This window comes from Pan paniscus, chromosome X (genome assembly GCF_029289425.2).
Source record: "Pan paniscus chromosome X, NHGRI_mPanPan1-v2.0_pri, whole genome shotgun sequence".
Taxonomy (NCBI): Eukaryota; Metazoa; Chordata; class Mammalia; order Primates; family Hominidae; genus Pan; species Pan paniscus.
In genome coordinates this window covers 52304687-53432370 of record NC_073272.2, presented here as the reverse complement: position 1 = coordinate 53432370, position 1127684 = coordinate 52304687, and the positions used below count along the sequence as shown (strand labels likewise).

General features: G+C 39.4%; 9 protein-coding genes, 3 long non-coding RNA genes, 1 other non-coding gene and 4 pseudogenes across 18 annotated transcripts; 8 read left to right on the top strand and 9 right to left on the bottom strand.

Moving 5' to 3' along the window:
* The first annotated feature begins 58556 nt into the window (after nt 1–58556).
* Nucleotides 58557–59322, top strand: LOC100990407 (thiopurine S-methyltransferase-like; annotated as a pseudogene).
* A 59694-nt stretch (nt 59323–119016) lies between these two features.
* Nucleotides 119017–119890, bottom strand: LOC100991862 (cytochrome b-c1 complex subunit 9-like). Its single transcript, XM_055106474.1, has 2 exons — nt 119660–119890; nt 119017–119581 (listed from the first exon to the last, which is right to left on the bottom strand). The coding sequence occupies exons 1-2, from the start codon at nt 119806–119808 to the stop codon at nt 119440–119442; spliced, it is 291 nt and encodes a 96-aa protein (XP_054962449.1). The 5' UTR covers nt 119809–119890; the 3' UTR covers nt 119017–119439.
* Nucleotides 119891–120966: 1076 nt separating this feature from the next.
* On the top strand, nt 120967–121611 carry LOC100992215 (importin-7-like; annotated as a pseudogene).
* Nucleotides 121612–141007: 19396 nt separating this feature from the next.
* On the bottom strand, nt 141008–240289 carry MAGED1 (MAGE family member D1). Of its 5 annotated transcripts, XM_055106844.2 has the most exons (14): nt 240185–240277; nt 149021–149101; nt 148165–148317; nt 147610–147735; nt 146288–146956; nt 146094–146157; nt 145739–145818; nt 145479–145570; nt 145172–145251; nt 145038–145080; nt 144722–144784; nt 143066–143180; nt 141424–141809; nt 141008–141216 (listed from the first exon to the last, which is right to left on the bottom strand). In XM_055106844.2, exons 2-13 carry the CDS (start codon nt 149063–149065, stop codon nt 141432–141434), a joined length of 1908 nt encoding a protein of 635 aa, XP_054962819.1. In that variant the 5' UTR covers nt 149066–149101; nt 240185–240277; the 3' UTR covers nt 141008–141216; nt 141424–141431. The 5 variants fall into 5 exon arrangements, with proteins under 5 accessions (XP_054962819.1, XP_054962820.1, XP_003804923.1 ...); XM_055106845.1 differs by lacking the exon at nt 149021–149101 and having other exon boundaries at nt 240185–240285; XM_003804875.6 differs by having other exon boundaries at nt 147610–148317; nt 240185–240280.
* On the top strand, nt 172536–172639 carry LOC112438557 (U6 spliceosomal RNA). The gene has a single exon (XR_003026965.1). It is a non-coding gene; the product is annotated as a U6 spliceosomal RNA (small nuclear RNA).
* Nucleotides 240290–297120: 56831 nt separating the features above from the next.
* GSPT2 (G1 to S phase transition 2) lies at nt 297121–302834 on the bottom strand. The gene has a single exon (XM_003804877.5). The coding sequence runs from the start codon at nt 299727–299729 to the stop codon at nt 297843–297845; it is 1887 nt and encodes a 628-aa protein (XP_003804925.1). The 5' UTR covers nt 299730–302834; the 3' UTR covers nt 297121–297842.
* A 28422-nt stretch (nt 302835–331256) lies between these two features.
* On the bottom strand, nt 331257–332940 carry LOC117977700 (centromere protein V-like protein 1). The gene has a single exon (XM_034950254.3). The coding sequence runs from the start codon at nt 332874–332876 to the stop codon at nt 332058–332060; it is 819 nt and encodes a 272-aa protein (XP_034806145.2). The 5' UTR covers nt 332877–332940; the 3' UTR covers nt 331257–332057.
* A 28799-nt stretch (nt 332941–361739) lies between these two features.
* On the top strand, nt 361740–363422 carry CENPVL2 (centromere protein V like 2). The gene has a single exon (XM_034951260.3). It carries the CDS (start codon nt 361803–361805, stop codon nt 362619–362621), a length of 819 nt encoding a protein of 272 aa, XP_034807151.2. The 5' UTR covers nt 361740–361802; the 3' UTR covers nt 362622–363422.
* Nucleotides 363423–402004: 38582 nt separating this feature from the next.
* LOC134729803 (uncharacterized) lies at nt 402005–644930 on the bottom strand. Its single transcript, XR_010111256.1, has 4 exons — nt 644803–644930; nt 406262–406371; nt 404639–404761; nt 402005–402739 (listed from the first exon to the last, which is right to left on the bottom strand). It is a non-coding gene; the product is annotated as an uncharacterized LOC134729803 (long non-coding RNA).
* Nucleotides 424301–427398, top strand: CENPVL3 (centromere protein V like 3). Its single transcript, XM_024927252.4, has one exon. The coding sequence runs from the start codon at nt 425479–425481 to the stop codon at nt 426340–426342; it is 864 nt and encodes a 287-aa protein (XP_024783020.2). The 5' UTR covers nt 424301–425478; the 3' UTR covers nt 426343–427398.
* LOC100977487 (diphosphoinositol polyphosphate phosphohydrolase 3-beta) lies at nt 544763–551629 on the top strand. 2 transcript variants are annotated; one of them, XM_034950290.2, is made up of 2 exons: nt 544763–545687; nt 549890–551629. In XM_034950290.2, coding segments are annotated over exons 1-2 (495 nt in total). In that variant the 5' UTR covers nt 544763–545193; the 3' UTR covers nt 549891–551629. The 2 variants fall into 2 exon arrangements, with proteins under 2 accessions (XP_034806181.1, XP_054962642.1); XM_055106667.2 differs by lacking the exon at nt 549890–551629 and having other exon boundaries at nt 545057–545688.
* On the bottom strand, nt 632648–634634 carry EZHIP (EZH inhibitory protein). The gene has a single exon (XM_003805949.5). The coding sequence runs from the start codon at nt 634469–634471 to the stop codon at nt 632963–632965; it is 1509 nt and encodes a 502-aa protein (XP_003805997.1). The 5' UTR covers nt 634472–634634; the 3' UTR covers nt 632648–632962.
* A 296-nt stretch (nt 644931–645226) lies between the features above and the next one.
* LOC129395388 (uncharacterized) lies at nt 645227–962994 on the top strand. The gene is made up of 12 exons (XR_008622853.2): nt 645227–645364; nt 684462–684545; nt 883276–883355; nt 949143–949164; nt 951383–951460; nt 953169–953307; nt 956516–956576; nt 956687–956722; nt 956803–956864; nt 956985–957079; nt 960082–960234; nt 962143–962994. It is a non-coding gene; the product is annotated as an uncharacterized LOC129395388 (long non-coding RNA).
* On the bottom strand, nt 703918–708957 carry LOC100977832 (diphosphoinositol polyphosphate phosphohydrolase 3-beta). The gene is made up of 2 exons (XM_008977068.3): nt 708028–708957; nt 703918–705204 (listed from the first exon to the last, which is right to left on the bottom strand). Coding segments are annotated over exons 1-2 (495 nt in total). The 5' UTR covers nt 708522–708957; the 3' UTR covers nt 703918–705203.
* A 3913-nt stretch (nt 962995–966907) lies between the features above and the next one.
* Nucleotides 966908–975499, bottom strand: LOC100978170 (acyl-coenzyme A synthetase ACSM6, mitochondrial-like; annotated as a pseudogene).
* Nucleotides 975500–1072150: 96651 nt separating this feature from the next.
* On the bottom strand, nt 1072151–1078450 carry LOC134729842 (uncharacterized). Its single transcript, XR_010111332.1, has 3 exons — nt 1078204–1078450; nt 1075691–1075942; nt 1072151–1073831 (listed from the first exon to the last, which is right to left on the bottom strand). It is a non-coding gene; the product is annotated as an uncharacterized LOC134729842 (long non-coding RNA).
* Nucleotides 1078451–1103521: 25071 nt separating this feature from the next.
* Nucleotides 1103522–1126738, top strand: LOC117977569 (high mobility group protein B1-like; annotated as a pseudogene).
* The last annotated feature ends 946 nt before the right edge of the window (nt 1126739–1127684 follow it).

The following is a 1127684-nucleotide window of genomic DNA, read 5'->3' as shown; positions in this document are numbered from 1 at the left end:
TATTGGAGATCCATTTTATGTTATTTGTTACTTCTCCCTCTGCTTTTTCTCAAGCAGGGGTCTTGCCCTGCAGCCACCAAAGCTGAGAATGTTCTGAGTCTAACCTGAAGCCCGCAAGTCTTAGAGTATTGTCCAAGGTCCTTGATGTAGTACCTGGATATCATTGCTGGTTATTCAGGACCTAAGGGATCTTCAGTTAGCAGGTGATGAATCCTGACAAGACTGAGTGCTTCCCTTCAAGGTATTATGTTCCCTCCTTGTCCAGGGTGTGTCTAGAAATGTTGTCCATGAGCTAGGTCCTAGAAAGGTAGATTTATGACTCTGCCTGTCGCCTTATCCTGCTGTGGCTAAGCTGGTATCCAAGATGCAAGAGAAACTCCTCCTCACTCTTCCCTCTTCTCTCCTCAGTTATTAGGAAGGGACCTCTTTTGGAGCTACACGCTGTGCAGCCTGGGGTGAGGGAAGGGGTGATGCCAGAACTCCGTTAGGATCCTGGTTGTTGTCTCAGTAGGCTGTGTGTCCCCCTAGTCTTCTGGCTCTGGGCCCTGTTCAGCAGTAGAACTTGCCTAGGAATTGTAGTCCTTGTGGCCTAGACTGCATTTCATGTTATTTAGCATCCCAGAGAACTTTAGCCCACAGGGGTGAGATTTGCTGGAACTCAAGTTCTGACTGCTGGGACTGGTGATTCTCATCTGATTAAGGCTGGTTTAAATGCTCTTGCCATGGGCAGACATCTGCTAAGTTTGATCCCATTTTGCTTTCTGCTGTATAAAGGGCAGCATTGAGTCTGGTGCCTCACAATTGCTGGCTCTCCCTTTCCACAGAGCACAGAAACGCTCTTCACACAATGCTGCTGCTGCTGGGGTGTGGAAGAGAGGTGGTGTCGGTGATTCACGACTGTTTTTACTACCTCTTCCATGCCTCTTTCAGCAATATAAATTTAAAACCAGGTACTGTGAGTGTTCAGCTGATTTTTGTTCCTATAAAAATGCTTTTTTCTGTGTAGATAGTTGTTAAATTGGTGTTCTTGTTGCAGGGACAATTGGTGGATCCTTCTACTCTGCCAACTTGCTCCACCCCCACCCTCACACCATAAATTTGTGAAAAAAGACAACAAAAAAGCAGGTCATAGGCCCCCACCTTCCCCTCCCTTCTTTCCCCTTATTCCAACGAGTCTTGGAAAGTCTGTCCAGCTGCACTCTCCCCTCCTAGGACCCAACTGCCTACCATTTCTTATGTCCTGGAACTCCTCTGTCTGAAATACCCATGTAACCTTGTCTTCACTGCAATGGAGCAACCCACATCCATAGCCATGCCCTACACCAGAAGGAATCACATGGAGGTATGCTGCTCTCCCTGACCTCCAGGGATGTTGTGTGACATCCAGTCTGCTTTGGGACAAGGGGGTTGTCTCATACGCACTCCTTAGTATCCACCTGCCAGTGATTTCTCTGTGTTTCACATCCCTTTCAGGGGATCCCAGATCCACTTGGCTGCTGGTCTCTGGATGACCAGGACCAGTTTCCCTTGGAGAAGGACCAATGGGGAATGGCAATGCCAAGAAAGCAATGCTTCTCTTGACTGCTCTGCTTCTTAACTCTCCAAAAGCACCACTCACAGGACTGTAGACTCTGCCAGTTACAGACTTCAATGAAGGGTCAATAGTGACTACATGAAATTATAGTGGAACAAATTACTGGCGAGCAATGGCTATGTATCCATGCTCCTAGAGTCCAAAAAGAATTGCCCATCCCCTGCCTCCCATGGAAAAGATAAGGTCTTCTGATGACATTCCATTTCGGGTGAATTCCTGTTCATGGCTTTTCTTCCTGCTTTGAACACTGCCCTTTTCTCTCCCTGGAAAGGAGAAAGTCCCCTCCATTAATCTGCTTTACTGTGGGGTTTTCTTTTTTAATCAACAATGGGATCTTCCCACATCTCCACCTCCCTGTGAACATATAAACACACACAAACTTGAAGGAACTATGAGTGGCACACAATAATCCCAAACCAATACATTTCTCAAAATATGAATTTGTCAGTACAGATTAGCCTCTAGTAGTCAGTCTGAGTCTTAGGGACTTCAAGCCTCTCATTTCCTCATTCTCTGGACATTTCTGTCTTGCCAATCCCTCATTCTCAATTTGACCATCCCTGGGATGTAGGTTATTGACATGCAGGTTATCACTGAGTATGAAAGTTGGGGCTGGTGCGTCACCATTTTAACAAATCCAACATCTCCAGTTGATCTAATCTTTACCTCTCACCCTTGCAAAGCTTTAATTCCTGCAGATGACCACTGTTTCTCTGCATCTTCAAATTCTCCTTTTCCAGTGGTTATTACCATCGGCATACACTTATGCTCCATTATCCTCCATTTTAAACAAATACCTTCTTCTGATGACACTTCTCTACCAGCTATATACCTGCTTCCCTTCACAGCAAAATTTTTCTTATAAGTTGTCTACATGGGTTATCCCCACTTCCTCCTCTCAATCTCCAATGTCTTGCATCCCATTATGTTCTCTAAACCTGCTTTTTTTATAGTTTATAATAGATAAATACAATAGCAATCCTAAGAGGAAAATTTATAGTGATATACACCTACATTTTAAAAAGAAGAAAAATATGAAATAAACAACCTAAATATACACCTGAGGGAACTAGAAAAACATGTGAAAATCTAGAAACACCAATATAATCATTTAGAGTAAGGGTGTTAGACACAGATCCTGGTCCAAATCCTAGGTCCATCACTTCTGGCCATGTGACAATAAGAGAATTACTTTTGCTTTCTCAATTCCAAAATCTTCTGTGAAATTTCTATAATGACCAAACTCAAGGGGTGTTTGAGAGAATTAAATGAGGTAGTCCCTATAAAGTAGTAGTAGGATACCTGGCAAATAGCGAGTGATCAATACATTTTAGCTACCATGAATGTCATTGTTCATGTTACTAGTGACCATTACTTCTCAGGTCATTGCTCCTCCCTTCATCATAGTAACTCAGATGCCAGGAAGATGCTTGCAACGAGGGCTTGTTATTGAAAAGGGGGAAGATGTAGGTATGTCACAGACTGGTGAGGCTGGTCTAGTGATTCTTATGGTTCCCCTGCCGTATTTCCCTTCCATTTCCTTTAAGATGAGTTCAGGAGATAGTTAGCCTTGTAAATTTCCTTTGAAGGATTACGGTTTGCATTATATTCTTCAAAGAGATCACCCAAAAGGACATTAATTGCAGGGAATATTGCATTTTGATATTTTGAAAAGGCTCTTGATTTTTCAAGTTTCATTACCACATGACATTTTAGGTACTGCTGAGTCACAGTCTGGCACTTGGAAGAGCAGAATTTTGCTGGGAATGAAGGTGATGTGTTGCAAGATGGATGAGCCTGGTGTAAACTCTGTTTCTCACACAATAGCTGGCCAGCTGGTAAGGCTTCATCTTGCCAACTCTATATTAGAAAGCTGTTTCCATATAACATAAAACAGAGCTTCTAAGTACACACATGGGTTGATGTGTGGACCACAGTACCAAGCTATTCCATATCATGCCAACCATTTGAAGCCAATATTCTTCACACCAGAAAGCCTAAAAGCCCCCTTATTTACCAGGCAAGAGTTTAAATTCAGCATCTCCATTCCAGGCCCATGTGAAGGCCCTATGAGAAGTAGAGGCACAGGGACAACACTGGGAGTGGGGAGGGGGGCCATAAGCCACATGTCCATTCTTTCTCTGTCTCTTTTTCCTTCACTATCTTCTCTAGGATCATATTAAAAATTAACATGGGCCGGGCATGGTGGTTCACACCTGTAATCCCTGCACTTTGGGACGCCGAGGTAGGCGGATCACCTGAGGTCCGGAGTTTGAGACCAGCCTGGTCAACATGGTGAAACCTCGTCTCTACTAGAAGTACAAAAATTAGCCGGGCTTGGTGGCGGGCGCCTGTAATACCAGCTACTTGGAAGGCTGAGGCAGGAGAATTGCTTGAACCTGGGAGGTGGAGTTTGCAGTGAGCCAAGATCGCACCACTGCACTCCAGCGTGGACAATAAGAGTGAAACTCCATCTCAAAAAAAAAAAATTAACATGTAAGATATCTGATTTAATATAATTGTTATATATTATCATTTTATACCATGCAGAAAAGAGGAAATTATCTTCAAAGCTACTAAGTATGGAAGACATTTGTGCATCAAAAATAATCACTAAAACGAGTGCAGTGGGAAAAATTCTCTGGGTTCAAATCCTGACTCCACCATGGGATGTGTGACCTTGAAGAAGTTATTAAACAAGTCTCTTTGATTCACAGGGGTCAGTGGTGGTACCTGTGTTGGTGAGGGCATATATGTATAGGAGAACTGTGAACATGTTTTTTCTTCAACTTTTCTTCTAATTCCTACCATTTAGATATCTTGAGATCATTTCTATTACTTGCTGCTTTTGTTGATTCTGGTTCACACTTCTTGATATGTCTAGAAACGTTTTTGTGTGCAGTACATTGTGAATGATGCATTGTTTGAAATTTGGACTTTAACATCTTCCATAAAGGTTGCTCAGTTTTGTTGTGGCAGGTAGTTGAATTACTATTGGGCCTTTTGGTCCTGCCAAGCTTGCTTTTATTCTTTGTTAGGATGGTTTTACATCAGTTTTGAACTTAGTTCTAGGGCAAAGTATTTACTCTGAAATATGTCCTTACTCCTAATGCCTGGCCTAGTTGTGGTCTGAATTGAATGTCCACAATGTTCAGCAAGGTCTCTGTGCTTAGCCCCACATCACTTGCTCTGTCATAGGTGTCTTGGACTCTTGCCCTAAACCCTTGACCAGAACTGCCTTCTCTCCAGATATGACAAGCAACTTCAAATGCTTCAGTAGCCACAAACTGTCTCTCCAGCTCAGCGAAGTCCTTGCACTTTGTTTGGACTCCATCTCCTTGTGCCACAGCCTGGAACATACCCCCAGGCACATTGTATCCTGTAGAAAACATTGGTTTATCTCATGGGATTTCCTTCTCTCAAAGATCACAATTCTGCACTGCCTGTTTTACAATGCTCCCAAACGGTCTCCTAATGAATTTTGTACAATTTTATAGTTGCTTACACTGTAAGTACATGTCATGAGCCAGTTACTATGCCATAGCCCAGCTAGTATAACTAGTTTTACAAATCTCAATCACCATTCTATTGAGAGGAGGAATTTAATCTCAAAAGGGATTTAACATATTTTTCATTGCTTTTTGCAGAACACAGATTAATTTAGAAACAATACACGATCTAAAAAATTCTGTCTGTCTCAGTCTCTCCCGGGAAAAGGTTATCTAATCTCTACTGTCAGAGAAACAATCTTTGAGTACATAGAATGTGATTGTGGGAAGAGAAGGACCGTATTCAGCCTTCATTGACACATAGACAACCTCCTCATGTGAGGGAGAATGGAGGTACCTATCTTTTCTGCTTTCCCTAAATCAGTGAATGGCTGGCTGAATGACTGACTGATTTTGTAGTGCAAATCCAGAGAAGTATGAAGAAATATGGAAGGAAAAGTTAGTTAATATTGCAAAATTTTGCACAGCTCAAGTTATAAAGTTCTCTGTGTACTCTACATAATCCATAAACCAGAACTAGACATTTACCTCTCTGAACAGAGTTTGCTTAGTGAGTAGTGACTACGAAATTTTAAATATTGCGAAAGGCCTACTGGACATTGACAAGAACCTGGTTTCACTAAAAGCCACTGACCTTGGCAATGGCAAAGGTGGGTTTATCCTCCAGAATGACATGGGCTGGAGGTTGAAGAAGCTATCCAGAAGTTTCAGCCAGGAGCTGATCACCAACCTGAATCATGTTGCCCACCTGCATCCCTCACAAACATCACAGAATTGTAGTAGCCTTCCTTGGTTTATATGAGGAGTCAGATTGTTCATGCTTATCTTAGAAACTGAATTAAATACAAGTCAATCCTATCTACTTTGAAAACAGTACAAAAACAAACTTAGGGCAGCAATGTTGTTTTGGGAGTGCTCTAAAAAAATCCTATTCTTGCTCTCACTTGCTAAGCCCAAACCCTCCTTGCTCTTTCTTCATGTTCTACTGCTCTAATTCTGGGATTAAAAACCCAAGTGTTAGAGGTTTCCAAATGCGGAACATTAGGCCACCAAAAACAAGGACCCCTAGTATCTCTGAGGCAGCCCTTGTTCCTTTCCTATAATTGGCTTAGGAGATGAGAAAGTAGTTTAGAATATTCAGGAGGTTGAGCAAAGAGAGGGAAAAGGGTGGGGAAGCAGACTTACTCCTCACTGCTCTCACCTTCTTGGTACCTTGACTTAAACTTTGCCCTAACACCTTTCAAATAGGATTGAAAAGCATGAAAGGAAACATAAAAAATTAGAAACGCAGCATCAACCCCATGGAACCAGGGAAATTCAATTATAACAGAAGGACAAGACTGGGAGGCTTTCACCTTGGGGAGTTGTTACTAAACTCCTTCATGATTAGAATGCATCCAGTTTCCCCAGCGTGGAATATTTAGAGGCCAGAGATATAATGCTTCTGAAAGGAGTGCCACACCTGGAAATAATGAAAAGTCTATTGCTCAGCTCCCAACCCTGCCCAGAGCAGCACTACTGAGTCAACGGGCTGCCTTCTCTTCCTGATGTAATGACAACAACATTCTTCCCCATAGGTTCCAGGGTGAACAACCCAGAATCACTGTCAATTTAGGACAAGAAAACACCAAACGTCAGTGGCTGTAAGGAGGACAGAGCAGTCACCGAAAAATAAGTTATAACCCAGACCCTCAGGGAAGAATACATCAATGACTTAGTAAAGAACAGAGAGTTCTGTGCTGACGTGGGTGTCAGGTAAAGGAGAATGGAATAAACCTCAGTTGAGTAGGGTGAGAGATAAGTCTGCTAAGGTATTTTGGTGCAAATATAGAAAGTTTTTTAAAGGCACATGCCAAAGAGTTTTAACTTTATTTTATTAGTGATGGTTGAAATAATTTTTATCAAGGGTGTGCTTTTGTAAAATTCATATTAGAAGCACTATGGGGAACAGAAAAAATGATGAAGGCCTCCTCTCTTATGTAGTGAATAGCATAAACTGCTGCACTTGTCATCACTAAAAAGTTTCTCCTGGGAATTCTTTGAATATTTCATGATGAAGTATCCATGCCCCTGTCTCAGACACTGTGGGATGTTATCTAATCCCCTCTCTTAGCAAAATACTCATGCTGGTATTTTAAATTCATTAGATAAAAATAAATCTGTTAAATAGGAAACTTACATTCAGAAGACATGAAAATGTTATTCCCCTGGCACAAGTACATATTATAAACTATGACCACTAAGCACTAAGCTAAGTATTTTTTAAAGTTATTTCTCAAGTTATGCTGTGTTATAATGCACCATGAACAAATATTTTGAATGCTGGCTGATACAGAGTCTTTTAGCCAAGATTATTGGTAGTCTGATGAACTCAAATGGAAAAGTGCCTCTCATCCTGAAGTCATTTTACTGCACCAATGTTAGCTTTGTCATAAGGTTCTCCCAGTCCCCTTTCCTGAGTATGTATTAGGGAATACTTACTTTATGACCATTCCACTAGGGCTTAATTTGAGTGATGCCACCATGTGACACGAGTGTGATCTCAGTAGTGGGTTTATTTTCGGATGGCAGAGGAATGCAGGCTTGACCACAACCTATGAGAACAGAGAACTGATTTTCCAGTCATGGAGAAAAAGTTGTGGAGCCAGCATTATAAAACAGATTATGGAGAGTATAGGGAAGATGCCACCTGTTTATGTGGAGGCATATTTGGAAACTTATCACCTAAGAGAAACTTATCTCATGTGATTTTTGACTCTCAATAACTAACAATTGACACGGGTCTGAGTGTGAGATTTTTGTGCAAGGGTAATATTACATGTTGATAAGTGGTAGTGATTCTGCAGGACATTTGGGCTACCTCTAAGAAAAAAGGTAAGTTAAAATACACAACTTAGTGATAGCTTAAAGCCATTCCTAAAAGGATGGTACTGATATGTGTCATCTCTTTCAAAGCAAATGTAAAATGTGAGGTAAATAATTAACATTTGGGTGAAGAAAAACTGATAATTAGTTAAATATGTAGAAACAGTTACTGAAGATGACCAGAAATTTCTAATTTTAAATGAGAAATAGCAGAAGCCAGTAAGTCAGCCATGGGATATTTGCCAACTTGGGCAGTGTAAATTTAAAGGTTAAACTTCTGACAGATAAAATGAGGCCTAAATGAGGACAACCTATTTCTGTGAGACTTGTTCCAGAACCAGAACACTGGCTTTCTGGTATTTGAGGTTTTGGTGCATGGGCCCCGGATGGAAAAGACACGTGTTGGGGAACCAGTGGGATTCAGGAGGCTTTGACCATCCTCTCATCAACAAACGTTCACCTTATCTTTTCACACATGAAATCTACCAACCATGCCTGAAAACACCAAGTGCAGAGCTCTAGATGAGGGCATGGCAACACCTGAGGGCATGACTATCCGAATGGGTATATGTGACATTTTAATGTCACTGAGAGACATCAAGTATATGTGGTCACTGGTGAGAACTGGAGAGTTTGGGGCTAGTATTTGTCCAGAGGACATAATAATGCTATACATATGACGTTTTCTTTCTCCATTGTCAGTGGACCATCAATGGACTTAGGCTGTTTCCATTTATTGCCTATTATAAATCATGCAGCAATAAACATGGGGTGCAGATATCTCTTTGATTTCATTTCCTTCTGATACATACACAGGAGTGGGATTGCTGTATCATATGGTTGGTTGTTCTGTTTTTAATTTTTTGAGAAACTTTCGTAATGTTTTCCATAATGACTTTACTAGTTCATATTCCCACCAACAGTGTACCAGGTCTCCAATTTCTCCACATCTTCACCAACAGCTTTTATCTTTTGACTTACTGATAATAGTCATCCTAACAGGTGTGAGGTGGTATCTTATTTTGGTTTTGATTTTCGTTTCCTGATTGTTAGTAATGTTGAACATCATTTCACATACTTTTAGCCATGTGTATGTCTTTGGAAAAATATCGACCCAGTTCCATTACCTATTTTTTAAATCAGGGTTTTTTTGCTGTTGATTTGTAGGAGTTCCTTATATATTTTAGTTATCAACTCCTTATAGAACATATGATTACAAATATTTCCTCTCAATCCACAGGCTTTTTCATTTCGTTGATTCTTTTTTCCTTTGCTGTGAAAGAACTTTTTAGTTTGATGTAGCTCCACTTGTTTATTTTTGCTTTTGTTACCTGAGCTTTTGGAATGTTCTTTGTGTATAAAAATGTGATTTTAATTTGGTATATTGATTTTGTATCTTGTATTTTATTGAATTTACTTATTAGTTCTAATAGTTTATTTTTGTTAAGTCATTTCAGTTTAGGTTTAGGGCTTTCTATGTGTATGATCATGTCTTCTGGAAATGGAGATAATTTTTCTTCTTCCTTTCTGGTTTGAATGATTTTTATTTCTTGTCCTTACCTAGTTGCTGTGGCTAGGAATTCCAGTGCCATGTTAAAAATAAGTGACAAGACTGCAAAAACATACCAAATTGTAAAGACCATTGACACTATAAAGAAACTGCATCAAATAATGGGCAAAAAAACCAGCTAGCATCATAATGACAGAATCAGATTCACACATAATAATATTAACCTTAAATGTAAATGGGCTAAATGTCCCAATTAGAAGACATAGACTGGCAAATTGGATAAAGAGTCAAGACCCATCAGTGTGCTGTATTAAGGAGACCTATCTCACATGCAGAGACACACATAGACTCAAAATAAAGGGATGGAGGAAGATCCACCAAGCAAATGGAAATCAAAAAAAAAGGCAGAAGTTGCAATCCTAATCTCTGATAAAACAGACTTTAAAACAAGTTCTCAGAGACCCACAAAGAGACTTAGACTCCCACACAATAATAGCAGGAGACTTTAATACCCCACTGTCAATATTAGACAGATCAATGAAACAGAAAATTAACAAGGATATTCAGGACGTGAACTCAGCTCTAGACCAAGTGGACCTAATAGATATCTACAGAACTCTCCACCCCAAATCAATGGAATATACATTCTTCTCAGCACCTCATTGCACTTATTCTAAAATTGACCACATAATTGGAAGTAAAACACTCCTCAGCAAATGCAAAAGAACGGAAATCATAACAAACAGTCTCTCAGACCACAGTGCAATCAAATTAGAACTCAGGATTAAGAAACACACTCAGAACTGCACAACTACATGGAAACTGAACAACCTGCTCCTGAATGGCTACTGGGTACATAACGAAATGAAGGCAGAAATGAAGATGTTCTTTGAAAGCAATGAGAACAAAGACACAACATACCAGAATCTGTGGGACACATTCAAAGCAGTATGTAGAGGGAAATTTATAGCACTAAATGCCCACAAGAGAAAGCAGGAAAGATCTAAAATCAACACCCTAACATCAAAATTAAAAGAACTAGAGAAGCAAGAGCAAACAAATTCAAAAGCTAGCAGAAGACAAGAAATAACTAAGATCAGAGCAGAACTGAAGGAAATAGAGACACAAAAACCCTCCAAAAAAATCAATGAATCCAGGAGCTGGTTTTTTGAAAAGATCAAAAAAATAGATAGACCACTAGCCAGACTAATAAAGAAGAAAAGAGAGAAGAATCAAATAGATGCAATACAAAATGATAAAGGGGATATCACCACCGATCCCATAGAAATACAAACTACCATCAGAGAATACTATAAACACTTCTACACAAATAAACTAGAAAATCTAGAAGAAATGGATAAGTTCCTGGACACATACACCCTCCCAAGACTAAACTAGGAAGATGTCAAATCCCTGAATAGACCAATAAAAAGCTCTGAAATTGAGGCAGTAATTAATAGCCTACCAACCAAAAAAAGTACAGGATTAGATGGATTCACAGACGAATTCTACCAGAGGTATAAAGAGGAGCTGGTACCATTCCTTCTGAAACTATTCCAAACAATAGAAAAAGAAGGACTCCTCCCGAACTCGTGTTATGAGGACAGCATCATCCTGATACCAAAACTTGGCAGAGACACAACAAAAAAAGAAAATTTCAGGCCAATGTCCCTGATGAACATCGATGCAAAAATCCTCAATAAAATACTGGCAAACTGAACCCAGCAGCACATCAAAAAGCTTACCCACCACAATCAAGTTGGCTTTATACCTAGGACACAAGACTGTTCAACATATGAAAATCAATAGACGTAATCTACCACATAAACAGAACCAATGACAAAAACCACACAATTATCTCAACAGATGCAGAAAAGGCCTTCGACAAAATTCAACACCCTTCATGCTAAAAACTCTCAATAAACTAGGTATCAATAGAACGTATATCAAAATAATAAGAACTATTTATGACAAACCCACAGCCAATATCATATTGAATGGGCAAAAACTGGAAGCATTCCCTTTGAAAACTGGCACAAGACAAGGATGCCCTCTCTCACCATTCCTATTCAACATAGTATTGGAAGTTTTGGCCAGGGCAATCAAACAAGAGAAAGAAATAAAGGGTATTCAAATAGGAAAAGAGGAAGTCAAATTGTCTCTGTTTGCAGATGACATTATTGTATCATCTCGGCCCCAAATCTCCTTAAGCAGATAAGCAACTTCAGCAAAGTCTCAGGATACAAAATCAATGTGCAAAAATCACAAGCATTCCCATGCACCAATAACAGACAGAGAGCCAAACCATGAGTGAACTCCCATTCACAACTGCTACTAAGAGAATAACATACCTAGGAATACAACTTACAAGGGATGTGAAGGACCTCTTCAAGGAGAACTACAAAACACTGCTCAAGGAAATAAGAGAAGACACAAACAAATGGAAAAACATTCTTCTCACGGATAGGAAGAATCAATAGCGTGAAAGTGGCCATACTGCCCAAAGTAGAATATAGATTCAATGCTATCCCCATCAAGCTACCATTGACTTTCTTCACATAATTGGAAAAAACTACTTTAAAGTTCATATGGAACCAAAAAAAAGCCTGCATAGCCAAGACAATCCTAAGCAAAAAGAACAAAGCTGGAGGCATCATGCTACCTGACTTCAAACTATACAACAAGGCTACAGTAACCAAAACAGCATGGTACTGGTACCAAAACAGATATATAGACAAATGAAACAGAACAGAGGCCTCAGAATTAACACCACACATCTACAATCATCTGATATCTGACAACCCTGAGAAAAACAAGCAATGGGGAAAGGATTCCCTATTTAATAAATGCTGTTGGGAAAACTGTCTAGCCACATGCAGAAAACTGAAACTGGACTCCTTCCTTACACCTTATACAAAAATTAACTTGAGATGGATTAAAGACTTAAACATAAGACCTAAAGCCATAAAAATCCCAGAAGAAAACCTAGGCGATACCATTCAGGACATAGGCATGGGCAAAGACTACATGTCCAAAACACCAAAAGCAATGGCAACAGAAGCCAAAATTTTCTAATGGAATCTAATTAAAACAAAGAGACTCTGCACAGCAAAAGAAACTGTCATCAAAGTGAACAGGCGGTCGGGCAGCCAAGATGGCCGAATAGGAACAGCTCCAGTCTACAGCTCCCAGCATGAGCGACACAGAAGATGGGTGATTTCTGCATTTCCATCTGAGGTACTGGGTTCATCTCACTAGGGAGTGCCAGACAGTGGGTGCAGGACAGTGGGTGCAGTGCACAATGCACTAGCCGAAGCAGGGCAAGGCATTGCCTCACTCGGGAAGTGCAAGGGGTCAGGGAATTTCCTTTCCTAGTCAATGAAAGGAGTGACAGACAGCACCTGGAAAATCGGGTCACTCCCACCTTAATACTGCGCTTTTCCGACAGGCTTAAAAAACGGCGCACAAGGAGATTATATCCTGCACCTGGCTCAGAGGGTCCTACGCCCACGGAGTCTCACTGATTGCTAGCACAGTAGTCTGAGATCAAACTGCAAGCTGCCAGCGAGGCTGGGGGAGGGGCGCCCGCCATTGCCCAGGCATACTTAGGTAAAAAAAGCAGCCGGAAAACTCCAACTGGGTGGAGCCCACCACAGCTCAAGGAGGCCTGCCTGCCTCTGTAGGCTCCACCTCTGAGGGCAGGGCACAGACAAACAAAAAGACAGCAGTAACCTCTGCAGACTTAAATGTCCCTGTCTGACAGCTTTAAAGAGAGCAGTGGTTCTCCCAGCACGCAGCTTGAGATCTGAGAACGGGCAGACTGCCTCCTCAAGTGGGTTCCTGACCCCTGACCCCCGAGTAGCCTAACCGGGAGGCACCCCCCAGTAGGGGCAGACTGACACCTCACACAGCAGGGTACTCCTCTGAGACAAAACTTCCAGAGGAACGATCAGACAGCAGCATTCGTGGTTCACAAAAATCTGCTGTTCTGCACCAACTGCTGCTGATACCCAGGCAAACAGCATCTGAGGTGGACCTCTAGCAAACTCCAACAGACCTGCAGCTGAGGGTCCTGTCTGTTAGAAGGAAAACTAACAAACAGAAAGGACAGCCACACCAAAAACCCATCTGTACATCACTATCATCAAAGACCAAAAGTAGATAAAACCACAAAGATGGGGAAAAAACAGAGCAGAAAAACTGGAAACTCTAAAAAGCAGAGTGCCTCTCCTCCTCCAAAGGAACGCCGTTCCTCACCAGCAATGGAACAAAGCTGGATGGAGAATGACTTTGAAAAGTTGAGAGAAGAAGGCTTCAGACGATCAAACTACTGCGAGCTACAGGAGGAAATTCAAACCAAAGGCAAAGAAGTTAAAAACTTTGAAAAAAATTTAGATGGATGGATACCTAGAATAACCAATACAGAGAAGTGCTTAAAGGAGCTGATGGAGCTGAAAGCCAAGCTTCGAGAACTACGTGAAGAATGCAGAAGCCTCAGGAGCCGATGTGATCAACTGGAAGAAAGGGTACCAGTGATGGAAGATGAAATGAATGAAATGAAGTGAGAAGGGAAGTTTAGAGAAAAAAAGAATAAAAAGAAACGAACAAAGCCTCCAAGAAATATGGGACTATGTGAAAAGACCAAATCTATGTCTGATTGGTGTACCTGAAAGTGACAGGGAGAATGGAACCAAGTTGGAAAACACTCTGCAGGATATTATCCAGGAGAACTTCCCCAATCTAGCAAGGCAGGCCAACATTCAGATTCAGGAAATACAGAGAAGGCCACAAAGATACTCCTCGAGAAGAGCAACTCCAAGACACATAATTGTCAGATTCACCAAAGTTGAAATGAAGGAAAAAATGTTAAGGGCAGCCAGAGAGAAAGGTTGGGTTACCCACAAAGGGAAGTCCATCAGACTAACAGCGGATCTCTCGGCAGAAACTCTACAAGCCAGAAGAGAGTGGGGGCCAATATTCAAGATTCTTAAAGCAAAGAATTTTCAACCCAGAATTTCATATCCAGCCAAACTAAGCTTCATAAGTGAAGGAGAAATAAAATACTTTACAGACAAGCAAATGCTGAGAGATTTTGTCACCACCAGGCCTGCCCTAAAAGAGCTCCTGAAGAAAGCACTAAACATGGAAAGGAAAAACTGGTACCAGCCACTGCAAAATCATGCCAAATTGTAAAGACCATCGAGGCTTAGGAAGAAACTGCATCAACTAATGAGCAAAATAACCAGCTAACATCATAATGACAGGATCAAATACACATAACAATATTAACTTTAAATGTAAATGGACTAAATGCTCCAATTAAAAGACACAGACTGGCAAATTGGATAAAGAATCAAGACCCATCAGTGTGCTGTATTCAGGAAACCCATCTCACGTGCAGAGACACACAGAGGCTCAAAATAAAAGGATGGAGGAAGATCTACCAAGCAAATGGAAAACAAAAAAGGCAGGGGTTGCAATCCTAGTCTCTGATAAAACAGACTTTAAACCAACAAAGATCAAAAGAGACAAAGAAGGCCATTACATAATGGCAAAGGGATCAATTTAACAAGAAGATCTAACTATCCTAAATATATATGCACCCAATACAGGAGCACCCAGATTCATAAAGCAAGTCCTGAGTGACCTACAAAGAGACTTAGACTCCCACACAATAGTAATAGGAGACTTTAACACCCCACTGTCAAAATTAGACAGATCAATGAGACAGAAAGTTAACAAGGATATCCAGGAATTGAACTCAGCTCTGCACCAAGTGGACCTAATAGACATCTACAGAACCCTCCACCCCAAATCAACAGAATATACATTTTTTTCAGCACCACACCACACCTATTCCAAAATTGACCACATAGTTGGAAGTAAAGCTCTCCTCAGCAAATGTAAAAGAACAGAAATTATAACAAACTGTCTCTCAGACCACAGTGCAATCAAACAAGAACTCAGGATTAAGAAACTCACTCAAAGCTGCTCAACTACATGGAAACTGAACAACGTGCTCCTGAATGACTACTGGGTACATAACGAAATGAAGGCAGAAATAAAGATGTTCTTTGAAACCAATGAGAACAAGACACAACATACCAGAATCTCTGGGACACATTCAAAGCAGTGCGTAGAGGGAAATTTATAGCAGTAAATGCCCACAAGAGAAAGCAGGAAAGATCCAAAATTGACACTCTGACATCACAATTAAAAGAACTAGAAAAGCAAGAGCAAACACATTCAAAAGCTAGCAGAAGGCAAGAAATAACTAAAATCAGAGGAGAACTGAAGGAAATAGAGACACACAAAACCCTTCAAAAAATCAATGAATCCAGGAGCTGGTTTTTTGAAAGGATCAACAAAATTGATAGACCGCTAGCGAGACTAATAAAGAAGAAAAGAGAGAAGAATCAAATAGACACAACAAAAAATGATAAAGGGGATATCACCACCGATCCCACAGAAATACAAACTACCATCAGAGAATAATATAAACACCTCTATGCAAATAAACTAGAAAATCTAGAAGAAATGGATAAATTCCTCGACAGATACAACCTCCCAAGACTAAACAAGGAAGAAGTTGACTCTCTGAATAGACCAATAACAGGATCTGAAATTGTGGCAATAATCAATAGCTTACCAACCAAAAAGAGTCCAGGACCAGAGGGATTCACAGCCGAATTCTACCAGAGGTACAAGGAGGAACTGGTACCATTCCTTCTGAAACTATTCCAATCAATAGAAAAAGAGGGAATCCTCCCTAACTCATTTTATGAGGCCAGCATCATCCTGATACCAAAGCCGGGCAGAGAAACAGCCAAAAAAGAGAATTTTAGACCAATATCCTTGATGAACATTGATGCAAAAATCCTCAATAAAATACTGCAAACCGAATCCAGCAGCACATCCAAAAGCTTATCCACCATGATCAAGTGGGCTTCATCCCTGGGATGCAAGGCTGGTTCAATATACACAAATCAATAAATGTAATCCAGCATATAAACAAAGCCAAAGACAAAAACCACATGATTATCTCAATAGATGCAGAAAAGGCCTTTGACAAAATTCAACAACCCTTCATGCTAAAAACTCTCAATAAATTAGGTATTGATGGGACGTATTTCAAAATAATAAGAGCTATCTATGACATACCCACTGCCAATATCATACTGAATGGGCAAAAACTGGAAGCATTCCCTTTGAAAACTGGTACAAGACAGGGATGCCCTCTCTCACCATTCCTACTCCACATAGTGTTGGAAGTTCTGGCCAGGGCAATTAGGCAGGAGAAGGAAATAAAGGGTATTCAATTAGGAAAAGAGGAAGTCAAATTGTCTCTGTTTGCAGACGACATGATTGTATATCTAGAAAACCCCATTGTCTCAGCCCAAAATCTCCTTAAGCTGATAAGCAACTTCAGCAAAGTCTCAGGATACAAAATCAATGTACAAATATCACAAACATTCTTATACACCAATAACAGACAAACAGAGAGCCAAATTATGAGTGAACTCCCATTCACAATTGCTTCAAAGAGAATAAAATACCTAGGAATCCAACTTACAAGGGATGTGAAGGACGTCTTCAAGGAGAACTACAAACCACTGCTCAATGAAATAAAACAGGATACAAAGAAATCGAAGAATATTCCATGCTCATGGGTAGGAAGAATCAATATCGTGAAAATGGCCATACTGCCCAAGGTAATTTATAGATTCAATGCCATCCCCATCAAGCTACCAATGACTTTCTTCACAGAATTGGAGAAATCTACTTTAAAGTTCTTATGGAACCAAAAAAAGGGCCTGCATCGCCAAATCAATCCTAAGCCAAAAGAACAAAGCTGGAGGCATCACGCTACCTGACTTCAAACTATACTACAAGGCTACAGTAACCAAAACAGCATGGTACTGGTACCAAAACAGAGATATAGACCAATGGAACAGAACAGAGCCCTCAGAAATGACACTGCACATCTACAACTATCTGATCTTTGACAAACCTGACAAAAAAAACAAGCAATGGGGAAAGGATCCTCTATTTAATAAATGGTGCTGGGAAAACTGGCTAGCCATATGTAGAAAGCTGAAACTAGATCCCTTCCTTACACCTTATACAGAAATTAATTCAAGATGGATTAAAGACTTAAACGTTATACCTAAACCCATAAAAACCCTAGAAGAAAACCTAGGCATTACCATTCAGGACAAAGGCACAGGCAAGGACTTCACATCTAAAACACCAAAACCAATGGCCACAAAAGCCAAAATTGACAAATGGGATCTAATTAAACTAAAGAGCTTCTGCACAGCAAAAGAAACTACCATCAGAGTGAACAGGCAACCTACAAAATGGGAGAAAATTTTCGCAACCTACTCACCTGACAAAGGGTTAATATCCAGAATCCATAATGAACTGAAACAAATTTACAAGAAAAAAGCAAACAACCCCGTCAGAAAGTGGGCAAAGGACACGAACAGACACTTCTCAAAAGAAGACATTTATGCAGTCAAAAAGCACATGAAAAAATGCTCACCATCACTGGCCATCAGAGAAATGCAAATCGAAACCACAATGAGATACCATCTCACACCAGTTAGAATGGCAATCATTAAAAAGTCAGGAAACGGCCGGGCGCGGTGGCTCACGCCTGTAATCCCAGCACTTTGGGAGGCCGAGGCGGGTGGATCACGAGGTCAGGAGATTGAGACCATCCTGGCTAACACGGTGAAACCCTGTCTCTACTAAAAATACAAAAAATTAGCCGGGCGTGGTAGCGGGCGCCTGTAGTCCCAGCTACTCGGGAGGCTGAGGCAGGAGAGTGGCGTGAACCCGGGAGGCGGAGCTTGCAGTGAGCCGAGATCGCGCCACTGCACTCCAGCCTGGGCGACAGAGCAAGACTCCGTCTAAAAAAAAAAAAAAAAAAAAAAAAGTCAGGAAACAACAGGTGCTGGAGAGAATGTGGAGAAATAGGAACACTTTAAACGGTTGGTGGGGCTGTAAACTGGTTCAACCATTGTGGAAGTCAGTGTAGCGATTCTTCAGGGATCTAGAACTACAAATAGCATTTGACCCAGCCATCCCATTACTGGGTATATACCCAAAGGACTACAAATCATGCTGTTATAAAGACACATGCACACGTATGTTTACTGCGGCACTATTCACGATAGCAAAGACTTGGAACCAACCCAAATGTCCAACAATGATAGACTGGATTAAGAAAATGTGGCACATATACACCATGGAATACTATGCAGCCATAAAAAATGATGAGTTCACGTCCTTTGTAGGGACATGGATGAAATTGGAAATCATTATTCTCAGTAAACTATCGGAAGAACAAAAAACCCAACACCGCATATTCTCACTCATAGGTGGGAATTGAACAATGAGATCACATGGACACAGGAAGGGGAATATCACACTCTGGGGACTGTGGTGGGGTGGGGGGAGGGGGGAGGGATAGCATTGGGAGATATACCTAATGCTAGATGACGAGTTAGTGGGTGCAGCGCACCAGCACGGCACATGTATATATATGTAACTAACCTGCACAATGTGCACATGTACCCTAAAACTTAAAGTATAATAAAAATAAATAAATAAATAAATAAATAAATAAATAAATAAATAAAAAAGAAAATGTGGCACATATTCACCATGGAATACTATGCAACCATAAAAAATGATGAGTTCATGTCCTTTGTAGGGACATGGATGAAATTGGAAATCATGATTCTCAGTAAACTATCACAAGAACAAAAAACCAAACACCGCATATTCTCACTCATAGGTGGGAACTGAACAACGAGAACACATGGACACAGGAAGGGGAGCATCACACTCTGGGGACTGTTGTGGGGTAGAGGGAGGGGGAGGGATAGCATTAGGAGATATACCTAATGTAGGTGATGGGTTGATGGGTGCAGCAAACCCCATGGCACATGTATACCTATGTAACAAAACTGCACGTTCCATTCTGCACATGTACCCCAGGACTTAAAGTATAATAAAATACAAAAATAAAAATAAGTGACAAGCGTGGGCATCCTTGCTTTGTACTGGATCTTAGAGTGAAAGCTTTAAATTTTTCCTCATTTATTGTGTTAGCTATGGGATTTTCATATATATCCTTTATTGTATTGAGGTAAATTGCTTGTGTACCTATTTTGTTGAGAGTTTTAATCATGAATGGATGTTGAACTTTGTCAAATGGATTTTATGCATCTATTCAGATGATCATGTGGATTTTTTCTTTCATTTTCTTAATGCATTGTATCACAATGAATTACTTGTGTATATTGAACTATTCCTACATCTGAGGAATAAATTCCACTTGGAATTTATTCAACTGGGATATGTTCCTTTTAAAATGTTTTTGTATTCAGTTTTCTAGTATTTTATTGAATAATTTTGCATATATGTTCATCAGGTATATCAGACTATAGTTTTCTTGTAGTGTCTTTGTCTGTTTTGGGTATCAGGCTGATACTGGCCTTCTATGATGAGTTTGGAAATGTTCCCTCTTCTATCTTTGGGAAGACTTTTAGAAAGATAGGTATTAATTCTTCTTTGACAGTTTGATAGAATTCAGCTGTGAATTACTTGGTCCTTGGTTTTGTTTGCTGGGATAGTTCTGGTTACGGATTAAATTTTCTTATTTTTTATTGGTATGGGCTTTCTTTTTTTTATAATGTTTCTAGGAATTTATCCATTTCTTCTAGGTTATCCCGTTTGTTGGCATATAATTGTTCACAATAATCCCTTATGATCCATTTGATACTGAGATGTCTTAATCTATTTGTGCTCCTGTAACAAAATATCTGAGACTAGGTAATTTATAAAGAATGGAAATTTATTTCTCATACTTCTGGAGGCTGAGAAGTCTAACGTCAAGGCAGTGGTAGGTTCAGCGTCTGGTGAGGGCTGCTCTCTGCTTCCAAGATGGTGCCTCATTGCTACATCCTCCTGGGAAATGAATAATACAGTCTCACACGGCAGAAGAGACAGAAGGGTAAAAAGAGTCAAAAGCTGTGTGAAGCCTTCTATACAGCAGTTTTAATCCCATTCATGAGATAGGAGCCTTCATGACCTGATCACCTCCTAAAGGCCCCTTCTAATACTATCGAATTAAAGACTAATTTTCATGAATTTTGGAAGGGTATGATGGTTAACGTTATGTGTCAACTTGATTGATTGAATTGAGAGATGCCTACGTGGCTAGTGAAGCATTGCAGATGGGTGTATCTGTGAGGACGTTTCCCAAGGAAACTGACATATGAGACAGTGGACTGAGAGAGAAAAACCCACCCTAATGTAGGCAGGCATCATCTGATTGACTAGGGGCTTGTCTAGGACAAAGCAGGCAGAAATGGGGATATTCAGTTTGCTCTGGCTTCTTCTCTCTCTCCTTTCCAGAGCAGGAGGCCTTTGTTCTTCTCCTGCCCTTGGACATCAGACTCCTGGTTCTCCTGCTTTTAGATTCAGACTTGCACTAGTGGCCTCACATGGGCTCTCAGGTCTTTGGCCTCAGACTGGTGATTGCACTGGTGGCTTCCCTGGTTTTGAGGCTTTCAGACTTGTACTGAGCCAGGCTACTGGCTTCTCTGGGAGCCACATGACAAGCTTCTCTGGTCCTTCAGCTTGCAGATGGCCTATTATGAGACTTTACCTTTCTGATTGTGTGATCCAATTCCCCCTAATAAATTCTCTTTCACATATATACTATTGTTTCTGCCCCTCTGGAGAAACCTGACTATTACAAGGAGACACAAACATTCAAACCATAGCATAAGGCATCAGCTGCAATGTCTCCTCTTTCAGTTATGATTTTTTAAAATTTTAGTCTTCTCTCTTTTATTAATTAGTACAACTAAAGGTTTGTTGAGTTTGTTCATCTTTTCAAAAAACAAACTCTTGGTTTTGTTGAGTTTTTTATTTTTAAAAATCCTCCGCTTGATTTATTTCAGTTCCAATTTTATTATTTCCTCTTTCTGCTAACTTTAGACTTAGTTTGTTGTTCATTTTCTAGTTCCCTGAGTTGGAAAGTTAGTTTGTATTTTGGGGAGCTTTATTCTTTCTTCATGTAGGAATTTATTGGTATAAACCACCCTTTCAGTACTGCTTTAGCTGCATCTAAAAAGTTTTGGTATGTTCTGCTTTCATTTTAGTTTGTCTTGAGATACGTTTTGATTTCCTCTTTGACACAATGATTGTTTAAGAGCATGTTGTTTAGGTTCCACACCTGTATATTTTCTGGTTTTCTTGCTGTTATTGATTTCTAGATTCCACTGTGACCAAAAAAGATACTTGAAATGATTTTGATTTTCTTGCATTTGTTAAGACTTGTTTTGCAACCTAAATGTGATCTATTTGGTAGAATGTTCCACGTGCACTTGAAAATAATGTGTATGCTTCTGCTGTTGAACGGAAAGTTTGGCTTACGTCTTTTGGCTTTGGTCTGTAGTGTTGTTCAAGTCAGTTCTTTCTTTACTGATTTTTCTGACTGGATATCCATTCCAAAATGGAATATAGAAGTCCCCTACTATTAATTTATTCCTGTGAATTTCTGTCTTCAGATCTGTCCATATTTCCTTTATATATTTAGGTGTTCTCATATTGGATGTTTATATATTTACAATAGATCTTTTGGTTGAATTGACCTTTTTATCATTCTACAATGACTTTTTTGTCTGTACAAAAAGTTTTAGACTTAAAATCTATTTTGTCTGATCCAAGTATAGCCACTACTGCCTATTTCAATTACTGTTTGCATGAAATGTCTTTTTCTATCTCAGCACTTTCAGCCCATGAATGCCTTTAATGTAAACCAAAAAGTGTCTGAGACAGATCTCAATCAATTTAGAGGTTTCTTTTGCCAAAGTTGAGGATGTGCCCAGGAAAAAGAAACACGAGTTATAGCAAGATCTGTAGCCTGTGCTTTCTCCAAAGAGGGTTTTGAGCACTTCAATACTTAAAGGGGAAAGAGTGGGCAGGAGGAAAAGGAAGGGAAACAAAGAAAGAAAAAGTGGGGTAGGTGGTGAACCAAGTGTTGCATTCTTGTGAGGCTTTGATTTGTGCTCACTGAATTCACATTTTACATGTGAAAAGAGAGGAGTGGGGACAGTCAATTATGCATTCGTCTTGTGCTGCATACATTACACTTGATGTAAGATAAAGTAACCATGTGAAATTTACAGTTACCTGGGAACAAAAAGGAAGGCAGATTTTTGCGATTTTTGCATGACTCAGTTCCCAAGCTTAACTTTCTCTTTGGCATAGTGAGTTTGGGTCCTGAGATTTTATTTTCCTTTCATGTTTCCCCCGTGTTCTTCAAAATCTTTTGGAGAAAGCATTGTAGAAGAAAATGAGTCTCCGGTAATGGGTTTGGTCTGATCCTTCATTGCTAGGATGGTTTATTCCTAGGATGGTAGGTCCCATGTTGTTAGGAAGCCTCATTCTAGAAAGTTGTGAAGTCTCACATCCCATGGAGAGAAATAGCAGGAGGAAGAAAGGTGGAGAAAAAAAGGACCAAATCCAGATTATAGCAATAAAGGGGAAAGCAACCCTGGAAAACTGATTTAGGCTATATTGCAAAGTCCATACATCATTAGGCAGGCAAAAAAGTGGTTTATGTATATAAATAAGTTGCTGTTATTTCTCCCAAAGTTTAAGTTGTCTAGCTTCAGCCTACAGAGCTTTAAGAAAAGCATAGTTTTAATTTCCAGTGATTCCAAGTCAGAAAAATGGGAGAGAAAAAAATTGAAAACAGTTTGGAGACTTATAGCCTGTAAGGAATTCAGGATTCAACCTAGTTAAACCATAGACAAATAATAAAAGTGGAAAACAAAGGCCAAGGCTTGAATCTAATAAGAGGTGTACTATAGTTTCTTTTGAAACGTGATTTTTCTCTCTTCAGTTCCTCATTTTTATTAAAGACAAATCATAATGGAATCAATTTGTTTGCAAAATAAGTTGCAGTCTTATTATACTTGGCCTGATTATTTGCATAAAATGCAACAAGAATAAGTATTTTCCACATAGGCTTTCTTTAAATTGGCTTTGCTGGAACTTTCTTAAAAATAAGGAATCTCAGATTTGACTTTTCAAAAGCCTCCTGAACCCAGCCAAGGATTCATCTGTGTCTGTAGATACTTGAATGAATTGAGTGAATTCTTCTCTTCTTGTGGTACCAAGATAACTTGGGGTTCCTGGGTCTGTCAGAAAGTGACATATTTTACTTTCCACAGGTCAGGAACCCTGTAAAGGAACCACATAGACAAGGTACAAGGCCAGGTTTTCCAAGGTGCTTTTATCAGCTCTATAAGTCAACTTCTATTTTTCAAAGCAGTCTGCTCCACATCTGAATATATACCATTTCAGTCAAGGCCTTGGTAAAATAACCAGTATCTCCAATGGTGTTCTGTTATAAAAGGAAATAGATTTTTGTTGAATTTATGCAAATAACTATATTGCCAGAAATTAAGAAGATGCACAAATGGTTTCCGAATTCTGAAGAAATCAGGTAGAGAGAAAGAAATAGAAATATGCTTCAAATTTTGCTCACAAGAGTATACTTTACTCAATTGTTAAAAGAAAAGCTATAAGTAGCTCAAAAGAAGGTTAGTTTTCTTGACTCTGAAAAACATCAGAAATATTTAGCAATGTTTCAAAAAAATGGTCATAAAAATTATTTCAGTCTTCTATTTGTTCAGTCCCATGTAATTAAGTCATTCCACTTGATATTGGGTTAGCAATACTCATGAACATATCAGACTTTTAATTAGAGTCTTGGAAGTTTTTGTTTCTGTTTTATTTGCTAGTACTATGGCACAGTCTCCAGAGTTATCAGAAACCTGCATTCAAGAACACCTGTCAGAGTCCTTTTCATGAATTCCCCTAAAAAAGCACGTTTGGGGCTGCAGCTTTTTTATAAACAGCCTTTTTTTTAGAAGAATAAAAGTAAAATAATTGTGATGACCAAAATCTTAGGACAGTCATGGTTAAAGACACAACTGACATGAAAATTTTTTTTTTCCCCTGTGGCATACAACAATTTAACATAATAATTATAACTATTACTGGTAACATATACTAAGACATACCAGAATTACAGGAATCTCATACAATTTTGGAACATATATTAATTACAAGCTTATATAAATAGAACCCAAGGAAAGCTAAACATTTCATATTTGACGATGCTTCCTGTATGATTTTAACCTATAAAATAAGCCAAATATGTCTTCTTTGGAATTCAGACAATCTAACATTTAAAAGAGTTAATGAAGTCAAAAAGACTGAATTTAGACTTGATTTTGGAATGTTTATTAAATATCAAAGGTTTAAAACATTTGATATCACAAAATAGGATCACAGGTCACTGCAAAATATTCTTTTAGCCAAAGTAATAATTTAAAGATTTTAAAAAAGCAAAAACTTTTATTATTTGATAGAGAGGAAACTCAATTTCTCAAATAATGAGAGCTAAGAAAGACAGTAAAAGGGCAACTAAATCTGTCCTCTCTCCCCTCTTTTTTGCAGTTTACTCAAAACACAAACAAAAATCTTTACTATCTCTTAATATTACATGAAAACCTTGTTCAAAGGAGAAAATCAAGTTTTATCTTTGCATAATGTATTAACAGTAAAGCTAATTTTAATAAAATCACATAACCAAACTCATCGTTAAAACCTCTAAACTAGACAAAATTACTTTCCCTTTAGCAAAGAACATATTTCCATGACTTTCTATAACCCCTTTTTCCAAACACATCCTAATTTCCTTATGTACTCTCTATATAGAAATGTTTCTCTTATACTAGTCATTTTAATCATATATAGTAATTAGTGTATTACTCTAAGCAACTCCTTTTTAGTGAACAACCTAGGACGTAAGCAATTTTAATTATGTATCAGATGCAGAACCCAGGACAAAAGACGGAGTTGCAGATAATGTCTAACCCTTCCCAACATAGTCAAGTAGCAGAGTAGGGCCAGGGAGAACTTCACATTTCCCCAGGGCTTACTATAAGATAGACAACTCAAACAATTATTTAAAATGTCACAGAAGCAGTTTATGACCTTAAAATATCTAACAAAGACAGTATCTGACCTGCCTGACCAGTTCAGATCAAATTATTAAATTAAATTTTGAAGACATTTTCATTCTATTTTACCAATAATTTAAATTAGCTTTACTTACTAAAGGTTATTACAGTCACAAGAACGAAAAGGTGTTCAAATAAAGTTTTTATTTTTCTGATGAAATATTTGAGCACTTACTTTTGTCTATAAGCCTATTAATTAGAGCTTTTTAGATATTTTGGTAGTGAAACATCACAAACACATGACACGTATAAACACATAGACATGAAGACATATAGACAGAAACAGATTTTATAGATTTATAAGATTTTTCATTTGCTAGTTTTTAAAGTTCCCCTCCCCCGCTTTAGATGCTCAATTTCTTTTAATTAACTGTTTCATTGTTCTAGGCAATTGTTAGCCACAACACCTTAAATTTGCATTTCTAAAGGGACAACTCCTAGATGAAATAAGATAGAGAATTTACAAGTCAAAGTTCAGAACTAAGAAGTTATTCTTAATGTTGTATCGTTATTTGCTCAAACCCAGGGCAAAAACCAGGGTAAGTAAATTGCAGATAAGATAGGAAAAGTGCTTCAACAAGCATATGACATGAATTTAAAGCAATGGTGAGAGGTTTTATTTTTTATTTTATTTTATTTTTTTATTACACTTTAAGTTCTAGGGTACATGTGCACAGCAGGTTTGTTACATATGTATACATGTGCCATGTTGGTGTGCTGCAACCATTAACTCGTCATTTACATTAGGTATACCTTCTAATGCTGTCCCTCCCCCTCCCCCCACCCCACAACAGGCCCCGGTGTGTGACATTCCCCTTCCTGTGTCCAAGTGTTCTCATTGTTCAATTCCCACCTATGAGTGAGAACATGCAGTGTTTGGTTTTTTGTCCTTGTGATAGTTTGCTGAGAATGATGGTTTCCAGCTTCATCCATATCCCTACAAAGGACATGAACTCATGCTTTTTTATGGCTGCATAGTATTCCATGGTGTATGTGTGCCACATTTTCTTTCTTTTTTTTTTTCTGAGACAGAGTCTTGCTCTTTCGCCCAGGCTGGAGTGCAGTGGTGCCATCTCGGCTCACTGCAAGCTCCGCCTCCCGGGTTCACGCCATTCTCCTGCCACAGCCTCCTGAGTAGCTGGGACTACAGGTGCCTGCCACTATGCCCAGCTAATTTTTTGTATTTTTAGTAGAGACGGGGTTTCACCATGTTAGCCAGGATGGTCTCGATCTCCTGACCTCATGAACTGCCTGCCTCAGCCTCCCAAAGTGCTGAGATTACAGGCATGAGCCACCATGCCCAGCCTAATGTGCCACATTTTCTTAATCCAGTCTATCATTGATGGACACTTGAGTTGGTTCCAAGTCTTTGCTATTGTGAATAGTGCCTCAATAAACATACGTGTTCATGTGTCTTTATAGCAGCATGATTTATAGTCCTTTGGGTATATACCCAGTAAGGGGATGGCTGGGTCAAATGGTATTTCTAGTTCTAGATTCCTGAGGAATCGCCACACTGACTTCCACAAGGGTTGAACTAGTATACAGTCCCACCAACAGCATAAAAGTGTTCCTGTTTCTCCACATCCTCTCCAGCATCTGTTGTTTCCTGACTTTTTAATGATCGCCATTCTAACTGGTATGAGATGGTATCTCATTGTGGTTGTGATTTGCATTTCTCTGATGGCTAGTGATGATGAGCATTTTTTCATGTGGCTGTTGGCTGCATAAATGTCTTCTTTTGAGAGGTGTCTGTTCATATCCTTTGCCCACTTGTTGATGGGTTGTTTGTTTTTTTCTTGTAAATGTGTTTGAGTAATTTGTAGATTCTGGATATTAGCCCTGTGTCAGATGGGTAGATTGCAAAAATTTTCTCCCATTTTGTAGGTTGCCTGTTCACTCTGATGGTAGTTTCTTTTGCTGTGTAGAAGCTCTTTAGTTTAATTAGATCCCATTTGTCAATTTTGGCTTTTGTTGCCATTGCTTTTGGTGTTTAAACATGAAGTCCTTGCCCATGCCTGAGTCCTGAATGGTATTGCTTAGGTTTTCTTCTAGGGTTTTTATGGTTTTAGGTCTAACATTTAAGTCTTTAATCCATCTTGAATTAATTTTTGTATAAGGTGTAAGGAAGGGATCCAGTTTCAGCTTTCTACATATGGCTAGCCAGTTTTCCCAGCAATGGTAAGTGGTTTTAATGTACACAGGCAGACTCCCTTACAAATAGAAATTTTTCTTAAAATGTAAATTTATTTTACAAAAGGATTTTAAAAAAGACTTCGGTCAGCTGGAAAAAAAAATTCCCCAAATCAGGATCCATAAAAAGAAAAGGCATAAAGGCCTTTAAATATTTAATATATAGCTTGGATATCAGCTTTTAATTAAACTGACTTTTAACCATAGAGTTCTTTTTAAAACAACCATTTTAAATCTCTTATTATCAGATTTTAGCCAGGATAAACAGCCAATATTTTTGGCTTTTGAAGTTCTTTACCAAAGGTATCCTCCCAAGTGCCTTAACCAAGATTATGACTTAACCAGAGATGCATGAGTTGTCTCCAAAGCGGTGGCAAGTAGTTTTTTCAAGATCCAGAATCACCCAAAAGATACCTTAGAGAAGGTAAAATTCAAGACAGGAAATCATAAGCAGTCCATCAAAGGGAAAGGGATCAATAAGTGGCAAAATTCTTGCAAATATCAAATGAAAAAAGACTCATTCCCTGGCTGGGAACTGAACACAGGCTGCTATGGTGAAAGGGCAAAACCTTAGCTACTAAACTACAGCATGGGGCAGTCTCTACTGTTATTCCAAGAAGAAATCTAGAGCAGGCAGTTTTGAGCTTGGAAAGGATTCTAACTTTCTTTCAAGTCAAAAATAATTTCTTTTTTTTGCTTTTCAATTTAGTGAGGTCTCATGACACTACTATGTGTCCTTTTTAAATTTAATTTTCTCATCAATTGTTTAGAATAAGATATCTCTAAAATCTTTATCTTTTGGCCATTGACAATCAGAATTTTCAATAATATACTTTATTCCAATAGTGAATATTCATAGCACAAAGTACCAAAAATACACCAGAGTCACTATACCAAGGCTAGTCACAAAAATCCTTTTTTAAAAATTAAAACTTTGTAGATGAGACGATTTTACCATCCATTCACCTGGAGTTCAGAGAGAGAGGCCAGGAGCCTAGCTGGTAAGAAAGTCTTCCCGCTTTGGCAATTAGGCAGGAGAAGGAAACAAAGGGTATTCAATTAGGAAAAGAGGAAGTCAAATTGTCCCTGTTTGCAGATGACATGATTGTATATCTAGAAAACCCCATTGTCTCAGCCCAAATTCTCTTTAAGCTGATAAGCAACTTCAGCAAAGTCTCAGGATACAAAATCAATGTACAAAAATCACAAGAATTCTTATACACCAATAACAGACAAACAGAGAGCCAAATCATGAGTGAACTCCCATTCACAATTGCTTCAAAGAGAATAAAATACCTAGGAATCCAACTTACAAGGGATGTGAGGGACCTCTTCAAGGAGAACTACAAACCACTGCTCAATGAAATAAAAGAGGATACAAACAAGTGGAAGAACATTCCATGCTCATGGGTAGGAAGAATCAATATCATGAAAATGACCATACTGCCCAAGGTAATTTATAGATTCAATGCCATCCCCATCAAGCTACCAATGACTTTCTTCACAGAATTGGAAAAAACTACTTTAAAGTTCATGTGGAACCAAAAAACAGCCCGCATCGCCAAGTCAATCCTAAGCCAAAAGAACAAAGCTGGAGGCATCATGCTACCTGACTTCAAACTACACTACAAGCCTACAGTAACCAAAACAGCATGGTACTGGTACCAAAACAGAGATATAGATCAATGGAACAGAACACAGCCCTCAGAAATAACGCCACATATCTACAACTATCTGATCTGTGACAAACCTGACAAAAACAAGCAATGGGGAAAGGATTCCCTATTTAATAAATGGTGCTGGGAAAACTGGCTAGCCATATGTAGAAAGCTGAAACTGGATCCCTTCCTTACATCTTATACAAAAATTAATTCAAGATGGATTAAAGACTTAAACGTTAGATCTAGAACCATGAAAACCCTAGAAGAAAACCTAGGCATTACCATTCAGGACATAGGCACAAGCAAGGACTTCATGTCTAAAACACCAAAAGCAATGGCAACAAAAGCCAAAATTGACAAATGGGATTTAATTAAACTAAAGAGCTTCTGCACAGCAAAAGAAACTACCACCAGAGTGAACAGGCAACCTACAAAATGGGAGAAAATTTTTGCAGTCTACTCATCTGACAAAGGGCTAATATCCAGAATCTACAATGAGCTCCAACAAATTTACAAGAAAAAAACAAACAACCCCATCAAAAAGTGGGTGAAGGACATGAACAGACACTTCTTAAAAGAAGACATTTATGCAGCCAAAAAACACATGAAAAAATGCTCAACAGCACCGGCCATCAGAGAAATGCAAATCAAAACCACAATGAGATACCATCTCACACCAGTTAGAATGGCAATCATTAAAAAGTCAGGAAACAACAGGTGCTGGTGAGGATGTGGAGAAATAGGAACACTTTTACACTGTTGGTGGAACTGGAAACCAGTTCAACCATTGTGGAAGTCAGTGTGGTGATTCCTCAGGGATCTAGAACTTGAAATACCATTTGAACCAGCCATCCCCTTACTGGGTATATACCCAAAGGATTATAAATCATGCTGCTATAAGGACACATGCACACGTATGTTTATTGCGGCACTATTCACAATAGCAAAAACTTGGAACCAACCCAAATGTCTGACAATGATAGATTGGATTAAGAAAATGTGGCACATATACACCATGGAATACTATGCAGCCATAAAAAATGATGAGTTCATGTCCTTTGTAGGGACATGGATGAAATTGGAAATCATCATTCTCAGTAAACTATCGCAAGGACAAAAAACCAAACACCGCATGTTCTTACTCATAGGTGGGAATTGAACAATGAGAACACATGGACACAGGAAGGGGAACATCACACACTGGGGCCTGTTGTAGGGTGGGGGGAGGGGGGAGGGATAGCATTAGGAGATATACCTAATGCTAAATGACGAGTTAATGGGTGCAGCACACCAACATGGCACATGTACACATATGTAGCTAACCTGCGCATTGTGCACATGTACCCTAAAACTTAAAGTATAATAATAATAAAATAAAATAAATAAAAAAAGAAAGTCTTCCCCCTTTGTTGGCAGATCAGTTTCCTGGGTTCCCTTCACCATGGGTTCCAGAGGAGAAGAGCAGCTTTAGTCACATTGCTTGCTGCACCAAACTGTGGGGGTCATGACTGCTTGTGCCCAAAGGTTCACTGAAAAATCACTGGAATGAGGCAATTGATTAATTGGAGAAAAGGCATAGAAATTTATTTAATATATATTCATAGGAACCTTCAGAATGAAGGCCCAATTTCCCAATAAATAACAGAAGCTCATATACCATATTGAAATGAAAGAAAGCATGCAGATTCAAGGTATGTAAAAAAACACACACAAAAAAACAAAAACAAAAAAATAGTTTTAGTGGCAAGACAGGTTATTGGAAGAAGAAAGGAAAAGACTTGGTTAGCAAAAGTTAGTAAAAGGTGGCCTTGTTATGTGGGCAAAACTTTTCAGGTAGTCAAATTTTTTAACTTTCTTAACTGGCCAGTTTTCTATTTAGAGATGGAATTTTGACTTTCTAATTTCAGTCAACAGTAGAGGGGGCCAGGAGTTGGTCAAATCTAGTGGAAGATGAACTGAAACAAACAAACAAACAAACAAAAAACAGAAAAGAAGTGATCACACAATTTACATACAGTTGAGATCTCTGAGCATAAAAGTTATAGCCAGCTGACAATAAACCTTGACCTTCAGCTATCAAATCCCCAAATGAAACCCCAAACCAGCTTCTTACTTGAAGATGGAGGCCAATGTGAAGACTGATTTTCACCTGCACAAAAACAGAAAACTCCAAGGAAATGAGTTCTACAACAGAATACAACTCAAAATTCAACCAAAAAAAATTGGGACATCAGGGATCTCTGGAGAGAGAAGCTCCCATATTTCAGCAAATAGTTCAATCAGTCAGAGCAATAAAGAGCTTCCAGCTGGTACCGGATCCTTGCTAGGAGAATTGCTGCAAGCCAAAGGACCAAACTCCATTCAAAATCCCTTAGGGGTTGCCAACTGTAAACCAAAAAGTATTTGAGACAGATCTCAATCGATTTAGAGTTTTATTTGCCAAGGTTGAGGACACACCTAGGAAAAAGCACACAAGTCACAGTAGGATGTGTAGCCTGTGCTTTGTCCAAAGAGTGTTTGAGGACTGCAATATTTAACGGGGAAAGAGCAGGCAGGAGGGAAAGGAGGGGGAAAATGGGGGTGTCAGAGGTGAGGGCAGTGTTACATTCTTGTGAGGCTTTGAATAGCACTCACTGAATCCACATTTTACCTCTGAAAAGAGAAGAGTGCGGGGGAAAGACTATGCATTCATCTTGTGCTGGGTAGATCCATATTCTATGTAAGATAAAGTAATCATGTGAAATTTACAGCTATGTGGGAACTAAAGAGGACGTTTTTTTGCATGACTAAGCTTCCAAGCTTAACTTTCTCATTGGTATAGTGGGTTTGGGGTCCAGAAATTTAATTTTCTTTCATATTAAATATAAAGTAAATCTCTTGTACTAAGCATATCACTGGATTCTGTTTTTATAAAAATCCACTCATCGGCCAGGCATGGTGGCTCATGCCTGTAATCCCAGCACTTTGGGATGCCGAGGCAGGTGGATCACCTGAGGTCGGGAGTTTGAGAACAGCCTGACCAACATGGGGAAACCCCATCTCTACTAAAAACACAAAATTAGCTGGGCATGGTGGCTACTCGGGAGGCTGAGGCAGAAGAATCGCTTGAACCCAGATGAGCTAAGATCACTCCATTGCGCTCCAGCATGGGCAACCAGAGCGAAACTCTGTCTCAAAAAAAAGAAAGTCCATTCATCAGAATGTACAGACCTTCTGATCAGTGGGTTTATTCCATTTCAAAAGATATAGAGCAGCTGAATGAATGAAAAAAAAAAATAATAAGACAAGACAAAACACTGTGCTGTTTACAAGAGACTTACTTAAGCTTTAAAAACACACATGGACTGAAGTGAATAGATGGTAAAAATATTCCAGGCAAGTTGAAACTATGAGAGAGCAGGAGTAGCTATCTTATAACAGACAAAATAGACTTTCAGTAAAAATCTATCAGAAGAGAGAAAGAACACCACTATGTAATGATAAAAGGGTCAATACATCAAGAGGATATAACAATTGTAAATATATATGCACTCAATATTAGAGCACTTAAATATTTAGGCAAATGTTAACAGAACTGAGGGAGAAATAGGCGCAATACAATAATAGTAAAGGACTTCAATACCAAACTTGCAACATTGGATAGTTCATCCAGACAGAAAATCAGTAAGGAAATCTTGAACTTGAACTGTATTTTAGATCAAATGGATCTAACGAACACATACAGAACATTATATCCAACAGCAGTAGAATACATATTTTTCTCAAGGGCATATAGAACATTCTCCAGGATAATAGGTTGTGCCATAAAACATGTCTTAACAATTCAAGAAGATTGCAATCATATCAAGTATCTTTTCCAACTACGACAGGATGAAACCAGAAATTAGTAACAGGAAAAAAACTGAAAATGTCACAAATATGTGAAAATTAAACAACAGGCTCCAGAATAACCAATGATCAAAGAATAAATCAAAGGAGAAATTAAAAAGTATCTTGAGACAAATGAAAATGAAAACACAGTATACCAAAACTCGTGGAATGCAGCAAAAGCAGTTCTATGAAGGATATTTACAGTGATAAATACCTACATTTAAAAGGAAGAAAGAATTCAAATAAAAAAAAGTAATGTTATACCTCAAGGATCTAGAAAAAGAAAACAAAGTCCAAAGTTAGTAAAAGAAAGGAAATAACACAGATCAGAACATAAATAAGTATAATAGAGACTAAAAAACACCATAAAAATAAAACTTTAGTTGTTGGTTTTCTGAAAAAATTAAATATTTGACAAACCCTTAGCTAGACTAACAAAGAAAAAGACACAAGTTAATAAAATAAAAAATGAAAGAGGAACATTACAACTAATAGCACAGAAATATAACGGATTATAAGAGGCTACTATGAACAATTATATGCCAAAACATTGGATAACCTAGAAGACGTGGATAACGTTCTAAAAGCATACAATCTATCAAGTTGAATCATGAAGAAATAAAAAACCACAGAGCAATAATAGTAATAGTAAAGTAATAACAATAGTAATAGTAGATAGTAATTGTAAAGAGATTGAATCAGTACTCAAAAATCTCCCATTATTAAAAAGCCAAGGACATGTCTTCTTAGGTGAATTCTACCAACCATTTAGAGAAGAAATAATACAAGTCCTTCTCGAACTCTTATACAAATGTTAAGAGGAGAGAACTCTTTCAAACTTGTTATGAGGCAGCAGTAGTGATATATCAAAGCCAGACAAGGACACTACAAGAAAAGGAAATTAGGGAAGTGACATCAGGAAGATGGAAGAATAGGAGGCTCCTGCTTTCCTTCCTACCACAGATGCACCAAATAAGTGTCTACATATGGATCAATTTCCTCTGAGAGAAATCCAGAAATCCTGACTCCTGTACTCCAGGCAGCTGAGAAAATATTCACTTCCAATTAGGTAGGAAAGGCTAAGATATATTCATGCACAAATCCCATCACAAGCACAGCACCTTACAATCAGGAAGAAATCCCTAACTCCCAACTTCTCCCTAAAGAGTGAAAGCTTTGGACCACACATAGAGCATTTCAACTTTTACTGCTCTCCTCACAGTGTTTGGGTCCTAAATCACCCAGCTCTGGAAGCAGAAAAGACTTGGCATTACCAGATCTCCCCAGACCACAGAGAACAAAGAGACAGTTTTAAACGGGTGCGTGAGCAGGTTCAGTGACTATCCTACCCCTTTCTTCACCTCTGTACTCAAAAAAGAGAAAACTGACAAAAGCTTCAAACTCCCAGTTTCTTCCTGGTATTTGTCTATACACTTTTCCAGTTGCTGTTAGAGGATTGGATGTCTGACTAACCTGATTCCAGGAGCTGATGGGGCAGATAAACAGTAGGCCTTTGGGAGCCTGAATGAGAATGTGGGCACTTTCCATGCCATCTCCCCTGGCTCACTCCAGTGATTAATTCAGGTCTGCAAATTCTCCCTAGAAGGAGTTTGTGCATGCGTCAAGCAGCCTCACTTTTACAGCTCCTACCCAAGGGAATGAAAATTAAAATCAAATGAAATGTCACTTCATATCTGTTAGCATGACTACTATCAAAATGTCAAGAGATAAAAAGTGTTGGCAAGGGTGTTGAGAAAAAGCAACCCTTGTACACTGTTACTGCAAATATAATTTGCTACAGCCATTAGAGAAAACAGTATGGAAGTTCTTAAAATAATTAAAAATAGATCTACCATATAATCCAGCAATTACAATTCTGGGTATACATCCAAAGGAAATAAAACCACTGTTTCAAAGAGATATCAGCACTTTCATGTTCATTGCAGCAATATTCACAATAGTCAAAATATTCAAACAACCCAAGTTTCCATCAATGGGTAAAGAAAATGAGTTTTACACACACACACACACACACACACACAATTTAGCCTTAATTCTACCATTTGTGACAGCATGGATGAACCTGGAGAACATTATCCTAGACGAAAAGAGCCAGACACAGAAAGCAAATACTGTACTATTTCTCTTATATGCAAGAAATCTAAAAAAGTTGAACTCATAGGAAAAGAGTAGAAGGGTTGTTACTGGTGGTCAGAGGTGGGAAAAATGGGGAAATGTTTGTCAAGAGTACAAACTTCCAGTTATGAGATGAATAAGTTCTGGAGACTCAATGTACACCATGGTGACAATAATTAATAATACTATACTGTATGCTTGAAATATGCTAAGAGACTAGATTTTAGCTATTCTTACTGTATACACACACACACACACACATACACACACACACACGGTAACTGTGTCAGGAGATGGATAAGTTAGCGTGATTATGTTAATTATTTTACAATGTATATCGAAGCATCACATTGCATACCTTGAATATACACCATTTTCATTTGTCTATAATTTCTCAATGCATCTTTAAGAAGTAATTTTAAAAAGCCATGACCCCTATGCCTATTCACTCTTTGGAAATATCTTATTCTAGAATCCAACAAATTCTAGATTTCTAGACTTGAGCTTTGCATGATTATTCCAGGTGACTTGTGATACTCTGTTCCCAAGAAGGCTATGAAACATGGGTTCCATTTATAAATTAAACTTAATTAAAAGAAAATTGTCAAGAAAAAGACAAGACAAGAGCTGCACTTTGAAAGGACTGAATTAGAAGATGTGGAAGAGAGGAATCCAGGGAATGGGTTAACAATTCCATACTATTTCGTGATTTAGGGATGTGAAGCTCTCATTCTTCTCTTGGATCAACAGTTTCATCTATTAGCATTTCATCTGTTAGACGAATAATTTTGGAAGAAGAAGACACCTATATATTTTTCTAACTTTTCACATTATCCTTCCATGTTTTAAAGAGGGATATGATGTCCCATCTATTTGTTAGCCAAGTCCCATAAACACAGTGCAGGAATAAAATAATGCCGGTGTTCTAAGACTGTACTGGTCTCATGACACATAGAATTTTAAAATTTTCAAAAGGAGACATTTATGCAGCCAAGAGACATGTGAAAAATGCTTATCATCACTGGTCATTAGAGAAATGCAAATCAAAACCACAATGAGATACCATCTCACGCCAGTTAGAATGGCAATCATTAAAAAGTCAGGAAACAACAGATGCTGGAGAGGATGTGGAGAAATAGGAACGCTTTTACACTGTGGGTGGGAGTGTAAATTAGTTCAATGACAGTGTGGCGATTCATCAAGGATCTAGAACTAGAAATACCATTTGAACCAGCAATCCCATTACTGGGTATATACCCAAAAGATTATAAATCAGTCTTCTATAAAGACACATGCACATGTACGTTTGTTGTGGCATGATTCACAATAGCAAAGACTTGGAACCAACCCAAATGTCCATCAATGATAGACTGGATTAAGAAAATGTGGCACATATACACCATGGAATGCTTTGCAGCCATAAAAGAGGATGAGTTAATGTCCTTTGCAGGGACATGGATGAAGCTGGAAACCATCATTCTCAGCAAACTATCACAAGAACAGAAAATCAAACACTGCATGTTTTCATTCATAAGTGGGAGTTGAACTGAGAACACATGGACATAGGGAGGGGAGCATCACACACCGGGGCCTGTTGGGGGGTCAGGGGCTAGGGGAGGGATAACATTAGGAGAAATACCTAATGTAGGTGATGGGTTGATGGGAGCAGCAAACCACCGTGGCACGTGTATACCTATGTAACAAAACTGCACGTTCTGCACATGTTCCCCAGAACTTAAACTATAATAAAAAATAATAATATATGAAAATGTCACCATTGTTGTTGTCTGAGGGGATACATATAATGTGTTTAAAGATTATTCAGTTCAATAGGAGAGTCCATCAGTGAATATGGCCAATAAAATAATCCTACTACAAAAAATAAATATTAAGGGTCAAAACTGGAAAGGAAGAAGTAAAATTATGTCTGTTCATATGACATAATCTTTTTAAAATATTTTTTATTTCAATAGCTTTTGGAGTCCAAGTGGTTTTTGATTAGATGTATGAATTGTATAGTGGTGAAGTCTGAGATTTTAGTGCACTTATCACCCAAGTGGTGAACACTGTACCCAACATGTAGTTGTTTTTACCCCCACCCCCTCCCATGCTCCCTCTTCTGAGTCTCCAAAGTCCATTATACCACTCTGTATGCCTTTACATACGCACAGCATAGCTCCCAGTTATAAGTGAGAACATATGGCATTTGGTTTTCCATTCCTGAGTTACTTCACTTAGAATAATCTTACATGTAGAAAACCCCAAGCATTCTTTTTAAAAACTGCTATAATTAATACATAAATTTAGCAAAGTTGCAAGGTTCAAAATCATCACAAAAAAGAAGGTTTTTTTTCCTATGTACTACTAACAGTGAACAGTACAAAAAGATAATTAAGAAAACAATACAATTTACAATAGCCTCAAAAATAATAAAACACTTAGGGACAAACTTAACCAAGGTGAAGGACTTACACACTGAAAACTAAAAAACATTGCTCAAAGAAATCAAAGATAACACGTAAATGGAAAAAAAGAATCCTGTGTTTTTGGATTAGAAGACTTAATATTGTTTCAACTTCATACTACCCAAAGCAATCTATAGATGTAGTGCAATCCCTATCAAAATCCTAGTGACATTTTTTACAGAAATAGGAAAAACCATCCTAAAATTCATATGAAATCTCAAGGACCCTGAATAGCCAAAACAATCTTGAAAAAGAAGAGCAAAGTTGAAGGTCTCACTTTTCCTGATTTCAAAATACACAAAAATGCTACAATAATCAAAACATTGTGGTACTAGTTCAAAGACAGACATATAGGCCAATGGAACAGAATATAGAGCCCATAAATAAACTCTTGTGTATATGGCCAAATGATTTTCAACAAGAGTGCCAAGACCACATAGTGAAAAAAAAAGAACAGTCTTTTCAACAAACACTGTTGATAAAACTGAGAACCTACATGCAAAAGAATAAAATGGGCCAGATGTGGCAGCTTCCACCTGTAATCCCAGCTACTTGAGAGGCTGAGATGGAACGATTGCTTAAGGATAAGAGTTCAAGGCTGCAATGAGCTTTGATTAGGCCACTGTACTCCAGTGTGGGTGACAAAGTGAAACCGCTTCTCTTAAGCAGAAAAAGGATAAAGTGGAATCCTAACCTTAAGCCATATACAAAAATTAGCAAAAAATGGATTAAAGACCTAAACATAAGACCTAAAACTATAAACTCTTAGAAGAAAATTGTATTAGTCTCCTCCCACACTGCTAATAAAGACATACCTGAGACTGGGTAATTTAAAAAGGAAAGTGGTTTAATTGGCTCACAGTTCAGCATGGCTGGGAAGGCCTCAGGAAACTTACAATCAGAAAGTTTCTCAGGAAGGAGAAATGCCAAGCAAAAGGGGTAAAAGCCTCTTATAAAACCATCAGATCTCGTGCAAACTGACTCACTATCATGAGAACAGCATGAAGTTAACCGACCCCATGATTCAATTACCTCCCACTGAGTCCCTCCCATGACACACAGGGATTATGGAAACTACAATTCAGGATGAGATTTGAGTGGGGACACAGGCAAACCTTATCAAAAACATAGGGAAAAAGTCTTCATGACACTGGATTTGGTAACGATTTCTTACATATGACAACAAAAGCACAGGTAACAAAAGCAAAAATAAACAATTGAGACTACATACAACTACAAAACTTCTGTAAATCAAAGGATACAATCAATAGAATGGAAAGGCAATGTATGGAATGCAAGAAAATATTTTCAAATTGTAATCTGATACAGGGTTAATATCCAGAATGTATAAAGAACTTTTTCAGCTCAACAACAAAAACAAATAACCCCATTTAAAAATAGGCAAAGCAAAGCAATCTATAGATTCAATGTTATTCCTACCAAATTATCAATGTGATTTTTCACAGGATTAGAAAAAACTATTCTAAAATTCATATAGAACCACAAAAGAGCCTGAATAGCCAAGGCAATCCTAAGCAAAAAGAACAAAGATGGAGGCATCACATTACCGAACTTCAAACTATACTATAGGCAATACTAACCAAAACAGTAAAGTACTGGTACAAAAACAGGCACATAGACCGATGGAATAGAATAGAGACCTCTGAAATAAAGCCACACACCTAAAACCAACTGATCTTTGGCAAAATCAAAAAAAATAAACAGTGAGGAAAGAACATGCCATTCAAACAATGGAGCTGGAAAAGCTGGCTAATCATGTACAGAACAATGAACCGGGACCACTATCTCTCACCATACTTAACTTAAGATGGATTAAAGACTTAAATGCAAGACCTTAAACTATAAAAGTCCTAGAAGAAACCCTGGGAAATACCCTTCTAGACATCGGCCTAGGCAAAGAATTTATGACTAAGTTCTCAAAAGCAAATGCAAATAAAAAATTGACAAATGAGATCTAATTAAATTAAATAGCTTCTCCACAGCAAAAGAAACTATCAACAGAGTAGACTGACAACCTATAGAATGGAATGAAGAAAATATTTGCAAACTATGCATCTGAAAAAGGACTACCATCCAGAATCTATAAGGAACTTGAACAAATCAAAAAGAATAAAACAAATAACATCATTAAGAAATGAGCAAAGTACATGAACAAAAATCTCTCAAAAGAAGACAAAAAAGCAGCCAAAAAACATATGAAAAAATGCTCAGCAGTGATAATCAGAAAGATACAAATCAAAACTACAATGAGACATCATCTCACACCAGTCAAAATGGCTATTAATAAAAAGTTGGAAAATAAGAGATTTTGTTGAGGTTGCAGAGAAAAGGGAAAACTTGTATACTATTGGTAGGCATGTAAATCTGTCCAGCCACTGTGGAAAGTAGTCTGAAGATTTTTCAAAGAACTTAAAACAGAGCTACATATCCATAGGAAAATAGATCATTATATTAAAAAGACACATGAACTCATATGTTCATCACCACACTATTCACAACAGCAAAGACCTGGAATCAACCTAGGTGTCCATCAGTGGTGGATTAGATAAAGGAAATATTGTACATATACACCATGGAATACCACACAGCCATAAAAAAAGAATGAAATCATGTCCTTTGCAGGAACATAGTTGCAACTGGAGACCATTATCCTAAGTGAATTAACACAGAAACAGAAAACTAAATACCACATGTTCTCACTTATAAGCAGGAGCTAAATATTGAGTACACATGGGCACAAAGACAGGAACACTAAACAATGGGGATTTTAAAAGGGGGAAGAAAGTAGGGGGAAAAGGGTTGAAAAACCATCTATTGAATACAGGGTTTACTACCTGGGGGACAGGAACATTAGAAGCCCAACCTCAGCATCATACAATCTACCCATTTAACAAACCTGCACAAGTACCCCCTGAATCTAAAGTAAAATTTTAAAAACGGAAAAAGGACTTGAATAGACATTTTTGCAAAGCTAATCAAATGGCCAAAAAGTCTATGAAAAGATGCTGAACATTACTAATCATTAAGGAAATGCAAATTAAATCTACATATCACTTCACATTCATTAGGATGGCAAATATCAAAAACAAAAATAACAAGTGTTGTCAAGGATGTGGCGAATTTGGAACCTTGTGCACAGTTAGTGGAAATGTTAAATGTGCAAGCAATATGAAACACAGTTTGGGGGGGGTGGAGCCAAGATGGCCGAATAGGAATAGCTCCTGTCTACAGCTCCCAGCATGAGCGACGCAGAAGACGGGTGATTTCTGCATTTCCAACTGAGGTACTGGGTTCATCTCACTGGGGAGTGTTGGAAAGTGGGTGCAGGACAGTGGGTGCAGTGCACCGAGCATGAGCTGAAGCAGAGCGAGGTGTTGTCTCACCCGGGAAGAGCAAGGGGTCAGGGAATTTAGTTTCCTAGTCAAAGAAAGGGGTGACAGATGGCACCTGGAAAATTGGGTCACTCCCACCCTAATACTGTGCTTTTCCAACAGTCTTAGCAAACGGCACACCAGGAGATTATATCCCATGCCTGGCTCGGAGGGTCCTATGCCCACGGAGCCTTGCTCATTGCTAGCACAGCAGTCTGAGATCAAACTGCAAGGCATCAGCGAGGCTGGGGGAGGGGCGCCTGCCATTGCTCAGGCTTGAGTAGGTAATCAAAGCGGCCAGGAAGCTCAAACTGGGTGGAGCCCTCTATAGACTCCACCTCTGGGGGCAGGGCATAGCCAAACAAAAGGCAGCAGAATCCTCTGCAGACTTAAATGTCCCTGTCTGACAGCTTTGAAGAGAGTAGTGGTTCTCCCAGCATGCAGCTGAAGATCTGAGAACGGACAGACTGCCTCCTCAAGTGGGTCCCTGACCCCTGAATAGCCTAACTGGGAGGCACCCCCCAGTAGGGGCAGACTGACACCTCACATGGCCAAGTACTCCTCTGAGAAAAAACTTCCAGAGGAAAAATCAGGCAGCAACATTTGCTGTTCACCAATATCCACTGTTCTGCAGCCTCTGCTGCTGATACCCAGACAAACAGGGTCTGCATTGGACCTCCAGCAAAATCCAACAGACTTGCACCTGAGGATCCTGTCTGTTAGAAGGAAAACTAACAAACAGAAAGGACATCCACACCAAAACCCCATCTGTACGTCACCATCATCAAACACCAATGGTAGATAAAACCACAAAGATGGGGAGAAAACAGAGCAGAAAAACTGGAAACTCTAAAAATCAGAGCGCCTCTCCTCCTCCAAAGGAACGCAGCTCATCACCAGCCACGGAACAAAGCTGGATGGAGAATGACTTTGATGAGTTGAGAGAAGAAGGCTTCAGATGATCAAACTAATCCAAGCTAAAGGAGGAAGTTCGAACCCATGGCAAAGTTAAAAACCTTGAAAAAAAAATCAGACAAATGGCTAGCTAGAATAACCAATGCAGAGAAGTCCTTAAAAGACCTGATGGAGCTGAAAACCATGACACAAGAACTACGTGATGAATGCACAAGCCTCAGTAGCCAATTCAATCAACTTGAAGAAAGGGTATCAGTGATGGAAGATCAAATGAATGAAATGAAGCGAGAAGAGAAGTTTAGAGAAAAAAGAATAAAAAGAAATGAACAAAGCCTCGAAGAAATATGGGACTATGTGAAAAGACTAAATCTACGTCTGATTGGTGTACCTGAAAGTGATGGGGAGAATGCAACCAAATTGGAAAACACTCCGAAGGATATTATCCAGGAGAACTTCCCCAATCTAGCAAGGCAGGCCAACATTCAAATTCAGGAAATACAAAGAATGCCACAAAGATACTCCTTGAGAAGAGCAACTCCAAGACACATAATTGTCAGATTCACCAAAGTTGAAATGAAGGAAAAAATGTTAAGGGTAGCCAGAGAGAAAGGTTGGGTTACCCACAAAGGGAAGCCCATCAGACTAACAGCAGATCTCTCGGCAGAAACTCTACAAGCCAGAAGAGAGTGGGGGCCAATATTCAAGATTCTTAAAGCAAAGAATTTTCAACCCAGAATTTCATATCCAGCCAAACTAAGCTTCATAAGTGAAGGAGAAATAAAATCCTTTACAGACAAGCAAATGCTGAGAGATTTTGTCACCACCAGGCCTGCCCTAAAAGAGCTCCTGAAGGAAGCACTAAACATGGAAAGGAAAAACCGGTACCAGCCACTGCAAAAACATTCCAAATTGTAAACACCATTGAGGCTAGGAAGAAACTGCATCAACTAACGAGCAAAATAACCAGCTAACATTGTAATGACAGGATCAAATTCACACATAACAATATTAACCTTAAATGTAAATGGGCTAAATGCTACAATTAAAAGGCAAAGACCGGCAAATTGGATAAAGAATCAAGACCCATCAGTGTGCTGTATTCAGCAAACCCATCTCATGTGCAGAGACACATATAGGCTCAAAATAAAGGGATGGAGGCAGACCTACCAAGCAAATGGAAAACAAAAAAAGGCAGGGGTTGCAATCCTAGTCTCGGATAAAACAGACTTTAAACCAACAAAGATCAAAAGAGACAAAGAAGGCCATTACATAATGGTAAAGGGATCAATTCAACAAGAAGAGCTAACTATCCTAAATATATATGCACCCAATACAGGAGCACCCAGATTCATAAAGCAAGTCCTGAGTGACCTACAAAGAGACTTAGACTCCCACACAATAGTAATAGGAGACTTTAACACCCCACTGTCAAAATTAGACAGATCAATGAGACAGAAAGTTAACAAGGATATCCAGGAATTGAACTCAGCTCTGCATCAAGCGGACCTAATAGACATCTACAGAACTCTCCCCCCTAAATCAACAGAATATACATTTTTTTCAGCACCACACCACACCTATTCCAAAATTGACCACATAGTTGGAAGTAAAGCTCTCCTCAGCAAATGTAAAAGAACAGAAATTATAACAAACTGTCTCTCAGACCACAGTGTAATCAAACTACAACTCAGGATTAAGAAACTCACTCAAAACCGCTCAACTACATGGAAACTGAACAACCTGCTCCTGAATGACTACTGGGTACATAACAAAATGAAGGCAGAAATGAAGATGTTCTTTGAAACCAATGAGAACAAAGACACAACATACCAGAATCTCTGGGACACATTCAAAGCAGTGTGTAGAGGGAAATTTATAGCACTAAATGCCCACAAGAGAAATCAGGAAAGATCCAAAATTGACACCCTAACATCACAATTAAAAGAACTAGAGAAGCAAGAGCAAACACATTCAAAAGCTAGCAGAAGGCAAGAAATAACTAAGATCAGAGCAGAACTGAAGGAAATAGAGACACAAAAAACCCTTCAAAAAATCAATGAATCCAGGAGCTGGTTTTTTGAAAGGATCAACAAAATTGATAGACCACTAGCAAGACTAATAAAAAAGAAAAAAGAGAAGAATCAAATAGATGCAATAAAAAATGATAAAGGGGACATCACCACCGATCCCACAGAAATACAATCTACCATCAGAGAATACTATAAACACCTCTACACAAATAAACTAGAAAATCTCGAAGAAATGGATAAATTCCTCGACACATACACTCTCCCAAGACTAAACCAGAAAGAAGTTGAATCTCTGAATAGACCAATAACAGGCTCTGAAATTGATGCAATCATTAATTGATTACCAACCAAAAAATGTCCAGAACCAGATGGATTCACAGCCGAATTCTACCAGAGGTACAAGGAGGAGCTGGTACCATTCCTTCTGAAACTATTCAAATCAATAGAAAAAGAGGGAATCCTCCCTAACTCATTTTATGAGGCCAGCATCATCCAGACACCAAAGCCTGGCAGAGACACAACAAAAAGAGAGAATTTTAGACCAATATCCTTGATGAACATTGATGCAAAAATCCTCAATAAAATACTGGCAAACCGAATCCAGCAGCACATCCAAAAGCTTATCCACCATGATCAAGTGGGCTTCATCCCTGGGATGCAAGGCTGGTTCAACAATCACAAACCAATAAATGTAATCCAGCATATAAACAGAACCAAGGACAGAAACCACATAATTATCTCAATAGATGCAGAAAAGGCCTTTGACAAAATTCAACAACATTTCATGCTAAAAACTCTCAATAAATTAGGTATTGATGGGACGTATCTCAAAATAATAAGAGCTATCTATGACAAACCCAGAGCCAATATCATACTGAATGGACAAAAACTGGAAGCATTCCCTTTGAAAACTGTCACAAGACAGGGATGCCCTCTCTCACCACTCCTATTCAACATAGTGTTGGAAGTTCTGGCCAGGGCAATCAGGCAGAAGGAAATAAAGGGCATTCAATTAGGAAAAGAGGAAGTCAAATTGTCCCTGTTTGCAGACGACACGATTGTATATCTAGAAAACCCCATCGTCTCAACCCAAAATCTCCTTAAACTGATAAGCAACTTCAGCAAAGTCTCAGGATACAAAATCAATGTGCAAAAATCACAAGCATTCTTATACAACAATAACAGTCAAACAGAGAGCCAAATCATGAGTGAACTCCCATTCACAATGGCTTCAAAGAGAATAAAATACCTAGGAATCCAACTTACAAGGGATGTGAAGGACCTCTTCAAGGAAAATTACAAACCACTGCTCAATGAAATAAAAGAAGATAGAAACAAATGGAAGAACATTCCATGCTGATGGGTAGGAAGAATCAGTATCATGAAAATGGCCATACTGCCCAATGTAATTTATAGATTCAATGCCATCTGCATCAAGCTACCAGTGACTTTCTTCACAGAATTGGGAAAAACTACTTTAACGTTCATATGGAACCAAGAAAGAGCCCGCCTTGCCAAGTCAATCCCAAGCCAAAAGGACAAAGCTGGAGGCATCACGCTACCTGATTTCAAACTATACTACAAGGCTACAGTAACCAAAACAGCATGGTACTCGTACCAAAGCAGAGATACAGACCAATGGAACAGAACAGAGCCCTCAGAAATAATGCCACATATCTACAACTATCTGTTATTTGACAAACCTGAGAAAAACAAGCAATGGGGAAAGGATTCCCTATTTAATAAATGGTGCTGGGAAAACTGGCTAGCCATAAGTAGAAAGCTGAAACTGAATCCCTTCCTTACACCTTATACAAAAATTAATTCAAGATGGATTAAAGACTTACATGTTAGACCTAAAACCATAAAAACCCTAGAAGAAAACCTAGGCAATCCATTCAGGAGATAGGCATGGCCAAGGACTTCATGTCTAAAACACCAAAAGCAGTGGCAACAAAAGACAAAACTGACAAATGGGATCTAATTAAACTAAAGAGCTTCTGCACAGCAAAAGAAACCACTATCAGAGTGAACAGGCAACCTACAGAATGGGGGAAAATTTTTGCAACCTACTCATCTGACAAAGGGCTAATATCCAGAATCTACAATGAACTCAAACAAATTGACAAGAAAAAAACAAACAACCCCATCAAAAAGTGGGCAAAGGATATAAACAGACACTTCTCAAAGGAAGACATTTATGCAGACAAAAAACACATGAAAAATGCTCATCATCACTGGCCATCAGAGAAATGCAAATCAAAACCACAATGAGATACCATCTCGCACCAGTTAGAATGGCGATCATTAAAAAGCCAGGAAACAACAGGTGCTGGAGAGGATGTGGAGAAATAGGAACACTTACACTGTTGGTGGGACGGTAAACTAGTTCAACCATTGTGGAAGTCGGTGTGGCGATTCCTCAGGGATCTAGAACTAGAAATACCATTTGACCCAGCCATCCCATTACTGGGTATATACCCAAAGGACTATAAATCATGCTGCTCTAAAGACACATGCACACGTATGTTTATTGTGTCACTATCCACAATAGCAAAGACTTGGAACCAACCCAAATGTCCAACAATGATAGACTGGATTAAGAAAATGTGGCACATATACACCATGGAATACTATGCAACCATAAAAAATGTTGAGTTCATGTCCTTTGTAGGGACATGGATGAAGCTGAAACTGTCATTCTCAGCAAACTATCGCAAGGACAAAATACCAAACACCGCATGTTCTCACTCATAGGTGGGAATTGAACAATGAGAACACATGGACACAGGAAGGGGAACATCACACACCGGGGCCTGTTGTGGGGTGGGGGGAGTGGGGAGGGATAGCATTTGGAGATATACCTGGTGTTAAATGACTAGTTACTGGTTGCAGTACACCAACATGGCACATGTATACATATGTAACTAAGCTGCACATTGTGCACATGCACCCTAAAACTTAAAGCATAATAAAAAAAAGAGACAGAGTATAGTTGTTCCTCAAGAAACTGAAAACTGATTTACCACACAATCCAGCAATCCTACTTTTAGCAATATACCAAAGGAATTTTAAGGAAAATCTTAAAGAAATATGCGTACTCCCGTGTTCATTGCAGCACTATTCACCATAGTGAAGAGGTGGAAGAAATCCAAACGTTCATTGAATGGATTAATGGATAAAGAAAATGTGGTATATGCACTCTTATTCCACATAGCATTGGAAGTTCTGGGCAGGTCAATCAGGCAAGAGACAGATATATAGGGTACTCAAATAGGGAAAGAGGAAGTCAAATTATCTTTGGTTGCGTATGACATGATCCTATATCTAGAAAACAGCATCGTTTCAGCCCAAAAGCTCCTTAAGCTGATAATCGACTTCAGAAAAGTCTCAGGATACAAAATCAATGAGCAAAAACTGCTACCATTCCTATACACCAATAACAGGCAAGCAGAGAGCCAAATTATGAATGAACTCCCATTCACAATTACTACAAAAAAAAAATACCAGAAATTTGGCTAACAAAGGAAGTGAGGGACCTCTTCAAGGAGAACTACAAACCACTGCTCAAGGAAATAAGGGAGGACACAAACAAATGGAAAAACATTCCACGCTCATGGATAGAAAAAATCAATATCCTGAAAATGGACATACTGCCCAAAGTAATTTATAGATTCAATGCTATTCCCATTAAATTACCATTGACATTCTTCAAAGAATTAGAAGAAACTGTTTTAAAGTTCATATGGAACCAAAAAGGAGCCCAAGTATCCAAGACAATCTAAGCCAAAAGAACAAAGCTGGAGGAACCATGTTACCCAACTTCAAACTATACTGCAGAGCTACAGTATAAAACAGCATGGTACTGTTGCAAAAACAAACACATAGACCAATGGAACAGAATAGAGAACTCAGAAATTACACCGCACACCTACAACCATCTGATCTTCAGCAAACCTGACAAAAACAAGCAATGGGAAAAGGACTTCTTATTTAATAAATGGTGTTGGGAAAACTGGCTAGCCATATGCAGAAAATTGAAACTGGACCCCTTCCTTAGGCCTTATACAAAAATTAACTCAATATGGATTAAGGGCTTAAATGTAAAGTCCAAAACTATAAAAACCCTAAAGTAAGATCTAAGTAATACCATTCAGGACATAGGCACGGGCAAAGATTTCATGACAAAAACGCCAAAAGCAGTTGCGACAAAAGCAAAAATTGACAAATGGGATCTAATTAAACTAAAGAGCTTCTGCACAGCAAAAGAAGCTATCATCGGAGTAAACAGACAAACTACAGAATATGAGAAGAATTTTGCAATCTGTCCACCTGCCAAAGTCTAATATCCAGAATCTACAAGGAACTTAAAATAATTTACAAGAAAAAAACAAACAACCCCATTAAAAAGAGGGCAAAGGACATGAAAAGACAATTCTCAAAAGAAGACATTTGTGTGGCCAAAAAACACATGAAGAAAAGCTCAACATCACTGATCATTGGAGAAATGCAAATCAAAACCACATCGAGACACCATGCCACATCAGTCAGAATGGCGTTATTAAAAAGTCAAAAAACAACAGATGCTGGTGTGCTGGTGAGGTTGCAGAGAAAAAGGAGTGCTTTTACACCGTTGGTGGACGTATAAATTAGTTCAATCATTGTGGAAGACAGAGTGACGATTCCTCAAAGATCTAGAACCAGAAATACCGTTTGACCCAGCAAGCCCCACTACCAGGTAAATATCCAAAGGAACATAAATAATTCCATTGTAAAAATACATACACATGTTTGTTCACTGCAGCACTATTCACAATAGCAAATACATGGAATCAACCTAAATGCTCATCAATGATAGGCTGGATAAAGAAAATGTGGTACATATACACCATGGAATATTATGCAGCCATAAAAAGGAACAAGATCATGTCCTTTGCAGGGACATGGATGGAGCTGGAAGTCATTATCCTCAGCAAACTAATGCAGGAACATGAAACTAAACACCACATGTTCTCACTTATAAGTGGGGGCTCAATGATTAGGACACATGGACACATGGTGGGGGGAACAACACACACAGGGTCCTGTTGGGCAGTGGGTAAGGGGAGGGAGAGCATCAGGAAGAATAGATAGTGTATGCTGAGCTTAATATCTATGTGATGGGTTGATCTGTGCAGCAAACTACCATGGCACATGTTTACCTATTTAACAAACCTACACATCCTGCATATGTACCCTGTTACTTAAAATAAAAGTTCAAAAAAAAAAAGAGAAAGATCTACAGGATAAAAGGCGTGCTTTAGTAGAAAGTAGGGGATGATATCTAATACACATGCCTTTCCATTGCCATCACTCAAATGACAAGTGCTGGGGGAATTCTTGGGCTACAACCGTTTTTTTCCCCAGAGCACTATAGAGGTTACTCCATTACCTTCTCTATCAGATACCTTTTGTGCCCACCTTTGACACCAATTGTTTTCTTGTCTTGGCATGCCTGACCTCACAGTGCTTTACATCAGCTGCGATTCTCCTCCTTTCTGCCCTCGGGCTTCCCTAACGCTGAGCAGTAAGAGGCTCAAAAAATAACAGATGTTGAAGTGGATGTAGTGAAAAAGAAACATTTTTACACTGTTGGTGGGAATGTCAACTAGTACAACCACATGGAAAACAGTGTGGAGATTCCTTAAGGAACTAAAAGTAGTTCTACTGTTTGATCCAGCAATCCCACTACTAGATATCTACTCAGAGGAAAAGAAGCCATTATACCAAAAAGATACTTTCACACACGTGTTTATAGTAGCACAATTTGCGATTGTAAAAATATGGAACCAGCCCAAATGCCCATCAATCAACGAGTGGATAAAGAAAATGTGGTAGATATATACCATGGAATACTACTCAGCCATAAAAAGGAAAGATATAATGGCATTCGCAGCAACCTGGATGGAATTGGAGACTATTATTCTAAGTGAAATAACTCAGGAATGGAAAACCAAACATCGTTTGTTCTCACTCATATGGGAAAGCTAAGCTATGAGTACACAAAGGCCTAAGAATGATACACTGGACTTTGGGGACTTGGGGGAAAAGGTAGGGGTGGTGAGGGATAAAAGACTACACATTGGGTATAGTGTACACTGCTTAGGTGATGGGTGCACCAAAATCTCAGTAATCACCACTGAAGAACTTATTCATGAAACCAAACACCACCTGTTCCCCCAAAAACCTATTGAAATTTAAAGAAAAAAAAACAGATGCTGGCGAGGTTGCAGAGAAAAAGGAACACTTATACTGTTGGTGGGAGGGTAAATTATTTCAACCATTGTGGAAGACAGAGTGGCAATTCTTGAAAGACCTGGAGGCAGAAATACCATTTGGCCCAGCAATTCCATTACTAGATATATACCCAAAGGAATGTAAATCATTCTATTATAAAGATACATGCATGTGTATGTTCACTGCAGCACTATATACAATAGCAAAGACATGAAATCAACCTAAATGCCCATCAGTGATAGACTAGGTGAAGAAAATATGGTATGCATACACCATGGAATACTATGCAGCCATAAAAAGGAAAGAGATAATGTCCTTTGCAGGGACATGAATGGAATTGGAAGCCATTAACCTCGGCAAACTAATAAAGGAAAAGAAAACCAAACACCACATGTTCTCACTTTTAAGTGGGAGCTGAATAATGAGAACACATGGACACATGGTGGGGAACAACACACACTGGGGCCTGTTGAGTGAGGTCGGGGAAGGGAGAGCATCTGTAAGAATAGTTAATGGATCCTGGGCTTAATACCTAGGTGATGGGATGATGTGTGCAGCAAACGAACATGGTGCACATTTACCCATGCTAAAAACCTCCACATTCTGTACATGTACCCCTGAACTTAAAATAAAAGTTGAAGAAAAAAATAAAATGAAATAAAAGCTAACCACTAACATAAGTCAAAAAAGAAAAGAAGAAAAATATATTCTACTGAGTACAGTGGCAGGCGCCTGTAGTCCTAGGTACTCAGGAGGCTGAGGTGGAAGGATTGCTTGAGCCAGGAGTTTATGTCCACCCTGGGCAATATAGCAAGGCCATGTCTCAAAAAAAGAAAAGATCCTATGCAAATAGTCATCAAAGGAGAAAAGGATAACTATGCTAATATCAGACCAAATAGATTCCAAGTTTACATTTACTATAAGAGAAAATGATGGGCATTACATATTGATAAAAAATTAATATATGAAGAAGATATAACCATTATAAATATATATACACAAAACAAAGGAGCCCCCAAATATGTGAACCAAATATTGACAGATCAAATCTATGGGTGAAATAGACCATTCTACAATAATAGCTGGAGATTTCAAGACTCCACTTTCAATACTTCATAGAACATCTAGACAGGAGATAAGTAAGAAAACAGAGCACTTGAACACCACTATAAACCAACTAGACCTAACATGTTCAAAATGGAATGAAGCTAAAAATCATAACAGTAGACAAAAAAGAAAATTCACAAATATGTAGAAGTTAAGCCACACAGTCTTAACCACCAGATCGGAAAACAAATCACGAAGGAAATTTGAAAATACCTAGACATGAATGACCATGAAAGATAACATTCCAAAATTTATGGGATGCAGTGGAAGCAGTGCTCAGGAGGAAATCTATTGCTGTAAAAGTCTAAAATAAAAAGATAAAAACAATTCAGCTTCTTCCTTTCCAATAGATGTCTTTTTATTTCTTTTTATTGCCCAATTTATCTGGCTAGGACTTCCCGTACTATGTTGAATGGAATTTGTGAGAGTGGACATCCTCGTCTTGTTTTGATCTTAGAGGAAATGCTTCCACCTTTCCATTACCAAGTATGATGTCAGTTGTGGGATTGTCATATATGGCCCTTATTATGTTGAGGTACATTCCTTCTACACATAATTTATTATCAGAAAAAGATATTGAATTTTGTCAAATGCTTTTTCTCTATTGTCATGATTATATGATTTTATCTTTTATTCTGTTGATGTTGTGTATCACATTTATTGATGTGAGATACCATCATGTATCTCAGAGAAAAATCTAACTTGATCACAGTGTATGATCCATTTAATGTGCTGTCAAATTCAGTTTCCTTGTATTTTGTTCAGGATTTTTCCATCTATCTTCACTAGGGATATTGGCCTGTAATTTTCTCTTCTTGTTTTGTTCTTATCTTGCTTTGTTGTCAGGGTAATGCTGGCCTTATAAAATGAGTTTGGAAGTTTTCCCTCCTCTACGATTTTTTGAAGGAGTTTGAGAAAGCTTGGCATTAATTCTCCTTTAAGTTATTATTATTATTATTATTATTATTATTATTATTTGAGATGGAGTCATGCTCTGTTGCCCAGGCTGGAGTGCAGTGGTGTGATCTTGGCCCACTGCAAGCTCTGCCTCCTGGGTTCATGCCATTCTCCTGCCTCAGCCTCCTGAGTAGCTGGGACTACAGGCTCCTGCCACCACACCTGGCTAATTTTTTGCATGTAGTAGAGATGGGATTTCACCGTGTTAGCCAGGATGGTCTTGATCTCCTCCTAACCTCGTGATCCGCCCATCTCCCAAAGTGCTGGGATTACAGGCGTGAGCCACCGCTCCTGGACCTCCTTTAAATTATTGGTCAAATTTACCAGTAAAGCCATGTGGTCCTATGCTTTTCTTTGTTCGGAGAGTTTGGTTAGTGAATCAATCACTTTATTATTATTGCTCTGCTCAGATGTTCTAATTTTTCATGATTCAGTTTTGGTAGGTTGTAAGTATCTAGGAATTTATCCATTTCTTCTGAGTTATTCAATATGTTGTTGTATAATTGTTTATAACAGTCTCTTATGATCCTTTGTATTTCTCTGGTATCAATTGTAAAGTCTGTTCTTTCACTTATAATTTTATTAATTTGATTGAGATCTTTCTTTCTTCTTGGTTAGTCTAGCTAAGCATTTCTTTTGGGCATATATCCAAAGGAAATGAAATCACTGTTTCAAAGAGGTGTCTGCACCTCCATGTTCATTGCCGCATTATTCACAATAGTCACAATATTAAAGCAACCTAAATGTCCATCAATGGATAAATGGATAAAGAAAACGTGATATACATGATTATCTCAATAGATGCAGAAAAGGTTTTTGATAAAATTCAGCACCCCTTCATGATAAAAACTCTCAATAAATTACATATTAAAGGAACATGCCTCAAAATAATAAGAGCCATCTATTGCAAACCCATGGTCAACATTATACTGAATGGGTAAAAGCTGGGAGCATTCCTGTTGAAAACTGGCACAAGACAAGGATGTTCTCTCTCACCACTCCTATTCAACATAGTATTAGAAGTCATAGCCAGAGCAATCAGGCAAGAGAAAGAAATAAAGGACCTCCAAATAGAAAGACAAGAAGTCAAGCTATCTCTGCAGACAACATGATTCTATACCTAGAAAACCCCATAATCTAGACCCAAAAGCTCCTTCAGCTGATAAACAACTTCAGCAAAGTTGCAGGATACAAAATCACTGTACAAAAATTACTACCATTCCTATACACCAGCAACAGCAAAGCCGAGAGCCAAATCATAAAGGCAATCCCATTCACAGTTGCCACAAAAAGAATAAAATACCTAGGAATACATCTAACCACGGAGGTGAAAGAACTCTACAATGAGAATTATAAAACCCTGCTCAAAGAAATGAGAGAAGACACAAACAAATGGAAAAACATCCCATGCTCATAGATAGGAAGAATCAATATCATTAAAATGGCCATACTGCCCAAAGCAATTTAAAGATTCAATGCTATTTCTACCAAACTACCAATGACATTCTTCACAGAACTAGAAAAAAAAACTATTTTAAAACTCATATGGAACCAAAAAGGAGTCCAAATAGCCAAGGCAGTTCTAAACAAAAAGAACAAAGCTGGAGGCATCATGTAACCCAACTGCAAACTATACTGCAGGGCTACAGTATAAAACAGCATGGTACTGTTACAAAAACAGGCATATAGACCAATGGAACAGAATAGATAGCCCAGAATTAAGGCCATACACCTACAATCATTTGATCTTCAATAAAGCTGACAAAAACAAGCAATGGGGAAAAGACTCCCTATTCAATAAATGGTGCTGGGATAACTGGCTAGCCATATAAACAAGATTGAAGCTGGACCCCTTCCTTACATCACATATAAAAATAATCTCAAGATGCATTAAGGACTTAAATATAAAACCCAAAACTATAAAAACCCTGGAGGACAACCTAGGCAATACCATCCTGGACATAGGAAAGGGTGAAGATTTCATGATGAAGACACCAAAAGCAATCGTAATAAAAGCAAAAATTGACAAATGGAATCTACTTAAACTGAAGAGCTTCTGCACAGCAAAACAAACTGTCAACAGAATAAACTGTCAACCTACAGAATGGGAGAAAAAATGTGCAAACTATGCATCTGAAAAAGGTCTAATATCCAGCATCTATAAGGAACTTAAACAAATTTACAAGAGAAAAACAAACGACCCCATTTAAAGTGGGCAAAGAACATGAACAGACACTTATGAAGAGAAGACATACATGAGGCCAACAAGCATTTGAGAAAAAGCTCAATGTCACTGATCATTAGAGAAATGCAAGCCAAAACCAAAATGAGATATCATCTCATGCCAGTCAGAATGACCATTATTAAAAAGTAAAAAAAAAAAAAGCAGATGCTGTTGAGGGTGCAGAGAAAAGGGAACACTTATACACTGTTGGTGGGAGTGTAAATTAGTTCAACCATTTTGAAAAGCAGTATGGTAATTCCTTAAAGAGTTAAAAGCAGAACTACCATTCAACCCCGCAATGACATTACCGGGTATACACCCAAAAAAATACAGATCATTCTACCATAAAAATATATGCATGCAAATGTTCATTGCAGCACTATTCACAATAGCAAAGACATGGAATCAATATAAATGCCCATCAGTGACAGAGTGGATAAAGAATATGTGGTACGTACACACCATGGAATACTATGCAGCCATTAAAAAGAGCAAGATAATGTCTTTTGTGGGAACATGGACGGAGCTGGAGGCTATTATCCTTAGAAAACTAACCCCGGAGCAGAAAACAAAATACCACATGTTCTTACTTATAAGTGGGAGCTAAATAAATTATGAGAACTGATGAACACAAAGAAGAAAACAACAGACACTGAGGTGTACTTGAGAGTGGAGGGTGAGTGGAGGGAGAGAAGCAGAAAAGATAATTATTGGGTACTCGGCTTAATACCTGGATGATGAAATAATCTGTAAAATAAACCCCCATGACACGAGTTTACCTATGCAACAAACCTTCACATGTACCCTAGAACTTAAAATAAAAGTTAAAAAAAAGAAAATGTGATATATATACAATGAAATATTACTCAGCTATAAAAAATCTACTATTTTCAATAACATAGATGAGTCTGGAGGACATTATGCTAAGTGAAAAAAAATGAGACACAGAAAGACAAATACTGTATGATCTCTCTTATGTAGAGAATCTAAAAAAGTCAAACTCACAGCATTGGAGAGTAGAATGGTGGTTCTAGGAGAGGGCCGTGGAGGAAATGGGAAGATATTGGTCAAAGGAAACAAACTTTAAGTTATAAGATGAACAAGTCTGTAGACCTAAAGTACAGCATAGGTGGTGATAGGTCTTAATTTATTTGATGGTGGTAACCATTATATAACATATAAATCAGATCATCCCATGGTATACCTACAATATTTACAATCTTTGTCAATTAAATACTTTTTTAAAAAAACACAAATCTCTAATCAGTAAACTAACTTTAAACCTTTAGAAACTGGAGAAACAAGAGCAAACAAAAGCCAAATCTAGTAGAAGGAAGGAAATAATAGATTAGAGTGGCAATCTGTGAAATAGGAAACCAATAGGAGAAGCAACAAAACTCAATTTATTTCCTTGCAAATACCAACTAAACTGACAAAACTTTAGCTAACCTGAATTTAAAAAGAGAGAACAGGTAAACAACTAAATTATAAGTGAAAGCAGGTCTATTACTACTGACCTTAATGAAATAAGAAATAGAATTCTATTAAGAACTGTATTCCAAGGAATGAGATAAACTATATATAATGGCCAACTTCCTACAAAACACAAATTACCACAACTGTCTTAAAAAGAAATAGAAAATCTGAAAATGTATATCAAGTAAAGAGATTGAATCAGTAATTTTAAAGACCTCTCCACAAAGAGGAGACCAGGAACAGATGGCTTCACTATGAATTTTGCCAAATATTTAAATAAGAATAAATGAGAGTTCTACTCAAGCTCTTCCAAAAAAAGTAGTAAAAGGACACTTCCTAATTCATTTTATGAGGTCAGCATTATTCTGATACAAAAACCAGATAAAGTCTTCACAAGAAAACTACACACCAATATCCCCTATGAATACAAGTGCAAAAATACTTAATGCATACAAACTGAATCCAACAGCATATTGAAAGGATTATAAACCATGAACAAGTAAATTTATTCAAAGAATGTAAGGGTGTTTCAACATATTACTATCAATCAATGCAATAAACCACGTTAATAGAATGAAGAAAAGAAAAACTATAACCAACCAAATTGATGTTTAAAAGACATGTGACAAGATCCAACACCCTTTCATGATAAAAACAGAAAAAAAATCCTAAGTGTAAAAGGTAACTTCTTCAACATGTTAAAAGGCATTTACTTAAAAAACTATAGCTATCACCATGCTCAGTTTCAAAACACTAAAAGCTTTCCCCCAGATCAGGAACAAGACAAGCTTTTATCACTGATATTCAACATTGTACTGAAAGTTCTAACTGGGGCAATTAGGCAAAAAATGAAATAAAAGGCATTCAAAATAGGAAAAAGTAAACCTATCTCTATTTGCAGGTGCGATAATCCTGTATGTAGACAATCACATATAATCCACAAAAAAGCTACTAGAGCTAATAAATGAATTCAGCAAAATTATATGATAGTCTAAAATTCAGTTGTTTCTACATACCAGCAATGAACTAAACAAAAAATAAAGAAATCTATGACATTTGCAATAACATACAAAGAATACCTGGGAATAAATTTACCCAAGGATGTGAAAGACTTGCACACTGAAAACTATAGAACATTGCTGAAAGACATTAAAGAAAACCTTTAAAAAATTGAAAAAAAAATTTTCGTGTCTTGAAAGACATTATTCTCAAAATATCAATGCTATCTAAAGTGATGTACAGATTTAGTTTAATCCTTATCAAATTCCAGTGGCCTTTTGTGTAGAAATGGAGTAGTAGAACCATAAAATGTATATAAAATTTCAAGGGATTCTAAATCACCAATATAATCTTGAAAAGGAAGAACGAAGTTGGAGGAATCACAATTCTCAATTTCAAAAGTTACTTCAAAGCTACAGTAATCAATAGTGTTGGTACTGGCACAAAGACAGACACATAGACCAATGGAATAGAATAGACAGTCCAGAAATAATCCCCTGCATACATAGTCAAACAATTTTTTGGAAATTTTCTTTTAATTGACACATAATAATCATACATATTTATGGAGTAGGAAGTGATATTTCAATAAATGTATACAATGTGTAATGACCAAATTGGGGTAATTAGAATGTATATCACCTCAAACATTTACAATTTCTTTGTGTTGGGAACATTCAAAATCCTTGTTTCTAACTGTTTAAAAATATACTGTAAATTATTGTTGGAGAGTGTATTAGTTTGTTCTCACACTGCTATGAGGAAATACCCAAGACTGGGTAATTTATAAAGAAAAGAGGTTTAATTGACTTACAGTTCCGCATGGCTGGGGAGGCCTCAGGAAACTTACAATCATTTTGAAAACACATCCTTCTTCACAGGGTGGAAGGAGAGAGAAGTGCCGAGCAAAGGGTGAAAAGCCCCTTATAAAACCATCAGATCTTGTGAAAACTCATTCACTATCACAAGAACTGGATGGGGGTAACCATTACCATGATTCAATTACCTCCCACTGGGTCTCTCTCACCACATATGAGGATTATGGGAACTACAATTCAAGATGAGATTTGGATGGAGACATAGCCTAAACATATCAGAGAGCTTCCTGGTAGCTGAACATTTAGAGGTTCCTGGAGCATGGCATGCCTACCTCACTCTACACATCTCTTCATCTTTATCCTTTGCAATATCCTTTATAATAAACCCATAAAGGCATTGAAGATATGTGATTATGAGACAAAAATGTCTACAAAACTATGGATGGTACAAGAACTTCACTTGATATTGAATAGTACCCAGATACTGAGGTGCAAAAAAAACAAGTACTAACTCTGCAAGAATGGCAAGACAAGTGGGTGAACTGAAATATTGGTTTTCGTCAAAAACAAGGACATCAGCTATTAAAGCAGCATTTAGATACTTTTCTTAAAGGCAAGAGTGGAGTGAGGGTATTTTTTCCTCTGTGTGGAAAAGCAGTTGAGATGAAATATTTTGCAGACTGGGGACACAGTGTACTTGATGTGGAAATCACCAAGTACTTTTGGTGTGGAAATCACCAAGTACTTGGTGTGGGATATGAAATTTTTTTACAGAGCAGAATCTTTCTTAGAAGAGCCAATCACCAAAATTCCTGGAGCCAAAGTGTTTAAGAGTTCTTTGGGGAACATTTCATTGTACTGTTGCTGTATTTTTTATCCTCCTAGAGCAAATATTGGCAAATTTGACAGGATTTAGGATGGAAGAGCATTAGTTGCCATTAATCCAGCTGATCACAAATGCTATGCAGTTATAATGTCGTCCAACCTGGGTAAAGGGTTTCAGTACCTCATGTGTGTTCTTTCTTATGATCCAACTAAACATGCAGGCCCACCATTTTGTGTTCTACTTGCTGAAATTGAAAGGCTGTTCAGTACAGTATGTAATATTCGTTGTCTTGAGAAGGTTGGTGCTTTTGAGGAATGACATAAAAGTTTGGGAATTGACCACATTTTTAAAAGATTGTATCTACTTACAGAAAAGTAAGTAAGATGTAAGTAAAATAAAGTAACATCAAAATGTTTTTGAGTTTTTGAATTTCTGAGCAATTGAAAATTATGCTGAGGCCTCAAAATGTAATGGATGAATTTTTTATTGCTTATAAATAATATAGTAGATTCTTGCTCAAAAATGCATAGAAGTTTTTAGAAGAACTTACATAGTAAAATGGTAAAGTAGCTCCTTTGAAGAGGAGAGTATGATGGTGAAAGATTATACCTGTGTGTCATATAGACTGAAAGACCTTTTAAAAATCAATCGGCATGTATTATTTGTATAATTAAAAAATAAAAGAAAAATGCAATGCATATTACATAAATATAGCAGACCTAGAAAAACCGACATTATTTTTTTTTGAGATGGGGTCTCACTCTGTTACCCAGGCTGAAGTGCAGTGGCACAAACATTGCTCACTGCAGCCTCAACCTCCTGTGTTCAAGCCACCCTCTCACCTCAGCCTCCCAAGTAGCTTGGACCACAGGCACATGCCACCATACCCAGCTAATTTTTTCTTTAATTTTTTGTAGAGACGAGGTCTTGCCATGTTGCCCAGGCTGGTCTGAAACCCTGGGTTCAAGCAATCCTCCAACTTCAGCCTCCCCAAATGCTGGGATTACAGGCTGAGCCACCCCACCTGGCAGAAAAACTGACAATTTTTATGAAATTTAGAATGATTGAAGGACGTAACACTTCAATAGAGTTCAAGATGGTCCCAAGAGTTATATAAAAGATTATCTTTTACTATAAACCCTTGTGTTTTTACTCAAATTCTAGTATTCCTTTTCACACATATTCTCCATACATAATTTTAGGTGTAACAGAATCAATAAACAAATAAATTTTAATTAAATAATCCAGTCTATGTGAAGCAAAATATTCCCAAGTTGTACTAATTTTTTAAGTTACAAAATTATTCTTAACTACAGTGACTCTATAGTTCTATAGAATACTAGAATGTATTCCTCCTATCTAGCTGAAATTTTGTATCCATCGATCAACCTCTCCCTATCCTTTCCTCCTCCCTACCCTTCCTAACCTCTAACAACCACAATCCTACTCTTCTAATACTTCTATGAGCTCAACTTTTTTAGCTCCCACATGACTAAAAACATGCAATATTTATGTACCTGTGCTTGATATTTCTTATTTATTTATTTATTTATTTATTTATTTATTTATTGAGACAGGTGCTTGCTTTGTTGCCTAGGCTGTAGTGCAGTGGCATGATCATGGCTCACTGCAGCCTTGACCTCCCAGGCTCAAGCAATCCTCCCACCTCAGCCCTCTAAGTAGCTGGGACTACAGACATGAGCCACTACACCTAGCTAATTTCTTAATTTTTTGTAGAGACAGGGTCTCATTATGTTGCCCAGGCTGGTCTTGAACTCCTGGGCTCAAGTGATCCACCCACACTGGCCTCCCAAAGTGCTGGGATTACAGGTGTGAGCCACTGTGCCCAGCTATGCCCGATATTTCACTTAGCATAATGTCCTCTAGGCTTAACCATATTGCAATGAATGATAGGATTTACTTTTTTATGACTGAATAGTATTCCATTGTGTATATATACCACGTTCTCGTTATCCATTCATGTGTTGACAGACACTTAGATTGATTCCATATCTTGACTATTGTGAATAGTACTGCAATAAACATGGGGATTCAGACATCTCTTTCCTTTCCTCTGGATAAATGCCCAGTAGTAGAATTGCTGGATCATATGGTAGTTCTATTTTTAACTTTTTGAGGAACTGCCATACTGTATTCCATAATAGTTACAGCAATTTACACTCCCATCAACAGTATAGGAGTTCCTTTTTCCTCACATCCTCACCAGCATTTGTTATTTTTTTTCTTTTGATATTAGCCATTTTAACTGGAGTAAGATAATAGCTCATTATGGTTTTGATTTGCATTTCCCTGATGATTAGTGATGTTGAGCATTTTTACGTGCACTTATTGGCCATTTGCATGTTTTTTTTTTTTTTTAGAAATCTCTGTTCATATCATTTGCCCACATTTATTAGATAATCTGTTTTTTTCCTGTTGAGGTTTTTGAGTTCATTGTATAGTCTGGATATTAATCTCTTGTCAGATGAATAGTTTGCAAATATATTTGCCCGCTCTTCACCCTGTTCATTGTTTTCTTTACTGTAAAGAAGCTTTTTAGTTTGATATAACCAAGTCGTCTATTTTTGCTTTTTTGCCTGTGCTTTTGAAGTTTTACCCATAAAATATTTCCCAGCAAATATATCGTTCAGAAGTAAAACATTTCACAAACAAGCAAAAAATAAGGGAATTCATTGCCACTAGACCAGACTTACAGGAAATGCTCAAAGGAGTTTTACATCTGGAAGTGAAAAGATGATCATGAAAACATGTGAAACTGTAAAACTCACTGGTAGAGCCAACACACAAAGGAGAAAAAGAAAAAAGTCAAAACTTATCTCTAAAGAAAGCCACCCAACTGCAAAAATAAACAATAAGAGAAGAAGTAAGGAACAAAGTACATACAAAACAACTAGAAAATCAATAAAATGAAAGGAGTAAGTCCTCACCTAATCAATAACAACTTTGAATGTAAATGGATTGCATTCCCTGTTTAAAAGATATAGATTGGCTGAATGATTTTTTTAAAGACCCAACTATATACTGCCTACAAGAAACTTACCTCATCTGTGAAAACACACACGTATACTGAAAGTGAAGAGATGGAAAAAGATATTCCTTGAAAATGGAAACCAAAAGTGAGCAGGAGTAATTATGCTTATGTCAGACAAAACAGACTTCAAATCAAAAGCTATAAAAAGAGACAAAGAAGGACATTATACAGTAAAAAAACATTCAACAAAAGAATATCACAATTGTAAATATATGTGTGCACACAACACCAGAGCACCCAGATATATAAAGCAAATATTATTAAAGCTAAAGGGATAACCAGACCCCAATAAATAATAGTTGAGGACTTCAACACCCCACTGTGCAGCCCTGTAGGTGGTTGTGGTGGGATATTGACAGGGCTCCAGGGATGTGGAGATACAGGGGCCATTGAACATCAAGGGCAATACATACTCCCGTGACTCTGCTCTCAAAATGGCACCATACTGCAGCAGTCTGAGTCCCCGTGAGTCCTGGGGTCACGGGAAAACGTAGTGTGAATTCCCTCTCTAAAAGAATGCAGTCACATGAACTCTAGGCAGCTCCCTATACTGGACTCAGGACCTGTGAGGGCTGTCAGGATCTCCTGTAGCTAGGATTGCAGGCATCCATGGTGAGAATGAGCACTGCTAGGGATTTTCTGCTTACCTTTTTCCCACAATGGGGAGTGCCTCTTGACTCCAAAGCCTATTTAGGCCAGGGGCTTCACTTCCCTCTCTGTGTTGCTATCTCGAGTTTCTGTGCCTCCGAAGTTCTTCATCATCGCCTTGTTGAATTCTGGTGTACACTGGAATTTGTATACTTGCTAAAATTTATTTGTAACCCCCAAATCAATACTTGTAGCACGTTTGTGGTCATTTGCAGACATGCACAGACCAGCAAAAACATTGAGTCACCTGATACACATGTTCCCAGCTGAGACTGACCAAGAGAATATTCTACTGTCTTTTTTCAGCTCTCATATGTAAACACATACCCATTTCAAGTTCTGTTTGATCTTCTCTGTGGGCTGAAAAACGGAGAGGCAGAGGTGGAGAAAAGCCTCTCTCTCTCTCTCTCTCTCTCTCTCTCTCCCTGTCTGTCTCTTCCAACAATACCAAGTAAGTTCCTTCTGAGACCGTTACCTGGCTGACTACAGGAACTCTCTCTTAATATATATTAAATTCCCCGGGCAGTGCTTACATGTTCCAGAAATCCATGGGGGTTGTTACTTGTCACCTCCGGCTTAGTTGGCAGTTCCAGCCTTCTCTAGCGGGGAACTGTCAGGGTCTCCATCCAATTCCGCAGGCTACTGCTCTTTCCTTTCCCAGATCTACCTGTTCCTTCATTCCCAAAACACTGCTAACAGCAGACTATAAGGTTTAACAAACATGCTACCCATTTTAGGAAACTAGAGGATATTACAATGCACAAAAGGGTGACACTATGGTTTTCCATATCATGGAATGTCCACTACTTATGCCCTGACCTACCACAATATTGCAGGAATCTAATTACTTCATCAGACTGTGATCCCACTTGACTCTGCCCCACATTTCTAAGACTAGAAAACTAACTCCCATTCTCTCTGGCCCAGCCAAAAAGGAGGTAACGTCTTGATCTCTGCCAAGATATACCTTATATTATCAATACAGCTTTTTATATTATTCAGCTTAGTATTTACTACCTTAATTTGAAGCATCTGCATATAAATCATGCCCCAGTGCATGGATTTTCTCAAAATAATACATAGATATGTCTATTTTGATGGCTGCATAATGAAAATGGCTTGTAAAACTGGATTCCCTCAGAATAGAGTGTCTCTTTCAAGCTCAAATTTCAGCTGACACAAGAGTAAGAAACGGATTCCACCTGAAGCATCTGGAAAATGTTGCTGGCACTCTAACAAAGTAGGCCTTTTTATGGCTCTTAGTAACTCAATAAACAGTGCCTATTATTATTAGTATCTTTTCTATAATACAGTTCAAGCTAGATTGAGAAAACCGAAGTTATCACCCCATTGCACATTCAAGCTTTGCCTCTTGAAACAGAGGATGCTTTAAAATAATCGATACACATTATTTCTCTTCAAATGCCATAATTCCTCTTGGTCCCAGACTGGCAACCCTAAGCAACATGAATGTAGATTTGTGAGGCTGTCAGTTTTTTGTTGACCCACAACCATTCGTTGTGCACCTACTATGCCTCTTATATTGTTCAAGAGATTATATCTCAATCAATGATGTTAATGCCTCCCTAGGGGGCTTCTGGTAATGTGTGAAGCTTGTCACAGTGACTGGAAGAAAGGATAAAAATCTTGCAATGTGTGGGACAGTCATGCAAAATGAATTTCTCTATCAAAAGTGCCAATAGTGTACTATGGAGAAACTGCTGGATACTAGGTGTATAGCAGTGAACCTATCCAAGGTTGTGATCATCTCTTACAGAGACTAAGACTAGCTTTAGATCATCTCAAACTCTGATAAGATAATCTCTTCCTATCTTAATTGCCTTCCAGAAACAGAGGAAGATAGCATTTTTATAAGGCTAAAATTTTCTTTACAATTCTTCATATGTAGTATTTGATTGTTGATAAACAATTACCAGGCATAAGAGGGGACAACACCAAGCAAACCAAAACCAAAAGGCAAAAAAAAAATAGATAATGCAAAAGTAAAGCTAGATAAGACATCTCTGAGAATGTTACACTTGACCTACTATCAAAAGATGATGAGAAACCAGCCATGTGAACAGACCAGTAATAGCATTTTGGACCTTTGGAAAGCAATTGGTAGAACCAGCTGGTAAAGGATTTGCTTAATTCTAGGAATCAAAGGAATGCCAGAGTGACTGGAGCATAATTAAAGTAGTGAGTAATAGTAGGATAAATTGGAGGGATGAAAAAATCATGAGATGCAGTCAGAGACTAGGTAGCGGCCAGATTATATAAGGTCTTGTTTATGCCAAGAAGTCTAGAATTTATTCTAACTAAAATGGGAAGCCAATGGAGGGACACAGACAACTGAGTTATCATGTCACTCGATTTAAATGATCACTTTATAGTATGAAAAACAGTGGAAAAAAGAATAGAACAAAGGAGTCCAGTTAGGAGGTCAATCACCTCCTAATTTAGGTTGTCTGAGTAAATGATCAGTGGTAGCCTAAACTAGGGGACTACCAGTACAGATGGAGAAAAGTGGAGATGAAAGCTGGATATACTACAAGGCAGAGTAGGCAGGATATGCTGAATCATTCAACATAAGATATAAAGGTAAAAGAAGTAAAACCAAGGATGATGCCTAGGTTTTTGATCTGAGAAGATGGATGGTAGCTTTACTCGTATAGGTAAGACTGGAAGAGTGTTACATATTTTGTTTTGTTTAGGTGAGGATCATGAGTATAATTTTAGTCATGCTAACTTCCAGATGCTGAGTCTGGACCCCAAAGGAGTGATCAAAGCTAGAGACACAGATTTTTCTACTCGTTCTTTATTTTCAGTATCTGAAGCTCCATCCTTCAGAGAGTTTCAACCACTGTTTAAATGATGATGAGAGGCAGTGCCCCCACCTCCCACAACAGAAACCAAGCTAGACCATACACTCCCACCCTCAGCCTTTGAAAGCTGATGTAGACTGTGACCATCGAATGCTCCCACTCACGATTTTGAATACCCAGAAAAAAATTAACAAATTAGTTTTGTTTGGAGCACAAAACATCCAGCAACAGAAGCATCACAAGTCAAGTGTCAGCAGCACCAGATAGCCAGAGTAGCAGTATTGCAAGTAAGAAGGCCCAAACTAGACTATTTCTCAGGCATGACTTTCACAATCGTTTCTACTTCTCAGGCTAGCATGGATTCTGCTTGCTGTTTAATCCTGGTTCCCCAGCCTTCCTGTTGATTCCCTGTACAGCTCAATGTCCTTACATCAGATTCCATTTTAGTAAGGTAGAGTATTTTTCTGTTGTTTGCAACAAATCAACCTGATTAATACAGGAGTTGGAAGATGTAGATGTTAACTACGGTAATAAAGTGAAAAGAAAATTTCCTAGACAGAAAATGTAGAAAAGGAGAATTCAAGGCTACAACTTGGAGCACACCAATATCTAGAGGAAGTTTAGCAGCAAATGAGCTAATAAATAAGTCAAGGAAAAGAGTTCACATGGGAAGAAAGAAAACCAAAAGAGGGTATTTTCATGGAATACAGGAGAAGAAAGAGTGAATTTTTAACGAAGAGCAGTGTTTAGTGCTGCTAAGAGGTTAAACAAGAGCAAAGAAATTGTCATTTGATTTGACAGCATGCAAATTATTAAAGACCATGAAAAGATGACATGATTGTACATCTAGAAAACCCCATTGTCTCAGCCCCAGATCTCCTTAAGCTGATAAGCAACTTCAGCAAAGTCTCAGGATACAAAATCAATGTACAAAAATCACAAGCATTCTTATACACTAATAACAGACAAACAGAGAGCCAAATCATGAGTGAACTCCCATTCACAATTGCTTCAAAGAGAATAAAATACCTAGGAATCCAACTTACAAGGGACGTGAAGGACCTCTTCAAGGAGAACTACAAACCACTGCTCAAGGAAATAAAAGAGGATACAAACAAATGGAAGAACATTCCATGCTCATGTGTAGGAAGAATCAATATTGTGAAAATGGTCATACTGCCCAAGGTAATTTATAGATTCAATGCCATCCCCATCAAGCTACCAATGACTTTCTTCACAGAATTGGAAAAAGTACCTTAAAGTTCATGTGGAACCAAAAAAGAGCCCACATCGCCAAGTCACTCCTAAGCCAAAAGAACAAAGCTGGAGGCATCACGCTACCTGACTTCAAACTATACTACAAGGCTACCGTAACCAAAACAGCATGGTACTGGTACCAAAACAGAGATATAGATCAATGGAACAGAACAGAGCACTCAGAAATAATGCCGCATATCTACAACTATCTGATCTTTGACAAACCTGAGAAAAACAAGCAATGGGGAAAGGATTCCCTATTTAATAAATGGTGCTGGGAAAACTGGCTAGCCATATGTAGAAAGCTGAAACTGGATCCCTTCCTTACACCTTATACAAAAATTAATTCAAGATGGATTAAAGACTTAAATGTTAGACCTAAAACCATAAAAACCCTAGAAGAAAACCTAGGCATTACCATTCAGGACATAGGCATGGGCAAGGACTTCATGTCTAAAACACCAAAAGCAATGGCAACAAAAGCCAAAATTGACAAATGGGATTTAATTAAACTAAAGAGCTTCTGCACAGCAAAAGAAACTACCACCAGAGTGAACAGGCAACCTACAAAATGAGAGAAAATTTTCACAACCTACTCATCTGACAAAGGGCTAATATCCAGAATCTACAATGAACTCAAACAAATTTACAAGAAAAAAACAAACAACCCCATCAAAAAGTGGGCGAAGGACATGAACAGACACTTCTCAAAAGAAGACATTTATGCAGCCAAAAAACACATGAAAAAATGCTCAACATCACTGGCCATCAGAGAAATACAAATCAAAACCACAATGAGATACCATCTCACACCAGTTAGAATGGCAATCATGAAAAAGTCAGGAAACAACAGGTGCTGGAGAGGATGTGGAGAAATAGGAACACTTTTACACTGTTGGTGGAACTGGAAACCAGTTCAACCCTTGTGGAAGTCAGTGTGGCGATTCCTCAGGGATCTAGAACTAGAAATACCATTTGACCAAGCCATCCCCTTACTGGGTATATACCCAAAGGACTATAAATCATGCTGCTATAAAGACACATGCACACGTATGTTTATTGTGGCACTATTCACAATAGCAAAGACTTGGAACCAACCCAAATGTCCAACAACAATAGACTGGATTAAGAAAATGTGGCACATATGCACCGTGGAATACTATGCAGCTGTAAAAAATGATGAGTTCATGTCCTTTGTAGGGACATGGATGAAATTGGAAATCATCATTCTCAGTAAACTATCGCAAGGATAAAAAACCAAACACCACATGTTCTCACTCATAGGTGGGAATTGAACAATGAGAACACATGGACACAGGAAGGGGAACATCACACTCTGGACACTGTTGTGTGGTGGGAGGAGGGGCGAGGGATAGCATTAGGAGATATACCTAATGCTAAATGACAAGTTAATGGGTGCAGCACACCAGCATGGCACACGTATACATATGTAACTAACCTGCACATTGTGCACATGTGCCCTAAAACTTAAAGTATAATAATAAACAAAAAAAAAGACCATAAAAAAAAAACTTGTTTAAAGGACAAGAAGAAATATAAGAGTGACTGGAAGAGGGTGGGAGACAACCAATTAGATAACTTATCAGAAAAGTTGTGCTGTGAAGTACAGCAGATATATATATTTTTTAATTTTATTATTATTATACTTTAAGTTTTAGGGTACATGTGCACAACGTGCAGGTTTGTTACATATGTATACATGTGCCATGTTCGGGTGCTGCACCCATTAACTCATCAGTCATTTAGCATTAGGTATATCTCCTAATGCTATCCCTCATCCCTTCCCCCACCCCACAACAGGCCCTGGTGTGTAATGTTCCCCTTCCTGTGTCCATGTGTTCTCATTGTTCAATTCCCACCTATGAGTGAGAACACTCAGTGTTTGGTTTTTTGTCCTTGCAATAGTTTGCTTAGAATGATGGTTTCCAGCTTCATCCATGTCCCTACAAAGGACATGAGCTCATCATTTTTTATGGCTGCATAGGATTCCATGGTGTATATGTGCCACGTTTTCTTAATCCAGTCTATCGTTGTTGGACATTTAGGTTGGTTCCAAGTCTTTGCTATTGTGAATAGTGCCGCAATAAACATATGTGTGCATGTGTCTTTATAGCAGCATGATTTATAATCCTTTAGGTATATACCCAGTAATGGGATGGCTGGGTCAAATGGTATTTCTAGTTCTAGATCCCTGAGGAATCGCCACACTGACTTCCACAATAGTTGAACTAGTTTCCAGTCCCACCAACAGTGTAAAAGTGCTCCTATTTCTCCACATCCTCTCCAGCACCTGTTGTTTCCTGACGTTTTAATGATCGGCATTCTAAATACAAACTACCATCAGAGACTACTATAAACACCTCTACACAAGTAAACTGGAAAATCTAGAAGAAATGGATAAATTCCTCGACACATACATCCTCCCAGGACTAAACCAGGAAGAAGTTGAATCTCTGAATAGACCAATAACAGGCTCTGAAATTGAGGCAATAATCAATAGCTTACCAACCAAAAAAAGTCCAGGACCAGATGGATTCACAGCCGAATTCTACCAGAGGTACAAGGAGGAACTGGTACCATTCCTTCTGAAACTATTCCAATCAATAGAAAAAGAGGGAATCCTCCCTAATTCATTTTATGAGGCCAGCATCATCCTGATACCAAAGCCTGGCAGAGACACAACCAAAAAAGAGAATTTTAGACCAATATCCCTGATGAACATCGATGCAAAAATCCTCAATAAAATACTGGCAAACCGAATCCAGCAGCACATCAAAATCTTATCCACCATGATCAAGTGGGCTTCATCCCTGGGATGCAAGGCTGGTTCAACATATGCAAATCAATAAATGTAATCCAGCATATAAACAGGACAGGAGATATATAGAACAATAGCAGGTAGGGAAGTGTCATCAAGGGAAGGTATTTGTTGAAAATGGAGGACAGTAGAGCATAAATTGTACATTGATGGAAGTAACCACTAGAGTAGGAGAATTTGAAGATGGAAGAGAAATGGTGGTTATGTGTAGGAGTTAAAATTTTTAAAGAGTGGGAGATAAAGATTAGATCAACTGGAGATACTGGCTTTTTAAAAATTGTGACTTGTCAGCCTCAAGTTTCATACCCTTAAATGCTGATAACCTACATCCCAGTGGATGACAAAATTGAGAATGAGGGATTGGCAAGGCTGAGATATCCAGAGGGTGAAGAAATGAGGTTTGAGGTCCGTGAGATCCAGACTGAGTAACAGAGGTTAATCTAGACTGACAAATTCAGATTTTGAGGAATGTGGTTTGTCCATTCAGCAATTGATGGACATTTGTGTTGCTTTCACTTTTTAAACATTGTTAGGATTTCTGCTATAAACATTCATGTAAAAGTCTTTGCATGAATGAATATTTCTGTATCTATTTGGAAGATACTTAGGAGTAAAATTTCTGGGTTATATTTTTATCTTTTAGAATTGTGTTTTTACTGACTGGAATTATTTCACTTATTAAGGGTTGTTATTCTGTTCCATTGTTCAATATGCCTGTGTTTATACCAATACCACACCTTCTTGATTACTGGCTTGATGGTAAGATTTCACACACACACACACACACACACACACACACACACACAACTGCATATATATAATGCAAGTAATTTGGTAAGTTTGGACATAGGCATACACAATAAATCCATCACTACAATTAAAGTAATTAACATATATCCATCATCTCTAAAAGTTTCCTCAGGACTCTCCTTTTATTGTAGTAAGAATGCTCATTATGAGGTCTACCCTCTTAGCAATTTTTTGAAGTGCACAATACAGTATTGTTGACTATAGACACCAACTTGTATAGCAGATCTCTAGAAGTTACTCATCCTGCATAACTGAAACTTTATACACATTTAACATATTCCCCATTTCTTCCTTGCCTCAGCCCCTACAACCACCATTTTACTCTCTGCTTCTATGAGTTTGACTATTTTAGATACCTTCTGTTAGTGGAATCATTGAGTATTTGTCTTTTGTGACTAGCTTATTTTACTTAGCATAATGTTCTCTAGGTTAATTCACATAGTCACATATGGCAGGATTTCCTTCTTTTTAAAGACTGAATAATATTCCATTGTTTGTATATGCCACAGTTTTTTTTCTTATCCATTCATCTGTCAATAGACATAAAAGTTGTTTTCATATCTTGGCTCTTCTGAATAATGCTACAGTGAATTTGGGAGTGCAGCTATCTCTTCAAGATCTTGATTTCAATTCTTTTGGATATATAATGAGAAGTGAGATTGTTTGATCATATGGTAGTTCTGTTTTTAATTTTTCAAGAATTCTCCATACTGTTTTCCTTAATGTACACCAATTTACATTCCCATCAACCTGTGCAAGGGTTCACTTTTCTCTATATCCTAGTCAACATTTGTTATCTCTTGTCTTTTTTATAATAGCTATCCTAACAGATGTGAGGTGATATTTCATTGTGGTTTTGTTTTCTTTGATGATTAGTAATGTTGAGCAACTTTTCATTATATCTGTTGGCCATTTGTATATCTTCTTTGCAAAAATGTCTATTCAGCTTCTTTGCCCATTTTTAATAGGATTATTAGGAGTGGGTTTTTTGTTGTTTTCTGGGTTTTCTTTGTTTTTCTTGTTTTGTTTTTGCTAAGGAGTTGTGGGACTTCCTTATAAATTTCAAATATTAACCCTTTATCAGGTATATGGTTTACAAATATTTTCTCCCATTCTGTCAGTTACATTTTCATTTTATTGATTGTTTTCATTGTTGTGCAAAAGCTTTTTAGTTTGATGTAACCCCACTTGTTTATTTTTGCTTTTGGTGTCATGTGCAAAAAATTATTGTTGAGAACAATGTCAAGGAGATCTTTTTCCTGTTTCTTTGGTAGGAGTTTAAGGTTTCAAGTGTTACATGTATGTCTTTAATTCATTTTGAGTTCATTTTTGTAAGTAGTGTAAAATAAGGGTCCTTTTTTTTTTTTTTTTTTTGCCTGTGGATATCCAGTTTTCCCAATACAATTTATTGAAGAGCCTTTCCCCATGACGTGGTTTTGACACCTTTGTCAAAGATAAATTGACTGTAGATGGATGAGTATATTTCTGGGCTCTCTATTCTATTGCTCTATGTGTCTGCTTTTATGCCAGTACCATGCTGTTTTGCTTTCTACAGCTTTGCAATACAGCTTGAAATAGGAAGTGTGATGCCTCTAAATTTGTTAGTCTTTCTTAAGATTGCTTTGAAATCAGGGTCTTTCGTGGTTTCATGCAAATTTAGGATTTTTTATTTTCTGTGAAAAATAAGTTTAGAATTTTGATAGGATTTTCATTTATTTTCATCGGATTGCTTTGAGTAGTATGGACATTGTAACAATGTTAATTCTTCTGTTTCAATAACTCAGGATATCTTTCTACTTACGTGTGTCTTCAATTTCTTTCATCGATGTCCTATAGTTTTCACTGTACAGATATTTTACCTCCATGGTTAAAGTTATTTCTAAATATTTTATTCTTTTGGATGCTATTGTAAATAAGATTGCTTTTCCAACTTTTCTTTCTGATTCTTCATTGATTAGTTCTATCGTTTTTTATGGATTCCTTAAGATTTTCTGTATACAAGATGATGCCATCTTCAAATAGAGATAGTTTTAACCCTTCCTTTGTAATCTGGATACCTTTTATTTATTTTGCTGGACTAATTGCACTGGTTATAACCTCCAGTAAAATCCTGAGTAAAAACGGTGAGAGCAGACATCCTTGTCATGTTCCTGATCTCAGGGGGAAGCCTTCAGTCTTTGAACAGAAGTATGACATAAGCTGTTGATTTTTCATAGATGTTCTTTATCATGTTGAGGAAGTCCCCACCTACTCCCAGTTTTTTAGTGTTTTTGTCATGAAAGAATGTTGGATTTTGTCAAATCCTTTTTTTGCATTTATGGAGATAGTCATGTATTTTTTAGTTTTGTTTTATTAATATGATGTATTATATTAAGTGATTTTTTAAAATATTAAACCAATCTTGCATTCCTGGGATAAATACCACTTGGTCATGGTGTATAGCTCTTATTATGTGCTGCCATATTCAGTTTGCTAGTATTTTGTTGAAAGTGTCTGTATCCATATTCATAAGAGATTTTGATCTGTAGGTTTTTTTTTCTTGTGGTGTATTTGGTTTGGGTGTCAGGATATAAAAAGCTATAAATTTATAAAATGAGATGAGAAGCATTCCTTCTTCTGTTTTTGGAAGAGTTCAGGAAGAATTAGTATTTCAAAAAATGATTGATAGACTTTAGTGATAAAGCCCTGTGGGTCTCGTCTTTTCTTTAAGGGTGGTTTTAAATTATTGATTCAAGCTCTTCACTGGTTATGGGCCTATGAAGACTCATACTTGAATCAGTTTCAGCAGTTTGTGTTTCCAGGAATTTGTCCATTTCATCTAAGTAATCTAATTTGTTGGTGTACAATTATTCATAGTATTTCTTTATACCCCTTCTTATTTCTGTAAGGTCAGTAGTAATCATCTCTCTTTAATTTCTGATTCTGGTAATTTGTGTCTCCACTCCCTTTTTACTTGGTCAACCTAGATAAAAGTTTATCAATTTTGTTGAGCTTTTAAAAAAATAGCTTTTTGTTTCTTTGATTTTCTTGATAGGTTTCCTATTATCTATTTCATTAATTCCCATTCTAATCTTTACTATTTCCTCTGCTTGCTTAAGGTTTGGGTTGTTTTTCTTGTTGTGTCTTAAGGTGGAAGGTTAGGTTATAGATTTGTAGTCTTTCTTCTTTCTTAACATAGGTATTTACAGCTATAAATTACCCTCTAAGCACCGAATTCGTTGCATTGCATAAATTTTGTTATTCTATGTCGTCATGTTATTCATTTCAAGAGATTATCTAATTCCCACTTTGATTTGTTCTTTGACCCATTGGTTATTTGGGAGTATCTTGCTTAATTTTCACATATATGTGAGTTTCCCAAATTCTTATTATTGATTTCAAATTAAATATTTTGTGGTCAGAGAACATACTTCATATTATTTCTCTCATTTTAAATTTACTGAAGTTTTGTCTATGGACTAGCATTTGCTCTATCCTGGAGAATGTTCCATATGCACTTGAGAAGAATGTATATTCTATTGTCGTTGAATGGAAGGCTCTATTGATGTCTCTTAGGACTCATGGCTTTATAGTGTTGTTCAAACCTAATCTCTTGCTAATCTTATGTGTGGTCATTGTATCATTATTGAAAATGGGATATTGACATCTTCAACAACTATTTTTGAATTATATATTTTTACCTTCATTCCTGTCAGTTTTTACTTCATGTATCTTGGTGCTCTGTTATTAGATGCATATATAATTGTTATAACTTTCTAATGCATTGACCCTTTTATCATTATAAAATGTCCCTTTGTGTCTCTAGTAACATACTTTTTGGTTTAAAGTCTCTCTTGATTGATAATGGTATAACTACTCTAACTTTGCTATGGTTGCTACTTTCTTTTTCCCTCCACTTTAGAAGGTTTTATACTCTGAGTATCTAGCCAGAACAAGTCATATGACTCTGCCTCACCAAGTGGTTGTGTGAGAAATCAAGAGCAGAAAATGGAATATTTGGTAAATGCTATTGTGATTTACATAGGTACTAAATTGCAGAGAAACTTGACAGAGTTAAATGCAGTTTCACTCCTCATCATATATGGCAAATAAAAATAAAAATATAGAATGGGATGGGTTGGAGCAAGATGGCAGAATAGGAGCCTACGCCATTTGTCTCACATGCAGGAACACCAAATTTTAACAACTGTCTGCACACAGAAAAGCACCATCGCAGAACCAAAAATCAGGTGAGCAATCATAGTACATGTTTTTAACTTCATATCATTGAAAGAGGCATTGAAGAGAGTCAAAGAGACAGTCTTGAGTCGCCAATGCCACACCTCCTCCATCCCCCAGTAGAGCCATGCTGCATGGAGACTCTGTGCACTTGGGGGAGGGAGAGTGCAGTAACTGGAAGACTTAACATCAAACTCGGTAATGCTCTATCACAGCAGAGAGGAGAGCAAACTGTGCTGGGTTCAGCCAGCACTCATGCAGAGAGAGAGCATTTGGACCAGACTCAGCCAGAGGAGAACTTCCCACTCCAGCAGTTGGAACTTGAATTTCTTGGCAAGCCTTGCTACTGTGGGTCACAGTGCTCTGGGGTCCTTGATAAACTTGAAAGGCAGTCTAGCACACAAGAACTGCAATTCCTAGACAACTCTTACTGCTGGGCTGGGCCCAGAGCCAGAGGACTAGGGTGGCACATGACATAGGGAGACAAGCTGGGCAGGTAAAGGAATGCTTGCACGACCCCTTCCCCAACCCAGGCAGTGAAACTCACAGCAGCAAAAGTGACTACTTCCTCAGCTCAGGCAGAGTCAGTCATGAGGCTCCCGTTCCAGGCCCTAGCTCCCAGACAGCATTTCTAGATATACCCTGGGTCAAAAGGGAACACGCTGCCTTGAAGGGAAGAAATGGTCTTGGCAGAATTCATCACCTGCTTACTAAAGAGCCCTTGGGCCCTGAATAACCAGCAGCAATACCCAGGTAGTATGCCATGGGCCTTGGGCTGTGAGACCTGCTGGCTTCAGGTATCACTGAGCACATTGCCAGCTGTGGTGTATGGATAAAGACTCCTTCTGTTTGAGAAAAGTAGAGTGAAAAGTTAAGGAGATTTTGTCTTGCACCTTAAGTATCAGCTTGACTACAATTGGGTAGAGCAACAAGCATGCTCTTGGGGTACCTGAGTTCAGGCCTAGAATCTTGGACAGCATTTCTGGGCCTTCTCTGGGCCAGAGAAGAGATCATTGCCCTGAAGGGTGAGTTTAGGGCCTGGCATCATTCACCACAAGCTGACTGAAGAGAACTTGGGCCTTAAGTGAACACTGGCAGTGGCCTGGCAGAAACCCCTATAGGGCAGTGTTGGTGGTGGCCACAGGGAAACGTTCCTCTGACTATGGAAAGGGAGGGAAGGACTGCATCTTGTGGTTTGAGTGCCAGCTTAGCTGCAGTAGCACAGAGCATCAGGCAAATTTCTAAGGTTTTTTTCCTCAAATCCCTGGCTCCCAGACAGCATCTCTGGACCCACCTGGGGCCTGGGGGAATTCACTGCCCTGAAGGGAAGAACACAAACCTGGGTGAATTTGCCAACTACTGATCATAGAGCCCTAGGGCCTTGAGTGAACATAGACAGTAGCCAGGTAATGGTTACTGAGGGCCTTGGGCAAGACCCAGTGCTGTGTTGGCTTCAGGTCTGACTCAGTGAAATCCCAGTAGTGTAGCCACAGTGGTCCTTGCACCATCACACTCCATGTGGCTTGGCAGAAAAAGAGAGAGAGAGAGAGAAAGAGAGAGAGACTATTTGTTTGGGAGAAACTAAGGAAAAAGAACAAGAGCCTCTGACTGGTAATCCAGAAAATTCTTTTGGATCTTATCTAAGACCACCAACACAGTACTTATACAAGTCTGCAAAAACCAGTGTTATTGGGCTTAGGGCCCAAGTCCCTTGGAATACCTGGAAAGCCTTCTTAATAACGACAGGAGTAAACAAGCCCAGACTGTGAAGACTAAAGTAAGTACTTAACTCTTCAATGTCCAGACACTGATGAATATCTACAAGCATCAAGATCTTCCAGAAAACATGACCTCATCAAATCAATTAAACAGGACACCAGTGACCAAACCTGGAGAAAGAGATATGTGGCCTTTCAGATGAGAATTCAAAATGGCTGTCTTGAGGCCCTCAAAGAAATTCAAGATAATCCATAAAAGGAATTCAGAATTCTATCAAATAAATTCAACAAAGAAACTAAAATAATTATAAAGAACCAAGAAGAAATTCTAGAGTTGAAAAATGCAATTGATATACTAAAGAATGCATCAGAGTCTCTTAATAGCAGAATTTATTAAGCAGAAGAAATAATTAGTGAGCTTGAAGACAGGTTATTTGAAAATACACTGTCAAAGGAGAAAAAATTCAAAAAAAAAATGAAGCATACCTACAAGCTCTAGAAAATAACCTCAAAGGGGCAAATCTAGGAGTTAATCCCCTTAAAGATGAAGCAGAGAAAGAGATAAGGGTAGCAAGTTTATTCAAAAAAAAATTCAGAGAACTACCGAAACCTAGAGTAAGTTATCAACACTGAAGTATAAGAAGGTTTTAAGCACCAAGCAGATTTAACCCAAAGAAGACTGCCTAAAGGCATTTAATAATCAAATTCCCAAAGGTCAAGGATGAAGAGATGATTGTAAAACAAACAAGAGAAAATAAATAAATAACATACAATGGTGTTCCAATACATCTGGCAGCAGACTACTCAGTGGAAATCAAACAGGTCAGGAGAGTGTAGCATGACATATTTAGAGTATTGAAGGAAGAGTATATCTGGTGAATATATCCTCCAAGAATGAAGGAGCAATAAAGACTTTCCCAGAAAAACAAAAGCTGAGATATTTCATAAAACCAGACTTGTACAAGAATTGCTAAAATGTGTTCTTCAATCAGAAAGAAAACGATGTTAATGAGCAAGAAGAAATCATCTGAAGGTACAAAACTCACTGGTAATAGCAAGCACAAAGAAAAGCAAAGATATTATAACACTGTAATTTTAGAGTGTAAACTGCTCTTATTTTAAGTAGAAAGACTAAATAATGAGCCAATAAAAAATGCAACTTTTCAAGACATAGACAGTACAATAAGACATAAAGAGAAACAACAAAAAGTTAAAAAGTGGGGGGATGAATTTAAAGTGTAGAGTTTTTATTAGTTTTCTTTTTGCACGTTTATGCAATCAGTTTTAAGTTGTCATCTGTTTAAAATAGTGGGTTATAAGATAGTATTTGAAAGCCTCATGGTAACCTCAAATTGAAAAACATACAATGAATACACAAAAAACAAAAAGCAAGAAATTAAATCATACCACCAGAGAAAATCTCCTTTACTAAAAGAAAGACAAGAAGGAAAGAAAGGGAGGAGCCAAGATGGCCGAATAGGAACAGCTCCGGTCTACAGCTCCCAGCGTGAGCAACACAGAAGACGGGTGATTTCTGCATTTCCATCTGAGGTAACAGGTTCATCTCACTAGGGAGTGCCAGACAGTGGGTGCAGGACAGTGGGTGCAGCGCACCGTGCGCCAGCCAAAGCAGGGCCAGGCATTGCCTCACTAGGGAAGCGCAAGGGATCACGGAGTTCCCTTTCCTGGTCAAGGAAAGGGGTGACAGACGGCACCTGGAAAATCGGGCCACTCCCACCCGAATACTGCGCTTTTCTGACTGGCTTAGGAAATGGCGCACCAGGAGATTATATCCCGCCCGCATCTGGCTCAGAGGGTCCTACGGCCACGGAGTCTTGCTGATTGGTAGCACAGCAGTCTGAGATCAAACTGCAAGTTGGCAGCGAGGCTGGGGGAGGGGCGCCCACCATTGCCCAGGCTCGCTTAGGTAAACAAAACTGCCAGGAAGCTCGAACTGGGTGGAGCCCACCACAGCTCAAGGAGGCCTGCCTGACTCTGTAGGCTCCACCTCTGGGGGCAGGGCACAGACAAACAAAAAGACAGCAGTAACCTCTGCAGACTTAAATGTCCCTGTCTGACAGCTTTGAGAAGAGCAGTGGTTCTCCCAGCACGCAGCTGGAGATATGAGAACGGGCAGACTGCCTCCTCAAGTGGGTCCCTGACCCCTGACCCCCGAGCAGCCTAACTGGGAGGCACCACCCAGTAGGGGCAGACTGACACCTCACACCACCGAGTACTCCTCTGAGACAAAACTTCCAGAGAAACGATCAGAAGGCAGCGTTCACGGATCACAAAAATCCGCGGTTCTGCAGACACCACTGCTGATACCCAGGCAAACAGGGTCTAGAGTGGACCTCTAGCAAACTCCAACAGACCTGCAGCTGAGGGTCCTGTCTGTTAGAAAGAAAACTAACAAACAGAAAGGCCATCCACACCAAAAACCCATCTGTACGTCACCATCATCAAAGACCAAAAGAAGATAAAACCACAAAGATGGGGAAAAAACAGAGCAGAAAAACTGGAAACTGTAAAAAGCAGAGCGCCTCTCCTCCTCCAAAGGAACGCAGTTCCTCACCAGCAACGGAACAAAGCTGGATGGAGAATGACTTTGACGAGTTGAGAGAAGAAGGCTTCGGACAATCAAACTACTCCGAGCTACAGGAGGAAATTCAAACCAATGGCAAAGAAGTTGAAAACCTTGAAAAAAATTTAGACGAATGTATAACTAGAATAACCAATACAGAGAAGTGCTTAAAGGAGCTGATGGAGCTGAAAGCCAAGGCTCGAGAACTATGTGAAGAATGCAGAAGCCTCAGGAGCCGATGCGATCAACTGAAAGAAAGGGTATCATTGATGGAAGATGAAATGAATGAAATGAAGTGAGAAGGGAAGTTTAGAGAAAAAAGAATAAAAAGAAACGAACAAAGCCTCCAAGAAATATGGGACTATGTGAAAAGACCAAATATACGTCTGATTGGTGTACCCGAAAGTGACGGGGAGAATGGAACCAAGTTGGAAAACACTCTGCAGGATATTATCCAGGAGAACTTCCTCAATCTAGCAAGGCAGGCCAACATTCAGATTCAGGAAATACAGAGAAGGCCACAAAGATACTCCTCAAGAAGAGCAACTCCAAGACACATAATTGTCAGATTCACCAAAGTTGAAATGAAGGAAAAAATGTTAAGGGCAGCCAGAGAGAAAGGTCGGGTTACCCACAAAGGGAAGCCCATAAGACTAACAGCAGATCTCTCAGCAGAAACTCTACAAGCCAGAAGAGAGTGGGGGCCAATATTCAACACTCTTAAAGAAAAGAATTTTCAACCCAGAATTTCATATCCAGCCAAACTAAGCTTCATAAGTGAAGGAGAAATAAAATCCTTTACAGACAAGCAAATGCTGAGAGATTTTGTCACCACCAGGCCTGCCCTAAAAGAGCTCCTGAAGGAAGCACTAAACATGGAAAGGCAAAACCGGTACCAGCCGCTGCAAAATCATGCCAAAATGTAAAGACCATTGAGATTAGGAAGAAACTGCAACAACTAACGAGCAAAATAACCAGCTAACATCGTAATGACAGGATCAAATTCACACATAACAATATTAAATTTACATGTCAATGGACTAAATGCTCCAATTAAAAGACACAGACTGGCAAATTGGATAAAGAGTCAAGACCCATCAGTGTGCTGTATTCAGGAAACCCATCTCATGTGCAGAGACACACATAGGCTCAAATTAAAAGGATGGAGGAAGATCTACCAAGCGAATGGAAAACAAAAAAAGGCAGGGGTTGCAATCCTAGTCTCGGATAAAACAGACTTTCAACCAACAAAGATCAAAAGAGACAAAGAAGGCCATTACATAATGGTAAAGGGATCAATTCAACAAGAAGAGCTAACTATCCTAAATATATATGCACCCAATACAGGAGCACCCAGATTCATAAAGCAAGTCCTGAGTGACCTACAAAGAGAATTAGACTCCCACACAAAAATAATGGGAGACTTTAACACCCCACTGTCAACATTAGACAGATCAATGAGACAGAAAGTTAACAAGGATATCCAGGAATTGAACTCAGCTCTGCATCAAGCGGACCTAATAGACATCTACAGAACTCTCCACCCCAAATCAACAGAATATACATTTTTTTCAGCACCACACCACACCTATTCCAAAATTGACCACATAGTTGGAAGTAAAGCTCTCCTCAGCAAATGTAAAAGAACAGAAATTATAACAAACTGTCTCTCAGACCACAGTACAATCAAACTAGAACTCAGGATTAAGAAACTCACTCAAAACTACTCAACTACATGGAAACTGAACAACCTGCTCCTGAATGACTACTGGGTACATAACGAAATGAAGGCAGAAATAAAGATGTTCTTTGAAACCAACGAGAACAAAGACATAAGATACCAGAATCTCTGGGACACATTCAAAGCAGTGTGTAGAGGGAAATTTATAGCACTAAATGCCCACAAGAGAAAGCAGGAAAGATCCAAAATTGACAACCTAACATCACAATTAAAAGAACTAGAAAAGCAAGAGCAAACACACTGAAAAGCTAGTAGAAGGCAAGAAATAACTAAAATCACAGCAGAACTGAAGGAAATAGAGACAAAAAAAAACCATTCAAAAAATTAATCAATCCAGGAGCTGGTTTTTTGAAAGGATCAACAAAATTGATAGACCACTAGCAAGACTAATAAAGAAGAAAAGAGAGAAGAATCAAATAGACACAATAAAAAATGATAAAGGGGATATCACCACTGATCCCACAGAAATACAAACTACCATCAGAGAATACTACAAACACCTCTATGCAAATAAACTAGAAAATCTCGAAGAAATGGATAGATTCCATGACACAGACACTCTCCCAAGACTAAACCAGAAAGAAGTTGAATCTCTGAATAGACCAGTAACAGGATCTGAAATTGTGGCAATAATTAATAGCTTACCAAACAAAAAGAGTCCAGGACCAGATGGATTCACAGCCGAATTCTACCAGAGGTACAAGGAGGAAATGGTACCATTCCTTCTGAAACTATTCCAATCAATAGAAAAAGAGGGAATCCTCCCTAACTCATTTTATGAGGCCAGCATCACCCTGATACCAAAGCCGGGCAGAGACACAACCAAAAAAGAGAATTTTAGACCAAAATCCTTGATGAACATTGCTGCAAAAATCCCCAATAAAATACTGGCAAACTGAATTCAGCAGCACATCAAAAAGCTTATCCACCATGATCAAGTGGGCTTCATCCCTGGGATGCAAGGCTGGTTCAATATACGCAAATCAATAAATGTAATCCAGCATATAAACAGAACCAAAGACAAAAACCACATGATTATCTCGATAGATGCATAAAAGGCCTTTGACAAAATTCAACAAAGCTTCATGCTAAAAGCTCTCAATAAATTAGGTATTGATGGGACATATCTCAAAATAATAAGAGCTCTCTATGACAAACCCACAGCCAATATCATACTGAATGGGCAAAAACTGGAAGCATTCCCTTTGAAAACTGGCAGGAGACAGGGATGCCCTCTCTCACCACTCCTATTCAACATAGTATTGGAAGTTCTGGCCAGGGCAATTAGGCAGGGGAAGGAAATAAAGGGCATTCAATTAGGAAAAGAGGAAGTCAAATTGTCCCTGTTTGCAGATGACATGATTGTATATCTAGAAAATCCCATTGTCTCAGCCCCAAATCTCCTTAAGCTGATAAGCAACTTCAGCAAAGTCTCAGGATACAAATCAATGTACAAAAATCACAAGCATTCTTATACACCAATAACAGACAAACAGAGAGTCAAATCATGAGTGAACTCCCATTCACAATTGCTTCAAAGAGAATAAAATACCTAGGAATCCAACTTACAAGGGATGTGAAGGACCTCTTAAAGGAGAACTACAAACCACTGCTCAATGAAATAAAAGAGGATACAAACAAATGGAAGAACATTCCATGCTCATGTGTAGGAAGAATCAATATTGTGAAAATGGCCATACCGCCCAAGGTAATTTATAGATTCAATGCCATGCCCATCAAGCTACCAAAGACTTTCTTCACAGAATTGGAAAAAACTACTTTAAAGTTCATATGGAACCAAAAAAGAGCCCGCATCGCCAAGTCAATCCTAAGCCAAAAGAACGAAGCCGGAGTCATCACACTACCTGACTTCAAACTATACTACAAGGCTACAGTAACCAAAACAGCATGGTACTCGTACCAAAACAGAGATGTAGATCAATGGAACAGAACAGAGCCCTCAGAAATAACACCGCATATCTACAACTATCTGATCTTTGACAAACCTGACAAAAACAAGCAATGGGGAAAGGATTCCCTATTTAATAAATGGTGCTGGGAAAACTGGCTAGCCATATGTAGAAAGCTGAAACTGGATCCCTTCCTTACACCTTATACAAAAATTAATTCAAGATGGATTAAGACTTAAACGTTAGACCTAAAACCATAAAAACCCTAGAAGAAAACCTAGGCATTACCATTCAGGACATAGGCATGGGCAAGGACTTCATGTCTAAAACACCAAAAGCAATGGCAACAAAAGTCAAAATTGACAAATGGGATCTAATTAAACTAGAGAGCTTCTGCACAGCCAAAGAAACTACCATCAGAGTGAACAGGCAACCTACAAAATGGGAGAAAATTTTTGCAACCTACTCATCTGACAAAGGGCTAATATCCAGAATCTACAATGAACTCCATCAAATTTACAAGAAAAAACAAACAACTTCATCAAAAAGTGGGCAAAGGATATGAACAGACACTTCTCGAAAGAAGACATTTATGCAGCCAAAAGACACATGAAAAAATGCTCATCATCACTGGCCATCAGAGAAATGCAAATCAAAACCACAATGAGATACCATCTCACACCAGTTAGAATGGCAATCATTAAAAAGTCAGGAAACAATAGGTGCGGGAGAGGATGTGGAGAAATAGGAACACCTTTACACTGTTGGTGGGACTGGAAACTAGTTCAACCATTGTGGAAGTCAGTGTGGCGATTCCTCAGGGATCTAGAACTACAAATAGCATTTGACCCAGCCATCCCCTTACTGGGTATATACCCAAAGGACTATAAATTATGCTGCTATAAAGACACATGCACACGTATGTTTATTGCAGCATTATTCACAATAGCAAAGACTTGGAACCAACCCAAATGTCCAACAATGATAGACTGGATTAAGAAAATGTGGCACATATACACAATGGAATACTATGCTGCCACAAAAAATGATGAGTTCATGTCCTTTGTGGGGACATGGATGAAGTTGGAAATCATCATTCTCAGTAAACTATTGCAAGGACAAAAAACCAAACACTGCATATTCTCACTCATACATGGGAATTAAACAATGAGAACACATGGACACAGGAAGGGGAACATCACACTCTGGGGACTGTTGTGGAATGGGGGGAGGGGGGAGGGATAGCATTAGGAGATATACCTAATGCTAAGTGACGAGTTAATGGATGCAGCACACCAGCATGGCACATGTATACATATGTAACTAACCTGCACATTGTGCACATGTACCCTGAAACTTAAAGTAAAATAATAATAATAAAAAAAGAAGGAAATAAAGAAGGAAGAGAAGACTAGAAAAGATCTGGGAAACAAATAACAAAATTGCAGGAGTAAATCCATATTTATCAATAATATCATTGAATGTAAATGGAACAAATGCTCCAATTCAAGACATAGACAGGTTGAATAGATTAAAAAAAAACAAGGCCCGGCCAGGCACGGTGGTTCACGCCTATAATCCCAGCACTTTGGGAGGCCGAGGCAGGCGGATCACGAGGTCAAGGGGTCGAGAATATACTAGCGAACATGGTGAAACCCTGTCTCTACTAAAAATACAAAAATTAGCTGGGCATGGTGGCATGTGCCTGTAGTCCCAGCTACTCCAGAGGCTGAGGCAGCAGAACCCGGGAGGCAGAGGTTGCGGTGAGCCAAGATCACACTCCTGCACTCCAGCCTGATGACAGAGTGAGATTCCATCAAAAAAAAAAAAAGACCCAAGGGTCTGTTGCCTACAAGAAACACACTTCACCTATAAACATACACATAGATTGAAAATAAAGGGATGGAAAAAAGTATTCCATGCCAATGGAAACCAAAAAAAGAGAAGGAGTAACTTTAGTTATATCAAACAAAATAGATTTCACGATAAAAAATAAGAGACAAAGAAGATTATTATATAATGATAAAGGGGTCAATTCAACAAAAGGATATTACAATTGTAAATACATAGGCACACAACACTGGAGCAACAAGATATATGAAGCAAACATTATTAGAGCTAAAGAGAGAGATAGACCTCAATACAATAATACCTGAAGACTTCAAAGAAATATCAGACGTAATCTGCACTATAGAACAAATGAACATAATAGATATTTACAGAACATTTCATCCAATGGCTGTAGAATACACATTCTTCTCTTTAGTACATGAATCATTCTCAATGATAGACCATATGTTAGGTCATAACACAAGTCTTAAAACATTCAAAAAAATTAAGATTATATCAAGCAATGGAATAAAACCAGAAATCAATAACAAGAAAAATTTTTGAAACTATATAAACACATGGAGTTAAACAATGTGCTCCTGAATGACCAGTGGGTCAGTAAAGAAATTAAGAAGACAATTTTTAAAATTCTTGAAACAAATTATAGTGGAAACACAACATACCAGAACATATGGGAGACAGCAAAAGCAGTACTAAGAGAGAATCTTATAGCTATGTGCCTACATCAGAAAAGGAGAAACATTTCAAATAAATAACCTAATGATACATCTTAAAGAATGAGAAAAGTTAGAGCAAACTGAATCCAAAATTAGTAAAAGAAAAGATCAGAGCAGAAATAAATGAATTTGAAAGAAAGAAAAGACACAAGAAGAAAAGAAAACTACAGGCCAATATCCCTGATGAACATAGATGCAAAAAGCCTCAAAAAATTACTATCAAGCCAAATACCAAAGTGCAGTAAAAGAATCATATACCATGACCCAGTGGGATTTATCCCTGGGCTACCATGATGGTTCAACATATGCAAATCAATCAATGTGATACATCTTATCAACAAAACAAAGGATAAAAACTATATCATAATTTCAACTGATACTGAAAAGGCATTTGATAAAATGTAACATCCCTTCATGCTAAAAATCCTCAAAAAACTGGGCATAAAAGGAAAATACCTCAACATAATAAAAGCCATATACAGCAGACCTACAGCTAGTATTGTACTGAATGGGAAAAAACTGAAAGCCTTTTCTCTAAAATCTGGAATATGACATTGATGCCCATTTTCACCTCTGTTATTTAACATAGTACTGGAAACCCTAGCTAGAGTAGTTAGACAACAGAAAGAAATAAAGGACATCCAAATTGGAAAGGAAGAAGTCAAATTATCCTTGTTTGGAGATGATATGGTCTTATATTTGGGAAAAGCCTAAAGATGCCACAGGGAAACTTTTAGAACTGTTAAATAAATTCAGTAACATTGCAGGACACAAATTCAACATACAAAAACCAGTAGCTTTTCTACATGCCAACAATGAATAATTTGAAAAAGAAATCAAAACATAATCTCATTTACAATAGCCACAAATAATATTAAATACCTACCAGTCAACTTAACCAAAGAAGTGAAAAACCTCTACAATGAAAACTATAAAACTATATATAGACTGGAAGAATCAATATTGTTAAAATGTTCATACTATCCAAAGCAATCTACAGATTTAGTGCAATCCCTATCAAAATAGCAATGACATTCTTCACAGAAATAGAAAAACAACCTTAAAATTTATGTGGAAATGCAAGAGTCCATAATAGCCAAAGCTATCCTAAGCAGAAAGAACAAAACTGAAGGAATCACATTACCTGATTTCAAATTATACTACAGAGCTATAGTAACCAAAACAGCATGGTACTACCCCCAAAAGGCAGGTAGACCAATGGAACAGAATAGAGGACTCAGAAGCAAATGCACACACCTGCAGTGAGCTCAAAGGGGCCAAGAATATACACTAGAGAAAAGACAATTTCTTCAATAAATGGTGCTGGGAAAATTGGGTATTTATATGTAGAAGAATAAAAGTAGACCCCAGTATCTCACTATATACAAAAATCAAACCAAAATGGGTTAAAGCTTTAAATGTAAGACCTCAAACTATGAAACTACTACAAGAAAATATTTGTGAAAACCTCCAGGACATTGGTCTGGGCAAAGATTTCTTGAGCAATACCCACAAGCACAGGCAACCAAAGCAAATATGTACAAATGGGATCACATGAAGTTAGAAAGCTCCTGCACAGCAAAAGAAACAAGCAACAAAGTGAAGAAAGAGCCCAAAGAATGGGAGAAAATATTTGAAAACTACCCATCTGACAAGGAATTAATAACCAGAATACAAGGCATTCAAACAGCTCTATAGGAAAAAGTCTAATAAGATCATGTCACCTGCAAACAGATATTTTTACTTTTTCCTTCCCAGTTTGGATGTGTTTTATTTCCTTCTCTTGCCTAATTCCTCTGGCTATGACATCCAGTACTGTGTTAAATTGAAGTGGTGGGAGTAGGCATCCTTGTCTTGCTCCATATCTTACAGAAAAAGCTTTCAGTTTTTCATCATTGAATATGATGTTTGCAGTGGGATTTTCATATATGGTCTGTATTGTTTTAAGTTCCTTTTATACCTAGTTTGTTGAGTTTTTAGCATGAAAGGGTCTTGAATTTTGTCACATATTTTTTGTGCATCTATTAATATGATCATGTGATGTGTAGCCTTCATTCCATTAATGTGGTGTATTACATTGATTGATTTGAGTATGTTGAACCACCCTTGCATCCTAGGGCTAACTTACACTTGGTTATGGCATATAATTCTTTTAATGTGCTGTTGAATTTCATTTGGTAATATTTTGTTGAAGATTTTTGTTAGGTCTATTCAGTCTGTAGTTTTTCCTTATTGATCTTATCTCTGGATTATCTATCCACAGTTGTAAGTGGGGTCTTAAAATCTCCTACTTCCATTGTATTGCTATGTATTTCTCCCTTCAGATCTGACAACGTTTACTTTACATATTTAGGTGCTTTGATGATATGTGCTTATATATTTATAATTTTTATATTTTACTGTTGAATTGGCCCTCTTATCATTATGTAACAATCTCCTTTGTGATTACATTTATAGTGACAGTTTTTTACTTAAAGTCTATTTTGTTTAAGTATAGAGTCTCAAAAGGCAGAGGAAAAAGAAAAGGGTCTAGCTGCTATAAAAAGTTGCTGGAATCCAACTTTTTGATGAGCATTTTTCTGCTCATGCCCACTGGATTGCTCAGGTCAGGCAGGAAGCTTGGTGAATAGAAGCCAGGGACAGGTGAGAAAACATGTCTCTCTACTGTCTTTGTCTTCTTGTGGTGACAGGTTAAGGCAAACGACTGAGACAGGCTATTATGGAAACCGAAGCTAATCTGAGTCACGACAAAAATAACAAGTGAAACTTGAGACACAAGTTAGATTATGGAGGCTCATTCACAGGTGTGCAGTTCTGAGCAGATTAGCACAGTGACTCAGTGTGACTAGAGTAAAAGAAGTTGTGGTCGTTGTGGTGAAGAGGAATGCTATGAGGCTGAAAGGAAAGTAGGACCCAGATTACAGAAACAGTACATGTATGTTGTGTTCAGGGAGTCTTTATTATTTAGAGATCATTACATAGCTTTTCCTTCAATATTCATATTTCACATTTTCTTTACACTTTGAACTATGTTAACAATTTATTTAGACCTAACACTTTTCATTTGAAAGGTGGTACATCTACTTTTTTAAAATTGGGGAAGAGTATCTCTGAAACCTGTAAGTCTTTGATGTTTTGCGGCAGCTCTGGAGGGTAACAGATTTGGAACTGTCAAATCCTGAATACCAGAGAGAGTGATCAGTTGAACAAGTTGCATTTGATTTATTCCAGTTTACAGGTAAGATATGTAGATAGCTTTGACTATGGCCTAAACCTCTTGCTGTTTCCAAACTACAAATAAGCTAGATTTAACTTGAGTTAAATGCATCTCTGCCCCTCCAAAAATCAGTCTCCCTTCTCTGTCCAAACATGACCTTTTGTCCTGTTCCCTTATCTCTATTCTGTCTTTGCTCTGGACTTTGACATTACAGACATATCTAGATATTACAGACTTCTATTAAGCTGCAAATATGAATCATTCTTCTCTTATAAAAATTATTATCCAGCTCTTCTTGCACTTTTCCCCCAAGACACATACACATAATTAATAATGTTTACATGCTAACAGACTTAGGTTTTTCTCTGGTGATGCTCCCCATTATCTTTTCTCTCTGAACCCCTGGACTTGATCCCATTTATGGATAGGCAAGAGATCAACTCAAAATCCTTTTTGTTTAGAGGTGTTCACCACAGAAGAATAAATAGCAGCCAGACTTCTGTGAGGTAGTGTCCTCATCGTTCCTTGAATAGGTAGAAACACAACTACTCTAGATGTGAGAGAATAGAGCTCAGCAAGGAATTGACAGGCAGGCTTTCTGCAAGGAGATCCTGCAGTAATTATGGAACCATATTGTGCAGAGAGGTGGCCATTAGGAGATTCTTCCTACAATGTCATTCATCCACTCCCACTCAACAAATATTTACTTATCTTCTATGGTTTACCAAGTACTGTTTTAGGTGCTGAAAATATAGTAGTGAATGAGATAGGTAAAATTACCTGAACTTGTGAAGTTTATATTATAATTGAAGAAGATAGATAAAAAATCTAAATAAATAAAATGCATAGAATTTTAATGGTGATAGGCAGTAAGGAGAAATGTAAGGTGTGGAAGTGAGCTGGGAAGGATGAGGGGGTTACAGTGTTAGGTAGGGTTGTTAGAGATGGGCTCACTGTGTAAGTTATATCTGAGTAAATAACTGAGGGAGGTAAGGTAGAAAATCATTTGGATATCGGCTGTGATGGTAACGATGATGGCAGTTGTGGTGGATATTTCAGACAGAGGAGACATCAATGGCAGTTTCCTGAAGAAATATTCTTCCTGGAAGTTTTATTAACAGCCAGAAGGGTGGTGCAGATGGGGCAATGTGAATGAAGGGGAAAAGAATAGGAGATTAGGTCACAGATTTTACGTTAGTTCATATCATCTAGAGCCTTGCAGGCTATTGTATGAACTTTGGCTTTAACTCTGAAAGCAGCAGAAAATCATTGGAGGGTTTTGAACAGAAAATTTATGTTATATAACATGCTTTAATAGCATCCTCTGGCTGCTGTACTGAAAAGGACTGAAGAGGGGAAAAGATCGAAGCCAATTAAGAGGCTATTGTGAAAATCTAGTGAAGGAGATTATAGTAGTTTAGACGAGAATGATAGAAGTGGTAATGGTGAGATGTTGTCACATTCTGGATATATTTAGAAATGTAAATCCTTTCATAGTTTCCTATGGATTAGATGTGGAGTGTGAGAGAGTCAAAGATGACTACAAGGTTTTTGGCCTGAGGAAAAAGAAGAATGGATTTGCAATTAACTGGAGTGTGAAAGACTGTGTGATTTCAGATTTGGCAGTGAGGGAATCACGAGTTAGATTTTGCACATGTTAAATTTGCAATCTATTGCTTTTCATCAAATTTTTTTATTGAAGAAAAATTCACATAACATACAATAACCATTTTAAAGTGCACAATTTAGAGTCATCTAGCACATTTACAATGTTGCAACAAGCACCTTGACCTGGCTCTGAAACATTTTCATCACTACAAAAGGAAACCCTGAACCCATTAGGAAGTCGCTGGCCATTTCCTTCTCCTTCAGTACCTGACAACCACTAACCACTTTCTCTCTGTATGGATTTAACTATTCTGGATATTTCATACAAATGGAATCATACAATACTTGGTATTTTGTGTCTGGTTTCATTGATTTAGCACGTTTTTGAGGTTCATCTGTGTTGCATCATGGATTAGTACTATATTCCTTTTTATGGCTCAATATTTCTTTAAATGTTTTTATTTTTCAATTTTTATCTATTTATTTATTTATTTTGAGACCAAGTTATGAGGCGGGCTAGTTTTTGTATTTTTCGTAGAGATGGGGTTTTGCCTTGTTTCCCAGGCTGGTCTTGAATTCCTGGGCTCAAACGATCTGCCCACCTTGGCCTCCCAAAGAGCTTGGATTACAGGATGAGCCATCGAGGCCAGCCATCAATATTTCATTGTATGGATATGCCACAATTGTTGGTCTATTCATCAGTTGATCGAAATTTCATTGATTCCTTACTTTGGCTATTGTGACTAGTACTGCTATGAACATTGGTGTACAAGTTTTTAGGTTTTTTTGTTTAATACCTATTTTCAATTATTTTGGACATACAATTACAACTAATCCAAGTCCATTTTCAAATGACACTGTACCGCTTCGCAGGCAGTGTGAATACCTCATAATAACAAAATAACCTAATTTCTCCCTCCCGTTCCTTGTATCAAAGATACATTCATTTCACTTGTATGTAAGCATACATAAGCTATATATGATATATACATTCACCTACATAATTGATTATATTGCTGCTATTATTTTGAACAAACTGTTATCTGTTAGATCAATTAAGAATTGTAAAATAAAAGTTTTCATTTTACCTTTACTTATTCCTTCTTTGATGGTTTTACTTTCTTCATGTAGATCAGAGTTTCTGTCCTTTATCATTTTCCTTCTCTCTAAAGAACTTCTAACGTTGCTTGCAAGGCCGGTCTACTAACAATAAATTCCCTCAATTTTTGTTTCTCTAAGAAAATCTTCATCCTTCACTTTTGAAGGATAATTTTGCAAAATATGCAATTCTAGGTTGGTGGATTTTTCCCTCAACACTTTGAATATTTTGCTCTGCTCTCTTCTTGTTTGCATGGTTTTTGAGGAGTTGGAAGTAATTCTTATCTTTGTTACTCTATAGATAAGAATCCCCCCCAACCCTTTGGCTTATTCCAGGATTTTTTTCTCTTTGATTTTCTGCAGTTTGAAAATGATGTGCTTAGGTGTCATTTTTTAGCATTTATCCTGCTTGATGTTCTCTGAACTGAGACTCTCCCCAAATAATGCCAGACACGAAACCACCTGGATCTGTGGTTTGGTGTCTGGAATTATTTAGGGAAATTCTCAGTCATTATTGACTCCAATATTTCTTATATTTCTTTCTTTCTCTTCCCCTTCTTGTATTCCCATTATGCATATGTTATACCCTTGCAGTTTTCCCACAGTTTTTGGATAATCTATTCTGTTGTTTTATTTCAGTTTCTGTTCTCTTTGCTTTTTTAGTTTTTGAAGTTTCTAATGATATATCCTCAAGCTCAGAGATTCTTTACTCAGTTGTATCCTGTCTACTAATAAACCCAACAAAGGCATTCTTTATTTCTGTTACAATGTTTTTGATCTTGAGCATTTCTTTTTGGTTCTCTCTTAGGATTTCCATTTCTCTGTTTACATTGCCCATCTCTTCTTGCATACTGCCTACTTCATCCCTTAGAACCCTCGGCATTTTTAAATTCCTGGTCTGATAATTTCAACACCCTGCCATATCTGGTTCTGATGCTTACCCTATCTTTTGAACTTGTGGGGGGTTTTTTTTGCCTTTTGATATGTCTTGTAATTTTTTCTTAATAATGAGACATGATGTACTATGTAAAGTGAACTTCTGCAAATAGGCCCTTGGTAATGTGGTAAAGTGGGGTGGGGAGAAGAAGCATTCTATGGTCCTATGAATAAGTCTTAGTCTTTATGTACTCTGAGTACTTTGGTGTATTTCAAAATGGTTCCTTTTTCCTTCCCACAGCTGAAAGCGTGAGAAGATTTTCCTCCAATATTTACTATGGCAACATGGCTGAGCTCCTGGAGGTAAATCTCATAATACTGTAAAAACCCGTCTATCACTGGGTCCTCCTGGAGTTTTTAATTCTTAGACTTGTCTGCGCTGAACCTTCAGCAATTATTTAATTACAGTTTAGATTTTCCTACCCTAGTACCGGTTCCTCTGGCAGTTTCTGCTCATGAGTCATGACTATATTTACCTGTATCTCCAACCTTGGGAGTAGTAGTTTCCCTGTGTCCTCCCCTATCTTACAGATCCAAGAAGAGTTGTTGACTTTTTCAACCTATTCAGCTTTGTAGTTGTTAAGAAGGCATGGATTTCCAAGCTCCTTACATGCAGAACCACAAACCAGAAGTCCATACACAGCTTTTAACAACAACAATAAAAATGAAAAGAAACACCGTAGAGGCAAGAAGGAAAATACTCTGAAGGGACATATCAATTATCAGAACCAGACTCAGATATGAAATGGGGAGAATGTTTAATATATTTAGGCTTTAACGTAAAAGAAGGCAACATGCATGACCAGAAAGGTGGCAATTTTAAGAAAGAATCAAAAGGAAATTTTACAAATAAAAAATACAGCAACAGAAATGAAGAATGCCTTTGACAAGTTTGTTAATAGAATGGACACAGCCATCAATAGAATCAGTTAACTTGATGATAGACCAATAGAATCTTTCCAAACTAAAATACAAAGAGAAAAAAGAATTATAGAAAAAAACCAGAGTAGAACATACAAGAACTGTGGAACAATAGGAACAAATATAACATATACATAATTGTGGCCGGGCTTGGTGGCTCATGCCTGTAATCCCAGCACTTTGGGAGGCTGAGGCGGGCAGATCACGAGGTCAAGAGATCGAGACCATCCTGGTTAACACAGTGAAACCCCATCTCTACTAAAAATACAAAAAAATTAGCCAGGCATGGTGGCGGGCGCCTGTAGTCCCAGCTACTTGGCAGGCTGAGGCAGGAGAATGGCGTGAACCCAGGAGGCAGAGCTTGCAGAGAGCCGAGATCGCACCACTGCACTCCAGCCTGGGTGACAGAGCGAGACTCCGTCACAAAATAATAATAATAATAATAATAATAATTGTAATACCGGAAAGAGAAGAAAGAATAAATGTCACAGAAGAAATATTTGAAGAAATAGTGGACAAGAACTTTTCAAATTAATGACAGATACTAAACCACACATTCGAGAAGCTCAAAAAACACCAAACAGGATAAACATGCACAAACATGCACTACACATACACACACACACATATTATATCTAGATATATCACCTTAAAAGAGAAGAAGACCAAAGACAAACAAATTCAATCCATTTATCAAAGTGCCTACAGTTTCTGAATCTAGAGATATGAAACAATAATAAATTTGCAAAGGAAATTTTTTTAAAACAGCCCATAACATTGGTGAAGCCAATGTGCAGATAAGGTTATTTTATGGAGGTGCAAGTAAGGTTATTTTAGTATGAAAGGAACACATTATGATAAAGAAAGGTTTTGAATATAGAAAGAGGAGGCAGGAGGAAAATTTTGGAGGTGATGGATGTGTTCACTACCTTGATTGTGATGATGGCTTATAAATGTATGCATATCTCCAAATCCATCAAATTGTATATGTTAAATATGTCCAGTTTTTTGTATATCACTTATACCTCAATAAACTGTGAACAAATATAGAGAAAAAGAAAGGGAAAGAAAGAAAGAGAGAAAGAAAAAAAGAAGAAAAGAAAGAAAGAAAGAGAGAGAGAGAAAGGAAGGAAGGAAGAAAGGAAGAAAGAGAAAGAAAGAAAAAAGAAAAAGAAAGAAAGAAAGAGAAAGCATGGAAGGAAGGAAGGATTTGAATAGAGTGATAGAGTCCTCTTACCAGAATTTGTTCTACCATTTAAAAGATAAAAGACATTTGAGTTTTGCAGAGAAGATTTGTGTGAAATACACATGGAGTAATTCTACTGTCTCTGTTCTCCAGCAACTTTACATCATTGTCTCTGTGGAGACGGCCTACTGCTCTCTTGATCCTGTTCACGAGTATGAGAGTTTACAAAGCCTCTAAGGAGTTTTGTCTTATACATATATTCAGTAAATTATTTTTGCCTTAGACTGTAAAGGAAATTTGTTTCATATATAAACACTTGGGAATACAGGGAAAGCATAAAGAATCCAGCCACTCATAGATAACCATTTCAATACCTTTTGGATACTCTTCTCAACATTTAAGAAAAAAATTTTGCACGCAAGATAATATATTATCCAGTATTGAATCTACTTTAGTCCATTTAGTGTTGCTATAAAGGAATATCTGAGGCTATTAATTTATAAAGAAGAGAGGTTTATTTGGCTTATGGTTCTGCAGGCTGCACAAGAAGCGTGACACCAGCATCTGCTTCTGGTGAGGGCCTCAGACTGCTTTCATTCATGGCAGAAGGTTAGCGAAGCTGACGTGTGCAGAGATCCCATGGCAAGAGAGAAAGCAAGAAAGGAGAGGGAGGTACCAGGCCCTTTTTAACAACCAGCTCTCTTGGAAGCTATCAGAGTGAGAAATCACCTATTACAGTGAGGACAGCACCAAACCATTCGTGAGGGACCTGCCCCAATGACCCAAACACCTCTCATTAGCACCACCTTCAATGCTGGAGATCAAATTTCAACATGAGGTTTGAGGGGACAAACATCCAAACTATAGCAGAATCCTAAATATTTCTTTCTTTCTTTCTTTCTTTTTTTTTTTGAGACAGAGTCTCGCTCTGTCACCCAGGCTGTAGTGCAGTGGCGCGATCTCGGCTCACTGCAAACTCCGCCTCCCGGGTTCACGCCATTCTCCTGCCTCGCCCGCCACCACGCCCGGCTAATTTTTTTTTTTTTTTTTTTTTATATTTTTCTAGTAGAGACGGGGTTTCACCGTGTTAGTCAGGATGGTCTCGATCTCCTGACCTTCTGATCCACCAGCCTTGACCTCCCAAAGTGCTGGGATTACAGGCGTGAGCCACCGCGCCTGGCCAAATCCTAAATATTTATTTGCTACACATTATATAATCAGGGCTTCTCCCTTTACAATTCAAATTTCTTTGTAAACACCATTTAATGACTGATTGCCCAATACTAGAGGGTAAGAATCGTCATATGTTGCCTAACAATTTCTTTATTGCCTTTTATTTTATTTCAATAATGCAACAGTGAACTTTTTGCATATTTGGCCACATTTAACACATATTGCTAAATTCCTTTCACTAAAAACATATAATAGTGTCATACGCTGTATTCATTATAACACTGAATAATTTTTAACTATCGACAATTTGGTAGCTGAAAAATATCTCATTGTTTTGGCTTAAATAATATTTATTTGATTATATGTAAGTGCATATGTAATTTTATGCACTTTAATACTTTTGTAATTATTTTAAAATTTGCTTTGAGAATGCATATGATTCACACAATATGTAATTAACATTTGAAAATAATTAAGACAAAAGGGAAATGGGTAGAAAAAAATAAAATCAATATTAAGAAGTTAAAACACAGAAGGAACACCATTAGGTGAACCGCAAATATGACCCTAAGCTTTCTAGCAGCCAATTTAAAGAGGAAAACATAAGAAGATAGAGTGTATACTGGTGATGGCCAGAGCCAGGGAGCATATGGGGGAGAGGTGGATGAAGAGAGGTTGATTAAAGGGTACAAATATACAGTTTGATAGAAGAAATAAGACCTAGTGTTTGATAGATCAGTAGGGTAACTGTACAAACTACTGTATATTCCAAAACAGCTAGAAGAATACTTCCAATCTCATTAGGTATTGTGAATAGAATTGCTATGAAAATGAGTGTGCAAATATCTCTTCAAGATTCTGCTTTTGAATCTTTTAGATTATATGCATATATCAAATCTTTCCAGCATAAAGACAAATATTTAAGGTGATGGATATCCCAATTACAATGACTTGACCTTTACAAATTATGTGAATGTATTTAATTATCATATGTACCCCACATGTTTGAACTTTGGACATTTAGATAATCTTGATTTGTATCTTCTCCATTTTTCAATAATTTCTAGAACTACAGGAAAACTCATTAACTCTGTCCCTTCTCTGGATTTTGCACACAAAAAATTGCCTGTTTTTTTCTTTGGTTTTTTTTTGTATTGTGGTAAAAACATATAACATTTATGTTTTTAACTTAAAATTTTGTGTGTTTAATATGTACAGTGTGATGTTTTGATATAAATAAACAGTAAACTGATTATTATAGTCAAGCTAATTAACATATCTATCTCTTCACATAGTTACATTTTTATGGTAAGAATACTCAAGATCTAACCTTTTAGCAAATTTTAAATATCCACATAGGTATTAACTACAGTCCCCATGCTGTACATTAGATCGCTAGAAATTATTCATTCTGCACCATTGAAACTTTGTACCCTTTGACCACCATCTCCCATTCTTCCCCTCCTCCTGTAACTACCATTCTACTCTCTGCTTCTATGAATTCAACTTTTTAAGATTCCACATGTAAATAAGATTACGCAGTAATTTTCTTTCTGTGTCTAGCTTAATTCACTTAGCATAATGTCTACCAGGTTCAACCATATTTTCACAGAGGGCAGGATTTTCTTTTTTTCTAGGGCTGAATAATATCCCCTTGTATATACATTATTAAGTAAATTGACCAATACCATGTAACCAGTAGTGGAAGAAAGAGATGATAAACCCAGGACTAACTCCTGAGCAAAGCACTCATAAGCACTATAAAATAGTGTAGCTAACATTTATTGAGTGTATACTATGTGCAAAGCAGTAAGTTCTTTAAATATGTTATCTATTTTAGTTCTTATGACAAACCTGTAAGTTAGATTGGTACAAATATCCATGTTCTACTGATAAGCAAATCACTGTTATTAAGGATGTTATTTGCCATCAAAACAAAGGAATTGTATTATTAGCAGGAACAGTTGTATCTCTCATAAGCAATTGGTTTGTTATGACTTTATGGTCACTGTAGACCATGGAAAATATTTACTAAGTGCCTTCTATGTGCCAGGTCCTTGTTTAATGTTCTTCAGAAACATAAGACAAAACACCCAAATATTTCTTCCCTTTTGAATCTTATTTTCTAGTGGAAGAAATATTCTGTAAATAACCATATAGTGCATTACAAAATAAGAGTTGTGTAGAAGAGAAAAATAGAGCATAGCAAAGGGGATCAGAATATTCTTGGGGTGCTCACTTGAGCTAATGGGGGGAATTAGTCATGCAGCTGTATTATGGAAGAGTATTTCTGTCAATGAAAACAGCTGAGAAAAATACCTAAAGTGGGAGAGCAAGCCTGGTATATTTAAGGATCTGGAAGGAAGCCAATATGGCTACAGTGGAGTGGATGAGAGGGTGAGGCAATTAGATCATAGAGGTGATAAATGAATCCAGTTAGACTTTATAAACCACTGTAACAACTTTAATTTTCCTCTGAGTTTGATAAGAAATATGGAAAGATTTTGAGCAGAGAAGTGACATAAGATGTCACAGGATACCTCCAGATGCTGTGTGGAGAGGAGACTGCCTGAGACAGGGTCAAAGTAAGGAGACCAGTTGTATTAGTCCATTTTCACACTGCTATAAAGAACTACCTAAGACTGGGTAATTTATGAAGAAAAAAGGTTTAATTGACTCACAGTTCTGCATGGCTGGGGAGGCCTCAAGAAACTTACAATCATAGTGGAAGGTGAAAGCGAAGCAAGGACCTTCTTCACATGGCTGCAGGAGAGAGAGAGAGCAAGGGGGGAACTGCCAAACACTTTTAAACCATTAGATCTCATGACAACTCACTCAATATCACTAGAACAGCATGAAGGAAACCACCCCCATGGTCCAATCACCTCCCACCAGGTCCCTCCCTCAACAGGAGGGGATTACCATTCAAGATGAGATTTGGGTAGGGACACAGAACCAAACCATATCACCAGTGAAAATACTATTGTAATGGTCCACGTGAGCAATGATGGTGGTTGGAACCAGAGTGATAACTATAGAACTGGTAATAAGTTGCCAAATTTTAAATATATTTTGAAGATAAAACCAAAATATTTTCCTGACAGATTGATTGGATATTGAATGTGAAGAGAAAGAAGGAGTCAATGATAATTAAATAAACAACTAAATGTAAACAAAATATTTAAAATGATAACAGTAGTTATATTAGTGTAAGATTATAGACTTTATTTTGTTCTTCATTCTCTTATGTATTTTCCAGTTTCCTAGATAAATATAAATGGTTTCTATAATTAAAAGGCAGTAAATATATTTTTAAATAAAACAATATTAAATCACCTATTTTTCAAATACGAGGTTGGCGGCCAGCTGTGATGGCTCACGTCTGTAATCCCAGCACTTTGGGAGGCCAAGGCAGGTGGATCACTTGAGGTCAGAAGTTTGAGACCTGCCTGACCAACATGGTGAAATCCTGTCTCTACTAAGAATACAAAAAAATTAGCCAGGCATGGTGGTGCACATCTGTAATCCCAGCTACTTGGGAATCTGAGGCACGAGAATTGCTTAAACCCAGGAGGCAGAGGTTGCAGTGAGCCAAGATCGCACCACTGCACTCCAGCCTGGGCAACAGAGTGAGACTCTGTCTCAAAATAAAAACAATATGAGGTCGGCAAATATTTAGAGAATAGTGGCCAGTGTTGATGATAATGCAGTAGAACTGGCATTCACACATAGCTGTAGCATTATGAATTGGCACAGCTATTCCGGAGAGAAATGTATTCATGAAAGCTTTAGAAATGTTCATATGGTCACATATCAATGATTCCAGTTTTAGGAATTAACTGCAAAGAAACAATCAGAGATTTACTTTAATATTTAAAAGTAAAAATATTCATGCTTCATATGCAATTGTAAAAATTGGAGAATACCTGAATGTCCAACAATATGGAATTATTTTATTATATTACAAAGAATGTAAATCCACAGTTAGCATACTTTTCTGCTCTTACAAAAAAAAACACATCTTTTTGAGTAATATTTTCATGGCATTAGGAAAGGGTGAGGAAAAACCACAATTTAAGGAATAAAATTATCTTTAAGATTAATCCTAGAGAGCATTTGTAGATGTGGGAAGCCTGAGGACACTCCTCCCACCAGTGGCCAGATTCTCATGTGGAGGAGGTAAAGCTATATTGATATTAATACCTAATATAATGACACTGTGTTTTGTATGAGAAAAAACTGCATGGAGCAAAAAAACAAACCCCATTAAAAATAGGCAAATTATGTGAACAGTCGCTTTTCAAAATAAGACATACAAGCAGCTAATAAACATGCAAAAAAATGGTCAGCATCACTAATCATCAGAGAAACGCAAATTAAAACCAAAATGAGACACCATCTTTCACCAGTCAGAATGGCTATTATTTAAAAGTCAAAATATAACAGATGCTGGCAAGGCTGCAGAGAAAAGGGAATATTTATACACTGTTGGTGGGAATGTAAATTGGCCCAGCCACCATGGAAAGCAGTCTGGTCATTTCCCAAAGAACTTAAAACAGAGTTACCATTCGAACCAGCAATCCTACCACATACCCAAAAGAAAATAGATAATTATTTTTTTTGATTTCCAACTTTTATTTTAAGTTCAGGGTTACATGTGAAGGATGTGCAGGTTTGTTACGTAGGTAAATGTGTGCCATGGTTGTTTACTGCACAGACCAACCTATCACCTAGGTGTTAAGCCCAGCATCCATTAGCTATTCTTCCTGATCCTCTCCCTCCTCCCATCCCCGACCCTCCGAAGACCCCAATGTGTTATTCCCTCCCCCATGTGTCCATGTGTTCTCATCATTTAACTTCCACTTATAAGTGAGAACACGGTTTTTGGTATTTGGTTTTCTGTTCCTGCATTAGTTTGCTAAAGACAGTGGCGTCCAGCTCCATCCATGTCCTTGCAAAGGACATTGTCTCACTTCTTTTTATGGCTGCATAGTATTCCATGGTGTATATACGACATTTTCTTTATCCAGTCTATCATTGATGGGCATTTGTGAATAGTGCTGCAATGAACATACACGTGCATATATCTTTATAATAGAAATATATATATATATATATATATGGTAATTATTAGGTATATACCTAATAATGAGATTGCTGGGTCAAGTGGTATTTCTGCCTCTACATCTCTGAGAAATCACCACACTGTCTTCCACAATTGTTGAACTAATTTACACTCCCAACAACAGCATAAAAGCATTCCTTTTTATCTGCAACCTCACTAGCATCTGTTGTTTTTGGACTTTTTAATAAGAGCCGTTCTGACTGGCATGAAATGGTATCTCATTGTGGTTTTGATTTGCATTTCTCTAATGATCTGTGAAGATTTTTTTCATACGTTTGTTGGCTGCATGTATGTATGTATGTCTTCTTTTGAGAAGTGTCTGTTCATGTCTTTTTTCACTTTTTAATGAGGTTGTTTGTTTTTTATTGTAAATTTGTTTAAGTTCCTTATAGATACTGGATATTAGACCTTTGTCAGATGCATAGTTTGCAAAAATGTTCTCCCATTCCGTAAGTTGTCTGTTTACTCTGTTGATAATTTCTTTTGCTGTGCAGAAGCTCTTTAGTTTAATTACATCCCATTTGTCAGTTGTTGATTTTGTTGCAATTGCTTTTGGCATGTTCATCATGAAATGTTTGCACATGCCTATGTCCTGAATGGTACTGCCTAGGTTTTCTTCTAGGGTTTTTATAGTTTTGAGTTTTACATTTAAGTCTTGGATCCATTTTGAGTTGATTTGTGTATATGGTGTAAGGAAGGGGTCCAGTTTTAATTTTCTGCATAAGGCTAGCCAGTTCTCCCAGCACCATTTATTAAATAGGGAATCATTTCCCCATTGCTTGTTTTCAACAGGTTTGTCAAAGATCAGTTGGCTGTAGATGTGTGGTCTAATTTCTGAGTTTACTATTGTATTCCATTAGTCTGTTTTTGTAGCAGTACCATGCTGGTTTGCTTATTGTCACCCTGTAGTATAGTTTGAAGTCAAATAGCACGATGCCTCCAGCTTTGTTCTTTTTGCTTAGGAATTGCCTTGGCTATTTGGGCTCTTTTTTGGTTCCATTTGAATTTTAAAATAGTTTTTTCTAATTCTGTGAAGAACGTCAATGGTAGTGTAATGGGCATAGCATTGAATGTATAAATTGCTTTGGGCAGTATCGCCATTTTCACAATATTGACTCTTTCTATCCATGAGCATGGAATGATTTTCCATTTGTTTGTGTCATCTCTGATTCTTTGAGCCATGGTTTGTAGTTCTCCTTGAAGAGGTCCTTCACTTACCTTGTTAGCTGTATTCCTAGGTATTTTGTTCTTTTATTGGCAATTGTGAATGGGAGTTCAATCATAATTTGGCCCTCAGCTTCCCTGTTGTTTGTGTATAGGAATGCTAGCAATTTTTGCACATTGGTTTTGTATCCTGAGACTTTACTGAAGTTGCTTATCAGCTTAGGAAGCTTTTGGGCTGAGACGATGGGGTTTTCTAGATATAGGATCATGTCATCTGCAAACAAAGATAGTTTGACTTCCTCTCTTCCCATTTGAATACACTTTGTTTCTTTCTTTTGCCTGATTGCCCTGACCAAAACTTCCAATACTATGTTGAATAAGAGTGATGAGAGAGGGCAACTTTGTCTTGTGCCAGTTTTCAAGGGAAATGCTTCCAGCTTTTGCCCATTCATTACGATATTGGCTGTGGGTTTGTCATAGATGGCTCTTATTATTTTGAGGTATGTTACTTCAATATCTAGTTTATTGAAAGTTTTTAACATAAAGGGATGTTGAGTTTTATCAAAGGCCTTTTCTGCATCTATTGAGATAATCGTGTGGTTTTTGTCTTCAGTTTTGCTTATGGGATGAATCACATTTTTTGATTTGCATATGTTGAACCAGACTTGCATCCTGGGGATAAAGCCTACTTGATCGTGGTAAATAAGCTTTTTGATGTGCTGCTCATTTCAGTTTGCCAGTATTTTGTTGACGATTTTTGCATCGATGTTCATCAGGGATATTGGCCTGAAGTTTTCTTTTTTTTTGTTGTATCTCTGCGAGGTGAAAATAAATTATTATATCAAAAAGAAGCACCCATTCATATGTTCATCACCACTCTATTCACAATAGCAAAGATATGGAATCAACCTAGGTGCTCATCAATGGTAGACTGGATAAAGAAAATGTGGTACATATATACCATGGAACACTACACGGCCATAAATAGAAATAAAATCATGTCCTTTGCAGCAACATCGATGGAGCTACAGGCCATAATCCTGAGCAAATTAATGCAGGAATGGAAAACCAAATACTGTATATTCTCACTTAGAAGTGGAAGATAATCATTGAATATATATGGACATAAATATAGGAACAATAGTCACTGTGGAATACTAGAGGATGGAGAGAGGAAGGGTAGGTTAAAAACCTACCTATTTGACACTATGTTCACTACCTGGGTGACAGGATCAATACTCCAAACCTCAGCATCATGCAATATTCCCATATAACAAATCACATGTACCCCCGTATCTAAAATAAAAATTAGAATTTCAAAAATTTTTTATTTCTTTTTATTTCTCAAGTAGTTTTTGCTAATATTCTGATTTGATTCTAATTTGATTAGTATCAAGATTTTAAATTTATTAGAATAGTTTTATATCACATTGTATATTTATATAAAAGTGTACATCCTATTATAATTTCTTATTTTAATTTCAGTTTTTTCTTCATGTGATTTACAAAAAAAAAATCCATTTTTTTTTCCAAATAATCAGCTCCTGGATTTATGATAATTTCTAGTTTTCTGATTTTCATTAAAAGGTTTCTGTGCTTATCTTTGATGTCTGGATTGTAGTGTCTAGTTCACTTGTTTTGCTTCTTTTTCTTTAATAAGGAAGAAAATATTTAATACTATGAATATGTAGTTTTATATGCATCCTGTTTGCTTTTATATATGCAATGTTTTCATTTTCTAAGTGCCCTGTGGATTTGCTCTTCTCTTTAATTCAATAGTTACTTTGAAGTGCATGTGTGAGAGTGTGCATGTATATGTGTATGCACAGTTTTATTTGTGGGTACAAGTGCTTTTTAACTTAAAAGTATGGTTTCTGTTTAACTTTTGTTCTAATTTCCTAGATTTGCCCTGTCCAATATGGTTGCCACTGGCCACATGTGGCTAGTTACATTCAGATTAATCACAATTAACTGAAAGTTAAAAATCAGTCCCTCCAATAAAGTAGCCACATTTCAAGTGCCCACTAGTGTCATGTGGCTAGTGATCACAATATTGGACACTGCAGATATGGACTATTTCCATCATTACACAAAGTTCTTTTAAACAGCATTGCTCTAGATTGCTTTTGGCATTGTGGTCACAGAGAAGGTTGTTTTATGCTTTCTACTTTTGGGAATTTTTTGAGGTTTTCTTTGTGAGTTGGTATAAAATAAATTTTTATAAATGGTTCTTTGATGCCTGGAAAGAGAGTAAATGATCTGTAAAGTAAAAAGTTATATAAATATCTCAATTAAAACTTAATAATTACACTAAAAAATAAAGAAAGGACTGTGTAGGAAGGAGGGAGGTGGGCTGTATGGAATCTATGAAGGGGACATCTAAGCAGCAAAAAATATGTGTAGTACTTTTGTCTGAGGCAGTCTAGCTGTGAGAGGATGACCTGGCTGCTGACAGGCACACTAAAATATTTTTTAAGTTTATTTTTTATTGTGGTAAAATATAGTAAGTATATTTTCTCTTTCTTATGATTTTCTTAATTACATTTTCTTTTCTCTATCTTATTTTACTGTAAGAATAGAGTATATAATATATATAACAGAAAATAGGTTTTAATCAACTGTTTATGTTACCAGTAAGTCTTCCAGTCAACAGTAGGCTATTAGCAGTTAAGTTTTGGGGGAGTCTAAAGTTAGACGTGAGTTTTCAACTGTGTAGAGGATGGGCACAGCTAGCCCCACCCCCGACCATTGTTCAAGACTCAATCGTACTTTGTTCCTGTTTATGGTCAAGTAATATTCCATTGTATGGATATACCACATTTGTTTCTCCATTCATCTGTTGCACAGTGCCCTCCAGGCTCATCTATGTTGCTTCAAATGACAGGATTTCATTCTTTTGATGGCTGAATATTATTCAATTGTGTATAAATACACCACATTTTCTTTATCCATTCATCTATTGATGGGGATTTAGATGGATTTTGTATCTCGGCTACTGCAAATAGTGCTGCAATAAACATGGGCATGCTGATATGATTTCTCTTTGTTTGGATATATGTCCAGCAGTGGGATTGCTGGATCATATGGTATTCCTATTTTTAGATTTTTTAGAAACCTACATACTGTTTTCCAAAATGCCTGTACTAATTTACATTTGCACTAACAATATACAGGAGTTTCCCTTTCTCTACAGTCTCGCCAGCATCTGTTATTTTTTGTCTTTTTGGTAATAGCAGTATTAACTGGGATGAGATTATGCCTCATGGTTTTGATTTTCATTTCCCTGATGATTAGCAATGTTGAGTACTTTTAATATATCTGTTTGCCATTGAATGTCTTCTTTTGAGAAATGTCTATTCAGATCATTTGCCTATTTTAAGATCAGATTATTTGTTTTTTTCACTGTTGAGTTCTTTGAGTTTCTTATATATTCTGGTTAATAATCCCTTGTCACATGAATAGTTTGCAAACATTTTCTCCCATTCTGTAGGTTGCCTCTTCAATCTGTTGTGTCTTTTGCTGTTCAGAAGGTTTTAGCTTGACATAATTCGATTTGTCTATTTTTGCTTTAGCTGCCTGTGCTTTTGAGGTCCTACACAAAAGTTTTACCAAGACCAATGTCCTGAAGCATTTCCCCAATGTGTTTTTTCTAGAAATTTCATAGTTTCAGGTTTGATATTTACGTCTTTGTTCTTGATGTCTTTGTCAAAAATGAGTTAGCTGTAAATGTATAGATTTACTTCTGGGTTTTCTATTCTGATACATTGGTCTATGTGGCTGTTTTTATGCCAGTACCGTGCTGTTTTAGTTATACCTGTGGAGTATATTTTGAAGTCAGATAATGTGATGTCTCCAGCTTTGTTCATTTTGCTCAGAATCACTGTGGCTATTCAAGGTCTTTTTTGGTTCCATATAAATATTAGAATTACTTTTTCTGTTTCTGTGAAGGATGACATTGGTATTTTGATAGGGATTGCATTGAATCTGTAGATTGCTTTGGATAGTATGGACATTTTAACAATATTAATTCTTCCAATCCATGTACATGGGATATATTTCCATTTTTTGTGTCCTCTTCAATATCCTTCATCGGTGTTTTATAGTTTTCATTGCAGAGATCTTTGACTTCTTTGTTTAATTAATTCTTAAGTATTCCATTTTTATAGCTATTGTAAATGGAATTGATGTCTTGATTCCTTTTTTCAGATTGTTTGCTGTTGGTATATATAAATGCTACTGATTTGTGAGTCCTGATTTTGTATCCTGCCTCTTTACTGAATTCATTTATCAGTTTCAAGTTTTTTTGGTGGGGTTGTTAAGTTTTTCTAAGTATAAGATTATGTCATCTGAAAACAAGGACAATTTGACTTATTTTTTCCAATATAAATGCTCTTTATTTCTTTTTCTTGCCTAATTGCTCTAGCTAGGATTTCCAATACTATGTTGAACAAAAGTGGTGTACATGGGCATTCTTGTCTTGTTCCAGATCTTAAAGGAAAGACTTTCTATTTTTCTCCATTCAGTATAATGTTAGTGGTGGGTTTGTCATATATGGCCTTCATTTTTTTGAGGAATGTTCTTTTTATGCCTAATGTGTTGAGAGGTTTTTTATCGTGAAGAGATGCTGAACTTTGTCAAATGAGTTTTCCACATCTATTGAGATAATCATATGCTTTTCATCCTTCATTTGTTAATGTTATGTGTCACATTTGTCACATTTATAGATACGTGCATGTTGAACCATTATTGCATCCCTAGAATAAATTTAGCTTGTTCATAGTGAATAACCTGTTTGATGTGCTGTTGGATTCAGTGTGCTAATATTTTGTGGAGGATTTTTGCATCAATACTCATCAGAAATATTGTACCGTAATTTAATTTTTTGGGGTGGGGGGGGCCTTGTCTGATTTTGATTTTTGTGTGGGACCAGGGTAATGCTAGGCTTATAGGATGAGTTAGGGAGAATTCCCTCATCTTCAATTTTTGGAAATATTTTGAGATAAATTGATATTAGTTTTTCTTTTAAAGTTTGGTAGAATTCAAAAATGAAGCTATTTGGTCCCTGGCCTTTTGTTGTTGGGAGGCTTTCTTATTGATCCAATGTCTTTACTTATTATTGGTCTATTTGGTTTTTCTGTTTCTTCATGCTTCAAACTTGGAACATAGACAAACTAACTTGTCTGCAGACCACCAAAATTTGTAACCAGACATTCCATGTAAAAGCTTCTGTGAATGGAGAATTTTAACTCAAGAATTCCAGCCACTGACATGACCATCAATTCCCCTCCCTCAAGTTACCTGTGACTGTTTTCCTTTATGGGGAGAGAAGGTGCACAAGAGTGAGCACCAGGCAGTCAAAATGAGTTTATGTTAATAAATTGGCTTCTGTTCTATAATTACTTCTGTGAGTCCAATTGCCATGGATCAGCCTCCTTAGGCAGTATCTTTGCTGAGTGTCAACAACATGAAATACTGTGAACCACAGGACTTTCCACAAGGTGGCCAGTAGAAGATATCAGCTGCTTCTCTAAAAGAGATCTTTATGAGGGCCTCTAACTGAAACAAGTGCTACATCAAATACCTCTTGAAAAACTCCTCAGCTCTAGGGCTGAGGAAAAGCAAGGACTGAGAGAAGACACATAAATGGGGGCCGAGTGCCTCCACATGAGCACCTCACTCATGAATTGCCTGTATCTTCCCTGCCTGTTGTGTAGGCCCAGAAATGAACTTATTTTGTGTGTGCTGGGGAAGGACAGAAGGGCAAGGCAGACTTGGATATCACAGCAGGATCTGTTATGGGGCTTGTCTTCCTCTCATAGCAGCTCTGGGAGGTGGATGTCAGCATCTTCATTTTACAGACAAGAAGCTGAGGCATAGACATACATATTGCATGAACTAGACAAAGCCACGGAGCTAGTAAACAAAATTTAAAATTTGGTCCTGGGCAGCACATTCCCCAACTTCAAACCATGCTATAAGGCTACAGTAACCAAAGCAGTATGGTACTGGTACAAAAACGGAAACATAAACCAATGGAAGAGAATAAAGAACCCAGAAATGAAGCTTCACACCCACAGCCATCTGATCTTCAACAAAGTTGACAAAAATAAGCAAGGAGGAAAGAACTCTCTATTCAATAAATGGTGTTGGGATAACTGGCTAGCCATAAGCAGAAGATTGAAACTGGACCCCATTCCTTACACCATATACAAAAATCAGCTCAAGATGGATTAAAGATTTAAATACAATACCTTAAACGATAAGAATCCTAGAAGAAAACCTTAAAAACACCATTCTGGACGTTGATCTTGGGAAAGAATTATTGGCTAAAAGTCCTCAATAGAAATTGCAACAAAACCAAAAATTGACAAGTAGGACCTAATTAAACTAAAGAGCTTCTGCACAGCAAAAGAAATTATCAACAGAGTAAACAGCCTACAGAATAGGTGAAAGTATTCTCAAACTATGCATTCAACAAATGTCTAATATCCAGAATCTACAAGGAACTTAAATAATTCAACAAGCAAAAAAAAAAATTTAAGATGGGCAAAGGACATGAACATTTCTCTGTTTGTGTGTGTGTGTGTGTTTTGTTGTTGTTGTTGTTGTTGTTTATTTGAGACAGGGTCTCACTCTGTCACCCAGGAAGGAGTGCAGTGGCAAAATTATCGCTCAGTGCAGCCTCAATCTCCTAGGCTCAAGTGATCCTCCCACTTCAGCCTCCTGAGCAGCTGGAACTACAGGTGTGGATCACCACACCCGGCTAACTTTTTTGTTTTTTGTAGAGACAGGGTTTCACCATGTTGCCTAGGCTAGCCTTGAACTGCTGGACTCAAGCAATCTGCCCTCCTCAGCCTCCCAAAGTGCTGGGATTACAGGCATGTGTCACCACACCTGGCTGACACTTCTCAAAAGAAGACATACAAGTGGCCAAAGAACATACGAAAAAATGCTCAACATCACTATCATTAGAGAAATGCAAATCAAAATCATAATGAGATACCATTTAACACCACTCAGAATGGCTGTTATTAAAAAGTTAAAAAAACAACAGATGCTGGCAAGGCTGCAGAGTAAAAGGAATGCTTATATGCTATTGGTGGGAATGTAAATTAGCCTAGCCACTGTGGAAAGTAGTCTAGATATTTCTCAAAGGACTTAAAACAGAGCTGGACATTTCTCAAAGAACTTAAAACAGAGCTACAATTTGACCCAGCAATCCCATTACTAGATATATATCCAAAAGAAAATAGATTATTATACCTAAAAGAAACATGCATTCATAAGTTCATTACCATGTTATTTACAACAGCAAAGACATGGAACCAACCCAGGTGCCCATCAGTGGTGTAATAGATAAAGAAAACGTGTACCAAAACAGAGATATAGATCAATGGAACAGAACAGAGCCCTCAGAAAGAACGCCATATATCTACAAGTATCTGATCTTTGACAAACCTGAGAAAAACAAGAAATGGGGAAAGGATTCCCTATTTAATAAATGGTGCTGGGAAAACTGGCTAGCCATATGTAGAAAGCTGAAACTGGATCCCTTCCTTACATCTTATACAAAAATTAATTCAAGATGGATTAAAGACTTACATGTTAGACCTAAAACCATAAAAACCCTAGAAGAAAACCTAGGCATTACCATTCAGGACATAGGCATGGGCAAGGACTTCATGTCTAAAACACCAAAAGCAATGGCAACAAAAGCCAAAATTGACAAATGAGATCTAATTAAACTAAAGAGCTTCTGCACAGCAAAAGAAACTACCATCAGAGTGAACAGGCAACCTACAAAATGGGAGAAAATTTTGCAACCTACTCATCTGACAAAGGGCTAATATCCAGAATCTACAATGAACTCAAACAAATTTACAGGAAAAAAACAAACAACCCCATCAAAAAGTGGGCGAAGGACATGAACAGACACTTCTCAAAAGAAGACATTTATGCAGCCAAAAAACACATGAAAAAATGCTCACCATCACTGGCCATCAGAGAAATGCAAATCAAAAGCACAATGAGATACCATCTCACACCAGTTAGAATGGCAATCATTAAAAAGTCAGGAAACAACAGATGCTGGAGAGGTTGTGGAGAAACAGGAACACTTTTACACTGTTGGTGGGACTGTAAACTAGTTCAACCATTGTGGAAGTCAGTGTGGTGATTCCTCAGGGATCTAGAGCTGAAAATACCATTTGACCCAGCCATCCCATTACAGGGTATATACCCAAAGGACTATAAATCATGCTGCTATAGAGACACATGCACACGTATGTTTATTGCGGCACTATTCACAATAGCAAAGACTTGGAACCAACCCAAATGTCCAACAATGATAGATTGGATTAAGAAAATGTGGCACATATACACCATGGAATACTATGCAGCCATAAAAAATGATGAGTTCATGTCCTTTGTAGGGACATGGATGAAATTGGAAATCATCATTCTCAGTAAACTATCACAAGAACAAAAAACCAAACACAGCATATTCTCACTCATAGGTGGAAATTGAACAATGAGAACACATGGACACAGGAAGGGGAACATCAGACTCTGGGGACTGTTGTGGGGTGGGGGGAGGGGGGAGGGATAGCTTTAGGAGATATACCTAATGCTAAATGACGAGTTAATGGGTGCAGCACACCAGCATGGCACATGTATACATATGTAACTAACCTGCACATTATGCACAGGTACCCTAAAACTTAAAGTATAATAATAATAATTAAAAAAGAAAATGTGGTACATATACACCATAGAATACTACAGAGCCACAAAAAGCATAATGAAATCATGTCCTTTTCAGGAACATGGATGCAACTGGAGGCCATTATCCTAAGTGAATTAATGCAGGAACAGAAAACCAAATACCTCATGTTCTCACGTATAAGTGGGAGCTAAGCATTGAGTACACATGGAGATAAAGATGGTAACAATACACACTGTGGACTACTAGAGAATGGACAAATTAAGTGGGGCAAGGGCTAAAAAATTACCTATTGGGTACTATGCTCATTACCTGAGTGATGGGATCATTCATACCCCAAACCTCAGCATCACGCAATATACCCATGTAACAAACTTGCACATTTACCTCCTGAATCGAAAATAAAAGTTGAAATTATAAAAAGAAGTTTGAGCCTGGGTTGTCCTAACTCCGAAGTTCACATTCTGCTCATGCTGGCCTGGGGACCGAGGCACCCTTCCCATTTGAATGACAGACCTCCTCCACCCCAACATTTGCTCCAAATAAGCAACGTTTGTGTTCTAGGAGGTCCAAGCTCATGCTCTGCATTCAGGAGGACACAAGCAGAGGCCCCCACCCTCCCCCTGCCCTGTGTGGGTCCATCCAGGCATGAGAATTGCTCCTTGGTATCCACTCTGTATTCAGAACATCAGGCCTCTTCCTTATCAGGGACACAATCACAATGTCCCTGAGGCCTTCCTGGTGCCCACTGGAGGAGCCAGGACAATCAGACCTATGTGTCTGAGCCATGGCAAGCCCTGGTTCCTTTCAGGGCTGGGGCCTGGGGCAGCTGTGGTCTTATGGAGAGAACCTGGGCTGGGCATCAGAATTCCAGGGATGGAGTGCCCAGCCTGTCTGTCTCAAGATGTGTGAGCCCGCTCAGGCCACTCAATTCTCTGAGCTTGGTTTCTCAATGTGCAAAGTGGAATGCACAGTAATTGGGTCCTACCCAAGGACGCACATGCAGCTATGCTTCCAGGATAACTGGAGAAACTCAAAAAGGCAGAAAATTAAATACAGATGTGAGGTGACTCAAATTAAACTGATACTTTTCCAAAATTCAAGACAGATCTTTGTGCAGTTCACATTTGTTCTGGCATCAACTCATGCCAGAAGCCTTCATATGAAAGGCAACTAATGCTAGGAAGGACGGCAGCATTTTGTTCCCAAAGGCCAACTTCAATTCTGCCTGGCTGAATGACTTTCCTCATCTGTTGCATAGCAACCTCCCTTTCAGGTGCATGCTTTTCCTCAGCACTTCCTCTGTAATGTCTCTACAGTGAAATGTAAACAGGTTCAGGAAAGGAGGTTTAAAACACCATTTTATGTTTCCTGCTCCCAAATCTGTATCTCCTCTACTAACTTGGCCTATGATTTTTAGACCCATAATGCAACTGCCTATCTCCATTCTACAATTGGAAATCTCTCAGTACATTCAAAATTAACATGTCTCATATTGATATCTTATAATGTATCCTTCTCACAAACATTATGTATTCCTTCACTTGACTTTTTCAACTCAGTGAATACCACCGACATACATTCAGATTCCCAAACCAGAAATTTATGAGTCTTCCATCACTGCTTACTTTACCTGATCTCCTATCCCATATTAAAAATACCACAAAATCCTTAATATTCTACCTCAAATATATATCAACTTATCTCTATATCATCCTAGTTGAGGCCACTGGCATAAGAGTCTCTTAAGTGACCTCCCTACTTCAAATATTTCCCCTTCTACAATCAGTTCTCCACAGAGTACCTACAGCAATTGCTTTAAAGTGTAAATCATATTTACAAAGCAAATGGAAGGCAAAAAAAAAAGAGTTGCAATCCTAGTCTCTGATAAAACAGACTTTAAATCAACAAAGATCAAAAAAGACAAAGAAAGGCATTACATAATGGTAAAGGGATCCATGCAACAAGAAGGGCTAACTATCCTAAATATATATGCACCCAATACAGGAGCACCCAGATTCATAAAACAAGTTCTTAGAGACCTACAAAGAGACCTAGACTCCCACGCAATAATAGTGGGAGACTTTAACACCCCACTACCAATATTAGACAGATCAACGAGACAGAAAATTAACAAGGATATTCAGGACTTAAACTCAGCTCTGGACCAAGCAGACCTAATAGATATCTACAGAACTCTCCACCCCAAATCAACAGAATATACATTCTTCTCAGCACTACATAGCATTTGTTTTAAAATCGACCACATAATTGGAATTAAAACACTCCTCAGCAAATGCAAAAGAATGGAAATCAAAACAGTCTCTCAGACCACAGTGCAATCAAATTAGAAATCGGGATTAAGAAACTCAATCAAAACTGCACAACTACATGGAAACTGAACAACCTGCTCCCAAATGACTACTGGGTAAATAACGAAACTAAGGCAGAAATAAATAAGTTCTTTGAAACCAATGAGAACAAAGAGACAATGTACCAGAATCTCTGGGACACAGCTAAAACAGTGTTAAGAGGGAAATTTATAGCACTAAATGCCCACAAGAGAAAGCAGGAAAGACCTAAAATCGACACCCTAACATCACAATTAAAATAACTAGAGAAGCAAGAGCAAACAAATTCAAAAGCTAGCAGAAGACAAGAAATAATTATCTTGTTACAGAGACACGAAAAACCCTCCAAAAAAATCAATAAATCCAGGAGCTGTTTTTTGGAAAAGATTAACAAAATAGACTGCTAGCCAGACTAATAAAGAGGAAAAGAGAGAAGAATCAAATAGACACAATAAAAATGATAAAGAGGATATCACCACTGATCCCACAGAAATACAAACTACCATCAGAGAGTACTACAAACACCTCTATGCAAATAAACTAGAAAATCTAGAAGAAATGGATAAATTCCTGGACACATACACCCTCCCAAGACTAAACCAGGAAGAAGTCGAATCCCTGAATAGACCAATAACAAGTTCTGAAATTAAGGCAGCAATTAATAGCCTACCAACCAAGAAAAAGCCCAGGACGAGGCAGATTCACAGACAAATTCTACCAGAGGTACAAAGAGGAGCTGGTACCATTCCTTCTGAAACTATTGCAAACAATAGAAAAAGAGGGACTCCTAAACTCATTTTATGAGGACAGCATCATCCTGATACCAAAACCTGGCAGAGACACAACAAAAAAAGAAAATTTCAGGCCAATATCCCTGATGAACCTCGATGTGAAAATCCTCAATAAAATACTGGCAAGCTGAATCCAGCAGCACATCAAAAAGCTTATCCACCACGATCAAGTCAGCTTCATCCCTGGGATGCAAGGCTGATTCAACACACACAAATCAATAAACGTAACCTATCACATAAACAGAACCAATGACAAAAACCACATGCTTATCTCAATAGAGACAAAAAAGACCTTCAATAAAATTCAACACCCCTTCATGCTAAAAACTCTCAATAAACTAGGTATTGATAGAACATATCTCAAAATAATAAGAGCTATTTATGACAAACCCACAGCCAATATCATACTGAATGGGCAAAAGCTGGCATGCTTTGACAACTGGCACAAGACAAGGATGCCCTCTCTCATCACTCCTATTCAACATAGTATTGGAAGTTCTGGCCAGGGCAATAAGGCAAGAGAAAGAAATAAAGGGTATTCAAATAGGAAGAGAGGAAGTCAAATTGTCTTCATTTGCAGATGACATGATTGTATATTTAGAAAACCCCATCGTGTTAGCCCAAAACTTCCTTAAGCTGATAAGCAACTTCAGCAAAGTCTCAGGATATAAAATCAATGTGCAAAAATTGCAAGAATTCCTATACACCAATAATAGACAAGCAGAGAGCCAAATCATGAGCAAACTCCCATTCACAATTGCTACAAACAGAATAAAATACCTAGGAATACAACTTACAAGGGACGTGGAGGAACTCTTCAGGGAGAACTACAAACCACTGCTCAAGGAAATAAGAGAAGACACAAACAAATGGAAAAACATTCCATGCTCATGGGTAGGAAGAATCGATATCATGAAAATGGCCATACTGCCCAAAGTAATTTGTATACTCAATGCTATTCTCATCAAGCTACCATTTACTTTCTTCACAGAACTAGAAAAAACTACTTTAAATTTCATATGGAACCAAAAAAGAGCCTGCATTGCCAAGTCAATCCTAAGCAAAAAGAACAAAGCTGGAGGCATCATGCTACCTGACTTCAAACTATACTACAAGTCTACCGTAACTAAAACAGCATAGTACTGGTACCAAAACAGAGATATAGACCAATGGAACAGAACAGAGGCCTCAGAAATAACACCACACATCTACAACCATCTGATCTTCAACAAACCTGACAAAAACAAGCAATGGGGAAAGGATTCCCTGTTTAATAAATAGTGCTGGGAAAACTGGCTAGCCATATGCAGAAAACTGAAACTGGATCCCTTCCTTACACCTTATACAAAAATTAATTCAAGATGGATTAAAGACTTACATGTTAGACCTAAAACCATAAAAACCCTAGAAGAAAACTTAGGCAACACCATTCAGGACATAGGCATGGGCAAAGACTTCATGACTAAAACACCAAAAGCAATGGCAACAAAAGCCAAAATTGACAAATGGTATCTAATTAAACTAAAGAGCTCTGCACAGCAAAAGAAACTATCATCAAAGTGAACAGGCAACCTACAGAATGGGAGAAAATTTTTGCAATCTATCCATCTGACAAAGGCCTAATATCCAGAATCTATAAGGAAGTTAAACAAATTTACAAGAAAAAAACAAACGTAAGGATATGAACAGATACTTTTCAAAAGAAGACATTAATGCGGCCAACAAACACATTTTTAAAAAGCTCATCATCACTGGTCATTAGAGAAATGGAAATCAAAACCACAGTGAGGTACCTTGTCACACCAGTCAGAATGGCGATCATTAAAAAGTCAGGAAAAAACAGATGCTGGAGAGGATGTGGAGAAATAGAAACACTTCTACACTGTTGGTGGGAGTGTAAATTAGTTCAACCACTGTGAAAGACAGTGTGGCGATTCCTCAAGGATCTAGAACCAGAAATACTATTTGACTCAGCAATCTCATTACTGGGTATATACCCAAAAGATTATAAATCATTCTACTATAATGACACATGCACACATATGTTTATTGTAGCACTATTTACAATAGCAAAGACTTGGAACCTACCCAAAATATTATAAATCATTCTACTATAATGACACATGCACACATATGTTTATTGTAGCACTATTTACAATAGCAAAGACTTGGAACCAACCCAAATGCCCATCACTGATAGACTGGATAAAGAAAATGTGGCACATATACACCATGGAATACTATGCAGCCATCAAAAAGAATGAGTTAATGTCTTTTGCAGGGACATGGATGAAGATGGAAACCATCATTCTCAGTAAACTATCCCAGGAACAGAAAACCAAACACCATATGTTCACACTCATAAATGAGAGATGAACAATGAGAACACATGGACACAGGGAGGGGAACATCACACACTGGAGCCTGTTGGAGGGTGGGGGCAAGGAGAGAGAGAGAGCATTAGGACAAATACATGATGCATGCGGGGCTAAAACCTAGATGACAGGTTGATGGGTGCTGCAAACCACCATGGCATGAGTATACCTATGTAACAAACCTGCACCTTCTGCACAGTTATCCCAGAAATTAAAGTAAAATTTTAAAAAATGTAAATCGAATCATGTCATTTCCCTGCTTATATCTCCTATTGCCTTCCCATTGCAATTAGAATAAAAGTCAACTCCTAACCCTGGCCAAGCAATGGCTTTGGCAGGGCTTTAACCTTCTCTCCCTTCTGTTTTCTTCATCTCCGTTCCTCACCATCACTTCATTTCAACTATTAATAACATTCTTCAATAAGAATTCTTGCTTCCTTAGGTCATGCAATTTGATAATATAAATATCTTTTTAAAACAGTGATATTTTTATTGACCTGTAACATGCAATTCTATATAGAATTCCTATGCTTGTTATAAAAATGCAACTTTGTTGACAAATAATCTATTGCCCTCGTTTCAACCAGAAAGCCTCATCTAAGTTCCCTTCCCCCATGTACAGGAATTCTGGATGTTCATTTTTCAATTCCTGTCCTGATCTGGCTCCTCATTATTATCCACATCGGCAGCCTCAGCCTATGCCACTTTTCCCATCTTTTTCCATTCTCCAGCTACTTTGAACTTCCTTCATTCTCACCTCAGCGCCTCTGTACTCTCATTTGTTTTGCCAGTAATATGCTTCTCCCCACTCTTCATCTGGCTCTTACACATCCTACAGAAATTGACTTAATATCATTTTCTCATAATGACCTTCCCTACCCATCTGGACCCTAAATTGGGGCTTTACTACAGCTAGCGTGACCATATATCCCAGTTTTCCTAGGACAGTACTGGTTTGTACCTGTTGCCTTAGCAAAATTACAAATAGCACCTTCATTTACTTTCAAAAGTGACACCACTTGGTCGATAAATTATATAATTAACTCTAAGTAGAGGTCCAATACATGCAGAGAAGTAGTAGAAATCAGGCAGAAGAGAGGAGTAAGAGGAATGACAGGAGGATGTAATAAAATTTTAAGTGTAGGAGGGGTGGAAAGATGCAGGAAGAGGAGAGATTATAAAGGATAATAAAGATTGAGAAGAGGAGATGAAGGACTAAATACAGAGAAAAGAGAAATGGGCAAGCTGAAGAGCAAGCAAAAGGACAGGGATGCAAAGAGAAATAATAGTTGAGATAAAGTCAAACTTCAACTGTAAGTGAATATATTAAGGATTCTCAACTCATTAGAGTGCAAACATAAAACATGATGTTATTTTTTCTGTTGACTGTTCTCCATCTAAGAAAGTTGAAAACATGCCCTTTACACTTGCGTGGGTTGGCCACATCCTATTAGTTGGTGGTGATATTATTAGAATGATCTCATATAATTATTTACTTATAAATATAGTAAATATATGTGCCATGTAAGTCAGTCACATTTATTTTACAATTTGATTTTTGAACTTCATGTAAATCTCAGATCTCCTTGCCTACCTCAGGTCATGCTAGATCAGGCTGTGACTTCAAGATCATAACGCGTAAAGGAGATGAAGACGTCAAGGACTGTACATTCCCTCCCTTTGTTGTCCTCCCTTCTAGACACTTACTTTCCCCTCTGTGGTGTTGTGGGATATGGAAAGACAAAAAAAGGGACACGCAACTCTTTACTCAACTGGATGAATTTTCCAGTCCCACTCTCTTATTGATGTAACTTCTTCCTTAGACCACATTTGAGGCTTAACGAGAATGGGTTGTAATTATACTAATGCCTTATTGATGAGGGGCTCACCTCAATGTAACCTCCCTAAACATTGAATACCTTGCAAGATTTGGTCACCACTCCCCACTGTCCTCCAACTGGTGGCTTTCATATAGCATCGCTCTATTGTGTGTGCCTTTTAGCTATCCACCCACATACTGTGGCAGTACTAGAAAGACTATGGCCCTCAATCGCATCTTCTCTCAGTTATCAATGCTATGACAGTCCTATAAATCCTCTTTACCAGGCAATTCCCACAATGTCATCTTTCCCCATTCTCTTTTGTGCTACTCAACTAATATGGGATCAAATCAATAAGTACATAGGCTAATCAGACATATAACTGAGGAAAAAATATGTCTGCCATTCTCAGAGGAAATCTTTATTTTTATAGTAATATTCATTTCTAATTTAATTTTGTTGTGGTCAGAGAATATACTGTTATCAATCTTCTAATATCCATCAAATCTGTAGTGATGTACACTCTTTTATTCCTGTTACCAGAGTTTTCTCTTTCTTTGTTCCTTGGACATTCTCTCTAGGAATTTATAATTTTTATTAATCTTTTCAAATTATCTCTGATAAAATATATACTTTATATTCATCTCTGATAAAATACATATATATGTTTTGGATATGGAGTCTTGCTCTGTCACCCAGGCTGGAGTGCAATTGCACGATCTCGGCTCACTGCAACCTCCTCCTCCCGGGTTCAAGCGATTCTCCTGTCTCAGCCTCCCTAGTAGCTGGGATTACAGGTGTACGCCACCATGCCTGGCTAATTTTTGTATTTTTAGTAGAGAGGGGTTTCGCCATCTTGGCCGGGCTGATCTCGAATTCCTGACCATCACCTGCCTTGGCCTCCCAAAGTGCTGGGTGATTAACATCTTATTTACAAATATGTTATTTCATTTATAAATATTTGGAGGCATTTACAGATATTTCTAGATACTTCATGTTTATTTCTAATTAAATTTTGTTGTGGTCAGAGAACATACTCTGTAAGATTTCAAACTTTTGATATTTATGGATACATATTTTATGGTACAGAATATAATTTACTTTGATGAGCATTCCATGTGCCCTTGGAAATAATAGGAATTCTTCAGCAATTAGGAGTAGTGTCCTATAAAATGTCAATTACATTAATTTGGATGACAGTATTATAGAAATATTTTAAATCTTTACTGATTTTTTTTAGTTCTTCCATTAATTACCGAGAAAGGAGTGATAAAAATCATCAATTATGATTTTAGATATGTCTCTTTCTCCCTTCAGATCTGTCTGCATTTGTCTCATAAATTTTGAGGCTCTGTTTTTAGACACATATATATTTAGCATTACTATTTATTAATGCACTATCTTTATACCCCTATCTCATGTGATATTCTTTTTCTTGGTCTAGTTTGTCTGATATTTATATAGCCAAAACAGTATTCTTAGGTTTGTATTTTGCTTTTTCTTCATTTTATTTTCAATCTATTTAAGTTTTTATATGTAAATGCATCTCTTTTTGTTAGCAAATAGTTGGGCCTTGCTTTCTTATCCTATCTAATAATCTCTGCCTTTCTATTGGAGTGTTTAGTCTCTTTCTATTTAATGTAATTATAGATGCGATTCAGTCTGTCATTTGCTATTTGTTTTCTTTTTGTCTCATTTGTTTATTATTCCTCTGTCTCACATTCCTTACTTATTTGGGGATAATCAAACACTTTTAGTATTTTATTTCAATACCTCTATTGTCTTTTTTTTTCAAGGGCAATTCACATTTATTTCTTGATGATGCTGACTAAACATACTTCAAACACAGCAGAAGGTAAAGAGTCTGTTCTGTAGGTAAAGCTGTTTCTTGCCAACAGCGAACAGTGGTACATGAAAAGTAACTTGAGCATCGTCTTCAAGCTGAGGCCCCAACTCTGGGCAAACAGCTGGCGAGTGGACCTGGTCCTTCTGGCCTGGATAGGGGCCTCCAAGGAACTACTTTTTCTCATACTTTTGCTTGATGTGTTTCCGTAGCTTCCCCTCGCTGATGTGCTGGTAGATCTCGTCCGCGCCCTGATGGAAGACTTGCTCGAAGAACAGGACGCCCACAGCGATGGTGAGGGCGAAGGTGGAAGTCCTGCGGAACAGCAGGGAGTACAATTTCGCAGTCAACGTCGGCATCGCCATGTTTCTTCCTCTATTATCTTTTTAATAATAAATTTTGGTATTAATTTTAGGGGTTGCTCAAGGGTTACCATATGCATCTTTAACTTATCACAGCCTATTAACGTTAATATTTACAACTTCACATAAAACATAATACATTTACAATAGTAAAAATTCATTCACATCTCTCAATTGTGTAGTTGTGGACATATATTTTATTTCTACATTCATTATAGACTCCACAATAGAATTTTTTTGCTTTAGTTTTCCTTTTTATAATTAAGAGAAAATAAAAGATAATATTTTATGCTTACCTACATATTTAACATTTCTGCTGCTCTTTATTCCTCATTGTAGATAAAAATTTCCATTGAATCTCATTTTCCTTCAATCTAAAGAACTTCATTTAGCATTATTTGTAGTACTATTCTTCTGGTAACAACCTCTCTTAGTCTTCACTTCTCACAAAAGATTTGTATTTCACATTGATTTTTCAAGTACATATATAATATATATATGATATAAAATGTTGGTGTAACAATTAATTTTTTCGTTTTGCACTTTACGTATATTGAAGAAAAGTAAGGCAGCAGTATTGTTTTGGGAGTAATGTAAAAATTCTATTCTAGCTCTTGATTGCTAAATCTAAATCCTCCTTCCTCCTCTTTCATGTTTTTCTGACTTGGTACTAGGACTAAAAACCTAAGCATTAGTGCTTTCCAGATGCACAACAATAGGCCACCAAAACCAAGGGCCTCTATTATCCCTGAGGCAACCCTGGCCCCCCTGTTGTCATCCAATTAGGAGATAAGAAAGTAGCTTAGATTATCCAGGAGGCAGATGCAGAGAGGGAAAGGGATGGGGAAGGGGACTCACCCATCAGCTATTACACACATTGTTCTGCAGGGAACTGATATCACCTGCCTGGCGACTTGACTTAACATTTCTTTGTACCTCCACACCTTTCACAGAGGGTTGAGGAGCCCTAAGGAAATACAAAAGATTGGAAACACGGTGTCAACACTGCAGGACCAAGGTAAATTCACCTTAGAACAGACAGACCAGACTAGGAGGCAATGCAACATTTTCTGCCAGTTCTAAAGGATCATTTTATCCAGCTTCTTTCTGAACAGTCTGATCAGTCTGTCCTAAACCAGAAACAAATATTCAAGATCTTCTATGCTCTTGTTCAGTAGATTTAATGGATTTAAAAGAGCATATGCCTGCCATGCAGAACACGGGAATGACAGTGATGATGATGATGAAGCTGAAGATGATGATGAAACCGAGGAACTGGGGAGTGATGAAGATTATATTGATGAAGATGAGCAAGAATATTTGGAGATTCTGGCTAAGCAGGCAGGTGAAGATGGAGGTGATGAAGATTGGGAAGAAGGTGATGCTGAAGAGACTGCTCTGGAAGGCTATTCCACAATCATTGATGATGAAGATAACCCTGTTGATGAGTATCAGATATTTAAAGCTATCTTTCAAACTATTCAAAATCGTAATCCTGTGTGGTATCAGGCTCTGACTCACACAGTCTTAATGAAGAACAAAGAAAACAGTTACAAGACATAGCAACTCTGGCCAATCAAAGAAGAGCAGCCCATAAATCCAAAATGATTGAGAAGCATGGAGGATACAAATTTAGTGCTTCAGTTGTGCCAAGTTCTTTGAATTTTGGAGGCCCAGCACCACGGATGAATTGAGTTATCTCTTTCTTTCCTGCTGTGTGATTGCAGTGAAGAGCTTGCGTTCCTCCTAGTAGTGGCTCCAGAACTGGTTCATGTTATCTATTCTAAACTAATGATCAATAGATGGAAAAAACAAACAAACAAACAAACAAACACCAACAACCCCAGGAGATGGGACCTGATCATGGAACCTGGCACTGGAAAAGAAACCAGCGGGATTTGGGGGGTGGGGAGATCTTACCTTAGGTACCTTAGGGGGCATATTTTCTTTATTTTTTGAAGAAAGTAAGATCCTGACTCTGAAGCTTTAAAGTGACACTGTGGAAATCTGAAACAAGAGGGGATGTCATGAAGGCAGCTTTTCTTTTTCTGAGGAAAAAATAGGCATGGGCTACAGGACTATTTAAAATGTTTCATTTACAGTATAAAGCTCAAAAGTAGATGTAATGTTTACACCCGTGGGTATTTGTCCAATTTCTATCTCTTCCTCGCCATTGGGTATCTATTCTTTATATGTAAATAAGATAAGGTAATCTGATAGCCTTATTCAATCTTCATCATTTTCATTCATCGTTGTTCCTGTGTAGATTATTGGACACTTACTGTAGCACTACATAACTGATTATACAAATCTGTAAATGAATTAGCACTTTCATATTAAAACAAGGCTGCTAGCCTATGTATAAAATAGCAAAATGTTTTCTGTTTATAAAAAGATGTAATGGGGTGGGGAGGCATGGGTAATTTCAAGTTATTAATTTAAAAATGAACTAGCAATTTTATACCTGGTGACTTTGTGTGACACTCACCTCTGATAGTGACTTGAATTTGGTATGTAAAAATGGGTTAGTGGTATTTCATTGCTGCTAAAAATGACGACTCACTCTGTGTCCTGTTTTTCTTAAAGCTGTCAGTGTACAAGTGGGTATTTTAATACCAGACCTTACTATAAAAAATAAGAAAGGTGGTATCTAGAGCATGTAAATTGGATATAAAGTTCTACTCTTAAAAAGTTCATCTAAGAGTATGGCTAAACATCTATATATGCAGTCTATTAAAAGAACTTAGTTCGGCTATTATGTCTTGATTTGATTGCAGTTTTTTCCTAATTAAAACATTTTTTTCCTCACTGGCCTGCTTTTAATCCCATACCTAGAAGAGTACAAAATGCACACTTAAAAAAATTGATATCTAACACTTACCTGCTCCCCCTTCCCCATCTCTTCTACTCCTCTTGTTGATTGTGGTATCTAATCTTAACTAGATAGGCTGACGGCACACGGTTCCCTTCAAAAACCACTATTGATACCACTGCAAAAACAAGCCAGCAAAAAGACAGTGTAGAGAGGTTGGCTTGCTTCCCTCTCTTCCTAACTGCGTGTTGAAAAATAAGCCTTTATTGATCTTAAACATCTGTCAGATGAGTCATACTTTGGGTTATTTTTTATATACATGTATACACAAAATATTTCAAATTGAAAGCAACATCTTAATGGATTCAAAACTATTACAAGCTGTTGTCTAAAACAGATGAGAAAATTTATAACTGTAAAAACAAATGCACATACTGATATTTAAAATGCATAATTAAGAAAACCCATTGGTGTTGTGTTTTTCTTGTATACCAATAATTAAGCCACTACTGTCAGCACTGTTTGGTTTTCCATTTTAACGCTGAAGAAGTGAAAGTATTTCCTATATTTGTGAACTTACTACTAAAATCTTGGCAAAAAAAGAAAAAAATTGTCTAAAATGTGTGGGTGAAAACTGTTAATCAAGTGTGTTTCTACTCCCCCCCGCAACCCCCTGAAAGTTGGACCCCAACTGTATACCCTAGGTTGCTTAAGGGGATTTCACTATTATATAAAGTCAGTAAAAATGAAATGGTTGTATATATGCAACACTGTGTACAGAGGGGAGATAATGAATAGTATAAAAGAAACATTCTCACCTTCCTTTACCTTTTGTTCCCTAACACCTAGTCTTCTTTTTAAATGTTCAGACTTCACTGCCTTTTGAATTCATAATTGTAATTTTCACATTATTGTTAATGGAAAATCATATCTAATAAAGGTTTTAGTTATTCTCCTGCAAAGTATGAAAAAAGAAAAAAGAAAAAGAAAAGGACAGAGAGCTCTATGCTAATGAAGGTGCTGGGTAAGAGTGGGTGGTGACTCTCGGGAGAAGAGGGAGAAAAATGGGCCTGCTAAGGAAGTTTAGTCAAAACATAGAAAATCTTAAAGGCACATGACACAGAGTTCTATGTTTATCCTATAGGTGATAGTCAAAAGAATTTTAACAGGGGTATGTTGTTACAAAGCAAATACTACCAGCACTTTAGGGAATGAACAAGAGTGGTGGATGCCTCTTCTTTCACATAGTGAATAGCATAAACTAAAAAGTTTCTCTTGGGAATATTTTGAATATTTTGTGGTGAAGTATCCATACCCTTTTCTGGGACACTAGGGTGTTATCTAATCCTCTCTCTTAGCAAAATACTCATGCTGGTATTTTAAATTCATTAGATAAAAATAAACCTACTAAATAGGAAACTTAAATTCAGGAGCCATGAAAATGTTATTCCCCTGACACAAATAAATATTACCAACTATGACCATTAAACAAGGTAATCTTGGTGCAAAGCTGCAGGATGGTGTTACAGGTTTCTCACGTTAATTTTTTTTTTTTTTTTGAGACGAAGTTTCGCTCTTGTTGCCCAGGCTGAAGTGCAGTGGTGCGACCTTGGTTCACTGCAACCTCCGCCTCCTGGGTTCAAGCGATCCTCCTGCCTTAGCTTCCCAAGTAGCTGGGATTACAGGCACCTGCCATCATGCTCAGCTAATTTTTTGTATTTTTAGTAGAGACTGGGTTTCACCATGTTGGCCAGGCTGGTCTCGAACTCTTGACCTCAGGTGAGCCATCCCTCCTCAGCCTCCCAAAGTGCTGGGATTACAGACATGAGCCACTGCGCCTGGCCTGGTATTAAATTTTTTAATTCCTCATGAGCTGGTATTGTTAATACAAGCTGATAAAGTCTTTTTGTCAAGACTTTCAGTATTCAGATAAACTGAAATGGAAAAGTGCCTCCCATCCTGAGACCACTTTACTGCACCAATCTTAACTTTGTCATAGGGTGATTCCAGTCCCCTTTCATGAGCATGTATTAGGAATACTTACTTTATTACCATTCCGCTGGGGCTCAACTTGTGTGATGGTACCATGTGATATGAGTATGATCTCACAAATGGATTTGTTTCGAGATGGCAGAGGAATGTAACTCTACCAAAGCCTATGGGAACAGAGAATTGATTTTCCAATGGTGGAGAAACTGTTGTGTAACAGACAGTTGAGGATTGATTATAGAGACTCTAAAGCAGGCTCTACCTGTCATGTGAAGGTGTAATTGGAAACTGACCACCAAAGAGAAATTTATTCACCCTGTTTTGACTATGCTTATATAAATATTTGACATGAGCCTGTGTGAGGTTTGTGTACAAGAGAAAATGTATATTGGAAAGTGGTAGCAATGCTGCAGGACAAAATTTCAAATACATAACTTACTGAGAGCTGAAAGTTACTTCTTAAAAACACAAGAGCGATATGTGCTCTCTCTTTCAAAGAAATCAAATAATATGAGGTACATAGAATAGCATTATGTGCAAGGAAAGACAACAATTAGTTAAATATGTGTGTGCAGTTACTAAAGATGAACTTAATTGTCCAATTCTAACTGTAATTAAGACAACTGAGAAGTGGCAAAAAAAACAGCAAGTTCACCTGGGATGTGTTTGTCAGTTTGGACAATTTAATGTCAGAGCTAAATTATTGAGAAGTAAAATGGTAGCTAAATGAGGACAACCTGCTTACTGTGAGACTAGATTAAAAACCAGGAACTGGTTTCACAGCACCTGAGGATGGTGCATGAAACATAAAAAGAAAAGTAAAGAGTAGGGAAACTAACAGAGTTCAAGAGGCCTCCCATCAGTCTTTTTATTTAAGTTGCCTGTATTGCATCACCATGAATTCTAAGAAGGCAGGGTACGGGTGACATCCTGATACGAACTCAGGAAATGAAAGCAGGTGCCAATAAGGCTAAGTATCATAGAACACCCTAAAGAATAAATGGGGAAGAAACAAAAAGGAGAACAGGGAGGGAATAATGACTCTGCAAATGATTGAAACTACTAAGAACTACAGAAAGTTACCCTTGTCTTTTCATACATGAAGTCCACCAATCATATCTGCAAATACCTAGTGCTGACATCTGGATGGGGGCATGGCAACACCTGAGGGCATGTCTATTTGAGTAGGTATGTGTGACATTTCAATGTGGATTATGACATTTGGGTCGCCATCTGCACCACCTGCAGTAGAGCGAGAGTTATCCAATTATGTGGCATTACTGGTAAGAATCTGACAGTGTGAGGTTAGCATTTGTTCAGAGGATACAAGAACACCCTACTCCTATGTTACACTGCTTTATTGCCCCCTCTTAGGGCTTTCCTTGAAAAAGACATGCACACAAGGACCTGAAATATCATTCACTGGGCCAGTTCCCATGACCCCTCAGTGCAGAGCCCTCAGGTCAACTTGAATTGAAGCACAGGTTTAGGCACAAGAATGAAGCAGGGTCTCTTTGCCTCTTTTATTCTACAGAAATCTTATCATCAGCTGACCCCTAGTAGGCAGGAATGACAGAGCCCAAAATCTCCAGTGAGAAGAAAGAGAGGCCAGTGTGTCAATGCCCAGCTTTCACAGTCAGCACCAGCTTATCTCATCACTTCAGTATCATAAGAAAGAGAAGAGCTTAGATGTGTCTTACATGTATGGGTGTCACTTAGCAATGCACAGTGGTACTCCTTACAGTGCTCCAGAATTTGACCTATCACATTGGTCTTCCTTCCTGTAAGGGAGTAGTGAGGAAGAAGCTTGAGAGAAAGAGGCTTTTCTTGAGCTGGAGATGAGTTGTAAGAGAAACCTGCCCCCATCCGAGTGACCTAAATCACTAATGCTTGGGTAGAAACTGATATGATCATAGAAAAAATTAGGTCATGTGTAAAAAAGGATTTTGCTGCTCAAATCTCAAGTGTGTCAAGTCTAAAAACTATAAATACTGAGGATTTTCAAGTTTTAATAACAGTGTAAATCAGCCACATTTTTTCCTTGACAATATATAGCTACATTTACAAATATAATAGAAGGACAGTGACTTCACAAATTTATTATATATTCATTGCTTTATAAAAATCAAGCACTATATGAAAATATAAAGGCAAAAGCAATATATTATACCAAATTGAAACACCAAGAATTAAGCAGTGTTAACGCAGGATCAAAAACACATCAAAAGTAATGTTTCTACACTTCACTCTAAGTGGAATCCTAACAAATGTTCATATAACCTATAGGGAGCAGAGAGAGAGAGAGACAGAGACAGAGAGAAACAAAAAACAGAGGGATGCACAGAAAACAAAATGGCATACTTAAGCCTTAAAATAGGGACAGTTATTTTAAATATAAATGGTTTAAATATACCAATTAAAAAGAGATTGGACCACCAAGAAATGATAGATGTTTAAGGTGATGGATCTGTGAATTACCCAAACATGTATACATGTATACCCAATGTATACATGTTTCAATATATGTTACCATTATACAATGTATACATGTATTGAAACATCACAGTGTACCCCATAAACATGTATAATTATTATGTGTTAATTATAAAAAAATTTTTTTAAATACTTGGCAAAAAAACAGATTGGCAGTATGAATTTTCAAAAAATCCAATGTATACTATCTACAAGAAATTTACATCATAGTACTTCCTGTACTATATTGAATAGAAGTGGGGAGAGTGGGAATCTTTACCTTGCACTGGATCTTACAGGAAAAGTTTTTCATTTTTCCCCATTGATTATGATATTAATTGTGGGTTTTTCATAAATGACCTCTATTTTGCTGAGAAACTTTCCTTTTATACTTAAACTGTTCAGCATTTTTATCAAGGAAGAATGTTGAACTTTGTCAAATGCTTTTTCTGTGTAAATTGAGATGATTTTTGTGTGCTTTTTATCTTTCATTCTGTTAATGTATCACATTGATTCATATGCATACTTTAAAACAGGCTTGCATGCCAAGGATAAATTCCATTTGGCCATTATCTTAGTCTTTTCTGTTGCTTATAACAGAATATCCAAAAGAGGGTACTTTATTTTAAAAAGGAATTTATTCTTATAGTTATGGATGCTGAGAAGTCCAAGGTCAAGGGACTACAAATGGTAAGAACCCTCTTGCTGCTGGGGACACTGCAGAGTCCCGAGGCGGCTCAGGGCATTACATGGTGAGGTGGCAGAGCATGCTTGAGTCTCTTTCTCTTCTTATAAAGCCACCAGTTCCATTCCCATGATAACCCATTAGTCCATTAACTCATTAATCCATTAATCTATAAATGGATTAATCCATTCATGAAGGCAGAGATCTCATTACCTATTCACCTCTTAAAGGCTCTACTTCTCAATATTGTCACACTGGGGATTGAGTTTCAACATGAGTTTTGGAGAAGACATTCAAATCATAGCAGTCATGATGTATAATCTTTTTGATGTGTTGTTGAACTTGGGTTTGCTAATATTTTATAGAAAATTTTTGTATCAATGTTTATCAGAGATATTGGCCTGAAGTTTTCTTTTTTTATGGTGTCTTTGTCTGGCTTAGGTATCATGGTGATGCTGGCCTCATAAAATATGTTTGGAAATAGTCCCTCTAGCTCTAGTTTTTGGAAGAGTTGAAGAAGTATTTGTACTAATTCTTCTTTGAATGTTTTGCAGAATTCAGCGATAAAGTTATCTGTTCCTGGGCTTTTTTTTGCTGGGAGCTTTTAAGTTATTATACCACTTCAATCTATTTGTTATTGTTCTGTTCAGACTTTCTATTTCTTCCTGATTCAACCTTGGTAGGTTGTATTTTTTCAGGAATTTGTCCATTTTATCTAAATTATCCAGTCTGCAGGTGTATTGTTCATAATAGCCCCTTATGACCCCTTTCATTTCTGATTTTATTGATTTGACTCTTCTGCCTTTTCTTCTTAGTTAGTCTAGCTTTTTTTGAAAAAAATCACTCAGTTTTATTGATTTTTTCTTATTGTTTTTCTATTCTCTATTTGATTTACTTCTGTTCTGATCATTATTACTTACTTCTGCTAAAAAAGAAATACAAGGTATCCAAGTTGGAAAGAAGAAAAGTAAAATTATCTCCATTTGCAGATGACATAATCCTATATATAGAAAACCTCAAAGATTCCACACAAAAAAACTGTTAGAACTAATAAATCAATTCAGGAAAATTGCAGGATACAAAACAATCCCATTTATGGTAGCATTAAAAAACATTTAAGAGTAAATATAACCAAGGAGATGAAAGACCTGCACATGGAAAACTATAAAACATTGAGGAGAGTAATTGAAGAAGATACAAATAAATGGAATGATAGTCCATTCTCATGAAATGGAAGAACTATTAGGTTGCTGCAAAAGTAATTGTGGGTTTTGCCATTTATTTTGGTTACAGTAAAAACCACAAATAGTTTTGCACTAACCTGATAATATTGTTAAAATGCCCATGCTACCTAAAGCAATATACAAATTCAATACACTCTCTATCAAAATTGCCATGGCATTCCTCCCAGCAATAGGAAAAATAATCCTAAAATTTGTGTGGAATCACAAAGACACTGAATAGCCAAAGGAATTCTGAGGAAGAAAAATAAAGTTGGAGGGATCACACTTCCTTATTTAAAATTATATTACAAAGCTACAGTAATCAAAACAGTATGGTAGTGTCATAAACAAACACATACAAAACAGTGGAACAAAATAGAGAGCCCCAAAATAAATCCACACATATACGGTCAACTAATTGTAGATAAGGGCACCAAGAGAATACAATGGGGGAAAAGATAGTCTCTTCAACAAATGGTGCTGGGAAAACTGGGTTTCCACAAGGAAAAAAATGAACTTGGACTGTTATCTTACACCATACACAAAACTCAACTCAAAATGGATAAAAAGACCTAAATGACAAAGGAACCAAAATACACATTACAGAAAGGACAGGCACTTCAATAATTGATGCTGGGAAAACTTGATGTGTCTATGTATAAGAACAAAACTAGACCCCTATCTCTCACCATATACACAAACCAACTCAAAATGGATTAAATACTTAAATCTAAGACCTAAAACTATAAAACTACTAAAAGAAAATATTGGGGGAACATTTTAGACTGTTGGTCTAGTCAAAGAATTTTTTAAGACCTCAAAAGCATAGGCAGCAAAAGTAAAAATAGACAAATAAGATTACATCAAGATAAACACCTTTTGCACAACAGAGGAAACCATCAACAAAGTGAAGATACAACCTGAATAATGGAAAAAATATTTGGAAACTATTCATCTGACAAGGGATTAATAACCAGAATATATAGGTGATATGGTTTGGCTGTGTCCTGCCACCAAATCTCAACTTGAATTGCATCTCCCAGAATGCCCATGTGTTATGGGAGGGACCCAAGGAGAGGTGATTGAATCATGGGAGCTGGTCTCTCCAGTGCTATTCTCGTGATAGTGAATAAGTCTCACGAGATCTGATGGGTTTATCAAAGGTTGTTTCTTCCTCATTTTCTCTTGCTGCCAACATATAAGAAGTGCCTTTCACCTCCCACCATGATTCTGAGGCTTCCCCAGCCATGTGGAACTGTAAATCCAATTAATCCTCTTTTTGTTCCCAGTTTCGGTTATGTCTTTATCAGTAGCATGAAAACGAACTAATACAATGGGTAGCTCAAACAACTCATAGCAAAAAAAAACCAAATAATCCAATTTTAAAATGGGTAAAAGATCTGAATAGACATTTCTCAAAAGAAGACAAACAAATGACCAATGGATATAGAGAAAATACCCAATCACTAGGAAAATGCAAATCAAAATCACAATGAGATATCATCTCACTCCAGTTAAAATGGCTATTATAAAAAAGACAAGAATAACAAATGCTGGTAAGAATGCAGAGTAACGGGAAAACTGGTACAGTGTTGCTGAGAAGGTAAATTTGTACAGTCACTATAGAAAAGTTCCTCAGAAAACTAAAAATAGAACTTCCATATGACTCAGAAATTCCACTGCAGAGTATATATCCAAGAGAAAGGAAATAAGTATACTTAAGAGATATCTGCACTCCCAGGTTTATCGTGGTACAATTCACAATAACCAAGACATGGAATCAACTTCAGTGTCCATCAACAGATAAATGGATAAAGAAAATGTGGTACATGTATACAATGAAATATTATACACCCATAAAAAAGTATTAAATCTTATCATTTGCAGCAACATAGATGGAACTGGAGGTCATTACCTCAAGTGAAATAAGCCGGGCACAGAAAGACAAATGCTGCATGTTCTCATTCATTTAAGAGTGAATACTGCATGTTCCCATGCCCATTTAATGGGAGCTTAAAAAGTGAATCTCATGGAAGCAGAGAGTAGAACTGTAATTACCAGAGGCCAGAAAAGGTAAGGGGGCAATGAAGCGAAATTGTTTTAGGGGTACAAAAATACAGTGATAGAAGGAATAAGTTATAGTATTCAATAGTACAGTAGAGAAGCTGTAGTTAACAATAATTTATTGTATATTTCAAAATAGCTAGAAGAATCACAATGCTCCCAACATAAAGACAACATAATGTTTGGTGACAGATATCCCAATTACCCTGATTTAATTATTACACATTGTATACAGGTATCAAAATATCACATGTACCCCCAAAATATGTACAACTATTATGTATCAATTTAAAAAGAAATAAAAATACAAAGACATAGTAGGATGAAAGTGAAGGATGGAAAGTGATGTATAATGCGAACATTAACGAATGAAAGCAGGGGCCGGGCACAATGGCTCATGCCTGTAATCCCAGCACTTTGGGAGGCCAAGGCGAATGGATCACTTGAGATCAGGATCTCAAGAGCAGCCTGGCCAACATGGAGAAACCCCTTTTCTATTAAAAAAAAAAAAAAATTAGCCGGGCATCGTGGTAATCCCAGCTACTTGGGAGGCTGAGGCCAGAGAATCGCTTGAACCTGGGAGGTGGAGGTTGCAGTGAGCCACTGCACTCCAGCATGGACGACAGAATAAGACTCCGTCTCAAAACAAAAATGAAAGCAGGAGTATTGATATTAATATCAAATAAAGTAGAATTGAGAGCAAAGGAAATTACTGGAGACAGAGAGACACTATGTAATGATAAAAGGTCAATCACCGAGATTTACAACGATTTACAAGAAACTACAATCCTAAATGTGTATGCATCAAACAAAAGAGCCTCAAAATATATGAAGGAAAAGCTGATAGAGCAGAAAGAAGAAATAGACACATTTAAATTTATACTAGGGGACTTCAACAGTGCACTCCCAGCAATTGATAAAGCTACTAAACAGTATATCTGGAAGGACATAAAAGAAATGAGCAATGCAATCAACCAATATGATATAATTGATACATATATATAGAAAGAGCACTCCAACTAACAACAGCGGAAAACACATTTTTTCAAGCACCAGTGGAACATTCAATAGGATACACTATGGGGAAAACTTCAACAACATTAAAACAATTAACATCATACGGAGTATGTTCTCTATCCATAAAGAAATGAAAATAGTAATCAATAACAGAAAAACAACAGAAAATCTACAGATGCTTGTGAATTAAGCAACATATTTCTACATAATTCATGAATCAAAGAAGTTTCTAAGAAAATTTTAAAAATACATAGAACAGAATGAGAATAAAAACAAAAAATATCAATATGTGTGGAATACTATAAAGCAAAGATGAAATGGAAATTTAGAGTACTACATGCTTACATTAGAAAGAAGAAAGATGTAAAATCAATGATCTAAGTTTCTATTCCAAGTAACTAGAAAAAGAAGAGTAAATTGAACCTAAAACATGCAGAAGGAAAGTAATAATAAAGACGAGAATAGAAAACAATAATATTGAAAACAAGAAAATTATACAGAACATCAATGCAACAAAAGCTGGTTCTTTGAAAATATCAATAAAATTGATCAAACTTCAGTAAAGCTGACAAAAATAAAAACAGAAAAGATATAAATGACCAATATCAAGAATGAAATAAGACTATTACTACACACCCTGCAAGCATTAAAAGGATAATAGGGAACATGACAAATAACTTAATGCTTATAAAAGCTACAACTTAGAAGAAATGAACCAATTCCTTAAATACTACAAGATAACAAAATTCAGTTGAGATGAAAGAAGTATATAACTATTAAATAAAATAATTTGTAATTTCAATGCTCCATAAAAAGAAACCTACAGGTCCAGGTGGCTTCACATGAGAATATAATCAAGTATTTAAACAATTAGTATTGATTTCACACAATATAAGATACAGATAATATAAGAATAGAAAACACTTCCAAACTAATTTAATGAGCCAAGTATTTTCCTTTAAGTTAAGGAATAAGACAAGGATGACCACTGCAGCCATTTCTATTCAACATAGTGTTAAAGTCCCATCCAGAACAATCAGGAAAAGGAAAAGAAAAAGTAAAAAGCATCCATACTGGAAATGAAGAAGTAAAATTATCTCTGTTTACAGATGACATGATCTTTCTTATATGCTGAAAACTCTAAAGATTCCACACACAAAAACTGTTAGCACTAATAAACAAATCTAGGAAACTTGTAGGATACTAAAATCAACACACAAAAATAAATTGCATTTTATACAGTAACAATGAACAATTCAAAAAGAAAATTAAGAAAACAATTCCATTTTCAATACAATGAAAAAGAATACAATACTTAGGAATAAACCCAACCAAGGTAGCAAAAAGACTTATACACTGAAAACCATAATATATATATAATAATATATTATATATAATATGTTGTATATATATATTCTATATTATAATATTTATTATATATATATGGTACCGGCATAAAGATAGACATATAGACCAATGAAATAGAATAGTGAGTCAAGAAATGAACCCTCATATATGTAGTTAAATGATCTTTGACAAGGGTGCCAAGATTACTCAACGGGGAAATGACAATCTTCAACACATGGTGCTGGGAAAACTGGACATCCATCTGCAAAAAAGTAAAATAGACCTTTTACACGATAAAAATTAATAAAACAGTTTGGAGATTTAAATGTAAGACCTAAAATTTAAAAACTCCTAGAAGTAAAGATAGAAAATCTTCATGACACTGGATTTGGCAAATAATTTCTGGTTATGACACCAAAAGCAAAAAATAGACAAATGGGACTACATCAAACAAATACGTTTGTGTATCAGAGGACAAAGTCAACACAGTGAAAAGGCAACATACAGAATGGGAGAAGATATTTGCAAAGTATATACCTAATAAGGGATTAATAAGCAGAATATATAAAAAATACTGCTCCACAACAAAAAATTAAATAACTTGCTTAGCACGGTGGTTCATGCCTGTTATCCTATCTCAGCAGAGGCGGGAGGATCACTTGAGGTGAGGAGTTCAAGACCAGCCTGGGCAAAATAGTGAGAATCTGTTTCTAAAAAAAAAAAAAAATCAATTAGCCAGACATGGTGGCGTTCACCTGTAGTCCTCACTGTTCAGGAGGCTGAGGTGGGAGTATCACTGGAGCCCAGGAGGTTGAGGCTGCAGTGAGCTACGATTGCACTACTGCACTCCAGCCTGGGTGACAGAGCAAGACCCTATTTCTTAAAAGAAAAACACAAGTAACCCAATTGTAAAATGGACAAAAGACAGACATTTCCCCAAAGATTATATGCAAATGGCCAGCAAGCATATTGAAAGATGCTAAACATTGCTGATCATCAGACAAATGCAAATCAAAAACACAATTAGATATTACCTCATACCGATTAGGATGGCTGCTATCAAAAGAGAGAAAACAAGTGTCACTGGGGATGCAGAGAAATTGGAACCCTTATGCACTGCTGGCGGGATTGTAAAATTGTGCAACTACTATGGAAAATAGTATGGCTGTTCCTCAAAAACTTAAAAATAGAACTACCATATGTTTCAGTATTTCCACTTCTGGGTATATATCCAAAAGAATTGAAATCGGGGTCTCAAAGACATGTTTGCACACCCATGTTCATAGCAATACTATTCACAATAGCTAACAGGTGGGAGAATTCAAAGTATCTATTGACAGATGAATGGATAAACAAAATGTTTTATTATTCAGATTTGAAAAATAATGGACTTTTATTAGCCAAATGCTACAACATGAATGAACCTTGAAGACATTATGCTAAGTAAAATAAACAAGTTACAGAAAGACAAATACTGTATAATTCTGTTTATGAGGTATATCATGTAATTCTGTTTATATGAGGTATATCGCTTGAGCTTGGGAGGTTGAGGCTGCAATGAGCTGTGATCGCGCCAATGTACTCCTGCCTGGGTGACAGAGCGAAACACTATCTCAAAAACAAAACAAAACATCATGTTGTACTCTGCATATATATATATATTATGTATATAATATATATATATAATATATATACACAATTTTTGTCAACTGTACCTCAATAAAACTGAAAGAGAAAGAATCATGGAAATAGAAAGTTATTTTTGCACAATAAACATGGTAATAATTAAACAAGGGAAGAATAATTAATGGATACTAAAATCAGTCGATGAAAAAAATTGACATTATGTACGTGTCTAATGCCCCAGGAGAAAGTGTAACCTGCCCAAGCTTGTCTTTAAGGCTTTTCTTCAATCTGGCCTCAGCCTACACTTGTTATTTTGGTCCCCTCTGGGCCCTCTAGTCCAGTCTTTCTGCATCATTCTCCTGCCCCTCTCCACACCAAATCAAACTTACTAAAATCACCTCCCACATGTGAGCCCTTTTGCAGCTTACTGCTCTGTCAGAGACAGGGAAGGTTGATGCCAGGCTCCAGGTTCAGAGGCCATCCCAGTCCTTCCCCTATCATCCTACTGCACCAGTCTCGCCCCCGCGAGGATATCCAACCAACCATTCAGGGTACCTACCCCAGGACTCTGCTGGGCACACATTATTTTGAAGATATTTGGGCTTTTAGGTGTCTTATCCTGGAAGTGCAGATATCACTTCTGTACACTGGCCAGAAATAGTCATATGACCCCAACACAACAAGAAAGTTGGCTGGGAAATGTAGGGGAGTGCATGAAAATTCAGTTTTTGCCAAATGGTGTATTTCCTCACCTACTTTCATAGGTGAGTACACTAAGACTCAGAGAGGCGAAGATACTTGCTCAAAGTCACACCACTGAAGAAACGTGGGATTAGAATCTAGGATTCTCTGATGGTGAAATCCAAGTTCTTTCCACAATACCCTGCTGCCTTTGCCCTCCTAGAGCTCAGTGTCCAGCCCCTTTGTAATCCATACGTATTCCATTACTTAAGATTTTGTTTGCAAGCAATGATGTGCTGGTAAATGGTTAATAACTAGTTCTCTGATTTTAAAAATTCCCAATTGGTAGTCTGCCATTTTTCACAAAGTTAATAATCCCACCATGGCCAATTTCACTGAAGGCAAAGGTGGGACGAGGTACATACAATACACTGTCTCAAGCTGGTACAAACTGGCTTCACCACATGATTGGTCACAATCAATAAGAATTTTTCTTTGCCAATGTAAATAAAATGGATTTTGTTAGACAGATGTCAGAGGCTCACAGAACTGGAAGGAGACTGGAGAAAGTAACTTGAGAACTGGATAGGAGCATGAAACACAGGAATGGTCTGGTAAGGATGCTGCTCTGGGGATAAAAATCACATAAGCCTTTTTTTTCACTCTTGTGTCAATCACTTAAGTTTCAAAGTCCAAGGAGAGGGCATGTAATTGACTAAGAATAGGTTGCATGCCTGTCCCGTGGCAATATTGGAACCAGAGAGGAATAATCTGATTTACTCCTTGTCAATAAGGGGAGGAAAACATCTAGACATGTCATTCCACAAAGACTACATATTGGTTTTCTTTTAATGCATAGCAAACAGCCACAGACTGAGTGGCTAAAACAACATCCATTTATTATCTGCAAGTTATTATAGGACAAAAGGTGTGGCATGCCTTGGCTAGGTTCTCTGTTCAAGCAAGATGGAAATCAAGGTGTCAGCAGGGCTGCCTTTCTTTCTGATGCCTTCCAGTCTCATTCAGATTATTGGCAGAACTCTTGTACTTGCAGCTGTAGTTCTGAGGTCCTCATTTCTTTACTGGCTATCAGCTGGAGGCCTCATTAATCCCATAGAGGCCACTCATATTCTTTGCCATGTAGCATCTCCATCTTCAAATCTAGGAATGGAGAATTTCCATGCATAAATCCCTCTCAATCTTCAAATCTCTCTTCCCAAGATGAGTGCAGTACCCTCTAAAGTCTTACTTGAGTAGGTCAGGCCCACCTGATTTTAAGGTCAACTGATTTTGGATGTTAATTACATGTACAAAATCCTTTCACAACAGCATCTAGATTAGTGTTTTACTGAATAACTGCCAAAAAGTCTATGTACACCAGAGGGTGGGGATCTTGTCGGCCATCCTAAAATCCCATTTACTACAATTGGAAACTGTATTATCCTAAAAGGAAAATGGGTGCAATCAGGATACCAACAAGATAAATATTCACCACAGTTCATTTGGCTAACATATACACATATTTTTTTGTCATCCCACGCTGAAATTTCACAACAGTGAATGAGGCATTCTGTAGGATCACAGGTGGTGATAAGACAGAAATATTGTGTGTAGGGAAGGCAAATCCATACCTAGAATATTCACTTATTGCTGACAAATCATAAAGCCAACAAACCCCTCCATGATGTAATGGGCCCAATGTAATTAATTTACTGCCAGGTACTGGGCTGGTCCTCTTTGGATTGGTACATATCAGAAACTCAGGATAGTTTTGGAAATTTGCACACTCAGCAGTAGGGGTAGTCATATCAGCCTTTGTGAGCGCCTTTTGTTGAGGCCATACATAGCCTCTGTTCGTGCCACCATATGACTTTGTATAGGTGCCCATCGAGCAAGCACAGGAATAGCTGAGAAAACAGTCTTCCTGACCTCCAATGAGTAGGTAATACTGCTCACCTGATTACTAAGAGCTTATTGGTGAGAATGCACATTTAACACTTAAGTCTCATGCTTTGGATCAATCCCAAGAAGTCCACATACCACTTCCCTAGACCTCTTTTTTGGATATTTTCCCACATGTCCTTATTCAAAATCCCTGCTAAATTAGGATGAACAATTATCCCTGGATTTGGATCTGCATGCAACAGCTTATGAGACTTTTGGTTTTCTTGCTTTGGAAAGGAGTGAATGCACTTTTGTTTGTATGAAGAATAACTGCATCATGTTGCACAGTGACCTTTTCCCAAAGGGTGCAATGTCAAGAAGTGTGTGTAGTACCATGGAATACTATGCAGCCATAAAAAAGGATGAGTTCATGTCCTTTGCAGGGACATGGATGAAGCTGGAAACCATCATTCTCAGCAAACTATCACACGGATAGAAAACCAAACACTGCATGTTCTCACTCATAGGTAGGAGTTAAACAACGAGAACACATGGACACAGGGCGGGGAACATCACACACCGGGGCCTGTCAGGGGGTGGGGGACTGAGGGAGTGAGAGCATAAGGAGAAATACCTAATGTAAATGACGAGTTGATGGGTGCAGCAAACCAACATGGCATATGTATACCTATGTAAGAAACCTGCACATTGTGCACATGTATCCTAGAACTTAAAGTATAATTTTAAAAAATTCCTATAGAAATTAATTAAAAAATAATAATAATTAAAAGGAAGTGAGCATTTGGTGATAAAAAAAGAAGTGTGTAGTACATGCTAGTCAGATGAATTTCAGTGAATATTTGTAAAAATAAAAGTACTTTTTAAATTTAAATTTTTATTCTGATATAATTGAAGACTTACAAAAAATGTTGCAAAACTAGTTTAAAAAAATTCCTGTCTACACTTAACCTAGATTCTTCAATGTTAACATTTTATCACATTTGTTTTATCCTCCCTGTCTTTTGTCTCTCCTTCTCTCTCTCTATGTATGTGCACACGCACACACACTTCCATAAATATTTGGAGACTAAATTACAAAGACACTCTCTTACAGAAAAAAATAATATAATCAAAATAAGGCCACTAACATTAATATAACATTGTTGTCTAATCTAAATCTAAAGACTTTGTTCTGATTTTGCCAATTGTGCAAATTACACAAGAATTTCATGAGCAGGGAAGGGACAGAATCAAACCTATTCTGGGGTGTGGACAGAGCAGAATGGCCTACTGAAGCCTGGAGTAAAGCAGTCCACAGAGCTTCCACAGGCATTAGGCCTCCTCTGTCAGCCCCAAACCCCAAAGATGCAGCCCCAAACCCCAAAGATGCACCCTCTTCCTTCTTCAGGTTCCCTAAAACTCCCACGTGATCTTCCACACTCCTGGTGTTGCCACAACCACATTGTCCTCCTGATAAACTTTGCCTGGCACTGATCACCCAAGGCAGTGGCCCCAGGACTCTTGCACCTCTTCAGCACCTAACATGGCTTGGAGGATCCACAGAGCTACATCAATATTACACAGATGCGACTGATGTCCTGTGGACCTCAAGAGCTGTGGGCAGCCGTAGAGTTCATCTCTCATCTCCATCCCCATTTACAAATGAGCAACTAAAGCTCAGAGAACTAAGACTGTTAGGGGCAGAGGTGACAGGATGCCCTGTTGGCTGCCTCTTAGGCCTGGTGTCTTCCCCACACATCACACAGCTGTCTAAATTCCCCAGGCAAGTCATGATCTGTACACAGTATGAAGCTGGGAGTGTGGGTGGTGATGGGCGGGAGGTGATACCCCATGGAAGACCTGTGCCTACCTTGGGGACTTATGGAAAGATGGATTGTTCTTTTCCAAGGCTGCAAGGTGGAGTCCGTCCACCTGAATGTGGAGGCCATGAACACACACCGGGAGAAGCCTGAGGTAGGTGGGGGACTCCATTGCCCAAGCTGGCTGTGGACACAGCACATGGTGGAAGCACCTTCTCCACAGAAAGACTGCCCCAACCCCACCGAGCCTGGGTGTTTTGCACCAAAAGGTGGAAAAAACAGCACCCAGAAATGCAGGAACTACAGCCCAGACCTGAGGCATCATGGAGATGCAGGGCTGGTGCAATCCCTGCCAAAAAGGCCTCAGGCTGAGATTTCCTCCAGGCCTACCTGAGGGTCAGGATCCAGGCCTGGCTGAAAGAGGGGAGCCTGGCAATGAGGACAACAGGCAGGGGAGGCGTTGGGGCCCTGCACTGCTGTCTCCTTCCTATTAATCCTGGGCTCTCTCCTCAGAATGTGGACATCACTCAGGAACCTAAGGAAGCAGTGGACACCATCCCTACCCACTACCAAACCCTTCCCAGGAGGCCAAATTGCCTTTGCTCTTTTTTGTGCCCCAGGAGCTCCTGTCTCTGCCCTTGTCCACATGTCCAGATACCACCAAGCACCCAAGGAAGTCATGGCCTAGGCCTAATTTTGTCCTCAGTGGGAGAGCCTTGCTTCCAGCATAGAACTCAGCAGCTCAAGCCAAGTTCCTGCTCACAGTCACAGTCAAAGCCTGTGCATGGAGCTTTGTCTTACTTTGTAATTCTTGTTCTTGAGGTAACAAAGTCTTCTCTTTCTCCCTGCAGGAGAGAAGAGGCCGTTGTGAGGCCTCCTTCACTGTCCATAAGATCCTGTCTCGAGGAGGCAGCCCCGGTCCTGTGCAAGTGGGAAGATTGTGAGGGCCTCCTAGAGGGACAGGATCCTGGGCAGCATTTCCAGAGATGGGGAGGAGTGCCTGTGAGCCCATCCCTTTATGAGCAATGTGGCTAGGGGTATATCTTCCTTCTCACAGAGGAGACTCTGGCATCTAACTCATAGTGTTCTCTACTACTCCTGCTGCCCTCCTGGAGTTCTTTCACTTTCCACATGGGTTGTATAACCAACACCCTAGAATCACAGGCCATGGACCCCTTATCTCCAGAATAGTCACCTTCTGTCCCCTTCAACTACCTACTCTCTGGACCTTATCATCACCTGGAGCTCCACCTCCTCTGTGTTCTTAAGTGCAACTGTCTGAGCACCAATACCCTCTCTCACTATGCGACTTCTCGCAATGTCACTCCAAGACACCTAGCAGCATATCTATCACATGAGAGTCACTTAAGTGATATTTATTGAATAAACTATACTAGTTCTTGGGTCTCGTGTTCATTGATCCTGCCTTTGTATCCCAATCCAGTAGCTACATCTTCCCACATTTCCACCTGCTGAAAGCTGATCTACCCTTCAAACTACAGCTGAGGTCCTGTCTCTCCCACATAAACATGTTGCTCGCTCCCCAAATATAGGGAAAAAAAGAAGCAGAGAGCACATCTAATTCACTTTGCAATTTCAATGTTTATTTCTGATACCAAAACTTGACAGCACACAAGGGGAAAAAAAGCAGTAGACAAGGAACAGCAAATAAATTTATCTTGCATGCCACTTTCAGTCAACAGGATGTGGCTCTCTAGATAGCTGTGTTTAGAAGGAATCTGAGGCTTCAGCCTCACACAGGGGAAAGACTACTGCGATTGATAGCAATATCTGTGAACATAAGAAAGAAGAAGTAAAAAAATCAATGATATATATCAAATAATAAGGAATATACATACCAAAGAGTGCTGCCCCATACTTTCCTCATCTCCCTACAATGAGTTTCCTAATACTTCTAGCTCATGCACATAAATACAACCCCATGGACCCTATATCCCCCAGAGACCCTAACTGCCCAATCCAAAGTGATGTACCTACCCAACATCTCACTCAACCCAGAAGAAACCAATGGCACCAAAGTTGGCAGCGAAGTTGGCACTGGCTGTACCACCAGGACCAATAATGGGACCGGCAAAGGTCTGAGGGAATCTGGAGCGGGCATTCTGGTGGTATCTGGCCCAGAAGGTAAATGGAATTCTGGACCAGGGATCTCCAAAATCTCCTTCCTCATCCCAGGTCAGCAGCTCAAACTCAATGTCATCCCAGCTCCAGGGCCCAGACACAGCCTCATCTCCAATTCCCATGCGGGTTCTTGCTTCAGCCCGGGCTTCGGCCTCAGCTGCAGCAGCATCCAGAGCATCCAAGGCCTCATCTGCAGCCTCCATGAACTGTGCAGTCCAGTCACGAGGGTCTCTTTTCTGAACCTGAGATGAGGAATAGAAAACAAAACAAAATCCATTTACAATAGCCAAGATATGGAATCAACCGACATGTCCATCAGTGGATGAATGGATAAGGACAATGTGATACACACACACACAATGGAATACTATTCAGCCTTTAAAAAGAAGGAAATTCTGCCATTTGCAACAACATGGATGATGCTGGATGACATTATGCTAAGTGAAATAAGCCAGACACAGAAAGACAAATACTGCATGACCTCACTTATACATGGAATCTAAAAACGTCTAACTCATAGAAGCAGAGAGTAGAATGGTAGTTTCCAGGGCCTGGGGTCAGGAGGGATAGGGAGATATCGGTTAAAAGGTACAAAGTTTCATTTAGATAGGAAGAATATGTTCTGGAGATAGACCGTATAGCATGACGACTATAGTTAATAATAATGTGTCGTTTATTTAAAATTGCTAAGAGAGTACATTTTAAATGTTCTCATCACAAAAAAAATGTCAAGTATATGAGGCTATGGAGAGTTAACTAGCTTGATGTAATCATTCTGCAATGTACATGTATTACCAAAACATCATACTGTACCCCATAAATATGTATATTTTTTATTAGTCAGTTAAAAATAAATGAATGGGCCGGGTACGGTGGCTCACGCCTGTAATCCCAACACTTTGGGAGGCTGAGGCAGGCAGATCACTTGAGGTCAGGAGTTTGAGACCAGCCTGGCTAACATGGCAAAACCCTGTCTCTAATAGAAAAATAAAAATTTAGCCAGGCATGGTGGTGGCACGTGCCTGTAATCCCAGATACTTGGGAGGCTGAGGCACAAGAATCGCTTTAACCTGGGAGGCAGAGGTTGCAGTGAGCCAAGATTGCGCCACTGCACTCTAGCCTGGGCAACACAGCAAAACTCCATCTCGGGAGAAAACAAATAAATAAATAAATAAAACAAAATACTTAAAAATTACATTGTACACCATAAATATATACAATTTTTGTCAATTATAACTTAGTAAAGTTGGGAAAAAATAAAAATACTTTAAAAACCTAAAAAAAAACCCAAAACAAACTCATAATTGTATTAGCTAATATATTAACATATGTTAGCACCTAATACATGTTAAGTTTACCTAACAGCAACAACAAATACTACCAGCAATGCGGCACCTACCACGTGCCACACCTAGGATCTCATTCCTACCCTGGGCCTTTCCCAGCCAGCTATACTTCATCCCTTGACCTATCAATGCTGGAACAGTTCCTCCATTACCTCTGCAATGAATCTCAGCACTTTCATCTTGCTAGTCTCATGGTAGGAACGGAGGCCCCAGAGGAACTCATACTCCGGGGGGTTGCTGTTGGGCACTCGTCTGTAGTCCAGGTATCTGAAAGAGCAAAACAGTCTTTGTGTCTACCTACCCAGGCAGAATGGTAGTCCACTAATGAAAAATAATCTTACATTTTTTAACAACAGATTTCAGATAGCAACTCCTCCTCGGGCTCATTCCTGAACACCATCAGGGTATTTACCCCTTAATCATCAAGCCTTAAATTCCTGCACTAGAACGCTAAGCACTCACTAGAGATGCAGGCGAGGCTTGTATAGGGTCACAGAAAGGACAACATTTCCTTTCACTCCTTCTGCCTCAGCTCTAGCTCCAGATTCTTGTAATCTTGTCAGTGAGCCACAGAGGTCCATTGAAATGAGTACAATGCAGTGCGAAAGTGTCAGCCTGGCCCAGCCTTGGGAATGTCTACTGTGGGGATGGTGGATGGGCTTCACTTGCAAGACAACTGCTTAGAAAAGTAGAAAAATTAGAAAAATTCTGGCCGGGTGTGGTGGCTCACACCTGTAATCCCAGCACTTTGGGAGGCAGAGGTGGGTGGATTGCTTCAGGTCAGGAGTTTGAGACCAGCCTGGCCAACGTGGTGAAGCCCCATCTCTACTAAAAATACAAAAACAGCCGGGCACGGTGGCACGCACCTGAAGTCCCAGTTACTCGGGAGGCTGAGGCACAAGAATTGCTTGAACCTGGGAGGTGGAAGTTCAAGCGAGCCAAGATTGCACCACTGCACTCCAGCATGGGCAACAGAGTGAGACTCAGTCTCGAAAAAAACAAACAAAAGAATTCGCCCGGTATGGTGGCTCACGCCTGTAATCTCAGCACTTCTGGAGGCCAAGGCAGGCAGATCACCTGAAGTCGGGAGTTTGAGACCAGCCTAACATGGAGAAACACCGTCTCTACTAAGAAGACAAAATTAGGTGGGCGTGGTGGCACATGCCTGTAATCCCAGCTACTCAAGAGGCTGAGGCAGGAGAATAGCTTGAACCCAGGAGGCAGAGGTTGCGGTGAGCCGAGATCACGCCATTGCACTCCAGCCTGGGCAACAAGAGCGAAACTCTGTCTCAAAAAATAAAAAAATAAAAAATAAAGAATTTAACCATGAGGAGTATATGCAATAAATACTCCTGAGGACATAAGTGTTTCTGTATGCACAGAAACACATATGCACAAGTATAGTGTAAGAAACGAGCTTGAGAAGGGCTTTCTTTTATTTTTTTTGAGACAGGGTCTCACTCTGTTGCCCAGGTTGGAGTGCAGTGGCATGATCACAGCTCACTGCAGCCTCAACTTCCTGGGCTCAGATGATTCTCCCCTACCTCAGCCTCCCAAGTAGCTGGGACTACAGGTGCATGTCACCACGCCTGGCTAATTTTTGTATTTTTTTGTAGAGATGGGGTTTCGTTATGTTGCCCAGGCTGGTCTTGAACTCCTGGGCTCAAGCGATCTGCCCACCTGAGCCTCCCAAAGTACTGGGATTACAGGCATGAGCCATTGTATCCAGCCAGGAAGGGCTTTCTAAAGCTGACCAGCACACAGGCAGAATCATAAGAAGCAGGAAAAGCCCCTTAGGCATCACTTACTTCTGCTTTACAAACTCATAGGTGAGAAGTTTCCTTAGATCTCCAAGGAGGGGATGTCTCACCCTGAAGGTAAAAAAAGGAAACCCACAATCAGAGGCTATTACCATGCCCAAAGAGCTTTCCAGAACAGAGGTCAGAGATGAGAAAAGAGGCAGAGAGTTCAGAACTGTTTCCCCATCCACCCAGGTCACATCTTTGGGCTCTGAACATCCCCAAACCAAACCCTCCAGACCCCCAGGTTAATGCAATCCTGGGACCATCCACTGTTGCCAAAGGATGGTACAAACAGGCAAGAGATGAGAGAGCCCAATCATACCCAGGACGCAGTCCCATCTTGCGTAGTGCCTCCCAGAGGACAGCTGCAATGGGAGGCAAGGGGAGACAAGGGACGGAAAATAAGCATGGAAATCAGGCTGTGGCCAATCCCCAGCTGCAGGTCCAGCCACTCACCCTCACTGGCACGGTTGCCATTCATGAAGATGACACCCAGAATCACCAAGAGGAGACCGAGCTTGGGTGTGTCTTTGGTCCTAAGGGAATATAGAAAGAATATATTTTCAGCAGCCATTTGCACGAGAGACCCCAACCAGCTTGCCCATCTAGCCTCCCCAATATTCCTCAGCTAGGGGAGAATTATACCCCAGCTCTGCCCATGACCTGCTATGTGACCCTGAACCCTGGACCCTGATCTACGTGAAACTCCTAGAAAAAAAGCACCACTGAGAAAGGCCATGTTCCACCTTCTTTCCCATCTTACGTTCCCAGTATGCCAGCCAGGGACTCGGGGGTACTGATGAGAATATACAGGTGTTCTTCTTTGTCAATTTCTTTCAGCTGAATCCCAAATTTCTACAGGGGCAAGAAAACAGACTATGAAATTACAACATCTAGCATAAGCTACCCATAGGCAGACACTCATCTCCCTGAGACTTGCCCTAAACTCCCAGTAGGAACCCCATGAATCTTTGAAATCAAGACTTTCCCCATTATTCCTGTACCCCAGGGCTGCCTTCTCACCTTCTCTAGGACAAAGCATGCACGTTCAATGATTTCTGGATAAACATCAGTGTATTCACGGATGATATCTCTCAGCATTTCTGTAGGAGAGAGGAGGGAGCCATCTGAGCCGAGCGGGGGCCACAGAGCAGCAGTCCCTTTGCCAGCCCTGCTGGGGGTAGCACAGTCAAGGTCCTCAAGGGTGGAAAGAGCCAACCATGGAAAGGAGGGGATAGAAGGGGAAGGGTCATACAAGCAGAAGAATGCCGACAGAGCATGGAGTGAAGGGAAGGGCAGAGCTACAAGCAGAAGAATGCTGACAGAGCATGGAGTGAAGGGAAGGGCAGAGCTTGGGGAGGGGACACTGGATGCATACCTGAGCGCTTGATGGGCACCTTTGTGTAGTCCTTAAGCATCAAGTACTTGACCAACTTATTTGCCTGGGAGGGAAAAAGGAAATCATTAAACTTATACAATATTTACAAAAAAACTTGGTTGAATTACAGATGAGAGGATGACAAAGAAAAGAGCAAGAGAGGGGAAAAGTGACTGGGGAGTTACAGCTCTTACTCTTTCCTGAAGAAGGGCCACATCTCGGGGCTGTGCAGCACCCGGGTTCTGTGAGGCACGCGAGTTGGGAGAAGGGCGCAGGTTAGGCGAGGGGCGCAGGTTCTGCCAGTCAGGTGGAATTGGCCAATCAGCGGGGATCCAGTCAGGTGGTAGTGGCCAGTCAGTGGGAAGTGGCCAATCAGGTGGCAGTGGCCAGTCGGGTGGTAGCGGCCAGTCAGGAGGACCTTGCCAGTCTGGAGGACCCTGCCAGCCCGGTGGGGTCTGCCATCCAGGTGGGGTCTGCCATCCAGGTGGATTCTGCCAGGCCAGTGGATTCGGCCAGACAACAGGGCCGGGCCAGACAATGGGGTTTGGCCAGATCACTGGGTTCTGCCAGATTACTGGGTTTGGCCAAATCACTGGGTTCTGCCAAGCGACTGGGTTCTGCCAGGCTGGTGGGGTCTGCCTAGCTGGAGGGCTCTGACGTGCTGGTGGGGTCTGCCTGGCTGTCTGGTTTTGCCAGCCTGAGGGGTTCTGCCAAGCCAATGGCGTCTGCCAGAGCACATTGGGGGGTGCGCCAGGTGGGTTCTGAGTGGTCACTGGAACTGGTGCAGACCTCCAGGTCCCTGCAGCCAGTGGGGCCCGCCTCTGATCCCCACTGCTGTTCTCTTCAACATTCAAGTTATTAATCTGCATCATCAGAGAGAAGAAAAGTTCAGAATCACCAGTGGGTTCTGTGTCCTCACCTTATCTATTCCAGGAATGCCCTCTAAACCCTCACCTGTAGTGACAGCCTGACCCACTAGCCATTGGTCACCCTGAGTCCTGGGTTTGTCTTTCACTGTCTTCCAGGCAGGAGTTTCATCTCCGAGCCAGGCCAGGAGCAACCCAAAGATGGGGCCTGAGGCTTCTCCTCTTCCTATGTCCACCACTGGTTCTGCCTGTACCACCCTGAACAAATCACTCAAGTCACTTCACCTCTCTGGCACTTAATTTCCTTCTTTGTAAAATTGGCACTATGATCCCTACCTGGTAGGAGGTGCCTTTAAGGTTTAATGAGACAACCTGTGTGAATGTGCCTAGCTCAAGGCTTAACACATGGTGGTTACTAACATAACAAAATGTAAACTGAATTACATACAGGTTGTATATATTATTTGTGTCCATGTATTATCTCCCCATCAGTTTGTGAACATCCGGAGGACAGGAATAAACATTCTCTTCAAATGCCCTATAGCCTAGCTGAATACAGTTACATACATTGTTTTGTTTAGAACAAATGAACACCCTCAGAGAAGAAAGGAGAGAGCCCCAAAGCAAAATGAAGTTAGCAGGGATCTCACCTTGCGGGTCCTCTTGCCCCGAATTATTGTCCGGGACTCCAGATTCTGAGCCTGGGAACCATCTGCTGATGTCTGTGCAGTTGCACCGTCAGGTTCAGAGATACCTGGGTCGGTCTCTATGTCAGCCTGGGAAGTGGACATTTTGGCCTGATTTACATTCTGGGTCTGGGTATCAGCTGTTGGGGCCTTAGTGGTATCATTCCAAGCCTTGAAAGGGGTCTTAGGCCTGCTGTTGGCCAGGTCATTGGCATTGAGAGAATGAGAGAAATTGTAGGTGGCATTTGGGCCCACTTTAGTAGCGGCATTCTGGGCCTTGAAGGCCATCTCAGACTTGTTAGCAGCTAACTCACCAGTGGTTGCTGCCTGGGAAAAATCATAGGCAGCATTTGGACCCTTTGGGGTAGCATTTTGGGACTTAAAGGCTGCCTTGGGCTGCGTGTTGGGCACATCCTTGGCATTATGAGCCTGAGAGAAATCATAGACACCATTTGGGCCTTTTGTGGTGGCATTCTGGACTTTAAAGGCTGACTTAGGCCTAGCGGCAGCTGCTGAAACCTGAATGTCAGCCATCTCATTGGCAGTTGGGGGCTGTGAACTCTGGGGACTAGCAGCTGCGGTGGCCTGGTTAGTAGGTGGAGCCTCTGAGATCTGGATGGCCTCCATCAAGGTCTGCATAAGCAAGGCGCTGTCTTCTACGGAGGCCTCAGCCTGCAAACACAGGGGGGAAAAAAATTAAATCTCTGGGCCTCTGAGGCAGGAGGTGGGGTGGGAATAGGGAGCCCGGGTGGCAGCGCAGCAGCGGAGCTGCAGGCGGGAGGTGGGTGCAAAAACAGGGGGGCTGAGGCAGAGATCTAGGGGGCCCGCGAGGGGCGATGGGGGACCAGGCGGGTACTAAACATGTGGCAGGGGTGAAGTAGGGCAGGGGCAAAATGAGGGGTGGGGCGGTATGCGGAAAGTGGGCACGAACAGGGGCCGGGGACGCTCCAAGAGGCGTGCAGTAGCAGCTCAGGACGGCAGGCGGATCGCGGAGTTGAGAATAAGGGGGGTCGCACAGAGTGGGGAATGCAGAAAGAGGGAGGGTGGAGGCAGGAGGCTGGGGGAGGGGGTGACAGACTGCTCTACAAGCGTCAGGACTCTGGAAAAAAAAAAAATGGTTCCTTACCCACCCCGCATTCTCTGGGCAGATTGCCCTGACTACTAACAGGGTCTCCCCTCTCTCTGAGCAGGGACTGATGGCTGAAAAGAGACGCCCCTCCCCCTCTTCGATAAACGATGGGAATTCGAAAAGCCCACGGAGTCTAGTCACTAAATAGGGTCAAACCGGATCCCGGCGTTTGGGAGACCAAAGAGGCCCGCGGGGAGGGGTGACTGTCGGCTGGGGAAATGGTGGGGTGGGGAGTGGAGATCTCACCTGGAAGCCGAGGAGGCCCGCACCACAGTCCATTTTCTGAGCCATGGCTCCTGTCCCTCTGGCAAGAGCGGAGCCTGGGGGCTGTGGGAGAGGGGCAGGGCATTATACTACAGAGGGCAAATACGAAGGACCTAATTGGGAGGGGGGTGACTGTGGTCTGACTGTGCGGGCGGATAAGGTGAATGTGAGGAGGAACGGATCGGAGCGGTAAAAGTGAATGGGCGTCCAGATGGAGGTTCTGAACCCCGAGAAGCTACTGACAGGGCGAAGCTTCAAATGGGGATCGGGAAGCAGATGAGTTCTGAATTCGGAGGGGGGGTGCGGTTGGGTTGGGATTCGCATTTGGGAAGTTGCATGGAGGTTTTGAGTCAGGAGGAATCATCTAACAGTACAGATCGAGGTCAAGGAATCTGAGGATTTCGAACGATGGGAGGGATCGGACAGGGGTTTTGAATCAGGAAGGATCGGGAGGGGCATTGAATTGGGGTTTGGGGGGTGGAAGGGGATTCAGAATCCAGGGTGAAGGGATCGGGATAAAAAAAAATGGGGGCCCGCACCAGGGGGCAGATGCCCAGTCTGGGGGCTAATTCTCACCTTGCCTCAGGCCCCAACCCCAACCCCCTCGCTGCCTCCCTTCTTCACGACTCAGAGGATCGGGATTGCTGGGCTCGGCTCTCAGCAGCCGCACTCTCTCCTTGTCCAGGAGAAAATGCCAGCGCGGCAGCTTGGGCGACCCCGCCTCTTCGCCTAATATACCACCCACCGCCTCAGGACGTTACGCGCATGCGCAAACACTGAACGGCCAAAGTCAGTCCCGCCTGCTTTCCCAACAAAAGCTTCGTCCTGGAGACCATGATGCGCATGTGCGCTGGAAGGCGGTCCCGCCCCCTTTGCCAACACACCACCCCACCACCAACCAGGTCGACACTATACAACAGCACCTCCCCTTCCTCTACGCCCCCTCCCCCACAGATGCGCTGTGCCTCTTGGTCCCACCCCTTGCCCCACACACCGGCCCCCTACCTTTTCCGCAATGCGTCTCTATTCCGTCCCTCCCCTATTCAAGGCCCCTCCTGTCAGGCCGGCTTGCATCTCCACCCCCTTGTCCAGCATGCTTAGGTCTCTGTGTGGGGTCTCTAATTGCAACAAGTGTTAGACCTCTGCTGAGGAAACGGAATGGCCTGAGAGGATACACTATTGGAGCTAACAAAGTAGTAGTAGTAAGTCTGTGGCTGCCACGTGACTCCATGATTTCTCCCTCACCCCCTGCCCGCCCCCACAAGCTCCCAGACGCAGAAAGAACGTTAGTTTCTTCCCTTTCTTTCTGCAGCTCCGGTGATGGACTCATTTTGTGTGTGTTGGGGGAGGAAAGGAGGGAAGGGCACAGCTTGTACATCACAGCAGGATTTGTGCTGGAGCTTGTCTTCCTGTCACAGCAGCCCTGGGAAGTGGATGTCAGCACCCCCATTTTGCAGATCAGGAAGCTGAGGCACAGATACATTGCATGAACTAGACAAGGCCACAGAGCCAGGAAACAAAATGCAAAATTTGGGTCTGGGTCTTCCTGACTCCAAAGCCCACGTTCTGCTCATGCTGGCCTGGGGACTAAGGGTACCCCTCCCTCCTCCATTTGAGCAACAGACCACGGCACCCCATTTGTACCAAACAAGCAAAGTTTGTGTTCTAGGAGGCCCAAGCTCATGCTCTGCATTCAGGAGGACACAAGCAGAGGCCCCCACCCTCCCCCTGCCCTGTGTGGGTCCATCCAGGTGTGGGAATTGCTCCTTGGGGTCCACTCTGTGCTCAGAACATCAGGCCTCTTCCTTATCAGGGACATAATCACAATGTCCCTGAGGCCTTCCTGGTGCCCACTGGAGCAGCCAGGACAATCAGACCTGTGTGTCTGAGCCATGGCAAGCCCTGGTTCCTTTCAGGGCTGGGGCCTGGGGCAGCTGTGGTTTTATGGAGAGAAACTGGGCTGGGCTTCAGAATTCCAGGGATGGAGTGCCCAGCCTGTCTGTCTCGAGCTGTGTGAGCCCGCACGGGTCACTCAATTCTCTGGGCCTGGTTTCTCAATGTGCAAAGTGGAATGCACAGCAAGTGGGTCCTACCCAAGGACACACACACTGCTATGCTTCCAGGATAACTGGAGAAACTCAAAAAGGCAGAAAATTAAATACAGATGTGAGGTGACTCAAATTAAACTGGTACATTTCCAAAATTCAAGACAGATCTTTGTGCAGTTCACATTTGTTCTGGCATCAACTCATGCCAGAAGCCTGAACATGAAAGGAAGCTAATGCTAGGAAGGACTGCAGCATTTGGTCCCCAAGGGCCAACATCAGTTCTGCCTGGCTGGATGACTTTCCTCATCTGTTGCATAGCAACCTCCTCTGTCAGCTGCCTGTTTTTCCTCAGCACTTCCTCTGTAAAGTGTCTGCAGTGAGACGTGATCAGACTCAGGAAAGGAGGTCAGAAACACCATTTTCTATGCTATCTGTTTCCATATCTCTATCTTCGGTCATGACTTGGCCTATGAATTCTAGATCCATAGTAACTACCTACCTCACTTCTCCAAATGGATATCTCTCAGTATTCTCTAAATTAACAGGTCCCAAACCGATTCCTTCATACGCCTCCTCCTTCTCACCAACACAGTGTTTCTCCTCTAGTTATGCCTTTCTCCCCCATTTAGAGTGTAAACCTCTTAGGGAGACAGATTTTTGTTTTATTCATTGTTGTTTCCCCAGCACCTAGAACCATGCCTGGCACATTTTTATATCCTCAATAAATATTTGTTAAATGAATGAATCGCACTCTCCATCCCATTGCTAAAGCAAGAAACCTGAGAGGCAATTTTTCCTGTGATCAATTCACTTATTTTTCCTCATTATACAAATAATGCACACTCATCACTATACATTCAAACACTGCCTAAATATTTTAGAAATTAAATAAACATCACTAAATCTCATCACCTTGGACAATTGCTTAGATTTGGTGCTACCTTTTCATACTTTACGCACATATATGTTGTTACATAAATGATGTGTTATATATGCCAGACCTTAAATTGCATTCTTTTCCTTACTGCTTCCCACTTCCTTTCAATTCTACCTTCACCTGCCAAACACTTGTTTTTAACACCATTTGATATCCTTCCATACTCAAAAGTTGTTTTTTATTTTTACAAATTTAAGATTACATGAACTTTTATGTGTCTGAATTATCTTATTTGACAACAGTCTACCTGTGATTCGTTCTTTTAAATGACTGCATAATATTCCATGGTAAGAATGTACCACAATGTATTTAACCATTCCCCCATGGATGGAATCCATTTTAGTTTCAGGATTTTTGTGGGGAGCGTGGCACATACAACAACATTGCAATAAAAATACTTGTACATATATTCTTATACTTTAATAATTAATGTTTGTCTTTATTTCCGTGACACCAGAAGCCCAGGAGTAAGACTGACATACTCTACAAGACTTTTCCATTTTTTTTTTTTTTTGCCAATCTTATGTGTATTTATTGGTATCTCCTTATGGTTTTAATTTATATTTCTGATAAGCAATGTGGTAGAACACATTTTTATACATTAATGAACATATTAGATTTATTTTGTAATATGCTTGTATATTTTACCTGTTTTTCATTTGGGTTGTCTGTCTTACTGACTTTTAGGAGTTCTTTATATAGCGTTATAGATCCTTACTGAAAACCCTTGGGGCCAGATGTATTTCGATTTTTAACATTTTAGTAAGGTCATATATATTCTTATTTAACAGTTCCAACTGCAAAAGCCACAAAGGCCAGATATTCACTTCTTCACATGCCCTTGGCAGCTAAGAGAATGTGATCTAGGATTTACCAGTGTGGCAAGCTCCTGAAGACCATCCTCAGATTCAATGATTTGCTAGAAGGACTCGGAGAACTCAGAAAAAGTGTTATGGCTATTGTTTATTACAGTGAAAGGATACAGATTAAAATCAGCAAAAGTAAAAAGTACATAGGGAAAAATTCAGGAGAGACCAGGCACGACTTTTCAGTTGTACTCTCCCAATGGAGTTGTATGGCCAGTGCTTAATTCCCCCAACAATGATGTGTGAAAACATGTATGAAATACTGTCAACCAGGGAAGTTCACCCAAGCCTTGGTGCCCAGAGTTGTTTTTGGGGTTCAGTCAGATAGGCATGGAGCACCTGTGTGGTTGACCTTAGTTATTCAGTCTCTAGTCCATGCAGAGGTTAAACTAGTATCTCTCAGCCCAAGGCTCACACCACAAATCACACTGTTAGCACAAACTATCCAGTGTGGGCCAAGGCCACAGTAAACAAAGACACTCTGATCAGGCAGGATACTTCCCAGGGCTTACAGATTATCTCCCAAGAGCTGGTCAAGAGCCAAAGCATTCTTTGCAAAAGACCTTTTTTTGGAAAGCACAGGGTTTGAACATTGCAGACCTGCTGAGTACAACCCTTTCACTGCAGTTACAACTTAGACCTAACACTTTGTTTCAAAGGAGTAATTCAAATATGCAGTGATGGAATTCACCACCATAGTTGTGGTGGTGGGAGCAGCAGCCACAAGAAAATCCAGTTTCTAGGGGCAGCATTAGCGGCAGGGCTAACATCCGGTGTCCATTGTTCAGTAGCGGCAGCAATGGTATCCAACCAGCTAATACATATGGCTTTTTTTTGTTTTTGAGACAGAGTCTCACTCTTTCACTCAGGCTGGAGTGCAGTGGCATGATCTCAGCTCACTACAACCTCCACCTCCCAGGTTCAAGTGATTCTCCTGCTAGAGCCTCCCGAGTAACTGGGATTACAGGCACCCACCACCACGCCCGGATAATTTTTCTATTTTCAGGAGAGATGGGGTTTCACCATGTTGGCCAGGCTGGTGTAGAACTCCTGACCTCAGGTGATCCACCCACCTCGGCCTCCCAAAGTGTTAGGATTACAGGCATGAGCCACCATGCCCGGCCCTATGACATGATTTTTGAAATATAACTGATGCCCTACTGCTTTTAGGTAATATTTTATTAATTCTGCTTTTAAAAAACTTTTTAAACTTTTTATTTTGAAATAATTACAGATACACAGGGAATTGCGAGGATAGTACAGTGAGGTTCTATGTACCCTTTATCTGCTTCCCCAATGGTTACATCTGTGTAACTGCAGTACAAAATCAAAACCAAGACACTGACATTGGTACAATATGTGTATATAGTTCTATATCACCTTATCACATGTGGAAGTCTCTACAAACACCACAGCAATCAAGACACAGAACTATTTCATCACCACAAAGATTTCCCTCTTACTACCCCATTATAGTCACAACCAACCCTCCTCCACCGCCCCCATCCCTAACCCCTGGCAGCCACTAATGTGTTCTCCATCTCTATAATTTTATCATTTCAAGAGGTCATGAAAATGTAATCATACAATATGTCACATTTTGAGATTGGCTTTTTTCACACTCAGCATAATGCCTGTGAGATGCATCCCAGTTGTCTTGTGTATCAGAGTTTCTTGTTTTATTGTTGAGTACTATTACATGGTATAGAGGTGCTACAACAGTTGGTTTAACCATTCACCCACTGAAAGACATCTGGGTCATTTCCAGTTTTGGGCTACTGTGAATGAAGCTGCTACACACATTTGTGTACAAGTATCTGTATGAACCTAAGTTCCCATTTCTCTGGGATAAGTACCCAAGAGTGCAATTGTTGGGGTATATAGTAAGTGCATGTTAGTTTTACAAGAAATTACCAAACTTTCCTAGAGTGATCATACCATTTGACATTCCCACCAGCAATGTGTGAAGGATACAGTTTCTCCAAATCCTTGCTAGCATCTGCTGGTGTCAGGATATTTTGGCCATAGGTGTGTAGTAATATCTTACTGTGGTTTTAATTTGCATTTCCCTAATGGCTAATGATGTTGAACATCTTTACATGTGCTTATCTGCCATCCATATATCCTCTTTGATTAAATGCCTCTTCATGCCTTTTACCTATTTTTTAATTAAAAAAAATTTTGTGGGTACATAGTAGGTATATATATTCATGGGGTACATGAGACGTTTTGATACAGGAATGCAATGTAAAATAAGCACATCACTGAGAATCCATCCCCTCAAGCATTTATGCTTTGAGTTACAAACAACCCAATTACACTATGTTACTTTAAAATGTACAATTAACTATAGTCACCCTATTGTGCTATCAAGTAGTAGGTCTTATCCATTGTTTCTAAGTATTTTTTGTACCCATTAACCATCCCCACCTCCTTCCCAGCCCCCCATTACCCTTAATTGCATTGTTTTCTTTCTTTTCTCTTTTACTGTTGAATATTGAGAGTTCGTGTATTTTATGTATGAGTCTTTTGTCAGATATATGGTTTGCAAATACTTTCTCCCAGTTTGCAGAGACTTTTGCAGGGGAAATTTTGAAGAAATTCAATTTATTGGTTTTTTTTTTCCTTTTATGGATTGTGGGCTTTATTTCATTTCTAAGAACTCTTCAACAAGCCCTAGTACCTCACAATTTTCTCCTACAATATCTTCTAAAAGTTTTATGGTTTTAATTTTTACATCGATGTCTGTCATCCATTTGAGTTTAAGTTTTAATGAGGTGTGAGGTTTAGGCTGAAGTTCATTTGGCAGCGGGGAGGGGGCAGGGGGGCGGGTGTCAGAGCTATGGATATCCAGTCAGGCCAGTACAGGGTGATTAAAGGGTGATCCTTCTTCCTTTGAATTGTTTTTGCACCTTTGTCGAAAATCAGCTGGCATATTTGTGAGGCAATTTCTGAGTTCTCTGTTCTATTCTATTTTCTGTGTCTGTTCATCTACCAAATCCTACAGTCTTGATTATAATAGTCAGTAGTCTCAAATTTGAATAGAATGATTTCTCCCACTTTATCTTTCTTTTTCAAAATTATTTTATGTATTATTCTGGTTCTTTTGTCTTTCCATATATTTTGGGATAATCTTATTTATATCTACAAAACATCTTGCAGGGATTTTGATAGGAACTGCACTTAAACTGTGTATCAATTTAGGGAAAATTAATATCATTTTTTACATTGATTCTTACAATCCATGAATGTGACGATATGTGCTTCTCCATTTATTTTGCTCTTCTTTAATTTCTTCACTAACGTTGTAGTTTTTAGTATAGAAATATTGTATATGTTTTGTCAATTTACACGTATTTCACCTTTTTTTTTTTTTGAGTCATTGTATTCTCTTTTTTTTCTTCTTTGTTTTGAGACAGGGCCTTGTTCTGTTGCTGAGGCTGGAGTGCAATGGTGCGATCATGGCTTACTGCAGCCTTCAACTCTTGGGCTCAAGCGATCCTCCCACTTCAGCCTCCCAAGTAGCTGGGACCACAGGTGCGTGACACCATGCCCAGTTAATTATTTGAATTTTTGTAGAGATGTGGTCTCCCTATGTTGCCTAGGCTGGTTTCGAACTCCTGAGCTGAAGTGATTGCTCCCGCCTCAGCCTCCCAAAGTGCTGGGATTACAAGTGTGAGCCACTGTGCCCAGCCCAGTATTCTATTTTTAATTTCCACGTGCTCATTGCTAGGATATAGAAATAAAATTGATATTGGTAAGTTGACCTTGTACCCTGTGACCTGCTAAACTCACTTATTAGTTCTAGGAGATTTTTTTTTTTTTTGGTAGATTTTGGGAATTTCTACATATACTATCATGACATCTGGAAATAGTGAGTTTTATTTCTTCCTTTCTGATCTGTATTGCTTTTCTTTCTTTACTGAGCTGGCTAGAATTTCCATTATTATTTTGCTTTTTGTTGTGCTTTGTTTTTTAAGAAGCATGCTTAGATTTACCTTTAATTTTTAATTTTTATGGATACATATTTGTTGTATATATTCATGGGTTACATGTGATACTTTGATACATGTATATGATGTATAATGATCTCATCAGGGTACGATCTTGTATAATGATCTCATCAGGGTAACTGAGATATCTATCACCTCAAACATTTATCATTTCTTTGTATTGGGAACGTTCCAAATCCACTCCCCTAGTTATTTTGAAACATACAATAAATGATTGTTAACTATAGTCGCTGTATTGTGCTACTGACTACTAGGTCTTATTCCTACTAACTGTATTTTTGTACCCCTTAAACAACCCCTCTTTAAGCTCCCCACCCCCCACCCTTCTCAGCCTCTGGTAATCATCACTCTACTCTCTACTTCCATGAAATCAAATTTTCCTTAGCTCCTGCATATAAGTGAGAATATGTAATATTTGTCTTTCTGTGTCTAGCTTATTTCACTTAATATAATGTCCTCCAGTTCCATCCATGTTGCTGCAAATGACAGGCTCTCCTTATTTTTATGGCTGAATAATATTTCATTGTGCATATATACCATATTTTCTTTATCCATTCATCCACTGATGGACCCTTAGGTTGATTCCCTATCTCGGCATTGTGAATAGTGCTACAATAAACACGAGAATCCAGTTATCTCTTTGATATATTGATTTTTCTTTCTTTTGGACCTATCTCTCACCATATACAAAAATCAAATCAGAATGGGTTAAAGACTTAAATATAAGACCTATAACTATTAAAGTACTGGAAGAAAACATTAGGGAAGTGCCCCGGGATTGGTTTGGGCCAAGATTTTTTTAGTAAGACCTCAAAAGCACCTCAAACAAAGAAAAAATGAACAAATGGGATCACATCAAGCTAAAAAGCTTCTGCACAGCAAAGGAAACAATCAACAAAGTGAAGAGAAAACCTACAGGATGGGAGAAAATATTTGCAAACTATTCAACTGACAAGGAATTTAATAACCAGAATATATAAGGAACTCCAATAACTCAATAGAAACACACACACACATACACACTCCGCAAATACTCCAATTTAAAAATGGGTAAATGACCTGAATAGATAATTCTCAAAAGGCATACAAATGACCAAGGGAATATATTTTTAAAATGCTCACCATCACTAGTCATTAGAGAAATACAAATCAAAACCACAAAGAGATATAATTTCACTCCAGTTAATAATGGCTATTACCAAAAAGACAAAAAGTAATGGATGTTGGCAAGGATGTGGAGAAAGAGGAACACTCATACATTTTTTTTGGAATGTAAATTAATACAGCCACTTTAGAAACAGTATAGAGGTTCCTCAAAAAACTAAAAACAGAACTGTCATATGATCCAGCAACCCAATACTATTTTGATAGCAGTGGTGAGTGCAAATACTTACCTTGTTCCTGATGGCAAGGAGAAATTCAGTCTCTCACCATTAAGTCTGATGCCAGGTGAAGGTTTAGTGCATATCTTAAAAAATCAAATTGAGGAAGTTACTCTCTATTAGTGGGTTGCTGACAGTTTTTAGCAAAAATGAACTGTTGGATTTTCTAAAATGCTTTTTCTTTGTCAATCAATATGATAATGGCTTTTATTCTTTAGCCTGTTGATATAATGGATTACATTGCTGGATTTATGGATGCTGAACCGTACATGGAATAAATTCCACTTGGTCATGGTGTATAACGTTTTCTACAACACTGGATTTGACTTACTAATATTCTGTTGAAGACTTTTGCGTCTATGTTCGTGAGACATATTAATGTGTAAGTTTCTTTCGTGTACTTTGGTTTCGGGATGAGGGTAAGACTGACTTCACAGAATTAATGGAAGTTGTTTCCTCTTATTTTCTGGATGAGATTGTGTAGAAATGCTGTTCATCCTTCTTTGAACAATTGTTAGAATTCTTAATTTCTTTTATAAGAACTTCCTTTGGCCATTATTTTAGGATAGGTAGGCTAGAAACAAATTCTTAGTTTTCCTTCTTCTGGAAATGTCTTGATTTACTCTTCATTACTAAAGGATATTTTATTTTCATTGGGTATTTTATTTTCATTGAGTATTTAATTCCAGGTTAATGAGTCTTTTCTTGCAGCACTTGAAAAATATTGTGGCCTCTATGGTATCTAATGAGAGAGCTTCTGTCTGTCATTGCTTTGGTATTCTCTATAGGTAAGGTGTCATTTTGCTCTGGTGGGTTTCAAGATTTTTTGTTCTGTCTTAAGCTTTCAGAAGTTTGAAAATGGTTTCTTTGACCATATCTTCTTGGGGGGTTGCTCAGCTTCTTGAATCACTGAATCTGTGGGATTGTCTCCTCCACCCCCAAATTTGGGACATTTTCAGCCATTGTATCTCTCAACACTTTTTCAGTACCTCTTCTCTCTCTCTTCTGTGATTACAATGACACATATTTAAATCTTTTGTAATAGTCCAACAAGTGCCTAAGGCTCTGTTTTTTGTTGTTGTTGTTTTGTTTTTCAGTATATTTTTCTCTGTCATTCAGACTGAATAATTTCTATTGTTCTATCTTCAAGTTCCTGATTAATTCTTCTGTTATTTTTATTTTGCTGTTGAGTTCATCTACTGAGGTTTGTTTTTTAAAGTCCATGTATTAAAATTTTCAGTTTTAAAATTTCCTATTAATTTTTCTTTATATCTCTGATTTCTTTTAGAGATTTCCAATTTCTTTGCTAAGACATCCTTTTTTTCATTTGTTCTAAGCATGTTCACAATTGCTCACTGAAACATTTTTAGGATGGCTGTTTAAAAATCTTTGTCAGATGATTCTAATAACTGTGCCATCTTGATGTTGATGTGTGTTGACCGTCTTTTGTCACTCAAGTTGTGATTATTACAGTTCTCACTATGACAAGTGATTTTCAGTTGAATCCTGGATATTTTTGCATATTATGTTATGAAGATCTGGGTCTTATTTAAATCTTCTGTTTTACCACATGTAGGTGGAAGTCCAGGTTCCATACTCAGATTCCACTGATACCTGGGGTTGAGGAGCTTCCTGTCACCATGGGCTAAGTGACAGTTCCAGCTTTTACCAGTACCACTCTGCTTGGGAGAGACTGGGTGCCCAGTTACTTCTCTCCAAATGGCCTCCATTGAGACCACTGATAGACAGGTATCATTGTTACTGTTGGGTGGTGATAAAAACCTGACTCTTCATTAGGCTTCCTCTTGATACCACACCATTTGTTAGGGGAGAGGCACCTCATTATCACTCATTAGGGGTGGAAATCTAGGCTCCCCACATAGTCTCTACTAACTGAGGGGACTAGAATGTTCCCACTCCCCATTCATCTTACCACTCTATCAGGGAATTAGAGGTCTTATTACAGGCTGGCAAGGGCGGAAGTCTCTCTAGTTGGCCTTTGCTAGTAGGGGTAGAGGTATAGTCTTCTCTGGTATTTAGCTACAGTAGAGCGGTCATTGTTTAAAAAATTTTGTCAGCCAGGCGCAGTGGCTCACGCCTGTAATCCCAGCACTTTGGGAGGCTGAGGCAGGCGGATCACCTGAGGTCACAAGTTCGAGACCAGCCTGGACAACATGGCAAAACTCCGTCTCTACTAAAAATACAAAAATTAGCCGGGTGTGGTGGCACGTGCCTGTAATTCCAGCTACTCAGGAGGCTGAGGCAGGAGAATCGTTTGAACCCGGGAGGCGGAGGTTGCAGTGAGCCAAGATCGCACCACTGCACTCCAGCCTGGACAACAAGAGTGAGACTCCGTCTCAAAAAAAAAAAAAAGTAAAAAATAATTGCCTTACTAAGCTGTCTGTTCTTTAGGTGAAGAAAGAGTGGATTTACATTGAAGCTTTTTTTTTTTTTTTTTTGTCTGTGCCCTTTGGTGTTTCCAGTTTGCCAGTTTCTCTAGCATCTGGTCTAGGATGTACGCAGCAAAAAGAAAACACAGGGAACTTACCTCCATGTTGATTCCTTGGTTCCAAGTTCCCTAGAGAATACATCATCTTCTTTTCAACTTTCTGGGTCTTCTTATGTTTTGTTTATATATTTTTTCCAGAGATGAATAGGGAAAATACATCTACCCTGTTTACTACTTCTTTCTGGAAGTAGAAGTCCTCAATTCTAGTATTTTATTTTTTTAAAAATCTATTGTGATTTCTTAATGTACAATCACACTATAAGAAAAAGAAATAATTTGATCACTTCTTTTACAATATGAATAGCACTTATTTGGTGGTCTTCTCTGAGTTGCTAAAACATCAAGAGCAATATTGACTAATAATCTAAATAAGTAACATCCCTTTCTTTTTCCTGAAGTGACTTTACCATTTTGCCTATCAGAATAATTATGGCTTTTTGATAAGTAGTTTTTAAAAATCATATTTAATAGCTTCTTTTTCTCCCTATTTTACTTTGGGTTATTCATAATGCCTCTCTCTGCCTTATTCCCCAGTCAAACCCATCACCTATTCCTGTTACCATTTTAAGTACATTTTTATTGCATTCTATTACCTTTTTCTCTCTTTTCCACTATCTTGTTAGATGGGAGCATGAAGAGTGGGAGAAATGAGAAAGAAGGTCAAGTAGGAAAGAAAGGAATTGAGGAGGAAGAGAGGGAAGAAGAAAAGAAGAAAGAATATAATGGGAATAAGAAAAGATGAATGAAAATAGCAGCTGGAAGTAAATGGAATTAGGAAGATAAGGAAAAATAAGATAATGGAGAAAGAACAGATACTAAGTTGAAGTAGAAAAAGCAAGAGGAGGCCAGGTGCAATGGTTCATGCCTGTAATCCCAGCACTTTGGGAGGCTGAGGCAGGTAGATCACCTGAGGTCAGGAGTTCGAGACCAGCCTGGCCAACATGGTGAAACCCCGTCTCTACTGAAAATACAAAAAATTAGCTGGGCATGGTGGCAAGTGCCTGTAATCCCAGCTACTCAGGAGGCTGAGGCAGGAAAATCGCTTCTACCCAGGAGGCGGAGGTTGCAGTGAGCCAAGATATTACCATTGCACTCCAGCCTGGGCAACGAGAGCGAAACTCCATCTCAAAAAAAAAGAAAAGAAAAGAAAAAGAAAAAGCAAGAGGAAAGAGAAGAGGATGTAAGGTGGAAGAGCATGAGAGGGAGGCAGGAGTAGATAGAGGGGTGGTATGGACAAAATGTTTGTGGCCCCACCAAATTCAGATGTTGAAACCTAAATCCTCGGTGTGACTGTATTGGAGATGGGGACTTTGGGAGGTAATAAGGTCATATGGGTAGAGCCCTCATAATGAGATTAATGACCTTATAAGAAGAGAAGGGAGAAAGCTTGCTTCCTCGGTCTGCTCTCCACCTTGTGAGGACACAACGAGAAGATGGCTATCTGCAAACCAGGAAAAAGAGGGCCCTCAACAGACAGCAGATCTGCCAGTGCCTTTGTCTTGGACTTCCCAGCCTCCAGAATGGTGAGAAGTATATTTCTATTGTTTAAGCCACCCAGTCTATGGTAGTCAGTTACAGCAGCCCGAACTGACTAAGACAAGAGGTTAAGGAGTAGATAAGGAGGGATGAAAAATAAACAAGGAGAGGGATAAAAAAGAGGAAGGAGGGAGTAGAGGAAACAACCAGGGAGAAAAGAGAAGTATTTGAAGAGGGACAGGGACAGGAAGATGAAGAAATGAAGTAGAATCACACCTCACCAATGACAGTGATTTCATTCTGCAGAGAAGTTGTCCTTTGCTCTCCTCAGATTCCCTGTTCTCTTTATGTTGGTACCCACCAAAATGCCAGAGGTCATTTCTCACATCTCACTCTGGCCTTGAGATAAGACCACCGTGGTTTTCTACTATAACAGCCACATACCCCATGTTTTGAGTAGATAAATTTGTTTGAGATACTCAGTGTTTATCACCCACTTTCTGTTAATGATTGTTCTGCAGGTATGGGTATTATCTGACAAACTCCGGTATGCAGGAAATGTAAGTTATTTTCTCTGCAACTCAACATAAATTATATGTCAAGTTCCCATTCTACCGAGTGGTGGAAACTTAATCTCCAGCAGTATGGAGTCCCCCTCTCACTCTCTGCTTTGGGGCTGTATTTAAGTTCTAGGGATGTTAAATAGTGTCAAAACATCAGGATGGGTAACATATGTTGGGTATCATGTATCCATGCTGGCATACATGTCATATTTGTTTATCAATGTCTGTCCAAGCAGGTAGCTGTTGAGTGAGCTTCCTTCTTTACTGTAAAGCTGCTTTGGGTCCAACTATCTCTTTGGGTATCATATATCACTCATATACATGGAAAACATTCTACTGTTCCTATGATATGCTGAGGTCTATTAACCTCTGTGAGGCTGTCTTTGTCTCACATATACTCCTGTAAATACCCTGAGCTGAGGGAAACCACACGAAGAGGCTCCAAATAATTATAGACACCACGCAGACAATTCTATTTTGTAGTCTTGTCCTCTCTGGCCTTAGCCAGAAGGTGAGACACAAGAACACATTGCTTAAGGATCTTACAAACCTACCTGGCATTTCTTCCCATCCCTAAAATATGGGGCTAATGGTTCCTCCTTTTTAAGGAACCCACAATATCTACTGACTCTTTGCTTCCCCATGCTTTTCTTCCACCACAGAATCAATGTGAGGCTGGAGGCACCAACAACCAGAAAAAAAACCTGGACAAACTAAAAATCAATCACTTTTTTGGACCTGTCAGAGAAATGAAATTTCAGGGCAAATCATCACCCTAAAATCTTGATGGATAGGCAAATCTGGAGTCACATATGCATAACTGGAACATCAGATGGAGAAGAGAAAGAGAATACAGCAGAAGAAATATCAAGTAATAATAGCTAAGAATTTTCCAAAATTAATGACAGACACCAAATTACAGATCCAGGAAGCTCAGAGAACACCAAATATCTTACTTATAATAGAATAAGAATAATAATTATAGCAGCTTTCATCAGAAACCATGCAAGCAACAAGAGTAAAGTGAAATATTTAAAGTGTTAAAAGAAAAATGACTACCACCCTAGATTTCTACATATAGAAAAAGATCTTTCAAAAGTAAAGGAGAAGAAAAAAAAAGTAAAGGAGAAATAAAGACATTCTCAGATGAACAAAAACAGAATGAATTGATCACCAACAGACCTGCCCTGCAAGAAATATTAGAAGATTTTCTTCGGGCAGAAAGAAAATGATATAGGGCAGAAACTTGGAAGTACATAAAGAAAAGGAGAGCACTGGAGAAGGAATAAATGAAGCTTTCCTTCAAAGAGGAAATCAAATCTCCAATTACAGAATATTTGAGGATGCTGTAATTAAAGGAAATTTATGTATCTTTCCATTATAAAGGCAGCTACATGCAATTAACAAGAGAAATATCTTAAACATAAAGATACAGCAAAGATGAAAATAAAAGGATGGAATAAGTTATTACATGCAAATAATAAAAAGATGATGTATTAATATCATAGTACTTTAAAGCAAAATATAATAAAAACAAAATCATAGCATGAGATTATAACACCCCTAAGTAAAGGACAGAATAACCATATGAAATAATGGGTCCCTCTTGAAGCCTCTACATTGGTAATATACACTGAGGCCCAAACATAAAGCAATATGGTGCCTCAGAATAAACACTTTAGAATTCTTAAATCCCTCATCCATGTTTTCTAGACTTGAGTCAACTTGATTTTATCTTCTTTATTTATATATGTATAAGAATTTTAAAACATTTTAAAAGTATACCTAGTAAAGTGCTACACATTGTGATAAGTGCTGGAGAAATAATGATGGCAAAAATACATGTATTACCTGCTTTCAAGGATTAATGGATCTGAGTCCAGTCAGATTTCCACAATTTTAATAAAGTTGGCTGGATTTCTGGTGCCAATTTGCATCATAAGAGCAGGCAAAGTGACATCTTAGGATTATATCAAATGCATTCCTATGGCTTCAGTATGTATTTAACAATAATGAATGACATCCAAACTCTGCTTGAACGACCATCCATGATTACTACATTCATAGAGTTCATCACTGCTAATGAATTTTGATGTTAATAAGATCTGAAGCTTGGCTAAAGGCTCTTCAATGCTCTTCACACATTTTCTCACCATCGCAGGCTTTCTTGGTGACTTGTAATCTCTTACAGACTTAAATAGATTACACCTTCCTTCATATTGCACAATTCCCTTCCAGTTAATTCCTCACCCCCATCACCACAGCAACTCACATTCCATTAATAAGCAGAAGATTATCAGAAGAGACAAGGGGAGGAAGCCTGCAAGTAGAACCTCAATGCACAGTTTGGGGATATTTGTTTGATACTGCATCAGATGACCTTACCATGTGAGCTTCTGGTATCTTGTGACATAGAGTCCCTCTTTGATTTGCACTGGAAAATTTCAAGACATATCTGAATGCTCTCAGACACCTGGGATATGATTTAGTGCCATATGTGTCCTCAATGTTCAGCATCAATATAAACCTCATAAACCACTTAATTTGGGAATCATGGAACATTAACAACAATTAAAATAGATATATAGCTGGACTCAGAAAAGTCATATGAGTTCAGCTACATAGTATGACATTTCCTGATTTCATTTTATAAAAGAAAAATCATCTGAAAAACATTGGGAAAATGGTCCATACCAAGTCTAACATCACACACATACATGCACAGTTGTAATTAATATACTGCATCTGAGATTCTTTTTGTATATAATGTTTTATCACAATTATCTTGGCATAACATTTTCTATGACATTAAAAAGTCTTTGCAAAATTCTTTATGATAACATGTAATATCCCATCATATGAACTTACCTACTTGACCAAATAACAAAAATCTTGTTTCCATTTATTTTTGTTCACTAGATTATCATTGTGGTGATTTTCCCCCAACAAACCTCTGTGCATACCTCCAATTATTTCTTTATGGTATATTATTAGAAATGGAATTACTAGTTCAAAGGGGTATGAACTATTTTAAGGCCGTTATTCAATAATACCAAATTGCTTTCTAGAAAGGTTTTTGTCAACACTAGCAATGCAGAAGACTTCTCACATACCCTTAACAGTGCTGAACATTTGCTTTAAAAATATCTTTGCCATTTTGATAGACAAAATGACATTTAATTGATTCAAACTGTATTTATTATTATTATTAATGATGGGAAGATACTCTCAGCGTTTCTTAATCATTTGTATTTTGCTGTGAGAGTTCTTTGTACATTAAGGTTATTAACCTTGTATCTGTCACACTTGTTGCAAATGCTTTTTTTGGTTGGTGTCTTGCCTCTTAGTCTTATTTATGAATTCCTGATCTAGGAAAAAATGCAATCTATGACTTTCTTTTCCACTATTATTTTCTCCATTAAAAAAAAAATGCTGAGGATATCCTTTGCTATTGAAAAGCCAAACAAATATTCCTTTTACTAGAAAACAATTCAGAAACGTATATTTAGAGCCTAAAAAATATCTAAACTTTCTTAGTAATTTACCTTTGAAGACTATGCTTTAAATTGAAAGTGATAAAAAATCCGATTCAGATGTTTTTAATGGCAGAAGCATGCTTCTATTGTAATATTAAATGAGAAAAGATAATATAAATTTAGCAGGTTATTGAATGGAACTTTCACACTTTCCTCAGAATTTTGGTTAAAGCCTTTAAAAAGCCTTTAAAAAGAAAAGAAAAGAAAAGAAAAGAAAAAGGTACCCAGTGCCTCCACATTCTAAAAAGAACATCCCAGGAGATCTGAACACAATCCTACGGGCCTTACATGGGGAGAACATACTAGTCATGCTACTGGTATTCATTCCATTCCTTTTCAGCCCATATGTACTCAGAAAGCTAGAAAGAATTAGATAAGAATTTACAGTGTTGTGAGTCCTTGGCTTGGGGAAGAGTGTTTTCCTTTTTCTTGAGGAAGGAGAGGGGCATGCAACTCCCTCACCAAAGCCATGTGAGGAGGGATCCAAAGGAATCACTTACACAGATTGGGGGAGTCTGCATGGGATAAGAACAGAGTGGAGTATCACATTTTGTATATTCAACAGTTTCTCTCCAGGTTGAAATTTCTCATGATTACTCAGGTTTGATTTGTTCCTGAAGGCTTTTTTCCACTGACTGCATTTCTATGGCTTCAGTATGTGTTTAACAATAATGAATGACATTTGAACTCTGGTTGAAAGACCATCCACAAAGTCAACTGAATGTGAAAAGAAAAAAAAAAAGAAAGAAAGAAAGACCATCCATGATCACTACATTCATAGAGTTTATCTCTGCTAATGAATTATCTGATGTTAATAAGATCTGAAGCTTGGCCAAAGGCTCTTCAATGCTCTTCACACATTTTCTCACCATCAAGGCCTTTTCGTGCTGATTTATAGTCTCTGAAATTGGTCTGAAGCTATGGTCATGTGACCCACACTATGGGTGTGGGTGTGGGTTTGTCCTATGTATGGTTTCATCCTCCCGTAGGATGTCTGAGATTAGAGCACAATTACTCTAACACTTACTATAGTCTTGGAAGCCCCCTGGCTGGGAACCAATCCTGTGAATATCTACCCCAAGCCTTAAACATCTATCCTTTGAAAGAAGGTTAATCTCCTTTTCTAACTTGTCTTTATGCTCAGAAGTTCCTTGTGGTTAGAGTCACGAGGAGTTATCCTTGTAATATATGGCCACATTCCCCTGTGACCCAAATTGTTCCTCAAATCCCTGATTTTGAATACATTTCTTATTCTCAGGCTTTTCTCATTTGATAAAAAAATTATAACTGTCACTCATTTGTGATACTTGGCAGTAGTGAGAAGGTCAAACAACTGTAAAAGAAAAGAAAATAATTATCTAACAGGTCTCCACCATATAACTTCCTAAGAGGCAAGCTGGAGACAGGATTTTGCCCTCCAACCTGACAAAAAACACTTAAAAATGGACATAAAATATGAAATAATGGTTTTTCAAGACACTGAACATTAGGCAATGAAGAAGAGTAATCCCTGAGAGATGAGGAAAAAAGAAGTGAGCACTTACTGCTTGAGAGGTTCCAGTTTGTGGAGCAACAAGGGAGAATGTAGTCAGAATCCAGGGGATTCCTTGAATTGGAGTGACAGAGATGAGAGACCAGAAAGACCAAGGTAGCTAGAGTTCACAGAGCAGAGTACCCAAAAAGAGAGAGTTACACAGGGAGAACACTGGAGATCTTTGAAGGATTGCCATTAAGTATTTGACAGAGTACTGATCAGTGAATTCATAAAAGGAAACTGCCTGAGGCTGGGGAAAGAGTCACCTGAAAGGATTAAAGGGAACAAGTGCCAGAAGCTCCAACAGGTCTGGGGACCATGCTGTTCTCACCAGCTAAAGTGGAAAACTTCCTAATTCATGTGGCATGGGATACTCAGAGGGGTCTTGCCTCATCATTCAGGGATAATTAGCTTTATGCAAAAAACTGCTGTGGTCCTGCCTAACAAATCATAAAAGCAAGACTCAAAAAGATCTAACTGTTTCCAAAGAAGTGCATTTCAGAACAAAGCTCAGGTAGCTTTGTAGGAATATAAAAATATCTAGCACCAAAAGAAAAAATTTCACCAAAATTTTACCGAAAGGTAAAATTTACATTGCCTGGCATCGAATTAAAAAAAAACCAGGCATACCAAGAAGCAGAAAAATAGGACCCATCTTGAGGAGAAAAATCAATCAATCCAAACTTACCCAGAACTTAAATATTTAATAGATGTTATAATTAGCAGATAAGCACATTAAAAGCCATTATAACTATTTCCATGTGTCCAAAAACTTAGAGGAAAGAATGGTCATGTTAAGTAAAAACATGAGATCTATTTAATAAGGTCCAAGTCATACATCTAGATATAAAAACTGTAATATTTGAGAAGAAAAAAATGCTAGATGATATTAATTACTAAAGATTAGTGAACTTGAAGACATAATGGAAAAGATTCTAAGTGAAATAAAATACATTTTAAAAGACAACAGAGCATAAGTCCCTTTGTTCATGCTGTTTCCTCTTCTGGAAACACTTTTACCCCATCCCATCCACAGATCCTTCAACCAATCAATTCTGAATCTGTCTTCTGGTTTCATCTCCATCATTACTTCCTCCCTGCTTTTACTTCCCTGATTAGGTAAAGCCCTCTTTTAACCTATTCACAGAACCATGTACTTCCCCTCCATAGCACTTACCAGAGTGACAACTTCACAAATATTTGAGTCTGCGATTACTGTCTTCTTCACAAGACAGTAGCTTCATGAGGGCAGAGACAATATGTCTATTTTTGCTTACCATGATATCCTCCAGCATCTCAAACTCTGCCAGTCATATCCCATCTGTATCTAGCACCATCGTGATTTTCATCTATTAATTATACTCCCTCTCGCAAATCTTCAACCTCTCCTTCTCTACTGGTGATATCCTACCAACATCTCCTTTTCCTTACTAAGAAACTGTTTTTTCTTACCATGTTCTCTCAGCTACAGATAGTGGTGGCTATGTGTCACAGTTCTTTCCCATGAGATGTATTTGGCAGTAACTGGATAGGATTTTTGGGAAAGCTCTGTATAAGGAGACTAATTCCACTGACAAGGTATTTTTGCCCTCTCCTCTTCCTCATTCTTTCTACCTGAAACATAGAAATGATGGCCAGAGTTGCAGCAGGCATCCTTCAACCAGAAGGTACCTGGAAGATGAGAGCTATATACCAAGGACCAAGGAACAAAAAAATATATAAGGGGACTGAGACATTGATAAAATTGTGGAGGTCCTGGGCTTGTTTCAGGTAAGGAAAAGATATCCCCTAATTATTTTAAGCAACTCATTTTTAGGTCCTTGTTACTCATATCCAAATGATATTCCAAATACCCATCCTAAAACATGACATGCCCCTACCCCAACTTCTCTCTCTCTCTCTCTCACACACACACACACACACAGAGTCTAACACACTATCTCATTCACATGACTCTCTCTGACTCATGATCATGACTATGACTTATAAAGTATTATCTCCACATATTGTCCCAGTTCTCCAAACTATCATATTCACACTTTACCTTTCAATCCTGCTGATATGGTTTGGCTCTGTGTCCCCACCCAAATCCCATCTCAAATTGTAATCCTCATAATCCCCACATGTCAAGGGAGGGACCGGGTGGGAGGTGACTGGATCATGGAGTCATTTTCCTTTACCCTGTTCTCATGATAGTGAGTGAGTGCTCATGAGATCTGATGGTTTTATAAGGCAGTTTTCCCTACTCTTGCTCACTCTCTTTCACCTGCTGCCATGCAAGATGTGCCTCTTCCCCTTCCACCATGATTGTAAGTTTCCTGAGCCCTCCCAAGCCATGCAGAACTGTGAGTCAATTAAACCCTCTTTCTTTTTATTTTTTTATTTATTTATTTTTTTTGACAATGAAAGAAAGCAAGTTTATTTGAGCAACAGTGTACAGCCAAGTGACTGCTCCATAGACAGAGCAGGGCCACCCCAGAGGCAGATTGGTCCAGAGTAGCACTTGTGGATTGCTGGCTACCTATATTTATACCCATTCTTAATTATTTGCTAAATAAGGGATGGGTTATTCACAAACTTTATGGAAAAAGGGAAGAGAGTTCCCAGAATTATATAAGGTAACTTCCAGGTCATTGCCATGGCATTTGTAAACTGTCATGGTAGTGGTAGAAGTGTCTTACGCAAGTGCATTATAATTGCTGGTCCTACATGGCTTTGGCCAGTTTCTTTGCTACATACCATTTAGATAGACAGGGTCCTGACCAGTGCTCAGAAAACAAGTCCTGCTGATCGCCTACCTCAAAGCAAACCAAAACATTAATTGTGAAAATATTCTAGAAAGACAAGTTGGTAAGAAAGAAGATACTGTAAAGACTCAAACAGAAATGTAACATAACATATAAAGAATGAAATAAGAAAGGAAATATAGCAAAGATGCTAAATCGGTGTAAGTTAAGAGTTAAATGAACCCAGAGAACAAATGATAAAGTCCTTTAAAAAGCACTATGATGGAAAGAATGGGGTGTTCCTGGTGGAAAGCCTGGCATAGATAATGTTTTGTTAGCTTTCCAGAAAGATTAAAAGATTATGCCCAACAAGGACTTCATGTCTAAAACACCAAAAGCAATGGCAACAAAAGCCAAAATTGACAAATGGGATCTAATTAAACTAAAGAGCTTCTGCACAGCAAAAGAAACTACCACCAGAGTGAACAGGCAACCTACAGAATGGGAGAAAATTTTTGCAACCTACTCATCTGACAAAGGGCTAATATCCAGAATCTACAATGAACTCAAACAAATTTACAAGAAAAAAACAAACAACCCCATCAAAAAGTGGGCAAAGGATATGAACAGACACTTTTCAAAGGAAGACATTTATGCAGCCAATAAACACATTAAAAAAATGCTCATCATCACTGGCCATCAGAGAAATGCAAATCAAAACCACAATGAGATACCATCTCACACCAGTTAGAATGGCAATCATGAAAAAGTCAGGAAACAACAGATGCTGGAGAGGATGTGGAGAAATAGGAACACTTTTACACTGTTGGTGGCACTGGAAACTAGTTCAACCACTGTAGAAGTCGGTGTGGCGATTCCTCAGGGATCTAGAACTAGAAATACCATTTGACCCAGCCATCCCATTACTAGGTATATACTCAAAGGATTATAAATCATGCTGCTATAAAGACACATGCACATGTATGTTTATTGTGGCACTATTCCCAATAGCAAAGACTTGGAACCAACCCAAATGTCCATCAATGATAGACTGGATTAAGAAAATGTGGCACATATACACCATGGAATACTATGCAGCCATAAAAAATGATGAGTTCATGTCCTTTGTAGGGACATGGATGAAGCTGGAAACCATCATTCTCAGCAAACTATTGCAAGGACAAAAAACCAAACACCGCATATTCTCACTCATAGGTGGGAACTGAACAATGAGAACACTTGGACACAGGAAGGGGAACATCACACACCAGGGCCTGTTGTGGGGTGGGGGAAGGGGGGAGGGATAGCATTAGGAGATATACCTAATGTAAATGACGAGTTAATGGGTGCAGCACACCAACATGGCACATGTATACATAAGTAACAAACCTGCACGTTGTGCACATGTACCCTATAACTTAGTATAATTAAAAAAAAAAAAAAGATTATGCCCAAAATATTCCCTCGAGAAGTGGCAGGTGTAAAAGGACTCTGGAAATCAGTAAGTAACGCAGCTTCAAAAAATATAATTTTTAAAAAGGAGTCTCTTCTTGAGGAGAAATGGAGATCCAAAACAGATGTTCAAGCACATCAGAGGCCCCTACTGTTCTGCATCTGCAGAGGCAGAATCTTATGCAGTCTGGGCTCCTGTTGTCACCGAGGCCATTAAGCCATCTCTGAGCACCTGCTGGGGGGCCACATACAGCCTGAACCCTCTCCGGGAGTGTGCTGCCAAGCACTGGAGAGGAGATTTAGTTTGGTTTTATTCTTATCATGATCATGTTTTATTAATTTATATCTTTCATTCCTCTATAACATGAGGTCCATTTGTCATCCGTGAAATACCTTAAGCCAGATCTATACTGTTTTAACATACCATGTAATATTTGATACGATTAAGAAAAGCCGTGCTTGCTTTGGCAGCACAAACACTAAAATTGGAACCGTGCAGAGATTAGCACATGGCCCCTGTACAGATGACACACAAATTCATGAAGCATAAGAAAGAAAAGAAAAACAGTAAACTAGTGAGTTAACAGTTAACTGGAAAAGATATCACTTTGAAGGCAATCCAATGTATTACCCTTCTACATATCAACCTTACCACCTGATTCTAAATTTAAATACTTGCTGTTTACCAACAGGAAATTACAACTCCATTTACATGTGTCTCTGGGGAAAGAGCATGCAAAGAATGACCACATCTTTATATACGCAAGGTAAATATCTGGAACAAAACAAAACAACTCTGGAATCCTGCATGACATTAATATTTTAGGAGTAGAGCACAAGATCCCCAAAGAACAACAACAAAAAAAACTTCACATTATAGAAAAAGAAATCACATACGCATCAATTTTGAGTAAGATAGAGCAATATATTTCAAACTACTTGTGCAAAACCAGTTGGTTTTTTGTTCACTTTAATTCGTTTCAACCAATACTTTTGTGAAATAAGAGTCTGTTTCTAGAAAAAATGATATTACAGTAAATTATAGAATACAAAATACAAGCCTCACTTTTTAAATTATTGATTCAACATAAATAAAATCACTCTAAAATTGCAGTAAAAGTTCCCAAACACTTAGGCTCAGTTCATGGCAGACCAGATCACCAACCCACACTTGTCCAAGAACCATATTTTGAATACACTGAGATAAAGTGTCTAAAAATGGAGATCTTAGCCCAGCACGGTGGCTCACCCTCCTAGTCTCAGCTACTCAGGAGGCTGAGGCAGAAGGATCCCCTGACCCCAGGAGTTTAGGCTGCAGTGAGCTATGATAGCACCACTGCCCCCCAGCCTGGGCGCCAGGGCAAGACTCCGTCTCTTTTTGTTTTGTTTCGTTTTGAGACAGGGTCTCACTCTGTCACCCAGGCTGGAGTTCAGTGGCACGATCTCGGCTCACTGCACTCTCCGCCTCCTGGGTTCAAGCAATTCTCCCGCCTCAGCCTCCCAAGCACTGGGACCACAGGTACCCGCCACCACACCGGTCTAATTTTTGCATTATTTTTGTAGAGACAGGGTTTTACCATGTTGCCCAGGCTGATCTCAAACTCCTGAGCTCAAGCGATTCGCCTGCCTCGGCCTCCCAAACTGCTGGAATCACAGGCATAAGCCACCGCACCCGGCGGATACCCTGTCTCTTAAAAAAAAATTAAAAATGAAAAAAATCATAAAAATGGAGATCTTCCAGGCCAAGGGCAGTGGTTCATGCCTGCAATACCAGCACCCTAAACCCTCTTTCTTTTTAATAAATTGTCCAGTCTCAGGTATCTCTTTATAGCAGTGTGAAAATGGATTAATATGCCCACTAACATGTACACTGTCTCTATCACTCCCATTTCCACACATACTCTGTCCTATCCTGTACTATCATAAATAAAATGTCTTTAGACCAGAACAGATATGGTACCCACGACACCCACTGTCAAATACCACTAACTTAATTCAATCCCCATTATCATACACACCATCCCCATCATTCATATAGTCACACCCCAATTACTCAATCCCTACACTACACCATTACGCAGTGTCTAGCCACACCCACTATCATACACACAGTCCACGTCTCCATTATCAAACTTGTATCATCCTCCAAATCTCCTTCCATTCTCATACCACCTCCATTTCATACATACTCACAACCAATAACCACATCAACTGTGCTCTCACACACATATATTCCCCATTCCTCACTGGCACTCAGAAACTCTTTGCATTTTCCCATCATATACTTTATTCAACAACCCTATTCAGACACTCATGATTTCCCCACTCCAAATTATCACATTTTCATTGACTGTGATTACTCATGCTCACTGTATCCATCTGTCCTCACAAAGAGACACACTTCTCATTTTCCCCAGCACACATAGACACACAGACATACACCAACCTTCTCACTTCCATCATGTACCTATCTTCCATAATGACATTACACCTGCCCCATTCCATCCTCCCTCTACATCAACATGTCCCATCCACATTTTCACACACACAATGATCCCAGTGTCCCATTATCCTGTCCTCTCCCTCCCCACTTTCTCACACAACCATATTCACACACATGCACAATTCTTGTCTTTCACATACACTGTGACCATAACTACAACTGTCACATACATTCTGATCTCTTCCTGTTACTGTCACTCACATTGCCTCTGTCTTCATGATCACAGTGATTTCATACCATCCTTACACTGTCCCTATTGACACCATTATCACACATACCTTGGCCACATACCTCCACTACCCCACTACCACACAATACTCTCTCCCTATCTCTCCATCAAACACATGACCCACATCACTTAGGATTTTACACTTGTGGTACTCATTCCCTGATATCTCATTTTCCTTCTTTTATTTCCTCTCCTCTCCTTTCTTGTCCCCCACTCCTATCTTATTCTCTCATACACACACACACACAACCACACACACACACTTACTTTCCTGATATGTGGATCTTACATCAACCCAGATATAACAGAGAAGTTTCTCACTTGAAGCCTCACTGCAGAGTTCTAGTAGGTGTTAAGTGGAGAAATATACCATGCTCTAAAGGTACAATGTTTGATGTTCCCATTGGTAGAGAGTGGTGAATGGATTCCTTTTGGTACATCTGCCTTTAAGAAGCATTTCTTCATGTTTTGTTATAGCATTTAGATGGGGTTTTAAATATTCTATTGATATGTCATTAACATGATATTCTGTAATTGAGCTATTTGTACTACAGTCTTCCTAAAATATCCTAATACCTTTCGTGTCACAGCAAAATTATGATATTTTTGGTCCTGAAGAGATAGACAAGTTCAAGCACATGGCAATACTGAATATATCACTGAGCTATGTTAGAGGGAACACTTAATCTTTACTTCTCATGTTTCTAAGTGGAAGAACTTCAAATAGACTAACACTCCTGCTTTTCTGTCCACAGAAGAAGGAATGAGTTATGTGACTAGTATGTTTGGAAGAAACATCTGAGTATGCTTGTGTGATGGTTAATACTGAGTATCAACTTGATTGAATTGAAGGATACAAAGTATTGATCCTGGGTGTGTCTGTGAGGGTGTTGCCAAAAGAGATTAACATTTGAGTCAGCGAGCTGGGGAAGGCAGATATACCCTTCATCTGGTGGGCACAATCTAATCAGCTGCCAGCGAATATAAAGCAGGCAGAAAAACGTGAGAAGGAGAGACTGCCCTAGCCTCCCAGCCTACATCTTTCTCTCGTGCTGGATGCTTCCTGCCCTTGAACATCAGACTCCAAGTTCTTCAGTTTTGGGACTCAGATTGGCTTTTCTTGCTCCTCAGCTTGCCAATAGCCTATTGTGAGACCTTGTGATCGTGTAAGTTAATACTTAATAAGCTCCCCTTTATTTTTATGTGTATATATAGTTCTGTCCCTCTAGAGAACCCTGACTAATACAGCTTGGCTTAGGCTCTTGCTCTCTGCCCTTCATCTACATGCTTACAGAAAACATATCATGCATCAAGTGGCCCACTTTTGGCCCAGAGTCTTGTGGTTTTTCACCATTGCTTATGGTGGTTTAGGTAAATCTGCTTAATTCTGGGGTCCAATATTAGGAAGTCCACATTAAAGCCATATTCTCTGAAGTGTTATCAGTAATAAAGATGATGTTTTGAGTTCCATTTATCTGATTCCTACATCTTTCAATTTCAATTGGTTCTGAACCTAGTCAGGAAAGATGAGTGTTATTTATTGATCCCTCACAGCTCCACACAATGGATCAATGAAATCTATAAATTCTCTTTACTGGTGTTATCCATGTTTTACCACTAACAGGTTTCTAGGTGGAGTTTGTTTTTGATTAGCATTACCAGCAAACACTGATACAAATTAACATCAAGTCTAAACAAGGATATTGCATTGCCACTACCCCAGATTCCTCCTTTCCCTGAACTAGGAATTCAAATTCTGAATGGGTAGAGTTACCATGGTATAGCAGGTGAAAATTAATCAGGAGTAGAAAAACACCCTTTGATGAAAAAATTTAGAATTTAGTCTTATAGAATGCTCTTGTTAAAAACAGGTTATGTAGAATTACATCTAACAGTCATTTTAGCTCTTTCTTTTTTCTTTTTGCTAGCTAGCTTTGTGTTAGCTTTTGAGCCCTTGCATATAAACTTAAATACTGTGCTTGTCTGCTCTCAGTGAAAGAACAATATTTCAGAGTGCAATTTGTGTCCAAGGGGACTAGGCCTAAATATTGGAATTTTCACAGTTTTATCCGGGGACAATCAGTGTTCTAAAGAAATGGCAACTTTTCGCTGGAAATAAGGCAGTGTGAAGATCAGAACTCACATGTGACCTCGTTTCCATAGTAACACCATTCATATCTGCACATAGTTGATATTCTAGCAGTACTGACTCAAATACATTCCAATCTACATCAAGGCCCACAAAGTGATCATTAATAAAAACAAACATTAAAAAGTTTCAGCAGTCAGAGAGAAATAAAACAAAGCTATTAGACAAGATATGTAAAAACTGACTAAAAAGTAATAAGAACACCTGAGGAAAATGCAGCATATACACACAAAAATTTTCTAGAGCTCAAAGCTTTAAAAACAAACTCTATATTAGTCTGTTCTCACACTGCTATAAGGAAATTCCTGAGACTGCATAATTTATAAAGAAAAGAGGTTTAATTAGTTTATGGTTCCACAGGCTGTATAGGAAGCTTGGCTGGGGAGGCCTCAGGAAACTCACAATCATGGCAGAAGGTGAAAGTGAAGAAGGCACATCTTACATGGCCAGAGCAGGAGGAAGAGAGAGAAGGGTGGAGGTGCTACACACTTTTAAACAACCAGATCTTGTGAGAACTCACTATCATGAGAACAGCAAGGGGGAAATCTGCCCTCTTGATCCAATTACCTCCCACCAGGCCTCTCTCCCAAATTAGGGATCACAATTCAACATGAGATTTGGGTGGGGACACAAATCCAAACTGTATCAAATTCCAATTAAACAATAAAATGAAAAATGATGTCAATGATGAGCCCTGAATTACTTGACTAGAAAATTAAGTGTAAGATTTATATCAAGGCACTGAGCAAAAAAACCCATAAAGCAATAGATACAATGAGATACAAGACAAGGTATCTAGAGGATAGTGTCAATGAACCTAAAATGTGAATATGGGAGATGGATGGGGAGTTAAAGGAGAAAAGAAATAGAAGGAAGAAAGGCAATACTTAACTAAATGATAGAAGAAAATTTCCCTGAGCTAAAGAAAGGGCTACCTGAATTCCAGACAAGATTGAGTACCTGTTCATCCATCCATTCATCAATTTATGCATTCATACATTAATTTAATCAACTCATCTAATGAGGACTTACTACATAGCCAGCACTATTCTAGGCACTTGGGATATATCAGTGAACAAAACAGACAAAAATCCCTGTCTTTGTGGAGCTTACATTCTAAGATATACTCAGGATACCCTGATTAAATTCTTGAATTCAAGGAAACAAGAAAAAAAATTACAATCTTAAAGAGAAAGAGAAACAAAATTTAGAAATCTTCAATGATAAAAACTCTCAACAAATTAGGTATAAGAGGAATGTACCCAAAAGCAGTAAAGGCCATATATCACAAGCCCATGGCTAACAACATACTCAATGTTGAAAAGTTGTAAGCTTTTCCTCTAAGATCATGAACGAGACAAGGATGCCCACTCTCACCATTTCTATTCATCATAGTACTGGAGGCCCTAACCAGAGCAATTAGTCAAGAAAAGGAAATAAAATGCATCCAAATTGGAAAGGAAGAAGTGAAATTATATCTGTTTGCAGATGACATAATCGTATATACAGAAAAACCTAAGGACTCCATAAAACAAACTATTAGAACTAATAAATGAATTAAGTTACATAATATACTATCAGCATAGAAAAATCAATAGTATTTCTATGTACTAACAATAAATAATCCAAAAGGGAAATTAAGAAAATAATCCCATTTATAATAACATCAAAACCAATAAAATACTTAGGAATAAATTTAACCAAGGAGGTAAAAGATCTGTACACTGAAAACTACAAAACAATAATGGAAGAAATTGAAAAAGACACAAATAAATTGAAAAGTATTCTGTGTTCATGGATTGGAAGAATCAATATTGTCAAAATGTCCGTACTAACTAAAGCAATCTGCAGATTCAATAAAACCCCTATTAATAACTAAAAGCAATCTTGAATAAGAAGAACAAAGTCAGAAGCATCATACTTCCTGATTTCACATTACGTTACAAAGCTATAGTAATCAAAACAACATGGTACTGGCATAAAAACAGACACATAGACAAATAAATAAAATAGCCCAGAAACAAATCCATGCATATACAGTCAACTAATCTTTGACAAAGGTATCAAGAATACATAATGTGGAAAGGATAGTTTCTTCAACAAACGGTGTTGGAAAAACTGAATGTCCATTGCAGAAAAAAATGAAATTGGATCATTATCTTACACACACACACACACACACACACACTCTCTCTCTCTCTCTCACACCCCTCAACTCAAATTGGAAATTGGATTAGAGATTTAAATGCAAGTCCTAAAACATACAACTTCTAGAAGAAAACATCGGAAAAGGTCCTTCACATTGAACATGACAATGATTTTTTTGTTATTACACCAAAAAGGCAGGTAACAAAAGCAAACATAAACAAGTGGGACTACATCAAACTACAAAGTTTCTACACAGCAAGGGAAACAATCAACAAAATGAAAAGGCAACCCACAGATTAGGAGAAAATATACACAAACCATATATCTGATAAGGGGTTAATATACAAAATATATAAGGAACTCACATAGTTAACTCAGTAGTTAAAAAAAAACACACACAAATAACCCAATTTAAAAATGGGCAAAGGACCTGAATAGACATTTTTTCCAAGGAAGACATACAAATGCCCAACAGGTATATTGAAAGTGTTAAACATTTCTAATCTTCAAGGAAATGCAAATTAAAACCACAATGAGATAACATCTCACACTTGTTATGATATTTATTATCAAAAAGTCAAATGATAACAAGTGTTGGCAAAAAGTGGCAAAAAGTGAACCTTTATACATTGTTGGTGAGAGTATAAAGTGGTACAGTCACTAGCAGAAACAGTATGGAGGTTCCCCCCCAAAATTAAGAATTGAACATATGATCCAGCAATTCCACTTCTGGGTGTATATCCAAAGGAGATAAAATCACTATCTTAAAGAAGCATCTGAACTTCCCTGTTCATTGCTGCATTTTTAGCAATAGTTACAATATGAAAACAATCTAAGTGTCTGCAACAGATGCATTAAGAAATTGTGTGTATACACACACACACATACATACACACACACAATGGAATATTGTTCACCCTTGATAAAGGAAATCCTGCCATTTGCAACAACACAGATGAACCTGGAGGACACTATGCTAAGTGATATAAGCCAAACACAGAAAGACAAATACTGCATGATCTCACTTATATGCTGAATCTTTAAAAAGTTGAACTCATAGAAACAGAGAGTGGATGGGTGGTTACCCAAGGTCAGCCAGTGTGTGGGGGAAGTGGAGAGATGGTCAAAGGATACAAACTTGTGGTTGTAAGATGAGTAAGTTCTGGAGATCTAATGTACAGCATGGTGAATATAGTTAGTAATAATGTATTACATACTTGAAATTCATTAAGAGAGTAGATCTTAAGTATTCCCACAAAAAAGGTAACTGTGAGTTGATGGATATGTTAATTAGCTTGACTGTAGAAATCATTTCCCAATGTATATTTATATCAAAATATCACTTTGAATATGTATACACCTTGAATATGTATAATTTTTGTCAACTATAACTCTGAGAGCTGAAAAGAGAGAAAATGTCACCTGCAATAGAAAAATTAAATTAGACAGATAGGACTTTCATCAGTAACAGTAAATTTCATGACCTCATTCACTAATTATCCCAGAAATGGCTTTACAGTTCTCAGAGAAGCTAAAATCAGTTTTTGATGCAGAACCTCTGTTTTCCTGGGAGACTATCTAACAGGGGCAACAGTACCCTTTTCTCATACAACTAGGTTTGTGTTCGCTTTTCCATTTTTTCAAAACTAAACAATATGTTGTTTAAAAACATATATACAAGTGATAAAAATATACGAAAACCAAAGAAATTGTTAATACAAAAATCAGGGTAGTATTATCTCTAGGTGGAGGCGGACAGGAAGGTGTGATTGGAAAGGGCACTAAAGTACTGATAATGTTCTATTTCTTGTCCTGGTCGGTGGGTCTGGAGGCATTATTTCATTTTTATTATTTTAAATGTAAATAGTAATTCATTCAACAAATAAATGTCTATCATGTATCAGGCACTATTTTAGGCACTGGAAAAACAGAAATAAATAAAATAGATAAAAATGTGTCCTTATGGAGCTCACAAAGTATCCAAGAAATAATAAAACTTTCCAGAGTCCAAGTACAAAAACATACAAACTGAAAGAGTCTACCTACCAGGTATCTAGGACAACAGATATACAAATATCCACACATCATCATGAAATTTTAGAATATTAAGGATAAAGTGGAAATCCCAAAAGCTTTCAGGATTGAAAACAGCCCAGACTGGATCAAGAGAGAAGGCTCTACAAAGGGGATTTCTAGAAAATAAATATTCTGAATACTCTGACTTTTTTAGCAGTTACACAAAAATAGACATATGATAGAGCTAACAGAAAAAATAAGGATATTTTAGGAGGCCAAGGCGAGCAGATCACTTGAGGTCAGGAGTTCGAAACCAGCCTGGCCAACATGGTGAACCCCCATCTCTACTAAAAATACAAAAAAATTAGCTGGATATGGTGGGCGCCTGTAATCCCAGCTGCCTGGAGGCTGAGGCAGGAAAATTGCTTGAACCCGGGAGGCAGAGGTTGCAGTGAGCCAAGATCGCACTATTGCACTATAGCCTGGGCGACAGGGCAAGACTCTGCCTCAAATATAAATATATAAAAATACACAGATAAAAGGGAATTATAACTCTAGAAATGACACAAATGTGTTCAAAACAGAAATGTAGACACAATTCACTACCTGTCTCTTTAGTGAACAATGTTTGCACAATCACAATAGTATAAACATCATTAACCAGAAAGTATGCTATAGCTATACTAAAAGAATAGAGAAGGTAATTGAGGGAGAAAAAGTGAATTAAATCTTCATCTACCATAATGGGAAGTCAACAGCTAATATCTGAAATAGGTAACTCATGAAATAATGGTATTTAGATAAAAACCAAAAGAAGTAGATTTCAAAGTTGGCTAATTTGCATTCTAGCCTTCAAGTGTTCAAGTCTGGTGGTGAAAAAAAGTGAAGCTAATACTGCTATTTTTTGTTATTTCTTTTTTAAGCCATACATAGGTCTTGCTATAATATACAGTATATTTACTATAATAAAAAAATTCAAAATAAAATGTCTTTTAATTATAAAGGGAGCGAAGGGATATGATGAGAGTTGAGATGTACTAAAATTAATGAGGCCAATAGAATAGATCAAAAGATGGTGGAGCATATAAACGTGGAAACTGAAGCCCCGCCCCACTGTTTGCTTTTTATTCTTTTGCAACATGGGGGTGGGGTCCAAATTGCTCTTGAATTGTAGAAATAATCGAAGAGGAGCTTTACATTTGAGAAATGACCATGAGAAGACCTGGCAGCTCCATTCTCCCAGGTAGGGTGGGAATGGAATTATGAGTCAGAGACCTGGAAGACTGAAGACAAGAGAGGGAAGATTTATGCTGGGACACACTCAGCTTGCCACAAGAGGGCAGAACAAGTATGCTGTATCTCCTCTGGTCCCCCTCCTACCTTTCTTCTGCTGATTCTCAGCTTTGTCTTCCCTCAAAATGCCTAGGTTTCTGAGATTCTGCCTTGGGTCTTTTTTTTTTTTCTCACTCCACACCACCCTCTCCCGGGGCAATCTCACTGATACTTCAATTAAAACTACCACTTCTGTATTTGCTGACTACCAAATTTCTATCTGATTTCTATCTGTAACCCTACTTGCTTCACAGCAGCAGAATGAATTCTGGACTACCTACTGAATAATTCCTCTTGGACACTGCAAAGGTCATTCTTTCCCCACAAACCTGCTCCTTATTCTGAGTTCTCCATGAATGGTTTCTACATCTTGTTAACCATCCAAGGCAGAAAGACAACTGGGCATCATCCTTGATTCCTTCTTCTCCATCAGTCCCCCTATATCTAGTCAGTGACCAAGTTCCAAATTTCTTGCATATATGGTATTCTCATTTCATTCCCACTGCCTTAACCCAGATTTCAGTATCTACTTTATAAATAGCCTCCTAACTGGTCTCCCTGCACCCAGTTCTCTTTTCCAATCTATCCATCACACTCCTTTTTTTCTTTTCTTTTTGAGACGGAGTCTCACTCTGTCACTCAGGCTGGAGTGCAGTGGCGTGATCTCAGCTCACTGCAACCTCCCCCTCCCAGGTTCAAGCGATTCTCCTGCCTCAGCCTCCCAAGTAGCTGGGACTACAGATGTGCACCATCATGCCTGGCTAATTTTGTATTTGTAGTAGAGACAGGGTTTCACAGTGTTGGCCAGGATGGTCTGGAACTCCTGACCTCAAATGATCTGCCCGCCTCGGCCTTCCAAAGTGCTGGGATTACAGATGTGAGCCAATGCACCCGGCTATCCATCACACTCCTACCCACAGGATCTTTCTTTCTTTCTTTCTTTTTTGAGACAGAATCTCACTCTGTTGCCCAGGTTGGAGTGCAGTGGCATGATCTCAGCTCACTGCAACCTCTGCCTCCCAGGCAGTTCTTTGTTCATGGCTCCTTTCTCCAAATTCAAAGCCAGCAGGATAGCATCTTCTTTCCTCTCTGACCTCTCCTTTAGTCCTCACATTCTCTCTCTATAAGTCTGGTCCTCCTGCCTCTCTCTTATAAGGATCCTTGTGATTACACTGGGCCCACCCTAATAATCCAGTATTATCCCTGCATCTCAAAATCCTTAATTTGATCACATCTGCCGAAGTCCCTTTTACCATTTCAGGTAATATATATTCACAGGTTCTAGAGATTAAAATGCAGACAGTTTTGGGGGGCCATTATTCAGCCTACCAACTGCAGGTTTTGCAAATTGTGGGCCGCATGATTCTGCAGAATACCATTCACATTATGACCATCAAAGATATCTGTGTTTATTATGACAATTTTCTAGCAAGTGGTAAGAAAGTCTTTTGAGGAAGAGGTATTATTTTACAATTCACACAAAGGTACCATATAAGCCAGCAGAAACCCCATAATCTAAAGTGATTAATACTATCACAACACAAGTGTAACACATTCATTCCCCAACTGGGGTTGGAGAGGTCTATTATAGAGTGTTAAGATCCTTGCAGAACCAACAATAATATATTTCAATAACATATTTATTAGGTATGTACTACATGCCAGGCGCCATACTAGACACTTTATACCCTTTATCTAGAATCCTTACAACTTGGTACAGTATTATATCCTGACCTAAAAAAAAAAAATGAGCAAGGTGAGACTCAAAGAGATTTATTAATATAACTAAAGTCACATAGCTAGAAGGTGGTTAAGCTGGCAAATAAACCCAGTTATACCTGAAGGTAGATCCTGAATACTTTCTGGTGTAGCACACTGCCTCCTTGAAGTGAGAAGGTAGAAAATCAATTTATTAATATTTCTTATACCTTGAGTTTCTGAAAGTCATGCTTATTTTTGACTCAGTGCTAGAGTACTGCATATTCCTGAAGCAATTTCAAATTCAAGTTCCTCTGAATACTGGGTGATACACAAGCAACCTATAGCTAAATCCATCTGGGGAGAAAATCATGCCACATACCCTAACTTCTCCACTTCCTTATAGGCTGAATTCTACTTTATTTTGGCTTGTTTGGTTATAATTCCTAGAATGACCTGACTCTGTTCCTGAAGCTCTCACCACATCTGTCCTCTCCATTCCTACTCAATCTTTTTAAGAACTGGGTAACTCTACCTTGTTCCTGATGGTGAAGCTATCCTGGCCAATCCCAGAGCCTGTGCTTTCCATCCCACTCCATGTTGTCTACACCACAGAAAGTGGTTAGGGTGAGCATTTGAGAACAGAATTTTGTTATTAATGAAATCTTTCAAGATTGGAAGTAATCCCTATTCAAAGGGATAATATAAATATGATAAAGTCTTTATAGTCCTTACTAAATTTGATAGAACCCAATGTAGAGTCTCTAATTCCAAAACTGACTGAAGGCTCCCAATACTCACTGAAGAGTGAATCCTGATTTCTGAAGGAATTTCTTAATAATGAATAAAGACTAACACATCCTTGAAGATTTACATATTGCCACTATAAACCCAGAACAATTAAACTCTCTAGGACTCAAACCCTGGCTCTTCCAGTGACTAGTATGTGATCTTGGGGAAGTTTTTCCACCTCATTTCTTTGGTTTCTTCATGTGTGTGTAAAACAACGAGGATTTCTACATTGTATGATTATTGTAAAAAAATGATTAAACAATGTAAAGTTCTTGTAGTGCTTGGCACACTGGCAGGCGTGTAATTATGTGGTAACTATTTTAACTAACTTTTACAAAGAATCTTTTTTTCATTTTTACCAAGACCTGATTTTCTCATAAAGACTTTCCCACACACATTACATTAATAAGATTCCTGCCACTCTGTATTTTCTGATGCTGAGTAAGATTAAACTTCAGATTGAAGGCCTTTCCACACTCACTGCATTTAAGCGAACTCGCTATAGACTTGCCAATATCAAATAAGGCTGATATCCTGCTGAAAGCATACCCATAATTTTTTACGTACATAGAAGGTGATGCCTTTATGAATCCTCTGATAATGAATAAGACTTAGCCTCTAATTGAAGGCTTATTCATTACAGGTACAGAGTGTCTGTCCACTATGAATCTGCAGATGATGAACAAGGATTGATTTCTGTTTGGAGGTTTTTGTATATTCATTGTAAAAGATTATCTTTGATGACAAATAAAATTTGAGCTCTAGATTAAAAACATTTCCATATTCATTACACTGAAAGGATCTCTTTCCATCTCCGCCATAAATTTTCTAATGTTTTTGAAGGTCTGTTATCTCCAGATACCCTTTCCCACATTCATCACTGCATAAGGTTACTTTCCACTATGAATTCTCTCATGTTTAGTAAAGTCTGAGCTGGATCTGAAAGCCTTTCCACATGCATTATGAGCATAGGGTTGTTCTTCACTATGAATTCTCTCATGCTAAAAAAAACAGTCTGAGTTTGTCCTGAAGCCTTTCCCACAGTCAGTACACTCATAGGGATTCTGTCCAGTATAAACTTTTGCATGATTCAAAAAGCTTCATCACCCACTGCAATTTGTCCAGCATTGGGAAAGTTTTTCCACACTATGAAATTTCTGGTGTTGAAAGAGAATCATGTCCTGCCTAAAGACCTTTCCACATTCTTATGGCCATAACAAATCAATGAATTCTCAGGTGTGAGTCCTCAGATGGCAAGTAAGACTGGCATCATGATTAAAAATTTCTTTATATTCACTACATTCACAGCATTCATAGGGTTTCTCTTTATCATGAGTACTCTGAGGTACCTCCCTTGAACACTGACAAAGGGCTTTTTGACATTAATCACATACATAAGACTTTTCCCCATGAGAACCTCCCCAGTGTCTCACAAATTCTAAAACCTTTGCAAGAGTTATGGTCATGTGAATCATGTCTCTGTGCTTTTTTTCCTAGAAGATTCCCATATATAATATGCATCTAGCTTGCCTTTCCTCAGTTAATTCACTCACAGCCTTTCTCTTCAGTAGTATAAGTGGCAGTACTGTGCCTGTAACAAATTTCCCTGCGTAAGGAATACATTCAACTCTTCCCTGCCAAGCTTTCCTGCAGCCATTCCTTTACCTATATGTCATCACATGCCAAGTCTTCTCCAAAGAAGAGACTCAGACCAATAGTCCTTGGATTCTGGATCCATAACATTCTTTGGAATTTCACTTTTTCTGAAATTTCCCTCTTTAGAGTAGAACTCACTCTAAATCATAATCTTATCACCTAAAATGATAGACTCACATACATAAATGGGCAAAGAACATGAGTAACAGTTCACAAAAAAGGAAATGAAAACAGATTAATAAATACATGAAATATTCCATTTTGTTAGTCATCAATTAATGTAAAGTGAAACAACCATGAGAGTTTATTTTTCCTTTCTCATTCCCACCAGCAGCTTATATGAATGCCTAACTGACTATTCTCCTTCCTGGTATGAATGTAAATTAGTACAATTTTCTGGAAAACAATTTTGCAGTATGTAATTAAAAACCAGAGAATAGTCATACCTTTTGACCCAATAATCACTCTTCAAGCAATCTATTCCAAAAAAATAGTCAGATATCCAAACATCCATGTACAAAACTACTTATGGAAGCATTTATATTAGTGAAAAAATGAAAACACCCGAAAGGTCCAAGAATATGAAATTGATTAAGTAAATTGTGGTATATTTTAATGATGAGATATTATGTAGTCATCAGAACTAGTGTCAAAGAATTGTTATCGACAAGTGGGAATTCTTAAAAGATAACTTTTAGAGAAGAAAGCAGGTGTTATGGGCTGAACTGTGTCCCCTCAAAATTCATACGGTGAAGTCCCAACCCCTAGTACCTCAGAACGTGACTACACTGGAGACAAGATCTTTAAAAAGGTAGTTAAATTAAAAATGACATCATTAGTGTCTAGTTAGGTAGTTAAATTAAAATGACATCATTAGAGTTCTAATCCAACATGCCTGGTGTCCTTATAAGAAGAGGAGATAAGCCCGGTGCGGGGGCTCATGCCTGTAATCCTAGCACTTTGGGAGGCCGAGGCGGGCAGATCATTTGAGGTCAGGAGTTTGAGACCAGCCTGGCCAACATGGTGAAAACCTGTCTCTACTAAAAACACAAAAATTAGCCGGGCATGGTGGTGGGCACCTGCAATCCCAGCTACTCAGGAGACTGAGGCAGGAGAATTGCAAAAATAAAATAAAAAGAAGAGGAGATAAAGACAGAGATACACAGAGAAGGAAAACCATGTGAGGACACAGGAAGGAGAAGACGGCCATCTACATGCCAAGGAGAGAGGCCTGAGAAGAAACCAACCCTGCCAGCACCTTGATCTCAGACGTCTAGCCTCCAGAATTGGGAAAAAATAAATTTCTATTGTTTAAGCCACCCAGACTGTGGTACACAGTCCTAGCAAATGATACAAAACTGTATATACTGAAAAGAAATATATCAATTACTGAATAGTATTTATCTCTAGTTAATAAAACTGTGGGTCACTTTTATTTCCTTCCTAATAAAGTTTTGTTGTTCTCTAAAATCTTCAAAATGAGCATGTCTCTACTTTTATAATGTAAAATACGTAAAAAAGGAAGATATCCATAACTAAACAGCTTAAAAAATAATACACAGAAAAACATAACTTTTACTTAATGAAAAGAAGCTGACAAAATAAGACAGAGAATCAGTTGAGAAATTAAGGCCTGCTGAGACCCAGTGATATGTCTCACTTTGGGGTGGCCTCCCAAATCAGGGAGAGAGGGACATGAAGAAACAAAGTGATATGAGGATGACTGGTTTATCTGGAGGACAATGCAGAGGCAATGAAAAGAGATTAAATTGAGTAGGGAAATGGGAAGATTATCTGAACAAAGGAGGTGTTGACTGTGTAGAACTAGGAGAGGAAAGCAAGGATTGGGAAGAATGTAGAGGGTAAGAGATCTTCAGGAGACTGAAGAAGGTGATGCAACAGAGGAGAGAGGAGTAACTGGGCATACACACAAATGAAAAACGAACTCTCCTGCCTGGTCTTAGGGCACCCACCAGATGAAAAGTTTGAGGGGGACAACAATAATAATAACTACCACAACCATTTAGTAAGCATGCACCAAACACAAACACTTCACTGAAATACATCATTGGTATTTCACACGGAAACCTTGAAAGTTTGCTATTATTATTCCAAGTTTGTAGATGAAGAAACTGATGGTCAAGAGAGGGAAGCTGACTTGCCCAACATTTTAGAGTTAATATGTAGGTGAACTGATATTCAGCTGAAGTGGGTCTGGCTCCAAAGCTCCTGTATTTGTCACCATGACAAGGTGCCTTGTGGGCATTCACCAATCCAAAATCTTCAACTACCCCACCGCTATACAACTAAACTGTAAGTTCTCTAACTCCTACTTGTATCATTCTCCCTCCTCCTTTCATCTAAAAGGATTGCTTCCCGGGTCACTTTGTCCTTAGCTCTTTCCAAATTCAGCAGGGAATTCATCTAGGTCTTTTGAGGAAAATACTGCAGTTGAAAAGGAAATCAAACTTTATGGTTACAGTTGGATACTGAATGTCCCTGAATTCAGTTCTGAAAGGTACAGGGTGGGTGGTAGAAAGGGATACTTATTTATCAGGACGTCTTAGAAACAGGACAAGGACCTTGTGAAAAAAGCACAGAACTGTGTGTGCTTCCAAGAGACAGGGAGATAGATGGTCTTGACCTTGAGAGATAAAACTCAAGGAAGAAAATCACGAGTCATTTACCTGCTTCCTAAAAGAAAGAAGTCCCAGAACCCAGGAACAAAAACTGACACAGTGTAGGTTTCAGGGTTGGACAGAGCTGGGTTCAAAGCACAATATTACCACTTACTTGCTATGTGACCTTGAGCAAGTATTTGTACTTTTCTGAGCATCAGATGTGTCCTCTATAAAACAGAAGAAACAAAACCCAAAAGATAATGAAGTTCTGAGCCTAAATCTAATCTCAAAGAAAATGCAGCAAGGAGTTATAAGAAATGTTTCTAGTTCTGATGATTGCCTGCCACATTATTTGGACCAATCATCAGGTTGAAAACAAATTTTAAAAATCTTGATGAAAGAAAAGTAGTAACACCTACTTAAAAACAATAAAATGGCAGTATGGAAACACTAGGGCAACATTCCTGGGAAATGGGGAACCTAGAGGTAAATAGACCAGTGAAGCAACTTCTGTCCTAAGGGCATTTGTCTATTCCAAAAATTTCAGCTTTCATTTTGGCTGCCTTGAAAGGCAAAAGAGATAAGAGATTAAAACCCAGAGCTACACTAAGTGGGAAAACTAAGAGGAGACATTCCCAACAATAAGCTGGGACCTCAAAGGGCTACCCCCTAAAGGGGAGGGTGAATGGAAGCAGGCCAGTTTTGCAGCTCAGATTTGGATCACATAACTTGCCCTGGGAACCTTGAGCCTTGAATTAGATAAAGAAGCAAATCAGCAGGATCAGCTGACAACAGAAACGTTCACAAAAAGACTTTAAACAATAGGATTATCAAACACAAACTATAAGACAACTATGTTTACTATGCATAAAGAGATAAATAAAAAACTTGAAGATCTTACCAAGCAACAGGAAGCCATAACAAATGGCAGACCATAATTGAACCTAATCAAACATTTAGAAAAAAAATACAGTACTCAAAATTAAAAACTCAAGGGATAGCTTTAATTAGAAGATTAAGTAGAGAATTTAAATTTAAAGACAGGTAAGACGAAATTATCTGAGCTCAGCAGGAAGATACAAAAGGGTGGAAAGTACAAAAAAGAAGGTAAGAGACTCAAACTGCTCTCATTCATCAAGCAGTAGTCAGGGCTTGTAAGTGGTCACATTAAATCTTCACAACTACTTTACAAGGCACAAAATATAGAATTTCATTGGTAATAAAATCCTTTCAGCTTTTTCTCCATTTCTGCCAGCATAACGAGGACCCAGACATGTTTTTTATTTAAAACTAGCTAAGAAATTCCAGAGCCTAGCTTTACAAATGCAAATCTTCAGAATTAACAAAAGGAAACTCAGAAAGATATGAAGGCTCTGTGCCCGCTCCCCTGCTGCTGTGGAGGCGTGGAAACCATTTTGCTGCACAATAATTTCAAATAATCTGAATTTAAAAAGGCATTAAATTGAGAACTTTAACAAGAATGTAAATCTTGTTCCCCTTTGCAATATGGTGATTTGAGAATATTTGTAACTGTTACCAACTAGTTCTATTCTCTGTTAATACAAATCTTTCCTTGGAAGTATTGTCTAAATAAAGCCATTTTATGACTCCTACAACTTTAGAAATTAATGCCTGTTTCAGTGAAAATAACCTACAAAAGAGATGTGTAATTCTAATTAGGTATTTTACTTGGTAATTCATTAACCTGGTGTGGTAAGCAGAATAATGGTCCTCCCAAGATGTTCAAATCCCAACCCTTGTGAAGATGTTACCGTACATGGCAAATGGGCTTTGCAGACGTGACTGAGTTAAGATTCTGAGATGAAGAGATTATCCTGGATTATCTTGGTGAGCCCAGTGTAATTACTGGGATCCTTATAAGGAGGCAGGAGGATCAGAGTCAGAGGAGAGATGGCAACGGGAGCAGGTCAGAGTCAGAGAGCTGAAAATGCTTTGCTGTTATATCTGAAGATGGAGAAAGGGAGCAGGAGCCAAGGAAGGTAGGTGGCCTTTAGAAACTGGAAAAAGCAAGAAGACAGATTCTTTTCTAGCGGTCCCTAAGGGAAGGGTAGCCCTGCCAACACCTTGATTTTAGGACCACTAACCTCCAGAATTGTAACATTAAAAGTGTGTGGTTTAAACTACGTTTGTCATAATTTACTACAGCAGTAATAGGAAACTAATACATCTGGTAGTAAAGTTGTAGTTGCCATCTCTATACAGCAGTACCCCCTTATCTGTGGTTTCACTTTCTGCAGTTTCAGTTACCTGCAGTAAACTACAGTCCAAAAATATTAAATGGAAAATTCCAGAAATAAACAATTCATACATTCTAAATTGCACACTGTCCTGAATAGCATGATGAAATCTCTGGCTGTACCACCTGGGCCATGAATCCTCCCTTTGTCTAGCGTATCTGTGCGATAGATGCTCCCTGTCTATGAGTCATCTAGTAGCTGGCTAGGTTATCATCTCTCAACATCACAAGAAGGTGAGTATGGTGCAATAAGATATTTTGAGAGAAAAGAGAGAAAGAGACCACATTACCATAACTGTTATTACAGTCTATTGTTATAATCTTTCTATTTCATTATTAGTTATTGTTGTTAACTGTGCCTAATTTACAGGTACATTATGTATAGGAAAAAAACAGTGTATGTATAGGGTTCAGTACTGTCAACAGTTTCAGGCATCCACTGAAGGTCTTGGAATGTATCCCTGGAGGATAAGCGGGGACTACTTGTACTTGGAAACAGACTGGTACTATGATTTATTCCAGCAAATTAGGCATAATCATTGACTGGCACTTTCTTCTTTACTCACAGGCCTGGATAAGCAAATGCAAGCCTGTGATTCTGCTGGATTTACTCTATAATAATTACTTTGAGATGCTGTATTTCTTTTAAATTAACAATGTCATGATTTCTATTTCAACAGTGAGAAAATGGAAACTCTGAGAAGTTAAGTGCAGTAACTTGCCTAAGGTCCATCCACAAAGAGCTAGGATTCAAATCCCTGTCAATCAGTTATCAAACCCAGTACTTTTCCACTGCATCTTGCTGCCTCTCAAACTGCTTGGGGTGTGATAAAGAGAAGGCAGAGTAACTGAATATATTCCTTAATACAAAGGATTCCATGTTTACAAGATTCCTTACTTTCCTTTGCTTTAGTGCTAGGTCACAGTAAACAGAATTTTGCTTTCTCTTTTTTTTGTTTGTTTGTTTTTGAGATGGAGTTTCACTCTTGTCACCCAGGCTGGAGTGCAATGGCACCATCTCAGCTCACTGCAACCTCCACCTCCCGGGTTCAAGCAACTCTCCTACCTCAGCCTCCCGAGTAGCTGGGATTACAGGCACCTGCCACCATGCCTGGCTAATTTTTTGTATTTTTGGTAGAGACAGGGTTTCACCATGTTGGCCAGGCTGGTCTCAAACTCCTGACCTCAGGTGATGCGCCTGCCTTGGCCTCCCAAAGTGCTGGTATTAAAGGTGTGAGCCACTGCACCCAGCCAGCATTTTGTTTTCTTAGTTTGACTTCCCATGTACCTCAATACTGAAACTGACATGCCCTGGATACAAGGCCTGAGTGTGTTGACCAGTGGAAATAATACATTAGTATGATGTGTGTGTTTTTCTCTCTGTACCCGTATCCATGTTAGTCTCAGTAAATTAATTTGTATTTGTTTACCACCAAGTCTTGTTTCAACATTTCACAAATACTCAGAACCAAATCCTGGACTGTGGTCAACTAACTGAAATCACCACTCTGTAGGCCCTTTTGTTAAGTTCTGTTGGAATTTCCAAATACTGGTAATTTCCTTTCTTTGATAAGTTGAAAAGCATTGACACATCCAACACAGCTCACTAGAGCGTGAGCCTCCTCAGGTGCTTAAATAAAGTTGTTTCAGGACGGGCGCAGTGCCTCACGTCTGTAATCCCAGCACTTTGGGAGGTCGAGGTGGGCAGATCACTTGAGACCAGGAGTTTGAGACCAGCCTGGCCAACGTGGCAAAACCCCATCTCTACTAAAAATATAAAAAGTTAAACAGGCGTGGTGTTGCGCACCTGTAGTCCCAGCTAGGCAGGGGAATTGCTTGAACCTCAGAGGCAGAGGTTGCAGTGAGCCGAGATCATGCCACTGCACTCCAGCCTGGGCGACAGAGCAAGACTCTGTCTAAAAAAAAAAGAGATTATTTCAGAAAAGAAATTCTATTTTATTTTACATAGAAAGACATCAAATTCTGGAGGTATAAGGAAAAGGGAAAAAAATTATTCACAAATTACATAAATAAACCAAAAACACTTTGTGACATTTCATTTAGCTCTATAGTTATGGTTCATGTACTTTTAAGCATGTTTTATATAATATTTATATAAAACCCTAGCAAAATATATAAACAAATAATTGGACTTAGAGAGGTCAGCAAGGTGGATGGATTTAACAACAATATACCAGAATCAAGCATTCCTATACACCTGGCACAACCAATAACAAAATGTAATTTAGAAATATTCATGAGAGCAATAGGCACACAAAAATATATCTAGCAAACTATGAATTAGATACTTATAAAAAAACTTATAAAACTTTCTCAAAATAATGAAAAACACCTATATAAAGGGAGAGATGAACCACCTTCATTTTTGTAAAGATGCCAGTTCTGTCTCTAATCTATAAACAAAATGCAGCTCTAATCAAATCTCAATGTTTCTTACAGACCTTAAGATTTAAAGTAAGCTGACCTTAAACTCATATGAAAAGAACATATTTTTGAGGGAGAGGAATAAGAGGCCTTTCCCTACCAAATATTAAGATGCATTATAAAGCTACAGAAATAGACAAACGAACCAATGGAACAGAATAGAAAGCCTAGAAGCAGACACACATATATATAGGAAATTGGTATATGACTGAGATAACATTATAAATCTGTGGAGAAAGAACAGAATAATTAATAGTCCTGGAACCACTCATTAATCATTCAGAAAAAAATTAAGTAAGATCCTTACATCCCTACATTCTTCTAATAGAATTTCTTTTCTACAAAAAGAAATTCCAAGTGGACCACAGAGCTAAATTGTGAAAAGAAAACTATAAAATTTTACATGAGAATTTATAGTAGAATATCTTTATGACATCAAGGTAAGGAAGAATTCCTTAAACGAGATGAAAAAAAAAAAAACAGAAAAGATCTTAATCCCACTGGAAGCAAGAAAAAAAAAGAGAAAAAAAAGAAATAAAAAACAGAAAAAGTATAACATGAAGGAAAAGGAAGATAAATGTGACTATTAAAATATATACCTCCTGTGCAGGAACGGGTTAACTCAAAAACCCCCAAACCCTGCAAATTCTCAGGAAAGTCCTGTCTCCAGGAGTGGCTGGCCCTTGCCCAATTCCTGGGAGATGAGTTCTCAGCCACCGGCATATTTTGCTTCACGTTGTTTTCATATGCCTGAGGCCTTGGGCTATACAGTACCATTATGATCAGATAGTTTGTGCAAATGCTGTGATTTGTGGTAAGTGCCTGTTTTTGTGCTTTATGGATGAGGGGAAGGCTGTAGTCTCAGTAACTAAGGCTAATCATGCAAGTGCTGCATTCTTATGTGACTGATTCCCAATTTTAAAAGCCCGGGACACCAAGGTTCAGGTATGCTTCCCTGGCTGACAACACTTCACATGCACCGTCACACATCCTAATAAATTGTAACCATGAGTATAACAGCTTTTGTAAGTTCTGTGAATCCTTCTAGCAAATCATCAAGCCTGAGGGTGGTCTTGGTTAAAATACACAATAAGCAGATGGAAAAGACAGGCCGCAGACTAGAAGATATTATAAACTGTAAAATCAACATAAATATCCATTGTATATAAATATATAACAACAAGTCTTGCAGGTATATAAAAAAGACCCAACACAATAGGAAGAGGATGTAAAGTGGCAAATCATAGAAGAGGAAAAAAGAATGGCCAGTCAATATATGAAAAGATGTCAAATCCCCCTAGTTTATCTGAGACATTAAAGTTAGATACCATTTCACACCCATAATACTGACAAAAATTTAAAAGTCCAACAATACAAAGTGCTGAAAATATAGGGAGACAAATTGAAATTAAAGTGTCACAGCCACAATTTTTCAACATCTAGCTAACTGAAGATGTACATAACTTACTATACAGTAATTCCTCTTCTAGATATCTATTCTAGAGAAAATCTTGCACACGTACACAGGAAATTTGTACAAGAATGCTCATTTCAGCATTGTAATATTGAAAAAACTGGCAACAAGTAAATGTCCATATTTGGTATATGACATATCAGGAATGGAAAGATAAACACCACAAAATGTAATACTGATAAATGCAGGAGAAAGAGATAGGAGGAGGGTCCCCCGGAGAATCTCCGACTAGTTTGCCCACTGGGAGAATGGGGTGGAGCCATGGGAAGTTCACTCTTTGCAGTGGGGAGGAGCCTGGCCTCCTCATCTTCGGTTCCTGTGTGGTGGCCTGGCATTCAATCTGTGAGATGGGAGCCTGCTGCTGGCAGGATCCCCTTGCTGATTTTTTTTTTTTTCCTTTTCACCCAATAAATTCCATTCCCCTCACCCTTCAATGTATCCATGTTCCTAATCCTTCCTGGTCTTGTGACAAGAACCCAGTTCTAGCTGAACTAATGAGCAAAATTCTGCAACAATACTATATAGCAGTTAAAAATGAACTCAATAAATCTAAAAACATGTTGATGAATAAGGAGTTAAATAACAGGTACAGTATGATAGCATTTATACAATATTTTAGAACGTAGAAAACAATACTATATGTATTTTAGGGGTATATGTCCAAAAACGTGACCCAAAAGGATACATACCAATCTCAGAATAATGGTTACTTTTACAGAGGAAACAAGGGAAATGGGATGAGAGTGAGCTGAAGGTGTATTTGTACACTTTATTTCTTTTTAACAAGACATTGAAATAAAGTGGTAAAATGTTTATTTTAATCTGGATAGTGAATCCCTGTTATTTTCTGATTCTTTTCTATAGGTTTGATGTATTTGATAATCAACATTTTAAACAGATACATATTTGTTTAAGAAGTTGTAATCATCCTGTTGCTGCTATAACAAATTATGACAAACTTAGTTGCTTAAAACAATACAAATGTACTTTCTTATAGTTGTGAAAGTCACTGATACGGTTTGGATCTCTGTTCCCACCCAAATCTCATGTTCAATTATAATCCCCAATGTTGGAGGTGGGGCCTGATGGGAGGTGGTTGGATCATAGAGTGGAGTTCTCATGAATGGTTTAGCACCATCCACTTGGTGCTGTTCTTGTGATAATGAGTGAATGAGTTATCACAAGATCTGGTTGTTTTAAAAGTGTATGGTACCTTCCCCCTCTCTCTCTTCCACCTGCTCCGGCCATGTAAGACATGCCTTCTGCCATGATTGTTAAGTTTTCTGAGGCCTCCCCAGAAGCAGAAGCTGCTATGTTTCCTGTACAGCCTGCAGAACTGTGAGCCAATTAAACCTCTTTTCTTTGTAAATTACCCAGTCTCAGGCATTTCTCTATACCAGTGCGAGAATGAACTAATATAGTCAGAAATGCAAAATCTGTTTCACTGGGCTAAAATTAAGGTGTCAATATAGATCATTACTTCTGGAGGCTTTTGGGGAAAATCCAGTTCCCTGCAGTTTCTAGCTTCCACAGTCTACCTACATTCCTTGGCTCATGGCTCCATCTTCCATCTTCAAAGCAGGCACTGAAGCATCTTCTCTTCTCTCTGATCTCTGCTTCCAACCTTGTATCTTCCCTTTCTGACTCCAAATCTCCTGCCTCCCTTATAAGGAACTTTGCGACTACATTGGGTAATACAGGATAATCTCCCCACCTTAATATCTATCCTTAACTTAATCATATCTGCAAAGTCTCTTTTCATCGTGTAAGGTCATATATTCACAAGTTTCAGGGATTAGAATGTGGACATCTTTGGAGGCCATTATTTAGCCTATGATAGCTCTGGCCCCCAAAGATTCACATCGGGCCGGGCACGGTGGCTCATGCCTGTAATCCCAGTGCTTTGGGAGGCTGAGGTGTGTGGATCACTTGAGCTCAGGAATTCAAGACCAGCCTGGGCAACATGACAAAAACCCATCTCTACAAAAAGTACAAAAATTACCCGGGCGTGGTGGTATGCACCTGTAGTATCAGCTACTCGGGAGGCTGAGATGGGAAGATCACCTGAACTTGGGAGATAGAGGCTGCAGTGAGCCATGGTCATGCCACTGCACTCCAGCCTGGGTGACAGAGTGAGACCCTGTCTCCAAAACAAAACAAAACAAAACATTCACATCAGATCCACATAGAAAATACATTCATTTCATACCAAGATCTGAAAAGTCTCAGCCCATTACAGGATCAAGTCCAAAATCTCATGTAAGTCTCATCAGCTCAAAAGTCTGAAATCTCATCATATAAGTCATCTCATTTAGGTATGGGTGAGGCTTTAGATATAAAGGATCCTGGGGAAAAATTCACCTCCATCAGTGGACCTGTTAAACTGCAAAACGAATTATCTGCTCCCAAAATACAAAGGTGAAACAGGCATAGTTTGATAGTTACAGGCATTCCCATCCAAAATGGGAGAAAAACGAAAGAGAAAAAAAGAGCTACCAGTCCCAAGCAATTTTAAAATCTAACCAGTCATACTCCATTAGGCTAAAGGCCTAAAAATATCCTCTGTGGCTCAAGGGTCTACCCTCTGGACCCAGGCTCATTCCACCTTCAGAGTCATTCTTTTTCATAAAAGGTAGCATGTATTTACAGCTAAATTTTTTGTTTGTTTGTTTTGTTTTGTTGCTTGTTTTTGAGACAGAGTCTCACTCTGTCGCCAGGCTGGAGTGCAGTGGTGCAATCTTTGCTCACTGCAACCTCCGCCTCCTGGGTTCAAGCGATTCTCCTGCGTTCAAGCGATTCTCCTGCCTCAGCCTCCTGAGTAGCTGGGACTACAGGCACGCACCACCATGCCCAACTAATTTTTGTATTTTTGGTAGAGACGGGGTTTCACTGTGTTGGCCAGGATGGTCTCGATCTCTTGACCTCGTGTTCCTCCTGCCTCAACCTCCCAAAGCGCTGGGATTACAGGCATGTGCCACCACGCCCAGCCTACTGCTAAATATTTTTATCAGCCTGTCTTCTGCCTGTAGAATTTTAGAAGTCCAACAGCCTTCTTTCATTCCATTCTCTCTCTGTCCCTTTCAGTCCAAGCTGGTAGTGTTTCTGCTGCTACAACCTTCTAAAATGCCTTGTAGGTCTCTTGTGTATGTCTCAGTATTCACTCCATTAGACAAGGACTTCCTCCAGATATCTATCCTGGATAATTCCATCTCTATTCCTGGCTTAGAGGATTTATGAGATGCATGCCTAATCTCTTCACAAAGCCCTCTTCCAAGGCAGCAGCAAAAGGCTGTCCAGTCACACCTTTGTGTGTGACTGAGATCAGAGAGAAGAGAAGATGCTGCAGAGATCAGAGAGAAGAGAAGATGCCACACTGCCTGCTTTGGCTTTCTCTCCATAGTAAGCTTTCCTGACTGTGAATCTCCAAATTTTAACATCATTTGCAGTCTGGATAGGCTGAGAATTTCCCAAACTATCAAGTCCTAGTTCATTTTTGCTTAACAGTTCTTCCTTCAATTTCTCTCATTCTTGTCACATTTTAATGAGCATCGAGAAGAAGCTAGCCATACTTTTAACACTTTGCTTGGAAATCTCAGCTAAATATCCAAGCTTATTGCTTACAATGTCTGCTTACTACAAAACTGTAAGCCACATTCAGCTAAGCTTTCTGCCACTATATAGTAAGGATCTTCTTTTCTTCAGTTCTGGGGATTAGAATGTGAACATCTTTAGGGGGCCATTATTCAACTTACCACAGAAACAATTTGGGAACCTGGAAAGGGGCAGAGGGAGAAGTCACATGCTGGCTCATATCTAAGAGAGGAGCAATAAAATGTTCCTCATTTCCTTCTGTGCTGTCACCAGCAATACCTTTAAAGTCTACATATCTGCCTTCACATGAAGCTTTTTTAATATCTGCATTTTTAACAAGCTGATACAGATTTTCTTTAGGATAATATAGGTTTTCTCTGATATGTGCCTCACTTCCTTCTGGGCCCTCACTATTAGAATGTTTAACATCTATGTTTCTACTAACAATTCAAAGAATTCAAAGAAATATAGGCTTTTTCTATCACACTTCTCAAAATTCTCCATCCTCAATCATTCTCAAAATTCTTCCACGTATTCTCAAAATTTTTCCATTCTCCACCATTACCCAATTCCAAAGCCACTTCCACATTTTTAGGTGCTTGGTACAGCAGCACTCTACTTCCAGGTACCAAAATCTGTGTTGGTTTCTTACTGCTAATATAAAAAAATTACCAAAAACTTAGTAGCTAAAACAATATGAATTTATCATCTTATAATTCTGGAGGTAAAAAGTCTAAAAATTTACTTCCCTGGTTTACAATTAAGCTGTTAGTGAGGTTCGTCTCTTCTGGAGGCTCTAGGTGAGATGCTATTTACTGGTCCTTTCCATTTTCTAGAGGCTGTTTACATTCCTGGGATCACAGTCCCTTCCTCCATCTTCAAAGCCATCAAGATAGCATCTTCTCTCCTCTCTGACCACTTGTCAGTCTTACATCTTCTCTCTATAACTCTAATTCCCCTGTCTCCATCTTATAAGGACCCTTGTATCACATTGGGCCCATCCTAATAATCCAAGATAATCCCCTCATTTCAAAGTCTTAATCATATCTGCAAGTCCCTTGTAACATGTAAATTAACATACTGACAAGTTCTGGGGTTCAGAATGTGAACATCTTTAGGGGACATTATTGAGCTTACCACAAAAACAATCTGGGAACCTGGAAAGGGGCAGAATGAGAAGTCACACCCTGGCTCATGTCTAAGAAAGGAGAAGCAACAGTTAATGTGTTCAATTGACAACAAACATTGGCAACAAAGCCTTCTCCAAGAAAATAAAGCCCTCAAAAGGAGACTTATAAAAACTCTTTATAAGGCCAGAAGTTATTACTTCAAGCATGTTTAATAATGTGACACCTAGCTGGGTGTAGTGGCTCATGCCTATAATCCCAGAACTCTGGGAGGCTGAGGCGGGTGGATCACTTGAACTCAGGAGTTAGAGACCAGCCTGGGCAACATGGTGAAACCCCATTTTTACCAAACATAAAAAAAAAAAAAATTAGCCAGCCATGGTGGTGCGCACCTGTGGTCCCAGCTACTCAGGGAGTTGAGGTGGGAGGATCGCTTGAGCCTCGGAGGTGGAGGATGCAGTGAGCCAAGACCACTCCACTGCACCCCAGCCTGGGTGTCAGAGTGATACCCCATCTTATAAATAATTAATTAATAAAGTGGTATCTAATATTGTTGGCACATTAAAAGAACGTCAAATCATACTCAAAATATAACATCCACTAAGAATAAAGAGAAGTGATGTCTTTAAAGTGTCTACAGCTGTATGAGCTTCTGATAGCCTGACCTCATCTCATAGGAACACCATTAACATTTTGGGGCCTCTGCTCATTGCCTTTTCTCCCTTGGCCCACCTAATTTAGCAGGACTCAAGATTATATCATTTTACATAAAGAAGATATGCAATTGGAACTTAAAGCTATAGCAAGTATACTACATGTAGAAGGTGAGAAAGAAGACATGAGAAACTGGAGCAAACCAAAGCATTCAAACAACAAAGTCCCCAAATCACAATGTTGAAAATAAAGCTTTTCCTACTACTAAAAACTGACTACCTCACCAACAAACCGGAAACTCTTCTATTAATGTGTCACATAGTACAGTGTTAAACTAAATAAACAAAGGCTCTTCAAATATATTACAAAACTAACAGGCTTGTAAGTTTTTATTTGCTCCTCCATGAATGAGGTAGATAAGAAAACACCAAAAGTATCTGCACTGTTTGAGAATACATGTAAGTTCATTACAACATTATTACTAGGGTAACAAATCATCAATTAAGACAACCAATGAGAACTATAGGTTTTTCTTCTGAAGCTTTTTTCAGAGGACATGGCAACAGTTTCTAAAGTCTTTGGAATCTTGACTTTCTTCACAGAATTGGAAAAAACTACTTTCAAGTTCATATGGAACCAAAAAAGAGCCCGCATTGCCAATTCAATCCTAAGCCAAAAGAATAAAGCTGGAGGCATCACGCTACCTGACTTTAAACTATACTACAAGGCTACAGTAACCAAAACAGCACGGTACTGGTACCAAAACAGAGATATAGACCAATGGAACAGAACAGAGCCCTCAGAAATAATGCCACATATCTACAACTATCTGATCTTTGACAAACCTGACAAAAACAAGCAATGGGGAAAGGATTCCCTATTTAATAAATGGTGCTGGGAAAACTGGCTAGCCATATGTAGAAAGCTGAAACTGGATCCCTTCCTTACACCTTATACAAAAATTAATTCAAGATGGATTAAAGACTTACATGTTAGACCTAAAACCATAAAAACCCTAGAAGAAAACTTAGGCAATACCATTCAGGACATAGGCATGGGCAAGGACTTCATGTCTAAAACACCAAAAGCAATGGCAACAAAAGCCAAAATTGACAAATGGGATCTAATTCAACTCGAGAGCTTCTGCACAGCAAAAGAAACCACCATCAGAGTGAACAGGCACCCTACAGAATGGGAGAAAATTTTTGCAACCTACTCATCTGACAAAGGGCTAATATCCAGAATCTACAATGAACTCAAACAAATTTACAAGAAAAAAAAAAACAACCCCATCAAAAAGTGGGCAAAGGATATGAACAGACACTTCTCAAAAGAAGACATTTATGCAGCCAAAACACACATGAAGAAATGCTCATCATCACTGGCCATCAGAGAAATGCAAATCAAAACCACAATGAGATACCATCTCACACCAGTTAGAATGGCAATCATTAAAAAGTCAGGAAACAACAGATGCTGGAGAGGATGTGGAGAAATAGGAACACTTTTACACTGTTGGTGGCACTGGAAACTAGTTCAACCATTGTGGAAGTCAGTGTGGCGATTCCTCAGGGATCTAGAACTAGAAATACCATTTGACCCAGCCATCCCATTACTGGGTATATACTCAAAGGACTATAAATCATGCTGCTATAAAGACACATGCACATGTATGTTTATTGCAGCACTATTCACAATAGCAAAGACTTGGAACCAACCCAAATGTCCAACAATGATAGACTGGATTAAGAAAATGTGGCACATATACACCATGGAATACTATGCAGCCATAAAAAATGATGAGCTCATGTCCTTTGTAGGGACATGGATGAAATTGGAAATCATCATTCTCAGTAAACTATCGCAAGGACAAAAAACCAAACACCGCATGTTCTCACTCATAGGTGGGAATTGAACAGTGAGAGCACATGGACACAGGAAGGGGAACATCACACTCTGGGGACCATTGCGGGGTGGGGGAAGGGGGGAGTTATAGCATTAGGAGATATACCTAATGCTAAATGACGAGTTAATGGGTGCAGCACACCAACATGGCACATGTATACATATGTAACTAACCTACACGTTGTGCACATGTACCCTAAAACTTAAAATATAATAATAATAAAATTTTTTTAAAAAAGTCTTTGGAATCTTGAGCAGCAGTTCTCAAACTTTTTGTTTTGCAGAGCCTTTTATACTCCGAAAAAAATTTTTTGAGGACCCCAAAAGGCCTTGGTTTATGTGGGTTCTATCTATCCATATTTAGTGTATTAGAAATTTAAATATTTATTCACTTACTTTTAAATAATAACAAAACTCATTACACGTTAATATAAATAACCTATCTTATGAAGAATAACTGTATTTTCCAAAATAAAACAAATAGTGGGAAGAGTGGCACTGATTTACAATTCTGCAAATCTCTTTAATGTTTGACTTAATAGCTGACAACTAAATTCTCATATCTGATTCCTCACCCAATCTGTTATGATATCTCACAACAGAAAGTCTCTTTTTAAAATCCACTGTAACACTGCAAGATAATGAAATTTAGAAAGCGAATATATTAGCGTTACTGAAAATAGTTTCAATCTTGAAAAGGCCTTGAAAGGGTCACATGGACACCCAGGGCTCCCTGGACCACATTTTGAGAACCATTGTCTTACAGGACTCCATTTGTTGACATGAAAAATTTGAAGGACAGATTTCTATTAACCAAGAAGACCACAGGTTGGTAACAGTTCTGTATATTCACACAAATCTCCATGCAGCAAAAGAAAACCAGATAAAAATATTTGCAGACATATTGATTTCTATATCAAATAAGATTCATGGAATTGGTTTTATAATACAAGATGGCATGTATCCCTTTGCAGCTATAGGCATGAAGACTCATTTTGTCAATTATGAGCCTTGAATTTTTAAGGCTAAGTTCTAAAATTTTATTAAGATTATAGAAAAAAATGCAAGCTTAAAGAACATATTTTTTTCTGGCAGAAGTGGAGGAAGGCTGAATTTTATATAATAATAGAGACAGAAGCATACATATTTTCTTATAAAACAGTTTTCTCTTAGAACAAAAGAGCAGGTATGGAACAGGAAGGGAAGGACTTGTCATGGATCTGAAGCTGCTCATGCAGTTGACTACTCAAAGGTTTCTGCCTGGATCCATTTCTGTACACACAGGACAGGAGGATATTGCTTTTTAGTACACAGAAGACACATCTTCCTGGACACAAGGAATTCTGCTAATGTGGACACACTAGTAACTTTAAATATGTGGAGAATAAAAAGAAAAGGAGAAGCAGTGAGACTTGATAGATTGAGATAAATTTAAGTATTGAGAGTATAAATATTTGGGATAAATGTTCGAATAGTAGTGAATCTGACTGGAATAAAATTAAGAAACACTCTGCTCTTCTAGAGAGCTCTGGCAGAGGAATGGCCATAAGAAACCTTCACATAAATAATCTCCAAAGTGGAAGAGGTTTGATTTTTTTAATTTTAAAATATCCACATTTAGGTTCTTAAGCCACTTATACTCTACAGAAATAGATCTCTCCCTGAGTGTCGCTCTGTGATACTATTTGTCTTTTAAATTTTATATCTAGTGTATTGTTGTGCAGACTTTTGCTGAAACATGCTAAACACTATTCCATAGTCAGAAAAAAAAAGCAATTTGAAAGTGGTTTTACTTTGAAGTGATTTCCCCAAGTGTTTGCAAGCCAATTTCCTCCACTTCGTCAGCTTTATCGTCTGTGTGAGTTTTGTATCCTGACCACTGAGGTCAATGTATGCCACTGAGAAACCTCACCCAGATCTTAGGAAGAAATTCCTATTTTCATAAAGACGTGATTTTTAGTTTACATTCTTCTCATCGGTCCTAAGTCTGCTTCAGCGCTTTATTAGTAAAGCAGAAAGTTATGTTCATAAATCCTTTTAAGAAAGCAGCTACTAATAAATTAAGAGATTTATTATTGTGCAGGATCTGGATTTTATGAAAAAATTTCAAAAAACAAAACAAGAGATGTACTAATTTGCCCAAATATTCCCTGGTACCTGAGTTAGTTAAATCAGAAATACTTTATTCCTATAATCTGCCAACAGGAAAGAAAAGAAATTTTTGTGATGGAATCACTGCATTCTTGGTGTAGATGCCTAAAGATTCTAATGCAGCATCTACATTTCTTTAAATATCAGCTTCACAAATGGCTATTGAATGGCTTGGGCCTGTTTCTTAAACTTCTCCAGAAAAAAAGTTAATTACTGACACTAAGAGTACCTGGGGTTTCCTAAGCAACAATTTGTATTTTATTGATTCTTAACTACACAGAACCTCTTCATCTTTCTGGAACAAATATATGGAGTTAATTAGAGCCATTAGGCCAGGGTATTACAGCACTGAGACAGCGGAAAGTAGTAAACAGCCAATCCCTGGCCTGCAGCCAACAAAACTCATGGGATAGCAGGAATCACGTAACTTGAATCTAGTAAGTTAAATTCCTCAAAACCAACCTGCTAAGAGGGCTACAATTTTACTCCCATCTTTTCCTATAGTGAAATATCTACGGTTTGTAACTTTTGTTGATAGTGGTTACTTGGCTGGCATAAATAATTGAAATGTGAACACTAAGTGCTGGAAATGTCTTTGTGGTCATTTAAATGAACCAACTGACAATTGCATTTAATACTCTCATATTAGTTAAGAGCAGAGAAATACAGTGCAGAAGCAGCCTGGGCTCTAGTGCCAGGTTTCTTAGACTCGAATCTCAGCTTCACCATTTATTATGTGCAACCTTAGGAAATGTATTTAACCTCACCGTCTCTCATATGTGAAGTGGGGATAATAACAGTACCTACCTCTTATGTTTGTTTTGGGCCTCTCATGCGTTAATATAGGTAAGTACTTTGAAAGATGGCATACAATAAATGTTGTTTGACAGTTAACTTAAGCATTAAACTGTTACTCAATAACTTAAGGGCTTACAGGAAATTCTTGTCAAACAGCACTTGTAAACTGATGTGAAAGAAGAGCACAAAGGCTTCATTGTAAAAAACAAATAATGACATTAGAAATGTGTTCCCCCTTTAATAATGGGAGTCAGGAATCACTGCTATCATCCCTTTCATTCATTATACTGAAGGCCCTATCCAGAGGTGTGGGAGGAAGTAAGAGAAAGAAGGAAAAGGAGAAAGCAGAAGAGAGTAAGGATTAGAAATGAATAAAGGGAATTGTTAATATTTAGAGTTGATAAGATTCCCTACATAAAAAACTTATGAGAATCTTAACACTTTTTAAACTCTCAGCTGAACTTGCACTTCTGGGCAAGATGGAATAACAGGGACCATTTACCCAACTTGTTGAAAAATTAAAAAGTAAATTATTCTCACAACAATAGATATCAGGTAGTGAGGGCCAATAATCCTTGAGAAATGGTAAAGAAACAAGGTGACCCTATAAATGCCCCAGCGTACTTCCCTGAGAGAATTTTCAGATCATGCCACAGGCAAGGGTAATAACTGAGTCAGAACCTGGCAGATCCCCTGAGGTAAGGAGACAAAGCTCAGAGTCCAGTGAGAAGAAGGCAGCTAAAATCTGCAGGTAATAGTTAGCAGAATGGGGAAACAGTGCAGAAAAAGAACTCCTGAGATCTGCAAAGGCTCCACTGAGTATTCAACAGAGTATACATTGCCAGGCGCGGTGGCTCACACTTGTAATCCCAGCACTTTGGGAGGCCGAGGCGGGCAGATCACAAGGTCAGGAGTTCGAGACCATCCTGGCTAACATGGTGAAACCCCCATCTCTACTAAAAATACAAAAAAAACTAGCCGGGCGTAGGTGGTGCATGCCTGTAGTCCCAGCTACTCGGGAGGCTGAGGCAGGAGAATGGCGTAAAACCCGGGAGCCAGAGGTTGCAGTGAGCTGAGATCATGCCACTGCACTCCAGCCTGGGAGACAGAGCGAGACTCCATCTCAAAAAAAAAAAAACAGAGTATACATTAGTGTATACAGAGGCAACTACCCAAGGCAGGGGAAAGAACCATTTGAAATCACTAGAAAGAACAGTTTTCATCACTTACACTGAGACAGGAACAGCACCTGTTACCAACAGCCAGCAAGGAATAATTTTCCGTAGACTGAGCACCACCCTGGTTCCACCTAATCAATCTTAAAAGCAAGACATAAAAGGATCAAACTGTTTCCATGTAGTTTTATCACATTCCAGAATAAAGCTCAAGAAATTTTTAGTTATATAAAAATATCTAGCATCCAACAAGGTAAAATCCACAAGGCTTGAATGTAAACAAACATCATCAGCAATGCAAAGAAGCTTGAAATTACAAAATTAAAAAAAAAATCAATAAATTGAAACCAACCAAGAATTGATGCAGATGTTAGAGTTACCAGACAAGGACATTTAAAAAGTTATGACATAATCTATTCATTTACAAAGTTAAGTAGAGGCATGGAAAACTGTAACAAAGACACCCAAATTAAAATTTTAGAGATGTAAATAATAATATCTGAGCTTAAAAATACGACAAATTGGATAAATGACATATTAAACTATGGAAAAGGAAAGATTAAAGAATTTGAAAAAATGGAAATAAAAATCATCCAAAATGAAACAGAAAAGAATTTTTTTGAAGTATGAAAAATATCAGTGGACTGTTGAACAATGGCAAGCAACTTAATACACAGGTAAAGTCCCCAAAGCGGATGAGAGAAGTATTAATACTTTTCACCTGGCAGATCCCCTGAGGTAAGGAGATGAAGCTCAGAGTCCCGGGAGAGGAAGGCAGCTAAAATTCTTAGCCACTGTTTCTTCAAATGTTACTATTAATTGTGGGTTTTGCCATTATTTTAGCGATAATTTTAACTTCCAAATCAAAAAATATCAACAAATTTGGTGCAAAAGAAACATGAATGAAACTACAAGGCTCATCAGAATCAATCTGATTAAGAGATTTTTTTAAAAACTCTAGAAACAATCCAGGATAAACAAAAAGACACGTTAGTAACAAAGGAACAAAGAAACTAAATTAGTAGTACAGACAATTCCCAACTTATGATGGTTCAACTTATGATCTTTCAACTTTACGATGACACAAAAGCAATATACATTCCATAAAAAATATACTTTGAGTACCAATACAACCATTCTGCTTTTCACTTTCAGCACAGTATTCAATAAATTACATGAGATATTCATGTAATTTATTATAAAAGAAGCTCCGTGTTAGATGATTTTGCCGAACTGTAGGCTAATATTAAGTGTTCTAAGCATGTTTAAGGTAGGCTAAGCTAAGCTACAATGTTTGCTAGGATAAGTGTATTAAATGCACTTTCAACTTACAGTACTTTCAACTTAAACAGCTTTATTGGGATTTAACACCATTGTAAATCAAGGAGCATCTGTATAACCTTCCCACAAGGAAATTTTAAGGAGTCAGACGACTTCACTAGCAAATTCTACCAACATTTAAAAAAGAAATAATACCAGTTCTACACAAACTTTTCCAGAAAATTCAAGAATAGCAAATACTTCCTAACTCATTCTATGAGGCCAGCATGATCCTGATACGAAAACCAGACAGACATTACAAGAAAGGAAATAATTTATACAACAAAAAATAAATAGATCAAAGTCCTAAATGGGAAAAATCAACTTTAAAGGTTTTAGAACATTTAGAAGAGCATTTTTATAGTCTCCAAATCAGAGAAATATTTCTTAAAGATACAAAGATCAATCATAAATAGACTGGTAGATTTGATCAAAATTTATATCAAAATTCATCACCTCTGTACTACAAAAGAAACCATTAAGGTAAAAAGACTAACTACGGACTGAGAGCAGATATTTGCAACACTAACAAGGAATCCATATCCAGAATATAAATGTAACTTCTACAAATCAATAAGAAAAAATAAAAAGTATCCATAGAAACAGTGTTTTCAACTATAAAAAAAAGGAAACAACCTAATATCCATTAACAAAAGAACACTGAAATAATTTTTTGAATACTCCACAAGGACAGGATGGACTCCAGTTCAAAATTTGGTTTGAATGTCAACACCAATGATACCAAACAAACACACACCAATATTCATAAAAAAGCTGATTACTCACATAATGAGGCTTTCTGCAGAGAGCAGGGGTGGCTCTCAGACACATCCAAAAATGGCTTGATAGAGCAAGGACAGAAGATTGGCTTGGGTTTTTATGGTGGTTAGGGGTGGGGCTGGGATGAGGATTCTCACCTGTGGTTTGAACTTTACACTGGTGGTAAGGAATGCAGCATCTTGGCTTTCTTATCTTGCCCAGATGTGGGACAGAGGGAGAAGAGGGAGAGATAAGACTTCAAAGCTGTCAGCAGTCAAACATTAAAAAATGGAGTGAGACTTTTAATTATGATTTTATATGGGATTATAAATAGATGCATGAGTTTTACATTCATCAATGAGTCTTACAAATACCATGATGAACAATAAAAAAGCAAGTTTGTAGAAGAATGCATACATTTCTACCATATAATGTTCAAAAAAGCAAAATAATTTCATATATTTCAAGTGATATTTATATAAGTAGGAAAATCAAAAGAAATGCAGAGGAATGATAAATACTGAATTGAAGATAATGGCAACATGTAGAGGGAAAGGAGTAGGATGTGATTGGGGGTTCATACAGGGGGCTTCAATTGCATTGCGATTTTCTAAATGTATTGAGTTAGGCAATAAATGCAAAAGTGTTCATTGTTTTATTATTTACACTTTTCTGCATATTTTAATATTTCGTGATTTTATAAAGTAGAAGTCAGCTTTTAACACATACACTGTCCCTAGTTAAATATCTTTAAATATCCTGACGATGGTAAAGTCTCAAATCAAATAAATCTTAAATTACTTGGTGTTCTCCAGCTTCTGACAACCATAGAGAAAAAGTAGACACTTTACTAATATGAGTAACACTAATAAATGAAATGTAATAAAACAAGTTTTCTCCTATATAGATTAAGAATCTTCAAACATAATTTAGTTACAAGTATTGAATTATTCAGATAAAAGTTACAAAATGGTTAGCACAAAAAGTAATGACAGATGAAACCCTGTAGTACTTAATGTAAAAAAAATTGATTCAGCAACAGCACACTTACTAAGATTTTTTAAGAAATTAAAGGTACCTCACATTTGAGAAATATAGAAAAAACTAAATGTATGTGTGTGGGGTGGGAGAGACTGGTTGACTGACTTAGGGTATCAGAGAGCAATTCCACTATCTTATTCCTGTAGAAAAAAAAAAAACTAAATAAAGTAATTTCTACCACTTTTTACCTCCTGAAATCTAACCACAATATAACGCTTTAGTTTAATAAACATTTCAAAGGATTCACATATGGGATTTGTCAACTCAAACTTTTATTCTTCTTCTACTTTCTTACTAACTTTCATGAATTAAATGTAGCCCCAAACTACCATTTATAAGAAAATTGCATTACAAAACAGTTTTCCATTTAAAAAAAGAAAATGCCATAAATGGTAGTTAGGTACTTACGCTGGACTACATAAGATTGCTTGACCTATGTTGGTGCTGAAATTTTCCAATACTATTGTAGATAAAGACCACTAATAAAACAATGTGCTTTTATGAGAAATTAATAAAAGGGGGCTAACACTGAGATGCTAAGAACCTATCTTCCAGTGCTATATCCCTGGTAGTACTGCTGATTCTCCTACCTATCTCCTTGATATCCCATTTGACTCCCAGTATGAGTAGAACTTCCTAGTAATTCCTGAAGAGTGAAGGTGGGGAGGCATGCAGAAGTAGGGCTGCAGAGGTTTTGGCAGGTGAGGAAAAGAAGAGGTAAGAAGACACATTAAGGCTCGTGAGTAGCAGGGTCAAGACCAAGTTTCCAATCTTTCTTGTCTACCTTTTCCCTTCTCTTTCCCCTCCATGGAGCCTGGATGGGAAAAAAGAAGTGGAGTCAAAAAGATAAATATCACATGTTTGCATTCATATGTGGAAGCTAAAAAAAAAACTGAACTCATGGAGAGAGTAGAATGATGGTTACCAGAGGCTAAGAGTAGCAGAGAGGGAGAGATAAAGTGGGAGTGGTTAATGGGTACAAAAATACAGTTAGATAGAATGAATAAGATCTAGTATTCAGTAGCACAATAGGGTGACTATAGTTAACAATAATTTATCGCATATTTAAAAATAACTAAAGGAGATCGAGTGCAGTGGCTCATGCCTGTAATCCCAGGACTCTGGGAGGCCAAGGTGGGCGGATCCCTTGAGCGTAGGAGTTCGAGACCAGCCTGGGCAACATGGTGAAAACCCATCCCTACTAAAAATACAAAAATTAGCCAGGTGTGGTGGTGCGCGCCTATAGTCCCAGCTACTCAGGAGGCTGAGGTGGGAGGAACCTGAGCCCGGAAGGCGGAGCTGCAGTGAACCGCCTGCACACCACTGCACTCCAGCCTGGGTGACAGAGTGAGATCTTCTTTCAAAAAAGTAAGAATAATAAAATAAAAATAAAATAACTAACAGAGTGGAATTGGAATGTTCCTAACACAAATGATAAACACTAACTTCATCATGACACATTATACACTTGTATCAAAACATCCCATGTATGCCATAAATATACACAACTATTATATAGCCATAATAATTAGAAATAAAAATAATTTATTTAAAAAGGAAAAAAGTGCAGAGTGCCTGTTTAGCCTGCAAAGTGGGAGAAGATGAAAAGGAAGTTACCCATAGAGCCCAGTGAGGATGTCCATTTATCTTTTGGAAACTCTGTATTTGGAAAATTTAAAGATTCATAGTACATTGCTTCCAATGCCCAAACAACAATATTGGGAACTTACTAATTCCTGAAATTTTCTTAATCATTAAAATTATTATGTATTTATTTATTTATAATTTAATTTAATTTCTGAGGCAGCAACTGACTCTGTCGCCCAGGCTGGAGTCCAGTGGTGAGATCACAGCTCACTGCAGCCTTCACTTCCTGGGCTCAAGTGATCCTCCCACCTCAGCCTCCTGAGTAGCTAGGACCACAGGTGCACACCACCATGCCTGGCTAATTCTTTTATTTTTTTGTAGAGATGGGGTCTCCCTGTGTTGCCCAGGCTGGTCTTGAACTCCTGGGCTCAGGTAATCCACCCGCCTTGGCCTCCCCAAGTGCTGGGATTATAGGCTTAAGCCACTGCCTCCAGCCTAAAATTATTTTTAAATACATTTATTGCCAATATTTTTTGCAAGAGCTATGTCAGAAAACACTGTACTTGCATCTCAGTGTAACTTTGTTAGGAACATTTTGTTACTTTTTCAAGTCAAGATTGGGAATAACAGTTGCTTGATATGTAGTTATCATATATAAAACACCAAGAAGGCCGGGTGCAGTGGCTCACGCCTGTAATCCCAGCACTTTGGAAGGCCGAGGAAGGTGGATCATGAGATCAAGAGATCAAGACCCTGGCCAACATGGTGAAACCCTGTCTCTACTAAAAATACAAAAATTAGCTGGGCGTGGTGGCACGCGCCTGTAGTCCCGGCTACTTGGGAAGCTGAGGCAGGAGAATCGCTTGAACCAGGGAAGCAGCGGTTGTAGTGAGCCGAGATCGTGCCACTGCACTCCAGCCTGGTGACAGAGTGAGACTCTGTCTCAGTAAATAAATAAATAAATATATAAAACACAAAGGAGACAGCATATGAAACCTTATTACAAATAGCTGTATCAGTTAAGAAATACATTTTTTGCCTTAGGTGACAAATACATGATAGATCAGTTGGGGAAAATGGCTGTGCTTCACTCCTCACAAGCTGGGTCCTGGTACTTTAATCATCTCTCCTTACACCTATACTTTGAACCACTCCCTCTCCCTAGGCTCCTTCCCACCAGTAGTTAAATCTATTTGAGTTTTTACCACCTTGAAAGTAATTTCTCCTCCAGATTTCTGCATCTTTCTCCAGGTACTACCTTTTTTTTTTTTCCTCTTTCCTCATCTCCTATAAACTTTAATTGGTATTGGTGTTATTTTGGAAATATCTCAAAAATATAGAATAATATAGAATATCCACCCAGAATTAACAATTGCTAACATTTTTAAAAATGTAGTCACACTTGCTTCATCTATTTTATGAAATAAACTAAACATTCTAGATAAAGATGAAGTACTCTTTAAACCCACCCCTAGCCATTATCCTTTCCTCTCCCCAGAGGCAACCAAATTTGATATGGTGTGCATCATTTCTATTCCTTCTTTATACATACATTTTCAAACACATCTGTATCTATGAGCAATATATAGTATTTTTGTATGTTTTAAATTTATATAAATGGTATATTATGTGATTGTTCTGTAACTCACTTTTCTCAATCAGCATTATGTTTTTAAGATGACACTGATATATATTGATGTGATTTCTTCATTTTCACTGCCATATTAAATTGCACTGTATGAATAGATGATGACTGATGAGTTATTGATCATTCCCCTATTAATTTGGAACAGTTGGGGAATTTAGTTTATTTCCAGTTTTTCACAATATCACGTAATACCGCAATGTTTTCTTCCATGTCTCCTAGAATTGGAAATGTTGCAACAGAAGGAAATGCCCATCTACAATTTTACTAGATCCTTGACAATTAATTTCATTTGAATGTGATTGTATTTCTTTCCACCCACATCAGCCATATATGAAGACTACTGTTTCCCTACAACCATGCCAATACCAGGTATTGTCAAACAATAAAATTTTTACCTGATATGTTAAAAGTGACATTTCATTATTTTGATTTTCAGTCCCTTGTCCTTGTTATTAGTGCAATTGACCACATTTTAATGTATTTATTGGACTTCTGTATTTCCTTTTTTATAAATTACCTGTTCATACCTTTGCCCATTTTTCGGATTGGATGGTTTATCATTGATTTATAGGCATTCTTTATACATTCTGTTTCAACAACCCTTCCCTTCCCTGAGATAATAAACAGTCCCCTAATTTTTTTTATTAAAAAAATTAAAGTTTTGCTTTTCATAATTGGGTTTATAATCTATAAAAAATTAATGTTTTGTTTTTGGTGTTGGTATTTTATTTTATTCTATATGGATAATCAATTGTCCCATCACCATGTATTGAATGATATACTCTGCTCTATTAATTTATGTTGACACCTCTTTCATTTACTAATTTGACATATATATACATATACAAACACACACACACACACACATACACAAACACACTGGTCTATTTCTGTATTCTCTATTCTTTTCCATTTGTCAATTCCCATATCTACTCCATATCTACCCTGAGCTCCTTGCCACATTTAACACTATTTGAATACTTATTTTTCCTTGAAACATATTCTTCCCTTTGTTTCAGTTATACTTTTGCTGTCTTCAATTTTTCTCTGACTTTTCTTTCTCTGTCTTTAGGCCTCTCTTCCTCTGCTTAATACCTAACTGTATCCCCAAAAGTTCATCCTCAACTCTCCTTCCTTCTCTTTCTACATATTCTCTTTGGACATGTGCTGCCCAATGCAATAGCCACAAACAACATTGGGTTACTGATAACATGAAATGCAAGAGTTCAAAGTGAGATGTGATACAAGTAGAAAAAATCCATATGATATTTAGAAGAGTTTTTTTTAATGTGGAATAGCTCTTAAGTATTTTTATACAGACTACATGTTAAAATGTTATTTTTGTTGTTTGGGTTTAATAAAATACTTTATTAAAATTAATTTCACCTGTTTTCTTTTTACTGTTTTTGGCAACATATCCACAAGAAAAATTTAAAAATACATATGTGAGCACCTCTAATTGTAGCTCCAAATTGTAAAGAACTGGGAAGATGTCACTCCTGCCCTTACAAGACAGAAAAGCTAGACAAAATGAAAATCAATAACTTTTTAAAAATCATCAGAGAACTGAGGCCACATGGGAAATCACCACTTGAACATTTGGAGAGACAGGAAGATCTAGCACTTATGATTTGTTTACATGGTAGAGAAACTGCTGGATACCATAAGCTGACATGTCCTGCAAGAAATGTCAAAAGAAGTTCTCCAGGCACAAAAAAAAGAACAACAACATGTCAGAAACTTGAATCTTCATAAAGAAAGTCAGAGAAAAATAAATATAAGTAATATAAAACTTTTTATTTTTCTTAATCAATCTAGGAGGTAACTGTGTATAAAGTAAAAACACTACAATGTATGAAATGACTGTAGCATATAAGTAAGTGAAAGGGATGACAGCAATGTCAAAAAGAAAGCAAGGGAGAAACGGGGGATAACTCTTATAAGGTATCTACACTACACAGGAAGCAATACAATAGTATTTGAAAGACTTAGATTAAAAATGTGTACTGTGAAAACTAGGGTAACTATTAAAAAGTTAAGAAAAACAAGTATAAATGATATGCAAAGAGAGAGATAAAATGCTCAATTAAAGCCATATAAACACAATTCCAATCAAAATTTTAGCAAGCATTTTGTAGACATAGCCAAACTGAATCTAAAAAATATACATGAAAAGGCAAATGACCTAACAGCTATCACAACTCTGAAAAAGGAAAACCAAGTTAGAGGACTCATGTTATCCGATTTCAAGTCGCAGTTTAAGTCTATAGTAATCAAGGTGCCATAGTATTAGCAAAAGAAATGACACATAGATCAACAGAACAGAATAGGGAGGCCATAAATAGATCCACACAAATACAATCACAGATTTTTTTTGATACCGCAAAACCATTTATTATTGCCTGAGGATTGGGGCAAGGTGTGGGAGAGAGAAGCATTTCTTTTTTTCAGTTGACTTTTAAAAAATTGACTTTAGTTTTTAGATAAGCTTTAGGTTCACATAAAAACTGAGTCCAAGGTAGAGATTCCTCACATACTCTCTGCTCCCATATATGCACAACCACCCTCACTATGAAAATCTCCCACCAGAAGGGTAGGTATATTTGTTATAATTGATGGACCTATATTGACATATCGTTCTCACCTAAAGTTCATAGTTTACATTGGGGTTTACTCTCGGTGTTGTACATTCTATAGGTTTTCACAAATGTATAAACACATGTATCCACTATTATAGTACCATACAGAGTAGATTCACTGCCCTAAAAATCCCATGTGTTCCGTCTATTCATCCATTCCCAACCCCCAAACCCTGGAAGCCACTGATCTTTTTACTGTCTCCATAGTTTTGCCTTTTCCAGAATGTCAAATACTTGGAATCATACAGTATGTAGCCTTTTCTTTCTTTTTTTTTTTCTTTGTTTTTTTGAGACAGGGACTCGCTCTGTTGTCCAGGCTGGGGTGCTGTGCAATCTCAGCTCACTGCAACCTCTGCCTCCCAGGCTAAAGCCATCCTCCCACCTCAGCCTCTGAGTAGCTGGGATATGCAGCCTTTTCAGACTGGCTTATTTTAAAACTCAGTAATATGCACATATGATTCCACCATATCTTTTCATGGCTTGAAAAGGCTTTTCATAGCCCTTTTTTCGCACTAAACTCCATCGTCTGGACGCACTACAATTTATCCATTCACCTACTAAAGGACATCTTGATTGTTTCTACATTTTGGCAATTAGGAATAAAGCTACTATAAACATTTATGTGCAGAGTTTTGTGTAGACATAAGTTTTCAACCCATTTGAGTAAATACCAAGGAACGCAATCGCTGGATCATATGGTAAGACTACATTTAGTTTTGTAAGAAACTGTCAAACTGTTTTCCAAAGTGGCTATACCATTTTGTATTCCCACCAGGAAAGAATGAGAGCTCCTGTTGCTTCATCTTTCCACCAGTATGTGATGTTGTTAGTGTTTTGGATTTGGAATATTCTAATAAATGTGTAGTGGTATCTTTTTTAACTTACAATTTCCTAATAACATATGCTGTTGAGCATCTTTGCACATGCTTATATATTATCTGTATATTTTCTTTGGTGAGGTGTCTTTGTTCAGGTCTTTTGCCTATTTTTTAATCAGTTTATTTCATTTAGTCAACTGATTTTTTTTTACATAAGCATAAAGGTAATTCAATGGAGAAGGACAATCTTTGTCAAAAAAAATGGTGCTGAAACAACTGGAATCCATGTGCAAAATAAAATTATGACACAAACCTCACACTTCACATGAAAATTAATTCAAAATGGATCACGAATCTAAATATAAAACAGAAAATTATAAAACTTCTAGAAGAAAACAGAAAACTTGCATGACCTTAGGCTTTAGCAATGAGGTTTTAGATACAACACCAAACTTATGGGAATTCTGGAATGGCTATGTGAGGAGCTCAGTGAAATCTCCTCCCCAAAGACACATCTAATAAAACTGGTCAAAACAAGCAAAGCCAATCACCTAAAGTCTCTGGGGATTGATCAACGGCAACAAAATCTACAGAACTAAGTAAGAACAAGGAGAGCCTGCGGCATTTCAGCCGGGGGCTGCTCATTTCTCCCTACATTTCTGTGCTGTCAAAGAACTACATTAGCTGGCTCAGCTGTTTAGCAGTGGCATCAACTCCCAAAGCTTCAGTTCTAAAGAACTGTCATTATTTGTCCTGTCTGTTGGTTCCCCAGAAGATGCTACTTAAAAGGTTTATGTTTGATTCAGTGCAAAACCCATACTAAAAGCCCCTCCACAAATGATAACACTTGGAGCAAACAATAAACTAAATAAAAAGAATGAAAGGAAAAGCTGAGGAATAAGCTATCAATAGGGGATTTGAAGAGTTCTGATATTTTCTAGGGAATATAGAAGACCATCTGCATGTATAGGGCTGTGTGCATGCTCAGGAAACACCTGAGAAGGCCATAAACTCTCACTTCTAACTGACTTTTCGGCTCTTTGCAATCAGGAAGTGAAGGCTAATGTATGGTTGTAAACTGCCTGGCTAAGTGTTGCATGCCCCAAGATGTATACAGATCCCTTTGTTAAAGATGATGCAATTTATTGGTCCCAGGCATTTAAGGAAATCTTTATCCAGTGATGGCTAAGCTACTGAGTAGATACTTTAGTGGTTACACATACAATAAATACACTTTGTTCTTTGCTTCTTCAGCCCTTCTCCTCTACGAAGTCAACCTCTTCTGCTCTCAGCTCATTTGAACAAGTATTCTATTTTGTGGAATAGTGTTGCCTGATTCTAGAATCACAAATACGGCCAAGTGAGATCTTTAAACTAAATTTGTTGTAATTTTGTCTTTTGACACATTGTTGCCCTTTAGAGCTCTCTCTGACCCAGAGACTCCCCACTGTGCTGCTGAGTAGCCATCACCTAAACATGTAAGTCAAGTCCCCTCTACAATCTCCCTCTCTGGAAATTCCATGGCCTCTTCCCCTTCAGAGTAGCAACTCCCAAGCCATGGCCTCTGGACAGGCTCCTACTGTGAGAGACTTCCCCAACATGCAAGCCTGTCAACACATCTCCCAATAAAGCTTGTGTGTGGTACTGCCACCTCATAGTCATATGTCTTTCTTTGATAAGCCCCTAAATCCCTCAAGCCCCCTACAAATATAAAGTAACAGATACGAAAAATTCATTAGAGGGGCTCAAGAGCAGATTTACACTGATAGAAAAAAATAATCAGCAAGATAGTCCAATTCAGATCATCCAGTCTGAGGAACAGAAATTTTACACACACACACACACACACACACACACACACACACAGAGGTTTCTGAGACTGTGTGTGTCTGTGCATATATATATATATGTATATATACATATATGTACGTATATATATGTGTATATATATATACGTGTATATATGTATGTGTATATATATATATACAGACACACACACACACACACACAGAGACAATATAAACACAGCCTCAGAAACTTGTAAGAAATCATCTAGCAACCAAAATACATATAATGGGAATCAGAGAAGAAAATAGAAAAGAGGAAGAAGATATTTGAACAAATTACAGCTGAAAGCATCACAAATTTGATGAAAAAATGTTTACATACACTTTCTAAAAAGCAAACAAACACCAAGTAGGAAAAATGAGAAGTATATACACATAGGCACATCATAATAAAAATACTGAAAGCCAAAAACAAGGAGAAAATCCCAAAGAGCAACAAGAGAAAAACAACTCTTCACAAACAAGAAAACAGAAGTTTAACAGTTGACTTCTCCTCAGAAGCCATGGCCAAAAAGCAGTGGGAAGACATATTCAAGTTACAGAAAGAAAAAAAACTGCAATCAAGAATTCTATATCTAATAAAGGAAGTAAAACTATCCTTCAAAAGTGAAGGAGAAAATGGGACATTATCAGATAAACAAAACTGAAAGAGATATCAAGTAGCTGGCAGATGCCCTATGAGCAATACTAAAGGAAGTCCTTCAGTCTGAAAGGAAAGGACACTAGATAGTAACGTGAAATCATAAGATGAAATAAAGTACACTGGTAAAGGTAACTACATAGGTAAATATTAAAAACAGTATAAATATAGTTGTTGCTCTTTTAAAATTTGCAATTCCTATGTTTTCCAGTCTGACTTAAAACATGACTACCACAATAATTATAAATCTACGTTGATGGACACACAGTGCAAAAAGACGTAATTTGTGACACTAACAACATAAAGAAGGTTACAGTGCTATTAAAGAAGCAAAGCTTTTCTATTCTATGACAGTAAGTTCATATAAATCTGAACTAGATTCTCATCAATTAAGATGTTAATGGTAATCTCCAAAGAATGAACTAAAAAAAAAATACCAAAATATATAGCAAAAGAAACAACAAGGGAATTGAAATGGCACAGTGGAAAATATTTAAGACAAATGAAAGCAGTAATGTAAGAATAGAAAAACAAAAGTGACATAAGACATAAGGAGGACAGATAACAAAACACACATGTAAATTCTACCTGAAGAGTAACTGCACTAAATGTGAATGGATTGAACTCTCCAATAAAGAGAGAGACTAGTTAAATCGACAAAAAAAGTTATGGCCCAACTATACATTATCTTCAAGAGAATGATTTTAGATTCAAAGGCACAAATAAGTTTAACGTAAAAGAATGGAAAAAGAGATACCATATAAACATTACCCAAAAAAGAGTAGGAGTGGTTATACTAATAGCAGACAAAATAGACTTTAAAACAAATATTGGTAAAACAGACAAAGAATAACATTTTGCAATCTTTAAGCTGCCAATCCATCACAAAAATATAACTATGATAAACTTACATTCATCTACCAACAGATTCCAAAAACTGACAGAACTGAAGAGAGAAATGAACAATTCAATAACATATTCTGGCTGCCTCAATATCCCACTTTCAATAACAGATAAAAACAATCAGACAGGAGATCAACAAGGAAAAAGAAGACTGCGCCTAATAGACACTATAGAACACTTAACCCAGTAACAGATGAATACACATTCTTCTCAAATGCATATTAAATATTCTCATGGAAGATAGACCATATGTTAGATCATAAAACAAGTCTCCATAAAACGGACTGAAATAATAAAAAGTATCTTCACCAACCACAATGGAATTAAATTAGAAATCAGTAACAGAAAGATATTTTGTAAAGTAATTCAAAAGTAGAAATTAAACAACACACCTCTAAATAAGCCAAAGGTCAAATAAGAAACTACACAGGAAATGAGAGAGTTCTTTGAAATTAATGAAAACTTAAACACAACCTACCAAAACATATGAGATGCAGTGAAAGCAGTATTTTTTATTGATGAAAATTTATAGTTGTAATAACTATATTACAATATCCCTTATGAATATAAACACAATAATCCTCAACAAAATACTAGCAAACCAAATTCAGACACGTATAAAAAGAACTCCACACCATGACTGAGATCTATTCTAGAAATAAAAAGCTGGATAAATATAAGAAAAACAAGAAAGATCTAAAACAATGACCCTAGCTTTTCATCTTAATTAACTATAAAAAGAAAACTAAACCCAAAGCAAACAGAAGGAAGGAAGGAAATAATACAAAGACTAAGGAGTAAATAAATGACATAGAGAATCGAAAAATAATAGAGAGCCATCAATGAAAATAAAAGTTGGTACTTCCAAAAGATCAACAAAATTGACAAACCCTTAACCAGAATGACAAGAAAAAGGATAGAAGACTCAAATTACTAGAATAAGAAAGAAAGAGGGAATATTACTTCCAATCTTATTAAAAAATGCTATAAATAAGTGTATGGCAAAAAATCAGATTAACTTAAATAAAACAAACTCCTAGAAAAACAAAAACTACTGAATCTGACTTAGGAAGAAATAGATAAGATAAAGAGACCTATAACAAGTGAAGACATTGAATTAGTAATCAAAACACTACCCACAAATAAAAGCCAAGGCCAAGACAGCTTCACTGCTAAATTCTACACAAACTCCTTGAAAGGAGGGAAGACAAGGGAACACTTCCTAACTTATTCTGTGAGGCCAGTATTGTTCTGATAGCAAAACCAGACAGAGGCATTACAAGAAAAGAAACCTACAGACCAATATCCCTTATGAATATAAGCACAATAATCCTCAACAAAATACTAGCAAACCAAATTCTGACACGTATTAAAAAGAACTCCACACCATGACTGAGATCTATTCCAGAAATAAAAAGCTGGATAAATATATGAAAAGCAGTGTAATACACTATACTAACAGCATAAAAAATGAAAACCACATGACCATCTCAATGGATATAGAAAAAGCCTTTGATTAAGCCCAATAACTTTTCATAAAAAAAACCCTTAAACTAGGAACAGAAGGAAATTTCTTCAACCTGATAATGGCATCTAGGAAAAAGTCACAGAAACACCATACTTAATAATTAAAGATCAGGCCCAGGCACAGTGGCTCACGCCTGTAATCCTAGCACTTTGGGAGGCCAAGGCGGGCAGGTTGCTTGAGTCCAGGTGTTTGAGACCAGCCTGGGCAACATGGCGAAACCCAGTCTCTACAAAAAATACAAAAACTATCCGGCAAGGTGGCATGTGCCTGTAGTCTCAGCTACTTGGGGGGCTGAGGCAGGAGGATCACTTGAACCCGGGAGGTCGAGGCTGCAGTGAGCAGAGATTGCACCACTGTACTCCAGCCTGGGTGACAGAAGGAGACCCTGTCTCTAATAATAATAATAATATCAATAAATAATTAATGATCAAAAGCTTTCCCTCTAAAATCACGAAAAAGACAAGGATGTCTACTCTCTCCACTTCAACAATATACTGAAGATTCTAACAAGGGCAATTTTAAAAGAAAACACAATGAAAGGCACTTAAGTTATAAAGGAAGAAGTACAACTATCTCTATTTGTGGATGTCATGATCTTGAATGTAAAAATTCTAAGGAATCCACTAAAAACTACTAGAACTTATAAATGAGTTCAGCACAGTTGCAGGTTACAAGATCATAAACAAAAATCAATTGTAGTTCTACCTTGCAATGAAAAATCCAAAAATAAAAGTAAGAAAACAAGTCTAAGCGAAATAAGCCAGGCACAAAAAGACAAACAGCACATGATCTCACTCATTTGTGGAATCTTAAAAAAGCTGATCTCATAGAAGTACAGATTAGAATAGTGGTTACCAGAGGCTGAGGAGAGTAGAGGGAAAAAGTGGGGTGGAAGAGAGGCAGAAAGACTAGTTAAAGGGTACAAAATTACAGTTAAATAGGAGCAATAAGTTCTGTTGTTCTATTGAACAGCAGAATGACTATAATTAACAATATTGCGTTATACATTTCAAAATAACTAGTTGAAGGATTTTGAGTGTTCTTACCACAAGGAAATGATAAATGTTTGAGGTGATAATATGCTAAATACTCTGATTTGATCACTGCACAATGTATATATCTATTGAAACATCACACTGTACCCCATAAATAAATAGAATTATTGTGTATCAATTAAACATAAAATAAAACTTAAAAAAGAAAACAAGTCCATTTACAGTAGCATAAAAGAAAAATTCAACACTTAGGAATAAATTTAGCCAAGGAGGTGAAAGACTTGTCAACAATACTGGGTATGGGGACCTTAATGTGTGGGACCACAACTTGTACACTGAAAACTACGAAATATTGCTGAAAGAAATTTAAGACCTTTAAAAATGGGAAAACACTTGGTTTCATTAATTGTAAGATTTAATATTGTTAAGATGGCAATACTCTCCAAACTGATCTATAGATTCAGTGAAATTCCTATTGAAATTCTAAATACCTTCTGTGCAGAAACAGACAAGCTGACCCTAAAATTAATACTAAAATGGAAGTAATTCAAAATGGTCAAAACACTTTTTGAAAACGTGGAACAAAGTTGGAGGAGTCATACTTCCCAATATCAAAACTTACTACAAGGCTTCAGTTACTAAGATTCTAAGGTACTAGAATAATTGTAGACATATAGACTGATGAACAGAATTGAGAGTGTAGATATAAACCCTTATATTTATGGTGAATTGACTTTTGACAAGAGTGCCAAGTATAGTCTCTCAAACAATGGTGCCAGGACAACTGGATATCTATATGCAAATGAAACTGGACCCCTAGCTCACACCACATACAAAAATAAACTCAAAAGAGATCAAAGATTTACATGTAGAAGCTAAAATTATAAAACTCACAGAAGAAAGCATAGGTGTAAATCACTGTGAACTTGATTAGGTAACAATTTTTATATAAGACACAAAAACACAAGCTATAAAAGAAAAACTAGACAGCTTGGACTTCATTAAAATGAAAAACTTTTGTACTCAAAAGACACTATCAAGAAAGTGAAAAGACAACCCATAAAATGGAAGACAACAATTGAAAATCATGTATCTGTTAGGGACCTAATACCCACAATACATAAAAAGTCATATAACTAAACAATTAAAAATATAAATAATGTAATTTAAAAAGAAGGGACTTGAATAGATATTTCTCTAAAGAAGATATACAAATAGCCGATAAGGACATGGAAATACGTTCAACATCATTAGTCATTAGGGAAATGCAAATAAGAACCTCAATCAGGTACTACTTGACACTGTGAAGAGGAAGAAGGGACCCCCATCCCAAACTTAGGTTAGACGTTGAGACTGGTTACACACACCAAGACGGTACAAGAAAGTTTAATACTTACCTAAATGAAGATTTTCTTGGTGGAGAAGGTCAGGCTTCCCAAGCAGGTAAGAAACGGCTTGACAGAACAAGGAAAGGAGACAAGCTTGGGTTTTCGTTGTGGTTAGGGCCCAGTGTAAGGCTTCCTATACACATGAAGGAGCTTCCATGGTTTGAATCTTTTCCTGACCCCCAAGGAGGGAGCAACCAGAGCTTCTTATCAATTTGTCCCGATGTGGGGCAGAGGGGAAGAAGGTGAAGCTTAAAAAAAAAGTCAGCAAACTTGAAAAAATAGAGTCAGAATCTTACAATTCACCCCTGATGTTTGTCTAATGACTGAAATGTGCCATGTTCATTTAATCAAATATACATTTGTTTAATGAAGCCAGTATGGTGCTCTGTAAGTCCTTCAGAATGAAGTCTGTAAAGAAAGTAAATGTTTTGTTGTATTCCTTCATTAAGCCCAGGACTGTATATTCTAAGAAATGAAATGAGTGCCTTCATCACTATCAATGATGCCTCAAATTCTGAAGGAAAATAAGGAGTCTCTTGGTGAGACCTTATGTTTGACCTTCACTATGTGAAGATAAATGTGTTAACTTGATTTACATTTTGGGTATCTGTGAGGTTAGAGATTCTCAGAGTTCTTTCCCCAAATGGGGCAACTCTTAGGCAGTGGCTCAAGAACCTGTAAAAATGTGCAGATGGGGCCAATTGTTGGCTAGGGCATACAGTGCTAAGGTGAATGCCTGAAGTTTGGCCAACTGTACTGACACCTGTGTTCCTGTCCTTATCAGAAGCATCATGGTTAAAGGATGAAACGCATAAGCTCTCCAGCAAACTCCATTGTATACAATGCTTGTGGTATCATCCATAAATTGTACAAACCATTGTTTTTCACTCCATTTGATCTCAAGGGGCTCTGCAGGTAGCCACATGGTCTGGGAGAGGGGTGATGGGTCCCCCAACACCATGGTATTTAGCAAGGAACTAAAGACAGGAGGCTACCCCTTCCTCCAAGTGGTATATGACAGAGGACCCAGGTTTTTCTCCATCTTGTAGCAAAGAGGCCTCAGTAGCCATGCCCAGCTTGTAGTGCCATGGCTTCCATGACCGAAGGCACAATAGGCAGCTGGATATGGAGGGTCACAGGCTGAGGGATTGTGATAGCCTCTATTTCTAAGACAGTCCACTATGCAGCTAGCAATTGTCACTCTAATGGTGTATAAAACAGGTCCAAGGATGAGAGTCTCTTGCATCAGAAACCCTTGGCAACTTATGGCAATGATGGATGTTCCAGAGGGAGAAATGAGGAAGTTGCTAAAACCTCTATGGTGAAGCGCATCTGGGGTCACTAACGATATTGTCGTTAGTGACTAATTGTCGTTAGTGTCATATTGCAATTTTGACAGATTCTAGAACCTCTTGTTGGAGGGGACCCCCATTCAAGATGAACTGATTTGTAAGAAATAGCGTAAATGGGCTTCAATAAAATTTATAAAAGAGGAATGTTTTGTCTCCAGAACACAAATGAGCCTAAAAGAAGTTGTGGGTGCTGACAGGGTCAATAGCTGCTTTTCTGACAGTGTCAGAGACAGAATGGTCTTCAGTTTAGCAAATAATGTGTAGGTATTGAAAAGTGGTAGGGCCTTGCACTACGTGTGGCACAACAGCCATACCATTTTATGAGCAATTTTGTGAGTATCTGTATTTCCTGAATGAGTGTGTCAAATAAATCTCCTCAGGGAAGGATGTCATCAATGTAATATCACACCTGTACATCTAGAAAAAGCTCGGTACAGTTAAGATCTTGCCAGCAAAGATAGTGTACAATGGCAAAGCTGTGGAGGTATCCCATGAGTAGCCAGGTACATGTTTATTGTGTCCCTTCAGAGGTGAAGGCAAACTGAGGCTGAAAGGCTGTTGAAATAGGCAGTGAATAGAACATATTAGCCAAATCTATAATAGCAAAATATTTACCAGTCACAGACCGGATGGAGTCAGTAATGTCAACAATATTGGGTATGGGGACCTTAATGTGTGGGACCACAACATTAGCGTTATGGTAATCCACCATTAGGTGCCATTCATTTGAAGTTTAAGAACAAGCCAAATTGGGTTGTTAATGGAGAAGACATGGGGATAATCACCCTTTCACCAAATAGGCCTTGTATCATGGGTTTCCGTATTTGTAGACTTATTCTAATTTACAGTGGGCTGTATTAACCTATTTTAACTGGGGGTATAGTCCTTGGGATCTCACATTGTCAAACGGATTCACATGTGCCAAATACTTAATTTTATCACTCATTGGATCAGAGTGCTCATACCCACTATGGGATATTTTAAGGCAATGAATGGTACAAATGTGAGGAATTCAGGCAAGGCAATAGTTCTGATAGTTAATGTGAGGTATACTTGTTTATCTCTTTCCTGTTCAGGAACTCCCCTTAGATTACAGGAGGCACCTTGATTAAATATAGTGGGATCCTGACATAATAACCAATTTGAGCCCCAGTAGTAATTAAGGTCATGAAGTTTTGCCACCCACTGCATTTCAACACCAATCAGCACCCTTTTATCTTTTTGCTCTTTTAGTAAAATTTTTCCATAAATTCTGGATTCTAATTGGGTCAAATTGTGGATCTCCGTTTCTGTTTGTTTCCTCTGCCTCTCATATCTGTTTTTTTTTTCTTTCTTTTACAATCGTGTCACTTAGCAATGGAGATACATTCTGAGAAATGCCATGTGTCATTAGGTGATTTCATCACTGTTGTGCGAATATCACAGAGTGTACTTACACAAACCTAGATGGTATACACTACTACACACCTGTGTTATATGGTATGGACTATTGCTCCTAGACTACACACCAGTACAGCAGGTTACTGTACTGAATACTGTAGGCAATTTTAACACAATTTGTGTATCTGGGTATTTTTGTATCTGTGTATCTAAACCTACCTAAACATAGAAAAGGTACAGTAAAAATATGGTATAAAAGACAAAAATATGGCCAGGCGCGGTGGTTCACGCTTGTAATCCCAGCACTTTGGGAGGCCCAGGAAGGCAGATCACTTGAGGCCAAGAGTTCGAGACCAGCCTGGCCAACATGGTGAAACCCCATCTCTATTAAAAATACAAAAATTAGCCGGGCATGGTAGCAGGCATCTGTAATCCCAGCTACTCGGGAGGGCGAGGCAGGAGAAATCACTTGAACCTGGGAGGAGGAGGTTACAGTGAGCAGAGATCGCACCATTGCATTCCAGCCTGGGCTACGAGAGTCAAACTCCATCTCAAAAAAAAAAAAGACAAAATATGGTACACTTGTACTGGGCACTTACCATGAATAAAGCTTGCAGGACTGGAAGTTGTTCTGGGTGGGTCAGTGAATGAGTGGTGAGTGAATGTGAAGGCCTAGGACATTACTGTACACGAATGTGCACTTCAGTACACTTAGGCTACACTAAAATCATTTTTTAAACATTTATTTCAATAATAAATTAAGCTTAGCTTTCTATAACTTTTTACTTATAAACTTTTTAAAATTTTGTAAAGCTTTTTGACTCTTTTGTAATGATGCTTAGCTTTTAAAACACAAACACATGGCCGGGCACAGTGGCTCACATCTGTAATCTCAGCACTTTGGGAAGCCGAGATGCGCGGATCACCTGAGGTCAGGAATTCGACACCAGCCTGACCAACATGGAGAAACCCCGTCTCTACTAAAAATACAAAATTAGCCGGGCATGGTGGCACACGCCTATAATCCCAGAACTCCGGAGGCTGAGGCAGGAGAATCGCTTGAACCCGGGAGGCGGAGGTTACAGTGAGCCGAGATTGCACCGTTGCACTCCAACCTGGGCAACAAAAGCAAAACTCCATCTTAAAAAAAAAAAAAAAATTATACAGCTATACAGAAATACTTTCTTTCTTTATATTATTATTCTATAAGCTTGTTTAAAATTTTTTATTTCTTAAACTTTTTTCTTAAAAACTAAGATACACACAAATTAGCCTAACCCTACACAGTCACGATCACCAATATCACTGTCTTCCACCTCCACATCTTGTCCCACCGGAAGTTCTTCAGGGGCAATAACACACATGGAGCTGTCATCTCCTATAACAATGCCTTCTCCTGGAATACCTCCTGAAGGACCTGTCTGTGGCTCTTTTATAGTTAACTTTTTTTTTAATAGGTAGAAAGACTACATTTTAAAATACTGATAAAAATTATGGTATAGTAAATACATAAACATGGTTGTTTTTCATCTTTTTTTTTTGAGACAGGGTCTCGCTCTGTCACCCAGGCTGGAGTGCAGTGGCACAATCTTGGGTCACTGCAAGCTCTGCCCCCCAGGTTCAAGCGATTCTCATGCCTCAGCCTCCAGAGTACCTGGGACCACAGGCGTGCGTCACCACGCCCAGCTAATTTTTTTTTTTTTTTTTTTTAAGAGAGAGGTTTTCACCCTGTTGGCCAGACTGGTCTCAAACTCCTGACTTCAAGTGATCTGCCTGCCTCGGCCTCCCAAAGTGCTGGGATTACAGGCGTGAGCCACCACACCTAGCTGTTTTTTTATCATTATCAAGTATTATGTACCATATATAATGGTACTTGTTCTAGTTTTATATGACTGGTACTACAGGCTTCTTTACACCAACATCACCATAAATACGTGAGTAACGCATTGCACTACAATGTTACAACAGCTATGACATCACTAGATGACAGGAATTTTTCGGCTCCATTATAGTCTTATGAGACCACCGTCCTCATATGTGATCTGTCATTGACCAAAACATCATAATGCTGTACATGGCTGTACTTGTTTTTTTGTTGCTGTTGTTACTGGATATATTTCTGGGGGGTCCCTAACCTGCTCATATTTATAAATGTCTTCCTGCAGAAAGTCTCAAATCAGCACTGTCACTGTAAGGGGCCTCCCCAAAGGCAATGGTGGCCATATAAGATTAAAGGACTAGGAGCTTTATGGGTTTGAATTACCCCTTTCTCCATGCTACAGGGGTGCCACTAATGTTTTTCCCTATAATCCTGAAGATCAGGATCTTTGTTGCAACAGAAGCACAGGTGGTGGTGGCGGCAGTGGCAGCGGCGGCGGCGGCGGCGGTAGCAGCAGTGGCAGCGGCAGCAGCAGCAGCAACAGCCATAACAACGGAGGTATTTAAGGGTTCTAGTGAGTCATTTGTGCTTCGAAGTCCAGACCCCAGCAAGCCACATAATAGCTGTTTCTTTTCTCTTTTCTCTCTCTTTTTTTCACTCCCTGATGACTGCTCTCAAGAGCGACCACCCAATGGGCAGTCAGCTGTCAGGGTCAGAGCCTAATTGAGACACAAAACCAGCTAGTCATAGACATGGTTTTCCTCCTGAGCCTAGCATCAGTCACTGCGTTACGTTAAGACACACAAATAGGTCTGGGCTGAGACACATGATCCAGGGCTACTTTAAGGATCCCATACTACTGTTCCTCAATGTCCATTAAATTACCTAAACTTCCAAGTTAGCTAAATCTGTAAGAGAGGTTCTACAGGAGTCAACAATACAACACAGCACAGTACAACTAAAAAACTAGCTACCCTTGCAAGCTCAATGTTTATGCTTGCCATCAGAACCAATTAGTGAGCCAAAGCAATTAAGGAAAGATACTCCCTTCCCCCCATGATGGCTGTCATTATCTGAGCACCAAGCTCACTGTGCCAATTGTTCTTGCCATCCTGGCAGAAGAAGGAGGGACCCCACCCAAATTTTGATTCCAGTGTTCAGATTGATAACACCTCACACACAAAGAGGGTATGAAAATGTTTACTACTTACTTACATAAACAATGCATTTCTGGGGACAGCAAGGCAAGTCTCCTAAGCAGGTTAGAAAAAGCAAGGAAAGGAAACTAAATTGAGTTTTTACTGTGGTTAAAGGATGAGGCAGGAGTGAGGGTTCTTACATTCAGGAAGACACTTGCATGATTTGAATCTCTTGCTAGCTCCAAAGGATGAAGCACTCATGCTTTCTAATTAACTTGCCCAGTTGTGGAGCAGAAAATGAAGAGGGAGAGGTGAGGCTTAAAAGATGTCAGCAGTTAGCAGAACATGGTGGCTCACACCTGTAATCCCAGCACTTTGGGAGGCAGAGGCGGGTGGGTCACCTGAGGTCGGAAGTTCGAGACCAGCCTGACCAACATGGAGAAACCCCGTCTCTATTAAAAATACAAAATTAGCCAGGCATGGTGGCACATGCCTGTAATCCCAGCTACTCAGGAGGCTAAGGCAGGAGAATCGGTTAAACCCGGGAGGTGGAGGCTGTGGTGAGCTGAGATGGCACCATTGCACTCCAGCCTGGGCAACAAGAGTGAAAGTCTGCCTCAAAAAAAAAAAAAAAAAAGATGTCAGCGGTTAAATATTATATTTTAAAAATTAAGTGAGATTCTTTATTATATATACTCACTAAGATGGTTGTAATTTAAAAAAAAAAAAAAGGAAAACAACAAGTGTTAGCAAGGATGTGGAGAAATTGGAACCTTATACATTCCTGGTGGGAATTTAAGTGGTAGAGCCATTTTGGAAAAGAGTTTGGCAGTTCTTCAAAGAGTTAAATATAGAGTTACTATCAATTTCACTCCTAGGCATATACCCCAGAGAAATGAGAAGAACATATGTTTGCACAAAAACGTATACCAGAAGTTCACAGCAGCATTATTCATAATAGCCAAAAAGTAGAAACAACTCATCTGTCCATCTACAATCTGATGAATGAATACATAAAAGGTAGTATACTCATACAATGGAATATCTTTCAGCCATGAAAAGGAATGGAAATACTAAGACATGCTATAATATGGATAAACTTTGAAAACACTATGCTAACTGGAAGAAGTGAGACACAGAAGGCCACATATTGCAAGACTCTAATTATATGAAATGTTCAGAATAGGGAAATTCAGAGAGACAGAGAGTATATTAGTGGTTGCCATGGGCTGGGAGAATGGGGACACCATTTATAAAACTATTCCTTTCCATTTGCCCCTTTTCCTTAGCTTTACTAGACCACAGAGTAACCTCTAAATTGCCCATTATTTTAGGTACTTTCAAGCTCAAGACTAAATGGCATATCCAGTCAGCTACTTTACATCGTCTAAATGACCAATGACCACTTGCTCTCTGGTCCCACTCACAGCTTTTTTTTGTCAAAATTCAGTTCTTTTATTTATTTATTTATTTATTTATTTTTATTATTATACTTTAAGTTTCAGGGTACATGTGCACTTAATATGGTCTCTTCTAGAAAGCCTTCTCTGAGCCCTTAAGGTAGGTTAGAGGTCCTTCCTCTATGTCTCTACTGCCAGCACCACACCTTGGTCTCTCCTCTAGCATAGCACCGCTGTTGCAATGTCTATGTCTACCTCACTCAGTTGAAAACATGTTTAAGTCAATTACATGTTCTCATTATCCAGCTAGTCATCAGTATGTTTTTAGTTAATTGACTGATTAATTAATTAATGATCTGTCTTTTCTAAGACTTATCAATCCATCCTAAGGCTTGCAATCTATCTTCCCCCTACTGCTCTCCCATCACATCTGACGTTCTCAGACACTGTATGTTTTCCTTTCTCACCTTCTCTGACTCCCCGCTTGTTCACTCATACTTCTTGCCTTTCAGGACTCTGGGAACATATTATTCTTATAATAAAGAAGACAAATAGAGAGAATGAAAAGTAGTAATCTACTCCCACTTCCCCTTTAATCTACTGTTTCACTGCTCTCCTTCCCACCTGGAATCTTTTCTTTGTGACCTCTAGAATCCCCCTTCTTAAAAAATAAGCTTCCCCACATTCTTCAATGATTTCTAGAACACCCCTTCACCTCCTGGCCACATATGAGATGTGGTTCCCTCCTAAGCCTAGTGATTCTCCCACACTCACGGTCCCAAAATTCCCAACTGGTAAACCATAGCACTCCGGTAAACCACAAACCTGTGTTTAACATACTATTCATGCAGTATCTGTCAGATGGATAGCCTCAGGTGCAACATGCTGTAAAATGTAACAGGTATAGTATAATGTCCAATTGGTAATAAAGAGAGATGACATGTTTTCTGGAACAACTTTGCCTTGTGAGTATGTAAGGGGCTGTAATTATGGTATTAAACAGGTTGACACAAATAGCAGCCAAAGAATGAAGGGAGATGAAGAGCCACAATAAATACGCCACTATTTTTAATGTCATATCTTGAAAATTCAGATTCTTAACACGTATAAAGCAAAATAATAGTAAAAAATAAAGAAGCAGCGAACTAAAACACGAAATAGACATCTCCTAACTGTAACTATGCTTTAATATTAATGAAATAACTAAAAAATATGATCAGGTCCAAGAAGTACATTAAATACTAATTTTAATTAGAATTTGGATTATTTCATTATCAGATTTAAAATAAAAATCAACAACACATACATACAACATTTTACATCTTCATGTCTGTGGTAAATAGACTATTTTGTCAATCTTCTGAAAACTGAAAAACTTACACAATTATGTTCCCATCATAACCAAGTACATATACGCCTTTCCTTGACTATATCAAGATTCCCCCCTACTTCTTCCAGTTTGCTGACTGGAACACTCTTCATTACTCTTCTACCTTCATACCTCATTTACTCACCAGTATCAAGCATTATCTTCCCTTTCCAAAGCATTTTGGGATGTCCTCTCTGTGCTCCTATAGCCCATTTGCCTACGCCCAGAGTATGCTCAATGTCTAAAGAGTATGAACACAGTACTGTTCACTGCTCTTTAGACACTGCGTATTTGCTCATATCCACACTAGAATGAGTCTTCTCCAAGGACAGGAGACCAGTCAGGTTTACCCTCACATTCCCTGTGCCCAGCATAAGACCAGATACATGATAGTAAGCATTCTATACATTTTTGCTGAATGAATGACTACATAAACAAATGAAAGCCATGTTTAGCGAATTTTCAATAAAATGCTGCAAGAGTCATTCCGATGTATTCACAATAGCAGGGAAAAGAGCACAACAAAAGATCAGGTAGCATGACTTTTAAAATAATAATCCCCTGAGTATTCCCATCTTAGTTTCTAAATACCAAGGTTCACTGAAAAATTACATAGTTCCTTGTAAAATGGCTAATTCCAGGGGTGGGGCAGGGAGTGTACATGATGAGCCTAAAATAGCTTACGCCAAAAAGCAAGGACGCCAACAAAGACTAACGAGATAATGTGAAAAAAAACATAGAAGTGAAAACAGAAGGGGCTCCTAATTTATAAGATGACACTGTTTAAGCATTAAAAAATGACCACAATGGGTTGATACACTTAAAATACATAAAAATCCATGAATTCCTAATGATATTAAAGAAAACAGTGGCGGTTGCTAAGAAACCAACTCATTACTATGAACACTGATAAATGAAAAAAAGCAGCAGCGGCAGCATCATTTATCTTGATTATTATGAAATATACTTCAGGACAAAAAATAGCTGATAAGGAAAAAGTCTTCTTTATAAAGTAATTCCAGTTAATAATGCAGAAAGATTGAAAGAATTAAATATCACCATTTTTCAACCTCTACAGAAATAATGAATCTAGGCAATTATCATCAATGGCTGCTAAAACCAACAGAAGAAAGGTTGGTGGGAAAAGCTACAATGGAGAGATCAGCCCGACAACACCCTGAAATGACAAATCAATCCCAGCATCAATTTAAAAAAAGATAAAATTAGACATGATAAAATACAATAGAAAGTAAACAGCACTGCCTAAAATGAGTCTTTCTCTTAAAAAATAATCAAAATTGAATCTAATCGAGCCTCTAGCTCTAAATGTCAGTAAATAGGAAACACGAGGATGAGAAAACAAAATAAATGCCACCTCAAGGAAGCAATCATCTAAATCCAGATGAGACAGTCTATAGAACTAATGACGTAGTTTCTTGAATTAATCAACGATCTTTCAAAAAGGAGACTAAGGGGCCGGGCGCGGTGGCTCATGCCTGTAATTAATCCCAGCACGCTGGGAGGCAGAGGCCGGTGGATCACAAAGTCAGGAGGTCGAGACCATCCTGGCTAACACAGTGAAACCCCGTCTCTACTAAAAATACAAAAAATTAGCCGGGCATGGTGGCAGGGGCCTGTAGTCCCAGCTACTCGGGAGCCTGAGGCAGAAGAATGGCGTGAACCCGGCAGGCGGAGATTGCAGTGAGCAGAGATCGCGCCACTGCACTCTAGCCTGGGCGACAGAGTGAGACTCCGTCTCAAAATAAAATAAAATAAAATAAAATAAAAAGGGGACTATGCAAGAGCTTTATAAGACTTAAGAGAAAAACACCCACTGGCAATAAATGGTCCTTGTTTGGATACTGACTTAACAAAGCTACTGTATAACTATAACTTTAAGACAATTCACCAGGCACAGAGCAAGACTCCGTCTCAAAAAAGAGAAAAAAGAAAGAAATTATTATTTATCTTACTAAGTATAATAATGACGTGGTGGTTACTTAATGCACCTATGAATTAGAGATACATACTGAGTTATTCACCTGTGTAATGACATATCTGGGATGTGGAAAAAAATGGGTGAGAATAGATAAAACAAAACTTGCCAGTTTTGGCAAAATGTTGTTAATTATTGAAGCTGGGGAATGGATACATTCATGTTTATTTTACTATTTTTTTTTCTAAGGCAGGGTCTCACTCTGTCGCCCAGGCTGGAGTGCACTGGTGCAATCACAGCTGTCTTCAGCCTCAAACTCCCCAGCTCAAGCGATCCTCCCCCCTCAGCCTCCCAAGTAGCTGGGACTACAAGCACATGCCACCATGTCCAGCTAATTTTTAAATTTTTTGTGGAGATGGGGTCTCACTTTGTTGCCCAGGCTGTTCTAAAACTCCTGGGCTCAAGTTGTCCTCCCACCTCGGCCTCCCAAAGTGCTGGGATTACAGGGGTGAGTCACCATGCACAGCCTATTTTACTATTTTCTACTTTGAATATATTTGAAAATGTATGTAACAAAAGAGAAAAGACACAGAAGCCAATGTGAATGTGAATGGGCTCCCACTTGCCATGATTGGACAGTTGGAACAACAGAAGAAATAATGACTGCAATGGATTGAAAAGTACTAAATATATAAATATTCACAAGTTCAACAAAGGAGAGAAAATAACACCAATAAAATCCCCAAAAACTTAACAATACATTAATCTAGGTTGGATGATAGTTTTAAATACCAGCTTACAAAGGCTTATTGAGGAAAATAAATTTGAAAAGATTGGGTATTTGTTGATATTAGGGAATCATTAATTTTCCTTAGTGAGATAATGGTAATTAATTACTACAAAGTAATGCTAATATTAGGAGATGAATGCTGAGATATTTAAGGGTGACGTGCCATGATATCTGCTCCCTAAACTGATCTGTTAGATGGTATCTCAATCAGAATGCCAAGAAGAATGTTTGTAGAAATTGACTAGCTCTAAAACATATAAGGAAAAAGACCAGGAATAACCAAGGCATTATTGAAGAAAAAGAACAAAAGTGTAAGACTCACATAACCATACATAAGGCATGTTGTGAAGTTACATTAATTAAGACAGTGGTATTCATACAAGGATAGACAAACCAAACTGAACAGAATTCAGAACTATATCAAATTATTGATTTATATATTTGAGTTAATGAAAAGGATGGCACTACAAAAGGGAAAGAATGATCTTTTCAATAAGTGGTTTGGGGTTGACTGAATGTCACTTCAACAACAAAAAAAGGGGCCTTTACATATACCCATACTGACAATATACACAAAAATCAATTACAGATTATAAACATAAATATGAAAGGTTAAACAATAACACAGCCTAGGAAACTATCTTCATGACCTTGGGAAATACAAAAGTTTCCTAATCAGTACAAAGGAGCACTAACCATAAATGAAAAAAAATAATGAACGGAATGATATTAGAATTCAGATATTCAGTTCATCAAAAGACACCATGAAGAGACTGAAGATACAAGCCACTGAGATTTGTAATACATATATCTGACAAAGCATTCACATCCTTAATATAGAAAGAGCTCCTATAAATCAATAAAAAAAAAGTTAGCCCAGGAGAAAAAGTAGTCAAAAGATTTGAACAGGCACCTCATAAAAAATATCCAAAGACTAACAAACTTATGGAAAGGTCCATCATCAGAGAAATGCGAAATAAAACCACAGTGAGATACCATTCATAACCATTAGAATAGCTACCAAGACAAAGGCAAGTGTTGGCAATATTCTAGAGCAACTTCCACTCTGAAAAATTTCTGGCCAGGTGCAGTGGCTCAGGCCTGTAATCCCAGCACTTTGGGAGGTGGAGGCTGGAGAATCACGAGGTCAGGAGTTCGAGACCAGCCTGGCCAACATGGTGAAACCCCATCTCTACTAAAAATACAAAAAATTAGCTGGGTGTAGTGGCGGTCACCTGTAATCCCAGCTACTCGGGAGGCTGAGGCAGGAGAATCACTTGAACCCGGGAGGCGAAGGTTGCAGTGAGCTGAGATCACGCCACTGCACTCCAACCTGGGCGACAGAGCAAGACTTTGTCTCAAAAAAAAAAAAAAATTATGTTAGGAGTCTTCTCGTACAATCACCTTGGAAAGCTGGCTGGCAGTATTTACTAAAATTAATCATATACATAACCTGTGATTCAGCAATTCTACTCTTAGGTATATGTCCAACAGAAATGTGTGAATATATCACCAAAAGACATGTACTAGAATGCTCACAATACTATTTGCAAGCTGAAAATGAAAACAACAAAAATGTCATCTACAATAAAAGGGTAACTACATTGTGGTACATTCATACAATGGAATAGCAATGAAAATAGAGGAATTACTACTACACTCAATAACATGGATGAATCTCAAAAACAAATCCTCAAGCCAAAAAATTAACACAAACTGTGTTACTTTTTAAAGTTTAAAAACAGACAAAATTATTATTATACAATGACAGAGGCCAGGATTGTGATTAATTTGGAATAGTAACAAATAAGGGATACATTTAGGGGCTTTCAAAATTTCCCGATCTTGATGCTGGTTACACAGCTGAGTTCACTTTGTGAAAATGCTTTGAGTTGGCCGGGCGCGGTGGCTCACGCCTGTAATCCCAGCACTTTGGGAGGCCCAGGCGGGTGGATCACGAGGTCAGGAGTTCGAGACCAGCTTGGCCAACATAGTGAAACCCCGTCTCTACTAAAAGTAAAAAAGTTAGCCAGGCATGGGGGCATGTGCCTGCAATCCCAGCTACTCGGGAGCCTGAGGCAGGAGAATCGTTGGAACCCAGGAGGTGGAGGTTGCAGTGAGCCAAGATTTCACCACTGCACTCCAGCCTGGGGGACAGAGCAAGACTCCATCAAAAAAAAAAAAAAAGAAAAGAAAAGAAAATGCTTTGAGCTGTACACTTAGGACAATGTGCACTTTTCTGCATGTATTTACATTTACTTAAAATAATGCCTGCAAGTGTCAAATGGTTCAGCCAAAATAGATAAAAAAATAGATAGATGGATGGATAAATGGATGGATGGACGGATGGACGGATGGATGGATGGATGGATGCATGGAGAAAGAGAGTGAGTAATAGAGAGAGTGAGCTAATATGGCAAAGGTTAACAGTTGTTGAATCTAGGTCCAGAATATAAAAGTTTTCATTGTACTCTTCTTTCAACTTCTGCTTGTTTAATTTTTTATTTAAAAATATTCTGGTAAAAAGAGGCATTATTCATGCCTCTCAGAGCTTAATATTTATAATTAGGGAGTAATTCAAGCACCTGATATGATCTAAGTTGTGAAAGAAGCACAAAAAATAAAATTTCTATACCCGGATTGTCTTATAAAATAATAAAATATTCTGTATATTTTTTATTTCTCATTAAGAAACAGATAGAGAGAACCAGACCAGGACTGAGTGCCTGAAAAACCTTAACTCCATAAACTGTACCACAGTTTAGCAAGTTACTATATACCTCCTAGTCTTGGTTTTAGCATTAGTAAAATGACAATGATAATACTGACCTTAGAGAATAGTGTTGAACATTAGGGGGAAAGCCATATTTAAAAGTTTTATCTTTTATAAACAAGCACTGAATTCATTTCACTTTACCGTACCAAATATTTATGGACAACATATTATGAACACAAAGTGGTAAGAGCAGCGAGAGAGATAATCAAATATCCTGTAGGATAGCACACAATGCACCAGCAATCAACAAACTGAGGATGAGGTGGGTATGGAGATAGTGATATGTCTTCCTAAAGAGGCTGACAAGTCGCCTAAATGGTAGCAAGAAGCTAGCCAGGAGGAAGAGAATATGAGAAATTAATGTGAATGGATCAGGTTATTTGAGTATGCAGAGCGTTGAATTAATGCTATGCAGAAAAGTGACCACTAGGGGAATGGGAAGGTGGGGGCGGGTTAGGAAACAGAGTGAACAAATGCAAAGACTATGACATAAATCCTGTTTTCCCATTAATATCTGCATAGTGTGTGCCCTCAGTTCCTTCAGGTTCCTGCTCAAATATCACCTTACCAGTGAAGCCTTCCTGCCCATCCTATCTAAAATAGTAGAACCCGTCCACATTACAACCTATTACATATTTATTTCTTTTTTTGTTTTTTCTTTTTTATTTCTTCATGTATTTTTTTGTTTTGTTCATTTAACACCAGTGCCACTTGCCAATATATATTGTTTATATATTAAGTTATTGTCTGTCTCCCAGCTATAGTTTAAAAGACTTTGTTTTTGTTATCCACTGTTGTATCTCCAGTGCTGAGAACACTGTCTGGCAAATAAAAATTATTCAATAAAAAATTATTGAATGAATGGATGGATGCACAGTGGGTTGAAACAAGTGTGATAATATTTAAATGCTGTGTAATAATGATTTGAATAGAGTATAAAGAGACATCAGCAATACTCTTTCCTAAGTGTTTTGGTGTCACAAAAGCTCTGCCTCATTGTTTATTCTTAAATAAAAACTATACATGGCCTAGAAAAGATAATCACCCCTTAGTCTGGCAAGCATAACACACAGGAAGGAGTCCACTGCTTGTTCAAAGAGAACTTTGGTTAAATTCCTCGTTAGATCCTGATAGAGCCTGGAAAACTCTGTTTCTCAGCATAAATTTAATGATCATTTCGGTATTGTGATTATTATTTAATAACTAATGTTCTCACAAGATAAATTTGACATGGTAACAAATGTAATAGAAAAGTACATTTCACATTGCAACAAATAGATTATGTAATACTTGCAAAGCTCTGAGAAAAAGTCTTCGTCTGCAAAATGTCAGCTTGCTGTTTAATGTTGCTATCAGAGACCAGAAAAGAAATTGCATAATAAACTCAACTCATATAAAGTAATAAATTTGTGACTGGATGCCATTCCTGTCAACCATTTCACTGCTAAGAGAAGTTTTACAGGGGATGGGGAAGCTTACGCTGAAGCTGAAACCAGGTTATAGGTATAATCCACTATGTTTGCCCCCCAAAATCTGAGGTTTCAATTCTATGGCAACATAAAAAAATAAATGCAATGTGTAGAAGACTGAAACCTGTGCAATAGTATCTAAATGATGTATAATTTTGTTTAGAGTTAAAAAAAAAAAAGAACATCATTTGGACAAGTGCCTATGCCTCTTAGGGCTCTAAGGTTTCTGCTTCTTTGCTTATACTTTAAAAGAACCAAAAAAAAAAAAAAGCCTTGACCTTGAAGTCACACCTACTGTTGCAAAGTACGTAATTTACTGGTCTCCGCGGAAGGGGAACAGGAAAGACCAAAGGCCAGCAGGGGGAGTAAAACAGAGGGTAGGAAGGGGCTCTCAAAGAGTCGCAGGTTAAAAGGATGGGGGGCAGAAGGCGGAGGTGAGAGGTAGGAGGTAGGAGTGACCTGTGGCAGAGGGAATGACGCTGGCTCAGACCAGAGAAGAGGATACGGGATAAAGAGGAGAGGTGAAGCATGACCAGGAGTCAAGCGGTTAAAGGGACCACCAGAGTGAGGAGGTGAGGCAGGAGCGGGCCCCCCATCTCCGGAGGAGAAGGGAGGAGATAGCGAGGCGATCAGAACCACAGGCGTCAGAAGCATCCTTCATACAACGCACGCGGGGATGAATTCTCCTTTCCACCCCACGGTGAGGCACAAAAGGAGGTTTCCCTGGAGTGTATGGGGATTTATTTGTGAGAATTACCAAGTCCCCTTCTTTACACTCACCTTGACGAAGAAGGCAGCAACGATGGCGTGACCGGAAGTGCTGTCCTCTTTTGTTTGGCGGAAGCTTTAGCTTCTGCAGCCGCCACCCCCTCCTTCACTTCAGGCAACTTCCTGTGCCTCTCTAGCAAGCTCTGCAATGCTCTATCTCATTGACTCCCTCCCTAGATCAACACCTACATTGTGATGTAAACCGGCAGGGAGAGAGAATCACTAACTTTTTACAAATCCTAATTCTAGTCGTGCCAGGAGCTGCAGTATCTCTGCCAAATCCCTCATGTACAATTCGCCACCTCTCCTTGTTGATTCGCCTTAGAAATATCTCCCTTCATCTTAGTCCCTTAACTCAGGCCTCATTTTCTCTGTCTTGGATGTCTACAGTTACGTATTTACCAAACTGATTTACTGTTTTCTGGCACACCACTTTTAAAAAGTTCATTTGTATTAGCGGTATACTTCAATTTCAAGCTTTTTACAAAAATCTTCAATCTAAATCATTTTTGCTTTGAGATCGTATCCAGAGTTACATACCGTATTCAAATATCCAAAGAATAAACGTGGACTCATTTAGAAAGCATTCTTGCAATATTTTACATACTCTCCAAGAAAAGGAAGAAAATGAAAACTGAAAAAAATGTTTCAATAATAAAAATCCGTACTCTGGTTAAATACTTTCAGAACAATTTTAGAACTGAATTATTTATTGCCACTACCTCCAGAAAGTTCTCCTGGCCCCCAAATCTGCGCCACAATTCTCACCACAGGGGAGGATCTCTTGTGGTTATTTTTAGTCAGTCCACAAGTATATACTGAGCACCTACCATGTCCCAAATACTATGCTACACCCAGAGACACTACACTAGGATCCCAGAGCCTAGAGCTAAAGATGACATTTAAACACTTAAGAGCCTAGCATAAAATACGTGTTTATCAATGTTTGTTAAATGAATAAATGACCAAAATGTGGTCAGAGCAAAGAAGGAAACTAGCAATAAGGTCGGTCCTTAGTTTTGCTGGTACTTTTACAATTTATTTCAACAATTTGACTCACGTTTCCCACTAAGCACTGCTTTAGCTGCATCCCACCAATCTTTATATTTTGTATTTTGATATTTTTGTATATTGATTCTAATTTAGTGCAAAATGATCTCTAATTTTACCTTTGTAGTTCCTCCTTTTTTTTTTTTTTTTTTTGAGACAGGGTTTCACTCTGTTGTCCAGGCTGGAGTGCAGTGGCATGATAATAGTTCACTATAACCTCAAACTCCTAAGCTCAAGTGATCCTCCTGCTTCAGTCTCCCGAGTAGCTAGACCACAGAAGCACACCACCATGTCCAGCTAATCTTTTTTTATTTTTTGTAGAGATGGGGTCTTGCTTTGTTACCTAGGCTGGTCTTGAACTCTTGGGCTCAAGCAATTCTCCTGCCTCAGCCTCCCAAAGTGCCGGGATTACAGGCATGAGCCACTGTCTCCAGTGTGTACTTCCTCTTTGACCCATGGGTTCTTTAGAAATGCATGTTTAATTTCCAAGTATTTGGAGATTTTCCTTTTATTTTCCACTATTGTTTTTTTAATTCCATTATGATCAGCAAACTTACGATATATGATTTCAGTTCTTTTACATTTGTTAAATTTTGTCTTATGACTGAAGATATGGTCAATTTGGTGAATGTTCCATGTACACTTGAAAAGAATGTGAATATGCATTCTCCTGTTGTTGAGTGAAATGCTCTATAAATATCAGCTAGAGATAATTGATAATATTCAGTTATTCTGTATCCTTGGTTATTTGCTATGTAAAATATTATATTAATTATTGAGAGAGGAGTGTTCATGTCCCTAATTATATTTGTGAATTTGTCTATTTCTTCTTTCAGCCTCTGAGATTTTGCTTTATATATGAGGGGTCTTCAAACTGTTCATGGAAATACATATTATAAAAAAAAACTATGCCTGGATTTCAAAAATTTTTTGCACCAAAATAAACGCTAACATGTCCGAACAGGATCTAGCTTGAAGCGCTATGAAGGATAGGACATCAGTTTGAACAGAGCGCCTGTGAGAGCAACATGAATTCTGCTACAATTGAAACAAGAAAAACATCATATTTATGGTGAAGCTGGGTGGATGCATGGTGAAATCATTGATGTTTTATGAAAAGTTTACAGAGACAATGCCCAAAGAAATCAGCAGTTTATATATTTTTTTGTAGTTTTAGTAGAGATGGGGTTTCACCACATTGGCCAGGCTGTTCTCAAACTCCAAGCTTCAAGTGATCTTCCTGACTTGGCCTCCCAAAGTGCTGGGATTACGGGTGCACACATGTAATCCCAGCTACTCAGGAGGCTGAGGCACAAGAATCACTTGAACCCAGGAGGCAGAGGGTGCAGTGAGCCAAGATTGTGCCACTGCACTCCAGCCTGAGCAACAGAGAAAGACTCTCAACAAAAAAAAGAAAAGAAAGAAAGAAAGAAAGAAAGAAAGAAAGAAAGAAAGAAAGAAAGAAAGAAAGAAAAAAGAAAAGAAAATTAAAAAAAAGAAATCAGCAGTTTACAAATGGATAACCTGTTTTAAGAAGGGATGAAGGCCAGGTGTGGTGGCTCACATCTATAATCCCAGCACTTTGATAGGCCAAGGAGGGAAGATTGCTTGAACCTAGAAGTTTGAGACTAGCCTAGGCAACATAGTGAGACGCCATCTCTACAAAAAATTTTAAAACTAGCCAGGTGTGTTGGTGTGCACCTCTAATCCCAGCTACCCAGGAGGCTGAGGTGGGAGGATCACTTGAGCCAGGGAGGTCGAGGCTGCAGTGAGACATAATCACAAAAACTGCACTCCACCCTGTGCAGTGCCAGGGTGTCAGGTGACAGAGTGAGACCCTGTCTCAAAAAAAAAAAAAAAAAAGAAGGAATGAGACAATGTTGAAGAGGAAGCTCACAGCAGCAGACTATCCACATAAATTTGTGAGGAAGAGATTCAACTTGTTTGTGCCCTAATTGAAGGGAACTGATGATTAACAGCAGAAACAATAGCCAACACCATACACATCTCAACTGGTTCAGTTTACTCAATTCTGACTGAAAAAATAAAGTTGAGCTAACGGTCCACTCAATGGGTGCCAAAACCATTGTGCCCAGATCGGCAGCAGATAAAGAGGAGAGCTTTCAATGGAAATTTTACACAAGTGGGATCAAGATCCTGAAGCCTTTCTTCGAAGAATTATAACAGAAAATGAAACGTGGCTTTACCAGTAAGATCCTGAAAACAAAGCACAATCACAGTAATGGGTACAAAGAGATGGCAGTGGTCTAGTCAAAGGAAAAGTAGACTGGTCAAGAGCAAAGGTAAAGGAAACAGTTTTTTGGTATACTTGAGGCATTTTGCTTGTTGACTTTCTGGAGGGCTAAAGAAAAATAACATCTGTTTATTATGAGAGTGTTTTGAGGAAGTTAGCCAAAGCTTAAGCAGAAAAACACCCAGAAAAGCTTCACATAAACAGTGCTCCTGTTCAGTCCTCTAATCAAACAAAAGCAATTTTGAGAGAGTTTTGATGGGAAATCATTAGGCATCAACCATGCAGTCCCAATTTGGCTCTTTCAGTCTTCTTTTTGTTTCCTAATCTTAAAAAAATCTTTAAAAGGTGCTTGTTTCTCTTCGATTAATAATGTAAAAAACAAACAAAGAAACAAACAAAAACCTGCATTAACATGGTTAAATTTCCAGGCCCTTCAGTTCTTTAGATATGGACTAAATGGCTGGAATCTTTGCTTACAAAAGTGTTTTGAACTTGATGGAGCTAATGTTGAGAAATAAAGTTTATAGTTTTTATTTTTATCTTTTAATTATATTTTCCCACAAACTTTTTGAAGTCCCCTCGTATTTTGAAACTCTTTTGTTAGTGTATGCACATGTAGGAAGGTTATGTCTTCTTGGTGAATGGAACCTTTTTATTATTATATAATGCCCTTCTTTATTCCTGGGAATTACCTTTGCTCTGGAGTATAATTTGTCTGATATTAGTATAACCACTCCAGCTTTCTTTTCTTTTCTTTTCTTTTCTTTTCTTTTTTTTTCTGAAGACAGGGTCTTACCTTGTTGCCCATACTGGAGTGCAGTGTTGCAATCACAGCTCACTGCAGCCTCAAACTCCCAGGCTCAAGTGATCCTCTGGCCTCAGCTTCCTGAGTAGCTGGGACCACAGGTGTGCACCATGATGCCCAGCTAATTTGTTTTTTGTTTTTTTCTTTTTTTTTTGGTAGAGACAGGGGTTTGGCATGTTGCCAGGCTGGTCTCAAACTCCTAGGCTCAAGCTATTGGCCCTCCTCAGCCTCCTAAAGTGCTGGGATTGCAGACATGAGCCACTGCACCTGGCCCTCTATCTTTCTTTTGATTACTGCTTTCATGATATACCTTTCCATCTTTTTACTTTTAGGCTACTGATGTGAATTTCTTGTAAGCATACTTAGAAAACCTTTTTCTCCTCCAAGATTATGAACAGCTCTCCTGTTACTTCTAATGTATCAATGTTTGAATTTAAATATTTGATCCATTAGGAATTTATTCTAGATGACATATGAGGGAAAATCCCATTTTATATTTTTTTCTTCCAGGTGGTTTACTTTCTTTTTCCAAAAACATATTTTGACTGAATCTATTTTTTCCCTACTGATATGAGCAGCTAATGCAAATAACCTAAATTTATTTGTCCTGCAGCTTTTTGTTTTGCCTTCCCTTTTACTGATTTCTTACTGAGTTTCACTCTACTTAATTTGAAGATATCCATTAATCTCAGCTTTTGTATGAATAAAAACACAGACTTCCAGAAAGGAAGTATCAGGTGTTCTACAGACCATCCGCACAGGGAAATAACCATAACTGCTAAAAATTATTTTTAAAACAACCATATAAAGTCTCAGAAAATTTCTCTAAAGGCATAGGACAAATGAAGAAACATTTATTCAAAAAATATAAATGTCAGTAAGAACAGTGAAAGTCTGCGGCACTTGAGCCATGACCTACTCAATCCCTCCCCCATCAAAATCAGCGTGATTAAAGCTATCATTTGGGTGGGTATGGCCAAGAAAATATAGCCTCCTCTTCCCCAGTCTCCTGGTTAAGGGCTATTATTTCTCCCTTGGGGTGAGCAGGCCACCAGTATTAGTATTTTTCATCACCTCCAGCTTTATGTTGCAGAGTCTAAATTCAAAGTGAGTGCAGCTGAGAGGCCCAGGGTGCCCTTCCTCTACCTAGCCACCATTTATAGGGTGGAAACTCTATGTCAGGAATGGCAGGCCAAAAATACTGGGGTTTTAATATCCCTCGTTCAAGTTTGCTCATAGAGTGCAGGTTCCACAGTGGCAGAGACAAGCCAAGAAGACCAGAGTGTGCTGCCTCTACCCAGTGCTCAACTCATAAAGTAGGGCTTTCACTCTGAGAGAAGCAGTCCACTGTTTCTACTCCAAGCCCCAGAGCAGTGGTGCAGTGATTTTGCCCAGGAGGGAGACTGGCCATAAGAAGAGAGCTTCAAAGCTCTCTGCAATAAAACTGAATTTATTTGGAACAGAGTGTGGTAAGTTCAAGCACAAGCACAATCTCAAAAACAATGAAGTTTTTAGTGGTGAGCATTGAGAACAGTCTGGTAGATCCATGAGAGAAGCAAAATCAACCACAAGCCAGGTAGTTTTCCAGGGAGGATCAGAGAAAGAGACAGCTAACAAGAGTCCTCCTAGAGTCAGAAGGAACTTCAGTTTGACTTCAAAAACTATTCCTGCAAAGGGGTCAAATTTAATGGATCAGACTGTTGAGTAATTTATGCCCAAGGGTGTTATCCAAAACAATAGAGCAAATCAGCCGGCAATTAGTGGAGCCTAATAGCAGGGAATGATACTAACAGAGGCAGACAGCGTAACAGATCATGAAAAAAGACAATATGTTTTACAAAAAAATGATGAGACACGCAAACAAACAGAAGTGTCTGACCCATGCACAGGAATTAGAAGGAGGCAACAGAAATTGCCGGTGAGATGGCCTAGATGTCAGATATAACAGAAAAAATGTTTAATCAGCCTTTATGCATACATACAAAGAACCATGGGAAACCACGCTTAAAGAAGGAAAGGAGGTATGTTGACAAATAGAGAATATTAGTAAAGATATAGAAATTATAAAACAGAAAAATTAAAATTTTGGAGTTGAAAAGTGTAAGTGAAAAATTCCTGGGAGGAGCTCAATAACAGACCTGGGCAGGCAGAAGGAAGAATCAACAAACTTGAAGATAAATCAATTAAGATTCACCAGTCTGAGGCACAGAGAGAAGAAGAAATGAAGAAAAATGAACAGAGCCCCAGAAAAAGGCAGCACACCATTATGCCCACAAATATACACATAACAGATGTACAATAAGGAGAGAGGAGAGAAAAGGGAGCAGGAAAAAAGTATTCAAAGAAATAATGACTGATAAAATTACAAAATGTGATTTTAAAAATTAATCTATATATCCAATAAGTTCAGTAAACTTCAAGTATGATAAACGCAAGAACCATACACAGAAAAACGCTGAAAGCCAAAGACAGAGATAATATTGAAAGGAAGAAGAGAAAAACAACTCATCACCTACAATGGAGCCCCACTAATATTACCAACTGACTTCTCTTTAGAAATAATGGAGACCACAAGATAGTGGGATGACGTATTCAAAGTGCTGAAAGAAAAAAAATGTCAACATAGAATCCTACATTCAGCAAAACTATCTTTTAAAATGAAGACAGCTGTCCACGGTGGTTCATGACTGTAATCCTAACATTTTGGGAGGCCAATGCAGGAGGACCGCTTAAGCCCAGGAGTTTGAGACCAGCCTGGGCAACATAGGGAGACCCCATGTCTATGAAAAACTTAAAAATTAGCCAGTGGCTAATTTAGTGGCACATGCCTGTGGTCCCAGTTACTCAGGATGCTGAGGCAGGAGGATTGTTTGAGCCTGGGAGGTGAAGGCTGCAGTGAGCTGTGATTGCACCACTGCACTACAGCCTGGGTGACAGAGTGAGACCCTGTCTCAAAAAAATAATGATTAAAAAATAAAAAACTTACATGAAGGCAAAATAAATACATTCACAGATTTAAAAACTGTAAACACTTATTGCTGGTAGATAAATCTAACAATAAATGTAATAAAGAAACTTCTTCAGCCTAAAAGCACAGAGCACACAGAATCCACACACACAAAGTAAATACTGGTAAAGGAAACTATAAAATAATAAAAATGGCTATGTAAATCTATATTTTTTCTCTGTTCTCTTAACTCATTTAACAAAAATTATATAAAAATGCATACAATTTTATTGTTGGGACTATAACATTCATAAATACAATATAATTTCCAATAACATCACATGGGAGGTGGGTGGGAGCAAAGCTTATTGGAGTAAAGACACAGGTGGCAATTCAAATTCACATTAACAAATAGGAGTCAGAAATGATAAATTAAAAGGTTAATGTGACAAACACCATAAATATATAGTTGCTCACCTTTCATCTCTCAGCTTCTTTACAAGGCCCGAGAGTATGTACAGTAATAATCATAATAAAGTATTATTGGGTTTGTAATACATATGGATATGATATGTATACAAATAATACTACAAAAATCAGGAAGGAGGAACAGAGCTATATAGGAGTAACAATTCTATCAGAAATTCAGGAAAAAATGGCGCTGATTTTAAAATAAAGTTTTTGATTTCTTGTCTAGGCAGGAAAGAGGGAAAAGAGGAAGTAAGCCATTACTTTTTCCACAGCACCATGCTGCTTTTCGTGATCTGAGTCATAATCATAATCCATTAGCATCACTTACTTTCTGTAGCATCTATTGGTATTCTATGTGAATAATAAACTGGTAACGGTGAGATCAGGGTGGGTTTCAATGTTAAACTGGGAACATCTAAATACTTAGGCCCAATATTCTTGGACAAAATACTCACTCTGTAATGACCATCTGTTGGGAAAAAAAAATGAATCTCTGAAATGGGACTACTTCTGGAAGATGGAGATTGATAGTAGGGGTGGCAGCAGTAAAATTACTCAGATTTATCCTGATTCTAGCATAAGTTTCCTCAAGGTCAAAACAAAAGAATAAGATAGCTTTCAATAAGACAGAGTAGTGAGGTAGCCTGCTAGGGGTGCTTGAAAATTTTAATATCTTGATCCAGATGGTGATTGCACAGATACAGAAATAATTGAGCTATACACACATGAGTAGTACATATTATTGCATATAAAATACCTCAATTAAAAAATTATTTATTGTTCTGTTATGGACAACATGGAATAAGAAGTAGCAGATTTACCCTTATATCTGAAATAACCAAAATATGTTTCAGCTATAGGAAACAGTTTCCAAGACATTGGAGATCCAGAAATCCAGAAATGAAGGATAGTGAGCCCTGAATGATGGGGGTGGGGGAAATGAGGTGAGGTGAGCCCAAAGACTGTCCCAATTTTTGCCTTGAAATATTTTCTGGGGTATGGTACATCAAGAAGATGGAGCTGAGCATCCAGGAAGACTGAGGTGAATAGACTTTGCAGGAGAAAGGATCAGAGAGGAGAGAGCTGTAGATAGCTAGATATCTACAGAGATTTTCCTCCAACATTCAACTGAGGACTGATGAGAGCATGCCTGTGAGGAAAGTACCCAAGACCAGATAGAGAATCACCCAAAAAGATTAGACCTAACAGTGTCTGCGGTGAATGAAGGGGCAAAAATAATGGTGTTCTCACCAGCTACACTAGATAACCTCAAAATTCATGGAGCATTGGGTAGAGTGCACAGAAGGATAGCTTCAGTAGTGGAAAATAATTAGGCCTAAAATGAACACCATTTCAGTCCTGTAACAAAATTTAAAAGTATGAACCAAAAGGGTCAAACTAAATACCTTAACTATGTTTCAGAACTATGTTAAGAATATTTATGTAACTACAGAAACAGTCAGCACCAAACAAGGTACACTCTACAATGTCTATCTAATATCCAATTAAAAATTATGAACAATGAAAAAAAGCATAGAAATACGAGCTATATTGAGAGAAAAAACAAACAATTGAAATTGAGCCACGGCTAATAGAGACGTTAGAATTGGCAGACAAGGACATTTAAGTAGACATTGTAACTATGTTCCATATGTTCAAAAAGTTACGTAGAGACATGGAAGATATGAAAAATACCAAAACAGATATTCTGGAAGTGAAAACTAAAATTTTTAAGATGAAAAACATGATGATGGAAATTAACGGCAGATTAGATATGCAGAAGAACATTGTAGTGTACGTGACGGCATAGCAATGTAAACTATCCAAAATAAAACACAGGGACAAAATGAATTCTAAGAAATTAAAAGACCATCAGTGAAAAGTGGGACAACTTCAACTGACTAATAGATGGGTCATTGGAGTCTCTAAAAGATAGAGTGGGAGGAGATAGAAAAAAATTAAAGCAATAATAACTGAAAATTTCCAAATTTGATGAAAACTATAAATCTGCAGAACTAATAAGATAAATGAATCCCAAGAACAAGAAAAATGAAGAAAGCTACACCAATGCACATTATAATCACATTGCTTAAAATCAGTGAAAAAGAGAAAATCTTAGAGGCAGCTAGAGATAAGAAGCATGTTATATACCGAGGAATATAGATAACAATCACATTGAATTTCTCTCTTCCTTTTTTTTTTTTTTTTTTTGAGACAGTCTCACTCTGTCACCCAGGCTGGAGTGCAGTGGCATGATCTCTGCTCACTGCAACCTCCATCTCCCAGGTTCAAGCGATTCTCCTGCCTCAGCTTCCCAAGTACAGGATTACAGGCGCCCACCACCACGCCCGGCTAATTTTTGTATTTTTAGTAGAGACGGGATTTCATCATGTTGACCAGGTTGGTCCCGAACTCCTGACCTCAGGGGATCCACCCTCCTCGGCCTCCCAAAGTGCTGGGATTACAGACATGAGCCACCGCGCCCAGCCGACATTGGATTTCTAATTGGAAATAATGCAAACGAGAAGACAATGGAGAAACACCTTTAATATACTGAAAGAATAAAATGTCAAAGTAAAATTCTGTAGAGGATCTTTCAAAACGAAGGTAAAATAAAGATATTTCCCAGACATAGAAAAGTTGAAATAATCCATTACTAGCAGAACTGTACTACAAGAAATGTTAAAGTCTTTCATGCAGAAGGAAAATGATACTAGGTGGAAATATGTATCTACAGAAAGGAATTAAGAGGGCCAGAAATGGTCGTGAAAAGGATAAATATATTTTTTAAAATCCTCATTATTTAAAGCCTTTAAAATGAAATTTGACTAATCACTACAATAACAAAACAAAAAGTTACAAGTAATGAACTGACAAAGGAGATAAAATAGAATCAGAAAAATGCTTGACTAGGCCAGGCGCGGTGGCTCATGCTTGTAATCTCAGCACTTTGGGAGGCCGAGGCAGGCAGATCACGAGGTCAGGAGTTCGAGACCAGCCTGACCAACATGGGGAAACCCCCGTCTTTACTAAAAATACAAAAATTAGCCATGTGTGGTGGCACATGTCTGTGATCCAAGCTACTCGGGAGGCTGAGGCAGGAGAATCGCTTGAACCTTGGAGCAGAGGTTGCGGTGAGCTGAGATGGTGCCATTGCACTCCAGGCTGGGCAACAAGAGCTAAACTCCATCTCAAAAAAAAAAAAGAAAGAAAAAAAAAATGCTTGACTAATCAAAAGAAGACAGAAAACAGGGAAAAGGGAACAAAGAGCAGGTGGGACAAATAAAAAAATACTAGACTCAAACCAAATCATAGTAATAAATGACATTAAATGTAACAGGTCTGAACACCCCAATTTAAAGTCAGAGATTGGCAGACTGAATAAAAATGTAAGACACAACTATATGCTATCTATTAAAAAATGCACGTTAATTTTAAAGCCACAAATATAATAAAACTAAAAGATGTGACAAAGATATGCCACGTTAACTTTAGTGCAAAGAAAGCCAGAGAGGCTAAATTTGGAGGAGACAAAGTACATTTTAGAGCCAAGAATATTACCATGGATAAAGAAGGATATTTAATAGTTATAACTGGCCGGGCACAGTGGCTCACACCTGTAATCCCAGCACTTTGGGAGGCCGAGGCGTGCGGATCACCTGAGGTCAGGAGTTCGAGACCAACCGGGCCAACATGGTGAAACCCCATCTCTACTAAAAATACAAAAATTAACTGGGCATGGTGGCAGGCACCTGTAATCCCAGCTACTCAGGAGGCTGAGGCAGGAGAATCGCTTGAACCCGGGAGGTAGAAGTTGCAGTGAGCTGAGATCGCGTCATTGCACTCCAACCTGGGGGACAAGAGCAAGACTTCGTCTCAAAAAAAAAAAAAAGTTATAACTTAGTCAATTACATAAGCAGACATAATAATCATACATGCTTATGTACTTAATAAAAGAAATACATGGAGCAAACCCTGATAGAACTGCAAAGAGAAATATTCAAATCCACAAATACAGTAAGGGATTTTAATATTCTTCTCTCAATGTAAGCAGAAAAGTCAAAATGATATAAAGCAGATTTGAACAACACAAGCAACCAACTAGACCTTACTGACATTTATAGAACACTCTAATCAACAATAGAATGTACATTCTTCTCAAATACATATGGAACATTTACCAAAATAGACCATATTCTGTGGAATAAAACATCTCCCTGTAAATTTTAAAGGATTCAAGCCATACAAAGTATATTTTTAGATAACAATGGAATTAACTAAGAAATCAATAGTGCATAAACTCTGGAAAATCCCTAAACATTTGGGAACTAAATAACAAACTTATAGATAACTCATGTATCATAGGATTAAATGAAAAGGGAAATTAAAAAGTATTTTTAAGCTGGGCACGGTGGTTCACGCCTGTAATCCCAGCACTTTGGGAGGCCAAGGCAGGCGGATCACGAGGTCAGGAGATCAAGACCATCCTGGCCAAAATGGTGAAACCTCGTCTCTACTAAAATAGAAAAAATTAGCTGGGCATGGTGGCAGCTACTCAGGAGGCTGAGGCAGGGGAATCGCTTGAACCAGGGAGGCGTAGGTTGCAGTGAGGCAAAATCGTGCCACTGCACTCCAGCCTGGCAACAGAGCAAGACTCTGGTCTGAAAAAAAAAAAAAAAAAGTATTTTTAGCCTAATGGAAGATGAAAATGCACTATATTAGAATTTGTGGGATGCTGTTAAAGAAGTACTTAGGAGGAAATTAATAGCAATGAATATCTACATTAGAAAAGAAGATTTCAAATCAATGACCTCATGTTCATCCTTAGAGACTTAAGAAAAAGTGAAAATCCCAAAGTAAGCAGGAAAAAAAGGGAATAATAAGAATCAAAGTGGAAACTAATGTAAGAGAAATGATAAAAAAAAAAAAACAGAGAAAATCAATGAGACCAAAAGCTGGTTCTGCAAGATCAGTAAACTTGATTAACCTCTAATGAGAGCGAAAAAAAAAAAAAGAAAGAAAGAAAGAAAAAAAAAACAGGCCAGGCACGCACGGTGGCTCATACCTGTAATCCCAGCACTTTGGGAGGCCGAGGTGGGTGGATCACCAGGTCAGGAGATCGAGACCATCCTGGCTAACGTGATGAAACCCCGTCTCTACTAAAAAATACAAAAAATTAGCCGGGCATGGTGGCACGCGCCTGTAGTCCCACCTACTCAGGAGGCTAAGGCAAGAGAATCACTTGAACCTGGGAAGTGGAGGTTGCAGTGAGCCGAGATCGTGCCACTGCACTCCAGTCTCGGCAACAAAGCAAGACTCCATCTCAAAAAAATAAAAATAAAAAAACCCACAAAATTGACTATTTCCATCTAAATGGGGCAGCAGCTAGCAGCTACTACTCAGTTTCGATTGATTGGTACCTCTAGGGAATGCAAATATCAAGTTACCAAATCTTCTGATTTTCAAGAGAAGTTTGAAGTTCCTAATTTTACATGAAATCTACTGAATTTTATCCATAAAATGTTGGCAATTGATGTAAAACTTTCAGCACTGTGATAACCAAACTCAACCTGTCTATAGTCCTCCAGTTAACAAACTCTATATTGAGTACTAGGTAGTTGTTAAATAAACATTGTAAACAGAAGTTGAGTTTGAGATATTTCATTTCTTAAAAAAGACTGCTACAATTAATTCTAGCTGTAATACTGAATTTTATGTAATTATACAAGTTAACACACCTGTACCCTGTCTTATCTTGTCGTCACTCAGTGGTTCTCAATCTTGGCAGCACAAGTCATCTGGGGAGCTTTTAAAAATACTGATGACTAGGTCACATCCCCAGAGATTCTGATTTGGCCTGGGTGCAGCCAGGTTATTGGGATATATTTTAAACTACTCAGGTGTTTCTAACTTGCAGCCACGGATAAGAAGCTTTGACATAGACTGAGATAATAATGAGTGATCAATAAGGTAAATTACCAATTTAATCTCAGGAAAAGGAGGGCATGATTTACTCAAAGGAAACTCAATTTTAAATACTTCTTTTTAACCCCAATATAAACTCTTTTAGGGTGGTATTTTCAACTTGTTCTCAAATATATTGTTTACACTCGTTTGATGATCACCACACATTCCCTAATTCATTCATCCATATATTCAATGCTTTGTACTCTGTATTAGATGCTAGGATTCCAGGAAGATGAAGTATGATTCCCTGACTTTCAGGTACCGCAATCTAGTAGTGGGAGTCAACATGTACACAAATCCTCTTCCTTGTTATACTATGCTATGTTCTTGGTCATTGCTCCTCAACATGTAGCTGGTTCTTATTTCCCCCTGCAATTTCTGCCATTATCATAAATAACCTCAAGATTTATTTGGATTATCCATCCAAATTTAGTCTCAACGTTCTTTGATGCCCACAACCCCAACAATTCCTATGCCCTTTACTATAGGTTCAATTTAATATAACTTGTTTCTCAAAATTCACCAGCAATGACTTTCTTTAAAATTTGATACCGTTCTATTGCTTTTATTTCTGCTATTTGGCACTCTCAGCCTATGTCCCCTTCTTCTTCATGTCCTCCCAGGAGTGTCATACTTTAGGTACATACTCTATTTCAAGGACAACTCCAATTGATTAGTTATGATTCCCTGAATCAATATGTTGAGAAAAAAAATTGAGGTCATATCTGAGATCAAAAAGTAGTGTCCGCCCATGGATATAGGAGGGGTATGGCAATATACTTGCTTTCCTAGTTTTAATGCTACATCTCGACCAGGCGCAGTGGCTCACGCCTGTAATCCCAGCACTTTGGGAGGCCAAGTCAGGTGGATGACCCGAGGTTGGGAGTTCAAGACCAGCCATGACTAGCATGGGGAAACCCCGTCTCTACTAAAAATACAAAATTAGCCAGGTGTGGTTGTGCATGCCTGTAGTCCCAGCTACTCAGGAGGCTGAGGCAGGAGAATTGCTTAAACCCGGGAGGCGGAAGTTGCGATGAGCCGAGATCACACCATTGCACTCCAGCCTGGGCAACAAGAGCAAAAAACTCCATCTCAAAAAAAAAAAAAAGCTACATCTCCAGATCTCAGCATGTTCCAAACCTTTGAACTCTCACAGCATTTTGATAATGGAATTTATGTTATTATACATCTTATAGTAGCTATTTGTATGCCTACTTTATCCTTCTTAATTTTTGACAAACTCCTTGAAGACAAGAATAAAGGCTTACTTTTGTTTCCCCTGCATACTTAGGATGACACAAAATGACAATAGAAACTGCATTTATTGGGTGTCAGGCACTGTGATAAGGCACCTTAATAACAAAATTATCTCATTTAACAATCACAACTACCTTGTGAAACAGGCACTATCCCTACTCTTTTACAGATGAGGAAACATAGTTTCTAAGAGGTTAAATGACTTGCTTAAGGTCAATTAACTAATAAATAGTAAACTTTGGACTAGAACCTCGATCTGACATCAACGCCTACAGTCTTTACTTTGTCCTCAAAATTTGCAGAGCCATAATAATGTTTCAAAGAATACAAAAACAAGCATTAATATAGTTTAATGTAGTTTAATTTCTTAAGCTGGATGGTGAGTACATGGGACTGCATTGCACCATTCTTTATACCTTTTTATGTCTTTAGTGTGCTACAATATTTTTAATATTACTGATCACAAGAATGTTAGATAACTGAATCCTATCTCTTGTTAAACGTATCAAGTCACTTTATAACACCCGTAACGTATGTTAACTTCACTTTAACAATTTTATCAAGGATTATTCAGATACCAAATGCTCTTGTGTGATATACCATTGGCTACCATGTACACTATATATGCAAATTTGTATCTGAGGCAATTTAACAATATCGAGGTCTATATGAATGACAAGAATGAAACATCAAAGGGGTAGGATAGAATCCAAGAAATTTGAAACCTAATGAACTACATTGGGCACAGACTGAAGAAAAACTAGTAAAGAAAGGAGGAATGGGCTGTTATTATAGACCCCAGAAAAATGGTGCATGAAAATAAAAATTGAACATTAAATTCCTTTTGGTAGCAGTGATAAACATGTTAGGCTCCTTGACATAACTAGTAAGAATCACTTGTCTCTGACTCTTATTTGCTCACCAAGGAAGCTTCTTAATAAAATTTGTTTTCCTAGGCAGACAGGAAGAGAACATGTGAATGCAAAGATGCAAATCGTTAGCCCATTTGCAAACTAAAATTCTCATTTAGAATTGCCAGTCAGGTTTTGGTTCTAGAACAAAATGGAGAAGATGCACTTCTCCCTATTCTTCCCACTAAATATAGCTAAAAACCCTTACATAGTATATAAAACCTATATAAGAAGGTTTTGAAACATAGAGAGAAGAAACCTGACCAGCCAGGAACTTCAGAACATGAGGTGCAACACAGAAGTGAGACTGTTCATTTTCCTTTTGCCTTACATATCCAAGTCTGGGTACTGCAGAATCTAGAAACCCAGAAATGCTAAGGGCACAGAAAAAAAAAAAGCCCAAGAAAAGCCTTGTCTTTCTAGCCAAAGGACCAGGAAAGGATCAGCATAACAATATAGAAAACTTTAGAAAATAACCACCCTACTCCAGCCAAATTTCATGGCAAAGAATGTGGCCTTACTCCACCTCTGGACTAACAAAGACCAAGTTGGGAGCTTAGACTTGCATTCTCACCTGGCTATAACAAAGCACTACTTCTCCCTCATTGGGGTGGTTTCAGAGGAGGATGAATGGGAGGCTGTGACATTCATCCCCACCTGGTAATAAGGAGGCATTCCCCCATGGTTTCAGTAGAGGCCATATTGGAAACAGTAATGAGGTACCCCCTACAACACAGAGACAGAGTAATTCAGTGTTGGCCTGGTGGGGATTCCTACCCTTTTCCCAGTAGTAATGAGGAACACCTCCTTCTCTGGGTACCAAGGGAGGCTAAGTGGGGAATCTGGACTTCCATACTCACCTAGCAGTTATAGGGCAACACTCCTCCTTTCCCCACTGATATGGTATCAGAGAAGATCTGCTGAAACAAAAGATTTAAATAATATCCAGAGTCTCATAACATAAAAAACACCGAGGCTCACGCCTGTAATCCCAGCACTTTGGGAGGCCGAGGCAGGCTGATCATGAGGTCAGGAGTTCGAGACCAGCCTGGCCAACATGGTGAAACCCCACCTCTACTAAAGATACAAAAATTAGCCGGACGTAGTGGCAGCCACCTGTAATCCCAGCTGCTTGCAAGGCTGAGGCAGGAGAATTGCTTGAACCCAGGAATTGGAGGTTGCGGTGAGCTGAGATCACGCCATTGCATTCCAGCCTGGGCAACAGGGCGAGGCTCCGTCCCAAAAAGAAAAAAGCACTGAGATGACACAGATGTTGGCATTATTGGACAAGAATTTTAAAGCAGCCATCATAAAAAGGTTTCAATGTGCATTTACAAACACACTTGAAACAAATAAAAAATAGAAAGCCTCAGCAAAGAAATAGAAGACATAAAGAAAACTCAAAGATACATTTTAAAACTAAAAATATGAAAACCAAAATTTTAAAAAATCACTGGATGGACTCAAAAGCAGACTAGAGAAGACAGAAGATTGAATCAGTGAACTTGAAATAGAATAATAAAAATTACCTAATATGAACAAAGAGAGAACGTATACTGGGAAAAAAAGAACAGAACCTCAGGTACTTGATGGACTATTACAAAAGACCTAATATTCCTGCCATCATAGCCTCACAGAAAGCAAGAAAGAGAGTGGGAGCTGGAAGCATGTTTGAAGAAATACTAGTAGAAAAATTTTCAAATTTGGGGGGAAAATTCCTGAAAGCAGCAAGGGAGAAGTGATGCATTATCTACAAAGAGGAAGCAATTAGGTTGACAGTGGATTTTTCATCAGAAATCATGATGTCTAGAAGGAAGTGACAAAGCCTTTTTCCAGTGCTACAAGAAATGAGCTATTAATCTGGAAATCTATATCCAGTGAAAACATCTTTCAGAAAAGAAGAGGAAACCAAGATAGTCTGAGATTTAAAGAAACTAAGAGAATTTGTCAAGAATAGACCTGCCCTGAATGAATGGTTAGAGAACATAAACAGAAAAGAATGATAAAGGAAGAAATCTTGGAACATCAGGAAGGAAGAAAGAACAATGAAAAGAGCAAAATTAGGGGTTAATACAACCCACTTTTCTTCTCTTTAGTTTTCCAAATTATGTTTGACAATTGAAGTACAAGTTATAGCATTGTCTTGTATGGTTCATAAAGTATTTAGAAAAATATTAATGTTTAAGATGATTGTATCATAAATAGGGGAGGCAAAGGGAATTAAAGCCTAGAAAGTTTTCTACACTTCACTTGAACTGGTGAAATGAGGACATGGGTAAACTATAATAAGAAATGTATGTATAATGCAATAATATGTATAATACATAATGTAATCTCTAAAGCAACAACTAAAAAATCTATACAAAGAAATACACCCCAAAATAATAGAGATAAATCAAAATGACAAAATGATAAAAATGCTATGAGTGAACATCCAGTCCGTGGACTCACTTTTTTCCCTGCTCCTTACTGCTAAGTACAACTATATACCATGTGACGAATGCAAGAAGCAATCAAAAAAGATCTCTGAAAGGTAGAAAGAAGAAGGCAAACTAGTAAGGGATCCCAGGACTGTGGGAGCAACCTGTAGGAGTAGGGTGTCTCATGACCCCCCCAACTTAACAGAATAAGGCAACCCAGGCTCGACATTTCCCAGACACCAACCTAGCTACAACAGAAAGCCCAGGCAGGCTCATTTCTTCCCTGAATTGAACTTAAGTGCCATCATCAATACCAACAGAGCTAGATAGCAATGGCCAGGGGGATCTGCTGACAGTAAATGGCCAGGGAAAGTGCTTTCTTTTCTTCTCTGTTGGGCTATCCTTTATCACCAGAGATAGGCTGCAACAGTGTAGCAGGATCCAGCATATTCCCACCACAACAAGCAGCTCCACCCAGATGCCTATTCATTTCCAGGGCTGGGACACCCTAGACAAGGATTTTTAAAGGTGCCGTCATAAAAATACTTCAAAAAGAAATTTGAAATTCTCTTGAAACAAATGAAAAAACAGAAACTCTCAGTCAGAAATAATATAATATCTGAGTTAAGAAAACACTTCCTGGATAAGCTCTAGTGGAGAAGACAGAGGATAGACTTGGTGAAGTGAGGACATATCAATAGAATTTATCTAATCTGAACACGGAAATTGGCCAAAAACAAATAAAACCGTCTCAGGAACTTTTGAGAAGATAGGCTACCATTTACAAGAAACTCAATTCAAATTAAATGACATAGGTAGATTAAAGTGAAAGCATGGAAAAAGATATACACTGCAAACATCACCAAAAGGAAGTTCTATGACAAAAAAGCCAGTACAATTAATAAACCTCTTGATAGAAAAACAAAATAAAAAAGCACAAATCACCAATATCGGGAATGAAATGGGATACCACTGTAGAGCTTACATAATTAAAAAGATAATAAGTAATAGTATGGACAACTTTATGTTCATTCGTTTGATGGCATAGAAGAAAAAGACACATTCCTCAAAAAATCACAACTTACCAAAACCCAACCAAGATAAAATACATAATCTGACAATCCTATAACCATGAAAGATATTGAATTTTTAAATTGAAAGCTTCAGAAAAAGGAGTCTCCATGCGAAGATGGTTTAACTGGAGAAGTCTACCAAACGTTTAAAGAATAATTAAAACCAATATACACAATCTTTTCTAGAAAATAAAAGAGGAGGCAACACTTCCTGATCATTTTATGATTTAACTATTATCCTAATTCCAAAACCAAACAAAAGCAGTACAAAAGGGGAAAACTACAGGCTATTATTATTATTATTATTTGAGACAGGGTTTCACTCTGTCACCCAGGCTGGACTGCAGTGGCACAATCACGGCTCACTGCAGTTTCCATCTCCCAGGCTTAACAGATCTTCCTGCCTTAGGCTCTCAAATAGCTGGAACCACAGGAGCACACCACCATGCCTGGCTAATTTTTTGTATTTTTGGAGAGACAGCGTTTTGCTATGTTAACCAGGCTGGTCTCAAACTCCTGGGCTCAAGTAATCCTCCGGCTTCAGTCTCCCAGAGTGCTGAGATTACAGGTGTGAGCCACCGTGCCCAGCCAGACCATTATTTTGAATGAACCTAGATGTTTTTTAAAAACCCAACAAAATATTAAAAATAGAATCCAAAGATGTATAAAAAGAATTAGAAACCATGATTAAGAGGGATTTTCTCACCACTCCAGCCCCAGCAGTAACACAAACTGTATAAATGCTTGACACATTCGTCACATTAATTAATTAATTAATTTTTACTGGACCATTCTCTCCATCCAGCAGTCCCGAAGTCAGGTAAAACTCAACATGACTAAAAATTCACTTACTGATTTATATGTTCCTCTGCCTGTCTAGCACAGTGCCTAGAACATAGTCAATATTACTACAAATAATATTTATTGAAAGAATAAATGTATCAGTTAAAGACAGATTACCACTATCCAACCACATAAGCCAAAACTGAGAGGCTATAGCGACAAATGACGTAGACTTTAGAGTCAAGTAGAGTTGCATTCAAATTCACCTCTCCCATTTACCAGATGTGTGAACATAAACAATGTTCTTAATATCTCTGAATTCTCAATGAATTTTTCCTCACCACCCGACTGCTTAGTCAATGCCATTTAGGTTCTTATGGGTTTTGTCTCTGTAGCACTTCACTTCCAGCACCAACAGCTATTTCAGTCAGGTTAAGCTAGATTAGGCCCTTGTAATAAAACATAACATTTTCTTGTTCAGTAGCTTAACACACCAATGTTTGTTTCTTGTTCACTGTACTTGTTTATCATGAATCAGAAGGGGTATGTGATCCACATTGAGCTCATTCAGGCACTCATAATGATGGAGACTATACTCTCTGAACTTTACCAGTTATAGGAGTAGGGAGAAGAAAGCATGGAGAAACACTCAACAATTCTTAATTGCTCCCAAAAGGAAGTGACCACTTTTAAAATTTCATTCATATTTCATTTACCAGAGAAAAGAACATTGCTACCTCTAACTTCAAGAGGACAAGAAAATGTGACATTCCCCTTTGTGCAGAATTTCCCAGATTCAAAATTGGTGAAGAGTGGTAATATCTATCACATATTTGTTTGAGAAACATGTAATAAATATTTGTCTTACATGGCATATCTGATTCATCAGCACATTCTGTCAGCTCTATCTTCAAATGTATCCTGAATCTGTACACTTCTCCTATCCTCTATTAACCTCTGTCACAGACTGGGTTCATTGGGATGCAGATAATGAGACAGAGTTAGGAGTGTCAAAATTTTATTTGGGACTGTATTAGTCAGAGTTTTTCAGAGAAACTGAACCAATATGAGATATATAAAGAGATTTATTACAGATGCTCCTCAACTTACCATGGGTTTACGTCTAGATAAGCTCAGTGTAATTTAAAAATATTATAAGTAAAAAATGCATATAATATACCTAACCTACTGAGCATCACAGCTTAGCCCAGTCTACCCTAAGTGCACTCAGAACACTTACATTAGCATAAAGTTGGCCAAAATAATCTAACATAATACATATTCTATAATAAGGTGGTGGATATTTCATATAAGTTTGTTGAATACAGTACACTGTATAGTATTATTTGTTTACCATTGGGATTATTTGGCTGGCTGGGAACTGTGGCTCACTGCCACTGCCCAGCAACATGGGAGAGTATCATACTGCATATCACTAGCCCAGGAAAAGATAAAAAATTCAATTTTGAGACAGGGTTTCGCTGTCACCCAGCTGGAGTGCAGTGGCATGATCATGGCTCACTGCAGCCTCAACTTCCTGGCCCCAAGTGATCCTTCCATCTCAGCCTCCTGAGTAGCTAGGACCACAGGTTCATGCCATCATGCCTGGCTAATTTAAAAAATTTTTTTTGTAGAGACGAGTTCCTGCTATGTTGCCCAGGCTGGTCTTGAACTCCTAAACCAAGCTATCCTCCCATCTCTGCCTCCCAAAGTGTTAGAATTACAGGCATGAGACACTGCGCACATACAAAATTTCAAAATTTGAAGTATTTGAAGATCCTGAAGTAGCTAACAAGTGGAATTTGTCAGCTAACCACACTTTTCTCAGTTGGATGGCAAGTCCCACTTTAAAGAAGGATTCCAGAGGTGCATCTCCATATGTGCCGCAGCATCATGATCTAAGCCACCATCATTTCTCATTTGAGTAACTGAGTAGCCTTTTACCTAATTTCCCTATCACTGTAGTCCCTCACCTTCCACTCTTGAGTCAGTACTCCTCACAACAGCCAGAGAAATCCTGTTCAAATGTAAGTTAATTTCCTACTTTGCTCAACAATCTCCAATGGCTCTCCACCTTGCTCAGATAAAAAACTTACTACAATGAACATCAAGGGCTCACATGATCAATGACGGCATTTTCTATTTTTCCACAGGTCATATATCAACTTTTCAGAGAGACCTTGACTATCATACCAAAAATGGCACCCACTCTAATTCTCTATCACCATACCATGTTTATTTTACACGAAATCTTATCAGTACTAAACCTCATATAGATGTATTAATATATAAATATACACTAACATGAACATATGTAAAACAAAATGTAAAGTCTGAGAGAATACAAATTGTATCAGGTTTGTTCTCTGCTGCATCCCTACCTTCCAGAACAATGTGCAGTTTCTAGGAGTTGCTCAATAAATATTTGTTAAGGGACTTAGTCATTTCTTATGTTATCTTTTCTGACTAAAATGGAATCTCCATGAGGACCAGGACTTGGACAGTTTTAACTTTGGATCCTAGATCAATGCAATAATTATTTGTAGAATAAAGAAATGATGAATACTGAGTGCCCACAATGTACTAGGCCTCCTAATAGATGCTGGGCTATAGCAATAAGCAAAGAAGACTGGTATCTACCCTTAAAGATATTGAATAAATAAAGAGTAACACAAACAAATGTATATTACAAATTAGAAAAGTGTATATAATGGGAAAAACCTAACACACTATCAGAGAATACACCCAGATTTTGCCGAAGGAGTTGGGAAAACATCCTAAAGAAAGTGATATTTATGCTGAGAACTTCAAGATGGGGAGGGGCTAGCAAGGTCAAGGAGGTGAAGAGAACAATGTTCTAGGGAGAAGGAATAGTATGTGCAAAGTGCTTGTGGCAGGAAAGAAAATGGAATGTTGATAAACTGGAAGAAGATCAGCGTGTGTATATGCCAATGTCTTCCAGCCAAAGAGTGCCAGGAATGCACAAGTAGTTAAATAAGTTGGGTTTACTATTCATGGCAATAAAGGACAATGCATGTCAGGAAGAACAATGGTGTTTCAGAAAGATCATGATAGAAAGAATCTGTTATGGGATTTGGGATTTGATTGGGTGATTCTGGTATTTATGTCTATCTGGAGAACAACATGGTCTAGCCATCGGCAAGAGGCCATGCTACTAGCAACATGGAAGCTTAATTGTAAGTGTCATACCAGTGCCCAGATGTCAGGGACAAATTTTTCCCCATATGACTCAAAAGCAGAGAGATTTGGACACAACTGGCACAAGATCCTGGAGAGGTAGGCAGGGCCAGGCTATGCAGGGCCTGGAAGACCATGAAGACCATATTAGTGGAGTTGACTTTGATGCAAATTGCAAAGGGAAGCAGAGAACTTGTGCACTCTGATGAGGTTTAGTACTGATAAGTTTAAATCTATGTGTCAAGAATGGTAGAGGGCCTATGATTTTATCCTACTTGCAAGTTTACAAGTTAATTTGCCACAGATTGACATTCTGGCAGAAGACAGAAACCCTCTGGGTCAGAGGCAAAGGACTTTATTCCTTTCAACAAAAGTAGTTGCCAGAGCCTCCTGTTTGCACTGGCTCTATATGCCCTCCAAGCCCCACGGGGGTGATGAAGGTGGACTTGCGTGGATGCTCACACTTGCTGAGAATTGTGTTACAAGAGAGGAACACTGAGCTTGGGAGATCCTATGTCTTTCTTGGGAGTGGGAGCAATCATGCTCTCTGTGGGGGGTGTTACCTCATCCCTCAAGCATCCCTGTTTGTTGCTCACTAAAAGAGAACTCTGAGAAATCTCCCAGGTAAAGAGTGGGGGACTTTGAATTATTGGTGTACTCCTCAAAAGCATAAAGGAATGCTCAGGGCTCCCAGCAGATTTCCTCTCCCAACACTGTGTCTTTAAAACATTAACATTTGGAGAACTGGCTCATTACCATGGAGAAAACTGACACTGAATCACTGGCCTACACCATATATGAATCATCCCTATCACTCCACAAACATGTTATGATCTCTCCCCTGTTAACCTCCACACCCCCTCTGGCTACCACCCCCCCACCCCACCACCCTATAAATGGAATGCGAGGAAGGGAACATACCCTGGAGTATCTCGGATGAGCAGAGCATGGACAGGGATGATGGCACTATGGTGAATGAAAAGAAGAGCTACCCAAACCCATAAGGAAGGCAGAGCAGGTAGAGGCAAAGAGGCTGGTGTCCTGGGCTGAGGACAGGAAAGAAGTCTAAACTTATGAACACTCTGTCCCATGGAAGCATGAAAATGGCACACCAACAGGTGTTCTTAGTTTGAAGACAGGGTGTGTTTCTGGTGCAAACTGGACAATACCCAGAAGATAGGCACCAACTCTTCCAACCAACTTCCAAGCCTGACCCTTAGGGAAAACCTCACCCTGCATTTCCTAAGGGAGACAGATCTCCCTGATATATTGGTTGCCTTGGGGACTCAGGGCCATGACCCCGCTTCTAGGAACCACAGGTGCCTCACCGGGACCAACTTCTTCCCAGTTGGATTCATAACGGTCAGGTACTTTGTTGTGAACTGACTGAGATGATCTGCAGGTGGGTGGCCTAGTTGGACTTTATGGATGGATGAGACAATTCCTCTCCTACTAAAGAAAGAATAGCCCTGTTTAATCTGGTGTTCCATGATTCTGTCTCTTGTGATGTTGCCATGTGTTGATGATATCAACTTTACACTATTTCATAAGGTATTTCATAGTTTATATTTCATATGTAGCATTCACAAGTTGTTAACTGATCAAGTAATACCAATCATAGTCTCATTAATAATTTAATAGTGTCAATGAAGAGAGGCAGACTCTGTAAAATATTTGGAGAGATTTATTCTGAGCCAAATATGAGTGACCATGGCCCATGACACAGCCCTCAGGAATTCCTAAGAACATGAGCCCAAGGTGGTCAGGATGCAGCTTGGTTTTATACATTTTAGGGAGACATGACCCTTCAGCCAAATACATTTAAGAAATACATTGGTTCAGTCCAGAAAGGTGGGACAATTTGAACTAGCGGGAGGGGGCTTCCAGGTTACAGGTAGATTTAAAAATTTTCTGGTTGACAATTGGTTGAGTTTAATCTAAAGACCTGGGATCAATAGAAAGGAAATGTCTGGGTTAAGATAAAGAACTGTGGACACCAAAGTTCTTATTGCGCAGAGGAAGGCTTCAGAGAGAAAAGATTGTAAATGTTTATCAGACTTAAGGTCTGTGTTGATGTGAATGCCAGAGAGGTACAATGAGGCACGTCTGAACCGCACTTCCCATCATGGCCTGAACCGGTCCCTCAGGTTAAATTTTAAGTGTGCCCTGGCCTAGGGGGAAGTCCGTTCAGATGTTTTGGGGGTGGTGCTTAGAATTTTATTTTTGGTTTACATTCTCCTCCTTCTTGACAAGATTTGCCAGAGGCAACATCAATAGCCAGTACATTTATTTATTTATTTATTTATTTATTTATTTAGCCAGTAAATTTTTATTTTCTCTCATAGCGTTGCTGGGGTGGCAGGGCTGCCCTCCCTGGGTCCATCCTGTCCCTCGGTGGAAGTCCCTATGGCCAAGGACCTTAAGAGTAAAAAGACTTACAGCCAATTAATTGTTATAGGCCAGATAGGATGAACGTGGACAGGTATTTATTATCTCTTAAAATTATTATTATTTTAGGTAAAAAGCCAACAAACAAAAACCAAAGGCAAGGTTACAAAACTGACTGTAACTTTTATGCTTTGACCTACTATAAGTTTGGATTTAGTTACAGATTTGTAGCAATTAGCTATACAAATCATAAGCACTGCTCTGAAAAAAAAAGTTTTAATATATTTATCTTCTCAACTCATAACTGGGAGTATTATATCCTGGAAGCTTTATCACAAGGTATTTTCTTGTGTCACAAATATTTTCTTTTAATTCTACAGGGAGCAAAAAATGCTTTATGGTTGGGGTGGATGCAAAAGTGACACATAATAGCTTAGAAGACAAAGTCCCTTGTTTTACCAGCTCTTTAGGCATCTTTGTATCTATCCTTGCTTTGGAGGGTCTGATCTTGACCTAATTTTATTCCTCAAAACCAGCCCTTACTATCTCTCACACCCACGTCTTCTGTGACAATCCCTGGGCCTGGGGGGATGGTGCTTGCATCGTTTTAGCAGTAGGACATTTGCAGTGAAAAACAGATCAGACCCAGTGGGATGCCAAATGAGGGAGATTTGCATCTCTGGTCTTCAGAAAACCATGATTTGGGTTTCCTTGGAAGTAAAACAAGGAGAGATAATAACATTAATGTTTTGACAATCAAAGAATTTTTGTGTGTTTGAACAGAAAAAGGAACCTAGTCCATTAGGGCACCAACTAAAGATATGAAGAAAAATTATGATCTAGTACTCTGTAGAGGATTATTGTAGCCAAGAAATAATTCATGATTCAATCTGCACTTAAAAAAAGAAAAGTTGGGGCTGAAATCTAGTATCAAGTGTTACGCTTTTCCTTGGAAACAATTTCTTTTACTCTAGCCCTCCTTTTCTATTAAAGAGAAATTATAGTAAGACCAATTTGTGTGCAAAATAGGTTTTAGGCTTATTATACTTGGCCTGATTATTTGCATAAAATGTAACAAGAATTGATTGGCCATATAAGCTCCTTTTAAGTTGGCTTTGCTGGAACTTTACCTAAAATATGCTATTTTAGTTAAAGTCTTGGTAAAATAACCAGTGTCTCCAATTGTTTTGTTTTAAAAGACTATTACTAAATTTATGCAAATAACTATATTGTCATGAAATCACAACCCGAATTCTGGAGAACTCAGGTACAGAGAAAGGTAAATTTGCTTACAAAAACATACTTCACCCAAATAACTCAAAAGAAAACGATTTTTTTTAATCCTTCTTTAACCAGAGCAGCAGCTTTCAAACAAGGTGTTTGTTCACCTTGGAAATGCCATTCGCAAACAAATAACTCATGGGAGCTGTCTATCAGGCACTGTAGAATCTAGCAGATCCTCACATAGTGAGAATTAGTCCTAGGGAAAAAAGAAGCTCTCTGCTTATAAGTTTCTCCTCCTTGTATCCCCAGGTAGCAAGATTCTATGTAAACCATTTTTTATTTTACTCTTCGGGGCACCATTATTTTCATTCAGCATAGGGGTAGCTTCAGTTAACATTTCATAGCAAGGCAGTAAATGTTCCTCAAGTGGAAATTCTCTAGTTCAGCCTTTGTCATTGGAAAGTACAGCCTTGTTGCATTAAGCCCCAATAAATACTTCATAAAGGGCTATAAAGTGGAGGATTTGTCTCAACTAGCACTCCACCCTTTAGGCTATATTTTGTGGGCTCAGGGAATCTTACTACTTTTCATTTAGTGAGTCCAAGCAACAGTTCTCAAAGAGCAGATGTACATGTCTTCAGTTTTATAGTACTAGATAGGGGAAAAATCCCCCAGTTAGATACAATACTTATTTTCGTAAGACATTTAGGTAAAGGGGTTACAACTACTTTACATAAAGCCTGTTTAAACATCTTAAATTTCATAATTCTATTAACCTGTATGTTTTTGTGTTCTGATCCCAGGAACTTGTTTTACTATCCCCAGATCATTTTACTTTTTCTAGTGAAAAAGGATTTGTGTTCCCAGCAGGGAGTTGCATCTGTAAAACCCATGAGGGACAGTAAACTTGATAAGGCTTCTCAGACAGTTGTATGATTCTGCAGGAGGGGCACCCATGTAAAAGGGCTCCCCACTTAACCCCCAAATTTACCATGACCAGGGTAATAGGCACATTTGGTAGGAGGATATCCCAGTTATCATAAAGCTGGTCCCACATGGCTTGCATATGAAGCATACTAACCGCTTCATCTGGGGTTCTCCACTTGGTATTTTATAGGGAGAGCTGGGTGTCCCCTCTCAGGGCAAACAGAGCTTACAGTGTCATTTATCCAGTCCACTAGGCTGGTTGTTCTCTCCTCCTGTGCATTGAAATCACATATACTCATTAGTGATGGTTCAATAGTGAGCTGTGGGTTCTGGGTCAGCCCAAACAAGCTTTTATTTTCTGTAGCATTTAAAATTAAGGATTGTGTCCTTAAGATGGTTATTTTTACCATCTATTATAGTAAAGGTTTCTCAAGAAGCTGATGATACCAATCTACAAAATGGAACAATTCCTTTACATTATACCCTCTGGTTTGACATTATACCCTTTAGTATAGTTACTTGGTTTTGCCCTTCCCCTACATTGACTATCATTTTGGTAATCAAAGGTCTCAGAATTAACTTTTGTTGCTCTGGCTTAATTTTTCCTTTTATCCATTTACTTTTATCTGTATAATTTTTCATTTATTTTAAAGCAACTCTTAAATAGTTTCTTAACTAGAAAAAACCCTACATTTTATTTATTTATTTTTATTTTTATTTTTTTGAGAGGGAGTCTCACTCTGTGCCAGGCTGGAGTGCAGTGGCGTGGTCTCGGCTCACTGCAACCTCCACCTCCCGGGTTCAAGCGATTCTCCTGTCTCAGCCTCCCGAGTAGCTGGGACTACAGACGTGGGCCACCACGCCCAGCTAATTTTTGTATTCTTAGTAGAGACAGAGTTTCACCATGTTGGCCAGGATGGTGTCGATCTCTCGACCTCGTGATCTGCCCATCTCGGCCTCCCAAAGTGCTGGGATTACAGGTGTGAGCCACTGACCTACACTTTCTTTAGCAAAATCCATATCCTTGTGTTTTATAAACTTCACCAAAAAGATTTTTATGACCCTACAATTTTAACTTTTAGTAACCTAAACTCTCAGTTGAAAAAAAAAACCAACACTGAGATTACTTAATTTAACACAACATAACTTTAAGATTTTAAATCACTGGAGAGAGTTTTGAGATTAAATTTACCAAATTAATTTTACCAAAGATTATCAAAGTGATGTGAATTAAAAGGCATCTGAGCTAGTTTCTACCAGTCTAGTGAATACTTCCTTTTTTTGTAAGTTACTTGATTAGAGCTCTTTCATATAGTTTGGTAGTGAAGTATCACTTTCACATGACACATATAAAGATAGAGATATAACAAGCATACAGAATTTAAAAAGGCAGATCCAAAATAAATTTAATTTGCCTATTAAAAAAAACTCTCCTTTACTTTAGATTTTAAAAGTTATAGGTGCCAATAAAAGGTGAAAGTTATCATCCAAGTCCTTTTTAAAAGAAAGAGGTGACCTTCTTAGATATCAATCTGAAAAATTTCAGACAGATTATAGAATTCAAAAATTAAAAATTTTGCTTTAAGCATAAGTCAACATTTTAAATAAAATCTTGTTTTAACCAATTATTTAGTTTTGTATTAGTGTATTTTTAATATCAAAGTTTAATTTTAGAAAAACTTTATTACAATTTTCCTTCATTAAAGCCAATTAATCACATAACATTTTTATAAATTCTCTTCTTTTAATGACCTTATTATGACTTAGATCATTCAAGACATATTTGAACTTTTTGTTTTGTCCTAAATATCCCTCTTCATTGAAAAACCCAGTCATTTTATTTTAGGACAAAATTTCACCATACAGGATTATTTCTCATGTAAAATTATTTTCCTTTTTACCTTTCTTACCCAAAATACCTCTTTATAGCTATAATTCACAGTTCTAATTTACTGATGCCTTTTACCTTGTTTTATACTTCAGCTTTAAGTAACTCTGAATTTGGTAAAAAGATTCACCTTTTAATAAGAATACATTTTTAAAAAAATTTCTGATAATTTTTAAATTGGAAATTACCTAGACATTTAACTAATATCTACTATAATATAACCTTAGATTCTAAATTATATGACAAGTTTGTTTACAAGCATTTACTCCATTACATTTACCTGATTAATAGTTTACCTAGATTATTTATGAAAACTGTGATAGTCATCATTTAAAGTGAATTCTTTGTTAACCATTTTTATTACCTATGAATTTCATGTGTTTATCTAAAAATAAGGAAACTTATGGTTAAATATAAATTTTTTTTTTTTACCAATAACTCAGGATTTAGCTGTTTTCATTAAACCAACTATATTACATGTCTTATTTATCAAAAATTACACAAGTAAGATCCTTCTGTTTTGGGCTGGGTTTATAGTTTTATAATCCTTATGGCAAATCTTGACACTTTAGGTATTCTGCAGGAATAAATATGAAACCTTTTGATTAATACATGCAAACAAAAATGCCAACAATTCTTAAGACATTTTAAATATTATTTTACCAATAATTTTAAAGCCAGTTTATTTGTTAAGTCATGTGAGCTTAAAAAAGCATTTGACTGGGCTGGGCGCGGTGGCTCACGCCTGTAATCCCAGCACTTTGGGAGGCTGAGGTGGGTGGATCACAAGGGCAGGAGTTCAAGACCAGCCTGGCCAAGATGGTGAAACCCCTTCTCTACTAAAAATACAAAAAAATTACCCAGGCATGGTGGTGGGCGCCTGTAATCTCAGTCATTCAGGAGGCTGAGGCAGAGAATTGCTTGAACCCGGGAGGCAGAGGTTGCAGTGAGCCAAGATCGTGCCACTACACTCCAGCCTGGGCGACAGAGCGAGACTCGTCTCAAAAAAAAAAAAAAAAAAGGAAAAAACATTTGACTTAAAGTCTCTATTTTTTCTTATAAAAAATTTTCTGATTAAAAAATGTTTAAGCCAATTAGAGCACTTTATATATTTTTAGTAGTGAAATATACACACAACACAAATACATATTAGGCATGCCAATAGAAGTACATTTTATTAGACTTCGGAAGTCTTTTTATTTTTTTTTGAGACAGAATCTTGCTCTGTGGCCCAGGCTAGAGTGCAGGGGTGCGAGCTCGGCTCACTGCAACGTCTACCACTCAGGTTTAAGCAATTATCGTGCCTCAGTCTCCCAAGGAGACAGGATTACAGGCATGTGTGGACCAACACACCCGACTAATTTTTGTATTTTTAGTAGAGATGGGGTTTCATCATGTTGGCCAGGCTGTTCTCAAACTTCTGACTTCAGGTGATCTGCCTACCTCAGCCTCCCAAAGTGTTGGGAGGTCAGGCATGAGCCACCACGCCTGACCTAAATTCTTGATAACCTGTTTCCTTACCCTAAGCAGTTGTCAGCTGAATAGCCCTAAATTTGCATATTAAAAGAAACAGCTCTTAGGTGAAAAATCAGATAGCAAAATTGACATCTCAAAGCACAGAGAGAAAAAGCCTGGTATGCTAGAGGGAAATAAAACAAATTTCATTGCCAAGTTAAGCATAAAAGTATAGAAATTTATCATAAGATTGTGTAAGGAGAGACATTTTATTTAGATAGGTAGTTCTAATTTTATTCTCCATCTTTTAATTGGACCTCCGAGCTCTGGGGAGAGTCCACACTGTATCCTGGGCCTCCTAAAAGAGAATTATAATGAGGCTAGTCCATGCTTTTACAGTGCACCTTTTTTTTTTTAATTTTATTATTATTATACTTTAAGTTTTAGGGTACATGTGCACAACGTGCAGGTTTTTGTTTTTTTTTAACAAAGACATTTCTCTAAGTGTCTAAACTACACTCTTTCTTATTTTAAGCATCCAAGAGTAGCCTCTGTTTTAGTAACTATTTTAGTTGAAAAAAGGTAACACAATACAAACAAGTAGTTTAATATCTGAAGGGAAACTTGTCTGTTTATACTCCTGGGATTTCATAAGGAAAAACAGAGGTTTCTCCCCAAAAAGGAGTCTGATGCCTTCTCTAGTTCCTTTAAAGGATCCCAGGTTGTTAGAAATTAAGAAAAACTCTCTCAAGAAGAACAAGGTCATAGGAAAGAAAACAAATAAAAAACATAAAGGCCTTTTAAATATATATATATATATATATGTACACACACACATACACACACACAAAGATCCTATAGCTTTTACTTCAGAATTCTAGCTATTAATACAAATTTACTGGCTTGCAAAACAAACAAACAAAAAACACACACACAGAAAAAAAACCCAGTTGGAGCCAAACAGTGTTTTTTCATTTCAGTAGAAAAGCAACAGCAGATTTAAAGCAGGCAGAAAAGAAAATAGAGAAAAAGAGAAGTTAGGAACTCTATAGCTTGCAGGTCAACCTTAGAGCTCTTTTTCTTTGATGTAATTGTTCACAAAAAGACCATAATATTTCCATTTTACACAAACTCTCACAAGTGGAGGCACCATAAAACCAATGGAGTGCCTGAAAGAGGGTTATTTCCCACCTTTTTTTCTTTAAAAGGAGGAACTGGCTGGGAGCTGCGGCTCACACCTGTAATCCCAGCACTTTGGGAGGCTGAGGGAGGTGGATTGCCTGAGTTCAGGAGTTCAAGACCAGCCTGGCCAACATGGTGAAACCCTGTCTCTATTAAAAATACAAAAATTAGTTGGATGTGGTGGCGCGCACTTGTAATCCCAGCTACTTGGGAGGCTGAGGCAGGAGAATCACTTGAACCTGGGAGGCAGAGGTTGCAGTTAGCCAAGATCATGCCACTGCCCTCCAGCCTGGGCAACAGAGTGAGACTCTGTCTCCAAAAAAAAGGAGGAACTGAGTCATGGCCTCGGGTTTTAGTGGAGTGGATCAAAGTGTGCTGGTTGCAAGTGGGACATCACAGTGTGTCACTACTGAGTCATTTCCAGTCTCTTATGTGTCTCAGTTTCCCTCTCTGGAGGCCTAGCACCTCTGGGAGGGCTCAAAGCACAGCAAAGACCATCTCCTATATGTGCTTCCTGGAGGAGCCTTTTTAAGCTAATTTTGTTGAGAGCTCCTTATAGGGCTGCTGTATGTGGGATCAGGGGTTCAACACCCCAGACACTCCCAGTTGGCCCCCAGTCACCCAGGGGCACCTTTGGCTGGGAGGAACAAAATGCCCATTCTCTTCAGAACTGAGAAAACTCAGTCTCTCATTTACAAAAACGGCAGCTCAGTTCCTGACGCAAATGTGCACACAAGTCAAATCAAGATTAATTTGGGGAGATACAAGCAATGGAGAAGACCATTTAGGATGAACCTCCAAACAAGAATTTGGGTTCTAAACAACCAACTTCCTAGGAGAAAAAAATCCAGCTTAGAATAAATCAAGGACCATCAACCAAAGGGAGGTCCAAGGCTCAGAAGGACTTACCAGTTCCATCTCAAGGGAAGCTCAAAGTCTGGGAGGCTTTCAATGGGCCCTTGCTGGTACCTTAGCTCCGAGTTTGGGCTACAGCTATTTTGGGATCCTGAGGCTTCTCCTCTGAGGCCCCACGTGTTCAGGCGTCAAATTATTGTTGACAAAAAGAGTCAGACTCTGTAAAATATTTGAAGAGATTTATTCTGAGCCAAATATGAGTGACCATGGCCCATGAAACAGCCCTCAAGAGGTCCTAAGAACATGTGCTCAAGGTGGTCAGGATGCAGCTTGGTTTTATACGTTTTAGGGAGACATGACACTTCAGTCAAATACATTTAAGAAATACATTGGTTCAATCCAGAAAGGTGGGACAATTTGAACTAGGGGGAGGGGGCTTCCAGGTTACAGGTAGATTTAAAAATTTTCTGGTTGACAATTGGTTGAGTTTATCTAAAGACCTGGGATCAGTAGAAAGGAAATGTCTGGGTTAAGATAAAGAATTGTGGATACCAAAGTTCTTATTGTGCAGAGGAAGGCTTCAGGTAGCAGGCTTCAGAGAGAATAGATTGCAAATACTTCTTATCAGACTTAAGGTCTGTGTTGATGTGAATGCCAGAGAGGTATAATGAAGCGTGTCTGAACCCTACTTCCTGTCATGGCCTGAACTAGTCTTTCAAGTTAAATTTTAAGAGTGCTCTGGCCTAGGAGGAAGTCCATTCAGATATTTTGGTGGGGGGTGCTTAGAATTTTATTTTTGGTTTACAATGATTTTACTTAACATGTAAAGACTTACACCATGCCAGATACTTTGCTAAGTACTTAGCATTAATATTGACACGAGATTTTCTTCTCAGTCACTTTGCAAGCTGGGTAGCTTCGGCCAGTGGGACCTGACCTGGGCCTAGCTCAGCCAGGCCACCTGTGGCAGGAGATGGCCCACCCAGGCCGAGTCTGGCTTGTGCACTAGTTCCTGAGTTCTTGTCTGGTGCCCAAGAAGAATGAGGATGCACTGACAATTGAAGAGTGAGTAAGGTGGGGAGTTTTACTGAGTGATGAAACAGCTTTCAGCAGAGAGGGTATGCAGGGGTGAACCCCGTATCCAAAGGCAGGAAAGTCCCCTTAATATGGCTGAGTCCAGGGCTTTTACGGACTCAGATGGGGTACTATTGGAAAAGGCAACATTCGATTGGTTAAAAGGCATAATTCAGAAACAATCAATCGGAAAAGGCCAGCGAACAGGAACAGAAGTTCTCTCTCTGGTTGCATGTTTCATATGCGACAGCAGTCTGGTCTTTCAGCCTTCAGGATGTGTTTGGCTTGAAGGTGGGGTTTCACTGGGGACCCACCCCTATCTGCCTAGGCATTTGGCTGCCTCCTGTCGCTATCAATATCTTATTTAAGTCTTAGGAAAAAAGTGTGAGGTTTTTTTCTTTTTCTTTTTTTTTTTTTCAATATCCACATTACTCATGAGGAAACTGAAGCCACAGATAAGTAAATCATGGCACACAGGTAGGATGTGGTACCAGGGCCAGCTTCATAGGACTGCAACCAAGATAGTCCCACAGGGCTCCAAGCTCAGAATGGGTCCTTAGGCTTGAGGTTTAGTGTGGCTGTCTTGAAATTCTTAACTGTTTTTTTTCCTTGAATTTGTGCTTGGTAGGTGAGGTCTGATTAAACAATGCAGGGTTTGCTGAGGTTCTTGAACCTCAGCTGTCATGTGGTCCAGCTCCCACCACCTCCTGGCCTCACTGGGACAGTTTCTCTGCTGCCCAATCACCCACCCACCCTCTCAGATTGCCCTTCCCTCTGCCACTCCAGCGACTGCTGCTGCACTTCGCCCTCAGGAGAGGGCCTGAGTGTGGGTGCAGGGAGGGGAAGGGTGGGAATGCCAAGCCACAGGGCAGGGCTCTGGACACCTGGGAGGATCTCCACTCACCCTATGCGTGTCCCCTTAACTGAGGCAGCACCACATTAAATTGCAACTACAAAAATTGTGAGAGGTCAAAAGAGAGACTGAATAAGAAAGGAAAGTCAGCTTTTGCTGCTTTTCTGACAAAGGACTCTACATATTCCTTTTTCAGGAGGCCCCTCATTATATTGCTTTACCTACATGGTAGAGAACGGTCACAAATTCAGGACTGCATAACTCCAAAGCCTGCTATTTCTTTTTCTTTTCTGTTCTTTCCTTTAACAAAGATTTTTAAAAGGAATCGGTGATACATACACACTTGGTATAAAATTCCAAGGTTTCAAAACTATGCAAGCAATGGATTCTTCTCACCACCTTGCTGAACTATCCAGAACTTTACCCCAAAGGCCACCTTTCTTTTCCATTGGGCTCTTAGAGACATTTCCAGAGGTATATCACTGGTGTTCAAGCATATACATCATTCCAAACTCCTCTTTGTATATCAATGGTGAGTAGCAAATGGTGTGTGGACCCAGCATTTTTTCATCTCACAATGTGTCTTGGAGTACTTTCTGTGCTTAATAAGGGCAAAAGTTATAGAGTATTTGTCCTGCCATTGTTTTTAGTGCTTTAAACACGTTGAGCTAATCCTCCTCATAATACAATGAAGTAGGTTTTATCTTTATTTTATGTATGAGGGAACTAGAGCACATACCATTTAAATAATTTGCCAAAGGTTATGGGGCTAAAATCCTACAATCTTGTGCTGCTTTTTCCCTTAGGGAATATGCAGAATCCTAAACTTCTCTGGTGAGAGGACATAATTTTATATGCAAAACACCTGCTAAGAAGCAGCGAAGCCATCAGCTCTTCAGAAAATTTCATGGGACTAGGGAAACAAAATTTGGAACTCAGACTTCCAAACCAGTCAGTGCCTAAGAAGTAAAGATCTTAGGAAGAAGAAGGAGAGACAGAAGTGAGATCCATATGGGGTGGTTTTCTTTCTGGAGGCGTTTGTTCACACTTAATCTACAGAGGACATGCCACTAAGAACCTCAGCAGATAGCACTTAAGTCTCAACAGATTTATCTGCCATCTCATGGCATTGCATGGCAAAATACTGAATTCAGAAGTCACCCAAAATGGGACCCTCAAAAAGCACCCCAGACTCACAGTTGGGGGTCCTGGAGAGCTGCAGCTTGGGAGGAAAAAAAATCATAGATAGATGAAGCTTTATAAAGTCTGAAGCATCCCTATGTCAGCTAAGTCTCTGATTGGATGAATGTGATTGTCCCTACACTAGCAGCCTGCCAGAAGACAGGATGAATCTTCTAGGGAGGGGGATAACATCATGTAGAGCCCATAAACTTTTTCAATAACAATGCCCGACATTTTATTCAATTACCAAACTTATTAATAAATGAAACAGGAGAGTTCCCTGGCCCCCTCATGGGACTTGTGAGGGGTCATGGCTTAGCCTCGGAGAGCTGAAACCCCTTTCAGGAGGGGGAGCCCGCAGACAGGCAAGTGCAGGAGCCGGGGCAAGTGCTTTTTGGCTTCATCCCCAGGGTAGTGTTTAAGGGTGAGTTACAATTAATACTCTTTTAGCAGTTGCCAGCAACTATTAAACCAGTTTAACAGTTTAACAGTTAACAGTTTAACAAACAGTTTAACCAGTTTAACAGTTTAACAAACAGTTTAACCAGTTTAACAGTTTAACAAACAGTTTAACCAGTTTAACAGTTTAACAAACAGTTTAACCAGTTTAACAGTTTAACAAACAGTTTTACCAGTTTAACAGTTTAACCAACAGTTTAAACAGTTTAACAGTTTAACAAACATTTTAAACAGTTTAACAGTTTAAAGTGTTAAACCAGCTGAGTGGAGAGTCAGGGTGACAGCCTTTTACACTCTGTGGTCTTGGTACCTGGGTCCTTGTTTGAGGTCCAGGAAGAATCAGGTCACACATGGACTTGAAGGGTGGTGAATGTGGGTGTTTTATTGAGTGATGGAGGTGGCTCTCAGCAGAATGGCTGGGGAGCTGGAAAGGGGATGGAGTGGGAAGATGATCTTTCCCTGGAGTCTGGCCATCCCACAGCCAATCTCCTCTCCAACCATCCCCAGCCGAACTCCTCCAACTCTTCCGGGGATGGTTGGAGAGGAGATTGGCTGTGGGATGGCCACTCCTTCTCTTTTCTCCTTCTATGCTGTGTCATTCTGCTGCTCTTGTGCTCTTCCACTCTTCTGCTTGTGGAGCCTGGGGTTTGGGGTTTACATGGGTACAGGATAGGGGCATGGCAGGCCAGAGTGCTCTTGGAAAAGGCAACATTTGGGCACCAAAACGGGAATGCATGTTCTATTTAAGGCTGTGGGTTTTCAGACTTGAGGGTGGGGCCTTTGCTGGGGAACTGCCCTCTTGTACCCGGTATTTCCTTGCCTCCTGTCCATATCAGAACAGGTCAAGAGAATAAAAACACAAAGAAAAATACCCACAACCCTTCAATATTGGAGTTATCAGACATGGACAATGAAGTAATTATAATTGGTATGTTCAAATATGGATGACAAAATTTAAATTTCAACAGAAAACTGGAATTTAAAAATCAATCATATTGATCATACATTGAAAAATGGAGAACTGAAAATTTCAAACCCTGAAACTAAGAATTCATGTATTTGAATTTAACAGAATATTGGAAACAGCAGAAGAGAGCGGGAGGCAAAGACCAAGCAGAAAAGTTTACAGGTACGTGAAGTTTGTCCCTGAGACATCACAGATACACCATCTGTTAGAATGGGCAAGGACAGATGATAAAGTGGCAGCTAGTACCTTTGAAGCCCTCACTGTGTGCTGGACACTCATCTGTACTCTGTAATCATTATCCAGAGACAGAATGTAGGTGTCACCTTAGAGATGAGTGCATCTGGCCCTAGGACTTTTCAGACTTTTCTGGTTCCTGGTTAAAACTCTTAAAGATTTTTTAAAGAGTATTTATGGTGTTTACATATGTATAAAAATTTTTGCCATTTTAACCATTTTTAAGTGTATAATTCAGTGGCATTAATCACATTCACACTTTTTCTTCCCATAAATATATTTGAAAGGATAGAAATAACTAGTTTTCCATTTTCATTTGAGCTGGTATGAATAATTTAGAACCAACCTTTAGTAGCCCACTATAGGCATGTGCATAATTTATTGTATGCATTTTCAGTCACATCTTGGGTATTTTAGAGTGTTGAGGCAAAGATTAAGTAAGATTCTTCTCCCACTGACAAGCCTGCCAAATAATAGATGTGGTGTTTCAATAAATGAGGGAGTGAGATGTTCTGAATTCTACCAGGCAGAAAAGAGTTAAGAGGGTTTTTCGTCATAGATCATTTATTTTCTACTAAAGATTAAATTAAATGAAATAATATATTATCTACACAAATTTCTCAGAACTTTGATGGTAAATTTCTCTCCTTAGTGGATGAATTATTTCAAGATAAGAGCAGAGATGTCTTACACCTCCCAGCCATTTCCAGGGAAGCTCAGTCACCTTAGATGGGACAGAGAAAAAAAGAGGTTTGCCCCAATGTCAAACCCTGTGGACACAAGCTGTTCACTGTTTCTATTCATTTAGGTGATACTTTTCTTTTCTTTTCTTTCTTTTTTTTGAGTCAGAGTGTCCCTCTGTCACCCAGGCTGGAGTGCAGTGGCGCGATCTCGGCTCACTGCAACCTCCACTTCCCTGGTTCAAGCAATTCCCCTGCCTCAGCCTCTCGAGTAGCTGGGATTGCAGGCACACGCCATGACGCCTAGCTAATTTTTTAATATTTTTAGTAGAGACAGGGTTTCACCATGTTGGTCAGACTGGTCTTGAACTCCTGACCTCAGGCAATCCGCCTCCCTCGGCCTCCTAAAGTGCTGGGATTACAGGCGTGAATCACAGCGCCCGGCCAACACCTTTCTTATTTACACGCCAAGATGATTGACACTCCACTACTTTTCTTTTCTCATTTTCAGATCTGAGTGGTTCACTTCATCTATTGCTAAACAGATTTTATAACTAATAGGTAAGCATGTAAATATCGACAAGATATAATCAGATTAATAAACAAGGGACATCCTTTGATCCGTTCTGCTTCCTTTGCTCTTACCTACATTATCTACTGTGAACAGAAATGTTTTCATCTTGCTGTGCTTTGATTTCCTATTTAGAAAGGTTAGTAAGTCTACAGTAGGTTCCAGAGGAAGCAAAAGGGTCACATATTGGGGCCGGGCGCGGTGGCTCACGCCTGTAATCCCAGCACTTTGGGAGGCCGAGGCGGGCGGATCACGAGGTCAGGAGATCGAGACCATCCTGGCTAACACGGTGAAACCCCGTCTCTACTAAAAATACAAAAAAATTAGCCGGGCGTGGTGGTGGGCGCCTGTTCGGGAGACTGAGGCAGGAGAATTGCTTAAACCTGGGGGGCGGAGGTTGCAGTGAGCCAAGATCATGCCACTGCACTCTAGCCTGGGCAACAGAGTGAGGCCCTGTCTCAAAAAAAATAAGTAAAAATAAAATACATGGTAAGGGATCAACACAATAAATAACAGCTATTTGCCTCTATGAATGGCAATCTCTTGTTGGCATGAAGGGAAGTTGTGGAGCATAAGAAAGGCCTTCTAGGAACTTTCTTTGATGTTCTGGCAGGGTGTAAGCTGGGCTCTTCTGGAGCTCATGGAACCAAATGTTTGTCAGATTCGTTCCTTGCGATTATGGTCAGACCTGCTGGCAACATGACCAGCATGGCAGCACTTCTGAGTATGGTAAAATCGTCAAGCCTCACAGCCTCCCAGGAAGAGTGTTAGGCCTTCAGCTCCTGTGTCAGTGCACAACTGAGTTCCTGCAATCTTACTTATCATGTGTGAGTCGGCTCTACAGAATGGGCAGCAGGGATAGTATGGGGAAGTGTATTAGTTTGCTCGGGCTGCCATAATAGAATCCACAGACTGGCTGGCTTAAAAACAGTTTATTTTCTCACAGTTCTGGAGGCTGGAAGCCAAGATCAAGGTGCCAGCCTGGCTGATTTCCTCTGAGGCGTCCCTCCTTGGCTTGCAGATGATTCCCCTCTGTTACCTCTTCACAGGGTTGTCCCTCTGTGAATGTATGCCCCTGGTGTATCTCCTTGTATTTTAACCTCTGATTCTTATTACAAGAAAAAAAATATGAGGCCTTGTTGATCATTGGCTCTAAACTCATTTGAAGGTAGCTTTTAGAAGTACTAAAACCCTGGCCCATATCCAGAAATTTTGAATTCAGTAGTCTATTTCGTGATGGCTTTGGACATTAAAAAAAAATTTTGTTATAAATTCTATCAAGCAGATACATGACAAGCTATTATATGATAAAGAACCCACTGCTGGGCGCGGTGGCTCACACCTGTAATCCCAGGACTTTGGGAGGCTGAGGCGGGCAGATCACGAGGTCAGGAAATCAAGACCATCCTGGCTAACAAGGTGAAACCCCGTGTCTACTAAAAATACAAAAATTATCTGGGTGTGGTGGTGCATGCCTGTAATCCCAGCTACTCGGAAGGCTGAGGCAGAAGAAGTGCTTGAACCTGGGAGGCGGAGATTGCAGTGAGCCGAGATCACACCACTGCACTCCAGCCTGGCAACAGAGCAAGACTCCATCTCAAAAAAACAAAAAAAATAAATAAAGAACCCGCATGTAGATCGCACCTTACCTCAACAATCATAAATTCTTTCTAAATCTTTTTTTTTTTTTTTTTTGAGATGGAGTCTCCCTCTATTGCCCAGGCTGGAGTGCAATGGCACAATCTCTGCCCACTGCAACCTCCGCCTCCTGGGTTCAAGTGATTCTCCTGCCTCAGCCTCCCAAGTAGCTGGGACCACAGGCACGCACCACCACACCCAGCTAGGTTTTTTTTTTTTTTTAGTAGAGATGGGATTTCACCATGTTGACTAGGCTGGTCGTGAACTCCTGAACTTGTGATCCACCCACCACGGCCTCCCAAAGTGCTGGGATTACAGGCATGAGCCACCATGACCGGCCTGTCAATATTATTTCTTTTACACCCATTAAGTTCCCCCACCACTCCAGCATAGCTTCAGGAAAATTCCAGACATATTAGTTAATCTATATATACTGCAGAATATATCTCTCAAAGGGAAAGACATTTAAAAAAATACTACTTTAAAATATGATACATACCATTATCATGCCTAAACAATAATGAGTAGTTGCTTAATTCTTCAATATTATTCACAGATAATATTTCCTGTATTGTATCATTAATGTTTTCACGTAGTTTTTTTTAAACTCCAGATCCCATCTGGTCTCATGCAATTGGTTGATATGCCTGTTAATCCTTGGTAAAATCCCTTTCTTGTGAGAAATGAATCCTTTATTCTACAGTCTTCCACATGCTAGATTTTGCTAATTTATTTTCATTGGTGTTGTTTAACACTCTCTTTTGTCCCCTGCCTTTCTTGTAAATTGGAAGTTATATCTATCTATTGGCTTCATAATTTGGCATGAATACTTCAGAGACAGTGTCACATTAGCCTTTCAGGAGTCACAAACTGTATGGTTGTCCCTCTTTTTGTAATGAGAGCAGATATTGGCCGTCTTTGCCTAGATCATTCGTGTCATTTGAGACTTAAAATTGAGATGTTTTAATTACATCCTTTTTTTTTATTAGCTGGAATTCTTCAATAGTGAGAACTAACCTCATCTAATATTTGGTAACCAAGAGATACAATTCATACGCCAAACAGGACAATTGTTTCATTATTTGCCTCTCTTTACCCAATTTGGCATAGTGAATTCATTCTCTAAAATTTTATAATGGTAGACATGTGGTCATTGCTCCTTTAGAGTTACTATGGACTAAAGATGTAATCATATTTGATGCGTTTGAATGCATGTCAGTTATTATTCTTATTGACACTAAAATTTTCCCCATGTGATGCAAACTTCACATCTGAATCTGCCTACTAGAACACAGGGGCAATCACAAAGCAGGTGGTTAGTAAATGTGTACTCGAAGTATGTCATACGACTTAGTGAGATGTATTGGCATCATATTTAATTGTTTTATTATAACATTACATTACTGTGCCTGTCCTTCACCACATGTTTAAAACTGACATCACCACTTTGCTGTCTTTGGTGTTATTAAAGTATTACTGCATTTGGAGACTGCATAAGGCTCTCTCTCCTTTACTGGATCTTTCTACTTAGTAGGGAACAAGTGACCTCAACTAGACTCATGGGTTTGTTATCTTTTGGCTTGCAAAATTCATTTCCTCACATTACCATTAATTCTCATTCACGCTGTTTGCTCTGTGCTAGTCTGTGCAGTCATCTGCTATTGCTGAGCCTTGCATAACTCAAATTTCCTCATTCCCTAGTACATTTCCTTCTTACCATAGAACGAGTGTTCTTATGGAAGTACAGTCAGCCCTCGGTATCCATGGGTTATGCAGCATTTGTGGGCTCAACCAACTGCACTTGAAAAAAAATAAAATTCTACCAAGTTCAAAAAAACAAAACTTGAATTTGCTACATGCTGAATACTATGTTGAATCCACATGAATGAGTGATGTTTTGGCATGTATTAGGTATTATAAGTAATCGGAAGATACTTTAAAGTATAGGGGAGGATGTGTGTAGGTTATATGCAAATACTACGCACTTTATATCAGGGACTTGAACATCTGAGAATTTTGGTATTCATGGAGGGAGTCCTGGAACCGTGTCCCCATGGTTATGGAGGGACTACTGTAGTTTGTCAGTAAATCACCAAGTGTCTCTTCTCTGCTTTTCAATGATATTTTCCCCCAATTATGGGTATGCATTTTGAGAACTAATGAGTGTTTGGGTGTTGGGTGTTGGTCATATCAAAGACCCTTTGGTGATCAGCCTCTTTTTTCTAAAACTTCAATTTTCTGATTTTTGACATGAGGCTAGGAGCTTACTCTTCTGTGTCATTGTGAAACGAGCTCTACAAAAGATGCGAGCACATTATGAAGCATGCAAATTATGAGATATGTAACACATTTGTACCCATGATTGCTTGGATATAGGTTGTCACATAAGAAGTGCTGGATTTAATGTAGGGGAATTACACAATCTCTTGCATTTACCCTATTACTCTGAGAAAACAGAACAATACTTTCTTCAGGGTTTGTCAGGATATATGCAGGGATTGGCTTGCCATCATGTTAACCTATAAAGATACTCTTTCCACCTTTTAACTCCAAAAGTAGACTACTTTCTGGTGGGCTAGTCCAGCATTTGGCTATCAGGCAATTCTGTTCTTGAGGGTGTTTCACTAAATTTTATTGTAGCAGTTTTGGGTACCGGTAGAAATTGAAAAGGGCTGCATGACTAATAATCCCACTTGGGGAAATTTTTCATATTCTCCACGTTAATTGTGTGTGAATTAGTCTGAAAACAGCAGGGATTATAGAGTCAGCTTTGATTTTGTAGTTCCATTGTCACCTAGGATTGGAGGCATTAGATGAGTGTGGTGTGGACATTGCAGGCTATGGAGACTGCCTTACAATGGAGATGCATTTTTTTTGCTTTTAACCTCAAAACTGGACTATTTACTGGGTGGGATATTCCCATGCTTGGCTATTTCAGGCATTTCAGCCCTCGTTTAGACTGCTGTCCCACACTTTACTATAGTAGTGGTGGGTTTACTATAGTAGTGACGGGTTTAAAATGATGAAGCTGCTGAAATTAGTTATATAATTCTAGCCTCTGTGGTTCTTTATATTCTCCATGTATCCTTTTAGCTAGCACCCCAGGGTGTAGCTTTAGATGTGGATTCAAATAAGGTCTGATGCTGAGAGAAAGCTTCGACTCAGACACTAGGCCCCCTCAATGCAGTTGCTATGGGAGATGATGCATCCTGATCGTGTCGTTGTCATGGCAACTCATACACTTGACCCAGTCTCATTCAGACTTGACACACCAAAGGCAGCTTTTCCTGAGCTGCCAGCATCCTCTTCTTTGTCAGCTCAGTGAGAAAATAGAGCCAACAAAATTCTTTTCCCAAAGATACTCACTACCTTATAAGTTATTTGGCTCCATAATTGGGAGATGATTATGCAAATATGGAAATTTTATTATTGTTAGCAGGTGTGTGCACATGTGGAGTGCTTGCATGATGGGGGTGTACTGGATGGAGGACACCAATTGTTTCCCAAACTGTTGGAGGAGCACCCAGGTGATATATTATTCATGACTGGGATGAACTGAAATAAAGATAGTTAGTGCTTATTCGAGCACTTTCTATCTAGTAGATTCTACTCCTTGTTCTTTATAGGTAGCTTGATTAGCAGTAGCTTATTCTTCAGTGTACTGTATAATAAACCTAAAATAATAAACGTTTGAAATAACGGTGCCTGAATTGCAACAGACAGAAACAGAGAACAGACAACCTGATAGGTGAGAAATGGTATTTCAAAGTAGCTTTAATTTACATTTCTGTAATTATGAGTAGATTTGACCATCTTTTGATATAGTTCAGGGCCATTTGTGTGGGCTTTTTGTGTAAACTATTTGTTTAGGTCTTTTGCCAATTTATGTAATGGGTTTATGACCTTTTTTATTTGATTTTAAAGAGTGCTTTACATTTATTGAGGATATTAGCTTTTTTAAAATATATTTTGAAAATATTTTCTCCAAATTTATTATTTTTTATTTGTTTGTTTCTCTGTTTTTGTTTTCATTTTTTGCTAGGCCAAAATGTGTCTTCTTCTTTATTCTGGAGGGGCTATTTATCAATTTTTTATTTGATTGTGTCTGGATTTGGATTCCTTGATAGAAATCCTTTCCACACTCCCAGGTTATTACAGAATCTATCTGTATTCCCTTCTAGTATTAAAGAACTTCATTTTTTACATGAGGATCTCTAAACCACATGGAGATTATTCTTTCTACGAGTTATGGATCAAATTTTATCTTTTACCAAATGGCTACCCAATTGTCCTAACAGCATTCATTAAAAATGTTTTTCTGTTCCCTAGTTATATGTTGTCACATTTATTATATATGAATTTTCCATATGTGTATGGGTGTATTTCATACATTTCTATTCTGTTCATTGGAGTGCCAGTACCATACAATTTTAATTATTGAGACTTAATAGCATGTTTTATTCCTGGTTGGGTTAGTCTTTCCTCATTGCTATTATTTTTTCAGAGATTGTTGTAGCTGTTCCTGCATGGTGTTTCCCTCACCCTCAAGAGGAACTTTAGAATCAACTTGTCTTTCTCTAGAGAAAAGAAAACTTGCTGGCATATTTTTAATTAAGATTTCATTAAGTTTATAAACTAGCTGACATCTTAATAATGTTAACTTTCCTATATAAGAATTAGAGCATTCAGGAGTCTTTAAATCTTTCCTCATACAGGTTTTCCACATTATTTGTCACAGTTATTCCTAAGATTGTTATCTTCTTTATTGCTATTACAGAGATTTTTTTCTTTCATTATATTTTGTTTCTTGTTATTGTTTATAAGTATGTAAAGTCATTGAATTTGTATTTTAATTTATATCCTTCTAAATTTTTCAAATCTTTTATTGTTTGTGTTAGTTTCATCTTTACACTTCTCAAGTTGGCCAAGTAAAATACCATATAATCTACAAATAGAATTACAATATGTTTGTAATTCTCATGCCTATGCTTGTTTTTGTAGGGTTTGTTTTTTAATTGTGTTGGCTAATACTGCCAACAAATTGAATAGCTGAGAGACTGGGCAACTCTTTCCCTGCTTTTAACCTTAGCAGGAATGCCTCTTGTGTTTTCCATTAGAAATTTTAGTATTTACATTTGTAGTTATTCAGACATACAGTGGGTACTTCTTTATGTGCATGTGTGTATATATCATATACTTGTTATATACACACATACATAATATATATGAAGCATACATCATTTTATTGAGTATTTTTTCATTTTGTTTTGTTTTGTTTTGGTTTGTTGGAATGAACATTTATAAGGATTTATAAGGATTTCTGGAAATTTTCATATGCTTTTTCTTCTTAGACCTATCATAAGATGAATTACATTAATTGATTCCTTAATTATTGAATCACCCCTGATTACCTGGAATAAATCCTACTTGTTCCTGATGCATTATTTTCTTAATGTGGTGTTAGATTCTGTCCACTGATATTTAATTTAGGAGATTTGTATCAATATTCAAAATTGAAATTGATCTGTAACTTCTTTTGTTATACTGTCTCCATCAGGTTTTGGTATCAATGTTATATTTGCTTTATAATAGTAATTTGAATTTTTCTTTATTTTCTATGCTTTGGAAAATGTTGTGTAGCACTGAGAGTAATAACATATGTAGCATTATGATTAGTTGGTGCTTAAATTTTGGTAAAATCACCCTGTGGAAATATTAAAGCCTGATGCTTGTTTTTGAGGAAGTGGTTTAATAAATCTCTTGATTTCTTCTATTAAAATTGGTCCTTAAGAGTTTCATCACTATTGGTGTCAATTTTGATGAATTATTTTTTCCCAGGAAATCGTACTTATCCTTTGGGTTTTCAATTTATTGTGAAAAAACAGTCTTTTATTATTATTTTTTAAATTTTTTTCTGTTTTAATAGTTATTCCTTTTCAGTTTTTATTTTGTGTATCTCTGTTTTCTCTTTTTTATTATATTAAGTAGTGGTTTTTATTATATTAAGTAGTAATAGTGGTTTATTATATTAAGTAATATATTAGGTATTAAGCATGATGTTAATTTATTTTAAGGAAAGAGAATTTTGATTAATTTAGTTCTATTGCTCTTCCATTTCTTGTCTCATTAGTGCTTCCTTTTATCTTTATTATTGCTTCCTTGTGTTTTCTTTTGGTTTACTTTGTTGATCTTTGCCTAACTTTAGGGTTGAAATACGTATCACACATATTATGCTACGTAGACTTTCTAATATCATTGTTTTGTTTTTTAAAGCTGCAATTTTGGTTTGTATTTCCCCTTTCACTCGGGAGTTTTTATTTTATTTTGCTTTAAGTAGAGAGTTTTAAAATTTAACCTGGGAAAGACTTATTTTTTTAGCTATACATTATGACAAATGAATGCTGGCTGTGTTATTTCTACATTATTGAATTTGATGATACTTTCTTTGTGACCTGGAATATGGTAAAGTTTTATGAATATTCCTTGGGTGCTTGAGAAAGTGTTTTTCAATTATCTAGTTGTAAAGTTTGATATATATCCAGAAGATCTACCTTATTGATGATGTGAAATAGGTCTTCTATATCCTTGCTTATTTTTTGTCCATTTGGCCTGTCTTGGACAGTTGTGTTATAATCTGTTATTGGCATGTTCCTGTATATTCCTCCCTGCATCTCCTATAATTTGTGCTTTATGAAAATATGTATGTGTTATCTTGTGCATAAATATTCATAACTGTTTTGCCTTCATTGGGAATTGTGACTTTCAGCATTTACAAAGACAAAAACAAAGTTTGGGGACTAGGGTGAAAGAATATGAAAACGTTTTAGATTTTGAGACAGAAAGAGAGCATTAAAAGAGAAGAAAAAGGAACAAGGAAAAGGAGAGCAAGAAAAAACTGTTGCATCATTGATAAGTGGAAGTAAAAAGATTTAATTTAAATCTAAGTCAATTATGGCCAGGCACGGTGGCTCATGCCTGTAATCCCAGCTTATCACTCAGGATCCGGAGGTCCAGTTTGTCCCAGGTGGATTTCTTATGGGACATTTTAGGGGATGGAAAGGGAGGAACTTAGCATACAGGAATAGGGAGAGATGCCCTAATCTGGTGACTGGTACATAGCCAGAGGCAGAAGATTCTCTTGGCAGTCATATTCATTTATTCAATGAATATTCAAAGATGCCCTCTATGCCAAGCCATCTTTCACTTAATTCAGGTTTCTGCTTAAAAGGCATGGGCAGGTCTAGCCACAGCTTAAAATCCCTGTCAGTCTCATGGTCACACTGTTATAATATTCTTATTAACACTAAGTACTATCCTGCTTATATTCAATTCTTAAATTCTTTAAATTCTGCTAAAATGTAATACTCCACAGGGGCATAGATTTTTGCCTGTTTTGTTTTTATTCTATGTACATCATCTAGAATACTACTGTCACATGGTACACTCTAAATAAATGTTTGCTACATTAATGTATCAATAATACCCACTTCATGCCTTCAGAGAATGAAACATCTGATGTAGAGGCAGGCACAGTAATGTATTTTTTATAAGAAATAGATTAACGGTGATGTCACTACATTTCACTGCCTCATTTAACACTCAACATACATTTAATTAGCTTTGTTCTAGTCCCTGTGCTAGCCACTGTGGGTATTAAGAACACAGCACAGTCCGTGATCTCTACTAGTATTGGATCTAGTAGGAAGATTCCAATTATGTAGTTTACACTAGGTTATTATGTGTTTAGCATCAATAACAAAACAAGCAACAAAAACCCAGTAACAATGACTTAAACCAGTGGTTTAAGTCACAAAATCACCTGAGAAACTTTTTAAAAAGACTAAACTCCCTACAAAATGGCAAAATTCTTATGGAGGGGAATTTGGCAAGATCTAGCATATATGAATACATGTTGGCCTATAAATCCCAATTCTCAAAATCAAAGAAACACTGGGGAAATATGAAAATGTTGCTGATTATGGAAGTATGTGTTATGGAAAAAATTGGGATGATTAAATAACCATTAATAGAGGACTTGACAAATAAAATAATTGAATATTATGCAATTATAAAAAATAACTATTTCTATATGTTGATTTGGAGCACTCTCCAGGATATATTGGTAAACAAAAAAAATCAAGTTGGAGAAAACTGCATAGTGTATTATTATTTAGCAAAAATGGTGAATAAATCCATATATGGAATTATAATCAACAAACTAGAAAAAAATGTACCCAGGGGAAAGAAGGTTCAGAGTGAGAGGGACAAGAATACAAGGGGGACTTTGCTCAAATGTGTTGTTTTGTAGGTTTGACTTTGGTACTATGTAAACTTTCCACATATTTATAAAAACCAATTAAATAATATAAAATAATTCCTATCAATGAAAAGCAAAATTGATTTTATTTTACATTTAGTTGGTGGCATTATCATACAGAGAGAAACTATTTCAAATGGTTTATAAACATAGTCATTTGTTCTGTACATTCTATTCCTAGTGAGATACAACCTGAGGATCAAAAGAACCACACAAAATATTTAAACTGTTTTCAGAATTAGCATTTTTAATGGTAGTGTTGGCATGTTTTTCAGATATTGTCAGGTGTAAATTGGGGGATAATACTAATGAGTAATTTTGTTGGCATCATTGGGAGTCAGTACTTGTGGCTTCATAGAAAGGATATACCGAAGTAAAATTAATGACATAAAGTACATATGCTGGAGCCCTAAATTTGAATGGGAATTATGAGTATAAACTCATGATGTATTTTGCTTAAATATGTATTTCTTAGTTCAGTACTCTACAAAGCACCAGAAACCATGATGAACCCAGTGGCATGCAGTTAAGCCTGATGATTTTACTCTCTAAAAAAGCATTTCTCACCAAAAAAAAAAAAAAAAAAAAAAATCAGTACATAATGAATGAGCTGATTTTGGGAAATGTATAAGGTGAGACTGGAACAACCTGATGTACAAGAAAACAGGAAGCTATCACAGACTACTGGGGTAATGTAAAAAGAATTCAAGAGCCAACCTGAAGAGCCTGAATGCCTAAAAATGGAATAGTTTGAGCATATATAAGAATAACAACGAAACAGACTTAAACACATTAAGTGTGTTTAAATATTGTGTTCATAATGACTCTAAAATATACTTTGTGGTCATCTCTAAAAGTGATAGGGAATAAATTCATTATTTGAAAACTAGTAAATAAAAGGAAAGAATCAAATAATTAGCCTTCTATTTGCATATATACTATTTACTGTGTCACCAAATAGTAAATGAGGGGAAAATTCTTCTTAAAGACATATCTTAGCTAATACATGTAGAAAGATAAATGGAACATCTTCATTCTACAATCTGTGATGAAATATTGGATCTAGCCAATAATCATCAATGTCTGCTAAAAAAAGAGATAACCAGACACTTCCCAGGTAGCTCTAACAACCAATTTACAGAGAAGACAGGTCACAGAGGGACATGTTAAACAGTAACAAAAGAAGGATGTCAGCAAAAGCCAGACTGTAAGAAACTCTAGAGAATAAAGGACCCAAATTCTTCAACAAATAAATTACAAGGAAAAAAAAACAGAGAAGGGACAACTTATAGATTAAAAGAGATTCAACAAATTATAATGCATGAGAGTAAATTGAATCCTGAGTTGAAAATCAAATTTCAAAAATTAAATATTTATAAGCAATTGGACAATTTGAACTAGGAATGAGTATGTGAAGATATTTAGGAATTATAATTAATATTTTTTAGACAGGATCTGGCTCTATTGCCCAGGCTGGAGTGCAGTGGTACAATCTCGGCTCACTGCAACCTCCACCTTCTGGGCTTAAGCCATCCTCCCCACTCAGCCTCCCAAGTTGCTGGGACTACAGGCACATGCCACCACACCCAGCTAATTTTTGTATTTTTTGTAGACACGAGGTTCCATCATGTAGGCCAGGCTGGTCTTGAACTCCTGAGCTCAAGTGATCTACCCGCCTCAGCCTCCCCAAGTGCTGGGATTATAGGCATGAGGCACCACACCCAGCCTGTAACTAATTTTTTACATGTGATAATATTATTGTTTATATTTTTTAAAGTGTCTGCATCTTTTACAGATACATACTGAAATAATCTTTTATTAAGTGATATGATGTTTAAGATTAGCTTCAAACTAATCTTTGGGTGGAGAGAAGTTGGTGAGGGTTTAGATAAAATTATATTGACCAAGAGTTATTAACTAATGAAGCTGTGTAAAATCTACATGCATTCTGTATAATATTATATCTTGTCATGTATCTCACACTATTTATAACAGAAAGTTTTAAAAAGTGTACAGAGTCACAATATAGACTAATGAAATCAGAATTTCTAGATATGGGGCTAAGGCATTAGCACTTCTAAATGCTACCTTCAAATAAATTTACTGTGCAGTAAAAGTTTAGAGCAAACAGTATAAACAAACAGGACCTTAATTTTTTCCCCTCCCCATAAGAAGTCTGGAAGTATGCTTGCACTGGTTCAGTTGCTCAAATATGCCTGAAGGACACCACAGTTTCCATATTCCAGCTCGACTATTTTCATGAAGTTTACTCTGGGACCTCATGTTTGTTACAATGTGGCTGCAACAGCTCCAGGCATCTCTATCACATTCCAAGTACCACCATTCTCTCACATCTGTCCTTCTTATTAAGAAACAGCCTCTTTTACAGAAGTCCTAAAGTATTCTCTGTACACCTCATTGGGCAGAACTGGGTCACATGTTCACCCCTAGCTGTAGGGGAGGCTGGAAAAACCATCATATAACCAAGGAGAATAGGATAGCCATGCTTGGATTGGAGAATTTCTGAGCCTCCCCACCCTTGCCCCACAACTGAACATATTCCTTCTTTGAACAAAATCAGTTTTTGTTATCACTGGGCATTAGTAGAAAACGCTGTTGGGTAAGCAATTAGCAAATCCAGTGAGAAAGGAGAAGCAGAGCTCTTAGAGTCAAAAATACAGTCAGGAGTAAGGACTGAATATGGACTGAAGGGAATAAACTCAAAGCGATTGAACCACATACTGCATCCAGGCAATTTTTGTATTTGCTACCTCGTTCGGTCCTCACAACAGTTCTACAAACCAAGTAACTGGCATTATATCACTGTTATGCAGGAGGGACAAGAGGCTCATAGGGGAGGGGCTAGATGCTTTGCTCAGAATTCTAATTGGTGGTTCCACAGGGCATTCATTACTTTTTCTCTCTGCCATGGATCATAGCTACTTCTGTGGATACCAAGTTCACCATGAGAAATACCAGCAGGGAAAGGGAAAAGGTCAATTGTTTGCTCAGCACAATGCTAGGCATATTTCATGTTGGGAGGAGAATGTATTTTGATTTTGGCCCCCAGTCTGATGGTGGGAACTGTTGGCAGAGTTGAGGGCCCAAGGGTGGCCCAGAGCAGAACTTGCCCTTCATTGTAGCTACTGACAGGCTGCACACTCAGGTCATATGTGGTATCTTGGGTGCCACTAACTTAGTCAGGCTTTGGTAGATATGTGGAGTCTAATACTCGTACATGGAAGTCTGTGAGGCTTGGCAATCTCACCACCCTCAGAGTTGGCTCCCATGCTGTCTGTATTGCCAGCAGCTTTGACTTCTTTGTCTTATGGAATGAATCTGATATACATTCATTCCCTAGCCACCTCCAAGCTCAGCTCAGATTCTGCTAGCAAATCAGTATTATTTTTCTCATGTCCCTAGTTTTCCTCCAGGCCTTGAATAGTGTGCCATCCATGGAGGCAAACAGTTCTTCCTGACTTAACATTTGGTCACTATGATGTTTTACTCCCCACGAAGATCTTGGGAAGCCACATTTCGTCTGGCTGCAATCATCATCCTTTAAGGTTAGGGCTTCCTCAAATATACCTCCTGACCTTCAAACCCTCACTCACTTCTTAAATGTGTCAAATTTATGCTTGTGGACCACCTACCCTCTCAGACCCTCTCAGACAAGAGTTCTTTTTAATTTAGCATGCATTGAAGAATGTGGTTGGGGATGGAGCATTCTGTCACCAACATCACTCAGGATCTAAGTCTTTGGATGTTTAAAAAATGTAATGACTGGGAGGCTGAGGTAGGTGTTCGAGACCAGCCTGATCAACATGGTGAAACCCCGTCTCTACTCAAAATACAAAATTAGCCGAGCGTGCTGGCACATGCCCGTAATCCCAGCTACTTGGGGAGCTGAGGCACGAGAATCGCTTGAACCCGGGAGGTGGAGGTTGCAGTGAGCTGAGATTGTGCCATTGCATTCCAGCCTGGGTAACAAGAGCCAAACTCTGTCTCAAAAAAAAAAAAAAAAAGTAATGATATGTTTTGTTTCACCATTCGTTTATACACTACCAAACTGGCAAAATAAATTAAGACAGTTTAGAAAGTGATAGAAGCATCAATTAAAGAAGAGACAAAAAAGAGATTCAAGGGTGGAGATCAAACACTAAAATTGAATCCAGGAACTGCCAGCTAAACCCACAGAAGCTACTTGGGGTATTTTTTGGTCACTTGCCGTGTGACAAAGTGTCCTTCTTTTGTGAATTTATTGGTTTGGCAAAAGGTCACTGTTACACTGCCATAGAACAAGTAAAAGCAGTCTCAGGAGGAGATAATTCATCTAAGTTTCTGTTAGAGAATAGAGGAGGCCCTTTACTCAATGCCCCAAATGTGAAAGAAGGGCTATAATTGCATATATTTTGTATATATATCTTACCAGGTGAGAGACGTAACGACATGATTGTGTACAGCAGCCTGACTATGAACAAATCTTTTTCTGTACTTGTATGCCAAAACCAAGGCCAAGTTTCAATATTATCTGCTTGGACTTTGGAAAAAGTTCAGCAATCAAAGAGAGAAACATCTTCTTTAGAGGGCTGAGAAATGTCTGCAAATTATGTTTATGCAAATTTAGTATTAGTGTTTAATATTAATCCAAGTAGAAAACAAGGGGCTTTGCAGAAATCCCTTTTGTTTGATGTCTGAGTCTTAAAGCCTGAAGCTTTTATCAACACTGATTTATAAAAAGAAATCATACAATTTTTAAAGGCTAAGTGTGGGAAAAGAGAATCTCTCTAGAATTTAGATAAATTTTCTCTAAAACAATCTGGCATAGTCTAGTGCAGGACTGAACTGTGTGGGGGGCCAATATTCAGTATTTTACAGGATCTGTAGTGTAGCGTTGTAAGCTGTGTCTTCTGTATGTAAGTAGAGCTTTTGTTCCCTTCTGTTTGTTCTGATACATGGCATGTTCATTTAGCAGGTTCTTCTTTTCTTTTCCCTTTCCCTTGCTGATTTTGGTTATTTGCTGAACACACACACACACACACACACACACACACACACACACACACACACACGAGGTTCTTTGAAAAAGCCTCTCCCAAATTCTAAGGTAAGTTCACTTCCCCATTCTGTGGAAGTAACCAGTGGTGTCCCTGGGGAGAAGCCTTGGTTCAAATTCTCCTTCCTCTCAATGGCCAATGAGTAGATGCTGTAACTGAAAACTAGAAAAATAAAAAAATGGCAATTGTCTTAACAGAAAATATAGAAAGTAATACTGGACATGAAAACAGGCACTGGAGCAACTCAAATGCTCAGGTTTTGACAGAACTTATGTGGTTGTTGGATAGTTTGTTTACAGCCCCATTTTACTAAAATGAGTATGTATACCGCAAAATGTTTATAAGTAAATGATAAAAAGGGCAAGTTCTTGCACTGCAATGAATCAAAATCATGATATTGTGAAAGGAGGGTCTATTTTGAGAGAGGATTTGTCTTTTGAGGACAGGAACAGAGGCCTTAGTGGATAGTAAAAGCACTGGCTGTTTTTCCTAGGTACTAGGGAAAGATGCTCAAAGTGAGCAATGTGGTCTATTACCTTCTATCCAGCCCAAACATTCCCCCTTTTTTCCTTTTCAGGTCTTTGCTGAAGTATAGAATAAGTTGGCCCCTTTCCTTAAATCTCCTCAGACTTGTCCCATAATGACCAGAGGAATAAAGAAGGAAAATTGGGAGAAAAATTGCCAAGAACAAATGGGTAGACACTGAGAAAGCCTGAAGTAGGAACCTCATAAAGTACTTACAGTATGCAACCAGATTTGAGAAGATTCCATATTATCTTGGCTGCTAGGAACTGGAGATGAAACTCTGAGGACAGTTAAATCAAACTGACCTGAATTAGAGGAAATAGGGGATCTCTGAAAGGAAACTGCCCTGAACATGGTTTTTATAAATAGTTGGATGCCCTACGGAAACTAGTACTCTGTGAATGGCCCCAATTTGGAGTATTGGAGAACACCATCAGATATCAACAACTATAAAGAAATGTATCCAGGAAGTTAGAAAGAAATGTTACCACGAATTTGTATCTACTTTGTTAAAGAGACAGTCCAGTATCTCCAAGCACCTGGATGATCTGCTTCTCACTGAAATGCAAAGAATTGGTTTCTAAAATCTATTTCCAAAAATTGTCTTTTTCTCTGAAGGTTTTTGTATTTATATATAAACAGTTCAGAATGTCTGGTAGGGAAATTGCTAAACAATTGGCTAATGAGAAAGACATTTAGGAGCCAGTTTTTGATGGGAAATCATCCAAATTGGATGGAGACAAAGAGTTCTGTCCTGGCTTGTGGTTTTGGCCTATCAGTGGAACACAGCCACAAAATACTACTGGTAAATCACTAAAATTACAAAACAATGAGATTGATGCAGCAGCAAAAATAATTGTTTATAAAGTGGCTTCCAGGGCAAAACTTACCAAGTACTGGATGGTTTGTATTTTGTATGAGGTTCAGTGCATAGAGCTCTTATGATAAAAATAAAACTCTTGCCATTGACATTCTAATGATTAAAAAACTGGGTCCAAGACGTATGAGGCACATCCGTGTGGATTAGGTTAGTTTATGTATGACAAAATAAAAATCCTCATTTCCCACATGGGTGCCCTGAAGACCTATGGGCAGTACAGCCAAAATACTGATGCTCCAACAAGACCAGTGTGGCTATCTCTTGACAGGTTAGACACCCTGGAGGTACATGTACACACAAAGGGACAATGTAGAAGGATACATTGCCTTTACCTGAGCATGAATGAGCCCAGGGTGTTGTGCCAGCAGTCCCCACACCTATTCAACTAGCTCATGAGTATGAGGTTTGACAGCAAAGCAAACTCTCTCTCTCTCCAGGTATACTGCTGTGCCTAAGGCACTACCCACTTAATAAGACAGAAGGTTCTTTAGTTGTTGACAGTTATATGCAGGTTATAAGGCCACTCTCTTGCCAATAAATGTAGCCACCTCAGAATCCATAATTGGTGTTTTCCTCAAGAAGTTGTTCAGAGAAGTATCCAGTGCCTCTGACCCCAAGTGTAGGTCATGATCTGAATTTAAAAATGACTTCCCACCTTTCCTATTAACCCAAGCATGAAAGAGACAAAGGTGACATCATCTCATTTCCCAGCCCAGGAGTCACTAATCCTTAGTTTTTACTCAATGACCAAAGGCCCCATTGCAAGCATTTATCTTCTCAATAGCCATACCCCTTATTGGGTTGTGACCCATATCACAAGTTTCATGGTGAACAAAACCAAGAGCTGTGTTTGTTAAGATGATGGAGTACAGTTAAGAGTCTAGCCAAGGCTGGGCACAGTGGCTCACGCCTGTAATCCCACCACTTTGGGAGGCTGAGATGGGAGGATTGCTTGAGCCTGGAAGGTTGAGGCTGCAGTGAGCCATGACTGCACCACTGCACTCCAGCCTGGGTGACAGAGTGAGACCCTGTCTTTAAAAAAAATAAAGAGTCTTGTAAACCTATGGTCCAAATCTCCAGGAGTATTTATAATTTGGCCATGCTTAACGTGATGGGACCTGATGGAATACAGTAAGTCCTCACTTAACATAGTCCACTGGTTCTTGGAAATTGTGACTTCAAGTGAAATAACATCTAACAAAATGAATTTTTCCCCTTATCAATGTCATAACTAAACAACATTGAACAATGTCATAACTAAACAACATTGAACAATGTCATAACTAAACAACATTGAACAATGTCATAACAACATTGAACAATGTCATACATTGTGCATTGTTGTACGATGTACACCTGCTGTACATTGTTTTGCTTAATGTTGTAGTCTTCAAGAACCTATGGATAATGTTACATGAACTACTGCTATACAAATAAAGACGGCCTGAGCCTTTCATTTTCAAGTCACAAGTGGGGAAGCAGAAGAGCTCCTTTATTGACTGGACTTGGACAGAGAAAACAAAGCCCACTGGGAAGAGCCTTAACATACGTTTTTTTTCTCAAAATTAAAATTATTCCTTTAATACACACTTATGCATTGTTTGTAAATTCCTCACTTAAAACAGTAAGTGGTGAAGAGTTTTTAAGTTTTTAAGTGATAGAACATATTCAACTATTTGAGAAAGTAATAAAGCTAATTGAATAGCATTACATAATGACATTTAAACATTATTCAAAAGCATTTCAAATAACCGAAGAGTTTCAAATGGAGTATTTTATTCACATGTTAGTTATCATTTTAACACACACACACAAACACTGACACACTCTGGTTTGCGTGGAACAAGGGTGGTCTAAATATCCTAGAAGAAAATGAAAAATTAAAGTACATTAATTTTTCATTACTGTAGGCAATTACGTCCACATCACTTACAAAGCTATTACTGATATTGTCCAAGGAAGCAGAGTGGTACAGAGGAAGGAAACTTGAGGGTAAATTCATCAGTGACATAACAGATCTCAACATGAGAAAGCTGACAAAACATGAATTTTTGCTGTGAAATTTCTCTTTGCAAAATATGAAGAAAAGTCAATCAATGGGCAGTAAATAAGAGTAGGTGGTGAACTTCTGCTGTCAATTCTCCTCACAGTATCTTGCAGAGGCATCAAGAAAATTGCTTAGTCCTTCTCCGGGACCAGTTTCAGAACTTTTCCAATTGCAATGGTCTTACCCTCATCTCTTAAAGTAAAACGACCCATCTGAGGAAAATCTTTGAACGTCTCGAGGCAGATGGTTCCTGCTGTCCTTAAACGAGCAATGCATACTTGATCTTGTTTCACGAAGCGGGGTCGTGTCTTACTTTTTTCTCCTGATTTTTTGTCTACCAAGGAGATTAACGCTGTTATCTCAACTTCCTCAATACAAGTATGAATGTGCAGCACCGCATTATAACCTGGGCAGATGATGGATTTGTGCTCAATAATCACTATCTGAACATCAAACGTGCGTCCAGAATGGCAGAGGTTACTAGGATCACAAAGTATGAATCCTGGAAGAATCTCTTCTTCTTCAATTCCCTTCAGTCTGATTTTGAGGTTTTCACCTGGGGCTACAAAATCAGTTTCAGTATCATCAGAAAGTATTCCAAGAACTTCTACATTGTGCTTGTTTGGCATCATCACGAGCTGCTGGCCTTTAAAAATGGACCCGGATTCCAGCTTTCCCAGGACCACAGTGCCCATATCTTTGTACTTATCCACAATTGGCAGTCTTATTGGTCCATCAATTGATCTGTTGAAGTTTGGCAAGTTATCCAAATACGGAATAAATGGTAATCCAGTGTACCAAGGGCAGAAATCTGACTGCTCTTTAATATTTGCTCCGGTCAGTCCTGAGCAGGGCATAAAGTGAATGTCCTTTTTTGGACTGAAGCCTACTTTTTTCAAAAAGGGCACCAGTTTTTCTTTACATTCTTCATATCTCTCGATGCTCCAATTTACTGTGGGATCATCCATCTTATTAATAAGCACTATTAAATGTTTTACCCCTGCCGTTTTTGCCAACATCGCATGTTCTCTTGTCTGTCCACCTTTTTCAAATCCAGTTTCAAACTCTCCTTTCCTGGCAGAGATGACCAGCACAGCCAAATCAGCTTGAGAAGCACCACCAATCATATTTGGGACAAAACTCTTGTGGCCAGGGGCATCTAAAATTGTGAAATGTTTCCTTTCTGTTTCAAAATAGGCACGACCCACTTCGACTGTTTTACCCTTGTCTCGTTCCTCCTGATTTGTATCTAAGGCCCAGGACAAATACCAGGTTTCTCTGTTTTTTTCCTTAGCTTCTCTTTCATATTTCTCCAGTGTTCTTTTGTCAACCATTCCAGTCAAAAACATTATCTGTCCTCCGATGGTTGACTTGCCAGCGTCTACATGGCCAATGAATACTACATTTACGTGTTCTTTCTTAGGTGCACCTGAGGGTACGATCACAGATTTGGATTTTCTTATTTCCTCTTTTTCCTCCATCATTTCCTGGCCACTTTCTTCTGGGGGCCCTGAATCTCCCGAGGAACCACCCCCAGGCTCGGCTTCACTTACTTCTTTACTGTGCTCCCATGATTCTTCTAGGGCCATTTCCACCTCTCCATTTTCTACAACAGGTTCTGAAAGTTCCATGGTAACGGCTGAATTGGAACCTTCAAGCGACACTAACGGTTCCTCTCGGGAAGGTTCCACAGGTGCCCCCCGTCCCATCCTTTTACCTTGAGGGTATCCCGCGCCGGTGCAGGTTTCATCGTTGCTGCCGGAGCCGGCCGGGAAGGTGGGCGGCTGAGTCGGGCCCCGCAGGAAGGACGGCACGAACTCCGCGGCGTGTACGTTAGGCACGAAGGGCTTGGCGTTGACGTTGAGCTGACGGCTGAAAGCCGAGCTGAGGGGCTCGCGCTGGGCCTCGGCCACCGCAGAGGAGACTCCATCCCCGCTCGGGGCCGACCCCGGGGATTCCATGTCCACCTGGTCCCAGCAATCGGGCGCCGAGTCGCTGCTGCTGCTGCCCGAATCCATGGTCTCGGAACTTGCTGTGTGGCAGTGAGGGAGCGGGCTCAACAGGCCAGAAGAGCGGGCTCCGCCGGCGGGGTTAAGGCAGCAAGAGCGAAGGGCCAAGGGGTAGCGACACGAACCTTAGCTGCACCGCGGAGGCAGCTAAGCGCCGATGCTGCATTCGCAACTGCGGCGGCAGCAGCAGATATGGCGGCTCAACACTCTCCTCTTGTGTGTGAGCGGATCTCCTCCCCCAAACCCCAACCACTTCCGACTCCTCCACCCCCGACCCAACGCCGGGCGTGGATTGACCCCTCGCTGCTATCCGTACGCTTGGCTTCCTTACTTCTTCTTAGCCAGGGGCTAAGTCCAAAAGTATTATTTTTTAAAACGAAAATTTCCATTCACTTTTTTGTTCACACAGTCTGGCAGAGCAATTTGACCACAATCTGATGATTAAACCTAGACAGGAACACATGATATACAATTCTACCAAAAGATTCAAGTAAAAGTGATCATTTCTATTGAACAAACGGGAGGCAAGATAAGGGTTAACTATACAGAAATTCAGAAACCCAGCAACTGAAGGGAGAGGCAAGGAATGGGTAGGGAGGGACTCATGAAATATATGAGTCTGTAGCCGAACTTAGGAAATGCAACTTAAGATCACTCATTAATTTGAAATCCACAGGCCTTTTGATTTTCCCTTTCCAGTGGGCCCCCATAAGCCTGTAACTTCTGCTGATGGCTTCTATAGTTTAAGGATAGGGTTACAACTTCTTTTCATGTTAAGCACCCTGGCAGTCTGAGGGGAGAGAATTTCCAAGGAGATCCTTGTTCCAGTGAAGCTTCCAGTCACTTCATATGCAGATGCCTGCACAATGGCTGGCCTGCCATTCAATGGTGGATCACGTAGACAAGCACAGGACTCAGATCACTCTTGTTCTACCAACCAACTGAATTCCGGGTTTATCTGCACTACTCCCCAGCACCTCCCTAGTACATCCTGCATCCACAGGCCTCGGGTTTTCCTGCTTCATTCCGGGGGGCCTGGAATCCTACTCACTGCACTGGCTTTGCTCTAAGAAACAATCAGTGTCATGTTGAACCCCTCTACAGTTTATGGTAATGAGACAGGGCTGTAGGTGTCAGCCTAATTAAACCAATTAAGACTTCTGAGATGAACAAAGACCTTAAGACCCTAATCAAAAGAATCTCACTCTCAGAAAGTGTTAACAGTTGAGTCAAAGCCTCAGCGACCTTGTTTGTAAATTAATTTAGTGCAAACTGACATAGAAAATACAAACTTATTTCTCTGAATCTGTTTTTAGTCTTCATGTACTCAAATCTGTCACCTTTTGCTTTTATGAATTCAGGTTTTGTGACATACCTAGAAAGACTATTCAGTCCAAACAATCTGCTTAGTACAAGATGGTGTCACATAGATGGATTTATTTTTTTATTTTGAGACAAAGTTTCACTTTTGTTGCCCAGGCTGGAGTGCAGTGGCATGATCTCAGCTCACTGCAACTTCTGCCTCCTGGGTTCAAGCAATTCTCCTGCCTCAGCTTCCTGAGTAGCTGGGATTACAGGCGTCCGCCACCAAGCTCAGCTAATTTTTCTTAATATATATTTTTAGTAGAGACAGGGTTTCACCATGTTGGCCAGACTGGTCTTGAACTCCTGACCTCAGGTGATCCACCTGCCTCGGCCTCCCAAAGTGCTGGGATTACAGGCATGAGCCACCACGCCTGGCCTCATAGTTGGATATTAAATAAATCCAACAACAAAGCAAAATATTATAAAACCAAGTACCTGATTATAACTTGAGAATTGTGTTCTCCAGACTTTAGGGGTAGGAAAAAAGACAGACTTGGACCCTTGATGTTTTCATTCTGGGGCTGCCACTATTATACTAGCTCTGTACTGTTTCCACACCTTCATTCTTTTTGCCTCCGGTTATGGATTAATTATTTACAGTGACATAAAGAGAATGTGCACACCTATTCACAATAAACAGGAAGAACTGAGAGGTAGAATGTGCAGAGAGACCCTCCACACAAGTGCTGGAGCCTTCTTGGACATTGTGTGAACCTAGAATGGACATTTCTGGGAGAACCTGTCAAGGTTTTGGCAGCCGTGTTCACATAAGGTAATTCATGCAAGGAAGCAGGAGACATCTGGGATTTTTCCTTCACCTGGGTCGAATGCATTGGTCATGAACATATTGGTATGACTGCTACTTAGTGATATCTCAGAGAACAGAGGATACTTCACTGTTAGAACGATAAAGGAGAAGTCAGAAATAGTCTGTGAATGTCCTCATAATCCATCATTCATGAGGTTCCAGGGGAGGCAGTTCAACGCAAGAGAGAGAAGCACTGACCAGATTGTGTCCAGAGAGATTGGCCTTGGACAAAAATCTTTTGGTTTGTGTGATGGGATGCTTGTCTCCAGTCTTTCTGCCTAAGAGTTCATCAGTAAATGAGAGAATTTTCCTCACCAAAGAGGAAAATTTAAAAAAGAGTGTAGGTGATATCCAACCATTGCTTAATTCAATCTTTTTCCTCCTTTAAAAATCTTTTTTATTGTAAAATATAGCACAAACACAGAAAGTCACATTAAAAATTATAGGTTATTGACTTATGAGAAAGGAAACACACTTGTAACAACCATCCAAATCAAGAGAAATTTGCCAGCCAGCCCAGAAGGCTTCCTTGTGCCCTGTTCAATCACAAATGACTTCCTCCACCTCTCAATGTAACTGCTATTGTGACATTTATGGTAATAACCTATACGATTTTCTGTATAGTTTTATTACACAAATGTGTACACTCAGACACTACAGTTCAATTTGGCCTGCTTTTTTGATATTTCTTTAAAGTCTTTTTTATCTCTGGATACCCAACCTATCTTCCCCTTTTTCATGTCATTTATTTGTTGAGGAAAGTGGATGATGTGACTGGTAGAGAGGTTTTTTTGTTTGTTTTTTTGTTTTTTTACATTCTCAGCTTTGCTGACTGTATGTCTATGGTAGAGTTTAGAATATTCCTTTGTTCTCTGTATTTCCTGTTTATCGATAATTAAATCTATGAGCTTGATCAGATTCAGGTGCAATTTTTTAACAAGAATACTTCAAGGGAATTTTGATTATTTTCATCAAGAGGCACATGAGGTCGGGTTGTGACTCTTTTTACAGTTAGCCACAATTATTGATACTTGTTTAGAGACATATCATTAGAGGTTGCAAAATTGTGATATTGCACTTCTGTCATTCTTTCTGTTTTTATTAACTGGAGTGCTGTTCCAAAAAATTTACCTTCAACAGTTTTGTTACTTTCAGATATAGATTGCAAAGGAAATGCAGGAAAAGTGCTTGATTCTTTCGTGTTATTTAGGAGTTTTAAAAAATAATGAGTTGGTTCCCTAGAATCCTACACACATGACAAATAAGGATTTTAAAAGGGATAATTGTGAATTATTGGATTTACATATATTTGAGGCATTTTGATAAATTTTGCTTACTATACTTATTGATGATCATTTGCCAGTGCCTCTTCTGGTTGAGTTCTGAACACTTTTGAGACCATGCTAGTAGTCCCTGATGGTTTATTTATTATATGGTTTGACAAGATGTACCAGACCAATTATACAAATGTTTGCCAAACCAGGAATACTGGTTCTCAATGATAACATGGAAAGATAGATAGAATTAGAAAATAAAATAATTACTCATTTGATTTATCCCACCTACACATATAGTTGTCTCAGTACCACCACCATCAATATAATTTAAAATAAACAGATTTTTTCTTTGCATAAATGCTCTCTCTATTCTCTGCCTGTATTTCATAGTTGAATTGTATCTATCTGATAGTCAATTTTATTGAGTGCTTCCTAAGCGTAGATCATATTTCAATTATTTTATATGGATTCTCTCATTTAATTTTCCCTATCATCCTTTGAAGAAGGTAATCTTATCACTCTGTTTTACAGATAAGAAAATAACATTCAGAGAGGCCAGGGATTACTCAACGTCACATAGCTAGTAAATAGCGGACTTGGAGTTCAAACACAGACAATATGATTCTAAGACCACACTGGCTTGTATCATCTATTATATATATATATATATATATAAAGAAAGGAATAGGGAGATTTGGCAGAGTTAAATCACAAATAGAGGAAGAAGGTAAAATCTTAGATTATCTGGAAAGAATGGAAATATAATAAATTTAAGAGAGAAAGGATAATTCACTGTAGTTCTTTCATGAGGATTTGTGTTTCTTTCCTGAAGTAGGAGACTGGAAATTGTGAAGGAAGACTAAAATAAGAAAAATGATGAATAGGGGAAGATTTATAATAGGCCCTTATGGTATGGGGGAGGTGGCTGATTTGGGAGTAATAAAATTATTTTTTAAAGAATTTAGGTAAACCAAAACAGCACTAGACTGGAGGACATAATATGTTTAGGTTTTGAGATTCCTCTCTTTCCCCATCTTACATCTAGCATCACTGAGCAACTTGGGGCACAAGCAGAGTCTTAAGTTTCATCCAGGTTTAGGTAACAGTGGTGTATGGTAGGCTGAAAGGAGGAGAACAGAAAAATATTGAGGAGCTAGTGAACATAGAGTTAAGAACACTGTGCCTTATATTGGTTCTCTTGGCGTATGTTCCAGCCCCATTCACAAATAAGCTTCTCTGTACTGAGAAGGCTAGAAAGCTTAAGCCTCCATTTCCTAGAGTTTTGCTGCTGGGATTCCAAATGTGTTTTACCTTCTGTCAATCTGATGCACCTTAGACAGATTCCACTTAAAGCCAATCTAAGTGTAGAGAAATGTGAGGTAAGGCAAGCATAACTTGGAGGTATAGACCTAGCTGGGAAAAATATCTCCCTTGGGCCAACACTTCTGGTGGAGTTTCCTGTTTCCAGGAGATCAACTAAGGTACTGTTTGCCAAGAACCTGCAGTTGCAGTGGAAGCCTCCTGATTCCCCAACTCTTCAACTGTGAAAGAGGCAGCAGCCCTACTTGAGAGTCAACTGTGCTGTATGATTGTGGTAATTATTCTGAGAGGTCGGGAAAAAACAAAACAAAACAACCTGTTTCTCTGAACCCTAGAAGTATACTATTTATAAACCCCTAACTCCCCATGTTAGTCCCTGTGCTAATTAACAGAGTACATTCTGTTAACATCAACCAAACACTGACTTGTACAAGTGTCACATGGCTGGGGTTCAAATGCAAGACTTACCATATGTAATCTTGTGTTTTGTTAAATTTTCTTAACCACTATCTGCCTCAATTTTCTGATCTAAGAGGTGAACCCACATTCATAGGTATGGCCCTGGGGTGCTAGATGCAAGGATGTGTGGAAGCTACAAAGAACCACAGAGATGGGAATTATATGTCACTTAAGAAACTTCATCATTTTCAAATACCAGTACCTACCACTACCACAGGAAAGTATGGGACAGAAATCTTAGCTAGGGCTGAAATGTCTGATATCCAAGCATGAGAATACCTTACCCAAATACAGCTCAAGTTTGAGGTTAAAAGGGAAAAATTGTATCTCCATTGTATTACTCTGTTCTCATGCTGCTAATAAAGACATGCCCAAAACTGGGTACTTTATAAAGGAAAGAAGTTTAATTGACTCACAGTTCTACACGCCTGGGGAGGCCTCACAATTATGGCAGAAGGTGAAGGGAAAGCAAGACACGTCTTACATGGTGGCAGGCAAGAGAAACAGCATGTGTAGTGAAAGTGCCCTTTATAAAACCATCAGATCTTGTGAGATTTATTCACCATCATGAGAACAGCATGGGAAGATCCCACCCCCATGATTCAATTACCTCCTACTGGGTCCCTCCCATGACACATGGAGATTATTATAATTCAAGATGAGATTTGGGTGGGGACACAGAGCCAAACCATATTATCCATTCTGAGGCAGTCCCCAATTCTTGCAATGCCCACACCTTGACCTTGGACTTTCAGCTTCCAGAACTGTGAAAAACAAATTTTTGCTCTTTATAAATTATATGGTCTCAGGTATTTTGTTATAGTAGTACTAATGGACTAAGTCACCAAGTAAACATGTGCATATATGTCTTACACATCCCAGAATTTGCATACAATAACACAGGAGAGCAAACTCCTAGATCCATGTTAGCAATCAGAAAATTGAAGTTTGAGGGAAAAAAAGGCTGGTCACAAAATATTCTTTGATGTGGCCAAGGCCCAAACACTTATTAGTCCTCAAAATGCACACCCATAATGGAAAATAAAAAACATAGAGATTAAGAAGCAGAGAAGAGGAACTTGGTGATTTATTGACAAACTACAATCATAGGAGCTCTGGTACTACAGTAAAGAGGAAGTATGTTACGGAACAAGCTAATTTGAGCTGTACAAGTCTCTGGGAAGTAGAGCAATAGCAGGTGACTGCATAGACTAGCATAGAGCAAACAGCGTGAATGATAATTAATGGTAATGTGAAGAAATGAATTTTGCAAGCCAAAAGATAATCAAATCTATGAGCCTAGTGGAGGTCACTTGTTCCCTAATAAGTAGGAAGATCCAGTAAAGGAGAGTGAGTCTTAGTTTTTCTGTCTCCAAATGCAGTAATACCTGAATAATGCCAAAGACAGCAAAGTGGTAATGTCAGTTTTAAACATCTGGTGGAAGGACCAGAACAGTAATGTTATAATAAAACAATCAAGTATGATGTTGACATACCTCACTAAGTCATTTGATATACTTTGAACACACATTTACTAAGCACCTGCTTTGTGACTTCCCCTGTGTTCTAGTAGGCAGATTCAGATGGGAAGTTTGCATCATGTGGGGAAAATTTTAGTGTCAATAAAAATAAGAGCTGACATGCATTCAAATACAATTGAATTTTGAGTGCATAGTTAGCTCTAAAGGAAAATATCATTTCCTCCATCATAAAATTCTAGGTCTTCAAAATTGCTAAGAGAATAGGTTATGGCTGGGCGTGATGGCTCTCGCCTATAATCCCAACACTTTGGGAGGCCGAGGCGGGCAGATCACTTGAGGTCAGGAGTTCAAGACAAGCCTGGCTAACATAGTGAAACCCCGTCTCTACTAAAAATACAAAAATTAGCCAGCATGGCAGCGTGCGCCTGTAATCTCAGCTACTCAGGAGGCTGAGGTAGGAGAAACACTTGAACCCGGGAAGCAGAGGTTGCAGTGAGCTGAGATCGCACCACTGCACTCCAGCCTGGGCGACACAGCAAGACTCCATCTCAAAAAAAAAAAAAAAAAAAAAAGAGACAATAGATTATAAGTATTTTCGCCACAAAAAAATGATAAGTAGTGAGGTAATTCATATGTTAATTAGCCCAATTTAGCCATTCCACAATGAATACATAATTAAAACAACATGTTGTACACAATACAACTTTTATTAGGCAATTAAAAATAAAGAAAAATATCTAAAAAATATTAGATGCTAGGGAATAAATTCATTATTTTGAAACTGGGTAAACAGAGGCAAAAATTGAAACAGTTAACTGTGTTTGGCATATAAACTATAATACTTGATTACCAAGTAGGGGATGAGAGAAGTTTCTTATCAGAGAAGATTTCTGTCTAACAAAGAAGGATAGACAGAAGTTAATAATCTTCACAGTAAGCCTCAAATGACACAAGTGATCTAGGCAATGACCACCAATATCTGCTCCCATTGCAAAGGACAGACAACCATTCAGTATGCATCCCCTGATGGATTTATGCAACTCTGCCTCTGAGGTATTTTTGCTAAAATATCAAGCTAAATATGATGGAGACTCTAGATCTAACTCTGAATTTACTGGAAAGATAGGAAACAGGAGTGCGTTAAACAATGTCAATGAAAAGAAATCAGCAAAACCCAGCATGTGGGAGACATTATAGAATAAAGGACTCATTTCTCAAAAGAAAGAGAGGGAGAGAGTGGATTTTACCAAAGATTAACAGACATAACAACCAGTTACAACGCGTGAGACTAAATGGGGTCTGGAGTTGAAAAACTCAAAGGAAAAAATTAGCATTTATGACACAATAAGAGAAATATTATCTGTGAATAAATATTGAAGATATTTGGCACTTCTTCATTATTGTTTAGGCATGATAATGGCATACATTACATTTTTAAGTAGTGTTTTTAAGTTGTCTTTTTCTCTGACAGATATATTCAGCAGTATATATGGGTTAACTGATAGGATGTCTGAAATTTCCATGAAGCTAAGCTGGAGGGGTGGGGGAAGTTAGTGGGTATAGATGAATAAGATTGACCAAGAGTTTATGACTGTTGAAGTGGAGCGTGATCTATATGTAGGTTCTTTATCACATAATAGCTTGTCATGTGTCTGCTTGACAGTGTTTAAAACAGAATGTTTTTTTAAAATGTCCAAAGCCATCACAATATAGACTGCTGAAATCAGAGTTTCTGGATATGGAGCCAGAGCATTAGTATTTCTAAAACTACCTTCAAATGAGTTTAAATTAAAGTTTAAAGCCAATGATCAACCGGGCCTCATTCTTTTAATTTCTGTGATAAGAAGGCTGAAAGTACACGTGTCCTGATTCAGCTGCTCAGAGACCCACAAAACATCAAGGCTTCCATACTGCTTCACCATTTTCAACAAGTTGACTCTATTGATTTCATGCTTGTCATAGCATGGCTCCAGGCATCTCTGTTACATTCCAAGTATCACCATTCTCTTCTTTCACATCTGTCCTTTTTAAGAAACAGTCTTTTTCTACAGAAGCCTCCCAGACACTCCCTGTACACCTCACTGGGCAGAACTGGGTCCCATATCCACTACTAGCTGCAAGGGAGGTTGAAAACCGTCATTGGACAAAGGGGATTGTGATATCCATGATTAGAAGAATCTTAAGGGGGCCCCCCATGATTGGACAGATTGCTTCCTTGAACAAAATCAGTGTTTTTACCACCTGATATTGGTGGGAAAGGCTATTGGGTCAGCAATCAACAAAGCCAGTGAGAGAGGAGTAGAACTCCTAGAATCAAAAACACAGTCAGGAGCAAGGATTGAATATGGACTGAAGGGAATAAATTCATAGTAATTGAGCCACATACTGTGTTCAGGCAACCTCTTTTTTTAACCTGCTACATTGTTCAGTACTCACAACAGTTCTGCAAAGCAAGAATTTGGCATTATATCCATGTTATGTATGAGGGACTAGGAGCTCAAATAGGAGGGGCCACGTGGTTTACTCAGCATTCTGATTGGTGACTTCATGGGATATTAGTTTTTCCCTGTGCCACTGGTCATAACCACTTCTGAAGATTCCCAAAATCACCATGGGACACATCAACAGAGGAAGGGAAAGAGGTCTATTGTTTGCTGAGCACAGTATGAGGCATATTTCATGTAATGATTTGAACATATGTGACACCTATATTCTGTCTCTGGATAATGGAGTCCAGACAGTGTCCATCACACAGTGCTGGTATTGGTATTAGTTGCCATAGGTATTAGCTACCATGTTCACCATTATTTGTCCTTGCCCCTTCTATGCAGGTGGTGTATCTGTGACGTCTCAGGAACAAACTTTACACGTATGTGTGATTTCTGTTTGGCCTTTCCCTCTCCTTCTATTCTTCTGTTTCCAGTACTCAGTTAAACTCAAATATTGAGTTCTTAGTTTCAGGTTTAAAATTTTCATTTCTCCATGTTTCAGTGTATCCATTTGATTGATGTCTTAGTCCATTCTGTATAGCAGAATATCTGAGACTGGGTAATTTATAAAGAAAAGAGGCTTACTTAGCTCATGTCTCTGCAGGCTGGGAAGCTCAAGGGGCATGGTGCTGGAATCTGCTTGGCTTCTGGTGTGGGCTTTTATACTGTGTCATATCATAGGGAAGGTCAAAGGGGATGTCCTGGACACAAAATAAGTTCTCTGATGCCTGGGGACTTCTGAGAAATCTGTTGAGACTTTTAAGTGATGTCTGCTGAGCTTCTTAGTCACATGTTTTCTGTAGCTTAAGTGTGGACAAATGCCTTTAGGAAGAAAACCACCCCATATTGGTCTCACTTTTGTCTGCTTTTCTTTTTCCTGAGATCTTGACTTCTCAAATATTCACAAGTTTGGTTGTCTGAACTCTAAGTTTTGTTTCCATAGCCCCGTGAGTTTCCTGAAGAGCTGATGTCTTCTCTACCTCTTAGCTAATGTTTTGCATATGGAATGATGTCCTCTCACACAGGCAGTTTGGGATTCAGCAAATTATCTGAGGGAAAAAGCAGCACAAGATAGTTGAATTCTCCTCAGCGAGTTTCTCTAACCTCCAGATTCTTCCACTCTGATGTCCTGGACACAAAATAAGTTCTCTGATGCCTTCAAGTAAAATTTTCTTTTCTTTTCTTTTTATTTTTTTAGAGACAGAGCCTCTTTCTGTCACCCAGGCTGGAGCGCAGTGGTGCCATCTAAGCTCACTGCAATGTCCACCTCCTGGGTTCAAGTGATTCTCCTGTCTCAGCCTCCGGAGTAGCTGGGATTACAGGTGCCTGCCACCACTCCCAGCTAATTTTTTGTATTTTTAGTAGAGACAGGGTTTCACCATGTTGGCCAGACTGCTCTCAAACTCCTGACCTCAAATGATCTTCCCGCCTTGGCCTCCCAAAGTGCTGGGATGACAGGCACGAGCCACCACAGCTGGCCCATTTTTTTCTTTCATCGAGCTTTTTTACTTTTTCCCTGTAGTGAGTAGGATTGTAACAAGTTATTTCATCACAGTCGTGACTGGATGTGAAAGTGGCCCACACATAATTTTTTCTATTTCAAAAAAATAAATATTCAGTTAATCAACCAATCAGCAGCAGCTGCAACAGGTATTCATGGCCTGGTGGGCAGAATAACCCACTCTGCATCTCAAAATGAAGGAAACAGCATGTCTTATTTCCCTGCAGCTACAGCTAATCCCCAGAGGGCCAACTCACCCAGTGACCTTCACAGGCTGATTACAGGTGGGTGGTTCCACATGCACAGGTGGTGCCAACAAGCCTCATTTCCTCTGGGCCCTCCCTTCAGTGGCAGAAAGTAATCCAAGGCCATTGTCTCCCTAGTCTTCATCCAAGGGAAAAGAACCGTCCAGACATAGTGAGACCTGACAGTTCCCTCCTGACCCCCTCTGGGCCTTGTGATGGAGTGTGGGGGTGGGGTGGCTCATTTTGCTCTGCCTCCAAGCTCAAACCTCTTGTAGTAGGGGGGAGAGCACATAGGCAAGCGGGTGCCAGGCTGGGGTGAGCACTTTTGAGCCCTGGCCCCGTGGCAGTGACTAGGGGTGTGTTACAATTAATGCTCTTTTAGCGGTTGCCGTCTGTGGATGGCTAAATGTTAACCAGCTCAGTGGGGATTCAGGGTGACAGTCTGTTACACCCTGCCCTCTTTGTACCTGGGTATTTCTACAGTGTCCAGGAAGAATCAGGTCACAGGGACTTCAAGGAAGGTGAACGTGGAGACTTTATTAAGCGGTGGAAGTGGCTCTCAGCTGAAGGGGAGCTGAGAAGGTGATCTCCCCTGAAGCCTGGTCATCTCCGGGCTCCTCCCCAAAGTCCTGCCATCTGAAGTCAAGCCACATCTATTGTAGTCTCTGATGCTCAGTTGCCTCTTCTCCTCTAGACATTCGGCCCCTTGTTCTCTTCTCTCCTTCTCTGCTGCACTGCTCTGCTCTTCTGCCAGTGGAGTTTGGGGTTTTAATGGGTACAGGATAGGGGGCATGGTGAGCAAGGGTGGTTTTGGAAAAAGCAGCATTCGGGCGGGAAAACAGGGATAACTGTTCTCATTTAGGGCTGCGGTTTCCAGGCTTGAGGGTGGGGCCTTTGCTGGGGAACCGCCATCTTCTACCCAGTATTTCTCTGCCTCCTGTCTGTATCAATAGACTTGGCAGCAGAAGATCCAGGCCAGGTTATCTGTGGCCCTTCCACCCAATAGCAGAAAGCAACTAGGCCTGGCATTTTCCAGACATCTATTCTGCAACAGAAGGTGAACCAGTTGCAGAATCTCCCGATGCTTCCCCCAGTGGAAGAGAGATATCCAACGCTTCCCCCAGTAGAAGAGAGCCAGGTCTGTAGCTCCTGGCCCTCCAACCAGCAGCAGCAGATGGCCCAGGTACATACTTCCCTCTCCTGGGGAAACTGGTCGATATTGATTAGGAAGGCCAGTGGTACTAGATGACTGAAAAAGAGACCAGGGAAATAATCTATATTCTATGGATCCTGAATCCCACACCTCCTACATAATGTCACTGGGTGGCCCAGGAAAGCACCTTCTGCCTCTATAAGCAGCTCCCACAGCAATTCATCGGGAACTCAAGTGGGGTTAGTAAAACAATGAAGCCCAGAACTGCATTGAAAAGGCTCATTAAACTAAATGCCATTGGAACTACAGCCCATGAAAATATGCCAGAACCAACAGGCCAAACCTTAACAGAGCAACTTCATGCAAAAATAGAAGCTATGAAAGGATTAAGGATCTCTTTGCAATATACAGGACACAATAAAAAAATCATTCATCATACCTAGAACTGGGAAATCACAACTCAAACAAGAAAAGTCAATCAACTGACACCAACAGAAATGAGTCAGATTTTGGGAGTATCACACAAAGATTTTAAAGTAGCCAATGTAAAATTACTTGAAGAAGTAAGTCTGGATTACCATGAAGTAAATGAAAACAAGAAAATCCCTGGCAAGTTATAGAAATTATAGAAAAGGACCAAATGGAAATTATAAAACTAAAAAATATGATAAACAAAATTAATAACTTGCTGGACAGGCTCTACAGTAGAATGGAGATGATGGAAGATATAATCAGTGAACCTGATTATATCTGTGTTTCCCTGTTTTATATTTTATATAATCAGTGAATCTGATTATATCTTGTTTTTCCCTGTTTTTAGATTGAGTATATCCTATTAATCTGTATATAAGTACTGTACTCATGTACAGTAATGCAGCATACTGTATTCATGTACATTAATCTGTACATTAGTAGAGATTAATAGGATATACTCAATCTGAAAACAGGGAAAAACAAGTAAACAAAAATGGACAGAACTGTGGGATTAAAACAAAAGATCAAACATTTGAATCACCAGAGCTTCAGAAAGAGAGAATAAGTATTTGGGAGCTAAAGACAATACTCAAGTATTGCTGAGGAAACGGGGAGCTATTCTGACATGTAATGTGCTTGGAATTTGTCACACTCATCCTTCAAACAGAATAAAATTGGACAAAATTAAAAATCAATAATTTTTCTAGGTCCCAGCAGACAACCGAGTTGTCAGGACAAACCACCATCCTGAAATTTGAGAAGCAGGTGAATCCAGAGAGTCACAGCTAAGTAGATCTCAGCTAAGTAGATCACAGCTAAGATCCACTTAACAGGAACAGAAACTGGTTGAACCATAGCTGGTAGAAAATTTAAACTGTAATTTTGACAAATAGCTTGAGGTTGAGTGTGGATTAGTATGAGGGTGAATTAACTTTGGAGAGCTGCGTTCTTGGAGATGCAAGATCCACACTATCATGGTCTTACCACTAGGAATCCCACCAGGTTCTGACAGTGATTTCAGAATGATTCCTTTATGGTTTTGACAGGAAAGAATAGTCATTCTGGAATATGCCCAGAGCCTTTATCCCAGACATTTGAGGCAAAGCAATTTTGGTTGAATAAGGGCTGGGTAAAAAAAGGCTGAGACCTACTGGGCTTCATTCCCAGTAAGTTAAGGCATTCTTAGTCACAGGATGAGATAGAGGTCGGCACAAGATACAGGTCTTAAAGACCTTGCTGATAAAACAGCTTGCAGTGAAGAAGCCAGCTAAAACCCACCAAAACCAAGATGGTGATGAGAGTGACCTCCGGTTGTCCTCACTGCTACACTCCCACCAGTGCCATAACAGTTTACAACGTCAGGAAGTTACCCTATATGGTCTAAAAGGGGGAGACATGAATAATCCACTCCTTGTTTACCATGTAATCAAGAAATAGCCATAAAAATTGGCAACACGCAGCCCTTGGGGCTGCTCTGCCTTTGGAGTAGCCATTCTTTTATTTCTTTACGGTTTGTTTGTTTGTTTTGAGAGAGAGTCGCCCAGGCTGGAGTGCAGTGGTGACTTCTAAGCTCACTGCAATGTCCACCTCCTGGGTTCAAGTGATTCTCCTGTCTCAGCCTCTCAAATAGCTGGGATTACAGGCGCCTGCCACCACGCCCGGCTAATTTTTTGTATTTTTAATGGAGATGGGGTTTCGCCATGTTGGCCAGGCTGGTCTTGAACTCCTGACCTCAGGTGATCCGCCCACCTCAGCCTCCCAAAGTGTTGGGATTACAGGTGTGAGCCACTGTGCCCAGACTTCTTTACTTTTTAAATAAACTTGCTTTCACTTTACTATATAGACTGTCCCCTAATTCTTTCTTGCATGAGATACAAGAACCTTCTCTTGTGGTCTGGATTGGGATCCCTTTCCAGTAACACCTTCTCCATAATAAAGGCTAAGTGTTCGTGGGGAATACTTTACAGAGCCTTGTCCAGAGCCATGGGGGAGGATATTCTTACTCAAACGGCCTCTAGCTTTACATTCTCACCTAAGGAGTGAATGAAGATATACCAGAAGACACTTGTGGGCCAGGTGTGGTGGCTCATGCCTGTAATCCCAGCACTTTGGGAGGCTGAGGCAGGAGGATCACTTAAGGCCAGGAGTTTGAGACCAGCCTGGGCAACATAGCGAAAGCCTGTCTCTGCAAAAAATACAGAAGAACTAGCTGGGCATGATGGCACATGCCTGTAGTCTCAGCTACTCCTTGGGAAGCTGAGGTGGGAGGATCACTTCGGTCCGGGAGGTTGAGGCTGCAGTGAACTGTGATCGCGCCACTGCACTCCAGCCTGGATGACAGAATGAGACCCTATCTCAAAAAAGAAGAAAAGAAAAGAAAAGAAAAGAAAAGAAAAGAAAAGAAAAAAACAAAAACAGAAGCCAGAGAAATAGGCTCACTAAAGCCACTGAGATTTAAATGGGATATTACAGAATGCCCTCTTTCCCCCCACATCTTTCCAACACAAGGCATCAGTAAAATAATATTAAATTATAGCTGAAAGAACTGCAACATAGAAAACTCTCTCAGAGAAGGAATACTTAGAGAAGCCCATAGTGCAAACAGGATACAAAAACAACTACACTGGAGGAAATTGCAGCCTTTGAATCCTAGTGCTACAGCACTAGGATTAAACAAAGCCTAACTCTTAACCATATTAACATAAGTAAGATTATGCAAACTTCATAAGTAAGGTTATGCAAACACTTCATGCCAAATCTTTAAATAACAAAGATGGTGGTTACATATGTATATTGTAATACCTAGAGCAACCACTAAAAAAAGGTACAAGGTGAGCATAACAGGGTGACATAGTAAAAAATGATTTAATTGTACATTTAAAAATCAGTAAAACAGTATAATTGAATTGTTTGTAGCATAAAGGACAAATGCTTGATGTGATGGGTATCCCATTAACCCTGATGTGATTACTATGTTTTGCATGCCTGTATCAAAGTATCTCATGTAACCCATAAATAAATACACCTACTATGTATCCACAAAAATTTAAGAACAAGTGTGTTCAAAAAAATATACAAGGCGATATGCTCAAAAGTACTGCAGAACAGTGAAAATTGAATTTTAAAACATATTCGACTAGACCAAACAAATGCAAACAAAGAAACACAGGAATGAGAAACACAGGGAACAGAAAACAAATAATAAAATGGCAGACTGAGACCCTACCATATCAATATTTACTTTAAATGTAAATTGCCTAAATACACCAATTAAAGGCAGAGATAGGCAGACTTCATTAATTAATTAATTACTTTTTTTTTTTTTTGAGATGGAGTCTCTCTCTGTTGCCCAGGCTGGAGTGCAGTGGTGTGATCTTGGCTCACTGCAACCTCCACGTCCCGGGTTCAAGCGATTCTCCTGCCTCAGCCTCCTGAGTAGCTGGGACTACAGGCGCCCGCCACCACGCCTGCTAATTTTTTTTTTGTATTTTTAGTAGAGACGGGGTTTCACCATCTCGACCAGGCTTGTCGTGAACTCCTGACCTCGTGATCCACCCACCTCGGCCTCCCAAACTGCTGGGATTACAGGCTTGAGCCACCGCGCCCGGCCAAGTGCAGATAATTTTTTAAAAGTAATTCACAATCTTAAAATCTAACCAGAATGAATTACGATTAGAATGCAATAAAACAGACAAAGAAGGGCACATTTTATTGCAAAAGAGTACAATTTCCAAGGGAGATATAACACTTATGATTACTGTGCACCAGCAACATATCACCAACATTCCTAAAGAAAAAGATACAGAACACTCAAGGAAAAACAGACACAAATTAGCAATACAGGATTTTAAATAGGCCCTCTCAGATCAAAGGGACGCAATTAATAAGAACATAGAACTACATAAATAACAAATAAGATAGGTCTGACTGCTCCATATTGTAATCTGCACCTGCACCAAGATCTCAGGCTTTAACTCTCATAAATGGGAAGTAGGTCATAAGGGCCAATGTTCCGGCAATAGTAACCAAACAAAGCCTGAGTGAAATCATGTTTAAAAATTCAAAAACAGGCTAGGCACGGTGGCTCACACCTGTAATCCCAGCACTTTGGGAGGCCCAGGCAGGTGGATCACGAGGTCAGGAGTTCAAGACCAGCTTGGCCAAGATGGTGAAACCCGTCTCTACTAAAAATATGAAAATTAGCTGGGCATGGTGGCGGGCACCTATAATCCCAGCTACTCAGGAGGCTGAGGCAGAGAATTGCTTGAACCCGGGAGGTGGAGGTTGCAGTGAGCCAAGATTGTGCCATTGCACTCCAGCCTGGGCAACAGGCTCAAAAAAAAAAAAAAAAAATCAAAAACAAATACAGTACTCAGAGGACAGTGAGGATCTCTTAAGGGAAGGCAGGACCTGCAGATTAAACCTAGGACTTCAAACTGCTTTTACTCAGAATGCCTACCTGAAAAGAAACAGCTGTAAAACTAAGCTGTGCTTTGGTGACACCGCTAGAGATGAAAGCCATATCTCAGAGCTGACCAAAGGTGGTGATGTTGGTAAACCACCTCCTCACTTTTAGCTGAGACCCCAATGGCCATCACTTTTTGAGTCAGGAGGAAGAAATCATAAGTAAATCAGCTGTCACTTGTAGCCTGACTTTGCATCACCTGTGTGCAAATTATAAAATACATTAAACTGGATGGCAATGCAAATATCACAGATAGAGCTAGGGAATACAGGTAACCTAGGTGGAAACATATATCCTTAAAGGCATATAATTGTAAAGGAAGAACAGCTGAAAATTACTTAATCATCCATCTAGAGAAATTACAAAAATAACAACAAAATAAACACAAAGAAATACAAAGAATCATTAAAGACAGAAATAAATGAGAAAGAAACCAAATACTCAATACAGAGTTTTAACAAAGGGCTTCATCAGTCCTTCAAAAGTCTGTAAAAACTCGGCTGGGTGCAGTGGCTCACTCCTGTAATCCCAGTTCTTTGGGAGGCTGAGGCGGGCAGATCACTTGAGCACAGTTCAACATGGTGAAACCCCATCTCTGGTCAACCTGGTGAAACCCCATCTCTACTAAAAATACAAAAATTATCCAGGTGTGGTGGTACATGCCTGTTGTCCCAGCTACATGGGAGGGTAAGATAGGAAAATCGCTTGTACTCCAGAAGCGGATGTTGCAGCGAGCTGAGATTGCGCAACTGCATTCCAGCCTGGGCAACAGGGCAAGACTCTGTCTCAAAAGCAAGAAGCAAAAAACAAAAAGTCTATAAAACTCATAAACCACGGGTGAGACTTGTGAAGATAAAAGAAATAAACACACAAATTGGTAATATCAGGAATCAAAACTGGGAGGCACACCGTTAGAGACCATCATGCCAATAAATCGAAAACTTAGAGGAATTGGACAAACGGTAAAATATTTAAAATACTGAAACTGAGAGAAGATGTAAAAACATGATTTGAAATGTAAATGTGAAATAGATGCAATCAGTAATTAAACAATTTTGACAAAAAATCTCTAGTCCCAGATGGTTCTGTCAATGTTTATGTGAGAGATCACTCCAATACTGCACAACTTTTTCAGAGAATAGAGCTAGTGAGTACAATACCCCTTGTGTTTTACTAAGCGAACCTTGACATGGAAACTAGACAAGGATAATTTGAGAATGGCAAATTTCAAAGCAATTTGTCTCAGAAACATACATGAAAATATCACATGCAAGGTACTTGTTAAAAAGGCTAGCAATATCTTTTAAAAAGATACTGTAAAAGCCAGAAGTCCTTTTTTAAAAAAAAGATAGTATATGATATGGTTTGGATGTGTGTCCCCATCCAAATCTCATGTTCAATTCTAATCCATTGTGTGAAGATGGGGCCTGGTGGGAGGTGACTGGATTGTGGGGACCGAGTTCTCATAAATGGTGTAGCACCATCCCCTTGGTGCTTTTCTCCTGATAGTGAGTTATCAGGAGACCTGGTCCTTTATGTGTGTAGCACCACCTCCTAATCTGTCTTCCTCCTGCTCCAGCCTTGTATAGAGGTGCCTGCTTCCTCTTGGCCTTGGGACATGATTGTAAGTTTTCTGAGGCGTCCCCAGAAACAGAAGCCCCTATGCTTCTTGTACAGCCTGTAAAACCATGAGCCAATTAAACCTCTTTCTTTTATAAATTACCCAGTCTCAGGTATTTCTTTACAGCAGTGTGAGAACAGACTAATACGCTATATTATGACCAAGTTATATTTATTCTAGCAAAGCAAGGTTGGTTTAACATTAGAAAAGAAATGAATGTAATTCACCACTTGAACAGATTAAAGGGAAGAACTAAACTAAATGTGACCACCTCAATAGATCCAAGAAAATAATTTGGTAAAAGTCATCATTCATTCATGACGAAACAACCTGTGGAAAAGACGGAATCTATGAGCCTCTCCGAGAGAGTTTCAGATGCATTGTTGCAGTTGACAGTCTTTGGAGGTATGTCACAACACCGGAATTCCTACTAGGAAGAGGTAATAAGTTTAAGCGCATGAAGACTAGAAGAAGATACTGCAAGCTAAATCCACCTAAAGTAAAGATAAAATTCAAGAAGCAAAGTTGAAAAGTGCTTGCCAATCATATCGCAGACAAAGGGTGGATTTCCCTAATAAGTAAATACCATCAGTGGATTCATTTTTTGAAAAAAGGAACTAAGCCTACTCTATTGTCATTGATAACGCTAGCTGCTGTAACAGATGAACTCCAACCTCTTAGTGGCCTAACACTATGAACATTTTTCTTGCCTACATTTTTCCAAAAGGAAACAGGACTGGGGAGGGTTGGCTCTTCTTTTTGAAAACAATCTAGGACCAGGCTGACAGAAGCTCTGCCATCTTCAACACCTGGCTTCATAAGTCGCTCTGGGTGTCAACATCTTTCCAGCAGATGGGGAAGAAAGAGTAGGAGGATCTCATAGGAGGTTTTTATGAATCATGCTTGGGAGAATTGCCACTCGGGCCCACCATCCATTGCCCAGGCCTCAGTCCACCAGCCACAGTTACCTGCCAGGAGGCTGGGAAACCCCAGGAGGAAAAGAAAACAGGTCTGGAGGACAGCTAGTCAGTCTCTGTATATGTATGCCTGAACAGTTCACAGAAAGAAAAACACAAAAAGCTCCCAAATGTATATAAAACTTCCCAGCCTCACTCCTAATAAGAGAAATGGGTATCTGAACCACAATAAAATACTGTCCAGGATCTATCCTATGGACAGATATGCAAATGTTTGAAACAGACTGATTTGGTGAGGATATGGGAAGAGTCACATTCCTGCATTGTTAGTATGGGTGTAACTTGATGTAACACCTAGAGAAGGCAATTTAGCAGTATCTGTCCACATTGTGTGTGCTTTACCCCCCTCCTCCAGAAATCCTGCTGCTATGAATTTGTCCTTTGGATGTACTTGCACTTGTATGGAATGATATAACATGTTAGTTTACTCGATGCGGTATTGTCTGTAATAGCCTAAGCCTGGGCAAACCCCTGTGTCAACAGGGCACCGGCTAAATAAAGAAAAGGATATATTCGTATCAAAGGATACCATGCAGGCATGACATAGAGCAGAATGCTTTTACCTCTGTGGAGCTACACTGCATGGGTGCAAATCCTGGTTCTTCCCTCGTTTAGAAGTATTACCTACGGCAAGTAATGTCAATTGCATGTGCTCTTCGCTCCTCATGCACAAAATGAGGAAAGCACCTACTTCCCTAGGTTTTGGTGAGGATGAGTTTAATTGATTTGAAGCATTTACAGCAATGGCATAGCAAGCACGCTATAACTTTTGCCTGTATTAAGCACAGAAAGTACTCCAGGATACATTCTTTTTCTTTTCTTTCTTTTTTTTTTTTTTTGACGGAGTTTTGCTCTTGTTGCCCAGGATGGAGTGCAATGGCACGATCTCAGGTCACCACAACCTCTGCCTCCCGGGTTCAAGTGATTCTCCTGCCTCAGCCTCCCGAGTAGCTGGGATTGCAGGCGTGTGCCACCATGCAAGGCTCATTTTGTATTTTTAGTAGAGACGGGGTTTTTCCATGTTGGTCAGGTTGGTCTCGAACTCCCGACCTCAGATGATCCACCCACCTCGGACTCCCAAAGTGCTGGGATTACAGGCATGAGCCACCGCACTCAGCTCCAGGAGACATTCTGAGATGGAAAAAATGCCAGGTCAACACAGCGTTTGGTATACGCCTTAATACAGAAAGAGGAGTTTGGATGATGTATATGCCTGAATACCAGTGATGTTCCTCCAGAAGGGTATCTAAAAGCCTGGTGGGAAAGAGGAGTGGCCTTTGGGAATGAGTTCTGGATGGTTCAGCAATGGAGGTGAGAAGAATCCGTTGCCTGCACATAGTTTAGAAACTTTGGAATTTTACACCAAGTGTGCATGTATCACCTATTCCATTTCTTAATCTTTGCTAAAGGAAAGAACAGAAAAGAAAAAAAAATAACAGGCTTTGGAGCTATGCAAGCCTGAATTTGTGACCCTTCTCTACTAAGCAGGTCAAACGATATAAGGAGGGACCTCATATAACAGGAGCATCTGGGGTCCACGGTTCAGAAGCAGCAAAATCTCACTTTCCTTTCTGACTCAATCTCTGTTTTGACCTCTCAGGATTTTTGTAGTTGCAATTTAATGTGGTGCTGCCTCAGTTAAGGGGACACGCATAGGGTGAGTGGAGATCCTCCCAGGTGTCCAGAGCCCTGCCCTGTGGCTTGGCATTCCCACCCTGCCCCTCCCTGCACCCACACCCAGGCCTTCTCCTGAGGGTGAAGTGCAGCAGCAGTCGCTGGGTTGGCAGAGGGAAGGGGAGTCTGAGAGGGTGGGTGGGTGATTGGGCAGCAGAGAACCTGTCCCAGTGAGGCCTGGAGGTGGTGGAAGCTGGACCACATGATAGCTGAGGCTCCAGGACCCCAGCACACACTGCACCGTTTCATCACACCTCACCTACCAAGCACAAATTCAAGGAAAGAAATAGTTAAGAATTTCAAGACAGCCACACTAAACCGCAAGCCCAGGGACCCATTCTGAGCATGGAGCCGTGTGGGACCACTTTAGTTGCAGTTTCGTGAAACTGGCCGTGCTACCACATGTTACTTGTGTGCAATGACCTAACTTCTCTGTGGCCTCAGTTTCCTCATCAGTGATATAGATATTGAAAAAACCATATAGGGTTTTTGTAAGACTCAAATAACATACTACGTGCTAAGTACTTAGCAAAGCATGTGGCGTGGTATAAGTCTCGACATGTCAAGTAAAATTATTGTAGGCCAGAAATAAAATTCTAAGGCTCCCAACCATCTGAGTGTTTCATAGGAAAACGTTGTAGCATTTTCATTTGCCCTTGTTCCACCTTCTCCCTGACCTGGTGGCGGCACTGCACCCAGCAGCCTGCATCCCACGTGTGGAACCCTGGTACCTGGTTCCGGAAGGAGAGAGCAGAGCTTATGCAAAAATCATGGTTTTCATTGGTTCTAACCCGTCCAGGGGCTTCCTGAAGGACAGAAGCAAAATGCTCCTCTCTGTTTGACCTAACAGGGAAGTCAGGGCAGAAAAAGCTTGGGCAACTCCTGAAAACCTTATAAGGCAAATCAAAAAACTGCAACTGCGTGAGGCAGAAACTACAGTTGAAACCTATAGCGGATAACCCAAAACCTGGGGGATACGCTGGCGGACAGGCCATTTGGGAAATTAGATCATTCGGAAGCAGTCATGTACCCTGGGGATTGTCAAAAGCCAGGTGCGTGCCCAGGATTGGATGCATGCTCAGGAAAGACCCGAGAAGACCCTAAGCTTTCACCAGCTGATCTCTGGACTCAGTCTAAACAGGAAGTGACAGCCAAGACAGAGTTGTAAGTGGCCTGGCTGAGGTTTGAAGGAGTGCTGCAGCCCAGAGCGAATCCACAAAGGCTGACAGAGGAACTTTTTGCTTTTTTTTTTTTTTTTTTTTTTTTTTTTTAAGCTCTGGGCTGTCAAGGAAATTGCTGTCAAAATACAAGCAGAAAACAAACTAAAGGAACAGAGAGTTCAGTGGCCACACGTGACAACGAATGCAGGCTCTCCCAAAAGAGTTTGGAAAACCCTCTAGACAAATCAATGACTGCAGCTTTCAGAAATCAGCAACTGCAAATCCTGGAGAAGGTAGAGGATCTAATATTCAGTGTTACCACATTACCACAATCAAAGACCTAGTTTTCAGCAGCAACAAAAGAATCCAAAAGCCTACAAGGAAACTTGAAAGTATGGCCCATTCAAAGGAAAATTGCAAACTGACAACTCAATGGTAGTTTCTCAAAAAGAAGAGTGTTTCCTCCTGTTCATAGAGTTGGAGCTATAAAATGATATGAGGACAGAACATTCCATTGTGCTCAACATTATGAACACCATGGTGACCTTTGAGAGAGCCATTTCATTGGGATTTGGGGGAAAAGAATGAGTTGTAGGATGAATAGGTGATGAAGTAATGACAAGTGTGGAGAGCTCCAAGTTTCATTGTGAATGGAAGGAGATGAGGTAGTGGGTGCAGGGTAAAATGGAGAAGACGGAGGGTGCTTTGAGCGTTTGATTGTTGATTTTTATCATTATAAGGTTTTCATGACCAGTGCGTGATTTAGTGCTATTGGAAAGATATATTTGGAAGGACAGGTTGAAGTTGACAGGGGCAATCAGGAGAGTAAATGGATGATGGATGCTATAAGATTCCTGGGAAGATAGGAGCAGTGAGATTCAAAGCACACATTGAAGGATTACCCGGAAAGAGCAGGAGGGACGTTCTGTCATAAATGGAGGAAAGGCAACAACTTGTACCTGTACATGCAGGTAGGTGTTTACAATTGCTGGTAGGAAATGGAGAGAGTCCTTCCTGAGGTCTTGGATTTTCTCAGGAAAATAGGAGGTGCGGCCAGCTTCTGAGAGTGAGGGAAAGGAGATCAGGGGTTTCCAGAGTCGTACAGTTGTGTAATAAATGGTCATTACAGGTAGTTGGAGAGAGAGCTGGTTGGGAAAATACAGTAGACTAACTGACCCCCATATAGGGCTTGGTTGAGGTTGATGTCTACGATTGTCCGTGGTACTGGTCTCCGGACTCATCTGACTTTTCCCCAGTCTTCTGCTGTTTCTTGACTTCAGGCCTAAGTTCATCCGGTCTTTGATAAGGGAGCGTTTCTGGGTTGGATGACTGAGCAATGCTAGAGTACTCAGTTGAAGCATTAAATACAGGGGCGTGCACACATTTGCAGGTGAGGGGAGTGCACTAAGAGATAGATCTGCGTTTGAGGTGCTTGTGAAAACATCCAGGATGTACAGAAGGCAACTGGATGTTTCAGTGTGGTGCTCAGCAATTACTTTCAGACCAGGAATACACGTTTGTGAATCCTCTCAACAATCAGTCAGACGAAGCCAGGAGCGTGAGTTAATTCACCCCAGGATGTAGGCAAGATAGCCTGTAAAGAGCTGGCCGAGGACCAAACCTAGGGAATAGTAACACTGAAGAACACAGGGAAACAGAAGTCCAGGAAGGAGATGGAGAGAGAAATCTCCGAGGAATAGGATAGTAACTAGGAGAAAAAGTAGAACCACAGACGTGAAGGAAGGAGGGAGGGTGATGCTGCGGAGATGTAAGGCCAGATCATAAGGGAGAGAGGAGTCCATTGGGATTCATTAGTTAGGACATCCTTGTTACCTTATGGACAGCTCGGGGTTGGGACAGCTCGGGGGCCCACGTGAATGAAGACAGACTACGTGAAATTGAAGAGTGAGGAAGAGAAGTCCAGGGTACTTCATTTAAAAGGAAATGAGGAAGAGTTTGGTAGGTAGAGCGGAAGACAAAGGAAGGTTATTTAGGTTGAAGGATACTTGAATACATTTTTAGAATCAGGAGAAGGAGACCTTAGAAAGGGAGAAAGTGAAAATGCCGGAGTGACAAACTCCATTTTTATCATTCTAATCTCTTATTCTCAGAGCAACCCTCCAGGGAAGGTAGTAGTATCGCTGTGGCAGCGATGCAGAGTTGGCAGAGGTGAGACAACTGCAAGGGAGAATTTCAGTCACTCGCCTGTGGTCACACAGCTAGTAAGTGGGATCCGGGACTTGAACACAGTTATAACTCCAAAATGGTTGCACTCACCAGGGTAACTTGTCACAGATACCTTGAACCTTGTTCTTTCTTGGAAAAAAAAAAAAAAAAAAGAAATTGACATACTAGACTCAGTACATTGTTTAAACATTTACCTTCTTAAAGAATCCTCCCCGTACTCTAGTAAGTAATATGAGTTTCACCCTTCCTGGAGTGGCTGTTAATCCCAGGCACTCAGTTGAATGTTTCATATTCATTGTTATTTAATTCCCACAATGTCATGTCAAAGTAGAAGTAATTACCTCAAAGATGAGGAAATGAAGTTTCACAGCGGTCACAGCTCTTGCCAAACTACACGTTAACCATTGATTTCTGCTTCTCATCTCCCAAAAATACATCAGGTTATCAGTGCTTTTCAAAAGTCTCAACCAATTAGTGAACATGAATGTTACTCATGTACATTTGGAAATAAATAGAGGTAAGTGTACATAAAGTGGACGATAAACGGTAGTTTTGAAAAAAGACTTTGTTGGCATATAATCCACATGCCATAATCTTCACCCATTTCAAGTGTACAATTCAGGTGTTTTTCTTTTCATTCTGCATATTCACAAGGTTCTGCAACCATCACCACAATCTCATTTTAGAACCTTATAATCACCTTGGAAAGAAGCCCCATACACATTAACAGTCACTTCCCACCCTGTTCTCCTTCTCCAAGCAAATGGAAATCAAATTTCTTAGTCCATAAGTTTACATATACTGGACGTTTTTCCAAATGGAATCACATAATATGTGGTCTTTTGTGATTTTCTTTCATGCAGCATCACGTGTTCTAGGCTCATGCATGTTATGGCATGTATCAGTATTTCATCCCTTTTTGTTGCCAAGCCACGCTCCCCTGAATGGAGAAACTAAATTCCATCCGTCAGTTCATCAACTGATGGACGCCTGCGCCACTCACAATCTTTGACCACTAGGAATAATGATACCGTGTATGTTTGTGTACAGGCTTTTGTTTGGACATAGGGTTTCATTTCTCTTTTGTAGAAAGCTAAGAGTGGACCTCCTGGGCCATATGGAAATTGTGTTTCTGGTACTGAGGAGCAGCCAAATTCTTTCAAACCAGGCTGCCCTATATGTTATAGTCCCACTAGCAGTGTATGAGGACTCCAATCTCTCCACATCCTTGTCAGCAGTTGTTATCGCCTGTCTTTTTTATTCTTGTCATCCTACTGAGTGTGAAGTGGTAGCTCATTGTGGTTTTGATTTGCATTTCCCTGCTGGCTAATGATGATGGTGGGTGGCTTTTCGTGTGCCTATTGGCCATTCGTGTACTTTCTTTGGCAAAATGTCTATTCAGATTCTTTGCTCCTTTTTGAATGAGGTCATCATTTGACTGTTGATTCATCAGAGTCCTTTGTATATCCTGGATACATCTATGATCAGATGCATTTCCTACGGGTCCTCTAAAACTCCACGTTATCTACTTTTTTATTTTGTTGCTTGTGCTTTGGTGTTGAATGCAGACACACACAAAAGCCTTTGCCTAAGGGAAGGTCACAACGTAAGACTTACGGAAGAGAAACGTAAGATTTAGTCTTATATTTCCTTATAAGAGTTTTATCACTGTAGCTCTTATATTTAGGTCTCTGATCTGCTTTGAGTTAATTTTTGTATGTAGTGTGAGGTAAGGTCCAATCCATTCTTTTGCGTCTGGCGGTCCCTCATCATTTTGTGAAATTACTTTCTTTCTTTATTTTTCAATTGACAAGTAAACATTGTATATATTTATGGTGTACCTCAGGATGCTTGATATCTGTATATGTTGTGGAATGGCCAAATCAAACTAATTAACATATTCCACCCTTCACATATTTATCAGTTTTTTGTTTGTTTGTTTGTTTTTTGTGGGTAGAAACACCTAAAAGCTACTGTCTTACGAATTTTCAAATAACCAATCTATTGCTATTGAGTATAACCACTATGACTTACAATAGCTCCCTTGAACTTATTCCCCCTGTCTAACAGAAATTTTCTATCCATTGCCAACACTCCCTATGCCCCCCAACCCTTAACCTCCAGTAGCCACCATTTGTACTCTCTGCTTCTATGAGTTCCAATTTTGAGACTCCACATATAAGTGAGATCACTTGCTATTTGTCTCTCTGTGCCTGGCTTATTTCACTTGACATCACATGCTCCAGGTTCATTCATGTTGCCACAAATGGCAGGATTTCTTTCCTTTTTAAGGAGGACTCATGTTCCTACCACGTACCCCACAACTTGGGGAGACAACGTGGCTCCGCCTGAGTTCCTCCTCCCGCCAGTAGGCTGAGACAGGCGTGCGGCTCGACATGTCTCTTTCTTCTGTCTTGCAGATAGCTCTCCTCCATTGCATTAGGTCCAATATCTTGGAAACCATTGTCATCTCGGTTCTTTCGTTGCTTTGCGGGGGAAGGATCAATGTGGTGTTTTTTTCCTCCAATGTAGCCAGAAATGCAATCTCCTGAAACATAGTTTTTAATATCCCATATTTAGCAAGATCTTATTCAGGTTGGCAGAAAGAAAATGGGAAAGAGAATGTTCGTCAAAGTGTCTCTAGGAAAGATTTTCCAGTGTGCAAGAAGATATACTCAGGCAAGTCGGTTTTTCCGGTGGACACCCTTGTGCCTGCATGTGATACTGGAAATACTTATTTTAGAGATGCGAGTCCTAAACAACTATCTCTGGGATGCCGGGAGCAAACTCCCTGGGTCTTCTAGAGGCAGGAATTTGCCACCTTGTGATGATGAGAGTTTATCTCAGAGACCATGCGGCTATAATTTGGTTTTCCCCAGCTGGTATCTGCAGCTCCCCCAGGCCGTTAACAATTTCTCCAATGTCCACTCCTGGGTCCGAAGTCACTGTTGCTTACATCTTTTACAGCCTGACCCATGAGAACAGCCTTCGCTCACTTCAAGTCTACTATTTAAGTGAGAGACAGTGATGGCATCAACCCCACCAACCGCACACCTCACATTGGGAAGAGCATGCAGACTGTGATAGTGGCTCAGAGTCAAGTCTCAGGAATTGTGGTGGAGTCACAGAAATTGTGGTGCCATTCCCAGAAAAACCTTGATCCTGGTCATAATAGAGGAGGGGAAAGGTATTAGGGTAACTCATTGAGGCATTTACTGCGGAGTCCCAGGCAAAAGCGATAGGGTCTAGGTCCCTTTGGTCCAAATATCGGGGTATAATGACATAAGTTATATTAGGAACAGTGGATGACATTTCTTGACAATTTGACGCATCAGGGCGTGGAGCTCTATATTCTCCTTCCAGCACTTCACTTAAAATGCTCAGCAAATTAAGATATACGTAATTCTGTCGCCGTTGTACAGATGAGGAAACCAAGGCCCAGAACGGTGTACTGACTTGTCTGACAGAGGGTGCCCTATCGCTGTGCTCCTGCAGGACCCTGTGCTTTGCTGACCCGTGCCCCCGTCACACAGTTTTGAATGGAAAAGGCTATCTCTGTTCCTCACGCCATACATTGGGAGATGACAGTGTCTAGGGAAAGTTGGAACTTAATAAGGAACTGGAAGGCCTATGTTCTTCCCTCCTCCTACTTTTTTTGTAGCTGAATTGCTTTTACGCTCAGTTTTTACATCAAAGAAATGTGGATGACGGCTCCTGAGATAGTGGTCCTGGAAGTACTGCCTACACCTCAGGCTGTGTGCAGTTAAGACAAAAGCTGCATTTGGATTTTTGCTCAAACAACAGGAAGACGAATAAAAAGGGCTCATATGCAGTAAGTGCTTATATAGGCTAGGCTCCATCATTCCTTCATGGGCATGCTCTCACTGAAGCCTCACAGAGAAGGTGAATGCAACTTTTAAAACTTGTTGCCATTTCAGGCAGGAACAAGTAGCAGAGTTGGGACACAAGCCCAGGTGGATATCCGTTCAAAGCCTCTGTCCTCAAAATAAGTGTTTTCCAAACTGTGATATGCAGGTTGTTTGTGGCCATAGACACAAGTATATTGGCACATGAAGAAACAATGTGGGGGCTCATGAAATAGCAGAACATCCAATCTACGGTCATTTCAGATTTTTATAGGAGGCCCGCGTCATGGTGGCGTGCACTGGGCAGCTGGCCACAGGATCTCGGCCAGGGATGAAGAGCTGCTTTTGATGTGAGGAGGAGATAGGGTGAAATGCGTAGAGAGTTGGATCCATGAAAACAGAGAGGGGCCAGGAAGAATGGGGCAGAAGTGCCTGAGAGCTACTTTTTTCCCCAGTCCTTACTGACCATGGTATCCAATCACCCTGGCTTTCCAACTTCTTCCTGCCACCTGCCCTCTTGGCATCCATGGGCTTGGTCCTTCCATTATCAGCGTCTCAGTTTCTTCCTCCACCAATTGAGATTAACAATAGGTGTTCTGAAAGACTTTAGTGAGAAGTAAATAAAGGAACACACGTGAAGTATTTGTGAGAGAGAGAGAGTCCTTAGGTCTATTTCATATTTTTCATTTTCAAAGGCACATGTACAAATTATGTATCACACCTGTAATCTCAGCACTCTGGGAGGCCGAGGCAGTCGGGAAGCTTGAGCTAAGGAGTTCGAGACCAGCCTGGTTCACATGGCGAAACCCCGTCTCTACAAATAATACAAGAGATTAGCGGGCTGTGGTGGCACGTGCCTGTAATCCCAGCTACTTGGGAGGCTGAGGTGAAAGGATCACTTGAGCAGGGGAGGTGGGGGCTGTAGTGAGCCGAGATCGAGCCACTGCACTCCAGCCTGGGCACCAGAGCGAATATCTGTCTCAAAAAATAAAACAAAATAATAGAAATTATGTATAATAATAAACATTTTCATTACATCTATTTCTAGTTATATTTTATGACCAGTGATATTGTCTTCCATTTGGTTTTATGCTGGGAATTTTCCTTTTTAAACACATTTCTAAGTCTTTCCTTGACGCTTGTCAGAAAGGAAATTCACCTTCTAGTCTGGAGTTCATCCTAAGATGTCATCTGAAGAGCCAGCATACAAACAAGCGGCCTTTGTGGATCGGTGCCAGATGCGCTCTTCCATTCTACTGAGAGGGGGGTGTTTCCATTCCCTTCCCTATGGTATTCTATGGAAGAGCTGAGCTACATTCTAAGAACCTCGCTTGAGCATCTTTACCCAACTCCACTTTTTGTCCATAGCCTTAAGTCCTTCTCACATTCTGTTTGACACATTCCAAACCCACTGTAAATGCTTGTGGAATGGATGAACAAGTGAACAACGGGCTTAAAAAGGAGAGGGGAAGGGACAGTCAGTGGCGTGGGGCTGAGGCAGTCCAGCATATGCAACTAGCAGGAAGTTAACGATTTCTGGTGGGGTCAGAAATACCGATGGTCCCGAAGATAATAAGACTTCTACCCTGGGCTGTGTTTGCGTGGGCATGGCCAAGGTCGGCTCCAGGACTAACCAGCCAGCCCCCTTCTGACTGTCGTCTTCCCTCCGTACCTCCAGTCATTCATTTAGTCTGCTCTTGGTCTTGCTCAGAGATAGGAGTCAGTCACCTATTTTGTTTCCTTATTATGTCTTCAATCATACACAGCTGTACACAAAAAAATATGTGACCCGTTAAACACATCTGAGTGGCCACCATGTGGGAGAACCGAATGAAACATAACCAGCTCCCTAGGAGCCCACTGTGCCAGACTGTATGGCCACAAAAGTATCTCCCATCTCTCGTGCTGTGATAAAAGTTGCCCCGTTCACACCGAGACCTGCGATTTAATCTCCCTCCCACGCTTGAATCTGAAAAGGCTGTGACTCACCTCTAATCAATAGAGTATGACACAGTTGACTCAACATGACTTCTGAGTCTTGCCTATGAGAGGTGGTGCAACATTCACCTTGGATACGGAAAAGTGCCGCTTGGAGCCTGAGTCATGAGGTCGGAAGCCTGACTACTGGGAGGCCCACCCTGCTGTGAGGAAGCCAAAGGCCACGGAGTGGTAATACGGAGGCCCTCCACTCGCCAGGCCTAGTCTTCCAGTCCTCTCCATGCAGGCACCAGGGATGTCAGTGAATGAGCCTTCAGATGGTTCCAGTCCCCAGCCAGTCAGGTTTCTGCAGCTGAGGTCCCAGACTCATGTGAAGCAAGCCATATCCACTGTGCCCTTTCTGAATTCCTGCCTCTGAAATTCCATGCATATGATACAACGCTCGTCATTGTGTGGACTCACTGTGGGGCCGTTTGTTACACAGCAAGAGGAACAGGAATGCAGGACACCCTCCCCTCCCCCCACCCCCACTCAAAGCCATTCCTCCTCCATAGAGTTAAACCCTAATCTGATGCTGGCTTAAATTATTTCACTGCCAATTCTTCATGGTTTTCCCATGTGTATGGACGCCCCTAAACAATGCAGTTTCATATTGTCTGGGTGCCTTGATAGGAGGAGTTTTGGGGGCCTGAAATTGAGAAAACAAGCATTCATGGATCAGGTAGTCAAGGCAAGGCACTGTGTTTACCCCAAGAACAAACACTCTGTTAGCTGTTAACATTCTTGAGGAAAGAGCAAGTTGAGGAATGGGGTTTAATCTACTCGATACCGGTTATACAGCGAGCAGGCGGCAGGTCCAGGATTCAAACACAGGTAGTGTGTCCCCAGAGGCCAAATGTGTAAACCCTCTGCTAATTCCCCTCATCAAAAGGTAGGGGACCCTGGGGAAGCTTTCTCTACTACAAAAGCCAGAGTCACCACCACCTTCTGAAATAATCTGAGACCAAGTACCTTCAAAAACCAAGCCTTGCCATACATAGCCAAGCCGGACTTTATAGACACACCAACACACATAGTTTCCTAGAAGGTATTTACTGATTTCTATATACTTAACACATGTACAAGACAGGTATTTCAAAGGATTAAAGAGGGCAGACAGTGCGCAGATGTCTTTCTCATTCCTGTGTGCACAGATGTCTTTCTCATTCCTGTATCCCCATCTCCTTACCCAGAGACACTTTCCAAACAACAAGCGAAATAGTAACAGCTTTCGCTGTTACAGGAAATAAAGAGTAATGAGGTATGTAACACGACCAAATCTTGAAATATATCATTAAAAAACCAGTAAATAGCATAACTCGAATCTAAGCAGTGCAAATATGAACGTCTACCTAAAACTCACAGGTGCGGGAGCGCACGCACACCATAATCAATGGAAGACTTCCTAGCACATGTTTACAAACTGGTTGTGTGTTGCCGTCCTACACACCAGAGGCAAAGCGCTGAAAACAACAAGCCTGTTCACAATAGCACCAGGAACGTACAGTACACAGGAACCATCTGCAGGTGATTTGTGACAACTGTAGGCAGAACAGTAAAAGCGAGAGATACAATGGATGGTTTGAAAAATCAGAGACACTCTTCTTCCTTATCGAATTGCAAGATTAACGTTGTACTACACAGACAAAGGTGTGTTCAAGATTTGGATCGTAAGCGAGTTCACTGAAAACTAGCGGAGGGGAAGGGCAAATACTGGAAGGGAATCCGCGGTTTGACCAGGCCAGAAACACCTCTTTCACAGCATGGGATCTGTGCAGGTACTCGGACGCTCCCCGCAGGGCCGCCCGGGCCGGTTTCAGGCGGGCTTGCGGCCCCAATCACTGCTCCTGTTCGCGGGGACAGGCAGGGGCTGACTGGGAGGACGTCTTGTGGATGGCCTTGTGCTCCTCGGTGGCCTCCTCCCCCGGGTCGCCACCGCCGACCTCCTCGATGACCACGCTGCGCACGGTGCCCTCGTCCAGGCAGTGCGGGGCGACGCCGTACACGCGGGGGTCAGAGACAGCTGCGTGGAAACTCTGCACCCCGCACCTGCTGCAGAAGCTGTGCAGCGCCGGGTGCGTGTTGGACCGATAGGTGACGATGCTTTCTGCGCCCTGGAGCAGCGTGAAGCGCGAGGCCGGGACGAGGAAGTGGCGGTGCTGCTTCTTCCTGCACAGCCTGCAGCTGCAATCCACGACGCGCAGATCTGCAGGGGCCCAGACCGCAAAGCGGACCGCGCCGCAGTGGCAGCCCCCGGTGTGATGCACGAGGCCCGGGTACTCGAAGGTGTCCAGCAGGACCTTGGCGGCGCCCTCGCAGCTGAGGCCCCGCAGCTTCCTGAACGTCTCCCAGCGCTCCCGCTGTGCGCCCAGGTCCAGATCCTTGGGGGACGGGGCGGGACCCGGCGGGTCCGGGGTTGGCGCGGAGGGCAGCAGGTCTCTGGGGCCCGCCTTCCGGACCCGCCGCCAGCGGCGCTTCCGTCGCCACCTACCCAGCCACCTCTTGGCCGCCGCGTGGCTCCCGACCCCGACTTGGACCCGGGGGTACTGCGCGCGGCTGGCGCCCGTGACCGCGATGGCCGCGCAGGCGGCGGGAGGATCCCCGGGCCGCTTTCGCCTCCGCCGCTGAGCAGTGGCGCGGTTCCTCACTCTGCCCATGGCGCCTGCAGCCTCCGGAGCGCGTGCCCACACCCCACCCTCATTTCCCCGTCAGTCGCTGAGCAGCCTCCTTGCCTGCGCCAGTAGGATTGGCCCCTTGTTGAATGCGATGTAAAGAGACCCTTCCCTTGACCCTATCACAACAGCCTTCGCTGGCCTGAAAGGCAGTCATGAGGCGTTCAGCAAACACCTGCCGGGCACCAGATACCCTCACCTGGGCGCTGGGATGTGGAGATGCATCAGGCTTTCCAAAGCACTCACATTCATTTAGGATCAGGTGTATGCAAATACAGTCCCTAACACCTTGGGACACTTTGCTCTGACAGAAATAAGAACCAGGGGCTCTGGGAACAGAGAGGAACGCCCACACACTGTAATTGGAGGGGCGTGTGGGAGGGGCACGGAAAGACTCCTCTAAAGTCTTCTTGGGGGCTTGATTCTTTTATTCGGCTGTAGCGTTTTATTTTTCTTGTAATTTTCGTTGCGATGAAGTCCTCTTTACCTAATGTTGACATACCTACTTCTGCTGTTTTAATTAATGTTTACCTGATGTGACTTTTCCCACCCGTTGTATCCTTTTCATTTACCCAGGGCGACCGAAGTGGAACTGAGTTTCATATAAACATGGGATAATCAGACCGTGTTTCTCACTGACTCTGCCAGTATCTACCTTTTCATACATGTTTCTAGTTCATTTCCATGATCTCTGGGCTAGTGTTTAGGTCCACAGAGTTATTGTTTGTTTTCTTTTGTTTCCTCCGTGTCTCGGCTAACCGAGACCTCCTTTTTTTGCCCTTCTGTGGCTTACGTGTACACCTTGCAGGATTTATCCTGATTTCCGAAAGTGTTTTCGAGTGTTTGGCTTTGTAAAATTGTCTCAGTGGTTGCTCTGGGATTTTCAGTGTGCATATGTGACTTACCACAGGCTCCTGGTATCCAGTTCTCATCACTTCCATTGAAGTGTAGAAGCATCAGCCCCTTTTAGCCCCTCTGCCTTCCTGCTTATAGACAACGTTGTCTGGAGTATCGGATGGTTTCATAGTTTTTGCTTTAATCGTCAAACATGACTTCCACAATTCACAAGGAAAACGGTGGCTTAGTGTTTGTCCCCTAAGGGTGTTTTTTCTACTGGTCTTGACTCCTTTCTGATAGATACTTCCAGAGGCCATCTTTTATTCTTTCCTCTTTTGTTTCAAGCACCTACTCTAGCCATTCTTTCACCGTGGGTCTGCTCGTGACAAAATGCTTTCCTTTACCTGAGAATGTCTTGATTTCCCCTTCGTCCATGAAGGATGGTATCACTGGATACAAAATTCACAGCTGACAGGACTTTTGTTCAACATCTGAAACTTTTCGGGACACTTCCTGATGACCGCCACTGGTCAGAGGAGACATTTGCCCTCATTGAAACTGGTGTTCTCCTATAATCAATGAACCACTTCGGTCTTGCTGCTTTCAGTGATTTTATCAGCTTCAAAAACTGACTATGATGTGTGTGTTGGTGTGAATTGCTTTGTGGTTGTCTTATCTGAAGTTTGCTCGTTTTCCAGAATCTATGGGTTTATGGTTTTCACTAAAATTTGGATATTTTCAGCCTTCTTTTCTTATACTCCTCTTTCAGTCCACTCTCTACTTTTGGTACTCCAGTCGTAGGGATATTGGAACTTTGTTATTGTCCTAACTTCGCTGAGGATCCATTCAGCTTTTAATCAGTCCACGATCTCTCTCTCTCGCTCAGGCACAGTCAGTCCTATTTTCTGTTTGTTTGTTTTGTTTCTTGAGGAAGAGTCTCGCTCTGTCACCTAGGTTGGAGTGCAATGGCGCAATCTCCGTTCACTGCAACCTCTGCCTCCCGGGTTCAAACGATTCTCCTGCCTCAGCCTCCCAAGTAGCTGGGATTACAGGCGCCCACCACCACGCCAAGCTAATTTTTGTATTTTTAGTAGAGACAGGGTTTCCCCACGTTGGCCCGTGGTGATCTGCTCGCCTCGGCCTCCCAAAGTGCTGGGATTACAGGTGTAAGCCACCATGCCCGGCCGTCAATCTTATTGATTGGGCCTCCATTACGATGATGGTATCTTTTGTCATCACAGGTCTCTTACCGAGTGCATCCAGCAATGTTTCCAAATTCTGTTATTGTTTTCGTTTTCTGTTCCATCATTTCTTTTTTATACATCTTCTACTCATTGCTGAGATTTTCCATTTTCTAGTCTGGTTCCAGACTATTTGCAATTACATAATGAAGCATTTTTATGATGGTTGCTGTAAAATGTTTGTCAGATAATGGCAACATCTGCGTCGTCTCTATGTTGGTACCACTGGATTCTATTTCCTCATTCAAGCTGTGTTATTCCTGGTTCTTCACATGGTGGGCTATGCTCTATGGCATACAATGTATTTTGCTTGTTACTTTAGGAGTCTCTGGACAGGAGACAAATATTTGATGTTAGAAGTCAGCTACTTTCTTTAGGTTTAGCATGTAGATTCTGGTGTCCATTTTTAGGTTCTGGGATTTTTAAAAAGTTTATTTTCAGAGCATTTGCGGTGCTATTTTTGTGTGTTTGGCTTACCTGCCGACACAGCAGCCCCTACTGCTCCCTACTGGTGGTATTTGAGAGGCAGAAAAAAACTAAAGTCCACACTTTTATTCCGGGTTTCCTGCTTACTTCCTACCTAATATCATTTTTTTTTTTTTTCTGTTCCAAGATACCATGCAGCCTACCACACTACATTTAATCATCATACTGCCTTAGGTTCCTCTTGGCTGGCACAACTTCTCAGACTTTGCTTGTTTCCATGACCCTGAGAGTTTTCAGGGTCACTAGTGAGGTATTTTCTAGAATATCTTTTTTTTTTCTTTTTCTTTTTCTTTACCTTTTTTCTTTTTCTTTTTCTTTTTCTTTTTTCTTTTTTTTTTTTTTTTTGAGACAGGGTTCCTTGCTTTGTCACCCAGGCTGGAGTATGCAACGGCAATGGTGGGATCTCAGCTCACTGCAACCTCCACATCCCAGGTTCAAACGATCCTCCTCCCTCAGCCTCCCAAAGTACATGGGACTACAGGCATGCACCACTATGCCCGGCTAATTTGTGACTTGTGTGTGTGTGTGTGTGTGTGTTTTGTAGAGACAAGGTTTTGCCATGTTGCCCAGGCTGGTCTTGAACTCCTGGACTCAAGTGATCTGCCTGCACCGGCCTCCCTAGAATATTTTTCAACTCAAGTTTTTCTAATGCTTGTCTCATGATTAGACTGATGTTGTGAGCTACCGGAGAATCACCACAAAGGTAAAGAGCTGTTTTCGTCTGATCGCATCAAGGGTACGTAATATCAACATCAGTTTTGATTGTGTAAGTTGACCTTGGTCACCTGGCAGAAGCAGTGTTGGACAGGGTGCTCCCATGAAAAGTTGCTCTTTTAACCCCTGCCCACATGCTCCTCTTTGGAAGGAAGTCATTAAGCGAAGTTCACACCTAACTGGTGCTAAGTTTTAAATCCTTTCTTTGAGGCAGAGTATCTACATACATTCTTTGGAATTCTCCTTCATGGCACAGCCATCTATGCTCCTGCATTTATTTCCTTTTTCGATCGTTTATGTATATCATGATACTTTCATGGATATTTACTTGATACTTTAGATTATAATCCAATACTTTGCTATTTCTTTTTCATTATTATCATTCTTGCAGTTGTGGCCACTGGGTGCACGTTCAGTTCACCCCTAGGTCCCGTTGGTATGCTCCCATTATTTGGGGTTCCATTTTGTGTAATTCCTTGCTTTGTGGCTCATCCTGCACATTTCTGTCTTGCATATGTTCTAGGCTGGTCTGGCCTATTTACTGGCTCCTAGGATCAGCCAATTCTCCAAGGATTTCTGTTTCCTTTTATTAGAAAATGGTATCAGAGACCAACGTCTGGCAACTAGGTGTGCTCGTAGCTGCCAGAGTCTAGTGGTTTCTAGGCCCTCTCTGCTGAAGCAGAAAGGAAATATGTATGTATGTATACTAACCCACGTATGTACACATTTCTATAAATATTTTGATACATGACCATGAGGATCTATAATAAGCTGAATATGAGTTCCTACCCATGTCTGCAACTCTGTTCCATTGCAGCACGAATCATTCTTGCCCCTGCCACATTACGATCTGCACCTCCCTCTCCAGCAGTGAAAAACCTGCCTCTCACCCTCCACCATCCATTTACTAATTGCAGTTCCAGTACACATGGAGAACGGTGTCAGATTTTTCAACCTGTGTCCATACCGGCAACAGGTTTGTCTAGTCGAGTATGCTGCATATGTACAATTGCCTTTGTCTTTAGCCTTACACACTTCTTTCATTTCCAAAGTTGCTTAGATCAGCACTTTGTACTTCACAGCCTTCAGTGAAGCTTTTCATTCATTGGTAAGGTTAGAACATTTTGTCACATTCTGCATTTCAACCTGATAGTTCCCTACCTCCCTAATGATGTCTTAAAAGATTAAACACGTTAAGTTTCATTCTGTGTCCTGTCAGTTTCCACGGATTCTGACAAATGCTTTGTCTCATACAACCATCATTAGGGTATCTCACCCTGTCCTCACACAGAGACAGCTATTTTTATTTCCTCTTCTTCGGAGGACACGAACCCTATCATAAAGACTCCACCCTCATGACCTCATAACCTCAAACCCCATTACCTCCCAGAGGCCTCACTTGCAAATACCATCACACTGGGAGTCGGGACTTCAACACGTGAATTTGGGCGGGAAGCAAACATTCTGTCTATAACGCACATGATGGTTTCACTGCCCTAAAGCATTACCTGTGCTTTACCTACTCATGTCCTCCTGTAAAAGTCCCCTCCACATAGCTTGCCCCCTTCTACTCATCCTTTTGAATAAAGTTTCTCTTTACTAATCCTGGATTTGTATTTTGTTTGACAACACTTACGTTTTGAAGCAAACTGGGCAAACACTTAATAGCGAGAATGCTGGACCACCAGTGTGGCAAGACTATTGAGCCTTGTTAAGGACCAAGCAGACTCTCTTCCAAATTTGCTGGAAGATAGAGACTTCCCACTTTACATGAATGGACGTTCCTGTTCTGCATCCTTGGCAGCAGTTGGTTTGTCAGTTTGGGGGTCTTGGCCGTTCTGTTAGATGTGTAGTGTCATGTAATTATTATTTGAATTTGCATTTATCTATCAATGCCAAATAACAGTAAACATTCTTTCACATGCTCATTTATCACTTCCGAATCTTTGGTGAGGTGTCTGCTCAGACCTTTAGCTCATTTTTAAATTGGGTTATTTGTGGTTGTTTGGTTTTTGAATGTCCACAGTTTTTTGAATATTTGGAATCAAGTCTTTTCTCAGATATCTCTTTGAAAATATTTTCTTTCAGTCCTTAGGTTATCTTTCTTCCTTAACAGTAATGTCTTCCACGCAGCAGAAGTTTTAAGTTTTAACAAACTCCAAATAATTGCTTTTTGTTCACAGACTCTGTGGTAGGGTTTGTGACTAAAACCCCATCAGGAAACACAAAGACATGTTGATGTTTTTCCTGTGTTTTCTTCCCTGTGTTTTATATTTCTATATTTCTTTTTTTATTTTATATATATTGTTTGTTTGCTTGTTTTGTTTTGTTTTGAGACAGAGTCTCGTCCTATCGTCCAGGCTGGAGTGCAGTGGTGCGATCTCGGCTCACTGCAACCTCTGACTCCCAGGTTCAAGCGATTCTCCTGCCTCAGCCTCCCGAGAAGCTGGGATTACAGGCGTCTGCCACCATGCCCGGCTAATTTTTTTTTGTAGTTTTAGTAGAGACGGGGTTTCACTATGTTGGCCAGGTTGTTCTCGAATGATTGACCTCGTGATCCACCTGCCTCAGCCTCCCAAAGTGCTGGGATTACAGGCGTGAGCCACCGCGCCCGGCCTATAATTTGTATTTCTATATTTCATGTGCTTTACAATTTGAATTTTACATACGGGACTTTGGTCCTTTTTGAGTTAATTTTTGTTAAAGTGTAAGTTCTTGGTCTAGGTTAATGTTTTTTCCATATGGGCCCGAAATCTCCCACCACCATTTATTGAAAAGGCTATCCTTTTCCCATTGTATTGTGCATGTGCCTTTGTCAAGGATCAGTTGAGAAATATTTCTGCAGTTCGATTATTGGGCTTGCTAGTCTGTTGCATTGAACTGTGTGTGTATTCTTAGTAAATGCCACCCTGTCTTGATTACTGTAGTTTTATAGTAGGTCTTAGAATCGCATCTTATGACTTTTGCAACTCCATTCTCCTTTTTTTAGAATGGCTTTTCTATTCTAGCACATTTGTGCTTCAGTACGAAATTTCGAGTCAATATGTTGATATCTACAAAGTGAATGCTGTAATTTTGATTGGGATTCTGATGTTACAATAGATCAGTCTCAGAGGATTTGAAATCTTCTAACAATTACAAATCTTCCAGTCCGTATATATGACATCTCTCTCCACTTATTCAGATCTTCTTTGTTTTTTTTTTTTCTCATCAATGTTTGTAGTCTCTGCAAGCAGATCCTATGCCTGACATTTAGATTTAGACCTAAGTACTTAATAGGTACTTAAGTTGCCCTTTAAAAAAATCAAATTCTCATTGTTCACTAGTCATATACAGCTAAACAGTCATCATCAATATATTGATTGTGTCCTGTGACCTTGAGAACCTCATTTATTAATTCAGCAGTTTGTTGCAATTCTTTGGAGTTTTCTACGTAGATAACCATATCCCCTGTAAGCAAAAAGTCCCTCTTTCTTTATGTTGTTGTCTCTTCAGGTTTTACCTGGGCATTGGTAGCCTCTCTTAGCATATGGATCATATGGCTTTTAGAACTGCTTTTTGCCCTAGGCTTTACAATATACATATTTACCTATCCCAGTCCACCGTCTAGTAACGGTACATCACTTAATGTGCAGTGCAGCTACCTAACCCGACAGAATTCCCAATTAACCCCTCATGAACTTATCCATATGCTATATAGTCACCAAATACATTGTCAGTATTATTTTAAACAAACCGTGTTCCTTTAGACCTTGCAAGAATAAGCAACAGAAAAGGTGCGATTTTACCTCCACTTGTTCCTTCACTGATTCTGGCCCTGCCTTTATGTAGATTCAAGTGTCTCATCTATCTTATTTTCCTTCTGCCTTTTAACATTTCTCCCAGAGCAGAGTTTCTGAAGGTTAATTTGCTTGATTTTAATTTGTCTGAGAAAGTCTTTGTTTCCTGTTCACTTGCTAATGATAATTTTGCAGGACATACAATTCTAGCTAGGTGATATTTTTCTTCACTCAACACTTTAGTACTTCAGTCTACGCTCTTCTTTTTTCGTGGGTTCTGACGAGAAGTTGGCCATAATTTTCTTCCACGTTCCTCTACCAGTAAGGTGTTTTTATTGAGGTTTTCAGACTTTCTCTTCCTCTTTAGTTTTCTGCAGTTTCACTATGTCTAGACATGAGTTTGTGTTGTGTGTGTGTGTGTGTGTGTGTGTGTGTGTATTTGGTATATATGCTGCTTGATATATGCTGAGAGATTCCTGACTCTGTGCTTTGGTGTCTGTTATTAATTTTGACAGCGCTAGGCCCTTATTGCTTCCAACGTTTATTCTGCTCTGTTCTCTCTGTCTTCTTTCTCTGTCTGGGATTCAGATTAATAGGTCGAACCTTTTGCAATTTTCACACAGTAAGATGTTCAATTCCATTTCTTCCCCTCTTTTTCCTCTTTGCATTCCGTTTTGGAAAGTGTCTGTTGTCCTCTGACCTTTCAGCATGCTTTCCAATTCTTACCTTTGTTGTGCTGACTCTACTGATGAGCTTCTGGAAGACATTCGTCATTTCTGTTAGTGTTTTTGATTTCTAGTATTTCCTTTTAATTCTTTCTGAGGATTCCCATCTCTCTCTCCCTTTGTCCTCCCACTTGAATCTGGGGCTAACAGAGTGCTCCTGCTCAGGGAGAGCCTGTGTCTTGCAGCACGTTCAGTTGTAACCCGCCGTTATTTCCCTGGAGCCTGGTTGTAGTGGTGGTAAGGTGTAGGGGCAGGAAAGCATTCCACAGCTTTATGACTGGATCTCTGTCTTTCAATGGGACTGTGTCTCTGGGCTGTGACCTTGACAAGTGTTTCTCCAGTGGTATTACCCTCTCCCCATGTCCGTGGTCCTTTCCCTGGCTTCAGCATTCCCAAATAATACCTTTACACACTTGAGCCCTCTTGATTTGTCTTTCCCCCACAGGTGACACTGGAAGCCTGGAGGGGCAGACGATGGAGGAATACCCTTCCTGCACCTAAGATAAGGCTTTGGTCAAGTCTTTTGCTCTGAAGACTGGGCCTTTGTCTTGGAGAAGGCACTGGGAGTATTTGACAATGATTACTCTTCCTCTCTCCCAGCCAGAAAAACCACGGCGTCTTTTTCAGATCTTCACCATGAAAACCCATGTGTTGAGCCAAAGGCCATGAACATGTGGATGCCCCTGAGACTGCGGGCCCCCAGCGTATTCTCACACTAATGCCAGTCCACACACAGCCTCAAGCACTTCATCGTATTTACTACTGAAGCACTCCTACAGGCTTCTGTCTGCAGAAGCTGCTGATTCAGGTAAGCAGATCTCAGCTGTGACACTGGATTTGACAGTCTCTCAAGATTCCAGGGTGGTGTCTTGCTGTCCCCTCTTGGTTTTCTGATGAGTCCAAAAGATACCTGAATCCATTTTCCAGCGTCTTCTTGTTGTAAGGATGGGATTGGTCATTTGTCTATTTACACATAGAGCTGAAAGTGGAAGTCTCATTTGCGGCCATTTTTGAAACATGTCACAATCAGAATAAGTCTATGGTTTGCAAATATCTTGCCAAGTCCTAGGAGAAGCCGATGAGAGTTGAAAGTAGTTGTCGCAGGGAGCCAGCAGGAGAAGTAGGTGTGTGTGGTAGGGGTGGGAGGTTTTCAGAACCAAATGACTTCTGTTCTCATTGAATGCAAATTACTATTACATTGTTTAGTAATGTAATTACTAAAAGGTATGACTGTTTAACTCTTAAAATCCTATATATATATAATGTATAATATATATTATATGTAATATAATATATAATATATATTATATGTAATATAATATATAATATATATTATATGTAATATAATATATAATATATATTATATGTAATATAATATATAATATATATTATATGTAATATAATATATAATATATATTATATGTAATATATTATATAATATATATTATATGTAATATAATATATAATATATAATATATGTAATATAATATATCATATATAATATGTAATATAATATATAATATATATTATATATTCTATATTCTATATATTATATATTATATATTCTATATATTATATATTCTATATATTATATATATAGAATATATAATATAATATATAATACATATTATATATTATATATAATATATAATATATAACATATATATTATATATGTTATATATTATATATTATATATAATATATAACATATATAATATATATGTTATATATTATATATAATATATAATATATAACATATATATTATATATGTTATATATTATATATAATATATATTATATATAATATATTATGTATTATATATAATATATAATATATTATATATAATATACAATATATAATATATTATATATAATATACAATATATAATATATTATATATAATATATAATATAATATATATAATATATTATATATAATATATTATCTATTATAGATAATATATATATACGATTTGAGAAAATTAAATAATGGACAGTGCATTTTATGTAGAAATTGTCTAGAAACTTTGCATGAAGGAATGCACAGAAATTGTAAACATAATTTGAAGGTTAAATAAATGCCCTCAAATGCATACAATTTCTAAAACTGTTATTACCTCTTGCTTGCTGGTTGATGTCAGCTGTCAGTATTACCTCCTCACTAGGCATACATTGCCTAGGATCACAGCAGCTTTACACACCAATTGGCCAGGGCGATGATGTGAAAATCGGCCTCTGCCAAATCATGAGGAGGCAATGACGTAGAAGGGGACCTTATCCCCACTTCACAAATGGAGAAACCAAGGCTAAAAGAGACTAAGTAACTTGCTGAAAGTCATACACTATGTAAGTGGTGGATCTGGGACAGTCTCCCAAGCTGTGTCTGACATCAGCACCCATGTCCTTTCTGGTATACTTCTCTGCCTATCCAAGGGTGGGCAGCATTTTGAATTGTCACACCTTTATCGGATAATGGCGTTCTTTTTTTTGTTTTCTTTTCATCTGAGCTTGGAAAAAAAGTACTCACAAATACACAAGTAGAGATGAATACAATCATCTGATACTTTTTAGAAAATACAAACCCATAAGCCTCATTAAATTGACTTAGAAGCTGGAAACAAAGATAAAAATCTTCCAAATTTATTTACTGAAAGTAGACTGATACCAAAATCTGGAAAAGACAGTACATGCACAAGGGACCCCAGGTGCGCACGGGCACACACGCACACACACACACACAAACACACACACTCACAGGCATGCACACGCAGAGAGAAATATGGATCTATATCACTTATGAAATCTATCACTAATAAATTTCATTTTGTATCCCTAAAGTTTCAGTGGATAAATAGCAATGATACGTAGAAAACCTACCACACATCTGGTAGGTTTTTTACTCATGAGAAGATGATGTCATGTTTAGAAATATATATGTACAACATGGTGAATAGCAATGTGAATAGCAATGCATTGCATACTTGAAATTTGCTAAGAGAGTAGATGTCCAGTGTTCACACCATACACAAAAGGGTAACTGTGTGAGATGATGGATATGTTAATTAGCTTGATCTTGGTAATCATTTCACAGTGTATACACATATCGAAACATCACATTGTACTTCCTAAATACACGCAGTTTTATTTTTCAGTCATACCTCAGTAAAACTGGGGGAAATCTCATTTGCTGTAGAGGAACACTTCTCATCCAGGGGCATTTTGCCTCCCAGGGGACATCTGGCAATGTTTGGACATATTTTTGTTTATCGTTACTGGGGAAAAGAGGAGGTGCTTCTGGCATCCAGTGGATCCAGGCTAGTGATGCTACTTAACTCCGTGAAAGCACAAGACGGCCACGCGCTATAATTATCTGGTCCAAAATGTCAATAGCATCAACGTTGACAAGCTCTGTCGTAGGGTATTTACATAACTCAGAAAAGCCAGAAACAAAATTTAACTCATGTGCAGTCCTGCCAGTGATCCATAACAATTGCTAAACATTTGATATGTGTGTGTGTTAAATTTTCTGCTACAGTTTTTTACCTCATAATCACCAAAAGACTGTGGTTGGAGGAAACTATTTTATTTCAAAGGTTAATTCTTCCACCACATTCTACAAGTGTTTTTCAAATATTCCACATATTAGTCTGTGCTTAAGAACACATGTCCCTTAAGATTTGTAATTTCAGCTGACTTACATGGAGGGGTATTCTACTAGTATCAATCCACCATCACCTATCTCCTGATTTTCACCTCTCTGAACAGAGGTATCATTTCCATATATTTGGTGAAAATAAAGAAAAGCAGTGCCTCATACTACAATGCATGTGATGTACAAAGGGCAGCGTGTTTGACTAACTGCATCAAAGCAATCCCATTACCCCACCAGTGACTGGCTTTGAAATGGGCCTTTCCCGGTTGCCATCCATGAGATATGGGTGTTTGTTGGCTTACAGTCTTCGAAGAATATTTTCTCAGCTCTTAGAGATATAGAAGAGACACAAAAGATGGTACACACGCACGCACACACATATGGTTGCACACACACAGTCTAAAAGAATATCTAGGATTATAATTAACAAATGAATTTAGTGTGATATTGCTGGGTATAAGGTCAATATCACAAAATTCAATTGAATTTGTATATCCTGGCATTAAACATGTAAAGAGACAACTTTTAAATGTCATTTCTCATAGTATCAGAACACATCAAATGCCTAGGAACAAATCTAGCAAAGATTCCCAAGACCTCTGCCCGGAAGTCTACACGACATTTTCGAGAGAAATTAAAGAAGACCTAGGTAAATCAGAGCTATATCGCACTTATGGACTGGAAGACAATGTCATGAAAGTAAACCGAAGAGAGAATTCTAATGAAAATGATTTATAGATTCAATGTGACCCCAGTGAAATTCCCGGCTCTTTTTCTGAAAAGGGAAATAAATGGGCACGCCACTTCTAAGTTCTATAAGGATGTCCAAGATCCAAGAAAAGCCAAGGCCTTCTAAAGCAAGAACACTTTTTAGAACCCTCACAGCCAGATAGCAATACCAACCATAAAGGTATCATAATTAAGGAAGTGTGGTACGTGCACAGTAATAGACAAATAGACCAATAGAGCAAAGAGAGGGTCCCACAAACACAGGTGCACATACATACGTATATGGTCATGCTCATTTACAAAAAATGTGCCACCTCAATGCTCTGGAGGCAAGATGGTCTATTAAATAAGTGGAGTTGGACTAATTTGGATATCCATATGGAAAAAGATTAACGTTGGCCCCTAAGTTAGACCACACACAAAGATTAACTCCAGAGGTTACAGCTTGTACAAAATAATGCATAAGCATATCTGCATGACCTTGGGGGTGAGCAAAGATATCTGAAATAGGACACAGAGTCACTAACGATAAAGGAAAACATTGTTCATCTTTACGTTATCAAAAGGAAGGACCTCTGTTCATCAAAAGATGAATTTAGAGAATCAAAAGATAAATCTCATGATAGAAGAAAGATATTTGCAATATACATATGTATATACCACAAATGTCTGATGTACAGAATGTAATACCCCCGAAAATCAAGAGGGGAAAAGAATAGTGCAATGAAACATTGGCAAAATATTTGAACAGCACCTTCACAAAACAGGACATCCAGCGGACTAATAGACAGACAAACAGCTGCTCAACCTCAGTCACCAGGGAGAAGTCAGCTAAAGTCCCAATGAGATCTCCCCAAACACCTGACAGAAGAGCCAACACAAGCAACAACATGAAGCCTTGGTGAGGATGTGGAAGAGCCCTCTACGGCCGGCAAGAGTGTAAACAGGTACTTGCACTTTGGAAAACTGTTTGGCCATAGCTATGAAAGCTGAACATGTGCATTTTCTATAAGCCAGCAATTCTGTCTGTGTTAGTTGCCTATTCCTGCAAAACAAGCTGCCAAGCCTTAGTGGCTTGAAAACAGTGTGTATCTTCCAGCTTACAGTTCTGTAGGTCAGAGGCTTTGTTCTCTGCTCCATGTATCACAGGGTGAAATCGAGCTCAGCCAGGCAGCGTTTCTCTGCGGAGGCTCTGAGGAGGAATCCGATTCCCAGCTCATTCAGGTTATGGGCAGAATTCAGTCACGCTCTCAGCTCCTAGGCACCGCCTGCAGTTCCTTGCCATGTAGACCACCCCGTACACCCTCTCACACTTGAATGTCTCAGGAAGAGCCCAGGCCATTTTAAGAGCTCACCTGATTAGGTCTGGCCCACCCAGGATAACCTCCTTATGGGAAAGTCTCCTGATTGGGACCTTGATACATCTGCAACATCTATTTCCCCAAATAATGTGACGTAATCACAGGAGGGATATCTCATCATATTCACAGGCTCTTCTCACACTCAGAGTGAGGGGGTTATACAAGGCCAAGGTTAGTTAGGGTCAACCTTGGAATTCTCCCCACCACAGTTTGCCCTCTGGCCCCCAGGGATCCATCTGTCTCACATACAAGATACTTTCACCCCATCCCAGATTTCTCATGATATTCCAGCATCACCTCAATTCCTGAAGTTCATCTAAATCTTATCAGTTCAAAGTCTTGACTCTCCTCATCTCCACCATCTAAATCAGGCACAGATGATGTTCCTGGGTGTGATCCACTCAGTACAACTCCGGGAACAGAGTCCCTCTCCAACTTTGGGTCGGTGACACTAAAGTGACAAGCTATCTTCCTCTAACACTCCCAAAATACAGTGATGGGAGAGGCATAGGGTAACAGCTGTGAACATTCTGGTTTGATGCCTGGGGAGGGGAAGAGGAAAGGTAGGAAGGTGTTAGCATTCTAAAGCAGACTGGAAATCCAACTGGGAAAACACCAGAATTCTCTGATAAAGTTCCAAAGCCTGGAACATCCTCGGCACCTCTCGGTCCTGCCTGTGGGCCCTTGGTTCTTCCTCCTGGGTCATGTTTCCTTCTTCATGAATGGTAGCAGGTGTGTGCAGCTGAGTAGTCATATCAGCCTGCTCCCTGCCCTTAGCATCTTAGGGGTCCCACAGCCCGTCTCTCTTTTCCTTTAAGGCCAGTGGGTCTGGCATCCAGTGGATCCAGGATAGGGATGAGACTTAACCCCCTGAAAGAACAAGACAGCCTCCCACAAGAATTATCTGACCCCAAATGTCAATAGTCAATAATGCAGATGGTCCAGGCTGACAGTATTTCTGCTATCTGAAGTTTCTCAAGAACCTTGTGTGATTCATGTGGATTTTACTGGCATTCACTGTATTACACACAAGCCGCGTCGCCCATTTGTTCAAGATACTGCCTTCTTCATTTGCGGTTATTGCGGAGATGATGGAGAGACAGCACCCTTAAGCTTCCCAGAGGCCTGCTGATATAGTTGAGACAATCTCTGAGGCACATCTTTAGCTTCCTGAAAGGGGTTTTTGTGGGACTGAATACTGTGGACTGTTGGCCTTACTGAGCTCTCAGCAAACGTTGAACCTTGAACAGCCACACTCTCTGAGTTCTCCCTAGGCCACACACTCAGAAGCATTCTCTTCATTTAGCGCCCCCAACCCCACCCCCACAGGGATTCCTCTAGCATGGCTCAGTCCAAGTCCCAAAGCCTCTGAACCAGGGAAGCCAATGTCGTAATTCTCAGTCCAGAGCTGAAGGTCTGAAAACCCACTGGGCCACTGGAATAAGTCCTGAAGTCCCGCCCCTCCCCGCCCCCAACATCTACATAGCCTGAAAATTTCCCAAATCATCCCATCTCTGTTCCTTTTGTTTAACATCTCTTCCCACAATTTCTCTTTCTCCTTTCACTTTCTATATTGGCATCAAGAAGTAAGTAGGCCACTCCTTCTGCAATTTGCTTGGAAGGGTCCTCAGCAATATAATAAATATAACTTCATAATTTTAAAGTTCAGCTTTCCCCCTTTCCCCATTACAGTGGAATACAATCCTGCCAAGCTCTCTGCCACTCTCTAGTGACATTCCCCCTTCCCGTAGTTTCCAGCAACATGCTCCTCACTCCTTCTGCAGCCCTTACAGTCGGAAACTTTCAAGTTCACATTTGTACTAGAAGTCTGTACACCGTGATTTTGGCCTTCTCAGAGGCAACGTAGGGTCTCCCGAAAGTCCTCCTTATTGTTGGAGAGCTCCCAGCAGCAGATATTTTAAATTCCAGATTTGTACTGACTGTCTGCTCAAGGCAACCTTGGTTTCTCTCTTAGGCTCCCCAAATCCTGCCAACCTCCACCCACTGCCTCGGCCATATATCCAAGTTTGTCGTTTATATTTTTCTTCTTTCCACAAAACTGTGGGCAATAATCTTGTTAAACTTTCGGCCACTACCTAGCAGGGATCTCCCTTTCTCCAGTTTACAATAACGCGTTCCTCCCTCCTTCTGAACCCTCATCAGCAGTGTCCTGAAAAGTCAGACTTCTACTAACTGTCTGTCCATGGCAATGAAACCTTTCCCAAGGCGATTTAGGCATTCTATCTTGTGCACTTAAGAATTCTTCCAGCCTTCGCCAACTACCCAGTTCCAAAGCCACAGTCACACTTTTAGGTGTTTGCAGTGTGTGATGGTTAATTTTACGTGTCAACCTGACTGGACAAAGGAATACCTAGAGAACTGGTAAGGCATTACTTCTGACTGTGTCTATGAGGGTATTTTCAGAGGAGATTGTCATGTGAGTCAGTGGACTGAGTGGCCAACATTCGCCCTTGACAAAGGCAGGCATCATCCAGTCAGCCAGGGGCCTGGAGAGAACAAAAAAAGGAAAAGAAAGGATTTCTTCCCTTCCCCTTCCCCTTCTCCTTCCCCTTCCCCATCCTTTTCCCTTTCTCCTTCCCCTTCCCCTTCCCCTTCCCCTCTCTCTGTCTCTGTCTCACAGAGCTAAGACACTCTCCCTCTCCTGATCTTGAACATCACGACTTCAGACTCTCTGGCACTGGGACTCCAGGACTTACACCAGTGGCCCAGTGGGTTCTCAAGCCTTCAGCTTCGGCCTGAGAATTAAAACACCAGCTTCCCTGCTTTTGAGGCTGCGGGACTTGGACTGAGCCAGCCTCCATCATCACGTGAGTCAATCCCCCTAATAAATCACCTCTTGTACATTTATATCTATCCTATTGGTTCTGTGTCTTTGGAGAACCCTGACTAATACACAGTGTAGCACCGCACATTCAGGTACCAAAACCTATACTGGTTTTCTGTTGGTGCAGAACACATTACTGCACTCTTAGCAGCTTAAACCAACACTCATTATCTCACAGTCATGTAGGTCAGAAGTCTGTGCATTGTGTCACTGGCCTCTCAGCTCAGGGTCTCACAGGGTGGGATGCTGTTAGACTTGCTGTGTTCTTTTCTGGAGTATCTGGGGACGATGCCCTTGCTGACCCATCCATGTTGCAGCTGAATTCAGTGCCCTGCAGCTAGAGGACTGAGGTCCCCTTCTCTTGCTGGCTGTCAGCGGGGGGACAGCACTCATCTCCTAGAGGACACCTGCAGTTCCTTGTCATGTGCCCCCTCCAAATGCTTTCTCTGCTTCAAATCTCTCAGCAAAAACCTAGACCCTTGTAAATGCACATCCGATTAGGTCTGGCCCACCCCACATAATCTCCTTATCTTAAAGGGCAACTGATTGTGACCCTGATTCCATCTGCAAAATCTTCTTGCCCTAAAAGTAATATAAGTCTACTAAAGGCGGGCACCCTGTAGTCCCAGCTACTCGGGAGGCTGAGGTAGGAGAATGGCGTGAACCTGGGAGGCTTAGCTTGCAGTGAGCTGAGATCGTGCCACTGCACTCCAGCCTGGGCGACAGAGCGAGACTCCGCCTCAAAAAAAAAAAAGTAATATAAGCATGGGAGTAATATCCTGTCATATGCACAGTTTCCACCCCAACTCAATGGAAGGGGACTCGAAAATTCAAGGGTCAATGGGAGTCATCATAGAATGCTGACTACCACACAATCCAAGAATATATGCAACAGAAATGCATAAGCATCTTCTCCATAAGTCATGAATGAAGACATTCTCAGCATCATCACTGATGTGAGTCACAACCAGAAAACAATCTGAAGGACTCATCACAGTTGAATCGATCAATAGATTGTGGTATATTCATACAACAGACCATTATACAACAATAACACAAGCAAACATCTCTACATGCACCAGCATGGGTAGACCTCAAAATAAGAGTATTAAGCAGCAAAACAAGCCAGGCATAAAAATGTCCATGATTTATAATTCTGTTTGTGTAGGGTTTTAAAACAGACAAAAAAAATAACCACACTGACAGAGATCAGAAACCTGGACACTTTCAGGGGTGATGACTAGATAGGAACATAATACAGGTTTCTGGGGTGCCACCAATGTTCTATATACTACTACACATCTAAAATCCCGAATGTTGTGTAAACCAATTATTTTTCCTGACTCGTTTGTCCATAAAACATGACCTGAGCTGATATGATGTTGTTTGTAGTCTTTTGGGGTCTTATCTTTCTGGGTAAAAATATTTACATTTCTCAGTGGAAATATTGTTTTATCAGGTTCAGCTCGCTAGTCCAGACCCTGCCATGGTTCTTATGTAAAGTATGGTTTATGAATTCTAAAACATTTGGTCCCAAGACTTTCAGGTAAGGGATTGTGGATAGGTGGTATTAGAGGATTTTAACATAATTCTGCCAACCAAAGACAGATTTAGTAGACAAGAGCTAAGAAAGACTGAACAGAGCTTATCGAAGACAGATTGAATTTTAGCCTGTTTTTTTCTTTTTTTTCCAGCAACATTTCAGATGATATGTTTTTTCTCCTTGGACCTATCAATATAATGGACTAACAATATATTTCTAAATATGACATCATCTTCTCATGAGTAAAAAACCTACCAGATGTGTGGTAGGTTTTCTACGTATCATTGCTATTTATCCACTGAAACTTTAGGGATACAAAATGAAATTTATTAGTGATAGATTTCATAAGTGATATAGATCCATATTTCTCTCTGCGTGTGCATGCCTGTGAGTGTGTGTGTTTGTGTGTGTGTGTGTGCGTGTGTGCCCGTGCGCACCTGGGGTCCCTTGTGCATGTACTGTCTTTTCCAGATTTTGGTATCAGTCTACTTTCAGTAAATAAATTTGGAAGATTTTTATCTTTGTTTCCAGCTTCTAAGTCAATTTAATGAGGCTTATGGGTTTGTATTTTCTAAAAAGTATCAGATGATTGTATTCATCTCTACTTGTGTATTTGTGAGTACTTTTTTTCCAAGCTCAGATGAAAAGAAAACAAAAAAAAGAACGCCATTATCCGATAAAGGTGTGACAATTCAAAATGCTGCCCACCCTTGGATAGGCAGAGAAGTATACCAGAAAGGACATGGGTGCTGATGTCAGACACAGCTTGGGAGACTGTCCCAGATCCACCACTTACATAGTGTATGACTTTCAGCAAGTTACTTAGTCTCTTTTAGCCTTGGTTTCTCCATTTGTGAAGTGGGGATAAGGTCCCCTTCTACGTCATTGCCTCCTCATGATTTGGCAGAGGCCGATTTTCACATCATCGCCCTGGCCAATTGGTGTGTAAAGCTGCTGTGATCCTAGGCAATGTATGCCTAGTGAGGAGGTAATACTGACAGCTGACATCAACCAGCAAGCAAGAGGTAATAACAGTTTTAGAAATTGTATGCATTTGAGGGCATTTATTTAACCTTCAAATTATGTTTACAATTTCTGTGCATTCCTTCATGCAAAGTTTCTAGACAATTTCTACATAAAATGCACTGTCCATTATTTAATTTTCTCAAATCGTATATATATATTATCTATAATAGATAATATATTATATATAATATATTATCTATAATAGATAATATATTATATATAATATATTATATATATTATATTATATATTATATATAATATATTATATATTGTATATTATATATAATATATTATATATTGTATATTATATATAATATATTATATATTATATATAATATACAATATATAATATATTATATATAATATACAATATATAATATATTATATATAATATATATTATATATAATATATAACATATATAATATATATGTTATATATTATATATAATATATAACATATATATTATATATGTTATATAATATATAATATATAATATGTATTATATATTATATTATATATTCTATATATATATAATATATATAATATATAATATATAGAATATATAATATATAATATATAGAATATAGAATATATAATATATATTATATATTATATTACATATTATATATGATATATTATATTACATATATTATATATTATATATTATATTACATATAATATATATTATATATTATATTACATATAATATATATTATATATTATATTACATATAATATATATTATATATTATATTACATATAATATATATTATATATTATATTACATATAATATATATTATATATTATATTACATATAATATATATTATATATTATATTACATATAATATATATTATATATTATATTACATATAATATATATTATATATTATATTACATATAATATATATTATACATTATATATATATAGGATTTTAAGAGTTAAACAGTCATACCTTTTAGTAATTACATTACTAAACAATGTAATAGTAATTTGCATTCAATGAGAACAGAAGTCATTTGGTTCTGAAAACCTCCCACCCCTACCACACACACCTACTTCTCCTGCTGGCTCCCTGCGACAACTACTTTCAACTCTCATCGGCTTCTCCTAGGACTTGGCAAGATATTTGCAAACCATAGACTTATTCTGATTGTGACATGTTTCAAAAATGGCCGCAAATGAGACTTCCACTTTCAGCTCTATGTGTAAATAGACAAATGACCAATCCCATCCTTACAACAAGAAGACGCTGGAAAATGGATTCAGGTATCTTTTGGACTCATCAGAAAACCAAGAGGGGACAGCAAGACACCACCCTGGAATCTTGAGAGACTGTCAAATCCAGTGTCACAGCTGAGATCTGCTTACCTGAATCAGCAGCTTCTGCAGACAGAAGCCTGTAGGAGTGCTTCAGTAGTAAATACGATGAAGTGCTTGAGGCTGTGTGTGGACTGGCATTAGTGTGAGAATACGCTGGGGGCCCGCAGTCTCAGGGGCATCCACATGTTCATGGCCTTTGGCTCAACACATGGGTTTTCATGGTGAAGATCTGAAAAAGACGCCGTGGTTTTTCTGGCTGGGAGAGAGGAAGAGTAATCATTGTCAAATACTCCCAGTGCCTTCTCCAAGACAAAGGCCCAGTCTTCAGAGCAAAAGACTTGACCAAAGCCTTATCTTAGGTGCAGGAAGGGTATTCCTCCATCGTCTGCCCCTCCAGGCTTCCAGTGTCACCTGTGGGGGAAAGACAAATCAAGAGGGCTCAAGTGTGTAAAGGTATTATTTGGGAATGCTGAAGCCAGGGAAAGGACCACGGACATGGGGAGAGGGTAATACCACTGGAGAAACACTTGTCAAGGTCACAGCCCAGAGACACAGTCCCATTGAAAGACAGAGATCCAGTCATAAAGCTGTGGAATGCTTTCCTGCCCCTACACCTTACCACCACTACAACCAGGCTCCAGGGAAATAACGGCGGGTTACAACTGAACGTGCTGCAAGACACAGGCTCTCCCTGAGCAGGAGCACTCTGTTAGCCCCAGATTCAAGTGGGAGGACAAAGGGAGAGAGAGATGGGAATCCTCAGAAAGAATTAAAAGGAAATACTAGAAATCAAAAACACTAACAGAAATGACGAATGTCTTCCAGAAGCTCATCAGTAGAGTCAGCACAACAAAGGTAAGAATTGGAAAGCATGCTGAAAGGTCAGAGGACAACAGACACTTTCCAAAACGGAATGCAAAGAGGAAAAAGAGGGGAAGAAATGGAATTGAACATCTTACTGTGTGAAAATTGCAAAAGGTTCGACCTATTAATCTGAATCCCAGACAGAGAAAGAAGACAGAGAGAACAGAGCAGAATAAACGTTGGAAGCAATAAGGGCCTAGCGCTGTCAAAATTAATAACAGACACCAAAGCACAGAGTCAGGAATCTCTCAGCATATATCAAGCAGCATATATACCAAATACACACACACACACACACACACACACACACAACACAAACTCATGTCTAGACATAGTGAAACTGCAGAAAACTAAAGAGGAAGAGAAAGTCTGAAAACCTCAATAAAAACACCTTACTGGTAGAGGAACGTGGAAGAAAATTATGGCCAACTTCTCGTCAGAACCCACGAAAAAAGAAGAGCGTAGACTGAAGTACTAAAGTGTTGAGTGAAGAAAAATATCACCTAGCTAGAATTGTATGTCCTGCAAAATTATCATTAGCAAGTGAACAGGAAACAAAGACTTTCTCAGACAAATTAAAATCAAGCAAATTAACCTTCAGAAACTCTGCTCTGGGAGAAATGTTAAAAGGCAGAAGGAAAATAAGATAGATGAGACACTTGAATCTACATAAAGGCAGGGCCAGAATCAGTGAAGGAACAAGTGGAGGTAAAATCGCACCTTTTCTGTTGCTTATTCTTGCAAGGTCTAAAGGAACACGGTTTGTTTAAAATAATACTGACAATGTATTTGGTGACTATATAGCATATGGATAAGTTCATGAGGGGTTAATTGGGAATTCTGTCGGGTTAGGTAGCTGCACTGCACATTAAGTGATGTACCGTTACTAGACGGTGGACTGGGATAGGTAAATATGTATATTGTAAAGCCTAGGGCAAAAAGCAGTTCTAAAAGCCATATGATCCATATGCTAAGAGAGGCTACCAATGCCCAGGTAAAACCTGAAGAGACAACAACATAAAGAAAGAGGGACTTTTTGCTTACAGGGGATATGGTTATCTACGTAGAAAACTCCAAAGAATTGCAACAAACTGCTGAATTAGTAAATGAGGTTCTCAAGGTCACAGGACACAATCAATATATTGATGATGACTGTTTAGCTGTATATGACTAGTGAACAATGAGAATTTGATTTTTTTAAAGGGCAACTTAAGTACCTATTAAGTACTTAGGTCTAAATCTAAATGTCAGGCATAGGATCTGCTTGCAGAGACTACAAACATTGATGAGAAAAAAAAAAAACAAAGAAGATCTGAATAAGTGGAGAGAGATGTCATATATACGGACTGGAAGATTTGTAATTGTTAGAAGATTTCAAATCCTCTGAGACTGATCTATTGTAACATCAGAATCCCAATCAAAATTACAGCATTCACTTTGTAGATATCAACATATTGACTCGAAATTTCGTACTGAAGCACAAATGTGCTAGAATAGAAAAGCCATTCTAAAAAAAGGAGAATGGAGTTGCAAAAGTCATAAGATGCGATTCTAAGACCTACTATAAAACTACAGTAATCAAGACAGGGTGGCATTTACTAAGAATACACACACAGTTCAATGCAACAGACTAGCAAGCCCAATAATCGAACTGCAGAAATATTTCTCAACTGATCCTTGACAAAGGCACATGCACAATACAATGGGAAAAGGATAGCCTTTTCAATAAATGGTGGTGGGAGATTTCGGGCCCATATGGAAAAAACATTAACCTAGACCAAGAACTTACACTTTAACAAAAATTAACTCAAAAAGGACCAAAGTCCCGTATGTAAAATTCAAATTGTAAAGCACATGAAATATAGAAATACAAATTATAGGCCGGGCGCGGTGGCTCACGCCTGTAATCCCAGCACTTTGGGAGGCTGAGGCAGGTGGATCACGAGGTCAATCATTCGAGAACAACCTGGCCAACATAGTGAAACCCCGTCTCTACTAAAACTACAAAAAAAAATTAGCCGGGCATGGTGGCAGACGCCTGTAATCCCAGCTTCTCGGGAGGCTGAGGCAGGAGAATCGCTTGAACCTGGGAGTCAGAGGTTGCAGTGAGCCGAGATCGCACCACTGCACTCCAGCCTGGACGATAGGACGAGACTCTGTCTCAAAACAAAACAAAACAAGCAAACAAACAATATATATAAAATAAAAAAAGAAATATAGAAATATAAAACACAGGGAAGAAAACACAGGAAAAACATCAACATGTCTTTGTGTTTCCTGATGGGGTTTTAGTCACAAACCCTACCACAGAGTCTGTGAACAAAAAGCAATTATTTGGAGTTTGTTAAAACTTAAAACTTCTGCTGCGTGGAAGACATTACTGTTAAGGAAGAAAGATAACCTAAGGACTGAAAGAAAATATTTTCAAAGAGATATCTGAGAAAAGACTTGATTCCAAATATTCAAAAAACTGTGGACATTCAAAAACCAAACAACCACAAATAACCCAATTTAAAAATGAGCTAAAGGTCTGAGCAGACACCTCACCAAAGATTCGGAAGTGATAAATGAGCATGTGAAAGAATGTTTACTGTTATTTGGCATTGATAGATAAATGCAAATTCAAATAATAATTACATGACACTACACATCTAACAGAACGGCCAAGACCCCCAAACTGACAAACCAACTGCTGCCAAGGATGCAGAACAGGAACGTCCATTCATGTAAAGTGGGAAGTCTCTATCTTCCAGCAAATTTGGAAGAGAGTCTGCTTGGTCCTTAACAAGGCTCAATAGTCTTGCCACACTGGTGGTCCAGCATTCTCGCTATTAAGTGTTTGCCCAGTTTGCTTCAAAACGTAAGTGTTGTCAAACAAAATACAAATCCAGGATTAGTAAAGAGAAACTTTATTCAAAAGGATGAGTAGAAGGGGGCAAGCTATGTGGAGGGGACTTTTACAGGAGGACATGAGTAGGTAAAGCACAGGTAATGCTTTAGGGCAGTGAAACCATCATGTGCGTTATAGACAGAATGTTTGCTTCCCGCCCAAATTCACGTGTTGAAGTCCCGACTCCCAGTGTGATGGTATTTGCAAGTGAGGCCTCTGGGAGGTAATGGGGTTTGAGGTTATGAGGTCATGAGGGTGGAGTCTTTATGATAGGGTTCGTGTCCTCCGAAGAAGAGGAAATAAAAATAGCTGTCTCTGTGTGAGGACAGGGTGAGATACCCTAATGATGGTTGTATGAGACAAAGCATTTGTCAGAATCCGTGGAAACTGACAGGACACAGAATGAAACTTAACGTGTTTAATCTTTTAAGACATCATTAGGGAGGTAGGGAACTATCAGGTTGAAATGCAGAATGTGACAAAATGTTCTAACCTTACCAATGAATGAAAAGCTTCACTGAAGGCTGTGAAGTACAAAGTGCTGATCTAAGCAACTTTGGAAATGAAAGAAGTGTGTAAGGCTAAAGACAAAGGCAATTGTACATATGCAGCATACTCGACTAGACAAACCTGTTGCCGGTATGGACACAGGTTGAAAAATCTGACACCGTTCTCCATGTGTACTGGAACTGCAATTAGTAAATGGATGGTGGAGGGTGAGAGGCAGGTTTTTCACTGCTGGAGAGGGAGGTGCAGATCGTAATGTGGCAGGGGCAAGAATGATTCGTGCTGCAATGGAACAGAGTTGCAGACATGGGTAGGAACTCATATTCAGCTTATTATAGATCCTCATGGTCATGTATCAAAATATTTATAGAAATGTGTACATACGTGGGTTAGTATACATACATACATATTTCCTTTCTGCTTCAGCAGAGAGGGCCTAGAAACCACTAGACTCTGGCAGCTACGAGCACACCTAGTTGCCAGACGTTGGTCTCTGATACCATTTTCTAATAAAAGGAAACAGAAATCCTTGGAGAATTGGCTGATCCTAGGAGCCAGTAAATAGGCCAGACCAGCCTAGAACATATGCAAGACAGAAATGTGCAGGATGAGCCACAAAGCAAGGAATTACACAAAATGGAACCCCAAATAATGGGAGCATACCAACGGGACCTAGGGGTGAACTGAACGTGCACCCAGTGGCCACAACTGCAAGAATGATAATAATGAAAAAGAAATAGCAAAGTATTGGATTATAATCTAAAGTATCAAGTAAATATCCATGAAAGTATCATGATATACATAAACGATCGAAAAAGGAAATAAATGCAGGAGCATAGATGGCTGTGCCATGAAGGAGAATTCCAAAGAATGTATGTAGATACTCTGCCTCAAAGAAAGGATTTAAAACTTAGCACCAGTTAGGTGTGAACTTCGCTTAATGACTTCCTTCCAAAGAGGAGCATGTGGGCAGGGGTTAAAAGAGCAACTTTTCATGGGAGCACCCTGTCCAACACTGCTTCTGCCAGGTGACCAAGGTCAACTTACACAATCAAAACTGATGTTGATATTACGTACCCTTGATGCGATCAGACGAAAACAGCTCTTTACCTTTGTGGTGATTCTCCGGTAGCTCACAACATCAGTCTAATCATGAGACAAGCATTAGAAAAACTTGAGTTGAAAAATATTCTAGGGAGGCCGGTGCAGGCAGATCACTTGAGTCCAGGAGTTCAAGACCAGCCTGGGCAACATGGCAAAACCTTGTCTCTACAAAACACACACACACACACACAAGTCACAAATTAGCCGGGCATAGTGGTGCATGCCTGTAGTCCCATGTACTTTGGGAGGCTGAGGGAGGAGGATCGTTTGAACCTGGGATGTGGAGGTTGCAGTGAGCTGAGATCCCACCATTGCCGTTGCATACTCCAGCCTGGGTGACAAAGCAAGGAACCCTGTCTCAAAAAAAAAAAAAAAAAAGAAAAAAGAAAAAGAAAAAGAAAAAGAAAAAAGGTAAAGAAAAAGAAAAAGAAAAAAAAAAGATATTCTAGAAAATACCTCACTAGTGACCCTGAAAACTCTCAGGGTCATGGAAACAAGCAAAGTCTGAGAAGTTGTGCCAGCCAAGAGGAACCTAAGGCAGTATGATGATTAAATGTAGTGTGGTAGGCTGCATGGTATCTTGGAACAGAAAAAAAAAAAAAAATGATATTAGGTAGGAAGTAAGCAGGAAACCCGGAATAAAAGTGTGGACTTTAGTTTTTTTCTGCCTCTCAAATACCACCAGTAGGGAGCAGTAGGGGCTGCTGTGTCGGCAGGTAAGCCAAACACACAAAAATAGCACCGCAAATGCTCTGAAAATAAACTTTTTAAAAATCCCAGAACCTAAAAATGGACACCAGAATCTACATGCTAAACCTAAAGAAAGTAGCTGACTTCTAACATCAAATATTTGTCTCCTGTCCAGAGACTCCTAAAGTAACAAGCAAAATACATTGTATGCCATAGAGCATAGCCCACCATGTGAAGAACCAGGAATAACACAGCTTGAATGAGGAAATAGAATCCAGTGGTACCAACATAGAGACGACGCAGATGTTGCCATTATCTGACAAACATTTTACAGCAACCATCATAAAAATGCTTCATTATGTAATTGCAAATAGTCTGGAACCAGACTAGAAAATGGAAAATCTCAGCAATGAGTAGAAGATGTATAAAAAAGAAATGATGGAACAGAAAACGAAAACAATAACAGAATTTGGAAACATTGCTGGATGCACTCGGTAAGAGACCTGTGATGACAAAAGATACCATCATCGTAATGGAGGCCCAATCAATAAGATTGACGGCCGGGCATGGTGGCTTACACCTGTAATCCCAGCACTTTGGGAGGCCGAGGCGAGCAGATCACCACGGGCCAACGTGGGGAAACCCTGTCTCTACTAAAAATACAAAAATTAGCTTGGCGTGGTGGTGGGCGCCTGTAATCCCAGCTACTTGGGAGGCTGAGGCAGGAGAATCGTTTGAACCCGGGAGGCAGAGGTTGCAGTGAACGGAGATTGCGCCATTGCACTCCAACCTAGGTGACAGAGCGAGACTCTTCCTCAAGAAACAAAACAAACAAACAGAAAATAGGACTGACTGTGCCTGAGCGAGAGAGAGAGATCGTGGACTGATTAAAAGCTGAATGGATCCTCAGCGAAGTTAGGACAATAACAAAGTTCCAATATCCCTACGACTGGAGTACCAAAAGTAGAGAGTGGACTGAAAGAGGAGTATAAGAAAAGAAGGCTGAAAATATCCAAATTTTAGTGAAAACCATAAACCCATAGATTCTGGAAAACGAGCAAACTTCAGATAAGACAACCACAAAGCAATTCACACCAACACACACATCATAGTCAGTTTTTGAAGCTGATAAAATCACTGAAAGCAGCAAGACCGAAGTGGTTCATTGATTATAGGAGAACACCAGTTTCAATGAGGGCAAATGTCTCCTCTGACCAGTGGCGGTCATCAGGAAGTGTCCCGAAAAGTTTCAGATGTTGAACAAAAGTCCTGTCAGCTGTGAATTTTGTATCCAGTGATACCATCCTTCATGGACGAAGGGGAAATCAAGACATTCTCAGGTAAAGGAAAGCATTTTGTCACGAGCAGACCCACGGTGAAAGAATGGCTAGAGTAGGTGCTTGAAACAAAAGAGGAAAGAATAAAAGATGGCCTCTGGAAGTATCTATCAGAAAGGAGTCAAGACCAGTAGAAAAAACACCCTTAGGGGACAAACACTAAGCCACCGTTTTCCTTGTGAATTGTGGAAGTCATGTTTGACGATTAAAGCAAAAACTATGAAACCATCCGATACTCCAGACAACGTTGTCTATAAGCAGGAAGGCAGAGGGGCTAAAAGGGGCTGATGCTTCTACACTTCAATGGAAGTGATGAGAACTGGATACCAGGAGCCTGTGGTAAGTCACATATGCACACTGAAAATCCCAGAGCAACCACTGAGACAATTTTACAAAGCCAAACACTCGAAAACACTTTCGGAAATCAGGATAAATCCTGCAAGGTGTACACGTAAGCCACAGAAGGGCAAAAAAAGGAGGTCTCGGTTAGCCGAGACACGGAGGAAACAAAAGAAAACAAACAATAACTCTGTGGACCTAAACACTAGCCCAGAGATCATGGAAATGAACTAGAAACATGTATGAAAAGGTAGATACTGGCAGAGTCAGTGAGAAACACGGTCTGATTATCCCATGTTTATATGAAACTCAGTTCCACTTCGGTCGCCCTGGGTAAATGAAAAGGATACAACGGGTGGGAAAAGTCACATCAGGTAAACATTAATTAAAACAGCAGAAGTAGGTATGTCAACATTAGGTAAAGAGGACTTCATCGCAACGAAAATTACAAGAAAAATAAAACGCTACAGCCGAATAAAAGAATCAAGCCCCCAAGAAGACTTTAGAGGAGTCTTTCCGTGCCCCTCCCACACGCCCCTCCAATTACAGTGTGTGGGCGTTCCTCTCTGTTCCCAGAGCCCCTGGTTCTTATTTCTGTCAGAGCAAAGTGTCCCAAGGTGTTAGGGACTGTATTTGCATACACCTGATCCTAAATGAATGTGAGTGCTTTGGAAAGCCTGATGCATCTCCACATCCCAGCGCCCAGGTGAGGGTATCTGGTGCCCGGCAGGTGTTTGCTGAACGCCTCATGACTGCCTTTCAGGCCAGCGAAGGCTGTTGTGATAGGGTCAAGGGAAGGGTCTCTTTACATCGCATTCAACAAGGGGCCAATCCTACTGGCGCAGGCAAGGAGGCTGCTCAGCGACTGACGGGGAAATGAGGGTGGGGTGTGGGCACGCGCTCCGGAGGCTGCAGGCGCCATGGGCAGAGTGAGGAACCGCGCCACTGCTCAGCGGCGGAGGCGAAAGCGGCCCGGGGATCCTCCCGCCGCCTGCGCGGCCATCGCGGTCACGGGCGCCAGCCGCGCGCAGTACCCCCGGGTCCAAGTCGGGGTCGGGAGCCACGCGGCGGCCAAGAGGTGGCTGGGTAGGTGGCGACGGAAGCGCCGCTGGCGGCGGGTCCGGAAGGCGGGCCCCAGAGACCTGCTGCCCTCCGCGCCAACCCCGGACCCGCCGGGTCCCGCCCCGTCCCCCAAGGATCTGGACCTGGGCGCACAGCGGGAGCGCTGGGAGACGTTCAGGAAGCTGCGGGGCCTCAGCTGCGAGGGCGCCGCCAAGGTCCTGCTGGACACCTTCGAGTACCCGGGCCTCGTGCATCACACCGGGGGCTGCCACTGCGGCGCGGTCCGCTTTGCGGTCTGGGCCCCTGCAGATCTGCGCGTCGTGGATTGCAGCTGCAGGCTGTGCAGGAAGAAGCAGCACCGCCACTTCCTCGTCCCGGCCTCGCGCTTCACGCTGCTCCAGGGCGCAGAAAGCATCGTCACCTATCGGTCCAACACGCACCCGGCGCTGCACAGCTTCTGCAGCAGGTGCGGGGTGCAGAGTTTCCACGCAGCTGTCTCTGACCCCCGCGTGTACGGCGTCGCCCCGCACTGCCTGGACGAGGGCACCGTGCGCAGCGTGGTCATCGAGGAGGTCGGCGGTGGCGACCCGGGGGAGGAGGCCACCGAGGAGCACAAGGCCATCCACAAGACGTCCTCCCAGTCAGCCCCTGCCTGTCCCCGCGAACAGGAGCAGTGATTGGGGCCGCAAGCCCGCCTGAAACCGGCCCGGGCGGCCCTGCGGGGAGCGTCCGAGTACCTGCACAGATCCCATGCTGTGAAAGAGGTGTTTCTGGCCTGGTCAAACCGCGGATTCCCTTCCAGTATTTGCCCTTCCCCTCCGCTAGTTTTCAGTGAACTCGCTTACGATCCAAATCTTGAACACACCTTTGTCTGTGTAGTACAACGTTAATCTTGCAATTCGATAAGGAAGAAGAGTGTCTCTGATTTTTCAAACCATCCATTGTATCTCTCGCTTTTACTGTTCTGCCTACAGTTGTCACAAATCACCTGCAGATGGTTCCTGTGTACTGTACGTTCCTGGTGCTATTGTGAACAGGCTTGTTGTTTTCAGCGCTTTGCCTCTGGTGTGTAGGACGGCAACACACAACCAGTTTGTAAACATGTGCTAGGAAGTCTTCCATTGATTATGGTGTGCGTGCGCTCCCGCACCTGTGAGTTTTAGGTAGACGTTCATATTTGCACTGCTTAGATTCGAGTTATGCTATTTACTGGTTTTTTAATGATATATTTCAAGATTTGGTCGTGTTACATACCTCATTACTCTTTATTTCCTGTAACAGCGAAAGCTGTTACTATTTCGCTTGTTGTTTGGAAAGTGTCTCTGGGTAAGGAGATGGGGATACAGGAATGAGAAAGACATCTGTGCACACAGGAATGAGAAAGACATCTGCGCACTGTCTGCCCTCTTTAATCCTTTGAAATACCTGTCTTGTACATGTGTTAAGTATATAGAAATCAGTAAATACCTTCTAGGAAACTATGTGTGTTGGTGTGTCTATAAAGTCCGGCTTGGCTATGTATGGCAAGGCTTGGTTTTTGAAGGTACTTGGTCTCAGATTATTTCAGAAGGTGGTGGTGACTCTGGCTTTTGTAGTAGAGAAAGCTTCCCCAGGGTCCCCTACCTTTTGATGAGGGGAATTAGCAGAGGGTTTACACATTTGGCCTCTGGGGACACACTACCTGTGTTTGAATCCTGGACCTGCCGCCTGCTCGCTGTATAACCGGTATCGAGTAGATTAAACCCCATTCCTCAACTTGCTCTTTCCTCAAGAATGTTAACAGCTAACAGAGTGTTTGTTCTTGGGGTAAACACAGTGCCTTGCCTTGACTACCTGATCCATGAATGCTTGTTTTCTCAATTTCAGGCCCCCAAAACTCCTCCTATCAAGGCACCCAGACAATATGAAACTGCATTGTTTAGGGGCGTCCATACACATGGGAAAACCATGAAGAATTGGCAGTGAAATAATTTAAGCCAGCATCAGATTAGGGTTTAACTCTATGGAGGAGGAATGGCTTTGAGTGGGGGTGGGGGGAGGGGAGGGTGTCCTGCATTCCTGTTCCTCTTGCTGTGTAACAAACGGCCCCACAGTGAGTCCACACAATGACGAGCGTTGTATCATATGCATGGAATTTCAGAGGCAGGAATTCAGAAAGGGCACAGTGGATATGGCTTGCTTCACATGAGTCTGGGACCTCAGCTGCAGAAACCTGACTGGCTGGGGACTGGAACCATCTGAAGGCTCATTCACTGACATCCCTGGTGCCTGCATGGAGAGGACTGGAAGACTAGGCCTGGCGAGTGGAGGGCCTCCGTATTACCACTCCGTGGCCTTTGGCTTCCTCACAGCAGGGTGGGCCTCCCAGTAGTCAGGCTTCCGACCTCATGACTCAGGCTCCAAGCGGCACTTTTCCGTATCCAAGGTGAATGTTGCACCACCTCTCATAGGCAAGACTCAGAAGTCATGTTGAGTCAACTGTGTCATACTCTATTGATTAGAGGTGAGTCACAGCCTTTTCAGATTCAAGCGTGGGAGGGAGATTAAATCGCAGGTCTCGGTGTGAACGGGGCAACTTTTATCACAGCACGAGAGATGGGAGATATTTTTGTGGCCATACAGTCTGGCACAGTGGGCTCCTAGGGAGCTGGTTATGTTTCATTCGGTTCTCCCACATGGTGGCCACTCAGATGTGTTTAACGGGTCACATATTTTTTTGTGTACAGCTGTGTATGATTGAAGACATAATAAGGAAACAAAATAGGTGACTGACTCCTATCTCTGAGCAAGACCAAGAGCAGACTAAATGAATGACTGGAGGTACGGAGGGAAGACGACAGTCAGAAGGGGGCTGGCTGGTTAGTCCTGGAGCCGACCTTGGCCATGCCCACACAAACACAGCCCAGGGTAGAAGTCTTATTATCTTCGGGACCATCGGTATTTCTGACCCCACCAGAAATCGTTAACTTCCTGCTAGTTGCATATGCTGGACTGCCTCAGCCCCACGCCACTGACTGTCCCTTCCCCTCTCCTTTTTAAGCCCGTTGTTCACTTGTTCATCCATTCCACAAGCATTTACAGTGGGTTTGGAATGTGTCAAACAGAATGTGAGAAGGACTTAAGGCTATGGACAAAAAGTGGAGTTGGGTAAAGATGCTCAAGCGAGGTTCTTAGAATGTAGCTCAGCTCTTCCATAGAATACCATAGGGAAGGGAATGGAAACACCCCCCTCTCAGTAGAATGGAAGAGCGCATCTGGCACCGATCCACAAAGGCCGCTTGTTTGTATGCTGGCTCTTCAGATGACATCTTAGGATGAACTCCAGACTAGAAGGTGAATTTCCTTTCTGACAAGCGTCAAGGAAAGACTTAGAAATGTGTTTAAAAAGGAAAATTCCCAGCATGAAACCAAATGGAAGACAATATCACTGGTCATAAAATATAACTAGAAATAGATGTAATGAAAATGTTTATTATTATACATAATTTCTATTATTTTGTTTTATTTTTTGAGACAGATATTCGCTCTGGTGCCCAGGCTGGAGTGCAGTGGCTCGATCTCGGCTCACTACAGCCCCCACCTCCCCTGCTCAAGTGATCCTTTCACCTCAGCCTCCCAAGTAGCTGGGATTACAGGCACGTGCCACCACAGCCCGCTAATCTCTTGTATTATTTGTAGAGACGGGGTTTCGCCATGTGAACCAGGCTGGTCTCGAACTCCTTAGCTCAAGCTTCCCGACTGCCTCGGCCTCCCAGAGTGCTGAGATTACAGGTGTGATACATAATTTGTACATGTGCCTTTGAAAATGAAAAATATGAAATAGACCTAAGGACTCTCTCTCTCTCACAAATACTTCACGTGTGTTCCTTTATTTACTTCTCACTAAAGTCTTTCAGAACACCTATTGTTAATCTCAATTGGTGGAGGAAGAAACTGAGACGCTGATAATGGAAGGACCAAGCCCATGGATGCCAAGAGGGCAGGTGGCAGGAAGAAGTTGGAAAGCCAGGGTGATTGGATACCATGGTCAGTAAGGACTGGGGAAAAAAGTAGCTCTCAGGCACTTCTGCCCCATTCTTCCTGGCCCCTCTCTGTTTTCATGGATCCAACTCTCTACGCATTTCACCCTATCTCCTCCTCACATCAAAAGCAGCTCTTCATCCCTGGCCGAGATCCTGTGGCCAGCTGCCCAGTGCACGCCACCATGACGCGGGCCTCCTATAAAAATCTGAAATGACCGTAGATTGGATGTTCTGCTATTTCATGAGCCCCCACATTGTTTCTTCATGTGCCAATATACTTGTGTCTATGGCCACAAACAACCTGCATATCACAGTTTGGAAAACACTTATTTTGAGGACAGAGGCTTTGAACGGATATCCACCTGGGCTTGTGTCCCAACTCTGCTACTTGTTCCTGCCTGAAATGGCAACAAGTTTTAAAAGTTGCATTCACCTTCTCTGTGAGGCTTCAGTGAGAGCATGCCCATGAAGGAATGATGGAGCCTAGCCTATATAAGCACTTACTGCATATGAGCCCTTTTTATTCGTCTTCCTGTTGTTTGAGCAAAAATCCAAATGCAGCTTTTGTCTTAACTGCACACAGCCTGAGGTGTAGGCAGTACTTCCAGGACCACTATCTCAGGAGCCGTCATCCACATTTCTTTGATGTAAAAACTGAGCGTAAAAGCAATTCAGCTACAAAAAAAGTAGGAGGAGGGAAGAACATAGGCCTTCCAGTTCCTTATTAAGTTCCAACTTTCCCTAGACACTGTCATCTCCCAATGTATGGCGTGAGGAACAGAGATAGCCTTTTCCATTCAAAACTGTGTGACGGGGGCACGGGTCAGCAAAGCACAGGGTCCTGCAGGAGCACAGCGATAGGGCACCCTCTGTCAGACAAGTCAGTACACCGTTCTGGGCCTTGGTTTCCTCATCTGTACAACGGCGACAGAATTACGTATATCTTAATTTGCTGAGCATTTTAAGTGAAGTGCTGGAAGGAGAATATAGAGCTCCACGCCCTGATGCGTCAAATTGTCAAGAAATGTCATCCACTGTTCCTAATATAACTTATGTCATTATACCCCGATATTTGGACCAAAGGGACCTAGACCCTATCGCTTTTGCCTGGGACTCCGCAGTAAATGCCTCAATGAGTTACCCTAATACCTTTCCCCTCCTCTATTATGACCAGGATCAAGGTTTTTCTGGGAATGGCACCACAATTTCTGTGACTCCACCACAATTCCTGAGACTTGACTCTGAGCCACTATCACAGTCTGCATGCTCTTCCCAATGTGAGGTGTGCGGTTGGTGGGGTTGATGCCATCACTGTCTCTCACTTAAATAGTAGACTTGAAGTGAGCGAAGGCTGTTCTCATGGGTCAGGCTGTAAAAGATGTAAGCAACAGTGACTTCGGACCCAGGAGTGGACATTGGAGAAATTGTTAACGGCCTGGGGGAGCTGCAGATACCAGCTGGGGAAAACCAAATTATAGCCGCATGGTCTCTGAGATAAACTCTCATCATCACAAGGTGGCAAATTCCTGCCTCTAGAAGACCCAGGGAGTTTGCTCCCGGCATCCCAGAGATAGTTGTTTAGGACTCGCATCTCTAAAATAAGTATTTCCAGTATCACATGCAGGCACAAGGGTGTCCACCGGAAAAACCGACTTGCCTGAGTATATCTTCTTGCACACTGGAAAATCTTTCCTAGAGACACTTTGACGAACATTCTCTTTCCCATTTTCTTTCTGCCAACCTGAATAAGATCTTGCTAAATATGGGATATTAAAAACTATGTTTCAGGAGATTGCATTTCTGGCTACATTGGAGGAAAAAAACACCACATTGATCCTTCCCCCGCAAAGCAACGAAAGAACCGAGATGACAATGGTTTCCAAGATATTGGACCTAATGCAATGGAGGAGAGCTATCTGCAAGACAGAAGAAAGAGACATGTCGAGCCGCACGCCTGTCTCAGCCTACTGGCGGGAGGAGGAACTCAGGCGGAGCCACGTTGTCTCCGCAAGTTGTGGGGTACGTGGTAGGAACATGAGTCCTCCTTAAAAAGGAAAGAAATCCTGCCATTTGTGGCAACATGAATGAACCTGGAGCATGTGATGTCAAGTGAAATAAGCCAGGCACAGAGAGACAAATAGCAAGTGATCTCACTTATATGTGGAGTCTCAAAATTGGAACTCATAGAAGCAGAGAGTACAAATGGTGGCTACTGGAGGTTAAGGGTTGGGGGGCATAGGGAGTGTTGGCAATGGATAGAAAATTTCTGTTAGACAGGGGGAATAAGTTCAAGGGAGCTATTGTAAGTCATAGTGGTTATACTCAATAGCAATAGATTGGTTATTTGAAAATTCGTAAGACAGTAGCTTTTAGGTGTTTCTACCCACAAAAAACAAACAAACAAACAAAAAACTGATAAATATGTGAAGGGTGGAATATGTTAATTAGTTTGATTTGGCCATTCCACAACATATACAGATATCAAGCATCCTGAGGTACACCATAAATATATACAATGTTTACTTGTCAATTGAAAAATAAAGAAAGAAAGTAATTTCACAAAATGATGAGGGACCGCCAGACGCAAAAGAATGGATTGGACCTTACCTCACACTACATACAAAAATTAACTCAAAGCAGATCAGAGACCTAAATATAAGAGCTACAGTGATAAAACTCTTATAAGGAAATATAAGACTAAATCTTACGTTTCTCTTCCGTAAGTCTTACGTTGTGACCTTCCCTTAGGCAAAGGCTTTTGTGTGTGTCTGCATTCAACACCAAAGCACAAGCAACAAAATAAAAAAGTAGATAACGTGGAGTTTTAGAGGACCCGTAGGAAATGCATCTGATCATAGATGTATCCAGGATATACAAAGGACTCTGATGAATCAACAGTCAAATGATGACCTCATTCAAAAAGGAGCAAAGAATCTGAATAGACATTTTGCCAAAGAAAGTACACGAATGGCCAATAGGCACACGAAAAGCCACCCACCATCATCATTAGCCAGCAGGGAAATGCAAATCAAAACCACAATGAGCTACCACTTCACACTCAGTAGGATGACAAGAATAAAAAAGACAGGCGATAACAACTGCTGACAAGGATGTGGAGAGATTGGAGTCCTCATACACTGCTAGTGGGACTATAACATATAGGGCAGCCTGGTTTGAAAGAATTTGGCTGCTCCTCAGTACCAGAAACACAATTTCCATATGGCCCAGGAGGTCCACTCTTAGCTTTCTACAAAAGAGAAATGAAACCCTATGTCCAAACAAAAGCCTGTACACAAACATACACGGTATCATTATTCCTAGTGGTCAAAGATTGTGAGTGGCGCAGGCGTCCATCAGTTGATGAACTGACGGATGGAATTTAGTTTCTCCATTCAGGGGAGCGTGGCTTGGCAACAAAAAGGGATGAAATACTGATACATGCCATAACATGCATGAGCCTAGAACACGTGATGCTGCATGAAAGAAAATCACAAAAGACCACATATTATGTGATTCCATTTGGAAAAACGTCCAGTATATGTAAACTTATGGACTAAGAAATTTGATTTCCATTTGCTTGGAGAAGGAGAACAGGGTGGGAAGTGACTGTTAATGTGTATGGGGCTTCTTTCCAAGGTGATTATAAGGTTCTAAAATGAGATTGTGGTGATGGTTGCAGAACCTTGTGAATATGCAGAATGAAAAGAAAAACACCTGAATTGTACACTTGAAATGGGTGAAGATTATGGCATGTGGATTATATGCCAACAAAGTCTTTTTTCAAAACTACCGTTTATCGTCCACTTTATGTACACTTACCTCTATTTATTTCCAAATGTACATGAGTAACATTCATGTTCACTAATTGGTTGAGACTTTTGAAAAGCACTGATAACCTGATGTATTTTTGGGAGATGAGAAGCAGAAATCAATGGTTAACGTGTAGTTTGGCAAGAGCTGTGACCGCTGTGAAACTTCATTTCCTCATCTTTGAGGTAATTACTTCTACTTTGACATGACATTGTGGGAATTAAATAACAATGAATATGAAACATTCAACTGAGTGCCTGGGATTAACAGCCACTCCAGGAAGGGTGAAACTCATATTACTTACTAGAGTACGGGGAGGATTCTTTAAGAAGGTAAATGTTTAAACAATGTACTGAGTCTAGTATGTCAATTTCTTTTTTTTTTTTTTTTTTCCAAGAAAGAACAAGGTTCAAGGTATCTGTGACAAGTTACCCTGGTGAGTGCAACCATTTTGGAGTTATAACTGTGTTCAAGTCCCGGATCCCACTTACTAGCTGTGTGACCACAGGCGAGTGACTGAAATTCTCCCTTGCAGTTGTCTCACCTCTGCCAACTCTGCATCGCTGCCACAGCGATACTACTACCTTCCCTGGAGGGTTGCTCTGAGAATAAGAGATTAGAATGATAAAAATGGAGTTTGTCACTCCGGCATTTTCACTTTCTCCCTTTCTAAGGTCTCCTTCTCCTGATTCTAAAAATGTATTCAAGTATCCTTCAACCTAAATAACCTTCCTTTGTCTTCCGCTCTACCTACCAAACTCTTCCTCATTTCCTTTTAAATGAAGTACCCTGGACTTCTCTTCCTCACTCTTCAATTTCACGTAGTCTGTCTTCATTCACGTGGGCCCCCGAGCTGTCCCAACCCCGAGCTGTCCATAAGGTAACAAGGATGTCCTAACTAATGAATCCCAATGGACTCCTCTCTCCCTTATGATCTGGCCTTACATCTCCGCAGCATCACCCTCCCTCCTTCCTTCACGTCTGTGGTTCTACTTTTTCTCCTAGTTACTATCCTATTCCTCGGAGATTTCTCTCTCCATCTCCTTCCTGGACTTCTGTTTCCCTGTGTTCTTCAGTGTTACTATTCCCTAGGTTTGGTCCTCGGCCAGCTCTTTACAGGCTATCTTGCCTACATCCTGGGGTGAATTAACTCACGCTCCTGGCTTCGTCTGACTGATTGTTGAGAGGATTCACAAACGTGTATTCCTGGTCTGAAAGTAATTGCTGAGCACCACACTGAAACATCCAGTTGCCTTCTGTACATCCTGGATGTTTTCACAAGCACCTCAAACGCAGATCTATCTCTTAGTGCACTCCCCTCACCTGCAAATGTGTGCACGCCCCTGTATTTAATGCTTCAACTGAGTACTCTAGCATTGCTCAGTCATCCAACCCAGAAACGCTCCCTTATCAAAGACCGGATGAACTTAGGCCTGAAGTCAAGAAACAGCAGAAGACTGGGGAAAAGTCAGATGAGTCCGGAGACCAGTACCACGGACAATCGTAGACATCAACCTCAACCAAGCCCTATATGGGGGTCAGTTAGTCTACTGTATTTTCCCAACCAGCTCTCTCTCCAACTACCTGTAATGACCATTTATTACACAACTGTACGACTCTGGAAACCCCTGATCTCCTTTCCCTCACTCTCAGAAGCTGGCCGCACCTCCTATTTTCCTGAGAAAATCCAAGACCTCAGGAAGGACTCTCTCCATTTCCTACCAGCAATTGTAAACACCTACCTGCATGTACAGGTACAAGTTGTTGCCTTTCCTCCATTTATGACAGAACGTCCCTCCTGCTCTTTCCGGGTAATCCTTCAATGTGTGCTTTGAATCTCACTGCTCCTATCTTCCCAGGAATCTTATAGCATCCATCATCCATTTACTCTCCTGATTGCCCCTGTCAACTTCAACCTGTCCTTCCAAATATATCTTTCCAATAGCACTAAATCACGCACTGGTCATGAAAACCTTATAATGATAAAAATCAACAATCAAACGCTCAAAGCACCCTCCGTCTTCTCCATTTTACCCTGCACCCACTACCTCATCTCCTTCCATTCACAATGAAACTTGGAGCTCTCCACACTTGTCATTACTTCATCACCTATTCATCCTACAACTCATTCTTTTCCCCCAAATCCCAATGAAATGGCTCTCTCAAAGGTCACCATGGTGTTCATAATGTTGAGCACAATGGAATGTTCTGTCCTCATATCATTTTATAGCTCCAACTCTATGAACAGGAGGAAACACTCTTCTTTTTGAGAAACTACCATTGAGTTGTCAGTTTGCAATTTTCCTTTGAATGGGCCATACTTTCAAGTTTCCTTGTAGGCTTTTGGATTCTTTTGTTGCTGCTGAAAACTAGGTCTTTGATTGTGGTAATGTGGTAACACTGAATATTAGATCCTCTACCTTCTCCAGGATTTGCAGTTGCTGATTTCTGAAAGCTGCAGTCATTGATTTGTCTAGAGGGTTTTCCAAACTCTTTTGGGAGAGCCTGCATTCGTTGTCACGTGTGGCCACTGAACTCTCTGTTCCTTTAGTTTGTTTTCTGCTTGTATTTTGACAGCAATTTCCTTGACAGCCCAGAGCTTAAAAAAAAAAAAAAAAAAAAAAAAAAAAAGCAAAAAGTTCCTCTGTCAGCCTTTGTGGATTCGCTCTGGGCTGCAGCACTCCTTCAAACCTCAGCCAGGCCACTTACAACTCTGTCTTGGCTGTCACTTCCTGTTTAGACTGAGTCCAGAGATCAGCTGGTGAAAGCTTAGGGTCTTCTCGGGTCTTTCCTGAGCATGCATCCAATCCTGGGCACGCACCTGGCTTTTGACAATCCCCAGGGTACATGACTGCTTCCGAATGATCTAATTTCCCAAATGGCCTGTCCGCCAGCGTATCCCCCAGGTTTTGGGTTATCCGCTATAGGTTTCAACTGTAGTTTCTGCCTCACGCAGTTGCAGTTTTTTGATTTGCCTTATAAGGTTTTCAGGAGTTGCCCAAGCTTTTTCTGCCCTGACTTCCCTGTTAGGTCAAACAGAGAGGAGCATTTTGCTTCTGTCCTTCAGGAAGCCCCTGGACGGGTTAGAACCAATGAAAACCATGATTTTTGCATAAGCTCTGCTCTCTCCTTCCGGAACCAGGTACCAGGGTTCCACACGTGGGATGCAGGCTGCTGGGTGCAGTGCCGCCACCAGGTCAGGGAGAAGGTGGAACAAGGGCAAATGAAAATGCTACAACGTTTTCCTATGAAACACTCAGATGGTTGGGAGCCTTAGAATTTTATTTCTGGCCTACAATAATTTTACTTGACATGTCGAGACTTATACCACGCCACATGCTTTGCTAAGTACTTAGCACGTAGTATGTTATTTGAGTCTTACAAAAACCCTATATGGTTTTTTCAATATCTATATCACTGATGAGGAAACTGAGGCCACAGAGAAGTTAGGTCATTGCACACAAGTAACATGTGGTAGCACGGCCAGTTTCACGAAACTGCAACTAAAGTGGTCCCACACGGCTCCATGCTCAGAATGGGTCCCTGGGCTTGCGGTTTAGTGTGGCTGTCTTGAAATTCTTAACTATTTCTTTCCTTGAATTTGTGCTTGGTAGGTGAGGTGTGATGAAACGGTGCAGTGTGTGCTGGGGTCCTGGAGCCTCAGCTATCATGTGGTCCAGCTTCCACCACCTCCAGGCCTCACTGGGACAGGTTCTCTGCTGCCCAATCACCCACCCACCCTCTCAGACTCCCCTTCCCTCTGCCAACCCAGCGACTGCTGCTGCACTTCACCCTCAGGAGAAGGCCTGGGTGTGGGTGCAGGGAGGGGCAGGGTGGGAATGCCAAGCCACAGGGCAGGGCTCTGGACACCTGGGAGGATCTCCACTCACCCTATGCGTGTCCCCTTAACTGAGGCAGCACCACATTAAATTGCAACTACAAAAATCCTGAGAGGTCAAAACAGAGATTGAGTCAGAAAGGAAAGTGAGATTTTGCTGCTTCTGAACCGTGGACCCCAGATGCTCCTGTTATATGAGGTCCCTCCTTATATCGTTTGACCTGCTTAGTAGAGAAGGGTCACAAATTCAGGCTTGCATAGCTCCAAAGCCTGTTATTTTTTTTTCTTTTCTGTTCTTTCCTTTAGCAAAGATTAAGAAATGGAATAGGTGATACATGCACACTTGGTGTAAAATTCCAAAGTTTCTAAACTATGTGCAGGCAACGGATTCTTCTCACCTCCATTGCTGAACCATCCAGAACTCATTCCCAAAGGCCACTCCTCTTTCCCACCAGGCTTTTAGATACCCTTCTGGAGGAACATCACTGGTATTCAGGCATATACATCATCCAAACTCCTCTTTCTGTATTAAGGCGTATACCAAACGCTGTGTTGACCTGGCATTTTTTCCATCTCAGAATGTCTCCTGGAGCTGAGTGCGGTGGCTCATGCCTGTAATCCCAGCACTTTGGGAGTCCGAGGTGGGTGGATCATCTGAGGTCGGGAGTTCGAGACCAACCTGACCAACATGGAAAAACCCCGTCTCTACTAAAAATACAAAATGAGCCTTGCATGGTGGCACACGCCTGCAATCCCAGCTACTCGGGAGGCTGAGGCAGGAGAATCACTTGAACCCGGGAGGCAGAGGTTGTGGTGACCTGAGATCGTGCCATTGCACTCCATCCTGGGCAACAAGAGCAAAACTCCGTCAAAAAAAAAAAAAAAGAAAGAAAAGAAAAAGAATGTATCCTGGAGTACTTTCTGTGCTTAATACAGGCAAAAGTTATAGCGTGCTTGCTATGCCATTGCTGTAAATGCTTCAAATCAATTAAACTCATCCTCACCAAAACCTAGGGAAGTAGGTGCTTTCCTCATTTTGTGCATGAGGAGCGAAGAGCACATGCAATTGACATTACTTGCCGTAGGTAATACTTCTAAACGAGGGAAGAACCAGGATTTGCACCCATGCAGTGTAGCTCCACAGAGGTAAAAGCATTCTGCTCTATGTCATGCCTGCATGGTATCCTTTGATACGAATATATCCTTTTCTTTATTTAGCCGGTGCCCTGTTGACACAGGGGTTTGCCCAGGCTTAGGCTATTACAGACAATACCGCATCGAGTAAACTAACATGTTATATCATTCCATACAAGTGCAAGTACATCCAAAGGACAAATTCATAGCAGCAGGATTTCTGGAGGAGGGGGGTAAAGCACACACAATGTGGACAGATACTGCTAAATTGCCTTCTCTAGGTGTTACATCAAGTTACACCCATACTAACAATGCAGGAATGTGACTCTTCCCATATCCTCACCAAATCAGTCTGTTTCAAACATTTGCATATCTGTCCATAGGATAGATCCTGGACAGTATTTTATTGTGGTTCAGATACCCATTTCTCTTATTAGGAGTGAGGCTGGGAAGTTTTATATACATTTGGGAGCTTTTTGTGTTTTTCTTTCTGTGAACTGTTCAGGCATACATATACAGAGACTGACTAGCTGTCCTCCAGACCTGTTTTCTTTTCCTCCTGGGGTTTCCCAGCCTCCTGGCAGGTAACTGTGGCTGGTGGACTGAGGCCTGGGCAATGGATGGTGGGCCCGAGTGGCAATTCTCCCAAGCATGATTCATAAAAACCTCCTATGAGATCCTCCTACTCTTTCTTCCCCATCTGCTGGAAAGATGTTGACACCCAGAGCGACTTATGAAGCCAGGTGTTGAAGATGGCAGAGCTTCTGTCAGCCTGGTCCTAGATTGTTTTCAAAAAGAAGAGCCAACCCTCCCCAGTCCTGTTTCCTTTTGGAAAAATGTAGGCAAGAAAAATGTTCATAGTGTTAGGCCACTAAGAGGTTGGAGTTCATCTGTTACAGCAGCTAGCGTTATCAATGACAATAGAGTAGGCTTAGTTCCTTTTTTCAAAAAATGAATCCACTGATGGTATTTACTTATTAGGGAAATCCACCCTTTGTCTGCGATATGATTGGCAAGCACTTTTCAACTTTGCTTCTTGAATTTTATCTTTACTTTAGGTGGATTTAGCTTGCAGTATCTTCTTCTAGTCTTCATGCGCTTAAACTTATTACCTCTTCCTAGTAGGAATTCCGGTGTTGTGACATACCTCCAAAGACTGTCAACTGCAACAATGCATCTGAAACTCTCTCGGAGAGGCTCATAGATTCCGTCTTTTCCACAGGTTGTTTCGTCATGAATGAATGATGACTTTTACCAAATTATTTTCTTGGATCTATTGAGGTGGTCACATTTAGTTTAGTTCTTCCCTTTAATCTGTTCAAGTGGTGAATTACATTCATTTCTTTTCTAATGTTAAACCAACCTTGCTTTGCTAGAATAAATATAACTTGGTCATAATATAGCGTATTAGTCTGTTCTCACACTGCTGTAAAGAAATACCTGAGACTGGGTAATTTATAAAAGAAAGAGGTTTAATTGGCTCATGGTTTTACAGGCTGTACAAGAAGCATAGGGGCTTCTGTTTCTGGGGACGCCTCAGAAAACTTACAATCATGTCCCAAGGCCAAGAGGAAGCAGGCACCTCTATACAAGGCTGGAGCAGGAGGAAGACAGATTAGGAGGTGGTGCTACACACATAAAGGACCAGGTCTCCTGATAACTCACTATCAGGAGAAAAGCACCAAGGGGATGGTGCTACACCATTTATGAGAACTCGGTCCCCACAATCCAGTCACCTCCCACCAGGCCCCATCTTCACACAATGGATTAGAATTGAACATGAGACTTCAGTGGGCACACACATCCAAATCACATCATGTACTATCTTTTTTTTCAAACATTTTTATACTTTTATAGTATCTTTTAAAACAAAATTGCTAGAGGCCAGGCGCCTCTCGCCTGTGATCCCAGCACTTTGGGAGGCCAAGGAGGGCAAATCACCTGAAGTCAGGAGTTTGAGACTAGCCTGACCAACATGGTGAAACCCCTTCTCTACTAAAAATACAAAAATTAACCCAGCATGGTGGCGCATGCCTGTAATCCCAGCTACTTGCGAGGCTGAGGCAAGAGAATTGCTTGAACCTGAGAGGTTGCAGTGAGCCAAGTTCGTGCCATTGCACTTCAGCCTAGGTAACATGAGGGAAACTCCATCTCAAAAAAAAAAAAAAAAAAAAACTAAAAATAAAAATAAAAAGATATTGCTAGCTTTTTAAACAAGTACCTTGCATGTGATATTTTCATGTATGTTTCTGAGACAGATTGCTTTGAAATTTGCCATTCTTAAATTATCCTTATCTAGTTTCTGTGTCAAGGTTCACTTGGTAAAACACAAGGGGTAGTGTACTCGCTAGCTCTATTCTCTGAAAAAGTTGTGCAGTATTGGAGTGATCTCTCACATTAAGCATTGACAGAACTCATTTATGAACCATCTGGGACTAGAGATTTTTTTGTCAAAATTATTTAATTACTGACTGCATTTATTTCGCATTTACAGATGAAATCATGTTTTAACGTATTCTCTCAGGTTTCAGTATTTTAAGTTTTCAGTATTTTAAGTATTTTACTGTTTGTCCACTTCTTTTTTTTTTCTTTTCTTTTTTTTTCAGACGAATCTTGCTCTGTGGCTCAGGCTGGAGTGCAGTGGCATGATGTCAGCTCACTGCATCCTCCGCCTCCAGGGTTCAAGTGATTCTCCTGCCTCAGCCTCCATAGTAGATGGGATTACAGGTGCCCGCCACCACACTCAGCTAATTTTTGTATTTTTAGTAGAAACGGAGTTTCACCATCTTGGGCAGGCTGGTCTTGAACTCCTGACCTCATGATCCACCAGCCTCGGCCTCCCAAAGTGGTGGGAGTACAGGCATGAGCCAGCTTGCCTGGTCTGTCCACTTCTAAATTTTCAATTTATTGGCATGAAGGTCTCTAGCGATGTGCCTCCCAGTATTGATTCTTGATATTACCAATTTGTGTCTTACTCCTTTTATCTTCATAAGTCTCACCCAAGGTTTATGAGTTTTACAGACCTTTTTTTTTTTTGGAGATGCAGTTACTTGGAAACGTTTTAGAATTCCCCTTCCGGAATCGCTTGAACCCGGGAGGTGGAGGTTGTAGTAGTGAGCCGAGATCGCACCACTGCACTCCAGCCTGGGCAACAGAGCCAGACTCCATCTCAAAAAAAAAAAAAAAAAAAGAATTCCCCTTCCATTTCTTTATAATACGTTTCGGTATATCACTTTGAATCTTTTTTTTTAAGTAACTACTCTAGATATATATATTTAACCACCATCTATAGGTATTGATATTTTATGCTTTTGCATGAAGTATAGAAAGTTCCATTTAGGTCTGTACACTTTCCTAGCTTTAAAAATATAATTGTCTCAAGTACTTTCTGACACGGATTGAACACTAAAACAAATGTTATAATTTTTGCTTGAACCGTCAAGCATGATCAAAGAAGCTCATGAAGAGAAGTGTAGCTTATATTATTTAATCCTATTTCCATTTATTCATTTTTTTCTTTTTTCCTTTCTTATGTTTCCAGCTTTTTTCAGTTATGCCTTTCTTTCTATTTCAAGAGCTTCTTTTAGCCATTCTTTAAGTGTAGGTCTGCCAGTGACACGGTATCTTAGTTTTTCTTGTTCTGAGTATGTCGTTATTCTCCTTTCATTTCTGAAAGATAATATCTCCAGATACGAAATTTGCACTTGTCAACTTATTCTTCAAGAACACGAACAAATGTCATGTCACTTCCTTCTTTCCTCCATGCTTTGAAAGAGAAATCTGCCGTCACTAGAATTTATGTTCCCCTATAAGTAATGTATCACATTCGTGTGCTTTGTTTCTTGATTTTTTTTTGTCTTGAGGTTTCAGAAGTTTAAATATCATGAGCTTTAGCATGGATTACTTTGGATTACCAAATTTGGGGTTCACTTATTTCCTTGAATCTATACTTATATGTTTTGTTTTGTTTTGTTTTGCCAAATCTAGGGAGAAGTCAGCCATTTTAAAAAATAGTTTTTAAAGCAAATTACATTTTATATCTGAAGGCATAGCTATCTAGAGAGCCTCAAGATGACTGAAACTACTACAACAGGGTACCAACATGCTTTTTAAAAATAAACTTTATACTTTATCCCGGGTTTAAATTTACAGAATTACTATGATCCTCACATTTCAGTTTGGGAAACACTTATTTTGAAGAAAGGGGCTTTGAACTGACATTCATTTACTTTGATTTATGCCTCAAATCTGTCACTTATTGTTATCTGAATTTGTAACGTGTTTAAAAACATGCACTCATTGTCTCTGTGAGGCTTAAATGAGGCAATGCACCTTTAAAAAATAATACTGCATGTGAGCTCTTTTTATTTTTACTGTTGCTGTTAGAGCAAAAATTCAAAGGCAGCTTTTGTCTCAACTGTACACAGCTTGAGGTGTAGGCAGTACTTTGAGAACCACTATCTCAGGAGCCGTCCCCCACGTTTCCTTGACATTAAAACTAAGTAAAAAAGCAATTCAGAAGATAAGGCCTCATAGCTACAAAAAGGTAGGAGGAGAGAAGAATAGAGGCCTCTTGGTTCTATTAAGTTCCTATTTTCTCTAGATCCTAACATCTCCCAATATACTGTGTGAGAAACAGAGATAGCTTTTTCCATTCAACACTACGTGACGGGGCACAGGTAGGCAAAGTACAGGATCCAGCAGGAGCACACAGATGGGGAGTCCATTGTCAAACAAGTCAATAAACCATTTGGGGTCTCGGTTTTCTTATCTATAAAATGGTTATAGAACTACATATCTTTTAATTTATTGAGCATTTTAAGTGAAGTGCTGGAAGAATACAGAGCTCCATGCCCTGATGTGTCAAATTGTCAACAAATGTCACATATTGTTACTAATGTAACTTATGTTATTATACCCAGATATTTGGACCAAAAAAAATCTAGACCTTATTGGTTCTGCTTGGGTCTCAGCAGTAAATCTGTCAGTGAGTTACCCCAATATCTTTCCCCTCCCCCATCGTGACCAGGAGATCAAGGTTTTTCTCTGAATGGCACAAGTTTCGAGATTCCTTCACAGTTTCTCAGACTTGGCTCTGAGACACTATCGCAGTCTTCATGCTCTTCCAAATGTAGGAAGCACGGGGAACAAGCATGAGGTGTGAGGTTGGGGTGGGGGGTTGATGTCATTCCTGTCTCTCACTTATAATAATAGATTTGAAGTGAATGAAATCTATTCTCATGGGTCAGGCTGTAAAAGATGTAACCAACATTGACTTCACACCCACGAGTGGACATTGGAGGAACTGTCAACAGCCCAAGGGAGTTGAAGGTACCCGCTGGGGAAAGCCAAATTATGACAACATGGTCTCTGAGATAAACCCTCATCATTACAAGGTGGCAGATTCCTGCCTGTAGAAGGCCCTGAGAGCTTGCTGTCAGCATCAGAGAGATATCCCAGTTAGGATTGGCATGTCTACAAAAAGTGTTTCAGGATCACATGCAAGTACAACAGTGTCCAATAGAAAAAGAGTGACCGTCTTAACTTAGTATAACTTCTTGGGTATTCAAAAATCTTTTCTAGAAAATCTTTGATGAAGATTCTCTTTCCCATTTTCTTTTTCTTAGTCTGAATAGGATCGTGCTAAATATGGGATATTAAAAATTATATTTCATGAGATTCTATTTCCAGTAAAGATGCAGAAAAGGCTACCAGATTTACCTTTCCCCCTGAAGCAATGAAATAAACTAGGCAGCATACATGAAACGAAAACTTCTAAGATATTGAACATAAAGCAGTGAAAGAGTAATCCGAAGAGGTGAGAAACAAAAACAAATTGAGTAACATGACTGCCTCAGTTTACTGTAGGAAAGGGCAACCCAGGCAGAGCTTGGTGGTCTCCCTGTGCAGAGTACATTGTAGGGGAGTCAAGGTGGCTCCAGTTTTCAAGGCAGAGTGTTAGAGAGGAGAGAGCTGCACAGAGTGAGAACTTTGGACCTTTGTAGAGATTTCCCTTTGAGTATTTAAGTAAGTGGTACAGAGGTTTGCATATAAGACTACTAGAGGTTAGGGAAAAAGCCATCTGAAAGGGTTAAATAGAATTAAGCTCACACAGGGTGGGGAATGTGACTCCCACCGGCTACAGTGGAAAAGCTCACAATTCACAGAGCATCAAGCAATGTACTCAAAAGGCTTTGCTTTGGGAATGGAAGAAAATTATTCCCAGAGTGAACATCACTCTGCTCATATCTAATCCAGCATAAAAATAAAACCTGAAATTATAAAATATTAATAGTTTCTAAATTTCTTAATCACATCTGAGAACAAAAAGGAAAACTACAGACATATAAAAATAGTTATTATTCAACTAATCAGAATTAACAATATCTGGTCAATATGAGAAGATAAGGTCTCATAGCTACAAAAAGGTAGGAGGAGAGAAGAATAGAGGCCTCTTGGTTCTATTAAGTTCCTATTTTCTCTAGATCCTAACATCTCCCAATGTATTGTGTGAGAAACAGAGATAGCTTTTTCCATTCAACACTGCGTGACAGGGGCACAGGTAGGCAAAGTACAGGATCCCGCAGGAGCACACAGATGGAGAGCCCAATGTCAAACAAGTCAATAAACCATTTGGGATCTCGGTTTTCTTATCTATAAAATGGTTCTTATCTATAAAAGCAAGCAGGAAAATACAACTGTTAATGCAGAGAAAATGCATTCAATGGAAACAAATTGAGAATGACACAAATGGTAGAATTACTAGACAAGGATATTAAAATGGTTATTATCACTATTCCATATGTTCGGGAAGCTTGAGGGAGAGATTGAGCATGTTTAATAGAATTTTTAAATACATGTCACTCAATTTGTTTCTCATCTCCTCAGATTGCTCTCTTTCATTGCTTCATGTCCAATATCTTGGGAATTATTGTTTTATATTCCCAGTCCATGACTTCATATATTTTTTAAAAGTAATAGATTTAATTTTTTGGAGAAGTTTTAGGTGTACAGAGAAAAATGAGAAAAAGTACACAGAATTCCTATATATCTCTACCCTCACCCAATTTCCCTTATTTTTAATAACTTACATTAATATGGTACACTTGATGAATCAATATTAACACATTATTGTTAACTAAAGTCTATAGTTTACATTAGAGTTGACTCTTTGTGTTGTATCTTCTATGGCTTTTGACAAAAGTAGGATATTTGTTCACCTTTACACTATCGCATGAAATAACAATTTCACTGCCCTAAAAATTACTTACATTCCACCAATTCATCCCTTCTTCCCACCCTGGGAATCCTTTGAAAGCACTGGTCTTTTCACTGTCTCTACAGTTTTGCTCTTTCCAGAATGTCATATAATTGGAATCATACAGTATGTAGCCTTTCCAGATCTTTTGACAATTTTCCAATCATGTTGTTATTTTCTTATTGTTGAGTTTTAAGAATTCTTTGTATATTTTTTATGCTAGCCCTTTGATACTATATTGCAAAAATATATTCCCAGTCTTTGACTTGTGTTTTCATTATCTTAACAGCATCTTTTTTTACAGAATAGAGCATTTTAATTTTAATGAAGTCCAGCTTAGCAATTTTCCCTTTTATGAACTGTGTTTTTGTGTTGTATCTAAGTCATCACCAAGCCAAGGTCACCTAAATTTTCTTCTATGCTATCTTCTAAGAGTTTTATAGGTTTGCATTTTATATTTATGTCTACTATCCATTTGGAGGTAATTTTTGTGAAAGGCATAATGTCTGTGTATAGGTTCATTTTTTCCCCAGGTGGATGTGCAGTTTTGAGCACCATTTGTTGAAAAGATCATAATTTCCCCATTGAATTGCCTTTCCTCCTTTGTGAAAGATGAGTTGACTATATTAGGGTGGGTCTATTTGTGGGCTCTCTACTCTGTTCCATTGATCTATTTTTCTATTCTTTTGCCAGTAACACACTGTCTTGGTTATTGTATCTTTATATAAGTCTTGAAGTAGGATAGTGTTAGTTCTCCAAATTTGTTCTTCTTTGGTACAGAGAACCCAGAATCAATCCACACAACTACAGGGCACTCATTTTCAAAAAACATGCCAAGAACATACATTGGGGAAAAGACAGTCTCTTCCATAAGTGGTGCAGGGAAAACTGGATATTCACATGCAGAAGAGTGACACCAGACCACTATCTCTTGCCATATACAAAAATATAATCAAAATGGATTAAACGCTTAAATCTAAAACCTCAAACTATGAAAATACTACAAGAAAACATTGGGGAAACTCTCCAGGACATTTCTCTGGGCAAAAATTTCTTGAATAATACCCAATAAGCACAGACAACCAAAGCAAAAATGAACAAATGGGATGACATCAAGTTAGAAAGCTTCTGTACAGCAATGAAAACAATCAACAAAGTGAAGAGCCAACCCACAGAATGGAATAGGAGATAATATTTGCAAATTACCCATCTGACAATGGATTAATAACCAGAATATATAATGAGCTCAAACAGATCTGTAGGAAAAAAATCTAATCTAAAAATGGACAAATGATCTGAATAGACATTTCTCAAAAGAAGACATGCAAATGGCAAACAGGCATAGGAAAAGGTGCTCAGCATCACTGATCATCAGAGAAATGCAAATCAAAACCACAATGAGATATCATCTCACCCTAGTTAAAGTGGCTTTTATTCAAAACACAGGAAATAATGGATGCTGGCAAGGATGTAGAGCAAAGGGAACCCTTGTACACTGTTGGTTGGAATATACATTAGTACAGCTACTATGGAGAATAGTTTGGAGGTTCCTCAAAAAACTAAAAATAGAGCTATCTTATGAACCAGCAATCCCACTGCTGGATATATACCCAAAAGATAAGATATCAATATATCAAAGTGATTATCTGCACTCCTACTTTGTTGAAGCACTGTTCACAATAGCCAGGATTTGGAAGCAACCTTAGTGTCCATCAACAGACGAAAAGATAAAGAAAATGGAGTACGTATACACAATGAACTACTATTCAGCCATAAAAGAGAATGAGATTCTGTCATTTGAAACAACATGAATGGAACTAGAGGTCATTTTATTAAATGAAATAAATCAGGCATAGAAAGACAAACAACATATGTCCTCACTTATTTGTGGGATCTGAAAATCAAAACAATTGTCCTCATGGAGATAGAGAGTAGAAGGATGGCTACCAGAGACTGTGAATGGTAGTAGGGTGGCATGGGGAGGTGGCAATTGCTAGTGGGTACAAAAAAGTAGTTAGGAAGAATGAATAAGACCTAGTATTTGATAGCACAAGAGGGTGACTATAGTCAATAATAATTTAATTGTACATTTAAAAATAGTTAAAAGAGTATAAAAGGATTGTTTGTAACACAAAGGGTAAATGCTTGAGGGGATGGACACCCCATTTCCCACTATGTGATGATCATGCATTGCATGCCCATATCAAAATATCTCATGTATCCCATAAATATATAAGACTATTTTGTACATATTTGTACAAATTAAAAAATAAGAAAGGAGTACAATACAAAGAGTAGATGCGAACAACAGAAAACCAGTAGCAAGATGGGTGACTTAAACCAAAACGTATCAATAGCATTACATATTAAATGATATAAATATCCCAATTAAAAGACTGGGATTGTCATAAGATTAAAAAAAAGGAAATACAATATGATGCCTACATAAATCCACTTAATTTATAAATGATATAAAAGGTTAAAAGTAATAGGATGGAAAATGTATATCATGCAATCAGTCATCAAAATAATGCTGGAGTGACTATATTAATTTCAAACAAAGTAGATGTCAGAGCAATGAATATTATCTGGGATAAGGAGAGTCATTGCATCATGATAAAGAGCTCAATTCTTCAAGGGGATATAATAATTCTAAATATGTACTTATTAACAGAACTCAAAATACATAAAGAACTGACGAATTGATTATACCGTAATCATAGACACGTCCACAATAATAATAGAGATGTCAACACCTCCTCTCAAAAAAACTGATAGAACAAGTACAAAGAAATTCAGTAAGGATATAGAAGACTTGAACAACAGGTTCAACCAAACTAACCTATTGACATTTTTACAATGCTGAACCAAACAACTACAGAATACACATTATTCTCAAGCATATATGGAATGTTTAAATAATAGGCCATAAACAAGTCTCAATAAATTAAAAAGTTTTGAAATAGCAGAAAGTATATTCTCTGACTGAAATGGAATTGAATTAGAAATCAATAACAAAAAGATATTCTGAAAATTTACATTGAAAACTAAACATCATACTTCTAAGTAACCCATGAGCCACAAGAACAAATCAAAAGGATAATCATAAATTATCTTGAAATGAATAACAATTTATCCAAAACATGTTTACATTTCTGGGATGCAGCTAGAGCAGTACTTAGATTAGAATTTACAGCACTCGATGTTATTTAAACAAAATCTCAAACTAATAACATCAAGTTCCATCTTAAGAAGCAATATAAAGGTCAAATAAAGGCTGGGTGCGGTGGCTGATGCCTGTAATCCCAGCACTTTGGGAGGCTGAGGCAGGCAGATCACTTGAGGTCAGGAGTTCGAGACTAGCCTGGCCAACATGGTGAAATCCTGTCTCTACTAAAAATACAAAAATTAGCCAGGCATGGTGGCAGGCGCCTGTAATCCCAGCTACTCGGGAGGCTGAGGCAGGAGAATTGCTTGAACCCAGGAGGCGGAGGTTGCAATGAGCCGAGAGCACACCACTGCACTACAGCCTGGGCAACAGAGTGAGACTTCATAACAAAAAAAAAAAAAAAAAAAAAATCAAATAAAACTCAGCTTAAGGAGAATAAAAAATAGCAAAAGTCAGATAAGAAATCAATGAAATAATAGAAAAACAATAGAGAAAACCATTTAACCAAAAGCTAGGTTTTTGAGAAGATAAAAATATTGATTCATCTTTAGCCAGATTGATCAGGAAAGTAAGAGAGAAGACAAAAATTATCAAGATCAGGAATGAGAAGTGTGATATCACCATAGATTCTACAGATATTAAAAAATAGAGGCCGGGCACGGTGGTTCACGCCTGTAATCCCAGCACTTTGGGAGGCCGAGGCGGGAGGATCACGAGGTCAGGAGTTTGAGACCAGCCTGACCAACATGGTGAAACCCCGTCTCTACTAAAAATACAAAAAATTATCTGGGCATGGTGGCGGGCGCCTGTAATCCCAGCTACTTGGGAGGCTGAGGCAGGAGAATCACTTGAACCCAGGAGGCAGAGGTTGCAGCGAGCTGAGATTACGCCATTGTACTCCAGCCCAGGCGACAGTGTGAGACTCTGTCTCAAAAAAAAAAAAAAATAGGGAAACATTATTTAAAAAAACTATATGTCAACACATTTAATAACTTGAATAAAGTAGAGAAATTCATTGAGAGACAACAGCTAGTTGAGAAGAAATAGATAATCTGACTAGCTCTGTATCCATTTGTGGTGTGAGGCCTAAAATTAAGGTCCAATATTGTGTATTACCTTGATACCTGGTGAAATTGGAAGGATCTTGAATGGTAAATCCACAAGTTCCCTTCCCTCTCTGCTCCCATGGATAAGGTTCCCTAGGCAAGCAATCCTCCTTATTGAGCAGAACAGATGCAGTTCCTGCTCGTCTCTGAGTAGCAGGTCTTAGTTCTCTGTCAGGCTATAGAATTACTGAAACAAGCCAATCACATCCTCCCATGTGAACCTGGGGCACTTTAACAATACTACAAACTCTGCCTTTCACAGGCCCTGGTTTTCCACTTTATTTCTGAGTGCAACACTTCATATGTCACTGTATGGTGCATGGTATCCTCCTCTCTCAGGTTGTGAGTATACATTACTAATAAATTGCTAACAGTCTCATGTGTCCGGTGTCGTGTCATATGCCAGCCATTTGCCTAAACCTAGGCAGGAATCCCTCCCTCACTAATGGGATAAATAGGAGGTGATTAAAACACTCTTCAATACATTAAGCTTCTACTTTAAAACCTTCCACAAAGAAAATTAAAGGCCCAGATGGATTTACTTGTGGATTCTACTAATCATATAAGGAAGAAATAATGCCACCCACAGAATTTTTTTTCCAGAAAATTAAAGAAATGGAATATTTCCTGACTCATTGTATGAAGCCAGTATTACCTGGGGAAAAGGATAATGCATCATGACCAAAGAATGCAAAGGTAGTTTAACCTTAGAAAAACAAATCAATGTAATTCACAATATTAACAGATTTGTAAAATAGTCATTTTAATAGACGCAGAAACATCATTTGGCAAATCCAGCATTCATTCCTGGTAAAACTCTTACCAAACTAGAAACAGAAGCAATCTTCCTCAACTTGATAAGGAAATGGCATCTATGAAAAACCTACAGGTAACTTGAAATGTAGTGATGAAGACTGAGTACTTACCTCTTAAAATGAAAAAAAAGTGGGCAAATATGTTTTCCACCGATTAATCTAACTAGTGCAATAATACAAGAAAAAATGTTAATAAAAGGGTCAGAAGAAAAACTTGGAAAGCGGTAAGTAAAACTGTCTCTTTTGTCTATGAAGATGTGATCATCTCTATAAAATAATCCTATAGAATCTGCAAAAAACCCCATTGCTATATCTATAAAAATCACTTGCCGTTCTATATATTACTAACAAACCATTTGATATTTAAATAAAAATACCAGCATGATAACATTAAAAACATGAAATACTTAGGGATAAATCTCACAAAAGGTGGCAAAATCTATACACTGAAAATTGTACTGAGAGATTTTTGAGGATGATCTAAATAAATGGATAGTTACGTCATATTTATGTGGAAGACTCGATTTTGTTAATCCCTGAACTGATCTAGAAACACAGATTAAATAAATACTCCAACAGACTATTTTGTAGCTAATTCTAAATTTCAAATGAAATTACAAAGGATGCAAAATAGCCAAAATGACTTTTAAAAAGAACAAATTTGGACAATTTACAGTAGAAAGCTACACTAATAAAGATAGTATAGTAATGGTACCAATATGGGCAAAAATATAGGCAAAAAATGAATAGAATAGACATCAGCAATAGACCACACATGTATGTCCAATTGTATTTCAACAAAGGTGCAAAGGTAATTCAGTGCAAAAAGGATAATCTCTTCAATAACTAGTGCTGGAAGAACCTGCTGTCTATACCCATGCAGCACATGCTATATAAAAATTAATTGGATCACACATGTAAATGTAAAATGCAAAGCTGTAAACTTCTAGAAGAAAATATAGAAAAATCTTTGTGACCATACAGTAGGCAACAATTTCTTATATGAAACTCAAAAAACTTGATAAAAGAAAAGGGACAAATTGGAATTCATTAAAACTAAGAACTTCTGTCCTTCAAAAGACATCATTAAATGAAAGAAAGGGTAAGCCACAGAACTAGAGGAAGTATTAGAAAATCACATACCTAATAAAGGACTTGTATCTAGTATACATAAGAAACTATCAAAACTCAATAATAAGAGAACAAGCAATCCAATTTTTTAAATGGGAAAAAATGAACAGATGCTTTACTTAAGAAGATATATGAATGGCAAATGAGCACATAAAATGCTCAACATCATTAGTTATTAGGAAAATGGAAATTCCAACACAAAGACATACCATTCTATATTTATTAGAGTATCTCAAACTACAAATCCTGACCACATCAAGTGTTCCTGAGGATGTGAAGAAACAGGAGCTCTCAAACATTGTTTGTGAATTATAAAATGTTACAACCACTTTGGTAAAAGGTTTGGCAGTTTTTTAAAAAGTTATACCAATACCTATCATATAATCCAGACTTTACAACTCTGGGTATTTATCCAAGAGTAATGAAAGTACATATTTACCATGTGAACGAACATGTACATTTAAATACTCATACCAGCTTTATTTTAGTAGCTGCAAACTAGAAACATCAACAGATGAGGGAAATGTAGTACATCTGTACAATTAAATACTACTCAAAAATAAAATGAGTGAATTTTTGTTATGTGGAACAACATCATTACAATAATTATGGTGAGGAAAAGATGCCAGATAAAAGAGGACACACTGTTTGATTCCATTTATATGAAATTCTAGAAAATGCCAACCAATTTATACAAACAAAGAGCCCGTAAGTGATTATCTGGGGCTGGGATCAGAGCAGGCTAGAAATAGAGGTGAGGGGTATAGACTACAAAGAACCATAAGGAAACTCTTGGTGATGATAGATGTCTTTATTACCTTTATTTTGGTGTTTTCACAGATGCATGCAAGCTTCAAAACTTCTCAAATTGACAACTTAAACACGTGAAGTTTACAGTATGTGAATTATATCTCAATAAAGGTATTAAAATATATTCCATTCAGTAAAAGTGCAAAATCTTTAGCTGTACCTTCTCATCTAAGATTAGATGATGTTGGCAGATTATTTTGGCTCTATTTTATTTCCCATTCTATGGCCTGAAACATCTAGCTATGGTAGTATCTTTCCTCACACCTGTTATGTCAGGTACTGTACTAAGGTCTGAGATAAGTAGTAAGACAATGAGTAAGGTAGATAGTGAGAATGTTCTGGAGCTCACTGTCTATTGGAAGCAACATAAAGTAACACAAGAAACTGCAACAAGCTGTGATATAAATGTTTATTATGATAGGGGAATTTGGGATCTCCTGACAGTTGACAGGATGATGGTTTGGTAGTGGGGAAGATTCTAAAGCTTCATGGAGGTAGTGATTTGTAAGCTGTATCCTCAGAAGGACTCAGAAAGAGTTATCTGTTTAAGAGAAAGGGTAAGAATTGTCCTAGAAGAAGGAATAGGAACAACATGTATGATATCCTGGAAGCCAGAGCGAACATGAAGGAAAGATTTCTATTCAGACCTTAATAGAAGATTATACATTATATGTGTTTAGATGGCTGAACTTGCCTTTGGACTACAAGCCTATGAAAAGCAATAAACCTGTCTAATGTATTTGTGAATCTTGTGTGCCCAGGACAGTTTCAGACACATATTATATGTTTCATAAATGCTGACTGAATAAGCAAATCCTGCATAAAATTATCTGTTCAATAACTATATTTGAACAATATGTATGTGTCAGACAGTTTAATGGAAATCCTGTTAACATAAAGTTTAACCATAGCCGGGGACAGTGGCTTACACCTGTAATCCCAGGACTTTGGGAGGCCAAGACGCGTGGATTACCTGAGGTCAGGAGTTCGAGACCAGCCTGGCCAACACGGTGAAATCCCATTTCTACTAAAAATACAAAAAAATTAGCTGGGTGTGGTAGCGCGTGCCTGTAATCCCAGATACTTGGGAGGCTGAGGCAGGAGAATCACTTGAGCCCAGGAGGTGGAGGTTGCAGTGAGCAGAGATCACACAATTGTACTCCAGCCTGGGTGACAGAGCAAGACTCCATCTCAAAAAAAATTTTTTTTTAAACATGTATCTCTTCAGAAATAATTGAATCAATACTGAGATGGCCACCATCAACATATTTTCTATGCTTCCACGATTGGCACACAATGAGCACTCAGTACAAATGAATCCTATCCTGGTTAGGATTTTAACAATTCATCCAGAGAATTTTCAACCACAGTAGCTACACTCTTACCATTTCAGTGAGCTGTCCTGTAAGGCAGTGATTTCAAAATCTAATTGACCACTTTAAAAATAGTAAGATAAAGTCTTTCTTATATTGGGTAAAAAATGTGAACTGATAAACTATTGAGAAACATTTCCATTGACAGCCAAAGCCAGCGCAAATAAATGTGAAAAATCACAAGGCTGCATCTCCAGGGGGCAAATTCTTGGGATTTAACACATTTCTACTTCAAATAATTGTTACAAATTTAAAATAGACTGCTCTAGTTTTAGGATGTTGTATGTAATTCCCCTAGTAACCACAAAGAAAATATCTACAAAATATACACAAACGGAAATCAGAAAGGAATCAAAATGCATCACTACAAAAAAAAATTAATTAAACACACAAAAAGGCAGTAAGGACAGAAATGAGAAACCGGAAAGCTGTAAGACATACAAAAACAGGTAAACATGGAATTACTAAATCTTTCCCTATCAGTAATTACCTAAAATGTAAGTGGATCAAACTTGTCAAGGAAAAGACTTAGATTGGCAGGATGTATTAAAAAACAGGATCTATTCTCAAAGAACTTTAAAAAGAGTTACGGTTCAACTCATCAATCCCATTACTGGGAATATACCTGATATAGTTTGGATGTGTCCCTATCAAAGTTTCATATTGAAATGTAATCCACAGTGTTGGAGGTGGAGCCTGATGGGAGGTAATTGGATCATGGGGGTGGATCTCTTATGAATGGTTTGGTACCATCCCTCTTGGTACTGTACTCAAGATAGTGAGTGACTTCTTGTAAGATCTGGAGGCCTCCCCAGAAGCAGATGCCAGTGTTATGCTTCTTGTACAGCCTACAGAAAAATAAAATAAAACTCCTTTCTTTATAAATTACCCAGTCTTGGGTATTTCTTTATAGCAATGCAAGAACAGACTAATATAATATCCAAAGGAAAATAGATCATTATAGAAAAAAGTCACATGCCCTCATGTGTTCATCGCTGTGCTGTTCACAATAGCAAAGACGCAGAATCAACTCTGGGGCCCATCAATGTTGGACCAAACAAAGAAAATATGGTGCATATACACCATGAAATACTACACAGCCATAAAAAGAGTGAAATCATGTTTCATGTATTTTGCAGCAACATGAATGGAGCTGGAGGCCGTAATCCTAAGCACCTTAATGCAGGAACAGAAACCCAAATACTGCATGTTCTCATAAGTAAGAGCTAAACATTGAGCACACATGGACATAAATGTGAGAAAAGCAGACACCACAGACTACTAGAGGGAGAAGGCTAGAGGAAGACTGTGAGTTGAAAAACTACTTATTTGGGTACTATACTCACTAACTAGGTGCAATATACCCATATAACAAACTTGTGCATGTACTCTCTGTATCTAAAAGAAAAACTGAAATTAAAAAACCCGTAAAACAGCCGGACCCAGTGGCTCACGCCTGTAATCCCAGCACTTTGGGAGGCTAAGGCCAGGGGATCGCTTGAGTCTAGGAGTTCGAGACCATCCGGGGCAACATGGCAAATCCCCATCTCTACAAAAAGAAAAAAAAATTAGCCAGGCATGGTGGCACGCACCTGTAGTCCCAGCTACTCAGGAGGCTTAGGTGGGAGGATTACTTGACTCTGGGGAGGGGGCGAGGTGGGTGGAGGTTGCAGTGAGCCGCGATTGCGCCATCTGGCCTGGGTGACAGAGCCAACGGGACCCTGTCTCAAAAAACAAACAAACCAAACACCATAAAACAAAAACTTAAAAATTGAATACAAAGGAAAAAAAAAACCAGGATCTAACTATATACTGTCTACCAGAAACTCACTTTAAACCTAGGGCATGCATAGTTTAGAAGTGAAATGATCACAAAAGATATTCCATAAAAATAATAAGCAAGAATAATAAGCAAAAGAGAGTAGGAGAGGTAATATTGATATTGGACAAAATTACATTAATCAGACAAAACCTAACATTAGACAAAATTCAAAATGGATCAAAGATCTAAATGTTAAGTGCTAAAACTATAAAACTTGTAGAAGAAAACATAGGAGAAAAACTTCATGACAGTAAATTTGGCAGTGATTTCTTAGATATGATACTAACAGCACAGGCAACAAAGGAAAAAATAGATATATTGGACTTCATCAAAATTATAAACTTTTGCACATCACAAATACTATCAAGAAGCCAGGCACAGTGGCTCATGCCTGTAATTCCAGCACTTTGGGAGGCTGAGGCGGGTGGATCACTTGAGGTCAGGAGTTTGAGACCAGCCTAGCCAACATGGTGAAACCCCATCTCTACTAAAAATACAAAAATTAGCCAGGCATTGTGGTACATGCCTGTAATCCCAGCTACTCGGGAGGCTGAGGCAGGAGAATCGCTTGAACCTGGGAGGTGGAAGTTGCAGTGAGCCAAGATCGTGCCACTGTGCTCCAGCCTGGGCACCAGAGCGAGACTCTGTCTAAAACAACAACAACAACAACAACAACAACAACAACAACAACAAAACCGAATACTATCAAGAGAATGAAAACAAAACCCATAAAATAGGGGAGAATATTTGTAAATCATATATCAGATAAGAGATTAATATCCAGACTACATAAAATACTCTTATAGTCAACAACAACAAATAACTCAGTCAAAAATAAGCAAAGTGCTTGAATAGACACTTCTCCAAAGAAGCTACACCAAAAAAAAAAAATACATGAAAAGATACTCAACATCACTAGTCATTAGGGAAGTGCAAATCAAAATCACAATGAGATACCACTTCATACTCATTAGGATGGCTATTATCAAAAACAAAAAGGGAAAATACGGAGTGTTGGTAAGGAAGTGGCTACTTTGTAACAGTGCCTCATTGCTGTTGGGAATATAAAATGGTGCAGTTGCTATGGAAAATATTATGGTGGTTCCTCAAACATTTAAACATAGAATTACCATGTTGCAGCTCTGGGCATATACCGCAAAGAACTGAAAACATAGACTTGTACAAATCTTTGTATACCAATGTTCATAGCAGCATTTTTCACAATAGCCAAAAGGTAGAAACAATCCTAATGTCTGTGGATGGATGAATGAATAAACAAAATGATTTTACTCACCACTGCTTTTGCATCAACGCAAATGACAACACAATGGAAATGCGCAATAATGTTTTAGTATTTTAAGAAAATACATTTGACCAGATAGATCTCTTTATTTTTATCCACCCATGAGATTCTTAGAATAAAAATCAAATCAAATGTAGTTTATACATATAATAGAATATTATTCTGCCTTAGGAAGGAATGAAATTCTGATGCATACTACAACATGGATGAACCTTGAAAACATAATGAAATAAAGTAGTCACCAAAAAATAGAATGATTTACCTTATATGAGGCACCTAGAACAATCAAATTCATAGAGATAGAATATATCTCTATGATATATTCTTTTTTATTTATTATTATTATACTTTAAGTTTTAGGGTACATGTGCACAATGTGAAGGTTAGTTACATATGTATACATGTGCCATGCTGGTGCGCTGCACCCACTAACTCGTCATTTAGCATTAGATATATCTCCCAATGCTATCCCTCCCCCCTCCCCCACTCCACAACAGGCCCCAGAGTGTGATGTTCCCCTTCCTGTGTCCATATGTTCTCATTGTTCAATTCCCACCTATGAGTGAGAATATGCGGTGTTTGGTTTTCTGTTCTTGCGATAGTTTACTGAGAATGATGATTTCCAATTTCATCCATGTCCCTACAAAGGACATGAACTCATCATTTTTTATGGTTGCATAGTATTCCATGGTGTATATGTGCCACATTTTCTTAATCCAGTCTATCATTGTTGGACATTTGGGTTGGTTCCGAGTCTTTGCTATTGTGAATAATGCCGCAATAAACATACACATGCATGTGTCTTTATAGCAGCATGATTTATAGTCCTTTCGGTATATACCCAGTAATGGGATGGCTGGGTCAAATGGTATTTCTAGTTCTAGATCCCCGAGGAATCGCCACACTGACTTCCACAAGGGTTGAACTAGTTTACAGTCCCACCAACAGTGTAAAAGTGTTCCTATTTCTCCACATCCTCTCCAGCACCTGTTTCCTGACTTTTTAATGATTGCCATTCTAACTGGTGTGAGATGGTATCTCATTGTGGTTTTGATTTGCATTTCTCTGATGGCCAGTGATGGTGAGCATTTTTTCATGTGTTTTTTGGCTGCATAAATGTCTTCTTTTGAGAAGTGTCTGTTCATGTCCTTCACCCACTTTTTGATGGGGTTGTTTGTTTTTTTCTTGTAAATTTGTTTGAGTTCATTGTAGATTCTGGATATTAGCCCTTTGTCAGATGACTAGGTTGCGAAAATTTTCTCCCATTTTGTAAGTTGCCTGTTCACTCTGATGGTAGTTTCTTTTGCTGTGCAGAAGCTCTTTAGTTTAATTAGATCCCATTTGTCAATTTTGTCTTTTGTTGCCATTGCTCTTGGTGTTTTAGACATGAAGTCCTTGCCCATGCCTATGTCCTGAATGGTAATGCCTAGGTTTTCTTCTAGGGTTTTTATGGTTTCAGGTCTAACGTTTAAGGCTTTAATCCATCTTGAATTGATTTTTGTATAAGGTGTAAGGAAGGGATCCAGTTTCAGCTTTCTACATATGGCTAGCCAGTTTTCCCAGCACCATTTATTAAATAGGGAATCCTTTCCCCATTGCTTGTTTTTCTCAGATTTGTCAAAGATCAGATAGTTGTAGATATGTGGCGTTCTTTCTGAGGGCTCTGTTCTGTTCCATTGATCTATATCTCTGTTTTGGTACCAGTACCATGCTGTTTTGGTTACTGTAGCCTTGTAGTATAGTTTGAAGTCAGGTAGTGTGATGCCTCCAGCTTTGTTCTTTTGGCTTAGGATTGACTTGGCGATGCGGGCTCTTTTTTGGTTCCATATGAATTTTAAAGTAGTTTTTTCCAACTCTGTGAAGAAAGTCATTGGTAGCTTGATGGGGATGGCATTGAATCTGTAAGTTACCTTGGGCAGTATGGCCACTTTCATGATATTGATTCCTCCTACCCATGAGCATGGAATGTTCTTCCATTTGTTTGTATCCTCCTTTATTTCCTCGAGCAGTGGTTAGTAGTTCTCCTCGAAGAGGTCCTTCACATCCCTTGTAAGTTGGATTCCTAGGTATTTTATTCTCTTTGATGAAATTGTGAATGGAGTTCACTCATGATTTGGCTCTCTGTTTGTCTGTTGTTGGTGTATAAGAATGCTTGTGATTTTTGTACATTGATTTTGTATCCTGAGACTTTGCTAAAGTTGCTTATCAGCTTAAGGAGATTTTGGGCTGAGACAATGGGGTTTTCTAGATATACAATCATGTTGTCTGCAAACAGGGACAATTTGACTTCCTCTTTTCCTAATTGAATACCCTTTATTTCCTTCTGCTGCCTGATTGCCCTGGCCAGAACTTCCAACACTATGTTGAATAGGAGTGGTGACAGAGGGCATCCCTGTCTTGTGCCAGTTTTCAAAGGGAATGCTTCCAGTTTTTGCCCATTCAGTATGATATTGGCTGTGGTTTTGTCATAGATAGCTCTTATTATTTTGAGATATGTCCCATCAATACCTAATTTATTGGGAGTTTTTAGCATGAAGCGTTGTTGAATTTTGTCAAAGGCCTTTTCTGCATCTATTGAGATAATCATGTGATTTTTGTCTTTGGTTCTGTTTATATGCTGGATTACATTTATTGTTTTGTGTATATTGAACCAGCCTTGCATCCCAGGGATGTGTTGCTATTGGTCTAAAATTCTCTTTTTTGGTTGTGTCTCTGCCTAGCTTTGGTATCAGGATGATGCCAGCCTCATAAAATGAGTTAGGGAGGATTTCCTCTTTTTCTATTGATTGGAATAGTTTCAGAAGGAATGGTACCAGTTCCTCCTTGTACCTCTGGTAGAATTCGGCTGTGAATCCATCTGGTCCTGGACTCTTTTTGTTTGGTAAGCTATTGATTATTGCCTCAATTTCAGCTCCTGTTATTGGTTTATTCAGAGATTCAACTTCTTCCTGGTTTAGTCTTGGGAGAGTGTATGTGTTGAGGAATTTCTCCATTTCTTCGAGATTTTCTAGTTTATTTGCATAGAGGTGTTTGTAGTATTCTCTGATGGTAGTTTGTATTTCTGTGGGATCAGTGGTGATATCCCCTTTATCATTTTTTAATGTGTCTATTTGATTCTTCTCTCTTTTTTTCTTTATTAGTCTTGCTAGTGGTCTATCAATTTTGTTGATCCTTTCAAAAAACTAGCTCCAGGATTCATTAATTTTTTGAAGGGTTTTTTGTGTCTCTATTTCCTTCAGTTCTGCTCTGATTTTAGTTATTTCTTGCCTTCTGCTAGCTTTTGAAAGTGTTTGCTCTTGCTTTTCTAGTTCTTTTAATTGTGATGTTAGGGTGTCAATTTTGGATCTTTCCTGCTTTCTCTTGTGGGCATTTGGTGCTATATGTTTCCCTCTGCACACTGCTTTGAATACGTCCCAGAGATTCTGGTATGTTGTTTCTTTGTTCTCATTGGTTTCAAAGAACATCTTTATTTCTGCCTTCATTTTGTTATGTACCCAGTAGTCATTCAGGAGCAGGTTGTTCAGTTTCCATGTAGTTGAGTGGTTTTGAGTGAGATTCTTAATCCTGAGTTCTAGTTTGATTGCACTGTGGTCTGAGAGACAGTTTGTTATAATTTCTGTTCTTTTACATTTGCTGAGGAGAGCTTTACTTCCAAGTATGTGGTCAATTTTGGAATAGGCATGGTGTAGTGCTGAAAAAAATGTGTATTCTGTTGATTTGGGGTGGAGAGTTCTGTAGATGTCTATTAGGTCCGCTTGGTGCACAGCTGAGATCAATTCCTGGGTATCCTTGTTGACTTTCTGTCTCGTTGATCTTCTAATGTTGACAGTGGGGTGTTAAAGTCTCCCATTATTAATGTGTGGGAGTCTAAGTCTCTTTGTAGGTCACTCAGGACTTGCTTTATGAATCTGGGTGCTTCTGTATTGGGTGCATATATATTTAGGATAGTTAGCTCTTCTTGTTGAATTAATCCCTTTACCATTATGTAATGGCCTTCTTTGTCTCTTTTGATGTTTGTTGGTTGAAAGTCTGTTTTATCAGAGACTAGGATTGCAACCCCTGCCTTTTTTTGTTTTCCATTTGCTTGGTAGATCTTCCTCCATCCTTTTATTTTGAGCCTCTGTGTGTCTCTGCACGTGAGATGGGTTTCCTGAATACAGCACACTGATGGGTCTTGACTCTTTATCCAATTTGCCAGTCTGTGTCTTTTAATTGGAGCATTTAGTCCATTTACATTTAAAGTTAATATTGTTATGTGTGAATTTGGTCCTGTGATTATGATGTTAGCTGGTTATTTTGCTCGTTATTTGATGCAGTTTCTTCCTTGTCTCGATGGTCTTTACATTTTGGCATGATTTTGCAGCGGCTGGTACCAGTTGTTCCTTTCCATGTTTAGTGCTTCCTTCAGGAGCTCTTTTAGGGCAGGCCTGGTGGTGACAAAATCTCTCAGCATTTGCTTGTCTGTAAAGTATTTTATTTCTCCTTCACTTATGAAGCTTAGTTTGGCTGGATATGAAATTCTGGGTTGAGAATTCTTTTCTTTAAGAATGTTGAATATTGGCCCCCACTCTCTTCTGGCTTGTAGAGTTTCTGCTGAGAGATCCGCTGTTAGTCTGATGGGCTTCCCTTTGTGGGTAACCCGACCTTTCTCTCTGGCTGCCCTTAACATTTTTTCCTTCATTTCAACTTTGGTGAATCTGACAATTATGTGTTTTGGAGTTGCTCTTCTCGAGGAGTATCTTTGTGGCGTTCTCTGTATTTCCTGAATCTGAATGTTGGCCTGCCTTGCTACATTGGGGAAGTTCTCCTGGATAATATCCTGCAGAGTGTTTTCCAGCTTGGTTCCATTCTCCCCATCACTTTCAGGTACACCAATCAGACGTAGATTTGGTTTTTTCACATAGTCCCATATTTCTTGGAGGCTTTGCTCGTTTTTTGTTCTTTTTTCTCTAAACTTCCCTTCTCGCTTCATTTCATTCACTTCATCTTCCATCGCTGATACCCTTTCTTCCAGTTGATCGCATTGGCTCCTGAGGCTTCTGCATTCTTCACGTAGTTCTCGGGCCTTGGTTTTCAGCTCCATCAGCTCCTTTAAGGACTTCTCTGTATTGGTTATTCTAGTTATACATTCTTCTAAATTTTTTTCAAAGTTTTCAACTTCTTTGCCTTTGGTTTGAATGTCCTCCGGTAGCTTGGAGTAATTTGATCGTCTGAAGCCTTCTTCTCTCAGCTCGTCAAAGTCATTCTCCGTCCAGCTTTGTTCCGTTGCTGGTGAGGAACTGCATTCCTTTGGAGGAGGAGAGGTGCTCTGCTTTTTAGAGTTTCCAGTTTTTCTGCTCTGTTTTTTCCCCATCTTTGTGGTTTCATCTACTTTTGGTCTTTGATGATGGTGATGTACAGATGGGTTTTTGGTGTGGATGTCCTTTCTGTTTTTTAGTTTTCCTTCTAACAGACAGGACCCTCAGCTGCAGGTCTGTTGGAGTACCCGGCCGTGTGAGGTGTCAGTCTGCCCCTGCTGGGGGTTGCCTCCCAGTTAGGCTGCTCGGGGGTCAGGGGTCAGGGACCCACTTGAGGAGGCAGTCTGTCCCTTCTCAGATCTCCAGCTGCGTGCTGGGAGAACCACTGCTCTCTTCAAAGCTGTCAGACAGGGACATTTAAGTCTGCAGAGGTTACTGCTGTCTTTTTGTTTGTCTGTGCCCTGCCCCCAGAGGTGGAGCCTACAGAGGCAGGCAGGCCTCCTTGAGTTGTGGTGGGCTCCACCCAGTTCGAGCTTCTGGCTGCTTTGTTTACCTAAGCAAGCCTGGGCAATTGCGGGCACCCCTCCCCCAGCCTCGCTGCCGCCTTGCAGTTTGATCTCAGACTGCTGTGCTAGCAATCAGCGAGACTCCGTGGGCGTAGGACCCTCTGAGCCATGTGCGGGATATAATCTCCTGGTGCGCGTTTTTTAAGCCCGTTGGAAAAGCGCAGTATTGGGGTGGGAGTGACCCGATTTTCCAGGTGCCATCTCTCACCCCTTTCTTTGACTAGGAAAGGGAACTCCCTGACCCCTTGCGCTTCCCGAGTGAGGCACTGCCTCACCCTGCTTTGGCTCGCGCAGGGTGCACGCACCCACTGACCTGCGCCCACTATCTGGCACTCCCTAGTGAGCTGAACCTGGTACCTCAGATGGAAATGCAGAAATCACCCGTCTTCTGCGTGGCTCACACTGGGAGCTGTAGACCAGAGCTCTTCCTATTTGGCCATCTTGGCTCCTCCCCCCATCTCTATGATATAGTCTATCTTTATGATTCTGTTCTACCAGGAGCTGGGGTAATGGGGAGTTATAGGTTAATGGGAACAGAGCTTCAGTTTGGTTTGTTAAAATATTCTGGGTATGGATAGAGATGATGGTGTACAACAAGAGAAGTGTAGGTAATGCCACTGAATTCTACACTTAACATGGTTAAAATGGGAAACTGTATGTTATGTATATTTTTCCACAATAAAAAATCAATTAAAAAGAATTATACAAACTAATTTAAAGTCACATTCATTGACAATAGCCCTGATATTATCCGAATAGTCTCTAAGTATTGTGCAGATATCAAGCTTATGATGGCGGATTCATGTTTTCCAAAAATTCTAATTTTTGTTCGAGTCCAGTTTTATCATTGGCAGTAAATGCTGTAAGTCGTTTTTGTTGAAACAAAGCTCCCTTTGTTTATCTTCAAGACATCTTTCACATACCCACATCTGAATAACCACAGTTTGTCTGTCAGTGGTCCTTTCAAGAAAAATGGAATTCACAGGAGAAAATCCCAGCTAGTTAGGCTCAGTGGTCCCTAACCTTTTTGGCACCAGGGACTGGTTTCATGGAACACAATTTTTCCATGGATGGGGTTGTGAGGGGAGGATGGTGTCTGGATGAAACTCTTCCACTTCCTATCATCAGGCATTAGATTCTCATAAGGAGCACGCAACCTAAGTCCCTCACATGCTCAGTTAGCAATAAGATTCTTGCTCCTGTGAGAATGTAACATAGCTGCTGACCTGACAGGAGGCTGAGCTCAGCCATAATACTTGCTTGCCCTCCACTCACCTCCTGCTGTGTGGCCCAGTTCCTAATAAGCCACAGACCAGTACCAGTCCCCCACCTGGGAGCTGGGGACCCCTGGTTAAGCTAGCAACTCAAATAATCACACAATTTCTTTTCCTTGAGACTGGCTTTGGTACTGAACAGAACGTCTTTACCAGTACATTTTCACTTTTTTGTTCATCCTCAAGAATATTAAAAAGATGTGTACTCAAGGGTTGAGATTTGACTACATATATATGCATGTATGGGGTGTGTGTGTATGTTTCTTTTCATGTGGCAATGAGGAATTCGACAACTAGTACAGTAGTGTGGTGTAGTTTGATGCCACTGCCTTGATTTGTGCTGACCCTAGCGGTTTTACCCATCATTGCTTTTGCACCATCAGTGCAAATAACAACAATGGAAATGGCCAATCATGTTTTAGTATTTTCAGAAAATAGTTTTGATCCTTCATTTTCATCCATTCATGAGATTCTTAGAATGAAAATCAAATCACATCCTTCTGTTGTTTCAAACTCTTCCAGTGATTCCTCAATGCACTGAAAATGAAATACAATTCAAATGTCTTCACACTACTATGTGAACTGGCCACTCATTACCTTTCCAACTTCATCTCCTACAAGTCTTCCTCTCATCCAACATTCTCCAGCCAGCCTGAAATTCTTTTAGTCCCTAAAACATGCCAATCAAATCACTTCAGGACCATTATGCCTGCTGAAACATGGATCTCCCAAGTTTTCACATACTGGATCCTTATCATTCAGTGTCACATCTTTGGACAGGTCTTTAAAGGACATTCTATCTCAAGCAGCTCCTTTCATGCCTTCTCACATTCTATCCCGCTATCTGACTTCACTTTCTGCATAACATTTATCAATGTCTGAAATATATATATATATATTTAAACTGTGTCTGTCTTTCTGCCCCTTAGAATGTATGCTACATGGGCATGGGGATCTTGTCTTTCTTGTTTGCTGCTGTATCTCAAGTGCATAGAATAATGTCTTGCATACAGTTGATACCTGAAATATATTGTTGAAAGAAAAAAATATGACTATTACAAATGTGTAGGTACTGTGGCAAATTCCAGTAGACTGTGAGATAGGTGACATTTCCACGCACTATAAAATAAGAAAGCTGACTCAAAGAGGGTGAGTGACTTGTCCAAGGTCAGAGTGAAGCAAAAGAAAGCACACTGTTTTATACTGGTTATTGTAAAGCAGAATAATGAATACACATAATCACACCAGACATATTAGAAAGCGACCGCTACATCAGAGGCCCACACACAGGGATGCTTTGCTCAAAGTAGCAGCTTCCCTTTGTGTTCCTGTACACTAGGTGGGGTATACTAAAAGTTCCCAGAAATAGCAGTTACCTGGAAAGTGGGGAAGCCTGCCTCAGAGCTTTCACCTCTGGGACTCTCTAGTGGTGAAAACCATGAAATATCAGAGAGACTTGCAGCTGTGTTTTCCTGGAAGTTGTCCCCTGATCAACTACTATATTGTATTTGGCAGATGATAATAATGTATGGGCAGGCAGAGCCACGGGCCAAGCCTGGCTTTTCTTGAAAGATGGGTTTTGAGACCTTGTCATGGACAAGTTCTGAACCCTTGCTACAGACTAGAGCTGCTGCAGCTGGTGTTCCATTACTCTTGGAGGAATGAGACCCTATGGCCCAACCCTAATCCTCATGCTTTTCCTAGGAAAGAATACACAGGGACCCAAACAGACCCGCCACAGGTTAGCAGAATCTTTATTTATTTATGTATTTATTGAGATGGAGTTTTGCTCTTGTTGCCCAGGCTGGAGTGCAGTGGCGTGATCTCGGCTCAGTGCAACCTCCGCCTCCCGGGTTCAAGCTATTCTCCTGCCTCAGCCTCCCGAGTAGCTGGGATTACAGTTGTCTGCCACCACACCCCGAGGTAATTTTTTGTATTTTTAGTAGAGTCGGGGTTTCACCATGTTGGCCAGGCTGGTCTTGAACTCCTGACCTCAGGCGATCCACTCACCTCGGTCTCCCAAAGTGCTGGGATTACAGGCGAGACCCACCGCGTCCAGCCGCGGAGTCTTTAATACTGTTCTTTGTATAAGCCATCACTGATTTGCAGAGGAAGCAACCAGGACTCCTGGGGGATGATGAAGAAAAGGATTGTTACCATTGTTATAATTTCCTGTGTTGTCCTTTCATCTAAGGCACAAAACTGTTTTCTCTCTTGGGTGGCCTATACTAAGAGAGCTTATAAAAATGCGCTGTAAATTATTCATGTTAGCCCTAACAGGTCACGTTCTATTAGCTGGTAACAGTAATGATATTGCGCCCTCCAGTGGAACTTCGTAGGAACAAACATAGCTCTGTGTAGTTTTGAATCTTTTGCGGACACCAAAAGGCACGGATGAGAATCTGGGAGGAGGATCAGAAGTCAGCAGGCAGCGGATTCTTTTCTCCATATGGCACAGGAAGAAAGTCCTTGGCATCTGGTTGATATCTCACTTATGATACTTTCATCTATAGTAACAGTTTCAGATACCATATCCAGGCACAATAGGGTCCAACAGAATAAGAGTCGCTGGTTTTCCCTTTAGTGCAGTTTTTTTGTTTTTGTTTTTGTTTTTAAGAATAAAAAAACATTTCCCATAAACATCTTGCCCTCACAGTCTGTTCTTGCTTACCCTTCCCAAATAGTGAATGCGATCTTGATTCATTCAGGCTAATTAATCTTATCCTCTATCATTTTCCATTCCAGGAAAACGTAAATCCTTTTCATCCGTTTTAGCCTGACTTGAATTAATAGAAAAAGGATGTTGATGAATTACTCCTACATACCCCAGTATTCCCATACTAACTCCCTGATTTCACCTCTCAGATCTGTGAGCCTCACACTTCTGTGCAGTGGGGATTTGGGGCTTCAGGGCTGAGCAAGGCAAGCATGAACCCTGATTTCAGAGAATTCACAGTCTGCTGGGGGAGGCAGACAAGTAAATAATCTTCGACTGTGATGAATATGTTGTGTGACAGGCAGAATTCAGTGGGCTCTGACGGCATGTGGCAGGAAACTATAATCTTGTTTAGAGGGTACAGTCTCCCCAAGTGACTGACCAGTAAGTTCAGATGTGAAAAGTGAGTGGCAGTTAACTGAGTTGAAGGTGTGTGAAGAGTTGTCCAGACAGAGGAACAGCATGCATGATGAGGTCCTGTGGGCCAGATACAGCCTGGGGCATTCAAGGAACAGGTTTCTTACCTGGCCCCTGTAGCAGATCGCAAAGGATATGGATTTACGTGCCTCACCCCACTTCAAAACTATTAGGGCACCATGTGCTTTGTTTAAGTTAAAGATCACAGGCACAGTGTCAGGCCACCTGGGTTCAAATCCCACCACACCCCTTTCTGGCAACATGACCTTCAGCACATTATCTGAGATGCCTCAGCAAGTGCTTCTGCTTCTTCTGTTGTGGAATTAGGAAAATCATATCAACTATCTCATGTCAGAGGATACCTCATAATGGTCTTGTAAAGACTAAGATAATTCATTTTAGGCATTTAAAACAGTGCCAAGTATATTATAAGTACTCAAAGATGGTGATGTTATTATTTGAATTTATGTGTACATAGGTTTGGAGCTAATTGGTTTGAAATCTGTGTTCAAAAGTTTCAGACATTACTGTTTACTTGGCATAGCATCACCAAGTTGGAATTCATAGTTCCAGCATGAAAATTACCTGAAACTCCTCTCTCTCTCTCTCTGTGTGTGTGTGTGTGTGTGTGTGTGTATACACATATGCTCCCATCCAGGCAGTCTGTGATGTATGATTAGAAAAAAAATTCTGAACTTTCTATGTTGAGGTGACTTCAAACATAGAAATGTTACAAGGGGCTGGGCGCAGTGGCTCACACCTGCAATCCCAGCACTTTGGGAGGCCGAGGAGAGTGGATCACAAGGTCAGGAGTTCAAAACCAGCCTGGCCAACATGGTGAAACCCCATCTCTACTCAAAATACAAAAATTAGCCGGGCATGGTGTCACACACCTGTAATCCCAGCTACTCCAGAGGCTGAGGCGGGGAGAATGGCTTGAACCCGGGAGGCAGAGGTTGTGTTGAGCTGAGATCGCGCCACTGCACTCCAGGCTGGGTGATAGAGTGAGACTCCGTCTTAAAATAGAAAAAGAAAAAGAAAAACGAAATGTTACAAGGATAGTACAAGAAATTCACATTTACCCTTTACTCCTTCACTCAGATTCCTTAGTTGTTAACATTTTACCATCTGATTTATCATGTTATCTCTCCCTTTCTTGCTCCCTCTCTCTCTATACACACATATATACACACAAATAAGCACACATGTAACTTTTTTTTCTGAACCATTTGAGAATAAGTTGCAGACTTTATGTCTTACTCCTAAATAATTCATTATGGTTCCTAAGAATAAATATAATTATCAAAATAAGAAAATTTGCATTGATGACAATATCTAGGTTACAGAGTTTAAATGAACTTCACCAATTTTTCTAATAATGCCTTTTATAGGATTTTTCTCCTAATGAAAGGTCCATTTCAGCATCATGCCTTGTAGTTTGGGCTACATCACGCCTGCTAGTTCGGGCTAATGATATTGTAGGGTGTCCTTCATTTGGGGCTTAGCTGATTGTTTTCTCATGATTCTATGTAAGTTAGACATATATGGCAGGAGCGCCACACGTCTTTCTCGTTACATCATAAAGGCCAGCATATGATATGGATTGTCCCAATATTGATTCTGGCAACCTGATCACGTGGTTAAAGTGGTGTCTGCCAGCTTACTCCAACGCAAATTGATTATTTTTCCTTTGTAATTATTACCTGTTTTGTGAGAGAGGTGTTGAGAATGTGTAACTATCCCATTAATCACAAAGCTTCCATACACTAATTTTAGTATTCATTAATGATTCTTGTCCTAGACAATTATTATATGGTAGTTATAAAATGGTGTTTTTCTAACAGCATCATTTCTTCTACATTTATTGGATGGGATTCTACTGTAACGAAGAGCTTTTCCTTTATTTATTTACTTATAGTACAGATTAATGGATTCTTATTTTATTCAATTTTTTTATAACTCATTGTTATAATTATTTATTCTAAAGCTCAAATTTCCTAGGTTTAAGCAATGCGAGCCCCATTCAAGCTGGTTCTATATCCTTTTGACAAGTCTATGTAATTTTTTGAGTGCTGCCTTACTTTCTGTCCCATTAAGATGTTCCACATTAACCTATGCTTTCCATACTTTATCCCTGGAATCAGTGGTTTGTCCAAGGACCCCTGGCTCCTTTCATTAAGAAATGATACTTAGAAACAATTATCTGGGTGTTAGATATTCTCATTGCAACTGAGATAAACAACACATTTTTATTATGTTCTCTGTTTCTTGCCTTACTATGTCCTGAAACTTTAAGTGTTTGAATAAAAATCTACTAGCTCCAGTATAATACTTAGAGAAATAGTAGAAGCTTGGTTTCCAATTTTTCTGGAGTGAGTAGAGCAGATCCTGGACAATTGGCTAAAATGGAAGGCAAAAAGAAGCACCTTCTTTCTTGTAGGTGAGTAGAGCAGATCCTGGACAACAGTCTAAAAACAAATATCTAAAATGCTTTAGATATTTGCTGTATGACTTACCACTGATTTCTGCTTGTATTTCAGGAGCAACTTTCCTTTGAGGGTAAGGGCTTATTTTGTCTAAAAAGCAACTTTTCATCACCTTTCTTAGCTGGAACCAGAAATGTAACCTAGAGAGAAAAAAAATAAAGATATTTAGATTGTAGTATGTCAAAACTTAGTGGTTTTAGTCTGGCTCTGGGACAATGGCATAGGCTTACTTTTCCCTTTTCCTTCCCTCTAAATACAACTAAATATCTTGAAAATAATTTAACAGATTCTCAAATATAGGAAGAAGGTAGACTGGAAAGGAGCCTCAGGACTTGAGGAAGACACCATAATGAGCTCCCCAGGTTTTCTTTATATCACTCGTGTATCCCAAACTGGGTGTCTGGGAGGTGTGCAACCCAGAAACTGCCAATAGGCTAGACCAAAAATAGATAAACAAATAAAGAAATGCAAAAGAAAAGCCTGCTTTCTCTGAACAAAGGTTCAGGAAAGGGAAAGCTTAGCAGGAACTTAGCAGGGAGATTCATATCCAGTGGCAGCAGCTGGCTGATCTGCCGGGAGTAGCTGCACCAGCAAAGCTGCAGGAGAGAAGACCAATCCATCCCCCACACCTACACCAGCCAGCAGCAATGACAGGATCAGACCTACCCACAGCAGTAACAGGGGGACCCAGGTAGGTTAACATACTCTCTGCCCCATACCAGGAGGCCAGAGATGAGCCTTTCTACCTGAAATGCTAATGCCAGCTGGCCCGGTGTCTTCCAGCACTCCACCCAACTGCAGAGGGCAGCCTAAGGCCAGTGTCTCCTGATCTTCTACCCATTGGTAGACCGCTACCTACATCCAGTGGGTCCTGGCCCTATACCGAATGGCTTAAGACAATCCAGGCCTGGTGTCTCCTGGCTCTTTACCCAGTGGCAGAAGGTGAATTGGGCTGGGGTCTCCTAACCTTCCACCCAGACTCATGGCTCCTGCTCCTCCACACAATGGCGGAAGGCAGCCCACTCCTGTCTGCACTGGCAGAGATAAAGTGGAAAGTTCACTGGCGATGGGGGGCTGGAAAAAAATCAGGGGAAACACTTTCTGCACCATTGCTTTGGATTCCCCATAACTCACTTTATGATACTTGGAAGGCAAAAAGAAGCACCTTCTTTTTTCCAGGTGGTACCAGCAGGAACTTAAGCAGAGACAGAAGAGTAATGAAAAAGTGAAGAAAGCTTAAGAGATACATAGAGCTATTGGGTACCAGCCTCAACACCACCAGTAGGGTACCCAAAGTCTGGTGGCGACAAAGGAATGATAAGAGACAGGTTAAGAGTTCATAAAGGTGGGAGCCAGGGGGCCAGTTGCAAAATGGAGGCTGCAAAAGGCCCAGAGTTCTAGTCTCCACACTATTTATTGAGTACGATCACTTAAATCTAAGAAGCAGATGTTCAGGGCGAAACAGTGAAAGGGAGGCAGTGCGTCATAGGCGTAATCTATAGCAATAGCGGTTTAAATGAATCTCCTTTGTGCTCAAACAGCATATCTTTAACTTATCAGAGAGTGGCTAGTGGGAGCGGCCTTAACTAGGAGCCTGCACATCTGGCCACATTCCAATGCTTCAAAGGAGTGTCTTTCTCCTTGAACACAATGTTTATGGATAAGAGACCAAGTCTCACTCAGAGCATGGGAACATAATGGCGATAAGAAGGCTTTCCTCCTCAGAGGCCTCTTGTTGCTTTCCACAACTTATTGTTCCATGTTTTTATGGCCAGTTTATACAGGCACCCCATAAGACTTTTTCCCAACATAGAGCACCATCAAGCAATCCAATATATGACTTATGGGAGTTCCAGAAGAAAATTATCTCAACAAATAAAGGCTGTATATAAAAAGCTCAGAGCTAACATCATACTTAATGGTGAAAAAGTGAAGGCTTTTCCTCTAAGATCAGGGACAAGACAAGGATGCCCCTTTCACCACTTCTATTCATCATAGTACCAGCAGTCCTATTCAGAGCAATTAATCAAAAAATAATAATAATAATTCAAGGGAGCTAAATCAGAAAGTAAAAAGTAAAATTGTCCCTTTTGCAGGTAATATGATCTTATATTTAGAAAACCCTAAAGATTCCTCTAAAAATTGTTAGAATAAATGTATTCAATAAAATTGCAGGATACAAATCAACATATAAAAATCAATTGCATTTCTATACACTAATAACGAATTATCTAAAAAGGAAACTAGGAAAACAAACTCATTTACAAGAACACCAAAAAGAATAAAATACATAGATAAAAACTTACTGAAGGAGGTGAAAGACTTGTATACAGAAAATTACAAAATATTGATGAAGAAAATTAAACAAGAAACAAGCAAATGAAAGTGTTCATGGATCTGAAGACTTAATAGTGTTAAAATATCCCTAATACCCAGAGTGATCTACAGATTCATTGTAAACCTATCAAAATCCTAATGGCATGTTTGTTTACGGGAATAGAAAAAATAATTCTAAACTTCGTCTGGAACCACAGAAGACCATAAATACCCAAATCAATCTTGAGAAGGAAAAACAAAATTGATTTCATAGTGTACTATAAAGCTACAGTAATCAAAATAGTATGGTACTGGCATAAAAACAGACATATAGGTCAGATGTGGACGCTCATGCCTGTAATCCCAGCACTTTGGGAGGCTAAGGTGGGGCGATCACTTGAGCCCACGAGTTCGAGACCAGCCTAGGCAACATAGGGAGACCCCATCTTTACAAAAAGTAAAAAAATTAGCCAGGTGTGGTGGCATGCACCTTTGGTCCCAGCTACCCTGGAGGCTGAGGTGGGAGGATAGCTTGAGCTTGGGAGGTGGAGACTGTAGTGAGCTGTGACTGTGCCACTGCACTTTAGCCTGGGCATCAGAGTGAGACCCTGTCTCAAAAATAAAACAAAGCAAAATGAAACCCAAAACCAGACATATAAAAAACAGACAAATTAGCCAAAGGGACACAATAGAGAGCCCGAAAATAATACCAGACTTATATGGTCAAGTGATCTTCAACAAGGGTGCCAGGAATACACAATGGGAAAATGATGGTCTCATCAAAAAAACAGTATTAGGAAAACTAGCTATCCACATGCAAAAGAATGAAATTGGATCTTATCTCACAATATGTACAAAAATAAACTCAAAATGAATTAAAGACTTAAACGTAAGACCCCAAACTTTAAGACTTCTAGAAGAAAACATAAGGAAAAAGCTTTATGCTATTGATTTTGGCAATGATTTCATGGGTATGACACCAAAATCATAGCCAAAAAAAAAAAACCCAGGAAACAATCGAGTGGAAAGGCAACCATAAAGGAATAAATCATCAAATCAATTTTTTAAAACAGGTATATCTCTACATATGTAGAAATTAACACACTACTAAGTAATAAATGGGTCAAAGAGAAGTCTCAAAATTAAAATTAAAATACATACAACTGATGAGAATAAAAGACAACATATCAATATATGTAGGATGCAGCTAAAGAAATGCTGAGAAAATTTATAGCAGTGAATGAGAAAATGTTTTTAAAAATAACCTAAGGTCTCACATCAAGAAAGTAGAAAAACAAGAGAAAACTAAAATTTAAAATATGGACAGAAGGAAAGGAATAATAAAGACAAGAACACCGGCCAGGGGTGATGACTCACACCTGTAATCCCAGCACTTTGGGAAGCCAAGGCGGGTAGATCACCTGAGGTCAGGAATTCAAGACCAGCCTTGCAAACATGGTGAAACGCCGTCTCTACTAAAAATACAAAAATTAGCTGGGCATGGTGGTGAGCTCCTGTAATCCCAGCTACTTGGGAAACTGAGGCGGGAGAATCACTTGAACCTGGGAGGCAGAGGTTGCAGTGAGCCGAGATTACACCCACTGCACTCCAGCCTGGGTGACAGAGGGAGATTCTGTCTCAAAAAAAAAAAATAATAATAATTAAAAAAGAAGACAAGAACACAAATTAATGAAATTGAAAACATGACAATAATAGAGAAAATCAATGAAACAAAAAGTTGGTTCTTCAAAAAAAAAAAAATCACCAACATTGATAAACCTTTAGCAGACTGAACGAAAGAAGAAAAAAAATACACAAATCAACAGTATCAGTAATTAAATAGGAATATCACTACAGATCATGAAAATATTAAAATAATCAGAGTAGGCCGGGCACAGTGGCTCATGTCTGTAATCCCAGCACTTTGGGAGGCCGAGGAGGGCAGATCACCTGAGGTCGGGAGTTCGAGACCAGCCTGACCAACATGGAGAAACCCCGTCTCTACTAAAAATACAAAATTAGCCAGGCGTGGTGGCGCATGCCTGTAATCCCAGCTACTGGGAAGGCTGAGACAGCAGAATCGCTTGAACCCGGGAGGCGGGGGTTGCGTTGAGCTGAGATCGCGTCGTTGCACTCCAGTCTGGGCAACAAGAGTGAAACTCCGTCTCAATAAATAAGTAAATAAATAAATAAATAATTAAAAAAACGACTAGAGTAACCACTTTGAAAACTATACAAAGAGTATAATTAATGGATATTATGATAATTAAATAATTTATGACAAATTCCTTGAAAAACACAAATTACCAACACTCACCAGTATGCAATTGATCATCTGAAGGGCCCTAACAATAAAAAAGAAGTAACTTTTACTATAAAAGCTCCTGATAAAAAAAAAATCTCCAAAGCCAGATTGTTTCAATTTCTTATAATAAATATTCACTGGAACATTATGAATCTTTAAAGGAAGAACTAATACCAATTTTACACAATTTCCTGGAGAAAACAGAAAAGGAAGAAAAGCTCCCAACACATTTTATGAAGCCAGTATTACCCTGATACTAAAACCATACAAAGTCAATGCGAAGAGAAAACTGTAGAGTAATATCTCTCATGAATTGAGATGCAAAGGTCCTCAACAAACACTAACCAAATGAACCCAAAAATATAAAAAAATTATGCCTATGATAAAGTGGGATTTATTCCAGGGTTTCGAGGCTCCTGGATCAACATTCAAAAGTCAGTCAGTGTAATTCAACACATCAAAGAGCGGAAAAAGGAAAATCCTATCAATAGTTACAGAGAGTTTGTCAAAAGCCCCAAATTCCAAAACTTTATAAAGAATATCTACAAGAAAACTGCTAATATACTTAATGATAAAGACTAAATGTTTTCCCCTAAGATTGGGAACAGGGCAAGGATTTATGATCTCACCACTTTTACTCAACATAATACCAGGTCCAGTTGGTGCAATAAAGCAAGATTTTTAAAAAGTTATACAAATTGGGGAAAAAATTAAATTATCTCTATTTGCAGATGACATGATTGTCTATGTATAAATTTCCAAGGAGTCTACCAAAAAGTCTTAGTATTAATACAAGAGAAAAATTCTAGTACTTAGTGTAAGTGAGTTTAGCCATGTCACAGGATAAAAGATCGACACATTAAAATTAATCCTATTTCTTTATAGTAATAGTGAACATGAGGAAAGCAAATTAAAAACAGTACCATTCACAATTACTGCAAAGAAAACAAGCTACTTAGTGCTATGGACTGAATTGTGTCCTCTCCCCACCAAATTTATCTGTTGAGGCCTTAACCCCCAATGCAAATATATTTAGAGATGAGGCCTTTAGGGGATAATTAAGGTTAACTGAGTCATAATGATGGGTTTCTAATTTGATAGGATTAGTGGATTTATAGGAATAGGAAGGAATCTCTCTCTCTCTCTCTCTTTCTCTCACTCTCTTTCCCTGCTTTTCTCTGAGAAAGGTCATCTGAGCACAGAAAGAGAGCCCTCACCAGAACCTGACAATGCTGACACCATGATCTCTGATTTCCAGTCTCTAGAACTGTGAGAAAATAAATTTCTATTGTTTAAGCCACCCAGGCTATGGGATTTTGTTATGGCAGCCCAAGAAACATAGGTATGAATTTAACAAAACATGAACAGTATTTGTGTGCTGAACACTATTACAATATAGTGATGAAAACAATCAAAGAAGAAGTAAATAAATGGTGAAGTACACTGTGTTAGTTGATTGGAAGGCTCAGTACAGTAAAGGTGTCAATTCTCCACAAACTGATCTATAGGTTTAATGTAGTTCCTATCTAAATCCCAGCAAAGTTCTTGCAGACATAGACAAGCTTATTCTAAAATTTGTATGGAAAGACACAGGTCCTAGAATAGCTTAAATAATCTTGAAAAACAACAAAAATTTGAGGAATTACCTATCTGATAATAAGGCTGTAGTCAAGACAGTGTGGTATTGGGGCAGGTATGGCTGCACAGATCAATGAAACACAATAGAGAATCCAGAAATAGACAGACACAAATATGCTCAACTGATTTTTGACAATGGTGGAAGAGCAATTCAGTGGAGAAAGGATAGCTTTTTCAATAAAATGGTGCTAAGGAAATTGGACATTCCTATGGGGAAAAAAACCAGAAAGTAAGAAAATAAAGGCTTGATCTAAACCTAACACCTTATATAAAAATTAGTTGAAAGTGGGCTGGGTGCAGTGGCTCATGCCTGTAATCCCAGCAATTTGAGAGGCTGAGGCGGGTGGATCACCTGAGCTCAGGAGTTTGAGACCAGCCTAGGCGATATGGTGAAACCCCATCTCTATAAAAAATACAAAAATTAGCAGGGCATGGTAGGGCGCATCTGTAATCCCAGCTACTCGGGTGGCTGAGGTGGGAGAATCATTTGAGCCCCAGAAGGCCGAGGTTGCAGTAAGCAGAGATTGGGCGACTGCACTCCAGTCTGGGTGACAGAGCCAGACCCTGTCTCAAAAAAGTAATAATAATGATAATTAACTGAAAGTGAATCACATTAAAACTTTGAGAAAAAAAAAACATGAGAAAATCTGTGTGATTCAGAACCAAAAAGTTCTCAGACCATTGTGAAGAGGATGAAAAAATAAATACAGACTAAAAGAAAATATTTACAAGCCATATATCTAACAAAGAAATACTATTCAGAATACAAATAACTCTTAAACTCAACAGTAAAAATGTGAAATAAACAAATAAAAGCCAACAAAAACCCAATTAGAAAATGGGCAAAGACATAAGGCTGCACAGATGGCATATAAATACTTGAAAAGATGCCCAACACCATTAGCAATGAGAGAGATGCAAATTAAAATCATAATGAGATATCACTACATACGTATCAGAATTGCTAAAATAAAAATCAGTGACAACACAAAATGCTGGGGAGGATATGGAGACATTGGATCACTCGTGCATTGCTGGTGAGAATGTATAATTGTACAGTCACTCTGAAAAATAGTTTGGCAGTTTCTTATAAAACAAGATATGCAATTATTATATGCTCTAGCAATCGCGTTCTTCATCTTAGCAAAATGAAGACTTATGTTCACACAGAAACCTGTACACAAATGTCTGTGGAATATTTATTTGTCATAGCTAAAAATCTGGGAGATATCCTTAAACAGGTAAATGTTTAAGCAAATTATAGTACACACACACCACTCAACAATAAAAAAGAATGAACTATCAATACACTCAACAACTTGGATGATACTCAGAGTATAATTCTGAGAGAAAAAAGCCAATTCAAAACAGTTACTTACTGTTTGATTTCATTTATATAAAATTTTGGAAATGACAAAATATTGGAAATGTTGGACAGATTTGTGGTACCAGTGTTACTGATTGTAATGATGGGACATGAACCTATAAAACCTACATATATATATATATATATATATATATATATATATGCACACATACATGCAATACACTTATCTCTATATCTGTATGTGTGTATTTGTTCTATATCACATATATATCACATATATATGTTTCACAGAACAAACACACATACAGATGAATACATTTAAAACTGGGGAAATTCGAACAAAATTGGTCGATTTTATCAATAAAAATATACAAATATACAAGTTGTCTTACTATAGTTTGGCAAAATGGTACTATTGGAGGAAACTGGATAAAGGGTACAAGAGATCTCTCTGTATTATATATTACAACAGTATGCATGTCTACAACTATTCAATAAAAATTTTGATAATAAATAATGTGTCATGATGTGCCCAGGTATGGTTCTAAATATCATACTCTGCTAAAAGGAACCGGAGGTCTTTGGAGAAATATGTGATTCCAGGGATCAGATGGCAAAAGTAAAAATTACAAAGAGATACTGGGGCATCTAGTTGTTCCAGGAAACAAGGAAGTGCTCAGAGATTAATGGAGAAATGCAAAAGGATACAGGAACCAGTTTGAAAGAAATCCCATGGGCCAAAATTGGGATAATTCGATTACTTACTTGATGATTGTAAATTATTAAATGAATAAAAATCCATGAATCCAAAGTTATACCCAGAGAAAGAGAGAGAAAGATAGAAAGAGGGAGAATAATGTTTCATAATTGGAGATTTCTATTACTCCAACTCTATTCCGCAAAATGATAATTAAAGTAAAAGAATAAAGCATGTATCCTGCCTTTAAGGGAGAAAAAATAGTCCATCCACAGTTGATGAGAAAAAGCTCGTCTTTATGGGTGAATACCAGCTAATAAAAATAGAAGGGAATTTAGAATTAGAAAAGTATCATTTTGTAACGTTAACAACAGTGAAATAATTGGTTCAGTCAAAGATTACTGACAGATTCTAAAACCACAAGGAAAAAAGCTGTAAAGGAACAAGATACTTACACTGTGTCAAAATAATATCCGTCAGATTGAGGTGGGAGACCAACAGGACTTGTTTTCTGGTCACAACCCTGCTGACCAAAACAGGATCTGCTCCAGACGGGATGAAGCAAAGAAACTAGCAGGAACCAGTAGATGGTGATGAGCGCAATCCCTAGCCGCCGTCACTACTCATTAGCATAAGACCCTCCCACCAGTGCCATCACAGTTTACGCTTGCCATGACAACAATCAAGAAGTTATCACCTCTTCCCTAGAAAGTTTTTTTTAAAATAAGTATTCCAGAGTGTTTTATTAATAATAGTGAGGTTTTTTTTAGTTATACTTTAAGTTCTAGGGTACATGTGCACAACATGCAGGTTTGTTACATATGTATGCATGTGCCATGTTGGTGTGCTGCACCCATTAACTCGTCATTTACATTAGGTATATCTCCTAATGCTATCCCTCCCCCCTCCCCCCACCCCACGACAGGCCCCGGTGTGTGATGTTCCGTTTCCTGTGTCCAAGTGTTCTCATTGTTCAGTTCCCACCTATGAGAACATGCGGTGATTGGTTTTTTGTCCTTGCGATAGTTTGCTGAGAATGATGGTTTCCAACTTCATCCATGTCCCTACAAAGGACATGAACTCATCATTTTTTATGGCTGCATAGTATTCCATGGTGTATATATGCCACATTTTCTTAATCCAGTCCATCATTGATGGATATTTGGGTTGGTTCCAGGTCTTTGCTATTGTGAATAGTGCTGCAATAAATATACGTGTGCATGTGTCTTTATAGCAGCATGATTTATAGTCCTTTGCGTATATACCCCGTAATGGCATGGCTGGGTCAAATGGTATTTCTAGTTCTAGATCCTTGAGGAATCACCACACTGTCTTCCACAGTGGTTGAACTAGTTTACAGTCCCACCAACCATGTAAAATTGTTCCTATTTCTCCACATCCTCTCCAGCACTTGTTGTTTCCTGAATTTCTAATGATCACCATTCTAACTGGTGTGAGATGGTACCTCATTGTGGTTTTGATTTGCATTTCTCTGATGGCCAGTGATGATGAGCATTTTTTCATGTGTCTTTTGGCTGCATAAATGTCTTCTTTTGAGAAGTGTCTGTTCATATCCTTTGCCCACTTTTTGATGGGGTTGTTTGTTTTTTTCTTGTAAATTTGATGGAGTTCATTGTAGATTCTGGATATTAGCCCTTTGTCAGATGAGTAGATTGCAAAAATTTTCTCCCATTCTGTAGGGTGCCTGTTCACTCTGATGATGGTTTCTTTTGCTGTGCAGAAGCTCTTTAGTTTAATTAGATCCCATTTGTCAATTTTGGCTTTTGTTGCCATTGCTCTTGGTGTTTTAGACATGAAGTCCTTGCCCATGCCTATGTCCTCAATGGTATTGCCTAAGTTTTCTTCTAGGGTTTTTATGGTTTTAGGTCTAACATTTAAGTCTTTAATCCATCTTGAATTAACTTTTGTATAAGGTGTAAGGAAGGGATCCAGTTTCAGCTTTCTACATATGGCTAGCCAGTTTTCCCAGCACCATTTATTAAATAGGGAATCATTTCCCCATTTCTTGTTTTTGTCAGGTTTGTCAAAGATCAGATGGTTGTAGATGTGTGGTATTATTTCTGAGGGCTCTGTTCTGTTCCATTGGTCTATATCTCTGTTTTGGTACCAGTACCATGCTGTTTTGGTTACTGTAGCCTTGTAGTATAGTTTGAAGTCAGGTAGCATGATGCCTCCAGCTTTGTTCTTTTAGCTTAGGATCGACTTGGCAATGCGTGCTCTTTTTTGGTTCCATATGAACTTGAAAGTAGTTTTTTCCAATTCTGTGAAGAAAGTCATTGGTAGCTTGATGGGGATTGCATTGAATCTATAAATTACCTTGGGCAGTACAGCCATTTTCATGATACTGATTCTTCCTACCCATGAGCATGGAATGTTCTTCCATTTGTTTGTGTCCTCTTTTATTTCGTTGAGCAGTGGTTTGTAGTTCTCCTTGAAGAGGTCCTTCAGATCCATTGTAAGTGGGATTCCTAGGTATTTTATTCTCTTTGAAGCAATTGTGAATGGGAGTTCACTCATGATTTGGCTCTCTGTTTGACTGTTATGTTGTATAAAAATGCTCGTGATTTTTGTACATTGATTTTGTATCCTGAGACTTTGCTAAAGTTGCTTATCAGCTTAAAGAGATTTTGGGCTGAGACGATGGGGTTTTGTAAATATACAATCTTGCCATCTGCAAACAGGGACAATTTGACTTCCTCTTTTCCTAATTGAATACCCTTTATTTCTTTCTCCTGCCTGATTGCCCTGGCCAGAACTTCCAACACTATGTTGAATAGGAGTGGTGAGAGAGGGCATCTTTGTCTTGTGCCGGTTTTCAAAGGGAATGCTTCCAGTTTTTGCCCATTCGGTATGATATTGGCTGTGGGTTTGTCATAGATAGCTCTTATTATTTTGAGATACGTCCCATCAATACCTAATTTATTGAGAGTTTTTAACATGAAGCGTTGTTGAATTTTGTCAAAGGCCTTTTCTGCATCTATTGAGATAATCATGTGGTTTTTGTCTTTGGTTCTGTATATATGTTGGATTACATTTATTGATTTGCGTATGTTGAACCAGCCTTGCATCCCAGAGATGAAGCCCATTTGATCATGGTGGATTAGCTTTTTGATGTGCTGCTGGATTCGGTTTGCCAGTATTTTATTGAGGATTTTTGCATCAATGTTCATCAAGGATATTGGTCTAAAATTCTCTTTTTTGGTTGTTTCTCTGCCAGGCTTTGGTATCAGGATGATGCTGGCCTCATAAAATGAGTTAGGGAGGATTCCCTCTTTTTCTATTGATTGGAATAGTTTCAGAAGGAATGGTACCAGCTCCTCTTTGTACCTCTGGTAGAATTTGGCTGTGAATCAATCTGGTCCTGGACTTTTTTTGGTTGGTAAGCTATTAATTATTGCCTCAATTTCAGCTCCTGTTATTGGTCTATTCAGAGATTCAACTTCTTCCTGGTTTAGTCTTGGGAGGATGTATGTGTCGTGGAATTTATCCATTTCTTCTAGATTGTCTAGTTTATTTGCATAGAGGTGTTTATAGTATTCTCTGATGGTAGTTTGTATTTCTGTGGGATCGGTGGTGATATCCCCTTTATCATTTTTTATTGCATCTATTTGGTTCTTCTCTCTTTTCTTCTTTATCAGTCTTGCTAACGGTCTATCAGTTTTGTTGATCTTTTCAAAAAACCAGCTGCTGGATTCATTGATTTTTTGAAAGTTTTTTTGTGTCTGTATCTCCTTCAGTTCTGCTCTGATCTTAGTTATTTCTTGCCTTCTGCTAGCATTTGAATGTGTTTGCTCTTGCTTCTCTAGTTCTTTTAATTGTGATGCTAGGGTGTCAATTTTAGATCTTTCCTGCTTTCTCTTGTGGGCATTTAGTGCTATAAATTTCCCTCTACACACTGCTTTAAATGTGTCCCAGAGATTCTGGTATGTTGTGTCTTTGTTCTCATTGGTTTCAAAGAACATCTTTATTTCTGCCCTCATTTCGTTATGTACCTAGTAGTCATTCAGGAGCAGGTTCTTCAGTTTCCATGTAGTTGAGTGGTTTTGAGTGAGTTTCTTACTTCTGAGTTCTAGTTTCATTGCACTGTAGTCTGAGAGACAGTTTGTTATAATTTCTGTTCTTTTACATTTGCTGAGGAGTGCTTTACTTCCAACTATGTGGTCAATTTTGAAATAAGTGCAATGTGGTGCGGGGAAGAATGTATATTCTGTTGATTTGGGGTGGAGAGTTCTGTAGATGTCTATTAGGTCCGCTTGATGCAGAGCCGAGTTCAATTTCTGGATATCCTTGTTAACTTTCTGTCTCATTGATCTGTCTAATGTTGACAGTGGGGTGTTAAAGTCTCCCATTATTATTGTGTGGGTGTCTAAGTCTCTTTGTAGGTCTCTAAGGACTTGCTTTATGAATCTGGATGCTCCTGTATTGGGTGCATATATATTTAGGATAGTTAGCTCCTCTTGTTGAATTGATCCCTTTACCATTATGTAATGGCCTTCTTTGTCTCTTTTGATCTTTGTTGGTTGAAAGTCTGTTTTATCAGAGACTAGGATTGCAACCCCTGCCTTTTTTTGTTTTCCATTTGCTTGGTAGATCTTCCTCCATCCCTTTATTTTGAGCCTATGTGTGTCTCTGCATGTGAGATTGGTCTCCTGAATACTGTACCCTGTTGGGTCCTGACTCTTTATCCAATTTGCCAGTCTGTGTCTTTTAATTGGAGCATTTAGTCCATTTACATTTAAGGTTAATATCGTTATGTGTGAATTTGATCCTGTCATTTTGATGTTAGCTGGTTATTTTGCTCGTTAGTTGGTGCAGTTTCTTCCTAGCCTTGATGGTCTTTACAATTTGGCATGTTTTTGCAGTGGCTGGTACCAGTTGTTCCTTTCCATGTTTAGTGCTTCCTTCAGGAGCTCTTGTAGGGCAGGCCTGGTGGTGATAAAATCTCTCAGCATTTGCTTGTCTGTAAAGGATTTTATTTCTCCTTCACTTATGAAGCTTAGTTTGGCTGGATATGAAATTCTGGGTTGAGAATTCTTTTCTTTAAGAATGTTGACTATTTGCCCCCACTCTCTTCTGGCTTGTGGAGTTTCTGCTGAGAGATCCGCTGTTAGTCTGATGGGCTTCCCTTTGAGGGTAACCTGACCTTTCTCTCTGGCTGCCCTTAACATTTTTTCCTTCATTTCTACTTTGGTGAATCTGACAATTATGTGTCTTGGAGTTGCTCTTCTCGAGGAGTATCTTTGTGGTGTTCTCTGTATTTCCTGAATTTGAATTTTGGTCTGCCTTGCTAGATTGGGGAAGTTCTCCTGGATAATATCCTGCAGAGTGTTTTCCAACTTGGTTCCATTCTCCCTGTCACTTTCAGGTACACCAATCAGACATAGATTTGGTCTTTTCACATAGTCCCATATTTCTTGGAGGCTTTGTTCGTTTTTTTTTTTTTTTTTTTTACTCTTTTTTCTCTAAACTTCTTTTCTCACTTCATGTCATTCATTTGATCTTCAATCACTGATACCCTTTCTTCCAGTTGATCAAATAGGCCACTGAAGCTTGTGCATTTGTCACATAGTTCTCGTGTCATGGTTTTCAGCTCCATCAGGTCATTTAAGGACTTCTCTACACTGGTTATTCTAGTTAGCCATTCGACTAATCTTTTTTCAAGGTTTTTAGCTTCTTTGTAATGGGTTCTAACTTCCTCCTTTAGCTCAGAGAAGTTTGATCGTCTGAAGCCTTCTTGTCTCAATTCATCAAAGTCATTCTCTGTCCAGCTTTGTTCCATTGCTGGTGAGGAGCTGCATTCCTTTCGAGGGGGAGAGGCACTCTGATTTTTAGAATTTTCAGCTTTTCTGCTCTGTTTTTTCCCCATCTTTGTGGGTTTATCTACCTTTGGTCTTTGATGATGGTGACATACAGATGGGGTTTTGGTGTGGATGTCCTTTCTGTTTGTTAGTTTTCTTTCTAACAGTCAGGACCCTCAGCTGCAGGTCTGTTGGAGTTTGCTGGAGGTCCACTCCAGACCCTGTTTGCCTGGGTGTCAGCAGTGGAGGCTGCAGAACAGTGAATATTGCTGAACAGCAAATGTTGCTGCCTGATTGTTCCTCTGGAAGCTTCATCTCAGAGGGGTTCCTGGCTGTGTGAGGTGTCAGCCTGCCCCCACTGGGTGGTACCTCCCAGGTAGGCTACTCGGGGGTCAGGGACCCACTTGAGAAGGCAGTCTGTCCATTCTCAGATCTCAAACTCCCTGCTGGGAGAACCACTACTCTCTTCAAAGCTGTCAGACAGGGACATTTAAGTCTGCAGAAGTTTCTTCTGCCTTTTGTTCAGCTATGCCCTGCTCCCAGAGGTGGAGTCTACAGAGGCAGGCAGGCCTCCTTGAGCTTCAGTGGGCTCCACCCAGTTTGAGCTTCCTGGCCACTTTGTTTACCTACTCAAGCCTCAGCGATGGTGGGCACCCCTCCTCCAGCCTTGCTGCAGCCTTGCAGTTCGATCTCAGACTGCTGTGCTAGCAATGAGCCAGGCTCCGTGGGTATGGGACCCTCCGAGCCAAGCGCAGGATATAATCTCCTGGTGTGCCATTTGCTAAGACCATTGGAAAAGTGCAGTATTAGGGTGGGAGTGACCCGATTTTCCAGGTGCCATTTGTCACAGCTTTCCTTGGCTAGAAAAGGGAATTCCCTGACCCCTTGCATTTCCCAGGTGAGGTGATGCCTGGCCCTGCTTTGGCTCACACTAGGTGGGCTGCACCCACTGTCCTGCACCCACTGTCTGACAAGCCCCAGTGAGACGAACCCGGTACCTCAGTTGGAAATGCAGAAATCCCCTGTCTTCTGCATCACTCACACTGGGAGCTGTACACTGGAGCTGTTCCTATTCAGCCATCTTGGAACCACCCCTCCCCCTAGAAAGTTTTAAATAACTCACCCCTCAATTTGCATTGACCTGCCCCTTAATTTGCAGGTAATTGAAAGAGGGTCCATGTAAGTATAAATACAGTTGCCAAGAGCATCATACTTTGCTGACTCTGGGTGCACTGCCTATGAGTTAGCTATGCTCTAAGAGGAGCAGTATGTTCAATAGAAGATTGCTAGCTAATACTACCAGCTAACCCTTGAAATCCTTTCTGGGTGAAGCCAAGAACCCTTTTTGGTTAAGTCTCGATTTGGGGTTTGCTTGTCCTGCAACAAGATTACTTGCTTATTGCAAAGGAAAGACCATGCTTTCATAATAGAAAAATATAGCAATTACCACTTTAGTGAAGAGATAACATTTAGTTTTATTACTACTGGAATAATTTGGTATCACAAACCTCTGATGTGGTGAAATATGAAGTATGCAATACCACCTATGAGACATAGTTGCCAAAACATGTAACTTGAATTTAATTAAGCCTTTAGATGTGACTTTTAGTTATATAGGAAATAGATAAGTGAGCAATCTAATGGCACAGGAAACAATCAGACAAAATCAGCAGATAACTGTCCTGGCCTATTAAAATAAATGTTGGTGAGATTGTTGTAGATTGAAGAGATTAAAAAGACATATCAACTGAATCTGATGTGTAAATATTAATTAGAGTGTGTTTAGGGAAGAATCTTTTTATAAAACACATTTAGGAAACAATTGGAGAAATTTAAACATCTACTGGGAGTTAGAAGATATTAGGAAATCATTAATGATTTGTAGATGTGAAAATGATATTGTGGCTGTATAACAAATTATATCTTGATCTTGTACCTAGAAAACCCTGAAGATTCTTCCAAAAGACTCCTAGACTTGATAAAGGACTTCAGTAAAGTTTCAGGTCACAAAATTAACATACAAAAATCAGTTGCACTTCTATACACCAACAGTGTTCAAGCTAAAAATAAAAACAAGAACTCAATCCCATCTACAATATTCACACACAAAAAAATAAAACACCTAGATATACATTTAAGCAAGGACATAAAAGAGCTCTGCAAGGAAAACTACAAGACACTGCTGAAAGAAATTGTAGATGACACAAGCAAATGAAAAAACATCCCATGCTCATGGATTAGAAGAATTAATATCAGCCAGGTGCGGTGGTTCACGCCTGTAATCCCAGCATTTTGGGAGGCCGAGGCAGGCGGATCACCTAAGGTTGGGAGTTTGAGACCAGCCTAACCAACATGGAGAAACCCCATCTCTACAAGAAATACAAAATTAGCTGGGCGTGGTGGCACATGCCTGTAATCCCAGCTATTCAGGAGGCTGAGGCAGAAGAATCACTTGAACCTGGGAGGCGGAGGTTGCAGTGAGCCAAGATTGCGCCATTGCACTCCAGCCTGGGCAACAAGAGCAAAATTCTGTCTCAAAAAAGAAGAAGAAGAAGAAGAATTAATAATATGAAAATGACCATACTGCCCAAATTAATCTACAGATTCAATGTAATTTCTATCAAATTACCAATATCATTTTTCACAGAATTAGAAATAAATTCTAAAATTCATATGGAACCAAAAAAAGAGTAAATAGTCAAAGCAATCACAAGCAAAAAGACAAAAGCCAAAGGCATCACATTACTTAACTTCAAACTATAACTACAAGGCTATAGTAACTAAAACAGCATGATACTGATACAAAAATAGACACATCAATGGAACAGAATAGATAACTCAGAAGTGAAGCTACACAGCCATAACCAACTGATCTCCAACAAAGTTGACAAAAATAAACAACGGGGAAAGGACACCCTATTCAATAAATGGTGCTGGGAAAATTAGCACCATACGCAGAAGAATATGGACCCCTATCTCTCACCATACACAAAAATTAAGTCAAGATGGATTAAAGACCTAAACATAATACCTGAAACTATAAAAATCATAGAAGGAAGCCTAGGAAAAACTCTTCAGGAGTTTGGCCTAGGGAAAGAATTTATGACTGAGACCTGAAAAACAATGCAGGAAAAAGAAAAATAGACAAATTGGACTTAATTAAACTGCACAGCTTCTGCACAGCAAAAGAAGCAATCAACAGAGTAAACAGACAACCTACAGAATGGGAGAAAATATTCACAAACAATGCATCTAACAAAGGACTAATATCCAGAATCTATAAGGAACGAAACAAATCAACAAGAAAAAAAACATAACCCCATTAAAAAGTGGGCAAAGGACATGAACAGACATTTCTCAAAAGAAGACATACGAATGTCCAACAAACACTTGAAAAAATGCTCAGCATTGCTAATTATCAGAGAAATGTAAATTAAAATCACAAGGAGAGAGATACCATCTCACAGCAGTCAGAATGGCTACTATTAAAAAGCCAAAAACTAACAGATGTTGGCAAGGATGCAGAGAAAAGAAAACGTTTATATCGTGTTGGTGGGAATTAGTACGACTCCTGTGGAAAGCAGTATGGAGATTCTTAAAGAGTTAAAAATAGAACTACCATTTGACCTAGCAATCCCACTACTGGGTATCTACTCAAAGGAAAAGAAATCGTTACATCAAAAAGACACCTGCACTGGTATGTTTATTGCAGTGCTATTCACAATAGCGAAGTCATGGACTTTGTGTCCATTAACAGATGATTGAATAAAGAAAAATATGCTATATATACACCATGGAATACTACACTGCCATAAAAAAGAATAACATCATGTATTTTGCAGCAACATAGATGGAGCTTGAGGCTATTATCCTAAATAAAATAACCCAAAAACAGAAAATCAAATTCTCATTCATAAGTGGAAGCTAAACAGTGGGTACACATGCACACACAGAGGGAAATAATAGACACAGGGACTGCAAAAGCAGGGAGGGTGGGAGGGAAATGAGAGTTGAAAAAGTACCAACTGACTACGGTGTTTACCGTTTGGGAGATGGGTACACTAGAACCCCAAACCTTACCACTACACAACATATCCAAGTAACAAACCTGCACATGTAGCACCGAACTTACAAAAATAAGTAAATACATAATCTTGAGCTTCAAAAAAAGAGAAATTATATCTTTATTCTTAGGATGTGAGTGCTGAAATATTGAGACAACATGGCATTAATGTATGTATCTTACTTTAAATGTTTTTGAAAAAATGTATGCACATATGCATGCATACAGATACATGTAATTCCTATCGAATTACTGTTCTGTCTACAGTTGTCGCATATAGATACATACAACAAAATGTTAAGAATCATTGAATCTAGGTTGTGGGTAGATGGATGCATCTCTGCTTAAAACCCATGTGTGTGGATGTTACTACTTAAGTCACAAGAAGCAGCTTCCCTAAGACTGCTCACTGTTTTCCCAGGTACTTATTGCACCCCAGAAAAGAAGATCTGTGCTCATTTTGTGGGGTCTCTCCTCTGACTATGCCCAACGATCAACCAAATCAATCTTAAAAGAACAAAATATCCACTTCATATTCATGCCTGCCAGAGCTGTTAATTTGTTCTTGGCACAGATACAAAAATAAATATACTGTTTCTTCTTTTATCTCTTGTCCTTAGAAGATGGATTTAAATGAGTAAATTTTTTTTGCCTGTATTTTCTCTGGTTAGGTCCACTGATGTAACATAGTACTGTGGATCATCATCTTTACTACACTTAACTTTGGTACAACTACTTACACACCACACATTTTCGCCCCCCAAGGCTTTATGTATGACTCTGTCTCTTCTATAGTAGATGAATAATTCTTTTTTCTTAAGCTGATCTACCTGCTTGTTGCATGCTAACTAAAAGATCTACAGTATTTTCAGTGGTTCAATATGTTAAGGTTAGGCTGATGATTTGAATCAACAATAGAAATTAACATTTAGGAGAAGGGGCAACTGATAGGCTCAGTCAGAATTTCGGGCCAGCAAAGGCTGTTGTGATAGGGTCAAGGGAAGGGTCCCTTTACATCACATTCAACAAGTGGCCAATCCTGCTGGCGCAGACAAGGAGGCTGCTCAGCAACTGACGGGAAAATGGGGGTAGCGGGCTGGGCACGCGCTCGGGAGTCTGCAGGCGCCATGGGCAGAGTGAGGAACCGCGCCACTGCTCAGCGGCGGAGGCGAAAGCGGCCCGGGGATCCTCCCGCCGCCTGCGCGGCCATCGCGGTCATGGGCGCCAGCCGCGCGCAGTGCCCCCGGGTCCAAGTCGGGGTCGGGAGCCACGCGGCGGCCAAGAGGTGGCTGGGAAAGTTGCGGCGGAAGCGCCGGTGGCGGCGGGTCCGGGAGGCGGGCTCCAGAGATCCGCTGCCCTCCGCGCCACTCCCGGACCCGCCGGCGCCCGCCGAGTCCCCTAAGGAGCTGGACCTGGGCGCACAGCGGGAGCGCTGGGAGACGTTCAGGAAACTGTGGGGCCTCAGCTGCGAGGGCGCCGCCAAGGTCCTGCTGGACACCTTCGAGTACCCGGGCCTCGTGCATCACACCGGGGGCTGCCACTGCGGCGCGGTCCGCTTTGCGGTCTGGGCCCCTGCAGATCTGCGCGTCGTGGATTGCAGCTGCAGGCTGTGCAGGAAGAAGCAGCACCGCCACTTCCTCGTCCCGGCCTCGCGCTTCACGCTGCTCCAGGGCGCAGAAAGCATCGTCACCTATCGGTCCAACACGCACCCGGCGCTGCACAGCTTCTGCAGCAGGTGCGGGGTGCAGAGTTTCCACGCAGCTGTCTCTGACCCCCGCGTGTACGGCGTCGCCCCGCACTGCCTGGACGAGGGCACCGTGCGCAGCGTGGTCATCGAGGAGGTCGGCGGTGGCGACCCGGGGGAGGAGGCCGCCGAGGAGCACAAGGCCATCCACAAGACGTCCTCCCAGTCAGCCCCTGCCTGTCCCCGCGAACAGGAGCAGTGATTGGGGCCGCAAGCCCGCCTGAAACCGGCCCGGGCGGCCCTGCGGGGAGCGTCCGAGTACCTGCACAGATCCCATGCTGTGAAAGAGGTGTTTCTGGCCTGGTCAAACCGCGGATTCCCTTCCAGTATTTGCCCTTCCCCTCCGCTAGTTTTCAGTGAACTCGCTTACGATCCAAATCTTGAACACACCTTTGTCTGCGTAGTACAACGTTAATCTTGCAATTCGATAAGGAAGAAGAGTGTCTCTGATTTTTCAAACCATCCATTGTATCTCTCGCTTTTACTGTTCTGCCTACAGTTGTCACAAATCACCTGCAGATGATTCCTGTGTACTGTACGTTCCTGGTGCTATTGTGAACAGGCTTGTTGTTTTCAGCGCTTTGCGTCTGGTGTGTAGGACGGCAACGCACAAACAGTTTGTAAACATGTGCTAGGACGTCTTCCATTCATTATCGTGTGTGTGCGACGTGTGTGTTTTAGATAGACATTCCCGTTTGCACTACTTAGTCCAGTTATTTAGTGTTTTTTATATGATATGTTTTAAGATTCATTAGTATTACATACCTCATTGCTCTTATTAGACGAATGATGTTAGTATTTTCCTCAGTTTTGTTTTAGAAACTGTCTCTGGGAAAGGAGATGGGAGACAGGAATGAGAAACGTCTGTGTGCTGTATGCCCTCTTTAATCTTTCTAAATACCTATCTTACACATGTGTAAGTATTCAGAAATCAGTAAATATTTAATAATAGAAAAGTATGTATTTCTATGCTGTATATTACAAAACCAACTCTAATTTATATGTAATTCTTGATATCTGAAATTTTTATCAAACAATCAGTGGTGGGTTCAATAATACATATCAATATTATCATTTTATGGCTTCATAGAATTAAAAAATATGGATCTTTCATAATTTATGTAATCAACCTCCTCTGATGGATGTTTAGCTTTTTGCCAACTTTCAGTGTAATAATAATATTTCAAAGGAGCAAACTTCTAATAAATGTCTGCATTGTTCTACTACTTTGGTAAAAGGGCCTGGATACTCTTTCCATATGTCTTTTACTTGCTGTCTGTCTCTCCTCTGTACATGTTTCATTGGATGTTGAATTGTTTAACTTGACTTACCTTTTCAACGAAGGGAAAAGAGATCAATTAAGTAAGTTTGTGTTTCCATGTATATGAGAGATGACATGGCTGTGCCTCACATAGAGATGCTACCACCTTTCAATTCATACCTCTTCTTTTCCATCTTCCCCTACCCCTCCCTAAAGGGAAGGTTTTTGTGACCTGGATTCTCCAACATGTTGCTCTACTCCCCAAGATTCCTCCTTTGTTCTTTGGAATAGCTTGTCCCAGTCCTTCTCCACCTAGGGATTGAGTTGAGGTAGGGAGGGAGAGAGGAAGGGAGAACATGAACATGCATATATGCCTTAGGTGGTTCAGTCATATTGGTGGTCAGAAAATACCAAATTGCACTGAGTTACACCTATATTACACTCCATTGCATAGAATAGATCCAGAGGGATGGAAAAAAATGACTCAAGATGTCATGCTTCTGCCATGTCAGTGTTTCTGTCCAAAGAAATGTGTATATATAATTTCTCTCTTTTTCTGAGAATGACTTTTAAAGCGTGTTCTGATAATTTTTGCTTCTCTAAGCCATGTGCAAATCATTCATCAGTATGGTTAAAGACTCATGTTCAAGAGTGCCAAGCACCCTTTTAACTTGGCATACAGTTTAAGCATGCTAGGCTGGTTTCTGTGTGTGAGAATGCAAGCAGAGGACTGTTGTGCTGGTGAGAAGGAATGGGAGGGGGGCTAAAACCTGAGAAAGAACAAGCTGTTGGGGAAGGGGATGACTGAGTAAGAACTGGAGATAAAGAGAAGCAATGAGCAGCTTATATCCAGCAAGGAATATAGGGGAAAGCAAGAGGTGTTTAAGGGAGTCTTTGGGGGATTTTACCACAGGTTGCAGGAAGTCAGTGTTTTCCCCTGTATTTCCAAAGGAGGCTTTAAAGTTAATGTTACTTTATGTGTTAGCTGTCTTTTTTTCTATTGCACAGAAGTATATCTTACACTTCAAAATTGTGAATGAATGTTTGTGAGCCATTAGTGATCATGGACCCTGACAGTGGCCACTGTGCCATGCTTCAGACATCTCTTACTTCAAGGAAAGAGCAAGGGCTGAAAACCCAACTCTTCTATACACTACTGTCCAGCTTTGTAAAATCTGTCAAAATACAAAAAATTAGCCAGGTGTGGTGGCGGACGCCTGTAATCCCAGCTACTCAGGAGGCTGAGGCAGGAGAATTGCTTGAACCCGGGAGGCGGAGGTTGCAGTGAGCCGAGATTGCGCCATTGCACTCCAGCCTGGGTGACAGAGCAGGACTCTGTCTCAAAAAAGAAAAAAATCTATAAAAGCCCACCCTCATCTTCATTGTGAGGATGAAATGAGGGCGTGTGTATAATCTGCTGGTACAGTGGCTAACGCCCAGCAGGCACTCAAGAATTTGCTATGATGGTTGCTCTTATTAGGTGACGACACTGATAAATAGAACCAAGGGTCATGATTGCACTCTATCCTAGGATTTAGATACTTTCATGGATACCCTCTCAGGTGCGATGTTTTTGGACACTTAAAGTGAGAGTTACATCAATCCAGTGACAGGGTAGAAGGAGTAATAGGAAGTAAATCCGTAGGGTGCTGCATGATCTTTCTCCTCTTAATGGATTTATCAGACAACATCCACTGTTTCTTCCCCATCCACATTCATCCAAGCTGTGACAGGGGAATCACCATAGATGGAACCTCATCCTCTCCCACCTCATACCTTATTCTCTGCCTAGCCTTCCTCCACTTTATGCCTCCTGGCTGCCCAGCACTGTTTTCCATGCTAAGATAGAACAGTGAACAAAAAACACAGTCTCTAGGTCCTTATCACTTCCATTTAGCGAATGAGAAAGCCTCCAAATACAGTGTGACTAGGAAAAAGTGGGGTGCTGTGGGAGCACAGAAAAGAGGCCAGTTAATAAGTTTATTCTTGGGCCAGTTAATAAACTTATTTGGACCTCAGTTTTAGTGTCCTCATGTCTAAAATTGTTATGATAATAACACTCATCTCCTAATCTTGTCCTCTCTCCAGGATGAGATACCCAGGAACCTAAAGAGACCGGCCATGTTCTAGGTGAAACCATTAGCTCTGTGTTCTGTGTTAGTCACAAGTCAGCATGGAGGGGAAGTATTACAGGATCCCTGGGAACCTGGTCTACCCTGGGGTCATAGGTAAGGAAATGGGAGGTGGGCGCAGGGTTGGTGCCATTTCCATCTTCTCATCTGTATCTTCACATCTACTGAAAAGGCTTCTTTTATTTATTAGGTGTTCTGCACTATGAGGACTTATAATTACATTGTTAGGAAACTAAAGTTAGTCCTCGCGGGCTATGCTATAGAAGGTGGTACCAGCAGTAGTATATCGCCCTCCAGTGGACGTTATAAGTGTGGCACATTGTTGGATGATTTTACTTTAACACTTGAGAAATTCATAGGGAATGGGATGACGCTTGCTTCCTCAGAATCTCTGGGAAAGAAGCCCAGTAGTTAGGATGCTTTCCTCTATAATAAGCATTCTAGGAATTACAACCAGGAAGAATAGAATCAAGAAGAGAAAGAGGCACTGTTTTTTTCTGTGTCCTTTCTGTGAAATAGGACATCTTTCATAAAATCATTGCTCCCAAATTTTATTTCCTTGCTAAATAAAATCCTCGACTATTTGAATATTAAGAATACAACCTACATCAGTGAATTTCCAGCATCTAGTCATGTCCGATCATGCAGCTTTGACTGTGATATATGAATAGGAAATTGGCATGGATTCATTTTTTTCTAACTGTTTTTTATCCCCATCCTATGAACTGAGCCCTCCAGCTGTCATAGTGTCTTTCCTCACACTGGTATGGCAGGTACTGAAGTAGGCTCCTGGGTATAGAAATGAGTAAGGCATCCTTGATCTCAGTCCTTGTGGAGCTCATGGTCTGTTGAGGAAGACAACAAAACAAGAAACTACAACAAACAGTGATAGGTGCTCATAGCAGTAGGGGAATTCAAGATGTTCTGACAGTATATATCAAGATGGAGGCAAGATATAGCCTTTCAAAAGAAGAGACACGTTATCTGAGATATAGCAAATAAATAGGAGTTAGGTGAAAAGCAGAACTAGAATTTTCCAGAGAGTGGAATAATATATATGAGGTCTTAGAAGCTGGAGAGAGTGTGACATACATGAGGATCAGACTTCTATCCTGGCCCCAGTACCAGATCATAAATTACATTTGTTTAATTTCTGTTTTCTGTGAGATATTTGAAGGCAAGGACACTACCCAATTCTTTGTGAATCCCAAGTGCCCCATACATCATTTGACATATCATTATCCAATAAATATCTGTGTATGCATAAGCTAAGAATACTCACTGTGCACCAGTTACTGAAGTAGAGCTTCTATTGGGGTTTTATAACTTCCAGAATTATACTTATTTAGAAAGCACATAACTTAAAATATAGCTATTTCCCGCCAATGGTGGGAAATTCTGAAAAAATGTATTTACGGTTTGAGTAAAAAGAAGTGGGGGAAACAATTAGCCAGTGTTTTTGAAAATTTTGAAGCATTCATTGCACATACACATTAATATGTCCATGCATTAACCTGTTTAAAAATGAATAAATAAAATTGATTAACTCTATTGTAGTTATGTGCTTGAATGCCTATTTACGTACATGCATGTACAAATATATATCCTTGAATATGCATGGAGCATGCATTGAAGTTTGTAAAGAAACACATTCTAAGTAAACATTAGCTATATATTCTCACACATATGTACTCGTAGAAATGGGCTAGCTCCTCCACCCCTTCATCCCCTCCTCAGTTTGCCCTTTCCCGTTCCCTTCAAGGCCTTATATCCCATTTTCTCTAACCATCCCTTCTGATGTCACTTGCAATGCCCACTGCTCTGGAACCACTAGTCAGTGCTGGGAGACCAGGTCATTTGGTGTGCATGGGATGCGGCAGGAGTTGAAGGTATTGGCCAGATATATACTGGTAAATACCTAGCAAGCATCTCTCCAAGTGTAGTTCTAGCATGAATTTGGGGTTTTAACTTGTTTATGTTAACAAGTAAGAGTCATATAACAAAGAACCATATCAGAACTTCATTTATTCATCAAGAACTTCACTTATTCATCAATGACTCTAGTGACTTCTTTGGCAAACCGAACAATAGTCTTTAAATACAAAAATAATAGCTCCTCAATTTTCTATGCTATTCTATTCACAATGTAGTGGCTACAGACACAAAACGCATTAAAGTTTAATCAGCATTATTAACATTTTCTACATCATTTCATTAATTCTAGTCTATCAACATAACAACAAATGAAGGCCTGATTTCTGGGTGCTGTAAATTCCCCCACCATGGTTTACTTCAAGCTACCAATGTGAAGTCACTGAATACACACCTGAGACCAGATGAGCAGGGGCATACTATTCCACAACACTTCCACGGTACAGATGAAAAACACAAATCCCTTCAAGAACACAGAGAATAGTAAAATGTAATAAGACAAATAGGAGCCCCATTCATTTTGAGTATTTTATCTTTGTTTGTTTTTTTCTTTTTTTTTTGAGACGGAGTCTCGCTCTGTCGCCTAGGCTGGAGTGCAGTGGCAGGATCTCGGCTCACTGCAAGCTCCGCCTCCTGGGTTCATGCCATTCTCCTGTCTCAGCCTCCTGAGTAGCTGGGACTACAGGCGCCTGCCACCACGGCCAGCTAATTTTTTTGTATTTTTAGTAGAGACAGGGTTTCACTGTGTTAGCCGGGATGGTCTCGATCTCCTGACCTCGTGATCCGCCCTCCTGAGCCTCCCAAAGTGCTGGGATTACAGGCGTGAGCCACCGCGCCTGGCCTCTTTGTTGTTAATATAATTTATTTTATTGTAAGTTCATATAATTTAATTTTTAATCATCAGCTCTAGTGAGTTGGTATGAGCTGCCTGCAGCAGACTGCTGGCTTCTCTCCACAGATTCATGTAACCCTGAGACAAAACCGAACCAGTCCATCACAAAGATGACCCTACCTTCTACACTCCCCCTCCAACTGACTCCCAGGACTAAAATTACAACCCAGTTTCCCTAACATTACCTTTCCTTTAAATCTTAAGTCCCTTGCCCTAAATGTAAAGTTCTTAGTTTCCAGGAATCCCTGGCTCCAATCAGTCACCATCATCTTTGGGTATGTTTTACCAGGGCAGAAACTCTAGTATGCTTGGTGAACTGTTCTTCTCTGTGGTCTCAATTAACCCTTTTCTCTGCAGGAGCAGTTCTTTGACTTCATGGCAAAAGAATGTTAAAGGAGCCCTTGGTAATATTCTATTGCTTGGATTTGAATGAGGGAGGAATGGAGAGGAAAGAGAAAGAAGGAGGGAGGGTGGGAGAGGGAGAGAGAGAGTAGGAAGTAGGGAGAAAAGAAAGGAGGGAAGGAGAGAGAGAGAGAGAGAAAGGCTGGAAGTAGGCTGGATGTTACTATTCCTGACACCTGTAATCTTAGTATTTCTGGGCTTGAAATTCTTTTTTATGCAAATCCTTCTTTCTTTCTGAGTGAGAACTGTACTTTTTAATAAAAATTCTGTAACTGTAAGGATTGCATTAGATAGTACATGTGAAACGTTTAGAAAAGTAGCCCCAGGTATGTCTTAAGTACTGGAATCAGAGTGCCTAGGTCTGAATCATAACCTGTTCTTTTACTGGCTAGGTATTTCTAGGCAAGTTCATTAGCCTCTGAGTCTCAGGTTTCTTTATATGTAAATGGGGTATAAAACAGTATCTACCTTATATTGTTGCTGTATGCATTAAAATGGATGTTGAAACATAGTCATCTCTCATCTCAGGATATCTTGAATTCCCCTACTGCTATGAGCACCTATCACCTGTCATCCTAACAATGATTATTTCTGACCCTAGTGGCTAGCACCTTACCAATCTACTATGTTGCTAGACTGCATGTTTCCTGGTGCTAGCTAGACCATCACATTGTTAGATCAATATTTAATCTACTCTAAGGATTTCTGTTTGTCCTGTTTGTATGGATCAGGTTGTATTTAATTACTTTCCACTCCCATTTTCTGACCATAAAAGTATAGTTGAGTAATAATGCCTAATCTATACCAATAGCTCTGTGCTAATCTTTGATGCTCACATAATGTACCAGACTAATAATACTCTGATTCTACTGTGTACAGGAGTCATTTCTCATCTTCCTGGTAACCCTGAAAGGTGGATTTTATTATCTCTAATTTACACAAGGGTAAATAAGCTCAGAGGAGTGCAAGATCATGTCCAGAGTCACAAAACCAGTAAGTGATGATCAAGGGTATTTATGAATCTAGATTCCATTCCCTGCACTGTAGCTCAAACTGTCTTGAGTTCTACCAGTGTAAAAGGTCAAATCGCATTGTCTTCCCAACAAGGCTATATGATCATTGAAGGCAGAGAATGATTTAGCATTCCCTTGTACCTCTGGTACCCAATTTAATGTTAACCCCATAATAAGTATGCATAAAATACCTGGTGACTAGTTCATGAGGACTCAGTTTGTATTTAAAATTCAACATAATTTGACAAGGCTGAATCTGTAATGATATCACAGCTAGAGAAAGAATGTATTACTCAGACGTTCTCTCCATCAAAGTGTTTTTCTGCTCTCAGAAGCTGTGTGAGTTGGTGAAAGAGACTTGAAGCAATAGCTATTTAATCAGATATTTGTTCCCAAAATTCAAGAATCTTTATACTGTTTTACTTATATAATCGTATATTTAATTCAAAAATATCACTTGCTATTAATTACTTCCATAAGATAAATAAGAGGATATTATGTTGTTTGCTTTCATGTATGAAATTCATCTGCAATTTGCTAAACTCCTATCTCACAATAATTAATCCTCAAATACTGTTTAGTGAGCCTTGTTGCGCATTTGTTTGTTTGTTTTCTTTCTCTTTGAACTAGAATACCAACTTTCATAGAGCAGGGACATTTACTCAAGGAACAGTCTCAGTTTTCTTCACTGCTAAATTCCCAGCACCTGGAGGGATAGCTAATCATATTAAGTGAATAATAACTACTTATTGCATGAGTAATCTAATCTATGAACCAGCCTTGGACACAAAGTCCATCCTAAACAGGGCTCCTTTCTGAATTCTGAGTACCATGGAAAGTGGCCAAGGTAAGCTTCAGGGAGTCCCAGAGTCTAGTAAAGCCAATACAACTAAGACTGCAGGCTTCTGGATTCAAGCAGATCTAGAGGCTTCTGTCTCTCTCACTTGCAAGTTGTGTAACATCAGCATTGCTTTAGAACCACTCTTAGCCTGCCACCTCCTCTGTATGGTTCTTATATAAAACTCACAAATGCTCTCATTCATTTACTTAAGAACCATTTATTGAATGTCCTCTATGTGCCTGGCACTGTCATGGGTGCTGGGAATAAAAAGAGGAATAAACAAGAATAAATACATTTCCTGGCCTCTGGAAGCTCACAGTTCAGTTAATAAGACATACACGTTACCACTGTTTACAGCACAATGGGATTAGGGCTAAAATCAACATATTATGGCTTGCTACTGGCAGATATAGTAAGGAAAGCTTTTGTTGTTCACATTCCAGTCTTTCTGCCAATAAAGCCTTATACCTTTAAAAGGCCTGAGACCTGCCTCTTGAATTGTCTGTGTATAAAATTTAATATGGCAGAGAGAACGAGAAATTATTTCTGGTTCAGCTGTATCCAAGTGTGGCTCAAAAATGCAAATGGAAACAGACATGGCAAAAGTCACAATGGAGCAAAATATATCTTCCTCTGTGGAGATTCTCATCAACGTTGGCATATGAGTAGTATTCATAGACCTCTAGGATGCAAGAAAGGATCTTCAAAATAAGCACCATCGCTTTGGAGCAGAAGCAGCTGAGGCCTGATTCAGCTCTGCACAAGAAAAATGTGCTGAGACTGCTCTGGTTGGATGTGGTTATGGAGTTTTTAAGGCACAGAGATGACTCAGATGGCATCCCTGTCCTCTGGGAGTTCACACTCTTAACATTCAGAAACATAAACAGATAATCTCAAGGAGTGCATATTTTTCTTTCCCAGCCTACCCTGAGAGATATTTATCAATTCCTACCTTCTCTGCTTTCTACAGATGAGCAAACAGGGTAGTTTCAGTAACTACCCTGTTCAGTAACTTGGGTAGTAGGTAATGGAGCAGGGGTTTGCATCCATATTTGTCTGTCTCCAAAGCCAGACCTCTGTCCACTCACTATGACAACAGTTCATGTATACTGTACTTGCTGAAATATACCTGCCCTTCCTGATGAGACACGTGTGATGTTTCCAATAGAGTTCATGCCTAAAAAATCTCAGCACTCAGCAGAAAAGAGCATCGCTGTAAAGTGCTAGGAAAGAGCTCAAAATTGCTGCTCTGAAGCCAACAGGCTGGGATCAACTATTTCACTTTATGGTGAGTCTGAAAGGAGAAGGAAGCATGATGGAAAGTGAAAGCAGAGCCAGGGGAAGTGCACCTTTAAGTTCCAAATGAAAACAGATGGCCTTGTTGTAGGCGTGAACTTGGAATAAACTGCACAGAGCATTGGAATCAGGCTGATCCAGTGATGAAAACTGACCACACTGCTATTTAGCTCTGTGTCCCTGACCAAGTTAAACTTTTGTACAGCTTGATCACACCCACACACCCTCAGCCTGGTTTTTAGAGGCCTTCCTCTGTGTTTCCAGTGACTCATCTTCTCAGCCCTGTCAGTATTTTCATCAAAATGTTTGGCAATTACATTTCTGTATAACTGTCTGCCCACTAGACTAAAAGCACTTTGTAGCCTTGGCTTGGTTCTTCTCCATGTCCAAAAAGCCCAGTCATGTTCAGTAAATGTTTACTGTGTGACCCACCCCTCAGTAAAGGATAGCTAGTATTCTACCACTGCATTCAAACTTCATTTCAAGGGGGATTTGGGCTTTTCATCCACACCCTGGGTTTAGAACCCTCCAGACCTTCCACACCTAACGTATTTGCCTCTTGATGAATCTTGGTCAACTCGTTATTATCGTATTCACTGATCTGGCCTTAGGGTGGCCATTGATGATTTACTAAAACTTTCTCAAATACAAACTGTGATACACAATGAGTCTTTAATAAATACTTATTGGAAGAAAAAAACTTGTTGAGTTAATACAAGCCTGCTAATTGTATTATTTTATGTCAGAGTTTAAATTCATAGACATCATTTTGACAGAATTAAATATGTGAATCCAATGACTGGTGAAACTGTCAACATAAGTGAACATTTTCACACTCACAAGGAGATGACTTTCCTGGTTTTCCTCATACTCCTGTGGTAACTCCTTTTCAATCTATTTGAATTTTCTTCTTCTTGGTAGTTGTCTTTTTGATGTGCCAGGCAAAGGCTTTTAATTCATCACTTACAGTCCCATTTTTATGTTCTGTGTATGCATTGGCCTTTACTCACTAGACCTCAGGAAATCTAGACTGAAATACAATAAGCATTATCGAGTATTTATTGAATTGATATTTTACTGTGCTACTCATAGCAACAGAAAACTATCTTCCAATCTGGGATTAGTACAATAGGTACCATAATTTGGCTATTGTGTATTAGATGTCAAGTAAAGTTTTCCATTGCATATGAGGTATTGAGGGAGCAGGGAATTCTGATTCATGTTCTCAGTGTCATCCCTCATCATAGCTAGCACAGTGCACACCACAGGACATAACTCAGGTTAACATTTCTCAGAACTCAGTCATGCATTCACCACTTTTAAGATTTTTTACTAGTATAGATACCATTGTGCTGATTTTTTTTCTAATATTTTCAGTGAAACAGAATTACTTAAAATTGAAAGTAACTTAAAGTAACATATGTAACTATAAAAGTGGACAATCAGGATAGGAAAGATAACTTCAAAAAGAAATACAATAAAATGTTTAAAAGGTTTTTTTAAAATTTTTTATTGAAAAATTTCCTTAAATTACTTAAATCAATTTTTCAATTAAATATTTTATTCTTCACCCTTTTTATTAAAATGAAATAAAAATGAAATAAATAATAGATTTCTACACTACTAAACACTTCATATGTATTCTCTCATCCAATCCTCATAAAGCAACTCAGAATGCATAATACCATTTCCATTTTTCAAGATGAGAAAACTGAGACCAGAGAAGTTAGAAAAGATGCCCAAATCTGCTATGCCACAGATTTAGGATGGACACCCACAGTCATATGATGCCAAAGCCCACAGACTGCTGAGTAAGCAGTGTAGGCCGTTGTCAGCTTAATTATCCACCAACATTCTCTCCGACACACTTTATGGAATTTATGATCTCAACACTATCAGCCAACTTCTCATCCCTGAGACCTCTCCCTAGATCCTGTGGCAAAATGCTCAGGACACCCAATGAGATGAGGTATGGTGTTTTTTTCTTCCTGAAATGCAGTTATAATTTCTGTCTTTTAGGGGTGGGGAAATTTGTTTGTATGCTTTCTGAGAGAGAAAAAATTCATCGTTTACAATATCTTGCTGTCAGCCAAAGATTGTGTTCTGAGGAGGGTCCTTTATTGCAGAAATGGTTTCTGGTTGAAAGAATGCAAATCACAACCTTAGATTCTGCTTCTGTAAAAACAGATGACAGAAGGGGAGGACAGAAGGATGGCTTCTATTCTTGGGGAAACAAGAAGTCTGATAATGGATGAAAGATTTAAACAGTGAGAAAAAACTGCGCAATTGCCAACAGGGTAGGAAATCTGAGGGAAAGATCAGAGATCTTGAAAGGAAATGTTATGGTGATTTTCCATGGAGTGTGTAATATCAATGCTCTTCCCCAATCACCACACAAAGATCTTGATGTGGCTGTGATATACTACATGTTTACTGAAAAGTAAAACACATATACAACTATTAAAATTTTAATGTCCAAGTAGCACTAAAATTATTATGAACATCACCAGTTTTCTGTGTTCCACACTTTTGGAAGCTCTTACTTTCAGAAAAGAGAAAAGGCTTTGAAGTTAGACCTGGACTGGACAATTTCATTTCAAGGAGGGCAGAACAGGTAAGCAAACAGTTAACAATCTTGTTTATAATTACACATGTTACATTTCACAGCCTGAGATAATACCTTAGTTTTCGATTATGGCATCCTTTCCACAGTGCTGCAGAGCAGGACATGGCATTCCTGATGAGATAGCCATCTTCCTGGGAAAACCATTTTCTCCCGGACAATCTAAAAATTCAGCAGGACCCAGCACCCTTATAATGTGACAGGAGCCTCTAAGTCAGCACTAAAAGGAGTTTTCCTGAAGCCAAGACGCATGCAGTACACCTTCCTAACTTTTTAATGAGTGTAGAAAGACCAGACAGCTCAGAAAATGACAGCGACATCAGAAGCATCTTCTCTGGAAGTTCGGTGCCTCATCCAATGTGAAAGGCTTGGAAACTGCACCTGCCCCTTCTCTCACTGCTCTCTATGGCAGGTTGAATCCTCAGAGGGAGAGTAGCTCTCCACAATATGAGTGACATTACTGGCAAAGAGAGAGATCAGCATACTGGAAGCAGCACAGGGCTTTGAGGCAGTCAGATTTGGGGCTGAAAAACTCCAGCGCTAACTAGCTGTGTTTTCTTGAGCAAGTTGCTTAACATCCACTTATTCCTTAAAGGAATGTGTATTGAGTGCTTGCCATATACCAGGTACTATTCTCTCTGTTAATTTCTCATCAGACAAATGGAGATAATAATAGTACCTACCTCCTAAAGAAGCCCCCTACTGAGACCACACGGATTAAAGGGGCCCACCTCTGTTTTCCCAACATCCCCTGCTCTTGTAGCTTTCCTGCTTCCCACACATCAGTACTGTAATTATCTGTGTCCATTAGACTGTGGGTTCTTTGAGCCTGGGACCAAACTTGAATCATCATGTGTACCCACAGTACCTGGAAACTAGTGCCCTGAAGGTCTTCAGTAAACATTTATTCTGTGAAGAATATGGAACATTCTACACAGAGTTTAGAATAAAGTTTAGATGTTATTGTACTGATTATATGTTAGTTGGTAATAATATCTTTTAAACAAGTGACTACAGGACATCTTTCAACTCCAATTTTCTTCACTAAGAGAAGGGTCTATGTCTTTCAACCGCATACTTCTCATAATTTCCAGAGCCAGTATATTCTTGAATTCTTGATTTCTTAATGTATCTGAATGTATCTGTTAGTGTGATTTTCCTCCTGACGAGATTGAACTGAATAATTCACTGATTGCTTCCCACATGCAGGGTAATGGATGTATATAGGCATGCTAATTAGAATATTTTATTTTATAAGTAAAAGGTATAAGCATCATTCAGGCTTACATAGATATATTTGATGGTGTGAACCCAGGTATCAGTGGAATTGTCAAGTACAGGTAAGCACTCTTGTATTCACAAGAGATAGTTCTGCTAGTTTTCCTCCAACTTCTGTAGCCACATCTTCTCTGTCTATTTCGCTTCTCTCCTGTTTCTCTATGTCCCTTCTTTGTGCTCCCCTGTTTCTGTAGATAGGACAAAGACCATATTTCCTTGGTATTTACAGATCCGGCATACAGGTCACTGGTTGAAACCTAATAGGCATACTGACTATTTGTTGAATTAATTAATTAACCTTAGTAGTGACACTGATAGGAAAACAAGCTCCCTAACCCAGTCTGGAATGAGAAAAACAAGTGCCACCACTATTAGTACCAATGTGTAGCTTTGTGTATCAGGTACCAGATTAACTCTTGTGGTGAGTTATGAGGTACTGAGGAAGAAGAACTTTGACTCCTTTTACTGAGACATTGCATATGGTAACTGTCACAGTGAATCAAAGTTGCTTTTCCCAGATCTTGGTCATTCACGTACCATCTTTAGGATTTTTAACATATCCAAATACCACCTGAATAATCATTCGATTAATATTTCCATTGAAACCATATAAACTTTAAATTTAAATACAGTTTAAAAGAAGCCCCACATCATGATCAAGAATGGAAAACTAATGTTTCATGTCATAGATTATAACTAAAAATAAATACAATGAAAAACAAATAGTTGTAAAATTCTTAAAAAACTACAAAATAGCAGAGGTGCTATAGCTGATTACCACTATATGATAAAACTAATATATGTCTCCTTTTGAGAAATGAGAAATTGTTTTATTTTCCTGCTGTATTCTAAGGAGGATCCCTATATTTTAGTGCTGGCTTTTGGTATTACGGCGCTCACAGAAGGGGTTCAGAGAGAGCAAAATATCCATGTCTGAGGAAATGGATGGGGGAGGGGCTGTAGAGGCAATATGAAGTATTAGTAATTAACCAAAAATAAACAGAAACTCCTCTGTTCTGCCTAAAAATAGTGCAATTGCAGATTTCCAAACTCACCCTCCGGGAGCAATGAAATCCTGCATTTTCTCTGAAGGACAAGAGTTCATAAGTGGACATAAATAAACTATTGCTGCTACAGCTTGGGTTCAATCAATCCAATTGCAACGAGGCCCTAAGGTTTAACACTACTCTTACTGCTCTGCCTGGACAGGAATCTTGGGCACCCAAGCATACCTGCCATGCTTCAAGAAGAGCTATTCACATCAGTATGCCGGGAGCCACTGGGGTTTTAGTCCAGTATAGATCATGCGGGAAGGATCATTGTCCTTTCTATCTTATCCCTTTTGACCACACAACTAAGTCCTGGACCTATTTTATATTGATATACTTTGTGCTATGAGGACTTAAAATAGGTTGTAAAGGATTCACTTCTATTCCCACTGGACAACAGCTGATGATATCAGCAGTGAAGTTGTGACCTCCAGTGGGTATTGGAGGAAACTGTACCATTCTGGGTAGGTTATTTGGGAAGCCCGCGTCTTGGCTGACTTCTCTTCAGGGTGTCTGGGTTTCTTGAAGTCAGAAGATTTCTGTCTCTAGGAGTTCCAGAAAATGAGCCCTCTGACATCAAAAGACACTTCGGTTAGAATGCTTTCTCTGCAATAAGACTTCCAGGCATCAATTATAGGAACAACTGCTTCCAGTATAAAAAGAAGACTGCCTGAAACAAAGAAGAAATAAACTTTCATAATTCCTTTGCTCATCTCCCAAAACAAGTCTACCTCTCATCAAGTTCTGGGAAAAGTCCTGGATGGTGCATTCTATAGAGGACATAATAACTCTGTGGTGTGTCAACTTGGGTAGGCAAAATTACATTCCCCAGAATTAACTTTCTATTATGTTTCTTGATAAGTGGGCTACTAGAGATAATCTCTTGTGTGAATTAGAAGATGGAAGGGAAGTAGCAGCCATTCTATGGCATACACACTACTCCCAGTTATTTAAACACAAATATAGCTTCTGCTGCAAAGGGATTTTCCAGATGTACTAGAATACCCTAATCAGTTGACTTTGAGTTAGAGGAATTGTCCTGGGTGGGCCTGACTTAATCGGTTAGAAGGCCCTAAAAAGGGGCTTAGGCCTTCCTTGGGAAAAGAGACGCTTGTACTTGTAGAAACTGCTTCATCCCATACCTGAGGAGACTCTAGCCTACTCGTAATCTTTACTTCCTGACTGACTATTCTATGGACTTTGGACTTATATAGCCAGCCCCCACAATTATGTAAGCCAGTCCCTTGAATGTGTATGTGTGTGTATATGTATATCTCCTGCTGGTTTTGTTTATTTGATTAAACCTTGAGTAATAGAAAAACCAATGTGTTTTCTTAATTAGAAAAAGAAAAGAAAAGAAAAAGGTCGTTTTCACCTGTATGTCTTTTTTTTTTTTTTTTTTTTTTGAGATGGAGTCTTGCTCTGTTGCCTAGGCTGGAGTGCAGTGGCACGATCTTGGCTCACTGCAACCTCCACCTCCTGGGTTCAAGCAATTCTCCTGTCTCAGCCTCCTGAGTAGCTGGGATTACAGGCGCCTGCCACCATGCCCAGCTAATTTTTGTATTTTTAGTAGAGACGGGTTTCACCATCTTGGCCAGGCTGGTCTCGAACTACTGACCTCGTGATCTACCCGCCTCAGCCTCCCAAAGTGCTGGTATTACAGGTGTGAGCCACTGCTCCCAGCCCTGTATGTCTCTTTTTAAGAGTAAGTAAACCATTTCCAGAAGTCTCCTGCCCTCAAATTCTATTTCTAATTACATTTTTTAAGCCTGAGTAACATCTTGGTCCACTTCAGATATTAGTAATAAACTTTTACCATTTTCCATCCACCAAAAAGTCAACTCCTTTATTTATGCCTTTCAAACAGCTCTAACGTATGTTGGATGATGAGGAAATGATGGGAACAAACTTTTTGTATTGGTCTTTGTGACCCAAATGAGATAGATTTTCCCAAACCTGCTGGCTGGGTATCATGTTAGATTCTAAGATGCAAAAATGAACAAGCTTCATGCTGGGTTTGTGCTGTTTGCTAAGAGACAGAAAAGAAAAAAGAAGCTACAGCAAAGGGTATATGTGCTTTCTGAGATACAAGAAATACAGAGTGCTTTGAGATAGCACAGGATGGAAATCCCTGCTAGTTTACGCTGGCCTCTTGGAGGAAGAGATTTATCAGCTGAGACTTGAAGGAACAGTAAAAAGACAGCCAGGTGTAAAGGGAAGGGCAAGTTTTCCAGTTAGTTGGAACACTATATCTGAGGCCCTGAACAAGTCAGAGAGAGCTTGGTTCACACGAAGAACAGATTTCTCTCCTAGCCGTGACAATAATATATTGAGCTTATTTGCTAATACAGCATCCCTGCCTCTCCATATATACACTATATCATGAGAAACTTGTTTTATTCATTTGAATGTTGAATTTCCTAATCTAGGAATGGGAACTAGGGAGCTAGGGATGCAGGATCCTGGGGCAGGATGGGGACTTTTTAATCTATACCTTTTGTTATTTGCTGATTTTAAAAAATTCTGTGAAAGTATTACATAATTAAAAATTAAATATGTAATTAACCAAATGGTAGCAAATCCCAAACATTACAAAATGCACATAAAATAGGGAAACATATCATCTGTAATGCCATCATTCAGAGATGTTCAGTCAACAATTTTTGTGTGTTTATCTCTCTCTAAACTTCTAACTATGCATTTGCATGTGTACACACACATCTCTATTTCAAAAGCTGCTTTTCTCATTTGACCTTAGAAGATGAATATAATTTTAATGTCAATATATGATTGCATCACCATTTCTAATATCTCCATGATACTCAATTTCATGGATATAGAATAATTCTTTTAACCATTGCCCACTTTGATAAATACTTAGGTTTTTTTCTGGTTGTCTATGGTTACAGTGCTAATTCAAAAGAGCAAGGTACAGAGTAGTTTGTACAGTGTGCTACCATTTAGGTAAAAATGGATTGGGAATCTATTGATCAATATACATATTCACTTGGAAAGTTACTGAATTCTTTACCAAGTGAATGTTAGAAACTATTTTTAGAATTTCACAAAAATTCAAATGAACATTTATTCCCACAGGAGTGTGCTATACTAGAAATAACCTATAAAATCCTTTTCACAGAGAAGACAATCCTCTTCAACCCCTCCACTCTTCTCCACCTCCAGTCCTTGACCATCAACCAGATAATTTTTTTAAAAAACAGATTCTCCAACCTGTCCCTTTGCCATCCTCTGCCCTGTAACCTTCTGTACTTTTTTTTTTCATGAATCACCTATCATTACCAATCATCACTCTAAGGGGGACAGCCCTCATCTGTGCACACACTATTCAGTGCCCAGGGCCTGAGTATTTTGAGGATCCCAAGAAGCAGTGATGTATTTTGCATGTAGCAGAAATAATTAGGCCATTACACCCAGCATACAGGGAAACCCACCTTCTTTTCACGTCCTGCACCCCTACTTGCCTTAAGAATAAATTTGGGACCCAATTTTCCTAATAGTCCCCTTATCAGTAACCTGACAACCATGACATTTTGTTTCCAGAAAAACAAACCTCCATTTTCTGGAGAATCACCTCCATTTTCCAGAAAGCCTCCTAGACTGCAGCCACTCTAGCATGCCAAGAAGACTCTTTTTTGTGGTTTTAACCCCATCTATCCTAGGGTGGCCATTTATTTTAAGGTTGTGGCCAAAGAATGTCAAAGGAGCAGTTGGATTTAGGAGTGCGTGATATTCCATAGCAAGGATTTGATGGACTGGAGAGGGAAAAGGGAAGGAGAGAGAAGGGGAAGGAAAGAGAATGGTTTAATAGCAGAAAGTGTTGTGTAAGGTTTTCTGGGGCCTGTTTTTAAAATCCTATCTATATTTCCGTATAAAAACGACTTTCCGTCTTTTTTTTTTCTTTTCACAAATGGAGAGGCAATAGTGTACTGTACTGGGTTAAAATAAGGGGTACCAGGGCCATACCTATGCCTGGATTCAAATCTCAGCACCACCATTTACTAGCTGTTTAAGTTGACCGAGGTCCCTTGGTTTCCTCAAGTCTGATATTTAGAAAATAATAGTACCTGCATTATAAGTGTTGAAGCGAACTAAATATGGCCTGAGAAGGACTCCATACTTCTAAATTTGAGTCCTTGTGGACAAACTGTAACCTAACTTAATAGGTAGACAAGATTGAAAATCTAACTTAGGAGTATGCCCTGTAACAATAGCTGAGTCTTGGCAAATCCCAGCAGCCATACTTCAACTGCTCATAGACTGCTAAGTGTTCAAATTGTGTTCAATTAAGGCAAACGCGGAGCTGTAACCAATCCAGTTGTTTCTGTACTTCACTTCCGATTTCTGTATGACACTTCCCTTTTTTTTGCTATAAATCTTCTTCCACCATGTGGCTGCGCTGGAGTCTCTCTGAATCTGCTGTGATTCTGGGGACTGCCTGATTTGCGAATCATTCATTGCTCAATTAAACTCCTTTAAATTGAATTCAGCTGAAGTCTTTCTTTTAACATAAGGTTGCTGTGAGAGGCTGGGCACGGTGGCTGACGCCTGTAATACCAGCACTTTGGGAGGCCGAGGCGGGCGGATCACTTGAGGTCAGGTGTTAGAGACCAGCCTGGCCAACATGGCGAAACCCCGTCTCCACTAAAAATACAAAAATTAGCCGGGCGTGGTGGTGCATGCCTGTAATCCCAGCTACTTGGAGGCTAAGGCGGGAGAATCGCTTGAACCCGGGAGGCAGAGGTTGCAGTGAGCCGAGATCAGGCCGTTGCACTCCAGCCTGGGCGAGAGTGAGACTCCGTCCCAGAAAAAAAAAAAAAAAGATTGCTGTCAGAATTAAGTCAGTGCATAACACTTAAAATAGTGCTGGCATATCTTAAGTATTCAATAAGTGTTTGTGTCAATATTTCTGTGTAAATCAATTCAGAGTCAATTGGTTTAAAATCAGTGTTCAAAGGTTTCAGACATCCCTGTTTGCTTGGCACAGTGCCTTCCGGATTGGAAACAACTATTTCCAGCGTTGAATTTTTATGAGACCCTCTTACTGTACCTTGAAGTTTTATGAGACCCTCTTACTGTACCATGTGTATGTCTGTGTGCATACCTATGTGTGTCCACCTAGTCTGCCTAAAATGAATGCACACGGTTAAATTAAAAAAAATATTTCTGGGTTTCTGGCCTGGATCTGTCTGGTAGTTACACATTTTTTCAATAACATTTCCACACTCCAGTCTAATACTTGGAAAAGTAGTGAACCTTGGATTCCAAGTTCAGTGAAGTGGGGGTAGGTACTGGGAAACAGGACAGCATTTTTTTTTTTTTTTTTTGAGATGGAGTCTTGCTCTGTCACCCAGGCTGGAGTGCAGTGGCACAATCTCGGCTCACTGCAGCCTCTGCCTCTCGAGTTCAAGTGATTCTCCTGTCTCAGCCTCCCGAGTAGCTGGGATTACAGGTGCCTACAACCACTCCCGGCCAATTTTTGTAGTTTTAGTAGGGACAACGTTTCCCAATGTTGGCCAGGCTGGTCTTGAACTGACTTCAGGTGATTCACCCATCTTGGCCTCCCAAAGTGCTGGGATTACAGGCATGAGCCACCGCCCCCAGCCAACATTGTTCTTTAAAAGTACATTTTATGCCTAACTACTGATTTCGGTTTGCATTTTTCCCTTTGGATACAAGAGATTATTTTGTTTAGAAAGCAAGCTTTCATGACTTTGTTCCAGTAAAAGAGAAACAGATAAAGATTTTAAATGCAATGTATCAAAAAGTAGTGGTCATCAGCATTATTCTCAAGGAAGCTATTGTGAAGAATGGAGGGTGAGGAGATGTCACAATGCTTAAAATTGTTTTAAAATTCTAGCTCAAGGACTTAGATACTGGGAAAGAAGTCATGTTACCCCCAAGAGAATCACAGGAAGGAGGAGGAGCCATCTGCTATAGACTTGTATAAAGAGATTATTTTTCAAATTAGCTTTTTATATTGAGAAAGTTAAATATGTATTTTTAAAAATTATTTAAAAGTGGGAAAATATTTCATTATGCTGCTAAGCACCATTTTTTGTCATGTAGTTAATTTGAGTGCAGTGGACCATTTTCCATTCCACTTTATGTATATAAAGATTCAGGTTTGAGTGACGACAATAATTTAATCATGTTAGAGTTGCTGATATATATTAATAGATATATTTATTCCTGAGATAATCATCTACCTCCAATACAATTTTTGCTGAAAAATACAAGCACCTCACAGGGCATAGCATCTCTGCAAAGTATTCTTCATTAAAGCTAAGAAGATCTCTGAAACCAACAAAATTGGGTTTTATCTTTCCAAATTTCCGTTGGTAAGGATGGAGTATGCAGCCTGATCAATAAATGAGAGACACTATAAGAGAGAATTGAGTACCTGACAGAGTTAAAACACTTGGGAAGCAGAGCTGTTCCATGTGTCCTACTCATCGAATGGGGTATATCCCTCAGAAAGAGAGCTCCCCAGAAACAGCTGTTACCTGGGAAAGAGGAGGTGGATGTTTTACCTGAAAGTTCTGTGCCATTCACAGCTAGAGAGAACTTAAAACCACAGAGTTCACCTCTAGTGTCATGAGTGATTAAAAATCCAAAAGAAATCTTATCTTTCTGGACAGAGGATTGGTAAAAGGGGATCCTGGAAACCAGAGAATATGAAGATGGAATTTTTTTTTTTTTTGAGACGGAGTCTTGCTCTGTCACCCAGGCTTGAGTGCAGTAGTGTAATCTCAGCTCACTGCAACCTCCGCCTCCTGGGTTCAAGCGATTCTCCTGCCTCAGCTTCCTGAGTAGCTGGGATTACAGGCGTGCACCACCATGCCTGGCTAATTTTTGTATTTTTAGTAGAGACGGGGTATCACCATGTTGGTCAGTCTGGTCTCGAACTCCTGACCTCATGATCCACCCACCTCAGCCTCCCAGCATACTGGGATTACAGGCGTGAGCCACCACGCCTGGCTGGAGAGGGAGAATCTTAAAGAGGAAAGAGCTTGAGAGGGGAATCTCCTAATGCTGTGAAGGAATATGCATAAATTTCAGGCTTTCTGTTAAGTCGTGCATTCACAGAATTTACCCAAAGCAGCATAGTAAAGTATTTTGAAGTTTCTATTTCATAAAGCGCCACTCAAGTCTCAAACTAAATACTGAGAGGTGTGTCTATGGGACAGCCAAAGCAGAATAGCAATTTCTTTGCAAACTGAACTGAAAATGGAATAATAATTCAAAGAAAGCGAGACAGAACATTCAGTCTGAATCTAGCCATGTTGGTCTAGCTAAGTCCAACCCAAAAAAATTCAGCACTCTCCAGAGGATATTAATAGGACCCAGATTCTAACAAGATATTATGCAAAATGCCAAGAATATAACCTAAACTTATACTAAATATCAAGAATATACTAAATATCAAGAAAAATTTGAAAAACCAATATAAAAAAAGGCAATATATGCCAACCCTAAGATGACCCAGATTTGTCATCTGGGAAGTGCCAAATATTTTTTAAAAGCTGTAAAATCATTATGGCCATGTTCCATGGGGTGAAGGTATAGTAAGGATAAATGCTGCTGACATGAAATATAGAAATTCTGAGCAGAGAAATATAATTTTTAACAAAGCCAAATAGAAATTTTATAAATGAAACACACAGCATGTGAAATTTTAAAATTCACTGGATGAGCTCAATGGAAGAATGGGCAATGATAAATATAGGGTCAGTGACTTAAAATTAGATAAATAGAAATTATGCAATCTCATGAACACAGAGTAAAAATATTGATATAAAATAAGCAGCAACTCAGAAATTGTCATATTCATTGCACTCCCAAAAGGAGAGAAAAAAGATATTGGTGTAGAAAATATATTTGAAGAAATAATTGCTGAAACTTCTTGAATTAGGGGAAAGACAAAATTACAGATTCAAGAGGCTCATCTAATCTCAAAAATTATAAACTCAAAGCAAATTGTGCCCAGAAAAATCATAATCAAACTTCTAAAAACCAAAGATAGAGTAAAACCTTGAAATGGCCAGTAAAAAGTAATACAATGCATACAAAGGGAAAACGATTCAAATAGCTGTGTGCTACACTTTAGAAACCATGTAGGCCAGAAGGTGGTGGAGCAGCATCTTTAAAGTGCTGAAAGAAAATAACTGTCAGTGTGAAAAACAAGCAATGGGGAAAGGATTCTCTGTTTAATAAATAGTCCCGAGAGAACTGGCTAACCATATGCAGAAAGTTGAAACTGAACCCCTTCCTTACACCTTATACAAAAATCAAGATGGATGAAAGACTTAAATGTGAAACTCAAAGCTATAAAAACCCTAGAAGAAAACCTAGACAACATCATTCAGGACATAGGCAAAGGCAAAGATTTCTTGACGAAAATGCCCAAAGTAATTGCAACAAAAGCAAAAATTGACAAATGGGATCTAATTTAACCAGAGTTTCTGCACAGCAAAAGAATCTATCAACAGCATGAACAGACAACCTACAGAAAGGGAGAAAATTTTTGCAAACTATACATCTGACACAGGTCTAATATTCAGAGACTGCAAGGAACTTCAACAAATTTACAAAAAGAAAAACCAAACAATTCCATTAAAAAGTGGGCAAAAGACATGAAAAGACACTTCTCAAAAGAATACATTCATGCGGCCAACAAACATAAGAAAAAAAGCTCAACATCACTGATCACTAGAGAAATGCAAATCAAAATCGCAATGAGATACCATCTTACGTCAGTCAGAATGGTGATTATTAAAAAGTCAGCAAACAACAGATGCTGGTGAGGTTGCAGAGAAAAAGGAACCCTTTCACACTGTTATTGGGAGTGTAAATTAGTTCAACCATTGTAGTGTGGTAATTCCTCACACTACAGTGTGATAATTCCTAAAAGTGTGGTAATTCCTCAAAGATCTAGAAGCAGAAGTCCATTTGACCAGCAATCCCTATGGTATATACCCAAAGGTATATAAATCATTCTATTATAAAGATTCATGTACGTGTATGTTCATCGCAGCACTATTCACAATAGCAAAACATGGAATCAACCCAAATGTCCATCAATGATAGACTGGATAAAGAAAATGTGGTACATAGACACCATGGAATACCATGTAGCCATAAAATGAACTGTATCATGTCCTTTGCAGGGACATAGATGGAGCTGGAAGCCGTTATCCTCAGCAAACTAACATAAGAACAGAAAACCAAACACCGCATGTTCTCACCTATAAGTGAGAGCTGAATGATGAGGACACATGGACACACGGAGGAGAACAACACACACTGGGGCCAGTCGGGGCTTGGGGGGAGGGACAGCATCAGGAAGAATAGCTAATGGATGCTGGGCTTAATACCTAGGTGATGGCTTGATAGGTGCAGCAAACCATCATAGCACTTGTTTACCTATGTAACAAACCTGCACATCCTGCACATGTACCCTGGAACTCAAAATAAAAGTTGAAGAAAAAATTGAAGAAAAGTTGAAGAAAAAGATAATAACTGTCAATCTGGAATTCTACGTGCAGCAATATGTATATATGCTTAAGTAATGACAACGAAACAGTAACATTCTCAGATGAAAGGAACACTAACAGAGTTTGTTGCTGAAAACTCTAGGCTAAAGTAAATGTTAAAGGAAGATTTTTAGACTGAAGGAGCATGGTAAGAGAGGGAAACTGAACTTCAGCATAAAGAAAAATAAAAAGAAATGGTAAATGTCTGGATAAATAGACTATTTATTTCTCTTAAGTTTAAAAATATGTTTGACTGTAGAAAGTAAAACTTATAACATTGACTGATGGGATTATTAAAGTATGTAGATATAATGCATATGACAACTACACTATAAAAAGGATGATTTTACTTATAGCATTAACTAAAGTAGATTCTGAAAAGTAAAGTATATATATATAAAACCCCTAGAATAACCACTTAAAATGTAATACAGAGAGATAATTACAAAGCAAAGAGATAAATAGAATAACATATTAAAATATTCAAATAATCTAAAATAAGAAAGAAAAAGTTGAACAGAAAAACAAATAAATGGAGGGGGAAAACAGCAACAAGAAGCATATAATAAAGCAGTGGAGCCAAATCCAACATATCAGTAACTATAATAAATGTAAGTGGTCAAAGTACACCAATTAAAAAATAGTTTAGGTAAAGAAAAGAACACTCAACTGTACTCTATTTACAAGAAATCCTCTTTAAATATCATGGTGTGGATAGGTTAAAAATAAAGGATAAAGAACATATACTATGCAAAATCTAATCAAAAGAAAGAGAGCTAGAGTGGCTACAATAATATCAGACAAAGCAAATTCTGGAACAAGAACAATTATCAGACATATAAGGAACATTAAAACATAGAAAATATATGTAAACAACAAATCTGACAAATGACTAAAATTCAGAAAATATTAAGAACTCTCAAAACTCAGCAGTATTAAACAGTCAAATTTGAAAATGTTAAAAACATGAACAGATATTTCACTGAAGAGGACATACAGAATGGCAAACAAAACAGATGAAAATATATTAAACATAGTTACTCATCACGGAAATACAAGTTAAAACCACAATGTAATAATATTTTATACCTATCAGAATGGCTAAAATGAAAAATAATAACCCCCAATATTGGCAAAGATGCAGAGAAACTGAATCAAAGATAGATGACTTGTAGGGTTGTTAAATCATACAACCATTCTGGAAAACTCAGTTTCTTATAAAACTAGACAGCCAATTACTAAATAATCCAGCAATTTCACTATTAGGCATATGCCAGAGAAATGGAAGAATGTTCACATAGACGCCTCTACATGACTGTTCATAGAAATTTTATTCATAATAGCTCTGAACTGAATATAAACCAGTCATACTTCTAAGTTAGCCAAACCACGAAATAAAATGGAACAATAAAAATGAGTATACTATTGATAGACACAATTACTTGAGAATTATGCTGAATGTAAGAAGTTAATCCCAAAAGATCACATAGTGTTCTGTACCAAGTGGACCTAATAGACATCTACAGAACTCTCCACCCCAAATCAACAGAATATACATTCTTCTCAGCACTACATCACACTTATTCCAAAACTGACCACATAGTTGGAAGTAAAGCACTCCTGAGCAAATGTAAAAGAACAGAAATTATAACAAACTGTCTCTCAGACCACAGTGCAATCAAACTACAACTCAGGATTAAGAAACTCACTCAAAACTGCCCAACTACATGGAAACTGAAGAACCTGCTCCTGAATGACTACTAGGTACCTAACGAAATGAAGGCAGAAATAAAGATGTTCTTTGAAAGCAACGAGAACAAAGACACAACATACCAGAATCTCTGGGACACATTCAAAGCAGTGTGTAGAGGGAAATTTATAGCACTAAATGCCCACAAGAGAAAGCAGGAAAGATCCAAAATTGACACCCTAACATCACAATTAAAAGAACTAGAGAAGCAAGAGCAAACACATTCAAAAGCTAGCAGAAGGCAAGAAATAACTAAGATCAGAGCAGAGCTGAAGGAGATACAGACACAAAAAAACCCTTCAAAAAATCAATGAATCCAGGAGCTGGTTTTTTGAAAAGATCAACAAAATTGACAGACCACTAGCAAGACTAATAAAGAAGAAAAGAGAGAAGAATCAAATAGATGCAATAAAAAATGATAAAGGGGATATCACCACCGATCCCACAGAAATACAAACTACCATCAGAGAATACTATAAACACCTCTACGCAAATAAACTAGAAAATCTAGAAGAAATGGATACATTCCTGGACACATACACCCTCCCAAGACTAAACCAGGAAGAAGTTGAATCTCTGAATAGACCAATAACAGGCTCTGAAATTGAGGCAATAATTAATAGCTTACCAACCAAAAAAAGGCCAGGACCAGACAGATTCACAGCCGAATTCTACCAGAGGTACAAGGAGGAACTGGTACTATTCCTTCTGAAACTATTCCAATCAATAGAAAAAGAGGGAATCCTCCCTAACTCATTTAATGAGGTCAGCATCATCCTGATACCAAAGCTAGGCAGAGACACAACAAAAAAAGAGAATTTTAGACCAATATCTCTGATGAACATCGATGCAAAAATCCTCAATAAAATACTGACAAACCAAATCCAGCAGCACATCAAAAAGCTTTTCCACCATGATCAAGTGGGCTTTGTCCCTGGGATGCAAGGCTGGTTCAACACACGCAAATCAATAAACTTAATCCAGCATATAAACAGAACCAAAGACAAAAAACACATGATTATCTCAATAGATGTAGAAAAGGCCTTTGACATGGGAATGGGACTGGTGGCTTTATAAGAAGAGGAAGAGAGATCACAGCTAGCCTGCTTAGCTTCTCACCATATGATGCTCTGCCTTGCCTCAGGACTCTGCAGAGTACCCACCAGTAAGAAGGCCCTCACCAGATGTGACCCCTTGACCCTGGACTTCTCAGCCTCCATAACTGTAAGAAATAAATTACTTTTCATATAAATTACCCAGGTCCAGGTACTATGTATAAACAGCAGAAAATAGACTAAGACAGGCCACTTCCAAGTTTTGGCAATTATGAATAAAACTGATACAAATATTTGTGTACAAGTTTTTGTGTAAATATAATTTTCATCTCATTTGGAAGTTCAATTGCTGGATCATATGGTATGAATACGTGTGATTTTCTAAGAAATTGCCAAATTGAATTCTAAAGTAGCTGTACCATTTTTCCTTCCCACCAGCAATGAATGAGAGTTTCCATCACTCCACATCAAGCATTTGACAGTGTTTTGAATTTTAGTCATTCTGATAAGTTTATAATGGCTTTTTATCATCGTTTCAATTTGCAATTCTCTAAAGACATATGTCATTGAGCATCTTTTTATATGCTTATGTGCTATCTGCACATTTTGTTTGGTGAGGTATCTGTTCCTATATTTTGCCCATTTTTAAGTTGGTTGTTTAGTTTTTTATTGTTGAGTTTTAGGAGCTGTTTGTATATTTTGGATACTAGTTCTTTATTGGTTATGTGTTTTGCAAAGACTTTCTCCCAGCCTAGTCATTAAGAGTGTGTTTTGTAGAGCAGCCTTTATTTTCAGTAAAGCCTGAAATCAATTTTTTCTTTCAGAGATTGTAATTTTGGTATTATACCCAAAATATAATAGTCAAACCCAATGTCACCAAGATTTTCTCCCCTGCCAGATTCTAGAAGTTTTATAATTTTGTGTTTTACATATTAACAATTACATGGGTTACTTTTGATAAAAGATGTAAGATCTATATCCAGATTCTTTTTTTGTGCATGTAGAACTGCATGCAAGCAGTTCATTTGTTGAGAAGTCTGTCCTTTCCCCATTGAATTGCCTTTCTTCTTTTGTAAAAGATGGGTTATCTATATTTGTGTGAGTCTATTTCTAGGCTCTTTATTCTATTCTCTTGAACTATTTGCTTATTATTTTGCCAATACTAAACTATCTTGGCTCCTGTAGCTTTATAGTAAGTTTTGAAGTCGGGTAAGGTGAGTCCTCCAATTTTGTTCTTCTTCAATACTTTCATAGCTATTCTGATTTTTTGTCTTTCTATGTAAACTTTAGAATCAGTTTGTTAATATTGACAAAATAACTAACTGTGATTTTGATTGGAATTGCACTGAATCTATAGATCAAGTTGGGAAGAACTTGATTGCTCAACAATATTGTGTCTTCCTATTTATTTACATGGAGTATTTCCCCATCTGTTTAGTTCTTCTTTGAATTATTTCACCAGTGTTTTGTCATTTTCTTTATATATATCCTCTGCATATTTTGGTAGATTTATACTTATTTTTTACTGAAAATGTAAATGGTATTGTATTTTAAATTTGAAATTCAAATATTTCATTGTGGGTATATAAGAAAGCAATGGACTTATGTATATTATACTTGTATCCCGTGACCTTGCTATAATTGTTTATTAGTTCCAAGACTTATTTTATTGCTTCTTGAGAATTTTCAACATACACAATTATGTCACCTGCAAACAGTTTGATTTCTTCCTTCCCAATTTGTATAACTTTTATTTCCTTTTCTTGTCTTATTGCATTGGCAAAATTTTCCAATAAAAATTTGAAAAAGTAGTGATAGTGGATATCCTTGTTTTGTTCTTGATCTTAGGGGGAAAACATCTAGTTCCTTGTGATTAACTATAATGCTAACTGTAGATTTTTTGTGTGTAGATATTCTTTTCCACGGTGAGGAAGTTCACCTCTATGCTTAGTTTGCTGGGTGTTTCTATTGCTAGTTGGTCTTAGATTTTGTCCAATGCTTATTCTCCATCTATTTATATGATCAAATCCTTTTTTTTCTTTAGCCTCTCAATGTGATGGATCACATCAATTGATTTGCAAATGTTGGCCCAGCCTTGCATACCTGGAATAAATCCCACTTGGTTATGGGTGTATAATTATTTTTAAATATTATTGGAGTCGATTCACGAATATTTTATTGAGGATTTTTGCATCTATGTTCAGAGTGGATATTGGCCTGTATTTCCATTTCTTGTAACATCCTTCATTTTAGTATTAGGGTAATGTTGGACTCTAGAATGAGTGAGGAAGTATTCACTTTGCTTCTATTTTAAAGAGAAGATTATAGAAAATTGGCATAATTTTTTCCCTTTAATGTTAGGTTAAATTCACCAGTGAACCCCTCTGGGCTTGCTGCACTTTGATTTGGGAAGATTATTAGAAACTTCATTCCAGATGGTTATTAATTATTGATTTCATTGCTTTAATAGGTGTAGGATTATTTATGTTTTCTATTTCTTCTTAAGTGAGTTTTGGTAGATTGTGTCTTTAGCAAAATTGGTGCATTTGCTCTTCAAGGAGAACTACAAACCACTGCTCAAGGAAATAAAAGAGGACACAAACAAATGGAAGAACATTCCATGCTCATGCATAGGAAGACTCAATATCGTGAAAATGGCCATACTGCCCAAGGTAATTTATAGATTCAATGCCATCCCCATCAAGCTACCAATGACTTTCTTCACCAAATTGGAAAAAACTACTTTCAAGTTCATATGGAACCAAAAAAGAGCACGCATTGCCAAGTCAATCCTAAGCTAAAAGAACAAAGCTGGAGGCATCATGCTACCTGACTTCAAACTATCCTACAAGGCTACAGTAACCAAAACAGCATGGTACTGGTACCAAAACAGAGATATAGACCAATGAAACAGAACAGAGCCCTCAGAAATAATACCACACATCTACAACCATCTGATCTTTGACAAACCTGACAAAAACAAGCAATGGGGAAAGGATTCCCTATTTAATAAATGGTGCTGGGAAAACTGGCTAGCCATATGTAGAAAGCTGAAACTGGATCCCTTCCTTACACCTTATACAAAAATGAATTCAAGATGGATGAAAGACTTACATGTTAGACCTAAAACCATAAAAACCCTACAAGAAAACCTAGGCAATACCATTCAGGACAGGCATGAGCAAGGACTTCATGTCTAAAACACCAAAAGCAATGGCAACAAAAGACAAAATTGACAAATGGGATCTAATTAAATTACAGAGCTTCTGCACAGCAAAAGAAACCACCATCAGAGTGAACAGGCAACCTACAGAATGGGAAAAAATTTTTGCAATCTACTCATCTGACAAAGGGCTAATATCCAGAATCTACAAAGAACTCAAACAAACTTGCAAGAAAAAAACAACCCCATGAAAATTGGGCAAAGGATATGAACAGACACTTCTCAAAAGAAGACATTTATGCAGCCAACAGACACATGAAAAAATGCTCATCATCACTGGCCATCAGGGAAATGTAAATCAAAACCATAATGAGATACAATCTCACACCAGTTAGAATGGCGATAATGAAAAAGTCAGGAAACAACAGGTGCTGGAGAGGATGTGAAGAAATAGGAACACTTTTACACTGTTGGTGGGACTGGAAACTAGTTCAACCACGTGAAAGACAATGTGGCGATTCCTCAGGGATCTAGAACTAGAAATACCATTTGACCCAGCCATCCCATTACTGGGTATATACCTAAACGATTATAAGTCATGCTGCTATAAAGACATATGCACACGTATGTTTATTGCAGCACTATTCACAATAGCAAAGACTTGGAACCAACCCAAATGTCCATCAATGATAGACTGGATTAAGAAAATATGGCACATATACACCATGGAATACTATGCAGCCATAAAAAATGATGAGTTCATGTCCTTTGTAGGGACATGGATGAAGCTGGAAACCATCATTCTGAGCAAAGTATCGCAAGGACAAAAAACCAAACACTGCATTTTCTCACTTATAGGTGGGAATTGAACAATGGGAACACTTGGACACAGGAAGGGGAATATCACACACCAGGGCCTGTCGTGGAGTGGGGGGCGGGGGAGGGATAGCATTAGGAGATATACCTAATGTAAATGACGAGTTAATGGGTGCAGCACACCAACATGGCACATGTATACATATGTAACAAACCTGCAGGTTGTGCACATGTACCCTAGAACTTAAAGTATAATAAAAAAAAGATTACATAGTGTAGTTTTCAATGTATATAACATTCATGAAATGAAAGATTACAGATGTGGAGGACAGATGTGTAGTTGCTAGTGCTTAGGGCTGTTGCAGGGATGGGGAGGAGGTTAGTGTGGTTATGAAAGGGCACTGCTGGGATCTGTTCTGTATCTTGACTCTGATAGTAAATATACGAACTTATGAATCTACACACGTCATAAAAATATATAGAACCAAATGCACAGGTCAGGTGCAGTGGCTCACACCTGTAATCCCAGCACTTTGGGAGGCGGAGGCAGGCGAATCCCTTGAGGTCAGGAGTTCGAGACCAGCCTGGCCAACATGGTAAAACCCTATCTCCACTATTAAAAATTTGTATTAAATTTTAATACAAAAATTAGCCAGGCGTGGTGGTGAGTGCCTGTAATCCCAGCTACTCAGGAGGCTGAGGCAGGAGAATCACTTGAACCTGGGAGCCAGAGGTTGCAGTGAGCTGAGATGGCACCACTGCACTCCAGCCTGGGGGACAGAGAAAAAAAACAAAACAAAAAAAGAAGCCAATGCACAAACATACACAAACAAATGAGTATGAACAAGCTGGGGAAATATGAATAAGATGCATGGATTGCATCAATGTCAATATCAATATTGTTATTTTGAACTTTTATTATAGTTTTGCAAGATGTTACCATTAAAATAAAACTTTGCGGTGCAGTTAAAGTAAGGATTAGAGGAACGATGAAGGCAATAAATGCTCGTATTAGAAAAGGAAAAAGTTTTGAAATCAGTAATTGAAGCTTTCAACTGAGTAAACTAGAAAGAGTCAGAGCAAATTTAATGCAAAGCAAGTGAAAAAAGGAAATAACAAAGATTAAACTGGAAATCAATGAATTAGAAAAAAAAAGGCCATAACAAAAATCAGTGAAACTGTATGTTTCTTCTTTGAAAATATTTTTAAAAAATTAACAATCTTTTAGGCCGGGTGCGGTGGTTCACGCCTGTAATCCCAGCACTTTGGGAGGCCGAGGTGGGCGGATCATGAGGTCAGGAGATCGAGACTATCCTGGCTAACACGGTGAAACCCCGTCTCTACTAAAAATACAAAAAAATTTAGCTGGGCGCCTGTAGTCCCAGCTACTCTGGAGGCTGAGGCAGGAGAATGGCGTGAACCCAGGAGGCGGAGCTTGCAGTGAGCCAAGATCGCGCCACTGCACTCCAGCCTGGGCAACAGAGCCAGACTCCGTCTCAAAAAAAAAAAAATTAACAATATTTTAGCTGGATTGACCAAGAAATAAAGGGAAGAGATGCAAAGGACCAGAATCAGAAATGGAAGTGGGTACATCAATATTGACCTTAGAGAAATTAAAGGATTATAGAGGCTACTATGATAATCTTTATGGCAACAAATTTTAAAATGTATGAAATGGACACATTCCTAGGAAGACACAAATTGCTGAAAGTGACTTAGAAAGAAATAGAAAATAGGCTGGGCACGGTGGCTTACACCTGTAATCCCAGCACTTTGGGAGGCCAAGGTGGGCAGATCACAAGGTCAGGAGTTCGAGACCAGCCTGGCCAATATGGTGAAACCCTGCCTCTACTAAAAGTACAAAAATTAGCTGGGCATGGTGGTGCATGCCTGTAGTCCCAGCTACTCAGGAGGCTGAGGCAGAAGAATCACTTGAACCCAGGAGGCGGAGGTTGCAGTGAGCTGAGATCGCGCCACTGCACTCCACCCTGTGTGACAGAGGGAGACTGCATCAAAAAAAAAAAAAGAAAGAAAGAGAAAATAGAAATAGAAAATCAGAATAAACAAGTGAAGAAATCAAAGAAAGTAGTAATTAAAATACCTTTCCACAAAGAAAAGTACAGGACCAGGTAGTTTCACTGCTTAATTCTACCAAACATTTAAATAAGTAAAGATTTTTTTACATAATCTTTCAGAGAATAGAAGAGGAAACACTTCTCAACTGATTCTATGATGTCAAAATTACCCTGACACCAAAACCAGAGAAATACATTACAAGAAAACAACAAATACTTCTTATGAATATAGATTTAAAAGTAAATTAAAAAAATTAGTAAGTGAAATCCAGCAATATTTAAAAGGGATTATGTGCCATGAACAACTGAGATTTGTACCAGAGATGTAAGGTTGGTTTATCATTAAAAAATTAATTAAAATAATGCATTATATTAATAAAGAACAAAATCTACCTGAATATCTTGGTAGATACATAAAAAGCATTTGACAAAAATCCAACATTCATTCATAAGAAATACTCTGAATAAAATAGTAACAAAAGGGATGTTTTTCAACCTGATAAAGAGCATCTATGAGAAACCTACTGTTAACATCATAATTAATGGTAAAAATCTGAATGGTTTCCCTCAATGATCAGGAACAAGACAAGAATAGCAGCTCTCACCAATTCTATTCCACATTGTATTAGAGGTGCTATCCAGTGAAAGAAGGCAGGAAAAGCAAATAAAGGGTATCTGGATTACAAAGGAAGATGTTAAACTGACTTTATTTGTTGACAACATAATCTTGATGAAGAAAATGTTAAGACACACACAGAAATATTAGAACTAATAGCTACATTTAGCAAAGTTGCAGGATAAAAGATCAGTTGTATTTCTATATATTACGAATGAACAAGCAAAAATGAGTTTTTGGAAAAGAAGGCCATTCACAACAGCATAAGAGAAAAATATTTAGGACTAAATTTACCAAAAGAAGTGCAAGACTTGCACATTGAACATTGTAAAACATTGCTGAGAGGAATTAAAGAAGATCTAAATTATTAGAAAGACTTTCTATATTCATGGATTCCAAGACACGATGCTGTTAGGCAATTTTCCCCAAATTGGTCTATGGATTCAACACAATCCCCATCAAAGTTCCAGCAGGACTTTTTGTAGAAAGTGACTATCCAATTAAAAATATGGAAAGCAAAAGATCTAGAATTGGCAAATCAATCTTTAAAAAGAAAAAATTGTTGGAGGGTTTCTACTACACAGTTTTAAAACTTTTATACATCTACAGTAATCAAAACACTGTATTAACTGGCATAAGGACAGACACATAGTTCAATGGAATATATTTGAAAGTTCAGAAATAACCCCTTATATTTATGATTAATTGATTTTTTTAAACAAAGAAGCCAAAGCAATTCACTGGGATAAAGAGTAGCCTTCTCAACAAACAGTGCTGGACAGTTGAACATGCACTTGGAAAAAGACCACTTTAGACATTCACCTCACACTACACAAAAAATTAACTCTCAACAGATTGTATCTCTAAATGTAATAGCTAAAAGTATAATGCTTTTAGAAGAAAAGGTAGAATCAAATCTTCATGACCTAAGGTTAGATAAAGATATCTTGCATACAACACTAAAAACACAATCTACAAAAGAGAAAAATGATATGTTGTGCTTCATCTACCCCATACTTCCAAACATCAAAAGACCATGAAGAAAAAGGAAGAGACAAGTCCCATACTAGTGAAAATACATGCAAACCATATCTAATAAGGGTTTGTATCCCAAACATATGAACAATTCTTACAACTAAATAGCAAAAGTTCAAATAAACCAATTAAAAATGATCAAAACACTGTAATAAAATTTTAACAATGAAGATGTACAAATACTATATCCAAAAAGCATATAAAAGAAGCTCATCTTTATTTATTAGGGAAATGCAAATCTAAACCATTTCACACCATTAGAATGACTGTAATCAAAGTGACAAACAATAAGGAGTGTTTATGAGCATGTGGAGAAACTGGAACCCTTAGGCATTGCAAGTGGGAATGTCAAATGATGGAGCCACTTTGGAAAAACAGTTTGGCAATTTCTTAAATGGCTAAACATAAATTTACCATATAACTGTACTCCCAGAAATTTAGTCAAGATAAATGAAAACATATGTTCCCTAAAGACCCGTTCATGAAGGTATGTAACAGCATTATTCTTAATAGCTAAAACCTGAAAATTGCCCTAATGTCTGTAAATCTAAACATCTAAACAACACAGAGCATAGTCATACAAAATGCTATTGAGCAATAAAACAAACTAAGGACCAATACATGCTACGACATAGGTGAACCTCATAAACATTATGTTAATGAAAGAAGCCAGACACAGAAGATTACATAGTGTATTATTTAATTTGTATGCAGGGGCCTTAAAGGGCAAATTGATAAATGAAAATTTGTAAATTTCAGTGATTATCTGGGGCTAGAGGTAGAAATGGAGATTGACTGCAATGGTGGGGGAGGGTTGGAAATGTTCTAAAATTGGATTTTGATGACACTTGCATAACTTTGTAAATTTACTAAAAATCATTGATTGGACACTTAAAATTGGTGAGTGTTATGGTAAGTAAATCATACCTAGAAACTATTAAAAAAGAAACAAAATTAACCCAAAGAAGGCAGAAGGAAGGAAATAATAAAGAGCAGAAATTATTATAATTGATTGATAATCAATACAACCAAAAACTAGTTCTTTTTTTTTTTCCTGCTATGTTGCCCAGGCTGGAATGCAAAGGCTATTCACAGATGAGATCTTAGAGCACTACAGCACTGAACTCTTGGGCTCAAGTGATCCTCCTGCCTCAGCCACCCAAGTAGGTGGGAATACAGGGGAACCACCATGCCTGGCTAAAAGCTGGGTCTTTGATAAATAAAATGGATAAACCTCTAGCCAAACTGACCAATAACAAAATAGAGAAGACACCAAATGCCAATATCAGGAATGAAAGGTGTGATGTTACTACAGACCCTATAGGGATTATAAGGATAATAAACAAATATTATGATAAACTCTATTCCCAGATCAAAGATTCAATCCCATGATTATTTCAAGTGTGCATAAGACTTGCATAGCCAGCCCCCCACTTGGATTATTATCCCAATAGTTACAATTGATTACCTTTTCTTTTCTCATTAATAGGCTCTGCAAAGTTTATAATCTAATTTCCTTTTAAGACTTTCCACTAGCTCCTTACTCTAGGACTTTTCTCCAGATTCTCCAGCCGACTATCTGGTTAATTTAGAATAGCTTTTAACTTGAACCATTTCCACGTTTTAGTTACGTTTTGACAGGGAAATTTGTTTTCAACCTTTGTGAGAGGGAGAAAGAATTATGTTTTCAGCTGTCTTTTCTTAAAATTATTTTTTAGTTTTTTTTAATTTTTAAAATTTCTTAAAAAAACTGGATACATATGCAGAACGTGCAGGTTTGTTACATAGGTATATGTGTGCCATGGTGGTTTGCTGCACCTATTGACACATCCTTTAAGTTCCCTCCCCTCGCCCTCCACCTCCTAACAGGCCCTGGTGTGTGTTGTCCCCTCTCTGTGTCCATGTATTCTTAATGTTCAACTCCCACTATGAGTGAGAACATGCAGTGGTTGGTTTTCTGCTCCTGTGTTACTTTGCTGAGGATGATGGCTTACAGCTTCATCCATGTCCCTGTAAAGGACATGAGCTCATTCCTTTTTATGGCCGCATAGTACTCCATGGTGTATATTTACCACATTTTCTTTATCTGGTCTATCACTGATGGGCATTTGGGTTGGTCCCATGTCTTTGCTATTGTAAATAGTGCTTCCATAAACATACATGTGCATGTGTCTTTATAGTAAAATGATTTATATTCCTTTAAGTATATACTCAGTAATGAAATTGCTGGGTCAAATGGTATTTCTGGTTCTAAATCCTTGAGGAATTGCCATACTGTCTTCCACAATGATTGAACTAATTTACATTCCCACCAACAATGTAAAAACATTCCCATTTCTCCACAGCATCACCAGCATCTATTGTTTCCTGACATGTTAATTCAGGGATGACTTAAATGTCATGTTGGCCTGAGATGGTATCTCGTTGTGGTTTTGATTTGCATTTCTCTGATGATCAGTGATGTTGAGCTTTTTTTCATGTTTGTAGGCTGCATAAATTTCTTCTTTGGAGAAGTGTCTATTCATATCCTTTGCCCACTTTTTGATGGGGTTGTTTTTTTTCTTGTAAATTTGTTTAAGTTCCTTGTAAATTCTGGATATTAACTCTTTGTCAGATCGGTAGACTGCAAAATGTTTTTCCCATTCTGTAGGTTGCCTGTTCACTCTGGTGATAGTTTCTTTTGCTGTGCAGAAGCTCTTTAGTTTAATTAGATCCCATTTGTCAATTCTGGCTTTTATTGCAATTGCTTTTGTCATTTTTGTCATGAAGTCTTCGCCCATGCCTATGTCCTGAATGGTATTGCCTAGGTTTTCTTCTAGGGTTTTTATGGTTTTAGGTTTTAAATTTAAGTCTTTAATACATCTTGAATTAATTTTTGTATAATGTGTAAGGAAGGGATCCAGATTCAGTTTTCTGCATATGGCTAGCCAGTTTTCCCAGCACTATTTACTGAATAGGAGATCATTTCCCCATTGCTTTTTTTGGTCAGGTTTGTCAAAGATCAGATGGTTGTAGATGTGTGGTGTTATTTCTGAGATCTCTGTTCTGCTCCATTCGTCTATATGTCTATTTTGGTACCAGCACTATGTTGTTTTGGTTACTGTAGGCTTGTAGTATAGTTTGACGTCAGGCAGCGTGATGCCTCCAGCTTTATTCTTTTTGCTTAGGATCATCTTGGCTATATGGGACCTTGTTGATTCCATATGAAATTTAAAATAGTTTTTTCTAATTCTGTGAAGAATGTCAATGGTAGCTTGATGGGAATAGCATTGAATCTATAAATTACTTTGGGCAATATGGCCATTTTCATGATATTGATTCTTCCTATCAATGAAGATGGAATGATTTTCCATTTGTTTGTGTCCTCTCTTATTTCCTTGAGCAGTGGTTTGTAGTTCTCCTTGAAGAGGTCCTTCACGTCCCTTGTTAGCTGTATTCTTAGGTATTTTATTCTCTTTGTAGCAGTTGTGAACAGGAGTTCATTCAGGATTTGGCTCTCTGCTCACCTATTACTGGTGTAAATGAATGTTTGTGATTTTTGCACATTGATTTTGTATCCTGAGACTTTGCTGAAGTTGCTTATCAGTTCAAAAAGTTTTTGGGCTGAGATGATGGGGTTTTATATATATAAAACCATGTCGTCTGCAACCAGAGACAACTTGATTTCCTCTCTTCTTATTTTAATATTCTTTATTTCTTTCTCTTGCCTGATTGCCCTTGCCAGAACTTCCAATACAATGTTGAATAGGAGTGGTAAGAGACGGCATCCTTGTCTTGTACTGGTTTTCAAAGGGAATGCTTCCAGCTTTTGCTCATTCAATATGATATTGGCTGTGGGTTTGTCATAAATAGCTCTTATTATTTTGAGATATATTCCATCAATACTTAGTTTATTGAGAGTTTTTAACATGAAGAAATGTTGAATTTTATCAAAGGCCTTTTCTGCATCTATTGAGATAATCATGTGGTTTTTGTCTTTGGTTCTGTTTATGTGATGAATTACATTTATTGATTTGCATATGCTGAAGGAGGCTTGCATCCCAGGAATGAAGCCAACTTGTTTGTGGTGGATAAGTTTTTTGATGTGCTGCTGGATTCGGTTTGCCAGTATCTTATTAAGGATTTTCACATCAATGTTCATCAGGGATATTGGCCTGAAGTTTTCTTTTTTTGTTGTGTCTTTTCCTGGTTTTGGTATCAGATTATGCTGGCTTCATAAAATGAGTTAGGGAGGAGTCTCTCCTTTTCAGTTGTTTGGAATAGTTTCAGAAGCAATGGTACCAATTCCTCTTTGTACTTCTGGTAGAATTCAGCTGTGAATCCATCTGGCCCTGGGCTTTTTTGGTTGGTAGGCTATTAAATCCTGCCTCAATTTCAGAGCTTGTTATTGGTCTATACAGGGATTCAACTTCTTCCTGGTTTAGTCTCTGTAGGGTGTATGTGTCCAGGAATTTATCTGTTTCTTCTAGATTTTCTAACTTATTTGTGTAGAGTTGTTTATAGTATTCTCTGATGGTAGTTTGTATTTCTGTGGAGTTAGTGGTGATATCCTCTTTATCATTTCTTTGTGTCTATTTGATTCTTTTCTCTCTTTTTATTAGTCTAGCTAGTGGTCTATCTATTTTGTTATTTTTTTCAAAAACTCAGCTCCTGGATTCGTTGATTTTTTAGAGAGTTTTTCGTATATCTACCTCCTTCAATTGTTCTTTGATCTTAGTTATTTCTTGTCTTCTGCTAGCTTTTGGATTAGTTTGCTCTTGCCTCTCTAGCTCTTCTAATCGTGATGTTAGGGTGTCGATTTGAGATCTTTCTAGCTTTCTGATGTGGGCATTTAGTGCTGTAAATTTCTCTCTTAACACTGCTTTAGCTGTGTCCCAGAGATTCTGGTACATTGTCTCTTTGTTCTCATTGGTTTCAAAGAACTTCTTGATTTCTGTCCTAATTTCATTAGTTACCCAGGAGTCATTTAGGAGCAGATTGTTCAATTTCCATGAAATTGTGTGGTTTCGAGTGAGTTTCTTAATCCTGAGTTCTAATTTAATTGCACTGTGGTCTGAGAGACTGATTTCAGTTCTTTTGCATTTGCTGAAAAGTGTTTTACTTCCAATTATGTGGTCAATTTTAGAATAAGTGCCATGTGGCACTGAGAAGAATGTATATTCTGTTGATTTGGTGTAGAGAGTTTTGTAGGCATCTACCAGGTCCACTTATCCAGAGCTGAGTTCAAGTCCTGAATATCCTTGTTAATTTTCTGTCTCATAGATCTGTCTAATATGACAGTGGGGTGTTAAAGTCTCCCACTATTATTCGGTGGGAATCTAAGTCTCTTTCTTGGTCTCTATGAACTTGTTTTATGAATCTGGGTGCTCTTGTATCAGGTGAATATATACTTAGAATAGTTAACTCTTCTTGTTGAATTGTTCCCTTTACCATTATGTAATGCCGTTCTTTGTCTTTTTTGATCTATGCTGGTTTCAAGTCTGTTCTGCCAGAAACTAGGATTGAAACCCTAGGTTTTTTTTTGTTTTTTGTTTTTCATTTTGTTTTGCTTTCCATTTGGTTGGTAAATTTTCCTCCATCCCTTTATTTTGAGCATATGTGTGTCTTTGCAAGTGAAATGGGTCTCCTGAATATAGTACACTGATGTATCTTGACTATGCAATTTGCCAGTCTGTGTCTTTTAATTGGGGCATTTAGCCCATTTACATTTAAGGTTAGTATTGTTATGTGTGAATTTGATCCTGTCATCATGCTGTTATTTGGTTATTTTGCACACTAGTTGATGCAGTTTCTTCATAGTGTCATTGGTCTTTATATTTTGGTGTGTTTTTGCAGTGGCTGGTATCAACTATTCCTTTCCATATTTAGTGCTTCTTTCAGGAGCTCTTGCAGGGCAAACCTGGTGGTAATGAAATCCCTCAGCATTTGCTTGTCTGGAAAGGATTTTATTTCTTCTTTGCTTATGGAGCTTAGTTTGGCTGGATGTGAAATTCTGGGTTGAAATTTTTTTTTAAGAATGTTAAATATTGACCCTCAATCTTTTCTGGCTTGTAGAGTTACTGCTGAGAGGTTCACTGTTAGTCTGATGGACTTCCCTTTTTTAGATGACCTGGCCTTTCTCTCTGGCTGCCCTTAAGAGTTTTTCCTTCATTTCGACCTTGGAGAATCTGATAATTATGTGTCTTGGGGATTGATCTTCTCATGAAGTATCTTAATGGTGTTTTCTGTATTTCCTGAATTTGCATGTTGGTCTATCTTGCTAGGTTGGGGAAGTTCTCCTGGATAATATCCTGAAGTGTGTTTTCCAGCTTGCTTCCATTCTCTCCGTCTCCTTCTGTTACTCCAGTCAATCATAGGTTTGGTCTTTTTATGAAGTCCCATATTTCTTGGAGGCTTTGTTCATTCCTTTTCATTCTTTTTTCTCTAGTCTTGTCTGCATGTCTTATTTCAGTAAGGTGGTCTTCAAACTCTGATATCCTTCCTTATGCTTGGACCATTCAGCTATTGATACTTGTGTATGCTTCATGAAGTTCTCGTGTGTGGACCACCTGAGGTCAGGAGTTCAAGACCAGACTGGCCAACATGGTGAAACCCCATCTCTATTAAAAATACAAAAATTAGCTGGGCGTGGTGGCAGGCACCTGTAATCCTAGCTACTTGGTAGGCTGAGGCAGGAGAATCGCTTGAACCCGGGAGGCAAAGGTTGCAGTGAGCCGAGATCGTGCCATTGCACTCCAGCCTGGGCAACAAGAGTGAAACTCCGTCTCAAGTAAATAAATAAATTAATTAATTAAATGATGTCTTTGGCCGGGCGGGGTGGCTCATACCTGTAATCCCAGCACTTTGGGAGGCTGAGGCAGGCGGATCACTTGAGGTCAGGAGTTTGAGACCAGCCTGCCCAACATGGTGAAACACCATCTCTACTAAAAATACAAAAATTAGCCAGGTGTGGTAGCAGGTGCCTATAGTCCCAGCTACTTGGGAGGCTGAGGCAGGAGAATCACTTGAACCCAGGAGGCAGAGGTTGCAGTGAGCCAAGATCTCACCACTGCACTCCAGCTTGGATGACAGCAAGACTCAGTCTCAAAAATAATGATCTTTTAAAAATAAGTTTATTAGGTTGCATATTTAGGATAAACAGAATTTTCTCAGTGTTTAAACAATATTTGAGATATGTTGGCTAACATGAACACAGATTTTGAAGTATAAAAGGATTGAGTTCAAATCCCAGGTTGGAAGCTTCTCAGCTGTGTGATTAGGGGGCAGTTATCTACTATTTTCAGAACCTTAATTTTCTCATTATTGAAATGGGAATAAAGATACCTATCTCACAGGATCTTAATAATCAGCAGTAAGATCGTGTCCCATTTATTCCATCAGTGAGGGCAGTATTCCCAATCTTGCGTTATGGGGTTGACCAAGCACATAACACTTAATACGGAACAAATAACATTGACAACAGTTTATTTTCACCTATATTCACAACCTGGGAAAAAAGACATCTCATGCCAAGCAGGGCCAAATGTGGTTGCATTTGGACAACCAGGAGCTGTTGGAAGCAGGCCATTTGGTATTAAGAAGGTGGAGTGCCCCCTGTTTCCCCTGGGAGGATTTGATTGGTTTGTTTAAAGAATTCCATGGACGGTCAGGGAATTGAAACCGGCTACTCAGGGATAAGCAGGAGCTATGCCTGGTCCACCTGATAAGAACCATTATTTGGCTATGGACTTCATTCATAGGAGCAGAGTAGGGAGGGAGATTCATGGTTAGGTCATTTGAAGCCCTCTAAATTTCACCAGATTTCAAGGCAGCACATAATATTGAGCCTTAACTTTGGGTCTTATACTGCAGATACAAAAAGTGTGTCACACACAATTGGAATTTCTTTACAGGCAACTTGGCAATTGCACAAAACAGGCAAGTAAATTAAAAAAAAAAGCCAAGGATGATTCCTTCTGAGGCATAGGTTGTTATTGGAAACAATTAAAGCTAAAGAGAGCTCATAAACTAAACGTCTATTTGGTGTCCTCTTCTAGAGTACCTTCTTATAATTTGAACTCTAAACACAGGTCTCCATTTATTGGAAAAGATGGCCGTGAAATACATAGTCTGAATAAAACAAAAAGCAAAAGATATTTTCCTTCCAAATAGATTATAAAAGAGTAAGGCCTGAAACAGAACCTGTGGTCATAACCACTCTACCTTGGTGCCTGCTAATGAAGCATCCCTCTAGAATAGGCTGATTGTACAGGATGGACTTCAAGCTTTTACAAATGAACAGAGAATGCATCTATTTTACTGATCATATATTCTGAGGCAAAAATATACTCGTATGAGCTTTTTTTTTCTTTTTAAATCTCAAGTACCCATGAAATTCCTGGAACTACATGTGTACCCTCAGGGCAACTGGTCTGTGGAGTCTCTTTCAGTACACTGTATCCCACTAGTAAGTAAATAATCTCTCTCGATCTTGTTTGGTGTCCTTGGGGGGAAAAGGGCATCAGCCCCATCCTCCAGTGCTTTGAAGAAAGCTTCAGGGTGTGAATTATACCAGTCTGTAAGTACCATATATTGTGCTTGCACCATGTACTAGACTCTGCTAAATGTGCCATCAGATTTTGCTTCTATCCTACCAAACTTGAAGTGTAGCTTTCTTGATACCTGTTTAGTAGGAGCTGTGACTTAGAACGGTTGGATAACTATGAGTTAAGTTGTGCCACTGAGAACCTTGTCAGCCTGTGGTTTTCTGTGCAAATTTAGTTTTTAAACATATCTTTAGGGAATGATCCACACAGAAATATTTTGGTAAAAATGGTACTTGTTGCTCATACAGAGTAGATTCCATTCAAGAGTTAGTTAAGGAGAATAGTAATGATCTTGTTTCATTGTTGAAAGCAGCTATTTTGTTACTATTGTGACTCTAAACAAACATTCTTTGAGCACCTATGAGCTAGGCACAGTATTAGGCACTCTCACATTGTGTTATTCCCATAAGCCTTAAGAGCAATTTTTTTCAGTGAAGTTATTCTTATTCTCACTTCACACTTCACAGTGAAGAAATTTTGATGCTCAGTGGTTAATGGCTTCCCCTATGTCTTAGTTTGTTTGGGATGCTAAAATAAAATACCACAAACCAGGTAGCGTATAAACAGTAGAAATTTATTTCTCATAGTTCTGGAGGACGGGAAGCCCATGATCAAGGTACTAGCAGATTCAGTGTCTGGTGAGCAACCACTTCCTGGTTCATAGATGGCACCTTCTGCTTATGTCCTCATATGATGGAAGGAGTGAGGAGTCTTTCTGGGGCCTCTGTTATAACAGCACTAATCCCATTCATGAGGGCTCTGCTGTTGTGACCTAATCACCTCTTAAAGGCTCCACCTCTTAATACCATCACATTAAGAGTTGAGATTTCAACATATAAATTGGAGAGGGACACAAACATTCAGACTATAGGATCCTATTGTAGTAACATTCTGGAACTGGCTCTTGTAATTGTGTGCATTTACTCCTTAAAATTGTCTATAGTGGAGCATTTACACCATAGAAATCAGCAAACTCTACAAAGCATGTGCTTCCAGGCCCCATCTTCCACCCTTAATGGTTTTTAAACCTGTACTAGCCCACCACTACACATGTTCCAGCTCTAGTATTTTCTATCTACTGACTCTGTGACCTTGGGTCAGTTGCTTATTCTCTGTGAGCCTCACTTTTGTAATATACAAAATCAGTAATTAATTGCATATATTGCCACTGTTGTTTTGTGGATTTAACAGTTTGTACTGCCTTGGTTGTTGGGTAGTCAGTTCCTCAAATATAGGTAACACTGTATAAATCATAGCTATTATATTTTTTAATATTCTTAAGAAAAATCTATCATAAACAAGAGTTTGAGAAAGATATTGTGCATTAGTTGGTATGGTATGCTAAAACCCTCAGGAAGAGACTTTGTAGAATAAGAACACTTGAAGCACTCATTTGCCAAATATTTGTTAGGAACACTTTATAATGCATATCAGCAGTGTGCCACTTGCTAATCTCCTCCTTTTTGAGTTGGTCTAGAAAAGGCCAAGTAAGTATCCTTTTTCATGAAATATTAGAATGACTCCAGGGCTTTCTGATGGCTTTTGAATTAGAACAAAACAAAAAAATCAATTCTTAGTTTCTTATAGGAACAATTAATGATTAAAGACAAAATATCCTCAAAAGTCTAGATCCCAGTGTTATTTACCATAATGTTTTGAGTTGCTTTACACGTGAAGAGTTGATCTGAGCACAATGGTTTGCCAAAATTCTAGAAATATAACTGTTGTGTAAATTCTAAGTGCAATATTATATGTTGCAGCTTGCTTAAAACAGCAAATAATGGAAGAATTAATTTTTAAAAATATTTTTCTTATTTTCTACATGCATGTATGTGTGTGTGTTGGATATGTTTTATATGTGCAGATACAGTTATCTACAAAGTATATTGGAATTTTAAAAAGTGTTGCAGAGGAGCTGCTAATATTATAAGCTGAACTTGCTGTGGCAAACACTTGTCTAATATCATCCCCATTCCCTACAAGATCTCCGGCAATAGATAAGAGTATCCACATTTTACAGAACTGAGCCTTAGGGATGTTAAGTGACTTGCCCTCAATCAGTGTGGTCTCCCTGAATCCAAAGGCTGCCCTGACTGCTCTGACGAATAGTCCTGACTCAGGTCACCTTTTCCCCAGGATCTGTGACTGCCCAGAAGATTCTAGGACAGAAGATAATTCTGTAAAGTGACCACTTACTGGTCTTAACTGTTACTCCACTCCTTGAAGGGACACAGGTTCCTTCTGTGTCCACCCACGTACAAAGTTTGCTTCAGCTTCAACAAGTTTGGGAGCTATGGCCTGGATCATGATTATGTGAGGTTTAAGAACCCTGGATATGTACTGGGACAGTTCTATGGTTGCTCTTGGGTCTTATTCTAGGGCAGGGGTCCCCAACCCTTGGGCCACAGATGGGTATGGGTCCACGGCCTGTTAGGAATCAGGCCACACAGCAGGAGGTGCGCAGTGGGCCTGCAGAGCATTATGGCCTGAGCTTCACCTCCTGTCAGATCAGCAGGGCATTAGATTCTCATAGAAGCATGAACCCTATTGTGAACTGCATATGTGAGGGATCAAGGTTGTGTGCTCCTTATGAGAATCTAATGCCTGGCCATCTGAGGTGGAACAGTTTCATCCCGAAGCCATCCCCCTACCCTGCCACCCCACCACCTCTCCCTCCCCCAACTCCCTGCCCCGTGGAAAAATTGTTTTCTGGGAAACCAGGCTCTGGTGCCAAAAAGGTTGAGGACTGCTGTTCTAGGGAACCACACTGTTTTATCTATCCTCTATCATCTAAGGTTTCAATAGTCAAATGACAGGGGCCTGCAAATTAACTGACAATAGACACATTAACAGGAGTAAGGACAATGTTTATTTCCATATGCACATGGGACCATTGAATAATGAGTAACTTGCTCAATAAGCCAGAGAGAGAGAGAGATTTATATACCCGATTTAACAAAGGAGAGGTTAGGGCTTCAATGTGAAAGTATGGAAGGTTCTATTGGTTTTTTTGATGCTAATGAAAATGAACAGTTTATCTCTTTCCTAGGCTGGAAATTTCCCTCTGGGGGGGTTTATGGCAGCTGCATTTGCACTTCTCAATGCTAAGGGGTCAGTCTTAATACAAATAGGAAACTCCCTCAGAATCAATTGTTCAATTGTGATTGTATTTTCAGGAGGTTCTGCTTAAATTTAGGTAATATTCATTTCTGCTTCTGCTGTCTGTTCAGATATTTTCAGTTTAAAATAATCTTTATATCACTTTGGTGGGCTGAATTCCTTCACATCATTCTGAACCTATTTCCTCATCTGTCATGTAGAGACAACATCTGCCTTACAGAGTTACTCTGAAGATTTCAATGAATAATATAAATAAATTACCTGACACAGTGGAGAGTGGGTGCTGTAGGGCCTAAGGGAGAGCTTCCCCTTTGGCTCTCTGAGGGTTTGCTGAAAAATCAACTCACAGAAGGCAGATTAATTGGAGAAAAGGCATACAAATGGATTCAGCATGTATGCACAGGAGCTTTCAGAATGAAGACCCAAAGACACAAAGGAAATTGTCCATTTTGTCCATGTTTAAGTTCAACAAAGTATGAACAGCCGTGTAGAAATATGATTGAACAAAAAGGGTATGAGCTAATGCGAATAGACTAAGAGGGGAAACGCAGCAAGGCCTGTCTGTCTAGATTCTTCTTGGCCTCTCTGAGCAGCATTCCTTCCTTCTGGGTATGTGGCAGTTCCCTCTCTAGAATGGGGGGGTCTTATGACCTACAGTCAAATAAAGGAGGCCAGATCACTTCTTTATGTCCAGTTTTTACATAGAAAGGCAGAGGGAAAGTTAGAGTTATATTTTTAGGCTTTATAGCTGGCTTTGAAGAAAAGGGGTTCTGGTTTCAACAAATCATATAGTTCCTTTCCTCTTTCTTTTACTGTGTATTCTATCCCTTGGCTTCAGTTACCAGTCCCAGATCCATTATTCCTTGGGCCAAACCTTGCCCTAAATCATTACCTACCTCAAACTTCCTTGATTCAGCTACCCAGCTTACAAAAACAGAGAAAAGATTTTTGTGAACCAAAACAGAAAGGTCCTGGTCACAGTTTCAACTCAGAAAGCAATTTTCTCTTTATGTGAATCCCCACAACTTACCACCCCTCACTCTAGTTAAATCTTAAGGGCATTTACTGGGTACCCACCATGAGCCTGGCCCTGTGCTCTCCCTTGTCTCCCACATTTCCTGCAGACCAAAACTCTGTCTTAGCTTTTTCCCTCCCTCCCTTCCTCCCTTACCCCACAGCAGGCTCCAAACTCCATCTCCTCCCCCAGACTTTTGCGCAGGGAGGACAATTTCAATCTCTCCCTGAAGTCCCTATCTGCATTCTTATGCCCAGAAACCAGATCACAAAGAGCCTTCCTCAGGATGCTCACTCCTTAATGGTTCTCAATAAAGTATAGATAGCAATTGTTTTTTGTTCTCAGAAAGATAAAAAAATATCCATCTTTCCTCTGCTCTAACAGAACTTGGTGTTGGGTGTATTGGCAGTGGGCCAGAGGGTCTGGGAATGACCTGTGGGATGAAGAGCTGCTTAAAGTGTAAACAGGAGGTGGTCTGAGAACCAAGGAGAGCTGGATCAATAAGAAAAAGGGGAAGGGGCCAGGTGGAATCACTTGGGAATAATAAAGTTAAGGAGTGCCTATACTGCATCCCACGTTGGCTTTAGCATTAAAAAACAAGCTCTCTTTAGAGTCCTGGCCCTCCCTTACACTAGCTGTGTGACACTGGGCTGTTACCTAACTTACCTAGATCTTAATCTCATCTGTGGTAATGGGAAAATATTTTTTAGAAGAGCTATCATGAGGATTAAAAGAGAGAAGGTATATAAAATGTTAGTGCAACACACATTAGTAGCTTACTACTACTTGTACTGAATCTTAATTTCATTTAAAAATATTTAGTAACTTATTTTTTGTTCTTAGTTTTTAATCGTAATGTTTCATTTCAAGTGATACTTTTTATTTCAAAGATACCACAGAAACATGTTAAGTAAATAAACATACAGACTGTGCACAGATAAAGCAAAAACCCTGAGTGACACTCAAATGAAAAAGCTCTAGGAAATGCTGCAGTAAATCATTACATGTACTGTAATATGTCAGCTACTGTGCATTACCAAAGATAATGAGTCAGACATCTTTGCCCTCACAGACTCTCAGCTGATTAGAAGAGTTTGCTTGGTATACAACCAACAAAATACATGGTGCCTACATCAATAGTATCTTCTGTATTATGTTCACATTGGGCGAATGCTTTCCCTATCAGTGTTTCTTACCAAAGAATAATTAATTTAAAATTCAGTGATACTTAACAGAATTTAGGCAGTGAACTGGATGTGATTTACAAAGACCAATGAAATATGGCTCTTACCCTCAAGGGTCTCACAGCCTAATGGGGGGAATAAACACATTCATTCAATCAATGAATATTTATTGAGTGAATACAATGTGGCTTGAATTGCTCTAGAATGAATACAAAACAACTAACTAGTGGCCAAGTCAGTTTTCAGTTCTGGGTCTGTTGACTCGAACCTGCAAATATGTTTTTATTTATAGCCACCAAAATATTTCTCATGGCTCTTCTATCAATAAATCTACTTGAAAAGATCTGCTGAAGTCTTTAAAGAAACTGTTTCTGGGGCCTGCCAACAAGAGAAACTGAGGTGAAAAGCTCTGCCTAGCTGTGAGTAGCTCAGTTTCTGAGTTAGGCCTTTCACCTCCCCTTTCCCAGATAACAGCTGTTTTTGAGAAACTGCTCTCTTAGGATTGGTCCCCACTAAGATAGCAAAAGCATAGAGGTAACTGCCACCTTCACAGCCAAAAACATATGCTTTTCGTAGAAGGGCTCAATATTGTGACTCTCACTTTCTAACCTATCTGCTCCTTCCTAACACAAAAAATAGTCAAGAATAAGGACAACTGGCCTGTTGGTTTCAACACACTTTATTTGAGCTTTGACTGGGTGATCTGGCCTTTATGGGCATGTTGTGTGCCTGGATTTTTCAGATGTGAATCATTTGGGAAACAGGATGACTCTCTCACTGGGAATTATAAACGGCACTACATATAACATAAGTAAACTGTTGCCATAATGAATGGAAGCAGATCAGCTTTAATGTAAACATACCTAAGTGTTAAGTCCCAGCTCCACCACTTACAATCTTAGTCATTTAACCTCTCAGCATCACTGATGTCTAACTGAAGCCTTACTGAGAGAAAAAAATTCTTTATAGCACAGAAGAGATCATCAAGAAAGATCATGATTTGTCTGTTTATCTTTCTTCCCCAACCGCAACTAGACTGTAAAAACCTTGAGGGTAGAAACTCTATATAATTCGTCTATGTACCCTCCACAACTAGCACTGCCCTTAACATATACTTGGTGTCAGTATATCAAATACATTTTTGTCAGTCTCTCCCTCTGAAAAATGATGCTATTCCATTTGGCAGGATAGCTTATATCCAACAGTTCTATATACGTGACTCTCTTGTTATATAGAAAAGTAAAAATTTTCTGTATTCAGACTTTTGACTTGGTTATTTATTTGAACTTTTGATTTAAAAGTGGCTAAGTGTGAGCCACATTTGTTTCTTTACTTTTCACCCTAGGCTGGATGATAAAAAACACCCAATATTTAATGCACAAGAGAGGCAATGCAACAATATCATTACCCCAAATAAACGTCATTGAATTCATTGTGAAGGTGCAGATTTTATCAAAATAGTTGCATGGAGTAATGACAAAATGGACTATCCTCTTTTCTGGGTTGCTTTATGAAATTGTATGTATGCTGCTGGAATTGAGGCTCCAAATGTTTAAGTAGCTTGTCCAAGGTTACACAGCTATTAACTGGTGGGAATGTGACTGGAATGCAGATATGTATTAGGATAAAGCTCGAGATTACTATATCATGCAGAAGAAGAATAAAAAACACAGCAGATAGGGTGCGGTGGCTCACGCCTGTAATCCCAGCACTTCGGGAGGCTGAGGTAGGTGGATCACAAGGTCAAGAGATCGAGACCATCCTGGCCAATATGGTGAAACCTTGTCTCTACTAAAAAATACAAAAATTAGCTGAGCATGGTGGCATGCGCCTGTAGTCCCAGCTATTCGAGACGCTGAAGCAGGAGAATCGCTTGGGCCCAGGAGGCAGAGGTTGCTGTGAGCCGCGATTACACCACTGTACTCCAGCCTGGCAACAGAGTGAGACTCAGTCTTAAAAACAAACAAACAAACAAACAAAACCATCAAACGCTTTCCAGAGAACATAGTGTTTTTCAGCAGGTGAGTACCTGACCTAAGTTGTAAATGCTGTCTACCACTGAAAAATGCCATAACAAACAACAGCACTCAATGAAGTAATTGGTTAGACAAGGCACGGTGGTAGTGTGCGAGCATAGGCTCGGGAGCCAGAAAAACTTGAATTCCAATCCCAAATACTATCTAATCTTTGGTTTACTCTTATATAATTGACATTAATACCAAGATGTTATCAGAATTAAAGGAGATGAAGTGTTTAACACAGGGCCTGGCAAATAGATCATGCTCAACCAATGCTGGATTACTTCAGCCCTTCCCTTTCCTTTTGACTCTAGGCAATGTTAAGCATTAACTCATTTGACCATAGATTAAATTTCCATTACAAAACCAAGTTTTGTGGTTGTTTTTGTTTCTCTGCTTTTTGGTGAAGCTAAAAGATGGGGGTTAAAGTTCAAAGCAGTTAGCAAATAATACTTATGCAACATTACTGAAATATTTAATAATTATTGCAAATCCAGGCATCAGAATGCCATCCCCTTGAAAATGATTGTACTCTTCCTTAAAAATTAAGCATTCTTTCCTAGTTATTCTAATAGGTGAATATTAACATGGTTATGTAAAGCTCTACAAATAAAATTCCATTGGCATTTTGATTGGGATTTTATTCAATCAGTAAGTTATGGCCCTCGTGTTCTAGAAATAAGGTTTTGCCTGCTATTATCATTAAAAGGCTGGCTTACCTCATAACTTTTTTCCCATTTTAGCATGTCTTTCTCCTCTTTCCCCTTCCCTCTGATACAGGTACTTGCAAAGACACTGAATTAGAGGGGCATAATCGGTTGTGGAATTGAATTATTCCACAAAATGACACATAGATGAGACATAACTGTTCCTGATGATTGTGAGGGATCCTTGTGATATGGCTGGAACCTAGGAAAATTGTAATTCAACAGGGGCTTTGTGATGACTTCCTCATCATTCCAGTCACCACTACCATCATCCTAGCTCTGCAAAACTGTCTCTCCATTTGTTATTCAAATCTTCTTTCAGAATTCGCAATTTTTATCATTTTTAAAACTAGATCCTATTGTGAATGTCATCATTTCTCCCATTATGTTTTATATGTAAGGCTTTCTGATACGCATAAAAGCTATTGATATTTTAAATAGTTACCATTTATTCTATCCTTTTGTAAAATTCATTTATACCAAGACATTTTATGTTGTTTCTAATGTTTTCCAGGACTATACCCCTATCTTCTGCAAGCAATGATAACTTTGTCTTCTCCTTTTCAAAAGTTACAGAACTTATTTCTTTTTAACATCTCTTTACAGTAAAGATAATTTCTAAAGCAACATTAAATAATACTAGGGATAATGAACATATTTGTCTTGGTCTTGATTTTAATGAAATTTCCTCTGGTTGTATAAAACCATTCTGTGCTTTTTTTACAGGGAAAAAAATCACCTCAATATAGCCTACTAGAATCTACTTTAAGTATATATATTTTAAAAAATGAGAATAGGTGTTTAATTATTACTGAATACCTTTGGAACATCTATTGAGTGTATCAAATACTAATATCTTTACAATTCAGTCTTCAAATCCAATTAAAGCAAATATTTCAATTTATTCAAATCACCACTTAGTCTCACTCCATTTAATAATTCTTTTCATACAGGACCCACATTTCTTTCATATAATTTCTAAACATTATGTTTTTATGGCTAGTGTCAACAACTAATTATTTATGGTATATTGAGAAATATCAATTTGTGAATATTTGTTGTGTACATAGACAATTTATTAGGCACTTTTTCTAAGACAGTTATTTTCACTGTCAACTGTCTTCCTTTTTCTAGACATACAATCGGCTTGCTTATAAATAATAAATATTTGTTTAACCAGTATCATGATGGTTAGTGTGTATTTTAATTTGGGGGGACCCTATACAGATGAGTTACTCTTCTTTTCCCCTAAATCTTCTTTAGTGTTTACTTTTTTTTTTTTTGAGACAAGGTCTTTCTCTGTTGCCCAGGATGGAGTGCAGTGGTGTAATCAAGGTTCACTGCAGCTTTGTCCCCCTGGGCAAAAGCAATCCTCCCACCTCAGCCTCCTCAGTAGCTGGGACTACAGGTGCATGCCATCATGCCTGATTAATTTTAAAATTTTTTGTAGAGATGGGGTCTCATTATGTTGCTCAGGCTGGTCTTGAACTCCTGGCCTCAAGTGATCTTCCCACATTGGCCTCCCAAAGTGCTGAGATTATAGGCATGAGCCACCATGCCTGGCCTGCTTTTTAACTTTTAAAATTATTATGTTTTTAGTCAGAAAAGTGAACTAAAATATCTAAGGTGAAAATGAAAGAGTGTATACTTGCTGATATAAAATATACAAACATTCACCTACTATAGACAGAAAAATGACTGAACAGATGTTATGAGTGGTTGCTTGACTTTGGGTAATTTCCTTAATACATTTATGGCTTTACAGTTTCACAACTAAAAAATACTACTAGATACAGTTGACACTTGAACAACATGGGCTTGAACTGCATGGGTTCACTTATATGCATATTTCTTTCAACCAAAAGCAGATAAAAAATACAGTATCTGGGAGATGCAAGAAACCTGTATATAAGGAGGGCCAACTGTTAATATATAAGCAGGTTCCATAAGGCTGACTGGGGGACTTGAGTATGTGTGGAGTGGGGTGGGTGGTGGTTCTGGAACCAATCCCCTGCATATACCAAGGGATGACTGCAACACTGAAAATTAGTCAAACAAAGAAAAAATATCTTTTCCAACCCAATAATCTGGTAGACTGAGAAAGAAAAAGCTTAATCTGTAATCTTTTCGGCTGCATATATCAATCATGCTATCAGACTTTACTTTGACCTTTGAACCATAATTAGACCTTAGTCCATTCCAGTTGGTTATAATAAACCTTCATCAAGTACCATCAAGTGAAATTTCAAGCTTTTACTTGTGCTTTTCACCCAGATAAGGCTGTGTGTGATGAACAGCAAATGAAAACTCTGTATCAGGAACCAAAAAATGACAGTTTTCATTTCTATATGTTACCTCTAGCCCACCCACTCCCTGAAATGGGCTGCAACTGTGATAGTTTTCTTAGAACTCTCAATATATTAACTTGAAATATGGAAAGAACACAAGATCTGGAAAGACATACATGGATTCAAATCTATGCTTACCTATTTCTTAACCTTGGGGCAATTACTCAATAAATCATATTTTCTTCATCCATAAAATTGGACCAAAAATAATTATTGTAGCAGCAATGTAATCAGGACCTGCAATGTAATCAGGACCTACAAATTATTCATGTTTATCATTATGACTCTTGATCATTATTGAGTAGAAGGAAAATATCGAGTAACATAAAACATCCATATTTGGCAAGGAAATAATTTTTCTACTTACAAATAAATAAGGGGTGTCTGGAAATGAAAACACATAAGGGACAAATCTATCCGTTATGACGATTTTTTGTGGAACTACCTATAAACAAAGTCAGTATCTTTTTTTTTTTTTTTTTTTGCCTGATTTGTCCATTTTATACTGATCTTGTGACTTGGTTTTGATAGAGACAGGAGGCAGCCAAGGCATCCTCATGCCCAGCCTTGGCAAAACCTTGTCTTCAAACCTAAAACAGCCCGAAGTCTGAAAAACCAGACTGCCAGTCCCCAAGAATCTCCAACTGGCCTGTGAACTGGGAGAACGGGGTGGAGCCACAGAAGTTCACACCATTTGCAGAGGGGAGGAGCCTGGCCTCTTGAGTTCCTGTGTGGTGGGGCAGGAGTCAGTTAACAAGCTTCCTTCTCACTCTGCTGAAAGTTTTTCTTTTTTTCCTTTTTCACCCAATAAATTCCATTTCCCTCAGCCTTCAAAGTGTCTGCAAGCTCAATATTTCCTGGTTGTGACAAGAACCCGGATTTTCCTACATTTTTTGGCACCCAACATGGGGCTTGAGGAAGGGTGAGTATCATGCAAAACAAAAAACCTTTTTTCCTTTTGCTTCTAAGCCTTTTTTCTCCTCGGATCTCTTCTGAGGGTAGAGGAAATGGCACATCCCAGTGGCTGCAGGCATGTGCAGGATGGAGTGGGGAATGGTGGCCCCCCAACTCCCTTCACAGCCAGGGCTGGAATGCATGGCCCAAGGGTGCCCAACAGTAGGCTGGCCTGTGTTCCCCACCATGCATCTAGTGGATTCTCCTTTTTTTCCAGCTAGGGAGTCCAGCTTCATCCAACAGCAATTAAGCTTCTCTCCCTGGTGTTCTGGTGGTTAGGATTTGGCATTCTCACTGTTGTGGTCTGGATTCAATCCTGGCTTAGGGTATGAGTCCTTTCTGGTTTTATATCTGCATGACCTTTTGCTATTTGTTGATTCCCCTCCCCTCCACGAACCACCTTGGATTGTCCTTTCTCTGAGCCTTTAGCAAAGTTTGAAAGCCAGAAATATTGGCTGATTGGCATGGCTAAAGTCAGATAATAAGGGAGTTAAAATGATTTTCTTTCTTTCTTTTTTTTTTTTTTGAGACAGAGTTTTGCTCTTGTTGCCCAGGCTGGAGTGCATTGGCGGGATCTCAGCTCACTGCAACCCGGGTTCAAGCAATTTTCCTACCTCAGTCTCCAGAGTAGCTGGGATTACAGGCATGTGCCTAATGTGGCTAATTTTCTTTTGCAACAGGATGCAGTTGAAGAAACTGGTTGCTTTACCAAGGCTTTGACTGGAAGGGTATGCTCCCCTTTAAGGAGTCAAGCTTGATTTGCAGAGCTGATAAAAGCCCCTCGGGGAAACTGGCCTCATACCCTCATCAGTGTTCCTTACTTGTGGTCAGTAAAGAATGTCACTTTCTAACAGGCCCAGGAGCTCCAAGTTTATCTTGGGACCTTAAGAGGAGAGGATCACCCAACTCACATGTATTTGAGGATAAAAACCCATGGCTGGGCTCAGCTTTAAAAGGTCTTATCTGAGATTCCTTGTGGAACAGAGTTCCAGCAAAGCCAGTCTAAAAGGCCTATGTAGAAATAGTTATTCTTGCTGCATTTTATGCAAATAATCAGGCTAAGTCTAAAACTAAAGTCTATTTTGCAAACGACTCAGTCCTATCATGATTTCTTTTAACAAAAATTAGGATTAGAGAGACAGAAATTTTGTTTCAAAACTTATCATACACTTGTCATTAAATTCTAGACTTATTAGTTGTTTTTAAGTTTTTGCCTACGTTTTAGACTAATGCTGCTTGTTCCTGTGAACCAACTAGCAATCTCTGGCTGCAGCTCAGAAAGAACAAAAGAGATGGGTACTGTAGAAATCTGGATCAATATTCTTGTTCTGAGCAATTATCTTGCAAATCCTGCCAGGTATGGGAATAAATAGGGTGCCCATCAGCCAGAGGTTTCCTTTTTGGGAAAGTGAGACCAAGGGAGCTAACCAAAGCCAAGCATCATGTGCCCAAATCTTAACAAGCATAAGTATAGCCACAAGTTGTCTGGGCATGTCACGAGACATCCTCTTCTCTACCTTGTTTGAGGAGGACTCAATTCCACACCTTCACCTTAGCATGCATCTGATAATAAGGAATCCATGCAATCTCCCCAAGACACATTTTGGTCCCAACCTTATTCCAAGCTTTGGGTCAAAGCCCTAGGAAAGAAAATTGGATCTGAGGGATCCAGAGGCAGTTGATAACAGAGGTTAAAGGTACAGTGCAGGTGAGCTTGGCTAATTCCTGTTGATTAAGCCAAGCCTCCAGTTTCATGGATAAATGTCAAGCTGGTATATATAGCATAAGTGAGGTCTAGCGAACTCCAAGGCTACTGACAGTAGCGGGGATAGAGGCACAGGTGAGAGTGGATAATTCCTATTCTCTAGGCCATCCCTGCTTCATAGGTGCAAGCTGCTTTGGCACTCATGGGTGGCAACCTGTTGTGGTCACTGGGACTCGGGGATACAAAGATGGAGGAAAGAAAGAGGAGTGCCTCACTTTCTCCCCCTCATGTACCCTGTGTATTTGCTGGGAAGAGAAGGGAACCAGGGATACCTGCTCCCCTCTTACTAGAAGAGTAGCCATCCATCTTCAATCTGTACCCTTTTCAAATGCATCCCAAAACCCTGGGACTCCTTTGAAAAAAAACGCTTTCTTCTTTCTTTTCTCCTCCTCTGTCCTCTCTTCACCAATAGGTAATTGTGTCTCCATACTATGGGACACTCCCCTTGGATGCATCTTCCAAAATGGGGCAAGTTAATTTCCCAAACTTTAAACTGGTTGGCTTAGGGTTGGGCTCAAGGGAAGGGAACCCAGAAGTCTGACATGCCATCAAAAGGGCAAAAAAAGTGTTTTTTGCCAGTCCAGTTATTGGCTTCCCTCTCCCCATGCAAACTGGTAACAGGCCTCAGAATTCCTAAGCTGTCCTTACTCACCCTTGTTTCATTTTGATATGTTTTCTAATAACCTGGTTTGTCTTATCTCACCTTCAGGCCATCAAAGTCCAAATGGTCATGCAACAGGAGCCTCAGACCTCTCTCTGAGGGAGATCTGACTGCCATTTTCCCAAAACAGCACCCCCTCTCAGCAGGAAGCAGTTAAGATCAGTCTTCATCCTTATCTTTATTCTTACTCTAGGGACAGTTAGATGTACTTCTTTAGAAGGGGGAATGGTAGAGACAGGAGGCAGCCAAGGGCTGCTCAGCAAAACCCTGCCTTCAAGCCTAAAACAGCCTAAAGGCTGAAAAACCGGACTGCTGGTCCCAAAGAAACTCCAACTGGCCTGCACACTGGGAGAAGAGTGTGGTGTCATGGAATGTCACGCCATTCGCAGAGGAGCCCAGTCTCTTGAGTTCCTGTGTGGTGGGATGAGATCCAGTTAACAGGCTTCCCTCTCACTCTACTGAAAGTTTTTCTCTCTTTTTCCTTTCTTGCCCAATAAATTCTGTTTCCCCTCACCCTTCAAAGTGTCTGCAAGCCCAATCTTTCCTGGTCATGTGAAAAGAACCCAGATTTTCCTACAACCTTTTGACTAATAAAATGTGGAATAAATGATATTTTGCTAATTCTGAGTATAGGCCTAAAGAATCCTTGCACACTTCTGCTTTCCCTCTTGGAATCTTACTCAGCTGACATTTGAAATCCTGGGTCAATTGGCTGGAGGATGACAGACCACATACAGAAGAGATGAGACATCTTATCTGGGGCCATCTTAAAAAAATCCAGCTCCCAGTCAATCTACCAGTTGATCACACAAATGTAAATGAATCCAGCAGAGATCAGAACTGGCTAGGTGAGCTAAGACTAAATTGCTCACCAGAGTAAGAAGAGTTAAATAAATCAATATAATTTTAAGCACTAAGTGTTGGTGTCATTTGTTTTGCAGCAATAACTAACTAATAAGAGAATGACTACAACAAAGTTTTTAGGTTTAGTTGAAAAAAAATGAGGAAAATTACACCTCATGTGAAATTCTGGTTATGGTGGCTTGAAGAGTTTGGTTAATCCTTTTTGCCAAATACAAGAATAAGGCTGGACAAAATTGTCAAAAACAAGCATTTTGGGGCTCTGAAAATATACTCAAGGTAAACAAATTATTAATAAGTGTTTAACCTTGAAAAACTGCTAGATCTGTGTGTAAAAGAATCTGTGTCCTTGCATGGGGCTTCTTCCATCCAGCCCACCCCTCAATCTCCCTTAGATCCCAAGGTGAGAAGGATAGTTTTACAGTATGTGCCGACCAAAACAATTTAGCAGCTTTTCTGCCAGTGGGTGAATTCCATTTGGGTCAGATGGTGAAAAGCTGGGTTATTATTAGTTAAAAGTTGTATACTCATTAGGAATCAAATGGTAAAATCTGTCCATTTGGTTGCCTAAGTTTGAGGTTACAGTGGGGCAAGCAGAGGATCAGAGAGGAATTTAATAAAGAGATTTTGAAAATGAATGCACCACAGTAGGGCTTCGTATATCCTGTGTGACTGGGAAAATATGCACATGTATGGGAGAGACCCAGGAGAGCTCAGAGAAAAGTAAAAGTGAAGGCAGGCTTGAGAATTGACTGAAATGTTTATTGTGCTCCCCAATCCACACACAGATTGATTGATGGATTGATTGGTCAGCTGAGTGTAGAAGCTTTACAGGCTTCAGGTTTTTTAAAACAATCTCTGGCCAAACCATTGCCTGATCACTAAGATATGCAGATACAGGGGTGACTAATAGGAATCCAGAATAAAAAATAAAAACAAGAATAAAAAAATTAAACAGAGACCTCAGTGGCTGCTTGCCATGAGATGACAAATTACAATGCTAAAGCCAGGCAACTCTCCAGAAAAAATTCATATAATTAAAACAAAATCTAGGGAGTGGAGCCAAGATGGCTGAATAGGAACAGCTCCAGTCTACAGCTCCCAGCGTGAGTGATACAGAAGACGGGTGATTTCTGCATTTCCAACTGAGGTACTGGGTTCATCTCACTGGGGAGTGCCAGACAGTGGGTGTAGGACAGTGGGTGCAGCACACCGTGCATGAGCTGAAGCAGGGTGAGGCATTGCCTCACACGGGAAGCACAAGGGGTCAGGGAATTCCCTTTCCTAGTCAAAGAAAGGAGTGACAGACGGCACCTGGAAAATCGGGTCACTCCCACCCTAATACTGTGCTTTTCCAATGGGCTTAACAAATGGCACACCAGGAGATTATATCCTGTGACTGGCTCAGAGGGTCCTACACCCACAGAGCCTCGCTCATTGCTAGCACAGCAGTCTGAGATCAAGCTGCAAGGTGGCAGCGAGGCTGGGGGAGGGGCGCCTGCCATTGCCCAGGCTTGAGTAGGTAAACAAAGCAGCCAGGAAGCTCGAAATGGGTGGAGCCCACCACACCTCAAGGAGGCCTGCCTGCCTCTGTAGGCTCCACCTCTGGGGGCAGGGCACAGACAAACAAAAGACAGCAATAACTTCTGCAGACTTAAATGTCCCTGTCTGACAGCTTTGAAGAGAGTAGTGGTTCTCCCAGCATGCAGCTAGAGATCTGAGAATGGACAGACTGCCTCCTCAAGTGGGTCCCTGACCCCTGAGTAGCCAAACTGGGAGGCACCCCCCAGTAGGGGCGGACTGACACCTCACACGACCAGGTACTCCTCTGAGACAAAACTTCCAGAGGAATGATCAGACAGCAGCATTTGTGGTTCACCAATATTCACTGTTCTGCAGCCACCACTGCTGATACCCAGGCAAACAGGGTCTGGAGTGGACCTCCGGCAAACTCCAACAGACCTGCAGCTGAGGGTCCTTACTGTTAGAAGGAAAACTAACAAACAAAAAGGACATCCGCACCAAAAACCCATCTGTACGTCACCAACAAAGACCAAAGGTAGATAAAACCACAAAGACGGGGAAAAAACAGAGCAGAAAAACCGGAAACTCTAAAAATCAGAGTGCCTCTCGTCCTCCAAAGGAACGCAGCTCCTCAATAGCAATGGAACAAAGCTGGATGGAGAATGACTTTGTCGAGTTGAGAGAAGAAGGCTTCAGAAGATCAAACTACTCTGAGCTAAAGGAGGAAGTTCGAACCAATGAGAAAGAAGTTAAAAATTTTGAAAACAAATTGGAAGAATGTATAACTAGAATAACCAATGCAGAGAAGTCCTTTAAGGACTTGATGGAGCTGAAAACCAAGGCACGAGAACTACGTGACGAATGCACAAGCCTCAGTAACCGATGTGATCAACTGGAAGAAAGGGTATCAGTGATGGAAGATGAAATGAATGAAATGAAGTGAGAAGAGAAGTTTAGAGAAAAAAGAATAAAAAGAAACAAAGCCTCCAAGAAATATGGGACTATGTGAAAAGACCAAATCTACATCTAATTAGTGTACCTGAAAGTGAAGGGGAAAATGGAACGAAGTTGGAGAACACTCTGCAGGATATTATCCAGGAGACTTTCCCCAATCTAGCAAGGCAGGCCAACATTCAAATTCAGGAAATACAGAGAACGTCACAAAGATACTCCTCGAGAAGAGCAACTCCAAGACACATAATTTTCAGATTCACCAAAGTTGAAATGAAGGAAAAAATGTAAAGGGCAGCCAGAGAGAAAGGTCGGGTTACCCTCAAAGGGAAGCCCATCAGACTAACAGCTGATCTCTTGGCAGAAAGTCTACAAGCCAGAAGAGAGTGGGGGCCAATATTCAACATTCTTAAAGAAAAGAATTTTCAACCCAGAATTTCATATCCAGCCAAACTAAGCTCCATAAGTGGAGGAGAAATAAAATCCTTTACAGACAAGCAAATGCTGAGAGATTTTGTCACCACCAGGCCTGCCCTAAAAGAGCTCCTGAAGGAAGCACTAAACATGGAAAGGAACAACCAGTACCAGCCACTGCAAAAACATGCCAAATTGTAAAGACCATAAAGGCTAGGAAAAAACTGCATCAACTAATGAGCAAAATAACCAGCTAATATCATAGTGACAAGATCAAATTCACACATAACAATACTAACCTTAAATGTAAATTGGCTAAATGCTCCAAAGAAAAGGCACAGACTGGCAATTTGGATAAAGAGTCCAGACACATCAGTGTGCTGTATTCAGGAAACCCATCTCATGTGCAGAGACACACATAGGCTCAAAATAAAGGGATGGAGGAAGATCTACCAAGCAAATGGAAAAGAAAAAAAGGCAGGGGTTGCAATCCTAGTCTCGGATAAAACAGACTTTAAACCAAAAAAGATCAAAAGAGACAAAGAAGGCCATTATATAATGGTAAAGGGATAAATTCAACAAGAAGAACTAACTATCCTAAATATATATGCACCCAATACAGGAGCACCCAGATTCATAAAGCAAGTCCTTAGTGCCCTACAAAGAGACTTAGACTCCCACACAATAATAATCAGAGACTTTAACACCCCACTGTCAACATTAGACAGATCAATGAGACAGAAAGTTAACAAGGATATCCAGGAATTGAACTCAGCTCTGCACCAATCGGACCTAATAGACATCTACAGAATTCTCCACCCCTAATCAACAGAATATACATTCTTTTCAGTACCACACCACACCTATCCCAAAATTGACCACATAGTTGGAAGTAAAACACTCCTCAGCAAATGTAAAAGAACAGAAATTATAACAAACTGTCTCTCAGACCACAGTGCAATCAAACTAGAACTCAGGATTAAGAAACTCACTCAAAACTGCTCAACTACATGGAAACTGAACAACCTGCTCCTGAATGACTACTAGGTACATGACGAAAGGAAGGCAGAAATAAAAATGTTCTTTGAAACCAACGAGAACAAAGACACAACATACCAGAATCTCTGGGACACATTCAAAGCAGTGTGTAGAGGGAAATTTATAGCACCAAATGCCCACAAGAGAAAGCAGGAAAGATCTAAAATTGACTCCCTAACATCACAATTAAAAGAACTAGAAAAGCAAGAGCAAACACATTCAAAAGATAGCAGAAGGCAAGAAATAACTAAGATAAGAGCAGAACTGAAGGAAATAGAGACACAAAAAACCCTTCAAAAAATCAATGAATCCAGGAGCTGGTTTTTTGAAAAGATCAACAAAATTGATAGACTGCTAGCAAGACTAATAAAGAAGAAAAGAGAGAAGAATCAAATAGATGCAATAAAAAATGACAAAGGGGATATCACCACCGATCCCACAGAAATACAAACTACCATCAGAGAATACTATAAACACCTCTGCCCAAATAAACTAGAAAATCTAGAAGAAATGGATAAATTCCTCAACACATACACCCTCCCAAGACTAAACCAGGAAGAAGTTGAATCTCTGAATAGACCAATAACAGGATCTGAAATTGAGGCAATAATTAATAGCTTACCAACCAAAAAAAGGCCAGGACCAGATGGATTCACAGTGAAATTCTACCAAAGGTACAAGCAGGAGCTGGTACCATTCCTTCTGAAACTATTCCAATCAATAGAAAAAGAGGGAATCCTCCCTAACTCATTTTATGAAGTCAGCATCATCCTGATACCAAAGCCGGGCAGAGACACAACAAAAAAAGAGAATTTTAGACAAATATCCTTGATGAACATTGATGCAAAAATCCTCAATAAAATACTGGCAAATCGAATCCAGCAACACATCAAAAAGCTTATCCACCATGATCAAGTGGGCTTCATCCCTGGGATGCAAGGCTGGTTCAACATACGCAAATCAATAATGTAATCCAGCATATAAACAGAACCAAAGACAAAAACCACATGATTATCTCAATAGATGCAGAAAAGGCCTTTGACAAAATTCAACAATCCTTCATGCTAAAAACTCTCAATAAATTAGGTATTGATGGGATGTATCTCAAAATAATAAGAGCTATCTATGACAAACCCACAGTCAATATCATACTGAATAGACAAAAACTGGAAGCATTCCCTTTGAAAACTGGCACAAGACAGGGATGCCCTCTCTCACCACTCCTATTCAACATAGTGTTGGAAGTTCTGGCCAGGGCAATCAGGCAGGAGAAGGAAATAAAGGGCATTCAATTAGGAAAACAGGAAGTCAAATTGTCCCTGTTTGCAGATGATATGATTGTATATCTAGAAAACCCCATCATCTCAGCCCAAAATCTTCTTAAGCTGATAAGCAACTTCAGCAAAGTCTCAGGATACAAAATCAGTGTACAAAAATCACAAGCATTCTTATACAACAATAACAGACAAACAGAGGCCAAATCATGAGTGAACTCCCATTCACAATTGCTTCAAAGAGAATAAAATACCTAAGAATCCAACTTACAAGGGATGTGAAGGACTTCTTCAAGGAGAACTACAAATCACTGCTCAAAGAAATAAAAGAGGATACAAACAAATGGAAGAACATTCCATGCTCATGGATAGGAAGAATCAATAATGTGAAAATGGCCATACTGCCCAAGGTAATTTATAGATTCAATGCCATCCCCATCAAGCTACCAATGACTTTCTTCACAGAACTGAAAAAAACTACTTTAAAGTTCATATGGAACCAAAAAAGAGCCTGCATTGCCAAGTCAATCCTAAGCCAAAAGAACAAAGCTGGAGGCATCACGCTATCTGATTTCAAACTATTCTACAAGGCTACAGTAACCAAAACAGCATGGTACTGGTACCAAAACAGAGTTATAGACCAGTAGAACAGAACAGAGCCCTCAGAAGTAATGCCACATATCTACAACTATCTGATCTTTGACAAACCTGAGAAAAACAAGCAATGGGGAAAGGATTCCCTATTTAATAAATGGTGCTGGGAAAACTGGCTAGCCATATGTAGAAAGCTGAAACTGGATCCCTTCCTTACACCTTATACAAAAATTAATTCAAGATGGATTAAAGACTTACATGTTAGACCTAAAACCATAAAAACCCTACAAGAAAACCTAGGCATTACCATTCAGGACATAGGCATGGGCAAGAACTTCATGTCTAAAACACCAAAAGCAATGGCAACAAAAGCCAAAATTGACAAATGGGATCTAATTAAACTAAAGAGCTTCTGCACAGCAAAAGAAACCACCATCAGAGTGAACAGGCAACCTACAGAATGGGAAAAAATTTTCGCAACCTAGTCATCTGACAAAGGGCTAATATCCAGAATCTACAATGAACTCAAACAAATTTACAAGAAAAAAACAAACAACCCCATCAAAAAGTGGGCGAAGGACATGAACAGACACTTCTCAAAAGAAGACATTTATGCAGCCAACAGACACATGAAAAAATGCTCATCATCACTGGCCATTAGAGAAATGCAAATCAAAACCACAATGAGATACCATCTCACACCAGTTAGAATGGCAATCATTAAAAAGTCAGGAAACAACAGGTGCTGGTGAGGATGTGGAAAAATAGGAACACTTTTACACTGTTGGTGGGACTGGAAACTAGTTCAACCATTGTGGAAGTCAGTGTGGCGATTCCTCAGGGATCTAGAACTAGAAATACCATTTGACCCAGCCATCCCATTACTGGGTATATACCCAAAGGATTATAAATCATCCTGCTATAAAGACACATGCACATGTATGTTTATTGCAGCACTATTCGCAACAGCAAAGACTTGGAACCAACCCAAATGTCCAACAATGATAGACTGGATTAAGAAAATGTGGCACATATATACCATGGAATACTATGTAGCCATAAAAAATGATGAGTTCATGTCCTTTGTAGGGACATGGATGAAGTTGGAAACCATCGTTCTCAGCAAACTATCGCAAGGACAAAAAACCAAACACTGCATGTTCTCACTCATAGGTGGGAATTGAACAATGAGAACACATGAACACATGAAGGGGAACATCACACACCGGGGATGATTGTGGGGTGGCGGGAGAGGGGAGGGATAGCATTAGGAGATATACCTAATGCTAAATGACTAGTTAATGGGTGCAGCACACCAACATGACACATGTATACATATGTAACAAACCTGCGCATTGTGCACATGTACCCTAAAACTTAAAGTATAATAATAATAAAATAAAATAAAGTGTTTGAAGCCTGCAAAAAAAAAAGTAAAAAATAAAACAAAATCTAGAATTGCTATAAAACACTATCTAAAATATCTAGTTTACAAACAAAACTTATGATGCAACAAAATGGGAAAAAAACCCTGGCAATAGAAAGTTACTCTGAATGGGCTCACATGTTATATTGAGCAGACAAAGCATTTAAAGCGAGTATTATAAATATGTTAAAGGAATTAAATAAAACTATATCAAAATGATTAAAGGAATATATGATGATCATAGTCAGCTAGGTTTTATCCCTGGAATTCAGGGCTGCTTATTTTTTTTACTTTTTTTTTGTATTTTTTGTAGAGATGGGGGTCTCACTATTTCACCCAGACTTGTCTTGAACTCCTGTCCTCAAGCAATCCTCCCATTTCAACCTCCCAAAATGTTAGGATTACAGGCAGCATGAGCCACCATGCCCAGCCATTTAACAATAAAAAACCATCAATGTAATTTACCATATTAGCAAACTTTAATGAAAAATCATTTGATCATTTCCATTGAAGCAGAGAAAGCATTTGGGAAACCCCAACATCCATTCCTGATAAGCACTGGGAGAAAACTAGAAATGAAAGAAAATTTTCTCAACCTTATAAAGGATGTGTATAAATATGATGTTACAGCTAACATATTTAACAACGAAAAACTTTCTGAATGCAGTTGCTCACACATGTAATCCAAGTACTTTGCGGGCTGAGGCAGGAGGATCACTTGAGGCCAGGAGTTTGAGGCCAGCCTGGGCAACAGGGGAAGACCCCTGTCTCTACAAAAAATTAAAAAATTAGCTGGGCATGGTGTTGCATGCCTGTAGTCCTAGCTACTTGGGAGGCTGAGGTGGGAGGCTTGCTTGAACCCAGGAGGTGGAGGTTGCAGTGAGCTATGTGACAGAGCAAGACTCCGTCTCTAAGAAGCAAGAAAGAAGGAAGGAAGGCAAGAAGGAAGGAAGGCAGGAAGGAAGGAAGAAAGGGAGGGAGTGAGGGAGGGAGGGAAGAAGGAAGGAAGGAAGGGGAGAGAGAGAAAGAGAAAGAAAGAAAGAAAGAAAGAGAAAGGAAGGAAGAAAGAAAAAAGAAAGAAAGAGAAAAAGAGGAAAGAAGGAAGGAAGGGAGGAAGGAAGGTCTCCCCTTACACACACACACACACACACACACACACACACACACACCATGAGGAATACAGAAATGTCTACACTCACCACATCCATTCCGCATTAGACTGGTGGTTCTAGGCAGTGAAGTCAGGTAAGAAAACGAAAAGTAACAGAGTTTGGAAAAGAAGAAGTAGAACTCTCTTTATTCATAAATGACATAATCGCTCATTTAGAAAATTAGATGAAATCTTCAAAAACCTATTGGAACTATAAGCACATTTATCAAGGTAGGGAACTACAAAGTCAAGATACAAAAATTGTGTTTCCATATATAAGCAATAAAAAAATTGAACATTGAAACTAAATAATCATTTACAAGAGCATAAAATATGAAGTACTTAAGGATAAATCTTACAAAACACATGAAAGATCTTGTATTAGTCCTTTTTCACACGCTATAAAGAATTATCTGAGACTGGGTAATTTATGAATAAAAGAGGTTTAACTGACTCACAGTTCTGCAGGCTTAACAAGAAGCATGACTGGGAGGCCTCAGGAAACTTACAATCATGGTAGAAGTCGAAGAGGAAGCAAGGACCTTCTTCACATGGAGGCAGGAGAGAGAGAGTGAAGGAAGAAGTGCCACACACTTTTAAACAACCAGATCTCATGAGAACTCACCCATTATCAGAAGAACAACAAGGGAGAAATCGGCCTTCATGATCCAATCACCTCCCACCAGGTCCCTCCCCTGACCCATGGGGATTACAATTTGACATGAGATTTGGGTAGAAACACAGAGCCAAACCATATCAGACCAGTACACTGAGAACAACAAAATATGGTGGGGAAAAATTAATGAAGACCTAAGTAAATGAAGAGATATATCTTAACTGGTTCAAAGACTTGATGTTATTAAGGCATCATTTATTCCCAAATTGATGTATACATTCAATGTAATACCAGTCAATATCACAGCTGGCTTTTCTTGCAAAAATTGACAAGAAAATGCTATATGAAATATGAAAATGAAAAGTACCTAAATTATTCAAAACAACTCTGAAAAAGAACAAAATTGAAGGACTACTACCACTTTATTTCAAATGTTTTTTTTACAAAGCAACAGTAATCAAAACACCACAGTATTGATGTAAAGATTGATAAATAGATCAGTGGAACAAAATAGAAAGTGCAGACAAACCCAAACAGAAATGGACAACTTATTTTTTGTTTTTGCAAAGGTGCAAAAGACAGTGCAGAAATGGATAGACTTTCTTAAACAAAATAATTGGATATCCATATGCAAAAATTAAAGTTGGAGCCATATATTATACCATAAAACGCAACTCAGAATAGACCAAAGCTCTAACTGTAAAATCTAAATTTATAAAATTTCTAGAAGAAATGATGGGAGAAAATCTTCATGATGTTGGTTTATGTGAAGATATCTTAGATATGACATAAAAAGCACAATCCACAACATAACAAATTGTTAAATTTATTTCACCGATAGTAAAAAGTGCTCCTAGAAAAACAATGATAAAAGAATGGAAAAAAAGCCACATACTGGGTAAAAACTCTTTTCAAAGCATGTATCTGATAAAGTACATATATCTATAATATATAAAGAGCTCTCAAAATACAATAAAACAAACAACCAAATTAAAAATGGGCAAATGATTTGAACAGATGTCAAGTAAGCACATCAAAATATGCTCAACATCTTCAGTAATTGGGGGAATGCAAACTAAAACTCCAATGAGACACCACTACATACCTATTACAATGTCTACAATTTAAAAAGTCTGACCATACCAAGTGTTATAAGAATGTGGAAGAACTAGAACTCTCATATGCTCCCAGTTGAAATGTAAAATTGCACAGCCACTTTGGAAAACAGTTTTTTAGTTACTTAAAAAGCATATAAGTATCATATGGTCCAGTCAGTCCACTACTATGTATTTAACAAAGAGTAAAGAAAATATATGTCTATGTGCTGTGGTTTGGATGAGGTTTGTTTGTCCCCAACAAAACTCATGTGGCAATTTGATTCTCAATGTGGCAGTGTTGAGAGGTGAGGCCTGGTGAGAGGTGTTTGGGTCATGGGGACAGATCCTTCATGAATGGCTTGGTGCCATTCTCATGGTACTGAGTTCTTGAAAGGCTGGATTTCTTCTCTGAGAATGGATTAGTTCCCATGAGAGTGTGTTGTTATAAAGCCAGGATGTCCCTCAGGTCCTCTGTTTTCACATGTGTCTGCTTCTCCTTTGGCCTTCTCCACCATGTTTTGACCGACACATGACCCTCACCAGAAGCCAAACAGATGCTGGCATCATGCTTCTTGTACTTCAGAGCCTGCAGAATTGTAAGCCAAATAAACATATTTTCTTTATAAATTACTCAGTCTCAGATATTCTTTTACAGCAACACAAAACAGATTAAGACACCATGTGAACAGTTTTACCTGAATGTCTATTGACACTTTATTTGTAATACCCCTAAACTGGAAACAGCGTAACTGCCCATTAACTGATGAATGGCATAGTCATACAATGGAATACTACTCAGTAATAAAAACAAAGGAACTATTGATACACACAATACGAATGAATCTCAGAATAATTATCTGAGTGAAAGAAGCCAGAAAAATACATAGTATAGCTGATGGCATTGATATAAAACTCTAGGAAATGCAAATTAATAAAAAAGAATAGAAGTCAGTTCAATGATTGCATGAGCATAAGAAGAAGTGAGCAGAGTATGAAGGGTGAATGATAAAGGGTCAAAACAAAACTTTTAGGGGTGATAAATATATTCATTATCTTGAATGTAGGGATGGTTTTACAAGTCTATACATATGTCAAAACATCAAATTGTACACTTTTTTAAACACACATGGTTTATTATATGACAATTATACCACAATAAAGCTGTTAAAAATGGTCACAAGGGAACTTTTATTGATAACAAAAGTGTTCTTGAACTGCATAGTAATGATGTTTGTACAACTGTAAACATTTCTTATAAGTTGTCTCAATTTAGAGTTACAATGGGTGATCTTTTTGGTGTATTAACTATAATGTAGCAAAAAAGTTAAAAAATTACTAGATATATTTTCCCTTTCCTTGGTGATTTAGTAGGCCAGATTTTATGCTATGACTGGGTATGGGGGGTGGTGATAAGTCAGAGAACTGGTCTTATGAAAGGTAAGATAATTTGAAAAAGCTGTATGTAGAACGGGAGAGAGTATTTACTGAGGAAACACAGAAAGCTTTTCAGAGAGCACATAGGGCCCAGGTGAAGCACATAGTAAGTACTCCACAAATACCAACTAAAGGAGAAAATGATGCATAAACTTACTTATATAACTAATACTTATTGAGCACCCACCATGTAACAGGCACTCTGTTACAGACATTGTTTAATTTCAATTAATTTCTGTTTCATTCATTTAGTATATGATATGGTTTGGCTGCAACCCCACCCAAATCTCATCTTGACTTGTAGCTCCCAGAATTCCCACACATTGTGGGATGGACCAAGTGGGAAGTAAGTGAATCATGGGGACAGGTTTTTCCTGTGCTGTTCTTGTGATAGTGAATAAATCTCACGAGATCCGATGGTTTTATAAAGGGGAGTTTCCCTACACATGCTCTCCTGCCTGCTGCCATGTAAGACATTCCTTTGCTTCTCCTTTGCCTTCTGCCATAATTGTGAGGCCTCCCCAGCCAAATGGAGCTGCAAGTCCATTAAACCTCTTTCCTTTATAAATTACCCAGTCTCAGGTACGTCTTTATTAGCAGTGTGAGAGCAGACTAATATAGTATACTACAATGTTCACTTTTTAAAACCTCAATGGCTGTTCTAGTATTAATTACTGTGTAAAGTGAACATCTCTATTTAGGTATCTGCCTTTGAGCATTTTATCTTAATGTATTAGTTTGTTCAAATATATAATCCCACAGGTATGTATTATAATCCAATAACCTAACCAGTCTCTCTCCTAGAAATCCATTGGTTTTGATTCCACAAAAATGTCAATCTTTTAGCTGTAACTTTTCATCCATCCCTAACTTTTCCAGGATGAACAGGAAAGAGGTGTTGAATAATTGTATATGTTAGCACCCCCACTTCCTGTCACCACTAACCATTTGTTCCCAGCAAAAACACGATTCCTTTAAGATCTCTGGACCTCACACTTCTGTGCAGTGGGGATTTGGGGCCTCAGGGTTGGGAAGGGCAGACAAGGACCCTGATTTCAGGGGTTTCATCATCTTCTGGGGGAGGCATACAACAAGTAAAGAATCTTCAACCCTGACGAATGTGCAGTGTGATAGAATTCAGTGGGCTCTGATGGCATGTGGCAGGAAACTATAACCTTGTTTAGGGGGGACATTCTCCCCAAGTGAGTGGCCAGTAATTTCAGGTGTGAAGGCTGAGTGGCAGTTAGCTGAGTAGAAGGTGGTTGGCAGCTGACTGGAAGCTGAGTGGAAGGTGGGTGATGAATTGTCCAGGCAGAGGAACAGCATGTATGCATGAGGTCCTGTGGGCCTGAGAGAGCATGGAGCATTCAAGGAACATACTTCTTCCCTGGCCCCAGTAGCAGATCACAGAGGATATTGGCTTACCTGGCTCACCCCCTTCAAAACTATGAGGGCACCATCTGCTTAGTGTGACTAAGTTAAAGAGCATGAGCACAGGATCAGACTACCTGGATTCAAATCCCACCGCACCCCTTGCTGGCAATATGACTTTCAGCGCATGACCTGAGATGCCTCAGCAAGTGTTTCTGCTTCTTCTGTTGTGGAATTAGGAAAATGATGTCAACTCTCTCTTGTCAGAGGATACCTCATAATTGTCCTGTGAGGATTAAGTTAGGTGTCAGGCAAAAACAGAGACCTTCAAGCAGTTTTTCTCTACAAGTTGTCTCCTGATCAATTATATACTCTCCTTAGCCGATTTAAGCTTTAAATGTATGGGCAAGCAAAGCCCAGGAAATGTAGCCAGTACCTCTGTATTAAAGAGAATGACATTATTATTAAAAGAGAGTATTTGTGTAAAGAAAGGATAAAGATGTAGTTTTGAAAATTGGCTTGAATAGAAAACAGTAACAAATAATGGCTGGGCATGGTGGCTCACACCTGTAATTCCAGCACTTTGGGAGGCTGAGGCAGGCAGATCACTTGAGGCCAGGAGTTTGAGACCAGCCTGGCCAATCTCTACAAAACTCCATCTCTACAAAAAATACAACAACAACAACAACAAAAAGAAAACAGTAGCAAATATTAACCCAATATAGATATTAATCCAACTATATCGATAACCACTTTAAATGTCAGTGGTCTAAACTCATCAGTTAAAAGACAGAGTGGGCCAGGCATGGTGGCTCACACCTATAATCCCAGCACTTTGGGAGGCCAAGGTGGATGGATCGCCTGAGGTCAAGAGTTCTAGACCAGCCTGATCAACATGGTGAAACCCCGTCTCTACTAAAAATACAAAAATTAGCCAGGTGTGATGGTGTGTGCCTGTAATCCCAGCTACTCAGGAGGCTGAGGCAGGAGAATCACTTGAACCCGGAAGGCAGAGGTTGCACTGAGCCAAGATAATGCCACTGCACTCCAGCCTGGACGACAAAGCGACACTCCATCTCAAAAAAGAAAAAGAGAGAGTGGATCAAAATTAGGACACAACAATATGTTATCTATAAGAAATCCACTTTAAATATAAAGACATGAATTGAATAAAAGCAAAATGATGGATAACAATGTACTATGCTAACACTAATTAATAAAAAGCCAAGCTTACTATATAAATTGCAAACAAAACAGAATTCAGAGCAAGGAAAATTATCAAAGATAAAGAAAATGCATTCCATATTGATAAAGGGGTCAATTCTCCAGAAGACAACAATTCTTAATGTGTATATACCTAACAACAGAGCATCAAAATATGTGAGACAAAAACCGATAGAAGTACAAGGAGAAATAGATGAGTCCACTATTGTAGTTGGAGACTTTTAGATTTGGAGAGAATGTAATTGACAATTTCAGCAAGCAAAAAAATTGGTAAGGACATAGTTGAACTGAACAGAACAATCAACTGGATCTAATAGACATTTATAGAAAACATCAAAAAATGGCAATTTACACAGTCTTCTCAAGCACACATGGAATATTCACCAAGTCAGATCAACTTATTTGCCATAAATCACAACTTAGCATATTTAAATGAAAAGAAATCACACAAAGACCACAATGGTATCAAAATAAAAATCAATAACAGAAAGATATCTGGAAAATCCCCAAATACCTGGAGGTTAAACAACACACTTCTAAATAATACACGGGTCAAGGAAGACATATCAAGATAAATTTTAAAATATTTTGAACTAAATAAAATGAAAGCACAACAAAATTTGTATAATGCAGTGAAAGCAGTGCTTATGGGAAAATTCACAGCATTGAATACATATACTAGAAAATAAGAGAGATCTAAAATCAATGATCTAAGTTTCTACCGTAAGAAATTAGAAAAATAAGAGCAAATTAAACCTAAACTAAAAAAGAAAAATAATAAAAACTTAAGAGTAGAAATCAATATAACTGAAAACAGTAAATCAATAGAAATAATCAACAAAACCAAAACCTGTTTGTTTGTTGAAAGGTTAATGAAATTGATAAACCCCTAGTAAGGATAACAAGAATAAAAGAGAAGACACAAATTACTAATGCCAGAAATGAAATAGGGGCCTTATTACTGATCTCAGTAACACCAAAGGGAAAATTAGGAATATTATGAACAAGTCTAGTCCACAAATTTGATAATGTAGATCAAATAGACCAATTTTTCTTACTTTTTTTGAAAATTATACTTTAATTCCTAGGGTACATGTGCACAATGTGCAGGTTTGTTACATAGGTATACATGTGCCATGTTGGTGTGCTGCACCCATTAACTCGTCATTTACATTAGGTATATCTCCTAATGCTATCCCTCCCTCCTCCCCCCACCCCACGACAGGCCCCGGTGTGTGATGTTCCCCTTCCTGTGTCCAAGTGTTCTCATTGTTCAGTTCCCACCTATGAGAACATGCGGTGATTGGTTTTTTGTCATTGCGATAGTTTGCTGAGAATGATGGTTTCCAACTTCATCCATGTCCCTACAAAGGACATGAACTCATCATTTTTTATGGCTGCATAGTATTCCATGGTGTATATGTGCCACATTTTTTTAATCCAGTCTATCATTGTTGGACATTTGGGTTGGTTCCAAGTCTGTGCTGTTGTGAATAGTGCCGCAATAAGCATACGTGTGCATGTGTCTTTATACCAGCAAGCTTTATAATCCTTTGGGTATATACCCAGTAATGGGATGGCTGGGTCAAATGGTATTTCTAGTTCTAGATCCCTGAGGAATCGCCACACTGACTTCCACAATGGTTGAACTAGTTTACAGTGCCACCAACAGTGTAAAAGTGTTCCTATTTCTCCACATCCTCACCAGCACCTGTTGTTTCCTGACTTTTTCATGATCACCATTCTAACTGGTGTGAGATGGTATCTCATTGTGGTTTTGATTTGCATTTCTCTGATGGCCAGTGATGATGAGCATTTTTTCATGTGTCTGTTGGCTGCATAAATGTCTTCTTTTGAGAAGTGTCTGTTCATATCCTTACCCACTTGTTGATGGGGTTGTTTGTTTTTTTCTTGTAAGTTTGTTTGAGTTCTTTGTAGATTCTGGATGTTAGCCCATTGTCAGATGAGTAGATTGCAAAAATTATTTCCTACTCTATAGGTTGCCTGCTCACTCTGATGGTGGTTTCTTTTGCTGTGCAGAAGCTCTTTAGTTTAATTAGGTCCCATTTGTCAATTTTGGCTTATGTTGTTTTAGACATGAAGTCCTTGCCCATGCCTATGTCCTGAATGGTACTGCCTAGGTTTTCTTGTAGGGTTTTTATGGTTTTAGGTCTAACATGTAAGTCTTTCATCCATCTTGAATTAATTTTTGTATAAGGTGTAAGGAAGGGATCCAGTTTCAGCTTTCTACATATGGCTAGCCAGTTTTCCCAGCACCATTTATTAAATAGGGAATCCTTTCCCCATTGCTTGTTTTTGTCAGGTTTGTCAAAGATCAGATGGTTGTAGATGTGTGGTATTCTTTCTGATGGCTCTGTTCCATTCCATTGGTCTATATCTCTGTTTTGGTACCAGTACCATGCTGTTTTGGTTACTGTAGCCTTGTAAAATAGTTTGAAGTCAGGTAGTGTGATGCCTCCAGCTTTGTTTTTTTGGCTTAGGATTGTCCTGGCAATGCAGGCTCTTTTTGGATTCCATATGAACTTTAAAGTAGCTTTTTCCAATTCTGTGAAGAAAGCCATTGGTAGATGGATGAGGATGGCATTGAATCTGTAAATTACCTTGGGCAGTATGGCCATTTTCACGATATTGATTCTTCCTATCCATGAGCATGGAATGTTCTTCCATTTGTTTGTGTCCTCTTTCATTTTGTTGAGCAGTGGTTTGTAGTTCTCCTTGAAGAGCAAATGCACCAATTTTTCTAAAGGCACAATCTACCAAAACTCACTTAAGAAGAAATAGAAAACATAAATAGTCCTACACCTATTAAAGCAATGAAATCAATAATTAATAATCATCTGGAATGAAGTTTCAAATAATCTTCCCAAATCAAAGTTCAGCAAGCCCAGATGGGTTCACTTGTGAATTTAACCTAACATTAAAGGGAAAAAATTATGCCAATTTTCTATAATCTTCTTTATAAAATAGAAGCAAAGTGAATACTTCCTCACTCATTCTAGAGTCCAACATTACCTTAATACTAAAATGAAGGATGTTACAAGAAATGGAAATACAGGCCAATATCCACTCTGAACATAGATGCAAAAATCCTCAATAATATATTAGTGAATTGACTCCAATAATATTTAGAAATAATTATACACCTATAACCAAGTGGGATTTATTCCATGTATGCAAGGCTGGGACAACATTTGCAAATCAATTGATGTGATTCATCACATTGAGAGGCTAAAGAAAAAAGGGATGTGATCATATAAGTAGACGGAGAATAAGCATTTGACAAAATCTAAGACCAACTAGCAATAGAAACACACAGCAAACTAAGCATAGAGGTGAACTTCCTCACCATGGAAAAGAATATGTACACACAAAAAATCTACAGTTAGCATTATAGTTAATCACAAGAAACTAGATGTTTTCCCCCTAAGATCAAGAAAAAAAAGAAGGATGTCCACTATCACTACTCTTTTTTGAATTTTTATTGGAAAATTTTGCCAATGCAATAAGACAAGAAAAGGAAATAAAAGTTATACAAATTGGGAAGTAAGAAATCAAACTGTCTGCTTGCAGATGACATAATTGTGTATGTTGAAAATTCGAAAGAAGCAATAAAATAAGTCTTGGAACTAATAAGCAATTATAACGAGGTCATGGGATACAAGTATAATATACATAAGTCAAACTGCTTAAAACACTGGTGAAATAATTCAAAGAAGAACTAAACAGATGGGGAAATACTCCATGTAAATAAATAGGAAGACACAATATTGTCGAGCAATCAAGTTCTTCCCAACTTGATCTATAGATTCAATGCATTTCCAATCAAAATCACAGTTAGTTGTCAATATTAACAAACTGATTCTAAAGTTTACATAGAAAGACAAAAAATCAGAATAGCTATGAAAGTATTGAAGAAGAACAAAATTGGAGGACTCACATTATCCAACCTCAAAACTCACTATAAAGCTACAGGAGCCAAGATAGTTTAGTATTGGCAAAATAATAAGCAAATAGATCAAGAGAATAGAATAGAGAGCCCAGAAATAGACTCATACAAATATAGATAACCCATCTTTTACAAAAGAAGAAAGGCAATTCAATGGGGAAAGGACAGACTTCTCAACAAATGAACTGCTTGCATGCAGTTCTACATGCACAAAAAAAGAATCTAGATATAGATCTTACATCTTTTATCAAAAGATCTTTTATCAAAAGATCTTACATCTTTTATCAATTACCCATGTAGATGTTAATATGTAAAACACAAAATTATAAAACTTCTAGAAGCTGCCAGGGGAGAAAATCTTGGTGATCTTCGGTTTGACTATTATATTTTGGATATAATACCAAAATTACAATCTCTGAAAGAAAAAATTGATTTCAGGCTTTATTGAAAATAAAAGCTGCTCTACAAAACACACTCTTAATGACCAGGCTGGGAGAAAATCTTTGCAAAACACATAAGCAATAAAGGACTAGTATCCAAAATATACAAACAGCTCCTAAAACTCAACAATAAAAAACTAAACAACCAACTTAAAAACGGGCAAAATATAGGAACAGATACCTCACCAAACAAAATGTACAGATAGCACATAAGCATATAAAAAGATGCTCAATGACATACATCTTTAGGGAATTGCAAATTGAAATGATGATAAAAAGCTTTTATAAACTTATCAGAATGACTAAAATTCAAAACACTGTCAAATGCTTGATGTGGAGTGATGGAAACTCTCATTCATTGCTGGTGGGAAGGAAAAATGGTACAGCTACTTTAGAATTCAATTTGGCAATTTCTTAGAAAATTACACATATTCATACCATATGATCCAGCAATTGAACCCCCAAATGAGATGAAAATTATATTTACACAAAAACTTGTACACAAATATTTGTACCAGTTTTATTCATAATTGCCAAAACTTGGAAGTGGCCTGTCTTAGTCTATTTTCTGCTGTTTATACATAATACCTGGACCTGGGTAATTTATGTGAAAACTAATTTATTTCTTACAGTTATGGAGGCTGAGAACTCCAGGGTCAAGGGGTCACATCTGGTGAGGGCCTTCTTACTGGTGGGTACTCTGCAGAGTCCTGAGGCAAGGCAGAGTATCATATGGTGAGAAAGCTGAGCAGGCTAACTATGATCTCTCTTCCTCTTCTTATAAAGCCACCAGTCCCAATCCCATGATAACCCATCAATGCATTAAGCCATGAATGAATTAAGTCATTCATGATGGCAAAGTCTTCATGACCCAATCACTTTTTTTTTTTTTTTTTTTAAGGCAGAGTCCTGCACTGTCGCCTGGGCAGGAGTGCAATGGCACAATTTCGGCTCATTGCAACCTTTGTCTCCTAGGTTCATGCAATTCTCCTGCCTCAGTCCCCCACGTAGCTGAGACTACAAGTGCATACCACCACACTCGCCTAATTCTTTGTATTTTTAGTAGAGACGGGGTTTCACTATGTTGACCATACTGGTCTTGAACTCCTGACGTCGTGATCTGCCCATTTTGGCCTCACAAAGTGCTGGGAATATACGTGTGAGCCACCACGCCTGGCCCCAATCACTTCTTAAAGCCTCCCCCCTAGTACTAGTACTGCCAAACTGAGGATTAAATTTCAACATTTAAGTTTGGGAAGTGACAAATATTCAAACCATAGTACAGCCAAAATATACTTCAATAAGTCAATGAAGAAACAAACTGTGGTACCTCTATGCAATGACATTTTATTCAAGGATAAGAAATGAGCTATATGGCCACAAAAACATGGAGGAAACTTAAATATATATTGCGAAGTTAAAGAAGCCATTCTGGGGAGGAGCCAAGATGGCCAAATAGGAACAGCTCCGGTCTACAGCTCCCAGTGTGAGTGACGCAGAAGACGGGTGATTTCTGCATTTACATCTGAGGTACTGGGTTCATCTCACTAGGGAGTGCCAGACAGTGGGCGCAGGTCAGTGGGTGCGCACACCGTGCACGAGCCAAAGAAGGGTGAGACATTGCCTCACTCAGGAAGCACAAGGGGTCAGGGAGTTCCCTTTCCCAATCAAAGACAGTGGTGACAGATGGCACCTGGAAAATCGGGTCACTCCCACCCCAATACTGTGCTTTTCCAACGGGCTTAAAAAACGGCACACCAGGAGATTATATCCCGCACTTGGCTCAGAGGGTCCTATGTGCACGGAGTCTCGCCGATTGCTAGCACAGCAGTCTGAGATCAAACTGCAAGGCGGCAGCGCGGCTGGGGGAGGGGTAGCCGCCATTGCCCAGGCTTGCTTAGGTAAACAAAGCAGTGGGGAAGCTGGAACTGGGTGGAGCCCACCACAGCTCAAGGAGGCCTGCCAGCCTCTGTAGGCTCCAACTCTGGGGGCAGGGCACAGACAAAGAAAAAGACAGCAGTAACCTCCGCAGACTTAAATGTCCCTGTCTGACAGCTTTGAAGAGAGCAGTGGTTCTCCCAACACACAGCTGGAGATCTGAGAAGGGGCAGACTGCCTCCTCAAGTGGGTCCCTGACCCCTGACCCCTCAGCAGCCTAACTGGAAGGCAACCCCCAGCAGGGGCACACTGACACCTCACATGGCCGGGTACTCCAACAGACCTGCAGCTGAGGGTCCTGTCTGTTAGAAGGAAAGCTAACAAACAGAAAGGACATCCACATCAAAAACCCATCTGTACATCATCATCATCAAAGACCAAAAGTAGATAAAACCACAAAGATGGGGAAAAAACAGAGCAGAAAAACTGAAAACTCTAAAAAGCAGAGCGCCTCTCCTCCTCCAAAGGAATGCAGTTCCTCACCAGCAACAGAACAAAGCTGGACAGAGAATGACTTTGACGAGCTGAGAGAAGAAGGCTTCAGATGATCAAATTACTCCAAGCTACGGGAGGACATTCAAACCAAAGGCAACGAAGTTGAAAACTTTGAAAAAATTTAAAAGAATGTATAACTAGAATAACCAATACAGAGAAGTGCTTAAAGGAGATGATGGAGCTGAAAACCAAGGCTCGAGAACTACATGAAGAATGCAGAAGACTCAGGAGCTGATGCAATCACTGGAAGAAAGGGTATCAGTGATGGAAGATGAAATGAATGAAATGTAGGGAGAAGGGAAGTTTAGAGAAAAAAGAATAAAAAGAAATGAACAAACCCTCCAAGAAATATGGGACTATGTGAAAAGACCAAATCTATGTCTGATTGGTGTACCTGAAAGTGACGGGGAGAATGGAACCAAGTTGGAAAACACTCTGCAGGATATTATCCAGGAGAACTTCCCCAATCTAGCAAGGCAGGCCAACATTCAGATTCAGGAAATACGGAGAACGCCACAAAGATACTCCTCGAGAAGAGCAACTCCAAGACACATAATTGTCAGATTCACCAAACTTGAAATGAAGGAAAAAATGTTAAGGGCAGCCAGAGAGAAAGGTCGGGATACCCTCAAAGGGAAGCCCATCAGACTAAGAGCGGATCTCTTGGCAGAAACTCTACAAGCCAGAAGAGAGTGGGGGCCAATTTTCAACATTCTTAAAGAAAAGAATTTTCAACCCAGAATTTCATATCCAGCCAAACTGAGCTTCATAAGTGAAGGAGAAATAAAATACTTTACAGACAAGCAAATGCTGAGAGAATTTGTCACCACCAGGCCTGCCCTAAAAGAGCTCCTGAAGGATGCGCTAAACATGGAATGGAACAACCGGTATCAGCCACTGCAAAATCATGCCAAAATGTAAAGACTATCAAGACTAGGAAGAAACTGCATCAACTAATGAGCAAAATAACCAGCTAATATGATAATGACAGGATCAAATTCACACATAACAATATTAACTTTAAATGTAAATGGACTAAATGCTCCAATTAAAAGACACAGACTGGCAAATTGGATAAAGAGTCAAGACCCATCAGTGTGCTGTATTCAGGAAACCCATCTCACATGCAGAGACACACATAGGCTCAAAATAAAAGGATGGAGGAAGATCTACCAAGCAAATGGAAAACAAAAAAAGGCAGGGGTTGCAATCCTAGTCTCTGATAAAACAGACTTTCAACCAACAAGATGCAAAGAGACAAAGAAGGCCATTACATAATGGTAAAGGGATCAATTCAACAAGAGGAGCTAACTATCCTAAATATATATGCACCCAATACAGGAGCACCCAGATTCATAAAGCAAGTCCTGAGTGACCTACAAAGAGACTTAGACACCCACACATTAATAATGGGAAACTTTAACACCCCACTGTCAACATTAGACAGACCAATGAGACAGAAAGTCAACAAGAATATCCAGGAATTAAACTCACCTCTGCACCAAGCAGACCTAATAGACATCTACAGAACTCTCCACCCCAAATCAACAGAATATACATTTTTTTCAGTACCACACCACACCTATTCCAAAATTGACCACATACGTGGAAGTAAAGCTCTCCCCAGCAAATGTAAATGAACAGAAATTATAACAAACTATCTCTCAGACCACAGTGCAATCAAACTAGAACTCAGGATTAAGAACCTCACTCAAAACCACTCAACTACATGGAAACTGAACAACCTGCTCCTGAATGACTACTGGGTACATGAAAAAATGAAGGCAGAAATAAAGATGTTCTTTGAAACCAATGAGAACAAAGACACAACATACCAGAATCTCTGGGAGGCATTCAAAGCAGTGTTTAGAGGGAAATTTATAGCCCCAAATGCCCACAAGAGAAAGCAGGAAAGATCCAAAATTGACATCCTAACATCACCATTAAAAGAACTAGAAAAGCAAGAGCAAACACATTCAAAAGCTAGCAGAAGGCAAGAAATAACTAAAATCAGAGCAGAACCGAAGGAAATAGAGACACAAAAAACCCTTCAAAAAATTAATGAATCCAGGAGCTGGTTTTTTGAAAGGATCAACAAAATTGATAGACTGCTAGCAAGACTAATACAGAAAAAAAGAGAGAAGAAACAAATAGACGCAATAAATAATGATAAAGGGGATATCACCACCGATCCCACAGAAATACAAACTACCATCAGAGAATACTACAAACACCTCTATGCAAATAAACTAGAAAATCTAGAAGAAATGGATAAATTCCTCGACACATACACTCTCCCAAGACTAAACCAGGAAGAATTTGAATCTCTGAATAGACCAATAACAGGATCTGAAATTGTGGCAACAATCAATAGCTTACCAACGAAAGAGTCCAGGACCAGATGGATTCACAGCCGAATTCTACCAGAGGTACAAGGAGGAACTAGTACCATTCCGTCTGAAATTATTCCAATCAATAGAAAAAGAGGGAATCCTCCCTAACTCATTTTATGAGGCCAGCATCATCCTGATACCAAAGCCTGGCAGAGACACAACCAAAAAAGAGAATTTTAGACCAATATCCTTGATGAACATTGATGCAAAAATCCTCAATAAAATACTGGCAAACTGAATCCAGCAGCACATCAAAAAGCTTATCCACCATGATCAAGTGGGCTTCATCCCTGGGATGCAAGGCTGGTTCAACATACGCAAATCAATAAATGTAATCCAGCATATAAACAGAACCAAAGACAAAAACCACAGGATTATCTCAATAGATGTAGAAAAGGCCTTTGACAAAATTCAACAATCCTTCGTGCTAAAAACTCCCAATAAATTAGATATTGATGGGATGTATCTCAAAATAATAAGATCTATGACAAACCCACAGCCAATATCATACTGAATGGGCAAAAACTGGAAGCATTCCCTTCGAAAACTGGCACAAGACAGGGATGCCCTCTCTCACCACTCCTATTCAACATAGTGTTGGAAGTTCTGGCCAGGGCAATCAGGCAGAAGAAGGAAATAAAGGGCATTCAATTAGCAAAAGAGGAAGTCAAATTGTCCCTGTTTGCAGACGATATGATTGTATATCTAGAAAACCCCATCGGCTCAGCCCAAAATCTCCTTAAGCTGATAAGCAACTTCAGCAAAGTCTCAGGATACAAAATCAGTGTACAAAAATCACACGGATTCTTATACACCAACAACAGACAAACAGCCAAATCATGAGTGAACTCCCATTCACAATTGCTTCAAAGAGAATAAAATACCTAGGAATCCAACTTACAAGGGACGTGAAGGACCTCTTCAAGGAGAACTACAAACCACTGCTCAAGGAAATAAAAGAGGATACAAACAAATGGAAGAACATTCCATGCTCATGGGTAGGAAGAATCAATATCGTGAAAATGGCCATACTGCCCAAGGTAATTTACAGATTCAATGCCATCCCCATCAAGCTACCAATGACTTTCTTCACAGAATTGGAAAAAACTACTTTCAAGTTCATATGGAACCAAAAAAGAGTCCACATTGCCAAGTCAATCCTGAGCCAAAAGAACAAAGCTGGAGGCATCACACTACCTGACTTCAAGCTATACTACAAGGCTACAGTAACCAAAACAGCATGGTACTGGTACCAAAACAGAGATATAGATCAATGGAACAGAACAGAGCCCTCAGAAATAATGCCGCATATCTACAACTATCTGATCTTTGACAACCCTGAGAAAAACAAGCAATGGGGAAAGGATTCCCTATTTAATAAATGGTGCTGGGAAAACTGGCTAGCCATATGTAGAAAGCTGAAACGGGATCTCTTCCTTACACCTTATAGAAAAATCAATTCAAGATGGATTAAAGACTTAAACGTTAGACCTAAAACCATAAAAACCCTGGAAGAAAATTTAGGCATTACCATTCAGGACATAGGCATGGGCAAGGACTTCATGTCTAAAATACCAAAAGCAATGGCAACAAAAGCCAAAATTGACAAATGGGATCTAATTAAACTAAAGAGCTTCTGCACAGCAAAAGAAACTACCATCAGAGTGAACAGGCAACCTACAAAATGGGAGAAAATTTTCGCAACCTACTCATCTGACAAAGGGCTAATATCCAGAATCTACAATGAACTCAAACAAACTTACAAGAAAAAAAACAAACAACCCCATCAAAAAGTGGGCGAAGGACATGAACAGACACTTCTCAGAAGAAGACATTTATGCAGCCAAAAAACACATGAAAAAATGCTCATCATCACTGGCCATCAGAGAAATGCAAATCAAAACCACAATGAGATACCATCTCACATCAGTTAAAATGGCAATCATTAAAAAGTCAGGAAACAACAGGTGCTGGAGAGGATGTGGAGAAATAGGAACACTTTTACACTGTTGGTGGCACTGGAAACTAGTTCAACCATTGTGGAAGTCAGTGTGGCGATTCCTCAGGGATCTAGAACTGGAAATACCATTTGACCCAGCCATCCCATTACTGGGTATATACCCAAAGGATTATAAATCATCCTGCTATAAAGACACATGCACGCGTATGTTTATTGCGGCATTATTCACAATAGCAAAGACTTGGAACCAACCCAAATGTCCAACAATGATAGACTGGATTAAGAAAATGTGGCACATATACACCATGGAATACTATGCAGCCATAAAAAATGATGAGTTCATGTCCTTTGTAGGGACATGGATGAAACTGGAAATCATCATTCTCAGTAAACTATTGCAAGACCAAAAATCAAACACCGCATATTCTCATTCATAGGTGGGAATTGAACAATGAGAACACATGGACACAGGAAGGGGAACATCACATTCTGGGGACTGTTGTGGGGTGGGGGGAGGGGAGAGGGATAGCATTGGGAGATATACCTAATGCTAGATGACGAGTTAGTGGGTGCAGCGCACCAGCATGGCACATGTATACATATGTAACTAACCTGCACATTGTTCACATGTACCCTAAAACTTAAAGTATAATAATAAAAAATAAATGAATAAATAAATAAATAAATAAAAGAAGCCATTCTGGGCTGGGTGCGGTGGCTCATGCCTGCAATCCCAGCACTTTGGGAGGCCATGGTGGGTGGAACACAAGGTTAGGAGATCAAGACCATTCTGGCTAACACGGTGAAACCCCGTCTCTACTAAAAATACAAAAAATTAGCCGGGCGTGGTGGCGCATGCCTGTAGTCCCAGGTACTCAGGAGGCTGAGGCAGGAAAATCGCTTGAACTGGGGAAGTGGAAGTTGCAGTGAGCCGAGACCGCACCACTGCACTCCAGTCTGGGCGACAGAGCAAGACTCCGTCTGACAAAAAAAAAAAAAGAAGCAGCCAGTCTGAAAAGATTTATATATGGCATGATTCCAACTATAGGACATGATATGGAAAGAGCAAAATGTTCAGTAGTTGTCTGAAGTTTGTAGGGAAAGAGGGAGGGGTGAATAGGTGGATTATAGGGGATTTTAGGGCAGTGAAACTATGCTGTATGATACTGTAATGATGAATACCTGTAATATATTTGTCAAAAGCCATAGAAGTGTAGAATACAAAGAGCAAACCCTAATATAATCTGTGAAATTTAGTTAATAATCATGTGTCAATATTGGCTTATCAATTGTGATAAGTGTACCACACTAATGCAAATGTTAATAATGGAGGAGGAGAGTGTGGGGGGGTATTTGGAAATTCACTGTACTTTCCACTCATTTTTCTGTAAGCCTAAAACCCTTCTAAAAATCCTCTATTAATTTTGAAATTAAAAATTAATTGGCTTTACTACAATATCTATTTTTGAGATATTTGGTGTTGGTGAAGTAAACTTTCATGCATTCCACAAATTATGAGTGCCTGCTATATTCCTGCACCATTCTCTCTGTTCCTAGGTTTTTTCATTTTAAAAATGGGGACAATAATAGCAACCATCTCATAAGTGATGAGAAGCACTTTAGACCGTTTGAGTTAGCATTCCCTTCTGTGTTCTTAGTGTCCACTGTGTTTACTTCTGTTATGGTTCTCCTGATAGCAACCCAGTAATTATCTGTTCATCTGTGTATTTTCATTAATCTGAGAAGTCATTGATATATGTGATAGAGCCTGTGTCACATGTGACTTTAAAATTTGGCATACAGCCTAGAACCTGGTGTCCAGCAGGTGCTCAATAAATATTTATTGTATGAATGTGGATGATTCCTATTCTGATCATTGCCCAATAAAACATAGCTATTATTTTATGAGCTATTTATTAGTTGGAAAAATTCATGATAAATTAATGAATACAGGCTACTGCTGTCCTCAGATTATCTTTACTTGGAGAATGTTTTTGTAGTTGATCATTGTTGTTTTCAGGAACTTCTAGTACCAGTACATTCTGGACTTCCTGGACTTTTTTTTTTTTCCAGATGGAGTTTTGCTCTTGTTGCCCAGGCTGGAGTGCAATGGCACGATCTCGGCTCACCACAACCTCTGCCTCCTGGGTTCATGCGATTCTCCTGCCTCAGCCTCCCCGAGTACCTGGGATTATAGGCATGTGCCACCACGCCCGGCTAATTTTGTATTTTTAGTAGAAATGGGGTTTCTCCATGTTGGTCAGGCTGGTCTCAAACTCCCGACCTCATGTGTTCTGCCTGCCTTGGCCTCCCAAAGTGCTGGGATTACAGGCGTGAGCCACCGCGCCCGGCCTACAGTTCCTTTTTAAAGTCCCTTTTCATTGATGTGTTATGCCTCCAAGAGGAGATCATGAAATCCCTGATGATGAAAGGCCATGTTTCATTGATCATGGTATGTTCAGGGTAGAGATTACTTCTGGAAATACGGTGTGCATAATTGAGTGTTTGATGTTTTAATAAATTAATATATTATAGACTGCAGACAGGAAAAACAATGGATGCTACTTTTATCGCAACGTTTATATGGCTTTTTTTTTTACAAAAAGCTGTACATATTTAATGTACACAACATCATGTGTTAAGAGACGAGTATACACCCATGAAATAATCACAACATCATCACTCTCAATGCCATAATCTTATCTTTCACCTCTGAAAGTTTCCTCCTGCCCTCTTTGTTTTTTTATTTTCCTTTTTGTGGTGAGAGCACTTAATGAAGATTTACCCTCTTAGCAAACTTGAGTATAAAATCATAGGTTCTGTATTATACACTAGACCTACAGATGTTATTTATTACACATAACTGAAACTTTGTATCGCTTAACCAACACCCCACCCGCATTTCTCCCTTCCCTCAGCCCCTGGCCACTACCATTCTACTATCTGCTTCTATATGGTTAACAATTTTAGATTTCACATACAGTAAAATTGAGATCATGCAGTATTTGTCTTTCTGTGATCTGACTTATTTCACTTAGCCTAATGTCCTCCAGGTACACAAACAGCAGGATTTCCTTCTTTTATAAGGCTGAATAGTATTTCATCATCAACAGACACTGAGGTTGTTTCCATATCTTGGCTACTGTGAATAATGTTGCAACAAACATGGGAATACACTCATCTCTTGGAGATCCAGATTTCGATTCCTGTGATTTCGATTCCTATGCAATTTTCTTAACACCATGTATCAAAGAGACCATCTTTCCACTTAGTGTAGTCTTGGCACCCAGTAGATTTATTTTTGAGCTCTCTATTCTGTTCCATTGTTCTATATGACTACTTTTATAACAGTACCATACTGTTTTGATTACTGCAGGTTTGTGACACCTTATGGAATCAGGGAGTGTGATAACTCCAGCTCTGTACTTGTTCAAAATTGCTTGGCTATTCAGGGTCTTCTGAATTTTAGGATTGTTTATTCTGTACAAAAATGCCATAGAGATTTTGATAGAGACTGCATTGAATCTTTAGATATTTTGGGAAGTATGGACATTTAATAATATCAATTCTTCTCAATACATGAACATGAGATGTTTCCATTTATTTCTGCTTTTTAAAAATTATTTGTCGATGTTTTGTAGTTTTCAGTGTACAACCCTTTTACCTCCTTTACCTACATTTATTTGTTTTTATTTATTTATTTATTTTTGAGATGGAGTTTCACTCTTGTTGCCCAGGCTGGAGTGCAATGGCACAATCTTGGCTCACCACAACCTCTGCCTCCCAGGTTCAAGCAATTCTCCTGCCTCAGCTTCCCTGAGTAGCTGGGATTACAGGCATGGGCCACCATGCCCAGCTAACTTTGTGTTTTTAGTAGAAACGGGGTTTCTCCATGTTGGTCAGGCTGGTCTCGAGCTCCCAACCTCAGGTGATCTGCCCGTCTCAGTCCCCCAAAGTGCTGGGATTACAGGCATGAGCCACCATGCCCAGCCACCTGCATTTATTTCTAAGTATTTTATTTGTTGTGCAATTGTGAGTCAAATTGTTTCCTGAAATCGGCTTTACAGATAGGTCATTGTTGGTTTATACAAATGTAACCACGGATTTTGGTATCTGTGAGGGTCCCAAAACCAATTCCCCATGAATACTGAGGAATGACTGTATTATGTTAAATAGGAGAGCCAAGAGTGGGCATCCTTATCTTGCTTCTCATCTTAGGAGTAAATCTTTCAGCTTTTCATCATTGAGCATCATGTTAATTGTGGGATTTTCCTCTATGGCCTTTATTATATTGAGGTAAGTTCTTTCTAAACCTAATTTGTTGAAAATATTTAGCATAAAGAGGTGTCTAATTTTGTCAAATGTTTTTTGTGAATCTGTTGAGACGACCATGTAATTTTCATCCTTCATTCTATTCATGTGGTTTATCACACTGATTAATTCGCATATGTGGAACGATTGTTGTATCACAGGCATAACTCCTATGTGGTCATGGTGTATGAGTCTTTAAATGCATTTTTGTATTTGGCTTGCTAATAATATTTTGAGGCCTTTTGCATCTATATTCATCAAGGATATTAGTCTGTAGTTTTCTTTTCTTCAGGTGTCTTACTCTGGCTTTTGTATCAGGGTGATGCTGGCCTCATAGAATTAGTTTGTAAGTATTCCCTATTCTGTTGTTTAGAAGACTTTCAGTAAGATTGGTATTAATTTTTTTAATGTTTCACAGAATTTATCTATGAAGCCACCTGGTCCTGTATTTTTCTTTGTTGGGACATTTTTGATTATTCTTTTAATGTCATTATTTGTTTTTTGGTGTGTCTGGGCTTTATATTTTTTATTGATGCAGTCTCAGTGGGTCCTATGTTTCTAGGAATTTTTCAGTTTCTTCTGAGTTATCCAATTTATTAACATTTAAATGTTCATAATAGTTCCTATAACTCTCCCTACCCCCAGCCATGGGATGTCTCTTCTTTCATCTCTGATTGTATTATTTGAATATTTTCTTTTTTGTTATTAGTCTAGCTAAGGGTTTGTCCATTTTATTTATCTTTTCAAAAAACTCTTCGGTTTTTAAAATTTTATTAAATTGTTTTTCTATTCTCTATTTCATTTACTTCTGCTATAACCTTCATTATTACTTCCTTCTGCTAACTTTGACTTGCTTGTTCTTCTTTATCTAGTTCCTTGAGGGAGAAAGTTAGTTTACTGGAGCTCTTTCCTTTTTTTTCTTCTTTTAATAAACCATTTATTGTTATAAACTTCCTTCTTAGTGCTGATTTGGCTGCATATTATGTTTCACTGTGTTGTGTTTTGGTTTTCCTTTGTCTCAATATATTTTCTAATTTCATCTTCAATTTCTTCTTTGACATAATAATTGTTTCAAAGCGTGTTATTTAATTTCCATGCACTTGTGAATTTCCTCATTTTCTTTTTATTACTGATTTCTAGTTTCATTCAGTTGTGATCAGAAAAGATACTTAGATTGATCTCAACCTTCTTAAATTTGTTAAGACTTGATATGAGATTCTACTATGCGATATCTTGGAGAATGTTCCATGTGCATTTGAGAAGAATGATTATTTTTGCTGCTGTTGGGTGGAATGTTCCTTATATGTGTGTTGGGTCTATTTTGTCTATAACATTGTTCAGTTCTATATTTCCTTGTTGATCTTCCATCTGGAGGAGAAAGAGGTTCTGATGTTCTAGTGTCCAGTAGGGTGACGATAGTTAACGATAATATATTCTATATTGTAAAATAGCTAGAGGAGAGTATTTTGAATGTTCTCAATACAAAAAATAATCAATATTTGGTATGATGTATTTGCTAATTATCCTGATTTAATCATTACACAATGTATACATATATCAAGACATCACATTGCACCCCATAAGTGTGTACAATTATTAAATGCCAACTAAAAATAAAATAAAACTTTAAAAAGAAAATCTTATGTCACTTCTAAAAATACAAAACACTTAGTATTATGTGCTAGTGTAAGAATTTTAGAAATTAATTTAATAAAATATAAAAATATAAGTTTAAATACTAAGATTGAAATATAAATAATAAATCATTATTTTTCCTTTCATTAATAATTACATAAATGCTATGCTAAGTAAGTTTTATAACTGTCTTTTAAATGTTGTACCACTCAATTCATCTTGGTCACTATCAGTTGCCTGTTTGCGATTCTGGAAGCACAAACTTGTGAAAAAGAACAAGCTTTTCAAGTTTGACAGACTGAGCCTGGGCTTTAATCCTAATACCTGCAATCTGTTGCTATCCAACCTTATAAAATATAAAAACCCTAACTACTTTTCATTGCAGAGGATGAAATTAACATGGAAAGCAACTAGCATATGGCCTAACAAACAGCAAGCATTCAAAAGTACCAGCTGCTATTATTGTTCAATAAATCAGCTGAATAACATTAATGTTTTCAGATTTGAGCTTTACACTACATTTTTTACATGGTACGTCAAATGTTTGAATCCCTGTTTTCCAGGTGAGAACACTTAGTCTCATAGACATTAAGTGGCTTATTTTCTTGAGGATTCGACTTTCTAATTTCTCACCTCAACTCCCAGCCTGCATCGCTTTCTAATTCCAGACACAGAAAACTCCTCCAGGTCCTCTGAACTTAACAAGCCTCCTCTCACCTCCATAGCCACTCCCTCCTTCAAACACACACATGCTGGGTAATTTTCTATTTGTTAATCAAGCTTTACTTTCTTTACCATCTTAAGTTTTCTGTATCCCCTTATTTTCTGTCTCTGTGCACCAGAATGGAATGTTGATAAGAGGAGGTTATCCATCTGTTGTACTCACTGCTGTATCTCCAGAACCTGTAAGGCCTATATTGAGCAATCAATAAATAGTTGTTGAATTAATTACCAAACCCTTGAACCAGTCTTGCATACATAGTTTGGCACATATGGGACTCCCATTTGAACTCTGGTAAACATGGAAATCAGACAAGTTAATCTTACTGGGAAGGCTCAGTATCTAGAGAGGCCAATACACCCAAAGCTACTAGAGTCAGGGCAGAATGGAATTCTACCTCACTCTCTCTCTTACTAAAATAGTAGTATGACCTTGGGCCAGGCATGCTGTCTCACGCCTGTAATCCCAGCACTTTGGGAGGCTGAGGTGGGCAGATCACCTGAGGTCAGGAGTTCGAGACCAGCCTGGCCAACATGGTGAAAGGCCGTCTCTACTAAAAATACAAAAAAGTTAGCCTGGTGTGGTGGTGGGCGCCTGTAATCCCAGCTACTCGGGAGGCTGAGGCAGCAGAATCACTTGAACTCAGGAGACAGAGGTTGAAGTGAGCTGAGATTGCACCATTGCACTCCAGCGCCTGGGCAACAAGAGCAAGACTCTGTCTCAAAAAAAGAAAAAAAAAAGTTGTATGACCTTGGGCACGCTTCCCTACTTCTCTGAGTCTCAGTTTCCTTCTCTCATTAATTGTCCTCATGACATATTTGAAATTATTAATACTTTCATTCATTCATTCAGCAAACATTTATTGAATGTCTCCTATCTACAGACACCATTTCAGGCAGTGGGGATAAGTTGGCAAATAAGTCACATCTATCAGCTCTCAGTCTAATGAAGTACACAGACAAGTAACTATTTATGGAACAGTGGATTTGCGGCTATGATAGGGGAAATATGGGGTTCTGGTAGCAGGGGTTGTAGGAGTAGTTGCTGTTCTTCACTTAATCTTTTTTGTTTCAAACAGTGAAGTCCTGCCAGTCATCAAGGCCTAAGGCCTGCCTGCTTCTGGAATCATTCCCCCATATTGGTACTTTCTCAAGCTCTGTGATTCTGCAGATCTTACTTTTGCTTGACAAGGCTATAAGTGTAAACTTGAAATTTTTCCTAGAGGTAAAACTTATTCACTGTCAAGGGTATTTGATAATAACAAAAATGGTGATAAAATAGCTCCCACTTATTTTCAATTGGTCTTATGGATTCTGATTTTATTAATTGGGTCACAACCTGTTATTATTATGATTATTACTCATTCTCATGTTCAAATGGTCAAATTACCAAAATTACTTTTGTGCCATGAACAGTGCTAAATGCTTTCAATACCTTATTTTATGTTTTTATTTTTAAATTTTATTTATTTATTTTTTTGAGACGGAGTTTCACTCATGTTGCCCAGGCTGGAGTGCAGTGGCATGATCTTGGCTCACTGCAACCTCCGGTTCCCGGGTTCAGGCGATTTTCCTGCCTTAGCCGCCCACGTAGCTGGGATTACAGGCATGCTCCACCATGCCAGGCTAATTTTGTATTTTTAGTAGAGAGAGGGTTTCACCATGTTGGCCAGGCTGGTCTCAAACTCCTGACCTCAGGTGATCCGCTCACCTTGGCCTCCCAAAGTGCTGGGATTACAGGCATGAGACACCACGCCTGGCCCAATACCTTATTTTAAACCTCACAACATATCTAGACAAAAATCCTATTTTTATGTGCATTTACACACTGGGTAAATAGAATTAAGGAAAGTTTGGAGGGTTTCAAAGTCATATTGTCAGTAGAGACAGGTGATTCAGAGTGCAGACTTGCTTGTAAAAAGCATTGTACACTAAAATAAACTGAGGCTTTTTAGAGAAATGTCTGACTCAAGGGCTGGAACAGGGAAAGTACAAACAGGCAGGAACATCTTGTTGCACTAGAAAGTAAAGAAAGTGTTCCAGCTAAGATGGATATATGACAAAAAGGTACAGGAAGTTTCAAGGCACTTCAACTAGCCAAATGTGGGCCAATTTGAGTATCAAAATAAATTTTGATGGTAATCTATTATTACCCAGTGATTAAATATATACCCATGAACCTATAATGATATAAGTAAATACATAAATAAGTAAATAAATGAAGAAGTTGGGTGTGATGGTTAATATTGACTGTGAACTTGATTGGATTGAATGATGCTAAGTATTGTTCCTGGGTCTGTCTGTGAGGGTGTGGCCAAAGGAGATTAACATTTGAGTCAGTGGGCTGGGAAAGGCAGACCCACTCTCAATCTGGGTGGGCACCGTGTAATCAACTGCCAGTATGACTATAATAAAACAGGCAGGAGAAGATGGAAGAGCAGACTTCCTGAGTCTTCCGGCCTTCATCTTTCTCCCCTGTTGGTGCTTCCTGCCCTGGAACATCAAACTCCAAGTTCTTCAGCTTTTGGACTCTTGGACTTACACCACTGGTTTGCCAGGTTCTCTCCCGTCTTTGGCCACAGACTGAAGGCTGCACTGTTGGCTTCCCTACTTTTGAGGTTTGGGGATTCAGACTGATCCACCACTGGCTTCCTCAACTTGCAGACCACCTATCATGGGACTTTACATTGTGATCGTGCGAATCAATTCTCCTTAATAAACTCCCTTTCATATAGGCATATATCCTATTACTTCCATCCCTCTAGAGAACTCTGACAAATACAATGGGAAAGCTCTTCATGACAGTACAATGCCAACTTATTAAATGTTGAAAGGCTCTCATGACTCCTGTGTTCATTGCAGCACTATTCAAAACAGTTAAGATATGGAATAAAACTAAATGTCCCTCAGCAGGTGAATGAATCAAGAAAAGGTAGGAGATAACGGAATTCTATTGAGCCTTAAAAAAGAAGGAAATCCTGCCTGAGCATGATGATGCATGCCAGTACTCCCAGCACTTTGGGAGGCTGAGGTGGGAGGATGGCTTGAGCCCAGGAATTCGAGAACAGCCTGGGTCACATAGTGAAACCCTGTCTCCACAAAAAAATAAAAATTAATGTGGCATAGTGGCACATGCCTTTGGTCCCAGCTACTCAGGAGGTTGAGTTGGGACAATCCCTTGGGTCCCAGAGGTCAAGGATACGGTGAGCCATGATCGCATCACTGCACTGCAGCCTGGGTGACAAAGTGAGACCCTGTCTCTAAAAAACAAAAACAAAAGACATCCTGTCATTTGCGACAACCTGGATGACATTGTGTAAACAGAAGTAACCCAGGCAGGGAAATACAAAGACCGCATGATCTTATTTATGTGAGGAATCTAAAAAGGTTGAACTCGTGGAAGGAGAGAGTAGAATCCTAACTACCAGGAAATTGAGAGGAGGTGGTTGGTAAGCAGTTCATCAAGGATCCAAATTTTCAGTTAGATAGGAGGAATAAGTTCAAGAGACCCACTGTACGTTATGGTGACTATGGTTAATAACACTGTATTGTATTCTTGAAAATCACTGAGAGTAGATTTTGTGTTCTCCCCACAAGAAATAATAAGTATGAGAGGTAATATATATGTTAAGGAGCTCATTTTAGCCATTCCACAATGTATACATATTTCAAAACATCATGTTATACATGATTCATATATATGATTTTTATTTGTTGATTAAATAAATAAATATATTTTTAAGTAGGAAAAGAAAGTGTTATTATAGAAAGACATCATTTTCCAACAGTTATGCATTAGTGGACTCAGGCAGAAGTATTAGTGGATGACAAGACGGGATATGTCCACAGTATCCAAGTATCTCACCACAGAATACTTCAATTTCAAAGAAAATATAGTAACTTTACTTGACATAACCTGCTGAATACAACATTAATTAAGTGATTAAATTTGACATTACCAGTTATGGAATAAATAAGTACTTTGCCAACAGATGTAATGCATTGAGAAGAAAATACTATCATTTTGTGGTATTCCAGACAAAAATGTATAAATTGAATCTAATCATGAGGATAGAAAACCAGGCAAACCCAAATTAAAGGACACTCTAGTAAATAGCCCACACATTAAAGAACTGTTTTGGTCATGAAAGACAAAGAAAATCTGAGGACTTGTTCAAAACTAAAGAAGACTATAGTGAGTTAAAATTATAAAAAATAAAAATAAAAAAGACTAAAGTGAAGTAACAACTACATAAAACACATGACACTAGAGGGATCATAGATCAGAAAATTAGAAAACTCTGTAAATGACATTATTGGGATAATTGGTCACTTTTGAATAAAATTTGTACATGAGATAGATAATAGTATTGTTTCAATGTTAATAAAGATAACATTTTGATAATTATACTGTTTATGTAAGACAATGTCCTTATTCTCAGGAAATAACACTGAAGCATTTAGGAGTAAAAGAACATGTCTCTAGCTCACTCTCAAATGGTTTAGAATACATATATGAAAATGTGTCTGTGCTTATGCATCTGTGTATTGAGAGAGACAGAGACAGAGAGCAAGTGTAAAAATATGTCAAATGTTAACTGTGGAGGTATTAGGGAGAAGTACAAAAGGAGGTTCTTTGTCTCATTCTTGCAACTTTTTTTGTAAGCAAGTTTGAAATTATTTCAGAAAAAAAGTACCTCCCCCAAGGAAAGTAATGTGAGCTCTGAATAACAACTAGAATAAATTTGTGGCTACTTCATTTATCAGCTGTGTGATAGCAGAAACATTATGAATAATTTCTGAATTCAAAGTTTTTGATCTGTAAGAAAGGATAATCATTGAGCTTGCCTATGTCCTAGGGCCATGGTAAGGATTAAACGAGATGATGCACATGTTTTCAGCAATATTTGGACAGGGCGAATACACATTAAAAGTTAACTCTCATTGATTTTTAAATTCTTTCTTGTTTATAGAGGACAACATTTGATTAGACAGTTCTGGTTCCAAGGACTCAGATCTAACCATGTCTCTGAAGTGCCTACCAGAGGTAAGATTCTAAGTTTTGAGAGTCATATAATTAATTACTCAACAAAGGATACCTTTCATCCTTATTAAAATTATTGGCCCAAACATTTCTGATCTTAATATCTAGTCTCTTACCATTCCACTTAGATGCCTATGTGTGTTCCTGGAGCCAAATATCCTCACTTTAACATCTAGTGTGTACTAAGGTGCCTAGGCTTCTATATGTGCTAAATATATATGTTCAGTGGGAATTTAATTATTTTCAGCCTTCCTTCTGACTAGCCCAATGTACCATAGTAAAATATCTGCCATTCATTTAGAGGCTACAATGTACCATGCACAACAATCCTAGGGAGCAGCTTTTAAATCTCTCTCTCTTTTCAAAGTGAATACACAGGCTCAGAAAGGTGCAGAGACTTTCCCAGAGTTACAGAGCCAATAAGAGGTGGTGCATGGAATGCCTCATTGCGATACCCATGGCCTTGCTGCATAACTGAACTATATTCAGTTCTAACACTGTACACTATTATTGGGCACTATCTTTTCAACTAGACTCTAATCTCAGTGAAGGTAGACAGCACAATTTAGCTCTCATGGATACTCCAGTACTTTCTTCACTCCTAAGCACACAGTAGGTACCCAAGGAATATCTGTTGTCCCTTTAATGTGGAAAGAGAGTTTGCTTTTAAACATTTCTGAAAGCCTCGATAACCAAGTTAAATAAGGTTATTATTTAAATGTACTGTAAAAACTCTGAGCAGAGATGTGATTCTGTAAAATTGTGACAAACTGAACAGGTACTTTAGTTGTTTACATAGGTGGCAAAGCTATAATGAGTATCAAACCTGTAATGAGCAGCAAAGTAGAGATTCTAAACAATGAGCAGGATGGTGGGAACCTCTATTGAGGAGATAGACAGTGGTGGTTAGGGATGCGGACATAATGGGTTCCAGGGTTTTATCAATATTTGATTTCACTGTTTTGGGTTGTAGTTACACAGGTTTTCACTTTATAATTATTCATTATTTATCTTTGTATATCCGTTTTATGCACTTTAAGCTGAAACCAAGAAAAAAGAATAAGATTGATTCCAGGTCAAAGAAACACTAAGATTTGAATAAAGGTATTAATATGGCTACATGAAGAATGTATCAGTCAGGAGGGGGTTTGTCAGTCATCCGTGAAAGGAAATTCTGGAAATACCCACATAGGCATTGTGTGGGAAAAACAAGTCTCTACATGATTTCTGGTCCCACTGTCAAAGCATTACCTAGTATGAGATGGAAATATTGAATGATGCTAGCCTCATACCATTAACAGACAAAAATGTATCCATGCAAGATGTCAGCTCTTTCCCATCTTAATTACCTTAAACCAATTAATAACCTTAATCAAACCGATTAATTACCCTAATCTATTTCTTTTCATTTTGTAACATTTATGTTCCAGAAATCAGCTCATTTTCAGGTTCATACACACACACACACACACACACACACACACACACACACAAGCACACACATCCAATCACACCAGGGCACTGATGTGTTTCAGTGGACATTGTGATTGACTCCCCAACATCCATTCTGTCTCCTGTTTATCTAAGCCAGTCAATATTCTTGAAATTCACTGGTTTTGAAATGGGCACGTGACCTAATTCAGTCCCATACGTTGGAGTTGACTGTGGGGATATCTTCTGGGAAGTACTATGTCATGGGTCTTGTCTCTTTGAAAAGGCACATTGGAAGATATATTCCTTTCTGTCTGTAAACATTACCATGCCCAGATCAGAGACCTAAAAGTGCTTCAGCCATCTTGAGACCAGCATGTTAAGGACACTGAGAGTGGCGAAGAAGAGAGGAAAAAAATCTGAACTCTTCATGGCATCCTAGAGCCAGAGTTCCCCATGTATGGAATCCACCTACTTTTGACTTCCAGTCTGGTTTGGAAATAGACCAAATATTTAATGAAGAATAACTAACTACGGGCACGATTGAGGGCCCTAAAGATACTACAGCAAATAAAGCAGAGAACTGTGTCTACCCTCATGGAACTCATATTTACATGTAATTATACAAACAGTAAATAAAATGAATAATTACATCCTACTGTATGTCAGAAGATTATAACGGCATGGAAAAAATTAGAGGAAGTTAAGAAAGATCTGTAGGAAACAACAGCTAGGGGGAGGAGCCAAGATGGCCAATAGGAACAGCTCTGGTCTACAGCTCCCAGCGTGAGCGACGCAGAAGACGGGTGATTTCTGCATTTCCATCTGAGGTCCCGGGTTCATCTCACAAGGAAGTGCCAGACAGTGGGCGCAGGTCAGTGCGCGCACCGTGAGCGAGCCGAAGAGGGCGAGGCATTGCCTCACACGGGAAGTGCAAGGGGTCACGGAGTTCTCTTTCCTAGTCAAAGAACGGGGTGACAGATGGCACCTGGAAAATCGGGTCACTCCCACCCCAATACTGCGCTTTTCCAACGGGCTTAAAAAATGGCGCACCAGGAGATTATATCCCGCACCTGGCTCGGAGGGTCCTATGCCCACGGAGTCTCGCCGATTGCTAGCACAGCAGTCTGAGATCAAACTGCAAGGTGGCAGCGAGGCTGGGAGAGGGGCGGCCGCCATTGCCCAGGCTTGCTTAGGTACACAAAGCAGTGGGGAAGCTCGAACTGGGTGGAGCCCACCACAGCTCAAGGAGGCCTGCCAGCCTCTGTAGGCTCCACCTCTGGGGGCAGGGCACAGACAAACAAAAAGAGAGCAGTAACCTCTGCAGACTTAAATGTCCCTGTCTGACAGCTTTGAAGAGAGCAGTGGTTCTCCCAGCACGCAGCTGGAGATCTGAGAATGGGCAGACTGCCTCCTCAAGTGGGTCCCTGACCCCTGACCCCCGAGCAGCCTAACTGGGAGGCACCCCCCAGCAGGGGCAGACTGACCCCTCACATGGCCGGGTACTAAAACAGACCTGCCACTGAGGGTCCTGTCTGTTAGAAGGAAAACTAACAAACAGAAAGGACATCCACATCAAAAACCCATCTGTACATCACTATCATCAAAGACCAAAAGTACATAAAACCACAAAGATGGGGAAAAAACAGAGCAGAAAAACTGGAAACCCTAAAAAGCAGAGCGCCACTCCTCCTCCAAAGGAACGCAGTTCCTCACTAGCAACGGAACAAAGCTGGATGGAGAATGACTTTGATGAGCTGAGAGAAGAAGGCTTCAGATGATCAAATTACTCCGAGCTACGGGAGGACATTCAAACCAAAGGCAACGAAGTTGAAAACTTTGAAAAAAATTTAGAAGAATGTATAACTAGAATAACCAATGCAGAGAAGTGCTTAAAGGAGCTGATGGAGCTGAAAACCAAGGCTCAAGAACTACGTGAAGAATGCAGAAGCCTCAGGAGCCGATGTGACCAATTGGAAGAAAGAGTATCAACGATGGAAGATGAAATGAATGAAATGAAGCGAGAAGGGAAGTTTAGAGAAAAAAGAATAAAAAGAAATGAACAAACCCTCCAAGAAATATGGGACTATGTGAAAAGACCAAATCTATATCTGATTGGTGTACCTGAAAGTGATGGGGAGAATGGAATCAAGTTGGAAAACACTCTGCAGGATATTATCCAGGAGAACTTCCCCAATCTAGCAAGGCAGGCCAACATTCAGATTCAGGAAATATGGAGAACGCCACAAAGATACTCCTCGAGAAGAGCAACTCCAAGACACATAATTGTCAGATTCACCAAACTTGAAATGAAGGAAAAAATGTTAAGGGCAGCCAGAGAGAAAGGTCGGGTTACCCTCAAAGGGAAGCCCATCAGACTAACAGTGGATCTCTTGGCAGAAACTCTACAAGCCAGAAGAGAGTGGGGGCCAATATTCAACATTCTTAAAGAAAAGAACGTTCAACCCAGAATTTCATATCCAGCCAAACTAAGCTTCATAAGTGAAGGAGAAATAAAATCCTTTACAGACAAGCAAATGCTGAGAGATTTTGTCACCACCAGGCCTACCCGAAAAGAGCTCCTGAAGGAAGCACTAAACAAGGAAAGGAACAACCGGTACCAGCCACTGCAAAAACATGCCAAAATGTAAAGACCACTGAGACTAGGAAGAAACTGCATCAACTAATGAGCAAAATAACCAGCTAACATCATAATGACAGGGTCAAATTCACACATAAGAACATTAACTTTAAATGTAAATGGACTAAATGCTCCAATTAAAAGACACAGACTGGCAAATTAGATAAAGAGTCAAGACCCATCAGTGTGCTGTATTCAGGAAACCCATCTCATGTGCAGAGACACACATAGGCTCAAAATAAAAGGATGGAGGAAGATCTACCAAGCAAATGGAAAACAAAAAAAGGCAGGGGTTGCAATCCTAGTCTCTGATAAAACAGACTTTCAACCAACAAAGATGAAAACAGACAAAGAAGGCCATTACATAATGGTAAAGGGATCAATTCAACAAGAGGAGCTAACTATCCTAAATATATATGCACCCAATACAGGAGCACCCAGATTCATAAAGCAAGTCCCGAGTGACCTACAAAGAGACTTAGACTCCCACATATTAATAATGGGAGACTTTAACACCCCACTGTGAAAATTAGACAGATCAACGAGACAGAAAGTCAACAAGGATACCCAGGAATTGAACTCAGCTCTGCACCAAGTGGACCTAATAGACATCTACAGAACTCTCCACCCCAAATCAACAAAATATACATTTTTTTTCAGCACCACACCACACCTATTCCAAAATTGACCACATAGTTGGAAGTAAAGCTCTCCTCAGCAAATGTAAAAGAACAGAAATTATAACAAACTATCTCTCAGACCACAGTGCAATCAAACTAGAACTCAGGATTAAGAATCTCACTCAAAACCACTCAACTACATGGAAACTGAACAACCTGCTCCTGAATGACTACTGGGTACATAACAAAATGAAGGCAGAAATACAGATGTTCTTTGAAAGCAACGAGAACAAAGACACAACATACCAGAATCTCTGGGAGGCATTCAAAGCAGTGTGTAGAGGGAAATTTATAGCACTAAATGCCCACAAGAGAAAGTAGGAAAGATCCAAAATTGACACCCTAACATCACAATTAAAAGAACTAGAAAAGCAAGAGCAAACACATTGAAACGCTAGCAGAAGGGAAGAAATAACTAAAATCAGAGCAGAACTGAAGGAAATAGAGACACAAAAAACCCTTCAAAAAATTAATGAATCCAGGAGCTGGTTTTTTGAAAGGATCAACAAAATTGATAAACCACTAGCAAGACTAATAAAGAAAAAAAGAAAAAAGAATCAAATAGACACAATAAAAAATGATAAAGGGGATATCACCACCAATCCCACAGAAATACAAACTACCATCAGAGAATACTACAAACACCTCTATGCAAATAAACTAGAAAATCTAGAAGAAATGGAGAAATTCCTCGACACATACACTCTCCCAAGACTAAACCAGGAAGAAGTTGAATCTCTGAATAGACCAATAACAGGATCTGAAATTGTGGCAATAATCAGCAGCTTACCAACCAAGAAGAGTCCAGGGCCAGATGGATTTACAGCCGAATTCTACCAGAGGTACAAGGAGGAACTGGTACCATTCCTTTTGAAACTATTCCAATCAATAGAAAAGGAGGGAATCCTCCCTAACTCATTTTATGAGGCCAGCATCATCCTGATACCAAAGCTGGGCAGAGACACAACCACATAAGAGAATTTTAGACCAATATCCTTGATGAACATTGATGCAAAAATCCTCAATAAAATACTGGCAAACCGAATCCAGCAGCACATCAATAAGCTTATCCACCATGATCAAGTGGGCTTCATCCCTGGGATGCAAGGCTGGTTCAATAATCGCAAATCAATAAATGTAATCCAGCATATAAACAGAACCAAAGACAAAAACCACAATTATCTCAATAGATGCAGAAAAGGCCTTTGACAAAATTCAACAACTCTTCATGCTAAAAACTCTCAATAAATTAGGTATTGATGGGATGTATTTCAAAACAATAGGAGCTATCTATGACAAACCCACAGCCATTATCATACTGAATGGGCAAAAACTGGAAGCATTCCCTTTGAAAACTGGCACAAGACAGAGATGCCCTCTCTCACCACTCCTATTCAACATAGAGTTGGAAGTTCTGGCCACAGCAATTAGGCAGGAGAAGGAAATAAAGTGTATTTAATTAGGAAAAGAGGAAGTCAAATTGTCCCTGTTTGCAGACGACATGATTGTATATCTAGAAAACCCCATTGTCTCAGCCCAAAATCTCCTTAAGCTGATAAGCAACTTCAGCAAAGTCTCAGGATACAAAATCAATGTACAAAAATCACAAGCACTCTTATACACCAACAGACAAACAGAGAGCCAAATCATGAGGGAACTCCCATTCACAATTGCTTCAAAGAGAATAAAATACCTGGGGATCCAACTTACAAGGGATGTGAAGGACCTCTTCAAGGAGAACTACAAACCACTGCTCAATGAAATAAAAGAGGACACAAACAAATGGAAGAACATTCCATGCTTACGGGTAGGAAGAATCAATATTGTGAAAATGGCCATACTGCCCAAGGTAATTTACAGATTCCATGCCATCCCCATCAAGCTACCAATGACTTTCTTCACAGAATTGGAAAAAACTACTTTCAAGTTCATATGGAACCAAAGAAGAGTCCGCATTGCCAAGTCAATCCTGAGCCAAAAGAACAAAGCTGGAGGCATCACACTACCTGACTTCAAACTATACTACAAGGCTACAGTAACCAAAACAGCATGGTACTGGTACCAAAACAGAGATATAGATCAATGGAACAGAACAGAGCCCTCAGAAATAACGCCGCATATCTACAACTATCTGATCTTTGACAAACCTGAGAAAAACAAGAAATGGGAAAACGATTCCCTATTTAATAAATGGTGCTGGGAAAACTGGCTAGCCATATGTAGAAAGCTGAAACTGGATCCCTTCCTTACGCCTTATACAAAAATCAATTCAAGATGGATTAAAGACTTAAACGTTAGACCTAAAACCATAAAAACCCTAGAAGAAAACCTAGGCATTACCATTCAGGACATAGGCATGGGCAAGAACTTCATGTCTAAAACACCAAAAGCAATGGCAACAAAAGCCAAAATTGACAAATGGGATCTAAATAAACTAAAGAGCTTCTGCACAGCAAAAGAAACTACCATCAGAGTGAACAGGCAACCTACAGAATGGGAAAAAATTTTTGCAACCTACTCATCTGACAAAGGGCTAATATCCAGAATCTACAATGAACTCAAACAAATTTACAAGAAAAAAACAAACAACCCCATCAAAAAGTGGGCGAAGGACATGAACAGACACTTCTCAAAAGAAGACATTTATGCAGCCAAAAAACACATGAAAAAATGCTCACCATCACTGGCCATCAGAGAAATGCAAATCAAAACCACAATGAAATACCATCTCACACCAGTTAGAATGGCAATCATTAAAAAGTCAGGAAACAACAGGTGCTGGAGAGGATGTGGAGAAATAGGAACACTTTTACACTGTTGGTGGGACTGGAAACTAGTTCAACCATTGTGGAAGTCAGTGTGGCGATTCCTCAGGGATCTAGAACTAGAAGTACCATTTGACCCAGCCATCCCATTACTGGATATATACCCAAAGGACTATAAATCATGCTGCAATAAAGACACATGCACAGGTATGTTTATTGCAGCATTATTCACAATAGCAAAGACTTGGAACCAACCCAAATGTCCAACAATGATAGACTGGATTAAGAAAATGTGACACATACACACCATGGAATACTATGCAGCCATAAAAAATGATGAGTTCATGTCCTTTGTAGGGACATGGATGAAACGGGAAAGCATCATTCTCAGTAAACTATCGCAAGAACTAAAAACCAAACACCGCATATTCTCACTCATAGGTGGGAATTGAACAATGAGAGCACATGGACACATGAAGGGGAACATCACACTCTGGGGACTGTTGTGGGGTGGGGGGGGAGAGGGGAGAGATAGCATTGGGAGATATACCTAATGCTAGATGACGAGTTAGTGGGTGCAGCGCACCAGCATGGCACATGTATACATATGTAACTAACCTGCACATTGTGCACATGTACCCTAAAACTTAAAGTATAATAATAATACATAAATAAATAAGATACAGCTAAAACTTAAAAAAAAACAATAAAAAATTAAAAAAAAAAGAAAGATCTGGAAGGCTGAGAAGTTGGATAGGGCTGAGAAGTTGGAGAGGATAGGGCTCCCTCACAATGTGATATTTGAACAAAATCTAATGAAGTTGATGGAACGAGCTATTAAGTATGTGGAGGAAGAATAACAGGCAGAGAGTACAGCCAGTAAAAAGTCTTTAGTTGAAAGTATGATTTTTATAGGTAGGGTTGATGTAGTGGGATCTAGTGGGGGAGTTGTTGGATTTTAGAGAAGTAACAGAGTATCAGATCACATAGGAACTTGAAGCCCATGCAAATGGTTTGATATTTTTTTCTCTCTCAATGAGATGGAGAACAATGACAGAGGAGTGGCATGATCCAACATAGGTTTCAAAAGGATACCTCTGGCTGCTGGGATGAGACTAATCATTAGAAACAAAGGTACAGGGAGATGAACCAGTAAAAATGTTATTGCCATCCAGGCAAGAAATTGTAGTGGCTTACAATGAAGTGGTAGGGGGGCAAAATTGCTCACATTCTCAATATATTTAGAATGCAGGCCCAACAGTATTTCTGGATGAATTTAATGCCAAGATTGACACCACTGTTTCTAAGCGAGCATCTGAAAAGATAATGTTAACTTTAACTGAGATGAGAAAAAATGAAAGTAGATGAAATCAGGGGAATGAAATAAATCCAATTTTTACACAGTTAAAATCAAAATGTTTATTTAACATGCATGTGTACTTGCCAAGTGGGCAATTGGAAATAGACTGTGGAATCTAGGTCACCTATCTAAACTGGACAGTGATGAGAGTGTAGATCACATAAGACACCACAATACTGGAAAAGATCACCAAGGTAATGAGTGTAGGCAGAGAAGAGAGAGAGACCAAGGATTGACTTCTGAGGCACTTCAATGTCAAGAGATCATGAGGAAAGGAAGAGAATCAGCCAAGGGGACTCAGGAGTTACAGCTAATGAGGTCACAGAAAAACCAAGAGAGTATTTTACTGGAACTCAGCAAAGAAAGGACTTCCGAGTAGAGGGAGTTATCAACTCTATCAAAATTTTTTTTTTTTGAAACAGAGTTTCGCTCTTGCTGCCCAGGCTGGAATGCAATGGCATAGTCTCAGCTCACGGCAAACTCCACCTCCCAGGTTCAAGTGATTCTCCTACCTCAGCCTCCAGAGTAGCTGGGATTACAGGCGTCCGCCAACATGCCCAGCTAATTTTTGTATTTTTAGTAGAGACAGGGTTTCGTCATGTTGCCCAGGCTGGCCTCGAAATCCTGACCTCAGGTGATCCACCTGCCTCGGTCTCCCAAAGTGCTGGGATTACAGGTATGAGCCACTGCGCCTGGCCTAACTCTATCCAAAAGTATAAATAGGTCAGTTAAGGAGAAGACTGTGAAATAGCCACTCGATTTAGAAATATTGGTGTCATAATTTCTGTTCTTTTACATTTGCTGAGGAGTGCTTTACTTCCAACTATGTGGTCAATTTTGGAATAAGTGCAGTGTGGTGCTGAGAAGAATGTACACTCTGTTGATCTGGGATGGAGAGTTCTGTAGATGCCTATTAGGTCCGCTTGGTGCAGAGCTGAGTTCAATTCCTGGATATCCTTGTTAACTTTCTGTCTCATTGATCTGTCTAATATTGACAGTGGGGTGTTAAAGTCTCCCATCATTATTGTGTGGGAGTCTAAGTCTCTTTGTAGATCTCTAAGGACTTGCTTTATGAATCTGGGTGCTCCTGTATTGGGTGCATATATATTTAGGATAGTTAGCTCTTCTTGTTGAATTGATCCTTTTACCATTATGTAATGGCCTTGTCTCTTCTGATCTTTGTTGGTTTAAAGTCTGTTTTATCAGAGACTAGGATTGCAACCCCTGCTTTTTTTTCATTTTCCATTTACTTGGTAGATCTTCCTCCATCCCTTTATTTTGAGCCTATGTGTGTCTCTGCACGTGAGATGGGTCTCCTGTATATAGCACACAGATGGGTCTTGACTGTTTATCCAATTTGCCAGTCTGTGTCTTTTAATTGGAGCATTTAACCCATTTACGTTTAAGGTTAATATTGTTATGTGTGAATTTGATCCTATCATTATGATGTTAGCTGGTTATTTTGTTTGTTAGTTGATGCAGTTTCTCCCTAGCATAGATGGTCTTTACAATTTGGCATGTTTTTGCAGTGGCTGGTACTGGTTGTTCCTTTCCATGTTTAGTGCTTCCTTCAGGAGCTCTTGTAAGGGAGGCCTGGTGGTGACAAAATCTCTCTGTCATGGTTACCTTGAGAAGAACAGTTTCTGTTTAGTGGAAGCTGCGTAGGCCTGGCTGAAGTATCATTAAGAGAGTATAGAAAGAGAGATATTGGACACAGTATTGGACCGTAGATGACACTCTGTGGGAAGCTTGCAATAGGGGAACAGATAAATAGCACTAAGCAAGTAAAAGGAGTGAAGTAAACAGGTTTTTGGTGCTTGCATTTTTTTAACAAGGGAAAAATAACACCAGTGTGTATGCTGACAGGAATAACATAGTAGAGCGAGAAAAAGTCATGTCATGAGGGTGTTACAAATGCTGTGAGATTATGAACTTGCTTTTTGAATTAGCCAGTCTAAGTAAGATTTTTCTGTCATGTGTAAGCAAAAAAACTGTCACAGAGTGAGCAATTGGCTTGATATGTCTAACTTTTCTGTTGTATGCCAATTGTGGAGGCATAATTTTAATATTGCTCTCTTTCATTTATTTTGAATAATAAATTATGTGGTCACAATAATTGGATAGGAAGACTGGTTCTACAACCATAGATTCCAATCCTGGGCCTGCCACTTATAAGATGTCATCTAGGATAAATTACTTAGCCTCTGTGTCTCATATGAAATGTCTTCCTATGAACATAGGGATAACAAAGGTACTTATGGTGTGTTGCTGAATCAAATGAGGTAAAGCGTTTAAAGAGCTTATAGAAGAACTTGCTATGTGGTAAAATTTCATAAATATTAAAAGTCTGCATGCCACCTGATAAAAATTTCCTTTTGTAGTAAAAAACATAAACTTCCTGATTAACCGTTTTTGCCTACTAACACATATAACCTTAAAATTAATTAATGAACATGCAACTAACAAAGTAAAATTATTCACAGCTCCATTTTATAGGTATGAAACCAGGGAAATAGATCATTTAACTAAGATACAAAGGGAATTAAAATATAATGGTTAATTTACAAAGTGTGTCAAGACGCTTGGTGTTATGGTTAATTTTATGTGTCAGCATGACTGGGCCATGGGGTGCCCAGACATTTGAGCAAACATGATCCTGGGTGTGTCTGTGAGAACGACAACTTGATTTCAGCCTTGTAAAGCCCTAGGCAGAGAACACAGTTGATCCACGGCAGACTTATGGAAACTGGGAAGTGATAAATGTGTGCTGTTTTAAGCCACTAAGTGTGTGGTAATTTTTTATGCAGCAATAGAAAACGAATATACAGGTATTTAAGTTATTACTATATGAAATCTATTGTGGCTAAAATGATGCACTGCATTATCTAAACCACTGCAGAAGATGAAGAATCATTTTTGGCTCAGCCATAACCTACGTAGCTCTAAGGTGCAAATTAAAGTAGGTATAGCTAAACGCACAGTGGTGAGAATGCTAAATATTGTGTAGGGAAGACTGATTACAATGTAGCTGTGAGAACAGGCAGCTTCAAGTGTAACAGCAACAATGGAGGACGCTTCCAGGTAAGACGGTGTCATTCTCAGTGTGAAGGGCTCAGATGCTGGGGCTGCCCCTTCTGTCCCTGCCCTTTAAATGAGGCAGATATTTCAGTTCCAGGATTCTCCTGTGGGGCCACAACAGACAAGCAAAGCCAGGGGAGTGGCAGGCAGTGGCTTTGAATTAAACTAAATAACTTATTATAGAAAACTCGTATGATAGACATTCTTTGAGGCTTTAGAGTCTCCAACACCAGCTAGCTCTGTTACTCAATCAGCATTCCAGGATTCTAATTTATAAGAGGTGTGTGTGTGTGTGTGTGTGTACGTGCATGTGTGGGTGTGTGAGTGTAAAACACCTCCTGGATAAATAACTGTGACAAATCTTTACAGACCACTGGCAGTGGGGTTAAGATATGCCTGCATGATTTTCTGCATGAGACACCTGCAAAGTTCCTAAATGTTCCTATCAAACCCAGAGCCTACCACAATGCATGAAACATGGGGACTTTGTTTTAACCTAGCTCCCATTTGTCAATAGCTTTTAGTACCAGTGTATTGCTGAATTCCTGGCTTCATAATTGATGCCTTTCTAATAATCTCTCAGTTTCTGAAATGTCCTCACAGTGGGATTAATTTAGAAATTCCCCTAGGCTTTACAAGTAAAAAGTGATTGATTAAAAATAAATTAACTGGAGAGATTAATGAATGAATATAAGATTGCTAATCCAATTATTTAAATGTTTGGGTGAAAGGCATAAACATGCAGGAATATGAAATTACGCCTCTGAACTCACAAATAACAGCATTTTCAAGCACAGACATGCATGTTCATAGTCACAAGGATTCAGTCCTCCAGATGTGAGTCCTGCTCCTATTTCCTCTACTCTTGCTCCATCAAATTTTTTATCTCCTCTCCCTCTTTTCCCCTCTTTCACTGGAAATACGCCCTGTGCAGACTATAGCTAAGAATTTACATTCTTTTTGTTTGTTTTGTTTTCCTAGGAGTTGGTTATGAATAAGAACCAATTTTTTTTTTTGAGATGGAGTTTAGCTCTTGTTGCCCAGGCTGGGGTGCAGTGGCATGATCTCGGCTCCTGCAACCTCCACTTTCCAGTTTCAAGCAATTCTCCTGCCTCAGCCTCCCCAGTAGCTGGGACTATAGGCACTCGCCACCACAGCTGGCCAATTTTTGTATTTTGTATTTTTGGTAGAGACGGGGTTTCACCATGTTGGCCAGGCTGGTCTCGAACTTCTGACATTGTGATCTGCCCGCCTCGGCCTCCCAAAGTGCTGGGATTACAGGCATGAGCCACGGCGCCTGGCTAAGAACCAGTTTTTACTTGGTCTTTACATATGCTCTATCAATCAGTTACACTACATAAACATATAGGCATTGCAGAAGGTTTACTGAATGAATACATTTCATACTGAAACACTGATAGCAAAAACACCCACTTCCAAATTGGAGGCAGTACACTGGTTGCTTTCCACATAGGAAAGTGGCTTTTGTGTATCAAGAGCCATGCAAAGTCTTCTAGAAGCTGGTAGGTGTCGCAGGACTAGAAAGCAGATTCATTTGTCCATGGGCCTCTACACAGTGAATAGCATACTTTTCAGCACACAAAAAGGGGTAAATCAACATTACTTAACTTATTCATATATATACCTTTTCAAATCTGCCACCCTCAAATATAATGTTGTAAACTAAATATTTCACAGGAAAAGAAAAATAGCATTTGTCATGAGTCAACCTCTAAAATAGAGGGATGACGTAACAGCAGTATGAAATTTTAAAATTTATATTAGTGGCTTTCAGAGACACAGGGATTTCTTTCCAAGACTGTGTAAAATGTGGGGATACTGCTGACCAGTGTAGGCAATGGATTGTGATGCATGCCTCTTAAATCCCAGCTCTGCGCTTCCTAGCCATGTGAACAGGGACAAGTAATCTACCCCTCTGAGCCTAAATTTCCTCATCTGTGAAACTGGAAGAAAGAAACTTATGTCACAGGGATTTTATGAAAACTATCAGTAAGATATGTCAAGCACCTCATACATGGTGGGCCCTGAAACAGCAATTATTATATATTCTGATATTGTAGTTAAGAGAAACCGCATTCCCCCAATATAATTTCTTAATTAGAATTTTGTGAATCCTACACAAAGAGAAGTTCATCTGACACAAAAATCAAAGATGCTTCCTTCTGAGATGTAGGCTGGTAGTAAAAGCTAATTGATCAAAGCTAAAGCGAAAGAATCTAAGAATGTGATAGCTTTCACTTGTAGGATATACTATTGTAGTGTAGGAAAACTGCTAACAGAACTATTGATTTTCAAACTTGCCTTGAAATAAATAACCTGGAAAAGATTGAAAAAAGGACATATTTTTTCCCATCTTGCACTCCGAGAGAATGTCTGGCCCAGAGCCCATGGTCAGAAACACTCTATCATGTGGTAATCTCTCCAGAACTGGCTGATTTCATTGGTGGTATATTATGTTTTACTATGGAACAGGGAATGCAGCCATCTTCCTGATCACAATTTTGATACCAAACATCACGTGTATGTGCCATGTTGTCTTTCTCTAATGATTAGGTGAAGTTTTAGTACAGCGTGGTGACCTTGGAAAGCCTGTTCTGCTTCTGACAAAAGTGGCCTGAGCCTGTGGGTACACAGTGTTATTGATAAGTAAACTATCTTCCCTTGTGGGCTAGCCTGATGTCTTTGTGGAGGGGAAGGCATCCTTCCAAGACCGGAATTCTCTCACGCAGGGACTAGCTGTGCATAAAAGATCCTCCTCCAGATCCAGCTTCAACAAGACCTTGAAGCAGCTGTAAGTACCAATCATTTTATCCCTTCACAAGGACTTGAAACAAACTCCATTCTTCTGCCTCTGCAGAAATTAGTGTTGAAATTTCCAGCACTTGACCGAAGGAGCAGGAGAACAACCTCTAGGATGAGGAGCTTCTGAAAGTGTTAGGAGATGGGAGGAAAATGTTGCAGAGATGTGTGCATGAGAAACGGGGAGGGGAGCAGAGAGAACTCCAGGGGCAAGTTAAGTGGTGGGGCTCTGCCTATACTGCCATCTTTGTGGGGTGTTCTCATCAATGAGCCTGGAAGATTCCACCTCATTCAGATACCTCCTAGCTGTCAGATACTGGCCAAGTTACATAAGGCCTTAGATCTCAATCTTCTCCCTTGTGAAAATGGGAATGACAACATTGCCTTTGAAGGGCTTTTATTAGGGTTAAATGAAAAAGGTACATGCAGTGCCTAGTGCAGCCCATCCATAGTTACGTGTCCTACTACACAACAATAGCTTCCACTTTATTTTCAACTTTTTCATAACATCGTTCTGCTTTCATAGCATTTAATTATAGAATCATGTTTCTTTCTGAAAGCCACTGTCTTATGAAAATAAAATACAATATGTAAATCATAGTACAAGTCCTGCCCAGATAAAACCAAAACCATTTAGGTGATGAATGACTGAGATCTGAAAACAGCACCTCAAGTCATGCTCTGTAGTAGGAACTGTGCTACCCTGTGAAGAGGCCATGGAAAATGTATCAGACTTCTGGCCCTCAGGTATCTCACAGCTGCCCAGCTGTGTTTCTATGGCATCTGGTACCTACATGGTGCAGAAACAAATGGCAGCTACTGGAATAGCTGGAGATTGCAAAGAGAATGTTTTCCCTATCAGTGTCATTTTCAAAAGATTAATTAATTCAAACACTATTCACTATAGCCCTTTTGGTTGTATCAGAGAGTGTGGATGGTGGGTTCACAAAGACCAACAAAACATGGCCCTTTCCCTCACAAGTCTCCCATCTAGCACAGGACACAGACACATTCATTACATCCATAGATATTTTCTGAGTGACTCCAGTGTATGCTCAGCAGAGATCTGGGCTGCTTGCAAGATATAAAGATCCCTACCATCAGGAGCTAATACTCTAGCAGAAGCCATCATTGGCTAAGAGAGAGAACCGCAATAAACATCACTAAGTAATTACATAGTCTGTTAGATGCAAAATGCTATAACAGAAAGGAAACTTCGGCCAAGGAAAAGGGGATCAGAAGTATCAGCAACAGGGTGGCAAGGAAGAGTGGGTTTAACAATCTATCATAAGGTGGCCTTGGTAGGCCTCATCCAGAAGGTGAGAAGTGATCAAGGCCTCAAGGTGGGTGAGGAGGTTATCTCTGTAGACATGGCAGAGGAGCATTCCAAACAGAGGGAATGGCTAGAGCAAAGGCCCTGAGGAGGGAAGGAGCCTGCCTGACACAACCCAGAAGCTGCAGAGTCCAGGTCTGCTAGAGATGTGTGGCTCATGGGGACTGGTAGGGACAAAGTCAAAGAGGAAATGGGCCAGATGTTGTAGGGCCTTGTAGGTTTTGGAAGCATTTAACATTTTACTCCGATGCATAAACACAGGGCCACTAGAAAGGGTTTGGTTTCTGAATTAGAAGTCTCTGCAAGGTAGGGTAAAGGGAAAAGGAAGGTGACATCAGTGAGACAGGATCAGGTAGTGAGCAAAGAAGTGGGAGAAATCAAGGCATGCTGCATCATTACGAGAGAGGCAGGACTCGCCTGGACTTCACAATTCCATGGATCACTGGGGCCACATCCATGACCTGTGCACATCTATACCATTACTCACAAAATCATAAAAGTAGCAGTTCTGTATGCATCCCGTCATTTGTCCAGGAAACAAACAAAACAATAAGGGAGGTTATTTTGTATTCCATTCATTTTGTATTTAAGACCTTTCTAGGGAACTAGCTAGTATAGACCCAAAATAAAACCACCTTTGTATTTAAACAAGAGTGTCCTAGGTACATGAAGGAAGAAAACATTAGGGAACATACGAAGGTTGATGTGAAAGACACAACTTACCCCACCTTCCCTGGTCCTAGGTTCATTCATATTTCATTTAATATCACTATTAAATAGTTAACAGGTAAAATAACAACTATCCTTTGTGATCCATGTAGATCCTGTCATCATTTCTCATTCAATCAATATGTTTTAAATCCCTGTTGGACAACAGATCCCAGGCACTGTGTTGACTCAGAGGGCAACAGACATGTTTCAGGCTGGTTCCTAGTCCTACAGTTTCTCACGAGCTTGCAGACAGATCATTACAGAACTCCTAAATTAGAGCTACGACAGAATTAAAGTCGAGGAAGCCTGGAAAAACAGAGGGAAGTACCTTAATCCCAGTGTAAAGGTTGGGCCAGCACATGGTCAGGAAACCTTTCTTGGGAGAGGTGAGGTTCTGAGTAGGTAGTCCTATTATCCCCCTTTACACCTGAGAAATATTAAGGTCAAAGATATTAACTCGCCTAAGGCTGCATAGCTACTGAGAGAGCAGGATTTAAATTTTAGTTCATTTGCATTTTAAAACACCATATTTTTTTCTCATGGACTACTACCAAAATCACTTCCTCTGGCTCTGCATCCCTTAAGTATTCTGAAAGCTTCTCAGGTATGTTGCAGTCCCTTTCCTGTTAGCTGGGTCCAGCTGTGAGTAGAGTCAACCTCTGAGAAGGTCTTTAACATTCCTGACCCCAGGTAATAGCTGTTTCTGGAGAGCTCCTCTCTTAGGACTGTACTCCACTTAAGACTCAGTTAGAAATGTCAGCCGGCATGGCTTTCTCACTAAGTAAAGCACCCAACTTCCCTGAGGATGCTTCTACTATTCCTGTCAATTGCCCATCTGCCTGCCCCTTCCTAATTCTGAAAAAAAGGCAGAAATGTGTATCCTAGACTTGTTGGTTTCAGGGTAGATCCTCTCCGCTTTTATTCTAGGGATTCTGGAAATTTACATGGAAGCTCCATTATCTTGCGTGCCTGGATTTTCCAGGCAGAAAAAAGCTAGAAAGGAGGAAGGCCACACCAAAAGGAATGACATGCACTGTCTATGTCAGCAACTCTTAACGTAAGGGAAACATGCCATAGTGAATGCAAGACGATCACCCTTGGACTCAAGACAGACCAGGGTGTGGATCCCAGCTCCACCACTTCCCGGCTTGCTCACTTTAACCCATCTCAGCCTGTTAATCTGTTAAAGGGGATTTTGATACCTTTCAGGTTTGTTTATACAAAAATATTAAGTGCATGTAAGAAAGCAGACCATCCATAAATCAACATCATGGCTTAGTGTGATGACAGCATAGAATGTCTTCTTTTCTGTATCACTTCATTGCATTTTATCTTGCAGGGGAAATCAAAGCTTCAAATCATAAAGTAACATGTGGAGGCGACACAAATATTATTTGCTGGGAGTGAGAGAGGTACTCACATGCTCTTTTCACTTATTGTCCAGAAGAAGAACATCATGATGGAAGATACCTTTCACTGGAGTCAGTGACTCTTAGCTACTGAATACCTTACCCAAGAGGTCAATGCTGAATGTTATCAATGAAGTCCATAACAAACCATAGCTGTGGATAATAATAATCCTTCTTATAAGACATGTTGATGTTGTGAGTGTGCAGGGTATGGAGACACGAAGCCTTGAGCTCAAATACAAACTCCACTCTAAATCCTCATTTTCTCATCTATAAAATGGACATATGAACTGCCTCCCTCCCTAAGAGTTAATGGGATAACAGTTAAATAGGATGCAGGGAATAACACAGGGACTCTCACAGGGACTGTACTCAACACATGTTAGATATCTTAACCTCATCCCTTTCTTTCTGACTCCAGAGAAAGTGAAATGCCAGCATCTTTAAGTAGACGTTACATTTCCACAACGAACAACCTTTTTTTTCTCTGATTGCTTTTGGTTGATTTTGATGGATGGTGTCAATGGTTGGAGCTGCTAGTTTTTAATGCATAACAAAGCACCCCCAAATTTTATGCTTTAGACAACAGTAAATTATTCTGTTAACAATTCTGCAGGTCAGTAATTTCAGCTGATCTCATCTGAGTGGTTTTTTTTGTTTTGTTTTTGTTTTTTTGTTTTTGCTGTTCATGGCTAGGCTTAGTTATGCATCTTCAGCTAGTGCCCTGTTATGACCTAAGTAGTTCTGCTGGGGCCGAATGGTCTAGGATGGCCTCACCCATATGTTGGGCAATGGGTTCACTGTCAGCTGGGGTGAAAGGGAAGAATCTGCCACAGGTATCTCATTATCCAGCTAGCCCCACCTTCTTCACATTGCTGTCACAATGTTTTAAGCGCAAAATGAGAGGGGACACCCCAGTGTGAAAGCACTTTTCAATTCTCTGCTGGCTTCTGTTCACATTTGTTATTGTCCCACTGGACACCACAAATTACATGGCCAAGACCAGATACAACAACAATGTGGAAGGAGATATAGGCTTCCACGAACAAATTGCAGTTTCACTTTAACAGTCTACTACTACAGTGATTCCTGAATTACACTCTTCATCATTGGAGAAATACTTAAATATGCAAAACCAGACAGTGGAATGCTGTTCTCTTAAAAAGGATTTTTACTCTTGTTACAAGTCTTAGCTTTTCTTGACCTATTACTATAATATTATAGATGAATAATAAAGTTATTAGGCTGTTCTTGCATTGTTATAAAGAAATACCTGAGACTGGGTAATTTATAAAGAAAAGAGGTTTAATTGGCTCATGGTTCTGCAGGCTTTACGGGAAGCATGGTGCCAACAGCTGCTCAGCTTCTGGGATGGCCTCAGGAAGCTTACAATGGTGGCAGAAGGCAGAGGGGGAGAAGGTGCGTCACATGGTGAAAGCATGAGCAAGACAGGGTAAGATGCCACACACTTTTAAGTGACCAGATCTTATAAGCACTCACTATCACACAGATAGCACCAAGCCATGAGGGATACGCCCTCATGATCTAAACATCTCCCACCAGGTCCCACTTCCACCATTGGGGATTACAATTTAACATGAGATTTGGGCGAGGACAAGTATCCAAACTATGTCAGCTGTGAAAGTTTGGGGAAAAGGTAATTAAAACATTGCCTTGCTATTGTATTAAGCCTGTTTTAAGTTGTGGGTCTCCATATCCAGACTTTCCCAGTAGGGTTTCGGTCTGTGCCTCTTTCCATGTTATAATGTCCTATTCCTCTTCCCTGCCACAAGTATGCCCCCAGAAGGGACCTATTGCAGAGGCACGGTGTGATGTAGAACTGATACTGATGGAATAGACTAGAAAATGGCACCTCATTCTTGTGAGACAAAGGAGATAGTACCTGGCAATTGTGAAGCAGCCCTGCCCTGTGGCCGGAGCCTGGATTGGCCCCTCCCACCCCCAGACACCACACCAGTCTGCTAGCTTTGCTAGAGTGACTCGTGATTTATTCAAATCATGTTTCAAAGCTCTGAGAAGTTCAAACATTTTGTACTACCAAGTCCTAAATATTTTTTAGGATCCCTTGGTATTTTGTTTTGTGGTGGTTGATAGTGCCAAGTTGGATGTCATCATTTCCCATTTTAATTCCTACATGATTATTGCTGGTATGCATGAAAGCTTCTGATATTTTAAATCATAATATTTTATTTTTCTATTTACAGGGATTTATTTTTACATTTTTTCTTAGCTGTTTCCCAAGAAGATATCCACATCATCTACAAATAATGGCAACTTTGTGTTTTTACCAACATATATCAGATTTTTTTCTCTTTACAACTCATTCCACTAGAAATAAATTGTAAGACAATACTTAATAATATTTTTGATAGTAGGCAGACTTGTCTTGCTCCTGATTGTAATGCAGTTTTCCCTAGTTGTTTAACATAATTTGCGTGTTTGTGAATTTGAGAACCCTGAGAAATATTGCCTGTTAAGTATACTTTCTTAGTTTTTTTGTTTGTTTGTTTGTTTTTTGAGATGGAGTTTCGCTCCTGTTACCCAGGCTGGAGGGCAGTGGCGCGATCTCGGCTCACTGCAACCTCCGCCTCCCGGGTTCAAGCGATTCTCCTGCCTCAGCCTCCCGAGTAGCTGGGATTACAGGCATGTGCCACCACGCCTGGCTAACTTTGTATTTTTAGTAGAGACTGGGTTTCTCCACGTTGGTCAGGCTGGTCCGGAACTCCCGATCTCAGGTGATCCGCCCGCCTCGGCCTCCGAAAGTGTTGGGATTACAGGCGTGAGCCACGGCGCCCAGCCTCTTAGTTTGTTTTTAATCCCAAGTGTTGAATTCCTTCAAATGCTCTTCCATTGTCCATCCATCTTTAAAATATGGTCAGGAGCGGTAGTGTCTCTATCAAGGTCACTCTTTTTATGTCTGTATTTTATAATTTTGTTAATATATGACCCGCAGCGTTTTGTCATATTACAGTCTAGGTTAGTGCAGATATTGCTTGTGCTTGGGAACAGGATCATTTTTATTTGTGATTCTGGGTATAAGTGGAGTTGAGCAGATCCTGGGAAAGTGAACTAAACTGTTATTTGAAAATTGGACTGTATGTCTCACGACTACTCTCCATTTCCATATGAGTCCATTTCCCCTAGATAAAGGAAATATTTCATCAACAAACGAAGGAGGCTTTCATGATCCCCCCTTGGCTGATGCCAACAGAGTGCCAGTAAGAGAGAGACAAAGGTGCAACCAAAATCAGGGGACCTCAGGGTTCTTCTCTCTACGGCTACTATGAGATGAGGAAACACCAAGAATAAATAAGAAGAAAGAAGGCTCTAGGTTGTTAAATTTTTGGTGATGGGATGCCATTTCCTGGCCAAGAGGACAGGAGGACCAGAGAGAGAGGTGAGAGAGCAGCAAGTGACCTTGCGGGAGTCTCACGCCGGGAGTCTTTTAAAAATCAAAGTGTACCCAGAGTGTGATGTTCCCCTTCCTGTGTCCATGTGTTCTCATTATTCAATTCCCACCTATGAGTGAGAATATGCGGTGTTTGGTTTTTTGTTCTTGCGATAGTTTACTGAGAATGATGATTTCCAATTTCATCCATGTCCCTACAAAGGACATGAACTCATCATTTTTTATGGCTGCATAGTATTCCATGGTGTGTATGTGCCACATTTTCTTAATCCAGTCTATCATTGTTGGACATTTGGGTTGGTTCCAAGTCTTTGCTATTGTGAATAGTGCCGCAATAAACATACGTGTGCATGTGTCTTTATAGCAGCATGATTTATAGTCCTTTGGGTATATACCCAGTAATGGGATGGCTTGGTCAAATGGTATTTCGAGTTCTAGATCCCTGAGGAATCGCCACACTGACTTCCACAATGGTTGAACTAGTTTACAGTCCCACCAACAGTGTAAAAGTGTTCCTATTTCTCCACATCCTCTCCAGCACCTGTTGTTTCCTGACTTTTTAATGATTGCCATTCTAACTGGTGTGAGATGGTATTTCATTGTGGTTTTGATTTGCATTTCTCTGATGGCCAGTGATGGTGAGCATGTTTTCATGTGTTTTTTGGCTGCATAAATGTCTTCTTTTGAGAAGTGTCTGTTCATGTCCTTCGCCCACTTTTTGATGGGGTTGTTTTTTTCTTGTAAGTTTGTTTGAGTTCATTGTAGATTCTGGATATTAGCCCTTTGTCAGATAAGTAGGTTGCAAAAATTTTCTCCCATTTTGTAGGTTGCCTGTTCACTCTGATGATAGCTTCTTTTGCTGTGCAGAAGCTCTTTAGTTGAATTAGATTCCATTTGTCAATTTTGGCTTTTGTTGCCATTGCTTTTGGTGTTTTAGACATGAAGTCCTTGCCCATGCCTATGTCCTGAATGGTAATGCCTAGGTTTTCTTCTAGGGTTTTTATGGTTTTAGGTCTAACGTTTGAGTCTTTAATGAGGGATAGCATTGGGAGATATACCTAATGCTAGATGACGAGTTAGTGGGTGCAGCGCGCCAGAATGGCACATGTATACATATGTAACTAACCTGCACATTGTGCACATGTACCCTAAAACTTAAAGTATAATAATAATAATAAATGTTTCTTGCCATAAAAAATAAAATAAATAAAAATAAATAAAAATCAAAGTGTGGAATAGGAGGGGATCTCCACGTGAACGGTTTCTCAACCCCCAAGTGGTGCTTATCAAAGAGAAAGACAAGGGTGGAGTGTGTGGAGAATGAGAGAATGTCTTGGGCTTTAACGCAGGACTACTAGATGGGTGGTGCTCTGGTCTTTAAGGTGTACTGCATCGAAGTGCAAATGGCTGCAACAAGGAGGCGAGAAGTGTACCCATGAGGAAACTGAGACACAAAGGGGTCAGGCAGGTTGTGAACAGGGGTTTAAGAAAAGCGTTAAATTACTAGCTGCGCCAAGATGCTCGGCAAGGTGGGAACCTGTTGAAGAAATAAAACTGCATCATGTGACTCAGCAAGGATGCGCGGCTATTCTGCCAAGAATCCCGTGGGTCGTTTTGACAACACCGGGGCCCAGGTCCCATGAGTAAGCCAGAATGTTTCATCGTGGGGGAGGATGATGACGACGATGCCCTTGCCTCTGTCGTGTGTAAAACGACTGCGTGTGGGTTTCGCGCAGCGCGGTGGGGAGGGAGAGGAGAAACGTCCTGCCGCGCTACAGTCGCGTTTGGGTCAAAGGCACACGTGGAGGCAGTCGGCCAAAGTCACAATGCGGTGTATTTCACAGTGCGCGAACTACGTTCTCGGCCCCCAGGGGTGCGGGGCGCCTGCGCAGTGGGCCCGAGGCGTCGCGCGCCGCGGGAGCCAGGAGACCCCCGCCCCCGCCCCTCGCCCTCCGCCGCGAACGCGCACGTGAACGGGAGCGCGGACGCGTCCGTGAATGCGCCTCACCTCGCTCAAACCCTACCCGGCGGCGGAGGGAGGGAGACGCGCCCCCGAGAAGCGGGTGGGCTCTGTGGACAGTCGCGGGCTCGCGGGCGGCGGCACCTCCTCCACTCCGGCGGGCCCGGGTTCGGCTGGCCGCCCATCGGACTGGCCGACTGGCTGACTGACGCGCCTCGCTGCCCCCGCCTCCGCCTGCGCCCCGCCCAGCTTCATCTCACCCTCCGCTCCCCGGGCTCGCGGGCAGACGGAGGCGCCTCTCTTTCCCCGCCCCTCGCCTCGGCCCTTTCTCTTCCCAGCACCTCGGCTGTTCCCCGGCGGCGGCAGCGGCAGCGGCGGCCCACACAGCAGCGAGAGGCGAGAGGAGGCTGCCTCGAGGATGAAGTGCAAACCCAACCAGACGCGGACCTACGACCCCGAGGGGTTCAAGAAGCGGGCGGCGTGCCTGTGCTTCCGGAGCGAACGCGAGGACGAGGTCCTGTTAGTGAGTAGCAGCCGGTACCCGGACCGCTGGATCGTGCCGGGCGGGGGCATGGAGCCCGAGGAGGAGCCGGGCGGTGCGGCGGTCCGAGAGGTGTACGAAGAAGCGGGAGTCAAGGGGAAGTTAGGCCGGCTCCTGGGCGTCTTCGAACAGAACCAGGATCGCAAGCACAGAACGTACGTGTATGTACTGACTGTCACGGAGCTGCTGGAGGATTGGGAAGATTCGGTTAGCATTGGGAGGAAGCGAGAGTGGTTCAAAGTCGAAGATGCCATCAAGGTTCTCCAGTGCCACAAGCCCGTGCACGCCGAATATCTGGAGAAACTAAAGCTGGGCGGTTCCCCAACCAATGGAAACTCCATGGCCCCATCCTCGCCAGATAGCGATCCCTAGTATGTACCGCTTGCGCTCGCACAGACTTCTATTTGTCTGCCTCGCTTAAAATGCATCCCGCCTGGAGCACCTCTCGTGCCATGTGCGGTCTCACGGGGAGGAGGGAGGCTTCTTTTGTTTCCTTGGCAGACCCTCTGAATCACGCTTGCAAACTGTCTCAGTCGCCAGGCCCTGTTTTCAAGACAGTTTGCACGTTTTTCAGATGCTTTCAAAATCGCTTCTTGGTTACACTGTAAAATGTTTCGGGGAAGCCTATGCGGCTTGGGGTTTTAGGTGCCTTAACTGTTCACCCTGCTTTTGGGAGGTGTGTGTGGGGGGCGAGGGGTGGGTGGGGATTGTGTGTGGAGTGTGTGTCTGCCTGTGCGCCCTGTGATGTTTTTGGTTCTTTTATATTTCACACATATTCGTGGGTGCGTGCGCATTTTTGATACCAGCCTTGTGGTTTGTTTGGTAGTGGAGGCCTTTAAAGTCTGACCAGCTTGGTTGTGTGGCATCTTTTAGTATTCTTTTTCCCCTTTAGTTGTTTTCTCCTTCACAGCGTTCGCCCTTGTTGTCAGGGAGGCCTTCTGTGGTGGGAGTTGGTTTAAAAGATCAGTTTTGAATTTTTTAAAAAATTGGGAAATCCTACATGTTGTGCTCTTTCTGCACTCTACAGTCACTTTAGCTTCTGAAATGGGATCTCATTTGCCCCTTTCAGAAATTTCTTTTTCTGTTTCTATGTGTAGATCATTTGGTTTTCAAAAAATTTTCACAAGTAATTTTTCACTGCTGACTTCAAATGGCTATTTCCCATGTAGATTAACCTTATTGAATAGATGCTGCGGAGGATCTGCTAGCCAAACACATCTTATCAGAAAAACCGTATTCACAGAATTTGATTTCCCATACTCAACTTCCAACTCCCATTGCCCCTTTCTGGATACCATAGAAGAACCATGGTTCTCTGGATTTAAGTTCGTTTTTGAAAGTGGTCTCCCTCCCATGTTTGAATGTAGTGACATTCCGCTTAAACCTCCCTGACTCCCAGTAACCACAGGAATGGAATCTTTTATGGTGATTACATCCCAACTGAGTTAGCTCTAGTGATGTTCAGCTGGTACAGAATTGTCAAACTATTAGGATTCCTGAACAATCTCTCTTAACGATAGAGAATAATTGTTTTGTCTCACAGGACACCCTATTCTAGGTGCAGGTGACCAGCATCTACATCAAGAACTTAACGTTGCCTGTAATCCAAAAACCTCCTACTCATTATTTTGCTCTCCTGCCTTTTAATACCATAGAAAAGTTCCTTTTGAAACCGTCTCTACTGTTTTTTTTTTTTGCTGCCCCCTTGTGTGCTTTTTGTATTTTACCCTTCAAAACACTGAAATATTTTTCTCTATTTGGAGTACATTGTAATTTCACAAATAATATTTTTTATGCTGCTAAACAGTGGGTGCCGTTGCACTTTCTAAAGAAATATGGTGCCACTGTTTTGAAAAGAAATATTACAACAACACATTTAAGTATAGGTAAACAAAGTACAAATCTGTTTCTCAAAACATTTTCTGCACTAATGCTATCAAAGGAAAGAGTAAACTAGAAATTGTGGCTTTTTAAAACTTATAACAGTTTTATTATCTGAATTACATGGTCTGATCAAATACGGAATATTTTTCTATTTTTCTCTTAACAAAGTGATACATGTTGAGTATATATATTTGAACCACATATTTTTAAAAATATTTTGTAACTTTTAATTCCAGGGGTACAAGTGCAGATTTGTTCTGCAGGTAAACTTATGTCATGGTTATTTGTTGTACAGATTATTTCATCATCATGAAGCACATATTTTAAATTCCAAACAATTTGACTTTAATTATTCAGTCTAAAATGGATCTTAAGATTTTCCTCAATAACCTAATTATTACAGAAGGTTCTTGTTTCTACATTAATATTGACCTAGGAGGTATACTAGATTGTATTTTATGGATATTTTTGTAGATGAAATGTGTTCCACATGAAACACTGTCACGATTACTTTGGAGACTTAACTCGTACTTTCTATCATTAGAAGTAATTATGCATCATCTTATTTGGTTCTTAAGTTATGTATCTGACAAAGTAAAAAATAATGTACAGCATTCATAGTAACCCTCTCTTAAGAATTGTTAGCTTATAAATATGTCGTGGTTTTTCCTTTTCTTTTTTTTTTTTCCAGAAACACTTAGAATATGTAGTGTTACTTTTCAAGGCGTACTGTTAAATTAAGTAGTTTTTGTAAAATATTCTCTGGAACTTAGTCTCATCAGAATAGTTAAGAGCGCCAAGGAGATTCTTTTTTTCTCTTCAAAACTAAGTCAAGAGTTTCAAGTTAAAAGCATTAGTACAGAAAATGTTTTGAAAAACTGAGATTTGTACTTTGTTTACCTATACTTAAATGTGTTATAAGATTTGTTTTCGGAACAGTGGCACCACATTTCTTTAGAACAGAGGTGGTATATAGAAAATTTCTGCCACTTCAGTGCTCCAAAATTTGATGTATAGTTAAGATTTTTTTCCTTCTAAGAGTAGTAGAGTTCACTTGTACATTATTTCTTTTGTGATAGCAGAAAAATGTACACCTAAATTTTACAGCCCTGTCTTGATAAAGAAAGGAAAAAGAGTACACAGACAATTGAGGTTTGCAGACATGAATCAGATTTATTTTCTGCATGTTTTATAAATAGCTTACATTTTCAGCTGGTCAAGTGTTTTATTCTTGTGAATATATAAAGAGGAAACATTAATATAGATGCATATACTGGAAACATAATTGGTGCTGTGTCTATAATATATACAGTTTTTCTCAAGAAGTATATGTGTGTGTTTAGATACAAAATCTGTTGACTACACTTTAAAGAAACAAACTAAAGGGAAGAAATTCGAAAATAATTTTGTTGCTTTATTTGTATAGATTCATTTGCAACAATTGATGTAAAGGTTTTAAATTCTTTCTGTGATTTCATTTCAGAAGGTTACTATAAGAATGCCAATTTGTTTACAGTTAGAAAATGTGTATTTGCCTGGCAGAGCTTTCACCTCTAGAATTCCCTTGTGGGGGAGCCACCAGGTACTCTCAGAAAGACTTTAAACAATATTTTCCTGGTAGTGGTCTCTTGATAAGATAGCTATTAATACTAATGGTATTTAGCAGATTTTAAATATGTTTGGGCAAACAGCACTATAAGAAGTGGAAGTTACTATGCTGACTGTGCTAAAACATAACACTTTTATAAGAATAAAAGAGCATGGGCTGGGCATGGTGGCTCACACCTGTAATCCCAGTACTTTGGGAGGTCGAGGTGGGCAGATCACTTGAGGTCAGGAGTTGGAGACCAGCCTGGCCAATATGGCGAAACCCCAACTCTACTTCTAATTATTAATGAAGTAAAACTACAAAAATCAGCCAGGCATGGTGGCACGTGCCTGTAATACCTTCTATTTGGGAGGTTGAAGCAGGAGAATCTCGTGAAACCAGGAGGCAGAGGTTGCAGTGAGCCAAGATCACTCCAGCCTGGGCGACAGAGTAAGACTACGTCTCAAAAAAAAAAAAAAGAGTGAGCGCATTGATGTGATAGAAACTACATTGGGGGTTTGAAGTCAGACAGATCTAGTTCCAGTTCTTCCTCACTGAAACTTAAGCCAAGTTATCTAACTATCTGACGCTCAGTTTAAAAAAAAAATCTGTTGTTGGAGATAGTAAAAATAGACACTTTACAAACATCTCCAATGAGAAGCCTTTCCTGACCACCTGGGTTAAGAAACCCTCTTCTGTGTCATGGTTCGCAGAGTTTATTGTACTTAATCTGTTTCCTTGGCCATGTGGTCACTGGACTGAAAACTCTTTCGTGGGTGGGAATCAGCCTGAATTATTTCCATGAGTCTAGAGTCTGTAACATGGAATTTAGGATATTTTATGTCTTAAATGGTCACTCCTCTTTTACAAAACTTCTGATATCGCTGCTTTCCTGACTTTTTTACATCATGGTATACATTGGCTTATAACCCCCTCAGTTGCTGATCCAGACTCATTGATTGCATCTGCATTAGATAATTCTGTGGAAGTGAAGTGCTTGATGCAAAGTGATTGATGTACATAATAAGCTCTTGGTACATTTGTCAGTTGGAGGAATTATTAACATAAGCCTGCTAATTGTATGTTGGTTTGTTTTTCCAGATGAACAGCAAAGATGTTCAGGATTGTGCTGAAAGAAACATTGATGTGAACCCAGTGATCAGTGGAATTGTCAAGTACAGGTGAGCACTTCTGTGTTCCCAAGAAGACAGCTCATCTGGTTTCTTCCTGCATCTTGGGACACTCCTTCCCTGTCTATACCACTGACTCTTGCTCTGGTTGTTGTACTCTTATACGTGAATAGACTCTTAATTCAGCACCTATAGCCTTTTGTTGTGCTTTTTTGATGTGTCTGCCTTCATTAGACTATGATGTCTTTGAGAACAAAGACTATTTTTCCTTACTCTTTGCATATTCTGCATCTGAGACACTACTTGAAATATGGTTGGCATCACTGAAGGTTCTTTGATTCAATTAATATTTTGTAATCACCGTGTGGCAAAACATTCCCCTTCCAATCTGGTGCTAGTAGAGTATATGCTATCTAGGCACCATGTGTGTGGCTTTTGTGTATCAGGTGTTTCAGAAATATTTCAAGGCAGTTGTAAGATGTTTGAGGACAAGAATTATTACTCCTATTTCTATGTCATACCACACAGTAGCTGCACAGTTTTAAGATTATGCCATCACCTAGGGTAATGTTTTGTAGAATCAGTCCTTCGTGTAACAACTCTAGTGTTTTTGTACTGTTGATGATTTGCTTAAATTTTATTCAAAAACTATCACTTGTTATAAAGGTAATTGTAAAAATAAATACAGTGGATGCAAAATAATGTTGTGAGTTTTTATAAAAATAAATTTTAAAATGATATATAAGACATTTTTTTGCAATGCCTGCCCTAACCACTTCTTACATGTCATCTTAACATCTCTTTGAGGAAACACTGTTTCCTCATTTTACAGATTTAACATTACTGTATTATTTGATGCCAGAGCCAACAGGCTATATCATAGGCAGTTTCCAAACTTAATTATGCCATTTAGTTTGTCTAGATTTCTTTTGCCTCTCTCAGTGATCCATTTGGCTGTAGTTTTCATCCCTTTTCCAGTACACACAGCTAGCTCCTCATCCTACCTGGTTTCTGCATATGAGAATGCAGAGGGCTGAGAGAGGGCAAAATTGTTGTCATTTAGAAAAGGCATTTAGGAAAGAGGCTGCTGTTAGAGGGGAACACAAAGTGAAGGTTTTTTTAAAAAAGAGGACTTGCATCAGCTGCCTCCAGAACAATTTTAAGAAAATAACAAAGATGTTTAGAAGAAATCTTACGGAGTTTGCCATGGGATGTGTGATATCAGCAGTCTTCAGCTCCTTACAAATTACCAAAAGTGGTTCTAATATGCTAGTTTGTTTGATTTTTTCTTTTATATTATAAAGCAATTGCATCGATAAAAGCTTGGACTCCATTTTAGTGTGACACTCTTCCTCATGATACCAGTGAAATGTATTGATTGTGTCCCCAGTTGTTACATAATTTGAAATAAAAATATAACTTCTTGATTTATTGTTTTTTAAGATGTGATATGGTACTGTGGTTATGTTGTTTTAAAAAATGATTATCTTTTAGAGAAGTATACTGAAAAATGTACAGGTGAAATGATATGCTACTGGTATTCGCTTCAAAATCATCTGAGTGTGGGGTAATTGAGTACATAGATGAAACAAGATTGGCCATAAATTGGTAATTGCTGAAGCTGTGTGATAGATGTTTGAGAGTTCATTATACTATTCTCTATACTTTTGTATATGTTTGAAATTTTCCATAATAAAAATTGAAAAAAGTATTCTTCAGAGTTTACTTGTAGGTCCCCTCTCTCCTAGACTTAAGTGCAGAAGGCTGATCAGAAGACAGATCCACAGCCCAGAAAGATTGATTCCTCCTCTCCGAAAACCTAGCTTTTGTTCTTGAGCTAAACTTGTTTGCAGACTGCTCTTCCGTTAGTGTGAATTTTTCCTTGCAAAGCCCCCAGTTCTACATGCCAAAGGACTTTATCCCCTTCAGTATGTCACACATTACCGGAAAACTTTAAACCCTAGTGGTGGACATAGTTTAGGTTCCAGTTGGGACACTCATTCTACTATTTACCTTTTTAAAAAAGGGCACTGAATTTGTTTTTTCTGACTGCAAAATTAATTCATCTCAATTTCAGAAAATTTTTAAAATTCCAAAATAATAAATAAAAAATGAATAAGATCTAGTATTTGATAGCACAACAGGGTGACTATGGTCAATAATTTCATTGTACGTTAAAAAATGACTAAAAGTATAATTGGATTGCATGTAACACAGGATAAATGCTTGTGGTGATGGATGCACCTTTTATCCTGATGTGATTATTACACATTGTATGCCTTTATCAATATCCCATATACCCCATACATATATATACCTACTATGTACTCAAAAAAATTAAAAATAAAAATTTAAATAATTACATGTAAAAAAATCACACGATTCCTCTACACAGATAACCAAGTTTAAATATATATAATTTCCAGTCTTTCTATTTACAAATATATATAATTCAAACAAGGATAGCACAGGTGTGCCTCATCCAGAATATTTCCAAATAATCCATGATCTTTTTATTGTTAAGTATATGCCATACAGGCATCTCGCTATTCCTTAGAATTTTTTAGGCTAATGTGCAGGGCCATAATGGAATTTGTACTGCTTCTGCCTTGCATAAGTATAAAAAGCATAGCAGAAAACTTGGGTCTGAAATCTAGACCAAGCTCTAGTCACCAAGACTTAGTGCAGGGTGGAATAGGCCTGTTTTGTGTTTGCTTTTGTTTCCTAATTCCCACACAGACTTTTTACTTACCAAGCACTGAGGCTGGGGACAAGCCATCAATTCAGAGGGGGTGCTCTTGTAATAAATCATACAATTGCAGTGTATTGGCTAAAAGTAGGCCTGTTATTAGTTTACCTGTTTTCCAGAAAGTTGTCTTTGTCTTCTCTGGCTTCTCAGCAAGCCACCATATCACTGCCTCTCTGCAGGCTCTGACCCTCATGAAGTTGCTGCTCCTCTGGGCACAGTGGTATGCAAGTGGTAAATAACTCTGGACTCAAAAGGGAATCCTGCTCTCCCTCTTCTACCTTCTTACCCCATAATGTGTCCACACCCTTCCCTAATTTCTTACAGCACCATCAGAGACTAGGCCGTGACTTTTAATGAGATTTTACTGAAGATTACCAGATAATGTGAGGGAAATGTAATACAAAAAATACAATTTACAACTACTGCACAGTGTATACTTGAAGGGTCAGACACTTTGTAGGTTTTGTTGCTAGACTAGTCCTCTGATCCACGCTGACTCCAAATGGCCTAGAGAAATCCCTCCATCCTCCAACCCCTACCACTACCAAAAACTGAGAGTCTGCAATTTCAAATTATGGACACTGATATTCCCATACCTGAGGAGAGGGGAAAGTTGTTCCCTCAACTCAGTCTCCAAATAGCACTTGAGATGTCTCAAATTTCTATTCCCAGAATTAAGGCTATAAACCTGAAATCAATGAAATGAATCAAAGGACTGGAATGTGGTAGGTTGGGAATGGAAATTCAGTTTTATCTTACTCAAAAGCTCATGTTCTTTAGATGAAGATGATGACAACAGCTCATAATGAATTCAGTGGTCCTCCTTTATACCGGATGGTAAACATGGAGAACCAAAAAGCCCATCCACGGTCCAAGAAGATCCATTAACACTGTGACCTGTGTAAGTCTTCACAGCAATGTGAAGAAGCAGGCCAAGACCTCTGGGAGTTTAGACTTTGGGGCTAGTGCTGAGGGGATAGAGGGCTCAGGGCAGAGTTGGTAACAATTATTTTTCTTTTATCTACTCACTCAAACTTAGACCTCATTTCTTGGGTGTTAAAAGAAGACTATGTAGGTAGACTGCAAAGTCATTCTTAGCGGATGGTTCCAGTGGTGGCATGACGCACCCTAGTGGACATTTAAGGAGTTAGCTCAGTCCTAATGTATTTTTAACGAAAAATTTATTACACTATTTTCACATAAATTATTTGAGCTCAAAGTCACATGGGGGCAGGGGAGGTTCTGTTAGCTCCATTTCAGATGAGAAAATTGAGTCTCAGCAAGGTTAGGTAAAATGATGCAGGTCACGCTTCCAATACAGAACAAAGTTGGGATTAGATAACCAGGTATGCAGAATGCTGTTGCCATTCTGCCATAAAAAATGGCTGCTCTTGGGCGGACGCGGTCACTCACGCCTGTAATCCCAGCACTTTGGGAGGCCGAGGAGGACGGATCACGAGGTCACGAGATCGAGACCATCCTGGCTAACACGGTGAAACCCCGTCTCTACTAAAAATAGAAAAAATTAGCCGGGCGTGGTGGCAGGCGCCTGTAGTCCCAGCTACTCTGGAGGCTGAGGCAGGAGAATGGCGTGAACCCGGGAGGCGGAGCTTGCAGTGAACCAAGGCACTCCAGCCTGGGCGACAGATGAAGACTCTGTCTCAAAAAAAAAAAAAATGCTGCTCTTGCCACAAAAACAAAAAAGCGCAACTCTGTGAGATGATGTATATGTTGATTTGCTTCATTATAGTAGCTGTTTCACTATCTATATGTATCCCATAACATGTATACCTTAAATATACACAAAATCTATTTTTAAAAGTTTACTATTACATTTGATTTAGAGCAAGGAAACCTTTCCCAGAAACACTTGCTGTCCAAGACTATTTACATTGACCTTTTTCTAATTCTGAATTAAATCTTAGTACTTAATATATGAAGAAGGGGCCTTCATCATGTTTCAATCAGTAAAATTTTGAGTTATTTAAGCTGTATTTTTCCATCTAGCTTTAACCTGGTAGATAAATAGTCAAGTATTTGCACTGATCTAGTGCCTCCATCCTTACAACTGTGCTTTAGCTGTGATAAAGCTATTCAGAACTTTAGGCCAAGAATTCTGCTACCTCAGGGTACGTGGGTTGAGCAAATCAGAAATAGCTCCTGTCTTTATGGAACTCTCAGTGTATTGAGGAGACATTATACATTCCAACAAAATGTACTAAGTATTTTTTATGATAGTGGGGATTCAGTCGGCTCTGCTAGCTCATAGTACAGGGAACTAATCTATATGAGGCTAGGAAGAAGAGAAAAAGTTTCTTGGAGGAAATGCCATGTAATTTGACATCTGAAGGATAAATAGGATTTAGCCAGTAAAAGTAGTGAAAGGGTATTCCACAGAGAAGGAAGAATAAATGTGAGGTTCTGGAAGACAGATAAAATATGGTGCTTCGGGGAACAAGAACTTGTTCATTATGTGTAGAATGTAGTGTAAGGGTATAAAAGAAAAGAAAGGATCTTCTGGAGATGAAACTGATGGGGTAAGAAAAATCTAGATTATAGAGAGTCTGATGTGACTTGTTCAGGGATTTGAGGAAAGGAGACACGACCTCAATCCGAAGAGTAGAAAATTGTTTGCTAAAGGGCTAAGAAGAGGCTGTGGTAATAGTCCGGGTGAGAAATGATGGTGACCTGAACTAGGGTATTGACTATGTTGAAAGAAGTAGATACATTCAAGAAATATGTGAGCCAGGCACAGTGGCTCATGCCTGTAATCCCAACAATTTGGGAGGCTGAGGCAGGAGGATTGCTTAAGCCCAGGAGTTTGAGGCTGCAGTGAGCTATGATTGTGTCACTGCACTCTAGTTTTGGTGACCAAGCAAGGCTTTGTCTCAAAAAAAAAAAGACGTAAATATGTGGCATTTAAAGGAGTATAAGTTGATTAATTGGATGTTGGAGTTGAGAGAGAGGTGTGGATATCATGGTTATATTTTTAGAATATTTGGCTGGAGCAACTGAGTTGATGGTGTGCCATTCCCTTAGATGGAGCCTAATAGAGAAAAATATAAAAGCGCCTACTTTCTGCTCCAAAAGTGAAGCGGTACTTTTAAGTCAGGAATCCTGTACTTCTTCCCCCTATGCAGGCCTGAGAAGAATGTGAGGTTAATTTTATAAATGTGAATTTCTGGTACCCAAGGGGCATTAACTTGGAGATGTTCAAAAGGCCGGAGATACCCTGATGTGCAGCCTAGGAAAGAAGAATGAGCCGGAGATGTAGATTTTGGAGTCATCAGTGCATGGGCAGTAGGTGAAGAGGATATAAATGAGATCATCCAGTAGAGAGTGTAGAGAGAGGACAGTGAAGATCTCTTTGAGTAGTATCAACATTTAAGGACTTCCAGATGGTTATGTAACTGAGTATTTCATATTTCTAAGAAAAAGAGAATGAGTTATTATTTTTTATTTTGGTTACTCCTTTTCTGTTTTTTCCTTTTCTCCCTGTTCCCCACTTCCTGCTTAGCCCTTTAGAAATTCAATTATAACCTTTTACCTCCACTTCACTAGACACTTCCTACAAGGCAATTTCATCTAACTATGTGCTTAGAAGCTCCAGTGTGGAACTCTCTCCCACAAGGAGACTGCCAAAAGGACAACAGTCAATTTACAGCCCAAAGTATGCCTGCTACAAAACTCTCCCGCCTGGAGAGCTTCAACCACCTTTACAACCTAGTTCTGTCCATGAAGAAGCCAACTCGACTGCCTGGTAGATGAAGCAACAAAGTGAGCACGCAGACACCCACCTGTTTGCTTCCTGCCCTGCATGCCATTTATTCTAGGCCCCCTTTTAAAAGCATGCACTTTCTGCTCCAAAAGTGAAGCGGTGCTTTTAAGGAAGGAAGTCTGTACTTCTTCCCCTAAGCTAGGTTTTGAATAAAAGGTCACTTTCTTTATACCAGACCTCGCTCTTGTTAATTGGACTATGCAAGTGGCAAGCAACTGAACCTGCATTTTGGTTACAGTTTTGGTGGCCCATATGGGGAAGTTCTGTGTGCCCTAGGCGATCCAAGCCTGTCAGCCTGGTTTCATCACTGGGTCAGGCGTGGGGTCGCCTGTGAGTGCCAGCTGCTCTTGGCTAGCAGACCCGTGACAGGACCATTAGGGAACTTCCCAGCAGCTGCCAGAAAGGCTTTTGTTCTTGGTGAACCTCCCTTTCACCTCCCAGCATGATGTCTGCTGCTTTCAATCCTTCATGGGTACAAAGAAAGTGACCTCTGAAGAAGCCAGCAAACTCTGGAATTGAGTGAGTGAGTTAGAGTGCACCTGACCACCTTCTGCCTCTCTTGGGGTGCTGCGGGGCCCTGCTTTATTTAGACTTGGCTGATAGTGACACCATTTCATCATTTTATACATTTACATTTGTTTGTATGTGCAACACCAAAGGACCATTTGCTGGGCTTAGACTCAGCTGCCTGTGGAGCCATTTGGAACTGGGGCGGGGGATTCAGGACCTCACCCAATCCCTTGATTGGTGATTCATTCGGAAGCATGCTGTTTGTTTCCATGTGTAAATGTATGACTTTGTGTATGGGCCCTGATCCCTTTACTCTCTACCTCCAGTTTCACCCTTCTGACTATCTGGGAGAGCCTCCCACTTGGGGTACTGAGGCTCTCATTAATGGAAGATAAATGAGAATGGTGGGGGTAGTGACCCTGCACTGTGTGATGGCTGGAAGGCTCCCAAGTTTCCTTTCAGTCACTTTACCTCCTTTCTTTCTCATTCCCCACTCGTAAAACCTTCTTCCCCTCCTTTCTTTCTCATGCCCCACTTGTAAAACCTGGCTTCTGTGTGGAGGCCTGCCAGGCTATATCTTTCTCTTCTTTTCTGCCTGCTTTAAATTTGCTGTTACTAAGCTGCTGGTACTGAGATAGGACTCATTATTTGTGGACTAACTAGAACGTAAACATTGGAAACTCACTTGAAACTGAAGGGGAAAAGGGTAAAATGTTTCTTTTTAAAAAAAAGCCACCACAGGGAGTGCTTTACCAAAATTTAAGTTCACAGCTTTTACTGGATTATGTATTGGTGCAAACAAAGTTTAGCCATGTAAACAAGTTCCAGTCTCATGAAAGAATAGCTTAGCAGTGTGAATTTCACCATAAAGTGGTGAGTTTGTATATTTTTTTTGACAGAGACTAATTTTAGTTCAGTGGTAACTTCTAAATCTGAGTTATTGACAAAATGCCCATATGTTTAAGGTTCTTACTTAAACACCTAATGTTTACAGGCTTTAAAATGGTTAACAGGGAAATAACTTTAAATAATGACCACCTTTGTGTAATATCTCAGTTTTCAGAAGTAATCTAAATAAACTGTTAGAAATGGGAAAATTGGGTACATATAAATGACATAAATGCTTGTAAGTAGACTTATGTATACTTTAAAATCTTAGAATTGTTTTGGATGCTTATTGGATGTCTGGGTCATTTCCAATTAAAAAGGGGTTGCTGTGTGGGAAACATGTTCCAAAAATTGTGGAATGTTCTCATCTATAAACTGCTAATATCTGATACACAGTTCAGGACTTCTTGCTTCCTAGGTTTATATAAAATGTACCAAAGAACATGGGCTCTTATTGTGTCCAGAATTGTTTCCTTCCGGTGGGTTCTTGGTCTCGCTAACTTCAAGAATGAAGCTGTGGACCCTTGCGGTGAGTGTTACAGTTCTTAAAGATGGTGTGTCCGGAGTTTGTTCCTTCCAATGCCCAGACTTCAGGGTTGAGTCCCTCCTCAAGCAGGGGACAACAAATGGGTAACTTGTTCCCCATATTCATGTAGATAATAGCTCCAGCTTTGGCTAATATATCCCTCCCTAATAAGGGTGTGGGACATCCAGGCATAACAAGAAAGGCATGTGAAAAGAGCAAAGTCTCCCAATTACAACTGAGGAGGTGGGAGAAATACTTGGTTACAGGCTGTCCCGGGATTCCTCAGTGGTAACGGACCTTAAGGACAGTTGTCCAGGACAGGAGATTAACACTGAGAAAGCCACACCAGTGTCCAGGAGGAAGTCAATTTCCTGGCCCTCAACGGTTATACATACCTGGGGCTCAGTGAGAGCGATGATATGAGCTGAGCTGGTGCCTACCCTGGGCACCCTCAGTCCTGTTGTTGGATCATCTGGTTGGGGGCTTCTGTCTCAGAGAACCTTTGTCCTCTGGGGCAGTGTGCCATCCAGTGATTGCCTCAGCATAGTGGACATGGGTGAGGGGGCAGCTTGTTTCTCATAGGACAATCTTTTTTAAAGTGTCCTTGTAAACCACACTGATAACAAGCCCTACCGGGCGATTGGCCTGCTCCATTTTCTGTCCTCTCTGAACCACCAAGGTTTGTTTGTCTGAGGGCCGTGACTAAGGCTGCGGCCTTTCTCTGATCTCGCTTTTCCTTTTGGGCCTGTTCCTGTTGGTCCCTATTATAGAACACCGAGGTTGCCAGGTTTAATAATGCCTCCAGATTTTGTTCAGGGCCCAGGGCTCACTTTTGGAGCTTTCTCCTGATATCCACGGCTGATTGGGTAATAAACTTATCCTTTAGGAACAATTGACCCTCAAGTGAGTTGGGTGACAGAGGAGTATATTTTCTTAAGGCCTCCAGTAGCCACTTGAGGAAGGCAGAGGATTTTCTTCCTTTCCCTGAGTTATGGTGGACATCATTGAATAATTCTTGGGCTTTTTCCTAATTCTCCTTAGTCCTTCTAGAACACAAGTCAGCAGATGTTTATTACCCCAGTCCCCATGATCTGAGTCGAGGTCCCAGTGGGGATCCATACTGGGGACGGCTTGCTGACTGGTAGGCAATTTGTCCCTTTCTTCGGCTGTCATTCTATCATTTACTTGACTAAGATACCAGGTATCTCCAAACTCCCAGGCTGCAGCTAAAGCCACATTCTTTTCATTAAAGGCCAGGGTTTGATCTAACAATAGCATGACATCTCTCCAAGTGAGATCAAAGGTTTGCCCTAGACCCTGTAGGACATCTGTATACCTATCAGGATCATCTGAAAGCTTCCCCAGGTCTGCCTTGATCTGCTTTAAATCAGAGAGGGACAAGGGGACATGTACCTGGGTTGGGCCAAATTCCCCTCCCCCTATAGCTTGAAGGGGACATAACCGATAGCCTGGGGGTGTTTGCGGTCCTTTGGAGATTTCTTTGCTTCTTTCCTTCTGGGCAGGGGAGATTAGAGGAGGCTTATCATTAATAGGAAGGGGAGCTACAGGGAGGCTAGGATATGGGGGTAAGCTGAGAGGTCCTCCTGTGGGATGTAAATTGCAAGCTTTGCATAGTTGTGTATTCTCCTTCAATGAAAAGAAAGCTTGGACATAAGGTATTTCACTCCATTTGCCTTCCCTCTTACAGAAAAGGTCAAGCTGCAGGATAGTATTGTAATTTGTACTTCCCTCAGGTGGCCATTTTTCCCCATCAGAGAGAGAATATTGGGACCAGGCCATAGTGCAGAAAAAAATGAGCTGCCTCTTTTTCAGGGTTTGCGGGTCAAATTGGTCCCAATGGCTTAGGATGCATTTCAAGGGTGAGCCTGTTGATGCCTGAGTGTTTCCCATCTGAAAGACAAAACCACCCCCGGTTTTGGTTTGTTTGTTTCTCCCCCTGCCCAAGAACCCGCAACAGTCCCTGGACCCTGCTGATGGGAATAGTTGCGCTCACCGATGCAGCAGCAGAAACACCTCTTTCCCAAGAACCCACAATGGTCCCTGGACTCTGCTGATCGGAATAGTTGTGCTCACTGATGCAGCAGCAGAAACACTAGTTTTCCTCTTAGACCACAAGGAGGACCAAGGAAGGTCGGATTTAGTGGCCCTTACCGATGCATTCTTGAAAACCTGCACCCTTGCCTGTCCTGCTAGACCACAAAGAGGACCAAGAAATATCAGATTTAGTGGCCCTTATCAACGCATTCTCGAAAACCTGTTAGCGTCCTAAGCATTCTCCTGTTAGTATTGGGACTTTACCCCGTCCTATAAAGATGTTATGTCCCAAAAATGAAGTGGAGGGCCATATCTTGAGGGATGGGAGGGATCTCCAGAGTTGGAAGAGGACAAAGGCTTGCATCAGCCCTTGTCCTCATTTATATGAATAGGAAGGATACAATTTCTGAGGCTCCCCATATCTTAGCTTCAGGAATAGCTTTTGTTAGGCCTGCTAGTCTGAGGAGGGATCCTAAAATTCCAGATAAGATAGTCCCCTGCTCCGACGGGGCTTTGGGCAAAAATTATGTCTTTCTAATTGGTGAGCCTGGGTGCCTAAAGAAGGTAACAGAGTCCTGGAGTTTATACTAGAAATCATTCTTACAGGAGAAACTAGAAAAGCACCAGACACAGGGAGTGGTTTTTAGAAGCGGGACTAGCCTCGGAGAAGAGAGGTGAGAGGAAGTTTGTCTGACAAGCATTAGGACCCAGGAGGCAAGGGTCAGGATAGATAGGATAGATGGGCGAGTCTCACTTGGGCGACATGACTTTGAGAGTTCTGCTCATGGCCACAGGGTCAACCAACTTGTTGTTGGGACCCCGGAGCTGAATGGCTTTCCTCTTCTGTCGACCCTTGGCTCAGCCCAGCAGTACAGGAAAAGTGGAAGCTGGTTCCAGGCAAACCAATGCTCCCAACTCCAAAGAGTCGGGGGTTGTTAGAGAGCCCTTTCCCAGAAACCCTGACACCTGTGTCTTTAGTCCGGCGGCCACGCTAGTCGCTTTTAACTGGCCGACAGGTGCCTGGTCTTTAGCCCTGGAATTCTAAGGTAAAATAGGACAGAATAGCAAGTGAAAGGGGTCCGATGGTACTCACTGCTTGGTGATAGTTGATAGTCCCATCTGGGTCGCCAAAATGTGTCTGGAATTGGTTCCTTCCGGTGGGTTCTTGGTCTCACTGACTTCCAAGAATGAAGCCGCGGACCCTCGCGGTGAGTGTTACAGTTCTTAAAGATGGTGTGTCTGGAGTTTGTTCCTTCTGATGTTCAGCTGTGTCTGGAGTTTCTTCCTTCTGGTGGGTTCGTAGTCTTGCTGACTTCAGGAGTGAGGCCGCAGACCTTCGCAGTGAGTGTTAACAGCTCTTAAAGGTGGTGTGTCCGGAGTTGTTTGTTCCTCCCGGTGGATTCGTGGTCTTGCTGGCTTCAGGAGTGTAGCTGCAGACCTTTGTGGTGAGTGTTACAGCTCATAAAGGTAGTGCGGACCCAAAGAGTGAGCAGCAGCAAGATTTGTTGTGAAGAGCGAAAGAACAAAGCTTCCACAGCATGGAAGGGAACCCAAGCAGGTTGCCGCTGCTGGCTCGGGTGGCCAGCTTTTATTCTCTTATTTGGCCCCGTCCACGACCTGCTGATTGGTCCATTTTACAGAGCGCTGATTGGTCCGTTTTTACAGAGTGCTGATTGGTGCGTTTACAAACCTTTAGCTAGACACAGAGCACTGATTGGTGCATTTTTACAGAGTGCTGACTGGTGTGTTTACAAACCTTTAGCTAGACACAGAGCGCTGATTGGTGTGTTTCTACAGAGTGCTGATTGGTGCATTTACAAACCTTTAGCTAGATACAGAGTGCTGATTGGTGTGTTTTTACAGAGTGCTGATTGGTGCATTCACAAACCTTTAGCTAGACAGAAAAGTTCTCCAAGTCCCCACTTGACCCAGGAAGTCCAGCTGGCTTCACCTCTCATTACTGAGAAAAATAATTTTGACTAATTCAAAAGTTATCTAAAAGTTAATTCAAATTATGGAGTTGAAGAGATTATACATGTAACTTTCTGTATTGCTTTTTAAGTCCTTGTGCTGTTAAGACAGAGCTTTGACTCTTGGGTCTAAAAAGGGTACATGATAATGTCATGTCTAGCCTTAATTCTTGTGAGAAATTAAAATCCTTTGCAAGCTCAAAAATGACTGCTCTAGGTCCTTCTGGAAAGGTCAGTGGCATGTGGCCCATCCCATAGCTCAGTAGGCTTTGCCTTTCACAGTGACAGCCTAGGTGCTTAGGGAATAGGTCCATTCTGGTTTGTTATTTGTGTGACTTTTGGCCATTTATTGATTCTTTTTCCCTTTATGGACAGCTTCTGATTTCCTGTCTTGAAATTTCCCTTTCCCTGAGCTTTTGAAAATCACTTGCCATCTGTTCGAAAATGCCCCATGCACCTAGGGTTAGTTAAGTCATACCCTTGGTTAAGGCTTATTGATTTCATGTAGGAGGTTACCTTTATTTAAAAAAAATTAAAAGTCAGAAATATTGGCCCTTTGTCCTAGCTGAAATCTGGTAATAAAAGATTTAAATATATATACATATGTTTTGAGAGCTTTGTAGTTAGAAATTAACTTAAAGGTGATATTTGGGTTATATGTGTACTTATATTGTTTTAAAACCCTTGCTTGCCCTCTAAAATCTTCTCAGTCAATGGAATTCTGTCTGATTCTCCATTTACTCCTGTCTAATCCTTCTTCCTCTTGTATCTAATATTTTATCTCCCTACCAGATCTGCTTCTGTCTGTGTATGTATATGTGTTGTATGTGTAATGCTTATATAAAAGAGCTCTAATTAATTGGCTTAAAAATAAGTGCTTAAATCAAATATTTTTCTAGAAAAATAAAAACTGTAATGCCTTTTAGTTCACAAGACTGTAGTAATCTTTGGTAAATAAACCTAGTTTTAAAGGTTATTGATAAAAGAAAACTGTCTTCAACGTTTAGACGTTTGGTCTAAATTAGGCAGGTCAGATATTGTTTTCTAGATGCCTTAAGGTCATAAGCTGCTTCTATGACTTTTAATAATTACTTAACTTGTCTGTTTACAGCCAATTAGATTCTCTAGTTAAGGCCTGGGGACATAGAGTTAGCCAGTTTCCCTGGCTAGGCTGGGAAGAGTCAGACATTGTCTGCAGCTGTCTTTGTCCTTGGCTCCATAATCTGATTGATACATGGTTAAAATTGCTTACTTACCGGGTTTTTCACCAAAAATAAAAGTTGCTGAGAGTTAACATTGTAACAAGTAACTGAGACTACTGAAGAAACAGCTTTATATGCAAGGTATATAAGGAAGGTAGAATGTATTTTTAGTAAAGGTTATAAGAAGGCATGTAATTATGGTTTTTGTTAAAGGAAATGCAATTTTGTCTAGTTCAGAGGTTTTTAAGGATTGTCCTAAGCTAAAAGAATAATAGGACAAAACTGAGAGCTTAAGCAAGTTGTAAAAGATTTGAGAGAGATTGATCTTGTAAAGGAAGTTCTGTGGGTATGAGCAAGTTGGCTAAAATTTGAAGGAGGCTATTTAGTTTTTCCAAAAATTAAACATTAAAAAAAAAGCACACTGATGCAGGGCCAGAATCTGGGCCCATGTGTTGGAATTACAAGGTCTTCTTAGAGTATTGATCTGCTCTTTAACAGAAAATTGTAAAGTGTTATGAAAGGCTTATGGAAGTTTTACATTATGGTCAAACTAATTAAGATTGGACAGATTTGTTTATAAGGTTTTATTAAGAATTGGGTTTAACATTAATAGCACACTAAATGCAAAGGTGAAATTTGGCTTTCTCTTTTGAACAAGATTTTCGTGTGATATTAAAAGATAATGAAAGATTTTTATTTGCCTTTTGAATAATGATAGAAAAAAGAAGGGAGAGAAAAGAGATTCACTTGTCCTCATGCTGTCTTTTTGGGTTTTGTTTGGAAAGCTGAGTCTGCCCTCTATCAATGAGTAAAGATTTTAGCCTTTAAAAAACTTTTGAGTTATCTTGGTTAAATAAATAGCTTATAGTGACCTGGGAATCTATTTTGTAATATCAGGTGTTTAAAGCTTTGATATTAGATAAACTTTCCAAAGTCAAGTTCTAAATTAAGCTTTTTTTTGACCTGGTTAACTCTTTTATTAGGTCCCCTGAAGTCCAAAAGAGATATATTTGGCTTACTTGGTATATTAAAGCCATACAGGAAGCACTGTTACATATAAAATGGTGTTTAACTTTCTTTCTTTGGGTTATATTCATGTAAATATGTTATTGGTATGTTTTCCAGAATTGTATAAGATCCCCATAATTCTGATATATCTCAATGTATGTTATCAGTAATAATTAAGATTGCTGTGTTAAATTATTGCATGCCACAGAGATGACCAGATTTCCTTGTCAATTGTATCTTTATCTGTGAGTGTTCTGAGACTTCTATCATCCATAATTGTTATTTTATTTTGATTCTCTTCAAAGGCCATTTTATAATCAGCTGTAGGATTCTGACAGGTATTCTTGAATGCAGGTTTCTATTAACTTTGGGGATTGTGACACTCGAATGGACAAAAAAAAACTTCCAAGACTCCCATAGGGAGCTAATATGTTCTTGAATATTGAGCAGAACGGGAGTTAATTGCATAGACTGAACTAATGGAAGACTAATCTTTTTATGACTTTTTGTTTAAAGCATTGCTAATTCTTTTGTTTCTCAGAGTCCAGAAACCTTTTTTTCTTTTGAGCTATTTACAGCTTTTAACAATTGGGTAAAGTACACTCGTGTGAGAAAAATATGGAGCATATTTCTCTCTACCTGATTTCTCCAGAACTTGAAAACTATTTGTAAGTATACTTAGTTTATAGCAGTATAGTTATTTACATAAACTCAATAAGATTCTGTTCTCTTTTGTAACAGGACAGCACTGGAGACACTGGTTATTTTAGCAAGGCTTTAACTGGATTGCCATACTTTCAGATATGAACAGATGGCTTCAACAAATCAAAGTTGACTTATAGAGCCAATTAAAGCCCCTTGGGAAAAACTGGCCTGATACCTTGTCCACGCAGTCCCTGTACAGGGTTTCCTGACTTGTGCTAAGTAAAGAAGGTCACTTTTTGACAGGCTCAGGAGCCCCAGGTTACCTTGGGACTTCAAAAGGAAAGGAATTCACTCAATCCATGCAGGTATTTGCAGGCACCAATAAATCTGTGGCTGGGCTTGAAGCTTTAAAAGGTTTAATCCAAGATTCCGTATAAATAATAATTCCAGCAAAGCCAAGTTGCAAAGGAACTTATATGGCAAATAATTATTCTTGCTGTACTTGATACAAATAATTAGGACAAGCAAAATAAGACTAAACCTTATTTTCCAAATAAATTTATCCTACTATGATTTGTCTTTAGTAAAAATGGGGACTGGAGAGAGAAAAATTATGTTTCAGAAAAAACTATAGTACACCTGTGTTAGATTCTAGTCTTGTCCATTGTTTTTGAGTTTTTATTATTTTCTGCAATTTGGACTAAATTCTGAATTCTTTCTGGGCTACAAGTCCCTAAACAAACACTTTGAATTTTTTCTTCCATTTTCCTGATCCAAACTCAGTGAAATCGCTACTACATTGTTCCTTGTAACACAGGCAAGAAAAACATGTCAGGCTGCCACAACTTTCCTCCTCTGTAACTAAAGATGCTGTGAGTCTAACATCTGGAAAATTGTGCCCAACATTAACCTTTATTTTTCTTCTGTTTCCATAGACATGCCTCTTATCAAAAATCTGTTTGCCTTCATCACATACAGAGGCCTAGCCCATCTGCAGTGCTACCTCCTGGATAGAACACAGCTATTTAACTAAACTAATCCATTCTCATGGACTAGACAGGGCTTATGGCCACCTTCATGAGTGTTCATAACTCTTCCTGTAACCTTTTAAATACATATTTAGCCATCCTGTCATTATATCCAGTTACAATTGGCAGTGGGGAACCTGAATGATAATTAAGAGTAGCTGCTGTATATACATCCCTGATAATTTGGGAAAATGTCTCTAGCTTCGCAAGACATGCACCAACAACTCAAACCTATGTCTGACACAATATTGTCAATAGACCAGTGGTCAGTATTCTGGTTCAGGTCAAGACCATCTTGGTAGAAAAAGCTGCTTGTAACATTGGCCTTGATTGCAGGGATAGGCATATTCCTCTGTTGTGGAGTTTACTGCAGTTGCACACTCTGTATGGAAATGCAAGACAGGCTTTCCCAAAGACTCTTCAAACTTCACACCGTAATGTTCCAACAAACATCATCTGTAAGTCTGGGTACTTGTGAATATTTCCAACTCCAAGTAGATCAGTTTCATTTTGACAAACAATGACTATGCCCTTTCTCAGCAGGAAGTAGCCAGAGTGAATGTGGCACCCAAATCCCATAGAAGTAAAATGGAACCTGACAGTGGGAAATTATAATTGAGTATACTCATATTTCTAAGAAAAAGAAAATGAGTTATTATTATTTTCTCTTATTTTATCAATTTCCCCATTCCCCACTTCTTACGTAGCCCTTTAGAAATGCAGTTATAACCTTTTATCTCCCCTACATCAGACGCTCCCTACAGGGCAAGTTCATCTAACCATGTTCTTAGAAGCTCCAGAGCAGAATTCTCTCCCACCAGGAGACTGCCTTGAGGGACAACCGTCAATTTACAACCCTTAGTATGCCTGCTATGACACTCTCTCCCACCTGGAGAGTTTCGGCCACCTTTACAATCTCGTTCTGCTCACAAAAGCACCAGTTCACTGCCTGGTAGATAAGGCACCAAAGTGAGCATGCAGACCCCTACCTGTTCGCTTCCTCCCCTGCGTGCCATTCATGCTAGGTCCCTTTTTAAAAGTGTCCATTTTCTGCTCCAAAAGTGAATTTGTACCTCTATGGCAGGAAGCCTGTATTTCTTCCCCTAAGCTAGCTTTGGAATAAGAAGTCACTTTCTTTATACCAGACCTTGCTCTTGTTAATTGGACTCTGCAAATGGCAGTGTCTGAACCTGCATTTTTGTTATAGTTATATGAGGATCTTGGTGAACCCATTTCCCAGAGAAACACCATTATTTCGTGACAGCTATGTATATACGCACACATGCATGCACATGCACACACACAAAGTCTTTAGAAATTGTCATAAGGGCATATAACAAATGAAGAAGTATTTAAGAAAATTACTAAATCTTGGCAAAAATGGTTAGAATCTGTGACATTTGAGCTACAAGCTGTTCTATCTCCCCCAGCCCCATGTGACAAGCTCTACTCTAGACCTCTACTACATGTGCTACATGTGGATATGACCAAGAAGATGGGGGCCTCTATCCCCCAAGTTCCTAGTCCATAGTTTGACCCAGGAGGAGAAAGCCACCAGTGTCTTATCCCTCCACAGCGCCATTTTGCAGAAGTCCTAGTCGAGGCAGGCAAGTCTGGGCTAGAGGACTAGCTCCTACTTGTAGGGTGAGGCCTCTGCCTCAGCTGTGATAGGCTAAGACTAGTGGGTTCCCAATCTCCTATGTGCCAGTGTATTTGTAAGGTAAAGTTTCTACATGGAGACTGGCAAGCTGAAATGACCAGAGGCTACCATCTCTCCTCAGTGTCCACTAATAGAGTAAGGTGTTACTGGAGAAGTGGTCTACTATACCCACACCCAGCTCAGGTACACTTGTCCAGAGTTTCTATATATGTAGAAAGGCAGGGCATAAAGCATAGCATCTCTGCCTGAAGGGACTGAATTTATGGGGAACAAAATCTGGAGAAGTTAATGCCTGAAAGCATTGTTGAAAACAGTGAGTATCTTAATGGTGAGCAATTAAGAGGGGCTTGGTGGTTCCATGCTACTAGTAGCAACAAGGGAACAACACTATAAAACAGTTTAAACTAAGAGACATCTAAAGACCACTCCACCCAACAGCAATAAAATATATATCCCCTTCAAGTACATGTAACTTTCTGCAAAATAGATCATATGCTAGGCCATAAACATGCATCAATAGATTTAAAAATACTGAAATCATACAAATTATGTTCTCTAACCAAAGTGGAATTTAGAAATCAATGACAGAAAGAAACGTGTGAAACTCACAAATATGTAGAAATTAAACAACACATTCCTGTGGGTCAAATAAGAAGTCACAGTGGAAATTAAAGAATATTTCGAGATGGATGTAATCAAAACACCAAAGCAAGAAGCAGCTAAAGCAGTACTTACTGGGTAATTCATTTAAATCTCCACAAAAAAAGAGCAAACAAAACAAGATAAGCAGGATAGGAATACTAAATATTCAAATGAAAATAAATAGAGAATAGAAGAACAATAGAGAAAATTAACAACATTAAAAGTTCGCCCTTTAAAATGATCAGCAACCTGGATTGTATCCAGAATATTAAAAAATGCTTAAAAATCAATAATAAGGCAAATAATGTGATTAAAAGCTACGTAAGGGATTTGAATAGACTCCTCCAAGGAAATATGTAAGTGGACAATAGGCGCTTGAAAAGATGCTTAACTAATAATAAAAGATTAGTTACTGGGGAAATACAAATTAAAACCACAACGAGAAACCACTTATCACCCACTAGAATGCCTATAATCAAAAAGACTAAAAGAGACTTAGTAAGGATGTGGAGAAGCCTGAGCCCTCATACATTACTGGGGAGAATATAAGATATCGCTACCACTTTGGAAAATAGTTTGGCAGTCCTTTAGAATGTTAAGCAAGCTTACCATATGACCCAACAATTCTACTGTGAGGTATCCACCCAAGAGAAATGAAAATGTTTCACAAAAAGGCATGTATATGAATAATCATAGCAGCGTTATTCACTATAGCCAAAAGTGGAAACAATTCAAATGTCCATAGACTATGACTATATAAAGAAAATGTAGTATACCCATACAATGGGATATTATTTAGCAATAAAAAGGAATGAAATACTGATAGATGCTATAACATGGGTGAACATTGAAAACATTATGCTAAGTGAAAGAAGCCAGACACAGTACATTACATACTGTGTAATACTTGTTTTATATGTAATACCTAATATAGGCAGATCTAGAGCATCAGAAAGTAGAGTAATGCTTGCCTATGGCTAGGGGAAAGGGGAATGAGGATTGACTTCTAATGGGTACAAGATTTCTTTTGGTGATGATGAACATGTTCAAAATTAGATTATGATGATGTTTGCACAACTTTGTAAATACTCTAACAGCCATTGAATTGTACACATTAAACTGGTGAAGTTTATGGTATGTAACTATATATATATATATATTTTTTTTTTTTTTAATTTACCTGTGTCTAGAAGCAAGTTCAGATGTAATTATACCTTAATAAAGCTGTTAACAAAAAACATTTCTGTGATGAGCAGAGGGAGAATTGCATACAAAGGAGTTATCAAAAGCAGTCCTCAAAATAAAGAGAATTGAGGATATACAATATTTTAAGGAGGGAGTTGTGAAGAATATGGAGTATTATAGTGGTGGTGGCAGAAAATATCATTAATGAAAACTGTCTCAATAGAGTGGCAGAGTGGTAAAGCAGATGGCAGTGGGCTGAGGAATAAGTGGGACATAAGGATCTGGATTTAATGAGTAAATAATTCTTTCAAATAATTTAATTAACTATTGAAGGAGAGGCAAGAAATAGGATGGTAGCTAAAGAGAAAGGTCACATTGAAGGAGAGTTTTAAGGTTTTCTAGGTGTCAGAGACTTGGGCACCTTTATTTGTTAATGGGGAGGAACCCTTACAGAGGGAAAGCCTTGAAGGTATAGGAAGATGTAGTAATCAATGGAAAAAGAGGCTGAGAGGGTGGAAGGACTTGGGATGTGAAGCACAGTGAAGGAATTTATCTTAGATGGGGGAAAATTACCCCTTCCACTGTACCAGGAGGGAAGGAGAAAAAACTGGATAGGTATAAGGAAGGTTGGTAGATTTGTATTATGAAACTAAGGTATGTTACACCTGAGATATTCATTTCCCTTGGAGAGGTAATAGAGTTATCTAGTGAGTATGAGGTGAGAAAGTGTGAGTAATATAAGAGGTTAAGAGAAAGTGAGGGCAGTATTGACGTAGCTCTGTGGAGAATAGGAAATTGCTGACTGAGGAAACAGCAAGAGGACAGCAGGTGAGGAGTGGGGCTGGAAAACATCTGTGTGGTGATAAATGGCTGCAGACCCATAGAAGCTCTATTTAACATGACCCTGTTTCTTACAGCTCAATGCCAAACTAAACAAAACTTGACTGCTTCCATTCCAAAAGCACACCTCTCTTTGAATATGTTTATTTGGATTTTATACTCTTCTTACTTAAAGAAGCTCACAATCCACATATTCAAAGTTTGTCTCATGATTAGTCCTAATTGCCAGTGAATGGTATGTGTATGTGTCTGATGCCAATGGGCAATGAGATGGAGAGCAATGTCGATGGGGGGATATAGGGAGAAGTCCTGAAGGAAAGGAGAACAAACTTGGAGCTATTAGGTCTTATCATGACTTTCAGTGTCGGGGCCACATCCTCAACAGGACAATCTGTGGTTCCAGTGCTCTGAAGCTTCTGCTGCACTCCCCTGGCTGCAGGAAACTGACTGACCCTTGTTGAGGACTACATTGAATGATCAGATACCTAAAGATTAGCTGTTCCAATTAGGCCATGCTACCATCTCTGCTACTGTCACTGTTTAGTTGGAGAGTCAGACAAGTACTTCAAGGAGCTGTAGGATTCAACAGTGCAGTTTCACTTTAAAGATAATTCAAAGCTAGACGACATGCCATGGCTTCCAAAATCAGGATTTTGGAAGAGACTATAGTGGTATAGTTACAACTAATTAACAATTTTCATATCTTGTGAAATTTGCAGTGAACTCTGAAATAGGTATTCCTAATATATTTAGCAAACATTTAGCAGTTGCTATATACCAGGTACTCTACTCTACTATTTAATATATTAAGCAACTGAATTGTCATAAAAACCCCGTGAGGTCAGAACTACTATTTAATTTGCCATTTTATAGATAAGAAAACTAAGAAGCTAAAATTTCCTCACTCTCCTACAGCAAATAAAGGGTAGCACTGTTTCAAATCCAAGCAATCCAACTCCAGAGGCTGTGTTCTCAACCATTGTGCTATGTTATAAATTTTACTGTTGTTTTTTAATCTTATCAATAATGTTGGGTGAATGGACTCTTCAACACATAGAAAATTTCCCAAGGTCATAGAGCTCATGTACAACAGAGCCAGGATTTTAACTTAGTTTTCTTATTCCACAATTATCTTGTCCCATTTCATGCCAAGTATGAAGCATTAAACATTGTAATTATTTATTCATCTAAATCTGAACCTGTGACCTTGCAAAGCCTCCCACTCCTAATACTTTCCCTCCTCCTGGGGTCCTTGGTGAATTGTCATTCACCAAGTTACTCAGAACATGGCAGTAACTAAAGACACATCTCACTATATCAATACTCTATTGCCATACCTTCCTGTTTAACTTTAAGATGAAAATCCACTGTGAATCCTGCAATTGCCTAAAGTACTTATCTGACTCACTCACTAAACTGTGATTGTGACCAAGAGGGTGACATGGCTTATTTGATTATGGGGAGGAGCCAGTAGACAGGAAGAGGATGGAGACATAGGAAGATGTGGTGATCAATGGAACAAGAGCCTGAAAGGGTAAAAAGACTTGGGAGTGCCTATCCTACCTGTGTACCACACTGTACCTGGTATATACTTCTACTGTGTAGCCTGCCACAATCCTTGTAGTTATTTGTTTCCAGGGTTCCCCTACTAGACCATGAGTTCTTTGAAGGAAAGAACCCTGTTTTATCCATTTGAATCTCGAGTTCCTAGTGTGGTGTCAAGCATCATTTATTATGACTTCCGAATGGGTTAAGTTTGCATAAACTCATTGGTATAATAAAATATATTAAACACTCACTGTTGTATACAAGGGATTGGGCTGGAGAAGCTGCTTTTATAAAAATTGCTTTTTCTGTGACTCACCAAAATTTCTGTGTGCTCCAAATGTTCCCAGGGGAGTATATAACACATATACAGCCCTTTGTAGTTCTCAAAAACATGTCTACATGTATTATGACATCTAATCCTCACGCTGTCTCTGAGAAGTAGTTGTCCTATTCTGTAAAATGGGGAAACCAAGAATCAGAGAGGTTAAGCGGCTTTTCCACAAACAAAGGTCAAAAATGGTTGAAAATATACCATTCGGTGATATACACACACACACACACGCACACACGCACACACGCACACAGTGTGTCTCACTATGGTCAGTACTAGTGTAGAGGCAACAAAAAGAGGAGGAGGAAAGGTTTTAGTTTTAGTTTTTTTGGTTTTTGGCTTATTCGTTTGTTTGTTTTCATTCAGGATACTACTATTTCTGGGCCATGAAGTCCAGAACTTTTTGGAGTCTCATGTGGGGCATGTTTATAATTGGTCTTTTTATTATTTTTATTTTTTTATTATTATACTTTAAGTTCTAGGGTACATGTACACAACGTGCAGGTTTGTTACATATGTACACATGTGCCATGTTGGTGTGCTGCACCCATTAACTCGTCATTTACATTAGGTATATCTCCTAATGCTATCCCTCCCCCCTCCCCCCACCCCACGACAGGCCCCAGTGTGTGATGTTCCCCTTCCTATGTCCAAGTGTTCTCATTGTTCAATTCCCACCTATGAGTGAGAACACGCAGTGTTTGGCTTTTCGTCCTTGTGATAGTTTGCTGAGAATGATGGTTTCCAGCTTCATCCATGTCCGTACAAAGGACATGAACTCATCCTTTTTTATGGCTGCATAGTATTCCAAGGTGTATAGGTGCCACATTTTCTTAATTCAGTCTATCACTGATGGACATTTGGGTTGGTTCCAAGTCTTTGCTATTGTGAGTAGTGTCGCAATAAATGTGTGTGCATGTGTCTTTATAGCAGCATGATTTCTAATCCTTTGGGTATATACCCAGTAATGGGATGGCTGGGTCAAATGGTATTTCTAGTTCTAGATCCTTGAGGAATCGCCACACTGTCTTCCACAAAAACCTTGGCTGGGTGTGGTGGCTTACACTTGTAATCCCAGCACTTTGGGAAGCTGGGGCAGGAGGATTGCTTGAACCCAGGAGTTCGAGACCAGCCTGGGCAACATAGTGAGACTCTTATCCCTACAAAAATAAAAAATTAGCCTGGAGTGTTGGTGCATGCCTATAGTCCCAGCTACCTGGGAGGCTGAGGTGGAAGGATCACTTGAGCTCTGTAGGTCGAGGCTGCAGTGAGCTGTGGTCACACCACTGCGCTCCAGCCTTGGTGACAAAGCAAGACTGTGTCTCATAAAAATTGATTTGTACTTACAAGAAAATGGTAATGGTTTAGTATATGCTTTTGAGCAGGATTTTTGTAACACTCCAAGTCCAGTTTACATTGATATGAATAGTCAATTGGATGGTGTTTCAGAGCAGGACATTCTGGGATCTTTATGAAAATCCATATTATACTGTTAATTTGATTGGATTTTGAAAGGGCATTAAGTTAAAATTACCTTTAGAAGTGGGTGTAACAAAACAAAAATTAATTAATACTCAAGGTTGAAGTGAATCAGTTAGCATTTGACAAGTCTGCAGAAAAGAAAAACATTTAGTGTCTAGGCTGTGCTCAGAATTCTATACAGCATCAGGGCCCAGTAGTTAGAATTCAGAGGAGCTGTACTTAAACCAATAGATATGGAGTATCTTTCTGACTTTCCCATAGATCATAAAATGTACCAGATTTCAAAAACGTATATGAAGCAAACAGAGCCATTGAAAATCTAAGTGGTGGCAGTCAAGTAAAACGAATGAGGTTTGGGAGTCCACATTACCATGAATGAAAACTGGCTCAACCATTTACTATCCATGTGATCTCAGCCAAGTTACCTTACCTCCCTGATCTGCAGTTTTCTAATCTAATGTTGAGGATCATAATAGTACCTAGTTCATAAGCATTATCTCCTCTGAGAATTCTTTCATGGCTACCTAGATTAAGGGGCCCTCATCTATTTCCCAAGGTCCTCCATGCTTATTTCTGTCATAGCTCTCCTCACAATTTCATGTAGGCGCAATTCTACATGTAGGCAGAATCTTTCTATCTACAGGTCTGTCTGTCCGTCCACTAGAACACGAAGTCTTTGAGGCCTGAAGCCCAGCTTGAGTCATCTCTGTATCCGCAGAACCTAACACAGTGCCCAGTATTTATTGAATGAATTATTACATTTGCTACTTGCTCAATAAAGTATTGCTATCATTGTGTCAGTTTTGCCCTTATTGGAAAATATATGTGAACAATGAATTGACATAGGACACATCTGTATTAGAAATTCTCTTCACTTGAGATTTTTATATTCTTTACTCCATGTTCCCATTTTTGGAAGTTTCTATTCCTGACTTCTTGGCTTCATAAAGAACTTTGGTCAATCTGTTACTCCTTTTCCTTCAGATCTGATCTTACAGTAAAACTGCATTAGCACTTTGGGAGGCTGAGGCGGGTGGATCATGAGGTCAAGAGATCAAGACCAGCCTGGCCAACATGGTGAAACCCCGTCTCTACTAAAAATACAAAAATTAGCCTGGCGTGGTGGCAGGCGCCTGTAGTCCCAGCTACTCAGGAGGCTGAGGCAGGAGAATCGCTTGAACCCGGGAGGCAGAGGTTGCAGTGAGCTGAGATCGCGCCACTGCACTCCAGCCTGGTGACAGAGAGAGACTCCTTCTCAAAAAAAAAAAAAAAAACTGCATTAGATAATTCACTGAGGGTTTCTCTGATAAACAGTGATTGATGTATGGATAAGTCCCATAAAAATGGTATTTGTTTGGATGCATAGTTGAATGAATAGAAGCCTGTCTGAATTATTTTATTTTGAGAAGGGATATCATTCACTATTACCTGGGAAGAGCCAAGGATGTGAACCCAATGACCAGTTGCATTGTCAAGTATAGGTGAGTGATTTCATACTCACAAGGACATAGTTCTCCTGAATTTTCTTTTTAATTTGTTGGTCATTCCTGTTTCTATTTTACTAACTACTTTTGTTTTCTTCATCCCTTCCTCCATGCTATTTGCACAGATTGCTAATTTAGCACCTATAGCACTTTTCTGTGCTTTTCCAATACACGTCTGTCTCCCACACCTGACTATAAGATCCTGAAGGAAAAGAACCAGGTTTCATTGGTCTTTGTAAATCCAGCATCAAGGACACTGCCTGGATCATGCTAGGCACCACTAAATTTTTATTTCTTATACTCTTTATTTTAAAATAATTTAGGATTCACAAGAAGTTGCAAACATAGCTCAGGGTTAGGACTTCTGGAATGGTAGTGTGAGGAGCTTGGCAAATCCTTTCCCCTAGAAAAACATATTTGAAACTAGACAAAGTCTTTGGAGATTGATCAAAGGGCTCGTAATGAATTGAGAAACTTTTATTCAATAAAATCTACTGAAACTCAGTAGGTATAGCAGAAAGCTCTGGCATTTGAGCCAAAGGGGCTGCCCCAGAACCCCGCAATACCATTTTTGTATTGCTGAATAACTATTTCAGATTTAGTAGCTGAGTGGCAGCAGCTGAGTGGCAGTTCCCATCTCCTCTGCAACATGAATGTTGCAGAAAAGCTCTTCGTTTGGTTCAGCAGTCCATTGGCAGTACTCAATGTCTCCAGGTGCCTGTGTTGGGAAAACATAATTACAGACAAAATCTGCCAACCCAGAAAACCTGCCCACAAAAGTAGAAAAGAAGGAAAACAGTTTTATTATTGAATAGGCATTAAACCAGAATGTGATGTGCATCACAAGCAATCTGCTAAAGAGATTGGAAAGATAGAAAGAAATATCATCTTTTTATATAGCCCAGGCAGATACAACCTATTACATACATGTTCCCAAGATAGACTAGTCTTCATATGAGAGGACTTAATAGCACCGTTTGTTACACATAGTTCATTTTAAATTCACCTGGTAATTGGGGGTGGCCATTTGCCTTTGCTAATTGCCTTTATCCAAAGAAATTGTAAAACTTCTCATAATTCCATGACACATAGGTAGCTGTAATTTGAAGCCAGACACCTACATTAAACTCCCAAGGAGATAGGGATGCTATATTCTTTGATATTTACATTTCAAAGAGATGTCACCCAGGTTCTTGAGAAAGACATTTCTGTGTTTTAAAGCTGGCAAAAGGCTTATCTAGCTTTATTAAAAGACAAAATTACGACAAATTTAGTTATAGGTCTAATTTGCTTTTATCTGCGATTCATGAATTTGGGAAGCATCCATTCTACAAATAATGAGATCTCCCACTGGGTGATGGCAGAACAGTAGGTATTGAAGGGTGGGAACAAGGAAGTAGAACAATAGAAAAAAACTGGATGGGTTAACAACAGGTTACTTTGGGTTAATTTTTTAAAAGGGTTAAAGCAGAGGATACTTCCTTATTATTATGCTGACACAGGTAGACTAGAATCTCCTGTTTTCAGGAAAAACTGGTCTGTTTTAGAATCTGTTTGCTTCGTTAAAGTTTTAGTTTGATGATGTGGCATTTAACACGAGAGACTCTATTTTGTTTTTTTCTTGAATGTTGGAACCTAGTGCAGGAGCTCAGTCCAAAACAATGGCTTCCTGTAATTTTTAACAGCTTAAAAAATATTTACATATCTCTCGAAGGAGCAGAAAAAGGATTCATAACTAAACGTCATCTAAAGTATATGCTCTAAGGAAAGGGATGGAGGGGGTCTCTTTCCCTTTTTGTGCCATGAAAAGTTTAATTTTCTCCCCTTTTTGGATTTGCATTTACTTTCATACTTGTGGAAAATCTACACTGGGCAAGTGGTGGGAGCCAAGTAGCCACACTAGCCTACACACTCACCCCCACCTTCCACTCCATAATGAAAAGGTTTTGCCCAGGGAGAGGGGGGTACGCCAAGAAGTATTGCTGGTCCTTCCTGAGGGGGTTAACGTTATTTGAATCAGAGCTTGGAGGGTCCAGGGCACTTTTGAACACAATAGATAATATAGTTTGGATATACGGCCCCACCAAATCTCATGTTGAAGTGTCATCCACAATGTTGGAGGTGGGGCCTGGTGGATGGTGTTTAGATCATGGCGATGTATCCTTCAGGAATGGCTTAGCAACATCCCCCTGGTGATGAGTGAGTTCATGTGAGATCTGGTTGTTTAAAAGTGTGTGGCACCTTCCACTCTCTCTTTCTTGCTACTGCTCTGGCCATATTGCTTAACCGCTCCTGCTTCACCTTCCACCATGAATAAAAGCTCCCTGAGGCGTTCCCAGAAGCCAAGCAGATGCCGGCACCATGCTTGTGTAGCCTGCAGAACCATAAGCCAGTTAAACCTCTTTTCTTTTTAAGTTACCCAGTCTCAGGTATTTAAAGCAAAACATGAATGGCCTAATACAATAGAGCAATCAGCTAACAATCAGAATGTGATACCAATAGAGGCAGATCAGCCTGAAATCTAAAAGGGAGTTCGGTGATAGAAATAGCCAAAGAGGACCCTGCCAAATCACACTCATAAAAGACAGGGCACCTGCCTGAGTCAGCACATTCTTGGAAATGACTAGAATGAGAACTTACGAGCTAGGAGCTACAACCTCCTGGCTGATTGAGGGGCTAATTCATAAGCTGTGAAGGCGGTCTCCAAACCACACACTGGCTCAGAGACCTTAAGCATCACTTCTGGCCAATCAGTGGCTGACTACTAATCTATGCTGACCCAGGGACAACTGCTAGTCAGCAAGGCTTACAATTAAAAAAATAAGTAAAAGAAAAATCTGAACAGGAGACACTAGAGCTGTACTGTGCAGAAGAAATAGACTGCACAGAATTAGTCCACCCAAGTTACTAGACAAATAAACAATAACAACCAGCCCCAGAAGGAGTTCAATATCAAGTTATTATATTATCTAAAATGTCAATTTTTTTTTTATTATACTTTAAGTTTTAGGGTACATGTGCACAACGTGCAGGTTTGTTACATATGTATACATGTGCCACGTTGGTGTGCTGCACCCATTAACTCGTCATTTAACATTAGGTATATCTCCTAATGCTATACCTCCCCCCTCCCCCCACCCCACGACAGGCCCCAATGTGTGATGTTCCCCTTCCTGTGTCCATGTGTTCTCATTGTTCAATTCCCACCTATGAGTGAGAACATGTGGTGTTTGGTTTTTTGTCCTTGCGATAGTTTGCTGAGAATGATGGTTTCCAGCTTCATCCATGTCCCTACAAAGGACATGAACTCAACATTTTTTATGGCTGCATAGTATTCCATGGTGTATATGTGCCACATTTTCTTAATCCAGTCTATCATTGTTGGACATTTGGGTTGGTTCCAAGTCTTTGCTATTGTGAATAGTACTGCAATAAACATACGTGTGCATGTGTCTTTATAGCAGCATGTTTTATAATCCTTTGGGTATATACCCAGTAATGGGATGGCTGGGTCAAATGGTATTTCTAGTTCTAGATCCCTGAGGAATCGCCACACTGACTTCCACAATGGTTGAACTAGTTTACAGTCCCACCAACAGTGTAAAAACTGTTCCTATTTCTCCACATCCTCTCCAGCACCTGTTGTTTCCTGTAAAATGTCAATTTTTAAACAAAAAGTTAAGAGATATGCAAAGAAACAGGAAAAGTGTGACTCATATACAGGGAAGAAAACAGACAATAGAAGATGTCTTTGAGTGGGACAGATGTTAGCAGGTAAATACTATATCTATTATGAATATGTTCAGAGAACTGAAGGAAACTATGTTTTAAAAATCATAGGAAAGTATAATGACAGTGAATCACTGAATAGAAAGTATCAATCAATAAATAGGAATTCTATAAAAAGAATCAAATACAAAACCTAAAGTTAAAAAGTACAATATCTTAAATTGACATGGCTCCAAGAAATGGAGGAACAGCAGGGTCCTTGGTCTTGCGCTGATGTAAATAAATGACAGGGGCACACGTGGAGTGGTTTTAAGGAGCGGAGAGTTTAATAGGCAAGAAAGAAGGAAGAAGCTCCCCCATACAAAGACAGATGGAGGGGGACTCCAAGCAGAGAGAGAAAACCCCTTGTGCAGCAGAAAAGTAGCCGGTTATATTGGGAGGCTGGAGGAGGCGGTGTCTGATTTGCATAAGGCCCAGGGGATTGGTTTGACCAGATGTGTCATTTACATAGCCCAAGAAAAACCTGGCCTTCCCACCCTAGCCTTTTAATATGCAAATGTGGGCCGCCAAGATGTCCTGCACACGCAGAGTTATCTGGAGGCGGCCATGACACTTGGTGACATGGGGATGAGGGTGGGAATTGCCATATTGGATGGACCTAGTTTATAATCGCCTGCATTTGCATATCAATACTTGTCTGCCTGGTTTTTTCAAGCCGCCTTTCTGTTAAGAAATGTTTCAGGAGCTGTTTCTATTTAAAAAAAAAAAGCCTCACTGATAACTCCTTCTACCTTCTCTATCTGCCTAAAATTATTCCTTAATAACTTTATTATTCCCCCCTCAAGAGAAGTAAACCTAACTGTTGTTAAGGGGTGTTAGACGATGATTCTTCCTGGCTACTTCCTGCTGAAAAGGGGCATCATGTGGGGGAAAAGCAATTGGACCTTCTCATGAGGTTGAGCTACGGGTTCTCAGAAGAATGGCTTGTCCATGTGTGGTTCTGCTAGCACCATTTGGAGTTTGATTGCTTCTAGGTGAAAAGAGATAAATTTTACAAGATGGTTTAAAATACAGTGTTAGAATATGAGTATTAGGATTACCACCGTTAGTGGGGGTCCTATAGACCATTACTGAGTTTGATGTGAATGGATTGCAATACCCATTTGTCTCCACTAGATGTCGCCGTACATTACCAGAAACGTTCATATAAAGCTAACGTTTTCCTTGAGAAGAGCATACATTTTCCCCCTTAACTTGCCATTAGAGAATAACTTTAGGCTTAGACCATTTTTATAACTTGCAATAAAATTTGGAGAAATATATTACTGGGTGGCTAAAATAATTTTAGTGTTAATCTTGACAATCCTTTCCTTTAATTATTAAAATTTTTTCATGACTTTCACATACTCTCTTACAACATACTTAAACTTTCTGACTTGTTCTAAACATCCTTTCTTTAAACAACCAGTCACTTCCTTTTAGGACAAGAATTTACCATACAAGATCCTTCCTTATGTAAAATCTCTGTTGTTCATATCCTTTTCATAGCTTAGAGTGCATCCTATCACCAACCTTCAGTAAAAAGTCCTATTAAACTTAATGATAGTGAAACTTCCATGCTTGCTTCTTATCCATAACTACTACTCCTGCTATAAGCAAAGCAACCTTGACTAGATCTTTCCTGCAATTATTAATCCTGTTATAAGGATGAGAATCAGGCAAAATATTACAGCAATTATAATTTTACAACCAGAATTCCACATTGTGGGTGCCACAGTGTACAGTTCTACTGCAAATAGTAGCGTGACTATAACAATTCCCACAGGAGTGGCATAGTAAATAATTTCTGTTTAAAATTTTACTTGCCAAGATATAACATTTTCCTTTGGGGATCTACAAAGTTACAAATGCAATCCCATGTATAATTAAAATTTCCTTGCAAATATGCATTAAAAAGAAGTTCTAATATTTGGTGGCAAATTTTGAGAGGAAAGGGGAGAAATAATAAACGGTATCTGGTGAGGTAGGAGGGGGACTGAGTAAGATGAGTAGCCCTCACTCAGTTACTTATCTTTTATGATTTTCAGCTTAAGATCGTCTATTTCTCCACATTGATATTCAGGACGTTCCTCTGGACTGTCAGGGGTTGCTCCCTCAGCTCTTTAGGCTTTGACTTGACTGTGATGTATCCAAGAGTTGATTCCTGTAACCTTTACTGCCGAGGGGGTTGAGTTGAAAGAAGAGTGTAGGGCCTTTCCCAGCTTGGCTTAGGGAAGGAGACAGAGATGAGAGTTTTCATTAATACCAAATTTCCTGGGTTAAATAAAGGTGGTTCTATTTCCTGGGGTTGGGCTTCTGCTAGTTGTGTTAATTCTTGTTGGAAGTGAGCTCGAGAGGTTACGTGCTTAACCAATTTAGAGGTTTTCCTGCCTGAAAATAATCTTTGAATACATTAATAAGTCTTAATACTTTCCTAAATGAAAAGCGTGGTGAAGGATTTTAAGGACTTTTCATTGGCTGGAAGCTGGCAAATGGAGTTTGCCATCCTCTGACTCTAGCCATCCTGAGGGATGAAAAGTATGCACTCGACAAGTGGCCTATTCTATCTCTGCAGGGGAATACTGAGGTTTAGTTTTTCTTATGGAGCCTTCCTAGATTAGGAGGGGCTTGAAGTGTGTTGATGCCTTGAGGCTTCCTTGCCTCTGACTTAGCTGCTTGGTCAGCTAATCTATCTCCTTTGACTACGTTATTTGTTTCCTTTTGATGTTCCTTACAATGCATCCCTGCTATTTCTCGCGGAAGAAAAACTGAGGATAATAACCTAATTTCCTGGTGATATTTTTATAGTAGATCCATGAGTGGTAAGAAAATGTCTGTCCTTTTAAATGGCAGCATGAGCATGGAGAACCAGGAAAGCATACTTGGAATCAGTGTAAATGTTAGCTGTCTTTCCCTTGCTTAATTCAAGTGCTCTTGTAAGAGCTATTAGCTCAGCTAATTGAGTGCTTGTGTCTGGGGAGAGACGTTATTTAGAGCTACTACTACTTATCCTGCCTTATGTACTTCTTGCTTTACTGGCTGTTTACTAGCTAAGAGCTCCCCCTAGAGGACAGTGATCCTGCCACATTATGTGGAGTGTAAACACTTAAATTATTTCCTAGGATTAATTTAGTAGAGCTATCATAACAATGGCTTGGAAGCCTGTGTAAATAGGTCCTCCTAACTACAACTAAGGTTGAGAAAAACATTGGATTAGAGTTTTTCCTGAGATGCCCCTTACGGTCATGTTATGGGAAGAGGGGAGGCCTGGATTAGAGAGGATAAAAGAGAGAGAAAAGAGGATCTAGTGTTTAAAGGAGGTCTACTTTCCTTCCTTTATTTTCCAGAATCACCCAGGGCTCTTGTGCTATAATGGCAGTTTGAACCGCTGGAGCTGAGATTTGAGCCCCAGGACCCATCAGTCCTGCTGGATCATCTGTGAGACTGGTCCTGAACCCAGTGACTTCCATCTCTGGGGGCAGTTCCATCTCCAGTGGTTTCCGCCACAGGCTGGACAGGGTTGAGATGGCTTCATCTTGCTGCCTGGGCATTCCTTCCTAAAATGCTCTAGCCTGCCACACCGATAGCAACTAGCGGATGCACCTTGGGGATGCTGGACTTTGCAAGCCTGCAAATCTGCTACCAGAGCCTCTGTCCTTCTCCTGAGCTTTTTCTCTTTCTTTTGGGCCTCCTCTTGGTCCCTGTTGTAAAAGACTGAAGTGGCTATTCTCAGGAGGTTTTCTAAGGTGCTATTTGTTCCTATAAATTGCTTCTGTAGCTCCCTTCTGATATCGGGAGCTGCCTGTGTAATAAACTTGTCCTTTAGAATGAGGTGTCCCTCGACTGAATCAGGGGATAGGAGGTGTGTTTTATTAGTGCCTCTCTCAGCCTTTCCATAAAGGCTACAGGATTCTCATCTGGCTTTTGGTCTATCATAGACAGTTTAGAGTAATTGAGAGGTTTGGCCCTGGTTTTCTGTAGGCCCTCTAATATACACCTTAAAAAGTGCTTCTTTTTCCATTCATCTCCTGAGTTATTGGGGTCTCAATCAGGGTTGTGTACTGGGAACTGCTTCCCTCCCGATTGGGAATAGTGTTTCTGTTATTTCTTCACTTTCCCTATCTATCTGCCTTCTTCCTTTTTGGTGTATTATAGGCGATATTTTGCTCATTTCCGAAATTCTCTGCTTCTTGCAGAGCTGCTTGCTTTTCAGCTGCCATGAGGGTCTGGTTTAGGAGCAACATAATATCCCTCCATGTGAGGTCAAACACCTGAATTAAATTTTGGAAAGCTTCTATATACCTATCAGCGTCGTCAGAAAATCAGCCTAAGTTTCCCTTTATTTGCCTAAGGTCCTATAATGAGAAGGGAACTTGAAGGGGCCCCAAATAAGGGGGATCCTCAGGTAGTTCCCCTGGAAATTGCTTCTCTAACTTTGGGGAACTATTCTCTTTTGGCCTGCCTGATATGATTGCTAAAAGGGCTGGGTTGACCTTAAAACCCTTGCAAAGGTTTAGTAAAAATGCCATGCCTTTGTGCAAAAGAAAATGAGTCGCTTTTCTCTTCAAAGTCCCGAGGTTAAGGAAGTTCCAGTGCTTCAGAGTGCATTCCAGAGGGGTGCAAGCTGAAGATAATCTGTTACCCATCTAGAAAGAGAGGCGAGAATAAAAGTGTCCTTTTAGTTTCCTTCCTTTCTGTATGACCCAGGGTGGAGAAGATGTGGAGCATCCTCCTATTTTCCCTCCATGGTTCCTGGGTCCTGGCACCCTGTTAAACGTGCCACCCATGGTTGTAGGTGTGGTCCTCCAAGCCATGGGACCAGATGAACTAAGTGATGGGACTAACCATGCTTTACCCATGCAACCTTAGCTTATCCACCTTGTGTGATCCCCTTTGACTTCCTAAACCTGTGTGATCTGCCTGGCTCCCTGAAAAATGGATCTCTGGAGAGACTGTGTCATCTTTGGACAAGTCTCCTTTAACGGAGGCAACGTGCTAGATTGCCTGCTATTATGGTCCATGCTAAAGCATTTACCTTCAGAAAAATAGTTCTGGTTTACTTCCAAACTTAAAATCCCCTTACTAATTAAGTACGGTCTGAATCAGAGACAGAATAGGTGCCTTAAAGGAATATAGGAAACGAATGGCCATTTTCCTGCTTATGGGACAATATCAAGACTAAAATTTGACTATAGAAGACATTTTACTTCTTAGCTGCTAAAGGCAGAACTTTCCTGTTCACAGAAGTAGCTGAGAGCCTGATTTCTAGTGGTGCAAAAGGAAGCTCAGTGTTACTGTAAAAAATGTGCCTCATGAAGAGGATTTCTATTTTCACTAGGTGGTGATGTTGGCTTAGAAATACCATGAGCTCACCAGAGCTGCTGATCTTTCCCTGAACTGTAAAAATTCCTGCACATTTGACACACAGAGACAGTAAGAGACCCTGGATAGAGAAAGAAGGAAAGTTTGGTGACAGGATAGCAGGAAAAGAGCCTTGAGATTAAAGGACAGATTTGAGGTTGAGGTTCACTCCATACTCACCACTCCGATAAATGAATTCTTGCCCAATATACCAAAATGATACTACCTCAATGAATGTAGGAATGCCAGGGTCCTTGGTCTCACGCTGATGTAGATAAAGGGACACACGTGGAGTGGTTTTAAAGAGTAGAGAGTTTAATAGGCAGGAAAGAAGGAAGAAGCTCCCCCATACAGAGACAGAGGGAGGGGGGCTCCAAACGGAAAGAGAAAACCCCATGTGTGGCGGAAAAGTAGTTGGTTATATTGGGAGACTAGAGGAGGTGGTGTTTGATTTGCATAGGGCCCAGAGGATTGGTTTGACCAGGTGTGTCATTTATGTAGCCCGTGAAAAACCTGGCCCTCCCACCATAGTCTTTTAATATGCAAATGTGGGCTGCCACGATAGCCTGTACATGCAGAGTTATCTGGAGGTGGCCATGACACTTGGCACATGTGGTGACAAGGAGAAGAGGGCGGGAATGGCCATATTGGTTGGACCTAGTTTCTAATCACCAGCATTCGCATGTCAATGCTTGCTGGCCTGGTTTTTGCAAGTCGCCTTTCTGTTAGAAAAGAAGTGTTTCGGGAGCTGTTTCTATTAAAAGAAAAAGCCTTACCGAGAACTCCTTTAACCCTCTCTATCTGCCTAAAACTATTTCTTAATAACACCTGTATTTTTTTTTTTTTGAGACAGAGCTTTGCTCTGTCGCCCAGACTGGAGTGCAGTGGCGCAATCTCGGCTCACTGCAACCTTCACCTCCCAGGTTCAGTCAATTCTCCTGCCTCAGTCTCCCTAGTAGCTGGGATTACAGATGCATGCCACCACACCCAGCTAATTTTTGTGTTTTTAGTAGAGATGGGGTTTCACCATGTTGGCCAGGCTGGTCTTGAACTCCTGACCTCAAGTGAACCGCCCGCCTCGGCCTCCCAAAGTGCTGGGATTACAGGCATGAGCCACCATGCTCGGCCAATAACTCCTGTATTAAAATGAACTCACGAGTGGTGCTGAATAGTAGATCTGAGCTGGCAGAAGAATCAGCAAACTTAGATGTAACAGATTTTGCAATCTGAAGTTTAAACCAGAAATAAACCTCTTGGCCAAGGGGACCGCAGAGCAACCTGAAAAACTAAATTACAGGCCATGATGGGAAGGGAGGTCAGACATGCCTCATTATAACCCCTCCCTTTTGGAGTTTAGGCAAAACCGGCCAGAATTAATAAAATAGAGATATTAAGACTGACAGAACAGACTCTTTGGCAATAAGATACCAAATATCAACCTGACTCTGGTATAGCATCACATGAAAGATAGTAGACCCTGAAGAAAATAAAAATATTTTACCCTAAAATGTTTTTTTTTGACATGTTTTGAAATGGCCCTGCAAAGCCATCTTTGGTGGAGGAAATTTTGCATGTGTAGAGAATCCCCATTAATACAGCTAGGCCTTTCCTGAATCTAGGAAAGATTAAGAGTCTGACACCTATTTTAAGGTTTGAAAAGAGACATTTACCATCTATTCCCTCTGAAGCCTGCTACCTGGGGACTTCATATACATAATAAGAACCTTGGTTTCCACAACTCCCCTTATCTTAACTCAATCATTTCTTTCTTTTCTTTTTTTTTTTTTTTTTTTACTGATGTCAAGTCTTCAGCTTAACTCTTTCAACCAATTGCCAATCAGAAAATCTTTGAATCCATTTATGACCTGTAAGCTGTCCCCCTCAGTTTGAGATGTCCTGCTTTTCTGGGCTAAACCAATGTATACCTTATGTCTTTGCCTGTAACTTCTGTCTCTCTAAAATGTATAAAACCAAACCATAACCTGACTGCCTCAGGTGTACTTTCTCAGGACCTCCTCAGACTGTTCCCCGGGCCATGGTGACACATTGGCTCAGAATAAACTTATTGAAATATTTAACAGAGTTTTCTTTTTGGTCAAAAATTAATCAAAAAAGTACACTATTTTTAACTTTGCAATAATTGATATTTTATTGATTTCATTTTGCATCATGGCTGCATAAAGGCATTTGTAACAAGCATTGGTGATATTCTCCTGATACAATGGAATTCCATCATCAACTTATTTTACAACTTCTTTCAATTGGTTTATAACTAGATCAACTGTTGATTTCTTAAATGAATGCCAAAAACTCTTTACATAATCTCTGAAGGAGTGAGAATTTCTTTAAACTTTTATTTAAAGTTTAGGGGTACATGTGCAGGTTTGTTACATAGGTAAACTTGTGTCCTGGGGGTTTGTTTTACAGATTATTTTATCACCCAGGTATTAAGCCTAGTACCCATTTGTTATTTTTCCTGATCTTCTCCCTTCTTCCACCCTCCATCGTCTACCCTCCAATAGGCCCCTCTGTGTGTTGTTCCCCTCTATGTGTCCATGTGTTTTCATCATTTAGCTCCCACTTATAAGTGAGAACACGTGGTATTTGGTCTTCTGTTCCTGTTTTGGTTTGCCAAGAATAATGGTCTCTAGTTCCATCCATGTCCCTGCAAGGGACATGATCTCGTTCTTTATACTGGATGCATAGTATTCCATGGTATATATGTACCACATTTTCTTTATCCAGTCTATCATTGATGGGCATTTAGGTTGATTCCATGTCTTTGCTATTGTGAACAATGCTGCAATGAACATACATGTGCATGTGTCTTTATAATAGAATAATTTATATTCCTTTGGGTATATACCCAGTAATGGGATTGCTGGGTCAAATGATATTTCTGTCTTTAGGTCTCTGAGGAATTTCCACAATGGTTGAACTGATTTACACTCCCACCAACAGTGTATAAGCATTCCTTTTTCTCCACCACCTCACCAGCATCCTTTTTTTTTTTAAACTAAAAAAGTACACTTAAATAAAAACTCACAAGAGGTGCTCAACAGCAGATCAGAGCCGGCAGAAGAAAGAATCAGTAAACTTAAAGATATAACAATAGATTTTGCAATCTGAAGAACAGACAGAAACAAGAATAAAGATAAAAGAGCATCAGAGAAATATGGGACACATGATAAACTCTTGATATTTGCAAGAGAAGAAGATCATATATAAGGTATCCTGCAATAAGAATAATAGGTGACTTTTCATCACAAATCATGGAAGACAGAAGGCAGTGGAATGACATATTCAAAGTGTTTAAGGAAAAAAAGCAACTAATAGTCTTATATCCAACAAAATTATTTTTCAAAAGTGAAGGCAAAATACATACCCTGAAAAACAACAACAAAAAAGCTGAGATAATTTCATTGCCATCTGTGGTAGACAGAATATGGTCCACCAAAGATGTCCATGTCCTAATCCCTGTAACCTATGATTACAGAGGTTGGAGTGATGGACTTGAGGAAGGTTAGAAGGGGTCATGAGCCAAGGAATGCAGGTGATGTTTCGAAGCTGGAAAGGCAACAAAGCAAGTTTTCCTGTAGAGCCTCCAAAGAGAGTACAGCCCTACTAACATTTTGATTTTGGCATAGTAAGATGAATGGACTTCTGACTTCCAGAACAATAAGATAATACATTTGTGTTGTTTTAAGCCACTAAGTTTGTGATAATTTGTTACAGAAGCCATAGGAAACTAACATACTAGCAGAGCTGTGCTGCTAGTATTTCCTATTCACAGGAAATACTAGAGAAAGTTCTTCAGGCTGAAAGAAAGGGACACTATAGAATAATTTAAATCTAAACATCAAAACAAAGAATCCTATTAAAAATAATTATGTAGATAAGTATAAAAGATTGTATCATTCCTTGTTTGTAAACTGAGTTAAGAACATATCGCGGCCAGGCGTGGTGGTTCATGCCTGTAATCTCAGCACTTTGGGAGGCCGAGGCAGGCAGGTCACGAGGTCAGGAGATCAAGACCATCCTGGCCAACATGGTGAAACCCTGTCTCTACTTAAAATACAAAAATTAGCTGGGCGTGGTGACGCTTGCCTGTAGTCCCAGCTATTCGGGAGGCTGAGGCAGGAGAATTGCTTGAACCTGGGAAGTGGAGGTTGCAGTAAGCCGAGATTGCACCACTGCACTCCAGCCTGGTGACAGAGTGAGACTCCGTCAAAAAAAAAAAAAAAAAAGAACATATTGCATAAAAATCTATAAAATTATATACTTGACATATTACATATAGAAATACAATATATTTGACAATAACAGAACAAAAAAGGAGGTCAGACATGAAATATATTGGAGTAAAGAGATATCACCACACAATAACCTGACTTCATCAGGAGAAATACACAAAGACAGAAATGGTAAATAAGGTTAATATAAAAATGGTATAAATATATTTTTTTCTCCTTTATTCTCTTACCTTCTTTAAAAGACACACAATTATGTAAAGCAATAATTGTAATACTATATTGTTTTTTGTAATATGAATAGATGTAGTATATACAATATCGCAAAGGGGGTGGGAGGTACAGAAGCTATAAAGGAACTAAGATTTTCTATCTTATTGGAATTATTTGAAGTAGTTTAACTTGACATATAATCCATAAGTCAAAGCAACAACCAGGAAAATTGCTAAAAAATGTAGTGAAAACCATTAAAGAAATGAAAAAGTTACTCTAGAAAATAACTACTTAATATAAGACAGAAAAAAAGACTAGAGGAACACAAAAGACACAAAATATATAGAAACCAAAAGCACAATTGTAAACATAAATCAAAGCATATCAATAATAATATTAAATGTGAATCAATTTAACTATCCAATCAAAAGGCAGAGATTGTCTGGATAGAAAAACAAGATCCAATCCTACTTATGGTGTCTACAAAAGACATACTTTGCTTTCAAAGATACAAATAGGTTGAAACTAAAAAGGCGGAAACCGATGTTGTGCGAAAACAGCCATAAGAGATCTGGAGGGGCTATGCTAATATCAGACAAAATAGTTTTTTGGTCAAAAATGTTGATAGCGATAAAAAGAGATACTTTATAATGATAAAATATCAATCCATTGGGAAAATATAACAATTATAAATGTGCATGCATATAACAGAAGAATCCCAAAATACATGAGGCAAAAGAAATGACATAATTGAAGAAATAAATATATGATTTAAAAAAATAGTTGAGAATTCCAATATCACACATTGAATAATGAATAAAATATCTAGGCAAAAGAACGGAGGTATAGAAAACTTGAATAATAATAATATAAACCAACTAAACTTAACACATATCTGTAAATCAATTTACAGCACAATAGAAGAATATACACTCTTCCTAAGTGCATGTATGAAACATTCTCTAGGAGAGTATATAAGCAAGGCCTTAAAATAACCCACAATAAACTTAGAATTATTGAAATTATATACATATGTCCTTCAACCACAGTAGAGTGAGATTAGAAATCAGTAGTAAAAGGAAAATTTGTAAATTCAAAAATATGTGGAAATTAATGTGCTCCTAAACAACCAATGGGTTTTAGAATAAATCAAAAGGGAAATTAGAAAAGATGTTGAGATGAATGAAAATAAAAAAACATACCAAACTTATGTGATGCACCTTAAGCGTGTTTGGAAGGAAAATAATTTCTATAAAATGCTAAAAAAGTTCTCAAATCAGTAACCCAACCTTTAACCTTAATAAAGTAGGAAAAGAAGAGCAAACTAAACCAAAAGCAAACAGAAGGAAAGAAAAAATGAACATTAGACTTCAAATAAACTAAATAGAAAATAACAAAACCAAAAGTTATTTCTTAAATCTGATCAACAAATTGACAAGCCTTTGGCTAGAATGACCAACAAAAAAGGAAGACATAAATTAGTAACATTAGGAGTGAAAGAGAAGATAACACAAACAAACTTATATAAATTAATAGTATCATAAGGAAACCTATAAACAAGTATATGCCAACAAAGTATATAACTTAAATAGATAAATTCCTACCAAGACACAAATTACCAATACTAGCACAAGAAGAAATAGAAAATCTGAATAAACCTATAACAAATAAAAAGATTAAATTAGTAATTTCAAAACCCCCCCCCGCCGCCACACAAAAACACCCAGGTCTAGATGGATTTACTGGTGAATCCTAATTAACATTTAAATATGAATTAATATCAATCCTTCACAAACTCTTTGATAAAGTAAAGGAAGAAGTAAATTTGTCAAAGGGGCCAAGATAATTTTGTGGGGGAAAAGATAGTGTTTTCAAAAATGATGCAGGGACAACTGGATATTCACATGCAAAAGAATGGATATTGTATTACTCAGAGTTCTCCAGAGAGACAGAACCAGTAGAATGTATGGAAGGAAATTTATTAGGGGGAATCTGCTACCACAATCACAGAGGTGGTGAAGTCCCACGATAGGTAGTCTGCAAGCTGAAGAACCAGACAGGCTGGTAGCAGGACTCAAAGCCCGATCAATAGCTGTATACCAGGTAGCAGAAGGTGTGTTAATTTGCTCAAGTAATGAAACATCTGGTACAGCGGCTGCAATTGGAATCACCACTTGATGAAGTATTATGATAATTAACTGTCATTCTCCAACATCCATCTGTCTTCTGCACAAGCCAAATAGGAGAGTTGAATAGGGATGTGGTGGGAATTACCACCCCTCCATCTTTCAAGTCCTCGATGGTGGCATTAATCTCTGCAGTCCCTCGAGGGATGCAGTAGTGTTTTTGATTTACTATTTTTCTAGGTAGAAGCAACTCTAATGGCTTCCATTTAGCTTTTCCCACCATATTAACTCTCACCCCACAGGTTAGGGGACCAATGTGGGGATTCTGCCAGATACTAAGCATGTCTATTTAATTATGCATTCTGGAACTACGGAAATAACCACAAAATGGGTTTGGGGACCCACTGGACACATTGCAAGTCAGATCTGAGCTAAAACTCCATTAATCACCTGATCTCCATAAGCTCCTACTCTAACTAGAGGGCAACAATGATGTTTCAGGTCTCCTGGAATCAATTTCAGTTCAGAACCAGTGTCTGGCAGTTCCCAAAGGTCTGATTATTTCCCTTTCCCCAATGCATAGTTACCTTGGTAAAAGGTCTTTGGGCAAAAATGGAACAAAGATGAACAAAATATAAATTTTTGATAATATACTGGGGTCCTTCCACAAGGGGAGCTGACCTCCCCTTTGTTCAAGTTCTTGGTTTGTAAATTGGCTCAAGTCTGGAAATTGATTTGGGGTCATGATTCTCTGCTTTATGATTCAAGTTAGACTTTTGTTCACTTGACCTGGAAGTTTCTGCTTCTACAGATCACATAAGAATGTAGTAGGCTTTCTATCTATTTCACTTCTAGGAACATCATGATTAACTAGCCAACACCATAGATCTACATGAGTCAGACTATTCTGATTATTGCTTTGCCTCTGCTGTCCATTACGATAACCATGTCCACCTTGCCTTTGGTGGCTGAGTGCTGTCACTTGGCAGGGGTCCAGTTATTCTCATTGCATTTAGGTTTCCAATTGAGTTACAGCAGTTCATACTGTGATGTCTGGTATACAGAGAAGAGCAATCACAGAGTTCTTCAAAGATGCTGGTGCTCCCCTTACAAATCTATTTTCACTTTAGTGAAAAGTATATCATCTGGACCCTCCAAGTTTGGGTGAGTAGGTCTTATGTGACAAATCCATTCTAGCATTCCAATCTCCAAGCCTTTGAATCCCTTCCTCTACCATAAATAAGGGAGATCTGGCATTTCCAGCTCACTCATAATAGGCCATCTTTTCAGCTGCATTTTAGCCAACAAGCCAAACTATTAGCACTCTTTTTTAATGTCTCAAGCTGCAACATTAAATGCATAATCTCTGGTTAGTGGGCCCATATTAACAAATTTGACCTGATCCAACTTCATGTTTTTTCCACCATTATGCTACACCCTTAATGTCCATTCCTGCATATGTTCCCCAGATTTCTGCCTGTATAAATCAGAAAACTGAAGTAGTTATTGTGGAGTGTAGCACACCTCCTCATGGGTCACACTTTGTGTCTCACCTTTAGGGGCCTGATGAGACTTGAATCTAGTTATAGATCTAGAAGCAAAAAGGGGTGGTAAAGGTGGATCCTCAGAAGAATCAGCCTGTCAACTCCTTCAGGGGAGGCCATTACTGTTTCCTCAGGCAATGCAGAATTAAACTCTTGAGACAGAGATAGAAAGGCCACTACCACTGTGGATGAGGGTAGGAATGCTGCTACCACTGGGGATGAGAAGCTTCTTCCTTTTGCTAAAAAGACATCAAATTTTAGGAACTTGGGCAGAACAAGATGGCCAAATTGAACCCTTCAGTGCTCATCATCCCAAAGAAACACCACATTGAACAACTATCCATGCAAGAAGGCACCTTCACAAGAACCAAGAAATCAGGTGAGCAATCACAGTACCTGTTTTAAGTATAATATCAAGGAAAGAGGCATTGAATTGGGTAGGAAAGACAGTCTTGCATTGCCCATATCACCCCTCCCCCAACCCTAGGCAGCACAGCATGGAGTAAGAATCTGTGTGCTTGGAGGAGGGAAAGTTAAAGTGAGTTCGGGACTTTGCATTGAAACTCAGTGCTACCCTGGCACAGTGGAACACAATATAGGGCAGAGTGCTGTTGATGCCCAAAGAGGGAGCATTTAGACAAGTCCTAAGACAGAGGGAAATTCCCTGCCCCAGTGGGAGAAAAGTCTCATTGGCTGTACTGCTGGATGACTGAAGTAGCCTGGGGCCAGGAACAAATTTGAGTGGCTGTCAGGCCACAAGTACTATAGTCCTTGAGCAAGCCCTGGTGCTTCACTGAGGCAGTAGACTTGGGGTGTAACTCAGAGTAACATCGCCTGTGACAGGCAAGGGAGTACTTGGGTACTCCCCCATCTCCAGGTAATGCAGCTGCAGGAGAGACTCTTTCTGCTTGGGGGAAGAGAGGGAATAGTAAAGAAAACTTTGTCTTGCAACTTGGGTGTTAACTTAGTCATAGTACAATAAAGTGCAAGGCAGATTCCTGAAGCCCCTGGTTATAGGTCTTTACTCCTAGGTGGCATTTCTAGATCCACCCTGGGCCAGAAAGGAATCCATTACCCTGGTGAGACAGACTCAGTCCTGGCAGGATTCACTGCCTGCTGACAAAAGTGATCATGGGAAGTGGAGCAAGATGACAGAATAGAAGGCCCCAATGATCATCCCCCGCTACAAGGACACTAATTTAACAAATATCTACACAAAGAAACACCTTCAGCAAAACCAAAACTCAGGTGATCACTCACAGTACCTGGTTTCAACTTCATATTGCTAAAAGAGACACTGAAGAGGTAGAAAAACAGTCTTGAAACACCAGTGCCACCCACTCCTGTCCCCCAGCAGTGGCAGTGTCGTGTGGAGAGTATTTCTGTGCACTGAGGAGAGGGGGTGTGCAACAGTTGTGAGGCAATGAACTCAGTGCTGCCCTGTTATAGCAGAAAGCAAAACGGGACCAAACTTGCTGATGTCCACTCATGGAGGGAGCATTTAAACCAGCCCTAGCTAGAGGGGAATCAATGAACCCGGCAGTCAGAACTTGAATTCTCACAAGCCTCACCAAAACGGATTAAAGGACCCCCCAACCCCTACAGCAGGGTCCTAAGTAAACTTGAAAGAGTCTAGGCCACAAGGACTGCAACTCCTAGTCAAGTCCTAGTTTTGTACTGGGCCCAGAGCCAGTATTCTGGGGCTGGGCATGTGACCTACTGAGACACCAGCCAGGGTGGCTAAGGGAGTTCTGGCACCACCCCTCTCCTAAAGGCAGGCTGCATAGCTCCCAGATCCAAAAGAGACCCCTTCCTTCCACCTGAGGAGAGGAGAGAGAAGAGTGGGGAGGACGTTGTCTTGCACCTTGGATACCAGCTCGGCCACAGCATGACAGGGCACCAGTCAGAGTTGTGAGGCCCCCATTCCAGGCCCTAGCTCCAAGACAACATTTCTAGGCACACCCTGGGCCAGAAGGGAACCCACTGCCTTGAAGGGAAGAATCTAGTCCTGGCAGAACGCATCACCTGCTAACTGAAGAGCCCTTGGGCCCTGAATAAGCAGCAGTGATGCCCAGATAGTATGCCATGGGCCTTGAGTGAGACTCTGAGACTTTCTGGCTTCAGGTGAGACTCAACACATTCTTAGCTGTGGTAGCTATGGGGCAAAACTCCTGCTTGAGAAAAGTGGAGAGAAAAGTAAAGGGAACTTTGTCTTATGCCTTAGGTACCAGCTTGGCCACAGTGGGATAGAGCACTAAGCAAGCTCTTGACATCCCTGATTGCAGGACTTGGCTCTTGGGCAGCATTTCTGGACCTGCCCTTGGCCAGAGGGGAACCCACTGGTCTGAACGGTGAGTTCCAGGCCAGGCAACATTCACCACAAGCTGAATGGAGAGCCCTTGGGCCTTAAGGGAACACCAGCGATAGTCTGGCACTACTCTCTGTGGGCCTGTGGTGGTGGTGGCCACAGAGTGATGCTGTTCTGCCTTTGGAAAAGGGAGGAAGAGTGGGAAGAACTGCATCTTGTGGTTTGAGTGCCAGCTCAGCTGCAGCACAACAGATCACCAGATAGATTTCTAAGGATTTTGGCTCTTGTCCCTGGCTCCCAGATGGCACCTCTGGACCTGCCTGAGGCCTGGGGGAATTCACTGCCCTAAAGGGAAGAACACAGGTCTGGCTGGCTTTGCTACCTGCTGATTGTAGAGCCCCAGAGCCTTGAGCAAACAAAGGCAGTAGCCAGGGAGTGGTTACAGCAGGCCTTGGGCAAGACCCAGTGCTGTGCTGGCTTCAGGTCTGACCCAGCACAGTCCTAGTGGTGGCGGCCACAGGGCTACTTGTATCACCCTGGTAACCTCACTTATTAATTGTAGCAGCTTTTTAAAAAAGGATCCTTTGGACTAAAAATAGAACTATTATTGACCTAGCAATCCCACTACTGGGCATATATCCAAAAGAAAATAAATGCCTCAAAGAGACACCTGCACTCATACTGCAGCACTGTCCACCATAGCAAAGTCATAGAATCAACCTAAGTGTCCATCAACAGTTGATTGCATACAGAAAATGTGGTATATATACACCATGGAATACTATGCATCCATAAAAAAGAATAAAATATTGTCTTTTGCAGCAACATGGATGGAGCTGGAGGCATTATCCTAAGTGAAATAACTCAGAAACAAAAATCAGTTACTGTATATTCTCACTTATAAGTGGGAGCTAATCAACAGGTACACACAAACATACAGAGGGAAATAATAGACACTGGGGACTCCGAAACGGGGGAGTGGGGAGGAGGGTTGAAAAATTATCTGTTGGGTACAGTGTTCACTGATATAGTTCGGATGTCCCCATCCAAATCTCATGTTGAAATGTAATCCCCAGTGTTGGAGGTGGGGCCTGGTGGGAAGTCTTTGGATCATGGGGCAAATCCCTCATGAATGGCTTGAGCCATTCCCTTGGTAATAAATGAGCTCTTGCTGTTAGTTCACATAGGATCTGGTCATTTAAAAGTGTGTGGAACCTCCCCTGCCAACTCTCTCTCTCTTTCTCTTGTTCTTGCCATGTGATGTGCCTGCTTCCTGTTTTCCTTCTGCCATGATTGAAAGCTTCCTGAGGCCTCCCCAGAAGCAGATGCTACTATGCTTCCTGTACAACCTGCAGAACCATGGGCCAATTAAACCTCTTTTCTTTTAAATTACCCAGTATCGGGTATTTCTGTATAGCAGTTGAAGAACAGCCTAATACATATATGTCTATGTAACAAACCTGCACCTGTACTCCTTGAATCGATAAAAATTAAAGACTTAAATAAGATTCTTTGATAGTTTTCAGTAGAAAACCTTGTAATCTTTCACTATCGGAAGTTTTTTTTTTTGTTATGTATGTCTTTAATTTTCTTTTTTTTCTTTCTTTCTTTTTTTTTTTTTTACCATATTGCTCTGCCTAGGACTTCCAGTACTATGTTAAATAGGAGTAGTGAATGAGGACATCATTTCTTTGTTACTGATTTTAGAGGAAAAGTATAAGCATTCCATTATTAAGTATGAAGTCACCTATAGGTTTTTGTATATGCTATTTATCAGGCTGAGGAAATTCCCTTCCATTTATTGTTTACTGATGACCATTATTCATGATGAACAGGTGTTTCATTTTGTCGAAAGTTTTGTCTGCATCAATTGATCTAATCATGTAATTTTTCTTCTTTATTCTGTTAATATGATGGATTACATTGATTGAGTTTCTGATATTGAAGCAGCCTTGAATATCTGAATCCTAGTTGATTACAGTGCATCACTATTTTTAGATATTGATGGATTCTATTTTATAATATTTTTGAGGAAATTTGCATCTATGTTCCTGAAGGAAAACGGCTCATAGTTTTCTTACTTTGTAATATCTTTGTCTAGTTTTTTATCAGGGTAATTCTGTGTTGTTAAAATGAGGTTGAAAATGTTCACTCCACTTCTATTTTCTTGAATTGATTATGTAAAAATGTTATTTCTTTATATATTTTGTAGAATTTGTCAGTGAAGCCATCTCTGTTTAGAGATTTATTTTTATGAAGATTTTAAACTACAAATTTAATATTATTATTAGTCACAGGACTGTCTAGATATCGATTTCAAATATTACATTCCAATGGGTGAGTTAGCTTTTTTGATAACCAGCTATTACAGGCTTCTCAAGCTATAAGGACACCTGAACAATCTCCTCAAAATATTGTGGATATGTGTTTTGTTTCACACAGTAGTTTTTTGGTTATCAAATTAAGAACCCTCGTCAAGGGCTGTACCACCCTGAACATGCCCAATCTCGTCAAATTAAGAACCATTAATATTTGTCTTGATACTTGCTTGAAATCAGAAATCTCATCTAAAATATATAGGTCTCTTTTTCTGGAACTCCATCTTCCCCCAGCCATGTCAGAAATTAGGTAAAGGGAAAGCCACTTTTTGAACAGAGTATTGGAATCAAAATATAATTCCTAATTGTTAGGAATACCTAGACAATATAATATTTTCTAAATATCATTGATAATCATAAATATCATAACAGCTAATTTTTTGGATCACTGTAATGTATTCTGTGTTAAGAAATTTGGAGTTTTGCTGTGTAAAGTCTAGCATCCTCTTCTGGAACTTCTTGTTCTCCCAAAAAGTTTGAGGAAAAGCCTAATATGTGAAGAAAGTAGGCACAGAGATATCATTCTACATACAGCTCTTAAACTGTGTAAAAATATTCTACAGGCCAGTAATAAGTTTAAAGTGGATATTTAATGTGATTTAAACATTGTTATTCCACAAATTAAGCTTTTATAAAAAATACAATCACTGGCAAAATTGAATGCCATAGCTTTGGTGCTCTTATTTTTAAAATAATAATTTTGCCACATATAAATATAACTAAAGTGCATGTGATACTTAACAAAAATTAAATTGATGCTGTCAAAGGAATAAGAAGAGTATAAAATGGGTAACTTTTTGAAAGCAATTATGTACTTTCATATTCTAAATTATGCAGAAAGATAAAATATTATCCAAATTTATGTGATTCTTTATACAGAAAGATTTTTATTGTTTGGACATAAAGGTATGGCTTCTTTCTTTTCCTCAAAATATTATATTTTAGTTTCTAAAAAAGTCCCTTTAAAGTAGAAAAACAATAAAAGGCTGATGTTTTTCATTCTTAAAGGTGCATTTCAACTTTTGATGGTGTCCATGTATTCTTTGTGAAAAATAAGTTAAGTAGCATACTTATGCTTTCTTCTTTCTCTCTTCTTACCAAGTTGTGGTTTTGTTGGTATATTACTTTTTGTTTTATCAAAGTATAAAACATTGGCATATATTTTAGTAATTGTCTTAGTATGCTCAGGATGCAATAACAGGCATATTATAAACAACAAAAAATTATTTCTCACAGTTCTGGAGGCTGCAAAGTTCAAGAGCAAGGCACAGACAGATTCAGTGTCTAGTGAGGGCCTGCTACCTGGTGGACACAACCATCTTGCTATGCTCTCACATGGCAAAGGGGCAAGACAACCTTCTGGGAGCTCTTTTATTAGGTTACAAATCCCACTAATGAGGGCTAATCACCTCCCAACAGCCCCATCTTCTAATATCACATTGGTGATTAGGTTTTGAACATATGAATTTTGGGAAAATACAAACATTGAGATCATAGCATTCTATCCCTGTCCCTGCCAAATTCATGTCATTCTCACATGTAAAATACATTCATTACACCTCAATAGCTCCCAAAGTCTTAACTCATTCCAGTAACAACTCAAAATATCCAAAATCTTTCCTAAATATTGTCTAAATCAGATATGGGTGAGATTAAAGGTTCAATTAATCCCAAGGCAAATTGCTCTCCAGCTGTCAGCCTATAAAATCAAACAAGTTATGTGCTTCCAAAATACAATCGTAGGATAGGCATGGGATAGATATTCCTATTGTAAAAGGGAGAAATAGGAAAAACAAAGAGCTAATGAACCCCAAGTAAGTCTAAAACCTTAGTACTCTATCTTTGACTTGAGGGTCTGTCCTCCAGGCCCACTGGGTTGGGGGTCCCACCTCCACAGACTTGCTGGCATGAATTGGGCCTTCAATGTTCAGGGCATCCCTGCCCCCAGGAGTTTGAGCAGCCCCACCCCCACAGCTTTGCAATGTGTAGCCTACACTGCAGCTCTCACAGGTTAGAGTAGGGTGCCTGCAGCTCTCCCAGGCTGTAATCACAAGCTGGTAGCTCTACTAGTCTGAGATCAGAGTGGGGGCCTCACCTCCTCAACTCCACTAGGCATTGTCCTGGTGGGGACTGTCTGCAGTGGCCCTGACCTCACAGCAGCCTTCTGCCTGGGTTGTATGCTCTAACTTCCAGGTGGCTCCATCCTTTGAAATCCATCTGCAGGCAATCATACCCCCACAGCTCAATTATACTGTATGCCAGCAAAGATGGCACCAAGTGGGTGCCACCAGGAGTTACTGCCTATGCCCTCTGGAGGAGTGGCCACTGTAGCCCATACTGTACCTGGATCCACTGGAGCCACACCTGGGATGACCAAGGTGCACTGAGCCAGAATGCAGAGAGCAGATCCTTGAGGCAGTGTTGGGCAGCAAGCACTAAGGCCCATGGATGCCTCAGCTCCTTCTTCAAAATCTTACTGCCTGCAAGGCCCTAGAACTATGGGCCTGTGAAGGGAGGGCCAGCACATCTCTGAAATGCCTTTGGGGTCATTCTTCCATTATCTTGATGAATAGCACCAGGCTGATCCATACTAATCTCCTTATCAAATAGTTGGTTGGCCACACACATTGATGTTCTCATGATGTTCAAGCATTCAAGAGAAGACATACCAAACCACCAATACTTAACTCAGAAATTTCATCAGCCAAATATTCTATTTCATTGTTTGTAAGGTCTACTTTCTAACAAACACTAGGACAGGAATAAAATTTAGCCACATCCTTTCCCCCTTTATAACAAGGATCACCTTTCCTTCAGTTTCCAACAGTATGTTACTCATTTCTATCTGAGTCTCATCAGAATGGCCTTTACCATCCATATTTCGACCAACATTTTGTTCATGACCACTTAGATATTCTCTAAAAAGACTGAGGCTTTCTCTACAGCTCTCCTATTCTTCAGAGACCTCACCAGCGTCACCATTTAAGGCCCTTTTATGGCAATGTAGGCTTTTCCTAGCATCTACCTCAAAAATTTTCCAGTCTCTACCTGTTACCCAGTTCTGAAGGTGCTTCCATATTTTAAGTACTTGTTAGAGCAGCACCTCCATTTCTTGGTACCATTTTTTGTCTTAGTCCATATTTTAATTCTGCTATAACAAAATGCCATAAACCAGGAAGCTTATAAACAATAGATATCAACGTCTCACAGTTCTGGAAGCTGGAAATTCCAAGATTAAGATGCTGCCAGATTTAGTGTCTGGTGAGGGCCCATTTACTGGTTCATAAATACAGCCTTCTCACTGTGTCTTCACATGGTGGAAGAGGAAACACATCTCTCTGGGGCCTCTTTTATAAGGGCACTAATCCCATTCATGAGGACTCTGACTTTAGCCTGCAGTGGCAAGGCTTGCTGAGAAACTCAAGTTCCCACCACTGGGATGGGCGATTCCCCTCTCTGGCTAGGGTGGTCCAAATGCTCCCTTCATGGGTGGATGCCAGCTGAGCTCAGCACAGCTTTGCTCTCCACTGTGACAGGGCAGCACTGAGTTCAATATCAAGTCCCCCAGTTGCTGTGCTGTCCCTCCTCCAAGTGCACAGATTCTCTCTCCATGTGAAATGGCTCCTGCTGGGGGATGGGGGAGGGGTGGCATAAGCAATTCAAGATTGTCTTCCTTACCCTCTTCAGTGCCTCTTTCAGTGATGTGAAGTTAAAATCAGGTACTGTGATTGCTCACCTTATTTTTGGTTCTTATAATGGTGCTTTTTTTGTGTGTATAGTTGCTTGTTAAAATTTGGTGTTCCTGTGGAAGGGAGGAATGATCAGTGGAGGCTTCTATTCTTACTCTGCTCCTGTGTATGTCTTTTGACTCCTCAGTTAAATTTGTTCTTAAGCATTTTACTCTTTTTGATGTTATTGTAAATTGAAGTGTTTTCTTGATTTCTTTATTGTTTCCCATTGTTAGTCTATGGAAATGTAAATGATTTTTGTATGCTCCAACTTTGTTGTATTGGTTTATTAGCTGGAATCTTATTTTGTGGAATCTTCAGGGTTTTTAACACATAATATTGTGTTTTCTATGCAGGGAGATAATTTTACTTCTTCCTTTCAAATTTGAATTGTTTTTGTTTGTCTTACCTAATTGCTGTAGCTAGAATTTCCAGTACTATGTTGAATAGAGGTGGATTAACCAGGCGTTCTTATCTTGTTCCTATCTTAAAGGAAGAGCTTTCAGTCTTTCACCATTGAATGTGATGTTAGCTGTGGGCTTTTCACCAATAGTCTTTACCTTGTTGAGGAAGTCTCCTTCTATTTCCAGTTTATTGAGTGTTTTTATCATGAAAGGGTGTTGAGTGTTTTTATCATGAAAGAGTGTTGAATGTTTTTCAAATGCTTTTTTTCTGTATTAATTCAGATGATTATGTGGTTCCATTTCTTCATGCTATTAATGTGGTATATTACATTAATATATTTTTGTATGTTCAACCATCCTTTTATTCTGGGAACAAATCCCACATGGTCACAGTGTATAATCCTTTTAACAAGCTGCTGAAATTGGTTTACTAGTGTTTTTTTTGAGAATTTCTGTATGTTTATCCCTCCAAACCTCATGTTGAAATTTGATCCCCAATTTTGGAGGTGGGACCTAATAGGAGGTGCTTGGGTCATGAAGGCGGATCCCTCATGAACAGCTTAATGCTCTTGGTTGGGGTCGGGGTGAGTGAGTTCTCACTCTTGTATTTCTCATGAGAGCTGGTTGTTAAAAGAGGCTGGCACCTTCCTCCCTTCTCTGTTTTTCCCTCTCTTGCCATGTGATCTCTGTATATGCTGGTTCCCCTTGGCCTTCCACCATGAGTGGAAGCAATCTGCAGCCCTCACCAAAACTAGATGCTGGTTCCATGCTTCTTGTATAGCCTGCAGAACTGTGAGCCAAATAAACTTCTTTTCTTTATAAATTACCAAGCCTCAGGTGTTCCCTTATAGCAATACTAAATGGACTAAGACAATTTATAAGAGATATTAGTTTGTAGTTTTCTTTCCTTGTTGTGTCTTTGTCTGCTATTTGTATCAGCCTCATAGAATGAGTTAGGAAGTGTTTCTTTCTCTTCAGCTTTATGGAAGAGCTTGAGAAGGACTGATGTTAATTCCAAGAGGGTCAAAACACACGAGTGCCTTGCATCAGTCCTTCAGATATCTCCCAGACAGATGTGAACACACACACATACAATTTGCAAATAAGACATGCCCTATTCCCTCCTTTTAAGGGGGGGTGTAACTGGGAACCAGGGTGCTGCCTGCTTAAGGTAAGACCACTGCCATACTGAAGAGGGGATGGAGCAGGGGTGAAAAGTACCAAAAAACATTTCTATCCTTTTAAAAATGTTTTTTTCTTAATTTGATGTTAGCTTGGTAGCTGTAAATGTTTCACTGTTTTCAAGAGCTCCTACAAATTTAGGGTTTTTTTTGGGTGTTTTTGTGGGAGTATGAGGGCTTAGAGCTTCCTAGTCTGCCATTTTTTACACCTTTTGCTTTTTAACTAAATTTATTTTGTAAGAAAATGATATCACACCTGAAAACGCAGGACCAGAATTATAGATGTTTGTAGAAATAAATTTCTTTAAAATTATGGTTTTTACTTTGCAAATTATATATATATACACATATATACACTCACAATCCACTTATAAGGTAATTAGTACTTCATGTTTTCTCATTTATTTATTAATCTCAACAAGCTTTCAACGTAAGTGCTACAATTCTTATTTTTAAAATTGGGAAAACTGAGTCTCAGAAAAATTGATGAACTTTCCTGTCATCATATGGCTACTACTCAGCAGATCAAAGATGCAAACCCAGGGCTAGTTGATACTGAAGACCATGGGGCTGCATGGTAGTGGTCCCTGCTGTAATAATGCCTTAGCAACTTTCCCTGAGTTCTTTTCCTTCGGTTAGTGTTACCCTATCTGCTGTTTTGAACATATCTCCTGATGGTTCCATCTAGATCCTAAGTCCAGTAATCTTCTTATGATCCCATGGCACATTGCCTTGTATAACCAACATAGAAACTTGGTTTCTATCTGGCCCTTAGGTTTTTAAGTCCTTTTGAAACATAAAAGCTAACCTCAATGAGAGGGACACCTTCTTGTAGGGATTAAATGATGCCAAGCACAGAAAGCACCCAATATAGTGCCTATCACAGAAAAAGCACTCAGTAAGTATTTACTATATTTTTGTTCTGTTATTAGAGTGGGAGATCATTAAATGGAGCTATCCTCATGACTATACATAGTTCTGTGGTTTGAACAACAAATTTCTGTTCCTCACCTGAGGTGTTTTTGTCCCATTTTCCTGCAATATAATGGAAATCTCAGCTCTCTCGTAATTCAAGTCACACATTCGGAGAAGATAGCAAAATAAATAAATAAATAAATAAATAAAATAAAATAAAAAGGATGACAGGTGTGCTGACTCCTAGTTTGATCCTCTTTCCTCTTTTGATTGACTCATCAGACAATACCCATTGTTTCTTCTCCATTAATCTTTTCCTTTCCCTAGTCAAGCTAGCAACTTGGAAGTCTCCCTAAATGGACCCCCTTCCTTCACCTCTCTATATATCTCCCAACTCTTCTTTCACCTCTCTATCTAGCTCCCATCTCCTACCTCTCTATCCATTCCAGGTGGTCAGACCAGTGGATTATATTTCCTTATTTCTCACCATGACACCATACTCCATATCTCATTCTTTCTGTAGCCATACTAAATCATGTCAGGTTCCCTGAAACCCACACTGCTCCTTCTCACCTTCACTGCCTCTCCTCTCACTGGGGACACTCACTTATCTGCTTATTCTGGCTTAATTCTGTTCATAGGACTACTAATCCTTTGCATGTTTTGTTTATATTTGTAATTATTTATTGCTTATCTAATTTGTTACAAGTCATTATTTTCCTATTTTGCAGAAAATGAAGCTCAGAGAGGTTTAGAAATCTTCCTAAGTTAGATTTGTATAATTCAGTGAACTAACCTTTTCCAAATAATCAATCATGAGGTTACAAGATCATGCATGGGTAAAGAATACATTCAAAGTACAAGATAGCCTAATGAATTTAAGGGTATAAAAATTTCATTGATATGGTTTGTTACACATTGTAACTAACTTTTAAGAAACTACCACTTCTCAAGTTTTGATGCAGTATCCAAAAAGAATACCTGCAATTATCAGAAAAGGCTACTAAAATACAATTCCTTTCAACTAAAAAGAATAAGGAAAAGGAACCTCCTAAAGTTCACAGAAGTAAAAAGTGAAAGATTTATGAGTATAACCTAGCCTTTTTGAACTCTTAGACTTCCAATAAGATTATCTTTGCCATGTGGTTATCAGTGATTTGTAAATATAATATGACTTCTGTGAGATGGTTGTACTTGAGATATTTATGAAGAGGAATTAATGGCTAAGCTGGGCACTAAAAGATCAATAAGAAATGGCCATGTGAAGGGGTAACTCGGAAGAGATGAGGCAGCAAGATTCCCTTCTTATCATGGGGATAGGACTCTCCTTGGATCTTGTTCCCCAGCTCCTTGAACAACTAAAGTCCCTAGTAGTGGCAGAGTTTCATAGAGATGGTAAAATGCCTCACAAATCTCAGTATGGCCTCTATACCTTCCCTCTCTGGGTAGCCTGTCTGCTGTTCTAGGGTAAGCTTCCCCCACACCTCATTCCCATCTACCTGTAAACGGAAAGACTTAACTTGTGGTTGTTTTGGCTTGTGGTGTGCCTGAACTCAGGCTGACTGAGAGCATGGTGGTGCCTTTAGCATGTGGAGGAGGGGAAAATTCCTTTGGGAACTGTAAGCCTTGTCTAAGAAGTCCCAGTGGTTTTACAGCCAATGGAACCTACCTGAGCTTTCACTAAGATTTCTCTGGATTTGCTGAGTGTCTACGTGACACAAGATGGGAGTGTCATGTAACACAACTGATAATTGTAATATTTTTCATTTATTGAATATCTACACAGTGCCAGTACTTTACATATATTTCCTTATTTAAGCCTCACAACTTCCTGGTGAGGTATGTCTTATTTCTTCCTCATTACAGAGATGGAGAATATGAGGGTCAGAATTGTTAAGGGAGGTCAATATCTCACAGAGTGCTTGTTGAATTTGGCATTTCAAAGTCAGGCACTGGAGTCAAGCTACATGCTAGGATCTCTGTGATCATGAGCAAGTCACTTAATCTCTGATCCTCATATTCTTCACCTATATAATGAGGATAATTGTACATCATAAAATTGTTGTAAGGATTACATATGGGATTGCACATAAATTGCTTTCAAGAGTATTGGGCACATATTGAGCACTGTATAAAATTTAGCTCTCATGATTCTTAGTGTCATTATTGTTAATAACTCAGTTATTTCTCACAGAATTAGCTACCAGTTAATACTCTCATAGGCTATCAGACACCACGTTTTCCCTGTTGTCAGACTGTCACATCCTCAGGTCAACATCCAATTTGCACTAAATACACTGGTCTTTTGTATGCGCTGTCTGGATGGCATGGACAGTACTTGATTATTTTTCATCCTACATTCTGAGTAGTACACTATAGTACTAGCAGTAAACATTTATGGAGAGACTAGTATACCAACACTAATGTCTAATGATAACCCTTTGAGGTAGGTTTTGTTTTCCTCATCTGATTCAAACCGGTTTAGAAGCATAGATTATCTCACTGATCACAAAACCAAAAAGATATAGCACAGGATATATCTGACTCCAAAGCCTTTCTGCTCAAACTGCCTTCAGTTTCAGTAATGTACAGTGTCATTCAGGCTGACTTCCCAGCTGAACTATAGGCTCAGTGGAGGCAGTGTCTGCAAGCATGACTCATGTACTCATTCGAGTCCTCAGATAAGTGGAAGCTAAGACAAGATTAAATGGGCAAGAATCTGTTTTTGCCTTACGCAGCTTCTTTTATATTTTTTCTTACAGGCATTTACCCTAATCAATTTCTTCTGCACTTGATTGATTAATTTGTATTCAAAAATGATCATGAAAACAGTTTGGAAATTTCTTACAAAACTAAGTATGCAATTATCATACAACCCAGCAGTTGAACACTTAGGCATTCATCCCAAAGAAATGAAACCTTCATGTTCACATAAAAGCCTGTAGACAGATGTTCATCACAGGTATGACTCCATTTATATAATATTCCTAGGGTTAAGGACAAAGGTGTTGTGAAGGGAAGTGGGTATTATTTTAAAAGGGCAACACAGGCCGGGCACGGTGGCTCACACTTGTAATCCCAGCACCTTGGGAGGCCGAGGTGGGTGAATCATGAGGTCAAGAGATCGAGACCATCCTGGCCAACATAGTGAAACCCTGTCTCTACTAAAAATACAAAAATTAGCCAGGCGTGGTGGTGCGCGCCTGTGGTCCCAGCTACTTGGGAGGCTGAGGCAGGAGAATCACTTGAACCTGGGAGGTGGAGGTGCAGTGAGCCGCTCGGCTCATCTTGCAGTGAGCTGAGATCGTGCCACTGCACTCCAGCCTGGTGACAGAGCGAGACTCCATCTCAATAAATAAATAAATAAATAATAAATAAAGGGCAACACAAAGGATCCTTGTGCTGATGGAACTGTTCTATATCTTGACTGTGGTGGGTACATGAACCTACACATGTGATAAAATTTCATGGAACTAAACACACACACACACACACACACATAAGAATGTAAGTAAACCTGTAATAAAATAAGTGCAGTATATCAATGTCAATATACTGGTTGTGATATTATACCATAGTTCTTCACGTTGATACCATTGTGAAGAAACTGGATAAAAGGTACACTGGATTTCTCTGGATTATTCTTACAACTGAATGTGTATCTACAATGATTTCAAAATAAAATGTTTAAAAAAATTGATTTTATATGACATGACTGAATTTGTAATGAGATTTTGTGACCATAAGATTCCTTAACAGAGCCTCTCCCTGACACAGGGTGAGAAATGGGAGAAAACTAATAGCCTTGGTAATTGTTAAGCTATTTCATACTTCTGAACAAACTAGATATAGGAAATCTGTCTGTTGTAAGAGGAAAAGCACAGTATTTAAAAATAGATCTCTTTTCTTGGGCAACTTGGATTGTCCCTGCCAGTTACTAGTTATGCAGCGTTAGGATAGTTGTTTTCAGCTCTCTATGCCTCTATGAAACATTGACAACTCAGCATTATACATTTTAAGATTCATGGATTAATGTGTGCAATTGTCTTAGAATTGTTCATGACACATGGAAAGTACTCAATCTATATTAATCTGTTTTTGTAGGTCAGCATGTCTCAATAACTCTTTTATTTTCAAAACACTCAGTATGGCAACAGCATCTCTAGTACAACTACAATGTATCCTCCAAATGCCCATCACTTCAATCTCCCCAAATATTTGAGTTGTGACTATACCATGACTTCTGGTGAAAGTATATAATATTCCAGCCTTTACACATTTTGAAGTGAGAGAAAAATCAGCAGGAGGGGGGGAGCCAAGATGGCCGAATAGGAACAGCTCCGGTCTACAGCTCCCAGTGTGAGCGACGCAGAGGATGGGTGATTTCTGCATTTCCATCTGAGGCACCGGGTTCATCTCACTAGGGAGTGCCAGACAGTGGGCGCAGGTCAGTGGGTGCAGCGCACCATGTGCGAGCCGAAGCAGGGCGAGGCATTGCCTCACTTGGGAAGCGCAAGGGGTCAGGGAGTTCCCTTTCCTAGTCAAAGAAAGGGGTGACAGACGGCACCTGGAAAATCAGGTCACTCCCACCCCAATACTGCGCTTTTCTGACAGGCTTAAAAAACGGCGCACCAGGAGATTATATCCCACACATGGCTCGGAGGGTCCTATGCCCACAGAGTCTCGCTGATTGCTAGCACAGCAGTCTGAGATCAAACTGCAAGGCGGCAGCGAGGCTGGGGAAGGGGCGTCCGCCATTGCCCAGACTTGCTTAGGTAAACAGGGCGGCCAGGAAACTCCAACTGGGTGGAGCCCACCACAGCTCAAGGAGGCCTGCCTGCCTCTGTAGGCTCCACTTCTGGGGGCAGGGCACAGACAAACAAAAAGACAGCAGTAACCTCTGCAGACTTAAATGTCCCTGTCTAACAGCTTTGAAGAGAGCAGTGGTTCTCCCAGCACGCAGATGGAGATCTGAGAATGGGCAGACTGCCTCCTCAAGTGGGTCCCTGACCTCTGACCCCCGAGCAGCCTAACTGGGAGCCACCCCCAGTAGGGGGAGACTGACACCTCACACGGCCGGGTACTCCTCTGAGACAAAACTTTCAGAGGAACGATCAGACAGCAGCATTCGCGGTTCATGAAAATCCGCTGTTCTGCAGCCACTGAAGCTGGTACCCAGGCAACCAGGGTCTGGAGTGGACCTCTAGCAAACTCCAACAGACCTGCAGCTGAGGGTCCTGTCTGTTAGAAGGAAAACTAACAAACAGAAAGGACATCCACACCAAAAACCCATCTGTACATCACTATCATCAAAGACCAAAAGTAGATAAAACCACAAAGATGGGGAAAAAACAGAGCAGAAAAACTGGAAACTGTAAAAAGCAGAGCGCCTCTCCTCCTCCAAAGGAACGCAGTTCCTCACCAGCATCGGAAGAAAGCTAGACGGAGAATGACTTTGACGAGTTGAGAGAAGAAGGCTTCAGACGATCAAACTACTCCGAGCTACAGGAGGAAATTCAAACCAAAGGCAAAGAAGTTGAAAACTCTGAAAAAAATTTAGACGAATGTATAACTAGAATAACCAATACAGAGAAGTGCTTAAAGGAGCTGATGGAGCTGAAAGCCAAGGCTTGAGAACTGCGTGAAGAATGCAGAAGCCTCAGGAGCTGATGTGATCAACTGGAAGAAAGGGTATCAGCGATGGAAGATGAAATGAATGAAATGAAGCGAGAAGGGAAGTTTAGAGAAAAAAGAATAAAAAGAAATGAACAAAGCCTCCAAGAAATATGGGACTATGTGAAAAGACAAAATCTATGTCTGACTGGTGTACCTGAAAGTGATGGGGAGAATGGAACCAAGTTGGAAAACACTCTGCAGGATATTATCCAGGAGAACTTCCCCAATCTAGCAAGGCAGGCCAACATTCAGATTCAGGAAATACAGAGAATGCCACAAAGATACTCCTCAAGAAGAGCAACTCCAAGACACATAATTGTCAGATTCACCAAAGTTGAAATGAAGGAAAAAATATTAAGGGAAGCCAGAGAGAAAGGTCAGGTTACCCACAAAGGGAAGCCCATCAGACTAACAGCGGATCTCTCGGCAGAAACCCTACAAACCAGAAGAGAGTAGGGGCCAATATTCAACATTCTTAAAGAAAAGAATTTTCAACCCAGAATTTCATATCCAGCCAAACTAAGCTTCATAAGTGAAGGAGAAATAAAATACTTTACAGACAAGCAAATGCTGAGAGATTTTGTCACCACCAGGCCTGCCTTACAAGAGCTCCTGAAGGAAGCACTAAACATGGAAAGGAACAACTGGTACCAGCCACTGCAAAATCATGCCAAATTGTAAAGACCATCGAGGCTAGGAAGAAACTGCATCAACTAACGAGCAAAATAACCAGCTAACATCATAATGACAGGATCAAATTCACACATAACAATATTAATTTAAATGTAAATGGACTAAATGCTCCAATTAAAAGACAGACTGGCAAATTGGATAAAGAGTCAAGACCCATCAGTGTGCTGTATTCAGGAAACCCATATCACATGCAGAGACACACAGAGGCTCAAAATAAAAGGATGGAGGAAGATCTACCAAGCAAATGGAAAACAAAAAAAGGCAGGGGTTGCAATCCTAGTCTCTGATAAAACAGACTTTCAACCAGCAAAGATCAAAAGAGACAAAGAAGGCCATTACATAATGGTAAAGGGATCAATTCAACAAGAAGAGCTAACTATACTAAATATATATGCACCCAATACAGGAGCACCCAGATTCATAAAGCAAGTCCTGAGTGACCTACAAAGAGACTTAGACTCCCACACATTAATAATAGGAGACTTTAACACCCCACTGTCAACATTAGACAGATCAACTAGACAGAAAGTCAACAATACCCAGGAATTGAACTCAGCTGTGCACCAAGCAGACCTAATAGACATCTACAGAACTCTCCACCCCAAATCAACAGAATATACATTTTTTTCAGCACCACATCACACCTATTCCAAAATTGACCACATACTTGGAAGTAAAGCTCTCCTCAGCAAATGTAAAAGATCAGAAATTATAACAAACTGTCTCTCAGACCACAGTGCAATCAAACTAGAACTCAGGATTAAGAAACTCACTCAAAACCGCTCAACTATGTGGAAACTGAACAACCTGCTCCTGAATGACTACTGGGCACATAACGAAATGAAGGCAGAAATAAAGATGTTCTTTGAAACCAAAGAGAACAAAGACACAACATACCAGAATCTCTGGGACACATTCAAAGCAGTGTGTAGAGGGAAATTTATAGCAGTAAATGCCCACAAGAGAAAGCAGGAAAGATCCAAAATTGACACCCTACCATCACAATTAAAAGAACTAGAAAAGCAAGAGCAAACACATTCAAAAGCTAGCAGAAGGCAAGAAATAACTAAAATCAGAGCAGAACTGAAGGAAATGGAGACACAAAAAACCCTTCAAAAAATTAATGAATCCTGGAGCTGGTTTTTTGAAAGGATCAACAAAATTGATAGACTGCTAGCAAGACTAATAAAGAAGAAAAGAGGGAAGAATCAAATAGATGCAATAAAAAATGATAAAGGGGATATCACCATTGATCCCACAGAAATACACACTACCATCAGAGAATACTACAAACACCTCTATGCAAATAAACTAGAAAATCTAGAAGAAATGGATAAGTTCCTCGACACATACACCCTCCCAAGACTAAACCAGGAAGAAGTTGAATTTCTGAATAGACCAATAACAGGCTCTGAAATTGTGGCAATAATCAATAGCTTACCAACCAAAAAGAGTCCAGGACCAGATGGATTCACAGCCGAATTGTACCAGAGGTACAAGGAGGAACTGGTACCATTCCTTCTGAAACTATTCCAATCAATAGAAAAAGAGGGAATCCTCCCTAACTCCTTTTATGAGGCCAGCATCATCCTGATACCAAAGCCGGGCAGAGACACCACCAAGAAAGTGAATTTTAGACCAATAGCCTCAATGAACATTGATGCAAAAATCCTCAATAAAATACTGGCAAACTGAATCCAGCAGCACATCAAAAAGCTTATCCACCATGATCAAGTGAGCTTCATCCCTGGGATGCAAGGCTGGTTCAATATACACAAAACAATAAATGTAATCCAGCATATAAACAGAACCAAAGACAAAAACCACATGATTATCTCAATAGATGCAGAAAAGGCCTTTGACAAAATTCAACAACTCTTCATGCTAAAAACTCTCAATAAATTAGGTATTTATGGGACGTATCTCAAAATAATAAGAGCTATCTATGACAAACCCACAGCCAATATCATACTGAATGGGCAAAAACTGGAAGCATTCCCTTTGAAAACTGGCACAAGACAGGGATGCCCTCTCTCACCACTCCTATTCAACATAGTGTTGGAAGTTCTGGCCAGGGCAATTAGGCAGGAGAAGGAAATAAAGGGTATTCAATTAGAAAAGAGGAAGTCAAATTGTGCCTTTTTGCAGATGACATGATTGTATATCTAGAAAACCCCATTGTCTCAGCCCAAAATCTCCTTAAGCTGATAAGCAACTTCAGCAAAGTCTCAGGATACAAAATCAATATACAAAAATCACAAGCATTCTTATACACCAATAACAGACAAACAGAGAGCCAAATCATGAAGGAACTCCCATTCACAATTGCTTCAAAGAGAATAAAATACCTAGGAATCCAACTTACAAGGGACGTGAAGGACTTCTTCAAGGAGAACTACAAATCACTGCTCAATGAAATAAAAGAGGATACAAACAAATGGAAGAACATTCCATGCTCATGGGTAGGAAGATTCAATATCATGAAAATGGCCATACTGCCCAAGGTAATTTATAGATTCAATGCCATCCCCATCAAGCTACCAATGACTTTCTTCGCAGAATTGGAAAAAACTACTTTAAAGTTCATATGGAACCAAAAAAGAGCCCGCATCGCCAAGTCAATCCTAAGCCAAAAGAACAAAGCTGGAGGCATCACGCTACCTGACTTCAAACTATACTACAAGGCTACAGTAAGCAAAACAGCATGGTACTGGTACCAAAACAGAGATATAGATCAATGGAACAGAACAGAGCCCTCAGAAATAACGCCGCATATCTACAACTATCTGATCTTTGACAAACCTGAGAAAAACAAGCAATGGGGAAATGATTCCCTATTTAATAAATGGTGCTGGGAAAACTGGCTAGCCATATGTAGAAAGCTGAAACTGGATCCCTTCCTTACACCTTATACAAAAATCAATTCAAAATGGATTAAAGACTTAAACGTTAGACCTAAAACCATAAGAACCCTAGAAGAAAACCTAGGTATTACCATTCAGGACATAGGCATGGGCAAGGACTTCATGTCTAAAACACCAAAAGCAATGGCAACAAAAGCCAAAGTTGACAAATGGGATCTAATTAAACTAAAGAGCTTCTGCACAGCAAAAGAAACTACCATCAGAGTGAACAGGCAACCTACAAAATGGGAGAAAATTTTCACAACCTACTCATCTGACAAACGGCTAATATCCAGAATCTACAATGAACTCAAACAAATTTACAAGAAAAAAAAAACAACCCCATCAAAAAGTGGGCAAAGGACATGAACAGACACTTCTCAAAAGAAGACATTTATGCAGCCAAAAAACATATGAAAAAATGCTCACCATCACTGGCCATCAGAGAAATGCAAATCAAAACCACAATGAGATACCATCTCACACCAGTTAGAATGGCAATCATTAAAAAGTCAGAAAACAACAGGTGCTGGAGAGGATGTGGAGAAATAGGAACACTTTTACACTGTTGGTGCGACTGTAAACTAGTTCAACCATTGTGGAAGTCAGTGTGGTGATTCCTCAGGGATCTAGAACTAGAAATACCATTTGACCCAGCCATCCCATTACTGGGTATATACCCAAAGGATTATAAATCATGCTGCTATAAAGACACATACACACGTATGTTTATTGCGGCACTATTCACAATAGCAAAGACCTGGAACCAACCCAAATGTCCAACAATGATAGACTGGATTAAGAAAATGTGGCACATATACACCATGGAATACTAAGCAGCCACAAAAAATGATGAGTTCATGTCCTTTGTAGGGACATGGATGAAATTGGAAATCATCATTCTCAGTAAACTTTTGCAAGAACAAAAAACCAAACACCTATATTCTCACTCATAGGTGGGAATTGAATAATGAGAACACATGGACACAGGAAGGGCAACATCACACTCTGGGGACTGTTGTGGGGTGGGGGGAGGGGGGAGGGATAGCTTTAGGAGATATACCTAATGCTAAATGACGAGTTAATGGGTGCAACACACCAGCATGGCACATGTATACATATGTAACTAACCTGCATATTGTGCACATGTACCCGAAAACTTAAAGTATAATAATAATAAAAAAAAATCAGCAGGAAATAAGCCATTTCCATTCAGACACACATGGTGGAAAAAGTGAGGCAACTAGGAGAACTTGGATATAAGAAAAATAATATTGTAATCAAAGGAATAACTACAAAATCAGAGCAGATGTATGAAAATCACATTTAAAGATAAGATGGGCTCCTGGATGAAAACAAGAAATAGACTTGACTAAAGATATTACCATAGGTACTTCTCAAACTTTTATGTACATATACATCTCATGGAGGTCTTTGTTAAAATATAGATTTTAATTCAAGTAAGAATATGGTAGGGCCTGAGGTTTTACATTTTTAAGAAGTTCCTAAATGATACCTATGCTGCTGGTTCATGAACCAAACTTTGATTAGCAAGAAGGACCAAAATGGCTTGAGGATCTTCAGTCATATTTAGGGTTAAGACTATATATTATATTTAACTAAAGTGATCAAGAGATATAAAAATGGTAAAATAACTAGCCTATGATTTTGTCTTTCTAAATGTTAGTACTTCTGTATAAAATATGTTAATAATATTTCTCCTTGATCGAGTGGGGATTTGTTTTCTAAATGAAGAAATCTGCCTTTGAAATTCTGTAATGTGTGTAAATCAGTTGGAAGTTAATTGAATTGAAATCAAGGAAAAGTCACGGACAGTAATTGTTTGTGATGAATCCTCCCAAAAGATAATAATTGAGCTACAAAATTATAAACATTCATGTCCATTGATAAAATTAGAAGACATTCTGTCTCTGGAATGTGTATGTGAGTTTGTGTGAGTGCCTGGGGCCAGTTTATATATATGACTAGATATGTTTTTATAAGTGTTCTGTATTTCCTATTTTGGTATATGGTGGAACCATAAATTTTCAATATAATATTCCAAGACCATTGGTTCCTTGGCTTACAAGTTTAGGCAAAATTTAACTAAATTGTTATAAATTGGATTATACGAAGAGCCACCAGATTCATTTTTGGACCTCTGCTCAAATTCCATTTGGGATTCAAAAATCCTTTTTATAGAAGAAAAAAAAAGTATAGTAAACCTCCTTGGCTAGAGCCACCCAGTGTGGTAGCAAGAGAGAAATAATCAATAAGAGGAAGGTAGAATAAAAAAAATTGTTCATTAGTAGTTTTTGCAATAAGGCTTATGTTCAGAGCAGGTAATAAGGAAAAAAAAGAGAAAATGGTTTAGGTTGTTTCAAACATTTTTGACTCTCAGATATCACTTCTGGGAAAAGAAATGAGGATGACCAAAAAGACAGAAAACAAACAGTCCGGAGTGGCAAGGCGACCCCTTGCTAAAGTCCCAGATGATAGGATGTTAAGAATAAAATTGTTTAAATGTAAGGAATGTATTTTTACTGGTGTTATTGTAAAATAAGACAGTGCATATAAAGGATGCAGTCTATAGGGCATAAATTCGTGTAATTTAATATAATTCTACATAATCACTATGTGAATAGTTCTAAGAGGTCATCAGTACTTCATTTCTTAGTGGCCAATTAATTAAATTTATACTTAGATTTGAGAATAGCTAAAACAAGAAAGCAGTTTACTTATGAGAAAACTGAAGAGTAGAGATGTTAAATAAGAAGTAAATATCTCCCATCAAAGAAGAGCCCAAGACTTGATGCCTTCACTGGTGAATTCTACCAGACATTTAAAGAAGAACTAATACCAATTCTACTCAAACTCTTTGAAAAAACCGAAGAGAAGGGAGTACTCTTAAACTCATTCTATAAGGTCAGCATTACCCTGATACCAAAACCAAAAATCAAATAATTTGATTTAAAAATGGGCAAAAGATCTGGATAGACATTTCTTAAAAGAAGACATACAAATGGCCAACAGGTATATGAAAAATTGCTCAACATCACTAATCCTCAGTGAAATGCAAATCATAACCACAATGAGATATCATCTCACCTCAGTTAAAATGGCCTTTTTCTGAAAGACAGGCAATAATGGATGCTGGTGAGGATGTGGAGAAAGAGGAACCCTCATAGACTGTTGATGGGGATGTAAATTAGTATAGCCACTATGGAAAACAGTATGGAGGTTCCTCAGAAAATGTAAAATAGAGCTATCATATGATCCAACAATTCCACTACTGGTTATATCTCCAAAGGAAATGAAATTAGTATGTCAAAGAGGTATCTGCACTCCCATGTTTATTGCAGCACTATTCACAATAGCCAAAATACAGAATCAACCTAAGTGCCCATCAGTGGATGAATGGTTAAAGAAAATGTGGTATATATACAAAATGGAATATTATTCAGCCATAGACAGAATGAAATCTTATCATTTGCAGCACCATGGGTGGAACTGGAGGTCATTATGTTAAGTGAAATAGGCATAGAAGGACTAGTATTATATGTTGTTATTCATATGTGGAAGTTAAAAGGTGGATTTCACGAAGATGGAGAGCAAATTGGTGGTTACCAGTGGCCAGGAAGGGTAGAAAGGAATGGGGGATAAAGAGAGATGATTAATGGATACAAATATACAGTGATTGATAGAAGAAATAAAGCCTAGTGTTCGACAGATCAGTAGGGTGACTATAGTCAATAATCTAGTATACATTTCAAAATTGCTAGAAGAAAATAATTTGAACATTCCTAGCATAAAGAAAAGGTGAATATTTAAGGTGATGGATATCTCAATTACCCTGATTTAATCTTTATACATAATATGAATGTATCAAAATATCACATGTACCCTAAAATATGTACATCTTTATGTATCCATTGAAAAAGAAGTTAATAGTGATTAGAGAAAAATGTTAACTTATAAGCTGATCAAACTGCTTGGTAATATTATGAACCACATTTTTAACAATTCTGTTGAGTTGCAATTTACATATAATAAATGATACACATTTTGAGTATACAATTTGATGAATTTTGATATATGAAGCCATCACCATCATCAAGATAATAAACATATCCATCATACCCAATATGTTCTTCATGCCCTTTTATAATCTTTTCCTCCCACCTTCCCTGCCCCTTCATTTGCAGGTAACAATTAATATGCTTTATGACACTATAGTTTGCATTTTCTAAAATTTTATGTAAATAGAATCATATAGTATGTACTCTGTCTTGTTTCTTTCACTCAGCAGAATCATTTTGAGATTCTTTTATGTTTTTGCATGTATCAGTAGTTCAATACATTTAATTACTGAGTAGTATTTCATTTTAAGAATATACGAGTTTGTTTATCCATTTGCCATTGATAAACATTTGGATTGCTTTTAACTTTTGGCTATTTCAAATAAAGCTGCTATTAGAATAATCATGAACAAATCTTTGCATGGGCAGATGCTTTTATATTTCTGGATAATCACCTATGTAAATAATTTTTACAAAATGAACAAATTATTTTCCAAAGTGGTTGTATAATTCTACATTCCCACTAGCAGTATATGAGAGTTCCAATTATCCCATATCCTTGTCACACTTAGTATGGCCACTTGTTAATTTTAGTCATCCTAGTGGGTGTGTAGCGCTATCTCATTGTGATTTTAATTAGAATTTCCCTAATGACTTAAAGATGTTGAATCATCTTTTCTTGTGGTCATCTGTTGTCTCTATATCTTACCTGGCAAAGTGTTTGATGAACTACTTTTCAAAGTAAAACTGCATGATATGTCCCTGCAGAGCATATAATATTGAGTATATAATATTCTGTCAAGTACAGTTTTTTATTTTGACACAATTAAGGCCTCAATAAATGAGTAATTCCTATTTATTATGGAAAATCATATTTTTATATTGAATCCAGTATCTGCAGAATGACTCCATATCACTCAATCTTGTGTGGGTAGTAATGGAAACATTTCTGTCACTGATTCATGATCTATTTAAACCAGGATTTCTCAATTTGGGTACTATAGACATTTTGGGCCAGATAATTCTTTATTGTGGGGTTTAGCAGCATCCCTGGCTCCTCTACCTACTAGATACTAGTAGGAAAATCCCAGTTGTGACAATCAAAAATATTTCCAGCTGTTACCAAATGTCCCTGAAGGGGGAGGGCAAAATTTTCCCTGATTGGGAATCACTAATTTAAACAAACCACTCTGAATTTTCCAGCAACGGCTATTCTCTTTGTTAGAAATATCTTCTGCTGCATCTCTAGTTAAGCCTTTCTCATATTACAAAATTTAGGGACATATATCTTCCTTTAGGCTGTCTTTACTGATCCACCAGACAAGGGAAAATACCCACTTTCTGTGATTCTTCATCCCAGTATCTATCTCTGTATAACATTGATCAAACTGTGTTGTCATTGTGTACCTGTCTTTTTCTCTCTCTATTCCTGTGAGCTTTTTGTCTGTTTTATCACTGTTCCTGTAACACCTGGTGCAGCAAGTGTTGAAGGAAGGAGTTAAGATACTTTCCATTTGTGTCCTTTGCTGACATGTGAACTACAGCTGGAAAGAATACACCATTTGCATTACTTTACATGGTGAATTGAGGCTCTAATACAGTTTCAAATGACTCATGATCTTGGACAGAAAATATAAAAAGGAAAATTAAGTCATAAAAACAACTCTACCTTTACTACTATAGTAAATACAATTATGTTGATTATAAATAGAATTGCAATAGTGAAATTACTGTAATCCGTGTGACCAGATTTGAAGTTTCCCTTGACTTGGAAGCTTCCATTAATTGGAAGTAGCATTATGCCATATCTTCAAAATATATAGCCCATAGTTATACTACAAATTAGCTGTAGTCCAGAGAGAAGCTAAAATCACAGTTGTCAGAAAAAAATCCTTGGGGTTTATGGATTTGGTACTGTTGATGGCTGTTGTGAGACCTTGGTTCTTGTCTTCTTAGTTTAAAATAATTTAAACGAGAGACACACAGAAAAGGAGACACAAGATAGAGAAATTTATTGCAAAGGAAAAATAATATTTTGAAAGTTAAGTGCAGAATAGAGAGTACACCCTGAGACAGAGAGAATTCAGGGTGGGCTGCTCATAGGATGAGACAGTGCTGATTACTACTGGGGAAACTCCCTTTCTGGGAGTCTTACATGATTATTCATAAGGAAGTGGGAAGACATGTTACTAGTAAGCATGTTCTGGGTGGTCCTCTGAATGTATATGCACAGTAGCTGTACATGCTTGTTCATAGGTCACATGTCTCATTAGCATCTTAAATCTCCACCCAGGGGTGTATTTATTTACTATTATAATGAACAAAGGGTCAGTCTGAGGACAGGCAAAATCAAAATGCATATCCTCTCTAGACGGGAAAGTCCCTACTGGAGATAGCTTTGCTTGAATGAACTTAACGACAATGCGAATGCTGGGGCTTATTGTGTTGACTGTATGGTCGCCATGGTTGCTGCATCCCGAGGACATGGTCACTTCCTCGACCACCTATCCTGCCTCAATTCCCCACCTAAGAGATTTTAGGGCCCATAATCATATGGGAGGTTGAGGGGCTAGGTAATTTTTTCTGAAACTGCTTCCTGCTCAGTGCAACATTGTCCCTGCCTAGCTGGGCCCTAAAGTCTCTTCTTGCCTGATCTAATGGAGTGTAAGCCATGTCATTCATGGGACCAGTGGACAAGAAATGAGATAGCTCATTAGCAGCTAAAGGTTGGAAGCTTTGCAAAACCATCATGTGGTCCTGGAATTGCTGTAAGCTAGAGAGCAAGAAATCAGTTAGAATTTTAAACAAAGTTAGCCCAAAAGTTAAGGCTAAAAGTATGGTAATAATTGCCACTTACATTAAGGGAAGCAGGGCAGATAATAGCCATTGCTTCTAAGTTCCCACAGAAGTTCCTAAAGATTCAATTTTGTCTGCCTGGAAAATAATATTTTAAATATTTTCTTGGACCAGACCAGACAGGTTGATATAAAAATGGCATTTTTCTCTTAGATACAAAAATATTCTTCCTTATTTAGCTGTGAGGAGATCTAAGGCTCTTTGATTCTGTAGGACTATAGCACCAGGGAGTCTAGCTGTTGTTGAAGCCTAGTTAGGTCCTTTGCTGTTTGTTGGAGGGCCGCTGCAGTCTCCTGAGACAGTTTATGCTGGCTTCCCAAGGCTCCAACTCCCATAGCTGACCCTGCTAATCCCAATAGAGAGGATAGGACTAAACCTAAGGGAATAAGGGGTTCTGCTTGAAACATATATTGAAATCCAGGAGGCCATGGGTGTCCCTAAGAGCAAAGCTGGACCATGGTGGGGTCCAGGGAGTCCCCTTGAATCCCCATAAAACTGAAGCCCTAGGAGGTAATGAGCATTTGCCATGCACCATCCTAAGTCTCACCGACACTGGACATCTCCAGGCACGACCAAGATGGCCCCTGCTGCCAGCTGGGGAGCTGGAATGTCTCCCCAACAAGCCTTTCTGTACCTCACTGGTTTGCCAGTTATAATACCTGGAATTCACCGGTGAAATCCCCGCAACTGGGCGTCCACATGACTGAGCATCTTTTGTTCAGCAAAGAAAGTCTATTGAAGGACAATCTGAAGGAGTCTGAAAATGCATAAAGCCTGGAGGAATGGGGTACTGTTAATGTGCTCCTGAAAATGGAGACAATTTTGTAAACAGAAAACTCGATCAGCAAATAAACGTCCACTAGGTGGCAGTCTCAAGTACAGCTGGAGGGACAACAAACGAGCTGAGTTTGAAATGTGGCCTGAAAGATGTAAAACTAAGCAGCAAAATAACGCAAATATTGAATGTTGACAGCAACCCATGTGGTTAGTATAATTATGACTAGTACAGAAGCAACATTCAAAAGGAGAGCAGCACATATATTCATATAAGCAATACAGACAACTTAAAAACTTTTCTCCCAGAACTTCACTGAAACAATGCTGGCAAAAGCAGTGATGGTGATGCGGGAGTAGGGCAAGGAACTGCTGGATAGAGAAGGGCGGAGTCCCTGGTGAGGGCTCCACCCTCAGGCCTGTGCCCACGGACCTAAATGAGGGTACCTGAATTTAATCAGACACAGGAAAAGTGTGTCCAGGATTATGGGTGTACACTATATTAAAGAGGGATGGAAACAAGAAAACTAGTACCTTGAGCAGAGGGGAATACATGGTTTTTAGTAACAGCATGGGAAATTTCCTGGTTACATGGAACAATTCAGAAACATCAAGAGAAGTCAAAAGTACAGAATCAAGTTGTACTGAAGGAAACATTGTCTTTCTAGACTTTCAAGATAAACATTTTAGCATCAGGCCATAACATCCGTGTTAGAACTGGAGAAAAAATTACAGGAGGTGATGAAAAGGTTGAAGGAGAGGATTATTACCCCAGCCAAGCAAAACGATATAGCTTTTCAAGGGTAAAAAGGACAGCTGCATTTCTAACCTGAAACTAGGAAAATTAGGTAGATCTAAGAAAGAAATGTGGCATAAATAAAAACTGTTTATAATTTGAAGGATGGCTGTTAAGGGAAGAGATTTTGGAATTAAAAATAAAAACATCCTGCAACTTTACTAAGAGCAAATCAATATTTTAAGAAAATCTTGTTCTAACACAGGGGATTAGATTTTAAAATTCTGCATCAGTGCATTTCTAAACATCAAAGCTCAATCCTTAGAAAGACCAATAAAAATTTTCCTTTCAATTGTAGCCAACCTGGTCACACAGAAAATTCCTTTTATAAACTTTCTTTTCATAAACCTATTATAACGTGCTTAGACAATTTATAACATGTTTAGATTTTCTGCTTTCTCCTATACTTCCTCTTTCTTAAATAATCAGTCACTTTAGGACAAAAATTTACCACAAGAGATTATTTCTTATACAAAATTATTCTCTTTTCTCTTCAATCTATCTTACCAAAAATACATCCTACTCTCCTCATATACTTGCATACAGACTGTATTTCTCGTCTGTTTAATCACACACATTAATTAAAATGTTAACTCTTAGTAACCCTAATCTTCAGTGAAAACCTGGGACTTAAGCAATTTTTAACTGCCAATCATGTACCAACAATCCATGAATACACATTTTACAATTTCCAGAAACATAGGCTAACAGAATATCCTTTTAATATGGAACAGGACATATTGACCAACAGACTCAAATGACTTTTGTTTCTTTCAAATAAGAAGCCAAAAGCATATGAGCCTGAACTCGTATTCAGTAACCAATGTCTCAGAATTACATCTTATCTGGAAACGATCTAATTCAATTCAATGAACGTCCTCCCAAGTAAACATATTATGAAACTTAACCATTTTCAAAAGTTCATTTACAAACTTTTATCCCATTTACATCCATTCAATTCATTCACTCTTAACAATTACATCTAGAAGACTTCATGAGACACTAGAAAAATCTAGCCACTAGCGTAAACAAAATTTTCTGTCAACAATTTTACATTACTGTATGCCAGATAAGTATAAAAGAACCCTAAATTTAAATATATACGTATTTTTCTAATGACTCAGAAGACATAGCCATTGCCACCAAACCAACAATATTAGACCAGTCCCATCCACCAAAAGATGGCTGTCACATGAACTTGAAAAGCATTTGCGTTTATTTGCTTAATTTACGAGTATTCATTTATTTATAAGCCAATTTGGTTCTGTAGACAATATACAGATATACACATATACACACACACACACAAAGAAAATACAGACAGACAAAAAAGATCTTGTAGCTTTAATCCTAAGCCTGTAGCTATGAGTCAGGTAAAACTCATAGTTTAAAGAACAGTTAGATTCAAACTATTTCTCTGTAAATGGAATAAACTGACATTTGTCTGTCCCACATGGCTGATGCCTTTACCGAATTTTAGAGAACAGGGCAACAAATTTACATTTCAAAGCACAGAAAATTTAGGCTTTTTCAAGTAGTTTGGGTGTTTTAGAGGAAGACTGAAATGGATACCAAGGTAACATAAAATCATGGGAATTTATCACAGAATTTTACAAGAAAACATACAGATGAGTCTAGAGAAAATGTAATCCCTTCAAAATCAAAGAGTAGAAGAGGAAGGAGGGAGTGAAAGATAAAGCAGAGGTGGGAAAAAAGGTGCAGAAGACAGGCTGAGTGGCAGGCAAGGGGAAGCTAGTGGAAGAAGGTTCTTCTAGAGCGGGCTTCTTTTTTCCAGCTTTAGTTTCAATCTGACAAGCACTTCTCTCTGTTTCATTAAGGCACTCACTCAATTGGGAATTATTTTCCCTAAGAGGCAATGGTAGCCCCTTGATTCCATTTAGAACTTTGAAAGTACCAGTTGAAAAAAAGGTTTCCCATTGTCTCTGGAATGTTCCATGTTTTCTTTCTTCTAATTGTGCCTGCACATAGTCAGGTTTTGGAATTTCAAAGAAGCCCCATTTGGCCAATAAAGTTAAAGATTGTCCTGCATAATTTTTGTCCAGAGACCTAGCCAATTGCAATTCCCTGGACCATAATTTTTGCTCGTAAATCAAGCTGGAGTGCCAGAAGGCAGCTGATCAAGGAAAAACTTAAAATATGGGTTACCCATTGCACTGACATGACGAATGCCTCCCTGTCATTGCCTGTAGCATGAGCATCCCCAGAAAACCTTATAGACCAGCTGAGTTGGGCTGGGAAGGACCCCCTATTGAGGCGGGAAATTAAAGAAAAAGAAAATTAAAAAGAAAGAGAAATAAGTTGTCCTGTATTAGGCGACTTGTCCCAGAGGCAGCAACAGGCACAGCCCAGACCCAGGAAAAGTCTTGATAGTATTATCTAATGTGCTCTGGAGACTCTCCCAGCACTCCCTCAACGTAAGGAGAAGAAAAACAAATTTTCCTTTGTTTTATGAAATGAGTTTATAGATTCTTGTTCTCTGTAACTAGTGACTTCAAGTACTCTGTTTTATCTAAGAGGTACAATGAAGATCATGAGAAGCCTGAGCAGGCCTGAACTACAGCTGCTTGGGCACCATAGTGAAGGTTATGGGACAAGCCCATGCCCAGGCAAACCTAGATAACGAACATCTGGGTTGCTTGGCAATGGTCATGTGCAATCCTGCCTTTGTTCTGCCTCTGTATCCCTGCTTTCATGCCACTGTGAGCTTGCTTCCAGCTAGCCCACCCCCTTTTGTAAAGTGTGTATAAAAGTCAGGTACTGTCTTTGTTCTGGGCCCAGTCTTTTGGATGTGAGTCAGCTGGGCCTGAGTGCACTCAATAAAGATTCTGCTGTTTCAACCCGAGGTCTCTCTTGTCCTCCCGAGTCCCACAACACTCTAAACCTGGGGTGACTGGGAGGACCACCTCTGGGATCCACATGGAGGGAACTGGCTGAGACTTGGAAGGCCCCCCACTAAGCCTGGGGCCAACAGGGAATGCCCCCTCCAGAGTCCAGATAGGGGGAACTGGCTGGGAAGGCCACCCTCCCAAGCCTCCCACCCCCCCATCCCAGCCAGGAGACAAAAGGAAGGTCTCCTCTGGGGTCTGGATGGAGGGAACCTACAGGAAAGGAATAAAGTCTCTGAGACCTTAAACAAAGGGTAGGAGGTCCGAATTTGAGAGAAATTACCCTAGCCTATCCCTGAAGCCCTGGCACCAGTAAGAAGACAACTGACCTCAGGAGGCTCTTGCAGGCACTTATACCTTGTCTCAGATGGCACTGGGAGTAGTTGGGGATGGCTTCAAATCCTGTTTCTGACACTAAGAATGTAAACAAAAGTTCTCTGAAAAGGAATGTGGAGGAAAGACTTAACAGTTTGCAAACAGACACAGCCTTCTGTGTAAAACGAAAGTGTATTCCAGAGAACAAAGAGATGGTTTGGCTTTCATAGAGAAAGTTCCTACTCAGGTTCCCAGTCAGGACCTTTTATACAAATGAAGGATTCAGACTTGCTTGGTTTTGATTGGTGAACACAGCTGAGCTCTGACTGGTTGATACAACTGAGCTCTCATTGGCTAAGGCAGGTGGGCTCTGATTGGTTAGTTCAGGTGAGCTCTGAAAGCCCCAAAGGTAAACAAAGGCGTGAGTTTTCCAGGAAACTCAAGAGTAACTGTGTGATCTCTAGTCAGCAAATGGCCGCTTGGCTGTATTTTAAATTTAGGTCCTGTTAGCCACTCAAAATCCATCTTGAAGGACTGGCTGTTTTAGGTTCACGTTTGTTTGCACACTTCACAAATGAAAATATGTTACTGACAAGCACATAAAAAAGACAAACCTCATTTGTTATTAAGGAAATGCAAACTAAAACCCCAATGTGCTACCATTACACAGTTAGAATGTGAAAATTTATAAACACAAACGATATTAAGGCTTGGCAAGGATGTAAGGGAACAGGAACCCTCACATAGTGGTGGTGGGAGTGTAAAATGATACCACCACTTTGAAAAATATTTGGAGGTTTCTTACAAAATTAAACATATTCCTATTATGTTTATCTCCTAGGTCATTCATCACCTAGGTATTCACTCATGAAAAGGAAAAGCATATGTCCTTACAAATACATACAGAAATATTCATAGTAGTTTGTAATAGTCAAAAATTAAACAGAACCCAAATGTCCTTCAACAGGTAAATGATTAAATAAATCTTGGTATATACATATAATGCCACTCATTGATTAAAACGGTATAATGTATTGACATATGCAACAACATGGATGTATCTCAAAGTAAGTATCCTGAGTGAAAGAAGCCAGAGCATAAAAGTATACATACTGTATGATTCCATTTATATAAAACTTTAGAAAATGCAAATTAATCTGTAGTGACAGACTGCTGATAATTGATTGCCTACGGACAGGGTAAGGGTATAGGAAAAGAGGAAGGGATTACAGTTAAGCAGGAGAAAACTTTTGGAGTTTGATGAATATATTGATTATCTTGATTGTGGTGATGGTTCATGGTTTTCATATATATACATATATCAAAACATATCAAATTTGTGTACTTTAAATATATGTGGCTTATTATATCTCAAATTATACTTAATAAATCTCGAGATTTTTTAGTAGAAATGGATAAGCTGGCTCTAAAATTCTTATTGAATTATAAAAGAGCTGAAATTGCCAGAACAACCTTGAAAAGGAAGAAACTGTTTTTTTGACTTATTGTAAAGTAACAGTTATCAAAATAGTGTGCTACTGACTCTTTGAAATTCAATGTAATATAATAGAGTCCAGAAATGTCAGCACATATATGGTCAATTGATTTTCAACAAAAGTACAAAGACAATTCAGTGGGAAAAAGTTAATTTTTTCAATAAATGGTCCTGGAACCAGTGGTTATCCACACCCAAAAATAAAATATGAATGTTGATCTATACCTTGAGTGATATCTAAAAATTAACTCAACCTAGATCATAAAACTAAATATGAGAGCTAAATATATAAAAATTTGAGAAAAATGTAGAACAAAAGCTTTGTGACCTTGAATTAGAAAAATATTTCTTAGATACGACACCAAAAGCCTGATTTATAAAACAGGACTTCATTAAAATTAAAAATTTCTGTTCTTCAAAAGGCACTATAAAAATAAGAAGATAAGCAATAGAGTGAGAAAAGATATTTGCAAGTCACATATCTAACGGAAGACTTGTATCCAGAATATATAAAGAACTCTCAGAACTCAAAGTAAGAAAACGAACAACCCAATAAATGATTGCCAGAGTATTTACAAAGTAGCATGTGAAAAGATATTCAACATCATTAGCCATTGGGAAAATTCATATAAAAAACATGAGAGGCCAGGTGTGGTGGCTCACCCCTGTAATCCCAGCACTTTGGGAGGCCAAGGTGGCGGATCACTTGAGGTCAGGAGTTTGAGACCAGCCTGGCCAACATGGCGAAACCCTGTCTCTACTAAAAAAAACAAAAATTAGCTAGGCATGGTGGTGGGCGCCTGTAATCCGAGCTACTTGGGTGGCTGAGGCAGGAGAATTGCTTGAATCCAGGAGGCGGAGGTTGCAGTGAGCTGAGATCATGCCACTGCAGCTTGGTCAACAGAGTGAGACTGCATCTCAAACACACACACACACACACACACACACACACCACCACCACCACCACCACCACAACAAAACCACCATGAGATACTGCTACACACCTATTAGAATGTCTAAAAAATTTTTTTTTAAATTATACTTTAAGTTCCAGGGTACATGTGCACAACATGCAGGTTTGTTACGTATGTATACATGTGCCATGTTGGTTTGCTGCACCCATAACTCGTCATTCACATTAGGTATATCTCCAAATGCTATCCCTCCCCCATCCCCCCATCCCACAACAGGCCCCAGTGTGTGATGTTCCCCACCCTGTGTCCAAGTGTTCTCATTGTTCAATTCCCACCTATGAGTGAGAACATGCGGTGTTTGGTTTTCTGTCCTTGTGATAGTTTGCTGAGAATGATGGTTTCCAGCTTCATCTGTGTCCCTACAAAGGACATGAACTCATCCTTTTTTATGGCTGCATAGTATTCCATGGTGTATATGTGCCACATTTTCTTAATCTAGTCTATCATTGATGGTAGAGTGTCTAAAATTTTAATGTCTGCCCCCATCAATTGTTGGCAAGGCTGTGGAGGAATTGGACTCATACACTGCCAGTGGGAATATAAAACTCTACATACAGTTTGAAAAACAACTTGGCCGTTTCTTAAAAAGTTAAACAAATACTTACCATGACCTAGCTATTTCACTATTAGGTATTTACTCAAGAGGAAAGAAAACTTGTCTATACAAGTATCTGTACATGAATGTTCATGGAAGCTTTATTTGTAATAGCCCAAACATGAAAACAAATCAAATATCCATTAATGTGTTTGGATAAATAAAAATTGTGGACTATCCATACAATGGAAGGAAGGAAAGAAGAAGGGGAAGCGGGAAGAGAGGGAGGGAAAGATGGAGGGAGAAAGAGAAGAGGGAAAGATGGAGGGAGAGAGAGAAGAGGCAAAGATAATGAGAAAGCAAGTAAAAAGGAAAGAAAGGGAAAGATACAAAGAAAGAAAATTTTAAGAAATCCTAAAGGTTTCTTATGAATGCCTGTGGTTTGGGGAACACTATCCTTATTTAAGGTGTGTACTGAAAACTGTGCTACTTACTATACAAAAATGCTGTAGAAAGAGGAATTGGAATAATCCTCTCTCAATTCCTTACAGCTGAATATCAGAATGCATCTGGTAACTGATAAAAAAAGCCACACACATATTGCCTATACAGGTAGTGTCTATAGAATAATGGTGCCTATACAACGATCCTCAAATTGAAAGGCAGATATTTTTTCATATGTGTCACAACAGATTAATTAATTCAACAACTATTCAGTGACTCCTACCATATTTTAGGCATTATTTTAGATTCTGTTTTTTGTAATGACCAAGATAGCATGTTCCCTGCCCTCAAGAAGCTCACATTCTGTTTGGGAAGGCAGTCACACAACCTGAGAAGCTCAATAAAAGTCTGTATCTGATGAATTTGATGGCATTTGCAATATAGTGTATTGATGTGAAAATGGAACACAGGAGAGGAGAAGAAAGTGAAATTGACTGGAAATGAGTGGTCATGGAAAAAACAGAACACCGGGAGAGTGGGCTCTTTGTGTGTGTGTGAACATGCTCCTTGAACTTGACAATTCCACTGACTTCTTAGCTCATGTCCTCGATTTTGCCAGTATAAGACCAAATGATATAGAATCCTTTTACCTATAAAATAAAATAATGTAATTAGCTGGCTTCTATTAATCTAACAAGGCATTTATTCAACAAATATTTCTTGACGGCCTATTTAGCATCAATAACACTGTGTTTGGGAAGCCTTCAGTGCCATGTCCAGTGCAGGTCCACTGTGAGGCCAAATCTGAGACTGAGGGAGTAACAGAAGTTGCCAGTTACACTATGAAGTGAGATATTAGGAAAACACTAGCTCTTGATGGTTCTGAAAAAAGGATAAAAGGCCACGCCCTCTCTGAGTGAAGAAAATTTAAGTAGGGAAATATCTTGGGTTTACACACTTCTTACATATTATTTCCAACACATATTTTGTAAATTAGTTGTTATTCTTTATTAAGCATGTAGCTTATACTATTACCATTAAGCCAAGAAATACTTCTTTCTGCCTACCAAGGCCTAGGGCCCCTAGGTTCTGGGGACAGAGGGAAAATCCAGGCTCTGTCCAAGTCCTCAAAGTTCTCATAGTCTAGTGGGAAGATGGTTATACAGAAATATAATTTCCAAAATTGTGTAATGAGGGCTTTGGCAAGGGTAAGAACAAGAGGCTCTGGGAACACGGAGGAAGGACCCTAAACCACAGCCAGAAGGGTGGGTAGACAGGATTATCCTAGGCTCCTCTCGGAAGTTGTGAGTATGAAGTAGATACTATTATCCCCAATTTGCAGGTGTGGAAACTGAGGATCAGAGAGATTATGAACCTTACTTAAGGTCACACAGCAAGGCAGACGTGGGGCAAATTTCAAGCCTAGGCTTGTCCAACCCCAGTGTCTCATGCAGTTTGCATTACCCTAAGCTCACTCTTATGGCAATGTCATCTGTTTTTATTACCAGCCACCAGCTACACTTCCTGGCACTCTGCTTGCTAGAAATTTTTTTTTTAAGTACTAAAAACAGTTTTAGGATCAGCCATATAATTTGTGAAGTACAGTGAAAAATGAAAATGAGGGACAACTGGTTCAAAAATCATTAAGCATTTAAGATGGCAACAACACATCATTAAAGCAAGCAGGGGCCTGTGCAACTGCACAGGTCACGTGCCCATAAAACCAGCCCTGTTCAGTATAGTAGCTGATTGTGGCAACTTCCAGGGAAAGGCAGCTGAAGGATTTTCGGGTGTTTTCATGTTCCCCACAGAGGAACCCTGGGGTGAAAGCTGTGCTCAGCTGTGAGGAGTGCAGGGCTCTGAAATGGGCCTTTCACCCCCACCTCTTTCCCAGTTCACAGCTGTTTCTGGGGATAGGACACCACTTAGACATGGAGACACAAAGGGAAGCTACAGACAGGGCACACAAATTCCCAGGAAAGGCCTGTAATGTTGCTGTTACTTTCTAAACCTGCTCCTGCTTCTAGGTAGATAAGTCTTTCCTACACAATCAATTATAATCTCCAGCTATGAATATTTTCACGAGTGAAATGAGTTAATGTGGTTGGGCTAGAATTTTTCACCTTCCATATGAAGTTTAGGTTGATAGAGTAACTTTACACAATACAAAACCAACACCATTTCTCATAATAAATTGCAGATGAACATGCCCAAACCATTACCTTCACACTTGGCAAAACAGTAGTACTCTGTGCAGGGGCATATCATGCAATTTACTTCACAAAAGAAGTTAATAACCTCGCAAGGGGGCCATGACAGAGTCCACAGTTCAATGTGTCTTTCCTTCATATTTTATGTAACCTCTGTTCCTCAATGTCTTCATCTATAAAATGGGCTCAATATGAACATCTACTTCCTAAGGTTGTTCTGTGAATTAAACGAGTTAGTGTATGTATAAACGTTAAAACAGTACTTAACACATACAAGCATACTATGATTTTTACCTGTTATATCTGCATGCCAGGTATTATATAAAGGCAACTTGCAGTCAATAATGTTAATCCTTGATGTATTCCATTCATTCATTAAAATGAATATTTTAAACAAGTTAAGATACAAATAACGCTGGGAGAAAAACTACTGTTCTCAGAAGCATTCATGTAACGACTGCGAGTATAAATTTGTTAAATTCCTAGAGTTTGTACCTCTGAGGCTCAATCCTTTGTTTTTTTTTTACATTTTTGCGCAGTGGCCTCTGGTATTGGTAAAAATGTTGCTCAATAGCTTGTGGAAATGCCTTCATATTTTAAAGTACTAAGTACAATAAAGAATGTCCCTCTCCATTTTTGAAACAGCCAGTTTGATTTTGAAAGTATTGTTGTTTAGGAAAGACCAGTAACCTGTTAAGGGGCTGTCAGAAATATCTGGACACATGATCATAATCCTAATCAGAGTAAGAACCGTCTGTACTGGGCACTCACGATGTGCAAGACACTGTTGGAAGCACTTAATATGCACCATCCATTTTAATCCTTACAATAATCTTGGAGACGTACACTCTTACTGTGCCCAATTGACAAATGCAGAAGCTTTGGATCCCAGGTTAACTAACTTGCACTGGGTCACACAGTGATTCAATAGGAACACCAGAATTCAAACCCAGGAATTCTGACTCTGGAGCCAAGCTCTATTAGCTATGAGATTTTGAAAATCACAAAATTGCTCTGAGCCTCAATTTCCACATCTGTGAAATGGGAATAAATGTAGGCCCTCCAATACTGGGAGGTTGTGACTTGCTGCATTGGAACTGTCTACTTTTTGTCTTAGTGTTTGGATATCTAGAATTACTCAAGAAAAAGAAATATAACAAAGTGAGAGCTTTTAAAATATGTGTTCTTTCCTTAGGAAGGACCCTGAGAATACAGCCTTGCAAGCCCTAGAAACAGCCTTGAAGAATGAGGGTACCTGAAACACTTTCTATAAAAGTGGCAGGATGTTGGGACCTGGTGGGCACACAGGTCCCACTTATCCCCCATGGACTCTTAGCTTTGTGGGGTGAATAAAGCATGAGCAGGGCCTGAACAGGACCCTCCAAATTGTGACCAGGGCCCTTTTTGGTCAGGACTATGCCTGTACTGTTCACATACCAGAATAGCAAAGGAGAGGAGAAATATGAGAAAGGAGGGAAAGGGAGTTTCTTTTGCTGGTTTGCTTTATATTTTTTCACTCTGTTCTTTTAATGTGGTCTCTCCTATTATGTTTCTACAACTTAAATTTTCAAAAAACAGCGGAGTTTAATTTAAAAAAATAGTTATATGGTCAATGTGGAACTTGTAGACTATAGAAGACCATATCACCAGTTATTAAAAAAAAGATATACACCTTGTTCACAGCATGGTGTATGCCCATGTAGTTCTCTCCAAATGTCTACACACACACACACCCTCACATATCTGCTCAAACTCAGTTACAATTATTTTTGTTACAGTAACATTATCGATTAACACGTATTTCCACTGAATGTCTGACCATTTTCCCATCAATTATTAGCCCCAAATCACCCTCCCACATTCTCCCCACCCCCAAAGACCTCAGGAGCCCGTTCCCCACACATAAACATTTTTTTATCCTTTAGAATCTAAGATATTCCCCTCTCAAGCTTCTGACTCCTGCTGTTCCCCATTTCCTGACTCTGGATCTTCCTCCCAGCTTCCCTACTCCCATCTGGGTTATCGTCTCCCTACCTCTCATCCCAAACTTCATCATTCCCTGCTCCTTTCCTGACCCTGGATGTCTCCATCACCCCTCCTTTTCTCCAGCCACCTGGGTTAGACCCTGCCCCCTTTTCTTGCCCAAGCTGCAAATCACCTCTGCTAAGAGGGTATATAGACCTAAGTGGGAACTTCCTGCACAGAACTCCATTTCAGCCAGTGGGAATAAATTATTGCTAGGACAGTATTTTATTTCTTCTCTCGTCCAAAGAGTCAGCTAGTATGTTAACAACTTTCTTTAACCGTCCAAATATGATACAGGATTAACGATTTTTCGAACCGCAATAAAAAAACACACCTCTACATTTTGTTTAAACAAAACAATTTATTTTACTAATTAAAACATTTCATAACAGAAAAGCAACTCGGAAAACAGAAATCTCAGCTCAAGGGCAAAGGCAAACTCTTGAGGAAGAAGGTGGCCCAGAATCAAAGGCCAACAGCAGGTTAAGTGCTAGGTGGTGGAGTCATGGGGAGGAGAGGCTTCTAAACTACTCAGGATGTTGGTTAACGGCTGGAACTTTGGGAGACCTCGCAGCTAACTACAGGGCAGGCAGCCCATTCACAAAGTGGGTAGATGTTGATTCCTTCTGTGGGTCTTAGAGGATGCTCATAGAGGGTCACGGCTCAGGCGGTGTTGCGGGGTGAGCTGTGCTCTCTATTTCTGCCTGCTCTTCTGGAGGGACAGGGCTCAGAGCATAAAACTCAGGCATCAAAGCATACCTAAGGCTTTCAGGGCTAGGAGTGGAGATAGATCTCAGGCCCAAAAACCCAGGGGAAGGGGATGAGGGGCTTAGGCCAGGAGACCTACTCGGGGAGGAGGAGTTGGAAGCATAGGAGGAGGAGCTCTCATCCCACTGCTGAGGGATGGGAAGGAAGAACCTCCCAGGGGGTGAGGGTGAGGAGGCACGCATACGGACTGCATGCCAAACAGGCGGGGAAGCACGGCTTGGGACCTCAGGATCAGGAGAGCCTGATCTGCTCTGAAAGGCAAGCCTTTCTGAGCCAGTCCCACAGGAAGGATTCTCATCAGCTGACCCAGACAGAGAGCGGCGGCTGAGAAGGGCTGATCTTTGCTGGGTGGAACGGCTCCGTAGGCCAGTGCCTGGCGTCGTGCTGGTGCTGCGATGACCGGCGTCTGACCTTGCTGTGCGGACGCGAAGGGCAGGGCCTGGCGCAGAATCGCGGCCTCGGGGGGCAGAGACTGGCGCAGAATCGCGGCCTCGGCGGGCAGGGCCTGGCGCAGATGCACGGCCTCGACGGGCAGGGCCTGGCGCAGAATCGCGGCCTCGGCGGGCAGGGCCTGGCGCAGAATCGCGGCCTCGGCGGGCAGGGCCTGGCGCAGATTCAGGGCTTAGACGAGCAGGGTCTAGATGAGTGACGCGGCGTGGAAAAGCAGGGCCTGGCTGGGCGGTGCAGCCTCGGATGACAGGGCCTGGACCAGATGCACGTCTGCGGAGAGCAGAAGCTACCAGGGTGATGCGGCTTCGGGTAGCAGGCCTTGCCTCAGATGCGTGGCTTAGGAGTGCAGGGCCTGGCTGGGTTGCCTGACTTGACGTAGAAGCCCCGGAACAGGAATAGCTGCTGGGCCGGAACCCTGGAGAAGATGGCGGCAAAGGCTCAGGAAACAGACGCCGCCCTGGAGGCTTCTGAGCCCGGGCAGCCTGGTTGCGGCAGGGCTGCTTCCTACGACGGCTGTTCCCGGGGCTCTTGGTCTGGGCCAGGTGCTCGTCGGCGTGGCCAGTGGCCTTCTGGGGCCCCACAGCGGCCTGGCTGCCCCCCTCGGGCACCACACACCCAAAGACTTCGTGAGGACTGCGGCAGTCCTGGCGGTCAGAATGCCTGTCCCTCAGCACAGCAGCTATGATTGGCAGCCCCGAGGCCTCATCGGTGATGAAAATGGCGGCGGAGGTGGCGGCTGCAGCGGAAGAACCGGCTGTGCTGCTGCTTGGGGCGGCGCCGCCCGAGGGAGATGCTTGGCTGGAGACTGTGGTGACGGAAGCAGCAGGATCTTGATTCCCGGTCCCGCAGGCATCCCCGGAGGCAAGGGCGGTTTCGTTGTTCAGCCCTCCCTGCCCCTCGTCCCGCTGGTGCTTCTGCTCCTTCTCCATGTCTGACTGAGTGGCCATAACGCCAGGTTCTCCCTCAGAGAGCAAGAGCGCAGCTGCTACTTCTGCCGGAGGAGAGCGCGAACTGGTAGAGCAAGAAGGTGGGTGGAGCCCAGCCAGTCCTCGACTCTGATTGGCGAGCTGGAAGTCAGATGACTCATCTCTCTTCCCGGGAGCCGTCCAATCCGGAGCCGTGCAACCCAGAGCCAGGCGCCTATCGTCAACCCGGAGTGTGTGCTCCAGCCCTCTGGGGTTGACCCTGGTTGCTGGGTCAATAGTGTGAATCTCCTCTCCTCACACGGGGCCCCTAAGACACGTGTTTGTGTGTGTCCGTCCCTAAGACACGTGTGTGTGTATATGTGTGTGTGTGTGTGTGTGTGTGTGTGTGTTCCACATGAACGATTTGAGTCACCCCAAATCGTGGCTGAGGCTTAAGTGGTCATTTGAAAGAAATGCCACACTGGCCGGCAGGTTATATCTCCTGGCCAGGTGTCCCTCCTCGCACCCGGTCAGGACAATGAAACCAGGCATGACGCCCGAAGGGACCACCCTGGAACTCCTCCAGGCATCTAGATGACCCCATGTGGGGTCTGGTGGGTTTTAGGGTTATACAGAGGCCTGAAGGCGAGAAAAGGGAAGGGGCCCACACCGTCTTGCCTCCGGATGTTCAGCACTGCTGCTTCCCCCAGGTCCCACACACCTCAGGTCCCACACACCAGAGGGGGATTTAGAACTGTGCCTTTTCCCCCAAGGCACAGTTAGGGATTGCCTAAGGTTAAGGGTGACACCGTCCTTAAATATTTTATGGGCTGCGTAGTAATCCGCTGATGAACATATATTAATTTATTTAGTGTGGTCTCTAGCTCCTATTAATATAAATATGCTGTAATGTATAGACTTGAAGTTTAATATTTGGCCACTCATTTTTAGTCATTATTTATTACAAAAGGTGTCATGTTCAGTACTCAAAACAGAAAAGCAAATGTAAGAAAACTACACCTAAGTCCTCAGGCACCCATGGGAAAGTGCTGGAAATTTTTACTTAGACTTTGGTAGAAAGGCCCTATTCATACATATTTCATAGTTTTTTAAATTTTTTATTTTATGAAATGGAATAGTTTCTCCATAGATACTGCATTGTAACCTGCTTTGGGTTCCAGAAAGCACACTTTCTATGTCAGTAAACAAATTTCTACGAGGCCACTTTAAATTACAAAATACTCCATTTATAAAAGAAGTTTACATTTTCAAACATTCCCATATTGGCCACCGTTTATGCTGTTTCCAACATTTTACATCATTGTGAGACACATCCTTCTCATTAAAAATTGTTCATATCCTTAAATGTGTCATTGTGGATAAATTCCCAGAAGAGAAAATTCTTGGTACAAGTCTATGAACATTTGTAATTATTTTAATTACTTAATTAATTAATTTATTTATTTATTTTTGAGGTGGGGTCTGGCTCTGTCACCCAGGCTCGAGTGCAGTGGCATGATCTCGGCCCACTGCAACTTCTGCCTCCCGGGTTCAAGCAATTCTCCTGCCTCAGCCTCCCGAATAGCTGGGACTACAGGCGCGTGCCACCCATGGCCGGCTAATTTTTTGTATTTTTAGTAGAGGCAGGGTTTCACCATGTCGGCCAGGCTGGTCTCAAACTCCTGACCTCAGGCGATCTGCCCGCCTCGGCCTCCCAAAGTGCTGGGATTACAGGCGTGAGCCACTGCGCCCAGCCACATTTGTAATTCTTTGATTAAAAATATTGGCAAACTAGTCTCCTGAATGTCACTGTTATAACATTTTGAGCACAATAAAATCGGATATTTAATGGAATTGGTGAACAATTGGGCTGAAATGCAACTCAAAAATAGAATGGAATGGTATTTGGAGTGTTAAATAATATAGTATGGAAAATGGATTTGAAATGGTATGCAGGATGGGATGAAATGGAGACTGCAATGGAAACTGGAATAAAATGGGGAGTGGAATACGGGTTTGAACAGGATGTGGAATGGAATATTGGAAATTTAATGGAATTCAATTGGAAAATGGAATGGAACAGAAAATGGAAACAAATATCTAATGTCATATGGAATAAAATAAAAATATATGAGAAAAGGAATGAGTGCAATACAGTATGAAATAAAATATTAAAGAAAATAAAAGGAAATCAAAATTGGAAGGAATATAGAACGGAACAAAATGTGCAATGGCCTGAAATAAATGGACTATGAAATAAACAGTATAGATTTTTAAATACCGGAATAGAATGAAATTTAGAATGAAATATAGAATACAGTTTATGAAGGATGGAATAGGAATTCAATAAGAATGGAATATGGAAAACAAAATATTGATAAAATACAGGATAGACATAAGTGAAGAAGAAAAATGAACAGAATGTGTCTGCTCATCATTATTCCACAATTTAGTGTCATGAAACAACATCCATTTTAACATTCCCATGGATTTTGTAGAGCTAGAATTCAGACGGTACATAGTGGGGATGGATTGTCTGTGTTCCTCGATGTCTGGGACTTCTGCTGGAAACTTGAACGGCTGTGAGATCATGAGGGAAGGACAGCAGTAAATGATGAATCCTATATTTTTATGGATGATGGTGCCACTTACCGAAACAGGGAAAACTTGCTCAGTTGAAAAGATCAGGAAGATGGTGGGAATCAGTGATTCTGTTATGACCATGTTAACCACTGTTCCCTGTATAGTTGAAATTTTGGGGTATGAACCCCACTTATAGCTATTCTCTTTGTTCTGTAGGTCAACTTTCACCAGTTTTATGGATCCACTTTTCCTCTTGGGAGTCATTTCAATCTATTCTCTGAGAGTTTTCCTCCTTTCTTGAATCTCCGTGGGCCTTAGTCGTGGTCCCTGACTTAGTAATAATTAAAATGCTATCTACCCTTGCTCTCTTTAAAGGAATATATATGTCTTCTACTTGTTTTGCTATCCTCCAAGATCTCAAACTTTAAAGAAGCCCCTCTTTTTAACTCCACTGTTGTCTTCAATATCCTCACCTTTCTCTTTGCCTCTGTTCCATTTAAAAGTATATATGTATCTATGTACTCATTAAAAAAATCTGAAAGCGTGGTTTTTCGTTCTTTTCATACTTCATTTTCTGAATGGTTTCAATGAGCATATATCACTCTTGTACTAAGCAAATATAGCTACTGTATTTCTGAAAAGAATTACGTTTAATCAGGTTTTAAGCTATTATAACAAAACAAGCTCTCATATATACTACTGGATAGAATTATAAATTCATAGCACCTTCCAAGATGAAAATTTGATGATATGATGATACCTATAAAAAGTCTTATATGAAATGCATAATTCCTCTCCAGGCATTAATTCTAAAAAATATACTCATATATCTTTACAGTGTTATATGCTCAAAGGTGATTATTATAGTGTCAATTATTTTTAAAAATCTGAAACAACCCAATTTCCAGTAGAATGCTAGATGCCTAGACAATAAACTTATATAGGATGTTACAGGATGTTTTTGAAAAATTTTTAATGCCATAGGAAAATGGCTACGAGATTAAAAAAAAACCATGATGTACTGTATCTACTGATCTATATTTACATCTACCTAGTTATTAAAATTTTGTTCACCATAGTACAGTTGTTCTCAGCTAGGGGAATTTTGCCCCGCAGGGGAAATTTTAAAATGTCTGAAGAGTGCCATAATTGGGGAGGAGGAGTTCTACCAGCATTTAGTATATAGCCATCAAGGATGCTGCTCAACCCCTTCAATGCACAGGAGAGCCTCCAACAACACAGAATTATCTGGTCCAAAATGCCAGTTGTGTGAAGTTTGGCAAACCTTGCAGTATGGAATTTAGATAATTTAGAAAAGTTTAAGATAATTTAAATCACAAGCAATTTTACCAGTGACTGATAACTATGTTTAAAAGTCTGATATATGTACATATTAAATATTCTGATATTTTTGTATTTTATAATCAACAGTATATTTTTGAAATAAACTAAGCCATTTAAAAAATTCATTATTCCTGAATAAGCCACAAATATTTTTCACATATTAAGCATACTACTCATTGCTTAATAATTTATTGTTTGTTTGTTTTTTGAGACAGTCTCGTTCTATGGCCCAGGCTGGAGTGCAGTGATGCGATCTCGGCTCACTGCAACCTCCGCCTCCTGGGTTCAAGTGATTCTCCTGCCTCAGCCTCCCAAGTAGCTGGGATTACAGGTGTGTACCACCATACCCAGCTAATTTTTGTAATTTTAGTAGAGACATGGTTTCACTATGTTGGCCAGGCTTATCTGGAACTCCTGACCTCAAGTGATCACCTGCCTCTGCCAGTGCTGAGATTACAGGTGTGATTTTTTTTTTAAATGAGACCAAGTCTCACTCCGTAGCCTAGGCTGGAGTACAGTGGTGTGATCTCAGCTTACTGTAGCCTCCCCCTCTCAAGTGACTCTCCTGCCTCAGCCACCCGAGTAGTTGGGATTACAGGCGTGTGCGACCATGCCCAGCTAAATTTGTGTATTTTTGGTAAAGATGGGGTTTCACCATGTTGGCCAGGCTGATCTTGAATGCCTGAGCTCAAGTGATCTGTCTGCCTCGGCCTCCCAAAGTGCTGGGATTACAGGCATGAGCCACCGGGCCTGGCCTGATTGCTAAGAATTTATAAAATTTAAGATCTGTAATTTCAGCTCATTTAGATGGAGGAATATTCCACAATTATCAATCCAACAGAGATGTTCAAACTTCTAATAAAATTAATGTCTAAATATTTACGTATGTGGTTAAAATAAAGAAAATTTGATTTATAACACAGTGTAGCTGATATATAAATAGTAGTGTGATTGACTAACCAGGTCGTAGTAATCTCACTACCACCCCAGTGACTGGTTTGGGAATAGTCATTTCCCAGTTGCAGTCAATAAGATATGGATGCTTGTGTTTTAGGGTTTTGGGGGCAAAGGTTTCTCAGCTCTTGAAAAAATAAAAGACACAACATGTTTTTTACACTTAAAAATTAAAGAATATATATCAAATATTAGAATAAATGAATTTGGTGTAATCACTGGACATAAGGTCAATATTACACAATGGAATTGTATTTCCACATATTAGCAGTAAAAAGTATAAAGAGGAAATTTTAAAATTGCCATTTCCTATAGCATCAGAAAATATCAGATAGCTAGGAACAAATCTAATTAAAAAATTCATAAGACCTTTGTCCAGAAATCAACATGACATTTCTTAAATAAAGAAGCCCTATGTTAATCAGAGATATGTCATGTTTGTAGATTAGAATATTATGAAAATTAAATCAGAGAAAATTCTCATCCAAATAGTCTATGTATTCAATGCAATACAAATCAAAATCTCAACAGATAATTTGAAAATGTAAACCAGCAAACTGATTCTAAAATATGAATGGATATCAAAGATCTAAGAACAGCCAAAGCCATCTAGAAGAATTTGAAGAACTTTCACAGTCAGAAAAGCCATAATTAAGATAGTATGATTTGTGTACAGTAACATTTTGTTATGCAGGAATAGATAAATAAAGATATATATGTTTAGATAAAGATAGATAAATAGACCAATAGGACAAGAAAAGAGTCCACAAACAGACACACACATATGATCACCTTATTTAAAACAAAGATACCAATGCAGTGCTCAGGGAGAAAGATAATCATTTAAGTAAGTGGAACTGGACAAATTGGATATCCAGCCATATAGAAAAAAATAACTTTGGCTCCTAACTTATGCCATACACAAAATGAATTCAAAAAGATAAAGCTTCTAGAAAATAAGATACAATCATATCTTGATGACCTTGGGGTAAATTATATCTAAAACACAACACAAAAACCACTAACGATAAAGGAAAACATTAACTACAAATAAACACGCATGCACGCACACATTCAGAAAATGTTTTATGTACAGAATAAAATAAAGAATAAAAGTAAATGCAGTTAAACACTGGCACAATATTTCAACAGGTACTTCACAAAATAGGATATTACATTGACAAATAACAAAGACTTCCCAAAATAAGTCATCAGAGATATGCAAATTAAAATCACAAGAAGACATCAGCAAACATCTACCAGAATAGCTAGAATGACTACCAATATAAAGAGCAGGGGAGGGTACAGAGGAACTGAAACTCTAACTGCCGGTAGGAGTGTAAATTAGTACCCTTGGAAAACTGTTTGGGAGTACCTATTAAAGCTGAATTTATGCATTTTCTATAACCCAGCAATTCCATCTATGTTACTTTTCTATCCCTGAGTAACAAATCACCACAAATTTAATGGCTTTAAACAATGGCCATTTATTTAAGCTCCCAGTTCTATAGGTTTACAAGTACTCTGTTCAAGTCTCACAGGGTGAAGTCAGCCTGTTCTATTGGTCAGTGAGTCTGTGTTTCTTTCTGGAGACTGAGGAGGAATATATTTCCAAACTCATTCAGGTAATTGGCAGAATTCAGTTCAATTTTTAGCTCCTAGAGGCCTCATGCAGTTCTTTGCCACATAGAGCTCTACATATTCCTTCGCACACTTCCAGTCTCCCAGGAAGGGCTCAGGCCATTTTAAGGGCTCACTTACTTAGGTCTGGCCCACACAGGTCAACCTCCTTATTTCGAGGTTCACTGATCTGGGAGCATAATTCATCTGCAAAATCTCTTTCCCCATATTGTGTAACATTATCATAGGAGTGGTATCTCATCATATTCACAGGCTGCTCTTATACTCAAGAGAAGTTCATATAAGACCAGAGGTCATTAGAGGTCATCTTAGAACTCTGCCTGCCTCAGCCTGCCCTCTGGCCCTCAGTGATCCAGTATTTCCCACGTATAAAATACATTCAATCCATCCCACAGTCTCCAAATTTCTTTGTATTATGGCATCAGCTCAATTCCAAAAGCTCATCTGAATTTCATCATCTGAATCATGAACGGATGAGATTCCTGGGTATGATGCTATCCAGTAAAACTCCTAGGGCAAAATCCCTCTCCAACTGTGGACCATCAGCACTAAAGTGACAAGCTATCTTCCCCCAACACCACCACATACAATGATGGGAGGGGCATAGGATAACATCTATAAACATTCTATTTTATGCAGGAGAAAACAGAAGGCAGAAAAGAGGAGTTCCAAAGCAGTTTGGATATCCAGCTGACGTCTACTACCAGTCTGTCCAAGGGAATTTAGGCTTTCCCTGTCATGCATCTCAAAATTCTTCCAGCCTTTGCTTACTATCCACTTCCAAAGCCACATCCACATTTTAAGGTGTTTACAGTGACTACACCTCACATCCAGGTATCAAAATCTATAGTGGTTTCTGTTGGTGTTAAACACATTGCTACAGTCTTAGCAGCTTACACCAACACTCATTTATTAGCTCACAGTTGTGTAGGTCAGAGGTCTGTGCACCATGTGACTGGTTTCCCTGCTCAAGGTCTCACAGGGTGAGATGCTCTTGGACTTCCTGTGTTCCTTTCTGGATCTCTGGGGAAGAAGCCCTTGCAGACTCATCTATGTTGCCAGCTGAGTCCAGTGCCCTGTAGCTGTAGTACTGAGGCCCCTCCATTCTTTTGCTGGCTGTCAACAAGGGGCAGCAACTCATCACCTAGAGGACTCCTGCAGTTCCTTGTCACGTGGCCCCCTCCAAATGCTCTCTCATGCTTCGAATCTCTCAGCAAAAACCTGGGCCCTTGTAAGTGCTCACCTGATTAGGTCTGCCTCACCTACTTTAAGGGCAACTGATTTGTGACCTTAATTATATCTGCAAGATCCTTTTTGCCATATGAAGTAATATAATCATAAAAGTAAGATCTCATCATATTTACAGGTTCCACCTACACCCAATGGGAAGAGATTATACCAAGACAAGAGTCATTGGAGATCACCTTAGAATTCTGCTTACCACACAAGTATATATCCAACAGAGATACATAAACCTGTTTTTCAAAAGACATAAGGATGTTCACAGTGGCATTATTGGAAATAGTCACAAACTAGAAACAACCTAAATATATATCAACAGTTGAATGAATAAATTGTGGTATATTAATACAATGGAATACTGTTCAGGAACGAAACAAGCAAATATCCCTACATGCAACAAAGTGTACAGATCTTAAAAGCATTCATATTGAGCAAAAGAAACCAGGCATAAAAATATACATAATTTATAATTCCATTTGTATAAAGTATAAAAAGCCGGCAAAACAATTCTATAGTAACATAGGTTAGAATAGTGCTTAAATTTCAGGGGTAATGACTAGGTAGGGGTATAACATAAGTTTCTGGGGTGCCAGTAATGTTCTATATTTTGGTCTTACTGGTTGTTACATGCATGTGTTCACTTTGTAAAAAGTCATCAACTTGTTGTCCCTTATGATTTGCACAATCTTCTATTTAAATGTTGTATTTCAATGATAAAAAAGATAACAGAAAGAAAAAAATTGTATGAAAGGCAAGAAGAGTTGACGGAAATATGATTCAGACTCACAATCCCTTGTGCACAAGTCTAACATTCAAAATGCTTTGAAAAACATACTTTTCCTGACTCATTTATCCATAAAACCTGATTTGAACTGACATGATGCTATTCGTAATCTTTAGATCTTGGAGTGAACATTTGTATGTTTCACTACAAAAATATCATTGTATTAGATTCCACAGTATTACTACAGGCCTTGACATAGATATTATGTATGTATGGGAGACAAATTCTGAACCATTTGGTCCCAAGAGTTTCACAGAAGCGATTGTGGATGTGTAGTAGTTGAGGATTTTAGTAGACAAGAACTTAGAATGACTGCAGAGTGCATCAGATTGATTGAATTTATTGAATTCTTTGTTCAGCACCTCAGATGATAGGATTTTTCTCCTTTGACCTATTGATATAATGGGTTAATTAAAATATTTCTTAATATTACACCATGCTCTCATGACTAGAAAACTACCAGGATATGATAGATTTTTATATACTGTGGAGGGTTAATTAAAATATTTCCTAATATTACATCATGCTCTCATGACTAGGAAACTACCAGGATATGATAGATTTTTATATACAGTTTAATTTTATGGACCCAAATTTTATTAATAAAAAATTAAATATAAGTTAATAAGTGAGAGAGATCCACATCTTTCTTTGTGTGTAGTGAACTATCTTTGCCAGGTTTTGGAATCAGAGTTTAGACTTCCTTCATTAAACAAATTTGGAAGATCTCTGTCTTTGCTTCTAGCTTCTAAACTTTTTTATTGGCTTAGGGATTTGTGATTCTTGAAAAGAACTGAAAGATCGTATTCAACTCTCCTTGTACTTTTATCAGAAATTTTGGTTCCCAATCCTAGTGGAAGAGTAACACCATTTTTTCTGATAAAGGCATGGCTATTCAAAAATGTGTAGAGGGAGAGAGGTATACATAACATCAGATGGATTTGTGAGACTGTGCCAGTCAACCACTTACTTAGTGCATGACTTTCAGCAAGTTACCTAATCTTTTAAGCTTTAGTGTCTTCATCAGGGAAATGGGAATATAGTCCCTTCCCTTGCATTGTTTCCTCTAAATTTTGTGAAGTACAATTTAAAAATTATTACTTAAGCCAATTAATGTTCAAACAGTAGCATTTGGATCAAGAGTAAAATGTGCACGTTAATTTATAAACAGTCACAACTAACATTAACAAGTAAGTGGTAATAACTGTTTTAGGAATTGTATGTATTTTTGAGCATTTATTTAATCTTGAAATTAAACTTGGTATTTCTACGTATTTTTCTATGTAGAATTTATATAGATTATTTCTACATAAAATGCATCACTTATTCTTTAATTTTCTCAAAATAATATACATACATGATCTTAAAAGTTCTTAAAGAATAACACTAGCCTTTAATGAAACCAGAAATCATTTGAATCTAAATCCATACTCGCCCCCACTCCTGCTTTGGCTCCCTGAGAAAACTTCTTTCAACTATTTTTTCTGCTTCTCAGGCATTTACCATGATATTTCTAAATCATAGGCTTATACTGATTGTAGTATATTGCAAAAATGGTCACAAGCGAGACTTCTGGTTTCAGCTCTTTCATGTAAAGAAGCTGGAAATTGTCACCCCACCCCCTTCTTCCAACAAGAAAAAGCTGAACAAACTGAATCAATGGCTTTAAAAAAATACTTATCAGAGAAATGAGGCTGCAGGGTAAGCCACTACTCTGAAAGACAGATCCAGGGCGTCACTTAAATGGCAAATTTGCTTTATTGCTTCTGGCTGAATGCGGACTAGCATGAGAGTAAGGGGGCCTCTACATGTTCATGGTCTTTACCTTTAGGAAAATGTTGCCTTGTCCAGGAAGTGAGGGGTGACGCCGTACACCCGGTGTCAGACAGCTGTGTGGCAGAAACTACGCAGCGCCGGTGTGTGTTGGGTCGGTGATAATGCTTTGATGCTCTCTGCGCCCTGGAGGAGCGTGAAGCTGGAGGTTGCTAAGTGGAAGTGCAGGTGCTGCTGCTTCTTGCACAAACTGCAGTTGTAATCCAGGATTCACGGGCCTGTAGGGGCTCAGACTTCAAATTGAACCGCGCCTCAGCGGCAGCCACAGGTGTAATACACGAGGCCCAGGTACCAGAAGGTGTCCAGCAGGGCCTTGGCGGCGCCCTAGCAGCTGAGGTCCAGCCGCTGCGCGCCCAGGTTCATCTCATTAGTGCACGCCGCGGGCCCGCGAGTTCGGAGCAGCGCGTGTATCTGTGGGTCTTTGGGGCTGGCCTCGCTAGCCTACCAGCTTCCTTTCGGTGATGCTCTTTGCTACCGCCAGGCTCCTGACCCCAGCTTGGACAGCAGGCCGCCGAGCGCCCCTGCCGCCCGTTACCGAGGTGGCTGCGCAGAAGGTACAGCAGGGGTGGGGGAGGGGAGCAAGCAGAGGAGGGATCCCTGGGTTGCTCTTGGCTGCGTGGTTGGGTGGCGGTTCTCCTTCTTATTCGGCCCATGGCATCCTCAGCCATGAACATAAATCCGGCCAAGTCGTGGCCCCGCAGCGTGGGCTGCGCGGTTGGGTGTTTGGGGGGAGGGGAGTTTCCGGTTCTAAGAACTTACTGGGCTGCTTCTTAGTCTGCACTACCAAGATTGGCCACTTGTTGAAAATGGGTCCGGGAGACCCTTCCCTTTATCTCAAAATAACAGCTTTACTGGTGTAACATGTTGGTAAACTGTATTTGCAGCCCCTTCTCCCAAGAGGTATTTTTACATTGTCCACACATAGGTATGGAGATTGCCTATGCTGCCGTCCTTGTGTGCGTTGGCATTACATACTAGGGTTTCCATGCTCATGCTGTTACATACCTGCCCTGTAACCATGGAAATGACTCCGAAGTTCTCTGGTTCCCAGTAATCTCATATTTTAAAAAAGGGAATAATATATCCCAGATGCAGTGGGGAGTTTATTTATTTGAAATATTTAATACAGCAGAGAGGAACTGGATATATTATATATATGTATATATATACATATTATTTCTAAACTTTTTTTTCAATAAGTTTTCAGTTTTCGTTGGATGTATTTTTAGTTTTTGTGCCAAGATTCAGGAAGTGTTCTGGTTGCTGGGTGGGTAAAAGCCAACATAACTCGATCCTTTTCCTCAAGCATCTCACAGTCTTGTGTGGTAGCCAGACACACAGAAAAATTACATGAAAGGGCTTCAAGTGAAGAATTGTAAGTCGTTTAGGAGTATGATGAGAATGCATAGAGAGACACAAAGAGAAAAGCTGCAGACTGAGATGGACTGGGGATGAATGGTTAAAGAAGAAACAGGAAACTTGAGAGAGCTGTCTCCTTGTAAGTGTGAGGCTCATCTGTTTTTGACAATTCCACTAATCTTTGGGTTCACATTCTTGGTTCTTTCAGGGTAACTCAGAATGACATCTATGCCTTTCATCTGTAAAATAACAAGAACAGTGGGCTCTGGGAACACAGACTAAGACTCCTTAACCACAGCCATAGGTAGGTGGGCAGGATCAGCATAGGCTCCTCTCAGAGGACGTGATTGTGAAGCAGATACTATTATTATCCCAATTTACAGAAGAGTCGTCTGAGAGCCAGAGAGTTTATGTAACTTACCCAAGGTCTCATAGCAAGGCAGAGGTGGAAACCGTTTTCAACTCCAGGTCTGTCTGGCCCCAGTGTCTCATGCAGTTTTCATTACCTTGAGCTCACCCTTAGTGACAATGTCATTCATTTTTATTCTCAACCGCATCTTCCAGGCATTGCTTGCCTCGGGATTGTTTAAAAAAAATTGCTGAATACAGTGAAGAAACGTATTGGAAGACATCTTCCAAGGAAAAACCCTAAATACTGATGCTTTATTGGAAACAATGACTTAAGTGATAGGACCAGGATTAGAATGCAGGTGTGTCTTATCTGACTCCGAAGCCTATGTCATTTTCACTGCATGTGTTAGTACATAATATTAAATCCTCTTTTGTTTTTTCTTCTCTGTAGTGATGCTGAAAATTGACTAGGATTGGGCAAGATTTTTTTTTTTGAGGCGGAGTCTCGCTTTGTTGCCCAGGCTGGAGTGCAGTGGCATGATCTTGGCTCATTGCAACCTCCACCTTCCGGATTCAAGCAATCGATCCTTGTACCTCAGCCTCCCAACTTGCTGGGATTACAGGAATCCACCAGCATGCCGGGCTAATTTTTGTATTTTTAGTAGAGACGGGGTTTCGCCATGTTGGCCAGGCTGGTCTCAAACTCCTGACCTCAGGTAATCTGCCGGCCTTGGCCTCCCAAAGGAGGGATTACAGGTGTGAGCCACCATGCCTGGCCTAAGATTTTTGTTTTAAGTAGAGTTTTAGAATGATATTTTAGTTCTCAGAATTTATTTTTCCTACCTCAGCTACACTCTAGTTTCTTTGTAAAAATATATAAATGTTCTTTATTTGACATATATAAATTAATGGTAACAACTATCATTTACTCATCCACTGTATATGCTTATAGTACCTTTGAAATAAGTAGTATTATGATCCCCATTTTATGTGATAATAATTGCTAACTTTAATAACGATTTAACATTTGCATAGTGCTATTCTATCAGGTTTCATCACAATTTAATCCTTCCAGAAGCTCTAAGAGAAGTGAATTATTACAAAGCTTATTTTTCAAATGAGAGAACTGAGGCATAGAGAGGGTCAGAAAATTTCTTATGGTCACACTAGAAGTTAGTAATGAAGCTGATATGAACCCAGGCAACCTGACCCTGAAGTCTTGTGTTTCTCTCTCCCATTTACTGACTCATACGTGCACTATGAGTCAATTCACTACATGGAGGAGGACATAGGAGCTTGGCCAGGCCCCTCTGCTATGAAGTTGGCAGCAGAGATTCAAATCCAGGTATGTGTGATTCTAAATCACACATAATCTACTCCCCTTGTTCCTTTCCCTCAAAATGGTTGCCGCTTCTATTCTATTTCATTGACACTGTACAGTGAGAAGGTGTTTGTTAAACACCTACAGTACAGTGAGGCTTAGAGAGGAAAATCAGAGAAATAGTTCTGCCCTGAAAGCTCTCACAATCTGGTGGGAGAGACAAACACATAGGTAATTTTATTAGAGTGTTGTAAATGTTATGGTAAAGGAAGACTTTTTGGAAGAGATGGCACTTCAGTTATGTGTAAATGGATAAGCAGATGGTTTAAGAGATATGGGGGTAATTCAGACAAAAAAGAATTGTGTGAGCAATGGCTCAGAGGTTAGAAATAGAATGGTGTATGGGTGAAGTGGAGCTGCAAACACACGTGTTAAATGTGAATGGAAATGGTGTAGGGAGATGATTTTAATGAGATTAGCAAGAGTAAGATTATGAGGAACCTTGAATGCCATGCTAAGGACTCAAAGACATATATCATGTCACCTCTGTTGTAACCTTCCTTCCCAATTCCTATTCTTGGCATCTCAGAACTTCCAGAGGCTTGATAGAACAGAATATAAGAGAATTATATTTTTGGTTCCTAGGGGGTAGGGTGGGGAAGGCATCCAGAAGGAGTGAGCCAGCAGACAGGAGAGAGTACAGGTAGGGACTACATAATGGAAGGGTTTATATCAGTGTGTCAGAGAAAGAAGATTCAAGAAAGAGATTGGTGATTTACTGAAATCCTCATTGCTGGCTTCATCCTTATTCTGAAGATCCTACGATGCCTGGAGAAGTTCTAGGCCTCACATCTGGTGAGTATGAAAGGAGTATGTGTGTGTACATATGTAAGATAGAATGAACCTGAAGCTAAGTCTGATTTCTAGATCTAGATTGGTATAGAGTGAAGAATAATTGGCTATAGTGGCATAGGAACCAGACGATGGGGTGGGGGAGAGCTAACTTACATTTAACATATCTATATCTATAGTTTTCTCATTAAGAGCATGAGACTAAAGATAAGTCCAGTGTTCAGAAGGGAATTGTCAGTATTTGTTTCCATCCCTGACCAACCAACCATCTTTTGACTTATGCATTCTTTTAGTAGATATAGTAAGTCTTGGTTGTGCTCTGATCTGGAAGCCAGTCTTAATTTTTTCAAGTAAAGATACCTAAATTTATGCAAATCATAAGTGTACAAGCTGATGGTTTTTCTTTTTTTCTTTTTTTAATTTTTGTGGGTACATATTAGGTGTATATATTTATGGGGTACATGAGGTATTTTGATACAGGAATACAATGCATTGTAATCAAATCAGGGAAAATAGGGTATCCCTCACCTTAGGCATTTACCCTTTATTTGTGTTCCAATCCTATTATACTCTTTTAGTTATTTGAAAATGTATAATAGTTGACTATAGTCGTCCTGTACTATCAAATCTAGATATTATTCATTCTGTCTATGATTTTGTCCCTATTTACCATCAGCACTCACTCATTCCCACCCACTACCCATCTCAGCCTCTGGTAACCATCATTCTACTCTCTATTTCACAATTGTTTAAGTTTTTAGCTCCCATAAATAAGCAAGAACATGCAAAGTTTGTCTTTCTGTGCCTGGCTTATTTTACTTCACATAATGACCTCCAGTTCTATCCATGGTGCAAATGACAGGATCTCATTCTTTTTTATGGCTGAATAGTACTCCATTGTGTGTATGTACCACATTTTCTTTATCCATTCATCTGTTCATGGACACTTAGGTTGCTTCCAGATCTTGGTTACTGTGAATAGTGTAGCAATAAATATGGGAGTATAGATATCTCTTTGATATACTAATTTCCTTTCTTTGGGATATATATCTAGCAGTGGGATTGCTGGATCATATGATAGTTCTATTTTTAGTTTATTGAGGAACTTCCACACTGTTCATTATAGTGGTTGTACTAATTTACATTCCCACTAACAGTGTATGGTGGTTCTTTTTTCTCCAGATCCTCGCCAGCATTTGTTATTGGCTATCTTTTGGGGAAAAAAGCCATTTTAACTGAGATGAGATGATATCTCATTGTAGTTTTGATTTGCATATATCTGATAATCAGTGATGTTGGGCAACTTTTCCTATGCCTGTTTGCCATTTGTATGTGTTCTTTTGAGAAATGTCTATTCAGATCTTTTGCCCATTTTTCATTGGATTATTAGACTTTTTGCCATTGAAGGGTTTGAGCTCCTTATATATTCTGGTTATTAAGCTCTTGTCAGATGGATGGTTTGCAAATATTTTCTCCCATTCTGTGGGTTGTCTCTTCACTTTGTTGATTGTTTCCTTTGCTTTGCAGAAGCTTTTGAACTTGATGTGATCCCATGTGTCCATTTTTGCTTTGGTTGCCTGTGCTCGTGGGGTATTATTCCAGAAATCTTTGCCAGTCCAATGTCCTGGGCAGTTTCCCCAATGTTTTCTTTCAGTAGTTTCATAGTCCAAGGTCTCAGTTTTAAGTCTGTGATTCACGTTGATTTGATTATTGTATATGGTGAAAGATAGGGGTCTAGTTTTATTCTTCTCCATATGGATAGTCAGTTTTCCTGGCATCACTTATTGAAGAGACTGTCCTTTCTTCAATGTATACTATGACACCTTTGTTGAAAATGAGTTCACTGTAGATGGATGGAGTTATATCTGGGTTCTCTCTTTTGTTCCATTTGTCTGTCTGTTTTTATGTCAGTAGCATGCTCTTTTGGCTACTATATCTCTGTAGTATAATTTGAAGTCAGGTAATATAATTCTTCGAGTTTTGTTCTTTTTTTCTCAGGATAGCTTTGGCTAATTGGGGTCTTTAGTGATTCCACATAAATTTTAGGATTTTTTTTCTGTTTCTGTGAAGAATGTCATTGGTATTTTGATAGGGATTGCATTGACTCTATAGATTGCTTTGGGTACTGTGAACATTTTAACCTCATTGATTTTTTAATGGACATTGTCCATTTTATGGACATGGAAGATATTTCCATTTTTTTGTGTTCTCTTCTATTTCTTTCATCAATGTTTTATTGTTTTTATTGTAGAGCTCTTTCACTTCTTTGGTCAAGTTAATTCCTATGTATTTAATTTTATTTGCAGTTATTGTAAATGCGATTACTTTTAAAATTTCTTTTTCTGATTGTTTGCTGTTGGCATATATGAGTGCTACAGATTTTTGTATATTGATATTGTTTCTTACAACTTTACTGAATTTATCAGTTTTAACAGGTCTTGGAAGTCTTTGGTGGAGTCTTTAGGTGTGTCCAAATATAAGATCATATCATCTGTAAACAAGGATAATTTGATTTCTTCCTTTCCAATTTGGATGCCCTTTATTTCTTTCTCTTGTCTGATTGCATTAGATAGGACTTCTGGCACAGTGTTGAAAGTGGGCATCCTTTATCATGTTCCAGTTCTTAGAAGAAAGGCTTTTGCTTTTTCTTTATTCAGTGTGATACTAGCTGTGGGTCTGTTGTATATGGCTTTTATTGTGTTGGGGTATGTTCCTTCTATCCTCAATTTTTTGAGGGTTTATATCATGAAGGAATGTAGAATTATACCAAATGCGTTTTCAGCATCAATTGAAATGATCATATAGATTTTGTCCTTCATTCTGTTGATATGATGTATCCCATTGATTTGATTTGTGTGTGTTGAGTCATCCTTGCATCCCTGGGATAAATATCATTTAGTCATGATAAATGATCTTTTTAATGTGTTGTTGAATTTGGTTTGCTAGCATTTTGTTGAGGATTTTTATATAAATATTCATCAGAGATACTGGCTTATAGTTTTCTTTCTTTTGATGAGTCATTGTCTGGTTTTGGTATCAGGGTAATACTGACTTCATAGAATGAGTTTGGAAATATTCCCTGCTCCTCTATTTTCAGGATAGGTTGAGTAGAATTGGTATTCTATTCTTCTTTAAATGCTTTATCTCATTACTTGTTATTGGTCTGTTCCGATTTTAGATTTCTTCATGGTTCAATCTTGAAAGGTTGTATGTGTCTAGGAATTTATCCATTTCTGCTACATTTACTAATTTTTTGGCATATAATTTATCATAGTAGCCTATAATGATCCTCTGAATTTCTGAGGTATTGGTTATAATGTCTCCTTTTTCATCTCTAATTTTATTTATTTGGGTCCTCTCTCTTTTTTTCTTAGTCTGGCTGAAAGTTTTTTGATTTTGCTTGTCTTTTCAAGAAAGCAACTTTTTGTTGATCTTTCATATGTTTTTTATTTCAACTTCATTTATTTCTGCTCTGATTTTTATTTCTTCTAATTTTGGGTTTTGCTTGCTCTTTTTTAGTTCTTTAAGATGCATCATTACGTTGGTGATTTGAAATTTTTCTAGTTTTTTGATGTAGGCACTTATAGCTACAAACTTTCTTCTTAGTACTTCTTTCACTGTATATCACAGGTTTTGCTGTGAGATATGATCTCATCCCAGTTGAAATGGCTATTGTCTTTTATTTTTAACTTTTATTTTAGGTTCATTGGTACCTGTGCAGGTTTGTTGTATAGGTGAACTCATGTCATGGGGGTTTTGTGTACAGATTATTTCATCACCCAGGTACTAAGCACAGTACCCAATAATTATTTTTTCTGATCCTCTTTCCTCCCACCTTCCTCCCTCAAGTAGGGCCCAGTGTCTGTTGTTCCCTTTTATGCCAATTTGTTCTCATTATTTAGCTCTCACTTATAAGCAAGAACATATGGTATTCGGTTTTCTGTTCTTGCGTTAGTTTGCTAAGGATAATGGCCTCCAGATCCATCAATTGTTCCTGCAAAGGGCATGATATCATTCTTTTTGATGGCTGCATAGTATTCCATGGTATATGTGTACCACGCTTTCTTTATCCAGTCTACTGTTGATGGGTATTTAGGTTGATTTGATGTCTTTGCTATTGTGAATAGTGCTGCAGTGAACATACACATACATGTGTCTTCATGGTAGAAAAATTTATATTCCTTCGGGTATATACTCAGTAATTGGATTGTTGAATCAAATGATAGTTCTGTTTTAGTTCTTTGAGGAATTGCCACACTGTCTTTCACAGTGGTTTCACTAATTTGGACTCCCACCAGCAGTGTAGAAGTGTCCCTTTTTCTCTGCAACTTACCAGCATCTGTTATTTTTTGACTTTTCAATAATGGCCATTCTGACTGGTGTGAGATGATATCTCATGTGGTTTTGATTTGCATTTCTCTAACAATCAGTGATACTGAGTGTTTTTATTTATGCTTGTTGGCTGCATGAAAGTCTTCTTTTGAGAACTGTCTGTTCATGTCCTTTGCCCACTTTTTAATGAGGTTTTTTTCTTATAAATTTAAGTTCCTTATAGATTCTGGATATTAGACCTTTGTCAGATGCATAGTTTGCAAACATCTTGTCCTATTCTGTAGGTTATTTGTTCACTCTGTTGATAGTTTCTTTTGCTGTACATAAGGTCATCAGCTTAATTAGAACTCATTTGTCAATTTTTCTTTTGTTGCAATTGCTTTTGGTGTCTTAGTCATGAAATCTTTGCCAGTTCCTATCCAGGATGGTATTCCTAGCTATTTTCCAGGGTTTTTATAGTTTGGGGTTTTACATTTAAGTGTTTAGTCCATCTTGAATTGATTTTTATATATGGTGTAAGGAAGGGGTCCAGTTTCAATCTTCTGCATATAGCTAGCCAGTTATCCCAGCACCATGTGTTGAATAGGAAGTCCTTTCCCCATTGCTTGTTTTCGTCAGTTTTGCTGAAGATTAGATGGTTGTAGGTGTGCAGCATTATTTCTGGAATCTCTGTTCTGTTCCATTGGTCTATGTGTCTGTCTGTTTTTGTACCAGTACCATGCCGTTTTGATTACTGTAGCCCTGTAGTATAGTTTGAAGTTGGATAATGTGATGCCTCCAGCTTTGTTCTTTTTGGTTAGGATTGCCTTGGCTATTCAGGCTCTGTTTTGGGTTCCATATGAATTTTAAAATAGTTTATTCTAGTTCTGTTAAGAATGTTGTTGATAGTTTGATAGGAATAGCATTGAATCTATAAATTTCTTTGGACAGTATGGCCTAAAGTTGCTATTATGAAAAAGATGAAAGATAATGAATGCTGGCAAGGATGCAGATAAAAGGGAATACCCATTGATATGGTTTGGCTCTGTGTCCCCACCCAAATCTCACCTCGAATTGTAATCCCCATAATCCCCATGTGTTAAGGGCGTGACCAGGTGGAGGTAATCGGATCATGGGGCTGTTTCTGCCATGCTGTTCTCATGATAGTGAGTGAGGCTCACAAGATCTGATGGTTTCTGTAAGCGTCTAGCATTTTCCCTGCTTGCACTCACTCCATCCTGCTGCCCTGTGAAGAAGGTGCCTGCTGCTCCTTTGCCTTCTGCCATGATTGTAATTTTCCTGAGCCTCCCCAGCAATTCAGAACTGTGAGTCAATTAAACCTCTTTCCTTTATAAATTACCCAGTCTCTGGCAGTTCCTTATAGCATCATGGGAATGGACTAAAACGGTAAATTGGTACCAAGGTAGTGGGGCACTGCTATAAGGATACCCAAAAATGTGGAAGCGACTTTGGAACTGGGTAACAGGCAGAGGTTGAAACAGTTTGGAGGGCTCAAAAGAAGACAGGAAAATGTGGGAAAGTTTAGAACTTCCTAGAGACTTGTAGGGTTCAGAAGACAGGAAGATGTAGGAAAGGACAACAAAGTCCAGGCTGAGGTGGTCTCAGATGGAGATGAGGAACTTGTTGGGAACTGGAGCAAAGATGACTCTTCCTATGCTTTAGCAAAGAGAGCGGTGGCATTTTGCACCTGCCCTAGAGATCTGTGGAACTTTGAGATGGATGATTTAGGGTATCTGGCAGAACAAATTTCTAAGTTGCAAAGCGTTCAAGAGGAAGCAGAGCAAAGAAGTTTGGAAAATTTGTAGCCTAACTATGCAATAGAAAAGAAAAACCCATTTTCTGGGGAGAAATTCAAGCTCACTGCAGAAATTTGCATAAGTAACCAGGAGCCAAAGGTTAATCACCAAGACAATGGGGAAAATGTCTCCAGGGCATATCAGAGAACTTCAGGGCAGCCCCTCCCATCACAGGCCCAGAGGCCTAGGAGGGAAAATGGTTTCCTGGGCCGGTCCCACTGCCCCCCTGCCCTATGCAGCTTCATGACATGGTGTCCTGTGTCCCAGCTGCTTCAGCTCCAACCATGGCTAAAAGCGGCCAAGATAAAGCTCAGGTCATTGCTTCAGAGGGTGCAAGCCCCAAGCCTTGGCAGGTTCCACATGGTGTTGAGCCCATGGGTGCACAAAAGTCAAGAATTGAGGTTTGGGAACCTCTGCCTAGACTTCAGAGGATGTATGGAAACACCTGGATGTCTAGGCAGAAGTGTGCTGCAGGAGTGAATCCCTCATGGTGAACCTCTGGTAGGGCAGTGCAGAAGGCAAATGTGGGGTCAGAACCCCCCCACAGAGTCCCCACTGGGGCACTGCCTAGTGGATCTGTGAGAAGAGGGTCACTGTCCTCCAGACCCCTGAATGGTAGATCCACCAACAGCTTGTACTGTGCAGTTAGAAAAGTGGCAGACACTCAACATCAGCCCACGAAAGCAGCTGGGAGTGGGGCTGTACCCTGCAGAGCCACAGGGGCAGAACTGCCCAAGACCACAGGAGCCACCTTACATCAGCTTGACCTGCATGTGAGACATGGAGTCAAAGGAGATCATTTTGGGACTTTAAGGTTTAATGACTGCCCTGTTGGATTTTGGACTTGCATGGGGCCTGTTGCCCCTTTGTTTTGACCTATTTCTCCCATTTGGAACAGGTGTATTTACCCAATGCCTGTACCTCCATTGTATCTAGGAAGTAACTAACATGCTTTTGATTTTACAGATTCATAGGCAGAAGAGACTTGCCTTGTCTTAGATGAGACTTTGGACTGTGGACTTCTGTGTTAATGCTGAAATAAGATTTTTGGGGAGTGTTGGGAAGGCATGATTGGTTTTGAAATATGAAAAGACATGATATTTGGGAGGTGTCAGAGGGGGCGGTGGAATGATACGGTTTCGCTCTATGTCCCCACCCAAATCTCACCTTGAATTGTAATTATCATAATCCCCGCATGTCAAGGGTGTGATCACACAGAGATAATCGGATCATGGAGGCAGTTTCCCCATGCTGTTGTTATGATAGTGAGTGAGTCTCATGAGATCTGATCGTTTTATAAGTGTCTGGCATTTCCTCTGCTTGCACTCACTCTGTTCTGCCCCCCCGTGAAGAAAGTGCCCACTTCTCCTTTGCCTTCTGCCATGATTGTAAGTTTCCTGAAACCTCCCCAGCAATGCAGAACTGTGAGTCAGTTAAACCTCTTTTCTTTATAAATTACCCAGTCTTGGGCAGTTCTTTATAGCAGCATGAGAACGGACTAAAACACTCGAACACTGTTAGTGGGAATGTAAATTTGTACAACCACTGGGATGAACAATTTGGTAGTTCCTCAAAAAGATGAAAATAGAACTATCATTTTATCCAGCAATCTCTCCGCTGGGTATATATCCCAAAGTAGAGAAATCAGTATATCAAAGAGATATCTGGATTCCCACATTTATTGCAGCACTATTCACAATAGTCAAGATTTGGAAGCAACCTAAGTGCCCCTCAACAAATGAATGAATAAAAAATATGGAATCTCCATATAATGTAATATTACTTAGCTAGGAAACAGAAAGAAATTCTGTCATTTGTAGCAACATAAGTGAAACTTGAGGTCATTATGTTAAGTGAAATAAGCCATGTGCAGAAAAGCAAATATTACATGTTCTCACTTATATATGGGACCTTAAAAAGTAGATGTCATAGACATAGAGAGTAGAATAGTGTATACTACAGGCTGGGAAGGGTAGAAGAGAGGGGGATGAAGAGAAGTGGGTTAATAGATACAAACATATTGTTATATAGAAGGAATACATTCTATTAATTGATAGTATAGCAGAGAGATTATAGTTAATGATGATTTGTTATATATTTCAAAATAGCTAGAAGAGAATTGTAATGTCCCCAACACAAGGAAAAGATAAATGTTAGAGATGATGGATATCCCAGTTACCCTGATTTAATTATGCATCATATACATATATCAAAATATCACATGTACCCCTAAAATATGTAATATGTACAACTATTGTATATCAATTCCATTTATTTTAATTTTTAAAACTTGTGTACACTTTTTTAAATTAAAAAATAATTTCAACTTTTAGATTCAGAGGGTACATGTACAGGTTTCTTACATGGATGTATTGTGTGATGCTGAGGTTTGGGGTATGACTGATCCCATCACCCAGATATTGAGCATAGTATGTAATAGTCTTTCATCCCTTCGCCTCCTTCCCCCCGACTACTTCTCCCTGAGTGCTTGCCAGTGTCTATTGTTGCCATCTTTATGTCCGTGTGTATTCAGTGTTTAGCTTCCACTTATAAGTGAGAAAATGTGGTATTTGGTTTTCTGTTCCTGTGTTAATTCACTTAGGATAATGGCCACCAGCTGCATCCATGCTGCTGCAAAATACATGATAGTGTTCTTTTGTATGGCTCCCTAGTATTCCAGGTGTATGTGTACCACATTTTCTTTATCCAGTCCACTGCTGATGGGCACCTAAGCTGATTCCATGTCTTTGCTAGTGTGAATAGCGCTGCAATGAACATACCAGTGCGTGTGTCTTTCTGGTAGAATGATTTATTTTGGATATATACTCAGCAATGTGATTGATGGGTTGAATGGTAGTTCTAAGTTCTTTGAGAAATCTCTAAACTGCCTTACACAGTGGCTGAACTAATTTACATTCCCACTAACAGTGTATAAGCATTCCCTTTTCTCCACAGCATTGCCAGCATCTGTTGTTTTTGACTTTTTAGTAATAGCCATTCTGGCTGATTGTGGTTTTGATTTGCATTTCCCTGATGATTAGTGATATGGAGTAATGGAGTTATTTATGTTTTGTTTATTAAATTGTTTAAGTTCCTTATAGATTCTGGAGATTAGACCCTTGTTGGATGCACAGTTTGCAAATATTTTCGTACCTTCTGTAGGCTGTCTCTTTACTCTGTTGATAGTTTCTTTTGCTGTGCAGAAACTCTTTAGTTTAATTAGGTCCCACTTGTCAATTTTTGTTTTTGTTCCCATGGCTTTTGAGGATTTAGTCATAAATTCTTTCCCAAGGCTAATATCCAGAATGATGTTTCCTAGGTTTTCTTCTATGATTATAATAGTTTTGAGGTCTTACATTTAAATCTTTAATGCATCTTGAGTTAATTTTTGTATATGGTGAAAGGTAGGAGTCCACTTTCATTTTTCTGCATATAGCTATACAGTATCCAAGCACCATTTATTGAATCAGGAGTCTTTTCCTCATTGCTTATTTTTGCCAACTTTGCTGAAAATCAAATGGCTATTGGTGTGTGGCTTTATTTCTGGGTTCTTTATTCTGTTTCATTGGTTTATGTGCTGTTCTTGTACCAGTGCCATGCTCTTTTGGTTACTCTAGCCCTATAACAGTTTGAAGTCAGATAATGTGATGCCCACAGCTTTGCTCTTTTTTCTTAGCTTTGGCTATTTGGGCTCTTTTTTTTGGTTCCGTATGAATTTTAGAATGGTGTTTTCTAATTCTGTGAAAAAAAATGGCTTTCATAACTTGACAGGAATAGCGTTGAATCTGTAGATTGCTTTGAGCAGTATTATGGTTATTTTAATGATAATGATTCTTCCACTCCATGAGCATCAGTGTTTTTCTATTTGTTTGTGTCACCTATGATTTCTTTCAGCAGCATTTTGTAGTTATCCTTGTAGAGATCTTTTGCTTTCTTGGTGAGCTGTATTCCTTGGTATTTTATTTTTTGTGGCTATTGTAAATTCAATTGTATTCTTGATTTGGCTCACAGCTTGAATGGTCTTGATGTATAGAAATGCTACTGATTTTTGTACACTGATTTTGTATCTGGAAACATTACTGAAGTCACTTATCAGTTCTAGGAGCCTTTTGGTGGAGTCTTTAGGGTTTTCTAGGTATAGAATCATGTTATCAGTGAAGAGAGATAGTTTGAATTCTTCTTTTCTTATTTGGATGGCTTTTATTTCTTTCTCTTCCTTGTTTGCTGTGGCTAGGACTTCCAGTACTATACTGAATAGGAGTGGTAAGAGTGGGCATCCTTGTCTTGTTCAAGTTACTAAGGGGAATGCTTCCAGCTTTAGCCCATTCAGTATGATATTTGGTGTGGGTATGGCATAGATGGCTCTTATTATTTTGCAGTATGTTGCTTTGATGTCTAATATGTTGTTGTGGGTTTTTATCATGAAGGGATGTTGGATTTTATCAAAAGCTTTTTCTCCATCTGTTGAGATGATCATATGATTTTTGTTTTTAATTCTGTTTATGTGGTGAATCACATTTATTGATTTGCATATGTTGATCCAACCTTGCATCCCAGGAATGAAGCCTAGTTGATCATGGTGAATTGGATTTTTGATATGCTGCTGAATTTGGTTTGCTAGTATTTTGTTAAGGATTTTTGCATTTGTGTTTATCAGGGATATTTTGGTTTGTAGTTTTCTTTTTTCATTGTTTTTTTTTTTTTTTTTTTTTTTTTTGCCAGGGTTTGGTATCATGGTATGCTGGCTTTGTAGAATGAGTTAAGGAGGAGGTGAGGAGCTTGAGAGAGATATCTCTTTAAAAATCATAAAAAAGAACAGAGTATAGTGGCTGACACATGGCAGACATGCAATAAGAAACTGCTGTTTAAAAATTTTTAATAGTGGTGAGATACACATGACATCTACCATCTTAAACATTTTAAAGTGTACAGTTCAATAGTTTTACGTATATTTCCATTGTTATGCAATCAGTTTCCAGGAATTTTTCATCTTGCAAAACGTAAACTCTATACCCATTAAACAACACCTCATTTCTCATTTCTCCCTCAGCCCCGACAAACACCTTTCTACTTTTTGTTTCTATGAGTTTGACTATTCTGGTTGCCTCATATAAGTGGAATCATACAGTATTTCACTTTTTGTGATTGGCTTGTTTCATTTAGCATAATATCTTCAAATTTCATCCATGTTATAACATGTCAGAATTTCTGTCCTTTTAATGGCTGATAATATTTCCTTGAATGTATATACCACATTTTGTTTATCCATTAATTCACTGAAAGAAACTTGGGTTGCTTCTACCTCCTGACTATTGTGAATAATGCTGCTATAAACATGGGCGTGCAAATCTCTAAGACCATGCTTGAAATTCTTTTTTTCAAAACTTATATATATTTAAGGCATACAACATGTTTTGATATAAATATATTGTTAAGTTATTACTGTGTTCAAGTTGTTTAACATATCTATCCTAGTCTCTCAAAGTTACCTTTTGTGTATTGGGGTAAGAACACCTAAAATCTACTCTCTTAGCAAATTGCCAGTATACACTACAGTATTATTAACTATAATCATTATGCTGTATGTTAGATCTCTAGACTTATTCATCCTAAGTAACTGCAACTTTGTGCCCTTTAAACTACATCTCCCAGTTCCTCCCTCCACCCCTACCCCTGCCTCTGGTAACCACTTTTCTACTCTGTTTCTATGTATTCAATCTTTAAACAAGTTTTTTTTAAGATGCAAGAGAGATTATTCTGCTTTACATCCTTTGGGATACATACCCAGAAGTAAAATTGCAGGATCATATGGTAAATCCGTTCTTAAAATGAACTGCCATATTGTTTTCCACAGCAGCTTCACCATTTTACATTCCCACCAAAAGTGTACAAGATTTCAGATTTTTAAAAATAATCTTGTCAACACATATTGTTTTCTGTTTGTTTTTTGTTTTGTATTAGCCATTCTAATGTATGTAAGGTGCTGTCTCATCATGGTTTTGATTTACATTTTTCTGATACAAAAAGATGTTGAGCATATTTCATGTGTTTATTGCCCATTTGTATATCATCTTTAGGGAAATGTCTATTGAAGTCCTTTGCCTATTTTTAACTTGGATTGCTTTTTGTTGTTGAGTTGTAGAAGTTCTTTTTAAACCCCTTATCAGATATATGATTTGCAAATATATTTGCCCATTCTATGGATTGCCTTTTAATTTATTATATTTTTTCATGCACAGAAGTTTTAAATTTTAATGTAGTCCAATTTCTCTGTTTTTTTTTAAATTTTTTAATTTTTTTTTTTTTTTTTTTTTGAGACGGAGTCTCCCAGGTTCACACCATTCTCCTGCCTCAGCCTCTGGAGTAGCTGGGACTACAGGCGCCAGCCACCACGCCCAGCTAATTTTTTGTATTTTTAGTAGAGACGGGGTTTCACTGTGTTAGCCAGGATGGTCTCAATCTCCTGACCTCGTGATCCGCCTGCCTCGGCCTCCCAAAGTGCTGGGATTACAGGCGTGAGCCACCGTGCCTGGCCGGTTTATCTGTTTTTTACTTTTGTTGCCTGTGCTTTTGATGTCATATGTAAGAAGTCATTGACAAATTAAATGTCATAAAATTTTCCCCTATGTCTTCTTCTATGAGTTTTAGTTGTTTTTCTTGTTTAGTTTTTTGATATATTTTCAGTTAATTTTTGTATGTGAGTTAAGGCAAGGGTTCAACTTCATTCTTTTGCATATGGATATGAAGTTGTCCAGACGCTATTTGTTGAAGAGAGAAAGTTATTAAGTATTTCATTATTTTTTAAATAATAAATATTTATTTTTGAAACAAATAAAATTGTTTTCTCAATTTCCTTTTCAGATTATTCATTGTTAGTATGTAGAAATGCAACTGGATTTTGTGTGTTGATTGTGTGTGGATTTTGTATCCTGCAACTTTGCTGAATTCGTTTATTATAACAGCTTTTTTTGGTGTGGACTCTATAGGGTTTTCTACATATGAAATCATGCTATCTGTGAATAGAAGTAATTTTACTTCTCTTTTTCCAATTTGTATGCCTTTTATTTCTTTTTTGCTTAATTCTTATGGCCAGGACCTCAAGAATTATATTGAATAGAAATGGTGAAACTAAGAAACCTTGTTTTGTTTCTGATATTAGAAGAAAAGATTTCAATCTTCCACCATTTAGTATGATGTTAGCTGTGGGCTTTGCATATATGGTCTTTATTATGTTAGGAAATTTCCTTCTATTTCTAGTTTGTTGAGAGTTTTTTCCATGAAAAGTTACTGAATTTTGTCAAATGCTTTTTCTACATCAACTGAGATGATCATGTGGGGTTTTTTTCCTTCGGTCTGTTAATGTGATATATTACTTTGATTTTTGCATGTTGAACTATTTTTGCATTCCAAGAAAAATATCCCTCTGGGTCATGGTGTATAATCTTTTTAATGTACTGATGAAATCTCTTTTCTAGTATTTTGTTGAGAATTTTTGCATTAATGTTCATCTGAGATATTGTGCAGTAGTTCTTTCTGATGGTAGTGCCTTTGTCTGGCTTTAGTATCAGGATAATGCTGGTCTCAGAATGACTGTATAAGTGTTCCTCCTTTAATTTTTATGGAAGAGTTTCAGAAGGAATGGTACTAATTCTTCTTTTAGCTGTTTGGTAGAATTCAGCAGTGAAGCATTCTGGTCCAGGGGTTTTGGTTATTTATTACTGATGTAATCCCCTTACTAGTTATAAGTCTGTTCAAATTTTCTACTTCTTCTGGATTCAGTTCTGGCAATTTGTCTGTTTCTAGGAATTTATCCATTTCATTTAGGTCATCATAGTGGTGTGCAATTATACTATGTCTTAATAATGCTTTTTAATTCTGCAAAATCATTTGTAATGTCCTTTCATTTCTGCTTTTAGTTATTTGAGTTATTAGTTATTTAGTTATTTGTCTCTTTTCTTCTTAATGTAGCTAAATATACGTCAGTCACATAGATCTTTTCAAAGAACCAACTATTGGCGTCATTGTTTTTCCCTACTTTTTATATTCTCTATGTTAATGATTTCTGCTCTAATATTTATTATTTATTTATTTCTGCTAGCTTTGGTTAAGCTTGTTATTTTTCTAGTTCTTTAAGGTGTAAGGTTAGGTTATAGATGAGAGATCTTTTTTCTTTTTTAATGTTAGCATTTACAGGTATATTTTCCCTCTTAGCACTACTAAGATAAAACTGAATTTCCATACCCAACCCACCCCATTCTAGCTCTTTGATTATTTTAATTGATTTCAAGTTTGTAGCCTTAATTCTGGGAATATAAATTTGAGAGACCACAAGTGCTATTTGGAGATTTGGTTGAGAGAGCAGCTTTCCCCCCTCCACGGGTATGGGAATCAGTGTCTATAATTTGAAAATGCAGATTCTAGGTTTTTGGTAGTAATAGGGGTTAGAAGATGGAGGGATTTAGCTTCTCCAATAAAAATTCAAATAGACCCACAAAAACCTCATCTAAACTTTAAAAAATACCCTTTAAAACCAGAAGCTTTGGAAGGAATAAGACTCATAGTTCTAGACTATATAAAAAGGGGTCTGATTATTCTCTGTACATACCCATGTAATACTCCAATTCTTCCTGTAAGAAATGCAAATGATAGAGCATGGAGGTTTGTACAGGGTGTGAGAGCAATTAACAATATAATCATTCCTCACCATCTGGTAGTTCTAAAGCCCCATACATTTTTGACTGCTATCCTTACCTAATGTGAATCATTACTGTGATTAAGTTATATAGTGCATTATTTAGTATTCCTATGGATAAAGACATTCAATTTCTCTTTGCCTTCACTTGGGAAGACAAACAACACATTTGGAAACTCATGCCTTAGGGATACACTGAATGCCCAACTTACTTTTAAAAAATATTAGAAGCAGATCTCTCAGATATTGACTTCCTTAAGAAATCCACTTTAATACAATACATAGATGATTTGCTTCTCAGTTCAGAGGATAAAGAAGCCTCTGTAGAAGATGGGATTCACTTATTACAACAATTAGCCTTAAAGGAATGCAAGGTGTCAAAGGAAAAACTTCAGTTTTGTCAAAAACAGGTAAGATATTTGGGTCATCTAATATCAAGGGAAGGTCTTTTTATCTACCAGGATAGAATAAAAGAAATATTGGCCTTCCTATCCCCCAAACTAAGAAACAACCAAGAGGATTTGGGGGACTGGCAGTATACTGTAGAAATTGGATTCCAAGCTTAAAAAAAAAAACAACTCAACATCTATATACTCTTTTAAAGAAACACAAGCCAGATCCCCTGGAATGGACTGAGGAAAATTCGTTAACTTTGGAAGAGATTACAAAGAGCCTTATAAATACCCCAGCATCTATATTCCATTTCATTGTTTGTCCATAAAAATAAGGGAAATGCTTTAGGTGTTATGTCACAAAAACACTGAGACCAAAATAGACTTACAGGATACTGTAGTCAGCAAGTGGATGCCATGGCTGAAAGATTGCCACACTGCCTGAAGAGAGTAACTGCCACTGCTCTTTTAGTAAAAAAACAAAAAAAAAACCCTGAAAAAATAGCGATGGGATTCCCCTCACTGTCTTCATTCCATATTCTGTGGAAGCACTTCTAAATTCAAACCACACTCAACATTATTCTGTCAGCAGACTAGCTTTTTATGTAGTTCTTCTTTCTGTACCTCACCTTACAAGCTCTAGGTGCAATAATATAAACCCTGCCACCCTTCTGCCTCTACCTTCAGATGAGATGCTGCATGATTGCGTAATCTTAACTGACAAGCTTATCTCTTCTAGAACACTCCTGCAGGAGACTACCCTTACTAACACTGATGTTGTTTGGTTTATAGATGGACCTTAGTTAAAAGATGAATCTGGGACTTACTGTGCAGGCTATACAGGAGTATATTTTTAACTGAAGAAATGGAAAGTGCTTCCCTTCCAGAAGCCACCTCAGCTCAACAAGTAGAATTGATAGCATTAATCAGGGCCTGTCAATTGGTGAAAAAAAAATGCTAATATTCATACAAACAGCAGATATTCTTTTAGAGTAGCTAATAATTTTGGAATGCTATGGAAGCAAAGAGGATTTTTAACTTCTAGTCAGCCCATAAAAAATTGATATCTTATTTCACAATGATTAGAAGCCATATTATTACCCAAATCACTGGCCATTATTAAAATTCTAGGTCATTCCAAATCAGATACTCCAGAAAGCAAAGGAAATCAGCTAGCTGATAAGGTAACATTAAGAGATGCTCTAAATGCATCTAAACAAGAAAAGCAATTTATATTAACTTTAAAATAAGCACCCCAAAAAAGAGAATAACTTTTTTTAAAAGCACCTGAATTTGACATAAAATGAACTAAATCTAGAGCTCCAAAATCCAAACAGGAAAGTTGGAAAACAAAAGGAGGAACATACTCTCCCAAAGATTAGATATAGTAGGGGTCAAAAAACTTGCCTATACTTCCTGCTGAATTGTGGTCATCATTTTTACCTATGTATGTGATTTCACTCATTGGAGCCCTGATAAAGTGGTTGCTTGTGGAAAATAATATTTTTGGAAACTTTCTCTGACTATAGGTCATGAGGCATACAATCGCTGCCATATCTGCCCAAAATAGAATCCAGGAAAACTTTTACACAGTTCCCAAGGACATTTTCCTTTATTTGTAGGCCCCTTTGAAGTATGGCAATGAAATTTTATTTAGCTGCCACTATCACAAGGATACAATTCTGTTCTACTGATGATTTGCATGTTTTCTTGTTGAATAGAAGCATTTCCATTCAGAAAAGAAATGGACTTAGTAGCCAGTAAAATTCTCTTAGAAAAAATTATTCCAACGTGGGAAGTTCCTATGGAATTTCAGAGCAACAGAGGCACTCACTTCACTGGACAGATAATTCAATCAATATGTAAAATTTGACCCATCCTCAAGCACTTTTATTGTGCATATCATTTCCAACCATCTGGACTGGTGGAATGTACAAATGGAATAATTAAGACTCAATTGGCAAAAATAACAGAAGTTCTTAAGATTCCATGGCTGAATGCACTTTCCTTGGTTTTGCTTAACCTAAGACCAGCCCCTTTTGGAAAACAACAGTTATCCCTGTTTGAAATAACAACTGGAAGACCTATGAGTCTACCCCAGGACATTGTAACTCCATAATTGCAAGGGGAGACATATTTATTGTTCTAACCTTATTAATTAACTAAAAAATTATAATCTAGTGAAAGATTATTTTTATAGTGGGCTCCTAGGAAATAAAGAATTCAAGACCCACAATTTTTAACCAGGAGATTTCGTCTACTGGAAATGGCATCTTTTTAAAAAAATTTTGTGGGTACATAGTAGATATACATACTTACGGGGTACCTGAGATGTTTTGATCCAGACATGCAATATACAATAAGCACATCATGGAGAATGGGGTATCCATCCCCTCAAGCATTTATCCTTTGAGTAACAAACTATCCAAGTATACTCTTTAAGATTTTAAAATGTACAATTAATATTGACTATAGTCACCCTATTGTGCTATCAAATAGTATGTCTTCTACTTTCTTTCTATTTTTTGTACCCATAAACCATCCCCACCCCCAGACCCTCACTACCCTTCCCAGCCTCCAGTAACCATCCTTCTACTCTCTATCTCCATGAGTTCAATTGTTTTGATTTTTTAGATCCCACAAATAAGTGAGAACATGTGATGTTGGTCTTTCTGGGTCTGGCTTATTTAATTTATCACAATGATCTCCAGTTCCATCCAGGTTATTGCAAATCACTGGATCTCATTCTTTTTTATGGCTGAATATTACTCCATTGAGTATATGTACCACATCTTTATCCATTCATCTGTTGATGAACACTTGGGTTGCTTCCAAATCTTAGCAATTGTAAAGTGCTGCAACAAATATAGGAGTGCAGGTTATCTCTTCCATATACTGATTTCCTTTCTTTTGGGTATATACCAGCAGTGGGATTGCTGGATCATATGATACCTCAATTTTTGTTTTTGAGGTACCTCCAAACCATTGTCCATAGTGGTTGTACTGATTTACATTCCCACCAACAGTGTACAAAGGTTCCCTTTTCTCCACATCCTTGCCAGCTTTTGTTATTGCCTGTCTTTTGTATATAAGTCATTGTAACTGTGGTGAGATGATATCTGATTGTCGTTTTGATTCGCAGTTCTCTGATGATCAGTGATGTTGGGCACCTTTTCATATGCCTGTTTGCCATTTGTATGTCTTTTGAGAAGTGTCTATTCAAATCTTTTCCCCATTTTATGATAGGATTATTAGTTTTTTTTTCCATTAGAGTTGTTTGAGCTCATTATATGTTCTGGTTAGTAATCCCTTGTGAGATGGGTAGTTTGCAAATATTTTCTCCCACTCGGCAGGTTGTCTTTTAACATTGTTGATTGTATCATTTGATGTGCAGAAGCTTTTTAACTTGATGTGATCCTATTTGTCCATTTTTGCTTTAGTTGCCTGTGCTTGTGGGGTATTGTTCAAGAAATTTTTGCCCAGACCAATATCTTGGAGATTTTTCCCAATGTTTTCTTGTAGTAGTTTCACAGTTTCAGGTCTTAGACTTAAGTCTTCAATCCATCTTAACTTGATTTTTGTATATGGAGAGAGAGAGAGATAGGGTCTAGTTTCATTCTTGTGCATATGGATATCCAGTTTTCCCAGAACCATTTATTGAAGAGGCTGTGTTTTCCCCAGTGTATGTTCTTGACACCTTTATCAAACTGAGTTCATTGTAGGTGTGTGGACTTGTTTCTGGGTTCTCTATTCTGTTCCATTGGTCTATGTGTCTGTCTTTATGCTAGTACCACGCTTTTTTGGTTACTGTATCTCTGTAGTATAATCTGAAGTAAGGTAATGTGCTTCCTCCAGTTTTGTTCTTTTTGCTTAGGATAGCTTTGGCTATTCTGGGTCTTTTATGGTTCCACATAAATTTTAGGAATGCTCTTTCTATTCCTGTGAAGAATGTCATGGGTAGTTTGGTAGGGATTGCATTGAGTCTGTAGATTGCTTTAGTGGCATGGACAATATTAATTCTTCCAATAACAATATTGATTTTTCCAATCTATGAACATGAAATATTTTTCCATTTTCTGGTGATTTCTTCAATTTCTTTCATCAATGTTTTATACTTTTCTTTAAAGAGATCTTTCTCTTCTCTGTTTAATTCCTAGCTTTTTAATTTTATGTGTGGCTATTGTGGCTATGGGCATATGGAAATTCTACTGATTTTGCATGTTGATATTGTATCCTACAACTTTACTGAATTTGTTTATCAGTTCTAATAGTTTTCTTGTGGAGTATTTAGGTATTTCCAAATATAAGCTCATATAATCTGTAAACAAAGATAATTTGATTTTTTTTTTCTTTTCAACCATGTGCCCTTTATTTCTCTTGTCTGATTGCTCTAGGTAGGACTTCCAGTACTATGCTGAATAACAGCAGTGACACTGAGCATCCTTGTTGTGTTCCAGATCTTAGAGGAAAGGCTTTCAGTTTTTCCTCATTCAGTATGATACTAGCTGTGGGTCTTTCATATATGGCTTTTATTATGTTGATATATGTTCCTTCTATAACCAGTTTTTTAAGGGTTTTTATCATGAAGCGATGCTGGATTTTATCAAATGCTTTTTCAGCATCAATTGAAATGATCATATGGTTTTTGTCCTTCATTCTGTTGATATGATGGATCGCATTGATTGATTTGCATATGTTGAACCATCCTTGCGTCCCAGGAATAAATCCCACTTGATCATGATGAACGATCTTTCTAATGTTTGTTGAATTCAGTTTGCTAGTATTTTGTTGAGATTTTTGCATCAATATTCCTCAGAGATGATGTCCTGTAGTTTTCTTTTTTTGATGTGTCTTTGTCTGGTTTTGGTATCAGGGTAATACTGGCTTCGTGGAATGAGTTTGGAAGTGTTCCTTCATCTTCTATTTTCCAGAAAAGTTTAAGTAGGATTTGTATTAATGTTGGATTCAGCAGTCAAGCCAGCAGCTCCTGGATTTTTCTTTTCTGGGAGACTTTTTATTACAGCTTTGATCTCATTACTTGTTATTGGTCTGTTCAGGTTTTGGATTTTTTCCTGGTTCAATCTTGGTAGGTTGTGTGTATCTAGGAATTTGTCCATTTCTTCTAGATTTTCCAATTTATTGGTATATAGTTGTTCATAGTAGCCACTAATGATCCTTTAATTTCTGTAGTATCAGTTATAATGTCTTCTTTTTCATTTTTCATTTTATTTATTAGTATATTCTTTCTTTCTTTCTTTGTCCGGCTAAAGATTTGCTAATTTTGTTTAACTTTCCAGAAAACCAACTTTTGTTTCATTGATCTTTTGTCTTGTTTTCTTCATTTCAATTTCATTTATTGCTGCTCAGACCTTTTGATTTATTTTCTTGCATTAATTTTGGGCTTGGTTTGCTCTGGCTTTTCTAGATTTTCTAAGATGTATCGTTTTCTTCATTTGAAGGTTTTCTTCTTTTTTGATGTGGCCCTTATAGCTATGAACTTCCCTTTTCTACTGCTTTTGCTGTATCCCATAGGTTTTGGTATGTTGTATTTCCATTAACATTTGTTTCCAGATATTTTTCAATTTCCTTCTTAATTTCTTTATTGACCCATTAGTCATTGAGGAGCATATTGTTTAATTTCCATGTATTTGTATAGTTTCTAAAATTTCTCTATTATTAATTTCTAGTTTTATTCAATTGTGGTAAGATGCTTGATATTTTTCAATTTTTTGAATGTTTTAAGACTTGTTTTGTGACCTATCATATGGCTTATTCCTGAGAATATTCCATGTTCTGAGGAAAAGAAGGTGTATTCCCCAGCTCTTGGATGAAATGTTCTATAAATATATATTAGATCTGCAGCTCTTGGATAAAATGTCTTGTAAATATATATTGTATACATTTGGTCTATAGTGCAGATTAAGTCTGATGTTTCTTTGTTGATTTTCTGTCTGGAAGATCTGTTTAATGCTGAAAGTGGGGTGCTGAAGTCTCCAGCTATGATTACATTGGGGCTGAACTCTCTCTTTAGCTCTAATAGATTTTCCTTTATATATCTGGATGCTCCAGTGTTGGGGGCATATATATTTAAGACTGTCATATTCTCTAGCTGAATTGACCCCTTTATCATTACACGCTGACCTTCTTTGTCTTTTCTAATAGTTTTTGTCTTGAAATCTATTTTGCCTGATATAAATATAGCTATTCCTGCTCTTGTTTTCCATTGGCATGGAATCTCTTTTTCTCTCCCTTTATTTTCAGTCTATATGTGTTTTTATAGGTGAAGTATGTTTTTTGAGGATAACAGATCAATGGGTCTTGTTTTTCATCCATTCAACCAGTCTATGTCTTTTGATGTGAGAGTTTAGTCCATTTATATTCAATGTTATTATTGATAAGTAAAGACGTCTGCCATTTTGATATTTGTTTTCTGGCCTTTTCTTCCTTCTTGCCTTCCTGTCTTCCTCTAGTGAAGGTGATTTTCTCTGGTGATACGATTTAGTTTCTTGCTTTTTATTTTTGGTGTATCCATTGTATGTTTTTTGGTTTGAGATTACCATGAGGCTTGCAAATACTATCTTATAACCCATTATTTTAACCTGATAAAAACTTAACACTATTTGCATAAACAAACAAAAACTAATAAAACTTTACACCTTAACTTTGTTCCTCTGCTGTTTAACTTTTTGCTGTTTCTATTTATATCTTATTGTACTTCCTATGTCTTGAAAAACTTTGTTGTAGTTATTTTAATTGGTTTATTGTTTAGTCTTTCTACTTGGGATAAGAGTAGTTTACACACCATAGTTACAATGTTATAATATTCTGTGTTTTTCTGTGTACTTACTGTTACCAGTGAGTTTTGTAGCTTCAGGTGATTATTGCTCATTAATATTCTTTTCTTTCTGATTCAAGTCCTTTCTTTAGCATTTCTTATAGGACATGTCTGATGTTCATGAAATCCCTCAGCTTTTGTTTGTCCAGGAAATTCTTTATTTCTCCTTCATGTTTCAAAGATATTTTTGTTTAGATATACTATTCTAGGGTAAAATATTTTTTTCTTCAGCGCTTTAAATATGGCATGTCACTCTCTCCTGGCCTATAAGGTTTCCACTGAAAAGCCTGCTGTCAGATGTATTGGAGCTCTATTGTATGTTACTTGTTTCCTTTCTCTTGCTTCTTTTACGATTCTTTCTTTTTTCCTTGACCTTTGGGATTTTGATTGTTAAATGCCTTAAGGTAGTCTTCTTTGGGTTACATCTGCTTGGTGTTCTATAACCTTCTTGTACTTGGATATTGATATGTTTCCCTAGGTTTGGGAAGTTTAATCTCTTTGAATAAACTTTCTACCCCTATTTCTCTACCTCTTCTGTAGGGCCAATATCTCTTAGATTTTCCCTTTTGATGCTATTTTCTAGATTTTGTAGGCATGCTTCATTGTTTTTTATTCTTTTTTCTTTTGTCTCCTCTATGTATTTTCAAATGGCCTATCTTCAAGCTCATTAATTCTTTCTTCTGCTTGATCCATTCTGTTAAAGGATTATAATGCATTTTTCAGTATGACAATGGCATTTTTTTCAGCTCCAGAATTTCTGCTTCTTTTTAATTATTTCAATGTCTTTGTCAAATGTATCAGATAGAATTCTGAATTAATTCTTTGTGTTATCTGAATTTCTCGAAGTTTCCTCCAAACAGCCATTTTGAATTATCTTCCCGAAACGTCACATATCTCTTTTTCTCTAGGACTGGTCCCTGGTGCCTTATTTAGTTCATTTGGTGAGATCATGTTTTCCTGGATGGTGTTGATGCTAGTAAAATAAAGGTTCTTCAGTGTCTGGGCATTGAAGAGTAGGTATTTATCATAATCTTCACCATCTGGGCTTATTTGTAGCCATCCTTCTTGGGAAGGCTTTCTAGATATTTGAAAGGACTTGGGATTGTGATCTAACCTGTATCTGCTTTAGTGGGGCATGCCAAGCCCAATAACACTGTGGTTCTTACAGACTCATAGAAGTATCACTTTGATGGTTTTGCACAAGATCCAAGTGAATTCTCTGGATTACCAGGCAGAGACTCCTATTCTCTTCTGTTAATTTCTCCCAAACATACAGAGTCTCTCTCTGTCTGTTCTGTGCCACTTAAAGCTGGGGGTGGAGTGACCCAGGCACCCTGTGGCCACTACTACCACTAGGACTGTACTGGGTGAGACCTGAAGCCAGCAAAGTTCTGGGTCTTGCTCAAGGCCTGCTGTAACCACTCCCTGACTACTGCCTCTGTTCATTCAAGGCCCTGGGGCTCTACAATCAGCAGGTAGCAAAGCCAGCCAGGCATGTGGTGTGTCCTTCCCTTCAGGACATCAAAGTCTCCCAGGCTTTGGGAGGGTCCATAAGTGATGTCAGGGAGTCAGAGACTAGAGTCAAAAACCTTAGACATCTACCTGGTATTCTATTATATTGCAGCTGAGCTGGTACTTCAACCACAAGACGCAATTCTTCCCTTTCTTCCCTCAGAGGAGCCTTACCCTGTAGCCACCACCACCCCCGGCCATGAGGAGTACTGCCAGACTACCACTGATGTCCCCCTAAGGCCCGTGGTCTTGTAAGTCAGCATGTTGTGAATGCTGCCTGGCCTGGAACTCACCCTTCAGGGAAGTGAGCTACATTCTGGCTCAGGGCAGGTCCAGAAATGCCATTTAAGCATCAAGTCCTGGAATCAGGGACATCAAGAGCCGACTTGGTGCTCTACCCCACTGTGGCTGTGCTGGTACCTGGAGCCAGCAGATGTCAGAGGCTCACCCAAGGCCTTTGATGTGGTACCTGGGTATCACTACTGGTTATTCATGGCCCAAGGTCTCTTCCGTTAGTAGGTGATGAATGCTGCCAGGACTGGGTCCTTTTCTTCAAGGCAGTGGGTTCTTTACTGGCCCAGGTTATGTCTAATAAATGTTCTCCAGGAGCTAGGGTCTGCAATGGGGGCCTCACAGCTCTGACTGGTGCCCTATACTGCTGTGGCTGAGCTGGTATCCCAGATGTAAGACAAAGTCCTACCCACGCTTCCCTCTCCTCTTCTCAGATGAAGGAAGGAGTCTGTTTTGTAGCCATGACTGTGCAGCTTGGGGGTAGGGGAGGGATGCTATCAGCACTTCTTGGCTGCCCTAACTCCTCGTGTCTCAGTAGGTCGAGTCCCCCCACCCCTACTGCCTAGTCCACTGTTTTTGACCCTAGTTCAGCCCTAGGACTGGCCTCTCCCCTAAGAGTTTCACTCCTTATGGCCTAGAGTGCTTTTCACATTTACTTGGAGACACAGAGTGGTGTAGCCCTTGGTGGTGAAGTCTGTAGGCATTCAAGTTCAGACTTCTGGAATGGGTGATTCCCCTCTGGCTAGGGCTGGCTTAAATGCTCCCTCCGTGGAGAAGCATCAGCTCTATTTGGTCTAATTTTCCATTCTGCTGTAACAGGACAGTACTGAATTCAATGCCTCAAAATTGTTGTGTTGTTTCTCTTCCAGCACCCAGAGAAGCTCTGCACCACTCTGTCATTGCTGGGGTAGGGGAGGGGTAGTGTTGGCGATTCAGGACTGCTTTTTCTATCTCTTCAGTGCCTCTTTCAGTGATACGAAGTTAAAACAAGGTACTATATGTACTCACCTGATTTTCGATTCTTATGAAGGTGGTTTTTTTTTTTTTTGTTTTTCCTGTGTAAATAGTTGTTAGCCTTGTGTCCTTGCTGGTGGTGGTGGGTAAGGTGGGGGAGCAATCAGGCAGCTTTCTATCCAGCCATCTTGCTCCACCTTCTCCCCAGCATTTTTTTTTAATTACTTCTAAAAAAAAAAAAGGGATACATGTGCAGAACATGCAGATTTGTTACAAAGGTATATGTGTGCCATGGTGGTTTGCTGCACCAGTTGACCCGTCCTCTGAATTCCCTCCCTTCGCCCCCTGCCCCCCAGCAGGCCCTCGTGTGTCCCCTGTCTGTGTCCGTATGTTCTCAATGTTCAAGTCCCACTTATGAGCGAGAACATATGCTGTTTTGTTATCTGTTACTGAGTTAGTTTGCTGAGGATGATGGCTTCCAGCTTCATCCATGTCCCTGCAAAAGATATGATCTCATTCCTTTTTATGGCTGCAGAGTATTCCATGGTGTATGTGTACCACATTTTCTTTAGTCTATCATTGATGGGCATTTGGGTTGGTTCCATGTCTTTGCTATTGTAAATAGTGCTGCAATAAACATACGTGTGCATGTGACTTTATAGTAGAATGATTTTTATTCCTTTGGGTATATACCCATTAATGGGATTGTTGGGTCAAATGGTATTTCTGGTTCTAGACCCTTGAGGAATTGCCATACTGTCTTCCACAATGGTTGAACTAATTTACATTCCCACCAACAGTGTAAAAGCGTTCCAATTTCTCCACAGCCTTGCAGCATCTATTGTTTCTTGACTTTTTAATAATTGCCATTCTGACTGGCGTGAGATGGTATGTCATTGTGGATTTGATTTGCATTTCTCTGATGATCAGTGAAGTTGAGCTTTTTTTCATATGTTTCTTGGCCACGTAAATGTCTTCTTTTGAGAAGTGTCTGTTCATATCATTTGCTCACTTTTTGATGGGGTTGTTTTTTTCTTGCTAATATGTTTAAGTTCCTTGTAAATTCTGGCTATTAGAACTTTGTCAGATCGGTAGACTGCCAAAATTTTCTCTCATTCTGTAGGTTGCCTGTTCACTCTGATGATAATTTCTTTTGCTGTGCAGCAGCTCTTTAGTTTAATTAAATCCCACTTTCAAATTTGGCTTTTGTTGCCATTGCTTTTGGTGTTTTTGTCATGAAGTCTTTGCACACACCTATGTCCTGAATGACATTGCCTAGGTTTTCTTCTAGGGTTTTTATGGTTTTGGGTTTTACATTTAAGTCTAAATCTATCTTGAGTTAATTTTTGAATAAGGTGTAAGGAAGGGGTCCAGGTTCAGTTTTCTGCATATGGATAGCCAGTTTTCCCAGCACCATTTACTGAATAGGACATCCTTTCCCCATTGCTTGTTTTTGTCAGGTTTGTTGAAGATCAGATGGTTGTAGATGTGTGGTATTATTTCTGAGGTCTCTGTTCTGCTCCATTGGTCTATATGTCTGTTTTGATACCAGTACCATGCCATTTTGGTTTCCATAGCCTTGTAGTATAGTTTGAAGTCAGGCAGCGTGACGTCTCCAGCTTTGTTCTTTTTACTTAGGATTGTCTTGTCTATACAGGGTCTTCTTTGATTTGATATGAAATTTAAAATAGTTTTTTCTAATCCTGTGAAGAATGTCAATGGTAGTTTGGGAATAACACTGAATCTGTAAATTACTTTGGGCTGTATGGCCATTTTCACGATATTGATTCTTCCTGTCCATGAGGATGGAATGTTTTCCCATTTGTTTGTGTTCTCTCTTATTTCCTTGAGCAGTGGTTTGTAGTTCTCCTTGAAGAGGTCCTTCACATCCCTTGTTAGCTGTATTCTTAGGTATTTTATTCTCTTTGTAGTGATTGTGAATCAGAGTTCATTCATGATTTGGTGCTCTGCTTGCCTATTGTTGGTATAAAGGAAGGCTTGTGATTTTTCCACATTGATTTTGTATCCTGTGACTTTGCTCAAGTTGCTTATCAGTTCAAGAAGTTTTTGGGCCAAGATGATTGGGTTTTCTTAATATAAAATCATTTGGATTTTATATTATATATATATAATATAAATTCATCTGGAAACAGAAACATCTTGACTTCCTCTCTTCCTATTTGAATACCCTTTATTTCTTTCTCTTGCCTGATTGCCCTTGCCAGAACTTGCAATATAGTGTGGAATAGGAGTGGTGAGAGATGGCATCCTTGTCTTGTACCAGTTTTCAAAGGGAATGCTTCCAGCTTTTGCCCATTCAATATGATATTGGCTGTGATTTGTCATAAATGGCTCTTATTATTTTGAGATATGTTCCATCAGTACCTAGTTTACTGAGAGTTTTTAACATGAAGGAATGTCGACTTTTATCAAAGGCCTTTTCTACATCTATTGAGATAATCATGTAGTTTTTCTCTTTGGTTCTATTTGTGTGATGGATTATGTTTATTGATTTGCATATGTTGAACCAGCCTTGCATCCCAGGGGTGAAGCTGACTTGATCGTGGTGGATAAGCTTTTTGATGTGCTGCTGGATTCAGTTTGCCAGCGTTTTATTGAGTATTTTCACATCAATGTTCATCAGGGATATTGACCTGAAGTTTTCATTTTTTGTTGTCTCTTCCCAGTTTTTGTATCGGGATGAAGCTGGCTTCATAAAATGAGTTAGGGAGGAGTCCCTCCTTTTCAATTGTTTGGAATAATTTCAGAAGGAATGGTACCAGCACCTTTATGTATTTCTGGTAGAATTCAGCTGTGAATCCGTCTATCTAGTCCTGGGCTTTTTTTTTTTTTCAGGTTGGTAGGTTATTAATTACTGCCTCAGTTTCAGAGCTTGTTATTGGTCTATACAGGGATTCAGCTTCTTCTTGGTTTAGTCTCAGTAGGGTGTATGCATCCAGGAATTTATCCATTTCTTCTAGATTTTCTAGTTTATTTGTGTAGAAGTGTTTATAGTATTCTCTGATGGTAGTTTATATTTCTGTGGGGTCAGTGGTGATATCCCCTTAATCATTTTTTAATGTATCTATTTGATTCTTCTCTCTCTTCTTATTAGTCTAGCTAGTGGTCTATCTGTTTTGTTAATTTTTTCAGAAAACCAGCTCCTGGATTCACTGAATTTTTTTTTGGAGGGTTTTTCGTGTGTCTGTTTCCTTCAATTCTTCTCTGCTCTTAGTTATTTCTTGTCTTCTGCTAGCTTTTGGATTAGTTTGCTCTTGCCTCTCTAGCTCTTTTAATTGTGATGTTAGGGTGCTGATTTGAGATCTTTCTAGCTTTCTGATATGGGCATTTTAGTGCTATAAATTTCCCTCTTAACACTGCTTTAGCTGTGCCCCAGAGATTCTGGTACATTGTCTCTTTGTTCTCATTGGTTTCAAAGAACTTCTTGATTTTTGCCTTAATTTTATTATTTACCCAGGAGTCATTCAGGAGCAGGTTGTTCAATCTCCATGAAATTGTGTGATTTTGAGTGAGTTTCTTAATCCTGAGTTCTAATTTGATTGCACTGTGGTCTGAGAGACTGTTTGTTATGATTTCCGTTCTTTTGCATTTGCTGAGGAGTGTTTTACTTCCAATTATGTGGGTGATTTTAGAATAAGTGCCATGTGGCACTGAGAATAATGTACAATCTACTGATTTGGGGTGGAGATTTCTGTAGACATCTACTAGGTCCACTTGATCCAGAGCTGAGTTCAAGTCCTGAATATCCTTGTTAATTTTCTGTCTTGTTGATCTGTCTAATACTGACAGTGGGGTGTCAAAGTCTCCCACTATTATTGTGTGGGATTCCTAGTCTCTTTGTTGGTCTCCAAGAACTTGTTTTATGAATCTGGGTGCTCCTGTGTTGGGTGCATATATATTGAGAATAGTTAGCTCTTCTTGTTGAATTGTTCCCTTTACCATTATGTAATGCTGTTCTTTGTCTTTTTTGATCTTTGCTGGTTTAAAGTCTGTTTTGTCAGAGACTAGGATTGCAACCCCTGCTTTTTCTTTTTTTGCTTTCCATTTACTTGGTAAATTTTCCTCCATCCCTTTATTTTGAGCCTGTGTGTGTCTTTGCATGTAAGATGGGTCTCCTGAATATAGCACACCCATGGGTCTTGACTACATATCCAATTTTTCAGTCTGTGTATTTTAATTGTGGCATTTAACCCATTTACATTTAAAGTTAGTATTCTTATGTGTGAATTTGATCCTGTCATCATGATGCTGTATGGTTATTTTGCACACCTAGTTGATGCAGTTTCTTTGTAGTGTCATTGGTCTTTATATTTTGGTATGTTTTTGCTGTGGCTGGTACAGGTGTTTCCTTTCAATATTTAGTGCTCCTTTCAGGAGCTTTTGCAGGGCAGGCCTGGTAGTAACAATATCCGTCAGCATTTGCTTGTCTGGAAAGGATTTTACTTCTCCTTTGCTTACAAAGCTTAGCTTGGCTGGATATGAGATTCTGGGTCGGAAATTCTTTTCTTTAAGAATGTTGAATATTGGCCCCCGGTCTCTTCTGGCTTGTAGAGTTTCTGGTGAGAGTTCTGCTGTTCGTCTGATGGGCTTTCCTTTGTAGGTGACCTGGTCTTTCTCTCTCGCTGCCCTTAACATTTTTTTCTTCATTTCAACCTTGGAGAATCTGATGATTATTTGTCTTGGGTTGATCTTCTTGTTGAGTATCTTAATGGTGTTCTCTGTATTTCCTGAATTTGCATGTTGGCCTGTCTTGCTAGGTTGGGGAAGTTCTCCTGGATAATATCTTGAAGTGTAGTTTCCAGCTTGTTTACATTCTCCCTGTCTGTTTCTGGTACTCCAATCAATTGTAGGTTTGGTGTTTTATGAAGTCCTATATTTCTTGGAGGCTTTGTTCATTCCTTTTCATTTTTTTTTCTCAAGTCTTGTCTGCATGGCTTATTTCAGTAAGGTGGTCTTCACACTCTTATATCCTTTCTTCCACTCTGTTGATTCAGCTGTTAATACTTGTGTATGCTTCCCGAAGTTCTCATGCTGTGTTTTTCAGCTCCATCAGGTCATTTATCTTCCTCTCTAAACTGGTTATTCTAGTTAGCAATTCCTCTAACCTTTTATTTTTTTTTAGATGGAGTCTCGCTCTCACCCAGGCCGGAGTGGGGTGGCGCGATCTCGGTTCACTGCAAGCTCCGCCTCCCAGGTTCACGCCATTCTCCTGCCTCAGCCTCCTGAGTAGCTGGGACTACAGGTGCCTGTCACCATGCCCAGCTAATTTTTTTTTTTTTTTGTATTTTTAGTGGAGACGGGGTTTCACTGTGTTAGCCAGGATGGTCTTGATCTCCTGACCTCGTGATCCGCCCGCCTCGACCTCCCAGAGTGCTGGGCTTACAGGCGTGAGCCACCGCGCCCAGCCTATTCCTCTAACCTTTTACCAATGTTCTTAGCTTCTTTGCATTGGGTTAGAACATGTTCCTTTAGCTCATCTTTGTTTTTTGTTACCCATCTTCTAAAGCCTACTTCTGTCAATTCGTCCATCTGATCCTCTGTCCAGTTCTGTGCCCTTGATGGACAGATATTGAGACCACTTGGAAGAGAAAAGGCACTCTGGCCTTTTGGGCTTTCAGCAGTTTTTCACTGATTCTTTCTCATGTTCATGAGTTTGTCTAGCTTTGCTCTTTGCTCTGACCCTTGGATGGGGTTTTTATGGGGGCTTTTTGTTGCTGTTGTCGATGCTGTTGTTGTTGCTTTCCACTTGTTTGTTTTTCGGTCAATGGTCAGGTCCCTCTTCTGTAGGGCTGCTGCCGTTTGCTGGGGGTTCAGTTCAGGCCCTATTCATCTGATTTACTCCCACACCTGGAGATGTCACTCAAGGAGGCTGGAGAACAGCACAGATGGCATGGGTGCCTGCTTCTTTTTCTGGGACCTCTGACCTCAAGGGGCACCAACCTGATGCCAGTAGGATCACTCCTGTATAGGGTGTCTGACAACCTCGTTGGAGGGTCTCACCCAGTTGGGTGGCATGGGGGACAGGACCCATGTAATGAAGCACTTTGGCCTTTGGTGGAGGGGGGTGTGCCTCACTGGGGGAAAATCCACTCATCTGGGCTGCCCATATTCCTCAGAACTACCAGGAGGAAAGGCTAAGTCTGTTGGTCCACAGAGACTGGGCCTACCTCTCCCCCTAGGGACTTAGGCCCAGGGAGATCTGGGTTCTGTCCCTGAGCCTCTGACTAGAGTTATTGGAGTTCCTGCAGGGAAGCCACACCCAGTGAGGAAGGATGGGTCAGATTCAGGCCTGAAGAGGCCCTCTGGCCTCAGACTACCACAGCCTGTGTGTTGGGCTGTGGGGGACAAGTCTTGGGACTAAGCCATCCAGTCTCCCTGGCTCCAGCAGGGGAAAAGCTCAGCCTGGGGCTATAGAGATGGGTGCTGCCCTTCCCCTGCCCAGGGAGCTTAGTATGTTAGGCAGTTGCGAGTCCCACTGATGGCTGCTGCCCCACCCCCAAAGAGCTCAAAGGGCTTAGATAGCAGGCAGCAGCAGCCAGTGCTCGTCGCCCCTCCCCCCAGGAGTTCTGTAGGCTTAAGCAGATTCTAGCTGAGAGGCTGTAAGAATCTGTGTGTTCTGGGGTTGGGACGCTAGGCCCTGGTGGCATGGATTCATGAGTGGGATATTCCGATCCATGGGTTGCACAGTTACTTGGGAAAAGTACGGTTTCCCCGGCTGGGTAGCACGCTCACCTACCACCTCTCTTGGCTGCGGGGAGGGGGATCCCCTTCCCTGTGTGGCTCTTGTGGCTCTCAGGTGGGCCGCTGCACCACATTGATCTTCCTTCTCCGTGGGTCACACCAGCCTTCTAGTCAGTTTTGATGATAGAACCTGGATACCGTGGTTGCCGGTAAAGGATTCACATGCTTATTATGTGTTTTGTTTGTTTGTTTGTTTTTGTTGTTGTTTTCCATGGGAGCCTCAGAACACCACTGCTTCTAGTAGGCAATCTTGGCCCCGCCCCCTCCCCAGCATCTTTGAAAAGACTCTTTCCAACCAAAATGGAGGGCCCCTTACCAAGTGCTTCTTAGTAACCCTTGTGCTGTTAAATTAGAAGGAATAGACACAAAGATCCACATTTCTCTTCTAAAGAATGTTCCATCTCCTGAGTAGACTGTTTTCCCAGAAAGTGACCTCCAACTTAAAATAAGTTGATGCCAGTTCAAGAAGAGATGACATCTGATTTAGACAGCTAAAACACAAGACTCTGGGTTAGGCCTCTATCTAAATGAATACTTAATATACAATTATTAATAGATGGGGAACATTTTCCTTTACAAACTCCCACTAAACTTCTTTCCTTTTGTCCTTGTTTCTCCCATGTTGGCACTACTATCACCAGCTGTTGCTTATGAAGCAAATCTCTTTCTGCAATGAGCCCAGGATTATGTAATAGATAACAAAAAGGTGCTTGATGGGTGTGTAGTCTCATGCCCCTTTCCAGTATTTCTAGCCTTCTGTGGTGAGTATCTCCTCCCTTCAGACAAGAGTGGATAAAACGTCAGAAATATATCCATCTTTCTCAAAACCAGTCATTGGTGCTTGACACTAGTGTAATTAAGAACAATGTTCATCATTGGCCTGTTAGTACTTTGCAGAAAAAGGGCATGGGAAAAGCTTCTCAGTAAAAAATTTAGTTCATTAGCTTTAACGCTGCCACTACCCCAACTGATGTATGAAACAGTAACACTGCCCCAATTAAAACCTAAGACAATACTATTTCAGGATGGTATAACAAATTTGGGATGGTTTTATCTAGTTTAACCCCTCCTTTGGTCAGCTCAGCCAGCCTGACCCTTTATGTTGGGAACAGAGAAATCATACTAAAGATACCTGGCCCAGTAGCACTAGAGATATGGAATGGATACCCAAAGAATATTGTATCGACAACATTATGTTAAAAAGTACTGATTGACATAACACTGAATAGGCACAATGACCATGTATTTATTAGTTAGCTCCAAATAGAATGTCTTGGCTATGTGGCACTAACCTATGGCCATGGTTACCCCCAGGAAGGTTAGGACAGTGTTCCCTTGGTTATGGTTGGGTGCAAGGTTAAGTAGTTCATACCTTGTCAAAACCTTCAAATTTTCCTCATTTACAATCTTGTTGGATTTGTTGTGTCCTATTGGTATGACCATTTAGCTTCCATCTTCACACCACAACTAGGTATTGAGCATGTCATTTCGCCATGTAGAGACCCTAACCAATTATACACAAAGAGCACTAAATGATAGCTGCATGGGTATTTTGTTATTAAATAATGAAATTACTCTTGTGAGAAATGGTATATTATAGAACTGTGTGGCTTTAATCATATTCAGTGCTGCCCAAGGGGGAACCTGCACTATCGTAAAAACTGAACGTTGTATCTATATCCCAGATGAATCAAATAACATCACTAAATTAAACAATGGCATGAAAACCCAGCTAACCAACCTTTCAGATCCAAAACCCTCTCCAAGCAATTGGCTAAGCAGCTTGTTTGGATTTTGGGGAATTTGGTGGCAAAATCTGTTATTTATCCTGGGAATTATAATCATATGTTGTGTTTTGTCCTGTTTTTGTCTACACTGCTGTTATGGCATTTGTTTGCAATGGAGTCAATGCATGACTAAAAAGATTAGAATAATGATTGCCCAAAGAACTGCATTATTTGAAGATATATCTGTTTAGCCTAACACAGGTCACAAAATCACTTTTTTCATGTTTCTTTAAATTTGGCCTATACTCCATCAACTTTATGGCTTGTCCAATTTCCCTTTGCCATGGCACATGACATTCTAGGAAAGAACCTTCCTAGTGACATGGGACTATACTCCTGAACATAAAAGGAGGCAAAGCTATTGTTGTGTTCATCTATGATGCTTTCTTTGAAATATCTTTTTTTTTCACATAATCTTGCTCCTTCTAATCTTTGAAAGATATTGATTAAAAAGGGGGAAATGTGAAAAATGAATAAGATTTAAAAGCCACTGGAATTTTTAAAAAGCCATTGGAACCCTCAAAACATTTTAAGCCTTGAGCGAGATGTGACTGTAATCTGAGTCACATAGCATGATTATAACTCTACTTCACAGATTATAGCTTAACTCTTGTCCTCATTGTTATTGTTCTGTAAATGACTAGGAAAGACCAGAGACAAGACCTCCCCCTCCAATCACTGAACTTTGTTACAGATTAACTGCTTCCTTTATTGTCCTGTACCTAACTCAGACAAGATGGCACCTGAATAGGAACCCCATGACAGTTTCATCTTCACTGTGGAATGTTAAATATACCTTTCATGAAATAAAAGGACCTCCTTAACTAATCAGATCATTGTAACTGTGCCTTAAGCTTTACATAGAAAGATACTGAAATTCTGTGAAACTTTCCTGAACTTTGTTTCTATAAACGATCCCAAACTTCTACACTTTGGAATACTGACTTCCATTCTTTGGAGCTTGTGCTTTCCTGGGCAGCCTGTCCTCAACTTTTGCTCATGAATAAAACTCTCTTTAAACTAGATTCTCATGTTTTTGATTATTTTAGATTGATGAGCCCTATTTTCATATTTATAAAAGACAAATAAAGAAAAGGTCTCTATTATCTGATTCATGTTCTACCCCTAAGTTTTCTTCTTTCTCATGGTCTCCAGTCCTCCTCCTGTTAATGTTTTTAGAGACCATTTATTATTATTATTATTATACTTTAAGTTCTAGGGTACATGTGCACAACGTGCAGGTTTTTTACATAGGTATACATGTGCCATGTTGGTTTGCTGCACCCATCAACTCATTATTTACATTAGATATTTCTCCTACTGCTATCCCTCCCCTAGCCCCCCACCCCCCGACAGGCCCTGGTGTGTGATGTTCCCTGCCCTGTGTCCATGTGTTCTCATTGTTCAACTCCCACTTATGAGTGAGAACATGCAGTGTTTGGTTTTCTGTCCTTCTGATAGTTTGCTTAGAATGATGGTTTCCAGCTTCATCCATGTCCCTGCAAAGGACATGAAATCATCCTTTTTTATGGCTGCATAATATTCCATGGTGTATATGTGCCACATTTTCTTAATCCAGTCTTTTATTGATGGACATTCGGGTTGGTTCCAAGTCTTTGCTATTGTGAATAGTGCCACAAAAAACATATGTGTGCATGTGTCTTTATAGTAGCATGATTTATAATCCTTTGGGTATATACCCAGTAATGGGATTGCTGGGTCAAATGGTATTTCAAGTTCTAGATCCTTGAGGAATCGCCACACTGTCTTCCACAATGGTTGAACTAATTTACACTCCCACCAACAGTGTAAAAGCATTCCTATTTCTCCACATCCTCTCCAGCATCTGTTGTTTCCTGACTTTTTGATGATCACCATTGTAACTGGTGTGAGATGGTATCTTACTGTGGTTTTGATTTGCATTTTTCTGATGACCAGTGAAGATGAGCATTTTTTCATATGTCTGCTGGCTGCATAAATGTCTTCTTTTGAGAAGTGTCTGTTCATATCCTTCACCCACTTTTTGATGGGGTTGTTTTTTTCTTGTAAATTTGTTTAAGTTCTTTGTAGATTCTGGATATTAGCCCTTTGTCAGATGGGTAGATTGCAAAAATTTTCTCCCATTCTGTAGGTTGCCTGTTCACTCTGATGATAGTTTCTTTTGCTGTGCAGAAGCTCTTTAGTTTAATTAGATCCCATTTGTCTATTTTGGATTTTGTTGCTATTGCCTTTCTTAAAACCTAGAAAATAATCTTGGATCTATATTTCTTTTGACATATATCCTCTTGGTGTTACCACTTTATTATTGAGGGCCTTGTTGGGGAGTTTCTCTGGGGAATGTGTGGGAGAGGGGAAGTTTGGAATTTGGCAGATTTTCTTCAGAGTTGTTTGATATGCAGGTGCCTCTTTTTCTAGGAGTGGCTGTGGGGCTGTGATCTCTCCTAGAACCTCAGAGGCATGAAGCTAGAATATCTTCCCCTTCAAGGAGAATAAGCCAAGGTGAGCTCATTTTTTTTTTCTTTCTGGTCTGCCATCTGCTCTGCCTCACTGGCTCAAACAAGTTCTGAGATCATGATATGGGAAGTACAAGATTCCTTTGGGTTCAGATTGTAAGTACTTTCCTTTTCTCTAGCTTCAGGAACAGTTCTTTCTCTGGTTTCTATGGTGGCCCTAACTCAGGGTCATCGCATCTCCTAAGGAGGTTCTGTGACTGGAAATACCAACCCCTGGAACTGGTGGGTGAACCCTTGAAGCATCGATAGGGATGGAGGGTATATTCTGGGAGGGGATTCTGAGGATGGGAGTATCTTTGGATATATTAACATTTAAATTTATTTTTATTTAATAATATTGTTCAGTACCCAGAGGATTCATTTTTGGAGTTAATTTAATTTTAAAAATATTAAGTACAGGCCATGTGTAGATGAGACAAAAACCGTAGGGGAGACATGAGTTACTAAAGTGATAGAAATGATGCTTAACATATTTTGTATTGAGAACTGAGCTAGTCACTGTGAGGACAGACACAGAAAATTGAGTCCAATTTCTAGTCCTCAAATCCCTCACTTGCCTAACAGAATTTATATAGCACTTGATGCACTAAAATCACAAACAAGACACATACAGCACATACAGAGAAATCATCTACTAATTCCAGATTGGATGGGATCTTTTTCCAATTAGTGTCAATGCTAAAATTAATTTTAATTCAACAAATAGCCTACCATATTTCATTCAGTGTGATATCTACTGGATATAGAAAAGGCAATGAAATGGAATATTTCCCCACAAACGTTTCAGAATCTAGACAGGGAGCAAACACAAACAAAAGTGCACTAAAGGAGTATAGGTTCTCAATTTGAAGTTTGTGTAGAGTAAAATGTTGAGCAGGGAGGGGAAAAATAGAAGAGACAGCAAAGTAGATTGAGAATGAATGGCTAAATGAGGAGGAGGAAAATGAGATATCCCTCATTATAAATGTGAAAGGCCTAAACAGACTTAGTAATTCTATGGATCACTGGGTTCACATCTATGGTTTTCACCCAAAGGGAATGGTTCTGTCATGGTGCCCTTGTGCCTTGTTTGTATCCACATTGGCAAAGGCTTGAACCACACCTAACCTGGGTTTTAGAAGAGTGCCTTATGATCCTCCTGGAACACAAGAGAATGGGAAGCCTATAAGAAGCTGCTGTAAGGCGATCTCTTACCTTCCTAGTTCCCCGGGAGGCTGTCATGAGACAGTTTCCCATCTACTTCCTGGTTCTGAGGAGGTAATAGGCTTTCTGTCCCATCCTCTTCAAAACAGGGCTGCAAAATATAGAATCACTTAACTGCTATCTAGATTTAGCTCCTCAGTAACAAAGTACTGTACAAGTTGCGTTGTAGTCTCCTAGTCCCTTTTGTTTTGGTGTCATCCTTTTTGGTGTGTGAGACAAGGATCACAGGGATCTGGCACCTTTGGCTAATCTTTCTTTCACTGTCTATGTAAGTACTAAACTGCCTAAATCTAAAAGCAGCTTGTTGAATTTTTACTAGTCAAATCAGTCAGGCCTTGGCTTTGCCTTATTATTATTTGTGAGCCTGACAAATTTTGTGTCAATGTGAAGCCAGTAAATTTATAGTGTCCTTTTAGAAAACATGGAGCTGCACAGTCCTGGTTAAGTGAAAAGATAGATTCCTTGGCATCTGGTTGCACATGCTTTTGCCTATGTGGTGGGCAAAAGGTGAAGGAGGGTCCTCCTATTAAGGGATTACATAGGCCATATTAGGAAGGATAAGACTCCCAGGATCTGGTAACATAGCCCTTGCCTAAGAGGTAGGTGAGGGAGGAGAAGTAAGGGTCCTCGCACAGGGTCTGTATGAGCCCTGTTAAGGGACAGGACTCCCAGGGATCCCATAGTGTTACCATGTTACCTGCTGATAAACATTTGGAAGTCAAGTGGCTAGAAGTAAGATTGAAACCAGCTGTTCAATTGATGCTTTGATGTTATTAAGAGTACATTTGTTGAAGCCCAGTGAATGGCCATTTACAACCACAAAAAAGTAAGTGCAAAGATGCACTTACTGGTGTAAGTTGCTCACCCTGTGCCACCCTATTCCCCTATTCTCTGAGCTTCCAGCTACCCTGTAACTCTGGAGGTGCCTCTTGTTCTATGTTTCTGTGAAAAAAAAGATGCCTAGTAGAGTTTGGGCAAAACTTGCTATGGAGACAGAAAAAAAGTAACTTGAGTGAGGCTTGAGAAGATCCACTGTGTATATAGTTGTAAAAATGTGTAATTGGTTTAAAATAGGTTGCATACTTGAATCTTGAATGTTTATACGGTGTTAGGAAATTCCTCTGATGTCCAAAGTTTTCACTGTATAAATGATGTCTTGTTGGTTGACAAAGGTTTCATTATCAGCAGCCTTGGCTGCCCAGCTACAGGAAAAACTGATAAGCTCCCCCAAAATTCAAGGCCTGCTTTTCAAATAAAATTTCTTGAAACAATGTAGGTAGCTTCACAACACTGAATCCCTCTGGCATCAAAGAAAAACCGCTGTGTTTTGCAAGCTAAATAACAGTATGTTCCTGATAGAAAAACTATAACTCCTACAAAATTTGGCCATTTGTATATAATAAAAGAGGCCACACTATAGGGGACTTTGGCCTTACCCTGACAGATTGACTCCATTCCAATTTTTAATCCTCTCTTCCTGGAGGCCTATAAAGTCACAGTGCCTTTTTGGAAAAAAAGACAGCTGTGACCCCACAAGCTGGGTAGCCAGGTATGGAACATTGGTGAGTGGTAGCGCAGACCTGGTTACTGAAGCGTTTGGCAATAAAGGGGGACAAGTGGTCCTTGACCATCATCCCTGAGACCCCTGATGACTTGCAATGATAGTTATAGATAAGAGATAGGGACTCCATAAAGCCAAAAAGAAGTATTCTATGGTTATTATCCACCCTTCTGTCCCATTGGGAAAGCAAAACTGTTTCCCTCTAATCCCTGGCCATAAACCGCAGATAACATGTGCCCTGATAATCAAGCGCAGTCAGTTACTCATACCTGTGCCATGGTCCACTCTTACAATGAGCTAGAAATTAGGTAAATTGGAGAAAGCTTTGAACAGATCCCAATAAGAGTACAGGGGCTTGGCTTATCCGACTAGCAGATGAGATAGCCATTCCAGTTTTTATAAATGAGAAGGAATGGAAATCACTCAGTCATATAAAGACTGGCCCCATGCTCCAAGCCAGCCTGGCCACATACACATCAGCTAATAACGTTGACATAGAAGAGTATGTCAAGACCAGTGAGGAATTGTTGCAGTAGGTCTTTACATTCATAATGAAACAGTGACCAACCTGAGATGAGTTTCTGTATTTGATAAACACCTGTGGGTGAGAGCAGGGGCAGCTATAACTTCCCTTAGAGCTAAAGTAACCTGAGCCTGGATTTATAGTGGAGAACAAGAGTTCTTAGGTGATGAGATAGTCATACAGGGTCAGATTCACTGGTTTGTTCAGTTGGCACCACCAGGCTATCAGCGGCAATAAAAATCTTCTCTTGTGTCCCAGACACAGCCTCCAGAAAACTCCTCAGCTCCTGGGAAACAAAATGCTACAGAACACAGGACTAGGAAAATGTCCTTCAGGCTAAGGAGGAGAAAAAGAAACCAACTGAAGATCCAGACAATAGTACCTTGTAGACCTGGCTATTATGCCAGGGTCCCCCAAGAGATTGATAATATTCCCATGAGAGAAGTTCTCTCTCACTATCAGGCCACAAGAGGACCACAAAATTTAAAGATCCTGGCTGTAGGAGGGAAGAATCCTTAGCTAGCTTTGGTATTTACTGTGGACAAACAGGAGGAGCACCAAAAGGACCTAGAATCCTTGATGAAATTTGTGCTGTTCAAGCTAGTGTTGACCCAACACCTTCAACACTACCTCTTAACCCAGGTCCTGCCCCGCTTCAAGAAAAGAACAACTAGGGCAGAGGCCAAGGTCCCTGCTTCTCTAAGTGGGACTGGAGGCCTTATACACTGGTCAAGGTGTGTTACTGACTTGACAGCAACCAAGGTTGCCAAACCTTTTCAACTCTTCTGAACACTGGGATACAAGCCATTGTGATGCTGGCTAGCTAGCATCCATAGTCATGGCTAGTGTGGCAGGTGGAATGATGCTGTCCCCCTCAAAATGTTCACATCCTAATCCCCAGAAACTATGAATATGTTACATGGGAAAAGGAACTTAGTAGATGTGATTATGTTACAAATTTTGAGGTGGGAAAATAATGCTGGATTATCCACGCTGGCCCAGTGTAATCACAAGAGGCATTATAATTCTTATAAGAGGGAGTCAGAAAGTCAGAGAGGAGAGAAAATACTATGCTGCTGGCTTTGAAGATGGAGTTAGGGGCCACAAGCCAAGGAATGCAGGTGGCCTCTAGAAGATTGAAAAGGCAAGGACATAGATTATCCCCAGAAGCCTCCAGAAGAAATGCAGCCCTACAAACACCTTAATTTTAGGCTTCTGATCTCCAGAATTGTAATAGAACAAATGTATATATTTTTTGAGCCACTGAGTTTGTACTAATTTGTTGTAGCAGCAATAGGAAATTAACATAGCCTCAAAATTACTTTAACTAGATTTGGAAATCTCAGATTGGACAATGAACTTAATCTTACATATGGGTCCTTTCAGACCAATATACACTCAAGTGGTTGTAACATTTCATGGTTGCAATGGATATTCCCTGTGGGGAAATGACACAATTAGAACAGTGCTAGTAGAGTGAGTGTACAACCGGAAGCCTGCCAGACTTCCAGACTTCCCCAGTCTAGTCATGTAGTAACTGCAAAGCAATAAAGATATTGGGGTGGGAAATGGATGTCACTATACTAACCAAGGACTAATGGAGGCAGAAGTGACTAAAGAAACTACGTAATTTTATACCTGTCCTGTGAATCTGTACAGACTTACCACTCAGGCCAGTCAGTTCTAAAAAGCCCTTTGAGCTACAAGTGTCAGTAATTGACAATTACACAGACTGGAGCTTATGACAAAACAATGTGGTCACTAGGTGATATGGTTTCGCTGTGTCCCTACCCAAATCTCATCTTGAATTTCCACGTGTTGTGGGAGGGACGGGAGGTAACTGAATCATGGGGGCAAGTCTTTCCCATGCTGTTCCATGATAGTGAATAAATTTTACAAGACATGACAGTTTTATAAAGAGGAGTTCCCCTGCACAAGTTCTCTTTTTGCCTGCTGCCATCCATGCAAGATGTGACTTGCTCCTCCTTGACTTCTGCCATGATTATGAGGCCTCCCCAGTCATGTGGAACTGTGAGTCCATTGAAACCTCTTTCTTTCATAAATTGCCCAATCTCAGGTATGTGTTTACCAGCAGCATGAGAACAGACTAATACACTAGGCAATGGTGCTTCCTGGGGTTTTGGACACAGCACTTGGCTGGCATGACCACCTGGCATAGTCCATTTGTCAGCCTATTACTGGTTGTTATTGGTTGCTGGTGGACTCTGAGAGACTAACAAAGCAGCAGCAGGTGTTGTGACACCCCGACATTTGTACTGTGAGGTGGGTCAGAAAGGAGAACATCAACAAAGTAGATGTTGCCCAATGTCTTCGTTTGTGCTGTTATAACAAAATACCATAGACTGGGTAATTCATAAGGAATAGAAATTTATTCTCTCACAGTTCTGGAGGCTGGGAAGTCCAACATCAAGGTGGTAGCATATTTGGTTGTCTGGTAAGTGTTGCATCCTCTGAAGGGGAGGAACCCTATGTCTTCATGTGGCAAAAGGTAGAAGTGCAAAAAAGGGATGGGCTCCCTCCATCTAGCTCTTTTATAATGGCACCTAATCCTATAACAGCTCTACCCTCATGACTCAATCACCACCCAAAGGCCACATCTTCCAATACTGTTGCATTGCAGATTAAGTTTTAATATGAAATTTGAAGGGGACAAAAATATTCAAACTATACCAACCAACAAGCCTCCATTATTAAGTGGAAGTTGTATATCCGGGAAAAAGTAAGCTTGGCATTATGGAGCCTCACAGTTACATGAAATATTGGCTGGTCGTGTTTTAGATGAGGCTGTCTTAGATGTGGGGTCTCTGCCAGCACCTTCAACTTCTTGAGTGCTTTAGTACACTGAGGTTCCTGAGGACACCTGGGCCTGGTTTACAGATGGATCAGCTAAGTTCAAAACCAGTGAGATGTGCTGGGCCACTGCTGCATTGCATCTCCAAATAAAATTGTGTACTGTAACTGCTCATGGAAAAGGGATGTCTGTTTAGTGATATATTTTCATGGTGTTTTCCCTGGAAAACATCCCCCAAAATGCACCCTGTTATATTTTTCATTGACTTATGAGCAGGAGTCAAGAGTCTGGCAGTGTGGTAACTGGCAGTAGGATGACTGGATGATCAAGTCTCAGTCCCGGCAGAGACAAACAACATAGCAGCAAATTGCACAGGACCACAACCTCTGTTAATGACTAACAGGGATGCCCACGACAAAGGACCCATTGAAGATGAACATCAATGGCAACAGCAAGATGATCAAATCTGTACTGCCCATAAAAGGACACCTGGGTAGGGCATCCACCTGAATATAACATCACATGGGGTACAGTAATCTATTTACAATTCAGGACTGGGCCAAAATAAAAACAAGACCTAGTGATTCCAGAACATGAGACTTGAAGCCTGGCAGATGTGTTCAGACTGAAAGCTATACAACCAAGTGGCAAAGGGAGCTTTGGGACACATAGCCAGAGGTACCAGACCTGGCCAATCCTGGAAAATATGTACATCCTATCCTCCTCTTGAGGATACCACTGGACATTGACTTTCATAGACAACTTTTCAGGCATGGCATTGCTATTCTTATCAACTTAGCAAATAGGGGCCATACTATTCAGTGACTCTAAGATGGACTATGTTACATATTTGGATTCCCTGAACACATCTGGTCAGACACTGGTACTGCCTTTATAGCAAAAAGTAACAAACAGTGGGCAGCCATATAGATATTCTCTGGATATTTTATGCCCCATATCATTTCCAGGCAGCAGGTGCCACTGAAAGATAAAGTGGACTCTTAAGGGAGAAAATGAAAAAGACAACTGGTTAACCAAGGCTCAGATCCCAATGGAGCACACACTTAAGACAGGCAGTTTGGGCTCTAAATGTGGTAATTCTTCAGAAGGGTAACTCCTATTTAAATAAAATGTTTAATTATGAGGCTGAAGAGTAGGAAAGGAAGTCCAGGCTGGCAGTAAGAAAATACAAACCATAATTTTCTCCTCTCACTCTACTTTTTCACTCCTACACCTACTCCTGGGAAATCAAGCTACTAGAACTTGTAAGCTGTGGGGGTGGGAGACTAACCTAATGCTTCTTTTGCCATCTGGCTATGTTTGGGCAATTATGGACATTGATGGTACTGATCATAAATATGAAATGACCACTCCTAAGGTGATCTTGGCATGACCCACATGTCAGGGAGTGTGAGATAATCTAGATGGTACAAGAAATACAAAGAAGAAACTTCCAGACCACATAGGGATGAGGTCAGAGATATGGAGTGGGTAAGACATTGAGAAGACTGGAAAAACAGTGAAGTGACTGCTGCAGAAACAAGTCACATCAGTCTTGTGGCTGTGGAAAGAGAACAACCATGAATGGTGGGGAGAAAACACCGTTGACCCTGAATGGTATTAATCTCTCTCTCAGCTCTTGTTCACAGGGCATCTGGCCAATTTCATGTTCCCACCATTCTCAACTTAATTTCTGGCCAAGAAGAAATCCCAATCTAAGAATTCTCAGAAACCTCCTAACATCCACTGACTCCAGAAATAGCCTCCACTTGAAACAATAATAAGATTAATATTTTGTACACTGATATGATTCCCTTTAGCCTCATCTTGTTATTGTTGGGCTCTTTTCTATGCTTTTATATATTTAACTGCCTTGACTACAAGTGACTGAAATCTATCCTGCAGATGGGTTCAATCATCCTACTATGAGTTATAGTCATGATCACTACTTCAATGTTGCCTAAGACAAACAGAACAGATTTGGTATAATCAGTACAAGTAATTGGGACATCTGATAGGGTCATATAATAAAGAGTCTGACTCCAGAATTATGAAAAATAAATGTCTGTTGTTAAAACAACCCAGTCTATGGTATTTTATCAGAGCAGTCTGAGTGGACAAAGACAGAAGTCTACTAAAGTTATGTTTGATCTGTATAAGCAGAAAACTTTAGGTCGAATTAATAAACGTGTAACCTGAATCATAAAAAGAGTGTCATAGCTCCTCAATCAATTCTCAGATATGAGCCAGTTCACAGACACAGAAACTCTTGAATTGAAAAGGAGGCCAGATCCCCTTGAGGAAGGACCCTGAAACACTGCCAAAAATGAATATTATTAATCTGTCTCCCAACCTTTCCCAAAGGAACCTACAGCCTTATGCCAGGGTAACTCTGCATAGGAGAAAAGAAAATAATCAGACCTTTCAGGGACTACTATTGGCTCTGACACTAATTCCAGGAGGCCTAAAACATCATTGTCAGAGTAAGGTTTTATGGAGGTCAGGTGAACAATGGAGTTTTAGCTCAGGTCCACCTCACAGTGGGCCCAGTGGGTCCCTGAGTCCATCCTATGATTATTTTCCCATTTTAAGAATGAATAATTAGTGTAGATATACTCAGCAACTGGCAGAATCCCAAAGAATGACTTTTGCAGTAAGGGCTATTATGGTTGAAAAGGACAAGTGGAAGCTGCTAGAACTTCCTCTACCTAGGTGATATGGTTTGGCTATGCCCCCACCCAAATCTCATCTTGAATTGTAGTTCCCATAATCCCCACATATCATGGGAGGGACCTGGTGGGAAGTGATTGGATCATGGGGGTGGTTCCCCCATGCTGTTCTCGTGATAGTTCTCACAAGATCTGATGGTTTTATAAGCATCTGGCATATCCCCTGCTGGCACTTCTGTCTCCTGCCACCATGTGAGGAAGGGCGTGTTTGCTTCCCCTTCTGCCATGATTGTAAGTTTCCTGAGGCCTCCCCAGCCATGTGGAACTGAACAATTAAACTTCTTTCCTTTATAAATTACCCAGCCTTGGGCAGTTCACGCTTGGGCAGCATGAGAATGGACTAATACACTAGGAAAATAGTAAACCAAAAGCAATATCATGTTCCTGGAAGGATTGCAGAGATTAGTGCCACCATTAAGGACTTGAAAAAATGCAGGGGTGGTGATTCTCACCACATCCCCATTCAACTCAAATATCTTACCTGTGCAGAAGACAGATGGAATTTGGAGAATGGCAGTGGATTATCATAAGCTGAATCAGGTGGTGACTCCAATTGCAGCTGCTGTTTCAGTGTGGTTTCATTGTTTGAGCAAATTAACACATCTCATCTGATATGCAGCTATTGATCTGGCACATGCCTTTTTCTTCATACCTGTCTGTAAGGCCCACCAGAAGCAGTTTTCTTTCAGCTGTCAAGGCCGGGAATATACCTTCACTGTCCTACGTCGGGGTATATCAGCTGTCCTACCCTATGTCATAATTTAGTTTGTGGGGAACTTGATCATCTTTCTCTTCTACAAGAAATCACACTGGTACATTACATTGACTATATTATGCTGATTGGACCTAGTGCATGAGAAGTAGCAACCACTCTAGACTTATTGGTAACACATTAATATGCCAGGGGATGTGAAATAAATCTGACAAAAATTCAGGGGCCTTCTTTAGTGAAATTTCTAGGGGTCCAGTGGTGTGGAACATGTCAAGATATCCCTTCTAAGGTGAAGGATAAGTTGTTGCATCTGGCCCCTCCAGCAATGAAAAAAGAGGAACATAGAGAAGATGTAGGTCAAATAATAGAAAGTTATGGTATGTAGGATGAATGTCTACACATCTAGTGTACAACATGAGGACTATAGTTAATAATATTGTATCATATACTGGTAATTTGTGAAGAAAGTAGATTTTAGGTACCTTTATTACAACAACAACAAAATTGAGATGATGGGCATGTTAATTTGCTTGACTGTGGAACTCAGGGTTCTACAACAAGTCGAGGCTGCTCTGCAAGCTACTCTGCCACTTGGGCCATGTGATCCAGCAGATCCAATGGTGCTTGAAGTGACAGTGGCAGATAGAGATGCTGTTTGGAGCCTGATATGATTTGGCTGTGTCCCCACCCAAATATCATCTTGTATTCCCATGTGTTGTGGAAAGGACCCAGTAGGAGGTAACTGAATCATGGGGACAGGTCTTTCCCATGCTGTTCCCATGATAGTGAGTAAGTCTCATGAGATCTGATGGTTTTTAAAATGGAAGTCTCCCTTCACAAGCTCTCTTCTCTTGTCTGCCACCATGTGAGATTTGCCTTTCACCTTCCACCACGATTTTGAGGCCTCCCCAGTCACATGGAATTGTAAGTCCAATAAACCTCTGTCTTTTGTAAATTGCCCAGTCTTGGGTATGTCTTTATCAGCAGCATGAAAATGGACTACTACAGAGCCCTTGGCAGGCCCCTATAGGTGAATCACAGTGCAGGCCCTTAGGATTTTGGAGAGGATCCCTGCCATGCTCTGCATATAACTACTCTCCTTTTGAGAAATAGCTCTTGGCCTGCTACCGGGCCTTAGTAGAGACTGAACAATTAACCATGGGCCCCCAAGTTACCATGGGACCTGAACTGCTATTCATAAAATGAGTGTTATTTGATCCACTAGGTCATCAAGTTGGGTGTGCACAGCAGCACTCCATGAAGTGGAAGTGGTTTGTTTGTGTGTGTGTGTGTGTGTAAATAACATTATGCCCAAGCAGGCCCTGGAGACACAAATACCCTATGATTAGTTGGCAGAGGAAGAGAAGGCTCAGACCTGGTTTACAGATGATTATGCGTGATATGCAGGCATCACCCAAAAATGGACAGCTGTAGTGCTACGTCCCCGTCCTGGAACATCCCTGAAGGACATTAGTGAAGGAAAATTACCCGGTGGGCAGAACTACAAGGAATACAACTTTTTGCTCACTTTTCTTGGAAGGAGAAATGTCCAGACATGGGATTACATCCTGATGCACAGGCCGTAGCCAGTGCTTTCATCAGATGGTCAGGGACTTGGAGGGAATGTGATTGGAAAACTGGTGATAAGCAAGGTTGGGAAACAGCTATGTGGATAGATTTCTCTGAGTGAAAAATGTTAAGATATTTCATCTCACGTGAATGCTCACAAAGCGTGACCTTAGTATAGAAGGATCTTCATAATCAAGTGGATAGGATGACCTGTTCTGTGGATACCAGTCAGCCTTTTTTCCCAGTAACTCCATCATCATGCAATGGGCTTGTGAACAAAGTGGCCATGGCAGCAGGGATAGAGGTTATGCACAGGCTCAGCAACATGGATTTCCACTCACCAAGGCTGACCTGGCTACAGCTGCTGCTGAGTGCCCAAACTACCAGCATCAGAGACCAACACCAAGTTGCCAATATGGCACTATTTCCTAGGGTGATCAGCTGTCTACCTGATGGCAGCTTGGTTACATTGGACTACTTCTGTGTTAGACTATTTTTTGTTGTTGTTTACAACAGAATACCTGAAACTTGGTAATATATAAAGAAATTTATTTCTTACAGTTATGGAGGCTGAGAAGTTCAAGGTCAAGGGGTTGCATATGGTGCAAGCCTTCTTGCTGGTGAGGACTCTTGTAGAGGTTATTTTTACATGCCTAAGGTGGTGCAGGGCAACACATGTTGAGGCAGCTGAGGAGTGTGCTCACATGGAGCTCAGGTCTCTCTTCCCCTTCTTATAAAGCTGCCAGTTTCACTCTCATGATAACCTATTAATCCATTAATCCATGAATGAATAATTAATCCATTCATGAGGGCTCTGTCTTTTAAAGGCCCCATCTCTCAGTACTGCCACATTGGGGATTAAGTTTCAACATTAATTTTGGAGAGACATTGAAACCATAGCAACTTCCATTATGAAAAGGCAGAATTTTATTCTTACTGGAATAGACATTTACTCTGGATACTGGTTTGTCTTCACTACCTACAGTCCTTCTGCAAAACTACCATCCGTGGACTTAAAGGATGCCTTATTCACTGTCATGGCATTCCATACAGTATTGCTTCTAATCAAGAAACTAAGTTCACAGCAAATGCAGTGCTGAAATGAGCTCACGCTCATGAAATTCACTGCTCTTACCAAGTTCCCCATCATCTTGAAGTACCTGGCTTGACAGAACAGTGGAGTGACCTTTTGAAGATTGCATGCTAAGTGACAATACCTTGCAGGGCTAGAGGAAGGTTCCCCAGGAGGATATATATGCACTGAATCAGTGTCCAATATATGGTGCTGTTTCTCCAATAGCCAGGATTCACAGGTCCAGTAATCAAGGAAGGGAAATGGGAGTGACACCACTCAGTAACAAGCCTTGTGACCCACTAGCAAAATTTTTGCTTCCTTTCCCCACAACCTTATACTCTGCTGGCCTAGAGGTCTTATGCCCAAAGGGAGGAATGCTTCCACCAGAAGATACAATTATTCCATTGATCTGGAAGTTAAGATTGCCACCTGGCCACTTTGGGATCCTCATGACTTTGAATCAACAGGTAAAGAAAGGACTTACTCTGATAGCTGGAGTAATTCTGACTACTAAGGAAATCAGATTGCTATTCCTCAAAGGAGATAAGGAAGAGTATGTCTGCAATATAGGAGGATCCGCCAGGGCATCTCTTAGTATTACCATGTCTTGTAATTAAAATCAATGGTAAACTTCAACAACCTAATTGAAGTAAGACTACTAATGTCCTTAGGAATGAAGGTTTGGGTCACCCTACCAAATAAAGAACTATGACCAGGTGAGGTGTTTGCTGAAGGCAAAGGAAATACATAATCAGTAGTGGAAGAAGGTAATTATAAATACCAGCTACTACTATGTGACCAGTTACAGAAATGAAGACGGCAATCACTATGAGTATTTCCACCTTATTTTGTTATATGTTTGTGTTTGCATGCGTGTGTGCGTGTGTGTGTGTGTGTAGCAAATATCTTTTTCTTCTCTATCTTATCTCCTTTTCATGTAACACAAGATGCATGAACTTGTTATCATAGTATTTAACTTATGAGCTATCAAAGAGATTAAATGCAAAGACTTTGCATCTTCTCCTGGGGAAAAGGTTATTCACTTTCCATTGCATGCAGGAGAGTTGTATCATGTTAAGTAGAAAGTATGGCCTTGTTATTGTCTTTTTGAGGGGATAAAGTATGGTTTAAGATGTGTATGGTTGCCAATTTGACGAGGGGTGGACTTGTGATGGTTAATGTTATATGTCAACTTGGAGGGTGTTTTGAGGTGAGATTAATATTTAAATCAGTGAACTTTGACTAAGCAGATGGCTCTCCACAATATGAATGGGCCTCAGCCAATCAACTGAAGGCCCGAATAGAATAAAATGGCTGACCTCCCTGAGCAAGGGGGAATACTCTAACAGACTGCCTTTGGACTTCATCTGTACCATGAACTCTCCTGGGTCTCAAGGCTGCTAGTCCACATAGCAGATTTGGGACTCACCCCAGCCTCCATAATTTCATGAACCAAGTCCTTATAATCTGCTTCTATATATGTATACACATCCTGTTGGTTCTGTTTCCCTGGAGAACCCTAATACACCTGGTAGCCCTGTAATCTTAGGGTAGTTACTGAATATAAAATAGAGGACAAACATGTATGCCTCCATTTAACCATCATAATTGTTGTCTTGACTAAATTCCCCATAGTTATAGCATCCATTGCCCTAAAATATTGTATAGTGGGCATGGACTCTCAGACTCATTAAATAATAAATCAAAATTAGATTGAGTCTTTGGCATTTACAAACTGACTTGAAGAAATGGGCCTCCATGAAAAACTCCCCCACAATGTACAGAGCTAAGAGAGCCCAGTGTCAATTAGACATTGACAAGACAATGGCTCTTAGCTCAAGGCAGAGCCTTCAAAGGATTGCAACCCATTTTACAAGGCCTATTTAGAGAAGAGGGAGGGTGATTATATCCAATGCTTCTCCATTTAACAGCTTAATTTGGCCCGTTCCTAAACTTGGAAAGAATGAATGAGACTTCTTGATGAATTACCACAGCCTTTATGCTGTGGTCCCAGTAATTAGACCCCCTAATTATGATTACAATGGAAATTATTGACTCCATCCAATCAGCAACTGATAAATGTTTTGCTATTGTATATTTGGCTAATACATTCTGTTTAGTGTGTATTTCAATAGCCTCTCAGCCCGTTTTCCTTCCCTTCCAAAGTGAAATGGTACACCTTTACCTGGCTACTTAGAGGGTACCTCAACAGCTCTGCTATCTCACACAGTCTTTGCAGGCAAGACCTTAACTGCATCTAACTTGCTCCAGGAGCACAGATATGACACCACATTGATGGCATCCTTTTCTAAGAGAATTCTTTAGAAAACTCATTCAGGACATACAAATATTCTAAGAAGGAGCTCACAAAAGGGGATGGACCATTGCCCCACACAGGGCACAAAGCCTTGCCACCTTGTTTAAATTCCTGAATATTGGTAAACTGAGGGCATTCCATGCCTGTCAACATTAAAGCTTGCCCAACATATTTAGGCCTTTGTGGGTTCTGGAGGCAACATTTTCCTCACTTACAAATTTTACTTTGGCCCATTTATGCCATTACTTGCAAAATAGGCCCACCTTGAGTGGGACCCCCTCCCAGCAAAATATTCTAGAATTTTTTCAACCATATTAGTGCCATGCCCACCCTGAGACTTCTTCACTGTAGAGGCTTTAGCATCCTCCTCTAATGCCTCTCGGAGTCCTTGTACCATCCGTGATGGCCATGAGTTGTCCATGACCTTCTGATGCAAGAAACTGCCTTCGTAGGTCTTATGCTGTATATTGTTAGAGTGGCAACTGCTGGATACATACTGGGGTCTTGTGGAAATAGAGGCTTTCATAGGCACTCAGCTCATGACCTTCCATTTCCAGCTAATTATGCCCTGGGTCTTGGAAGCAGCACCCTACAAACTAATCACAGCCACCAAAGTCTCTTTGTTGCAGGAAGGAACCAAACCTGGGCCCTCTGGCATATCACACTTACAGGTGGAGATGGCCTCCCCTGTCCTCAGTCCTTTGCCAGATGCCATGGTGCTGGATGAGGCTACCCCTCTACCAGACCCTTTGGCTACTTGGGGACCCCTGTAGAATCAACTGAATGAAGAATAATGGGAGTTTGTCCACTTTATGGATACACTGTCATAATCACACATAATGGAGCTCAGTGGATTGTTGCTGTTTTTTTTTTTTATCCCTTAGTTACGAGGTCTCTGATAAAGAACTGGACCCAAGGATCAGTGCAATTGGCCAAACTTCAGGCTATTATCTTAGCAGTGGATGCCTGGGTCACTAATTGACCCCCTCTATAAGTATTTAGACCCTTAGGTTATTGCCAATTATATGGTTGTCTGGTTTGGACAATGGCAGCAACAGAAATTCCTTATCCAGTGTCTCTTTTGGGGTATGGAACTCTGGGAATCTCTTGCCTCACAGATACCAAAATAGAAGTCAATACCATACATGTCTTTACATATAATAAAACTATAATACAAGGCCTCATTAAGACACTCGTTACTGCCGTTAGAGTTCCAGATGCCATTTATTGCCACCAAGACATTCATTTCACTTCCCAGAATACACAGTGCTGAGCTCTAGAATGAGACAGTTGATGGAACTTTCATCTTTCTTACAGGTATCAGGCTACAGACCTCATAGAGCACCATAATGGATTATTTAAATCTGTTTGAATTCAACTACAAAAACGTAGTACATTTTATTTCTCGAACATCAGGAGTAAATTGTAATAAGGAAGCTGTCTTTTTTTTTTTTTGGATGTTTGCTGACAGCATCTAAGCCTCACCTCAGTTCTCCTTAAGCCCTGCATTTGGACAAGCTAATGAAATTCCTGGGTGCTCTCTCCTTTGTTGTTGAAAGGAGTTTCAAACCATGCAAGTCCCCAGCTGCACATTGGAACCCTCACCCCAGCACCCCTAACCACCATAAAAACTGTAAGCTAGTCTCCTTTCCTAGCTCTATCAAGACATTTTCAGATCAGCTTTGGAAGCCTGCCTTGCTCTCCAAAAGAGCCTCATTATGCGAGTAATAAACCTTTGAATACCCTGTTGATGTATATACAGCATTATCGCTCTTGATATCTAAACCAAATTTTGCATGGGGTCCATTCTGTATCTTTAGAGTGGCCACAACAGGTGGCTTATGTTTGTAAAAAGAATCCTTAGGTGGATATATGAAAGGAGAGTGGAGTTGTAGGGGAATGGCTCCTCCCTGATGGCCTGGCACCCTTGCATATATCCATGTAGGCTTGAACTGCAGCTAATCTGAGTTTTGGTTAATTGTTTTGTGATCCTCCCAGAACACAAGAAGATCAGAGGCTGTAAGGAGCTGCTATAAGGCCTTCTCCCAGTCACTTCCCTCTCTCTCCTGAGAGGCTGTCTTGAATGAATTTCTCATCACTTACCAGATTCTGATGAGGTATGGAGCTTTCTTTCCTGTGCCTTTTAGAATAGAGCTGCGGAATATATAGCCACTCAGCCACAGTATAGATTTGGCTCCTCAGCCAGGGAGTATCCCTCAACTTGCATTATAGTCATCTAGCCCCTTTTGTTTCTTTGTTGTCTTTTAGGGTATATGAGACAAGGACCTGGGGAGTTGGCCTCTTTGGTTCATTCTTTGTACTGTTTATGTAAGTACTAAACTGTCTCAATCTAAAAGTGGTTCCTTGTATCTTTACCAGTCAAATCAGTCAGGCTTTAGCCTTGTCTATATGAGCTTGTTACCATATAATCCTAATTGCTGTCTATGTTTTTTACCTGTAAATTAAAATAATTAGGATACTTGTGTTCATTCAAAGGTTCTTACATTAAATAAATACTGAAGGATTACCATGTTCTTAAATCATTTGTATTTGGGAAGCTTTAAGCTTTCAGTGAATTATCAAATGCAGCTCTGGGCCAATTTAGCACCTAAGGGAATATCACACAGTCCTTTATGAAGCTAAGAAGTCAGGAATATATTGGTACTGGAAAATCCTGAAAAATAAAGGCATGGTTTATAGATGAAATATTCTTCCCAATAAAGGGAAACTTAGAAACTTGATCAGAGATCAGTCTTATGGTATCTCATTTTTCATATTTTCAGGTAAACAAATACCTGGCAAAATAATAGCTATGTGTTTTTCACAAGTAGGAGGTGTGGCAACCATTTATATAATAAACATGTTAGGAACATCTGTGGGATGCCATATTCCAGGCTCTGTGCCCGACTCAGGACACAGAGACAACCCAGTCTGGCTCTCAAAGCTAGTGGACCTCAGAATTAAGAAGACAGAGACATTCAGGCTAATAAGTATACTTTTGATAAGAACTATGACAAAACAGGGCTGGGCATGGTAGCTCACACCTGTAATCCCAGCACTTTGGGAGGCCAAGCCAAGTAGATGGCTAGAGCCCCAGAGTTTGAGACCAGCCTGGGCAACATGGCGAGACTCCATCTCTACAAAAACTGAAAAAATAGCCAAGTGTGGTGGTACATATCTGTAGTCCCAGTTACTCTAGAGGCTAAGGCAGGGGGATCTCTCGAGCCCAGGAATTTGAGGCTGCAATGAGCTATGATCATGCCACTGCACTCCTGTTAGGGCAACAGAGCAAGAGCCCATCTGTATGAAAAAAGAACTATTTCAAAAAATATCAAGAAGGGCTTCTCAGAAGCAGTGATTTACAAAAGTAGGGACTGTAATTACCACAAATTTACAGATGAGAAAATTGAAAATTAGAGAGGTAAACTAATCTGGCAGAGGCCATACAGCCTCTGGTCAAGACAGTTTTGAGCTATAGCTTGTTGGATTCCGAATCACTAAATTGTTTTAATTTACATCCACCAAACTACAGCTTCCCTGGCTCTGCTTGCCTCTAAACTTAAAAAAAAATCTGCTGGCCGGGTGCGGTGTCTCACGCCTGTAATCCCAGCACTTTGGGAGGCCGAGACGGGCAGATCACGAGGTCAGGAGATTGAGACCATCCTGGCTAACACCGTGAAACCCCGTCTCTACTAAAAATACAAAAAATTAGCCGGGCGTGGTGGTGGGCACCTGTAGTCTCAGCTACTTGGGAGGCTGAGGCAGAATGGTGTGAACCCGGGAGGCGGAGCTTGCAGTGAGCCAAGATCGTGCCACTGCACTCTAGCCTGGGTGACAGAGCAAGACTCCGTCTCAAAAAAAAAAAAAAATCTGCTACAATCAGAGTAGACTCAAATTAGAAAACAATTTCCAGGGAAAACTTGATGAAAGTTTTTCTGGTATATCATGGTGCCTTCTCACAGGGGAATCTTGGAACTGAAAGCTCTGTCCAGCTATGACTGGTAAAGGGCTCTAAGGTAAACTTTTCACCTCCCCTTTTCCCAGTAACAGTTGGTTCTGGGGAGTTGCTTGCTCTTGGGATTGGAACACACTTAAAGAACAGAAGTAGAAGGGGCAGCTTCAGCTTCAGTACTTCACACTTAGGAAGGAATTCATCTTCCCTAGGAGGGACCTTTAATACTCTTCTCACTTTCTGCCTGTTCCTTCTTGACTCACAAAAACATCAGGACAGACACCATGTTTGTTGATGTAAGCACAGCCTTTACAGAATTTTAGCCTTTGCAGAAATTTAAGCACAGTCCAGAACTGAAGGAGTATCTGCAATCTGTGAAATGCAAAATGGTCCACTGAAGTCAGGAATGTTAACTGCTTAATTTCCTTTTTTACCTACCTTCAAATATAACTTTAAACTTAATTATGTGCAGCTAACAAGTTTACAGCTATTGTTCCCTTAAAAACTATTCAAAAAGTGGCTTATGTAGGTTTTTATAAAATTCCATAAACCTTCTCCTTGGAGACTCCACCTCTTTGATTTTTCACATTTGTATGAACTCGTATGTAGGTGTTATCAAAACCCCTGCTCAACAGCATATAAGAATCCATTCTTATTTTCTAGTATGAATAAATAAGAATCTAGCTTTTCCTATTTCAATGGGCCAAATTAAAAGAAAAAACTGCTAACATTGGTCTACAGCAAGGGAACTGCTAGCCACTCCAGGGTATTTCTCCCTTCTCTTTTTGGGCATTTGACCCCTTGGGCCAGAAGCGGTATGCCACAGCCAACCTTTTTTAAACAATCTAAATATTTTCCTTTTTTTCTACCTTATATATTAGGCTTAATAAGAATAACTCCAGTAATTATTTTTATAAACTTTATTACGGAAAATGCCAAACATACAAAAATAGAGATGAACATATATAATGAACCATCATTTTAGCCATCACCCAGCTTCAACAGTTATCAAGGCCAATTTCGTTTCATCAATATTTCCAATGCACTTAACATCCAGACTTATTATTTTGAAGCAAATTCCAAGAATCATATCATATCAGCCACAGATGTTTGAGAATGTAGATGAGGACCCTTCTTTCTAACATAATGATAAAACCATTATTCTAATACCAAATACCCCACCAATGTTCAAATTACCCCGATTGTCTCATAAATGTATTCGTTTTACAGTTCGGTCAAATCACAATTCAAATAAGATCCAATTAACAATTGGTTAATATGTCTCTTAAGTCTCTTTAAATCTATAGGTTCATCCTCCATCTTTCATCCTTGCAAGTTATTTACAGAAGAAACTAGGTCATGTGTCCTGTAGTTTCTTATAGTCTGGATTCTGCTGATCTCATCTCCATGGTGTAAAATAATGTTTCTCTGCCCTATTTTCTAAAGATTAGGAATTATTTCTAGGGGCATGGTCAAATTTAGGTTCAATGTTTGGGCAAATATTTTAAGAGACGGAGTCTCATTATATTGCTCAGGCTAGACTAAAGCTCCTGGGCTCAAGCTATTCTTCTGCCTCAGCCTCCTGAGGCAGACGCGTAACACTGTGCCTGGCTTTGCAAATATATTTTACAGATAGTGTAGTATACTGCCATCTGGAGGCACACATCTGGGATGACACAGACATAGGAGTAAGAATTTTTGCTTTCTAGTATCTCACAGCTGCCTTGAAGCAGTTGTGTGACACTTGATAAACAAAAGTCACATATATGCTAGACAGATTAGAAAGGGATTGTTTAACCATTCAGTATCATTACAAAATATGAACTACTGAAACAAATCTTCAGTGATGTCTACCATATTCTAAGCAATATCTTATATGCTAGATATATAAAAAAGACTAAGGAAACAAGTTCCTGGCATTCAAGGGCATATACTCTGCTGGGAAATACAGACACATAAAAGCACAAAAAAGGCCACAGGTGCCAAGTTAGAATTCTGTACAGATACAGCGGTAGTGCAACAACCTGGAGAATAGTCATTGTAATAAACAGGGAAGAAGTGTCCAAAAGCATAGGATGAGCTGTGTCCTTGGAGTGTGAAAGAGCTCATCTGTGCTTCACAATTCCATTCATCCATCCATTCACATACTTGATTCTTTCAAAGTAAATCTGAACAACATCTATGCCATTCACCTAAAAAGAAAAATTCTTATTAATAGGGTTTTATTGGTTCATCCATTCCTCTAATCAACAAATACTTATTGAGCACCTACTATGGCTCATCAACCATTTTGAATTGGAAAAGCCTTCAGTGAATTATCGAATGCAGTTTCACTGTGAGGACAGATGAGAGCCTGAGGGAATAACAGATTGTCCCAGGTACATTATGAAGCTCAGAAATCGGGAATACACTTGTAGACATTTCTAATCTGTGGATCAAAGACAAATGTCTCCAAATTTCAGGCACTGTTCTAGGCTCTGAGGATATGGGGGAGGATTCAGTCTGGGTCCTAGTCCTCAAAAAGTTCATATTCTAATAGGCCAACAGTCATTCAGAAAGATGATTGCAATACAAGAATGATGCTGAGAATATTTGTTTTGACTGATGCTTCCACAAAAGGAACTCTGAAAAATAAAACTCTGGCCAGCTGTTAGTGCTGTAAGCTCTAACCTCCCTTTTCCCAGTCAACAACTATGGAGGGAGGACATGCTTTTTCTTACAATTGAACTCCACTTAAAGGCAAGTGAGACAAGGAGCAGCTCCAGCATCAGAGCCCTTTAAACCATCTATCCCACAAGGGACCTCTAATGTTGCTGTTTCTTTACAAGCTCTTACACATACACACTTCAATTTGTATCCATTTTCTAAATGCAAAAATGTTGAAATCTTTACAATGATTCTCTCAAATGAAACTATATACAGGACTTAAAAATATTTATAGCCACCTTTCACCCCTTTCAGGGTTACTTCTTTCAAAGGTGACCTGATCAACAGAACATAGGTTTCTTAGAAAATATGTTAACCATCCAGAGCAAATTCTGTATCAAGCAACCAAACTTACCTTTACTCCAACATGTCGTCTTCAAATTTTTTTTAGAATAAGAAAAAGTAGGCACTTGTCCAGTGGGGGACAGGGACGAGGGGGAAAATCAGTCTTTTTTTTTTTTTTTTTGAGACGGTCGCCCAGGCTGGAGTGCAGTGGCACGATCTCGGCTCGCTGCAACCTCCGCCTCCCGGGATCAAGCGAATCTCCTACCTCAGCCTCCCGAGTAGCTGGGATTACAGGCGCACACCACCATGCCCAGCTAATTTTTGTATTTTTAGTAGAGACGGGGTTTCACCATGCTGGCCAGGCTGATCTTGATCTCCTAACCTCGTTATCTGCCCGCCTCGGCCTTCCAAAGTGCTGGGATTACAGGCGTGAGCCACCGCGCCCGGTCCCCCAGCCCCCACCCATACTCTCTTCAAAAACTAGACGTTTCCTCAACTGTCATGGGAGATGAAATCCAGAAGAGGAACCTAGAATTTACATAGCGAAACCCAAAATTTCTTAATAGAAAGTGCGTAACAGTGACCCATAGAACAAGACTCCGTCTCAAAAAAAAAAAAAAAAGTTAAGGGACCCCAATACCTGTCAATAATGTTTAAGAGATATGACATAGTCTAGGTTGCTCTAGAAATTAGGAATGATCTTTTCATTCGAATACCCTCTTCACAAAATAGGTTTTCCTTCTACCTAATGTCAGACATGGCTGGGGGAACAGCGGAAGGTCCAGAAGAGAGATTTAGCTATTCTAGATGGGATTCCTGACTTCAAGCAAGTATTGAGGCAAACGTGAGAGCTTTTAATTTGGCACCCAGAAAAGGTGGTACTGTGAGACAAAACAATTACTCTCTATCATTGAGAGATTGTTCAGGAATCCTAATAGTTTGACAATTCTGTACCAGCTGAACATCGCTAGAGCTAACTCTGTTGGGATGTAATCACCACAAAAGATTCCATTCCTGTGGTTACTGGGAGTCAGGGAGGTTAAGCGGAATGTCACTACATTCAAATATGAAATGGAAACCACTTTCTTTCAAAAACAAACTTAAATCCAGAGAACCATGGTTCTTCTATGGTATCCAGTAAGGGGCAATGGGAGTTGGAAGTTGAGTATGGGAAATCAAATTCTGTGAATACAGTTTTTCTGATCAGATGCGTTTGGCTAGCAGATCCCCAGCAGCATCTATTCAGTAAGGTTAATCTACATGGGAAATAGCGATTTAAAGTCAGCAGTGAAAAATTACTTGTGCAAATTTTTTGAAAACCAAATGATCTACATAGAAATAGAAAAAAATTTCTGAAAGGGGCAAATGAGATACCACTTCAGAGGCTAGAGCGACTGTCGAGTGCAGAAAGAGCACAAGATGTAGGATTTCCTAATGTTTTTACAAATTCAAAACTGATTTTTTAAACCAACTCCCACCACAGAAGGCCTCCCTGACAACAAGGGCGAACGCTGTGAAGGAGAAAACAACTCAAGGGAAAAAAATACTAAAAGATGCCACACAACCAAGCTGGTCAGACTTTAAAGGCCTCCACTACCAAACAAACCACAAGGCTCGTATCAAAAATGTGCACGCACCCACGAATATGTGTGAAATATAAAAGAACCAAAAACATCACAGGGCGCACAGGCAGACACACACACTCCCCGCCCACCCCTCGCCCCCCACCTCCCCGCCCAAAAGCAGGGTGAACAGTTACAGCACCTAAAACCCCAAGCCGCATAGGCTTCTCCGAAACATTTTACAGGGTAACCAAGAAGCGATTTTGAAAGCAACTGAAAAACGTGCCAACTGAAAACAGGGCCTGGCAACAGTTTGCAAGCGTGATTCAGAGGGTCTGCCAAGGAAACAAAAGCCTCCCTCCTCCCCATGAGACCGCACATGGTACGAGAGGTGCTCCAGGCGGGATGCATTTTAAGCGAGGCAGACAAACAGAAGTCTGTGCGGGCGCAAGCGGTACATACTAGGGATCGCTATCTGGCGAGGATGGGGCCATGGAGTTTCCATTGGTTGGGGAACCGCCCAGCTTTAGTTTCTCCAGATATTCGGCGTGCACGGGCTTGTGGCACTGGAGAACCTTGATGGCATCTTCGACTTTGAACCACTCTCGCTTCCTCCCAATGCTAACCGAATCTTCCCAATCCTCCAGCAGCTCCGTGACAGTCAGTACATACACGTACGTTCTGTGCTTGCGATCCTGGTTCTGTTCGAAGACGCCCAGGAGCCGGCCTAACTTCCCCTTGACTCCCGCTTCTTCGTACACCTCTCGGACCGCCGCACCGCCCGGCTCCTCCTCGGGCTCCATGCCCCCGCCCGGCACGATCCAGCGGTCCGGGTACCGGCTGCTACTCACTAACAGGACCTCGTCCTCGCGCTCGCTCCGGAAGCACAGGCACGCCGCCCGCTTCTTGAACCCCTCGGGGTCGTAGGTCCGCGTCTGGTTGGGTTTGCACTTCATCCTCGAGGCAGCCTCCTCTCGCCTCTCGCTGCTGTGTGGGCCGCCGACGCAGCTGCTGCGGCTGCCGGGGAGCAGCCGAGGTGCTGGGAAGAGAAAGGGCCGAGGAGAGGGGCGGGGAGAGAGAGGCGCCTCCGTCTGCCGTCTGCCCGCGAGCCCGGGGAGCGGAGGGAGAGATGAAGCTGGGCGGGGCACGGGCGGAGGCGGGGGCAAGCGAGGCGTGTCAGTCAGCCAGTCGGCCAGTCCGATGGGCGGCCGGCCGAACCCGGGCCCGCCGGAGTGGAGGAGGCGCTGCTGCCCGCGAGCCCGCGACTCTCCACAGAGCCCACCCGCTTCTGCGAGGTGAAGCGCATTCTCGGGCGCGTCCGCGCTCCCGTTCACGTGCGCGTTCGCAGGGGAGGGCGTGGGGTGAGGGGCGAGGAACGGGGGCGAGGGGCGAGGGGCAGGGGTCTCCTGGCTCCCGCGGCGCGCAACGCCTGGGGCCCACTGCGCAGGCGCTTCATACTCCTGGGGCCAGGAACCTCCTTGGCGCACAGCGAAATTCACCGCATTGTGACTTTGGCCAAGACTGCCTCCACGTGTGCCTTTGACCCAAACTCACTGTGGCACGGCAGGACGTTTCTCCTCTCACTCCCCACTGCGCTGCAGGAAACCCACAGGCAGTTGTTTTACACAAGACAGGGGCAAAGGCAGCGTCGTCATCATCCTCCCCCACTATCAACCATTCTGGCTTACTCATGGGACCTGGGCCCTAGTGTTGTCTGCACAACCCACGGGATTCTTGGCACAGTAGCCGGGCATCTTTGCTGAGTCACATGATGCAGTTTTATTTCTTCAACAGGTTCCCACCTTGCAGAGCATCTTGGCGCAGCCAGTAATTTAACGCTTTTCTTAAACCCCTGTTCACAACCTGCCTGACCTCCCTGCACCTCAGTTTCCTCATGGGTACACTCCTCGCCTCCCTGTTGCAGCCATTTGCACTTCGATGCAGTACACCTTAAAGACCAGAGCACCACCCATCTAGTAGTCCTGCGTTAAAGCCCAGAGACGTTCTCCTATTCTCCACACACTCCACCCTTCTCTATCTTTCTCTTTGATAAGCACCACTTGGTGTTTGGGAAACCATGCACATGGAGATCCCGTCCTATTTCACAAATTTATTTTATTTTATTTTTTGAGACGGAGTCTCACTCTGTCGCTCTGTCGCCCAGGCTGGAGTGCCGTGGCACGATCTTGGCTCACTGCAACCTTCGCCTCCTGGGTTCAAGCGATCCTCCTGCCTCAGCCTCCTGAGTAGCTGGGATTACAGGCGGGTGCCATCACGCCTGGCTAATTTTTGTAGTTTTAGAAGAGACGGGTTTCACCATGTTGGTCAGGCTGCTCTTGAACTCCTAACCTCGCGATCCGCCCACCTCGGCCTCCCAAAGTGTACTATTAACCACCACAAAACAAATAAAATACTAAGGGGTCCTAAAAATGTGGTTAGGACTTAGTAGTACAAAATGGTTGAACTTCTACTCAGAGCTTTGAAACATGATTTGAATGAATCACGAGACACTCTAGCAAAACTAGCAGACTAGTGGGGTGTCTGGGTTCGAGAGGGGCCAATCCAGGCTCCGGCCACAGGGCAGGGCTGCTTCACAATTGCCAGGTACTGTCTCCTTTGTCTCACAAGAAAGAGGTGCCATTTTCTAGTCTATTCCATCAGTATCAGTTCTACATCACACCGTGCCTCTGCAATAGGTCCCTTCCGGGGGCATACTTGTGGCAGGGAAGAGGAATAGGACATTATAACATGGAAAGAGGCACAGACTGAAACCCTACTGGAAAAGTCTGGATATGGAGACCCACAACGTAAAACATGCTTAATACAATAGCAAGGCAATGTTTTAATTACCTTTTCCCCAAACTTTCACAGCTGACATAGTTTGGATACTTGTCCTTGCCCAAATCTCATGTTAAATTGTAATCCCCAATGGTGGAAGTGGGGCCTGGTGGGAGATGTTTGGATCATGAGGGCGGATCCCTCATGGCTTGGTGCTGTCTGTGTGATAGTGAGTGCTCACAAGATCTGGTGACTTAAAAGCAAGTGGCACCTTCCCCTGTCTTGCTCATGCTTTCACTATGTGATGCATCTACTCCCCCTCTGCCTTCTGCCACCATTGTAAGCTTCCTGAGGCCACCCCAGAAGCTGAGCAACTGTTGGCACCATGCTTCCTGTAAAACCTGCAGAACCATGAGCCAATTAAACCTCTTTTCTTTGTAAATTACCCAGTCTCAGGTATTTCTTTATAGCAATGTGAGAATGGCCTAATAACTTTATTATTCATCTATAATATAGTAACAGGGCAAGAAAAGCTAAGACTTTTGTAACGATAGTAAAAATCCTTTTTAAGAGAACAGCATTCCTCTGTCTGGTTTTGCATATTTAAGTATTTCTCCAATAATGAGCAGTGTAATTCAGGAATCACTGTAGTAGTAGATTGTTACAGTGAAACTGCAATTTGTTCGTGGAAGCCTGTATCTCCTTCCACATTGTCATTGTCTCTGGTCTTGGCCATGTAATTTGTTGTGTCCAGTGGGGCAATAACAAATGTGAACAGAAGTCAGCAGAGAACTGAAAGGTGCTTGCACACTGGGGTATCCTCTCTCTTTTCGCTCTTGAAACATTGTGACAGCAATGTGAGGAAGGCTGGCCGGGCTAGCTGGATGATGAGATACCTGTGGCCGATTCTTCCCTTTCACCCCAGCTGACAGTGAAACCGTTGCCCAACATATGGGTGAGGCCATCCTAGACCATTTGCCCACAAGCAGAACTACTTAGGTCATAAGAGAGCACTAGCTGAAGATGCATAACTAAGCCTAGCCATGAACAGCAAAGAAAAAAAAAAAAAAAAAAAAGCAAGCAAACAAACAAAAAAACCCACTCAGATGGGACCAGCTGAAATTATTGACCTGCAGAATTGTGAGTAAAATAGTTTACTGTTTAAAGCATAAAATTTGGCAGCGCTTTGTTATGCTTTAAAAACTAGCTGCTCCAACCATTGACATGATCCATAAAAATCAACCAAAAACAATCAGAGAAAGACAAGATTGTTCGCTGTAGAAATGTAACATCTACTTAAAAATGCTGGCATTTCACTTTCCCTGGAGTCAGAAAGGGATGAAGTTAAGACATCTAAAGTGTTGAGTACAGTCCCTGTGAGAGGTCCTGTGTTACGCCCTGCATTCTATTTAACTGTTATCTCATTAACTCATAGGGAGGGAGGCAGTTCATAAGTCCATTTTACAGAAGAGGAAATGAGGACTTAGAGTGGATTTTGTATTTGAGTTTAAGGCTTCATGTCTCCATACCCTGCACACTCAAAAAATCAACATGTCTTAAGAGAAGGATTCTTCTTATCCACAGCTATGGTTGTTGCGGCCTTTGTTGATGACATTCAGCATTGACTTCTTGGGTAAGGTATTCAGTAGTTAAGATTCAATGACTCCAGTGAAAGGTATTTTTCCATCGTGATGTTCTTCTTCTGGACAATAAGTGAAAAGAGCATGTGAGTACCTCTCTCACTCCCAGCAAATAATTGTTGTGTCACCTACACATGTTTCTTCACGATTTGAGGCTTTGATTTCCCCTGCAAGATAAAATGCAATGAAGTGATACAGAAAAAAAGAAATTCTATGCTGTCATCACACTAGACCATGATGTTGATTTATGGATGGTCTGCTTTCTTATATGCACTTAATATTTTTGTACAAGCAAACCTGAAAAGTGTCAAAATCCCCTTTAACAGATTAACAGGCTGAGATGGGTTAAAGTGAGCAAGCCGGGAAGTGGTGGAGCTGGGATCCACACCCTGGTCTGTCTGAGTCCAGATGTAATCGTCTTGCATTCACTATGGCATGTTTCCCTTATGTTAAGAGTTGCTGACATAGACAGTGCATGTCATTCCTTTTGGTATGGTCTTCCTCCTTTCTAGCTTTTTTCTGCCTGGAAGATCCAGGCACCCAAGAGAATGGAGCTTCCATGTAAATTTGCAGAATCCCTAGGATGAAAGCGGAGAGGATCTACCCTGAAACCAACAAGTCTAGGATACACATCTCTGCCTTTTTTTCAGAATTAGGAAGGGGCAGGCAGATGGGCAATTGACAGGAATAGTAGAAGCATCCTCGGGGAAGTTGGCTGCTTTACTTAGTGAGAAAGCAATGGAAAGTGACATTTCTAACTGAGTTTTAAGTGAAGTACAGTCCTAAGAGAGGAGCTCTGAAAAACAGCTGTTACCTGAGATTGGGAATGTTAAAGACCTTCTCAGAGCCTGACTGTACTCACAGCTGGACCTAGCTATCAGAAGAGGGACTGCAACATACCTGAGAAACTTTCAGAATACTTAACGGAAGCAGAGTCAGGGGAAGTGATTTTGATAGTAGTCCATGAGAAAAAAATACGGTGTTTTAAAATGCAAATGAACTAAAATTTAAGTCCTGCTCTCTCAGTAGCTATGCAGCCTTAGGCAAGTTAATATCTTTGACCTTAGTATTTCTCAGGTGTAAAGAGGGATAATTACCTACTCAGAACTTCACCTCTCCCAAGAAAGCTTTCCTGACCATGTGCTGGCCCTTCCTTTATATTGGGATTAAAGTACCCCCCCCCCCCGTTTTTCCAGGCTTTCTTGACTTTAATTCTGTCATAGCTCTAATTAAGAACCTCTGTAATGATCTGTCTGCAAGCTTGTGAGAAATTTGAGGGCTGGGAACCAGCCTGAAACATGTCTGTTGCCCTCTGAGTCAACACAGTGCCTGGGATCTGGTGTCCAGTAGGGATTTAAAGCATATTGATTGAATGAGAAATGATGACAGGATCTACATGGATCACAAAGGATAGTTGTTATTTTACCTGTTAACTATTTAATAGCGAAATTAAATGAAATATGAATTAACCTAGGACCAGGGAAGGTGGGGTAAGTTGTGTCTTTCACATCAACCTTCATATGTTCCCCAATTTTTTCTTCCTTCATGTACCTAGGACACTCTTGTTCAAACACAAAGGTGGTTTTATTTTGGGTCTATACTAGCTAGTTCCCTAGAAAGGTCTTAAATACAAAATGAATGGAATACAAAATAACCTCCCTCATTGTTTTTTTTCCCGGACAAATGACAGGATGCATACAGAACTGCTACTTTTGTGATGTTGCAAGTAATGGTATAGATGTGCACAAATCATGGATGTGGTCCCAGTGATCCATGGAAATGTGAAGTCCAGGTGAGCACCGCCTCTCTCATAAAGATGCAGCACACCTTGATTTCTCCCACTTCTTTGCTCAGTACCTGATCCTGCCTCACTGCTGTCACCCTCCTTTTCCCTTTTCTCTACACTGCGGAGACTTCTAATTCAGACACCAAACCCTTTCTAGTGGCCCTGTGTTTATGTATCACAGTAAAATGTTAAATGCTTCCAAAACATACAAGGCCCTACAACATCTGGCCAATTTCCTCCTCAAAGTTGCCCCTACTACTCCCCATGGGCCACACATCTCTAGTGGACCTGGACTCTGCAGCTTCTGGGTTGTGTCAGGCAGGCTCCTTCCCTCCTCAGGGCCTTTGCTCTAGTCATTCCCTCTGCTTGGATTGTTCCTGTCCCTTGTCTACAAGGATAACTTCCTCACCCCCCTTGAGGCCTTGATCACTTCCCACCTTCTAGATGAGGCCTACCCAGGCCACCTTATGATGGACTGCTGAACCCACTCTTCCTTGCCACCCTGTCGCTGATACCCCAGATCCTCTTTTCCTTGGCCCAAGTGTCCTTTCTATTATAGTATTTTGCATCTAACAGACTATTTAATTACTTATTGATGATTATTGCTGTTCTCTCTCCAGCTATAATGGCTCCTGCTAGAGTATTAGCTCCTGATGGTAGGGATCTTTGTCTCTTGCTCACTGGTATATCTCAAGCAGCCCAGATCTCATCTCTGGTGAGCATACATTGGAGTCACTCAGAAAATACCTGTGGATGTAATGAATGTGTTTGTGTCCTGTGCTAGATGGGAGACTTGTGAGAGAAAGGGCCATGTGTTGTTGGTCTTTGTAAACCTACCATCCACACTCTCTGATACAACCAGAAGGGCAGTACTGAATAGTCGTTGAATTAATTAATCTTTTGAAAATGACACTGATAGGAAAAACATTCTCTTTGCATTCTGCAGCTTTTCCAGTGGTTGCCATTTGTTTCGGCACCATATAGGTACCAGATGCCATAGGCAGAATCTGGCACCATATAGGTACCAAATGCCATAGAAAGGCAGCCATGGGATACCTGAAGGCCAGAAGTCTGATTCATTTTCCATGGCATCTTCACAGGGTAGCACAGTTCCTACCACACAGCATGACTTGGGGTGGTGTTTTCAGATCTTGGTCATTCATTGCCTAAATTGTTTTGGTTTTATCTGGACAGGACATATACTATGATTTACATATTGCATTTTATTTTCACAAGACAGTGGCTTTCAGAAAGAAACACAATTATATAATTAAACACAAAGCAGAACGATGTTACAAAAAAGTTGAAAACAAAGTGGAAGCTATTGTTTTGTAATAGGATACATAACAATGGATGGGCTATAGTAGGCACTGCATGTACCTTTTTCATTTAACCCTAATAAAAGCCCTTCAAAGGCAATGTTGTCATTCCCATTTTCAAAAGAGAGAAGATTGAGATCTAAGGCCTTATGTAACTTGGCCAGTATCTGACAGCTAGGAGGTATCTGAATGAGGTGGAATCTTCCAGGCTCATTGATGAGAACACCCCACAAAGATGGCAGTATAGGCAGAGCCCCACCACTTAACTTGCCCCTGGAGTTCTCTCTGCTCCCCTCCCCGTTTCTCATGCACACATCTCTGCAACATTTTCCTCCCATCTCCTAATACTTTCAGAAGCTCCTCATCCTAGAGGTTGTTCTCCTGCTCCTTTGGTCAAGTGCTGGAAATTTCAACACTAATTTCTGCAGAGGCAGAGGAATGGAGTTTGTTTCAAGTCCTTGTGAAGGGATAGAATGATTGGTACTTACAGCTGCTTCAAGGTCTTGATGAGGCTGGATCTGGAGGAGGGTCTTTTATGCAAGCTAGTCCCTGCATGAGAGGATTCCGGTCTTGGAAGGATGCCTTCCCCTCCACAAAGACATCTGGCCAGCCCACAAGGAAGATAGTTTACTTATCAATGACACTGTGTACCCACAGGCTCAGGCCAGTTTCGTCAGAAGCAGAACAGGCTTTCCAAGGTCACCAAGCTGTTCTAAACTTCACCTATTCATTAGAGAAAGGCAACAAGACACAGGCATGTTTGGTATCAAAATTGTGATCAGGAAGATGGCTGCATTCCCTGTTCCATGGTAAAACATCTCATACCACCAATGAACTCAGCCAGTTCTAGAGAGATTTCCACCATGATAGAACGTTTCTGACTGTGGGCTCTGGGCCAGCCATTCTCTGGGAGTGCAAGATGGAAAAATATGAGGCTTCCCTTTCCTCTTTTCAATCTTTTTCCAGGTTATTTATTTCGAGGCAAGTTTGAAAATCAGTAGTTCTGTTAGGAGTTTTCCTACACTACAATAGTATATCCTATGAGTGAATAGCCATCACAATCTTAGATTCTTTCCCTTTAGCTTTGATCAAATAGCTTTTACTACCAACCTACATTGCAGAAGGAAGCATCCTTGATTTTTGTGTCAGATGAACTTATTGTGTAGAATTCACAAAATTCTAATAAAGAAATTATATTGTGGGAAAATGGTATTGCTTTACTGCAATATCAGAATATATAATAATTGCTTTTTCAGGGCCCACTATGTATCAGGTGTTTTATATATCTTACTGATAGTTTTCTTAAAATCCCTGTGACGTACGAATCTTTCTTCCAGTTTCACAGATGAGGAAATTTAGGCTCAGAAGGATAGATTACTTGTCCCTGTTCACACAGCTAGGAGGTGCAGAGCTGGGATTTAAAAGACATGCATCACAATCCATTGCCTACATTGGTCAGCAGTATTCCTACATTTTACATAGTCTTGGAAAGAAATCCCTGTGTCTCTGAAAGTCACTAATGTAAATTTTAAAATTCCATACTGCTGTTATGTCATCCTTCTGTTTTAGAGTTTGACTTATGACAAACGGTATTTTTCCTTTCCTGTGAAATATTTAGTTTAGTTTACAACAATATATTTAGGGTTGGCAGCTTTGAAAATGTGTATATATGAATAAGTTAAATAATGTTGATTTACCCCTTTTTGTGTGCTGAAAACTATGCTATGTACTGTGTAGAGGCCCATGAACTAATGAATTTGCTTTCTCTCCCTGTGACATCTACCAGCTTCTAGAGTACTTTGCATGGCTCCTGATACACAAAAGCCACACATAGGATACCTATGTGGAAAGTAACTAGTGTACAGCCTCCAGTTTGGAAGTGGGTGTTTTTGCTATCAGTGTTTCAGTATGAAATGTATTCGTTCAGCAAACCCTCTGCAATGCCTATATGTTTCATGCAGTGTACCTGACTGATAGAGCATATGTAAAGACCAAGTAAAAACTGGCCCTTATTCATAACCATCTCCTAGGAAAACAAAGCAATAAAAGAATGTAAATTCTCAATTATAGTCTGCACAGGGTGTATTTGCTGTGAAAGAGGGGAAAAGAGGGAGAGGAGACAAGAAATTTGACGGAGAAAGAGTAGAGGAAATAGGAGCAGGACTCACATCTGGCAGACTGAATCCTTGTGACTATGAACATGCATGTCTGTGCTTGAAAATGCTGTTATTTGTGGGTTCAGAGGCTTGATTTCATATTCCTGCAAGTTTGTGCCTTTCACCTAAACACTTAAATAATTGGATTAGCAATCTTATATTCATTCATTAATCTCTCCAGTTAATTTATTTTTAAACAATCACTTGTAAAACCTAGGGGAATTTCTAAATTAATCCCACTGTGAGGACATTTCAGAAACTGAGAGATTATTAGAAAGGCCAACATCAATTATGAAGCCAGGAATTCAGCAATACACGGGTACTAGAAGCTATTGACAAATGGGAGCTAGGTTAAAAGAAAGTCCCCATGTTTCATGCACTGTGGTAGGCTGTGGGTTTGTCAGGGACATTCAGGAACTTTGCAGGTGTCTCATGCAGAAAATCATGCGGGCATATCCTAACCCCACTGCCAGTGGTCTGTAAAGATTTGTCACAGTTATTTATCCAGGAGATGTTTTACACTCACACACCCACACATGCATGCACACACACACACACACACACCTCTTATAAATTAGAATCCTGGAACGCTGATTGAATCACAGAGCTAGCTGGTGTTGACTCTAAAGCCTCAAGGAATGTCTATCATACATGTTTTCCATAATAAGTTATTTAGTTTAATTCAGAGCCACTGCCTGCCATTCCTCTGGCTTTGCTTGTCTGTTTTGGCACCGCAAGAGAACCCTGAAATTGAAGTCTCTGCCTCATTTAAAAGGCAGGGACAGAAGGGGCAGCCCCAGCATCTGAGCCCTTCACAGTGAGAATGACACCATCTTACCTGGAAGTGTCCTCCATTGTTGCTGTCACACTTGAAGCTGCCTGTTCTCACAGCTATATTGCAATCAGTCTTCACTACATAACATTTAGCGTTCTTGGCCCTTGGCGTTTAGCTATACCTACTTTAATTTGCACCTTAGAGCTATATAGGTTATGGCTGAGCCAGATATTAGTCTTCATCCTCCGCAGTGGTTTAGATAACGCAGTGCATCACTTTAACCACAACAGATTCCGTATAGTAATAACTTAAATACCTGTATATTAGTTTCCTATTGCTTTATTAAAAATTACCACCCACTTAGTGGCTTAAAACAGCATACATTTATCATTTCACAGTTTCCATAAGTCTGCCATGGATCAACTGTGTTCTCTGTTTAGGACCTTGCAAGGCTGAAATCAACTTGTCACTCTCACAGACACACCCAGGATTATGTTTGCTCAAATGTCTGGGCACCCCGTGGCTCAGTCATGTTGACACATAAAATTAACCATAACACCAAGTGTCTTGACACAGCTTGTAAATTAACCATTATATTTTAATTCCCTTTTTATCTTAAATGATCTATTTCCGTGTTTTCATACCTATAAAATGGAGCTGTGAATAATTTTACTTTGTTAGTTTCATGTTTATTAATTTTAAGGTTATATGTGTGAATAGGCAAAACAGTTAATCAGGCAGTTGATGTTCTTTACTGCAAAAGGGAACTTTTACCATGTGGCATGCAGACTTTTAATAGTTATGAAATTTTTACCACATAGCAAGTTCTTCTACAAGCTCTTTAAATGCTTTACCTCATTTGATTCATAAGTACCTTTATTATCCCTATATTCATAGGAAGACATTTTGTATAACACACAGAAGCTAAGTAATTTATCCTAAATGACATCTTTTAAGTGGCAGGCCCAGGATTGGAATCTATGACTGTAGAACCAGTCTTCCTATCCAATTATTGTGACCATATAATTTATCATTCAAACACGTCAAAGAGAGAAATATTAAAATTATGCCTCCACAATTGGCATAAGACAAAAAGTCAGACATATCAAGCCAATTGCTCACTACATGACAGTTTTTTTGTTGTTGTTTTTTTTTTTTTGCTTACACCTAACAGAAAAATCTTACTTAGACTGGCTAAATCAAAAAGCAAGTTCATAATCTCACAGCATTTGTAACATCCTCATGACATGACTTTTTCTTCCTCTACTATGTTATTCCTGTCAACATACATACTGGTGTTATTTTTGCCATGTTAAAAAAAATGCAAACACCAAAAACCTGTTTACCTCACTCCTTTTACGTGCTTAGTGCCATTTATCTGTTCCCCAATTGCAAGCTTCCCACAGAGCGTTGTCTATGGTCACTGTGTCCCATTTCTCTCCTATTCTGTCTTAATCATACTTCAGCCAGGCCTACGCACCTTCCACTAAACAAACTGTTCTTGTCAAGGTAACCATGACACCAATATTTCTAAATCGAATGGCTATTTCGCAGTCTTCTCCTTAATTTACCTATTTATACTTTTGGATAGAGTTAGTGTGGGCGGTGGCTTGCTCCTGTAATCTCAGCACTTTGGGAGGCCAAGGAGAGTGGATCACCTGAGGTCAGGAGTTCGAGACCAGCCTGGCCAACATGGGAAAACCCTGTCTCTACTAAAAATACAAAAATTAGCTGGGTGTGGTGGCACAGGCCTGTAATCCCAGCTACTCGGGAGGCTGAGGCAGGAAAATCACTTGAACCCAGGAGGTGGAGGTTGCAGTGAGTGGAGACTGCGCCATTGCACTCTAGCCTGGGCAATAAGAGCGAAACCCTGTCTCAAATATGTATATATATGTATATATATATATATACATATATATACAAATATATATATTTGTGTATATATAAATATATACACAAATATATATATTTGTATATATAAGTATATATACAAATATATATATGTGTATATATATAAATATACAAATATATATTTGTATATATAAATATATATACAAATATATATATTTGTATATATAAAAATATATATATACAAATATATATTTGTATATAAAAATATATATACAAATATATATATTTGTATATATAAAAATATATATACAAATATATATAAATATATATATTTGTATATATAAAAATATATATACAAATACATATATTTGTATATAAATATATATACAAATATATATTTGTATATATAAATATATATACATATATATTTGTATATATAAATATATATACATATATATTTGTATATATATAAATATATATACAAATATATATTTGTATATATAAAAATATATATACAAATACATATATTTGTATATAAATATATATATGTATATATATTTATATATATACAAATATATAAATATATATACAAATATATATATAAATATATATATACAAATATATATATTTGTCTATACAAATATATATATAAATATATATATACAAATATATATATTTGTATATATAAATATATATATATAAATATATATATACAAATATATATATTTGTATATATAAATATATATATACAAATATATAATATACAAATATATAAATATTTACATATATACAATATGTATATTTGTATTCACAATTGTATTTACAATACAAATATATATATTTGTATATATATATAAACATAGATATACAAATATATATATTTGTATATATATATATGAGACATATATTGGATAGAGTTGATCAATCCCTCTACCCGGAAGTCCTTTCTTTCCTGAATTCTAGTACAATACTCTCTTGGTTTTTCTGTGACCTCATTAGCTGTAACTCCTGAGTCTCCTTGGCTGATTCTCCTCCTTTCCTCGTGATCTCTTGACATTGAAGTGCCTCAGAAGTCAATCCTTGGTCTCCTTCTCTTCTCTGCCTACACTCATTACCTTGGTGATCTTATCCAGTAGTGTGGTGTCCTATGTGATCTACACTCTCATCTCTGTCCAGTTTAGATAGCTGACCTAAACTCCACAGTCTGTTTCCAATTGCCCACTTGGCAAGTCCACATGCATGTTAAACAAACATTTTGATTTTAACTGTGTAAAAAATTGGATATCTTATTTCATTCCCCTGATTTCATCTACTTTCATTCTTCCTCATTTCAGTTAAAGTTAACCTTATCTTTTTAGATGCTCACTTAGAAACAGTGGTGTCAATCTTGGCATTAAATTTATCCGGAAATACTGTTGGGCCTGCATTCTAAATATATTGAGAATGTGAGCAATTCTGTCCCCCTCCACTGTACCACTTCATTGTAAGCCACTACAATTTCTTGCCTGGATTATGGCAATAACATTTTTACTGGTTCATTTCCCTATACCTTTGTTTCTAATGATTAGTCTCATCCCAGCAGCCAGAGGTATCCTTTTGAAACCTGGGTCAGATCATGCCACTGCTCTGTCATTGTTCTCGGTCTAATTGAGAGAAAAAAAATATCAAAGCATTGGCATGGGCTGCAAGTTCCTATGTGATTTGATACTCTGTTACTTCTCTAAAATCCAACAACTCCCCCACTAGATCCCACTACATCATCCGTACCTATAATAGTCATACTTTCAACTAAAGGCTTTTTACTGGCTGTTCTCTCTGCCTGAAATATTCTTCCTCCACATATTTAATGGTTCATTTCATCAACTTCATTAGATTTTGCTCAAATGTCACATTGAGAGAGAGCCCTATCCTCTCCAACTTCTCAGCCCTATCCAACTTCTCTGCCTTCCAGATCTTTAACTTCCTCTAACTTTTTCCATACCATTATAATCTTATGACATACAATTGGATGTAATTGTTTTATTTACTGTTTGTATAATTACATGAAAATATGAGTTCCATGAGGCCAGACACAGTTGTCTGCTTTGTTTGCTGTAGTACCTTTAGAGCCCACATGGTACCTGGCAGTTAGTTATTCTTCATTAAATATTTGGTCTATTTCCAAAATAGACCTGAAGTCAAAAGTAGGTGGATTCCATACAAGGAGAACTCCAGCTCAAGGATGCCTTGAAGGGTTCAGATTTTTTTCCTCTCTTCTGTGCCACTCTCAGTGCCCTTAACGTACTGGTCTCAATGTGGCTGAAGCACTTTTAGGTCTCTGATTTTGACATGGTAATGTTTACAGACAGAAAGGAATATATCTTCCAATGTGCCCTTTCAAAGAGGCAAGACCTGTGACATAGTATTTTCCAGAAGATATCCCCACAATCAACTCCAACATATGGGACTGAATTAGGTCACATGCCTGTTTCAAAACCAGTGAATGTCAAGAATATTGGAATTGCCATGACTGGCTTAGATAAACAGAAGACAGAATGGATGTTGGGGAGTCAATGACAATGTCCACTGAAATACATCAGTGCCCTGGTGTGATTGGATGTGTGTGTGTGTGTGTGTGTGTGTGTGTGTGTGTCTATGAGCCTGAAAAAGAGGTAATTTCTGGTACACAAGTGTTACAAAATGAAAAGAAATGCATTAAGGTTATTAATCGGTTTAATTAAGGTAATTAAGATGGGGAAAGAGCTGACATCTTGCATAGATACATTTTGTCTGTTAATGGTATGAGGCTAGCATCATTCAATATTTCCATCTCATACTAGGTAATGCTTTGACAGTGGGACCAGAAATCATGTAGAGACTTGTTTTTCCCACACAATGCCTATATGGGCGTTTCCAGTATTTCCTTTCATGGATGACTGACAAACCCCCTCCTGACTGATACATTCTTCATGTAGCCATATTAATACCTTTATTCAAATCTTGGTGTTTCTTTGACCTGGAATCAATCTTATTCTTTTTTCTTGGTTTCAGCTTAAAGTGCATAAAACGGATATACAAACATAAATAATGAATAGTTATAAAGCGAAAGCCTGTGTAACTACAACCCAAAACAGTGAAATGAAATATTGATAAAACGCTAGAACCCCTTATGTCCCTTTCCCTGCCACAACTGTCTATTTCCTCAATGGACGTTCCTACCATCCTGCTCATTGTTTAGAATCTCTACTTTGCTGCTTATTATAGCTTTCCCACCTGTGTAAACAACTCTAAACTATCTTGTTTAGTTTGTAGCAATTTTTACAGAATCATATTTCTGCTCAGAGTTTTTAGAGTACACTTAAAGAGTAACCTTATTTAACTTGGTTATAGAGTCTTTTAGAAATATTTAAAAGCAAGCCCTCTTTTCCACATTAAAGAGACAACAGATATTCCTTGGATACCTACTGTGTGCTTAGGCGTGAAGAAGGTACCGGCGTATCCATGAGCACTAAATTTCGCTGTCTACCTTCACTGAGATTAGAATCTAGTTGAGAAGATAGTGCCTAATAATAGCGTACAGTGTTAGAACTGAATACAGCTCAGTTATGCAGCAAGGCTCTGGGTATTGCAGTGAGGCATTTCATGTACCACCTCTTATCGGCTCTGTGACTCTGAGAAAGTCTCTCCACCCCTCTGAGCCTGTGTATTCACTTTGAAAAAGGAGATAGATATAAAATCTGCTCCCCAGAATTTTTGTGCATGGTATATTTAGGCTCCAAATGAATGGCAGATATTTTTACTATGGTACATTGGGCTAGTCAGAAGGATGGCTGAAAGTAGTTACATTCCCACTGAACATACAGGTAGCACATATAGAAGCCTAGGGACCTTAGTACACACTAAATGTTAAAGTGAGGATATTTGGCTCCAGGAAAACACATAGGCAGCTAAGTGGAATGGTAAGAGACTAGATATTAAGATCAGAAATGTTTGGGCCAATAATTTTAATAAGGATGAAAGGTATCCTTTGTTGAGTAATTAATTATATGAGTCTCAAAACTTAGGATCTTATCTCTGGTAGGCACCTCAGAGACATGGTTAGATCTGAGTCCTTGGAACCAGAACTGTCTAATCAAATGTTGTCCTCTAAAAACCAAAAGGAATAAAAAAGTCAATGTGAGTTAACTTTTATTGTGTACTCGCCCTGTCCGAGATATTGCTGAAAACATATGTGCATCATCTCGTTTAATCCTTACCATGGCCCTAGGAGGTAGGTAAGCTCAATGATTATCCTTTCTTACAGGTCAAAAACTTTGAATTCAGAAATATGTATTTATTGTGGAATGGCTAAATCAAGCTCATTAACATGTACATTATTACCTCTCATACTTAACATTTCTTGTGGGGAAAACACAAAATCTACTCTCAGTGATTTTCGAGAATACAATACAGTGTTATTAACCATAGTCACCATAACGTACAGTGGGTCTCTTGAACTTATTCCTCCTATCTAACTGAAAATTTGGATCCTTGATGAACTGCTCACCAACCACCTCCTCTCAATTTCCTTGTAGCTAGGATTCTACTCTCTCCTTCCACGAGTTCAACCTTTTTAGATTCCACACATAAATAAGATCCTGCAGTCTTTGTATTTCCCTGCCTGGGTTACTTCCGTTAACAAAATGTCATCCAGGTTGTCGCAAATGACAGGATGTCTTTTGTTTTTGTTTTTTAGAGACAGGGTCTCTCTCTGTCACCCAGGCTGCAGCGCAGTGATGTGATCATGGCTCACTGCATCCTTGACCTCTGGGACCCAAGGGATTGTCCCAACTCAACCTCCTGAGTAGCTGGGACCACAGGCATGTGCCACCATGCCAAATGAATTTTTATTTTTTTGTAGAGACAGGATCTCACTATGTGGCCCAGGCTGGTCTCAAATTCCTTGGCTCAAGCAATCCTCCCGCCTCAGCCTCCCAAAGTGCTGGGAGTACTGGCATGCATCATCATGCTCAGGCAGGATTTCCTTCTTTTTTAAGGCTCAATAGAATTCCATTATCTCCTACATTTTCTTGATTCATTCATCTATTGATGGACACTTAGTTTGATTCCATATCTTAACTGTTTTCAATAGTACTGCGATGAACACGGGAGTGACAAGAGCCTTTCAACACTTAATAAGTTGGCATTGTACTGTCATGAAGAGCTTTCCCATTGTATTAGTCACGGTTCTCTAGAGGGACGGAACTAATAGGATATATGCCTATATGAAAGGGAGTTTATAAGGAGAATTGACTCACACGATCACAATGTAAAGTCCCATGATGGGTCGTCTGCAAGTTGAGGAGCAAGGAGGCCACTGGTGGATCAGTCTGAGTCCCAAAACCTCAAAGGTAGGGAAGCCGACAATGCAGCCTTCAGTCTGTGGCCAAAGGCCGGAGAGCCCCTGGCAGACGACTGGTGTAAGATGACAGGTGTAAGTCCAAGAGTCCAAAAGCTGAAGAACTTGGAGTTTGATGTTCCAGGGCAGGAAGCTTCCAACACGAGAGAAAGATGAAGGCCGGAAGACTCACCAAGTCTGCTCTTCCATCTTCTTCTGCCTGCTTTATTATAGCCATACTGGCAGCTGACTAGATGGTGCCCACCCAGATTGAGGGTGGGTCTGCGTTTCCCAGCCCACTGACTCAAATGTTAATCTCCTTTGGCAACACCCTCACAGACACACCCAGGAACAATACTTTGCATCCTTCAATCCAATCAAGTTCACACTCAATAATAACCATCACACACATCTTCCTCATTTATTAGCTTATTTATGTATTTACTTACATCATTATGGGCTCATGGGTATATATTTAATCACTGGGTAATAATAGATTATCATCAAAATTTATTTTGATATTCAAATTGGCCCAGATTGGGCTAGTTGAAGCTCCTTGAAACTTCCTGTGTGTTTTTGTCCTATCTTTATCTTAGCTGGAACACTTTCTTTACTTTCTAGTGCAACAAGATGTTCCTGGCTGTTTGTACTTTCCCTGTTCCAGCCTTTGAGTCAGACATTTCTCTAAAGCGCCTCTGTTTGTTTTAGTGTGGAATGATTTTTACAAGCAAGTCTGCACTCTGAATCACCTGTCTCTACTGACAATATGACTTTGAAACCCTCCAAACTTTCCTTAATTCTATTTACCCAATATGTAAATGCACATAAAAATAGGATTTTTGTCTAGGTATGTTGTGAGGTTTAAAATAAGTTATTGAAAACATTTAGCAAAGAACGTGGCACAAAAGTAATTTTTGTAATTTGACCATTTGAACATTAGAATGAGTAATAATAATAATAATAATAATAATAATAATAATAATGGGTTGTGACCCAGTGAATAAAACCAGAATCCATAAGGCCATTTGAAAATAAGTGGTAGCTATTTTATCATCATTTTGTTACTATGAAATACTCTTGTCAGTGAATAAATTTTGCCCTGTGAAAAATTTCAAGTTGACACTTATAGCCTTGTCAAGCCAAAGTAAGATCCACAGAATCACAGAGCTTGTGAAAGTACAAATATGGAGGAATGATTCCAGAAGCAGGCAGGCCTTAGGCCTTGATGACTGGTGAGACTTCACCAGTATTCATGAGGAAACAAAAAAGATTAAGCGAAGAGCAGCAACTACTCCTACAACCCCTGCCACCAGAACCCTGTATTTCCCCTATCATAGCAGCACATCCACTGTTCTGTAAACAATTATTTGTGTCCTCCATTAGACTGAGAGCTGATAGATGTGACTTATTTACCAACTTACCCCAATGCCTGAAATGGTGCCTGTCAGATAAGAGACATTCAATAAATGTTTGCTGAAGGGATGAACGAAAGTATTGAATAATTTCAAATATCTCATGAGGATAATTAATGAGAGAAGGAAACTGAGACCCAGAGAAGTAAGGAAGCATGCCCAAGGTTATACAACTATTATAGTAAGAGAGAGTGAGGTAGAATTCCATCCTGATCTGACTCTAGTAGCTTTGGGTGTATTGGTCTCTCTGGATGCTGAGCCTTCCCAGTAAGATTAACTTGTCCAATTTCCATGTTTCCCAGAGTTCAAATGGGAGTCCCATATGTGCCAAACTATGTATGCAAGACTGGTTCAAGGGTTCAGTAATTAATTCAACAACTATTTATTGATCACTTACTATAGGCCTAATAGGTTCCGGAGATATATCAGTGAGTACAACAGATGGATAACCTCCTCTCATTGATATTCCATTCTGGTGCACAAAGACAGAAAATAAGGGGATACAGAAAACTTAAGGTGGTAAAGAAAGTAAAGCTTGATTAACAAATAGAAAATTATACAGCATGTGTGTGTTTGGAGGAGAGAGTTGATATGGAGGTGAGAGGAGGGTTGCTAAGTTCAGAGGACCTGGAGGAGTTTGCTGTGTCTGGAGTTAGAAAGGGATATAGGCTGGGAGTTGAAGTGAGAAATTAGAAAGTAGAATCCACAAGAAAATGAGCCACTTAACTTTGAGACTTAGTGTTTTTACTTGGAAAACAAGGATTCAGACATCTGAGATCATGTGTAAAAATGTAGTGTAAAGCTCAAATCTGAAAACATTAATGTTATTCAGCTCATTTCTTGAACAATAATAGCAGCTGGTACTTTTGAATGCTTGCTGTTTGTTAGGCCATATGCTAGTTGCTTTCCATGTTAATTTCATCCGCTGCAATGAAAAGTAGTTAGGGTTTTTATATTTTATAAGGTTGGATAGCAGTAGATTCCAGGTATTAGGATTGAAGCCCATGTCCAGTCTGTCAAATTTCAAAACCCTTGTTCTTTTTCACAACTTTGTGCTTCCAGAATTGTAAACAGGCAACTGGTAGTGACCAAGATGAGTTGAGTGGTCAACATTTACAAGGCAGTTATGAAAATCACTTAGCATAGCATTTATAGAATTCTTTTTTTTTGAGGTGCACTTTTTAAAAAAAAATTTATTATACTTTAAGTTTTAGGGTACATGGGCACAACATGCAGGTTTGTTACATATGTATACATGTGCCACGTTGGTGTGCTGCACCCATTAACTCATCATTTAGCATTAGGTATATCTCCTAATGCTATCCCTCCCCCCTCCCCCCACCCCACAACAGTCCCCAGTGTGTGATGTTCCCCTTCCTGTGTCCATGTGTTCTCATTGTTCAATTCCCACCTATGAGTGAGAACATGTGGTGTTTGGTTTTTTGTCCTTGCGATAGTTTGCTGAGAATGATGGTTTCCAGCTTCATCCATGTCCCTACAAAGGACATGAACTCATCATTTTTTATGGCTGCATAGTATTTCATGGTGTATATGTGCCACATTTTCTTAATCCAGTCTATCATTGTTGGACATTTGGGTTGGTTCCAAGTCTTTGCTATTGTGAATAGTGCCGCAATAAACATACGTGTGCATGTGTCTTTATAGCAGCATGATTTCTAATCCTTTGGGTATATACCCAGTAATGGGATGGCTTGGTCAAATGGTATTTCTAGTTCTAGATCCCTGAGGAATCGCCACACTGACTTCCACAAGGGTTGAACTAGTTTCCAGTCCCACCAACAGTGTAAAAGTGTTCCTATTTCTCCACAAGCATCACGCTACCTGGCTTCAAACTACACTACAAGGCTAAAGTAACCAAAACAGCATGGTACTGGTACCAAAACAGAGATATAGACCAATGGAACAGAACAGAGCCCTCAGAAATAATGCCGCATATCTACAACTATCTGATCTTTGACAAACCTGACAAAAACAAGCAATGGGGAAATGATTCCCTATTTAATAAATGGTGCTGGGAAAACTGGCTAGCCATATGTAGAAAGCTGAAGCTGGATCCCTTCCTTACACCTTATACAAAAATTAATTCAAGATGGATTAAAGACTTAAATGTTAGACCTAAAACCATAAGAACCCTAGAAGAAAACCTAGGCAATACCATTCAGGACATAGGCATGGACAAGGACTTCATGTCTAAAACACCAAAAGCAATGGCAACAAAAGTCAAAATTGACAAATGGGATCTAATTAAACTAAAGAGCTTCTGCACAGCAAAAGAAACTACCATCAGAGTGAACAGGCAACCTACAGAATGGGAGAAAATTTTTGCAACCTACTCATCTGACAAAGGGCTAATATCCAGAATTTACAATGAACTCAAACAAATTTACAAGAAAAAAACAAACAACCCCATCAAAAAGTGGGCAAAGGATATGAACAGATGCTTCTCAAAAGAAGACATTTATGCAGCCAAAAAACACATGAAAAAATGCTCATCATCACTGGCCATCAGAGAAATGCAAATCAAAACCACAGTGAGATGCCATCTCACACCAGTTAGAATGGCAATCATTAAAAAGTCAGGAAACAACAGATGCTGGAGAGGATGTGGAGAAATAGAATTCTTAATGAAAGAAAAAATAATGAAATTTATTATTTATATTTCAATCTTAATATTTAAACTTATATTTTTATATTTCATTACATTTATAAAATTCTTCCCATAGCACATAATACTATGTGTTTTGTATTTTTAGGAGTGACATAAGATTTCCTTTTTAAAGTTTTATTTTTAATTGGCATTTAATAATTGTGCACATTTATGGGTGCAATGTGATGTCTTGATATATGTATACGTTGTATAATGATCGAATCAGGCTAATTAGCAAGTATATCATACCAAATATTGATTTTTTTATATTGAGAACATTCAAAATACTCTCTTCTAGCTATTTTATAATATAGCTTACATTATCGTTAACTATCATCACCCTACTTTACACTAGAATATCAGAACCTCTTTCTTCTCCAGGTGGAAGATCAACAAGGAAATATAGAACTGAACAATGTTATATACAAAACAGACCCAACACACATATGCAGAACGTTCCACCCAACAGCAGCAAAAATAATTCTTCTCAAGTGCACATGGAGCATTCTCCAAGATATCTCACAATAGAATCTCATATCAAGTCTTAACAAATTTAAGAAGGTTGAAATCAATCTAAGTATCTTTTCTGATCACAGCTGAATGAAACTAGGAATCAGTAATAAAAGAAAATAAGAAAATTCATAAATGCATGGAAATTAACACTTTAAAACAATTATTGGATCAAGGAAGAAATTGAAGATGAAATTAGAAAATATATTGAGACAAAGGAAAACCAAAACACAACACAGTGAAACATAAGATGCAGCCAAATCAGTACTAAGAAGGAAGTTTATAACAATAAATGGTTTATTAAAAGAAGAAAAAGGGAAAGATCTCCAGTAAACTAACTTCCTCCCTTAAGGAACTACATAAAGAAGAACAAACTAATGTCAAAGTTAGCAGAAGGAAGTAATAATGAAGGTTATAGCAGAAGTAAATTAAATAGAGAATAGAAAAACAATTGAATAAAATAAAAAACCTGAAGAATTTTTTTGAAAAGATAAATAAAATGGACAAGCCCTTAGCTAGACTAATAAGAAAAAAGAAAATATTTAAATAATACAATCAGAAATGAAAGAAGAGATATCCAATGGCTAGGGGTAAGGAGAGTTATAGGAATTATTATGAACAATTAAATGCTAATAAATTGGATAACTCAGAAGAAATTGAGAAATTCCTAGAAACATAGAACCTACTGAGACTGCATCAATAAAAAATAGCCCAGACATACCAAAACACAAATAATGACATTAAAAACAAATAATGACATTAAAAGAATAATAAAAAATGTCCCAAAAAAGAAAAATCCTGGACCACGTGCCTTCACAGATAAATTCTGTGAAACATTAAAAAAATTAATACCAGTCTTTCTGAAAGTCTTCTAGACAACAGAAGTATAGGGAGTACTTACAACCTCATTCTATGAGGCCAGCATCACCCTGATACCAAAGCCAGAGCAAGACACCAGAAGAAAAGAAAACTACAGACTAATATCCCTGATAAATATAGACACAAAAAGCCTCAAAATATTATTAGCAAGCCAAATACAAAAATGCATTAAAAGAATCATATACCATGACCAAGTAGAAGTTATGTCTGTGATACAAGAAAGGTGCCACATATGCAAATTAATCAATTGATAAGCCACATGAATAGAATGAAGGATAAAAATTACATGGTCATCTCAGTAGATTCAGTAAAAACATTTGACAAAATTCAACACCTCTATATGCTAAATATTTTCAACAAATTAGATATAGAAAGAAATTACCTCAACATAATAAAGGTGATATAGGAAAAACCCACAATTAACTTGATGCTTAATGATGAAAAGCTGAAAGATTTACTCCTAAGATAAGGAACAAGACAAGGATGCCAACTCTTGGCTCTCTTATTCAACATAATACAGTCATTCCTCAGTATTCATGAGGAATTGGTTTCAGGGCCCTCACAGATCCCTAAATCCATGGCTGCACTTGTATAAACCAAGAATGACCTATCTGAAAAGCAAATTTCAAAAAACAATTTGATTCACAATAGATCACATTGTGATTTATTGTAATCACAATATTATTTATTAATAATATTAATATTATATTATTAAATATATAATTTATATTTTGTTATATATACTTAATATATGATATTATTATTATATTAATTATATATATAATTAATATATTTATATATTATATATTATATATTTTCATATATTATATATAATTATATATAATATATTATATATAATAATATATAATAATATATAATTATATATAATATATTATAAATTATATATAATTATATATAATATATAATTATATATAATTATATATTTTTATATATAATATATAATCTATAATTATATATATTTTTATATATCATATATTTTTATATAATATATATTTTATATATATTTTTATATAATATATATTTATATATCAATATATAATATATATTTTTAATATATTTATATAATATATTATATATAATATATATACAATATATATTATATATACTATATATAATACATATAATATATATTATATATACTATATATAATATATAATATATAGTATATATACAATATATAATATATATAATATATATAGTATATATACAATATATATTATGTATAATATATTGTATATATACTATATATATTATATAATATATAATATATAGTATATATACAATATATATTGTATATATACTATATATTATATAATATATAATATATATTATATATTATATAATATATATAATATAATATAATATATAATATAATCTAATATATTATATAATATATAATATATATTATCTATTATCTATTATATATCTATAATATATTATATAATATATAAATATATAATATATTATATATAAAGATACTAAAATATGTAATATATAATTTTATAATATATATATATTTATATATTTATTTATATATTTATATTATATATATGTATATTTATTCAACAATAGAAGAAGCAGAAACACTTGCTGAAGCATCTCAGGTAATGTGCTGAAAGTCATGTTGCTGGCAAAGGGTGTGGTGAGATTTGAACCCAGGTGGCATGACACTGTGCCAGTGCTCTTTAACTTACACTAAGCAGATGGTGCCCTCATAGTTTTGAAATGAGGTAAGCCAGGTAAACCAAAGAAGGAGTAGCCCAGTCAGTAAAACAAAAACAGGAGAGCTGACTCTTCTGTGTTAATGTGAGGCTGTTTACTTGTGCATGATACCTCCTTTCATCTTTGAGTTCACATCCTTAATTCTGTCAATGTAAGCCTGAATGAAATCAACCTATAAAAGAAAACAATTATCAGGTACATACTTTCAGGCCTTTCTCTGGTGAAACAGGCACAAAATGAAAACAAAAAACCAATGAATACAAAGTTACAATTAGAAGGAATAAATTCTGGTGTTCCATTGGACAACAGGGTGACTGTAGTCAACAGTAGTGTATCGTATACTTCAAAATAGCTAGAAGAGAGGATTTGGCCAAATGTTTTCATCACAAAGAAATGACAAGTATTTGAGGTGATGGACGTACTGATTACTCTGATTTGATCCTTATACAATGTATATGTGTATCAAAGCATCACATCATACCCCCAATATGTATACAATTTTCATGTGTCAATTAAAAATAAAATAAACATTAAAAAACAGTTTGAGATCCTACATTAAAAACCAGTCATTTTGTATTTGATAAATTTTCAGAGTATTACCAAATAAAGTCCAACTGTGAGGTCAGCTTAGGGGCTAAGGGTAACATAGTGAAATTATTCATTAAGAAGTCCAGAATGTACTGGTACTAGAAGTTGCTAAAAACAGCAATGATCAACTACAAAAACATTCTCTATGTAATGATAATCTGAGGACAGCAATAGCCTGTATTCATTAATTTATTGTGAATTTTCCCAACTAATAAATAGCTCATAAAATAATAGCTATGTTTTATTGGGCAGTGATCAGATTAGGGATCATCCACATTCATACAATACATATTTATTGAGCACCTGCTGGTTCTAGGCTCTATGCCAAATTCTAAGGTCACATATGACAGACGCTCTGTCACGTAAATGACTTCTCAGATCAATGAAAATATAGAGATAAACAGATAATTACTGGGTTATTAGGAGAACTATAACAGAAGTAAACACAGTGGACACTAAGAACAGTGGACACTAAGAACACAGTGGACACTAAGAACTCATATTTTCTAATCTGCTTTGCATCATTTATGAGATAGTTGCTATTATAATTCCCATTTTCTAGATGAAGAAACCTAGAAACAGAGAGAATGGTGCGAGGAATATAGCAGGCGCTCATAATTGGTGGAATGCATGAAAGTTTACTTGACCAACACCAAATATCTCAAAGGCAGATACTGTATTAAAGCCAATTATTTTTAAATCTCAAAATTAGTAGAGGATTTTTAGAAGAGTTTTAGGCTTACAAAAAAGTGAGCAGAGAGTACAGAGAATTTCCGTATACCCCCATACACTCCCCTCTTCCATTATTAACATTTGCATTAGTGTGGTACACTTATTACAATTGATGAGCCAATATTGATACATGATTATTAACTTAAGTTCATAGATTATATTAACGTTTTCTCTTTGTGTTCTACACTTCTATGGCTTTTGACAAAGGTATTACATATATTAATCCTTACCGTATCATACAGAATAGTTTCACTGCCCTAAAGATCACCTGTGCTCCACCTATTCACCCCTCTCTCCCTCCCCAGAAACTTCAATCATTGAACTTTTTGCTGTCTCCATAGCATGTCTTGTAGTTGGAATCATGCCATGTATAACCCTTTCAGATTGGCTTCTTCAACTTAGTAATATGCGTTTATGCTTTCTCCATGTTTTTGTGGCTAATATTTCTTTTTATCATTGAATATTATTTCATTGTATAGATGTACCACTATTTGGTTATTCATTCATCTGTTGAAGAATATTTTGGCTGTGCTATGATTTGAATATTGGTCACCTCCAAAACTTACGTTGAAATTTAATTCCCAATGTGGCAGTACTGGGGTTGGGGAGTCTTTAAGAGGTGATTGGGTCATGAGTGCTCTGCCCTCATGAATGAATTAATCCATTCATAGATTAATGTATAAATGGGTTACTATGGGAGTGAGGCTGGTGGCTTTATAACAGAAGGAGAGAGCAGAGCTAGCCTGCTCAGCTTTCTCGCTATGTGATGCCCTGCACTGTTTTGGAACTTTGCAGAGTCTACATCAGCAAGAAGACCCTCACCAGATGTGGCCCCTCGACTTTGAACTTCTCAGACTCTACATCTATAAAAAATAAATTTATTTTCTTATAAATTACCCAGTTTTATGTATTCTGTATAAGCAGCAGAAAATGGACTAAGACAAGCCACTTCCAAGTTTTGGCAATTATGAATAAAACTGGTACAAATATTTGTGTACAAATATTTGTGTACAAATTTTTGTGTGGATATAATTTTCATGTCATTTGGGAGTTCAATTGCTGGTTTGTATGATATGAGTATGTGTAGTTTTCTAAGAAATTGCCAAACTATTTTTCAAGGTAGCTGTACCACTTTCCCTTCCCACCAGCAATGAATGAGAGTTTCTGTTACTTTACATCCAGAATTTGGCAGTGTTTTGAATTGTAGCCATTCTAATAAGTTTATAGTGGTTGTATTATTGTTGTTTCTATTTGCAATTCCCTAAAGACATATGTCATTGGGCATCTTTTTATATGCTTATTGATTATCTATATATCTTGTTGGGTGAGGTATCTGTACCTCTATTTTGGCCATTTTTAATTGGGTTGTTTGGTTTTTTATTGTTGAGTTTTAAGAGATCTTGGTATATTTTCTTAACTGGATATGTGTTTTGCAAAGATTTTCTCCCACTCTGTATGTGCTTTTCATTCTCTTAAGAATGTGTTTAGTAGAGCACAAGATTTTATTTTTCATAAAGTCTGAAATCAATTTTTTCTTTCAGAGATTGTACATTTGGTATTGTATCTAAAATATCACCAAACCTAAGGTCATCTGGATTTTTTCATGTTATCTTCTAGGAGATTTATAATTTTGTGTTTTACATATGAACAATTACATGGGTTACTTCTGATAAAATATGTAAGATCTGTGTCTGGATTCATTTTTTGCATCTAGAACTGCATGTGGCAATTTACTTGTTGACAAGTCTATCTTTTCTCCATTGAACTGCTCTGTCTTGTGTGTAAATTAATCCTCACAGGACCATTACGAGGTATCCTCTGACATGAGATAGTTGATATGATTTTCCTTATTCAACAATAGAAGAAGCAGAAACACTTGCTGAAGCATCTCAGGTAATGTGCTGAAAGTCATGTTGCTGGCAAAGGGTGTGGTGAGATTTGAACCCAGGTGGCATGACACTGTGCCAGTGCTCTTTAACTTACACTAAGCAGATGGTGCCCTCATAGTTTTGAAATGAGGTAAGCCAGGTAAACCAATATCTTCTGTGATCTGCTACAGGGGCCAGGTAAGAAGCCTGTTCATTGAATGCCCCATGTTCTCTCTGGCCCACAGGTCCTCCTCATGCTGTTCCTCTGCCTGGACAACTTTACCACCTACCTTCCACTCAGCTAACTGCCACTCAGCCTTCACATCTGAACTTACTAATCTCTCACTTTGGGAGACTGTGCCTCCTAAACAAGGTTATAGTTTCCTGCCATGTGCCATCAAAGCCCGCTGAATTCTGTCTATCACATAGCATATTCATCACGATTGAAGATTATTCACTTGTCTTCCACCTCCCCCAGCAGAATGTGAGTTCCCTGAAATCAGGGTCCTTGTCTGCCCTGCTCAACCCGGAAGCCCCAAATCCCCACTGCACAGAAGTGTGAATTCCATTCTGTTCCTGCTAGAAACAAATGGTTAGTGGTGGCAGGAAGTAGGGATGCTAGCATGTACAGTAATTCAACACCTTTTCCTCATTCATCTGGGATAAGCTAGGGATGGATGAAAGGTTACAGCTAAAGGATTGACATTTTGTTGGGATAAAAAGCAATGAATTTCTAGGAGAGAGACTGGTTATTTGATTACAATACATACATGTGAGATTATATATTTGAACAAACTAATACATTAAGATAAAATGCTCAAAGGCAGATACTTTTTTTCTATTTTTTTATTATACTTTAAGTTTTAGGGTACATGTGCACAACCTGCAGGTTAGTTACATATGTATACATGTGCCATGTTGGTGTGCTGCACCCATTAACTCGTTAACATTAGGTATATCTCCTAATGCTATCCCTCCCCCCTCCCCCCACCCCACAACAGTCCCCAGTGTGTGATGTTCCCCTTCCTGTGTCCATGTGTTCTCATTGTTCAATTCCCACCTATGAGTGAGAACATGTGGTGTTTGGTTTTTTGTCCTTGCGATAGTTTGCTGAGAATGATGGTTTCCAGCTTCATCCATGTCCCTACAAAGGACATGAACTCATCATTTTTTATGGCTACATAGTATTTCATGGTGTATATGTGCCACATTTTCTTAATCCAGTCTATCATTGTTGGACATTTGGGTTGGTTCCAAGTCTTTGCTATTGTGAATAGTGCCGCAATAAACATACGTGTGCATGTGTCTTTATAGCAGCATGATTTATAATCCTTTGGGTATATACCCAGTAATGGGATGGCTTGGTCAAATGGGATTTCTAGTTCTAGATCCCTGAGGAATCGCCACACTGACTTCCACAAGGGTTTAACTAGTTTCCAGTCCCACCAACAGTGTAAAAGTGTTCCTATTTCTCCACATCCTCTCCAGCACCTGTTGTTTCCTGACTTTTTAATGATCGCCATTCTAACTGGTGTGAGATGGTATCTCATTATGGTTTTGATTTGCATTTCTCTGATGGCCAGTGATGATGAGCATTTTTTCATGTGTCTTTTGGCTGCATAAATGTCTTCTTTTGAGAAGCGTCTGTTCATATCCTTCATCCACTTTTTGATGGGGCTGTTTGTTTTTTTCTTGTAAATTTGTTTGAGTTCTTTGTAGATTCTGGATATTAGCCCTTTGTCAGATGAGTAGGTTGCAAAAATTTTCTCCCATTCTGTAGGTTGCCTGTTCACTCTGATGGTAGTTTCTTTTGCTGTGCAGAAGCTCTTGAGTTTAATTAGATCCCATTTGTCAATTTTGTCTTTTGTTGCCATTGCTTTTGGTGTTTTAGACATGAAGTCCTTGTCCATGCCTATGTCCTGAATGGTAATGCCTAGGTTTTCTTCTAGGGTTTTTATGGTTTTAGGTCTAACATTTAAGTCTTTAATCCATCTTGAATTAATTTTTGTATAAGGTGTAAGGAAGGGATCCAGTTTCAGCTTTCTACACATGGCTAGCCAGTTTTCCCAGCACCATTTATTAAATAGGGAATTGTCTCCCCATTTCTTGTTTTTGTCAGGTTTGTCAAAGATCAGATAGTTGTAGATATGTGGCATTATTTCTGAGGGCTCTGTTCTGTTCCATTGGTCTATATCTCTGTTTTGGTACCAGTACCATGCTGTTTTGGTTACTGTAGCCTTGTAGTATAGTTTGAAGTCAGGTAGCATGATGCCTCCAGCTTTGTTCTTTTGGCTTAGGATTGACTTGGCAATGCAAGCTCTTTTTTGGTTCCATATGGACTTTAAAGTAGATTTTTCCAATTCTGTGAAGAGAGTCATTGGTAGCTTGATGGGGATGGCATTGAATCTATAAATTACCTTGGGCAGTATGGCCATTTTCATGATATTGATTCTTCCTACCCATGAGCATGGAATGTTCTTCCATTTGTTTGTAGGCAGATACTTAAATAAAAAGAGATATTCACTTTAGCAGTAATTAATACTACAAAAGCCATTGGGGTCTTACAAAGTGAACATTGTAGTATAGTAAGTGAATGAAGCAAAAATTAGTGATTGAAATTAAACATTGTCTCTAACAGAGTGCCTGTTACATGGTGGGTGCTCAATAAATATTAGTTGTATAAGTAACTTTATGCATTATTTTCTCCTTTAATTGGTATTTTGGAGTACTTAATATGTGCTTTACCTGGGCCATGTGTGCTGCCTGAAAAGCTTTCCGTGTTTCTTCAGTAAGTACTCTCTCTCATTCTGCACACAGCCTTTTCAAAATCTCTCATCAGACCAATCCTCTCACCTTTTATCTCTCACCATACTCGTTCACAGCATAAAATCCTGCCTACCAAATCACCAAGGAAAGGGAAAATATCTAGTAATTTTTAAATTGTTTTACTACATTATAGTTAATATACCAAAAGGATCATCCATTGTAACCCTAAATGAGATAACTTATTAGGAAATGTTTACAGTTGCATAAACATCACAACAATCCAGTTCAAGAATGCTTTTGTTATCCATAAATTTTCCCTCATGGCCATTTTTAACAGTTTTTTTTTTTATATAATTGTCATATAATAAGTCTTGTGTGTTAAAATTGTACAATTTGAAGTTTTGACATACGTATAGATTTGTAAAACCATCCCTATATTCAAGATGATGAATGTATTCATTACCCCTAAAAGTTTTTCTTTTGACCCTTTGTAATTCATACTTAACACTCTGCCCACCACTCCTTAAACCCATGCAACCATTGAACTGACTTCTGTTATTTTCTTATTAATTTGCACTTCCTAGAGTTTTATGGAAATGGAATCAGATACACTATGTATTTATTTCTTGCTTCTTTCACTCAGATAATTATTCTGAGATTTATCCATATCGCATGTGTCAATACTTCCTTCCTTCTTATTACTAATATTCCATCGTATGACTATGCCACAACTAACCATTCATCAGTTAATGGGCAGTTATGTTATTTCCAGTTTAGGGGTATCACAAATAAAGCTTCAATAGACTTTCAGGTGAAACTTTTTACTTGGTGTCTTAATCTGTTTCATGTTGCTATGAAAGAATACCTGAGACTGAGTAATTTATAAAGAAAAGAGGGGAGGAGGGCAAGATGGCCGACTGGATGCAGCCAGGTGGAATGGCTCCCACTTAGGGACCCAGATGATTGGTGTGCTCCTAACAGATCTTCAGAGGGAAGGCACTGAGAGTGGATGGAGGGAAGACACCGAAGCTGGGCTGAAGAGGGAGAAAGCTGGGAACCCTACGTGGGGCTACCCCTCACTGGGACTCATTCCTGGCCCACAATGGCTTGAGGGGAATTGGGTGAGTTGAACTGGCAAGGAGCAACCCACTTTCACCATGGGCCTCTGGAACCCAGCAGGAGGAGACCCTTCAACCACCAGAGAAGCTAGAGTTAGCAGGGAAAGCTAACAGAGAAGTGGTAGGGGCAGCAAACTAGATGACGTGGAGCTCACACGGTTTGGTGCAAAAGTGTCTGTAGCAGAGCATGGCCAGAGATGGCCATTACCCTAAGCTTGAATTGCTTCCTATAGGAGACTCTAGACCTAGGGGAGCTGTCAGACCTGAACTCTGCAGGGTGGTCTTGCCCATCAGTCAAGGCTGGTCCGACCTGAGCACCCCTTGGTTTGCTGGCCTCTCCTGGGACCCCAGCCTGGTCATTCCTGCTTGCGTGCAGTCTCGGGTGCTATGGGGGCCCACACAATAGCTTCTGCGCTGGTGGACCATGACTGACTGGTGGAGAGCTCCAACTCTAGCAGGGCAGCCCCTACAGACACACAACAGCCCACCTACTCCCTCCCCATACAGCAGCTTCCCCCATGACCACAGCAACTCCCCACATCACTTTGCTGGCACCTGTTTGCATGGGCGAATTTTGCTTTTCTTGTCTGGCTAATGTGCAGGAGTACAGTCCAGCCCCCCACCCCTGGCCAAAGAGCCAGCTAGCCCTTCCCCCACCAGCACCCCACCCTTGTGCTAACACTGCACAGAGAAGAGCAGATCATCTCCCACCCTGAGTGATCACTCCTGCTTGCAGGGTACAAAGAAAGCATCCAGACCGGTGCCTGCCAGCGCCCCACTGCTGAGCCAACACCACCTTCAGCACACTGCTCACGCAGTTGCCAGCAGTAGCTCCCTGTCCCCTCCCTAGCTGCCTTGCTTCTGCCACTGTATTGAATGCCTGCAGGGAGGCAGGTACCTTGGCACCTGCTAGAACTCTGCCACAGCTACTGCACCTTGTGTCCCAGTGCAATGTATTCCTAATCTCAAGGAGCCAGAGAACAAAGTTGGGACCCAATCCAAGTCCCCCAGAATTAGAGTACGCAGTCCAGGATTTGAGAACTGTGCATTGGTCCCATCAAGTCTTTCAGAAACCAAGCCAGTCAGCTGAATCCACCTCATACTACAATCAAACCCTCAGAGTCATCAAATAGGATAAAAGAAGAAAAAAAAAACCCACCAAAGACCAGCAACCTTAAAGATTGAAGGTAGATAAGCCCACAAAGATGAGAAAGAATCAGTGCAAGAACCCTGGAAACTTAAAAAGCCAGAATGCCTTCTTTCCTCCAAATGACCACATCACCTCTCCAGCAAAAGCTTTGAACTGGGCTGAGATAGCTGAAATCGCAGAAATAGAATTCAAAATACGAATAGAAATGAAGGCCATTGAGCAATAGGGGTACATTGAAACCCAATCCAAGGAAGCTAAAAATTATGATAAAACAGGAGCCGACAGACAAAATAGACAGTATAGAAAAGAACATATCCAACCTGATAGAGCTGAAAGGCACACTACAAGAATTTCATAAAGCAATCACAAGTATTAATAGCAGAATAGACCAAGCAAAGGAAAGAATCTCAGAGCTTGATGACTGGCTTTATGAAATAAGATAGTCAGGGCCAGGTGTGGTGACTCATGCCTCTAATCCCAGGACTTTGGGAGGCCGAGGTGGGTAGATCACTTGAGGCCAGGAGTTTGAGACAAGCCTTGCCAACATGGTGAAACCCTGTCTCTACCAAAAATACAAAAAGTAGCTGGGCATGGTGGTACATGCCTATAATCCCAGCTGCTTGGGAGGCTGAGGCATGAGAATTGCTTGAACCTGGGAGGAAGAGGTTGCAGTGAGCCACTGCACTCCAGCCTGACTGAGAGTGAGACTCTGTTTGAAAAAATAAATAATAAAATTTAAAAAATGAAATAAGACAAGAATAGAGAAGAAAGAATGAAAAGGAATGAACAAAATCTCTGCGATACATGGGATTATGTAAACAGACTAAATCTATACTGATCTGTGTCCCTGAAAAAAAGGAATCAACTTCGAAAACATATTTCATGATATCATCCGTGAGAACCTCCCTTAGCTAAAGAGATTGACATTCAAACTCAGGAAATGCAGAGAAGCCCAGTAAAATATTTCAAAAGAAGACTATCCCCATGACACATAATCATCAGATTCTCAAAGGTCAAAATAAAAAATGTACAAGCCAGAAGAGATTCAGGCCAATATTCAACAATCTTAAAGAAAATATATTCCAACCCAGAATTTCATAGCCAGCCAGACTATGCTTTATAAGTGAAGAAAAAATAAGATCATGTTTAGACAAATGCTGAGGGCATTTGTTACCACCAGACCTGCCTTACAAGAGCTCCTGAATGAAGCACTAAATATGGAAAGGAAAGACCATTACTAGCCACTACAAAAAACTGAGGTACACAGACCAGTGACACTGTAAAGCAACCACATAAACAAGTCTGCAAAGTAACCAGCTAACATCATGATAGGATCAAATTTACACATATCAATACTAACCTTAAATTTAAATGGGCTAACTGCTCCAATTAAGATGCTCCAGAGTGGCAAGGTAGATAAAGAACCAAGACCCATTGGTATACTGTCTTCAAGACACCCATCTCACATGCAATGACACACATAGGCTCAAAATAAAGGCATGGAGAAAAAAATCTACCAAGCAATGGAAAACAGAAAAAAAGTGAGGATTAGTTTCAGTCCTAGTTTCAGTCAAAACAGAGTTTAAAACAACAAAATCAGAAACAGAGAAAGGCATTACCTAATGGTAAAGGATTCAATTCAACAAGAATATCTAACTATCCTAAATATATATGCACCCAACACAGGAGCACCCAGATTTGTAAAGCAATTTACTACAGACCTTCAAAGAGACAAACTCCCACACAGTAATACTCGGAGACTTTAACACCCCACTGACAATATTACACAGATCATCAAGACTGAAAATTAAAGATATTCAGAACCCTGAATTCAGCCCTAGGTCAAATGGACCTGATAGATATCTAAAGAATTCTGCACATGAAAACAACAGAATATATATTCCTTTCATCACCGCATGGTGCATACTCTAAAATCCCAATCACATAATTGGAAATAAAATACTCTTCAGCAAATTAAAAAAAAACTGAAATCATAACAATCTCTTGGACCACAATGCAGTTAAATTAGAAATGAAGACTAAGAAATTCACTGAAAACCATACAATTACATGGAAATTGAATAACTTGCTTCTGAATGACTTTTGGGTAATAATGAAAGTAAGGCAGCAATAAAGATGTTCTTTGAAACTAATGAGAACAAAGATACAACATACCAGAATCTTTGGGACACAACTAAGGCAGTGTTAAGAGAGGAATTTATAGCACTAAGTGCCCACATCAAAAAGTTAGAAAGATCTGAAGTTAACATCACAACTAAAAGAACTACAGAACCAAGATCAAACAAATCCCAAAGCTAGGAGATGACAAGAAATAACCAAAATGAGAGCTGAATTGACAGATATTAAGACATGAAAAACCATTCAAAAGATCAAATCCAGGAGCTGTTTTTTTTGAAAAAATTAATAAAATAGACCACTAGCTAGACTAATAAGAGAGAAGATTCAAATAAACACAATCAGAAATGACAACAGGGATATTTCCATTGACCCCACAGAAAAACAGTGAACCACTAGAGTATATTATGAACACCTCTATGCACATAAAGTAAAAAATCTAGAAGAAATGGGTAAATTCCTGGACACATACACCCTCCCAAGACTGAACCTGGAAGAAATTGAATTTCTGAATAGACCAAAAATGAGCTCTAAAATTGAAGCAGTAATAAATTGCCTACCAACCAAAAAAAAGCCCAGGACCAGATAGATTAACAGCCAAATTCTACCAGATGTACAAAGAAGAGCTGATACCATTCCTACTGTAAGTATTCAGGAAAAAAATATATGAGAAGGAGAGACTTCTCCTCAACTCATTCTATGAAGCCAGCATCATCCTGATACCAAAACCTGGCAGAGACACAACAAAAAAAGAAAACTTCAGGCCAATATCCTTGGTGAACATTTATGCAAATATTCTCAACAAAAACTGGCAAATCGAATCCAGCAGCACATCAAAAAGCTTATCCACTATAATCAAGTAGGTTTTATCCTGGGATGCAAGGTTGGTTCACCATATGCAAATCAATAAATGTGATTCATCACATAAACAGAACTAAAGATAAAAAAATCACATGATTACTAAATAGATGCAGAAAAGTCTTGATAAAATTCACCCCTTAATGTTAAAAGCTCTCAATAGACTAGGTATTGAAGGAATATACCTCAAAATAATAAGAGACATCTATGACAAACCCACAGCCAGCATTATATACTGAATGGGCCTAAGCTGTAAGCATTCCCCTTGAAAACTGGCACAAGGCAAAGATGCCCTCACTCACCACTTCTATTCAACATAGTATTGGAAATCCTGGCAAGGGCAATCAGAGAAAAAATAAAGCGCATCCAAATAGGAAGAGAGGAAGTCAAACTATCCCAGTTTGCAGATGACATGATCCTATATCTAGAAAACTCCACAGTTTCAGCCCAAAGCTTCATAAGCTGATAAACAACTTCAGCAAAGTCTCAGGATACCAAATCAATGTGCAAACATCACTAACATTACTATACACAAACAACAGTCAAGCTGAGGAGTGCAGCTCAGGAATGCAGTTCCATTCACAATTGTCACAAAAATAATAAAATAACTGGAAATATAGCTAACCAGGGAGGTAAAAGATCTGTACAAGGAGAACTATAAAACACTCCTCAAATAAAACACAGATGACACAAATGGAAAAACATTCCATGCTCCTTGCTAAAATGGCCATACTGTCCAAAGTAATTTATAGATTCAATGCTATTCCTATTAAACAAGCATGGACAGTTTTCACAGAAGTAGAAAAAACTATTTTAACATTCATACGGAACTAAAAGGATCCTGAATAGCCAAGGCAATCCTAAGCAAAAAGAACGAAGTTAGAGGTGTCATGCTACCTGAATTCAAACTATCCTACAGGGCTACAGTAACCAAAACAGCAGGGTATAGGTATAAAAACAGATTCATAGACAAACGGAACAGAATAGAGAACCCAGAAATAAGACCTCATAGGTACAACTATCTGATCTTCAACAAAGCTGACAAAAATAAGCAATGGGGAAAGGATTCCCTATTTAATAAATGGTGCTGGGATAGCTGGCTAGCCGTATGCAGAGGATTGAAACTGGACTCCTTTCTTATACAACATACAAAATTTAATTGAAGATTGATTAAAGACTTAAATGTAAAACCCAAACCTATAAAAACCCTGGAAGACGACCTAGGCAATACCATTCTAGACACAGGAACAGGCAGAAATTTATTGAGGAAGATGCCAAAAGCAATTGCAACAAGAGCAAAGATTGACAAATGGTATCTAATTAAATTAAAGAGCTTTCGCACAGCAAAGGATACTGACAATAGAGTGAACAACCTACAGATTGAGAGAAAATTTTTGCAAAGTATGCATCTGACAAAAGTCTAATATCTAGAATCTATAAGGAATTTAAACAAATTTACAAGAAAAAAACAAGAAAAATCTGTCCCCACGACCCAAACACCTCCCACCAGTCCCTACCTCTCAACACTGCCACACTGAGGATCAAATTGCAACATGAGTTTTGGTGGGGACATACAAACCTTATCCAAACCATAGCACATGGACATATATATTTTTTATTCTTTGGTAAATACATAGTAGTAGAATGGCTGGACCATATGATAGGTATATGTTTAGCTTTTTAAGTAACTAAAACACTGTTTTGCAAAGTGGTTGTACAATTTTACATTTCAACTGGCAGTGTATGAGAGTTCCAGTTCCTCCACATTCTCATAAAACTTGGTATGGTCAGCTTTTTAAAATTGTAGACCTTGTAATAGGTATGTAGTGGTTTCTTATTTGGGTTTTAATTTGCATTTTCCCAAATGATATTGAGCATATTTTCCTGTGCTTACTTGACATGTTTTCAAATCCTTTGCCCATTTTTAATTTGGTTGTTTATTATTGTTGAGTTTTGATAACTCTTTATATATTATAGATATAAGTTCTTTATCAGATATATGCTTTGAAAAGATTTTTTTGCAGTCTGTGACTTTTCCTTCTATTACTGTTTTTGAGGAACAATTTTTAACATCGTTGAAATCAAATTTAACAATTTTTTATGTTGGGCATTGTGTTGCAGATTGTACTTTTGTGTCACATCTAAGATCCATGGGCCATTCATCCCCTTCACCCCAAGTGACAGTGATCCCATTGTGCAACATATGGGTGAGGCCATCCTAGACTATTAGGGCCCCAGAAGAACTAAATAGGTCATAAGAGGGAACTATCCTTAGATGCGTAAGTAAGCTTAGCCAAGAACAGCAGAACAACTGAGATGAGCCCAGCTGGAATTTTTTTTAATTTTAAATTTTTGTTAGGGGCCAGGTGTGGTGGGCCATGCCTGTAATCCCAGCACTTTGGGAAGCCTAGGTGGGTGGATCACCTGAGGTCAGGAGTTCAGGAGCTTGAGACCAGTCTAGCCAACATGGCGAAACCCTGTCTGTACTAAAAAATACAAAAATTAGTTGGGTGTGGTGGCACACACCTGTAGTCCCAGCTACTTGGGAGGCTGAGGCAAGAGAATTGTTGAACCCAGGAGGCAGAGGGTTGCAGTGTGCCGAGATCATACAACTGCACTCCAGCCTGGGTGACAGATGAGACTCTGTCTTAAAAAAAAAAAGAAAGAAAGAAAAAAAATTGTGGTTTTTATATTTATAGAGTACATGGTATATACAGCTCATAGTAATCATATCAGGGTAAATGGGGCGTCCTTCACCTCAAGCATTTATCCATTCTTTGTGTTACAAACAATCCAATTATACTCTTTTAGTTATTTTTAAATGTACAATAAATTGTTGACTTTAGTCATTCTATTTTGGTATAAAATAGTAGATCTTATTCATTCTAAGTATGTTTTTGTGCCCATTAACCATCCCCACAACTTCACCCCTACCAACTACCCATCTCAGTCTCTGGTAACCATCATTCTACTTCCTATCTCCATGAGTTTGATTGTTTTAATTTTTAGCTCTCACAGATAAGTGAAAACATGCCAAGTTTGTCTTTCTGTGCCTGGCTTATTTCGCTTCATAGAATGATCTCCATTTTCATCCATGTTGTTGTAAATCATAGGATCTCATTTTTTAATGGCTGAATAGTACTCCACTGTGTATATGCACCACATTTTCTGTATCCATTCACCTGTTGATGGACACTTAGATTGCTTCTAAATCTTGGCTATCGTTAATAGTGCTGCAATAAACATGCAGGTGCAGATATCTCTTCCATATACTGATTTGCTTCCTTTGGATACCTAGCAGTGGTATTGCTAGAACATATGGTAACTCTGTCTTTAGTCTTTTGAGGAATCTCCAAACTGTTCTCCATAATGGTTGTATGATTTTAAATTCCCAGCAACAGTGTATGAGGTTTGTTATTGTGTTGTTTGAGCTCTTAATATATTCTGGTTATTAATCTGTTGTCATATGGATAGTTTGAAAATATTTTCTCCCATTCTGTGGATTGTCTCCTTAATTTTTTTGTAGTTTCTTTTGCTGTGCAGAATAATTTTAACTTGATGTGATCCCATGTGTCCATTTTGGCTTTGGTTGCCTGTGCTTGTGGGTTATTACTCAAGAAATGTTTGCCCAGACTGATGTCCTGGAGAGTTTCCCAATGTTCTCTTGTAGTAGTTTCATAGTTTGAGTTCTTAGATTTAGGACTTTATTTTGATTTGATTTTTGTATATGGTGAGAGATAGAGGTCTAGTTTCATTCTTCTGCATATGGATATCCAGTTTTCCCAGTACCATTTATTGAAGAGAGTGTCTTTTCTCTTCAATGATCCTTTGAATTTCCATGGTATCAGTTGTAATATTTCATTTTTCATCTCTGATTTTATTGATTTGAGTCTTCTCTCTTTTTTATTAGTTACTTTGAATAAATTTGTGTTAATTTTATCTTCTCAAAGAGGCAACTTTTTGCTTCATTGATCTTTTGTATTCTTTTCTTCATTTCAATTCATTTATTTCTGCTCTGGTCTTTATTATTTCTTTTCTTCTAGTAACTTTGGATTTGATTGGTTCTTGCTGCTCTAGCTCTTTAAGGTGCACTGTTAGGTTGTTTATTTGAAGTTGTTTTATCTTAAGTAGGCACTTTTAACTATAAACTTTCATCTTAATATTTATTTTCCTGTATCCCATAGGTTTTGGTATATTGTGTTTCCATTATCATTTGTTTCAATCACTATTTTTTTTTTCGAGGTGGAGTTTTGCTCTTTTTGTTAAGGCTGGAGTGCAATGGTGCGATCTTGGCCCACTGCAACCTCCACCTCCCAGGTTCAAGTGATTCTCCTGCCTCAGCCTCCCAAGTAGCTGGGATTACAGGCATGCACTACCATACCCAGCTAATTTTTTATTTTTAGGGTAAGAGACGGGGTTTCATTATGTTGGTCAGGCTGGTCTCCAACTCCTGACCTTTGGTGATACACCCACCTTGGCCTCCCAAAATGCTGGGATTAGAGGCATAAGCTGCTGCGCCTGACTCAATTTTCTTCTTAATTTTTTCATTGACCCACTGGTCATTCAGGAACATATTGCTTAATGTCCAAATGTCTGTATAGTTTTCAAAATTCCTTTTGTTATTTGTTTCTAGTTTTATTCCATTATGGTCAGAGAAGATACTTGATATCATTTCATTTTTTTTTCAATTTTTAAGTCTTGTTTTGTGACCTAGCATATGGTTTATCCTTGAGAATGATCCATTCACTGAGGAGAAGAATGTGTATTCTGTAGCCATTGTTTGAAATGTTCTGTAAGTATCTATTAGGTACATTTATTAGGTCTGTAGTGCAGATTAATGCTGATGTTTCTTTGGTTTTCTGTCTAGATGGTCTGTTCAATGCTCAAAGTGGGATGTTGAAGTATCTACCTATTATCGTGTTGGGGTATCTCTCTCTCTTTAGCTCTAATAATATTAACTTTATATATCTGGGTGCTCCAGTGCTAGGTGCATATATATTTACAATTTTTATTCCCTCTTGCTGAATTGAGCAACTTATGATTATTATACAATTGTCTTCTTTGTCTTTTTTATAGTTTCTATCTTGAAACTATTTTGTCTGATATAAGTATAGCTACTCTTGCTTGTTTTTTTGGTATCCATTGGCATGGAATATCTTTTTCCATTCCATTAACTGCTGTTTATGTGTATATTTATAGGTAAAGTATGTTTCTTGTAGGCAAGTGGTCACTGGGTATAGTTTTTAAAAATCCATTCAGCCTCTCTATGTCTTTCTATTGGAGAGTTTAGTCCATTTATATTCAGTGTTATTATTGATTTGTAAGGACTTTCTTCCACCATTTTATTGTTTTCTGATTGTTTCGTGGTCTTCTCTTCCTCCTTTCCTTCCTTCCTACCTATCTTTCTTTTAATGAAGGTGATTTTCTTTAGTGATATGGCTTAATTTTTTGCTTTTCATGTTTTCTGGATCTGTGGTATGCATTCTGATTTCAGGTTACCATGAGGCTTGCAAATAATATAACCCATCATTTTAAACTGATGACAACTTAACACTAATTGCATAAACTAACTAAAAAAGAGAAAACTAATACAACTCTACACTTTAACTTCATCCCCCTGCTTTTTAACTTTTCGTTGTTTCTATTTATATCATATTGTACTGTGTATGTCTTGAAAAGTTGTTGTGGTTATTTTTGATGTTCATCTTTTAGTCATTTTACTCAAGATAAGAGTAGTTGACATGCCACAATTACAGTGCTATAAGATTCTGTGTTTTTATGTGAACTTACTATTAACAGTGAGTTTTGTACTTTCAGGTGATTTCTTTTTGCTCATTAACTTCCTTTTCTTTCAGATTGAAGAACTCCGTCTAGCATTTCCTGTAGGACACGTATAGTGTTGATAAAATCCCTCAGCTTTTGTTAGTCTGGGAAAGTCTTTATTTCTCTTTCATGTTGAAGGATATTTTCACTGGACATACTATTCTAGGTTAAATTTTTTTCCTTTAGCACTTTATATCATGCTGTCTTGGCCTGTAAGGTTTCCACTGAATAGTCTGCTGCCAGACCTATTGGAGCTCCATTTTATGTTATTTGCTTCTTTTTTCTTAGTATTTTTAGTATTCTTTCTTTATCCTTGATCTTTGGGAGTTTGATTATTAAATGTCTTTAGGTAGTCTTATTTTGGTTGAATCTGTTTGGTGTTCTACAACGTTCTTGTACTTGAATATTGGTATCTTTCTCTAGTTTAGGAAGTTCTCTTATATTATCTCTTTGAATAATCTTTCTACCCATATCTCTCTGTCTACCTCCTCTTTAAGGCAAATAACTCTCTTAAATTTGCCCTTCTGAGGCTTTCTAGCTACTGCATTCATTTTTAATTCTTTTCTTTGTTTGTCTCCTCTCACTGTGTTTTTGTTTGTTTGTTTGTTTGTTTTTAGATGGAGTCTCGCTCTGTCACCAGGCTGGAGTGTACTGGCACAATCTTGGCTCACTGCAACCTCTGCCTCCTGGGTTCAAGCAATTCTCATGCCTCACCCTCCCAAGTGGCTGGGATTACAGGCATATGCCACCACACCCAGCTAATTTTTGTATTTTTAGTAGAGATGGGGTTTCACCATGTTGACCAGGATGGTCTCGATCTCCTGACCTCATGATCTGCCTGCCTCAGCCTTCCAAAGTGCTGTGATTACAGGTATGAGCCACTGTGCCCGGCCTTACTGTGTATTTTCAAATAGCCTGTTTTTAAGATCATGAGTTATTTCTTCTGCTTAATCAGTTCTGCTGTTAAGAGGCTCTGATGCATTCTTCCATATGTTTCAATGTGGGACACACACTCCATTGGCAGCCCCGGCTGGTATCTCAGTAGGTTGTGTTCCATCCAAGTCTGCTGGTCCAACACAGTACAAGGACTTGTCCAGGAATTGCAGTCCTTGTGGCCTAGACTGCCTTTCAAGTTTATGGCCTATTTCAACTTCAGAATTTTTGCTTGATTTTTAAAAATTATTTCCATCTCTTTGTTAAATTTATCTGATAGGATTCTGAGAACCTTCTCTGTGTTATCTTGAATTTCTTTGAGTTTCCTCAAAACAGCTATTTTGAATTCTCTGAAAGCTCCCACATCTCTCCAGGATTTGTTTCTGGTGGCTTAGTTCCCTTGGTTAGATCCTCTTTTCTTGGATAGTTTTATGCTTGTGGATGTTCATCAGTGTCTGGGCCTTGAGGAGTTAGTTATTTACTGTAGTGTTCATAGTCTGGGCTTCTTTGTACCCATCCTTCTTTTGGGAAGCCTTCCCAGGCATTCTAAGGGACTCGGGTGTTGTAATCTAAGTTTGGGTCATTGCAGCCATATTTTCATTAGGGACACCACAAACTTGGGAGCACTGCTTTTTCAGAGTCATAGCGTTCCCTCCTTGGTTGTCTTGGATAAGACCCAGAAAAATACTCTGGAATACCAGGCAGAGACTCTTGCTCGCTCTCTCTCTCTCTACTTTCCCCCAAACAAAGTCTCTCTCTCTATGCTGAGCTGCACCCCTGTGGCCACCACAATTGGGACTGAGGTGGGTCAGACCTGAAGGCAGCACAGCAACGGGTCTTGCCCAAGGCTCATGTTAATCTTTACCTGTTGCCTCCTATGTTCAGTTAAGGCCCTATGGCTCTACAGTCAGTAGGTGGTGGAGCAAGCCTGGCTTGTATCTTTTTCTTCAGTGTGGCAAGTTCCCTCAGTGCCTGGGCCAGTCCAGAAGTGCCATCTGGGAGCCAGGGACTAGAGTTGGACACCTTAAGAATCTACCTGGTGCTCTATCCTACTGTGGCTGAAGTGGCATGCATGGCACAAGTCATAGTCCTTCCCACTCTTCCCTCCCCTTTCTACATGCAGTTGAGTCTCTTCCTGTGGCCACCACTGTCCCAGGCCCACAGCAAGTACTGCTTAGCTACTGCCAATATTCATTCAAGGCCCAAGAGCTCTTCACTCAGCTTGAAGTAAATGCTGCCAGGCCTGGGACTCTCCCTTCAGGGCAGTGGACTGCCCTCTGGCCCAGGGCAGGTCCAGAAATGCCATCCAAGAGCCAAGTCTGGAAGTGGGGATCCCAAGAGCTCACTTGGTACTCTACCCCACTGTGGCTGAGCTGGTACCTAAGGTGTAAGCCAAAATCTTCTTCAAACTTCACTCTACTTTTCTCAAATGGAAGGAGTCTCTCTCCCTAGCCACAACAGATAGGAATGTGCTGGGTCACACCTGAAGCTAGCATGTCCCTGAATGTCACCCAAGGCTAAGTACTTCCTGGGTGCTGCTGCTGCTGATTTAGGGCCTGAGGGCTCTTCAGCAGGTGATGACTCCTGCCAGGACTGGTTCCTTCTAGCCCGGGGTGTGTCTATAAATGTCGTCCCAGAGCTAAGGCCTCAGGACTCTCCCTGGTGCCTTCTTCTACTGTGGCTGACTTGGTAACCAAGTTGCAAGACAAGATTCTCTTTACTTTTTCCTCTCTTCTCCTTAAGAGGACGGAAGGAGACTCTCCTAGTGCTGTGAGCTGTACTGCCTGAGGCTGGGGAGATGGTGGGACATGTACTCTATTGGCGGCCCCAGCTGGTATCTCAGTAGGCTGTGTGCCCCCCAAGTCTACTAGTCCAGCCTAGCACAAGGACTTGTCCAGGAATTGCAGTCCTGGTGGTCTAACCTGCCTTTCAGGTTTATTTAGCACCACAGAGCCCTTTAGCCCATAGTGGCAGGGCATGCCAGAACTCGGGTTCTGACCACTGGGATGGGTGATACCCCTCTAGCTAGGACTGGTCTAAATGTTCCCTCCCTGGGTGTCAGCTGAGTTCTTCATGGTGTTGTGTTGCACTGTGACAGGACAGCATGGAGTTCCAATGCAAAGTCTCACAATCACTGTGCTTTCCCTCCCCCACATGCACAGATTCTCTCTCCGCATCAGGTGGCTGCTGCCAGGGTGTGGGAGGGGGTGGCATCGGCAATTCAAGATTGTCTTCCTACCCACCTCGTTGCCCCTTTTGGTGATATGAAGTTAAAACCAGGTCCTGTGATCACTCACCTGATTTTTGGCTCTCATAAAGGTGCCCATTTGTGTGGATAGTTGGTCAATTTGCTGTTCCTATTTGGAGGACAATTGGTTGAGGCATCATTTGATCATCGTGCGCTGCCTCCTCCTAAGCTGGAATTGACTTGAACAATGGTGAACAAAATAATTCATTGTTGCTTAAAGTACAAAACTTCGGGGTGTTTTGATATGCATTAAAAAATGGCTGCTCCAACTATTAACAGCCATCCATCAAAATCCAACCAAAGAGAGAGAGAGAAAAGATTCTTCCTTGTGGAAATGTAACGTCTACTTAAAGATGTTGACATTTAACTTTTCCTGGAGTCAGAAAGAAAGGGATGAGGTTAAGACATCTAACATTTGTTGAGTACAGTCCCTGTGAGAGGCTCTGTGTTATGCCCTGTGTCCTATTTAACTGTTATCCCATTAACTCTTAGAGAGGGATGCAGTTAATAAGTCCATTTTATAGAAGAGAAAATGAGGACTCAGAGTGGAGTTTGTATTTGAGTTCAAGGCTTCCTGTCTCCATAGCCTGCATGCCCACAACATCACCGTATCTTTTTTTTTCTTTTTAAAATTTTTTATTATTTTTAAAATTTTTGTGGGTACATAGTAGGTGTATATATTTATGTGCTACATGAGATGTTTTGATACAGGCATGCAATCCCTCAAGCATTTATCCTTTATGTTTCAAACAATCCAATAATACTCTTTTAGTTATTTTTAAATGTACAATTAAATTGTTTTGATTATAGTCCCTATGTTGTTCTATCAAATATTAGATCTTATTCATTCTTTCTAACTATATTTTTTGTGCCCATTAACCATACCCACCTCCCCACCACACCTCACTACCCTTCTCACCCTCTGGTAACCATTCTTGTATTCTCTAACTCCATGAGTTCAGTTATTTTTATTTTTAGGTCCCACACGTAAGTGAGAATATGTGATGTTTGTCTTTCTGTGCCTGGCTTATTTCACTTAACATAATGACCTCCAGTCCCATCCATGCAGTTACAAATGACAGGATCTCATGCTTTTTTATAGCCAAATAGTACTCCATTGTGTATAGGTACCACATTTTCTTTATCCATTCATCTATTTTTTTTATTATACTTTAAGTTCTAGGGTACATGTGCACAATGTGCAGTTTTGTTACATATGTATACATGTGTCATGTTGGTGGGCTGCACCCATTAACTCATCATTTACATTAGGTATTTCTCCTAATGCTATCCCTCCCCCCTCCCTCCTCCCCCCACCCCATGACAGGCCCCTGTGTGTGATCTTCCCCACCCTGTGTCCAAATGTTCTCATTGTTCAATTCCCACCTATGAGTGAGAACATGCGGTGTTTGGTTTACTGTCCTTGTGATAGTTTACTCAGAATGATGGTTCCAGCTTCATCCATGTCCCTACAAAGAACATGAACTCATCCTTTTTTATGGCTGCATAGTATTCCATGGTGTATATGTGCCACATTTTCTTAATCCAGTCTATCACTGATGGACATTTAGGTTGGTTCCAAGTCTTTGCTATTGTGAATAGTGCCGCAATAAACATACGTGTGCATGTGTCTTTATAGCAGCATGATTTATAATCCTTTGGGTATATACCCAGTAATGGAATCGCTGGGTCAAATGGTATTTCTAGTTCTAGATCCTTGAGGAATCACTACACTGTCTTCCACAATGGTTGAACTAGTTTCCAGTCCCACCAACAGTGTAAAAGTGTTCCTATTTCTCCACATCCTCTCTAGCACCTGTTGTTTCCTGACTTTTTAATGATCGCCATTATAACTGGTGTGAGATGGTATCTCATTGTGGTTTTGATTTGCATTTCTCTGATGGCCAGTGAACATCACCATATCTTGTCAGAAGGATTCTTCTTATCCACAGCTGTTGTTTGTTATGGCCTTCATTGATGACATTCAGCATTGACCTTTTGGATAAGGTATTCAGTAGCTAAGATTCACTGACTCCAGAGAAAGGTACTTTCCATCATGTTTTTCTTCTGAACAAAATGTGAAAAGAACATGTGAGTACCTCTCTCACTCCCAGCAAATAATAGTTGTGTCACCTCCAAATGTTACTTCATGATTTGAAGCTTTCATTTCCCCTGCAAGATAAAATGCAATGAAGTGATACAGAAAAGAAGACATTCTATGCTGTCATCATACTAGGCCATGATGGTGATTTATGGATGGTCTGCTTTCTTTGTGCACTTAATATTTTTGTACCAAAAAACGTGCAAAGTATCAAAATCCCCTTTTAACAGATTAACAGGCTGAGATGGGTTACAGTGAGCAAGCCAGGAAGTGGTGGAGCTGGGATCCACACCCTGGTCTGTCTGAGTCCAGATGTAATCATCTTGTGTTTACTATGGCATGTTTCCCTTATGTTAAGAGTTGCTGACATAGACAGTGCATGTCATTCCTTTTGGTATGGTCTTCCTCCTTTCTAGTTTTTTTCTACCTGGAAGATCCAGGCACTCAAGAGAATGGAGCTTCCATGTACATTTCCAGAATCCCTAGCATAAAAGCCTAGAGGATCTACCCTGAAACCAACAAGTCTAGGATACATATTTCTGCCTTTTTTTCAGAGGTAGGAAGGGGCAGGCAGATGGAAAATTTACAGTAACAGTAGAATTATCCTCAGGGAAGTTGGGTGCTTTACTTTGTGAGAAAGCCATGGAAGGTGACATTTCTAACTGTGTTTTAATTGGGGTACAGTCCTAAGAGAGGAGCTCTGCAGAAACAGCTGTTACCTGGGGTTGGGAATGTTAAAGACCTTCTAAGAGCTTGATGGTAATCACAGCTGGGTAAAACCCAGCTATCAGGAGAGGGACTGCAACGTACCTGAGAAACCTTCAGAATACTTAAGGGAAGCAGAGCCAGGGGAAGTGATTTTGGTAGTAGTCCATGAGAAAAGAAATGATGTTTTGAAATGCACATGAACTAAAATTTAAATCCTGCTCTCTCAGTAGCTATGCAGCCTTAGGCGAGTTAATATCTTTGACCTTACTATTTCTCAGATGTAAAGAGGGATAATAACACTACCTACTCAGAACCTCACCTCTCCCAAGAAAACTTTCCTGACCATGTGCTGGCCCTTCCTTTACATTGGGATTGAGGTACCACCCTCTGTTTTTCCAGGCTTCCTTGACTTTAATTCTGTTTTAGCTCTAATTAAGGAGCTTTGAAATGATTTTTCTGCAAGCTTGTGAGAAATTTGAGGACTGGGAACCAGCCTGAAACATGTCTGTTGCCCTCTGAGTCAACACAGTGCCTGGGATCTGGTGTCCAGTAGGGATTTAAAACATATTGATTGAATGAGAAATGATGACAGGATCTACATGGATCACAAAGGATAGTTGTTATTTTACCTGTTAACTATTTAATAGCGATATTAAATAAAATACAAATGAAACTAGGGCCGGGGAAGGCAGGGTAAGTTGTGTCTTTCACATCAACCTTCGTACGTTCCCTAATGTTTTCTTCCTTCATGTACCTAGGACACTCTTGTTCAAACACAAAGGCGGTTTCATTTTGGGTCTATACTAGCTAGTTCCCTAGAAAGGTCTTAAATACAAAATGAATGGAATACAAAATAACCTCCCTCATTGTTTTGTTTGTTTGTTTCCTGGACAAATGACAGAATGCACACAGAACTGCTACTTTTGTGATTTTGTGAGTAATGGTATAGATGTGCACAGGTCATGGATGTGGCCCCAGTGATCCATGGAATTGTCAAGTCCAGGCGAGTGCTGCCTCTCTCATAATGATGGAGCATGCCTTGATTTCTCCCACTTCTTTGCTCACTACCTGATCCTGTCTCACTGATGTCACCTTCCTTTTCCCTTTACCCTACCTTGCAGAGACTTCTAATTCAGAAACCAAACCCTTTCTAGTGGCCCTGTGTTTATGCATCAGAGTAAATTGTTAAATGCTTCCAAAACCTACAAGGCCCTACAACATCTGGCCCATTTCCTCTTTGACTTTGTCCCTACCAGTCCCCATGAGCCACACATTTCTAGCAGACCTGGACTCTGCAGCTTCTGGGTTATGTCAGGCAGGCTCCTTCCCTCCTCAAGGCCTTTGCTCTAGCCATTCCCTCTGCTTGGAAATCTCCTTTCCCATATCTACAAGGATAACTTCCTCGCTCACCTTGAGGCCTTGATCACTTCTCACCTTCTAGATGAGGCCTACCCAGGCCACCTTATGATGGACTGCTAAACCCACGCTTCCTTGCCACCCTGTTGCTGATACCCCAGATCCTCTTTTCCTTGGCCCAAGTTTCCCTTCTGTTATAGTATTTTGCATCTAACAGACTATGTAATTACTTAGTGATGATTATTGCTGTTCTCTTTCCTAGCCAATGATGGCTCCTGCTAGAGTATTAGCTCCTGATGGTAGGGATCTTTGTCTCTTGCTCACTGGTATATCCCAAGCAGCCCAGATCTCTGCTGAGCATACACTGGAGTCACTCAGAAAATACCTGTGGATGTAATGAATGTGTTTGTGTCCTGTGCTAGATGGGAGACTTGTGAGGGAAAGGGCCATGTTTTGTTGGTCTTTGTGAACCCACCATCCACACTCTCTGATACAACCAGAAGGGCACTACTGAATAGTCATTGAATTAATTAATCTTTTGAAAATGACACTTATAGGGAAAACATTCTCTTTGTAGTCTGCAGCTATTCCAGTAGTTGCCATTTGTGTCGGCACCACATAGGTACCAGATGCCATAGAAACACAGCTGGGCAGCCGTGAGATACCTAAGGGCAGAAGTCTCATTCATTTTCCATGACCTCTTTACAGAGTAGCACAGTTCCTACTACACAGCATGACTTGAGGTGGTGTTTTCAGCTCTCTGGTTTTATCTGGGTAGACATGTACTGTGATTTACATATTGTATTTTATTTTCATATGATAGTGGCTTTCAGAAAGAAACACGATTATATAATTAAACACAATGAAAGCAGAATGATGTTATGAAAGAGTTGAAAATAAAGTGGACACTATTGTTGTGTAATAGGACACATAATTATGGATGGGCTACACTAGGCACTTCATGTACCTTTTTCATTTAACCCTAATGAAAACCCTTCAAATGCAACGTTGTCATTCCCATTTTCACAAGAGAGAAGATTGAGATCTAAGGCATTATGTAACTTGCCCAGTATCTGACCACTAGGAAGTAGCTGAATGAGTGGAATCTTCCAGGCTTATTGATGAGAACACCCCACAAAGACGGCAGTATAGGCAGACCCCCATTGCTTAACTTGCCCCTGGAGTTCTCTCTGCTCCCCTCCCCATTTCTCGTGCACACATCTCTGCAACATTTTCCTCCCATCTCCTAACACTTTCAGAAGCTCCTCATCTTAAAGGTTGTTCTCCTGCTCCTTTGGCCAAATGCTGGAAAATTCAACACTAATTTCTGCAGAGGCAGAGGAATGGAGTTTGTTTCAAGTCCTTGTGAAGGGATAAAATGATTGGTGCTTACAGCTGCTTCAAGGTCTTGATGAGGCTGGATCTGGAGGAGGGTCTTTTATGCAAGCTAGTCCCTGCATGAGAGAATTCCAGTCTTGGAAGGATGCCTTCCCCTCCACAAAGACATCTGGCCAGCCCACGAGGAAGATAGTTTACTTATCAATGACACTGTGTACCCACAGGCTCAGGCCAGTTTCGTCAGAAGCAGAACAGGCTTTCCAGGGTCACCAAGCTGTTCTAAAACTCCACAAATTCATTAGATGAAGATAGCAAGGCATATACACGTATCAAAATTGTGATCAGGAAATGGCTGCATTCCCTGTTCCACACTAAAACATCTCATACTGCCAATGAACTCAGCCAGTTCTGGAGAGATTTCCACCATCAACGAGTGTTTCTGACTGTGGGCTCTGGGCCAGCCATTCTCTGGGAGTACAAGATGGGAAAAATATGAGGTTTCCCTTTCCCTTTTTCCATCTTTTTCCATGTTATTTATTTTGAGGCAAGTTTGAAAATCAGTGGTTGTGTTAGTAGTTTTCCTAAACTACAATAGATATCCTCTGAGGGAACACCCATGACACTCTGAGATTCTTTCACTTTAGCTTTGATCAAATGGCTTTTACTACCAGCCTACATCTCAGAAGGGTGATTTTTGCCTCCGATGAACTTCTTATTGTGTGGAATTACTAAAATTCTAATAAAGAAATTATATTGGCTGAAGGCGGTTTCTCTTAACTAAAATATCAGAATACATAATAATTGCTGTTTCAGGGCCCACCATGTATCAGGTGCTTGACATATCTTACTGATAGTTTTCATAAATTCCCTGTTACATAAGTTTCTTTCTTCCAGTTTCACAGATGAGGAAATTTAAGTTCAGAAGGATAGACTACTTGCCCCTGTTCACACAGCTGGGAAGTGCAGAGCTGGGATTTAAGAGGCATGCATCACAGGCCATTGCCTACATTGGTCATTATCCCCACATTTTACACAGTCTTGTAAAGAAATCCCTGTGTCTCTGAAAGCCACTAATGTACATTTTAAAATTCCATACTGCTGTTACATCATCCGTCTATTTTAGAGTTTGACTCGTGACAAATGGTATTTTTCCTTTCCTGTGAAATATTTAGTTTACATTATATTTGGGGGTGGCAGATTTGAAAAGGTATATATATATGACTAAGTTAAGTAATGTTGATTTACCCCTTTTTGTGTGCTGAAAACCATGCTATGCACTGTGTAGAGGCCCATGGACAAATGAATCTGCTTTCTATCCCTGTGACATCTACCAGCTTCTAGAAGACTTTGCATGGCTCCTGATACACAAAAGCCACACATAGGATACCTATGTGGAAAGTAACTAGTGTACTGCCTCCAGTTTGAAAGTGGGTGTTTTCGCTATCACTGTTTCATTATGAAATGCATTCATTTAGTAAACCCTCTGCAATGCCTGTATGTTTCATGCAGTGTAACTGACTGATAGAGCATATGTAAAGACCAAGTAAAAACTGGTTCTTGTTCTTAACCGTCTCCTAGGAAAACAAACAAACAGAAGAATGTAAATTCTCATTCGTAGGCTTTACAGGGCATATTTGCAGTAGAAAGAGAGAAAAGAGGGAGAGGAGACAAAAAAATTTGAGGGAGAAAGAGTAGAGGAATCAGGAGCAGGATTCACATCTGGAGGACTGAATCCTTGTGATTATAAACTTGCATGTCTGTGCTTGAAAATGCCGCTGTTTGTGGGTCCAGAGGCTTGATTTCATATTCCTGCATGTTTATGCTTTTCACCTAAACACTTAAATAATTGGATTAACAGTCTTATATTCATTCATTAATCTCTCCACTTAATTCATTTTTAAATCAATCAGTTTTTACTTGTAAAGTGTAGGGGAATTTCTTTTTTATTATTATACTTTAAATTCTGGGGTACATGTACACAATGTGGAGGTTTGTTATATAGGTATACATGTGCCATGGTAGTTTGCTGCACCCATCAACCTGTCATCTACATTAGGTATTTCTCCTAATGCTATCCCTCCCCTAGTCCCCCACCCCCTGACAGGCCCCGTTGTGTGATGTTCTCCTCCCTGTGTCCATGTGTTCTCATTGTTCAACTCTCACTTATGAGTGAGAACATATGGTGTTTGGTTTTCTGTTCTTGTGTTAGTTTGCTGAGAATGATGGTTTCCAGCTTCATCCATGTCCCTGCAAAGGACATGAACTCCTCCTTGTTTATGGCTGCATAGTATTCCATGGTGTATATGTGCCACATTTTCTTAATCCAGTCTATCATTGACGGGCATTTGGATTGGTTCCAAGTCTTTGCTATTGTGAACAGTGCCACAATAAACATATGTGTGCATGTGTCTTTATAGTAGAATGATATATAATCCTTTGGGTGTATACCCAGTAATGGGATTGCTGGGTCAAATGTTATTTCTAGTTCTAGATCCTTGGGGAATTGCCACACTGTCTTCCACAATGGTTGAACTAATTTACACTCCCACCAACAGTGTAAAAGTGTTCCTATTTCTCCACATCCTCTCCAGCATCTGTTGTTTCCTGACATTTTAATGATCACCTTTCTAACTGGCGTGAGATGGTATCTCATTGTGGTTTTAATTTGCATTTCTCTAATGACCAGTGATGATGAGCATTTTTTCATATGTTTGTCGGCTGCATAAATGCCTTCTTTTGAGAAGTGTCTGTTCATTTCCTTCACCCACTTTTTGATGGGTTTGTTTTTTTCTTGTACATTTGTTTAAGTTCTTGGTAGATTCTGGATATTAGCCCTTTGTCAGATGGATATATTGCAAAAATTTTCTCCCATTCTGTAGGTTGCCTGTTCATTCTGATGATAGTTCCTTTTGCTGTGCAGAAGCTCTTTAGTTTAGTTAGATCCCATTTGTCAATTTTGGCTTTTGTTGCCATTGCTTTTGGTGTTTTAGTCACAAAGTCTTTGCCCATGCCTATGTCCTAAATGGTATTGCCTAGGTTTTCTTATACAGTTTTTATAGTTTTATGTTTTATGTTTAAGTCTTTAATCCATCTTGAATTAATTTTTGTATAAGGTGTAAGGAAGAGATCCAGTTTCAGCTTTCTGCATATGGCTAGCCAGTTTTCCCAGCACCATTTATTAAATAGGGAATCCTTTCCCCATTGCTTGTTTTTGTCAGGTTTGTCAAAGATCAGATGGTTGTAGATGTGTGGTGTCATTTCTGAGGCCTCTGTTCTGTTCCATTGATCTATATCTCTGTTTTGGTACCAGTACCATGATCTTTTTGTTACTGTAGTCTTGTAGTATAGTTTGAAGTCAGGTAGCATGATGCCTCCAGCTTTGTTCTTTTTGCTTAGGATTGTCTTGGCTATGCGGGCTCTATTTTGGTTCCATATGAACTTTAAAGTAGTTTTTTCCCAATACTGTGAAGAAACTCCATGGTAGCTTCATGGGGATAGCATTGAATCTATTAATTACTTTGGGCAGTATGGCCATTTTCATGATATCAATTCTTCCTTTCCATGAGCATGGAATGTTTTTCCATTTGTTTGTGTTCTCTCTTATTTCCTTGAGCAGTGGTTTGTAGTTCTCCTTGAAGAAGTCCTTCACATTCCTTGTAAGTTGTATTCCTAGTTATTTTATTCTCTTTGTAGCAGTAGTGAATGGGAGTTCACTCATGATTTGGCTCTCTGTTTGTCTGTTATTGGTGTATAAGAATGCTTGTGATTTTTGCACATTGATTTTGTATCCTGAGGCTTTGCTGAAGTTGCTTATCAGCTTAAGGAGATTTTGGGGTTGAGATTATGGGGTTTTCTAAATATACCATCATGTCATCTGCAAACAGAGACAATTTGACTTCCTCTTTTCCTAATTGAATACCCTTTATTTCTTTCTCTTGCCTGATTGCCCGGGCCAGAACTTCCGATACTGTGTTGAATAGGAGTGGTGAGAGAGGCCGTCCTTGTCTTGTGCCGGTTTTCAAAGGGAATGTTTCCGGGTTTTGCCCATTCTGTATGATACTGGCTGTGGGTTTGTCATAAATAGCTCTTATTATTTTGAGATACGTTCCATCAATACCTAGTTTATTGAGAGTTTTTAGCATAAAGGGCTGTCGAATTTTGTCAAATGCTTTTTCTGCATCTATTGAGATAATCATGTGGTTTTTGTCGTTGGTTCTGTTTATGTGATGGATTACGTTTATTGATTTGTGTATGTTGAACTAGCCTTCCCACTGTGAGGACATTTCAGAAACTGAGAGATTATTAGAAATGCCAACATCGATTATGAAGGCAGGAAGTCAGCAATACACTTGTACTGAAAGCTATTGACAAATGGGAGCTGGATTAAAAGTTAGAAAGTCCCCATGTTCCATGCACTATGTTAGGCTCTGGGTCTGGAGGCATTCAGGGACCTTGTAGCTCTCTTCATGAAGAAAATCATGCAGGCATATCTTAACCCCAGTGGCAGTGGTCTGTAATGATTTGTCACAATTATTTATCAGGGAAGTGTTTTACACATACACACACATACCCGCGTATGCACACACCTCTTATAAATTAGAATCCTGGAACTCTGATTGAATCACAGAGATAGCTGGTGTTGGAGACTCTAAAGCCTGAAGGAACGTCTATCACATGAGTTTTCCATAATAAGTTATTTTAGTTTAGTTTGGAGACACTGCCTGCCATTCCTCTGGCTTTGCTTGTCTGTTGTGGCCCTACAGGAGAACCTTGGAACTGAAATATCTGCCTTTTTTAAAGGGCTGGCACAGAAGGGGCAGCCCCAGCATCTGAGCCCTTCACACTCAGAATGACACCGTCTTACCTGAGGGTGTCCTCCATTGTTGCTATCACACTTTAAGCTGCCTGTTCTCATGGCTATATTACAATCAACCTTTGCTACACAGTTAACATTCTCAGTGAGTTTAGCCATATTTACTTTAATTTGTACATTAGAGCTATGTAAGCTTATGGCTGAGCCAGAAATTATTCTTCATCCTCTGCAGTGGTTTAGATAATGCAGTGCATCACTCTAAGCACAACAGATTCCATATAGTAATAACTTAAATACCTGTATATTAGTTTCCTATTGCTGCATAAAAAGTTATTATTTTTATTGGTTCATCTTTTAATCTTTCTACTTAGGATTAGAGTAGTTTACACACCACAGGTACAGTGTTATAATATTCTGTGTTATTCTGTGTACTTACTATTACCAGTAAGTTTTGTACCTTAAGGTGATTATTTATTGCTCATTAATGTCCTTTTCTTTCTGACTGAAGTATTCCCTTTAGAATGTCTTGTAGGACAGGTTTGGTATTTATGAAATCCCCCAGCTTTTGTTTATCTGGGATTGTCTTTATATCTCTTTTACATTTGAAGGATATTTTTGCTGGACATACTATTCCAGGGTAAAAGTTTTTTCCTGCAGTGCTTTAAATATGTCATGCCACTCTCTCCTGGCCTGTAAGGTTTCCACTGAAAAGTCTGCTGCCAGAAGTATTGGAGCTCCATTATATGTTATTTGTTTCTTTTCTCTTTCTGCCTTTAGGATCCTTTCTTAATCCTTGAGCTTTGGGAGTTTCAGTATTAAATGCCCTGAGTTAGTCTTCTTTGGGTTAAATCTGCATGGTGTTCTATAGCCTTCTTGTAGTTGGATAGTGATACCTTTCTCTAGGTTTGGGAAGTTTGCTTATTATCCCTTTGAGTAAACTTTCTACCCCTATATCTTTTGCTATCTCCTCTTTAAGGCCAATAAGTCTTAGGTTTGCCTTGTTTGGTTATTTCTAGATTCTGTAGATGTGCTTCATTGTTTTTTATTCTTTTTTAATTTTGTCTCCTCTGACTTTGTATTTTCTGTCATGATGTTTAAATAAAGTAATAAAAGCTTTTAATAAAGTGCTTAGCACAGAAGTAATTTTTCAAAATGTGATATTTTGAGTATGAAAATTTATAATAATGAATTATATTATAAGGGAGAAAATAAGGATCAATGAGTGCATTAAAAATAAATAGTGTCTATTTTATCACAATTTTTGTTATCTTTGGATACTACTGATAGCCAAAGAGATTCAGTTCTGGGAAAAACCTCGAAATTATAGTAAACCTTATTAAGCCAATGCCAAATCTAGAGATTCATTGAGCATGGAAATGCAGAAACATGAAGAATGATTCTGGAAGCAGGCCTCAGGCTGTGGTGACAGGCTGGTAGGATTTTAATATGAGAAATAAACAAAAGTGAAGAGCAGCAACTACTCCTACAACCCGTGGAACTAGAACACCATACTTCCTCTACCATGGCCAACACCATACTTCCTCTACCCTGTGCTGTAAAGAGAAAATCATTTGTCAGTGTAATCCATTAGAATGAGAGCTAATGGATATGACTTTTTTACTGACTTATCCATACCAACTAGAACAGTGCCTGGCAGATAGAGGACATTCAATAAATGTTTGCAGAATGAATAAACAAAATTTTTGGTCAATTTCAAATATCTCATTAGGATAACTAAAGAGAGGAGGAAACTGACTCTCAGAGAAGTTGAGAAGCATGTCCAAGGCCATACAACTGGTAAGAGAGAGAGAGAATTGACAGTGTGGCGATTTCTCAAAGACGTAAAAACAGAAATTCCATTCGAATCAACAATCCCATTACTGGGTATGATAAATATGATAAATCATTCTATCATAAAGACACATGCACACATATGTTCACTGTAGCACTACTCACAGTAGCAAAGACATGGAATCAACCTAAATTCCCATCAGTGGTAGATTGGATAAAGAAAATGTAGTACATATACATGATGGAATACTATGCAGCCATAAAAAATAATGAGATTATGTCCTTTGCAGGAACATGGATGAAGCTGGAGGCCATTATCCTTAGCAAACTAGCACAGGAACAGAAAACCAAATACTGCGTGTTCTCACCTATAAGTGGAAGCTAAATGATGAGAACACATGGACACATAGAAGGGAAAAACACCCACTGGGGCCTATCAGAGGGTGGAGCGTGGGAGGAGAGAGAAGATCAGGAAAAATAACGTATGGGTACTAGGCTTAATACCTGGGTGACAACAGTCTGTACAACAAACCCCCATGAGGCAAGTTTACCTATTTAACTAATGTGCACATGTACTCCTGAACTTAAAACTCTAAAAAAAAGTATACATGTGCCATGCTGGTGTGCTGCACCCATTAACTCATCATTTAGCATTAGGTATATCTCCTAAAGCTATCCCTCCCCCCTCCCCCCACCCCACAACAGTCCCCAGAGTGTGATGTTCCCCTTCCTGTGTCCAAGTGTTCTCATTGTTCAATTCCCACCTATGAGTGAGAACATGCGGTGTTTGGTTTTTTGTTCTTGCGATAGTTTACTGAGCATGATGATTTCCAGTTTCATCCATGTCCCTACAAAGGACATGAACGCATCATTTTTATGGCTGCATAGTATTCCATGGTGTATATGTGCCACATTTTCTTAATCCAGTCTATCACTGTTGGACATTTGGGTTGATTCCAGGTCTTTGCTATTGTGAATAGTGCTGCAGTAAACATACGTGTGCATGTGTCTTTATAGCAGCATGATTTATAGTCCTTTGGGTATATACCCAGTAATGGGATGGCTGGGTCAAATGGTATTTCAAGTTCTAGATCCCTGAGGAATCACCACACTGACTTCCACAAGGGTTGAACTAGTTTAGAGTCCCACCAACAGTGTAAAAGTGTTCCTATTTCTCCACATCCTCTCCAGCATCTGTTGTTTCCTGACTTTTTAATGATTGCCATTCTAACTGGTGTGAGATGGTATCTCATTGTGGTTTTGACTTGCATTTCTCTGATGGCCAGTGATGGTGAGCATTTTTTCATATGTTTTTTGGCTGCATAAATGTCTTCTTTTGAGAAGTGTCTGTTCATGTCCTTCGCCCACTTTTTGATGGGGTTGTTTGTTTTTTTCTTGTAAATTTGTTTGAGTTCATTGTAGATTCTGGATATTAGCCCTTTGTCAGATGAGTAGGTTGCGAAAATTTTCTCCCATTTTGTAGGTTGCCTGTTCACTCTGATGGTAGTTTCTTTTGCTGTGCAGAAGCTCTTTAGTTTAATTAGATCCCATTTGTCAATTTTGTCTTTTGTTGCCATTGCTTTTAGTGTTTTAGACATGAAGTCCTTGCCCGTGCCTATGTCCTGAATGGTAATGCCTAGGTTTTCTTCTAGGGTTTTTATGGTTTTAGGTCTAACGTTTAAGTCTTTAATCCATCTTGAATTGATTTTTGTATAAGGTGTAAGGAAGGGATCCAGTTTCAGCTTTCTACATATGGCTAACCAGTTTTCCCAGCACCATTTATTAAATAGGGAATCCTTTCCCCATTGCTTGTTTTTGTCAGGTTTGTCAAAGATCAGATAGTTGTAGATATGCGGCATTATTTCTGAGGGCTCTGTTCTGTTCCATTGATCTATATCTCTGTTTAGGTACCAGTACCATGCTGTTTTGGTTACTGTAGCCTTGTAGTATAGTTTGAAGTCAGGTAGCGTGATGCCTCCAGCTTTGTTCTTTTGGCTTAGGATTGACTTGGCGATGCGGGCTCTATTTTGGTTCCATATGAACTTTAAAGTAGTTTTTTCCAATTCTGTGAAGAAAGTCATTGGTAGCTTGATGGGGATGGCATTGAATCTATAAACTACCTTGGGCAGTATGGCCATTTTCACGATATTGATTCTTCCTACCCATGAGCATGGACATGTATACATATGTAACTAACCTGCACATTGTGCACATGTACCCTAAAACTTAAAATATAATAATAATAATAAAATTTTAAAAAATCAAAAAAATAAAAAAAAGTAGAGAGAAAGAGAGGTAGAATTCCATCCTGGCCTGAAGTCTTGGTTGTACTCTTCTCTCTGGATGATGGGCCTTCCCAAAAAGATTAACTTGTCCAATTTCCATGTTTCCAAGAGTTTAAGTGGAAGCCCCATATGCACCCAACTGTGTACCAAGACTAGTACAAAGGTCAGGTAATTAATTCAACAAATATTTATTGATCAATTTCAGCCTCTGGGAATATAGCAGGGAGCACAACAGACAGATAGCTTACTCTCATCAATATTTTATTCTAGTGTATAGCAACAGAAAATAAAAGAACACAGAAAACTTCAGATGGTGAAGAATGTAAAGCTTTATTAACAACCAGAGACTTCTCTAGCATGTGTGTGTATGAAGGAGAGAATGGATACAGAGGTGTGAGAGAGCTTGTTCAGTTCAGGGAAACTGGCTGGTGGCAGAATGGGATATAGGCTGGGGATTGAAGTGGGAAATTAGAATGTAGAAGCCGTAAGAAATTGAGCCACTTAACATCTTTGAGACTAAGACTTATTTCCAGGAAAATATGTATTCAAACATCAAGAAAATATGTGGGAAATGTTGTCTAACGCTCAAATCTAAGAACATTAATGTTATGTACATCTATTGAACAATAATGCCAATAATAATAACTGGTATTTTTGACTGTTTGCTTTTTGTTAGGCACTGTGCTTGTTGCTTTATATGTTTATTTCATCCATGCAATGAAGAGTAGTGAAGATTTTTATGTTTTATAAGGTTGGATAGTGGTAGATTGTAGATACTAGTATTAAAGCTCAACTCTGTATCATTTCAAAAGAGGCTGTTTTTTTGTTTGCTTGTTTGTTTGTGCTTTCCAGAGTTTCACTCAGGCAAGTGGTAGTCACCAAGATGAATTGAGTAGTACACAAAGTTCAAAAAGGCAATTATGAAGATTAAATGACACAGCACTTACAGAGTGCTTAGTAAAAGGAAATAAATTATACTGATCATTTCTATTTCAGTTTTTAATTTTTAGAATTTTATACTTTTTATATTTTATTATATTAAGTTTATGAACTATTTGCCATGACACATAATGGGGTTTTTTCACCTTTTAAATAGTGATATAACATTGCCTTTTAAGTGAGTTTGAGTTAAGGATGAGATAATATAATGAAATTAGAATAAAATGAAATAGTTCTCTGGGGGTGGGGGATGATAAAATATAAATTGTTAAGAAACATCAAAATGGATTTATGTGTATCATGAAAATTCTAAAATATTACATTAATGATTGAGATGCTTTTGAAAATTCTGCCTAAGTCAGGCTTTTTGATGAGAAGTTTGCCAGTTACCATGTGGGCTATTATACAAAACTTTATCAGTGAGATTTTCCCAGAAAACTTCGCAGTTGCTTAATAGTTTGCTCAGAACTTGATGCTCAAAAGCTACACAAATGGTGCCTACAAAAATAGCATGCATTATATGAAGTTCCTATTGGAAGTGTATGTTTTTCCTATCTGTGGTCTCTATAAAATATTAATTTTTATGACAGCAAAGGCTCAGTTATGCCCACCTTATTTCCAGAAGTGTTCTGTACGCTGGATATAAAAAGATCAATGAAGCATGATCTATTACAGTTGTGAATTTCACAATACTGTGTCAGAGGCAGATACATAAGTGAAAAAGAACAAAATAGGAACTGCAGATTCTTAAATATAAATCTGTACAGACTACAGTGGGAGTCCAAAGGAGAGACACAGGGGAAGTAGACTAGAGAAATGGACAGAGAAGTCATGGCCTGAGATGTAGGATAAGAGCAGGAGAGCTCTCCTGTTAATGTGAGAGTGCTTGCCTGTGACAATTACTTGCATCTTTGAGTTTATATCCATGATTATGTCAATGTAAGCCAGAATAGCATGTCTTTCCCCTGTAAATTAATATAACTTAATTCTCAGACATTTATTCAGAAGTTCTTCCATCCAAAAAAGAAAACTGTTTGAGGACCTATGTTAAAAAAATCAATCATTTTTTATTTGTTAAGTTTTCAGAGACTTGCCAAATGAAGTTCACTTATGAAGTTAAATCAGAGGCTAGAAGATATGCAGTCAGTAAATAAGCATATGAAAATATGCTCAATATAATTTGTCATCAGATAATTGCAAATTAAAACCATAATGAAATACTGTTACATGCTTATTAGAATGGCTAAAACACGTACACAAAAAAACCTGACAATATAATATGCTGGCAGGGATGTGGAGAAAAAACAGTCTCATTCATTGCAGTGGGAATGCAAAATGGTACAGACACTTTGAAAGAGAGTTTGACAGTTTCTTACACAGCTAGACATAGTCTTACTATAAGACCCAGAAACCACTCTTTTAGGTATTTTAACCTATTAACTTGAAAACTCATGTTCAAATAAAAATCTACAAACAAATGTTTATTGTAGCTTTGCTTATAAATGCCAACAACTGGAAGCAACCAGGATGTTCTTCAATCGGTGAATGGTTAAAGAAACTGTGGTACATCCATACAACAGAATGTTGTTGAGTGATAAGAATGAGATATCAAATCATTAAAAGACATAGAAGTACCTTATATGCATGCTGCTAAGTGAAAGAAGTCAGTCTAAAAAGGCTACATATTGAATGATTCCAATTATATGACATAAGATAGAGGCAAAACTATAGAGACAGTAAAATGATCAGTGGGTGCCAGGGGTTTGGAGATGAGAGGGAGTGATGAGTAGATGGAGCAAAGAGGATTTTTAGGGCAGTGAATTTATTCTGTATAATACTACAATGGTGGGTATATAACATTATGTATTTATAAAAACTCATATAACTTTACTTCACAAAGAATAAACCTTAAGGTATGTAAATTTAAAACAAAATTTCTTAGGTCAGAAAGTTCCGCAAAGGAATGCAGACTGTGACAAGATAATGTAAATGTATTACAAGTGCTTGAAAAAAAAATCCATGGAAGTGGAGGGGGAAGATGCTTACTTAAATAACTCTGGAAATAAGTGAAGTCTATAAGAATAAAGGCAAAAGTAACTACTCATAACCACTGTATTTGATAAAGTTGTATCTCCTATGAGGTATGGGTTAATCATGCTAATACTGTTATACATGTATGGAGGTAGAAACCAGGTTTCCTGACCGTAGGAATGTAAATTTATAGATAAGAAAGGGGAGGAGACTAGAGTCATTTGTGTAACAATGGGTTAGAGTTGGAGATATCAATATGAACTTATGTTTAGCCTAATATAGATACAGATAATTTTATATAAAATATTTATAGATATTGGTATATACGTGGGTTAGTAGCCACACATATATTTTTTTCTGTTTGCTGAGGCCTTAAAGAAATGACACTAAAGTAGAAAAGAGCACACCTAGCACGCAGCTCTTGTTTTCTAATACTATTTTCCAATAAAAGGAATCAGGGCTCCTTTGAGAAATGGATGATTCTAGGACTGGTGCGGTATATATATATGATGAGCATGGAACATTTTGTGGAACCAGAAAATAAGGGAATGCTATTATACAAGCAAAACAACAAACAAAAAAGTCTACCACATAGATGGGGGTTTGTTAAAGAAGCATAGGAACCAACTGAAAGAGCTCCCAATGACAAAAGCTATAACAATTTGAACAACAAAATAAAGTAACATTAGATTATAATGCAATGTGTAAAGTAAATACCCAGGAGTCTATACTGATATAAATAAATGATTGAATGAATGAAGAGAAGGGAAAAATCTCCCATGTAGAAGATTTCCAAATAATTTATGTAGATAAAGAGAAGGAACATAACTCCCCAGTTCTTAAGTGTGAAGTATGGGATGCACATTGTCACTTCCTTCAAAGAGTACGATATAGAAATGGGGGAGTTTTACAGTGGAGAAACCTGACAAATACTGTCTCAGCAAGGTCATCAAGGCCAACATCAATAATCATAAATCATATGAATAGTATGTATCATCGATATGATGTGATTAACATGCCACTTTACCTTTATGGCTTTCTCTCAGTTACCCACAACCTGGTATTATCATGAGATCATCATCAAACTCTAATTATAAGGAATCTTACAAAATAACTGACCATTACTCCTCAAAACTGTGAAGGCTATCAAAACAAGCAAAGTCTGAGAAATTACCACAGACAAGAGGAACCTAAAAAGACATGACAACCAAAAATAATGTGGTATTCTAGAACAAAAAAAGAACATTAGGTTAAAAAATAAGGAAATATAAATAAACTATGGACTTAATTAATCATAATGTATTTATATTGGTTCATTAACTGTGACAAATGAAACATGCCAATAAAGGATTTTAAAGATAAGGGAAAGTGTGTGTAAGGTGCATGGAAATTCCGCTATCTTCTCAATTTTTCTGTAAACCTAGAGCCCTTCTAAAAAATACAGTATAATAAAAATACAACTTTTTTATAGTTTGTGGGGTGCTGTGAAAGTAGTAGAGGGAAATTATAACATGAAATCTGTGTTTCAGGAAAGAATAAATATCTACATTCAAAATCTAGGCTTTTACCTTAGAAAAGTTAATAAAATAAAATAAAATGAATAATTTGAGCCTAAAGCAAGTAGAATTGAAGAAATAATTAAAAATGGAGCAGAAATCAATGAAATTGAAAACAGAAAGATAATAAGAAAAAAAGACACCAAAACCTGTTTTTTTAAAAATGCAAATAAAAGTGATAAGCCTCTATCTAACCAAGAAAGTAGAAAAACAAATTGCCAATACCAGAAATGAAAGAGGGGTTATAACTACTGAGTCCATGGTCATTAAAATGATATTAAAAAGATACTGTAAATAACTCTGTGCCAACAAATTTGATACCTTAGATGTAGTAGATGGAATTCCTAAAGATCTCAAAAAACTTATAAGCAAGTATAGCCAAGTCTGTCATATTATTTATTTTCCATTTGTTTATTCTAGTTCTTGTTCTTTGTTCTTTGAAATTTCCTTTTTACCTTTGTGTGGGTAATTTGAACAGTTTTTAGAATTTCTTCTTGACTTATTCTTAGTGTTTTGAGCATATCCCATGGTATAGTTTTCCTAGTGGTTGCCGTCGGCATTAAAATGTACATGTGACTTGGCCAGGCGCAGTGGCTCATGCCTCTAATCCCAGCACTTTGAGAGGCCTAGGTGGATGGATCACATAAGGTCAGGAGTTCGACAGCAGCCTGGCCAACACGGTGAAACCCAATCTCTAATAAAGATACAAAAATTAGCCGGGTTTGGTGGCACATGCCTGTAATCCCAGCTACTTGGGAGGCTGAGGCAGGAGAATCGCTTGAACTCGGGAGGCAGAGGTTGCAGTAAGCTGAGATCCCGCCACTGCACTGCAGCCTGGACAACAGAGTGAGACTCTGTCTTAAAAAAAAATGTACATGTGACTTATCCCAGCCAAGTAGTATCAAAGTTTGACCACTTTGGGTGGGATGTGTAAGCCTCACTTCCATTTATGCTTTACTCACTTTAAAATACCATTGTCTTGAGCACCAGATGGTGTTATAATTTTTGTTTCAATCATATTATCAGCTAAAGTAATAAGTAAAGGATATACTGTTGTATATACTCATATTTGTGCTCTTTTTATCATTCCTTCTTTCTTCCTCATCCTCCACTATTCTTTTTTTTTTATCATTTCCTATCTTTTTGAATAATTTCCTTTAGCCAGTTTTTAAGGATAGGTCTGCTACCAACAAATGCTTATGGTTTTCTGTCATCTGAGGTTGTCTTCATTTCTCTTTTATTCTTTTTGTTTTACCTTTTAAAAAATTTATATATATTAGTTGTACATATTTTGAGGTACATGTGATACTTTGATGCCTGTTTACAATGTGTAATGATCAAGTCAGGGTAATTGGGATATACATCATCTAAACCATTTATCTTTCCTTTGTGTTGGGATTGTTTCACCAGATACAGAATTCATGATTAAGAGCTCATTTCTTTTAGCACTTGAAAAACGTGGCACTTCCTTCTAGCCTCCATGTTTTCCAATGAAAATTCATCTGTTATTCAAATTGGTATATTACCCCACAGTTATGCATCATGGGCAATGACATGTAGGTAATATGTCATTTTCTCTCTGGCAGCTTTGAAGATTTTTTTCTTTGTGTTTAAATTTCAGAAGTTTAATTATAATGTTCTCTGGCATAGATTTCCTTTCATTTATCTATTGGTTGTTCATTCAGTTTCTTGAATTCGTAGGTTTGTATCTTTCACAAAATTTGAGATGTTTTCGTTCATTACTTTCTTTAATATTCCCTCCCACAATCTCTCTACTCTCTTTCCAGAACTTGTATGATACAAAAGTTCTCTCTTGTGTTATTGTCCCACAGGCCCATGAAACTCTTCATTTTTCTCAGTCCATTTTATTTTCATTGTTCAAATTGAGTAAATTCTATTGATTTGTCCTCAAGTTTATTGATTCTATTCGCTGTCATCTCTACTTTACTATTAAGTCCATCTAGAAAGTTTTTCTTTAGCTTCAATTGTTATAATTTTCAATTCTACAATTTCTTCTGGTTCTTTTTTATGACTTTCATTTGCTGGGATTTTTTTTTTTTCATTTTAAAAGAGAATCTATACAATGTCTGCCTTAAAATCTTTTTCAGATAATTCCAACTTATGATTTATGTTGGTATTGGCTTCTGTTTATTGTCTTTTCTCATTCATATTGTGAATTTACTGGTTCTTAATGTGACAAGTGATTTTTAAAAATTGAATCATGGACATTTTTATTACTATGTTAGGGGACTAATGATCTTACCTAAATCTTCTATTGTAATGGAGTCACCTTGTTTTGGTTTAGTATGTAAGTTCTGGCCTACTTTTCCGGGCTTTCATTGTAATGAAAAGTTTTATGAGTCCTCGAAATGATATTCTGGTGTGATTCCGGCTTCTGGTGCTGCCAAGGCTCCTAACCAATCCATGCTGGTGACTTCTGCATGAGTAGGAGGCACACACCTGTGCTATCTTCTGTCACTGGATGACCTTCTATACGTGGGAGGGTGGACAGAGGTGACAACTAGCTGTGATTTGTGCCACCTAATTTAGTCTCATAATGAGTCTCATTATGAGTCTCATTATGAGTCTCATTATGAGACTAAATGAGGGTACAAATGAGTTGTGAGTTTGGTGATTCACCTACTTCCTGGGCCTCACTGATATCGGGGATGGAGTGAAAGGGAATGCTTACCAGCTCTGACTTGTACTGTCTTATTAAGTCTCATTGATGCACGTAGGGGTAGAAATTCCTCTGTCTGCTGAGGAATTTCTACCCACTGACACTGTAAGGGAGAAATTGTGAAACCTAGCGATGACTAGCTCCACTTTTCACTACCTTGTTAAGTCACATTGCTGTTGGGTGAAGGTGGAGGTTCAGCTTGCTACTGGACCCTGCTGACTCCTCCCTGACAGGAGAATTAGAGTACCACTTTTTTTCTACCGGATAGGGAACAGAAGATCAGCTACCCACTCTACCTCACTACACTACATGGGCAGGAAGATAGGAGCATCATCTGCTTCTTCCCAGCGGGACATACAAAATAAGGTTTTCACTGTGTCGCGCTAACACTGTCCAAGTAGGGAAATCAGATCATCACTAACTGCTTCCACTGGGCAGATAATAAAAGATAAGCCCCTTTTTGGCCCTGTTAACACAGCTGAGTGGGGAATTAGAACACTGACATCTGATTCTGTGGGGATGGAGGTGGGATGAAATAGAAGATCAACTTATTTCTCAGTCTCACTGAAACCACAGGCAGAGGTGGTGGTTTGGTGGGGTATGGTTTTTCCATTGGCGTTTACCTGGAGTAGAGTGGGAATTGCCAGAAAGTTTGATATTATTAGGCCATCATTTCTGGTCCTTTGCCTAGGGAAAACAGTCTTTTCTTCGAGCTTTATTTGTATCTGTTGGCAGTTCTAGGTTGCAGGCTTCTGCAGCACTCTGTACTGGACATATGTAAGGAAATAAGGAAACCCAGGGAATTCACTTCTGTGTTGTTCTTTGAGTTCTAAACTCCCTGTGCTGTTTATCATCTTTCCACTATTCTGAGTCTTCCAGACTTGTTTTTTTTGTTATGTCCAGGGTCTTTTAGTTATAAGAGAAAGGGGTTCCTCTATCTTAGCCAAATTCAGTGTATTTAACTTTTTAAAACAAATGTAATTTGTAGTTTTGAAAGTCAGGATAGTGACTACTCTTGAGGGAATAGTAACTGGTAAGGGGCATGAGGAAGTGGTTCAGGAGTGATGGTAAAGTACTGTTTCTTGATATGGGCAATGATTATACAGGTTTGTTCAATTTATGAGAGTTTATTTAACTTCATTCTTATGATTTATACACTTTTAAACATAGATGCTATTTTTCAATGAAAAGTTTTAATGATGATCATATAGGTATATTATTTGAAGTAAAATTATATGTACTTCCTATTATCAAGCTAAAATAACAGTTTACAAAGCATATGGCATTTCTACACATTTAAAAAAGATATTTATGATTGTGTTTATATATATGTGTGTCATACATAGAGAAAAGTATGAAGGGTACGCTACAAAATGTTGGCAGTGGTCATCTCTGATCAGTGGCACTTTAGGTTTTTTCTCTTCCTAATATATTTTATTATGTTCTGAATTTATTGCCATGGGCAGGAAATGCTTATTTTTTATTTCTCTTATTTTTAAATGAGATTGAATTTGTAAGCTAACAATGTTTTATCATAGTGGTAGAATATACTGTGTTTTCAATAAAGACTGGCTAAATTAATGAGTTTATGCCTCACTCACACATTCAAAGAATATATCAAATGCCCACTATGTGTCATACACTCTGGTTTCAGAAATAAATTAGAGTCCTTGCTCTCAAGAAGATTACTGTATACAAAAATTCAACTTCTTTTGCTATGTTTTTATGCAAATTTAACCTATAGTTGTATAGAAATCTAATATGATTGTTTTATTGAGATATAATTCACACACCAAAATATTGACTCTGCTAAAGGGTACAATTCAGTGCATTTCAGTATTTTCACAATGTTGTTCAAACATCACCATTGTTTAATTCCAAAACATTTTTATCACCCTGGAAAGATACTCTATGCCCGTTAGGAGTCACTCCCTATTCCAATCCCCAGACCTTGACAACTATTGTTCTACTTTCTGCCTCTATGAATTTGCTTATTCTAGACATTTTATATAAATGGAATTGTACATTATATGTCCCTTTGAGTTTGACTTCTTTTATTTAGCATATTGTTTAAAAGGGCCATCTATAGTGTAGCATGCATTAAGGGGAGTACTTCATTCCTTTTTATGGCACAATCATGTTCCATTGTATGGTAATAAAGACTGACCCCATTTTTGATGTTTCAGCTTTAAAGCATAAACCCTCCTCTTTTCCCTTCTGCCTCAAATCTGGGAAAGTTGATAGGAAAGCCTGGGTGCTCCCTTCTGTGATACTGGAGGGAAGTTCAAACTATACATAGGAACCCTCACCTTGACCCTATCCTCTAAACACCAGTTTCCTTCCCTGCATTCTCAAGCCATTTTCAGACCTGCTTGGGAGCCACACTGCTGTCTCAAGCAAGCCTCATATGCATAATAAACTTTTTCATACCCTGTTGGTATGAAATATCCTCTTGGTTGGTATGTAGTTTCTGCACACCAAATTTTGGGTGAAGATCTGTCTACCTCTGCAAGGGTCCACAAGTGATGCAGTAAGGAGGATGTCTAGATTATGACCACCATCTTGGGGATCTTTATTCTCTTTCTTTGACTTGCTAACTGGGTATTCTGCCTGAAAACCAGCAGGCACTTAAGAGCCACTACTTGCAGGCTAGCACAATCTTTGAGCTGAGCTTCTTTGTGCTACATTTGCTGAGTTGTACTGAAGCCTCCTTTATAGAATTAATATACCTAAGTCTGAGTTTAGATAATTCACAGGAGTATGGGACTGGTATCTTCCTTAATGTGGCCCTGTGTCATGTGCCTTGGCTCAGGTTAACTGTGTCTTAGAATGAATAACGTGTTTTAATTTCAGCATAAGCTCTTAATGACTCTACGCTGAGGGAACCACCTGGGCCCTGTGACAGATTAATTGTATGTCTCAACCAGCATTACCCCCCATTGTATAGAGTGCTCAGGGGAAAGACTTATATCCTCTGTGATATATTGAGCTATTGAATGATGGCTTATGAATGAGAAATCATTAGAAAGTGAAAAAGCAGCCAATAGAGGGGAAAAACCAGTCATATGTGACATGTGGAGGTCCACACTCCTAAAAGCAGGTGGCTCACTAGGATCCTTCAAAATGCCTTTGCTTCTACTGCCTATGCCTCTGTCATAAGAATGATACTGATCTTGAGGGTTATAGGGAGAAACACCCATGGCAACTGTATGGCATACCAAGGGGTTAATTCAAATCTGACTGAAGTCCAGGGTCCTTAAACCCTATAAAACCACCATTGCTCTGGGGGAGGCTAACCCTAATAATACTGATTTGAGGTTCTCTAGAGGAAGTAATTCATAAAGATAAATAGGGTAGAGAGAACTCTCCTTCTTCCAAAGGATATCCGATAATCACCCACGGGGGGCGGGGGGTCGGGGGCAGGGAAGAGAGAGAGAGAGAGAGAAAGAGAAAAGTAAAAGAAAACTGGACATAGGGGGAGGCAAAAGAAAAAAAAACCTGAAATGGCCATAATTTGACACAATTGGAAATACATTTACCTAATTTATAAAACAAAAAGATAAAAGGGTGCTGATTTGACTTATACACTTTACAACATAGGTTCTGAATAAATTTAACAACTGCTTATTTGCACCAATTAGCAAAACTTTGTGTCATCAATACTGTGGCCCAAATGGCTGCTACTATGCTTGGGGATCTCTCGAAATTTAAACAAGGTATATCTCATAGCCTTAGGGAAGTGACTGAACATAAAATAAAAGACAGATAGCAGGACAGGCAACCTACAACATGGGAGAAAATTTTCGCAACCTACTCATCTGACAAAGGGCTAATATCCAGAATCTACATTGAACTCAAACAAATTTACAAGAAAAAAACAAACAACCCCATCAAAAAGTGGGCGAAGGACATGAACAGACACTTCTCAAAAGAAGACATTTATGCAGCCAAAAAACACATGAAAAAATGCTCATCATCACTGGCCATCAGAGAAATGCAAATCAAAACCACTATGAGATATCATCTCACACCAGTTAGAATGGCAATCATTAAAAAGTCAGGAAACAACAGGTGCTGGAGAGGATGTGGAGAAATAGGAACACTTTTACACTGTTGGTGGGACTGTAAACTAGTTCAACCATTGTGGAAGTCAGTGTGGCGATTCCTCAGGGATCTAGAACTAGAAATACCATTTGACCCAGCCATCCCATTACTGGGTATATACCCAAATGACTATAAATCATGCTGCTATAAAGACACATGCACACGTATGTTTATTGCGGCATTATTCACAATAGCAAAGACTTGGAACCAACCCAAATGTCCAACAATGATAGACTGGATTAAGAAAATGTGGCACATATACACCATGGAATACTATGCAGCCATAAAAAATGATGAGTTCATGTCCTTTGTAGGGACATGGATGAAACTGGAAACCATCATTCTCAGTAAACTATCGCAAGAACAAAAAACCAAACACCGCATATTCTCACTCATAGGTGGGAATTGAACAATGAGATCACATGGACACAGGAAGGGGAATATCACACTCTGGGGACTGTGGTGGGAAGGGGGGAGCGGGGAGGGATAGCATTGGGAGATATACCTAATGCTAGATGATGAGTTAGTGGGTGCAGCGCACCAGCATGGCACATGTATACATGTGTAACTAACCTGCACAATGTGCACATGTACCCTAAAACTTAAAGTATAATAAAAAAAGAAATAAAAATAAATAAATAGAAAAAAAAATAAAAGACAGATAGCAATGCCTCATCTTACCCATTGTAACTGTTACCTTGCTTAATTACCCATATGTAATGGTTAATACTGAGTGACAACTTGACTGGATTGAAGGATGCAAAGTATTGATCCTGGGTGTGTCTGTGAGGGTGTTGCCAAAGGAGATTAACATTTGAGTCAGTGGACTGGGAAAGGGAAACCCACCCTTAATCTGGGTGGGCACCATCTAATCAGCTGCCAGCTTGACTAAAATATAAAGCAGGCAGAAAAATGTGAAAAGACTAGACTGGCTTAGCCTCCCAGCCTACATCTTTCTCCTGTGCTGGATGCTTCCTGCCCTCAAACATCAGACTCTAAGTTATTCAGCTTTGGGATTCAGACTGGCTTCCTTGCTCCTCAGCTTGCAGACCACCTATTGTGGGACCTTGTGATCATGTGAGTTCTACTTAATAAACTCCCCTTTATATATATATTTTATATATAGTATTTATTTATATATATTTTATATATATATTTATATATTTTTTATATATATTTATTTCTATATATTTTATATATATATTTATTCATATATATTTATATATGGGTTCTAGAGGAACAGAATTAATGGGATATATATTATTAATATGTATTATTAATTATTATATTAATCTATATATTAATAATATGTATCCTATATATAAGATATATATGTTTTAGGTCAGAGCGTCCATGCCCACTATGAAGTATTTTAGGTAATGGGTAATTTGTCTCTCTAGAGTACCCTAATACACCATGCGTAATAGCACCCATTACCTATATAATATATATATATTAGTTTTGTCTCTCTAGAGTACCCTAATACACCATGTGTAATAGCACCCATTACCTAAAATACTTCACAGTGGGCATGGACGCTCTGACCTAAAGAGTAATAAATTAAAATTAAGTCAAGTCTTTGGCACTTACAATTCAGCTTAAAATATTGGTTCCCATGAACCTTCCCTCTAGTCAATTCATCCCAATGTATGTTAAAATAGGGCCTTCAAGGATTGACACCTGTTGTACAAGATCTATTTTTTTAAATGAGGTAGCTGTACATTTAATGAGAAAAAACTGCAGCCAAGACTTAATTTTAAGTGAAAGTTAAGTTTACGATTGATAAACATCTTGTAATTCTACTAACACATTCATAAATATATTATGTTTTGGTATATGGTTAAGTCTACACACTAATTTGTTTTACTTCTGCATCGTCCTGGTTATCTATTGCTGCATAAACAACTGTAAGACCTATTTATAGAATAGGTGATTATCTCCACTGTTTCTTCACTTAACAATCCGATCTGGCCTGTTATTAAACTTGGAAAGAATGAATGGCACTTTACCCTGAATTATCATCACTCTTTAATGCTGTAGTCCCACTGATTAAGGCCCCCGTAATTAATATGTTTAAGATTATTGACTCCATCCAATCAGCAACTGGTTAATATTTTGTTGTTGTAGATTTGACTAATATGTTCTGTTCAGTGCCTATTTCAACAGCGTCTCAGCCCATTTGCCTTCACCTCCAAAAACACACAATGGATATCCTACCCTATCCATGGGATATCCAAACAGCTTTGCATCGAAAACAATTTGCGTGTGTGTGTGTGTGTGTGTGTGTGTGTATAACATGAAATAGAAAATATCTAATTATAATTAAAATAAAATTTTATAGCTATAAATACAAAATAGAAAAATAGATGTATATACACACATATATACATGTTTACGTATACATACACAAATATACATATATGCATATATATACATGCATCTTCATACACATACACACACACATATACATATACACACAGTGTGAGAATGAGGAAGAGAGAGATAAATCTGTTTTAAGAAATTGGCTCACATGAATACGAGGCTGGCAAACCCCAAATCTGCAGGGCAGGGCAGCGGGCTGGAAACTCAGGCAAGTTTTCATGTTGCAATTTTGAGGTAGAACTGCTTATTTTTTGGAAACCCTCAGGTGTTGCTCTTAAGGGCTTCTACTGATTGGATGAGGCCCATTCACATTATGAAGGATAATCTGGTTCACATAAAGTCAGCTGATTGTAAATGCTAATTACATCTACAAATAAATTCACAGCAGCTTCTAGACTAGTGTTTGACCAAATAACTGAGCACTATAGCCTAGTCAAATTGCCACATAAAATTAACCATCAGAGCGCCCTATAACAAAAGTCTCTAGAATCTGCAAAAATCACAGTACTATAGGCACTGTTGTTAGTGCCCCCCAGGAACTCCTTCACTGTAGAGACTTTAAGCAACCTCCTCTCATGTGTCTTGGAGTCTCAGGACCACCCATGATGGCCATAAGTTGCCCATGGGTGACTAACGCAAGAAACTACCCTCCTAAGCCCCATGCTATATCCCAGAGTGGCAGTTGCTGGCAGCATACAAGTGTCTCCTGAAAATAGAGGCTCTCTCAGGTGCTGAACCAGTGACTTCCTGTACTTAGCTGCCTATTATTTGTTGGATTGTGAAAGCAATATCCTGAAAACTCATCATTCCACCAAGATTTCCTTATTACAGAATGGAGTCAAACCTGAAATCTCTGGCATGTCCTACCTGCAGGCAGTGATAGCCTTCCCTGTCCTTAGTCCTTTGCCAGATGCCATGGTGCTTGAGGAGGTCACCCTTTTTCTGGCCCATTTGGATACCTGGTTGCTATTAACTGAGCATATAGCAAGAAGATTTCATACATTGTATGGATTGCATTAACACCATTGCAAGTGACGGAGGCCAGTGGAGTGTTGCTGCTTTTTATCCCTTTACTGTGGCACCCCTGATAAAAGATGAGACCTAGTGGTCAACAAAATTGGCTGAACCCTATCTGTACATTTCTACAGATGCTTGAGTCATTGCCAGTAGTCTCGACAGCTGGTCTGGCTAATGACAGCAACAGCAATTCCCAATAATTGTTTATCTCAAGATACCCAAAATACAAATAATTGTTACATATATTTCTGCCCACAAGAAAGCCACAATGCAAAGTTTCACCAAGACACTTATTATCCCCTTCAGAGGTACAGAAATCACTGGTAGTAACCAAGGCATTAAAATTACTTTTCAAAACACACAGTGCTGGCCTGTTGAGCATGGAATTCAATGAAATGTTCACCTCCCTTACCAGCCTCAGACTGCAGTCCTCATAGAGTGTCATAATGGCTTATTTAAATTCAAGTTCAATTCAATACAAAATGGCACATTTCAGTCACAAGTCAAGTTAGAAGGGGAAACAAAATAAAATTTAATAAAAGTCTGACGTCATTTTTTTAAAAAGAGAGCATTTAATATAAAGAATTGTTAAATTGATATGGATGAATTAAGAATGCATAAAGAGAATACTAAAGTATCATGGAGGTAACAATTACAAGAATCTGCTATTACCTCTGGGACTGGAAGAACAAAATGGGGAGGTTAGAATAAATAAAACTTAGAGGCTTACAGGAGGAGCCCCACAGATTTGCAACTGAGACCTCTGAGAAGGGGGTACTGACTGGCTGGTGCTAGTGTCTCTGATGGTGCAATAAGCTGATTCAATGAGTGTTAGAAAAACCGCAAACTGAAATCAGTTGCTGTCCCCGAAATGAGTGGCCTGACAACTCTGGGTTTTACTGACAGCAACAGGAAGCAGTCAAGAAGGAGCAGGTCCTGTCTTCCTTCAGCTTCCAGTCTCTCTCCAACACTCCCTATTGACAAAGCTTAACAAGGAACCATTGGCATCAACAGAAAAACGGTTTTCTGAATCTGAGGCCCAGCATCTCAAAGCAGAGAACAGAAGGGTAGATTTGGAGCTGAAGGAGAATAGCTTAATTACTGGCTCTTAATAACTACTACCTATTAAGTTTACTTTTTAATTCTGACTCCATTTTTGGATGTTTGACTGCCGACAGCTTTAACCACACTTCTTTTTCCCCTCCTGCTCCACACACATCTGGGCTTGCTGACAAGAGTCTGTGCCTTCTTCTCTTTGGTGATGACAAGAAGTTCAAACCATGCCCTGGAATCCTCACCCAGTCCCTACCCTCTAACCAGCATAGAAACCCCAAGCCAGTCTTTTATCCCTGCTCTCTCATGTCATTTTCAAACCTTCTTGATAGTCACTCTGCTTTCCCCAAGAAAGTTAAATTATGTGAATAATAAATCATTCTATATTCTCCTGATGCATGTGTGGTGTCACCACTCACAACATCTGAACCAAATTTTGAGTGAAGATCCATCTGGTGCTTCAGAGCATCCACAAGAGTACAGAGATAACACATTTTGTTTATCCTTTCATCAGCTAATGGACATTTAGGTTGTTTCACCAGTTGACTATCATGAATAAGGCTGCTATAAACATTCATGTAAAAGTTTTCATGTGGACATACGCCTTCAGTTTTCTTGAGTATAAATCTAGGAGTGGAATTGCTGGGTCATATGGCAACTCTATGTTTAACTTTTGAGGAACAGCTAAGCTGTTTTTCCGAAGTGCCTGCAGCAGTTTTCATTCCCACCAGGAATGTATGAGGGTTCTAATTTCTTGACCTCCTTACCAACGTTTGTTACTGTCTGACTTTTAAATTATAGCCCTCTTACTGGATGTGAAATAGTACTTTTTGTTATTTTGATTTTCATTTGCATAATTATTAAAAATAGCATCTCTCCATGTGCTTATTTGACATTTGTATAACTTTGTTGGAAACATGCCTATTCAGATGTTTTGCCCATTTTTAATTGGGTTATTTGTATTTTTATTATTTAGTTGTAAGGGATCTTTATTCTGGATACTAGATCATTATTGGATATATAACTTGCAAATATTTTCATATTTTGTAAGTTATCTTTTCACTTTCTTAATAGTGTCCTTTAAAGCCAAAACATTTTCAATTTTGATGACTTTCAATTTAATTATCTTTTTCTTTTGTTACTTGTGCTTTTGGTGTCATATCTAAGAAATTATGGTTTAATTCAAGGTCATGAAGATTTCAACCTGTTTTCTTCTAAGAGTTTTACAGTTTTACCTCTTATATTTAAGTCTTTGATCCATTTGAGTTTTTAAAATATAGTGTGGAGTAGAAGTCTAATTTTATTCCTTTGCATGTGGGTGTTCCAGAAGTATTTGTTGAAAAGACAACATTAACATTAACATCTCTTAGCACCCTTGTCAAAAATCAATTGACCAGAAATGTGAGGGTTTCTTGTTGGACTTTAATTTTATTCCACTGATCTATATGTATATCTGTAGTCCAGAACTTCATAGTCTTGATTACAGTACCTTTGGGGTAAGATTTGAAATTGAGAAGTGTGTGTCCTTCAAGTTTGTTCTTCATATTTAAGATCCTTTTGGGTATTCAAGTTTCATTAATATTGAATACCAAGTACTTGGATATTCAAGTCCATAGGGACTTTAGAATCAGCTTCTCAGTCTCCGCAAAATCCCAGCTGGAATTTGGTATGTATTGTGTCAAATCTGTAGATAAATTTGGGGAGTATTGGCATCTAAAAATACTGTCTCAAAATCCACAAACATGGAACGTCATTTCATTTATTTAGGTTTTATTTAATATCTTTCAATTAAGTTTTGTGGTTTTCAGTGTGTAAACCTTACACTTCCCATGCTACATTTATTCTTAAGTATTTTATTCTTTGTGAGTCTATTATATATGGAATTGTCTTTTATTATTATTTTCAAACTTTTCATTCCTACTGGATGTAAAAACAACCATTTTTTGTGTGTGTATTGACCTCCTATCCTGCAATCTTGCTGAACTCTTTTATTGGCTCTAATAGTTTTTGTGTGAATTTTTTAGTATTATTTCTATAAAATGTCATGTCATCTGCATACATGTATAATTATAATTATATAATTTATATATGTAGATACCTTTTTCTCCCATGCCTAATTTCTCTAGTTAGAACCTCCAGTGTAACAGAATAGGGGTCACAAAGGCAGACATCCTTGTCACGTTCCTCATCTTAGGGGAAGATTTTCAGTCTTTTTGCAAAAACATGTTGTTTTCTGTGGGTTTTTCACAGGTGACCAGAGAACATACTTTATATGAGTGCAGTATTTTTTATATTATTGGGACTTGTTTTGTTGTCTAACGTATGATCTATCCTGGAGAATGTTCCCTGTGCACTTGAGAACAATGTGTATTCTTCTGTTTTTGAGTAGAGTATTTCCTAGATGTCTGTTAGATCTAGTTTGATTTTTTAGTGTTATTCATATCTTCTATTTCCTTGTTGATCTTCCATCTAGTTGTTCTATTCATTATTGAAAGTAGAGTATTGAAGTATTCACTATTATTTTTAAACTGTCTATTTATCTCTTAAATTCTGTCAGTTTTTCTTCATGTATTCCGGGGCTCTGCTATATGATGCTTATATGCTTATAATTGTTATAGGCTTGATAAATTGACAATTTTATCTTTATAAAATGTTTTTAATTGCTGTTAGTAACATTTTTGTTTTAAAGTCGGTTTTATCTTTTATTAGCATAGTCACTCCAGTTCCCTTTGGCTACTATTGGAATGGTATATCTTTTTCTATCCTTATAGTATCCACTCCTTTTTGTCTTTGAAGAACTTGAAGAGACAAACCTCTTTAGGCTTTCTTTAATACCTTTAATATCAAGTTTGTTCTTTAGGTTTAAGATCCTTTTTGGTATTCAAGGTCCCTTAAATATCCGTAGGGATTTTAGAATGACCTTGTCAGTCTCTGCAAAATCCCAGCTGAAATTTGATATGAATTTGGCAGAATAAAGTGTGTCTCTTGTAGATGGAATGTAATTGGAAAATATTTTTTAAGTCATTCTGCCAGCTCTGCCTGTAAACTGGAGTGCTTAATTCATTTATATTGCATGTAATTTCTGATAAGGTAAAATTTATGTCTGCTTCTTTTGCCATTTTTTAATATCTTATGTTTTTATTTCCCTTTATTGCTCCATTACTGCCTTCTTTAGTGTTATTTTCTAACTTACCATTTAAATTCACTTGTCATTTGTTTTACTATATTTTAAAACTTAATTTCTTAGTAATTGCTCTGGTAATTAAAATTAACAAATTAAAAATTTATGGCATTGTAGTTTGTTAATATCAATAAAATTACAATGGTTTACAAGGACATTGTTTCTATATTGCTCCATTCTCTTCACCCTCCTTTGGTCTGTTATTATCATTCAAATTACATCTTAACAAACTGTATGCGGATCAACACAGATTTATAATTATTGCTCTGTGCAGTTGTCTTTCAAATTAGATAGGAGAAAAGAGAATTATAATAAAAATATATTTATACTGTGTTTTACATTATACTACATATATTTCTTTTATTATTCTTGTAGGTTAAGTTTGCTAGCAACATTTCTTCCCATTTTTCTTTATATGAGAGTGTCTTAATTTCTCCTTTATTTTTCAAGGATAGTTTTGCTGGCTATAGGATTCTTATTTGATATTATTTTTCTTTCAGAACTTTTAATGTCATTAAAAGTGACATATGTTATGACATATTAAAAGTCTATTCTCCATGGTTTGTGGTAAGAAATCAGCTAGTATTTTTATTGAGGATTCCTTGTACATGATGCGTTGCTACTCTCCTGCTGCTTTCAAGAGTCTGTTTTTGTCTTTGACTTTCAACAGTTTCATTATGATGTGACTAATAGATACCTTTGATTGATCCTACTTGGAGGTTTTTGAGCTTCATAGATGTGTAGGTTGATTTCTTTCATCAAATTTAGGAAGTTTTGGCATTTTTTTCTTCAATTGTTGTTTCTGTCCCTGTGTTTCTCTGCTATGATTTTTCCATTAAGCTTATGTTGATGTGCTGGATAGTGTAGACGGTTCTGGTCATTTTTTTCTCATTCTGGTTTTTTTTCTTTCTGTTTCTTGGACTGGATAATTTCAAGTTTGCTGACTCTTCTGCCTGCCCAAATCTGCTGTTGTACTTCTCTAGTAAATTTTTTTTATTACTATTATACTTTAAGTTTTAGGGTACATGTGCACAATGTGCAGGTTAGTTACATATGTATACATGTGACATGCTGGTGCGCTGCACCCACTAACTCATCATCTAGCATTAGGTATATCTCCCAATGGTATCCCTCCCCCCTCCCCCCACCCCACAACAGTTCCCAGAGTGTGATGTTCCCCTTCCTGTGACCATGTGTTCTCATTGTTCAGTTCCCACCTATGAGTGAGAATATGCGGTGTTTGGTTTTTTGTTCTTGCGATAGTTTACTGAGAATGATGATTTCCAATTTCATCCATGTCCCTACAAAGGACAAGAACTCATCATTTTTTATGGCTGCATAGTATTCCATGGTGTATATGTGCCACATTTTCTTAATCCAGTCTATCATTGTTGGACATTTGGGTTGGTTCCAAGTCTTTGCTATTGTGAATAGTGCCGCAATAAACATACTTGTGCATGTGTCTTTATAGCAGCATGATTTATAGTCCTTTGGGTATATACCCAGTAATGGGATGGCTGGGTCAAATGGCATTTCAAGTTCTAGATCCCTGAGGAATCGCCACACTGACTTCCACATGGTTGAACTAGTTTACAGTCCCACCAACAGTGTAAAAGTGTTCCTATTTCTCCACATCCTCTCCAGCATCTGTTGTTTCCTGACATTTTAATGATTGCCATTCTAACTGGTGTGAGATGGTATCTCATTGTGGTTTTGATTTGCATTTCTCTGATGGCCAGTGATGGTGAGCATTTTTTCATGTGTTTTTTGGCTGCATAAATGTCTTCTTTTGAGGAGTGTCTGTTCATGTCCTTCACCCATTTTGATGAGGTTGTTTTTTTCTTGTAAATTTGTTTGAGTTCATTGTAGATTCTGGATATTAGCCCTTTGTCAGATGAGTAGGTTGCAAAAATTTTCTCCCATTTTATAGGTTGCCTGTTCACTCTGATGGTAGTTTCTTTTGCTGAGCAGAAGTTCTTTAGTTTAATTAGATCCCATTTGTCAATTTTGTCTTTTGTTGCCATTGCTTTTGGTGTTTTAGACATGAAGTCCTTGCCCGTGCCTATGTCCTGAATGGTAATGCCTAGGTTTTCTTCTAGGGTTTTTATGGTTTTAGGTCTAACGTTTAAGTCTTTAATCCATCTTGAATTGATTTTTGTATAAGGTGTAAGGAAGGGATCCAGTTTCAGCTTTCTACATATGGCTAGCCAGTTTTCCCAGCACCATTTATTAAATAGGGAATCCTTTCCCCATTGCTTGTTTTTCTCAGGTTTGTCAAAGATCAGATAGTTGTAGATATGCGGCGTTATTTCTGAGGGCTCTATTCTGTTCCATTGATCTATATCTCTGTTTTGGTACCAGTACCATGCTGTTTTGGTTACTGTAGCCTTGTAGTATAGTTTGAAGTCAGGTAGCATGATGCCTCCAGCTTTGTTCTTTTGGCTTAGGATTGACTTGGTGATGTGGGCTCTTTTTTGGTTCCATATGAACTTTAAAGTAGTTTTTTCCAATTCTGTGAAGAAAGGCATTGGTAGCTTGATGGGGATGGCATTGAATCTATAAGTTACCTTGGGCAGTATGGCCTTTTTCACGATATTGATTCTTCCTACCCATGAGCATGGAATGTTCTTCCATTTGTTTGTATCCTCTTTTATTTCATTGAGCAGTGGTTTGTAGTTCTCCTTGAAGAGGTCCTTCACGTCCCTTGTAAGGTGGATTCCTAGGTATTTTATTCTCTTTGAAGCAATTGTGAATGGGAGTTCACTCATGATTTGGCTCTCTGTTTGTCTGTTATTGGTGTATAAGAATGCTTGTGATTTTTGTACATTGATTTTGTATCCTGAGACTTTGCTGAAGTTGCTTATCAGCTTAAGGAGATTTTGGGCTGAGACAATGGGGTTTTCTAGATATACAATCATGTCATCTGCAAACAGGGACAATTTGACTTCCTCTTTTCCTAATTGAATACCCTTTATTTCCTTCTCCTGCCTAATTGCCCTGGCCAGAACTTCCAACACTATGTTGAATAGGAGTGGTGAGAGAGGGCATCCCTGTCTTGTGCCAGTTTTCAAAGGGAATGCTTCCAGTTATTGCCCATTCAGTATGATATTGTCTGTGGGTTTGTCATAGATAGCTCTTATTATTTTGAGATATGTTCCATCAATACCTAATTTATTGAGAGTTTTTAGCATGAAGTGTTGTTGAATTTTGTCAAAGGCCTTTTCTGCATCTATTGAGATAATCATGTGGTTTTTGTCTTTGGTTCTGTTTATATGCTGGATTACATTTATTGATTTGCATATATTGAACCAGCCTTGCATCCCAGGGATGAAGCCCATTTGATCATGGTGGATAAGCTTTTTGATGTGCTGCTGGATTTGGTTTGCCAGTATTTTATTGAAGATTTTTGCATCAGTGTTCATCAAGGATATTGGTCTAAAATTCTCTTTTTTAGTTGTGTCTCTGCCCAGCTTTGGTATCAGAATGATGCTGGCCTCATAAAATGAGTTAGGGAGTATTCCCTCTTTTTCTATTGATTGGAATAGTTTCAGAAGGAATGGTACCAGTTCCTCCTTGTACCTCTGGTAGAATTTGGCTGTGAATCCATCTGGTCCTGGACTCTTTTTGGTTGGTAAGCTATTCATTATTGCCACAATTTCAGCTCCTGTTATTGGTCTATTCAGAGATTCAACTTCTTCCTGGTTTAGTCTTGGGAGAGTGTATGTGTCGAGGAATTTCTCCATTTCTTCTAGGTTTTCTAGTTTATTTGCATAGAGGTGTTTGTAGTATTCTCTGATGGTAGTTTGTATTTCTGTGGGATCGGTGGTGATATCCCCTTTATCATTTTTTATTGCGTCTATTTGATTCTTATCTCTTTTTTTCTTTATTAGTCTTGCTAGCGGTCTATGAATTTTGTTGATCCTTTCAAAAAACCAGCTCCTGGATTCATTAATTTTTTGAAGGGTTTTTTGTGTCTGTATTTCCTTCAGTTCTGCTCTGATTTTAGTTATTTCTTGCCTTCTGCTAGCTTTTGAATGTGTTTGCTGTTGCTTTTTTAGTTCTTTTAATTGTGATGTTAGGGTATGAATCTTGGATCTTTCCTGCTTTCTCTTGTGGGCATTAATGCTATGAATTTCCCTCTACACACTGCTTTGAATGTATCCCAGAGATTCTGGTATGTTGTGTCTGTGTTCTCTTTGGTTTCAAAGAACATCTTTATTTCTGCCTTCATTTCGTTATGTACCCAGTAGTCATTCAGGAGCAGATTGTTCAGTTTCCATGTAGTTGAGCAGTTTTGAGTGAGTTTCTTAATCCTGAGTTCTGGTTTGATTGCACTGTGGTCTGAGAGATAGTTAGTTATAATTTCTGTTCTTTTACATTTGTTGAGGAGAGCTTTACTTCCAACTATGTGGAAGTAATTTTGGAGTAGATGTGGTGTGGTGCTGAAAAAAATGTATATTCTGTTGATTTGGGGTGGAGAGTTTTGTAGATGTCTATTAGGTCTGCTTGGTGCACAGCTGAGTTCAATTCCTGGGTATCCTTGTTAACTTTCTGTGTCGTTGATCTGTCTAATGTTGACAGTGGGGTGTTAAAGTCTCCCATTATTAATGTGTGGGAGTCTAAGTCTCTTTGTAGGTCACTCAGGACTTGCTTTATGAATCTGGGTGCTCCTGTATTGGGTGCGTATATATTTAGGATAGTTAGCTCTTCTTGTTGACTTGATCCCTTTACCATTATGTAATGGTCTTCTTTGTCTCTTTTGATCTTTGTTGGTTGAAAGTCTGTTTTATCAGAGACTAGGATTGCAACCCCTGCCTTTTTTTTCCATTTGCTTGGTAGATCTTCCTCCATCCTTTTATTTTGAGCCTGTGTGTGTCTTTGCATGTGAGATGGGTTTCCTGAATACAACACACTGATGGGTCTTGACTCTTTATCCAATTTGCCAGTCTGTGTCTTTTAATTGGAGCATTTAGTCCATTTAAATTTAAAGTTAATATTGTTATGTGTGAATTTGAACCTGTCATTATGATGTTAGCTGGTTATTTTACTCGTTAGTTGATGCAGTTTCTTCCTAGTCTCGATGGCCTTTACATTTTGGCATGATTTTGCAGTGGCTGGTACCGGTTGTTCCTTTCCATGTTTAGTGCTCCCTTCAGGAGCTCTTTTAGGGCAGGCCTGGTGGTGACAAAATCTCTCAGCATTTGCTTGTCTGTAAAGGATTTTATTTCTCCTTCACTTATGAAGCTTAGTTTGGCTGGATATGAAATTCTGGGTTGAAAATTCTTTTCTTTAAGAATGTTGAATATTGGCCCCCACTCTCTTCTGGCTTGTAGAGTTTCTGCCGAGAGATCCACTGTTAGTCTGATGAGCTTCCCTTTGTGGGTAACCCGACCTTTCTCTCTGGCTGCCCTTAACATTTTTTCCTTCATTTCAACTTTGGTGAATCTGACAATTATGTCTTGGAGTTGCTCTTCTCGAGGAGTATCTTTGTGGCGTTCTCTATTTCCTGAATCTGAATGTTGGCCTGCCTTGCTAGATTGGGGAAGTTCTCCTGGATAATATCCTGCAGAGTGTTTTCCAACTTGGTTCCATTCTCCCCATCACTTTCAGGTACACCAATCAGACATAGATTTGGTCTTTTCACAATTTCCCATATTTCTTGGAAGCTTTGTTCGTTTCTTTTTATCCTTTTTTCTCTAAACTTCCCTTCTTGCTTCATTTCATTCATTTCAACTTCCATCACTGATACCCTTTCTTCCAGTTTATCACATCGGCTCCTGAGGCTTCTGCATTCTTCACTTAGTTCTCGTGCCTTGGCTTTCAGCTCCATCAGGTCCTTTAAGCACTTCTCTGTGTTGGTTATTCTAGTTATACATTCGTCTAAATTTTTTTCAAAGTTTTTAACTTCTTTGCCTTTGGTTTGAATTTCCTCCTGTAGCTCGTAGTTTGATCATCTGAAGCCTTCTTCTCTCAACTCGTCAAAGTCATTCTCCGTCCAGCTTTGTTCCATTGCTGGTGAGGAACTGCGATCCTTTGGAGGAGGAGATGTGCTCTGCTTTTTAGAGTTTCCAGTTTTTCTGCTCTGTTTTTTCCCCATCTTTGTGGTTTTATCTACTTTTGGTCTTTGATGATAGTGATGTACAGATGGGTTTTTGGTGTGGCTGTCCTTTCTGTTTGTTAGTTTTCCTTCTAACAGACAGGACCCTCAGCTGCAGGTCTGTTGGAGTTTGCTAGAGGTCCACTCCAGACCCTGGTTGCCTGGATACCAGCTTCAGTGGCTGCAGAACAGTGGTTTTTCATGAACCGCGAATGCTGCTGTCTGATCGTTCCTCTGGAATTTTTGTCTCAGAGGAGTACCCGGCAGTATGAGGTGTCAGTCTGCCCCTACTGGGGGGTGCCTCCTAGTTAGGCTGCTCGGGGGTCAGGGGTCAGGGACCCACTCGAGGAGGCAGTCTGCCTGTTCTCAGATCTCCAGCTGTGCGCTGGGAGAACCACTGCTCCCTTCAAAGCTGTCAGACAGGGACATTTAAGTCTGCAGAGGTTACTACTGTCTTTTTGTTTGTCTGCGCCCTGCCCCCAGAGGTGGAGCCTACAGAGGCAGGCAGGCCTCCTTGAGCTGTGGTGGGCTCCACCCAGTTAGAGCTTTCCAGCTGCTTTGTTTACCAAACAAGCCTGGGCAATGGCAGGCGCCCCTACCCCAGCCTCACTGCCACCTTGCAGTTTGATCTCAGACTGCTGTGCTAGCAATCAGTGAGACTCCGTGGGCGTAGGACCCTCTGAGCCAGTTGCAGGATATAATCTCCTGGTGTGCCGTTTTTTAAGCCCATTGGAAAAGCACAGTATTGGGGTGGGAGTGACCCAATTTTCCAGGTGCCATCTGTCACCCCGTTCTTTGACTAGGAAAGGGAACTCCCTGACCCCTTGCGCTTCCCGAGTGAGGCAATGCCTTGCCCTGCTTTGGCTCACACACAGTGCACTGCACCCACTGACCTGCGCCCACTGTCTGGCACTCCCTAGTGAAATGAACCCGGTACCTCAGATGGAAATGCAGAAATCACCTTCTCTAGTAAATTTTTAAATTTTAGTTACTGTAATTTTCAACTTCAGAATTTATATTTGTTATTTTAAAATATAATTTCCATATCTTTATTGATAATGATTATTTGGTAATAAATCATTCCTATACTTTCCTTTGGTTTTTACAGACATGGTTTCCTTTACTTATTTGAAAATATTTATAATAGCTTATTTGGAGTCTCTGTCTAATGAGACCAACATCTGGGTTTCAGGGATAGTCGCTATTGGCTGCCTTTTTTCCTGTGTATGGCTGAGACTTTTATGTTTCTTTGCATGTCTTATAATTTTTTGTTCAAAACTGCACCTTTAAAATTATATAATGTGGAAATATTGGGAATAGGGCATATTAAAACACCATAAAATGTACTATTATTGAGATTCTGTTATTTTTCCTGAATAAATACTCTCCAGATTGCTGCAAGCTTTTGGTTTATTCCAACATTCTGAAAATGCTAATTATGATACTTTTTGTTGGTGTTCTCATTGCTTTTATAAAGGAGAAATTTTTTCAGAGGTCTTTACTCTGCCAATTTCAGTGACATTTTTGGAATCAGATGCATTTCCTAGGTGAAACGTGATGGAGGATAATTTATAACATCCCAAGTTGACCAAAGTATTATACAGGCTCAGAAATGGTAACTGAAAATGGAATTTGGGGTTAATGAGTTTTTAGAAAACATCCTTTGAAAACTGGCACAAGACAGGGATGCCCTCTCTCACCACTCCTATTCAACATAGTGTTGGAAGTTCTGGCCAGGGCAATTAGGCAGGAGAAGGAAATAAAGGGTATTCAATTAGGAAAAGAGGAAGTCAAATTGTCCCTGTTTGCAGATGACATGATTGTATATCTAGAAAACCCCATTGTCTCAGCCCAAAATCTCCTTAAGCTGATAAGCAACTTCAGCAAAGTCTCAGGATACAAAATCAATGTACAAAAATCACAAGCATTCTTATACACCAATAACAGACAAACAGAGAGCCAAATCATGAGTGAACTCCCATTCACAATTGCTTCAAAGAGAATAAAATACCTGGGAATCCAACTTACAAGGGACGTGAAGGACCTCTTCAAGGAGAACTACAAACCACTGCTCAATGAAATAAAAGAGGATACAAACAAATGGAAGAACATTCCATGCTCATGGGTAGGAAGAATCAATATCGTGAAAATGTCAATACTGCCCAAGGTAATTTATAGATTCAGTGCCATCCCCATCAAGCTACCAATGCCTTTCTTCACAGAATTGGAAAAAACTACTTTAAAGTTCATATGGAACCAAAAAAGAGCCCGCATCGCCAAGTCAATCCTAAGCCAAAAGAACAAAGCTGGAGGCATCACACTACCTGACTTCAAACTATACTACAAGGCTACAGTAACCAAAACAGCATGGTACTGGTACCAAAACAGAGATATAGATCAATGGAACAGAACAGAGCCCTCAGAAATAACGCCGCATATCTACAACTATCTGATCTTTGACAAACCTGAGAAAAACAAGCAATGGGGAAAGGATTCCCTGTTTAATAAATGGTGCTGGGAAAACTGGCTAGCCGTACGTAGAAAGCTGAAACTGGATCCCTTCCTTACACCTTATACAAAAATCAATTCAAGATGGATTAAAGACTTAAACATTAGACCTAAAACCATAAAATCCCTAGAAGAAAACCTAGGAAATACCATTCAGGACATAGGCATGGGCAAGGACTTCATGTCTAAAACACCAAAAGCAATGGCAACAAAAACCAAAATTGACAAATGGGATCTAATTAAACTAAAGAGCTTCTGCACAGCAAGAGAAACTACCATCAGAGTGAACAGGCAACCTACAAAATGGGAGAAAATTTTCGCAACCTACTCATCTGACAAAGGGCTAATATCCAGAATCTACAATGAACTCAAACAAATTTACAAGAAAAAAACAAACAACCCCATCAAAAAGTGGGCGAAGGACATGAACAGACACTTCTCAAAAGAAGACATTTATGCAGCCAAAAAACACATGAAAAAATGCTCACCATCACTGGCCATCAGAGAAATGCAAATCAAAACCACAATGAGATACCATCTCACACCAGTTAGAATGGCAATCATTAAAAAGTCAGGAAACAACAGATGCTGGAGAGGATGTGGAGAAATAGGAACACTTTTACACTGTTGGTGGGACTCTAAACTAGTTCAACCCTTGTGGAAGTCAGTGTGGTGATTCCTCAAGGATCTAGAACTAGAAATACCATTTGACCCAGCCATCCCATTACTGGGTATATACCCAAAGGACTATAAGTCATGCTGCTATAAAGACACATGCACACGTATGTTTACTGTGGCACTGTTCACAATAGCAAAGACCTGGAACCAACCCAAATTTCCAACAATGATAGACTGGATTAAGAAAATGTGGCACATTTACACCGTGGAATACTATGCAGCCATAAAAAATGATGAGTTCATGTCCTTTGTAGGGACATGGATGAAATTGGAAATCATCATTCTCAGTAAACTATCACAAGAACAAAAAACCAAACACCACGTATTCTCACTCATGGGTGGGAATTGAACAATGAGAACACATGGACACAGGAAGGGGAACATCACACTCTGGGGACTGTTTTGGGGTGTCGGGTGGGGGAGGGGGGAGGGATAGCTTTAGGAGGTATACCTAATGCTAAATGACGAGTTAATGGGTGCAGCACACCAGCATGGCACATATACGTATATACATATGTAACTAACCTGCACATTGTGCACATGTACCCTAAAACTTAAAGTATAATAATAATAAAATTAAATTTAAAAAAAAACAATGAATTTGAAAAAAAAAGACAGACTGGGAAAATAAGGCTTATTTAGGATTAAGAAGAATTGAAGCACATTTTATGTTCTACAGTACCCCTAAATGTCCACCTTCCATTCCATAAATAGATTTTTGAGGCATGTGGAATGTTGGAGACAAAGAGATGGTAGTCTTCTATGAAAAGCATTATGAAGTTCAGAACAAGGATAGAATTTAACATCCTTGTTTTCGAAAAGATTAAGAGTCTGAGTCTGTGCTTATTAAGATGCATAAAATGTGCTGTTAAATCATTTTTGTAGTATGATAATTTCTAAGTTTATATGCATCATGATATAATCATAGTAAAATGTAATTAATGACAGGAGAGCAGAAACTTGTGTTGGTCTGTAATGTATAAATCAGTTACCTAATGATGAATAGTTATCAGCTTCAACACTTTGCCAGTTATACTGTATTTTACTGTGAAATAAACAATGTCCATATTGCTTTATGCTTTATCAAAAAAAAAAGAAAATTTTCGTTCATATTTATAAAGAGGCTCACAAGCAGAGGCAGCCTCTTTTTTGGTACTTGATACTATTTCGCCTGAAAGTGCTAAATGGAACTCTTATTGCAAAGGACAGCATCCTAAATGAGCTATATTCCTGATGCAAGAGGCTCACGTTCTGGACACTTTTGAGACAGAAATCTGCTGCCAGCTAACTGCAGGAATTCTTCTAGAAATTCTGAAGAAGCCTAAGCCATACCATTTGGATTTTCCAACAGATTCAATAAAACTGTCTATGAATATTCCACTTCCTAAAATATCCATTTCTCCACTGCTAGTGCCACTTGCCACAGCATATCTGTGAATAATGTATTCAATGATTTACACCCTAATATTATAATTTTTATTAGCATAAAACACCTAATAAATGAGTTCAAAATCTTGGTTGTGTTTCCAATATGGAAAACACAGAAAAGGCATAAATTCTCATAAACTCGAATAGATTCCTGCACTAATGGTCATAGCATCCTGTACTCCCCATATCAGAAAGCACTCATCACAGTTTGTTATAATATCTTGTAAGCCCCATGATGGCTGGGTCTATGTCTGTTTCACTCAGTCCAGTTTCCATAGAGCCTCTTATATATTGGTGTAAAGAGAGACACCATCACAGTTGCACAACTCAGCTGTTAGGATGAAGGTAATAGCAGTAATAGCAGATGGAAAAACTTTGTCAACATCAATTTTCTTTTCATCTACCACAAGTAAAGCTGAATTAAAAAGCACAACTTTTTTTTTTTTTACTTGGAATGTCACTGGATTGAATGTGGTGAAGGCTCTGTTTTAATGTCCCAAATATAACCAAGATTTCATTCAGGCTCAGAAAATAAAATATTATCTGTAAATGGAATTTGGGAACAGAGCATTTCTGGGAAGGGTTCTCTTGTTGCAAAAGACACACATATAGGAAGGGACAACCCCTGTTTTCCTGCTCAAGGAAACAGACCCAGATAGGATTATTAATTACATGAGATTCAAAGCTCTCATGGCACTCTGTACTTCCTCTACCACAACCCTAGTCTTCCTGTGTTGTAAACAAGCAGTTCTTTGTCTGAATCACCCATTAGTCCCAGACCTGCCAAAGGTCAAGGAATATGTTTCCTTCACCATTGTGTCCCCAGCTCTGAGTACAGTGCCTGGTACATGGCATGCATAAAATGAACAGAGTATGTCTAGAAAGACAATGGATAATGAGGTGGTGTGGGCTGTGGTAGGAAATATGGAAATAAAATAGGCTGGAATAAAGAAATTGAAGCATAAATTAGGAAGTGGAAGAAAGAGGTATTAGTCTGGATGATTCCTAAGGTATTAGCTTTTGTCATTGGGTACCATAACAGGCCTGGGGGCAAAGGGGATAAAATGGCAGATATTTCCTGACCAAAGAAGAAAAGTACAGTGGGCTAGAAACCAGACACTTGTGTTCTTTTTCACCTTGCACTCTGTTCTACCTAATATCCTTGCTATCAGAACCATCTGAAACATACTTTTCCACTAATGAAGTGGAGATAATATGCTGAGTTAGATGTGTATATGTGAAATGGCTTTCTAAACACTAGAGTTGTGTCCAGTCATGACAATGGCTACATTTGAATTTTGGCTCTAAAAACAACGCCATCATAATACTAATTGAGTCCTTTTGATATTTTAGTACTATGCTTGGTGCTTTAATGCTATATCTCCTTTAATTTTCTCAAGAATGTATGAGTTATGATTTTTAGAATGTAGAAAGTCACATAGCAATAGGTGCACATGTGTGATTCAAACAAAAGTCCTAAAATTTCAAAGCCTTTTCCTTCAAAATAAGTGCTTCCAAAAAATGTGGCAGGCAGATAACTTTGGTAATTGAAATGACTTTATTGCAACATAGATAAATTCTTCACTCACAAAATGACAGCAAATCCACCTATCTTTAATTGTTGAATTAATTAAACTTTTGTTTTGACACTTAGAGAAAAATAAATCCAAAATGATGTGTGGGAGAGTTACTGAAGAATATCATTATAGAATGAATCCCATTACATAACATCAGTTTTATTTATTTCAATGGCATATGTCAAAAATATAAATAATTAGATAGAATAATACAAGAAAATCCCTTGTACCAACTACCAAGTTATAACATACATCATCGACTCCTGGTGGCTCTTATTCCAACTATTAGACTTCTAAATCCTAACTTTCTTCCCTACTGGATAATTCTCAACCCAATAAAAGAGTGTCATATCATTTCATATAAATACAATTTTATTAAAAATGGACCTACTCCCCCCAAAAAGAAAGATGTATCGAGTAATTCTTGATTTCTTATTGGGTTCTGATCACTGGACTAGGAGTCAGAGGTAAAAATGGAGCAAAATTGTGGTGACTGTCCTTAGTGAGCCTTCAGTCATGTTGATATGAATCTGCCTAATGATACTGTATATGGCAAAACAAAATCCCACTTGGCTTCCCTAAGTGACTTCAGGTCAAACAAAAACTTCGTCACTTCTTACATGCTTTGTATCACTGGAGGGCAAGTCTGTCTAGCATTCAGCGCATGCTTGCTCAAGTGCAAATAAAACTAATAAAACTTACCTCCCAGGGTGATAGTGAGCATAAGTGCTAGAACATAGTAGAAAGATGGTAGCTGCTATTGTACTCAACACTGAACCAAAGGCCTGAACTTCATGGAGCTGATATTTTATTATAAGGATACAAGGAAACACAGGTACACAAATAAAAATATGATAAACAAGATCAGGCAACAAATGAAAGTGAACTCTGAGGAATAGAAAACAAATGAGGTGAACTCTACTATTGGCCCAACGTATGGCTTTTAGAGCTTTTCCAGGCCATGGCAGGGAGGGAAAACTCAGGTGGAGTACAGCAGATGCCCTCACTTGAGGAGATAGGACTGATATGGAAGACAAAATTAGCAAAAGTTCGCAGAACAGAGTACCAGAGAAGAGACTGCTGCACAGAGAAAGAACTCTGGAGATCTGTGAGGAGTCTCCTTTTAGTATGCAGCAGTACTTATTGTCACGTGTGTGTGGAAAATAACCAGGGCTAAGGAAAGAATCATCAGAGATTAGAGGGAACACTGCCTGACTCTCACACATGACCATGAATTGTGCCTCTTTCTACCACTAACATAGCAAAACCTAATATTTCACAAAGCAATGGATAAAATATTCAGAAAAGACTAGCAATAGTAGTGGAGAATAATTAGTTCTGCACTAAACGCAGGTCTGATCTCTCCTTAAAAAACTCAAAGACCCAAAAGGATAAAAAGATTTCCAAGCATTTTAACTTCATTCCAGAATGAAACTGAAGAAAATGCATAAAAATATTAGCATCTGGTACCCAATAAGGTAAAATTTACAATGCCTGGCATTCAATCAAAGTTTACTAGGCATACAAAGAAGTAGGAAATGATAACATAATTAGTTATAACATAATTAATTATTAATTAAAATCAACATACACCTGACACAGATGTTAGAATTATCAAAAGAGACATTTAAAATTATTATAAATGTATTCTAAAGGTTCAAAAAGTTAATTAGAAATGTGAAATATATAAAAAACACAAACTTATAGAGATGTAAATCACAATGTCAGAGATAAAAAATACACTGGGAGAAATTAATGACAAATTAGACGTTGTGGAGAAAAATTACTGAACCTGAAGTCGTGCAACTATAAAGCATTGAAAATGAAACGCAGAAAAAAGAACTAAGAAGCCAAATGTATATAAAATTGAAGTTCCCCACAAGAAAGTAGAGGGATGGTACAGAGTAAACTACTTGAAGAGATAATGGCTTAAATTTTTCTATATATTATGAAAAATACAAACCCGCACATCCAAAAAGCCCAGCAAATCCCAAGAACATGAAATGTGAAGAAAACTATACCAGACAGTAGCATAATTAAATTCTTAAAGCCAATGCCAAAGAGAAAACCTTGAAAGTAGCCAGAGGGCAAAAATTATTATGTGTATAGGAACAAAAATTAGAATGACAGATTTTGCTTCAGGAAAAAGGCAAGCAAGAAGACAGTAAAGCAATAATTATTTAGTATTGAAAGAAAATGAATCAATTTAAAATTCTATATTCATCTAAAACATATTCCATAAATGAAGGCAAATTAATGACTTTTAAGTCATATAAAATGTGAAATAATTCATCACAAGCACTTAGAAATGCTAAAAATCCTTACTAGAAGAACAGAGGTTCAAAATACATGAAGGAAAAACAAATCCACAGATATAGTAAGATATTTCAATACTTTTCTCTCATTAACAAGTAGACAAAACATTGGTAAGGATTTAGAAGTTGAAGACTTAGACAACTTAACAAACTTGACATAGCATAAAGCACTGCGCCTAATAGTAGCAAAGCGTACATTCTCATACATTCTCATGAAATACTTATGGAACATTTACCATGACTGAATACATTCTGGGCCTTAAACAAGTATCATTAATTTTAAAATAGATTTAAGTCATACAAAAATATGTTTTCTTACCCTAATAAAATTAAACTGGAAATAAATAACAGAATTTATCTGGAAAATCTCAAAATGTTAGAAACTATGTAACAGCATCTGAAAAACTACAGATCAAAGAAAAAATAAACAGGAAATTAAGGAGTATTTTAAAGTAAATAAAAAGCACAAAATTTGTAAGATGCTGCTAAATCAGTACTTAAAAATATATCATATCAGGCTGGGCATGTTGGCTCACGCCTGTAATCCCAGCACTTTGGGAGGCCGAGGCAGGCAGATCACGAGGTCAAGAGATCGAGACCATCCTGGCCAACATGGTGAAAACCCGTCTCTACTAAAAAATACAAAAACTAGCTGGGCATGGTGGTGCTCGCCTGTAATCCCAGCTACTCAGGAGGCTGAGGCAGGAGAATCGCTTGAACCTGGGAGGCAGAGGTTGCAGTGAGCCGAGATCGTGCCACTGCACTCCAGCCTGGTGACAGAATGAGACTCCATCTCAAAAACAAACAAACAAACAAAATATATATATATATATATAACTAGCTGCCTATATTTTAAAAGAAAAAGGACTAAAACCAATTACTTTAACTTCTACCTTAAGAAGCAAGAAAAATAAAAGCAAATAAAATTCAAAATAAGAAATAATAAAGATAGCAGAAATCAATGAAATAGAAAACAGAAAATGCTAAAGATAGGATCAGTGAAACCAAATGCTGGTTGTTTGAGAAGATTGGCAATATTGATAAATTTTCTCACCAGACAGATCAGGAAAATAGGACAGAGAAGACACAAATTACCAATACCGGGACTAAGAGAGATGACATCACAGATATCATCTTACAGATATTAAAAGAAAAATAAGGCAATATTATAAACAACTTTGTGTTAATATATATGGCAACTCATAAAATGTACATGTTACTTGAAAGATACAGACTACCAAAACACACTCAAGAATAAATAGATTGCCTGATTAGGATTATATTTGTTTAACAAATTCTATTTGAAAATAAAAACCTTCTTATAGCAGCCAAAAAACACATGAAAAAATGCTCATCATCACTGGCCATCAGAGAAATGCAAATCAAAACCACAATGAGATACCATCTCACACCAGTTAGAATGGCAATCATTAAAAAGTCAGGAAACAACAGGTGCTAGAGAGGATGTGGAGAAATAGGAACACTTTTACACTGTTGGTGGGACTGTAAACTAGTTCAACCCTTCTGGAAGTCAGTGTGGGGGTTCCTCAGGGATCTAGAACTAGAAATACCAATTGACCCAGCCATCCCATTACTCGGTATATACCCAAAGGACTATAAATCATGCTGCTATAAAGACACATGCACACGTATGTTTATTGCGGCACTATTCACAATAGCAAAGACTTGGAACCAACCCAAATGTCCAACAATGATAGACTGGATTAAGAAAATGTGGCACATATACACCATGGAATACTATGCAGCCATAAAAAATGACGAGTTCATGTCCTTTGTAGGGACATGGATGAAATTGGAAATCATCATTCTCAGTAAACTCTCTCAAGAACAAAAAACCAAACACCGCGTATTCTCACTCATAGGTGGGAATTGAACAATGAGAACACATGGACACAGGAAGGGGAACATCACACTCTGGGGACTGTTGTGGGGTGGAGGGAGGCAGGAGGGATAGCATTGGGAGATATACCTAATGCTAAATGACGAGTTAGTGGGTGCAGCACACCAGCATGGCACATGTATACATATGTAACTAACCTGCACAATGTGCACATGTACCCTAAAACTTAAAGTATAATAATAATAATAATAATAATAATAAAAGAAAACTCTAAGCCCAGGTGACTTAACTGGTGAAATTTGAAAAACATTTTACAAAGAAATAATGCCAAGTATATACAAATTACTCCGGAAAATTGAGGAGCGAATACTTCTCAACTATGTCTATGAGATCAGCATACTCTTATACCAAAACAAGGCAAAGACAGTACAAAGACAAAACAAAACTACAAACCAGTATCTTTCATGGATATTGGTGCAAATGTTCTAACCAAACTTTTGAGAAAACAAATACAATTATATATAAAATGGATAATATATCATGTCTATGTGGAGTTTATCCTGGAAATGCAAACACAGTTTGACAATACGAAAATCAATGTAATTCACAATACTAACAAACTACAAAAGGAAAACCATATAATCATCTCAATAGATTCAGAAAAAGCATTTGACAAAATCCATTATCCATCATATTAAAAACTCTCAGCAAACTAGTGATAAAACGGAACTTCTCCAAACTGAAAAAGATCGTCTGTGAAAAACGCACAGCTAAGATCATTTGTAATGATGAAAGACTGAATGCTTTTCCTATAAGATCAGAAGCAATAAAAGAAACTGATAGAATCTGTGCAAACACTGCTATGAATAATAAGTGAGTTTAGCAAGGCTATAGGATATAAGATCAATATAAAAATGAAGTATATTTCTAGATAATGGTAAACTGAAAATCGAATGTTAAAAATGTATAATAGCATCAAAAATATAAAATAATTTCAGTTGAATCTGACAAAAGATGTGCAAGACCTATACACTGAAACCTATAAAAGATTGTAGAGAGATATTAAAGATGTAAATAAATGGTGGAGAGCCGTGGTGTTCATGAATGAGAAGACTCAGTGTTTCTGAGCTGTTAATTCTTACTAATTTTTTTCCAGTTTTATTGAAGTATTATTGAAAAATAAAAATTGTGTATATATGAGGTGTATAATGTGATGTTTTGATATAAGTATACATTGTGAAATGATTAACAGAATCAAGCTAACATCCATCACCTTAAGCAGTTACCATTTTGTGTGTGTTGGGGGTCAGGGGAGGGTGAGGAAACTTGAGATCTACTGTCTTAGCAAATTTCAAATATACAATACCTTATTATTAACTATAGTCACCATGCTGTACATTAGGTCTCCAGAACTTAGCCACTTTATAATTGCAATTTTGTGCCCTTTGGCCAACATCTCCCCATTTCCCACACATCCTTACCCGTACTAACCACCCTTCTACCTCAGATTCTATTGGTCTGACTTTTTTAGATTCCACATACAAGTTAGACCATGCAGTGTTTATCTCTCTGTGTCTGGCTTATTTCATTTAGGAAAAGGTTCTCCAGGTTCATTCATAATGTCATAAATGGCAGGATTTTCTTTTTTTTAAGGCTGGATAATATTCCCTTATATATACATATATACTACAATTCCTTTATTCATTCATCTGTTGGTGGACGGTTTGGTTGTTTCCATATCTTGGTAACTGTGAATAATGCTGCAGTGAACACAAGTGCATATATATCTTTGTGATAGTGATTTTATTCCCTTGGGATATATACTTAGAACTGGGATTGCTAGATTATATGGTTTTATTTTTAATTTTTTGAGGAAGCTCCTTACTGTTTTCCACAATGACTGTATCAACTTACATTCCCACTGACAATGTACAAGGGTTCCCTATTCTCCACATCCATGCTGATACTTCTTGTCTCTTGTATTTTTTATAATAGCCAGTTCTAACAAGTGTGAGGTGATCTCCAATTGCAGTTTGCATTTGTACTTCCCTGGTGAGCAGTGATTTTGAGAACCTTTTCCTGTACCCGTTGGGCATTTGTATGTCTTCTTTGAAAAAAATAGCTATCTGGAATTTTTGCCCATTTTAAAATATGGTTATTTGTGAATTGTTTTGCTATTGAGTTGTATGAGTTTCTTATGTATTTTGGAGATTAACCCCTTATCTAATATATAGATTATAAATATTTTCTCCCAATTCATAGGTTGCCTTTCCATTTTGTTGATTGTTTCCTTTTCTGTGCAGAAGCTTTTCATTTAATGTAGTCTAATTTATTTATTTTTTCTTTCGTTGCCTGTGCTTTGGTATCATATCCAAAAATAATTGTCAACACCAATGTAAAGAGGTTTTTTCCCTACATTTTTTTTCTAGGAGTTTTATGGCTTCAAATATTACATTTAAGTCTTTAATCAATTTTGAGTTAATTTTTGTTTATGGTGTAGGACAAGGATCCAATTTCATTCTTTTGCATATAGATATGTAATTTCTCTAAAATCACATTTTGAAAAGAATATCCTTTCCCCATTGTGTATTCTTGGTGCTCTTGCCAGAGATTAGTTGACCATATACCTGTGAGTTTATTTCTGGGATCTAAATCCTGTTTCATTAGTCTCTATATATGTTTTTATGCCAGTACTATACTGTTTGGATTACTATAGCTCTGTAACACAATTTGAAATTAGGGCATGTAATATTCCCAGCTTTGTTCTTCTTTCTCAAGATTGCTTTGGCTATTTGAGGTATTTTGTGGTTCAATGACTTCATACAAATTTTAGGATATTTTTATACTGTTGTGAAAATGCCATTGGAGTTTTGATAGGGATTGCATTGAATTTGTAGATCGCTTTGGGTGCTATGGACATTTTAACAATATTAATTTCTTCAATCCAGGAACATGGGATATCTTTTGATTAACTGTGTATTCTTCAATTTCGTTCATCAATGTCACACTTTTCAGTGTATAGATCTTTCACCTCCTTGATTAAATTATTTGCTAAGTATTTTATTCTTTTTGATGCTTTTGTAAATGATATTGTTTTTTAAATTTCCTTTTCAGATGTTTATTTTTAAAAATGCTACGAATTTTTGTATGTTTACATTGTATCCTGAAACTTTACTGAATTTATTAGTTCTAACAGATTTTTTGGTGAAATATTTAAAGGTATAAATAGAGATTATTTTACTGTTTCCTTCATGATTTAGATCCCTTGTATTTCCTTTTCTTGCCTAATTTCTCTGGTTAGGACTTCCAGTACTATGTTGAATAGAAGTGAGAAAAGTGGGGACCCTTTTCTTCTTCCTGATCTTAGAGAAAGAGCTTTCAGCTTTTTTTTTCTTTTATTATTATACTTTAAGTTTTAGGGTGCATGTGCACATTCTGCAGGTTAGTTACATATGTATACATGTGCCACGCTGGTGCGCTTCACCCACTAACTCGTCATCTAGCATTAGGTATATCTCCCAATGCTATCCCTCCCCCCTCCCCTCACGCCACAACAGTCCCTAGAGTGTGATATTCCCCTTCCTGTGTCCATGTGATCTCATTGTTCAATTCCCACCTATAAGTGAGAATATGCGGTGTTTGGTTTTTTGTTCTTGAGAGAGTTTACTGAGAATGATAATTTCCAATTTCATCCATGTCCCTACAAAGGACATGAACTCATCATTTTTTATGGCTGCATAGTATTCCATGGTGTATATGTGCCACATTTTCTTAATCCAGTCTATCATTGTTGGACATTTGGGTTGGTTCCAGGTCTTTGCTATTGTGAATAGTGCCGCAATAAACATACGTGTGCATGTGTCTTTATAGCAGCATGATTTATAGTCCTTTGGGTATATACCCAGCAATGGGATGGCTTGGTCAAATGGTATTTCTAGTTCTAGATCCCTGAGGAATCCCCACACTGACTTCCAGAAGGGTTGAACTAGTTTACAGTCCCACCAACAGTGTAAAAGTATTCCTATTTCTCCACATCCTCTCCAGCACCTGTTGTTTCCTGACTTTTTAATGATTGCCATTCTAACTGGTGTGAGATGGTATCTCATTGTGGTTTTGATTTGCATTTCTCTGATGGCCAGTGATGATGAGCATTTTTTCGTGTGTGTTTTGGCTGCATAAATGTCTTCTTTTGAGAAGTGTCTGTTCATGTTCTTTGTCCATTTTTTGATGGGGTTGTTTGTTTTTTTTCTTGTAAATTTGTTTGAGTTCATTGTAGATTCTGGATATTAGCCCTTTGTCAGATGAGTAGGTTGCAAAAATTTTCTCCCATTTTGTAGGTTGCCTGTTCACTCTGATGGTAGTTTCTTTTGCTGTGCAGAAGCTCTTGAGTTTAATTAGATCCCATTTGTCAATTTTGGCTTTTGTTGCCATTGCTTTTGGTGTTTTAGACATGAAGTCCTTGCCCATGCCTATGTCCTGAATGGTATTGCCTAGGTTTTCTTCTAGGGTTTTTATGGTTTTAGGTCTAACGTTTAAGTCTTTAATCCATCTTGAATCGATTTTTGTATAAGGTGTAAGGAAGGGATCCAGTTTCAGCTTTCTACATATGGCTAGCCAGTTTTCCCAGCACCATTTATTAAATAGGGAATTGTCTCCCCATTTCTTGTTTTTGTCAGGTTTGTCAAAGATCAGATAGTTGTAGATATGTGGCATTATTTCTGAGGGCTCTGTTCTGTTCCATTGATCTATAACTCTGTTTTGGTACCAGTACCATGCTGTTTTGGTTACTGTAGCCTTGTAGTATAGTTTGAAGTCAGGTAGTGTGATGCCTCCAGCTTTGTTCTTTTGGTTTAGGATTGACTTGGCGATGCGGGCTCTTTTTTGGTTCCATATGAACTTTAAAGTAGTTTTTTCCAATTCTGTGAAAAAGTCATTGGTAGCTTGATGGGGATGGCATTGAATCTGTAAATTACCTTGGGCAGTATGGCCATTTTCACGATATTGATTCTTCCTACCCGTGAGCATGGAATGTTCTTCCATTTGTTTGTATCCTCTTTTATTTCATTGAGCAGTGGTTTGTAGTTCTCCTTGAAGAGGTCCTTCACATCCCTTGTAAGTTGGATTCCTAGGTATTTTATTCTCTTTGAAGCAATTGTGAATGGGAGTTCACTCATGATTTGGCTCTCTGTTTGTCTGTTATTGGTGTATAAGAATGCTTGTGATTTTTGTACATTGATTTTGTATCCTGAGACTTTGCTGAAGTTGCTTATCAGCTTAAGGAGATTTTGGGCTGAGACAATGGGGTTTTCTAGATATACAATCATGTCATCTGCAAACAGGGACAATTTGACTTCCTCTTTTCCTAATTGAATACCCTTTATTTCCTTCTCCTGCCTAATTGCCCTGGCCAGAACTTCCAACACTATGTTGAATGGGAGTGGTGAGAGAGGGCATCCCTGTCTTGTGCCAGTTTTCAAAGGGAATACTTCCAGTTTTTGCCCATTCAGTATGATATTGGCTGTGGGTTTGTCATAGATAGCTCTTATTATTTTGAAATACGTCCCATCAATACCTAATTTATTGAGAGTTTTTAGCATGAAGGGTTGTTGAATTTTGTCAAAGGCCTTTTCTGCATCTATTGAGATAATCATGTGGTTTTTGTCTTTGGTTCTGTTTATATGCTGGATTACATTTATTGATTTGCATATATTGAACCAGCCTTGCATCCCAGGGATGAAGCCCACTTGATCATGGTGGATAAACTTTTTGATGTGCTGCTGGATTCCTTTTGCCAGTATTTTATTGAGGATTTTTGCATCAATGTTCATCAAGGATATTGGTCTAAAATTCTCTTTTTTGGTTGTTTCTCTGCCAGGCTTTGGTATCAGAATGATGCTGGCCTCATAAAATGAGTTAGGGAGGATTCCCTCTTTTTCTATTGATTGGAATAGTTTCAGAAGGAATGTTACCAGTTCCTCCTTGTACCTCTGGTGGAATTCGGCTGTGAATCCATCTGGTCCTGGACTCTTTTTGGTTGGTAAGCTATTGATTATTGCCACAATTTCAGATCCTGTTATTGGTCTATTCAGAGATTCAACTTCTTCCTGGTTTAGTCTTGGGAGAGTGTATGTGTCGAGGAATTTATCCATTTCTTCTAGATTTTCTAGTTTATTTGTGTAGAGGTGTTTGTAATATTCTCTGATGGTAGTTTATGTTAGCTGTGAGCTTGTCATAGATGGTCTTTATTATGTTGAGTAAATTTCCATTTATACCTAATTTGTTGGGAATTTTTATTATGAAAAGATGTTGAATCTTGTCAAATGCTTTTCCTGCATCTATTCATGATTATATAATTTTTATCCTTCATTCTGTTAATGTAGTGTATCCCATTTATTGATTTGCATAAGTTGAAACATGCTTGCATCCCAGGCATAAATCCTGCTTGGTCATGATGTATAATCCTTTAAATGTGCTGTTGAATTCACTTTGCTGGTATTTTGCTGAGAACTTTTGCACATATATTGATCAGGGATATTATCCTATAATTTTCCTGTAATCTCCTATCTGCCTTTGGTATGGAGTAATGTTGGCCTTGTAAAATGAGTGGAAGTGTTTCCCCCTCTTCAATTTTTTGGATGAGTTTGAAAAAGATTGGCCATTAATTCTTCCTTAGATGCTTGGTAGAAGTCACCTTTAAAGCCATCTGATACTGGGCTTTTCTTTGTTGGAAGATTTTCAATTATTGGTTAAATATCTTTACTCATTATTGGTCTCTTAAAACTTTGTTTTCTTCATGATTCAGTCTTGGTTGATTGTATGTTTCTAGGAATTTATTCATTTCTTCTAGGTTTACCAATTTGTTAGCATATATTTTTTTACAGTATTACCTTGTGATCCTTTGTATTGCTGTGGTATTAGTTATATATGTCTTCTCTTTCATTTATAACTTGATTTGAGTCCTCCGTCTTTTTTCCTCAAGTCTAGCTAAAAGGTTTGTCAAGTTTGTTTATCTTTTCAAAAAACCCAGCTCAGTTTTGTTTATCTTTTCTGTTGGGTTTCTAGTCTCTTTTTCATTTATCTTTGCTCTAATCTTTATTTCCTTCCTTCTCTTGAGTTTGGTCTCAGTTTGTTCTTCTTTTTATAGTTCCTTGAGGTATATAGTTAGGTTTTTTTTTATTTGAAATATTCTTCTTAATTTAGGCATTCCCTCTTAGAACTGCTTTTGATATGTCCCATAGATGTTACTATGTTGCAATAAGTTTTCTTTGTTCAAAAATCCTTTTTGATTTCTTCTTTGGCCCATTGGTTGTTCCAGAGTATTTTGTTTAATTTCCGTGTATTTGTGAATTTCCAAAATTACTTCTGTTACTGATCTCTGGTTTTATAGCTGTGGTCAGAAAAGGTATTTGAGAGGATTTAAATCTTCTCAAATTTGTTAAGACTTGTTTTATGGATGACCATATGGTCTATCCTGAAGAACTGGCCATGTGCACTTCAGAAGAATGTATATTCCTCTGTTGTTTGATGGAATGTCTATTTATGTCTGCTCAGTCCATTTGGTCTGTATCATCATTCAAATACACTGTTTCCTTATTGGTTTTTCTGTACCGATAGTCTATCCATTGTTGATAATGGGTATTAAAGTACCCTACTACTATTTTACTGCTATCTACTTCTCCCTTTAGTTCTGTCAATATTTGCCTGTATATTTAGGAGCTCCAATATTGGGTGCATGTATATTTATAATCATTATATTCTCTTAATTCATTGGCCACTTTATATACTGACCCTTTTCTCTCTTATGACAGATTTTGACTGAATGTCTATTTTATCTCTTATAAGATAATCATCCCTGCTTTCTTTTGGTTACCATTTATATGAAATATCTTTTTCCATACTTTAACTTTTGGACTATGTGTATCCTAAAGGCTAAAGTGAGTCTCTCGTGGGCAGCATATTGCCGGATCTCGTGTTTTGTATTTGTTCAGCCAACCTGTGTCTTTTGATTGGATAATTCATTTATTTTTAAAGTAATTTTTGAGATAGGAGGGACTTCAAGATAGCTGACTAGAGGCATTTTGTACTCACCTGCTCCACTAAGAAGTATCAAAACAATATTAGTGTGTTCTCACACTGCTAATACAGACATACTTGAGACTGGGTAATTTATAAAGGAAAGAAGTTTAATAGACTCACAGTTCCACATAGCTAGGGAGGCCTCACGATCATGGCTGTAGGCGAATAAGAAGCAAAGCCATGTCTTACATGGTAGTAGGCAAGAGAGCATGTGCAGGGATACTCCCATTTATAAAGCCATCAGAACTCATGAGACTTATTCACTACCAGGAGAACAGTATGGGGGAAACTGCCCCCCCACCCATGATTATATTATCTCCACCTGGCGCTGTCCTTCACACGTGGGGATTATTACAATTCAAGGTGAGATTTTGCTGGGGACAAAGCCAAACCATATCACTAGATAATCACACTTCAAATAGATCATCAAAAGGAGAACACTGTAATTCAATAAAAAAAAGTAACAGGAAATATCTAAAATAAGTAAGGAGAAGGAAGCAAGGCAGCCTGCTTGGCTGGGATAAGCTGGGAGCCAAGAGAAAGTCCCCAGTCCTCACCTATCAATAACAATTTTGAACATAAATGGATTTCCACCATGAACTTCTGTAATCCTAGCCACGAAAGAGCCACTAGATTCTTGCAGGCCCTGAAACTAACATAAGGAGTTGCCAGGAGATTGTGTAATGGCACTGCTCTATGGAGGGAGCACCCGCTGGATCCCACACACTTCCTGAGACCTAAACAGCTACAGAAAAGTGCCATTTTTAGAGTCCTGTCCCCAACAGACTGCACACCATACTGAGGTCCAATAGTGTTGGGGATGAGATGCAAGAGAAGAGCAGGTTGCTGCTACTGGAGCTGAGGCATGAGTGGTACAGATGCCATAGCAGGTGCTGAGGCATGACAGTCATGCACATTCCCTACCTGCTGGTGGCCCTACCCCAGCCTGGCCACTGCTAACCCCTCAGCATTCTGCTGGTGGCCTAGGTATATCCCAGCCCCTATCTACTATGGCTGGCACCTGTACTTAGCAAAGAGGACAAGCCCTCCCAACCCAGAGCACACAGTCCAGGGCCAGGGGATTACCCAGCCCCATCCACCATCATCAGCACCTGAACACTTCCCAGTTGGGCCTATCCACTGAGCTACTACAACTAAGCTGACACATACCTGCTTATGCCACCTGTGGGTCTGAAGACTTGCCCATCCAGCCAATCACAAACACAACCAACACCAACATGCACAAACTAGCTCATAGAGGGTTGTCTTGCCACTGTCACTGCCATCACCTATACCATACCAGCTGCCCAGGGACTCAAGAACCCACCAACTCACCCTGCCTACAACTGGCACTATCTCGATCCAAGTAAGCCACCTGAAAGCCCAAGAATGGCCCTGCCTGGACCCACTGACACCACTGCTAGGGTACACTGCCCTGGGGCCCAAAGACAGGCATGCTCAGCTCACTGCTACCACCACTATGGCCTGAAGACTGACCTACATGGCATCCCAGTCCCAGAGCCTCCACTAATAACTTCACCCTAAGCCACCAAAAAAAAATCACAGATACCATTAATGCTGTTGACAGCTGAAGAAATCATACAGAGACTACACTACTGCATGCACTCAGAATCAAAGCCAATGTGCCCTACCTAACTGACATCACAAATACATATTTAAGAAAATGTTCTCCCTATGAAAGCAAATTCATAAAATGGGAAAAAGTGACTGTTACACCATATGTGCAGATATCAACATAAGGACACATGAAACACAAAATGCAAGGAAATATGGCATCTCCAGAGGAACACAATGATTCTTCAAAAACAGATCCCAATCAAAAAGAAATTCACGACCATTGATGTAGTTTGCATGTTTGTTTCTTCCAATTCTCATGTTAAAATGTGATCTCCAATGGTGGAGGTGGGGCCCAGTGGGAGGAGTTTGGGTCATAGGGAGGCTTGGTGCCTTCCCTGTGGTAGTGAGTTCTCACTATATTAGTAATCATGAGATCTGATTGATTAAAATAACCTGACATCTCTCTTGCTTCCTGTCTCACCATGTGGTATACTAGCTGCTCTTCACCTTCCACCATGAGTAAAAGCTTCCTGAGGCTTCTCCAGACGTTGAGCAGATGCTGGTGCCATGCTTGTACAGCCTGCAGAACCATGAGTCAAATAAATCTCTTTTTACATTTTAAATTGGCCAGGCTTAGGTATTCCTAAGGCTTGTTGTGAGGCCTCAGGAAGGGAAGGGGAGCCGGCATGTTACACAGCGAGAGAAGGAGCAAGATAGAGATGGAGGGGTGCCATGTTCTTTTAAACAACTAGCTCTTGCATGAAATAATAGAGCGAGAACTCACTCAGTACCATACGGATGGCACCAAGACATTAATGAGGGATCCACTTCCGGGACCCAAACACCTTTCACTAGGCCCCACCTCCACTTTGAGGATCACATTTCAATATGAGATTTGGAGCAGACAAACATCCAAACTGTATCAATAATATTCCATTGTGTATATATACAATATTTTATGTATTCATTTATCTGTTGATGGACACTTAATATGATTCCATAGCTTGGCTATTATGAATATAGCTGCAATAAACATGGTGGTGCAGATATCCCTGTAATATACTAATTTCCTTTTTTTTTGTTTGATAAACACCCAGTAGTGGGATTACTTGATCATGTGGTAGTTCTATTTTTTTTTTTTGAGAAAATCCTACACCGTTTTCCATAATGGTTGTACTAATTTACGTTCCCACCAGCAGTGTATAATAAGTCCCTTTTCTCTGCATTCTTGCCAGCATTTATTTTTTGTCATTTTGATATAGCCCTTCTAACTGGGGTGAGATGATATCTCATTATGGTTGTGATTTGCATTTTCCTGATGTGGAGCATTTTTCACATATTTATTAGCCATTTCTGGTCTTTTGAGAAATGGCTGTCCAGTTTCTTTGCCCACTTTTTAAGTGGATTATTTGTTTGTTTGCTGTTTAGTTTTTAGAGTTCCTTCTATATCTTGAATATTAGTCCCTTATCAGAGGAATCATTTGTAAATACTTTCTCCCATTGCATAACTTGTCTCCTCACTGTGTTTATTTTTTCCCTTTCCTGTGCAGAAGCTTTTTTTTTTCATTTAATATAACCCCATTTGTCTATTTTTATTTTAGTAGACTGTGCTTTTTAAGTCTTAGCCATAAAATTTTTACCTAACCAATGTCTTTAAGTGTTTCCCACATGTTTTCTCCTAGTAGTTTTATAGTTTTGAGTATTGCACTTAAGTTTTAATTCAAGTTGAGTTGATATTTGTACATGGTGCAAGAAAGAAGCCTAGTTTCATTCTTCCATTTATTGAGGAGTATGCCCTTTCCCCAATGTGTGTTCTTGACATTTTCGTCAAAAGTCAGTTATCTGTAAATACATAAATTCATTTCTGGTTTCTCAAATTCCTGACCTTAGGTGATCCACCTGGCTCAGCCTCCCAAAGTGCTGAGATTATAGGCATGAGCCACTACACCCAGCATCATTTCTGGTTTCTCTATTCTGTTCCACTGCTCTATGTGTCTGTTTTTATACCAATACCATGCTGTTTTGGTAACTATAGCTTTGTAGTATGTTTTGAATTCAGGTAGTGTGATGCCTCCAGATTTGTTGTTTTCATTTCAGATTGTTTTGGCTATTTAGGTTATTTTGTGGTTCCATATCAATTTTATGATTTTTTTTTATTTCTGTGAGGACTGTCATTGGTATTTTGATAAAGATTGCACTGAATGTGTAGATTTCTTTGGGCAGTGTGGTCATTTTAACTATATTAATTATTGTGATTCATGAGCATGGGATGTCCTTCCATTTGTTTGTGTCCTCTTTAATTTGTCTCATGTTTTGTAGTTTTCATTGTAGAGCTCTTTGACTTCCTTGATTAGTTTTCTTCCTAGGTACTTTTTTTGTACCTATTGTAATCAAATTGGTTTCTTGATTTCTTTTTCAATCGGTTTGTTATTGGTGTGTAGAAATGCTACTAGGGCTGGGCATGGTGGCTTATGCCTGTAGTTCTAGCACTTTGGGAGGCCAAGGCGGATCACTTGAGCCCAGGAGTTCAAGACCAGCATGGGCAACATAAGTGAGACTCGGTCTCTTAAAAAAATAAATAAAAAACACTACTGATTTTTGTATATTGGTTTTGTATCCTGCAATTTTACTGAATTCATTTATCATTTCCAAGAACGTTTTGGTGAAATCTCTAGGTTTCCCTATATATAAGATCATGTCATCTGTAACCAGGGACCATGGGACTTCTGCATTTCCAACTTGGATACCTTTTATTTCATCCTCCTGCCTAATTTCTAGGACTTCCAGTACTACGTTGAATAAGAGTGGTGAACATGTTCATCATTGTCTTGTTCTAGTTCTTAATTCTGCAAGCTTTTCCCCATAAGTGTGATGTTACTTGTGGGTTTGTCATATTGGTCTTTATTATGCTAAAGTGTTTCTTCTATGCCTATTGAGAGTTTTTATTACGATGCAATGTTGGATTTTATCATATGCTTTTACTTGCATCTATTGAGACTATCATTTGAGTTTCGTCCTTCATTCTGTTGATATGATGTATCATGTTTATTGATTTGAGTACATTGAGTCATCCTTGCATTCTTGGAATAAATCCCACTTTATCATAATGTTATCATTTTGTTTTGCTAGTATTGTGTTGAGAATTTTTGTATATATGTTCATCATGAACACTGACCTGTAGTTTTCTTTTTTTGTTGTGTCCTTGTGTAGTTTGGTATTATGGTAATGCTGGCCTCACAGAGTGCGTTAGGAAGAATTTCCTCCTCTTTAAATTTTCGGAAGAGTTTGAGAAGAATTGGTGTTATTTTCTCTTTAAAAGTTTGGTAGAATTTAGCAGTGAAGTCATTCGGTCCTGGACTTTTCTATATTGGCAGTCTCTTATTACTGATTTCATTGTGTTACTCATTATTGCCCTGTTCAGGTTTTCTGTCTCTTTCTGGTTCAATCTTGGTAGTTTATATGTGTCCAGGAATTTATTCATTTCCTTCAGGTTTTCCAATATTTTTAGCATATAGTTGTTCATAATAGTCTAATTATCCTTTGAATGTCTGTGGTATCAACTGTAATTTCTCATTTTTATTTTGTATTTTATTTATTTGGGTCTTCTCTCTTTTCCTTGGTTTGTGTCACTCACACTTTATCAATTTTGTTTATCTTTCCAAAAAGCCAACTTTTCACTTTGCTGATCTTTTATAGTTTTTCTTTAGTCACTATTTTGTTTAGTTCTGCTCTGATCCTTATTTTTTTGCATTCTACTAATTTTTAGACTGGTTTGTTCTTGCTTTTTTGGTTTCTTGAGATATTAGGTTGTTTATTTGAAATCATTCTATTTTTGATGTAGGCATTTATTGCTATAAACATCCCTCTTAGCACTGATTTTTCTGTATGCCATAGGTTTTGGTATGTTTTGTTTCTATTTTAATTTGTTTTTTAAAAAATGTCTTGATTTCCTTCTTAATTTCTTAATTGACCCAGGTCATTCTGGAGCATGTTTAATTTTCATATATTTCTCCAGTTTCCAAAGTTCCTCTTATTACTGATTTCTAGTTTTATTTCATTATGGTCCAAGAAGACACTTGATATAATTTCAAATTTTAAAAATTTGTTGAGACTTGTTTTGTGTCCTAACATATGATCTATCCCAGAGTGTTCCATATGCTTATGAGAAGAATGTGTATTCTGCATCTTTTGGATGAAATGTTTTGTAGATGTTCATTTGGTATATGGTGCAGATTAAGTCCAATGTTTCTGTGTTGATTTTCTGCCTAAATGATCTCTCCAATGCTGAAATTCAGGTGTTGAAATCTCCAACTATTATTGTATTGGAGTCTCTCTGTCTCTTTAGCTCTATTAATATTTGCTTTATATATCTGGGTGCTCCGGTGTTGGGTGCACATATATTTAGAATTGTTATATCCTCTTGTTGAATCATTCCCTTTTTCATTATGTAATGACCTTCCTTGTCTCTCTCTTTTTTTTTTTTTTTTTGACTTAGTGTGTATTTTGTCTTATATAACTATACCTACTTATGCAAGTTTTGGTTTTCGTTCGTGTGGTGTATTTTTGTCATTTATTCACTTTCAGTTTGTGTGTGCCTTTACAGGTGAAGTGAGTTACTTGTAGACAGCATGTAGTTGGGACTTGTGTTGGTTTTTTTTTCCATTCAATTACTCTATGTCTTTTAGGTGGGGAATTTAAGCCATTTGCATTCAAATGCTCCAGTCATTTTTTGAATTATTTTATGATTATTTTGTGTGTCGTTTGTTTCTTTGTTCTTCTTTTTTATTCAGATAGGATCTCACTTTATCACCCAGGCTGGAGTGCAGTGATGTGATCATTGTTCACTGCAGCCTCATCTTCTCGGGCTCAAGTAATCTTCCTACCTCAGCCTCCCAAGTAGCTAAGACTACAGGCATGCACAACCACGCTTGGCTAATTTTTTAATTTTATTTATTTATTTATTTTTGGTAGAGATTAGGTCTCACTATGTTGCCCAGACTGGTCTCAAACTCCTGGGCTAAAGCAATCCTCCTGCCTCTGCCTTTCAAAATGCTGGGAATACAGGCATGAGCCACTGCACCCAGGTTGGTGGGGTTTTTTTTTTGTGTGTGTGGTGATAATGTTTAATTCCTTTCTCTGTCTCCTTTATGTATCTGCTGTACCACTGAGTTGTATACTTTTGTATGTTTTCATGATGGTGGAGATCATTTTTTCGCTTCCAGATGTAGGACTCCTTTAAGCATTTTTTTATAGGTTCAGTCTGCTGGTGATGAATTCCCTTGGTTTTTTCTTGTCTGGGAAACACTTTATTTCCTCCTCATTTCTTGGCCGAGTTTTTTGTTGTTGTTGTTGTTTGTTTGTTAGTTTTCTTCAGCACTTTGAATATATCAACCCACTCTCTCCTGTCCTGTGAGGTTTCAACTTAGGTATCTTCTGTTAGTCTGATGAGGATTCCCTTATCTATGACTTGACGCTTTTCTCTTGCTGTTTTTCGAATTCTCTCTTTGTTTTTAACCTTTGACAGTTTGACTGTACTGTGCCTTGAAGATCTTATTGGGTTGACGACTCTAATGTGTCTTGAAGAACTTTTTGGGTTGAATCTATTTAGGATCTTTGAATTTCCCATATCTGGATGTCTATATCTCTTGTAAGATTTGGGGGATATTTTCAGTTATTATTTTATTAAATTGGTTTTCTATGCCTTTGCTTATCCCTTCTCCTTCTGGAACTCTAAAAATTTGAATATTTATTTCTCTTATGGTGTCCCATAAAAGTCCCATAGGCTTTCTTCATCCTTTTTTATTCTTCTTTGCTTTTTTGGTCAGATGTGGATATTTCAAAAGATAAGTTTTCATGTTCAGAAAGTCTTCTGCCTGATGTGGTCTATTGTTGAAGCACTTGATTATATTTTTAATTTGTTTCATTAAATTCTTCAGTTCCAAGATTTCTGTTTGGTATTTTTTATGATATCCATCTCTTTGTTGATTTCTCATTGAAATCATGAATTGCTTTCCTGATTTCTTTGTATTATTTGTGTTCTCTTGCATCTGACTAAGTTTAAGATCATTTATTTTGATTTCGCTTTCAGGCATTTTATAGATTCCTTTTCTTTGGACCTGATACTGGAGAATTATTGTGTTCCTTTGGAGATGTCATATTTCATTGAATTTTATGTTTCTTGCATCCTTACATTAATAGCTGCATGTCTGGTGTAAGAGTCACTTTATTCAACTTTATGAATTGGCTTTTTTAGGGAAAATATTTTCTTTACATATATCTATAGTGTTGATTTGGTACAGTGATTTGGCTTTGATTCTTGGTACACACAGTACTGTAGTATCCATGTGATTCTTCAGCTGTAATCAATATCAGTGGAGTCTGTGGATTCTTTAATGGCTTAGGCTGCAGTTGTTAGTGGAGGATGTAGTAAGGCTTTTCTCTGTATGTTAACACCACTGGGCTGGTCCTCAAGCATAAGTGGTGGTGGTGGTGGGCTGGGTGTGCTAGTAGTCAGGGCCCTAATCAGTGCATGCGGGCACTAGTAGTGGTTGTGGGAAGCCCAGGTGGGCTGGCCCCCAGATCAAGCTCTATGCTTGGGCATTGACAATAGCAGTTGCAGGTCAAGCAGGTGGGTCTTCTGGTTTCTGGGCCACATGTGTGGTGCCACCTGTGATAGTAGTGTGAGTAGGCCAGTCCTTGGGCCCCAAGTCAATGCATACAGGCACCAGTGGTAGCTGTGGTGGGCCACGTGAGCTGGACTCCAGTTTCCTGAATGGTGCATGTGGGTGGTGGTCATGACAGTAATCTGGGTGGGCTTGTTCATGGACTCCTAGGAGTCCCATGTACATACCAGCAGCAGCACAGTGTTAGGTGCACAGGCAACGGTGGTGGCAAGCAGGGTGGGCCTGTCTTCAAACCCCTGTTTGGCTCATGGAGGAGGCAGAAGTGACAGCAGGCAAGGCAAGCCATTGATTAGTCTGGTGGGGGCTGGGCTCTCAAAATTGCACTTTGCTGCAGTTGCTTGGGTCTCAGGGGATGTATAAGACCCAGTGTGATTTCCCTTTCTGGAACAATGCACTCTGGAACATGGACTCCAAGCAGCTCCCTCTACTATGCTCAGGGCCTGTGAGGGCAGAGGGACTCTTCTGTGGCTAAAATTGCTGATGTCTACAGTAGGAAAATAAATACTGGGGATCTCTCACTTACCTTTTCTTTGCAATGGGGAATCCCTCCTGTCTCTGAGCCAATCCTCTCTTGGCTGGCTGCTTCACTTCTTTCTCCTTCCATGCCTTGGAAAGTTCCTGTCACTTCCCTACTTAATTACAGTGTTCTCTCTTAGATGTCCTATTTGACACGTGATTATCTACTAGCTGTTTTGGTCCTTTATGGAGGATGAGAGTGCTGGGCACCTTTTACTCAGCCATCTTCCACATATGGGTACCGTGCTACACATTCTTGCTCCTACCATGAAGGTATTCCTTCGTACAGTCACGGTTCTAGCCACCCTTGCCCACAACTAACTCCTCAATGCCACCAGATGTAGTCTCATGGTTCAACTCCATCATTAATCTGTCACATATTTAATTTTTTTTAAATTAAGTTCTATTAAACCACTCTTCTTTCATAGACAGGAGTTCCATAGATACCTATATAATGCAGTCTTCCCTATGTGTAGTGCTGGAACTTATATTTGGATTTGGAATATATATTCTTCTTATAGGGACAATAGTTACATTATGGTTTTTCCCATAGTTGTCATATGTTCTGTGTGTCTGTATGTGTGCCCCTACCCCCCCATTCAAGAGACTCTAGATGAACTTAGGCAATTGTCCATGTTCTAGGAGATGAACTGGTATAGCTTCTTCACTACCTACAGTATTTCAGAGACCCATTTCAGACTCCACCTCCAACTCTTAGACCCTGCATTCTACCCCCAATTGTTTCTGAATTACTTTCTTATTGCTACTGTAACTTTACATTTCTGGAGGTCATGAGTCAGAAGTGATCTTACTGGACAAAAATTAATGCATCAGCAAAGATGTGTTCTTTATGGAGGTTCTAGGGGAGAACTCACTCCCTTTTTCATTTTCTAGAGTCATCCTGCATTCTTTGGCTCATGGCCCATTCTCTATATGTAAAGGCAGCAGCATGTCATCTTCAAGTCTACCTCTTCTCTGACCTCTGCTTCTGTGGTCTCCCTCTCTGACCCTGCTTCTTCCCTCTTACAAGAACCCATGTGATTACATTGGGCCTACTTGGATAATCCATCTCAAGAGCCTCAACTTAGTCATACCTCCAAAGTCTCTTTTGCCATGTAAAGTACATATTCACAGATTGCAGGGATTAGGATGTGGGCACTTTTGGGGGAGGGACATCATTCAGCCTACCACAAAGATTCACATTTGTCCTACATGTAAAATATATTCATTCCATACCAAGTTCTCCAAAAGTCTGAACCCATAATTGCATCAACTCAAAATCTTATGGCAATCTAGGCTTTTTCTATTATGGTGCTCAAAATTCTTCCATCCTCTATCTATTGGCTAATTTGAAAGCCCCTTCCACATTTGTTGTATTTATTACAGCGACACCCCACTTCTGTTACTAAAATCAGTATTAGTTTCCTATTGTGCTGTAACAAATAATCACAAATTTAGGGATTAAAACAAAACACTTATTATATTTCTGGAAGTCAGGAGTCATAGATGGTCTTACTAGGCAAGAGTCAAGGTGTAGGTAAGGCTGTATTCCTTCTGGAGGCTCTAGGGAAAGATATAATCCCTTGACTTTTCCATCTTTGAGAGGTAGCCTATATTATTTTTAGCTCATAGGCCCTTCCTCTATATTCAAAGCCAACAGAGTAGTATCTTCAAATTTATCTCTTCTTTGACTTCTGCTACCATGGTCTTCTTCTCTGACTCCAAATATTAATCCCCCTGCCTTCCTCTTGTGATTACACTGGGACTACCTGGATAACCCAGAATAACCTCCCAATCTCAAGATCTTTAACTTAATCACAATGTAAAGTCCCTGTTGCCATTTCAGGAAATATGTTCACAGATTTTGGGGATTAGGACATGGATATCTTTGAGGGTTAATCATTCAGCCTACTGGAGGTCCTCAATTACATTCTCCCACTTTTATGTCCTGAGTCTTCAAACTGATCATTAGCAGAACTATTTGGGACCAATATAGCATTGCTGTTGAACCTTGCACCTCAGATTCTCCTAATATTAATGCTCTGCAGCAAGTAGTATAATCTGCAAAATCCACTGAATCCTTCCCAGACTCAGCTGTGGCTTCCAATACCCTAGCCTGTGGGTATTGTCTAGAAAGGGAGTTTGAAGAGGGTTGGTGGTAGGTAAAATAATTAGGCTGGGGATCCCTTCCTAAGAAAGCAAACATTTCTGAGAAGCATAGGGATGAGAGCACAGATGATAGTCACCCTACACTGAGAGAATTAAGAAACTCTTTAATGGAGACAAAGATTACAGCCTACAAGAGGAATGAAATATTGAGGTAAAGAAGGGGCAGAGAGAGGAAATAAATTCTGGGAAGAGGGAACAGCATGTGAAGAGATGCAGAGATGAAAGAGTGTGGCTGATTCAGGAATCCTACAAACTATTTCAGTATGGCTGAAGGGAGAAAAAGTAAGATAGGTTGGAATGAGATGGAAAATAAGGGGATAGCATCCACTGGTCTAACTGGAATGGAGAGAAAGACAGGAAGAATGTCAAATATGTAATACATATTGGGCAATATGCTAGTTGATTTATATACATTTTCTTCACTAAATCTTCACCATTAACCTGAGTGAACATTTTTATAGAATTACAAAATTGGATGGTGTTAGGTAGCAGACTTGAAATTCCAGCCCAGCTCTGCTTAACATCAAAGACCATGGTCTTTTCACAGTTAGTGCTTCCCAAAATGTGGTATGCAAACCATGGATGGAGCCTAAGGAATTGTTGTGGCATACAGACGTTTTTGTTGCTGTTATTTTTTAATTGTAATATATTTGTTTATTATTTTTAAAGCAAGATTTCATCTACATGTAGGCCTTTTTGGGGAAATAAACAAGAGCATTTCCGAGCATATCCCAAGGGGAAAATGCCATAAATTCCCCTCTAAACATTACTCTTTTTTTTCTGATGTTTCTCAGTAAGCAACAGCTACCTATCAGAATCCTCCATGCCTTGACATTCCATGCCCCCACAAAGCAGCTCCAAGTCTCTCCTTTCTCCCCACCACTTACTAAATGTGTTTTCCTCATTTTACTAATGTCTCTGTGCCTCAGTTTCCTCATCTACACATTGAATATAATGATAGGAACTACCACATGTATTGTGATTATGACTAAATGAGTTAAAGCTCATAGAACAGTGCTTGAGATATGGGAAACACCATAGAAGTATATTTTTAAAAAATCTTCAATAGACAAATAAATCTCTTTCATAAATATCTTCTTTTGGGTGTCTACCACCCCATGTCTGGGTTTAAAGCCTTCATCACCTGCCAGCCATCTGCTGTAACTCCAGTTGTCCCTCCAACCTCCCACCACTAGCCATCAATCCTCATATTGTTTCACAAGTAGGACAATCTGGCTTCTTTCTCAGATTTATTACATTCTTCCCATAAATTACCAACTTTGCACCAGAAACCTTCCTCAAAAAACCACAATTCTTGTTAAATGGCAGGAAGTTGTAAATAACAGTTATCTCTTCATCTCAAAAATACTTAAAAACCAAAGTTGTTTGTTACAAGGGTTAGTTTCAGCAAAGAAAATTAACCCTATAGAGAATGGCAGGGAATAACACGATGCCAAAGAAGACAACTAAGCATGTAAGCAAGTTGGCTTCGCCAAAAGCAGATGAGTTCTGAAGTAGATGATGAGACTTAACAATATAGAGCAAGACAGTTTATTACTCACAGTACAGCAGACAGCAGGAGCATAAGTATGAGAGGACTAATTTCCCTTCCCTCAAGTCCCATAAGTCCCAGATGGTGGCTTCACACATAGTGTGTTATGGCACAGCTGACAAACCAAAGAGCAAGGGCTCTGCCCCTTTTGTAACAAACAAGTTAGTTCCCTTTCCCAGGGAATGAGCAGTCACACAAATAGTTAAGCTAAGGTCACCTCTGCCTATTTAATTGCCTATGTGACTAGCTACAGAAACTGCTCTGTATTGAGGGACAGTTGAGCATTGTAGTTTGGACATGCAGAGACACTTGGGGCTTACAGTGGACTGCCTTTTCCAACAGTTAGAAAATCCATGTACAGAATTGTACACATGGGGTAAAAACAAGAGTCAGTTTTTACTGACTCTTGCACAGAATTTGGTCACTTAATATGGAGAGAAGCATGCACAGAATTTGGTCACTTAATATGGAGAGAAGTCTCAGGAATTGGGAGCACCTGCAATTTTTTTTTTTTTTTTTGAGACGGAGTTTCGCTCTTGTCACCCAGGCTGGAGTGCAATGGCGTGATCTCGGCTCACCGCAACATCCACCTCCCAGGTTCAAGCAATTCTCCTGCCTCAACCTCCCGAGTAGCTGAGATTACAGGCATGCACCACCACACCCGGCTAATTTTGTATTTTTAGTAGAGACGGGGTTTCTCCATGTTGAGGCTGGCCTCAAACTCCTGACCTCAGGTGATCCGCCTGCCTCAGCCTCCCAAAGTGCTGGGATTACAGGCGTGAGCCACCACACCCGGCCTGCAATTGTTAAAAGGTAGGATGAAAATTGTAAGAAGCTGTAACAGAGAGAAAAGGAAGAGTAAAGAGTGGGAATTGCTAGAGTATAAGTTGGGGAGTTCCCATATTGTAGGACTCTGGAGCTTTAGAATAAAATAAGTCCTAGGATCAAATTATGGCTCTCCCATATCTATGCAAGAGAATAACAATGCATACATTGAGGAAACAATGTGAAGATGAAATAACACACATAAGACACAATAATATGTAAGATCGCCTGTATTTCTTGTTAATATCAGCTTTCCAAATTTTGCTATTTTTGTTTTCATTGTAATTATTTTTATGGAAAGTAATCCTCTTATATACATAAAAATATGCATACAATGAAATGAACTGTCTTCCTATGACAAAAACCCTTGAGTTAATACAAAAAGGACTGAAGTATAAAAAAATGCTGCTTAAGTCATGAGGTATATAGATAATTTTGCTGGTGTCTGTGTAGGTTGATGAAGAAAAATGAGTGAGAACTCTAACCCTCCAACACAAAACAGGTGTCTACAAGATGTTGTACAGTGCCTGATACACAAAGATGTCATATATTGTTACCTACATAGATAGGATCTACTGTACTACTCCAATTAGAAAATTGGAAAGAGGGCTATTACAATCAGTGTTATTATAAAATTTAATTATTTAATTTAGCATCTATTGATGTCTATTAGATTTCAGGAAGTATCCTGAAAGCTTGATATGCAAAGACCAATCACTCAAGGCCCTCTCAAAGATCAAATATCTTAGTGAAAGAAACAATCATACGAGCATATGGGTCTTAGAGGATAAGTTACTTATTAAAGGCCACAGAACTAGTAGTGGTAGTAATAAGTTGTCCACTCTAGTTTGCCCAGTCTGTAGTCCCATGCAATTGTTTTAAGCCAAACTTTCTCTTATACCATTCTCCAATTTAACTTACTTCCCTTCCCTTGGCTCTCTTTGCCCATAAATTATTAAAATATGCACAATAATTTAATAGACTTGGACCAGGAAACAACTTCCAGGAAAGATTGCTGGGAGCCTCCCTATATTTTCCTGATGCTTCCCCAGAGAATAACTCTGGAAGTGAAGCTCTCCTCATCTGTTGAGTGGGGCAGGGCTCTAAGGCAGGGTTTTCACCTCCCTTTCCTAGCTAACAGTTGTTCCAAAAGAACTGCTGTCTCTTAGTCATTGACTCCATTTAAAGGGCAATGATAGAAGGGACAATACCAGCCCCCAAGCTCTTCAAATTATGTAAATCCTCCATTATCTTCAGAGGGGGCCTCTAATGCTGCTGTCACAGTCTAAGCTACCTAATCCTTTCTGATGTATAAAAATGTCAGATAGTTGTACTTCACACTGGTTGGTTTCAGTATAGATCTTCAGAACTCTTAAGTTAGTCTTTTGAGGGATAGTACCACTTTGAGAATTCCTGGATTTCCCAAGTATCCTTCTATGTTGGGGGAAGGTGGTTCTGTCATCAGAAATGACATCCACATTTCAACAACTGTAACATAAGCAATATTTCCAAGGGGAATGGAAAAAGACCTACCTTTGGAGTCCAACAGGTCTGGATGTGAATCCAAATTCCATTTAACTACCTACATTACTTAACTCATCACAGCTTATTTCTTCAACTGTATAAGAGGAATTGTAATGTATATCTCTCAGGTCTTTGGGAAATAACAAAGGTAGTCAGGCACACAGCTGATAGGCAATGTAGGTCAGCATCGAATTGGTATGTTTATGTGATTCCTCTATATTGTTAAGCTCCTCATGGCATGGACCTTGTGTGAATCATCTCTGTGTTCTTCAAACCCCTAGCACAACATTTAAAACACAGTGTCAATGAATTCTTATGGAGCACAGTTGACCAGGCCTCAGAATTTTAGTATGAAAAACAAATGAGCATTTCAACTCTGATGTTTTACAGTTCTGTGAAAACTGTTCATATGCCCAATGTAGATATTGATATATGTCATACATAAATTAAAATGTCGCTGAGTTGTGATTCTTGCCATGATGCTTTTCTTTTGTGCTGTTGGGCTATATGGCACTAGGACATGACTGCAGCACTTCCAGTACTAGTTCCAGATGGGGCAATACACAGAAGCTGAATTATTTGGTCTCTTCGTGCAATCTACCCATGTAACAAACAGGCACATTTACCCCCTGAACCTAAAATAAAAGTTGGGAAAAATCCTATGGTAAATTCCTAAGATTTTGTGTTACCTTGACATCCATTTTTGGTCTCCCTTTAACACACAGAAACTCCTTTTAAAAACTTCAATTATCTCTCTGTGTGTGCTTTGAGATATAAATTTGCTACCCTATTTTCTCTAAAACTCATGGGTCTGGTCATGTGGGACTGGTAAACTTTACCCTTTTCCATTTACAAAGGCACAGTTTGAATTCAACTGTCCTTTTAAACTAGTGAGTTTAACAGCCTCACAGCTAAAATTTTAAAATCAATGCTATAACATATTTGTGTCTTTCTGTAATTTTATGTATACATGCTTGCATGTCTATGTTTATATATTATCTATATAACATTAAATTGACTCATTAAAAAAAGATTTGTCTTTTACCTCTTTTTTTTAAGAGCAGAGAAATAGATCCAAGGAGAACTACAGCAAATATCCCCTCAGGGTGCATTGCTCAGCACTGGGCTACACTTCCAATCATAAATCAGTCAAGGAAAGTTCTTTTTTTTTTCTTTTTATTTATTTATTTATTTATTATTATACTTTAAGTTTTAGGGTACATGTGCACTTTGTGCAGGTTAGTTACATACGTATACGTGTGCCATGCTGGTGTGCTGCACCCACTGACTCGTCATCTAGCATTAGGCATATCTCCCAAAGCTATCCCTCCCCCCTCCCCCCACCCCACAACAGTCCCCAGAGTGTGATGTTCCCCTTCCTGTGTCCATGTGATCTCATTGTTCAATTCCCACCTATGAGTGAGAATATGTGGTGTTTGGTTTTTTGTTCTTGCGATAGTTTACTGAGAATGATGATTTCCAATTTCATCCATGTCCCTACAAAGGACATGAACTCATCATTTTTTATGGCTGCATAGTATTCCATGGTGTATATGTGCCACATTTTCTTAATCCAGTCTATCATTGTTGGACATTTGGGTTGCTTCCAAGTCTTTGCTATTGTGAATAGTGCTGCAATAAACATACATGTGCATGTGTCTTTATAGCAGCATGATTTATAGTCCTTTGGGTATATACCCAGTAATGGGATGGCTGGGTCAAATGGTATTTCTAGTTCTAGATCCCTGAGGAATTGCCACACTGACTTCTGCAAGGGTTGAACTAGTTTACAGTCCCACCAACAGTGTAAAAGTGTTCCTATTTCTCCACATCCTCTCCAGCACCTGTTGTTTCCTGACTTTTTAATGATTGCCATTCTAACTGGTGTGAGATGGTATCTCATTGTGGTTTTGATTTGCATTTCTCTGATGGCCAGTGATGGTGAGCATTTTTTCATGTGTTTTTTGGTTGCATAAATGTCTTCTGAAAAACAAGCAATGGGGAAAGGATTCCCTATTTAATAAATGGTGCTGGGAAAACTGGCTAGCCATATGTAGAAAGCTGAAACTGGATCCCTTCCTTACACCTTATACAAAAATCAATTCAAGATGGATTAAAGACTTAAACGTTAGACCTAAAACCATAAAAACCCTAGAAGAAAACCTAGGCATTACCATTCAGGACATAGGCATGCACAAGGACTTCATGTCTAACACACCAAAAGCAATGGCAACAAAAGACAAAATTGACAAATGGGATCTAATTAAACTAAAGAGCTTCTGCACAGCAAAAGAAACTACCATCAGAGTGAACAGGCAACCTACAAAATGGGAGAAAATTTTTGCAACCTACTCATCTGACAAAGGGCTAATATCCAGAATCTACAATGAACTCAAACAAATTTACAAGAAAAAAACAAACAACCCCATCAAAAAGTGGGCAAAGGACATGAACAGACACTTCTCAGTCAAGGAAAGTTCTTCGAGAGAGGAGGCATATTGTGTGAGGTGGGGAGTGTGATTATGCAAGTGCTTAATGAGTGGCTGATTACTGGGTCCAACAAGATAATGCAGAGTAAAAACAGTCCAATGGTGAGTTCACAGATTTCAAGAATGAGGGAAAGCCAGCATGAAATTTGCCTGCCATTTACCTGTTTAATGGCACCAGTATAAAATAGTCCAATATTTAGTAATAGTTAAAGCCTTGCAAATGGGAATGGAATGGGCATTGACTATGATTGTTTCCATGGCTGGCCAAATATTTATCTTCTGACTGATTTTTTTTTCTGTAACTCTGATAAGTTTTTTTATTCTGAAGTTTTAAAGACTCTTTGCAAATATCCTCCTTGGTTTTATAGTTCAAACTTAGAGGACAAATGTATTTACTGGGGATCTTAATCTTGTACTCCTGTCCACCATGAACACCCATTGGATACCTTTTACATACTGGAGATTTCTCCTAGGCTTCAACATTTAGACATGTTCATATAAGAAGCTTACCTATGAGATAATCGTGGCTTCAGATCACAAGTGTAAGGACCAAATAAACTAGTGTCCACTTGTCATATAAATCCTAAGAGACATGGAGATGCTGCTGTAATCCTTACTTATCTGAAATAGGACAGATTTGAGACATGCTGATCAGTGACTCACAGATAGCTAATGTTACTGAACATTTACCATGATACAAACACTTTCTCAAATGTTTTAATCACGTTATTCCTCTTAATCAACAATACATGGTACTTATTAGTTTAGGTATAGGTATTATATTCAATTTTATGGATTAAGACAGTGATAGAGAGGTTCCGTGATATGCTGACAGTCACTCAGCACACAAGTAGTGGAAGCAGGATTTTTATCAGGCAGTCTCCCTCCAGAGCCCAGACATGTAACTACTGTGACACTGCTTTCACTCCAATGGCTAAGACAGGGGAGATGCTCCAATTCTTTTCTTATTTTGGGGAAGTTACTGTGACCCAGTGCAAAGGGCATAGAAAATGTAAATACAAATGTGCCTTCTGATTTTCTCTGAAGATGAATGAAAGAAAATATGCTTAGCACCTGGCATTATGTAGAAGCCCAAAAGAAAAAAGTGACACAACTTTTTTTCATGTTATGTAAGAGTAGTAATAACCAAAGCATAGGAAGATAAACGTTCAGAGTATTTCACAACTGTCTTATCAGATCACCTCCTATGTATCTGGGTATCTGGATAGGGTTTCCTCTGAAAAAGAAGAATGGTTCCCTATAAAATATTCTTGATGAAGATGGGTTTTGAGGCCTAAAATGAAGGCACTGTAGAACTCCCCACTTCTTAGACTGAGATAAAGGAAAAGTTTTCCAACACTCTCTTTTGGGCTGGTAGTAAGTTTGGTTATGATTCTGAGCTGGAAATGCTTATAGAAAATTCTGGTGGTGGGGGTGGTAAACTGCTGCTGGCCATTTGGAGGCAGGCCAGGAGCCAGGCAGGAAATTAGCATAGTAAGGGATTTCAGAATGCATCTGAAGTCTATGCATGGTTCTAAGTCCTAGTGTTTGTGTTACACTTCTCTCCCACAGTTTAAGAAGTTTCAATAAAATCTCAGTAAATATTACAGCTTGGTTTTTGCTGTGTGATATGGTTTGGCTGTGTCTCCACCCAAATCTCATCTTGAATTGTAGCTCTCATAATTCCCACATGTTGTGGGAGGGACCTGGTGGGAGATAATTGAATTATGGGGGCAGTTTCCCCTATACTGTTCTCATGGCAGTGAGTAAGTCTCACAAGATCTGATGGTTTTATAAGGGGTTTCCCTTTTGACTTGGCTCTCATTTTCTCTTTTGCCTGCCACCATGTAAGACATGCCTTTCGCCTTCTGCCATGATTGTGAGGCCTCCCCAGCCATGTGGAACTGTGAGTCCATTAAACCTCTTCTTCTTTAGAAATTACCCAGTCTTGGGTATATCTTTATCAGAAGTGTTCAAAGTGGACTAATACACTGGGAAATTAGGGAAAGCCCCAAGTCCATGCCTGGAGTAAAGAGGTAGAGGTAAGACAGCAGGATTCCCTCCACTGAAGTCTGAGTGCTAATGGCTGAGGCAGTCCCCAGCCTAGAACCAAAGTTCCCTGAGGAGGAATATCATGAGGGGCAGTGGAGGGTTCAGTGGCAAAGATCGAGTGATGTGGCAGCAGGACAAAAAGTCCAGACTAGACAGAAGGACCCTGAGGAACTTTTCCACATCACAGGAAAAACAGCAGCAGAACCACTTCTATAAAACCTGATTCATCAAGCCAAATTATAAAAAGGACAACCCATCTCATTGATCAGGAAGATGGCTTGGTTTTCTTGTTTTTGTTATTTTAACAAGGGAAAAATTACCATCAGTACAGAAAAACTCTTGCACAGAGGCTAAAAACTATGTAACCTTTTAGTTTTGTTTTGTTTTTGCTCTGTTAATCCCAAACCTAGTTGGTAGATCATGGAAAAAGAGATGAAGTATTTAAATAAAGAGTAGATCCAGGTATTCAGGGTAGTAAGGAATGATAATACTCAGAATTTCAATTAAGGTCACTGGCTCTGGGGACAAACATTTCTATGGTAAAAAGTATGGCTCTGCCATTAACCAGCTGAGTAGTCTAGTGATTGTTGCTAAACCTCTGGGAGCCTTTATTCACCTGTAGACAAAAGCTGATGGTGGCACCTATGCAAAAATGTTTAACTAGTGTAGATGTGTTGAAAGGGTCACTCTCATAAACTGCTGGTAGTACTGTGGAGTGATTCAATCTTCACGAAAATCAAGTTGTATCAAAGATTAAATATGCAGGACCACCAAATCAATCATGTACCTTCAACAATTTATTCCAGAGGACATAAATGGACATGTGTACAAACATGCAAGTAAAAGATTATTCACTCATGAATCTTCATTGGCATGAAAAAATCTTAAGTGTACATTAAATCTTATCTTAAAGTTCATTAACTTTCTCTGGGATGCATTTTCTGACTACATTTAAATAAAGCTATTTTCCTTTCTTCCCAGGAAGGTATGTGGCCCTTCCTGAGGTGTGTTCTAAGTTGGTCTCCTAGGGTCCTGAAGGGGACTCCTGGATGGTCTGTGGAAGGTGTTCTACCTAGAGGTGAGAGGGTTGTGGAACAGGGACCTTGGGTTCTAGGGTGTGTGGGTCTCCCTAAACTCTAACACAGGGGTCCCTAATGCCCGGACCACAGACCAGTACCAGTCAGTGGCCTGTCAGAAATGGGGCTGCACAGCAGGAGGTGAGCAGCGGGTGAGCCAGCATTACCACCTGAGCTTCGCCTCCTGTCAGATCAGTGGTGGCAGTAGATTCTCAAAGGAGCGTGAACCCTATTGTGAACTGTGCATGCGAGGTATCTAAGTTGCATGCTCGTTATGAGAATCTAACTAATGCCTAATGATCTGAGGTAGAACAGTTTCACTGGTTCCTGGTGCCAGAAAGGTCGGTGACCACTGCTCTAACACACACACCCGTCAGCCAGTACCTCACTGCAATTTCACTGCCTCAGTGGCTCCACATCGTTGCCTGTGCACTGGCTGTGTATGTCCCCCGAGGAAATGTCCCTTCTAGACAAAATGTTTGGAAAGGTTTTCATGGGCTCCTCTACTCCTGTATAGCAGCCCCATGCTTGTTTGCCTCCTCCTTCACAGGAATCCCTCCATTTAGGGTTAAAAACCGCTCCTCTCTCCATTTTCCTGTATCTTCCTCCCTCTTCTTTCCTCATCCTCCCTATTTTTTCATTTCTGGACCCTTCTTCTAAGATGTTATAAGTTTCTGAAAGGAACTCAATGTCCAGCTTCTTTATCTCTGCCATAATTCTGGATGTAAAGTAAGATTGAAGAGAAGGAGTGGGGAGATGAAGGGTTAGATAAAGAAGAGATGGAAAAAAGGGAGAGAGAAGAGAGAAGAAGTGGATGAGAAGAAGAGAGAAAAGGAAGAGAGGAGAAGGAGGAAAGGAGGGAAGAAAGAGGAGGGAAGGAAAAGAATATGAAGAAGGGAAAGAAAGGAAAAGGGAAGGGAAGAGTTGAAGGACAGTGGAGGGAGAAAAGAAAAGGAGAAGGGACAAAGAAGCATGGGGAAGGATTAGAGGTGGAGAAGGAGAACATTGGGAAGCAGAGGAGAAGGAGCAGAAACAGCAGGTGATGGAAGAGGAATAAGAGCAGAGGAAGGATTTCATGTAGAGGGGGATAAAGAGAAGAAAGGAATTTGTATGTCTGAGGATCCCAGGGACAGCTTTCCCAGGTGAGAGCTGGGTTCAACTATTCTCTGTTTCCCCCATAGGCAGCCTCTTATGGGGGTGGCTCCTGCCCACCTCTGCTGCTTATGCTGCAGTTGCTGGTGTTGCTTGGAAGCTGCCTCCAGGACGTCCTTCACCTTTCTGTTCTCCTCAAACCACTTTCTGGAGGGCCAGCCAGAAGGATTTTGGAGTCATCATTCCATCCCTCAACTCCTCCCTTCAGCTTCCCTTCATTGTGCTGTGGAAGAAGAGCTCTTCGCTGAATGCAGAGTGGATGTTTCCATAGAACAGCTGGCTCATTTGACTCCTCAAGTCCTCCTACTTTACCTGTCGGTTTATCATCAGCTTCTCTTTGGAAGTAAGCAAGGCAGGGTGGGGGCCTCTTACCTCTGACCTCACTTTCCTATCCCTTGCATTGCATCAGAAAGATCCTGTGTGTCTCTATGGGGAGAGGAACCAAGGAGGCCCTGTGAGAGCTCACAGGAATAATTGGGGTTGTGGTTCTTTGTCTCCATTTCCAACCTCCAGAGTTCCTATCACACAGATTGGGCCCCTATTAAGACAAACCTGCATCTATTCATCCTGTTGGCCTTGGCACATAGCAAGGGGCCTGGCATAATTGCCACATATTTGTAGGAACTGAACAGAATCTGCAGGTGCCAGAGCAATCTGTCTGTACCTGCTGCTGTTTCTGTCTTCCACAAACTGACAAAAAAGAGGAACTCTTTAAGTGTCTATCAGAAACGAGTAATTTGTTCTGTGATTACTTATTTTACACACAACACAACACATACATACAAATAAACAACAAAGGTGGTCTTCTAAGAAAAGTCTAGGGTGCTCATGTTTTTTGTCTCTATCTTTGGATGATTTTTCTTTCCTCTCATCAATGGTGAAGGGATGTTGGATGTATTTATGGATATATAGTTGGATGAGTAAATGGCTGGATGACTACATGGAGAGATGATAAACACATGCTTGAATGAATGGATGAGTGGTCATACAGTTGGATAGATGAAGAAATGAATGAGTCAAAGGATGTATGGATGAATAAATAAATCCATACATTTATGGATGGATGATGGCATGAATTTTTAGATGGATAAATGGACAGATAAAGAGTTTTATAGATGACTGTATTGATAGTGGGTAGACAAAGGATGGATGATGAAATGAATGCATGGATGAATGAATGGATAGGTGGTTGGGTTAATTGTTGGTTGGATGAATGGATAAGTGGGTAGATAGTTGTATGGATGAATGGTTAGTTGCAAAGAGTGGAGGAATGGAAGACTGGAGGGATTGGATGGACAGATAGAAGAAGGGATGGAATACTGGGTCAACATATGGCTGCTAGGATGACTGGAGGGTTGAATGGATAAAGAGATAGTTAATTGAACTAAATACTGCTACTCTTAAGTTCCTACCTGGTTTTGGCCTGGCTGGATCTCTATGTCTTTTCTCTATTTCTTACCCTGGTTTTGTCTTGCTATTTTTCTCAGAGAGTAGGGATTAAAAAATAATAATTGTTCATTTTGCTAGAAATTGATTCAGTTCATTTATTCCATAAACACTTATTCAGTTCCTATACTACATGTCAGACTTTGGGCTTGGGTTGGTTAAAAACTCAATTGAAAAAAACCCTGGGGAGTGTTATTTTCCATTAGGGAATCAACAGACTGGTGAGGGGAGATACTAAGTTCATTACCATACAAGTAACTATGTCGTTATTTATGAAAATTATGTCTATCAGTGAGTGAAGTGTTCCAGTTAATGGCAAATTCAAAGGCTTTGAAATGTGTCTAGCAAATGTCTGGGAATATTGAGGAAACTAGCAGCATGACTGGGTGGTCTCAGCCAAGAAAAGTGGTAAAAAAGGAAATAAATGGAGAGGAGCTAGATAAACATCCTGGTTGCAGCTCATTGACAGGACATCTGTGTTTACTATGAGTAAGGTGGGAGGTAGGGAGAGGTTTTTACTGTAAAAGAGATGTGACTTAATTTACGTTTCAACAAGATTCATCTGTCTACTACAGAGAACTTAGCTTTTTTTATTATTATTATACTTTAAGTTCTGGGTTACATGTGCAGAACGTGCAGTTTTGTTACATAGGTATACACATGCCTTGGTGGTTTGCTGCACCCATCAACCTGTCACCTACATTAGGTATTTCTCCTAATGTTATCCCTCCCCTAGCCCCCCACCCCAACAGGCCCGGGTGTGTGATGTTCCCCTCCCTGTGTCCATGTGTTCTCATTGTTCAACTCCCACTTATGAGTGAGAACATGCGGTGTTTGGTTTTCTTTTCCTGTGTTAGTTTGCTGAGAATGATAGTTTCCAGCTTCATCCATGTCCCTGCAAAGGGCATGAACTCATCCTTTTTTATGGCTGCATAGTATTTCATGGTGTATATGTGCCACATTTTCTTAATCTTTAGCTTTCATTGTATGGTTAGGGCAGAAGCACAGAGAAAGGGAGAGCATGGCTATTAGATGCCTTGCTTTTTCCTCAAGACCACCTCTAGGCTCAGCTGTTTTGCATTCACTGGAACAAAAAAAAAACCAGTGACCCTTCCAAACCTTAGGGACCACACCCTATCCTGCCTCCACAACTCCAATTTTGGGGAAGGGACTTCTCTGATGTCACATGAAAGGTCTTGTACAGACCCAGGAGTGGCCTAAATTTCTTCCTTTTATCTCATCTTCTTCACCTAGTGAAGGTCACTGTGAAACCAGACCTTTCACTTTTGTGTGCCCATGTCCCTACAAGTGCTCAAAGGCTCTGGCATTTACAAATGGTAGTGTGAATATGGTGCAGAATAAACCTGGTTTTATACAAACCTTAAATTATGTAGGAGAGATCTGATAACAAAGATGTAAATATATCAAGTCAGGTGAGGATAAGGGCTATAAAGAAAAAAATATCAAGGAAGGAAAAGGGAATGGGAAGTGACCAGATGTGGAGGGGCAGGTACTATTTTGTAGTTGGGAAGATAAGTTAAGATCTCTATAAGCAAGCGAAGTTTCAGCTGAGAGCCAGATTACTAGAGGCAATGAGAAGATATCTAGATTATCATGGGCAAAGAGCACTACAGGCAGGGGAAACATAATAAAAAGTCCTTGAAGACTAATAAAGAAGAAAACAGAGAAGAATAAAATAAACACAATTAGAAATGATGAAGGGAATATTACTACTGACCCCACAGAAATTAAAATAGCCATCAGAAACTACTACAAACACCACTGTGCATACAAACTAGAAAACCTAGAAGAGATAGATAAATTCCTTTCAAGACTGAACAAGAAAGAAATGGATTCCCTGAACAGACAAATAATGAGCTCTGAAATTGAATCAGTAATAAATAGACTACCAACAAATAAAGCCCAGGACATGATAGATTCACAGCCAAATTCTATCAGATACAGAAAGAAAAGCTGGTACCATTTCTACTGAAACGCTTCCAAAAATTGAGGAGGAGAGACTCCTCCTGAACTCATTCTATGAGGCCAGCGTCATCCTGAATATCAAAACCTGGCAAAGACACAACAACAACAACAAAAACTTCAGGCCATTATCCTGATTAACGTCTATGAAAAAATCCTCAACAAATTACTTGCAAACAGAATGCAGCAGCACATCAAAAAACTCATCCACTACGATCAAGTTGGCTTCATCCCTGGGATGCAAGGTGGTCCAACATATGCGAATCAATACATGTGATTCATCACATAAACAAAACTAAAGCCAAAAACCACATGATTACTAAATAGGTGCAGAAAAGGCTCTTGATAAAATTCAACACCTCTTCATGTTAAAAACTCTCAATAGACTAGGTATTGAAGGAACATACCTCAAAATAATAAGAGCCATCTATGACAAACCCACAGGCAATATCATACTGAATGGGCAAATGCTGAAAGCATTCCCCTTGAAAACTGGCATAAGAGAAGGATGGACTCTCCCACCACTCCTATGCAGCATAGTATTGGAAGTCCTAGACAGAGCGATCAGGCAAGAGAAAGAAATAAAGGGCATCCAAAAAGGAAGAGAGGAAGTCAAATTATCCTTGTTTGCAGACTACATGACCCTATATCTAGAAAACATTATAGTCTCAGCCCAAAAGCTCCTTCAGCTGATAAGCTCCTTCAACTTCAGCAAAGTTTCAGGATACAAAATCAATGTACAAAAATCACTAGCATTACTATACACCAACAGCAACCAAGCTGAGAGCCAAATAAGGAAGGCCATCACATTCACAATTGTCATACAAAGAATAAAATAACTAGGAATATAGCTAACAAGGGAGGTGAAAGATCTCTGCAGTGAGAATTACAAAACACTTCTCAAATAAATCAGAGAAGACAAACAAATGGAAAAGCATCCCATGCTCATAGGTAGGAAGAATCAATATCATTAAAATGGCCTTACTGCCTAAAGCAATTTATAGATTAAATGCAATTCCTATCAAACTACCAATGACATTCTTCACAGAACTAGAAAAAAACTATTTTAAAATTCGTATAGAACCAAAACAAAGCCCGAATAGCCAAGGCAATCCTAAGCAAAAAGAACAAAGCTGTGGGCATCATGTTACCCAACGTCAAACTATACTACAGGGGGCCAGGCACTGTGGCTTATGCCTGTAATCCCAGCACTTTGGGAGGCTGAGGAGGGCGGATCACCTGAGGTCAGGAGTTCAAGAACAGCCTGGCCAACATGGTGAAACCCCATTTCTACTAAAAGTACAAAATTAGCCGGAAGCAGCAGTGCTTGCCTGTAATCCCAGCTACTGAGGAGGCTGAGACATGAGAATTGCTTGAACCTGGGAGTTGGAAGTTGCAGTGAACCAAGGTCATGCCACTGCACTCCAGCCTGGGTGACAGAGCCAGACTCCATCTCTAAAAAACAAAACAAAACAACAAACAAACTATACTACAGGGCTACAGTGACCAAAACAGGATGGTGCTGGTGGGGGGAAAAAAAAAAAAAAACAGGCACATAGACCAATGAAACAGAATAGAGAGCCCAGAAATAAGGCTGCACACCTACGTCCATCTGATCTTCAACAAAACTGACACAAACAAGCAATGGGGAAAAGTTTCACTATTCAATAAATAGTGCCGTGATAACTGGCTAGCCATATGTAGAAAATTGAAGCTGGACACCTTCCTTACACCACATTAAACAATCACTTCAAGATGGATTAAAGACTTAAATGTAAACGCCAAAACTATAAAAACCCTGGAAGGCAACCAGGGCAATACCATACCGGACATAAGAATGGGCAAAAGTTTCATGAGAAACCAAAAACAAATGCAACAATAGCAAAAATTGATAAGTGGGGTCTAATTAATCTTAAGAGATTTTGCACAGCAAAATAAACTATCAACAGAGTAAACAGACAACCTACAGAATGGTAGAAAAATTTTGCAAACTGCTTCTGACAAAGGTCTAATATCCAGTGCCTATAAGAAACTTAAATTTACAAGAGAAAGACAACCTCATTAAAAAGTGGGCAAAGGACATGAACAGACACTTCCAAAAGAAGACAAGCATATGGAAAAAAAGCTCAATATCACTGATCATTCGAGAAATGCAAATCAAAACCACAATGAGATACCATCTCACACCAGTCAGAATGGCTATTAATAAAAAAAAAAACAGATGCTGCCATGGTTGTGGAGAAAAGGGAACACTTATACACTATCAGTGGGAGTGTAAATTTCAACCATCGTAGAAAGCAGTATGGCAATTCCTCAATGAGCTGAAAACAGAACTATCATTCGACCCAGCAATACCATTATTGGGTATATACCCAGAGGAATATATATCATTCTACCATAAAGACATGGTGTATGTTCATTGCAGCATTATTCACAATAGCAAAGATGTGGAATCAGCCTAAATGCCCATCAGTGACAGATAGGATAAAGAAAATGTGTTACATATACACTATGGAATACTATGCAGCCATAGAAAATAACAAGATCATGTCTTTTGCAGAAACATGAATGGAGCTAGAGGCCATTATTTTTAGCAAACTAACACAGGAACAGAAAACCAAATACACACGTTCTCACTTATAAGTGTGAGCTAAGTGATGAGAACTCATGAACGCAAAGAAGGGAACAACAGACACTGGAGTCTACTTGAGAGTGGAGGGTGGGAGGAGGGAGAGGAGCAGAAAAGATAACTATTCGGTTCTGAGCTTAGTACCTGGTTGATGAAATAATTCATATAACCAACCCCTTTGACATGAGTTTACCTATGTAATAAACTTGCACGTGTAACACCGAACCTAAAAGTTTTTTTAAAAGCCCTTGAGGTGGGAGTGTGCTCTGTCAGTGTTTTGTTGTCATCAAAGTGGGAAGAGGGTGAGAGGTAGAAGTTGAAGTTAAATATATGGCAGGGTACCCAAGTGGGCTTTGGGGGCCATATTGAAAAATCTAATTATCTGGAATCCAGAGCTTAGGGAGGGCAGGGGGATTTAGGGTTCAGACATATAATGGGACTTCACTGTGTTCTTCTTGCATCACTTACATGAATCTACTTCCTTCTGTTTGGACTCCCAGAGGGCATAAGTCTCTCTCACCTCTTCACTGGCCTTTTGTTTCGCTGGGCCAGAGAAGGGAAAGACAGCTATTGAGTTAGCAAAGCACTCAACTCTCCACTCCCTCTCAAAATGTAACAGGCACCTCCAGATTCCACAGATGAAGATGAAAAGTCATCAAAGCCCAGGCCTTTCTCTCTGAGCTAAGCCAGCCAGCTTAGTCCCTAAGCTCACATTGAAAAAACCTGTTACTATAACTCAGTTAAGCAGATCCTCAATCTTCATATCCAGATTTTCTGCTGTAAGGAAAAGAGAGATTGAGCCAGATCTCTAAAGCAGGTGGAGATGGAGTGAGTGCTGGCACGGGGTCTATCCTGCTTTCATTCAACATGCATTATTGAGCGTCTGCTGTGTCACAAAACATGTGCAGAACCCTTGTGGGCTTCTGTTATGGGTGACGGAATAAAAACAGTAAACAGAGAAACAGATTGCAATATTTGACATCATGTTGGGAGGTGGTAACTATGTGGTAAAAAAATAAATGAAACAACACAAGGCATAGGGAGACAGAAGTGGAAGGTGTTTCTTTAAGTACAGAAAGAGTTTCCTAAGCCACAAATAAGGGAGATGAGCAAACTCTATGGCTTTCAAGGAGGGAGGGTGTTGGGACCTTTCCAGGCGGAGGGAACAGCTAACGCAAGCACCCCTGAGCTAGGGATGTGGGAAGTACATGTTTCAGGGAACAAGGAGGATATACAGTGAGCTAGAGGAGAGTAGCAATATGTAAGGTAGAGTGAAAGGAGATCCTACAGGGCCTTGTGAACCGAGAGAGGGTTTCTGAAATTTTCTGTGGGTGTTGTTAGAAACCAATGGAGATCTTTCTGTAGCCCCACCGTATTAAAATCCCCTAGTGGATCCTGGGGAAAACATGACCAATCTGTGACTACAGGATTGGCTTCATTAGACAAAAGGAAAAAAAATTCTGCCACCTGCATGTCAAATGGCAGTTTGCAAGCCCTCCAGTGAAGGAAAGCACACTGCCCTTTAGAGGACTTTTGCTCCAGTCTTCTCTCAGTTTTCTCACAGGTTTCCTAGTTTCAATTACTTGGACTGAAAAGCATTTCTCATGCTGCCTCTCTGACTCCATGATCATCGGCACAAAGCCGGGAAACACAAACTTGAGGAAAATTATCCCAACTATTCCTACACCCTGCTGCCAACTCCTCCAATGACCTCCTGTTGTCAAGCACCCAGGTATTTCTGTAAGCCAGGGTTCTGCCTGTGGAATACAGACCTTATGATTTGCTTCTAGGATGGGATATTTTTAAGTACGGAAACTCTCTACCAATAACTTGGAGAAAAAAAAATTTAAAGCATGGAAATATAAGGAAAATTCTACTTTCCATCTATATACTGAGGCCTTAAAATGCTTATTTCTTTTTTTTTTATTCTTAAACACATTTATTGAACATTCATATGTGTACATATTTGTTAGGTACATATCTAGGAGTAGAATTGCTGAGTATTGGTGTATGCATCTGTCTGCTTTAATAGATACTGCCAAATAGTTTTCTAAAGTGGTTATATCAATTTATACTCCTGCAAGTAGCCTATAAGAATACCAATTATTTCATATCCAGTAGTTTCCATTTGTTGTCACCAAAATTGTTATCATTTCTCTCTCTCTCTTTTTTTTTTTTTTTTTTTTTTTTTTGTTGAGATGGAGTCTTCCTCTGTTGCCCAGACTGGAGTGCAGTGTGATCTCAGCTCACTGCAACCTCCACCTCCTGGGTTCAAGTGATTCTCCTGCCTCAGCCACCGGAGTATCTGGTACTACAGGCATGTGCCACCATGTCCAGCTAATTTTTTGTATTTTTGGTAGAGACAGAGTTTCACCGTGTTAGGCAGGATGGTCTCGATCTCCTGACCTGGTGATCCGCCCGCCTCGGCCTCCCAAAGTGCTGGGATTACAGGCATGAGCCACCATGCCTGGCTTTTTTCTCTTTTTTATTTTAGTCATTTTGGCATGTACAGTGATATCACATTGTGGTTATAATTTGCATTTTCCTTATGTCTCATAGAGCTGAGAATCTTTTCATATGACTTTGACCATCAGGATACCCTTCTTTTGCAAAGTGCCAGCAGAACATTTTATCTTATTTGATGACCTTTGAATTAGAAGTAAAACATACTTGCTGTAACAAGTGAAACTATACACTGATATGTAAGGAAAGGGCTAATAATCTTTCTTTTTCTAATATTACTCTCGTTTTCTAATATTACTTCTCCTGGGGTTTCAAAGGAATTCTTTTTTTTAATTTTATTATTATTATACTATAAGTTTTAGGGTACATGTGCACAACGTGCAGGTTTGTTACATATGTATACATGTGCCATGTTGGTGTGCTGCACCCATTAACTCGTCATTTAGCATTAGGTATATCTCCTAATGCTATCCCTCCCACCTCCCCCCACCCCACAACAGTCCCCAGTGTGTGATGTTCCCCTTCCTGTGTCCATGTGTTCTCATTGTTCAGTTCCCACCTATGAGTGAGAACATGTGGTGTTTGGTTTTTTGTCCTTGCGATAGTTTGCTGAGAATGATGGTTTCCAGCTTCATCCATGTCCCTACAAAGGACATGAACTCATCGTTTTTTATGGCTGCATAGTATTCCATGGTGTATATGTGCCACATTTTCTTAATCCAGTCTATCATTGTTGGACATTTGGGTTGGTTCCAGGTCTTTGCTATTGTGAATAGTGCCACAATAAACATACGTGTGCATGTGTCTTTATAGCAGCATGATTTCTAATCTTTTGGATATATACCCAGTAATGGGATGGCTGGGTCAAATGGTATTTCTAGTTCTAGGTCCCTGAGGAACCGCCACACTGTCTTCCACAGTGGTTGAACTAGTTTCCAGTCCCACCAACAGTGTAAAAGTGTTCCTGTTTCTCCACATCCTCTCCAGCACCTGTTGTTTCCTGACTTTTTAATGATTGCCATTCTAACTGGTGTGAGATGGTATCTCATTGTGGTTTTGATTTGCATTTCTCTGATGGCCAGTGATGATGAGCATTTTTTCATGTGTTTTTTGACTGCATAAATGTCTTCTTTTGAGAAGTGTCTGTCCATATCCTTTGCCCACTTTTTGATGGGGTTGTTTGTTTTTTTCTTGTAAATTTGTTTGAGTTCATTGTAGATTCTGGATATTAGCCCTTTGTCAGATGAGTAGGTTGCAAAAATTTTCTCCCATTCTGTAGGTTGCCTGTTCACTCTGATGGTAGTTTCTTTTGCTGTGCAGAAGCTCTTTAGTTTAATTAGATCCCATTTGTCAATTTTGACGTTTGTTGCCATTGCTTTCGGTGTTTTAGACATGAAGTCCTTGTCCATGCCTATGTCCTGAATGGTATTGCCTAGGTTTTCTTCTAGGGTTCTTATGGTTTTAGGTCTAACGTTTAAGTCTTTAATCCATCTTGAATTAATTTTTGTATAAGGTGTAAGGAAGGGATCCAGTTTCAGCTTTCTACATATGGCTAGCCAGTTTTCCCAGCACCATTTATTAAATAGGGAATTGTCTCCCCATTTCTTGTTTTTCTCAGGTTTGTCAAAGATCAGATAGTTGTAGATATGTGGCGTTCTTTCTGAGGGCTCTGTTCTGTTCCATTGGTCTATATCTCTGTTTTGGTACCAGTACCAAAATGCTTATTTCTTAGGCAGGATCCACAGTTACCTCTAAGGGAGGAACTAGGCATCTTCATCCCTACATCTGCCAAAGGCCAAGCTCACAGAACCCACAAACAGCCTGAGTTACAAGCTTAGGCTTTGGAGTTTTGAAGTCACTAACTAGATTATATTACCTTTGAGCCAGGGAGGACTCTCTAAGGTGCTAATAATAACTTTGAACACTACTACCCCGAGGCGTTTTGTTTCCCTGAGATGGTTGGGGTGGTTCCTGTGGTTGCTGTCCTGTGGTCTCTCTACCTAATTTTTGCCCAGGCAGCAGGCCTAATCTTTTTGATGGTCTTATCTTTTCTGGACATTAATTTTCTTAAAAAATGCACTACTCTCTAAAACAAAATGCACTACTCTTTAATTCCATAGAGAAAATATCATAATCTAAAAATAAAAGAAAAAAGGTTTATCAAGAATGTCAGGCTTAAGAGATACTTAAAGGACCCTTGCAACATAAGGAAACTGTTTGAAAAAAGTTCCACTTCTAAAAGCTATTGTGAGGACAAAAGAGGAATCTAGGTATGGGCTGAATGCGAGATGATGAAATTGGAGAATTTTTGTTAGTTTTTCAGGTATGGTAGTGGTATGATGATTTTTTTTGAGAAAAATGTCTTTTTATTTAAGACATACATGCTAAAATATTTCAGAGGAAATCGAAAGAATGTCTATGGTTATTTGCTTTTAAATACTTAAAATAGATGTAGCAAATATGGTAAAGTTAACAAGACTGAAATCTAGGTAATAGATAGGGATTACGAGAAAATGGTGGTGGCAGGAACATAGTTGGCTAGTCTCTATTAATCTCTACATAAAAACAGGCAGAGCAACTACATAACAAAACCAAAAACCCATCAACAATGTTTATAACAAAACATCATGATGAATTATTCTCGCAGATCTTAAAATCCAAGTAGATGAAGACAAAGCACCAACAGCCACAGAAACACACAGGTATCTGTGTGAGTAAAAGGAGAAATTAATGGCATACAATCTGATGGACCTAAGACAGGAGAACAACAAAATAACCAGCATGTTTCATGACTCATCTTGGTGAAAGTTCCATTGAGCACTTGTAAAAATGTTAATACTGCTGTTGTTGATCAGAGTCTTCTATAAATCTCAATTACTTGTCTTTCATTTTCTTGATAATAGCCATCCTTGCAGGTATGAGATGATATCTCATTGTGGTCTTGATTGCACTTCCTTGCTGATTAGTGATATAGAGCAATTTTTTTATACTTACTGGCCATTTGTATGTCTTCTTAGGAGAAATGTCCATTCAAGTACTTAACTCATTTTTCAAATTATGTAATTCATTTTTTGTTATTGAGTTATATGAATTTCATATATATTTTGGAGATTAACACCTTTTCAGATATATGGTTTGCAGATATTTTCTCCCATTCTATAGGTTGCTTTTTCAATCTGTTGATTGTTTATTTTGCTGTGCAGAAGCTTTTTAGTTTGATGTAATCCCACTTGTTTATTTTTGTTTTGTTTTGTTTTTACCAATACAGCCACTATAAAAAACAGTATGGATGCTTCTCAAAAATTAAAAATAGTGCTACCATGTGACCCAGCAATCCCATTTCTGAGTATATATAAAAAATTGAAATTAGGATCTCAAAGAGCTACTATTTACATATTCATTGAAGCACTATTCATTTATAATAGCTAAGATGTGGAAAGAACTTAAATGTCCAATGACAGAAGAATGGATAGAGAACATGTTTTATATATATATATACACACACTATTCAACCTTATGCAAAAAGGAAATTCTGCAATATGCAACAACATGGGCTAACCTTGAGGACTTATGCTAAGTGAAATAAGCCAGTTACAAACAGACTAGTACTGCAGGATTTCACTAACATGAAGTATATATACAAAGCTAGAGGGAGGAGGTAATGGGGAGTTGTTGACCAATAGGCATAGAGTTTCAGTTAAATAAAATGAATAAACTTTAGAGATCTGCTTTACATCATTGTGCCTATAGTCAACAATAATATATTGTACACTTAAAACTTGTATAGATCTCATGATAAGTGTTATTACCACAATAAAATAAAATAAATATATTATGACTTGCAAAAAACACTAAGGAATAAAAAGATAAAATGAAATGAATATTTTAGCTCCTTAAAAGTAGTTTGGCTAACTGTAGAGCTATTGGATAACAATCATTTTCTCTCTAAATTCTTTAGACATTGTTCCATGGTCTTCTGGCATTCAGTTTGACCAAGACATCTGCTGCCATCTGATTTTTTTTTCATTTTAGATATATTGTAACTTCTGCTTGCGTGCATTTAAAATTTTTCTTTATTCTTTATATGTTAAAAAAAAAACCCATATCAGGCCGGGCACGGTGGCATAATCCCACCACGCCTGTAATCCCAATAGTTTGGGAGGCTGAGGCAGGTGGACAGCTTGAGCCCAGGAGTTCAAGACCAGCATGGGCAACATAATGAAACCTCATCTCTACAAAAAGTTTAAAACTTAGCCACGTGTGGTGCTGACACGTGCCTTGTAGTCCCAGCTACTTGAGAGGTTGAAGTGGGAGGATCACCTGAGCCCAGGAGGTTGAAGCTGCAATGAGCTGTGATCCTGCCACTGCACTCCAGCCTGGATGACAGAGTGATACTCTGTCTCAAAAGAAAAAATATCCATATCAGAATATTTGTATATTTAGAGATTTTTTCCATAATTGCTGAAAGCTTCCAATCTAAAGACAGTCCTCTGTCTGGTTCAGGGAAATTTTCCTTTAATTTTTTTTTTTTTTTAGTTGCCTACCCTCTGTTCTGCTTTCCTTTTCAGAGTTAATGCTATGCATAATTGTTTCCCTCCAGTGTACTCTCTGTGTCCCTTGCTGTTTTTCTAATCTCATTTCTTTCATTTTTGTTTTCTGATTTCTAAGTGAATTCTGAAGCATTTCAGATGAAATTTTAAGATTAAGAGATTATCGGCTCTTCATTGCTTCCATTGCATTTTAAATTTTATAATTATGTTTTTATTTGAAATCAGTATTTCCTGCCTTCTTCATAGATGCAACAGCCTCTCAAAGCTTGTGTTAAAAACAAATAAGAGATTATTTTAAATTTCCGCCTGTTTCTTGAATTAACATCTTTCACAAAGAAATGTTTACTTTTATTCCCATTGGTTCCCATGTTGGTCCTGCCAAATTACCAATCATTTTCTCTTTTTGCGCATCCTTACAAAATATGGTTCAGTATGGGGAATTAAGATGGACTTTGATTTATTGGAGTCCCTATTCAAATATTTCAATACCAGATAATGAGAGAAGGAGTAAATATGGGTTTGCTGTGTTTTTACTCTTCCCAGCTGATTACTCACTGTAGAGGGGGCAGCCTAGAGATACTTAGAGCCTGCCCTCTCCTTTAATCATTAGGGTTCATGCTCCAGCTTTTCAAGCCAATGAGAAGCTGCACTGACTCCTGAGGTGGCAATTTCTTACCCTAATGTACATCCCAAAGCTGACAGTAGACTCGAGGTTTAGCTTCACCCATTCTCTCATGCCTTTCCTCAGTTCTACCCTGCAGCCTTCCACGCTGGTGTAGGTTCCTTACACTTGTTTTCCTAAGTGGATTGGTCTTTCCCCAGCTGGCTAGATCCCCCCTTAGGTCTCAGCTGCTCATTAACCTGAAGAAATTTGCTCTGGCCAGTGGGTAACACCCTGCACTTGTTTCCAGAGCTGAAGTGGATTTTTACATTTCTTTGATAATTTCAGGGGCTAGTTCAAAGGGAAAAGGAATTAACTATATTTGGCTTAAGGTGGAATGTTGCATCCAAACTTTGAAAGAATTCCTTTTGTACTTTCCAACTGATAACATAGCAAAGTAATTAATTTTTATTAGCTTATCTTTTATCTAGCCAATCTACTTATTTTAATAGTGTTTAAACTGCTTTTTCTAGGAATATAATCATATCATATGTAAATAATAATTATATGTCCATTTTTCTAGGGGTTATAACTCTTATTTCTGCTTCATGCTGCATTATAATGACCAGAACTTTCACACTATTACATTCCAATGACTTTCTTAACTCTCTTATTTTTCTGAAACTGCCCCCAGTACTTTATAATTAAGTACATTTTTTGGTTATTTGTTTCACAATTAAGTGTAACATCAGAAGCTTTGTTGAGAAGATTGTTTTCCCCTATTCATACATTTTATTATTTTAAGAAGAATCCTTTGCTAAAGAGTTTTATCAAACTATATCAGCATCTGTTAAGAAAATTATTTTTAATATACCCCATGGATAGCAATTACTGTAATTCTATCTCTGTGTCTCTTGGATAAATCTCAGTTGGTCATGAGGAATTATACTTTTCATATAATCAGTAGTTACATTAAGAATTTCATATCAATATTCTAAAAATATCAGTTAGACACTCTTAGTTAATTATTGTCTTAGTCGGTTTTCTGCTGATATAACAGAATACCACAGACTAGGTAGTTAAAAAAAAAAAAAAAAAAAAGAACTCTGTTTGGCTCACAGTTCCGGAAGCTATGGCACCAGCATCTAGTGAGGCTCATCTTATGGCAGAAGACAAGTCTTTTCTTACATTGCTAATAAAGACATACCTGAGATTGAGTAATTTATAAAGGAAAGAGGTTTAATTGACTCACAGTTCCGCATGGCTGGGGAGGCCTCACAATCATGGCAGAAGCTGAATGAGGTGGAAAGTCACACCTTATAGGGTGGCAGGCAAGAGCAAGTGTTTGCAGGGGAACTCCCCTTTATAAAACCATCAGATCTCATGAGACTTACTATCATGAGAACAGCAGGGAAAAAAACTCATGCCCATGATTCAGTTACCTCCCACTGGGTCCCTCCCATGACATGTGGGGATTATTACAATTCCAGGTGAGATTTGAATGGGGACAGAGAGCCAAACTGTATCATTTCATCCCTGGCCCCTCCCAAATCTCATGTCCTCACATTTCAAAACCAATCATGCCTTCCCAACATTTCCCCAAAGTCTTAACTCATTTCAGCATTAAAAGTCCACCGTCCAAAGTCTCATCTGAGACAAGGCAAGTCCCTTCCACCTATGAGTCTGTAAAATCAAAAGCAAGTTAGATACTTCTTAAATAAAATGGGGTACAGACTTTAGGTAGATTCACCTGTTCCAAATGGGAGAAATTGGCCAGAATGAAGTGGCTACAGGCCCCATGCAAGTCCGAAATCCAATAGGACAGTCATTCAACCTTAAAGTTCCAAAAGGATCTCCTTTGATTCCATATCTCATACCTAGGTCATGCTGATGCAAGAGGTGGGCTGCTACAGCCTTGGGCAGCTCCACCCCTGTGGCATTGCAGGGTATAGCTTCCCTCTTGGCTGCTTTCACAGGCTGGTGTTGAGTGTCTGTGGCTTTTCCAGTTGCATGGTACAAGCTGTCAGTGAATCTACCATTCTGGGGTCTGGATGATGGCAACTCTCTTTTCACAGCTCCACTAGGCAGTGGCCCAGTAGGGACTCTGTGTGGGGGCTGTGACCCCACATTTCCCTTCCACACTGCCCTAGCAGAGGTTCTCCATGAGGGCCCTGCCCCTACAGCATGCTTCTGCCTGGACATTCAGGTGTTTTCATACATCCTCTGAAATGTAGGTGGAGGTTCCCAAACCTCAATTCTTGACTTCTGTGCACTCACAGTCCCACCACCATGTGTAAGCTGCCAAGGCTTGGGGCTTGCATTCTCTGAAGCATTGGCCCCTTTTAGCCATGGCTGGAACTGAAACAGCTGGGATGCAGGGCACCATGTTCAGAGGCTGCATAGTGCAGGGGAGCCCTAGGCCTGGCTCATGAAACCGTTTTTCCCTCCTAGACCTCAGGCCTGTGATGAGAGGGGCTGCCACAAAGGTCTCCGACATGCCCTGGAGGCATTTTCCCCATTGTCTTGGTGACTAGCATTTGGCTCCTTGTTACATATGCAAATTTCTGCAGGTGGTTTGAATTTCTCCCCAGAAAATGGGTTTTTCTTTTCCATTGCATTGTTAGGCTGCATATTTTCCAAATGCTCTGCTTCCTCTTGAATGCTTTGCTGCTTAGAAATTTCTTTCCCCAGATACCCTAAATCATCTCTCTCAAGTTCAAAGTTCCACAGATCTCTAGGGCAGGGGCAAAATGCCGCCAGTCTCTTTGCATAGCAAGAGTGACCTTTACTCCAGTTCCCAACAAGTTCCCCATCTCCACCTGAGACCACCTCAGCCTGGACCTTATTGTCCATATCACTACCAGCATTTTGGTCAAAGTCATTCAACAAGTCTCTAGGAAGTTCCAAACTTTCTCACATCTTCCTGTCTTCTGAGCCCTCCAAGTCTCTAGGAAGTTCCAAACTTTCCCACATTTTCCTATCTTCTGAGTCCTCCAAACTGTTCCAACCTCAGCCTATTACCCAGTTCCAAAGTCGCTTCCACATTTTTGGATATCTTTACAGCAGCATCCCACTTTCCAGTACCAATTTACTGTATCAGTCTGTTCTCACTCTGGTAATAAAGACATACCCAAAACTGGGTAATTTATAGAGGAAAGAGGTTTCATTGACTCACAGTTCCACATAGCTGGGGAGGCCTCACAATCATGGCAGAAGGTGAATGAGGAGCAAAGTCACATCTTACATGGTGGCAGGCAAGAGCAAGTGTTTGCAGGGGAACTTCCCTTTATAAAACCATGAGATCTCATGAGACTTATTCAATATCATGAGAATAGCATGGGAAAATCCTGCCTCCATGATTCAATTACCTCCCACCAGGTCTGTCCCATGACACATAGGGATTATTACAATTCTACAATTCCAGGTGAGATCTGGGTGGGAACATAGAGCCAAACCATATCATGTAGTATCTCCAATTGTACCTCCAATTGTAGTCATTTCTTTACCCTAAGATTTACTTTGTCTGATTTTGATAAAGCCACACTTAACTTTTTTGATTAATGTTTGCATGAGATATATTTTCTTCCTTCTCCTTTTAATCTACCTAATTCATTACACTTGAAATCAGTGTGTTGTAGACAACATAGAGGTGTATTTTTAAAAATCTACTCTACCAATCTTTATATTGTATTTGTTGTACTTGACCTTTTTTTTTTTTTTTTTTTTTTTTGAGATGGAATCTCGCTCTGTCGCCCAGGCTGGAGTGCAGTGGCGCAATCTCAGCTCACTACAACCTCCGCCTCCTGGGTTCACGCCATTCTCCTGCCTCAGCCTCCCGAGTAGCTGGGACTACAGGCGCCTGCCACAATGCCTGGCTAATTTTTTATATTTTTAGTAGAGACGGGGTTTCACCGTGTTAGCCAGGATGGTCTCGATCTCCTGACCTCGTGATCTGCCCGCCTCGGCCTCCCAAAGTGCTGGGATTACAGGTGTGAGCCACCGTGCCCGGCCGCTGTACTTGACTATTTATGTTTAATATAGTTATTAATACGTTAAGGCTTAAGTGTTCCATGTTATTATTTTTTTCTATTTAATTCCTTTGTTTCTAATTTTTCGGTTCCTTTGTGCTGTCTTCCTCTAGACTACATGAACGGTTTATAGACCTCTATTTTTATTTATAATATTTGAGTATATTGATTTCTATTTTCTTACTATTTACCTTATGTATTGCCTATGCACTTGAGTTACATGTGCATCATATCACAGCCTACTAGTATTGATATTTTACCACTTCTGGTAAAGTATAGAAACCTTACATCTTTTATGTCACATTAACCTCCCCACTTTCCAAATACAATTGTGATAAGTATTTGCAGTACATACACTGAGCACCACATTAGATGATGTTATAATTTTTGCTTCAACCATAAAATATTATTAAAGAAATTAATTAGAGGAAGTATAGTCCATTATTTTTACTTCTGTTTTTACCAATTCCACCATCATCCTTTTATTTATATATATACATTTCAATTTGGAATGGCTGCTTTAGCTACTCTTAAAGGATAGTTCTTATAAGTAACTAGAGTCTGTTAGTTTGCCTTTGAGAATTTCTTTCTTTTCTAGTTATTCCTGAAGGATAGTCACTGGGTAGACTATTCTTTTCTTTCAATACTTAAAAATGTTATTCTCCTTCATTCTGGCTGCCATAATTTCATATAAGAAACCCATTGTCTTTTGAATTATTGTTCCTTTATAGGTAATGCCATTTATCTCTAGCTGTTTTTAATTATTTTGTCTTAGCTTTCAGAAGGTTAATTAAGATGCATCATGGTGTGACTTTCTCTGAGTTTAGCTTATTTGGGTTTCACTCAATTTCTTTTATTTATTTATTTATTATTATTATACTTTAAGTTTTAGGGTACATGTGCGCAACGTGCAGGTTTGTTACATATGTATACATGTGCCATGCTGGTGCGCTGCACCCACTAACTCGTCATCTAGCATTAGGTATATCTCCCAATGCTATCCCTCCCCCCTCCCCCCACCCCACAACAGTCCCCAGAGTGTGATGTTCCCCTTCCTGTGTCCATGTGTTCTCATTGTTCAATTCCCACCTATGAGTGAGAATACGTGGTGTTTGGTTTTTTGTTCTTGAGAGAGTTTACTGAGAATGATGATTTCCAATTTCATCCATGTCCCTACAAAGGACATGAACTCATCATTTTTTATGGCTGCATAGTATTCCATGGTGTATATGTGCCACATTTTCTTAATCCAGTCTATCATTGTTGGACATTTGGGTTGGTTCCAAGTCTTTGCTATTGTGAATAATGCTGCAATAAACATATGTGTGCATGTGTCTTTATAGCAGCATGATTTATAGTCCTTTGGGTATATACCCAGTAATGGGATGGCTGGGTCAAATGGTATTTCTAGTTCTAGATCCCTGAGGAATCACCACACTGACTTCCACAAGGGTTGAACTAGTTTACAGTCCCACCAACAGTGTAAAAGTGTTCCTATTTCTCCACATCCTCTCCAGCACCTGTTGTTTCCTGACTTTTTAATGATTGCCATTTTAACTGGTGTGAGATGGTATCTCACTGTGGTTTTGATTTGCATTTCTCTGATGGCCAGTGATGGTGAGCATTTTTTCATGTGTTTTTTGGCTGCATAAATGTCTTCTTTTGAGAAGTGTCTGTTCATGTCCTTCGCCCGCTTTTTGATGGGGTTGTTTGTTTTTTTCTTGTAAATTTGTTTGAGTTCATTGTAGATTCTGGATATTAGCCCTTTGTCAGATGAGTAGGTTGCGAAAATTTTCTCCCATTTTGTAGGTTGCCTGTTCACTCTGATGGTAGTTTATTTTGCTGTGCAGAAGCTCTTTAGTTTAATTAGATCCCATTGTCAATTTTGGCTTTTGTTGCCATTGCTTTTGGTGTTTTAGACATGAAGTCCTTGCCCGTGCCTATGTCCTGAATGGTAATGCCTAGGTTTTCTTCTAGGGTTTTTATGGTATTAGGTCTAACGTTTAAGTCTTTAATCCATCTTGACAAACCCACAGCCAATATCATACTGAATGGGCAAAAACTGGAAGCATTCCCTTTGAAAACTGGCACAAGACAGGGATGCCCTCTCTCACCACTCCTATTCAACATAGTGTTGGAAGTTCTGGCCAGGGCAATCAGGCAGGAGAAGGAAATAAAGGGTATTCAATTAGGAAAAGAGGAAGTCAAATTGTCCCTGTTTGCAGATGACATGGTTGTACATCTAGAAAACCCCATTGTCTCAGCCCAAAATCTCCTTAAGCTGATAAGCAACTTCAGCAAAGTGTCAAGATACAAAATCAATGTACAAAAATCACAAGCATTCTTATACACCAACAACAGACAAACAGAGAGCCAAATCATGAGTGAACTCCCATTCACAATTGCTTCAAAGAGAATAAAATACCTAGGAATCCACCTTACAAGGGATGTGAAGGACCTCTTCAAGGAGAACTACAAACCACTGCTCAATGAAATAAAAGAGGATACAAACAAATGGAAGAACATTCCATGCCCATGAGTAGGAAGAATCAATATTGTGAAAATGGCCATACTGCCCAAGGAAATTTACAGATTTAATGCCATCCCCATCAAGCTACCAATGACTTTCTTCACAAAATTGGAAAAAACTACTTTCAAGTTCATATGGAACGAAAAAAGAGCCCGCATCGCCAAGTCCATCCTAAGCCAAAAGAACAAAGCTGGAGGCATCACACTACCTGACTTCAAACTATACTACAAGGCTACAGTAACCAAAACAGCATGGTACTGGTACCAAAACAGAGATATAGATCAATGGAACAGAACAGAGCCCTCAGAAAGAATGCTGCATATCTTCAACTATCTGATCTTTGACAAACCTGAGAAAAACAAGCAATGGGGAAAGGATTCCCTATTTAATAAATGGTGCTGGGAAAACTGGCTAGCCATATGTAGAAAGCTGAAACTGGATCCCTTCCTTACACCTTATACACTCAATTTCTTTAGTTTTCTTTTTTAAAAAACTTCTATTTTAGGTTTGGGGGTACATGTGCAAATTTGTTACATAGGTAAACTCATGTCTGGGGGTGTGTTGTACAGATTATTTCATCACCCAGGTACTAGGCTTAGTACCTAATAGTTACTTTTCTGCTCCTCTATCTCCTCCCACCCTCAAGTAGACCCCAGTGTCTGTTGTTCCCTTCTTTGTGATCATGAGTTCTCATCATTTAGCTCACACTTATAAGTGAGAATATGCAGCACTTGGTTTTCTGTTCCTGTGTTAGTTTGCTAAGAATAATAGCCTCCAACTCCATCCATGTTCCTGCAAAGGACCTGATCTCATTTTTTATGGCTGTATAGTATTCCATGGTGTATATGTACCACATTTTCTTTATCTTATCTGTCACTGTTTGGGCACTTATGTTGATTCCATGTCTTTGCTATTGTGAATAATGCTGCAGTGGACATACACTTGCATGTGTCTTTATGGTGGAATGATTTGTATTTCTCTGGGTATATACCTAGTAATGGGATTGCTGGGTCGAATGATAGTTCTGTTTTTAGCTCTTTGAGGAATTGCCATACTGCTTTCCATAATAGTTGAAATTTACACTCCCATCAACAGTGTATAAGTGTCCCTTTTTCTCCACAACCTTGCTACCATTACTTTTTGACTCTTTTTTTTTTTTGAGACAGAGTCTCGCTCTGTTGCCCAGTCTGGAGTGCAGTGGCGCAATCTCTGCTCACTGCAAGCTCTGCCCCCCTGATTCATGCCATTCTTCTGCCTCAGTCTCCCGAGTAGCTGGGACTACAGGTGCCTGCCACCACGCCTGGCTAATTTTTTTGTACTTTTAATAGAGATGGGGTTTCACAGTGTTCACCAGGATGGTCTCGATCTCCTGAACTTGTGATCTGCCCACCTCAGCCTCCCAAAGTGCTGGGATTATAGGCGTGAGTCACCACACCCGACCTACTTTTTGACTTTTTAATAATAGCCATTCTGACTGGTGTGAGATGGTATCTCACTGTGGTTTTGATTTGCATTTCTCTAATGATCAATGACATTGAGCTTTTTTTCATATGCTTGTTGGCTGCATGTATGTCTTCTTTTGAGAAATGTCTATTCATGTCCTTTGCCCATTTTTAAATTTTTTTTTGTTTTTCCCTTGTAAATTTCTTTAAGTTCCTTATAGATTCTGGATATTAGACCTTTGTCAGATGCATAGTTTGCAAAAATTTTCTTCCATTCTGTAGGTTGTCTGTTTACTCTGTTGATAGTTTCTTTTGCTATGTAGTAGCTCTTAAGTTTAATTAGATCCCATTTGTCAATTAAAACCAATAACTATAAAAACCCTGCGAGACAACCTAGGCAACCATTCTGAACATAGGAATGGGCAAAGATTTCATGACAAAGATCCCAAGAGCATTTTTTCATATACGTATTGTCCATTTGTGTATATGCTTTTGAGAAATGTCTATTGAGATCTTTTACGCATTTTAAAACTTTTTTTTTTTTTTTTTTTGCTACAGAGTTCTTTGAAATCCTTGTCTATTCTGGTTATAAATCCATGTAAGATGGAAAGCTTGAAAATATTTTCAATTCCATGATTTATCTCTTTGTTTCCTTTGCTGTGCAGAAGCTTTTTAGCTTGATAATATTCCATTTGTCTATTTTTACTTCAGTTGCCTGTGCTTTTGAGGTCTTACACAAAATATCATTGCCCAGACCAATGTTCTGAAGGATTTTTCCAAAGTTTTTTTTTATTAGTTTCATATTTTCAGGTCTTAGATTTAAATATTTAATTTATTTTGAGTTGATTTTTTATGTAATAAGAGACAGGAGGCCTAGTTTCATTCTTCTGCCTATGGTCATCTAGTTTTCCTCACATCACTTATTGAAGAGACTGTCCTATCTCTCAATGTATGCACTTGGTGCCTTTGTTGAAAATGAGTTGGCTGTAAATGTGTGGATTTATTTCTGGATTCTCTATTCTGTTCCATTGGTCTGTGTCTCTGTTTTTGTTGTTGTTGTTGTTGTTGTTGTTTTGTGTTTTTTGTTTGTTTTTTGCCAGTACCATGCTAATTTGGTTATTACAGCTTTGTAGTATATTATGAAGTCAGGTAGTGTGATGCCTCCAGCTTTGTTCTTTTTGTTCAGGATTGCTTTGGCTATTCGAGGTCTCTTGCAATTCCATGTGTATTTTAGTATCTTTTTCTATTTATGAAGAATGTCATTGGTATTTTTATAGTGATTGCACTGAGTATGTAAATTGCTTTTAGTACTATCGTCATTTTAATAACCTTAATTCTTCCAAGCCATGAGTATGGAATATCTTTCCAGTTTGTAGTGTGCTCTCCAATTTTTTCATCAGTGTTTTATACCTTTACTTGTATAAATCTTCCACTTCTTTGGTTAAATTGATAACTAGGTATTTTGTATTCTTTGTGGCTACTGTATGTGAGTTTCCTTTCTTAATTCTTTTTCAGATGTTTCCTGTTGGTGTATATAAATGCCATGGAGTGTGTGTGTTGATTTTGAGAATACAATTATTAACCAATTATTTCTGTATATTGACCTTGTATCTGATAACCTTTCTAAAGGCAATACTTAGAAAAATTCTATGGCAGCACAAACCTTGCAGGCCAGGAGGAGAGAATGGAATGATATTTTTAAAATATCTAAAGAAAAAAACTGCCAATGAAGAATACTTTACCTGGCAACACTGTCCTTCAGAAATGAAGAAGATATAAAGACTTTCCCAAACAAACAAAAGGTAAGGGAGCTCATCACCACTAGTCCTGCCTTAGAAGAAATGCTAAAGTAGTTCTTTACTGAAATGAATGGATGCTAATTAACAACATACAAACATGTAAATGCATAAAACTCACTTATATAGGTAAATATATAGTCAAAGTCAGAATTCTCTATTATTTTAATGATGATGAGTAAATCACTTTCAGTTCTAGTATAATAGTTAATAAACAAGCATTAAGTCCAGGCGCAGTGGCTCATATCTGTAATACCAGCACTTCGAGAGGCACAAGTGGATGGATCACTTGATGCCAGGAGTTCGAGACCAGCCTGGCCAACAAGGTGAAACCCCATCTTTACCAAAAATACAAAAATTAGCCAGGGGTGGTGTCACACGCCTGTATTCCCAGTTACTCAGGAGGCTGAGACATGAGAATTGTTTGAACCTGGGAGGCAGAAGTTGTAGTGAGCTGAGTTCCACCACTGTACTGCAGCCTGGGTGATAGAGTGAGACTCTGTCTCAAAAAAAAAAAAAAAAAACACCCAAACATGAACGTTAAAAATAATAACTATGATAATTTGTTATTGGGTATATAATATAGAAAAGACATAAATTGTAACATCAATAACCTAAAATGTGATAAAGAAGAAGTAAAAATATAGAGATTTTGTATGTGATATAAATTAAGTTGTTAACCACTTAAAATGGGATGTTATAGCTGTAAGATATTTAATATAAACCTGATAGCAATCACATAAAAAAACCTGTAGTGGATACCAAAAAAGATAAAGAGAAAGGAATCAAACCATACTACCACAAAGTCATCAAATCACAAAGGAAGAAAGAAAGAAAGTAACAAAGGAACTACAAAACAGTCAGAAAACAATGAATAAAATGTCAATAGTAAGTTGTTTACGTCTAATAGCTATTTAAATGTCAATGGATTAAGTTATTCAATCAAAAGACACTGAATGATGAATGGATAAAAAACAGGATACAAAAATATACTATGTACAAGATACTCAATTTAGCTTTAGAGACACACATAGGCTGAAAGAGAAGGGATAGAAAAACATACTCCATGCAATTGGTACCTAAAAGAGATCAGAGGTGGGTATAATTATGCCAGAAAAAAATAGCCTTTTTATTCAAAAAGTGTCACAAGAGACAAGGTAGTTATATAATAATAAAGGGAAAATTCATCAAATGATATAAAAATTTAAAATACTTATGCACCTAACATTAGAGCATCTACATTTATAAAGCAAATATTGGCATAATTGAAATGAGAAGTAAATAGAAATATAATAATAGCAGGGGACTTTAATACTGCACTCTCCACAATGACTAGGCAGTTCAGACAAAAAATCAAGAAGGAAATAATGCTATAGATCGAATGAACCAGAGATATACACAAAACATTTCATCTAACAGCAGCAAAATATACATTTTTCTAAAGCAAACATGAAATGTTCTCAGGATACATCATACAACAGGCCACAAAGCAACTCATATTAAATTCAAGAAGATTAAAATCATATCAGGTATCTTTTCTGACCGCAATGCTATAAAACTATAAATCAATAACAGGAGGAATTTGGAAAAATCCCAAATACATGAAAATTAAACACCTTTGAACAGCCAGTGGGCCAAATAAGAATTCAAAGAGAAAATCAAACAATATCTTAAGACAATTGAAAATAGAAACACAACATACAAAAACTTATGGGATACAACAATAGCAATTCTAAGAGGAAAATCTGTAGCTATAAACCATTACAATAAGAAAAAAGATCTCCAGTGAACAAATTAATGTTATACCTCAAAGAACTATAAAAAAAGAATAAACTAACCTCAACATCTACAAAGTGAATAAAATAATGTCAATTCGAGCAAAAATAAATAGAGTAGGCACTAAAAAACAATAGACAAGATGAATGAAATTAAGAGTTGGTTTTTGGAAAATATTTTTATTTTGTAATGATTTCTGCTTTTCTTTTTTCCTTTTCTGAGACAGGGCCTCATCATGTTTCCCAAGCTGACCTTGAACTCCTGGCTTCAAGTTGTCCTCCTGCCTAGGCCTTCCAAAGTGCTAGGATTATGGATGTGAGCCACCATGCCCAGCCAAAGATTTTTTAGAATGGCAAACCTTTAGTGATAAAAAAATAATTTAGTAAAGTTGCAAGATACAAAATCAACATATAAAAACTCTTACTCTTGTAAGAGTGATGTGATAAAAACATTAAGATAAAAATTCATACTACCCAAAGCAATATACGGATTCAAGAAGAATAAACTGGAGGCATGACACTGATTTCAAACTTTATTTCAAATTCATAACATTCAAAATGTATGGTCCTGGCATAAAAACAGACACATAGATAATTGGAACAGAACTGAGAGCCTGGAAATAAACCCACATATATGTGATCAACTAATATTTGACAAGCATGCCAAAAATACACATTGGAGAAAGGACAGTCTCTTCAATAAATGGTGTTGGGAAAACTGCATATCCACATGTAAAAGAATGAAATTGGTCTCCTATTACAAAAATTAACTTGAAATGAATTAAAGACCTTAACGTAGGACCTGAAACCATAAAACTTTTGAAAGATAACATAGTGGTAAAGCTCCTTGACATTGGTCTTGACAATGATTTTTTGAATATGACACCAAAAGCACAGGCAACAAAAGCAAAACTAAACTACATAGCGAAGAAACCAAGTAACAAAATGAAAAGTCTACAGAATGTGAGAAAATATTTGTCAATCACATGTATAATAAGTTAATTTCCAAAATACATAAGGAATACATACAACTCAATACCAAAAAGGAACAAATAATCCAAATAAAAATGGGCAAAGTACCTGATATGGTTTGGCTGTGTCCCCACCCAAATCTCATCTTGAGATTGTAAGTCTATTAAACTTCTTTCTTGTGTAAATTGCCCAGTCTCGGGTATGTCTTTATCAGCAGCATGAAAATGGACTAATACAGTAAATTGGTACCAGTAGAGTGGAGCACTGCTGAAAAAATGCCCCAAATGTGGAAGCAACTTTGGAATTGGGTAATAGGCAGAGGTTGGAACCGTTTGAAGGGCTCAGAAGAAGACAGGAAAATGTGGGAACGGTTGGAACTCCCTAGAGACTTGTAGAATGGCTTTGACCAAAATGCTTTTAATGATATGGACAATGAAATCCAAACTGAGGTGGTCTCAGATGGAGATGAGGAACTTGTTGGGAATGGGAGCAAAGGTGACTCTTGTTATGTCTTAGCAAAGAGCCCTACAGATTAGTGGAACTTTGAACTTGAGAGAGATTAACTTGAGAGAGATGAACTTGAGAGAGGTGGAAGAAATTTCTAAGCAGCAAAGCATTCAAGAGGTGACTTGGGTGCTGTTGAAGGCATTCAGTTTTATAAAGGAAGCAGTGCATAAAAGTTTGAAAAATTTGTACCCAGACAATGTAATAGAAAAGAAAATCCCATTTTCTAGGGAGAAATTCAAGCCCTCTGCAGAAATTTGCATAAGTAATGAGCTGAATATTAATTCCCAAGACAATGGGGAAAATGTCTCCAAGACATGTCAGAGGTCTTCATGGCAGCCCCTCCCGTCACAGGCTTGGAGGCCTATGAGGAAAAAGTGGTTTAGTGGGCTGGGGCCAGGGTCCCCATGCTGTGTGCAGCCTGGGAACTTGGTGCCCTGCGTCCCAGCTGCTCCAGCCATGGATGAAAGGGGCCAACATAGAGCATGGGCCATGGCTTCAGAGGGTGCAAGCCCAAAGCCTTGGCCGCTTCCATGTGGTGTTAAGCCTGCGAGTTAACAGAAGTCAAGAATTAGTATTTGGGAACCTCCACCTAGATTTCAGAAGATGTATGGAAACTCCTGGATGTCCAGGCAGAAGTTTGCTGCAGGGGCAGGGCCCTCATGGAGAACATCTGCTATGGCAGTGGGGAAGAGATATGTGGGGTTGGAGCCCCCACACAGAGTCCCTACTGGGGCACTGCCTAGTGGAGCTGTGAGAAGAGGGCCACCATTCTCCAGCCCCCAGAATGGTAGATCCACTGACAACTTGCAATGTGTACCTAGAAAAGCCGCAGACACTCAACACTAGCACATGAAAGCAGCTGGGAGGGAGGCTGTACCCTGCAGAGCCACAGGGGCAGAGCTGCCCAAGACCATGGGAACCCACATCTTCCATCAGCGTGACCTGGATGCAAGACATGAAGTCAAAGGAAATCATTCAGGAGCTTTAAGATTTGACTGCCCTGCTGGATTTTGGACTTGCATGGGGCTTGTAGTCCCTTTGTTTTGGCCAGTGTCTCATATTTGGAATGGCTGTATTTATCCAATGCCTGTACCCCCAATGTATCTAGGAAGTAACTAACTTGCTTTTGATTTTACAGGCTCATAGGCATAAGGGACTTGCCTTGTCTCAGATGAGACTTTGGGCTGTGGATTTTTGAGTTAATGCTGAAATAAATTAAGACTTTGGGGGACGGTTGGGAAGGCATGATTGGTTTTGAAATGTGAGGACATGAGATTTGGGAGGGGCCGGGGTGGAGTGATATGGTGTGGCTGTGTCCCCACTCAATCCTCATCTTGAATTCCCATGTGTTGTGGGAGGGACCCAGTGGGAGGTAATTGAATCATTGGAGCAGCTCCTTCCTGTGTTGTTCTCATGATAGTCAATAAGTCTCATGAGAGCTGATGGTTTTTACAAAGGGGAGTTTCTTTGCACAAGCCCTCTTCTCTTACCTGCCACCATGTGAGACATGCCTTTCACCTTCTGCTGCAGTTGTGTGGCCTCCCCAGCCAAGTGGAACTGTAAGTCAATTAAACCTCTTTCTTTTGTATATTGCCCAGTCTTGGGGATGTCTTTATCAGCAGCATGAAAATGGACTAATAAAGTAGTCCATAATAATAATTTTGGAATAATCATTTTCCCAAAGAAGACATACAAACAGGGACATGGCTAATAGGTACATGAAAAATGCTCAACATCACTAATCATCAGGGAAATGCAAATCAAAACCACAATGAGATATCACCTCTCACTTCTTAAGATGATTATTGAAAAGACAATACATAACAAATGCTGGTGAGGATGTAGAAAAAAGTGAAACTTTGTGCAATATTGGTGGAAATGTAAATTGATACAGCTATTATGGAAAACAGTATGAAAGTTTCAAAAAAATTAAAAATAGAACTACCAGTTGACCCAGCAATCCTACTTCTGGATATATGAGGAAATGAAATCACTATCTTGAAGTGATTTCTGCACCCTTATGTTCATTGCAGCATTATTCACAGTAGCTAGGACATGAAAACATGTATATATAGTAGTCCCTTGGTATCCGTAAGGGATTGGTTCCAGGACCACCTATGGATACCCAAATCCATGGATGCTCAAGTCTCTCATATAAAACAGCATAATATTTGCATATAACCTATCCATATCTACCTATATATCAATAGTTTAAATCATCTCTAAATTATTTATAAAACCTGTAATACCTAATACAATGCAAATGCTGTGTAAATGGCTGTTATACTATATTGTTTAGGGAATGACAAGAAAAATAGTGTACACGTTAAGTACACATATAATTTTTTCATATATTTTAAATCCCTACTCGGTTGAATAAATGAAAGTGAAGCACATGGATATGGGTGGCCAACAGTACACACACAAGAACACACACACGCACACTCACACACATACTGGAATATTATTCAGCCATTAAAATAAGGAAATCCTTTCACCTGAGAAGACATGAATGAACCTTGCAGGCATTATGCTGAGTGAAATGAGTCACACAGAGAAAGAGAAGTACAGTATGATCTCACATATATATGGAATCTAAAATAGTCAAACTCATGCAAACAGAGAGTAGAATGGTAGTTGCCAGGGGTTGGAGGGGTAGAGAAAATGGAGACATATTGGTCAACAAGTACAAACTTTAGGTTATAAGATTAATAAGTTTTAGAGTTCTAATGTACAGAATGGTGACTATAGTTGATAACAATGTATTGTATACTTGAAATTTGCTGAAAGGGTATATCTTAAGTGTTCTCACTAGACACACACACATACACACACACAAAGGTGACTACGTGAGGTGGTGGATGTGTTAACTCGCTTGACTGTTGATATGGTTTGGATGTTTGTTCCCATCAAATCTCATGTTGAAATGTCACCCCCAGTGTTGGAGGTGGGGCCTGGTGGAAGGTGTTTTGATCATGGGTGCAGATTCCTCACAAATGGCATAGCACCATTCCCCTGGTGATGATTGAGTTCTTACTCTGGTGGTTCACATGAGATCTGATTGTTTAAAAGAGTGTGGCACTTACACCTCCCACTCCTGCTATTGCCATGTGACACATGTCCTTCTTCACCTTCCACCATGATTGGAAGCTTCTTGAAACCCTCACCAGAAGCAGATGCCAGCAACATGTTTTCTGTATCACCTGCAGAACCATGAGCCAAGAAAAACCGCTTTTCTTGATAAATTGCCTAGTCTCAGGTATTTTTTAATAGCAACGCAAAAAGGACTAACACAGAAAATTGGTACTGTGTTATCAATAGGAGTGGGGTATGGCTATAAAGATACCTGAAAATGTGGAAGTGGCTTTGGAGTTGCATAACAGGCAGAGGCTGGAAGAGTTTGAAGGTCTCAGAAGAAGGCAAGAAGAAGAGGGAAAGTTTGGAACTTCTTAGAGACTTAAGTGGTTGTGACCAAAATGCTGATAGAAATATGGACAGTTAAGGCCAGGCTGATGAGCTCTCAGATGGAAAAGAGGAAGGTATTGGCAACTGGAGCAAAGGTCACCCTGTTATATCATAGCAAAGGACTTGGCTGCATTGTGTCCATGCTGTAAGAATTTGTGGAAGTTTGAACTTGATGATGAAGCATATCTGGTGGAAGAAATTTCTAAGTAGCAAAGAATTCAAAATGTGACCTGGCTGCTTTGAGCAGCCTATGCTCAGATGTGGGAACAAAGAAAGGACTTAAAGTTGGAACTCATATTTAAAAGGTAAGCAGAATGTAAAAGTTTGGAAAATTTGCAGTCTGGCCCAGTGGTAGAGAAAGAATCCATCAGGCTGTGGTGCAACCACTTGCTAAAGAGATTAGCATGACTAAAAGGGAGCCAAGTGCTAATATCCAAGATAATGGGAAAAAGGCCTCAAAGGCACTTCAGAAATCTTTGATGCAGCCCCTCCCATCACAAACCCAGAGGCCTAGGAGAAGGAATGGTTTCAGGAGCCAGGCACAGGGAACTGCTGAATTGCTTAGCCTCAGGACACTGTTTCCCACATCCCAGCCTCTCTGGCTTGACTTGTGGTTCAAAGGGCTGTAGGTACAGCTCAGGCTACTGCTCCAGATGGCATAAGCCATAAGCTTTGGTGGCTTCCATGTTGTGTTAAGTCTTCAGGTGCACAGAGTGCCAGAGTGAAGGAGGCTTGGCAGCTCCCACCTAGATTAGAGAGGATTATGAGGAAGCCTGGGTGCCCAGGCAGAAGCCTGCTGCAAGAGCGGGCCCCCTACAGAGGGTAGTGCCAAGGGGAAATGTGGGTTTGGAGCCCTCACACAGACTCCCCACCAGGGCACTGCCTAGTGGAGCTGTGGGAAGAGGGCTGCTACCCTCCAGACCCAAGAATGGTAGAACTATCAGCAGCTTGCAACCTCAGCATGGAAAAGCTGAAGACACTCATCTCCTACTAGTGAGAGCAGCCATGAGGGCTACACCCTTCAAAGCCACAGGAGCAGAGCTGCCCAAGGCCTCAGGAGTCTACTCCTTACACCAGTGTGCCTTAGTTATGGGACATGGAGTCAAGGGAGATTGTTTTGGAGCTGTAAGATTTAGTGACTGTCCTGCTGGGTTTCAGACTTATGTGATGCCTATTGCCTCTTTCTTTTGGCCAATTTCTCCCTTTTGAAATGGGAATGTATACCCAATACCTATATTACTATTGTATCTTGCGAGTAAATAACTTGTTTGTTATCTCACAGGCTCATACGTGAAAGGAACTCATCTCCAGATGAGACTTTGGACGTGGAACTTGGGACTTGGGACTTTTGAAGTAATGCTGGAATGGGTTAAGTCTTTGGGGGACTATTATGAAGGCATGATTGTATTTTGCAATGTGAGAAAGACTTAAAATTTGGGGGTCTAGGAATGTAATAATATGGTTTGGTTGTTTGTCCCCTTCAAATCTCATGTTGAAATATCATCCCGTGTTGGAGGTGGGGCCTGGTGGAAGGTGTTTGGATCATGGGGATAGATCCCTCATGAAAGGTTTAGTGCCATCCCCTTGGTGATGAGTGAGTTCTCATTATTGCAGTTCGTGTGACATCTGGTTGTTTAAAACAGTGTGGCGCCTCCCCCAGCCCCCACTCCTGCTCTCACCCTGGGCCATGCCTACTCCTTCATTTTCTACCGTGATTGGAAGCTTCCTAAGGTCCTCACAAGCAGCAGATACTGCCACCACACTTCCTGTACAGCCTGCAGAACCATCAGCCCAAATAAACCATTTTCTTTATAAATTACCCAGTCTCAGGTATTCCTTTAGAGCAACACAAAACAGACTAACACAATTGTGATAATCATTTCACAATATATACATATATCGAATCATCACATTACATACCTTAAATATATATAATTTTGTCAATTATACCTCAATACAGCTGAAAAAAATCTAACAATTTGCAGATTCTTTTCTATTTTTTATGTACACAATCGTATCATTTGCAAATACTGATGTTAGTTTTGTCTTTTCAACACTTTCCCCTTGTATTTATTTTTAATGTATTATTTCTTTTCCTTGGATCTCCAATACAATGCTAAATATGAACAATGACAGAATCCTTGTGTTGTTCCTGACCTCAAGAGGAAATATTTAAATATTTATCCAAAAGTGTTATGTGTGTTGTATTGTTGTGTGTGTATTTTGCATTTTAACAAATATACTTTAAATTTTTTATATGCTAAAGGATTTTATTATTAAAGTGTATTTTGAGTCCATAAGGATCTGGGCCTATTCCACAGGGGTATGAATAATGGTGGTGATCCAAGAATCCTCGGAATTATTTCACTTACAGATTATATTGTTTGGTGTTTTGCAAATTTGAGATATTCATTACACAAAATTCCAGCAGTATAGAAAGTAAAAAAAAAAAAAAAAATGAAGGAATGCAGCGATTATTCCAAAGCCCCCTCTCACCTGGAAGTAACCAGTAATAACACCTTGTAATTTCCATTTTTATTTCCCAAATCTCTGTCTACATATATACCTACAGAGGAATGGAGCAGAAAAGAAGAGGGAGAGAAAAGTTATAATATTAGGAGCAAAGTATAAATGTTATTTTTGAAATATTATTCACGTTAAATGTTTGCAACATGCACATGGCAAAAAATCAAAATGTAAAAAGAATAGTGAGTGAATACAAGACTTCTTTCACTATCTTGTCCCCCAACTTATTCCTTCTTGTAGGCATCTATGGCTCATCCATTTTTACACATCCTTCTCTTGAAATTACCAGCATCTGCAAGGATTTGCAAACACAAATTCTCCATTTTTCTGCTTTTATTAGACAGAGATGATAACATACTTACACACAATTCTGCACGTTTTCCTTTCTCTTAGTAATATATCCATCTAGCCCTCTCATATTAATAACACCTTGTCAGCTGTAGAGTGATTTCTGAATTTTCTCTTGCCTTCCCATTTTCCCTGAAACAATAGACTCTCATTCAAAAATATTCTCTTTCAATTAACATCATAGTTTTGAGATTTAACTATGAAGATACTTGTAAATATGCTCAATTCTGTTTAATCGCTGAATAAGTTTTCATTTAAAATATCCATAGAATAATTTTTATCTGTATTTCTACTGATGAGATTTTTAGCTTGTCTTAGCCTATGTTACCACTAAAAACAGACCATGAAACAATGTGTTTGTAGGTAGTTTGTTTCAAAGTCAGTAATGAGGAAAAAGAATGAGGGTCTAGGGAGCATTAAAAAGGGCAGTATACAGAAGTAGCATCCCAACATCAATGAATATTTGAACATTTTATTTAATTTGCATGTTTTGCTCCACTCAATACTGCCTAATCTCCAATGTGCCTGTTCTATTGTGCATTACCTCCAACTGAAAGTATTCTCATTGCTCACCATGTTCAAGATGACACAGGTTGTCAAATTTTTAATAATTTTTAGTCACTTGGTATTAAATATGAAATCCCAGATGGAGAATATGAGGAGCCAGAATTAGAACCTCAAAATCCACACATTCTCCTTTAAAATCTACACATTGATGAGCAGCTGCATGCCACAATGTGGCTCCCCTACTCCTCTTTCATAGACCTCCATGTCTTCACCTGTGCTTTTTTCTCTATTGGAAGCATCTTTGCAGGTTTTAAAAACATTTTTAATAAACAAATAGTAACAGTATATATTACGTATTTGTGGGGTACAATTTGGTGTTTTGATATATGTTTACATTGTTGAATAATTAAGATAATTAACAAGCCCATTACCTCAAGTATTATTTTTGTGGTAAAAACATTTAAAATATGATCTTCTAGCAATTTTATAATATGCAATGCATTATTATTTATTATAGTCACCATTCTGTGCTAGATTACTAGAGCTTATTCCTCCTTTCTAACTGAAATTTTGTACCCTTGATCAACAACTCCCCTTTCCTTCTCTACCCTCTCCCCTAGCCTTTTTAACCACATTCTATTCTCTATTCCTATAAAATCGACTTGTTTAGATTCCACAGATGAGTGACATTATGTGGTGTTTGTTTTTCTGTGCCTGGCTTATTTTACTTAGAATAATGTTCTACAATTCCATTCATGTTGTCGTCTAGATTGACCCATTTGCCACAAATGACAGGATTTCATTCTGTTTTATGGCTGAATAGTATTCCACTGTGTTTGTGTGTGTGTATATATATATATCTCCCATGTTTTCTTTATTCATTCAATAACAGACACCTAGATTGCTTCCATATCTTATCTATTGTGAATAATCCTGCAATGAATATGGGAGTGCACATATCTCTTTGACATGCTAATTTCATTTCCTTTGGATATATACCCAGAAATCAGATTGATGGATCACATGGTAGCTCTACTTTTAATTTTTTGAGGAACCGTCGTACTGTTTTTCATAATGGCTGTACAAATTTACATTTCCACCAACAATGTGTAAGAGTTCCCTTTTCTCTGTATCTTCACCAGCATTTTTTTTTGTCTTTTTAAAAGTGGCCATTTTAAAAATAGCCGTTCTAACTGGGCTGAGGTGATATTTCATTGTGGTTTTGATTTGCATTTCTCTGATGATTAGTGATGTTGAGCATTTTTTCAACATATTTTTGGCCATTTATATGTCTTTTTTGAGAAATGGTCTTTTGCCCTTTTTTAATTGGGTTTGTTCTTTTCATGCTATTGATTTGTATGAAATTCTTACCTGTTGTATGTATTAGCCCTTTATTAGATGTATGGTTTGCAAATATTTTCTCCCAACTCATGGGTTGTCTTTTTACTCTATTAATTGTTTTCTTTGCTGTGCAGAAGCTTTTTATTGATGCCATCCCATTTGTTTATTTTTGGTTTTGTTGCTTGTGCTTTTGCAGTCATATCTAAGAAATCTTTCCCAGACCAATGTTGTGCAGCTTTTCTTCTATGTTTTCTTACTAGTAATTGTTTTATAGTTTTCAGTACAGAAATCTTTAACTTTCCTGGTTAAATTTACTCCTAACTACTTTATTTTTTACTTTTTGATTCTATTGTGAATGAGATTGACTTCTTAGTTTTTTCCCATAGTTAATTGTTAGTGTAAAGAAATACTACTGAGTTTGTCTATTGATTTTGTATCCTGCCTGTTTTACTGAATTCCTGATCACTTCTAACAGTTTTTTGGTGGAGCCTTTAAAGTTTTCTCTACATAAGATTATGTCATCAGCAAACAGACAGTTTCACTTCTTCCTTTCTTATTTGGATGCCTTTTATTTCTTTTTCTTAATTGTTCTGGCTAGAACTGCCAGTACTATGTTAAGTAGAAATGGTGAGCGTGGGCACTTTTGTCCTCTTTCCGGTCTTACAGGGAAAACTTTCAACTTTTCATGATTAAATATGACATTAGCAGTGGGCTTTTTATATATATGACCTTTATTGTGTGAAGGTACGTTCCTTCTATGCATAATTTCTTGAGAGTATTTCTCATGAAAGGGTGTTGAATCTTGTTCAAATGCTTTATCTGCATCTATTGAGATGATTATATAGATTTTTTCCTTTATCTTGTTAATATGGTGTATCACAGTTATTGATTTGCATATGTTGAACCATCCTTGCATCACAGATGTTAAGTCCCACTTGATAATGGTGAATGACAACTTAAAGCCTATTTTGTATCATATAAGCACATAACCACTCCTGCTCTCTTTTGCTTAAAATTTGCCTGAAATATCTTTTTTCATTCCTTCACTTTCAGTCTATGTGTATTCTCAAGGCTAAAGTGAGTCTCTTGTAGGCAGCATCTTGTTTTTTTTAAAAAATTATTCAGCTACTCTTTGTCTTTTCATTGGATAATTTAATCCACTTACATTTAAAGTAATTATTGATAGGTATCTTCAAGTTCACTAGTTCTTTCTTCTGCATGATTGAGTCTGCTGCTGAAACTATTGCATCTTTTCAGTCCTGTCATTGTATGCTTCAGCTCCAGGATTTCTGTTTTATTCTTTTTATGGCTTTTTATTTCTTTATGACACTTCTCATTTTGTTGATGAATTGTTTTCCTGATTCCATTTAGTTGTCTATCTGGGTTTTCACACATCTCATTGAGATTCTTTAGGATAATTATTTTGAATTCTTTTTCAGATAATTTGCATACATTTATTAATTTGGGGTTGATTATTGGAACTTCATAAGTTTCCTTTGGTGGTGTCAAGTTTGCCTTATTCTTTGTTACCATATAGCTTTGTGTTAGTATCTGCACATTTGAAGGCCCAAACCCCTCCTTCAGTCTTTACAGACTGGTTTTGGCAAGGTAAAATCTTCTGTTACGTCTCTGGGCTGATGGGATAGCCTCCAGGATTGCACTGAGGGGGGTAGAATCCAAGTCCCATGACTAATGCTATGTTCACAGTAAACACCACAGTTGGTAGGTCTCTTACCAGGGGCTGTAGCAGGTGTGGGTTTTGTCTGGCCCCTGAGTGGACTGAACTGTGTCTAAGACTTTGATCTATGAAGCTGGTGCTGGGATAAATGTTGGCTTCAGGGTTGGCAAATGTTGGGCCTATTTCCAAATGTGCTGACTGGTGTGGCTTTCTCCAGGTCTCTGAGAGGTTTCTGTTGGATCACCGAATGGGTCACTGGATTAACCATACTGCCCCGGTCTGTGGCTAAGATGGGCTGAAACTGAAACCCAGATTGGATCAGGATCCACAGCAAAAACTGAGATCTATAGGCCTGTCTTCAGGGTCATGGATAGGTGTGTGTCCTGGTGATATCCTGGGTAAGCAAACTTGCTGTCAAGCTGCAGATGAGAAAGCCTGGACCCAATTTATTGGGCCATTTTAAGATCCACAAAATGGGACAAAGGTCAGACCATCTGCCTACAGAGGCACTGTTGGAGAAGCCTCCCCTCGGGTCCCCAGGTGGGCAGAACTGCTCTTAGTCCAGAGATGAGAAATGCTGGGACTGAGATCCAGGGTAATTTGAGGATCTGCTGTGAGACAGAAGTTGGCAATCCTGCCACAGAGAATCAGACAGGTATGTCTCCTGGGGGTACCATAGCTGGACAGAACTGCTTCTGAACTACAGCTGGGAGGGGCTGGAAAGAAGCTTCAGGGCTACTTCGGAATCTTCCATGGGACCAATATTGGCAAGCCTGACCCAGTGGCACTAGTGGATGAGACTCCCAGCAGATCCCTCTCCAGCTAGGATTGTTCACAAACCACAGCTGAAAGGAGCTATAGCTGAGATTCAGGGTTTTCAGGCTTTGCTGTGAGGTGAAGGCTTGCAAGCTTTTCATAGTGGCACAGATGGGCTAGTCTCCCAGCAGTTTTCAGCATGAGCAGGATAACTCTGAGGCTGTGGCAGAGAGGGGCTGGAGTCCCACAGGACCCCTTCAGAATCTGCTGTGGGACAGAGGCTGGCAAGCCCAAACTGGTGGCACCAATGGGAAAGTGTCCCTCTGGATCCTTGTTATAGCATACCAAGCTGGAACCACATCTGAGGAGGACTAGAATTAAGCTACAGGATAACTTTCAGGTCCACTGTCGAGACCAGTGTTTGGGGAAGATGGGTTTGTCTGCCAGGGCACTAGTGTGCATGATTTCTCCTGGACCCCTTGTTGGATGGTTTTGGTACCAGGCTCAAGGCCACATGGGGCTGTAACCAAGCTCCTTGGGAAACAAGATTGTTTTGGGGTCTGAAGTTGGGATCACAGTCATGGGGATCTTCCACCTGGGTGCAGGTCTGCACTTGCCAAATGACCTTCCTAGGTCTTGGACACCACTGAGGAGTTACACCTTCTACCTGAATCCCAAGGTTCCCACAAAGAGACTTTTGTCCATGGATGGGTGCAGAATTTGTGTTGTGAGAGGATACAAAGGGGTGACTACCTACTCTGCCATCTGCGTGACATCACTCCATCTGCACAGGTTTTATCTTTCCATTCTCAGATCCAGTATTTCCTTATCCAGTAATCTCTCCCTCACACAGCTATCCCACCTCCACTCACCCCACTGTCCACCAGGTTCTGGACCTCAGACCTTTCTTCTGCCACTTAAAATAATAAAACATTTGCATAACTAATAAAAATAAAATCATCTTTCACTAGAAAACAATAGAATGTTATGGAGAGTAAAAATGGGACAAATAAGTGAAGAGATAGTTCAAGTTAATAGGCTAAAATGTTATATATTTTAAAGATGCCTATTCTGAAATTTTTATAGTAAAAACAATCCCATAACAAATTCTGTATTCTTGGTGTGTGGAAATTGATAAACCACTTCTAAAATTTACATAAAATTTAATGTCCAAGCAAATGAAGCCTCATTTGAGAAAGGACAAGGTGTGAAGTCAGACTCATTTGTATGTGAAACACTTGGTTAATGATCATTGTAGCACTGCAGACCATGGGAAATTGTCTTTTTCATAATTATTCTTGGAAAAACTGGGCCTCTCTGTCCCATCATAAAAACACTCCTTCTGCATGGACCTAAATTTGAAAGAGAAAGCATACACTGTTTGAAATATAGGACTGTATATGCATATTTTATATGCATATTTATATATTATTCACATTTTGTATATGCATAATGTGTCTCAGTGATAAAGATGATGAGAAAATATGTGATACGTTGTGGTAATATTTTTGAAAGTGTAGATGAATTAGCAAATGCTTGAAAAATATAACAAACTTGGCTCAAGACAATATGAAAATCAAGAATAGACCTATAGTTGTTAAAAGAAACAAATGGGTCATTTAAAAAAGTTTCCCCAAAGAATTAAAACCAAAAATGAAATCCTCTAGGCTTATCAAATATTAAATAAGAAAATGATCCCAATCTTATACAAAGTCTTCTAAGGAATATATGAGAAAAAAAGAACATTTTCCTATTTATATCATGTAGTAAAATTTTGAAAGTGAATATGATGATGGACACAAAAATAAACGACAATAAGAGATCAATCACACTCATGGAAATAGATGGAAAATCCTCAAGAAAATATTAGCAAAGTAAATTCAACAATGTATGAACAAAGTAACATATCAAGACCAAGATGGTCTATCATTAAGAAATAAATTAGTGTCCTCCACCATATTAATCCAAAGCATGGAAATCATATCATTATTTCAGTACATGTAGTAAAAAAGTGTCCAATAAACTCAAACTGCATTCATAATAAAACTTTTCAGATATCTATGAAGAGAAAGAAAGTTTCTTAACTGAAGGACATCTTTAATAACTTTAATAAATGTCCACTAAATTTTGAAATATTGAAAGCTTTCTTTTTTGAGATTGAGAAATAGTTTCCCTTGATTCTATTGGAGATCTTAATTTACTCAGTAAGGCAAGAATAATAAAAGTGTAAGAATTACAAATGAAGAAGCAAATCTGTCATTATTGATAGGTGATTTGATTATGGACTAGAAAACCCAAAATAACTTATACATAAATTGTTAGACAAAAGTATCACTACTAGATGATATATGTATATGCATATACATACATCAACACACACATATAAGATTTACAAACCAATATATTGGCAAAAGAGTGACAGAGAATGAGTAAGTTAAAATATACTAATAATAATGCCATCAGAAATCAGCATGGGTCTAATCAAAAGATAGAAACTACATAGGTTAAACAGGATAAGTTTAATACAAATAATTCAACTATGATCAACTCTGAGATTTATGGAACCTTGATATGACACCATAGGGCTAGGGGAAAGTACGCAAGGAAGGAAACAGTTGGAAGGATCTCTCATGGCATAAGTTGTAGTTCAGTCCACTGGTTTGGTAGAGAAGTTGTCTGGTTAGCCAGGCTGGTGCTGGTTTACAGTCCCTGGACAAGCAGAAGGCAACCTTCCAGAGTGCAGGCAGGGAGGTGATGATCAGCAGCTGGGTGGCTTGGGTGTATGTGGGTGGGTAGATAGGGTGGGACCCCTCCAGGCAGCAGGTGCCCTGTACTGCACACGAGATGTGTGGAAGGTTTGCAGAGGGCTTGCAGCTCAGTGTGGACCCTTCAGGCCACAAGGGGGCCGTGTGCTAGGGCCTGCACAGGGAATCAGAGCTCTGGACCAGGAGAGAAGCCTTCACGTGCACAGGCCCAGGTGAGAGGTCTTGGAGTGTGGGAGTGTTGAGAGGAATTGCGCTGTTGCTCCTGTGGGTAGGAAGCCTCCGGGGCCCTGGTTTCTGTATTAAGACGACTGTGGACAGATCATTGCCAGATGGAGGCTGCATGGTCACAGAGGGACCTTGAGTTCTGGGCCAGTGGTTGTGGCATAGCTCCAACTGATCGTCTTGCCCACACCACTCACTCACCCTGCCTCTGCTGGAAATGGAAGGAATGCCTCTTTTCCCTTCAGTGTTCCTCCACCATCCTCTACTGAAAAAGCTCACTTTCATCATGCTCACTTGAAAGGAGAAATGCTTAATGGAATTACGTTGTTTATCAAACAGCATATATGGAAGGATTCAGTCTAAGCAGAGAGGCAATAAATTGATAATGGATGAAAGTACATAGAATAAATCTTACACAGCAAAGACCTACATGGAAAAGAAACCTGTAACATTTTTTAAGAGATACTCCTGTTATAGTTTGAATTGTGCCCCTCCCAACCACCTTTCATACGTTGAAGTTGTAACACCTAGTACCTCAGAATATGGCCTTATTTGGAGATGGAGTCATTGAAGGTATAATTAGCAAGATGAGGTCATTAAGATGGATCCTACTCCAGTACGACCAGTGTCCTCATTAAAAGGTGAAATTTGGTCACAGAGACAGACACACATAGAGGAAAGGCCCCATGAAGAGACATGCGAAGAAAATAGCCAACTACAAGCCAAAGAGAGAGGTCTCAGACAGATCCTTCCCTCATAGCCCTTAGAAGGAACCAAGTCTGCTGGCACCTTGATTTTGGACTTCTAGCCTCCAGAACTGTGAGACAATATATTTGTGTTGTTTAAGCCAACCAACTGTGGTACTTTGTTACGGCAGCCATAGCAAATGAATGGATTCTGGTACTGAGAAGTGGGGTGCTGCTGTAACAAATACCTAGAAATATGCACATGACGTTGGGTTGCAAATTAATACAGATAGTAATAAATGATAACTTCAATTAATAGAGAAATGTACTTTGTTCACTGACTGTGAAACTTCATGTTGTAATAGTGTCAGTTCTCTCTGAATCATTTTAAAGATTCGATGTGACCACAAACAAAATCCCAAGCAATCGTTTTCGTGTGGCATTTGACAAGGTGATTCCAACTATGATACAGTGATGTGCAGGTCAAGAATTCCAAAGATTAAGAAAAAGGTAGGAGGAGTTTTACTAGTACAGGCAGTCCTCGCTTTGCACCTACTGGAGGACCATGAAATGACCATGCAAATGGAAACCATACCATGTGATCTCAATAACCATAGGAAAAGTTATGCTTGTTCTTTGATCTTTAAATATTTTTGTCAAAATGTTAAAACTCTCTTACTTTCGGTTATACACGTATAATAAAATTTAAAAAGTTATAAAGCTAAGTGTCATTTAAAACATCAGACAGAGAATTAAAGTCTCAAATATCTATGGAGATCCTTTAATATGAAGGTTTTTTGCTATGTTCATAGCATCACTTCAAAATACTCTGAAGCTGGAAACAATAGAAATATTCCTCATCGTTAGAACTAGTTAAGATATTTTGGAATGTTCATAGAATGAAATATATGCAGCAATAAAGTAAAGAAATTATGGCTACTAGCATCAAGATAAATGACCCTCATTAGAGTGAGCAAAAGTTGCAAATCAAAAGAAGTAAACAGTATAATTGCATGTTAAAAAGTTTAATAATAGGCAAAATGATAGTGTTTAGGGGTGCAAATGAAGATTGTAGAAAGTATCAATGAAAGCAAAGTAGAGAGTTTTACAAAAGTCAGGAAAGAGGTACATTTAGATTTAATTGAATGGGATGTGTTCAGGAAGGGACATACTAGCAGTTTGTAAATTACAGGAAGTATTCTGTTCTTTAGGTAGTGGTGTGTGCCCCATAGTTACTGTTTTAAGTGTGCATATAATTTATATGTTATGTTACTGATACATATTTAATAATATGTTTAAAATAAAAATGAAGACAGACTTAGAAGGAGCAGCCAGTGTGAATAGACCTCAGGAAGCACCTGGGAGGCTGTAATGTTCTATTTCTTGACACACACACCCTTGTGTATATATATTAACATATACATGTGTAATACACCCCTTTATATTTCATGATAAAAATCTCCTGATACCCATATGCTTGTTTCTTGTATGTTTTCTTCTACAAATCATGAGAGAGCCTGTGAAATGTTCGAAAAACAATGTAGGCTTTAGCACAACAAAATGAATTGGAAGAATTTTCAATATCCTTTCTTCAGTTTGGGCTTTTGTTGCTGTCCCTGTTCTGCTCAGCAAACTAAAACATGGTGTTGAGTCTGAAACTTCCAGATAAGGCTGGGAGAACCAGCAAAAGAAAAAACTAGAGCTAGAAAGATGGGGATAAAGTCAGAGAAATGAACACAGACATGGTACATGCCAGCAATGCATCACCTTTTGATCAAGGTCCCTTATGCAGACTAAGGGTGGCAAAGGCACCTTATAGAAAAGCCTGGACTGCTCATTACATTGCAGCCTGCACGGCAAGAAGTTCAACTGGTGATTGCCAGGGATTCCTTTCTGGAACTACTAGCTCATCACATCTTCCTGGAAGCATGACCTACATGACCTGGTGAGGTCGCTGCTGCTTCCCATGTAGTAAACCTGATTGCCCAGACACTCCCAAAGAAGGATCAGTGGGAGGAGTCTGTGTTCTCTTGTTTGTGGGACGAAGCAATCTCACCTAATCACTCGGTTCTCGGTTGGTGTGGTGGGCTCCATGGAAAATTTACTGTTTCAGGGAGTTTTGTTGAATGAGTCTTTGCCCATCTACCATCCTTGTGTGTCTTGAACGACTGCTGTTCTAGAGATTATTGTCATGTTTCGCCACTTTCATGAGGTGAGAGTGTTACCCCAAGCCTCAGCCTCACTGCCAACCCACCTCTCCTTCTTGCTAAGGTGGGAGCACACCCAAGGTTCCTGAAATGGTTAATATTAGTGTCACCTTGACTGGGTTGAGGGATGCCTCCGTGCCTGGTGATGCATTGTCTCTGGGTGTGCCTGTGAGGGTGTAGCCAGAGGCGATTGATGTGAATCAGTGGACTGGGAGGGGAAGAGCCCCCTTAATGTGGGTGGTTATCATCCAATCAGCTGCTGGTGCAGTTAGAACAAATCAAGCAGAAGAAGGGGACTTCCTATCTCTCAATCTCTCTCTCTCTCTCCCCCCCCCACATTTAGGAATGGGATACCATTTTCTCCTCCTTTCCTTGGACAGCCATCTCCAGGATCCTTGGCCTTTGGACTCTGGGACTTGCACTAGCAGCCTCCCGGGAGATCTCAAGCCTTTAGCCTCAGACTGGGGACTGCATATTAGCTTCCCTGGGTTTGAAGTGTTTGGGCTTGGACTGAGCTATGCTGTCGGCTTTTCCTATTCCCCAGATTGGGACTTCATCTCTGTAATCGTGTGAGCCCATTCTCCCTAATAAACTCCCTGCTACATATATACATATATACCTTATTGGTCCTGTCTTTGTCCCTCTGGAGAACCCTGACTACTGCATTTCTCTAGGGTGCAGCTCACCCTCAGCTTTGGGATATGGCCCTCTGGAATCCTTCAAATTTTGAGACTGGGGCAGCTCCAGCTTCCCTTTTAAATATTGGAAGTAAATACTTATATGATTCTTTTAGCTCCACATATTTTATTGCTTCTTTCCAGAAGGACATGTGCTTGCTTGAGATGCGGTAGATGTGGCCTGGGTGATCTGGAGGTGTAGAGGTTGTGGGTGGATGAGCATAAGAACATACTTGTCCCTGTTACTCTGTGATCCTGTGCCCTAGGGCTGTACTTTTTCCTTCTGCTTAGCTTTTTGGGCAGTGCTGATTAGAATGCAGGATGAATTTACATAGTGGGCTGCTCTGACTGGAATGGTTTAATACAGAAATGAGTGGGGAGTGTGGATGTGGGGGTGGAAAGAGACATGAATCTAATTTTCCAGATGAATCTGCATCCTTTATGCAATAGAGCTCTGCTTGCGTCTGAATAGTTGTCTTGACAACGCCACAATGAGTGTAAATCGATTTAAGAAAAAGACTGCTATGACAGTGGGGTCAACTTAGGAGCAGAGAAGGAACACACACAGTGTTTTAATAGCTGGAGAGTGCAGAAACTAAGGGACTGTGGCTCCAGGAAACACACACTCAATTGCAACCTCATGCTTTCCACCCAGAGCCTCAGTGTCATGTGTGTTATTCCACTGACCTTCCCACTCACCTTCAGTGTCATATTTCACAATGAAAATGCCTTTCACCTGCTTGGCTGGTTCCACTCATTTCTCATCATTCCCAGATCCTCTGGGGAAAAGAAGCCAGGGATTTTGAAGAAGACTTCTATGTGAATTCATGTGGGTGAAGGATTACCCAGGTGCCGAGGCAAGAGACTGAAGGCACAAACTGTTTCAGTATAATAAAGAAAATAGTTAGAATAAGAATAGTTATAATACAAATTAGATATAGAGATGACCATGGACATTATCAATCATTAGTATAGACATTATTAATCCTTAGCTTTTAATATTATTCTTTGTCGTATTACTAATATAATCAAGGCATAACCGGTGGGTATAGGGTCAGGTGCTGAAGGGACATTGTGAGAAGTGACCAAGAAGGCAAGAGGTGAGCCCTCTGTCATGCCCGCATAAGGGCCTCTTGAGGGCTTCTTGGTCAAGCTGTAATGCCAGTGTCTAGGAAGGCACCAGTTACTTAGCAGACCGCGAAAGGGAGTCTCCCTTTCCTTGGAGGAGTCAGGGAATGCTATGCTCCACAAGCTTCTTGTGGCAGGCTGGATATTATCCAGGCCTGCCCGCAGTCGTCTGGAGGCCTTAAACCCCTCCCTGTGGTGCTGTGCTTCAGTGGTTACACTCCTTGTCCACTTTCATGTTCCTCCCATACTCCTGGTTCCTCTTTGAAGTTCTTAGAAGATAGCGGTAGAAGAAATAGTGAAAGTCTTAAACTCTTTGATCTTTCTGATAAGTGCATAGAAGAAAACGCTGACGTATGCTGCCTTCCCTCTCTGCTTTGGCTACCTAAAAGGGAAGGGCCCCCTGTCCCATGATCATGTGACTTGCTTGACCTTATCAATCACTTGGACGACTCACCCTCCTTACCCTGCCCTCTTGTCTTGTATGCAATAAATATCAGCGTGCCCAGCCATTTGGGGCCACTACCGGTCTCCATGTCTTGGTGGTAGTGGTCCCCCAGGCCCAGCTGTTTTCTCTTTATCTCTTTTGTCTCGTTTCTTTATTTCTTATGATCTCTCATCTCCGCACATGGGGAGAACACCTGCTAAGCCCCATAGGGCTGGACCCTACAAATTCAAAATCCCAGTGGCCTCACATTCCCATGGAATACAGCTGAGGGTCAAAGTCAGGTGGAGAGGAGCCTCATGACCCCCTCATGGCCCTTTGCTCTTTCCTCTGGGGTGCAGCAAACAATATGTTTAGAACAGCAGAGGCTGCTGAGCCTAAGACTGAGAGGACGGCCAAAGGCTGGGAGACTGCTAAGCCTGTGTTCATGGCCAGAGACCAGGGAAGAGACAAAACTGAAAGATAGGATGCTAGGCCCTGACATTCATGCCATGGTCATTATCTGCCATAATATAAGCACTTGCTGAAAAATATTCAGATGGCAAAATGGGTGTAGAATGATGTATATCTCCTCATATTCTTCTGACCCTACACACCCCTGCAAGAGCTGTGACTGCTATGCACACTCCAGCCTATGCTCCCTGTAGAGATAGATATTTAGATGAGGAAGTATAGACACACGAGAACATATTTTGCTTTTCATTTTCCTTGTATAAGTTTATGTTCTACCCTACACGTAAGGACGGTCCTGTAGCAGGCTCCTTCCATATCAGGAACATTGACAGTATCTCTGCAAAGTCTCACCCAAACAGAGGCCTCTGCTCTGTGTGGCCCCTGCTCAGTGGTGGCCAGGCATAGCCCTGGCTGCTCTGCTCATCCCTGCACAGAACTGAACTTCAAGGGACACTCCCCCCTGTCAACCCTAGGGAGCTCCTGATAGAATATAGACTACCCTTTCCTTCACAAAGTATATTCAAGTCAGTCACTTCACTGGTCACTGAAAAGGATGTGGAGGACTCCTGCCATCCCTCACATGCCTGATTTACAACGATCTCTTATGGGAAAGGAGGAATCCCTTTGACCTGGAAGACTGGATTCTAGGAAACACTAACCTGTAGCCCAGAAAAACCTGCAGACCAGTAGGCTTGTTCTTCTCTCCCTCTAGCTGGGCCTGAGAGTGGCCAGGAGAGGAAGTTTACCAGCCTGTTAACCAGGCACATGATGCCTGGGAGCTAGTCCTCCTGACATCGCCCATGATGTCTGAACTACGGGGTTCAGAATGCTTCCAGGTTGGTGAATACACCTATGAGCCAGGAGGGTGGCACACCCCAACTCTATGGGGACAGAAGCTCCTTCAGTCAGGATCCTTCCAGACCTCACCCTATGTATCCCTTCAAGGGCCGTTCATCTATATCCTTCATTATATAATAAGTTGGTAAATGTAACAAGTTTTTCCTGAGTTCTTTCCTGAGTTCTGTGAGTTCTCCTAGCAAATTATCAAAGCCAAGAGTCATAGGAACCCTGAATGAGAGCCAGTTAGAAGTACAGGTGAAAACCTGGGGCTTAAGATTGGCATCTGGGGTGGGAGGCAGTCTTGTGGGACTGCACCCTTAAAGTGCGGGATCTATGCTAACTCCAGTTAGTGATAGAATTGAACTGAATTGTAGGACATCCAGCCGGTGTCTGCAGATAATAGGAAAACTTGTTAATGTGGGAAAAATCCCCTCATTTGGTGACCAGAACTGTCCTGTATTGAGTGTGTGTAGTATAAGGCTGGTTTTGACCATCTTTGACCAGGCTTGACCAGTCTGACCTGGCCATGACCAGCAGTGACCAGCCTTGACTGGCCGTTTCTGGCATGAGCCTGTTGCCTTCTGCCTGACTGAGTGCCAAGGACTCGGGGGCTGTGCAGCGCTGGGGTGTAGATGGAGGGGAGCAGAGTAGGAGAGAGAAAAGCCCTATGGGAATACTCGAGGAGCGGGTGTCCCCCGGAGATCTCACTGGTGGGTTTATACCAGAAGGGCCTTGGGAATCATTTTCTCTTGCAGATGGGGAAATAGGTCCTGGGAGTGTGTACGCAACTGTCAGAGCAGGTGACAGAGGAGAGGGGGTAGGAATGCCTGCCTGTCAGCCAAAAAGTCAGTCTCAAGGCACTGTTTTGTGCTTTGTTGTCCAGCTATGAAAGCCATCTCTCAAGACCTTGGGCTTGGTCCCCAAGAGTTAGTGTGGTAGCCAGGGCTCAGGAAGGCTACAACTTGGCACCGTGTCCTTTGAGGAACAAATCCTATGCACAGTGAAATAAATATAACAGATGAGTATTTTGGAGGCAAATTCACTTGATATGAATTTTACCACTTTTACCATTTTTTTTCTACTTTAAGTTCTGGGATATATGTGCAGAACATGCAGGTTTGTTACATAGGTATACATGTGCCATGGTGGTTTGCTGCACCTATCAACCCATCTTCTAGGTTTTAAGCCCCACATGCATTAGGTATTTGTCCTAATGCTCTCCCTCCCCTTGCCCCCCACCCCTGGCAGGCTCCGGTGTGTGTTGTTTCCCTCCCTGTGTTCATGTGTTCTCATTGTTCAGCTTCCACTTATGAGTGAAAACATGCACTGTTTGATTTTCTGTTCCTGTGTTAGTTTGCTGAGAATGATGGCTTCTATTTTTAAGTATACAATTTGGTGAAATTTAACACCTTGACAGTGTTGTACAGCCACCTATCTAGTTCCAGAGCTTTTTTATCACCTCCAAAGGGAACTCAGTACCCATTAGGATGTCCCTTCCCATTTCCCCCTCTTCAGTCCCTGGAAGCTACTAATCTACTTCCTGAACTCTATGGATTTGCCCTTCTGGACATTCCATATAAATGGGGTTATACAGTATGTGCCTTTCGTGTCTTGTTCCTTTTACTTTAGATGTTTTCAAGGTTCATCCATGTTATAACATACATCAGTACTTCATTCCTGTGTTCCTTCTGATTGAATACACTTAATATTTACCATTTAAACCATCTTAATTATACAGTTCTATGGCATTAACCACATTTACAGTGGTTGTGTAACCATCACCACCATCCATCTCCAGAACTTTTTTCATCATCCCCAACAGGAACTCTGTATTCACTAAACACTACTTCCTATTCCTCTCTCCTCCAGTCCCTGGAAACTACCTCTCTACTTGAGGTTCCAGTGAATTGATTACTCCAGGTAGCTCAGATAAGTGGAAGAGTACAGCATTCGTCCTTCTGTGCCTAGGTTATTTCTCTTTGCATAATGACTCACGTTTCATCCATGTTGCAGTATGTATCAGAATTCCTTTTGTTTTTAAGGCAGAATAATATTATATACCACATTTTGTTTATCTACTTGTCCATTGGTGGACACTCGTGTTGCCTCCAATTTTTGGCTATTGTGAATACTGCTGCTGTGCATATGGGTGCTTTTAGTTCTTTTGAGTCTATACCCATATATACCCATCCCTGCTTTTAGTTCTTTGGAGTGTATGCCCATATAACTGACAGGTTTGCATAATTCATCTCACTGAATCCTGGACAACCTGGGAAAGTTTTCTTCTATGCTGGTGTTAAAGACAAAGAATGTAATGCTAAGAGAGACCATGACCCAAGTCTGTGACCCAGGATCATAGGGTGACTGCAGGAGTTAGCTGGGTTCCAAACTAAAATATTGCTGAGTTTTTGTGTTTGTCCATTTTGTGTTGCTGTAAAAGAATACCTGGGGCTGGGTAATTTATCAAGGAAAAAGGTTCATTTAGCTCATGGTTTTGCAGATTACACAAAAAGCATGGCGCCAGCATCTCTGTCTGGTGAGGCCTACGGAAGCTTTTACTCATTGTGGAAGGCAAGGGGAGCCAGCGTGTCACATGAGGAGAAAGACAGCAAGAGAGTAGGGGACGATCTCAGACTCTTTTTAACAACTAGATCTCTTGTGAACTCATTACCACGCAGAGGGCACCAACCCATTCAGGAGGGATCCGCCCCCATGACCCAAACCCTCCTGCCAGGGGCCACCTCCAACATTGGGGATCACATTTCAACATGAGATTTGGTGGGGGCAAATAGCCAAACCATATTAGTTCTCATAATTTTCATAGTATATTATTAGGCCCTCTTGATTTCAAGTTCCAATGTGTGGTCAGCATTTCAATTGATATTTACATATATTTAGATATTAATTAGCATATTTAATACATAAAGTTTTATTTACCAAGTGTTCCATATTTTATCTTTTATGATATTCACAAAGTTTCATGTTGTACTGATATTCCTGTTTTCTGTAGTTCCACTCCTACCTGAGGAACAGCCATTTTAACAATGCTACTTTGGAGGTTTTCTCGGATGAGAAAAGAAAATATCTGGCCTGATATTGCAGGGGTGAAGGGAAGAGTCAGACTCTCAGTTAATCAGGGGTGAAGGGAAGAGTCAGACTCTCAGTTGATCTTGCCTAGATCTGGCCAATGTTTGTGGTAAAACATTTTTATTTCCTTCAATATGATATTATGAACTATGAGAACTTTCTTGCTGGACTAGTCTCTGATGAAGGTGAGACAGTTTGTTCCACAGTCTCCATGGCATCTGAACCCTAACCCATCATTTAATTTAGTTTAGGAAAACTCTAAGTGTGTGATTACCAAAAAGCATTGAGAAACCTAAGTAAACATATCATAAAACATTCTTGTGGAAAGTTCATTTATAAACCTTTATCTCATTTACATCTGTTTTATTCATTTAATTTTAACAATTATGTTTAGGCAATTTTAGGAGACATTAGAAAAACCTAGTCATCATCACAAGTTAAATTTTTTATTAACTGTTTTTTATATTACTGTACATTAGGCAAGTATCATAAAAGCAAGAACCTTGCCATTAAGTACATGTATATTTTTTTGTTAGCCCAGAAGACAGTTATTTTTATTAAACCAACAATAACAACATAGTTTTATTTACCAAAAGATTTATTCAAGTCACATAAATTTGAAAAAATATTTGGTCTTATTTAATTAATTTATGAGTACTCATTCAAGTTAATGTGGTACCACGTGTAAATAATATGCAAATATACATATGACCATATACATATATGTAGACACAACATATAACATTCACATGTACACATGTATGTACCTAATAGCCAAAGAGATCAAGGAGTTTAGTGCAAAAGAGAGTAGTAGAGCTTCAGACTTGAATCTGTCCACTTAAAACTCTTGGAGTTCCATGAGGAAAATCAAAGCTTCCTCCCCTAAAGAGAAACTCATGTTGCCTTTTCTGTTTTAATTAAAGGATCCCAGGCAGTTAGAATTGTTTTTAGGTCCTCTCCTGTGGCATTGAAAGTTGCAAGGGGAAGGAGGGACACACGGAATAGAAGGAGAAGCAGACAGAGGGAGCAAATATGGTTAGCAGAGGTTTAAAAAGACAGGAATTCAGTTGACTGAGAAGGTTTTACAGAGCGAATAGAAGCCTTAAACAATATATATATATATATATATATATATATGTATACATACATAACCTAAATATCAGTTTGAATTAAGTCAGCTTTTGACTATAGAGCTCTTAAAAAAAAACTTTTAAAATCTCTTGTTAAAAGATTTTAGCTGGGATAAACAGCTGACATTTCTGTTTTTTTTTTTCTAGAGATACCTTCCCAAGTGAAAGCAATAAGCCTTAACCAAAGCTGTGACTTAACCAAGGATTCACAAGGCATCTCCAAACATGTAAGTGGGTACCCGCAAAATTAAAAGTCACACAAATATAAAACGAACAGGGACTGGTTTCCTGAGGAGAAATCAAACCCAAGCGAAGGCTGTGAAAGTGTGGAATTGGAACTACTGTGCAACAAGGTTGAGCAGCGTTCATTATTAATCCTGCAGGGAATCCAAAGCAGGCAGTTTGAGCTCACAAAGATTTTAAATTTGTTTAGGTTAGATTTTTGCTCTTAATTGTGTCAAGATAATTTCTAGGGCTGGCCATGACACTATTGCATGTCTTTCTTTGAATTTGATCTTCCCATCAATTGTTTAGAATGAGAGATCTCAAAAGTCTTTTTATTTATTTATTTATTTATTTTATTATACTTTAAGTTCTAGGATACGTGTGCAGAACGTGCAGGTCCGTTACATAGGTATACATGTGCCATGGTGGTTTGCTGAACCCATCAACCCATCATCTTCAAAGCTATTTCTCGTAATGCTATCCCTCCCCTTGACCCCCACCCCCTGACTGGCCCTGTTTTGTGATGTTCCCCTCCCTGTGTCCATGTGTTCTTATTGTTCAACTCCCACTTATGAGTGAGAACATGCAGTGTTTGGTTTTCTGTTCCTGTGTTAGTTTGCTGAGAATGATGGTTTCCAGCTTCATCCATGTCCCTGCAAAGGGCATGAACTCATCCTTTTTTATGGCCGCATAGTATTCCATGGTGTATATGTGCCACATTTTCTTTATCCAGTCTATCATTGACGGGCATTTGGGTTGGTTCCAAGCCTTTGCTATTGTAAATAGTGTTGCAATAAACATACATGTGCATGGGTCTTTAAGGTAGAATGATTTATAATCCTTTGGGTATATACCCAGTAATGGGATTGCTGGGTCAAGAAAAAATTTCAGGAATCTAATTTAAAAGATTCACCTTCTGGTCATTGAATTTCCAATGCTGTACTCATTCCAATAGTGACTCAATCCAATAGCTTCTTCATGGAAAGCCCAGCATGTAATATTCCAGGTTTAAAAAAAGATGTTCCCTGGAGAGAAGCAAACCCAAAGACCCCCTCCCCAAAAAATTCTCCCTGGAATAGGTTTAATTTTATGAGTACTCATTCGAGTTAATGTGGTACCATGTGTAGGTAATATGCAAATATATGTATGACCATATACATATATGTAGACAACATATAATATTCACATGTACACATGTGTGTACTTAATAGCCAAAGAGATCAAGGAGATAGCAGAGGACTCTTGTTACCACAGATTGTCGAGGATGGTGTTTGCCTTTGGCAACCCAAAATTTGTAGGGGAGGGTGCCACTCACAGACCTTTTAATCTGTGACACTGCATAGGCCTGCCTGGGATTCGGCTTTCCCAGCACTAACTAGGCAACAAGGGTTAGGATGACAAAAGTCGTGTAGGAATGGAACTTTTTAAGACAAACTCTCCTGAGGGCTGAGAGCTTGACATATTCGAAGCAAAATGTCTTGGTTTTGCAGCCTTTTTGAGACTGGCCACCCAATGGGACTCGAAAATTATGCTGCCTGGATGGCACAGACCAAGAGAGTCCTTCCACTTGGTCACAAGTCAAGCTTTCAAGGACATCAAACAAGATGAGAGAGAACCTAAAATGATACTCCTCTTCATGACAGAAGGACACCCAAAGACAAAGGAAAAGACTATTTCTGGTAGAAAAGGGACCAAACACTATGAATATTCAAACCACAAAGTACCAAAAAGTATACCAGAGTCACTAGAACAAGACGAGTTAAACAAATCCTTTCCTCCCATTAATCAAGACTTTGGAGAAGAAAAAGAAACAAATAACAATATTTACCATCCACTTGACCAGATTCCACAGAAAGACAGAGACCTGGAGCCTGACTGGTAAGAAATCCTTACCCTTTTGACGGCTCATCAGGACCTGGATTCACTTGGCTGTGGGTCAGGAGAGCAGAGCCTGCTCACAGCCTCAAACTGTAGGAACCAAGGGAAAGTGTCCCCTTTGCCCTCGGAAGGTTCGCTAAAAAATCAACTCACAAATGACAGATTAATTGCAGCAAAGGCATAGAAACTTTACCGATGTGTACACAGGGAACATCACAGCATGATGACCCAACCACCCAATGACCTGAGGAAGCTTATATACCATCCTGAGATTACAGCAAAAACGTTGGCTTAGGGAATGGCCACAAGCAGGTGATAGTGGTAAAACAGGTTATAGTGGCAAGACAGGTTATGGGAGGGAGGGAAGAGGAGGCTGGCTAGCAAGGGTGGTCTTGTTAGGTAGAAGAACTCTCACAGGTAGGTAGCAGCCCTCAGAGTAAATAAATGGTAAATGTTGCTTTACAGTCATTAAGGCATCAGAATCTTAGTTCCTATCTCCTAGGTCCAGACAAGGGAAGGCTTGGCTGAGTTCATGCAAATTTTCTACACATGCAAGTTTCCCCCACAAAAGACAGCTTTGCAGGGCTACTTCTTCTTGCTGGCTGTCTTTATATAATCTCCAATTATATCAAAGAAATATATTTTGGGGGCTGGGCGCGGTGGCTCACACCTGTAATCCCAGCACTTTGGGAGGCCGAGGCAGGTGAATCATGAGGTCAGGAGATCGAGACCATACTGGCTAACACAGTGAAACCCCATCTCTACTAAAAATACAAAAAATTAGCCAAGCGTGGTGGCATGTGCCTGTAGTCCCAGCTACTCAGGAGGCTGAGGCAGGATAATTGCTTGAACCTGGGAGAAGGAGGTTGCAGTGAGCTGAGATCGCGCCACTGCACTCCAGCCTGGGTGACAGAGCAAGACTCTGTCTCAAAAAAAAAAAGAAATATATTTTGGGGCAAAATTTTTTTCCTTCCTTATGATATTCTGAATTATGGGAACTTTCCTGCTGAACTAATGTTTTTCAGTGAAGGTCCATGGGGCCAAGAATTTGCCATCCATCAGGGGGCGACAGAGGCAGTCATTTGGTTCATTGAGATGCATTGCAATTTTAGTGTTGGATGTGTACTTGCCCTAAGTCCCATAACAAAGCTTTGATATAATAATCACACCTTTTTACTGCATTTCAATATCCATAAATATTAATAAGTCATCTGAACAATTATCTGTTTCCTGTACTAATTGTTAATTGTATAAACAAAGTTGTTTTAAATATTTATATAGATTGTCAGGATGTGGACTGTGACATTTTATCAGTTAACTGTATTGACTGATCATGTACACATCAGTGTCTAAACCTAAAATATCTTGCAACGGGTCTATATATATATACACGTAAACATACACACACACACTCACATATATACACAGACACGGGTAAGAATACAACAAGGTAATATACTCTCCATTCAATTCTTATGAAATTTTAATGATCAATTTTCTTTCAATTTGGCTTTCACTCAGCATTTCTCTACTAATTATCCCAAATATGGACTCGGTATTCAGCTACTATTTTCTTGCTTTATAAATTGAGGGTTATTCTCACAGATGATTTGCCAAGTAACTTTTTTTTTTGTCTTTTGAATAATGACATTATGAAATTTTCATAATATGAAATTTCATGATCCTTTAAGGATTTAGCTGCACAAAGTCTTAGAAAATGTGGTAAGAGTGGGCTTTGGGTGAATGGGTTGAAAGAATGTGTATGCAATCCCCCAGATACCCTAGAGTCTGCTGTGTCCCCAAGAGAGCAGACTAGATGGCAGGCAACTGGGGTGGACTGGAAGGGAGAGGGCAGCAGGCAGGAGCACTCAGTGTCAGGGGGCTATGGTCAGCACTGTGGTCCTTGTTCTAAGGCCAGTGGGAAACCATTGGCAAAGTTAAGTCAGGAGAGTGACATGACAAAATTTGTGTTTGTAAAGGAGTATTTAATCACTATCGGGTTGAAATCACCAGAGGTGGGTGGGTGGGTCTGTGCTGCTCCTGGTGGGCTACACTGAGGAGAAGCACAGCATCAGCCCGGGGTGTTCCTGTGGTGAATGATGGGTCTGCATCTGCTCAGGAGAAGACGGTGGGAAGCTCCAGCTTGGGGTCACCTCTGCTCTTTAGATCTGCCAAGGTTGTGAAATGAAGGGATGATCTGAAGAACAGTTTCAGAAAAAGAAAACTGGATCTGAATAGAAAGAGACATTTGTCTCAGTCCAGGCAGTGAGTGAAGTGGGTCTGAAGATTGGATTATGTAACTGAGATAGGCCCCAAGAAGATTTTCATCTTACTGGTGAAAGGGCCTTCAAGACAGTGGGAAAAATTCCCGCTAAATTGATTAAATCCATTCCAATAGCCGGAAGGCTATTCTGTGATGCGTTCAGAAAGAAAACCTGTTTGTGACTATTTTGACTGATTTTTAAAAACTTGCCAACAGAACTGTGGTGTCAAAGATCTAACTGATGATACAGTAAATTTTTAAAATTCACTTTTCCTTTCAGGTCTCAATGAAGCCCTTAGTACTTTAGCTAAACAATATAATCCCTACTAAGCTTCAAGAGACCCCAGGAAATAGCTTCCCTGGCTGAATGCCTCTCAAAAACCATGCAAAAAGAAAAAGAGGCTAAAGCAGAAATGAGGAAAAGACTACTAAACTTGTGGCCTTACATATTCAACAACTCAAAGCCTCAAATCAGCAAGCCCCACAAAATAGACAGAAAGCAGTAGCCTTGTCTACTTTAAAGGGCATGATTTGCTTTTCCTGTAAGGGTCCTGAATATATAAAATGAGATTGGGAAAAATACAAACAATGGCTTCAGAAATACCCAAGTAAGGCAAGGAAACCCTCCTACTCGCGAGAAATTGTAAGAAGTTTTTGTTGGGTAAAACTGAGGACTCTCTGGGGGAAATTAGGGGGATTTTTTCCTTTCCTAACTAAGTAGGAGAAGGTGGTCTTAAAATCAACAGCAAATTGATCCAAGCTCTAGTCAACACTGGAGCTCTGCTCTTGGTGCTTACCCTCAACTCCTTTTCAAACCCCCCTCAGAGTAATCAAACAATTGAAATAGTGAGGGTCACTAACCAAACTATGACCGCCTTTAAGTCTGAGTCAGTTTCTTATCAATTAGGGCCCCTTGCCGGCCAACACAGTTTGCTGTTGTCCTCTCTGCCCCAATCCACCTGATAGTGAGAGATGTTCTCAAAGACACCAAGCCCACATTTCTTTCACCCAGAGGGGAGATATCGTCTTAGAAGTCTCCCCAGCCAAGGTTTCAGCCTCCAGTGTCACTCATATCTTCTCCTTGCTAGTTTCTAGCTATGCAGTTGTCACTGAACACCCAATTCTAAAACAACTGCCTGAAACCCTTTAGGTGAAAGTGGATGCAGTTGTTGGCCTGTTCCATTCAGCATCACTTATTTCTATACAGATAGACACTAACAGTCCTCTTCCAAATTTAAAACAATATCCCCTCAATTCTGAAACTTAGGCTGATATAGAATCTATAGTCAGCGGTTTCATTTTCCACGGACTCATAGTCCTCTACACCACTCCTTGTAACACATCCGTTCTGCCAGTCTGTAAGCCTAATATGAAGGGACGGAGATGCATCCAGGATCTTAGAGCTATCCACAACATTGTCTGTCCCTGATACCCTGTTGTACTTAATCCACAACCACTCTTACCCACGATTCTTCCTGACACTCACTGTTTCTCCACTATTGATCTCTGCGGCACCTTCTTCAGTCCTCCTGTCGGCCCCAAAAGTCAGTTTCTTTTTGCCTTTGCTTGGAAAGGCTAACAATTTACATGGATGGTGCTTTCCCAAGGATACACCAAAAGCCCTTCCCACCTTTCCCAGATTCTGCAGGCTGACCTAAAAGAAATAACCTTCCCAGATAACTTGACTCCATTACAATATATTGATGACTTGCTTTCATGCTCCCTCTCTCAAAAGGCTTGCCACACTGACACTCGCCTCTTACTTCACCAGCTAGCCCTTAAGGCACACAAGGCTCTAAGACAAATGACATTTTTGCTGGGACTCCATCAAGCTCCTTGGGCATCAAGAGTAAACACTGACTTCACCTGCTTTCAAGGCATATATTCTTTTCCCTTGCCCAATACTAAAAGGTAACTTAGGGGTTTCTGGGGACTTGTGGTCTGCCATAGAGCTTGGATCCCTAATTTCTCCTTGATGACACAACCTTGATATACTCTGCCTGAGGCTTCTTCTCAGAAGTTTTTTGTACCTTCCAAAAAACTTTTCTCCAGACTCTCAAGGTCTCAAAAGATGTCCACAGATGGCAAAAAAAAAAAAGAAAAAATGGGCAAAACAGGGTTATACCTACAAATCATAATCTCAGTTATGGAAGAGGCTTAACATTCATCCTGTCCTTCCAGAAAATTTACAAAGGGCCACTCATACCTTTAAACATAACCTCACCCATTGGAGCCTTTACAAAATAATCCAGTGGGGAAAACAGTACAATTGGGGTCTTCTCCCAGTGGTTGCTTCTCAAATCTATAAATGTTGCAAAATCTGTTCTTTGTATAATGCTGGGAAGCTCCCAAAGGCTGCCCCCAAAGAATTCCCCTTGCCAAATGGCCCTTTTGCAAGCTGGCAACTTGATTTTATCCAAGTACCCCTCCTCACTTGGGTGCAAGTATGTACTTGAGATGATAGGTATGTATTCCCATTGGGTAGAGGCCTTTGCTTACAAACAAATCATAGCCGTATTAGCCAAAATTCTTTTTGAAAGAATTATCCCCACTTGGGAAGTTCCTACTGAACTCCACAGTGATTGAGGAACATAGTTTACTAGCCAAGCATTAGAATGAGTTTGTGATGTCTGGCCTATTCTGTAACACTTCCATCCACCTACCGCCCACAGTCTTCTGGGCTTGTAGAATGAATCAATGGAATAATAAAGAGCCCATTGCCTGAGATTACAAACACTCTTAATCTGTCGTGGCCTAGGGCTTTCCGTCTAGCTCTACTGATCCTGCTGTCTACCCCCTCTGGAAAACACCACCTCTCCCATTTTGAGATTGTCGCAGGCCATCCCATGCATTTAACTGAGGGAATGTTTGACCCTACTCAGTTACAAGGAGACCTCCTGACCTACTGCCAAGGACTCATTCAGGCTCTAACAACTCGCCATAAACTGGTTGTGGAATCCTTCTATGGTCGTCCATCAAAAGATGAACTCTGATATCATGAACTCTAGCTAGGAGACTTCATTTACTAGAATAGACGCCAGCTAAAAAACTTCCTCAAGCCCCGCAGCAAAGGTCCATTCCTGGTACTCCTGACTCAACTATGTGTTGCTAAGTTACAGGTCATTGACTGCTGGATCCACATATCCCACCTACAAAAGGCACATGCAGACGTCTGGAATTCAGCCCCAATACCTGATACCAAATGCAAGATGCCTGGAGCCCCAACACCAGGATGAGAAGAAGCCCACGGCTACAGGAAACTGCTTCCCCTGAGACTCCAGACCAGGCCTATATCCAGATGAAAGCTTACACTCCCCACATAGTGCTCATTACACTCATTGCTTTAGAAGTTTTCAGAGTTGTTATTAGCTTATGAAAGCAGGACACATACCTTTGCTTTGCTTATTTAAATCTAATATACCCAGTCCTTTTGCATACCTCACAATTCTGTTAAAGATAGAAGTGTAGAATCTTATGTATAGCAGACATTTTATGTCACACGAAAGGAATTCCATGTATTCCTATATTTAGATATCTGTAGACCTTCCTCGCCCAACCCTATTCAGGGTCCCTAAAACTCTTTCCTCTAGAATACATGATCCCCACTCCAGAAGACATTGCCACTCGGCCTTTTGTCAGCCGGACATTTTACTACCCTTTTAGAAGGGCAATAATCCTATTGAATTAAGGCTCCACCCTTACAACCTCATTTAACCTTAATTACCTTCTTCCGGGCTCTACCTCCAAGTCACATTGGGGGTTAGGGCTTCAACATATAAATGCTGGGGATACACAATTCAGTCCATAGCGAACAGCGATGAAACACCATTTGTGTTCCCCTCACACATGCAGCTATTCACTACTTCTCACTACAGCATATTTGAGTGCCTACTTTAAACACAGAGTGAATTACCTGCCTCAGCCTGACTTATGTTTCCTGCTGGCCATAGCACTGGCACCAGTTGTACCACTGGCAATGGCCCTGAGCCCTGCACACTCCATGGCATTAGTACCCCTATTCCCTGAAATCCTGGCTTGGACTTTGTCCTGATTTTCTCTCAGGACCTCTTTGCACACTGAACTGTAGGACCAGAAGTCAACGTGAATAATTTTGTCCACAAACCCCAAAATGTACACGGTTTTGGGTTCAGTGTGGTCATGAGGGCCCCACAGGAATTTGTAGCATATAGGATCCCTGTTGGGCATCTGCCTCAAATTCAGATATTGTTGCTGCAAAACATCTTCAACGAAAAGCTTTCTGGGACTTTCAGAAATGATGTGCTTCCCCTCAGCATCTTCAACTCTCTCAGCATATTCCAGATGTCCTCTTCAGGAGCAAAGTTGCCCTCCATGAAAACTAGGTCTAGAATAACAGTTTGGAGCAAGCCCCAGTCTTTACTCACTCAGTCCCTCAGCAGAGGAAAGTTCTACTTTGTTGATGAGGATGTCACATTGCTTCCTGGCATCTGTGTTCGCCTCATTCAACTCAAGGCCAAAGAGTACTCTAGGCTCTCAGAGGCTTTGCTGAGGACCTCAGGGAAGTGATCCATTTGCTGTTGGATGATGTGCTTCAGCATTTCTGCCTTTTGTGTGGGTTCCTTCTTCTGGTTCTCGAGCAGCAGGAACACCTCCAACTCAGCCACATTACTGCTCAAGAGGTCCCTGGGCCTGAACTCAGAAAGGGGTGGGGCCCTTGCTTTTCCTCGTGGCTGCTTGCTCCCTCACCTGAGCTGTTCCCTGAGGGAAGTAAGGTGGCAGTGGAGGTGAAACGGGGATTCCAAGGACATGGAGGAGCATTGAGTGTCCCACCAGCAAGTTTCCCCTTAGCAGCCTGTGATCTGATAACAGGAGAGTGGGGAGAAGGCCTCCTCCTCAGCCTCAAGAGCCTGGTTCTCACCTCAGGCCTGGCAGTGTTTCTTGTGGGCTCTGCTTCAACTCTTCTGAGCCCCAAGCTCGACTCTGCTCAGGGGCCTTGATAAGAATGTGGGCAGGAGGGCAGGACATGGGGCCCCAGAGGAGGAGCAGGGAGGAAGGAGGAGGATGGAGTGAGGGACACGTGAGGGGCCTCAGCAAGCAATCTCTCCCATGGATTGAAGGAAGGCTGTCTCTGCCATTTGTGCTTTAGAATACTGACCCATGCTTTGGTCCTTCTGTTCACTCTGTTCCCTGAGACCCTAGAGGATAGAGTGAACTAGCTCCTCAGTAGCAAGCAGTCATTCTCTGGGCTTCCCAGCCTTGAGAGAGGAGCATCAGATGGTGGCACATTCAGCCTGTATTCAGGGATCATCGCCTTGGCAGTTGGAAGGGCCTGTCTTGCTCAATCTGAGGCTGTCCCCGTCAAACCCCCACACTCTCCACCCTCAACAGAGAAAGCTCAAGTTTATCCTCCAACCACAAACTCCCAAATACCAGCAGTAGAATTAGGAGAGAATTTAAAACCATCTCTCCCTACTTCCTGTGGAGGGGTGGGAATATCCAGGAGGACTAGGGTGAATTTATCCTTCCGGGGTGCACCTCAGTCTCATGAGTCATGGCTACCTAAATCCCTCATGCTCCTGGACACTGAGACTGTACTTGGCAGGATCCATGAAACACCTGAGCTCTATTCCTGGGCGCTGAAAGTGCTCACAGTGAGAAATGCCCTGCATACATTGTTGGCCTATACCCTGAGACCCGAGACCCCAAGAAGGAGGTGGAGGGATGCCTCAGGCTCAATGAAGCCATTCCCAGGAGCTGCTAAGGCTCAGGGATTACAGCAGGGATGGGACTCTGTGGAGTCCACCATGTGATGGGGTGAGTGGTGCCCTCCATTCTCGCTCAGGGTCTTCACTTTGACTCCAGGCAGGGCCTGTACTCCCTGCCATCTGCCAACCTAAGGACTGTCCCCTCAGACTAAGGCTCTCACTTCCTATTATCTCTGAGAAGAGAGTGAGGGTGGGGGACTCCCAGAGTGAACAGCAGGGGCCAGACTGTGCTGGTTCTCTTCGAATCTGAGGTGGTGGTCTCCTCAATTCTCAATAAGGGTTCTTACCTCAACTTAAGGGAGGGCCTTAGCTCCATCCAATCTGCTGACCTAGGATCAACCCCTTCAAGTCAAGCCCTCAACTCTATGAGAGTCTAGAAGAAGAAGCGACAGGGTTCTTAGCTAAACAGCCCTGCCAGGGTCTCTGAGACTGAGGGCAGGTCTGGAGTTGTGCAGAGATCCCTTTGGTCAGGCATGGGAGGCCCCCTTAGTTCTTCTATTGTACCTTGTGGTAAAAGATTACATTGTCCAAGGAAATGCCTAGAGAAAAATCCTTGCCCAGAGAGAGGTCTGGCCGTGGCTCCTGGGAGACAGTCTCTAAGCCCTTGGGATGTCTTGTCTGATCATCGTGTCCATGTTTATCTGGAAACCTTGGGCCGTACTGGATAGGCTATGCTGAAAATGACTTATGATGGCAGCCTTGGGTCACATGGTATTCGCTTGGCCTCCAGAGGTGCTAATGCTCGAAGTTAGTTGTGTGGGTGGTCAACCACGTCGACCTGACTCAGTCTCAATAAAAACAATGGGCACAAAGGCTCAGGTGAGCTTCTGGAGTTAGCAACACTCCATGTGTACTGTCATACCTAGAAGTTAGTGCTGTCTGGGACTCAACACAGAGAGGAACGCTGGAAGCTCTGTGCCTGGAACTCCCTGGGCTCTGCCCTGTGTGCCTCTTCTCCTGGCTGATTTTAATCTGTATCCTTTCACTGTAATAATCCATAACCATGAGTATGCCAGCTTTCTGTGAGTTCTGTGAGTCCTTCTAGCACATTATCAAACCTGAGGTGGGGCTTGGGGACACCCAAATTTGCAGTTGGTGTCAGATGTGAGGGTGGTCTTAGGGGCTGCTGAACTTTGCAGGTCTCCACCTTGACTCCTGGTAGGATCTGAGATTCCTTCCTCTGTTGACCTGATGCCTTTGCTGTCAGGCCCCACCACAGAGAAAACACCGAGGAGGAAGTGATCATGCCTGTCTTCCAGTAACCTCTACCCTGGGCCTCTGAGAGCAGATAGCACAGGTGAGGGTCTCTGCACCTTCTGGTTTGCTTGGTCTCCTCCATCCTCCCTCAGACTCCTCAGCTAGACTTCTAGGAGGACCTGGGTCTCCTCTTTCTGCTCACTTGAGGCCAACCCCTTAGATCCAGTCTGAGCCACACAGAGAGCCTCTTTAGGAGAAAGCCAGTGGAGGCCTCAGTGAGATAGCCCTACTGGGGGCCTTGCATGGCTGACCACAGAAGTCAGATTTTGTGGGACCCCCTCTGTTCTGGGGTGGGTTGTGCCTTTCATCTTCATCCAGGGTCTGTGCCTTGATACCTGGCAGGGAATGGGTGGCCTCCCTTCTGCTGAACTGAGTCCTCCACCACCACTTACCCAAGGCCTCACCATCCTGAGACACCTGCAGGGAAGCAAGGAAACATTTCATCTTGTTAGCCCTTCCCAGGCCTTCCAGAGCCGACAGCAGGGGTGGGACTCTGGCATCCTCTCTGCTCCAGAGCGACTGATCCCCTGAATACTCACTCGGGGTCCTCACCGTGATTCCTGGAATAGAATAGACTTTCTCTTTTCTACTAATCTGAGGCCTGACCCCTCAGACCATGGCTCTCACCTCCAGGAGACCTCTGATGGGGAAGTTAAGGAATCTCATCCTGCCTGGGGTCTCCAGGGGATGACAGCAGGGGCCAGCCAGACTCCAGGGCCCACTCTATCTGGCTTTAGTACAACATGGGTCCTCATGCTGTGGTCAACCCCTTGGCTGCAATCAGGGCCTGGGATCCATTGCTGATCTGAGGCTTCTGCTCCGAAAACCAACACCCTTACCTCCCAGTCTCCTGAGGAGGAGTGAGGATGCACTGCCAGAGTCAGTTGGCCTCCCCTTCCTGGGATCTTCCAGGGCTGACAGCAGGGCTGGTGGTGACGGAGCTCTATAGAGCCTCATTTGTTCTGAAGGTAAGAAAGTTTTCTGCAGGAATGAGTTCTGCTGCTTCTTCAGAATGCAGTCAGACTTGTTCTGTCTCTTTTCCTTTCCCTTCCCCTATAGCATGTGTGTGTGTGTGTGTGACATTTTCATGTATACAGAGTTTGATTTCTGGACCTGCTATCCTTTTCCATTAATCAATTTATCAGTTCCTAATCCAGAACCATACTGCTTAACTGTTGCATTAACTTTGCTATCACTTAAACCAATTCCCTGTTCATTATCTGCTTTTCTTCAATCCAATCTTGGTTTTACAGCTGTTACATTGCTGTGTATTTATCCAGTTCACCTTTAAGTTCAATTATAATCCTAAACATTTTCTCATATCTCATGCAGGTTTTATTAGAATATGACATATTCATGTGTTCAGAATTTTCATGACCTTCATTAAAGTTTTTCATTTTCTTTTGTTTAACAATGGAACCATTTTTCCTAAGTTTATTTCTAGATATATTATTATTTATAATTACTGTTTAGAATGCACTCTTACTATATTCTAATTTGTGATAGGCTGCATGTAGAAAACTGTAAACTTTTGTATATTTATTTGATGTAATTCCCACTCAATAAACTCTTCTATTTTACTTTTGATATTTTTCCATTGATTCTCCTACATTTTACTCCTCTTGGTGGATGATGAAATTTTCTGAAAATGGTGATAAAATTCTGCTCTTCTATTCATTATTCGTATCTATTCTTTTTGTTTTTGTCTTAGATAATTTGATAGAATGTGCAGTAAAGTCTTGACTGAAGTGGTGATATCAGGCATCTAGGTTGCTTGCCTGATAATTATTAATGAGAAATTTCATTAAGATTGAATGTTGAATTTTCAAAATGACCTTTTTTTCATTGATCCAAGTGGCATTCCCTTCTCCACCCAAAGGCATGGGCCTGGTGTTTCTGCACATCTTCTCAACAAATGACATTTACAGCTCTGTTTGAGGATATTTGCAAAGTTGTTCCAGGTCAGGAAGCATATTTGCTTACATTCCAGTGTAATAATGCTTGAGTTTCCTGCCCAACCCAGAGACATTGCAAGGAGATATAGCTAATGTCTCTCTCTCGGTCAGAGGGCAGATTTGTTTTCTAACTAGAATAATAATGATAATGGCTTCTTCCATGGCAACATTGGATCAGGTATGTTAGCTGTGCCCTTATAAGACTGGGAAATTCCTAAGCTCAGAATTCCTCAGCTGTGTCACAGACCACTAGGTAGGACTTGGGGAACCACAGTAACTGATGTAAACATGAAGCTCATGTGGCCTGCCATGTAATGCATAATAAAGTGTCCAAATCCATTTGGACTCAAGGCCTCCTTACTGGCCGTACCTATGGAAATGTGGTAACCCAGCCTAACAGCTTCTTGAGTACTTCACTCAAACATTTATAGATGTCAGAATTCTGGGGTGAAGAACAATTTTGTAGAGTCCGTCAGCGATAAACCACTTAAGAAAGGTGAAGAAAGAGGGCTGGGCACGGTGGCTCACGCCTGTAATCCCAGCACTGTGGGAGGCCAAGGTGGGCAGATCACGAGGTCAGGAGATCGAGACCATCCTGGCTAACACGGTGAAACCCCGTCTCTACTAAAAATACAAAAACTTAGCCAGGCATGGTGGCGGGTGCCTGTAGTCCCAGCTACTCGGGAGGCTGAGGCAGAAGAATGGCGTGAAGCCAGGAGGCGGAGGTTGCAGTGAGCCGAGATCGAGCCACTGCACTCCAGCCTGAGCGAGTCTCAAAAAAAAAAAAATAAAAGAGTGAAGAAAGAGAGTTATATGAAAATCAGAGCAAAATGAAATGAAATTTGAGGCAGGGTGAACACATTTAGCAATAAAAGCATTTTTTGTTGTTTTTCTTTCAACTTATTTTATATTTGGGGGTACTCATGGAGGTTTGTTACACAGCTATATTGTGTGCTGCTAAGGTTTTGGATATGATTGAACTTGTCACCCAGGTAGTGAGGATAGTTCCCAATGGGTAGTTTTTTCACCCTTGCCCCTCTCCCACCCTCCCCATTCTTATAGTCCCCAGTGTCTACTGTTTCCATTAATGTTCATGTACACCCAATGTTAAGCTCCCACTTGTAAGTGAAAACATGTGATAATTGGTTTCCTGTTCCTGCACTGGTTTGTTCAGGGGAATGGCCTCCAGCTGCATCCATGTTCCTGCAAAGGACACGATCTCATTCTTTTTTATGGCTGTGTCTTATTCCATGGTGTATATGTAGCATATTTTCTTAATCCAGTCCACAATTGGTGGGCATTTAGGTTGATTTCATGTCTTTGCTGTTGTGAATAGCACTGCAATGAACATACGGGTGCATGTGTGCTTTTTTGTTTTTTTTGTTTTTTGGTAGAATGATTCATTTTCCTTTGGGTATATCCTCAGTAATGGAACTGTTGGGTCAAAAGATAGTTGTATTTGTATTTCTTTGAAAATGAAAGCAATTTTAGAAACTGCTGCAGGCAACTGGAAGGAATAAAACCAGTTCAACAGCCACTCGATATGCTGTGCAAAAGTAATGGTCATGTTGGGGATGTGGGGCAAAGAATGGAGGACTGCCTTCAGTGCAAGGAGCAATTCAGGTTATGGTATGACTCCTGGTTTGCATGTTTTCCATGTTTCAGGGCAAGGGACTTCCAGTGTATATATCCACCTCTGATGCCACACTCTAAGCCCTGTTCATAGCCTGGGAGACATAGCAGAATGTCTTCTCCACAAAAAGTACAAAAATTAGCCAGGTGTGGTGCTGCACGCCTGTAGTCCCAGGTACTTGGGAGGCTGAGAGGTGGGAGGATTGCTTGAGCCTGGGAGGTTGAGGCTGCAGTGAGTCATGATCATGCCACTGCATTCCAGGCGGGGGGACAGAGAGAGACCCTGTCTCAAAAAAAAATTAAAATAAAAATAAAAAATAAAAGCCCTGTTCATTTCCCAGGTAAAGGAAGATTTCCAGATACTGGAGGATAACAACCTTTCAGGGGACAGTTGTTCTCACTCTCTCCTCCCTGGAATTTGTTCCTATTCACACCCTTCATCCATTTTCAGAGAACAGCTGACATCAGCAAGGAAAGTTTGTTTCTGCCTTCTCTCAGTTCATAGTCCTCATAGAGTGGGTCTTGACCCATGCCACACATTGCCCACTCCCAAAAGCAGGATTTGCAAAACAACTTGGGCAGTGGGATATGGGCAGAAGGGTGAAGAAGGGATGAGCAGGAGGGATAAAGTCAGCAAGTGCCTTGAGGACTGCATTCCTGTCATGTTGGTATTACCTGGCACTTTTACAAGCTTAGGATCAGCTAGTCTCCTGAACCCACTCAGGGATGCTGAGGTAGCTCTCCTACCACTCCCTCAGAAGGACAGAGCTTCCTCACTTCCACAGGTGGCCCAAGACATCACAAGACAGTGAATAGCATTAAGCAGTGTGTGTGTTGTGAGGGATTAATGTCTTAGAGGTCAGCTGTAAGCCTGACCTAGTGGGAGGAACAGAGAACACAGGAGTGCCCCAGGCAGCCCAAGGTTAACCTCAAGGCAATCTCAGACTACCAGAATCCTTACAGCAAGTCATTCTGAACACTCAGGGCCCAACCTGCTTGTGCCATTCGCTCATGTGAAGGACAACAGGACAGATGGAAGTTCCTGTGTGGATGAAGAACAGGTGAGGTTGTAAGAGCAGTTCTCTAGGCAGGCTGGTGGGAGAGGAAGATGTGTTCAGAAAGAGGAATGTCTAATTAGAGACTTCTAGCCCACATCTTGTCTAGTGAACGAACTTGAAACATCTGTGGAAGATGGAAGAGGCACAAGGGGATTACCTGAACCCTGTGAGGGGAGCTCTGAAGGTCAGGTGCTTTGACATAAGACAATCGGATTGACTGAACAGTGTGGCTTGGAAAAGATCAAATGTTCAAACGGCCTTGTCTGGAGCCACAGACACTTCGTTTCAGTAGAAATGATTAATATGGGGTTTATATGGCTTTTTTCCTTTAGTTTTTCTTTCAGCATTGTTTTAAAGCAATACAAATTTAATCATGGAAAGTTGACAAAACATAGAAAAGTCTTAGGCAATTTGTTTGACAAGGAGAGCAGCACATGTTGTTCAGTGTCATTGTTCAGTGTCACTGTGAGGTGGTTTATTTACCCACTCCACTGTTGTTGGACAATTGGGTTATTGCCAGTTTATGACCATTATGAATAATGCTGCTATGAATACCCCTTTACATGTCCTTTCCTGAACATACACCCTCATTGCTGTTGGGTATATAACTAGGAGTTGAACTACTGAGTCATAGGATATGCACTTGCTCAGTTTTTAATAGCTACAGGGGAAAGGTTTTCTCACGTGGTTGTACCAACTTCTACTTTGACTAGCTTTGTGAGAAAGTCCTGGCTGCTCTACATTTTCTATAATGCAAGGTGTTTCTCTTTGATGTCATTTTAGCCATTCTGGTGTTTGTGTAATGGTTTCACATTGTAGTTTTATTTCACAGTTCCATAATGATTAATGAATCAATGATTAGTATCTTTTCTTATGATGAATTGATGATAATGTCTTTCCATATCACTAATGATTAATGATTAGTGTGTTTATATGTTTACTGTCTATTTCATGATGTCAGAATTTAATGTTAAATTCAGAATGCCACTGGATTCTCCATCTTCAATATGAACCCTGGAATTGACACAAGACCATCATAGCCCCAGTAACTTGGCCACCCTGATATGCTCAGAGACAACTTATTGTCTAATGCTCTAGCCACATTAGTATTCAAGTTGCTACAGTTAAGGTAGTAAGATTGCCCAAATACCAAATCAGAAAGCTAATTAGAGAGTCATACTTCTACTCTTTTAATATTCACCCTTCTATAGCTGTGGGCCACCCAGTGTCCCCGTGCTGCCCCCTATCTGTACCCAAACAGCACTTGTTATCCCCTGTTTTCCCTCAACCTTATCCCCACCATACACACTGAAGTTTCATGTCCTACATATCCTATTATGTCTGCTCTATCATTGGTTGTCTGAAGACAAGTCCCCCTTCCTGGACCCCCACCTGGCCCCTTTTGCCCAAGGCCGAAAGTACCCACTTCCATTCCCTAAACTACTCCACTGCTTTCTGCCATCACTCTTTAAGTACCTTAAATGCTCTCACGCCATCTGCACGAGACAGCCCATGGGTGAACTTGGTCCATGGTCCTTTGAGTCCAGTACTCTTACATAAAACTAGTAAGCTGTTGTTTCCAGATATTTTATTGGCATAATTCTTTTATCCACCTGAATAATTTCTTTAAGAAAGGGTAGCAATCATTTTGGTCTGCATAATCCCCAGTCCATGAAGACTAGGATGGCAGAGGAGCTGTAATTGAGCAGGGGGCTGTGAGCCTAGGCTCTGGCCCACTCAGCACCTCTTCTTCCTTCTCAGCATAGTGAGCTTGGACACTCACCCCCACAATCCTAGGGCTTCCTTATAAACTCCTTGCAATGTCCTCTGTCAGCAGAGCCTTCCTCAGATGCAGGCCTCCCCATCGTGTTTCTACACAGGCATCTGTCTGCACAGACTGCAATTTTGTGCTTGGCTTTCAAGCACTGTCAACAACTTGTACCTTTCCCCCAAAACCCAATTATATCTCACAATCATTTTTCTTGTTTTGCAACTTATCTATCCTTAACCATTGCTTCCTATGTACACACAGGTACACACTCTGCACTAGTTCACTCATCTCTCCTGCTCTCAACAGGCAGGTTGCGGACCCCCTGGCATTCCCTGCATTTCCCCATTCTGCTCGGGACTGTTCACAGGCCCTGGCTTTCCACTCTTCCCAAAGCCATGTCTCCACCCTCCTTCCTGGCCCAGCTCCAGACTGTCCTCTAGGAAAGGGATCCTTGTTACTGCCCTTACCTGGAAGCTTCTCAGCATCTTACAACACAAGGGGTTCTTTGTCTCAATACATATGCTTTCCTAGCTTCGAAACCATTCTCAGGTTAGGATCTTCCTGGTAGGTGGATTTTATTCCTTTATGAGTCAGGCTATCCACATGAGTAGGGGGCTTGGTGCCTCTTACTTTCATGTTTTTGCCTCCCTGATATCATGTACAATCTCAAGTTGTTTTTAATATTGTGTACTTTGGATTGAACCCAGAGGGAGAAAGGGCAGAGGGACCTTAGCAGTTTTTTCACAAATCAGCATGAAGCCTGGTGATAGGACCCTCTAAATTTAAAGAGCTCAGTTATCATTCAGCATGCAAGCTGAAGTGGAAGGAATTAGTGTTCCTGCTTAAATGGCCAGAGAATAACGATGCATAACTGCTGTTCACAGCACTCTCTCTATTCCCACTATGATGACCCTGTAAATGATGGGTGCATGCTGCATCCTCCAGTTACTCCCCAATCACTTATGCTGTGCACCAGGCACTGTGCAAGGACCTCAGGTACAAAGACGACTCAGGCCCCTTCCTAAGCAGCTGAAACACATGCACAACAGTTCTTTCCGTCTAGGCTGGATAAGGGCCAGTGGAGAGTAACAGGTGAAGTAGTTCACAAGGTGGCAGCAACGAGAAAGAAACCTGTGCATGAGACAGGACTAGACAGGCCATCTGTTTTCTGCAGTTCTCATAAATGAGGATATACAAGCTGTGATGTCATGCAAAGGACAGGCTTGGTGCTCAGGAGCATCCACAAGCCCCCTGCACTCTAAATCACCTCATCTGGAATCTCTGGAGTCTATGATGAGAACTAAGGCAGTGATTTCCACGTCTCCAGGATGCTGAGGTTGGAGTGGTATTTCATGGAGAAGATTTTGTGTGATATCTTCCACTTGACTCTGAGTCGGCACTCAGAGGAGAGAGAGCACGTGTTTCTGGGCAGCGAGGGCTGGGACACATGAGCGGCTGAGGTGAGGACTTTGTTCTAGGAGGGGCTTTCCAATGCTGTGAAGGACTGAAGGGTGGTCTCTGTTGGGCCAAGTGGCTGCTTTTTAGGTGATCCAGGAAAGAGGATAACGGCAGTTTTTATGTACAACCCCATGAGGCCCTTTCTCTTAGCAAGGGTTTTTCCCTTCTTGAGCTGGTTGTCAGACTACAGCCTTTCATAGCAGTTTCTCCCTGTGACATTGTGTACTGATTCTTCCAAAAACCCGGGTGGCAAGGATGTGTTTTAAGTGTTTGAGGGTAATCCTCTCTCACTGGGACAATTTGAAATCCCCATCTTCTACTGTGCAATTTGTTATTCTGGGCTGGAATCAGACAGACTCTTCTCCACTACCCCATCTCCTCCTTCTAGATTGGAAAAGCTCAGTCACAGTTCACATATATACTCAGTTTTAGTAGATCCTGCACAACAGTTTTCATAAGTGCTTTTACAAACTTTCCCTCCCACCAGCAATGTATGATTCTTCAGGTTGCTTCTCATTCTCCCCAACACATGTTATGTGCCAGCATTCTGGTGGTGTCAGGGGCTACTTCAACTTCTATTGCCCTGGGGATTAATGAGGTTGTGTGCCTCTTTATACCAATACCATGCACTCTCAATCATGATATCCCTGGAAAGTTTATGACATCTGGTAGTGTGTGTTCTCTAGCTTTGTTCATCTTCTTAAATATTGCTTTGCCTACACTTTATGCTTTGAATTTCTTTATCACTTTTAGAAGCTGTTGTCAAATTCCACAAAAATGTGTCAGTTTTGGATGAGATTATGTTACAATTGTAGACTAATATCAGGATAATTTGTATTTTAGCAATAATGACACTTGCAATCCATGAGTATACTATATGCTCCATTTGTTCAGAGTATTTGGTAGCCCCTTATGATTACGCTTACCTTAATTGATACAGAATATTCCTGCAATGCACAAGCTACAGCAATATCACTAACATGTAGGTAAATCAGAGTCTTTATTATATGTATTTTTCATTGTCTTGGGATTTGGTGTCTATTCCTGAAAGTGCTGGTTTTCACACTTGAACGTTCATCAGAACGCCAGTGCTACTGGCCAGGGGACCATGCTTGAGGAACCCTTGCCTTAAAGACAGGCAGAGGAAATAGGTACATTAGTCCAGAACCTGTCCTAGGTGCTGAGGATGCAAGAGGGTGAAATCTTGGTCTCTTTACTCCAGAGCATCTCTGGCTGATGTGGGAAGCAGGACCACAGCAGATGACTATAATGTATCATAGAATGTGCCTTGTGGTTTTTACCTGTTAACCAGAAAGCTCAGCAAAGGTTGGCTTTTTCTTAGGCAAAGAAAAACAAAAACAAAAATATTGTGTTGACTGGATGGGTGAGCCCCTGTTGAGTAAATTACAAGAGATTTTAAATGTGTAGCTGTGTCCATACTGGGGAGAGATGAATATTTAAGTGTGAATATATAGTGATAAATTGCTGTGAAATACGGCTTCGTCATCCATTTCTTTGACTGCTCCTTCATGGGACTTTAAATAATTCAAAACCACAGAAGTACGTCCATGGTTTTTCATGATTGTCGTATGTCTGTTGGCATGATAAAGAAACATCACGACTGTTTTAATACAAAATGCTCTTAGAAACTGGGTCTTCATTAAGATAGAGGTAAGTGGCTAAATATTGGACATATTATTTTAAGTGTGTGTTTCTGAGTGTGTATTTTGCAGAAATGACAACTTTCAGTTTGCGAGATAATTGGCATATGATGGAACTTGACATACTGTTTTAGGTTCCATGCTTTATTAAGTAATCCTTTCTATTATTACCCACAAAGAGCAAAAGTTCTCCTGACCCCTGTAACATTTCAGGATGAGAGTTGGAATGATTCGTCACTCACCACTAATTGTGCCATCTTAGGTGAAAGAGTGGGAGGGTGGAAGATGGAACAGTGCTGGATTCAGGATGGCTGCAGACCAGCAGAGGTACCTTATCTCCTGGTATTTACAAACACCTGGGATCTCATTTCTCCTGGGAATTTCTCAGTTTCCAAGAAAGGATCCTCCAGGAGAGAGAAAAACTAAGCACCTGGGCAGAGCTACCAAAATGCCACAGTAAGGAAGCTGCTCAATTTAAGTGAGAATGAAACTGCAATTAGGTGTGACTTTTCACAGAACAACTGAGTGTTTGTATTTTGGGGTTAACATGTTTAAAACCAATGGAAAGTTTAAATAAGAAAAAATGGTGAAAATATAGTATTATATGGAAATAATTCTAACAAGATTTATTCCCTTGTAAGAGATTTACTTACTTGCTCTTGTTAATGTGTTATTTTTGTTGTTTGATATTATTATCATAGTAAAATTTCATGCACTTTGTGGGTATGGGCATCACAGAATGTAAAATTGGGCAGTTGGGCAAATGATGTTTTCTCCATTTGGTTGTGTGCATATAAGTTACAACAGTACTTTTTGAGGAATATTAACAGAATGGCTCTGGGTAATTTCTGGTGTTTCCTGTTTTTGCTTAAATTGGAAAAGAGGCTGACATACAGAAGATTTGATTGAGTATTCATTGGAATAGACTCAGAGCAAGGTGACACTGGACCACTGGGAGTTTTGCAACTATCTTTTTTTTTTTTTGATTAATATTTTTATTTAGAAAGAATGACATTTTTTACCCCATCCTCAGATTCAGGACTCAATCACGCAACATATATTTATTTAAGAATCAATTTTTTCAATGTTCTTTTCCAAGCTCTGTGGATGATACAAAGATGAAACAAGCAACTATCTTGTTGGTCATTTTTCTGTGGAGGGAATGGAATTTTTAGTTTGGATGTTACATCACTGTTGGTGATAATTTTTATTGTGTTGTTAATAATAATTACTGTTTTCTTTAGGCAACTATAGCACAGAATGGAAGAAAGCCCAGAGCGAATCACATGAGCGTAAGAACCAGGATTAGAAGTCTAGAAAACTACAGAGACTTTTAGTCAAGAATGCAGGAAAATATATTTTAGGAAGAGAAAGCTTGAAGACACAGAAGTAAACAAGTAGACAGGATCTCTACCCTCATGGAGCTTTCAGTTTAGCTGGCAAAGCAGGCATTAAGTTAGTCTCAGTAAGTAAAATTGGGATTCACATACACAATGAAAATACAGAAAGCTATGGGAGAATATCACAAGGTCTTGACCTACTGTAGGGGAGATCAGATCGGGGGTTGCGGTGGGGGGAGCTTGTTCGAGTCAGTGGTGATTAAGTTGAAATTGGAAGGGTGAACATGAATTAGCCAGGCAAGGAACAGTGGGAGAAGTTGGGAGGTGTCCCTCAGACTGAGAGAATAACTCTTTGGAAGGCTTTGAGTGAGGAAGGAGCTGGGACTATTGGAGTCAAAACAAATAGCAATGCTTCTAAGTGTGATTACAGCATAGTAAGCAGGAGGGAGACCAGTGCAAGATGACTCATAGGAGCATTGAAAATGTAATAGCCCATGCTAAGTGAGATTGAAATGCAAGAATTGTTGTGGTATATTGTGCTGGAAGGGATTAAATGAGTCAGGGATATGTACATGCTGCAGTTGATAAACTATGTGTGAACAGAAGCCCCTCCAGACGAGTACATTCATTCCATGCAAAAGACCAGAGGACACACCATTTACTGAAGCCATAAAGAATGCACTGCTAAAGGAGATACTAGAATCTCTAAGAAGTTCAACAGTGACTCTCCTCTTTTGTACTATATGTAGAAACTGAGTATAGGAGATGCTGCTGAAGATCTTGGCTTGTTGCAGGATTTGGGAATATAAGACTCTGAAACAATAGTGATGTGGCAGCTCTTAACCACCAGAAGCCAAGGGTTCACGTTGTCATAATGATACGCAAGTTAACAAAGACAGCCAAGGAGGTTGGAGGTGTTGAGAGTCATGGAGATGATTAATAGAACATGGTGCTCCTATGCAAAAGTAGAGAGACAGATGATAAGGATACTACTTTGCTTGTACCAGCTAAAAAAAAAAAAATTAAGTATAAATGACCAAGGGGTCTGAGGGAAGTTGCTCAAATAAAAAAAGCACAAATTCTTGTACAATTTCTAGACCTAAGGCAGTTTTTACACTCTTTAACCCTCTCCAACAGTGCAGCTGCCATGACACTGCAGATCTCTAGGTGTCGACATCAACTGAGACCCTATACCCAATAGGAGGTGAGAAAATACAAATAGCAGACATAACATCCTTACTAGTTGTGCAGCAAGTATTGACACATTGAACCTTTATAACTGGTAAAAACTAAAATAGGAGTGCTCTTAACTATATAAATACTATATGTATGAAAAAGCTATAGGAATCACTATACTTAAATTTTGAAACCATTATAACTACAGTTGCCACTAACATTCACTAGTACAACAAAGATCTTGTCAGTTAATGAGACTAGAAATAAAAGTTTGGATTTTTTTTTCCTATTTAAGTAATCTGAAAGAATCAACGATTAAAATTTCAGAACTAATAAGTTATGTTTAACTAATTGAACAATTCTGTGGAATGATACAGAAAAGTCTGTATCATTCCACAAATATCAAATGTTGTCCCATACACTGCCAATAGTCCCAAATCCATAAATTATCTTCATATGGGCATATACATGCAAGAACTACAGGAAAAACCATAAAACATCACTGAAGGCTATAAAGAAAAGGTACGGGCTGGGCGTGGTGGTTCACATCTGTAATCCCAGCACTTTGGGAGGCTGAGGCGAGTGGATCTCTTGAGGCCAGGAGTTCAAGACCAGCCTGGCCAACATGGCAAAACCCTGTCTCTACTAAAAATACAAAAATTAGATGGTTGTGGTGGTGCACGCCTATAATCCCAACTACTACTCAGGAGGCTGATGCAGGAGAATCGCTTGGACCTGGGAGGCAGAGGTTGCAGTGAGCCGAGATCATGTCACTGCACTCCAGCCTGAGCGACAGACCAAGACTCTGTATCAAAAAAAAAAAAAAAAAGGTACATTAAGTGAGAGATACACCATGTTCCTTGATGTGATAGATGGGTATTGCAAATGAATCCGTAAATTCAAGGCCATCCCAAATAATATCCCAACAGTTTAAGAAAATAGATTTAAAAAAGAAGCCTAACAAGATGATTTAAAAATTTATCTGTCATAAAATATAGACAAGACGACATGGTAATTTGAAGAAATGTTAAACAATGTGGGTAGTTTGACAATAAGGTATCTAGTGAATTTTTTAAAGGAATGATAATGGTATACTAATTCATGACTGGATGAATGGAAATGAAGAGAGACTCTGGAAGCAGACACATCAAATATGGGAATTTGTATTCAAGAAACAAGCCATTGTAAGCCAGTGGGGAAAAGGTGGAATATTTTTTTTTAAATGGTGTTGGGAAAATAGGTTATCTACTTGGGGAAAGAGTTATGGAGGAGGCTATAACTATTATTTCTGAGAGCATTCACTTACAAAAAAAAAGATAGATAAATACCTAAATGAGAAATCAAAGCTATAAACATTTTAGAAAATAAATACAACACTAATTTTATTACCTAAAGGTAGAGAAGGATTTCTTGAAGATAAAAGTAATTATAAAAAAGATTGATAAATTTGACAGCATAAGATTTTAAATGTCTTACAAGTAAAGATAATGAGAAAAATTGGAAGAAAATATTTGAAATGTAGAAAAGAGGCAAAGATAAACATATGGAATATGTAAGGATTTTATGCAAACTCGTGAAGTCAATGAAAGCAATAGTAAAATGTCTAGAGATACGCACAGAGTATGTGCAAAAACATTAATTGTAATTATAAGTAAATGTGCAAGACTAACACCAGTAATATCTTAAAACTCAAAATCAAGGTCGTGATGACTCCTGGGCCCAAGAGAAGTGAAAAATCATGAGCAGAAGGTTAAAAAAAAATGGAGCTCTCTAACTGCAATAGTCCTCCCCGAAGCACTGTGCAAAAAAATCTCTAGAACTCATGGTTTCTACACTGGAAAAGTGACATTGAGGTGGATATTCAGCTTGCCCACAAACTTGGGTTCCTTCACAAGAAAACCATTCCTGCCTCACCCCATGAGAAGAATCACAAGTGCCTGTAGGGTGAAAACTCCTGAGGATAGCTAGAGAAAGGATGAAGATGTGGCTAGCACCACCCTGCACATGAAACTTAGTGCCTCTTCTTTATCGCAGCCAAAAGAGACATCAAATCAGAGAGGCTGTTTAGCAGCACCACACAGTAGGTGGCACTCTACAGAGATCCTTTGGGCCACAGACTTGTAGCCAGCCTTCTCACAAAGCCAGGGTATGTTCTTCGTGAAGTCCCATCCAGGACAGGCAGTGCTCCAAATTTTCCAACAGCCTTAGCAACCCCAGGCTTAGGGAGACATCTAGTGCCAAAAAGGAGGCAGCAATCTCAAGCTAAGGAAACTCAATAGTCAATTGACACAAAACCTCTAGACAGACATACCCTAGCAAAAGCAAACCAAGCCAGACAGTGAAGACAGGAATAAACAACTATTCCTTCAATGCAAAGACATAGGCATATGTCCATCAGAAACATGAGCAAACAGGGAACCATGACCTCCTCAAATGGTCAAGACAAGGAGCCAGCTAATGACCCTAATGAGATAATGCTGTGTGAGCTCTCGGCTCATGAATTCAATGTAGCAGTTTTGGGGAAACTCAGTAAACTCAAAGCACAGAAAAGCAATAAATGAATCTATCAGAGAATTTTAACAAAGATATTTAAATAATTAAAAGACCCAAATTCTGGAACAGAAATACAATAGCCAAAATGAAAAACACATGGAGGGTCTCAACAGCAGAAGTGATCAAGCTGAAGAGCAAATTAGTGAGCATGAAAACAGGATATGTGGAAAATACACATTTATAGGAAAGAAAAAAATGTCAAAAGTGAAGAATGCATATGAGTTCAGAATAGCCTCAAAAAAGAAAATCTGAGAGTCATAGGCCTTTAAGGGGGAGTTGAGAAAGAGCAAGGGGTAGAAAGTTTATTCAAAGAGACAATAATAGAAAACTTTTCAAACATAGAGAAACATATAGATATCCAGGTACAGGAAGGTCAAGTATCACCAAACAGGTTCAACCAAAGGAAGCCTATACCAAGGCATATGATAAGAAAAATCTCAAAGGTCAAGGACAAAGAGAGGATCCTAAAAGCAGCAAAAGAAGCAAATAACATATGAAGGAGCTCTGATTTCTCTGACAATGGACTTCTCATCAGAAACCCTTTAGGCCAAGAGGGAGAGGGATGACATATTCCACGTACCAAAGGGAAAAAAAAATATTGTGCCCAGAAAAGCTATCCTTCGAACATGAAGGAAAGATAAAGACTGTTCAGGAAAAACAAGAATTGAGGGAATTCATCACCACCAGACCTGTGTTACAAGAAATACTAAAGGGAGTTTTCAATTAGCCAGAAAAAGATGCTAATGTGCAAGAAAAAATCATCTGAGGCTATAAAACTCAATGATAAAAGTAAGTACACAGGCAAATTCAGAATACTCTAATGCTGTAATTGTGGCATGTAAATGGATCTTACTTTTAGTGTAAAGACTAAAAACTCAAATTTATCAAAACTGATGTTGACTACTATACTTTATTAAGAAGTATATGATATAAAAAGATGATAATTGAGGCAACAGCGTAATTGTGGGTGGATGGAGTTAAAGTGTAAAATTGTTTAGTTGTTGCTTTGTTTGTTTGCTTCTTTTCCTTATGATAAAAGTTATCATCAGTTCAAAATAGCTTGCTATAGAGTTTTTTTTGTAAGCCTCATGGTAACCACAAGCAGAAATTCTATAATAGATACACTTAAAATGAAAAGAAAGGAATTAAAACATGCCACCAGTGAAAAACACCTAACCATAAAGGAAGACATTAAAAAAGAAGAAAGGATGAGAGGAGTTAAAAAAAAAAAACCAGAAAACAAGTAATAAAATGGCAGTAGGAGGTCCTTACTTATCAATAATTACATTGAATGTAAATGGACTGAATTCTCCAATTAAAAGACATAGAGTGACTGAATAGATAAAAACCAGCACCTAATTATATGCTTAATGTTACTTCACCTATAAAGACATACATAGACTGGAAGTGTAGAGACAGAAAAAAGATATTACATTAAAATAGAAACCCAAAAAGAGCAGTAGTAACTATGCTGCTCTCAGATAAAATACACATCAAGTAAAAAACAGTAAAAAGTGACAAAGAAGTTTGTTATATAAGGATGAAGTGGTCAGTTCAGCAAGAAGATGTAACAATTATAAATATATATGCATTCAATGCCAGAGCACTCAAATATATAAAGTAAGTATTAATAGATATAAAGGAAGAGAGAGATTGAAATCCAATAGTAGTTGGGGACTTCAACACCCGACTTTCAGTGTTGGACAGATCATCCAGACAGAAAATTGACAAGGAAACATCAGAGTTAAACTGCACTCTAGACCAAATGTATCTAACTGTCTTTTACAGAACATTTCATCCAACTGTTACAGAATTCACATTCTTCTCATCAGCGCATGAAACATTCTCAAAGAAAGACTGTATTATAGTCCAAAAAACAAGTTTCAGTAAGTGCAATAACATTAAAATCCTATCAAGCACCTTTTCTGACCAAAACACTATGAAAATGGAAATCAAAAACAGGAGGAATTTGAAAAATGTACAAATACATGGAAATTAAATTACATGCTCTGGAACAAACAAAAGGTCAATGAAGAAATTAAAAGAAAATTTAAAAAATTTCTTGAAACAAATAAAATTGGAAACATAATATATCAAAAGCTATGATAAGCATCAGAAGCAACACTAATAGGAAAGTTTATAGCAATAAATGCTTACATCAAAAAAGTAGAAAGACTTCAAATTAACAAATGAATGATGGACTTCAAAGAACTAGGAAAGCAAGAACCAACCAAACTCCAAATTACTAGAAGGAAAAGAATAATAAAGATCAGAGCAAAACATAAATAAAATTTAGACTAAAAAAACCCCCAGAAGATCAATAAAACAAAAAGCTAGTCTTTTGAAAAGATAAACAAAATTGACAAACCTCTAGCTAGACTAAGAAAGAGAGGACAAGAATAAGATGGCCAAACAGAACCCTATAGTGATTGTCCCCTGCCACAGGAACACCAATTACATGACTGTTCATGCAAGACAACACCATCATAAGAACCAAAAAAAATCAGGTTAGTGATTACAGCACCTGGTTTAACATAATATTGGTTGGTGCAAAAATTATCACGGTTTTCGCCATTGCTTTTAATGGTAAAAACCGCAATTACTTTTGCACCAATCTAATATCAAGGAATGTGGTTTTAAGAAGGTAAGAAACATAGTTTTCCATTGGATACACCACCCATCCTCCAAGCCCCTGCAGTATCGTGCAGAGAGATAATCTATACTTGGAAGAAAAAGAGTGAAGTGATTGTGGAACTTTGCTTTGGAATTCAGTTCTGCTCTGTCACAGTGGAACACAAAACGGCAGAGTTCTGCTGGTGCCCACAGAAAAAGCAATTAGACCAGCCACAGCCAGAGGCTAATTCTTAGCCCCAGTGGAAGGAACTCACATTCTGGCTGGCTCCCCGACTCGCTGACTAAAGCGGCCTGGGTCTCAGAATAAATTGGAGAGGCAGTCAGGCCACAAGGATGCAGTCCTTGGGCAAGCCCTGTTGCTGCACTAGGCTCAGAGGCAGTGGACTTGGGTTGCGCATCACCCAGTGAGACACCAGTTGTGGTGGCCATGGGAGTACCTGTCTGCCCTCCCCAAACTCCAGGCAGTGCAGCTTGAGAAGAGTTTCCTTCTGCTTTGGGAAAGCAGAGGGAAGAGTCCCGAGGACGTTGTCTTGCAGGTCCAGTGCCAGTTCAGCCACTGTAATATTCCTGAAGAAATGTAAAAGATTTCTGAAGCCCCTGATTCCAGGCCATAGATCATATATTAATAGCATTTCTAGACCTACTCTGGACCAGAAGGGAATCTGCTGCCCTGTTGGGACAGACCCAGTCCTGGTAGGATTCACAAACTGCTGACTAAAGAGCCCTTGGGACTTGAATAAACATTAGTGGTAGCCAGGTAGTAGTTGCCACAGGCCTTGAGTGAGACCCAGCACTTTACTGGCTTCAGGTGTGACTCAGTGCAGTGCCAGCAGCGGTGGCCACAGGAGTGCTTTCATCACTCTTCCCCCTACTCCAGGGAGCCCAGCATGGAGAGAGACTCCTGATGAGAGAAAGAGAGGGAAGAGAGGGAGAGATTTTGTTTGATAGCCCAGGGAATTCTCTCTGATCTTACCCAGGCCCACCAAGAGGGTGCTGCTAGGAGTCTGCAAGAGTCACAGGGTTACCGGGTTTGGGGAGCCCCCTAGTGGTAATATGACTGCAATGACTACAGGCTTAGATTACCACATTCAATTCTCTTTGAATACCTGGAATGCCTTCTCAAGAGAAATGGGTGCAAATAAGCCCAGACTGCTGAGATTGGAATGAATACCTAACTACATAATGCCCAGACATCAACAAATATCCAAACACATCAAGAGCATTCAGGAAAATATGACCTCACCGGACTAATTAAATAAGCCTTCGGTGATCCATCCCAGAGTGATGGAGATATGTGAACATTCAAGCAGAGAATCCAAAATAGCTGTTTTCAGAAAGTTCAATAAAATGTAAAGACCACACAGAGAATGATTTCAGAATTCTATAAAAGAAAATTAACAAAGAGATTGAAATAATTAAGACAATCAAGCAGAAATGACAGAGCTGAAAAATTCAACTGACAAACTGAAATATGTGTTAGAATCTCTCAACAACAGAATTGATCAAGCAAAGGAAAGGGTGAATGAGAAGAGAGGTTATATGAAAAACACACTCGGAGGAGGAAAATATACAAAATAATAAAACATGTCTACAAGATCTAGAATAGTCACAAAATAGCCAATCTAAGAGTCATTGGCATTAAAGAGGAGATAAAGAGGAAAATTAGGGTAAAAAGTTTACTCAAAGAAATAGTAACAGAGAACTTTTCAAACCTAGAGCAAGATATAAATATCCAGGTATGATAAAATCATAGCATACCAAGCAGATCCAACCAAAATAAGACTAGCTCAAGGTATTTAATAATCAAACTCTCAAAAGTCAAAGAAAGATCCTAAAAGCAGTAAGAGAAAAGAAACAAATAACCTATAAAGGAGCTCCAATATGTCTGGCAGCAGAATTCTGAGCTAAAACATTACAGGCTGGGAGGGAGCAGGATGACATATTCAAAGTGCTGAAGAAAAAATCCTTTCACCCTAGGATATTATATCCAGCAAAAAAATCCTTCAAATATGAAAGAGAAATGACTTTTTCAGACAAACAAAAGCTGAGAGATTGTGTCATCACCAGGCCTGTACTACAAGAAATGCTGAAGAGAGTTCTTAAGCCTGCAAGAAAAGGACATTAATGAACAAGAAATCATCTGAAGGTATAAAACATGCTGCTAATAGTAAGTACACAGACAAATACAGAAAAATCTAACACTGTAATTGCAATGTATATACTACTTATATTTTGAGTAGAAAGATTAAAAGGCAAACCTAGCAAAAATAATTACCATGTCAACTTTTTAAGAGATAGGTAGTATAAATAAATATAAATAGAGACAACAAACAGTTAAAAGGTGGGCCTGGGAGATGGAGTTACAGTGTAGGGTTTTTTAGTTTTATCTGTTTTGTTCTTTTTTGTAATCAGAGAGAATTAGTCATCAGTTTAAAATAATGGATTATAAGATGTTATTTGCAAATCTCATGGTAACCACAAATTAAAATCCCACAACAGATACACAAAAAATAGAAGGCAAAAAATTAAAACATACTACCAGAGAAAATGATTTCTCCCCTTTTGAAGACAGAAAGGAAGAAAGAAAAAAGAACAATAAAGCCAAACCACAAATTAGTAGAAAAATAATGAAGATCAGAGCCAAAGAAAATATATGACACCAAAAATATGATACAAAAGATCAATGAAACAAACAGTTGGGTTTTTTTTTGAAAAGACAAGCAAAACTGAGAAACCTTTAGCCAGACAGACTAAGAAAAAAAACAGAGATTACCCAAATAAAATCAGCAATGAAAAGGAGACATTACTGCTGATGCCACGGAAATTCAAGTCATTTGAGAGTATTATGAACAACTATATGCCAACAATTTGGAAAACCTAGAAAAAATGGATAAATTCCTAGAAACAAACAAAACAATTCAATCCCAAGATTGAACCAGGAGGAAATTGAAAATCTGAATAGACTAATAACAAGTAATGATACAGAAGCTGTAATAAAACATCTCCCATCAAAGAAAAGCCCATGACCTGATGGCTTCACCTTTGAATTCTACCAGACATTTAAGAAAGAACTAATAACAATCCTCCACAATCTATTCCAAAAAATCAAGGAGAATCAAATACTACCAAATTCATTGTACAAGGCCAATATTACCCTGAAAACAAAACCAGAAGAAGACACAATAGAAAAACAAAACTATGTGCCAATATCTCTGATAAATGTAGATACAAAAATCCTCAACAAAGTACTAGCAAACTGAATTCAACAATGTATTAAAAAGATGATTCATCATGATAAAGTGGGGTGTAGCCCAGCAACACAAAGATGGTTCAACATACACAAATCAGTAAATGTTATCAGTTAACATTTACTGATATACCATCACAACAGAATGAAAGACAAAAACCATATGATCATTTTGATTGATGCTAAAAAAATATGTTCAATGAAATTCAACGGTCCTTCATGGTAAAACCTCTCAACAAACTGGGTGTAGAAGGAACATACCCCAAAACAATGAAGACCGTATGTAACAAACCCACAGCTAACATCAAACTGAATGGGGAAAAACTGAAAGCCATTCCTCTAAGATCTGGGACGAGACAAAGATATCCACATTCACCACTTTTATTCAACATACTACTGGAAGTCCTTTCTTTCAAGAACAATCAGGCCAGAGAAAGAAATGAAGGAAATCTACATTGAAAAGGAAGAAGTCAAATTGTCCTTGTTTGCACATAACATAATGTATTTAGAAAAGACTAAACACCTAACCAAAAAACTGATGGACTGATAAATTCAGTAAAGTTGCAGGATACAAAATCAAAATTAAAAAACCAATAGCATTTCAATATATCAACAACATACTATCTGATAAAGAAGTCAAGAAAGCATACCCATTTATAATAGCAACAAAACAATACATAGGAATAACTTTAACCAAAGAGAGGAAAGAGCTCTACAATGAAAACTACAAAACACTGATGAAATAAATTGAAGAGGACACAAAAAATAGAAAGATACCCCATGTTCATGAACTGAAAGATAGTATTGTTAAACTTCGGACATACAACCCAAGCAATATGGATGGATATGCAATGCAATCCTTATGAAAATACAAATGACATTCTTCACAGAAGTAGAAAAAAACCAGTCCTAAAATGAGGATGTAACCACGAAAAACCGCGAGTAGCAAAAACAATTCTCAGCAAAAAAAGAAAACCGGAGGCATCACACTACCTGCCACGAAACTGTGGTAACTAAACAGCATGGTCCTGGCATAAAAACAGCAACATAGACCAATGGAACATTATAGAGAACCCAGAAGTGAATCCACACATTTGCAGCCAACTTATTTTTGACAAAGGTGCCAACAGACATTGAGGAAAGGACAGTCTCTTCAATAAGGGCTGCTGGAAAAACTGGACATCCATATGCAGAATAATGAAACTAGATTTCTGTCTCTCACCATATTCACAAATCAAATCAATATGGATGAAAGGATTACATCTAAGACCTGAGACTAATTACTAGAATAAATCATTGAGGAAATGCTTCAGGACACTGGCCTGGGCAAAATTTTTTTTTCATAAGACCACGAAAGGACAGGCAACCAAAGCAGAAATAGACACATGGGATTATATCAAGCTAAAAGCTTCTGCGTGGCAAAGGAAATAAACAATGGAGTGAGGAAAAAATCTAAAGAGTGGGAGAAAATATTCACAAACAGGCCATCCAACAGGGATTAGTAACAATATATGAGGCACTCAAATAACTCAACAGTAAAGGGCCGAATAATCTGATTTTAAAAGGGGAAAATGTTAATAGATATTCCTCAAAAAAAAAAAAAAGAGAAATGGCCATGAGGTACATTTTAAAATGCTACACATTACTAATTGTCAGGGAACTACACATCAAACCCACAATGAAATATCATCTCAACCCAGTTAAAATGAATGTTAACAAAGAGATAGAAATAACAAATGTTGTTGAGGATGTGGAGGAAAGGGAATTTTCATACACTGTTGGTAGGAGTGTAAATTCGTTCAGCCTTTATGGAAAACAATATGGAGGTTCCTCAACAAAATAAAAAGAACACATGATCAAGCAATCCCACTTCTGGGAATAGGTCCACAGGGAAATGTAGGGGTGGGTTGCCCCTACACATCTGTGGGTGTTTCTCGTAAGGTGGAATGAGAGACTTAGGAAAGAAAAAGACACAGAGACAAAGTATAGAGAAAGAAATAAGGGGACCCGGGGAACCAGCGTTCAGCATATGGAGGATCCCATATGGAGGATCCCGCCAGCCTCTGAGTTCCCTTCGTATTTATTGATCATTTGTGGGTGTTTCTCGAAGAGGGGGATGTGTCAGGGTCACAAGACAATTGTGGGGAGAGGGTCAGCAGACAAACACGTGAACAAAGGTCTTTGCATCATAGACAAGGTAAAGGATTAAGTGCTGTGCTTTTAGATGTGCATCCACATAAACATCTCAATGCTTTACAAAGCAGTATTGCTGCCCGCATGTCCCACCTCCAGCCCTAAGGCGGTTTTTCCCTATCTCAGTAGATGGAGCATACAATCGGGTTTTATACCGAGACATTCCATTGCCCAGGGACAGGCAGGAGACAGATGCCTTCCTCTTGTCTCAACTGCAAGAGGCATTCCTTCCTCTTTTACTAATCCTCCTCAGCACAGACCCTTGACGGGTGTCGGGCTGGGGGACGGTCAGGTCTTTCCCTTCCCACGAGGCCATATTTCAGACTATCACATGGGGAGAAACCTTGGACAATACCTGGCTTTCCTAGGCAGAGGTCCCTGCGGCCTTCCGCAGTTTTTGTGTCCCTGGGTACTTGAGATTAGGGAGTGGTGATGACTCTTAAGGAGCGTGCTGCCTTCAAGCATCTGTTTAACAAAGCACATCTTGCACCGCCCTTAATCCATTTAACTCTGAGTTGACACAGCACATGTTTCAGAGAGCACGGGGTTGGGGATAAGGTCACAGAATCTCAAGGCAGAAGAATTTTTCTTAGTACAGAACAAAATGGAGTCTCCTATGTCTACTTCTTTCTACACAGACACAGTAACAATCTGATTCTCTTGCTTTTCCCCACAGGGAAATTGTTATGTTAAAGAGATAGCTACACTTCTCTGTTTATTGCATCACTGTTCACAATAGTCAAGATGGGCAATCAACCTAAGTGCCCATCAGTGGATGAATGGGTAAAGGAAATGTAGCATATGGACACAATGGAATAATATTCAGCCATATAACAAATGAAATCCTGTCATTTGTGGCAACATGGATGAGTCTGGAAGTCAGAGAGTATGTTAAGTGAAATAAGCCATGCACAGAAACACAAATATCATGTGTTCTCACTCAAATGTGGGAGCTAAAAATTGATCTCATGAAGGCAGAAAGTAGAATGATGACTACCAGAGGTTTGGAAGGGTAGGGGAAAAAGGGATGAAGACAGGTTGTGTTTGGGCACAAAAATACAGCTACAAAAAAAGAATAATTTCTAGTGTTTAATAGCCCAGTAGGGTGACTATAGTTAGCAATAATGTACTGTATATTTCAAAATCACTAGAAGAGAAGATTTGGAATGTTCCTAACAGAAAGAAATGATAAATGTTTGAGGTGATTGATATTTCAATTACCCTGATATGATTATTACACATTGCATGTATCAAATTGTCACATGTATCCCACAAATATGTACATTATATCTCAATGAAACATGCACAAAGAGGCATGTATAAGAATATTCACTGCAGCCTTGTTTGTAAAAAGTGGAAATTTCAAAACGTTCTAGGTGTCTATCCATTGAAGAATAATATGTGGTTGTTTAAAGAATGTGATATCTCTACAAATTGTCTTAAATTATTCTCCAAGACACATTGTTCAGTGAAACAAAGCAAATTTTTCAATGATATGTTATGTTGGTCTGTGCATTCTGAAAAGTGGATGCCAAGATAGGATTAAAGGTCATTTACGCTCCCTGTAGGAGTTCTGTGACACACATACTCCTGGCCACCACTGCCCACTACTTATACAACACAGATCAACTTCTTTACTGAGATTTGGGGGACAGCTCCATAATTGTTTCTGTGGGCCATTCTTCCTGAGGGGAAAATCAGAACAGATGTTATTGCAGTAGATCTCAGGGCCATAACTGGTATTCATCCTCTTCCTCCTTCACTATTCATTTAAATTCCCTGCATCAACAGCTATCATTTTGAAAGACCTTGCTGGCTTACCTGATGGTATGATCAAAATTTTTATTCCTGAGGAAGGTGAACCCTTGATAATTATATGCTTCTCAGTTCAGGATGATTGTACATGTTCATTCACAGTTACAATGGGAAGAAAGTGTTAGGAGGCACCAAAATGAATCACTCAGGCTTCACACATATTTCTCCCTGCCCTCATTGTGTTGTGGTAACCTTATCCTCTCCTCCTGATCAGGAGCCATTACCCTGCCAGTATGGTGACTCCTCTGTGCACCTGCTAGCTTCTGAGTACCAGTCCAAAATGACAACAGAAGGTGTAGGGGAGTTATAACTTGTAGTTCAATGGGGGCATTTTCTGAGTTGCCCCAAGAAAAGTGAAACCAGAAAGTCTCTTTGGAGCCAAGACCTCCAACAGTGCAGAACAGAGTTGTGAGTACAAAATCCATGATGGGTGATCGGGAGTGATGGTAAGTGGGACCACTCTTGCCTCTACCACTAGGTTCCTGGACCTGTGTGTCCTCACTGAGGAAAAGTTGCCTTATAAGTTTTCTGATTTAATAAATACACTGGTTCCTGAAAGATGGCAACCCATTTTCCCAGAGTGTTTCCTCTGAGTTGTGCTTCAGTTGTGCATTGAGATTATTCTAGTATTCTCTGAGAATGTCTGTCTCTGGATTTTGTAACATGTGATATGTCCAGTGAATCCCATGGTCACTTCTGTACCTATTTTTCCATATAATGGGCCCCTTAATCAGGTGCTATGCCATGAGAAATCCCATGCTCGTGTATTCAGGTATTCCATAAGTTCCCAAGTAGTTCTGCTGAGTGAAGTGCTGTAGGCAAGGAAGGAAATCCATACCTGGGATAGGGACTGATCCCTGTGAAGATAAACTGGACTGGCCACGACAAGGAATAGTGTAATATTGGATACTCAGAGTTGGTTCCAGTTGCTTACAAGTTGAACACCCAGAGGCAGTAGACAATAGATTGGCCTTGGTAAATGGAAGTCCATACCATTGGATCCATATGAAGCCTCCATCTCTGCCAGTATGGCGACTTCATTCATGTGCCCATTGCTAGTTTTGCAATAGCCTACAACATGGGCTGACTAATGTCAACTGGTTGAATGGTTTTATTTACTTGCTTTTCAGTTCCTCTTCCATGGTGTAGACTTTGTGATGAATGTTAATGTGTATTACAAAAATCATCACACTTTGTGTCCATTCCAACATGTCTAAACACATGCCTCTACCTCAGACCTCCTTGTCTCTGATTTTCCAATCATTTTCTTTCTAGGCCCCAAACTAGACAGCTAAGATATTGGCCACTCCCCATAAATCTGTATAGATTTTTACTTCAGGTTATTTCTCCTTCTACATTGGGTGGCTGGCCAAATGCCTTACTCAAAGCTCTGCACACTGGTAAGATTTTCCCTTTTTTGGCCACTCCTGAATGTGACTCTAATGGAGCCAATTTCCATTTCTGGTAACCACTTGTATGTTGGCTTAGGATATCTGTAAACCAAGCTTGGCATTTTCTATCCATTTTCAGTTGATCATTCAGGATTCTCCACACAGCTACAGGTGTCAACTGGAACAGTGGAAATTACGCAACTTTGGTGGGTGTCATAGAGGTCTGGGCTACCGGCTATGTAACTTACTCATGGCATATATCTCTGCTTGGGCTCTATCCTTGATATTCAGTTTCCAACTTCTGATGAACTGCTGCCTGACTCATCTAACTTTATGATTTTGTTTATCTGAGAAACCTCAGCTCATAATGCAAATGCATGGTCACTTGGTATCTCGTATATGTTCTGTCTCTATCTGGGTCCAGAAACATATCAAGAGCTGTTTATTAAAGGGTAAATAACTATCTGCTGAACTCTCTGCTGTGGATGGCATGGCCCTACCCCAGAACCCCAGGGGCTTACATTAGAGCTTGCCATAAGCATTATACTGCCAATTTTCACACCACTGACTGCTACAAACTCTTTGTTATGTTGGCACTTATGGCTGAAGAGGCAGGGCTAATTGCACCATTGTGTGGACCTGCTACAGTACTTTTTCCTACTCCAGGTTCTACCAAAACTAGTCATTATTCCTCGTCTATAGATGTGAGGGCTGGTATATTTCTAGTTGTCCAATATGTTGCCTTCAGAACCTACTGTGGCCTACAAGTTGCTGTGCTTCCTCCTTTGGTGGTGGGGGAACCAAGACAATTTTTCTCATACTTTGGAAGTGACATCCTGACATGCCCCAGTGATTGTTAATTTTAGGTGTCAATTTGACTGGATTAAGAAATACCTAGAAACTTCATGAAGGATTATTTTGGGGTGTGTCTGAGAGGGCATTTCCAGAGAAGATTAGCATTTGTGTCTGAGTGGACTATGCAGAGATCTGCCCTCAATGTGAGCAGGCACCATCCAAATAGCTGGGGCCCAGAGAACAAGAACAGAGAAAAGACAAATGTGTGATTCTATCTGCTGGAACTGGGATACATTCTTCCTCTCCTGTCCTTGGACAACTCCAGGTTCTGGGGCCTTTAAACGCTAGGATTGACACCCATGGACCCCCAGGTTCTCAGACCTTTGGTCTCGGACTGAGACTAAGAATTACATCATCGGTATCCCTGGTTCTGAGACCTTGGTATCTGGAATGAGGCATATTATCCATTTCAGGGTCTCCAGCCTGCAGATGGCCTGTCTATGGACTTCTTGGCCTCCATAATAACATGAGATAACCCTCCTAATAAATTTCCTTATATATTTATATACTTGCATCCTATGCATCCTGTCTCTTGGTAAAACTTTGACTAATATGGCCCCTGACCACTGGACCCATTACAAACTTTACTGAAGTGCTTGGTCTTGGAATCTTCATATGATTTACCTCCCATTCTCCAGATCACATGTGTTTTACCAAGGCATCCAACAGTCAACTTTTGCTCATCTTGTTCAATCAGCATGATGATGTTAACGTAGCGTATTGTTGTGATGTTCTGTGGGCTGGCCAAGTATTTCAGATATTCCCGGAGTATATTAGCATAGATGGCTGGAGAATAACATTGCCAGGCTGTAAAACTATAGCAGAATATTGTTTTCCATCTAGTGTACATGTGAACTAGCTTTGGTATTCTTTGTTCAATGAAATGGAGAATATGCTTGCCAAATCAGTGGCTGTATGCCATATACCTGGGACTTTACACCATGTACCATGCCATGTACCTTAGCAATTACACCGTGATTGGCACAGCAGCTGTAACCAGAGCTATCACTTGGGTCAGTCTGTTGTTGTCTATAGCATTCTCTAGGACCCACCCACTTTATACAGGGTACAGACTGGAGAATTAAATGGAGACACGATAAAGAGGACCACCTGATATGGTTTGGCTCTGTGTCACCACCCAAATCTCGTGTCTAATTGTAATTCCCATTGTTGGAGGAAGGGTCTTATGGGAGGTGATTGAATTATGGAGCAGACTTCCCCCTTGCTGTTCTTGTGATAGAGTTCTCATGAGATCTGGTTGTTTGAAAGTGTGTAGCGCTTCCCCCGTAGCTCTCTCTTCCTCCTGCTCCTGCCATGCAGGACATGCCTCCTTCCTGTTCACCTTTTGCCGTGATTGTAAGTCTCCTGAGGCCTCTCCAGCCAGGTTTCCTGTACAGCCTATGGAACCGTGAGTTAATTAAAAATGTTTTGTATCAGTCCATTCTTGCACTGCTATAAAGAACTACCTAAGACTCGGTAATTTATGATGAAAAGGAGTTTAATTGATTCACAGTTCTCCAGGATGTACAGGAAGCATGGCTAGGGAGGTCTCAAAAAACTTACAATTATGGTGAAGGGGAAGAGGAAGGAGGCACGTCCTACATGGCTGGAGCAGGAAGAAGAGAGCATGAAGGGGGAAGTGCTACACACTTTCCAACAACCAGATCTCATGAGAACTCTATCATGAGAACATCAAGGGGGAACTTGACCCCCATGATTCAATCACCTCCCACCAGTTCCCTCCTACAACACTGGGAATTAAAATTTGACATGATATTTCGGTGGGCACACAGAGCCAAACCATATCACCACCATGCATATTTTAGGCCTTTAATGGCAGCAGTATCTACGTCATTAGTCTCCACTGCAGGACATCATAATTTATTTTGATTTACTATCTTGGGCATCATCAGGGGTTGGGGTTGTTTCAGAGGTTTCCATTTAACCTTCTGCATTATGACAGCTCTTATTCCACAAATCAGGAACCCACTGTGGGGTTGATTCCAGGTGCCAATTATTTGGATTCAAGCTATGAACTCAGGGACGGACAGGAAATGAATATTGGGTAAATCTGGATTCACACAGGATACATTTTTAGCTGGACTTTAGGCAGGATTCCATTTATTCTCTATGTCCCACGAATTCCTACTTTAAGAGGTAGGTTATATTCACATTTTGAGTCTTTGGGTATCAGTGTCAACTTTGATCCTGTGTATAAAATTCCTTAAAATATTTGGCCATTCCACCCCAAAGGCCTATATGGCCATAGATCCCTTGTAGAAGGAATAGAAGAATAATTATAGCATATACTTGCCATGGTTTGCAGGGCCCTTCCTTCTATAATACAAAGCTAATCACCTCATCAGTCAGTGGGTTTCAGATCTGAAAGTTGGCTCAGAACTGGCAACTGAGCAAGGAATCATAACTGTTGCTTAGAATGACTGTACTCAGCGCTCTGCTTTTCCATTTTTGCTTTTTTTCTGTTATGCATGCTAAACATCACCCTTGTTGGATACCTGTTTATTTTGCTCCTAGGAATACGATTATCTATTAACCATCTCTACAATTCCCTGCAGATGGAGCGATGGAGCCCTACTGACTTCCCTTCTGACTTTGTTCATCATTATGGTAATTGTGGTCTCTGGGTCTATAGTAGCAAAGTACCACTACATAGCTCTGTTACTCCAGGTGTCCAACAACACCATTGATAATGAGCTGTGCTTACTGATATGTGACCATTTCTCCTACCATCATCCCTGGCCTACAGGAAAGAGCTGCCCCCAAACTTCCTAGTGATTTAAATACTCCTCCCACCAGTGCATTCCTGATGGCTTTGGAGAATTGAGTGTCCTCTGGGCACCTCAGAGAAACAAAATTCTCTCATGTGTCTTCTAGCTTTAAGTAATCTATCCATTCCAGCATTCTCACTTCCTTCAGCTTCTTTATTCTTTCTTATATCTTCTTTCCATGGAAACTTGGGCATTTATATTTCACTGAGATTTGGCCATTTTTCCAGGCTTCCTAGAACCATCCATCTGTGGATTTTCATCATTCTCTGTGGTTCTTATTGGAGTGTTTAATCCTGTACCCTGAGGAGGCACCCCCAAGTCAAAGAATTCTTGCCTATTCAACCTTATATTCTAATTTGCTTAATCAATCCCTCTCCAAACACACTTCCAGGGGCACTTGTCTGCTTTCTGCCAGTACATGTCAGCTAATCCTTGTAATTTGTAAGGTCTATAGTCTCTTTCCTTATTAGGCCTAGAATGTTCCCATTCACATTATTTTTCATCCTGGCATTCAGGAGAAGAGGTAAGGGAAGCTCATGAGTGGTCACCTGCTGCCCTGTGGGGGTGAAAATTCTATAGCATATTCCACAAAGTGGAATTTCTAGTCCTTACTAGGAAAGGATGAGCCACTTCTACATGCTCAGAGGGTCCAGGGCATTTACAGAGCCAACATCCTCCAGGGTGTCCATCTAAATGACCTCTTCACAGTTTTCAGGATCCCAAATCTGCCTTGGATTAGCATTCGAACATTTCTGGAGATCTATAATCTCAAAATTACATCTTCAGACTGCCTATTAACAGTGTCTTCTCTTCCAGTACAGGTGATAAAGACCTCTTTATATCCTACAGTGAGGCTCTCTGGTTCTCACATTTACTGTTAACTGACGGTTACTGACTCTCAGTCTTTCATTTTTCTTTTGCAAGCATCAATATGACTGAGCAATTATCAGCCAATTCCACCTTCTTGGTAGGCATATTTATTCCAGATATCAGCATCATTGTACCTACCACAGTATTCCCCTCAACAGGAATGTGTGCCTGAGTCATCACTGTTGAAATCTTTAGAACCATTTGTGCTTTGATTCACACCATCTTATGTTATGTGCCTGACCCATGATTCAGGATGCCATTCTCTTTGCCTGCAGAGAAGTAGATGAAGCAGTTCCAGATCCTATCTTTGCATGTATTTTCCAATCCGGTCCTTGTACTAGTTGGATCTTTCAAGAAATAGACAGTAAGACTGGGCTTAAACATCCACACTGTCAGAGAGCTCCTCTGTTCACACAGATCCAAACACTGGCATGGGTGATAATTTGCAGACTTCTTGAGGGCATTATATCAAAATGCTAACTTGTTCCTGGTCAGTCTCCCTCCCCAGGACCCGAGCTGTGACTACAGGTGCTATACTCCAGGCACAGTCCTCGGGGGAGTGTTTCCTGCCCAGGGAACCTCAGCCCTTTTGTGTCCACATTACAGGAACCCTCTCAGACATTCCTCAGTGCTCATTAGGATTGCAGCAGTTGCACAGGGTGGATAGATGCAGGATTTTCAGTAGTCTAGCCCTAGGGGACTGTTTCTCCTAAGGGAAGGGAGAGTGCAGCAGCACAGTGAGGGAACTCTTCCTAGGACAAAGGAAACCAGATCATGCACTTTATAGTGCCCAGAAGCTCCCTGCTTGTGAGCTCTGAGTGATGGCACCATTCCCAGCAGAGATCCAAGGGCTGTGCTGCACTCTGCAAGGCAGGAATATAGTTCCATCCCAGTGGCCAAGTGGCCTCAGTGCTCAAACCAAGGCATGGAGAGGGACACTTCTCCTCCCCTACCCCCCACTGAGAGAACCATGGCTGCTTCCATGGGAAACTGGCCCAAGAATGCTGACAGCCTTTCTGGTGCTGCTAGGGGCAAATGTGTCCCCACTGGCAGTGCGGCCACTGTGTTGCATGAAAGGTGCCCTCCATGCCTTACATGGAGTGGCAGCGTTCCTGCAGGGGAGAGCAGGAGAGCTGTTGGGCTGTGTGTTTTGGTTTGATGGAGTAAGTTCTTCACCACAGCCATTTTAGTGGAGAGCTGTGGGGCAGGTGTTGTTCACGGCTCTTGGCTACCTTGCAGCCTAGAGATCGACAGACTTTAGGAAATAAAGTTCATTAGGTAATGGTAAAGCAATCAATTCAAGAAGAAGATGTAACAGTCCTAAATATATATGTACTCAACACTGGAGCACTCAGATTCATAAAACAAATGCTCCTGACCCACAAAAAGAGATAGACAGCAATACAATAATTGGGGGAACTTCAATACCCTACTGACAGCAGACAGATCATTGAAACAGAAAATCAAGAAACACTGGACTTATATGGGACTTTAGACCAAATGGACCTAACAGACATTTACAGAACACTCTACCCATATCCACAGAATGTACGTTCTTTTCAGCAGTACATGGAACATTTGCCAATATAGACCATATGTTACATAACAAAACAAGTCTCAATAAACTTAAAAAATTAAAAATCATATCAAATATCTTCTTGGATGACAGTGGAATAAAACTAGCGCTCAATACCATGATGAACTCTTGAAACTGTAAAATACATCAAAATTAAACAAACTCCTGAATGATCTTTGGGTCAAAGACAAAATAAAGACAAACATTTGAATTTTTTTGGAAATGAATGAAATTAGAGAGACAGTATATGAATACCTCTTGTGATAAATCAAAAGTAGTACTGAGAGGGAAGTTTATAGTGTTGAATGCCTACACTAAAAAAATTAAAAAGTTGCAACTCAACAATCTGATGTCACTTATTAAGAACAATGCTTATCAAGAAAACCAAACCCATCGCTAGCAGAAGAAAATAAATAAGAAAGATCAGAGCAGATCTAAATGAAAATGAGAATGAAAAAAAATACCAAGGGTCAACAAAATGAAAAATTGTTTCTTTGTAAAGGTAAACAAGATTGATAGACTAACCAAGAATAGAAGACAGAAGATTCAAATAAGCACAACCAGAAATGTAAAATGAATCATAACAACTCCTATTGCAGAAATACAAAAGATCATGAAGCGACATCGCTATGCTTAAAAACTAGAACCCACAGGAAATAGGTAAATTCCTGGAAACATGCAATCTCCCAAGATAGATCTAGGAAGAAGTAGAAATCCTTAAAAAATGAATAACATCCAGTGAGATTGATCAGTCATAAAGAATCTCCCAGGCAAAAAATAGTCCAGGACCAGCCTGAATCACAGCCAAATTCAACTTGTCACATTGAATAGGGAAAAGTTGAAAGCATTCTGCCTAAGAACTGGAACAATAAAAGAGTTCCCACTTTCACCCCTCCTATTCAACATGGCACTGAAAGTCCTAGCCAGCACAATCAGGCAAGAGAAAGAAATAAAAGGTATTCAAATTGGAAAAGAGAATTGCAAAATATTTCTGTTTGCTGATCATATGATCTTCTGACCAGAAAACCCTAAGGATTCCTCCAAAAGACTCCTGTATTTGATAAATAAATTTGTTCAAGCTTCAGGATACAAAATCAACATACAAAATCAGTAGCATTTCTATACACCAGTAACAATCAAGCTGAAAACCAAATCAATAAGCTAATCCCATTTGCAATAGCTACAAAAAATAAAATATCTAAGAATACATTTAACCAAAAGGGTGAAAAATTTCTACAAGGAAAACTGCAAAACATTGATGAAGGAAATTGTAGAGCAGATCCTACCCCTTAGTATGCACTCCTGCTTGTGGGGCACAAAGAAGGCATCTAGACCTGTGCCTGCCAGCACCCCATCCCGGAACAAACAGCACCTCCAGCATAACCACGTACATGGCTGCCAGCAAGGGACCCCATCCCCACACACCTGCATTGCCTCCACCACTGTGGTGAATGCCTGCAGGGAAGCAGGCACCCTGGCATCCACAAACATTCTGCTTCAGCTGCCATTACCACTGCTACTGGCATGTGCAAACGAGGACAGATCCTGCTCTCACCACATTATGAAATGCTTTGGCTGAAACCACCCATCAGAGTGGAATGACCAGCAGCCTGGGAGCACCTCAGCCTCCCCAGCACAGTGGATTCCTAACCTCAAGGATCTAGAGAGGAAAGTTAGGGCCCAATACAAGTCCCCCAGAGTTAGGGCAACAGTCCAGAAGTTGGGAGCTGAGCATTGGCCCCATAAAATCTTCCAGAAATAAAGCCAGTTGGCTGAATCCACCTTATGTCACAATCAAACTCGCAAGGTCATCAAATAGGATAAAAGAAAAAAAACCCATCCAAAGGTCAGCAACCTGAAAGATTGAAGGACAATAAGCCCACAAAGATGAGAAAGAATCAGCACAAGAACCCTGATAACTCAAAAAGCCGTTTTTCCTCCAAATGATCTCATCACCACTCCAGCAAGGGTTCTAAACCAGGGTAAGTTGGCTGAAATGGCAGAAAGAGAATTCAGAATATTAATTGGTATGAAGATAACTGAGCTACAGGAGTACATTGAAACCCAATGCAGGGAAGCTAAAAATCACGATAAAAAAATACAGGAGCTGACGGACAAAATAAACAGTATAGAAAAGAATGTAACTGGCCTGATGGAGCTGAAAAATACACTACAAGGATTTCACAATGCAATCACAAGTATTAGTAGCACAATAGACTAAGCAGAGGAAAAAGTCTCAGAGCTTTAAGACTGGCTTTCTGAAATAAGACAGTCAGACAGAATAGAGAAAAAAGAATAGAAACAATGAACAAAACATCCAAGAAATGTGGAATTATGTAAAGAGAACCAAAGCACAACTCACTGGTATCCCTGAAAAAGATGGGGAGAATGGAACCAACCTGGAAAACATATTTCATGATATCATCCATGAGAACTTCCCCAACATAGCTAGAGAGGCCATCACTCAAATTCAGAAAATGCCGAGAACCACAATAAAATACTTCAAAAGAAGACCATCCCCAAGACACATAATCATCAGATTTTCCAAGGTCCGAATGAAAGTAAAAATGTTACAGGCAGCTAGAGAGAAAGCTACAGGTCACCTACAAAGGGAAGCACCTCAGACTAACAGCAGGCCTCTCAGCAGAAACCCTACAAGCCAGAAGAGACTGGGACCTATATTCAACATTCTTAAAGAAAAGAAATTCCAACCCAGAATTTCATACACAGCCTAACTAAGCTTCATACATGAAGGAGAAATAAGATCATATTCAGACAAGAAAATGCTGAGGGAATTTCTTACCACCAGACCTGCCTTACAAGAACTCCTGAAGGAAGCACTAAATATGGAAAGGAAAGACCATTATCAGCCACTACAAAAACAAACTGAAGTACACAGACCAGTGACACTATAAAGCAACCACATAAAGAAGTCTGCAAAATAACCAGCTAACATCATGATGACAGGATCAAATCCACACATATCAATACTAACCTTTGATGTAAATGGGCTAAATGCCCCAATGAAAAGGCATACAGTGGCAAACTGGATAAAGAACACATTGGTATACTGTCTTCAAGACACTCATCTCACATGCAATGACACAGGCTCAAAATAAAAGGATGGAGAAAAATCTATCAAGCAAATGGAAAACAGGAAAAAAAAACAATGGTTTCAATCCTAATTTCAGACAAAACAGACTTTAAGCCAACGATCAAAAAAGACAAAGTATGGCATTATCTAATGGTAAAGGGTTCAACACAACGAGACCTAATCACATTAAATATGTATGCTCTCAACACAGGAGGAGATTCACAGTTCTTAGAGATATTCAAAGAGACTTAAACTCCCACAGAATAATAGTAGGAGACTTTAACACCCCACTGACAATATCAGACAGATCATCAAGACTGAAAATTAACAAGGATATTTAGGACCTGAACTCAGCACTGGATCAAATGGACATAATAGACATCTACAGAACTCTCCAACCAGAAACAACAGAAAGTATGTTCTTCTTATCACCACATGGCACTCTAAAATCAATCACATAATTGGAAGGAAAAAACTCCTCAGCATATTAAAAACAACTGAAATTGTAACAAACAATCTCTTGGACTACAGGGCAATCAAATTAGAAATCCAGACTAAGGAGTTCACTTAAAACCATAAATTTACATGGAAATTAAATAACCTGCTCCTGAATGACTTTTGGGTAAGTAATGACATTAAGGCAAAATCAAGAAGCTGAGTTCAGGTCCTGAATATCCTTGTTACTTTTCTGTCTCGTTAATCTGTCTAATATTCACAGTGGGATGTTAAAGTCTCACACTATTATTGTGTGGGAGTCTAAGTCTCTTTGTAGGTCTCTAAGAACTTGCTTTATGAATCTGGGTGCTCCTGTATTGGGTGCATATATATTTAGGATAGTTAGCTCTTCTTGTTGCATTGATCCCTTTATCATTATGTAATGCCCTTCTTTGACTTTTTTGATCTTTGTTAGTTTAAACTCTGTTTTATCAGAGACTAGGATTGCAACCACTGCTTTTTTTTTTTTTTTTTTTTAACCATTTGCTTGGTAAATCTTCCTCCATCCCTTTATTTTGAGCCTGTGTGTGTTTTTGCATGTGAGATGGGTCTTCTGAATACGGCACACTGATGGGTCTTGACTCTTTTTCCAATTTGCCAGTCTGTGCCTTTTAATTGGGGCATTAAGCCAGTTTACATTTAAGGTTAATATTATTATGTGTGAATTTGATCCTGTCATTATGATGCTAGCTGGTTATTTTTCCTATTAGTTAATGCAGTTTCTTCATAGTGTCGATGGTCTTTACATTTTGGTTTGTTTTTGCAGTGACTGGTACCGGTTTTTCCTTTCCATATTTAGTGCTTCCTTCAGGAGCTCTTGTAAGGCAGGCCTGGTGGTGACAAAATCCCTCAGCATTTGCCTGTCTGTAAAAGATTTTATTTCTCTTTCACTTATGAAGCTTAGTTTGGCTGAATATGAAATTCTGGGTTGAAAATTTTCTTTAAGAATGTTGAATATTGGACCCCACTCTCTTCTGCCTTGTAGGGTTTCTGCAGACAGAGCCGCTGTTAGTCTGATGGGCTTCCCTTTGTGGGTAACCTGACCTTTCTCTCTGGCTGCCCTTAACATTTTTTCCTTCATTTGAACTTTGGTGAATCTGACGATTATATGTCTTGGGGTTGTTCTTCTCGAAGAGTATCTCTGTGTGGTTCTCTGTATTTTCTGAATTTGAATGTTGGCCTATCTTGCTAGGTTGAAGAAATTCTCCTGGATAATATCCTGAAGAGTGTTTTCCAACTTGGTTCCATTCTCCCCGTCACTTTCAGGTACACCAATCAAATGTAGGTTTGGTCTTTTCACATAGTCCCATATTTCTTGGAGGCTTTGTTCGTTCCTTTTCATTCTTTTTTCTCTAATCTTGTCTTCACACTTTATTTCATTAAGTTGATCTTCAATCTCTGATATCCTTTCTTCCGCTTGGTCGATTTGGCTATGGATACTTGTGTATGCTTCACAAAGTTCTCATGCTGTGTTTTTCAGCTCCATCAGGTCATTGATGTTTTTCTCTAAACTGGTTATTCTAGTTAGCAATTCCTCTAACATTTTATTAAGGTTCTTAGCTTCCTTGCATTGGGTTAGAACATGTTTCTTTAGCTTGGAAGACTTTGTTATTATCCACCTTCTGAAGCCTACTTCTGTCAATTCGTCAAACTCATTCTCCGTCCAGTTTTGTTCTCTTGCTGGTAAGGAGTTGTGATCCTTTGGAGGGGAAGAGGCATTCTGATTTTTGGCATTTTCAGCCTTTTTGTGCTGGATTTTCCTCATCTTCGTGAATTTATCTACCTTTGGTCTTTGCCATTGGTGACCTTCGGATGGAGTTTTTGCATGGTTGTCCTTTTTTTCCATGTTGATGTTATTGCTTTCTGTTTTCCTTCTAACAGTCAGGCCCCTTGTCTGCAGGTCTGCTGGAGTTTGCTGGGTGTCCATTCCAGACCCTGTTTACCTGGATATCACCAGCAGAGGCTGCAGAACAGCAAAGATTACTGCCTGCTCCTTCCTCTGGAAACTTCATCCCAGAGGGGCACCCACCAGGTGCCAGCCGGAGCTCTCCTGTATGAGGTGTCTGTCAACCCCTGCTGGGAGGTGTCTCCCCGTCAGGAGGCATGGCGGTCAGGGACCCACTTGAGGAGGCAGTCTGTTCCTTAGCAAAGTTTGAGCACTGTGCTGGGAGATCCACTGCTCTCTTCAGAGCTGGCAGGCAGGAACGTTTAAGTCTGCTGAAGCTGTGCCCACAGCCACCCTTTCCCCCAGGTGCTCTGTCCCAGGGAGATGGGAGTTTTATCTATAAGCCCCTGACTGGGGCTGCTGCCTTTCTTTCAGAGATGCCCTTCCCAGAGAGGAGGAATCTAGAGAGGCAGTCTAGCTACTGTGGCTTTGCGGCGCTGTGGTGGGCTCCATCCATTCTGAACTTCCCGGTGGCTTTGTTTACACTGTGAGGGGAAAACCGCCTACAAGCCTCAGTAATGGCAGATGCCCCTCCCCCCACCAAGCTCGAGCATCCCAGGTTGATTTCAGACTGCTGTGCTGGCAGCCAGAATTTCAAGCCAGTGGATCTTAGTTTGCTGGGCTCTGTGGGGGTGGGATCCACTAAGCAGAACCACTTGGCTCCCTGGCTTCAGCCCCCTTTCCAGGGGAGTGAACAGTTCTGTCTCGCTGGCATTCCAGGCGCCACTGGGGTACGAAAAAAACCTGTAGCTAGCTTGGTGTCTACTCAAACAGCTGTCCAGTTTTGTGCTTGAAACCCAGGGCCCTTGTGGTGTGGGCACCTGAGGGAATCTCCTGGTCTGTGGGTTGCGAAGACCGTGGGAAAAGCGCAGTATCTAAGCCAGATAGCACCATCCTTCACGGCAGGGTCCCTCAGGGCTTCCCTTGGCTAGGAGAGGGAGTTCCCCAACCCCTTGCACTTCCTGGGTGAGGCGACACCCCACCCTGCTTCTGCTCACCCTCCGTGGGCTGCACCCACTGTCTAACCAGTCCAAATGAAATGAACCATGTACCTCAGTTGGAAATGCAGAAATCACCCGCCTTCTGCATTGGTCTCGCTGGGAGTTGCAGACCGGAGCTGTTCCTATTCAGCCATCTTGCCTGAGAATCTATAAATATTTTTAAAGTACACAAAACAAACCTAGTCAACATTTTTTAAACAGTGAAGGAGAAAGATGTGATTATATGAGAGCAATGCCCTACCACTTGGCCCCTGCACCTGATGTTCCTTTAATGGCATGATCTCACTTATTGATCTTTATCATTTATTTTAATGACAAGAGAGGACTGAGTTTAAGTGCTAATTAGAGTAAACAAGCATAGAGGAGAGATAGAAAATAGAGGAGAGCAAAGAGATGAATAATAGAAGACATTTCCTGATAAGGTAGAGAAAAATGGGATCTGCTGCAGAGTTCTAGGGACTGGGCTTTGGTCAGAGTGGGAAAACCTATTCTATGCAGCAGGAGGGAGTGATAAGGAGATGTTTCGAGTGAAATTGAATTCCTACATCCAAGAGGATGTTGAGAGATTTCCCATAGAATGGCTTTTATTGATCCTTGAGGTAGGAAATAAAGTAATATTTTAAGAGTGAAGGGGCAAACAGGAACCCATGGTCAAATGTTTGAGGCGAAAGGAACAGGCTCAGAAGAGTTCTTGCATACATTGAAAAGATTTGCTGACATATGATCCATATTGTATGATTGTTCTGCATAGTGGAAAATCCACCTGCAGTTGGTGATCACAAATGTGGAATGGAACCACTATGCCTGGCTGTGTGATTTTTATCCATGTGAATGAGAAAGTCCCAATGAAGGTACGAAAGAGGTAGATGTTTGGGTTCATTTAAGGTTCTGTGTTGCTGAGTGGGTATCACAGTGGGGAATAAGGAAGTGGGTATGACATGGGGAATAAGGAAGTTTTGTGTATTAGCAAGAGAGTGAGTGAAAAATAGAAGGGTGGAATTCTAGAGAAGATTTTCTCAAGCTGTTGAGGATAAAACATCAACAAAATGGTGAAGTGGGCAGCTCCAGATGCTGTTCCTTCACAGTAACACTGAGAAATAAGCAGAAGTTAGAACGAAGTTGTCAGAACTCTGGCAAACAGTCGAAGTTTTATAGCAACACAAACAAAATGTGGTGAATCAAAAAGAAAGCAAATATGAAATGGTGGGAAAGCTTTGTGGTGTTTTACTTCACATTGCCCCACCCCCTCCATGGCTCTGTAGCCATCTTAAAGATGGCAACCTGTGTTCCCAGTGTGAAACCCTGATTCTAGACTCTGGAGGAAGCAGAACAGACCATACTCACAAATTTTTCCATGTGTCTTTCCTAACCATCTGGGAGCTGCCTGAAGGAGTGACACAGGCAGTCATCTCTGTTTCACCTAATGTGGAGTCCACTCAGTGTGAGAAAGCAGCAGTCATTGCTGAAAAACATTGTGTGGATAACTAAAACCTGAAGCTTCCCTGGGCAAAATGCTATGATTGAGACATACAATAGACTGCCTAATGCCTCACAGGAAAAGTCATGGGGAGCCTGTTTGAAAAGTTAGGGCATTGGCCAAGATGGATTACTACATCAGAAAAGGAGCTTATATTAAAAATATATATGAAACTCAAACTACTCATTAACAAGAAAACAAATATCTGAATTGAAAAAAAATGGGCAAAGGACCAGAGTAGACATTTCTCAAAAGAAGACATACAAATGGCCAACAGATATATCAAATAATACTCAGTATCACTAATCATCAGAGAAATGCAGATCAAAAGTGCAGTGAGATGTCACCTCATACATGTTAGAATACCTATGATCAAAAAGATGAAAGATAAGTGCTGATGCGGATGTGAAGAAAAGGGAACAATTGTATGCTGTTGATGGGAATGTGAATTAGTATAGCCATTTTGGAAAACAGTATGGAGGATCCACCCAAAAATAAAAATACAATTAGCGTATGATCCAGCAGTCCCCTTCTGGATATATATCCAAAGAAATGAAGTCAGTATGTCAAAGACATGACTACATTGCCATGTTCATCACATTATTACTCATAATAGCTGAGAAAAGAAAAGTTCATCACCTATCAACACGTGAATACATTTTTAACTATATATATATGTATCTCAAATGAAACAGTATTCAGCCATAAAAAAGAAGGAAGTTTTTTCCATTGTGACAACATGGATGAACCTAGAAGACAGTATGTTAAGTGAAATAAGCCAAGCACAAAAGATAAATATGACATGATCTCACTTATGTGGAATCTTAAAAAGTCAAACACATAGAAGTGGAGAGAAGAATGGTGGACTTGGGTTGGGTGTATGGGGAAAGGGGAAATGTTGGTCAAAGGGTGCAAAATTTCCATTAGACATGAGGATTAAGTTCTGGTGATCTATTTCATTGAATGGTAACTGTAGTTAATAATAATGTATTGTATACTTAAAAATTATTTAAGGACTGGATTTTAATGTTCTCATTACAAAGAAATAATAAATATGTGAAATGATGGATATTTAATTAGCCTGACTTGATCGTTCAACAATATATTTCTGCATAGAAATATCACATTGTACCCCATGAATGTATACAATTTTTATTTTGAAATTAAAAATACTAAAAAGTGTATAAATGGATTAAACCCTCCAACCAAAAGACAAAGATTGCCATAAGTGATTTTTAAAAGCCATGATGAACTATATGCTTCCAACAGAAGACTCACTATAGATCGCAAAACACAAATAAGTTGAAAGTGAAAGGAAGCAAAAAGTTATTTCATGCAAACAGTAAAGAGAGCTGGGGGTAGCTATACTAATATTAGGCATTTTGGAACTGAGTAAAAAATTGTTACAAGAGACAGGGAAGGACATTACATAATGATCAAAGGGTAAATTTACCTGGGAAATATGTCAGTGATAAACATAGGTGCATTTAACAACAGAGTCCCATGATGAATGAAGCAAAAATTGACTAATTTAAAAGGAAAAAATAGTTCTAAAACCATAGTTGAAGGATTCAAACCTTATGTTCAATTATGAAATGGAACATGAATAACAGCATAAACCAACTAGATATAACAGATATATACAAAACAATCCACCCAGTTGCACCACAATGCACATTATTCTCAAGTACATGTGGAATATTCTCAAGTATAGGACATCTGTTAAGCCACAACACCTATGGCATAGGCATAGGGGGTGTATGGTAGGTCTCAATTAATTTAAAAAGACTGATTTCATACACAATATCTTCTCTGACCACAATTGAGTGAAGGTAGAAATCAATAACTGAAGGAAAGCTGTACAAATCACAAATATTTGGAAAGTAAACAACATACTCTGAAACAATGAATTAAGAAATCACAAAGCATATTAGAAAACACTGAAGAAGAAATGAAAATGAGAAAAAACAACATGATAAATAGTATAGGATGCAATGAAGTCAGTGCTCAGAGGGAAGTTTATCTGATATGTAATGTAAATGCCTACATTATAAAAGAAAGATCTCAAATGAACAACCTAGCTTTATACATTGAGAAACTATAAAATGAAGAGAAAACTAAATCTAAAGCTAGTAGAAGGATGGAAATAACAAAGATTAGAGTGGAGAGAAATGAAATAGAAAGTTAAAAAAACAACAGAGTTGTAGCTCAACTTACAACTTAAGAAAAAGAAAACACACAAATAACCATAAGCTGAAATGAAAGCGAGCCTAGAAGCACATGGATTACTTAAACTGACTCACAGAAAACTAGAAAATCTCAAAAGACCAGTAACAAGTACAGACATAGAATCAGTAATTAAAAACCTCCCAATAAGGAAAAGTCCAGGCAAAGATAGCTTCACTCATGAATTCTACCAAATATTTAAAACAGAATTAAAACCAATCCTTTTAAAACTCTTTCAAGAATTAGAAGATGACAGAACACTTCTTAACTCACTCTAGAGGTCAGCCTGAATTATCCTGACACCAAAAGCAGATACATCTCAAAAAAGAAAACTATAGACCAATATCCCTTAATAATATGGGTGAAAAAAGTCAACAAATTAGTAGTAAATTGAATCCAACAGAGTATTAAAGGGAGTATATACCATGACTAAACTGAATGTGTTCCAGAAATTCAAGGGCATTTCAATATACAAAAATCAATCAATGTAATGCACATTTATATAATGAAGAAGAAAAACCACAAGGTCATGTCAATGGATTCAGAGAATGCATTAAAAATCTATCATGCTTTTATGATAAAAACGTACAGCAAACTAGGAAATAAAGGAAGCTTCCTCAATAGTATAAAGGACATTTATGACAGACTCACAGCTAGGATCATACTCAATGGTGAAAGACTGACTGCTTTCCCCTTAAGATTGGGAACAAGACAAGAATACGCACTTTTGCCACTTCTATTCAACATAGTACTGGAAGTTCCAGGAAGAGCAATCAGGTAAGATATAAAAGTAAGTCATCCAAATTGCAACAGGAAGTAAAATTATGTGTATTCACAGATGATAAGATCTTATATAGCTCCCTCTCCCCCTCCCCCTCCCCCTCTCCCTCTCCACGGTCTCCCTCCGATGCCAAGCGGAGGCTGGACTGTACTGCTGCCATCTCGGCTCACTGCAACCTCCCTGCCTGATTCTCCTGCCTCAGCCTGCCGAGTGCCTGGGATTGCAGGCGCGTGCTGCCACACCTGACTGGTTTTTGTATTTTTTGGTGGAGACAGGGTTTTGCCGTGTTGGCCGGGCTGGTCTCCAGCTCCTGACCATGAGTGATCTGCCAGCCTGGGCCTCCCGAGGTGCCGGGATTGCAGATGGAGTCTCGCTCACTCAGTGCTCAATCTTGCCCAGGCTGGAGTGCAGTGGCATGATCTCGGCTCACTACAACCTCCACCTCCCAGCCGCCTGCCTTGGCCTCCCAAAGTGCTGAGATTGCAGCCTCTGCCCGGCCACCACCCCGCCTGGGAAGTGAGGAGTGTCTCTGCCTGGCCACCCATCATCTGGGATGTGAGGAGCCCCTTTGCCTGGCCACCCAGTCTGGGAAGTGAGGAGTGCCTCTTCCCGGCCGCCATCCCGTCTAGGAAGTGAGGTGCGTCTCTGCCCAGCCGCCCATCGTCTGAGATGTGGGGAGCGCCTCTGCCCCGCTGCCCCGTCTGGGATGTGAGGAGCACCTCTGCCCGGCCGCGACCCCATCTGGGATCTGAGGAGTGTCTCTGCCCAACCGCCACCCTGTCTGGGATGTGAGGAGCGCCTCTGCCCAACCGTGACCCCGTCTGGGAACTGAGGAGTGTCTCTGCCCCACCGCCACCCCGTCTGGGAGGTGAGGAGCGTGTCTGCCCATCCGCCCCGTCTGAGAAGTGAGGAGCCCCTCCACCTGGCAGCTGCCCCGTCTGGGAAGTGAGGAGCGTCTCCGCCCAGCAGCCACCCTGTCCAGGAGGAGGGGGGCAGCCCCCGCCCGGCCAGCTGCCCCATCCGGGAGGTGGGGGGCAGCCCCCGCCCGGCTAGCCGCCCTGTCCAGGAGGGAGGTGGGGGGCAGCCCCCGCCCGGCCAGCCGCCCTGTCCAGGAGGGAGGTGGGGGCAGCCCCCGCCCAGCCAGCTGCCCCATCCGGGAGGGAGGTGGGGGGCAGCCCCGCCTGGCCAGCTGCCCCGTCGGGGAAGTGGGGGGCAGCCCCCACCCAGTCAGCCGCTCTGTCCGGGAGGGAGGTGGGGGGCAGACCCCGCCCAGCCAGCCACCCCGTCTGGGAGGTGGGGGGCAGCCAGCCCGGCCAGCCGCCCCATCCGGGAGGGAGGTGGGGGGCAACCCCCGCCCAGCCAGCCACCCCATTCGGGAGGTGGGGGGCAGCCCCTGCCTGGCAGCGACCCCATCAGGGAGGTGGGGGGCACCTCCACCCGGCCGCCACCCTGTCCGGGAGGTGGGGGCGCATCTGCCCGGCCACCCCATCTGGGAAGTGAGGAGCCCCTCTGCCCGGCTGCCACCCCGTCTGGGAGGTGTACCCAACAGCTCATTGAGAACGGGCCATGATGACGATGGCGGTTTTGTCGAATAGAAAAGGGGGAAATGTGGGGAAAAGAAAGAGAGATCAGATTGTTACTGTGTCTGTGTAGAAAAAAGTAGACATAGGAGACTCCCATTTTTTTCTGTACTAAGAAAAATTCTTCTCCCTTGGGATGCTATTAATCTATAACCTTACCCCCAACCCCGTGCTCTCTGAAACATGTGCTGTGTTCACTCAGGGTTAAATGGATTAAGGGCGGAGCAAGATGTGCTTTGTTAAACAGATGCTTGAAGGCAGCATGCTCCTTAAGAGTCATCACCACTCCCTAATCTCAAGTACCCAGGGACACAAACACTGTGGAAGGCTGCAGGGCCCTCTGCCTAGGAAAACCAGAGACCCTTGTTCACATGTTTATCTGCTGACCTTCCCTCCACTATTGTCCTATAACCCTGCCAAATCCCCTCTCCGAGAAACACCCAAGAATGATCAATAAATACTAAAAAGAAAAAAAAAAAAAGCATATCCAAAAGAAAAAAAAAGATCTTATATAGAGATTTTCCTAAAGAGTCTACAAAAAATGTAAACCAAATTCAGAAAAGTTACAGGGTACAAGAAAAAAACACACAAAAAGTTTTATGCCTGTACACTAGTATAAAAATCTGAAAAGGAAATCAGTAAACCAATTCCATTTAAAATAGCATCCAAAAAATACAATATTTACAAATAAATTTAATCAAGGACGTGAAACACTTGTACACTGGAAACAACAAAACATTGTTGAAAGACAAGAAAACCTAAATAAATGGAAAGCTATCTCATGCGCATGGTTTGGAAGACTTAAATATTGTTCAGGTGACAATAATAAGCAAAGCAATCTACAGATTAAATGTAATAGCTATCAAAATATCAACAGGAATTTTTGCCAAAATGGAAAAGCTAATCCTAAAATTCCCATGGAATTGTAAGTGGCCCCTAGTCCCCAAAACAATCTTGAACAAGAAGAAAAAAAATTAGAAAACTTAACATTCCCTGATTTCAAAACTTGTGACAAAGCTACAGTAATCAGAATAGTGTGGTACTGGCATATGCATAGACATATAAATCAATAGACTACAGTTGAGATTCCAGAAATAAACACATATATCTGTGGACAACTGATTTTTGAGAAGGGTGTCAAGTCCATTCAAAGGAAAAAGAATATTCTTTTTTTTAAATTTTATTTTATTATTATTATACTTTAAGTTTTAGGGTGCATGTGCACAATGTGCAGGTTTGTAACATATGTATACATGTGCCATGCTGGTGTGCTGCACCCATTAACTCGTCATTTAGCATTAGGTATATCTCCTAATGCTATAACTCCCCCGTCCCCCCACCCCACAACAGTCCCTAGAGTGTGATGATACCCTTCCTGTTTCCATGTGTTCTCATTGTTCAATTCCCACCTATGAGTGAGAACATGCAGTGTTTGGTTTTTTGTCCTTGCGATAGTTTACTGAGAATGATGATTTCCAATTTCATCCATGTCCCTACAAAGGACATGAACTCATCATTTTTTATGGCTGCATAGTATTCCATGGTGTATATGTGCCACATTTTCTTAATCCAGTCTATCATTGTTGGACATTTGGCTTGGTTCTAAGTCTTTGCTATTGTGAATAGTGCCGCAATAAACATACGTGTGCATGTGTCTTTATAGCAGCATGATTTATAGTCCTTTGGGTATATACTCAGTAATGGGATGGCTGGGTCAAATGGTATTTCTAGTTCTAGATCCCTGAGGAATCGCCACACTGAATTCCACAAGGGTTGAACTAGTTTACAGTCCCACCAACAGTGTAAAAGTGTTCCTATTTCTCCACATCCTCTCCAGCACCTGTTGTTTCCTGACTTTTTAATGATTGCCATTCTAACTGGTGTGAGATGGTATCTCATTGTGGTTTTGATTTGCATTTCTCTGATGGTCAGTGATGGTGAGCATTTTTTCATTTGTTTTTTGGCTGCATAAATGTCTTCTTTTGAGAAGTGTCTGTTCATGTCCTTCACCCGCTTTTTGATGAGGTTGTTTGTTTTATTCTTGTAAATTTGTTTGAGTTCATTGTAGATTCTGGATATTAGCCCTTTATCAGACGAGTAGGTTGTGAAAATTTTCTCCCATTTTGTAGGTTGCCTGTTCACTCTGATGGTAGTTTCTTTTGTTGTGCAGAAGCTCTTTAGTTTAATTAGATCCCATTTGTCAATTTTGTCTTTTGTTGCCATTGCTTTTGGTGTTTTAGACATGAAGTCCTTGCCCATGCCTATGTCCTGAATGGTAATGCCTAGGTTTTCTTCTAGGGTTTTTATGGTTTTAGGTCTAACGTTTAAGTCTTTAATCCATCTTGAATTGATTTTTGTATAAGGTGTAAGGAAGGGATCCAGTTTCAGCTTTCTACATATGGCTAGCCAGTTTTCCCAGCACCATTTATTAAATAGGGAATCCTTTCCCCATTGCTTGTTTTTCTCAGGTTTGTCAAAGATCAGATAGTTGTAGATATGTGGCGTTATTTCTGAGGGCTCTGTTCTGTTCCGTTGATCTATATCTCTGTTTTGATACCACTACCATGCTGTTTTGCTTACTGTAGCCTTGTAGTATAGTTTGAAGTCAGGTAGCGTGATGCTCCAGCTTTGTTCTTTTGGCTTAGGATTGACTTGGCGATGCGGGCTCTTTTTTGATTCCATATGAACTTTAAAGTAGTTTTTTCCAATTCTGTGAAGAAAGTCATTGGTAGCTTGATGGGGATGGCATTGAATCTATAAATTACCTTGGGCAGTATGGCCATTTTCACGATATTGATTCTTCCTACCCATGAGCATGGAATGTTCTTCCATTTGTTTGTATCCTCTTTTATTTCATTGAGCAGTGGTTTGTAGTTCTCCTTGAAGAAGTCCTTCACATCCCTTGTAAGTTGGATTCCTAGGTATTTTATTCTCTTTGAAGCAATTGTGAATGGGAGTTCACTCATGATTTGGCTCTCTGTTTGTCTGTTATTGGTGTATAAGAATGCTTGTGTTTTTTGTACGTTGATTTTGTATCCTGAGACTTTGCTGAAGTTGCTTATCAGCTTAAGGAGATTTTGGGCTGAGATGATGGGGTTTTCTAGATATACTATCATGTCATCTGCAAACAGGGACAATTTGACTTCCTCTTTTCCTAATTGAATACCCTGTATTTCCTTCTCCTGCGTGATTGCCCTGGCCAGAACTTCCAACACTATGTTGAATAGGAGTGGTGAGAGAGGGCATCCCTGTCTTGTGCCAGTTTTCAAAGGGAATGCTTCCAGTTTTTGCCCATTCAGTATGATATTGGCTGTGGGTTTGTCATAGATAGCTCTTATTATTTTGAGATATGTCCCATCAATACCTAATTTATTGAGAGTTTTTAGCATGAAGAGTTGTTGAATTTTGTCAAAGGCCTTTTCTGCATCTATTGAGATAATCATGTGGTTTTTGTCTTTGGTTCTGTTTATATGCTGGATTACATTTATTGATTTGCGTATATTGAACCAGTCTTGCATCCCAGGGATGAAGCCCACTTGATCATGGTGGATAAGCTTTTTGATGTGCTGCTGGATTTGGTTTGCCAGTATTTTATTGGGGATTTTTACATCAATGTTCATCAAGGATATTGGTCTAAAATTCTCTTTTTTGGTTGTGTCTCTTCCCAGATTTGGTATCAGGATGATGCTGGCCTCATAAAATGAGTTAGGGAGGATTCCCTCTTTTTCTATTGATTGGAATAGTTTCAGAAGGAATGTACCAGTTCCTCCTTGTACCTCTGGTAGAATTTGGCTGTGAATCCATCTGGTCCTGGACCCTTTTTGGTTGGTAAGCTATTGATTATTGCCACAATTTCAGCTCCTGTTATTGGTCTATTCAGAGATTCAACTTCTTCCTGGTTTAGTCTTGGGAGGGTGTATGTGTCGAGTAATTTATCCATTTCTTCTAGATTTTCTAGTTTGTTTGCATAGAGGTGTTTGTAGTATTCTCTGATGGTAGTTTGTATTTCTGTGGGATAAGTGGTGATATCCCCTTTATCATTTTTTATTGCATCTATTTGATTCTTCTCTCTTTTCTTCTTTATTAGTCTTGCTAGCGGTCTATCAATTTTGTTGATCCTTTCAAAAAACCAGCTCCTGGATTCATTAATTTTTTGAAGGGTTTTATGTGTCTCTCTCTCCTTCATTTCTGCTCTGATTTTAGTTATTCCTTGCCTTCTGCTAGCTTTTGAATGTGTTTGCTCTTGCTTTTCTAGTTCTTTTAATTGTTATGTTAGGGTGTCAATTTTGGATCTTTCCTGCTTTCTCTTGTGGGAATTTAGTGCTATAAATTTCCCTCTACACACTGCTTTGAATGCCTCCCAGAGATTCTGGTATGTTGTGTCTTTGTTCTCGTTGGTTTCAAAGAACATCTTTATTTCTGCCTTCATTTCGTTATGTACCCAGTAGTCACTCAGGAGCAGGTTTTTCAGTTTCCACGTAGTTGAGCGGTTTTGAGTGAGTTTCTTAATCCTGAGTTCTAGTTTGATTGTACTGTGGTCTGAGAGACAGTTTGTTATAATTTGTGTTCTTTTACATTTGCTGAGGAGAGCTTTACTTCCAACTATGTGGTCAATTTTGGAATAGGTGTGGTGTGGTGCTGAAAAAAATGTATATTCTGTTGATTTGGGGTGGAGAGTTCTCTAGATGTCTATTAGGTCCGCTTGGTGCAGAGCTGAGTTCAATTCCTGGGTATCCTTGTTAACTTTCTGTCTCATTGATCTGTCTAATGTTGAAAGTGGGGTGTTCAAGTCTCTGATTATTATTGTGTGGGAATATAAGTCTCTTTGTAGGTCACTCAGGACTTGCTTTATGAATCTGGGTGCTCCTGTATTGGGTGCATATATATCTAGGATAGTTAGCTCTTCCTGTTGAATTGATTCCTTTACCATTATGTAATGGCCTTCTTTGTCTCTTTTCATCTTTGTTGGTTGAAAGTCTGTTTTATCAGAGACTAGGATTGCAACCCCTGCCCTTTTTTGTTTTCCATTTGCTTGGTAGACCTTCCTGCATGCTTTTATTTTAGCCTCTGTGTGTCTCTGCACGTGAGATGGGTTTCCTGAATACAGCACACTGATAGATCTTGACTCTTTATCCAATTTGCCAGTCTGTGTCTTTTAATTGGAGCATTTAGTCCATTTACATTTAAAGTTAATATTGTTATGTGTGAATTTGATCCTGTCATTATGATGTTAGCTGGTTATTTTGCTCGTTAGTTGATGCAGTTTCTTCCTAGCCTCAATGGTCTTTACAATTTGGCATGATTTTGCAGTGGCTGGTACCAGTTGTTCCTTTCCATGTTTAGTGCTTCCTTCAGGAGGTCTTTTAGGGCAGGCCTGATGGTGACAAAATCTCTCAGCATTTGCTTGTCTGTAAAGTATTTTATTTCTCCTTCACTTATGAAGCTTAGTTTGGCTGGATATGAAATTCTGGGTTGAAAATTCTTTTCTTTAAGAATGTTGAATATTGGCCCCCACTCTCTTCTGGCTTGTAGAGTTTCTGCCGAGAGATTCGCTGTTAGTCTGATGGGCTTCCCTTTGAGGGTAACCCGCCCTTTCTCTCTGGCTGCCCTTAACATTTTTTCCTTCATTTCAACTTTGGTGAATCTGACAATTATGTGTCTTGGAGTTGCTCTTCTCGAGGAGTATCTTTGTGGCGTTCTCTGTATTTCCTGAATCTGAACGTTGGCCTGCCTTGCTAGATTGGGGAAGTTCTCCTGGATAATGTCCTGCAGAGTGTTTTCCAACTTGGTTCCATTCTCCCCATCACTTTCAGGTACACCAATCAGACGTAGATTTGGTCTTTTCACATAGTCCCATATTTCTTGGAGGCTTTGCTCATTTCTTTTTGTTCTTTTTTCTCTAAACTTCCCTTCTCGCTTCATTTCATTCTAAGGCTGGTTCAATATATGTAAATCAATAAATGTAATCCAGCATACAAACAAAGCCAGAGACAAAAACCACATGATTATCTCAATAGATGCAGAAAAAGCCTTTGACAAAATTCAACAACCCTTCATGCTAAAAACTCTCAATAAATTAGGTATTGATGGGACGTATTTCAAAATAATAAGAGCTATCTATGACAAACCCACAGCCAATATCATACTGAATGGGCAAAAACTGTAAGCGTTCCCTTTGAAAACTGGCACAAGACAGGGATGCCCTCTCTCACCACTCCTATTCAACATAGTGTTGGAAGTTCTGGCCAGGGCAATTAGGCAGGAGAAGGAAATAAAGGGTATTCAATTAGGAAAAGAGGAAGTCAAATTGTCCCTGTTTGCAGACGACATGATTGTGTATCTAGAAAACCCCATTGTCTCAGCCCCAAATCTCCTTAAGCTGATAAGCAACTTCAGCAAAGTCTCAGGATACAAAATCAATGTACAAAAATCACAAGCATTCTTATAAACCAACAACAGACAAACAGAGAGCCAAATCATGAGTGAACTCCCATTCACAATTGCTTCAAAGAGAATAAAATACCTAGGAATCCAACTTACAAGGGATGTGAAGGACCTCTTCAAGGAGAACTACAATCCGCTGCTCGAGGAAATAAAAGAGGATACAAACAAATGGAAGAACATTCCATGCTCATGGGTAGGAAGAATCAATATCGTGAAAATGGCCATACTGCCCAAGGTAATTTATAGATTCAATGCCATCCCCATCAAGCTACCAATGACTTTCTTCACAGAATTGGAAAAAACTACTTTAAAGTTCATATGGAATCAAAAAAGAGCCCGCATCGCCAAGTGAATCCTTAACCAAAAGAACAAAGCTGGAGGCATCACACTACCTGACTTCAAACTATACTACAAGGCTACAGTAAGCAAAACAGCATGGTACTAGTACCAAAACAGAGATATAGATCAATGGAACAGAACAGAGCCCTCAGAAGTAACACCGCATATCTACAACTATCTGATCTTTGACAAACCTGAGAAAAACAAGCAATGGGGAAAGGATTCCCTATTTAATAAATGGTGCTGGGAAAACTGGCTAGCCATATGTAGAAAGCTGAAACTGGATCCCTTCCTTACACCTTATACAAAAATCAATTCAAGATGGATTAAAGACTTAAACGTTAGACCTAAAACCATAAAAACCCTAGAAGAAAACCTAGGCATTACCATTCAGGACATAGGCATGGGCAAGGACTTCATGTCTAAAACACCAAAAGCAATGGCAACAAAAGACAAAATTGACAAATGGGATCTAATTAAACTCAAGAGCTTCTGTACAGCAAAAGAAACTACCATCAGAGTGAACAGGCAACCTACAAAATGGGAGAAAATGTTTGCAACCTACTCATCTGACAAAGGGGTAATATCCAGAATCTACAATGAACTCAAACAAATTTACAAGAAAAAAACAAACAACCTCATCAAAAAGCGGGTGAAGGACATGAACAGACACTTCTCAAAAGAAGACATTTATGCAGCCAAAAAAACACATGAAAAAATGCTCATCATCACTGGCCATCAGAGAAATGCAAATCAAAACCACAATGAGATACCATCTCACACCAGTTAGAATGGCAATCATTAAAAAGTCAGGAAACAACAGGTGCTGGAGAGGATGTGGAGAAATAGGAACACTTTTACACTGTTGGTGGGACTGTAAACTAGTTCAACCATTGTGGAAGTCAGTGTGGCGATTCCTCAGGGATCTAGAACTAGAAATACCATTTGACCCAGCCATCCCATTACTGAGTATATACCCAAAGGACTATAAATCATGCTGCTATAAAGACACATGCACATGTATGTTTATTGCGGCATTATTCACAATAGCAAAGACTTGGAACCAACCCAAATGTCCAACAATGATAGACTGGATTAAGAAAATGTGGCACATATACACCATGGAATACTATGCAGCCATAAAAAATGATGAGTTCATGTCCTTTGTAGGGACATGGATGAAATTGGAAATCATCATTCTCAGTAAACTATCGCAAGAACTAAAAACCAAAGACCGCATATTCTCACTCATAGGTGGGAATTGAACAATGAGATCACATGGACACAGGAAGGGGAATATCACACTCTGGGGACTGTTGTGGGGTGGGGGGAGGGGGGAGGGATAGCATCGGGAGATATACCTAATGCTAAATGACGAGTTAATGGGTGCAGCGCACCAGCGTGGCACATGTATACATATGTAACTAACCTGCACGTTGTGCACATGTACCCTAAAACTTGAAGTATAATAAAAGAAAAATAAATAAATAAATAAATAAATAAATTTTAGTGGATTACTTTGCAAATGTGATCTAATAGTTGACATTTTATTCAGCTACTTTCAGAAATATTTAATGTCTAGTTCTTTATAACTGATAATTGTGAAATTGGGGATTATGTTCTCATTTTCATTGTGCAAAGTAAGATAGTATGTTAAATTTTATGTGTTAAGTTGATGAAAGGTTAGAAGGAAGAAATCTCCTTGCTTGTTTTAATCTTCCTTTTTTTGCCATGGTCCTTCATTTCTGCTGTTTCTCAAATTCTTACTAATATGAGCATCTAATCCATGGAGATTTTTTAACATCTGCAGAGGATGCATGTGTGAGACTGTGTGTTGGGGCTCTTGCTCTCTTCTATCCTTCTGATATGCTGTGCAGACGTGTTACTCGTAGCAACTGACTGAGGAGAGAATAATCACTTTTTTCTTTGGTAGCTGCAAATTGTGTAACTGTTTGAGCCATGGAGTTTTTTGCTTATGTAGCTTGTTCCCAGCTGGATCTAAGCTGGGAAACCAATAATTATTGCTGCCTTCCTGAGAATTTCTACATTTGCCATTTTCTTTCGGAGAACTATCCTTGGTGTGAGTATATGAACTTACTGTAGAGATATACTCTTAATCATAAATAAAAAGAAATTATTTAAAACAATTCATGGTTTTGGACTTCATTATGAATATTGAGTTTCACAAAAATCAGGTAAATGATTTATTGGCATGATAATTATGACAACCATTTACATTATAAAAATTAAATAGATAGGTGTTTGTTTAAGAGAATGCAAACAGATCTTTTGGTCAAAAATAAGTTTTTTACCTTTGCGCTCTTTATCAGAAATAGATTATGAAGTGTCACCACTTAAATAGGAAATCCTTTCTAAACCTTTCTGATTTATATTTCTATTGTATGGGTGGAAGGAAAGCTTCCACTCTCCTCTCCAAAGGTTCACTGCAGACATGAACTGACAATACACAGCTTAAGAGGATAAGATAAACCATACAAACTTATTAACAGGCATAAACATGAGAGCCATCCAAAATGTGAGACTGCAAGAAGGGCCAGAAGGTTAAAGCTTAAACAGCACCCTCTTCACTGGGGAAAGGGAGATGGAGACGCAGGCAATTTAGAGGGGCAGTAAATGATTTTTAGGGGAAATGAAACAGCCCAAGCAACAAACAATTGGCCTGGGACAAATTTCCTCTGAGATGTGAGGGAGGTGGTGACAAGTTGCAAGAAGGTGAGGGGCAGAACTGCACTTTGAACATATGTTGTCTTATGATGCAGATAAAGTCCCAGGTAATCTCTTGGAACTGCTCTCTGAAGAATAAATGAAAAGTATGTCTAGGCAAGGTAATGACTTTTAATTTTTTCTCTTCTCCAGTGATTAATCTTTCATGGTTACTTCATGAAATTCCTAGGAGGGAATTTTAAGACAATTATATTTCTTCTGGAGGAACTTCCATTAATTATATAAAGAAACTTCAGAAAAAGCCCCTCTTAGAGATTCCAGGACGGATCAGCAATATAGTGGGTAGGAGAAGTTCAGAAGGAGACCTTGGGTTCTGAGGCTTATTTCTGAGGCCTTACAATCTCCACTAATTCGAAGCCGTGAGTATGCCAAAGCATCATCTTCTGGAGTATTGTCTTCTGAGAGTCAACACTATGAAGTTATTATGTTGAACTAAATTATTATTATAATTTCATTGGATTACAAGTTTTGCTATTTTATCAAGAACTATAAATATTTCTTAATATGATTTGATATAAAATTTGATTTTCTTTCTTCTTATTGCAGATAAGGCCTTCAGTATATCAAGGTAAGATTTTTAGGTATCTATTTCTTTTCTTTTTTTTTTTTTTTTTTAGACGGAGTCTCTCTGTCGCCCAGGCTGGAATGCAGTGGCATGATCTCGGCTCACTGCAAGCTCTGCCTCCCGGGGTTCACACCATTCTCCTGCCTCAGCCTCCCAAGTAGCTGGGACTACAGGCACCCGCCACCATGCCCAGCTAATTTTTTTTTCATATTTTTAGTAGAGATGGCATTTCACTGTGTTAGCCAGGATGGTCTCAATCTCCTGACCTCGTGACCTGCCCACCTTGGCATCCCAAAGTGCTGGGATTACAGGTGTGAGCCACTGTGCTCGGCCGTGTCTATTTCTTTTCAATATTTTCTCACACTAATATTTCATGTGGGCTCAAATTCAACTGGGAGTAAATACAATGAATCCTTTTATCCGGTTGACTTCTTACTTCTTGAAAATTGTACTCTTCCTGGGTTAAAGTCTAAATGACAACATAGATGGAGTTACCATTTATTGAGATAAGAGAGTAGGAGGAGGAAGAGATCATAAGAGTAGAGAGAATAGGATGAGTTTAGCTTATCACAGCAGTATTTAAGAAGCAAGTGCTGATATGAATTTGAAGTGTGGCAGGAATACTTTTGCATGACCTGGTTCTTGGAGAAATGGAAAGATGATTAAGACACTACCTGAGCCTAGAGAAAAATACAGATATTGCTGAACAAAATGTGTATCATATTAGAGGTTTATAACACATAAACCTAACATAACATAAAACATAACATGTGTTTTGAGTGTTAAGTGAAGAGGGCCATTAATGCCAATGTAGAATATGTGGAAATGAATTTGATGTACAATGTGGAGAATGAATTCTGCACATTCTTCATAGACTGTGAAGATTACCTGTTGCTGTCTGTTGAGAGCTGCACTGTCTGGCACATAGTAGGCCCTCAGAGGCTAGGGTTGGTTACAGTGATTACAACGTTGGTAGTATTGAGAAGAGGGACCTCAAGGCAGCAAAGCTCTTACAATGGGCAAATAGAAAAGAAGATTGCACTTCGGGGTCAGATGAGAGGATTAAATGCCTGGCAGTGGGGTCTGGAATTGTGGGCTGTGTGCCAAGTGTTTTATGTTCCACCTATAGGATGGGAGCTTCCTGCATGCTGTTGATGTCTATGGTGGGTGGTGACATTCTCATCCTGGGCATGAAAGGCTTGTCTTAGAGGGCTTGTGAATCATCCAGATCCTGGAGAGACTAAGTGGTAAACCTGAGATTGTACCTAAGCTTGTTGGATTTCATACACCACGTCACAGAAGCCCCTGCACTGGTTCTCAAGAAGGACAGCCTGCTGGGCAGCAGGAGAACACTGGAGGCTTTTGAATAGCCAATCAGTTGATACTTTGAATGTTCCTTCTATGGAATTGCAAAGAGTGACTGGAAGTGAATCAAGCCTGCCAAAATGAGGAGCTTTTTTGAAGGGACCTATTTATTTGCCTTGATAATTAGAGGACAGAAGAGTTATAGATAGGATATTTAATTTTCACTGTGTTTCATCTCTGATGATGGTAAAACTGTTTGAACTGATGGAATTTTCCAAGAAGAATAGTGGCTATTGATGGAGAGCAATTAGGCAAAGACTAAATGTTTCCCAATATTTGGAAAATTATCAAATAGGATTCTCATTGAAATAGGGTTGTTATTTTCATATTTCTTTTCTTAGGCTCAAAAAGCAATTAACTAACTTGCTATCTTCAAGTGCAATAATAAAGCTAAAAAGTTATTTTATGATCATAGTGCCAGATAGTGTGTGATTGCAGCTAATACATTAGGGTAATTCAATTTTATGAGGTTTTCCTAATCTTAGAGATTGTTTTTATCTTCTTTTAGTTAATTTACAACCAGTTTCTGAGAAGATTAATGTCAAGAAGGAAAAGTCAGAACTTGTAGAAGAAATATACATTGGGGAACAGAAAGTATCATTGTCTTTTCAATTTTTTAATTTTTCATGGTTTCACTTTAAATAGCTCCCACCTCCCACAATTCTGTTATTTTGGTCCTTCCCCTTTCACTTAGTGTCCTAGTTCATATGGTCTATAAACTGTCCACATTCAAAGTAAGCTTCATATATGTAAAGTACTGTTGTTTTCATTTGTGTTAGGAGTTACATAGTTCAAGATAGGTTTTTCTAGCAGTATAATATTTTTAAATTCTGGTTTTTATTACATATTTATATAGATCAGTGGATCAAAGAAACATCCTCAAGAAACTAAGAAACAACACAAGATTCTCTCTGATGAAATGCTTAAGTATAAGGTAAAATCCCTTGTTTTTGCCTGGATTACAGTCTAAAAACAGAAAGAAGAGTAATGAATAATTGTTAATGATTTCATATGTTTTATTGAAGGATAACATCAAAAACTTTGAAGGAAAAATAACATTTTGAATGATGTCATTCAAAGTACATGTTCCCAGTTGCAATTGAGAGGGATCAGTATGTCAAAAGTCTGAACTTGATAAGAATTTGGCTGCTAAATTGTACCATGATTCAATTTGGCTTTTGAGCCTTTTTGTCCATTGGGTGAATTGAGCTCTACATTTTATCTTGCTGCCCGCCACAGTAAAAGTGTGGGTGTCTGGGGGCTGAACCTTCTTCTGAACAATGACCTGGAATAAAAGTACTAATACCACAATGACTTTTTATATTAAAGGGAATAGGAAGTGTGTTTTATTTTTACAATATAGGTAATTGTCACATTATTTGGCACTGCCCTTCAAGATATACAGAAAACAGAAAATATATGAGTGATGAAGATATCTAGGCACATTGAACAGTCCCTACCCCACTTAGTGCTGAACAGAGAATGTTTCAGTGTGAATTGGGGGAAGTTTTTCTTTACGTGCCTCTTTTTAAATATTCCATTAAGAAAAGTTCAGTTGAGCTGTTTGACTTGAACAATTTCGCATTGTCTCTACTTTCTCCTTGTCATCTACTCACTTATCCCATTATCTTGTAAGCAGGAATATCATGGGTGCCACAAAATGTTCATGCCTCATGGTGTTTCTTTGCTCTTCATTTATAAATGTGCTCAACATTTCTCCTATCCTCATACTGGGCCAGCTACTTCCCCATGAAATATAGCAGTAGCTGTGGGATAGGCATGGTTGCTGTTTCATCTTTTTAGCAGACCATTTGGTGCATCTACTGAAATCCTGGTACATGTTTTGCTTCTATCCTATATGCAAAGGTTGGAAACAAAATTCTACAAAGAACTTGAAAGATGTTATTTCAATGAATACCTCAGGAATTTCAGAGGTAAATGACCCACATCTGCCACAAGACTTTCATTGCATCTTAGCTATGAGGAGAACAAATATTTCATGTCTTAGAAGATTAAAATCATATGATATCCACATGGAATTCTTTGTTTGTGGAAATTAAGTCATTAGTGAGAATATTTCGCATCAGGTTCAAACTGGCCTTAATGAAGGTGGTGTCAGGGAAGGGAAAGTGGAATCTGAAGTAGGGCAGGGACAGAAGGGAGGTACTCCGCTGAAGATCAAGAAGGAGCAGGTGGTGAAATGTTACAAATTATAGAACTCAGAGAGCTAAATATAATTACTTGCTTTTCAAATTGTTAAACATTTTTACCTGTGGTAAAATATTCATAACATAATAATTACCATCTTAACCATGTTTTAGTGTACAGTTCAGTTGTGTTAAGTATATTCATGTTGTTGTACAATTATTATTTCTTAAATGTCTTTTCTCAAATCTGTCTTAAAGTCACAAAATGTAAATAACAGATTCAAAGATTTACAGCTGAGACCCTGGAGGTCCAATATTCATAAGCTGGAAGGTTTACTATTTGATGGAGTCCCGATAGCATGGAAATGAGTTTGCCCTGGGATGGTGAAGAACAGCTTCCTGCCTTCAGATTTCTCACCTTCTCCTCTCCCCACCCTAACCAAGGTCTCAGGTACACATGCATGCACACAAAGAAAATGGTTTTATCCTTTCCAGGAATGAAAAATGACCAGAAAGTCCTCTTTGCTTCACGAAGTTCTATGGAAGCAGAAGTGCAACCTGAAATAAAAAAGATGAAGATGAAAGTAGATAGTGTTTACAAAATCTACAGACAAAGAACGACTACTGAGGAAGAGTAAGATGTCAATGTGTTCATTGACACAAATGCTGTTGTATGAACCATGTGTCAACCAAAGGAGACAATTATAATTTCCTTTAAAATATTTTATGCAATATTTGTGGCAAATTAAGTCTTTAGAAAATTGTGCTTGTCCTTCCTGCCATGATTTCTGTAATCTGCATATTTCCTTTCCCTTCATACATTCTTGTTTGTAATTGATTAGGTAGAAGAGGAGGAACTGGTACTGACGTCTTTACATTGAATACGTGGGTCACCTTTAGATCTATTTTCATAGTCCTTTAGGTTTTGATCATATTACATTGCATTTTTCCTGCCATATGGCTAATCATTTTTTATTAAATGTGAGACACTGTAAAAAATATTCAGAAACAAACTGAGGCCTAGTTGGATGTTATCTTGCAGAAAAAATGGGAGTCTACTTCTGGTGAATGGTCAGGGGTACTAGCAGACCTGGACTCCCTTTATCCAGTCAGCAATTGAGGTCATCAGTGAAGGCTCAGTCCTTATAAAGGCAAATGTATTTCCTGTCCACCTTTATTCCTAGCGTGTGACTCTTCTGGGTCCCAACCAAAGCTACTGGACTTTAGTAGGGGTCACCTTCAATGGAAGACCCTCAACTCCACTTGTTTTCCATCCAATCCCATGCAGTGTGCAAAGGGTGCTCTGCTTCTTTACATCTCAGTAGTCCCTTCTGGAATTAAGCAGTGAAACTCAGGGAAATGGGCCCCGAATGCTAGGCTGACCTTTGTCCTAGGTTTTCTTATCCATCTTGTCCTCATGTCCTTTAATGCCATGTTAGCAATTGGATGCATTCAATCATGTGTTTTATATTCTGTCTGGTGTTCTCCATTGTTCTCGTGGGAGATCAGAAGCTTCAGATGCACTCATCCCCACTCAAAAGCAGAACTCCTCCTTTGCTTTTCTTAAGATTCATGTTTTGTGTTCCTAGTTCTCAAGAGCACAGCAGGGGTAATGATGTTCTCACTGGCTTCTCATTTGCATTAAACTGTGAGCTCCTTTAGGGTGGGAACAAGTCCCTGCTCCCCTTGCATCATCAGTACCTCACAACAAACTCCTTGCTTTGGGCTACTCCAGACAGCATGTGCTGAAGGATGGCTTAGGTGTTCAGAAACAAGTGCATTCACTTTCTCTTTAAAGTGTCTTTGTCCCTGTTTCCTAAAGTTTGGGGAATTTTACGTGTCCTTCATATGAAATCAATTCTCAAATGAGATCCTTTGAATCAGAATCATGAATGAAGTAGTGTGAGGGCAACACAGCAAACCTATCTTTTTAGGCTATTGCCATTTTCTGCCTCAACTATCGATAAACTGAACCTTGTTAAACTCGATCAACACCAGGGTTGATGGTTTGCAGTTATCACCTATTTCCAGGACATAACACCCTGACTAAGGAGCCACTCAGATTATTTTTGATTCAGTAGATGTGCCCAGCACTCAGATTTACCTTTTCTGTCAACCAGAATCTTTGAAGTCGATGACAAGAGTTCCAATTCTGAATCATGGAAACGTGCAGTGGTGAACTACAGGGTTAATGACACCATATCCTGGAAGGATCTCTCTAAGGCTGATTGTCTGGGTTCTGGCACCAGCCTCTGACTGAGAATCAGGTCTCCCCATGGGAGGAGTCAGACAAGGAATGATCCTCTGCTCCATCCTGATTGATTTAGTTGTGATGAGTTGGTCAGGTCTGGTTTTCCACATTGAACTAAAATGAGCTTTCACTGTGTCAAGCACAAGACTGACCCCAGAAGGACACATAGTGCATCTCATAGAAGCTTTTTATAGTCCTTGATTTACTTACTAGTGAGTAGGAGTATAGAGCTATGAAGAGGAGCTGGAAATTACAGAGGACTTGCCAGCAGGCCAGAGTGTGAATTTTTTTTTTTTTTTTTTTTTTTGTCCCTCAATGGGAGGCTTCCATTCTCCCTCTCATTATGAAGATCTGTTGGTATATATATGGGAAGGTTGGCAAAGGACCTTTTAATCACAGTCTTCAGATACTGGAAGGGAAGAAAGAATCCCACACTGGCTACTGGATCATGTGCATACATTTCTTTCCTTTCTCATCTCAGGAAGCTGAGATGAAAGAACGTGAGCGAGCAGCAAAGGAGAGGCAGTTGTCAGAGGCGCAGGGAAGCTTGAAATTAGTAATTGAGGAAATACACACCTACAAGTGACTTCAGAGACTCAATACCAACCTCTTGGGAAACCCCTGTTGGAGTATTTTGTTTTTAACCTTTGTACAATGTTTATACCCAATTAACACAGAAAGATAAACAAATGGTCAGAAGACATATTGAGAGAGAGAGAAAATTCACACAAGAGAAAACAAAGTACTTTAAGATTTCCCAATGACTGGCCAGGCGCAGTGGCTCATGCCTGTATTCCCAGCACTTTGGGAGGCCGAGGCGGGCGGATCACGAGGTCAGGAGATTGAGACCATCCTGGCTAACATGGTGAAACCCCGTCTCTACTAAAAATACAAAAAATTAGCCGGGCGTGGTGGCGGGCGCCTGTGGTCCCAGCTACTCAGGAGGCTGAGGCAGAAGAATGGCGTGAACCCCGGAGGCAGAGCTTGTAGTGAGGGGAGATCGCACCACTGCACTCTAGCCTTGGGCAACAGAGCAAGACTCCGTCTCAAAAAAAAAAAAAAAAAAAAAAAGAGATTTACCAGTGACCAAAAACTGTGAAGTAATAAAACGTTTCCTGACTCCAATGCTGGGCAGACTGTGTTGAAACTCAGTTTACGCAAACTTTTCTAGGGATGATTGTCATCATCCTTAGGAAAGTGCATTGTTGTAGGATCAATCACATCCTTAAAAAGGACTGTGCCTGTTTATAAGCCCAGTTGTTCTTCCCTGTGAAATATGGTAAGGATATTAGTACAAGGAGAATAGAGATTTATGATAAGTGATGCTCAATGAAGGATAAATTAAGGACATACTGAGAGTAGGTAAGGAAATTGCCAACTCAGAACCCAGCAGTCATTAAATAATAGATAAGGAATCAATATAGCAACAGTTTTTTATAGTACTGTATTTTTATAACCATGTGGAATGTGTTTTCTATCTATGGATAGATTGTGTAAGGGTACAGTTGTGAGGATAACAGGAACATGGCAGGTTATTTAAAATCATACTTAAAATGGCACTTTACCTGATAAAAGTGATTCTAAACCATAGGAAAATGACGGAAGACACAGAAGAGCAGCAGAAGTGGGTAGAAGACTACTACAGATGCCAGGTAAGGAGCCTTCTTCCCAGCAGTTGCAGAATCCTTCAGCGCTGATGCAAATGATCTCATGGCCCTTAGACTCCTTAAACATATGGTTTCTCATGTGTTGGCTTTTTCAGAGCGCCACTTCTGAAAGAAAGGCTCACGACAACTGGGTAAGTTTTTTTTTTTTCTTTCCTTGCTTTTGGACATAATCTGCCAGGTCAGGACGTGGATGTATTTTTCTCCCCCACAGCTCTGTGTTTAAGCCTCGCAGAGGGAGATGCAAGAGAAGAAGGCTGCCTACAAGCAGCACAGGTAGGTAATTGTGATGGACATTTCTAAGGATGTCTTTGTTTTAAGACAAAGCTTTGAGTATCTAGTAAAGAACTTGGTGTTTTAATTCTTATTTAAGTTCATTCTTTCTCTATCTCCAAGATAGGAAATGATTGAAAAACAGAGAGTGCTGGAGAGACACATTAGTCAGGAGCCAGCTAGTGGACAACCAGGCATAGAGAATCATCCCCAAAGAGGTAGGAGCTCACTGTGAAGGCAGCCATGTAACTTCTGCTGTACAATCCACACACTCTGCTTCTCCTTTTGGGGGTGAGGGGTCAGGGTGGAGGGTAATTGTTATGTTTCCTGGAAAGAGTTTCAAGCACTTACTAAAGAGAACAGTTGTCTCACTGGGTGTCAGGACACAATTTTCCTCAAATGCCCCAGCCAAATGGCTCTCGTCCAGTCCCCCATGAATGGTGGAGCTCAGTCCCCTCCACTGACTGTGGACACCACGCCATCCTGAGCTTTTGGTTACTTTTAACAGAGGTGATGAGCCTAGAAGGGAAATGAGCCAGCTCCACTTCCCACCTTGCGTCAGAGTGAAGGCTTTATTTTTCTTTCATTTGAGAAAAGCAACACCAATAACATTTTAGAATTGGAACTGTATGTCCTAATGAGAGAGGAAATTTTATTGCTATGTCTTCATGAATCAATATTGTACAATGAGATATGTTTTAGGGAAAGAGGCATTTATTTACTATTTTTGGAGCATCCTTTATTATTTTTGTTTGTTTAAATTGTTTATTGTGAGCTATACAATTCCATTAGTAATAAATTTCTATGCAGTTTTACTCCTCTAACATTTTAAGTGTAACCCTAAAACTTTACAGTTAATTCCCATAGCTCTTACCTTTTCTCATTACTGTTAGTCTCTTTAAGTTATTTCTGTTCATTAATATTTATAATACCTGGTCTGATATGGAAGTTAGATTAAATATGAATCCAAAGAATTGTGAATGTCTCTATGGCTTGAAAAAAAGGAGCAGTGCTATTCCTGTCCAGGGTTTATTGATATTCTTTTTATCCTTGAATGCTCCTATTTTAATTTTTAGTCTGTGCTTAATTTATAAGTAGTTCCCTCTGATATGCACTGGGAACTTCTGATTTAGAGTTGATTTCCAGCTAGTTCGAGACCTACTGTTCGCAGTTAGTTGATTTGTTAAGACCAGGGCTCTGTGGTGTCCTTCTCAAGGACAAGGGTCCAGAGAGTTCCAGGGTCCTCTGTGGCATCTGGTTAATAAAGTCTGTAACTCTGGTAAGGGACCTGACTGTGACAAAGACAGTGACATGGCAGAGGTGGACATGGAGGGATTCTTATTCTGCAAAGAACATGCAAGCCAGAATAAGCCCCGATCCCTTCTCTGGCCCTTAGCAGATTCAGGACCTTATTTAGTTCCCATGAGGAACAGCAGCTGCATCCCAACTGAGAGCACAGAGGAGATAAAGGTAAATGCTGTGGTCATTTTCACTGTGCCTATTTCAGGACACTTTTGTCTTTTCATATAGCACCCTCTCCTGGCCTTGTCTCTGGTTTGTGTGTTCTGTGGTATCTTTTCTGTCTCTTTACTTTTTAAAAAGCAAAATATTCTCCACGAGGCTTCAGTCTTCTCCATTCCCAGCTGGTCATCTTTGGTGGCACTTCCAGAGACCATAAATGCTTAAGGGCCAAAGGCTGAAGAGCTTTAACTGTTCTATTTCCAGAAATAACATGAGAAGATGCCACTTAACTCCACTGCTATCGGTCTCATGGCCCAGTAGACCCTGACTGATCCTTTTTACTCAAGATGTTGCTGGGTCCCCTCCCCAAATATATGGGGATATTTTGTTGCTGTTATTTAATTCTATGGGGTAGGTGACTAACTTTTAGAATATCTGCTGTAACCCCCATAAGTGAAAAATATGAAAACTCATTCATCTAGTATTAATATGTGCTTTGTGCAATTCTGAATGCTCTTTGACAAAGCAAATTCCATGATTCATCACTGTCCCATCTCTCTTGGCAACTTTGCTATGCAAAAATGCCCCGTCTCCATCCAGTGGTGCCCTTGATCGAACATTCTAGTTGTCAGAGGTTTTATATTTGTAATAGAAAATGTACACTGGATGTGAGATAGTGAAGAGTGAAAGTCACTAATTACCTACAAGGACAATTCCCAACAAAGGCCTTAAATTACGGTCAGCTAAGCTGTTTCTCATGTGGTCCCTGTAGCTTTCACAGCTGGTGAGTCCTCCGATCACACATGACAGGATTTCTGCACTTGAAATTAAGTCACGGTTGTTTTAATTCTGTTATTTAGAACTCCCATCTCATTTTTCCATGGACAAAATTGTTCTTTATGTCATAGTGCATTTAAAATTTGGTAATACCTGTGAGTTAAAATAAATATTATAGCTGTGCCTAACTGACTTCTATAGATTAGATTGTTCTATCAGAAAATCCTTTCCCAGTTCCCCTGCAGGATGTCAGTAATTCATATCTCCCCAGAGCTTTTTGTGCCCACAGGTTGTACCTCCAGAGTAGAGAAGACCCTTTGTCAGGAAGGGAGGCAGAGGGGGACAAGAGGGTCTTACAGGTAGAGATGGGATCAATTTCCACTCTGCCTCTTGCAAGCTGTGTGACCCTGGGTAAATTCTCTCCTTCCTCTGGGATCCTCTTTCTTTCGATTTAGTGCAGAGTGGCCACACTGACCTTGCAGCATTCTGAGAATCAGAGATAGGACATAAAAGGCCTATACAAAGTTCTCCCAAGAGTAGCTGTGATTCTTGTATGAATAATGGACTTTTCATTCCTCCTTTTCTTTCTGTTCATCATATGCAAGGAACCAACTTCAGTGATGGTGGTGAGGGAGGGATGGGAGTATACCTGGGCTAGACACTCATGTGTCTGGAATATGCTTTTTTATTACTGTGTAATGGCTCTGTCTTCCCTGGAACAGGACCCAGAGTGCCTGCATTTGCAGACAGACACAGTGGCATGTGGTGACAGCAGGTTATCCTCATGGCTTCCCTTCACACCCCAGCTGTCCTCAGGACTCAGTAGAAGGGAGATTTTTTGGCACTGACACTGCTATTTTGAAATCTGGAGGAAAGAAAGGTGCCAGGGACTGTCACCTGCTGCATGGGGTTGGTGTTGGTGTTGGTGTTTTTGTCCATCATATTAATGCATTTTGAAACTTTTCTTCCTTCTGCTCTGCAGGTCAATATGGCTTTGGGAGGGCCCCTTTTTCAGGATTGCCCTACTTGCTCTACTGCATGGCTGGCTCTTCAGGACCATTTGTGGGCTGCCAGACACCTCCTCTGCCTGGGTGGCCTCTGGGAACACGACCACTGCCTCCATGCACACCACTTGGTATGTTGATCTGAAAAGTATGGACTGACTTTTAAAGCGGATTCATCTTTTTTCTCCTCATTGAATGAGTAGAAAGAAATGTCACAGATGGTACTGCAGGACTTTGCAATATGAGGGTAACACTGGCTGGGGACATGGCTATTTTATTTATTTATTTATTTATTTTTGAGACAGAGTTTCACTCTTGTTGCCCAGGCTGGGGTGCAATGGCGCAATCTTGGCTCACCAAAACCTCCACCTCCCAGGTTCAAGAGATTCTCCTGCCTCAGCCTCCCAAGTAGCTGGGATTACAGGCATGTGCCACCATGCTGGGCTAATTTTTTTGTGTTTTTAGTAGAGACGGGGTTTCTCCATGTTGGTCAGGCTGGTCTCAAACTCCTGACCTCAGATGATCTGCCGGCCTCAGCCTCCCAAAGTGCTGGGATTACAGACGTGAGCCACCGCACTCAGTGACATGGTTACTTTTCTCAAGTTTCTGAGGGCACAAAGTGGGTTGCATCATCTCCCCATCACGAGCAAGGCAGCAGGTATCTCTTGTAGATGAGGAAAGAGATTGCTTATAGAAGCCATAAATACCAATTTTGCAGGCATGTATGGAACCTGGACCATGTGGCCAGCTCTGTGAGGGATGAGACGCACCCTTGACCTGCAGCGCTTCCTATGTCCTACAGCAGAGAGACACACACCAAAGGGCAGGGATCTTGTGACCATCCATAATGGAAGCACGAGTGAAGGGCCCCAGAATGCAAAAGAGGAAGACAGATTCTCCTGGGAATAAAGAGGAGGGCATGGAAGAGAGATAAAGTTGGGAGATGTCACATGGGGGTTTGTTGAACTCACTTAGGTGGAGCTGGAAGGCCACTTCTGGCAGGCGCAAGCAGTGTGAGCAGGAGCGTGGCGGCTGCGTGAGGGCCACAACAGAGCCACTATGGGAGAGCTCAGATGGCACAGTGTAGACAAGAGAATTATCCTTCCCAGAAGTTGCTTGTTGCCCTAAAGCCTTTAGTCCATTATCTGCGGGAAGGATGATTCTTTCCCTGGATGTGTGAAGGCTCTGGATCAGGGTGAATGAATGCCTAGAGGTCTGGGAAATTTAACTTGGTTCTATAAGGGGACCCTATTTGCCTGAGTTTATTATGGCTCAAGGAGACTAACAGTGGTTCAGTGGAGCTGCGGCCTTGGCCTTCAGAATGAAACCGACTCTGCTGGGGAACTGAAGGCCGATCCTGAGCTGCCCTGGCAGGTTGGGTCTCAGCTCATTCCTGGCACTCTCTGCTTCTCACCTCTGACTCCCAGCTTTGCATCTCCACATTGTCATGCAAAATTGTCACCCTTCCCTCTGTCCCTGCTGTCTGAGCCCAGATACCAACTTTCAGTGGAGCTCAGGGCCTCAGCTTTCTTATAAATGAGCTGGGGATGATGTGGTTTATGAGGTCATTGTGAGGACAAAGAGACCAAGCCCATAAAGGAAGCATTTTCCAAAATAGCTGACAGATGTTAGACACTCACCCCCTCACTGTTTAAATGAAAATATTCCCACTCAGAAGATCATCAAAAGATGTTCATTGAAGTTCATTAGATAAACCATAGGCTGTAATAGCTCAGGCCCAGAGATTTCCAATCCCTGTTTCAAAAGATAAGGCAAAGCCCCTGTCTCCACGATTAAAATTCAGATTCTACCAGATAAAAGAAAAGATAATTATAAGAATGTGTACACAGTTAAACTGTAAGACCTATACCTGAGACCCATAGATAATTGCTTTCCATGGCATATAGACACAGATGCAGCCACACACAGAAGTATTTATCAGGGGCACAGATATTTTATAGAAGACAAAGTGTATATAAGACAAAAGAAGATCACATGGAAATAATTTTTTTTTGTTTTTTTTTTTTTTTGCTTTAAAGGACAAGCTGAAATTTGAAGAGGCCCCTGAGCTCTGACAGCCATGCTGTGGCTCCTACATAACTTGGAAAAGTATCCAATACATTTTACGCTGCCTGCCCAGTGCTGCCTCATCTGTCTCTAATCTTCTGTAGTGTTTCCCCTAATAAAGGTTTGCAGTCCTATCTGTTTGGGCGTCTGTTTTCTGGAGGACCAGATGACCCCCCGGTGTACCAGGTATGATTCCTCATACACTGTTCAAACCCAGGCAGATATTGCAGTGCTGGCTGCAGAAGCAGGGTTGCCCTTTGGGTAGTGTCGACTGGGAGGGCCCCAAGGGGGCTTTCTGGGGTGGGGAAATATCCCGTATCAAGCCATGAGTGGAGATTGTGCTCATTCATTTTAGAAATAGTCATCGGGCACCTGATGCCTGCCAGTCACAGGGGTTCCTTGTGATAAGATGGACAGGAATGTATCCCCATGAGGTGGCTGATTTATCTCAATAGGGAATAGAAGAGGGACCAGCAGTGGCTGTGGAGCCAGTGATGAGACCCTGCAGAAGCTCAGGGTTTGTCAGAGCCCTATCCCCACTGAACCAGCTGCCCCTAGTAGCACCAAATGCAGGTGGGTCTGACAGAAGCTGAGCGGAGAGCAGACATTTCTCAATAAGTTTTGTGTCCCCCCCACCATCTTTCTATAATTTTCAAATTGTGGGATGTGCAGAGGTCAGTCGTGAGAGGCTCCCCCTGAACAGGGCTGGAAAGGAACACAGAGTGTAGGGGGTGAGGTTTGTAAGAGAAAGGAACAGGCAGAGAGAGAATGGGAGTGGGGAAGAGAAAGGGGGTAGCGGGAAGGGCAGAGAGAGAGAAAGGAGAGGAAAAGGAGGGAGCAGAGAGAAGCAGAGAAAGAGAGAGCAGGGAACAAAGGCCCAGGTGAGGGGATAGGTTGTATCACTATTATCGTTCAAAGATTTTTTTAATTTCCATCTTGATTTCATTTTTGACCCAGTGATCATTCGGGAGCAGGTTATTTAATTTCCATGTATTTCTGTGGTTTTGAGGGTTCCTTTTATAGTTGATTTCTAATTTCATTCCACTGTGGTCTGAGAGAGTATTTTATATAATTTTGATTTTCTTAAATTTACTGAGACTTGTTTTGTGGCCTATCATATGGTCTATCTTGGAGAATGTTCCATGTTCTGATGAATAGAATGTATATTCTGCAGCTGTTGGGTAGAATGTTCTGTAAATATCTGTTAAGTCCATTTATTGTAGGGTATAGTTTAGGTCCACTTTTACACTGTTGGTGGGAGTGTAAGTTAGTTCAACCATTGTGGAAGACAGTGTGACAATTCCTCAAAGACCTAGAGACAGAAATACCATTTGATCCAGCAATCTCGCTACTGGGTGTATACCCAAAGGAATTTAAATCATTCTGTTATAAAGATACATGCATGTGTATGTTCATTGCAGCACTATTCACAATAGCAAAGACATGGAATCAACCTAAGCACCCATCAATGACAGACTGGATAAAGAAAATGTTGTACATATACACCATGTAGCCATTAAAAGGAATGAGATCATGTCCTTTGCAGGGACATGGATGGAGTTGGAAGACATTATCCTCAACAAACTAATGAAGGAACAGAAAACCAAACACTACATATTCTCACTTATAAGTGGGAGCTGAGTGACGAGAACACATGGACACATGGGAGGGAACAACACACAGTAGAGGCTGTCAGAGGAAGGTGTGGCAGGCGAGAGAGCATCAGGAAGAATAGCTAATGGATGCCAGGCTTAATACCTAGGTGATGGGATGATCCGTGCAGCAAATCACCATGGCACAAGTTTACCTATGTAATGAACCTGCACATCCTGCACATGTACTTCTGAACTTAAAATAAAAGTTGAAGAAAAAAAAAGTCATGCGCTTTATTGTGTGAATGTTTTGCCACACTTAAACACATAAATATTATATGTATTATATATATTCAATAAATATAAAATATTAAACAATATATAATATACTTAATAGATATAAAATATTAAACAATATATATTTAAAATGTAAAATTATATATATATATATATATGTAAATGATCTCTTCTGGAGGTTAAAAGAGGCCAGAGTAAGTAGGGCCTAAAAACAAGGGCTTCTATTGATGGTTTTGGAACCTTACAAATATACTAAAAACCACTCAGGTATATACTTAAAATGGTGAATTTTATAATATATGAATCATATCTCACTTAAAATATTTTAAAGCAAGTAGCTGTGTGACCTTGGCAACTTGTTTAGCTTTTCTACCTTGACTGATTCATTGCACATTCAGCTTATTGTCTTATCATGAGAGAGAAGGCAGGATGAACATTGGGTGACCATGAGCTGTATTGGCTCTAAAGGCCTTGGAAGGTCTGGATGGTCCCCACCTCTCCAGTGACTCCTGCATCCCAGCCCCCGACCCTCTGTAGTCTGTGCATGAACCCTCAGAGGGTTTCTCTAGTGCAACCTGATCTCTTCCACCCAAGATGCCCCGTCCCCTACCTGGTGTACCCTTATTTATCCTTCAGCTCTCAGAACAGGAATTTCTTAGGGAAGATTTTCTTAATTCCGTAAAAGAAGTTAGATTCTTTGTAATATACCTTCAATGAGTTCTGGTCCTTCACTTCAGATCACTTATTTCTGGTATTGGCTATACTTCTACTACACAATTCTTTGATTAAATCTGCTCTGCTACTCTACAGCCCTGTGAAGGTTGTTGTGGCTTTGCTTATCACGATGTCCCCATGCTTAGGAGAGTGTGGGCTTTCCATAAGTGTTCATGGAATGGGTGAGTGAATGAATGAATCAGAAACCAGGCACAGAGAAAGATAGAGGGCCCTCTTACGACTCCTTCAGTTGTTCTGTAGCAGAGTTGTGTTAGAATCTAGGTCATGTGACTTCTAGTCAAAATATCACCAGTCTCACATTTTGTCTAATATTTTAAAACATAAGAGATGATTACTCCTAACCATTACTTTTCTGACCCTATGTACAATGCTCCTGTCTGTCTAAGACTCACACCACTTACCTTTACCACCCTCTACTACTCCTGGTTGCTATAATTTACCAATCTCCCAGTCATTCCTTATCCATTAAAGCCTTCATCACGAGGTTCATGATCTTTCCTTTACTCCACGTCCCACCATCATCCTGAGTGCCTCCTACATCTATATGAATGACAAGTTCTACCCTCTGGTCTCTTCATTTATTGACCCTGATCTCTAGGGAGTGTCATGACACTTAATCCACCTGTGGATATACTCTTGTGTTAGCATCACCTGCAAATGTTCTACCTCTGAAATCTTAAGTCTATGTATCTCACTGTTTGACCACTGCTGCTATGGACTAAATTGTATCTCTCCCAAATCCATGTGCTAAAGCCCTTCTCCTCACTGTAATGGTATTTTGAGATGGGGCTTTTGGGAGGTAATTGGGTTTAGATGAGGTCATGTGAGTGATGCCCTCATGATGGGATTCCTGCCCTCATAAGAAGAGACACTGGGCACGGTGACTCGTGCCTGTCCTAAATACTCTGGGAGGCTGAGGCAGGAGGATCACTTGAGGCCAGGAGTTTGAGACCAGCCTGGGCAACATAGTAAGACCCTGTCTCTACTAAAAAATATATAAATAATTAGCCAAGTGTGGTGGTGTGTACCTGTAGTCCCAGCTGCTTGGGAGGCTGAGGTTGGAGAATCACTTGAGCCCAGGAGTTTGAGGCTGTAGGGAGCTATGACTGCATCACTGCACTCCAGTTTAGGCAATAGAGCAAGACCCTAACTCTTAAGAAAAAAAAAAGTAACAACAACAAAACAGAGAAAGAGACTTTTTGCTCTCTCTCTCTCTCTTTCTCTGTCATGTGAGAATACCACCAGAGGTTGATAGTCTGCAACTCAGAAGAGGGCCCTCCCCAGAACCTGACCATGCTGGCACTCTGATCTTGGACATCCAGCATCTACAACTGTGAGTAAAATAAATTTTGGTTGTTTAAGCCACCCAATGTATGATATTTTGTTACAGCAGCCTAAAACAACTACCTTCAGTCATTCCAGCTCCATTGACATCCCCAGTGCTTTGCCTTCACACAACTTATCTGCCTTTTCTTGAATTCTCTTCCTTCCCCAGTCAGCTTAGTTTCTTAGTCTTTCATCTTAACTATTTTCTTTCCAATATCACTAGATCCCTTGCCCACTGCCCTTTTATTGGATCTTCTTGGCACAACTTTAATCCTGCTTCAATCCAACTGTTTACTTTCACTATGCTTATATCTGTATTTTAGAGTGATATTGGAGAAAATCACATAACTACATAGATTAGTGACTTTGAAAATGAATGCTCAGCAACCTCAAATGTGATCTTATAATTACCCATTTCTCCTTTATTTTCGCAATCTGCTCTTTCTTCCATATTCAGCAATGATCATTTTAAACATCCTCCACTCAGAATTCTATCACATCATTTTCACATTCTCGTCAGGTGACATTGCCTCATACTTCACAGAGTAAACAGGAATTGTCAGGTGGAAACTAGCTCAACTTCCTGCTGTGAAATCTGTAAGTTTATAAGTTATCTGTACTTGTAATTCTTTGTCTTGCAATGGAAGGGGGGTCCCTTTAGATTAAAGCAATTCCTTTTCCCGTGCTTCATATCCAGTTCTGCATTTCTAGTGTGTGCTAGTGATTTGACAATGTGCTTACACAGTGAATGGACAAGTTTGGTTTCTGGCTGAATGGTGAATCAGCATCAACCTACAGTTGCTGTCTTCCCATAGCCTTCATAGATGTTCAATTTAGTGATGTGTTTCCAGTCCTCAATCACCCCAGGGCTGATGGATCCTCCTACAGACACACAAAGCTTCAGACTCTTGAATCTGTAGCTGGAGAGGCATCAAAAGTTGTTCTTAGCCTTAGTGAATATTTCTACCAATAACAGGTCTGTTGTGAGAAAGAAACTTGCAAAAATGATACAGATATTGCCAAACATATAGGAGGTACTCATTAAGTGGTAGTTTATGTTCTTATTACTAGTCTTTTAGATAATCTATTCAGACATCTCAGTTACATCAGTCTCTATGAAGATTCATTTACTCTTCTGGACAAGAAGTATTAATGCTAAAAGTAAGTAAGTATTAACTGATGGTAGGAAGCCAGCCTTCTGTAGAAACCCTTCTGAGTTCTATTATCACCCCAAAAACCTTACCTGTGCATGAAGAATGTGTCAGCAATGGTAAGGTAAAGAAGGAACTAATTTTCTGAAGTCTGGGGATGGAGAGACAGCCACCAATTTTACAAACTGGCCTGAAAGTCTCTGGATATTATGAGAAGTTTCCATAGGGCCCCAGACATAGATAAATAGTAGCGAACACTTTTTATAAGCCCACAATTCATTTTATGTGTATTTTATTTTGGTGATGGTAGAAGGGTCCAGTGTGGGAAGATGATTAGAGCAAACCTCTTCATGGTCTCAGATAGAGATAGAATGACTATGTATTTTGAACACAAGAGTGTCAATTAATTGTTATGTGGTAGCTCATCTGTATTAGATAATACCTGACCTGCCCACCGAGTTAGGTCTTGAGACTAAGAAAGATCAGAATTGGATAACTGTTTCTGAGTTAATTCCAAAGGCACCATTTTATCATTGCCTTTTTATTATTAATTTAAGGGTACAAGTGAGAGTTGACTATTTGTAAAATTTTAAGTCCTTTTCTATCAAGAGTATAAGAAATAATCTGTCTGGGCACAGTAGTTCATGCCTGTAATCCCAGGATTTTGGGAAGCAGAGGTGGGAGACTTGCTTGAGCCCAGGAGTTCAAGACCAGGCAACATAGTGAGGCCAGGTCTCTAGAAAAAATGAAAACAAAAAATATCCAGGTGTGGTGTCATGTGCCTGTAGTCCCAGTTACTTGGGAGGCTGAGATGGGAGGATCCCTTGAGCACCTCAGCAGCCTGGGCAACAGAGCAAGTCCCTGTCTCAAAAAAAAGAAAGAAAGAATCTGAACATTTTATATGGGATGGCATGTTGATGAATAAAGATATACTGTATTTTAACTTAATTATTTTTAATTGCTCCATAAAATGCCAATGAACTAGGCATTTATGTCATCATAATTTAATACGTTGCTATTCTTTGTTTCCACAAATGCTCCCTTCAGAGAGTATATGTCCTTGCTCACACAGCTAAAGTAAAATTTAGAGTTAAATAATTATTTAGCAAACTCTAAGGCATGATACAATGCTTTGGAACCTGTGCTTTCTCATTAATCTTTAGTGATGATTAATCTGGGCATCACCCAGACTCCACAAAACATTGGCAGTTCCACTTCTCAGTGGTTACTCTAGAGAATTCTAGGATATGTGCAAAGATTCTTATTTCAGCAGCTTGGAAAAGATTCGAGTATCCTTGATAGGTACTTGGGGCTCATTAACATATAATTCATTCATACTAAGGAATACTATGCAATGATTAAAATATATTACACATATTATCATAAATAGAGCTCTAAGGAACAGTGTGGAGTGAAAATGCAGGTTTTACTATGATATACATAGTATGATACCATCTATATAATCCCATCCCAATATTTCAGTATATTGCAATGAAGATGGGTAGATAAATATAAATTTATTTTTAAAAGGCCTAAAAGGATTTATATCCAATAAGGAAGGTGGTCTTTGTTTTTAATATTTACCTTATTTATAGGTAATGTATTTGTCTTTAATGTTTATCTTTTTAAAGGGAGGTGTAATTACAAATTGATTAAACAAACTCAACCTTATGATTATAATTTAGTTCTATATTCTGGACTCCTGTGGAGCCAGAAGATATGGCTTTGAAAAGTCACAAGAGAATAAAAAAATCCCACACTCTAATGAAGTTATTGTCATAAATGGCAACAAGATAGGTGTGTTAATGAAAGATAGGATTGGATCTACTTCAGCAAATTGAGGATTCCTAATCTTATTTATGATACCATGAGTGGAAATGGACTCTCTCCTGAAAGATCCTCTCTTACCTGGCGAAACACTTGTGCTGAAGCAGTTCCTGGTACATCAGTGGATTTGCAGATAGAGTGGTGACGGAAGACCTGGACAGAGCCTGGGACCCCAAGGAAGAAAAAACCAAATCTATATGTTAAGTAGGAAAGACAGTTGAGACCGTGGCGAGGGAAGGTCCAGGGAAGGCCACTAACTTTGAGACTCGGCTGGGTCATGCCATTTGTCATGGAGATTTAGTGATTCCTCACCCTCCAGACCTTGGGAGATAATTTAGCTTTAGCTGTGTGAAACTAGCAGCTATCATGTTATTCACTGATATCTGAATAGATACACAATGAGGCATTTACTTCTGGATCCCAGAAGCCTTGTTTTGATCTTTGTTGCTTTGAATAATAAGCCTGGATATTGCCAGTAAAATTGTGGATTGTGGAGGCACTTAAGAGGTTAGCACAACAGTTTAGAGATTGTGCTGTGGAGTTCAATAGACCATGATTGCTTAATGTCTAATTCCACCTCTGTGATTCCTTGGACTAGGTACTTATCTTCTATGAGACTCAGTTTCCCCAGTTTTTCCTTTACAGGGTTGTTGGAGAGATGAAATGAAATAATGCATATGAAGTACCAGTGAATAGTCAATGAATAGTAACTGATATTAATATTGTCTTCTTCAATCTCATTATTGTCCTTTAAAAGTTTTCTTTTCAGGCCAGGCATGGTGGCTCACACCTGTAACCCCAGCACTTTGGGAGGCCAAGGTGGGTGGATCACCGGAGGTCAAGAGTTCAAGACCAGCCTGGTCAACATGGTGAAAGTCTGTCTCTAGTAAAAATACAAAAATTAGCTGGGCGTGGTGGCGGGCACCTGCAATCCCAGCTACTCGGGAGGCTGAGGCAGGAGAATCGCTTGAACCCGGGAAGCGGGAGGTTGCAGTGAGCTGAGATCACGCCATTGCACTCCAGCCTGGGTGACAGAGCAAGACTCTGTCTCAAAAAAAAAAAAAAAAAAAAAGCTTTCTTTTGAGTGCTACAACTGAAGTAGCCAAGTCCTCCTAATTCCAAAGGCCCTAGAGAAGTGAGGGGGCATTGCTCTCAGAAGTAGGGAGAGCATCTTTAAGTCAAGATTACATTCCGAATTTAATTCTTGATTTGCCCCATTTGGGGCATGAGCCACTGAGCCATTGCTAATGCCTCTTTCTGGCCTCTGCCCCACATGTCCCACAACAAGGACCTGGTCTTACATTTAGAACAGTCTCGGGACAGAAAATTGGCGTGTGACACAGAAACACACAGGCTCCTTGGAGCTGAGCTCCCAAGGCAGTACTTAGAGATAAAGATCCATCAAAGGCATCACTTACACCAAAAAATATTTGTTGGCTGGAGGTCCATCCACCATCTAAAGAGGAATAGGAAAGCCATTTGGATTTTCTCATGTTGGTACTAGCAACAACAATAATACTAGCTATTATCAAGCACTAATCTGTGGAGAGAAACAAGGACCACCCAAATGAAAACAAACAAAGGCTATGAGGCCAGGAGGCTAATGGAGTCTCCTTAAATTCTGTGAGTATCACTTAATTGGTATGATATTGCCTTCCAGGATTCATGGCTTTCAGGGGTCTCTGAAGTGTTCTAGTAAGCACTTTTATTAATTAATGAATTGAATAAATGAATGATCTCCTAAACCATTTTAATAAATGAGTTAGAATAGTTTCTCCTATTCTGATTCTCTACCTGATATCCACTGGCCATTATAGCTTATGAGAGTCAAAGCCTTTGAGGTGAGTATGAACATCACATACACCTGTTTCCCCTAAGGAACCTTTGAGTAGAGTTTGTTAAGAGAACTTGAGTGTGGAGTCACAACACACAACCATTTATCTTAGGCAGAATTGAATGTAAGGTTGAGAAACTTAACCACAGACAAACCAAACTAAAACAAATGCAACCCAATTAATTACTTAATTGAGTGTTCAACCAAAGAGATTGAAATCAGTTTCAGCATCCCTTGAATTTGCCAAGAGAGACGTTTACTTCTGAACCCCAGAAGCCTTGTTTTGATCATTGTTGCTTTGATTAATAAGCCTGGATATTGCCAGTAAAATTGTGGCAATTTTACTGATGCTAGAAAGAGGCATTAGCATTGGCCCAGTGACTCATGCCCAAAAGTATTCGTGAGCTACTTAAATAATTTTTTAAGGGGTAGTGTGATGACATGTGATTCTCATCTTAGAATCTGACTCTAGAACCCCAAACCCTCATAAATTGTGACTCTATCTCTGTGTTTATCTCTACATATAGTGGTCAACACAATTATTCACCCCGGTGCTGGTAGCACTGAAGAACAAGTAACATCCAACGGTGCGTCTTTGGGATAATCATCCTGGATCCCTCCTCAACTGCATGGATTCACTGCTCTTCCTCTTTTTACCGTGTACTCTTAGATTTTTGATCTATAGTAATCTACTTTCGATCCTTTGGTGTACACCCTCCCACCCTGCTTTCAGCCCTGTTCCTTCTCTCAATATTGATGTTTTCTGCAATCTTGAGTAACGAACTCTTTTTTTTAGCTTTAGTCTCATGAAACTCTCCCTTTACCACTCCAGAGAAGAGCTTTCAAGCCTGAATAGGGTGTGTGAGGACTATATCTGGAAGGCTGGCTGAAATCCATTCCCAAATCATACTGGGAATACTCGGCCAGTTTGGAAACTCCCATTGTCCCTTTGGTGAAGAATACAGCCATTGGATGTTGACTTTTGGTCCCCATGAAGGTCTGCTTTGGAGGTACAACTCTGTAAGTTGCAAAAGATGCAACAGCAAGGTTCTAAATTTAGGTTCTCTGACTTAGAGCCTAGGCTCCTGGTTTGGTAATCTTTGATTTTTTAAAATAACAGCTAGTATCTTGGTATATTGGGGGATGATTTGTTAGAGGTGCAGCTGCCATTTTTTCCCTTAATTTTTTTGCATTAATTTCTGTTGGATAAGTAACATATGATGCCTTTATGTTCCAGCCTTATTTTTCTCAGTAAAATACCCTCTATTTACTCAATTGCTCAAGGCAAAAATCTGTAGTAATCCTTATTATCAGTCTTTCCCTATGTATCTACTTATCTACCCAGCTATCTATGCCACATCCTAACCACTGGCAAGCCCTGACAACTTTACCTCTACAACGTGTCACAAGTCTGTCTCTCTTCATTATCTGTACTCAGGGCTGGGACTAAGGTGGAGCAAGTGAAACATTTGTGACAGACATGATATTTAAGGGGATACCAGCAAATTCAGTAGTCAAGATAAATAATATTTTAGTGAAATATTTTTAAAATAATCAAAACTACTGTCAAAAATTAATAATAAAATATCCAAATTTAATTTAATTAATTAATTAATTTATTTTTGTGTTGGAGTCTTGCTCTGTCATCCAGGCTGGAGTGCAATGGTGTGATCTCGGCTCACTGCAACCTCCGCCTCCCGAGTTCAAGCAATTCTTCTGCCTCAACCTCCCAAGTAGCTGGGACTACAGGCGCCTGCCAACACACCCAGCTAATTTATATATTTTTAGTAGAGATGGGGTTTCACCATGTTGGCCAGGCTGGTCTTGAACTCTTGACCTCAAGTGATCTGCCCGCCTCGACCTCCCAAAGTGCTGGGGTTACAGGTGTGAGCCACCGTGCCCAGCCACAAAATTTAAAATAAGTACATGACAATGAATGCTCCCAAAGTGGCCAAGTATACCCAATACGATTTAGGAATGGGATTCAGCCAAGCCAGCTTCAAAGTATAGTTCTCACACAGCCTGTAATCCAACCAGGCAGTTGCATGACTCGCCTTACTTGGTCACCCTAATGTTGTCTCTGGTTCCAATAAGATTGTATTTATAAAAATAGAAGCAGGTGATCTGTCAGCAGAAGTTTGCCAATATGATTTTATTAATTAAAAAAATTAAATTATTGCATTAAAAACATAAAATTTATGAAATTATAAATTATAAACAGATATAAATATATAAAATAAATATGTAAAATTATATACAAATTTTTAAACTTCAATTATGAAAATTATTTTATAATTTGATTTTTAAAATGTATTTGAAAATTAAAATATTATTTCTCTTGATCACTGGATTTTTCAGTGCCCCTTTACATTTTGTGCCTGAGGCGAGTTCCTTATTCGCCTTGCAAATTCCCAGTCCTGTGTCCACTGCCACCATCATGGTCCATACCAACACGGCTTCTCACTTAAACGACTGCACTGGCCTTCTGCCAGGTCCCTTTACTACCTGTCTTGTCTCTCATTGTTCAGACAGCAGTTGAAGGAGTTTTTAAAACGTCACTCAGATCAAGTCCTTCTCCTCCACATTCCACAGACATTTCCTACATAACCTACAAGACCCGCTGTAATCTCGCTCTCCCTTGCTATTCAACCTCCTCTCCTCCTACTCTCTTTTCCACTCACCACACTTCAGGCACCCTGGTATTCTTTCTGTTCCTCAAACAAGTCAAGCTCTTTCCCACCTCAGGTCCTGTACCTTAGTATTCTCTCTGATATTATTCCTACAGATATTCAAAAGGCTGGCTCTATAGTATTCAAGTCTCAGCTCATCCTCTCCTAAGAAGCCACCAAATCTAAGATAATTCCCCCATCTCCACATGAGATCACTCTATTTAATTTGCCTGTTTTTGTTGGGAGTTTCTTTTGGAAACTGTATTATCTTGATCATTTATGTGTTTTCTTGTTGTCCATTTTGTTGTCTAGAATATAAAATCCATGAAGATAGGGGCTTTGTCTGTCTTGTTCATGGTTTTTTTTTTTTACATCTCTGGACACTGAAATATTACTCTCTAAAGATGGCATTTATAATTATCAAACTTAATACACTAGTCCCACCTTATCCCTGGGGGATATGTTCCAAGACCCCCAGTGAGTGCCTGAAACCACAAATGGTACTGAACCCTATATACACTATCTTTTTTCCTAAACATGCATACTTATGATAAAGTTTTATTTATAAATTAGGCACAGTAAGAAATTGAAAACAATAATTAATAAAATAGAAAAATTACAACAATATACTGTAATAAAAGTTGTGTGAATGTGATCTCTCTCTCTTTCTCAAAATATCTTATTGTACTGTACTCAACTATTTTGGACCATGGTTGACCACATGTCACTGAAACCACAGAAAACAAAACCACAGATAAGGGGAGACTACTGTATTTGGCTAACCTGAGGATAAACATGGCATCATGTTGTTTTAATATGTATTTTCTCATATCCCAGGGCCAGTGGGTTTTTTTTATTTGTATAAATTTAAGGGATACAAGTGCAGTTTTGTTACATAATGGTGAAATCTGGGCTTTTAGTGTAACCATCACCAAAATAGTGTACATTGTACCCATTAAGTAATTTATCATTCTTCACCCTCTCAAAACCTCCCACCTTTGCGAGTCTCCAGTGTCTATTATTCTACACTCTATATCTGTGTGTACACATTATTTAGTTCCCACTTATAAGTGAGAACATGCAGTATTTGACTTTGTATTTCTATTATTTCACTTAAGATAATGGCCTCCAGTTCCATCCAACTTGCTGCAAAAGACATAATTTCATTCCTTTTAATGACTGAATGGTATTCCATTATATAATTTTGTATATATATAAGCTTTTTATTATGTTTTGTAATGTGTTTATATTTTTATCACCTATTTTTTTACCATCTCAGAATGAATGGTCAAGTATGAATCAGAAGATGAGACGTTCACTCAGACTGAGAACTTGTAGGCCAGATCAGGGATTCTTCTGTTGAGGATGTTGGGGAGTTACTCTGTTTTTTTTTTTTTTTTTCAGGACTAGAAATTACCATTAAGCTTCTCATTACAACCACTCACACCACCTTCTCATATAACATTCTATCTTCCAAAATCAGACATTTTCTTGATTTAAGTTTCTCATTTTCAATGTCCACTTACTGAATCAGCTCCTTGAAATCCAACCACCCATCATAGCACTTATCTGACACCAGGAGCTTGGTCTTCAAGGTAGGGCAGTCAAACATGGCAGAGACCATGACTGGGAACATAGCCTCACTCGCACCAAAGCATTGGGCTTTAGACACGTGTAATTGTTAGCAAATTTCCTTGGCAGTCAGCTGGAGACTCCCAGGCACAAAGATGATTCCTGAAAAGGTCTCAAATAAGGCTTCATACATATCTTTTGAGCAGAGAATATTTCCTCAAACATCCTGGAAGGCACAGATGAGGTCTCTGGAATACCCTTTCTCTTGGGAGTTTCTCCTCTGTATTGGGGAAGCAACATGATGGTGGCTGAGGAAGAACTGAGACATGCAGGAGACTGAGCTCATTGAAACAATCCAGTGATCAGTGGCTCTGCTGCTGTTATCCTTTCCCCTCGAGCAGTCCTAAATTTATATGGTTAGGCTTCAGACCACTAGTTACTTGAAATGTAGCCTGATTTTGAAACTGTGATGCAAGGGGGTTGTGAAAACTTCCCCTTTGTTGTTTCCTCCTGGCTTGAGAATGGCTTGTGCTATGGATTTCTGGATTTGCATTGGAGACGAAAAACAACAACAACAACAACAAACAACTTCCGGCCTTTGGCTGTTTCTGTAGATTCTTTTGCATCCATCTAACACCTGTTGGGGGCCTTCTATGAGACTGGGACATGCTGGGTGCACTTGTGTGCCAGAGGCTGTTCTAACAGAGGCTTCTCTTCACTTTTCAAGCTTGGAGAACTAGAATACTTCTAGGAGCAACTGATGATGACATTGCTTGTCTTTCAATGCTTACACTCCCTACTATAGATATATTGATTATGGAAAAGGATCTAGTTAACCAGTACAGGCCTTTCCCACATACCCCACCTTTATCTTCTGCTTCTCAAATTGAAATTCTTGGGCACCATAAAAAAGTCATTTTTCATAATAGCCCAAATGTGCAAACAATCTAAACAATCTAAATATCTATTGACTGATGAATTGATAAACTTTGCTATTGGCCTCCAGCTCCTTGCCCTGGTAACTTTCCTTAGTTATTCTTGTAAGTCCTACATTTTGTAGCTATTGCTATTGGAGCAAACAATTGTCCAGGACCCCAGATTCTACTCCTTACAGCATGGCGTAGATGGTTTTGACTTGGAACTTTTTAAAGAAGTTGTCAGGGGTCATCTATCACAGATCCTGAAAACACTCTATAATGCACTCAGGAAACAGCTAATATGAGCTATGCTATTTTCATATGATCTTACCAGGAAAAAATAGTTACAAAAGATACCCAGAAAAGAAATGAAAATGTACCATATGGTATCACCAAACATGAACTGGTTATATTTTAGAATACATCTGCTCCCAAATTTTTATTTCATTGTTTTAGAAGAGTTCGACAATTTGTAAATGGATTAATTGGTTAATCCAGACACAGTGTTAGATGCTGGGGACTCAGAGGTGAAGCAAATACTGCCCTGGCCCTCGAGGGCTTCACATAAATCACCAATTGTAACTACCTGAGGTAATGGAGATACAAAGCACCAAGATTGGCTTGAGAGAGTAAAGGAAGTCTACCAGAGCAGGTGATGGTAGAGCCCAACTTGGCAGCAAAGTGAGATTTTTGCCAGGTAGACAAGGAGGGGAAGGAAGGAATGACAGGAACAGGGAAGCTGATGGGCAGGTAAGTGTAAGGAACCATGATGGGCTTCTTCCACCTGGTACATTCAGGAGACTATGAGTAGTCCAGGTTTTCTGGAGTGAGGTATAAAGTGACAGGCCAGGGGGAATGCTGAGAGATTTGACCAAATAGAATCATGGTATTTTAAAAGCAAAAAGCCAAAAACATCACCGCCTGCTGAAAAATACACAAATGTTTTCCTCCAAACTTAGGGAAGAAAATCCAAATCCAGCCCCTGCCTCCCTCTCTGCCCTCAGCTGCCTCTTCCTGCTTCCTCTCTCATTCTGCTCCAGTCACAAAGGCTTCCCTGCTTGCCAGCTGGATTTCTAAAACCAAGGGAACCTCCTCTGGTCTCTAGCAGGCTCCACCATGGACTCAGACTAGATCTTTCTATGACCTTCAGAGTCTTCTTCCCCAATACCCACTATCCTTTCTTGAAGCTCTCCTATACCATGTTTGTCTCAGGCCATATGAGCTACTACTCTTTTTACTATTTTTCCAGATAAACCCAGATGACTGGCAGCACACTAGTAATTTCACCCTCATTGTAGGTGAAATTCACCAAGGACCTTTTTAAAGGAGGAGAATGATCCTAGAACAAAATGTTTTGTGAGGTAGTGAGCTTCCCATCACCAGTGATGTTCCAGCAGAAGTTAAATGCCCGTTCCCAGGGAAGTTGTAGGAAGGAATCACTCACTGGGTGGGATCACATAGAGGACCTCTTAAGATTTTATTCTAACTGTACACAAACACCTAGACAGACATTATAATTTTATTAAAAGAAGGTGATATAGGTATCCCATAATTAAGCAAAATATATAAAGTATAATTTTTTCAAATAAACAAATTTGAAGGGGTGTATTTCATAAAAGGGATCCATTTGGGTGACTTTAACTAGAATCCTAAAATATTACAGGTAAAAGGGACTTTATTCACTTTGTTTTCTAAAACAAGAATTCTTTCTAATAGAACATTTTAGCACAATTACATTTGTTTAGAATTTGACCTGGTACATAGTAGGAGATAAATACATATTTGTTTAATGAATGCATAACCAAAGAAAAAATGTGATGTATATAACTTTTCAAAAATACAGCTATCGTTCCAAGTAAGATTCAAGTGTACAGTTTTGGCTGAGAGGACCTAGTTTGAGAAGTTGCTGTTGAGTGCAATAACAATAGTGAAAGGTGCTTGTTTTGTTTAATTTTGGTCTTGTTGTTTGGTCATTGTTGGAGAACAAAAGGTCAACAGTATTTTCTGGTGACAATTATATTCCTTTTAAAAATGTGGATCACCAGTAAAACTTCCAAAAGAAAACATCTTCACGTGTCCTTAGGTTATGTAAATGTCTATTGAGGTGCTCGAGAGGAGGCATGTTGTCTCACAGTTCCCTTATTCAGAATGTACCTGCCCCCACCCCTTATACATATGACCCACCCCAAGCCTCAGCTGCACTTCACCACCTGGTGAGTGGAGAGGGTGCCAGGCATGGTAAGCACAATCCCCACATGGCAAGCCCAGACAGTAAAGGTCAGATCTCTTGGGAGTGGCTGGGGGTTGAGATTATGAGGCTCATACCTATTTCTCTAAACTCAACACCCCAGTGGCCAATCTTTTCAAGAAATAGGAGGGAGAGCTTTGAATGGACTCTGGATTCATGAGGCAGCTTTTAGGGTCCCTTAGAGACCCTTCCCTGTGGCCTCATCTTTTGCTCCCCCTATCCCTTTATCACAGGAATTGCTGCCTCTAATACTGGGATGGGATCTACATTTTCAAGGGACGGTTCCTGTTGCACCTGCTTTTTAAATGAAGCTGACTCTAGCATAATATCAGCTGCTTGGAAAAGAACACCAGTCTCATCAAATAAGTCATCTTCATTGCCCGGCACATTGACTTGTCAAGTTCCAAATGTCACAGCCTGGGAAAACTCAAGAAAACTACAAAGCAAATTAATGCTGGAGCAGTGGGCCCTATGACTTCAGCAATTTGAATTCATGATTACAAAAACTAGAAAAGCAAAGACCCACTGCAGTGCTCAACATGAACCAAAACACAAATAGACTCAGCATTTTTAGTGTTTTTATGACTAGAAACAGAATCTATGCATACTGTACAAAGTGAACAGAAAACAAACATTAAATTAAAATAATGCATAATCTCTGATTTTTATTGTTTTGTGTTAATCTGTATTTTCAATTTTTGTATAATGTCCATGTGTTTGAAATAATAAAATAATGAGGCATTTAAAACTAATTACTTTCAACCTTCACATAATTTTGTACTTACGTTACTTTGTTAGCAACTATTTCATTAAATTCAGGATTCTGGATCTAGTGGGCCCTATCAGGTGAACAAGAAACCATAGTGAGAGAAGTTGAGGAATCTGCAATGAGTGTCTAGAAAAGTTACTTGAGCAGACTCACGGCATCTCAGACTCATCAGTACCTGCTGGTTGCTGCAAGGTGAGTGGGAGATCTGCTGGCTGAAAGGACCAGAGGAAGGCCGGACACCTCGCCCGTTCTTAGAACACCCTTGTTTTTATCAGCTTGGGCTGCTATAACAAAACACCATCGACTGAGTGGCTTATCAACAACAAACGTATTTCTCACAGTTCTGGAAGCTGGAAGTCTGAGATCAGGATACCAGTGTGGCCGGATTCTGGTGAGGGCCCTCTTCTGGGCTGCAGACAGCTGACTTCTCCTTGTACCTCCACATGGCAGAGAGCAGAGAGAGGAAGCAAGCTCTGTCTTGACTCCCATAAAGACACGAATCCCATCCATGAGGGTTCCACAATTATGACCTTATTTAATCCTAACTAGCTCTCAAAGGCCCCACCTGCTAATATCCTCACACTACGGAGCTAGGTATCGACATATGGGTTTGCGAGGAACAAAAACATCCAGTCCATAAACGCTAAGATCACCCAGTGACTGCCACTCTCTAGGATTCTGGGAAACAACATCTTTTGTATCCCCTGGTGGTCCGGCATACCAGTACAGGGAGCTATTTATTGCTGGCAATGGCCGGGTCTTTCCTCTCTTATCTACAGTGTATCTCCCTCCTGTGGGGTTAGGGATATGTGGTGGGTGGAGGGGTGAGAAGTGACAGGCAGCTAAGGAAGGCCATGAGAAGCAAGTAGCAAGGGAGAAAGTGCAAAGCTGCATGAGGTGGGTAAATAGAGGGGCAAAACCCTGTGACTGATGACCTCAGTGACTATGCAGATCAAGTTCCTGGGAGATGAGCATAACTTTAGATCCAGTACCAATCAGGTTCCTAGGTTTTTCTGGCTCCCATGGGTGGTTCCCTCATCCTGTCAGAGTGAGCTTCATGCCGATCCTTTTTGTATTGCTGGGTATTCAGGACATTGTGTTTGGAGGTCCACAGATCCTGTTGATACAGAAGGATTGCCAGAGTGCAGGCCATCCTAGGGTGGCCACCATAGCTGCCATGGAATTTTGCTCTAGTGAGAGAGAACAAATAAATGGAGAGATAGTCCATGTAAATGGCCTGGAAAATTCTATAGTTTTGAAATGCGTAGTCTCCCAAAATTGATCTATGTATTCAATGCAATCCAAAAAACTCTGTATTTTAGTGTGTGGAAATTAGTAAACCGATTCTAAAATTTATATAATATTCAAATGTTCATGAAAAAGAAGATTCATTTTAGAAAGAACCAGGTGTGAAGTTGGCATGGTGCTGACACGGACTCATTTGCATATGAAATACTTCATTAATGATAATTCGGCATTGCAGACCATGGGAAATTGACTGTCCAATTTGAATATTGAATGTTCACCAACAGAAGGATAAATAGATGCATTTTTGGCCTATTAATATAATGGAATGCTAGGGAGCAATAATGAAAATGATTTTTACAACTATAATGATGAGTAGGTGAAGCCAGACACAGAATTATGCATACCTTCTGATAACTTTCATATATATCTAAGAAATGCGGAAAATGAAACTCTGTTTTTCCAGAGATGCATATGTAGTTGGAAAATTATACAGCATAGCAAAGAAGTAATTACTAAAAAAGAATAGTGGTCACCTCAAGGAGTGAGGGTGGAAGATGCCAGGAAGAGGCACATGGGGACTTTGAGAATGCCAACAATGTTCTAGTTCTTTACCTTGGTAATGATCTATAGGTGTTCATTTTTACACACATATTTATATTTCATTCACTTTTTGTGTATGAGTGATATATCATAGGGATAAATGAGGATTATGAGAAAACATGTAACATTTTATAACAATACATTTGAACATTTTAATGTAGTGAATTAACAAACATTAGAAAAATATAACTCAACAAACTTGACTCACGAAGACACAGAAATTGTGACTAGACCTATAGCCATTAAAATAAATGAGTGGGTAATTTAAAATACTTCCCCCAAACAGTAAAAGCAATAATAAAATACGCTAGACTCACCAAATATTACAGAAGAAAATAATCTCAATTTTATACAAAGTCTCCTAAGGAACATATGAAAGAAAGAACATTTCCCAGTTTATATCATGTGATAATGATAATTTTGATAGTAAATATGACAATGGACGCATAAATAAAGGGCAATAAGAAATCAATCACACTGATGAAAATAAATGGAAAATCCTCAAGAAAACGTTGGTAAATTAATTCAGCAATCTATACACAAAAGAATATATCAAGACCAAGATAGCTCTATTAAGAAATAAATTTGTATAATCCACTATATTATTAGAATAAAGCATGGAAATCATATGATTATCTCAGTAAATTTAATCATACAGCATAGCAAAGTGTTTGATAAAACTCAAGTATAGCAAATTATACAGCATAGCAAAGTGTATGAAAAAACTCAAACTGCATTTATAATAAAACATTGCCAATATCTAGTAATAGAAAGAAACTAATGATGTACATCCTCAACAAACTAGACGGAGGAGGAACATACTTCAAAATAATGAAAGCCATTTATGAAAACCCACAGCCAACATCACACCAAACAGGGAAAAGTTCAAAGCAGTTCCTAAGTACTGGAAGAAGCCAAGGATGCCTACTTCCACCTCTCCTATTCAACATGGCACTGGAAGTCCTATCCAGCACAATCGGGCAAGAGAAAGAAATAAAAGGTATTCAAATTGGAAAAGAGAATGGCATGATGTATTATATATAATGAAGGATGTTGAATTTTATCAAATGCTTTTTTGCATCTATTTAGATGATCATATGTTTTTTGTTTTTTATTCTGTTTAAGTCATGAATCAAAATTATGTTTAAGATGATTACTTTGAGTTCTTTTTTAGGCAATTTATAGACTTCAAATTCTTTGGTAGTTTACTGGAGTTTCATTTGTTTCCTTTGGTGCTGTTATATTTGCCTCATTCTTTGTGATCCCTGTAGACATTTATTGGTGTCTGTAATTTGAAGGAGCCAACCCCAGTCTTTATGGACTGGTTTTGACTGATAAAGACCATCTCCTGTTGGGTCCTCAGTCTGATGAGATTGCCTCCAGGATCACAGTTGAGTGGGGAGGGAGCAATGACATGTAGTTGCTACAGGTTCTGCAAGCAGGGTCTATGGTTGGTGGGCTTGTTAATTCAAGAGGGCCTGAATCCAGTTTGGTCTCTAGGTGAACTTGACTGCTTTCAGGATCTGGTCAGTAGGGCTGGTGCTGGGATTAGGGTCCACTTCAGGGCCCATACACTAAAAGTCTGTAGCCTGGTTACACACAGGGGTGGCTTCCTCCAGGTCTGTGGGAGGGCTCCCACTGGGTCACCGTGTGGGCCCCGGGCAAACAGTACTGGCTTTGGTCTGCAGATAAAAGAGGCTGGATCTGAGTCATAGAGCTGCTTCAGACTACTGCCTACATTGTTGGTTGTTTCTGTATTATAAAACTCAACTAAATATTATGTGAACATTGACCAGGAGACAATACCTGAGGAAATATTTTTAGAAGTCTCTTAGTAATTTACTGGTGCCTCCCCATAGAGAAAACAATGAATGCAACACCCTTGCTCAGATGTCAGTTGTGTGAGTCTCTGAGACAGGGCTTTTGCCTCCCATATGCCAAGTAATAGCTGGTTCTGGTTGGCAGCTCTTTTTCAGGAATAAACACCGATGAAAGGGAGACAGGAAGGGAGGCAGGCCAAGTGTTAAAGCCCTTCACAATGGGTAAGGCATCCATCTAGTCTCAAAGGGGCTTCTGATGTTGCTGTCATTTTCCAAGCTGCCTACTGTAGTTTTTTTTTGTTAATAGTCATCTCCTGAAAACAAAATGTAGAAGCTAGATGGACTCTGAATTTTGGCTAATAATTGTTCATATTAAACCCAAAATGAAATTTAGTTATGTTAGACCAGATTTTTCTTATCACTCTCCCTATCAGGTAGTACTACGCATTCCAAAAATTATTGCATGTACGATATAGTCACAATGGAATTAGAGCTTCATTTCCTGAAGTAAACAGTGTTGCAATAACTTGTATAGGTATTTATAGGTCGAAGTTATTGCTGCTTTCCTTGACAAAGACATTACCTCCTCTTTACTGAAGAGCATCATCAAGTATATTTTATCAAATATTTTGCAATCTTGCTTCCTTTCTTATGTTTATATGTTATTTATCGTGAAAAAATTTGACTCACAAGAAATTGCAAAAATAATACATAGAATTCACTGTACCTTTCACCCTTCACCCAGCTTCCCCAAAATATAACATAACCATGACACATAATCTTGGTGTATTATAAAAGTCAGAAAATCTATAATGGCACCATACTATCAATTCACTTACAGACCTTATTCTGATTTCACATTCCTATATATACTTTCTTACGGCATATGTGTGTATGAGATGTTGTCATTTGTACATATTTGTGTAACCATCATCACAGTCATGATATAGAAGTGTTTTATCACAACAAAGACTGTTCTGGTTGCTCCTCTTTTACAGCCAAACTCTCCCTCCAACACTAACCTTTGGAACCTAGCAATATCTTTTTAATCAGTATAATTTTGTCACTTCAAGAATAATTACAAAAATGGAATAACACAGAGTGTGATCATTTGAGATGGGCTTCTCTCACTCAGCATAATGCCTTTGAGATTGTTCTAAGTGTTGTGCATATCAAATAGTTTACTATTACTGTTGAGTAGTATTCCATTGTATGGATGTACAACAATTTGCTTATCCAACAACATTTGAAAGGCATTTGGGCTATAATTTTTAAGTGTACCATTCTGCAGCATTAGTAATATTCACAATGCTGCACAACCATCACTACTATTTATTTTCAAAACTTTTCCATCATTCCAAGCAGAAACTCCATACCCATTAATTAGTAACACCCCATTGCCTTCTCCCCCTAGCCCTTGAAAACCACAAATGTACTTTCTGTCTCTATCAATCTGCCCATTCTAGAGAATTCATAACAGCATAATCATAAAATATTTGTCCTTTTGTGTCTGGCTTATTTCACTTGGGAAATTGTTTTTAAGCTTCATCCATGTTGTAACATGTATCAATCAGAAACGCATTCCTTTTTATGGTTGAATTATATTCCATTGTATGTGTATGCTACATTTTGTTATGCATTCATTTGTTGATGAACATGGGTTTCTACCTTTTGACTTTTTGGAATAATGTTATAATGAACACGGACATGCAAGTATCTGTTCAAGTTACTGTTTACCTTTTTTTTTTTTACTAATTACCTGGGAGTGAAATTGTTGGATCATATAGCTCTATGCTTACCTATTTCAGGAACCACCCAATTTTTTTCCACAGTGTCTGCACCATTTTACCCTCCCACCAGTAATGAATGAGCATTCCAGTTTCTCCAAATCCTCACCAACACTGGATATTTTCATTTTTTTTTAAATATAGACATCCTAGAAGGTGCAGTGATATCCCATTTTGGTTTCAGCTTGCATTTCACTAATGATTAATGATGTTGAGGTTTTATCATGTGCATATGGGTCATTTCTGTATCTTCCTTGAAAAATGTCTATTGAAGTCCTCTATCATTTTTAAAAATCCGGTTGCTTGTTTGTTTGTTGTTTAGTTGCAGGAGTTCTTTACATCTTCTGGATAATAAATGCTTGTAAGAAATGTATGATTTGCATATATTTTCTCCCATTTTACAGATTTTTCTTTTCAATTTCTTGATAATAACCTTTGATGTACAAAAGGTTTTAATTTTAATGAAGTACAATATATCTGTTTTTCTTTTGTTGCTCATGGTTTTTGTGTCATGTCTAAGAATCCATTGCTGAATCCTAGGCCATGAATATTTACCCATATGTTTTCTTCTAAAATTTTAATAGCTTTAGCTCTTATATTAAGGTTATTGATCCCTTTTTAGTTATCTTTTATACATAGTGTGAGTAGGGGTCCAATTTCATTCTTTCACATGTGGCTATCCAGTTGTATCAGCACCATTTGTTAAAAAGAGCATTATTTTTCCATTGAATGAACTTGACACACTCATCAAAAATCAGTTGTCTGTAGATGTATGTGTTTATTTCTGGAATCTCAGTTCTATTCTGTTGATTTAAATGTCTATGCATATGCCAGTATCACACTGTTTTGATTACTGCAGATTTCTATTAAGTTTCCAAATCAGGAAATATGAGTCTTCTAATTATTTTCTTTTTGTTCAAGAATGTTTGAGAGAATTGGGGGCCCCTTACAATTCCATGGGAATTTTAGGATTGGCTTTTCCATTTCTGCAAAAATAAAAAATCCTATTGCTACTTTGATAGCTATTGCATTGAATCTGTAGATTGCCTTGGGTAGTATTGTTTTCTTTTCTTTTCTTTTCTTTTCTTTTTTCCCCCTGAGATGCAGTTTCACTCTGGTTACCTAGGCTGGAATGTAATGGCGCGATCTCAGCTCGCTGCAACCTCTGCCTTCCGGGTTCCAGCGATTCTCCTGCCTCAGCCTCCCAAGTAGCTGGGATTATAGGCGCCTGCCACCATGCCCGGCTAATTTTTTGTATTTTTAGTAGAGACAGGGTTTCACCATGTCAGCCAGGCTGGTCTCGAACTTCTGGCCCCAAGTGATCCACCCATCTCGGCCCCCCAAAGTGCTGGGATTACAGGCGTGAGCAACACCACCCGACCTGTATTGTCATCTTTACAATATTAAGTCTTCCAGTCCATACATGAGATAGCTTTCTATTTATTTAGGTTTTCTTTTGTTTTCAGCAATCTTTTGTAGTTTTCATTGTACAAGTCTTTCACCTCCTTGATTAAATTTATTTGTAAGTATTATATTCTTTTGGATGCTATTTTAAATGGAATTGGTTTACTAATTTCCTTTTCAGATTCTGGTACTAGTATACAAACACAAAAGTGATTTTTGTGTGTTTTTCTCATATCCTCAACTTTCCTGAATTTATTAACCGTACAATTTCGTGGACTTTTCTTAGAAATTTCACTATGCAAGTTCTTATCATCCATGAATACAGATAATTTTACTTGTTCTTTTGGAATTTGGATTACTTACTCTTAATCTTACCTGATTGCTCTTCCTGGAACTTCCAGTAGTATGTTGAATAGAAGTGGTTAAAGTGGGTATCCCTGTCTTGTTCCTAATCTTAGAGGAAACAATCTTTCACCATTGGGTATGATCCTAGCTGTGAATTTGTCACAAATGGCCTTTATGATATTGAGGAAGCTTCCATGATTTCCTAGTTTGCTGCATGTTTTTATCATAAAAGCACGATGGATTTTTAATGCATTTTCTGAATCCATTGACATGATCATGTGGTTTTTCTTCATTATATAAATGTTGTGTATCACATTGATTGATTTTTGTATGTTGAAATACCCTTGAATTTCTGGAACACATTCAATTTAGTCATGGTATACAATTCCTTTAATATTCTGTTGGATTCAATTTGCTACTCGTTTGTTGACTTTTTTTCATCCATATTAATACGGGATATTGGTCTATAGTTTTCTTTTTTATGCTCCCTGTATCTGCTTTTGGTGTCAGGGTAATGCAGGCTGGCCTCATAGAATGAGTTTAGACGTGTTATTTCATCTTCCAATTTTTTGAAAAATCTTAAAAGAATTGGTGTTAACTATGTTTTAAATATTTGGCAGAATTCATGAGTGAAGCCATCTTGGCTTGGAGTTTTCTTTCTTGGGAGGTTTTTGATTACTGATTCAGTGTCTATACTTGTTATAGGTCTTTTGAGATTTTCTCATTCTCTGTGAGTCAGTTTAAGTAATTTATGTGCTTCTAGGGATTTCTCTAATCCAGGTTATCTAATTTTTTGGCATACAATTATTCATAGTGTTCTCTTATAATCATTTTTATTTCTGTGATGTCTGTAGTAATGTTCTCACTTTCATTTCAGCTTATGGTTATTTGTGTCTTTTCTTTTTTTAAGTTGTAAGTTGAGCTACAACTGTGTTGTTTCTTTAACTTTCTATTTCATTTCTCTCCACTCTATTCTTTGTTATTTCTTTCCTTCTACTAGCTTTAGATTTAGTTTTCTCTTCATTCTACAGTTTCTCAATGTATAAAGTTAGGCTGTTCACTTGAAATATTTCTTTTTTTATAATGTAGATATTTATATTACATATCACATAAATGTCCCTCTGAGCATTGACTTCATGGCAGCCTATGCTTTTTATCATGTTTTTTTTCTCATTTTCATTTCTTCCTATTTTCTAGTATGCTTTGTGATTTCTTATTTAATCCATTTGTTGTTTCAGCGTGTGTTGTTTACTTTCCAAATGTTAGTGATTTTTCCAGTTTTCCTTCAGTTACTGATCTCTACTTTCAATTGTGTTCAGATAAGACATTTTGTATGAGATCATTCTTTTTAAATTCATTGAGACCTACCATAGGCCTATGCCACAGGTCTTGTGGCTTAACATATGTCCTATGGTTGAGAACATTGCATATGTACTTGAAAATAATGTGCATTGTGCTGATATTTGATGGATTATTTTGTATATATCTGTTATATCTAGTTGGTTTATGCTGTTATGTGTCTTCCATTTAATAATTGAACGTAAGGTTTGAAACCTTCAACTATTATTTTAGAACTGTCTATATTTTTTCTTTTAAATTGGTCAATTTTTGCTTCATATATCATGGATCTCTGTTGTTAAGTACACCTATATTTATCATTGGCATATTTTCCAGATAAATTTACCCTTTGATCACTGTGTAATGTCCCTCCATGTCTCCTGTGACAATTTTTTACTCAGTTCCAAAATGCTTGATATTAGTATAGCTACCCCAGCTCTCTTCTCTTTGCTGTTTGCATGGAATCACTTTTTGCTTCATTTCACCTTCAACTTATTTGTGTTTTGGGATCTACAGTGAGTCTTTTGTTGGAAGCATGTAGTTCATCATGGCTTTAAAAAAATTATTCTGGCAATCCCTTTTGGTTAGAGAACTTAATCCATTTACACATTTTTTCATATTTTTAATTTTCAAATAAAAATTGTATACATTTATGGGGTACAATGTGATGCTTCCATCCATGCAGGTATATATTGTGGAATTATCGATGGCTAACTAAATATCCATCACTTCACATATTTACTATTTCTTTGTAATGAGATCATTTAAGTCCAGTCCTTAAATAATTTTCAAGTATACAATACATTATTATTAACAATAGTTACCATGCAATACAATAGATCACCAGAGCTTAATCCTCATGTCTAACTGAAATTTTGCACCCTTTGACCAACATTTCCCTTTCCCCATACACCCACTTCAAGCCTCTTGTAATCACCATTCTACTCTCCACTTCTATGAGTTTGACTTTTTGAGATTCCACATATAAAAGAAATTGTGCCATATTTGTCTTTCTGCACCTGACATATTGCACTTAGCATACCATCTTCTAGAGTCATTCATGTTCTTACAACTGACAAGATTTCCTTCTTTTTTATGGCTGAATACTATTTCATGGTATATAAATACCACACTTTAAAAATTTATTCATGTGCTGATGTGAACTGAAGTTTTCCTTTCCTTGGCTATTGTGAATAATAATGCAATGAATATGGTAGTGCAGTCATCTCTTTGACATACTGACTTCATTTCCTTTGTCTATATATCCAGAAGGGGATATCAAGATCATCCAATAATTCTATATTTCATTTTTGGGGGAACCTCCATACTATTCCCAAAATGGCTGTACTAATTTACATTCCCACCAGCAGCATACAATTTTTCCCTTTTCTTCACATCCTCATCAACCCTTATCTTTCAATTTTTTGATAATAGGCATTCTAACATGTATGAGATCATATATTATTACACTTTTAATTGCATTTCTCTGATGATTTGTGATGTTGAACATTATTTGATATATCTGTTGGCCATTTGTATGTCTTCTTTTGAGAAATGTCAACTCGAGTCCCTTGCCCATTTTTCAATTCAATGATTTGTTTTCTTCTTAATGAGTAGATTGAGTTTCATATATATTTTGGACATAAGCCCCCTTTTTTTCCTTCAATCCAATGCCCTAACTTTTCAAACAGGCTCTCCCTGACTTTTCCTATGAGTCTTTAGGCAATCTACTGTATGTCTCAACCATAGCATTTTGCCCAAAGAAGCTTCAGGTTTTAGTTATCTGCACAATGTTTTTCAGCAATGACTGCTGCTTTCCCACACTTAGTGGATTCCACATTAGTGAAACAGAGATGGGTGCCTGTGTCACTCCTTAAGGCAGCTCCCAGAAGGTTAGGACAGACAAATAGAATGATTTGTGAGTATGATCTGTTCTGCTCCTTCTAGAATCTGGAATCGGGGCTTCACAGTGGAAACACAGGCTACCATCTTTAAAATGGCTGCAGAGCCATGGAGTGGGTGGGGCAATGTGAAGTAAACACTACAAAGCTTTCCTACCATTTCAAGTTTGCTTTCTTTTTGATTCACCACATTTTGTTTTTGTTGCTATAAGACTTTGGCTGTTTGCCAGTGTCTGACAAACTTTGTTTTAACAACTTCTGCTTAATTTTCAGTGTTACTGTGGAGAGACAGGTGCTTGGAGCTGCCTACTTCACCATTTTTTGATGCTTTATCCTCAACATCTTGAAAAAATCTTGTCTAGAATTCCACCCTTCTATTTTTCATTCGCTCTCTTGTTAATACATAAGACTTCCTTATTCTCCATATCTTCACTGTCACACCTACTCAGCAACACAGAACCTTAAATGAACCCAAACATCTATCCTTTCTTACCTTCGTTGGGACTTTCTCACCCACCTGGATAAAATTACACAGCCAGTCATACTGGTTCCAGTCCGGATTTGTGATCACCAATTGCAAGTGGATTTTCCGCTATGCTAAACACTCATGCAATGTGGATCACATGTCAGCAAATCTTTTCAATTTATTCAAGAACTCTTCTGAGCCTGTTCCTTTCTCCTCAAACATTTGACCATGGGCTCCTGTTTGCCTGTTCACTCTTAAAAGATCACTCTATCTCATATCACAAGGATCAGTAAAGGCCATTGTATGGGAAATCTCTTAACATCCTCTAGGATGTAGGAATTCCACTTCATCTGAAACATCTCCTTATCCTTCTCTCCTGTTGCAATGGAAGAGGTTTTCCCACTCTGACCAAAGGCCAATCCCTACAACTCTGTACCAGATCCCATTTTTCTCTACCTTATCAGGAAATGTCTTCTATCATTCATCTCTTTGCCCTTCACTATTCTCTATCTCTTTTCTATACCTGTTCCCTCTAATCAGCACTTAAAGAAGCTCAATTCTCTCTCATCATTTAAATAAATGACAAAGATCAATAAGCAAGATCATGCCATTATATGAACATCTTTTATCAGGTGTTGTGGCCAAGTGGTAAGGCATTGGTCTCGTATAATCACATCTTTCTCCTCCACTGTTTCAAAAATGTTGACTAGGTTTGGATTTTCTACTTTAAAAAATTTATATTTTTCCTTCTACAATTAATACATGAGTCAATATAATTTTATGTTTAAATTTTAAACAAAACATTTAAATCTGTTAATCCTTCTTGACAATCCATTATACATGCCACCTCCCACCCCTCCAACCATATGTAACCACTCTTGTTAGTTTAGTATATCTCCTCCACACCTTTTTTCCCATGCATATACATACATTTAGATGTATAATTAGAAATAGCCATATTTTTCTGAAGGGTATTTGTAACAGTAATAGCATCCTTGGGAGTACATATGTAATGGCCGCAATAATATTCCTTGCAAAACTCTGCCTATAGAGAGTGTAATTGACAAAAGACGTCAGCTGCTGTCCTTGTAAATGCATTTCTGTGTTGGTGTCGAAGGCAAATCTCACATTGGCTTGTCTTAGCCAATGACCAAGTGTGGCAGGGACTTGTTCTTTCTTTCTTATTTTTTAAATTTTTATGTATTTACTTTTATAGATTTAGGGGGTACAAGTGCAGTTTTGTTACATGGATATGTTGCATAGTGATGAAGTACGGACTTTTAGTGTAAACATCACCCAAATAACGTACGTGTACTCAGTAGGTAATTTATCATACCACACCCTGCTTTCACCCTCCAATCTTTCTGAGTCTCCAGTGTCTAGTATTCCAGTCTCTATGTCCATGTGTACACATTTTTTAGCTCTCACTAATATATGGACATTTGGTATTTGACTTTCTAAGTTATTTCAGTTAAGATAATAGCGTCCATTTCCATCCATGTTTACACAAAAGACATAATTTTATTCTTTTCCATGGCTGAGTGGTATTCCATCACATTTTCTTCATCCAATTATCCGTTGATGGACAAGTTAGGTTGATTTCATGTCTTTGCTATTGTAAATAGTGCTGTCACAAACATATGTGTGCAGATGTCTTTTTAAATATAATAACTTATCTTCCTTTGGGTACATATCCAGTAGTGGGCTTGCTAGATTGAATGGCAGTTCTATTTTTAGCTCTTTGAGAAATCACCATACTGCTTTCCTTAGAGACTGTACAAATTTACATTCCCACCAACAGTGTATAAATGTTCCCTTTTCTCCCCATCATCACCAACATCTGTTATTTGTTGACTTTTTAATAATAGCCATTCTGACTAGTGTCAGATGGTATCTCATAGTTTTAATTTGCGTTTCTCTGATAATTAGTGATGCTGGGCTTTTTCATATACATGTTAGCCACTTGTGTATCTTCTTTTGTAAAAGGTCTGCTCACATTTTAATGGTTTTTTTTCTTGTTGAATTGTCAAAGTTCCTTGTAGATAATGGATATTAGTCCTTTGTCAAATGCATGGTTTGCAAATATTTTCTCCCATTCTTTAGGTTGTCTGTTCACTCTGATAATTATTTCTTTTGCTTGGTTTAGCTATTTGGCTTAATTAAATCCCACTTGTCTATTTTTCTTATGGTTTCATTTTCTTTTGGGGTCTTAGTCATGAATTATTTGCCTAGGCCAATGTCCAGAAGAGTTTTTCCTAGATTTTCTTCTAGAGTTTTCATAGTTTCATGTTGTACATTTAAGCCTTTAATCCATCTTGGTTAATTTTTGTATATGTTGAGAGATAGGAGTCCAGTTTTATTCTTCTGCCTGTGACAATCTAACTTTTCCAGCACCATTTATTGAATAGGGTGTCCTTTCCCTAGTGTATGTTTTTGTCAACTTTGTCAAAGATGAGTTGGCTGAGGGTATGTGGTATTATTTCTGAGTTATCCATTCTGTTCCACTGATCAATGTATCTATTTTTATATCAGTACCATACTGTTTTTGTTACTATAGCATTGTATTATAATTTGAAGTCATGTAATATGATCCCTCCAGCTTTGTTCTTGTTGCTTAGGATTGCTCTGGCTATGCAGACTATGTTTTGGTCCCATATGCATTTTAGAGTAATTTTTTCCAAATCTGTGAAAAATGACATTGGTATTTTGATAGGAATTGCACTGAATCTGTAGATTTCTTTAGGAAGTATGATCACTGTAACAATATTGATTCTTTCAATTCAGGAACATGGAATATTTTTCCACTTGTTGGTTTGTGTCATCTACAATTTCTTTCATCAGTGTTTTATAGTTTTCCTTGTAGAGATCTTTCACCCTTTTGGTTAAATGTATTCCTAGGTATTTCATTTTTTTGTAGCAATTGTAAATGGAATTGACTTCTTAATTTGGTTATCCGCTTGATTTTTATTGGTGTCTAGAAATGCTACGGATTTTTGTATGTTGATTTTGTATCCTAAAACTTTACTAAGTTCACTAATCAAATCAAGGAGTTTTTTGAAGGAGCCCTTAGGGTTTTCTAGGCATAAGATTCTACTTTGGGAAATTCTAAAATTCAAATAGGCTGGTATAAATTGTAAGAAAAAAAGGAGGCACAAAGAGGGAGCTTTAGATTAAAAGTGACTGAAACATATAAATTTTAATATGGGCCTGATTAAACTATAATATTTAATGATGCACACTTAGGTGATAAAAGCTTTAAAAATGCAAACAAGTGATCACTTTATAAAATTTAAGATAGTTGTCATTTTTTAAGGGAAAGAGTGCTGTAATTGGGATGGAGCATATGTAAGGGCTTCTGGGGTGGCTGGTAAACTTGAATTTCTTGACTCATGTTGGTCACAAGGATGTTCACCTTAAAGTAATTCAATAAGCTATTAAAAATAAGATTTGAAAACAAAAGATTATATCATCAGCAAACAGAGAAAATTTGCCATTATTTTTTCCAATTTGGATACTTTTTATTTCTTTCTCTTGCCTGATTGTGTTGGCTACGACTTCCAGTGCCATGTTGAATAGGGGGTTGAAAGTAGGCATCTTTGCCTTGTTCCAGTTATTAGTAAGGATGCTTTCAACCTTTCCCTCTTCAGTGTAATATGTGGTGTTTGCTGTGGGTTTTCATATACAGCTTTCATTACTTTGAGCTATGTTCCTCCTATGCCTAGTTTGTTGAGGTTATATATTATGAAGGCATGTTGAATTTTATCAAATGTTTTTTGGCACCCATTGAGATGCTTATATGATCTTTGTCTTGAATTCTATTTAAGTCATGAATGACAATTATTGATTTCCATACGTTGAGCATTGTTCATCTCTGGAATAAAATCCACTTGGTTGTTGTGTATTATCTTTTTAACGTGCTGTTGGATTCAGTCTGCTAGTCTTTTGTTGAAGATTTTTGCGTCTAGCTTCATGAGGGATATTGGTCTGTAGTTTTTGTTTTTGTTGCATCCTGGTCTGACTTTGGTATCAGGGTGATACTGGAATCATAAAATGAATTAGGGATATTCCTCTTCCTCATATTTTTAGCACAGTTTCCATAGGATTGGTACCAGTTATTCTTCATATGTCAGGTTGAATTTGGCTGTGGTTCCAAAAAATAGCCCTGTACCATTTTTTGCTGGAAGATTCTTTATAACTGATTCAATCTCACTAGATATTATTAGTCTGTTAAGGATTCATATTTCTTCCTAGCTTTATCTTGTAAGGTTGTATGTTTCCGGGACTTATCCATTTCCTCTAGGTTTTCTAGTTTGTGAGCATAGAGATGTTCTTTGATCGTCTTTTGTATTTCTGTGATATGAGTGGCAATGTCTCATTTTACATTTCTGATTGTGCCAATTTGAATCTTCTCTATTCTTTTCTTGGTTAGCCTATCAATTTTGTTTACCTTTACAAACAACCAATTTATCATTTTGTTGACCCTTGGTATATTAGTCTGTTATCTCATTGCTCTAAAGGAATACCTAAGACTGAGTAATTTACAAATAAAATAGTTTTAATTGGCTCATAATTCTGTAGGCTGTACAGGAAACATGGCAGCATCTGCTTCTGGAGAGGCCTCAGGGAGCTTTTACTCATAGCATTAGGCAAAGCAGGAACTGGCATCTTGCATAGCAGGAACAGGACCGAGAGAGAGGAGGGAGGTGCTACGCACTTTTTAATGACCAGATCTCATGAGAATATGCCCACTATTATGAGAACAGCACCAAAGGGGAAATCTGCCCCCATGATCTGATCACTTCCCATCAGACCCCATCTCCAACATTGGGGTTACAATGTGACATGAGATTCAGGCAGGGACACAGATCCAAACCATATCACCTCACCTCTAGCCCTTCCCAAATCTCATGTCCTTCTACATTGTGAAATATAATTATGCCTTCCCAACAGTCCCCCAAAGTCTTAACATACTCCAGCATTAACTCAAAAATCCACAGTTCAAAGTCTCATCTGAGACAAGGCTAGTCCCTTCCACTTATAAGCCTATAAAATAAAATTTAAAAATGTTAGTTACTACCAAGATGCAATGTCATTGGGTAACTATTCCCATTCCAAAAGGGAGAAATTGGTCAAAAGAAAGGGGCTACGGCTCCATGCACATTTGAAATTCAGCAGGGAAGTCATTAAATCTAAAAATTCCAAAATAATCTCCTTTGACTCCATGTCTCACATCCAGGGCATCCTGGTGCAAGGGGTAGACTCCCAAAGCCTTGGGCAGTTCTACCCTTGGAGCTTCCCAGGATTCAGTCCCCACAGCTGCTTTCTTGGGCTGGTTTTGAGTGCCTACGGCATTTCCAGGTACAGGGTGCAAGCTGTTGGTGGACGTACCATTCTGGAGCATGGAGGACATGGTGTGAGAAGAGTCTCACACCCCACTAGGCAGTGCCCCATTGGGGACTTTGTGGGGAGGCGGCTTCAACCCCACATACATTTTTCCTCCAAACTCCCCTAGCATAGGTTCTCCATGAAGGCTCTGCCCCTGCAGCAAGCTTCTCCCTGGACATCCAAGCTTTTCCATACATTCTCTGAAATCTAGGCAGAGGCTCCCAAGCCTTATCTCTTGCACTCTGTGCACCCACAGGCTTAACACCACATGGAAGCTGTCAAGGCTTATGGCATACACCCTATGAAGCAGCAGCTAGAGGTGTACCTGGGCCCCTTTGAGTCACAGCTGGAGCTGGAGCAGCTGCAACACAGGGAGCAGTGTCCCAAGGCTGCACAGGATGGTGGGACCCTGGGCCTGGCCCACAAAACTATTCAGTACTCTTGAGCTTCCAGGTTTGTGATGAGAGAGGCTGCCATGAAGGTCTCTGAATTGCCTTCAAGGCCTTTTCCCCATTGTCTTGGATATCAGTACTTGGCTCCTCTTTACCTACGCAAATTCCCACAGCCTGCTTGAATTCCTGTCCTGAAAGTGGGCTTTTCTGCAACATGGCCAGGCTGCCAATTTTTCTAACTTTTATGCTCTGCTTCCCTTTTAAATGTGAGTTCAAGTTTTAGATCGTTTATTTGCTCACACATATGAACATAGGTTGTTAGTAGCAGCCAGGCCATACCTTGAATGTTTTGCTGCTTACAGATTTATTCTAACAGATACCCTAAATCATCATTCTCAAGTTCAAAGTTCCACAGATCCCTAGAGCAAGGGCACAATGCCTCCAAATTCTTTGCTAAAACATAACAAAAGTGACTTTTTTTCCAGTTCCCAATATGTTCCTCATTTCCATCTGAGACCTTCTCAGCCAGGACTTCACTGTCCATATCACTATCAGCATTTTCGTCATAACCATTCAACAAGTCTCTAGGAAGTATCAAACTTTCCATCATCTTCTTCTGAGCCCTCCAAGCTGTTCCAATCTCTGCTCATTACCCAATTACAAAGCTGCTTCCACATTTTCAGGTATCTTTATAGCAATGTCCTTCTGCTTAGTGCCAATTTTCTGTATTAGTCCATTCTCACATTGCTATAAAGAAATACCTGAGACTGAGCAATTTATAAAGAAAAGAAGTTTAATTGGCTCATGGTTCTGCAGGCTGTACAGGAAGCATGGCTGCATCTGCTCCTGGGAAGGCCTCAAGGAGCCTTTTACTCATGGTGAAAGGAAAAGTGGGAGCAGGCATCTTATATGGCAGGAGCAGGACCAGGAGAGAGAGGGGAGGTGCTACACACTTTAAACAACCAGATTTCACAAGAACTCAATCACTATCATGAGAACAGCACCAAAAGAGAAATCTTCTCCCATGATCCAATCACCTCCCACCAGGCCCCACCTCCAACACTGGGGATTACAATTTGACATGAGATTTCGGCAGGGATGCAGATCCAAATCATATCACTTGGTATTTTTATTGTTTTCATTTTCATTTCATTCTGCTCTGATCTTTTTTATTTCTTCTGCTAGCTTTAGGTTTGGTTTGTTTCTTTTTTATTGATGAGCATTATTCTGGATGAGTGACATCAGATTGTTGAGTTGTGACCTTCCTATTATTTTAATGTAGATGTTCAGCACTGTTTTTGCTTTATCCTAGAGGTTTTGGTATACTGTGCCTCCATCTTCATTAATTACAATACATTTCAAATTTCTGTCTTAATTTGATCATTGGCTCAAAGATCATTCAGAAGCAGGTTGTTTAGTTTTGACGTATTTGTATACCTTTTCCAGGTCTAGTAGCATTTGTTTTATGAATCTGGTTACTCCAGCATTGAGTGCATATATATTTAGGACTGTTACATCTTCTTCTTGAATTGATCCCTTTATCATTACATAATGAACTTTGTTTTCCTTAGTAACTGTTCCTAATTTAAAGTCCATCTATCTCTAGGCTGCAGTGTAGCTGAGAGCCATGAAAAATGCCTGTCCCAGAGCTCACTGCCAAAATGGCTGTGATGAACTTATTCCATCAGACCAAAACACACCAGCTCTCCTGCTCTCCCCTGCAGGAATGCTGCCACCACATGTAAGAGGTTGGGAGGCACCTTTCATGCAGTTTGGTGGCCACACTGCCAGTGGGAGCACGTATCTTTCATAGGAGGAGCAGGACCTAGCATTTGCCCCTAGCAGCCCCAGAAAGTCTGTCCCCCAGCATGCCCAGGTCAATTTCCCATGGGAGCAGCCATGGTTCTGTCTGTATCAGTAGCAGGGAGGAGAGGGGAAGTGCCCCTCTCCATGCCTTGACTTGAGCACTGAGGCCACTTGGCTGCTGCAATGAAACTACACTCCTCCTTTGCAGAGTGTAGCACAGCCCCTGTGTCTCTGCTGGAAGTGACACCATCCCTGAGAGCTCACAAGCAAGGAGCTCTTGTGCACTGGAAAATGCATGAGCTGCTTTCCTTTGTCCCAAAAACTGTTCCCTCGCTTCATTACACTCTCCCTTCCCTTATAAGCACCAGTCCAAAGGCTAGACCACTGAAAATTCTGTAGCTCCCGTGGGTCTGGCCACCCCTGTGCAACTGTGGCAATCCGTGTGGGCCCGGGGGAATGTCTGTGGAAGAGGGTGGTTCCTGTAATGTGGACAGACAGAGGCTGAGGTTCCCTGGGCAGAAAATGCTCCCCTGAGGCCTGCTTCTGTAGTATGGCACCCGCAGCCACAGTTCTGGTCCTGGGGAGGGAGAGCAATGGGGAGTGAGTTGGTAGTGTGGTATAAAGACCTCAAAAAATCCCCAAATCACCACCAACATTAGTGTTTGGGTCCATGTGGGCAGAGAAACTCTCTTACAGTTTGGATACTAGTGGTCTGCCACAGAGCCAAGAGGACTCAGATCATTCCAACCTGCCACTTTGATGAAATGTCAAGTCACTTGGGATGCCTAGACAATCCCTGCCAGCCTCTTGCTACCTTCTTTTTCTGTGCCCCAGCTTATTCCCATTAGTTTTCCACTAGGCTCCAATACTTTCCCCTTGATAGTCTATTCAAGTTATGATTATTCACATGTGACTTTGGTTCTTCTTTCTGAGGATAACTGTTGTCCAACATTTCTAGTCAGCCATCTTGGACCTATCCTGGAACTTGTTCTTGAGGAATAATTATTCCTGAGACACAGAACTTTTCTGAGAACCAACTAATGACTGAAGACTTCCTCAGGACTTTTCCAAACGTTTCATAGACTACAGGGCAGTCTAATACACTTCCACTCAAATTTCTCTCTGTCCTTCTCTCAGGCTCAGACTTGCTTCATGATTGATGATTTCCTCAGCTTTACATTAACCCCTCCATATTTTCCTCATACAAGCATTTCCCCTTTTAAATACTTGAATGTTTAATACAGCCTTCTTGTCTGCTTCTTGAAAGATTCAAATAGTACAAGGACTGGTTTGGAAAATAGGTGCAAAGATAGGATTTGGAACTGGCTCATCTACTTCTCTGCAGGCAAAGAGGACGGCATCTCTATTCATGTGTGGGGCACATAACACAGGATGATGGCTCAAAGCACAAATTGTTCTAAAGATTTCGACTGTGGTGACTCGGGCACATATTCCTATTCAGGGGAACACTGCGATAGGTACAGTGATGCCAATATCTGGAAACTATTGGTAGGAATATGTCTACCAAGAAGGTGGAATTGGCTGGTAATTGCTCAGTTGTATTGATACTTGCAAAAGAAAAATGAAAGACTGAGAGCAGGTAACCATCAGTTAATAGTAAATGTGAGAACCAGAGAGCCTCATTGTAGGATATAAATAGGTCTTTATCACCTATATTGGAAGAGAAGATACTGTTAATAGGCAGTCTGAAGATGCAATTATGAGATTATAGAGCTCCAGAAATGTTTGAATGCCAATCCAAGGCAAGATTGAGATCCCAAAAACTCTGAAGAGGTCATCAAGATGGTCACCTTGGAGGATGCTGCCTCTGTAACCACCTTGGGCCCTCTGAGCATGCAGAAGTGGCCCATCCTCCTCTTTTAAGGACTAGAAATTCCACTTTGTGGAAGATGCTGCAGGATTTTCACCCCCATGAGGCAGCAGGTGGCTCACAAGCTACCCTTACCTCTGATCTTGGATGCCAGGATGAAAAATAAGGTTGAATCTCAGCATAATGCAAATGGGGACATTCTGGGCCTAATACGGAAAGACAGAGACTATAGACCTCACATATTACAAAGATTAGCTAGCACATACTGGCAGAAAGCAGAGGAGTGTCCTTGGAAGTGTGTCTTGCGAGGGATTAATTAAGCAGATTAAAATATAAGGCTGAATATGCAAGAATTCTTTGACTTGGGGGTGCTTCCTCAGGGTATGGGAGTAAATACACCAGCAAGAGCCCCAGGAAATGGTGAAAATTTACAGCTGGATGGTTCTAAAAACCTTGAAGAAAATGGCCAAATCTCAGTGAAATAGAAACGCCTGAGTTCCCCCGGAAGGAAGATATAAGAAAGAATAAAGAAGGTGAAGGAGGTGAGAATGCTGGAATGGATAGATTATTTAAAGCTAGAAGACACATGAGAGGATTGTGTTTCTTCACCGGGCCTAGAGAACACCTGATTCACCAAAGCCATGAGGAATGCACTAGTGAGAGGAGCACTTAAATCACTAGGAAATTTGAGGGTAACTCTTTCCTGTAGCAGGGATGATGATGGGAGAAATGGTCACATATTAATGAGCACAGCTCAGTATTGATTCTGTTGTTGGATACCTGGAGTAACAGAGCTATGTTGTGGCACTTCTCTGCTATAGGCCCAGAGACCACAATTACTATAATGATGAAAAAGTTCAGAAGGGCAGTGAATATGGCTTAATCTGCAGGGAATTGTAAAGATGGCTAATAGATAATGGTATTCCTAGGGGCAAAATAAACACGGATCCAATAAGGGTGATGTTTAGCATGTATAACAGAAAAAAGCAAAAATGGAGAAGCAGAGGGCGAAGTACAGTCACTCCAAGAAAAAGTTATAATTCCTTCCTCAGTTCCCAGTTCTGAGCCAACTTTCTGATCTGAAACCCACAGACTGAAGAGGTGATTAGCTTCGTAGGAGTAAGGACACTGCAAACCATGGTAAGTATATGCTACAATGATTCTTCTCTTTCTTCTATAGAGGGATCTATGGCCATATAGGACACTGGATGGAATGACCAAATAGTTCAAGGAATTTTAGACACAGGGTCAAAGTTGACACTGATACTCAGAAACCCAAAATGTATATAATGCCTACTTCTTAAAGTAGGAGTTCATGGGAAATAGGTAATAAATGAAATCCTGGCTAAAGTCGGCTCACAATGTACCCAATGTGAATCCAGATTTATCCAATAGTAATTTCCTGACCATTTGCTCAGTTCCTGAGTTCATAGTTGGAATCCAAATAATTGGCACCTAGAATCAACCCTACCAATCAATATATAAGAGCAAATGTATTAGGAATATTATATCATATTATCATGTAGGCTGAGAAGTCCAGAGACAGGCTGTAGGGAAACTGGAAACACTGGGATGCTGGTAGCGTGCCTCAATCCAGGTGCCAAGGCCTCAGGACCAGGGAAATTGATGGTGTAACTCTTAGTCTCAGTCCGAGGCCAAAGGCCTGAGAACCTGGGGATCCACTTGTGTCAATCCTAGCATTTAAGGACCCCAGAGTCTGGAGTTGTCAAGGACAGAAGAGGAAGTGTGTATACCAGTTCCAGAAGATAGAATGACACATTGGTCTTTTCTATGTTTGTTTTTTTCCCCCTCTGGGCCCCTGGCAAATTGGATGATGTCTGCTCACATTAAGGATGGATCTTCTCCAGCTAGGCCACTCAGACACACATTCTAATCTTCTATTGAAATGCCCTTTCAGACACACTCCAGAAGAATTTTTCATGATGTTTCTAGGTGTTTCTTAGTCCTGTCAAATTGACATCTAAAATTAATTATCTATACAGATTTCTGGGGAGTGGACAATACCCTACCTGTCTAGCTTGGGGCTAGAAAGAAAATGATTGAAAAATCAGAGACAATGAGGTCTGAAATAGAAGCTTGTGGTTTGCCATGCTGGAATGGAAACAACGTATGAGGATTTTTGGACCATACCTTAACATCCATCACAAAGTATACACCATGGGAAAGGAATTGAAAATCAAGTAAATAAAATGATTCAACCAGTTGACGTTAGTCAGCCCCTGTCAGCCACTGCCAAACCAGCAATGGGCACATGAATAAAGTGTGCATGGTGGCAGAAATGGAAGCTTCATACAGGTCCAACGGTATGGACTCCCACTTACCAAGACCAATATATAGTCTGATGCCTCTGGGCGTTCAACTTGCCAGCAACTAGGACCAACTCTGAGTCCCAAATATTACACTATTCATTGTTGTGGACAGTTGAAAACACTGGGTCTCATCTGTCCTGGAAGGGCCAGTGGTTCGTGTTCACAGGGATTAATCCCTATCCCAGCTATAGATTTGCCTTCCTTGCCTGCAGCACTTCACCCAGCAAAAATACTCAGGAGCTTATGAAATATCCCGTAGACAGGCATGGGATTTCTCATAGCATAGCATCTGATGAGGGGGCCCATTATATAAAAAAGTAGGTACAGCATTGACTATGGGATTCACTGGTCATATCACATGCTACAAAATCCAGAGATAGCCATTCTCAGAGAATGCTAGAATAATCTCAATGCACAATTGAAGCACAACTCAGAGGAAACACTCTGGGAGGATGGGCTGCCATCTTTCAGGAACCAGTGTATGTATTAAATCAGAAAACTTATAAGGTGCCTTTACCTCAGTAAGGAGGACACATGGGTCCAGGAACCTAGTGGTAGAGGCAAGAGTGGCCCCACTTACCATCACTTCTGATCACCCATTGTGGATTTTGTACTCACAACTCTGTGTTCTGCACTGTTGGAGGTCTTGGCTCCAAAGAGACGTTCTGATTCACTCTTCTTGGGGAACACAGAAAATGCCCCATTGAACTACACGTTATAACTTCCCTACATCTTCTGTCGTCATTTGGGACTGGTACTCAGAAGCTAGCAGGTGCGAAGAGGAGTCATCATACTGGTAGGCTCCTGATCAGGAGGAGGGGATAAGGTTACAGCAACACAATGAGGGCAGGGAGAAATATGTGTGAAGCCCGGGTGATTCACTTTGGTGCCTCCTAGTACTCTCTTCCCCCTTGTAACTATGAATGTACATGTACAGTCATCCTGAACTGAGGATGTTTCCCAGACCTTAGTAAAGAAGTTGATCTGTGTGGTGGCCAGGAGAACGTGTGTCACAGGCCTCCTACAGGGAGCATAAATGACCTTTAATCTTATCTTGTCATCCACTTCTCAGGGTACACAGACCAACACAACATATCATTGAAAAATTTGCTTTGTTTCACTGAACGTGTCTTGGAGAATAATTCAAGACAATGTGTAGACATAGCACATTCTTTAAACAACCACATATTATTCTCCGATTGATAGACACCTAGGATGTTTAGAAATTTCCACTTTTTACAAACAAGGCTGCAGTGAATATTCTTATACATGCTCCTATGTGCACATGTTTTATTGAGACATAATGTACATATTTGTGGGATACATGTGACAATTTGATACATGCAATGTGCAACAATCATATCAGGGTAATGGAAATATCCATCACCTCAAACATTTATCATTTCTTTCTGCTGGGAACTTTCTCTTCTAGCTATTTTGAAATATACAATAAATTATAACCTCCTTTGCTATTGATCACTAGAAATTATTCCTTCTTTCTAACTGTATTTTTGTGCCTGAACACAACCTCTTTTCGTTCCCCTTCCCCCTACCCTGCCTAAACTCTGATAATCACCATTCTACTCTCTCCTTCCATGAGATTAATTTGTTAGCCCCTACATTTGAGTGAGGACATGCGATATTTGTCTTTCTGTGCATGTTTTATTTCACTTAACATACTGTCTGTCTTCCAGGCTCATCCATGTTGCTACACATGACAGGATTTCATCTTTGTATGGCTAATGATATTCCATTGTGGCTTAAGGAGGTGGAGCAATATGGCACAATACAAAGCTCCACTGATTGTCCCCCCACAAAGACACAAAATTAACAACTATCTACAAAGAAAAAACACCTTGCAAGAACCAAAAATCAGGTAAGCACTCACAATTTTAATTTCACATCGCTAGCTTTAACTTCATATCACTGAAAGAGGCACTGAAGAGATAGAAAAAACAGTCCTGAATCACTGATGCGACCCCTCCCCAAACCCCTAGAAGCAGCAGCGTGGTGTTGACAGCATCTTTGGGCGTGGGGGGAGGGAGAACACAGCAATTGTGAGGCAATGAACTCAGTGCTGTTCTGTTAGAGCAGAAAAAAAAAAAAAAAAAAAACTGGACCAAGCTCAGCTGACACCTACTCACAGAGGGAGCATTTAAATCAGTCCTAACCAGAGGGGAATTGCGGTCTGCCTGCAAATCTAACCATTGAGGGCCAAAAGTGCTCTCAGTCTCTAAGTGAAGTTGAAAGGCAGTCCAGGCCATAAGGACTGAGACTCATAGGTGGGTCCTAGGGCTGAACTAGGCCCAGAGACAGTGGACTCGGGGCGGGGTGCATGCCACAGCTGTGGCAGCCAAGAAAGTGCTGGAATCACCTCTTCCCTAAACCCAGCCTGCACAGCTCGGGGCTCCAAAAGAGACCCTTTCCTTCTGCTTGAGGAGAGGAGAGGGAAGGTGGGGAGGACTTCGTCATGCGTCTTGGATACCAGCTCAGCTGCAGCAGTATAGTGCACTGGTCAGTCAAGAGGCCCCCTTTCCAGGCCCTAGCTCCCAGATGACATTTCTAGACACACCCTGGGCCAGAAGGGAATTGCTTCCTTCCAGTCCTGTCAGCATTCATTAGCTGCTAACGGAAGAGTCCTTGGGCCCTTAATAACCAGCAGTGACACCCAAGTACTACGTCAAGGGCCGCAGGTGAGCCTCTGAGACTTGCTGGCTTCAGGTGAGACTCAGCACATTACCAGCTATGGCGGCTATGGAGCAAACCTCCTTCTTGAGACAAGCAGAGGGAAAAGTAAAGGGGACTTTACCTTGCACCTTAGGTACCAGCTCAGCCATAGGGGGATAGAGCACCAAGTGGGTTATTGGGGTCCCCGATTCCAGGACTTGACCCTGGTATGGCGTTTCTGGACATGTCCTGGGCCAGAGAGGAGCCCACTGTCCTGAAGGGTGAGTCCCAGGCCAGGCCGCATTCAGCACAAGCTGATTTAAGAGATCTTGGGCCTTAAGAGAACTTCAGTGGTAGTCTAGTAGTACTCCTCATGGCCATGGGTGGCAGTGGCTATGGGGTGAGGCTCCTCTGCCTTTGAAAAGGGGAGCGAAGAGTGGCAAAACTTTTGTCTTGCGGTTTGAGTGCCAGCTCAGCTGCAATACAATAGAATACCAGGTAAAATTGTAAAGTTTTTGACTCTAGTTTCAAAAAGTTGCCATAGCTATTATTTTTGTTAGGTTTGTCTTTTAGTCTTCCTATTCAAAATAAAAGTGGTATACACATTGCAATTATAGTGTTAGAGTGTTCTGGATTTGTCTGTGCACTTACTATTAGCAGTATGTTTTATACTTTCAGATGATTTGTTGTTCATTAATGTCCTTTGCTTTCACACTAAAGAAGTCCCTTCAGCATTTCTGGTAGGATAGGCCTAGTGTTGATAAAATCCCTCAGCTTTTGTTTGTCCGAAAAAGTCTTTATTTCTCCTTTATGTTTGAAGGATATTTTGCTGGATATAATACTCTAGGGTGGAAGGTTTTTTTTTCCTTCGTCACTTTGCATATGTCATCCTGCTCTCTGCTAGCCTGTAATGTTTCAGCTCAGAAGTCTACTGCCAGACATCAGAGCTCCCTTATAGTTTGTTTCTTTTGTCTTGCTGCTTTTAAAATCTTTCTTGATCTTTGACTTTTGAGAGTGTGATTATTAAATACCTTGAGCTAGTCTTATTTGGGTTGGATCTGCTTGACGTTCTATGATTTTCTCATACCTGGATATAGATATCTGGCTCTGAGTTAGAAAATTTCTCTGTTATTATTTCTTCGAATAAACTTTTTTAACCCAATCTCCCTCTGTAACTCCTCTTTAAGGCCAATGACTCTTAAATTGGCTGTTTTGTGACTACTTTAGATATTGGAGACATGCTTTATTATTTTGTATTATTTTCTCCTCTGAGTGTGTTTTTTATATGACCTTTCTTCAAGCTCACTAATTCTTTCCTCCGCTTGATCAATTCTGTCGTTGAGAGTCTAATTCATTTTTCAGTTTGTCAATTTTCAGCTGCATTATTTCTGTTTGATTTTTAAAAATTATTTCAATCTCTTTGTTAATTTTATTTGCTAGAATTCTGAAGTCATTCTCTGTGTGGTCTTTAACATTCATTGAACTTCCTCAAGACATCAATTTTGAATTGTCTGTCTGAAAGTTTACATATGTCCATCATTCTGGGATGGGTCACTGGAGCCTTATGTAATTAGTCCTGTGAGGTCGTATTTTCCTAGATATTCTTGATGCTTGAGGATATTCGTTGATGTCTGGGCATTGAAGATCTAGGTATTCATTCCATAACTGGCAACTTTAGTTAGCCAGTGATGGAGCCAGCCAGAACTTGAGTTCTGCCCACTGAGTCTAAGAATTTGCCTCTGGCTAGGGCTGATCTAATTGCTTTTACTGTGGGCACCAGCAGAATTATGTCCTGTTTTGTGTTCCACTGTGACAGAACAGCACTGAATTCCAAAGCGAAGTCCCATAATCACTTTACTCTCTTTCTCCAAAGCACAGATTATCTCTGCACGACACTGCAGGGGCATTAAGGACTGGTGGTGTATTCAATGCAAAACTATGTTTCCTAAATTCTTAAAATCTCATTCCTTGATATTATGTTAAAAGCAGGTGCTGTGATTACTAACTTGATTTTTTTGGTTCTTATAAGGTGCTACATTAAACAGAGGGTTGTGTAATTGGTGCTCCTGCATGGGGACAATCACTGGAGGGTTCTGTTCAGCGATGTTGCTCTCACCACTCTCAATTTTATTCTTTATCTAAAAGTTTGTCAATTTTGTTTATCTTTTCAAAAAAGCAATTTTTTGCTTTATTGATATTTTGTATTTTTTAGTCTAAATTTTATTTATGTTTTGCTCTAATCTTTATTATTCCTTTCCTTCTACTAATTTTGGGTTTGGCAGGTCCTTGCTTTCTAATTCCTTGAGGTTCATAACTAGGTTGTTAATTTGAGGTCTTTCTACTTTTTTGATGAAAACATTTATTGCTATAAACATCCCTATTAGTGCTGCCTCTGCTGCTTACCATAGGTTTTGGTATGTTGTGTTTCCAATTTTATTTGTTTCAAGAAATTTTAAAAATGTTATTTTTAGTTGCATCATTGACCCTTTGGTTGTTTAGGAGCATCTTGTTTAATTTTCATGTATTTGTGAATTTTCCAAATTCCTCCTGTTTTTGATTTCTAGTTTCATAGTGTTGTGGTCAGAAAAAATACTTGATGTTATTTTAATGTTTCTGTACTTGTTAAGACTTGTTTTTTGGAATAACATATGGTCTATCTTGCAGAATGTTTCATGTGCTCATGAGAAGAATGTGAATTCTGTAGCAGTTAGATGAAACATTCTGTAAAAGTCAGTTCGATCCATTTGGTTTAGAATGTAGTTTAACTCTGATTTTTTGTCAATTTTCTGTCTGGATGATCTATCCAATGCTGAAAATGGGGTGTTGAATTCCACTATTATTATTGTATGTCAATCTATCAATATTTACTTTATATATTTGGGGGCTCTGGTATTGGTGCATATATATTTATAATCATTATATCTAATTGCTGAACTGACCACTTCACCATTACATAATGAACCTTCTTTGTCACATTTTACTGCTTTTGACTTCATGTGTATTTTATCTGATAGCAGCATAGTTACTACTGCTTGTTTTGTGTTTCTATTTTAATGGAATATCTTTTTTTCTGTTTCTTCACTTCAATTCTATGTGTGTCTTTATAGGTGAAGTAACATTGAGCATATAATTAGGTGCTGGTTTTACCTATTCTTTCGCTCTGTCTTTTAATTGGAGAATTCAGTCCATTTACATTCAATATAATTATTGATAGGTAAGGACCTTCTACCTCCATTTTATTACTTATTTTCTGGTTGTTTTATAACTCTTCTTTTCCTTTCTGTCTTTTTTTTAACTGTCTTCCTGTATGGTTAGGTGTTTTTCACTGGTGGCATGTTTTAATTCCTTTTTTTTTTTTTTTACTTTTAAGCATCTCTGTTATAGATTCTTGCTTGTGGTTACCATGAGGCTTACAAAAATATCTCTATAGATTTATTACAAGTTATTTCAACTGGTGATAACTTTGATCAAAAGGAAAAAAACAAAGCAACAACTAAACAATTCTACACTTTATCAACCCACATATTTGCAGTTGCCTCAATTCTTTTTATATTATCTATCTATTAAGCAATAAATTTAGTAGTAGATTTAGTAATCTTTCAGTTTTGAAAGATTCGTGTTTTACTCTTCACACTAAAATAAGTGTGGTTTACACATCACAATTACAGTATTAGAGTATTCTAAATTTGCCTGTGTACTTACTTTTATCATTGAGTTTTATAGTTTCAGATGATTTCTTGTTGCACATTAGCAACTTTCTCTTGCTAATTGAAGATTCCCTTTAGCATTTCTTTTAAGACAGGTCTGGTGGTGACGAATTCCCTCAGCTCTTGTTTGTCCTGGAAGGTCTTTATCTCTTTCATGTTTGAAGGGTAGCTTTGTTGGGTGTAGTATTTTTAGTTGTTGTTGTTGTTTTTCCTTCAGCATTTTGAGTATGTAATTCCACTCACTCTTAGCCTGCAGGGTTTCTGCTGAGAAGTCCACTGTCAGATAAATCAGAGCTCCTTCTTATGTTATTTGCTTGTTTTCTCTTGCTGCCTTTAGGATCCTCTCTTTGTCCTTGACCTTTGAGATTTTGCTTATTATATGCCTTGGGGTAGGCTTCCTTTGGCTGAATCTGTTTGGTGATACTTAACCTTCCTGTACCTGGATATTTACATATTTCTGTAAACCGAAAATGAAATTCTAAGCCCCCCCAACCATCTGATTGGACTTCCTCCTCAGCCACAGCTCTTAAAATTTAACCTGAGAGACTGTTTCAGTCCATGATGGGACGTGGGAGTCGAACATGCCTCATTATACCTCTCCCTCATTAACGTCAACACAGACTTTAAGTCAGGTAAGAAACATTTTACAACCTATTCCCTCTTAAGCCTGCTAGCTAAAAGCTTCATCTTCATGGAAAACTTTGGTCTCTGCAACCTCTTACCACAACCCAGACATTCCCCAGACCAAATCAGTGTATTTATTAAATGTATTTGATTGCTGTCTCATGCATTCCTAAAATGTATAAAACCAAGCTGCACCCCAACCACCTTGGGCACATGTTCTCAGGACCTCCTGAGGGCTGTGTCACCAGCCATAGTAACTCATATTTGGCTCAGAATAAATCTCTTCAAATATTTTACAGAGTTTGACTCTTTTCGTCGACATTTCTCTCTGTTTGAAAAGTTTTCTGTTATACCTCTTCGAATAAGCTTTCTACCCCTTGCTCTTTCTCGACTTCCCCTTAGAGGCCTATGACTCTCAGATTGTTTCTTTTGAGGCTATTCTCTTGATCTCATATGCATTATTTGTTTCTTTTCAATTCCTTCTTTCCTCTGACTGCATATTTTTCACTTAGCCTGTCTTCAAGCTCACTAATTTGTTCTTCTGCTTGACCAGTTCTGCTATGGAGACTCTCCATGTATTTTTCAATTTGGTGATTGTATTTCTCAGTTCCAGAATTTCTGTGTGTTTTTAAAATTATTTTAATACCTTTGTTAAATTTCTCTGATAGATTCATTAGTTGCTTTTCTGTGTTATCTTGGCGTTCACTGAGTTTCCCTAAAACTGCTGCATCAAATTTGTGATCTTAGAGCTCACACAACATCATCTCATTAGGGTCATTAGCTGTCTCCTTTTCTTGATGATTTGGGAAGGTCATGGCTCCCTGTTTGCTCATGTTTCTGATGGATGTATGCCTATGTCTTTGTGTCAAGGGAATAGTTGTTTATTCCAGCCTTCACTGTCTGGCTTGGTTTGCTTTTTCTAGGGTATGTCTGTCTAGAGGTTTTGTGTCAATTGACCACTGAGTTCCCTTAGCTTGAGATTGCTGCCTCCTTTTCGACACTAGATGACACCCTAAGTCCAGGATTGCTTGGGTTGTTGCAACATTTGGAGCACTGACTGTCCTGGACAGGGGTTCACAAAGAATATACCACGGGTTTGTGGGAAGGCTGCCTACAGTCTGTGCCCAAAGGATCTCTGTATTGTGCCACCCACTGTGTGGTGCTGTTAAACAGCCTCTCTGATTTGATGTCTTTTTTGCTGGGATGAAGAGTAGCCAGTAATTGTCATGTGCAGGGTGGTGCTAGCCACACCTCCACCCTTTCTCTAATTGTCCTCAGGATTTTCCACCCGGCAGGCACTTGTGATGCAGGAATCGTTTTCTTGTGTAGGAACCCAAGTTTGTGGAGAAGCTGGCTATCTACCTCAATCTCACTTTTTCCAGTATAGAAACCAAGAGTCCAAGAGACTTTTCTGCACAGTGCTTGAGGGAAGACCATTGCAGTTACAGAGCTCATTTCTTTTAACTTCTGCTCATGATTTTTCACTTACCTGTGGCCCTAGGAATCATCACGGCCTTGGTTTTTAGTTTTAAAATATTCCTAGTGTTCATCTTACACATTTATCATTATAATTAATGCCTTTGAGCATATTCTGTGTTTATCCCTGGACATTTTAGTATTGCTTTCATTGAATTCACTGAAGAGTTTGCATAAAATCCTTACCTATTCCGTATATTTATCTTTGGCTTTTATTGACAGTTTAAATATTTTCTTCCAATTTTTCTCAACTATTATCTTTACTTGTAAGGTATTTCAAGTCTTATGCTGTCAAATTTATTAGTTTTCTTTATAAATACTTTTATCTTCTTTAAGCAATCCTTTTCTATCTTTAGGTAATAAAACTACACTCTTATTTATTTTATAAAATGTTTATAGCTTTGATTTCACATCTAGGTATTTATCTGGGCTTGTCAATAAATATTTTCCAAAATGGATAGCCTATTTTCCCAACACCATTAAAATAAAATATGCCACATTTTCCCCACTGACTTACAATGGCATGTCTCTTTACAGCTTTAAGTGATGTTTTATGCTTTTTTTCTATAGTTCTTGCATGTATATGCTTAGGAAGAAAATTGATGAATTTGGGGCTATTGTCAGTGTATGGGACAACAATTGCTATTTGTAGAATGATACAGAAGTCTGCCTAGATTGTTTAATAAGTTAAATACAACTTATTAGTTCTGAAATCTTACTGGTTGATTTCTTCAGATTACCTACATAGGAAAGTAATCCAAACTTTTATTTCTAGTCTCATTAACCAACAAGATCTTTATTGTACTAATGAATGTTAGTGGCGATTGTTATTATAATTGCGTTAAATGTTAAGTATAGTGAGTGATTCCTACAGCTTTTTGATACATATAGTTTTTATATAGTTAAGGACACACTCCTATTTTATTATTTTTTTTACCAGTAATAAAGCTTCAGTGTTTCAATACTTACTATACAACTACTAAGAATATTATGTCCACTATTTGTATCTTCTCACCTCCTATTAGGCATAGGGTCTCAGCTGACATGGACACCTGGAGATCTGTAGTGTCATGGAAGTTGGAGAAGGTTTAAGAGTGTAAAAACTGCCTTAGGTCTAGAAATTGTGAAAGGGTTTGTGCTTTTCTTATTTGAGCAACTTCCCTCAGACCCCTGGTTATTTACACTTAATTTTTTTTTTTTCTGGTACAAGCAAAGTGGTATCCTTGTTATCTGTCTCTCTACTTTTTGCATAGGGGCACCGTGTTCTATTAATCATCTCCATGACTCTCTACACCTCCAACCTCCTTGGCTGTTAATTTGCGTATCATTATGACAGTATGAACCTTTGGTTTCTGGTAGTTAAGAGCTGCCACTTCACTATTGTTTCAGGGTCTTATATTCCCAAATCCTGCAATAAGCCAAGATCTTCAGCAGCATCTCCTGTACACAGCTCCTACATTTAGTACAGAAGAGGAGAGTCACTATTGAATGTCTTAGAGAGTTTAATATCTCCCTCAGCAGTGCATTCTTTATGACTTCAGTAAATGGTGTGTCCTCTGGTCTTTTGAATGGAATGTACTCATCTGGAGGGGCTTCTGTTCACACATAGTTTATCAACTGCAGCATGTACATATCCTTGAGTCCTTTAATCCCTTCCACCACAATATGCCACAACAATTCTTGCATTTCAATCTCACTTAGCATGGGCCATAACATTTTCAGTGCTCCTATGAGCCATTTTACTAATGAGTTTATACCATCTACTGGTGTCATTAGCAGTGTATTAAATCCTACATCTTAGGAGAGTGCTCCCAAGTCAACAAACTCTTGCTTATAGAGTTTTAAGTTATGACTCCCTGATCAAGCATTCTTACAATATACCCCTCAGCTCCTTTCAGTACATACAGCCTAGGTTTTAAGGAAGCCAGAATGACCTTCAAATAATAAAAATCTAATTGTGGCATCCCAGTGCTGAATCCCTTCCCTGCCTCCCCATTGATCTCAGGATAAAATCCAAAACATTTCTCATATCAAACATGGTTTTGAATGGTCATGACTGATCTATCTCTCATTTCACCTTTTACTGGTTTCCCTCCTGCTCACTATGCTGTAATCACACTAGAAACATTGCTTTTTATTTTGATTCCAATAGGCCCAGCTCCTTCCTCACTCAAGGCTTCCAAAGAGTTATTCTCTCAGTCTGAGGAACACCTCCCAACTTCTCCTACTGTTCTTTGCCTGGCTAATTCATGTTCACCCTTCCAATTTCAACTTAATCACCACTGACTGAAACAAGCATCCCCCTGATCTGATCTCCCCTACAGTAGGTCAAGACCTTGTGATATTCTCCCATAGCCTCCTGGACTTTCATTGTGTATGTGAATCCCAATTTTACTTACTATGACTAGTTTAATGCCTGCTAAACTGAAAGCTCCATGAGGGTAGAGAGATTCTGTCTGCTTGTTTACTTCTGTGTCATCAAGCTTTCTCTTCCTAAAATATGCCTGCATTCTTTGACATAAAAGTCTCTTTGCAGGTTTTTCAGACTTCTAATCCTGGTTCTTACTCTCATGTGATTCGCTCTGGGCTTTCTTCCGTTCTGTCCTATAGTTGCCTAAAGAAAACGATTACTATTAACATCACAATAAAAATGATCACCAACAGTGATGTAACATCTGAACTCAAAGTTCCATTCCCTCCACAGAACAATGACCAACAAGATAGTTGCAAAACTCACAGTGGTCCACTATCACCTTGCTCTGACTCTATTCCAGTGAATACTCAATCAAATCTTCTGTATGTCAGCCTCTTTTCCAATTTAAGCAAAAACAGGAAACACCAGAAATTACCCAGAGCCATTCTGTTAATATTCCTCAAAAAGTACTGTTGTAACTTATATGCACACAACCAAATGAAGAAAACATCATTTGCCCAACTGCCTAATTTTACATTCTGTGATGCCCATACCCACAAAGTGCATGAAATTTTACTATGATAATAATATCAAACAACAAAAATAACACATTAACAAGAGCAAGTAAGTAAATCTCTTACAAGGGAATAAATCTTGTTAAAATTATTTCCATATAATACTATATTTTCACCATTTTTTCTTATTTAAACTTTCCATTAGTTTTAAACATGTTAACCCCAAAATACAAACACTCAGTTGTTCTGTAAAAAGTCACACCTAATTGCAGTTTCATTCTCACTTGAATTGAACAGCTTCCTTAGGATGGCATTTTGTCAGCTTTGCACAGCCGCTCAGTTTTTCTCTCTTCTGGAGGATCCTCTCTTGAAAAAAAAAAAAAAAAAAAAAAAAACTAAGAAATTCCCAGGAGAAATGAGATTCCACATGCTTGTAAATACCAGGAAGATAAAGCATCCCTGCTGGTCTGCAGCCAATCCTGAATCCAGCAAAGCTTCATCTTCCACCCTCCCACTCCTGCACCTAAGATGGCACAATAAGTAGTGAGTGAGAAATCATTCCATTTCTCATCCTGAAATGTTACAGGGGTCAGGAAAACGTTTTCTGTTTGTGGGTAATAATATGAAGGATTACCTAATAAAAGATGGAACCTGAAACATTATACCAGGTGTTCCAACATATCCCAACTATCCCATCAAAGTGAAAATGGCCATTTCTCCAAAATACACACTTAGAAACACACACTTAAAATAATATGCCCAACATTTAGACACTTACCTATATCTTAATAAAGACCCAATTCCTAAGAGCATTTTGTATTAAAACAGTCATGATATTGCCTTATCATGCTGATAGAAATATTACAGTCATGGAAAACCATAGACACATTTCTATGGTTTTGAATTGTTTAAATTTCCATGAAGGAGCAGACAAAAAAAGGGATGAGAAAGCCACATTTCACAGCAATTTCTCACCATATGTTCACACTCAAGTATTCATCTCTTGCCAGTATGGACACAGCCACACATTCAAAATCACTTGGAATTTACTCAACAGGGGCTCACCCATCCAGTCAGCACTACATTTTTGTTTTTGTTTTTATTTTTATTTCCCTAAGAAAAAAAAAACAACCTTCACTGAGCTCCCAGGTTGAAAAGTAAAAATTGCAAAGCAATTCCCAAGATGCATTATAGTCATCTGCTGTGGTCCTGCTTCCCACATCAGCCAGAGAGACTCTGGAGTAATAGACCATGATTACACCCTCCTGTATTCTTAGCATCAAGGACAGTTTCTGGACCAATGTATCTATTTCCTCTGCCTGTCTTTAAGGCAGGGGCTCCTCAAGTGTGGTCCCCTGGCCAGCAGCACTAACATCACCTAGGACCTGTTAGAGATGCAGATTATTGGGCCTCACCCTGACCTTCTGCATCAGAAATTCTGGGGTTTGCAGAGCAGACATCTGTTTTTTCATAAGCCCTCTACATAGAAAGTGTATTCTGATGCACACTCAAGTGTGAGAACCAGCGTTTTCAGGAATGAACACCAAATCCCAAGATAATGAAAAATACATATAATAAAGACTCTGATTTACCTACATGTTAGTGATATTGCTATAGCTTGTGCATTGCAGGAATATTCTGTATCAATTAAGGTAAGCGTAATCATAAGGGGTTACCAAATACTCTGAACAAATGGAGCATATAGTATACTCATGGATTGCAAGTGTCATTATTGCTAAAATACAAATTATCCTGATATTAATCTACAATTGTAACATAATCTCATCCAAAACTGACACATTTTTGTGGAATTTGACAACAGCTTCTAAAAGTGATAAAGAAATTCAAAGCACAAAGTGTAGGCAAAGCAATATTTAAGAAGATGAACAAAGCTAGAGAACACACACTACCAGATGTCATAAACTTTCCAGGGATATCATGATTGAGAGTGCATGGTATTGGTATAAAGAGGCACACAACCTCATTAATCCCCAGGGCAATAGAAATTGAAGTAGCCACTGACACCACCAGAATGCTGGCACATAACACGTGTTGGGGAGAATGAGAAGCAACCTGAAGAATCATACATTGCTGGTGGGAGGGAAAGTTTGTAAAAGTACTTATGAAAACTGTTGTGCAGGATCTACTAAAACTGAGTATATATGTGAACTGTGACTGAGCTTTTCCAATCTAGAAGGAGGAGATGGGGTAGTGGAGAAGAGTCTGTCTGATTCCAGCCCAGAATAACAAATTGCACAGTAGAAGATGGGGATTTCAAATTGTCCCAGTGAGAGAGGATTACCCTCAAACACTTAAAACACATCCTTGCCATCCGGGTTTTTGGAAGGCTCAGTACACAATCTTACCGTGGGAACCTGCTCTGAAAGGCTATAGTCTGGCAATCAGCTCAAGAAGGGAAAAACCCATGCCAAGAGAAAGGGCCTCATGGGGTTGTGCAAAAAAAAAAAAAAATTGTAGTTATCCTCTCCTATGGATTGCTTCTTGCTCCAACACAGACCACCCTTCAATCTGACACAGCATTAGAAAGCCCCTCTGATATGGTTTGGCTGTGTCCCCACCCAAATCTCATCTTGAATTCCCACGTGTTGTGGGAGGGACCTGGTAGGAGGTAACTGAATCATGGGCTAGTTCTTTCCTGTGCTGTCCTTGCCATAGTGAATAAGTCTCATGAGATCTTACAGTTTTATTTATTTATTTATTTATTTATTTAGATGGAGTCTCGCTTTGTTGCCCAGGCTAGAGTGCAGTGGGGCAATCTCGGCTCACTACAAGCTCTGCCTCCCAGGTTCACACCATTCTCCTGCCTCAGCTTCCCGAGTAGCTGGGACTACAGCTGCCCACCACCATGCCCGGCTAATTTTTTTGCATTTTTAGTAGAGATGGGGTTTCACTGTGTTAGCCAGGATGGTCTCGATCTCCTGACCTCGTGATCCACCTGCCTCGGCCTCCCAAAGTGCTAGGATTACAGGCGTGAGCCACTGCACCCGGCTGAGATCTTACAGTTTTATAGAAGGGGGTTTCCCTGCACAAGCACTCTTCTCTTGTCTGCTGCCATGTGAGAGGTGTCTTTCACCTTCCGCCATGCTTGTGAGGCCTCCCCAGACACAGGGAACTGTGAGTCTATGAAACCTCTTTCTTTTGTAAATTGCCAAGTCTCGGGTATGCCTTTCTTAGCAGTGTGAAAACGGACTAAAACACTCCCCAGAACAAAGTCCTCATCTCAGCCACTCACATGTTGCAGCCCTCCCTGCCCAGAAACATGTGCTCACTCTCCTCTGAGTGCCGACTCAGAGTCAAGTGGAAGATATCACACAAAATCTCCTCCATGAAGTACCACTCCAACCTCAGCATCCTTGAGAAGTGGATATCACAGCCTTAGTTGTCATCATAGACTCCAGAGACTCCAGACCAGGTGATTTAGACAGCGGGGAGCTTGCGGATGTTCCTGAGCACTGGGCCTTTCCTCTGCATGACATAACAGCCTGCATATCCTCATTTATGAGAACTGCAGAAAATGGATGCCCTATCTCATGCACATGTTTCTTTCTCGTTGATGCCACCTTGTGACCTACTTCAGCTGCTACTGCCCACTGGCCCTTATCCAGCCTAGATGGAAAGAACTGTTGTGCATGTGTTTCAGCTGCTTAGGAAGGGGCCTGAGTCGTCTTTGTACCTGAGGTCCTTGCACAGTGCCTGGTGCACAGTATAAGTGATTGGGGAGTAACTGGAGGATGCAGCATGCACCCATCATTTACAGGGTCATCACAGTGGGAATAGAGAGAGTGCTGTGAACAGCAGTTATGCATCGTTATTCTCTGGCCATTTAAGCAGGAACACTAATTGCTTCCACTTCAGCTTGCATGCTGAGTGATAACTGAGCTGTATATCTTTAGAGGGTCCTATCACCAGGCTTCAGGCTGATTTGTGAAAAAAACTGCTAAGGTCCCTCTGCCCTTTCTCCCTCTGGGTTCAATCCAAAGTACACAACATTGAAAACAACTGGAGATTGTATATGATATCAGGAAGGCAAAAACATGGAAGTAAGAGGCACCAAGCCCCCTACTCATGTGGATAGTCTGATTGATAAAGGAATAAAATCCACCTACCAGGAAGACCCTAACCTGAGAAAGGTTTTGAAGCTAGGAAAGCAAATGTGTTGAGACAGAGAACCCCTTGTGTTGTAAGATGCTGAGAAGCTTCCAGGTAAGGGCAGTAACAAAGATCCCTTTCCTAGAGGACAGTCTGGAGCTGGGCCAGGAAGGAGGGTGGAGACATGGTTTTGGGAAGAGTGGAAAGCCGGGGCCTGTGAACAATCCCGAGCAGAATGGGGAAATGCAGGGAATGGCATGGGGTCTGCAACCTGCCTGTTGAGAGCAGGAGAGATGAGTGGACTAGTGCAGAGTGTGTACCTGTGTGTATATAGGAAGCAATGGTTAAGGATAGATAAGTTGACAAAACAAGAAAAATGATTGTGAGATATAGTTGGGTTGAGGTGGGGAAGGCATAAGTGTTTGACAGTGCTTGAAAGCCAAGCACAAAATTGCAGTCTGTGCAGACAGATGCCTGTGTAGAAACACGATGGGGAGGCCTGCATCTGAGGAAGGCTCTCCTGACAGAGGGCTTTGCAAGGAGTTTATAAGGAAGCCCTAGGATTGTGGGGGTGAGTGTCCAAGCTCCCTATGCTGAGAAGGAAGAAGAGGTGCTGAGTGGGCCAGAGCCTAGGCTCACAGCCCCCTGCTCAATTACAGCTCCTCTGCCATCCTAGTCTTCATAGACTAGGGATTATGCAGAGTAAAATGATTGCTACCATTTTTTAAAGAAATTATTCAGGTGGATAAAAGAATTATGCCAATAAAATATCTAGAAACAACAGCTTACTGTTTTTATGTGGATACTGGACTCAAAGAACCATGGACCAAGTTCAGTCATGGGCTGTCTAGTGCAGGTGGCGTGACAGCTTTTAAGATACTTAAAGAGTGATGGCAGAGAGCCACGGAGTAGTTTAGGGAATGGAAATGGGTACTCTCAGCCTTGGACAAAAGGGGCCAGGTGGAGGTCCAGGAAGGGGGACTTGTCTTCAGACAACCAATGATAGAGCAGACATAATAGGATATGTAGGACATGAAACTTCAGTGTGCATGGTGGGATAGGGTTGAGGCAAAACGGGATAAAAAGTGCTGTTTGGGTAAAAGTAGGGTCCAGGATTGGGACATTGGGTGCCCCACAGTTATAGAAGGGTGAGTAATAAATGAGTAGAGGTATGGCTCTCTAATGAGCCGATTTGGTATTTGGGCAACCTAACTACCTTACTTGTAGCAACTTGAATACTAATGTGGGAAGGGCATTAGACAATAGTTTGTCTCTGAGCATATCAGGGTGGCTGTTACTGGGGCTATGTTGGTCTTGTGTCAGTTCCAGGGTTTATAGTGAAGATGGTGAATCCAGTGGCATTCTGAATTTAACACTAAATTCTGACATTATGAAATAGACAGTAAACATATAAAAACACTAATCATTAATCATTAATCATTAGCAATATGAAAAGACACTGTCATCAATTCATCATATGAAAAGGTACTAATCATTGATTCATTAATCATTAGGGAACTGTGAAATAAAACCACAATATGAAACAATTACACAAACATTCACATTCACAATGTGAAACCACATTACACAATTTTCACAGTGTGAAACCATTACACAAACACCAGAATGGCTAAAATAACATTGAAGAAAAACAGCTCATTCTGGAGAAAATGTAGAGCACTCAGGACTTTCTCATATGGCTAGTGAAGTAGAAGCTGGTACAACCACGTGAGAAAACCTTTCCCCTGTAACTCTTAAAGCTGAGCAAATGCATATCCTATGACTCAGCAATTCAACTCCTGGGTATATACCCAACAGCAATGAGGGTGTATGTTCAGGAAAGGACATGTAAAGGGGTATTCATAGCAGCATTATTCATAATGGTCATAAACTGGCAATAACTCAATTGTCCATCAAAAGTGGAGTGGATAAATAAACCACCTCACAGTGACATTGAGCAGCTTGTGCTGCTCTCCTTTTCAACAAGTTGCCTGCTTAAGACTCTTCTATATTTTGTCAACTTTCCAAGATTAAATTTGAATTGCTTTAAAACAATGCTGAAAGAAAAACTAAATGAGAAAAAGCCATATAAACCCCATATTTATTATTTCTACTGAAGTGAAGTGTCTGTGGCTCCAGGCAAGGCCATTTGAACATTTGATCTTTCCAAGCCACACTGCTCAGTCAATCCAGTGGTCTTGTGTCAAAGCACCTGACCTTCAGAGCTCTCCTCACAGGACTCAGGTAATCCCTTGTGCCTCTCCCATCATCTACAGTTGTTTCAAGTTCACTCACTTGAAAAGATGTGGGCTAGAAGTCTCTAATTAGACATTCCTCTTTCTGAACACATCCTCGTCTCCCACCAGCCTGCCTAGAGAACTGCTCCTGTTCTTCATCCACATAGGAACCTCCATCTGTCCTGTTGTCCTTCACATGAGCGAATGGCTCAAGCAGGTTGGGCCCGGAGTGTTCAGAATGACTTGCTGTAAGGATTCTGGGAGTCTGAGATTGCCTTGAGGTTAACCTTGGGCTGCCTGGGGCACTCCTGTGTTCCCTGGGGCACTCCACTAGGTCAGGTTTGCAGCTGAACCCTGAGACGTTAATCCCTCATGACACACACACTGCTTAATGCCATTCACTGTCTGTGATGTCTTAGGCCATCTGTGGAAGTGAGGAAGCGCTGTCCTTCTGAGGGAGTGGTTGGAGAGCTACTTCAGCATCCCTGAGTGGGTTCAGGAAACTAGCTGATCCTGAGCTTGTAAAAGTGCCAGGTGATAACAACATGACAGGAGTGCAGTCCTCAAGGCACTTGCTGACTTTATCCCTCCTCCTCATCCTTTTCCTACCCTTCTACCCATATCCCGCTACCCAAGTTGTTTTGCAAATCCTGCTTTTGGGAGTGGGCAATGTGTGGCATGGGTCAAGACCCACTCTATGAGGACTATGAACTGAGAGAAGGCAGAAACAAACTTTCCTTGCTGATGTCAGCTGTTCTCTGAAAATGGATGAAGGGTGTGAATAGGAACAAATTCCAGGGAGGAGAGAGTGAGGACAACTATCCCCTGGAAGGTTGTTATCCTCCAGTATTTGGAAATCTTCCTCCACCTGGGAACTGAACAGGGCTATCTTTTTTTTTTTTGAGACAGGGTCTCTCTCTGTTCCCCAGGCTGGGGTGCAGTGGCGTGATCATGGCTCACTGCAGCCTCAACCTCCCAGGCTCAAGCAATCCTCCCATCTCTCAGAGGTTTTTAGAGAAGCGAAACCTCTTCTCTGCAAAAGGTACAAAAATCAGCCGGGTGTGGTGCTGCATGCCTGTAGTCACAGTAGTCACGAGTACCTGGGACTACAGGTGTGCAGCACCACATCTGGCTGATTTTTGTACTTTTTGTAGAGAAGAGGTTTTCTGTGTTTCCCAGGCTATGAACAGGATTTACAGTGTGGCCTCAGAGGTGGAGATATACATTGGAAGTTTCTTGCCCTGAAACATGGAAAATATGTGAACCAGGAGTCATATCATAACCTGAACTGCTCCTTGCACTGAAGGCAGTCCTCCATTCTTTGCCTCACATCCCCAACATGTCCACCACTTTTGCACAGCATATCAAGTGGCTGTTGAACTGGTTTTATTCCTTCCAGTTGCCTGCAGCAGTTTCTAAAATTGCTTTCATTCTCAAAGAACTACAAATAGAACTATCTTTTGACCCAACAGTTCCATTACTGAGGATATACCCAAAGGAAAACGAATAATTCTACCAAAAAGACACATGCACCCATATGTTGTTCATCGCAGCGCTATTCACAACAGCAAAGACATGAAATCAACCTAAATGCTCATCAATGGTGGACTGGATAAAGAAAATGTCGCAGCACTATTCACAACAGCAAAGACATGAAATCAACCTAAATGCTCATCAATGGTGGACTGGATAAAGAAAATGTAGTACATAAACACCATGGAATACAACACAGCCATAAAAAAGAATGAAATCATGTCCTTTGCAGCAACATGGATGCAGCTGGAGGCCATTCCCCTTAGCAAACTAATGCAGGAACAGGAAACCAATTATCACTTGTTTTCATTTACAAGTTGGAGCTTAACATTGGGTGCACATGAACATAAATGGAAACGATAGACACTAAAGACTGGAAGAATGGGGAGGGTGGGAGAGGGGAAAGGGTGGAAAACTACCCATTGGGAACTATGCTTACTACCTGAGTGACAAGTTTAATCACATCTAAAACCTCAGCAGCCCACAGTATACCTGTGTAACAAACCTGCATGAGTACCCCCGAATATAAAATAAAAGTTGAAAGAGAAACAACAAAAAATTATTTTATTGCTAAATATGTTCATCCTGCCTCAATATTTCATTTCATTTTCCAAAAAGTGAAAAGTACCGAGGTCTGATTTTCATATAACTCTCTTTCTTCATCTTTCTTAAGTGGTTTATCGCTGACAGATTCCACAAAATTGTTCTTCACCCCAAAATTCTAACATCTATAAATATTTGAGTCAAGTACTCAAGGAGCCGTTAGGCTGGCTTAGCACATTTCCGTAAGTACGGAGAGTAAGGAGACAATGAGTTCAAATGGATTTGGACACTTTTTTATGCATTACATGGCAGGCCACATGAGCTTCATGTTTACATCAGTTGCTGTGGTTCCCCAAGTCCTACCTGGTGGTCTGTGTCACTGCTGAGGAATTCTGAACTTAGAAATCGCCCAATCTTATAAGGGCACTGCTAGCAAACCTGACCCAATGTTGCCCTGGAGGAAGCCATTATCATTATTATTCTGGTTTGGAAACAAATCTGCCCTTTGACTGAGAGAGTGACATTAACTTTATCTCCTTGAAATGTCTCTGGGTTGGGGAGGAGACTCAAGCATTATTACAATGGAATGTAAGCAAATACAATTCCTGACCTGGAACAGCTTTGCAAATATCCTCAAACAAAGCTGTAAATGCCATTTGTTCAGAAGATGTGCAGAAACACCAGACCCATGCCTTTGGGTGAAGATGGGGCGGGGGGGAATGCCACTTGGATCAATGACAAAAAAAAAGTCATTTTAAAAATTCAACATTCGATCTTAATGACATTTCTCATTAATAAGAATGAGAAATGTCATTAAGATCGAATGTTGAATTTTTAAAATGACTTTTTAAACGACTATCTTATGTAAATTAGGAACAAAACAAAGCATGTTTAACTTGATAGGCATAAGAATTAAAAGGCAACAATGTATTAGATAGTGAAACACCAGGATAATTCCAACAAAGGCAAGCAACCTAGATGCCTGATATCACCACTTTGGTCAAGACTTTACTGCAGATCCTACACAATTCACCAAGAAAGGAACAAAAAGAATAGATACGAATAATGAATAGGAGAGCAAAATTTTATCACCATTTTCAGAAAATTTCATCATCCACCAAGAGAAATAAAATGTAGGAGAATCAATGGAAAAATATCAAGAGTTTATTGAGTGGGAATTATATCAAATAACTATACAAAAGTTTACGGTTTTCTATATGCCACCTATCACAAATTAGAATAGAGTAAAAAAATGAGTGCATTCCAAACAGTAATTTTAAATAATAATATATCTACAAATAAACATAGGTAAAATGGTTCCATTGTTATACGAATGAAAATGAAAAACTTTAACGAAGGCCAAGAAAATTCTGAACTTATAAATATGTCATATTCTAATAAAACCTGCATGAGATATGAGAACATGTTTAGGATTATAATTGAACTTAAAAGTGACCTGGACAAATAAATACACAGCTATGTACAGCTATAAAACCAAGACCGGCCAGGCGCAGTGGCTCATGCCTGTAATCCCAGCACTTTGGGAGGCCAAGGCGGGCGGATCACCTGAGGTCGGGAGTTAGAGACCAGCCTGACAAACATGGTGAAACCCCATCTCTACTAAAAATACAAAAATTAGCTGGGTGTGGTGGTGCACACCTGTAGGCCCAGCTACTCGGGAGGCTGAGGCAGAAGAATCGCTTGAACCCAGGAGGTGGAGGTTGCAGTGAGCCGAGATCATGCCACTGAACTGCAGCCTGGGCGACAGAGTGAGACTCTGCCTCAAAAAAAAAAAAAAAGCCAAGACCGGACTGAAGAAAAGCAGATAATGAACAGGGAATTGGCTTAAGTGATAGCAAAGTTAATGCAACAGTTAACAGTTAAGCAGTGTGGTTCTGGATTAGGAACTGATAAATTGATTAATGGAAAAGGATAGCAGGTCCAGAAATCAATCCCCGTATACATGAAAATGTCACACACACACACATGCTATAGAGGAAGGGAAAGGAAAAGAGATAGAGCAAGTCTGACTGCATTCTGGAGAAGCAGCAGAACTCATTCCTGCAGAAAACTTTCTTACCTTCAGAACAAATGAGGCTCTATAGAGCTCCGTCACCACCAGCCCTGCTGTCAGCCCTGGAAGATCCCAGGAAGGGGAGGCCAACTGACTCTGGCAGTGCATCCTCACTCCTCCTCAGGAGACTGGGAGGTAAGGGTGTTGGTTTTCGGAGCAGAAGCCTCAGATCAGCAATGGATCCCAGGCCCTGATTGCAGCCAAGGGGTTGACCACAGCATGAGGACCCATGTTGTACTAAAGCCAGATAGAGTGGGCCCTGGAGTCTGGCTGGCCCCTGCTGTCATCCCCTGGAGACCCCAAGCAGGATGAGATTTCTCAACTTCCCCAACAGAGGTCTCCTGGAGGTGAGAGCCATGGTCTGAGGGGTCAGGCCTCAGATTAGTAGAAAAGAGAAAGTCTATTCCATTCCAGGAATCACGGTGAGGACCCCAAGTGAGTATTCAGGGGATCAGTCACTCTGGAGCAGAGAGGATGCTAGAGTCCCACCCCTGCTGTTGGCTCTGGAAAGCCCGGGCAGGGCTAACAAGATGAAATGTTTCCTTGCTTCCCTGCAGGTGTCTCAGGATGGTGAGGCCTTGGGTAAGTGGTGGTGGAGGACTCAGTTCAGCAGAAGGGAGGCCACCCATTCCCTGCCAGGTATCAAGGCACAGACCCTGGATGAAGATGAAAGACACAACCCACCCCAGAACAGAGGGGGTCCCACAAAATCTGACTTCTGTGGTCAGCCATGCAAGGCCCCCCGTAGGGCTATCTCACTGAGGCCTCCACTGGCTTTCTCCTAAAGAGGCTCTCTGTGTGGCTCAGACTGGATCTAAGGGGTTGGCCTCAAGTGAGCAGAAAGAGGAGACCCAGGTCATCCTAGAAGTCTAGCTGAGGAGTCTGAGGGAGGATGGAGGAGACCAAGCAAACCAGAAGGTGCAGAGACCCTCACCTGTGCTATCTGCTCTCAGAGGCCCAGGGTAGAGGTTACTGGAAGACAGGCATGATCACTTCCTCCTCGGTGTTTTCTCTGCGGTGGGGCCTGACAGCAAAGGCATCAGGTCAACAGAGGAAGGAATCTCAGATACTACCAGGAGTCATGATGGAGACCTGCAAAGTTCAGCAGCCCCCAAGACCACCCTCACATCTGACACCAACTGCAAATTCGGGTGTCCCCAAGCCCCACCTCAGGTTTGATAATGTGCTAGAAGGACTCACAGAACTTACTGAAAGTTGGCATACTCATGGTTATGGATTATTTCAATGAAAGGATACAGATTAAAATCAGCCAGGAGAAGAGGCACACAGGGCAGAGCTCAGGGAGTTCCAGACACAAAGCTTCCAGCGTTCCTCTCTGCGTGGAGTCCCAGACAGCACTAACTTCTAGGTATGACAGTACACATGGAGTATTGCTAACTCCAGAAGCTCACCTGAGCCTTTGTGCCCATTGTTTTTATTGAGGCTCAGTTAGGTCGATATGGTTGAAAACCCATTTGACTAACCTCAGTCGTTAGCCCCTCTGGAGGTCGAGCTACTACCATGTGACCCAAGGCTGCCATCATAAGTCATTTTCAGCACAGCCTATCCAGCACGGCCTAAGGTTTCCAGATAAACATGGACACCATGATCAGGCAAGACATCCCAAGGGCTTAGAGACTGCGTCCCAGGAACCACAGCCAGACCTCTCTCTGGGCAAGGATTTTTCTGTAGGCATTTCCGTGGACAATGTAATCTTTTACCACACGGTACAATAGAAGAACTAAGGGGGCCACACATGCCTGACCAGAGGGTTCTCTGCACAACTCCAGCCCTGGCCTCAGCCCTAGGAGGCCCTGATCAGAGCTGTTTAGCTGAGACCCCTGTCGCTTCCTTTTCTGGACTCTCATGGAGTTGAAGGCTTGGTTTGAAGGAGTTGTTCTTAGGTCAGCAGATTGGATGGAGCTTAGGCCTTGCCTTGAGTTGAGGTAAGAACCCTTATTGAGGATTGAGGGGACCACCACCCCAGAGTAGAAGAGAACCAGCATGATCTGGCCCCTGCTGTTCACTCTGGGAGTCCTCTACCTTCACTGTCTCCTCAGAGATATACAGGAAGTGAGAGCCTTAGTCTGAGGGGACAGTCCTCAGGTCAGCAGATGGCAGGGAGTGCAGGCCCTGCCTGGAGTCAAAGTGAAGACCCTGAGTGAGAACCAAGGGGACTGTTCACCCCATCACACAGTGGACCCCATGGAGTCCCATCCCTGCTGATCCCCATCAGCTGATCCCTATCAGCTCCTGGGAATGGCTTCGTTGAACCTGAGGCATCCCCCCAACTCCTCCTGGGGTCTCAGGTCTCAGGGTATAGGCCAACAATGTATGCAGGGCACTTCTCACTGTGAGCACCTTCAGAGCCCAGGAATAGAGCTCAGGTGTTCCACAGATCCTACCAAGTACAGTCTCAGTGTTCAGGAGTATGAGAGCTTTAGGTAGCCTCGATCCATGAGATTGAGGTGCACCCCGGAAGGATAAATCCACCTCAGTCCTCCTAGATATTCCCACACCTCCACAGGAAGTAGAGAGAGATGGTTTCAAGTTCTCTCCTAATTCTACTGCCGGTATTTGGGGGTTTTCGGTTGAAGGGTAAAATTTAGTTTTCTCTATTGAGGGTGGAGACTGTGGTAGTTTGACGGGGGCAGCCTCAGATTGAGCAGGACATGCCCTTCCAACCGCCAAGGCGATGACCCCTGAATACAGGCTGAATGTGCCACCATCTGATGCTCCTCTGTCAAAGCTGGGAAGCCCAGAGAATGACTGCTTGCTACTGAGGAGCTAGTTCACTGTATCTCCTAGGGTCTCAGGGAATAGAGTGATGAGAAGGATCAAAGTCTGGGTCAGTATTCTAAAGTACAAATGGCAGAGGCAGCCTTCCTCCAATCCATGGGAGAGATTTCTTGCTGAGGCCCCTCACACTGCCAGGCCTAAGGTGAGAACCAGGCTCTTGAGGCTGAGGAGGAGGCCTTCTCCCCATTCTCCTGTTATCAGATCACAGGCCGCTAAGGGGAAACCTGCTGGTGGGACACTCATTGCTCCTCCATGTCCTTGGAATCCCCGTTTCACCTCCACTGCCACCTTACTTCCCTCAGGGAACAGCTCAGGTGAGGGAGCAAGCAGCCACGAGGAAAAGCAAGGGCCACATGCCCCATAGGCCCCACCACTTGCTGACTTCAGGCCCAGGGACCTCTTGAGCAGTAATGTGGCTGAGTTGGAGGTGTTCCTCCTGCTCAAGAACCAGAAGAAGGAGCCCACCCAAAAGGCAGAAATGCTGAAGCACATCATCCAACAGCACATGGATCATTTCCGTGAGGCCCTCAGCAAAGCCTCTGAGAGCCTGGAGTACTCTTTGGCCTTGAGTTGAGGAAGTGAACATGGATGCCAGGAAGCAATGTGACATCCTCATCAACAAAGTGGAACTTTCCTCTGCTGAGAGACTGAGTGAGTAAAGACTGGGGCTTGCTCCAAACTGTTATTCTAGACCTAGTTTTCGTGGAGGGCAACTTTGCTCCTGAAGAGGACATCTGGAATATGCTGAGAGAGTTGAAGACGCTGAGAGGAAGCACATCATTTTTGAAAGGCCCAGAAAGCTTTTCATTGAAGATGTTTTGTGCAACAATATCTGAATTTGAGGCAGATGCCCAACAGGGATCCTATATGCTACAAATTCCTGTGGGGCCCTCATGACCACACTGAACCCAAAATCGTGTACATTTTGGGGTTTGCAGACAAGATTATTCACATTGACTTCTGGTCCTACAGGTCAGTGTGCAAAGAGGTCCTGAGAGAAGATCAGGACAAAGTCCAAGCCAGGATTTCAGGGAATAGGGGAACTAATGCCATGGAGTGTGCAGGGGCCAGGGCCATTGCCAGTGGTACAACTGGTGCCCGTGCTATGGCCAGCAGCAAACATAAGTCAGGCTGAGGCAGGTAATTCACTCTGTGTTTAAAGTAGGCAGTCAAATATGCTGTAGTGAGAAGTAGTGAAGAGCTGCATGTGTGAGGGGAACACACATGGTGTTCCATCACTGTTTGCTATGGACCGAATTGTGTCTCCCCAGCATTTATAAGTTGAAGCCCTAACCCCCAAAGTGACTTGGAGGTAGGGCCCAGAAGAAGGTAATTAAGGTTAAATGAGGTTGTAAGGGTGGAGCCTTAATTCGGTAGGATTATTGCACTTCTAAAAGGGTAGTAAAGTGTCCGGCTGACAAGAGGCCAAGGGACAATGCCTTCTGGAGTGGGGATCATGTGTTCTAGAGGAAAGAGATTTAGGGACCGTGAATGGGGTTGGGCAAGGAAGGTTTACAGGTATCTAAATATACGAATACATGGAATTCCTTTCATATGACATAAAATGTCTGCTATACATAAGATTCCTACACTTCTATCATTAACAGAATTATGAAGTATGCAAAATGACTGGGCATATTAGGTTTAAATAAGCAAAGCAAAGCTATGTGTCTTGTTTTACATGAGCTAGTAACAACTCTGAAAACTCCTAAAGCAATGAGCGTGATAACCACTATGAAGGGAGTGTAAGCTTTCATCTGGATTCAGGTCTGGTCCAGAGTCTTGGGGGAAGCAGTTTCCCTCAATGATGGGCTTCTTCTCATCCTGGTGTTGGGGCTCCAGCCACCTTACATTTGGTATCAGGTATTGGGGCTGAATTCCAGACATCTGCAAGTGCCTTTTGTAGGTGGGATATGTGGATCCAGCAGTCAATGACCCGTAGCTTAACAACACATGGTTTAGTCAGGAGTACCAGGAATGGGCCTTTTCTGCAAGGCTTGAAGAAATCTTTTAGCTGGCATCTTTTCTAGTAAATGAAGTCTCCTAGCTAGAGGTCATGGTATCAGATTTCATCTTTTGATGGGCTACTGTAGAAGGCTTCCACAACCAGTTTATGGTTAGTCGTTGAAGCCTTAACAAGTCCTTGGCAGTAGGTCAGGAGGTCTCCTTGTAACAGTAGGGTAAAACATTCCCTCAGGTAAATGCATGGACTGGCCTGCTGACAATCTCAAAAGGGAGAGGTGGTGTTTTCCAGAGGGGGTAGGTAGCAGGATCAACAGAGCTAGAGGGAGAGCCCTAGGCCAGGGCAGATTAAGAGTGTTTGTAATCTCAGGCAATGGGCTCTTTATTATCCCAATGATTCATTCTACAAGCCCAGAAGACTGTAGGTGGTGGACACGATGGAAGTGTTGCAGAAAAGGTCAGACATCATAAACTCTTTCTAATACTTGGCTAGTAAACTGGGGTCCACAATCACTGTGGAGTTCAGTGGGAACTCCCCAAGTGGGGATAATTCTCTCAAAAAGAATTTTGGCTAATATCATGGCCATAGCTTGTCTGCAAGGAAAGGCCTCTACCCAATGGGAATACATATCTATCATCTCAAGTACATACTTGCATCCAAGTGAGGAGGGGTACTAGTTTGCAAAAGGGCCATATGGTAATGGGAATTCTCTGGAGGCAGCCTTTGGGGGCTTCCCAGCATTATACAAATAACAGATTCTGCATCATTTGTAGACTTGAGAAGCAACCATCAGGAAAGGACCCCAATTGTACTGTTTTCCCCACTGGATTATTTTGTAAGGGCTCCAATGGGTGAGGTTATGTTTAAAGGCAAGGGTGGCTTTTTGTAAATTTTGTAAATTTTCTGGAAGGACAGGATGAAAGTTAAGTCCTTTCCATAACTGGGATTATGATTTGTAAGTATAACCCTGTTTTGCCCATTTTTCCTTTTTTGCCATCTGCGGACATCTTTTGAGACCAAGAGAGTCTGGAGAAAAGTTTTTTGGAAGGAGCAATGGGTAAGGGTAGGGTTTGAATGGAAACAGGGATAACAGAAGTGGTACCATTTAGGGCTGCAGTTGCCTGTAGCATCAGCAGGTGGTTGCCCCTACTATCTTTCTACTATATTCTCAGAGGAGTGACCTTGGATTTCAATAGTAGACAGGGCTCTAAGAGCCAGAATGGCATCAAGAAGTGCCAAAACATGATCCTTATTTTTGGTAGGCTGTCTAGAAGAGGTCAGAAATTTTCTGTTTCCAAAGTCATGGATAACCCCAACAGCGTATCTGCTGTCTGTGCAAATGTCTGCAGTTTTATCTCTGGCTAACAGGCAAGCTGGGGTAAGTGCATGTTATTCTGCCTGTCAGCTGGACCAGGTATTAGTCACAGGCCCCCCTCATTCAAGAATGAGAAGGGAAACAGGAAGGTCATAATTAAGGTGTCCCAACATGAGAGGCAAGGACAGCTGATGCTTGAGATTCTTAAAGGCTTTTTGGCCATTGGTAGTACAAGTGAGGGAGTCTGGGGAGAAGCCTCAGGCAAAGTATATCAAGGTTGTGTCATCAAAGAGAAATTAGGGATCCAAGCTCTATGGCAGACCACAAGTCCCCAGAAACCCCTAAGTTATCTTTTAGCATTGGGCAAGAGAAAAGAATATATGCCTTGAAAGCAGGTGAAGTCAATGTTTACTCCTGATGCCCAAGGAACTTGATGGAGTCCCAGCAAAAATATAATTTGTCTTAGAGCCTTGTGTGCCTTAAGGGCTAGCTGGTGAAGTAAGAGGCGAGTGTCAGTGTGGCAAGCCTTTTGAGAGAGGGAGCATAAAAGCAAGACATCAATATATTGTAATGGAGTCAAATTATCTGGGAAGGTTATTTCTTTTAGGTCAGCCTGCAGAATCTGGGAAAGGTGGGAAGGGCTTTTGGTGTATCCTTGGGAAAGCATCATCTATGTAAATTGTTAGCCTTTCCAAGCAAAGGCAAAAAGAAACTGACTTTTGGGGCTGACAGGAGGACTGAAGAAGGCGCTGCAGAGATCAACAGTGGAGAAACAGTGAGTGTCAGGAGGAATCTTGGGTAAGAGTGGTTGTGGATCAAGTACAACAGGGTGTCAGGGACAGACAATGTTGTGGATAGCTCTAAGATCCTAGATGCATCTTCATTCATTCACATTAGGCTTACAGACTGGCAGAACGGATGTATTACAGGGACTGGTGTAGAGGACTATGAGTCCCTGGGAAATGAAACCACCGACTATAGATTCTATATCAGCTCAAGCTTCAGAATTGAGGGGACATTGTTTTAAAATTGGAAGAGGGCTGTTAGTGTCTATCTGTATAGAAATAAGTGATGCTGAATGGGTCAGGCCAACATCTGTATCCGCTTTCACCCAAAGGGTTTCAGGCAGTTGCTATAGAACTGGGTGTTCAGTGACAACTACATAGCTAGAAACTAGCAGGGAGAAGATGCGAGTGACACTAGAGGCTGAAACCTTGGTTGGGGAGACTTCTAAGATGATATCGCCCTTGTGGGTGAAAGAAACGTGGGCTTGGTGTTTTTCAGATCATCTTTCACTATCAGGTGGATTGGGGCAGAGAGGACAACAACAAACTGTGTTGGCCGGCAAGGGGCCCTAATTGATAAGAAACTGGCTCAGACTTAAAGACGGTCATAGTTTGGTTAGCAACCCTCACTATTTCAATTGTTTGATTACTCTAAGGAGGGGGGGTCTGAAAAGCAGTTGAGGGTAAGCACCAAGAGCAGAGCTCCAGTGTCGACTAGAGCTCAGATTAATTTGCTGTTGATTTTAAGACCAGCTTCTCCTACTTAATTAACTGAAAGGAAAGGAAAAAATCCCCCTAATTTCCCCCAGAAAGTCCTCAGTTTTACCCAACAAAAACTTCTCTTACAAGTTCTCACGAGTAGGAGGGATTCCTTGCCTTACTTGAGTACTTCTGAAGCCATTGTTTGTACTTTTCCCAATATAATTTTATATAGCCAGGACCCTTACAGGCAAAGCAAATCATGCCCTTTAAAGTAGACAAGGCTACTGCTTTCTGTCTATTTTGTGGGGGTTGCTGATTTGAGGCTTTGAGTTGTTGAATATATAAGGCCACAAGTTTAGCAGTCTTTTCCTCATTTCTGCTTTAGCCTCTTTTTCTTTTTGCATGGTTTTTGAGAGGCATTCAGCCAGGGAAGCTTTTCATGGGTCTCTTTGAAGCTTAGCAGGGATTATGTTGTTTAGCTAAAGCACTAAGGGCTTCATTGAGACCTGAAAGGATAAGTGAATTAAAATGATTTATGGTATCATCAGTTAGATCTTTGATACCATAGTCTTGGTGGAAAGTTTTTAAAAATCAGTCAAAGTAGTCACAACACAGACTCACTTTCTTTCTGAATGCATCACTGTATAGCCTTCCAGTCAATTTTTTTCTGGAAGGAGCATTGGAATGGATTTAATCAATTTAGCAGAGATTTTTCTCGCTGTCTTGTAGGCCCTTTCCCCAGTAAGATGAAAATCTTCTTGGGGCCTATCTCAGTTACATAATCCAATCTTCAGATCCACTTCAGTCACTGCCTGGACCGAGAGACAAATGTCTCTTTTTATTCAGATTCAGCTTTTTCTCGAGCTGTTCTTGGGACTGTCCAGTCATTTCACAACTTTGGCAGATCTAAAGAGCAGAGGTGACTCCAAGCTGAGTCTACCCACCGTCTTCTCCTGGGCAGATGCAGACCCATCATTCACCACAGGAACACCCCGGGCTGATGCTGTGCTTCTCCTCAGTGCAGCCCACCAGGAGCAGCACAGACCCACCCACCCACCTCTGGTGATTTCAACCTGATAGTGGTTAAATACTCCTTTACAAACACAAATTTTGTCATGTCACTCTCCTGACTTAACTTTGCCAATGGTTTCCCACTGGCCTTAGAACAAGGACCACAGTGCTGACCATGGCCTCCAGACAATGAGTGCTCCTGCCTGCTGCCCTCTCCCTTCCGGTCCACCCCAGTTGCCTGCCATCTAGTCTGCTCTCTTGGGGACACAGCAGACTCTAGGGTGTCTGGGGGATTGCATACACATTCTCTCAACCCATTCACCCAAAGCCCACACTTATCACATTTTCTAAGACTTTGTACAGCTAAATCCTTAAAGGTCATGTAAATTCATATTATGCAAATTTCATAACATCATTCTTCAAAAGACAAAAAAAATGTTATTTGGCAAATCATCTGTGAGAATAACCCTCAATTTCTAAATCAAGAAAATAGTAGCTAAATACAGAGTCCATATTTAGGATAATTAGTGGAGAAAAATGAAATCTCAATGCTAAGTGAAAGCCTAATTGAAACAAAATTTATCATTAAAATTTCATAATAATTAAATGGATAGCTTATTGCCTTGCTATATTCTTATCTGTATGTATGTATATATGTGTGTGTATATATATATGTATATGTGCATGTACACAGACAAGTTGCAAGATATTTCAGGTTCACACACTGATGTTTACATAATCAGTCAGTATAGTTAATTGATAAAAAGTCCCAGTCCACATCCTGACAATCTATATAAATATTCAAAACAGCTTTTTTATACAGTGAACAATTAGTACAGGAAACAGATAATCGTTCAGAAGACTTATTAATATTTACGGATATTGAAATGCAGTGAGGAGGTGTGATTATTATGTCAAAGCTTTGTTACAGGACTTAGAGCAAGTACACATCCAACACTAAAATTGCGCCTCATCTCAATGAACCAAATGGCCGGCTCTGTCACCCCCTGTGGGATGGCAAATTCTTGGCCCCATGGACCTTCCCCAGAAACTCTAGTTCAGCAGGAAAGTTCCCATAATTTAGAATATCATAAGGAAGGAAAAAAAAAGCCCAAAATATATTTCCTTGACATAATTGGAGATTATATAAACAGAGCCAGCAAGAAGAGGTAGCCCTGCAAACCTGACTTTTGTGGGGAAAATTTGCATGTGTAAGCAATTTGCATAAACTAAGACAAGCCTTCCCTCCTTGGGTCCTAAGAAAGAGGAACTAAGATTCTGACACCTTAAAGATTGGAAAGCAACACTTACCATCTATTTTCTCTGAGGGCTGCTACCTGTGAGGGTTCTTCTACATAACCAGACCACCCCTGCTATCCAGGCCTCCTTTTCTCTCTCTCCCATAACCTGTCTTGCCACTATAACCTGTTTTACCACTATAACCTGTTTGTGGCCATTCCCTAAACCCACATTTTTTCTGTAACCTCTGTGATGCCCCCGTGTACACATCAATAAAGTTTCTATGCCTTTGCTGCAATCAATCTGCCATTGTGAGCTGATTTTTTAGCGAACCTTCCGAGGGCAAAGGGGACACTTTCCCTTGGCTCCTACAGCTTGACGCTGTGAGCAGGCTCTGCTCTCCTGAAACCCACAGCCAAGTGAATCCAGGTCCCGATGAGCCATCAAAAGGGTAAGGATTTCTTACCAGTCAGGCTCCTGGCCTCTGTCTCTCTGTGGAATCTGGTTAAGCAGACAGTCAATATTGTTGTTTATTTCTTTTTCTTTTCCAAAATCTTGATTAATGGGAGGAAAGGATTTGTTTGACTGGTCTTGGTCCAATGACTCTGATATACTTTTTGGTACTTTGTGGTTTGAATATTCATAATGTTTGATCCCTTTTCTCCCAGAAAGAGTATTTTCCTTTGTCTTTGTCTTTGTGTGTCCTTCTGTCATAAAGAGGGGTATCATTTTAGGTTCTCTCTCATCTTGTTTGATGTCCTTGAAAGCTTAACTTGTGACCAAGTGGAAGGACTCTCTTTTGGTATCTGCCATCTGGGCAGTGTGATTTTCAAGTCACGTTGGGTAGCCAGTCTCAAAAAGGCTGCAAAATTGAGACGTTTTGTTCCAAATATGTCAAGCTCTCAGGAGAGTTTGTCTTAAGAAGTTCCATTTCTACACCACTTTTGCCATCTCAATGCTTGTTGCCTGGTTAGTGCTGAGAAAGTGCAAGTCTAGGCAGGCCTATGAGGTTTCACAGATTAAAAGGTCTGTGAGTGGCATCCTCCCTCACAAATTCTGGGTTGCCAAAGGCATACACCATTCTCAACAATCTGTAGTAACAAGAGTCCTTTGCTATCTGAACCTATTACTGGGAGAGTTTTTCAGGGTGGGAGTCTTTGGGTTTGCTTCTCTTGTGCCGTCTCCAGGAAACATCTTTTTTTAAACCTGGGCTTTCCATGAAGAGGCTTTTGGATTAAGTCACTATTGAAATAAGTATGCCATTGGAAATTCAATGGTCAGAAGGTGAATCTTTTAAATTAGATTCCTACATTTTTTTAAAAAAGACTTTTGAGATCTCTCATTCTAAACAATTAATGGGAAGATCAAATTCAAAGAAAGACATGCAATAGTGTCATGGCCAGCCCTAGAAATCCTCTTGACATAATTAAGAGCAAAAATCTAACCTAATTTAAAATATTTGTCAGCTCAAATTGCCTGCTTTAGATTCCCCGCAGGATTAAAATGAATGTTGCTCCACCTGTTGTCCGGTAGTTCCAATTTCACACTTTCATAGCCATGGCCTGGGTGTGATTTCTGCTCAGGGAACCAGTCCCTATTCATTTAATATTTGTGTGACTTAATTTCGGAGGTACCCACTTACATGTTTGGAGATGTCTTGTGAATCCTTGGTTAAGTCACAACCTTGGTCAAGGCTTATTGCTTTCATTTGGGAGGGTACACCTGTTGCAAAAAAAAAAAAAAAATCAGAACTCAGAAATTCCAGCTAAGATCTGTTAACAAGAGATTTTAAAAGATTTTTTTAAGAGTTCCATAGTCAAAAGTTGACTTAATTAAAACTGATATTTAGGCTATGTATTTATACATACATATTGTTTAAGGCCTCTGTAAAACTTATCAATCAACTGAATTCCTGTCTTCTTAAACCTCTGCTAACCATATTTGCTCCCTCTGTCTGCCTCTCCATGTATTCTGTGTGTCCCTCCTTCCCCTTGCCACTTTCAATGCCATAGGAGGGAACCTAAAAACAATTCTAACTGCCTGGGATCCCTTAAGGGAAACAGAAAAGGCAACACGGGCTTCTCTTTTGGGGAGGAAACTTTGTTTATCCTCATGGAACCCCAAGAATTGTAAGTGGACAGATTCAAGTCTGAAGCTCTACTCTCTTTTGCACTAAACTCCTTGATCTCTGGCTATTAGGTACATACATGTGCACATGTGAATGTTATATGTTGTGTCTACATGTATGTATATGGTCATACATATCTTTACATATTATCTACACATGGTACCACAATAACTTGAATGAGTACTCATAAGTTAAATGAATAAGACCAAATATTTTTTCAACTTTACGTGACTTGAATAAATCTTTTGGTAAATAAAACTATATTGTTATTGTTGGTTCAACAAAAATAACTATGTCTTCTGAGCTAACAAGAAAATATACATGTACTTAACTTTAAGGTTCTTGCTTTCATGATACTTGCCTAACATACACTAATATAGAAACGGCTAATAGAAAATTTCACTTGTGATGATGACTAGGTTTTTCTAATGTCTCCTAAAACTGCCTAAACATAATTGTTAAAGTTAAATGAATAAAATAGATGTAAATGAGATAAAAGTTTATAAATGAACTTTTCACAAGAAAAGTTTATGATATGTTTACTTAGGTTTTTTCAATGCTTTTTGGTAACCACACCCTTAGAGTTTTGCTAAACTAAATTAAATGATGGGTTAGGGCTCAGATGCCATGGAGACTTTGGAACAAACTGTCCCACTTTCACTGGAGACTAGTCCAGCAAGAAAGTTCCCATAGTTCATAATATCATATTGAAGGAAATAAAAATGTATTACCACAAACATTGGCCAGATCTAGGCAAGATTAACTGAGAGTCTGACTCTTCCCTTCACCCCTGCAATATCACGCCAAGCATTTTCTTTTCTCATCCAAGAAAACCTGCTCCAGGGATTCTCGAGCAAGATGGCCAAATAGGAATAGCTCCAGTCTGCAGCTCCCAGCGAGACCAATGCAGAAGGCAGGTGATTTCTCCATTTCCAACTGAGCTACCCTGTTCATCTCATTGGGACTGGTTAGACAGTGGGTGCAGCCCACAGAGGGCAAGCAGAAGCACGGTGAAGTGTTGCCTCACCTGGGAAGTGCAAGGGGTCGGGGAACTCCCTCCCCTAGCCAAGGCAAGCCGGGAGGGACTGTGCAGTGAGCAACAGTGCTATCCTGCCCATATACTATGCTTTTCCCACGGTCTTCACAACCCACAGACCATGAGATTCTCTTGGGTGCCTATACCACAAGGGCCCTGGGTTTCAAGCACAAAACTGGGCAGCGGTTTGGGCAGACACCAAGCTAGCTGCAGGAGTTTTCTTCGTACCTCAGTGGCGCCTGGAATGCCAGCGAGACAGAACCATTCACTTCCCTGGAAAGGGGGCTGAAGCCAGGGATCCAAGTGGCCTTACTCAGCAGATTCCACCCTGCCCATGGAGCCCAGTAAGCTAAGATCCACTGGCTTGAAATTCTCCCTGTCAGCACAGCAGTCTGAAGTCGACCTGGGAGGCTCCAGCTTGGTGGTGGAAGGGGCATCTGCCATTACTGAGGCTTGAGTAGGTGGTTTTCCCTTCATGGTGTAAACAAAGCCACCAGGAAGTTCAGACTGGGTGGAGCCTGCCACAGCACAACAAAGCCACTGTAGTCCAACTGCCTGTCTAGATTCCTCCTGAAATCTCTGAAAGAAAGGAAGCAGCCCCAGTCAGGGACTTGTAGATAAAATTCCCATCTCCCTGGGACAGAGCACCTGGGGAAGGGGTGGCTATGGGCGCAGCTTTAGAGACTTAAATGTTCCTGCCTGCCGGCTCTGAAGAGAGCAGCAGATCTCCCAGCACAGCACCTGAGCTCTGCTAAGGGTCAGACTGCCTCCTCAAGTACATCCCTGACCCTCGAGCCTCCTGACTGGGAGACACCTCCGAGCAGGGGTCAAAAGACACCTCATACAGGAAAGCTCCTCCTGGCATCTGGTGGGTGCCCGTCTGGGACAAAGCTTCCAGAGGAAGGAGCAGGCAGCAATCTTTACTGTTCTGCAGCCTCCGCTGGTGATACTCAGGCAAACAGCATCTGGAGTGGACCCCCAGCAAACTCCAGCAGACCTGCAGAAGAGGGGCCTGACTCTTAGAAGAAAAACTAACAAACAGAAAGCAATAGCATCAACATGAAAAAAAAAAAGGACAACCAAGCAAAACCTTGGTCCAAAGGTCACCAACAGCAAAGACCAAAGGTAAATCCACGAAGATGAGGAAAAACCAGTGCAAAAAGGGTGAAAATGCCAAAAACCAGAAAGCTTCTTCTCCTCCAGAGGATCACAACTCCTTGCCGGCAAGGGAAAAAAACTGGACAGAGAATGAGTTTGACAAATTAACAGAAGTGGGCTTCAGAAGTTGGGTAATAACAAACTCTTCCAAGCTAAAGGAGCATGTTCTAACCCAATGCAAGGAAGCTAAGAACCTTGATAAAAGGGTAGAGGAATTGCTAACTAGAATAACCAGTTTAGAGAAGAACATAAATGACCTGATGGAGCTGAAAAACACAGCACGAGAACTTCGTGAAGGTTACACAAGTATCAATAACCAAATTGATCAAGTGGAAGAAAGGATATCAGAAATTGAAGATCAACTTAACGAAATAAAGTGTGAAGACAAGATTAGAGAAAAAAGAATGAAGAGGAACAAACAAAGCCTCCAAGAAATATGGGACTATGTGAAAAGACAAAACTTATGTTTGATTGGTGTACCTGAAAGTGATGGGGAGAATGGAACCAAGTTGGAAAAGATGCTTAGGATATTATCCAAGAGAACCTCCCCAACCTAGCAAGAGAGGCCAACATTCAAATTCGGAAAATACAGAGAACACCACAAAGATACTCCTCGAGAAGAGCAACCCCAAGACACATAATTGTCACATTCACCAAGATTGAAATGAAGGAAAAAATGTTAAGGGCAGCCAGAGAGAAAGGTCGGGTTACCCACAAAGGGAAGCCCATCAGACTAACAGCAGATCTCCCTGCAGAAACTCTACAAGCCTGAAGAGAGTTCGGGCCAATATTCAATATTCTTAAAGAAAAGAGTTTTCAACCCAGAAATTCATATCCAGCCAAACTAAGCTTCACAAGTGAAGGAGAAATAAAATCCTTTACAGACAACCAAATGCTGAAGGATTTTGTCACCACCAGGCCAACCTTACAAGAGCTCCTGAAGGAGCTCCTGAAGGAAGCACTAAATATGGAAAGGAAAAATCAGTACCAGCCACTGCAAAAACATCCCAAAATGTAAAGACCATTGACACTATGAAGAAACTGCATCAACTAATGGGCAAAATAACCAGCTAGCATCATAATGACAGGATCAAATTCACACATAACAATATTAACCTGAAATCTAAATGGGCTAAATGCCCCAATTAAAAGGCACAGACTGGCAAATTGGATAGGTATCAAAAGCCATCGGTGTGCTGTATTCAGGAGACCAATCTCATGTGCAAAGAAACACATAGGTTCAAAATAAAGGGATGGAGGAAGATTTTCCAAGCAAATGGACAGGAAAAAAAAGCAGGGGTTGCAATCCTAGTCTCTGATAAAACAGACTTTAAACCAACAAAGATCAAAAGAGACACAGAAGGGCATTCCGTAGAGGAGAGCCAAGATGGCCAAATAGGAACAGCTTCAGTCTATAGCTCCCAGCATGAGCGACACAGAAGACAGGTGATTTCTGAATTTCCAACTGAGGTACCGGGTTCATCTCACTGGGGAGTGTCAGAAAGTGGGTGCAGGACAGTGGGTACAGCACACCAAGCATCAGCCGAAGCAGGGCGAGGCATTGCCTCACCCAGGAAGCCCAAGGGGTCAGGGAATTCCCTTTCTTAGTCAAAGAAAGGGGTGACAGATGGCACCTGGAAAATCAGGTCACTCCCACCCTAATACTGCGCTTTTCCAATGGTCTTAGCAAACGGCACACCAGGAGATTATATCCCTCACCTGGCTCGGAGGGTCCTATGCCCACAGAGCCTTGCTCATTGCTAGTACAGCAGTCTGAGATCAATCTGCAAGGCGGCAGCGAGGCTGGGGTAGGGGCGCCCACCATTGCCGAGGCTTGAGTAGGCAAACAAAGCAGCCGGGAAGCTTGAACTGGGTGTAGCCCAACACAGCTCAAGGAGGCCTGCCTGCCTCTGTAGACTCCACCTCTGGGGGCAGGGCATAGCCATACAAAAGGCAGCAGAATCCTCTGCAGACTTAAATGTTCCTGCCTGACAGCTTTGAAGAGAGTAGTGGTTCTCCCAGCACGCAGCTAGAGATCTGAGAACAGACAGACTGCCTCCACAAGTGGGTCCCTGACCCCCGAGTAGCCTAACTGGGAGGCACCCCCGAGTAGGGGCAGACTGACACCTCACATGGCTGGGTACTCCTCTAAGACAAAACTTCCAGAGGAACAATCAGGCAGCAACATTTGCTGCTCACCAATATCCGCGGTTCTGCAGCCTCCACTGCTGATACCCAGGCAAATAGGGTCTGGAGTGGACCTCCAGCAAACTCCAACAGACCTGCAGCTGAGGGTCCTGACTGTTAGAAGGAAAACTAACAAACAGAAAGGACATCCACACCAAAACCCCATCTGTACGTCACCATCATCAAAGACCAAAGGTAGATAAAACCACAAAGATGGGGAAAAAACAGAGCAGAAAAACTGGAAACTCTAAAAATCAGAGCGCCTCTCCTCCTCCAAAGGAACACAGCTCCTCACCAGCAACGGAGCAAAACTGGACGAAGACTGACTTTGATGAGTTCAGAGAAGAAGGCTTCAGACAATCAAACTACTCTGAGCTAAAGGAGGAAGTTCGAACCCATAGCAAAGAAGTTAAAAACCTTGAAAAAAAATTAGATGAATGGCTAACTAGAATAACCAAGGCAGAGAACTCCTTAAAGGACCTCATGGAGCTGAAAACCAAGGCACGAGAATTACGTGACGAATGCACAAGCCTCAGTAGCCAATTCAATCAACTGGAAGGAAGGGTATCCGTGATGGAAGAGCAAATGAATGTAATGAAGTGAGAAGAGAAGTTTAGAGAAAAAAGAATAAAAAGAAACGAACAAAGCCTCCAAGAAATATGGGACTATATGAAAAGACCAAATCTACGTCTGATTGGTGTACCTGAAAGTGACGGGGAGAATGGAACCAAGTTGGAAAACACTCTGCAGGATATCATCCAGGAGAACTTTCCCAATCTAGCAAGGCAGGCCAACATTCAAATTCAGGAAATACAGAGAACACCACAGAGATACTCCTTGAGAAGAGCAACTCCAAGACACATAATTGTCAGATTCACCAAAGTTGAAATGAAGGAAAAAATGTTAAGGGCAGCCAGAGAGAAAGGTCGGGTTACCCACAAAGGGAAGCCCATCAGACTAACAGCTGATCTCTCAGCAGAAACACTACAAGCCAGAAGAGAGTGGGGGCCAATATTCAACATTCTTAAAGAAAAGAATTTTCAATCCATAATTTCATATCCAGCCAAACTAAGCTTCATAAGTGAAGGAGAAATAAAATCCTTTACAGACAAGCAAATGCTGAGAGATTTTGTCACCACCAGACCTGCCCTAAAAGAGCTCCTGAAGGAAGCACTAAACATGGAAAGGAACAACCGGTACCAGCCACTGCAAAAACATGCCAAATTGTAAAGACCATCAAGGCTAGGAAGAAACTGCATCAACTAATGAGCAAAATAACCAGCTAACATCAAAATGACAGGATCAAATTCACGCATAACAATATTAAACTTAAATGTAAATGGGCTAAATGCTCCAATTAAAAGACACAGACTGGCAAATTGGATAAAGAGTCAAGACCCATCAGTGTGCTGTATTCAGGAAACCCATCTCACGTGCAGAGACACACATAGGCTCAAAATAAAGGGATGGAGGAAGATCTACCAAGCAAATGGAAAACAAAAAAAGACAGGAGTTGCAATCCTAGTCTCTGATAAAACAGACTTTAAACCAACAAAGATCAAAAGAGACAAAGAAGACCATTACATAATGGTAAAGGGATCAATTCAACAAGAACAGCTAACTATCGTAAATATATATGCACCCAATACAGGAGCACCCAAATTCATAAAGCAAGTCCTTAGTGACCTACAAAGAGACTTACACTCCCACACAATAATAATGGGAGACTTTAACACCCCACTGTCAACATTAGACAGATCAACGAGACAGAAAGTTAACAAGGATATCCAGGAATTGAACTCAGCTCTGCACCAAGCGGACCTAATAGACATCTACAGAACTCTCCACCCCAAATCAACAGAATATACATTCTTCTCAGCACCACACCGCACTTATTCCAAAATTGACCACATAGTTGGAAGTAAAGCACTCCTCAGCAAATGTAAAAGAACAGAAACTATAACAAACTGTCTCTCAGACCACAGTGCAATCAAACTACAACTCAGGATTAAGGAACTCACTCAAAACTCCTCAAGTACATGGAAACTGAACAACCTGCTCCTGAATGACTACTAGGTACATAATGAAATGAAAGCAGAAATAAAGATGTTCTTTGAAACCAACGAGAACAAGGACACAACATACCAGAATCTCTAGGACACATTCAAAGCCGTGTGTAGAGGGAAATTTATAGCACTAAATGCCCACAAGAGAAAGCAGGAAAGATCTAAAATTGACACCCTAACATCACAATTAAAAGAACTAGAAAAGCAAGAGCAAACACATTCAAAAGCTAGCAGAAGGCAAGAAATAACTAAGATCAGAACAGAACGGAAGGAAATAGAGACAAAAAAAAACCTTCAAAAAAGCAATGAATCCAGGAGCTGGTTTTTTGAAAAGATCAACAAAATTGATAGACCGCTAGCAAGACTAATAAAGAAGAAAAGAGAGAAGAATCAAATAGATGCAATAAAAAATTATAAAGGCGATATCACCACCAATCCCACAGAAATACAAACTACCAACAGAGAATACTATAAACACCTCTACGCAAATAAACTAGAAAATCTAGAAGAAATTGATAAATTCCTTGATGCATACACCCTCCCAAGACTAAACCAGGAAGAAACTGAATGTCTGAATAGACCAATAACAGGCTCTGAAATTGAGGCAATAATTAATAGCTTACCAACCAAAAAAAGTCTAGGACCAGATGGATTCACAGCCGAATTCTACCAGAGGTACAAGGAGGAGCTGGTACCATTCCTTCTGAAACTATTCCAATCAATAGAAAAAGAGGGAATCCTCCCTCACTCATTTTATGAAGCCAGCATCATCCTGATACCAAAGCCTGGCAGAGACACAACAAAAAAAGAGAATTTTAGACCAATATCCCTGATGAATATCGATGCAAAAATCCTCGATAAAATACTGGCAAACCAAATCCAGCAGCACATCAAAAAGCTTATCCACCATGATCAAGTGGGCTTCATCCCTGGGATGTAAGCCTCGTTCAACATATGCAAATCAATAAGCGTAATCCAGCATATAAACAGAACCAAATACAAAACCACATGATTATCTCAATAGATGCAGAAAACGCCTTTGACAAAATTCAACAACCCTTCATGCTAAAAACTCTCAATAAATTAGGTATTGATGGGACGTATCTCAAAATAATAAGAGCTATTTATGACAAACCCACAGCCAATATCATACTGAATGGGCAAAAACTGGAAGCATTCCCTTTGAAAACTGGCACAAGACAGGGATGCCCTCTCTCACCATTCTATTCAACATAGTATTGGATGTTCTGACCAGGGCAATCAGGCAGGAGAAGGAAATAAAGGGTATTCAATTAGGAAACGAGGAAGTCAAATTGTCCCTGTTTGCAGATAACATGATTGTATATCTAGAAAACCCCATCGGCTCAGCCCAAAATCTCCTTAAGCTGATAAGCAACTTCAGCAAAGTCTCAGCATACAAAATTAATGTGCAAAAATCACAAGCATTCTTATACACCAATAACAGACAAACAGAGAGTCAAATCATGAGTGAACTCCCATTCACAATTGCTTCAAAGAGAATAAAATACCTAGGAATCCAACTTACAAGGGATGTGAAGGACCTCTTCAAGGAGAACTACAAACCACTGCTCAATGAAATAAAAGAGGATACAAAGAAGTGGAAGAACATTCCATGCTCATGGGTGGGAAGAATCAATATCGTGAAAATGGCCATATTGCCCAAGGTAATTTATAGACTCAATGCCATCCCCATCAAGCTACCAATGACTTTCTTCACAGAACTGAAAAAAACTACTTTAAAGTTCATATGGAACCAAAAAAGAGCACGCATTGCCAAGTCAATCCTAAGCCAAAAGAACAAAGCTGGAGGCATCACACTACCTGACTTCAAACTATACTACAAGGCTATAGTAACCAAAACAGCATGGTACTGGTACGAAAACAGAGATATAGACCAATGGAACAGAACAGAGCCCTCAGAAATAATGTCGCATATCTACAACCATCTGATCTTTGACAAACCTGACAAAAACAAGAAATGGGGAAAGGATTCCCTATTTAATAAATGGTGCTGGGAAAACTGGCTAGCCATATGTAGAAAGCTGAAACTGGATCCCTTTCTTACACCTTATACAAAAATTAATTCAAGATGGATTAAAGACTTAAATGTTAGACCTAAAACCATAAAAACCCTAGAAGAAAACCTGGGCAATACCATTCAGGACATAGGCATGGGCAAGGACTTCATGTCTAAAACACCAAAAGCAATGGCAACAAAAGCCAAAATTGACAAATGGGATCTAATTCAACTAAAGAGCTTCTGCACAGCAAAAGAAACTATCATCAGAGTGAACAGGCAACCTACAGAATGGGAAAAAATTTTTGTAATCTACTCATCTGACAAAGGGCTAATATCCAGAATCTACAATGAACTCAAACAAATTTACAAGAAAAAAACAACCCCATCAAAAAGTGGGTGAAGGATATGAGCAGACACTTCTCAAAAGAAGACGTTTATGCAGCCAAAAGACACATGAAAAAATGCTCATCATCACTGGCCATCAGAGAAATGCAAATCAAAACCACAATAGATACCATCTCACACCAGTTAGAATGGCAATCATTAAAATGTCAGGAAACAACAGGTGCTGCAGAGGATGTGAAGAAATAGGAACACTTTTACACTGTTGGTGGGACTGTAAACTAGTTCAACCATTGTGGAAGACAGTGTGGCGATTCCTCAGGGATCTAGAACTAGAAATACCATTTGACCCAGCCATCCCATTACTGGGTATATACCCAAAGGATTATAAATCATGCTGCTATAAAGACACATGCACACATATGTTTATTGCAGCACTATTCACAATAGCAAAGACCTGGAACCAAGCCAAATGTCCGACAATGATAGACTGGATTAAGAAAATGTGGCACATATACACCATGGAATACTATGCAGCCATAAAAACTGATGAGTTCATGTCCTTTGTAGGGACATAGATGAAGCTGGAAACCATCATTCTCAGCAAACTATCGCAAGGACAAAAAACCAAACACTGCATGTTCTCACTCGTAGGCGGGAATTAAACAATGAGAACACATGGACACAGGAAGGGGAACATCACACACCGGGGCCTGTTGTGGGGTAGGGGGAGAGGGGAGGGATAGCATTAGGAGATATACCTAATGTTAAATGACGAGTTAATGGGTGCAGCACACCAACATGGCACATGTATACATATGTAACAAACCTGCATGTTGTGCACATGTACCCTAAAACTTAAAGTATAATAAAAATAAATGAATAAATAAAATAAAAATTTAAAAAAAAGAAGGGCATTCCATAATGGTAAAGGGATCAATTCAACAAGAAGAGCTAACTATCCTAAATATATATGCACCCAATACAGGAGCACCCAGATTCATAAAGCAAGTTCTTAGAGACCTACAAAGAGACTTAGACTCCCAGACAATAATAGTGGGAGACTTTAACACCCCACTGTCAATATTGGAGAGATCAACAAGACAGAAAATTAACAGGGATATTCAGTACTTGAACTCATCCCTGGACTAAGCAGAACTAATAGACATCTACAGAACTCTCCATCCCAAATCAACAGAATATACATTCTTTTCAGCACCACATCACACTTATTCTAAAATTGACCACATAATTGGAAGTAAAACACTCCTCAGCAAATGCAAAAGAACGGAAATCATAATAAACAGTCTTTCAGACCACAGTGCAATCAAATTAGAATTCAGGATTAAGAAATTCACTCAAAACCACACAACTTCATGGAAACTGAACAACCTGCTCCTGAATGACTACTGGGTAAATAACGAAATTAATGCTGAAATAAATAAGTTCTTTGTAACCAATGAGAACAAAGACACAACGTACCAGAATCTCTGGGACACAGCTAAAGCAGTGTTTAGAGGGAAATTTATAGCTCTAAATGCCCACAGGAGAAAGTAGGAAAGATCTAACATTGACACCCTAACATCACAATTAAAAGAACTAGAGAAGCAAGAGCAAACAAATTCAAAAGCTAGCAGAAGACAAGAATAACTAAGATCAGAGCAGAACTGAAGGAGACAGAGACTCAAAAAACCCTTCAAAACATCAATGAATCCAGGAGCTGGTTTTTTGAAAAGATTAACAAAATAGATAGACTGCTAGCCAGACTAATAAAGAAGAAAAGAGAGAAGAATCAAGAAGACACAATAAAAAATGTTAAAGGGGAGATCACCATTGATTCCACAGAAATACAAACTACCATCAGAAAATAGTATAAATACTTCTAATAAACTAGAAAATCTAATAACTAATAAACTAGAAACTAATAAACTAGAAAATCTAGAAGAAATGAATAAATTCCTGGACACACACACCTCCCAAGACTAAACCAAGAAAAAGTAAAATCCCTGAATAGACCAATAACAAGCTCTGAAATTGAGGCAGTAATTAATAGCCTACCAACCAAAAAAAGCCCAGGACCAGATGATTCATAGCCAAATTCTAGCAGAATTACGAAGAGGAGCTGGTAGTATTCCTTCCGAAACTATTCCAAACAACAGAAAAAAAGGGAGTCATCCCTAACTCATTTTATGAGGCCAGCATCATCCTGATAACAAAACCTGGCAGAGACACAACAAAAAAGGAAAATTTCAGGCCAATATCCCTGATGAACATCGATGCAAAAATCCTCAATAAAATACTGGCAAACTGATTCCAGCAGCATATTAGAAAGCTTATCCACCACAATCAAGTCAGCTTCATCCCTGGGATGCAAGGCTGGTTCAACATATGCAAATCAATAAACGTAATCCATCACATAAACAGAACCAATGACAAAAACCACATGATTATCTCAATAGATGCAGAAAAGGCCTTCAATAAAATTCAACACCCTTCATGCTAAAAGCACTCAGTAAACTAGGTATTGGTGGAACATATCTCAAAATAATAAGAGCTATTTATGACAAACCCACAGCCAGTATCATACTAAATGGGCAAAATCTGGAAGCATTCCTTTTGAAAACCAGCACAAGACAAGGATGCCCTCTCTCGCCACCCCTATTCAACATAGTTTTGGAAGTTCTGGCCAGGGCAATCGGGCAAGAGAAAGAAATAAAGCGTATTCAAATAGGAAGAGAGGAAGTCAAATTATCTCTGTTTGCAGATGACATGATTGTATATTTAGAAAACCCCATTGTCTCAGCCCAAAAACTCCTTAAGCTGATAAACAACTTCAGCAACGTCTCAAGATACAAAATCCATGTGCAAAAATCATGAGCATTCCTGTATACCAATAATAGACAAACAGAGAGCCAAATCATGAGTAAATGCCCATTCACAATTGCTACAAATAGAATAAAATACCTAGGAATACAACTTACAAGGGATGTGAAGGACCTCTTCAAGAAGAACTACGAACCGCTGCTCAAGGATATAAGAGAGGACACAAATAAATGGAAAAACAGTCCATGCTCATGAATAGGAAGAATCAACATCGTGAAAATGGCCATATTGCCCAAAGTAATTTACAGATTCAGTGCTATTCCCATCAAGCTACCACTGACTTTCTTCACAGAATTATAAAAAACTACTTTAAAGTTCATATGGAACCAAAAAAGAGCCCATATAGCCAAGACAATCCTAAACCAAAAGAGCAAAGCTGGAGGCATCACGCTACCTGACTTCAAACTATACTACAAGGCATACTACACTACTTGTATACTATACTACAACTATACTACAGTAACCAAAACAGTATGGTACTGGTACCAAAACAGATATATAGACCAATGGAACAGAAGAGAGGCCTCAGAAATAATACCACACATCTACAACCATCTGATCTTAGACAAACTGACACAAACAAGAAATGGGGAAAGGATTCCCTATTTAATAAATGTTGTTGGGAAAACTGGCTAGCCATATATGCAGAAAACTGAAACTGGACCCCTTCCTTACACCTTATACAAAAATTAACTCAAGATGGACTAAAGATTTAAATGTAAGACCTAAGCAATTGCAAGAAAAGCCAAAATTGACAAACGGGATCTAATTAAACTAAAGAGCTTCTGCACAGCAAAAGAAACTATCATCAGAGTGAACAGGCAACCTACAGAATGGGAGAAAATTTTTGCAATCTATCCATCTGACAAGGGGCTAATATCCAGAATCTACAAGGAACTTAAACAAAGTTACAAGAAAAAAGCAACCCCATCAAAAAGTGGGTGAAGGATATGAACAGACACTTCTCAAAAGAAGACATTTATGCGGCCAACAAACATATGAAAAAAGCTCATCACTCGTCATTAGAGAAATGCAAATCAAAATTGCAATGAGATACCATCTCACACCAGTAAGAATGGCGATCATTAAAAAGTCAAGAAACAACAGATGCTGGAGAGGATGTGGAGAAATAGGAATGCTTTTACACTGTTGGTTTGAGTGTAAATTAGTTCAACCATTATGGAAGACAGTGTGGCAATTCCTCATGGATCTAGAACTAGAAATACCATTTGACCCAGCAATCCCATTACTGGGTATATACCCAAAGGATTATAAATCATTCTACTATAAAGACATATGCACATGTATGTTTACTGCAGCACTATTCACAATAGCAAAGACTTGGAACCAACCCAAATGCCCACTAATGTTAGACTGGATAAAGAAAATGTGGCACATATACACCATGGAATACTATGCCACCATAAAAGAATGAGTTCATGTCCTTTGCAGGGACATGGATGAAGCTGGAAGCTATCATTCTCAGCAAATTAACACAGGAACAGAAAACCAAACACTGCATGTTGTCATTCATAAGTGGGAGTTGAACAATGAGAACACATGGGCACAGGAAGGGGAACATCACACACCAGGGCCTGTCGAGGGGTGGGGAGCAAGGGAAGGGATAGCCTTAGGAGAAACATGTAATGTATATGACTGGTTGATGGGTGCAGCAAACCACCATGGCACACGTATACCTATGTCACAAACCTGCAAGTTCTGCACATGCATCCCAGAACTTATAGTATACATATAAAAAAAAGAAAAAAAAAAACCTACTCCAAAGTAGCAGTTAACCTAGCTGTTCCTCAGGTAGGAGTGGAACAACAAAAAAACAGGAACGCCTGCACAACATGAAATGTTGTGAATATCATAAAAGATAAAATATGGAACACTTGGTAAATAAAACCTTATGTATTAAATATGCTTATTCATATGCAAATATATGTAAATGTTAATTGAAATGCTGGCCGCACAATGGAACTTTAAATCAAGAAGGACTAATAATACACCATGAAAATGATGATAACTAATATGGTTTGGCTATTTTCCCCCACCAAATCTCATGTTGAAACGTGATCCCCAATGTTGGAGGTGGCCCCTGGCAGGAGGGTTTGGGTCATGGGGGTGGATCCCTCCTGAATGGCTTGGTGCCCTCTGTATGGCAATGAGTTCACAAGAGATCTAGTTGTTAAAAAGAGTCTCAGATCTTCCCCCACTCTCTTGCTATCTCTCTCCTCATGAGACACGCTGGTTCCCCTTGCCTTCCACAATGAGTAAAAGCTTCCACAGGCCTCACCAGACAGAGATGCTGGCGTCATGCTTTTTGTATAATCTGCAAAACGATAAGCCAAATAAAGCTTCTTCCTTGATAAATTACCCACGTCAACACAACACAAAATGGACAAACACAACAGCTCAGCAATATTTCAGTTCAGATCCCAGCTAACCCCTGCTGTCACCCTGTGATCTTGGGTCATAGACTTGGGTCATAGCATTACATTCTTTTTCTCTAACACAGGCATTTAAAGGAGAACTTTCCCAGGTGTTCCAGAATTCAGTGAGATGTATTATGCAAACCTGTCAGTTACATGGGCATATGCTCCAAAGAACTAAATGCCTCCACTTGTGTTGGAGGCAACACAAGTGCCCACCAATGGATGAGTAGATAAACAAAATGTGGTATATAATATTATTCTGCCTTAAAAACAAAGGGAATTCTGACACATACTGCAGCATGGATGAAACATGAGTCATTATGCAAAGAGAAATAACCAAGGCACAGAAGGACAAATATTGTATTATTCTGCTTATCTGAGCTACCTAGAGTAATCAGTTCACTGGGATATAAAGTAGAGAGGTAGTTTCCAGTGGCTGGAGGAGAGAGGAATAGGAAGTTAGTGTTTAATGAACACAAAATTCCTGTTGGGGATGATGAAAAAAGTTCTGGAGATGGATGGGAGTGATGGTACATGACCACTGTAAATGTGGTTAATTCCATAGGACTGTATAATTAAGATAGTTTAAATGGTAAATGTTAAGTGTATTCAATCAGAAAGAACACAGGAATGAAGTACTGATGTATGTTATAACATGGATGAACCTTGAAAACACCTTAAGTGAAAGAAACCAGACCCAAAAGGCACATAGTGTATGAGCCAATTTATATGGAATGTCCAGAACGGCAAATCCATAGAGTCAGAAAGTAGATTAGTAGCTTCCAGGGACTGAAGGAGGGGGAAATGGGAAAGGACTTCATAATGGGTACTGAGTTCCCTTTGGAGATGATAAAAATGCACCGGAACTAGACAGGTGGCTGTACAACACTGTCAAGGTGTTAAATTTCACCAAATTGTGTACTTAAAAATAGAAGCCATCATTCTCAGCAAACCAACACAGGAACAGAAAATCAAACAGTGCATGTTCTCACTCATAAGTGGGGGTTGAACAATGAGAACACATGGACACAGGGAGGGGAACAACACCCACCAGGGCCTGCTGGGGGGTGAGGGGCAAGGGGAGGGAGAGCGTTAGCACAAATATCTAATGCATGCAGGGCTTAAAACGTAGATGACGGGTTGATAGGTGCAGCATATCACCATGATACATGTATACCTATGTAACAAACCTGCACATTCTGCACATATATCCCGGAACTTAAAGTGAAAAAAAAAAAGGTTAAAATGGGGAAATGGTGAAATTCATATCAAGTAAATTTACCTCAAAAATACTCATCTCTTATATTTATTTCACTGTGCATAGGATTTGTTCCTTAAAGGACATGGTGCAAAGTTGCAGCCTTCCTGAGCCCTGGCTACCACAATAACACTTGAAGCCCAAGTCCAAACCCAAAGTCATAAGAGATAGAACTCTTTATTATGAACTAGTGGCTTTCATGGCTGGACAACAAAGCACAAAATGGTGCCTTGAGACTGACTTTTTGATTGACAGGCAGGCATCCCTGCCCCTGTCCTCTGCCCTGACAGTTTGGTACACATCCCCAGGACCTATTTCCCTATCTGCAAGAAAATGATTCGCAAGGATCTTATGGTATAAACCAACCAGTGAGCTCTCCTGGGCACACCCACTCCTCGAGTATTCCCACAGGGCTTTCCTCCCTCCCACTCTGCTCCCCTTCACCTACCCCTCAGTGCTGCACAGCCCCTGAGTCCTTGGCACTCAGTCAGGCAGAAGGCATCAGGCTCATGCCAGAAACAGCCAGTGAAGGCCGGTCACTGCTGGTCATGACCAGTTCAGACTTGTCAAGCCTGGTCAAAACCAGATAAGACTGATCAAAGCTGGGCACAGTCAGTCAAAGCCAGTCAAATATGGTCAATTCTGGTCACAGCCAGTGAAAGCTGGTCATGGCTAGTCAAGACCAGTTAATTGCAGTCATGGCTGGTATAATCAGTCCCAGACAGTCAAGACTGGTCTAGACTGGTCAGAACCTGTCATGCCCTGTCACAGCCTGTCGAAGTCAGTCAAGACCAGTTGATATCAGTCAAGGCTGGTCACAGGTCACATTGGGAGTCAGTGTCAGGGTCAGAATCTGGTTTAGGGTTTAGGGTTAGGGTTAGGGTTAGGGTTTAGGGCTAGGTTTAGTGTAGGGCTTGTTATGGGGTTGCGTTTAGAGTTAGGGTTGTGGTTATAGTTAGGACTAAGGCTAGGGCTAGGGCTGATTACATGGTAATCAGCAAAAATAATCACCAATAAATAGTTGGTTTCCAGAAAACTAAAATAGCAAAGTATAAAGACGATTATATCCTGGCTTTTGCCTTCTCTTTCAGTCTGGTTTTCTACAAAATTGAGTGATATACACATGGATTTCCTTAACTTTGCAAGGATGTAGAGAGAATAAATGTCTGATAGATGACATAATGCCAATTTCATCATTTATTCATCAGACATTGATTGAATACCTGCTGTGTGTGAATTGATGTGCTAAGTGTTGGAGTTTGTGCATTTTCTCCCTTATACTACACACACTCAATACAGGACAGTTCTGGCCACCAAATGAGGGGATTTTTCCCACATTAACAAGTTTTCCTATTATCTGCAGACACCGGCTGGATGTCCTACAATTCAGTTCAATTCTATCACTAACTGGAGTTAGCATAGATCCCGCACTTTAAGGGTGCAGTCCCACAAGACTGCCTCCCACCCCAGATGCCAATCTTAAGCCCCAGGTTTTCACCTGTACTTCTAACTGGCTCTCATTCAGGGTTCCTATGACTCTTGGCTTTGATAATTTGCTAGGAGAACTCACGGAACTCACGAAAACACTTGTTACAATTACCAGTTTATTATATAATGAAGAATATAATGAAGGATATAGATGAACAGCCCTTGAAGGATACATAGGGTGAGGTCTGGAAGGGTCCTGAGTGAAGGAGCTTCTGTCCCCATGGAGTTGAGGTGTGCCACCCTCCTGGCTCATAGGTGTGTTCAACGACCTGGAAGCATTCTGAACCCCATAGTTTAGGGACTTTTATGGAGGCTTCACCACACAGGTATGGTCTATTATTAACTCAATTTCTAGCTTGTGTCCCTTTCCCCGAGGATAGGAAGTGGAGCTGAAAGTTCCAAGCCCTCTAACCATGGCTTGGCTTTTCTGGTGACCAGCTCCATGCAGGAGGCCACCAAAAGTTGCCTCATTGGAACAAAAGACACTTTTATTACCCAGAAAATTCAGGCTCTGTGTCAGAAATGGGGATCAGAGATCAAATATTAGAACAAGAGATGTTCTGTACACTCCTGTTGCTCAGGAAATTACAAGGGTTTTAGGAGCTCTATTACAGGAACTGGAGACAGGAGACAAAACATGTATTCCTTGTTATATCACAATATCACAAAGGTATAAGGATATATGTCATCAAAGAGAAAGGTAGAAAATTATAAATCTGAAATTACTAATATTGGTTAAAGGGGATAAAAAGGGACACTGGAGGAAGAAGGTTAAGAAGAAGCAAGGCAAATTGTTTTAACTGTTCACAAAAACCCAATGTACATGTTAATCACACATATATATTGGGTGCATTTGTGTTCGTGTGTGCATATATGGAAGAAGAGATGCATTAAAGGATGGTCACTGTATTTGTTATCATTGCCATACCATATTACCATCAACTTAGTGTCTTAAAGCAAAACTCATTTATTAACTCACAGTTTTCATGGCTCAGAAGGCCAGGAATATCGTGGCTTAGCTGGGCTCTCTGCTTAGGGTCTCACAAGGTTGAGACAAAAATGTAGGCATGGATACATTCCTTTCTGCAGGCTCTGGGGAAGAATCTACTTCCAGGCTCACTCAGGTTGTTGGCAGAATTTAAAGTTTCTTGTGGTTGTAGGACTCAGGTTTCCATTGTTCACCCACCGTCAGCTGGGTCCTTTTTCTGAGGAACTTCGGACTGCCTGCATTCCTTTTCACACGGCACCCCCACCTTCAAACCAGCAATGACCCGTCGAGGCCTCATGCTTCAAATCTCTGCGACTTCCTTTTCTGTTTCTACTCACTACTTTTAAGGGCTCAAGTGGCTACATCAGGTCCACCTGCATAATCCAGCGTAATTGCCCTATCTTAAGCTCAACTGGTCAGTAACCTTAATTGCATGTGTAAAGTCCTTTTTGCCATGTAATGAAACATATTTGTGGGAGTGAGCCCCAGGAGTGAAGATCTAGGGGCCAAAATTCTGCCTGCCACAGTCAGCAGAAAATTAATTGCAGTCACCTCCAGGCAGAGCAATTTCAAATGCTCTCTACTTTTAACCACAAGCATCCCTGAGTTGTTTCAATTTTGAAAATAATTCATATGTACTCATTATAATCAGGAAAAGTAGCAATTTATTCCAAAGGAAAACAAAGGGCACGGGAGCAAGAGCTTGGCTCTTCATATAGATTAGAGTTTGGTAGGCAGGGAGAGGGCGTGTTCTGTAGGTCCCCTGTGGCCTTGCATCTAGAGGAAAGGATCCCATCACTTTCTTGCTTAAGACTATCCAAGAGCTTCCCTTACTTTCACAATCTGGGAAATGATAATATTCATTTTTGTGAATTGAAGTCTAGGTGGAGATCTGTGTGTCGCTCCATACCAGGGGCCCAAGATGGTATACTTGGCCTTTGAAGCAGGTTGGAGGACTTGGGATTTTCAAGGCATTTCCAGGAGAAGACCACTTCCAGCAGAGTACTAGGGAAACAAGCAGCCCCCCAAAAGCTCGTTTTTCACAGTCCTTTGGGAGACATCAGGAGGACTAGCTCCCAGGTATCATGTGCCTGGTTAACAGGCTGGTAAGCTTCCTCCCCTGGCCACTCTCAGGCCCAACTAGAGGGAGAGAAGAACAAGCCCACTGGGCCGCTGGTCTTTTCTGGGCTACAGGTTAGTATTTCCTGGAATTCAGTCTTCCAGGTCAAAAGGATTCCTGCTTTCCCATAAGGGATCATTGTAAATCAGGTGTATGGGGGATGGCAGGAGTCCTCCACATCCTTTTCAGTGACCAGTGAAGTGACTGACTTGAATATTCTATGTGAAGGTAGGGGTAGTCTATGTCCTATCAGGAGCTCCCTAGGGTTGACAGGGGAGAGTGTCCCTTGAGGTTCAGTACTGTGCAGGGATGAGCAGAGCAGCCAGGGCTATGCCTGGCCACCTTTGAGCAGGGGCTACACAGAGCAGAGGCCTCTGTTTGGGTGAGACTTTGCAGAGACACTGTCAATGTTCCTGATGTGGAAGGAGCCTGCTACAGGACCGTCCTTATGTGTAGGATAGAACATAAATTTGTACAAGGAAAATGAAAAGGAAAACATGTTCTCGTGTGTCTATGCTTCCTCATCTAAACATCTATCTCTACAGGGAGCATAGGCTGGGGTGTGCATAGCAGTCACAGCTCTTGCAGGGGTGTGTAGGGTCAGGAGATATTCATCATTTTATACCTATTTTGCCATCTGAATGTTTTTCAGCAAGTGCTTATATTATGGCAGAGAATGACCATGGCACGAAAGTCAGGGCCTAGCAGCCTATCTTTCAGTTTTGTCTCTTCCCTGGTCTCTGGCCATGACCACAGGCTTAGCAGTCTTCCAGCCTTTGGCCGTCCTCTCAGTCTTAGGCTCAGCAGCCTCTGCTGTTCTAAATATATTGTTTGCTGCACCCCAGGGGAAAGGGCAAAGGGCCACGAAGCGGTCATGAGGCTCCTCTCCACCTGGCATTGACCCTCAGCTGGATTCCACAGGCATGTGAGGCAACTGGGCTTTTGAATTCACAAAGGAGTCTTCTTCAAAATCCCTGGCTTCTTTTCCCCAGAGGATCTGGGAATGATGAAAAATGAGTGGAACCAGACAAGGAGGGGAAAGGCATCTTCATTGTGAAATATGAGATTGAAAGTGAGTGGAAGGTCAGTGGAATAACACATATGATATTGAGGCTCTGGGTGGAAAGCACGTGGTTACAATTGAGTGTGTGTTTCCTGGAGCCACAGTCCCTTAGTTTCTGCACTGTCCAGCTGCTAAAACACTGTGTGTGTTCCTTCTGTGCTCCTAAGTTGACCCCACTGTCATAGCAGTCTTTTTCTTAAATCGATTTACACTCACTGTGGCGTTGTCGAGACAACTATTCAGATGCAAGCGGAGCTCTATTGCATAAAAGATGCAGATTCATAAGGAAAATTAGATTCACGTCTCTTTCCACCCCCACATCCACACTCCCCACTCATTTCTGTATTAAACCATTCCAGTCAGAGCAGCCCACTATGTAAATTCATCCTGCATTCTAATCAGCACTTCCCAAAAAGCTAAGCAGAAGGAAAAAGTACAGCCCTAGGGCACAGGATCACAGAGTAACAGGGACAAGTATGTTCTTATGCTCATCCACCCACAACCTCTACACCTCCAGATCACCCAGGCCACATCTACCGCATCTCAAGCAAGCACATGTCCTTCTGGAAAGAAGCAATAAAATATGTGGAGCCAAAAGAATTATTTAAGTATTTACTTCCAATATTTAAAAGGGAAGCTGGAGGGAAGTCGACTGGCTAGGCAGAGATAGCTTTATTACTCTCTACATTTTTCTGTTTTACCACTGCCCCAATCTCAGAATTTGAAGGTTTCAAGAGGGCCATATCCCAAAGCAGAGGGTGAGCTGCCCTCTAGAGAACTGCAGCAGTCAGGGTTCTCCAGAGCGAAGAAAACAGGACCAATAAGATATATTTGTGTATATATTTATATAGCAGGAAGTTTAATAGGGAGAAATGGCTCACACGATTATAAAGATGAAGTCCCATAATATGCCCTCTGCAATTTGGGGAATAAGAAAAGCCAGCAGGATAGCTCAGTCTAAGTCCAAACACTTCAAACCCAGGAAAGCTAATACTGCAGTTCCCAGTCTGAGGCTAAAATCTTGAGATCTCCCGGGAGGCTGCTAGTGCAAGTCCCAGAGTCCAAAGGCCATGGATCCTGGAGATGGCTGTCCGAGGAAAGGAGGAGAAAATGGTATCACATTCCCAAATGTGGGGAGAGAGAGAGAGAGAGAGAGAGATAGAGAAAGTCCCCTTCCTCTGCTTGATTAGTTCTAACTGCACCAGCAGCTGATTGGATGATAACCACCCACATTAAGGGGGCTCTTCCCCTCCCAGTCCACTGATTCACATCAATCGCCTCTGGCTACACCCTCACAGGCACACCCAGAGACAATGCATCACCAGGCACAGAGGCATCCCTCAACCCAGTCAAGGTGACACTAATATTAACCATTTCAGGAACCGTGGGTGTGCTCCCACCTTAGCAAGAAGAAGAGGTGGGTTGACAGTGAAGCTGAGGCTTGGGGTAACACTCTCACCTCATGAAAGTGGCGAAACATGACAATAATCTCTAGAACAGTAGTCACTCAAGACACACAAGGATGGTAGATGGGCAAAGGCTCATTCAACAAAACTCCCTGAAACAGTAAATTTTCCATGGAGCCCACCACACCAACCGAGAACCGAGTGATTAGGTGAGATTGCTTCATTCTACAAGCAAGAGAACACAGACTCCTCCCACTGATCCTTCTTTGGGAGTGTCTGGGCTATCAGGTTTACTATATGGGAAGCAGCAGCGACATCACCAGGTCATGTAGGTCATGCTTCCAGGAAGATGTGATGAGCTAGTAGTTCCAGAAAGGAATCCCTGGCAATCACCAGTTGAGCTTCTTGCCGTGCAGGCTGCAATGTAATGAGCAGTCCAGGCTTTTCTATAAGGTGCCTTTGCCACCCTTAGTCTGCATAAGGGACCTTGATCAAAAGGTGATGCATTGCTGGCATGTACCATGTCTGTGTTCATTTCTCTGACTTTATCCCCATCTTTCTAGCTCTAGTTTTTCCTTTTGCTGGTCCTCCCAGCCTTGTCTGGAAGTTTCAGACTCAACAGCATGTTTTAGTTTGCTGAGCAGAACAGGAACAACAACAAAAGCCCAAACTGAAGAGAGGATATTGAAAATTCTTCCAATTCATTTTGTTGTGCTAAAGCCTACATTGTTTTTCAAACATTTCACAGCCTCTCTCATGATTTGTAGAAGAAAACATACAAGAAACAAGCATATGGATATCAGGAGATTTTTATCATGCCATATAAAGGAGTGTATTACACACATATATGTTAATATATATACACAAGTGTGTGTGTGTGTGTGTGTGTGTCAAGAAATAGAACATTACAGCCTCCCAGGTGCTTCCTGAGGTCTCTTCACACTGGCTGCTCCTTCTAAGTCTGTCTTCATTTTTATTTTAAGCATATTATTAAATATGTAACAGTAACATAATATATAAATTATATTCACACTGAAAACAGTAACTATAGGGCACACACCACTACCTAAAGAACAGAATACTTCCTGTAATTTACAAACCGCTAGTATGTCCCTTCCTGAACACATCCCATTCAATCAAATCTAAATGTACCCCTTGCCTGACTTTCGTAAAAGTCTCTACTTTGCTTTCATTGATACTTTCTACCATCTTCATTTGCACCCCTAAACACTATAGTTTTGCTTCTTATTAAAGTTTTTTTTTTTTTTTTTTTTTTTTTGAGACAGAGTCTCGCTCTGTCGCCCAGGCTGGAGTGCAGTGGGGCGATCTCGGCTCACTGCAAGCTCCACCTCCCGGGTTCATGCCATTCTCCTGCCTCAGCCTCCAGAGTAGCTGGGACTACAGGTGCCCGCCATGGCGCCTGGCTAATTTTTTTTTTTTTTTTTGTATTTTTAGTAGAGACAGGGTTTCACCATGTTAGCCAGGATGGTCTCGATCTCCTGACCTCGTGATCTGCCCGCCTCGGCCTCCCAAAGTGCTGGGATTACAGGCATGAGCCACCGCGCCTGGCCTTAAACTTTTTAACATGCAATTATACTGTTTACTTCTTTCGATTTGCAACTTTTGCTCACTCTAATGAGGGTCATTTATCTTGATGCTAGTAGCCATAATTTATTTATTTTTTACTGCTGCATATATTTCATTCTATGAACATTCCAGAATTTACTAACCACTTCTAATAAAGAGGAATATTTGTATTGTTTCCAGCTTCAGAGTATTATCAAGGGATGCTATGAACATAGCAAAAAAAAACCTTCACATTAAATGATCTCCATAGATATTTGGAACTTTAATTCTCAATGTGTCTAATGTTTTGAATGACACTTAGCTTTACTACTTTTTAAATTTTCCTATACATGTATAACCGAAAGTAAGAGAGTTTTAACATTTTGACAAAAATATTTAAAAGTAACAGAATGAGCATAACTTTTCCTATGGTTATTGATATCGCGTGGTATGGTTGCAATTTGCATGGTCATTTGCATGGTCATTTCATGGTCCTCCAGTAGGTGCAAAGCGAGGACTGCCTGTACTAGTAAAACTCCTCCTACCTTTTTCTTAATCTTTGGAATTCTTGGCCTACTGCATCACTGTATCATAGTTGGAATCACCTTGTCAAATGCCACGCAAAAATGACTGCTTGGGATTTTGTTTGTGGTCACATCGAATCTTTAAAATGATTCAGAGAGAACTGACGCTATTACAACATGAAGTTTCACAGTCAGTGAACATAGTACATCTCTCTATTAATTGAAGTTATCATTTATTACTATCTGTATTAGTTTGCATGGGCTGCTGTAACAAAGCACTACACCCTGGGTGGCTTAAACCACAGAAATGTATCCTTTCGCAGTTCTGGAAGCTACACGTTCAAGATCAAGGTGTCAGCAGGGTGGGTTTCTTCTGAGGGCTCTGAGGGATAATCTGTCCCATGCCTCTCTCCTAGCTTCTGGTGGTTCCTTGCCTTGTGGCAGCTTAACTCCATTCTTCACGTGCCATTCTACCTGTGTGTATGCCTGCCTGTGTCCAAATGTCCCCTTTGGATAACAACACTAGTCCTTGGACTTAGGAGCCCATGCTGATCTAGTATTACCCAACGTCATGTGTATATTTCCAGGTATTTGTTACAGCAGCACACTACTTCTCAGTACCAGAATCCATTCATTTGCTATGGCTGCCTTAACAAAGTACCACAATTGGTTGGCTTAAACAACACAAATATATTGTCTCACAGTTCTGGAGGCTAGAAGTCCAAAATCAAGGTGCCAGCAGACTTGGTTCCTTCTAAGGGCTATGAGGGAAGGATCTGTTTGAGACCTCTCTCCTTGGCTTGTAGTTGGCTGTCTTCTTCGCATGTCTCTTCATGGGGCCTTTCCTCTATGTGTGTCTGTCTCTGTGTCCAAATTTCACCTTTTAATGAGGACTCTGGTCATACTGGATTAGGGTCTGTCTTAATGACCTCATCTTGCTCATTACAACTGCAATGACTCCATCTCCAAATAAGGCCACATTCTGAGGTACTAGGTGTTACAACTTCAACATACGAATGGTGGTAGGGAGAGCCACAATTCAACCTGTAACAGGAGTATCTCTTAAAAAAAGGTTATAGTTTTTTTTTCCATGTAGGTCTTTACTGTGTTGGATTTATTCCATGTACTTTCATCCATTATCATTTTATTGCCTCTCTGCTTGGACTGCATCCTTACATATATGCTGTTTGATAAACAACGTGATTCCATTAAGCATTTCTTTTTTCAAGTGAACACGATAAAAGTGAGCTCTCTCAGTAGAGGCTGGTGGAGGAACACTGAAGGGGGAAGAGGCATTCCTTCCATTTCCAGCAGAGGCAGGGTGAGTGGTGTGGGTGAGGCCATCAGGTGGAGCTATGCCACAACCACTGGCCCAAACTACAACTTATGCCATGAGGGATCCTTCCAAGTGTTTCTTTCCTTGCGTACTTTCCGCTAGCCGTATGGTGTCATATCAAGGTTCCATAAATCTCATAGTTAATCTTGATCACAGTTGAATAATTATTTGTATTAAACTAATATGTTTAACCTATGTAGTTTCTATCTTTTGATTAGACCCACGCTGATTTCTGATGATATTATTGTTAGTATATTTTAATTTACTCATTCTCTATCACTCTTTTGCCTATGTATTGGTTTGTAAATCTTATGTGTGTGTGTATGTATATGCATATACATATATGATCTAGTAGTGATACTTTTGTCTAACAATTTATGTATGAGTTATTTTTGGTTTTCTAGTCTATTATCAAATCACCTATGAATAATGACAGATTTGCTTCTTTATTTGTAATCCTTACACCTTTACTATTCTTGCCTTACTAAGTAAATTAAGATCTCCAATAGAATCATCAAGGGAAACTATTCCTCAATCTCAAAAAGAAAGCTTTCAGTATTTCAAAATTTAGTAGGATACTTATTAAAGTTATTTTTTAAAGATATCCTTTATCCAGTTAAGAAACTTGCTTTCTCTTCATGGATATCAGAAAAGTTTTATTATGAATGCAGCTTGAGTTTATAATTTATTTCTAAATGATAGACCATCTTGGTCTTGATATGTTATTTTGTTCATACATTGCTGAATTTAGTTTGCTAATATTTTCTTGAGGATTTTCCATCTATTTTCATGGGTGTGATTGATCTCTTATTGCCCTTTATTTTTGTGTCCATCATCGTATTCGCTATCAAAATTTTACCACATGATATAAATTGGAAAATGTTCTTTTTATCATATGTTCCTTAGAACACTTTGTATAATATTGGGATCGTTTTCTCCTTTAATGTTTGATGAGCCTAGAGTATTTCATTTTTGCTTTTAATTCTTGGGACAATTTTTAATTACTCATTCATTTATTTTAATATCTATATACCTCTTCCTGACTTCTGTATCATCTTAAATCAAGTTTAAGTAAAATTTTTCAAACATTTGTTAATACATTCAAATTTTCAAAAATATTGCCATAAGACAGTGTATATTTTCTCATTATGTTTCTTTATCCCTGATATATTATGCATATACAAATGTGAATGAAACATAAATATACATATAAAATATGAACATACAGTCTTATATTTCAAAAGATATACGCTTTTCCTTTAAAATTTAAGTCCATCCAAAATGAATTTTGGTTTCTGATGTGAGGGAGAGGCCCAGTTTTCTCAAGACTAATTATGGAAAAGATAGTCAATTTCCCATGGTCTGCAGTGCCATAATTACCATTAATTAAGTTTTTCATATGCAAATGAGTCTGTATCAGCACCAAGCTGATTCACACCTTGTTCTTTTTCAAATGAATCTTCTTTTTCATGCACATTTGGATTTTATATAAATTTTAGAATCAGTTTGGCAATTTCCACACATTAAAATATAGAGGTTTTTTTTGAATTGCATTGAATATACAGATCAATTTTGGGAGACTACGCATCTAAAAACTATAATTTTCCAGGCCATTTACGTGGACGATCGCTCCACTTATTTATCCTCTTTTTCACTCTCACTAATATTCTATTATTTCTACTCAAATTGATTTATGTATTTTATGAGCTTTTCAAGTAAGTGTGCATTTTAATGTGAGAGTGTATTATTTTTCTTGCTTACATTATTGAAGTATAATTTTAAATCACTAAAGTTCACTCTTCTTGTGTACAGTTCTATGAGACTTGACAAACACATACCACAGTAGGCCCACCACCACAATCAAAAAGTAGAACAGCTCCTTCACCATCAAAGACTTCCTCTGTAGGAAAAATGCCTCTATAGACAAACCCTGCCTCATCCTCCGGTCCTAGCAAACTGGCTGCTCCCAAGAGAAGCCCGTGGCCGAGAAGTTGTCCTGCTGAAACCAAAATTCAAGTGGAAGGAGGTGGCTTACTTGGTGTCATAGGCGACCTTGTCAGCAGAAGGGGGTGACTATGGCTGATGACCTCTGGGTTTGGAGCTGACATATTCTCTCTCCTCATTTAGCATTCCTAATAGTCCCTTCAGTGCTCTCCTCCTATCTCTCTGGTAGCTTCTTCTGAGGAGGCTTCACTGGCTCCTTTTCTTCTTCCTGCAAGAGATTCTCTCTCTTCCCATTGGCTTGTCAACAGCTACTTCTCCTTCAATTTTCAACCTAGGTGCTACTTTCTCAGAGAAGGCATTTGTACCTTTCCTCGAATCCCCGCCCAGTGAGATTTGGTTAAGTCCATACTGTTCTACACTCCCACAGCATCCTATATTTTCCCTGACAATACTTTTTCTACTTATAATTACTAGGTAAACATTTTGTAACAATTTGTTTCATTGTAAAATGTGTTCAATGTCTGTCTGAAGCACTAAACTCTATGTTGCTGTTCTGTGGACCACAATTGTCAGAATCCACTACAGGATCTGGCACATGGGCATTGTTTAAGGATGTGTTTTAACTGGCTGACTCTGATATATCCATAATGATGCTACCCAAGGTGCCATTCTTGGCAACGCCTCTTTTTTTTTTTTTCCTGCTACATTCCCTTTTCTATTCTTCTCTAATCTCTTCTTCATCTTCCCATTTCATTAGACTCATACTTGTTCAGTGTCAGCTGAACTATGTCCATGATGTCACGCAACGACTGCGGATCACTCCTCTACCTGATCCCTGCCCAGCCCCTCTCCAGGTTTAGGTATTTGACTGTCCCTAGAAATCCTTATTTGGAAGGCTGATAGCACCCACTGGAGACCACTGAACTGTTTCCCTAACTCCACTCCTGCTCTACGTCCTATCCAAATTTCCTCCTTCCCCTCTTGTGCCTAAAATCTCAGTTCATGATACCATCATGCAACCTGTCTCCTGAGCTGGAACCTGGAATTCATTTTACATCTTACCTTCTCCCTACTATCTGTTCACCAACTTTGGTCATTCCTATCTTTTTTTTTTTTAGAGATGGAGTCTCACTGTGTTGCTCAGTTTGGTCTTGAACTCCTGGCCTCAAGTGATCCTTCTGCCTCAGCCTCCCAAAATGCTGAAATTACAGGTGGGAGCACAGCCCATCCCTAAATGTAATGCTCTCTGAACTCTATTTCCACTCCTCCATCCAACTCCACTACTACAGCTTGAGACCAGGGCCACATCAGTTCACCTTGATTTCTTTATTTGGTGCTGTTTCTCACCCTGCCTTCCTTCCCCTTACCCACCTCCTCACCTCCATTTCATTCTCCAAGGCACCATCAGACAGGCCTGTCCAGAATGCAGAGTATTTATTTTCCTCTCATGCAAACCCCTCACTGACTTCTCACTTGCTGCCTGTAGGATAAATGGCAAACATGTCACCATCGCCTATTAGGAGAGTTTTGAACTTGCTCCAGTATTGGATTCCTAATCTACCTTGGGCACATCAGCTGCCCCAGAACCTGGGCTCTGACTGGGCCCTTAAGTTCATATATCAGGTCAGCATAGTTCACACACAGTCCTGATAGTTAACAGTCTGCCGTGCCCATATTCTGCTGACCTCTGCACATGAATCTTTGACTGACAGGCTGTCATGATATAGCATCCAGATCCCAGGAGCACAGCCTGACTGCTTCACTTCCTATATCAAGCCTGATGTCTCACTTAAGTGACTTCTACAGAATTTTCCAGGCATAAATAGTTCATTGCTCTCTCTCACTAGAACAAAATTCCATGGCAGCTATGGTGGCCACCCTAAGGTGGCCTGCACTCTGGCAATCCTTCTGTATCAACAGGATCTCTGGACCTCCAAACATGATGTCCTGAATATCCAGCAATACACAAAGGATCAGCATGAAGCTCACTCTGACAGGATGAGGGAACCACCCGTGGGAGCCAGAAAAACCTAGCAACCAGATAGGTACTGGATCTGAAGTAACTTATTTAGACACTCATTGCAGATTCCCCACCTTCTCTCACTGTGGTTTCTGGTCCACCTGAAAGGGCCTACTGGATTCAGAATCCAGAATTTAATGACATAGTTGCTTACAAAGTAACATAAGTACAAAATGATGTGAAGGTTGAAAGTAAATAGTTTTAAATGCCTTATTATTTTATTACTACAAACACATGGACATTATACAAACATTGAAAATACAGATTAACACAAAACAATAAAAATCGCAGATTAAGCCAGGTGCGGTGGCTCACGCCTGTAATCCCAGCACTTTGGGAGGCCGAGGTGGGCGGATCACCTGAGGTCGGGAGTTTGAGACCAGCCTGACCCACATGGAGAAAACCCATCTCTACTAAAAATACAAAATTAGCCGGGCTTGGTGGCGCATGCCTATAATTCCAGCTACTTGGGAAGGCTGAGGCAGGAGAATTGCTTGAACCTGGGAGGTGGAGGTTGTGGTGAGCCAAGATCGCGCCATTGCATTCCAGCCTGGGCAACAAGAGCAAAACTCTGTCTCAAAAAAAAAAAAATCGCAGATTATGCATTATTCTTATTTAATGTTTCTTTTCTGTTCACTTTTTACAATATGTGAAGATTCCATTTCTAGTCATTAAAACATTAAAAATGCTGAGTCTATTTGTGTTTTGGTTCATGTTGAGCACTACCAAGGGTCTTTCCTTTTCCAGTCTTTTGTAATCAGAATCTCAAATTGCTGAAGTCCTAGGGCCCACTTCTCCGGCATTGATTTGCTTTGTAGTTGTCTCAAGTTTTCACAGGTCGTGACATTTGGAACTTGACAAGTCAATGTGCCAGGCAACGAAGACAGCTTATTTGAAGGAAGACTGGTGTTCTTTTCCAAGTAGCTGATATTATGCTAGAGTCCACTTCATTTAAAAAGCAGGTGCAACAGGAACCGTCCCTTGAAAATGTAGATCCCATCCCAGTATTAGAGGCAGCAATTCCTGTGATAAAGGGATAGGGGGAGCAGAAGATGAGGCCACAGGGAAGGGTCCCTAAGGGACCCTAAAAGCTGCCTCATGAATCCAGAGGCCATTCAAAGCTCTCCCTCCTATTTCTTGAAAAGATTGGCCACTGGGGTGTTGAGTTTAGAGAAATAGGTATGAGCCTCATAATCTCAACCCCCAGCCACTCCCAACAGATCTGACCTTTACTGTCTGGGCTTGCCATGTGGGGATTGTGCTTACCATGCCTGGCACCCTCTCCACTCACCAGGTGGTGAAGTGCAGCTGAGGCTTGGGGTGGGTCATATGTATAAGGGGTGGGGGCAGGTACATTCTGAATAAGGGAACTGTGAGACAACATGCCTCCTCTCGAGCACCTCAATAGACATTTACATAACCTAAGGACACGTGAAGATGTTTTCTTTTGGAAGTTTTACTGGTGATCCACATTTTTAAAAGGAATATAATTGTCACCAGAAAATACTGTTGACCTTTTGTTCTCCAACAATGACCAAACAGCAAGACCAAAATTAAACAAAACAAGCACCTTTCACTATTGTTATTGCACTCAACAGCAACTTCTCAAACTAGGTCCTCTCAGCCAAAACTGTACACTTGAATCTTACTTGGAACGATAGCTGTATTTTTGAAAAGTTATATACATCACATTTTTTCTTTGGTTATGCATTCATTAAACAAATATGTATTTATCTCCTACTATGTACCAGGTCAAATTCTAAACAAATGTAATTGTGCTAAAATGTTCTATTAGAAAGAATTCTTGTTTTAGAAAACAAAGTGAATAAAGTCCCTTTTACCTGTAATATTTTAGGATTCTAGTTAAAGTCACCCAAATGGATCCCTTTTATGAATTACAGTCCTTCAAATTTGTTTATTTGAAAAATTTACATTTTATATATTTTGCTTAATTACGGGATACCTATATCACCTTCTTTTAATAAAATTATAATGTCTGTCTAGGTGTTTTTGTACAGTTAGAATAAAATCTTAAGAGGTCCTCTATGTGATCCCACCCAGTGAGTGATTCCTTCCTACAACTTCCCTGGGAACGGGCATTTAACTTCTGCTGGAACATCACTGGTGATGGGAAGCTCACTACCTCACAAAACACTTTGTTCTAGGATCATTCTCCTCCTTTAAAAAGGTCCTTGGTGAATTTCACCTACAATGAGGGTGAAATTACTAGTGTGCTGCCAGTCATCTGGGTTTATCTGGAAAAATAGTAAAAAGAGTAGTAGCTCATATGGCCTGAGACAAACATGGTATAGGAGAGCTTCAAGAAAGGATAGTGGGTATTGGGGAAGAAGACTCTGAAGGTCATAGAAAGATCTAGTCTGAGTCCATGGTGGAGCCTGCTAGAGACCACAGGAGGTTCTCTTGGTTTTAGAAATCCAGCTGGCAAGCAGGGAAGCCTTTGTGACTGGAGCAGAATGAGAGAGGAAGCAGGAAGAGGCAGCTGAGGGCAGAGAGGGAGGCAGGGGCTGGATTTGGATTTTCTTCCCTAAGTTTGGAGGAAAACATTTGTGTATTTTTCAGCAGGCGGTGATGTTTTTGGCTTTTTGCTTTTAAAATACCATGATTCTATTTGGTCAAATCTCTCAGCATTCCCCCTGCCCTGTCACTTTATACCTCACTCTAGAAAACCTGGACTACTCATAGTCTCCTGAATGTACCAGGTGGAAGAAGCCCATCATGGTTCCTTACACTTACCTGCCCATCAGCTTCCCTGTTCCTGTCATTCCTTCCTTCCCCTCCTTGTCTACCTGGCAAAACTCTCACTTTGCTGCCAAGGTGGGCTCTACCATCACCTGCTCTGGAAGATTTCCTTTACTCTCTCAAGCCAGTCTGGGTGCTTTGTATCTCCATTACCTCAGGTACATGGGGTTAACATGTATGCAGCTGAACAGGTAAAGCCCGAAGACCACGGTGCTCTCTGATGAACATTCCAGGTATTACCCTCAAATCTTCCACCTAAATGGATTCATTCACTTATTCAGCAAACATTTATTGAGCACCTGATAAGTGCCTGTTAAATGGTCAGAATCCATAAGTGAAAAAGACAGTGGAAGGTATTTGTGCATTGGAGGAAAGAGCCAGTTAACAGATTCCATTTGAATGCTCTCCCTCGGACTTCAAGATGTGCTGAAGGGCCTCTTGGTTGGCCCATGGTTTCTTCAAACACTGATTAACAGCTGGAGTGGCATCGCTGCTGGGTAGGAGGGGAAGTTGTAGGCTCAGTAGCCTTAATTGAAGGAAAATAGGGAGTTCTGAGTAGAGCATGTCTGTGAGTTAGTAAGTGAATTCCACGGGTCAGGCTAGGTGGACCAGAAGCACTGGCTACACTGAACATGTTACTCAATGCATTCCAGAGATTTGAATGTTCCCAGGCAGTGGGCTGCTGGGTACCAGAATGGTGAGAGTGCTTTACAAAATAGGGTTTTGGTGGGTTTTTATAAAATAGGGTCTTGATATTCCTAAAGATGATTGCATATATATTAAGAAGCAAGGAGTGTGGAGGGAACTCCAGTCTGTTCTTCAAATGGCAGCAGTCACAATGAAGTAAAAGAGGGGTGTCCCAATTGGGTCATGAAACAAAAGTTCCCATGGACAGTGAAAGCCTGCCTCTGTGAGGCAGTTCTCTAAAAACTTAATGTGAGACAGAAGTGAGAAAGAGAAATAGGGACAGAATGTCACAAAGTGCAAACTACTTTGACAACTTTTTCATCACTTCCAGCATGCATTTGTATGACAGACCCAGAAACAGTTTAAAGAGCAAGAAGTAGAGTGAAATGAATGGTTACTGTAGACCTACAACACTCTTTGGGAAAATACTACGTACGAAGCAAGAAAAACAAAACAAAAACACAACAACTTGCCTCACTGGAGCTCAGCCTGGTCAGATATACCACAAAGCAATTCACCTAAGTGCAATTCAGGCTATGCTAAAGGGACATACCCCATTCCAGGGCAGCCCAGAGGAGGAAAGGCTGACTGCTGGGTTGGTTGGGAAGGCTTCTTAAAGAGAGGACATCTGAGTTAGGGCTTGAAAGATTGGTAGAAGGCTTTCCAGGGAAGGAATGATTCATGGAGACAGGTTTTAAGACAACCTAAGCTGAAACTTTGAATGTTTCTTCATCTCCAAGTGGGGGATGAAGGGGAAGCCCACATTAAAGATTCCTTTTCTTGGGTATTCAATTAATTATATCCCAGCCTTCTGTTTTGCTCATCAGCTGGATGGCCATTAGGTGGCAGCACAAAGTTAGAAATTGTGTATCCCTGAGCCATTGCATGCCTTTGCCTACAACTCTCATAAATCAGGATGCTTTTAATTAACAGAATACAGAAGCCAGGTTCAGCTCTCTAGAAAATTAGCAAAATCCTGCTTTACAAGATTATGCAGGGTGTCGCTGCACCCAGATTATGTCTGTAGAGGCCTGTGATGGAACTCAAAGCGCTGACATCTACTCTGAAGATCCCACAGAGCTCATGAGGTGCAAGTGTAAGCTTCAAGCAGGATGAGAGATTGGGCCTGCCAATCAAGGTCTATTGGGTATTCAGAGAAGCAGGTAGCCATGTAAGAAACAGCATCCCAGGGCAACACTGCCACAGGGGCACTCACTACACTTAGGATATCTACTTGACGGAGTGGACAGCAGTGACATTACCAGTCCCCTACAGTCATAAGATTGTAGGATGTGATATCTGGACAGGGTGTCATAGATAAGAGTCCAGTCTTTCCGTAATGGATGCTGTGATGTATCGTCCAAATCCCCCTTGAGGACTAAATAACTTCTTCCCCTAGCTGCTGGAAGTGCTGCCTGAAAATAGCTCTTTGGGAATTTCCATTCTTTGAAGACAGCTGTCTTGCACAGGACAGCACTAACCAATGACCTGCCTTATGGGGGGATGGTGTAAAAACCTTATCCCTGATCCCCTGGCTCCAATTTAGCATGACCATCTCAATTCCAGAGGGCCCTATGAGGTGATCTGCAGCCTTTGTTGAGGCTGTATCACAGTTCAGCCTCTCCCTCTAGCCAGTCTTGCTTCTTTACTTCCTCAACAGGTGTCAGTTCTGATAGCACTCCCAATAAACTTCCTACACACTAAGCTCTGGCTCAGAGGCCGCTTACCTAGGGAGTTTAATCCCACCTTTGTTTTACTTGTGGGGAAACTGAGGCAATTTGGAGGGTCATATTTCAAGGAAGATTATAATTCTAATAAGAATAATACTTAAAGACATGTTGAATATTAAATAAGGATATCCCCAAGGGCAGGGGGTTGCCTGTTTTCTTCCCTACCATAACCCTAGCACCTCCATATAGCAGGCACTCAAGAGATATTAAATAAATATGAATCTAGGTTATACTTCTCAATGTCTCTGGTCAGGTGTTTTCTTGTTGAAATCCCATAGCTGTCTTCAGAGGATACATTCCTCTCTATCTCCACAGAAAATGAAAGGAAGCCCCAGAGAACCATGACCCACTCTGTGCCAGTCTTTGGGTGCATAGACTATATTGCCTTCATAAGACTGTCAAACTGAGAATAGATGCCCAAACTATATTCATGGACATTGGCTGGAAGAATGCAAATATTCAGACAGACCATGTCTGTATTATTGAGGCCAGGAGAAATTAGTTGTGATTATCTCTTAATTAGCGCAGAGAGCATTCCTCTGACTTTCACAGAGATTGACCTTGTTAGCACACTCTTAAAACTGCCAATTTAAAAAAATCTGATACAGCTAGAAAAAAGAATGGTGTAGGAAAAGCAAAGTGTTATAGCCCATAGCAGATTAAGCATAGTTTCTGCAATAAATGATAATTTGTTAAAATCTAAGTACTGCTACTTTATCAGCAGAGTGACCCTAGGAAAGTTACTTAACCTCTGCCTTAGTTTTCTCATCTATAAAATGGGGATGAAAATAATAGTATCTCCTTGAAAGTTTTGCTGTGAGGATTAAGTTAATATATGTAATGTGTGTAGACAGTACCCAGCGTATAGTATTTATAGGCTGTTAGTTATATATAGAATCCCATATTATCACATTCCAAAGAGAATATAGGTACTGGATTATGTATCCAAGGAGCCTGCAGAATCTTGGATGTCCTTTGCTTTAGGATTATCTGACTGACTCTGTGGCTCTGAGTGTGTGGCCCAAGAATCTGTATTTTCAATTTGCCCTCTGAAAGTTGAGAATCATTGCTTTGCCATTTCAGTAGCCTAATATAGTATCCTTTTAATAAAAATTATCTTGCAGCCTTTGTGTTAATGCTTAACCCCAGGAATACTAACTAGGGCCTTCCTAATTAAACAGTAAGTTATTTTACTATCTGCATGTGTAAGAATCCTTGAGGAGACATGAATTGGATTGGCTTGGTCCTAACTGAATTCTAAGTAAGGGCAGATAACTAATAGCTGACAGTTGGTAGCACCAAAGTTCCAGCAGTGTTCTTTACACTGGTCAGTAGGTCATAGAGATGACCACCATGATAGCATCTTCCTTTGCAAAAGTTTTCAACAGTCACTTAGGAGAATTCTTCCCATGGAAATCCATCTATGATTTCATAATGGTAATCAATAGGGGTCATGGAATTCACTTTAAATGCTATTTAGTTTTAGAGTCTTCCATATGAGCATTTGGGGGAAGTAATCTATCCTACAAAACAAAGTGTATATGTTTTAAACCATCAAGGGTTTTGAAAGCAAATATAAATAATATTCATTCTATGACCAAGTACCCCATTCCTACTGGCAAAGAAATCAGATGGCTACAGGTTTATCTTTAACCCTTGTGAAAGTGATTTGAGACACACTAGCTTCTTGACAGATATTTGTATGGTTTAAACCATGTTTCTTATTTTATTGTCAGTTTCATACAAGACCAAATCTAAAGCCAGATAAAGTAAAGATTTAATCTATCTAACATTTACTCACTCTGGAGTCAAACAGTCTATGTTCCTAGCAGCCATTTGCTTCTGGATGAACCCCAAAGATTTGGACTCAAATTAGACTTTGGGATTTTACTGGAAGAAAAATTACTAAAAAATGTCCCTTAGTGTTTCCAGGAGAGACAGATTTCAGGACTTTTAGTCTCAAAAACTGACCCCAAGCCTGATTCCCTTCTAAGTAGTCCGAAGCTCCTCAAGGAAAGCAAGTTAGTTCAGCAATTCTCTAGTTAGATTCTGAGCCTGGAGATGGTTTTAAGAGTGCTAGAATCTCTAGGGTATTTAGAACAGGTCTAACTTCTCCAGGCGTAGTTGTCAGCTATCTGAACCCCAGGGAATCTCTGGAATGAGCAAGTTTCTGACCAAGTCTCAAGGCACCTGCACAATTCAATTTTACAAGCTTCTTACAGGTCAAGGCTCTTGGAGACTTCCATGATTTCATAACATCTTCTCTTCTACATAGTTGCAAATTGATGGACGGTTTGGTTCCAAGAGCTTTTCTTCATTTTTTACTGTGATTGTCTTTAACATTGGCTACATACAGAACTTTGTTAAACATGTGCACTGCAGCAATGTAAAAGACACAGTCCTGGTTTCCGGAATTTAGACTTATATGAATTACATTTACCTGTTTAACTCCCATCGCTCCAGAACTCTGCTCCAGGGAACTTTTTATTTCATTGTTTTCCACTTTGATCAGAACATGTGCTTTGATATATGATTCACATACCAAACAATTTATTCATTTATAGTCTATGATTCTATGTTTTTTAGTATATTTACAGAGTTTTACAATCATCAGCACCACCAATTTTGTAACATTTTCATCGCCCCATAAAGAAAGCTCATACCCATTAGCAGTCACTCTCCATTCCCCCTGCCCTCCAGCCACTAGCAGTGACTACTAATCTATTTTCTGACTGTAGATTGGCTTATTCTTGACACTTCACATGAATGGCACCATATATGTGATTTTCTGTGACTGGCTTCTTTCGTGAAACATAGTAATTTTAAGGTTCATCCATCTTGTACCATGCCTCAGTACTTCATTCCTTTTTACAGCCAAATGATATTTGATTGTATGGTTATACCATATTTTATTTATCCATTCATTACGTTGAACATTTGGGTTGTTTCTACTTTTAGATACTATGAGTAATACTGCTATAAACATTTGAGTACAAGTTTTTGTGAAGACATATGCTTTCATTTTTCTTAGGTATATACCTAGGAATTGCTAAGCCATATGATAATTCTAGATTTAACTCTTTGAGAAACTGCTGGACTGTTTTCCAAAGTGACTGCACCATTTTATATTCCTGCCAGCAGTGTTTTAGGGTTCAAATGTCTCTACGGGCTCACCAGTGCTTCTTATGATCTTTTTGATTATAGGCATTGTAGTATATGTAAAGTTGTATCTCATTGTGGTTTTGATTTGTATTTCCTAATGACTAAAACATTGAGAATCTTTTCTTGTGCCTGTTGGCCATTTGTGCATCTTCTTTTGAGAAATGTTGACTTTGACCCTTTTCCGATTTTTGTCCTTTTGTTATTGAGTTGTGGGTACTTTATAGATTCTGGGTGCTAGGCCATTACCCAGTGTATACTTTATAAACCTCTTCTTCCATTGTGTGGGTTGTATTTTCACTTTCTTGATAGTGTCCTTTAAAGAACAAAAACTCACAATTTTGATAAAGTTCAATTTATCTGTTTTTCTTTTGTTGCTTGTGCTTTTGGTATCGCTTGTAAGAAACTATTGCCAAATCTAAGGCCACGGGGATTTACCCCTGTTTCCGTCTAACAGTTTTATGGTTTTAGCTATTACACGAAGCCTTTGATCCATTTTGCATTAATTATTGTATTTGATGTTGTTGCAGGACTTTTCCTTATTTCAGCTAAAGATGGGGTCCTCTGTCCATGGCCACAAAAATTCAGATTTGAATGGTAAGACAGGGTTTTATTGGATGTAAAGAAAGAAAGGGGGGAAACAGGGACTCTCACAAGGCCAGAGTCCCTGCTAGAGCGCTTCCCGCTCGCAACTTGAATCCCAGGTTCCACACAGAGAGAAGGAGTCAGGCACCTCCCTGCTGCAAATGGTATGAACTTCCCAAGGCTCCACCCCAGTGTGCAGGCTGGTTGGAGTTTTTCCAGGGACCCCCTCCCACTTGGCTGCCTCATTCGCCCCTCTAAAGAAGCACATCCAACTGCCCTTAGAATAAGGATAAGTATGAAGACCGATCTTAACTGCTTCCTGCTGACAGGGGTGCTGTTTTGGGGAAATGGCAGTCAAAGCTCCCTCAGAGGCCTGTGTAAGGTTCCCAGCCGAAGGGGCCATCATCAGAGGCTCTGGTTGCATGGCCACTTGGAGTTTGATGACCTGAAGGCAAGAAGAGACAAACTAGTTTATTAGAAAACATGTATCAAGTCGAAACAAGGGGAGGGGTAAGGACAGCTCAGAAATCCTGAGGCCTTTTACCAGTTTGCACATGGAAAGGAAGGCCAAAAGCCTGACTGGTAAAAAAACACTTTACCCTTCTGGTTCCCCTTCCCCTGAGCCCAATCCTAAGCCAACCAGTTTAAGGTTTGGGAAATTAACTCTTTCCAGTTTGGAGGATGCATCTGAGGGGAGCATCCCATAGTACAGAGACACAATTACCTATCTGTGAAGAAGACAGAAGAGGAGAAAGGAAAAAAGAAGGTGCCTTTTAAAGGAGTCCCAGGGGTTCAGGATGCACTCAGAAAGGGTACAGACTGAAGATGAATGGCTACCCTTCTAGAAAGAGTGGAGCAGGTATCCCTGGTTCCCTTCTCTTCCTAACAGATACCCGGGGTACGTGAGGGAAAGAGGGAAGAGCATCGTCTTTCCCTCTTCCATCCTTGCATCCCTGAGTCCTGGCGACCATGGCACGTCCCGCCATGAATGTCACAGCGGCTTGCACCAATGAAGCGGGGGAAGGGTGGGTACGGGGTGGGAATCACCCACTCTTACCCACATATGCCCCATCTCCCCTGCTTTTCAGTAGCCGTGGATTCCCTAGACCTCATTTTTGCCATGGATACTAACGTGGCCTTTATCCATGAAACAAGAAGCTTGGGCTTGGCTTGATCGGCAGGAATCAGCCATGCTCACCTGCCCTGTGCCTTTTAACTTCCCATTATCATCCGCCTCTGGATCCTTCAGATCCAGTTTTCTTTCCAAGGACTTTGACCCAAAGCTTGGAATTGAGTTTGGGACAAAAATGTGTCTCAGGGTGGGGGGTTGCATGGACTCCTTATTATAAGCTGAATGCTAGGGTAAAGCTGTGGGATTGAGTCTTCCTCCAACAAAGGAGAGAAAAGGATGTCTTGTGACATGCCCAGTGGTGGCTATAGTCATGCTTGCTAGGATTTGGGTGCATGGTGCTTGGCTTTGGTTAGCTCCCCTGGTCTTACTTTCCCAAAAGGAAACCCCTGAGTGATGGGCACCCTATTTATTCCAATCGCCTGGCAGGATTTGTAGGATAATTTCTCAGAACTAGAATATTGATCTGGATTTCTACATTGCCCATCCCTTTTTTTCTTTCTGAGCTGAAGTTGGAGATTGCTGGTTGGTTCACGGAACAATCAGGGTTAGTCTAACATGTAGGCAAAAACTTAAAAACAACTAGTGAGTTTAGAATTCAGTGACAAATGTATGATAAGTGTTGAAACATAATTTTTCTCTCTCTCCAGTCCTCATTTTTGTTAAAAAACCAAATCATCCTAGGACTGAGTGGTTTGCAAAATAAACTTTAGTCTTATACTTGGCCTTATTATTTGCATAAAGTGAAGCAAGAAAAATTATTTCTACAAAGGCCTTTTAGATTGTCTGTGCTGGAACTCTGTTCCCCAAGGGATCTCATATAAGACCTTTTAGGCCGGGTGCGGTGGCTCAAGCCTGTAATCCCAGCACTTTGGGAGGCCGAGGCGGGCAGATCACCTGAGGTCAGGAGTTCGAGACCAGCCTGGCCAATATGGCCAAACCTCATCTCTACTAAAAATACAAAATTAGCCGGGCGTGGTGGTGCACGCCTGTAGTCCCAGCTACTCGGGAGGCTGAGGCAGGAGAATGGCGTGAACCCGGGAGGCGGAGCTTGCAGTGAGCCGAGATAGCGCCACTGCAGTCCGGCCTGGGCGACAAGAGCGAGACTCCGTCTCAAAAAAAAAAAAAAAAGACCTTTTAAAGCCAAGCCCAGCCATGGGTTTATCCTCAAGTACCTGTGAGTTGGGTGATCCTCTCCTCTTAAGGTCCCAAGATAAACTTGGAGCTCTTGGACCTGTTAGAAAGTGACATTCTTTATTGACCACAGGTCAGGAACCCTGTACAGGGACTGGGTAGATGAGGGTATGAGGCCAGTCTCCCCACTGGGCTTCTATCGGCTCTGCAAGTCAAGCTTGACTCCTTAAAGGGAAGCATACTCTTCCAGTCAAAGCCTTGGTAAAATTACCACATTCTCCAATTGTGTCCTGCTGCAAAAGAAAAATTGATTCTTATTGCACTGATGCAAACAACTATATTGCCATAAGAACACTCCAGATAGTTTTCAAATTTAGAGGAACCAGGCAGAGAGAAACAAACGTGCTCCAAATTTTGCTCACAGTGGGTATTACCTTACTCAATTATTAAAAGGCTATAAATAGTTTAACATAAGTTTCCTTGACTCTGAAAAACAAAACACGGATCAGCAATATTCCAAGCAAAAGTCTTAGAAAGGTTGCTTCAGATTTCTGAGTTCAGTCCAGTTAGTTAACTCTTGTTTCACGTGATATTCATGAACATTTCAGCTCTTCGTGAATACTGTACATTTTCCTTTATTCCAATGTTACAATCTCCAAAGTTATCAGAAACCCAATTGTCTCAAACACAATCAGAAATTGTATTTGAGAGCACCTGTCAGAGTCCTATAGCTTATTATAAACCATCTTTTGAAAGGATTAAAACAAGACAACAATTGTCTGTGAATAGCAAAATGTCTAGAGCAGTTATAGTTAGAAACACAATTGACAAAGAAGTTTGGTTATCTCCGTGGTTTACAAATAACAACATAGCAACCTTAATTATGATTGATAGCATATACTTAGACATTAGAATTTTAGAAATCCCATACAATTTTGGAACATATATTAGCATTATTCACCAAGATATAACCTAAAGAAGATTGAACATCACCTTTGGCAATCTCATGTACCTAGACATGTCAAATAATCCTGTTTACCTCTCTTTTCTGGACATTCCAGGGGCCCTCTGGACTATCTGAAAGTTGTCAAGAAAGACAATTTTGAAACTGAAGTTTGATTTTGGGAAGACTGTTAAATGTGTTTAAAGCACTTGATATTATGAAATAGCATTCCAGATTACCATAAGTTATTTATTTTTCCAAAATGATGACTCACAAATTTTAAAGAAGCAAAAACCTTTTACAGCCCTTTTGAATTCAGTCAACATGTTCACACAGAGAACCTCTTCTGAGAGATTAATTTCTACAATTCTTCCACCACTTGTTTGAACCCTCAGTTTTTTCCTAATTCAAAACAATCTTTTAAGCCTAGGCAAAAATTTACATTTCCATGCCTTTTTGTAACCTTTTCCAAAAAAACACATTTTACTGTTCTTACACTTCTTGCATGTAAATTTACTTTCAGTAGCTTCAATTACGTATTATAATGGTAACTCCTAGCGGATTTTTAACTTTAAGGTAAAACTTGTTAATTTGCTTTGTGTGTTAAGTGCAGTCAAGGTTTGACTCCAGCATAATGAAGGGCGTGGTTGGTTCCATATGTCCCCAGACCTTACCAATTGTGAAGCAGGCAAGACAGATAGTTCTCAAAAGCCAAAAAGCAGTTTGTAACCTTAAAACATTCGGCAAACCTTGCATCTGACCTGCACAGTTTATTTCATCTATTTACATTTTAATGACACCTGCATTCTACCAATAATCTTTAAGGCTGTTTTTATTTCTCAAAGATTAAAGTCACATGAACTGAAAAGTACCACAGCTTTTATCTTCCCTTTTAAAAATATTTAATCCAAGCGCTTGTCTTTCTTTAAGCCAAATTAATTAGAGCTCATTTTACAGAAATCATACACAGTACATACACAGACAGGCAGAAAAAAACCCAGTAGCTGGATGGGGCCCTTTAAGAGACAGGGCTAGGAAAACATGCAGCTATGGAACCAGAGAGGGCTCATCCTCTGAGGCAGGATTGCTAAGCAAAGCCTTGCCCCCAGAGTTAGAAGCCATGCCCTCAAGCGGTAAAACAAGATGGAGGCTTGGTTTCACAACCTAAACTTTGCAGAGAATGCAAACAGTGATAGTTGGGTTGGGGTTGGCCTATCTTCTAAGAGAAAAAGAAAACTTTAAAGGTTAACTTGTTGATAGGGTAGAGAAGGGGAAAGAAAAAAGGTTTAAAAATGTCTGGGGAAGAACCTCTTATTCTCCTGCAAGTGGTTCCTCCAGCTGGGAGAGAAGCTTAAGCTTAATTACTGTCCAGTGGAACCAGCTGTGTGGGACCCTTGGGCCATGCATCCCAGCCCGAGCACGAGCACGGAGTGCGGAGCGGCAGGCAGCTGTGGCTCACCAGTCCATCTGGAAAAAGGAAGGAAAAGGCCATGAAAAGGCCTCCTTCCTGGGAGGGCCGGTGGGGGGCACTGTTTCCCATAAGCTCAGAAGTCCCAGGATGAAAAGGTTTAAGAGCAACAGTAAGAGGTTTTGAGTCCCCATTTCACTCACCGCTTCTCAAGTCCCTACGTTGCACGCCAAAAATGTTGCAGGACTTTTTCCTTAGTTCAGCTAAAGATGAGGTCCTTTGTCCCACAGCCATAAAAATTCAGGCTTGCAGACAGTTTGAAGGGTAAGACAGGTTTTATTGGGTGTAAAGGAAGAAAAGGAGGAAAAAGGGACTCTTTCAAAGCCAGAGTCCCTGCTAGAGCACTTTCTGCCCACAGCTCGAATCCTAGTTTCCACACAAGAAGAGGAGGGGCCAGGCTCCTCTCAACTGCAAAAGGCACGAAATTCCTGAGGCTCTACTCCAGTGCTCAGGCCAGTTGGAGTTTTTCCCAGGGACACGCTCCCATCTGGCTATCTCAATGTGAGGCAGAGTCTGACCTTATTCTTTTGTATGTGGCAATTCAGTTGTCCCCGCACCACTTGTTGAAAAGGATATTCTTTCTCCTATTGAATCGCTTTGGCACCTTTGTCAAAAATCAGTTGATTGTAAATGTGAGAGTTCATTTCTAGACTCTCAATTTTATTCCACTTATCTTTATTTTATCCTTATGCCAATGCCACGTTGTTCTGGTTATTCTTGCTTTGTAGTAACTTTTGAAATCAAAATGTGTGAGAGTTTCAACTTTGTTCTCCTGTTTCTAAATTATGGTGGCTATTATGGGTCCCTTGAGTTTCCATAGGAATTTTAGGATCACCTTGCCAATTTCTACAAAGAAGCACACTATTATTGTGACAGAGACTACACTGAGTCTGTAGACCACTTTGGAGAATATTACCATCTTAATAATATTAAATATTCTGATCCATGATGTGGGATATGATAAGGTTTCTCTTCAAATAGCCTGATCAATCCTTTATTCTTTAATTCATAGTACCCACCCCTTTTTCCTTTTTGTCTTTTCTGCCTTTGTTACATACCCGGACACGCCACAGTACCAGGCTTATCAGTACCAGCTTACATTCCTTTCCTAATTTGGAAAGGAGACTAGCTCTCTAGCTCATTGCAGACACCCCTTCCCCTTTTTTTACCCTCTCCCTTACATGCCCACCTTATCTAAAAAAAAAGTTCAAATGTCTAGCCAACCGGAATTAGTTCAGATTGTGCCACCCAACCCTAGCCAGTGGAGAAAGGGTACAGGGGCAGGACTTGCGTCAGGAATAAAGGCTCTCCTGCCCCTTTGTTCAGGTGTGCTCTCATGGCGACTGGCCAAGGAGAAGCACCCCTCTGCACAGAAGTAAAATTGCTTTGCTAAGAATCCTTTGTTTGAGTGTTCAGTCTCCTTAGGATTTTGAGCATTATTCCCAACAATGAGCATGGGATGTTTTCACATTTATTTAGATATTCTTTAAATTTTTAAACAAAGTGTTGCAGTTTTCAGTTTATAAGGCTTGCACGTCCTTGGTTAAATGTATTCTTAAATATTTTATTCTTTTTGATGCTATTATAAGTGGAATTACTTAATTTTGTTTTAAAGGTATTAATTGAAAATGTATAGAAATTCAGTTGAGTTTTGTACATTGCTCTTATATCTCAGGGAATTTTAAGGGCTAAGCTTACAAATTATATATCCATGTAAGACAAACTGCATTTATGTGTATTGGTTGCTTAGAAAATTTAAGATAGAAAGTTTTTTATCTTAACTTGACCAGAATAATTATTATACAACAATAACTTCTGGGGAAATACATAGAAATGGAAGAAGAAAAGGAAATCAATATTTTTATTGCTCTATTTTGGGCCATTTTAGATGCATTTTCATATCCAAATTTTTCAACAGCCCTACAAAGTACTGTTAGCTTCATTTTGAAAATGAGACTGGGGCTCAAAGGGAATTAATAACCTTCCCAAGGTCACATGGCCAAGATGTAGCTAACAAGATCATGGTTTATCTGGGAGACGAGTTGTGTCTTCACAGAATAAACTCATTATCTCATCATAGATTGTGTTGGCCTGATAAAATTCTATATTCTCCCCAGGTTCTGTCTTCTGAAACTTCAACAATTCAATCAAAAGTTCAAGACATGTACGCTGAAAACTTTTATAGTGTTGAAATTAAAGAACACCTAAATTAATGGGAAGACATCCAGTGCTCAAAGATAGAAAATCTTAATAATGTTAAGGCGGTAATACTCTTCAAAGTGATCTATGAATTCAATGGAAATTCTATCAAAATGTCAGTTGACTCCTTTATAGAAATTAACAACATAATACTTACATTTATATGGAAACTCAAGAAACACAGAATAGTCAAAACAATCATGATAAAGGAGAACGAATTTGGAGGGCTCATAATTCCTGACTTCAAAGGCTACAGGAAGCAGGACATATGATGCCCTGCTTATTGGCATAATGATAGACATATAAATCAATAAAATATAACTGAGAGTCTTGAAATGAGTTCTCATATTTACAATAAATCAAGTTTTGACAAGGGTGCTGAGACAATTCAAGGAGAAAATAATAGTCTTTTCAACAAATGGTGCTAGAACAACTGAATATCCACATTTAAACAAACTTGAGCCTCAATCTCACACCATATGCAAAAATTAACTCAAAATGAATAAAGATCTAAATACTAGTGTTTACATTATACAAATATTAGAAGAAAACATAGGGGTAAATCATAGGGCAATGGTTTCTTAGACAACAAAAGAAAAAAATAGATACATTGGACTTCATCAAAATTAAGATTTTTTAATGCTTCAAAGGACACTATTAAGAAAGTGAAAAGAGGCCAGATGTGGTGGCTCATGCCTGTAATCCCAGCACTTTGGGAGGCCAAGGCGGGCAGATCACCTGAGGTCAGGAGTTTGAGACCAGCCTGACCAACATGGAGAAACCCCATTTTTGTACTAAAAATACAAAAATTAGCTGGGTGTGGTAGCACATGCCTGTAATCCCAGCTACTCAGGAGGCTGAGGCAGGAGAATTGCTTGAACCCAGGAGGCAAAAGGTTGCGATGAGCCGAGATGGTGCCATTGCACTCCAGCCTGGGCAACAAGAGTGAAACTCCATCTCAAAAAAGAAAGTGAAAAGAAAATTCAAATAATGAGAGATGATATATACATAAACTATATATTGGACAAGGGACTTATATCTGAAATGTACCTAAAATATGTAAAGAATGCTTGCAACTCAATGATAAGAAGACAAATCACCCAAATGAAAAAATAGTCAAATGATTTGAATAGACACTTCTGAAAGAAGATATACAAATGGTCTATAGGTACATGAAAAGATGTTTAACATTAGTCACCAGAAAAATGCAAATCTAAACCACAATAGGATACTACCAGTGTCCATGAGGACATAGAGAAATTTAACCCTTATAAACTGCTGGTGGGAATGTAAAATGGTGCAGACACTCTGGAAAATAGTCTGGCAGTTCCTCAAAAAGTTATACCTAGAGTTGCTATTTGACCTAGCAATTCCACTCCTAGGTATACACCCAAGAGAAATGAAAGCACATGTCCACACAAAAACTTGTATTAGGATGTTTATAGCAGCAGTATTCACAAAAGCCAAAATATAGAAATAACCCAAATATCCATCAACTGATTAATAAACAAAATGTGATTTTGTTTATAAAACCATGTGATTGAATATTATTCAGCCATAAAAAGGATTGAAGGACTGATACATGCTACAACATGGATGGACCTTGAAAACATGCTAAGGGAAAGAAGCCAATCATGAAAGACTGCATATTGTATGATTCCATTTATATTAAATGTGCAGAATAGGCAAATCTATAGAGACAGAAAGTATATTAGTAATGGCCTAGAGCTGATGGGAATGGGGATTTAGGGGTTATGGATAAAGAATACATGATTTCTTCACGGGGTTATGAACGGGGTCTAAAATTGATTGTCCTGATGGTTACACACTCTGTGTGTATACTAAAACCACCTAATTGTACCTTTTAAATGGGGAAATTGTCTGGCATATACATTATATCTCAATACAGCCTTTATAATCAGGGATGTGCTAGATGGATAAGGTATGTTCCAAACTAGCCATGGCTGATAATACTGAGTTACTAGCTCTTGATAGGGCTGTAATGTATGATTTTGCAAATTGTATACTCTGCAACTACAGGAAACACCATTTTATGGACTACGATGTAAATGGTGCCCCCTGAAGTTGTGCAGTGTACAATATATACAGCCTTAAGCTTCAGCTCTGGCACTTAGGAGAAAAATTCTGAGGCTGATTATTATGGGTGACCAAAGCTCATTTCCAAGAATTGAAAAGAAAGCTAGTTTTCAAGTAAGTGGCACAGACAGTAATTTTCCCCACACAGCTCTTTAACTCAGCATTCAGGCAACCATTATGCTCCCTATCTTTTATTCTTTTTATCCTTTTGGGGCTTTTTGGCTTTCATCTTAAATAATGTATAATTAGCACAGCATCAAAGGATATTTTACAAGTAAGTAGGTGTACCCATAATCCCCCGTCCTGAACACAATTGCTTTTATTTCTCTAGATCTCCTTTCAATCTTTATTCATATGTGCATATACTTTGTTACATAGCTGTAATTATAGTGTATACGCAGTTTGGTTCCCCTTTTACCATTATTTTATAAACACTGATCTATGTTGCTGTATAGTTTTGCATTTATTGTTTTAATGGATGTATAACATTCTTTCTAGTTAATGTACCATAATGCACTCAATCTTCTCATTCCCTGAATGCAAGACAATTAGTGCAATTACACAACAGCCACAATATGGAAATGCCTACATGCAAGGACTCTGATCTATTTTTTTCTTTTCTGCGAAGCTCTTATCATCATCTGTGCATATGACCTCATTTACTTAGTTATTTTTATTATTATCAATTGGTCCTATTTTGAACTTAATCAAGAAGAGCAAGGCCCCTTGTCTCATTTGTTCACTGATGTATCCCAGATCCTAGAATAGTAACTAGCATATAATAGATGCTCAATGAATATTTGTCAAATAAATGAACATTAAATCATTTTCTCAGGCTCAATTCCTAGCAGAGAACTGTCTTAGTCAAAGAGCATAAATCTTGGGTTTTCAGCAAGAAATTGTAGGAGAATTTTTTCTAACTCTGTACTGTCCAATTGGACGTTCAACTAGAGTCAAGAACACATGATTCTGGAGAGAGTATTTGGGTCTTTCACCTACAACTCTGTGGTCCACATTCAGCACCCTAGTTTTTTGTACGCAATGCCCATATCTTGAAAAGATTAAATTGGTTGGTTGAAAGAGAAAACGACTCTTTCTCTATTGAACATGAGAGTTTGAACTAAGGCCAGGCTGATAGCAGATGTATCATATGTCATTTAAAAGCCATCTTTGAAAAACAGACCCTCTTTTTCATGGGAATAGGCTCAGCACCAATCACAGGAACCATACATATTGCAGTTCCAATATTTTTTGGGTTGACAAGTCATCTAAACTCCAGAAGAATTTTCATGAAGAAGTAGACCTTAGCACATAATTTGGATACCTGAGCACAGGTCCATTCTTTGGAGGAAAATGGTGATGTATCTACCAAAAAAGGGTCTTACCCCCACTCCATACTGTGATCCCACTCTTACACTTGCCATGTTTTCTATCACAAGGAAACACAGGGACTCCATGTGATCTGGAAACTGGCATGAGATGTCAGTAGAATTAGAGAAGGAGCACTGGATGAGGAAAGAAAAGCATCGGCATTATTGGGCCATTACTATTTGCCACAGCCTTCCATCCTTTGTTGTTCAATGCAACCCTATGAAGTAGGAATTATTTTTGTACCTATTTTAAAATTAAAGAAACTAAGGAACAGAGAGTTGAGGTACCTTGTCTAAGGTCACAGGGCGAGTGCAAGAACAGGGATTCAAACCTAGGTTTGACTTACTTCAAAGTTGTGCTTTTTCTGTGGTAGCATTAAGAGATCATAATGCCACTCATAGGAGTGACCCTGAATAGCTTAAAGACTATGAGCATTTCCCTTTTCTCTTGGGGGCCTCAGTTTCTCTTTCTATACAATGAGGAAGTTGGACTAGGTGATTTGCTAAATGCTCTTTTTGGTATCTAGTCCCATTTGATTATCACAATATCCTATGATAGAAACTGGGCAACTCTTATTTTCATAATCTCCATTTTATAAATGAACAAATGGGGATTCAGAGAGGTTTTGTGTCTCGTGTATAGTCACGTAACTAGTTTCTGGGAGAGTCAGAGTGAACCCAGGTTCCTGAACTTCTAGATTGAAGCATCAGAGGCCACCTGGCCCACATTGTATCACTCTCTTTTTATTTCTCCTCTTCATTGTGGGAAAATTCCCCATTTTCACAAACTAGAGTTCACATTAATAAAATGTTTATACATTGCAGTATGATTTGTAACCCTCATGTACTTTCTCTTAATCTGAGTGTGTCATCAGTTAGAGGTTTGTTCTTGTTCCAGTGATGAAATAACTAATTAAGTCACACCTTGTCCCAAGGGGTTTTGATGGGAAGAAGTGATTTCTAAAATGTATTGAGAACCTACCGTGTATATTAGACCCTGGACATCATTTCAGTATCTTCCAGGCTTTTTCAATAAGGAGAATCTCTGGAGAACTTGTTAAAAACACACATTCCTGCAATCTACCAAGAACTATAAATTTGGAATAAGAATATGAGTTTGTTGGGAGGCCGAGGCAGGTGGATCACCTGAGGTCAGGAGTGCAAGACTAGCCTGGGCAACACGGTGAAACCCCATCTCTACTCAAAATACAAAAATTAGCTGGGCGTGGTGGCACGCACCTGTAATCCCAGCTACTCCAGAAGCTAAGGCGGGAGAATTGCTTGAACCTGGGAGGCAGATGTTGCAGTGAGCCGAGATTACGCCACTCCAACCTGGGCAACAGAGAGAGACTCTGTCTTAAAAAAAAAAAAAAAAAAAAAAGAATATGAGTTTGTGAGTTTGTAAGATGTACCCACACACAATGCATCCTCATGATGAGCTAGGGCTGATTTTTAATTAGTATGGCTGACCAGTTGTCTTTTTTACCAGAATACATTCTGATTGATTGGAGCCCATGCCGTACCAGTTATCATGTTTTCTGAATATCAGCCAGTAAGGTAGGGATCAAATATATTCATTTGACAGAAAAGGAACTAAGGTCCCAAGTGGCTCAATAGCTTGCTCCACATCACACATATTAAGCAGGTAGCAGGGGGAGGGCCATGCTCATTTTCAAACTGCAGTAAGTAGTCACTGCCAAAGAGAGAAGGCCATGTGGTATGTATCAATTAGAGCTTTCCAAAGAAACAGAACTAATAAGAAATATGTACATAAATAGATTTATTTTAAGGAATTAGCTCACATGATTGTGATGGCTGGCAAATTCAAAGTCTAAAAGGCAGGCTAGTAGGCTGGAAACTCAGGCAGAATTTCTATGTCACAGCCTCAAAGCACAATTCCTTCTTTCTGAAGAAACCTCAGTTTTTACTCTTAAGGTGTTCAACTGATAGAATCAGGCTCATGTACATTATCAAGGGTAATTTCCTTTACCTAAAGTCAACTGACAGCAAATATTAATCACATCTGCAAAAACCCTCCATAGCAAGGTCTAGACTAGTATCTGACAAACAGCTGGGCACCAAAGTACAGTAGTCCCCCTGCTTATCTACAATTTCACTTTCTGTGGTTTCCATGTTCTGAAAATATTAAATGGAAAATTCCAGAAATAAACAATTCATAAGTTTTTAATTGTGGGTCATTCTGAGTAGTGTGACGAAATTTCTTGCCATCCCACTCCATGCCGCCCAGGCCATGAATCATCCCTTTCACACTGCCTGCCCATTAGTCACTTAGTAACTGGCTTGGTTATTAGATGACTATCGTGGTATTAGAGTGCTTATACTCAAGTCACCCCTATTTTACTTAGTAATGGCCCCAAAGTAAAAGAGTAGTGATGCTAGCAATTTGGACATGCCAAAGAAAAGCCATAAAATGCTTTTTTAAGTGAAAAGGTGAAAGTTTTTCACTTAACGAACAAAAGAAAAACTGTATGCTGAGGTTGCTAAGATCTAGAGTAACAGCAAATCTTCTATCTGTGAAATTGTGAAAAAGGAGAAAGAAATTCATTTAGTTCTGTTGTCCTGTCCCACCTCAAACTGCAAACATGATGGCCATAATGTTTCACAAGTGCTTAGTTAAGGTAGAAAAGACATTACATTTGTGGGTGAAGGACATGAACAGAAACATGTTCCAATTGATGGCAAATGAGTTCAAGTACTAACCGCTGTTTCAGGCATCTACTGGGGGTCTTGAACATATCCCCTGAGTATAAGTGATGACTACTGTATAGCCAAATTGACACATAAAATTAACAATCACAGGGTGTTTGAGGGAGTGGAATGATCTGGGACAGCATGGATTTGAGCTCCATAGACAAATTCTGCTGTCCCCTCACTAAACTGCTGGCCCTATCCCTGTTTATTTGGGCTTTTCTATATATCCAGGCTGCCATGGCTGGAACCTTGAGACTTAGTGACTCAGCCAGATTTAAAATGCAGTGGCTGTTATACTGGACTGTATACTGTTACTAGAAAGGCAACTGCTAAGATTAGGAGCAAAGAGACAGATCAAAGTCCTGCTTCTAAAAGACCTAAAAAATATGAGATTCCCTGTCTTCATCACATCTCTGTCATCCAACAGTTTCCTCATTTGTAAAATGTAGATAATAGTCATATCTGCCTCTTAGGGGTTTCATAATGATGAAATGGAATTTATATATATAAAGTGCTTAGAACGGAACCTCGCATGTAATAAACACTACATAGATGTCAGATTTTTTTGTTGTTGTTGTTGTTATCATTAGCAGCATCCTAGATATAGCCCTCTATAGAAGTATAAGTTCAGCAAGTTTGTGTTCAAGGACCTCTTTAGACATTGGCCTATTCATGAGCTCCAGTGGCAGCACCTACAGGTAGCTTCAAGGGCTTTAGCTCTATTCCTCCATATCAGCATTGGCTACCCTCAGTAAATATATCAGATGGGTAAAAAAGGTGTGATGGCCACATTAAAACAGCACAAATAAGTCCTCTAGCCTATGTCCACTTCCTACTGCTCTTTCCACCCTATTACCAACCTCTGATAAAGCTTGGAATCTCCAAAGCCGGCCACCCAATGTCTACACATAACTGGACCTCCCCTCACTCCACATAAACTGGACCTCCCCTCACCAAAACTCTATGAATTAAGAAACATTATCCTTAGGAAACTGAGGCCCAAATAATAAAAGGGATTTGACCAAGGTCACAGTTCTAATAAATGGAAGAGAAGGGATTCGAACCCAGATATATGACTTCACGGCCGTGTTCTGACCACCAAACCACATGAACTCATCCTAAGATGCTCATGGATTCAAATGGCTTAACTCCTTTCTTTTTTTTCTTTTTTCTTTTCTTTCTTTTTTTTTTCTTTTCTTTTTTTTTTTTTGAGACAGAGTCTTGCTCTGTCACCTAGATTGGAGTGCAGTGGTGCAATCTCAGCTCACTGCAACCTCTGCCTCCTGGGTTCAAGCAATTATCTGCCTCAGCCTCCCAAGTAGCTGGGATTATAGGCACCTGCCACCATGCCCAGCTAATTTTTTGTATTTTTAGTAGAGATGGGGTTTCACCATCTTGGCCAGGCTGGTCTTGAACTCCTGACCTCGTGATCCACCTGCCTCAGCCTCCCAAAGTGCTGGGATTACAGGTGTGAGCCACTGCACCCAGCCTAACTCCTTTCTTACAAAGAATTTGTGGGCCAGGCACAGTAGCTCACACCTATAATCCTAGTACTTTGAGAGGCTGAGGCAAGAAGATGGCTTGAGCCCAGGAGTTAAGACCAGACTGGGCAACATAGCGAGACTGTGGCAGGCCAGGTCTCACTAATGTAGGCCTCCATTACAACTGTCCCAGCACTGAGTGAGTAGCTAGGTTAAACATTAAAAGCTGATTGAGCCAGTGCTCTTATACAAAGGCTGGAATGTAACAAATAGCCCACCAAGAGTTTTCCCTAGGCTTTTCCTGGGCCTTGAAGCATGACAAACTAATGAAGGAATTCTTAACAGGACCCTTTTAGGATTAAACAAGTGTTTTATTGTGAGTCTGAAGAAACTCCCCAGGCCTCCACAAACAAGTTTATTGGGGTCTAAAGGAACTCCCCAAACCTTTATGATTTAGCAGGAGACAAGATAAGGGTAATCACCCTAGCATCTAGACCCATTTAGATTAAGTAAACTTATTGAGCCTCCAGAAGAAGGTCTTCAGGACTCAGACCTTAGTTATAGATTAAAAGAAGTTAATCACTTATGTCTTTAGACGAATGCACACTTACAGGTAGACCTACAGCTTAGAAGGTATATAAGCTCTGGAAAACGTTGTACTTTTGAGTTGATCTGGCAATAATTTCCAGGCCTTCTCCCTGTAACTGGTTGCAGAAATAAAAACTCTCTTCCTCCCCAGTTCGTCTGCATCTCGTTATTGGGCCACGAGAAATAGCAGCCTGACCCTCAGTTTGGCTTGGAAACAAGATCACATCTCCGTTTTTTTTTTTTTTTTAAAGGAATTTGTGCCAGGCATGGTGGCTTAGGCCTGTAATCCTAGCACTTTGGAAGGCTGAGGCAGGAGGATTGCTTGAGCCCAGGAGTTAGAGACCAGCCTGGGCAACATTGTGAAACCTCATCTCTACTACAAATACAAAAATTAGCCAGGTGTGGTGGTGCCGGCCTGTAGTCCCAGCTACTCAAGAGGCTGAAGTGGGAGAATCACCTGAGCCCAGGAAGTCAAGGCTGTAGTGAGCTGTGATGGCACCACTGCACTTCAGCCTGGGTGATAGGAGTAAGACCCTGCCTCAAAATAAAAAAAAAAGAATTTGCATTTTAAAAGAGGAGTCATGTAGATGCAGAAGGCATCTTTTAATTAAACTGTGGCTTGTTTAAGATATGGAAAGAATCATGATAAGGTGGATTCAAAAAATAGACAAAAAAAGGATGACCTCAAGAATTTGACAGTTACTTTGATCTTTATCATAAATAATTTTAGCATATGTTCTTGGTAATGTCATACATAAATTCATTTATAAAAGTTTAAATGTTTAGGCAGTGGGAAGAGATTTGGAGGCAGGAGGTCTTTTAAGGGTGCCCTTGAAGCATACGGTTATATAAAGCCTAGACCTTAGACTTCAGGTGGTCATTGTACTGACAAACCATTTTGGGGGAGGCAGAATATAAAGGAAATTTCCTTATAGCCCGTGGCTTGGGAGAGGAGTGATAGCAGAGACTACAGGAGATTCTAGTGTTAAGGTTCGTCTCTGTAATGTTCTTTCTAGGCACGTACTCTGCCAGTCTGCAAAGAACTCGAAAGAACTTTGAATTACTTCGGGACTAGCTAAGCTGTCAATGTGGAAAATCACAAAGTAATTACGAGTGCTTTCACTGTCCTTCTAAATTAGGCAATAAATAGGATGAATCACTGAATGAGACATCCGTACTTTCCAAGCTCTCTGCAGCATACTGAGAAAGGTAATTATTGAATGAAAAGCAAAGAGCCACCCAAGCAGACATAGCCTCAAAGAGTGTGTATGAAGAGGAGGGGCTTTAGAACACATACTAGCTTTAAAGTGTTGGCACTTTACAGATCAAGAAACATAACAAAATATTCTCAATATCCAAATACAGCTATAAAAAAGTCCCTCATAACTACCTTCCACTGCCCCAGTCAAACACAGCTTCTGGGAAGCCTTTGCCAATACTGAAGATCCTACAAAGAAGCCAGCTACCAGTCTTAGTCAGATCTCACTGCCATAACAAAATACCATAGACTAGATGGCTTAAACAACAGAAATCTATTTTCTCACAGTTCTAGAGTCTGGAAGTTTGAGATCAGGGTGCCAGGATGATTGAGTTCCCGGTGAGGACTCTATTCCTGACTTGCAGATGGCCTGTCCTCTGTGCTCATAGAAGGAGCTCTCCTGCTTTCTCTCATATATATATATATATATATATATATATATATATATATATATATATATTGGAGACAGGGTCTTGCTCTGTTGTCCAGGCTGGAGTGCAATGGCACAATCATGGCTCACTGCAGCCTCAAACTCCTGGGCTCAAGCGATCCTCTTCTTCAGCCTACCGAGTAGCTGGGACCACAGGCATGCACCACAATACCTGGCTAATTTTTTTCTATTTTTTGTAAAGACAGGGTCTGGCTATGTTGCCAGACTGGTCTAAAACTCCTGGGCTCAAGTGATCCTCCCACCTCAGCCTCCTAAAGTGCTAGGATTATGTGCATGAGCTATGCACATAATATGCATATGCATATGCACATATGCAACTATGCCCAGCCATTCTCTCTTCTTTAAGGACACTAATCTCATCATGAGGACCTCATCTTCATGACCTAATCTAAAACTAATCACTTCTCAAAGACCTAATCTCCAAATATAATCACACTGGGGGTTAGAGCTTCGATTTATGAATTTGAGTAGGACACACTTATCCAATCCATAACACAGCCCTTCTCATTTACCAGACCAAAAGCACCACCAAAAATAATAGCATTGAACAGTTGGGGGTCTCTCTTTGCAGTGAAAAATAGACTCACATGCAAACCTCATTTTTATCACACTGCCTACCTGTTCAGAAATTTCAAATTGTTCCTTTGCCTGTCAAATCAAGTTCTCCAATTCCTCAACTTTTGTAATGAGATGTTTCATGATCTATTTCACTCCTATTTCCCATCTAAAAAATTCCTTTAGGAGATTCATTACCTTTCCATGGAGTTGAAATTTGGCACTTTTAACAATTTGCAGTTTGAACTATATAAGTGCAATGTCAGTGTTCTACTTCAGGTGGTAGTTTGCAATTTTTCTGAAACACAGATTTGATTTAGCATCATTGTGGAAGCTGGTGTGCAGGACTCAGACTCGCAGCTAGTCAAGGCATCTAATTTGCCCTTTAGTATCCACACCACGATATAGCTCTACTGCTCTTCCCAGCATTCATTGACATAAGTATCACCATCTCCATTTTACAAATGAGGCAATTAAATAAATTAAATATGATGTGTTCACTCAACAAACATTTATAGAGTGCCTGTTCTGGAAATTGAGGATACAGCAGTGGACAAAACAGCTACTCTGGAACTTCTATTCTTAAGGGGGAAATAGTCAAGTAATACAATAAATAAAATAGTTGCAGTGAAGAAGTGCTTTATGAAAATCCAATGTCTAAAATCTTAAAAGAAATAAAAGGATGAGAAAATGACAAGGTGAACAAAGACAAAATTACAATTTCAGCCCAAAGCAAATCAGATACCAGAGATGCAAACTGTTAGACTACTTCACACAAAAGCACCCAGTGCAATGAAGCAACTCTTGAGGTGATGTTGTTGAAGTATATTTAATGAAACAGAATATAAAACCCTATTAAACATAGCTTTTACAAAAATGTTTTATGGTTTTAAAATACGCACATGAAAATAAGATTGGAAATATATTCATTGAACAATTATTTTTTATCATGTACTATGTGTAAAATACTATTCTAGTCACATTGAGGATACAGTGGTGAACAAGAAAGACAAGATCCCTGCCCTCAGAGAGCTGAAATTTCAGTGGTAAAAGGAAAATAAACAAGTGAACAAATATAGGGATTACATAATAGGAAGTGGTAAGTTCTCTGAAGGTAATAGAACAAAGCGATGGAAAGGGTTAAGTTACTTTAGATTAAGTTGTCTGAAAAGGACTATCTGAGGAAGTGGCATTTGAGCTGAGACCTAAATTAAAAAAAAAAGTGGGCAGTCATGCAAAGATCTTAGAGAAGAGCATCCCAGAAAGACAGCACAGCAAATGCAAATCTCAAAGGAGTAATTGCATTTGCCTTACCCTAAGAACTGAAAGACGATGCATGGGGCTGATGATACAAGTGAGGGATAAGGATGTGATATTAGTTTGGAGAGAGAGGCAGGGCTCAGATCATGTAGGATTTTGTAGGCCATCATGAGGAGTTGGTTTTGTTTTAAGTAAAATGAGAAACCCACTCAGAGTTTTTTGTTTGTTTGTTTGTTTGTTTTTTTGAGACAGCAGTCTCGCTCTGTCACCCAGGCTGGAGTGCAGTGGCGTGATCTCCGCTCACTGCAAGCTCTGCCTCCCGGGTTCACGCCATTCTCCTGCCTTAGCCTCCCGAGTAGTTGGGACTGCAGGTGCCCGCCACCATGCCCGGCCAACTTTTTGTATTTTTAGTAGAGACGGGGTTTCACCATGTTAACCAGGATGGTCTCGATCTCATGGCCTCGTGATCCGCCCACCTCGGCCTCCCAAAGTGCTGGGATTACAGGCGTGAGCCACCCTGCCTGGCCCCCACTCAGAGGGTTTAAGTAAGGGAGTGATATAATCTTATTGAGGGTTTTTATGACCACTCCAGTTGCTATGTAGAGAATGGTTTGTAAGAAGGGCTACACTAGAAGAAGCAACGTGAGCCGTAAAGAATCTACTGCAGGAGTTCTGGTCCTGAGTAAGATAGAGTGAGCATGCTTCACCCTGTCTGCCCCCCAAACACAACTATCAAACCAGGACAGAATACACGGGCAGCTATTTGAGGCGTCTGAAAGGTAAACAGTAGCAAGACAGAGAAGGAAAGAACACCAGTAGTAGAATTACCAGTGTATCAGCAGTGAGTTTACTTTTTATTTTACCCCTTTTCCCTTTAATATTGCCTATCCTGAACTCAGCACAGACCAAAATGCAGAAGTGGGCACCAGTATAGACAGACAGCTCCAGGAGAAACCCTCTAGTACTGTCTCGAGGGTCAAAAATGGTAGCTCCTAATGCTCAGAGAGAGTGCAGAACTCCCATTTTTCCCCCTCTTTCTTTTTTGTTCTCTCATGCCTCAGACCCCAGGAAATCTTGTAGTATAAATGACAAAACCTCAAGAACCAAACCTCGGAGGGAAGGGAGCCAATCCTGTCCATTTGATGGAGCTGTGGTCCTAAGAGGGTGGGGGTAAACATATGTTAACCTTTTCCTCTCTCTGCCCTTCCTTTCTTGGGCCAGGAAATGAGCCCAATCACAAAAGTGAATGACAGAGAATGATAAACCAAGGTTATAAGAGAACTACATTTCTGGCTGAAGGGCCAAATAAAGGAGACTCAAGGAAGCAAAAAGCACCAGAAAGGTTGCAGAGAGGCAGTAGCTTGGGAAAACACCCTATGAAGTTTTTTTTCATATGAGTTCCAGGGCTAACATGTGAGCTGTGCATGCATGAATCTGATCTTAATTAGCCTACCAAATATTTTGAGAACTGAAGTAACTGATAGACCACTCCCTAAGACTCAGACTGGCTACTGGGAGTGGTGCACTCCACAAGACAGATTTGAATAGTACTGCAAAGTCTATGAAAGCTTAACTGCAATAGGAACCATGAGCAACAGAAGGCAAATTGGTGCCTGGGGCCAGAAGTTAATCAGGTTGACTACCTACTATAGCAAAACATCAACATTCTCCATAGAGTTTAGGAGAGACCCAGAGTTTCATAACAATTTTCAAAATGACAAGATAAATCCAAAGTTACTAGACGTATTAAAAACCTCGAAAATTCCAAGTGTAGTGGGAAATAAACAAACATGAAAACAGAAATGACACAAATGTTTGAATTATCTGACAAATACAGCTATTATAAAAGTGCTCATAAAAGAGATCTTATTCTTGCAACAAATGTAAAAATACAGTGTTGGTGTGGCAAACAGACTTTAAGGTGGACTCCATGATCCCCACCTCCTGTTATGTATGCATTTGTATAACATACTCCCCTTGAATGTGAGAAAGATCTGTGACTTTGCTTCTAATTAATAGAATATAGCAAAGATAATGGAATGTCACTCCCATGGTTATGCTACGTTATATGAAAGAGGTGATGGGATGCTACTCCTGTGATGAAAGACCCCATCTTGCTAAATTTGCTGTCTTTCTCTCTTGCTGGCTTTGAAGAAGCAAGTTTCCATGTTGTGAGGCAGCTCTTGGAGAGGGCTATGTGGTAAGGAATTCCAGAGCAGCTTGTAGGAGCTCAGCATGTCCTCTAACTGGTAATCAATAAGAATCATGATCCTCAGCCTAAGAGACACAAGGAAGTAGATCCTAACAACCAGAGTAAACTCAGAAACAGACCTAACACCAGTCAGGCCTCCAAAGGAAAACTGGGCCCTGGCCAACATCTTTTTTGTTTCCAGAGGAAAAAACAGTTCGCCTTTCACTACTTACAAAAGAATAAGGAAATATAAACTTACAAGTTTACAAAGATTGTTTTACCAATATATATTTGCTGGGTTTTTTTTTGACGTTTATTTTCGGTTTAAGGGTACATGTGCAGGTTTGTTGTATAGGTAAATTGTGTGTCACGGGGATTTGGTGTACAGTTTATTTCATTACCCGGGTAATAAGCATAGTACCCGATAAGTAGTTTCCATCCTCACCCCACTTCCACCCTCCACCCTCAAGTAGGCCCCAGTGTCTGCTGCTCCTTTCTTTGTGTCCATATGTACTCAAATTTTAGCTCCCACTTATAAGTGAGAACATGAGGTATTTGATTTTCTTTGCCTGTGTTAGTTTGCTTAGGACGATGGCTTCCAGCTCTAGCCATGTTGCTTCCAAGCACATGATCTTGTTCTTTGTGATGACTGTATAGCATTCCATGGTGTATATGTATCAGATTGTTATTATTAGTCTACCATTGGCGGGCGTTTAGGTTGACTCTACGTCTTTGCTATTGTGAGTAGTGCTGTAAGGAACGTGCACATGCATGTGGCTTTGTGGTAGAATGATTTATATTCCTTTGGGTATGAACCCAATAATGGAGTTGCTGGGTAGAATGGTAATTCTGCTTTGAATTCTTTGAGAAATTACTAAACTGCTTTCCACAATGGCTGAGCTAATTTACAATTTCCACCAGCAAGGTATAAGTGTTCCCTTTTCTCTGCAACCTTGCCGGCATCTGTTATTTCCTGACTTTTTAATAGTAGCCATTCTGACTGGTGTGAGACTGTATCTCATTCTGGTTTTCATTTGCATTTCCCTAATGATTAGCAACGTTGAGCATTCTTTTCATATGCTCATTGGCTGCATGTAGGTCTTCTTTTGAAAAGCATATGTTCATGTCCTTTGCCCACTTTTTAAACATTTGCATTCTCAGAGCCTTACAAAGAGAAAAGAAAGAGAGTGCTGCTGAAAAAAAATTTTTGAATAAATAATGGAATAAATTTTCCCAAGTTTGGCAAAGATATAAACCTGCCCATTCAAGAACCTGAGCAAATCTCGAACAGATAAACCAAGAGAAATTCATGGCAAGAAATATCCTAATCAAATTGCCAAAAACTAAAGACACACACAAAAAATCTTGAAAATAGCCAGAGAAAAATGGTCCATTGCATATGGGGAAGAAAGGATTCAAATGACTTTGGACTTGTCATCAGAAACCACAGGAGCCAGAAAGAAGTGGCACAACATTTTTCAAATGAAAGAAGAAAAGATCTATCAATTCCAAATTTATATCCAGTGAAATAATGTTCAGGGGGAAAGATGTGAAATAAAGATGTTCCCAGATAAAATAAATCTAAGAGAATTTATAGCCAGCAGATATGCATTAAGAGAATTGTGAAAAAGCCTTTTCAGACAGGAAGAAAATGTTACCTTGAAGGAAATGTGGAACATTGGGGATGAATGAAGAATAAAAGAAACAGCAATCAATTGGGTAAACATGATAGGCCACTTTTCTTGCATTTTAAAAAATTGTATTTAACAGCAACAAACATAAAAATGTCTGATGAGTTTTCGATATATGTATATATATGACAATTAGCATAAAGACAGCAGGGTAAAGGAACCTATAAAATGACAGCTTCAACATTCCAAATAGAATAGTAAAACATTGCATCTAGGTAGATTGTGAAAGTCAAATATACATTTTTAAATACCTAGAGCAAGGGTCACCAAGCTTGGGACTACAGGCCAAAACCACCCTCTGTTTTTCTTATTGTGATAAGCTACACATAACAGAAAATTTACCATTTTAAAGTGTACAATTCAGTGGTATTTTGCAAATTCAAAATGTTGTGCAGCCATCACTACTCTCATTCCAGAGCATTTTCATTACCCCAAAAGGAAATCCCATACCCATTAAAGTCATTTTCCTTTCTCTTTTTGCCCCAGTCCAGTACCTGGCAACCACTAATATGCTTTATATCTCTATGGATTTCTCATTGTAATATTATAATTTATAATAAATTTATATTAGGTCTTCATTCCCATTTCCTGGCTCACTGGTCCTAAAATCCTTGGAATCTCCAAAGTGATCTCCAGGAAGATAGGAAGGGTGAAGTTTGAATTGATCACCAGTGACCAATGATTTAATCAACCATGCCTATGTAATGAGGCCCCCATAAAAACACAAAAGGACTGGGTTCAGGGAGCTTTTGGGGTCCTAAACACATCCACATACCAGGAGGGTGGCATGAAGACAGAAGATCCTGTGCTCAGGACTCTTCTGAACCTTGCGCTATGTATCTCTTCATCTAGCTATTCATTTGTATCCTTTAAAAATACCCTTTGTAATAAATCAGCAATATTAAGTGTTTCCCGAGTTCTGTGAGCCACTATAGCAAATGATTGAACCTGAGGAGGGAATTGTAGGAATCCCCAATTTACAGCCAGTATGTTAGCAGTTCCAGAAGCCCAGAATTGCAACTGGCCTCTAAAGTGAAGACAGTTTTGTGGGAATGAGCTCTTAAGTGATGGAATATGACTCCAGGTAAATAATGTCAGAATTGAATTGTAGTCACTCAGTTGGTGTCCACTGGAGAATTGCTTAGTATGGGAAACATACACGTGGTGTCAAAACTATTGTGAGTATTGTGAGAATAGTAGAACAGATAGTTTGTGTTTTTCCTACTATATACTCCTATTCTGGATATTTCGTACAAATGGAATTGTACACTATGTGCCCATTTTGTGTACAGCTTCTTTCAATTAGCATGTTTTCAAGGTTTATCCATGTTGTAAATGCATCTATACTTCATGTTTATGGTTGAATATCCCATTGTAGGATATGCCATATTTTGTTCATCCACATATCAGTTCATGGCCATTTGTGTTGTTTCCACCTTTTGCTTATTGCGCATAGAACTACCATGAACATCTGTGTACATGTTTCCTTTGAATATTTATTTTCAAGTATTATGGGTGTAACACCAGGATTGGAATTTGTGGATTATGTGGTAATTTTATGTTGTACTTATTGAGAAAACTCTACACTGTTTCTCATAGCAGTTGAACCATTTTATATTCTCACCAGCAGTGGTATAAAGGTTCCAATTTACCCTACATCCTTGCCAAAACTTAACATTTCCCTCTTTGTATTACACCCATCCCAGAGAGTATAAAGTGGTATCTCACTGTGGTTTTGATTTGCATTTCCATAATGATTAATGATGTTGAGTATCTTTTGATAGGCTCATTGGACATTTATATGTCTTAGAATTCTCCGGAGATTCAGAGTAGTGTGTATCCTATTAGTATATACATACAGTATATATCATACATTAAAACATTCTTTCTCAATTTAATGATAATGGCATCCTTCTCAAAAAATAAATTGATATAGGTGTATGGGTTTAATTTTTGAACTCTCAATTCTATTCCATTGATCTATATGTTTATTCTTATGCTAGTATCACACTGTTTTGATTACTATAGTCTGCAGTAAGTTTAGAAATTGGGAACTGTGGGTCCTCCTACTTTGTTTTTTTTTTCTTTCCAGGATTGCTTTGACTATTTAGGGTCCTTTGCAATTACATATGAATTTTAAGATGAGATTTTCCATTGCTGCAAAAGAGGTCATAGAGATTTTGATAGGATTGCCTTGTATCTGTACATCACTTTGGGGAGTATTGCCATCTTAACAATATTAAGCCTTCAAACCCATTAACACAGGATTAGTTTCCATTTTTGTATGTCTTTAATTTTTCATCAATGTTTGTAGTTTTCTGTGTACAAGCCTTGTACATTTTTAAAACCTATTCTTAGGTATTTTTTATCATGCCACTTCAAATGGAATTATTTTCTTAATTTCCTATTTGTGTTGTTCATTGCTTGAGTATAGAAATACTGATTGTAGTGTGATTTATTATACTGCAACTTTGCTGTATTTTTATTAGCTCTAATCGTATTTTGAGGATTCATCACAATTTTCTATATATAAGATCATGTCATCTGTGAATAGAGATAGTTTAAACTTTTTCTATCCAATTTGGATGCCTTTTATTTCTCTGTGTTGCCTAATTGCCCTGGCTAGAACTTCCAGTATGACATTGAATAGAAGTGGCAAATGCAGGCATGCTTGTCTTATCTCTAACATTAAAGGAAAAGCTTTCATACTTTCACTATTGAGTTTGATGTTAGCTGTGGGTTTTTCATAAATGCTCTATGTTGAGGAAATTGCCCTCCATGTTTTTTGAGTGTTTTGTTTTTTACCATGAAACAGTGCAGGATTTTGTCAAATACATTTTTTCCATCAATTGAAATAATGTGCTTTTCCCCCATCATTCTATTAATGTGGTTACATTGATTTTTGTATATTGAACCACCCCTGCATTTGTGGGATGCATCCCACTTGGTCGTGGTAATAATCCTTTAAATATGCTGTTGGATTTGGTTTGCTAGTATTTTGTTGAGGAGTTTTGCATCTGTATTGATTTGGGATATTGACCAGCACTTTTTTTTTCTTACAATGTCTTTGTCTTGTTCTGGTTTCAGGCAAATGCTGGCCTCACATAGTGAATTAGAAATGGTTTTCTCCTCTATATGTTGGAAGAGTTAGAGAAGGATTGATGTTAATTCTTCTTTAAATGTTCAGTAGAACTCACCAGTGAAGCCATTTGCTTCTGGGCTTTTACTTCTTGATTGGTGATTCAATTTGTTCACTTGGTATAGATCTGTTCAGATTTTCTATTTCTTGGGTCAGTTTTCATAGTTTGTTTCTAGGAATACGTTCATTTCATCTGCATTGTCACATCAGCATGCATTTCTTCATAGTATTCTCTTATAATCTTTTTAATTCCTGTTGATTCAGTTGTAATACCCCACTTTCATTGCTGATTCTAGTTCTTTGTGTCTTCTGTTGGTTAGTTTAGCTATTATTAGTTGTAAATTTTGTTGATTTTTTCAAAGAACCAACTTTTGAATTCATTGATTTCCTGTATTTTTATGTTCTGTATTTCAACCATCTCTTCTTCTATTGTTAGCTGTGGCCTCAGTTTTCTTTTTTTTCCTAGCTCCTCAACATCTAAAGTTAGCTTATTGACTTGAGATAATTTTTCTTTTGGAATGAGGGTGTTTACAGCTAGACATTTTTTTTAGCTAGGCCAGTGCACGTGACCTTATTTTTCTTTTTCTTTTTTTTTTTTATTATACTCTAAGTTCTAGGGTACATAGGCAGAACATGCAGGTTTGTTACATAGGTATACATGTGCCATGTTGGTTTGCTGCATCCATCAACTCATCATTTACATTAGGTATTTCTCCTAATGCTATCCCTCCCCCAGTCTCCCACCCCCCAACAGGCCCCAATGCATGATGTTCCCCACCCTGTGTCCATGTGTTCTCGTTGTTCAACTCCCACTTATGAGTGAGAACATGCGGTGTTTGGTTTTCTGTCCTTGTCATAGTTTGCTGAGAATGATGGTTTCCAGCTTCATCCATGTCCCTGCAAAGGACATGAACTCATCTTTTTTTATGGCTGCATAGTATTCCATGGTGTATATGTGCCACATTTTCTTAATCCAGTCTATCATTGATGGACATTTGGGTTGGTTCCAAATCTTTGCTATTGTGAATAGTGCCACAATAAACATACATGTGCATGTGTCTTTATAGCAGCATGATTTATAATCCTTTGGGTATATACCCAGTAATGGGATCACTGGGTCAAATGGTATTTCTAGTTCTAGATCCTTGAGGAATTGCCACACTGTCTTCCACAATGGTTGAACTAATTTACACTCCCACTAACAATGTAAAAGTGTTCCTATTTTTCCACATTCTCTCCAGCATCTGTTGTTTCCTGACTTTTTAATGATCGCCATTCTAACTGGCTTGAGATGGTATCTCATTGTAGTTTTGATTTGCATTTCTCTGATGACCAGTGAAGATGAGCATTTTTTCATATGTCTGTTGGTACAGCTAGACATTTTCTATTGAGAACTGCTTCAGTGAATTCTTATCATTTTAAGTCGTCTGGGCATTTATTTTAAATATAAGTTTAATTTTCCTTACCAGAATCAGGGCTCAGTCACCCTTTACACAGTTTCCAGTGGGTTTTTTTTTTTTTTGAGATGGAGTCTCACTCTGTCACTCAGGCTGGAGTGTGGTGGTGCGATCTCGGTTCACTGCATCCTCTGCCTCCCAGGTTCAAGTGAATCTTCTGCCTCAGCCTCCGGAGTAGCTGGGACTACAGGCATGTGCCACCACACCCAGCTAATTTTTGTGTATTTTTAGTAGAGACGGGGTTTCATCATATTGGCCAGGCTGGTCTCGAACTCCTGACCTCGTGATCTGTCCACCTCGGCCTCCCAAAGTGCTGGGATTACAGGCATGAGCTACCGCGCCTGGCCACAGTTTCCAGTTCTACACCCTCCCCACCCCCAGTTTCATGATGTGGTTGATCCAGATATGTGTCTTAGACAACTTCCTCTTGGTGATCACTTCTCTATAAGATAGCTAGATACAACCTCTTGACTGGCTCTGCTGACCCCCACACCCTGCATGCACTGTGCAGATATGCCACAGTGACCACCTCTCAGACACAGCGTTACCTATTGGAATTCATGCCTGATTGCTTTAAACCCACCAGTTAAAACTCCCTGAGGGAAACCTGTTTGGATAATGCCCTGGACCAATAAAGGTATTGGCCCACCACTCATGGTCTCTCTCTTAAAATCTTTATTTTCATCTTGTGTCTCTCCTAATCATTGAAGGGATTCTTTCCATCTTAAAGAACCTAAATTAAAACATCAGCTTTTGCAGGATCCCATGAGTTTTGGTATGTTGTCTTTTCATTTTCATTTATGTTTAATTCTCTAATTCCTCTTGTGATTACTTCTTTGACCCATTAGTTGTTCAGACACATGTTAATTTCAACGTATTTGTGATTTTTCCATTTTTCTTCTGTTAATGATTTCTATTTTTATTTTATTGTGGTTAGAAAACATATTTTGCAGGATTTCAATAATTTTAAATGTATTGAAACTAATTTTGTGTTCTAAAATATTATCTATCCTGGAGAATATTTCATGTGCACTTAAGTATTCAGCTGTTGTTTGGTATAGTCTGTTAGGTCTAGTCGGTATATAGTGTTATTCAAAATCTCTGTTCCTTATTGACTTTTTTCCAGTTGCTCTATCCTTAATTGAAAGTGTGGTATTGAAGTCTCCAACTATTATTGTAGAACTGTCTATTCTTAGACAAGTATACAAATTGCACATCTTCTTGATGAATTGACCTGTTTAAAAATATATACTATCCTTTCATGTCTTTTTAACAATTTTTACTTAAAGTCTATTTTATCTGATATAATACTATAGCCATCCCAGCCCTCTTTTGGTTACTATTTGCATGGAATAGCTATTTCAATTCTTTTACTTCAAACTATTTTTTCCTTTATATTTAAAGTATACATTTTATAGACAATACACAGTTGGATCATGTTTCATTTATCCATTCTGTCTATCTCTGCCTTTAATTGAGGAGAATAATGCATTTACATTTAAAGTAATTACTTATAAGTACTTATATCTATTATTTTGCTATTTGTTTTCTGCATATCTTATACTTTTTGCCCTTCATTTTCTCCATTACTACCATCTTCTGTGTTTGATTTTTTTATAGAGTGACAATTTTCTTCTCATTTCCTTTTCTCTACATTCTAAAGTTATTTTCTTAGATACCCTGGGGATTATAGTTAACATCTTAAATGTGTAACCATTTAGTTTGTATTAATACCAACTTAGCTTTCCTATTACACAAGATCTGTTTCTATAAGGCTCCATCTATACCCCTTTATGTTGTTATTATCACAAATTGCATCTTTATATATTGCATTCTTATCAACATATATTTATAGTTATTGTTTTATACATTTACTTTTGTAATAAGACAGAAACAAGAGGAATTACAAACTAACAATATAAGCCAAGTGCAGTGGCTCACGCGTGTAATCCCAGCGCTTTGGGAGGCCAAGGCAGGTGGATCATTTGAGGTCAGGAGTTCAAGACCAGCCTGGCCAACATGGTGAAAACCCATCTTTACTAAAAATACAAAAATTAGCAAGGTGGTAGTGGTGTGCGCCTGTACTCCCAGCTACTCAGGAGGCTGAGGCAGGAGAATCGCCTAAGCCTGGTAGCTGGAGGCTGCGGTGAGCGGAGATCATACCACTGCACTCCAGTCTGGGTGACAGAGTGAGACTCCGTCTCAAAAAACAAAAACAAAATTTTAAAAAACTAACAATATAATAATACTGGCTTTTATATCTACCTATTAAACATAGATAGGTTACTATGACAAATTACCAGACACTGTGTGGCCATAACAAACTACCATAAACTGGGTGGCTTAAAACAACAGAAATTTATACTCTGTTCATTTTCTTCAAAGTTTTGGTGGTTAGAAGTCTGAAATCTAGGTGTCATCCATGTTGGTTTTTTCTGAGGACTCTGAGACAGAATCTATCTGATGTCTCTCTTCTAGCTTCTGGTGACAGCTTGTAATCCTTAGTGTTCCTTGTCTTGTAGATGCATTACTCCATTTCCTGCCTTCACCTTCACATAGCACTCTCCCTGTGTGCTCACACAACATTTTCTTATAAGAACACCACTCATTGCATTAAAAGCCCACGCTGCACCAGAAGAATCTTTTCTTAACTAATCACATCTGCAATGATGTTACTTCCAAATAAGGTCACATTCTAATATATTAGGAGTTAGGACTGCAATATAACTTTTGAGAGGACACCAGCAACCCAAAATACATATGTAGCTACCTTTACTGGTTTTCTTTATTTCTTCTTATGGTTTAAAGTTACTGTCTAATGTCCTTTCCATTCAGCCTAACAGACTTAGATTATGATTTATTGTAGGGCAAGTGGCAAACTTTTATAAAAATCTTGCAATGTCCTAATTTCTCCCTCATTTTTGAAGGATATTTTTGCTAGATGTAGAACTCTTGGTTGACAAACTTATCTTTTACCACTTTAACATATCATTCCACTGCTTTCTGACCTCCATGGTTCCTGAAGAAAAATTGGCAGTTAATCTTATTAAGGATAACTTGTATGCAAGAAGTCACTTCTCTCTTGATGTTTTCAGGATTCTTTGCTGTTGCTTTCAACATTTTTACTACAACGTATCTTAGTATGGTCTCTTTAAATTTATGGTACTTGAAGTTTGTGGAGCTTCTTGAATGTGTAGATTCATGTCCTTTATCAAGTTTGGAAAACTTTTGGCCATTATGTCTTCAAACATATATATGTTGGTATGCTTTACATTATCCTGCAGTTCCCTTTAGAACTATTCATATTTCTTCATTTTTTTTCCACTTGCCATACTGGAAAATTCCAAATGACTCATCTTCATATTCACTGATTCATTTGACTATTCAGATCTCATACTGAACACCTGTAGTAAATTTTTCATTTCAGTTATACTTTTTGTTCCAGAATTTCTATTTAGTTTCTTTGTATAATCTCTATCCCTTTACTAAAAATTCTCTAATTGGTGAGACCTTGTTCTCCAGATTTCCTTTAGTTCTTTGCCAATGTTTTCCTTTAACTCAATGAGCTTAATTAAGACAGTTGATTTAAAGTATAAGTCTAGTAAATTCAATGTATGTGTTTCCTCATGGACAGTTTCTGTTCACTTATTTTTTTTTATGGTGAATGGGTCATCCCCCCTTGCTTTCTTGCATACCTCATAATTTTTTTAATCAAAAAATGGGTATTTTGTATATTATTACATGAAAATCCGATTCTCCTTCCCTTACCAGGGTTAGTTTTGCTGCGTTTTGTGGGTTCTGGTTTTTCATTTGATGAGTTTCCTAAACTATTCTAGTCTTTGTCATGTGTGATTTCCTAAATTCTCTGTTCTTTTAGCTCAGTGATCAGCTAGTGATTTGATAGAGATTTCTTTAAATTCCTGAAGCCAAAAACCAAATTTCCAATCTCGAAGCTAGATTGTGTGTGTGTGTGTGTGTGTGTGTGTGTGTGTGTCACGCACACGGGAGCGCACTGAGGCATGCTTTCCACATTCTCCCAGGCAGTTTACAACTATTCTTGCACCTTCGCTTCCTGCTTGTGTAGAACTTGAAGACAGAGCTCAAAGCTTAGTGCCTTTTTTTTTTTCTGAGCAGTCTGCCACAGGCATGTATATGACCTCCTAAATTCTGAGGAACATGTGGAAGCTTCTCAAAGCCTTTATTCTCCAAGACATCTTCCTTCCTAGATTGTTCTCACAGGATTCTTAATATGTTTATTATTTGCCCCTAATTGATATCTTTTGCCCCAGGTCACAGCAGCCAGTTCATTTCTTTCTAAATGCTTTAAACAAATTCTTCTTTTACAGTTGCTTCTCTTCCCTGAGAGAATTCCTGGTTAGGTTCTGTAAAGATAAGGCCTTTGTGTTACTCCTTCAGAGAATCACCCAACAGGTCAAAACAGAAAACCATAGTTCTTTAGAACAAGTTCATACTGCTTCCTCTGGCACCAGAAACCCACCACAGGAATGTGGGCTGACATCTTCCAGACTGCCACTGAGCCAGGGAAAGGGGGATCAGGCAAGGGTAAGTGAAAATGCCACAAAGCTCTCCTACTGGGTTTTCAGTCACCCTTTCCTTAAAAGACAAAGATTGTCAGATTAGATTTCTTTAAATGACTGAAGTATACATTATATACAAGAAATTCACTTCAATTATAGATAGGTTAAGTATAAAAGGATGGAAAAAGATACACCATGAAAACAAAAATCAAGAAAGCTGGAGTGACTGTAGTAATATCTGACAAAGTAGATGTAGACTGCAAAACAAATACTATTTTACAAGAGTAAAGAGGAACATTATGCAATAATAAAATGGTTTTTCATTAAGAAGGCATGGTAAATAAAATGTGTATGCCATTAATGACAGAATTTCAAATAAAGCCAGAACAGAACTAAAAGGAGAATCAGACAAATCAATCTACACAGTAAATTAAATGTGTATGCCAGTAATAACACAATTTCAAATAAAGCAAGAACTAGCAGAATTAAAAGGAGAAATAGGCAAATCAATTCACAATTATACCTGGAAATTTCAACATGCTTTTCTTAGTGATAGATAGACAGAAAATCAGCAATGATGTAGAATAAATGAATGATGTTTCAAACTGGATCTAATCAACATTCATAGAATTTTTCACTCAACAATAGAATATAAATTCAAGTGTACATGCAATACTCATCAAAACAGACCATATTTTAGGTAATGAGACAAAATTTAGCACACGTAACGCAATTGAAATATATGAAGCATGTTCTCAGATATAAATTTAACATAATTAAATTTAAAATCAATGACAAAATGATAACAGGAAAATTTCCAAACATGTGGAAATTAAATGACATACTTATATGGGACAAAAAGAAAGTCTCAATCAAAATCAGAAAATATTTTGCATTGAACAAAAATAAAATTACAACATATAAAATGTGCACCATGCAGCTAGAGTATTACTTAGATGGAAAGCTACAGCATTAAATGTCTATGTTAGAAAAAAAGGAAAATCTGAAAATTGTAATCTAAAGCTTCCCCCTTACATGAGCAGAAAACAAGAAGCAAAATTAAAGCAGAGTTTAAAAAATAATAACTGTAAGAGCAGAAATCAATAAAATATGAAAAGTAACAAAGAATCAATTAAACCAAAAGCAGTCTTTCTGAAAAGATTAATAAAATCATCAAGCCTGTAGCAAGAATAAAATAAAGAGAACACAAATTATCATCATCAAGAATGAGAGAATATTACTTTAGGTCATACAGATTTAATTGTTTTATTGTTATGTAATATTTTTACATATTTATGGGGTACATGTGACATTTTGTTACATGCATAGAATGTATAATGATCAAATCAGGATATTTAGGATACCTATCATCTCAAGCACTTATCATTTCTATGTGTTGGCAACATTTCAAGTTCTCTCTTCTAGCTGTTTTGAAATATACAATACATTGTTGTTAACTATAGTCACTCTACTCTGCTATCGAACATAAGGACATATTCCTTTTACCTACCTGTATGTTTGTATCCATTAACCAACCTTTCTTCATGCCTCACCCCACCACACACTCTTCCCAGCCTCTGGTAACTATCATTGCATTCTCTACCTCCATGAGATTAACTTTTTAGCCCCCACATAAGAGTGAGAACATGCAGTATTTATCTTTCTGTGCCTGGCTTATTTAGCTTAACATAATGACCTCCAGTTCCATCCGTGATTCTGCAAATTACAAAATTTTGTTCCTTTTTATGGCTGAACACTATTCCATTGAGAATATATACCTCGTTTTCTTTATCCATTCATCCATTGATGGACACTTAAGTTGATTTCATATCTTGCCTATTATAAATAGTGCTGCAATAAATATGCGGGTGCAGGTATCCCTCTGATAACACTGATTTCCTTTTCTTTGGATAAATAACCCATAGTGGGATTGTTGGATTGTATGGTAGTTTTATTTTTAGTTTAAAAGGATAATAATGGAAGAGTATGCACAAATATACACATGTAAAGTGACAACTTAGATGTAATGGGCCAATTTCTAAAAAAAAAAACACAAACTATATAAACTCCCTGAAGAATAAATAGGTAGCTGAAATAGTCTGTGACTATTTTAAAAATTGAATACTTAGTTAAAAATCTGAAAACAAAAATTCAGGCAAATTCAATAAATTTATAGAGAAAAGTAACACCAATTCTACATAGCATCATTCAGATAACAGAGAAAGGAACACTTCCCAACTAATTTTATGAAGCCAGCATGACTCAAGTCCCAAAATCAAATTGATTACAAGAAAAGAAAACTTCAGAAAATATATTATTTATGAATGTAAAATTTTTCTAAATGAGCTTTTAGAAAATGAAATCTCAACATTAAAATGATAATATAACTTTAACAAGCTTTTTAATGCACGCAATGATTTAATAGATTCATTTCTTCATATTTCTTTTACTAGGTACAGCCAAACAACATAGACAATGGCAGAACTTCCATAATGGAACCTCCATAAATCTGCTCTTCTAGCAAAGCAATGAAAATATTACCAATTTATGAAAATCAACCTTTTCCAAAGTCTTATAGTTAATAAAAGGTTTGGAACAATTTGAAAAGCATTTATTCAAGAAAACCTATTGAACCTTAATGAGAACAGCAGTGTTTGGGGTGTTTAACCTGGCATCCTTCATTGTGAGAGGGAACACTTGGAGAAAAACAGGTCTACTTTGGCCATGTTGCATATTTGATGTTTATTATATATCCGATTGCTTACTTGATATTTCCACTCACATGTCTATGTCTAAAGTTCAGTGGAAGATCAGAGCTACGGATGTAAAATGTGGAGTTACACAGATGTTATTTAAAACCACTGTGCTACGCAAGGCTCTTCTTATTCAAGACCTTCCTGGTTGCTTCATATATGTCATCCACAGAGCTCTGTGAGAGATATAGAACTTTAAACTGCCTACTATTGCCCTGAGAAATCTATATTTTACTTCAGTGAATTTCCAGCAATGTAATTCTAGCTGAGGAGGTGGCATTAAGTGAACAACTAACAAAGCAGAATGTCCATATATGATGACAAGGTGGGAATTAAGAAGCAGAAATATAAGGCAGGTGAAACGTACTAATGACAGCAGCCTATCTGAGCCAAAAGCCTAGCAAAGTGGCCTCTTGGGTATAGCAGAGACTATCATATGTCAAATTGTTGGAGAAGCAGAGGAATCATACCTGTATGCTTGACTATGTACCTTTAGATTTTTCTATGCCCTTTACTGTAACTACTGGCCTCAGTCTTTCTGGTGACATTTGCTATTGATCTAGAGATTGCTGAAGGTGCAATAAGCAAGTGGGACAGTCAAGACAATGGAGGTAATGGCTAGGCCTAGACTAGAAGATGCCAATGTCTAAAGTTGATCCCAGTTCTATTGCCTTTGGGATGTTATTTACTGGTTCCTTCAATCTTTCCATACTGTGGAAGGGCTGGACCAGCAAAACACCATGTATTGTACAATTTTACCAAAATATTGTTATAATAAAAAAGTATTTCTGTAATAGGCCCATTTACCATGTCTGCGAGTTTTCTACCTTTTGAATCTAGATACAAAGCAAGATTTGCCTCCTATCATGGAAGTTACAATTATGAGACATTTACTTTCCCATCTTCCCTCTGAGGGTGTGGGCACATGATCCAGACTGGGTCAATCAGATGCACCCATTCTAGACCCTGAATCAGAAATCAGTGACACAAAGAGAAAGAAGAGAGAATAATATTTTATTTCATGAGCCAGTAGGACAAATGGCAGGAACATTCAATTTCAAGAATATCAGTACTGGGACCAAAAGTATTGGCAGTGAAACACTGACAATCACTGTAGCAGTGAAGATGGCAGCAGTATATGAACAAAATTAGTTCTGTGGAATGGCTTTTGACTTTGCTTTGTGAATCTATTTTGTTCAGCCACTTTCTCCAAGTCTGTTTCTCTAGGCTTCTTTGAGATTCCATAAGGTTCAGTATGTTTTCATAACTTTTTTTCTATTCAAAATAGCCAGAGTTGACTTTTGTTGCTTGCCATCAAGAACCCTGACCGATATACCTTATTGCCATTCTAATATATAAAATATATTTAATAAATGGAGATTTACAAAGAAAGAAGTCCTACATAATCTAGGATGGCAGTCTCCTACACTGGAAAGCCACAATTTTGTTTCTGGTTATGATGATCATAACTGGAAAATTTGGACAAAATTTCCCATTAAAAACAACTGTAAAAATGAATGGGGTTTATTTTTTTTAAGTTTTATTAACACAATAAATAACTGACAATACAGAAAGAAAATTAATGGTAAAAATTGAAGGGAAACTAAGAATTCAGAGAGGTAAATGATTATGAAAACTGTTTTATTTAGAAGTTTCAGGTAAAGTAAATCAAAACACAGAGCTTACATAAGATAGAAAATCTAACAGTAGAGCTTTTGCCCAACAATCCAGGACTTCAAAAGGCTACAGTATCTGGGTGAAGGTGAAGTGGAAGTGGGTCAAACATCATTTGGAGTCACATCCAGTTTGACTTGACTGGGCCATCTGGGAAAAATCAAAGCTTTAACCTTATTAACGTGGTCCTGAACTGGGACTATCCCCCTAATAGAAGCACATGTGGATCCTTTTTGAAGGAAGATATTTTCATTCTAGGATTTAAATTATGCCTACAAATAATATTTAACACAGTGATTGGCTGTAAGCATAGATAACCAAGAACTAGGAAACAAGATACCACAATAAAGAACCAGCAAAAACTACAGACAGAAAAGCCCAGATACACAAAGACTGCTTTAGAAATTGGAGTAATGAGAACTTACAGATGCGAAACACATGCTAAATTTTTTGAAAAGAAATGTTTAAGCTTAAAGATTTCTGCCCAGAAGAGGAAACCATAAAAAATTGAGGTAATAAATTTGAAAAATAACAAAATAGGATTTATAGAAATGAAAATCACAGTAACTATGAGTTAAAACAGTCACAGGATACTAGACCCAGCTGAAGAAAGAATTAGCGAATTAGGAGATAAGTCAAAGATACTATTTAGAATGCAGAATAGAGAAAGAAAAGATGGGAAATATGTAATAGATACAAAAAGACAAAGAGTCCAATAAAAAGACTAAAATATATTTAATCAAAGTTTGAGAAAGAGAATAAAAAAGGAAAGAATCAGAGGCTGTACATGGGGTATATGTTCTGAGACTGCCAGTGGATGCCTGAAACTGGATAGTACTGAGTCCTATATACACAAATATATATGTATTTATATATGTATAAATAACACATACAAAATATGCATATAAATGCATATATTTGTCTTTATATAGAGTATTATTTATTATGCTTTATTATATTCTATATAAATAGCAATATATATTATTTGTATTATTAACTAAAATACATTAATATATATTATACATATATGTATAATATATATTATATGTACATATATAAATATACATTTATATTTACATATAAATGTATATTATATACATGTATAAATATATATTATGTATATTATATATCTATTACTTATATATGATACATATATACACTTATATATAACATATAAATGTATATACAAATATATGTGTATATTCACACATGTATACATATATAGGTATTTGTCTATATATACACACTTATGACAAAGTTTAATTTATAAATTAGGCACAGTAAGAGATTAACAACAACTACTAATAAAATACAACAACTATAACAATATGCCAGCATCACTACTCTTGTACTTTGGGGCCACTACTAAGTAAAATAAGTGTTACTTGAACACAAACACTGTATCATGCCAGTCAATCTGATAACCAAGATGGCTATTAAGTGAGTAATGAATGTGTAGCATGTACAATGTGGATACACTGGACAAAGTGATGTTCCCTTCCTAAGTAGGATGGAATGGGATGACATTAAATTTTATTATGCTACTTGAAAGAGCATGCAATTTAAAACTTATGAATTGTTTATTTCTGGAATTTTTCATTTAATATTTTTGGATCATGGTTGACCCCAGGTGACTGAAACCATGGAAAAACTGCACATAATGGGGGGACTACTGTATTTGAACAGGTTATTACTGAGAATTTTCCAGAACTGATGAAAACACCAATCCACAGAATCCAGGAAAATTACTTTTTATAGCAGAAGCCTGATTAAAGACTCTCGTTGTATATGTTGTAAGTCAGAAGAAATTTCTTAACACATATGCAGGAGATCTACGCAAACATTTTTTAACCAATCTATCAGAAAGAGAAAGAAACACAAAAAGTCAGCCTAGGAAATATTAACTAGGGGGCAGAGAAAGAGGAGCCTGCAAAAGAGAAAAATTATCCTAGGGACATAATAATCAGGAAAGTAGTGTCATAAAAGAAGAGAGGAATGAGGAGAGTTTCAAGAAGAGAATTTCTTGCATAGTTAACAAGATCAAATAGTATTGATTAGTCCAGGCAGATGAGGAGATAAAAGCACTCATTAGATTTAGAAACAAGGAGGTCATTTTTTGGCCCTGTCAGAGCAGAGTCAATGGAATGAGAGAAGAAAGTTGACTGTGAGATTTTGAGTGGGAGGCAAAAAAATTAGAGGCAGTGTAAGTTGAAATCTCTAAGAAACTTTGTTTTGAAGGGGATAATGGAGAAGGGGGAGGCAAGTTGGTATGAAAGTTTATATTTTTTTAGGATGAGATTCAAAATGTAAGCCAATGAGGATTCACATTAGAGTAGGAGGCTGATTCTACAGAAAAAAAATAAGGAATAAATTAAAGTGCCAAGTAGCTGATAAACTGGAAGTGAATAGCATAGAAAGTATAAGGCACAAGAATGAGCAGATAAAGAGATAGAAGCGATAAAATCCAGTAACACTGAGCACACCCAGTGCCAAGATCTTGGTTGTTAGTAACATTTTCCAATAAAAATATTCAATCAGGGATCCTTAGACAAATGGCTGATTCTAGGTCTTGGTCAGAATATATACAAGATAAGCATCTTATAAAGCCAAAAAGCAAGGAAATGCTCAAAATTTTTAAAAACCCACATATCTGTGGATGAATGTCAAAGGGACACAGGAGCCAACTGAAAAAGTTCCCAATATCCAAAACTGAAGCAATTTGGGCAACAACATAAATAACATAGTATATAACAAGTAGAAAATAAATACCTATTAGCCCACACTTACATATATAAATATATAAATGGAGGACAATAGACAAATTTCCTGTGGAGAAGAACCCTAAATAATTTATGTTGTTATTACCCTCTCAAGAAAATGGAGAATTCTTTCCAAAGAGTACAGAATGAAAATGGGGCAGGAAGAGTAATTTTGCATGGAGAAAGGTGTCAAATGCTATCTCAGCCAGGTGATCAAGTAATTAGGAGACCACAGTAATAAGTCACATTGATAGCATGTATGCTTGATATATGAGAACTGCACTTTACCTTTGTTATTTTCCCCCCTGAAACCCATAACCCTAGTGTAATCATAAGAAGTATATCACACAAATCCCAATTGAGAAACATTCTCCAAAATTCCTAACCAGTGCACCTCAAAATTGTCAGCATCATCAGAAACAAGGAAAGTCTGAGAACCTGTCACAGCCAAAAGGAGCCCCAGGAGACATGATGACTAAAGGCACTGTGTTGTCTTGGATGGGATCCTGGAACAGAAAAAAAAGCATTCAGTCAAAACTAAGAAAATCTGAATAAAGTATGGATGGTAGTAAATAATAATGTATCAATAAGGGTTAATTACTTTTAAATGTACCATAGTAATGTAAGATATTAATAGTAGGGAAAACTGAAAGTGGGGTATATGGGAACCCTTTTTGTACTATCTTCACAACTTTTCTGTAAATCTAATACCATATATAACTAAAGTTTTGTTATTAAAATCATAGTAAAAATAAAAATAATGGAGAAACTAAGATAAACAAAAGCTGAAAAAATTATTTACTAGAAGACCTGCTGTATAAGAAGTACTAAAAATAATCTTTCTGGGCTAAAATGGAAAACACTAAATAGTAACTCAAATTGACAAGAAGAAATGACAAGCACCGGTAAAGGTAGGTAAATATAAAACACAGTATGAATGTATTTCCGTTTGTAACCCTATTCTTCTCCTATCTGATTAAAGAGACAATTGCATATGTAAAGTAATAATTCTAAAACTGTTCATGTCTTTATAATGTATAAAAATGTCTTTTGTATGACAAAAGTAGCACAAAAATAGAAAATAGAGCTATACTGAACCAAAGTTTTTGTATACCTTTGAACTTAAGTTAGCATTAACCAAATTAGTTTGTTTAAGATGCTAATTGTAAATTCCAGAGCAAGTGTTAACAAAATAACTCAAAAATGTAACACAGGAAATGACAAGGAAATTAAAATGGTACAGTAGAAAATATCTATTTAATACAAAAAAGCAGTAATGCAGGAAATCATACTAAAAAATGTCTCTAACCACAATGGAATGAAATCAGATATCAAGAACAGAAGGAAATTTAGAGACATTGGCAAATATGTAAAAATTAAACAACCCAGTCCTAAAAAACTAATGGATCAAGAAGAAATCACAAGGGAAATTTAAAACTACTTTGAGATAAATGAAAATGAAAACACAATGTTTCAAAATGAACGGGATGCAGCTAAACCATAGTTTAGAGATGAATTTATCACTCTGAATGCCTATATTTAAACAGAAGAGGCTGGGCACAATGGCTCATGCCTATAATCCCAGTAATTTGAAAGCTGAGGTGGGAGGATCGCTTGAGCCCAGGGGTTCCAGACCAGCTTGAGCAACATAGCAAGACCCTATGTCTCTACACAAAATTAAAAAATTAGCCAGGCATAGTGGCACACACTTATAGTCCTAGCTACTCAAGAGGCTGAGGTAGGAGGATCCCTTGAACCCAGGACACTCAGGCTACAGTGAGCTGTGATCACACCACTGCACTCCAGCCTGAGCAACAGAGAGAGACCCACATCTCAAAAAAAGGAAAGAAGAGAAAAAGAAAAATCTCAAACCAATAGCATACCATACCATCTTTAAGAAATTAAATAAAGAGGAGCCATAAACCCAAAGCAAGCGGATGGAAGGAAATAATAAAGATTAGAATGGAAACAAATGAAAGAGATAACAGAAAAACAACAGAGAAAAAAATGAAACCAAAAGTTTGCTCTTTGATAAAATTTAAGAAAATTGACAAGCCTTTAGATAGCAACATTATTATATCTGTAAGACCTCATGTAGCAGGGTGAGGCCAACCTGTGGTATTGATCTTGATTATGCCCTTTAGGGGTACTGGATTTAACCAGTTAGAAAAAAAATCCCATTCACCACAAAGGTCTATCTTAGAAAGCCATGTGACTTTTTACTTGTTTCCGTACTTTAAAAAAACTAATTCAGGCACAGCACAACTCTGGCCACTTAGTTTAAGCTGACCTGAAATCCTTTTGGGACTCAGGCAGTGTCATGATAGTATGAGTACACACAAGAAGTATAGTCCCAGAAGGCTCATGTAGTACCCCTAGAAACAAAGAGTTTATAATTATTAGGGTACCCCAAGTAGGACATACATTAGGCAGTACAGCTTATCAGGACCCCAATGTGGCCTCCATAATGGGAATTCCTGCCCTAAGTTTCCCAGTCCAGTCTGAAAAATTAGAATTAGTCTTGATTTCAGAGAAAATGACTAAAGTAATCTGTTCCAAACGGGTTTGCTTGCACATAACATCAGTTTATCAGCTTTATAAGCGTGGACAGCATTTGGAGGTATTCTATACAGAAGGTACAGGATCTGGGGCCACCCATTGCTGTCTGAGTCAGCATACCAACAGATATGATCATAGGCTCTGAAGTTTGCATACAAAGCACTTGCAGCTGTTTGGAAAGACAGCATGAGGAGTTTTCCTTCAAGACAAAGGGAAAGCTTCAAGGAATGGTTCTGAAAAACAGAGATCATTAATATCTCCCCTCCCCACTCCTCCTCATGCCTCCACAGGTGGCAGGGTTTTGATTTTTCTCCCACTTTTACAAAATGAGTGTGTTCCATTCAATTATCAAAACTTTACATTTTCCCCAATCATATTTTTAATTCTCACTCAGACCTTTTTGATAGAGGCAAGAAGCAGACAAATGCCTAGGCAGACAGGGCAGGGTCCCTGGTGAAACCCCACCTCCAAGCCAAAGACAGTTTAAAGCCTGAAAGCCAAGCTACAAGTCAAATTCACAGACTGGTTTGAGAACCTGTCTTCCTGTTTGGTGTACTTTCCTCTGATTGATCTCCCCAACTCTTCTCCTATTTTACATATACCTATGCTTCCCTAATTGATTTTTTACACTGTTGTGCCCACCTTTGAGTGGTACCTTTAACTTTTTTTGCATTCTCACAAATCAATCAGTACTCACTCCCTTATTCTAAGCCCATGAAAGCTCTGGACTCAGCCACAGTGAGAGAGAAACCACCTGACTCCAGGTGGGGGACCACCCTTATGTCCCCTCTCCACTGTGAGCTATTTCCTCACTCAGTAAAATTATTCTCTGCCCTCCTCATTCTTTGATTGTCAGTGTATCCTCATTCTTCTTGGACACAAGACGAGAGCTCAGGACCCACCAAACATGGGTACAGAGAAGTCTGTAACATTGTGGCCCTCTGTCCTCCACCAGCAGAGGGCAGCTGCCCCATGTGACAGAAACAGTGGCAGGGCCGAGCCAGCCCCAAAGCTGTGGGTCGAGGCAGGGCAAGGGTGTTGCCAGCTGGGTATCTCTGGCTGGCAAAAGTGATCAAGAAAAATTCTGTGTCATTTTCATCTGGGCAGGTTGTATGCAGGAGGGACAAAAGCATTTTCACAGGACAAAAATTATACAACATAACCAGAAAGATACATGTCATGATAGAATTTTGAGTTTCAACACTTTTCAAGATAGTTTTACATAACCTCACACCCCTTTTGTCCTGACCACTTATCCAAGTGGGCAGCCTAGAAAAGCAAAATCTCTTTCTGAGGAGAGCTGCATTAAATAAACTGCCTTACTGAGATGTGTGCACCAGGAGAACAGTAAGGGAAGTAGTTAGGCCATCAGTTTATTGTTGCAAACTGTAATTACTCAAGAAAGTAAAACAAATCAACATCAGTGGGACACCCCTAAGAATGTGTCAAGTGTCCAATCTGTCATGAGTGGGCAGAAGATTCATATTCCTTGTAATATGTCCATCCCTAACTTATAATTTGGGGAAGGAATCACAGGTTAGGAACACAATTAACCTCTGCATCAGAAATATAAGTCAATCAGCAACTCAATCTTAGATGGTTTCATCAGAGAACAAGCCCTTCCTCATGGGCATCTGCAAGTGATCCAGATAGTCCATCCAGCATCAATGATGTTTTTATAGACTAGGATCCCACAGAAGGGTGTTTAAAACATGCAACAGAGTCCCAGAATCAGAGTTCTGCTAATTGAGCCTCTGCCTGCTTTCAGTTATGCACAGCTCTGCTCAGGCTGAAACTGCCCATAGAAGGCACTATCAGCTTAGAGTCAGGTTCAGGTAATTAAGATCTGTGAATTAAGAATTCCAAAAACAGCCAGTGGTTTTTCTTCAACAGCAGCAAAGTCAAAATGCTGCAAAGACAGATAGCCATGTTCCCAGTCCAAGGGACAAGCAAGGATTCCATAAGCCCTTAGCGTCTATTTGACTCACTCAAAGATAGGCAGTGGGAAATCATTAGCCTTTAAGTGTCAGACTCTGACAGTCCATTTGCAACATAAAAATTTCTTTTTAAAACTCCAAAAGTAAATCTCCATCTAAAAATTGTCTCTTATTTCCTGTTGTTTGCCCTTTCCCAGAGGATCCAATAGACAAAAATCATAGCAAATAGCATCAGTTAGAGAGATTTATTCTGTTTGCAATACCCTAAGCATTTAAGTTATAATATTCTCACTGGGGCAAAAAGAAAGCAAATTATGTCCCATTAACACTTTCTTATATTGAGGTGATGTCTCTAGAATTTGTGAAATTATAAGAATTTTATCATACATCTTTCTATGAACTGAATATTTATGTCTCTCCACCCCCCGAAAGTCTGGTTTTGAATCCCTAATTCCCAGTGTGATGGTATTTGGAACTGGGGCCTTTGGGACGTGCTTAGGTTTACATGAGATCATTAGAATGGACCCCCCTCCCCGTGATGAGATTAGTGCCCTAATTAGAAAAGAAGAGACCAGAGCTTGCTCTCTTCTCTTGCCATGTGAAGATACAGCACAAAAGTAGCTGTCTGCAAACCAGGAAGTGAGCCCACCACACTAGACACAGAATCTTCCAGCACCTTGATCTGGAACCTCCCAGCCTCTGAAACTGTGAGACATTAATGTTTGTTGTTAAATCTCAATCAGTGGTATTTTGTCATAGCAATGTAAACTGATTGAGACACGTTTAAATGCAATAGTCACAAAAATACAATGTGAATTTTTACAATTCTCTCCTTTTTTTTCTCACTGCAAACCCCTAGCAGTAAACTCAGCATGTACATTGTTAACATTATGGTTGCTTGGAGATCACTACTGGGATTCAAGATGTGTGTATCTGGGGGAGTCGAGGAAGAAGCTGCTCTGATATCTCACTGGTTTCCCTCCCCCCTTTTCTTTTTCTCTCTGGCTTAGCTAAAGCTTTGCTCTAACCAAGGGAACGGATTTAACTTTTTGTCCTGCAACTTGAAGGATAGAGCAATGTAAGCTTTTAACATTTTTGACCCACCCAAAACTTACCTTTGAAAATGTTTGGGCTGTTTTTCCTTCTACCTGGAGGCAAAAAAACAAAACCAAAGCCACTTTTTTGCATTTCTTTTTTGCCCTTTAGAATGACTAAAAGCAGCTAAGGAATCCAGCAAATCAACTCTCAATATAATATACCCCAGTAATAAAACAAATGACAAATCACATGAACATCTCAATAGACACAGAAAACACTTTCAACAAAATTTATCACCATTTTTATGATTTTTTTTTTTTTTTTTTGAGACGGAGTCTCACTCTGTCACCCAGGCTGGAGAGCAGTGGTGCAATCTCAGCTCACTGCAACCACTGCCTCCCGAGTTCAAGCAGTTCTCCTGCCTCAACCTCCCAGGTAGTTGGGATTACAGGCACCTGCCACGGTGCCCAGTTAATTTTTTTATTTTTAGTAGAGACGGGGTTTCACCATGTTGGCCAGGCTGGTCTCAAACTCCTGACCTCAGGTAATCCGCCTGCCTCAGCCTCCCAAAGTGCTGGGATTACAGGCATGAGCCACCGCGCCCAGCCCCATTTTTATGATTTTTAAAAATCTCATCAAACTAGGAATAGAAGGAAATACCCTCACCCTAATAAAGGACATCTATGAAAAAAGTATTTCTAACATAATACTGAGTTGTGAAAGACTGGATACTTTCCCCTTAAGATCAGGAACAGACAAGAATGTCTGCCTCCAGCACTTCTATTTAATATTGTACTGGAGGTTCTAGCCAGGGTAATTAGTCAAGAAAAGAGAAATAAAAGACATCCAGATTGTAAATGAAGAAGTAAAACTTTATTCACAGATGAGACGAACTTGTATATAGACAATCCTAAGAAATCCACAAAAAATTTGGAGCCAATAATTGAGTTTAACAAAGTTGTAGGCTATAAAACCAAAGAGGGTTGGGCACAGTGACTCACACTTGTAATCCGAGCAGTTTGGGAGGCCGAGGTGGGCAGATCACCTGAGGTCAGGAGTTCAAGACTAGCCTGGCCAACATAGCAAAACCTCATCTCTACTAAAAAGTACCAAAAAATTATCCAGACATGGTGGCGTGTTCCTGTAGTCCCAGCTACTTGAGAGGCTGAGGCAGGAGAATTGTTTGAATCCAGGAGGCGGAGGCTTCACTGAGCCAAGATGGCGCCACTGTACTCTAGCCTGGGCGACAGAACAAAACTCCATCTAAAAATAAATAAATAATACATTAAAAAAACAAAGTGGAAAAAAATTGTTTTTCTGTTACTAGCAATGAACAATCTGAAGATAATTTTTAATAATCCATTTCAATACCATAAAAAAATAAAATAATTGGGAATAAATTTAACAAAAAAAGCACATGACTTCTACACTGAAAACTATAAAAAAAACTTCGAAATATAGATCTAAATAAATGGAAAGATACTCCATTTTCATCGATTGGAACACTTAATATTGTTAAGATGGTGCTACTTTTCAAATTGATCTATAGATTTAACACAGTCCCTATCAAAATAGCAGCTGGCTTTTTTTTTTTTTTTTTTTTTTTGTAGAAACTGTCAACCTGTTCTGAAAACTCTTATGGAAATGCAGGGGAATCTAAATATTTTTAAAAATCATGAAAAAGAAGAACAAAATTGGAAAACAACACTTCCCAATTTTAAAACTTACTACAAAGCTACAATATTCAAGATTGTATGTTAATGGAACATGGATAGACATATAGATAATGTAATACAATTGAAAGTCCAGAAATAAACTCATATAGTAAACTGATTTTCAACAAGGGTGACTTGACCATTCAATGTGTGAAAGATCTGTCTTTTCCACCAGGCGCGGTGGCTCACGCCTGTAATCCCAGCACTTTGGGAGGCCGAGGTGGGCGGATCACAAGGTCAGGAGAGCAAGACCATCCTGGCTAACACAGTGAAACCCTGTCTCTACTAAAAATTAAAAAAAATTTAGCCGGATGTGGTGGCGGGCACCTGTAGTCCCAGCTACTCAGGAGGCTGAGGCAGGAGAATGGCGTGAACCCGGGAGGCGGAGCTTGCAGTGAGCCGAGATCGTGCCACTGCACTCAGCCTGGGCGACAGAGCGAGACTCCGTCTCAAAAAACAAAAAAAGGAAAGAAAGATCTGTCTTTTCAAAAAATAGTGCTGGGACAACTAGATATCCACATGGAAAGAGTGAATTTGGACCCCTACCTTACATTCTGTATAGAAATTAACTGAAAGTGGATCATAAACCTAAATATTGAACCTAAAACTATACAACCTAGAAAAAACATAGTGGTAAACCTTTGTAACCTTAGATAAGGTAATAGATTTTTAGATATGACATAAAAATACAAGCAACTAAAGAAAAAATAAGTTGGATAGACTACATTACATTAAAAATGTGTGTGCCATAAAGATACACAAGACAAAAACCCATGGAATGAGAGAAAATATTTATAAATAATATCAGATAATGATCTAGTATCTAAAATATGTAAAGCATTCTTACAACTCAATAATAAAAGATAAATAACCCAATTAAAAATGGACAAAGGATCTGTATAGATTTTTCTCAAAAGAAGTTATACAAATGACCAATAAGCACAGGGAAAGAAACTCAGCTTCATTATTCATTTGGGAAATGTGAACCAAAAACCACAATAAAATACCACTTCACCTCCACCAGTACGGCTAAAATAAAAAGACAGACAACAAGAAAATTGGTGAGGATATGGAGAAATAAGGATCTTCATGCATTTCTATTGGGAATGTATAATGATGCAGCTGCTTTGGAATACGCTTTTATAGTTCCTCATAATTTAAGAATGGAGTTACCATATGACCTAGCAGTTCTGTTATGAGGTATATAGTATATACTCAGGAGAAATAAATGCATGTGTTAAAACAAATACTAATACATGAATTTTTATAGCAGCATGATTTACAATAGCCAAAAAGTAGAAGAAAAAGTCCATCAACCAATGAAAGGATTAAAAAATATGGCATATCTATACAATGGAATCTTGTTCAGTAACCAAAAGGAATAAAGTACTGATATATACTTAAACATAAATGAACCTTAAAAATATTATGGTAAGTGAAAGAAGCCAGAAACAAAAGGCAACACACTTTATATGATTCCATGTATATGAAATAACCAGAACAGGCAAATCCATAGAGACTAAAAGCATAATAGTGTTTGCCAGGGGCTGAAGGGAAGGGGAAATGGGGATTGACTACCAATGGATATGAGTTTCCTTTTGGGGTAACAAAAATGTTCTGGAAATAGTGGTGATGGTTGCACAACTCTTTGAATACACTAAAAAACACTAAATTATACATTTCAGTGTTGATGAATTTTAAGATACGTGAACCTTTATAAAATAAGAACCAAAAAAAAAACCTTCTAAATCATGGTATATTCTATATGTTAATAGAGCCTTGAGTTATAGAGGTGTATGTATTTGTTAAAATTTGCCAATAGTACAATTGTGAGTTGCGCATCTCACTTGACATAAATTTTACCTGAAGAAAGAATAAAGCACATATAAATATTGATCTCTAGTTAATTACATGCATACCAGAATATCCAGAGTTGAAGTATTCTGATATGCAACTTTCTTTGAAATGAATCAAAATAAGTTGGACTGTTGAATGGACAGAAGGATGAAAGAGAGATGGATATCTAATAAAGCAAATATTGCAAAACATTGTTGGTAGAATCTAGGTAGTGAGCTTATGGATATTCAATTTATCATTCTTTCAACTTTTCTGTATGTTTAAGAATGTTCACATTAGTCAAGATAGGAGGATCATTTGAGGCCAGGAGTTCAAGACCAGTTTGGGCAACATAGCAAGACCCCATCTCTTCCAAAAATTAAAAAAAAAAAATTAACCAAGCATGGTGACACATGTGTGTAGTCCCAGCTACTTGGGAGGCTGAGGCAGGAGGATTGCTTGAGACCAGGAAATTGAGGCCACGATCATGACACTGCACTTCAGCTTGGATGACAGAGTGAGACCCTGTCTCCAAAAAAGAAGAATGTTCATATTAAAATGTTGGCCAAAAATGACCCTGTTTTATCTATACCACATTTTAATTGACACATCACCTTTCTCCATTTCTTATCTACCAAACTTACTACATTCATTCACCAGATATCTGTTGAGGGCTGTTATCTATTTGCCAGGAACTGTTCTAGATATACTGGATATATTTATGAACAAAACAGACAAAACTTCCTGCCTTAGTTGCTAGTGGGATTCAAACAACAAACAAACAGAAGTATAACTTGTCAGGTATGGGCAAATACTATGAAGATAATTAGAGTATCAGGAAATAATTATCCATACTAATGCATCTACTTCCACATCTTCCTCACTCTTCAATGTCTCATAATCTAGGTTTTATTCCCACCATTTTAAACTTCTTAATAAAACATAATCATTTTTCTTCAGTCCTCACCGCTCTTCTTCACAACTTGTCAGTAGCATTCAACATTGGTACTCACTCCCTTCTTAAATGCAGACCCCCCTCTGATGCTCCACATTTAGCTACCTTCTAATAACTCTCTTTAACTATGGTTTCATATACCTCCACAGCTTCATTTATCAGATATTTCCAGTTCTCACTTATCTTCTACATCCTAGATTGGTATTTTAACCACCAGAAACACCTTTATTCCTAGACATCTTACCAGTACCTTAAACTTCATACAACCAAAGACAAATTCATCATTGACCCCACAGGACCATTTTGTGCTCTGGGTTTCATGTATTTAGAGGTGGTACTATACAGGGTACAAAATTCAATTCTACCTTGGTCTTATTTTCTCCCTCAAAACCAACAAGTCATGGAGGCCCGCCATTTATTTCTTAGTAATATCACTCAAGGACCTAGGCATCCTAGTAACATAGGAACACAGGAATCTGAACAATAACCTGGTTGCCTGTACTTATTTCTCAGCATTTTGGGTACCCGTTTGGGACTTGCAGCCCTCCCAAAAGTGATATTATAATCCCCTTGGATTGGAAGAGGATGTTCTACCAGACAGAAATGTAAAGAGCATGGTCAGCAACAGCTCACATAGAAGGAATCTTGATGAAAGCCCAATAAAGTACCATCTCTTCCAACTTGGCATGGTGATCACAGCTCATCACTCTGTATCTCAGTTTTCTCATCTGTAAAGTGAGAAAGATCGAATTTACCACATAGGGCGTTTATGAGGATTTAAAGTCTTAATACAGGCCTACCTTGGAGATATTACAGGTTTGGTTCCAGACCACCACAATAAAGTGAATATTTCAGCAAAGCAAGCCACACAAAGTTTTTGGCTTCCCTGCCCATATAAAAGGTATGTTTACACTAATACTGTAGCCAATTAAGTATACAATAGCATTATCTTTAACAAACAATGTACATACCTTAATTAAGAAATACTTTAGTGCTAAAAAAAATGCTCACAATCACCTGAGCCTTCAGTAAGTTGTAATCATTGTGGAGATGAAGTGTCTTGCCTCAATGTTGATGGCTGCTGACTGATCAGAGTGGTGGTTGCTGAAGGCTGGGATGCCTGTGGCAATTTCTTACAATAAACAATAAAGAAGTTTGCCACATCGACTATTTCTTTCACAGAAGATTTCTCTGTAGCATGAGATGGTGTTTGATAGCATTTTACCCACATTCCTTCTAAAATTTGGAGTGAATCCTCTGAAATCCTGCTATTGCTATACCAACTAAGTTTATGTAATATTCTAAATCATTTTCTGTTATTTTAATAATGTTCACAGGATCTTCACCAGGAGTAGATTCCACTTCTCAAGAAACCACTTTATTTGCTTATCCATAAGAAGTGACTCCTCATCCATTCAAGTTTGATCATGAGATTGCAGCAATTCAGTGACATCTTCAGGCTCCACTTTTAATTCTAATCTCTTGCTGTTTTGCTACATCTTCAGTTACTTTCTCCACAGAAGTCTTAAACTGCTCAAAGTCATCCACAAGGGTTGAAATCAACTTCTTCCAAACTCCTGTTAATGTTAATATTTTGACCTCCTCCAATGAATCATGAATGTTCTTAATGGCATCTAAAATGGTGAATTCTTTCCAGAAGGTTTTCAATTTACTTTGCTCAGATCCATCAGAGGAATCACTATCTATGGTAGCTATATGTGTTTCTTAAATAATAAGATTGAAAGTCAAAATTACTGCTGATCTATGGGCCGCAGAATCATATTGTGTTAGCAGGCATGACAATAACATGAATCCCCTTGTACATCTCCATAGAGCCCTTGCGTGACCAGGTGCATTGTCAATGAGCACTAATACTTTGAAAGGAATCTTTTTTTCTGAGCAGTAGTTCTCAACAGCAGGCTTAAAATATTCAGTAAACTATGCTATAAACAGATGTGCTATCATAAAGGCTTTGTTGTTCCACTTATAGAGCGCAGGCAAAGTAGATTTTGCATAATTCTCAAGGGCCCTAGGATTTTTGGAATGGTAAATAAGCACTGGCTTCAACTTAAAGTCACCAGCTGCATTAGCCCCTAATGAAAGAGTCAGCCTGTCCTTTGAAGCTTTGAAGCCAGGCATTGATTCCTCTCTAGCTATGAAAGACCTAGATGGCATCTTCTTCCAATATAAGGCTTTTTGGTCGATGTTAAAAATCTGTTATTTAATGTAGCCATCTTCATCAATAATCTTAGCCAGATCTTTTGGATAATTTGCTGCAGCTTCTCCGTCAGCACTTACTCCTTCACCTTGCACTTTTATTTTATGGAGATGGTTTCTTTCCTTAAACCTAATGAGTCAACCTCTTCTCACTTCAAACTTTTCTTCTGCAGAGTCCTTACCTCTCTCAGCCTTCCTAAAAGTGAATAGAGTCCATGCCTTGCTCTGGGTTAGGCTTTGGCTTAAGAGAATGCTGTGGCTTGTTTGATCTTCTATCCAGACATTCAAAATTTCTTCATATCAGCAATAAAGCTGTTTTGCTTTTTTATCATTCATATGTTCACTGGAGTAGTACTTTTAATTTTCTTCAATAACTTTTCCTTTGCATTCACTACTTGGCTTATTCTTTGATGCCAGAGGCCTAGTTTTTGGCCTATCTTGGCTTTTGATAGGACTCCTTCACTAAGCTTAATCATGTCTAGCTTTTGATTTAAAGTAAGAAACGTGATTCTCTTCCTTCCACTTGAACACTTGGGGGCCACTGTAGGGTTATTCATTGGCTTAATTTTAATATCATTGTGTCTCAGGAAGTAGGGAGTCCTGAGAAGAGGAAGAGAGATGGGGAAATGATCAGTTGGAGCAGTCAGAACACATACAACATTTATTAAGTTCACTGTCTTATATGGGTACAGTTTATGGTACCCTGAATCAATTACAATAGTAACATCAAAGATCACTGATAACAGATCATCATAACAGACATAATAATGAAAAACTTTGAAATATTCCACTAATTACCAAATTGTGACAGAGACAGGAAGTAAGCACATGCTACTGGAAAAATGACACAAATATACTTGCTTGATACAGAGTTCCCACAAACTTTCAATATGTAAAAAACGCAGTGTCTGTGACATGCAATAAAGTAAAGTGCTATAAAATGAGGTATGTTTGCACACACAAAGATTTTATAACAACTCATGGCATGTATTGTGCCAGATAAGTGTTAGCTGCTGCTATTATCACTATTCTAATATCTGGATTGGACTCATTATTTTTAAATGTGAGTCAGTCTCATTCCTTGGATTGGAAGGTTGAAAAAACTAACAAGAAATGTCAATACTTATTTCATGCTTACTATATGTGAGACACCATTCTAAATACCTTACATGCATTGGCTTAATCTTCATAACAGTATTATTAACAAGCTTAAGATTTGTCATTTTTCTCATTGTATAAATGAGGAAAGTGAGTTCCAACTCTAGCTATCTTCTTTGTTTAGGCCTCAGGAAAAAGCAATCATTAGAACAACTATGGAATGAGGTGGGCCTATATGTATTGAACATGTTGTCAATGAACAAGTTAAGAAGAGACTGTGCAAAGCAACATGAGTGGTTCCATTGGTTTTTAAGAAAAAGTTCAGGTTACAGAGTGGAGAGAGCGAGGAGGCTGCATCTGGCTCCCACTCTCACAGCCACTGCAGTACATTGAGCTCCATAGAGACAGCTCCAGGGCAGGTGAGAGCCAAACAGGCACTGGGTGATTCTGCCTTGCTGAAGAAAAATAACATAGGCAAAGGAGATCCTAACAAGCTGAAAGGCGAAATGTCATCACATCATATGCAATCTTTGTGCAAACTTCCTGGGAGGAGCACAAGAAGCAGCACCCAGATGCTTCAGTCAACTTCTCAGAGTTTCCTAAGAAGTGCTCAGAGAGGTGGAAGACCTTGTCTGCTAAAAAGAAATGAAAATTTGAAGACTCAGTAAAGGTGGACATGGCCCATTATGAAAGAGAAATGAAAATCTATATCCCTCCAAAAGCAGAGACCAAAATGAAGTTCGAAGATCCCAATGCACCCAAGAGCCCTCCTTTGGCCTTTTTCATGTTCTCTTCTGAGGATTGCCCAAAAATCAAAGAACATCCTGGCCTATCAATTAGTGATGTTGCAAAAAAACTGGGAGAAATGTGGAATTACATTGCTGAAGATGACAAGCACCCTTATGAAAAGAAGGCTGTGAAGCTGAAGGAAAAATATGAAAAGGATATTGCTGCATTTGGAGGTAAAGGAAAGCCTGATGCTGCAAAAAAGGGAGCCATCAAGGCTGAAAAATGCAAGAAAAAGAAGGAAGAGGACAAAATGAGGAATATGAAAATTAAAAAGGTAATAATGATGAATAAGTTGGTTCTAGCCATTTGTTTATTGTCTATAAAACATTTAAGCCCCCTGTACACAACTCACTGCTTTTAAAGGAAAAAAATTAAAATATAAGCTGTACATAATGTGTTTTTAAACTTTACAGTGTCTTTTTGTGTGTGTGTGTGTGTAGTTATCCCACTACCAAATGTGTCTTTAGATGGCCACAAACTGCCTGGTATGGTATAGGGGTTGTAAATTGGCATGGGAATTTAAAGCAGGTTCTTGTTGGTGCACAGCACAAATTAGTTATATACGGGGATGGTAATTTTTTCATCTTCAGTTGTCTCTGGTGCAGCTTATATGAAATAGTTGTTCTGTTAACTGAATATCACACTAATTGCAAAAAAGTTGTAGCAATTTTGCTGACATTATGAATGCTTCTAATACAATTTTTAAAATTAGTATTGTAGTCCTTTTCATAGGTCTGAAATTTTTCTTCTTGAAGGGAAACTAGTCTTTTGCTTTTGCCCATTTTGGATCACATGAATTATTACAGTGTTGATCCTCTCATATAGGTAGCTGATAAAATGCTTTTGTCTACACACCCTGCATATCATGATGGGGGTAAATAAAGTTAAATTGAGATCATCGTCATCCATAACTGAAGCTCAAAAATCTTAATCAGTTGATAAATTTCACATAGCCCACTTATATTTACAAACTGAAGAGTAATCAGTCTACTCACAGCATGGGATTATTAAGATCAAACATTTTGAAAGTCCGTCCTTTGAAGCACTAAATAGAAAAGTGTGTTCTAATCTTTACATGAGGACTCTATGTTCTTTAACTCCCATTACCATATAACGGCAATTGTATTTTGCAGTTCTGACATTCAAGAAGACTTGAGACTGTATCCCCAAAAGGTGTGAGCTTAAAATATAAGACTGCCATATTAAATTTTTGGTTGATACTAGTAAAGACTATGAAAATGCTGGCTGTAGATGTCTTTTCCCATTTATCTAAATATGAACTGCTCAGGAAACTCAAAACTCTCCAT

Coding starts and splice junctions, on each gene's coding strand:
- LOC100991862 (XM_055106474.1), bottom strand. CDS start 119,808: ATGGCGATGCCGACGTTGACTGCGAAATTGTACTCCCTGCTGTTCCGC. Junction 119,582..119,659: donor TACCAGCACATCAGCGAGGG/GAAGCTACGGAA, acceptor CCAGAAGGACCA/GGTCCACTCGCCAGCTGTTT.
- MAGED1 (XM_003804875.6), bottom strand. CDS start 149,065: ATGGCTCAGAAAATGGACTGTGGTGCGGGCCTCCTCGGCTTCCAG. Junction 148,318..149,020: donor CGGGCCTCCTCGGCTTCCAG/GTGAGATCTCCA, acceptor CTGTGTTTGCAG/GCTGAGGCCTCCGTAGAAGA. Junction 145,081..145,171: donor TGGCAACCGTGCCAGTGAGG/GTGAGTGGCTGG, acceptor CTCCCATTGCAG/CTGTCCTCTGGGAGGCACTA.
- GSPT2 (XM_003804877.5), bottom strand. CDS start 299,729: ATGGATTCGGGCAGCAGCAGCAGCGACTCGGCGCCCGATTGCTGGGAC.
- LOC117977700 (XM_034950254.3), bottom strand. CDS start 332,876: ATGGGCAGAGTGAGGAACCGCGCCACTGCTCAGCGGCGGAGGCGAAAG.
- CENPVL2 (XM_034951260.3), top strand. CDS start 361,803: ATGGGCAGAGTGAGGAACCGCGCCACTGCTCAGCGGCGGAGGCGAAAG.
- CENPVL3 (XM_024927252.4), top strand. CDS start 425,479: ATGGGGGTAGCGGGCTGGGCACGCGCTCGGGAGTCTGCAGGCGCCATG.
- LOC100977487 (XM_034950290.2), top strand. CDS start 545,194: ATGAAGTGCAAACCCAACCAGACGCGGACCTACGACCCCGAGGGGTTC.
- EZHIP (XM_003805949.5), bottom strand. CDS start 634,471: ATGGCCACTCAGTCAGACATGGAGAAGGAGCAGAAGCACCAGCGGGAC.
- LOC100977832 (XM_008977068.3), bottom strand. CDS start 708,521: ATGAAGTGCAAACCCAACCAGACGCGGACCTACGACCCCGAGGGGTTC.